The following is a 998,357-nucleotide window of genomic DNA, read 5'->3' as shown; positions in this document are numbered from 1 at the left end:
GCACACACACATGCGTGCAGGCAAAACACTTATAAAGTAGTAATGATAATAATAATAATAATAATAATAATAATAAAAACCCATATCTAAGATGGCAGAGCCAGACCAGAGAAGATGGCTTCTCCCATGTGAGACAGATGAGGAAGAGCTGCTTGTTTCTGAGGTACTGGGCAAGTGTTAAGTATTGTGGAGCACAAATACAATCACTAGTCAGAGACCTTGGGACACTCAGCCCTAAGGGAGAAGTCTCCATCAAATCCCTCCCCGTGGGGCTCAGGAAACTCTGCAGAAGAGGAGGCAGACAGAGAGGATGGAGGATACCAATAAAACAAAGCTCTTTAAACCAACATGAGCAAAGCTTGTGTGAACTCACAGAGACTGAGGCGGCATGCACAGGGCATGCGTGGGTCTGCTACACCAGGTTGGGTCCTGGAGCTGAAAGGAACAGTGGACACCAGCCCCCATCCTTAACCCAGAAGCCACCTCCAATTGATGACCACTTGCAAAGGGAAATTTACTTTTCTCCGAGCGTCTTTTCTTTTTGTTTGCTTGTTTTATCCTATTCCGATGTGTTAGTTTTTGTTTTATATATTATATTCATTATGTCGTTATCCCTTAAAAGCCTGTTTGTTTTCTAATGAGACACAGAAAGGGTGTGGATCCAGATGGGAGGGCAGTGGAGAGGAACTGGGAGGAGAGAGGGAGGAAGAACTGCGACCAGGATATATTCTACCGGGGGAAAAAAATCTCTTTTCAGTAAAAGGGAAAATGTGTTTCTGATATTCACTTTCTGCAAATAAACAAGGATGATGGAGGAGGACAATCTGATTCTCTGCTTGGCAGCTGCTGGGCTCTCCTTGATCCCAGCATTCCTTGAACAAAAAGGACTGCCAGTCAAATAGCCAGCCAGACGACCCTTGCCAGCAGGAACCCCCCGGAGCATTCCTTGGACACCCTGAGGAAACCTGCCTCGGACAGCCGATGGCCCTGGCTCCTGGAGATGCAGGCTTTAGCCAAGGCTGTTTGAAACCATTTGTCCCAGGCCTTTGGCTATCACCAGCCTCTGCAAATTCTAGATAACTCTATAAACATCTCCATCCAGGCCAGAAAAGAAGCCCTGGTGCTCTAGCACATGGTTCCTTTTATATTTTTTTAAGATGGTAATATAACTACATAATTTCCCCCTTCCCTTTCCTCCCTTCAAGTCCTTTCATATACTCCCACCTCGCTCTCTTTCAAATTCATGGCCCCTTTCTCATCAATTGTCATTACATACATATACGTATATAGATATACATACATACATACATACATACATACATACATACATACATACATACATATATATATATATATATATATATATATATATAATTTCTAAGTATAGTCTGCTCAGTCTGTATAAGGTCTCTTGTATGTACGGTTTCAGGGTGACCACTAGGTATTGGGTAACGATCAGTGTGCCCTTCCCTGGGAAGGTGGTCTCTCCCACTCTCAGCGATCCTCAGTTGCCTGTAGCGCTCTGTGGAGGGTTGAAGCCTCTGGGGCTTTTCCCTGTCCACGCTGGCAAGTCTGTCGCTGTCGTCTTTGTTCAGCTCATGTTTGGGCAGCCACGTTGGTGGGATTTTACGGGTGTAGCATTTGACATTCCTAGGAAAGACAATCTCACAGCAAACTTTCTGATATTCTGGTTCCTATAATCTTTCTGCTCCGCCCCCCCCCTCCAATGTTCCCTGAACCTTAGGTGTGGGAACTCTGCATTTTCACTTGTTGTGGGTTTCTCTAGTAGTCTCCATTTGTTGCAAGGAGAAGTTTCCTTGATGAGGGCTGAGGACGACACTTATCTGTGTGTATAAGGACACATGTTTAGGTGGTTGTGAGGGCTTATACTGGTTTAGTAGAGTGGTGGTTGTAGATTCTCCTCCAATATCCATGACTTTACTAGCACCAAATTTCGTTTCCAGTACCAGGCATGGTTTCTCCCTTGTTGAGCAGGTCTTAAGTCCAATTGGAGAGCTGTGCATTACCGTCAGGGTATGTATGTGCGCCACTACTGCCGCCAGAGGGTTATTGTGACATGCTGGTCATTGGTGTGGTTCATTGGCATCCTGACTGGTTGGTGGGTTGTCTCCTTCCTTTGGGAGCCTGCATGGCACCTTCTGGTACTATGAAAGCTATCGAAGGGTTTCAGGTCCATTCCAGCTCAGGGGCCTCTGGGCCCTGTTTCTGGAGTGCACTGTACCTTCAGTGATAGGGATTTACCTTCCACCTCTGTGGGGGTGGGGGCAGGGTGGGCAACCAAGGGCCATAGTAATAGGCTGTATGCTTTGGGAGCCTCTTGGACAGTCCTCACTAACAACTCAAAAGAGGGCGTCTCATGTCGGGTATTGGGGTTTTTGGTGGTCTTTGGCTCTTGGAGGGAGCATTGTTAGCACAGATGAAAAAAGTTCACTGCAACTATGTATATAGTTATAACTATATATATGTTTATTTATACACAGAATTATGAATGAATATTATAGGGTATTTTGAGGTAAATTATTAATAGTGTTTTAATTCTATTATATTTATATTTAATTATAATTTTAATTATATTATATTTAATTAATATTAATTAATATTAATTCCTTATGACCTTTTCAGACATCCTTATTATTATTTTACCCTCTTCCCTCCTTCTGGATTCGTCTCCCTTTTCCCCTCCCTAAAGAGCTACCCTTTTCCATTCCCCTGATCAGATTGATGGTTCACACTACCCCCCTCTTTATTGCCCTCCCCACATCCTGGCAATGGTCTCGGTTCACTTTCCTGGTTTCTGTAGTCAACTGTAGGCTATATACTCACATCTGAAGATCTGGAGCCAGGGGCCTCCAGTAAGAAAGAACATCTGACATTTGTCTTTACGGGTCTGGGTTACGTTATCTAATATGATTATTTCTAGTTCAAACTATTTACCTGCGAAGTTCATGACTTCATTTTTCTTTACAGCTGAATCGTATTCCATAGTGCATAAGTACCGCGTCTTCATTATTCATTCTTTGGCTGAAGGACATTTAGGTTGTTTCCATTTCCTATCTATTGTGAATAGAGCAGCAATGGACATGGCTGAGCAAGTATCTGTGGAGTAGGATGTTGAGTACTTTGGGCATATGCTAAAGAGTGGTATATCAGGGCCATATGGTAGATTACATTTAGGTTTTTGAGAATTTTCCACACTGATTTCCAGAGTGGCTGGATCAGTTTGCAGTCACAAACACCGAATGAGCATTCACTTTGCCCTGGATCCCCTCCAGCATTTGTTAGTTGACTTGTTGATCTTTGCCATTCTGACAGGGGTAAGATGAAATCTCAAAGTTGTTTTCATTTGCATTTCCTTGATTGTTAGGAATGATGAATATTTTTTGAGATATTTTTTAGCCATTGTTTTTCTTCCAAGAACTCTCTTTCCATGCCCCAGGCCCATTTTTTGAATGGGTTATTTTTTTTTGTTTCCCTTTAAAAAGGTCCTCTGTATATTCTAGATATCAATCCTGTCAGATGTCTAGCTGACAAAGATTCTTTTCCATTCTTGGGCTTCCTCTTTATCAGGATGTTTTTTCCCTTAGCTGTGCAGGAACTTTTTGGTTTGATGAAGTTCCACTTGGTAAGTGTTGCTCTAATTCCTGGTCAAATGGAGTCCTATGGCGGTCCAGGTTTCATATATAGGTCTTTGATCTATTCGGACTAAGTTTTTGTATGAGGTGATAGATAAAGGTCTAATTTCATTCTTCTGCATGTGGGCATCTGGTTTCCTCGGCACCATTTGCTGAAGATGGTTTTTCTTCAGCATGTTCTTTTCCAACTTTGTCAAATATTAAGTGACTGAAGTTACTACACGTGCTCATGTTTGGGTCTTAGATTTTGTTCCATTGGTCTACATGTCTCTTTTTGTGCCACCACTGTATTGTTTTTATTACTATGGCGCTGTACTATTGTAGTTGGAGTTTTCCTGCCTGGCCCACAGTCAGGACAAATCTCTGTCACCCGCCAGTCCCACAGCCACTCAGACCCGACCAAGTAAACACAGAGACTTATATTGCTTACAAACTGTATGGCCGTGGCAGGCTTCTTGCTAACTGTTCTTACAGCTTAAATTAATCCATTTCCATTAATCTATACCTTGCCACATGGCTCGTGGCTTACCGGCATCTTCACATGCTGTTTGTCATCTTGGCAGCTGGCAGTGTCTCTCTGACTCAGCCTTCCTCTTCCCAGCTTTATTCTCCTCCTTGTCCCGCCTACACTTCCTGCCTAGCCAATGGCCAATCAGTGTTTTATTTATTGACTAATCAGCAACACATTTGACATACAGAACATCCCACAGCATACTATATTTTAAGATCTGGAATGATAATCCCTCAAGCATTGTTCTTTTCATTGAGGATTGTTTTGGTTATCTGGGGTATTTTGTGGTTCCATAAGAATTTTAGGATAGCTTTTTCCATTTTTGTGAAGAGTGATGAAGGGATTTTGACTAGTGTTGCTTTGAATCTGCAAACAGCTTTCAGTAGAACGGTCACTTTCACAACGTTAATTTTACCAATCCATGGATTGGTAAAATTCCACTTTTTGTGTCTTTTTCTGTCTCTTTCTTCAGAGGGTTAACGTTTTAGGTGTAGAGGTTCTTCACTTTCTGGGTTAGGTTTATTCATAGATACTTTATTTTATGTGATGCTACTGTGAATAGGTCCATGATCTACTTTCCTGTATGTTTTTCGTGTGTAGAAAAGCTTTGGATTGATGCAGGTTGACTCTGTTTTCTACTACATTGCTGAATTTATCATTTCTAGGAGTTTTCCACTAGAATTTTAGGGATCCCTAATGTATAGCATTATCATATCATCTGCAAATAAGGACCGTTTGACTTCTTTCTCTGTTTGTGTCCTTTAATTGCCTTCTCCTGCCTTATTGCTCCAGCTAGTATTTCAAGCACAATTTTGAGAAGGAGTGGAGGTAGTAGACATCCTCGTCTCACTCCCAAGTTCAGTGGGATTGCTTCAAGCTTTTCTCCATTCAGGATGCTGTCGGCTGTGGGTTTCTTATATATATCGATTTTTTTTTTTGGTGTTGAGGTATGTCTCCTCTCACCCTACATTTTCTAGGACTTTTTATTATGAAACCATGTTTTTCATAGGCACTTTCTGCAGCTATTGAGATGATCCTGTGATCATCTCATGTCCATTTATGTGGTTTATTGCATTTATTGACTTGCGTATGTTGAAGCACCTTTGCATTTCAGGGATAAAAGTCAACTTGATCATGATGGATAATCTTTTTGATATATGTCTGTATTCTGTTTGTAAATATTTTATTGAGTAATTTTGAATCTATGTTCATCAGGAGTATTAGAAAGTTCTTTTCTTTTTTTGTTGTCTGGTTTGGATATTAAAGTGATACTGGCTTCATAGAAGGAATTTTGAGTTTGGAGTGCTCCTTCTCTCTCTTCTCTTCTCTCCTCTCCTCTCCTCTCCTCTCCTCTCCTCTCTCCTCTCCTCTCCTCTCCTCTTCTCTTCTCTTCTCTCTCTCTCTCTCTCTCTCTCTCTCTCTCTCTCTCTCTCTCTCTCTGTCTCTCAATAGTTTAAGAAGGATTGGCTGTACATCTTCTTTGAATGCCTAGTATAATTTTGCTCTGAATCCATCTGATCCTAGTTTTTTTTTCTTTATTTCTATTTCAATCTCTCATTTGTTATGGGTCTGTTTAGGCTATTGACTCCTTCTTGATTTAATCCTGGTGGTTTGGCTGAATCTAGAATTTTTTCCATTTCTTTTAGATTTTCTAGCTTAATGGAGTACAGGTTTTAAAAATATTCCTTTATATTCTTACAAATTTCTTTGTGTATGTTATAATGGTTCCTTGTTCATTTCTGATTCTGTTAAAGGGGCCTCTCTTTCTTTCTTTTGATTAGTTAGGTTAAGAGTCTGCCAATCTCATTTATCTTCCCAAAGAATAACTCTTAGATTCATTGATTCTTTGTATTATTTTCTTTGTTCCTATTTCATTGATTTCTGTTCTAATTTTTATTATTATTTTTGTTTGTTTTTTGTTTTTATTTTTCAAGACAGGGTTTCTCTGTGTAGCATTGGTGCCTGTCCTGAATCTTGCTCTGTAGCCCAGGCTGGCCTCAAAATCATAGAGATCTGCCTGGCTCTGCCTTCCGAGTGCTGGGATTAAAGGCATGCACCACCATGCCCGGTGACTTTTTGAGTTTTTAATGATGCCATTAAATCATTTATTTGTGCTTTTTCTGATTTTTTAATGTAGGCACCCAGAGCTATAATTTTCCATCACAGGACTGCTTTCAATGTGTCTCAGAAGTTTGTTGTGCTGTGTTTTCATGTTCATTTAATTCTAGGAAGATTATTATTTCTTTCTTTACTTTTTCTTTGACCCAATCATCACTCAGTAACAAGTTGATTATTCTCCATAAGTTTGTATATTTACTAAAGTTTTTTTTCTGTCAATTTTTAAATTTTATTACTTTGTAGCTGGATAGGCTACAAGGAGTAATTTCAATCTTTTAAAATTTGTTTTGTGTCCCAGGATATGGTCTTTTTTCAAAAGGCTTCTGTTTGCTGTTGAGTAGAATGTTCACTTTGGTGTGTGGTGGTTTGAATAAGAATGGCCCCATAGGCTTATAGGTCTAAATGCTTGGTTACCAGGGAGTGGCACCATTAGCAGGTGTGTGACCTTGCTGGAATAGGTTTGGTGAGTCACTGGGATGGGCTTTGAGGTTTCAGAAGCTCAAGCCAGGCCCAGTGTCTCTCTCTTCCTGCTGCCTATGGATCTGGATGTTGAACTCTGAGCTCCTTCACCAGTAGCATGTCTGCCTGTATGCTGCCATGCTTCTCACCATGATGATAATGAACTAAACCCCTGAAATGTAAGCCAGCCCTGATTATATGCTTTCCTTTATAAGTGTTGCCATGGTCATGGTGTCTCTTCACAGCAATAGAACACTTACTAAGACACGAGGTTTGGGTGAAATAGTCTCTTAAGCCCATTTGATGTGTTATGTCAATTAATTCTGATATTTTTCCGTCAATTTTTTTTTTGTCCAGATGACCTGTCTATTGGAGAAAGTAGGGCATTGAAATCATTTATGATGAATGGATTGATGGTAATCTGTGTCTTTAAATCCAGTAGTGCATTTTAAAAAAATTAAATGGGATACGCTAGAGTTTGGTGCCTATATGTTTAGGGTAGTGCTGTCTTCTTGGTTATCTGTTCCCTTGATTAGAAAGAAGTGCCCTTCTTTGTCTCTTCTGAGTAGTTATAATTTGAAGTTTATTTTGTTAGTCATTAGGATATCGACGTCTGCTTCCTTCCTGGTCCTATTTGGTTCGAGTCCGTTTGTCCATCCTGTAACTCTGAGGTAGTCCTTATCTTTAAAGATCAAATGTGTTTCTTATAGACAGTAGGTAGATGGATTTTGTTTCTTGATCCACTCAGTCACTCTGTGTCTTTTGATTGGACAACTGAGGCTACTAATATTTAAAATGATTACTGAAATGTGTGTGTTAATTGTGGTCATTGTTTTGTTGTTTTTGTGTTTCTCTGTATTTTTTTTTTTTTTTTTTTTTTTTTTTTTGGTTTTTCGAGACAGGGTTTCTCTGTGTAGCTTTGCGCCTTTCCTGGAACTCGCTTTGGAGACCAGGCTGGCCTTGAACTCACAGAGATCCACCTGGCTCTGCCTCCTGAGTGCTGGGATTAAAGGCGTGCGCCACCACCGCCCGGCGTTTCTCTGTATTTTTATAATTATAGCTTCCTATTCATTTCCACAGTTTCTTCTGCTTTGATGGTTCATCTCTTCACCCACAATAATACTTCCTGTATTTTATTTAGGTTTTAAGTTTTTCTTTCTTCTTCAGTCACGACAGATAGTTTTGCTGGGTATATTAATCTGGTTTGGCTAGCCAGTCATGGCAGATAGTTTTGCTGGGTATATTAATCCAGTTTGTCTATCATAGTCTTTTAGGACTTGGAATTTAGTGCTTCAGGCTTTTCTGGCTTTCAAAGTGTCCACAGAGAAATCAGCTGTTATTCTGGTGGGTTTTCCTGTATATGTGACTTGCAATTTTTCCTCTTATAATTTTCAACACAAGTTCTTTGTTACATATACTTAGCATTCTAACTATAATATGCGTGGGAATTTTCTTTTCTAGTCTGTCTATCTGCTGTTCTGTGAACTTCTTGTATTTCTATGGGTATGTCTTCCTTTATTTTGGGGAAGTTTTCTTCTATGATTTTGAAGAGCTGGTCTATGCCATTAACTTAAGATTCATCTCCCTTATCTATGCCTATAATTTGAGTTAGGTTTGGTCGTTTTGTGGTGTTCCACATTTTCTCTGTGTTCCTTTTCTGTGTTTAAATTTTTTCATAATCCTTGCTTATATGATCTGGAGTCTCTGCTTTATCTTTGACTCCTGATACACTATCTTCTGTTTGATTCATCATATTCCTACAGCTTTCCTTTGGGTTTTCTAGTTGAGTTATTAGGTTTTTCAATTTCACCTTCCTTTCAGTTTGAGTCATCTTTAATGTTTCCAGCTCCATATTGAATTATGTTCTCAGGTTCTGGATTGTCTTCATTTCCATCAACCTTGCTTGTGTTTTCTTGGGCATCACTCAGGCATTTATTCTCCTCAAGCCCTTTTTTCTTAATCACATCTAGCTTTTTCTTTGTGTCTTCTTTAAACTCCTTGAATTCTTTGATGACATTTATGACTATTCTTTTAAATTCTTCATGCTGGGATTCATTTAGTTAATTTTCATCGGCAAACATTTCTATAGCACTGGTAGGTTCTAGGGAGACAATACTGGCCTGATTTCCCATATTGTCATTTTTGCAATATGTTCTGGGCATGTGGACTTCTTTTGTTTTAAGTCTGTTCTGGACAGAACAGGTTGGGGTGGAGGAGAGGTCATGTGGGTGCTTTGGGTCTAGAGGTTAGGATTTCGGGTGGAATGAAGTCAGATGTGCAAAATGTGCTTCCTGTTCCAAGCTGGAGTGTTGGGGTACATCTGGCTTGGTGGAAATGTTGGATATGGCTTTGGAGGGTCTTATGGATTGGGGATAGGTAGGTCCTGGCTGAAGCCCAGAGCACCTTTGCAGTGTAAGCAGGGGAGTCCACACCAAGCAGGTGCACTGGTTGTTGGGCAGGCCCAGGCTAGACCTTGCAGGTTGCAGACAAAGCATGGACTGAAATTTCAGGGAGATACACCAGGCTAGACCCTGGAGGAGGACCTGGGAAGTCTGGGTACTGAGTGGATTGGTTGGAGTAGCCAACTTGAAGAACTTGTTGGTGGTTGCAGGTAGGGTCAGTCATGGTGGAAGACTGGAGTCTGGCTGTGGCACAGGCTGGGTGGTCAGACGAGGCCAGGGCACTTGCTATAGTTCTGCGACTAGATCTGGAGGGTTTTAGAAGGATGTAGGAGGTCTGGTTACTGAATTCTGTGGTTGGAGTCTGCTGCACAGTTTCTCAAGATGTGAGTTACCACCATATAACTGAATGTGGTGCAGGGAGGCAGGGGTGTCATTAAAATTTGGCAACAGCAAAGGTTTCTAATACTGAATTAATAGATGGAAATTAATTTCTGTCTGGAGAGAGTGAATGGACACCAGCCAGCTGACGGGTGACTCAGGGATCTGGAAATGCACTGGAGGAAACTCACACATACCTGGGATCTAGGTCGGGCACATACTATGGCTTGTCTCAGCATCTCAGGGAGCAGCCTGAGCAGTGAGAGGTGAAGCCCATGGGCTGCTCTCTCTCTGCTTCCCATTGAGCATAAAAGGTAGGCCATACAAGGAGGCCTTAAGAAGATCCTGGGCCTCTGATTTTCTGGAGGCCACATCTTATCAGAAAGCTGGACACGGCCTTAGTTCTTCCTGATTTGGAATCCAAAGGCTTAAGCTTCTGTACACATAGGAAGGACACTGAGTGGCTAGCATGGAGTCTGTGCAGAGCCCTGGGGCTATGGGTTCTATGGCAGAGCAACAACATTCTCACTTGATCATTTGAGAGGAAAGTGGAGAGATGTAGTTTGAAGTTACTACTTTGTAGTAGTGGGCTCTGCCTTTGAATGTAGTAGCTTTGGATGTAGGACTGGGATGTATCATGGTTGGCTAAGTTGGGCTGTGGTTTGTATGTTGAGGATCGCCTGCAGAATCCTAGGGCAGGGCACAGTGGTTTTATGTGTTCCTATGGAAACAGGCTCATTTGAGTACTGCATGCTTTGTAAAAACACACACACACACACACACACACACACACACACACACACACACACAGACTGAGGGCAAGAGAATGGGGATGGGGGGACAGAGGCACTCTCTCAGTGTACATTTTAACCACTTGAGCTGACAACAATAGCTTCTATTTGTTGAGTACTTTTTATACTGGGTCAGTTAGAACGCTTTTGTTTGAAAGTTATAGAAAAGACACTTGACACTTGTTTGTGGCTCAAATGGTGAGGCACAATATGGTTTTGGTGTATTTGGCTGGGGCCCCGGATCAATTTTTCCCACAACCCTTCCCTCCTCCTCTCTCTCAACTTCCCTCGTCAGCCTCTTCTAGGGTAACTTTCTTGGTAGTCCATGGTTCTTAGGATGTCAACTCATAGATATTATATCGTCCTCACAAAAGAAAAAAGAGAATTGCTCTTCTTAAAATGGTCTGAGATAAGAGTTGCTCTTCATTGTGATTGGACCAAGCTCAGCAGCATGTTCTAGGATACTTGATTGAAAACAAATCGATGAAGGGGATGGACTTTTTCCTCGCACGCCTTTAGTCCCAGCACTCAGGAGGCAGAGGCAGACATATTTCTATAAGTTCAAGGCCAGCCTGGTCTACGTAGCTACAAGTTCCAGGTTAGCTAGGGCTACATGGTGAGAACCTATCTCAAAATAAACAAATAAGTAAATAAAGAAATCCAATAAATCAAACCCCGATCCAGGCAATTTCACCCAAACCCCACTTAGGAAGGATGGCAAGAAGGTCATTATAATAAAAGAGGGTCGATAATGCATACCAGATCTCACCTGCACCTTGCTTTGAATCACTGTATCTGATTGCCTTCCATCTCAGAGATTCTTAGGTATGGGAGACCTTGACATAGACACACCTGCTTGGCAGTGTGTGATGGAAGGAGGCTGGAATTACATGTACGGGTCCACTTTTAGAACAAAAATATGGAGGAAGAAAAGAATGAGAAACCAACTTAGAGGAGAAAGACCTCTTGGGGTGAATTCAGATGTAAAAGGGCTGAGAACCTGGGACTGACTCAGAGGTAGGTGTTTCTAGGGATTCAGAAAACATGCAGTGTACTGGAGCACAGGCACCCATGTGACATGGAAAATCAAACCTGTGATCTGGGAATTGATACCTTATAGTAAAAATATTTCACAAAAATGAGGAAACTATTGGTTGTGGGTTACTATGCAAGAAACAAAGTCAATAAACCAGCACAGTATGTTTGCATCACTCCAACCTTTTTTTTCCAATTTATTTAAACATCTCTTCAGTGCTCCAGAGGCATGGATTTATTCCATGATTCTTATGCTTACATCCATTGGGCAAACAGATGAGACATATCACTTACTCAATCCCCCAAATGTCTCCATTCAGCATCTCTATCCAGCTATAGAGAAACCCTTCTGAGTTCAGAGCATGAGTCTGTTTCTCCCACAGTGACTGAGCCGTACCAGGACAAAAAACTGCTAAAGTGTTTCCTAAGGATTCAGTTTCCTTTCTTCCTGATGCTGGATTCAGCTTTATGAATGATCAACCTCAAATTAGCATTCTGGGATTTCTTTCTCAGTCCAATGAGGCAATCTCAAAGTTATGAGCAACCTGTGCTTTTCACTGTCTTCCATGAGTCTCTTCGAAGACAAAACACACTAGGTCAGAGGAAGCGACCATCCTCGAAACGTGACTCGAAATGACCACAGGTGGGGGAGCTGGCTAGAGACACGGCTCAGAATTTAGGAGTGAATACTGTTGTTACAGAGGCCCTGAGCTCAGTTCCCAGCACTGCCGCCCTCAGCTGGTGTGTGTGTGTGTGTGTGTGTGTGTGTGTGTGTGTGTGTGTGTGTGTGCGCATTTGTGTGTGCTTGGAATTTTCCTGAAAGGAAGGAATAAGTGCATATCCCTGCACAGAAGGTCTGCCTGGAACACAGAACATGTATTGATATATAGCAATGTGGGAGAAGGTTTGGGTAAAAGTGGAGGTCAGGGTTGGTTCCTGGCTAAAGTCGCCAGCGATCAGAAACAGAGACATTGGAAAATGACTCTTGCACAGGATGGGAAAGTCCCAACCTCTCTTTCCCCTTCCTGTCTGGAATCTTCTCCATGTCCCAAGTGAGCACCGTAGGCTCTGCTCCCGACCACCTCAGTCCTTTGGAGGTTCTGTAAAGTTGAGGCATGAGCACCACATGCTCTGCTCCCGACCACCACAGTCCTTTGGAGGTTCTGTAAAGTTGAGGCATGAGCACCATATGCTCTGCTCCTGACCACCATAGTCCTTTGGGGGTTCTGTGAAGTTGAGGCATGAGCACCATATGCTCTGCTCCTGACCACCTCAGTCCTTTGGGGGTTCTGTGAAGTTGAGACATACAGCTGCACAGTGTTGTTAAACCAGAAGTGATCAGGGACTCATGAATTTTAACCAATGCTCTGGGAGGAAAATGGTTGACTTTCAAGTTTTGCAGAAGCGAATGATCTAGAACAGAGTTAAACATACAGTGTAAAGATGAGTTTCAAGAATTCCCATGGAGGCTGAAAATAGCTTTGGGTGGGTGCTTACACATTTTTTTAAATGGGAGAGGGTCAACCTCAAGTGGGTTGGTGAGCCTCCTGTGAATGATATTGTGATCTTCTGCACAGGACATTGGGATTTAGTCTTTCATATTGACATCAGATCTCATGTTGCGTAGGCATTCTAACAGAATCACTGAGGGGTCACAGTGAAATCTAATGTCAATCCCTGAGGAGAGTAAACTATCTGTAGATAAGAAGGGAAGAAATAAAAGAGTTACAACCTAATGCAAAACGAAAACTTGGAGGCCGACAGCAGCATTATTTGCCATCATTAAAATGTGGAAGCCATCGGGTGTCTGTGCATGAATGGATGGATGGATAAACAACTTGTTACATAGACATATGAAAGAATATTATTCAGCTTTGATAGGGAAGGGGATACTGAGACTTACCACTGTGTGCATTAGACTTGAAGACATGCATTAAGTGAAGGCAGCCACAAATGGACCAAATTATACTCTGCCTCTGCAGGAGGTACCCAGAGGAATCACATTCATAGGAAAAAAAAAACATGGGATCCCAATTTCCAAGGCTGGGGTGAGAAGGATGAGTTGTTTAATAGGTAAAATGCTTCTGTAGGGAAAGATGGGAAGGTCCTAGGAGACGGATTCAGGTAGCATAGTCACACAACAGTGTGGCTATCCCTGTGCTACTGAATTGTATGCTTGAAATGATTATAGGGTGATTTTTATGTTATGACTATTTTATAACAACAACAACAACAAAGACTCCTGAGGTTACTGTCAAAATACTGGAGTCCCATGTACTTGTTCACAGCAGGATATGAGCATCTGTCTAATCCCTGCTGCAGCCGAGTCTCAAGCTCCCCTCCTCAGAGAGCGTGAGGGGAGCTACCTGACTTATGAAGCAAAACACGTTGTTATAATGGCCACTTAGGCCCCGGCAATTAAAACCAATACCTATTACACGGTCATTTAAACGTGTGACAATTTGCTAATGCTTTTTTTTTATCAGCTAATAGGATCAGAAAGAGGTGAATTATATTTAACTAATGTACACACTTTAACGTGAGGCTAATGACCGACAAATTGGTATATTATGAAATAGAGACATAGAGTTAGCTTGAGGGAGAGCAAGAGACTTAGACGGATGGTCTCAGACCTTTCATTAAGTTACCAAAAGAGCAGATCGCTGAACCTTCTGCCTTAGATGAGCGCGCGCGCGCGCGCGCGCGCACACACACACACACACACACACACACACAGTGTGATGGGTTTCTAGCTCTAAGGAAACTTCCTTGGCCTAAGGAAGGCTTCGATCACCAGCTAGGAGCTATTTGGTCAGATGCCTATCCTGGAGGGAACAGAACTCCACACCTACCCCCTAAAATGGCTCATTCTCTTACCAGACAAGTTAGAAAGGCCCCTAAGAGAGCCACATGCTGACCTACTGGCGAGGGTCCTAACAGTGGCCTGACCCCACAGGAGAGCTCTATGGAAGATATGAACTTCCTATGCCTGACTGCTGTTTCTGTGGTCAGGGGCCCTGCTGGAATCACTTGAGGGGACATGACGTGCCCTCCGACCACAGCAGTCACCTGTCCCCCAAGAGGTCCTGCTATTGAGTGGGGATAGTTTGGGTGTGTCTTCCAGAGGTCTGTGTGCTGGAAGCTTGGCCCCCAGCTTGGCAGTATTGAGGTAGGAGCCCCTTGAAGAGGTGCGGCCCAGGTGGAGGTTCTTCGGGGGCAGAACTCCTGTAAGAGACTAATGCTGGTCTTGTGGAGTGTGTGAGCTTCGAGAGTGGATTCCAGCTGAGCAAGGTAGGGAGATCACTACAGAGTTAGACCGTATCATCTCCAGCCACAGCGCTCTGAATATACCCAGTCTCGCCAGAACGAACTTCAGAGAGAGTCGACAGGTAGGGAGTTGGGGTGGAATACTGAGATTCTGAAGTGAGGCCTCCATGTGCCTGGTCCTTTCCGTACCCTGCCAAGTTTCTTTCCATTTTTTCTGCCTTGTTGTCATGCAGCCAGGGTCCCTTCAACAGGATGCTGAAATTGTCCCATTTGCACTTGCCAGGCACAAGAACCATTTTCCCAAGCCTAGCTTCATCAAGTCTAGGGTCAAGAGGCTGGGAAGAGCACCTGTCTTGTAAACGAAGGACCCATGTCTAATCCTCTGACCTCATATGGAATGCCAGGTATGGCGGTGGGATGGCCAACCTTCATTGTCAGCTTGATGCACCTAGGAAGTTGAAACCCCAGCTGAAGAATTGCCTCTATCAGATTGGCCTGTGGCCATGTCTGTGGACTGTTATTCTTGATTGATAATAGATGTAGAAGGGCCCTGCACACCATGGGTGATGCCATCCCTGTGTAGGTGGCCTGAGTTGTATAAGGAGGTAGCTGAGCAAGCTAGTAAGCAGCACTTCTCCATGCCTCCTGCTTCAGTTCCTGCCTCCAGGTTCCTAGTTTGGGCTTTTGTCCTGGCTTCTCTCAATGAAGGGAACCTGTAAATTGACATGAACTCTTTCCTCCCTTGATGTGGTGGTTTGAATAAGAATGGCCCTCAAGCTGGGGCTGTGGCGGCACACACCTTTAATCTCAGCACTCCTGAGGCAGAGCCAGGCAGATCTCTGTGAGTTCGAGGCCAGCCTGGTGTACACAGCAAGATCCAGGACAGGCACCAAAGCTTCAAAGAGAAACCCTGTCTTGAAAAAAAACAAAACAAAAACCAAACCAAAACAAAAAAAGAATGGCCCTCATAGGCTCATATAGTTGAATGCTTAGTCATCATGGAGAAGGATTAGGAAGTGTGGTCTTGTTACAGTATGTATGTCATTGATGAAGGAAGAGTATCATGGGGTGGTGGTGGTGGTAGTGGTGGTGGTGGTGGGGTGGGCTTTGAGGTTTCAAAAGGCCAAGCTAGGCACAGTGTCTCTCTGCTTTGCTGCTTGGAAATCAGGATGTAAAGCTCTCAGCTGCTGCTCCAGCACCATGCCTGTCTGCTTCCTACCATGATGATCATGGTAGGACCCTCTGAAACTATAAGCAAGGCCCCAGTTAAGTGACTTCTTTTCTAAGAGTTGTCTTGGTCATGGTGTCTCTTTACAGCAAGAGAACAGTGACTAAGACACTCGCGATGCTTTTAGTCGGTATGTTCTCTCAGCAATAGACAGCACCCTAGAACAGGTGGTGTACACGTGTAATCCCCGAGCTGGGGAGGTAGAGACAGAGATGACCTCTAGGGTCAGCAGTTCAGCTGTCCTTACCTAACTGATAAGTGCAGGCCAGTGGGAGAACCTGACCCAAAGAAACTGGATAACCTTCCCTTCCTCCCTCCCCCCCCTCCCTCCGTCCATCCCTCCCTCCCTCCCAATGCTTCCCCCACATTTTCATTGAAAATGTCTTAACTTCAGGCATTTTGTTATAGCCGTAGTAAATTAAGATGCGGACCAGAGAGGCTGTCCCAGGTCACACTTGAATGTGCTGAGGTGGTGGCTGCCAGGACCTGGAAGGTGACTTTAGATCCCAAACTTCACTGTAAGCCAGGGAAGCCATGGGTGAGCTGGTCTGAATTTAAGCTCTGAGTGTCCCTCTGCAGTGTCGTGACCTTAGGGGAGCCACTGAACCCTCCAGCTCAGGTTCTTTCTCTCTCCAATACTGAGAGCCAGGGGCAGCTTTCAGAACTATTCCAGATTGAGGCAGAGGTGGTAATTACATGCTCATTCTATTACTTATAATAACATAGAGGGGTGAATGGCATCTTAACATGGTTTTAATGAAGCAAGAGAGAGCCTCCCTGGCCAGCTAAGTGCAGCACTGGGGCCCAGGATGTGGTGTTATCTTTGTTGACAGGGCCCAGCTGGCATCCAAGGGTCCACAGAAACAGCCAGAGGAGCCAGGAGTCTTTGCTAGATCCCTGCCCAGGCACAACACAAGTGGTGTTTCTCCAAGTGCCTACTACTGTAGTTATAGTAACATCTCCTTTATCTTGAGATCTACTTTATCCATGTGGAAATCTTTCAGGAGGTAGAATTTCTTATATCTGATATCCATCACGGCTATGTTTTATGCGCACGTAGCCCTTAACTTTCTCTACCTCTTGTTAGGTCAAACCCTTGTTTGATAAACAGGGATAACATGCCTCAGACAGAGGAGGAAACTGAGTCAGGGAAGTGGTTCCCAGTGGTGATAGCTAGTTTACTTTTGTTTCCACTTGATAGGAGGCATCAGAGGCCTCTGACGTACAGGGCCCTCCGAAGTACAGGTGCCTCTGATGTACTGGGGTCTCCAACATACAGGGGCCTCCGATGTACTGGGGTCTCCAACATACAGGGTCCTCCAACATACTGGGGCTTCAACGTATGGGGGCCTCTGATGTACGGGGGCCTCAGACATACTGGGGCCTCAGACATAGTCTCTGCTCTTTTACAGGAAGGGAAAGCAGAGGGAACCACGGTCTTGTTTGCCAAGTGCATCTGATAAGCACTTAAGATGGGGCGTCTAAGGAGTACCCCATCACCTAAATGTTGCATTTAGATTTCTAGAGCTAGGGATGGCCAAGAGACCTGCACCTTTTCTCTTGCAGGAAACGTTGTGGGGGTCACACAGTTCTTGTCTATCTTCTCACTAGCACAGGGAACAGGCCTATTAAAACGGTTCCATCATCCTGGAATTTTTACTTGGCTCCAGCTCAGCATCAGCACAGTTTAAAAATCTGGAAATTCAAGGCAGGATCAGAGAAGGACGTGCTTGCCTTCCGTGCTAAATTTCCCTGGTGTTCTTCCAAAGCGAAGAGGATTCATGGAAGAGAAGGCTCCAGAGGATGGGAGGACATCGAGAGAATGGTCATCCTGGCTGTTTAGGGCTGGTGGTCACCTGTGCTGCCCACTCATATGTTTCTTGAGGGATATGACCCTCCCACCCCACTGGATGACCGTGTGTGTCTGGGCTGCTGTGATGAGGCAGAAGGATCCAGAGCTGGACCAAAGGACTTAGAGGTTCACACAGAAATGTCCCATTAATGTTCTGTCACCATGTCATCTCTTCACGCTGCTAAAAAAGGAGAGGAAACCACACTAAGGTAATCCCCACTTCTGATTCTACATGGGAATTTTATAGCCCAAAATCCACATAGTCGTATACAGAGGGGAATTGAGGGCCGAAGGCCTCAGACCTATTCTAGCAGGAACCAAACTACAAATAGCTTATTGGTGAAGGATGCAGCCCTGTCTACTTCCCCTTCTTAGTGCTCGGATTTTGTCTGCTTTGAACATCTGCATGTCTTGTACGTGCTTTCACAGTCTCTGTGAATTAATAGGTGCATCAGTCCTGCTGTGTCTGAGAGACACTGTTTCCTTGGAGTCATCCATCCTCTCTGGCTCCTACAAGCTTTCTGCCTCCTCTTCTGCATAGATCCCTGAGCTCCGAGGTGAGGGGTGTGACGAAGACATCCCATTTAGGAATGAGTGCTCCAAAGTCGCTCACTGCCTTTACATTGTCCAAGTGTGGGTCTCTGTGTTAATCCCCGTCTACTGCAAGAAGATGAGTCTCTGATGAGGGTTGAGTGACGTAGTGATCTATGGGGATGGCAGTATGTCATTAGGAGTCATTTTATTGCTATGTTTCTTTAGCAGCTTAATACTACCAGCTTTTCTCCTAGGCCCATGAGCTGTTATTTGTCTTAGGTTCTTGCCACTTGACCAATGTCAGGTATGAGTTCCATCTCATGGAATGAGCCCCTAATCCAACAAATAAGTGGTTGGTTTCCCCCATAACATTTGTGCTACTATTACAACAGTGTATCTTGCAGGCAGGTCCCTGCTATAGGTTGTGGGCTTGGAGATGGGTAATATTGACGATTGCTCTTCTCCTCTGGTAGTGTGTAGAGCACCTTCCAGCACCACAGATGCTAGTCAGTAGGGATGAAGCTTCTAGCTGGGCACCAGCTTATTTCTCTGTGTCTGATGACATAAGGAACTGGTGTCTTCATCAACAGGGCATTACCATCAGGTTGTGGAAGTAACTACTAGCCTTGGCAATAGCCTATTATGTGTAGGAGTCAATGGGACCCTTTTGGCTCAACAAGAGATAGCCCATTCCTGGCCGTAGATGTCTAGTTGGGACACTCTCTCCCCCATCATATGATGATGCCTCTTAGATTCCTTTCACATACGTGTATATTGTGGGAAGCTTCTACATTAGTAGGTTTCCATATAGTTTTTCAAAAGACATTTAGCATTCACTGTTCCTCCCCATGTTCCTGCCTCACATCCCCCTCCTGATTGAATTCCTCTATTCTAGTTTCTTCTTTATCTCTTTATAATACTACATGTTATTTCCCCTTCCTTGGAGGAGCCCTTCCTCCCCCTGGTGTCTTGCTAGCCACCTAACCTCTGTGATTATTTGGATTGTAGCACACATATCAAGAGTTTAAAAGGTAACACCTACATGTAAGAGAACACATTCAATGTTTGTCTTTTTGAGTCTGGGTTACCTCACTCAGGATCATTGTTTCTAGCTCTATCCATTTTCCTGCAAATTTCATATTTCATGTTAACAGCTGAATATATTCCATTGTGTAAATGTACCATATTTTTGTTATCCATTAATCAGTTGATGGACATCTGTGCTGTCTCCAGTTCTTGGCTATTATGAATAGAGAGCAATGAACACAGATGAGCAAGTGTCTTTTAGTGAGATGTAGAGTCCTTTGGGTATATGCACAGGAGTGGTATAAATGGATCTTGAGGTAGATCTACTCCCAGCTTCCTGAGTAACTGCCACACTAATTTCCACAGTGGCTGTACAAGTGTGCACTCCTACCAGAAACCCCACACATCCTTGCCAGCATGAGCTGTCCTTTTTTTTTTTTTTGTATTTGTTTTTATTGAACTTGACTGGAGTAAGATGAAATTTCAAAAAAGTTTTAATTTGCATTTTCCTGATAGCCATGGGCACTGAATATTTCTTTGTTTCTCAATCATTTGTTTTTCATCTTTTGAGAATTGTTTATTTAGCTCTACATCGCATTTTTAGTTAGACTATGTTTTCTTGATGTTATTTTAGTTATATATATATATTTCAGATAATAACCCTTTCTCAGCTGTATAATTGCTAAGGAGTTTTTCCCATTATGCAGGCTGCCATCTTGATGATGTCCTTTGCTTTGCAGTTTCGTTAAGTTCCATGGATTAGTTGTAGATTTTAGTGCCTATGGTATAGTGTTCTGTTCAGAAAGTCCTTCCTGTGCCAGAGTTCAATCCTATTCCCCACTTTTCTTCTATCAGATTCAGCCTTATGTTGAGATCCTTGATCCATTTGGAGTTGAGTTTTGTTCATGGTGATAAATATTTGCATTCTTCTACATGTGGACATTCAGTTTGACCAGCACCAATTTGTTGAAGATGTTTTTCCTACAGTTTGTATTTCTGGCTTTGTAAAATATCAAGTATCTGTAAGTGTGTAGACTAATGTCTGGGTCTTCAGTTTGATTCCACTGATCAACGTGTCTATTTTAATGCCAGCATGATGCTGTTTTTATTACTATATCTCAGAAGTAGTACATCTTGAAATCGGGAATAGTGATATTTCCAGCAGTTCTTTTATTATTCAGGATTGTTTAAGCTATCCTGGCTTTATTGTATTTTTGTTTTTGTTTTTTATTTTCAAGACAGGGTTTCTTTGTGTAGTCCTGGCTGTCCTGGGATTTGCTCTATAGACCAGGCTGGCCTCAAATTCACAGAGGTCTACTTTCCTTTGCCTCTCAAGTGCTGAGAATAAAGATATTCACCACCACTGCCCTTATTGTGTTTCCATATGAAGTTGGAGATTTTTTTTTTTAATTTCTGTGAAGAATTGTGTTGGCACTTTGTGCAGATTGCATTGAATCTGTAGATCGCTTTAGGTAGGATGGCCATTGTTACAACCTTGATCCTTCTAATGCATGAGCAGAGGAGATCTTTCCATCTCTTGATATTTTCTTCAATGCCCTATAGGTTTATTACACAAGTCTTTCACTTGCTTAGCTAGAGTTATCCCAAAAATATTTTTGAGGCTATTTTGAAAGGTACTGTTTCCCTGATTTCTTTCTTAGTTGCTTGTCATCTGTATATAGGAATGGTACTGATTTTTTGTGTGTGTTAAGTTTGAATCCTGCTACTTTATTGAAATTGTTTATTGAAGCTGTCAGAGTTTCCTAGTGCACTCTTTAGGGTCTTTTGTGTTTAAAATCATATTATATGTAAATAAGGATACTTTGACTTATTCATTTGTGTCCCCTTGACTCCTTCAGTTGTTTTATTGCTCTAGACAAGACTTCAAGCACTATATTGAATAGACATGGAGAGAGTGGACATTACTGTCTTGTTCCTATTTTTAGCAGAGTTGCTTTGAGTTTCTCTTCATTTAGGATGATGTTACCCATGGGCTTTCTGTAAACTGCCTCTATTACATCAAGGTATGTCCCTTTGATCCCTAGTCTCTCCAGGACTTCTATTATGAAGGGATATTGGATTTTGTCAAAGACCTTTTCTGCATGTAATGAGATGATTATGTCTTTCAATCTGTTTATATTATGGATTATGTTTATGATTTATGTATGTTGAACTATCTCTGCATCTTTGGGATAAAGACTTTATAATGATGGATAAACTTTTTCACATGTTCTTGAATTTGGATTGCAAATATTTTATTGATAATTTCTGGATCTACACATGGTCTATTGCTGTTGTGGTTGTTGCTGGGTCTTTGTGTGGTTTTGGTATCAAGGTAATAGTGGCTTTGTAAAAAATTTAGAAATGTTCCTTCAGCTTCTATGTTGCAGGATAATTTGCAGAGTATTGGTGTTAGTTCTTTGAAACTCTTGTAGAATTCTTTGCTGAATCCACTTTGCCCTGGGATTTTTGCTGTTGTTGGTTTAACTGTTGCTTCTATTTTACTAGAGGTTATGGGTCTGTTTAAATTGTTTACTCTGTCTTGATTTAACTTCAGTAGGTTATATAAATCAAGGAATTCGTTCATTCCTTTTAGGCTCTACAGTTTGGTGGAGTACAGATTTTTAAAATACATCCTTATGATTCTTTCAATTTCCTTGTTGTTCATTGTGATGTCTCCCATTTTTATCTTTAATTTTATATCAATTGGATCTTCTCTATCCACTTTTTGGTTAATTTGACTAAGGGTTTGTCAATATTGTTTATTTCTCAGTTTCTCAGGTGTGTCACTATGTTACTGATATGAGAGTTCTCTAGGTCTTTCTTTTTTTAAATGTAGGCATTTAATGCTATAAACTGTCCTCTTAGAATGGCCTTTATTGTTTCCCATAGTTTTTGGTTATGTTGAGTTGTCATCTCCATTCAATTCTGAAAGGCTTTTAATTTTCTTTTTGATTTCTGTCTTGGCACAATTTTTACTCAGTAGTGAGCTGTTCAGTCTCTATGAGCTTGTACACTTTCTGTTGTTGCTGATATCTAACTTTAATCCATGGTGATCAGATAGGACGCAGCATGGTATTTCGACTTTCTTACATCTGTTGAGATTTGCTTTGTGTCTTAATATGTGGTCAATTTTGGAGAAAGTTCCATGGGTGGGATGCCGAGGAGAAAGTGTATTCTCAAGTGCTTGGGTGGAATGTTCTGTGGATTTCTATTAGGTACATTTGATTTATGACATTGCTCGGAATATCTTTTCCCATGCAATGTTACCCTTAGGTAATGTCTATCCTTGATGCTGAGATGTGTTTCTTGGATGCAGCAGAAGTATGGATCATGTTTTCTCAACCAGTTTGCTAGTGCAAACTTGTTCGGCTACTATGGAATTTAATGTGGCAGTTCCTCAGGAAGATGGAAATTGATTGACTCAAGATCCAGCTATATCACTCCTGGGCATATACTCAAGGATGCTTCATTCTACCAGAGACACTTGCCCAACCATGTTCATTACTGCTCTGTTCATCATAGCCAGAAAATGGGAATAACCTAGATGTCCCTCAACTGATGAGCAGATAAAATGTGGTACATTTATACAATGGACCATTACTTAGCTGTTAAAAAATGAAATCATGAAATTCACAGATAGATTGAACTAGAAAAAAATCATCCCGAGTGAGATAAAACCTGGGCCCAGAAAGACAAATATGGTGTATATTGCATATATATGGATATTAGTTGTTAAGTCAATGCACAATAGTTCATTGAATAGGGCCTGCATGGGTCTGCACCAAATGGGGTTCTAGAGATGAAAGGAGAAGTGAACATATCCTCCCCATCCCTAACTCAGAAACTATTTTTAAATGATAACCACTTGCAAATGAATATTGAACTTTCTCTAGGGGAGTCTCACTGGGGAAACAAATTACTCTTAAGGGTAGGCCGTATGCCCAGCAGTAGATGAGCTATGGAAAATGAACTCAGTGTCATCTCTGGAAGTTCCTTGTCTCATAACGTCATGTGAGGGCAGCTTCTTCTTTTTATTTACTTTAATTTTGATTTAATTTGTTTTTTATCTCTTTTGCATACATAGTATGACTTCTTTTTTTATTTAATTTTTTTTATTTTTATTTTGCAATACAATTCAGTTCTACATATCAGCCACGGATTCCCTTGTTCTCCCCCCTCCTGCCCTCCTCACCTTCCCCCCAGCCCACCCCCCATTCCCACCTCCTCCAGGGCAAAGCCTCCCCCATGGACTGAGATCAACCTGTTAGACTCAGTCCAGGCAGGTCCAGTCCCCTCCTCCCAGACCGAGCCAAGTGACCCTGCATAAGCCCCAGGTTTCAAACAGTCAACTCATGCAATGAGTACAGGACCCGGTCCCACTGCCTGGATGCCTCCCAAACAGATCAAGCCAATCAACTGTCTCACCCATTCAGAGGGCCTGATCCAGTTGGGGACCCCTCAGCCATTGGTTCATAGTTCATGTGTTTCCATTCGTTTGGCTATTTGTCCCTGTGCTTTATCCAACCTTGGACTCAGCAATTCTCGCTCATATAAACCCTCCTCATTCTCGCTAATTGGACTCCCAGAGATCCACCTGGGGCCTAGCCATGGGTCTCTGCATCCAGATCCCTCAGTCATTGGATGGGGTTTTTAGCATGACAATTAGGGTGTTTGTTTGGCCATCCCATCACCAGAGTAGGTCAGTTCGGGCTGTATCTCGACCATTGCCAGCAGTCCGTTGTGGGGGCATCTTTGTGGATTTCTGTGGGCCTCTCTAGCACTTTGCTTCTTCCTATTCTCATGTGGTCTTCATTTACCATGGTCTCCTATTCCTTGTTCTCCCTCTCTGTTGTTGATCCAGTTGGGATCTCCCGCTCCCCCAAGCTCTCTTTCCCTCGACCCTTGCCCTTCATTACCCCCACTCATGCCCAGGCTGTTCATGTAGATATCATTCCATTTCTCTGTCATTGGGCGATCCCCGTGTCTTTCTTGGGGTCCTGTTTTCCAGGTAGCCTCCCTGGTGATGTGAGTAGCAGTCCAGTCATCCTTGTTCCACATCTAGTATCCTCCTATGAGTGAGTACATACCATGTTTCTGACAGAGGACTGATATCCAGAATATATAAGGAACTCAAGAAATTAGACATCAAAATGCCCAACAGTCCAATTAAGAAATGGGCTATAGAGCTAAACAGAGAATTCTCAACAGAGGAAACTCAAATGGCTGAAAGACATTTAAGGAATTGCTCAACATCCCTAATTATCAGGGAAATGCAAATCAAAACAACTCTGAGATACCACCTTATGCCTGTCAGAATGGCTAAGATCAAAAACACTGAAGACACCTTATGCTGGAGAGGATGTGGAGCTAGGGGAACTCTCCTCCACTGCTGGTGGGAATGCAAGCTTGTACAACCACTTTGGAAATCAATATGGCGCTTTCTTAGAAAATTGGGAATCCATCTCCCCCAAGATCCAGCTATACCACTCTTGGGCATATACCCAAGGAATGCTCAACCACACCACAACAGCACTTGTTCAGCTATGTTCATATCAGCATTGTTTGTAATAGCCAGAACATGGAAATAACCTAGATGCCCTTCAACTGAAGAATGGATAAACAAAATGTGGTACATATACACAATGGAATACTACTCAGCAGAGAAAAACAATGGCATCATGAGGTTTGCAGACAAATGGATGGATCTAGAAAAAATCATCCTGAGTGAGGTAACCCAGACTCACATAGTATGACTTCTAATTTGGTGATTTTATGGGATTCCTGAGTGTTGGAAAGTGCAGATCTCTGCATCGATGTTTCCTGTGCCTTGAGCTTTCTCCCTTCTGTTTCTTCTGTCTGATTCTGATGTGTTAGTTTAGTTTTATCTTTTTATATTTTATCATTATCCTTGAGAAGCCTCTTTGTTTTCTAATGAGAGATACAAAGGGGTGGATCTGGATGGGAGGGTAGGTGGGGAGGAACTGGAAGGAATAGAGGGAGGAAAATTGTAATCAGGATATTTATGAGAAAAAAATCTATTTTCAATAAAAGGAAAAAACAAACCCCAAACAACACAACGGAAACAATGAAACAAAAATGATGGCACTCACATCATCACACCCACTTATGGTGTAAGGGCATTAGCAAGTTTGTAACTTCTTTTGTGGGAAACTTAGCATTTTAAGGTACTTGAATACTGAAGGGAATTGCTATGTTAATATTTAGATTTTAATTAAATGTCTGAGAGTACCAGGTTAAGTTTTGTAATTGGGGTTTATATTGATTGGTGAAAATTTATTTTGCAAAATCATAATTTTTACCTACCAGTTGTTAGTAATTGTAAATACTTAGGGTAACATCGATTATATAATATTTAAAAGATTTCTAATTATCTAATAAATTCTTAAGATTAATAATTGGGACACTGCCAAAGTTGTAATTAGTAGCAAGCATTCCCTCATATGCACAGATTTCCCTCAGGCACTAAGAAATCCATTAGCAATGAAAATGGAAAACTACTATTTCTCTAAGGCAGAGCCAGATAAATTCAGAATGCTGAAAAATAAATGCTCAGTTATGCGCCAGCTCAATGATCTCTCTTTTTTTTTTTTTTTTTTTTTTTCAAGACAGGGTTTCTCTGTATAGCTTTGCGCCTTTCCTGGATCTCGATCTGTAGACCAGGCTGGCCTCGAACTCACAGAGATCCGCCTGCCTCTGCCTCCCGAGTGCTGGGATTAAAGGCGTGCGCCACCACCACCCGGCTGATCTCTTAAATCCAACATTTTTGACATGAATCCTTCTGGGTGGAAGAGGTTGGGCTACAGTTTCAAATTTCTAGGTTGGAAGGCCCTCTTTCTAGAAGCTTATAATGAATATCAGAATTGGAGTTTAAGTCTGGGGTAAGAACATCAGCCACTAAACTCATAGAGTTATTGAAATCCCAGAAACAGTGTAAAGGATGCAACATTGGGAAGGTGTAAGAATAAAAGTAAGGGTGTAAAAAGATGGCACCCACATCATCACGTCACAAAACTTAGTCATTTAAGATGAAAAGCATTTATTTTTCTCACACTGTCCACTATGGTTGATAATCTGAGAGCAGACTAGGTGAGTGGATCTGGACCTTTGTTGTTCTGGTGTCCTAGTCAAGGTGTATGTGGGGACTTGGCTTGGAGCTGTGAAATTTGCCTCCCAGCATTTATCTAGTGAAGTTTGAGGAAGGCCTTGTGTAGACAGCTTTACACTCCTATAGGAGATACTCGAGATGATCAACCACTATAACTTGACCCTGCAAAGGCCCATGTGTTGGTGACGTTAAGAGGTGGTGGAGGTAATGGAGGGCATAACCTTTTGGGGAATATTTGGACTCGAGGATTTCCTTCCCCTGTATTTCCTGGCTATCATAAGGTAGGTCACTTCCCCCTAGTGTTTGCTCCCACCTTGATGGACAGCACTGGCCATAGGTCCAAAGGCAACTGGACCAGTTGAGATGAACTCAAACCTCCGAACCATGAGCTGAAATAAACCTGTCTTCTTTTCAAATCGATGATTTTAGACATGCTTGTACAATGAGAGAAAGCTGAATAAAATATTTTATTTTTAATAAATTTATATGTAGTGTGTGTATATACGTGTGTGTGTGTGTGTGTGTGTGTGTGAGAGAGAGAGAGAGAGAGAGAGAGAGAGAGAGAGAGAGAGAGAGAGAGAGAGAGAGAGAGAGAGAATGATGCAATGTGGGTATGGGGACAAAAGAACATTTAGGAGTTGGTTTTCCCCTTCTGCCCTGGGTTCTGGGGAGTGAACTCAGGTCATTAGGCTTGTGTGACAAGTGCTTTTATCCACTGAACCTTCTCACCAATCCAACCACATCAATTTCTGATGAACACATGAATTATACTTATGGAGGTTTTCATCCATGGCTGGTTATCCCTGTAGCCCGTGGATCTATAGCAGATGGAGAGCATACAGTAATGGCCAAAATGTCAGGGAAGAAGAGGGTGATCATGTCCTAACATCCCTTTGGAAGGCATGCCCTCAGCAATCAGATTTCCTGCTGGGCTTCACTTCTTAAAGGTTCTACTTCCTCCCTCAAGTGACATGGTTTGGGGACTGAGCTTTTAATATATGGCCATTTAGGAGACATTCAGCCAAACCATAGTACCTTAATTCCACATTGTTGCTGGTTGGAGATCTTAGTTCTTATCAGTTGGGTTCTCCAAAAGGGTGTTCGTCAAGGCATCTGGCTTCATAGGAGATCAGGGCAAGCAGGGTGCCTGCCGCAGGGTCTTGTCATGTCCATGCCTTTGACGGTGAGCATGCTCATTGGACTTTATCTTGTTTGTTAGAAGAGCTACTCAATAGAGCTGATGCTGGAGAAAGGAGGAGTCAGGCTGTATTCTTTCTTGTGTGATAAATACCCTGACAAAAGCAACTCAAGAAGAAACTTCGGGCTTTCAGAGAGATAAAATCCATCCCGGGAAGACACGGCAGTGGAGGGGAGAGACAGCAGTAGGAGATAGTGGAAGGAGTTGGAGCTTGGCTGGCTGCATCATATTTCATCTGCATTCCGGAAGCGCAGAGTGAACAGGAAGTGGGGGCAGTCTAGAAAACCTAAGTCCCATCTCCAAGTGACTCTTTTCCTCCAGCGAGTTTCTACCTGGAGAAGGTTCCACCACCTTCCCGGGACAGTGCCACCTGCTGGGGAGAAAATGTTCAGATGTGGGGTACAGTTCCTATTAAACTTCGACAGCCTCCTGCAGGGGAATGGCAGAGCTTTTGTGGACTGTCTTAGAGCCAGCATAGCTCCCCGAACTTGTGTGGTAACTGAGGGGTCTTACCCTGAACGTGGAAGGAATGACTGCACAGCCATCGCTCCCTCTCTTTGGTTTTCTTTTAAAGAGTGCCTGTCACTCAGGACTGAGATATCTCACCACAGCCACCCAAGCTCCATTAACTGGGATGTAAACAGCGAAAACGACACTTTGTCTGCTAATTGCCTGGATTTTAACTTCTGCTCCTTCAGACAGATACCTTTCTTTTTGCTTCAAAAAGGTTTTTTAATCTGTCAGAACCTAAACTATTATCTGATTCATTCTTTTCTCCCCCCCCCCCCGCTTTCCAAGTCTGGGTTTTATAGCAAACAGCCCTGACAGTAAGAGCAAGGGCTTATTTATTAAATTTACTCCCTCCCGTGTGTGTGTGTGTGTGTGTGTGTGTGTGTGTGTGTGTGTGTGTGTGTGTGTGTGTCTGTTTTAATATTTTGGTTGTTTTGACCCTGAACTAATTCTCCATATGTATATGACTTGCCTGTGCCCACAAAAGGGCCTGACGACTGACTGGTTTGTCCCTCCTACCTCCCAGTCCCTCACTGTACTAATGCTGAGTGTTGTAATGTGGTGGCAAGTGGCTCTGTGGATTCTCTAGTCTGATGCGTGACCCAGACATTGAACATGGAGATAGATGAGGATGAAATGATGGAACAAGATGGAGCTGGGTCCAAGAGATGAGCAGAAACAGTTTGAAGATGCCCAGGTTTTGTAGTAAGCAGGTAAGAGGACCTGATGTCCACTTCAAAGGTAGTGAGAGGGAAAAAGCAAAGATACCTCTGAGGTTTGAATCAAAATGACCCCCTAGACACATAGATTTGAATGCTTGGTCAACAGGAAGTGGCACTATTAGGAGGTGTGGCCTTGTTGGAGTAGATGTGGCTTTTTTGAAGGAAGTATATCACTGGGAATGGGCTTTGAGGTTTCAAATTCTCAAGCCTGGCCCAGTGTCACTCTCTCTTATGGCTTCTAGTCAATCCAGATGTAGAACTCTTAGCTCCTCCAGCACCATGGTCTGCCTACATGCCCCCATGCTCCCCACCATGATGACAATGAACTAAACCTCTGGAACTGTAAACCAGCCCCAATTATCTGCTTTCCTTTATAAGAGTTGCCAGGATCATGGTGGCTCTTCACAGCAATAGAAACCCTGACTAAGACAGCTCCATTTCTGATGAGAGCCAGAACTCTGGGACTTCAAGGGTGGTTGCTCAGGACTTTGTTAGAGGAGGGAAGCCATTACCATTTCTTGAATTTGGCGAAAAGGGAAGGGAGGTAAGTGTGGACACACTTTTCTGGTAGGTAGGGGACAGATAGCTGCTGTTCCCTGTGAAGCAGGAAGTCTACCTTAGGTAGAAGTCTTGGGTTATTTACTACGGGGACTAGAGAAGGAAAGGTGCCATGAATTTACAATAGCAATAACATATCCACTTTTATTATTTTTCTCTCCTGGCAGTTCTCAGCAGCTTAGGAGTATAGCAGAAGGCAGATGGGTGGGTTTTTAAAACTTGCTTCTTAATTTGTAAGGTAGGTTCCCTGTAGGCAGCACGTAGTTGGGTCTTCCCTGCTCCTTCTAATCGGAGAAGCTCTACCTTTTAATAGAGATGAGAGTTACATTTCAGTGTGATTATTGTTAGCTGTTTGAGTCCATCAGCTTGCATTTTGTTTTTGTTCTATTTTTCCATCTGTTTTTGTTCTATTTTCTTCCTTCTTTTGGAAATTGACTCTTTCAGGATCCATTGAATCTTTCTAGTGACGTCACACCACTTTACATACAGAAACATCTCACTCGCTACTCTTTCCCTCATATCTATTTCTTACAGGTTACAAACCATTTGCTACATGTTAATATTTTAAATTTAGGAAGTGAGTAATATTAAATGTTTTTTTTAAAATCCTTTATATGAATCATTGTAAGAACTCTCTCTAGCGTTCTTCATTCCCTTGTGTAGATCAGATACTTATCTGAGTTCATTTCCTTCATTCTTCAAATGAAAATTTCAAACATTTCTTCATCATCACTACTCTTTTGGAAAGCATTTCTGTTGGTAACAGAGTTCTAGTTATCTCTCTTTATCTAGTTCTAGTTATTTCTGTATATCTTTCTATATATCTAGGTTAAAAGTTATTTCTTTCAGTACTATAAATTATTGCTCTATCTTTTGAAGTACTGTAAAAAGACTCCTGCAATTTTATTTTTATACAGCCTTTTCCTCTGGCTGTGTGTACAACTGTGTATTAGTCAGGGTTCTCTAGAGTAATAGGACTTATAGAATGAATCTCTCTATATATACATATAGAAACGAGATTTATTACAATTACTTACAGGGTGTGGTCCAGCTAATCCCACAATGGCTGGCTATGAATGGAAAGTCCAAGAATTCAATAGTTGTTCAGTTCATGGGGCTGGATGTCCCAGCTGATCTCCAGTTTCTGCTGTAATCTTGAAGAAGTAGGCTCTAATGCCAGTGAAGGGATGGATTTGCTAGAGAGGTGAGGGTAAGCAGGCAAAGAGCAAAAGCTTCCTTCTTCCATGTCCTTATATAGGCTTCCAGAACAAAGTGTGGCCCAGATTAAAGGTTTGTCTTCCCATGTCAAGATTTGGGTTTAAACGTGTTTTTCCCAACTCAGAAGATTTGTATTGAAGGTGGTGTGTCTTCCTAACTCAAACATACAGACTAGAAGTGGATTTTCCTATTTCAAATGAAGCAAAATTGCCTCACAGGTGTGCCCTGCATTTTTGGATGTTAGTTCACACCAGATGTAGTGAAGTTCACAATGAGGATAGCCACCACAACCTGTCTTTTCTCCTGACTGTGGTCTGACTGTCTTAGTCTCTGGTTTTCAGCAATCTGACTATCTGGTCAGAGAGTAATCTGGCGTACTTTACTCTCTTTCTGTTTCTAGTGCTTGAAGTTTACAGGGCTTGTTACATTTGTGAGTTTATATGTTTTAGTTTGGAAAATTTGGGCTATTTTCTTCAAATAGTGTTCTCTTTATTTTTCTTCAGAGAAACTTCAGAAGTTCGCTCACACTCAATAGTTTTCCATCTTTTCTCTCTGTTTTAGTTATAGCGCTATCTTTCTATTTGCTATTTCTTTTCCCTCTAAAAAAGGTAATGCAATCTTAACCCCTTGTAGTGTATTATCTTATTTCCTGCTTTGACATTTTCATCTCTTGGGGTTTGCTTGGGTCCCTATCATTTCATCCACACTAAACTTCTCTAACTTTTCACCACTTGTAATATAGTTAAAAATAATTGCTTTGAGTCAGGTGTGTAGCATGGGCCACTAACCCCAGCACTGTGGACGCTGAGGCAGGAGGAGCTTGACTTTGAGGACTGCTTGGGATACACAGTGGGTTTGAATTCAGTTTCATCTACACCCTGTTTCAAGAAACAACTGATCAACCAAAGGAAGCTGTAGTGGGAGCTGTTTGAGCCATCCCCTGAAGCACCACCCCAGTGAGGTAGCTGTAGCTGTTACACCTGCCTATGACCTTGAGGTACATGCCCTTGGGGCATGGCCACTCTGGGACCCTTAAGACCCAGGATACACACACCCGCTCTCTCTCTTCCGTACCTTGTGGTTTTAGATGCTAGGATGGACCAGGGCAGAGCTCTCCAGAGAACAGTGTTGGACTATGCTCACCCTTCCTGGATCCTGCAACTAATTCCTTTATTTTTTCTTGTGAGTTAATCCCCAAATAAATTCCTTTGATCATTAAGCAGACTCCGTAGATGGCTAGTGATAGGATCCCAACAGAAGGCAAATAGAACCCTCCCTAACATTCTACCATCTGTGTTACTTTAGGTATCTGCGATAGATGGATTTTCCTTCTCGTTATGTGTAATGTTTTCCTGCTTATTTGTATGCTTGAGATTGGTTGGGGGGTAGATATGAATTTTTCTTTCCTGGGATAGATCCACATTTCTGTAAGTATTCTCCAGTTTTGTTCAGTGATACTGTTGTTTGGAAACACTTTGATCACTAGTTACTATTTTAGTAGGCAGCAGCACAGGGCTGCTTAGCCTAGAGGTCACTTTGCCCCACTTCCCTTCTCTCTTCAGCCCCAGGTAAGCTTCTTCTGTGCTTCTTGTCGTCAGCATTTGGTTCCGGCCTTGAGGGAGGCCCTCTGAAGATCTGCAGATAGTTGCGTGGGCAGTTCTCTTGTCTCTGATCCTAAGCCCTTCAGTCATGGCCTCAGTCTCACCTCAAGTAAGAGAGACCAGTGTGCACACCTTGGCCTTCTCTTGCCCCCAAGGGAGGGAATTCTGTCTAGGCTGTAAGCTGAGAGCTCTCTGAGGTGGCCACTTGAATTGTTTCCCCTTTCTTGGCATCTAATATCCTCCACTGCCTGATGGCTAGTATTTTGGAAACTATTATTTTTTTCTCCAGTTTTTTAAACTGTTTCATTTCGAGGGTAAATGTGGTCTTTGTTGCCCTGCTTATCTGGGATGGGAAGATGGAATATTTAACTCTGACCATTTGTAAGGTGGTTATAATGAATCTATATGGTGTTTTATTAGGTAATTTTCTCCCTTTTGTGACAAAATTCAAGGAAAAAAAGCACTTGAGAAAGGAAGGGCTTAGGCTGGCTCGTGGTTTGAGGGCCTGTCTCTCATGGTAAAGAAGCCATGGGGTCAAGAGACTGAGGCACTTGACAGAATTGCAAATACAGTCAGTGTCTTAGTCGGGGTTTCTATAGCTGCGATGAACCACCACCAAAGAGCAAGTTGGGACGGAAAGGGTTTATCTGGCTTACACTTCAGCATTGCTGTTCATCACTGAAGGAAGTCAAGACAGGAACTCAAAACAGGGCGGGATCTTGGAAGCAGGAGCTGATGCAGAGGCCATGGAAGGGAGATGCCTACTGGCTTGCTTCCAATGGCTTGCTCAGTCCACCTTCTTATAGAACTCAGGACCACCAGCCCAGGGACAGCACCACCCACCATGGGCTGGACCCTCCCCCATTGGTCACTAATTGAGAAAATGCCTTACAGCTGGATCTCATGGAGGCATTTCCTCAGCTGCGGCTCCTTCCTCTCTGATGACTCTAGCTTGTGTCAAGTTGACACACAAAACCAGCCAGCACAGTTAGGAAGCAGAGAGAGTTAAATGTAGGTGTCTGGCTTCTTATCTCCTTTTTATGCAGTCCAGAACCTCAAAACATGGAAAGGTGCCACCCACATTCAATGAACCTAATCTCCCAAACTGGCTCATAGATGTGTTCCCAGAGATTTATATCTTAGGTGATTCTAGAACCTCTCCAATTGAAAATGTTAACCATCAGAGGTATTAAGGACATTAGGGTATTGGGAAATTTGGTGCTTTTAAGAAGACAGAGATGAAGTATAAGTGACAACCAATGGGATGTAGCTCTCAGCTTAACAAGAGTAAGAATGAGGAGACATTTGGAATGTGGAAGAAAAAGTTCCTATGTCTAAGAATTTCAGAGGACATTTCCTTGGAAGTTGGCACTGGGGAGCCTTGTGTTAGTTGAAGCTATAGGGCATTATTTATAACTACATAAGCCTTCCTCAGGGCAGACTAACATTGACTGTGGGAGGCTGTTGGCAGTAGAAGCTGGTAAGACAAAGATGCCTAGCATCATGGAGAAGGCATTGTATAAAACAGACTTAACTGACAGGCTGAGTGCCCCCAGAGATAAGACTCATTTTGCCCAGATACATAACCCACAGAACTTAAGGAGCCACTTGACACGGACATTTGAAGCTGACCAGCAGGTGGCATCAGCCTCCAAGATGGCTCTAATGTTTCTCACGTCCTAGCGTTTGTTTCTCTGAACGGTCTCTTCCCACAGGGACAGGGATGGCTTTGGTAACCAATAAGATATCACAGCAGTGATGAACCATGACTTCCAAAGCTAGAACATCAAAGAAACGCTGGCCTGTCTTTTGCTTGTTTCTGCATCACTGGGTCGAGAGGACCACACTGCAGAAACCGCTGCTAACAAATACCAACTTGCTGGATATATGAGTGGGTTATCTGGGAAGTGCTCCTCAGCCCAGTCACTTTCTCAATGACTGGGGTCCCTCTTGGCACAGGAAGTGGTACCACCTTGGGACTTTGTGGAATCCTTACAAACAAGAAGGCTTTTTTTTTTTTTTAAACCAAATGTGGCTTCTTGACATTGGACTTCCTACCTTCTAAGAAACATGAGCCAAATAAATCTTAATTCTTTCTAAAGTACTCAGTGTATAGCATTCAGTTACCACAATGGTAAACATGTGGGAAAATTGGATAGCTCAGGACAAACATTTAGAAGGCTGGCTCATCATGTGTGACCTTCTATCTAGACTCAAGCTGCTGAAATACTCCTAAATTCTGAGTCATAGAATCTGCATGAAATAGACATTTTTAAAAACACATCTAAATCTTGGTACCACTTGTCCTTAGCAGTAGATAATTTGCACACGCCTTGGGATCCAGAATTAGGCTATTGGAACACTGAAAGTACAAATATGGGATTGGATCTAGTGAGCAGAGTCTGGAGAGGAAGCTGAGAGGGTGCTGCGAGGCTCTCAGGCTGATTGTTGCTAAGCGACCGCTTCCCCATCTGAGGATGAAAGTACCACTGCAGCCCTGTAAGCCCACCTCTGCATCTTCACTGAAATTCCAGGGGCTCACTACAACCAGAAATAAGGAGAGAGTAGAATCTATGGCATAGGATAAACATGGGTGTGCAAGTGTCTCTCTAGTCGGATGTAGAGCCCTTTGGGTGTATGCTCAGGAGTGGTCCAGCTGTGTCATATGGCAGTTCTGTTTTTTATGCTTTTATGCTGTACTGATTTGTACAGTGGCTATACTAGTCTATACTCCCACCAATAGTGAGTTAAGTTCACTCCCATGAATAGTGAATAAGCTAACTCTCACCAATAGTGAGTAAGTCCATCTTTCCTGCATCCTCTCCAGTGTTTTTGTCATTTGTTTTCTTGATGGTAGACATTCGGCCTGGGATGAAATGGCATCTCAAAGTTTTGATTTGTATTTCTGTGATGAGTAGGGATGTTGAACTCTTGAAAATATTGGCTACTTTTATTCTTTTGTGGTCTGTTCATTGATCCATTTACTGATCAGCAATGCTTTTATATTTAAAATTTGCAGTTCTTTATATATTCTAGATACTAACCCCTGTCTGAAGTATAGCTATGAAAGATTTTCTCCTATTTTGTATTTTAGCTGTTCATTCTGTTGATAGTTACTTTGGATGTGCAGAATCTTTTAATATCATGTAATCCCACTTGTCAATTCTTGGGGCTATATCTTTATATCACCATATCTTGTACTATGGGAGTTCTTATCTATGACTATAACCATCAAGTGTTTTTCCCAGTGTTTTCAATTTTAAATTACAGTCTCGAATCTAGTTTAGACTTATTTTTGCTCATGGTGAGAGAGGGTCTAATTTCATTCTTCTGCAGGTACGTGTCTAGTTTGGGCATCACCATTTGTGGAAAAGGCCATCTTTTCCCCCATGCATGTTTTTTAATATCTTTGTCAAAAAGAAGTTGTTATAGTTATATGAGTTTATCTCTGGGATTTCTAGTATCTTCCAGTGTCTGCTTTTGTGCTAGTAGCAGAATGTCCTAACCACTATGGCTCTGTAATATGGTTAGAATTCAGGTAACATGAGGCCTTCAGCTGTGTTCTTTCTATTGACAATCATATTAGACACGTGGGGTCCTTTGTGTGCCCATATGAATTTTCGGATTTTTTTTTCTACCTGTGAAGAATGTCATTGGAACTTTGATGGGGATCACATTGAATCTGTAGATTGCTTTTGCTAGTATATGGCCATTTTCACAATGCTAACCCAGGACCATGGAGGGCAACTGCATTCTATAAGTCTTCTTCCATTTCTATTTTCATCACTTAAAGTTTTTGTTGTTAGAAAATTTTCACCTTGGTTAGGTTTGTTCTCATCTTTTTTTTTTGAGAATATTGTGAATGGAATATTTTTCTTCATTTCTTTGTCAGCAAGTTCATTATTGGTATATATAAAGGCTACTGACACACACACACACACACACACACACACACACACACACACACACATATATATATATATACATATATATATATATATATATATATATATATATATATATATATATATATATATATATATATAAAGGTTACTGACATATATATCAAGATACAAGTGTTTATCAGCTCCAAAAGGTTTTTTTTTTTGTGGAGTCCATGTGACTTTTCAGTGTACAATTATGTCATTTTAAAATAGGAGGAGTTTAACTTTGGAAGAGTTTAATGTTTTCTTTTTAAAATTTTATACATTTTATTCGTCTCCTTTATCTTATTGTTCTACCTAAGACTCATGCAATATGTTAAGAATGGAGGGAGTGGATGCTCTTGTCTCATTCCATATTTTAGAGGAAATGTTCTCAGTCCCCCCGCTACCCCCAGTTGATGTAACATTGGCTATAGGTAAGCAGTATATAGCCTTTATTGTATTGAGGTATATTTTGTCTACTTAACTTCCTTCAAGGCTTTTATCATGAAGCTATGTTGAACTCTGTCAAATGCCTTTAATGCATTTATTTGTATGACCATATGATTTCTGTCTTTAAGTATATTAATATGATGTTGCATTTGTTTATTGGTATATGTTGAACCAACCTTGCATTCCTAGTCTGAAACTGTTTGTGGTCCTTTTATGTGATCCTGAATTCAGTCAGTGGGCATCTTGGTATCAGGGTTATTCTGTCTTCACAGGATGTGTTTGGTAGTGTTCCTTTGTGGGATGGTTTGAGAAGGGCTGGTATGAGATCATTCTTGAAAGTCTGGTAGAATTTAGCAATATAGACTATTGGTGAAATTATTAAGGCCACTCCATGTAGTTAAAAGGGAGATTTATTTATTGGTGTAACTTACAAATGAAGGGATAGGTAGGTCGCAGGGTCTGGGAAAGACATAGCGCAGTCCGGTGGTGTTCTCTGGAGAACTCTCCTCAGTCTACCTCTAGTGTCCAGGGTCCAGGAAACAAGAGAGGGTGACACATTTGGATCTCGGGTCTTTAGGGCCCTCTCTAGGCCCCGCCTTGTAGGTATGATAGTTACCGAAGCCTCAATGGGGGTTGGAACTTCCAGACCAAAGCTGGAATGGCTACCCACTACAATAGACACTCACCCTGGGCTTCTCTTTGTGGGGATATTTTTAATTACTGCTTCAATGTCATTGCTTGTTACAGCTCTATTCAGGTCCTCTCTTCTGGATCTAATTTCAATAGGTTATAGACATTTGGGAATTTGTCCATTTCTTGTAGCTTTTCCAACTTGTGGTAGTACAAATTTTCAAAGTATCCTCTGATGATCTGAATTTTGTTGGAGTCTATTGTAAAATCTTTTACAGCTCCAATTTTATTCATTTGCATCTTCTTGCTCTTTTGGTTATCTTGGCTAGGGCTTGATAAGTTTTGAAAATCTTTTCAAGAAATCAACTCTGTCTTGCTAACTCTATGTCGGTTTTGTTTTATAATCTTCCTTCTCCCATAATTTTGTCTTCTTCTGCATTTGGGGTTTAGCTTCTTCTTGACCTTTAGAGCTTTGAGGTGAAGCGTTACTTTAGATCTCTCTGATTTTTGAGTAGTCATATCTATAAAGTTTGCTCTTAGAACTGCCTTGACTAGATCCCAGAAGTTCTCTGGCAGGCTGTGTTCTCATTTTTATTTGATTCTAGAAGTTTTAAAAATTTCCTCTCTGATTTCTTCAATAGGCCACTGTTCATTCAGAAGTGTATTGTGTAGTCTCTGTGTCCTTGTATATGGTCTGAGTTCATCTTGCTGATTTAGTTTTACTCCACTATAGTCTCATAGGGTAGAGGGGATTATGTCCCGGAATTCTTAGAAGAGCGTCCATTCAAGAACCCCAGCTCTACCTGCACCAGGCAAACAGGCTGCTATTATGTGGATGTCCCTTCCTAAACTCCTGTGGACAGTAAATTGCTAAACACATTGGGAAGTAGGAGCTTTGCCAGGTGGCCTTTTGATTATGGCCATTATTGTGGGAGTGGCTTTGTCACAAAAGCATTCTCACGCTCCTGCTGCATCTCTCCTGTACATGCTTGTCCTTTCACATGATGGCCTCGATATATACATGATATCATTTTCTTTATAAATTAAGTGGCCTATCAGAAGTCAAACATGGACCAAGGCAAGGTTCCAGGTGCAAGCTCTCCCTGACTGGATTAGTCTGAGGGAAGTGGGTGGCTTCCAGTAACACAGCAAGACTAGTTAAGATCAGAATTTACTGAGTTGAGAACTCACAAAAGGTAACATCATATAGTCAGTCACTTCTTGGGTTTAGTAAAAATGATTGCCACTCACTGTGCATCACAAAAATTTCTTTTAATGAATAAATAATTTGATGAAATCAAAAAATATTTACAATATAAACAAATGGAAAAGCTTTGGATCTGTGACTCTCACCACGTTACATTTCTGAACGGAGGCCTCCCAGCTTTTCTCTTTGAATCATACAAATCCGCTAGAAACAACAACTCATACACTGTGTCTTTGTTCATTACATCTTTATCTGTTAGTCCTTGAAAGCTATATAATCTTATATTATGCAACATGTTAAAATACAAATATTAACTAAAAGAATATATTATCATAATGCCAGGTAGCATTCTCCACAGAACAAAACATACACTCAGTTGTAACAATGACAAAGGGTCACGGCCACAAAAAAAAAAAAATAACCCCAAAAGTACAAATTCCTTCATAAGAATATAATTGTGCTCTTCGGTTGACCAGATGTCTGTGCTGCTCTAACAGTGCCAGTGGCGAGGAGAACAGTCTCTGGTGACTGTCTGCTGTGTTTTGGTCACGCAGCAGCATTACAGGGAACTGGGCAGTGCAAGCAGTTTTAGAAACACTTTCTTGGGCTCTTAAAAAGAGCCAATTATGCAAAGCAAGAATAAGCATACTGACAATTCTTCATCTCATTGCCACAGAACGTCTTGACTTTGTGGTAGGAAGGCATTCCTCTGCAGAGCTGTTGATGCCGTCAGCCAGAATTCAAGTACTCCAGGGCCACCTCATAGCAGAACTTGTACTGATCCTAGAAGAGAAAGTGAGAATGTCAGCAGACATCTAACCTCTGCTTCTGTTAGGGCAATTACAGCAGATGAGGGTTCTTAATTGCAAGACATAAAAACAATAAAGCTTTGAGCTAGAAATGAATCAGAAAGGAGCAGTTTTGAGCCACAGAGCACCCACTGTTGATGCTTCCCTACAAAGCCTCCTAGACAGAATTCCAGTGTCTGTGTGCATTAGCACCCTGGAAAGTCCTGTGCAGCTGAAGATGCTTGGGTTCTGCATGCAATTTACTATCAGAAAAAGAATTGCATCTGTAGTGAACAAGTAAAGGGTTTTTTTTTTTTTTTTGCTATTCCTTAAACAACAGGGTACATTAACTATCTGCATGGCATTTCTAGTCTCTATTCTAAGTCATCTAGAGGTGATTTAAAGTACATGGAGGATGTGTTGGGTATATGCAAACGATGCCATTTTATATAAGAGACTGAAGTGTCTGCAAGGAGTGAGTCCTGGAACTAAGACCTTATGGTTAACAAGAGATGAAGGTATGCTGTTCCTATATGTCTTACATGGGTATTGACAACAATTGAGCCTTGTGCAGGAAGATCAAGAGGTAGACGGAGAGACCAGGAGGGCTGGGGGAAATGCCTGCATGGACTATCCCCAACAGGCTTGTCGATAAGGTTTTTCTCTGGCCTTGCTTGTTCTTGAAGTTTTAGTCAGCAGGATTTCTTGAACGTCCCAAGACTTGACTAAGATTCTCTTAAGTATCATGCACCTTACTGTGGCCCCTGACTTCAAGAAATTTGTGATATAGAGGGAAGGGCAAGACAGGTACTTGAGTGTTAGCACATAAGACAGAATGGTTCCCTGACATGGGCTGTGGGTTCAGTGGCGACGAGGACAGATCTTCTTGGGAAGGGTGGCACATGATGGTTCAAATCTGAAATTTCCATCACAGGCTCATGTTTTGAATTCTTAGTCTCCAGCTGGCAGCACTACTTTGGAAGGTTTTGGACAGTGGGAGGTAGGGTCTAGATAGAGGATGTAACTCACTGGCAACAGGTCCTCAGGGGAGATGTTATCACTACCCACTTAATATCTTGGTCTGGGCTTCCTGATCAACTAAAATGGAACGGCCCCTGTCACATGCTTTTGCTGTCAGGATTTGTGTGGCTCCACAATGCCTTCTTTGCCATGATGGACTGAAAACCTCTGTAATCCTCTCTTCAAGTTACATCTTTAATTCAGGGGTCCAAGGAGAGGAAGGATCGATGCAGCTAGGGGAGGGGACTCAAATTCTTGGTTCTGTCTGCAGTTTTGATTTCTGCCATTGTTATTACAAGCATCCTCTTGGGCTCTCGGATGCTCTGCTTTAGATGATAAAAATATATGACCATTTAAAATGGGATTAAAACAGACCTTCCAGGTAAAGGCAAAAGGAGGATAAGAGACATATGAGAATGTTTGATATCTTCTGGGAAGCACATGTGAGTTCTTTAACAGTTTCAGTGAGTTGGGTGTGCATAGAGTGACAATTATACCCTCTTAGGAACAGTCAGGTCTTCATACAGTTGTTGCTGTGGATATCGCTCTGTATAAGTAAAATGCTGATTGGCCAGTAGCCAGGCAGGAAGTATAGGCAGGACAAGGAGAGAGAAGAATTGTGGGAAGTGGAAGGCTGAGTCAGGGAGATGCTGCCAGCCGCCACCATGAAAAGTGAGATGTAAGGTACTGGTAAGCCATGAGCCATGTAGCAAGATATAGATTTATAGAAATAGGTTAATTTAAGATGTAAGAACTAGATAACAAGAAGCCTGCCACAGCCATACAGTTTGTAAGCAATATAAGTCTCTGTGTGTTTACTTGGTTGGGTCTGAGGGTCTGTGGGACTGGCGGGTGAGAGAGATTTGTCTAGCTACAAGTTGTTGTCTTTAAAGTCTTTTCCCCCTGTATAACCTAGCTAACTGCTGCTTGCTTATTAAACCTTAGAATTTTAATTTCCTGTGGTGTGTATTTACGAATGAGATGATAATATTGGATAATCTCAAAATAACCCCCTTTACCCCATCTGTTTGTTCTAATTAGGGAACCAAGTCCATCTACATTCATGGGTATAGTTGATCAGTAAGGATGTACTCGTATCATCTGGTTGATTTTCTTCTGGGTGTTTTTTAAAGAGTCTTTGTGTTTCTCTTCCTTCTTCTCCTTGTTGACCTGGAACACGGTGTATTCCTGATCTTGAACTTGAAATCCTTCTACCTCTCTGAGAGTTGGGATCACAAGCCTGTGCCACCATACCTGTCCCTTCAGGTTTTTCTTTCTTGTTCATCTTTGTGATCAGATATATATCATACAGATAATAACCTGATTCCTTTACACTTCTCATTTGCAGACCTATTCTATTGGGATTCATCACTTTCATGATGGTAGTTATTTTTTCATTCACATCTGGATGTTGAGTTCCAGTAAGCATCTTTTGTAAGGCCAGCATGGTGGTCATGAGTCCCTCAGTCTGATTTTCTTTGAAGCATTTTATTGCCATTTACGAATGGTAGCCTTGCTGGGTACAGGATTCTTGGTTGGCAGTTACTCTCTGAATTCCAGGAGTGGATTATTTTTTTTATTTTTGCAGGATGGAGGGATGTGGTATGGCAGATGGGTAAAGGATAACATATGGAGGGAGTCAGTTCTCTCGTTCCACCACGTGGGCTCTGGGGATGGAACTCAGGTTGGCAGGCCTGGCAGCAAGTGCCTTTACCTGTTGAGCCCACTCTCTAGCTTGGTAGTTAGGTTACAATGTTGGCCTTATCTCTGCATGGGCACCACAGTGTAGAGATAGAGCATCTTTGACTGGAATGGATGACCTTTGGCCTAGCATAGACCACGGCAGAGTCAGAGACCCACTGTCTCTGGTGGCCACACAAGAATAGAGATACTTTAGTACTGTAAGTAGGTGTAGTGTAGACAGCAGTGGGTATGGGCATTCTGTGTGTATCTGCTACTGGAAGAACGGTAGCTCCAACTGGTGCCACGGATGTTCCCCCTGGCACTGTAGAGACCCAGCACCAGCAACTGTTTCTGGTTTTGGAGGTGGGGGCAGTGATAGGATCGATGCAGCCCTCCGTGGTGCTCACACAGTACTGACAGCAGCCTGTGGGATGTGGGTGGATGGGAAGTACCCTGTAAATCTGTCCAACGACCTGCATTTCTCTTTGCGGTTGCTTTTTTAAACCCATGAACTGGAAACACTATTACTCACCCTCCACAAAGTTCTATTTCTGGTTCATATGCTACGATTGATTATTTTAGCACTAGATGCTTTTATTTTCAGAATGTTTAAAAGAAGCAATTTGAATTTCAGAATTCTAAAAGGCCGTATTGTTGGACTGCCAGGCTGACAAATTGGCCACCAAGTGCTCAAATCATCTCTCCAGGTTCTGTGAATCCTAGGGGTGATTTTTTTTTCAAAATGGAAATGTAATCCCTCATTGCATAAAAATGATTCTTTTCAGATCTTAACTGTGCAATTAGTTTCAGTGACTACCACAAATGGTCCTTTTAACATATTCAAACACAGCTAGTAGGAACTTGTGGCTGCCGGCCTCAGGTCAGGACAAAAGGTGGAGACTCATGGAGGATTTTAGGTTTCTCTGCTAAGATGCTGTGGCCCAGCAGTCCCAGAGCATCCCTGTCTCAGGGATGACTATAATTTTCAAAATGAGTTCCCCTTCTTCCATCTCATCCATCCTGAGCAAGCTGCCAATCCCCCCAGATTCTGTGATGACCAGTTTCTGAATCGTAAAAATAAGGGGAAGGCAGAGAAAGGCCACAGATTGCTGTGTCTCCTCCTCCAAGCACCTGGGTAAATGCCTCAAATCTTCCTACATTGGAAACTGATTATGCTTGATCACCAGGTACAGCCCTGTCTTCTGCAGATTTCTCCCTCAGCTCCCCTGCTTCTGAATGGTATAATTAAGCCACACGAGCCATCCCGTGCTTTTGAGGGGATATATATGCGCCTTGGTCCTGAGTTTTCCCAGCCCAGACCGTAGCTGCTGGCAGCAGGCATGAAGTGCTTGGTCGGGAACAGAGGTTCAGCAGGGTCTCATTCCCATTAGGGCCGCTTGCTGTTCCTCTCTAGACTGATTCTGACGGGCAGTGGCCCCCGTGAAGAGGGAGAAGTGACTTCTGGAATGGAACCCAAAGCTGAGGTCATTCTTTAAAATGTCCTGCCAGGTGGCGGGTTGAGTACGGGAGTCAAAAGGGCTCCTGAGGGCAATTCCAAGGCATCCTGGGAAGGCTAGCATTCTTTCTTTATCAGCACACATTGCCTGTGCTAGAGGAGCTGAGGGGGGCCTCAGTCAGTCTGGGCACACCAAACACTGCATGTCAATTGCTCAAGATTCAAAGAGAATGGTCTGCTCAGCTTACTTGAAGCAAACTTCCCTCCCTGAGGTACCTGTCTGAAACTCAGATAGGCTTCCCAATGGCAACAGGACACTTCAGGCTGGAACCATCTTCCTGCTAGGAAGCTGAAGTGGTCCCTGTGTGCAAATAACTGTGGGTGGGTGGTGATGGTTGGTTCCCAGCAGGTCACATTGGTGACCATCCCCTCTGTACTAGGGAGACTAGTCCATCCTCACCACTACTCAAAAGACAGGGCTACAGAGAGTGAGACCTTGTTGTCATGCTTCGGAAACAAAATGGCTATGTATCATACTGGACTTGGAAATGGCCGCCGAGTCAGGGCCCAGTTTTCCTGAGCTGATGTGAAGTAAGGGCACATCTGGTACCTGACCCTGAGCCACCTCGTGGGCTCTACTTTCCTGTCTGTTAACTCTGTTTTATAGGATGGGCATTGCCCATGCCAGATTCATAAATTAAATTAGCTGTAATTTTGACACAGTTCAATGGTTTTCAATATTTACAGAGATGAGCACAAGGTAAATTCCAACATTTCTCCACCCCGTTGAGAAACCCTGGGCCAGGCGGCAACCATTCCCTCCCCCTTCTAGCCCTTAACAAGCACCGCTTTACTTCCATTATTCATGACGTCACCTATTCAGAACATTTTGTATCCATGGGATGATACCACACATGAAACCCCCCAACTCCCACTCCCTCCGACAGGCTTAATGTTCTTCTGCCCCACTTTGAAGAGGAAGGGCATGGATGATGAGGATGGTGACTGATGCTCACTACAGGGTGCCCTGGTTTGTATCTGGTCCCCAACATCAAACAAGTGGTTGCACAACAAGGCATGCATGGCTTTTGGAGGTGGGCTTCCATGGTACACTTGCAGGTATCAATGGTGACTGAGCCTGGAATTTCCTAGGCCCCTTGTGGAAACTCTGAGAAGGGCCAGGGGCCTCTATTTGGGTGGGGATTGTCAGGTCTAAAAGACTCCCCCCCTCCAAATGGCTACTGTGGTGCCTATTAGCATACCAAAGTACATGCTGGCCTCTAGGCTCTCTCAGCAAACCTGTTAGAGTCCATGCTGGCATGCTCTGCTCTTCCCTCTACCCTAAACACTAGAACAAGGCTTCCTTCCCTCCCCCAAGCTTTTCATTCCTATATAACCCTGCCATTTTGGCCATGTGCCCTCGTGATTGTGATTCTCTCTCTGCCTTCTTGCCTCTCTCTCAACCCCCCCACAGCCCAGTTTAGTCTACTACTTTCTCTCCCTGCTCTGGACTCTTCCAGATGCCTCAGGTTGCACTCTCCCTCATATCTACAATAAAACCTCCCCCTCAACCAGACCTTGGAGTGGCCCTGTACCTATGTTATACAGGGATCGGGCCAATCTTACCTGGATTTCGAGAGGTATGAAGCCCCAGGTAGCATGTAGCTCAAGTTCAGAGCCTGCATTTTCCTGAAAGGGAAGCTTTTCCACAGACAGGACACCTAGGGGATCACAGGTCCAGCCACTGACTTCTGGGTAAGGCACTGGGCAGGGACAAGTGTCACCTCTAGATAACACTATTCCCAGAGGCTGTTGGTTGAGACAGAGTCCAGCGAGGAGGGCAATGCCGAGGGGAGCTGCTGGGAGCTGCGGCTTTCCTGCATCCCCGACAGCTTCAAAGCCATTGTCTCTGATTCCAACTAGGCAGAGTTGTCCTTGTTCGTTCTGGGGGACCCAGAACTTAGGGATGGTGACAAGGCTTCATAAACAGATGGTTAACTTAGAAGCCAGGCTAAAAATGGGGTCAGAATAAAGTACAGCTACCACCTCTGGACAGAAAACGTTCTAACCTTATATTCTAAATTACTATTTTTAGTGTGTGTGTGTGTGTGTGTGTGTGTGTGTGTGTGTGTGTGCACTCATGTGCACACAGAGGGCCAGCACGTCTCATCTCCTCTTTCTTTCTCTGCCTTATTCCTTGAAGACAGGGTCTATCTCTCCCTGGAACATGTGTTCTTTCAGCTGGGCTGGAAGCTAGCAAGCCCCAGCGATTCTCTTGTCTTTGTCTCACACAGTGCAGGGATTACAGGCACTTCTGAGGCCCTGCCTGTGTTACGGACGCTGGGACCTGAACCCAGGCCTTCACGCTTGCTTGTACAGCAAGCACTCTCAACCACTGAATCATCTCTGCAGCCCTTGTATTCTAAATTAATTTTCTTCCTAGCAATGTTGTCTTTCCCCTAAACCTCCAAACTGAGAATGTGAGGAAATAGATGTCTAGGGTATTCTAGCTATCCCTGAGAGTGCCAGGTTTCAAAATGAGTGTATAAACTTTCAAAGTCTGGGGCAGTTTAGGGACGTCAGAACCACAAAGCAAGAAGGAAAGAGACAGGGAGGAATCCCTATGTATTCCTAACCATGTCGGTGGGAAGGGTACAATTGCAGCATTTGGGGGTTCCGGATGGAGGGTGCCACTGTAGGTATCCTCCTGCCTCTGAGCTGTGTGAAAAGACCCAGTGGGGTCCAGGTATTGGTTTCCCACTCCATCTACCCTGCTTCCTGGCTGACCAGCTCAGAAGCATGCCCCGAGGCTTTCTGGAACATAATCATTCTTTAAATATGCAGCTCACATATTCAGTACCCTTCTCAATGGTTGGCCCCAATTTTTTTCACTCAGATAGCTGCTACACATGGAACAGCCATACCAGACTTTATCGTGCTGACCCAAGCTAATTAATTCCTTCAGCAACATTTCTGAATTCTACAGTAGAAAGATATTATGCTTCATGGACTCTTCCCCCGCCCCCCCCCCCCAAAAAAAAAAACCCACCAAACCAAATAAATACAAGAGCTCTTACTCCGGTCCAGAAGCTTCAAACCAGACAAAAAGAGCATTGTGACATTTTTCCTCTGGTCACCAGCTATTATTCCGCTAACAGTCACCGTGACAGATTGGCAGATGGCTTTCTTTGGAAATCTCATCACTTCCCTTCATTTCTTTGTCACTGACCTTCTCAAAAGCTCGGTGCTGACCTTCAGCATGCCAGGCTTCCGGGGACCTTGTATGCGCAACTAGAATTATCCACAACTGTACAGGACACAGTGTGGAAGGAATGACTTTCCTAAGCTGTGCTGCACAGTGGGGAACCGTGGTTTTGACAACAAGAAGTTAAATATTTCCAAACAGCCGTCGGAGAGGATTTAGAAGGTTCCCAACACAAAGAATGAAAAAAAAAAAAAAATTCCCGAAGCAACAGATACACGGGTTACTGTGTCCTGATCATTATACGTCGTACACCTGTATTGAAATGCCACACTGTACCCCATAACCATGCTGAATTACTGTAAGTCAGTGAAATTAATTTTTTTAAAAGACATTCCTTTCCAACAACCCAAACTCCAATTTCATTACAGAATAGTAGTATAGACTACTGTCTGCAGCACAGACTCCCTCTGGCCAGCCACCTGAGCCTCCATTCATTTCATGAGGAATCGCCCTGGCCTGTACTCTGAACCGCTGATTTGAAAAAAGCCTGGCGTATCTGACCATAAAAGCTCCTGAGTGATGATGCCTCAGTAGAGCCATTACAGGGAAGGCCTGGAAGGGTGCACTTCTAACGCTCTGCTTAACTCGGGCTCGGTGAGGGAACTGGCTTTTTTTTTTTTTTCTTTTTTTTTAAATCATGGGCAGCTCTGCCCAAGTCCTAACCAAAGTCTGGAAGCTTTGTCTATCTGTGAGGTTAAGTGTGGCATCTGCAGACTCCTTCCCTGCCCCACCTCAGGCTACCAGTGACTGGGGCTGCTCTCCTCTCAGCCCAGTCGGGTGAAGACTCTAGCACTCACGTGACAATTCTTAGATGGTTCTAGGGAATTCTGCACACAGACATACCTTGTAGCCTACGTGCATGAAGTCTATCACCATTTGAAGTGTGACCGGGGCCAGGCCTGGCACATGCTAAATGTCACATTAATATAATAGGGCTGCTTGTCTCCTTCCTTAGCACTTAGATATGACCACATTCTGGGGGCCACAAAGGCATCATTCATTGTGCCCAGTGGACACCTTACACACCCAATTGCCTCTCTGATCTGCAATGCCCCCAACACATTCACAGGTGTTTTCATATTATGTCACCTCAAAGAAGCTACCACTATCCCTGGTTGATAAAGGCAAAACTCAAGTATACTGCCACCACAAAGCTTGCGTGTTTGAGGTCATATAGTTTGAGTTAACAGCACAGTTGGGACTCTTTGGGTTTCCTTGGTTTTCCTATAGGGCAGGGAAGAAGAGGAAAACATTTGGGGAAAAGGATTCTTCTTGGCAGAGTTGATGTAATGGCCCAGAGGTTTGAGGGCATGCGCCCAGCCAAGGAGTCCTTCTGCCAGAGTCCCTGGATAATGCCTTGCTTCCTAGATGTGGAATATAAGCACAAGCACATGTCTAGGGACAGCAGATGCCGCTGGAGAGTGGCCTGTACTGAGAAGTGTAGTGGTGTTTGTTCCACCCATGACCTTGGGCTATAGGGCCCAAAGGTGCCTTAAAAGGAAAGGGAGAAGGGTCAGGAGCCCCTTCTCCCTGCTTCCTGGTCTGATCAAACTGTCAGGTGGATTCACTCCTGGTTAGATCAGAGGATGACTTCAGCTGTCCACTCCATTCTGTATTCATGAGTGTCTTTCCTCAATTTACATCTTAATAAACACCTATTACCCATTAAATAGACTCACATGGATTGATCTTAACAGAGAAGGATTTAGCTATGCCCCAGGAGTCGTCTGTCAGAGGCCACGCTATCACCTGGCTCCAGGCACCGCTGCAGTAACCCCTCACATAGCACATGGACCCCTGGCTACTTTCTCAAGTTCAGTTCAACTCTTGACCCCTTCTTTGCATCTTGGACTTGAACTGCATTCCTGCAGAACTGTGGACTTCAGGACACAGCGTAGCTTGCCTCTTGCTCCCTCTTCTCTGCTGCAAGAGTCACTGTCCAGACCCTGCACTGGTTCCCTTCAGCTCACTCACAGAGATGTACAGCACCCAAGAGCAAAGCTTCTTCCATGAAGCTATACTTCTACTATTGAGTCACCGTGGTTGGCATTTTAACAGCTCTACATTAAAAAAAAAAAGAAGGGATTTTGTGAAGTACTCTAAGAAAATAATTGCACCTAGTCCTTTGTTTCTCAACTCCTTTAGTGCTTTTCTCAGATATGGCCACCATAATTAAACGCCATATTCCGTATGTCAACCTGAGACTCACAGCTTTGATAAATATTAGGCGATTAAGCTATTTATAAAATCTATAATTTGAAAATCTGGCATTTCTTGTACTATGATTATTTCTTCTCCACTAAGACTTATGTGCTTACCCACGTGGAAGGCACTGCCAGGAAGGGAAATTAACAAGAATGTTCACTTGTAAGTCTCAACTATTTCTACCATTTCAACCAAGCCGAGGGAGTCTCCTCTAGAAGACAGGAAAGGAAGCAGGAGAGCAAGGGAGGAAAGTCCCCTGAGCCAAACCGTGTGTGGCGCTTTGGAACAGAGGGGCCTCTTGATTGAGCACCGCCATTGTGGGGGCTGGTGAGGAATCCTACAGAACTGTGAGATACCCTGCGGGGCAGGCCAGAGGGGCACCCTACCAGGAGGTCCACCATGTTCGGCTTGTTGTTCCTCAGTGTCTTGACGGCATGGAAGACGTCCACGGTTCTCTGGTGCCGGAGCATTTCACAGACAATGCTGATGGCGCAGAACGTGCCACTGCGGCCTCCTCCGTTCCTGGTATAGAGAAAATCAGGTGGTTGGGCAGCGTCGGCGATCACCCCGCTTCCCGCACACCACCTGTGGAGATACGTGGTCCACACCCTGGGGAAAGGTCAGAATGAATGAAGGCGCAAAGGGGACAAGCTGGCTTAGCATATGGCCCTCAGTTCAGTCCTAGCTCTATCCCTGCCAGATGATGACTTCTGATATGGTCCCTTACTGGTTTTTTTTTGTTTTTTTTTGTTTTTTTTTTTGGCAGGGTTTCTCTGTGTAGCCCTGGGTGTTTTGGAACTCACTTCATAGACCAGGCTGGTCTCAAACTCACAGACATCCACCTGCCTCTGCCTCCTGAGTGCTGGGATTAAAGGTGTGTGTCGCCACTGCCTGGCTCCTTACTGATTTTTATACAAAATACCCAGTGTGGAAAAATTCCAGTGGGCGGCCATCTCATCTGAAATCTGCCAGGAAAACGAATGACAAGTGGAGATATGTACAAATACATACCCGGCCTTTGAAGAATGTACTAGAATTTCTCAATCTCCCAAACGTGATGGCTCTTTAAAACGTCTTTTTAAAAGTAATTTTAAATGTATGGGAACACTGTAAACAGCAAGAGAGTTCCCTTGCCCAGCCTGTAGTGTACGTTGCATACAACCACTGCACACCATCAAAATCAGGAGGTAACAGATCTACCGCACTACGGCTCAACAGACTTCAGTCACATGTTACCAGCTTCTGCATTAAGGTCCCTTTTGTGGTCCAGGATCTACTTTGGTTGTCATCTCCTATCTCTTTAACCTTCTCCAGTTTGTGACAGTTGGCCCGTTTGTCAGCTTTTCCTTGTCTGTCTTAATATGGCCACTTCTGACGAGCCCTGGATGGCTGCCTTGTGGAATATGAAATTCAGAACACAGAAAGGAAGCATAGAGAAGACCCGTGTGCCCTGGCCACAGTTTGAAAAGGTCACTACCAAGTCCCACAATGGACTGTCCTTTCATCTGGGTTCCTTTGGTATTTCTTTGTCACTGGAGATGAGGGATTGGACTTGGCTAAGAAAGCTAGAAGAAGAGTCTTACACCCTCTAAAGGATTCATGAGTTGATGTCTCAGTCCCTTCTTGCCCACAAGAGGGTGCTGGTGAGGATTTTCACTGTCAAGTTATTATCTTTCTCTTTGTAGTTAATACATATCTTGGGGTGAGATACTTTGGGACTGTGCAAATATTCAGTCACCACTGATTTTCATACACAATGGTGGATCCTGTTTTCAGCAATTAACTATGACTGTCTATTCATCTAATGTTGACCTTCATGGCTCTAGCCATGAAGAGTCCCATCAGGTTGGTCGCATGTTCGTACAGCATACTCTTGCCCTTTTTTGGAGCATATTTGTATTTTCTAGAATGCCCTTCTTGTACTTTTCCATGCATTAGCTTCTTTTCTTTTCCCCCTAAAGATTTATTTATTATGTATACAGTGTTCTGCCTGCATGCCAGAAGACTGTATCAGATCTCATTACAGATGGTTGTAAGCCACCATGTGGTTGCTGGGAATTGAACTCAGGACCTTTGGAAGAACAGCCAGTGCTCTTAACCTCTGAGCCATCTCTCCAGCCCTCACATTAGCTTCTTTTATAAGGAAGTAAAAGACCTTTCATTTATTCTTAAACATGATACCTCTACCACACTACCTCTATCACACTGAAATTAACATCACTTTGTCAAAATTCTTTTCGGGGGGAGTGGCATGACATAGTATGCACGTGGTAGTGAGAGGGCACTCTGTGGAGTGGATCCACTTCTTCCCTCTTTATGTGGGTTCTGGGCTTGAATTCAGTTTGGCAGGCTTGCACACCAAGCACCTTGACCCAATGAGCCACCACACTGGCCTAACATTACTGGTCTAATGTCGAGTAACCAGTGCTCCAATTTCCTAGATGTTCTCTTCTGGTGACTTTAAAAAAAAAAACCTACATCTAAGCAATTTGTACATATTACATTTGGTTGGTGTTTTATAAATTTATAGTAATTGATGGTTTTCCTCTTTGTCCTCAAGAATTTGTTAGAGAAAAGGGGTGCTTGTCTTGAAGAGAGTCCCACATTCTAGATTTTTCTCCTTCACTGCATCTCTCCAATATGACTTAATATATTGTCTTTGACCCGTGTATCCTGCAAATTGGTGGCTGGCATCAGTGCTTGTAACGGACGCTGGATGGAGGAACGGTCAATTCAATGTTTTCACTCATAAAAAACTTACACGTTCTCTACTAAGCCTAAGACATCTGGTTGTCCCTTGTTTTGCTACTTTAAGATTGGTTAATGTCAAGGATGACAGTCAGGGAAGGCAGCTCCTTCAGTCTGTTGTAACATTCTAAGTCTTCTCTTTAGATAAAGAGTAACACGGCTATGATGAAGTCCATGATGAAGAATGATAAGTAGACACTGGAATTAAGTTTTGCAAATGTACACACCACAGTAGCTTCATTGGAGCCACACACAGTGTCCTGGTCGGCCCCAAGGCTTTCTTCCTCACAAGGCCATGCCCTTGTCCGTTCACAGTGTCACCAACCCTTGGAATCCTTGTTCCATGTCTTTAAAAATGCAGCCATTCTGGGGGGCATGCAGTGGTTCTAATGAGTATTTTCCTAAACACCAAAACCAAACTAATGCTGCTGATTATTACTGCTTATATGGTTTTTTTTCCTCCAGTGCTGTGAATCAAACTCAGGGCTTGGCACCTACTAGACAAAGGTTCTACCATGGGGCTGCATGCCATGCTTTCTTTTCTGAAGTGTGGTGCCTTTAACATTTAACTAAGGTGTTAAGTATCTTGTTCTAATGATTTGCTGTATGTGTAGACATCCTGGCTCTGGGACCTTTACCAGATGTATGCACTCAGGACCCCCCCCCCATCATGCTTTTCCTCCTTATCTATTCAGATCTTGTCATCAGAGTATCTCATTTTAATGGAATCCCTTCTGTATCCTCTCCAAATCAGTCTTCGGTAACCTCTTGCTCAGGAGGAGTATCTCCCACATGTTCATATGGAGGCTCAGCTGTCTACTTTCAACATTTAGGGGGGATTCATCTAAAAGGATTTCTATTCACTTGTGAGGAGACAGACAGGCTGATGTGTCCAGCTTCCCCACTGCCCTGCAGTCACATGCTGCAGTCAGGGGACACAGGGGCAAGGCTCTGCCTCAGGGCCTCTTCTGCTCCATTCTTTGCATGGATGTTCCAATGTCCTCGACCCATCAGCTCTTTACCTCACATTTCCACAGCTGCTCATGACCACTGTCGACATCCACTCTTTCCACAGTTTCAGAACGAGGACATAGTCTTGTTTTAAAAACAGCAAGGAATTTATAAGGAAGAGAACTCTCTGTCTGTATACTCTGCTCTCAGCCAATAGGTGGCGCTGCACCATGCCGAATACCTTACCAAGGACTGTTAAAAAAAACGCTTCCAAAGCATTTTCTTTCCCCCTGACCAATATTGGAAGATATCAGTTTAAACTTTCTTGTAGGCTAAAAAGAAAAAAAAATCTTAAAGTTTTTAAATCTTAAAAAGAAACCCAAACCATCTCTACAGGGCTGAGTATCACACCCAACATTAGCAAAAGGCAGCTCCACAGGAATTATGGGACTGAGGAGAGTTTGAGGGGGTACCCTCACAGAGGATAAGAAAGAGATGGCAGGCAGGCAGGAGAGTGACAACAGATGCCCACCACTGTCTGTGACAGCCCGCTGTTAGAGACACCACATGGAACGGTGTTATAATTGCTTAGTTCGAGGGTCACAGCTGTCATTGGGAAGAATGCTGCCTACAACGTGCCATGATTGAACAGGTCTTTTTTATCTTTCATGCCTCTTCCTTTCAACTATCTGCAGTAGTGACCCGTTCCTGAGGGCTCGAGGATTGGCTCATGTTAGAAAGTTAGTAGTTCAGGGTCGAAACAAGTTATGCTTCCAGATACGATGTGCGATTTCCAGATTCAGGAGGGCTAACTGAAAACTACTTTTAATGTTAAAAATACAAACCACTGGTCTGTGACTGTAACTTGGTATTAGAGCACTTGCCTAGCATCCTCAAGGCTCTGGATTCCATCTCAAGGACCACAAAAGAAAACAAAAACAAACCCATGCAAACAAAAATCTAATAGATCTAAGTCAGGTGATGGTGGCGCACGCCTTTAATCCCAGCACTCGGGAGGCAGAGGCAGGCGGATCTCTGTGAGTTCGAGGCCAGCCTAGTCAAACCAAACAAAATAACATCTAATACAGCTAATTAAAGTGTCAACTTTCCTACTGGGATTCTTTAAATATAGATTAGGTCTTCTATTTCTTTTTGCACATTAAGCTATGCATTTATGTGCAGTGGGCTCCAGTAGCTCAGGCTTCTTTCCTGTTAGCACTCGCTAGGTGTGCTTCTCTGGGGGAGGCAGCCTGGCGCCCAGGAGCTTTTCTCTGTCCTTCTTTCCTGGTTGTCTGTCTTCATTTCAGGAAGCCGGCCATCTTGGCCCTTAGAGCGCTTGTTGTACTCAATCCACACACCCACTGGCCAGGGTCTTGCCTTAACTTACTTGCTCACGAAATGATGCCCAAGGCTTTCTGGGTGATTCTTTGTCTGTTTTGCCATGGCAACACTTACGGGTGTTCCTTTCTGAACAGTGCCCATTCTGCTGATGTCTACAACATGATCCTTCTCGTAGATCTGCCCATGCACAACCCCTGCCCTCCCAACTCTATTTCTTAAAAGATCTAAAGAACATATAGTGGGTGCCTCTCTCTTTCATTTTGTACTTATCATTTTGACAAGTTACGGGAAGATGGCTGCCTTGGCTGAAAATAAAGGCCCTATTGTGATTTGATCGGCTCAGTATGCCAAATCTCTCATCTTTTTCTGAGAAATAAGAAGTGGGGGGTGGAACAGACACTTCTCCAGCACTGAGAGTATGGCCAGGAATGGAGTTCAAAGCATGGGGAGGGTGAGTACACTACTCTACAGAGATATGATAGGGTGACCTAAGATGGAGGACAGGCCTGAGGAGGTTCCTTCGGCTCTTTCCAATGAACCTGTTTCCTGTAGCATACTGAGGATCTGAGAAGAATTCAGGGGTTTCACCACATGAGGTGAGGGCAGGGAGTAACCTGGACCCTCCCCCAGTTACCGCTGGAACTTAGGGTGGTCTGCTCAGAGGAAATGTTCATTGTCCTTCAATTTGGGAATGATCTTGTCCTATGTTTCTAATGATACTTCTCTGAAAGGCAACACACGCTCATACTTTGAACTCCCTCAAATCCTCTGAGCATTGTCGTCCTTGACCACCATGCCTTTTCATTGCCTGTTCTGTTAAGCCAAGTCCAGCTGGATGATTAGCTGCACATCACTGCCAGTGAGAACGTGGGGGTGAAAGCGCTCTGGGAAGAAAGACATTCTTTCCTCAGTGGCTCTCAACAGCAAGTGGAACTCATCCAGGGGTTTGCCATAGCACAGATGCCTGGGTTCCATGCGGAGACTGGGATTTAATTGGTGTCAGAGTGGCCTGAGGGCAATACTCACTGAAGCGTCTTCCCAAAGGACTGCCAATGCACAGGTCCGATTGGGAAGCATCTGGCCAAGGACTTTTATATTTTAGCACCTGCTACAACTGTTGACCTAGATGTCCCCCTTCAGAGGACACTAGTTCTGCGCTTGTCAACTTTCAGTCCCTGTAACAAATGCTGGGATAAACAGCTCATATAGAGATGATGGCTAGTTTGGCCCACGTTTGTGGAGTTCTACTCCATGACTGGCTGGCCCCATGGCTTTGGCACACCACTGGGGTAGGGTATGTGGCAAAGGAAGGCTGATCACCTCATGGCCAGAGAGAGACGAGGAAGAGCCCAGGGTCCCATCATTTCATTTGGTGCATGTCTCCAATGACCTAAAGACCTCCCAGTAGGCCCATAAGGTTTCCTCATAGTACACAGAAGACCAAGCCCTTACCCTGTGAGTCTTTATGGGATATCTCAGACCAAACTATGGCAGACCCTAATTAAATTCTACCAGTATGCTCATTTATAGAAAACATCTCTTACGAAAGGGATGAGGGAAAAAAAAGTATTTTTTTTTTAAAAGCTCCCTCATGGTATCCAGCAGAACCATCAGTTACTTCAATGAGATGACCCAGCTATGGCCATCTGGGAGGGATCCCTGATTATGGCATTGGCTGATTTCTTCTAGTATGGATGATTTCAACCAGCGCTGAAAACTCCTGAAGATAAAGAGTAGGCTCTTGAGCTAGGAACTGCCTCTGAAGCCATCCCTACACCTTCCTCTCTTCTGGGGTAGGGGTTGGTCCCAGTTACAGGGTAAATACATATTTTGATCACATGACAGACCACCTATAGTTTGAATGTGCTTTCCAAGTTCTTGTGTTGGGAACTTAATCTCCAAAGACATTAATGACATTTTGAAGTTGAGGCCTTGGGAGGGTCTCTGGATCAGTTGAAGGGTCTCCTGGGTGACATTAGTGGCTTTATAAGGAGGAGAGTGACCTATGCTAGCACATTTGTTCTGTCTTGCCATGGGATGTCCTCTGCTTCGCTAGGACCCTCACCAGATGCCAGGACTGGACTCTTGGATTTATCAGCTTCCAAAATGGTGAACGAAATCAAACTCTTGGGTTTATAAACCTCCTGTCTCCCTTATCTTGTTAGAGAAACAGAAACAGCCTAAGACACCCAAGCACACAACCCATTCATTGTGTTTCTAGAAAGCCAACTGATCATTCAGTAAGAGTGCTGATCACCCCTCTGACACAGAGCTGCTTATTTCTTCTGTCATAACTGCAGGAGGAAGGGGAGCTGAGTGAGGTGGGCGGGGCCTGGCCCTCCTGGGGGAGGAGCTCTATGGACTACTTACAAGCAGTGCACCACTGTGCGGCCTTCACCACCATTATACTCCTCCTGCCATTTGTCCACTTGGCGAATGAGCTTCAGGAAGGAACGCTTGGACACAGGTGTGTCCCTGTACATCGGCCAGCCCAGGAACTGGAACTGCTGGACCATCCGATGTCCATCCTGGGGCTGCAGAGGGCGAGGCACCAATCAGGGAGTGGAGGAAACAGGCATGGCTTACCTGACTGGATCCCGGGAACCCGGTTCCGCCCACTTGATCTTCCCATGGGAGGAAGGTATTTATTCAGGGGCTTCAAGCCAATGTACAACAAAGGGTGATTCTGCTGGCCTGGAGAGTTATGACTTTAATCTCCGGTGGTTATAAAGATGCAGGTGTTTTAAATGACAGGCCAGGGATAAACAAGAATGGAGCAGAATGCTTACATTTCGTAAAAGCCGAGAGAAGAACAACAACAGGACTGACCATGCTGTGTATTACGTGGAAAAATGGCTTCACTTTAATTACAAGTAAATTAAAGGTAAGGGGTAAATTATAACCTAGAAATGTTTGCGAGTTCAATGTGATGTAGTTTCTACTCTGTTTTCTATATAATATGGTTTTGATTAACAGTGAGGCTTTTGCTGTGCTGTCAATAGTTAATTAATCATTACGTGTAATTAAACAAGATTGCAGAATTCAAACGCTATATTCCAGGCTTCAGCTTTGGAAGGACCCTCTTGGCACTCGGCAGCACCTGACAGAGGTGGGTCTCTTAGGATGCTTTCCTTGTCAGCTGTTTCTCCTTCTCTGCCTCAGTCTCCCCTCTTCCCAGACCTGGTTTTGGGGTTCTTCCCCTTTCCCCCCATCTCACTGGTCAATTTCAGTCAGTTTCATGACTTCGGGTATCACAGGTCAGTCACCATTTAGGCCTCTCTCCCAAATGTCACCCTTATGGACTCGGAAACCAACCTCGGAGCTCAGATAGTCATCTCAAACCTACTGCGCCCCACACTGAACCTCAGCTCAGCTCTTTACCCCAAACCATCTGTTTTTCTCACAGGCCAAACAATTCCAGTTAATGACAGTCACACCGCTTCCTTCTCAGGATCCAAATCTGGAGAGTCACCTTGACTCTCTGGGGTCCTGCCGCTCCAGCTTCAGGATCTAGCAGTCTCTCTCTACTGCTTGCTATCTCCAAATGCCATCACCCCTGTCCCACCACTGCCATTTGTCACCTGGTCCTTCTGTCTCTTGAGTCTGATCTCAAGGCAGAACCAGAGCGCTCATTTGCTCATGTGAATCGTCTGGTGGAGCGGTTCTTCTGAAAAACCCTGTAATGGCTTAATGGCTCTTCATTTGCTTTCCAGCAAGAGTCTGCTAACAGCGGTGGAGAAGGCCCTGCTGGTCCCTGTGTCCTCACCTCTTGCCTTGGCTTACTGTTCTCCAGCTCCCCCACAGAGCCTTTGTGAGGCCATGTCTGTTTTCCTAGAGAGGCCATGGCCACTGCCTTCCTCAGTGCCTGCTCCCACGGAATGCCTGAAATGAGGACCTGAGACACCTCTGGGACGTGACCTCCCACTTTTTATTCCTTTCAAATGTATCACTTTCTAACACACCATAATTCTACCTATGTCTTCTGATAAAGATTCTTGGTTTTAGTCAGGACCCTCCTGGGGGCCCATCTTTGCAATTCCTTGTAAAACTCACTTTTTGCAACCCCTACCATGTCAGTTTAGCAAGCATCCTCCCCTCTAGTTCGTGACCACTCCATATCTGATCAGGTTCTTCAGCACCCGCCATGTCCCAGTGCATCCACCATGCCAAGCTCTCTCTGGCCTATCTTCAGCAAGAATCCCCCTTGTCCTGACTTTCCTTCTGCTGGCCCCTATCTATTCTAGGCTAGACTCTCTGCACTCCTCTTGCTGGATTCAGGTAGCGTTTGCCACAGTGGCCCACGTCTATAGCGCTGAACAAAGTATTTCTTAATGTGCCTTCACATACTAATAACTCTCTCTCTTTAGCAAGCCTCCTGTTAGCGTACAGGCCCCCATCAGTCCAGGGATCTGTTTTGTTAACTGAGACATTCCAATCCCCTAGAACAGAGGCTGATACAGAGTAGGCACGCTAACGGTCAGTAAGACAACTACGAAACCCCAGTTTAAGCACCGTGGGCCCCGACTCTTACTCTGGAGGCGTTGTAAATCCTGAAAATCCTGCTGATGATGTCTTCTTCCAAGTCTGCAGACACAAATTCCACCTGGATGGGGCCATGTCTGTGCACTCCATTTTCTGGCCAGTACTGTGGACACAACTGAACCCCAAACACAGAAAGACAAGTGTAATTACTGGATAAGTCAGAATCGACACACTTCTTTAAATGTCAGCTCCTTTCCTTCCTAAAAGGCCCAGACCCCAGGGCTGCCTTGATGGCTCTGTCCTCACATTTCTCCTCATCGTCTGGCTGTTTGCTCAAAAAGCATGCATTAGCCAGGGGATAAGATTCAGAACTGGCAACCAGGCTGGGATATATCTTCATAGTCTTTTTAAAGCAAATTGATGCTCTACTAAAAACAGGATCCACAGGTTGAATTTTCTTTTTTGATGTCTTTTACTTTTGAAAGGGTCTAAAATGTCACTATCACGTGTCTCAAAGGTTGATTTGTATATTGGAGATCGCAAGGCAAATTCTCAGTTAACAGTGAATCAACTGAAATAGCACCCTCTCTTTTCTCCGTGATAAATCTTTAATCCATGATAAAGATTAAGTAGGGAAAGTAGGGTGGCCAAGACTATTCTTTATATTAGCTAGGTCTGTTAGATTTAGAAATTACATTTATTTATTTTTTAAATAATGCTTCCATGGGATTTTTCTTCCTGGGCAGCATTTCCTGGTAACAAGTTATTCAACTACCTTGTCAAACAATAGCATGCAGATGTCTGTTTCCTTCTTGGTACCCAAGGGTGCCCACTGTTAAGATTAAAGGGCATGGTGACAGAAAGCTTGAGATGGCAATAAAAGCCACAGCGAACACATCTGAACGGTTCTGCCCAGTTCTCTGTGGACAGGGCTGGCTTTGCTGGCTGCTTATTTTCGAAGTTCAAGCGCCTGATCAAATGCTTGTCATTTACACCACAGAAATATGAATGGCCCAGACTGGCATCTAGCTCTTGGCACGTTGTGTCCTACATTCTGCCCAAGGAAGCCATGTAGAAAATGGCTTAAATGGTGCATAACACATCCATGAACTAGTCTGATAAATACTTAAAGCAGCTGAGTGGCAGGCAGTCTTGTATACTCACGAAGCCTATGAGTTCCAATGCTCAGTTTAGCATTTGCTAAAAGACAGAGTCCCAGGAGCCTTTCCTGACCCCCCAACCCCACCCCCACTCCCACCCCCGGAAATCAGCTCTGTCTGCTGAATAGAATGGGAGTCTTTTTGTCTCTCTGCCTGCCAGTCAGCCAAGGCTTGGTTGGAGTCCAGACAGTTTGAGTGTAGAATGCGGCTTCTGCATTCAGATGCTGGGTTCCTAGACACCGCTAGCATTGCTGACCGATAGGTGACCCATATGTACCTTCGCATCAGGGACAAGGCAAACTGACTCTACACAGGGAACACACACATCCTGTACCCCATGCCTGGCTCTTAAATTGGTGAAATCTAACTGCTGCCTACAAGTTAGAATGACAGTTCTTGGTTCTATTGAATTGGGTGTGCTTTCGTAAACAGTGACAATCTGTTCTGGGAGCAGAGAGGAGGGAGAATTCTAAAACACTGAAGCTAAGCCAAAAGGAGTAGATAAGAACAAGGACTGTCATTATTATTCCGCCAGCTAGCTTTTGAGTGAGAGCCTTAACCTTACAATGCAATGTCACCAACATAAAAACCCTCGCTGCGTATGAACATTATTAATGGCGACGGAATGTATTTTGGGAAAGAAACATCTTGTCCTGTTTAGATGCTGACACACTCAAGGAGCCCCACCAGCACTCCTGCCCTATTTAAAAATAAAAATTTCTATACTGGAGAGGATATTAATTAATTCCCAAACAAGTTTATTCTTAATATACACTAAGCTTGAAGTTTCCCGAATGCCCTCTGTCATGGTGGTGACGTCTGTGAGGAGAACAGATTCTGCTCCCAAAGGGCCGTGGTGCTAAGACTCTCCTGACAACTAGCTCCCTCCAAGGAAATTCTGCCACCCTGCTCGCCAGGGCTTTCTGCTTCCTCGCTGTTGTCTCTGCCAGAGGCTCCACTGAGTGTTCTGAGCTTATACCCAGTGCCAGTTTTGTTTGACTATCTTTACAAAGAATCAACAAAGTGCAAAGCCATTTCAGCCTGCTTGCCTGCCTCCACTGCCCTGCCATCCCAGTGCCCACTGCCCCACTTGCAGGTCTCAGATGAGCAGTTCCAAGAAGCACAGAGACCAAGGTCTGTCTCCTGCCTCTATTGGTTGGCTTGCTCTCTCTACGGCTCTGCAATGGTGGTCCCAGTTCATCTCGGACTCTGTGCCCTTGAAGCTCACCAATGGCAATTTTATTTATTTGTTCCTGTCTCTCCGCTTCCTGTATCCAATCCTTCAGTCTGTCCGTCTTCTTGGTTTTCACCGGCTTTCTTCCGTAGCCTCTAATTCTCACTTGTTACCCTTGTGTTTTTACACCCTTCAACAGGCCTCCGAGCACTGGCTGTGGGGCTTGCCCATCTCATTCCAACAAGGCACACACAGACTTGACCCCGGGACCTGTGCTCCACCTGGAAGAATCCCTGGACTCACCTGGGCAGGATCCACATCGTTGAGCATAACTACCGATGTGCAGTGGTAATCCAAGACCAGTCGCCAGAAGTCTTTGACAGTGTTTGGCAAAGGATGCTGGGTGACTATAAACGCCGATGGCTGTTTATAGCTCTGCAAACACAAGCAAGAAAGACCCGGATATACTTGGCACAACACAGGGAGAGTTATTTTGTGCACGTGGAGATGTGTGGCACAAAACACTGAACATATCTAGTGATCACTGAATTCTATCATCATTGTCAACACCAAGATGGACTAAATATAAGCTTTTCTGTGAAATTATTATGGAATATTCTCACTTTAATACCATGGGAACTTCATAATTATTTCTTACCATTTTTTTTTATATATTTCTGACAGGCAATATTGGCTCTCCATATTAATAATTCTGGTGGAGAAAGTTTCAGTTTACTTTAAAAACTAAGTGCAATGAAAACAGTTCTGGTTTTCCCAAAACCCATTTGCTTGTCATTTATCTGGGTGACAGTGTTACTTATCACTGCCATAAAAGATACGCACGCTTTTGTCGGCTCCGGGAGCTTTAAACAAGCTTAAGCCCCTTTATGGTGTCATACCAGCAGAATTAAAATTTACACATTAGCACTGAAAATACCCATTTACTTTCCTGTCAGTTGAATAGCAAGACGTAAACAGACTGGCAGGAGGCAATGAGTTGCGTTTTCTCCCCATGCTAATTACTGCCTGAATTAGGAAGAAGGGGAACTAAATAATGCTGTCAGTCACGGTATCCCCTGTCCCTGCCAGAGGACATAGCAGCTGCCTCTTGCTCTCTGGCCAGCAGGCTAAAATAACCTGACAGCGTAGCTCAGGTGGGCTTCATTTCTGAGGGCTTTGGACAGGCGGTGTGTGAGCAGGAGCCTCTGCCTCACACAAACTCACACACGGAATGCTATGTCTATTCTTGTTGTCATTGGAAAGAATAGCTGGCCTCTCAAAAGGCCAGAGGGGGCACGTAAACAAGATGAGCATTCCCGGTGTTCTTGGGGCTCTGTTTCCTTCCCACGGACCCGAAGGGGCTTACATCCATCAAGGCTGCATTGATGTAGTTGCTGCTCTCCCCATCGATGGTGATGAGGAAGGGCAGGCAGCGGTCCGGAGGCAGGATGTCCATGCAGCGGTTTTTCTCATGGTTCCGGGGCAGGAGTGCGATGCTGCAGTCCTCCACTCGTAGGGTGGGCGTCACCATGTTGAGAGTCTGGAGGATAAATGGGAGGGGCGGGAACACCACAGGTGGCCGATTTCATGCTTCCATATGACTCGATAGTATGAATCCATGTATGAAAACACTGCGTCATACCCCATAAACGTGCAGTTTTAATGTGCCAATTGAGACCATAAAACACAATTGAGAAACTCCTAAGGAAGTGTGGGTTGATAAAATGTGCCCCCAGGAAAGATCTATGGGTAAACTGATTCCTTTAAAAAGGCACATGAGGTAGAGGACGGCTTTGTCTCATGCTCAGCTGACTGTAGGGTGGGAGCCCCCCACACCTTGAATTCTACCAGCTCCATTCTCTCTTTCCCTCCTTGGGTTTTGTCTGCACACAATGCCTTTCAGCCATAGGAGCCAGAGGCAAAGGGCCTTGCAGATCCATGGCATACAACGCCATCCACTCTAACTGGAGCAGGGTTACTGAAAATCTGGGAGGCAAGAAGTCGGGAGAGGATTGGCTTCGAGTTAGGGACAGCTACATAAAACCTGGACTTTACTTGTACCTGAATGAAGACCTTAAAGGCTATTTCCATGGATGGATTGAACCCATGCTTAGTTATGCTATGAACCAGGTGTCCTGGATCTTGGAACTGGTTGGTGGCTACTTGAAATGCAAATGGCTCTGTTAGACTAGTGACTTGAAACCAAGTAGTTCTGGCCCTCGGGGTGTTCAGCCTGGCACTGCTACAGATATTTAGAAAGTGGAGGCCAGGGATGCTGTGAAATGCCCTATCAGACAGCACCAGAGGCAAGAGTCATCCAGCCCTCAGTACCATTGGTCCTGCCATTGGGAAGCTCTGTGTTGGTTTGAGGGTCTAAGAGTTCACTTTGGGAATCTTCACAAAGAGGAAAGCCACAGCCTACCAGTCCCTCCCGCCTGAATCCCCACTTACCCGGAACTCCTCTTTAATTTGGCTTGAGTTTGTCTGTGGGTCCAGTTTGTTCATGTCATAATACAGAGACCTGACTTGGGAAGCAGGAATGGAGGTGTCTCCACAAAGACAGGCTTCCAGGATTGCATCATGGATAAAGACATACTGCTCCTGAAGAAGCAGACGGCTTAGTTAGCGATGGAGAACTCAGGGTGAACCCAGAGAGCTAGAGAAGGAAGGGGCGTAGTGTGTTGTCAGCCCTATTTCATCAAGGTGACAGAGAAACAAGCATTATAAAGGCCCTGGTGCCAGGAGATGGGGTTGTCCCGTCAGCTGGCATGTCACTTGATGGAGAACAGGATGATAAAGCAAACTAGCTTTGTGAAGAATGTTACACGGAGCGACCAGAGCTGGTGGGACAGTGGCTGGAATAACTCTCTACTTCTGAGCCCACAGATTTGGAACTCAGCATTTCAGAGGAGGACCGAGCATAATTTGGTTGATGTTGGAAGGACTGCCCCAATCACATTCACAATATAAAAAATGGTCCAGGGAAAGTGGACTTTGCTCTGAAGACAGTTATGACTCTTAGGAATGACTTAATCTAAACCATGACTTAATGGTTCTAATAGTTATCAGAGCTCTAGTCAGTCCAGAACATAGTTCCTTTACATGAGTGCAGTCTACAGTTAAAAGATGGGTTCTCTAGAACTGGGGGTGTAGCTCTGTGACGGAGCATTTGTCTCACAGTGCAAGCCCTTGGATTTGGTCCCCATCACCACGTCAACACACAAGTGTAAAAACTATTCTTCTAATTGTGACTTGGCAGAGACTTTCCCTAGGATTAACTTCCACCATCTTTATTATTGATCTTCAATTGTATGAAATGTTAAAGGCTTTCTTGTATCACCAATTTCTATACATAACACTTTGGAAGAGGAAGATGAAGTGAGGAGATGGGGATTTCAATGCTTGATCAATTGTTAGAGCACGCTGAATATAAAAAGTTGGCTACCATTATATTTTAAAATATGCCCCTAGTCTAAAGAAAAGAGAAGCAGAAGGCAGCGTTTTTTGCCTCCTGGAATTCTTCCCAGGGGGTCTGTAAACTTTTGTGTATAACCTAAACATAAAGGATACTAATTTGTCTTCATGCTGCTCCAGGACTGATCCTCCATGGGCCCTAGGTCCTAGGTCCAGGATGTAAGTTTTAGAAATGTTAAGTTCTCGATGGACCTTCTATTGCAACTTTAAGAGTTACTAATTGGTACAGAGTACTTCCACAAATTGGGCAAAGTCCCATGATGCCAGGTGACAGGGAAGAACTTTTTAGGGCTAGGAGGCTGGAATTCTTTTAATGCCCAAAGAAGAATAAAATGTACAGAGCAGATTGCCCTGGAGCAGCCTGGCAGACACCTAGCTATTCTCAGGAACTGTCTTGCTCTGCTTCTCAGCTGGCTTACAAGACAGATGGAACATGAACAGGGTTGGAACCTTGACTGCTTAATGTAGAGACTCTTTGGAGTCCCTTGGCACAGACAACTGTGTGAATTTAGGTAGATGGCTACAGATTCCAGTACCTGGGACACTCTTGGCACCAGAATCTGTAACTTGAAAAGTCCTTTTTTGTTTGTTTTTGAAAGAACAGACGAAAGGATGGAGGGAGGAGGCAGGGGAGGGAGGAAGCAGGGGGGAGAGGGAGGAGGCGGGGAGGGAGGAGGCATGGAGGAATCAGGAGTTGGCAGGTACAGAAATTTTCTCCTAGGGTATTTGGTAGAAACAGTTGGTAGGCTTCTTTTGCCCAAGGAGGTGGGTATACAAGACAGATTGGGGACTAAGCCTCGGGATAAAGGGCAGCTGCAGTACCTCTGTCTGCACCATGTTGACTCTCCTGGACCGGAGCTCTCTGACACAGTTGTAGATGTCCACCACGCCTTCCCTTTCTGCCATGTCCAACATGATATCGATGACTATGAAGCAGCCGGTCCTTCCTGCCCCAGCACTGCATGGAAAGAGGGGTCCGTCAGCAAAGGGAACGGACCACCACGATGCTCCTGCTCCTTAAAGTCATTAGACACTAAGCGGTGTGTGGTTTAAGCATGAGGCACATTTGAAATGTTACACAACTATCAACTTTAACCAGTTCTGGATAAACTAGAACATTTTCATCATCCTCTCCATGAAAGCCCCGTACACACTACCGGTTCATGGAGCATCCCTGAGGAGATACCAGGAGTTCTGCTTACCTGCAGTGTACCACCAATGGGCCTGCATTAGGTGGGCTCTTGGATTTGACCTGCCGGACAAATCCAAGCAGACCAGTGGCGTGGTAGGGGACCCCATGATCCGGCCAGCCAGTGAAGTGAAACTGTCTTATCTCTCGGATCTCATGAATGCCTCTCTGTACTCCACGGTCAGCCACAGCAGGAAGGGGAACAAAGGAAAAGAAATGAGAAACAAGAGTAAGCCAGAACACAAATCACCCCTAAGCAAGCCTAGGGCTGGAAACAACGAACCCCTGGGGAAGAAGGTCATTTGTAGTTGTAACACCCAATTTGGAAGGCATATGACGTTGAGCTGTTTATAGGTGTGAAAGGGGAGGTGATGTTTGGGGACATGCTAATTTACACATGCAATTCCTGGAGATGAATGGGTCTTTTTGGTTCTTCAAATGTCCTTTCTTATAAAGCAGACTGTATTAAATGCTGTTCCCTCGAAGCTACTGGAATGTTAAGACCCCTGTCCTGGCTCCAGGTATTCACATGGAGCACACACACCGTCAATGCTTAGAAAATGTTTGCTGAAAGAATAAACGAGAATTCCTTTCCAAACAGACAGACCAGCATATCTGTTTTCATCTGTGGCTCAGCTAGGTTTCTCTTTTTATTTTAAGCAAATGTATAGCCCATTCATTCAAACACCAGCAGTTCTGTGACTGTAAATACTTGAAGTGTTGAGGTGCCAGAGCTAATAGAAATAATATGAAGGTGCCTTGTCCTGTCTCAAATGGTCATTTCCTCTGTGGAAGCAGGTGTGTCAGAAAACGTGAGGGTCAAGAAGGGCTTTGACTGGAATCTTCTACTTGACCAGTAGGTTGAAGACAGGGCGCTGCCTGATCCTGAACTGACTGAAGAGGGGTAGGGTGGGAAGAGACATCATGCTTATGTTTTGGCTTTCAATTTGCTCTTATTTTTTTTTAAACAAAGATTTATTTTTATGTGTATGAGTGTTTTGCCTGAATGCATATGAGCACACTGATTGCATGCCTGGTGCTCACTGGGTCTCCTGGAACTGGAGCTAAGGACAGTTGTAAGTCACCATGTGGTATATAATATGTGCACATGAGTGTGCAGCTAGCTATTCATACATGTGCCAAGGCACATACACATGGAGACCAGACAAGGACATTGGGTATTTCCCTCTATTGCCCACTCTCCTCTTCTGAGACAGGGTCTCTCACTGAACCCAAACCTCCATGGTTCAGTTTTTTTGGATGGCCAATGAGCTCCCTGGATCTGTCTGTCTCTGTTCTCTCAACACGAGGTTACAGGCCCACACTTTTGTGTGGATGCTGGGGATCTGAACTCAGGTCGTCTTGCTTTCACAGCAAACCCTCTTACCCAGTGAGCATCTCCTAGCCCCAAAGTCTGTTTGAAAAACAAAAATTACTTTTAAAACCAAGGCTACAAGTAAACCAGGGATCCACTGGAAAAAACCCTGTTTTCCCACATCTGGACTTGGCTTTGATTTTATTACATCTTACAGAGGAACATGCCTGGACTTTACCAGAGTCTCTACCAACCATTCATCAATGTTTAGTGAATGAAGAATAAACTCTGTATTATGATGGGCTGGGAAAGGGTAGGAGATGTGAGTCCATAATTTAAAATAAGACTCATTTGCTATTTGCTATCAATGGGTTAATGTATCTTTCATATAACGATACACCCAATGCCAAAGCTCTATTTTCTGTGAAAAATCCCATGGTTTACTAGAGTTTGAACAGTAAAGAAGCAAGCATACAGGCCTCACAGTGCAGATGAACTGAACAAGCTCTGGGGTCCCAGAATAAAGGTACTAGGTAGTTAAAAGCCAAATTTCCTCACCATTGAAAAACAATATCATTTGGCCAGCTCTAAAGACCCCATCAGAAGATAGTCAAGCCACCATCCCCTTCCAACCCTTAGAGAGCTTGCTCCCCTGGAATTAAGCACAATGATTTGGCCAGTGATGGTCCTAATCTGATGGCAGGCATCCCATGAACCAGGACAGCTTTGGCAATAATTGCTCATGTCCTCCAAGGGATGGGGGATGAGATTTTCCTCTGCTCAACTTCAGTCCCAGAGTGACATCCATCATGAGACGGGCTCCCAACTCCTGTCTTTATTGCTCATTGTCACAGCAAGGTACAGGTTAGCTTCAAGAATCCAGAAAACCTGTTCCCACAATGAGCTCCCACTTTCTAATCTGCTCATGACTGGCAAGATTAGCGAAGGAAATTGCTCCTGATACAACATTCCTTCTTGTATATGAACGACAGGTTCTCCTGGGGAAACAGAGGAGCAATCAGCAATCATAGCCTAAGTATTTCCCAGCTGGATGTTAATTACATTATTTCTTTAGTTTTCATTGGAAATGCATTAATGCTGTAAAAAAAAGTATAAATCATTAATGTTTTGATTCAGTATAATGGGAAGAGGGATTGTGCCTATCCCAAAGTGGGCTTATTTTATGTCTGGAATGATGGGCTGAATCGTGAAGTGTGTGCCTGTCTTTAAGACAGGGCATCTTATTCCTCTTGTTTTCTCTAAGCCTCAGGGTGTCTCGTAGGCACAGAGGATACAGTGGTCACTTCCAGCTTCCGTTCTGCCAAAGCAGACAAGATCGAGGTCTGCGGGGGCCTCAGAGTCGCCTTCCTGACATGATGGGTATCGTATGCTACACAAAACAATTAGAGATGTGGGACAAAAGAGGGGACCATCAGATGCAAACGAGGAATTCATCTACTCCAGGCTACTGCTGTCTGGTGGCTTTGTAGCAGCGCCCAAATCTATTTTTCACCCTTAGGTCTCTTGTTACATCCTGCTGTCAAAATAGAATTGCCGAAACCTAAAGCCCATAGCTAGCTACTTGCTTTTCTTTCCCTTTTTAATGAGAAAGTTTCAAAGTCCAAGAAGTGTTCTCCAGGAGTTAAACGATAGGGTTTTCTTCAAGACTCCCAGGGCCCAGTCTGAAAGTCATCAACACTCCATTTTGATTCTCCCAATGCTTTTGCAAGCTCCTCTCTGTTCCCCTCCCTGTACCATCTCTGCCCTGGTGCCTCATGACTGAAATAACTGGGTGTCGGAGGGACATTTCTATGCAGCTGGGAATTTAGCAGAGGCAGCAAAAGGTTAAAAACAGAGCAAAGAACAACCCACCCCCCATCCTCCCAGTAGCAACCAGGATGCATTTTCAGCTTGTTAGAGAGCTGACTGTTGTTCAAAGAACGTCATGTTTAAGCAGTGGCTTAGGAAAAAAAATATCGAGGGTCTTTTATTGCTGTTTTAATGCGGATATTCATGAGTGTTCTTGCCAAGAGCCATACAAAAATCCTGCAAGTGCTTTTTCTTGCACAGTCTTGCCTGAGAAGGAGAAACATCGACATCAAAGTGTGAGGTTTAGAATTTGAGGAATTGAGTCAACCAGAACTTCACATTCTTTGAAGTCTCCAAGCCTCCCTCTTGCTTATTTATTTATTTTTTTTAAAGGACGGGTTATAGGAAAAAGAAGCTAAACAGTATGAGAAACAGATTAACATAAACTAAAGCCCTCTCAGCTTTGAGAGACTGTCATAAATTTGGATTTTCAAACTAGGAGCGACAGTTCCAGTCATCAGTGTGAATCAGACAAATGCGGTTTCCTTATTTCCCAGAGATCCCCTTGTTATTCTAAAAAGGGCATTTAGACGAAGTGACGATACAGAATCAGGAGAGGGGCCAGGAGACAAGCGGCCATCAGTCTGGCATCACCCAGCCCTCTAAGGGGTCTGCTGCCACTTGGTGAGTGACAGCAGAACACATTCAGGACAAATTGGTAAGCCCAGCGCAGCAGCTGTGCAGGGCTGAGTCCTGGAGAATGGGCTCTGGACAGCAAAGCCTGTGGGGCCTCTGAGGGGAAGAATGTCTCTCAGTCACGGCACCTCCACCTTCCCCACAGCGTACCTGTGGCACTTCTCTGGACGGACTGCAGTTTGCTTCACCTCCGGCCCCTCCCTATGTCAGCAGAAAGAGGGGGGAATAATAAGGAGATTCCCTGTTACGCCCTACAGCGCTTCCCAGAGAAGCAGCCCTATCCATGCGTGTGGGATGAGGTGGGACAGAACCAATGCACGGCATTCACCCAGGGCGGAGACCCAAGTGGAGCGAAAGATGGAGGAAGATGCTGGCTCATGCAAGATTGCTGGTGACTGATGGAGCTCCCTCGTTTGGGCTTCCAGGGAGATCACTGCCTCTCAGAGGACCCTTCAGTCTCTTTTGAACTTGGACCTGAGAAAGCCTGAAGGGAGTGAGGTATTTATTCCAAGAGCAGTTAGGACCTCTGTCTGCCTCGGCACTTAGGCCAACGCAGTCCTGGGGAACCCAAGTGGACATTCAACACAGGAGAGACTCATCAAGCTGCAAGGGCATTTATCTAAATTCAATAAACTCTGATGGATGAATCGAGAAAGAGAAAAGGGCAGAGACAAAGGTCATCCGGGTTAAAAATGAAAACAGCGCGGTGGACACCGTCTTTGTGTTTAGTCGCAAAGGAACAGACTGCTGTGAAATGGGAATGGTTTTACGTTGCGGATGGAGCGGAGCTGTTAGAGAACCGGAGATGCGGTCTGGGGAAACTACCGGAGCCTACCTGCATCCGGGTCTGCCGCTCGCTCCGGCTTTCCCACTTACCTTTTCCACAGCAAATGTTCGTATCACATATTCTGCCAGCAGCTCGGTGTCTATCAGAGTAACTTTAATGTCTTTGTAGATCTCTGTGTCGTCTGGCCAGTATTTACAGCATTTCACCTTCAAGAAACACAGAGGGGATTGACGGGTTTAAGTTCTCATTTAGTGCCTGCAATGAAGGGGTCATATTATGGTTTACAGGGTAAGTCTGCACGCCCTGCCCGCGTTAGCCGCGAACTCCAGAGCAAGTCTGTCTGTCACTGTTCTCAGCATCCTCTGCTCCCCTCATTCCTTGGTTCCAAAAGCAAGTGAAGTCATGGGAAGACAGGGACATGGTCTAAAGTTAACAGAATGTAGTTATTATCCCGTTATAGTAAGCATCCATTTCCCGTCTTTGCGACTCAGGAAACGGTCTGGAAAAAGAACCCACAAGGGGAAGTTTGCATAGTTGAGTCTCTTGGAAGCTTAAGTTTCAGAAAGTGACTCAGGGCTTTGGGGGAGGACTGAGCAGAAAACCTGATTCAATTCTAAAGATAAAAACGACTCTGCCCGGAGAGGAGCAGTAGCTTTGTAACTAATTCTACCTCAGACTCACGGTTTCTTGTCACTGTTGTTTACAGTCACAAAGGACTGTCTTTCTTTTGAAAATCAGTTTCAGATTAGTACAGCAAGTAGTGGATTTCATCATGACACCGTCATACATGTGTGTCTTTATGTTCTGTCCACATGCATCCCTCCTCCATATCCCTCGTGCTTGGGAGCTGGTTTTTTCTTTTTCCCAGTGAGTGCCCACTCCGCTTTCTTTCTTTCTTTTTTTCTTTTGGTTTTTCGAGACAGGGTTTCTTTGTGTAGCTTTGCACTTTTCCTGGAACTCACTCCGTGCCCAGGCTGGCCTCGAACTCACAGAGATCCACTTGGCTCTGCCTCCCCAGTGCTGGGATTAAAGGTGTGTGCCACCACCGTCGGGCTCCACTCTGCTTTCTTATTACATAGATCCCATTGCCCTCTCTGCTTCCTGCCTCCTTTATGATCTCTTCCTCTTCCTCTTCCTGACTCCTTTCTAGTCTCCCCCCCCAAAATATATACATAAACATACACATGTATGATTACAAATCTAAGTTCCACAGAGACGAGAAAACATGGAATTTGTCTTTCTGAGTCTGGCTCACTTCACTTAACATGATGAGCTCCTTGCAAATGCAATGATTTCATCTTTCTTTATGGCTATGTGAAATTCCATCACGTCTTTGAAACACCTCCCAGACATAATTTCTGTTCTTTCTATTTCCTCTGCCATAGTCTCAGTGTGGTCTACAGGGTTCTCTGGTACAGATGTTCTACACAGGCAAGATCCAGAAGCCGTCTCCTGAGTGGAGCACCCCCCCCCCACTCCAACACCACCCTGACTTGTGCTATTGCAAGATCGCTGCTTTCCAGCACTGTCTCTGAGAGTGACGGGATCTTCTCTTGTCTGGGGTGTAAGTGGCTTTAAAAATTGGCCACCACTTGCATTTTCAGTCCAATCTACAACTGTCATTTTTATTTTCTATTTTATGTTCAAGGACATACATTTACCTTAATCCCCAAATAGACTCTGTGATCCAAAACCATCCTTTCTGTTTAGAATGTCCTCTCCCATCTATTACTTTCCAGGTGATACCCCCCATTCTTTAAGGCACATGGTAGAGACACCCGCCCTTCCCCAGTCTTTTCTCCAAAGATGTGAACTCCCTTTGATTCCCAAGGAGCGTATTTGGTAGCAAGGATGAGATTCTTCATACAAAACTCGGCACCTACTTATTACTGGCCATCGGGAAAGGGGCAATTTTGCTTATTCCTCAGATCCTGCAGCACCTGGAGGTCACATTCTCTACACGATCAATATGCAGTGGCCGCACAGGGATGTATCTCATGGGGACAGGCATAGGATCGGGGTGAGGAGGAAAATCCCAGACAGGGAACATTTTCAGAAAGGATGATGGGCTGAGGAGACCCTTTTAGCGTGGCAAATATCCGTGTCACACTAATGCTTGTAGTGTGGCTTGTGGCTGGCTAGGGCTCTAGCTGCTTCTAAGCTCTGCAAACTTTCTGCAAGATAATCCTTATTAACCTTAATTGATAATATATAAATCAGAGTTTGAGGCAGGTGAAGGACAGGGCAAAGATGGGCTTGATCTCACACTATTCTCAGTGTGAGATCTTTGGGAATCTCCCTGCACAGCCTTTGCCCGGAAATGCTATCTGTGACATTATTAAAGGGCGGATCTACAGGATCTCAGAAATATCCATTATGAATACCCAAGCAATACCTAAAATTGCCAAGATTAAAAGAGACCCGACTTCTTTTTAGATGCAAAGTCGGTCTGATCAGACGGTGTGTTATGTAGAGGGATTTAACTTGAGGGTGACCATCATTTCATTTCTTATACAGCACACACTACCTCTCCTCATGCAAGCAGAACGTAGTGCCTAGAACTACAAATACAGTATGCATGCGTACTTTTAACATGGAGTAACTCAATTCAATACAACTAAAAAGTTTTTTTCCCCGTGGAAAGTATAATAGAACAAGAACACACACACCACACCACACACACATACACACCACACACACCCCCTACACAGATGCACCTGTAACCTGTGTTATACCAGGGATCTTTTACCTAATAAAAACCCCTTACCTGGTCTATCACAGTTGACAAACTACAAGTGTAATAATAGGTGTAAAGCAGTTTGTTGTATGGTTGCCTATTCATCTATTTTAGATTCCTTTCCTTCTCGGACTGGGCATTTTTAACAAATATGAACACGGGGCCTTCAATGCCTTGGGGTCAAGGAGCTAAAACCTGCCAGCAGGGACTGAGGGTCCAGAGTTTCTCTTCTGGATAGTTCCCATGTACCAGTTCAGATTGCATCTAAAATCTGACCTAGTTCTACTGCAGTTTTCCAGAGGTCTGCATCTCTGCAAAACAGGATGCAGCACGATGCCTCCATGTGTAGGCAGGTGGCAGGAACCTCTAGGTTAGATTATGTCCAGCTCATGTTGGGGAGCTCCAAGTCAAAGGCTCCCATTGCAGCCACACTGGTGGTGAACAGATGCAGCTGCTCTCGAAGCACAGGACAGTGGCCTCCTCTGATATGCATGGCCGGGAGTTGGTCCAGAGCCACTTGGATGCACCAATCCAGAGGCAATTAAGATGACAGAAGCATGGAGGTGCTTCCTTCTAGAAAGTGTCTAGGGCACCTCACATCTCGCATGCCAGCACTTGTCGGGGCGGGTTCAGAAAAGGCAGAGGGACCATTTCGAATCCAGTCCTCCCCAACTCATTTCCCAGAGTATCTTGAAATGGTTTGCCACATCTGTTTCAGCCTCCTAAAAATCCTTCTAAATTGAGTTCCTCTAAGTATCATTTCAACTGCTTGGACCTGTGTCAAGTTATTATTTTGCTTAAAGAAACAGGAACAGGAAGGAAAGCATGTTTCATTAGAGATGAAGATTTTGTGTGTCTGCAGCATGTGGGGCCTGTAGCCACCCCTTGGCTCTAACTCTACAGACAGAGATGTTGAATCCAAGGCTTTGGAAACACCTGCTGGAGCCCTGGCCCCACACAACTGGATGCTCCTCCATCTGATCCTGTGCCAAGCCAGCTGTCTCCTGCAGCTTGAGGGCACTTGCTCCGTGTCTAGCAGAGTCTCCCACACATCTTCATCATGTATGGCAATAGCCTCCAGCCTGGAAATGAGGCCACTTCCAGGATTCTCTGATTACTTTGGTGCCCTATTCAGGTTCCATCAGGCCATTAATCAAGCAAAGAATATGGGGCTCCAGTGCTAGCTCAGGTCTGCAGGAGAGATGCAGTCCCTGCTCCCAAGGGGTGGTCAACTCTGGCTTTAAAACTCACTAACTTAAAACACAGAAAGCAGTATAATGTGAGGATCTTGAACTTCCTGGAAGAAGTTTTAAAGGAGAGTAATTTTTAACTCATCATCCATGATAATCCCATGTTTATTAAGGTCTTAACATCACTGCGGGGGAGAGGGGTTGAGCCACAGCTCCTGAGCCTGGGAGTACATCATCTTGACCTTGAATGCATCCTGACATGACCGCACTAAGAGTTCTAAAATCCAGCACATATCAGAACTCCTTGCAGTGATTCTTAACAAATTCTGAGGGTCTAGAAAATTGGCATTTCCAACAAGCTCCCTATCCTGTGTCCCACACAGACCAGAAAGAATTTCTGCAACTCAACCACACTGTAGAACCTGGCTGATAGGAGTTGAAAGAAGGCCATGCAACTTGCTTATGCAACCTCCGGTTCTCCATCTGTCAAAAAGGGATGGTGACAATTCTTGTCCCAGAATGTCCCAAGATGAAGTTAGTGGTTCTCAAATTTGTTCACACATTCGGATCAGCTGGGAGTGTATTTAAAGAGACCCTAAAGCCCAGGTCACATTCCAGGCTATTTCTCAACTTCTGTGTTGGGACAGAAGCAGCCAAATCTCATGAAGCTTCCTAGATGCCTCCCAAGTGCAGATGGGTCTGGAAGTCATCAGATGCAATGCGATAAAAAAAAAAAAAAATCTGTGTCCAGTTGATTACAAGATCTCAAAAATGATAATCCTTGTTCTTCAGCAATAAGTTTATAACCTAGACCCTAGGTGACAACAGGAGTTTGTGGCATCTGGAAAGAGAAAACAGGATGCTTAGGAAGAGAGAAGTCTTGAGCATCAGCAACTGTGTGGTTTGTGATGGGGGAAGGAACATGAAGGCAGGCGTCCATGCTGCTTTTATTCTTTTCTGCAAACTGTGCTCCCCAGAAATAAGACGACACAAAGGAGGGAGGCTGGCATTCCAGTCTCCTATGGCACAGTTTGGATGCACTTCCAATGGGAATTAGGAAGCAGCGGCTGGGTGCTGGGGAGGCAAATTAAAGCCAACAGCTGGAGTTACAAAGAGAGTTTGCAAACCCTCATTTGCAAGGTCACTCAGCTACCATACATACAGCCCTCACTGCTTTGGGTGAGATGGTCTCGTCACTGTCTTCTCACGTGGAGGCTTAGGGAGGAAAATGATTTGCATCTGTGCTCCTAGTTCCTTCTAGGAGGAAGGCAGGGCCAGGGCAGGTAATGAACTCCCTGGGTGGGCCAGGCCCTGAGTCCAGCTGTAGAGATGTGTGGGAGGGTAGACCTCAGGGAGCACAGGGCTCTTTGGTTGTCAGGTTTTAGCTTCAGGAGCAGATGTGAAGCAGGAAGTCTGAAGTGGCTTTAGCTCCTCCATCTATGTGAGGCAGAAGAAGAGGTGTGGTTGGAGAGGTAGGGCCATTGCTGACTTTTTCCATGAATCTTAAGCTGCTAATTTCTGCTCATAACTCTAAGGAGGTTTTTCTTGCCTAATATACAATCTCTTCTCCCTTCTCTCTCTCCTTTTCTTCTCTTTTTTTGAGGCAAGGTCATTGTGGTAGTTTGAATGTAATTGACCCCCATAATATCACAGGGAGTGGCACTATTAGAAGGTATGGAAGATTTATAATGAAAAGGAACAAGCTGAGCAGGGTAAATTACAAAATGTAAGTTTTGAGGAGAAAAAGAGCACCAGGAAGTGGAATGGAACTAAGTCCTATGTTCAAGGAAATAAACAGATTAAGAAATGAAATAAAGGGAGTGGTGACCTCAGGGTAACATCCCACCCAGCTAAGTTTCCAACTTGTGAAAAGGAACTAAAAAAAAGCTTAGGGCCAGGTGTGGTGGTACAGGCCTTTAATCCCATACTTGGAAGGCAGAGGCAGGTGGATCTCTGAGTTTGAGGCCAGCCTGGTCTACAGAGTGAGTTCAAGGACAGCCAAGTTTAGGCAGTGAAGGTACCAATCCAAAACAGAAAGCTGGTGAAGATGGAATTGAATGAGGGGACCAAGCAGAACTTGGCAGCTTCAGCCATGTGGTTCTGGCTTTAGAGTCAAGTGCAGAAGAAATGAGTTATGGAATTTGTCTCTATGCCTAAGGGAAGCCACTGAGGCCAGGTATGTGTCAAGGGTGTCCCTGAATGAAGGCCTATTAGAAAGGCCATTGCATGAAGCTGTGAAGTTGAAGCCTGGATTGCCTTGGAGATCCCAAGATATCAATGATGCCAGAGTCATGGGTTACCTGCTGAGGAGAGCTGCTAACTGAGAGTGGAACCAGGCCAAGTGAAAGAAGTGTGTTGCAGTCAACAAAGCTGAAAAGAGTTGGAGATCTGAAGAACCTAACTCTGAGTTTTGACATCAGACACGGAGATGAGATGCAGTTTGGAGTTTGCCCAGCTGGCTTTCAGTCTTGCTTTGGTCCAGTGTTTCCTCACTATTCTCCCTTCCCTACGGTTTGGAATGATAATGTGTATCCTGTGCCATTATATGTTGGAAGCATATAATGTTTTTCTTTTTTCCATTTTACAGCGGATTACAGTTAAGAGATTGCATGGTTCTCAGAAGACACTTTGGACTTTTAAAGATTGTTGAGACTGTGATAGACTATGGGGACTTATGAAGTTGGACTAAATACATTTTGCATTATGATATTATTTACAAACTTATGGGGGCCAGGGAGTGGAATGTGGGAGTTTGAATGTAATTGGCCCCCATAAGGTCATAGGGAGTGGCACTAATAGGAGGTGTGGCCTTGTTGGAGTAGGTGTGGTCTTGTTGGAGGAAGTGTGTCACTGTGGGGGTGGGCTTTGAGGTATCTTTTACTCTAGCTTCACTCAGTGTGACACTCAGTTGGTTTCTAGTTGCCTACAAAATGTAGGACTCTCAACTACTTCTCCAGCACCATGTCTGTGTACATGCCACCATCCTCCCTGCCCTGATGACAATGGACTAAACCTCTGAACTGTAAGCTGCCACCTCAACGAAATGTTTTCCTTTATAAGAGTTGCTGTGGTCAAGGTGTCTCTTCACAGCAATAGAAAACCCTAACTAAGACAGTCATGCACTATAGTCTAAGTTGTGTTAGAGCTTGCCATGTAGTTCAAGCTGACCTCAAATTTATGACCTCATGACCTCTTGACCTCTTCTGATTGCTGGGATCACAGGCAGGAACCAGTAGGCCCAGCTAAGATCATTGCTATATACATTTATGTGAACCAGTAGGCCCAGCTAAGATCATTGCTATATACATTTATGTGGAAGTTTCATCTGATCACCACTCTTCCTAATACATCTCACACACATCAATACTAACAAGGCTGTGTATAAGGGACCTGACTGGCTTCTTCCTCCCAGACCCGATACACATGACTGGGTGGTGGAACACTCCTTCAGGCAAAACTCATGAAGACTTCCAGAATAGACGGTGATCAAGTGCTCCTGGAGGACGGCGTAGTTTTAGTTTGGGGAAAGAGCTTCACAACACAGAGAAGTTTCCTTTTCATCTCTCTAGGCTACTGTGTACAGCCGGCGTGGCCCTGCTCATGGCTTCCGGTTTTCTGTTTCTTCCCTTCTACTTCACTCAGTTGACTATGGATCCAGAAAGCAGCCTAAGCCGACTTCAGCAGGCTCTCAAGAGACACACTCATTCAAACTGCTCTGTTCTGTACCTGTTCAAGAAAGGAGGCTCTAACATTTAGCAATTCCCCATGTTCAAGTCCTGGCCAAGGAGGGAGCTCACCATCACCAAGCACAGTAAAAACAGGCCACGCACTCTGACGGTTACACCTTAAAGAAGCATCTTAGACACCGTTGGAGCAATAGCAGCACTATTAGCATATAAAAGATCCAAGAGTGGCACATGGTAAATCTCTTGAGAAAAAAGGGACTTTTTTTCCCCTCATAGTCTTTACCTTAATGTCATATTTTAGATTCATGACCTTGTGTGAGTCATAGGCCCATTCTGGTTCTTTCCATATATGCTGGGATACTAGATCATGTGGTGGTTGAAATACACCCAACTCCTAAATGGGAATTAGGAAACAGCGTCTGGGTGCTGGAGAGGCAATTTAAAGCAAACAGCTGGAGTTACAAAGATAGTTTGCAAACCCTCATTTGCAAGGTCCCTGCAGCTTCCATACATACAGCTGTCACTGCTTTGGGTGAGATGTTCTCATCACTGGATTCTCACATGGAGGCTTAGGGAGGAAAATGATTTGCAAGGGCCTGGCTTGTCTCTATGCTCCTAGTTGCTTCTAGGAGTGCATGCCCCCTTACACTAATTCTGCAGGATCCAGATCACCATCCATACTTTACAAATACCTAACTTGGAACTGACTGACAGGTAGGTGCCAAAGGCTTGAGGGATCTGCATTTCAACTTGTGGTTGCAACGCAGCAAGAGCCAATGCGTTAGCCTAGGACATAGAGTTTCCAGGTTGTCCTGCTCATCATTTGGATAGTCCTAACGTCAGTTACAAGCGGAACCCTGTCTAGGTCTTTCGGGAATACAGAGAAACGCACTATGATTGTAACATTTATGAAAAGGCATGCACAATCAGCAAATCTAACTTGAGGCAGATCATGAGGCAGGTGCGAGTGATCAAAAGCACATCCCTAGGGGTGGCACTATTAAAATCCAACCTTCATTTGCTAGCTGTGATGTGGGGCAAGTTATTTAACCTCTTAGAGGTCCCATTTTTCCATCTGTAGAAGGACAGTAATGAAAATGTTGCCATGAATACTGTTCTTGTAAGGTACTTAGAACCAGATTGGTACCCTTGAATGTCTGTTAAAAATTTCTGAACGAGCCGGGCGGTGGTGGCGCACGCCTTTAATCCCAGCACTCGGGAGGCAGAGCCAGGCGGATCTCTGTGAGTTCGAGGCCAGCCTGGGCTACCAAGTGAGTTCCAGGAAAGGCGCAAAGCTACACAGAGAAACCCTGTCTCGAAAAACCAAAAAAAAAAAAAAAAAAAAAAAAAAAAATTTCTGAACGAAACTGCAATGGGAAGTTCAGAAGAACGAGTGTTAATTCTAGAGGAAGGAATCTGGAGCTTCCCAAAGTGGACTACATCATTAGTGCATCCAACAAGAAAGGGCGCTGTTTCCATGAGGAGGGAAAGGTGATGTAGATGGAGGGAGTTGGCAGAAGACATCTCCAGGAAGCCCATGTGGTTTCAAGTCTTTGTTTGATGGGGCCTGGAAGGGTGGGATCCTTTGATGGTAAAGGCAAAGTCCAAGTTCATGATGGCCAGCTGCTTCTGATGGCATTGGGGTAAAAAGTGTGTATTTGAGAAGCGTGGAACGCAGGAATGCATTGCTGCAGTCACAGCATTTTAAAGTTACCTAATTCCTCCGCATGCACGTATGTGGTCAGTGGCCTGTCCTGAGGCATGCAATTCCCCAGCCAAAGCTCATAGGTACAAATCCAGCATCTAGTTTTGAAGTGGGGACTCTTTACAGCCCCTATGCAGATGGAATTGCAACCAAATCACCGTCCTGGCCTTTCCTGAGCTTTTTTACAGTAACACCCAGTAAATAATCCACTGAAATCCTGGCATGCAGTTTGTCTGTTTCCTATACTCATGACTAATATAACCAGGGTATTTCTATAATCCAGCAATGACCTAACATGCTTAAATAACATCGCTCTATGCACCCGCTTTTTGATCCTGAGGTTTACAAGTCTGTACTCCAGGGAAGACCTTATATGATCTTCCTGTCAGGTGGAAGGGAGCTGAAAGGGTTGTATATCAATGGCATGCCTGGGAACTCGGCCTGAGTAGTAGCTCAGGCCCTAAGCTGTGGTCCCTACCCGGTCTTACACGCAGGGCAGATAATGCCAGAGAAAAGTTCGAAGGTAATGGATTCTCCTTACCTGCAGCCTTCTGAATTACTGTCTTATTTGGCCTATGCACAGGGAAACTAGAGATATTGTTGTTTTGCCACTTTGTTACAGAGAGACCATCAAACTGCTCGCTGCCTAATTCTGCTCGCTCCCACCCTCTTGGAGGCGCCGGCTTACTTACGTATTTACTTGGCCAGATAACCCTAAGCCTTAAGAGAAAAGCAGGGCAAGGGCTTGGAGGATGAAGTAAGCAGAAGTGGAGAAGGGAGAACAGGTTCTGCCTTGGAGTGAGCACACCATTTGCTATCTGTCAGCAAGCTGTTGAAGGATGGGTGTTGCTGAAGTGTTTGACGGGGTGCTCATGTGACTAGGAGTTAGGGGACACTGGGGCTTGGAGACTTCCCATATTATGTGTAATGGTGGTGTCAGGAAAATACAGCTGTGTCTGAGCAGATAGGAGTGGATTTTGGTTGGCGATAAAAGCTCTCGGGCTATGATGTTCCAGGAACACGCATCCATCTGCTATATGCACAGCCCTGCTAATCTCTCAGGCACTTTACAGTCATGGAGGCAGATGACTGTGTACATGGATCCTTAGACTCAAGCAGACAAAGGGAGAGGAGGCGGAATCAGCTGAGAGAGGACACAGCCCAGGCCGGTCGAAAGGCGGTGAACAGATAAGGAGCCAATGACTGGGCAAGAGCTTGTCACAGAGCTGGTCTGTATTCAGCCTGCCGTTACCTGGGAGCCCGCTTGAGACCCGAATACCAAGAAACATTTGTTATTCAGACCCGCAGATGGGTTTTGATCTGGCAATATCCTGCCAGGGTGGCATCATGAGAGACGCCTGGCAGAAAGGTGTCAGCCTGTTGGGAACCATCTCTGAAGTTCAGTTTGAAATTCATTGGTGTTTGAGAAAAAAATTTTTTAAAGGGACATAAGGGGTTAGGCTGGATTGCTGAGAACTCATCACAAAAAGGTTAATCAGCAGGCTAAATACAGATGTATTTGTCTCATGTCAAACACAGGGGCCGCGGACGTCACTCATATCCTTAAGGGTTCCGGTCTATAAACACATGTGACTTTAAATGTGGGGTATTCCAATGAAGGAGAGGTCTATGGGAAGAAACAGTGAATGGAAACTCCCCCTCCATGAAACATGCTTTTTATACTAGCTTACACTCTCCCTAAATAGAGTTGACTTCTTTCAGTGTGTCCAGTCTTTTGAATTCATGGAAGAAATCACCTGGCCATCCTTGCAGAAGCCTGTGGCCGGGGTGTGTGTGTGTGTGTGTGTGTGTGTGTGTGTGTGTGTGTATGTGTGTGTATGTGTGTGTAGGAGGGGTCACATGGCTTGGTAGAGCTGTGTGTATCACCACCATAATTGGATTGTAAATGTCTTAAAGATTGTCTCTTCTATCTTTTGGCCTACAGCAGGCCAGAGGTCACCTAACACAGCTATCTGTTACTTAAACAGGGGGAACAGAGGGACACTGTGAGAAGCCCTTAGGTGAATTTACCATTGTGTGACCACATGAACCGAGACAGTAGAGGCTGCCGCTCACCTGGGCTATATTCTCACCTGGCCTATTAGCTCATAGGCCACAGTGTCCTGGGAGTGCCCTAGACATCTGTGACACAATGAGAATCATTTGTGCATACAAACATATCTCCGTAAAGAAAAGGAAAGGGTGAAATACCAGGCTAGGATCTGCAGAGACGGCGCAGTCAGTCAACTGCCAACATCAAAACTGAGTTCCGATTTTTAGCATCCACATAAAAGTGGCCCATGAAGGCATGTATGATTGGAGTGCTAGGGTTGGGGGTTGTTGCACAGAGAAATGCAAATCTCTAGAGCCCAATGGCCAGCCAGGCTAGCCAAATTACTGAGCTGTATAGTTCAGTGGGAGACCCTGTCTCAAAAATAAGATGGAGGGCAATCAAGGAAGACGCCTGGTGTTGACCTCTGGCCATGCACACGCCCGCATGGACACATACATGCAGCACACACACACACACAACACTATAGGACTTTTTCGGCTCCACTGCAGTGACAAATGTCATCTACGTGGTCTGAACTATCACTGTTCCTGTATTGTCACTTCTCACATGCAGGGCAGGGAGAAGGCCCAACGGGAGACGTTCTGGGAAGCTCTGAGGGGTTTACGTCCCCAGCACTGACAAGGCAGAAACACAGGAGGAATGAGGAGAAGACATGAGACCGGTCCTGACAGGAAATTCATTCATGCTCTCTTCAACTCAGACCGTGGCCTGCATGCAGAGCAGATGGCGGTTTGCCATCCCCCAAAAGGTAAAGAGCACTTGGGACACTGAGGTCACGGTGTGTGGGTGCAGGCACCTGCATGTGCATCTTTTGCCATTCTTTTTTTTTTTTTTTTGAGCTGAGGATCGAACCCAGGGCCTTGCACTTGCTAGGCAAGTGCTCTACCACTGAGCTAAATCCCCAACCCAAAGATTTATTTATTTATTATGTATACAGTTTTCCATCTGCACATATCCCTGCAGGCCAGAAGAGGGCACCAGATCTCATTACAGATGGTTGTGAGCCACCATGTGGTTGCTGGGAATTGAACTCAGGACCTTTGGAAGAACAGCCAGTGCTCTTAACCTCTGAGCCATCTCTCCAGCCCCCTGCGTGTATATCTTATGTGCCTGCATGTATGTGTACGTATGTACATAGTTAGGAGGATGCATACGTGGGTGTGCACGTGCACATATTTATGAGGAACTTTTTATCATGCCCTGGGAATTTGCAAGCTGTTAAAATGTATGCTTGTGAGTGTAAATAGATTATTTGTGCATCTATTTATTTGAAAGAGTAATATTTACAAAAAGTTAGGATTAGCATTCCAGATAATAAATATATTATAAAACCTTATGGTTTGAGGTCGATTTAAAACACTTGATAAGGCTTTGGTTAGATCCAAGGATAGTTTTGTGGTTTTCTCTTTGCTTTGTATAAGTGTGTTTGTCTTTCTTTCACAGTTCTCAAAGCTATCCAACTTAGTAGCCAATCAAGAGTTTCCTTGTCCAATAAAGTTTTATAATCGTATCAATTTCTTCCTTTTCACTACCGTTTGCCTTCCAAGTACACAGATTTGCTACTCCAACTGGGCTAATGGGACCTGAGGTGACAGTTCTCCAAGGATTGTACATTTTAGATTAAAAAACAAAATACACCTCTATTTTTTGTGCACCGGGAAGAGACTTCTTCCTGATGCCCACGTCTCTGTGGTGTGTGTGTGTGTGTGTGTCCTCAGTAAGAGGTCAGGAAGTTCTCCAAAGGCTCAGCATTTTCTCTAGCACCCCCTCTGGAAGCAGCTGTGATTCTGTGGGATCTCTGAGCAAAGAAAGGGGGTGTGCTTGGAAGGGGGGATGGCTTTGCTGTGCTGCCTGATGAAGCAGTGGCTTGTCGTGACTAGCAATCGAGGACTTGTGACAGGAACATCTCCCAAAGTAGGAGTTCATATTACCCGATCAAATCATTTTTTTTTTTTTTTTTTTTTTTTTTTTTTTTTTTTTTTTTTGGTTTTTCGAGACAGGGTTTCTCTGTGTAGCTTTGCGCCTTTTCCTGGAACTCACTTGGTAGCCCAGGCTGGCCTCGAACTCACAGAGATCCGCCTGGCTCTGCCTCCCGAGTGCTGGGATTAAAGGCGTGCGCCACCACCGCCTGGCCCGATCAAATCATTTTTAAAAGAAGGTTCACAAATCTGAGATAGACCATCTTCTACGGTCCGAATAAATTAAAATACAGCTCCATCACGGACAGGGCTTGTCTCACTGGGACAATAGTTATACTGGAACATTCCATGCCAGGACTCCCACATAATTTCCATGTAAAGCATGGGAGAAGCAGGGGTGGCTGGCTCTCCCCTCATTGTGTCTTTGGACTGAATTGTTTTCTCTTAAGGGTTCAGGCCCCAGACTTTTCCTCCTGGTACTGGTACTGGGAGAGACCTATTGAGTGCTGTGGGGTCATGTGGAGAAATACACAGGTATGTTTGTTATTCAAGGGGATATTCTTGGTCTGAATGGAAACAACAAATAAAAAGAAGTCTTCATCTAAGGACAGTATTTTAGAAGTGGTCAATTTCTTTTCACTTCAAGGATATGAAACTAAAGCTCAGAGATGAACATCTGTTGGTTCCCTCTTTGTCTTCAAATGTTTTTGACTTTGGACCCACAATCACACCGTACTTGATATAGTTTGGATATAAAACACTTCCCACAGGCTCATGTATGAGTATTTGGTCCCCAGCTGGCAGCTGTGTTTTGGGAGGTTGTGGAATGCAGGAAGGAGGGCCCTAGCTAGAGGAAGGCGGTCTCTAGGGGGTAGGAGTTGAGGTTTCTAGCCAGGCCGCACTCCTTGCCTCATCTCTGTCTCTACATTCTGATCTGTCCAGATATGGGCAAGCACTTCACATTCTGCCAACGGGGCAGACGGCTTCTGCCAACAGACACCGTGCCTCACCTGCCATGATGGAGTACACCCTCCGGTGCTAAGACAGGTTGACTGTTGGTGGTCACAGAATCCCACTACCTGCCTCTGGCTGCCATTACACCCAGTCTTGCTTAGATAATCTTCTTCTTCCTCTTCCTCCTCAGCCTCCTCCTCCTCCTCAGGACAAGGGAAGGCAGGGCCCTGCTGCACACACCCCAGCGTCCTCCAGCCTCTCAGATGTGTTCATTTTGCTACTGGTGTTCCTGATGTACCACCCCGAGACTGGGTGCTATGCTTGGCTACATTCATTCAAGCGTGACCACATCTATTCTGCTCTGCAGGCTCAGGGAAATCGATGCCACCCCACGTAAGCTTATCAAGCCCCATCCCAGATTTGTACTCTGCCTTCCCATCCCCTCAGTACGCTGTACTTCCACTCCCAAGATTTCCAACTCTCTCCCTCTTTCTGGATTCTTCCCCACAACAGACTGTCAGGGGTTTTCCATCCCACGTGCACCTGACTGTAGTAACGCTCCTTTATAGTCCCGTTGCTCTCTCTGGCTAAGCGCCTGACAGGTTTCAACTCAGTCTACATGTTTCCCTTCTCCTCACTCTGGCTGACTTTCCAGCGCAGACTCTGTGGTCGGCCTCTGTAGCGAGTGTATCCATTCTGTGATGGTCAGCTTTAACTGTCAACTTCGCTCAACCTAGAATCACCCCAAGAGTCTCAGTGAGGGACTGTCAGTATTGGGTTGACCTATGTGTATGTCGGTGGGGGACTGTTTTATTTAAACAGATAGACTTGGGGAGATCCAGCCCACTGTGGGCAGCTTCATGCATAGGGAGGGGTTCCTGAACAGTATAGAGAAATCAGGCTGGGCACAATCAAACAAGCAGACAAGTGAGCATGTGTGCATTATTTCTCTCCTCCTCCTCTTCCTTCTTTCCTTCTTCCTCCTCCTCCTTCTCGTCTTCCTCCTCCTCTTTTTCTTTTTCTTTTTTTTTTTTTTTTTTTGAGACAGGGTTTCTTTTGTGTATCCCTGACTGTCCTGGAACTTGCTCTATAGACCAGGCTAGTCTTGAACTCACAGAAATCCACCTGCCTCTGCCTCCCCAAGTGCTGAGATTAAAGGTGTGCACCACCACTGCTGGGCTATTTCTGCCTGTTCTTGACTATGGATATGATATGACTGCTGTTCAACGTTCCTGCCTGTGACTTCCCACAATGACGGACTGCAACCTGGAACTGTAAGATAAAATAAACCCTTTCTCCCCTAGGTTGCTTTTGTTGGCATATTTTATCATAGCAGCAGAAGACATTTCATGTACACATCCTTCACAATGAATTCTTGATATCCTTAGAGGGAGAGATTTCTCCCCTCTGTGGGGTGGCTTCTCCATTAAAGGCTATCCTGGTTTGCTTTCTATTGCCGTGATAAATACCATGACCAAAAACAACTTGTGGAAGAAAGGATTTATTTGGCTTACATGTCCCAACAATGGCCAGTCATTGAGGGAAACCACACAAGGTACTCAAGCCAGGCAGGAACCTAGAGGCAGGAACTGAAGCAGAGACCACGGAGGAATGAAGCTGACTGCTCGGCCTGCTTCCTGACACAACCCAGGACCACCTGCCCAGTGGTAGACTACCTACAGGGGGCTGGGTCTGCCCACGTCAATCATTAATCAGAAAGATGCCCCGCAGACTTGCCTACAGGCCAATCTGATGGAGACATTTTCTCAATTGAGGTTACCTCTTCCCAGATGATCCTTGCTTGTGTCAAGTTGACAAAAACAAAACAAAACAAAACAAAGAAAACCATAACCAACCAACCAAAAAACTAACTAGCACAGAGGACCTGGATACAGGGATGGTATCTGGACCAACCCTGGGGACCTGGATGCTCTACCCTGTCTTTGGAATCTTGAGCATCAGGAAGAAGGACCAGTGTTCATCCTCTTTGCATAGGCATCCATCCACCCCATCTGGCTCCCTGCCTTCTGAATTTGCTGTGTTCTTTCCTGTCTGTATGCAGTCTTTACTTTCCACATTAGCATTTGGAGCGCCTGGTATTCTTCCAATAAACTCCCCTTTGACTTCAATTAGCTAGAAATGATCTCTGTTGCGCATGGCCTAACAACACTTGATAGACCTTCCTCTTCAACTAGAGGGAAAGTGGTCCAGCAACACTTCCTTGTCAAGTTCTTGGCTGTTTTTCTGGTTTTAAGTGGCTGTCTTTGCATCATCTCCAACATGTCCCTTGTTCATGGTCCTTCCTCATGGAAACCCTTGTGAACTCTTGACAGGAAGCTGCTGAAACTCCATTCTAGAAGTGCGTATTCAGCTCTCCATGGCAACACCGGGCACATCTGCAGCATCCCTGCTGTGTGTTGTGGTTGTCTGTACTCCCAGACTCCGGTCACCACTTTTTGGATACATGCTGTCCCACACTCAGTGCAGGCACTACACACTCGGGAACACTGCTTGCAGTGTTTCAGGTTCAGCTGAGGTACCCCTTCTATGCATGTCACATCAGTCTGTGAAACCACCATCACAGAATTTAATCATGTTACCTGATTCCCCTTCCAGTGCCCAACGACACAATTTACCTTTCTAGCCTCAGCCTTTTGTGACTGTCCGCATCAAATGTATATAGCATATGCTTGGTCATTGGACAAATCTTATTTTGTCTGTGATTTTCTTTTTGTCATTTCTTTCTTTTCTTGTATTTTTATTTGCTATCTCCAATTCTTTTCACATTCCCAATTCTGCTTATGTCTAAATGTTATCACTCAAATATAGCTCCTTTCCCAATAACACAGGAGTTTAATCCCCAAAGTCTTATGCTAACAGTGTTATGAGGGCAGAAACCTAAAACCACTAAGGCTCTTAGAGGTTGAATCTTTGAGAAGTAATTAGTGTGAATTATGTCTTCAGGGTAGAGATTGTGTGGTTGAATTCCAGTGCATTTAGAATGAATGAGGGGGGAGAGATTCTCAGTGGCCCCCACCATGATGTGATGAAGCCAAAGGGGCCCTTGTAAGAGTCTGAACTACGCTGTTGAGACTTAGAAAATCCACAGCTGTGGTGTTTAATTAGTGTCTTTGCTTGATAAGGTAGATTGCCCCAGGTATTTCATGATAGTAGTGAAAAACAGACTGATACACTCTCCTATTACTGAACGCACCCACCCATGTATGTGTATATGTACATTCGTGTACTAATTACTATGATCATTGTGTTGATCATAGTAATTTTTAGATCATGCCTTGTCTTTTCATCTTGATATTCATGTTTAGTTTAAAGCTGAGGGTAGAGAGGGTATAGTAGATGGTAGGAAATGAAGAAACCGCAGATTTCCCACTGCCTTCACTTCATCTCTTTCCTAAGACTTCTGGAAAGCTCACACCTGTTTTTGTTTTTTGTTTTTTTCTTTTTTGTTGTTGTTGTTCAGCTTCTCAGACTCCATATATCTGAATGGAACCAACCAGCCTCCTTAAATATTCAGCCCTTTTGTGGAGGATGGGGTGAGGTGGAAGGGGTTTGGTAGGTGAATAGCCTTTCCATTAACTGTCCAAATCACAAACCCAAAGACCCAGGTTCCTATTAGAGTTTTCCTTTTTCTTTATTGGTACCTGTGGTAGTTTGAATGTAATTGGCCCCCATAATCTCATAGGGGGTGGCCCTATTAGGAGGTGTGGCCTTGTTGGAATAGGTGTGGTCTTAGTGGAGGAAGTGTGTCATGGTGGGGGTGGGCTTTGAAGTTTCCTGTGCTCAGGATATCGCCCAGTATCTCAGTTTGACTTCCTGTTGCTTGTAAGATGTAGAACTCTCAGCTACAGCTCTGGCACCATGTCTGCCTACATGCCACCATTCTTCCTGCCATGATGATAATGGACTGAACCTCTGAACTGTAAGCAAACCACCCCAATTAAATGTTTTCCTTATAAGAGCTGCTGTGGTCATGGTGTCTCTTCACAGCAATAGAAATTGTATTCAGTACTCATCCCCAATAACATCCAATTGTGACCTCCATAGACACATTATCCCTTGCCAAATTTGTCTCTTGCTGAGACCGCTCACCAATGAAGAGCCCACGCTCTTCTCTAGCCTTTTACCAGTGATTACCACAGTGATCGATCGATTTCTTGTCTTCTTCCCTTCCTCATCCCCTTCTTGGCTGTGTCATCCTGTCTGGTCAGGGATCCTCCTGCCTGAGTATCTGGGACAACAGGTGTACTCTTCGGGGTCCATCCAGAACCGTGTTTCCACAACGCTAATCAGAGCAACTGAATTACTTCCTTAACCGGCTCCCAGTAAGACTGACTTTCTGCTTTTCCCTTCATCCATGGCAGACCCTTCTCAACAAGCCCTGGACCACTTTCCAGCATCAGAGTCCCCATCTACTCTAACACAGACATGCCAGGCCACCGGCTTTCTTGCCTTGTCAACGGCTCTCCTTTCTAAGGCTTTCCTTCCTCATTCTGCTACAATGATTTCTGCTCTCTTCTTGTCATTTTAATCGTTTTCCCTAGGAGGGGGGGTTCAGTTTCTCACTGCCTTCCCCATGTCCTGGATTCCACAGGCAGGATTTATTACATTAGCACTCCCACATTCTGACTTAAGTCTGTCACAATTAATTGTTTATTGTTTCTAATATCATATCTAATATGCCACGAGGATGAGGGGATTATAAATATCTTTCTATTTCTTGGTGCTATGGATCAGTCAGCATGACCAATTAACTGCACTAAGAAGGATTAGTAGGCTTGGCCTTAGGTTAACTTGTGAACTAGACAAATTAGCCTCTTGACATGTTCTGTGGAGCTTCAAATTTTTATAAGGGAACTGAGATCTTTTTGGTAGAGAAAGCCTCAAAGCTCAGGGGTGTGGCCAGAGACGTATGTTTCACAGAGGCGGCCAAGTCCCTCACTTGTTGGTGCCAGAGCCGGCTCAGTGACATTGGTGTCTCCTCTCCTGGTGATGGTTTCATGGAAGTCCTATAGTGGCTCAAGTGTTGTGGAGTAACCAACCACTTTCTGATTGGATTGAAGGCTCACTTCACGAGATGGAACCCATGCCTGACACTCTTTGGGTGGCCAAGAACCTGAGGCTGGATAGGACATGGGCCTAGAGGAAAACCAAATACTACTGTTCAGGCACACAGGAATAAAATGACTCCTGCTATATTCATAGATGAAGGTCTCACTCAGCCATCATCACAGAAGCTTCTTGCAGCAGATGGGAACTAACACAGAGACCTCAACTGGACAGTGTGCAGGGTGAGAGAGACCTTGGAACACTCAGCCCTATGGGATGTCTCCATCGAAAATCCCCCAACCCAGTCCCCTCAGGGCTCAGGAAACTATGAGGAAGAAGGGTTGGATAGGTTGTGAGAGTCACAGGTGATGGATGAGTCTAAGAACACAACGTCTTTCAGACACAACAGAGACTGTGACTACATAGGGAAGACCTGCACAGGTTCAAGCCAGGTGGGGTCAGTGTTGAGAGCGGGAAATAGACACACATTCCCACTCCTGGTCAAAAAGCTGTTTGCCACGGACAGCCACTTGCAAAGGAAAGTTTAGTTTTCTCCAGTGGAGTCCCACTTGGTGTATCAGCCACACTGAAGGGCAGGCCCGGTTGTTGTGTTTGGATTTATTTTTGTCTTACGTCTTTTGCCGGTGCATTACGGTTCCCAATTTTGTGTTGTTATTGTTTGTTTGTTTTTGTGTGTGTTCTTGTATTTTTTCCTTTGGATTTTGTTTGTGTGTTTTGTCTGGCTGTTTGTTTGAGAGAGAGAGAGAGAGAGAGAGAGGGGGGGGGGAGAGGGCTGAGTAGGTGGGCATGGGGAAGAATCTGGGAAGGGTTAGAGGAGGGGAAGCATTATCAGAATATATTATATGAAAAAGATTTTTTCAATAAAAATAATGTTCTTCATTAAAAAGAAATCAATGAAAAGGGATTGTGAGAGTTTAAACCAGGGAAGCCAGGAGTGCATATAAAAACAATTTATCTCTTCCCTTACTGATAAGATCCATCAAGGTCTTTGAACACGTCAAGAGTTTCTGTGGTAAAAGGGTCTTGACGTTTTGTACTTGCAAGGATTACCAGAGTTGTTCTGGTAAGTAAGCGAGCTATGTCTGCCCTTTAGGAGGCAGAACCTTCTCTCTTGACTCCCATTGATCCTGGATTGGAAGGCTACTGATTAAAACCAGATGTTCCTTTTCCTGTGTAATAGGGGCACTTGGAATTTTAATATACCCTCTTTATAGGTGTATTAGTAAGCTAATTCTGACATCCAGTGTTTATATTAAACATCCCTACTTCCTTATTCTTTCAGGGAGAAATACTATGGAAGGAATTTTAGGTCAGCTTCTTCGGGCAGATGACATTCTTCACAACATTCCGTAGGTAGGTGGGTTCCTCCCTCCTCAGTTATGACAGAGGTTAACATCTGTCTTCCCTACTTTCCTTAGCTCTCAAACATTTTGTCATCTGTTACCACAACTATTCAGTGACTCAACAATAATTTCCCTAAATGACTGTGAGACCTCATTTGGATTTTTAATAAACAGTCACATTCTAATGAGGTCTTCATAAAACTGACTAAATATGTTTAGAAATCATTAGCTTAAATTACCGGTGCAAAAATCTCCTTTGGGAGCCCTGCAGATTTGGTTATGAGACTTCTGGCAGATGGATTCATTCAACACCATGGCTGCATTTTTTTTGAAGCTCCACACAAACAGTGTAAACGGGAATGCCTGGGAAACAGGAGACTGGATAAGACACTCACTGTCCCTCAGGTGGGTTCATTAAACAAGGAAGATGATCAGAACACATCCCAGTGCTACTTAACTGCCAGGTGTGCAGCTGTTGGCAGGTGCCAGGGAAACTGACAAGGGTCCCTTCCTAGACACGTCGGCTGGAAGGGGATGCACAACCATGACACAGAAGTCTCAGATAATGACAGGTCCTGGCAGATGTACCAGGGACCCCACTGGAGGAGAGTGGGAGCATCTCTGTCTTCTACGCCAGGTGCTGCCACAGGGAAGGCCTCCCAGTGGCCCCAGCACAGGCAATTAAAGCCTCCTAATGCTGAGTGCTTGAGGGCAAGAAAGGGTGGAAGCAGGTCCCCCGTTCTGACTTAATGAATAGGCAGCCAGTCTGTGTAAACAAACACACATCCGTACGGCTCATGGGTAATTCATGAAGGGCGCCCCACGTGTGGTGCCCATGTTAAGTAGGTAGCGGTTGCCCTTAAAAATCATGTCATTTTGATTTCTTGGATGGTTTGTTGGTGGTGCTCCTATGCAAGGGAAATGGGGAGCTGCCACGAAGCAAATGTGCAGCACTAACAACAGAAACATCCCGGAACAAGGTCAGGGCCTTTCCCCGATGGGACCCAACCTCTTGTCAAAACTCCCAAATCCATGGTAGACATTCAAGAACAGATGCCATTAATGTCACTACTAATTGAAGACAACCCCATGAAGGGACTAGAGGCCTCTTCTGAGCTCACCCCCACCTTCCCCACCAACCTGGTGAGAGTTTAGGATTTGCTGAAAACAAAACTCAAGCATTTTTTTTTTTTTAACTCTGGTAAGCCTATGGATATAGATTCACAAATAAACCAGAAACCTGATGCCCTCCTTGCCCCCGCTTCTACATCCTATTGCCTGGAGTTTCCATACTGATTTGTCAAAGCCACTGTCATAAAAACCAGTGACCACCCCTTACAGGGCAGGTCCAAGGGGCTGATGGGAAGAAGGAACACTGACCGCCACCACGAGGCATTTTCAGTTGTTATATTTGCAGAGTCGCACCACTTGAAATGAAACCTGACTACCAGCAAAATGTACCAATAGTCTTTTGCACATCATTACTAGTTCTTTAAAAAAAATGTTTACGGATGTCCTGCCGGAGTGTATGTCTTGGTGCTGGAGGAGTCCGGAAGAGAGTGTCAGATCCTCTGGAACTAGGGTTACAGACGGTTGTGAGCTGCTGCATGAGTTGGAATTGAACCCTGGTCCCCTGCAAAAGCAGTCAGTGCTTCTAACTGTGGAGGCCTCCCTCCAGCCTTTATGGCTCCCTTGACTGTAGTAATGAACAGTGCAATCTTCTCCTGTCTTTTTACATCAGAGACCACACCTTCTCTACCCTTCCTTAAAGTGAAGGAATTTATCATGCGTCAAGACTTTCTCCTCTTAAGGCTACTGAGTCTGGAGAAAGAACACTTAAGAATTTCAACTAAGGAAAAAAAAATAACACACACACACACACACACTTCATCCTAAATGCTAGTGGACATTGCTATTTTACAGATTGTTCACTTTTCAAAATAATTTACTTTAGGAAACCCAATACTTACAATCTGGGGCAGCAATGTAGCTCTTGAAAAAGCCTGTGGAGCCTGGACCACTACATCCACAGGCCTCACTTGGGGATGTGGACACTGTTTTTGCAAGTATTTGTGGGGTCAGTCCAGACACTGGGATGAGTGTGTAGTTCCTCAGGAGGAACGAAAGACCGAGAGAATCCTCTGCTCTGTCATGGAAGAGTTCAAAGGCATACTCAATTGCTCTTTGACACTGTCCGGGAGGCCACCCACTCTCTCATCCCTTAAATGAGAATGAATTCTGGTGCCATCCCCCAACCCCATAATATCTAGGAAAATCAGGGTCATTATATGTATCACTGCTGATCTGAGGTTTGAAAATAGAACATTGAAAATAATACCTAATATTTACTGAGTCTTCATAATGAATAAAAACTTCTCTCCAGGACATGGAGAAATTCTCACATAATCTATGCCAGAACTCCCCAAAGTAGGTGGTCATGGATCGAATATTTTATATCCCCAAATTCAAATGCTGAAACCTGACCACCCATGACCCATGACGGCTATATCTGGAAATGAAAGAGCAAGGATAAATGTGGTTAAAAGGGTGGGGCTCTGAACCAACAAGATTAGTATCTGTATAAGGAAAGACCTAGAGAGCTGGCTCTATCCGCCATGCGACCTGAAGTCCAGGTGAGAAGGTAACCATATGAAAGCCAGGAGGAGCCCTCTCCAGACCCTGGATCGGTTGACCTTGACGTGGACTCAGCAGCCACATTAAGAAAATAAACGGCTGTGGTTTATGCCTCTCAGCCCAAGGTATCTGTTATGGCTGTCTGACGGGCTGGAAGCACAGGCACCATTATATCCTGCTCCTCATGGTAGGAGAGACCCCCTCTAGGTTGCCCACATGACCAGCACCTGCTGGTCCAGGCTCCAAGCCAGCTCACCTGCGCTCCCACCAGCTCCCGGAAGAGGAAGAATTGAAAGAAAAGAAATGCGTTTTCTACCTTCAGTACAGAAAATATTGCTTTGAAAGATTTTATGCTATACAGAAAACTTTGCACGCTTAAATTTTCAAAAATTTCAATCTTTCCCAAGCTTTTATTGTCTTAAAAAAAAACCCAAAGTTTTAAATATTTTTCCTGTATTATTTTCTACAAGTTTTAAAGCTCTATTTGTGATACGTAGGTCTTTAGTTTTTGCTTGTTTGGGGGCATTCCATGAGGAAGAGATCTTTTTTCTTTTTTTGGTCCACATGGGTAAGCAAATGTCCCAGCTGGCTTGATTGAAAAGCTCACTAATTATATATCTTTCCACTTAGGGCTGCAGTCAACATCTGGGCCTTCTGTTTTGACATATTGGCCCATTTATTTCTTCCTGTCAATTTGTGACACCTATAATTTTCCCTTCTCCTATGGTCTTTGTCTGGGATGGATTTCAAGGTTGTCCCATCCTCATAAAGTAAGATAGAAAAGCAATTTTTCCTTTTCTGTTTCCTTAGAATCATTTTTATAAAACATATAAAAGGTATTTGTATTTTATAACTTATAAAATAATACAAAATTTGAGTATTGAGTACCAAAAAACACATTAGTGTCTAGTACATTTTCATGGTTGACTTTTGGACAATTTTTAAATAATTGTCTTGTCAGAATTTCATTTTATTTTGGAACTGGTCTTAGGGAATACGTTTTTTCTACAAATTACCAAATTTATTAATTTATTCTCTTATCATAAAGATATAATCCTCTTTCTAACATTGGTGATATCTATTTTCTTCCTTTTATTTCTGATCCATTGCCAAAGATTTGTAACTAGGTTTGTATTTGCTAATCTTCATTACCATGATTTAATAAATTTCTTCTCTACTTTTCTTAATTTTCTTTGGTTTTACTCCGCCCACTTTCTTGAATTAGATGTCTCATCTTTCTTTTAAATTAAGAGCATCTAGGAACTTTATTTATTTCCTGTGAGTTTATACACTCCTCCCTCAGTACCAATGGGGAATTGGTTCTAGGCTTCCCCTGGGGACTCCTTTTTATGTAAACTGCTATAGCATTTGCATGGAACCTAGGCAACATCCTCCTGTATACACGAGTTATATCATCTCTAGATGGCTTGTGATACCCAATACAGTGTACCTCCTCTGTCAACACTTGTTTTACTATATTGTTTAGGGAATGATAATAAGTCTGTACATGTTGAAAACAGATGCTCTCTTTGTTGTTTTGGTGGATGGTAGGAACCTACTGTTGACTGAATTCATGGCCCTGGAACCCACCAACATGGAGGGGCGACTCTCTGTGACACTGTTTTTGACCTTACATTAGGTCTCATCTTGACCCATGAGTTTGGCAGGGGCTCTTTCCCGGGATCTGAAGTGAAGATGGAGTAATGTCCCCATCATGTTCTCAGGGCAGGCGGATGTTCCCTTCTCTCCCCTCTTTCCCACTTCCTCCCTGACTTTGTCTTTTATCCGACCCTCCACCTCCATGGGTTTGGATTTTATGTTAACACTGATGGCCCCCAGATGTTATCTCTTGATCTTTATGGCTTCAAAATCAGCCTACTTTTCACCAAGATGGACACAGAACTCCCCTGTCTGTTTCTGGGCACATTTCAATGTCCAATCTTTCCAGTCTCCAGCCCTCAGTGTATGGTACATTACAATGTCCAATCTTTCCAGTCTCTGGTCCTTAGTGTACGGCACATTACAATGTCCAACCTTCCCAATCTCCAGTCCACAGTGTATTTCAGGTCTGTGGTAGCTAGACTTTCTTGAGTGCTAAGTTGCATATTTTAAGCAAGTCTATTTACATACTCATACGATGCATATGAACTTTTAAAAATAAGCATGATTTATCTAGAATTTCAAGATGTTTGTTGAAGGTCAGGTTATCTAGTCTGAGAATTTTCAGTATATTCCACTTACTGAGATCTTCTTCTGAGACAATTGTTATATTTGTTTGTGCCTCCTGATACCTTCTAGAAACCTTAAGAACCACCTCCCCTTTAAGGCTCTTGTTTCAATAATTCAATTCTAGGACAACTACCAGGCTGCCTTTGCTGGGTATAAATACCAGCTTCTCTAAGAAGTAATGGGCTCTTCGTTTGAGCTGAGCGGCACCATGGAATTGAACCCATTATAAAGCAATTGTACCCTATATATTTACTCATTTAAAACGTGTGCTCTGGAGGTAATCTGATAACATGCCATTGCTAAGATTACCGCTGCTCATCAGCTTCCTGGTTAAACAAGCTGAAAACTCATAAACAGTCACTAGAGATAGGAATACAAGAACTTTAGGGCAGATTATGGTTCCCATTTCATAGGTTAGGACACCAAGGCACATCGAAGCATGACAACATGCTGGGTTTCTAGCCCATAGACAGATCCCAGCAATGCACACTGATTTTAGAGCCAATTCCCCTGACTTACAGAATGATGTCATGTTAATGGTAGCACCCAGCATTAATGCTTGGAGGTATTTCTGTGTGCTCAATATAGCCAGGTAACGACAGCTTTTAAATCCTGAGTGCATTCCCTGTCTGTTGTTATTGCAACAAATGAAGGCCATTCAGGCTGTGCTTACTGAAAATGTATAAGCCATTGTGGTAAGCAACAGGAGAAGCTGGGTAGTTAAGTTTTCTTTGGGAGTATATGCCACACTTCAAGAGCATGGGTCATGTTTCTCTATCCCTAACCCAGCAGGGAGCCAAAGGGCGTTTGCCGCGGTTGGGCCAGCTTACCCTTCCCACTTCCACGAGGTTGGTCACCATGATGATGCTGGCAGTGTTCTCGTGCCACACCATCCTCCAGAAATCATAGATGGTCTCCTGCATGGGTCCTGCAGTGAAATAGAACAGAGACATCACTTTGCATCGGAGCATTGCTGGGACTTCAAGGGAGTCTGTGCATCTCCAGACACAGACCCTTCGCTTTTAGCTGGATGCCTCTCGGCAGTAGCCACGTAGAAAAGAACTCCTAAAACTGCACCTAGAGCAATAGCCAATGATTGGAAATTCATGTCTTCCAATATTATCTGCATTTTGAGTTCTCTTTACTCCTCTTAAACTACTACCGTGAAAGAAAGTGATTTCTCCATCGTTTAGTTATTTATCTCTGTAATACTCAAGAGTGGAATTTAAAAAAATGGCTAACATTACTCTTGCTGCTAACAACTGGCAGCTATCCCAGGGCAGTGGCACAGAGAGTGAAATGAACCTCTGGAGGAAAGATGGCCTTTTCTTGTTTCTAATATTTTTTCTTCTTCGGTGCCATCAGTCAAATGAATCCCTGCTCTCTTTGCACATGACTTTCTAAACTGAGAAAGGAGCTAAGAGTGTAAAGCAGCTGTGGTGCTTGCCGCCGAACGTGGAGCTTCCCGGCAGAAGGTGGCCAGGCGCATTACCCCGTTACCTTATCCCTTGAGATCTGAGCATTTAGAAATCTTTTCTGTGGCTTGGCAGAAAAACAAACAAACAAACAAACAAAAAACCATCACAAAACAAAACAAAAGAACCATGGGGGTGGGATATGTGTTACAAAATGCCAGTGCTGATATCACCAGTGCAGAAAGCTGGAATTTAAATGTTCTATTAATTCAAACTTTTATTTTTTTTACATGCGTATAATATACTTTGGTAATATCCACCCTGCCCAATTCTCCTTGGCCCCCTCCAAAGGTTCCCTCCCACCCCCATGTCCTATTCCTCTTCACTTATTTTTTAAAAAATAACTCATTGAGTCGAATTAGTGTTGCCTGTACATGCACGAGTGTGGCACCATCCACCAGAGCTTGAAAGAATAATACCCCAAGTGCCTCAAGCCCGTGCATACTTGAGACTATAAAAGTGGCAGTGTACCGAAGACAAGAAAAAAAAAAATGCAAGGAGATGAGAGAAATACAAGTTTAAAGGCTTGGGAAGGCACATCCTCTATGGAAAACCCCACAAATGCTCAGACAGACAGAACCACCATCCTCTTGTACTGTAGCATCTTGACACTGGCAGGTTATTGACTCTGCGGGTGTTTGAATTTGAGGTGTGTAACCTGGGATACATTACTTGGTTACTGTGAGCCTCAACGCTGCCTTCTTTAGGTGACTACGCCAACACCCTTCAAGGTGATTTTGAGGACCCTTGGAATTCAAACATTTTATAAGCAACAGGCGACAGGGGGAAAAGGGTGTCTTTGTTAACGTTCATCTCTATGTGCATGTCTGGATGCAGCAACAGCAGCACACTGAGGGTCCCCTCAGTCACCCCACTCCTCTGGATCGGTTAGCAATGGTTATGGTGTAGAGCCTCTTGTTCCATCTGTCCAGCTCATTTCCCTTGCCTCTGGCACACATACTATCATCCCCTCCCATGCTCTTCAGACAACACGGCCCAACGCTCCTGCCAAAGTGGACTCAGTTGCCCCATGTCTGTGTCTAATCCCTTTGGGGATGGGGACACACATGCTGCCTCCTGTGAAGCTACGGGAGCCATCTCAGCCATTCCCTAGACACGTTCGTGCCATTCTCCTGCTGCAGAGGCTGGAGATTTCAGTGACTTTAATCTCAGGCTACAGGAGGGACAGGGAGACATCAGCTTCTATCAATCACCCATCCCCTCGCTTTCATTGTGTACTTAACAGCTTGTTACTTATTCAGTAGGAAAATTCTGCATCGCGTCTACCCCAATGTGCCATGGGCAAAGTCTTCCCAATGTGAAGAAAGCCCTGAAACAGGGTGGCGGCCTCATCAGGCACACAGGTCTGTGCCACATACCAAAGCATGGAGAAATAGTTCCGATAACCATAATTACAGTGGATGAGTCAAGGCTTCCGGCATCTTCAAGCTTCCCTATCTACGTCCGCAGGAGATTTCCCAGGCGTATTTGAGACCATGACCCCTTTGTTGTGCTTTTCAAAGTGCTCTTTGCTTAGTCCTTCGCAGCAACTAAATACCTGTGATTATTTAATGAAATCTCCTCTGGAGAGAACATGACATCTGGCTTTAGTGTGCTTCCTTATAGAACGCCCGTCACCCAGCAGTGTGAGTGTGTTCACAAGGCTGTGTGCACGCGAGGAATACTAGCGGTCAGTCCTGGTTTTGACTCCCTTCTCAACTTATGTTTCTATGAGCATCCACAGAAGCTTAAGGACCCATGGTCTTCACCTCTTCTAGTGCTGGAAAGGGGTCTTCCTTTAGGGGGCTTATTTCAAACCCAGTGAGTGGGCTGATCACTCAGTCCTCAGGTAGTGCCCTGGGCCACTGATGTGCAATGGTTGCTTCTGACTTCTAAGCAGACCACGGTTCCAAGTTTCCCTGCCCAAAGCTTTGCTTCCCAGCTTAGCTCAGCCCATGACCCTGGTAGTCAAAGAAAATTCCTACTTGCCAGTCCCTCTCCACTGAGCTCTGAGTCTACTGCTGAGACAAACCCTGTCTCTAGGGTCACTGGGAATTTCTCTAAGGGCACAGGGAATTGCTTGTCTGCGGAGGAGGAGTCCACAACAGTAGGCAAAGAAAGGGCGCTGTAAGCTCTCTCTTTCAGATGCTGAACCAGTGTGACCCGCAGCTCTGTACAGGGCTTATGTGGCTTCTGGCTGAGTGGAAGCCACTGTGATTTCCTGTGGCAGAATATTTACAGATGTTCGCACAATGGGACAGAAGGTGAGGCTCAGCAGGTGTCCTCCTGTGAGACTCTATGTCATTTGAAAGGGTAAGGTATAGACATTTCAACAACACCAGCTCAGTAATACCTTCCATTTCCTTCACATTGGTTGGCATGCACTGAGAAGGAAATGAGTGGAGGGGCCGCTTGCCGCCCCACCCCCCCCACCCCAGCCTTGCAGAGAATGAGGACACAGGAAGAAAGTTGGAATACAATAAGAAACCCAAGTGAAAGACGCTCAAGGATGGACTCTATTGTGTAAGATGAGTTCTCTAGTTCACAGGAGGTGAGGGATATTACAAAGTATAATTTCAAACCCGGGTAGGCAACATACACCACGTTCCTTTCACATCTGAATTTCTATACAGCATGTTTTCCTGTTAACTAAAGCTGCTGAGAAGTCAAGGTCCTCTGAACACTCACAGTGGCTTATTTGAGCTTTTTAAAAGCAAAGTATAAATACCAGTGCTGCTCCAGGATACGCAGAATAAAATTTAACATCTTTTGAGGGAGTTTTTACTTCCCAGGCACGGTTTGAAGTACTTGAAGTGTATTATCTCATTAAACTTAAAATTCACTGTCCTATGAAACCAGACCTACTGTCTTGCCCCTGCCGTTGGATCACAGACAGGGTCCGAGAAGCACAGTAAGTGGCCGGATCACACAGCTAGTGAGCCATGGAGTTGTCTTTCCCTCCCTTCTTCCCTCCCTCCCTCCCTCCCTCCCTCCTTATATTCTTTCCTTCCCAAGACAGGGCGGGTCTCAATGGCAGCTGGCCTCCAACGCACCATCCTCCTTGCTCAGCCACACAAGTACTAGAATTAAGAGGCGGAAGGGTAGCCTGACTCTATTCCATCCCAGGTCCTCCAAGAGAATAACTTAGCAAGCTTCCAGCAGACAGGTGTATACCCTATAGTCACGAGAGGAAGACACCAGAAAACACCGTGCTGCCCCCACAGAAAAGCCCTTGGCAAAGTGGATTAACATCAGGTCGGTTTTCTCCTTTAATGTGTTGGCTGGCCTCCTGTTGAGACAGAATAACATTCATCTTCATGAGCACGGCAAGCTCTGGAGTGTCTCTGCCAGCCCCCAGCTCTTCGGAGCCACCCAGAGTTTTTGCCAGAGCACAGGCTTCCTGTCTCCCTCCCTTCACTGCCACCTACCTAAGTCTGATGGCAGCAGCCTTTACATGTAAAATGCCCAAGTGGCTTACACCCCCCCCAGCCCCCTCCCTGTCCCTTCGCCATCCCCCTACACACACACACACACACACACACACACACACACACACACACACACACACACACACACACACACCATGAAAACCAGCAAACTTGACCCTGCTAATCTAATCTCCTGTTTGCTCTTTCCTAGTAGGTATGGAGCACAATGCCAAACATGCTCTTCCCCACAGGCCTCTTGGTGGTCCCTTCCCTGTGTACCATTCAGAGCCCATATTTCATACCTGTTTCAGTTCAGTAGGCTAGAAATCACCTCTTCCCTGGGCCACTGTTCCAAGCCCTTAACTGACACAACACTTAATGCCCCTCATGGGGACAGTGTGGTTTCCTTGGAAGTTTTCTTCTGTGAATGGTCTATGGGTCTGTGTACTGGCCCCCACAACACAGGCTCAGCCTCAGCCTCAGCCTGGTTTTGGAAGCTCGGTATTTTGTCTGGGATCTTCCTAGTGACACCAGAGGGCAAGGGTGAGCAGTGCCAGTACCTCCCCGACTTTCCAGAGGCCTGTCACTGTCTAAGGAAGAGATCATTCTCAACACATGCTCTCTCACAGCGGGTGCAGGACAACTTCCAAATGAGATATGCAGAGCCTCGGAGACACAGGGACCTTCCAAAGGCACTATGAATGGCTTTTCTAGTATTATTTCCCCGGTGCTTAATGTCTATGTGGACTCTTCAGAAAGCGACCTCCCCAAGAAGTCTGCATGCCTAATTGCCTCTCTTGCACTAAACAAGACCTCTGCTCATCTCGATGTGGTTGGGGGCATTGCCCGGGAGTAAAAACTACAGGAGTGGAAAAAAAATACAGTTGGAATATTGACCCTAGAAAGACAGGGCTCCCTGCCTTCCTAGAGACCTTGCTGCGAGGGTCAAACTTGGTATTTTGGTTCACTGTGGGATGCCCTGAGTTAGGCACTCCTGAAGTGCTAGAAGCTGCAATTATTTTCTTTTAAATGGAACCAGAATGTCTTCCAGGGCACCTCATTTCCTTCCATTAAATGCAGGGATAGGGTTTCATGTGTTTTCTTTTAGATTTGGAGATTTGGTTTGCTGTGATCTGTGTAAGACAGTTAACATATATCTAACACATATTACAAAAATACTCATTGTAGTTACAGAGATCCTCATTTTATCTGGGAAGATATATAATATTACCTGTCTACAATTGATAAAATCACATGCTAGAGAAAAGATTTATGTTTTAAATTATTTCTATGTGTGCATGTGTGTGTGTGTGTGTGCGCGCGCGCGTACGTGCGTGTGTGCGTGCGTGCATTCATGCATAAGTCACAGCTTGCATATGGAGGTCAGAAGACAGCTTATGAGAGTTGGTTTTCTCCTTCTATCATGTGCATACTGGGGATGGAACTCAGGTTTTCAGGTTTAAGGCTGAATGCTTTTACCCAAGGAGCCATCTTGCATGTCCTTAGTTTTAGATATAAACTCAAAATTCCGAAAGAAAGCCACATAATTTTTTCAGACTTTCTTTTGAGGATGCAAGAAAGATGTCTGGAGACCAGATAATATAAATGGATTAAACTGTGGATGAAGTGAGTGGAAGGATATCACATTGGTGCATGAGCAGGGATATGCCACTGAAGACTTGCTGAGCCTTATACATGACCCTGATGAAGAAGACTGAGGGTTAAGGCTGGGTAGCAGGTCCTGGCCAAGGTGGGCTGTCCTGTAGATGTGACTTGTTACCATCTGAGAGAGGAAGGGGACACACAGGGGCCCTCGTGTGAAGAGATGGGCTTTTTGGAAGAATTGTGGGTTTATGGGGAGAAGACAGCTATTAAAGACACACACGGGAAGACACAACTCTCCTGACAGATCCTATGCCTGGGTGAGGCAGAGAGAGAGAATGTGGTTGATGGTCTGAGTAGATCTAGGGTAGAAACTGCACTGTGGAGGTTCCTACTGAGGTGGCTCAGCCATCCGTCACTGTGATCAGGTGTCAGCAACCGTAGAAAAGAGAGGATGGGAGGAAGTGGGCTGAGAGGCGTAGAGATGGCACTAAGTCCGAGGATCATCTGAGCCTCTTGCATATTTCAGAACATGTCAGTGTCGAGGCTAGACAGGGGAAATTGGCTCAAAAGATACAGGGACAACGAGAACACTAACAGTGACTAACAAGAGAAGCACTGTGTGCCACAGTTATTCAGAGAAAGAGAAGTCTGGAACTGGGAGGTGGCTCAGTGTGTAAAAAGTGCTTGCCACTCCAGACAGACAACCCGAGTTCAATCCTCGGAACCCAGTGGTGCACATCTGTAATCCCAGCCACACTCCTAGGAAGAGACAGGGGAGAGTGGATACAGGATAACTGGCCAGACGCTCGCTGGCCAGCTAGCTAGGCCGGAGAAGGCAGCACAGGACACGCAGCAAAGGAGACATGTCTGTCAGAGAGAGCAGACCTCCAAAACTTGCCTTCTGGCCCCCATGGGGCATCTCTCTCTTTTCTCTCTCTCTCAAACAGATAATTTAAAAAAAGAGGAAGTGTTATTTATAAAAACAGAGAGGGGCGGGGTTTGAAAATACTATGATACACTAAGACCCTTTGGGTGGGTGGAGATATCCAGCTAGGGGCTGTCCCATATCATGATCGATTGCTGATGGGGTGTACAGAGGCAGAGGGAGGGGGAGGGACCCTGAGGTGGCAAAGCTATAGAAAGTCCAGGGTACTTGGCTGGCACTGGCTTAGCCAAGGTTTTGGTGGGCTCTTTGGGTACAGGTTCATTCCATCAGCACAGAGGACCACGTAAGGGGCAGCATGGATATGAAAAGAGCCAAGCCTGAGATTTATGCATTAATTGTGAAGCTCCTGCTACATACATAAAAGGGGCCCTAAATTTTTGATCCATTATTCGTACTGTTGCCGTTGGCAATAAACTAAAATAGGTATTATAAAGTCGGCTATTCAACAGTCAGAGAATTAGACATCCCTTCGGTTGCTTCTGAGTGAGTTTTTATTGCAAAACTTTATGTGATTTTTCAGCACGATACTGCCACAACACTCAGACTCATAATTTCATATTTAGTAGCTTTTCATTTTTGCGGAAGCCAAACGTAAAAGGTAAAATGTGCCACTGTGCCTTACAGACCGAAGTGGTAATGTTGACGTGGAGCACAGCTAGCTTTTGCATTAATAATCCTTAACATCACTTATTTAATAGATGCATTTGCCCTCCCCGGAGGCTACTTATGGCAAAATGTGGAATTTATGAATAATCTTTGGTTTCAGCTGTAGGAAAAAAAAAGTGGAACTGAGATGACGGGTATGTGGGGTATGATCTGCTCATTTTCCAAACTCCAAGACTATTGCGAGAAAATGACTAAAAGAAACAAGGAAGTCCATCATGTACAAGGGCCAATGCACAGAGTTATTCTGTGATGGAGGGAACTGGGGAGTATTTGATTGAACCCGAGTTTGAAAATGGACATGGTTGCATGACGAAATATTGATTTTGAAGCACAGCGCTGAAGCAAAAACCCCTTCCTGTCTAGAATTATGGGGTTATTTTTTCACCAGTCCCCTGGAATCTTAATTGGAGTGTGCAAGAGGAGGAACTCGGCTTCAGAGCCATAATAAAACGTAACTTCTTTTAGAAGTGTTGTCAGAAGCTGTGGCTACAGTGAGGTTAGACAGTGTTTGACTTTATAAATCCCCACCGTTTCCACACAATGGCTGTTCCCCGCATTCCCTGCAGGACGTTTCCCTGCCCATGGCTCACTCTGACTAGCAGGGACGTGGTTGCTGTCTGTACTTCTACAGATGCTTGCCTGTGTGTTACTCTCAGACCCAAGGCTTGGCCCATATCTCCTGCCGTACCACCCTGTCATTTTTTCCCTCTACACCACCCTGGCTGGCCACATGCCGATTGTCCATTTCGCCCACACCCCTCCTTTCAGGTTGAAATATGAAATGAAATGATTCATGCTTTTCTCTTAGTAGTTTCAGGAGTATTTGTTTCTGGGTGTCACACAAACATATGAACCTCTAACTCAACAGTGAAAGGCTAAGTTGGATTTAATTAGGAGTAAGTTATAAATGTATAAAGCCATCTGCCCATACATACATATATACATATATTCTCAGAAACTTCTGTCCATGGTTTCAGTTATTACTCTTCAACTCTTATTTACGTTAATAACTCAGTTTTAACTCCCTTAATTTTTTCAATTAAAATCAATTAGGAAATACTTTAATACACAAAAGTCTGAAGAATTACACAGTGCATATTGGTCTTTTTGATATGTGTATATGTATATGTTTGTGTGGGGTTTGTGGATACCTGTGGGCCTGACGTGTGTGTGTGTGTGCGTGTGTGTGTGTGTGTGTGTGTGTGTGTGTGTGTGTGTGTGTGTGTGTAGGTCATAGGACAACCACAGACATCTTCAGGCGCTCTCTACATTTTGTTTGAGACAAGGCATTTCACTGGCCTGAACCTTTGCCCTGTAGGCCAGGCTGGTTGGGATTGCCTGTGTCTGCCCTCCATACAGCCACTCCTGGGACCGCAGGCACATGCCTCCATGCCTGCTTTTTTATGTGAGTTTTAGGGGTCTGAATTCATGCCCTCCTGCTTGAAAGGACGGCACTCAACCTACTGAACCACCCCACAAGGCCCATATTTCTCTTACTAAAGATACATTCAACTGATCACCATGGTCTTCCTTAGAAGTCCTAAGATAGACTAATTCTATTCTTTCCTTTCCCATTTTAAAAACTACTATTGTCTAACATTAGGTATAGTAAGTTTACCCCTCTACAATTAGCCATTATTATAGTTCCTTTCTTCTCTCATATGTTTATATACTTTCATTGGTTTTGTTTTTCTTGAATTTATCTTTACTAGAATAAAGTTTAGGAACTTCTATAATATTATTAACTACATCTTAAGTCCCAGTAAAAATTAAAAAAAGATGAATAAAAAATTTTCTTTAAAGATTTATTTATTTATTATGTATACAGTGTTCTGCCTGCATGTATGCCTGAGCACCAGAAGAGGGCACCAGATCTCATTACAGATGGTTATGAGCCACCATGTCGTTCCTGGGAATTGAACTCGGGACCTCTGGAAGAGCAGTCAGTGCTCTTAACCTCTGAGCCATCTCTCCAGCCCAGGATGAAGGAATTTTTAAGAATGTAAACTGAATTTCTGAATACTACCTTTCTTTGACTACCCAGAACCCCAACATCTTTACATAAGAAAATGAAATAATATCTTTGAGATCTAAACATGCTTTCTCGTGGTGGGCATAGAAGATTCTTGTGTTTGTATGTGCACACTGTATGTATGCGTTTGTGTGTGAGAGTGTGGGCATGGGCAGGGTTTCAATTTTTTTTTCAAGGTGAAAAAATGCTGCTTCCGGTTTTTTTTTTTTTTTGGTTTTTTTCGAGACAGGGTTTCTCTGTGTAGCTTTGCGCCTTTCCTGGAACTCGCTTTGGAGACCAGGCTGGCCTCGAACTCACAGAGATCCGCCTGGCTCTGCCTCCCGAGTGCTGGGATTAAAGGCGTGCGCCACCACCACCCGGCTGCTTCCAGTTTTTGATGGCGTTAATTGCCTATTTAACCCAAATTTACCTTTGTTCAAAAGTTCATGGTGATGACAGCCTTTATACTTTGAAGGGAGTATGGGATGTGGGTGGAGCTCAGGTGATTCTTGTTGGTACAGGAAGGAAGCCCCGACAGACGCAGAATGGACTGCTTTCATGATAGTCTGGGAGTATCCTGTGGGTATGCACTGTGTTTAGGACAAAGCCTGGCTTATCTCTGCCACTGAGAGATGTGTGTCGGGATTGGTAACATTGTAAGGTGAGTACAGCGGTAGCTAATGTTGACTGAGAGGCTGCCAGCAAAGCTAGCTTTCAAGCTGCACACTCTAACTCTAGAGTAACCATATAGTAATCACATAGTAACCATGTAGTATTGATGGAAGAATTAAGGTGGGTTTATTCAAAGCTGGAACAGCTACCCACTACAATATAGTAACCATAACTAACCACACAGTAACCATATAGTAACCACATAGTAACCACTCTCCTTTAAGGATTCTCAGGTAGAGGGTGTCTCGGACCACTTCCTGATAAAAAGCATGTCTACATACAGAAGGAAGATTCCGGCCAACATTCAAAGATCTGATTGCGATCATGCTGTGTAAGCAAAGTATAGTTAGAGTGAAATCAATGATGGCAAACGGCTGGTGTAACTCGGCGGCGTTGCAATGTCTCAGAGCATCTCTGGGAACCCCATCTAGATGGGAAAGTTATTTGGGTTCACTCTCTATGGACTGCACTCAGCATTGTTCCGGAATCATGCCTCCAGAGCAGCTGAACCAACCCTTTCAGCTTGCAGTGGTACCCCTGTGACTGGGAGTGCAGAGGTTTCTGCCCAGCCTGATATGGAAGGCGGAGGCAGACGAAGCAGATCTGGTACAGATTAGGCCCTCAACGAACAACCGTTAACACAGCTGAGAATCTAAGGGGTGATGCGTGGCAGATCGCAGTGATCTGTCTCCAGGACTGAGCCAGTCATGACTTCTGCTGGGACTTTCGGTCCCCGATCCCTGGCATAGGCTACATGCCCTGTGCAGGGGAAGCTGGGAGGAGCCACAGGACCAAGTGCTTAAGCCACAGAAGGGAGGAACGTGACCCATGTCCACAACACAAGGGCCTCCCACTGGCTGTGGCCCAGGGCCTTCATTAGTGTTGGTCTCCAAAGAGAACGCTCAGAAACTGAGACAAGGTGTTTGTGCAGACTGCATGGAGGGGAGCAGGGAGAGAAAGAGAATAATGGCAGCTCTCCTCGTGGAGTGGTTTGGCAGCCCGGAGGACCTGGCTGCCTTCTGTCACAGAGAACAGCGGAAAGAAAGCCCTGCTGCATTCCCATGCTTCAGGGGCGACTGCCAAAGGAATAAAGGCTTTCATTAGCTCCCATCCTCTTTAATTAAGCCTTCCTCAGTACACAAGTGGGATCCTCTTTTATTTAACAAAAAAGAGACTCAATCTAATAAATGAATAAAACAGAGATAAATTGGCTCCCCAGACATAGCTGAGGGCAGGTACTCTCAAATGTTCTATGGCAGGGTAGGGACCAGCGTCAGGAAATTTCCAGCAGTGCATTTTAGATAAGTCAAGAGACAGAGGAAACTGAATTGGCACTCATTTTTTTAACCCACCAAACAGGACAGATAAACTGTCTAAAGAAGTCCTAGACTGTATAGCAAGCCCACAAAGTAGCCATCATGCTACCCAAGACAAACTCCACACTGCCATGCTGAAGTGACTGGTGACTTTGTGACCCTGTGCTCAGCCCAGTGTTTGGGAGAGGAACAAAGTTAGTTGGTGAGCTTTGAATGGCCTGGCATTTAAAGGAATGGCTTGGCTTTGCCAAGGGTCCATGGTACCCAGGAAAGCAGGTACCAGGGGACGTATATGGAAATGAAGTTATAACTCTTTCCTTTCAAAGGGATGAACCTGAAAAGAAGAGGTGACCTCAAGCATCTATGTATTTAATTCCCCGTTGAACAAAATGCCCTTAGAGTAAGTCTGTCACATGGTATTGATTTTCCCCCTCAGCTGTCCACACAGTTGATAGCTACTTCTGTACAGATGATTCAGGTCCACATATAGGGACAAAGGTCACTTAAATACATTTCTTTCTCAAGTTCCAACTCTTTGTACTAAAAATCCCCCCCTCCCCAAATCAAAGAGGATAGACTGGGAAATTAAAAAGTTTTTTTTTTTTTAAACTAATCCTAAAACTTTGTACTAGGTGTCTTTCTTTTTAACTTCAAATGAGGTATAAACCTAAATTCCTCTTAAAGATGTAAAAAGCTTTTGGTGTGACAGTTTCAAATTTAGTGTGTAAGAGAGATCATGCAATGTTCATCTCTTTGTTTCTGGCTGATTTAAAATACCATATTTTCAAAAATCCATCCGTTCCTCAATAGACACACTGGTTCCATATCTTGGCCATTATGAGTGATGCTGTAATGAACATGGATTGTGTGCTCCAAATAGTTATAGGATAAGATCTTCAAAGTCCTTCCCACAAAAGGATGATACACATCTGGGATGATGGACAGACTAATTACCCTGGTATGATTATTGTACAATGAGTATGTAGATCGAAACACCATATTCCATAAATGTATCAAAATGAAGTAAAAAGAAAATTAAAAATACAAATAAAGAGCATTTATGCATGATTGTCAGCCATCTTTACACTATTCTGTGTGAATTAAGCTTAAGCTCCATTGTTTAGGGACATACTTCTGTCCCATAAGAACATAGGTGGCTGGGATCTCATCCCTCTGCTTACTACATTTCTTTTTAGTCTGAACATGTCTTTAAGTGTTCTCAGAGCAGGTTTATTAGGAATACAGGCCCAAGAGATGTCTATCAATCTGACCATTGGTCAATTAGGCCAATAACTTCGGATATAAACTTGGGTTGTTAAAAGGAATTTTATGGATAAACTGTCACTGCAACTGTGCAATCTAAGAAAGCCAGAAACAAGTGCATGGTGTAGCATGCCTCCCAGAGATGTGCCTGGAATCCTTAGTGTGATGATCACTGTTTGTGGGGAAATCCCACCAAATTTTCTTTTTCAAAGCCTCGGTCTCTTTAGTGTTGGAAGCTGAAACGTGCTCTACTTTACTGGGCGATATTTTTAAACAAGTCTAAAACAGGACCTAACAAATGAATCCATAACATGCTCTGCAACTGGCTGAGTGCATAGGAACCACTCAGGGAAAACAAGACCAACAGGAACAGAGAAGCTAGAGGTGAAGAGTGAGGCACATTGGTGCTGGGGGGCAGGGTGCAGAGAAACAGAAGCTGTCTTACAACAAGAAACAGCCGATTCATTCAAAAGGCAGTAATTCCATAACGCCTTGCATGATGATTTCCTCTAATAGAACCCTTGATTCTGATAGGTTGACCTTCTGAACGCTGGTTGTCACCTGCTGTATACTCCTGTGGTCTTTTGCTGTCCATATGTATATACCATTTACATGGATGGATTTAATCCTCACCATGTGAGGTACTGGAGTTCGGGGGTCTGTTCTGTTTCCTGTGATTGGCTTCCTTGTCTAGCACCTGTAATAACAGCTATGATTCTCTCCATTTACCATGTATTTCCATGTTATGTGTACATGTAATCTCATGATTACATCTCAATCTGATGGGCACACATAACTGTGGATAGTCTAGAAGATGGTTTCTTATTTAACTGTACAATTTTTATGAATAGAAACATACTAAAATATGCTTCATACTAGGTCTATTGTTCCATGTGGACTGTAGACACTTAGAGGTCTTGTTCTCCATCCTTAGCTACTGATAAGGCAAATTGGCCAGACAAAAGGTCCTCATAGAACTTTCACAGTACAGAATTGCAGGTGCCTGGCCTTGTTGGCTCAAAACCCTTCAGAAGATTTATAGCGAACCAGAAGTAATAGTGCAGGTGTCTGGTCTTAGTATATCTTAGTCCTCAAGAGATCAACACCGCCCATGTTGCCCTAAGCTTCCTCTACCAGCACCTCCCCACTCTGATTCAAAAAACAATTAACACGTTGTGTTTATTTCTACACCAGTTTTTAATGCAAGATATTAGGCTCAATAGACTAATTATATACAGGTCCTGAGATTCAGGTGACTAACAGAAAAAGGCTGTTAACTGACTAACGATGTCTGGATATTAATCACATAAAAGAGTATGTGTATTCTCTGCCTTTTCCTTAATTCTCTCATTGGTTTAATTTCTTCCCTTGTAACCTTTGTAGCTATCCCTTTAAGAGATAGCCAGGACTTTTTACAACCTACAGCTGTTGTCAATCACCAATTAAGCTGACCAAGTCTTTACCAAGCGTGACTTTTTTTTTTTTTAATTATGTATACAGTCTTCTGCCTGCATGTGTCCCTGCAGGTCAGAAGAGGGCACCAGATCTCATTACAGAGGGTTGTGAGCCACCATGGGGTTACTGGGAATTGAACTCAGGACCTCTGGAAGAGCAGTCGGTGCTCTTAACCACTGAGCCATCTCTCCAGCCCCCAAGCATGACTCTTATCAGAATACTTGTCCCTGAGAGTTTACTTTGTAGTTTTTACTAACAGGCTGTTAATGAATCCACATCCATATCTACATATATACATATATATATATATATATATATATGTATATATACATATATATACATATATATATGTATATATGTATATATACATATATATATATATGTAAGAGGGGAACAAAGAGAAGAAGAAAGATGGAAAGAGCGAGACAGGTATGAGAGGACAGTAGGAGGGACTGAGAGGAGCTAAGTATGAGAATAGAAAAGAACCTGTGTAGATAGAACTGACTGAGAAGAATAAAGTGAATGGACTAAAGAACTCAGTGTGCGTAGATTCACTGGATATCCCTCAGATTAGATTCCCAGCTGGCTGTTAGATTCTTCCACAGACTCTGGGAGAAAGCAATAGGGGCGGGACCTCTATTTTTTTTTCGATAGGCTAAAGCGGGACTCTCCTGAAGTCAGTTTTTAAAATGCAGCTAAACGCTAAAAGCGGTTTGTGCAGACCCCCTTGGCTGCCCATCAGGAAGCCAGCGGGAGCTCTCCCAGTCAGGTGAAGAAGAAGTGTGGCTCTTAATGTGCTGCACCCCACCTGAGGCCCACTCCATGGGTCGCAATTTGATTGGGAAATATGATCGGTTCTGAGCTGGCCTAGCCACGGGCACACTCTTCCGCCCCTGCTGTGAGCTGGGTGTTTGAAATCCCTCTGTCGTGGCTCTAAGCGGGCAGCAACAGATACCGCTGCCTCTCCTAAGGTCCTCTGATTTGCTTAGTCATGAATCTTACATGTTACAACTGTATGAACGTATCATTCAGATGTGATGATGCTCCTATTGGACCATCCATCTATTGACTTCCAGACAGAAAATAATTAACACAGGGTGGACAGGAATAACATACTGAAAAACAAAAAACAAACAAATACCCCCTAAAACAAAACAGGCTAGGCTTGTAGATTCATGACTTTGAGTAAATTTCTTCCAGAATTATGTTAGTACCAAATATTGAGGGACACAGAGTAAGGAAGGATGTAAAACTTGCGTCTTTCATTAGTCCTTGCTGCCTGCTTTGCTGGCTTCTTAGAATGTAGGAGTATTTGTGGCTTTGGGTGGTCCATGAGCAGACACCAACTACCTTTCTTACTGGCCATCTGTAGCCACTAGCAACACGAGGCTTGTGGCATATATTAAGTAAGGAGAATCTAGCTTTCTAATCCCAGCATTCCAGTCTGAAGATATGGCTCCCATTGGCAGTGACGCAGGTACCACCAGTGTGGGGCGCTCTTGTGCAGCGCACTCTGCGGTGAGGCAAGGTCTCCATGGTCTGGCCGCAGCGCCCTGGGCATGGCCTTCTCCATGAAGGTCAGGCCTCCACTTGCCAGGTCTCAGCCACCTCGGGATGCTTCTGCTCATTACCACCTGGCAGTCTGAAGGCCGAGGAGGCTACCAAGCAGGGAAGTGTCATTCAAACTCATTCTGCGCAAAGTGGTTTTGCTAGTGTTATTTTCTTCAGAGAGACATCTCCCTTGGGTGTGGAGAAAAATCAATCAAGAAAAGCTCTGAAGGACAGTGTGTAGAGCTGGTTATTCAGTCATAGAAATCTTGAAAATTCCAAAGAGATTTAGTTATATGATGTTTATGCCATCTATGGAAACATGAGGTACCAATCAAGTTGCTGGATAAATAACCTAAGGGAAACTTTGGATAGTTAACAACCAAAATTTCACAGGCATTATAAGAAGTGGCCAATTCCAACAATCATCAATGTTATTAAATCAGACGCTGTGACACCTGCTTCAGAACATTCGGAAAGCCATCGGAATTCATGCCAGAGAGCTAACGGTGTGTGCCTGAAAGCACGGATGAATTTAGTTTGGAGACAGCAGGATCCAGAAGGTGATGAGAATCAATTATTCTCGCCTGACTGCAGGAGACTGCACCAGGCAGTGCTTTCGGATGGTCCTGGCAGCCATCATGTAGAGCTAGCCTGTGCTAGCTGTACACTGGGCACTCTACAGAAGAGTATGCATGTATAGGGCTAGCCTCTGCCAGCTTCACACTGGACACTCTACAGAAGAGTATGCATGTATAGGGCTAGCCTGTGCCAGTTTCACATTGGGCACTCTCCGGAAGAGTGTGCATCTGACTAGTTAAGAGACCTTGGAAGGAGCTGTTACTAACTACAGGCCATAGAGAAGGAACAGCAGTTAGAGGCAGGGCAAAGGCAAGTTCTCATAACCTGGACACAGAGTCCCCGGCTGTGATATGAGAGCATGGACTGTGTTTTGGGGGCCATTCAGGCTCTTCATGAAGCCATTCCTATTAGGGAGGGACAAGGCCCTACAGTCTTTATCCTGGCTCCACTCAGAGCTTTTCACCCACAGCACTGCCAACAGCAGCACCACCACAGGGGATAGCCAGATGTAGCTGCTTGTCTGAGGATTAGGTAAATCTGGTTCCCTGTTTGTGTTTTTGAAAGCTACATTTCAAGTGCGGTCATCCTCACTGTCCCTGGCGGGCTGGGGCAGGAACTCTTCAGGTTGCAACCATCCGAAGACACCCAAGTCTCTTACAGCCAAAGGTGCTGTGATTTGCACGTAACCTCTGAATGCTTTAAACCAGCTCCGTGAGACTCAGGACGCCGCAGTGCAAAGGCTGTGCACAGAGTTGCTACACTGCATTGTTTGGGGGAATAATGACAAGGCAGAACGCTCTGGACACCCACAATGCACATTTCCCCCAAATGTTTTCAGTTCACGCTCAGTTGATCTGTGGGTCTGGAACCTACAGAGGAGTAACTTCCCAGCCATTTTTCCTAGGATGTAATGCTCTCCCAGTTTGGTCCTTAGATGCCCCAATGAAGACCCTTAGTTCCCAGCCTAGTACTACTAGGGGAAGATGAAGGTGGAAGCTTTAGAAGGCATCACAACATGTGAGGTCATAGGTCATCAAGGGATGTTGGGACCCAAGCCCTTCTCTCCTTTCCTTTTCTGTTTCTCTAGCACGAGGTGAGGAACGTCTTTCACTGTACCCTTGTAATGACGTACTGTGTGGCCATAGACCCTAAGCAATGGGGACAGTTAGTCATAGACTAAAACTCCTAATGTAGCAAAATGAACCTGTTTACTTTATAGGTTGATTGTCTCAAGTCTTTTGTGATATTGTAAAGCTAAGACAGATAAATTACTAGAAACAATGATTAACTTAAAAAAATGGAGAAATACATGTTCTTCAGCCTTGCTGGGTCTTCTCTGTGTGTTAGCACCTCTTTAGTTCATCTCATATCTATTCACTAAGTTATCGTTTAGGATGACCCATACACCCTTCAGAGATGAGCACCCTCATGTGCTACAGAGACCATCACATAAAGACTATCGCCATGACGACCCTTTTGAGCATTTCCTCTAGCTTTCTTTCACTTCCCTTACTGCAAATGATTTGCCTTCTGCCTTGGAAGTGTGAGTTTCCTGTTATCAAGTCTTCAATCATGACCATTTATCATTCTCAAGTCCTGTTGATCTGCAGCCATCTCATTAGAACAGCCCCACCCGTTTCCAATTGTGCTAACACTTCACCTGTGCCTCTCACTGGAGTTCCGTGCAACGTGACTACCCAGATACATGCAGGCCACCTCACAGCTGTCCCCTAAACTTAGCTACTGGATTAATTGTGACTCCCTAGCAGAGACTCCCACAGTTCTGTGGACAGACAGGAGTCAATACATACTTATTAAAGGGCATTCTTCTTCCCCACCTCTCTCCATATCCATATAGAGGATATAGAATATATTCTTGCAAATGTCAGACTAATTCCTAAAGCATTTAGATTGAATTCAATAATGAGTCAGTGAACACATTTCTTTAATGATCTCAACATGAAGTTCTAAATAAGTGCCTACAGCACCAAAACGTCTGTTGGGAAAATAAGGGCACATGTGTCAATGGTTAGCAACACAATATACTGCATGTGAAATGTAAAATACTTTCATGAGGGTGTGGGTGATAAGCTTGAAGTGATTCAGACTAGCAAGCAACAAAAGACAGGCACAAGAGCCAAAATAAACTTACCTTGGGTTGCGATATAATGATTGGGTCGATGGTAGCCCTAAAAAATGAGAAAGAATATTTGATAAATTTAAAGTCAATGAGCAGCAGAGAAATCACACACTGAGTCTGTGGGAATGACCGTGCATTCAAACACCAACCCCTGCAGCACTCGATAGCTCAGATGCTGGACACAGGATTCTTCAGTTTGTCTTACTAAAGGAAGGGGCATCAAGTACAGCCCTCTGGATGGTGTGCAGGAAGTGCAAGGAACTTCATTACACACTGGCTATGAGATGATGGATGAGCAGCCAAAGCTATCAACTTATGGATTCTCTGAACTAAAATGACCAAGACCCTTATGAAGGTGTGAATGCCTGGGAATATGCAATAGGACTTTGTCTGCATTTGGGACGTTATTGGCAAGGTGCCAAGGACTTAACACATACTCTGTTCTATCAGTGTAGACAGTTCCATCAATAGTAACGCTCAGAGCCATTCTCAAACACTGCTCATACCATGACACAATGCTGCAGCAAGAGCCGGGGTTTAAAGTAGAGATTGTACAAGACTCCCCCCTTTACTCATGACCCCATAGGAAGCAGGAAAGATTAAACTGGACACAAAGAAACTGGGAGGCAAAGATATCACAGGAGAAGTTATCTGGGAAAGATAAAAGTCAGTTCAGAGAAAATTACTTCTAGTAACATACTGCATCATCGTGGACCTTAATACATTTCTGTCCCTGGAGATTACCCTAAATATTGTTCTCAAAGATAACTGGAAAACAGAAAAAAAAATTGGAGAGAAAATAAAGATTCCTCAGACACCTTAAATGCCCATCTGTTAGGTTATTTTTGCTCTTGAGTCAGCAGCAATGAGTAAGAAAGGCAGAAATTTTGCAACACAACTGACTTGCCTCACATCTCAAAAGACAGCATTGAGACCAACATTACATAGAATTCCCTAGAGAATTACTCATTTGTCAGCTGTTGAATGCCACAAGGGAGAGAACATGGACTTCCTCATTCTGCAGGTCTATTGCCTTAGAAGGTGTCCAGGAGACAGGAGGGACACATGTGATGAACTGAGCTAGCCCACGCTGTCTCAGGCTAGCCCATGTTACTGACCGCCTTAGTCATTGTTCAGTTCCCATTTGTATCATTGATCAGCTGAAGATTCCCTTAAAATTCCGTGCTGGTTGGCTTGTCAACTTGATACAAACCCGGACATATCTGAGAAGTGGAATCTTAATTGAGTAAAAAAAAAAAAAAAAAACGCCGCTAAAAGATCAGCCTTGTAGGCAAGTCTGTAGGGCATTTTCTTGATTAATGATTGATGTGAGAGGGAATAGAATGAGACACTTTGGGGAATGGGGTCTAAACAAAAGTCATTTGTGTTTCATGTCCCCCTTATCCACATAGCCTAAAGGCAATCTGTACAGTAATTTAATTCTGCGGGAAACAACGCTGGTGTGTTATGGCTGAAGATGTATGGAGGCCCTTCGTCATTGGTGACACTAAGCTGTGTGTTGTGCTTTGACTGCAGTTTGTCACATATGGTGGGTGTGGAATCTTCCAGTTGTGTGGCCTTGTGTCAGCCCTGGAAAAGTTTGGACTCTGGAGGATTTTGGATTGGGGGATTAGGGATGCTTAACACACATGTGGGTAAGATGGGTCTCTGAAAATGCTAATGGACTGAAAACCTGGCCTAGCCCAGCCACATGCCTGGGAATGCCGAGGAAGTGAATCTGTTCTCCGAGGTTTGTGCCTTGCACGGCCCCATACAATACGGCCCCTGGATTTCCTACCTCTGATTTCATTCATTCTTTCAACTGAAAACAAGCTGTCTTTTAAAGAATTTATCCTAATGTAAGACATTAAGTTAACATGACGCAGAATGAACAAGGCAGCCATCTTCAATAATTAAACAGCTTGCATATTTAATGACATGCCTTGCCTGCCTTGGAAGTCCTGGTGAACAGCTGTGGATGACTTTGAAGGCAACTTAAAAGTACAGCGACAAGAGGCTGCAAATCACCGCATTAGGAATTGGACGGTTTTGTCCCATTAATATGCAAACATTTTTTTAAGTTGTTGACAAAAATGTAAAAATATCTTTTTAGTCTGCCTAAGCATGGGTAGGCAAAGGGGGTACAGAAAGGAACTAAGATGTTTATCCCCAAACAGGCTTACTTGAGACGGCAGTGACTGCACTCTGTGGAGTGTGGGGAACACTGACATTTGCTCGTGGATGGTCACTGACACACGTCTACTAACTGTGCAGCAGATTTGGGGTGTGGCGTGTGTCAGAATGTTTGGATTTATTGATAATTTTAAAATACATACATCGATGTAATTGCCATTGATATAATCCGAATTGTTGTCACCTTCCAGCATCTGCAGCCGAACCCGTGAGTGATCATCTGCAAAAGGAAACAGAAGACAGCCATGAACAAAGGCGATCCCACGGCTGCCCTCGGCCTTAGAGCTTCTGTGCAGCACAAAGACCCTCCCCAAGCACGGGTCTGCTTTAAAGATGGCTGTGGCTTGGAATTTGACATTCTTTGCAGGCTTAGTGCCAAGCCTGTAGTGTTACTGGGAATTAGTGGCTCCAACTGGGGAGATGGGAATGCTAACATGAGAATGCTCCACCATCTACTTCCTATCAAGATGATTCACCTTACCACAGGGTCAGAGCAATAAAGCATACTAATAATGGACTGGAACTCTGAAAATGTGAGCCCAAAGAAACCTTTCTTCTTTTTAAGTTTGCTTATCTCAAGTATTTTGTGACAGTAATAGAAAGCCCACTAACAAGATAATAAATATCACACACCTTCTAAACTTCCCATTTTGCTATTAAGGTTGGAATCTATAGTTCCTTATTTTTTAAAAAAAATAACAAATCTTCCTATTTTTTTTGATAACTGAAACACACAGAATACTATAAAAGCTAGAGACTCATACTCTTAACCAAGAGTTATTTCTTAGAAGTTTGAACAGCTTCACTAAATCACATACAAGGCTTCAGATGCTGAAGGCTGCCTATAACGTTCACCTTAAAGATAATGGCTACCAATCCTCAGCCCAGCCTTGCGGGAAGTTTGGATGGAGTCTGTCCTAGATGAGGTTTTATCTGCCATGATAAAGACCATGACCATAAACAACTTGGGGAAGAAAGAGTTTATTGCAGCTTATAACTCTCAAGTTGCATGCCATCACTGAAAGAAGTCAGGGTAGGAACTCAAGGCAGGAACCTGGAGGCAGGAGCTGTTGCAGAGGCCAAAGAGAGGTGCTCTTTGCTAGCTTGCTCCTCATGGCTTGCTCATCTTGTTTTCTTACAGAACCCAGGACCAAGAGCCCAGAGTGGCACCACCCACAATGGGCTGGGCCCTCGCACACCAACTGTCAATTAAGACAACGCAACGCAGGGTTTTCCACAGTGACCTGGGCTCTCCCACATCAATAATCAACAAAAAACATACCACAGGCTTGCCCACAGGCCAATCTAGTGGGACATTTAGTCAATGAGGTTCTCTCTTTCCAGATGATGCTGGCTTGTAGTTAAGGTGATGTGAGAGTAGCCAGCACAGAGGCCTAGCTCTATGTAGTTTTCTAGCTTTCCTTCTGTGCCCGAGGGTATCACCAAGTAAGAGCAATGTTGTGACCACCAGCCTTAGCCTCATCTGGAGAAGGAACTGGCAGAAACTGCCAGGAACCAGGCTGTTTCCAGACTGAAGAACAACAAACATCACCAAGCACTAATCCTGACAAACAGGAAGCAGCATGTGGGGCTGGAATTGTTTAACAGGTATATTAACATTTCCTGAACGGAAAAATGTCTGTACATGTACTATTCATTATCTCAGTTACTTCCCTGAAAATCTGACTTTTAAGACGGAAAACTCTGGCAGTCCCATGTCCCTCAACGCCCATCACTAGTTCTGTACCTGGGGCACAATATGCACCACCAAAATGTTTTTTTGAATGAAAAAAATGCAAAAATTATTTTTGAAAAGTACGTCCTTTACACTACCTCCTGAAGTGAAGGGTGTGTCTGAGCTTGCCTGGATTCAAACCTCGGTACTGAAAAAAAAGGGCTTTGGCCAAGGAGTGAGTCTCTTTCTATGTAAGCACTCTCTGAAACCCAGTGTTGAGAACGGATCAGAGCCAGCTCCCTGAAAGGAAGCTCTGTGGTCACTGAGGAGTGAGGTGGCGTGACACAGGATTTGTCAAATCCCATTGCCATTGTCTGGGAGAGTGAGACCCTTACCAAGCTGCCAACACCTTCCTCTGAGGCTCACAGGACCCAACATCCCATCTAGTTTGGTGAGTGAGAAAGAAGTATGCCATGTGAGGCAGGGGTCAAGAGAGATGTGGAGGATGGGCCACCACGCCTCTTCATCCATGGCCAAGGGCTGACTTGAATCTACTCCTCCACTTGGTAGACTAATGGGCAGAGTCAGGATTTCACCTCAGGCCCTGAAGTTCACCTCAGGTCCTGCGGGATGAAAATTCTCTTTGCAGTCACTGGTGGGCGTAATGCCATCTGTATCAGTTTTCTAATTCCATCCTTGATGAAGGCCCCTCTCTTCTGGTCACATTAGACAGTATTTCATGTCAGAGCCTCGCAGTGAGTCAGGCCTCAATGCTTATCTGGAATGTGGTCACTAACCAGGCTAGACAAGCCACAGGAAGAATCCAGAACAGCGGTTCTCAACCTTCCTAAATGCTATGACCCTTATGTTGTGGTGACCCTCAACCATAAAATTATTTTCATTGCTACTTCATAACTGTAATTTTGCTACTCTTATGAATTTTAATGTAAGTATCTGTGTTTTCTGATGGTCTTAGGTGACCTCTGTGAAAGGGGTCTCGACCCATAGGTTGAGAACGGCTGATCTAGAGGCAGCTGTGCCTTGTTGCTCTGCTCCAAGAGAATCTGGGGTGGAGGTTATATATATATGCGAGGCTAGAGGCTACCCACAGCAAGTGTGTGGCTGAAGGTCTCTCTTGGTGGGTGAGAGTCCTCCACTTGGGATTTGGGGCCAGGAACTCCCCCACTTTGTGCTATAGTTTCCTTCTCTGTTAACAAGGATGAGTGGAGTCCATGCCACACAATCAACGTGAGCATTAAAATGACACATGTAAAGGGATTGGAAAGAAGCCAGTGTACAGTAAGCAACAAATCTATGTGGGCTATTATTATTGTGTGTTGTTCAATGACGACTGGCACGCTCCATTTTCTCACTCTTCACAGCTGTTTGCTGGACAAGGTGACAGTACTTTGGGAATGGAGCTACATGGAATCAGGTTTCCTCATGGCCACCTACTTTAAGGATCAGAACGAGTGTGTTTGGAACCAGTGTTTCCCTATGTATATCTTGCCTGTGTTAGCAGCTGGGGGGAGGTCAGCTGTGGGTGTGATGGATGTGTGTGGACTGTTACAGTCTATGTTTGCCAGAAGAGCGCATGCACATGCATGGCCATTTATTTCAGAGAGCAGCCTAGACATTTCTGAATGTCTGCTGAAGTCACCAGAGCTTCTGAGAAAAAGGTGCCCAAACAGAACCCAACTGAAGCTGTTCTGCATATTATCAGGCTCTTAGCTAGCTCCCCGAAAGGGAGAGGACATGATCTTACCTTCTGTAAGCTTAGGTAGATCTTCAATTTGCCTCTTCACTGATATCTATCTATCTATCTATCTATCTATCTATCTATCTATCTATCTGTCTGTCTGTCTGTCTGTCTGTCTGTCTGTCTGTCTATGTGGTAAACATGTCTTTTTTCCCTACAGATCAGACCTACTTAAGGATAGTAGCCATATATGTCATATAAAACATTATGCATACTATTTAAGCATATACACAGGAGATATCTATCATCTCTTTTCTCTACCCTGCTTACAATTACCTTTATTATTTTATGAATAAGGGGGAAAGACCAGCTCACAAAGAGGTATCACTGTATACCCACTGGCAAGTGTCACGGTGCCAAGTGTAGGTGAGGGTGTGGCACAATAGGAACTTTCAGATGCTGATGGTGAATGTGAACATGATTGCAAACACCCAAAAAAGAATTTGTTATTATGTAAAGATGAAGACACCCATCCTATGTGCCAGTGGTAACAAGTGGATACTGTGTGCATCCTGATGGGGAAATAACAATGTACCTAGCGACATTGTTTACAATTAAGAAAAATATTAATAACTTATCAAGTGGGATGCTATTTGGTAATGACATGAATGAACTACAGTTACATACACAAACTATATAAACACAAGCCACACCAAACGGAAGCCACACACAGGAGACACTGGCAACGTTCTCTGTTGACCTTTCTGCATAGACGGAATGTTCTACATCACTGTTCTTCAGCACAGCAGTCACCAGACATGCATAGTGACTGAGCACATGGACTGCAGTTAGAGGGAGGAATTGATTGATTTTAAATTAAAAAAAACTATGTGCATAGGTATTTTGCCTGCGTGTATGTCTGTCTGTGTACCATGTGTGTACTTACAGAGGCCAGAGAGGGCACTGGATCCGCTGGAACTGAAGTTGTGACCCATCTTGTGGGTACTGGGAATTGAACCCAGGTCCTTTGGAAGAGCAGCCAGTGCTCTTAACTGAGGAGTTATTTCTCCAGCCCCTGACTTTTTAATTGTATTTAATTTCAATGACTTTAAGTTTAAATAGCTATGTGTAGCCAAATAGCTCCCATATTGTGGACTTAGTATGACAGGAAGAGTAAAATGCCCAACTTACAATTTCATAACAATTACATGTTAAAATGCTAGTATTTAGGCTATATTGGGTTAAAGAATATATGTTATTTTGCACTTATTTTTTGTATGTTTCTATGCAGTATACCCATTAGCAATGTTAAAATGTTTTATATGGGGCTCATATAATACTACATATTCTATTTTTCTTTTCTGGGATGATTCTTCTGAGAGGTACTCAAAATATAGGACAAAAAGAGAAAATTGTTACTGTAAGATCTTCATAGACTCTCTGTTGCTATCTCTGTCTCTGTCTGTCTGTCTGTCTGTCTCCCCCCACTGTGTGTGTGTGTGTGTGTGTGTGTGTGTGTGTGTGTGTGTGTGTGTGTGTGTGTGTGTGTTACATCTAACTCAGGACTCATGCATGCTAGGGAAACACACGATCACAGAACCATATCCCCAACCCAGTAGTCACTATTTTAGTGGCTGGAGCAGTAAGCTGTGATCCGAACAAGGTACAGTGGGGTCTTGTGGGGTGCTGACTCCTCTCTAAGTCCAGACTTGATCAGTGGTTTCATCAACCTTTGCTTTACAATAATATGCTCAAGGGTTTACTTTGAAGATATTATGTATGTGAAACACAAGACACAAAAAAATAAAAGGGCAAAGAGTGTGGGACACTGCTCATGAGGTTCCATGATGGGAAACTACACAAAGAAATAGAATGGGCATTATTTGGGGCTGGGCTGAGGGCAGAATGGAGAACTGTTTAGAAACTCTATGTAGAGTTTTGAATTTGCAGGATGAAGAGAGTTCTGGAGATGGCTGGTAGCGATAGTTGTTCAAGAGTGTGAGAAGGCAAATGTTCTGCTGTATGTGGTCCACACAACTCAAAGACAACATGGCCACACTTAGTGCACCCTTCGTCCATTCTCTGCTACAACCCCGATCTCCACGGCAACAGCACATTCAAGGATGGAAAGGACATTCACAGACTTCCAGTCTTAAGAGCCCTTTGTTGGAAAGATCTTCCCGACACGGGCTTGCTCCCTTTCTCTGGTGATGTACAGGCAATAGTAGTAGGGACTCTAGCTTGCTAATGGAGAAGTCATACATTATTGATGTCCATTTGCTAGAAATGTCCAAGAATTAGAAAAAGGTTATGAAGTATTCTCTCTTTCAGTGTTAAAATAAGTGTGAACAGCAAGAGTTGAACCTACCTGCCAGGATGATACAAATGTTCCTTGGTGTATGTTTTCGGTCTGTCTCAGAACTGCAATAAATATCCAAATCAATGGATATTTATATTCTTTCTATAAAATGTCATACTCTTTGCATATAACCTATGCAAACTCCCCTGCATACTTTAAATTATCTCTATAGGGTACGATGCTCTCTCATATTGTTTAGGGAATAATGACAGGAAATCAGCACTGATTCAGTACAAACACGTTTCCCCAAAGATTTTCAATCTGATATTGGTTGACTCTGTGGATGTGGTACCTAGTGATATGGTGAACTAACTACACCTTAGCAGTGAGGATGGGCTACAGGAGCCAGTCTATAGAGAGCACAGGGAGGTACTTCACCTTGCAAAGCAAAGTCGTCATCATGTGATTATGTTTCTTTGTGACTGTGGGTGTGCTAGTTAGTTCTAATTGTCAACAAATTAGAATCGCCCGGGGGGGGGGGGGGGAAGGGCCTTGAAGAGTGACTGTCAACATCAGGTTGGCCTGCGAGTATGTGATGATGTTAATTGACATGGGAAGACCCAGCTTGGGGTGAGTGCCACCGTTCCCTGGGTTGGGGTCTTAGACTCTATGGAATCGGAGAAAAAGAGGCGAGCATGAGTAAGCATGCATGTGTTCACTGCTTTTTCTTCTCTGCCCCTGACTGTAGATGTGACTGGCTGTTTCACTTCTTGTTGACTTGATTTCTCCACAAAGACAGACATGTGGGGACTCAGGACTACGGGCTAAAGCTAAACTTTTTTTCCACCAACTTACTTTTCTCAGGGTATTTTTATCATAGTAACTGAAAGGAAGCTAGTTAATCCCCCATCCTTTTGTAAGCTTGTGTGAAAAGCATCCTTCCTAAAGAGCAATGCAAGAAATAGGAAAGCATCCACCACCCACACGGAGCCATCGAAAGGGGCAATGTGAGGGACACTCCTAGGTCCAAGGCTTCTGTCCCCTGCTGCCAAGATACTTAAGAATGACGAATGACGCAGCACAGACACTGTGGCTTCCAGCATCTTCCTTGAAGTCTACTAGTCAGTGAACCGCAAAGTCAACATTGACTGTCGGGAACAAGCAAGTAGGATGCATCACCAGATTTTTTTTTAAATCAGATATATATTGAGATGAATAGATTACAACTATTCTTTAGGGAAACTCAGTTATTCTCTGGGATAATCTTGAAGCTAAGTCATATCAAATGTTTATAAGGAAATGCCTATCAGACATTTCTAGCATGTACCAAATACTAGAGTCATCCAGGAAAAAGAACCAAAGACACACTGAGCACCCATGGACAGTCCCTGTTCTGAAGGCCACCAGCTGGGCCTTTCAGAGGGGCCTTTCTAGGCTCAGGATCTGGGTATGATTGTTGAATGGAGGAGGTGGTTTGGAGAATTCCACTGTTCATGTATAAAATTTGGGAAACCCAATGGGATCTCTGGCTAACAGGTATTAGCTGCAAAAGTGATATGGTCAATACTTCAAGGACTTACTATTTCTGGAGGTCCCAACTAGTTGATTTTGAGATGACTCAAACATTAGCATTATTAATGCCAATCTAAGTATCTACCCCAGCATGAAGGATTTTCTCCTGGTTATTCTAAAGCTCTTTTATGTTCTTACTTTGTGTTGAATGAAAATATCAGAATCTTCAGAATCCCAGATACCGTCATTTGAAAGATGACCCTTTCAAGTGGACTCAGACAACTTTGACTCTGCTGAGCTTTGGTAAGGAGGAGGTGCCATGGCCTCCTCTCACAAGAGTATTGGGAAGATCGAGTACGGTCATGCACATCAGTTCCTGGAGCCTGGCCCTGTTCATTGCTGTATTAGTCAGATTTTCATTGCTGAGACCAGACACCTGAGAGAGCAACTGGAGAGAGTAAGTTCCAAAGCTTCAGAGGCCTTGGTCCATCCCAGTGTGAGAGAGCGTGGCAGAGCAGAGCAGACAGGAACACAGGGAAGGCCCGGGGCAAGAAACAGCACCAAAGGCGACACCTGCAGTGGCCTACTTACTCAACAGGGCTCACCTCCCCACCTTCCCACTTCTCAACAATGCCACCATGGCATGACTCCATCAAGGGTCATATCTATCCACTGTCTATGTTAGAGTCTTCAGGATCAACCACTCCCCCAGGTCCATCAGCTGGGAACCATGTTACTTCCTGTAACGGTTCCTATCATGAAGAGTCACCTCTTTTATGTGGATAAATGTGACATTCTAGCAGAAGTTGCATAATAGGATTCAGGTCACTGAGAGCAGGAGGTCAGAGAATAGCCAAGCTGGGTGAACTAATGACTCCAAGCAGCCAATCTCTTGGGGGGGGGGACAGGAACAGGGGCTAATTTTAAAGGGAAAGAGGAAAAGGTCTGAGTCATACTCACCAACTCCCACATCCGAATCCCCAGGCAGCTACTCAGTAATGTTTCTCATTTCTGTGCCATGTACCACAGAGCTGAAGGTCCCAGACTCTGGAGGCAGAATCCCAAAGTGAACCTCACTCAGCCTGTCACTTTCTGGTTGTGTGACCCTGAACAAGCAAACTTAACTAATGCCTTGATTTCCCCGACTGTAAAATGGGAGTAGTAATACTGCTGACAGTTTACAGTGTGAGGATTCAGCGAGTTAATATAAACGTGTTCAAAAGTGTCAGCTATACGTAAGTAAGTAAAAGCTAGCAGTCACTTTTAGGACTGTAAATGACACACTGTAAGACCAGCTCATTCGTGTCACCTGGCCTATTTCGTCTTTGCCTCTCTGTCAGATCTATGCTGACAGCACCTTTTCTAAAACACATTTTTTCCCCCCACCACCTTAATCATTCAGTGGCATCAACCGTGAACTGAGCAACGGTGGATCACATAAGCAAAGGACTGTTAATACAGTCATTAAAGGGGATTGCTCTGGCTTTAGTTTATTTACCTGGGAAGGCTACTGTGGCAGAGTGAAGAAGAGCAGGTCACAAGCCATCACATCAAATTGTGTGTGTGTGTGTGTGTGTGTGTGTGTGTGTGTGTGTGTAGTTTGCCCTTCTTATCTGCCTGCTCCACAGCCACAGATGCAGCCAAATTGAGAATATTAGAAACGTGTGTTTGTGTTGAATCAGTACATTTTTCTTTTCCTGTGATTATTCACTGAACAACACACTGAAACATCTCTTCATCCAGCATATACCTCTTGTTAAGTATGACAAGTAGACCAGAGATTAAGTGTCACTGTTAGTAGGTGTCCCTACATGCCATTATGCCCTGCTCTCTGAAACGGACTATGTGCATGTAATGACACACAGTGTGGCAACCGGAAGGAGAGAGTTTCTCTGAGATTTGATGTGATTTTACGTACTGCAGCTGTCTACATGCTTTATATTGTCTGTATAATCAGAAAAAATGCTGACTCTGTTTTTATTAGAAAACAAAACCAACAGAAATAAAAAAAATTAAAACAAACAAACTAAAGAAACAAAGCCAGTAACTCATGGCTTGGAGAGAAAAGCCCAGGGTAAACTTAAACAAATGTTAGCAGGGTTTCAATCATGAAGATGGCACGCTGGGTCATTTCCTCAACTTTACTGTACACGTTTTCTGTAACTCGTATGCACTGCTGTTTTAATTAGAGAAAAAGAAGTTATTTTCCATGCATGCCTGGAATCCAACTAAAGCACAAGTAGTATTTACATTATCATCACTGCTCAGTGTTCTCCATCATGAAATTAACACACTCAGCTGTTTTGTGAAACTCAATCTGCATAAAGAATGTGATTTCCCCCAAAACTTTAGCTAGAGGAACCAGGGTAAATGCTTCAAAATGTCCCCAAACTATATTCTAGCTTCCCATATAACTCCCAGTATCAATCTCATTCCTGATCTCCTTTGATTTCACCAGAGTACATGGCCTATCCACCCATCAGCCACCTGTCCATCTATATGTCTCTGTATATGACTCCTTTATCGTCTGATTCCATATTCCATCCAGGTTTTGGGTTGGTCAGTTACTTTCCTTGAATGTACCCTTTCTCACTTGGGGGACTGATCTGTTAGGGTAAGAAACTGGTTCATGAAGACCTGGTTTATAAAAACTACCACTTATTATTACCATTGGCCTGCGCTTTCTACGTGTACATGTCCCCATGTGCACGGGAGGTGTGCCCTCTGGTGTTGAAGGAGGTCTACACGTGTAGCCAGGAAGGAGACGGGAGCGGGAAGGAAGGATACTGAAGAGAGGTGCCAAGATACAGTGGACAAGGGGAGTAGGTACCCGTGCTCTATAGCACAATGGTGGCAATGATCACTCCTCACAATTTACTCTATATTTTGCCAAGACCTGGAGGAGATGGTGTCAAAGTTCCCTGATAAACATTGAAGGATGAGAAAGGCTCATTACCCCATATTATGTGTATATGTGCTGGAGAGTCATACTGTACAGCCACCAATGTGTAGAATTATTATGTATCAATGGAAAGAAAAAGGAAAGCTCAGAAAACTGTCAAGGGCTTAAGGAAAAAAAAACTAAAGTAAAACAGGTCTTTATGCCCCAAATCCTCCAAACATGGTATTTATACCTTTTTATCAAATAACATTATTTAAAAATACCCCAAGTAGCTGCAAATGCTTTCACGCTTTCCTATTATACAGAACAATATTGGTAATGGCTTTATAATTTTAACCTCTGTGTGATCAGATATTCTCCCAGTGGCAGAAAAAGAGCCTGAAATTTACAAGCTTTCATCTCTAACCAGTTCTCTCTCTCAGCTAAATATTGATGACATAGTCAAGTTAAATATTGAATCAGAATTATAGCAACCTAAGTAACATCCGGCCTCTGAGAGGCAACTCGAAATTAATTGAATTCTCGGTGACTTCTGCAAAGCCTGGCTTTGCTCCTTCTTTGGTTACATCCGGCCAAGGACTCTGCTGCACCCATGGCAAGGAATAGCCTGTGAAAGGGGCTGGGGTGAGCATCACTAGGAAGGGTACTTGGCATGCTCCCCATTGCTGATTCCACTTGTTTCCACCAGACACAAAGCTCTGAGCACCAGGAGGCCATGCTGGGTCCGACTGCAGGGGTCTCTGTATGAAGATCCCCCTCTTGCTGTTGGTTGACTGGTACCTTGCCTTGTCTGTGGCTTCTCCACTTACCTCCTCTGCCAGTCTTACTCTGTACTGTTCAGAACCTTCCAGGGATCCCTGACTCCAGTTCTTGGCTTTTCTGAGTTTTACCCCACATCTTCCCGAACACTGCCTCAATCTGCACCGTCTGTTCACCTGAATTTAATGCTAAAGGATCCTGTATCCCAGTTCCTTCTCGTCTTAACAAAACACTTAGTCCCTTCCTTCCCTCTGCCCTGATTTTCACAGCCGAGCCAGAGGATGACAACTGTAAATGGTCTTTACAGACCTGCTGGAGTTGCTCAATTAGCAGAGAGAGAACAACTTGGCTCCGATATAAAAATCCTGGAGAAAAGGTCTTCAACCCGGGCCATCAAAATTGGGTTTCTGGTTAATGCAATCTGGAGGGGAAGATGAGGTCAAGCAGCCCTCTCTTGGTTACTGATGAGCACATGCACTGGGGAAGCAGGGCTGGCTCTGGCAGGGGCAAACTCAGAATGGACCTTTCCTCCCCTCCCTAGCGAGGATGTGCTTGCTGCCACCTTCAGCACCAAGTCAGTCCCATCGGGACTCCAGCATCACCCAGCCTCCGCATGGTCTGCGGTTACAGTATCCCCTCCCCAGGGTGGGCTCTGAGGTCGCCATGTGCTCCGTGTGTCTCCTCCACAGACTCTCACTGTGCCCCTCTCTGCCTATCCAACGCCTCCCATCTGCCCTGTGACTTACTAACTCATTGCTGGCACCAGGCTCCTCTCTTACCATCCTCAGAGCCCTTTAACTGTCCATCAACGGCTCACTTGAGTGTTACAACATCTCCCCAAACTACACAGCTTCCCACGTTACTGCCAAGCCCAAGCCCATTCCTGATCTCTCCTTCAGATTCGTTCTCATCTTAGTACAGAGCCTAGCCATCCACCAGCCTCCCGTCCATCTGTCTCACCCTTTATCTATCTGACCCCCACATTCTATCCAGATTTTTTTTTTTTTGGTGAGTTACTTTGTTTGAATTTACAACATACATTTTCTCACTTGGGTGACTGAAGATCTCTGAACTGATAGATTTTTTTTTTTCTGATCGATTTTCTATTTCACAGTTTGATCAAAACTTCCCAATGCATGTTTGACCAACAACCAATTCTCATTTAGTGAAATTCCCTTTTTGTCTACTAAAGAGTAAATGTCATAATGCGCTCGAGGACATGGTTTGGATTCTCCCCCTCCTTCTCTCTTTCTGCCTTTTAACTCTCACTGTCCCATTCCAACCACCCAGCTTTTCTTCAGCTCTCAGGTCCCCCCACCCACTGTGTGGCAGCATAACAGATTGGCTCATATGATGTCCCCTCTGCCTCAGTCTTTCTCTCCTTAACCCTTCATCTTGTCAAGTTCCATGGCACACCCTGAGGGAGGCGTTCCCACACCTTAAGTAAGTCCCTCTCCACAGATCAAGCTTTAATGGAATCACGGTTGTGCCCACAAATGTATCTCACTCATTTGTATCATCACATGATTCCTTCCACAGCTCCCCTACTTCTGCCCTGGGACTGTCAGGTTCGTGAGGGTAGGGACTCTATCACCTTTTGTCACTGTAGTTAATTACCCCAGTGCCTCCCGCCTGAGATTCCCCTCAGACCTCTCTGCTCTGGCAACACTGGCTTCCTGTTCTCACCTTGTGGATGCTGCTATCTTCATCCTCTGCGTCAGGTTCTGGCTTGCATCATCATCTCTCAGGAAGGTCCTCCTGGACCACATTCTACAAACTGAAACTTGCACCCCACACCATCACCTTCCCTGCTCTGTTTTCTCATGCCAGCATCTCTTTGCAATGCACATTCTATATCGTGCTCCTAGTGACTGCCCAGACTGCTCTACAGCTGTACCATCATCCTGTTTATTTGGTGCCCGGCTCGGTTGCTGACATCTAGAACAGTGCCTGGTTTATTTGAAGCACACAGGTCAATGTAGGTGGAGAGAGGGATTTCAGCTCGGCTCAGGACCAGGCACACGGTAGTTAAATATGTATTTGTTGAATAAATGGCAAAGAAGAAGAGAGAGAATCTGCCTGGGAACTTGGTGCCTATGGATTCTGGCTCATTCTCTTCACTACCAGTACCCCATAATGGGGAGCAGCTGCAAAGGGGTTGCCTCGTTAGCTGGGAGATTTGGTGTTTGCCTTTGCTTGGAGTTAATTATAACTGGGAATCATTGAGAGGATTAGAAGGGCTTTGTCTGTGTGTGTGGTGGTGGTAATGGCGGACGGAATGCTAGCTTCGATTTGGAAAGGGCTTGCTCAGCAAATTTATAGTGTAAATAAAGGAAAAGTTTAACTTACTTAAGAGCAAAGCCAATAAACAGTTTTGAAGCGCCATTAGCACCATTTTATATGCAAACACTGTTGCGAAACAATGAATGTGATCATTACAAGCTTTTTTTATGTTCTTTGGAAAGCGCGGCTGAGAATCTCTATGATATGCACACTGAATCCCACAATTCCTCATGCCAAGAGGAGGGGCTGTCCACAATGCCTTGGCTCCAGGAGGCAGACATCTCAGTAAGGGGAACTGGCCTTCCTGCATTTATAGAAATCTTTAGGGAGACAGAATGCCAACTGCCCTCCATGCTGATGCCTTATATACATGCGACATACACATGGGTCAGGTTAGGTAAGGGCTCTTAGCCTCTTTGCACATCTTCCATAAAAAGTCACTTCTCTCTCTCTCTCTCTCTCTCTCTCTCTCTCTCTCTCTCTCTCTCTCTCACTCTCTCTTCTCTCTCTCTCTCTCTCTCTCTCTCTCTCTCTCTCTCTCTCACACACACACACACACACACGCTCACACACATTAATGAAGCAGTTTCTCAATGGTACTACTCACACTAGTAGAAAGCAGTTTGGTGGATTCACAAAAATGGCTGAGGGCGCTCACTCTTGGGTGCCCTCCTCAGTGACCTCGCTCTCAGATCACATGGTCTCACACGGATACGGGGCAGAGGCCATTGCCCGGTGCTTCTCCTACTCACGACAAAGCTAGTGGTTTTTCCTCATGCATGTATGGTATCCCAATTCACATTGAGTACATCACTGGTTCTTAGGACCCGGATGCTCTATTGTAGAAGCATTTAACACCGGGCAGATGGTTCAAGTGATCAATGTCTCGGGGTACGTCAACACAGAACCCTGGGGATAGTTACACAACCAGCTAGTTTACAGACTTGCTACATCATAAATATATGATACACAGTCATATAAAAATATGCTTGCGTAAATAACGAGTTACAAATGACAGACAAATCTAGGGAGATTTTAGAAAATGTAGCAAACTGGAAGGAAAGGCGACTGTGTACTGAGAGGTATCTGAGAGACGGAAGGAGGGAGACTGGACGGAGCAGCTGGAGCAGGGAAGTTTCTGTGTGACTGTCCCTGGAGAGGCACACAGACAGGGCAATCCAAAGTGGAAATGCTGAGAGAGGACAAAGAGGAGACAGGATGGTGGGGACCCAGAAGATAGACAATGTGACATGCAAGGCCACAGGCAGCCAGGTCACACAAAGATGCATGCCACAGCCCAGCCTGTGGAGAGCTAGCTCACTCCCTGGTCACGGGGAAGGGGACCATTGAGGAGCACGGTGGCACTGCCATGGGAAGCCCCAAACTTCACAATACAGATCTGCTCAGTCTTTGTGTTTTTATTTTAAAGGACCCTGTCATCTTTCTAAGCCATAAAAGAATAAGACAGGAAGGGCTGGAGAGGTGGCTCAGCAGTTAAGAGCACTGGCGGCTCTTCCAGAGGACCTGGGTTCGATTCTCAGCACCCACATGGCAGCTCACAACTGTCTGTAAACTCCAGGGAATCTGATACCCATGTACACACATACATGCAGGCAGAACACCAATGCATATAAAATAAAGAAATCATTAAAAAAAAAGAATAAGACAGGAGCAGTGATGATGAAAAGATACCTTCCCCCACCACAGGGAGCAATGACGTCATTTTAATATTTGCTTCACTTGTACAGCACGTAACGCTCTCAGAAAATTACTGTCATTAAGGAGGTTCATGGCTCACCCAAGGTCACTCTGACAGAAGCATGATGGGACTCCAGATTCTGTTTCCCAGGCCCAAGGCCTCTGCTCTCCTGTCTTTCTGATCGCTGCTTCTCCCTCTAGCTTCCCCTCGGCCCCAGCAGGGCTTCAGCAATGTAGTTCCACTGGACAGTCCGACACCTACTATTCCCTGCCTACCTCGGCCTGTCTGGCTCTCAGGCTGGAAACCCCGGTGTCAGCAAAATGGAAGTTGGTTCCACTTCTGAGTGTATCTTCCGCGACACAGGCCACAGCCAGTCCTTCTGCCACAGCCCTGTCCTTTTCCCCTAGTTGTATGGCTTTTAAAATAGATACTTAAAATGGTAACTTTCTTTTGGGGATGGAAAGTGGCTCGAAGAGCAGTAGCTGCTTTTTCAGAGGACCCAGGCTTGATTCCCAGCACTTACATGGATGTCTACAACCACTTTTAACTCCAGTTCCAAGGGGGATCCCATGCCCTTTTCTGGCCTCCTCAGGCACAAGGCATGCATGTGGTGTAGACACATGTAGACACAAACAGAGACAGAGAAACAGACACACACACACACACACACACACACACACACACACACACACACACTCCTATCTCACGGTGTCCTTACAGAGAGTAAACAAGTTACATCTGTGTAAACTGTTGAGTGGTGTGCAATGTAGTAAATGCTAGCTTTCACAGGTTAACATATCCCCAGTAACAAGTGCTCAGAACCAGAAATGGGTATTTTGGGGTTCTGGAATACCTCATGAATAAATAAATACACACATACACATACATATATACATACATACATGTATATGTATGTACACACAAAGACACATACAGACACACATACACACCCCACACATATTCACAAGATCTCTTGGGGAGAGTACCCAAGCCTATGGTAAATTTCATTTATGTCTCTCACCCACCCTGTATGTACGGACCCAAGGTATTTTTATATAATTTAAAAAAATATCCTGCTGTGGAATAATTTCACGCTATGGAAATTTCCCACTTGTGGCATCTTCTCGTGCTCAAAAAGGCCCAGATTCTGGATGTCAGATTTCCAGAGTAAAGACGCTCAACCTCAGACATGTGCCCCTCAATATTTGAAAATATTTCTCTGTCTGGGGAGGTAGTTCAGTGTGTAAGAGCGTCTGCTGTTCAAGTCCCCAGGACCCATGTAAAAAGCCAGGTATGGCTGTACCTCACCTGTCGCCTTAGCGCTATCGGGGGAAGAGACAGAGCAAGGGCTTGCTGGCCACCAGCCCAGCTGTGAGCTCAGTGACAGATCTTGTTTTAAGGGAACGAGGTTGAGAAGGACACAACAGGACTCTCACAGCCCTCCTTGTATCTATGCATACCCACCCCCACATGTATGTGCACTCAAACACACCTCTGCACACACCCTCCCTTCAAAGTGTTTCACAAGTAACCCACAAGACAAGCATTAAACCAAACCTCATGGAGAAGCAGGCTTGGAGCACCACTGCCCCAAACTCCCTTTAACACGGCATGGCCTTCGGAATTCCCAGAACAAGGACATAGATGACATGGCATGGACTCTGTCACTTAGTGTGGGAAAGAATGCCTCATTGGGACTTTAATATGAAGGGGAGAGACTCTTGGCAAGGGTCTTGTGAGCCGTGAGAGAAATCTGGATTCGCCCACAAGACAAGGCTCCAGTGGATCTCAGAGACCGTAACTGGGAGGGCGCGTGTGGGCCAGGAAGGCCCATTTTCCTTCCGTTAATACAGAAGTGAATACGGAGTTAAGTAAGACCACGGTCACCTGCCCTCTGCTTGCTGACTCTGTCCAGAGGCAGAAACAACAGCTGATGTTATGATCTCTACACTGTTGGTGTTCAACACTCATCAGGTGTCCCAGAGGGCCAACTCACTTCACCAAGGGCAAGTCAGACTCCAGACCTCAGGGCACATTTCCTGCCCACAAATGACAGTGACACAGCCATGAAGCCCTAAGCAACCATGGTGAGTTTTAAAAACCAGCCAATAAAGCACACAAATTCAACATTCCTATCCTTGAAAATCCAGTAGTTTGCCTTTGTCTGTATCCAAAGGGAAGGCAAGGCTTGGCTGGAACCCTTTGTGTTCTGGGTAAGCCCTACTCTTTTCTCTGTCTAAAACATATCAACAACCTGTATTGTGGTGGTTTGAATGAGCACGGCCCCCATAGGGCCATGTTTGAATACTTGGGCCCCAGTTGCTGGAACTGTTTGGGAAGGATTAGGAGGTGTGTCACTGGGGGGTGGGGGTGGGCATTGATGTTTCAAAAGCCCATACCATCCTAGTTTCTGTCTCTCTCTGTCTCTGTCTCTCTGTCTCTGTCTCTCTCTGTCTCTCTGTCTCTCTGTCTCTCTGTCTCTCTCTGCCGTCTACTTGCTGATAAGGATAAAAGTTCTCAGCTACTGCTCCAGTGCCATCCCTGCCCACCTGCTGCCATGCTCCCCATTATGATGGTCACAGACTCTAACCCTCTTGAACCGTGAGCCCCAAATTGCATGCTTTCTTTTATAAATTGCCTTGGTCACGGTGTTTTGTCAAGACAATAGAAAAGTAACTAAGAGAACTGTCCAGTACAACAGCCACTAGTCTCATGCTCCATTTAAATTCAAAATAATGAAAACGAAACAGAAGTCAAAAAAAAAAAATCCAGTTTCTCAGTCATAACAGCCACATTCCAAGGACTCAGGAACCTGTGACTTGAATGGATGAGAAGACTTTCAAAAGCACAGGAAATGTCTGGGGCGTTGTTACCATAGAAACTGCACTGTCAAGCCAAGGAATGTTCAGGCAGGCAAGTAGAATTTAGCTGTACTTTCACAATCAATAAAACAAATACACAGCTCCCTTGAAATTCCTGTACCCTCCAAGTTTGTTCTTCTCTAAGTAACATGACATGATGAGCGAGATGCTCCCAGGCCCAGGCTCTTGTTAGTTTCTGCTCCTTCCTAAATAGCCTGGATTCTGTGAGGTGACCACAGTGGGCCCATCAGCACCTTGATGCCATCCTATATGACTTGGAGCAGTTGAATGCAGAGGATGGATGGTCTGAGCTCTGGGAGAAGGAGCCTCATCAATCTACTATGCGTCTCGGCATGGTTACGGAACATTAATGAGGTTGGGCTCGATTTAAAAGCTGTCTGAGGCATTATGGATGGCAGTGCTCAGTTTCACAGGCACTGGGAATTTCTGAGATATAATCCTAGCCCTTTTGCTAATGAGTATTGTGATACGGAGACTATCATTTAACTTCCGAGTTTCGCTTTCCTGCCCTTAAAATGGGGCTATTACTGACCTACCTAACCCAGTGTCCAGAGGATTAATGCACCAATGTGTGCAGAGCTCTGGGCATGCAGCCTGCTGTGAGCCATTACTTCTATTCATTCTCATGCAGCAGTTGGGAAACATTAAGTCTGGGATGTTTACTCCTTCCAAAATGCCTTTTCTTCCTCAGTGTCGTAACAGTACCTGCATTATCTAAACCTTAAATCTAAAAGTAAAACCAGGTCCTCAGCGAGGTTTGCACTGATGTAGCTAGGGTCATGGACGATTTTTCCTTCGCTTAGCACGAGCCTTAACACCAGCTCTTGCAGCAGAGAAGAAGGCAGTAATTGCACAGTAAATTCTCACTGCATGAGCCTAGTGGCCAATCCCGTGAGGGGCATAGCACCGCCGCCGCCGCTGCTTACATGCAATGATGTTTCCATATCTGTTCTTCATTCTGTTCTCATCTTTCTTAGCCGAGTCCCATGGTGCAGACTGTCCTTCAAAGAAGCTCTGGAAGAAAGAGGAAGTGACACTAAGCATGACAATTGCATGTAGTGAGCAGAGGGGTCTTCGTGGGAGGGGGGGTGTCCTTAAAATGTGGGCCAATGGTCAAGCAGGCAATAGTCACAAGAATGAAGCTATTTTATTTTGGGGATATTTTGTGTGGCTCTTGCCAAGTGTTGGTTTGCATTGGCTAGCATCTCCCAGAGAGAGAAGATAAAGAGGAAACCCACAGTTTATTTGAACAGTACTATACTGGAATATTCGATGAAGAAAAAAAAAAAAAAAACATTTTCCCAAATTTCTTCCTTGTAAGTTTTCACTACTCTTTTTTAAGACATATGAAGGCATTTTTTTTTCTCCCTGATAATCAAAGGAATGTTATTTTGGACTAGAATGGGAAAGTAGGAAAACTAAACCTTCATGACTTCAAGATTAAATTCCTATGGTATATTCTGAATTTTACCTGGATGTACTATGCCTGGGGGTTTCAATGGTCACAGTAGGTTTTCCTATGGCATTTGTAATGAGAATACCTTTTGCTATGAGTGAGCAAGTGGCAAGATTGATCCGGGCCTTCATTCCCACATTAGTGCCCACAGCATTTCCCCTTATGTCCTCAAGTCTACAGGTGGGACACGGCAACGTGGAAGTTGAGAAAAGCTCGTTTCTTGTCATTGTCACAGATAACCATGTGGTCCCCAGCATAGTTGAGAGAGGGCTCAAGCAGTTATGGGCCTGCCTGCCTGGCATACAGCATGTGGACAATGGCCAGCGCTCAGCACGCTCTATGCCTGTCTGTCATCACGCTGGAATCTGAGAGGGGACTGCGTGGTCAGCAGTTCTGCTGACCTGGAGCTTATGCCCTCACGGCTTGCATTCAATAAATATTTACTTGAATGAATGATGGCCGGCACCGCTTTGTGATAGCACGTAATTGCTTTGATATAAAAAAAAGTGTTCTAAGACTTGGGAAACCTGTCTGTATTAGTTCATTTTCCATAATTTGGATGACATACCCGAGAGAGAGAGAGAGAGAGAGAGAGAGAGAGAGACTTGTCAATTCACACTCAAGATCAGGTAGCCCTGTTTGCTTGGCCTCTGGTGGTAGATGGCAACATGTTAGGAGCACATTGGTAGTGGGGGTGGGGGAGTCAGAGTGGAACAGGGGGCTGAGAGACTGGGGCTCCACAATCCCTTCAGAGGTCTTCTTCTACTTGACCTAAGAATCTGTCATCAGGCTCCACTTTTTTTTTTTTTTCTCGAAACAGGGTTTCTCTGTGTAGCTTTGCACCTTTCCTGGATCTTGCTCTGTAGACCAGGCTGGCCTTGAACTCACAAAGATCCACCTGCCTCTGCCTCCCGAGTGCTGGGATTAAAGGCGTGCGCCACCACCGCCTGGCAGGCTCCACTTCTTAAAGGCTCCAGAAACAAAACCTGAGCACAATAAAGTCCAAACTTCCAACCACGGACCTCTGAGGAGCAAATAATACTGGAACACAGCACCACCTGTATACACTTCACAGATTTCATTCAGATACAACTGTGCCCTCCCCATTTTTCATACTATGTCAAGTCTTGCTCCTATAATCTAGCTGAGTTCTCACAACAAACAGCCTGGAAAAGAACCTGATCATAGCTCTGTCCAACTCCCAGATTTTAAACCTTATCATCAGCATGGCACAAACCAGCAGAAGCCACCAACTTCATAGGATGAAGGAAGAAAAGCATCATACCACCAACATAAGAACCAAGTAGTAAATTGCCTATCTTCATCTATGGTCCCTGAGCCATGATCATAAAAGACATTCTACTTTTGAAAAAATATTTAAAAATCTTGGAGAGTGGCTGGAGAGACCAATCAGTGGTTAACAAGCACTTGCTGCTCTTGCAGAGGACCTGGGTTTGGTTTCCAGCACCCACCTAAGTGCTCACAACCATCTGTAACTAGCGCGTCAATGGATCTGATGCTCTTCTCTGGCCTGTGTGGGTACATGCATGCAGGCAAAACACTCATACATATAAAATTAAAAATGAATTTTCAAAGAACCCTTAAGGAAAGACAAAGATTAGAGGTTCTGTGTATGAACAATTGAAGTGATAGTCACATATTACTGGTTGAAGAATAAAGTACCTGAAGAAACAGGATAAGTGAAAATGAAATATTTTCACGTTATTGATAAAGTGAGACAATAAGACACAGGTAAAAACTCACCAGATAATTCCACCTGGAACAAGACCACAATATAACCAGGAGATTATAAGCACATAACCCATGACAAGCTACATCGCGTTAACTCTCCTCTGCCCTATAATACGCATTTAAAAATAGCTCCAGGGATTTTTGAAGTCAAATATTCTCGTTTGGAAAGTGTCTTTGTTATTCTGTGAATGACAATTATTTCACAGTTTGAGTAATAACTATTATTTGACTTCTAACAATGTAATTCTACTTTGAGTATGTCACGATTTAATTACCAATTTCACTTCCCCTGCCTTTTCTACTCATCTAAAAAGTTCTGGGTTTTTTTCCTTATTATTCTCTAGGAAGATGGAGGAAGAGAACTGACTTTGAGCGGGCTCTGACATCTTCCGGTGGATCCCTGCTGCAGTTTATGGGGTCACCAAGAGGTGCAGCTTCGCAAAGGCACAGACAGCCTGTCTCAGTCCTGACAAGCAGAGGTCCCGTGAGGTCTGGCGCTCCCCTTGCAGCTGGGTATGTGGTAATCACAGGACTTCTGAGAGAGAGCCCTTACCCTTAATAGCAGTTACTTGACCGCACTGTTTCCATTTAATTGGTGATCAGGACAGACATCAATCAGCAAATGGGAAAATAACCAATCTCGTTCCATTTCAGCACCCTGGAATGTTTTAATTTGGACGGGGCTCACGAGCTGTCATCTCTGAGCTCTTACCAAGGTGGGCATCAGCTAGACTCAGATGAATGAGTTCGGCATCTCAGCTGAGCCTCACTGGGGTATAGGTAGGAAGGAGCAATGCGTTCTCTTAACCCCTGCTCTTTGTGAACCATTCCGCTCTGACAGTGACTTTAGAGGGAGAGGCAATACTGTTTCTACCTAAAAGTATACGGCTAATTTCCATATCTAGTTCGCATCTCCTTGCATCTAATGAGGAAAATATTAAAGGGCCAGCAAGATGGCTCAGCAGATGAAGGTGCTTGAAGCCAAGGCTACTGACCTGAGTTCGATTCCATACTGTGGGAATGGAGAACTTACTCCAATGATCTGACCTCTAACTTCTACACGTGGCCTGTCACACACACCCCCCCACACATACACACTAAAAGTTTAAAAAGTAATAAAGATTTAAAGATGTATCAAGGAAATTTTGTCCTATTTTTGGCTGCTTATTATAAAACAGGTGTTTTCTTCTATGATGCATGAGGCGGGGCTTTTGTCTTGAGCCACTCAACTGCCTCTGCAGGGAATGCCGAGTGTGACTCACTCTAACAGAAAAGCCAACACAGAACCAAATAAAGAGTGCTCTGAGAAGATGATGGGGTGGCCATCACCTCCACGCCACCACTTGGTGACTCCTTATTAAAGCAGTGATTGCATCTTGGACCTTCAGCAATTATTCTGTTCCAATTGTATGGGTAAACTCTCCATGCAAATACATCATTTAGATCAGACCTCCTCATCATTGCCTTGGGAATAAATAATAGATGCATGGGGGCCGAGGGAGGAAGAGAGCTTGCAGGACTGGTGGTACTGGCTTCCGCTGACTTTTGCTAAAGAGGTTGTGTGCAAAATTTTTAAATTGGAAATCTGTACTAAGACAAAACCAGTTTCAGAAATTAGGATTTTTTATTAGAATATATTCTATAAAATATCTAAGAGCCTTTATTTTTAGATTTTACATTTCTTCATATGCCTGAAGCAGTACCCAAGGTAAGCGGAGATTTTAAGTTCGGATGTGAAACTAGCTAGAGCTTCAACAGTAATGGGTGCTCTGCGGAGCTGTAGTATGACATGGGTCCCTCACAGTCAGAGCCTGTGTTAATTACAGACTTCATTGCTATGAATTCATGCACCTGACAGGGATGACTTCAGGGAGAAATGACTATTTGGCTCAGTTTCAGAGGGTCCAGCCACAGCTGCTTGCCTTCCACTTGGGTAGAAGGGCATGGTGGCAGGAACTCAGGGCAGAGGGAGTTCCTTCTTTCTTGGTAGAGAGAGCACAGAGAGCAGAGAACACTGACATTGAGCTTTGTCCTTTCCACTGTTTTATTTTGTTCAGGTCTTCAGACAAAGAAATGGTGTCGTTTCTATTCAGGGCGGGTTTCTCTACCTCCTTAATGCTTTCTGGAAGGGACCTGCCAATCTCATAGATGATTTGTAAATCCAGTCAAGTTGACAGTGAAGAGTACTCATCACACAGCACCCAGGGTTACTCATCACACAGCACCCAAGGTTCTCTTGGTTTCAAATTCTCAGAGACAAGAACCCAGTTTATTAGCACCGTGCAACTGCATTGCAGCTACTCGGTGGCCATGCCCAAAGAAAAGTGCAATGTCATACATAGCAGGATCATTCATTCTTTCTTCCCCCGAGAGACGTAGGCTTCTGACAATGCTTTCGATCCATTTCTTTTGGTTTGGCTTTGTTTTGTGTTCGCACACCACGACGTGGATCATTACTAGTAAAGTTACCAACAAGTAGAATACACAGTAGGGTATCAAGTACCTGGGACACTCACTGCTATCAATAGATTGATTGTCAACAGGTTGCTAGTCAATAGATTGGCTATATTCATTACTGAAATTGGTTATATTAAAAAACCTAGTGTTGGTTTTTACATCTCTCTTAATAAATTGACTTGCTTTATAAGACTTACATCATGCACTTTTTCTCTGAGCAAGAATAAAGAGGTTTTTAAGCTCTTTTTTAAAAAAAATATTTTAAGAGGTCAAAGATATACAATTTCCTTTAAATAACAGAGATTGAAGCTTTGATTAGAATTCAACCTTGAACTAATATTCTTGGGGGAATAAACACTACATAATTTATGCTGTATCTTTCTAGATGGTTCTTTTGAATAGCTTTATCAAACCCATTGAAAGTACAGCCAACCAACCTTTGAATCCTCCCAGTGCCAAGGCCAAGACCCCTCAAAGGACTCAGGTTTCATGAACATGTGGTGGCTCATGTTCCTTTCCTCTCCTGAGATGCCTCTGTCATGTTCAAGCTTAAGTGCGAACCTTAGTTCTTCCCCATCTCCCACCTCATGTTTTTCCGCTTGAAAGAATTATTTGTAAGTTCATTAAAATCAAATTTAATCAAAACACAGATGATCAGGGGGAAATGGCCCAATGAGAGAGAGCAGAAGGGACATCTGAGGGACAGTGTGAAGATGATTATTTGATGGGTGACTTGCATCTCTGGAGCATCAACTTAAGGACAAGCCGAGGAGAGAGTAAAGCCTCACATCCCCAGGACACGCTTTCCAGGAGGAGTTTCAGCTACAACACGCACAGGTAGGCGTTATGTGTTTAGGGCACGTTTTTAATATGCAGGTACAATTCAATGCACTATGTTTTTTTTTCCATTACAAAAAACCTACTTTATGCATTTTGGGGATTTAAGTTAATGGTCTCACTGCACCTTCTGTTAGAATTTTCATAAATATACTCATGCTTTTATTCTACTTAAAATGTAATTAAAGTGCTTCCTCTGACTACCATAGCTCCTTATATACCAAGAAAAAGGCAGCAAACCTGGGAACCGCTCTGAAAGAGTAATAAGTTTCTGAAACAATAAAAAACAAAACCAGGCAGGCTCCGGTGAATACCAATGACTTCTCTGCTTTTGGACGCTGTGCTCGCCACGGTCACGGGGCAGGAGGAAATTGAACATCCTGCACACTGTCATATTTTTCTGAATAGGGAACGTGTTTCTGTGATTCAATAACCTCCTCCCACACCCCTCATGCCACTGTCATTTCCCACAGGATATAATTACACATCTCAGTGGCCCACCTCGAGAGAACGTTACTCCAAAATGATGCAGTCTGTTAAAAATGCCACAGCTCTCAGATATTAAAAAAAAAAAAAAAAGAGGAAGAAAACCCTATTCAACAGAAAAGCCACTAGAATGAATGGGATTGCGGGTCAAGGCCGTACAGAACGACAGAGCGTTCTCGGGCAGTGTGGGGTCAAGTGTTTTAGAAGCTTCTGAAATGGAATTTTTCCTCCCTTTCTCTTATGAATAAAATTGTGCACGTTAAAACTATTGAAATCATCACCCTGGAAGGAGGAAGGTGAAGCCATCGGGGCATGCAGAGTCTCTGAACTTTCTTTGTTTCCTGCCCATATTTCTCTTCTGGTTCTTCCAAGCATTGCATTTTACTGGGTCCGTATAAACAGTTTATTGCTAGAGCAGTAAAGCAACGGGAGATAGCTAACTCTGCCTGAACGGCCACAAAGTGGAGTGCGGACAGAAAGGGGCCCTGAAGGTCATGCCCTGTGGTTGCAGTGGCCTTGGCACTGTCCTTCTGCAATGTCCCAGACAAAAGCAATCAAAGCATAGGGCACTTCAAGGGCAGAAGAGGTGGAAACGGGTGAGAACAAGAATCTAGAGCCATTTGTGCGGTGCTGTCTACGAAAACCAAAGTCAACGTGCGTACAACCATTGTGTCTTTTAAAGAAGTTGCTAAGCTCTTAGCAATTCAATGGCCTTGTAAAAGTTACAGCTTAATCCAATTAGGAACCATGCAGAACTGTCCTACTTGGAGTGTCCGGAGGATGAGGACCTGGGTGGTGCTCTGCCTATGACAGTCTTCCTCTACCCAACATTGCCTTGTAACCTATAACAAACTATGGAGCTTCTGTGGCCAGAACGAGTCGCTCTGTGTCTGGCTGGCCTTCAGGACATGTTCCTTGTGCTGTTGAATGTCACCCTGAGTGAAAGCAATGTGACATTCATAGCAAAGTCACGGTTCTCTTTGGAGATACATCCTTGTTGGCTATCTGAAGCACACTCAAATCTTTCTGTTTACATTTGCCCCGTTCAGAATCCCTGCAGTGGTCACACCTCCTGTTAATGATGTAACCTATCCCTCAAGTGTACCCAAGCCGGAAAAACATGGGAAAACCACCGATCAAGTGCAAAGGGAGAAGGAAACACAACCAGCTCACCGGCACATGAACACAAACTCCTTAGTAAACGAGGGATGGGGGCAAAGATGAGGACTCCTGACAGCGGAGCTGTGCGCACACTGTGGCTTCTCCAGGAGGGGGCGGTGTCTACAGAACTGGGGCGGACTCTGGCGCAGTGTTGATTATAAAGGCAGAGGGGAGAGCTCAGGGATGGCCAAGGCTTTCTCTAAAAGAAAGCATTTCTTTAAAAGGCACCTTAGAAAAAAGGCGGCGCTCTGTAGCCCCTCTTTTGAGGCGCTTCCCTCAGATTTGAAGGCTCTTCTTGCTGCCTGAATCTGTGAGGAAACTCTCAGTTTGGAATCTGAGGAGCCCTGGCTCCCCAGAACCTGCTCCCAAAGGGGTTTTTCAATGAGGCTTATCAATGAGGGCTTTTCAGCAGCCAGAGGTGGTACCTATAGTCCAGTCCTCCTTGACAGTGTCTCTGCTGCTTCTCACAGAGTGAGGACGGGTCTAAGCCAGAGGCTGGACAGGCAGGGATTCAGAGCAGTGTGTATATCCCTCAAGTGATGCTCAAGTCGAAGTTGACTTTTTCAAGTTGAACTTCGGTCAGTCCCTGACTCTCTCTTGATTATGCTGTAGGTCAGAGTGATGGATCCATTTTTCAGAGATTCTGGAACCTGGATCCATCCCTGTCCTCGCTGCATTACCCTGGCAACCCCAAGGAGACCGCTCTAATTGGAAGGTGTCAAAGCACTGATATCATGGGGCCACCAGGCAAGGACACGAAGGGAAAGGCTGCTCTGTTTGTGAGGTAGCCGAGAAAGGATCGGAGCCAAAGGTTTTACAATTTCTGGAGGTCGCATCAGGCTGAAGTCCTCCTTCCAGGATTACTACCCAGCCTGCGGAAAGGCTGTTTTCATTTCCCCTGAGATACAGATAGCCCTGGGGTGTGGGTTATTAGCACTGCTCAGAACTGCAATTTCCTCCCTCTCTGCACCTGACTCCAAAGGGCTGTCGGTGAGCCTGATCTAGAGGCACCCAACCCTTCCATAATGATCAAAAGCACCTCCTTGGCGAAAGGTAACCTGGAAACCCCCAGAGAGCAAATGGATGCTTCTGTGGAAAGTGCCAGATGCTCCTGGCCTGAGAGCAGCTGGAAAAAGCCAGTCCCTATTTATCTTTCATTGACTACTGCAGAAGCCCCCGGACTAGTCTCTTTGCTGCCCTGTGGTCCATACGCTTGTTTCACAGTGAGTTCCTTAAAACATTCCAGGCTCCCTGGCACTTCAACCCTGGCAGTCTCCTTCCCATAGCTATCAGTCTGTATAATGTGTGCATGCAGTAAGTGCTCAAGCAGTGCAGCATGCAGTAAGCATTCAAGCAAGGCTGCCAGCCCCCGTTCTAGTGTTAAAGCTTGAGATCCAATGACAAGGCATCTTTGCTGACTCTGTTGCTGAATTTTGTTACCACCTCTCTGAGGACCCTTTCCATCCCCCAGTCCCTCCAGTGGCTTAATCTCTTTCCTTCACTGGTTCTACATGGCACGAGGAAGCAAGATGATGTTTCCCCTTTCTTTCTGATGTTAGGGATTGAATCCAGGGTCTTACCACGCTAAGTGCATGCTCACTAGAGAGCTACCCTGCCCCCCCCCCCCCCCCCCCCCCCGCTCCTGGGGTAGTTGTTTTGTGCTTGCTGATCTGTTAGTAACTACAACAAAACACAAAAGAAACACCCACCTTTAAGGGTGACTTCTTAGAAAGCGGTGACTTTTAAAAAGTTCTCACCTCAGAAATCAGAGTACATGCAAGTTCTGTCAAATATGACTGAAAAGCTCAAGCACACACTTTAAGAGATGACAGGCTTGGGGATGAATAAATGTGGCAGAAAAAAGGAATTTTTTAATATGCAATTTGTGGCTCTCTTTTGACATGTATTAATTTATAAAATTTCTCAGCACAGTTCCCTGCTCTTCCTGTAATACCCAAGCCAAGGTGATTAAAGACAGAAATTTACAAAGAAGAATTATGTTTAAGATGTAGAAAGTTCAGAAACACCTTTTCAGTTTAGTGGAAAATAATTGCATTTCAGTTTACTGTCAGAAAGTCCAATGTGGATCCTTTTTAATGTTTAGCAGTGTTCTTTGGGGCTGTGTCCCTGGTCCACAGCTGCTCTATTGAAAATTGCAGCTGAACGTTATTTCTAGGGTCGAGGAAGCTTTTCCTTGACTGAGTTTAGCCAAATGTCCTTCCTTGTTGAAGGCTGAGGACACCTTTACTTCTGAGTTGCACAGACACTTCTGGTGAGCAAAGTCTTGGCACTACAGTTGATGCATGAGAAAGAGATGCTAGACAAGTCAACAGCGAGAGCCTCACGGGTACAGGGCAGGATGCTGGCGCAGGCAGAGGGGCCAGTGTGCTGGGAAGACCATTCTGTAGAGACAGAGCAGTCCCACCTCGGGAACCCTGACTGAACAGATGCATCGCCTTGCCACATATCTTGGATAGAATGCATTACCCATTTGTACACACACTGTCAAAACTGTACTTCATCTGGTCAACATACTTTCCAATTGGCAGATGCAGGTGGCTGTAGAAGGCAGGGGGAGAGAACCCCAGAGGCTGACAATAACAGCTGACCACAATTCATAGCATCTTTCTAAATACTACTCAGTGGTATACCCAGTGTTACCATTTCCCTTATGTCTCGCTCACTTTCCTCACTTTGATTAAATGAGTTAATTATTGTATGTGATAGATTTGCTTATAAATGAATATTAATATTGTTCTAAAGCTTACACACCTAGGTAAAGTTAATAGGAACAAACAAATAGGAAACAAGCAAGCATCAGCAGCAGCAGCAGGCTCCACCCTGGCTACGTTCTGAGCCTGAAGCCTACTTTTAGGCTGAGAGAGAGGAAGGGATGAGTGGCCCCAGACCAGAAGACTCAGCTGTTCACCCCAGCTCTGATGAACTCTCAGCTGGAACAAGTGACCACATCTAGTTTTCAATTTCCATGATAGGATTTTCTACACTATCGAAGAGGCTGGCTTTCTGCATTAAAAGGAAACAAGCAGCTGGAGGGATGGCTCGCTGAACAAGTATGAAGACCTTTTATCTTCTTTATCTCTAGCATGTGTGCAAAAGCCAGGTGTGGCAGCATGCGTCTGTGACTCCAGTGCTGAGGAGCCGCTGCTCAGCCAGTCTAGGTGATTTGTGGCGAGCTAGCTCCAGTTCCGGTGAGAGACCCTGTCTCCAAATGAAGGAATGAATGAATGAATAAATACATAAATAAATAAGGTGACTAGAAAGCAGCTGAGGGAGACACTTGACATTGACCTCTCGCCTCCACATGCCACCACAGACATGGAATGCGCACATGTAACATCTGTTGGTATCAGTGAAAAGAACACAGAGTGTTTGTACTTGTAGAGCCGAGAAAGGTGGCTACAGTAGTATGGAGCTTCTAGAACTTTTAGGGAAATGCACAAAGCGTGCCAGGCACAAATAGATATCTATACCCCTCCCAGCCCCAAAGAGAAGATGCTTAGCCTTTCTGCACTTAGCACCCTTAGAATGGAATATCCACCTGGGACCTATGAGGGATACTACCAGTAAGTGGCCACTGTCAATCAGGGCATCCATACATCATTCATATTATTATTTTATTATTATTTATTCATATATTATTCAATGTATTATTTTGAAGCTTGGCTCTTGGAAAGCTGCATATTATTGGGACATGAATGTAATAGGGATAACCAACCACTTTATAATTGATTTTAAATCCTGATCCATAGGAAGAAGCTCATGCTTGGTATTGTAAATCTAGTCAAGAATCTATGGTTGGAGAACTGACAGGACCTAGGGGAGAACTTACTACTCTTACTCATCAATTTTTTTTTTCACCCTTTCTCTCTACCCATAAGTTACTGTAGCATTCGGATGTCACTAGAGACATTTCTTTGTTCCGTGGACTGTGCCAGAAACTCATAACTGGTCAAAGTGTCAATGGAGTGCTCAGTCACAATGGGACGTCTCCATCACATCTCTTTCTCCAGGTTCAGGGTCCAGCACAGAAGAGGGGGCAGAGTTTAGGGATGACCAGAAGGGAGGACCCAAACAAAACAGTGTCTTCTGGACATAACAGGACTGGCACACTCATGAACTCACAGTAGCCACACAGGATCAAGACAGTCAACTCCCAGCGTGGAGAGGGAAGCGGCTGCTGGGCTTCCAGCCCTAACTGAGGAGTTGATGACTTCTGGGGCATAACGCCTGTTTTCTTTAAGGTCTATGGAGCTCCATACTCAGGAGTGTGTGGGCATCACAAACTGGAGTTGGTGGATTAAAAAACAAACAAACAAAAAAAACAGAGAGAGAGGGCACTTAAGCTGGGGTGCAAGGGAAGAGAGGGGTGGCTTTGGGAGGAGTTGTGGAGACGAGCCGGGGGTGAAAGGGATAAATATGCTGTATGAAATTCTCAAGGAATTAATAACAATATTTAAAAGCAAGTTCAAGGCCATCTTAAATGAGGTTAACATAAAACCCCTCTCAAAACAAAACAGCAAGAAATAATACTGGGCATTCATTTATCGTCTTGCTTCTTAGGTATAATTGACAAATAAAGCAATCCCATTATTGGATAGGTAGCTCAAAGAAGTAAAATTAACATATCAAAGGGACTGCTGCAACCTCTCCTCACTCTTCCACTAGTCACAATAGCCACCATGCAGAAAGAATCTAAGTGTCCTTGGATATATAAATAAATAGATACAAAAACTGTGCTACATATAAACAGTGAGGTGATATATAAAGTATATTTTCTACATTGTATTGAAACAACATATGTGCATATATCCTGTCTAATTTTAAATAAATTACCATTATATTTGCGAGAGTAACGTCCCAACACAGGGTTTTTTTTTGTCCTCGGAACTACGGTGAGGTCAGGATTAGAGTTACTTGAAATGAATCAAGGTTAGATGCTAAAAGGAAGTAGCCAACAGTTACATTTACATTCTGCTACTCTCTCTCTTTGTTTTTTTAAATGAGGAATTGGTCTTGTTACAAGGAAACAGACAATATATTAAAAGCTTGAGGCTGCATGGTTTAACGTACATTTCCAAAGCTGGGATTAAAATAGAGCCAAGATTCTGCATGCAGCAAGGCACATGGCCTTAGAATGTCTCTGTGAAGGCCGCAGAGTTGAAAGCAAATGGGAAGTGTGCCCAAGGATGAGTTTGAAATGTAAACGGCATTGCTCTAAGGCCTTGGGGGTCCTGTGCTTTGGTCTGTTCTACAGCAGGATGACCCTTCCTATTCTATCTAGTCCCTCCTTTCAGAAGAAAATACTTCTGAAAAAGAAGCTGAATTTTTGCCAAGAGGTTACATAAGAGAAAAAGAAAAGGCTCAATATTTCCATCAGGAAGAAAACATGTTAATCACAATAAACTCTGTATTCAGTGGTAATAGCACAGCAGGCCACATTGGTAATAGCCCAGGACAGCACAGCACACTCACTGTGTCCCTACACTGTACTGAGTAATTTAACCACAGTACCTCAGAGAAGCCAGCGTAAATGACATGAATCCTTTCTCAGAATTTTCATGTTAGAGCTGAAACTTCTTGAAGTTGACTCACTTCATCATTATTTTAGTAAATAATAATTTTGAAATAATTATTTTTTATTTAAATTTTTTTCTTTCCTTTTACATACCAACCCCTGTTCCTGCTCCTTCCTCTTCTCCCCAGCCTACCCCCATCTCACCTTCATCCCCTCCTCATAGAGGGTAAGGCCTCCCTTGGGCACTCAACACAGTCTGGCATACCACGTTGGGGCCAGACCTAGCCCTTCCCCTTGCATCAAGGCTGAGTAAGGCATTATACCATAGGGAATGGGCTCTAAAAAGCCAGTTTGTGTACCTGGGATAAGTCCTGGTCCCATTGCCAGGGGGCCCACAAACTCATCAAGCTACACAACTTTCACCCACATTCAGAGGGCCTAGTTCGCCCTCTGCATGCAGGCTCCCCATCTGTCAGTCCAGAGTCCATGAGCTCCCATTAGCTTGGGTAAGCTATTTTTGTGTTTTTTCCCATCATGATTCTGACCCCCCCCCCCCCCTTGCTCTTATAATCCTTCCTCCTTCTCTTAAACTGAACTCCAGGATCTTGGCCAAGTGCTTGGCTGTGGGTCTCTTAAATTATATCAAAGGGTAAGTTTTTAGAGACTGCACACTGTGTACACTGCTCTGTGCCCTTTCCTGTCCACTGTAGGTTTGTGTAGACATTACCTAAGCAGTAATCGAACCATCCTACCCCTGAAGAGACTCTCTGTGGTGCCTCCTCAGTGCCATCTCTCTGCCCTTAGCTTCTACCATTTATGCTTACAGTGTCTGTAGTGTTCACACAGGATCTCTAGGTGGGATCATAAGGAATTTCCATTTTCCCTTAACATGATGCTTTGGAGATCTATCCAAGCTGTTGTACATAGAAGTTCATCCCTTCTCATGACTAGTATTACACGACATGCTGTTAGCTAGTTTTCTTTTCTATAACAACAACAAAAAATATGCAATACAAAGCTACTCCCCCCTCCCCCACCATTCCCTACTCTACTTCTAACTGAGTGGCCTGGAAGGAATCAACAAAACTCATTCTACAACACTAAGAAAATATTATTTCTTGTTTGGGAGGGCTAAGGTAGATCGCAATTAACCTCTGACCAAAAAGTCTTTGTTGAGATGTTAGACAAAGCAACCCCTGGGCCCCACTGATGAGTAAACTTGAGTTGCCCAATACAGTTGAAACTGTCTAAATGATACCCAATGGTCATGAGTACTTCTTAAACCCTTGGAGAAACCATAGCATCGCTAAGACGTTCCAAAAGCAAAAGTTGCTGATTATCAGTTTGTGGTTCATCCCCAAATCCCAAGACAAGTCAGAGGGCATCAGCCATGCTGCTCAGTGCCTTCATCATGGCGCAAGTGGCCAGCAGCTCCCGCATCAGACAGGACAGAGTCCTGCCGTTGTAGGAGGGCCACACTCATGGATGTGATGTCATCAGGTGTCTCTTAATTCCCTTGTTTTGCTAAGTAGCTGCATTTGAACTCAGCTCAAACCTGCCTCTTCTAGGCATGTACCTTCATTTCTGTTGACCTCTTTCTCCTGTAAACCTTGACTGTAGCTAGAAGGATGTGTCACTGAAGTTTTATTTGGAACTTGCTCTGTAGCCCTGGGTGGCTTAGAACTCACGGAGACCTGTCTACCTGTGCCTCCTTTAGTGCTGGCACTAAAGGTGTGTGCTACCTACCACTTCTTGATAAAATTTTGTTTCTCATTTTCATTTCGGTACTTAGAATGCATTCTGGGTCTCTAGTTTTTCTTGAGTTATTTTATATGTAATATTTTCATAGGAACTTGTATATTTTGGTTTTACTCAGAAAGGTCACAGTAAATATTATTTGTGCTTTTTATCTTTTTATTCAAATGTTTCTGCTACAGGTTTCCAGTTTTATTATTCATTTCAAAGAAATAACTTCTGTTTTTGTTTATCTTTAATACTCTTCCCATAGAAATATTTCATTTCTGCTCTTTCTTGATTTCTTTTTACTTTCTTTGAACCTATTCTGCTCTTTCTCCCTAAATGGTTTGCTAAACATGAATTCTCAAGTGTTCTTTTTCCTAGTGTAAGCAGTGAATTAAGAACATTCAATTCACCTCTAAGTAACAATGGTCCCACACCCAGTTGTGATAGAATTTATATTGTCTTGCCAGGGTATTAAATATTCTAGAATTTTCATTATAATATCTTCTTTGAGAAATGAATTACTTAGAAAGAGTGAATTAAAAATATTTTAATCTATTATTTTCAACTTGACTGAATTAGAATCATAAAAAGTGAACTGTAATATGTAACTGCTACTTAGAAATTTCTACACCGTCAGCTTTCTTAATATCTTATGTAGCCTTTACTGTACTGTCGAGAACAGTATTGTATTCCATGTATTCTTTGAGGAAGCATTTGGTTTTGTCATGAGGATTTTCTGTACCTAAGCTGAGGATGATCTCTTCTGAGTGAACAGAACGTCATGTTATTAGTCAGCAGCAGTGATGCCTTGACTCATGTTTCTGTGCTACATTTGATTTTTGTCTAAGGTCAATATAACACTACGATCTCTCTTCTAATCAGCCTTTACCTGGAATAAACTTTTAAAGACTCTGTAAGTTGTCTCTCTTCTAAATGCACACATCACAGTCCTTGCTTATGCGTTGAACACACGTTCTAAGAGCCCATATGGAGACTGATAACCACAGGTAAAATCAGAACCTAGACAGACTATGTCATTTTCCATCTGGCCGTCCATCCATCCATCCATCCATCCATCCATCCATCCATCCATCCGTTTACCTCTCCATCCATATATGAAAGCAAATTAATAAATTACCTCAGTAAGAAGTTAACAACATAATAGAATTATTTTAACAATATTCAGTAACAGTTATATTAATGTAATCTTCTGACTGGTGTACCTGAAATTACAGAAAGCAAAGCCACAGACAATGGGTGAGGGTTGGGGGGGTGGGCTTCCATAGACAGACTCTGTATTCCAACAGATTCTTACAGCTTTTACCATTAAAACTTAGTTCATTGCTATTTAGGAAATTACTGATAGAGCGAATGAAGTTATATTGCTTTATGTTGTGTTTGTTTCATTTTTGTAATTTAAGGACCTACTTTATGTGTGGTGTGTGTGTGTGTGTGTGTGTGTGTGTGTATGTGCGTGCGCGTGCGCGTGTGCGTGTGCATGTGTGTGTACTGAGGTCAGAGGAGCACTTGCAGGGATTCTCTTCACCACGTGGATCGAAGGGGCCGATTTCACGTCTTAACCCACGTAGCCATCCCTCCAGGCCTTCTTCTCTCATCATCTCATCTTCCCATGCCATCTTTTTTCTATGGTTTCACCGTGCTAGCTTTCACATCAATTTGGGGTTCTACGCTCTCTCCTTTCACTGCCACCATGGAAATGTTAGCACGGCACAGGGCTGTGAAGCATGGGCTCCTGTGCTCCATCACCTGCCAGCCTGGGTTCACTCTTCATCGTCCTCTCCTCTTGGTCACTGCCCCAGCCTGGGTATCAGCCTGGGTATGCAACCAGGCCCGCATCTCTCTCTGCAGGCCCTCCTCTCTTCTCCTCATGGAAACAAGATCCTCACAGTGGTCCTTACAAGTCTGAGGTGCTGGCAGGTAGCTTTCATAAGTTGCCTCTGCAAGTCCAGACCACCACCAAGAAGAAACAAATGCACCCACCTCGTGAGTCTCATGAGTACAAAGGAGGGAAAAAATTGAAGCCTGAGAGGTAATTTAAAGATGGCGGGAACAGTGCTTCGTGGAATGCCTCGTGGAGTTTGCTCATTTCCTCTTTTGGAGTGCCACCACATGCTGAGTCTGACTGTCACCATGCAGGGATGCACTGTGACATTGCAGTCCCACCCCCACAGACATCCTGTACTCAGATGGCAGTTGACCTGCTCTTAATGGCACCAAAAACCATGGTCACTGTGCTCTAGAGTGCTCTCCTGCAGGCAGAACTCACTGGCAACATTCCTCGTCAGACCATGCTTGTCGGTAGAAGGTCAATCTTCCACGGAGCTGCAGTAGTTTATGGTCTACAGGGTTCTGATGTCCAGTTTCCACGATGGACCTTTCTGTTCATAGCTTTGAACAGAATTCATTACACTATTACTGACCTCGTAGCCATTTAAAAGAGCTTCAGGGAGGCTTCAGAGTATGGAGCTAAATAAAAACTTGCAAAATTTATGTGTTTGAGCTCTAGCTGTGACTAACCGCGCTAGTTGGATAACTTTAATACTTGAAAGAAAAAAAAGCCAATATTTAACATCAGTGTTCCTACAAAATAAATAAGCGATTCTTTCTGATTGCTCTTCCAATACTTGCCCCACACGGCACATTCCAATAGTTCCCCTCCCGAGTTGTTTGAGCAGCGGCTGTCATGATTCTTGTGAACTGGCAATTATGTCAAAACGATTTAATCAGTGCTTGAGCTGCACTGGCGTTGCTCTTAGAAGACCATTTTTCAGAATGACATTCCCCTAAGCATTTGTTAAATAATTAGACCTAACGCTCTTCTCACAAGACCCTTCAGAAGTACTGCTTAGGCTCAGAGCCTCTGAGACACGGCTGAGGCAATACTGTGAGTACCAGAACCCTGTTAAGCAAAGCTCAACATCGGAGGGAAGATGAGAGGCGGGCTTCTCTGTCTTCAGGAAACATTCCTCCACTGCCATGGCTAAGAGCTTGCATCCATGATGGACCTCAGTGGACTTTGATTGACATCAGACACTATTCTAGTTTCACATGTCAAAGGATGCCTGCCAGGGTTTCCTCCTCTTATAGGACACGTGTGATCCTCCTTCAGGCCACAGGCATGGTGGGGAACTGGCTTCCTCCTGCTCTCTCCATCTGGCAGACACAGTAAGAAAGCCCGCAGGAGGGGCTGAGATAACGGCTTGCTAGGTAAACTGTTCACTGCACAAGCATCAGGACCTGGGTTTGGCTCCCGAGCACCCGTGTGAAAGTCACGCGTGGCAGTGTGGCGCATGCCTGACTGAAACGCTAGAAACCAGCAGATCCTGGGGGCTCACTGGCCAGCCGATCCAGCCCAAAACGACAAGCTCTATGTTCAACAGGAAGTGAGGGAGGGGAAGATACTTGCAGCTGACCTCTGACCTCTACATATCTGCACAGGTGAGCATGCACACACGCATGCGTGCACATGCACATATGCATCACATAAAAAATTTAAAAAAATAAAAGTGAGCAGATAAAATTGGTGCTAGGTTTTAAAATGGCGACCACATACATAATGCCAATCAACGCATCTGTCTTTCAGTCATGTCCATTTGATTTAGAGGTATCTGTGAGGGAAGACTCAGAAGGCTTTGGCATCACTACGCATTTGTTGGTATTCCTCTCGTTGCCCATTTGGGGCACATTAGGTTGTGGTTGCCTGTCGTTTGCCATCTCCTTTTGGGATGGCCCTCTCAAACCTCTGACTCCTTTAGAAGAGGAGTTCATAGCTATGTCATAGAGACACTGAATGATCTCTGTGTGTCCCTGAGGTGGCACTGCCTCTGTTTGCTGCTCTGTACCCATGGCTGATGTTCCTTGGGTGTTACAACCACTGGGCTACACTTCTCCCAATAGGAAGCCGTCATTTGGTTCCTGAGTGTGGTTTCTGCGGTGCCTGGATCTTAATGCCGAGTGGGCACTGGGAGATGACTATTTCAGACAGGCGTTCCTCCTAGACCTGATGATGATCTGTCCACACAAGCCAACGGTGCAGTAGTTTAACCATCATAGTTTCATGTCTAAAGGATGTTAATACCATGTGACATCTCCAGGGTGGTGATGAGAGTAATCAACTGTCTCTGAAACAGCAGCTAACATTTATTAGACACTGGTCAGAGGCCAGACAATGAGCTAAGCTTTTCTGTGCAGTATCTCAATAAGGATTCCTCCAATACCGTAGACATGAGGACACTGAGCCTCAGTGAGCTCCATCATCAAGGGCATGAAGCAGCTGATTCTGGGCTCATGTGGAATATAACTGATATATGTATATATGTGTGTATGTATGCATATGTATGTATGTATGTATATGTATGTATGTATATGTATGTATGTATATGTATGTATATGTATGCATATATGTATGTATGATATGTATGTATGTATATGTATGGTATATATGTATGTATGTATGTATGTATGTATGTATGTATGTATGTATTTGCAGTGTCTCTTGGTCTTCTGTGTGCAATATGGAAGTAGAATCTCCCTCCCCAACACTCCCATTCCTTGGACCTCTAGAGCCCACAGTAGTGGAGAACAGTGGGGAGGTAACTGGAGCAGGGCAGCTTGTTAATGTTCTAGCTGAGGATAACAGCCTCTCAAAGCATGGTTTTTATAGACCTGGTAAAACAAACCTTTTATATCTTTCCTTAAATGTAAAGAAATAGGGAAAATGCTAGAAAATTAACTCATTTGACTTATGAGCATGGAATGCTGATGTTAAAACTTATCGTGTTTTTCAGTCTTCTTCGGGGCATTACTGAACCTTCACCCAGTCTTCATCTTATTTGCATGTGTGAGAGTCAGAATTAGATAGATTTGCCTCAGCCAGCACTGTGAAGGAAATGAAGAGGTGGGCCAACCATCTTTGCTTGGTGATGTTTTTCGAAGTCATATTCCACTTAAGCCATTGTATTAAGCACATCTACAAAGTGGGAGCCTCTTTCCCGAGAACTGGAGGGGTATGGAAGAAGACAAGCACGTCTACAAAGGGGGAGTCTCCTTCCCCAATGTGCAGCATTGTGAATAGGGAGAGGACAGTGCCTTTAGCTTTCTAGTCAACCGCTATAGCTGGTCCTCAGTACCGATTCATGTACATTCTAAGAGTGTGCCCTGGAGAGTCTCAAATGCAGCCTAATGCAAAGATAAGAACAAAAGCATACGTAACAAGATTTCTTAGTGGTTTTTACCCTTGGCATCTGCGGGCTCCAAGAAAAGGTTTCAAAACACTTTACGGCAGCTAATTCAACTTGAGTGCATGGTTCTCATGAAAGAAGTTATAAGGTAAAAAGGTGGCACTGAGATGTCTATAAATCTGTGCTATCCTCGCAGATCTGATAAACGGCCATCCTTTCCCAAGCTTATGCAAAGCATCAAGTGAAGGAGCATATTGCGGAAAACTAAATTATATATAAAGTCATTAAGTCTCGCCCTTCACTTCTGATTGAGGGGTTGCCGCAGCCATCAGTGAGCGCAGAGGCAAAATGAAAAAATAAATAAATGAAAGACCTGATCACATCACACATTTTAGTGGAACTGTAATTGCTTAGGAGTTCACAGGAAGTTCTCAGGGACGCTGCAAACCACATGTCGCGGCTGAAAATAAGAGAAGGGTTGTGTGACACCATCCTTGTGAAGCTGGAATCTAAGCCTTGTGTGTGTGTGTGTGTGTGTGTGTGTGTGTGTGTGTGTGTGTGTGTGATGCAACAGGAAAGAAGTGGGTGGGGTCCCACAAATCCCAATATGTCCATCCAAACATCCCCCAATTCTCCTGAATAATCACTTTCTCTTGACCTATTTTTTTTTTTTTTGGTCCCACTCTAGGTGTGTTTGTGTCTACAGCCAGCCCCATTACATCTTTTTCAAAGGGGCTTTTCTAACAGGCTCTTTGAAAGCCATCCCGGTATGACAGACTCCTCCACAGGATTATGAAAGCCCTTCTCTTTCAAAGACCGAGTGTCTTGGGAAATGTGCACTTTGTCGAGGATGGGGATGCACTGGTGACCTTTCTTAAGGTCACCTCCATGGTTGAGGAAAAGCAAATGGGAGAGGTATGAAGTCAGCAACGAGCAAGCCTTTGTAGCCCTGAAAGCTGCCGTCTCGGGCAGAGCTAGACACAGAAAGCAACCCTTTCCAGACCCCTAATTAACCGCCAGGACTCTTAAAACTGCTGCTGGCTCTTCAGCACGCCATATCACTTTTAATTAATTCTGGCTGCTGGACAAGCCCTCCCCAGGTCATTACCAAGCAAGGCTGACCTGTGGCGTGGGTTAATGGCTGCTAAGCCCATACAGTATACTTGCTTTCATTGATTCTAGCTGTGAAGCCTGTGGCTGTGGTGGGCTACCTCTGCCTCTGAAAGGGTTTGGTTGGTTTGTTTGTTTGTTTGTTTGTTTGTTTGTTTGTTTCTGATAATGCTGTTCATTTTTTTTTCATTGGGGGGTTGGTGTCTGTTTGAATCATATCACAGGATAGCAGTGTTGGGGAAGAATGTCCTTCTGTGGGTTCACTAAGAAATCATTGATAATGATACTTCCCAAGAGTAAAGTAAATGTCTATTATGGAAAGGATGTTCTATGAGTCAGGAGCTGTGTGTTACCCATGGCATGGAAGTCTCTTACTGGTCCCTCTTGTCTAGTTTTGTTTCTGTTGTCTGTGCTCCAGGAGCCCACCCCATGTTTCCTTTGGAGAGTTTTAATGCTGCAGGGCACCCATTTCCCCCTTTATGCCACTTCAAGTTAAGTTCTTTAGGGGTCCAAATCAGGGATCCGGATCTTCTTTAGCTGTCCAGGTTGGGTTTGCCTTCAGGCTACCTGGCAGTATCTACACGATGGGAATCCTGGGGTGCCTCGGGTTTGAGGGGACTTGTGCTCAGAGGTGGGATGGTATGCTTGTGAGAGTTTGCATGCAGGCAGAAAGACACACGTGTTTCCTTGGTCATAGGAGACTCCTGGGTGAGCACTGAGATCAGGTAGGGATGCTGAGCCTGTTATTACATCTGCATGGGCACTGCAGATGGTTACGTGCCCTGACAGAATGGAGTCAATGAGTTTACCTGTGCTGGAGCAGGGTTGCTAGTTTCTATCCTGGTGGGACTGGTAGCTGTGTTTTGTTTTAAGTTGGGGTCACTACTAGGTTTCCATGGTGGTATGGCTCCAGGCCTTGTGGATGTCACTGCAGGCTAGGATGTGCAAAGCACTAGAGCTACTGGCTATAATCAATACTAAACTGAGTTTTATTCAGCATTGTACTGGAGGTTCTAGACAGCATTAGAATAGAAACAGAAAAAATGTGGGATGTGGATGAGGCAAACTTTCATCAATGAGACTTGACATGATTCCACACATACAACTCCAAAATAGCTTTCAGACAAATAATTGAAATAAAAACTACTGAGCAATATTTCTGGAGACATAGAACCAACATACAAAGAGTATAATGCATACATATCTATATACATGTTCATATTTATATACATCTACCTAATCTATCAATAATTTATCTATGAATCTATCTATCTATCTATCTATCTATCTATCTATCTATCTATCTATCATCTATCTATCTGCCTATCTATCTGCCTATCTATCTATCTATCTATCTATCTATCTATCTATCTATCATCTACTTATCTATGCAAACAAATGAAGTAAAAACATATTTGACTTTACACATTAGGGCTTGGCACCATATGAAAATAAAGTATGAGTGTATCTACATATCTTCCATATAAACCTGCAATAAAAATAAAAGGCAACTTCAAAAAGACTCCATTTCCATAAAAAAATCCAGCATACAATATTTTCCTGGGAATCCATAGGCTACTCTGGCCAAGGAATCAGGAGGCACACCTATCAGAATCCCAGAGGAATTTCCTAACAGGCAACACACAGCCACCACACTCTCCTAAGACACAGATAGGCCAACAGAGACCAAGGAATAAAACACCCACCCAACAAAGATAAGACAAGGTATCAGCACCTACAATTATAATCTTCCCAAACCCAGATGTGTAGAAACCAGTGTGAAAATACAGTAACAGCCAGGATAATAGTCTCCACTACAGTCCAGCAACTCAACGCAGCAGGTCTGATTACTACAACATACTGAAGCACAAGAAAAAGACCCTAAATAGACATACAGATGATAGAGGTCCTTAAAGAGGAAATGAATAAAACCTTTAAAGAAACCTGAGAACATAAACAGTAGAAGGAAATAAATAAAACAGTTCAGGGCATGAAAGTGGAAATAGAATCAATAAAGAAAACCCAAACTGAGGGAAATCTGGAAATGAAAACTTTAGTAACCTGAACAGGCACCTCAGAGGCAAGTGTCACCAACAGAATACAAGAGATGGAAGAGAGACTCTCAGAAATTGAAGACACGGTAGAAGAAATTGATGCTACAGTCAAAGAAAACGTTAAATCTAAAAAAAAAAATCCTGCCACAAAATATCCAGAAAATCTGGTGATGCTGTGAAAAGAGCAAATATAATAATAACAGGAATGGAGGAAGGAGAAGAAACCCAACAGGAACTAAAGGCTTTTGGGCAGAAGCGTCCCTTTCAGCTAGAGGCTTTTTAGGCTGGAGCCTTTTGGCTGAGGAAACTCATTCGGCTAGAGGTCTATCGGCTAAGCTTTTTCAGGCTGAGAAGTCATAGAGGTAAGATGTGGCTTGTTCCTTTGTCTCTCTGATCTTTCAGCATTTACCCCAATAACTGGTCCTGGGTTTTTTATTTAAAGATCATTTAGCAATTCATACAACAGTTAAGACAGAAATTAATAAATAAATTAAAGCCTTTCTAGAGTTGAAAATGAATACATAATGTTCTCAAACTTGTAGGACACAATGAAAGTTGTTTTAAGAGGCAAGTTCATAGTACTGAATGCCTACATAAAAAAAATTAGAGCAATCTCATACTAGTAACCTAACAGTATATCTGAAAGCTCTAGAAAAAAAGAAATCATACCCCAAAGGAGTAAATATGAAGAAATAATCAAACTCAGGGTTTAATCAAATAAAAACAAATGAATATATAATCAAATAGAAACAAACAAATAACCAATTAAATACATACAAACAAAAACAATTCAAAGAATCAATGAAGCAAAGAGTTGGTTCTTTGAGAAAATCAGTAAGATTGACAAACTCTTACCCAAATTAACTAAAAGGCAAATAAAGAATGTCCAAATTAACAAAAATAGAAATGAAAAGGGGACATAACTACAGATATCAAGGAAATCCAGAAAATCATAAGAATGCAGATTAAAAACTTGTACTCCACCAAACTGGAAAAACTAAAGGAAATGAGTAGTTTTCTATATATATATGCACCACTTACCAAAGTTAAATCAGATAAGCAATTTAAACACACCTATAACTTCTAAGTGAAATAGCTATTCAAATAAAAGTCTCTCAAATAACAACTACTGTGGCATGTCTTTCTGTACATTGTGAATATATGCTGTTCCCACTGGTTAATAAACAAAGCTGTTTTGGCTATGGCAGGGCAGGATGGATCCAGGTGGGAAAATCCAAGAGAGATAATGAGAGGAGAAAGGAGAGTAGTGGTGGTGGGGATGCCAAATCGCCATCCAAGGAGCAACACGTAATGAGACACAGGTAAAGCCACAGAACACATGGGATACATATGCTGTCCCCATTGGTTAGTAAATAAAGCTGTTTTGGTCTATGGCAAGAAAGCTTACAGCCAGGAAGGAAATCCAAGTAGAGATATAGAGAGAAGAAAGGCGGGGTGAGGGAGACACCAGCAGCTGCCCAAGGCCCAGCAAGATGCCATCAGACTGGTAATGCCACGGCCACATGGCAACTTATAGATTAATAGAAATAGGTTAAGTTATAAGATCTAGCTAGCAAGAAGCTTGAGCCATAGGCCATCCAGTTCATAATTAATATAAGCCTCTGGGTGTTTACTTGGATCTGAGCGACTTTAGGACCAGGCAGGACATAGGAAAACTTCCATCTACAAACAACAACAATAACAACAACAAAATAGAGTCCAGAGCCAGATGGTTTTAGCACAGAATTCAAATGGATGTTCAAAGAAGAGTTAATGACAATATTTCTCAAATTAATCCACAAAATAGAAACAGAAAAAATATTGGCCAATTTGTTTTATGAGGTCACAGTTATCCTGATACTCAAACCACATAAAGACTCAACAAAGAGAGAGAATTAAAGACGAATTTCCTTTATGAGCATAGATGCAATACTCAATAAAATACTTGCAAACCAAACCCAAGGACATATCAAAAGATCATCCACCATGAACTAGTAGGCTTCATCCCAGAGATGTAGGGATAGTTCAACATATGCAAATTGACAAATGTAATCTATCATATAAACAAGTTGGAAGAAAAGAAATATACATGATTATCTCATTAGATGCAGAAAAGACCTTTAACAAAATCCAACACTACTTCATGATTAAAGTCCTAGAGAGATTAGGTACATACCTCAACATAATAAAGGCAATTTACAGCAAACTCATAGCCAACATCAAGTTAAATGGAGCAGAACTCAAAGCAATTTTACTAAAATCAGGAATAAGACAGGGTTGCCCACTCTCTCCTGACCTATTCCATACAGTACTTGAGGCCTTAGCTAGAGCAATATGACAACTAAAGGAGATCAAGGGGATACAAACTGGAATGGAGTAAGCGAAAGTATATTTATTTGTAGATGATATGATAGTATACGTAAGTGACCCTAAGAATTCCAGCAGGAAACTCCTACAGCTGATAAACATTTTCAGCAAAGTAATTAGATATAAAATTAACTTAGAAAAAAATCAATAGCCCTCTTATATACAAATGACGAAAGAAATCAGGGAAACAGCACCTTCACAATAGCCTCAAGTAATATGAAATATCTTGGGGTAACTATAACCAAACAAGTAAAAGATGCGTATGATAAAAATTTTAAGACATTAATGAAAGAAATTGAAGAAGATATCAAAAGATTTCCCATCTCATGAATTGGTAGGATTAACATAATAAAAATGTCAATCCTACCAAAAACAATTTACAGACTCAATGAAATCTCTCTTAAAACTCCAACACAATTCTTCACAGATCTTTCAATGACAATTTTCAGCTTCATTTGGAAATGCTAAAACTTCTGGATAATTAAACAAGTCTAAATAATAAAAGAACTGCAGGAGGTAAAACATCTCAAATTTAAAGTTGTCCTACAGAGACATAATAATAAAAACAGCATGGTATTGACATAAAAACAGACAGGTTGATCAATGGAATTGAATTGAAGACCCAGACACAAAGCCACACACCTCTGGACATGATTTTTGATAAAAAAAAAACAAACAGAAATACACACTAGAAAAAAGATAGCACCTTCAATAAATGCTGTTGGCCAAATTGGATGGATGCACATAGAAGAATGCAAATAGATTCATTCTTATCACTCTGAACAAAACTCAAATCCAAATGGATCAGTGACCTCAACATGAGGTCTGATTCACTGAACCTGACAGAAGAGAAAGTACAGCCTTGAGCTCATTGGCACAGGATAAGACTTTGTGAACAGAACACTGTTAACACAGATGCCAAGATCAACAATTAATTAATGAGATATCATGAAACTGCAAAGGTTTTGCACAGCAAAGGACACTGCCATTTGGACAAAGCAGCAGCCTACAGTATAGGAAAAGATTTTTTACTAACTATGCATCTGATAGAGGGCTAATATCCAAAATATATAAAGAACTCAAAAAACAAAACAAAACCCTGAGTATCCAGAAAACAAATAACCCAATTAAAAATGGGGTACAGATCTAAACAAAGAATTCTCAAAACAGAAAACTCAAATGGCTCAGAAACACTTAAAGAAATGCTCAACATCCTCAGCCATCAAGGAAATGCAAATTAAAACTTCTTTGATATTTCATTTTACACCCATCAGAATGGCCAAGATCAATAAAATAACAGCTCATGCTGGCAAGGATGTGAAGTAAGGGGAACACTCATTCATTGCTGGTGGGAGAGCAAACTTGCACAGCCACTATGGACATCAGTATGGTGGTTCCTCGGGAAGATGAGAATCAACTTTAAGATCCAGCTATACCACTCCTGGGCATATACCCAAGGATGCTTCATCCTACCACAGAAACACTTGTTCAACCATGTTCATTTCTGCTCTATTCATAATAGCCAAGAATTGGAAATAACTTGGATGTCCTTCAACAGAAAGAAACATAAAGAAAATAGACAGTTAAAACATTTATACAATGAATGAAACTCACAGGTAAATGGACTGAACTAGAAAAAAAAATTGCCGGGCGGTGGTGGCGCACGCCTTTAATCCCAGCACTTGGGAGGCAGAGCCAGGCGGATCTCTGTGAGTTGGAGGCTAGCCTGGGCTACCAATTGAGTTCCAGGAAAGGCGCAAAGCTACACAGAGAAACCCTGTCTTGAAAAACCAAAAAGAAAAAAAAGAAAAAAAAATATCCTGAGTGAGGTAACCCAGATACAGAAAAACAAAATGGTATGTATTTGCTTATATGTGGGTATTAGCTGTTAAGTCAATGATAGCAAAGCTACAATTCCTAGAACCACAGAAGTTAGGTATAGAGTAAGAGACTAGCGAGAACTGTTAGATCCCATTAGGTAAGGGAAATCGAATAGATACTTATGGATGGTGTTGGGGGTAAGAGTGGGAATATGGGAAGAGACAGTTAAAACTAAGGTCCATTTGAGAAGAATTATGAAAACCTAATACATAGGAGTTTCCTAAAAATATATATGCATATGAAGGCAATATAAACAAAACCACCAGATAATGGGGGAGATAGAGGCCCAATGGGCCATCCCTTGTCACCAGATGAAGCTTCCAGTACTGGGATAGGCTTACATCGAATTGAGTTGTTGGTCAAAGGGGAACCATAGGAACCCCAAATAACCCAGGCTGTTGCCAAGAATATGGGCTGCTCTCCTCAAGGCTCCATTGCTGTAGACAGCACCTACACAACTCAATGAACATGGAGAAGTCACGCTGGTGCCTCCATAGAACTTCCACCCCTATGTTCTAGTGTCTTTTGGTACAGGTATTCTGCAGGCTACCAAAAGAAAAACTCAAATGCCCAGCCAGCCACAAGCCATCTGATCTACAAAGGTATCTTGCCTGAAAGATATGCTAGGGCAATGGTGGCAATAAACTGATAGGAGTAACCAACTGATATCTGATTTGACTTAAAGTCCACTCCATGAGATGGAACCCATACCTGACATTGCTTGGGTGACCGAAAAACGGAGACTAGAGAGTCCAGGGACCTGGGGCAAAATCAAGTACTACTGTTGTGGAATATTAATTTAAGACGTGTTACATTTGTTTATGCTGTGGAATATTTGTTTAATGATGTAAAGAGGTGTTACATTTGTTTGATTAAATGAAATTAACCTGGGGTCAGGAGGCTGAGTCAGCAACTAGCTGACAGGAAGTGGTAGGGAAGAACCATGTATAGCTAGGGTTCTTAAGTAGGGGTGGAGAAGAAGGATGTGCTGTTTTTGGGGAGCCGCGAGCTAGGAGGGAAGGTTAGCTACTTGCTATTCAGCCTCTCTGAGTGAGCAGAATTTCACCTCAATCTCTGAATCTTGAGTTCTACAGAAGGATAGAGATCTAGGTAAAGTTCCCTTTAGCGGCAATGACAGAGCTAGTGCCCGAGGGGACAGAATTCCCGCCTGGCTCTCACCTGTGTAAACCACTACTGGTAGCTGTGGAGATGCAATTGCCCATTAGGACAGCAGTTGATTAAGAGGCAGCTACTGAATTTAATGAAAAGTAATATAATACTATTATAGAATTTTTAAAAGTACTAATAAAATGATTCCTAATGACATTCTGCATACCCATAGATCAGTATCTTGTTCAGTCATCATCAAAAAAGCAGATGGGAACAAATACAGAGACCCACAGCCAGACATTTATGCAGAAAGTGAGAGACCTTGGAACACTCAGCACTAAATGGGATGTGTCTGCTAAATCCATCCCCTTGGGGACTAGGGAACCCCGAAGAAGAGGGGGAAGAAAGAATATAAAAGCAAAAGGGGATGGAGGACACCAAGAATACAAGGCCCTCTAAATCAACATGATCAAAACTCCAATGAACTCAGAGACTGATGCAGTGAGCACAGGGCATGCGTGTGTCTACACAAGGCCCGTTATGTACATCTTATGGCTCCCTGTTTTGTGTTTTGATGGGCTTCCTGAGGGTGGGAATAAGTGGGTCTCTGTTTCTTATGTCTTCTCTTGGTCCCCTGTTTGTTTTGTCTAACTCTGATGTCAGTCTTGTTTTGTTATATTGATTTTATTATATATCTAACATTATCCCTTAGTAGCCTGTATTTTCTTATGAGAGACAGAATAGGGGTGGATCCAGAAGGGAGGGGAGATGGAGAGGAACTGGGAAGAAGAGATGGAGGGGAAACTATAAATCCTGATATATTATGGGAGAAAAAGATATATTTTCAATAAGAGGGAAAAAAGAAAAAAACATACACAAGAAAGACATATACTGGGTTTTATCATGAATATTTTGAAACTTTACTGAAAAAGCTAAAGACATTCCAAATAAATGAAGACATGAAACATATTAATGGGTAGGTTAATTACTCATTAACCTACCTGCTACCAAGAAACCAGGTTTCCTATGTTTTATAAATTGATCCCCCAAGTTTCCAACAAAATGGTAGCAGATTTTTCATGAAGCTGTGTGGCTAAAATCTATCATATATTTCTGGTAGACAAAGTGCTCTTCACATCATGGAAACACATAGACTACAGATTTCTTACACATTTCTACAGGAGAGAACACAGGAGACACGCAAAAGCTCACACACACCCTCCGAGACCCTCTGGAAAAGGCAGTGAACGTTAAGAACGATTCACCGAGGGACACTTCCATGTGCTTGCAAACACGGTGTGTGTTCAGAAGGCGCGTTAACAAGGGGCACATTTTCAGTCCATCGCAGAGGCACACAATAAAAGAAAGATGAATGCTAATTTTAGTGCTAGTGAATTCTGGGAAACATTGAAACGGAATGATGAAGGAAATGTGAATTGGTTGAATCTTTCATGAAAGTAAACTGTCAATATAATATAAGCCTGAATAATTTTATACTCTACTCTGCCTGGAGAAAATACCTTCAGAAAATAATGTCACTTAGTCCAAAAAAATTACATATAGTGGTGTTCATGACAAAGATACAGGAAACCTTTAAGGTAAGTAGGAAAAATAAGGTTTGAAGCTGTGTTAAGATCCAAATGCATTATTCTATTAAAGGCTTTCTGGAAACTGTGATGTTGAACTGTCTTTTGCTGCTATATGCTCAATATGTTTCAAACATTACGTTTTGCTTATAAAGAAAAATAACTATAAAATTGGGCTTAGGAAGCATTAAAAACAAATTAAGTTATTTTCGGTCCTTGCAAATGTTTTTCATCATTAAAACAGGGAAAAGAAATAAAGGCAGGCAGTCTCTTTGGGCAAATTAATCATGTTAATTGGATTTATAGTATATTCACTTCATGTTTCAAGAAGTAAGCTTAAAATATACTTAGTAATCAGCCAAGTAAAATATTTTGGCCATAAAATTGGCAGGGAACTCAAATGCATAATTACCTAAAGCACGTAAATACAATACATATAAAACATATGCTACATATTTATAATTAATGCTGAATACATTATAATTTTCAGTATCTGTTGTATAATTTCCCTGAAGTAAATAGATAAAAGGTTTTCCATGTCTCCCTAAAGGGAACAGTAGAAGATAAAGGAAAAGAAGAAATTTAAAAAATCTATAGGATAATGAATAGCATGGATAAATGCTATGTACTACGTATCTCAATCATGGACATACAACTACTCTATTTCAAGACATGCAGTAGAAGGAGTGGGAAGAATCAGCATGCCCCCTCTCCTTTTTGCAATGACAGGTCAAAACCACCATGATCTCTAATCTAACCTTACTGGGGTCTGATGAGCCATGCGTCTGACATTGAATTTATACAATTTAAAATGTGAAATAAATTAAGTAATTCCAAACACTTCATCCATACATTCACATGACTCATCCTTGAAACCAAGTTAGTGGAGTTTAGAAACAATTAATAGAGCTATAATCATAGCCAATTTCATACACTGCAGGGGTGTGATGTAATGACATGCTAACGCTAGTATGTTCTCACCACAACTCGGCATTCTTAGTGTCCTGGAGGTAGGGGAGAGGTCAGACAGGAGAGTGAGAAGAGGTTAAAATGGGAGAAGAGAGAAACCAGGAGAGAAGCCAGCTCAATAAAAAACCGAATAAAATAAAAACTGGGCCTAGAGAATCACAGAACATGGCATGGCAGTCTCTGTAGGCACTATGTCCATGCACGCACGTCACCACACAGGTTTCTGGCAGCCCATCAGTGCTACCCATGGTAAGCCTCTTGTCTAGGAGTACACATCGGTCACACTGGGACTTTGGTGACATTGCTGCTGACATCCACCAGGAGCATCACTGGTGCTGAGGGTACTTGGTTCTCACTGGATTAATTGTCTCTCTCTCAAGCTGAGAGATTTCTCAATGACAGAGTTTGAGTTGGCACAAAGTAATTAGAACCTATGTCTTTTGATTCTTAGTCCATTGTCTGTCTTTTATACATTATCGTTCTTTGAAAAGACAGAACTTATGTGTCAACTGGCTATATTTTAAATCATTATGTCAGAGCTTAAGCATGGTTTGATGGTACCTTGAGATCAGAGATTCATTAAACTAAGTTGTCACTGTCATCATACCACTGGAAAAAATTATCCAACCTATAGGGAGAATCTTCTAGAAAATCTTGGACTCTCACATACAACTCCAGTTTATTATTCGCTCTCCTTTTTTTTTCCCTCTCCAGAGTTAGGGGGCTGTAACCCAGGGAAACAGTATATAGAATTTGTCTCTCCAAAGCCGTGACTTGATTTGAATTTGTAACTGGTCATTTCAGATAAGCCAAGCCAGCTGATAGCTTCAGAATGACTTTCCTGAATTTCTTTCTTTCTTTTTTTAGATTTATTTATTTATTATGCATTCAGTGTTCTGCCTGCATGCATGCCTGCAGGCCAGAAGAGGGCACCAGATCTCATTATAGGTGTTTGTGAGCCACCATGTGGTTGCTGGGACTTGAACTCAGGACCTCAGGAAGAGGAGTCAGTGTTCTTAACCTCTGAGCCATCTTTCCAGCCCCTTTCATGAATTTCTCAGACAACGGAAAACCAGTCTAGGGAGTAGTTGGAATGGCCTGGCATCATGAGCAAGATTAATGGGAAGCACTTACTGCTCAGTGATGCTGAATTACACCAGGAGTGGCTTGGTCAATCCCCACCATCTCAGGACCAAACCACAGATAGGGAAAATACCTCCTCTGCCACAAAGCCACACATCAAATCAATAAAACACAAGGTTGATTTCCTTAGGTCTGCGTTTGCACGGCATGGGGTCAAGAAGTCTTGTAGTGCAGTGGGAAGAACAAGGACTTGAGAGTCCACAGTGACAGAGGTATGGCTGGGGAGAGTTCCTGCAATTCTGATGATACTCCAGTAGCATGGTGGATGGGGCATTTATCAACATCTGTCTTTCTGCAGTGCCCATAATTAGTATGTACCAGAGACGTCAACATTACCACCATGGTCTCAAGAGTCAAGAAAGACCTAAGAGAGGTCCACCTTCCAGACCTTTTACATTTGAAATGCTTGCATGCTACAGATTCCCTTTAGGAGGTTTCAAACTGGATGTGATGATAAGGCTTCCTTTGAACAATTATAGGATGGCCTGAACTGAAGTCATACATAAATAATTCTATATTGTTTCTACTAGGGACTAGGAAAACCCAGGCTATTCTTTAGCTACACTTAACATAGCACAGAACAGTTCTGTGGATGCCCAGATATGCAGTTCTGTCCACACCAAGCAGTTCTCTGATGGAGACCAACTGTGTGTTCTCTACCTGAAGCTAAGAGTTAGATCCTGTATGTTGTCATTCTCCCAAGACTGCGCCACCATCAGGCTATCAAACAACAACAACAACAACAGGTTGTCATCTATCCTCCAACTACCAACTGACTACAAGGCATAGTTCTCATGACATGCCCCCTCCCTCCCCCCAGGTTTGATACTTTGAGCCATCCTTGCACATGTAACATTTGTTTATCTGTTATTATGAAGGAAGTTACAGAGAAATGAACAGCCAGATGAAGAGATTCATAGCGCATGGTAAGGTGGTAATGAGCTTGGGTGGTACTTGTGGGTTCACTATGCTTCTACTACCTCCACATGTTCAGCTAACCAGAAGCTCATCAAATCTTGCTGGTCACTTATTTTTACACATGCTGTCTCCAGCTGCCCCCTGCTTCCTTTTCCTGGAAGTCAGTGGTTAGGGCTGAACATTCCAAGCCCAATCCTTTCAAATTACTCAGTAATTATTCAGACACTGTTCTTGGGAGTGAGAAGTGGGATACTGGGAAAGGTATATTAAGTACTCTTCAAACACTGTTAAAATCACTACTTGTTAATTTTAAGTTCTTATTGAAAAAAAAAGTCATTTCTGATGTTCTTTTTCCTATAGATAACCAAATATTTTGGGGATGGGACAGTTTGGTTCCTAGTTAGCAGCACTTGGACTCTGCCTGGCTTCCCTGGATGCCATGAGCAAAAGGATAATCAGTCCAAAAGTGAGTAAGAGTATTCCTGTATCATCAGCACCAGCCATGTATTATCAGCACCAGCCATTGTAAACACTCTGTGTACACCTGAAAAAGCTTTACAAGGATTGCAGCTGATTGTCCGACTCCTGAAGGTGCAGCCCAGTTGAGGTTGTTTGAAAGACTGTGTACTAGGCTCTAGATGACCCCTCAAACATGTACACCTTGCCAGAGTGGGAGCACCTCATCGAGTGGCCTAGCAGAGGGGTCACTGGGATTGGCTCTAAAGAAGCAAGGCTGTGACTGACTCACACATAAACTTCCATGTCTGTAATTGGGCACCAACAAAGTGTGCTAGGATTGGTCCAATCACCCCTGCTCTGTCTACAGAAGCAGGCTGTTCAGCTTTACTTTAGTGAGCTGCTGGAGAGACCCTCCTGTGCTGCAAAAGTAGTCCCAATGAGGAATAGTTTCCTCATTCCTCTTTGCAGCATTGTGTGCTGAATGGGTCTCAAGAAGAAAGCAGCAGCAGCAGCAGCAGCAGCAGCAGCAGCAGCAGCAGCAGCAGCAGAGGTAACAGTAATGACAGAGGCAGTGGTAGCTGCCCCTGTGTGGTCAGCAGCCAGCTGCTTGACAGCTAAAGCAGCAGCAGTTCAAGAACTGACTGGCCAGGGCAGGATGCTGAAGGGTGGAGGGAAGGAGAGAGAGTTGCCAAGAGACAGCAGAGGGCTGAGACTGAAGAAGGGCAAAAAACTACGAAGAACCAGAGGAAATAAACGGCAGGCCCTGGTTACAGGAAGTACCGAGTCTTTAGGGCCAAGAGCTGGAATACTCGCTGCCACTGAGGGATAAAAAAAAAAAAATCCCAATTTCTAGGCTTACAAAAGGGCTATAGCACTTGCAGGGCTTGGGGATCTGATATCTGAGGCCTGTAGTGGACTCTCTATGTAGACAAGGATGACCCTGGACTCCCTATGTAGACAAGGATGGCCCTGCAGTCCCTATGTAGACAAGGATGGCCCTGGACTCCCTATGTAGACAAGGATGGTTCTGATCTTCCTGCTTCCGTGTCCAGGTGTTGGGTTATGGGCATGTGTTATAACACCTGGTTCACTGGGTGTTGGAGCTCAAATGAACTCAAGTTAGGCAACTGTTCCAACAACTGAGCTGTAGTCCTCGGACTCCGAGTCTGTATTTTTTTAATAGTTGAGAGAAATAAAGGAAATTTTTAGGCAAAAGTAACATTGAAAGAGATTCCAAAATGGAGCCTGGAGGCCATTAGTAGGTAGGACTCACATCCATCAGCGGCTGCCTAGACTGTGAACCCTGGGCCCTGCATTGCTGAGCACAGATCTGCAGGAGCTCACACTGGGCCTGGAGGACACAGACAGACTCTTGCTTTGTGGTCATCTCCAATCTGTTTAGACTTTCTGTATTTTCTATCCTTCATATAGCCCCTGTCTTTTCTCAATGTCCAGTGAACCACATAAAGTCCCTACTGTTAGTCTTAGGACCTTTAGTTCAGAGCTATCTGAGCCTGCATCCCTGAACTGCAAGACCTCAAATAAATGCCTCTCTATATTCTGAAGTTTCTGAATTTGGACTGATTGACAGTTATACCCATCTTTACCATTTTCCCCCATATAAAGCATATGTGTTTAAATACATATTAATCAATTAATCAAGTAGAAGTATTTCATACTTATCATATATCTATAGAATAAATCAAGTAACACATAGTGTATTGTGTTACCAGTTACTATACTGTTTACTACTGTTGAAATATAGAGCTTGGGATTGTGGAGGAACTGTTGTCTCTGATGGGGAGACCAGGAAGACCTGGGATGGGGCTCACTGAGCTAGGTCTGAAGGGATCTGTTGAGTAAAGGTCCTGGAAGTCACTCTCTGCAGAGGCCACACATGGGGCCCAGCCCAGAGTCACAGGTGTGCTGGGATGGGAGGAAACGCAGGGCTGAGCAAAGGAAACTGGTGAGAAGCAGCTGAGGTTGAAACTAAAGCCCAAAGCAAGAGCCGGACGCACATCTACACGAGAGGCCGAGGACGCTACATGGCCTCCTGGTTTCTCAAAGAGCCAATAGGTTTTCGAACATTAGTCAAGTGTAAGGCCATAAATGTCTTACGACAAAAAACTGGCCACAGGGCAAGAGACAGATGTGCAGAGGAGAGAGCAAATGTAGGGTACAAAGGGGGGGGACCCTTCTACCTACTTAAGTGATGAGGGATAGGCTGTGGGATCAGGAGGAGGAGGAGACAGACTGAAAAATGGTTAGGAGCAAAGCTCCTGGGACCTGTGACCTGCTGGTGTGAGGGAGAGTCGGGCCAGGCAGCCGCGACCTTGTGAGTGGGTAGTGACACCATCAAGTTAATCAAAGGCACAAAGGATGCAAGAAAGACATGATGTCTAACAGATGCTGGGACACAGGCACACTGACAATCCCTTTGGGGCCATGGCCCCTGTGAAAATACTTGTGGCTAATGGCATCTGACGCTAAAAGCATGTTAACAAGTGGGAAAATTGCTTAACTTCTCTCAGGTAAGATAAAGAAAATTCTAAGAACCAGCTTCCAAATGGAAACCAGACAGCTACCTAAAAAGTGCTTCAAAGAAATGAGAAAATGTTAACTGCCATGAACTATCATCAGAACAAGGACAAAGCCCCAGGAAATAACAAGGTCTAACCTAATTCCCTCAAGCTGGAGCTCCTATATGACGTCAGTAAAGGCTAGGGCCAAAGGAACTGGAGGTAAAATCAGCTGAAATCTGAGACTCTGGAAGCAAGGCAACAAGAGGAAATAAAGAAAACAATCACTGGCATACAGCTCCTTGATAAAAACCAAATCAAGTACACACAATAAAACTGCTTCCCTCCATTGCCTTTTTTAAAATCACGGGGCCGAGGAGATGGCTCAGTAGGTAAGAGCCCTTGCTGAGCAAGCATGAGGATCTGAGTTCAAGGCCCGAGAACCCACATAACAAGCAAAGCATGGCTGTGCACCCACCTGTAACCCCAGCCATGTTGGGGGTGGAGAAAGGAGGATCGCTGAGGGCAGCTGGCTGCCACCCTCCTTCCAGGTTTAGTGGGAGACCCTGTCCTAAAGGAGTAGGGTGAAGAGTGATAGAGCAGGATTCCAAACGTCCTCCTCTGGCCTCCCATGTGCACACATGCGCACACACATCCACACATCCACATGTGTGAAGGCACACACCCACAGACACATGCACGCAAGCACACACACATATACACACACAACTCAACACAGACACATAACATGGAAAAAAACGTAGATTTCTTTTTAATAGCAGAAAATATTTGGGCTTATGTTCTAGAAGGATAAGAGTCCATTACCATCACAGCAGGGAAGTGTGGTAGCAGCCAGACATAGCAAATGGAACAGCTGAGCGCTCACAAATCAATTCACAAGCAGGAAGCAGAAAACAGAGTTCTCTCTCTCTCTCTCTCTCTCTCTCTCTCTCTCTCTCTCTCTCTCTCTCTCTCTCCCTCCCTCCCTCCCTCCCTCCCTCCCTCCCTCCCTTTCTTCCTTCCTTTTTAATCCAATAAGACAGTATCTGCAAACACACACACAACTAACTTGCCCCAAGAGCTGGAGGCAATCTCAAAATTTCAGAGGGAAATTGTTATCATTTCCTTATGGACCTGGCTCACCATCAACACAGTCATTAAAGAAGAGAACTTGTCAAAAAATCACTTGGCCGCTTCTGGCGCTGGAGGCGCAGCTGTTGCTGCTCCTGAAGTACCTACCAGGCCTGCCAGCAACCCCTGTCCCCACGCCCCATCCCCAGCTTTCAGTGGTTTTGTTTTGTGCGGTTAGCATCCTGTGGGACAGAGAATAACCTGCTCTGATTGTGACCATTGATGGACTCAGCTGGTGTTGGAGAACATGAAATGGGAACTGAAAAGCCCATCTGAGAAGTGTGTGGGCTGGAGGGGAGAGCAGGCACTCCCACTCGGGACGGTGAACAGTCACTGAGCAAAGGGGTTCCAGCAGCTGAGTCACACACAATGCTCTGCATTCGACCTGCTCCTGTCTCTGCAAGAACCCAACGAAGGAGCTGCCTGAACTTTACCTTGTCCGTCAACCCAAGGGACCAGAGCCAGGTGTCTGGTGCTGGGCCTTCTGAGGACCCAGGGACCTTCCCCTGCCCCCCTGCAGCTTGGGTCATCTGGAGGTGAGAAGTTAGGCTTTATCTCTGCAGAGATCAGAGGTTGAGTGGTGATCTGCTGACTTTTCTAAGTGGGGAGCCAAGCAAAGAAAACCCAGGCATAGGTTAGGTAGGGAGATATTCAATGATAATTCTTCCTTAGGCTGCCAGGTCATCATGTAAAATATCGTGCTTGTATTTAACGAATGTAACTATTTTACTTAGAAAATAGGGAAAAGATAAAGGGAGGGAGGGAGGGAGGGAGGGAGGGAGGGAGGGAGGGAGGGAGGGAGAGAGAGAGAGAGAGAGAGAGAGAGAGAGAGAGAGAGAGAGAGAGAGAGAACTCAAATATTTAAAATAGAACAGCTAGCACATTTGAAGAAAATCCAAGTTCCTTAGAAATACAGTATCTGCAAACACACACACAACTAACTTACCCAAAGAGCTGGAGGCAATCTCAAAATTTCAGAGAGAAATTTTTATCATTTCCTCTACTTAAGCTTGGAGATTTTGACATACTGTTTTCTACTCCCCCACTTCAAACTGACAAAAAAAACAAAAAAACAAAACAAAACAAAACAAAAAAAAACCCCAAAAAACAATCTCCATGTTCAATTAGAAAATTAAGCAACCAGAGTTTGTACCCTGGAGAGAGATGTATGAGGAAAATAAGTGGGATATACCAGTGTTTTCCTAAATACAGTGAGATGTATCAACACAGTATTTTGAAGAATAAGGTGCAAAGAATTATTTATGCTTCTCGTAAGTTTGAGTTCTAGCAACAGGAAAATGAACTTCCTTGTCTCAGAGTGAAACAACTGTGCATCCCAGGACGTCCCGTTTGGAAGGGCTATTTTTTTTTTCATCTAAATTGTACAGATTCATCAGTGCATACTCTTTGAGAATAGTATGTTGCTTGCCTACCGAAGGTCACTGTCTTTCTGCTTGGCTCCTCAAAGGGTCTCTGTGCTAGTTACACAACAGTGAAGAAAGTCCTTGGGGAAGCACAGAGGGAGAGCAGGCCACCCTCTGACTGCCCAGGGCCATGCCTGCTTTGTTCCCAACACAGTACTGAGCACCCTGTTACTCTCAGTGTTGGGTCATGGAGGGTGAGTGACCAAGCACACCCACGTCTAGCCCAGGGGCCACGTGGTCAAGGCAGGGCTGCAGGGCCATGACACACTTCCCTTGCAAGTTCAGGTAATTAGAGACCAATAGGTCTTCAGGGCTGGGTAGGTGAGCCCCACAACATCCCCCCAGAGTGCAACCATGTCCTCTCTCCATTTCTGGGAACTCTACAGACATCCCCCTGGGGGTCTGAACAGATTGGCCTTTGCTTTCTGAAGAAAGAATCTGGTTATTTCTGTTGGCAACATAAACAAACCTGCCTTTCCCAGAGGCCTTTCTCCTGAGGTCTGAGCCAATTGCTGGTGATAATCTCCAATCTTCTGTCCAAGTGAGCAAGCTCGCTTCTTCACTGTGATTCATGTCCGAGTTTCTTTTGAGTCAAATTATCATATCTCCCTGGTGAGATGTGCCATGTGACTATCATGTTAGAACAAAAATGCAATACAGAACCTGCATGGAGAATGGCTCTGTGTCCCCTTCCCCACAGCACGTTTCCCTTTTGTTTGGACACACTTCTGTGGGCTACTTGATTGCTAATGAAGCCTCCCTGGGTTTTGGGCAATTCTCAGACATCGCTGACTTGGAAAGCACAGAGAACTGGCTAGAACAGAGGAGCAGGGGAAAACCCTCCGTTCTAAGAATCTTGAACAAAGCACACAACTGAGTTTTCCTTGTGGATTGGACAAAAGCAGACAGACCAAATGCCTGAGCATAGCGCACCAGGGCAGTGGCTGAGGATTCTCAATCTTTTGTCCCTGGAGATGCTTCGGTATGGAAGGCCGTCTATGCTCCAGTAGGTTTGGAGGCCAAACATTCCAGAACATTTGGAATACTTCCTTGGCAAATAACCTTTTCCTTTTTCTCATTTGTTTTTTGGAGTTCTAGTTATTTCTGTGTGTCTCAGAGACATAACTTAAAAACCAAGCTGCTTATACAACATAGGTGTCCATCTCCACACAGGAGGGATAGCCCTACTTTCTGAAGTGTTCTTTGCTTCTCCCCACTTCCAGAACAACATGACATTTAAACTTCTCACATAGTATGACTTATTAGACCCTTTGTCATCCTAACCCTTAGACTTCTTGTCTTTTAACAGCTACTATGACTGAGGCATGTCTCCAGAATACATCTGTTCTCTTGCTTTGTGTCTATATGGAATATCTCTCTTTCAACTTCTTGGGGTAACTCCCACTTTGCTTTAGAGATGAGTCGCTCTTGTCCCAGGTTGCCTCAGGTGTCCCCAAGTTCTTCATAGGCCCCTGAATATTTGTCTGGGTCATGTACTTTTCTATTAGATCTGCAGCCGTTGTAGCCCAGCTCTGTTACCACACTGATTTTACAGAGGGTGGCACAATGCAGTGTTAACCCTGCGCATCCCTGGTGGTGAATAACTTACCACATTAACCTCCCTGAAATCTTACTTTGCCGAAGACAGTAATGTGACCCTCCACCCACTTTCTCCTTCCTTCTCTCCCTCGCTCCCTCCCTCTTTCTTTCAGAAGAGAGTTCTATGGTCTATAATCAATATCATTACTTAGTATTTTTCTTAGATATAAAAAACATTATTTTAGCAATAAGAGGTATAGCATGTATTTTAAAATATGTTCTTAAATTTTACAGTCTTCATCCATAGAATTGATCCCACAACTTTTTATTTTCAAGTTATACTTTAGTAGGAATTTTTGAAAATGTGGATACGGGGTGAGGAAGTCATCTAGCTGTATAGATTCAGCAAAATATATTGTCACCTTTCTGCAAAGTACCTTATTCTGTCTCAGTGTGCCAAGTCCTGGCTTACTCTGTTCTCTGACTTTTAAATGCAAGAGGTGACAAGAGATGATCATGGTATAGTGAGGTTTCCATAGCTAGTTGACACATCGAGTTGTGGAGCCTATTCTCAGTGGGTACATTTACACTATACCTCCCATGCCGGAAACTCGGGTAACATTGTAGAAGAAGGGGAAGTGACTGCAAAAGCCAGAGCATCAGAGAGATTGCTGTGGGGTTGTGCCTTGAGTAATGTCAGGAACTACACCCATGGTCTCACAAACAGGACTGCTCAAACATGAGTTGAACAAGGACGACATCAATAGATGTGCTTAAGGAGATGGCGGGATGGGGGGCGGGAGTCCACTAGGCCTCAATCCCACACAAAGATCTACAGGCAACTAAGGAATACTGAGAGTGGAAGAAATAGTCTTTCCAGGGAAGAGTACACCAGTGAGTGATCCAATACCAAATGAAGAGCCCTGAAAACACCTATATGATAACATTATACAGACTAGGCAGGCTATATTTATGACTCTATCTGCATGTATACTATATACTATATATATATATATATATATATATTATATAATGTACATGTAACAATAATTAATGAAAAAAGAGGCTATGAATTTGAAAGAGAGCAAGGAGGGGTGTATGCGAGAGTTTGATGGGAGGAAAGGATGTAATTATACAATAATCTCAAAAAGAAAACAAGAGAAAAAGAACTGTATAGAGGTTTCATCTCAACACAGCAGAATGGCTGTCATTAAGAAACAGATGAGAACGCACTGGTGAGGATTCTGGGAAAGGAAACTCTTGAACAGTGGGATGTAAATCAGTGTGGCCGCTGTGGAAATCTGCATGAAGGTATCTCAAAAAACTAAAAATAGAATCACCGATATAATCCGGCTACATCACCTCACTCCTGAGACTATACCAGGTGACTCAAAGCCAGCACACTACAAGGACCCTGCACAGCCATGTTTATTGCTGTACCATTCATGACAGCTGAGTGAAGGGAGCACCCTAGGTGTTCACCAACAAGTGACTAGATAAAAACGTGGTGTGTGTACCCAGGAGTTTTATTAAGTCACGGAGAAGAATGAAATTATACCACTTGTAGGAAAATGCCAGGATAGAACTGGAGATCACCGTGATAAGTGAAATAAGCCAGACTCTGAAACACAAGTAGCTCATGTTGTCTCTTATGTGTGGATCCTATATATGCACATATACACACATATATGTGTATAATATATGGACATAGAAACATGACCATCTGGAAAAATGAAAGGAACGAGTGAGAGTTAGAGGAGAGATAAAGAAAAGGGTACAGGGGGCAAATATGGTCAATGCACAGATATATTTGAATGAAAATATCTTGCACCACTATGTAAATGAAAATATGCCAACAAAAATGTTAAAAAAAATGACAGAGATGGGCTCAAACCTTACTGTAATACACTTTCTGTATAAAGAACAAAATGTAAATTTCTCTTGGATCTTATTATTAAAGTTATTTTTTCTTAACCTCACTAATACTTCAAATGAATGTTTACTGTATGCTAGATAAAATTTTAGTCCTTATGATCTATTATGTGACTAAATCTCCACACTATCTCATAGGGCTGATATTGGAGTAGCTTCATTTTATGGGTGAAGAGACTGAGGGCTGCCGAGGATAGATAACTTGCTCAAGAGTCTTAGGAAACACACACAGTTCAAGGCATGAGAGAGGGGGCTAAATCCTGTCACAGTTCTAAATCTAGCTGTCTGAGCCAGGCTCTCTATTGCTATGACAAATGCCATGACCTAAAGCAACTTGGGGAGGAAAGGGTCAATTTGGCTTATGCTTCCATATCATTGTTCATCACCAAAGGAAGTCAGGTCAAGAACTCAAACAGGCAGGATCCTGGAGGCAGGAGCAGATGCAGAGGCTATGGAGGGGTGCTGCTTACTTGCTTACTCCTCATGGCTTGCTCAGTCTGCTTTCTTATAGAACTCAGGACCACCAACCAAGAGATGGTACCACCCACAATGGGCTGGACCCTCTCCCATCAATCACTATTTAAGAAAATGTCCCACAGGCTTGCCCATAGCCTAATCTTATGGAGGCATTTTCTCAGTTGAGGTTCCCTTCTCTGTGATGACTCTAGCCTGTGTCAGGTTGACATAGCACAGCAACTGCATTTAAAAAGCCACCATTTGAGCCGGGCGGTGGTGGCGCACGCCTTTAATCCCAGCACTTGGGAGGCAGAGGCAGGCGGATCTCTGTGAGTTCGAGGCCAGCCTGGTCTCCAAAGCGAGTACCGGGAAAGGCGCAAAGCTACACAGAGAAACCCTGTCTCGAAAAACCAAAAAAAAAAAAAAAAAAGCCACCATTTGAAGATGTTCCTTATCCACACTAGGATGAAGACTGCCTGGGTTTAGGGAAAACAGAACAAGAATATTGCAGAGCAGTCCTTCTCAGTAGATTCTCAATTTCCTAAAGCTTGGTTTTACTCACATTACAGACTTGGCCATAAAACTCAAGTAATTGGGTGATAGAGACAAAGTGAGGGATGGCCAGGACCTGAGGCTTCATGTGAGCTGATACTTAGAAGGCATTTCCCCCTGCAAAACTGTGTAAGTTCATCTACCCAATACCATTGCTCCAGACCAATGCTAGCATGCTCTGTAATGACAGATGGGGGCAAGGGGTGAGGTACTGGGGGATGGGATTATTCCTAATGGAATTTTCCATTTTGTATTTGCTCAGTAGCTCCTTTCCCTTTGCTTTCTTTTCATATATATAGTATTTTCACATTTTCTTTTCTCCTTTTTTTTTTTAAATTATGTATTTGAGACTCAGAGTATTTGCTTTAAAATCATATTCCATGATCACTGAATGGGTTGCATGAAAGAGGAAGTTTTTTTTGAAATGCATCAACAAATAGCATTTTATTTTAAGGTATAACAAATCTTAATGAGTTGTCAATCAGAGAATGTTTAAAGTGAGCGGTAAGACATCCTAGTTTGCACCTGCATATCAAATGTCTTCAGGAGATTTGAGTGGGAAATAATTTTGCATACATTCAGATATGCATTGCCCATAGTTTGTTACAGAAGTCACAAGGTAGGTATTTTTAAATAGTCCATGAAAAATTGGACTCAGCTATTTTATGAATTGTTATTTGAGCCTATAACTAATCTCTTTGACATTAACATCTTTAATAAACATTTGAGCAATATCTGCATGTGGAGAATTGGCTAGAACTAAGACATCATCTCTATTCATTAGGCTTATATTTTCTCAATAACCTAATTTTGTCTTTCATAAGATATTAATGCTTTTGGAAGTCTTACTCTTAATCCTATTAATTCCTAAGCTACCCTTTAAAAGTGCATGAAGCAATATGCAAAGGCTGTCAATTTCACTGAATTATACATTGAACCGTTAAGGGTAAATCTGAGAATTTCAGGGCTGCTGAAATGTGGAGCTTCATCTGAAAATGTTCTGGAATGAAACAAAACTCCAGGGACACAGTTGAGATTGGTTCCCGTGGCTTTGGAGGCTTCTGATCTCAGATCACTGGCACCAGACCAGGTGGTGACTGCTTGGCTGGGCACAGCATGTCTATGTCTGCTTTGGACGATGGGTCTATGCTTAAGAGCAGCTGTGCTTCAGCTGCTATTGGTGCCATGCGCGGTGGGTCTCGATAATCAAGCTGGACAGAGAGCTCAGCCTAAGGCTAAGCAGCACTGGGTCCAAAGTGAAGAACCGTGAGTGGCCAAGAGTGAGGCACAGAGCACTGCTTGATATGCATAGGCAACTGATGGTTGCAATACTCTAATACTAGTTCCAAGGTGGTGGAAGTAACCAGCTACTGTCTCTCTGGATTCAAGGCCCACTCCATGCAATGGAACCCACCTCTGACCCTGGTAGAGTAGCCAAGACCCTGAGACTGCACAGACCATGGGCCTAGAAGAAAAACAAACACAAACGTGCTGCTACAGGAACATAATAACACAATGACTCTTAATGACATTCTGCTATACTCACACTTAAGTGCCTGGCTCAGCCAGCATCAGAGAACCTCCAGTAGTAGGGAACTAACCTCCTCCTCCAGTAGAAGGGAACTAACACAGAGACCCACAACTGGACAACATGCACAGAATGAGAGACTTTGGAGCATTCGGTCCTAAATGGATGTCTTCATCGAGGAGCTATGCAGAAGAGGAGGTGGGGAGATTGGAAGTCCAGAGGGGACGGATGCCAGGAAGGAAACCATATCTTTCAGACACATATGAATCTATAGAGACTGTGACAGCATGCACAGGGCCTACACAGGTTCAAGCCAGTTGGGGTCCTGGGGCTGCAAGGGGATGTAGACATGGGCTTCCACTCCTAAGCAAGAAGTTGTCTGTAACTGACACTGCTTACAAAGGAAAAACTAGTTTTTCCAGTGGCATCTCACTGGATATATTAACCACATTTGAGGGTAGGCCCCATGCCCAGTAATAGTTGGTCAATACAAACTCAATGGTGTTTCTCTCTCATATTGTTTTGTTTGGACAATTTTTATCTTATTGTTCTTTTGCTTATATATTTTGCCTTCAATTTTTGTGTGTGTATGTTTCTTGTTTTTGCTTATTATTTTTTTTTTAAGAAAGAGAGAAAGGGCACAGAGTTGGGTGGGTGATGGGGTGGGGAGGATCTGAGAGCAGCCAGGGGAGGGAAAAGCATGACCAGAATATATTGTATAAAAATGTTTTCTTAATTTAAAAGAAAAAAGCAAAGCACGAAATCATTAATCACATGCATTATCTCCTCCAAAAGTTGGCACCAACTTTTGTAAAGTCTGCTTATCTCCATATACCGCTATCATTTTCCACATTTCCAGTGTGTGGTGCATATCACTTGACTCATAAAATGCTTCACAATTGCTAACAGTGGAGGCTGGGACTTGGATGAAGCAGTCTATGAAACTGCAGTGTTTTGTTTTCCACAAAGTTATTCAGCCAGAACCCCAGACAACACTGAGACAGACTAAAGACCACCTCTGTTTGGGCACTATGGGTAAGCACTGTTAAAATTGCAATATAAGAAGTCAGGATACAATTATCAAAGAAAAAAAATACTCTGGTTCCAGATTAGATGGTTCCTAAATGTGAGCTGATTCTACAGACAAGGGATTGATTCAAAGAATATCCCAAAGTTTAGAAACCCACTCCTATGTAGTTCTATTTCTATTGCAAGAAGTCATGCTCTTCAAAAATGACCCCAAGCTTATTTTACTAATATAAAAGAGCAGCTGGGCGGTGGTGGCGTACACCTGCACAGTACACCTGCACACACACTTGGGAGGCAGAGCCAGGCGGATCTCTGTGAGTTCGAGGCCAGCTTGGTCTACAGAGCAAGTTCCAGGACAGGCACCAAAACTACACAGAGAAACCCTGTCTCGAAAAACAAACAAAAAAAGCAACCCGATCTTCTATTTCTTCCACCACACCTGCACAGCACACCTGCACACATGCTCAATGGAGAGTGTGCTACTTTGAGTTAAAGGTCTTGAAGTCAGAATGCTCTCTCCAGTCGGAGAATGAGTTTCTAGCAGAATTTGCTGATGCTAAAGCTGAGGAAGAGGAGAATCCTGCATTTTATATATGGTAGGAAGATGTTATGGTCCCAGAAAAGGCCCTGGCAGGTATCCCCTTGGGCGCCAATGATAGCAGCATGCACTCTGGGAGCAGTTAGAGCTGTGACAACCGCCAGCCCCTTTCCTTTGACTCTTCACAGTGTCACTTCACTGGTGGATCTATAGTGGCTCTAAGTGAGAACTTGCTTCCTGAGACAGCTTCAGAATTTGGATTTAACACTGAACTTAGTTTCAGGAAAATGACTGAGCAGGAGGAAGGGAATGACAGCCTGTGGCCAACACATGTTTCTGTACCAGGAAGTAAAAGGGAAATGTTTTTCCTTCCCTGCTGAACACATATGAACTTGGTAGTAAGTCTCACCAGCACCTGGGAAAACACCAGTAGATGCCGCGTCTAGGCCTGGTCTGGCATCTCTGGGATCAATGCAGGTTGTTTAATATGTTGCCAGCCATCACCTAGCCCAGGCTCACCTCATACTCTTCCTTGAAGCCATAGCCCTCAGCACACTTCATTTGAGTGATGTGTTGAAGGAGGTCTGCCACACGGATGGCTGGGTGAAGCTGTCCAGTCTGGTAAGGCACGTCAGTAGCCTCGCGTTTCTTGTATGTATGGGACTGAACTAGGCTGCTGCTGGTGTCGCTGGCCATTGTGTGGGTCTCATCTAGAAAGGAAGATGGAGAAAAGAATTGTGAACCATCAGGCTGAGTCAGGACCACAGGATGCTAACAAGTTGGCTGATGACATCCCTCCACTCAAGGACGGCTCAGCCAGAAATCAAATTTTGCATGTTCGTAGGTTTAAATGGGATCGGCAATACTGCTAAGAATGAGGTGGGAATCTTTGCTCTTACAAAGCAGTCCAAACGAGATATTGCTTCTGCAAAGCTCATTGACAGGAGCCTTCCAGCGTTTCAGTGGTAAAATTGGTAAAAGTTTCAATCCGAAACTTCATCAAGACCTGGCGCAAAACCAGGCTTGTCCACATCCAAATGTCAGCTAATTAATTTGTGTAATGGAGTAAATAAACTCTACAAATGTTCTGTGAGCAAAAGAAAAGTGCACAAAATGGTTTGGCATATAAAGCTAGCAATGCGGATGGGTACTCGTACAGGAAATCAAAGGAGAGAGGAACACTAAGAGGGAACTTGTACTGGGAATGTTTTGATGAGTCACTTTGCATGCTCTGGGATCCGGAAGCTCAACGAAATGCTGTGGGCCAACGCATCACACACAGAACGTTCTACAACAGGAAACATGCAGGCCGGCACAGGGTGGCACACTGGCTCCGTCAAGTCTACGGGTAAGACACACACCCCCACACTCCCTCCGCAGCTTCTCCAAGGGGCGAGTTGGGGAACTTACCATTGATTGGCACTTTAAAGCGGATACATATCAGGAGGAAAGAGGAGGAGAAAAAGGAAACAGGACATAAGCAACGGTACTGTGCAGAGAACTACAGGCACTTCTACTGGGTGCTGTCTGTCAGTCTTCAGTGAAACTGTCTATTGAGAGCTGGTCAGAGGGCAGCAAAGCCTTAACCCTCCCATCATGGTAGGATGGAGTTGTTTCAGTTAAGAACTCAACAAAAAAGGAGGTTAAAATTAGTGTGCAATTGCTTTTCATCCCCCATGAACCAAGCAATAACTAAATAAAGGCTATTTGTATTTAATTCATTTGTCATTTAAATTTCTTGAACAAAGCCAATCAAATTGTACTAGAAAATTAATGTCAAAATTTGGCCAAACAAGCCTAAAGAGGCTCTGCTTTAATGAGCGATGACTAGCAAATTAGATTAATAAACTGCAGAAATGTTATCTATTAAAAATGTTTGAGGCACATGTGTTCAATTAAGGCTATTCAATTATGAATTTCATCTTCTATGGGTTAACTCTTTAAAACGCTGAATCCCTTTAGCAGTTCCATGAACTGGGAAGATTTTTATGAAATCACAATGCTAAAAACCATTTAAAGGGAGATAGCAAATCAATTTCATGTATAAATAATAAAAATAGATAAGAAAGGATGGGAATTCCGGATTCTGCATTCACAGGGATTTCAGCCACAAGGGTCGCTGGTGACTTATGTTACTGTTCTACCTAAATGCTCCGTCTTGAGGAACTTGGTGAGCTGGGCCTGTCCTGCAACCCTGCTCTGTCTGCATGGCAAAGCCCCTGGGGATGCATGGTATGAAGGGTGGCACACAGGTGTGGAGCTATGTTGCCGTTGCTGAAATGACACCCCAATCACTACAAGGCGGCTAAAGACACAAAAACAAAATAAAAAAAAAAGGGTGGTAAGCTGATTTTATGATTTGTTTTTGTTTTTCATTTGGATTTGCTTTGAAATTTAGCAAATGTCTACGTTCCCATTTTAATAGTCACCAATACCACCCCCCCTGGAAATTTGCATCTCAGATTTGCTTGTTGGCAACTGCCAAGAGTTATCAGCTGGGTGGCAGGACCCCTGCTGAGGTACTCAATCCAGTGGGCTCTTAGTTCTCTAGGAGAAAGCTCTGTTCTGTATAAATACTAAAAGAAATGGAACATTAATTAGTTTCCCCTCTGTGCCTCTCTTGTTCTCTTCGTTTTATATTTTGAGCAGTGAATATAATTAATTTGCCTTTCATTCTGGCTGAATGGAATACCACCTAAAGGACCCAAGCTTTTCAAGTGGATGTACCAGCAACCTAGGGATGCTCTGATCCCCGGCCTGGGTGTTTTAAGAGTTTTAAGGCCACAGAGTGACAGCCGCTGCCAATGTTGTATATATTTCTCCATTGCACAATGACACCTTGGCCTCGTCTCTAGAATGGGACACCTCTTCAAGCACTTACACACCACTACATCCTCCCTCCCAGAGAGAGCTGTTGTCCAGCACAGATGTGTTCAAGGGGAGCTAGGGGAACTTGGGCCATACCTGTCAGGAAACTGGGTCACCTTTCCTGGTAGACATTCCTGACCCTACTAAAATGAGCTGTCAATCGTTTTTCTCTGGCTGCTTGAAATGATTTATTACTGATAAACAGTATCCCATGTCACTCATTTCCTATACTTAAAAAAAATTACCCACCAACAATTTTCTAAAATTAAAAATGTCTTAGATGAAAGAGTCAGAAAGGAAAGTTTCTTAATATCAGTTCTGATGATTTTCTTAGAATTAAAAATTAATTCTATATTCATTAATGAATTAGCTGAAAAATACCAACTTGGAATGGATGCTGTATTTTTGAGATGGAGGAGGATTAATCATTTATTATCTATCGGCTATCTATCTGTCTCCATCCATCCGTCCATCCATCCTTTCATCTTTGTAAGCAAATGAGGCAAAGATATAATTAAATTCTCCATGAGAACAGGGTCTTTGCAAGTGAAAAAGAAACATTAAGATACGAGGGCTTTATTTGTGCTGAACTCTGTCTCCCAACAAAATAGTCCTTGTCTCCATGTAAACTGTAACGGCTCCCATCCCTGCAAAGGACCAGGGTAAACACAAAGCTCATTTTCCTATGGCTTCAAGGGATAACCTACCTCACTGATCTGATTCCAGCAATATACAGATGCACAGTGCACCAGATCACGGGACTCTACCGTGAACTTAACCACTTAACCCTCTGGTTTCTGCTACACAGATTATACCAGGAAATGGTGACTTGTGCATTTGGCGGACTTACTTTTTTTTTCACACCATTTTGAAACTTGAATTGACTGTCCCAGTCATACTTTCTCAGAAAAGAAGCCTAGTCAACTTCAAAGGATGTCATTAATGTTCCTAATAATAAGGCAGTGCCTTTGGAGAAATGATCTTTGTTTAATAAGCTTATCTTAACCCTGCTGTGAAATCTGAATGCATTTTTCCCTTTGACAAGGCATGTCTCAGCCCTCCCTACCCACAGTTCCTTCAGGATCAGAACATCCACAGAGAAACCTGGGATGTGAATGCCACAGCACACAAAGACATCGCAACCTTCTCCTACCCAGTGACTTCACAAATGTCTCTGCCTGGAGATCGGAATGTCAGTGTGCATGAAGTGAGACTGTGTCCCTCACCTGTGAGAAGGATAAAGCAGAGCGTCCCCCTTTATGGTTGGTGCTTAAGCCAGTGTGGGGGCTGTACTGGGCCTCAGGATAATCTCACTTCAAATACTCTGTTCCATACTTAAGCTTAGTTCACTTTCGTTCCGTAGGCAACCAACTTGCTTAAGCCTAGAGGACTCTGGGATGAAGCGAAAATTACCCTCTCCTTGGAAATCTAACAACTTTGAGAACCGAGAAGCACAGTGAGGAGTCCTGGCTGGGGGTCCTGAGGCTAGTGAAGAGAGCCAGGAAGAGGAAGTGGAAGGGAGGATGAAGCTCTAGCTCCAAGAACCATTCTATACCTGGAAGTCGCTTTGGGTGTGCTCCCTTCCGCACGGTTAGTAGTAGAAAGAGGACACAGCCGGACGGACACACTTGGGTTACTTATGTGTCTCAAATGCCACAGCAGCCCATGCTTATTTGCTCATCACAGGCAGGTAATGTCCCATTTCCTCACCCTTCTTAAACTGTACAAGCGGGACTTGTTTTTTTCTCCTCCCCTGTAACCCCCTGTTGGGAATATTTCATACTTTAAATGCATTCTGCCCCATTGGGCTAACATTTCAGTTCATTTCTTGTGGCATCTGACACGTAATAAACCACACGATGATAAAGCGCCCGCCTGTCATTCCGCTGTTCAGAACATCAGTTCCCTTAAACTTCCACTGTGTGACAGACATGTTGCTGAGGGGTGCCCTAGGCGGACGGGTGGGAGGTCTAGCCCCCACTGTGATCACTACACTGCATAACGTGGGGGGGTGTCATTAGGAAAAATGCTATTTTTTGAAACTGGCAATTTCGGTGCGTAGAGAGCTAAGTGAAAATAATGAGATGCTATTTTCACTTTTATGACTGTCATATTGGACAGAATTCAGCTCTTGGAAGTACACAGCTGAGCAGTGACGTGTCATTTGTCTTCCCCTGGGATCAGCACTAACATTCAATTCTGAACACAGAAAGGGAGAGCCCTGGAGCTGGAATTGCTCCCTGCAACCTTTTGGTATCGCCATACTCCCAACATGCAGCAAACCCTTCCTACCAGTAGAGACTTCAGAGGAAGACGCATCACCCTGCCCCATGCCCCTGGCCCCATTCCACCCCCATGCCCCGCTTCTAACCATGGTATCATGCACAGTTACAATGCCAGTCTCCTCTAGAGTGATGCTGATTTTTCTCAGTCACTCCTGAAGTGAACTTGGGGAAAGGGGATTATTCTCACCTAAAATTGCAGTTGGCACAAATGGGTCTGTCATACATCGTAAGCAGGGCAACGCAGAGAAAGTAAAAAGAGAAAGAACAGTAAATGATTGATGAACGGTCCCCCAGTTTCCCCAGGAAAGCCATAGGAAGCCTTGGCTTTATGATATCATCAAGCAAAAAAACGTCCACGAGCTGCCAAAGGTGGTGAGGAAGGGAGACGGTAGGGAATCTGTTACCTGGGTAGTAGGAATTCGGCACCGACGTGCTCAGCGTATTTGTCTTCATCGTGAAGGATGATGGTGAAGACACAGCTGTGAATAAAGAGAGGCTGGTCAAAGGCCGCAGACAGGCTGAGTTTGGAATCACGGGAAGCACTCCCTGTGAAGGTAGACGGCTCCTATAGAGAGGTGTCTGGGATTCACTGAAGTCCACATAGCAAATACCACCATTCTCAGAGGTCTCTGGGTAGTAACTCATCCTTTCTAGGGAACAGGCCCTCTTGATCAGATCAAGACTTTTCTCATCCTATAATGGAAAATACCTACAGATAGCCACCATATTGAGTAGGGAAATCCAAGAGGTCCCTTGGACTTCTCACCTTGGCCTTTGTGATTGTGCTTCTGCTCTGAGCTGAAGTTTACAACTCAAATCTGTGACAATAAGCCAATGCATGGCTCCTGAAGAGCAGTGGGAATAGCAGTGTTTGGGTGCTCTGCTAACACCCCCTCCCCCAGTTCCTCATCTTTTGAAAATTTGGATTGCTGCAACTTGGCTTGTAAAGATAAAGTTGATTTGGGCTATATTGGAAATGAAACTATTTTTCTCCATGATGCTCTTTAAGTCTTCAAATACTGAAAAAAAAATGCTTCTATTTCTTTGGATTATTTCTCTGAAGGACACACAACCACCATACCATCCCTTCGTCTCCATCGCTAAGAGGGAAAGTCAAACCCTCTAACTGATTCCATTGAAGATGGGGATTTGCCATTTTGAAGGCTAACTCTCCTCTACATCTTAATTGATTTGTAATATAAAAACACTCACTTCATTAAAGCGCAATGACTGATGTGTGCTCAAGGAAGTTCAACATAATGGCCCATGCCTACACTTCCCCTAAGTACTTAAGGGATTTATCTGATGCTGGGTTTCCAAGGACATACATATACAACTGCACCATCCTATCACTGGGCAGTGCCCTGGATCCTTGCAATTTCTTGGGTTGTAATCATCTTGATGATGTGTTAATGTATTTTAGTTATCAGAAGCAACTCCTACTGTAAAGGGAAGCAGCTTTACTCATGTTCCTGCCTTCAAATGGCAACTATGCCAACGACAGAGGGAGGGATCCAGGCTCCCTGTCATTTATCTGGCTGTTTCTCTAAAACAGACAAAGGTCACACTTATACATGATTCCGGTAAGTTGCCAGGAAAACAGCTATCAATGAAAACAGGAACTAAAAAAATCCTGCACGTATAAACTGCTCAAGGAGAGAGCACAAGGCCACTTCCTCACCTGCAGCCATTTTTATATGCTTGGTAAAAGTGTGCAAGGCAGATACAAAATGACCACATTTATTTCCACCTTTGTGTTAAAATATGTTTGTCTTTAACTATTCATATTGAGCCCATTTCCTTTTCCCATATTCTATATTCCCCCTTTTATGGGGTATTAAAGTAGAAGTCACAGCTCATATTTGCTGTGGTAGACAGATTATTCTCCACTGCCATAAATGAATTCTGGTTTACTTTTAAATTCTTCAATCTCATTTTTCTTACTACATTATTTTAGAAAGGGACTCACCCCACAGCTTCTAGAACTTTTTGAGTGATGTCTTGCAGATATGTATATTTGCACGTCGTGTGTGTGTGTGTGTGTGTGTGTGTGTGTGTGTGTGTGTGTGTGTGTACATGTGTGCATGCACATGCATGCTATAGCCCTGGTGTCTGTAAACTCTCCTGGGATTGCTTCTCTAGTAGCTTTTATTGAAAGGGAATGAATAGAGTACTAGAAAAATGTTTACCACTGGGGATCCCTGTCAGGGAAACTGTAAGAGATCTCTCATGGCTAACCAAGCAAGAGGGGACAACTTCTGTGTTTATTGAGAGGACGGTCAAAGAATTCCAAATGGTGGGTCAGCCGGGGAGGCTTTAGTGGCAAACCTATGCTCTTCAGCATCCTTGACTGTCTACAGACACAGACCTTAACAGAACCAACTGCCTACTTAGAATTCCCATCCAGAAGTGATGTTCTCCCTGGGGTTCAAACTTGAAACATCCCATAGCTAGTAATTTCGGTTCCTGTTCTTGGAGTGAGTCATTTCAAGAAAATTTATTCCTGAAGAAACTAATTGTGGAATAGAAGTTTGGAACCTTGATGGATGACCCTGGAATGTGGAGAACATCTCTGAGCTCGCTCTTCCTTCTTTCCTCCATTTTTTTTTGTCTTCCGGGGGTTTCACATGTTTCACTAGATAGATTTCCTCCTCCGAGCTGTGGCCTCCAGCCCTGTGTGGCCCCTTACATACTGATGCTCAGAGGATGACGACTACTGTACAAATTCCAACTCTGTATGAGCTCAAAGGTGTGTGTGTGTGTGTGTGTGTGTGTGTGTGTGTGTGTGTGTGTGTGTGTTTACCTAGGTCTAATTGACAACAAACAAAGGCAGGGTACTTTAATTTGGAACTATGTACACTATGCATTTTTATTTTTTTTAGTGAAAAACAAGTTACTTTTGCTACAAAAAAAAAAGGCAATGACAATCTTACTAAAAATGTGAAAGCATTTTCTATGATGACACACCAGTTTCTGCAGCCTCCACTGAATGTCATAGAAGGGTAGAGGCTGGTGGCCAAGAACCCAAACTGAAAAGTGCTGCCCTCCCAGTGTGTCAGAGTAGTGTCTTCTGCAAGGAAGTCTAGCAGGCTGGGGATGCACAGGGAACACATACATAAACAGGGGGAGGAAAGGTAGGGTGATGGCAGCCACTACAAATGGAAGGAGCAGTCTGTGAAAGCTAAGTGAGTGGAAAAGGCGTGCAAGGCTCCGGAGCAGGTACAGGTGAGCATACCACGGTCCTAAGAGAGGAAAGGCTGGCAGCCCAGCATCCTCTAGCTAAGAGGTTTGGTCAGGTGGCTGGCCAGCAGACACGGTCCACAGCTACCAGAGATCCCCTAGACCCCATCTCCATGCTTCTCACCATTGTGAGCCTCACCACCAGCCTTTCTGTGCATTGTTTTGGTCATAGCTGTGCTGCTGTACCCACGTGCTGATGACATCCTGCAGTGGGCTGTATGAATGGATTTCACACAAAGAAACCCTATCTTTGGACCTGAGGAGTGTGTGCCATGAACCATGAAATCAGGCCCAGCTGTGGGGTTTACCTCCGGTCATTGACAACACAATCAGGGATGGAAAGGGGCTCCAATTTTGCAGCTCATATAACCAACTGAACTGATGATCTCTCAAAATACTGCCTGTCCAGGGATCACGGGTGATAGCCCAGGTAGGCATTGGTTGGGCACCGTTAGCCCACCTGATGTGAAGCTTAAGGTACGCTGAAGCACATTTTAATTTATTAATTGCCACTAATTGCCCTATAATAAAGGCAGAACCTGTCGGCTGAACAAACAAACAATTAACTTGTTACTGCCAGTTAATGACCTGTCTCCCAACAGACTTCCCGGGTGCAATTCCACACCTGGCTGGCTCACAAATGGGATCGCAACCACAAAAGGGGTGAGGGGCGCAGGTGCATCCTCAGCCAGAGGGGAGCCTTTGTGTCACTGCGCTCAAAGCATTGAAAGACATGTCACCGTGGCTCCCTGGGCTCACTGTCGTAGGTCCCAGTATCTTTAGAAAAACACCTTCACTAAGCAACACGAGGCACGGAGACTGGAAAAAGCATTCTGTGTGAGAATGCTGTAAGAGGATTTGGGGCTTTAATCTCACAGAGCTACTGGAAGCCTGTCTAGCCCAACAGACACAGTCAAAGCCACGCAGTGCGGACACTTACATCTCCCGTTCAGGTTGTGCGTGTCCATGAAGGAAAAGGCCTCGTCGCAGTTCGTGCCTTGCTCGGCGTAGCTCTTGTCCATAGAATTCACCATCACGGTCATCTCCTGCCGGGTGCTGCTCATCGTCTCCTTCCTCTTCTTGGCCAGTTTCCTTGGGACAAAGAGTTCAGTTATGTAGACGTGCATGTGGATGGAAGACAGAGTCGTGGCACAAACACGGACTCATGTCCAGGAATAACCTCTACCAAGTCAATCATTCACTCTTGCGTTGATTTGTATGCCTTATCCATGTGAGGTATCCTGCCAGACTGCACACACAGAAATAGAAAACATCCACTTCCTCTCTTAACAACAGCAGCAGTAACAGCAGCAACAGCAGCAACAACAACAGTAGCAGTAGCAGCAGCAGCAGCAGCAGCAGCAGCAGCAGCAGCAGTAGCAGCAACCAACAGAGACAGAGCTTTGCCTACAACGAGCAAACTCCAGATCACCATTGACCCCTAGATGATTGTCATCATCTGTCAGCTGCTAAGCTCCCAGAGTTACTAGCTTCTTACCAAATAATTGTCTGAGACGCAGTGTCAAAGAGTAGATGCTAATAAATATTTGCCAGGCAAAGATCGGACTACAAGTTCTCAATCTGTGACAGGGTTACACCCCAGTGAACTGCAATTATTCTGTGTCGAAACGACGTGGACTATAAGCCAACCTAACTTCCAACAGGGTTAAGTTCTCTTCAGCAGAAGGAAATGGACAAAGTCCCTGAACAGGGATGCAGTCGCTGAACAGGGAGGGATCCAGGCCTTCGTATCCCCATTATGTAAAGTGACAGCTACCTATATGAAAGCCCAATGGAAAATGACATAAAAAAGCAGATAAGACACACTTTTGCAGATCTTATCACCAGCGATTATGTACCCAAGACAGACAAGGATGGAATTCAAAACCCTATAGAAAAAATGATGTCCTAAGGTGTCAGAAGACTGAGCACCGTCAATCCAGCCTGCTGTGGAAGTCTCTCCTGGAAATGGCTCATGAACATGGCCAGAACAATGGCAGGATCAACAGACTGCTAACATGGAAAAGGGGGATTTTCCTGGGGTCCCAGCCATACACACACAACTACAGGCAACAGATGAATGCTAGGAGGAAGTCAGCCTCTCCCAGGGATGAGCTTCTGGTCCAGTGCAGCATAGTCAGCCTTGAAACCATAATACACACAATCAAAATGAGCACAGCGGGCTGCATTTCTATATTTGCGCACACACATACATGTATATGACAATAATAATCGAAGAAAAGAAAAAGGCTAGCAACTGGAGAATGGAGAGACATGCCAGTGACTGGGGGAAGAAAGTGGAGGAGGAGAGTGATGTAATTCTGTTTTCATATGTTTTTAAAATAACATAAAACATTTTTAAAGGAAAGGAAAAAGAAGAGAAAATATTCAAACTCTGCCTAAGCACCTACTACCATTTAAAACAAGAATGGCGGTGATTTCTAGTAAATCATCCTGACACTGATCAACCTAGGACATGGCAGAACTGAAAATGAGCCACATAATCACAACCACACCCATGTCAGGTGATTGCTAAGGCAACGGCGGGTGCTGGAACAGGAGACATATGGATAATCTTTATTATCGTTTCTAAATGATGCATAATCCAAATGCTTTCTTGCCTGTAGTTATAATCATCTTTTAATTCTATGCTTTGAAAGAAGAACAGCCCCAAGATTAACTTGCCCTTTTAATTGCTAAAAGTTAGTGGAACAAAAGACATTTATTTAAGACAGATGAGTGAAAATCACCTACAATGTCTCCTGGAGGGAGAAATGATGAGCATGGTTAAGAGGCCAGCCAGTCTGACCTCTTTGGGCACCGGCACCCTCTCTTTCTATGTGCAGACATGACTATCTTTGTAAGCCCCTTCCCGGCCACCTGCACTGTGGGGAAGCCAGTGTCTAGGCCTGCCATTATCAATGCTCTGGGCAGAGGCCACTGTAGCTCCATCTTATCCAAAGCCCCTGGAAAAATTCTTAGGCCAGGTCTCCCCTGGAACACTGAAGTGGAGACTGAGAATCTCAGCTCCATGGTTCAAACAAAATGCTCACGTTGAGTGTGAATTTCTTTGATATATTATGGACTAATTTACACAGATAAATGCTTCAACATTTCCCTTTAGTTCAACTTAAAAAGAGTGGCCTAGTCAACTTTCCCAGACTCCCCTCTACCTTTGCCTGTCTGAATTCCTCTAAAAAGATTACAAAACAACAGCTCACGGGTACCTCTTGCATTGTTGCTGGCAGGGTGGGAGATGGTGGCAGATGGGGGACATACAGCCCTAACAAAAGCTAGGCTTGTACCGGAAATACCTTTTCCTTTCTAATTTTTATATGTATGAATTAATTTCAGAGTACCACACAAACATTTCATTACTGATCCTTAAGTACAAAGGAAGCCCTTTAAGGATTCACAGGCGATGCTCAGATTGAATGGAGGTCCAGTCAGAAACCCACATTGATGCTCATATCTGTTAGACAAGTACTTTAAGCCCATGAACCCATTTCAAAACCCAGCTAGCTCTCAGTGTCCTCAGCCAGCCTGCCTTCATTGATTCTTTGCTTTTTCTGTGTTTTCAATGCCCAGCACAAATATCCTGTGAAGGAAGCCAGGGTCAGAAAATAAGGGTAGTGAGTTCTGGAGACAAAGAGGGGAAACAGACTTGGCTCCATCAATGAATGCCCATGGGAGTCCACTCACCACAACTTTCAGAAGCCCCAAAGCTAGATTTTGTGTTAACTCAGGGTTTAAATGTTGGCAAATGTCTTAGTCAGGGTTTCTGTTGCTGCAAAGAAACACCATGACCAAAAAGCAACTTGGGGAGGAAAGGGTTTATTTGGCTTACACTTCCATATCCCTGTTCATCACTGAAGGAAGTCAGGACAAGAACTCAAATAGAGCAGGAACCCAGTGGCAGGAGCTGATGCAGAGGCCATGGAGGGGGTGCTGCTTATTGGCTTCCTTTGCCTGGCTTACTCAGCTTTCTTATACAACCCGGGACACCAGCATAGGGATGGTACCACCCACAATGGGTTGGGTCCTCACCTATCAATCACTAATTAAAAAAATGTTCTATAGCAGTAGCTCTCAACCTTTGCTGAGACCCTTTAATACAGTTCTTCATGTTATGGTGACCCCCAACAATAAAATTATTTCGTTGCTACTTCATAACTGTAATGTTGCTATTGCTATGAATTGTAGTGTAAATATCTGATATGCAGAATATCTGCTATGTGACCTCTTGGGGATCATGACCCATAGGTTGAGAATCACTGTTCTATAGGCTTACCTACAGCCCAACCTTATGGAGGCATTTTCTCAGTTAAGGTTCTCTCCTTTCAGATAACTCTACCTTGCATCAAGTATAGCATGAATCTTAAAAAGTCTTATTAATAAAAACAAACCCACAGCCAGGTATTGGGGTGAACACTGAAAGATCAGAGAAACAGAACAGGCCACAGCTAACCTCACCTTACCAACTTCTCAGCTGATATTGTTTCCTTAAACTGGAAGCCTCTGAGTCCTCATCCGAATGGATCTCAGCTGAACTGCTGCTAAAAGCTAAAAGCTTAAAAAGGCTCTAGTTGCTCGTCCTCACCCCTTGTATACCTTTCTGCTTCCTGCCATCACTTCCTGGGATTAAAGGCATGTGTCACTATGTCTGGCTGTTTCCAGTGTAGCTTTGAACTCACAGAGATCCAGAGGATCTCTGCCTCTGGAATGCTAGGTTTAAAGGTGCGTGCTACCACTGCCTAAATCTATGTTTAATATAGTGGCTGCTCTGTCTCTGACCCCCAGATAAGTTTATTGGGGTACATAGTATATCAACCACAATCAAGTTGATATAAAACTAGCCACTACAGCAAATAATTAAAAATGTAAAATAAAACACTGTTTGGCCCAAATAAAGTACACTCGTTGGCACTGGTGCCCTCCACAGCACTTAGAGGCTGAACTGTGTTAGAAGGGAGAGGAGTAGGAACTGATGTTCCCCACACAGCCAGAGCACGTCAACGCCCTGCACTTGTTCTCTCCTCTGATCCTGGCAACCATGGGAGACTTTTATTTTCAATTCTTACTTTGCAAATGAGAGGACTGAGTTTCAGGAAAGCTACCCACTCGAACGGTAGAACTGAGCCAAGGCCTACAACTCTCTAACATGAATACTCTACAGCCCCAAATGTAAACACTGTGTGCTGAAAAGTCAGAGAAAGAGACATGGAATGCATTGCAAGATGCTAGTGGCATGCAAAAATGCTGATGGATGGAATCATTCACCATCATGGGTAACAACTCAGTTATTCAAAGTAGGTTCCTCAGTTATGGGAGATGTGGCTTGACACCAGGGTCTTTTATTTGCTCTTATATGTGGCAGAGAAGTGCCTGTCAACACTCACAAATGGCTGAGAAGGTTTAGATTTAGAACTGAAGTTCACTTAAGACTGGACAACTTGGTCTCCCCCCCCCCCCCCCGTGAGAGTGTGTGTGTGTGTGTGTGTGTGTGTGTCTGTCTGTCTGTCTGTCTATCTCTGTCTCTCCTTTACCACCCTGTGCTGCAGATCAGTGATTTTTTTAAGTTGAAAACCACGAGAAAAACTTTCTGAATTTAATATCCTTTATGGAAAGAAACCCCTTAACTGGAAAACATTTCCTTTATACTCTTATCTAAAGATGAGTAAATTTATTTTTCATCCTAATGTTTAGAGAATGGTTTTTCTGAAACACTGTAATTGCCAATCTCCAAACCTGTGCTGTCTGAATCTCAAAGGTCCTGGGTAATTAAAAGAAGAAGAAAGAAAGGCTCCTATCAATATCTATAAATAGATGATTTTAAAAAATGAGACAGCGCTCTGCAGAGTTTCCTGGCAGCAGGAAGGGATCAGAAGTTACCACTCTCTCCAAACAATAACCCAAGCAGGACAGAACGCAAACTGACTCTTCTAGATTGATTGGGGGGCTGAGGACACAGGGAACCACTGTCCCCCCAAGCAGGATGACTATGGGCAAATGTGGAACTCACAACTCAAAGGAGTGAAAGTACATGTGCAAAAATCGCTGTGAAATTAAATTAATAGATGTAAATAAATGAATTAATAAAGGGATACATTGTCATGAACAAACAGCTGGGGTTATAGTGTGGACAGGGTCTAAGGACTAGAATGCAATCCCGATGGCATGATGGGATGGGGAAGAGAGACATACACAGGAGAAATTTTCGAGGCACTAATGACTGAGCATTCCTAAAGCTAAGGGGAGATACCAAAGTTCACATTAAAGAAATCCAGGGAACACCAAGAGGGCTAAGTCCAAAACATCTACAGCTAAGCCCATCATATTCAGATGGCAGAAAAGCAATTGAAACAAAAATAATCTTAAAAGAAGCCAAAGGGGGCAAGTATGCTTCCCAACAGGAACAACAAGATGAGAGTGTCGTCAGCTTTCCCAGAAACCACTTGGATAACAGCAGAGGGGGATGAAATCATCAGCGTAGCGAAGAGAACAGGGCAAACCTAAAATGCTGGATTCTATCAAGGTATCCTTTAGAGGCGGGGAAACAAACCTTGACAGACATGTGAAAGTTGGGGGATTTGTCGATAACAAACTCTCCTTACAGAAAACGCTAAAGTTCTTTGGTGTCTTGGTCCACTGCCTGGACCTGTCTGTGCACTGGTTCCTGACTGTGCCTATTTATGTCAACTGAGAGGAGTTCACAATTCTCAACTTCAAGCGACCTTAGACCACCTTGAGTGTCATAGCCTACCTTCTGAAAACAAAAATATCTACTGTTCCTAAGAACAGTGCTCATGAGTCAGTTTTTACTAGAGCCAAATACTTGCCATGCTCTTAGGCTAAATAACTACCAACACACACACACACACACACACACACACACACACACACACACTCTCTCTCTCTCTCTCTCTCTCTCTCTCTCTCTCTCTCTCTCTCTCTCTCTCTCCACAAGATTGAGAGCTGGTGGATGAAAGTTCATGAATGCAAGGAGCACAGTGGATCCATAATGGCCCTGACTGGGCTACCAAACAGAATCATCAGGGCAGGGCAGGGCAGATGGCATTGCCCATTTCTGGAATCAGAAAGATGGCCTCTTTTGAAGCTAACCTTGGTGACCCTGAGGATAATTGCACAGTCACTTCTGTGAAGTGGTCCCCCCTAGAGAGCAAATTTGCTGTGGGAAGTAGAACACAAGTCCACTTTGTTACACTGAGTCTAAGAGGGACTTAGGGGTGAGCAAGCACAGTAAAGAACAGGTTTGCTCCCCAGCACTCGGCTAGGATTGGCATCTCAATGCCTCCTGGCAGCAGGAGCAAATGTCTCTTCACATGTGGTCCCACTGCCTGTCTACCATAAAGAGGATGAGAAGCCAGCTAGAGCATGCGTGCAGCAAGATGCCTTTGGTCAGCTGATGTCAGAGTTTGGTGGCTTAGGAAGTGGCAGCTGAGTCCCTCTTCCACCACTAGGAGCCACCTGGTTTGAGTCCACCACAGGATCCCTGCTGCTTCACAAAGCATGCAGGTCTCTGAAAACCGAGTTATGGATGCTCCAGGTGTACTGCTTGCCTTAGAGAACAGGCTATAGAGAACGGGTTGTAGTGGATAGCCATGACTTCTGTCTCGTGTTCTTTAACTCTGGTGAACATGGTCACTTAACATGTTCAAAACTCTAAAACAGAGTCCCCGACATAGCATGTCTACTATGAGAGGTTGGAAGGCACCTACAATGTGGACAAGAGGGTCACACCCAAGACCCTCATATCTATCCGTCTACAGATCCTGCCCCATAACAGCATTCTGTTAGCATCTATTTGTGAGAGTCATAAGTGAGACAGCTAGAAACTTTGTATGGGCGGCAGCCATGGAGACATGACAATTTAGGGTTCCAAGACCCATTCAGGTTCTCCAACTATTACAGAGATAAGGAGCCTCCGGCACCCAGCATGACAAACTGCAGCTTACCTGTGGCTCTGCCATCTGCGTGACAGTGAGGAAGAGCAGTGGGAAGGGGACCCTGTAAAGGCACTCCCTGTAATCACTGTGCTTTGCTTTAAGAGAGCTGGTGTCTGTGATGCGGTTTGCCTTTGCTATTTCATTCCATTCTTAACCAAAGCTTCTCTTTAAGTGGCTTATTATGGAAAAACTGTCACATTAACTTAAAGGACAGGGCGAGGGAAAATATATACAATGTCTAGTAGAAAATCATGAATGTGGAAAGAGAAATCTCAGAGAGAAGGGATATGACATAAATCATACATTTGGATGTACATAAAAAGGAAAAATGTTTGAGAAGAAATAATTGAGGTTATAATCATAACTTTTATAAATTCTTAATTAATCCAGCAGATAAAAGTTGGTTAAAAACACCACCAGAGTATCAGATAGCTCCTGTGTATGGATAAGAGAGATCTAAGGGAGATATGAGAGTAGGGAAGAAAAGTACACTTTGCCATTAGAAGAGCCCACTGCACCTGCAAAGCAGAATAAAGTCATCCAAAGGTGGACTGGCATCAGCCATGAGTGCCTAGTGTCTCCAGGACAACCAAGGGACAGAGATGCTGAGGAGGGAAAGCGGAATAACACAAAATGCTCCACACAATGTAGAAAGAGAAAGAGCGGGAGACAAACTATATACAGACAAGGAAAGCACCAGGCAATACATTCAAAATGGTAAACATATGCTAGCTTTAATATAGTACATATCAATGACCAATCGAAACGCCCAGTCTACACATATAAGCTGAAAGTCAGATACTATCAAAGTAGATAAAAATACAAGACCCAACTTAATATCACCCATAAGAAACTTACCATATGTGCCAAGACCCAGATAGATTAAAGGGATGAAGAAAGACACAGCAAGTCACAAGAGTCAACAGGAAATCAGAAAGAGCTGCATCTGATTCGACACAACATTTCAAAGAAAGGCAAGTCACCATGGATTAGAGTAGTGTTACATCAAAACAAAAAGGTCCACTTTCAAAACAGACTGAAAAATCTCATGCTAGGATCAACTATCGAGCTTACATACAAGGCAAAGAGTGACGAACTATGAGGAAAACTGGATGAACCCATTCATATAGTTGAAGACTTACATCCTTTTGTTGGCAGTGGGCAAATCAGAGAGGCAGAAAATCACCGAGGGCATTCTTCCATTCAACAGCACAACCAATTCGCTGGATTTAACCGACATTGTTAGGATATTATTTCACATAGCAACAGCAGAACATAGCTCCTTTTCAAACTCACAGGTCATATTCACAGATGCAGAATATATTTGGGTCTGTAAAATACACCCTAAACTTTTTTTTAAAGGAAAGCAAATATATAATGCATATTCTCAGATGAAATTCTACAACAGAAAGATGGCTGAAGATTCCCAAACATTGGACGATTAAAAAGTACGTGTAAAAGACTTCAACTCTAGCCTGGCAACACTAGATGGTAGAGAAACCTTTAAGAAATGGGGCCTCGTGAAAGATCGTTGGCCACTGGAGTATAGGGAGACTATAAGATGGCATCTCTTCTCTCTGTCTGCCTCCCAAGTACTGTCAGGTGGATGGCTTTGCTCCACGATGCTCTCCCCACTGTGATGTGCCTGACCACAGGCTGCAGAGCAATGAGCCCACCTGAGCATGTTCGAAACTTTAAGCCTACACAAAACTACCTTTTTTCTATGTTGAGTTTCTCAGACAGTTTGTCACAGTACAGGAACATCGAATAACACATGGCTTAAAGATTATAGTAATGTTTGGGGAAAAAAAATTAAAGGGAAGGAAAAAATGGTCACCATAAGTACAGACAGTAATGAAGGAGAGAGAGGAGAGCAATGTGTAAGCTACTCAAAGGGAGAGACAGTTGTCCAGGCTCATCACACATGAGGGGACAGGAAACGAGAAAATACTTCCTGGCATGTTATCATCCATAGACAGGTGTGAATCACAATGGATAAAGAAAACCCAGTGAAGAATGAACTTGTTGGGGGGAAGTCCTGTGGAGAAGCTGGGGGGCGGGGTGGTCACCTAGGAGAAGAAAGCAGAAGCAAACCAGGCATGGCTCTTCCCCTTTCCTCTCTGTAACTGTGCTGGGCGGTCTGCGGCATGGAAGGACATTTACTACAGGTGCGGCAGGCGGGCTCAAAGGGGAAGAACTCCACCATGAATGTGCCCAACTGCCACTCGGGATGAAGGGAGAGTTCACCACCGAGTCCCTCTCTGATACAGATGCTGCCACAAAGAGAGTGGATAGAAAAGTCTGTAGGCCCAACCTGGATCTCAGCCCAGGGAAAGGTTGTCTTCGCTTTAATCTTTCAATTAAGTACTACAGGGGAGGCCAAACTTACAGAAATGGAAATCACACACAGATAGAAGACTAAAAGAACAAATGGCTTTCTGGTCCTGGCTTGTATAATTATGTGTGTGTTTAGACTTGATTAAAAGCTGGGGTGGAGGCTGGAACCCAGAAGTCTTTAATTTTTCTCACAGTAGGGATGAAATAGCTATTGGTTGGGTCCAGCTGAATAAACCTAACTGAACAAGGAGCTGTCACCTTAAGGACAGATCTGTTCAAAGTATCCCATAATGTTGTTTTCAAAGTTAAAATTTTAAGGAGTAAAATCCACAGTGGTCTGATAACTAATTATTTCAACTTGACTAGCACTACAACTGCTGATAGAAACACAACTGAAAATGATTATCATAGAAGCTGGGGATTCGGGAAAGCTATGTCATTTATTAACCCCTTAAAGAGCCCAGTGAAGACACTGCTCTCATTAATTCCATTGTACAGAGAAGGAAACTGAGGATCCGTCACAGTAAGCTGCCCAAGGCACCACGGCAGGATGACTTTGGCCTGTGCATCACATTCACCTGTAGAGACATATTTGTCTCTAAAACCGTCATCAAATCACAGCTAACCACACTGGCTGCTCCAGTCTGGACACACTTAAATACAGGCTAACCTTTGCCCTGCAGAGCTTTCTGGCTTTAACTGAGGCAGAAACATCTGTCTGCCATAGCTAACTGCACCCCACTGAAGTCCATTTGGTCTCTCTCTCTCTCGGACACAACACTGTGCAGAGTACTCACTGCCTACCCAGAAGCCTTTTGGTCTCCACTGACTAGTTAGCAGACACATACTTCTCCTGAAGAATAGTTCTGTTTCCAGACAAGCCAGAGTTTTTTGTTTATGTTGGGCTTCTGCTGTATGTACCCACGGGATGAGCACTCGAAATGAGATGCACAATTTCAGCATCTTGCACACAACTGGAAGACGTCATGTCAAGTGATCAAAGTGAGATCAGAAAGACAAAGAGCACATGTTCTCACTCACATGTGAAAGCTGAGAAAGCTAATCCCAGAAGCAGGCCAGTAGCTACCAGAGGCAGGAAAAGGTTTGAGAGAGAGTCAGGTGGGATAAGGCAAGTTAATGGGTAGAGCAGTGTCTGGATAGGAGGAATAACTTCTAATGTTTACACAACAATGGGGTAACTACAGTTGAGAATCATTCATTGTAATTTCAAAAGAGTAGAAATGATTTTAATATTCCTAATACCAAAGAATAATAAATGGCTGGGGTGATGAATATTTTAATTACTCTGATCTGATTATTTCATACAATATACATATATTGAAATATCAAGTTTTTTTTTCCCAAGGCCCTTTTCAGTCTTTTCTTCTACCCCACCTCCATTCCTTTGCGACACCTGCCAGATCTGCAGAACTAGTCTCTAGCAGGGACTGTACCCCTCAGTGGCCACACAAAGCTGGGACTCAGGAACTCCACAGCCACCACACTTGGTTAGGATCCAGAGTAGGCAATAGCAACCCAAGAGATGAATGCCTACCCCATGAAGATGAGCCCAGTCATCCACACCAAGAAACACTTTGAACATCCTAATAGCAGATTACAGATCCCAGCACAAAAACTCAAATTCTAAGAGCCAAGACAATTTGCCTTCTCAAGAAGCCATCAACCCCACTGCAACAGGCCCTAGGAAATGCAATTTAGCTGAAGCATAAGACAAGGACTTCAAAATAGTAATTATGAATATGTTCAAAGAACTTAAAGAGGTTATGAATAGATCGCTCAATGAAGATCATGAAAACACAAGCTGTGAAAATGAAATAATGAAAACTATTAAAGACATTAAAGAGGAATTTAACAAAGAAAAACACAGGAAAATATTTTTAACAAAATCATAGAAGAAAATTTCGCCAACCTAATGATAGAAGTACTTATCAATGCCAAGAAGCATACAGAACACCAAATAGACAGGACAAGAAATTACTCTCAACACATAATAATTAAAACATTAAATGGACCAAACAAAAAAGAATATTAAAAGCTACAAGGAAAAAAGACAAAGTCACACATAAAAGCAAGTCCATTACAATAACATTTGATTTTTCAATGGAGACCCCGAAAGCCAGAAGGGCCTGGAAAGATGTTCTGTGAACTCAGAACTACAAGCACCAGCCTAGATTACTATACCCAGCAAAACTATCAATTATAATAGACAGAGAAAGAAAACATTGCATGATAAAAACAAATTTAAGCAATTTCCATCCACCAATCTAGTTCTACAGAAGGTACTAGAAGGAAGCTTCAGTATGAAGAGGTTAACAACACCCAAGAGGACAGACATAAGGAATAAATAATTCCAGAACAATAAATCAAAAGGAGGGATTCATTTCACAACAAAATAACAGGAACCAACAAGCACTGCTCATTAATAACTCTCAATATGAATGGTCGCAGTTTCCCCAACAAAAAGACAAAGACTAACTTATTTGATTAGAAAACAGGATCCATTTTTCTGCTACATCCAAGAAATACATGTCACAATTGAGTATGGACATCACTTCAGCATAAAAGGATAGAAAAAGTTATTTTGAGCAAATGGATCCAAGAAGTAAGCAGTTGTAGTTATTTTAATATCTGACTAGATAAACTTCAAACCAAAACTATCAGAAGAGATAGAGAAGGACACTGCATACTCATTAGAGGAAAAATCCAGCAAGAGGATATTGCAATTTTAAATATTTATGTACCCAAACAAGGGCATCTGAGTTCATAAATGTAGAAATACTACTACAGCTAAAGTCACATAACAACCCTGACATAGTGATAGTGAGTGACTTCAATTCCCCACTCTCACCAACAGATAGGTCATCAAGACAAAAACCAAAGAAACATGGGAGTTAAATAATATCACAAATCAAATGGTCCTAACAGACATCTACAAAACATTCCACCCAAACACTACAGGATATAATTTCTTCTTAGCAGTTCATGGAACTTTCTTCAAAATTGAAAGCATGTTAAGAAATTAAAGTCTTAACAGATAAAAGAAAATTGAAGTAACATCCTGAGTCCTATCTAATCACCATCTATTAAAGCTGGAAATCAACAAGGATAGAAACAAGGGAAAGTAAACAAACTCATGGAAACTGAACAACTCAATACTGAATGAAAAGTGGGCCAGGACAGAGATCAAGAAGGAAATTAAAACTTTTTAGAATTAATGAAAATGAAAATGCAACATACCCCCAAACTATGGGACACAATGAAAGCAGTTCTAAGAGGCAAGTGCCTACAAAACAGAGCAACAAAACAAAATAAAACCAAAACCAAAACCAAACAAAAACCCAGAGAGACCTCTTATCAGTAACATAGCAACACACCTGAAAACTCTAAGAAAACAAGAAGTCATACCTGAAAAAAGATGGGATGAGATAATCAAACTCAGGACTGAAATAAATAAAACAGAAACAAACAAACAAAAACAATACAAAGAATCAATGAAACAAAGTGTTAGTTGCTGTGGGATGTCTTTCTGTATGCTGTGAATATGTGTGACTCCCATTGGATAATAAACTGCTTTGGCCTATGGCAAGGCTGCTTAGAGGCAGGAAGGAAATCCAAGCAGAGATACAGAGAGAAGGGCAGAGTTGGGGAGAGGCCAACTTGCCGTCCAAAAAACAACATGTAATGGGACACAGGTAAAGCCATGGAACATGTGGTGATACATAAATTTAATAATAATGGGTTGAGTTAAGTTATATGAGCTAGCTGGCAAGAAGCAAGAAGCCATAGGCCATATAGTTTGTAATTAACATTATGCCTCTGTGTAACTATTTCAAAAGTGGCTGCGGGACCAGAGAAACTTCCAGCTACAGTTGGTTCTTTGAGATAATCAACAAATTGACAGAAAAGGTGTAATACATATTTTTAAAGTATGTCTATGATTCTCTTCTCTGAATGTCCTTGGTGTCTAGCCTGATGTCTCCCACTTCAACTCTAATGTTATTTACATTGCATCTTTAGGAAAACTTAACAGAAATGGATGAATTTCTTGATTTATATGACCTACTAGAGTTAAATCAAGATGGAGTAAACAATATAAACAGACCCATAATCCCTGGTGAAATAGCAGGGAAAGGGGAACACTTCACTACTGATGATGCCAGTGCAAACTGGTACTGGCACCCTGGAAATCAAGGTGACACTTCCTTAAGAAGTTCAGAAGAGATTCACCTCAGTATCACCAAGCTACAAACCCTGGGGCCTATAATAGTGACTTGCCTAAAATAGGGTATACTGGTGCAATAGTGGTACAAACATTACGGGAACAATCAACCACTTTTTAAAATTAGATCTAAGGTCACTCCATGAGATGGAACCCATGTCCAACACTGGTAAATCAGGCAAGAACCTGAGATTAGATAATTGGTCACGGGCCTCAGGGAAAACATAATACTATTAAGATGCTAAAGAAACATAATAAAATGGCTCCCAAGGACACACTGCTAGACATGTAGATCCAAGCTTTAGTCATCAGAGAAGCTTTTTCTTGTAGCACATGGGAACTAACACAGAGACCCACAACTGGACAATGTGCAGAGACTGAGAGACTTTGGAACACTCAGTTCTAAAGAGGATGTCTCCATCAAACCCTCCCCTCAAGGCTCAGGGTCTATGTAGAAGAGGAGGCAGGATTGTAAGAGCCAGAGGGGACGGGTGACTCCAAGAAAACAGTGTCTCCCAGACACAACATGACTGAGACAGCACTCATGGTACCCAGACAGGTTCGAACCAGGCAAAATCCCAGCACTGAAAGGGAAGAGGACCCAAAGTCATACCCCTGACCCCAGAGCTATTTGCTATTGGTAACTGCAGGCAAAAGGAAAAAAAATCAGTTTTCTCCAGTGCAGGGTCACTGAGTATATCACCCACACTCCAGGGCAGACCCCATGCCCAGGAGTCACTGGCCAAAAAAAATGAACTCATTTTATTTATTTATTTATTTTGTCGTGTGTGTGTGTGTGTGTGTGTGTGTGTGTGTGTGTGTGTATGTGTGTGTGTGTCAGTTTGTTTTATTTTGGTGGGATTTACATTTCATTTTGCTGTCTTTGATTATATCTTGTCTTAACGATTTTTTTGTTTGGGTTGATTTTTTTGTTTTGTTTTTTGAGAGAAAGAATGAAGTTAGGTGAGTAGGAAGGGGATGGATCTGGGAGGAGTTAGGGGAGGTGAAATATGATAAAAATGTATGAAAAAATTTCTCAAATAAAAAAATAAAAAATTCACCTAAAGCCCCATAAATGTGTACACCGTATACCAGTTAAAATTTAAGATCATTTAAAAAACATACTAGGCTGATGGAGCATCAGTTTGACATGTCTAATGGAATCAGACAGGCAGACGGGCCATGTATCTTCCTATCCTGCCACAGGAGAAGGAGAGCCAATTTTACTACCCTGTCATTTGGGGCTATTGTTTTATTTTGTATGACTTAGCAGTAAAGATGCCATGTGAGGGTAGTTTGTAAAGGAGTACATACTGGACAGAGGCAAAGAGGGGTGTGGATGCCCCAGTCTGGTGTGAGTCTCTCTTGGTACATGTGCACTCACACATTTGACCATGTATGTTTATGCTACGGAAGCTAAAACTGAGCCATCCTCTATAAATGCGATAAAATTTGTCTTTCTCAAACTTACAAGTTGAAATATCTATGGAAGACTGACATTCTATTATAATCTGTGATCACTTCCAACTCAAAATACAAATATCATGTCTGACTCTGTAATGACAGTTGTTGCTATAACAGTTAAAGAGAACTGTGATTTGCCACTCTATTGCAATGAAATTCATGTATCTTAAATTAAGCTGCCATGCAAGACTATGGTGGTTTGAATGAGAATGCCCCTATAGGCTCGGATGTTTGCATGCTTAGTCCCCAGATGAGGAAATGTTTGGAAGGATTAGGGGGTGTGGCTTTGTTGGAGTGGGTGTGGCTTTGTTGAAGGAGATGTGTAGCTGAGGGTGGGCTTTGAGGTTTCAAAAGCTCACATTAGGTCCAGTGTCTCTTGCTGTGGATAACTGATTGATAAATAAAACACTGATTGGCCAGTAACCAGGCAGGAAGTATAGGCGGGACTAACAAAGAGGAGAATTGAGAGAACAGGAAGGCAGACAGAGACGCTGCCAGCCACCACCATGAGAAAATGTTAAGATACCAGTAAGCCACGAGCCACGTGGCAACTTATAGATTAATAGAAATGGGTTAATTTAAGATATAAGAACAGCTAGCAAGAAGCCTGCCATGGCCATACAGTTTAAGTAATGTAAGTCTCTGTGTGTTTACTTGGTTGGGTCTGAGCAGCTGCAGGACTGGCGGGTGAGAGAGATTTGTCCTGACTGTGGGCCAGGTAGGACCATAAAAACTCTAGCTACAGCTCTCTCTCTCTCTCTCTCTCTCTCTCTCTCTCTCTCTCTCTCTCTCTCTCTCTCTCTCTCTCTCTCTCTCTCTCTCTCTTTCTCTGCCTCCTGCCTGTGGCTCAGGATGTAAAGCTCTCAGCTGCTGCTCCAGCATCATGCTTCCTACTACAACGACGATCATGGACTAACTTGTGAAACTGTAAGCAAGCCCCTAGCTGATGGAATTCTTTTTTAAGAGCTGCTTTGGTTAGGATGTCTCTTCACAGCAACAGAAGACTAACTAAGACAAAGACTAACAGTAGTTCCAATAAACCTCACATACTAAATAACTGTGTTTCTGGAAGTTATAAAGTAAACAACAGAGCTGGCTGTTTTCCTGGAGAAGTATGTCAAATTTTCTAACGTTAGCCTTTTTAATTGATTAAAAGGTTGCTTTTACTGAGTTTCAAAGGGGTCTTTGATTAGTCACCACTGTTTTTCTATAGTTGGAAGGCTACTGTTTCACCTCTGGGCTAAGGTGTATCTTATTACGAGCATGATCGTAATTACATGCCGGCTGTGTTCCCATTGGTGCCTCTTTTCCCAGATCAGTGTTCTAGTTAGCACTAACACAGACTAGAGTGCCATGAACACCTCAAATAAGTGCCTTTATTAGGTTGGCCTATGGACCGGTCTGGGAAGAATTGCCTTAATTGCTTTAATTGATAAAGGAGGGCCCAGCCCACTGTGAAAGACCCAATTTCTGGGGCAGCAATCCTGTTCTGTAAGAGAATATGGCCACTCATGGGTTGACAGAACTGAGTATGAGTTAACAGAGCCAGCAAGCAACCCTGGCTCTTGCCTCCAGGCCATGCCTGACTTCTTGGTGTTTGTCACAGCAACAGAATGAAACAAAAATAACCAATATCTGGCATGTGGCAGGTATACACCACATATCTGTTGCTATACTTGTGACTGCCTAACTGATCACACCTTATAAAAAACAAATGATAAGCATGATGTGAGAACGTCACAGTTGGCATAGAGGTGATTCTTGGTGTTCAGCTGTGACTCTAGGCTCCTGCCCAGGAACTGCTGGTGACTATATATCACATGCTTAAACCCCACGGTCTACATCTTTTTTCAGCGACTGAAAGAATTCAAAAGACCTTGGTAGCTGAAAATATGTAATTATTTCAGGGGCACAGACATTTTGTCTTGGATTCTTGTGTAAGGGATATGGTTTGAAGTTGTCTTCCCAAATTTCATGAGCTGGGAACTTAATTCCTAAACTCAGGTGGTAATGGTTTTATAGAAGGAGGAGCTTTGGGATCTTGTTAGGATTAGGTGAGATCATAACACCCAGGATGACATCAGTTGCTTTAGAAGATAAAGGGAGAACTCCCTAGCAAGCATGACGTCCTCCACCATGCCACGATGCAATAAGAAGGTTGCTACCAGGAGCCAGTGATCAGTATTGGACTTAGGTGAGAAACTTGCTGAGAAACAAACTTCCATCCTTTATAAACCACCTATTTTGTGGGATTGATGTAGCAGCAGAAACGGATGAAAGTGCAAGGAGGTGAAATTAAAATCACACATTCTCTTCGCATACTTGAACTTTAACAATATTCATTTAACAACCTTGAGGGAAGCCTTTGGGCCAATCCCGAGATTCATTTTAATACCACTCTGTTGGGGCATCTTCTCCAAGCTGTCTTTCCTCCCAAGGAAACGCCTTGCAAATCCTGTATGCCCCTCATGCCCTCTTGAGCGTACAGACTCTGAATACATCGAGGTCTTGGTTTGGAACAGTTTGACTAGGCTTGAAGCCTCCCAACCTGTGCTGCAGTAAAAATGCTATCTCCATACGCAGTCTGCCCTTCAAGATCCACCTGCTCATAGATTCCCACCTGACAAAAACATCTTCCACTTGGGAGCAACTCACAGCTCACTTGAGTGCCCGGATGTAATTTCCAAAACCAGCTGAAGATTCTTAAGCACTAAAAAAAAGAGTCAGCCATAAAAATAATAGATGCAGTATCTGTCATGCTTAGGAATATTTTGTTTAGCTTTATATCTCACATCAGAGCGATATGAGTCTGGAGGGACTGGGACCAGCCATGCCGCAAGAAATATGAAACTGGTACGCTCCACAGCAGAGCGAAAGTGGGGATCCAGTGACATTCGTGAGAGTAGCTTGCGCAGTCGGCTCGGGCGGCCCAATTCCACACGTGCACATTATCTGGAAATTTAATGATTTCAAAAATGTCACTCTGCAGAAAAACTAAACTGGTATACCGTTGGTCCTCTACCGGGCTATAAATACAAGCGAGGAAGCGGGGATTTAAAGCATGTCACACTGGAGTAGTACCTCCACTCCCCTGATGTTTATTGAGCTTACTAAAGCCTTGCAAGGTCTCTGCCTAATAAAAGCAGGGCACATCACTGGCATCAACACACAGGAAAACAGGGCTCAATAAAATTGCCTACTATGGATCTTAATTTGAGGACTGACATTTTAAAATTCAGTATATCCTTTGGATACACAGAAGTAATTTCATAAACAGGCAGAAAAATTTAAAGAGTGGGGAATATGCTCAAGGTACAGTCTATAATTGTATGAAAATTTAAAAGCATAACAAAAACTGTTTAAAAAAGGAGATTTGTATTCCCAATGCTAAAATGTAATGTGTGGTTAGTTGATGTAAGCAAGAACATACAATCTGTTTCTCAAGGGGTCCTTGTAAGAGAGGCATTAAGTTTAACCTAGGAAGGGGATGCTTTCATCACTGAGCAGAAAGGCCCTGGAAGATGCCCATCTCCCAATCTTGGAACCTGCGACTGTATATTTATGGCTACAAGAATGGAGGCTGTTGGACTGCATTGTTGAGAAGATCAGAATAAGACCGGGCTTCCATTCTCCATCCGCCCTGCCCACAGAATTGCAGGGCACTTCAGGAAATGGGGCTACATGAGGTCAGAGTGATGGGGTGGCCAAAGCTCCAAAGGCACACTGGCTGCCTTAAGGATGAAGGAGCCACAGTCCCAGGAGTGTGGGTGGCTTCTAGAGAAGGAGAATGGCGAGGAAACAGATTCACCTCGGCTGCTTCCAGAAAGGAGTACAACCCTGTGGGCGCCTTCTGACCTCCAAAACTGTAAGGTCATTGTGTTTCAAGTCATTATCTTCGTACAACATATCAGTGCAGCCAAACACAATGGAATATTATTAGCACTCTAAGTTTTCAATGAATCACATATGGGCATTCCTATGACCCCACCCCACCATCCACAGATCTTCTGAGTTCTTCCAACACAGATCTTCCCCCCTTCCCTTCTCTCCTCTCTCTTTCTCTCCTGCTCCCCTTTTCCCCCTCTTTCTAAGTCATATACAGTCTTTATTGGTTTTTTAAATTGCTGAAAAATAGTAAATTTATTGTTAAAAAATTACCCCTTGGAAAAAATATTAAAAAAACCCCATACTTTAAAGAACTGTACCTCTGACTATGAAAATACAAATTTCTCTTTATCACAAGTAAGGTCTTAAGGAAAACAAAGGTGACCTTGCTTTTTTGGTATTTGGTTCATAAACTAAAGGCTCCTCATTAATAAAGTCCTGAAAAATCAAATAACCTGTGCCGTGTCTGCCATTTGTGGAGAGCCCACAGGTGTGTGGGGATGGGGATGCAGGATAAGAAGGGGTACCCTCCCTAAAACCAGAATGAACCTCAAAAGGGTCAGGAAAGTTGTCCTGTTATGAGGATTGCCCAGTCACATAAATAGGCTTCAACTGAATATTGAAATACCAGAATTAAAAAAAAAGGAAGACTGACCTTTGACTTTCATATTCGTGTATACATATGTGCACATGCATCTACATGCATGCACATGTGCACACACATACTAACAAGTACATACACTATACACACATGCACACATTATACAATATTTAATTTTTTTCATTAACTTGCATATAACTGATTATGGGTAAGATTGAAAAACTTGTCAAATATGACTTATAGTATATTCTATATATTGTATATTGTCTTATATTATAAAATGCATTTCTATTATAGAGTTAAATATTTATGTTTTATATTCACTCTTCTATTGGGTTATTGATCTTTTCTTATTGATATTCATATTCACATATTCTTTATACTTAGGCCATTAGTACTTTTAAATACAGTCATGTAAGAAATAAGTTTGCCTAATGTAAAGCTCCATTTAAACTTTCTTCATGGTGTCTTTTGGTAGGCAGAAGTTTATAATCTTCAAGTATTCAAATTTATTGTTTATGTCTCATGTTTATGTTTTCTTAGATTTCACTACATATCCATAGCCTTTTTCTTCTTAGTGAGCAAAAGAAAGGCGAAGAGTTGAATCCTGGCCTGTCAGACAATAGCACACACATACTAGGTGAGTCGAGACAGGGTAAAAAATGGTAAAGTGGTTGATATCAACCTAGAAACAATGACTAACCCTGATCGATGGTCACTCCTTACAGCCATATTGTGCTTTCTAATTGCCGTTTTCTATTATAAGGAACCAAGGGTTCTTCAAGAGATGGATGGCTCCGATCAAGGGCAGATGGTGCTCATAATAAACTGAGGAGTCTACTGGCCTACAAGTTTTCAGACCTTAGGAATGTTGTCAGAAGAACATCAGACAACCTGAAGGGGTTCCTGCTAGCCAAGAATGAGATGCTCTGACCATTCAAACACCAATTCCATGCAAACAAATGACATACACTGAAGTCCACAAGTTTGCAATGAGATAATCAGAAATAAAGCTATAGATTCATTGTGAAATAAAAATTAGGGTGATTAATGATAGTTGCATTCCAGAGCTCAACCAAACAGTTGAGCCAAGAACAACACTTATTAAATACAGAAGAGATGACAAAATTGTGATGTCACCTTTTGAAACTGCTCATAAAATAATGGACCTAGGTCACCATCACTGGTGGCTTAAAATACCTCAGTAGTGAAAGGCTGCTACAGAGCTTCCTAACAGATAGATGAGGTTGGCAGAACCAGACCTCTCTCATCAATCTCAGCAGCATGTGAGAGTTTGTCTAAACACAAACAAGATATCAGAACCCCATGTGCTCCAGCTTTGAGCTTCAGATCACAGAAAATACGGATACCAAAGGGATGTGCGAAATGACATGAAAAGACTGTATCTGCCAAGTTCAGAACGTGGGGCATTTTTACGTCTGGCATGGTCTATTCAACAAACAAATATGCTAAGGATGGGCCATATTATCCTATGTTGCAGGTGTGAAAGGGCAGGGATGTGCCCTGTGTTACAAATACATCACATATAGGAGCCAAACAGAACTCCAGATCATTATTTTCATTCTCTCTCTCTCCCTTTTTTTTTTCTAGCATATTCTGGGCAAGATCTCCGGCTTGGCAAGCTCATAGTCAGATCAACGTTCTCTGAGTTTCAGTGGAATTGGTAGAGGATTGGAAATGCATGTGCCATGTGAAGCCCGTTCCAAATACTGACTTTAAAAAGCAACTCTAAGGCCTTGTCTTTGCAAATAGAAAATAGCTTTAATTTTAATAGTTGTTTCATCCAGAATGATCCCTTTTTCTTGTGAACTATCTTTCTCCATTTCCTGCGATAAGAGTAACAGAACTTAAGACAGCAACTGATCCCACCCTACAGACGGTAGCTGTTTGATTCTCAGAAGCAGAGCACAGAGACACAAAAGACATTTCCTGCAATGTATGGCAGACTTTCAAATTATCTTTTTGCTAACTCATTAGCATTTTAGAAAAATTAGGTTCATCATTAAAGAAGCCATCTGCTTCCCTGGGAGATGCCTGCAAACGGTGCTGGCATCACTCAGAGCGGGGGACCAGCAGGCCCCACGCTTCCTTCTCACTTCCGAAGCATAGGGAAGGGCTCCAACCTCCTGTCCCCAAACCTGAGACATGTAGGATGCTCCACTTACACCAGAGCACTAAGAGAGAACAAATGCCAGGTGGTAGATTTTGAAAGCTTTCTAGAATATGATATATGCATAGAAATATATTTATATGTTTATCATTATAAATATTTTATAAATATGTTAATACACACACCAAGAGGAGATTTAGAGTTTTGCTTGATTCCTACAACACTTGCCCCTTCCCACAGTAAAAATCATGACAACAGACATATACTTGGTACTTGACATGGAACACAGCCCTTGGATTGTGTCAAGTTATATTCTGAGCAGTCTGAACACAGATGAGGCTATACAGTAGTGGTTCTCAACCTGTGGGTCATGATCCCTTCGGTAGTCAAATGATCCTTTCAGAGGGGTTGCCTAAGACCATCAGAAAACACAGATATTAACGTTGTGATTCATAACAGTAGCAAAATTACAGCTTTGAAGTAGCAATGGAAATAATTTTATGGTTGGGGGTCACCCTTTAACTGTATTAAAGGGTCACAGTATTGGGGAGGTTGAGAACTACTGTTCTAGAGTAAAAATGGTGAATGTGAACTCCCTTCATCATCAAGTGGATGCAAATTTCCTTTTTGTCTCACAGAAGTTTGGAAGGCACCACAGTTGAGCATCGGGGATAGCGTGCTGTGTCTTCTGAACATGCCATACTCAGACCTCAGTCTCCTCGAGACAGCAATGGAACTAGTTATTTGAAAAGTATCTGTAGTATGGGAGACTGACTCATAGGAAGTTGTAGGGTTGAAAACCTTTTGTGTAGCTTTTCAACTCTAGGCTACCTACTGGCTTGAAGTTGACTTAACATTCCTGTTTTGACAAGATGTAGGAGCTAGCTCTTAAAATGATTATCAGATGGCCATACCTTTCAGCGTTTATTCAGAATTCACCAATCTACTTTTGGAAAAAGAAGGAAGATGTGAGCTGCCTACAGAAAACCCCTGACAGGACTTGTTATCTGTGGAACGCCTTAGAAGCCAGGCTGGGAAGTCAGTACATAAATCTTAGACAAGAAGAGTGTCGTGGAGAGGAGGGAATAATGAGATAGACATTAAATTCAAGAGAAGTTAAGTCTCCATTGCCTTTTATCTCTTCCTATTTCCATTAGCTTCCCCTCTCCTTTCAGATAAAAACTTATTTCATTGAGAAAACGGTGATGAGAGGAGATTCTCCCCTCTACACCAGACAGTTCTCACTTTCCGTATCAAAGTCGCTGACATCCGAGTCTTACTTTTCCTACATGGACAACAGGGAGACCAATCTCCTCCTCTGTGGTCACAATGATTAAATGAGAAGATATGTGGTGCAGATATTCGGTGAAGACTACAGAGACAGGAGCAACAATAAAACAGATGGTTGCTCAGCAGCCTCGTGACATGGAAGACATGTCTGATACCCGTCCTCCCCCCCACATATACAACACACACATAGCTAAGATGTTCAGATGTCTTATTCTCTACTATTCATGCATTTAAATTCTAAAAGTACCCCTTACAAATCCTACATGGTGTGAAGTACTGGGATTACAGGGTGATGGTGGCAGCCACTGCCTCTGAAAATTCCAAGGGGACTGTGATAGTCAGGTAGGTGGAAACAGCAAACATCAACCACCAGTGACAGCGAAGCAGCATGGGACACGGAGAGGAAGGAGTTACCTGCAGTTACAATGTGAATGATGCTTTTGTTGTTGCTGTTTATTTGAGATAGGGTCTCATGTAGCCCAGGGTGGTCTCCTACTTGCTGTGTATGTAGTCCAGGTTAACTTTGAATGCATGATCCTCCTGACTCTACCCCACAAATGCTGGGATGACAAGGCACGGGCCACCACACTCAGCTTGATAAAGGATTTTCTTCGTGCCCATTTCTAGTTTTAGTCTTGTAAAACAAACACCTGTTCAATTCTGTAGTAGCCAAAGGAAAATGTTTAAGTCTAAGAGGCGCCTAATGTCTTACTTTGCAAAGACAACCACTGGAGTCTTAGTTCACCTTTTATCTTACTGTGTCCATTGGGATCTCGCTTCTCAAGGGTTTTGTAGGGTACACTGGGGTCAGTGAATAAACCACCTTCACTCTGATGGTTCACATAGTGACTATGTAAGAGACATAGAATTTAGCAATACTCATTGGCACATAAATGCTGTGTCTAGTCCAGAGAAACAACCATTAAAACACCAAGGATCTTGGGATGGGCAATTCAAGGGATCATGAAAGAAAACACTCTGATAATATAAACCAGCATCCGTAGGCACAGCTGCCCACACAAACACCTAAGAGTTAGATTGAGTCTTGGCTCTTTTCGTCAAAGGAGTCTTACTCTTAACTGAAAAACAAAACAAAAACCAATCATTTGTTTATTGGGCCTATTTAATGCATATCATACTTTTTATCCTGGATTCTCTGTTGCTAATTGGTTCTATAATGGGGAATGTCTACACAGGGATGGTCTCAACCTGCAATGGGAACATCATGCCTAAAATTCCTGGCCATTATAATATAGTCACCCTGGCTCGTGTTATGCCAACTTGACACAAGCTAGAGTCATCAGAGAGGAAGGAGCCTCCATTGAGAAAATGACTCCATATCATCTGGCTGTAGGTGAGCCTGTCTTAACTAGTGATTGATAGGGGAGGGCCCAGCCCATTGTGGGTGGTGCCATCCCTGGGCTGGTGGTCCTGGGTTCCATAAGGAAGTACACTGAGCAAGTCATGTAAGCAAGCCAGTGGGCAGCACTCCTCCGTGGCCTCTGCATCAGTTCCTGCCACCAGGTTTCTGCCCTGTTTGAGTTTCTGTCCTGACTTCCTTCAATGATAGACTGTGCTGTGGAAGTGTAAGTTGAATAAACCCTTTCCTTCCCACCTTGCTTTTGGTCATTCTGTTTAATCATAGCAATAGTAACCCTGACTAAGACAAGAGTAAAGGATAAATAAGTCCCTTTATGGTCTGTGTAAGCATGCATGTGCATGTATATGTATCTGTGTATGTATGTATGTGTGTGTTCATATAAATACATGGGGGTCTTACAATCGAATCGCTCTGAGTGACATAAAGAAATTCTGATAGCTTATATCACATAATACCTGTGTGCCTAATAAAAGCAATTGGTGTGCAAATTGAAGGCCAAAAATTCTTTTTCTGGTCTTACTCTGCATTTCCCTGCTAATTGATTCTATCCCTTTGAATTCTCTGCATCTTTAATGATTTCATAGGGAATGCTGCTGCCCTGGTAATCCTAATGATCACACCACAGCCTATTTTCTTCCTGCTCTGCAAGGTGAGCAAGGAAAGAATGGAGTTTGTGCAAATGCTGAGAACAGCCCCAAGTGACTTTCCATGAGGCCCCATGCCACACCCTGTAAAGCCAGAGCACTACCAGTGCCCCGGCACAGACTGCCTTTCCAGGGAGGAAGTCCTGGATAAGTCATTAAGGGGGAATTTTTAATTTTTTGAATGTTCAAAACAGTGAGACTCGCTCCTTTTTCCCAAGTACAGGTTCTGAAACAGCAGCCACAGCAACCCAAAGCGGACGTGTTCTTTGGTGGCTGGCAGAGAGCATGGCATTCGAGGTTCCTCTCGAAAATGCCCCAGGCCCCAGGCCACTCCCTTTTTCCTTTTAACCTGCACAAAACTCTGACAGCTACTCCTAATGCTTCACACACACAACTAGCAAAGCGGGAGGCAGAGAAAAGTGAGAGCCGAGCACTTTCCATCCGCCTGAGCACCACACTAGCCTTTCCCAAGGCTCTGCGGATCCCACAGATGGGCAAGAGTTAATCTGCTGTTTGTTCAAAGCCACCCCCAGAAGTTAATAGACAGTTATAAACTAATTGAGCGCATCTGCGGCCTTGTCTCCTCATCCATCTTGCTTATCCTGCTTAACTCCCTCCGTCTTCCACAAGGCACAGCGTTCCCGCTGCTCAGAACCCTTGTTTGCTGCGGGAAAGGGGGCCCGGGAACAACGGGAAGCTAATGGTTTAACCGTTCCTCTAAATTTGTTTGACAAAACTGACATTTGGAGCATTATGTCAAGTTGTCAGTAATCTGCAATTTACCCCTGGGCGTGCAGTGGATGCTCATTTTATTTACCTCTTATAGTTAAAAGCGTAATTAATATTCCGCTCTGTAACAAAGATTAGATTTGACAAACATTGTAATTTAAATTCTCCATTATGGCAAACATTAAAATCAAACATCTTCCGCACGCCCCATTGCGGAGAGGACACATGTAGCTGTAATTTAACGTTTTAGTTTTTAATACCACAAACTAATTTCTGCTGTCAGTTTAATGAGCTAGAAAACACAAAATCTTGCCACTCAGGGTGGGCATGGGCAGGGGCAGTTGATCTGAAGACAGGGCACAATCACCACCATCTTTCAAAACCTATATTCTAGATTCGTCACGTTATGTGTGGAAGCCATGTGATACCAGGCATTCCTAAAAATCATTTTAGAGGTTAAAAACTAAGGGCAAAACTAAAACATTTAAAAGCAAAGAAATTACTCTGATTGTATCTGAAGTAAAGGTATCCACATGTAAGTGATATGTGGAAATACATGGATACAGACTACAGACAAAATAAAAGAAAAGGAATTTATACTTAGTACATGCCAGGACTCAGTGATGTCCAATGTGATCATTATTACCTTCCCCAGGACAGGGAGCCCTTCCCAGGTGCTAATGGTGGCCAGTCAGGATGGAGTTATCAAAGAAACATTACCACTGTTTTAATTCATGCTAGTTTGCACCCAGCTTCATAAATTTTATGTGACTGATTAAAATTATTGTTATACAGCATACCTCCAGGCAGCTACAACGGCTCATTAAACAAGGAAGCTGTCTGGGAATTATCAGTAATGTAACAAATTTGTATACTCTGAATTTGATGGTTTTGGGAAACAAGTAGGTGGGATCTTTGTGCTGATGTCCCCTCCCCCAATAGAGCCAGGTGCATGCAGGGAGAAGACAGGCCTGGATCTCGAAGTGGCTCTGGTTCCTCTGCTCTTCCTCCCGATATGCAGAAACCCACTGACTTGCCAACGTCTGCACGAGACTCCATTAGTCACTGCCAAGTTCAATCTGCTTTAGTTATTTTACATTCAGATCCCAGGAGGAGTCAGGCTCTCTGCCGCAATTTCAGGCTAAACCAGAGATAAACCAATTCGCTTTAGACTGGGACAAGCCGGTGCGTCCCATCTTAGACTCTTGTCTCTCAACAATGGTAAGGGTATGTATAAATATTATCAACCTTGCCACAGTGTGAAAAGTATGTATGTATATATAATATATATTTCTAAGGTAGAATATGCAGCAAAAGCCAAATGCTTCACCTAACACCATTTGCAAAGCAATGCAGTTCCAGAAGTAAGTAGCTAACTTTCCTTTCATTCAGTGTAAGTGAGAACTCTGTCCTCTGACCTTCTCTAGAAAGGAAGACCGTGTTTCTCCAAGCACCCCTTCCTGCCCACCCTGGAGAAGGATTTGATCACTCTTGATGAACTTTGAGAGTAAACTAGCAGCAACATTTCAAGGGAAAATCCTTTCCCCAAGGGCACAGATCACAGTTAGGGGCTCCAGGTCCAGGGGAGTAAATCACCATACCCACATCACTGCTGTCTACGACCACACACAGACTACCAGGAAGGCCATAAAACTTACTTGTCATGCCACACATACAAGAAAATGATTTGTGATAGGCCAGGAACTCACAAATAACATGAAATTTCTCAAGAAAAAAATGCAAGGGTCTCTGAGAAATTTAGGGAATGAAGTATCTTGAAAAGACCTTTTGATTTCTACATGCATGGACCAATTATAACCAAAATTGTGGAGGGCTAGACTGATCACCTGAAGCTTTCCCTGGAGGGCTAGACTGATCACCTGAAGCTTTCCCTGGGGCCCTGATGTACGGAGAAGGAACAGAGCTCTGTCTCGAAAACCAGGAACATGCTAGGGAGATCTGGGAATGGCCTGCAGCCAGGGACTTCAGGAAGCTGCGGCTTCTGATCCTGAGAACCCACCTCTTCCCATATAAGGAGCTATAGTTAATGGTTCCTAGGCCTCTGTGCGCTTGGACTATAAATGCTCTTGAGACACCCTGTGTGTCTCTCTTGTGTGACATTGTTTGATTAGCTTCTTGTTGACATCATCCCATTGTATGGTAGCATCTGCTGACTCTGACACATTTCTCCCATGGAAATAGTGTGTAAGATGATGGACTTCTTAATGAGCTTGCCCAATATAAGACACAGCTTGTGCAAGACCTCCCGATCCCAAACTTTCTTATCTTCTCCATCTTCTCTCCTCTTTATCTCCTTATCTCCCAGTCCCCTCTCTCAGGACCCTGCCACTGAAAACAACCCACTGGCCAAGGTCAGGAAATAATCAAAACTGCATTACATCAGCTGCAACTGTTGTCCATATGTTTATACAGTTGATGGCCTGTTTATCTGGTGCATCACTCTCCCCATGGTATGGACTGGAGACCTGTTTCAAGGTCACAGGCCACCTTTTCCTATTGTGTTTCAGTCTTCTTCACCATGAATCTTCCTAAGATGGCTTTTTAGAGAACCATTTCTGGAGGTTGAGAAGGTATTTTTTTTTTAAGATTATGACTTTTATTTATTTATTTATTGCTGGGGTTAATAATGCAGTCAAACTGATACTAATCAAAGAAAATCTAGCCTGGTTCTGTGTAAAACTGCATTTAAATCATTAATAGGAATGTTTTAATTTCATATGAGAAACACAAACCAAACACTGAAAACTCAATTAAAATCTGGATTTAGAGTTCAGAGATTAGGTCCTGGCAGAAATGCGCATGTGCACACGCCACCCCCCCCCCCCCCACACACACACCCCACCCCACATCCACTAGTAAAGCTAACACAGACACCACAAAATGCAGAATCATACCCATGCAATCTGCACCCTTTTTGCCATCATTGTCAACAAGTCTTAATGACAGTTTCACAAACGAACCTGTAAACAATCACTGTTCAGATTTCCAAACTGCTGTGCAGAACTCAGGGTACAATGTTACTGGTGTTTAATTTTGTCACTGTGTTCTTCTAAATGGAAAGGCAAATGGAAGCAGATTCTTTCTCTTAGGAATCTGGGGGCATGGTCCCCTGCAGTGCCCATGGTAAGATTAGCTTACCACAGTAATGGGAGCTTCTGGGTAGTGCTCAAGAGACACTGTGCTGGTACCACTGTGGCCCCTCTCCCCTGATATCCCCAGCCCCTACCCAAGTGCCAAAGCTACTGTCAACTCTCTGTGGGTGGAACCTGGGATTTCCATTGTGTGAGAATCCCCGTGGCTGTGGGATTCATTTTACTCTTCATTCTTGGCCTGGATTTATAATGAGATATAACTAATCCCATCACCAAGTGTAACCCAGTCAAAATGTAAACTGGGGCGAAGTTAAACATCTCAATCTCAGGACTTTTCTGTTGTGCTGGCCCCTGGCACTCGTGAAGTGTCACAGAATGCTGATGAAGAACTGAGCACGTGATCTCTCTCTGCGAGGTCTGGCAAAGAATGTGCTCGGTGTATGGTAGGTGAACTTGATTCTGATGGTCCTGAACAATTCAAGTGGCATGTAGCTACATGAATAGTAAGGCTTGCTGGAAGCCTGTTTTCGTGTGGTGTACACGGGATACAAGTAACAGCAATGGTGTGATGTATTCTTGGTTTGGGGGTTGCAGGATGATGGTACCTTAAACTGTCTGTTACAGTGGTTGCACCTTAGTTTTTGGGTGTGGTTTTTTTTATTTGTTTGTTTTTGGTCACATAAGGTCTTCTATGGTGGCCTTCAGAATTTTAGAGAAGGTGACATACAATTAGAATCAGTTCCTAAAGTGATTCTGGTACCTCACTACTGGCAGCAAAATCATTGGGCTATTTCTGGAAATTCTGAAGGCAGTGCCCAGAAGTCCAGCCTCGAGGCTCCAAAACATGTCCTAGAAAAACCACTGCATTCCTCTGACTCCATGACCATCACCCTAGACCAAGTCCTTGCCTCCTCCATAGCTAGAGGAACCACCTTCCTCTTTTCAAGTAAAAAAATCAAGATACCAGCAGTTTTGCCAATGTGGTGTTTGAATAGGAATGTCCCCTCCCCCACCTCATAAACTCATGTGTTTGAATGCTTAGCCTTTAGAGAGCGGCACTATTAGGTGTGGCCTTGCTGGAGGAAATGTGTCAGTGGAGATGGGCTTTGAGGTCTCATATACATTCAAGCTATGCCCAGTACACCATGTCTCCTTGTGCAGATCAAGATGGAGAACTCTCAGCTCCTTCTCTAACACTTTGCCTGCCTGCATGCCACTGTGTCCCCCACCATGACGATAATGGACAGAACCTCTGAGACTGTAAGCCAGCCCCAATGAAATGTTTTCCTTTAAAAGAGTTGTTGTGGTCATGGTGTCTCTTCACAGCAATAAAACTCAAACTAAGACAGTCAAGACAGAGCAAAGCTTTCCTGAGTGTCACAGGTTGCCTTCGACAGGCTTAAGTTTAGTCCACAGATGAAGTCCTTCCATCTTTAATGTTTAAAAAGATGGATTGGGAAGGATATGTTCATAAGACCTTGGGTTGTAATATCTTCCATCCTGGGGCCATCCACTTGCTGGCTGCTCCAAAGATTGCTTCCTGATAGCACTTGTGTAAGCATTGTTCCGCCACATTTTTAATGAAGTTGCCCAGCTCTTGATTGACATGGCCATCATTAGTGTTTCCTCATCTATAAATGAACAGGTTTGTGCCCCCTTTCCACTGTTCCCTTAAAATCTGTACATAACAGTCAGGGCTCTGAATAGATTCCAGGAAGACACGAAGTCAGTCAGCCATTTGCCACCACTAATTAAAACGAGCAGCCTCCCTCCTCCAGGTCCACATTTGTTCTCCATGTCTGTTGCAAAAGACAGTCCCTCTCACCCTTAAGCCTCGGTGCCCTGACAGCCTCCCTGTCTTCTGTCCACAGTCACATCACTCTTGTCTGTATTGTAAAACCACCAGCACCCCGTCCTGCTTATTTAACTAATTACCGTCCTAGACATATAAAGCCATGGGAGATCCGTGAGCTAAGAAACCATTTCTCTACACGTGTGTCCTGGACATGATTGGCACGATGACAACCTGTTGACTGGCATACCAGCTACACTGTGATGCCAAAGCGGTCTGTGCTGACTTTCAGAATGTTTTCAGTGTTTCCTCTAAGAAGGAAGATGCCATCAGAAACAACTTCTAGCTAACATAAATCTCATTGTGCATACAGATGAGATTATTTTATATGACACAGCACAAGCTGACATTATATCCCGGGATGAACAAGTAAGTAATGACACAGGAAAGCAAGCACTGTGCAAATGGAAATATTTTTTTGGCAGACATGATATCCACCGAACATGTGTTATTGGTAGTGGATGTGTCAAATTATTTTTCTAACTCAAGCGTAACTGTATATGGATCACAGCAATACAGCATATTGCCGCATTCTAAAAGACCAAAATATTGAATGATATACAGCACATGATCAGTTAAGCATACTATCAAGAAACTAAACAGTAAGCCCCCTCCCCCAAGTTAGTGTAGCTTATTATTTTCCAAAGATTTATTATTTATTATTTAGTGGTGTGTGTGCAAGTGTGCATACATGTGTGCACACGTGTGTACGTTTACAGAGGCCAGAAGGGGGAGTCAGAGCCTAGCACCAGAGTCACATGTGTTTTTTATCTGCTTAAAGTGCAGGGACCTAAACTCAGGGCCTCTGGAAGAGCGCTACGCCCCCTTAGCCACTGAACCACCTCTCCACCCCTCATGAAGTGTATTCTCAGCGATGGGAAGAAATTCAATGTGGAGATACATTTCTAAAAATGACATCATATAAACCTAGCACATGCACATAGAGGAAATGGGGCTGTGTGGAGAGCCTACAGGGAAAGGTGACAGACTTTTTGGACAGGGTCGCAGTTGAGTGGTTAAAGTTGATAATATATGGTCCTTCTGAGGCAGAAACAGAAACTGAGGCCCGAGAGTCCCTCCGCACAGTGAGCGGTAAGTTCGTACAACGTACACAATTAAGTGGCCTAACACTTCACTTCTGAACCTAAGGTCACGTTCTTCATTGTTTTCACACTCGTGTCTTGTTCCTTGGGATAGAATAGCTGTTTCCTAGTCAACAGGCTACTGAAATCATTGAGTTACGTGTTTGTCCAGCAGTATAAGGGGACTTCTATTAAAGAGTGTTAAGTATACAGCAGCCACTTAAGCAATAAAGTGCCATTTTGTGTTGCAGATGCTCCCTAAACACACAGAACACAGCGTGTGCAAGACACCTAAATTCTTTCTACCCTCCGGTAGGAAGAATTGCAAATCCAGACACACTGGAGTGAGGGGTAGGGATGCAAAACCCCCTTGGAATTTAGTCTTAAGCGTTTCTTCATCATCATATGAATATTGCTAATCTTGAAGAAGAGCTCCCAATGCAGTCATTTTCTGCACCATGCCCCAATGCAGCCTCCAAGAACTCTTTAATAGAGCACAGTATCGGAGGAGTGGCCGGCGAGCGCAGAACTTCCATTCTTCAGTGGTGATGGCACACCACTGGGACGTGAATCAGTTCTTCCCTGGGGCTCTGATCAGCCCTGGGATGCCGGCTTCCTCTTTCTTTCCTATTCTATCCCCTCCCATACTTTCTAAGTCTCTATTATACTTTCTAAACAAATCTTCCCTCTTTCATCTTTCAAATAAAAACCCAACTGAAGTATTTCACTCAACAACCAGAGGAGCTGACAAAGGAAACAGGGTCCATTTTGCTGCAAGATGTCAAGGCTTAATTCACTACCCAGTACAATTCAGCGCGAAGAGGAGAAGACAAAACACACCCACAGGAAGGCAAGCGAGGATGGGGAAGAAGTGCCACATTAGGGATGACCGGAGGCTGGGTAGCTTTTTCAGCAAGAGGTTGCTGAACTAGCTGCAGCCAGCTCTCGGCCACCTTTCCTCTCACAGCACCAGAGGATGGCGCCCTTTGGCGCCCTCCACAGGAAACGATTCATCTCCCCAACAAACAGCACAAAAACCTCTTGCCAGCATGCTGTTGGTTCATTTGTGTGTGCGTGGGTGCGGGCAAAAGCAAAGACTTGATGCTGGGATGTCCTCCAATCACGTATCCACTTCAGTTTCTGAGACAGATTCTCTCTTTAAACCTGGACCCTACTGTTCTGGCTAGAATGACTGGCCAGTGAACCCCAGGGATTCACCTGTCTCTGTCCCCAGTGCGAGGGGACAGATGTACCCTGCCATGTCCAGTTTTCACACCGGTGCTGGAGTCTGAGCTCTAACCTGAATCTGCACATGTGGACCCAGTGGAGGTTGTTGGGGACACTGTGTGCCTGGATTCTGTACACTTCCACAGGAAAAGAAAGCACTTAGGTGGGCCTGCCTCTCCCACTGCCCCCCACTTTAGAGTTCTGTACAGCATGGAAGAACAATCTTCCAGGAGGGATGGGAGGCAGGTCAGCTGATGTAGAGCCCCATCTTTTACTCACTTAGGGGACACTAGGAATGACATGCATGAGTCTAGAAGACATGGTTCCCTGTCCCTGTAACATAGCCTCACATGACTAACAGTGGTAGTACATCTGAGAAATGATGTCAGATGCTTTCATTAACGTGGGGACACCACAGTGTGTACTCAGACCTACTTACAAGAGGTCAGTCACCTCACCTTGCCTTCTGATGAGATCACGAAAGGTGATGAACCCCAGAAGAAGAGGCTCCTCGTTGTAGCACCATTTTGAATGTGTACATTTACTGGACACAGGTTTGCATTTGATTGTAACATATGAACTCCAGCTATTGCCATGGGAGTGCTGGGGCAGTGGGACTCTACTGGCTTGTCTTGGCTTTTTACGCTCTTCAAAGTAACTATTCAGTGAGATCTCACAATAATCTAGTCTGAGCAACCCAAAAGTTCTGAAAATCCTTCCCTCGTAAAGATTAGGCCCTGTTTGAAACCGGACTTACGTGCACATTTAAATATCTAATTTAATATTCAGGATAATGTGTCCAAAATGTTGTTGGGTTTGAGTTTTTCAGGAGTGTAGGGTCTCTGAAACACCAGTCTGGATGACATGCATAGAGGAGAAAGCATCATAAGGTCTCATTAAGGCAAAACACATTCAAAGAGGTAGAATATGCTTAAGGGAACCCAATGTATCAACATGAACACACAGCATGGTGTGCTGTGGATTGAACTATGACTCCTGTATCCATGCACACATTTAAGTGCTGTGGCAAATGTGACTATGAGATGGGGCCTCTAGGAAACGTGGTTCAGTGAGATCACTAGGGTGCATTCTAACCCAGGGGAATAGGCGGTCTTATAAGAGAAAGGGGGCTCTCATTGCATATGAGGGTGCAGTGAGAAGGTGGCCAACTACATTCTAGCAAGGGATCCCTTCTTCAGTCAGGGACCTGGCCAGCACCTGGTCATCAGATATCCCATCTCAGAGCATTCGTATCTGTTGGTGTAGTCAGTCTACAGCATTTTTCTCATGCCAATCCTAGCAGACAAATGAAGGTAGAAATAATAGCTTCATAATTGCATTTTGGTATAATTAGAGAAAGTAGAGAAAATATACAAGGATTTTTATACTATTCATATAACTCTGTGAGTTGAAATTACTTGACGATAAGAAGTTTACATTAAGATACAAAATTACAACTTAGGATTTACAGATGAGAACGTTGCCCAACCCTGAAGCAGTGAAGGCGCCTGCCACCTGACCTCAGCTTAGCATGGCACATTCATCTCCCCAGCCTGGGGGCTCCAACTTCCCCTCCCCATACCTGAAAGGCCATTTCCAGGGCCTCTCTCAAATAGTGACTAGGCCTGCAGACCAGCCATTCATTGGCTGCAAGTTATCTCTTGGGGCATGCATGATAATATCTACGAGACAAAGTAGCACCTGTAATGTTACTTGAACAACCAAGATGCTTCATTATTAAGAATCAGAGTTTTGACTCAGAGTGGGCAGAATGTTATTTCTTCTCTTTTAAATAACAATTAAGGTATAGAGGCAAAAAAAAAAAACTAGACAAACCACGGGTAAGAGAAGTTCATTAAGAGACACAGAGCATGCTCAGTGACCTCTGCATTTGGCAACTGGGTATATCAATCATGGCTCCCTTCACAGGGGGATTTGTAAGATTCATTTGTGCTCACTGTTTCTCTGTTGAACTTCTGGGATGAAATGCTTTCATGAGTCTTGTCCTTGTGATAAATTACTTAAGTAAATAATAAATGAATCTTCCTGGGTAACCCTCCGTGGCACATTTCCTTGAGAACTGGCCCTGAGTTGTCTTCGGTTACAGAATCACACTGTCCTTGGTTTGACTCTTACTCATGATTCTGCTAACAGACCTCAACTGTCCCCTACGCTGTTCCCCCAATGACGTTTTCTTCTTACCAACCAGGATCCATGAAGCAGGATACAGAGGTCACGTTCTGGTGTCACATTTTTTGCTGTGAGTCTCTGCAGCTCCATTCCCCACTACTCTGACCATCTGCCAGCTACTAAAAGTGTGTGCACTGTGATTTTCCCCATGGTAATTTAAGGACAATACATGTTGAGTATACCTTATCCAAAAGGTTTGAGACCAGGAATGTTTTGAGATTTTTTTTTCCAATTTTTATAATCATTACACATACATCATGAGCTATCCTGGGGATGGGATCCAAGTATAAAGGAACAATTTCTAGTGTGTGTGCATGTGTGTGTGCGTGTGTGCGTGCGTGCGTGCATGTGTGTGTGTGTGTGTGTGTGTGTGTGTGTGTGTGTGTGTGTGTGTGTATGTGTACATGAATATGTCACATGCAACTCTAGAGGCCAGAGGACAACTTAGTTATTCCATTCCTTCCTTCCACCTTTAGGTGGGTTCTGGGGATTGAACTCAGGTCCGCAGGCTTGCACAGGGAGCACCTTTACCTCTGGGTCAACTCGCCGGCCCCAACGGTGTGGATTCTTACACTTGTGTCATGCCGGAACTCAAAAGGCTTTGGATTTTTCAAGCAGTTTGAATTTGAATCTTTCTTCTTCTCTTTCTCTCCCCTCTGTCTCTCTTTCTTGTGTGTGTACATGTGTAAACATGTGCACAAGCATGTGTTTGTGTATGTGAGTGTGCCATGGCATGTACATGGAGGTCAGAAGACAGCCTTCAGTATTGCATTCTCTCCTTCCATCATGTGGGTGCTGGTGAGCTAACTCAGGCTGTGAGGCATGGCAGCAAGCACCCTTACCTAACGGTCATCTCACCAGCCCTGGGGACTGTGTTTAAGGGATGCTCAACTGTTAAAGTCTTCCTTACCAAGCTGTGCGGAGCTATGTTCAGGAGTACAGTAACACATGACAGACACAGAGAAAACCCTCAAGAAATTTCAGTGTGGTTATTACCAAAAAGAAATAAAGACACATAGCAGAGCAGTGTGGAGAGGGAATCACTAGAACCAGGCTGGTGGCATCTGCCCAGTCTTTATCTAAAGGGCATGGGACTTGGCTCCTGTTCCTGTAGCCACCTCCAGGGGCACTTGCCCCATCATCCTCTGCTGCCACAGTGATGTGACTTCAGGTGTTTGCTTCAGTCCATCAAGCAAGGCCAGGGGAGATGGCGACTGTGGCTTTGTGTGTGTACTTAATTTCATTACTCGGCATTTTAGGGACTGCCAGTGTCTCAGTCTAACTGGGAAATGTCATGATTCACGTATTGAGTTGAACAGAGCCCAACAGGACATAAGGCTCTACCTGCATAGCTGCAGGACCATGCAGAAAGTGCCACTTGAACTTCTGCAATCCTGTGCATTTAGAATGTTCCTCTCCCTTCCTGCAGAAGCAGCATGGAGCAGACGCCCAGTGAACATCTGCTAGAGTGATAATTGCATTGGATTCCTTTACTTTTTTAAAAAAATTATTTTTATTTTAAAGAAGTTATGTATGTTTGTGTCTGTCTGTGACTGTGTGGGTATGTACATGTGAGTGCAGATGCCTGTGGAGAGCAGCAGAGGGAGCTGGGGTTATAAGCTGTTGTGACGTGATGCATTGTGGATACTGAGAACCAAACTCGGGTCCTGTGCAAGAGCACCAAGCACTCTTGACCACTGAGCTCTCTCTCCCACCCCTATTATTTAAAAATAAATACGGACTCATTCATATCTTTAATTTAAAAACAGCACATCTTGGTTTAAACTATGACTCAATGTAAGAATCAATGGTAAAGTCTTGCTTCAGTGATACGAACATTCACATCTTTCCAAGCCACGGTCTAGAGCTGGAGATCAACCTGTCAGTACATACCTCTTTGCTAAGCATCCCAGAAACAGAACGTGCACTGAGAAGAACAGGGCCATGCACAGAGACGGCTGTGTCCACCCAGCGGACTCACAGCATTCTTCTCTCGGGCGCCACAGTGACCCCTGGAGCCTAGACTTCCTGGACTGAGCTTTCAGAGGCTGGTGAAGTCAGTGAGAGCAGTTTTGCAGTCAGTTGCCTTGGCACTGGCTTCCCATCACCCAGTCAGAGAACACTGCCTTGTTCACCAGGCAGAACGGAAAAGCTAACCTTCATCTTTCACTGTGCCTGAACATCTGCCCACGAGGACACACATGCACAGCCCTGTAAGACTTTCTGTGTGTGATGTGTTGAGGAAGTGCTGATGTCACTCAGAACTGTATCAGTGGAGCCACAGGACAGCGTGTGGCCTGATTAATCTTATGGACTCAGCTTTACCACATTGCTGGAACATAATGCTGATTATCCATTTAAGAAGGGCCAGCACTAACTGCCTATAAGCTGAAAACTGTCCTCATAAGCAACAACTTCATTCCGTCTATTCTAACTTTCTCCTGCGAACAGAAACCAACATTCCAGGGGAGTGACTCAAAAATCTCACAGTGATGAAAAGGAACGCGTTTTTTTCTTTCTTACCTTTTTTTTTTTATCTCATTATGAATAAGACCCTCCAACAATTTAAAGTAATGGAAAACAAATAAAAATGTATCTGTAATAACCAGCTGAGTTATTATCAACAATGCTTCATAGACATTTAGCTTTCTGACACAGCGTTTGTATGACACTCTAAATTAAAAAAAAAAAAAGGATGCTCTGAGTGACTGGTCACATTATCACCTAAAATACTTTTAAAGCTTTAACTATTTCACTTTATTAGATAGAACGCTACTCTGAAGCTCACAAAGGCATTAGCAGTTGTGTTATATGTTGCTATCCACGGAAGCACTGTTAAAAAAATATCACTCACTATGTCTACAAATTATTCTGATCTCTTAAAACACAGCAGGAATAAATATTTTTCTTAACCTGGAAATGCTTGGAATGAGGACTTTTGGGCACTTTCTACGAAACCCACTTCCAAGGGGCCACTCAGAGGCCATCAAAACCAAGAGCAGCCAACAGCCCACTGGGGCGCCCATCTCCGCACCTCTGGGCAGGTGTTGCTCAAGGTGTAATATTGACATACAAGGAGGATTTGCATCCAGCCATCCCTTCATGCAGTCTTGCATTTCTGCATTTGGGCCGCCCTGAGGTGATACCCATGGTTCAGGAACAGTGGTTGCTAACTCAAGTTCATCAGAGGGGAAATGAGGACAGTACCCCGGTAGGATGAAACCGGCCAGCGTCTCCTGTGATAGAGGGCCATTGGTGTTGCAGTCTCTAACTGGTGGGCATTTCTCCAAATTGATTTTTGGCGTGATCTAATAGTCATAAACTTCGCCATAAACTCTAATTGTCATCCAATATGAAAACTAACCTGAATGCCAGCGACAAGACCATTGCCAATGGCCCCTTCCAGTGGCCTGGGTCCTAGAAAGCTGGACATTGCAGGCCAGTGCTGTATGTCAACAACAGTTTCTGAATTTTGTAGAACTAGCGAGCCAGCACGTTTCTCTCTGCACCCGCTTCCTCACAGCGACACTATACTTCTCTTCAAAGAGGTAAACATGGTTCAGTCTGCCCTTTGCTACTCAGCTCTCTAACAGGTACAGCAGCATAGAACAGAGTATCAGAGTTCACCCGGCTAAGAGAAGGCGCCAGACAGCTTCGGCTATAATTGTAGTAAAAAGCCAAAGCAAAACTAAACAAAAAAGAACCTGGTATTATCCTAAGGCATGTCATGCCAGGCTTACCTTTACACTACTGGAAGGGACTGATGTACCAGGTCCAAAGCCGAGAATTCTGTAACACTGCTGAAGAAACAGCAACTCAGTTGCCATCTGGCTGCTGCTCTCTCCATCTGAGAGTATGGTTCCTCCTCCAGAGATGGCAACTCTCACAGTGACGGGTGCTTAGCAATACCTGGCTCTTGACGACTTTTCTAGAAGATGGCCATCAACTGGCCACGTGCTCAATTGAAGAGCACTAGCCAACCCCAGGCTGAGCATCCTTGCTCTCAAGATTGAAAATCTAAAACGCTACAAAGTTCAAGCACTGCCGAGTATGGACACAATGTTACTAGTAAGAATTCACCTGTCCTCATGTGATGGGCTGGAGTAAAACCTCCAGCGCCCTAAAAAAGGAATACCATGCAGAATTACTCTCCCCTGCCCTAAATTGCCTGTTTAGACCTTGGAATCATCACCAACGGACGTCCATATGTACAGGAAATATTCTCAAGATCTGAAAGTGAAGCATCTTTGCTCAGGAGCATTTTGGGTAAGTGGGCTGGGGGTAGGTGCTCAGCCTGTACTAACAAAACTACTAACCAAGCTTAGGGAAGGATCAGGTGTCTTTCCCATTTTCCTTCTCACATGATGTCAGGACTGATTTTATGTTTCTCTGTTACTGTCCCTTTGTCCATCCTAAAAGGAAGACTGCCAGGGTGCTGGCTGATTCTGTCTACACATTCCAGTAATTGCTAAACTTTCTATAAGCAGGCATCACTGAAATAACCTATGTCAGTCTCCTATGATAGAACCTCAAAATAGCTGTGCACTTGAACTAGAGGTCTGAATTAGTTCTTGGGAGTACACATGAAAGGATTCAATAACTGGGCTTCTGAGAACAGAAAGAAAATGAAATTGTGTGAGTTGAAAATGTTAACTTCATTTCCTCATGGCTCTTTCCCACTCCCCTTGGCTGGCCAAAGCATGGATAATGACACCACAGTTCTTGAGAGGTTTCTGGGCAGAAATGTCCTTTTTGAGAGGAAGTCTGCTCAAATGTGGGATCCTGCCCTTGGGGCTATCAGGTGTCTGGGAGAGACCATTTCTCAAAAGTTCCTTCTTGAATTCTGAGATGGGAGAATAATATGCTCGACACTTACAATAGGAAAAATGGCTCTTGCAGCTTAGATCTGACAACAGAGAGAAAAGCACCAAGTTCTGGGCTGGCCAACACTACATCATTCTAAGTACGTGGCAGGCCCAGATACGAGTGTACAAAACAACGCAGTATTTCAAAAGCAAGAAAAATAAAAAAAAAAAAAGCACAGAAATGTCACTGAGAATTGGATTTCTACATTTTCTCTGAGCAGATAGGAGATGTTGGCTGGAAATAGCTGTGGCTGTTCTGTTGCCTGTTCATATTATTTCCAGACTGCCTCTGCCATAAATCACACTGGTCCTGAAGTCACAACAAATAAAATAAGGCCTTGTGAATGCAAACACATCCCCACAGCCACCACAGAGGGTATACAGTTCCTAGGCATGAAGGAGGCAGCTTTTGATTTCAAGTCTCGAGTCCAGCCTGCGCTCTGAGTTCTTTGTAGTGGGACTGGAGAGCATTGCTCTTTGAATAAATTTCCGCATTTATTATTATTATTATTACTATTTTTTTTGGTTTTTTCGAGACAGGGTTTCTCTGTGTAGCTTTGCGCCTTTCCTGGATCTCGCGCTGTAGACCAGGCTGGCCTCGAACTCACAGAGATCCGCCTGCCTCTGCCTCCCGAGTGCTGGGATTAAAGGCGTGTGCCACCACCGCCCGGCTCGCATTTATTATTATAGAAAGAACTTTCTAGAAACAGAACCACAGTCTCTTAATGGTCTCATTTTTCCCCCCATGGTATTCATCATGACCACCTTTCTCATAATTACTTTTCTATCAAACTCAGAACCCCATTCGATAAAGTCTGTGGCCTATTTGGTCCAGGTTATAAGGTTTCCTATGTGGCCACAATGGGTATAGCCAGCTTTTGAAAGAGGGAAACTGAGTCCCCATGGTATAAGTGATCAGCGTGTGGTTCCGATATGAAAGGAGGACACTGCCCATGCAGATGGTGGCGTGAACACAATCGCATAAAGAAGAGGGAAGGGGATGGCCCATGGGGTTTCAGTTTCAAATAAGATTCCAAACATATGTCGAACTGTGGTGTCCATGCACATATAATAAAGGGGAAAGACAAAGGTGAGTCCATAGAGATAAAAGTCCATTTCAAATGGCCTTTCGAGGGAAGAATGTGACCTAAGAGAGCATCCCTGAGAGAAAGTATCCAGTGTTGATACAGCTCAGTCAAGTAAGAACAGTAAGACCTGGTGCTTCCCTTAACACAGTTTCCATTAGGACTCAAAACTTAAGTTTGGACTTTGCACGTCTGAGACAATTTAGAAAACACACAGCCTTGTAAGAAGACAGGCCAAAGCACAGTGTTTTGTGGCGGAGCATCCACAGGTCTAGGGTGCCTTGCAGGCACCATGCTCGCTATGGAAATAGGCAGCTTCTTGCCTCTCCACCTCTCTGTGTGGACAGCTGGTGGGCTCTGCCCCCCCCCCCACACACACACCCAGGGAGCACTGGCCCCTCCTCTCCAGTCTGCATCTTATCCCAACAAGAGGCTGCCAGCTGCTCACTGGTTGTTGTTCTCTGGTTCTCTGTGCCCACATGCTGGACTCCAACTGTGAGTGTTCCCTGAGTCTGCAGGAGAGGATCCCACGGGGGAAGGCATCTGGCCACGGCTGCGGGACAGCTTACACTCAGTCCAGCTGACCACAGCTCACACGGGGTAAGAAAACCCTTAGCTGTCATTTAATCATCATTTTTAAAGGCCGTTGGGAGGTCTTGGGTAGTTTGTTGACTTGACTCTTCTGGAAAGCACAAAGCTGGAAAGACTACAAACAACATAACATCAACATCTTCCAAGCCTCGGATAGTCCTTGATAACTTTCTTTTCCCACAACTTCCTACCTTAAAAATTCTCAATTCTATGGGAATGAAAGAAATATTTACCCTCTGTTGCTTCCCCTTCCTTCCTTCCTTCCTTCCTTCCTTCTTTCCTTCCTTCCTTCCTTCCTTCCTTCCTCCCTCCCCTCTCCTTCATTTCCTCTCTCTCTCTGCTCTGTATACATACAAATGTGTGTGTATGTATGTTATGAGTGTATGTATGCATGTGTGTCTTCATTGAACCATGTGAAAGTTTTAGGTACTATTACTATCCTTAAACACTAGTTCAGCATGCATCTCTTATTCAATCAAAACACAGGTTGCCCTGCCCTAATAAAAAATGTAAAATCCAATATCTTGCCGCAAGGCCTGAAACCTACTGAGTGTCAACATGATGCTGGGAACGTATCATCAGACTTTGGAGCATTTAGATGCTGGATTTGAATTATAGGTTCTCAACCAGAAAAGCCTATTCAAATATTTTTCAAATCCTTCCCTTTCCCCACAATCCATGTCTTGTCCCCAAGAGTTTAGATAAAAGCCACACAACCTGTAATAGTATCATAAGTAAGAAAAGAATGATTTTTTAAAGAGCATTTAACATATAATCTATATTCAATTTTTTAAAGATTTAATTATTTTTATTTTATGTGTATGAGTGTTATGTATGTGCACCACATGTATATCTGGTGCCCATGGAAACCAGATGAGCGCATCAAATCCCTATAACTGGAGCTATACATGGCTGGGGACCAAATCTGGGGCACAGGAACAGCACACACTCTCAACCCCTGAGAAGTCTCCGTAGCCTTGCCCCAAATGTTTTGTCTGCTTTGAATTTTTTTTTTTTTTAAATCTGGGCTCTCATACACAGCATCTTACTAAGTCTTTTAAGTCTCCTTTAAGCCACAGTGGTTCACTTCCAAAAATTGCTGAGAGTGGAGTTTAGGTATTCTGCATGCTCTCGCCACCAGGTAACAGATATGTTAATTAGCTGGATTAGCCATTCCACAATATATATTTATTTCAGAGCATATATAATATAAATAAACTTTTGTCATTAAAACCTTTAAGTATTCTATCAACCAAAAAACAGTAAACCTGTCCATAATTTTCATAAAAGTTGGCATTGAGCATGCATTTAAAATACAACATTGCTCATTTTATTTTTCAAGTAAGTAAGTAACAGTAAAGAGTTTTCTGACCATGGGATGGGCTGTCTCTCCATTTATCTCCCAATCCTGGGGTCTCTGTCTCCCCATCTACCTCTCAATCCTGGGGTCTCTGTCTCTTCATTTACCTCTCAATCCTGGGGTCTCTGTCATTCCATTTACCTCTCAATCCTGGGGTCTCTGTCTCTCCATTTACCTCTCAATCCTGGGGTCTCCGTCTCTCCATTTACCTCTCAATCCTAGGGTCTCTGTCTCTCCATTTACCTTTCAATCCTGGGGTCTCTGTCTTTTCATTTATCTTTCAACCCTGGTGTTTCAGAATAATGAATAATACACAAAAATAATTCACGCCCAGTACGCTTCAGAAAGGCATTTTCTGAAAACTCACTTGGATGTGGCCACTATTGTCTTCTTAACCCAGGACTTTTAAACTAAAAGTGTTATATCTTTTATTAATGCAATACAATTTTAAAATATTTATGCTTGTATGTCATCCCTGGGGATTCTGGGTAAGTCTGGAATAGAACCTGAGTCTTTGTTCTAAGAGGGAGAAAAAGGAAGAAAGAAGAAGAAAAAGTATTCTAGGGATTCAGATGCACACCCTCCTTTCAAAGGAATTATATCATACATATTCTATTCTGCTTTGTCCACTAAACCGGTTATGGTGAGACTAGGAGAGATTTTACAATGATGATTATCAATTTAAAGGTCTTTTCTTCTGCTTACCCAACTGCATGGCTGGATGTGAACACTGTTGTAAGCATCGTGGGGCTACTGTTTACGACAGACTTTTCCTACACATCAAGGCAGTGCGTTGCTTATTACATGGGAGCCTGTGGCAGTCGCTTCACTACCAGCACTAGGCACTTACATCTCGCCTACATTGTTGCCTTCAAAATTATGGGTTGGTACAGTGTTGCAGAATACAGACCAACATTGGCTGCTGCCACACTGGAGAACAAACAGCTGTGCACATCTTCTGTATCCAGTGCAGCAGGGCCCTTCCCTCTCACCACACAGTACTCAAATTTCATACACAACCACAGCTAGCTTGATGTTCAACTGCATGCCTTTGAATTTTGTTTAAATCTTGCTCTTATCTCTTTAAAATAAGACACTATGTTCAACATTTCCTTTTTACCCCTCCACAAGTAGCTAGAAATGATTAATCTGAGAAAATTAATTTAAAATTTCTGGATTTAGGAATGGAGAAATTCTGAATGGTTCTTCAGCTCATTGAATGAAATATATTTTTAGTTCATGGAACAAAAAGGTTATATGCTTTATGAATGGTTGGAAAGGAACCAGAAAAAAGAAGACAGCAAATGCATACATTTGAAATTGCCATCTGCAAAATCCCCAAAGACAAATGTAACAGAACATGATGTATTACTTACTGCTCAGTGTACACAGTAGGGCAGAATACTTTAGAATAAATGAGATACATAAGATTCTTTAATGTATTCAGCAATTGTAAATATAGTTTTATGCTCAATTCTGCTCCACATTGAACAACATGGTGGGTTTCCCTGGGGATTTCTGTCATGGTTATAGTGACAGGCAGGAAAGTAGTTAGCTTCCCCTAGGCACTGAGAACATCAAGGAGATGTTCAGGTGAGCGGGAGACCCTGTGATTCTGAGGCTCCCAAAGAATGCCCCTTTATCTCCTTCTCCAAACCCAGGGGACTAGGCTTCTTCAGAGTTCCAGGTCTCCCTTTAAAGAAGTATAACCAGGCTGAGTGCTGCAGGTGCCTCAGCAAAGAACTGTCTTTACATCGGCTCTGATGAGGGGAAGTGGGTTCTGAGTGACTGGCCCAGGGACACCCGGCGCAGGTGCATCTTCCCCTCAGGGGCCCTCAGGGTCTGCAGCAAGGGCTGTCAAATGAACCCACCAGGGCAGATATTTCAAAATTAGATTCTTCTCTTCTAAGATGCATCCCAGAGTCCTGCGGGCACAGGCAGGGGCACAGCTGCCTGAGGCTGGTCCCATCTCTACCGTCCCTGCCTTCTCCACAGTGTCCAGCTCTGCCTCATCTCCTCTCACTCCTGTGGTCCTGAGATGGCCGGATGCTCTCCTTCCGAAGGCCACCCCTGCCCTGCTGCGCTCCTCGATGTCTGTTTGTTTTTGAGGTGTTGAGGTTTGAGGCAAGAGCCTTGGCATTCTACAGCGAGCTGCACCCCCAGTCCCGGGCCACTGCCTGGAGAGCAGGCTCACGCACGGAACCTTTGTCCACTGAGGTCGGCTCCCCGATTCCTCTCTTCACCTTTTTTATTTCCCCCGGCCCTACAGAAGTCTAGACTCACTTCTGCCTCCTGAAATCACTCTTCCTACAGCTTTGTTTTACTTGACTGTTCGTTTAAACAAAGCTTCTCAGTGTAAAGACTGGGGTATTCCTGGGGGAGGGTGAAAGTACCCCAAACCCCCTGTTTTCCTCTTTGTTGATCATTTGGAGAATATAATTTGATGTAACTTCAAACTTCCAAAATGTGTTTCCTTTTCTTTCCCTGATGCCTAGAACAGTATCTGACACGGAGTGTTAGGTTGACTCCGGCCTGAGCATGTCCCCTTCCCTTTCAGTCCTTAGTGACAGCAGCAACCCCGCCGCTACCCTTGAGTGTGTCCCCCAAACCTCATATCTTTGAAACTGAATCTTCAGTGAAGCAATGCTGAGGGGTGGGACCTCCAAGAGATGAGCAGGTCATGAGGGCTCTGCCTTCATGAAGGAGGCAAGGTTTCCAAGAGAGGGTGAATTTGGTCTCCCCCCCACCCAGTCTCCTGGGTTCTCCCTTGCCCTTCTGTCACAGGGTGGAAAGGCACAAAAGCCCTCACTAGATGGCACATCCCCCTCTGTCCTGGCTTTCCCAGCCCTGTTAATTGTGAGTAATAAGTCTCAGCTCTCTGCAAGTACACACTTGCGGGGCTGTTTGTTGTAGCTGCACAACACAGACAAAGGCACACATTTAGGCTCACTAGCTGAAAGCCCAACTCTACTTTTAGGACTCTACTTTGCTAACAATAGCTGAGTCTTAGCTAAGGACAGTAGCCAAGCTTCACGTACCACAGGCAGCCAACTAATCCGCCTGGGTTTAGATAAAGCAAACCAAGTCTAAAGCACGGAGGCTGTCTCTACTTCTTCTGCTCTCCGTCCAAAGATACGGCCTGCTTACCTTGCAGGGCAGAGTAGGGCAGGGCCAGGCAGGGCAGAGGAGAGGAGCTGAGAGCAAGGTAGGGGAGAGCAGAGCTCTGATCACCACCTGCGGCTTCTTAGCTGCTTGATTCTCGATTCATCTTCCGTTCAATTAGATTCTACTAAATTTGATTTGTCTAAAGTTATTACATTGGACAGTAGGTTCTCAAAAAAAAAAAAATCGACTGGATAAATAAACAGAGCCCTGGCCCATGATGCACAAAGGAGCTTCTCGAACCCAGAAGGAGCAAATGTGGTTATTGGGCTCTACACTTAGGAGATAGACCTGGGCACCAGGAGGGAAGCCGCCATCTACACACTCCCACCATGATCCCAGGCCCACAGCAGCAGAGCCAACTGATCACGGGTTGAGGCTTCTGAAGCCAAGAAACAAACCAATTCCTTCATTGAGTTACCTTTGGTATTTTGCCATACTGATAGGAAGTTGGTGGGCAGCGTTTCCCCCCTGTTGCTGTTTTAATACCTGACACAGTCAACTTAAAGGACAAAGGCCTCATTCGGCTCATGTTCTAGGCAACCCCCATTATCGCGGGACATCCACGGAGGTAGGAACCTGGAGCAACCCCTCCCATTTCATCTGTGGTAAAGAAGCAGAGAGCAGTGATTCGGCGCAAGAACAGGGAGGCCCACCCCACTTTCTCCATTCTTACACAAGCCAGGATCTCCTCTGCAGGGGGTGGTGCCACCCATAGTGGGCAGGCTTCCCTCCCCAATTAGCACAGTCAAAAGAATCCCTCAAAGACGTGCCCAAGGGCCAGCCCAAGGTAGACAGTCCCTCATCTGGAGTCCCCAGGGGATTCTAGATCCTCTCGGGTTGACAATTAAATAAAGAAACTGGGAAAGAGACATATACTTCGGCTCAATCTGAGCCACAAAAAAAAATTCATACTGATGCCATCAGCCCTTTCCTATACTTTCACCACAGCGTAGGCTACTGTTAATAAAGTGTTCAAATGGCTTAGTGCCCCTGTCGGGAACGGCAGGCTCTGTTGATGACTGAGGTTGGCTTCCATTTGGGAAGGTCACTGACCTAGATCCCTGCCTCCACCTGGCTGTTGGTGCTTTAATCAGAGCAGAATTTGTCAGCAGCAACCACTGGCACTCCCTCTCTCGCTTTTCTTTCAGTAGTCATCGGGATGTCCAAAGTACATCACAAGTGACCACTGTGTGGACGATGATGGGTGCTTTGGTATTCTTATTAACAGACAGCTCTTGGGGGTTAAGCTACAAATGGACAGCGTTGTCTGCTGATGAAAAGGGAGTGGTGAATTTTAGACACTCACAGATTTCTCACACAGTAAAATCCTCAATGGAGGAAATTCACAGTGCTTGTGCTTATAGTGCATGAGTAATTATGGGAAAGAGAGGACGTGTCAGGGTCTTCAGAACTACCAGGTCCAGCTCCCTGCCTCCAGGCATATCAGTCTGCAACCACCAAAGGGAGATGCTTATTTGACCAATTTTAGAAGCGGCAGCAGCCAGAGACCACACAGGGTCCCTTGCTAACTTGTTCCTTAAAGAACTTTCGAGTGTGTCTAACTCAGTGTCTCTCTTTATTATACTGCTACACAATAAGCAATTCACCAGTTGCTCCTAATATAGGATGGATTTCCCCTCAGGACAAACCCTCAACAATATGACCTCATACATTTTTAAATTTCCCAATTTGACCTCGGATGGACTGAATCCTTAATTTTTAGTACTCAGCGAGCACGGCTTCTCTTCATTAGCATGTAGGGCCCTTGGTCCTCAAAAGTGCTCTTTCCTCTTGTAGGCAGAGAGGAACATGGGCTTGTCCTCTACCCTTGGGCATCTAAGAACGAGAAGATGCTCAGAGAGCACAAGGCAAGAGGGCTAGCAGGCCACAGATCGGTCTCTTCTCCATTTTCAGTGAGAAAATTAGTTTCTCTCTGAGATGGTCCTGGGAGTGTTTAAAGTAGACAACTTTGCAGTTCTAACTGGAAAGCACTCCAACCACCTCCAGTACCTCCAAGGTCTTGCCTCCGATGCTGAGTGAGGTGGCCTTGCTGCGAGCGATCTGCTTCGTGTGGGCAGAGTATCCCCAGTTATAGTTCACTGGCATTAAATACTTGGCTTAAGGCATGCATATGTGAGAATCTTAAAACAAGAAAATTATATACTGTCTAATTAAATCCCCAGTTGTGAACTCTATAAATTGCAAAGAGGGCATTTGCAGATTGTCAGTGGTGCATTTAAAATGCTACAAAATTGAAACAGACGTAGAAACAAAGTTAATGTACACCCAAGCTTCTACAGGAGAGTTACAATCCTCCCGTTTTTTTGTTAAAACTTTTAAAAAACAAACAAACAAACGAAACTTTAAATATGTCGCTTATCTGTTGAATTCCCTCCAGTTGTGGAAGAGTATTTATTGAAATCTTTAGCAACATGCAGACGCTTCCTCACTTTAGATTAACACAGGTCACTGGAAAGCTGAATAATAGTATTGCAAATTAATTTTTCTCGACTATGGTTATAACGACCGTAATTAGCAGCAAATCCTTTCGCTCTATTTGCATGAGTTGAATTTTCCTTAATTACTCTGCAGTCTAATTATGGAGCTCAATCTAGAGGACTCACAAAAGGCAGTGAGGCAGAAAGCCGAAGACAGCATATCCCGAGTCCTGGATTTACTACTCTGGAGTCCTTAGTAAACCGGTTGGAACAGACTCTATTTGTGAGGGCATTAGCATGTAAGCAGTGTCAGGATGAAGACGCATGGCTCCGGCCGGCCATGCTAATGGAAAGTGATATTGAGTTTACTAATTCAGATAAGGGTGCACAGATTGCCTTTCCCCCAATGTGCTGGGACTGTCAGTGAAACAAATGCGTGGCCCATGTTGCAATTAATTTGATTCTTGTTCCTCTAAGGCTGCACTTGTAGATTTAATTAAGCTTCTGCACACTGGGCACATGCAGGAAGGATGGGAGTTTAATGGCTTCTTTTGAATGAAAGTAGCTGCGGAAGTTATGACTGAAAACAGCAATGGCAATCATCAGACAAAGGTAGTTTTAATAGGAAAGTATGTTTCTTCCTTCCTACCTGCGTAGCAGGCAATTTTTTTTAATTTTAATGAGAGATAGCTAATCATCCTTTCTCCTCAGCTATGTCCTCCCCATGTTCGTTGAATTGCAAGTCCTGAGGTAAATCCGACTCCCCCACTTTGTTTGACAGTGCTTCTACCATTCGGTTGATGATTTCTTTCATCAAAATAAGCGTAGCGTCTCCCAAATAGTTGTTTTAAAACCCAGAGCCAGCTATCTTGGCGTTGGTCTTTAGATTTACTTCCCAAATCACGCTCAGACTTCCATATGCTCTAGAAACAGACCGATAAGCCTTGTCTGTAAGCAGCGCTTTGCTGACCCGCCCGCCTGTTGACTCAACTCAGCTCCGGCACCAACAGGAAATGAAAAGCCTGGGGACTCTGCTGATATCAGGTATTAGCACACGTTATAGCGACAGTACGTCCTAGAAAGGGGAACACTTCAACAGCATGGATGGACTTACCACCTGCTTTACAGTTTTTGTATTTCGAACTTTCAACAGACTTGCCCCCCTTCCCACCTCCAGAAGCTCTCATGACTCCTTACGGGAAGTCAGTTTCCCTCTGAACTTAAAGTCTTCCTCTGTACTTCCTGAATCATCTTCTCATTTTCACCCTTGGACTATCTTTATGGCCATAGCTTATTTTTCCTACTAGGCTACCATACTCTTCAGATCCTGGGGTGGCCTGATACTCGTTGTCTCCATAGCACCTCAGGGTCCTGAAGAAGGAGGTGCCCTCAAATATTCATAGAATGAAGTGATGTTCCTCCTGTTCCTAATCCCTAATGCTGAACACAGCCCTTTAAGAGGGATAAAGTCTTCTGTACACAACAAACTAAGTGTACAAAAAATGTGCAAACATCCACACCATGCTTTGCTTTCGGCATTTAACACACTACAATCTAATAATTGCCACACAGGTCAGTTCATTCACCAATCTTTCAAAAGGTGTTTGCTGTGGTGTATTCCATAGCACCTTCAGAATCAGGGCCACAGAATTAGGTCCCCTTGAAAATTTCCAAGGACTTGCGTTAATGTGTTTAACCTAACTCTCTGTGGTTTCACATGTATCATCACAATTTAGAATTCTGCTAGACACAGAAATGTAGCAACTTGGCCTACCAACTTTCTGGGGCACTGACTTTTAAACATCACAGAGGACCAGCATCACATGGGGAATTGGCAGAACAGAGCACCTGCCTCACATTCTAATCCATCAGGCCAGGTGGCGTGACTAAGAGACAGCCACCATCTTGAGCCTCCAAATGATTGAGGTAGACAGTGTGTCCTGGCACAACTCCATCCCACACAAAGATGAATGTCCTGATGCACTGAAGACATAGCTACTAACAAGCTATGAACAGTAGCAAAAGCATGTATACATCAAATGTTGCAGGGAGTGAGTTGGTCTATAAAGAAAAGAAAATAGTGCAACCTTGAAATGTCACACAGGAATAGTCAAGTTTATCTGTGCCGCCCATCATCTTCTATCCATCAAACAGTCATTCTTAGTGACAAGAGGACACATGCCTGAAAACAACCCTTTGTTTATAAGTCTCATTTTTCCATAAGGCTGGGGTGATAACCATGATCTTAGGCAATGTTAAGTCCTAATCACGCAGAAGGGAGTAGCCGAGGTGGAGAGTACACGGACGACAGAATGCAATTACTAGGTTCCAGACTGCGCTTGTAGCCATCATATACAATTGAACATGACAACGGCTCTCTCTATTCATTTCTGGCAGGCTGGAGCGCACACCACAGAAATGGACAAATCAAAGCACTCCGCACAAGTTCTTACAAAGGGAACACGGGCACTAGTTTATCCAACAGACTCATTTGTTAGAAAGCTCAGAGTTGGAAAATGCCCAGATCAAACCTTAGATACTATCTGGTGATCTTTGGATTTATCAAGCAAGAGAGTCGAAGATGGGACTTTTCAGAGGTCACTACCCAAAAGACTGGCTTCAGAAACCTGCTTCAGCTCACCCCCAGGCCCTGGACACAGTCCCAGACTTTTCCTTCAAACAAAATGAGCTGGCATTTTCTCAGAAGAATCTTAGCATTCTTCCTCTTCAAGGAGTCTCTTGAATGATCTGACATTGGTAATGACTGCCCTCCAACACAGACAGATAGCAGCTGCTGTGGTTGGCCCCTCTCCTTTCCTTTGACTTTTAGCCTTTATTTTCCAGGACCAGTTGCAAAGGATTGCCCACAAAGGCTAGGTGAGCCAACAGAAGCAAGATGTGCAACCCCTACTGTGTGGAGTGTTGTTTGCTTCTGTATAGAAGTTCTTAGGAAGAAGTGACAGCTTCCAGCTGCATGTGTTTAAGTCTGGAAGCACCCCTCTTTCACCCACAATCCTGTCGTACATCTATCCTTCACTAAAAACTATTCCAGATCTGCCTCACTCCAGCTGGGATGCGACTCTCCACTGAGTGCAGGTCCTGGTCAGGATGAGCAGAACTGGGAGGGCCCTTCACAATCAGGCTGGAGAGACGGCTCAGCCCACACTACTTAGCCAGAAGACCCAAGTTTGGGTCCCAGCACCCACAGTGGGTGGCTCGATCCCTTCTTCTGGTCTTCACAGGGACACACACATGTGGCATACACACATGTGGCATACACACACATAAAACTAAATGTTTCATGAAAACAAGACAACTAAAGGCACATTTAAGTAATATGAAACCTTAAGTAAACATACAGGCAAAAGCTTTTTTTTTAAAAAAAAGTATTTTTAGTTTAAATAGCTGCTTACAGGGAATAGGGTGTACTTCTATAATGATCTTTCCCAAACACTTGAAACTATTCTTCTTTCATTTGGCAGGAACTGAAAACTCCATGTTGATCCCAAGCCCCCTGTTCCTACTGAGGTGCGGCATGGCTTGTGGGGCCACAGGAGAGTCAGAGGACTAACACCGAGCGGCAACAATAACCCAGAGAAATCTCAGATCTTCTTACTTGCTTCTAGATCCGGACAATTTTCTGTGTAATTGAGAGCCAGGGCTCTGCCTACCCCGCATTCCACCCAAGCCCAGGGCCTGCCATACTTTCTTCCCCAGCTCTGACACTCTTCCGCCAAGACCCCAGCATTTCCTTCGCTCGCAAAGGTCCAAGCTGTTTACAAAGCAACATTTCCTCATTCCTCACAGTCCCACATCTGTGGCAGAACGGTGGCATCTGGTTCAATATTTCATTAAATCCTCCTGAAACCTAACAGTTCAATCTATTAGAAAACTACGGACCCTGAGCAACATAAATTACCTTGCAGGCTGCGGTGGAGCACACAGCACAGGCCATTTACTGGGGAGACATTTACAGCTGGGAGTTTCTGCACATTCTGGATGCATGAAACATAACCTTTCTAAACCTCCCTCAGATGGTAAACAGTAGACTGAAGAAAGGAACAAACAAGAACTCCTTAGCTAAAAAGGTTAGTTGGGTCCGGAGCAAAGGATTACCATGTGGTGTCTTAACTACCCACAGGATGAATCTTGAGTCTTCTCACGGGGATGAATTTTGTGTGGATCCATGCCTGAAGCCCAGTTTTTTTTTTTTTTGTTTTTTTGTTTTGTTTTTTTTTTGCACTTCTTTCTTGTCCCTCAGCAAATGACAGAAGAACGTTCACAAGAAAGCCACACTGAAGTCTGTGCCTAATGGAAAATTTAGAGCTAATTTATTTTTGCTGCAGGGCATCTGTGAGTTAGGCAGAAGGCAGGCTGGATGTACAGCCTCATGCTGGACCTGTTTTGACTGTCAGTACTCAGTAGAGTCCACCTTCAAATGTAGCTGTCACGTGACAAGTTCTGGATGCCTGGCACTTTTGATGACAGTGATCGCCTGGACCTCCATGCCTTTCACTCAGTGACAATGACAGCATCCGTGCTTGGTAAAATTAAACTGCCTTTTTTGGTGGGGGCAATCTCCTTTTATTTGCAACTTTAATGAGTTCCTCCTCCTGACCCAGACCACAGTTTAAACTTACTAGAAAGGAGGACAAGTATTTTTATATCATTATAAGGACCCCTTAACTGGTTGGTTTTCGTCAACTTGACCCAAACCTAGACATATCTGGGAAGAGAATTTTTTGTTTTTGTTGTGGGGGGGGGGGGTTGGGGGGTTGGGGGGGAGGTTGAGACAGGGTATCATTATGTACAGCTGGCTGTCCTGAAATTCACTCTGTAGACCAGGCTGGCCTTGAACTCACAGAGATCTCCCTGTCTCGGCCTCCCAAGTGCTGGGATTAAAGCATGTACCACTATGCTTGGCTGAAGAGGCAATTTTAACTGAGTAAATGTCTTCCTGAGGTTGGCCTGTAGGCAAGTCTGTGGGGTACTGCCTTGACTTAGGATTGATGTGGGGGGGGGGGCAGTTCACTGTGGGCAATGGTTGGGCAGGTGGTTCTGCAATGTATTAGAAATCAGGCTAAACAAGCCAGTAAGCAGCACTCTTCCACAGCCCCTGCTTCACTTCCTGTTTCCAGGTTTCCACCTTGAGTTTCTGCCCCAATTTCCTTCAGGGGAAATATAAGGGTTTGTTGAAACAAACCCTTTCCTCCCCAAGTTGCTTTTGATCATGCTATTTTATCATAGCAATGGAAACCCTAACTAAAACAGACCCAAAAGAGATTAACTACAGGCCTAAAAACTGCCCTTAGGTAACCCAAGGGGGTTCTTGGCCCCTTGGGTGAATACAGCACTAAGTATGTGTTGCATGGAGAGTAGGAAAATGGAGCTTTAATAACCACACATGCTTAGTTCATTTACAAATTTATTGCTTGCTAGTTAGAGGGAGCCAAGACTCTTAGTGACTGGTTGGCTGGCAGAGCAATTGATCATATTAGGACCTACTTCCTCCAAGCTTCTGGAGTTGGTCCCATAAGACTTCTTGCTTACGGGAGTTTACCTAGCCACACTCGAAGAATGAGATAGTTTCAAATGAATTGTGTGGTCCATGGATTGCCACTGCTGTACCATGAAATCAGTGGAGCTGACGTCACTCAGTTAGCAGTCATCAGGAAAGTCACATGGAAGTGATTTATGCAGAAACTGTAAATTAGGAGTCACAGCTGTGGCTGTCTCCCTCCCCCGATGAGGCATTTAACTTAGCTTAGATTGTTCTTGCTCTATGAAATGAGGGATTAAGGAGAGATGGAGTCTAAAATCACTCTTCCTATAGCTCTTGAAATCTCATGCACTGTTTAAATGGAACAATCATGAGCACCCAATGCATTCTATAAGTCAGGGATATAAAGTGAATTATTTGTGTGCTCAATCCTACCTCCAGATCACACTGTTGTTTTAAAAGAAGTACAGAAAATAAATGGACCAACATAGAAAAAAAAAATCTATCCTGCTGCATTTCAGGCAATTAGTACCCATTTGGCCCATATGAACATATATGTTTGGCATAAAAAGTAGTCATCACATTAGAAGCAACCTAAGCAATTTCTGAAGATGAAATAAAACTCATATATGCACACATCACATGTCAAGTTCATGTCTTCAGGGAAAGTCTTTATGAATTATATGGGATCTCAGGATATCAAGGGTAGATAGTATCACCTTTATCTTCCTCATTGATAAACTTTGTCTAAATCACTGCTCTCTGAAGAAGTCGCATGGAGGCCACCTTATAAGAATGTACTCAGACAAGATGTCTGAAACACAGTCTGGTGGTTTGAATGAGAATGGCCCCCACAGGCTCATATATTTGAATGTTTGGTTCCTGGTAGGTAGACTGTTTAGGAAGGACTAGGAGGTATGGCCTTGGAAGAGGTCTATCACTGAGGGGTAAGCTTGGAAGTTTCAAAAGCCCATGCCAGGCCCAATCTCAGGCTCTTGCTTGTGTGTTCGTTCTCTCTCTCTCTCTCTCTCTCTCTCTCTCTCTCTCTCTCTCTCTCTCTCTCTCTCTCTCTCTCTCTGGATCAGGATGTAAGCTCTCAGTGACTGCTCCAGCATCACATCTGCTGGCCTGCTGCCATGCTCTCTGCCATGATGATCATGGACTAACCCTTTGAGATTATAAGCGGGCTCCCAGTTAAGTTCTTTCTCCTGTAAGCTGCCATGATCTTGGTGTTTCTTTACAGCAATATAACGATAACTAAGACAGAGGTCTATCACTTTTATTTACCTCTCACAGCCCCAACAGAGACAATTTTATTCTTACTAATTTGCTAGGTAATTTCATTCCCAATTGGCTATTTTTCTAAAGAGGTAGCATTGGGCTGGCCATTTGCTAACATCTACCCATGGCACACTGTGACAGGGGCTTACTCAATTCCCTTTCCAAGAGGAAGGGAAAGAAAAGGGATAGAACGTGGCAGGAGGGAACAGATGACTTGTTTTCTCCCATGAGTCCTGCTTCTCCTGGTGACACACTGGTGGCCTTGGCCATTTTCAGTCTTCATTATGTTCTATATACTCGTGGTATTTCTTTACCTCAAGAAACTATCTCTTAGAGCGCTGGCATGCTATTTATAGAGAAATGAAATTCCAAACTCAAACAGGAAGGCAATATATTTTATTTAACTTTTTCTGCTGAGTCTAGGCAGAACTTAACATGCGTGGAATTAGAGTGAATCTAGATTTGGGGTGAGCAAATGTTGCTTTTATAAACTGTATCTTGATGGCAGTCTGTGGGGTCATGGTGCATGATGGTAAGGCCTCATGTGTGAAACTCCACTGCAGTGCTCAAACCATGCTCCATAACACTTAGGAAAATTGGACTCAATGGCCCATAAATTAGCTTTGATTTGTCAAATTCAGAAATTTTAAACATAGAAGTAATTTATGATCATCTATTGTCATATCTGGATATTTTCTCTCCTCTAATAACATAATTAACTTCATTCTAGTTATAAATTTAGAAAATACCCATTTTAAGAAAAATAAATATGGAACTGACTTATTTCTCTTAGTAATGAAGAAAAAGTCTGCAAATGATCAAATTTAGCAAATCTGTTAAAGAAGAAAATTATTAAAAGCCAGAGTAATGTAGGCATTGAACATAGACCATGCATCAGCTTTCCTAGTTTAATTTTCCATATTTATGATGAAATTTCAAAGTGTACCTTGTAAGAATTCCAAGGCTGTCATAAAGATCTTACTATGGTTTCCTGTTATTTGGTATTGCCTAGCAAGCGGTCTTCAGATCCAAGTTTTAATGAGAGAACCAAATGGTTTGGCAAAAATGTGAGATTAGCTGTCATCAAGAATGAAAATACGTTCTTGTCAAAAGTGTTTCAAAATATTTAGTAGCTTTCAGGACACGTCTGTCAAACTAGTGCTAATAGTATAAAGCACAGTTGAAATGTATGACAGACAGTATGTGAATGACACTAAATATTTTTAGCTGAGTGCTAGAAATATACTGTGTTGTCCAGAGTTGAGAAGTAGAGACAATTTCTTGCTCAGAGGGAGATAATCCAAGGGCAAAATACTTGTGACTGGGAATGAAAAAGAAGGGACAGGCAGCTGTCATGAAACTTGGTATGCAGCCCTACTATCTAAAATAGCATGGTATAAGTCACGAAAGGCTATGACAGGCTGTTCCCTAAGTGTCTGATGCCCTAGTGGGTCACTAGGGTAAACCCAACAATGCTCTCTATGCCATGCGGTTTTACTCAGCTTTTCCCATGTCAGAGCCACATGCCGACCCTGTCTGCCTGAAGTTGGGGCTCCAACCCCACCTCGAGGGACTGTGTCTGGCTTGCCACAGTTCAACCCTCAATCTGCATAATGCCTTTTCGTTTGTGACAGGAGAGCTCCCACTTCTGGACCAGAAGCTGCCATCCTCCCAGGCATGAGCCTCATTGTCCCAGGTCCACAGAGGTATAAGAGTGATGGAATCAGTGCCTGCCAGCTCCCTCTGCTCGCACAGCCTAGCCTTTCTGTCTTGAAGCAAACAAGTTTGCATGCAAGGAAAAAGAGACGCATAGCTGGCCATGAGGGCAAGTGGGGCTAAGAACAATGCTGGGAGGCACAGAGCTCTGTCTCTTTGGGACCCACAGAAAGAACAGGCTAGGATCATTACAGGCTCTTTCAAAACTCAATGTGGTACTAGGAAATAGGAAGCAGGAGGCAGGAAGCAGAAGTAGGAAGCAGGAAGCTTTTATGCTTTCAGAGGACCCATTAGTTTCAGTATTAAGTAAGGATTTTATGACTTGAAATCCATTGAGTTGGAAAACTATGCATTTAAAGAAGAAACTGATAACCATAGCCCATGTGTGCTAGCTAGTTCCATCTCAATGGCCATCATGGATAACCATGGCCTATATGTGCTGGTTGGTTCCATCTCCATGGCCATCACTGATAACCATAGCCTACATGTGCTGGCTGGGTCCATCTCAATGGCCATCACTGATAACCATAGCCTACATGTGCTGGCTAGTTCCATCTCCATGACCATCACTGATAACCATAGCCTACATGTGCTGGATAGTCCCATCTCCATGGCCATCACTGATAACCATAGCCTGCGTGTGCTGCCTGGATCCATCTCAGTGGCCACTTTGTCTAGCTTGAGGATACGCTGTTGACAATGCAGAAGGTGTTTTCTTAAGGCAGTTTGGTTTGCTCACAGTTTGATGTGCAGTTGGTAAAGATCCCAGAAGACTACAGGTAGAATGCTTCTAACATGGCTTCAGGTGCTTCCATGGCCTCAGGAATGGTACCAATTACACAAATATTCTCCTCCTGTTATCTGAACAACATGATTCTCTTAGCCAGACCAGGCCAGGGCTAATAGTCCAACCGGGAGACAAACCCCTTGTCCAATGACAACAGTCACCTAGTGCAGTGAGATTGATTATGATGGTGGTGACGAGAACTCAAACTATTCTAAATATTTTCCACTAATGTTAAGACGTTTTTCTTGTGAAAAGGTGCATACCACTTGTAGTAAAACATGTAGTCCAGCAGCATCAATTAACTCACATAACCCTGCAACTGTCACCACTAGCTACCTTGGGAAACTGCCATCCCCCTAAACTGAAACTGTCCCCATTATACACTAAGCCTTTGCCTCTTCCTCAGCCCTTGGCAATCCTATGAAAGTGACACCCTCAATACCTCGTAGGAGTGACCCCACACAGCATTTACCACTCAGCAACTTGGGGTTTCGCCTAGCCTAGTAGTTAGTCCCGATGTGTGGTAGCCACGGTCAGATAAGGTTCCTTTCTAGGGCTGAATGCTATTCCACCACATCTTGTATATCTGCTCATTTGCCAGAGGGTGCTAGAGCAGCTGCTAGCTTTTTAGATTCTGTGAATGATTGTGCTGTGAGCATGGGTATGTAAGTCAGCCTTGAAGACCCTTCAACTCTTTCTGTGCCATAACCTAGAAAGACTCCCTTTTATAATTAAGAATGGAAGGCTGCACTGTGGAGCCCCAGTGTAGCACCTTAAGCATTGGAGGCACACCTCAAAAAAGGAGTTTGGCCAAGGCACAAAAATGAACTAGGTAAGAGACTTCCTGGCTAACAGCCTCATCCGATGGAGTCCTCCAGCTACGGTGATAAACATTTCAGAGTCCAAAAAAATCTATTTTAATTTGTTTTTTCCCTCATTCTGCTTAGTTTGTCTCTTAATTTATGGCTCTTTCATCAGAGCTATTTCATTTACCTTAGCTTAATTTGATTTGTTATTTGTTCAGAGCTCCTGTTAAATTGTTGAAAGTTCTTCACGTAGTATCACCCAAATTAGAAGCACACTGTCTGAAGGAGAAGTGATTGCTGAGTGCCCTCGACTGAACTAAAGAGGCTGAAGCTAATGCAGTGGTCAGGATGGTAATTAAAGACATTCTGGAGAATTCAAATTTTATAAATCACGGGACACATGGTATTTAAGAAAACTATGAGCAACGTCCCCTGTGTCTCATGTTCAGAATAGGGCCCCCCAAATCAATGAGCAGTGTTGCTCTGCACGTAATCGGATCTATAATTCTGACCTTTGAAACAGTGAACTTCTTAATGGTCCTCATTCATCAAGCGCTCTCCCCATGCAGCGCTTCTCCCTCTACTAAGGAATTGTCCTTTTACTTAGATACTTACAACTTCAGACTGGGCGCTATTATTCATACCATGTTCTTTTGGAACACGGTTGCCCACACTAGGCTGACCTCTCTGGAGGAGCGTCTCTAATAACTTGGGCAACAGAGTTTTATAAGGCAAAGGGCACTGTCAACTACTTGGGATGATACAGCCTGGTCTCATAACTGGCCAGCTAAGGATTGGCAAGTATGTCGCTCCTTGAAGAGACCGTCAAGAAGCTCTGCCTAAGCCAGAAGGGGGTCAAGTTTCATGAATCATGTTAGGACTCTATAGAATTCCAGCTTTAAAAAAAAACACAACAAATCTGATCTTAGGGATGAGAATTAGAATTGTTTGAAAATTCAAATGGATCAGTTCTTGGAGCCTAAGAACCTGCAAAACCATTGTAAGAGCAGAGAATTCATTTGATCCTAGACGAAGTGTATTCGGCTAAGGCATGTGAGCAGTTGACAGACAGGGAACTGAGGTGGAGTGACCTGGCCTGGTCACAGGGGCAGACTGTGGGGCACAGTCAGTGGTTAAGAGAAGTTGGAGCTGGTTGAGGGAAGGCAGCGACACTGTGATAGTGGGCACATTGGACATGACATGAGGGCTCCACATGTCTGTGTCAGCCAAAAGCAGTGAAGGACTATGCAGATCACAAGGTCATAGATATAAGACATTTTGCTACTAAGCATTTCAGTAAATGTCTTCTTCCTAAATTTGTTTTTATTAATATTTCTTTTGAATATAGGGTCAATGAGCCAAAGTCTGGCACAAATTCATTATTAAACACGGTCTAGGGAACAGGAGCCTGTAACAATAAAGTGGTAGGTGGTTAGCAAGGCTGTCCAGAGGGTGAGAAGCCTTAATGAATCCCAGAGTGATTGCTACCACAGACAGAAATCTAGACTTTTCCATTGTAAAGGCACTGAATAGGAGACCTGGAAAAGCTAATATTTTAATTTAAGATCCATGCCTACAGTATAGAGAAAAATTCATTCTCCCATTTGTTTATTCATTTTTAAATCTAAATTCACGTCACTTGTGAACAAAAAGGAAAACAATAAGCTATTTATAAAAGTGTGTTTCAAAGGTGGCATGAAAGTCAAGTAGCTGTTCCCAGAGCCTAAGCAAGGGCTGGAGGAGGGCAGGAGGACACAAGGCACATGGTGCAGAGGTGGGGGGGGGGGGGGGGGCGGGGCATCCAACATTCTGTACCAGGGTAGGAAAACTGTTGTTGACTATTGTTGACACCGGTTAAGTGAATGTAAAGCGTACTCTGAACGTTCCCAAGAAAGAAAAGACACAGATCTGAGGTGAAGTCTATGTCAGTTACTCTGACTTGATCACTGCACATCCTAGACACATAGTGAACCATGCACTGTGCTCCATAACATGTATCCTTACTGCCTATCAGTTAAAACACATGCAATACAAACTTAACAAATAAATGATAGTTTAACTATTATGGACTAGGCCATTTACTTTTTAATTAAGCCATATATGAAATTAAGTATATATCCATTCAAATCTATCGTTTTCAAATTTTAAATTAAGAATGCAAAGAATTATAGTCAAGTTTTAAAACAGTCCTTCCAAGTGGGGACTCTGTCCATTAGAATATTTATATTATAGGAAAGTTAACCAAATATGATACTATGAGACTTACATTCCCTAGGTTTTTAGTATATCTGATGTTAAAACAAGCATCATGTTCAAGTTTTTTGTTTATTTGTTTTTTTTTGTTTTTCGAGACAGGGTTTCTCTGTGTAGTTTTGCGCCTTTCCTGGAACTTGCTTTGTAGAACAGGCTGGTCTTGAACTCACAGAGATCTACCTGCCTCTGCCTCCCGATTGCTGGGATTAAAGGCGTGCACCACCACCGCCTGGCTCCTCATGTTTTTAAATGCCCAAACAATTCAAAGGCTTGCACTATGTCTGTTTGTAGTACCAGTGAAGGAAGCCAGAGCCTCGCACATACCAGCAAATACTCTACTCTGCAGGCTTGGATTAGAGAAGTACTCTGCTTGCCTTTAATGAGGGGGCATGCTGCACACTTGCTCTGGACAAAGCACTGTGACGGATGTAAGGCTAGCTGCCAAGCATGGCTACCAGAGATGACTCACAGCCCCACCATGCTGCCATCTCCCAGGAAACAGAGGACTCCACCCTCCCTAGTGTGGCCTTGAGGAGAGTGGACACCAGTGTGGAAACAAGGTCAGGATGGAGGAAGGCACAAACTCCAGGTGTCTGCATTGGAACTGGGCACTCAGGCAGGTGCTGCGTCCAATGTCAGAGGAACGTAATTCATGTAGGAAACTTGTGAGGCCCAGGAGAAAATGGGTCATTCGTAGGGAAGTATGACCTCAGGCATCTTTTGGATGTTTGTCCTTGCTTTGTTTTTACAAAGGAGAAGTATATTTAGAACTCAGTCCATTTTCACTTGTTGCAGTAAGATCTATAAGAACAGCTTCATGCCAGCGCCACCTGAGCAGTGTTCGCACAGCTTGAGGGGGTATGAAAATAACAATGCCCTGAACTTCTTTCAGTAGATGCACAGTCTACGGGGCAACATGGCGTTTCATCTTACACTGCTGCCATTGTTCAAACCATCCAAACAACAACAAAGGGTCCTCTAATTAACACAGTAGGTCTTCACCCTTTTGAAAACCCATACTATACATGGACATACGTGAAAGATTCCATTTGTAACTCCATTTCCTATTAAAAAGAAATTCAGGCCGGGTGGTGGTGGCGCACGCCTTTAATTCCAGCACTCGGGAGGCAGAGCCAGGCGGATCTCTGTGAGTTCGAGGCCAGCCTGAGCTACCAAGTGAGTTCCAGGAGAGGCGCAAAGCTACACAGAGAAACCCTGTCTCGAAAAACCAAAAAAAAAAAAAAAAAAAAAAAGAAATTCAGATTTATGCTAAAAATTCATGCCACAAGGATCACGGATGCAACTTACAGTCAAACTGGAAACTGGCCTATTTTTTTTTTTTTTTATTGTACGCAGTTTTCTTCTATTTTGAGCATTATCCATGGCTATTTTTACTTATTAATCTAAAATAAAATGAGAAAGAAATGAAATGGTTTCATGAAATTTGACTTCTGGGACTCTCTGAGACCCACATTTCAACAACCATACTAAATAAAATGTCCTGTTTCCACAGCCTTGGTGTGCTCTCTCATACTAATAGGAGGTGAGGCCATGTCAGCCCCGATAGTCACATGCTCTCTAGACAATGCAGACAGTGGAAGGACTGAAGAGTCAGTGGATCTGGAGACAGCCACTGTGAAGAACAGTCACGTTTTCTCTTAACATCCTTGGCTGCATGCGGCTTCAGAGGTAAGGTGCAGGGAATTACGTTTTCACGCATAACCTATGCTAATGGATGGATAAAAGTGGGCTGAGCTGGAGAGTGCTTGGCCATAACACCAGGAATTAGGACAATGGTTACCCTGAGGTGCCTGGCCTCATAGTGGCATGAGGGCCCAGCACTAAGGTCATTCAGAAGCCTGTCCCAACCTCCTGGGACTGTGCCAGTTGGAAGAGCAGGACTGAAGGCGGGCTTGGGCCTCACTTCAAGTACACACTGAGGACATCGGTCCCCACCTGGCAGGTGGGCCACTGGGTCTGTTCTGGCAGGTTTTGATTCCTAAAGTATCATATGTAAGGCCACAGCCAAGTCTATGTAGAACCTGCTGAGATTCAAGAGTCTTCCCCAGGCACCTCAACACTGATGCCTCAGCCACCTAGGCCCACTCAGCCTCTGCAGAGAGAGGTTTTTGCCTTACCCAGCCCTCCCACTGACTAAGCAGGGTCTTCTGCATAATGAATCCTAGGTGGTGAAGAATGGCTTTCCTTTGACCTTCCAGGAAACCCGGAGGACAGGAGGTGATCAACAGACCCAGCTAAACACACTCCTGTGCACATCCATCCTGGGGCAAGGATGCCGATTCATGTGCTAGAGTACAATGGTCTCTATATCTTGTCTTTATTTAGATGAGTCCATGCTAAATGCACATATTTTATATGCCACTGAGAAATAAAGAATCGACGTACATACTTCGCCATGTCCTTGCATAATGTGTGATTTTTTTTGAAACTGGGATTTGAATTAAGCATCACACTTAAGGTATTTCCCACATCCAGGTCACACTGAGCTACAGTTAGGGGTGTAAAAAGGCAGAACAGGGTAACCAGAGTCAACAAACATCAGCTTGCCTCCAGCCACACACATCAGGCGTCTCTTTGAAAAGAGGGTTTTCATCAAATTTTCCCTCTTATCTTTTTTGTTTCATGATGTCTTCAGAAATATTTCCCATTTTTTTTTTTATGGCAGATTTCTTCTCAGTAGTACTAGCATTGCTTCAATGCAATAGAATGGGCACTAAATGTTTAATAGCTCGCTTCATTTGTAAAATGTATCATAGACAGGTGACAGGGGTATGCATTTCAGCATCAAGATAGTTATGTGTATCCGTAACAGGCACTGCCATAAAGAATAGCTTCTGCTTGCTATCTTACATAATAATTCATATCTCTTTAATTATGTTTCAACAGTCACAACTGTTAAGATTGCTATGTACCATGGTGGCTTAGACAGGAATATAATTATAATTAATACAAATGCTCTCAAACTTATGTAAGATCTACAGCAATTTTAGAAACAACAGCAAATATAATTAATCACAGTAAAATCGACAGCGGTGATACACTAAAGTCTGTCAAACTGTTATTGAGATAAATTATTCCTTATGGGAAATGTTGAAAATGCAGGTATTTTTATTTACACAAATGCACCAAATTAGATGTAGATAAAATACGGTAAAAAAAAAAAACCCTCTCATTTGCATTATTGTAAATTAATTATGAGAGCGTGCTGCCATGAGGCTCTGCATAAAGCTTTCATTTTCTAGAAGTTCACCTTACAGCCTTCTGCAGCATTTGCTGCCCCAGCACCGCGACGTCAGAGGCACATGCCAGGTGGGACAGGGACGGAAGACACTGATTTGCCCACAGATAAAATAAACCTTTGGGCCTTACCAAAGGTTTTTTGTTTGTTTGTTTGTTTTGTTTTTTTGTAAAGCTTTCATATCATTAGTCCAGGCAAAGCCTAACAGATTTGTGAGAGTCATAGAGCATTGTAACACACCCCCCCACGGCCATGTCTGCTTTTGGTTACTATCGCCAATATGCTAAAGTGTTCCACGAATGGATTGGCTTAACGTTTCTTCAGCAAAGATTGTTTCACAGGACTGTCCTTTCAGAAGGCAAAATGATGTTCACCCAGTTAGTAACTAACCATGCCTCCTTATGGAAATGCTAAGGCATGCACCGGTGCTGAGATTTGCCAGACCCATGCCTAGCTCCAGGCTGACTAGCTTGGAGTGCTGAGCATGGACAGACAATGAGCTCATCCTTTGCCGTACCCATTTCCAGCAGCACTATCAGAAATATTGATAAATTAGTTTCAACTTCCTACTTTCTCTTGTGCTATGGCCATGAATATACCCTCCCAGATAGGAAGGCATGTAGGTAGGTATGGTGGTTTGAAAGAAAATGGCCCCCAAAGGGAGTGACAGTGTTAGGAGCTGTGGGCTTGCTGGAGTAGGTAGGGCCTTGCTGGAGGAAGTGTGTTACTGTGGAGGTGGGCTTTGAGGTCTCACATATGCTCAAGTCACGCCCAGTGAGTCAGTTCACTTCCTGTTGCCTTTGGATCAAGATATAGAATCCTCAGCTCCTTCTCCAGCAACATGTCTGCCTGCATGCCGCCATACTCCCAGACGCCATGCTCCCCGCCATGATGATAATGGATTAAATCTCTGAAACTGTAAGCCATCACCTCAATTAAATGTTCTCCTTTATAAGATTTGCCATGGTGTCTCTTCACAGCAACAGGAACCCCAAGACAGTTGGTAAATAGATGATCGATAGATAGGTGATAGATGGATGGATGATAGGTAGATAGGTAAATATGTAGATAGTAATAAATAAATCCATGAGTAGAGGAAAGCCAGGCTAGTAGCACAAACAGAAAACTCTACGAAGTTTGATAATATTAATTTCTACCTAGAAAAAGTAGCCAGTTCTGTGTAGAAGTCCACACCCAAGGCCATTCTTTTCCTTCTCTCTCTTTCATTCTCTTTCCTCATTCCCTGCTGGCGTCTCCTTATTTATTGAAGACTTTCTGTGGGACAATGAGAAATGTGGCTGAAAGATCAGCTGCTCAGGGACCAACATCACAGGGCTTAAAGTGACGGAACAAAGAGGATGTTTGGAAGGCCTACTGGGTAGCTTAAATAATGAAACATGCTTGTTACACACCAGTGAAACTCTGGCAACCGATGCATGATTCATGCACCGCTTTAACTATTCTGTCTAAAAATGGTGCTTGTAAAATTTAAACTTGAATTTCGGCAGAAAAACCCTGAACAATTCCAAGTTTTAAGGATTTCTATCACGTGTAGCACAAGCCTACATTTTAAAGTGTCGCATTTACAGGCAGAGTGTGTTGACTAATTTGTCTTATGGAGAACACAGTCTCTGTTTCAGAGAAGGCCAATACAGCAATGCATGCTGTGCAGACAGCCCTGTTAAGATTACTGTGTAGTAAATAATCATGTAAAATCTGACGTGACTTATGGGTCTTTGGTCTAAAATTGTATCAAGGCCATATGTTACCAGAGGCAATCTCTTTCCATGCATAATTTATGGTATCAACCCTGTGTCTACCTAAGAGACCCAGGTAGAAAAATGAACAATCCAGCAGAGAAAGACCCTTGGAGGATTAGTTATCATTTAGCTGAGGTCACGAGGGCAACCGGATTACTACATTTCAAGCTGTTCCTCACAGAGAGCTTGCTGGATGACACAAAGCTCCAATATAGTCTAAGAATTTAAACTAAGTCTCAGAAATCTTCAGTTTGAATAATTAGGCATAAAGGACCTATTGTTACTTGAGATTTTCCTTGGTGCATGTTAAAAACAATACAAAACCACTGATATCCCCACATAGATATCTACATAAATGTTGAGGTGAGGAGCAAGCAAAGATCACCCAGAAAAAAAAATATAAGCGATGAGGGACAAGAAAAAAAGAGATACACCAAAATAAAAATAGCATGAAATGTGGGGAAGAAGAAAGAGAAATAAAGACCTAAAGACAAATAAGGCTAAGCGTGGTAGGTAGCTCATGCCTACAATCCCAGCACCCAAGGGATGGATGCAAGATCTTGAGTTCAAGGCCAGCTGGGGCTATAGAGTGAAACCCTGTTTCACAAAACAAAACAAGCACACAAAAGAAATAAAAAAATGAAGAGAACAATGGGGTAGGAAGAGGAAGGGTAGGACAAAGGACATCTGACAGGGACAAAGGACACACGGAAAGAGCAAGACAACGTTGTTGGCTGGGTCCACGTGCTTGGATGTGAACTCACTTATATATTGCTCAAACACAAGGCTTATTTTCCCTTGAGATGTTCCTTGGACTCTACAAGCTCACACTGAAGGGCTCTAGCGTCAGAATGATTATTTCTAGTTCATAAGGCACATCCATGTACTAGGGATGTACACCCTGGGAGTACATCCATGTCACAGAACCCTGAATTCCAAGTGTCCTGAGCTGAACTCTTCTTTCTGCTATAAGGTGTCTTCTAGTCCTTCTCTGCTCCACATTCGGGTGAACGGTGGCATCATCACCACCGCCTTGCTGCAAGAACAACTAGGCTTCTTCTAGACTTTTCCTTCTCCCTCCAAATTGAAAATTTATCTCCTGTTACTCCCTCTCCATTCAATCAGTCTCTGTACAAGAGCTTTCCTCCTTACCACACTCACATCTGCACACAAAACTTAGCTGATACCACCGTCAGCTAGACTTCATGATGGAGTCCAGCCTCCTTCCACGGCCACATAACCTTCACCATCTGACTCTGGGTCTGCTTCACCTCCTCAGTCCGTGACCACACCCCCAATCCATGGCTTCAACTGCTCCTAACCGCAGAGGGAAGCAGCAAGCCTCCTGCACTTCCTCTGTTTGGGACCATTTATCCCACTGCTTCTGACCATCTATATTTTCGTTTGTCATTTTATATAAATTGAAGACTTTATTATTAAGTTGGGTTTTTAAAAACTTGCTCACACAAAAGCAGACACCGAATATTTTCCATCTAGGGAAGAAAAGAATCACTTACCGTAGCCAGAGTTCCTCATCTCTTCCACCAATGAACGATCCCTTAGCCAGACAGAACCATATCATAACCCTGAACTGGCTCCAACGAATTAGTCCTTCACATGTGGATGCCCTGTTTCGTTTTTTTGTTTGTTTGTTTGTTTGTTTGTTTTTTACTTTGGGGCTGATCTTTGAGATTGTTTTCTTGTGGGGTACAGTACTGATTAACTGCTCCAAGCATGATACCAAAGTAGAACATTGGCTCAAGGAATTCATCCTCACAGTTTTCATTATAATGGAGGGCAATCTTCCTCCTCACATGCTTGGGAGCATCAAGTACAAGAAGTCAGTCATTAGGACCAAACACTTGTCAGGAGATAAAACAATTTCACATAGCTTTTTATATTATCCCATGGGAAGAAATAAAGTTCTTCTATTTCTTTTGGCATGATATGCTTTTTATATTCACAAAATCTCCAAGCATTTACTCTAAATTTCTGCCCCCTAACTGCAAATGCTACATGATTAAAAATGTTCACAATCACAGTCACAGCTGTGTCTTGGCCACCATGGCCTACCCAGCAACTGGATCTTATCATACCCACAAAGTGACCTGGCAGACAATGACGAACAGCTCCACATTGGGCACCCAGCTACAAGCTCACCTCTTCTTCATCACCAGCACAACTCCCAGAAATATGATAACGAACAGCAAGATGCCCGCAATCACTCCGGCGATTTTAACTGTGTGGTCTGTTTGTTTCTCAGGTTCAGGGACTGGCTTTGGGGTAACGGCCCCTGGAGATGAAAAGGAGAGCAAGTGGGTAAGACAGAATAAAGACATTACATTTAAATTTCGCCCCCTTGCATTTAACAGAATAATACAACTTATCAGAGCCAGCAGACCAACAGGCTTTGATTTCTTTTTTCTTTTTTTTAAGCAGCTTTCCTAGGTGCTGAAAGCATTGTAATTGCTCTTGTTGTTCAGCATTCACTCTCCACAGCACACCCACGTCTGACCCTTTTCTAAGAGACTTCTCAAACGCACTTTTAAATATTCTTATTATCTATGCTGGCTCCCGTTCATTCTTCCTTCCATTTAAAAACTTGCTAACAGTACACTCGCTATCCCTAAGCCTTTATCCAAATTTGATTTGCTCGAGCATTTTCCTCAATTATTTTTCATAAATGAAGCAACAATTCCATCACATATTAGCCCAAACACCTGGAAAAGTGAGATAAGCTCATTTACCATGCTTTCCTACCAGCCATTGTTTTTTTTTTTTTTTTTTTTTTTTAAAAAAAAAAAACACAATAGAGACCTCCCGCCTTTGGAAATCTGAATCTAGGTCACATCTGGGAAGCAAAAGGATCCTTCTAAGCAATTTATTCACAAAGTGGGCAGCAGCTGGTGATCACGCCACCGGCACCCACGGTTCATATCTGTTTAAATGAGATAACCAGGGCCTCAGAGTGGTGGCCACGTCTCGGCTCGCTTGTGTGCCGGTTTCCAACACACCGTTTGTCCCGCTGACGGTATAATGTGATAGAATGTCAAATCTATGTTGATGAAATATCCATTTCCTCTGCTAAATGAGTTCAGGACCAAGAATATTAGGAGTGTAATGTCCAATTCATTCAACAGCATCTACTTTTGAATAGAGGTTTCTCCTGGCCTCATCAGGATGTGATGGCCTTTGGTGTTTGGACCACGGCACCACCCTTCCTAAATGGAGCAATGTTATGTGCAAACTTCTCGTCCTAGGATCTTTTTCCATTTTTGTTGGTCAAAATGTAATGAAGAGTGAGAGTCTGTGCCTGCTCTTTCTCCCTTTCCAGTGTGTTTTCCACCAACGTGTCCCTCTGTGCTTGAAAAACTGTACTGGTCCTGCCTCTGTGCCCACATGCACAGCTTAGCAGGCATCCTTTTGGGGAACAGGCGAGGTGAGCCACAGCTGCCGGGTTTCCTCAATCCTTTGGAAGCATATGGACTCTGCTTCTCTCCAACTACACTCATATTACAATTTTCATTCGAGAGAACACGGCTGTAACCTGGCCTGGTGAAGCTGGGTGTAGATTAGAGGAGAGACAAGAGATGGAAGACCCCAGGCCACCCTCATACGCTTTTCTCCTACAAAGGGAGGGTGACCATCCCAGGTGTCCTGTCTACTGCTTCTTAGGGCCAGCTTCAGTTACTGGCTTTTAATAAAAAGGAGCCTTCTAGCCATGCACCTTCCTTCCTTATTGACAATGATGCACATTGTAAGTAAAAGCCTTTAGGAGGAACTTCCGATGACTATTTATTATTATTATTATTATTATTATTATTATTATTATTAATTATTTATTTATTTTATTTCTGACAATGTCAAAAGGACAGGAAATCCTCTTCTTTTTTCTTTGATGGGTAGCCCTCAAACCTGCTGTCTAGTGAAATGTTAAGTATTAATGATAATTATTTCATAGTAATTACATCTGAAGAACACTCACTGCCTTAGACCTGGGGGCGGAGTGGGGGGGCAGCACCAGGTGGCTGATGCAGAAGAAACTGTTACATTAAATACATTGTTTTGGAAAAAAAAAATCTATGGAAAAATGCATACTTGATAAGAGGATAAAAACTTTATGAACGCAAAAAGTAACCTGCAAATTCAGAAACGGAGGTCCAACCATTTCTATTTTTATTGGATTTCCAATTTTAAATGTGTAATTTGCAAAATAATCTTTTTTCTTTCAAATGTTGGCATGCTGGCAGCCATTTTTATTTATTTTGCTAGCTAGTGGTTACTAGTTCTCCAAATATATTTTCAATAGAGCAAAATGATTTTAAAGTTCTTTTTTTTGGGGGGGGTGGAGGTGTAAATAGTAAATACACCAACTGAAAAAGAAAGAATTTAGGAAAAAAATTATTTCAGTTTAAAAAATTCTCACATTAAAAAAAAAAAGAAGACGATCTGACCCACACATTGTAAGTTCTAAGAAAAGAGAGGGCCACTAATAGGTATGTGCTTGCTTCCGCCAACCAAGTAACCAGGTATTTTTCCTTGAGCATTACCTAGGTTGTGATGCAGCTTTGAATGGGTATTCCTTTCCAGGGCAAAGATTGCTGCTCACCCAGCCTTTGTCCTTTTAGGGAAGCACGAAAGGACACTGTTATGCAACCCAGCAGAAGCTCAATATCCCCCTCCTTAGGGCTCCTCGCAGGTCAAGAAAATGAAATGTTCTGGAGCCCTGAGTGGCCCTGCAGCAACATGATCATGGTTGCTATCATGTGAAACAGAACAATGACCCCTAAGGAGGTGGAGGTCTGCCTGGGACCACCCACCTGGCTAACACAGGTGCTTGTTTGTGGGCTTCTAGGAGAAGCAGAAAAACTTAAACACCAAGTCAAGATTAGGTGGGTACTAGCTTCCACCAGCCTGATGAGGGGGTATCCATGATGCTGGGCTGCCTCTCAGAACAGGCAGGTCCTGCCTTCATTACATAGTATGAGGCCCCTGTGCCCTTCCAGAAACCAGCGTCTGTGTGGGTTCCCCTTAGAGTGGGTGATCTTCTTCCCTCTCTCATTTATTTGGAAACACAGGATTAGGTCAATCACATTGGGTTGTTCCCATTTCCTTTTTACCCTATGTGGGTTTGAATAAAAATAGTCCCCATAGGCTCATATATTTGATCCCTCTTAGTCATCAGGGAAGTGGAATTCTTTGATAGGATTAGAAGGATTAGGAGGTGTGGCCTTGTTGGAGGAGGTGTGTCACTGGGGATGGGCTTTGAGGTTTCAAAAGCCCACGCTACATCCAGTCTCTCTCTTTCTTGGCCTATGGATCATGATGTAGTTCTCAGCTATGGCTCCAGCACTTGCTTGCATACTGCTGGGCTCCAAGCCATGATGACAATGGACTAAAGCTCTGAAACTGTAAGTCAGTCCCCAATTAAATGATTTCTAAGAGTTGCCTTGGTCATGGTGTCTCTTCACAGCAATAGCACAGTGACTAAGATACCCTACATCTATGAATGTAATGGCATTGACTATTTTTATCGATGAAAACAGAAAGGTACATTTAAACACCATCATTAAAGGTCTCCGATACAATTTCTAGTAGGAAGAAAAAGAGAAACTCAGAAGCCAGGGAATGTCTGTCCAGTACAGCATCTGACTAGTTTCAAATTGGCAGAAAACAGAGTTCTGGCCTGGTGCTTAATGTTAAATTTTAAATTAAATCACAGCAGCATGCCAGACCAAGAACATGATGTGCTCAGCCACTGGCTTTAGGTCTGGACCCAATTTTGACTACTGAACTGGCTGTATAGGTTTTCCCAGGAGGCCATGAAGGCCAATGCTGATGACCTGAGCTCCTGACCACCCTGTCCATAGTGCTTGGAATGGCTTCCCTTTGCCAGGCTGGGAAAAGCTGAGGGGGGATAGCCTGGTATAACAACACCACAAGGAATCTTTAGCTGATTACTGCTAGGGCAACTGTGAACACAGAAGAAAATATCACCAATATTCTTCATTTATTTAATAAGTGGTTTCCTGACACTTTGCTACATTTCTTACTGTATATTAGGAACATAGCAGTTAGCATATGGACAAAAAAAAGGAGCACAGAATTTATATTCCATTGGGCAAATATAGAAAAGTATTTGAACAAGGTCTGTGGGCCACACGTTTCTTGGTGCTAGGCCTGGTAGGGTGATGGCCAAGTAGTGAGAACTAAGAAGAAATTACTAAGACAATAGCATCCATTGGAGAGACGAGCAGGAGGAATGAGAGCGAGGCATGGCTTTACCCTCCTGACCTCATGTAAGGTGAAACTGCATCACTGGGTAGGAATGGAGTGTAGCAAACCGGGAAAATGGCCCATGGCACTGGTGTGTGGGGGTCACTTCAACAAATAGTAGGAAGAATTCTGCTTCAGATGGGGCCCACAGCAGGATTCTGAGTGGAGGAGATAGAATCTGGTTTATATTTAACAGCCCTATCTTGGCTGCAGAGAAGGCTGTAAGACATCCATAGTGGAAACACAGACATCAAGAGCAAGGTTATGGCAACAATCCACACTGATTCTATGATGGAAGCAGTAGAGACGGTGATGCTTTGTTCAACTTCCTATATTTCCAGGGTATTTGCCAATGAACTTCAGTAGGTCAGGACAACCAACACACAGGTTCCTGGAAGTCATTACAGAAGACCTGAAGGTCATTGACTGAAATTGACAGTGGGTAAAGCAGGTTCAGACAGGGACAGCAGGAGCTTAGTGGTAGACTCCTTAGGATGCCGCGCTAATGACATCCAAAGGAGAGACCAAGTGGCAGCTGGGACAGGTGAGATCTCTGGGTATGAGATACCAACTCAGGGAATGCCATAAAAACGATAGTGTGGAAAGCCACAAGTCTACACAGGGCCACTGAGAAGATGAAGACTGAGAGGTGAGCCAGCCAGGGTAGTGTGGAGAGGAATCGGCCAGGAGGAGGTCATCAAGGTGAGCAAAGGTTAAGAGGGAATGTCTCTGCAGCATGCTCAGTGAGAGATGAGGGGATTGTGAGATGTTATCTCTCATGAATTAAAGATGAGGAGGACGATAGCATCCCTGAGGCCAAATGCTAATGATAAACAAAAGCAAAAGTCAAGGATGCAGGGGTGGGGGAGGGGAGAAAGAAATGCCATGATGTCTTAGAAGAGTCAAAGGTCGGGGTAAGTATCCAGGAGGTGGGACTGGCCCAGACCAGGAAGCAGTCACTGTGTACTGAGGAGCAGGAGGAGCAGCTGATGGCTGGCAGATGTGGAAGAGGTCTTGGAGTGTAACACTGAAATGGTCTCCACTAATGGCTTGATTGCCTGTGAGGAAAGCAGCCAGAGGGGTTGGGAAGAAGATGAGGTAAGAAGGTTAGTCAGAGGTGGGAGAAAAGGCAGGAAGAGTGTGGGGCAGGGAGGGTCCATGGAAGAGGCTGGAGACCCCTGCAGCACAGGCTTTGCAGGTGGTCAAAGGTGAGAGCTGAGCCCTGAGCTTAACGACAGAGAACAGGGCAGGTGACTAAGGATGGCAAGGGGTAGAGGCAGGAAGGAAAGCGGTGGGAGGGGATGTGGGGTGAAGCTAGCCCTGACGCTGACAGCTGAGAAATCTGGGAGAGGAGAAGACTGGGGAAAGATGGTGGCTGGGGCTGTGACATACCCCAAAGCACATGAAGCTTGAGGATTTCTTCCCACCTCACAACCAGAGTGAAGGAAGAGGAGGAGGAGTGAGGCACAGAGTGGAATGAACATTTGGAGCTATTTTCCAAGGTGGCAGAGGGATGATTGGTGACCACTGGAAGTGTAGATGCCTTTCCCGGTTGTCCCACATCACCTACATACAACAGCCACAGGGCAGCAGAATACACGTTTGTTCCTGTGACCCAGGGTTCAAATCAATGCCTCTATAGTAAGTCCCTCTTCTGCACCAGGTCCTGTGACTAAGGGGAATTAGAGGAGGCAGATCACTGAGCCCTCATGACAGAGATCTGGTCACTGTCAACAACACAGGAAACGGTGGTAAACGCCCACAAGCTCCAGAACCTACTTGGTGCAGTGTAGGGAACAGAGTCGGAAAGGCTCCATGCCAGAGGCAGCAATGAGCGGTCTGAGAGATGTCCACAGACAGGTAGAAAGCATGTACCAGGGTGTCAGGCAGAGAAGGTTTTGTGAGTACGGAATAACTTTGCTTTTGGAGCCCAGTCAGGGCTGGTAACAGTATAGGAGGAGCCTTGGAGGCAAGGCTTTGTGCTGTGATAGGCATTGCCCCAGGTAGAACATTGTGAGTTAGATAAAATAAACACCAAGCCACAGAGAATAATGGAATTGGCCTTGAGAATAACCAGGTAGGAACCCACAGGTTCCACAAAGAAGGGTATGGAAGGAGATTAGAGAGCTTCCTGAAAAGAAAGGCTATCATTCCAGCAGACAGGGATTCCCAATGTTAAAGCCAAAGCAGGGCAGGAACTGAAGGGATACATCTGACTGCGAACAGGGGGTGCTCGCGTCACCTGACTACCAACAGGGGGTGCTTGCGTCACCTGACTGCCAACAGGGGGTGCTCGAGTCTCCTGGCTTAAGTCTTCCTTGGGGAAAGGGGTTGGTGCCGCTTTAACAGGGGGATAAGAGTGTCTGGGTTCAGCATTTGAACTTAACCCAGGCAACACATGAGGACTGTCACAGCACGCTCATGGATCTCCAGTGGCAAACCAGTACCGTAATCTCCCCTCTTGGTTTCAGGTCCCTGGCGGCAGGGAAGAAACAGGAACAATGGGCACACGAGGGGAATGGAGGTGGGAATGTCTCTTGTTGAAGCGCTAGAATCCCAGGCTGCCTGGGCTCCTTTGGTGGTCCAGGATGACCCTGAACTTGAGGTTCTCTTGCCTCCACGCCCCAAGTGCTACGACCACAGACATGCAGCCCTGCACAGGGATCGTACAGGTCTGGGGCTCAAACCCAGGGCCTTGTGGTGTACTACAGAAGTACTCTGCCTTCTCTACCATCCGAGAACACATCCTCCCCTCCAAAAGTTTGGAGGAGCAGTGGTTAAAAAGAAAGTCTAAATGTCAACTGAGCTAGTGTCAATCACTCCATACTAGCATTTTTATGACTACGTGGAAGTCATCATCGAAGTTTTGCCTTTTTCCTCTTGACCCTTTGTACAGGATTTTTCTGTTCTCTTCCTTAAAAAGAGGAACATCCAGGCTTAAAAGATTGTTGTGAGACCAATCATCCATGTCTCGTTGCTCAGAGTATTACAGTTCTTTGCAGTCTTATTTACTTTGTTTTTAGTTGTACCTTAATATTATATGTAATGGCAAGACAACCCGAAGATTTTTCATCTAAATTACATAGTATTGTCTTTCTTCCTAGGAATAGTCAATTACAACTCAGAGAATAACCTGTGCTCACACTCCGTGTAACCTGATTATGCTTTTGAATTTACAGCTTTCCCTCTGCCCCCGATTCCGCTGCAGGGCAAACAGAGCGTGCACAACTTCCAAGTAATGATCGCGTATGTAGTTTTTCATGCACAACTGAGATACTCTGTTGTTTGAAAGGCACATCTTCCCCTCAAATTAATCTACTCTCTGTCTCTCGTTTTGGTTCTAATTTCATGGCAGTTATTGCTCCCCTTTATTGATGCGGCTGACACCCCGTGGAGAGGACGATTTATCAAAGACTCTGCACTCACTAGCTGGACTCTAAAAGTTCTGAGAGAATTATTAACACTATTACGATTCTGATGAAATACTTTCTTCTTCCTGTTTGAATTTCTTGAATCACGATCAAGTCATAAAACGAGGAATCAACTTGTCAATACCAAGTCATCAGCCGTGCGCACCTTTCATATGAAGTACATAATCAATAACAGGGATCTAAGCGGCTGCTTCAGGCTTTTCGGAGGATGAGTTAGTTAAGAGTGTGGTGTGGGGGGATCCCAAGACACCGAGCTAAATTCTGAAGGTATTCAAATCACCATCTGTTGTCAGTCACGTTTTCTGTCAGAGCTTATGCTTCTGGGTCACGGTCTAGCCTATGTTCAGCCCTTAAAAATGATTTCTGTGGCAGGAAGAATATAAATGCTTCCTACACAGAGTATTGTTTACAACCCTCCCATCCCAAGTCCTTTCTGCTTCTGCAATTTCTTATTACTTTACCAAAAATAAATATATTTAGGGTCAGCGAGATGACTCAGTGGGTAAAGGCACTTGCCACCTAAACGGATGACCTGAGTTTGATCCCTGGGACCCACAGGGTAGGAGAGAACCAACTCCTGAAGCTGGCCTCCGATCTCCATACATACGCCAACACATACACAACACACATCACACACACACAAACACAAACACACATACAGATACATAAACACACACAAACACAGACACACACAGATGTACACAAAGACACACACACACCTCCCACCCCATATCACACCCATTCAAACACTAATTCTTTTGAAAGCGAATACATTCAATAAATGAAACATGCTTGCTAGAAGTATCAATACTCCGAGGGCCTCAAAATGTACAAAGAATCTTCATGTTGGGATGGGAAGTGTCTTCTCCATGCCCCAAGAGCTACACACATGTGGCCCTTTAGAAGTGTACCGAGCACAGAGAGTGTAGGACTGTGTTCATGCTGTAGAAGCACTCTACCACCGAGCTCCACCCCACATTCAGGAAAATACTGCTGAATATACAGGCATAAAAGGAAGTCTTACAGGGGAAATCTGAGAGAGGATGCTCACATGCTGTGTCCAGAACGCAACAGGAACTCAAAGTCAGAGCAAGTCAATGAACCTTGGCCATACAGACAGAACATTTGGCCCACAGAGGTGGGATCAATACGAAAGAGATTTATTCCGGCCCCAGGCTGAAGAAGAGGCCCCTGACACATAGATAAGCCTGCCAACTTCCAGAATGCCAAATGATGCCACGTCCTTTCTAATTGCTGCTTCGTTCCTCCACCTAGGCCCCTGCTTTACCTCCAGTTCTGAACCTTTGCCTTCCAAATATACATCTTATCTAATCGTTTTTACAATGTGCTGCAGCCATACCCATGTCCTAAATAATAACTCAAATTGGGTCACTCTTTACTGAAACTGAAACCACAAACATGAGAGCTTCCCAAGGCGTATTTCAGACGGCAGTCAAGGCCGTTTGAACTATTTCCCATACCTCTTTTTAAACTTTATTCCTTGCTCGTTTGCCATCCACCGCCCTTGGACTCGGAAATGGAGATGTCTGATTTCCCCCCAAGCAGGTTCCCCTTCCTGCCCCCCTGTTCCATCTCCAGGAAGCTTTCCCTAGCCCCTCTCTGTAGTTCAAATCTCCTCTATCGCTCACACCCACGGAATTCCAGCACGACCTGTGACTTCTGACCACATAGCAAGTGTGCACTCTCCAAACTCTGAGAGCACTTGCGTAAGACTTACCACTTTCCACCTGAGCTCAGTGATTCTGGTGAGTTCTCTTCATTCTGTGCTAAGCTATATGTTCTTTAGGGCAAAACCCGTTCAACCTGTTTTGTGTTCCCTTGAAGTGACCAGCCCCGCATCTTGTCATGTATGCAGTACGCATGTAAGGCCACATCTGTAGAATCAAAGCTCTGTCACAGTCACGCTCACTTTAGTTTCCTGTCCCTCTGTCTGCCATCTTTTTCTAGCATAACTGTTCCTTGTTTCTATTAAAGCCCCGGACATTGGGCAATGGGCAGGAAGGGGAACAGGAAGGAGGAAAAAGAAGTAACCGGTACAGGAGGTCCTGTTTTCTGCCCTCTGCTCCACAGCTACTCAAGACTGAGAAAGGAGCTAATGAGGAAGGGGCACACGCTCCACCTCAGATGGCCTTCCACAGATTCTGAGACAATGTGCAAGAGAGGAGAGTGTCTGAACATGGGCTCCGAGGAACAGCCAGAGAAGAAGAGATGCGGATCCTTGTCAGGAAAATTACTACCCAACTTTAGTCAACGGTATAATGAGATTAACAGAAAGAAAGTGTGGACAGAAATACCTGTGCCAAACAGAGCTGCATCACCCACAGCAGCGGAGTGTGTGCCTGTCAGTGACCCTCAAGTTAACTGGGTCTGCACAGAGAGACAAGAAATGAGCTGCTGTCAAGAATAAAGCGCTAGGAAGGCAATCCTTGTAATGATTAAGCGGGCGCAGGCCATTTTTCATGCTTATATAGGAAATTTGTTTTAGAAATTTCAACTAGCCCAAAATCATTTCCATTGTAATTACAACGGCCTGGGGTCCTCTGCTAAGGAAAAATGTGGAGAGACATTTGATAAGATAATGGTCGTATGGATCTAACTATTAATAATAATTTCATTTAATAAAATGGTTACTGCCTCTCATCCTGCCATGACAGCATTTTATTTTCAGAGTTCTTCATCACTTAGAAGAAACAGGTGAAACACAAACATTATCTTTATTAAGCCCCACACCAGCTGAAAGGCACAGGTGGCTGCCTTTGACATGTCTTTAACTGTGTAGTATTTGTGCATGCGCACACAACAGTATCCAAAGAAACTACATAGTAGATGAGGGGAACCCACCAAAGGTCAAAAGATAATTTTTAGGACTGAAGAATCAGTAAATGCTTGGCCCATGACCTTAAGGACCTAAGTGTAGATCCTCAGCACCCACAAGGAAAGCCAGGCAAGGCAGCAAGCCTGAAATGCCAACATTAGGGTGTGGGGAGAAAGAATGAACTCTAGAGTTCACTGGGAAGCCAGGCTCACCAAACTGCTGAACTGAGTTCAGTGAGAGATTCTGTTTCTAAGAATAAGTTGGAGAGCAATCGAGGAAAATATCCAACATTTACCTCTGGCCTCCACATGTATGTACATACATGTCTACACATGTGCTTGCATGTCCACACACAAGTACATATCCATGAATGCATATACATATTAACTAATTTGGTGTCTTATAGTTTTTTAAAAGATATCGATCATCATCTTTCATCTATCTATCTATCTATCCATCCATCCATCCATCCATCATCTATTTATCTAGCTATTATCTACATAATATCCTCTAAGTAAAAAAGACAAAGCTAAATCACAACATTTACACAAAATCTCAGAGAAAAGTTGGCATACAATACATCTATTACAATGGTGGCAGAGATACAGCCCATCACTATCTGTCACCCCCAGCCCGAGGAGTTCCCTTCCTCCTTACAGATCTTCACTCAGGTAAAGTTGGACTCCTGAGTGTTCTGTGGAACAGAATTTCAGGACAAGTCAGGAAGAAGCAAAGTTAGGGAGTTATTAAGGGGCTATGAGGCAGAGTAGATAATTTACACACTGGCATGTAGAGACAGTTGCTCCCAGGAAAAATGGTGGAACCCATCTGGGACATGGGTGTGGCCCTCTCAAGAGATAAAGCAGCAGTTAGGTGTCTACTCTGGCTACATATGTGATTCAATACATTGAATACTTTGCATTCAAAATTGTGTTTTGTAGAGTGGGTTGAAGATTAAAGTGCTGTGGAATGTCTTTCTGTATGCTGTGAATATGTGTGGCTCCCATTGGATAATAAGTAAAGCTGTTTTGGCCTATGGCAAGAAAGCTTACAGCCAGGTGGGAAATCCAAGCAGAGATACAGAGAGAAGGGTAGAGATGGGAGAGACGAGAGCCTGCCACTGAAGGAGCAACAAGATGCCAGCAGACTGGTAACACATGGCAACATACAGATTTATAGAAATGGGTTAATTTAAGATGAAAATGCTAGCTAGCAAGAAGCTGAAGCCATAGGCCATACATTTTGTAATTAATTGATTATTTTATAAGCAGCTATGGGACCATGGGTAAGAGAGATTCATCTGGACTGCTGGGCAAGGCAGGACTAGAGAAATTTGGGGCTACATTATAATTTAAAAGTTAAAGTTCAAAAACGAAGTAAAAACATATACAAGCTCATTTCCCTTTTTTTTAATCTTAAAGCATTTCCCTTGGTAAATGAAATTGTAGAGTAGTTTCATGGGGTGTATTGTTCAGATTTAGGAAAGAGAAAAGGTGCTGTCACAGATAAACTCAAGGCCCCAAGTGAGCGCGGTCTGTTTTACCATTCTTGGTGGAGGCAGTTTTTGGAAACAGACACAATTTCTAGAGTGAACTCTGGATTTGTCAACTGTATTGAGGTTTCTGAGTTCAAGAGCAAGAGGCTTCTTTTCCTTTCCCGTCTCTTCATTGTCTTGTCTTCCTATTCTGCCTCACTTTAAAACAAGAGCTCTGATGTGAATAAACTATGCCATCATCAGTAAGCAGCTGCAGGACGGAGCCACATCATTAGCGATGCCAGTAGGTATAGATGACGCCAATGCCATGGCTCTGGCGATGGGTTTCTCGAATATTTACTAGAACTCTGAGAAGCTCATCAGATACGGACAGATGAGGTTGCTGCATACCGCTTGTTAAGTGCAAAGCAGGTGTCAGGCTTATTTTCAAAGACTGTGTCTCAGAGGTAGTTATGGATCACTCTAAAAATACAAGTGTGTTGAAGAAAGTTGGTGGCCGCACCCATCCCTTCCCAACGCTCCGTGGTCCCTCACAAACAGCTTTTGGTTCCCCAGCTTCCTGTGTAGTCTTTGAAGAAGTTACGCAGTGAGATATTCTCTAAGCCGCCTTTAATGGAGTCTAGTGAAGTCCAGTACATACTTAGGTGACTCGGGAGGAAACAATGCGTGCTGCCTAAGCATGAGGACCAAGACTTGAGTCCCCAGAATTTGTGTAAATGCCAGTTGCAACTATCCGTAATTCCAGAAACCTATGAGGAGATAAATGGTGGAAATAGGACCATCCCTAGAAACTCTTGTGTCGGCTAGCCTGATGTACACAGTGGAAAAATAATAAAGAGACCCTGCCTCAAATGACGTCCTCTGACCTCTACGTAACACACACACACACACACACACACACACACACACACACACACACACACCCGAACCTCCCACCCCAGACACAATACACAAAAATTCTCCTATAGAATTGACTGACAATCAAGTGTCTTCTTGGGTTGAAAGACAAATATGATCCCCATTTAAGCCCAGGACACCAACAGGACAAAGCAATCCCAATGGCAAGATCAACAAAGGAAAGTATGCCAATGCATTATTCACTGCTCTGGGCCATTACTGTTTCAAACAAAATAGTGCACTTGAAAACACAGGAACTTTTTTATTATTATTATAGTTTTCATCACCATCGTTGTCAGTAGCAACATAACAGGCTGGGTCATACTGATGTGGTTTATTACCCAAAGCCAGGAAAAGGGAAGTGTCTTCATGGGGCTCCTTACAGTCCTGACATATGGTAGGACAACTGTCTTCATCCAACAGCCCCCCCAGCCAGGCTAACCACACCGTGATGAGCTGAACATTCTCATACAGCTCCACCTGAGCCTCCACTGTTTTGTAACATGAAACAAACTTGTTTTAAACAACTGAATGGAAACTTTGGAAAACTTCTGCCCCCAGGCTTGTCTCTGGTATGATGTAATTGTGGGTTTGGGGTTTATAAACCCTATCCTGCCTGGCTTTCAGGTTTAGATTTCTCTCCGGCATGGGCCTGCTGTCTACCACAGGCAAAGAAAGCACTCTTAATCTGACCTTCATCAAGTGGCTTTCTCCTGGGTCTTGAGTGGGTATAACAAAATAATGTTCCTCCCCTGCTCCGGTGCATTTGAAGATCCTAGAACCTACATAGTGCCCATGTAAATAATACTGCATGCACCATCAAGAGATCAATCTCTCAGAAGCTCAATTTTGAGCACCTCTGAAGGGATACAGGGTATATGTGTGACTGGCAATGGTCTTGATTGATTCTCATGAAAGACTCAAGGCCAGCAAGGCTGTTTTACAGAGTAACACCAGCAAAGGCAAAATAAGAGCACCCACCTTGCCTACTCTGAGATACTTTCATGCTCAAATTTTTGTGTATGCTGGCATTAACTGTTCTATAGCCTGAATGAGGTAAGAGATGACATTTTCCCTGTGAGGTGAGATATGACACTCTCCCTGTGAGGTAATTGATGGCATTCTCCCTGTTAGGTAAGAGATGGTACTTTCTCCCTGTTGAGGTAAGACATGGCACTCTCCCTGTGAGGTAAGACATGGCTCTCTCCCTGTTGGGGCAAGACATGGCTCTCTCCCTATGAGGTAAGAGATGGTACTCTCCCTGTTGAGTCAAGACATGGCACACTTCATACAAGGCATGTCACTTCCCTGTGAGAACATGGCATTTTAAGAAATTAAGAGATTTGCACAGGAGCCTGAACTTAAATGTACTACCATTTATCTCAAGAACACAAATCCTAAATTATGTTCTCTAAGGACTTCCTGAGTGAACAACCCAATTAAAACCAGAAGATCATGGCATGGCAGTGTGCCATGGTAACCTCAGTACCTGGCTGATGGAGGTGGGGGGATCCATAAGCTTGAGACCAGCCAGGGGTACTTCATAAATTCAAGGCCAACCTGAGCTACATAAAGAGCTCAGTCTTAAAAACAAAACACGCAAGTGCCAAAGCTGGTTGTAGTGGCTTATCCATGCAATTCCAGCACCTGGACAATGCAGGCAGAAAGACAGAGATGGAGGTTATCCTTGGGTACGGAGTGAGGTCCACAGTAGCCTAGGCTTACACGAGACATGTCTCAAGAATCCACAAACAAACAAAAACAACAAACAAACAAAACAAATACCCCAAATGAAAACTAACAAACCTACAGCTAGGCATGGATTTGAGGCTAGAGCAATTGCCAAGTATGAGTCAGGGCCTCGAGTTTGATGCATATCACCACCGAAGGGATAAAAAGATCAAACCAGGCCGGGCGGTGGTGGCGCACGCCTTTAATCCCAGCACTTGGGAGGCAGAGCCAGGCGGATCTCTGTGAGTTTGAGGCCAGCCTGGTCTACAGCGCGAGATCCAGGAAAGGCGCAAAGCTACACAGAGAAACCCTGTCTCGAAAAACCAAAAAAAAAAAAAAAAAAAAAAAAAGATCAAACCAAGGACACTATTTTTGGGTGCAGAAGCCTATCTGACACATTTGAAATCTGCCCAGGAAATGGGCCATGGGTGTTTGAAAGTAGTGCAGATTCCACCTATGAACTTGAACTGCTCTAAAAGCTGGTGGAATGGAGGCCATAGCTCTCCATGTCTTCCTCACATATCCCACAAGGAGGAATGGAAAGGATAAGGGCCCATGGAGACCCACCGCAAACTTGACATGCCTTTGAAATTTGCTGTTTGAGATGTTTCAGACAAGAACAACGTTGCATTTGGACTCCATAATACATTTTCTTTGAAATAAAATAGTGTTTTCTATTTCTACTTCCTATCAGCTTCTATCACTGATCCTCGGGGAAAGTGAGTCTGAAGAGATGCCCCCTGCTCCTCCTTACAGTTCACATCGTCTGTGATGGCAAGGTAGCACAGTGAAATGATGGAGGGCAACCTTTCCCCTTTCTTTGCACTTAGCGCATATTCCAGGTAAACGAAGAAGTCCAGGCTGGTCTCAATCTCATAAAAATCCTCTGGCGTCAGCCCAAAAGAACTGAACTGTGGTTGCAGGTTTGTGAGACAAGACCCAGCTTAATGAATGAACTGGCTTTGAGCAAATGAGGCCTCCCAAGAAGACCCGGGCTTTTACCTCCCACTCTCTAGGCCTCCCTTCCCCCATTCATTCTTAAGCTCGGTGAAGTTTTAAAATAACAGTCCTTTGGAAAGGAACCCCACTTATCCCAGATCCAACCTGCATATTTTGCCATTTCCCCTCCATTTTTACCATCTTAAGATGATGAGGGGAATTCTGACTCACTTTCCATCCTGATTAAATTAAACAGACTGGATCAAGCCCAAAGCACTCTCCTAAATGCTAGTTATTTTGCAGTCACTTAAAATATATGGACAAGAGAGACTAGGGGTAGGCCAAGGTCAACTCAAAATTTAATCAGCATAACCCTTGGACTATAAATCCCGAGTGAAATTCATGCTTAGACATAAAAATGTCAGGGTTAATCTGCAGACTTTAGATTTTCAATTGTAGCAACATTTTTTTCCCCTAAGTAATAAAGGAATGAATGAAAACTAACACAACAGTGTCTGTTGATAGGCGTGGATGAGATCTGTCAGTCACTGGGGACAGAAGATTGTCACTCAGCCTTAATCAAGATCCAGAGAATGCTCCACTCTTGCTCATTTTGTCTTGCTATGAAGGAAGCATTAATTCCATTATGAGATAGACGTATATCTCCTGACAGACAACGTAACCCTAACCCTAACTCTATCAAGGTAAAATGTTGCATGGAAAAAAAACCCAAAAAACAAAAAACCCCAAAGCACAGGCTTTCCCGTTACCCTATTTTGCTCATTTAACCAAAGGTGACTATTGTGAACTCAAAGTTCCCTTTCCACATTCTTTGTGGAAAAGCACCATGTACCACATTAGTAGTAACAAGAAATGAACGCCTCCTAAGACACAGAATTTCAATCCATGCTTCATAAACCAGAAAACTCTGTGCACCAAGCAAGTGAAAGACAACTGAATATACGGTGTGGCTTTTTCTTACCACACTGCTGACAGGAAGAACAACTTGAAAAATTAAACTTTTCTATACTGAAGATATTTTACAGAAAACTTCTTAAGTTCATGTAATAAAAATGTAAAAAGAAGCCGGGCGGTGGTGGCGCACGCCTTTAATCCCAGCACTCGGGAGGCAGAGCCAGGCGGATCTCTGTGAGTTCGAGGCCAGCCTGGGCTACCAAGTGAGTTCCAGGAGAGGCGCAAAGCTACACAGAGAAACCCTGTCTCGAAAAACCAAAAAAAAAAAAATGTAAAAAGAAAATGTTTTCAGTGTGATCTACAGCTCTTAAAATACACTCTTTCTAAAAGCAAACGTTTGACATTTGACTCAGTAGTTACCCAGAGTCAGGGCAAAAGGAACCTAGTCTCCCATAGCACCCTGGAATCCTCTCTCCATGTTCTTTTAACTGTGCTGTCTTAGAGGAAACTGTCAAAGCAGAATGACAAACACAACACAAAACAGAACAAAAGGGGCACTTAGTCAACAGTGACACTAGCCCCATTAAAACGAAGTCACACGAAGAAGAATGTCTTCTCATATTACTTTCTTTCTAGGAAAAGGAGTCTCAGAATCCTCCATCAAACTTGGTGAAAGACACAGAAATGCCAATCAAATGCTGCCCCACAGTATATGATGGCCTCTGTAGCCAAAGACCAGGCATCATCCCACCCTTTGCTATGTAAGGCCTGGATCACCCATATTTATACGATTCTGCATCTAACAAAATTTAGTGGTCAATGATAGTTCTAATACAGCCACCATTTCCAATTGCTGGTCAATACAAATGAAGAGTTCAGCCACTTTACTAACAAGGAAACTGAGAAGAGACACAGCCTTCTGACTTTTACTCCAATTTTTTCAAAACATCAGGTTGAAGCTTCTCACACTGAAAACAACCCCAGCATCATACAGAAATCAAGATTTAGGGATCAACTCCAGACAGCATGTTCCCTTCTTCCATTATCCACTCATGATTATTAACATCTCAAAACAGGACAGGTGTGGTGGCATACACCTTTAATCCAAGCCCTTGGGAGGCACAGGCAACGTAGATCCCATGAATTCAAGGCCAGCCTAGTCTACATAATGAGGCCCTGTGCCAGAACAGCAACAGCATGACAACATTCAAACTATTAAGAAACCCACTGTAATCAACTGTTTACATTGATCTTAATGATGGCCAGAAAGACAGCTTCCTTGAGAGCCAAGAGCACGCATCACATCACACTTCTATGAGTGGTCTTTATCCTCTTTAGTTACTTATTTCAGGGAGTAAACATGCCACATTTTACTTTTTTCTCAACAGCATGATATACATGTCAGAAAAATATGGGATGGGAAGCGGGCAGGAGGTGGCCAATATAACTTTAGCCTAGGGAATGTTCCGGAATTCAATCCATCCCCTGCAGTCTCTGTTGTAAGCACTCTGTGGCAGGGATACAATTTAAAAATAAATAAAAGTAGGGACTAGAGGGATGCCTCAGCAGTTAAGAGCACTGGCTGCTCTCCTAGAGGACTTTGTTTTATTGCCAGCACCCATAGGCAGCTAACAATCATCTGTAACTCCAATTCCAGGGATCAATGCCCTCTTCAGGCATCTACAGTTACTGCATGCACATGGTACACATACATGCCTGCAGGCAAAACACTCATACATAGAAAATAAAACTAAAACTAAAAATAGTTTGGAATTTAGTACAGGCCTTCAAGGACATTACTCCTCTATGAATTACTTCATTCTATTAGAAAATAACCGCTGGTACCCAAGTGTCTTTTCCAGTCCTGAGAGACAGGCTACGAAAAGTTTAATGCTATATAGAATATGCTTCTTATAAAAATAGAACCTAAAACTAGTTCTATATTGTTTCTACACACATAGAAAATGCAGTTAACAATCTCCTTTGGTACAGCTGCTCATGAGTCTACAGACCAAACTCTTGAAAAGACTGAAGTAACTGCTTTATCTCAGGGCATGTCCTTCAAGATGATTAGTAGGGCTCTACCCCATCTCCCCCTCTTGCTTTTTGACCACGATGAGATGAGTTGAACAGGCCCCCTACATCATTAGTTCCTGCCATTATTTACTTTGCTATCGCAGGTCCAAAGCAACAAAACCAGGTGTTTATATGTTCTGAGACCTAGAGCAATCCTTTCCTCCTTATTAGCTGATTATCTCAATAGTGATGAACATTGACAAGAAGTCGATACCTCCAAAGAATCCTGGGGAGAAGGGAGCGTGATGGTACGGGATGAAGCAGAGGGAGAGGAGTGAGAGGGATTTCAGAAGTGGTGACTGTTGAAAGAAGGCATCACGGCCTCTGTAAAGACCGAAACGTAGATAATGAAATAAACGGTTGTGGCTTCGGACAAAGAATAAGAGAATTCTAATTGTATCATGTAGCAAAATATAACTGAGACGCCTCTGCAATGGAGGATGGCGATCAATGCACAGGGGACTCCGGACAAAGTGTCATCAGCAATCCCAAGTGCGAAATCCTGACACACGAGAGCCTCACATGTGACACTGCAGCATCTTGGTTCTGTGGGGAAGAACTAGTTATTCGATAAAGACCACCAATACATACTCGGCTCCTGGGCCATGTCAGCGATAAAAGCAAAGAAAAAGTTAGTCATTCAACCCCGTGTCTACAGTAATCTCATCACCAAACCCTACAACAGTTAACAGTTTTCCAACGTGCCACTACTTTTCATGAATGCGAGATGCTGTTCTGGTGAATTATCATCTGTGTGGGCCAAAGTTAGATCTGTCCCCAAGTGATACTTCACATCCTACCAACAGTAACTTCTAGAGGAATTCAAGAGAGACATGTAGAGAAGACTGTGAAGATGGAAGAAATCTACAGCCAAATAACCTGAGACTCGGTCAGCGTGGTCGGGGGAGGAAAAAAGAACTTGGGGAAACTCAGAATATTTTACCATCAACAAAAGAAACTTCTTTATACTGAAAATGACAATAAACATGTAGAAGAGTAAGGAGATTGGAGGAAAGGGTTATGACAAAATGGAAACAGCATGTACGCAGGTAAAGACACTCAGATTCATAATGAGTGGCTGAACACCATCTCCAGCCTTCCTCCTGGAAGCCCAGGTTTGTGACAGGCAGTGAAGGTGGCACTTCAAACACTGGGGCACTCGGACCTTGGGTTCCAGGGTCACCAGCTACAACAGGACAACCAAGGGATCTTATCAGTGCTACACACAAGAAGAGAGCTTGGTCCTTAATCCACATCTGGGAACTGTCCAGAAACAGAAGTCTTCATTGAAAGTTTATGTGGAAGACTATTTGTTCCAGCTTGTTTGTAAAAGGAGAACTGAGTATCTGCTCATCAGCAAGGGGCAGGGTGAGCAGATCCTAATATACCCAACAGATAGACAAACAGCTAAGCAGTACAATGACCAACTTGGATGTATATTGGCTTGGTCACTGCATGGCATATTATAAGTGGGAAATGTCTCAGAGAGCTATGCCGGTAAAGAAGAGTTAAAAGCTTCCTGTTGTGTGTACATTTTCACATTCATGGAAAGCTGTGGCAGGTTTAAAAATTATTCTGGTATAGACTTTGGTGATGGTGTTAGTGTAGACACAGGGTGAACTTTCCCCTAACTGATCCCTCCCCTCCTTGGGTCACTGTTAAGACCCAGCAGCCTACTGAGCGTTTAGCATGAAGAAGGCAAAAGACAGGTGTGGTCAGTGGGCCAGGATGGATGGAAACAGTTTGAAATTTCCCCTAATTAAGATAAAACAGACTAAGGTAGAAATCTAACCACACCAACTATTTATTGAAGGTTTACTAGATATTCAATTTGCATATTGAATCCTGACACCAGCTTCATGAACAGAGACCAGTATGACTCCCACATCCCAAACTGGTGAGCTGCTGGGATACTAGATCCCGTGCCAAGGTCACTCTGCTGTTAGGTGACAGGGTTGGGATTCGAACAGGAGCAGTTTGGTTCTGAAGCCCACTGGCTACCCTGCTAGCCACAGATGTTCTGAGCCAGCCCAGGACACTGCTCCAAGGCACTTCTGAAGGCTTATGGTCTGGTAGATTTTGTGCATTTATGGAGCGAGGGACCCGAGGATCTTGTTTCCACAATGTGCCGGATGACCTTCTTCTCTACACCAAATTTCAAATCACCACTTCACTGAGAGGGCCCAGTTTCCTCTCCCAGCTTAGTGCCAGCATTTGCCTGGGGCTGAAATCTGTGAACTAGGGATCTGGGCTGGACACTTGGCCTTAGCTGTAAAGACAGCAACAAACTTGGGCTTTAGAGAGAGAGTGTCTGGCTTCAGAGCCTGATTATGCTTGAAATTTGATAAGGACACACTCATCAGCATCATTTCCAGGAACTTCCTCAGGCTTACAGTTCTTGTATTTCACAGGTGTTTTGTGTTGTTCTTTGGGAAAAGCGGTCCTCATCTAGGACCCAATAGCTGCCACGCCCCTGGATCAGAAGGAAGGTCTAAAGTTCCAAGGTTCCCAGAGATAATGTGCCAGGAAAGAAGAAAAGGAAGGTGGACCAGGTGACCTCAGAGTGTTGGTGCATACCCTGGGAACTGAGAGCAGGCCTGGTGGCTTGGAAGTCTACCCCAAGAGACGTGATGATCAGCAGGAGGCACCTAGGTTGGGCTGAGCATAAGGGAGTCCACAGCATGAATCGGTCTGCCATTTCTCCAGCTAGAGTCAAATGATGCAGAGGGAGCAGGGGATGGTAGTTCCTCGGGGTTGTGGATAAGTGTGAAAAGTAGCAGAAGGCCAAGGTGGCAGGGAGTCTAGGTGGCCAGGGGAGCAGTGAGAACCTGAGGGAAAAGGCTGACAATGTCAGTGGTGGGTGAGAACCAAGTGAGACCTGGCAGGAGCCTGAAGGACCTGAGGCATCCATTCACAAAGCCTGGGGTCAAGTCCAAGTTCCTGACTTGACTGCCTACGGGGCTTCTGGAGTCTGTGCCTGTGAGTATCATCCCCTTGAGCTTCCGAGTCCCAGCGTAAGATGTGGCTGTATTTCTCCCTCGTGAGGTTATAAGAAGGCATTGGTGAACAATGCCAGTGCAAGGTTCCAACTCTACATCACAGCACAAGAGTTTCTCCTTAGTAAACACCTAATTCAGTGGCTATGTGTCTCAAACTTGGGGTGTTTTGTTTCATTTTGTTTAAAATATTTGTATTGATTTGAAGAGCCAAATCCAAGATAGCTTTTCTCTATACAGATGAGTTTCCCCTCCGACCAAACTGAAGCGGAGCTTTTGTGGGCCTTCTTCTCTACTGGGTCTCCACCACGGTGTGCAAAGACGTGAGTCAGTGCCACCTGGGTTCCCAATAGCTTAAGCCCCTTAACATGCCTGTCTGAGAAAAGGCAAGGCTTCCAGAAGGATTTAATTTCTTTCTCCCAATACCCCAGGGCAGAGCCTGAGGGGTAGCAATCCAATTGGGTCTAGTCAACAAATTCAGATGGGTTTCTCATGGACCAACCTGTCTCCAGGCCTTTCTCGATCTCCTACTCCCCATAGTCCCGTCCCACCACCTCTCCTTGTTTCATTGATCTCTCCTTAAAGGGCCAGTCACCTTGCAAATCAGAACATCTGTAGCCACCGGATAAAAATCTATCTTCGCTGCTCTAACGTCCGGCCGCGTTTAGTCTTTGACTTTACACGTGAGCCCCATACAGGTTTCAGAACTTGAGACTGTGTGGAAGTAACTACTGTCTAGTTCGTGCTCTTATGCCCCTTCTCTTCTCCCAGCGAAGCTTCACCGCCAACTTGACTGGACTTATAACCAGCAGTGAATCAACTTGGTCTGTCTCGGGGTGGTTCTGGTAAAGATTTAAGGATAGTACCATGCCATGGGCCGGGTCCCAGGGTGAAGGAGGAGGAGAAGGGAGCTGAGCACCAGCATCACCCACTGTGCTGGCTGATTGCAGGTGCAATGTGCAAGAGCACGAGCCCTCCCCCTGACCCGGACCCTAAATTCATTAGGGTTCATGCTACACCCCAACCCTAATGCTGACCCTAACCCTGAGGAGCCAGAGAGTGAGAGCATGAGTGCCAGCAAGCACGAGCCCTCCCCCTGACCTGGACCCTAAATTCATTAGGGTTCATGCTACACCCCAACCCTAACCCTGATCCTGACCTTGACCCTAACCCTAACCCTAACCCTGCCTCCATGACTCCTTCACTCTGAGGGGCGGGACCCTCACACCATCAGTCAAAACAGACTCTTGCTAAAGTGAGGAGTCTCTCACACAGTGAGAGAAGTTACCAGAACAAAAATCCTCTCTCCCTCCCACACTGCTATCCTATGTTCCCATACATCTCATTCGTCCTCTGGCCCCAGAAGCCATTTTGTTTGGAAGTATTTTAGGCCACAGGCCTTGCTGTATTAGATGCATGAACAAAGCAAATGGATGATAAAAATTTGCTCAAGGAAATCATTCTCCACAGCACCTCAGAGTTGTGTAGGTAATTAAATCATAAATCAAATCTTCATATAAACAGTCTAACCATATTAGTTAATTAATTCTAAGTTCTTACAGGAAATTTCTAGCATGTTTAATTTTCTGTTTTCTTCCAAACACAGTTCTATATTCCTAGGGTTTATAACCCATCAGTAGGAGATGAATTTAATAGATTAAAAGAATAAACCAGGAAGAATAGAATGTAAATGCCTCTGCCTGTATCTTAGGTAGTGAGTGGCGTTGGAAAAATAGTTTCTACTCATTTCAACTAAACTTGTGAGTGTGTGTATGTATGTGGCTGTGTGTGTGTGTGTGTGTGTATATACATGTGTGTGAGTGTGTATGTATATAGCTATGACTGTATATGTGTGTGGCTGTGAGTGTGTATGTGTGTGAGTGTGTGTATGTATGTAAGTGTGTGTGGCTGGGTGTATGTGCCTATGTATGTGGCTGTGAATGTGTATGTGTGAGTGTGTATGTGTGTGAGTATGTGGCTGTGTGTGTGTGTAAGTGTATGTATATATGTGGCTATGAATGTGTGTGTTTGTGTGTGTATGTATGTATGTGATTATGAGTGTATATATGTGTGAGTGTGTGCATATATGTGGCTGTGTGAGTGTATGTGACTGTGAGTGTGTATGTATGTGGTTGTGTATATGTGTGCATGTGTGTATGTACAAGTGTACTGGCTGATGACATGTTCTTAGGGCTGAGGACAGAGGCTTAAGATACCCTCCTTAGTGCAACGCCACAATCGTTTATGGCACACTGTCCAAGTCTATAATCCCAGCCCCCTTTCTGGATGGTCCTGGTCTCTGTATTACTCATTCAATATGTTCAATCAAGGAGCACGGTTAATGTCCCCAGCACAGTGCCCGGTGCTGGGGTCAGGACACTAGCAGGTTTGTTTTCTCTGGTGTTACGTGAGCAAGACGGCCCTGCATACACCAAGGCATATCTGACCTGCTATGCACACTGGTACGGAAGGACCTAAGGGTCAGAGGCTGCGTCCTCATGAGAGCGTCCTAGTAGGCTTCCAGCACTGATCAGGACATCTAGGAGCACGATGTCAGCATGGTAGAGCAAAATGAACAACAGGGAGCCGGAAGGTGCTTCAGAGGGCAACTGTCCTCTGTGGTTTGTTGGCTTCAGGAAGAGTCAGGACTGACAGAGTGAACAGAACAATTGTTCACAGATAGGAAAATTAGAGTGACGGCTTCCTGAGCATTCACCGCTGAGCTGTTAACCTCACAGGAGGGTGCAGAAACGTGTCTCCCCCGACCTGCCGTCTAACTGCAGTCCGGCTCTTGCTTCCTGACCTGCAGGAGGCTCATGTTCCGTTCATAAACGTGTGGAGGAATATATTTTGTTGCTACTAATACAACGAACCCCGGTGCCAAGATGCCCAGGCAAACACATAAAGACTAAGTGTGTGGAAACATCCTGGGCTGCTTGGGGATGTCTTTCCATACGCTGTGAATATATGTTGTTCCCATTGGTTAATACATAAGATGCTTTGGCCTATGGCAAGGCAGCTTAGAGGTAGGCAGGAAGAGGAGAGAGACAGGAAGGAGAAAGGTGGAGTCTATGTTTACTTGGGTCCGAGCATCTGCAGGACTATGGGGCTGGCAGGCCCTGAGAAACTTCTGGCTACATTTGGCTGCCCAATGTGGAGCAAGGAGTTTGCACCCCAAACCTGAGAGAATTGAAAAAAGGGTTCTAAAATGGAGCCAAGAGCAGCTTCCTAGTTGTGTCTCTCAGGCAAGTAGTGAGCTACAGTATGGCGGGTTCCCACTGCCGTGCACAGAGGTGTCTCCAAGCCATGCAGCACACTGCATGGTGGATTTAGCCTTTGCTAGCACAGACAAAACAAAACAAAACAAAAAAAGGTTTCTGGGCTACATGCTCCTTGATAGAGGCATAGACCTATCGTCTCCCAGAGTCAGTGGAGAGCATGGCTCCCAGAGCTGGCGGTGAATTACCTCCACCATGTTGGGAACCTGAAGTGGGCAGAGCCAGCAGCCAAAGCTGCCGGTTCAGTCCTAGCCATGCTGCATTTTAAAGCAATAGATTCACAAAAAGACAGATTCAAATGGAATAAACCTCTAATTGGTTTACATTATTATGTACAAATGTACATAATACATTGGAAGAGAGAGGAAAAGAGGATAGACAGTTATATACAGAAATAGATAATTTAAAAAAATAAAGTCTTTTAAGAGATAGTAAAAGCAATATAAAAATAAACCACATAAGATAGAAATCACACAAAGAATTTGGATACTGCATAGTATTATACTGTTTTTGAGATTTTTAACTGGAGAGAAACATTTGATTGTAAAAGCTGCTGAGTTAAACCAATATGTATATTTTAAAGGTATCTTGACTTCAAAATGTATGTATAAGGATACATTGCTTTGGAAAAGAGGTTCTGCTTTTGTTTCCACAGAAGATGAGAACCTGTGGATTGCATCCAGGCTAATATGGTTTGATCAGGCAAGATCCTCTGAAAGGTCTCCAATGACACCATGGCCCAGATGATCCAACATCCAGAATCAGCTTCAAAGCAACTGGCTGAGATCATCTATCCTCACAGACTATAGCCAAGATTTAACTATAATTCTTAATTTTCTCAAGATCCCCAAACGATTGCTAGTACCCCCAACAGTAGTGTGAAAAGCTGTGCCCAAATTCCCAAAATATTGTTTATAAATGTTTATTTTTATTTAAAAGGGGTAATTATAAATGCAATCTCTTTCTAAGAAAGAAAAGGGGAGATTATAGATATGACAGGATAAAAGGGTAGAGTATTGAATCTACTTTTAAAGAGCAACAACTTGTTGCTATGGATTTTAGTTTATTGATACAAATTTAAAGTTAATTTTGTTATACTGTATGTATATTTCTACTCTTGTTTAAGGTATGTTTGTATAGCTCATTTAAAATTGTAATGTGTAATTAAGAAATACAGATTAATATTTAGTCATCTATGATAATCAAATTTATAGTCATAATAGTTAAATTTTTTAGATATACAAAGATATACTTCAATTAGGTAGGTCATCTTCGAACACTTCAAAGACCTCCAGAATATGGCATTTAAAATGTTGTAAAAACTTAGACTTTCTGGACAATGAGACATGTCTGCTCCTGGCAGCACCAATTTACTTCAAAGATGATGATGGGCATCAAAAAAAACTCCTTATGCAGTTTGCTTTCTTTATTGCAAAAGTTAGCCATTTGGGCAAGAAACCATTCTTGCCTGGACTGCTTGACAAAATGTTCTATCAACTGGACATGCAGGACCCATGGAAAAATGACCACTAAATTTAGCCAAAACAAGGCAAGATCAGGTTTCTGCTTCATAGAGGAGACTGCCAGAAAATCTGCAGGACACAGGGAGAAGCAACTAAGAAACTCTAGGCTTATAGGCTGAAGATGGATGCCCCAACATTGCAAAGGAACTTTGGGTGACTGTCCAAGCAGCCAGCTGTCTCTGTTACTCTAGATTCTTGGAAGTTGCTTACAATGCACTTCCTATTTACTTAGGTAATATATCCTTCTGGGATCTTTGATAGAGTTGAAGACTAGATAATTATAGTTTTCCTTAGTCATGATAAAAGATAAATTAGATATGAAACCTTAGACTCACAAATATAGGATAGATAAAATATTTTCTTTAATTGTGCCAAATAGAAATAGACTAGATATTGTAACTGTAATTCTTATTTGATAACTGTTCTATTATATATAATTTTACTATATTAAAGCTAAAACCTTCCTTTTCTATTAGATAGAAAAGGGTTTGAAATGGTGGTGGATGTTTTTCTGTAAGCTGTGTTGTTCCCATTGGTTAATAAATAATCTGCTTTGGCCTATGGCAAGGCAGCTTAGAGTCAGGCAGGAAATCCAAGAAGAGAAACAGGAAGGAGAAAGGCAGAGTCTAGAGAGACACCAGCAATGCCAGGAGAAGCAAGATGTAAAAGTACCGGTAAGTCATGGCTACATGGCAACTTATAGGTAAATAGAAATGGATTAAGTTACAAGAGCTGGCTAGCAAGAAGCCATAGGCCATACAGTTTGTAAATAATATTAGGCCTCTGAGTGATTGATTATTTTATAAGCGGCTAGGGGACTGTGGGGCCAGGTGAGACCAGAGAAACTGTCTGACTACAGGTGGCACCTTGAAGGGGCTCCATACCTGTCATAAAATGATTGAATGAAGTCTTGGGCTTGGGAATAAATCTACAGAAAAACATAGTGTGACTACTGGTGAAGTCTGATAACTGTTACAAATGGGAAATGAATCATTAGTGAGATACATTTCTGGATAAGCCAAATTGCCATTAAATGGGCAACAAATACGGAAGAAGAGTAGTTTTTGTTTTCTTCCTGGTTTTTGAGCTATTCTGACCCACTATTGCTTTAAATCTTCATGAAGTAAACGATGTAGGCAATCCACCTGCAGCCACGAGAGGAAGGATGGCCGGACACTGCAGTGATGTGTGTCCTTCCTACAACAATTCATGATAACATGCACTACTTCTGAGAGTGGCTTTGATGGGTATCTTGTTAATCACAGATTTCCCAGAGGGAGCTCTGCTGCGGAATGTCACTGACTTCATGGTTAGTAAATACCATGTTTCATTGGATGGTGGAAGAGTACAGGAAAGACAGAGAAAGGGGCGACATAACTGGGTTTCCCTTTTAGTTTGGAGTCAACTCATTTTTAATGACTTGCATACAAGGCTGGTGCCTGGTCATATGTCGCAGGGAAAGGAGGTTCGATTTCCTCGGGGATTCCAGATAGCCCTCTGTTTGACATCTAACTGGAACCACACTCACTAGTCAATCCCTAAATGTAAGGGTTGGAGAGGAGAGGAGCCATGCTAAGAAAGATGCTGTCTGTCCTTCAGTTACTTGATTGGTGGGAGGGACACATCAGAAGAGTTGGAGAAGGAAGAGTCTTACTAAGCAGAACTTGAGTCAGTAAGAGAAATATTCTTAAAAGCAACCTGAAAGAAAGAGAAATGCCCAATAAGCCTAGAGCTCTTGGACTCTAGAACAGAAAGCTGAAAACACACTTAGACTTCTAATGCAGAAGAAGGCAGAGTTACTATACATGTCTTTATCTTATCAACCAATATTTTTCTTGAATATCAGCTGCTTGATGTTTTCAAAATACAACCACCTAGGCAGTTGTGATTTCTCATCATGAGTTAAGTGCAGCATGTTTCTTAAATAAATGTTACTGATTCTTCTGGATATATAGAAACAAATGCTGAAGTGGAAATTAGATGAGGAGTCGCTGTGAGTTTCCTCGTCAGCTTTAGTAATGCCTGCACACCAACAATAGCCTACAGTATCTGGGCCCTTTGAAAACAGATGGTGGAGTCCTGACCACATGACTTGATTAAGCAATCTTGACCATGACTTGCATTGTTGCAGGGTGAAGCATTCTAGAACTCACTAAGCACTCACCTTCATCTGGAGTAATTTACTGGACTTTTCTATATCAACATACAGGGACACTCACTTGAATTTGGAGCTAGTGAGTGTGAACAAGCTACTTCCTTATGCTAGAGGTAAGCACCAGGTTGGGCTCCAGGACTCTAAGCCATTCAAGGTTTCTTCAACTTTGCTGAATTATTTAGCACACTTCACTTGCAGATGTGACCCTGTTCTATATAAGTGCTTTGCTTTGCAACAAGGATGTAAAGAATGCAATCAGCTCAGCAACAATGGCACATCCACAAAGGACTGCTTGAATGGCATCCTTCAACAGCTTCAGGGTGGCTCTGCTTTATAATACTGGCAGATGAGATTGCATATTGCTAATGTATGTGCAAACTCAATCCCGAAAGATGAAAAAATAAGCCTTTCTAGCTCTCACATCTCAGTGCCTTTTTAAATTAATTTGGAAAAATGGGAATACTTTTTTTTCCAGTATTTTCCTTGAAATCCTATCAACTGATGTCACTGCTATTCCAAGTCCAGCAAATTTCATTTCTATTTAACATTAGGGTAGAAAGGAACATACCAACAGACCAAACACACAATGGAAGCATGCAGTAGGGTTGGACTTAATGCATGGGTATAAATGTGCACACAGAAGAGGCCAAGCATGTCACTTAAGTTAATGCGAGCAAAGGTCTGCACCAAGGGTCTAGAACATTCTAAACAGGCCTTAAGCAAAGGAGGAAATGTAGAGGGGAAAGGAAGCTGAGAAAAATGAGCAGGAAATGGGCAAGATGACTCATCTATACTTGAACATCTGACCTGTTAGTTGGCCGTCGCCTGCAGCAGGGGCGATGCGAATGTAAGGTGTTGTAAGCTGAGTCACGATTATCGCAGCTAAGGCAAAGGAGGATTCCCAGGTCAGCATGCATGAGGGAAAAAAAAGCCAGACTGAAGCTAGGCTAGCAAGAAGAATTCCCATCAGTATAGCAAACCATCTCAACTTTGTTCCGAAAACAGCAAAAAAGAAAAGAAAGAGAAAGAAAGAAAGAAAAAAAAACCACACACACACAGAGCAAGGTTTTCATCTTCTGAATTCTCTTCTCTTAAGCCGTGTGGTCGGCTTAAGTGATGCTTTGCCTGAGACCCTGGATAGATCAACTGAATAGAAAAAAAGTAAGGCCACACCCCCTCTCCACTCCGAAATGTGCATTCTGCACTGAACGGAAGGCGGACAGTTGAATCCAGTCCAAACTGACTGTGGTGAGAGAGTTCCTTGCTAACCCTTCTGGATCTTTAAATCTCATTAGGTCACTTTAAACTACAGTGTTTCCCCTTGCCCCATAACCACCTTTGTATAGAAAACCACATTCCTTCACTAAACACGTTTTTATGTAATTCCTCTGACAACCAAGTTTCATGTAGCTTTCTATGAGGAACCCTTTTTAACATCCCCCTCCCCAAAGAATAAAATCACCTGTCTCAAGGACACAATAGAGTTCCCACTTGCCTTTGCTGTCACCGTCACAGTTAATATGTGCCCCAAGAAATACTTAAGATTTTTGAAGTGGACCACGCTGGCCTCTTGGTGTGCCTACACAGCTTAGCAGTTGTGTTTAAGCAGTTAACATTTATGACACACAGATATTGAAAAAAAAATAGAAAATTAAAACATCAGTTGTAACATGATACAGCTGGAAAATGATGCAGGGAAAAAATATTGGAAAATTAAGAATAGGCTTGCATGAAAGATTACTAATTTACATGGAGCAGCTTGGGTACTATTAGAAATGTGACAGCGAATAAGGGAAATAGATCATCCACCATCTGCAGACAATTAAACCCCAAACTGCGGCTGCATAATATTTCCAGCTATCCCTCTGTACCACTCAAATGGCGCTGCTCCTTACAGCTACACGACTATAGTGACTGAGCTGGGACAAGGCTGGAGAGCTGTTCTCACACCACCAGTGACTGCATTCTAGCTGCACCCTCTGAGATGTACAAACTATTGGGTCACAGTTTCTCAAAGCATTCTCAAGATCATTTTCCATGCAGCATCTTGGAAGATAGCTGTAGGTAGTTGCACGCTCTAAAATGCTATTTCTGGGGCTTCTAGCAACATTGGTTCTGGGTGCTAGACACTTGGCGTTTTTGTTTAGGCATAGACCACTGGTAAACTTCTCATACATTTTGGATTACTTATAGGAACATCTGACCTGCTCTATGTTTGTTAAAAGAAAAGATGATTTAACAGAATACTCATCTAATATCAAAAAAGTGACTCCTAAGAAACAAATATACTTGGAAGTGGCTGTGAACAGCAGATATTCGTAATTCAAGAAGAATTAAAACTATAATCCGACACAAAGCCCATTTATGCAAAATGTACATTATGAGCACTGGGGAATATCTCTCTGGTCTGTTTCCTGATTTGTAGAGTATATTTGTGATTGCTGGATTTAGTTCAGTAAAAGCATCTGACTGCTCTCAGTAGGATTAGCACTTGCTTTGACAAGTTTTATCAGAACACAGCCAAATTCAATTATTCAGGCGTCACCTGCGGCCACTCTTTCCACCAAGACAGAGCTGAGACTACTTGTGACAGAAAAGTCACATTCTACAAAGCCTAAAAAATATTTATTCTTGATTAGTTAGCTACTCAATAATTAATATTTTAATTTATCTTCAGTGCTGGAGATTAACTCAGAGTCTAGCATGTGCAAAGAAAGTATTCTATTCTTGAGTTATAGTCCCAGCCTAAAATGTGTATTATCTGGCCTTGGATCCTAAAAGCTTTCTGACTCCACCTTAACATACCAGTAAGATTAATTTATAAAAGAGATTATTACTAAATTTGGCAAAATTAAGGCAGAAATTGCAATCCAATCCTTTGAAGAGAAACACTAGACAGTTATTGTGGGCTCTGCTGAAGGTGTGGTCGTGCACAGGGACATAGAAACAACAGAGGCTTAGGTCTCTGAATAGCCACTGAGGTCGCATGCAAAGTGACCTGGAATTTGCTGGACCGCTGCTTCCCATACTTCATTTTGTATGACTTATGAAGAATGAGTATGGGGTCCGAGGAATTTGGGACACATGGGATTGTTGCGCTTCTTATCTTTTAGAACCTCTCAGGGGTTAAGACACTCCTGATTTATATTACGAAGACAATTTTAGATCAAGAAATGAAAATATTTCTTCACAAAATGCTGAATGTTGCAAGTGCTAAACCCACAGCCTGAGCCGGAACAATGGTGGATTAGCACATGCCAGTGCCCTACTCTATCCTTTGTTTGCTCCTGAAATGAATGTAATTAAAAAGAATCTTAATTAGCTTTACATCTCAACAGACGTTCTTCTGGGTTCTTTTTATCAGCACACTTCCATTCTGTAGCATGATGGCCTAGAAAGGATGGCATTTCTTTGAACAAAAGAATGAAAAGAAAAAGAGTGTTGGAGAAACTTTTCCAACAGCCTAGTGATTTGAAAAAAAAAAGAAAAAGAAAACATTCACATTTCTGAATACAGTTGGAAACTGTATCAGAACAATAGAAATCCTTCAGTTTTCTCAAGGTCTCCCAGCAAAGCACATTTCACATTCAGTACAAATTCAGGTCAAACAAAACACCAAAGTTACAAACAGCGAGGCATTCCCCTAGAACATTTACCTTAAAAACTGAATCTCAGAATAATAATTTGTTCTCCTCACGTCTAAGGGTGACAGCCTGCCTTCTCTAAGTGCTTGGGAAAGAATTTAGCATGAGTTTGCATATGCAGACTTGGCTTTGATTCCTAGCTGCCCTGTTGTTAGCGAGGGCACTGCAAGGAGAGGAAAAAGTTAACATTTATGACCTTCCCCATGCATCAAAGCCCAATACCTAAGAAATCCCTAAACTCTTATCAACTCAAAATCCTCACAAATGGCTATGTCTGTGTGTCTAGACTTCAGACCTTAAGACTACTCTATAGGCAACACACAGAAGGCAGTAGATAATTCTTAAAAGAAGTAGAAAACAGCAAAGCTCCAATGACCGTATCATCGAGGAGAGACATAATTGCATTCCAGTATGGAAAATATTATCTTATGGAAGATTAATATGTGCAGCTTAAGCTGGACGTTGCATGCATCAATTAGAATGAATATGCCTCATTTAACCCAGAAGAACAATTTATTTATAAGACAGACTTTGATTTTTAAGTGTGCTTTGTCAGTTCAGGGCTGTTCATCTACAAAGCCTTCTAAAGTCAAGTGGGAAGGTCTCCGTTCTAACAGTTATTGTTCTTATAAAGGAGCATACAGTGTAGAAAAGTTAAAGAAAGCACATACACTATAGTTATTCAGATGTGAATCAAATGAGATTCAAAAGAACTGAACTAATAAAAATTTGAGTATGATTTGTAAAAACATAATAAACATTTGGAGAAGTAAAGATAGTTAGAAGCTCTCCTATCATCCCATAGTACAGACTGGAATTGGCAGGGTTATATGCAAATGTCGTGCAGATCCTGTTACCTGGCACCTTCTTCTAATTCAAGACAGGAGAGTCTGTAATGCATTTATCTATAATCAACAATCAAATTAAGGTCATACCCACACAACTCTTCCCTGGATCCACAAATTAAAGGAAGAGGCATAAAAATATGTGCAACTGTCTAAACAGGGGTGTCTGTGGTAACACACCTTAGCTTTTGTTTTTCCTGTGTCTGATTTTTATAAGTCTTTACATCCGAGATGATGAATGTCAAAATACATCTTCGGAATATGATTAAAATAATCACAACATTAAACTTATAAATAGTATGGAATCTAGTCTTAAGAGACACCCCCTCTTACTCGACATTACAAACTAGCTCTTTGTGAAAACAAATCCACCTCCAGACCTCCTCTGTGAAGACACTCGTCAGCAGTGGTTTCCTGGGAGCCTGAAGTTCTCGGTACACTCACAAGCTCACTGAGGAAAGCAGCGTGAACCATCCCATCAGCAACGTGTGGGAAAGCACACTTGCAGGGTTAGAACTCTTAAATTTCAAACATCTTTATCCCATGACATTAAAGTTATCAGATCCACCGACTTCTCTGTTTTGACCCTAACAGTTCAGATGGAACCCCGGGCTACAAAAGGATATTTTAGTGTAAAGAAGGGAAATGGTTCTCCTTGTGAAAGAGTTGACTCATCAGTTTGGGTCCTGGGAGGGAGTTACTGAAGCCATGCTGGCAGGTCTTGAAGTAACATAAAATTGTGCCATGCGCCTGGAGGGAGACTGTCTCCTGAGGTGTGTACTGGACTGTGCTTTCAGGAGACAGCAGCGATGCTTTCAGGAGACAGCAGTGATATGTCAGACAGTGAAGAGTAAACTGTGTTTCCCCCTTTCCCCCCCTAAAGACACTATTTGGATAGAGTTTGCTGCTGTGTAAATGTTTGCAAATGACTCAGAAAATATGAGTGGGGAATATTTAGCCCATCAGGTCATCTGATTGCCTAATCACCCTTTGGTGAGTTGAAAAACAAATTACAATATTGATGAAATCTAGCTGATGGGAGAAAATGATCCAAAACACCATCTAATTCAATCTATTGTGAAGACAGCAAACTTGTCAGGTTTCCATATTTCCTAGGATGTTGCTTATATAATTGTTTAATGATGTGAATGGACACATTAGATTGGGCAGTGACCCAATTCTGGTAAAGAAAAGGTCAGACGATGACATTTTTTTTTCAAGTACCATCCATCAGATCTCTGCTGGGTGGAAAACTAGCAGGGCATTGGAAGAGGTTCTAGGGAAGGAGTCTAGAAGCTACGGGTCAACCCTTCAGACAGTTAGAGGCGTGGTCCCCGTCAGTCAGTTCACCTCCATCCAAGCCCACACATTCTTCACCTTAGTTAGTAGAGAAGCCATTACCTCTGTTTTCTACTTGATACAATGGTAATGAAGTGGCTGAGAGGGAATATTCAAAACGTCCTGTGAAAGGTGTGACCGTGACCGTGACTGTGAACACAAGGCATTATAGATTGCCACCTGAAATGGATTTACTTTTTCAGACCACAAGGCTAAGTGGAATGTAATAATGTGGTTCTCCAGAGGACTCCTCTTGAGCAGGGGCTATATACCTTAGAGTATGGTGGCTGCCTGATTCAAGGGCCTTGCAGTACTATGGTAAATTATCTGCTGAAAGCATATGGCAGTTGCCAGGATATACTGAAAACCATAATTTCATTTACTACTAATCTATTATAGTGTCAATCAGGTAGGACACCATCAAAAAATAAAGTCCCTAAAAAAAAAATCTCTATAAACAGATTGGTGGGAATAGAAACCACAGACTCCTGTGGACAAACAAGATACCAAGGAGCTGAGCCTTTTACCATCATATGCAACCAGGAGGCACTGGTTAACTCTAGATTGGAACACGCCATGGGTGTTCACAAAATAAGAATGCATGAGGAGTAGGAAAATATTCAGGAACATCTCAGCATATTCGAACTGTCTCCTAAGGTTGGACAATGTTAGTATCACGGTACTTTTATCCAAAGAACTCATCCACTGTGACCTGATTAAATCTGAAGCCATGGGCCCGATGGTACCTTCTTCTCTTCATATCTAACGAAATCATCAAAACCTCTTTATCACCTTCCTGATTCCTCTGGTGGTCTGAAAGAGTGTGCTTGATAACAAGTGTTAATGTATAAGGCCTCATTTGAGTATAGCGTTTGTATGTCTCGGAGTATGTTCCCCGACACTCCTGTATATGGTGGCTGAAACATGAGGCTGAAGAGTCCCCACTACACAAGCGCCAGGACACATGTCTGTACCTTCTTCAGGAGGTTCACTGTGAGGAATGTGTGCTGGGGAGGATCTCTAGCCACAATCAGGACCAAGAAACAGAAGACCCACTGTGACATCCCCCTGGCTTCTGGGTTCATCAGTGAACACAGTCCAAGCCTTACAAGGACATTACAACCATGTCACTAAAAAGTGGGTGTCATGGCAGGAGTAGAGGCTCGAACCTATAGCCTCAGCTACTTGGGAGGGCCACTTGAGCCCAGGTGTTTGGATCTAGTCTGGGCATCATGGTGATGATCCATCTAAAAAAGGGTGTGTGTATGGTATTTTACTCCTTTACATATAAAGATTCACTGCATATATATCTACCAGTTACCACATGCTTAAGTTTAAAACATGTATATTGACACCACAAAAAATTAATATTCTTAAAATAACTTTAATAAAGATAACCATTGAAAACTACTTGGGCTCTAGCAGTGTATCTTCTTATTTTAAGAGGTATCTACATGAAACAGTATCAACTACCATAGGATCCTAATGCCTACATACATGCATGTATGTGCATACTTGATACACATGCATAAACTTATTTTAGTAAAGTTCTCAATATATTTTCAGATGTTTTCAAACACCATATAAAATCAACTTCAGGAACACAAACAGGTAGACTATCTCAAAGTTTCAACCTACCTTTTGTGGCCACTCGGACACAGTCAATTTTGGTTTCCTGTATCAAATGAAGAAGAGGGAGAAATTATTATCCAGATTGTATTTAAATCAAGGGAAACGTAGTTCAGTCAGTGAGCTCTACTAAGGAAACATCTCACCATGTCAGGTGTGGATCTTTCTCAGTGAGGTGTGACCAGATAAGCTTTCTGCTATGAGGATTGAGATAGTAGACATTCTGGGCCATAAAGAGAGAAGTGATGCTTTTAATCTCTCTACCTGGTGGCCCTTGACTCCTTCAGCCCTGTCCCTGCTCCATGCGCATCCCAGACTTCCCTGCCTCACACTGGCAAAGGTCAGTGGCCATGACACCCGGACCTAAGCTGTGAAGCAGCGAGTGTGGGGCGGAAGCATTGCCTTCCAGCTCAGGCTTGCAATCTTCTCTGCGCCCTAGGTTGGTCTGAACGGGAAAAACAGGCAATTTCAGGGTTGACTCAATAATAGTTTTTTGTTTTGTTTTTTCTTTGCTCCCGTCTCATCTTTCTAAAGCTCTTTTCTCTCGGAGAAAAACAAGATGCCTAATTTAGTCAACTACAGGATGCCTGAAGTCTCGGAGCTGAGGCAACGGGACAGAATATGCTTCAGAGACAGATGTTGCGGATCTCACAACATTTTAAATGAGCTGAATGTATGTGTTGTAGCTACACCATTTTCGTGCAAAATAGTCAGCTAAGCAGAATGACTAGCCAACTTTTGGTAATAAGGAAATAATAACTATCATGTTGACAATATGCTTTCCTAAACCACAAATAAAAACCATACATACTCATTTCTTTCCATACGTTTCTCTTGATAAAATGATTTTTAAAAATATTTAAAAAATGTTTCTAACTGAAGCACACAAAAATGCGGGTGGATTTTGTTTTCACGGCTGTTTCGTTTAACCCGTGTTTACATGAATAACGCCAAGAGCCTAACACATGGCCATCTTCCACACTTACCCCATTGGCTCTACTAGCGGCTTGGTAATAAATTCTGTAGCTTTTATGGGGGAGGAGGGGGGTGTTCCAGTAGCCATTGTATGTCTTATTGTCACCAATGGTAAAGGGCTGTGCCGCTTGGAGGCTGTCTGCAGGAAACTCCGCCGCGAAGTAGTATTGCGAGTTCAGCACGGAAGCATTCTGGAAGTGAATCGGCACTGGGTAACACTTCAAGATCTCTGTTGTCTTCTTGGTCCTCCGAGGGCGCTCTTCCTCAACCACTATTTGATAGACACTAGAAAAAAGCAAAGAGAAGCACCCGTGATACTTCTCGGTCGCCAAGCTGATCCACTTGGTCTTCAACTGCCAGGGATTTGGGAACATCTGGGACAAAGAACACAGTGGCCCTTGCTCAATGCTCTTCCTTAGCCGTTCCTCATGCAAAACAACACAGTGAATGAACTAATGTGTGGGGATATGTGTGCACGAGGAGGCACCTGTGCACACGTGTGTGTACACTTCTGGAGGCCAGGTATCAACCCTGGTTGGCATTCCTCATGAGTTTTCCACCTAATTTTTTGAGTCAGGGCCTCTCACCGGGACCTGGGGCTGGATGGTTGTTCCTGTCTCCCCAGCACTGCTATTACAAGTGTGAGTCACCTCTCTGAGCGTTTCACAAGGTGTCTCAGGACTCAGGCCTTGGTGCATATGCAGCAAGGACTTTACAGACTCTCCCCCTCCCCCCACCACACACTTATTGAGAGTAACAAAACTGAAAACTTTAAAAATTCACTGGACAATGTCCATTGCCATTGTGTCAGGTGTAACTGAAGATCAGTTTGCACAGAATTAACTCATAAATGAAGTGACATTAACTGTAGGTCTGTAAAGAAAAAAACTAACACATCATTCCCCTGAATTATATCTGTATAAAATGCAGGTGAGGTTTTTACATGTCACAAAACACAAGGCAAAGTGATCAATACTGACGAAGATCTTCCTTCCATCTGTTCTCACATCCTGTGCCCTTGGCCATCAGTGGAAAGCGAAGTCTATAGAAGACTAGGGGTCAGAATTTCCTAAGCTGAGGCTGCGCCATTGAAGTGATCTCTAAGAGAAATCATGAACAATACCATCTGAGTTACACATGAAGACCAGATGATGTGAATGAGAGACCCCTTGTAGCAGGGTACCCCTTGAAGAGCCCCCAAATATGGAAGTAACTTTAGGAGAATGGAAGATCTTGAAACGATGCATTTTTGAAAAATTAAAGTATTTCTAGCCTCTAGAATGATGAACATATGAAGCAGTTTTATCAAGGGAAAAGTATTTCCTCTTGAGAAAAATGAGGAGAGAGAGAGAGAGAGAGAGAGAGAGAGAGAGAGAGAGAGAGAGAGAGAGAGAGAACGAGAATGAACAGGTTTCACAAACCCAATCAAGATTAGATGAAAAAAAAAAATACCCAAAACCTTCCAGGCAAAGAGACACACCTTTTTCTTGTGGTATTAGAAAGATATGGTGATTCCTTAGAGTAACGAGATAACCCATGAGGTGCTCAGAACAACATGACCATGAATTCTGAGGGAAGCATCCAGAGAATGCTTGCCACCCCACTTTCCTGGGGGCAGCCTCTGCTGGTCTCATCCGGTGGCCTCTGAATCTGCAGCCAGCCAATCTGTCTACCTCTGGGAACACAACCACTTAACACACTCTATTACAGTCATAAAATGCATGCTGCCATCAGCCTGCAATTCTGTCTAACTAAAAGTCAATTATTTTAGAGCATTGGAGTGATGCTGTGGCTACTGGTAGTCTCAGCGGTACAGTGTGATGATGGCGTAGATTCTTACCAGTGATGTAAACCAGATAAAAAAAGAGAAGGGGAAGGAGTCAACTCTTCCTCACATAAAAGACTTCCCACTGGGTCCTGTTAGGTACAAGGCATTACCAAATCTCGTAGATTGCCTGAATGATAGAGGCAATATTAAAGGAAGTAGTTCTCAAGCCTCGTGTTAAAGCCAGGACACAGAGTGGAAGGCTAGATGACCAACCTGCATTTCTCTCTTTTTCCTTGACTTCTTACATCTATAAACATTTGAACACACACTGATTTACAAACATATGTGAATGTCAACATACTGATACTTCTTTGGTTGAGAGGGTTGCCCTGCTAATGACCCATGGAGTCAAGAGACTGTGGAAGGAATACAGTATGTACACTCGTCGCCTGTTTTCTGGGAAGCCAGCTACCAGGTCATAGGGTCAAGGAACTTGAATCTGGTGCTGACAGGACACACAGAGGTGTTCCAGTCAACAGGCAATGTCATGGGGCACACTGTGTGAGACACCTCAAAAAGCCACATGGCTGTGCCTTCAGAAGTGTGGGGGTTCTGGTAGATTCTGAGAAGGAGCATCCCAGCCCACTCTGTGCAGATCGAACAGTGCAGCACAACATAATTGTTTACAGCTTCTACATCTTTCAGTGGTCTGATCCATATCAAACTGAGTAGGCAGATCTGTTAGCTAAAGTTTACTTACAGTGGCTTAGCTTCCTTTCCCCAACTGTAATCCCCACCCATTATTTGTCTTAATTTTCAAAAGAGACAGATGTCTTAGTTAGGGTCACTGTTGCTGGGATGAAACACCATGACCAAAAAGCAACTTGGGGAGGAAAAGATTTATCTGGCTTACATTTCAACATTGCTGTTCATCAATGAAGAAAGTCAGGACAGGAACTCAAACAGGGCAGGATCCCAGAGGCAAGAGCTGATGCAGAGGTCATGGAGGGGTGCTGCTTACTGGCTTGCTTCCCATGGCTTGCTCAGCCTGCTTTCTAATAAAACCTAGGACCAGCAGCCCAGGGATGGCCCCACCCACCATGGGCTAGGCCCTCCCCCACTGACAACTAAATGAGAAAATATCTTACAGCTGGATCTCATGGAGGCATTTCCTCAGCTGAGGCTCCTTCCTCTGATGACTTTAGCTTGTGTCAACTCCACACACAAAATCAGTCAGTACAGGAAAGATGGATAGAGCAAGCATATTAACATATATTTTATAATACAGTGTTATCATTGTTCTATTTTCTTACTAGTGGAGTTGGTAAATGAAATTTTATCATAACTGTGTATACAAGGAAAAACATAATCCATTCAGGGTCTGGTAGTAGTCACAGTTTCAGGAGGCCACTGAAGGACTTGGAACATCTATATCTACTGCAGATAAGTGGGTCACGCCCATCAAACAACACAATAGCAAGAGCGAGGGGTCAAGGTCAAAGTGAAATACTAAATGTCACCTGCTCTGTAGCAGATGACAGCTGTGGAGGAAATTTAACCCAGTGTTCTCTTTAGCAAACAGCACTGAGAAAGTTTCTCCTTTTCTTTGAACAGCTTTTGTTGAGAATTGAGAAAGTAAATTGGGCTAGACTTTAATTCTGCCACTGCTAGTATCTGAGGTTTTAATTTAAATTGAGGGATTCTTAGGCTTTTTTTATGAAAATGGAAGAGTAGGTGGATTTCTAATGTTTATTGTACACATTTAAAAATTTTATCCACATATAACAATTGCTTTTATAAAATGGACAAACCATAATAATTACTTGTGTCACAAAGGGTCTCTCCACTCAACAGAATGGATTCTAACACTGTCTTCCTTCCGAATCAGCTTTTCCAGCTCATTTGTTATATGACACGATAGCCAAGGTCTCCATTTAAAAGCAACTTCTGGAAGCATCATATACAAGACGAAGCGCAACCGTAAAGACACAGCTGAAGAAAATGTTGAAATCAGTTCACCTGACATCTGCTCGAGGACCCGCAGGCCACGCTTTCCTGTCTTACTGATGTGTAACAGGTTCAGATGCCAAGTGCCAGTCTACCCAAGGGGCAGGACGGTGGCTCCACAGCCAGCTCTCTTCATCAGTTACGGGCCAAGGGATGCTTGCTGTCACAGCCAGCTCTCTTCATCAGTTACGGGCCAAGGGATGCTTGCTGTCCTTGCTCACTCATCCTACTGGAGCGACTCACGTGAACCAGCTGCCCAATACAGGACTTTTCCTGGTTCCTACAGACATAGGCATTATACAAGCTGGCTTCTACGTTGAAAAGCAAAGTACTTTGAGTACTGTATGGAGATCCCTTCTCTTTTATTACATCAAGGGATTTATCAATTTTATATATATATATATATATATTTATATATATATATATACCTCAATTTTATATATATATACCTCAATTATATATATATATATATATATATATATATATATATATATATATATATATATATATATATATATATATATATAAAAACCTCAATCCTTTCCTCCATCTGGATTGTACCACAAACAACCTCCAGGGAGGCACTCTCCTGGACTCTGCCCTGACTTCAATAACCAGGCTGCTGCTTCCTCATTTCTCTTACATGAAACCCCTTCATATAAAAATTATTTATCTTTTTGGACATTTGTGCCACAGTGCATGTGTGCAGAGCAGAGGGACACTTGTGAGGGCCGGTTCTACCATGTGGCATCAAACTAAGGCCATTACCTTCGGTAGTAAGTATGCAGTATGTTTCCCCTCTGAGTTATCCACAGCACTTCCCCTTTCATTGAGACAGGGTCTTGTGTATCTACAGGATGACCTCAAACTCTCTATGAAGGTGAAGATGAGGTTGAACTATGAAAGCCATTAGATGATGATGATGATGTGTTCATGATGAGTGTGTGTGTGTGTAAACACACTGGCCATGGAGTGCATGTGCGTGTTGGTCTAAAGACAATTTTGTGCAGTTGATTCTCCGTTTCCATTTCACATGGACTCTAGGTATCTAATTCAGGTTTCCACACTTGCATGGTAAACCCTTTATCCACTGAGCCATCTCAGGGGCTCCCTTGATTCTGAAAAGCCTATTGTGAAAAGCAAGCAGAATGCTTCTGACTTTGCACGTCTCTAAATCCTGATCCTGAATTTGCCTGATACAACCAGTTTGTCACTATCCTTTCCTTAGCCTGGGTCAGGTCTGACATTTGGATGCTATTGTGCCTAACATGCGGGGCTGGGAAGTGTGTCTCCTAAAAGAGGGCCTCCATCACCTCTTCCTGCGGCTTATAACCAGTCTGTTGTTTTCATCTGCTCCGACTCAGCTCCAAATTCACAAAAATATGTTTCAGTGAAGAGTTGGAGTCATTGGTGCCCCTGGATCACTGCCTTCAAGTCTTGGAAGATCCTGGGTGAAGAGGTCCACTGCTTAGTCATTTTTTTTTTCGGTCTTAGAAGTGCATGTTTTTGAAGGTATAATATAACCCAGAAGTGATTTCTAGGTTATGTGTGATAGTTGGATCACTGCTATTTGAAGGCATACTATAATCCAGCAGTGATTCCTAGGTTATGTGGGTGAGCATAGTACACATTGTTTGTGATTGATAGTTGGATCACTGCTATTTGAAGGCATACTATAATCCAGAAGTGATTCCTAGGTTATGTAGGTGAGCATAGTACATATTATTTGTAATGGATATTTGGATCACTGATATTTGAAGGCATTCTCTGCCTTACTTAACTTTGCTATCAATCCTACTTTTATTCACTTCTTGAATACCTAAAAGTGAAAAGAACCAGAAATGACCAAGAGGAAAAAAAGTTGTGCACAAAGATGGAGCTGGCTAAATGTTAGCTTTCTTGGGTCACCCACAATTAAAGAGTCCAAGGGACTCAGCTCTGCATGTTTCCTATGCTGCCATTTACCCATCTTACTCCCCACTTCAGGGCGTGTGCTGTGTGGGCGCAGTCACTCATTTACGAACTGTTTAGGTGCCCACTGTGTGCTAGGCACTGCCTCTCTTTAACAATCAAATTTGTTATTCTCGAATGAAGCATTCTTTAACGAAACTTAGTTTTTTTTGTGTGACGAACACCTACATGAACGTGAACAAAGGTAATTTTTTTTTCCAGGCAACAATTTAATGGAGGTTAGATGAACATTTGACAATTAAATAACCATTGAATGGGCTTCCCTTTTAGCCAGCTAGCGGCTACCTTACATCAAATACTCTCCTCCAGGTATATCACACTTAAATGGCTACCATCTACTCATCTCTAAAAATATTAAAGAAGAATTAAGTTGACTGGAGCAATTTCAAACCCCAAATGCCTTTTCATCCTTGGTCCACAAGACACATTAGATTTCCAAGCAGCCAGACCTCAAATCTATTTGCTCTTTAATAATTTAAACATTCATAGGTCAAACAGCTCTTTTCTATTCCCCTTTATCAACGTCTGCGTGCTAATGAAAAACAGCCAAGTCCTCTGGGCTGCCAAACTGCTGCCTACTGCAGTCCCCTGATGGGAATTAACATGTCATTAGTCCCCAGGTCAATGGTACCTTGACCACGCTGGTCTATTTTCTAATTTGTATGAATAACATCAAGTTACTTATGAATTTCATAACGTCTTTCCATCCCTAATCATAATCTTGAATCTAGCTTTGAAAATCTCACTGTTCAAATGGGTTTTCTAAAAAAGATTAAAGACAGCAAATTCTCAAGGCTGGAAAGCCGATCAGAAGTTTCTAGGCTCAGCGAGCTGAATTAAAATTCTATTATCCTTTTAATGTATTACTCAGTTTCCTTTTGTTTATTAAAGCCACATCATTCCTAGTGCTATGCATTCCGGAATTCAAAGTAACGAAAAAGCCTCCGACAGTATTTGCAATATTAAAGTATAACCCACAGTGAGAATGAATCTGCCAAGATGTGACATCATTGCATCAGAACTTACCAATGGAAAGAGACTTAATTTAAAATTTAATTTATGCTAGGCTTTTCTGTAACAAAACTCTAAGGCCTTTAGAAGGAGAAGAAATCTGCATTTATATAGAATATCACATGAAATGAAACACAGAGAAGAACATCTGAACATCTTTCATGTGCTTCCTTAAGCTAGAGAGTTCAAATGTGATGCAATGTTTTCAGCTGTCCCCTAACTCTGAGGCCTTTCAGAGGAAGCTTGCCGTAGCCTTGAATTTGACTTCAAATTTTTGACCCAATTCATTTCACAATTAAACACCTGGCTGTGAAGTCTGTTTTTCTTATTCGTTGATTCTATTTCTTATAGCATGGAACATTAGTGGGTGACCTGTCGTGAAACATTACGGGGTGACCCTGCTGGTCAATAGAAGGAGGACGGATGCAGAGGACAGGGATCAGAGAGATGTCATGACCCTTTCATTGTGTCCTTGGCTGATTCCTTAAAAAAGACACTTCCGATCATTTCAGAGGCTTACTGATACCATTCTTGGGGTGTCTAATAGTGAGTTTGCCTTCATTTGCAGGTCAGGGCACAGAGCATATATTCTATACATGTGAAAAGGGAGAGAGGGGCCGGGGAGAAGGTACAGTGGTTAGAGTTCTTCATATGCTTGCAGAAGACCTGAGTTCAGCTCCCAGCACCCAGAGGGCTAGCTTACAACCATCTCTAATTCCAGCCTCCGGGGACCCAACACCATTTTTTTGACTTCTGTGGGCACACACACACACACACACACACACACACACACACACACACACAAGCACGTATGCACACCCACACATGCACACACACAATATACAACTTTTTAAGAAGGAATGATTGTATCAATAGCTTTCTGAAGTCTAATTTTTCATTCTCCACAAAACAAGCACATGGTGTATAGTAAGTAAATAATGTAGGTTTGTTGTCACACTTCAATAAATTACATGCATCCCATTTTTTTTCAGATATAACTTTCTCCTAAATTTAACAATGAACAAAAGCACTCTGCACAACCTGGTAAGATGTAGTGAAGGGTTTTAAAAGTATTTCACCAGTTTGAAATGAAGAACTGGGATCAGAATTGAACCTGCTGTCACTCTGACTAGGATTCCTTGGTCCTTCAAGCAGAACGGGCATCGGGAGCAACTGATCTAACTAACATCAATTTGATTGTCCAATGAGAATGATACCTGACAGGTAGTTTTCTCCAGACAGTGGACAGCTAGTAGCACACGGCCCTAAGGGTTGTATGATCCCTGTTAGCAGTGCTAATTTCTCTTTGTCCTGCTGGGATCTGAAGGCTGGCCCCAGTTTGCTGTGGGAGCTTTGCAGGCCTCTACTTGCGTGTTTTATGATCTCTTGGCCATAACTCATGGTAAGGAGTTTCCCTGGTATTAGTAAGTCACTTGTGCTCTGTGTGTGAGTGTGCCTACTCAGGCATGCTTACAGTCCAATGCCCTGCTTCTCTGTGGACTTGGGATAAGATCTGCTATAATAAAATATTAATTACAGCTAAAAGGTTGGATGAAAACTATGAACCCAATTACAGACACATATCTTGAACAAAGGGCAGGGTAGAGAAGTCCTGTAGTTATGCAAGTTTCTGATAAAGATAATAATATAAAAAAGCCACCAGCACATTAGATGCAGGCTGCAAAGCTCTGTAAAGGGCACCTGCCATTAATCTTCACACCAGGAGCCACATTCTGAATAAACGAGCCCTAGATGGAACATCTTTTGGAGTAACTTTCAGGGCTTCGAACAACAAAGATATTTTCCATCGAAGTTCCTACTTTAGCTAAGCTTATCTTAATTCAATCATTATGACTCCATAACAAAACATGATTATAAAAATTAAAATTCAAGGTCAGTTGCCATAGTGAACATAACTAAACACCTCCAGTGACATGTACAGGGACAGAAACAATACTAAGGAAGATATACCAGGTGAAGTTGAGAGTGTTCTTAATCTGAAAGTATTAAAAAGTTGTGAATTTTGCAGCATCTTGGATTTTAGGGGTCCTCAACCAGTAGTCTAAACATATAGCTCTAAATTTGCTCAACTTCAAAATCTGAAACCTTCCTGGTCCTAAATGTTTTAAAGAAGGGATACTCACCCAGCACCTTATATAATACTCAATTTAGATTCTTTTTAGCCCTGAAAAGCTTCACTGTTTGTGGTTAGATGAGCAGAAATCTAGATGTGACCACCAAAGGAAGAAATGAACCCAAGGGGTGTCCCTGAAAAAACACTGAAGCCAGTAACCACAGGAAACCAATTCCAGTTTTGCCACTAAATCACCAGTTGCCTATGGAGTACCTTTCAAGCCCTAACATTTCATTATTCCTAGCACAAAACTGGATGAACTGTGATGTCAGTAAATGAGATGGAAATTCACGTTCCTGCCATCTTTTCTTTCCATAGAATACACCATGCATTTGGTTTTATGCCAGGCACTGAAATGACTACAGAGAAGGATAAGACATGGCCTGTATGTCCTTGGGTAGGTCAGTCTAAAGGTGTTAGGAACAGATAATACCAGAAAGAACTCTTACACAAGAATCTGAAAAGGGTTTGGGGCGTCAATGTTTACAATCAAGATATCTTGTAGCATCTAGTACATTGAAGACTTGTGACAGAACCTAGTGTCTAGCCATTGTTATCTGTTGATAACACTCAAAGGGCTGTTTATACATTGTCTATGTCTCCAAAATTCGGATAAAAATAAAACGAACAGAACAGAAATGGACATGATGGCACACAACTATAATCTTAGCTACTCAAGAGACTGAGGCAAAAGGATCTCTTGGACACAGGATTTAGAGGCTAGCCTAGGAAACACAGTGAGAAATTGCCTCAACAAACTAACAACCAAGCCACCCACCCAGCCAGACAGCCAGCCACCCAGCCACCCAGCCTGTCACCCAGCCAGCCACTCAGCCACCCACCCACCCAGCCACTCAGCCACCCCGCCAGCCAAACCAGCATCAAACACAGAATTCAAAGCCTTTGGGCAGCAAATGCATAATCCATTCACACCACTCATTTGTGAGAAGCCTTGTCACTTTGGCAGATGGAAAGTAGTGGCTGGGCCCTACTCTAGATTTGCTCTAAGAAACCTAGAGTCACCTGAGGTAGCCTTCAATGTGACAACAGTTTCCTCACTCAGTTCTTAGAGTGCCTACTGCAGGTAGAACTATGCTGTAGAACATGAAATCCAGATAGAAAACTGCCTGAATTGAAGAACAGAATGGTTTTTGGAAAAGGTAGGGGGAAGGGCCTGCCATCAGGCCTGTGCTCGGGGCTGGCCTCCATCTTCTCTCTGAAGCATGGCAGGCAAACTGGGAATCACTCCTGCCCACATAATAACTCCTAGGAGCTATAATTCCTCATAATTTAGCATACGGTTCAATATCCATTCAAATTGTAAAGGCCAACTCAAAACAGTATGCGTACTGGTGACTTGTGGTGTGAGGGAGGCCATGGCAGAGGGACAAGATCTTGGATCAAATACACAGACCCCCACATGGAAGATTATGTAGAAGAAAAGGAACTTGGAAAAGGGAAATGGTTGTGGCATATTTTTATGTATAAAGGCATGATTAAATAAGAGTTGGAGGCAAAGGTAATTTAAATTTCATTGTATAAATGCCACAACACATCTGCATTGCTATGATTGTTGATTATTATTGTTATTAATTATTGTTGTTGTTATTGTTCTCTCTTCCCTGCTGTTTTTAAAGCTTCTTACAAAGGATTCTTGAAGACCTAACTGTTGCTAAACTGAATTTTCAAAAAAGTGACTCACACGGCCATCCAAAAAGCATCATTAATAAAAGTGACCTTCGATCCCTGACAGCACACAGGAATCCAGAGTCTCGTCTTCAATATAAGTAGACTCCCTAAAAACACATGGAGGGAAGTGGTAGGCAGTGAGGGAATTATCAGTTTCTGATCACATGCTGAGGAGATTCAGCTCTGGTGGATGATGATCAAACAGGGTAATTCTGGCATCTGAAAAGCGAGGTTTGCTGAGAGAATGGCTTTTTGATCTTTGTGAGTATGCACCCTGATGAGCAGACTGGAAGGTGGAGTCCTTTCATGAATCATCTTAGCCAGAGATAGAACCTTTCTATGGGGTTTAAACCACGACTCAGTCTGACCTCCAGTGGCAGAGTTCATAGCAGTGACATGAATGCACACCTCTCTCTGAGCCACTGGGGATCTATCTTCCCGAAGACTCGGACTTGTAAGTGTGGTGATATTTTATTTGTATGTTAATAAATAAAGTTTGCCTGGAGATCAGAGGTCATAGCCAACCATAAATACAAGTCAGGCAGTGGTAGCACGCGCCCTTAATCCAATCACTTGGCAGGCAGGGTCTCTGTACGTTCAAGGACACACTAGGGAACAGCCAAGCATGGTGACACATGCCTTTAATCCCAGTAACAACCATAGAGACCTGGAGGTCTGTACAGATGGGCAGTGACAAGGAAGTGAGGTGGCTGGGCTAAGAGCCAATGAAAAGGCAGAACAGCAAGGCAGTAAAGGCACAGGTTAGACAGGAAGAAGCTGGTTCTCTGGGGAAGCTACAGCAGCATGGTGAGTTAAGGTTAGCTGGTGGCTCTCACTGTTTCTCTGATCTCTAAGGCTTTCACCCCTGTATTTGGCTCTGTGTTTCTTATTTAATAAGACTGTTTAGAAATTCGTCTACATGTAAGTATCTCACAAGTGGAATGAGTGTTTTGGAGAATTGTGGCCACAGGTGAGGATGACTGTAGACCTGCTGACTCAGCAAGAAAGCGCAATCAGAGATGCACACCTACATGAATCAGTTGTAAGAACTAAAACACTAACAGTCCTTTAACTGGCTCCTCACATCTAGAGCTTAACTCAAGACTGAGGGATGAAAAGACAAAACTGTAGGATGTGGGGAATGAATTTCAATTTCATTAGAAAGAGGTGCCTCAGTGGGATGCAATTCACACATTCCCATCTTGAAGAAGCAGGGAACTGAATCACTATGGTGAGGAGAAGAATACCAGCTGCTCCAGAGTCACTCTTGCCAGGCACTCCTCATCCAGAGTCTACTGTCCTGCAGAGGCCAAGAAACAGTTTCCCTTGTTCTATAGCTGAGTTCACATAACAGAGCAGATGACAGCCACAGCTAGGTAGTGGCTCAGGAGAAACAGGAGCAGCGACTGCCTTTCCTTAAGAGCTGCTATGTACAGATGGAGTCAAGAGCGTGGTGGTATTTTATTTGTGCACCCCAATAAAGCTTATCTGAGGATCAGAGGAAAAAGCCAGCCACTATATTAAAACCATATTAAACATAGAGGTCAGCCAGCGGTAGCACACGCCTTTAATCCTAGCATTTGGGAGGCAGGGATCTGTCTGGATCTCTGTGAGTTTAAGGCCACACAGGGAACAGAGCCAGGCGTGGTGGCACACACCTTTAATCCCAGCACTAACCACAGAGGTCTGGAGATCTGTATAGACAGACAGGAAGTGACAGAGCTAGGTTGAAAGAGGAAAGTGATGTAGCTGGGCAGAGAGAAGAAGTAAGAGGGCAGGGACAGAAAGGCATATAGGTGTGGGTTTACAGGAAGTAGCTCTCCCTGGAGGCTGAGGTGTTGGTGAGGTCAGGTTGGCTGTGGTTGTCCTATTCCTCTGATCTCTCAGTTTTCACCCCAATATCTGGCTCCGGGTTTTTTTATTAATAAGACCATTCAGCAATTTTTTCTCACACAAGAGAACTTGTTCCTTATGAGATCAAGTCCCAATCACTTGTCCATGCACAAAGAGCCCACGTGCCATCAAATATTAAGAAGCATCACAGAAGTGAGAACCACAGAAATTGTGTTTACAATTTTGTTGATGGACACAATGGTTGGTTGTTCAATGTTATGTAAAATTCTATTTTTTCCTGATTTCAGGATTGAGTGAGACAGAAGAAAGGGCTAGAGGACTAGGGCCAGTCTAAGCGCCCTGTGAGCATCGTTCTGAAGATGCACAGCAGGCACAAACGCTATGAGGCAGTCAGTATGGACAGACTATGGGTTGAAGTGCTTTAAAATACACTAGCTCACTTAACCCTCCGAAGAACCCCATGAAGTTCACACACGTACAGGCACCAAAAAGATAGTATTGATGGAACGAAAGATTCTTTCAGAGCCACAGGTAGAGAGACAAACACATGGGCTATTCCTGCCAGAAAACTGTTTTAAAAATACCCTGTTTATACTTCACACAACCTTCATGTTTTCAACCACCATCACCTGCATGTCAACGACATCACTTCTGACATTGGAAGCATCTTCAAGTGAGGTGCCTGCCTGTCTCTTGTCTTTCAATAGCCATGCCCTGGATTCTCTTCTCTGAGGTGACGCAGGTTCACAGACATGCTTGTGCTGACTCTCCTGACCAGACACCAACATCTGTTGACTAGCTGGGGGCATGCAGAAGGAGTCAGAGAAACATTCTTCATATAGTGCCAACATCAAACCAGTTTCAGGAAGTGTGACATGTTTTCTGAAAGTAGACAGAGTTCCTTCACTGGCTACTTTCCCGTAACATGAACACATGCACATGTACACACACACACATGCATACATGCACACACATATGTGTGCACTGACATGCACACACACATCACACACACATACACATACACACACACACACACACACACACACACACACACACACACACACACACCATAAAGCATTCTTGTTAGCACAAGAAAACATACAATTTATCCCTTATTTAGTTGCTTCCTTTCTGCCAAATTCCAAGAGTTGTTTTCTACTGGATCGTGTCTATACAGAATGAATGATAGAGAGAAGGCAGAAACGAGACCACTCTAACCAAGTAAAAGAAAATTAAGCCATTCCCTGTCTGGTTGAGGAAAAAACTGAATCCATATATAGACATTTTAATTCTATCTGGGGTGCTAGTTTACTGGCTGCAGTGATGGGATGTTCTTCGCCATCTCTGGATTTAAATAATTTCCTGTGACAGAGCTGAAGTGTCGGTCAATAAAAAGACAACCATCATTTACGTGGCGAACTATGTGCAATTTTGGGAATCTGTCTTAAACCAGCTGAGAGTTGATAGAATCAATACTCCATGAACTCACCCAGTGAAGTACACAAATGAGGAAGAATGAATTCCAACGCTGATGAATATGGATCCAAGAAAAATCAAATCAATGGAAAGAATGCATTTTGGAAATCACACGATGATAGTATTTTTGAACACACAATACTGTTCAAAACCCAGGAAAGCAAACAGATGTTTACCCACCCCCCTTTCCTCTCTTCATTCTAGCTTTTGTTTTACCATTTGGGAGGTGATTTTTGGATGGCAGCTTGATGATTTCATGTGCATTTTGCAAATTTCCAGATGTGTTCAGTGTTTTAATCTACACAATGGCTTTATATTGTAGGTCCATATGATTTCTCAATCAGAGTTCTTATTTCTCTAAACATTAAGGGAAATGGAGAGCCTAACAAACCCTATTCATTTTGAGAGAACTGCAGAAATTTTCTTCCAAAGCAGTCTTTGCAGATATATGGGTCTTCTCTCTTTTCAATGGATAATCAGTCCACTATGTTGTTCTATACAATGAGTCTCTTGAAGGGAACATTTGCTCTTATAAAAGAAGGAAGAATAAAACCTTGACAGGTGAGGCTGCGATCATTTCCTCTTTCAAATATGTGCCAAGACAATCTGCCCCTTTGAAGACAGCATCCTCCCAGTCAATTTGGAGAGACGATTTAGGTTTCCACGGTGTTCAGAGGACTTTTGAACTTGATGATTTTGTGACCACTGTGGAAACCCAAATCTTCCTGTATGTCAGAGAGATGGGTTTCATGAAGGTGACATAAGGTCTGAGGGATAAGCTGTGTGTTGGACTCTGATAAGTATTCGTGTGTGTGTGTGTGTGTGTGTGTGTGTGTGTGTGTGTGTGTGTGTGTGTGTGTGTGTTAACAGACATAAGAATAGAAGGCATACGTTTATCTAGAACTAACCATTAAGGTCTCCAAAAGCAGAACAAACATATAAAAATAAAGAATAGGACAATAACTTAGTGAGGAAAATAATAGAAAATAGAAAAGAGAAAGATAAGAGGATCATAGAGAAACTACTTCAAAGCATAGATTTGGAGAGATCCATGTGGTGATGTGGGTAGGAATCTGAGTGAGAGGTTTGAAGGTAGAAAGCAATAATGGGAAATGTGTAGAAGGCCTTTGTAGGACACAAGGGAACAGTGATAGCTGGTTTGGAGGGACCCTTAGCATCCTTGCTTCTTTCCATTTGTGGGCATGAACCTTGGTGACCACTGACTCTCTGACCGTGACACTTCACAGAATGAACAATACTATGCTCATTATTGCTGAGTCTGGAAAAATCATTAGCTTGGTCAGAATAAGTGATGCTCCCAAGGCTGAGGTCAGAGCATACATTTTTCATTTAATGGAAATCCAGCTTTTTGAAATGAAAAATGCCTGACCCGTGGTTATAAGAACACATGTGTCCTGGACAGTACCTGAGAATGTGTGCTTTGGGCCCATCAAATTATCAGACCTCTACGCTGTGCAAAAATCAGCTCAGGGAGCCATAGAGTGTCAAGTCACCCTTCTTGGTGGCAACAGCATACACGCTGAGGAGAGTGTGTCTGTATTCACTGTTTTAGCTAACCGTTTTTAAATTAGCATAAAGGACTCAGAGGGATTATGACATGTAATTCAACAGAATAGAACACCAATTGCTTTTACAAAATTCTCAAGCTGTTTTGAATATAAACTTCCATAATTCCACCCTAATCAACTAATACTGTTCTCTTGTGACCTTTGTCTCCAGAGACCTGTGTGTGCGTTGCCAAGCAGAGCCAAGTCCCACTATTTGCTCTGTAATATGGAAGCAGAAATGTCATCACATACAGTCAGGTTTTAAAAGGCTTATCAGACCAATTGCTCCAAAAGGAGCCCAGAGACAAACTGCACACAGCCTGTACTATGGATGGAGATGTTTCAACGGGGGGTATTCTATCCAGACTAAGAGACTGATGGAATGGTATCTGTTCAGATAGGGAGAGGAAAAATCTCCAAATCCCACTGAAGCGAGGAGAAGACATACACATCTATAGAGACCCATGATCATAGGACAGGTCCACTCCTGGAATTATTTTGTATCTTTCCTAGGAAGAATAAATATCTTTTTTTTTATTCATTTAATGTGAGGGTCCTACTTTGTAGTTTCTTATTTACATAAAACATAATGGAATGACTAATTGGGCCTAGATGTTGGTAATAATCTTAATCTCAAATAAAGACTTTATGATTTTTCCTAATAATTTTCTTTCCTTTAAAAAAATCATACATTAAATATACATTTGAGAAATTGGTCAATTTAAATATATTTTTAAAAAACCCAGCCCATTTAAAGCTCAGGAAGACATGTCCTCTGCCCCTGGGTGCCTGAACCACAGTAGGCTATTACCGTTGAGAGTCAAGCCATCTGGCCAGGAGGCTGGAGCTTTTCCCCACCATCCAAAGACTACCCGGTATTTCTACACCTCCCATAGAGGCCCCTTCATCCTCCGTGGTTGTTTCTTTTAGGGAGAGCTAATGAGGAAACAGCATGGAAAAGCCTAGAAAACACTGGAGAAATCAGTGAACATGACTGGAGCTTCCTTCTCTTTGAGCCAGCGTGGCCCTCCCTCTGTCCCTTACCTGACAGGTGCCCCTCTGCTTTGGGCAGGTTTCAACATCACTGTCACCGTGTTATCGGTCTGATTCAAAGGTGTCTCAAATTCATACGCCGGCATGGACGGTGCTAGGGGAAAAGATCAGATGGGAGACTCATTAGTTCTTTTAGTGACTGTTCACTTCTTTTTACAAAGGACACAGATCAAGTAATAGCCATCAATCGATCACACCTGAGGTTTACATCCATATAGTCCAGACACAAAGTGACAGGGACATTTTGCTCAAGTCATACAACCTCTCTGACCCTGAGCTGAGGATGAGAAGGGGCAGAAGGGACTGAAGAGGTGCTAGTGAGCCTCAATTTTTCCATTTCTGTTCTGGCTACCTGCTTGCAGTCTGTCTTTTTTTTTTTTAAAAAACAAAAAAATCAACAAACCATCTTGGAATATGTGTACTGTGATGGAAATATACAATGTGCCTTAAAGGCATATATGGAAGCTTTGGAGTAGTCACCAGCACCATAAAACCCAACGCCATGGTTCTCCCACTAAAGTCGACTTTTTCCATGTCCTAAAGACCCATCCAAGGGTTTAAAGAGGATGCTGGGAGCCAGAGAGACTTGTTGCAGTGAATTAGTGACGACCTGTGGACTCTTGGGAAAAGCATGGCAATGGGAAACGCATGAGAAACAAAGGCAGAATAAACAGCTTAGGCTTGACTTTCTCTCAGGGTTCATTTTCTACAGTACGGGGTGTAGGCACATTCAGTCTTGGGGTGTAATTTAGTAGGTAGAATGCTTGCCTATCATATACAAAGTACCAAGTTCAATCCCCAGCATCACAAAAACGGGGCACAGTGACACAGGCCTGTAATCACAGCACTTGGGAGGAAGAGGCGAGAGGATCATGGCCATCCTCAGCTCTATAGTGAATTTGAGGCCAGCCTAGGCTACATAGACTTTGAGTTTAAAAAAAAATGGAGAAGGAAAAGAAAGTACATTAATCCCATTTGAAGCTTTAGTTTGGCATCTCTTAAAATAGGGGCAACTAATTATGACAGTTCAAAAGGACAGATCTCCAGACAGTCCACAAACTTTTGAGTTCTTCCTAACAGGGAAAATGTTTGAAGAGTTTTTTCTTATTCTTAAGAACTTCACACTTTTATACAATGAAACATGATCATATCTACGCCTGTATTCCCCTCTCCAACTCCTCACAAATCCTTCCCAACTTCATGCTGCCTTTTTCCCTCCCTCTCTCCCTCCCTCCCTCCTTTCCTTTTTTCCTTCCTTTCTTCCTTCTTTCTTTCCCAGCTTCATGTTCTTTTTTCCTTCCTTCCTTCCTTCCTCCTCCTCCTCCTCCTCCTCCTTCTCCTCCTCCTCCTCTTTCACAGCAACCTACTAAGTTCAGTTAGTGCTGCCCTTACATGTATGGGTGTAGGCCCATCCACAAGAGCACAGGAAATCTATTAATGGCCACAGGCTAAAAAAAAAAAAAATCAAAAGAATGATTCTTCCCTCCCCAGCTATCAACTATCAACAGTTCTCAGCAATGGACTCTCCTTAGTCATTTCTAACAATCTCTCTTTTCTAGAAATGGGTGTCTCAGCATAGCCTAGCAACTGTACACTTCAATAATTCTCCTCCAGACAGATTCGCAGACTCCCCTCGGCAGGGAACTGCGATGCAGGAGCTGCCAGTCTCATAGAGATCCCCTTCTGTGAGCAGTCTTCTCAGTTGTCTTATAAGGGGAAAAGCTTTTATGTAAAAATGGTGAGTTATTTATTAGCCACATCTATTAAGTTTTCCTAAGCATTCAAAATCAGTTCTAATTCCATTAAGAATTAACTCGACTTCACAACATGCAATTGTGTGTTGGATGCAAGCATCTCTCTCTCTCTCTCTTAGGTCCATAAAAACAGAGAACAGGGCTCAGGAACTATAACCTAACTCCCTTCCCATCTCCTCTGGCCTGAACTGGGATCTTGCTCTGTTTGCTGAGGCTGGCCCTGAAATCCCAGGCTTAAACTATCCTGCCAAGGCCTCCCAAGTAGCTGGGAACCGAGCATAGCAGTGTGGTTTTAATACCATAAAAGTCAAATCAGTACTTTTGATGAGCTTGTATAGAGCAACTGAAATGTCAAGTTTCTTTGCTTTGGGATAGAATTATATGAACTTGAGGTGGCCAGACTCATATTCATTGGAATTTTTATATAATATATGGGAAAGCTTAATTATTTTTCTGATGGAACTTCTCCCTTATGATAATACTCATAGAAATATGATCTCTACTGGAGAAAAATAATAAAACTTACTCAGAAGTAATACATATTGGCATATATTTCCTCTTTGAGTTACCATGAGAAATTGATACAATAGGTAGTATCATATTAATAGGGAGATATTCACTTAAGATCCGAGGAAATACATTAAAATCATCCCAGTATATAGACTTTCTTAGCCAATCCCAATAGCAGTCGATGAATATGTTTGCCCATGTATGCCATTTTTTAACCTCACAGAAAAACTTATTTTTCCAACTCTGCACTGTCCTTATATCATGTATATTAAACTTCGAGTCAAATCTGTGCACAAAAATACCTCATGATGTATAAAATATCCCCCAAGTTATAATTTCTTAAAAACTCCTTTCCCTTCAAGCCTACTAGAACATTTAAAATACTCTATTTTGGACACTGATTTCCTTCTGTTTCAAACAAAACCTTTTATAAAGGCAAGGAAGAAGGGTAATACATACAGGAATCATGCTGACTATTACTAAAGTAGCCCCTGGAGCTGGTTAACTTGTCTGCTGTCCTCCTACTTCTTCATAGCTGTTATGGCTTGGCTATAAAAATGTCACCAGAAGGCTGACATGTTGAAAGTTTGGTTCTTGGTACATGGTATTACTGGGTTCTGCGTAGAAACTGCAAATCTTATCAAAGGATCAATTGACTGATGAGTTCAAATCTGAATGGACTACTTGGAGGCAGCAGCAAGCCTTTTCAGACTGAGAAGTCACAGAGGGAGAGGTTTGGAAGGGTCCATTTTGTCCCAGCATCTCCCCTTTATTCTCTCTGATTCCCATTCACCACGGGATGCACAGCTATGTTCTGCCACATTCTTCTCACTGGGATGTGCAGTATCTTCTCAGGCCCAGAGCAGTGAGGCCAAGAATCACGGCCTGAGACCTCCGAACTGTGAGCTAAAATAAAGTCCATTCTCCCTCTCCCTCTCTCCAGTATTTTGTCTGGACAGTGACAGAAGGATGACTAACAAAACACACTATACAAAGTTCAAGGCCAAACCCAAATATTTTGCCACTCATAGCCAGGGGAGGAAGAAAAAAAGATAATGTTCATGGAATTCTGTTTATTGTGGTTACACATTCTATACCAGATGGCAACTTCATTTCCTCCTGTCTGAGGAACGCAGGCATTTTCTGCACAGATGCACATGCCACATCTAGTCTTCAAATTGTATCTTTTGCTGGGAGATGGAACTGGGTCTGTAAAAAAGCTGGAGCCCTGACTGTTTGATGCTATGTATTTCCGTCTCTATGCAGGATGGAAAGCCACCAACAATGTAGATCCTATGGACAGAATACAGGCACTGCTTTCTTCCCAGTTCATGGTTTACATCAGAGTTTCTCCAACACAGCTGCTCTGGTGACCCAGGGTTGCTAAGGGGACTAGAGGACCTCACTAGAAACTTCTGCCTTATAATCTAGTCCTTCAAGGCAAACTGCTAAAACACTGGCCATGCACTAATACAGGAGGGCCAAGCCCTCAAATGCTAAATACACAGAGCATTTTATTTTAGTCTCTGAGTCTGTTTTAGGCACCCAGAGCGGTGATAATAAAATTTATCATTATGTTTCATCTTTGCCTTTTTGATGATAACAACAAAAAGGCACAAAATGCCACTTCTGATGAAAGGCATTAACTCATCACTATTCAATACCTGATATTTTGGTGGTGAACTGGTTTGTTGCCGGAGGTCCGAACCCCTTCACTGTGCTGGCTCTGATGGTGAAGGAGTATGTGGTTCCAGGATACAGGCCAAAGAAGAGAAAATGGGTTTCATTTCCTAGTTTTGAGACTCTTCCACTTTGGTTGGATAGATCTATTTCCGGGTCAAAGGAACTGACTGCCTTGTAGGTGATCTGCCAAGGAATAAGAACATGATGGTGACTCTAGAGAAGTTGGATATCGATCTCATCTTTATCTGACAAGCCTTCTGATGGGGGCATTGTCGGACTTGTCCGGATAAGTTCTTCCCTAGTTGCTTCCGACCTCAAGTCCAATGAAGACACATAGCAACTCAGCCCGAGCTTCTGAGTTGCTACCTGTCTAGAGGGAGGGGCTTAAAGTCAATAGGTTAGAACATGAAAGATGGGTTCAGCATAATCTGATACAGTGAAATTGTTTGATTTCGATGTGTCCCAAGAGCTGATTTAGAAAAAAAAAATACAACACATCCAAACTGGCAACTGGCTCAGACTGATAGGCATTGGCAAGAATAGAGGCCTCATCTCTAATCTTTGGCCATTATCTGATTTGGCCATGAATAGGATACTTGTATTTCCCAAACAAGGCCACATTGAAGTATTTCCATCCATGTGACTGACAATGTCTGCTCCAAAAATAAATCTGAGACGCATGCCAGTAAGTCTTGGTGCTGCAAATGGACAGCTATTATGGGTCAGAGTCATTGACATTTTTCAGAGCAATATTGTCCAACAGAACTGTCTGTCATGGTGGAAATCTTCTATTCCCTATTAACACAGTGGCCACATGCTATATGGGGCCATTGAGAATGTGAAATGTGGCTACTGACACTAGGAATTGAAAATTTCATTTACTTTTAATCAAATAAAATTGAGATTTAAATTGCTATGAGTGACTAGCAGCTGTCCCCCAGTGAGTATGACTCTAGGTATTTTTACAACATTTGCCATGGAATAGACATTCTCACTCTGGATGAGGCTGGAATGTTTGAAAATAAACGGAACATAGGTGCCTTTAAATTTTGCCTTTTCAAGTGATTTTAAAAAAAGGATTTCAGTATGATAGTTCATCAGTTACTCAAGAGCACACACTTTAGTGGTGATTACTAACTTCTACTGGTTGTAATGACATAATTTTTAAATGTGGCATATTCAGAAGTTTTAAATTGCAAAACTGAGCACTTTTCACGCTTCTAAATAGGTAAACCTACTTGTAATTTATGTGCAAGAACACTAACACTGTTATTATGCGGAGTGATAATTGACATTCTTTTTTTCTTATATTTACACCATGTCATTATAATTAAGAAGACCTCTTTGAAAGAATATTTAGATCGAGTCACCTGAGCTATGGCAAGGGAATGTTTGCCATGTATATTAATCACTGCAGTGGGTGGCGTCACCAAAGTCAGGCAATTCTGTTGTTAACCCTCTCACTGATGGCTCTTCAGAGGCTGAGGACTTTGAGAAGACAAGAAACCAGCTCCACTTCCAGCAGCCCAGGAGGACTGTGGGGGAGCCTCCTCTGCACCTGCCTCCTAGCTTAGCTCTCTATCCTGAACCCTCCAGAGTGGAATGTGGCAGGTGTATCCGCTCCCCAACATTCATCTATTCATTCATTTATAGACTTGAAACATTTGTAGGGTGCTTCTGACCATGCCCAGCACTGTGTTCTGGGGGGTCTCCTTGGCAACTCAGATGCTGTGACTACCCTGTATAGGGTAAGCAGGGTGGTACATAACTGCAATCTCAGTTATGATGAATGTCATTATAGGGATGAATACAGTGTACAAAGGACAAGTTCATCTTCCTGTAAACTCTGCCGTCTAGACTTCAGCAAAGCAAATGTGAAAAATCCCAGACCCTTTGCTTCTTCCCTTAGACCTGTGGTCACCTGCCTATCTGGCTGCACTTCTGAAGACATGACAATCATGCTGTCCTCTGTTCTGTGAGGTGACATGTCTGCAGGGTCCCAAGGACACTTACAGAGCCTTTTGGACAATGTTCTTGCTAACCTGCCTAGAACAGGACCAAGTTGCCTCTGTGCTGGGTTCTCTACACATCCCCACCTGCTGGTTGCATGAATGGTGACTGAATGATGTGCTGTGGCTAGCAGATGGACCGGACACTTGACTTTAGGACTGGGTGTGGTAGAACTGAGGAACTCAACAATAAAAACATACCAGCTAAAAACACTAACTATGGAAGAAACAAACACAATGCTAATATAAGAAGCTTTGTCAGGGAGAAAGTTCCACAAAACCATTCAAAATTCCTGAGGAAAGAGATGCTGAGAAACCTGAGAGGACCTGAAGTCTGTAAAGAAACATTCGGGCCATGAATTTGGGGGTAGAACCTGACTTAAGTCCTGCAGCAAGAGTGCTGGGGACCCAAGGAATGAATAGACGGAAGGCCTGTGAGGTCTCTGGAGGTTAGGGGGGTAGGGGCATGGGCTCCTTTGTGCTTGATTCTGTACATTGAGATGAAGGACTTGGATATATCCAACAAGGAAACTGAATATTTTGGGTATGGAAACAAAACAATTTGATTGGTTTAATAAAAATACCCTCTTGATGGGCAGGTGGGACTTTAATTTTATTGTAGGGGTTAATAGAGGGAGTAGAGAAACCACTGGCAAGTGTTGTAGGATCCAGTGGCTAAAGCTGTGTTGTGGATGATAGAATATAGTCAATGTCTCAGACTAAAGTAGGAGTGGGAGGCAGCAAGAAAAGAAAAGAATGATAACAGGAACAAATTAGACAGCAGACAGTGATAGATTGCCAGCATGGTGGAGCCGAGGAGCCACCTCATTTGGTCAAAGGATCATATCCCTCATTGAAAGGGAACAGGATGGATGAGGATGCACTTAAGGATGAATGTAGACATTTGAAATGCTCTTGTGGACATGACGGAAGTAGGGTATGAGAGAGGTCTAGACTGGGGATAGAAATTGGGGAATGGATATGAAGATAGTACAGGGGACGAAGATTCTGATGAGAATTCAGGTGACATTAGTTAAGAATTGTGTCTATCTGTGCCTCAGGTCAGAACCTCAAATCTGCATATTTGTTAAGTGTCCTAAGTCTGGCTTTCCAATCACAGAGCAGCCAAAGCCATCGGCTGAGGCTGGTCCATAAGCCTTACATGGTGACAAGTCTTGGACGCTGTGAATCTCCTGTTTAAGTTTTAAACCATGATTTAAACATGTCATAGGCAGAGGAATGTTTCCTGTAATTGCATCGCCTTTTGGAGGATCAAGTGATGTCTTAATGTTCTTTTAGGTCTCACTGTGATCTGTTACCATTTGGTACTTGGTATATTTTCCAAAAGAGACTACTGGAGAGCACAGAGGTGTGCCTGAGAGCACGGGAGCATTCACCTCCTGGCAAAGCAGGGTCTTGGCTCTACTAGCACATACTAAGCAAAGGCTTCACTGAGGGGCTCAATGACCACCACCAGGTGGCCCCAAACTGCTGTGGGATGTCTTTCTGTACACTGTGAATATGTGTTGCTCTGATTGGTTAATAGATAAAGCCATTTGGCCTATGACAGGGCAGCTTAGAGACAGGCAGGAAATACAAGCAGGTAGACTGGAAGAAGAAAGGCAGAAGGGAAGAGACTCAAGATAGCCGCCCAAGGGAAAACATGTAATGGGATGCAGGTAAAGCCACAGAACATGTGGTGATACATAGATTAGTAGTTACGGGTTAATTTAAGATATAAGAGCTAGTTAGCAAGAGGCCTGCCATAGACTATATGGTTTGTAAATAATATAAGCCTCTGTGTGTTTACTTGGGTCTGAGCGGCTGCAAGACTGGGCGGGGCACAGGAAAACTTCCAGCTACACCAAACTGAGTCAGATAGAGGATTTGTAACTGTGTTTTAGCTTCAACCCTTTAATAATTTGGTAAAAATTATAGACCCTGCTCCTCTTTCCTTATAAAATACAAGCAAATCCTAATTCATGCCTTCCTCAAAATTACGAATTATCTTATCTACTTCTAAAGACAAAAATATGCATTAAGGATCAGAAAGTTCATATGTCCTATCCCCTAAACTTATAGGAGTCTGAATGTCAGAAATTACAAAGCTCCCCAGGACTAGGAGGTGGCCAACTCCACAAGTGCCTCCTGCCACACAGGTTGCAAGCAGTGAGCGGTTGTTGGCCTGGGCATCATTATTCAGTGTACTACAGTATCCCGCCAGGCTCAGGCCAGAACATAATAGTTCCTTCTAGCATTTCATACTTTCAGCTGGTCATTCAGCTGGTACATACTAAGTACCTATTAGGCACTAGGCAGTAGAGAAAGCAGAGGGAGGGCTCCCAGAAGAAAAGTTTGGGCAAGCTCTTACACCAGTACTACATTGCTGGCTGAGGGCAGAAAACGTTTTAATGAAGCCACTATAAAGAACACCGATTGCCCTCTGGTGGGTCCCAGTAATTTTATGGGATGCCCCTAGACAAAAGCAAAGTGACACCTGAATGAAGTGGTGGGGACGAAAGGTGTTAAACTGGTGAGATGGAATGGCACTTGCTTATATTGGATGATTTCTGATTGCAGTTAAGTGCCTGGAATCTTCTAAAATTATCTTCCCCTTTTCTCCTTAAAGGCTCCAACTCGACGGTGCCAGTTTCACAGAGAGCCAAATGGAATAGCCTTTTAGGGGGCTGAAATCTTATAGGGAGCATGAGTTGATGGTAATTGCAGCCAGCATAAAATACAGGTCTTTAATTGGGGTCTGAGCAATTTACTCTGTGAACACAAAGGAATGGGTAATTAAATTTGACTTCAGGGGTGAGAAGGGCCAGGGTACTTCGCAGGCAACTACAGTAGTTGAAGGAAATACTGAAAGAACAGCAGAAGCACACTCTAGGAGGCGTTGGACGAGGGCCGCAGGAGGGCAGAGGCACATGAGCAAAAAGTAGAGTGGTGTGAAAAATTCAGAAGGCTCTTGGAGGAAAACCAAACACTGAGGACCATGGCCCATTAAATCCAGGAGAAAAAAATGCAACAAGGAGTACTACTAATAAATAATAATTGGGATGAGATCCAGGAGTAGCTGTAGTTCCTTTGATTTCTTGAAGAGTTATTTATTTTTATTTTGTGTGTATCGCATGAGTGTCTGATTGTATGTCCAGGCACCACATGCATGCAGTGCCCACAGAATCGGGAAGAGGGCATCAGTTCTGGGATGGGAGTTCCAGATGGTTGTGAGCTACTTTGTGTGTGCTAGGAATTGAACTCAGGTCCTCTGGAAGAAAACGCAGTGCTCTTAACCACTGGGCTATCTCTATAGCACCTAATAGTTACCACTTAGAAGAAAAAGTGGGAAGGTTGCTTTACTTTGAATACTTTTGTACTTATATTTATTCTGAAAGCATTATTTATTACAGTTACAACTTGACCAGGTACTTAACATTGAAGCTAAGCTTCCTAACATGGCCCCTCAATTCCCAGCTCTTCTTCAGGGTTACCAAGCTCAGACAACCCTTAACATATGAATGGCATCAGCAGGCAACCTCGGGACCATTCTGCTTTACTCTGGGTCAAACTTAACTTTCTGTGCAAGTCTCACATGCAACTGAGAGTCTGGGGTCGGCAAAGATTAAATTTTTTCACAGTTCTCTAGTAGAGAAGGTAAGCTTCATTTTGTGGTTTTTGTCTTCTTCCGAGATCTTATACACACTGACCACAAACCTATAAATGTGTAACTCTCTTGGCCATAGGTCTAGAATTAACTACAGACAACTTAGAGAAAAAATTAGTGAGATGCGGTATCTATATGTTATGTATTTGGGAGTATTATTCACTGACAGATCTTTAGAAATAGGTTCAATATTCAAGTTTAAATTGTTGTAGGCAGTCTCACATTGCCTATGGAAAAGGCAGCATATATTTTCCACCAACAGTCTATATACGCACACATTTCTCCATGCCATTGGTCAAATTATCCATTATAGAAATCATACAAAACCAGATACATGTTTGTTTGAGATTATACAAAATTAAACAAATTTATTTCCTATTTAAGTTTCTCCAATTCTTATTTACATTTAGTAAGGATACGATCACATGCTTCTAGGTCGGTTAGAGTTCCTTCTGAGCTGCATCCTCTTCCTCATTGCATGTCTCCCTCTGATGGGCTCTTTGTATCATGCTCATCCATCTGTCTCAAATCTGTATAGACCACAGCTATCAGCCCATTTTTTGCCATGAGTGTTGGAAACGATCACTCCAAGCGTTCTGTTGACACTGAGACTTTTTTCATCATTATGTAGTTTAAGCCTTATGCAAACAAAATTCACTGATCTTTGTTCACATGTCTCCCAAGGCTTTTTGTCCATGTTTGGAAAGATGGAATACAAAAGTTCCTCTAATTTTTTTGTTAGAGTTCTCATGAGATTGACTTTGCATATCAATCATGAAAGTGTCTTGTATTTACTTTTGCATTATGGAAGCTGGTGACCTCACAGGGTGTGTGTAATTGTAATCAAACATGCTTTTGCTAACACTAAATGACATCCATCTAAATTGATAAATAAAACTGTACTATAGTTTCTGCCTTACAAAAATTTGAACTTGCCTCCATTTCTAACAGTGGCTAACTCTAAAAGAAAAACTGGGATGCTTATTCTACTTTGAACACTGGCATCCTTAACAGGTTCAGCAGGAGAACAGTATTATTTCATAATTTGACAAGAGAGCCATTGAGGATGGACATAATTACCAAACCTGGATATTTTGGAAGATAATTGACAAAATGAAATGGCTAAAGTGAAATGCAGTTATGAGAAGGTTAGATCAGAATTATGGCAAGGCAAACAGAAAGGAGAGGCAGATTAGTGAAGGGATGAGGGGGAAGTTAGAATGAACAGAAGGATGGGAGACCATGTACTGCTGTCAAGTTTAGAAAACAAAGGATGCTGTTAGTGCTTTTCAAACGCCAATGCTTTAGTGTACTGTTAGAAGGCACAAAAGAACCCCCCCCCCCCAAAACCAATCAAACCCAGCACCTGTATTCTTATCTATAGCAGACAATCTTAATTTATTTTTATCCTCAAATCATCTAAGTATGTTAACAGCCTTCAGGGAACAAGCATTCACCAACCCTGGTAATCTAGACTCAAATGTCACCATCCACTGTTGTGAGAGTCCCTGCTTCTTTAGGGGCAACTGCTTAGCTTTCTTAGCATGGCATCTGTTTCACAAGACTCTGATCCTGAGAGAAGGGACATAAGTTGGCACCACACTGACCGTTTGCTGCAGCAGGATACAGGGCACTCACATAAAGCAAGTGAACCACGCCTCATGAGCACTGAGGTCTCAGGAAAGGAAGAGCCCCTCCTGTGATGCCACCCAAGCCCTGTTTTGAGGAACCTGGAACTACCCTCCTTCCTATATGTAGAAAGTAGGCAGGAATGAGAAAGACTGGTTTGATACCCAGAAAACATACTTAGTCATTTAGACCCAATTCAAATATTTGACATTTTCCCTTTGGATTTGCAGAAAAATGAGCCAACCTGCTCTACTTGCAAATAGCTGATTGCCAGAACCTTGATTTATGGCATATTCACACATCCATACTGTAGCTGCATTTAGATCAGTGTTCAGCCTAGGACAGCCTGGTTACTAAGTCAGAGAGATTAATGGGGTCTTCCTTTGAATTATCATCTTCCCCTGTTGTTTTCATGCTGAAGTTACTTATCACACAAAGATAAATGTCTGGTGGGATTAGAGAGGAAGAAACTCGCTATCAGTTTCTGTTTGTCTAGTAGCAGCCGGTGGCTTTGGGGACAGGCAGACAGACTCTTGGGTCTTAAAATGAACTTCAAAGAGTAGCTTTTCCAGTAAAAAGTCCTGTTATTCTTAGATTAGAATCTGCAAAAGCAATGTCCAAACACGGTTAGAGGGACCAAAATATGAAATATTTTCATCATGGAGGAAAAGAAAATCGACCCTTCCTGACTTGACTATAAAACACCTCCATAGAAGCTGAGCCATGGATTTCTGCAACTTTATGTTTTTACAATAAAACAGACACTAAATGCAACATTTTTCTTTTGGCTTTCTTCACTTTGATTTATATGATGATGATGATTATTATTATTGTTATTATTGTTTTGCATTTCAATACCAACTTTTGGAAGGTGTGGGAAGCAGCAGTGTGAGGCTGTGGGGTCAGCGAGAGGGCTGGTGGCGATCACCACTGACAGCTCATAGGCTCAGGCTCCTGTCAGGGCTGCTGAGAGGTATTCAAGCAGATCCATATGCAGATCGGCCAGAATTTTTAGCACGCTTACAACATATAATTTTGTTGAATTTGCATTCAAACAAATGCTAGTTAAAAAAAAAAAGTGTACCTGCTTGTTTCTATGACAACAGGCACAATGAAACGATGCTCACAGTGACATGAAGATGGCTGTCACCCCATTATTGCCATGATTTTTTTCCTTGAACAATTTATCAAATTCTCTTTTGCTACCATCACTCAACTGTTTGATTTGCCTCAGCAGACAAAATGGTGTCAGTGAATCTGAGGAGCATGCATTGATGGGAAGGGACCCCCCAAAAGATTATTCCACAGTTACCGTGTAGAAAATTTTTTATTGACTTTCTAATTGGATAATCAGTGCTGTTTTACAATCAATGGAAAAATAGTTCATAGCTAGGAAAGAATGTGACTCTGTGATTGCTTCCTAATCAATGTATGTTTCAAAATATTTATTACTTTCAATAAAAGTGACTTTTAAAGATGTTATACTGTATCTTAATATGTAACACACAATACACAATGATCTGACTTATTTTAAATATGCATCTTGAAATTATGCAGAGTTGAAAAACTCACTTTTCATCTTTTGTTTCTATATAACAATTATTATGACTATATAAACTCTCCAAAGAAACATGAAATTATGTTTCTAAAATGCCAGAGAGCTCAGATCATCACAAGACATTATGCTTAAAAAGTAAATTACCAACAAATAAGTAAGGTACCTCATATAAAGTGATGACACCATATGTTTGTGTTGGCTCTCTCCACTGAAGAAATATCTTCTCCTCAAAGGTACTTCCTTGGATGGATTCAGTGGGAACAGCACCTGGAACTGAGGAAGATGTTGAGAGATGAATGTCTGGGTCATAAACCAAACCTCCCAAGGATTCTTAGCTATTCATGGACCTTGCAGATCCTGATGGTCTATAGATAACATTTGCATTTCTTTTCAAATCTGGGATCTAAAGCCATTTAAACGACACTGCTCTTGTGAAATGATTGAATCAATTTTTCCCCTGTAAGGTGTGAGTCAGTTACACGAAGCCCACTTATTTTCCTTTGTATGAATTGTTTCCATTTTTCCAGAAGGAAGGAAGGAGATGTGTAGCCACGAGGGCTTCCCAGGAGTTCTGGGAGGAGTGGTGGGTGGTAGTGCCAGCTCGCAGAGATGTAGAGAATGGGAATGGTGGCACAGACCTGTAAATCAAGCACTGAAGAGGCTGAGGCAGGAGGATAGAGAGTTTAAAACCAGTCAGAATTGCACATGAAAAGATCCTCAACATCATTAGCTGGCTGAAAACTGTCAATCAAAACCATATTCTAGCCCAAATGCAGTACTGGGCAAATGTGAAGGCATACAGTAACTTTGACAATCACATGGCAGTTCTTCAAATTAGTCAATATACAAAGATACACAATGTGACCCAGCCATTCTACTATCTGTCATCTATCATGTCTGTCTGTCTGTCTGTCTGTCTGTCTGTCTGTCTCTCTCTCTCTCTCTCTCTCTCTCTCTCTCTCTGTATCTTCACTTCATTTGTTCCATCCATTAATCCATCCATCCATCCATCCACCCACCCACCCACTCACTCATTCACCTACCCATTCACCCTCTAATATATCTACTGATCACTCAAGATAACTGAGAACAGGTCAACTCAGAAGACTGTACCAAATATTCACAGCAGCATTATTCTTAACTGGAACTACCCCAAATGTTCATCAACACATGAATGGATAAACATTTCAATAAAGATTTTAAAAAGGAGGCTGGAGAGATGTTTTAGACTGTGCAAGGATATGAATAGCCTTCTAATTGTCACCAAGTCTGTCTCAGACTGGACGGATGCCTGGAATTTCAAAAGAAAGTGAAGGATTTCAAATTTGAAACTCATTTTTATTTGAAGGCATGCTTATTGGTAGAGTGAGAGCTTTTGTATTTAATCCAAATGGAGCCAAGTATTTAACAGAAAAGCTTTTTATTGATGTGCATGGGGTGGGGGTGACTGCTATTTAAGACTCTCCAATAATTAAAAATACGCAGTTTAGACAGCTGCTGGTCCTGCTTGGATTTCACTTGCTTCATTTCTAAAATGATGTTGGATTTAAGTCAATTTCTAATGTATAGCATCTGAATAATATATAATATGGAAGTAATCACTCATTCTGGGCTGAAGAAATCAATAGAAGATTATGTTGAAACGAAGTATACATAGTATTAAGAAGTAAGTTCCCAGGAAACACGATTCCAGACTCTGGGCTTTGACTACTCATCACAACCAGAAGCTGAACCAGGCTTCAACTGGTTCAAGCCTGAGGAAATGCTACCAATCCTGTCCTCTCTGCCTCTAAAGTGTTTCCTATGACTTCACCCTTTCTCAGCATCAGCACAGCTGTATGGGTGGATGTTTTACTGCATGATAGTTTACATTTGAAAATATTTATGTAGGTTCAAGAATGAAGAAAGGAAACAGAAGAAATCAACCTAAAATTGAATGGGATATATTCAAATTATGTTGATTTGAAGGGCATCTTGATTGAAAAAAAAAGAAAGCAAACTTTTTTAAATGCCTTGGAAGAGACATGGTAACTGAAGGTATTGTAGGAGAAGCACCTTACGTGGGGCTGACGAAACGACTCAGTGGATGAAGGTACCTGCCACTAAGCTGACAGAGCTCCTCACCAGGGATTTATGTAATGCAACAATAGCACCAGCTCCTACCAAATTTCATTGGAAATCCACATGCACACCATGGCACACGTGAACCAACACATATAGTCACATAGATATGTGCAAAAATCAATAAATGATGTAATAAAAAAGAATGCTTGAAGTGGACCCATCCAAAAAAATTAAGGCTTAGAACAGGAAAAATACAGTTGGCTTTTTTTTTTTTAATCAAAAAGACTTAATAGAGAAAATAAAATGTCAAATGAATTTAGGTTGAAGATGTGCTTTAGATATTCTAGGATTATGGATTTTAGGGAAGTAGCCATATCACCTATGCTCTCCAGTGATACTGCTAATGGTGATCAAAAGATAATTTCCATGCACTTCCTGTTAATAAACACTTCAATAAACATGTGATTCCAGAACAAAATGATGTTGGGTAAACTAGAGTCACAAGAACTGTTGCTTTTCTCTTCAAACTTGGAATTGTTTGACAATTACTCTGTCTTTCTTCTCCCCATCTTCTTTGAAGTGGGTTTTTGTTTGGTTGGTTATTGAGAAAATGTAATTTGCAATAATAGTTCTTTTCTAATTAGCTGAATGCTGCTGAGCTACAAAACAATAGGTTTTTATTTGCAAATAACACAAGGCTTAATTCCTGAGACTAGTGAGATAATTTAAATAAACAAACATCCAAAATTAGCGAGTCTGACGTTTTGACAGGATTCCAAAGAATTCCTAACTTAGTTCTCACTTTGAAACTCCAAAGGAGTTGGGTAACTTCTTCTCTCTGCCAGTCATATCTGGTCTTGATGAAATGGCTACATTTTATCGCCTGTTGACTCAACAACAGTGTTAGTTAAAACAGGAATCACGTGTTTATCAGTAACATTCTCTCATGTCATGCAAGGACTGATTTTGTATTTTTGGATGTTTATCACATCTTGTGGGGCATAATTATTGCTACAGATGAAAAATAATGGTTTATTCTTAAAGGTAGTTTATACAAAAGTAAATGATAACATATTATAATATGTTACAGCATACAAACGAGATTTATAGTAGGCTCTCTAGACGTCAAGCAACACCACAGAGAAGGGGTGGGAAGACTGTAAGAGCCAGAAGTCAGGGATATCTTCCGGGCAAGCCACAGGCATGTGATCACAGGCTCACGCAGGTGGAACTCTGGCTCTGGTGGGTCTGTGATGGATTTGATTGGAACGATGAGAATGAACGCCATGTAAAGATGTTCAGATAGCAGTTTGTGGAACTGATGTAATATCTCAATCCAATATGATAATGAAAATGTTAAGAACTACTTAGAATATTATAGAATTTCCATATAGAAAAGTGCCACTTATTAGTCAAAATAAGATTTGGAGAATAAGCCGGGCGGTGGTGGTGCACGCCTTTAATCCCAGCACTCGGGAGGCAGAGGCAGGCGGATCTCTCTGAGTTCGAGGCCAGCCTGGGCTACCAAGTGAGTCCCAGGAAAGGCGCAAAGCTACACAGAGAAACCCTGTCTCGAAAAACAAAAACAAAACAAAACAAAACAAAAATTTGGAGAATAAGCACTGACTATGGGCCTAGCACTAAATAGAAGTCCATGCCATCTCCTCTAAAGCTTGTGGAACATTCCAGAAGGGGTCAGGAGGATAAGGTCAGGGGTCATACAATAGCATCATCTGGACTCACAGAACTATTGCAATCATTAACTCAAAGTTGTAGTTCTCTATAGCAGACCCACACAAGAGGAGCTCAATAATCAGTCAAAGAAGGTGGAGGGGGGATAGAGCTATATACACTACCAGAATGAAAGATTCTTGGAGAGGGGAAATTGCTACCTTTAGTTGTATGTCCAGGGCTGAGGCCACCAGGCTCCAATGGATAGACCTAAACATAAGGTCCCACAGATTGCCCTGGTTAATCTCAGTGGGTCATGGAATAAAATGAATTGAGATAGATGTAAGGGAGAGATCTGTGAGGGACCATGGAGGGTGGACAGAGTGACAGGGCTGTGGGAGAGGAGAACGGTCAATACGAATTGTGTCTACGTGTGACATTGTAAAACTGAATTATATAAAAACGAGAAACCTCGGTCTCTGTTCCTTCTCTCCTAACTAGTGCTTCGGAGTAGGAGAACAGACATATTAAGCTCCATGAAGGTGACCTGCCACCTGTTTTCAACATGCAGCTCTAAAAGTCAAAGACACCGAAGTTGTTTTGGAAGAACATATTTTACATAGACATATCAGTTAAAAGCACTCACGGTCTTCATCCGTCTGTACAATGAGTTCCTGACTTTCCTTGCGCCCCTCGGGGTTCATGAGGATGAGCTTCACGCTGACATTGGTGTAGGGGGACAGGTTGGTGATTGTATGCTGAGGGTGTGAATTATCCGTATCCCAGCTCACTTCTTCTCGCACCTGCTCCTGTCCTCCCACCTGGTAACAGTAGTGCACTGTGAGATTATAACTATGGCAACGAGTTACATTGTATCCAAATGGCTCCCAGCGGATGGTGATTTGTCGAGACTTGACCTCTACAACTTCCAGTTTTCTCGGGCCACGCATGGGATCTATTTTGAAAGAGAAGAAAAACACATGGGAAAAGAATTAACAAGGTGGATTCTGTAAATCAGAGAAACTTAAAACACATGTAAGAAATAAGTGTATTTTGAATAATATGAATTAAAACATATAAAGAAAGAGTAAGCTTGCTTTGGAAATGATGGCACTAAGACAAACCATACAACCATTATTGAATACACCATGTTTGCAAGGGTGGCCCTTTCAGGGTTAGGCAAAGACTAAGCTAGAATGCTCTGCTTTGCTAGAGCCATGGTTCATTGATAATTTCAAGTTTTATTTTCCTTAAGTGTGGTTGCCATAGTGAATGCAAGAGAATTGGTAAGGAAATTAGAAACTTAAAAAATGATAGTTAGGATTTACCAGGTATTTAAAACAATTCTATGAACTGGATGCTTCCATCCCCAATGCATAAATCTAAGTTCTGTGGCTTGATGACTTAGAGTCAAGGCTAGACTGTGGCACTATGATTCTGATGGGACAAGGAAACAGTACTTCAGGATATTAATGATTTCTAAACATGATGGAAGAATGTGATGTGTAACAGTAATCCTGTGTGTTTCATTTTGAGAGAGGGTACTAGGAAGAAGTCTCCTCCTTTACTTCCTAACCCGTGGAGAAAGAGGCCCTGGGCACAGTCTCCTGTTCAGCTCTCTATGGATACCATTGAAATTAATAAAGATTCAATTCAAAACTCTCTATGGGTACCATCCAAATTAATAAAGATTCGATTTGAACAGGAGAAATTTCTTAATAAGGAGAAGTGATAGTTCATCCACTGATGTGACATCTCTACAAGCTGTAAGGGAAACTCACCAAACAAGGACCAGGGCAGGGTTCTGTTTCTGTCTTTACAGGAAAATAGAAATACGAGAAGTCAAAAGACCTTGGACAACTAGCCCATCTAAAGAAGGGAAAGCTATCAAAAAAAATATCACCAAGCAAAAAAAAATCTGACCTAATGGTACAAATACTCTAATTGGGGTAAAAGCTCACTACCTAAACATCAATATCTTTTTACTTCTCAAAAAAGTTGAAGTCCTAGTTAAAGCTGGCTTTAGAGTTGGAGTTTGGCTCTCTCCTTCTCTAAATCTAAGTATGCTGTTAAAAGAAAAAATTAAGAGTTTTTCTCTCGTATCGTAACAGTCACCTGGTGTGGGACAGAAGAAAACCAAAAATCTAGGAACTACGGTCACAATTCTCTTTCTATTCACACTTATGTTCGACTCTTTGGAACCTTCTTTAGATACATTACTATCTTAAAATTTAAACTTTCTGTCTTGATATTAATAATGTTTAATTTTCCACAGCGAACAGTAAATTTTTCTAACTGCCATTTCTGAAGTCTCCAGAAAGATAATGGGGTCCCACAACAACGATTCTACCTGGTTTATAATGATGCCATTGTGCTGATAAACACCACACAAAGATTGGCTTTGGACTGCAAACTGTTCTGGACAGTTCCAAGGTGGCTAGCTGAGATGGTCCCCCATCTTACACCTCTAGTCATAACTTCAGATAAGCTTTACCCATTACTCTGAGACTGGTTACAAATGTTACAGCTAGTCTTCATGAGACTTAACCATTGTTCTAATTTTTACAGGATCCCACAGGGAGTCCTTTGTCCCCCTGGACAGCAGAAAGAAATTCTAAGAAAATGACATCCCCTCTCCCAACAGGCTTTTGTTTCCTCAGGGTTATGGATAATTGTCAGCTCTTAGGAGTTGGATATAAATTGTTATAGGGTTGGGGATAGAACAATAAAGTTAGACTCAGGAATCTCATTTGGAATAGAAAAAAGGGGGATAGGTAGGATAGGAAATAAAGCAGATTATTGTATCCACTTGTAGACTAAATCAGCAACTTTCACTTTTAGGTAAGTTGCATTAGTATGGATTTTTGTATATTGTTACAAATGTAACATTATTTTTCTATTCCTGTTTAAGATAATTTGTATATTGATACAAAGTCAAAACTGTATTTGTCACATTGGACATATGTCCCTACTTCTGTTTAAAATATTTTTGTATATTGATACAAATGTAAAATTATATTTGACATACTGTATGTCATACAGTATGACTGTATGTATGTTCTACTTCTGTTTAGGATATTTTGTATATTGATACAAATTAAGGATATTTTTGCCATATTGCACTGTACATTTCTACCCCTAAGATATTTTTGTATCATTCAAGGTCATTGTCCTTATACTGTACATCTGTTTACAGACTGTTTAATTTTATTATGTGAAGCCTTAGTCTTTAAGCTATGTAGGTTGATAAGAGTTACAGGTTAATAGTCACCCATGCTTGTTAAACTTACAGTCATGTTAATTAGGTTTTCTAGATAAATAGAGATATATTTCAGATGGATAGATAATCTTCAAATGCTTCATAGATCTAGAGGAGATGGAATTTGAAGGTTTTAATAACTTAGAATTCTGTTGACATGAGACATGATTGCTCCTGGCAGCATAGATCTCCTCCTAAAAGGATGATGGGCATCAAAGACACTCCACATGGAGTTTGTGTTCTTCTTGGCAAATATTGCCTGTAGGGCAAAGTACTGCACCATGCCTTGACTGCTGACAGTAAGCGTACTGTCTAAACCGAACGATCAGGACATAAGGAAAAGCGACTGCTGAACCTTGCCAAGACAGGGTAGGACAGTCTTTCAAATTTTCCCGCTTCTGAAAATGATCTGTCAGATATTCTAGCCTATAGCCAATGGAGGATGATGCCGCAACAATGCAGAGAAACAATGGGTGACTATCTAGGCAGTCAGCTGTTTCATTTCTTGCATACTTTGGAAGTTGCTTGCTTGCACTTCCTGTTTACTCAGGTAATATTTTTCCCCCCCTCAGGTCTTTGATGGGGTTGAAGACTAGATAGCTATAGTTACAATCCTCTTGTATCTTAACTAAGAACATATTAGGTACTAGAGTTAGATTCTTCAGGATGGGACAACTATTGGAGTAATCTCTGTAATTTGCTATTTACCTATGTTCTGGACATTTCGTATGTTTCTTACTTGATGTTGTTCTTGTTGATTGTAGTTCCACTTTTGTTTATGTTATTATGCTTTCATCTCCTGGACAATACTTGATAATTGTTTATATTGTATATAGTTTGTATTAGGTTTAGAACCCTTTTATTTAGACAAAAAAGGGGAAGTGCTGTGGGTATTCAATCTGTTCAACCAATGACCTTTTTGCTATCTAGCCTTTCTGGGAGTGGCCCTTTCTGGATACATGACTGGTTAAAACTGAGGAGGAGGTGCTTTGGTGCTCTCTTGGGTGATCTCATCACCCTTAGGTGGAGTGGAGGGTGACAACAACTGAATGAGTGGAGGTGTTTATTTTGTTCCATATTTGTGAGTGTATTATCCCCATTTTATAACTTAATAAATTCCCGAGATCCTTTAATAGACTCTCGTGGCTTGGCATAACAACCACCCTCACTGGAGGGAGCCAGAAATGTGCCTGCCTTGTGTCTGAAGATGGCAACTTCCATGTGTGTCTGTTTCTAACAATGATCCCCATGCTGCTTTCTCTACATAAGTTAGAGACTAAGGACAGGAAGACCACAACAGCCCCAGGTAACCAAGTGGCATTCGTATGGAACATTACTTATGGATGAACTATTTTTTAAAATATTTAAATTATAAGAGTCATAAACCAACTTTTATGCTGTGGATATCACTGTGTATAAATAAAATGCTGATTGGCTTGTAGCCAGGTAGGAAGTATAGGTGGGACAAGGAGGGAGGAGAATTCTGGGAAGTGGAAGGCTGAGGCAGAGAGACACTGCCAACTGCCATGATGAGAAGCAGATGTTAAGATACCGGTAAGCCACGAGCTATTTGGCAACTTATAGATTAATAGAAATGGGTTGATTTAAGATATAAGAACAGTTAGCAAGAAGCCTGCCATGGCCATACAGTTTATAAGAAATATAAGTCTCTGTGTGTTTACTTGGTTGGGTCTGAGCAGCTGTACGACTGGCAGGTGAGAGAGATTTGTCCTGACCGTGGGCCAGGCAGGACCAGGAAAACTCCAGCTACACTTTTAAAAATTACAGATGTTAGGAAAATATCACCAATAAGGTACTTAGAAATAACACTGAGGCTTCTTCCGGATTAATAACTTTTCCTAATGTGAAGGAAATGTTGCATTTTATTTGATGCTTCATCACTCAGATGTTTATGGAACCTTTCAAGAAACCCAAGATCTCTTACAGATGAGCAGGCATCTCTTCACCATCTTCCTGCTCTATTACGTCTCCACAAGGACTGTCCTAAAGGGCTTTCCCAAGGTTTCTATCACTGCACTAAATGACTGATTACCCAGATATTAAATAAGCAGTGTAAATTTGATCTGAATGGAAAACTATTATGCAGTACATATTTCACGCCTTACCTAAAAAAATACACAAAGCCTCAGGATTATAAAGGTAAGTTTTTTTTTGTTTGTGGGTTTTTTTTTTTTTTTTTTTTTGTCTGTCTACTGGTAACGTTTTCAAAGAACGAATGCTTTCCTTTGTTAGTGCCCTGTAGAACTGCAGCAAGGCAAAATGAAGTTTCAAGCTCTTCATTCATCTGCCAAGAAAACTGGTACGCTAGCGGGAATCAAACATCTCCATGACCAAGTATCTAAAACCAGTATTGTCATGAGAGTCGTAATTAACATTCGATAGGTGTGTTGCCCCAACTCCTGGATGAAGAGACTTGTCCTCATTGCTCAGCATCATCAGGTTCTGGATCAATCCAATACAAAGCTATTGTATATAAGCATTTCAATAGAGTGCACTGATTAAGGATGTTTCTCACACTCCAGAGAGGAGCAACACCTAGAAGTACATGAGCAGAACAGATTGGACTCAGTCATTAAAACATTATTATTGTTATTAAAACAATAACAGCAAAAGAGGACATGGAGATGGGAGGATGTGGGGAGGTAGGAATGGACTGGAAGGAGTTGGAGGAAGGAGTTGAGGGTCAATATGATCAAAATGCAGAATTCTCTGCATGAAATCGTCAAAAAACTCCAATAAAAATATTTTTAAAAAGAACTCCCCCCCCCTTGTAATTTTTTAACATCACGTTGAAACAAAAGCAGGCACACATTGTAGAGAAACTGCATTTAGAATTTTGGTCCTTTCCCAGGGTACCTATTTGCAGAGCCATCAAGCAAAGCTTCCAGTCAGCTCAGTGACCAGAAGAAGAGTCCACAGCTATTTCATAGGGTACTGTCGCTAATGCGTGGTGCTCAGCAGGTTAGATGGATTCAGTTGAGTTGTAGCTTATGGAGAAGCAATTCTATCAGAAGTCACAACACATCTATTTCCTTGTTCACTCTCTGTAGGCTTTTGTCAGTGGTGTGTAGCTCTGCTGTATCTACAGAGATGTTGACACCATTGTGGCAAGGTCAATGCCAATGGAGGTAACTTTGAACCCTATCTACAGGGCATCATTATAAAAGTCACCTTGACTCTAATTCCTAGCCACTTCTCCAACTTGTTAAAATTAATGACTGAATGGTCTACTGTTGTGGGATACTGTCCTTTTCTCTTGCTAGGGCCCAGAGGCAAAGTTAAGCAAGCTGAGGTAGTTAATCAAACAATCAAGCAAACAAACAAGCAAACAAACATAAAACAACCAACCAAACAAAAATACTAACACATCAGCAGCTGTAAGAGGATCTAAGTATTAGAATACACATCTGATGATCCAAGGGCAATCTCCAAACCAAAAAACCATATGCAAAATCAAACTGAACAGGAACAACGAATGTTAAAGGACAGACACACCCCAGAATGTAAATGGCATCCCATGTGCTCTCAAGCACCTGTGAAAGCTTTCTCTCCTTAATGACATTGTGGCTAGGTCAAGTCCAGTGACTGAGCCTTTGGCAATTCATCCCCAGCAACCTTCTTTCTCTTTTCTCCCTCCAGTCTGTAAAATTTAAACTGAACCAGCCATGCTTTAAAAAGGCTTGCATCTTAAGTTAGGATTTTACGACACCTTCAGTTTCAAAGTTTCTGCAGAAATATTTGCTAACTGTGAACAAGCCGTTCCAAGGGGACACTGAGGCCAGTGAGTTACACTGATGATCACTCAAGACTCTAAGGGGCATCGTTGGAGAAACAGATCACACAGTAGCAACTCCATAACCAGGAATGTGGGGCTTCAGCAAGGCTAATTGGAACATACACTGCATTCCTGAGAGTACAGTACAAATAGCACCCGCACCCACCAAGTTCCCTCAGCATGCCATTAGTGCCATTCTATGGGAGCAATATAGTTCTCCTCCAGTTAGATAACAGGGTAATAAACTATATACCCAAGACCAGTAGTTACAGGATATTTGCTCCTCATTCCTCTTGAATCCCAAAGACAGGGCTGAAAACAGGAATTGATTCTAAGGCCATTTCCCTTTGCACTCACACCTTCTGGACTCACTGACACACCCTGCCTTTTTGAGAGGGGCATCGTGATGATCCCCATTGGTGTGAGACATGGGGCCAGCTATTCTATGATGAGATCATTGGTTCAAGATGAGCCAACTGCAGGAAACTTAGGAAGCTCAGGTGACTCCCACACTGGCCCAGGGCATTTTTCATTTCCTTCTTTTTCTGCCAGATTGAGCCAGGCTTCCAGCAGAGAAGCCTGACAGTTACATTCCTGACCCGAGGGACCAGCAAGCCCAGTTCTAGCCTCCAGCTCTTAGTATCCTATTTAATCAGCCACCCTGCCTCCTTCTCCCTCATCTCCTTCTCTCGGAATAAGGGCAGAAGCTGACTGATAGGATCAATTTCCATCGCAGGCTCAATTCGCAGCTCATTTCTCTGGAACTCTGCACTTTACCTCCTATTACTTCTGCCGTGCTTTTTCAGAAACTCAATTTCAGAACCGGTGAGAGATATTTGGGTGTAATTTTAGGATCCTGTCATCGATAATCAAAAACATAGATTACAACCAACGCTCCCGCTAACAGGTTTCACTTTCCTACCTCTTCGTGAACCACACAGGGGTCTATTACAATACCAGGAATAACACCGGAATGTGGGGACAGCCCCCCTAGGACCTCCAGCTCTTTCGTTTCTACTCATGAGTCTCACAAAGGAGAGCAACCAACATAATAAAGCTGCCGCTTCATTTACTTCACCATTCAGCTAAATCAGAGCAAAGCCCCCATTAGCCCGTGTTACTTTGGTCCTACCCTGCGGTTCAGTATTCCTAAGCAGGCATGACTCCAGGCCCATGGCATAGCTTGCAAGTGGCATGGCCATGGTTCTGGGATCAGTCAAAGTACTTTAAAGTGTAAAATGCATCTTTACCAGCCAAGCTGAAAATTCTGAAATAAATTAACTTTACACTCCCCTATGGACATCTGTATCCTGGGATGCAATTTGGTACAAGCTTGTTTTATACTTACTTTATACTCAGAACAATCTTTTCTGCTAGAATTTTTTTTTTTTTTTTTTTTTTTTTTTTACAGATGCTACATTAATACCTGCTACGGTTCATCACAATTAGAACCATGGAACACCGGGAGAGCCCCTGTGGGCTCGAGAGGCAGGAAGAGCCTCCGTTCACGGTCAGCCTGCACTGCATGGCATGATCAAGTCCTCAAAAAATGAACAAGAAAATCAAGCATCAGGGAGAAGATGTGCTCCTGAAGTGATGTTTTTAAAAGCGTATGAACATCCCATATAAAGGAAACTAATTCCATTTTCTAAGCAACAAACAGAGCTTCAGAGGTTCTAGTTTTAGGTCCAGTCTGGGAAAGCAGGCCTGCAATTTCAGCTGCCTGGGAGGCTGGGGTAAGAGGGATCTCAAGTTCAAGATCTGCTAGGGATCCAGAGTGAGTTCAAGGCCAGCCTGAGCAACCTCCCAGTGGGTAATGGTAGAGACTGAAGAGCTCAACAGCAGGAAGAGCTGTCTGCAGGAATAAATGGATGATAGTGCATACGGGGTCAAATATTCTGTCTGATTCCATGGCTCAGTTTGGACATCGTGCCAATGTCCAGCAGTTGATTTGTAAGGGTGACTAGTCTACTGCCCGGGTGGCTCTCCGTGTGTCAGTCACTTTGGCCATTTTCATTTCAACTGCAACAGAGAGTTGGGATATTTTACTCACATTTATGAGACACTTGAAGAATTACCTTACATCGCAATATGATTAGGATGTACCCTTCTGCTGGGAACACAGGCTTTCTTAGACAAAGAACTAAACACTGCCTAGGAACCTCCAATATCAGCCCACAAGTGAAGCCTAGAGTGTTGTATGATATTTTGCTTGTGTTCTGACAAATAAAGCTTGCCTGGAGATCAGAGGCTAGAGCTAGCCACTAGTTAACCATAGAGGCTAGGCAGTGGTGGCACACTTTTAATTCTAGCACTTGGGAGGAAGAAGCAGGAAGATCAGGAGTTCAAAGATACCCTGGGCTACATGAGATTGAACTAGTTTAAAAGAGAAACAGATCTGGGTGGTGGTGGCTCACACCTTTGATCCCAGCATCTGGGATCTCATGCCTTTGATCCCAGCACATGGGAGGCTCAGACCTTTAATCTTAGCACAATTGGGAGTTGGAGACAGGAATATAAGGTGAGTGGAGACAGGATGATCCCCCATTCTGTCTGAGATTTTGTAGAAGTAAGAAGTCTCTAGTGGCTGACTGTTCTGCTTCTCTGATCTTTCAGCTTCCACCCTAATACCTGACTCTGGGTTTTTATTGTTAAGACTAAATAGATTTGCGCTTCACTAGAGGGCCTTTTCCAGCAGTTGGGAGACCCTGGGAGAAGGGTGTGGCCCATGGAGTGTTTAGTTTGGGTGGGGGTTTTGGCGGGATATTTAAAAAATAAAGAAAACAACTTAGGTCCTGGGCAATGTTTACTACATACATATCTGTAGGGGGAAGTTTCTCGGTCCTGCCTAGGCCCACAGTCCAGATAAATCTCTCCCACCCACAGTCCTGCAGCCACTTATAAAATAATTACTCAGAGGCTTATATATTAATTACAAACTGTTTGGTCTATGGCTCAGCCTTCTTACTAGCTAGCTCTTACATCTTAAATTAACCCATTTCTATTAATCTATATTTTGCCATGTGGCTGGTGGTTTGCTGGTGGTGCTCTGCCATGTTGCTCTTTCCTTAGCTGATGGTATCTGGCCTGACTCCGCCCTCTTCTCTCTGTATCTCTCTTGGATTTCCCGCCTGGCTCTCATCCTGCCTTACCATAGGCCAAAACAGCTTCTTTATTAACCAATAATAGTAACACATATTCACAGCCTACAGAAAGACCATCCCACAGCACACGTCCTATGGTAAATTCTCTTAACTCGTTTTTGTTTTTAGGGTTACTTATTTCTAGGTAATGGGTTTAAGGAAGAGAATTGAGAAAAGAAAGAGCAAACAAATTGTACCACTGAGGCTCTCTAAAAGAAAGCAGTGTGGGCACTGATGACAGACTGAACCCAGAGAGTAGTCACTAGATTTTTCTTCTGCCCAGATAAAGTTGATCAATTGGAAGATATTTTTCTTTTAAACATGAAGTATTCCTCTGTGAGTTTTTAAAAAGTTTTTAAAAATTTAAATAAGAAGCCTTTAAAGTACATTGAAATACATGGACTAAAACAATTCCCTAGCCATCTACTATGCCTATTAAAATCAAGTGCTAATAGTTTGTGTTTGTTTCAAATAATTTTTAAATAAAGAAATAAAACAAAACATTACAGGCTGGGTGTAGTGACTCATGGATGAAACACCATACTCTGGAGATCAAGGGCAGTCTAGGCTACGTGAGAACCACAAGAAAGTAACACAACCAAAAAGAAAGAGCACAGACTCTTTCTGCCTTCCTTCTGCCTTTGCTGTATTATCTAGAATTCTTGAAAATTTGTACAAATGTTACCATTATTGACAACTTGAGGTTTAACTCAACACAGCTGAGATGAAGCATGCGTGCATGTATACACACACACACACACACACACACACAAACACACACACACACACACACACAGTTTTAACTGTGAAACAGAACTGCATTAATTTGAAAATAGCCATAGTTAACATCCACTTCCCTAGTTTGAGATTAGTAGTGGTGAACCTTTAGCTGATTAACGGTGCCACAGAAAGTATCCTTCTACGTATATTGTCTTGACCACCATTTTCCCAGGTTGAACTTAGAAAGTTTTCTGATGATTTGTTGATGTGTTTCAGTAAAATATAGTAAGTCAAATTGCTCTCCGAAGAAAAACAATGAACAGTTGCTATACTTCCCCCACAGACAATGTATTTCTAAGGATAGATCTTTATCTTATGTGTATGATTGTTTTGTGTGCATGCACGCATGTGTATCACATGCATATCTAAGGATAGATCTTTAATTTTATGCACATGACAGTTTTTCCCACGTACCTGTGCACCAGACTTACCTAATTGTAGTTATTGAATAATATGAACGTGTAACTGAGAACCTTTTGGTGATAATAATATCAAATCAGACTACTGACGAGAATACATATAAGTAAGCAGGCCAGTGCTCACATTTCAGATGGCACAGACCTTTACATCCAAGAGGAGGGGGTTTAATATGGCAGGTGTAGACTATGGGAGTGTGTGCAGCCGTCCATTCATCCAGGTGACCACAGTAAAGACGGTGAGTCACATCATCACACCAGCCCACACAACAGTCTATATAAACGAGAGCTTATCTTCAGTCCATGGCCATGGGAAGAGTAGAGGCAAGACAGGGGCAAGGTGAAGACCAAGGAAAGGACCCCATGCTATTTCAATATCTGATAAAACAGACTTCAAACCAGAACAAATCAGTAGAGATATGGGAGGACATACTCATTAAGGGAAAACCCCACTAAGAGGATACCGTGATTCTAAACACTTACGAACTGAATGCAAGGATACCCAACTTTATAACTGAAACATTACTACAGTGTAAATCACATGCTGGCCCTCATACACTGATAGTGGAAGACCCCAATACCCTGCTCTTGCCAACAGACATGCCATCCAGACAAAAACTAAACAGAGAAATGCTGCGGCTGACTGGTATTATAAGTCAAGTGCACCTAACAGATATTTACAGAACATTCCACCTAATCACTAAAGAATATACCTTCTTATCTTATTTTTATTTTTTATTAAGAATATACCGCCGGGCGGTGGTGGCGCACGCCTTTAATCCCAGCACTCGGGAGGCAGAGCCAGGCGGATCTCTGTGAGTTCGAGGCCAGCCTGGTCTCCAAAGTGAGTTCCAGGAAAGGCGCAAAGCTACACAGAGAAACCCTGTCTCGAAAAACCAAAAAAAAAAAAAAAAAAAAAAAAGAATATACCTTCTTATCACCTCATGGAACTTTCTCCAAAACTGATTGTACAACAGGGCACAAAACAAGTACTAAAATATAGGAATATAAAAAATAAAGAAAATCTAAAAAAATATAAAGAGCAGAAATTAAAAACTGATCTGTTATTAATGACAATTTAGTAGATGCTTTTCTTCCCAAGAGAAAGACACATGTGCAAAATCAATATAAAATCAATATCTTGATACTGTGTTTGCAAAGAATACATTTCAGCCATAGGTAGACAGAAAGTTGAAAGTAAATATTAACCAAAAGAAACATTGAGTATATGATGACAAAAGTATGGATTCATCAAGACATAGCATGAGTAATTCTTAGGAACATAATAATACAGTGTTAGACTCTCTAAGTGACCATCTTTTAAAATTTTTTTTTTTAATTTTCTTACATGAGTGTTTAACTGCATGCTTGTAAGTATACCCTGTGCATGCATGGACAGGAGAGGGCATCAGATTCACCAGAACTGGAGTTACAGACTTTAGTCTGTATGATCTTAGCTGCATAAGCAGCCATGTGGGTGCTGGGAACCCAATCTGGGTCTTCTGCAGGAGCAGCCAGTGCTCTTAAGCACTGAGCCATCTTTCCAGCCCCATGTAATTGATAATCATAATACCAAAAACCATCAACGAATGACTGTGTGAACAATGTACTTCATTCTCCAGCACAGATATTAACATTACACCCATGATATTCAAAGCCATCCTTAACCACATGAAACAGTACACGGCAAAAGTAATTACAATGATTCACCATTTAAAAAAATCTATTAATGTAATTCATCACACCATTCAATTGGTCCAGAAAGAGTGTTCATTAAAATATTCACAGTTTAAAAGGCATTAGAAAATTAAGAAAAAAAAATGTACTTACTTTCCCAACCATGATTAGCAAGCATTGTTCGTTGTATTAACAAGTTGGGCTGCAATGCAAGTGGAACAGCCCACTGTTTATATGCGATGCCTCCCTGTGATTCTGCTCAGTAAATAGTAAAAGGCATGGGAATGAAAAAGGATGAAATGCAGCTTTGTATCTGCAGGACTATATGGAATACAGGCAGTATGTGTGAGTTTTAGTACACATAGGGGCTCCACAAATTATAAAGCGTAGCAGATGTTCAGCAAGGTGACCAAATATGAGATTCCTATCCTAATTCTCTGTATTTGGACATATTAATAACAAACAGAAACTTAAAGTTTCTTTTCCTTTACTACAGGGACAAATGATATAAAGTGCCCAGGCACAGGCTGCTCCAGAGACCAGCAGACAAATGAAACACGAATCCCAAACCACATAGTACTAAATAAAAAACGCAAGTCCCCACAGACAAGGATGATGCAATTTTATAAACCTGAAAATACACAGAAGGGAATTAGCACAAGCATACACAATACATAAAAAACAGAATTTAAGACAGGAGCAAGGCAAACACTACATGAGAACTCAGGATACTGGTGTATCAGCCTGGGGGCAGAGGATAAGATGGAGGATCCATACAGATCATGCAAAGGCTCTGGAAATATCCGTTTTCTAAGTCAACTACTGTGCTACCAAGTTATGTAGGTTACAGGTATTATTTTGTTTATATTTATTATTACTTTATACAATATTAGTTGGTTATTATTACAGAATGGCATGGATATGTGAGAGACACTGTTGACTCTTGGACACATCACTATCAGTTCTTATGAGAGAAAGATGCTGGCTTATACTAGGAAGAGGCGTGCTCACAGGTCACAGAGGCCTGCACTGCTCTGGGATGTAGCCATCAGCTCGGATGCGCTGACTTGAAAGCCACAGAAAGGCGTCTCTGAGAGGCACAGCAGTTTCATATCCGCAGCCTTATCATCCCACATCCAAATGCTGAGCTGTGAAAGCTGAGACTCAGGTCTTGGCAGACGCCAACTCTAATGCTTAGACCACACAGGAGGGAATCTCGTTATCTCTCAGGGTACTTATGGCCAGATTCTAAAGGGGACTCCAGATATTTGTTCTTAGGAAGGAGAAACTACTCTAGCAGGTAACCGCCTAAGACAATGATTAGTCCACAAGGTATTTTTGTGCCATTTAGCGATCCTACCCCACAAATTAAAAAAAAAAATCAGCTTCCTTGAATCCCTGTTTAGCTTCATCTGTTAGGAATCTACCACAAAAGGCAAGGTGTATGTCGTCTCTGGTATAATGGGTACCATATGTTTATTATATTTATGTCATGTATAACCTGCATATCTGAATACAATACGAGTCAGTGTATACAGGTGCATGTCTATATGCCTTAAAAATGTGTACATTACATGATCAAAGACGCACATTGATATATATATATGTATATATATATATGTGTACACACACACACACACACACACACACACACACACACACACACATATATATATATATATGTATATATATATATATATATACCTGAGCGCATATATATGTACTTAGATCCATATATCACATACTTTACAGTCTTCAGAGACTGTTTCTGCTGTATCAATCAAAGGACTCCTAATTGATTTTTTAAGTCATATGAATCAAATTAAAAAAAAAAGTTTCCATGAGAATGCCATAGAAACGAACTGATCATATAACTCGGCTTGTTTCTCATACCAGTCAGGGAAACTGTCTGCTGTGCTTCAAGCACAGCTTTCTCTGGAAAATTCCCATCTCTGCTCAGACTGACCCATGTACGTGCAGAGAGAGTTGCCCTTTAATCTAAGAAATGACAGCCTTCAATTCCATTCCAGCTTCTAGCTGATGACCGGAAACTAGAGATATCTATGTAGTCACATGGCTCAAATGTCTAGGTGAGTATGTGACTATGATTCTATATAGGCTTTATTGTTTTGAGAACGATCAAGTTACATATCTCACTCCACAACTAAAAGCACGCATTATCCTCAAAAATGCCTATATTTGTCAACTGACATGTTTTTCAAAAAAGCATCAACACATAATATAATGATGAGTATATTGCTATTAATTGGTTTTAATGAATTGATTTTGGAAAAAAACCTTAATTCTTCCACCATTTCCCCTTTAATTGTTTGTCTCTTCATTAATAAGAGTGTCTTGCTATATACATATAGCTGAGGCTGGTCTATGTAGCTTAGGTTGGTTCCAATTTGTGGTCTTTCTACCTCAACTTTCTGAGAGCTTGGATGACAGGTGCATGCCACCATACCCCTCCAGCATCTATACCCAGAGGAAGTTAAATCACTATGTCAAAGAACCATCTGTACTCCCATGTCCTTTGAGGCATTATTTTCAATAGGCAAAATGAGGGATTTTTTTAAAAGATAATTACTATTGTATGCGAGTTGTTTGTTCACAAGTGTGAGCATGTGCGTGCCATGGACAGCACTGAGTGTGGAAGTCAGCGGAGAGCTAACTGGGAGTTGGTTCTCTCCTTTACCTTTAAGAGGCAAGGTCTCTTTTGTTTTTGATGAGCTGCACTCCATGCTCACCGGCCCATGAACTTCCGCCTGAGTCTTCTGTGTGACCTCCCATCTTGCCGTTGCAGTATTAGGACTGCAGACACATGCCACTGCTTCCTGTTTCTGATGTGGGTTCTGGAGCATGAACTCAGGTTATCAGGTTTGTACTACAAGCACGTTCGCAGGCTGAGACATCTAGCCAGCCCTGCTACGGGAGGTCACCGAAGGAACCACTGACTTGTGGATGGGCAGCTAAGTAAAATGTGCTACATGCTTACTGGGAGATGAGTCAGCTGTAGAAACAATGCATTCCCATCACTGGCAGCAGTAAAGATAGCATCCAGGGTGTTTTCTACTTTTTGTGTTTCCTAAGTGCTTTGAAGGATAGATCCAGGCGCTATAAACGTGGCCCCAACCATCCACAACTTCATCTTGCCCGAGGATCCTTGGTGGCATTACCAAAGTCTACATTCACAGTATAAAAGGAACAGTTGAAATTCTACTCATTGAGAATCTTGAATTGTTCTGGTGTGATGGGATGGACAAACCACATTTCATCCTACAGATCAACTTTACATGGAAACCGCTGTATGAAATAAAGCAAGACTCTCGTCGAAGATTTCCTGGGTATTTATTTCAGACTATATAACACAGGAGGAGGCAAAATGATTTTCAGAACTGTCAGAAATTGGTTCAGAATAGGTTTTGACCCTTCCTAACCCTCATAAAGCTGTGGTGCCTACAGAAAACCTTAGATGTTTGGAACTGATATTTAGCCTGTGGCAAAGGAGGATCAAAAATACTCAAGATTTTCAATTCAAGTTAATGTGAATAATGACAGAGAATAGGCAATCAAAGACATTCCAGCTTTGTCCATAGGTAAACCATGTGGTGGTATTTTACTTGTACTGAAACGTGATTTTAATTGTATGTTAATAAATAAAGTTGCCTGGGGGTCAGAGCTATTAGAGCCATAGCAAGTGCGTGGCAGCGGTGGCGCACGCCTTTAATCTCAATATCATAGAGGACCTGGAGGGCTGTACATACAGGCAGTGATGAGGCAGTCACGTGTTTGGGTTTACAACCAATGAGAAGGCAGAACAGCTAGACTATATAAAGACATACATACAGAAAGTAGGCCCTTTTTGGAGAGCTCTCTTGACTGAAGAGGATCGCTGAAGCGGGAAGGGTGAGGCTCTTAGCTCTGACCTCTTGGCTTTCTTCTCTGAATCGGCTCTGTGTTTCTTATTTAATAAGATGGTTGGTTACATCTACAAAACTATCCTTTCTAGTTACTTCTAAGCTTTGCCCATAGGTAAATCATCCTCTCTAGATACTTCTAAGCTTTGTCCCTGGGTAAACCATCCTCTTTAGTTACTCCTAAGCAGATAGATGTTATTTAAATATTTCCCATGTTCAGACTCTCCTGTGTTGGTATTTAAAATCTGTTTATGATTACAGAGTTTTCTGTTTGAAGTTGTTTACAGATCTGGACAAATGGATTTTTACAACAAATCACACTCAAGTATGCTGGAATGATGGCTATACTGTAATTAGTCTTCTGTGTTTCCATCAACAGCTTGTTTAACAAAGACTTGCTCAGTTTCAAACAGAAAATGATTGACACATTGGTTTTAGTTGAAACCCTGGTTTGAGGGCCAGGCCTACATCTTAGCGGTAGAGTATGAGATTGACACACTTCATGGTCTGGGTTCAATCTCTAGTACCTCACCCTCCAAAGACAAGAATCCTCTGCCCAAGTCTGTCTGTTCTGCCTGGACCATCTTTCAGAGGAACTTGAGAATGAGAGAGGATAAGACAAGAAGCATCCAGGGGAGCACTGTTCTCAGGAGGAGGGGGAGAGGGAAACCCTGGAGGAAATAAAAGGCTCTCTTCTTTCAAATGCTGAGAAAAGGGGCAACCTGAAATGGCTTCTACTTTTTCCAACAGAACATCGAAGCCCTCAAGCTCAGTCCTTTTAAAGACTGGTTGGCTGCGCGGCATGGTCTCTGTCTTTTCCTGCCACTCTCCTCCCTAAAGTTTGTCTGATGTCAACGCATCCACCACAGACAGAAGACTCGTGCATACTGTTGCTTTTCTCTTCTTTCATTAAGCTGAAGTGTGATGGGAGACAGTTCAATTTCCTGACCTCATCCGTGGAAAGGCAATGGGGAATTTTTGTCAATTGTTTCCTCCAAATCCCAGAATGCTATTATTTATGGAAGAAATGCTCCTGTTTCACAGTCATTGATTCCACTGAGGTGCTTGTCTTCTCTTTCATATCCCTTCAAGAGTGGCCTATTCCATTTACTTACAAATGGCTGCCCAAACTTTTCCTTCAAATAAAAGCTTATCTGATCTTATGAACTCCATTGGAAAAGCTTCCTGACTTCTTCATCTCATATCCCAGAAGCATGAAGAAAGCAGGAAGTCACATGACCATGAGGAGCCAGTCCTTTGTCTTGTCACCCAGATACCTTCCTTGTCTGTCCCTATATCCCGGCATTCAGGACAGACTGGAGGAAGGGTACCTTGTTGGAGAACTTCTAGTGTGCAGGGCTATCTGAAACCTGCCCCCCAACACACACACACACACACACACACACACACACACACACACACACACACACACAGGTTCTATGCTCCAGAGGACATACATCTTGCCCAAAACAGGAAGTCAACTGAGACACTGGGTGGTATCCTGGGCATAGGAAACATCAAAGCTTGCCCACACAGTGACATACTTCCTCCAACAAGGCTATACCCACACCAACAAAGCCACACCTCCTAACAGTGCCACTCCCTATGAGCTCATGGGGGTCAGTGACATTCAAACCACCACACTGCCAATAAAGGTGATGGAAGGCAATGAGGCTTCGATCTGTGGAAGCTTCCTATGATAGCCATTTTCATTTTTACAGATTCATATTCTTCTCAACATCACTTTGGTTTGGAATTTATAGATCTCTGAAAGTGAAGAATTTGGTAGTGTTTGGTACATTCACCAAGTCACTAGCTCATCACCAAAAGTGCCCTAAGTTTAAAATAATTTCAGCACCTCAGAGAAACTCTTCACGTCTACCACTACCTCTTCTCATTTTCCAGGGCTGCCCTCACCCCCACACCCCCAAGCCTTGACAACCACTAATTTATTTCCCATTCCTATAGACTTGCCTGAGCAGAACAGTTCCTAAAACTGGAATCACACAGTAAGTGGGCTGCTGTGACTGCCTTCCATATATTTAGCATACTTTGAACGCTCATTCTGCTGTGGCACATCTCAGCCTCCACTCTCTTTGACTGCCAGATAATACTGTGCTGAACAGATACACTCCATGGCTTTCTTTCATCCATTCATCAGCAGATAGGGACCTCCGAGCTCTTCCTGTTTTCGGCTTTCGTAAACAGTGTTGATATGAACATTCATGTATATGCTTTGTGTAGATATGTTTTCGTAAGTTGTGGGCCAATTCTTAGCAATACATACTTGAAGTGCAATGACTACATATTTAGCCATTTGATTTCTAAACTGGTGATACTATTTTATATTCCCACCAACAATGTATAAGGGATCCAATTTCTCCCGTCCTTCTCTCCTCCATTACTTTCTGTTTCTTATTTTTTCTGTCTTTTAGAAATAAAAATCCTCTTTTTCTAATAGATAGGATGTTATGATTCTGTTGCTATACTTAATAGGTCACTTGCATATCTATTCTAGAAAAGTGTCTGCTCAAATCCTTTGTCCTTCTTCACTGAATTGTCTTTGACTTATTGATTAGAAGGTTCTTTATATATGTTGGCTATCAGTTATTTGCCAAATATATAATCTGAAAAATATTTCTTCTATTCTTTGGCTTGAATTGCAACACTTCAAATTTAATTACATGCAATTTGTCTGTCATTTTGTCAATTGTGTTTTTGATGTCTTACCTGGAAAGTATTGTCCAATCAAAGATCACAAAGATTCATGCCTAGGTTTTCAGATAAGTGTATACTCACGGCTCTTGCCTTTAGCTGTTGTTTGCATTCTGAGTTTGAGTCTGCATGTGGTGTGGGGTAGAAGATCAACTTCTTTGCACCATTTTTTTGGTAGGACCATTCTTTCCCATTCAAAGGTTTTGACACCCTTGGTGAAAATCAATTGGCCAAAGTGTAATAGAAATTTATTTCTAAAGTTTCAAGTCTCTGCCAAATCACAGAGTCTCAATTCCTGCATCTGTGCAGTGAATGTACTCTTGGGTTAAAGTCTATTCACTGAGAGAACTGATCATCCCCTGATTCTCCTTCAAGTAGGCCAGTATACCTGGGGCAGAGAAAAGAGCACTTGTATCTTTCCTGCAGTGCCCAGAAGATAATAAAACACTTTCCATTCATTTCTCAGATGTCATCATTCTCCATTACCTTTCTCTTGGGAAGGAGAGAGAGTTGAAGATGTCCTCTTGCACCACACTCTACCAGGCTCCTTTGGGCTCTCTAGACTGGGTCTCTGCCTCAACCTATAAAGACTTGAACAGATGCTGACTTGGTTTATAATACCTCAAGGCTATTTCTCCGACATGATCCTAATCTCCTTTAGTTCCCTTTCTGGAAAAACTGAAGGTTGTAAAGAGTTTGCTGTTGGTCACATCAAGCAACCACCCATAGGCTCTGCTATCTCCCAGTTTAACAGAGGGAGAGTCCTTTGAGGAGAGCATTAGCAGAGGTGAGTTTTCACCATGTTCCACTTCTCTGACCTTCCGGAATCCTTGCCCCCTCTCTTAGCACCTCCATTCTTCTTAAAATGTCCTGTGAATGCTATAAACATTCCCAACTGCAGTTATTGCTGATTAGAATGCATCCCTATCTCTTTTGTGCTTAGCTCTGTTTATCTCACTAGATGGCCAGGGATGAAGAAGCAGGGGCCAGGGAGGGCTTCTTACTTTCTGCAGACACCTAAGTGTAGGAAAACCTTTCTTCTCAGCATGGATCAAGAGACAAATAACACTCAAAATATTCCCACCTAAGTAGCACAACTAAAAAAGATTAATTTTAATGCATACCAACTTTTCCCTAATGTCAACGCAGCAAAGAGAGAAAGAATTCTAAGCCGGGCGGTGGTGGCGCACGCCTTTAATCCCAGCACTCGGGAGGCAGAGCCAGGCGGATCTCTGTGAGTTCGAGGCCAGCCTGGACTACCAAGTGAGTTCCAGGAAAGGCGCAAAGCTACACAGAGAGACCCTGTCTCGAAAAACCAAAAAGAGAAAGAATTCTAAAGCTCCTGCTCACATGATCAAATAGCAGGAAAGGGAGAGATAAGCTAGGTGTGAAGACTGCATCGGAGAAGACGGTGACCATGATTGTGCAGAAACCTGTTCAGCAGGTCACACCAGCAGAGGTTAACATTGACGGATTCTACCAGTGACTGCCCTCATCCTTAGAATGACATCTAAGGCAGGCCTGAGGCACAGGACAAGAGATGGTCGATGACTCCAACAGATTAGCATCTGGTTGCATGTCAGGTTGCTTGGTATAGGGATAAGCTGGGTTCAGATCTATCCATCAATTGTGCAGAAGGTGCTAGGTTATAGGTCTTCATCAAGTATCCCCAGTCTGAGTACAAGGCTGGAGACGGCATTGGAGCATGCATACATGGAGAGAAGGGGGCCACAGAAAGAAGAAAAGGTGGGAAGGTCCCGGGAACTAGATGAGGTGAGGAGCTTCAGAGGCAGAGATGGAGTAGAGAGAGAAAGCCAACATCAAAGGGGAAGGCTGGCCGCTCTCCTTGTTAAGACTCTCCTGGCAAAGGGAGATGGAGCTTGGGCCAGGGCAGTGGCAACATGGGAAACAGTCTGGAAACAGACAGCACAGGATCTGGTTGACTAAGTCCTCTTGGGTAAGGGTGTGACGGGCATGGAACAGGAAAAAGACCAATAAAAATCCAAGTCATGCTGAAGGCAGCGTTGTCAAGATAATGAAAGGGGACCAGGTTAGCAGAGATGGATTCAAGTCGTGCCTGGGAGAAACCGTGACATCCATGTCTAGACCCAACATGCCGTTTATTTGACCCACCCAAAAGCACAGTGAGAGGAAGAGAATTTAGAGGGTGTGGAACGATGTTTCAGGCCATCCACATGGGTGACAATCCTCAGGAAGACACCGAGAAAGAGAAGGGGCACATCGGCAGGGCTCTCTGAGCTGTATTTCATTTTATCTTTAGTCTGGACTTTGTTTCTTTTTAAGATTCTTGAAGATGTCTGCCCTCTCATGAAGCTGAGAGTAGCAGTGTATTAAGGGTTATAATTTTAGGCCATTCCTTCTTTGCTATATGCCACTCTCAATATATTATTTTCCAATAGGTCTTACCTGAATTTTAAAAGAAAACACATAAATTTTAAATCAAGTGCAGGATTTTCCACTCTGGAGTAAAAGCAACTGGTATTCATATTTTATGCCTGGAATGTACGTACTAGTTGTATACTTCACAGAATGTCTCATTTAAATTCTAATGTATTTTAATAAGGAATGAAAGAAAATATCACCCAGTATATTTTTTTCTTAAATTACCCCTAGTGCTTGATTACTCCTCCACAATCAAAATCACGTCTTAAATATGAATGATACAAAACAAGACTACAGACTGCCTGTCTAACGGGGAGACTTCAGCTGCTTGTTCCAAATGACATACCTAGCTATTCGGTAATCACTTTATAATAACACCCTTCATTTCCAAATCTACTTAGCCATCAGGCAGCAATGAGAAAGGAGCTGGCAGCAGTTCCTACAACCGCACATTAGTTTTACATTTCATGACAAGCTAATTCTAGAGAGTTCTAAAGAGAGACAAGCCATGGGTCCTTGTGATTTTCTTCCCCTTGCATGAAAGAAATGTGCGTCTAGCTGATAAATGAAAGATAAAAAAGAATACCGACATACACTTTTCACTTCATCCTGTGTCAGTGACAGATGGCCCGGATTGCACCCCAGGTGACACAGAACACCTCTAAGTCAAGAGAAGTCTCACAATTCCTCCTCTGCTTGTTGCTGAGGCTCCTACTGCAGGCTTTGGAATGCCACAACTGACTTTCCATGAGAAGTCCCTGGACTAGCGGCTGTAAGACATAATGCAGTAGTCGGCTCCCAGGGCTCATAAGGCAAGAGATCCCTCTGTACTATATGGGAAATGACAAACACATGTCCTGTCATGAAAGTGCATTTCAGTGCAGAGGCACTCGAGGCCAGGCCTTTAATGATGCGTCCAATCAAATCCCAAACCTGAATAAGTGCCACGCGTATGTCCATTTAGCACTGAAGAATTGAAAGCGTGAAACAGTGAAACAGGCATTATTGAATCCCACCCATGATGTGCACCTGAGAAATACTTCATGTTCCTGGTGTAAGCGTCTAAGATTGCCATGAAAATCACCTGGTACAATGATAAAGCGTGGCCTGAATCTTCACAGAGCTTGGCAGCCCTGTCCTTGCCAGGAAAGCACAGGCATGAACGTTGTTCATACTGCCATACAGAAATAAATGGGGTATTTGATACATCAGTCAGAAGAAAATGGGAAGGGACTTTCTGGCCATCGCAGCAGTTCAACTTCCTGACAAATTGCATTAACACAAGAGCATCATCAGTGACGTCAGCTGAAGCTCGGATCGAGCTAAGGCTCCCTGATCCTATCAATCCACCCTAAGGAAATATTGCCAGAGAATGCAACTGCAAAGTTAATTTTTCCTCTAAATGGCTGAATTCGGGTAAATGTAATCAGCCTGAGCAAGAACGCAAAATGAAACCCATTTTGGCAAGTTAACTCTGGGATGCAGGAACTGATAAGTGAACAACATTCTGCAGATGGTAAGATAAACTCTTAACTCTGCCAGGCATGCAGGCCCTGAGTGAATGGCAGTTCTTTTTACCAAGCAGCTATATATTAACCGTTTCTAACATCTGGCAACAAGATAGAAATGATCATGGAGTGAACACTGAGAGCATGAGATTACACAGCAACAGACACACAAATGATTCAAATTCTCATTTGCCTAAACCTTCCTTTTCTAATTCCCCACACGAAATATGGACCACTAGTCTCAGACAATTCTGGGGTTCTTTTGCCTGAAAACCCCACCACTAGGACTGGGAACAGAATCTTTCTGTTTGTTTGTTTATTTGTTTTTTTGAGACAGGGTGTCTCTGTGTAGCTTTGGAGCCTGTCCTGGATCTCACTCTGTAGACCAGGCTGGCCTCAAACTCACAGAGATCTGCCTGCCTCTGCCTCCCGAGTGCTGGGATTAAAGGCGTGTGCCACCACTGCCACCTGGCGGGGGACTGAATCTTAAATGTTGCATCTGTATCAAGTGAGCATTGGCTGCCTTGCTACATGACACTGATGCCTGAGTGACGGATGGCTCACATATGGAAACAATGATGAATGGGAGGATCACTCGGGAGAGAAGAAGGGCTGCAGGATGCATGCCTTGCAGTATCAATGATACAAAACTGGTCCATGTGGCACAGTGGTAGAGCATGCACCTAGCATGTTGAAGATCATGGTTTCAATCCTCAATATCACTGAACAAAAATATTCGCAGTAAAAATGCCCAACAGGCGGCATGTGCACAGAGAAAGCATGTCATCCAGCACCTACCCCCTTCTCCGCAGATGCTCACACACTGCTCTCAGCTGTGGCAGAAACTGGAGGTTTGGAACAGGTCACTCTTGAGACAGAAACAAGCACCAGCAGTGAGGAGTAAAGACATCTGGTGCATCGACACTCACCGAGGTTCTAGAGGCCCACATCTGGTGCGAGAGTGGGAACTGAGTAGAGAGGTATGAGAGCCAGGGTGACTGCTCACCCTCACCGGGCAGGAGATGCTCTGGGGCCATACTCATCAAATCCTCCTCCAGTGACTTCCTCTACCTCATAAAAATGACCCCTTTCCAGGAAAGCCGAGAGTGAAAACCATGTTTAATGACGGACCCTAACTTGTTCTATCCAGTGCATGTAGTTTGTGATATAGCCTAAAGAGGTTTTGCTTTGTTTGCTCGGCTGCATGATTTTGCAATGTAGAAAAGACTGAATCCAGGCCAGCACCAATGCTGGGCAAGGACGCTAACCCTGAGCCACACCCAAGCCCAAATGTTTTGTTTGTTTGTTTTCAGGTTGAGTCACATTAGGGTACCCCAGACTGGTCTTCAATTCCAGGGCTCCTAGTGATCCTCCTGCCTCAACCTATTGAGTAGTTGGGACCATAACCAGGTGACTCAACGCCTAGTTTTCATTAAAAAAAAAATACATTTTGTTTATTGTGTGTGCATTCATGAGTGCAAGTGTGCCACACAACGCAGCTGTAGAGGTCAGAAGTCAACTCTCAGGGGATCAGTTCTCTGTACCATGTGAGTTCTGGGGCTTGAACTCAAGTTATCAGGCTTGGCCGAGGGCAGGTGCCTTTACTCACTGAGCCGTCTCACCAGCCCTCTAGTTGTTGTTTAATTGGAAACTTCAATTAAAAAAAAGTAAGAAGGCAAGCTGAACAACATGTCTCACCATGCATTAAGCACTTAATTTTTTTTTTTTTTTTTTTTTTTTGGGTTTTTCGAGACAGGGTTTCTCTGTGCAGCTTTGCGCCTTTCCTGGGACTCACTTGGTAGCCCAGGCTGGCCTCGAACTCACAGAGATCCGCCTGGCTCTGCCTCCCGAGTGCTGGGATAAAAGGCGTGCGCCACCACCGCCCGGCATAAGCACTTAATTTTTAAATAACATTAAAGATAGTATTATTTTTGTAGACTTATATAGCAAGTGCCATATTACATATGTATGCATACACGCACAGTCACACATACAGCATATGCTTATGCAAAGCGATTTATTAAGCATAAAAGTAATAATTCTAAAATTGCAGCAAGGGCTTCCTTTAAGTTGGCCCCGAGCATTTGGGAGGCAAAGATAGGAGAAGACTAGGCCCCAGGGCAGCCTGAGCTCCATAGGGAAACCATGTTTAAAAACCAAGAAAAGAGAAAATCATGCAAATCATTGTTTCACTCTATGATGAAGATGGAACCTCCTTGTGTTGTTTAATGAATATTTTGTGGTGGTGGTGATGGACCCCAGGCCTCGTGCACACCAAACGCATGCTGTGCACTCAGCCCTCTCCTTCACTTTAAGTAGGAGGACAGACTGTCCAAGCATCATACTGTTGAGGAGAGAGAGGTGATCATCTGTGAAAGTTCTCAGACCTTCGAACTTCTTCTACCTCCTGTGCACACACACAATACTCAGGCTTTAACAGGCTTTGCAACACAGACAGCTACATTTTATTAACTTCCAAGGCTGGCTTCTAGACCATAAATCTAGTGGATTCTAATAATGGAGATATTAGAAATCAACTGGATAGAGAATTATGAATCTGGGAACTACTTCCAAGCTGCACAAAATTGTAACACATATCAGGGTTTTTTTAATTCTGACAGAAAAGAAACTAGAAGGTCCTCGTTAGAAATCTAGACTTGTTCAATAGGTCAAAGGCATGCTTCCCCATGGATGTTTCTAGAACTAACCCTATTAGATAGCCTACGTCTCGCTATGAGCATAACACTGGTCATTCTGAAATTTCCCAGGATCCAAGTGGGAGGAGGCAGAAACTCACACAATAAAAATCAGGAAGCTAAGGGGCTACTGGAAATGTTAAGTTATTGCCATCTCTAATATGATTAAAAATATGGGTGTCTGCCAAAACCTCTAGGCACTAACTGAAAACCGAATTCCAGAAAGCTGGGAGCTATTTTTAAACGTATGTGGGCCTTTATTCCCTCCTATCCTATCAGCTGTTCGCTTCCTGCTGAACCCAAAGAAATTCTGATTAGTGCGACAACTGACTTCATCCTCCAATTGCCGTGATATGTTCTGTCTCCAAAGTGAATCTAAATACACTCCAGCTGGAACATAGATACAAGGGGCCAGTGGACAGCTAAGCATGGGCCCTCACAGGGAATACAAATAAGAAAAGTAGCAGCCTGGAGCTTGTGGAAGCCATCCTACAATTTCCAAAGAGGAATCAAGTTCCAGGTCTGATGAAGATACATAAAGAGGAGGAAAGAAAGAAAAGTACTTAACAGAGAAATGTGAGTGAGCAGGAATTGGCACACGAAAACCCCATTCTCACCTCCACATGCTGCAAGGGGTTGGGAGTGTGCAATCCTCTTACTCCTGCCTTGGAGTAGAACATTAAAACCAGTCCCTAAAGAATGTCTCAGTACTAACTTAAGGAAACTGCTAAAGGCTTGATTTAGGATGTCCCCAAAGTCCTTATGGCTGAGGCACTTTGGGGAGGTGGTGGGACTTTGTGAGGTGGTACCTACCGGGAGGAAGCTGGGGAGCTGGCAGTGTTGTCAAGGAGAAGCTACCAGACTCAGGCCCTGTCCTCGTCTTTCCTTGCTTCTCAGTTGTCATGATGTGAGCCGAATTGCTCTGTCACATGGTCCCTGCTATGTGGTATCTTGTCTTGTCAAAGGCCCAAAGGAATAGAACCAAGCAAACATGGACAGAAGTTTCTGAAACCATGAGCCAACTCTCTTTGTCAGTTGGTTTCTCTGGGGTTCTTTCTTCTCACAGATGGATAGCCAAACACTACTTACAAGTGTCAGAAGTGTGAGTTGGGGATGAAAAGTAAAAGTAACCAGAGAGTCAGAACTTAAAAGATTAGTGAAACCGTGACAAGGGTGAGGGACTCACACTATTTTATTCACATACACATTTAATTCATATCTCAAAACGAGACATCAAGTTCCTCAAGAGAAATGGGTATTTTTCAATAATTGCATTTTAAGCCAATTTAGGCTTCTCAAACTTCAGATGTTGGATCAGCAACAGAAAAAAAAAAATGACGTTTGCTGCCTCAGAAATTAAATAGTAAAATCATGACTGAAAAGCAAAGAGGGAACTTTTCAAACATCTAAGGAAGCCATTATCTAAGGCATGAAATATTTTTCTTAATAAGTACATTTCTGAGAGCTGGGAAAATTAGTAAAGATGTAAGAATTTATTTCTTATGAAGTAGATGAGACGAGATGTGATAATTTCAACTACTGAAGGTATCAAACAGGAGAGCATACAAAGCTTCCAGAATAAGAAGCACACGGACTTTGACAGAGCCTGTATTCCAAGAAGAGAGCCCTGAAGAAGGAGCTCTCTCTCTCTTTTGTCCAGATGTTTGATTTAGCATCATGTTTCACTTATACCGTACTTCCAAATTTTGTCCAGATTATTCACTTTTTTTTGGCTGAAAGTTTTGTTCTTTTTATATTTATTTTATTTTATATATGTAAGTGTTTTGCCTGCATGGATATATGGGTATCACATGCATGCCTGATGCCTGAAGAGGTCAGAAGGTGGCACCGGATCCCCTGGAACTGGAGCTAGGGACAGCTGTGAGCCACTGTGTGGGTGTTGAGAACAAATTCACATCCTGTGCAAGAGCAATAAGTGCTCTTAACCCTAGTGCCATTGCTCTCGCCCCAAGTCTCACTCTTTTTACGGCAGGATATTTTCATAAAACCGGAAGTGGGGGCATGGTCCTAGTTCTTTAAGATAACAGACCATTCTTCAAGCACCAGTCCTAGCCAGCCAGAGAACTGTTATTAGAATTAACTTAGAATTGTAATACTGCAGGATAACATTACCTTTATACTGTCCATATAATAAAGCAGTATCTGATTATAGCATATATACAGTTCACCCTAAGTTTATTCAAGTAGTGAAAACAATCCTCCCATGCCCTAGAGCCCAGGTAACAGTGGAGGGAATAAGCAGAAGTTTGATGGTATCAAAGAGGAAGCCTGGCCACCATCACCAACCTGTCTGAGAGGCAAGTCTGTGCAAACTGGAGGTGAGTGTCAGCACTCAGGGTCTGGTCACAGAAGCCACCTATGATGGAATTACAATCGCGAAGTCTAACAAATAGTATTCATTTGCCTTTTCTGTGTAACTTTGCACCCAAGCTTAACTTCCTCTCCTGAGGGAAAAAAAAGGGCCCAAAAAAACCCAAAATCAATCAACCAACCAACCAACCACCCAACCAAAAAAACCCAACTTATTACTATGAATACAGAAACTAAATGAGGGCAAAGTCTTCATTCAGCTGAGAGCTTGGATTGGCTCTATTTAGTATTTTTTTTTAGGTGCTTTCTTTTTTTTTTAATTTATTTTAATTTATTTTGCAATACAATTCAGTTCTACATATCAGCCACGGATTCCCTTGTTCTCCCCCCTCCCGTCCCCCTCACCTTCCCCCCAACCCCCCCCCTCCATTCCCATCTCCTCCAGGGCAAAGCCTTCCCCACAGACGGAGGTCAACCTGGTAGACTCAGTCCAGGTAGGTCAGGCCCTCTATTTAGTATTTTAAAAAAGGTGTGTGTGTGGGGGGGACTAGGGAGTTAGTACAATCTACTTAAGCCACAAGTCTCCCCTAAAAGCCTCTAGAAGGGTCTATGACCTCAGGCAGCCAGTTTCTGTTTGCTGAAATTCTAAAATTTAGAACATCCTTTTTCCTTGTTGCTTCACTACAGCCCCATAGGATCAACTCACTCTCCCTCCAAGGGGAGAACACATAGTTTTTATTCTTCTGAATCCTGGGGGCATCCTGACATGTATTCAGGGCACCCTTCTCTTCCTCACAAAGTCTATTATTTTTGAGGCTAAAGCCTACCGGTTAAAGTTAACTTCAGTTGATAGGGCTAGATGACCTCATTCTGCTGTGAGCAGTATTTCAGTAATAGTTGAATAATTCATCCCATTAGGCATCTCGTTTTCATTAAGCCATGGATACCTTCTCAGTTACCCAGCAGGATAAACACCGAGGGGGATAAACACACCAAGATGCTAAAACCCTCTCAAAGAGCTTAGTTATCCACTTACCTTGAACCCCTGCTTCTTTTTTGGAATCAGACATTTTGAGTTACACAAAACCAGCACATTTTGTACAATTTGATAAACTTGAGTGTATGCAGATGTGCATATCCATCCTTTACCCCCAAAGCGTCTCTGCAATCATTTGTGTGTGTGTGTGTGTGTGTGTGTGTGTGTGTGTGTGTGTGTGTGTGTGTGTGTCCTCCCTTTTTGTTGGAGGAGGGAAGGAGGGCTGAGAACACTTGGCATGAGAGCTAGTCTCCTTTCATGGGTATTTTTCTCTGCGTGATTCACAGGTGTTTTTCTTTAGTAGAGAAATTTAAGAGTCTGACTCCTTTATTGTTTCTTAAGTTTTCATTTTTTTGATATATCCCTGTTTATCCCAGATTGTGACTCATGGGCTCTTATTTCTAACACTATTATTTCTAGTGCTCCTATTTTAGAGAAAATAAGGAAAATATCATTCTCAGGGGAATTTCACTAAGAAAGATCTAATTATTTGTAGGGATCTTTAGCTTTCCTGTTCACAAGTTTTAAAATTCTCTAAATGTTAAATGACATATTACAGTGTCTAGCATGATAATTTGATATATGTATACAGTATTGTGAATATTATACCAGGGTATTTGACATTTCTATTTTCTTAAACTTTTATCAATTCTGTATATCAAGATCTCTGAATCCTTCTCTTCTAGCTCTAAGACATACAATAAGCTGTAGACGCTACACATCTTACTGTGCTCTTGTACCCAAGAACTAATTCCTGTTTAACTAGATTTCTGACACCCACTGTACACAATTCCTCTCTTCCTCTCTGTTACTCACTATTGTTGCTGTGACCTGACAGAAGGGCAGAAGGGACTTAGGGAGGAATTCCCTCCATTCACCATTCAAAGGAGGGTTCAGCCTATAGTCCCTTGGTCCCATGAAAGCATGCCATGAAGAGCTGTGTGGATGACACGGTCAGCTATGTATCTGACATATTTATTACTTCCTTGGCCATCTCTCCAGGAGTGGTGAGTGGATCACATGGTGGTTCTACTTCTAGTGTTTAGAGGGACTTCATGCAGTTCATGGCTGTGATGGGTGATCTTGGTCGTCAACTTGTCCACATCTGGAGACAACTGAGAACAAGCTGCTGGGCTCCCTTGTGAAGGGTTTCCTTCAGTCGCTTATGCGATATGGGAAGACCTGTAGGAGGCATGTGGGCGCCTGTGCTCACAGATAAGCTCTAGGTAAACCAGGAATGTTAGCCACGCATTTCTATCTTCAAAGGGAGAAATGTATAACCTGTTTTCAGCCCAGAAGACTGGGAATGGATGTGACTAATAGCCTGGTAACCTCTGTACTATCTGTATAGTCAGGTCATACTGGCTCCCCCAGACTCTTACGTTTATCTTGGTCAATATATATAATGCTCTCCTCCAGGAGATCCTTATCATGAGTATTGATTACCTTAGGCCTTCTTACTCAGTTAATCTACAGAAACTATCTTTATGGAAGATGTTACTTGAACTTTACAAGGGTTTCAATGTAATCATGTCTTAAGCTTTCTTGTATACATGAGATTAAGGTAATATTACCAGAAAACTTCTTTCCAAATTGTGCTGTGCTTAAATATGCCTAAAATAAATTACTCAGTGTCAGATTCTCAAAAATTGAACCAATACCAGCTAGTAAGTCATGTTGAACTGAATCTCCTTCTTGACTCTCTTGGACAATGCTGGCCATGGTGTTTGCAGAGACCCCCACAAAGACCCACTCTAAATATGTCTGGCACTTTCCAGTGGCAACCAAGATAAAAGAGAATAAAAGGAAACTTTGATTTTGCCTGCTTGTCTTCATGCTGTGCTGGCAAGTTCATCTACTCTGTTGGCATCTTGCTGTGGCTACTCCTGCCTTTCTTTTCTGACATGACAACCTGGCTTCTTTTAGTTGAAGAACAGCAGCCCTCCATGAATCTTCCAGATGTTGAGCATTGGAGTGGGACTGTAGAGGCATGTGGCCTCATATGGACTGCTTCTCAGGAGCCAATCTAGTAAAGATCCATTTAATATCTATTCATTCATCCACTCTATTCCTCTAGAGAAACCTGAGGAATGTATCTGGCCAATTGGGAAGCAGAGCATAGGAAACGCTGGCACTGAACTGGTATTCTCTCTTTCTTCTTTTCCTTCTGTCTCAATCCCAGGCCATGGGATGCTACAGCTGTTCAGGACAAATCATTCCCCACAGATACCTCAGCTAAAGCTCTTGGAATTTCTCTCTCACACACACTACACCGTGCCAATTTTCAAAGTATTTCTAAATGGGCTCAAGCCTATGATGAAGGTTATCTAACCTTCCACCATCTCCAGCCTCTAGGGATGACTCATCTAGCATCTACATCTGTGAAATCAAGGTTTTTGGCTGCCCCAAGTAAGTGAAAATATGTAGTCCTTGTTGTTTCTATGTTTGGCTTCCCCCATCCCTCTTAACATACTGCCCCTCTGTTGTATTCTTGATGCTAAAAACATGACAAGATTTCTTACATTTCTGTCATTGAATAATATCCTACTGTTATATGAACCACATGTTGACTCCATGTCTTATGACCAGGAATAGTGCAGAAGTAATAAGGGGCTGATTCTGTCAGGATGTTCTCTTAGGGTAAATGTATTCTGCATACAGAAGGACCATGAATGCTTTGGGCTACTCTTTGGGTTCTGGACCCCTAAAGATGTCTGTATCTCAGACTGATAATAGTGATAGGATTTAGAAGAACAGGCTTCACAGATGTAATTAACTTAGAAATCTAAAGAGAACATCTTAGATTATATGGACATCTGCCCAATCCAGTGGTCTGTGCCTTTACAGAATTTACAAAGGAGATTTGAGGTCCAGATGAGGAAAAGGATATGTGAAGACAGAGGCGGAGATTAAAATGATGCTACAAACCAAGGAATGCAGACAGCCTTAGATGAAGCACAGTGATAAAGAATTAAATCCTTTCCGAGGGTCTTGGAAGGCAGCACAGCCGTACTAATGTCTTGATTTCAGACTTTTGGCCCCTGGGTTGTAAGAGAATAACATCCCCTTGCATAAACATACAATTGTGTGCATTCATGTCCACGTGGATGTGGGTGTATCCATGCAGCCCAGAAGAGGGCACTGGGTCCCTTGGCACTGACCCCACAGGTATTTCTGAACCAGTTGCATAGATGCTAAGAACAGAATTCATGTTCTCATGCTTGAGCGGCAAGTGCTCTTAATGGCTGAGCCATCTCTCTAGCCCCTCCCCCAATCTATCTTAAATATATGTGAGCATAAGGAAGTTGAAGATCTAACTGTATTTTTTCCAAGTGATAATTTCATGACTCCCAAGCCTTTTATTAAGGAATACATTATTGTGCACCTAGTTTTGAAATACTTTTTATATGGCTCATGTGTTATATTTTTAATTTATACACACTGCATTTTTTTTTAACAGAGTAACTACATGAAGATGTTGAAATACATGTTAGGGAATAAACACTCTCTTCTGAATGCTTCTGTTTCAATTTCTAAATTAGTTTTACATTATTATAATCTTCAAATACAGTTTAAAAATACTTAGTCCTTACTGAAATTTTAATGGAAGCTATTTTACATTTATAGTTTACATTTATGTTTTGGAGAACTGACATCTTTAAAGTGTGAAGATGGCCATCATTTCTTGCACCACAACTCACTGTGTTTTGGCAAAAGTATGTACTTTTATTATCACTGTTGGTGGGGTTGTCTTCCATTTTATGTGGAGTTATAGGAAAGCCAGGAATAACAACAGGTAGGCCACGCACCCACAGTGTGCTAAGCTGTGTAGCTTGCACTTTTGTGCGCTTTGCATAGAGTAATTTAGTTTACTCCCATGACACAGATGAAGCAACTGAGGTCCAAATGTGGATGGACTTGTCCAAGTTCAGACAGTGAATGGATAGGCAATAGAGCCATCATTTGAATCCAAGAAATCCAAGCAATGTGGCTTCAGCTTTGTTGATTTTCTGTATTTCAGTTTGTATCCATGCATGTCTCTAGGCCTTCATAACAGTGTTAATTTATTTCCTGTGGTTTCTTCCAGGAAGAGAACAGCATAACAATTTTTGTTGACCTTCCTCAATATACTTACTTTTCCTCTAACTTCTTGAATTGGCAATCAGTTCCCTAATATGGATTGGCTGGGAATCCATTTTTTTTTTCATATTAGAACATAGGTGGGCTTATAGATGTATCCAACCTTCTTATTAAATAAGAAACACAGAACCAATGCAAAGAAGAAAGCCAAGAGGTCAGAGCTAAGAGCTAAAACCTTACCCTTCCTCCTGCGGTGGTCCTACCTCTCCGAACCAGAGCTACCCCTGTGTTAAAGTCTTTATATAGAGTTCCTGTCCTGCCTTCTCATTGGTTGTAAACCCAACCACATGACCGCCTCCTCATGGCCTGTCTGTATAGACCTCCAGGTTTTCAATGATTAGTATTAAGATTAAAGGCATGTATATCCAATAATGGCTGTATCCCTGAACACACAGAGACTTACTTAGCTCTGCCTACCAAGTGCTGGAATTACAAGCGTACGCCACCACTGCCCTGCTTTCCTATGGCTTGCTAACAGCTCTGACCCCCGGGCAACTTTATTTATTAACATACAAATAACATTTTAATACAAATAAAATATCACCATATGGGCTTCTTTATTTTTTTTCTCTTAAGTGCTTCGCAAGGCACATACATGTCTTTGGTCATGTTTCCTGTGGGAGTCACAGCATCATCACACTGCTCTACACATTCCCGTGTCTCTGCCAGACCCTCAGTGGAGTCCCTTTAACCAAGGAGCACAACTACCCCTTCCCCCGGTCTGTGCACTCTTCCTATCAGAAAGGACAGTGGAGCAAATACACCTTTACTCTGTCTGTACTACATGGTCTTCCTGTAAGACATCCACTTGTGATGCAAGAGGAAGAAACCATTTTGCCCTTAGTTTTACTTTTATCTGCTATCTATTTGTTTATGTTGAACCAGCTTGCTGTCCAAACCGCTTTGTTTCTGGCATTTTCATTAATTCCCCACATATTACACCTGACAGAGTTACCGCTGTCTGTTGACAGGACCCTCTGGCCTGCAAACATCAAATGCATGATGTCCCTATCAAACCTGACACCTGTTTTTCATCCCCAGGTATCGATTTTCCACCTGCTCGCCAGCATATTTCATGGAAAAAAGAAACTGGTAGCGCTATCTGCAAAGTATTGATTGCAGGAACACCAAATTCCCTCCTGAAATTTTACAGCCTTAATTTCCAGTCGGTTCTGTCACTGATCTTCAAGTGGGTGAAGATTTAAGAGGCTGATCCCTAGGTGCCAACTGAAGTGCTTGCTAACAAACAGCCTGCAGAGCCTGCACAGCCTGTGCCTTACATCAAATCAGAAGGACGGAAATCAACAGTAGGTAACTCTATACGTTTCTAAATGACTCAACGGTTTCCAAGGACAGAGTCAGAATTCATATCTACTACACGCTTTTAAGAAAAGGGCTCTATCAGAAACCTGTGGCAAGAAAGGTCATAGGCTCCAGTGAAGAACCTTCTACAATTATTCTGTTAACCAGACACAGTATCCACAGCATCAGACTGACTCCCAGTGATGACTTATAGCCATGGATCAGTGCTCTCAACCCTCAGTAGAGAAACTTCTCTTTTCAGAAGATGGTAACTAACACAGAGACCCAGCACTGGTCAGGCTGCAGAGCATCAGCCTGCAGAATGTTCAGCCCTAAATGGGCATCTTCACCACATCCGTTCCTCCCAAGGTTCAGAAATCATTCCAACAGAAAGGGCAAAAGGGTGTAAGAGCCAGGGGCAGACGATGCCTCTAAGGAAATAGTTCTTCTAGATACAGCTGGGCAGCTGGACGCATGAACCCACAGGGATTGTGGCACTATGTGTAAGACCTGAGCCCCAGCCAGACAAAACACAAGCATGGAAAGAGGGAAGAGGGCATGAAGTCCCAGAGGTAGCTGAGGAGGTAAATTCTAATTTTCTATTTGCAATTTGAAAATGTACAAGGCTCATCACTGTATCTAACCAATTATTTTCCTAAAACTGTAGGAAAATCTATTCGCTCCTCTTCCATCTGCTTTATGTTTGATACAAATTTTAAAAGATGCTCTTCCTGTGAAGTTAAATTTTCAGAGGTTCAGTTCCTTCCTGTTTCAAAATCTTTCACCTAAAAATTTTGATCTAAGTGGGAAGTCTCCCTAAAGTGTGATGGATAGCCAGGTATTCTATATACAGACAGATCCGGCAAATGATGTTTGCAGAAATAGGCAGAATCCGATTAAATAGAAACCTTAAAATGACTTAGGATGTTATTATCTTACCACTGTACACATTTCCATACAAAATAAATTTCAGAGGACTATGACATCCTAATAACTTCCATAAGACAAAGCTTCAAAGACTCCTGTTTTCTTAATGGATACATTGCTCATTCTAGATTAGAATAAGAGAAGACTAATTACCAGGCCTCCTCTCTCAGTACAAACTGAATGCAATTGAGAACATAAAATATTTCCCCTTCTAACTTATTTATTCAAGATGATAAAAAGATTGGATTTCATATCATTCATATTCTGAAAGACTAATCTTTAAATGAATATATCAAGACTTAATTAGCTTTAGCAGTATTTTATATGCTTTGTTAAAAGCACATTTTGTTTTATGACAAAGAAATAAGCATTGTTACCTCAGGAAAATGTTCTTTATTTCATATGCATGATAGAGCCGAGTGTACACTGAGCCCAATGAATATCTATTTTTGACTAATAGGGATCAATAATATGAATTATCTGTTACTTGTATTTTAAAAATATTCTCTGATAAGAGAAATAGCTTAGATATGAATATGATAGTCACCCCAGAAGTTAGCATCCCATAGTACAAGACAAGAACAAAGAGACCAGTTTTGAAATTAATATGCTTTGATCTATTTTAAGATTTTGCTATTTAGAGATATGTAAATGACCAAACACTGGAGTAATGCTATACCATACAATGCATATTACTGTTCTCCACACTTGTCTTCTGATTCTTAGTATTATGTGTGATTTTTAAATCTCCCCTCTTTTTTTGTGTGTGTGTGTTAAACATAGATTCTGTTCAGGCCCTCAGATTCAACCATTCTCAGATTAAAATTATTGGGGAAATAATTTCATTTGTATCGAACATGTAAAATTCACGTATCAAGTTGACAAGAGGTGGGTTGTGCTGTAGGGCCCTGGCCTCCCCATCTTGAGTAACTGTTGCCTGCTTGCCGACTTTGACCAGATGTCCTCCCTATGCTGATTCCCTGCTGGTTTCCTTCTTGAACACTCACCAGAGGTTCTTTGTTTGTGTATCCTGCATTTGGTGTAAACAGCTTAGATGCAAGAATGTAGAACATTGGGTAGTGAACTTGTGCCCTCCGGGGATCCTCCATTGTGCTGTAAGCCTCTATTTAAGGTTTCCTCCCTCCTTCAATAAAGGGCATTGGGCATTCTGCTGTGGCGAATGACTAGCTGTTTCTTGTCTCTATGTTTTTAATCCACAGCCCCTCGCTCGGACATGATGAACGGGTGGTGGTAGCACGGGCGCAACCGCAACATTGTGCTGGTTAACTTTTATTGCTAAATTGACACTACAAAGCAGTGGTTTTCAACCTTGGGTCGCAACCCTCTTTGGGGTTCAAACGACCCTTTCACCCTTTCACAGGGTCACTTAACACCATCAGGAAACACAGATATTTGTGGTTGATATATTGTATACCCTAATAACTTATCTGGGGGTCAGAGAACAACAGAACAGTCACTATATTAAACATAGAGGTTAGGCAGTGGTAGCACATGCCTTTAATCCTAGCATTCCAGAGGCAGAGATCCATCAATCTCTGTGAGTTCATGGCCACACTGGAAACAGCCAGGCATGGTGACACACACCTTTAATCCCAGGAAGTGATGACAGGAAGCAGAAAGGTATATAAGGCATGAAAACCAGGAACTAGAGACTTTTAAGCTTTTAGCAGCAGTTCAGTTGAGATCCATTTGGACGCGGACTCAGAGGATTCCAGTTTGAGGAAACAGGAACAGCTGAGAAGTTGGTAAGGGGAGGTTGGCTGTGGCTTATTCTGCTTCTCTGATCTTTCAGTATTCACCCAATACCTTGGCTCTGGGTTTGTTTTTATTAATAAGACCTTTTAAGATTTGTGCTACAGATATTTACATTATGATTCATAACAGTAGAAAAATTACAGTTATGAAGTAGAATGAGTCACCACAACATGAGGAAGCATATCAAAGGTTCACAGTATTAGGAAGGTTGAGAACCACTGCCATAAGACTCACTTGTAAAAGGGGAACATCAATTGAGATTCACCTGATTAGACTTTGCTGTGGCCATGTCTGTATGAATTGTTTTGACTGGTGTTGGATGGCACAGCCCACTGTGGACAGAACTATCTCTGGGCGGGTCAGCCTTGGCTGTATATGAAAGTTGGCTGAGCATCAGCCCGAGAGAGGCCAGTCAGCAACTTTCCTCTGTGGTTTCTGCTTCAGTTCCTGACCCAACTTCCCTCAAGGATGGATGGTGACCTGAAGGGTAAGCTACATAAACTCTTTTTCCCCCAAGTTTAGTCCAAGTGTTTTTATCACAGTAGTGGAGATAAAGCTAGAACTCAGATTCTGGAAAGAATATTTCTTCTAACAGGTATCACTGCTTACTGTATTAGTCTTTGACTCCTGGTATAATGTAATTTTGAACTTTTCTTTGTATTAAAATATAGTCAGTGCACGCCCTCAGATTCAACCATTATTACACTGTAAACATTTGAGTAAGCCCTCCATCTGTACAAAACTTGTAGAGACCATTCTCTAGCTGCCATTCCCCAAGGAATACAGTGGCACAGCTATTTTCACAGGCTCCCTTTGTATTACATGCTCTAAGTGCATCCACAGTTGTCTTGAGGTATTAAGGAGGATGTGTACAGGTTTGATGTGAACACTACATTTTATGTGACAGTTTGATGCATCTTCAGAATTTGGTAACCCTGAGGGAACCTGGGACAGACCCCCAAGAACACCAAGGTGGCAACTGTATTGTTAGGTTGCTATCCAGTACTGAACTCAAAAGTGCCATTTTAATTCATCTTAGAACTTCTGGTCTACCTCAAAGGATTTGTGGTCCTGAATATGTTTAAGGAAATAGATAATGAAGCTTGTGTTTGATACCATCTACTCTCCCTTTCTACCCCCCCGCCCCGGTCATTAGAATATTCTTTGACCACTGACTTTCTATAAACTTGGAATCCAGAGGTGATTTGGGAACCCCTGCATTAATCAATAATACCCAATGAACTACCTCTGACTCTGCAATTTGCTGGGAGGACGCCCTATAGGTGCCTCGCAAGGTCTCTGTGAAATTTTGAGTATGCATGACTATGTTTTGTCTCCTTGCTGTGATCTCTTGCCTATGTCCTCCACCCCCCAACTGATGAACTAACTCTGTGACTGGTGAAGTATGCTTGGTCATCACAGTCAGTCACGGAAACAGCCTCTCTCTCCCACTTAGCTCGGTCACACTCTCTCTCCTGCAGTCATTCACTTGTGGTTTAGACCTTAGACAAGTTCCCAGGGATTGGACCCGAACACCTACATAACAGGTCCATGTGGCCCACAACCAGACCCAGAAAAGAAAGCTCTAGAAACCACTGCCATGCTCTTCTCCTTCCTCTAATCCTTGCCTCACCTGGAATGGCTCATCACTTTGTTTTCTTGTCTCTTTAAACCTGTGGCCTTGGGTTTTATATATATATATAACCTTAGTACAAACAGCTTACCAAGATACTCTTTAACAGACTTATTTTATATTATGTGCAGGGGCATTTTGCCTACAAGTATATCTGTGCAACATGTATGTGCCTGGTGCCCATGGAGGCTAGAAGAAGGCATCAGATCCACTGGAACTGGAGTTACAGACGGTTGGTTGTTAGCTATCATGTGGGTGCTGGTAACTGAAGCTGGAACCTCTGGAAGAACAGCCAGTGCTCTTAACCACCCAGCCATCTCAACCCCATCAAAGTATTTTTAAAAGCAAATATAGTTCTTTCTCTGATATGATGCCAACTATTGAAATAATTTGGTCTCTGCATTTTCCCCCAAAATATTCTATATTGTATGAAACACAGGTAGCAAATGAATGCCTTTCTTGGAGGTATTTACCATTTACAAGATGCTGTACAAAGAAGACATGATAAACCCAGAAAGAATCCTCTCAAGGTACCAAGTTGGACCTGTTTTCCAGAGTGACCAGAAGGGAGCAGCTCTTTCTTGTCCCTCCAGGCATGACCTTTATGTTTCAATGAAAGGCAGGAAGAGTGACAGCCAGTTCCCATGTTTTCAAGACTGAGATAATCAGCTTTTCTTGTCTTCAGAACTTAAGGTCACTTAAGTCAGCTCTTTTCAAACATTTTAGCAAAAGTCATACTGGCAGCAGACTCGAGAGAACAAAGAAGCTTGGCATGCTATTTTAAGCAACTTACTGCAACCATGAAATTTCTCAGAAGATCCCAAATTTTATCTTTAAAAATTATATGCTTTGAATTATGTTCCAATAAAAGTGTGCTTCATATAAAAGAACACTGGTCATTGTTTTTTATCTCTTAAAACGCTTACGCTAGAGAGTCCCTCTTCTAACATTTGAAATGAGACACAGACTGGATTCAGAGGTCGAGTCCCAGGGAAGAGAATGATTTAGCAAATTGTGAGCTTGAAGCTTTGAAGTTCAAAAGGTTAGTCCAGACAGGGTGCCTACTGTTGGGGTCTGCAAAGCATGTTGTCATGGTACCTTTATGATTAAGCCACTCTGCCAGTTTGGATGGCAAGTTATGCAGTCACTTTACTGGTAAGTCATGAAACTACCATGGTATTCTTGATTTGAAGACCTCTTTACCTCACCTCCCCAATACCCAGAGGTGCGTTGCAAAAAAAAATGACAGCTCAAACTACAAACAGTCTGTTAGGCTCCAAAGACACTAATGGATAGAGGTCAACAAGATAATAGGCTGCCATCAATCTGGCTATTTAAATCACCAGCTGCCCCAGGGAAAATCAACTAAAAAGACTTAAATCAAGTAAGATCACTAAAAGAGGCAGACATTATAAACAGAGAAAAACCAAACCAAACCATTGTGTTCATATGAAAATTTACTTCTGCCTTCATAACCCACAAACCAAACTAGGGGTGCCTAAGGGCTACAAAATTCTTGTCCATGTTTGTCTCTGCCCTGGGGACCTCAGTGTGAACGGAAAACATATTATCAGTAGGCACAGATAGGTCATGTTAATCACAGCCTTAGCACTCCTACATTAAAATTGGACATTAGAAAAAGGATTTCATTAAAGACAGGATAAATTCAAAGCCAGAAAATGGTTTGTGTAAAAGGATATGTGTACTCTGATAATATATTTTTATTAATTATCCACATAGTATATTATTCTTAGTAATTTTTAAAATGTTCAATAATTAAAAAGTCCTTTCCCTGACTAAAAATAATGAGTTTCTAAAAAATTGCCCAGTGATGATTTTTTTTCATTTAAATTTTTAAGAATTCTCTACCTCTTCTGGAGTCATTGGCCAGTAGGACACATAGATTCTTGACCATTATAGACTGTCGCTCCTGCTCTTGGTTACCCTCCAGAACTTGATGGTAAGGCTCTATTGCTGAGGACACTGAGTCACAGAACATGGAGAAGTCAAGTTGGTCGCAACCTGGAAACTTCATCCTCACTGACTAGCTTTCATGGTGCCAGAAGTTAACCATGCATGATACTGGGGAAGAAAATCATCATCAGTCTTATCCAGAGGTGAACCCTGATACAATAGTGGCATTAATGTTATGGGAGTAACCTAAACATGTTTTGATTGGATTTAAGGCCCACTCCACAAGATGGAGCTGATGCCTGGCATCATTAATGAGGCCAAGAGACCATTACTAGCTAGATCACAGGCCATAGGAAGAACTCAATAATATTATTCTGCTAAATGGACACAGTATTAAAGCAACTCCTAATGGCTTACCATTAAACTATTTGGTGAGTGCATCTCTCAATCCTTATGTTTTTGCAGTAGATGATTATTAACACAGAAACTCACAACTGGCCAACATGTAGAGAATAAGGGACTTGGGGACATCTACCATACACACTACCACCACCACCAACAGCACCACCACCACTACGACCAACCCACCACCGCTACCATTGCTCAAGAAACATTGTTGAAGATGTGGCAGAAAGACTGTAAGAGCCCGAGGCAATGGAGGGCCACAGAGAAACAGTAGTTTATGGACACAGCTGGGCAGCTGCACGTATGAACCCATAGTGGTTGTAACACCACGTGCAAAATCAAGCGAGACTGAGTCCCAGCATGGAGGAGGAAGGGGATCTGTAGCTGAGGAGCTACTGGTGATGATTGATGGCTGCTAGGAAAAAGAGACCCCTGAGAGGCTGCTGATGACTCAGTACACACACCAGGGCAGATTCTGGCATCACTAAGTGGATGCAGTGGAGTCAAAACAAAAAAGAATATTAGGAGGAAAGAGGGGTAGGGACAGAATTAGGGGGGAGGAATGGGGATGGACTTGATGGAAACATATTCTATGAAATTCTCAAACAATAAAAAAGAATATTCAAATGCATTTGAAATATTTATACTACAATTCAATACATCCTTAGTGCCTTTTGCAAGAAAGAATCTCATATCATTTGAGTCCAATTCTAGGAAAACAGTAGAATGTTCTACAATTATCTATCTGAATACCAGTTGACAGCAATGAACTTTGAAAATCAATTGGGAAATAAGCTCTTGAGATAAAATTCTTATGTAAAATTCTATATACAAACTTAAGTATGACGACAATGTTGCTTGAAAACTACACCTATGACTGGCTGGCTGAGTCAAAAGTCTTAATGATCACCATGAATTATTTTCTTAAGTATACATTTATTTATTATTGTGTATGCATGCATAAATAAACCCATCCATGCATGGTGTTGTGTTGGGGGCAGGGTGCGCTTGTGTTAGTCGAAGGACTGTTAGTGGAGTCATTTCTCTCCGTCCACCTTGGTGCGATGAACCTCGGGTTGCAAGGGTCCTGCAGCAGGCTCCTTTTCCTGCTGAGGCAACACTCTAGTCCCTGTGAAACATTTTATAACACAGCTTTCCAAAATAGTGTGTGGAAGGGACAGTCATTAGATGTTGCTGCTCTGGAGGCCCAAAGATTTTACAGTGTATCTCAAAGGTCTGATAGATGTTTTGAGCCACAATCCCAGCCACCAACTGCCTGAGTGTCTCTGGATAAAACAGGCCCCATTCCTGCAGTAACAAAAGGCTCTGTGGATGCCAACAGCCCCGTGTTGGGAAGTTCCTGCAAGTTCTAAGTGCTCGAGATTTAAAAATAATAGAGCTATACAGAACTACTCCCAACGGTGTTTCAGTGAGCACATTCAGATTCCTCGTCCGTCTCGGAGGCACAGGACAATATGTGAGACATGTTATTGCCTGGGTGACTGCCACTTCCGTTCTCTTCAAATACTCCCAACGAACAACACTACACAAAACAAAAGTGGAAGAAAAAAATCTAAAACAATAACATACAAGTCAACAGAAATACGCCTTAACTGAGCCAGTAATGTAGCAAATATAGACCATAAGACGAAAAAGTCTTCTGTTGATTAAGCACAGACATCACCCCCCGCACTGAGACTGTATCACACTTTTAAATGCTTTACACATCCTTGTGGGTTTAGTCATGATTTTGATTTATTTGAGAGGTTTTCCTTTGTTTGCTTTTTGCAAAAAATATTTTGCTGGGACTGTGGGTATACATCATTACATATGGTCATCGATCTTTTACAAAGTATTTTTACCTCAGTAGAAAATCTCAAGGGAGGAAATCACGGACCGCTGAAGAAGGTAGGCTTTTCCTACCCCTTAGCTTTTGGATATTCACAAGACCTAGACAATCATTTTTTTGTTTCCATGGATTCAATTTACAATAATATAGAACTTAGAACAATATAGAAAAAACTTGGCCCTAAACCATTTAACCACCCTTCCAAATGTGATTCAAATGAAATAAATGATCATTTAGGCAAAGAAATGGGGTATGCCTCTTAGCATCTGCTACAGGCATGGAAAAAAGGATGGGCAGGAATGTAGACTTACTCAGGTGTAGGGGAACTGGCAAAGGACCTTCTGATACTATTTGTCATGTAGAGTTTAAAAAAAATAGCTACTTGGGATTACTGCCAATAGTTAATTATGAGTGACTCATAGATATTAAAATTTGTGAGCAGGGCTTCTATTCCATGAAACTTCTTACATGTCAATCAATTCTTGTTACCCTAGATTACAGGGAGAAAGTAGCAATTTCTGTACCAGCACCTTTAAAATAAGAATCAAAGTTAATCCACGAGAACCATGGAGATCAACATTTCTATCTACCATGAACTTCAAGTCTGTGCTATAAAAGTGAAGCCTGGCCTCCAATCACCCTTATTTATTTCTGTATCAAGAGCAGGGATCAAGGTCATTTTCCACAGTTGCACACTTTAAGCATACTACCTAAGGACTGGAACAAATGGGAAAATTACTAGAAATCATGACCCAGGGAGAAGCATGACCAACTCATGCCAGGATCTACACATCACTGTGTAAAATGCACAGGAGAATACTGCTTTTTATGTTTTCTTATATGTGACAAAACCAAAAAGAAAATCCCAGAAGTCAGAGTTCCATACACTGTCTGTCCTTATACATAACAGGCAGATGGAGTGGAGACAAATTAAATAGCTTGTCCAAAGTCACAGAAATAAAGTGACAAAGTTAGAGATCAACCACTTTGCTAATCTCGGTTGTCCTCAACACGTCTGGGAAGAGGGATCCTCTACTGAGGAATTGCCCCCACCCGATTGGCCTGTGGGCATATCTGTGGGGCAGTTTCTTGATGGCTAATTGATGTAGGAGGATACAGTCCACTGTGGCCAGTGCCACCCCTGGGCAGGTGGTCCTGGTTTGCATAAGAAAGCTGGCTGAGCATAAGCATAAGCCAGAAGGAACAATCCAGTAAGCAGTACTCCTCCATGGCCTCTGATTCAGTTTCTGCCTCTGGGTTCCTGCCTTGAGTTCTGGCCCTGACTTCTTGCAATGGTGGACCTAACGTGGAAGCCAAACAAACCATTTCTTTCTCCAAGTTGCTTTGTTCAGTATCTTATCACATCAACAGAGAAGCAAATACAGAAGAGTCACCAATTACCTTTACAAAGGGGCCACCTTCCAGTGAGGCCCACAGAGGAAACACAAAAAGCAATGAGGATGGATTTTTCTAGAAGGCCTTATGTTACCCTGTGCTTTTCAAAAAGTCCAAAGCCTCTCATAAATACCACCTTATTAATCTTCACCATTTATCTGAGCAGAGCCATTTGGGATGTTATTATCATTGTTATTATGGATGGAAAAATTAACATGAGCACCAGTGAGCACAAATGTCAGCAAGTGAGTGGCAGTTCGGACTAGAAGCCTTGCCACCTAATACATGATCCACAGCCCCAGCCTCTAAATCTTGCTTTCTGTAATGTGGCAATGCTCATGAGGCTGGGCTACTATTAATCTTTAATGAAACTAAATGTCAACTATACTACTCTGAATCATCACTCAGTTGCAAGGATAATGTTCAGTACATATCCAATCTCAAGACCACACACTCATATATAAAGGCTGAAACAAATCTAATTTCCTTTCTATAATTACATAAATTATTTTTAACATGCCACAACAGTTTTACATGAGAAAAGAAAATGAATTTTTCTACCAATGTGTGCTTGAATGTCCCCGCCCCCTCTCTTTCAGGAGCTGATCTCCTATGGCTGTGAATTATTTTCCTTTCCTTAAAGAATTCTTACAAATCACGATGTCATCCTGATAAATGTTTTATTGCCTATCTCTCAGGATCAGATGTCTCCCTCTGCCAGAGGACAATTCTAATGCTCCGTGACAAGGAAGGGAGTGAAATAAACAGCCACCAGGCAACTTGCGTCTACTCACACTAGCTGAGCCCCTCCTTCCATAATATAATGATTTCTATGCAAGGTGTTTCTTCTAAGCTTTCCCCAGATTCATCACAGTAACACTCATCAGGCTACTATTTTACTGGGATCTTGGCCAAAAAGTTACGCTACACTGTTCCTTAGTAAAACTAAAAATGGTGTCAGAAAACACACAGAGTTGGGCTATAGGCCCTCACTATGGCTGTGTTTGACTTTCCTACAGCCTGAAATATTCTTTTTTACTTTGTTCTTTCACCTTTATCAGACACAATCTTTAGTTACCCTCCAAGGGTGGGTAGGAAGACTACACTCTCAGTCCTTCAGTATTTCAACCCTGCCTCCTCTCAAGTCAGACGGCTTTTGGCGACCACTCCAGTAAGTAAGCACCTTCTACACGTCATCTTATCACCTCTATGTCCATCTTCCGAAGGCTCTGAGCTCCTCAGAGTGGGGCCCAGCTTCGGTCTCAGGGTTCCCCCACCAGTGTCTGGTGAACAGCAGAGATCTTCAACTACACAGTCTGTGGACCCAGGCAAAGCTCAAGAGGCCTTGAAAAGAGGAGGTGACCAGTCTCCACAGCTACCTGAGCTGGCCAAAGATCAGTGCTCCCCACTCCTGGGGACATATTTGCCCAACCCTTAAAGCATGACTAAAAACATGCTTCAGAAGTTATTTTTTTCCTCCACCAGTTTCAAGTGCTGCTGTGGTTTTGCTAGAGCCCCAAAGACTCAGGCATGCAAGCCTGGCCTCCAGAGAACAGCATTTCTAGGGTTGGTGCAACCTTTCTACCTTATTATTTTTTTAGACAGGGTCTCACTTTGTACACCAGGCTAGCCTGGAATGCACAGAGATCCTGACTGTAGGATTAAAGGTGTGCAGCATGCCCAGCTGGGTACAATCTTTAAGAAGTGAGACCTGGTAGGAGGTATTAGGTCATTGGAGTCAAGGGTAACACTGCCCCCTCCCTGTTTTCCTTTAACTTGCTGCTTGCCATGATGTAACCATACACGTCCAAGCAATGGGGCCAATTAATCATGGGTTAAACTCCCTGAAGGTATGGACATAAAGAAACCCTTTCTCTCTACAAGTCAATTATATCAAGTATTCTGTTTCAACAACAGAAACATGATTAATAGGGACCTAATTATGTATCTATATATTTTAAGAATAAACATAAAACATTTGAAACAACAAATCAATGGGCTTCAGGATAACATACTGTGATTTACCTCAATTAAGAACATGGTGATATCGCAATAAAAATTTTCTATCAGAAAGCTGCATGCACCACTGTCTAATGTACAGATGAACACAGCATAAAACCTGAGCTGTCGTGTTCCAACTTTACCAGGTACCTTACTATCATGAGTACAGCACCACACAGGTAGAGAGAACAGAGGAGGCCAGCAGAGCTTTCATTCTGCAGTGGCCACAAACATATGGAGCTAAAGGACATAAAAATAAATGGTCAGAATCATTACCCAGAGCCCACACTGATGCTCTGGATAAAGTCTGCCATTGTTTTCAGGTTATCGACAGAGGTGTAACTGTACCACTGAAAATGAGCACCAGACTTCTAGGGACCAAATGGCATCCCAGGGTACACTGGTTATTTTATTTTTATTTTCAGTGACCCTGTGTTCAACCCTCTTGTCCCCCAGCTTCCATGAACACATGTTGGGTTTCTGTTTGGCCCTATGCTGATCTGCCTGCAAATGTCAATTTTTTTCTGGATGTGCCAGCAAGAATGTGTCTGTATTAGGAATGGCTGCCCTTCCAATACTTTTCTTCTTCAACAGATAACACAAGAAGCCTGCTGCAGCCATACAGTTTGTAAGCAATCTAAGTCTCTGTGTGTTTACTGGGTTGGGTCTAAGCGGCTGCGGGACTGGCGGGTGAGAGAGATTTGTCCTGACTGTGGGCCAGGCAGGACTGGAGAAAACTCCAACTACATCATCTTTTTTTTCAGGTGAAGTAATTAAAATGTTTCCAGGAAATGCTGAAGGACAAACATGTAGCAGCCATCCGCCTAGCAGAGGACTGAGAGCTCCAGTTCTCTGTCTACATACAGATCCACTGCTTCCATATCTGTCTCTTTTCCTGCAACCAAGTATCTCAGTCCCCCACTCCAAAAGTTCATTCCAGCATTTACACAAAAGGCTACACTTCTTAGGAAGCATTTAAGTACTATCTTAAATACTAGATTATACTTAGATATAATCTACCATAAGATTTTCTATTAGTTTTAGAATTCACTTAAAGATTATTTCTGGTAAACCAAAATTTTTTTTTATGTCTAAGCACCTACAATTTTGTTTATTTTGTGGGAGGATGTGATATGGCATTTGCCATTATAAAGTTCCTATTTTAAAGCAACATAAAAACGGCAAATACTGAATTCTACACTTACTTTGAAGAGTAATAATACCACTTCAAGGCTTAGGGGAATCCATAAACATGATTTTTTTCTCTAACATTTTAAAATTGAAAGATTTTGATGCTGATCCCTTGGAAAGATTTTTCTCTAAATTAATTTCAAAACTGTCTCCACGCCGGGCGGTGGTGGCACACGCCTTTAATCCCAGCACTCGGGAGGCAGAGGCAGGCGGATCTCTGTGAGTTCGAGGCCAGCCTGGTCTACAGCGCGAGATCCAGGAAAGGCGCAAAGCTACACAGAGAAACCCTGTCTCAAAAAACCAAAAAAAAAAAAAAACTGTCTCCACTAAGTGGCAGAAACCCAAGCAAAACACCCAGGCTGTTGATTAGAGTGCCTATTTTGCCCAGGATTCTCATCCCAAGGAGTTCTTCGAAGTTCAAAGACTTCAGGAATTTCTTTTTGTTGGATTTGAAGCTGTGCTTCATAATTTGACTGAGTGTAAACATCCATACTATGAAGCTCTGGGTTTGATTCTCATGACCACTAAAGAGGCGGAATCAGACAGACAGACTTGGTTTGTAGGTGGGTAGAGAGGGACATAGAATGAAACGAATAGCTTTACGTGAGAGAATGACACTGTAATATGTAAATTCTAGACAGCTGTGAAGCATTAGCCTTTGTTCTCCTTACTAAAGATGAAAGAGAACAGACCCTTAGAGAAACACTGAACAGCCACTTCTACCCATTCTGTGGAGAAGGACGTCACACAGGAGAGGGTGGAGTCCATGTTGTCTGCACCACATTTCTTATCTTTGTGGCTGCAAAGAAACATAAAGCCTTTTCTCTCTATAACTGGTCAGTTGATGAAGCCACCTCATGTGGATTTACCGAAAGGAGGGGATCTCTACAACTCACCGAACTTCTCAGAATGAGTTCTGCTGTGAAACCCAGCCGCCACTTCCAGATTTGAGAAGTGAGGGGCAGAGATGAGCTCTGAGGTTCTGGGTGAGCAACAGGCATGACAAGATTCTTTAAACAAGTCATGGTGACGCACTGGCTGGAAGCACCTGGATGAACCAAAGCAGCAAAGGGTGGAGGCCATTTGCTCTTCAGCATACAACTTTATCACAAGGAACAGAAACACTTCAGCCTGTGGTGTGTATGTCTGTGTGTGTACTACACGGGTGTGCACACATGGGTGTGTACACATACATCTTCTTAACTTGGGGTTGTCTATAAATCTCTACACAGCGTTCTCTTTTGTGCTGAGATCCATCTTATCCATTGTTCCCTGCTCTACTATGTGCCTGCCCATTTCATCTAGCAGTAGACAACTAAAGCATGGTATTTCCATACAAGGTCATGTTTCTAAGTGTAATGATCCTGTAATGTGTTCATTTTCCCTCAGTGTGGGGGTATACAAATGTCTGCTTTCTTCACAAAAGAAAAAAATGCTCCTTTTAAAATAAAGTCATTAACATAGAAGTTACTTTTTCAAAAATGAAAACCTTTGGAATCTTAAGACAAGAAAAACAAAATTTCTGGTCAGAAGATTGTTTAATTGCCAAAAAAATGGCAAATCATTGGTTCCAAAAAGTGTTCAAGTTTAAATAAATAAAAAGTGTATATAAATTAACCTAGTTATTAACTCTTACAAGCTATATTTTAAAGTTTAAGTATTTACCTTCCTGCTGATGGGCTCGCTTAGACTCCAAGTGAATGGTACTGGGGCTGCATTCAGTGAGAGGAACATGTCTAGTAGATGCGGGGGAGAGGGAGTGGTGGGGGGAGGGGGAGTGGCGGGGGGGCCATGGTTCCCCCCAAATCCTGAGTATGACGGCTAAATAACCTAAACTACAGTCTATGTTAGTTTCCTTTTTACAGAGCATATTTTAGGGAAACTTAAAAAATAAATAAAAAGCAGTATGGGCACTAAAATCCTTAGGTTTCTTTCTTTTAACTTGAATTTCTTGTTCAAGACAAAATCTTGACATGTTTAGATATAATTCTCACTAATGGATGTGAAAGCAGGCTGGACCTAAAATAAAACATACATTTGGACTTTTTTCTCCAAAAAGCTCCATTTTGAATGATCAAAAGTAAAATTGCTATAATTGGCTTGCTATAACTCCTACGGTTTGATACTTCAGAAACTATAGAAAAACTTTTAGAAGCTGAAATGGGAGTCCAGCTTCCCAAACCATCAACGTCCACTCCCACTAGTTCCACCATCCTTGAACTAGACGGCATTATGTCTTCACAGTGGTCAGGGTGGAGGACAGAGCGACTCGGGTAGAATTCCAAACTGAAGGGGTTAAAATCCAGAATTTATAATACAAGTGGGGTTTTCTGTAATTTAATATGAATTTCATGTTGCTCTTTGGAGGTTTTTGAGCTGTTGAATATTTTTTAACCAGCCCCTTTATTCCTGTTTATAACACCGAGACTTTGCAGCTATGTTTTGCCATGGCCTCCCCTTCCAACAGAAAAGGGTGGTGTGGCTGGAGGGATCCTGCCTCACTGCCATGTCCAGCCCTGTGCATTTCCCACTGGCCTATACTGGCCAAACAAAAACTAGTCTATTTGAGTGACACATTGGATGAAGTATCATTCCCTGGGTTGAGACAAAGCGCTTTCTAAAATGAAAGAGGTGTTCACACAAAGAACAAAGATAACACTATTAGAAGGCCGTGGGATGCCAGTAGGGGTTCCCAGAAAGAGCAGAGAAACCATTTCAGAGTCAGTCTCCACAGCTATCAGAGTGTTTGGAAACAAGATAGGCATTTCTACAGTTATGTTTAAGTCTAAAATCAACACAGAGGCTCCATTTCCCGGAGCTGTGGGAACCAATATGAGACTGTGCCTCAACATAACTTAGCAGGAGTCCAACTACTATTTTGAAAAGATGTGAGAACTCGCTGAAGGACTCAAGTAACGTAGATCAATGTCACTGCATAGTGGTGTCTTCTTATCTGGGTAACTGTGGTCACCTAAACAGGTAACTGACAGCAGAAGAACCAGACACAGAAAAGGAAAGTGTGGCCACCACAACCCAGCCCTCTAAAGGATGAGCGAGTCCAGAAGCTAGCGCAAGGATGCATTCATCATATCTTCACTTCCACCTGTGTGGATGGGTCCTGTGATCTTAGGATGAGGGCTAACCCAAGCCTGATGTCAGGATGAGGGCTAACCCATGCCCTATGTTAGGATGAGGGCTAACCCAAGTCTGTTGTCAGGATGAGGGCTAACCCAAGGCTGTTGTTAGGATGAGGGCTAACGATGCCTGTTATTAGGATGAGGGCTAACGATGCCTGTTGTTAGGATGAGTGCTAACGATGCCTGTTGTTAGGATGAGTGCTAACCCAAGTCCGCTGCTTCTTTGACAGTGGCCAGAGGACTTCATTCTAAAATGAACAGCGTCAAAGGACTGCAGGTTATGTCATGAACATGGCCCTCTAAACATTGTTCCTGAGACCCTCAGTTACCCACAAATCCTGTGCGTCACCTGGGGGAATTTCTGTGAGCAGCTATTTATCAACAGAGAGACAAAAAGCTGTCCCTGAAAAGTTAACCTTTGGGCTTCCAAGTGAAGATGGTATTCTGGCTAGTTTATGTCAACTTGACGCAAGCTAAAGTCTTTGGAGAGGAGGAAACCTCAATTATGAAATTCCTCCATAAAACTGGGATGCAGGCAAACTTGTAGGACCTTTTCTTAATGAGTGATTGATGGCGGAGAGCCCAGCCCATGGTGGGTGGTGCCAACCCTGAGCCGGTGGTCCTGGGTTCTATAAGAAAGCAGGTTGAGCAAGCCATGGAGAGCAAGCCGTAAGCAGCACCCCTCCATGGCCTCTGCATCAGCTCCTGCCTTCAGGTTCCTGCCCTATGTGAGTTCCTGCCCTCAGTGTTTTTGATGATGAACTGTGAGCAAAATAAACCCTTTTCTCCCCACATTGCTTTTCGTCACGGTATTTCATGACAGCAATAGTAACCCTAAGGCAGATGGGAAAAGCAGAGTAGAGAATCCTTGACGAGACTGTCCCGTGTCTGGAGCTCTGGCCATGGAGCAAAGAATTAGCGACAAACTCACTAGAAAATATCAAGTATTCACATGACTCTAAAACTGGCCTAGCAGAAAGGAGAATGATATGAAAAAGTTTCCATGGCATAAAGCATTCAGATGGATAGCTGTGGGGATCTAAGGAAGGAAGCATCCCAGCCAGTCTTTTCCTCTCAGACATAGACTCTGCTGCCCCTCGCTGTTCTAGAACTGAGGTCCCTTGGCTCCGGAAGTTTGGGATCTCAGTACTTCAGCTGTGTTTTCCACTACCAACCTCTGCCTCCACTCCACCCTCAGACTGGATCACCCATGGTTAGACTCCATTTCTTCCTGCAGAACAGCAACACAGACAAAACCTCTTCCTGCTCTCCAGTCTCCATATCCCCATATTAAGTCCACAGTGTTAGAAGTAGACATTCATTTTCATTTGGATTTTCCTACATCAAACTAATGTTCTTAAATGCCCCGAATTATTGGAAATTAGGCTCTTCAGAGATGCCCCTCTCTTCCTTTTGTTTCTTTCTCTTCACTTCTTTAATTTAAAGCCAACTGCTCACATTGACACTGCTGTGGTAAGGCTGAAGATGTGGCTCTGTGGTTGAGTGCTTGCCTAGCACACAGAAGGCCGTGGGCTCCACACTAAGCACCGTATCCCCAAAGTTGCACTTGTTATATTGCTTCCCTGACATCCAGTCTTCCCAAGGAGTCTGACCTCTCTTGCACTTCTCACTTCCTACAGTCTATGCATAGTCTTTGTCTCTACAGCCAATTAAAAGAGAACCTGACTCAACCCAAGGCTTGTGCGCCTTCTTCCTTTGACCCTGGGTTTCAAGGACATCTTTGCCCTCAGTGTTCCTGCCTTGGGAATCAGAAAATCTACCTTTGACTATGCCTGACCTTAACCTCCTTTCTTTAAATATCCACTCCTGCTCGGCCAACATCTCTGAGCCCAGCATCCCAGACCCTCCCCATTTGCCTCAAGCCGCTACTCAGCCCAGGCAGAACCCCAGAGTGAGATCTTGATCTTTTCTATTTTTTATCTTCTAAACATGGCATTGCTCTTCCTGCACTGGGTCTCTGGGAGGTGAGACCAATGACCACAAAACCAGAATGCTGGTGGTGATGGTGTGTGTGTGTGTGTGGGCAATGTTATGTTTGATGTCTCTACATCATTGTTGGTGGGGAAAAGAAATTTCATATAGAAAATTGAAAAGATGATGTAAAATGGAGGGGGCTCTCATAGGCGAGGATAATGTCTGATGCTTAGCCTGGGAAATAAGAACATTAGTGGACAGTTTTGAACAGGAAATGATGTCATTGAAGGGTGGGGGGATAAGGATATCATAAGGCTATCAAGACAAAAGGGGAGATGGCAGAAGTTGCCTTCTAAATTAGAAATGAGCCTTAAAAAGTTATTTATTCTAGATCATTCTGTCTCCACATATGATATCACTCTGGGGAACCATGTCTATAAAACCCGTCTAATGTACAGTCCTATAATATGACTTCCTAGACTATTTATTCCAGCCTGGAACAGAAAGGTGCATGAAGGACACCCCCACCCCATTCTCATCTTCCCCAAACAATGCAATGTGTTGCTCTGAGCGGGAACATAAGGCAGGCATATATTCGAGTAGATATTATAGTTTTACTGCAAAAAAAAAAAAAAATGCTAAGTCAGGAAAAATACTGCTCCAAAGGTTAATCTCCAGCCCTACTTCCTCTCATTCATTCCGCCAAAATAAACTCCCCTTCAAAACAGGAGAGATGCAAATTATCACTCCCATGTCACATGCCACAGGAAAGAAAAGTGAGGCAAAGAAAGAAAAGCTGAAGGTGATTTATTTAGTTTCTTAGCTCCTTGGTCACAATATCAAGATTCCAACTTAAGTATGTAACTGGTTCATCATGACACCTAAAAAAAAATGGTACAGAGGTCAACAGATTTTAACTGGCTTACTTAATGGGTAACTGTACCTCATCTTCTTACTATATTCTTCAAGAGGCTGGATTGCAGGAGCCCCTTAATGCCAGGCACAAACGACTCTGCAAAAGAGTCTTAATTACAAACAAGGGAGGCTACTGCAGATCCAGGGTGGTGTGAAACACCTTCCTCCCTCTGCACTGCTGGCCCTTCAAAGTTCACACCAAGTTTCCAGCTTACTGGAGTGTCCCTGAGAGCTGGGACATTTCTGCTCAATAACTTCAGCACCAGCCTGTCTGCTGCTCAGGATCATTCAGTCACCAGACTTCGTCCCCTTCCCAGGCATTTCCGATTCCTCTTGGTTTCCCATCCTAGCCTCTAACCTCTGAGTGCTCAGGTTGAGCTCTTGGATCTTTTTATATTTCTGTGAGTGACATCTGCACAAATATTCTGGCCGTGGAAGGGAGTGAGGTCAGCTGGCTCTGTGCGCATGAGCGTTGCCATGGTGTTCATAGTGAGGAGACAAGGCAAGGCTTCCAGCAACATCACTTTCCCCCAAAGCCTGAAAAACTTTGGAGCCAGGAAAAGCAGCATCCTCAGCCAGAGCCGCAGGAAGTCAAAGAGAACAATTCTCTATTTTTCCTCTGTCAACCAACCACATTATTAAACCCCCAAATACAAAGAAATAACATGGCTAATTATTGAAGTTTGGAACCAATGCATTTATGGCACTAGACTGGAGAACATTTACCCCCCTCTTGTTCTTTAACTATTTATTCTCCCAAACACTAAATAAGAGCCTTTGATTTAAAGGGCACCATTTTCTTTTCAAGACTTTTATGCTGAAAGATCAAATCTTTCGCTCTCTTCCTCCACAGTCTTTAATTCCCCCCTTGGAAGCTGGGGGTGTTGGTCTGAACTGAAGACCTCCCAGCACACGTGTCTAGTCTTCTGCAGTGGTGGGGGAGGGAGGGAGAGGGAGAAAGAGGAAGAGCAAAGTACTTCAGGCACGCTACTGGTAGAACTGGGTATCCACATGTGACCAGAAGTCCTTCCTCAATGGCTAGGCTCTGCCAACTGATTCTCCAGGGTCAGAAAAGTATCCAAAGGGCAAATAGGGCATGTATATTTCAAAAATTATTTCCATGGAAATATGCCCTGGCTCCCTAATGGGCAGGCGCAGAAGAGTTTAGTCCACTTAAAAGTGAAAGATGGCCTCACAAGGAGGAAGTCAGTGCCCAGCTGAGACACAGGGAGGCATGAACTCAAACAAACAAAATGGGCTGATTTTTCTCCTAACGCTTTTCACCACGAGACAAGGTTCAACCAGTAGAAACAATTTCAGTGGCTGGGACAATTTAACATGTAGTAAGCATTTCAATTTCTAGAACTTGGCCCTCTAGTCAGTGAAAGATTAATACTGAATCTATGCAATGACCAACAACACACTCACTTAGCATCCCTGGACCTGGACCAGAGAATCCCAGACATTTGATCAGTGCCAGCTCGCTTTTGTTTTGACGCCATGGATTGAATCCCTGGGTATCTCATTCCACCACTGGGTTATATCCCCAGATTCAATTCCAGTTTCTTTTTCTTGGTTAAACCAGGATGAAAACACAACCAAGATATCCCATTTTGATCTAGACCCCTGATGGCTCATTGGGCATTGTAGGGAAAGTCAGTTGACTTGGCTATTTGAGAACTTGAAAGAGATCTGAATGATTCATTTTTGTAGTGACATTAAAAAATCACAAAGGCAAATAATTGAGAATTTCTGGTTTTATAGATTCCTGAGTGGGATTAAATGATTCTCTTAATTTCTGGCCAAATGGACATTTCTAAAACTAAAGGTGGAATGCAGGGAGCGACGAGCCTGGAGAAGCAGGCAAAGTCAGAGGGTTAAAGGCAGTATTTACCTGAGAAATATTTGCTCAATGAACAGTCTCATTATCTAAGCTTGTCTGGTCCCAGAGTCACAAGGAGCATATGCAGAATCTCTCATCTGCGCTCAGAAACAGTAAGCGAGGGGTCTGTGGCAGATGACGGCATGGGATGGTCACACAGCTGGGGTGACAGTATCCAATAAATGGAAGGAAGAGCTAGAGCCAGTTTTTCCCTTCAGATAAAGCTGACTAGCACTCTCAAGAGAAGTGCGACATTTTGTGAATAGTTCAATATTTATTTCTTACATAGCTGGTAAAGAATCATAAAACTAGTATTTCAGAGACTTTTGACAAGTCAATTGACTTCTTAGAGAAGACACGTATTAAGGCTCACACAAAGAGCTGGGCATGGTGGTAGACATCTGTAATCCCAGGGATTCCGAGGCAGGAGTAGGTTCACTTCTAGGACAGCCTGGGAAACTGAGTCACCAGTGAAACCCCATCTCAACAAAACAGAATAGAGGCTGGAGATATGACTCAGCAGTGAGAAGCATTTCTAGCTCTGCCAGAGGACCCACGTTTGGATCCCAGAACCCACCTCAGGCAGCTTACAACTACCTGTATCTCCAGCCCATGGGATGTAACACCCTCGTCCGGCCTCCACAGGCACCCCCCCCCCCCCACACACGTGATAGACCCAAAGACACAGATATAGAAGAAATAATGAAAGGAATCTTTAAAAAAAATTTAGCAAAACACAGTCAACCCACAAATGAACAAAAATTCACCCACATGAAGAAAGAAGTACTGATGGAGGGCACGTTTCACTGCCTATGGCTTTTACACATGCACAGGTGTTCTGGACGAAGGAACATCATGAAACATGGCCTGGGTGATGGAACTCAAGAGACCTAGTGGACGCACTGACAGAGACCCTACATGGCACAGTGGTTCTAAAACTCCATGGCTGTCTTGGTTTCATCATTTTTTTTTTTTTAAAATAGATTCCCCCTAGACACCAATATATGTAGTTCTAACCCATACTCACTGGACAAATAACCAGAAACATGTTACCTTCCAAATCCAAGAAAGGTCGAGAACAAAGAGGGAGGAGCAGCAGAGTGCCTATGTGCCCATGAGGTAGAGGGCTGGACATTTTGAAGGGTACTTCTCATGAAAATCCTTCCCAACAAACTCTGATCATTCAAGAAGGCCAGGAGAAAGTCTCTTGATAGAAATGTAAATATGCAAATGCTTTCTGCTAATCATTCATTTTGCTGACAGGACTGTGTGACACTCGTGGATCTCACTCACAGAACTAGTAGCTGAGGCCAGGACTTCCTGAATGACACACATGTCCGCATGTTTTATGAGGGAATTTAAAGCCCACTGAAATCACTTGTATTTATAAAGCGTATTTATAATCACAGAAAAGTAACTCACAGAGTAGGAGCGGCTAGCCATACAAAAAGAGATTTCCCTAATTAGTAATCAAAACACATCACCTATGTGGTTGCCACCCCACCCAGCAGAGCTAGTTCTGGATAAAACCAAGTTATCTGTTCCAATAAACCCCACCCCCACCCCAGAGTCCCAGCAGTCACAGATAATCATTGGAAGAGGAAGAGATCAGAATCCATTCTCACACACTGCTAAGTCATCCTAAAACCAAATAAATTAGGTTCCTGCTGAAACATGAAACTCCACAAAGCCATTGTGATTCAGGAGATTTCCAGACAGATGACCCCCATCTCTGATAGGACTCCTGAAAGTACCTTTAATCAGGGAAAAGGCCACTTATCCCATCATTAGAGATTAAAAAGGCGTACCAAAACTGAGGCAAAAGCTGACGTCCAGATGAGTTTCAGCTGTGTAGTGACAATTTCAGAGGCTCAGCTCCTGGGGCTTGTGACCAAGAGGAGAGGGAGAAGGGGTGTAGGCCCGGCTTATGGCAACAACAAACACCCCCCAAAAAAGAAGCTTAAAGAAGGACTTATTTTGGCTCACAGTTTGAGGGGACAGTCTCACAGTTGGCAAGCCACAGCCATAGGAGCCGGAGACGGCTAGTCACAATGCACCAACAGTCAGGAAACAGCAGCAAATGTCTTTCCCAGCTTCCCTTCTTCTTGTTTATTCCATCCTGAACTGAGCCCATGGAACAATGCTGCTCACATTAGGGGTGGGTTTTTTTTCCATCCCAATTGTGCTGATGTAGAAAAATCTCTCCCAGAATATGCCCAGAGGTTTGTTTCCATGGCAATTCTCAATCTCATCGAGTTAACAATTGGGATTAACCATAATACCTGGCCAGTGTAAATCCTGCGAGAAGTGGGGTGTGCCGTGGTTTTGATGAGCTCTCTACACCCATATGCTAAGTGGCCCTTGAGAGCATTGGAGGTGACAGGGCCTTGCAGAGCTGGGACTTCCTTGGAAGTCCTTCCTTGGAGTCCTGGTTGAGAGGAGACTAAGACCCTGGTCCCTGTTCTTTCTTTCTGTGTTTCTGCAAGATAATAGCAACGAAAGCTGCAGCATGCTCTTGTTGGGATGGAATGCACTTACCACAGGCCCCAAAGCAATGGGCCAGCTACACACAAACCGAAACAACAGAAACTTAGCCAAATCCTTTTCTCTTTTGAAGTGGAGGATCTCTGATTATTTGGTAGAGTAACAGAAAGAAAAGCAATGCAAGACAGAGTCTTGGGCCTGAATCTGTATCCTGCTATTTATCCACTTGCTGTACAATTTAAGGAGAGTCTTCACTGTGCTGAACTACAGTTATCCACACCTGTGACATAGCAATCATGTGGAACTTAACCACAGATCTGCAATAGGGTTACTTAGGTAAAAATTTTGCAGAAATAATTTATACATCAAAATAAAACAATATTTCTGCATCAGAAGGCTAAGGCCAGACAACAGAAACTTCTCAGAGGGAGGATGTTGTGTGAGGTGAACCTGCTTGCTTTCAAGGTATTAAAAGATGGGAAGACACGATGGCCCTGCCGGAGAAGAAGATTGGGTGGGGAGCTTGAAAGGACTGATGAGCAATTCGGCTCGTTTTTTTTTTTTTTTTTTTTTACAAGATAGATCGGATCATCACAGGCTGAGCTGTGACTCACTCTCAGCCTCCCTGGCCTGCCTTCTGTATTCTGCCATGGAGGCGTTCTCCAGCCATGCCCAAAGGACCATCCTTTCACAAGCTCTGAAATAAATTTAGCACTTAGCTATATAAGCAGCCAACACCCCTTTGGAAAACACAATATAACATATGCTCATCATTTACATAACCAGACAGCTGGAGTCTACAGAAATGCAAATTCTGTCATCACTGAAATGCAGAGGGAAAAATACTCTTCCCTGAAATGCAAGGGAGAGGGACACTGTCTGAGGGAAAAGAGTGATCAACAAATCTAACCCCGAGGCAAATAAAGCACAAATTCAAATTTCCTGCAAAGGTATGGCATGCACATAGGAGCTTTACATTCTGGGCTTCTTGGGCTTCTGCCTAAAGCCATGTGGCCTGGGGACTCTCCAGTAGGGTCCCCGACACACCTGAGTACATTCCATTGACCCGTGTTCTGGAATGTTCCTTTCTCCCTCCTTAGTTTTTCTTCATTCAGCTTTTCTTCTCTCATGGCAGCAGTTGGTTGTTTGACAGACGGCATTACTGGGAGCTACAAGCAATATTAACTCAGGCCTACCTTATCGCTGTAACTCAGTTCAGTCTGTAAGCACATCCCCCACACCCCTAGATAGGCAGGCAAACAGCCAGTCAAAATATGCTAACTTGTGCCAAATGCTATCAATATGAATTACCTGAGCAATTTTCCTACCCAATTTCCTGTAAGACAGACAGCCCTCACAAGGTGTACACACAGATGCCTATCTAAACACATAATTTGCATAAAAGCAAAGGGAAAATCCAGCAACTGCAAAATAACTGTTTCTGTGGGTCTCTTTTGTAATTTAAAAACAAGGAGTTTATCCAACATGCAACCCCTTGATTTCCCACTCTGAGTGGCTGCTTCCAATTTAAATCTCAAGTCACTTTTAGTTCTCAGAACAGTCCTTTAATTCACTCTCAAATCACAGAAAGTGATTTAGAGTCTTGAATGCTTTGTGCACAGCTGAGATATCCCCTCTGCCATGTTCTCTGGGGCCATATTGTCTCAGGGAGGTTAATAGGTCAGTCTTCAAAGAGAGCATTCCTATTTCTTTGGAGACGCGTATCCTCTGCACAGTCAACACTGTCCCAGCAGAAGAATTGAAATAAGTGCCTCTTAAGGCCGGAAGATGCACTTGGCTCCCATTTGCAGAACTATTATTGTAGTCCCCAAGCTTCAGACAGGAAATGAATGGCCGAACTTGCAGCTCCTACACGGAAGAAAAATGGAATATCTCTCTTCTTTCTTCCCCAACTTTCTTTAAATAGCATGGCCACAGGCAAAGGGCCAAGAGGTAGGCAGGAGGAGAGCATAATTAAGGCACACCACTTGCATGTGGGAGGCCCTCAAATGTGTATTCAAAGAAGCTGTTGAACAAATGCTGCAATTATATTGATGCAAAGAAATACACAATCTCTTAAAAGCTTTAATGAACGTGTATGATGCAATTAACTCCCAGAACTTAGTTTAGGGATTTGAGCATCTATGACTGCATTTCACAGAATTAAAAACCCTTGCTTTGTCGAGTAATCCTCAAAAATGACACAGCCAACTGGGGGCTGCTGCACTTCTGCAGACAGGGAAGCCAGGAACCCGGATTATGGCCTCCCCTTTTCTTTTCACCTAGAGGTCACTGGCCCTGTCCTCTCTACTGGAAATAGAAGTTCTGCACTGGTCAACCCTTTTCTCAGCCTTCATAAGACAAAAGCACTATGCTTCTGGTAGTGTAAATTGCCAACTTGACAGAAAGTACAATCACTTGGGAGATGGGCCTCTGGGAAATTATTTTGATTATGTTAATTGAGGTGGGAAGATCTGTCCACTGTGGGTAGCACCATTCCCTAGGCAGGGAATATTGGACTATATTAAGAGTAGAGAAATTCTTACCCCTCATCATCTTTGCAACATACATAAAACTACAACCAATAAAAGTGCAGAGCTACGGAGCCTAGTCCTAACTGATACATCTACAACATAACTCTTGAACCTAAGGCTTAGGGATCATGTGGAAGAGAGAGTGCAAATATATAAATATACATAAACATATATATTTATTCTGAGGAGGAACAGTGAGTTTACTGTGAGATTGTGTCTCCTAGGAATGTCAGATGCTACAACCATCACGTCTCACAAAAACTGCCTAAACATGAGCTGAATGAGTCTGATACAAATAGATATGTTAACATGAATGGGGGCGAGGGGCTCACAAGGCATCAACATAGGACTACAGAGAAATAAAGAATGCCTAGAGTGGGAGAAATAATCTTTCCCCAGGAAAAAGCATGCCAAATGGTTATTTAATACCAAATGGTCAGCCCTGAAAGCATATATATAAAAGTAACATTATACAGTCTAAGCAGGTTATATTTATGTATTTAGGAATATACACACACACACACACACACACACACACACACATACACACACACACACACACACACACACACACACTAAACCCAGGCACACACACAGTCACATACACACAGAGAGACACAGATACACAATACAGATACACACACAAACACAGAGAGAGACACACACAAGAACACAACAATAACAACGACAACAAAAAAAGAAGCATGAATTACAAAGACAGCCCAAAGCTGGGCGGTGGTGGTGCAAGCCTTTAACCCTAGCACTCAGGAGGCAGAGCCAGGCGGATCTATGTGAGTCTGAGGCCAGCCTGGTCTACAGCACAAGATCTAGGACAGGCCAAAACTACATAGAGAAACCCTGTCTCAGGAAAAAAAAAAAAAAAGAAGAAAGACAACCCAGAGGGGCCATGGGAACGTTTGGAAGAGGACAAGGAAGAGGAAATGATACAATTATATTATAATCTCAAATATAATCTTACAAAAGTAGAAAAAATGAGCCAATGACCAGCATGCCCACACTCAGCCTTCCTTCACTTCCTGAAGCTTCCAATGCTGTGACTTCCCCTGTGATGACAGACTGTAACCTTGAACTGTGAGCTGAAATATACTCTTTCCTCATCAAGAGGATTTGTCAGAGCATTTTATCACAGTCTGGGTATTTTATCACAGCAACAGGAAAAGAGACCAAGACAGTGGTGGCACACCATGAAGGCAAATCCCACACTGTCACTGTCTACCACATTTTCATTTTGACTCCAGTAGAGAACCTTTAGAGAATTTTTGATATTTTATATTTTAATAGAGAAAAACATTCCATTAAAAAATACACTCAAGGTTGGGGCTGGTAGACCATGCCTTAAATCCCAGCATTTTGGAGGCAGAGGTAGGTGGATTCCTTAGAGTTCTGGACCAGTCTGATCTATGTAGTAGAGTATTATTTTTAAGGTGTGTTACTTTTGTTTATGCTGCATTTGTTTAACTCTGTGAAGCTGTGTTACTGTGCCTGTCTAAAACCCCTGATGGTCTAATAAAGAATTGAATGGCCAATATCAAGACAGGAGAAAGGATGGGCAGGTCTTGTGGTGGTATTTTACTTGTACTGAAACGTGATTTTAATTGTATGTTAATAAATAAAGTTGTCTGGGGGTCAGAGCTATTAGAGCCATAGCAAGTGCATGGCAGTGGTGGCGCACGCCTTTAAGGACCTGGAGGGCGGTACATTCAGGCAGTGATGAGGCAGTCATGTGTTTGGGTTTACAACCAATGAGAAGGCAGAACAGCTAGACTATATAAAGACATACACACAGGAAGTAGGCCCCTTTTTGGAGAGCTCTCTTGGCTGAAGAGGATCGCTGAATCAGGAAGGGTGAGGCTCTTAGCTCTGACCTCTTGGCTTTCTTCTCTGAATCGGCTCTGTGTTTCTTATTTAATAAGACGGTTGGTTACATCTACAAGGTCTGGCAGGCAGAGAATATATAGAGGGAGAAATCTGGGAGGAGAGATCAAGGAGCCAGAGAAGGACTCCAGGGGCTAGCTACACAGTGAGCCATGGAGTAAGCGTAAGATTTATAGAAGTAAGAGAATGGGAAAAGCCTAGAGGCAAAAGACCGAGGGGTTAAGTTAAGAAAAGCTGGTAAGAAACACAACAAGCTAAGGCTGGGCATTTATAATTAAGTATAAGCCTCTGTGTGTGATTTATTTGGGAGCTGGGTGGCAGCCCCCCCACCCCCAAAAGACCAAAAAACAAACAACAGGATGGTGCCACCCTCACTCAGCTAATCTTCCAGAAACACCCTGACTGACACACGCAGAGCATCTCACTCAGCTGGGTGATTCAGAATCCCACCAAGTTGATAATGAAGATTGGCTACAACATTAGCCATGATTTTCAGCCTACTCTAGCCATCCACTAACAAGCTGTTGTGTCTTCATGGCTGCTGAGCACTGGGCCCTGCTCCTTTATGTCCTTATCCATACTGGCGATGGCTGGGTACAAGGAGCTGGGATCTGCTCAGGACAGATCACATCTGGAAAGAACTCATTGCTCTTCTCCCAGAGTGTGTCTCCCTGACAGCAGACTACCCAGCCTCTTTTGGATGTTAGCTTTTTCAGTGTTTACTGGGTACTCATAAGTCAAAATATCAGGTAAGAAAAGGACACACATGGTGCGCAGACACACTGAGACGTCCTCACTCAGCAGGCAGGCATGTAAATGTCTACTTGCCTCAATTTTCAGGTATATGATCTACACCTCCCCCTCCCCTGCCGCTTTTGGCAAGGGATTCACAAATCTAAACATGTCAGGAATATGAATGGATGAACCACCTGAAATTTCTATATAATCTCATCTGAGATGGTCAAAATAACCAGAAGCCACTTTTAAAAGTAACTCTTTTTTTAAATTCTAAAACTTAATGACATTAGCTGAGGCAGGACAGTTTAAGAAACTGTCAGTTATTACCGCAGCAGATGCTGACAGGCCAGAAACCAGTCACTTACGTCTTCGAGTGTTATTTGTTCAGGGACAGTGTGTGTGTGTGTGTGCGTGTGTGTGTGTGTGTGTGTGTGTGTGTGTGTGTGTGTGTCTGTCTGTCTGTCTGTCTGTCGTCTGTTTCTATGCATATGCCCAGGCGCACATCCTCTGTGAGTGCACTGTGTGAGGGTGTATACCTATGTACAGAAGGGAGAGGACAGCCTCAGATGCCCCTCAGGGGCCATTCACCTATCTTTTCATCTTGGAAGTCATCGAGTGGGCTAGCCTGGCACTCGAGAGAGCGCTAGCTGCCTGACTACCTCTGGCTCCCCAGCACTAAGATTACAGACACACACCATTAGGCGTGCAGGACCATGTGCGTCCTGGGAATCGAACTCAGGTGTTTGCAGGCACTTTACTGCCAGAGCTATCTCCCAAGCCCCCGGGGAGGCCAGTCTTCAAGCTTGCCTGTAGTTTGTTCAAATGTGTGGCATGGGTACCTGATATCGTAGGGCCTTACCTGGCTACTGTTAAGCAAAGAAATAACCCATGGAGCCACGTATTGACCTTCAGCAAGAATTCTAGTAAAGAGCATAGAACGCAGGCCCATGAGCCATGTAGACTGATCTATGTCTTCTTAGAATCATCATGATTTTTTTCCTCACTTTGAAGTGGGTACCTGAAGGCAACCTTAGACATCACAAAACATAGCTTGTGCCTACCCAGACATGCCAACTTTCACCTTTCAGAATAAAATGTCCTTGGTCAAAGTCTTAGACCATGCCAGAGTGGTGGTCATCTTCCTCTCTATGTTCTGGCAGCCTGGGCCCTGAACCTACAAAAATGACCACTGTTTGAATATGGAGTATGTGGAGGGCTAAACGCCCCTTCTAGCAGAGGATACGGTAGTGCAAAGTGCCATCCCAGTAGAGACTCATAACCTGTTCCATTGCTAGCACAGTCCAGGACATGGAGAGATGCTTGCACAGCCAGCCGGTTAATCCATTCACCCAGTGCCTTTCTGTTTCCAGGCTTCACCTGCTCCCCCTCATGCCTCTCACAGACATTTCTGCTTTCTCTTTAGTATCATTTTTCACTCAACAATCTGGAATTAGTGCCCACTTTCCTGGGTGCCCATAATATTGTACCAATGTACCCCACAACCATTGTTCATGTGTCCTGAAGTCATTTGTTGTGTTCCAATCAAGGCTTTCATTCAAGTGCCTACGAGTGTAGAGGGAGGCGAAACATGTCTTTGGAAAGGCACAAAGACCTGGGAGCGATTGGAAAAGCTGCTGGGCTGGGTCTTCCAAGGAACACTGCCCACACTGCTGCCCAGAACTGATTGCTTCTTCCCTCTCCTTATGCCTGTGTGACATATGATTTGCAAAGGGTCAGTTGCAGCCAAGCACAGCTCCACTTTTATCGAATTTTATCTGAAAATCTGTGTCTCAAGATGCCACTGTGCCCACCATACAAACGTAGAGTAAGGGTTCTGATTACACCTTGATGATGGAAGGCAACTATTTCCTTGTTAAACCAAGACATTGTGCCACATCAATTATGACACAAATATCAGAAGCCTGGTTCTTCCAGAGAAGGAGCACACTGTCTCTTTTTCAAATATGCCTGTAGAAAGGCAAAGAGATAACCTTTTATGGAAATACAGGAAGACACCTATCAGAAGTCATAAACTACCATGTGCAAGCTGATTTTAATGACAGACACATGCCCCTTAATTTAATAAATATACTTACTTATTAATAGTTTGCTTCTTTGTGGAATTTAGTCTCGATGCAGCATGTACTGTCGGCTCTCTGTAAGTTTAAGCTTCCAATATCCATAATTGTGTTTTATGTGTCATTCTGACTGGACCCCTGAGTGTCTAGATATTGAGTGATGGGCATTTGTAAAAGCCATGCACACCTGGATTAGGGAGGGAGTGGAGCAAGTTCTGATTGTCTTCCTAAGGTGGAGGAGCCTTGTCCCACCACAGGAAGGCTGGGGCAAAGCAGACGCTGAAGCCTCCCACAGCATTAGGACCTGACCTTGAGGAGACCTGGAACTGGAACGTGTTTCTGGCCTTTGGGCTTGAACTGAAATGCCAGCTTTGTGGGGCTCCTGCTCTCTGGCCTTGGCATGCCAATGCTGCTGCTAGCTCTTCTCGATTCCTAGCTAGACTGTGGGGCTTAGTACCTCTATCATGTCAGCCGATTCCCAGTAACAAATCTCTAAGATAACCCTCCAGGTATACACCATTGCTTCTGCTTCCTAACGTCATAACTAAAGAGTTTTTTCTTAGACCTTCTCTATTCCTCCTTGCCCACAGAAAGAGCCTGAGAATTAACACAGGGCATCAATTCAGTCTTCTGAGCTAGCTAACATATATTTCACTCATACCACCTCTGTGCTGAGAATCCCACCAAGCCCCCACTCAGTTAAGAGAAGGTTTCGCTTTCTTTCTGGAAACCCAGCCCGAGATACGCTTTCTCCTGGGAATCCCCCATCCCATACAACCTGCACTGATGCCATTGACACTGTGAACTTGCATGTGTCCTAAGTCCCTATAAAACCATGTTATGAAGGCATTCTGTTCCTCCAAAGGAATTCACAGGCGACTCTGCTCCTTGTGCTCACGGAACCCGACAGTCTTCTCATCAATGTCTGGTGATAAGGAGGCTGCAGATGTTTACACCTGCCTGTCACTGTGACATTGGATTTCTGATTGTCATTTAACCACAGAAGGAGAAAGCAGCTCTTACAACTTTCAAGACGCACTGGGGTGAAACATCCCTGCTTCAGCTCATCATTTCAGAAGCACCTGCTGGAAAGCCTGCTCTGGCGGAACATCTATTGGTTCCCTAGAAGACGCACTCGCCAAACTCAAGAGGCTCAGGAAGCGAAAGTCACTACAAATGCAGCCTTGTCTACCTTGCAGAACAGTGTCTGGAGACAACAGAAATAGCAGGCAAAGAAATTTCCCCTTGCTTCCTCACTTAATAAAGTAAATGACTTAGGCTAATGGTTCAAAAACCAAATCAGGGCTAGAGAGATGGCTCAGCAGTTAAAAGCACCTGTTGCAGAGGACCCAGGTTTGGTCCCCGGCACCCACATGGTGGCTTACAACTGTCTGTAACTCCAGGGGATCTGATGCCCTCTTCCGGCCTCTGCAGGTACCAGGCAACACGTGTACATGGTGCCCACATATACGTGCAGGCAAAACACTTATACACATAAGACAAAAATAATTCTCCAAAAACCAAAGTATACTTTTGCTTTACAAGATCATATATAGACTGCCCAAAGAGCACCTAGTATAGCTGTCCCACAAAGGAGCCAAGTCACGAGAATGCAGTCCCAGGGAAACACACAGGAGATTTAAGCTTCTCCTAACCCAGTGAGGGATCCTTCTTCCTGGGCTGGACTGTGGCTGTGCTAGAACACTTGCATGGGGTGTCCACAGAGTGGACTCCATTGCTAGGACTAAACAATAAGTAGCTTTCTCTTTTTATTAAACTTTTCAATGTTAGACCTCTTTTCTAGATGCTCTCTTTTTAAGCTTTTACCATCTATAATTTAAAACAACACTCAAAAGTGGGGTTGTTAATCTCCATAGACTCTGAGCCCCCTCACATAGTTACTGCTATATCTCACAATGTGTTCCATTCCTACACAATACCTAGAGGCTATGGGGCCCTCTACATATATCACACAGGCTATAAACCTCACAACATTAAGGGCTCATCTTCTGCTGGGAACCAAGAGCTCCGTGGACCATGAGCAACACCCTTTGTGTCAAACAATTACATAAGAGAACAAGCTAGGTCAGTAGCTAACATCGCAAAACTTTAAAAGGAAACTACAGCCGGGCGGTGGTGGCGCACGCCTTTAATCCCAGCACTCGGGAGGCAGAGGCAGGCGGATCTCTGTGAGTTCGAGGCCAGCCTGGTCTACAAAGTGAGTTCCAGGAAAGGCGCAAAACTACAGAGAAACCCTGTCTCGAAAAACAAACAAACAAACAAAAAAGTAAATTACACTAAAGACGTTCTACGGAACTTTCTAGATTAGGTCACATCTGAAACATATAAATCTGGTCAATACAGCTTGTTATTATTATCTTCCAGAAAACTTGCTTGCTGCAGGAGGCTACTGAAATTAGATGCTGAAACTGAGTAGGGCTTCCTAGCAAACAATAAATAAACAAAACATCTGTTTTGCTTTAGGGATGACTCCGATGGTTGCCTTAAGTCTGCTTTTTCTTCCTTTGACCCCTTTACTTCCCACTCTCAAGCCATTTTCCAGTCAGGAAGAACAGCAATTTCATTCCCATTATTGTGAAAGTCACCACAATCTTCAAGCGGTTGAAAGTGCTGTGCACCCCTAATTTGCACCACCCCACACTTGCACCCTAGTTACCACCAGACACAGTGTTTATATTTAACGGTGGGTGGGGGCGGGACATGGGTTTTCAAAGTGGACTGTGTTTTCCCTTTTAATTTCCGTCATGCTTTAAAAACCGCCTCTCCTGGAGGTCAGGGCATAGACTATAAAACCAATTAGGAGCCTCGTTTGTGGCTTCTTCGTTCTCAGAGCACACCAATAGAAACTAGAAGGGATCTGAATTTACGGACTCCACTGAATTACATGCAATTACACTGGGTCAGTGAGCTTCAAGCAAAAGAGAGGCTTCTTCGGAACCATTTCACAGAGCCTCCATCAGCCACGGACGACCATGTAAGAAACCACACCAATGCCTGCTGCCTGTGAAACTCAGCACTTCCGACACCAGCTTCCTGCACCCGTGAGCCATTCAGTCAGTTATGCACAGGACACAGGGATGCTGTGAGCAAAGAGTGTGTTCTCAAAGAGGAAAAGAACCTTTAAAAGGCAGCGGGGAGGAGGAAGTCACCTCTCCGAGTAGGTGATGGGACAGTTATCCACCTGTGAGTCCTGCACTCATCCCTCAAGAGCAGATGGTGAGGAGGTTTGCCCCATGAATCAGGACCGTTCAACTCTCCTATCCTTATGCACACAAGTCTTCATTTATGTAAATAACCCAGTTCAGGTTTTATTTATTTGTTAACTGACTTATTTATTTTTACTTTATGTGCACTGGTGATTGGCCTACATGTATGTCTGTGTTAGGATGTTAGATCCCTTAGAGCTGGAGTTACAGACAGTTGTGAGCTGCTATGTGGGTCCTGGGACTTGAACCCAAGTCCTCTGGAAAAGCAGCCAGTGCTCCTAACCACTGAACTATCTCTCTAGCCCCCCCTTTCAGGTTTTAACCTTACCTTAAAATATTTTGGCAGCATACTGAATGGTTTATGTTTCATAGTTTTTCTTATTTTGGTTACAGGCTTTCATGTAGCCCATGCTGGCCTTGACTTGATATGCAGATGAAAATGACCTTGAACTCCTGATTTTCCTGCATTGACCTCTGGGATTACAGGTGTGTGCTATACCTTTCTTGGCTTATTTCTTATTAATATTTATATAGTTGCCACTCCATATCAATGAGTTATGATTTTATGGACTCAATTGACTCCATATGGAAAAAATTTTGAAAAAGTTTACATCTCTACTGAACATTTACAGACATTGTCACTATTCCACATACAGTCCAGCATGTGAACTACATACATGATGCTCATCTTCTATAATATATAATATAGTTCAGCATGTGAACTACATACATGATGCTCACCTTCTATAATATATAATACAGTTCAGCATGTGACATACATGACTAATCTCCCCCATTAATCCATACATTTATCATATATTAAATTATTTGGAATTACAGTGTTGTGGAATATTAGTTTAAGTTGTGTTACATTTGTTTATGCTGTGGAATATTTGTTTAATGATGCAAAGATGTGTTGCATTCTTTTATGTTGCATTTGTTTAACTCTGTGAACCTTTGTTACTTTGCCTATCTAAAACACCTGATGGTCTAATAAAGAGCTGAACAGCCAATGGTGAGGCAGGAGAGGGATAGGTGGGGCTGCTAGGCAGAGAGAATAAACAGAAGGAGAAAAAGAGAAGAGGGGTGGATCCAGAGAAGCAGAAGGAGAGGAGGATGCCAGGGGCAGCCACCTAGCAACACAGCCAGCCATGGAGTAAGAAGAGAAAAAGAGATAAAATAAAGAAAGGTAAAAGCCCAGAGGCAAAAGGTAGATAGGATAATTTAAGTTGAGAAAAGTTGTCTAGAAATAAGCCAAGCTAAGGCTGGCATTCATAAGTCTTTGTGCATTTATTTGGGAACTGGGTAGTGGGCTCCCAAAGAGCAAAGAGTGGAAAAAAAACCCTCAACATTACAGCTTATGTTTCATTATTGTATTTATTCTTTATAAGTTTGTTTTTATTTTATTCATATTTTTATTTGTCTTGCATGCAATACACTGTGTGTGCGCTTGGTGCTCACACGAGGCCAGAAGAGGGCACCAGATCCCCTGGAACAGGATTTATGGATGGTTGTAAGCCACCATGAGCATGCTGGGAACCAAACTCAGGGCTTCTCAAGAGCATTCAGTGCTCTTCACTGCTGAGCCACCTCTAAAGCCCTTTAGTAATAACTGTAAAACAATCACAGACACTTAATATCTCCCACTGCTTTTTTTTTTAACCAGCAAATTCACCATCAGCTACTAACTCACATAATCACAACCAAGGCCACTTCCTTCTGAATATAAAGACAATCCTTATAAAACTATATTTTAAAAGAACTGAACAAGTGAGATAAACTTTTAAATAGACTGTCCCATCTCAGGCTGCTTCAACCTCATCTTTATTTTTTTTTTTTGTTTGTTCACCTTATTCTGGTACAAAATTAAACTGTTCAGTTTTCATATATATGTTTAATGACTTCAAAAACATTCAATTCTTTATTAGAAAATGGGTCTTGTATGGGAAGATTCTTCTCAACTATTGGCTAACCCTGGTGGTGAGTATGCTAAGGTAGGGAAGGGTAAGCTATGGTGTTCTTAGGGGTAAGTGTATCCACCAACTCTTTGGCTTAGGATATTTTCAACTTATGACAGGTTTATGAGGAAATAACTTCACCACAAGTCAAGGAGCATCTGTGCCTGTTTCCCAAGAGGCACACAGTGGAGAGTAGGAGGGTAAAGAGGAATTTGGAGTTCAGCTGCAGAGAGACTGTGTTTCAGGCACAATGCCATGTGGGGATAGCCTTTGGGTCACCTTGTGTTGCCACAGCAATGTACTACAGGACAGAGGGTTCTTTCCTTCCAGGCTTGGGCAGCGGGAATCTACCATGAAAGGGTTGTCAGGGGTGGTGTTTGCTGATGTCCTTCTCCTGGTTTGTACACTGCTATCTCTGTGCTCCTCTGACCTGTTCAACCCTTTCCATATTGTCTGTGACTCAACCTCACCTTCTTCTAAGGACGTTGGTCCCATCATATTGAGACCATTCAACTTAATTATCCTTTTATAGACATTGAAATGCATTCACAAGTAGCAGAGTTAAGACTTCAACACTTGATTTGGAAGGCACACCATTCAGGCTAGAGCACCAACCCAGAACACTCCCGTAGAGGACAGGGTATAGGGACATTGCCCACTGCTTCATTTGGACCAGCTCAGTTTGGAAACTCTCCATGCAGCTGCTGCCTGATACTAAGGTACCACAGCCCAGCCACTGCTTCTGGGTTCTAACACGCCAGACACCTCCAGTGGATGGCTTTGGCTGAGGACATAGGCCTACTGCTCCAGAGGATACAGACACAAGCCTCTGATCACCAGCACAACAATGCTGGCTTTCTGGCACAGAGGGACTGGATACACTGTCCCAGTAACAGCTGGCAATCACAGATTTGAATGAGGCCCATTGTGCTGCTCCAAGAGCGGACTGGGGCCACAGGCTAGGAAATATTCCTAGGTGACCGGTACATAAAAGTATGGAATCTGCCTTTCTCTTTCCTGAGATAAATGAAACGCATTTCAAAACCCTCCAGAAGGCTTTGATGCCAGTAATGTGTTAGGCTGGCTAAGTGGCTTTAAACCTGCGCCGCTGTTCCACGGTGCCGAGGACTTCAGCTGTAGGGGATCTGTAACTCACATTCATTGTGAATTCTGATAAGCTCTCCAGACTTCTTTAAAAATGTTTTCAGTCTATCCATGTGAGCACTGGGCCTTCACAGCTCTTCTTTTATCTTGCAACTTCAAAGTTAATTTTGAAATGAAGGTTTACTTTGCTACAGAACTCTGAAAGTTTGATACTGTCAGAGACAATGGGCTGAAGTTTCTAGAGATGCATTTCAGACTCTGGAAGAACTTGCATTCGCAAGGCACATCCTCCCGCCTGGCAGGCGGCTGGGATCCCTGAAAGAGGACATTGTATACACTCAGCTCACAAGATCCTGGGGGCCTCCCACTCAGGGACACACCATCAAGTCAGTTCTTTGATTATTAATCACCATGGCAAGTTTTCCAAGGACTTTACATATTTGTGTCAATCTGAGATGAGTAGTTCCTTTGCAGCAACAGAAAGCACCCACTTTGGCATCAGGCACATTAGGAATGGAATCTTGAATTTTGGGTGATAACTGAAGGTCACCTCATTTCTGGGAACTGTTGATTTCTGCCTGAAAGGGAGGACACTTATCTATGTCACCACTGTCTGGTCAGCTTCCAGGGTGAAATACTGCTTATCCAAAGCTTCTGGAGGCAATTCTGGGTGTGGGAAAATGTTTCTGCGTTTTCAAAAATGAATCTTGAAACTATATCAGCATTTATATGAAAAATATTCTGTCCTACATCCACAGAGCTTTCATGATGCCTGAAAATCCTAATAACGCTACAACACAATTTTTTTTTTTAAATAATTCAAGCTGAAGTCGACCAGTATGTTATGAGGGTCAGGTACATATACTATTGATGGAGCATGGAATAAGTGTGACCGGATCATGGTACCATAGTGCATTGTTTTTAAAAAGGGAAAAGATATATGCGGATGTGTCAACAGTGGCAAGGTATACTTCCTGAGTGCAGGAAGGGTCGACAGGAAGGAATTTAACCACAGAGAAAAGCAAATGGAGCACCTTACTAAGGCTATGGGGCTTTTGATCTGGGAAGCATATTTAGACCTAGAAGTCTATCAGGGCCCCACTTAGTGATTTAAAATGAATGGTTATACATCCTCAAAGGACATAGCAACAAGAAAACAATTGGAATCCTAAGAAAGGGTTCTATCCTTCTAGCAACTCGTAGGACAGACACTGTGAATGGCCCTGGCAGATAAAATACCCCATCATGTTAAATGTCCCTGTCTGGTTATAGCTGTATGTTCTGTACAACTAATAACCCCACTTGGTTCCTGTGGATTTTATCTGGTTCTGGCTTGACACAAGAGATTTTTTTTGTCCAGTCACATCCCCAAATCAGTTCTGAATCAGGGCTGTAGGCTTTCCTTCAGAACAAGGCAAAAAGCCACGTGTGTAGAGAGTCACGAGATAAGACATCTCCACAGAAGGACTCACTGCATGCCAGGCTGCTGTGTGACTGGGCAAATCACTTCAGTTATCCAGACTCTCACTTCCCAGTTATCAGAATAAGCTCTAAAGATCTCCATTTTAGCCAGGTGTGGTGGTGCTTGCCTGTAATACCAGCCCTCAGGAGGCTGAGGCATGGGAGTTACGAGTTGAGTACCAGTCTAGGTGATGTGTCAAGATTCTACACCCAATAAACAGACATAAACCCATTTTTGTTCTTTCAAGTGTATTCTGCCTGAAACTGTGAAGGGTACAAGATCTCAGCCACCTTTCAAAGGTAACATGTGTGTCTACTATTTCCATGGATTCTGAACAAAGACACAAGATGCCTGCATCCGAGACACAGTTTTCAATCCTGACAACAAAGCCAAGGGTAGGAGCTTCATGCTCCCCTGTTGCCCTGGTCTAATGACTCATAGGAACATCACTGAGAATTCCACATGGATTAGATGTATCAAGACCATCTGTGCTACACCAGCCCAAAGAATCATAGAAGAGGGCAAACTTGCTTGTCTTCTGCTCCAGAAGGAGTCAGCATCTTGTCATAGACAGAATGAAAATTCTTCCATGCTTCAGAGAGAGACACCCTGTTTAGTTCCCTAAACTGTTTCACCATACAAACACCCCTAAAAACTTTCCAGCACCAAGCCATTAGTGTCTCTGAGTGCAAGATGTGCCCAAATATGCAAGAAAAACAGAGAATTGAATCCTGTGTTCTTGCAATTCAGAAACCGTAAATTTCCCTTTGAGGATGTATAACAGAGTGTGAGGAATGAGCTTCTAACTGATCTCCACTGTCAAATACTCTTCATGCTTACTAAAACCAAGCTTTCTGAATTACAGAAAAACAAGGTCCTTTGGAGATCTCAACAATGATTCAGACAGTACTTAACAAACGCAGACACATCAACAAGATCAGAAATAAATCTCATCCTACTTTCTCAGTAGTCATCTGACTTTAGACACTGAATTTCATTCACATCCCCAGCACACTGGACACTGTTGGCTGCTTTCTCCAAAACATTTTCCCTTCTCCTTGTCAAGGTGAATCATTTTTCTTTCCTTTTTTTCATAGTTGTTGAGATAGTTTTAAGATCACAGTAGAATACAGAAGTCGAGCAGAGTTCCTTGTGCTGGCCACACTGACCCCATGTAGCATCCTCCATCACTGTCATCCCACATCACACCGGTGCCTCTGCCACAGGTGATGAACACGTGCTGATGTACTATCATAAGCCATGTTCAGATCAGGGATCGGTCTTGGTGGGGAACATGTTGGGAGTCATCGTAAGTATACAGAGACACACATCCATCACTGCCGTTTCTCATAGATATTTGACTGCCCTAAATATCTTGTGTTTTCCCAACTTCTCCTCCCCACCCCCTAATCCCTGCCTACCACATCAATCTGTGTTGGTTCCTGTTCCCTATAGCATCAGCACAACCAGGTATCCCAGGATTTTCAAATGGGATGCCTCCTTCCCTTTTGTTGTGGGCACCTAAGTTTCCTGTGTCTCCATGGTGTCATTGCTCATTTCTTTTGAGCCCTGGAGACTGCAGACCTGTCTGACCAGACCAGAGCTTCTTTATCCATCTACCTACTGAGAGGCATTCCTGTTGCTTCTAAGTTTGGGCAATTAGGAACAAACCTACTAGAACAATCCATATATAGGCTGGTTTTTACATGGACATCCTTTCTCAGGTCCTCTAGGTACATACCACACAGCATCTGTGCCGGGCTGTAAGGTAAGAGGAGCCCCCCCCCCTCCACAATGGCTTTGCCATTTTGTCTTCCCATTGGCAACAAGTAAGTGATCCTGTCACACTCCATTGCACATCTGGTATGGCTCACGCTCTGGGTTCTGCATGCTCATGTTTGTGGTACATGACTACGAGCTCAGCACCCATGCCAGGGGCTCTCAGACAGCAACAGTGGCATCACCCTGGAGTCTGCGAGTCTGTCCTGGGCACGTCTCTTGCCTTTCTTACCTTGTCTCAAGTGTTAATGCTCCAGAATGAACATACTGTATTAAACACTTCAGGAATGTGATGTAATAGTAATTATGACTATTAGCCTTTAAAGGACCTAAGTGGCTGAAAGAAAGGAGTTTTTCCTACCCCCAGGAAAGTCACCTTCAGTTCTCTCTGTGCTGTGGGGTGGTCTTTCTGTACGCACTGAATATATGTTGCTACCACTGGTTAATAAAGAAGCTGCTCTGATCCATGGCAAGACAGGTTATAGCAGGCGGGAAATCTAAGAGAGATGGGGAGAAGAAAGGCGGGGTCAGAGGAGATGCTGTTGCCTGCGGCCTCCTGAGAAGCACAATGTAATGGAACTCCAGTAAAGCCACAAGACATGTGGCGATACATAGGTGAATAGAAATAAATGGGTTAAGACGAGTGAGCTGGTTAGTAATAAGCCTGGGCCACAGACCAAACAGCTTGTAATTAATATAAGCCCCTGTGTGTTTATTTAGGGCTGAATGACTGCGGGACACAGGAAAACTTCTGTCTACACCCCTCTGCTAAACATGAAACAAAGCTTGTGTCCCGGGCTGCTCCTGAGAGCAACTCACCACCATGAAGAGGACCAGGCCCTGTTTGTGGTAGAAGCCCATGAAAATCCATCCCTGGTCATACACTTGAGTCACTAAATAAATCAAAGCCTATTGATACTGTCCTTACTGATGAGCTCATTTGAACTGAATTGTTATTTATCACAATTCAAACATTCTAATTCATTTGAAAATCTGTCTATTCACGTTTGCTTACTTTAAATCTACCTTGTCACCCCCGACAGTGTTGACTAAAACAGGGAACAAAATAAACCTCAGTTCCCTCAAACAGTTTTTGTCAAGTGTGTTGTCTGAGGTGCAAAGTGATCGACCCTGAGAGCTGTGAGCTCAGCGGGGCTGTCTCCTCCACTTTACAGGGGCTGATGTTGGAGTTGGGGGACCCAGTGACCAGAGGGAGAAGGGACCACTCTTCTTGAAAGATGCTAAAAAGAAAAGGAATCTCCCCCAGAAGTTCCCTCAGCCCCACACTCTCTAACAATTTCATTAATTAAATGTTACCTAATAATTTTATAATTAATATTTTCAATTAAATATGAAGTATAAAACTTAACTAAAAATGTCTAATGAAAATTTGGAAGAAACCATCTAAAAATAGAAAGTGAAAAAAAAAAAACACTATGAAAATCTTAAAAACTACCTCTCTGGTTATTTACACAAAAGAAATTAATATTTACTAGGATGGTTTGGATTTCAGTGACTGTTTACTAACAAACCAACATAACTGAGCAACCCTAAATTATATAATGGTTAAATTTAACTACAGGATCTTTCTCTGTTATGATGAGACACAAGGCCAAAGTTAAATGTCCAGGTGAGGTGACGCGCTTTTCTAAAAATGTCTTATATTCTAAGACTGGAACTTCTGCTAGTCCTTACAGGTAAGGTTAATAATGCACCTTGTGGCCACTTAAGACTTCAGACTGCTGCCTACTGTGTTCTCAGTCTGTTTGTTTAACTCACCTTTAAGAAAACAATGTAACAAGAAGCCTTATGTGCCCTGGATTTCCCATGCAATCAACTTTTACAATCTAAGCTAATGCACAGCTGTAATCTTAAATTATGCGCTCTTCCATGCCCCTGACCCAGATAATGCATGTGTATCCTTATTCTATATTTGAAAGCAACAAATACAAAAGTTGAAAGCAACTTCCTAAAATCTATCATAAAGGCTGAAAACAACCATTTATGGATACTGTTGGGTAAACAATGGTGTTTGTTGTCTGGGTCAGTTGGGATCAGTTGGAGTCAGTGACTTAATTGATATAAAACTCTGTTAAAGATGTCCGTCAAGTATCCCATTCCTTCCCCACGTGACGCTTTCTGTGCTATCCAATGAAGACAGAGCATAGCACCTTACTAGGGACGGACACAAAGACAAAGCCAGATAGCTACACACAAGGACAGATACGACACAGGGACAAACAGATTCACAGGACAGTCTTTAGATAGGCCCAGACTCAGACTCATAAAACAGACAGGATGCAAGACACAGGGGCAAACAGTAGAGAGTACAAATCTGGACCTGCTCTTGGGTAAAGAATTCCAGCGGGAAGTAGTTTTTTGGTGTTTTGTTTTTTCTTTCCTTAATGCAACACAGATGTATTAGTGGTAACTCAGAGTTAATCCCTAATGTGTACAATCTGTGCAGCTGGGTGAGGCAACGCATTTAGAAAACAGCAGACAGGCTTAGAAAGGCACTGACAGGGCAGAAATAGACAACTAGATGAAGAAGAAACAGAAACAACTGACACACATATGAAAAAAGTAAAATGCAAATTATTATTATGTTTTCAATCCAGGGTTTCTCTGTGTTTTTCTTGGCTATCCTGGAACTTGTTCTGTTGACAAAGTTGACCTCAAATCCAGAGATTCACCTGCCTCTGCCTCCCCAATTTGTTTTAAAACCAGTGAACTGATGAAAAATTCTTCGAAGTGCATGAAGAACCAATGCTTGGCCAGAGAGATGCCTCAGTGGGTAAAGGCAGAGGCCTGGCAGCCTGCATTTGATTCCTGCAACTCACATGGTGGGAGAGACTAACTCCACAAAGTCATCCTCTGAGCCACTGGTGCACACATACATGATGTGCACACACACATCCATGACATACATACACATGCATGTACACACACACCAATAACAATAATCAATACATATTAATGGAAAAGAAGCAATGCTGTAAAGTAGGCTGGGAAACCAGCAGTTTCACACCTTACTGGCAGAGTGCAACTTGATAAAACATTCTGGGATGAAAATGAGAGCTTCTCCTAAAGTCTTAAAAGTGTGTATTGCAGGTCTAGCAATTTGATATGAGAACTCTAATCTATGGAAATGAAAATAATACAAGATATATCTATAAGTGTTTCTGGAAATATTCCTTTTACCAGTCAACAACAAGTAACTATCAAGAAAAGAAGGGCTAGATATGGAAGGAATCCATATTATAGAATGGTACAAGGAATGAAATAAGTTAGGGTACATTTAAAGTAAGTTAACTAGAATAACAAGTTGGTGGAATAAAAATGAGTTCAATCTATGTAAACATGACTTTTATAACTATCAAATTGCTTAGAGAGCATTAACAGACTTGAGGGATGCCGGGTTATACACAGAATACAATCCTTTGGAGGGAAGGAACCGAGGACACACACTAGTATTTATGCATCTAAACAAGTGTGGAAAAACATGTGTGCTACACAGTTTGCATCTGGTGTGTCCCTCAAAGACATGTATGTTAAACCATGGTTCCTGGCATGGCACTATTTCAAGAGTTAGGATGGGAACTTTCAAACCAGGACCTAGTAAGGCCATGTTCAGGATGGGTGTGTTCTCAAAGGGAAAGGGACTTCACCAGATACAACTGACTCCATCTCCTAAGCCTCCTCCCTCTCTTACACCACTGTGGTGGGTCTACTGTGTCTCAAGCTAGTGCCATGATGTGAGGATTCACCACAGATCCAAAGCAACTGAGTGAGGTGATCAACCATTCTCTCCAACACTATGATCAGGCTTTTCACTCAGGAAAGTTCGTTAGTACTGTTGTCACAGTGGTGAGCAGCTGCCTCACCTAAGGACTAACAATGGTCATCTCCACAGGAAAGAGACTATAGGAAAGACGGGGAAATTTGTTGGCTTTTATATCGTATATATCCATATAATTTTTCTTTTATGACAACCATTCATAAATAAAAGTTTATTTATCATAAGTTCATAATCCACATCAGGAACAATATAGTATAGCCATAAGATAATGAAATAGCAATATATAATATGTAGCAAGAAGATGTATTCACATTTGTGTCTCTTCTAAAAATACATTATTCCAGAAAGGATTGCCAAGGGCAACTATAAATAGCCATCTCCAGTCATTTGTCTACATCTATATGAAGGAAATATGCCATTTGGTCAATAGAAATATTGCCTGGATAGTTGTATGGCTTATGTTGCTCATTCAAGACAGTAATGACAAGGCTGGAAGATGAGTGATTTTGATCAAACAGTCCTGTTACCCTTCTTGCTGCAACAATAGGCATAAGCATCCTTTCTCATAAAGTTTCTTGTGTTTGCAGATTTGATTTCATTTATATGCATTATTCATATTTAAAGCTTTCTGTTCATTTCCAATTTAATACAATAGGTGCTATAATTATCAGTTCTTCATATCCGTAAAATTAATCTGTAATAATTGTTATGCAAACAAAGGAACATGGCTAACCTTCATAGACTACCAGGCTTTCATCATCTGTTGTAAAAACTTCAGTTCTCACTTATTTTGCTTTCTTTTTTTTGTAATTTAGTATTGGAAAAGACCAACAGCATTATCCTTACAGGTGACGTGGGGTGGAGTTCTAGCAGAAGACCAAATGCTGCAGAGTTTGTTCAAAACAGTTCCACATCCTCGTGATTGAGGACACACACCCTGGGAGCTGGTTTGTCTGGCAGTCGACAGGAAGGTGGACAAGGCACACAAGGCATGGAGCTGAAAAACGAAGCCCGTCTACTGTCGAACGCATGACATCGGCTTCAGCTCGGCTGCACTTGCTATTCTAGGTGTAGCACCTAACACACCTGTGAATCAAGTGTGAGCGAACTTTTCCTAAACATTCTGATGACACAAAGACAGCCTGATAGGACCGCTTTGGGGTCCTGGAGTAGGGACACATGATAAAGGAAAGGATTAGTGGCTTTCGCCATTGCTGTCACCAAATACACGGCAAGAAACAACTTCAGGGGAGACTTATTGGGGCTCCTGTTTGAGGGTAGAGTCCGTCACTGCAGAGGGGTCACCACAGTCAGAGCTGCCCGCCGCTGTGGCTGGAGGATCATATGAATACTTGTGTACACCCAAGCCGATTGGGAAGCCTAGAACCAGGAATGGTCATGTTTGTCTGGCTTTCTCTCCCCCGTTTTATTCTGTCTGGGCCTTCAGCTCCTGTGATAGAGCTACTCACATTTAGGGTGGGTCTCCCCGTCTCATTTAAATCTGTTGGAAAATGTCTTCACGGCCATATGCAGGTATATCTCTTAGGTGAGTCTAAATCCAGCCAAGTTGTCAATGAAGATTAACCATCCCTGGCGGCTCAGAAGCAACCCTCACTGTGAGAGGACTTTACTGTGTGCTCTAATGTCCTATATCCCTAGCATCAGGACTGAGTCTCCAATCCCACACGACAAAGGCTCTCTACCATGCAGAAGTCTGTGCGTAGATGAGCATGCTCATGTTCGTCCCCTAAGATACCTAATTTGTTCTGTTCTAATCAAACTGTCATTATTCAATTTTGTGTTTAGGTAATTTGGTTTATATAGTTGCTGAGGTATTAAAACCGGAAAATGAACAGAGCTAATACGATTCATCATGTACTGATAACTGAAGTGAGTTCATTGGTATAGACTAGCAACATCACACACATGAATAAAGCTTCACAGGTTCCCACTTCCTTCACTACCCTGAGAAGCGATTCAGAGTCTATAAGCCAGATAACAACTGAAATTATACAAGCAGCATGTCTCCCCAAATTCTAGGGAACATGTGATCATTTCTTAGATTTTGCTTGAGGTCATACATTTATACATTATTTTCTCTAAAGCAAATGTGATTTGATATATGTATGTCAAACAAGCCCTGAGTCATTCAGCTTTCTAGTCTTTAGCAGAGCAGTATGTAACCTCAGTGATAGCATGCATCAATTCTGTTTACTGATCAGAGTTCGACAGCATAGGACTCACTAGGTTACTGGGTCACACAGCCAAGGAGTTTCCGTGCATCTGCACGTGTGATTTCCCCGCTCTTGATAAGAAACTGCCAGGACTGGTTCAAAGTTGACTAGAAGTAATGGGAAAAGGGTTGAGGAATGGAAAAATACTTTGTTGGAGATTTTAGCTGTTAAGAGTCAGAACCAGCTCTCACTTCAGGAAACCAAAGCGAAAGGACAGAGCCCCGGTAGAACACTCTCTTCTAGATGTTCATAAAGGAGACGGCAGAGTAAAAAATCTCCATGATAATTCATAATGGTGAATTATGTTCCAAGTCCCACCAAAAACCACAAGTATGCAGAAAAGATAATTATGCGTGGAAGCCCAGTGCAGTAAAATGCTTATAAACAACTAAAGCATTTGCTCTAATTTAAACACGAACCATTTTGTTATCCATCTTGTCCTTGCTAAACGTACAGGCAATTGAGGAATAATTTAGATGGCCCAGAGTCTCAAAGATATCAAGGATGCCATTATAATTTAGATCTGACATAGTCACCAATGGTCCATGTGTTCAAGGTTTGGTTTCCAGCCCAAGGCATTCTGGGGAAATAGTGGAACCTTGACTAGGGAGACTGAATGGAAGAAAGTCAGGTCACTAGGGCCCCTTCCCTGCGATTTTCTGGTTGTTTCTGTATAGCTCTCCACCCACTGTGAGGCAGACAACTGCCATGAGGTATGCATGTACCGTGTTCTCCAACATAAAGTATACTGGTAAGCCATCGTGCGCTCTTTAGCCCTGTTGAAAGTGGACTCTGGGTGAAGGAGGGTTTTGTTGTCCAAGACCCCACCCAACATGTTAATTTCAAGTATCCTCAAAACTCCTTGTCCCGAACCAAGCTGGTCCCCTACCTCTGTGACAGGAAGGAAGAAAAACAGCAAACAGCTAAGGGTTTTTAAACATTGCATCCTTGAAAAGAACTAGAGGCTAAAGCATTTCCAACAGAGGTTATTATATTCACCCCATGATATAAAAATGTATATGCCATGGGGACAGGAAACCAGAGGCTCCTGATGGCTAGGCTCACAATCAGCAATGTCAGCATGACTGCTGATGCTCCCTGATTTGACAGTGTCGCACAGTTTACCAGCTGTCTCTGTCAACCTTCTATGTGTCATCTGTTACACGCTTAATGACGTCACTCATTTGAAACCAAAAGTAAGGCCATCTTACATCATTCTCTGGACCCTACAGAACACCCCAGCATGATGTACTGGGCTGCCACAGGCCTCAAGGTAAAGAGTCAACTAACCATAACTCAAGTCTTCAGAAACCAGGAGCCAAAACCAACCTTTTCTGCACATAAGTTGATTATTGCAGGGATGCCACTGCAGAAAACGGAACCATTCTCGAACATCCCACTAGTCTTAGGCTCACACACATCACACTGTAGTGAGGGAAGAATTATGATGGTGCCTCCACAGGAAGCTGTTAGAATTTAACCACTAGAAAACATCTGTTCTAGTAGGGCTCTACCTGAGGGACATATCAAGTAGAGCTTGGAAGAGCTCTGTGATTTTCTCCAGCGTCGGATGACAATCGCAGGAACAGAGCACAGGGTTCAGCCCCAGGCTACCCACTGGCCATCCCCAGCTCCTCTTAATTTTTCCCTACCCCTCAGTTTCTTCTAAACTACATAGGAAGCAGTCTCCTGAGGCTTTCAGAGCCGCAGAGAGGAAGCTCAGCAGTACAGAATGATACTCATTCTGCAGACACAGGGGGTCTATGGTCTTGCAGAGAATTGACCGGCCTGTCCAGTGTCATGAAATAACCTCCCTGTGCCCTGTCCGTCTACACCTGTTCAAGGAGCACCCAAACCTCTTCTATAGAATCACTAGAGTTTGTTCTTTCTACCACCACACTGAACACGCCTCTGGGTGCAGATGCAAGGAAATATCAAGTCACCAAAGTGGTAGTTGTAAGTCTCTGATAAAGGAATAGCTGTCAGGAAGGGTTTGGTCCATCCCGCATCCCGCATCCTGCATCCTGCATCTTGTGCTGGCCTGCCTACACGGTGTGATGCCATCCAAAGCAAAAAAAAAAAGTGTTTACATCTGCACGCTAATAGAGAAGTTTCTTCTAATGCTCTTTTAATGTTGATTATTTTAAAAGGCTCTTAATGGTTTAATGTGTTACAAATGCATTAAAAACATGTTGCCCTTTGGCAGAGCCATTTAAGAATTAGAACACCTTTAATTTTTTTTTTCCCCTAGCAAATAAACTTAAATTAAAAATAAATTCTGTTCTGTTCAATTAGGTCATTGGCCTTTATCTGTCCTGTATAACAGCCCTAATTAAAGCAGCTCTTACCTGCCCCCAAATTCCATGGGTCAGGAATGCAGGCCTCAACACACCCCGTAATGGGGGTGACAATTGATAACAGACAAAAGATCTAGCTGTCTTCTTTTAGGGGACAACAAAACTGAGGTTTGCAGGGGCTTAACGGAAGATCAGCAATTCAAGCAGAGGGAGGCCAATGGCAGGACAGCAAAGGAATTTGAGCTCCTCGAACATCCCCCTGCTGGAGGCCCGCTATTACTTGTTTCATTTATGCAAATCCAATTCATGTGTATTTAAAAAGAGTCACTCTAGTGTCAGGAAAACACAGGAAATTCTATCTCAAAACCAGCATTACCCAATCTCATGACACTCAGAGGAGGGCCAGTACAGAAGGTGCCAGGTGCCGCCACGTGAAGCACATTGAGCAAAACCTAGAGTGGGCTCCCAAGTTGTACTAAGAGCTAAACTCCCGCTGTTGGAATGCTGAGCCCGACCCTGAAGGGACTTTGTCCTCCTGCTTGTGGTTGGTTCATCAGAGGTCATGTCGAGGACATGAGACAACTATACAATCACATATATTCAGGCACAACAGGACAACTGCTGTTGGGACAGTCAAAGGAGAGGCTTAACCACACAGCACCTTAGGCTGGGCACTTCCTTCCCACAGGCTGAAGCAAAGGACTTCCCACAGTTGACCCGCTCAGCGCTTTGTGTCACTGATGGTGTATGTATGTAGTCAGGATATGGAGTGCTATGTTACCAAGGAAATGAATTTTAATGTAATGAATCAAAAGTTCTCATTGCAATTCAATAAAAACTTGAACCAAGTCTATATAAGGAAAAAAATAACCCATATGGACATCTATGTAAGGAGCATGAAAACTCACACTCCCCTTATTAGTATAAAATACCAGGTTTATAAAACAAACACTCTCCTCTTGTATACATCCTTCTAAACTCTTCACGAAGATGGAAGCTGTAAGGACATCGCACATGTTAGCACAGCACTCCAGCCTACTTGCTCGTGTTTCAACTCCATTCAAACAGCACTTTGTGCTTGACTCCCTGGAATTCATCTAAGTCATGAAGGTGTACTTTCAAATGAAGAATTATCAATTAAAAGCCAAAGTCGGTGCTTAACAATTCAGAATAGTTCATAAAAAAAAATCCCAAGGGGTGAGGAGTGGAGAGTCAAAATCATGACGGTCAGAGGACCTGAAAGGCACAACCAACCCATGTGACAAGGTGGCTACATCCGGGAACTGTGCTAAGTAGACAAGCCACTTAAGGAGGGGACAAATCCTTCAGGACTCCACTTGCATGAGTGTATGTAGACTGATCAGTTCAGAGACAAAAGGTGGGCTGCAGCGGCTGTTCAGGGCTAGTGTGGATGTTCTGTGAGCAAGTGCAGTATGAGATGAAATTGTCCTTGTGACTGGTTGAGTAGTAGATTCAACACCACCGAAGTGGACATTAGACCCAGTTAAGGTGACAAGTGTTGTGTTTTGTGTATTTGACTGCCATGAAGAAGAAAAACAGCCCCCTTCCCCTGTCTTTACACTATTTATCACTACCTGATGTTGTGTTTTGACTACATATGAATTTGAATGTGCATGTGTTTACACTATTCCTCCAGTATCCCAAATATATAAACATAAAATCTGAAATCTCTACCCTCTGTGCTGGGCACAATGCCTGGCACGTAAATGAATAAGGGTACTTTTTAAAGTTATAATTATTTGGTTTTCTTCAAATATGTACAGTTATATTAATCCTAAGGACACTTGAGTCCAGCTTTCTTCCATCTCACCAGTTATAATTATTCCTTTGTTAATGATCATCCTTCCTTAACTTCTGGGGTGAGTTATTAGCAAGTCACTTAACCACAGTTGGCCAATAACCAGGATACATAAAAAGTGATGTCCCCCAATAAAACACCCACGAAGCCTACTGTGAAAACAGATCTAACAGTGTCACCCACTTTACTGTTTCAATTACCTATTACTAAATGGCCTGGGGTAAAAGGGATGATCCAAACGCTAAGAATATAGTATGCTCTAGCAGAAATCACAAACTAAATTTCATTTTGTTTAACTGGATGCTAAAGTCACTTTAATTCTCTGAAGTTATCCAGCTATGGCTGAACTGCAGGGCTGGGAAATCACTGGGTGTGTAAAATGATCATGAGGCCTGCATCTGACTGCTTGTCTTTGAAAACATGACTCATATAGGTAGGACACTTGATTGTTCTTAAAGAATCTCACAGTTAAGGACAGAACCTGATCTTCAGACATACTTCGGATGCTGTGGACAGGGAACTGGTGTCCCTGTTCAGAAATGATGAAGTGGGCGGGAGCCAAGGAACCGAGTGACTGGACATGCTCACACGGACAGCCTGTGCCTGCACTTGGAAGTAACTACCAGAAATATAAAAGAAGCCAATGCTCCACATGATCTCTGAAGAAATTTGACCCAGCGATGACAATGTACCCATGAGCCAGGGGGAGGAGGGTGAGCAGAAAGTGGGGTTCAAGCTAAATACAGTTTGATGGGTGTCACCATGGCGTGACAGGACAGAGCCCAGTGCATCACAGATGCTGAAACACAGAGCTTGGCTAAAACAAATGGCCTTCCATGACGACAGAGGCAGCCTAGGCCACCCTGTGGGACCCTGATGTCAAACAATAGTTCTCAGGTTTTAGACATTTCAAGCAAGTAAAAACGTTTCTAAAAGATCTTGGGTAACAAAATCAGGTCCTCAACTCAAATTCTTTTTTAACTGAGAAAGTTAAGGCCTGGCCTGGTGGTGCAGGCCTGGACGTCCAGCTTCCAAGGAAGCTGAAGCAGGAAGATGGAAAGTTCAAGGCCAGTCTGGGCAACTTAATAAAACCGTGCGTCAGGGTGGAAAGTGGAAACGGAGCAGGCTGCAGAGCACAGTGACAAACACGTACAAGCGGGCTCAGTGTCCAGTGTCACACACAGAAGAGTTAGACGGTTGAAACCAATGGCAGTGCACTTTGATTGACTGGTTGCTATAGTTACAGCTCTGTTCTAGGCAGCTGTTCTGCATCGGAACGCGATGGCTTGACAGTGACGCTGCAGGATCTGTACCCGTGGTCATCTGTTTTGTAGCTGCACAGAGTACTGTGGCTTTCCTCTGACTACAGGTCCAGCTGCAGCACAGTCAGCTCAGACACGGGCAGATGACAACTAATGACGTTGGCCGTGGTGTCCACTCGGATTGCGGATTCACCCACAGAGTGGCGTGCTCACGCAAAATTCGGGTAGTGAATCCCAGAGGAAAAGACAGCCTTCAAATGCTATCCCTGTGGTCATACTAAAATGTAACCGTGCCACCCCTGCCTTGAGCTTTAGGGAAAGATCACTACAGAGCTTCACCAGTGTTCAGAGCTTGACAAGCATGATTATGGAGCTCCTAGGCAAGGATAAAGTCAAAATGAAATTGGAAGATCTTCAGGATGGAAACAGACAACGGATCATTTCTAAGACAGAGAGTGAGGAACAGATGAATCACAGAATCTTCAGTTTGGTGAAATCTTCAAGGTCAGGCCAGCTCTGTCATTTTTCAACGTCCAAATCACATCCTACAATACCAGGTTCTAGCTAAACAAATCAGCCCCCAGAAATTCTCTAAGACACAGTCCCAGCCCACTGTGTAAGGTACCTTGTCTTGTTATCCTTTCTTCACAATCAAACAAGGTTGCGTACGTAACCTACTGGATCTTGGCTGGTCTCCCCTGGGCATTAGTGCCTTTGGGCTGTGATATTGAAAATGTAGGGTTCAGAAACAAAGGCATTGATTATTGAGAGCCTAACCCACACTGTATAGAATGCTGTTACCTCCTGCAATATCAGTGTTTTGTTTTCCTAGTACAACCTGAAATTATAGTAGTTTTTTTGTTTTGTTTTGTTTTGTTTTGTTTTTTTGAGGAAGTCAAAGCTTTTCAACAGTGGTTCTCAATCTTGGATCATGGCTCCTTTGGGGGTCAAATGACCCTTTCACAGGTGTCGCCTAAGACCATTGGAAAACACAGATATTGACTTGATGATTCATCACAGTAACAAAATTACAGTTATGAAGTAGCATCGAAAATAATTTCATGGTTGAGGGTCACCACGAATGAGGGAAGAACTGTATTAAGGGTTGCAGCATTAGGAAGGCTGAGAACCACTGCTCTGCAGGATGATGCATCTAGAGACTGTAGATGGTACTAAAGGCTCACATTCATCTCTGCCACATCTGAGGAGCCTCTTCATATAAGCTTCTGTTCTACCTTGCTCGGATTCTACATGAAATGTCCCTACATGCCTTCCATTCCTCACACTGTCAGTTTCATCCCCAAGCTGTTCCCAGGCATTTCCATACACTGCTGGGGAAGGCTGAGGGGTTCATGGTTTTAGAAGGTCTGTGACTCTCTCTTTATAAATGCCGTTAAGTGCTCACAAGCCATGCGGATGCTACTGTGGGCCAATATCTAGCTTTCAGTCTGTAACTGCGGCACCTGCCTTTTCCCCCTCTGTCTTTTTCCACAATGCCACACAGATCACCAACAGCCTTTGCCAGTCTAAATTGCACATTTGCTCAAAAGCCCCAGGTCAAGAATGGGTGAGCTGTCTTTCGTCTTACAGCAAGGAGTCTCGTGACACTTCAATTTCTTCCCCCACCTAACATGCCTCCTCTCTTATTTCTAACTTCAACTCTCTCACCTAACATACTTCCTTATATTTTCTAAGGTCGACTCACTCAATTGCAGCCTTTTCAGAAACATTCTTTGCCAGTGCATGATGCACAGGGAACACACACCGGGCAGAGCTTCCTGTGCAGGAACAAGCAGGGCGAATGAGGTTGCTTGTTATTGGAATCCCCTGCTCAGCTGTCAGCTGAGGATGAATTCTTTTAGGGACCTGTGCTAGCATGCAAATATCAGTTGAAAATGGGTTTTCAATTATTCAAAGGGACTGCCAATCTATTGTAAAAGAGGCCCTGTCTCTTTAAAAGTTATACATTTACACACCCTGCAGAGCTATCAAAAGGCTTCCTGAAAATATACGCATGCATTATCATCAACATAAACACACACAGAGATGTGTCAATAGCTGAAATGCTCTGGCACAACACCAAGGGGTAGGGTGGGGGAACGGAACCTGGAATGCTATGTGGGTGGGGCTGTGATGGGAATGAGGCAGACCAGGTGCCCTCTCCCACCTTAAGGCGAGGGAAATAATATATTGTGTGCCCCAAACAGATCTGCTTAAAATAATGCTGAAGTTATTTCTTACAGAGCACACTTGGAGGTGGACAGGGTCTTATGAGGGATTCTGCAATCCCGCATGAGGAACAGGGGTTCTGCTCTGGATACTTCAGAAGACACATGTCAAACAAGCAACAGCTCTGAAAGCAAGCCTGATTTTGAAAAATGGTATCAGCAAATATAAAACAGTATGATTCCTTGAGGTTTAACACCGTCCTGTTTTCTGCCCTTCCTTCTCCTACCGACCGTATCCTGCTACCTACCTCCCCTCTCCCCAGTTAGATGCCCTGATATCCTTTTTCCTACTTCATATTACCTGTATCCTGCTAATCCCCACAAAGCCTCCCTTTCCCATGGTTCCTTTATACTCTTTTGGTTTCTGTGGTTACTCCACGGTATTTACTTACATTTGCGGATTTAGAGCTAGGAACTGCAGATGAGAAAATATATGGCGTTCATCTTTCTTGGTCTGGATTACCTCACTCAATATGATCATTTCTAGTTCCATCCATTTACAAGAAAATTTCATTTTTTCCTTACAGCTGAATAATATTCCATTGTATATATGTACCACATGTTCATCATCTGTTCATCTGTTGGGGGACATTTAGACTGTTCCCATTTCCTAGCTGTTGTGCATAGAGCAGCAAGGAACATGACTGGGCATATGTCTGTGGATGTCCGGTGTCATGTGTGATGTCGAGTCCTTTGGGCACATGCCAAGGAGTGGTATAGCAGCGTCATGTGTGATGTCGTTTGGGCACATGCCAAGGAGTGGTATAGCGGGGTCATGTGTGATGTCATTTGGGCACATGCCAAGGAGTGGTATAGCAGCGTCATGTGTGATGTTGTTTGGGCACATGCCAAGGAGTGGTATAGTGGGGTCAGTGGCAGTTTTCCTTCTGACATTTAGAGGATTCTCTACACTGGTTTCCACAGTGGCTACACCAATTTTCTTTCCAGTGAATGAGTGAACAGTGAGGAAGGGTTGCTCTTTTCCCCCATCCATCTGTTGTCTGTTGTCTTATGGTCCGAGCCATGCTGGATTGGGGTGGAGTAAAATCTCAAGGTTGCTTTAATTTGCTCTTATCTGATGGTTAAGGGTGCTGAATACTTCTTGTTGTATTTCTTAGCCATTTCTCTTTCTTCTCTGGATAACTCTGTTTAGATCCCTAGTCCATTTAAAAAATTGGGTCATTTGTTTCCTTTACTCTTTGTTTTTTGAGGTTTTTTTTTTTTGTATATTCAGGATGTTAATTCCCTGTCAGTTATGTAGCTGGCAAGGATTATCTCCCATTCTATGGGTTTCTTCTTCATCCAATTGATTGTTCTCTTAGCTGTACAGAAGTTCTTTTAGTTACATGAGGTCCCAATTGTTCATTTTTGGCCTTAATTCCTTGGTCAGTAGAGTCCTGTTCACAAAGCCCCTTCTTATACCTATATCTCGTTGGGCACTGCCTACAAGATGGTTTTTCTCTAGCATTTTTGGTGTTTCGGGTTTCAAATTGAAGTCTTTGATCTAACTGAATCTAATTTTTGTGGAGGACGATAAATATGGATCTAATTTCACTCTTCTGTATGTGGGTATCCAGTTTCCCTGGTTCTGTTTGTTGAAGATCATGTCTTCCCTCCAGTGGTTTTTGCCTTTGTCAAGTATCAGATGGTTATGAGCACTTATGTGCGGGTCTTCTGTTGTATTCCATTGATCTATATGTCTCTTTTTGTGCTGGTACCACATTGACCTTATTATTAGAGTTCTATAATATTTTTTGAAGTCTGGAATAACAATCCCTCCAGTATTATTCTTTTTTGCTTAAGGTTGCTTTAGCTATACAGGACCTTTTCTGCTTCCATAAGAACTTAAGGATTTTTTTTTCTATTTCTGTAAAGAATATTGTGGGTATTTTGATTAGGAGTGCATTCAATCTGTAAATGGCTTTTGGTGAGATGGTCATTTTCCTAATATTAATTCCACTGATCCATGAACACATGACGGCTTTCCATTTTCTAGTTTTGAATGGCTGGTCACGGTAGTCTAAGTGACTTCCGAAATACTACAGATTATCAGTGTAGTATTTGTTTGCCTCTCAGGGAGTGAGGGGGGGCCCAATTGCAAAGACACCACAGATTTAGGACACATGAGTTGAGTGCTCCAGCTGGATCTGACCCCAAGGCTCCTTTCCTGTGGCCTAACTTTTATGGTTTCAGAAAATATTACGCAAGGTGCCAAGAGAGGGAAACAATTAAACAGGTCTAGCAGGTGCAACACCTGGGAACTGTAACAGTCACCAGCATGGAAAGACAGCTATGGAGGTGCAAGGCTTGGCACTCAAAAGTCAGCAGCAAGCAACAGCTGTCTAAATGGACTTAAGGGCCCGTTCAACAGGAGGAAAACCATGCCTGGTACTAGAGACCTAGCCAGCTTCTGGGTCTACTGAGCATGAACTTTAGAGAAGAATCCACTACCACCACTTTGCTAGACCAGCACAATTCCCTAGCACATTCTCAATCTTAGCCTTATACCCACAGATAAAAGCAGCCACCACCTCCCATCAAAGAATCCTCTCTTCACAGTAAATGGAGAACATCACAAACACACACACAACTCTGGATACAATGCAGAGATCAATGGATTGGTGGGGAGCCCAGTCCTCCATGGATACACCTATTTTACAGAAACTGAATCTATATTGAGGGAACATTCTGAAAGAGAGGGTGGAAGAATTGTTAAGATCCAGAATGCCAGGTAGTCTGGTTTTAATCAGCTTCTCCTAGACATGACCACATAAACCAGACTGGGACAACTGCAGCATCAATGGACATGCTAATATGGAGGGGAGCAATTTTCATGGCATTTCAGCCCTAGAAAAAGAACCACAAGAAACAAATGACTATTGGGAAAGGGAGAGTTACCTTCTCTCAAGAGTAAGGTCCAGACTGGTTTCCCAATGTAGAGTAGTCAGCCATGAAATCATATACCCATATACACCAGAAATGGACCTAGCAAGTGTTACATATATAAACTATATACATACAAAAATAGATACACATATGTACATTTAATATAGTGTGTATAATATATATAATATATATATATATAATATATATATTAGTGCATCACATACCAAAGAAAAGGAGACTTTAACTTAAGAATGGGGGGCCTGGGAGAAGTTAAGAGGGAGAGGTTGGAGGAAAGAAAGAGATGCGTTTGATAAAATTACACTTCAATTAAAAACATTAAAATTAATAAAAATTATAGAAGTGTGAAAGCATGTCACCACTTCTGTGAATTATTAAAATATCACTTGTACTGCTATTGACAATGCTGTACAAAGTTAATGTTTCAATGACAGCATGTGATATGATGAACATTTCACAAAAATAAAATCCTTCACTAGAGTAAGTGACTGGGATGGTAAGGTGTAGACAAGAGGAGAGAAGCTGAGGAAGAAACTTCTAGACCCAGTGGCTGAGCCGACGGGGTGGGGGGCACTTGTCTGGACCAACGACTCCTATTTCAGCACAGTTGCTGGAAGGAGGCGGGTGGGAAGAGTTGTTCTACACAATACTCAGATGCAGAACCCGTTACGGCAGGCCCACAGATGAAATCCTAGGCAGACAAATGAACCTGTTCTCTTCCCTAATATAAATTGCCTTTCTTTTTCAAGACAGAGTCTCACCATGTAGCCCGGTCTGGCTGGAATTCACTATGTACAAGAGGCTGCTCTCAATCTCGTACAGATGTATGTGCTTGCTACCTCTGCCTCTCTCCCGAGTGCTGGGATTAAAAGCCTGCACCACTATGAATTCTTAAAGAAAAAAATTCCTGTGAGTTCTGCCATGATACGGTTAGTGTTATCCACGTTATCCAACTGTTAAAGTTCACTGATTTCATGGGACTGAGGGGACAGCTCCATTGGTAAAATGCTTGTTACACAAGCATGATGACCCAGGTTCGGTCCCCACACCCACTTAAAAACAGGGATGGTAAAGGGTACTTGTGATCCCAGAGATAGGGAGACAGAGATGGAGAATATCTGTGGCTCACTGGCCAGCCAGCCTAACCTAATTGGCAAGACCTAGGTCCCAGTGAGAGATACTGACTCAAAACTCAAGACAGAAGATTTCTGAGGAAGGATATCCTAGATAGATTCCACATGCACACACACATACATCTGCATCCACAAACTACATATACACAACTGTGTCCACACAAACATACAAACAACTATGTAAATACAAACACACATACAACTGCATATACACACAACTGTACACACACAACTGTGTACACATACAACCGTACATAGTACTGTATACACACACAATTACATACACACACACAACTATACATACCACTGTATACACACACAGTTGTATACACATACAACTGTACACACATACAACTGCATACACACAACTATACATACACAACTGTATACACACACAACTGTATATATACACAACGGTGTACATATAACTCTACACACACAACTCTACACACATACAACTACATACACACACAACTATACATATACAACTGTATACATACACACACACATTAACTTCTACTACTAGCAGATAGTCAGATGGCATAGTCTTCACTGGGCTTTTGTGGGGTCACTGTCTCTATGACCCCAAAGATAAGGAAATCCTGAGATGATCCTCAGAGCACTTGATAACTCTTTTCCACCACGTACAATATCTAATGGAATGTAAATAATATGCAAATAGAGCTAGATACTATTGTTGAGGGATGGTTGAGCAGAAAATGTTTGTACACATTTACCATAGATATAATTTCTATTTGAATACTTGAGATCCAAGGCTCATTGAATCTATGACTGTGGAATCCAGGAAAGCGCCCACTGGCCTTTGAAAACTCAGGAGAGAAATAAAGCATCCATACTGTCTTCTTATCTGATGCTGTCTAAAGCACTAGGTAAGTGTATCAAACTCTGTGGGCTCTCCTCCTCTTAGCACATAATTCAATACAAGGCTTCATGTCCACTGTGAAAGAGCTCTGTGAGATCTCCATTAAGTATTTTCCTTCCTCCCAGACAGTCACCCCTCAGAAACAACTCTTGACTTGTAAGGGATCCTTCTGATTTTCATAAAATCAGCCTTATTCTATGTAACTTGCAGAATAACTTTGGCACAATTAACTCTGTGTAATCCAAGAGCCCAGATGCTGTATACAGTCCACAAATAACTCTTCATGTTATAAAGAGGTTCCTGGTCACTGGCCAGCCGCCATACCTCACATACCCATCAATAAAAACAGCTTTCAAGCTCTACGAGAGAATCTCATCCCACAGCACTACCCTTTGGTGACAAGGACATTAGATACAAACATAAAACAGAGGGGCTAGAATAAGTGTCTGACCCATTAGCAGACATCATTGAAGTAGCCTCCATGAGCCTTAGGGACCGACCATTCCAGTATCAATTATGTGATACCCAAAGCAAGATGCAAATTAAGAACAGGAAAAAGAGTTAGAGACAGGTTGAAAGAGAGAAGTTCTTGAGGTCATGGGCCCTAAAGTTCAGTGGTAACTTATGATTCATCTGAAGGAGTATTTTCATCCTCACATGGGATGCAGGCAGAGCTGTAGGAAGAGTGCGATTCAACTGTGGGATCCAATACTGACACCAACACCAAGGGAGACCATGTGACCATCAGTAGAATGTCTCCTGGTACTCACCGGCACACTTGGTTCTTGTTCTCAGAGCTGGCCCAGGAGATCCAGTGCCGCCCTCCCCTGGTCTGGTGAGAAGCACACTGATCTCATATTCCGTGTCTGGGTCAAGGTGCCCAATTTTGTAGCTCGTGGAATCCACTGGCTGCCGATCATTCCAGCTACCACTGGCTGTGCAGTACTCGACCTCACGAGCCACAATGGGTCCATCCCCATTGATGGAGTTGGCATTGAGCTGTATCCACAGATAGGTTGCTCCAACAGAGGCAAGCTGCGGTGGGGCAATGGGAACAGGTGGTTCTGCAGACAAACCAGAGAGTTACCTTTCAGGTGTTTTTGTATTCAGCTGATAAAGATCTAAGCATGCATCCATGGTGACAGAGTAGAAGATATTAAAAATTAAGTATTGAACTGATGAGAGGGACTTTGTGCTGTTTAATTAGTGCATGTACAGTGCTAATGACTTAAACGAGGTTCAAATCTTACCTTTCAAAAAAGTAATGAGGGGGCTAGAGAGATGGCTCAGTGGTTAAGAGCACTTGTTAATCTTACAGAGGACCTGGATTTTGCTCCAAGTATACACATGGTGGCTCACAACCATCTATAATACCAGATCCAGGAGATTTGGGGATCTAATGCCTTCTGATCTTCTGTGGTGCCCATATACACATGCAAAAAAGCCACTAACACACATATAATAAATAAATCTAAAAAATTAAAAGGAACAAAGCTAACTTGAGCTCAGCACCCGTATCCTCAGCTACTTGTGAAAGAGACAGGAGGCTCCCTTGAACTTGAAAGTTCAAAACCAATCAAGGCAAAAAAGACCCTGTCTCGGGGGAGAAAGAACAAAAACAAGGTATGGTTGTAGGTCAGTTGGGAGAAAGCCTGCCTAACATGCAAGAGGCCCTAGGTTTGACCCCCCCAGCACTTCAGAGTGGCTGTAGTGGAGCACACCTGTAATCTCAGCACTCCGAAGCCAGAGGTAAGAGCATCAGAAGTACGAAGTAATCTTCAGAGATTACACACTGAGTGTGAGGCTAGCCTGGACTACACGAGTTACTATCTAAAAACAACAAAACAACCCACCTTACTTGTTCAAGCGAGTATGCCCATAATCGGTCTTAGGACACAATACATAAACACATTTTACATCAAAGATTTTTTTTTTTCTTTTCAACTAAAGTCACAATTGAAGCTCTCTTGAGAAGCAGTTTTTAACAGCAGGACATATTCCATTGTCATCCTTCTTGCTGAGATTCTCTGCATCATCATCAAAGGCATTGGGGGTTTCTACATCATTAAACTGGGTTGGCACATTGCCTGTTACCCCAGCATGTGGGATTGGTGGAGGCAGGAGGAGCAGGGGTCAAGACTAGCCTTCGCTACTTAGGGAATTCAAAGCCACATTCCCTCATGTTTATATCTGCCATCCTTTCAAAAGCAAGAAGTTTATCTCCTCCAAAATCCATTTCTGAGGTGACTCACTTTCCTCAAGGATGTCGCAATGGGCTCAGCTAAGTGGCAGAGAACTGAACATTCAGATGATAAAGTTGACGCCTGTTATCCGCAAGGTTGCTCCTGGTATGAGTTTTACTAAAGCCGTGTAGCAAAGGATGCTCAGAATCAGAGAAAACACTACACCCAGCTTGACAAATATCAAAGAACTCAATAGCAAACACTCCCTATAACTGAAGTCTCTTGCATGGAAGCTGACTCTTTTTCTCATTATTGTCTAAGGATGTGGAGACCAGCCATCTTGCCTATAGAGTACCTCCCACCTCATTAATTAGATGCCAGCTGAATGACCCTCCGGGAACCAAAGGAGGGAATTCTGCATGCCATTGACTCTCTAAGTGGTACCCCACATGATGGATGAGATCATACAAAAAAATTACATATTTTGTACTGAAAAGAGCTATCATCCAAGAGAAACAAAAGCTGTAGTGTTTTCTACAGGGTAGGTTATGCTTTTTTGGTGTTTTTCTTCTTATTTCCTTGTCCTGCCTACACTCTTACTACTGAAATAGGGGAATATACTGACTTGCTTGCTACAGCTTTCCCTAACCTCTCAGAGGGCAGGCACGACCAATGGATGGCAGCCTTGCTTACTGCTGAACAAGACCATAGGAAAGCTAGTATCATTGCAGGTGTGTAAGTGAGGTCACAGCAGGCCAATCCTTAGACACCACTCCCCTGGCAAGAAACCAACATCAGTTCTTTGCTTTCTGTGGAGATAGAATGTCTTTGCTCTTTTCCATATCCCAAACGTGATAAAGTCACATTGACTATAAGATAGCTCATTAGAATAAGTCCCACCAAGACCTCATAGTTTGAGTGAATTTTAGATAAGGGGCTACGAATGTGATGTACATATACTAAAATATTTAATTTTTATTTTGAGACAGTGTCTTGCTAAGTCACCCAGACAGGCCTTGACCTTGTGATCTACTGCCATTAGCCTCCAGAATAACCGGAATACAGACCTTTGCCGCTAGACCAGACTAAAATATTTCATAATAAACATAAAGAGATCCCACAAAAATGAAGTCTAAATCAACCAGGAATGAGAACTTGTGGCTATAAACACACTACATAGCTTTAACTGCTGCACCTGAGAATGACTGATGTACAGATGTCAGTATCATATTTAATTATATGTAACATACATATACATTCATATATGTAAAATATATATTTCACATAAATCCAAGAATTGTGTATATCACACAAAATGTTTTCTAAAGCCATGGTACCCCATGTGCACACAGCCATGGTGAAAGGACCTGGGCTTCACATAAGGAATTGATCCCCCACCAGCACCTTAATGTCCTCTTAAGGGCATTTATAGTCTTTAGACTTTGGTTTCCCCATCTGTTAAACATTAGCAGCCCAAAGATTACAGGGTATCCAGTTACATGTAAGTTGTCTGAAATTATTACTATGTATTTTAAATTAATTTTTTTTTCAAAAAAGTAACATCATTGAAGTAGTAGAATCCAGTATATTATCCCTGATTTTTGTGCCTGACGTGGTGGCAAAGGTCTGTACCGTGGGTTGCTAGAGAGGCAGAAATGGGCCAACTGCAGGTTCAAATCTAGCCTGGGCAACTGAAGTCTCCATGGTTATCAATACATGTGGTTATAGACATATAAACGGAGAAGGAGACAAATCTTATGCCAGAGCCCCACACAGCTGCTGTTGACAGCTTTGGCACAGTGCAGAGGTGCAAAACACGGGTAGCACATCTTGTCAGTCAGACAGGGAATCCCAAGTGCTGCAAAAGCAGAACAAGAACTCCTTCCTTCCTTCCTTCCTTCCTTCCTTCCTTCCTTCCTTCCTTCCTTCCTTCCTTCCTTCCTTCCGTCTATGCCTTCTCTGGCAGACTAGAATATTCTCTGTTACTTCTAACTCCCAACAAGTTAACTTTCCCAAAGAGAGGCAGGCGAGGAGGAGAAGGAGGAGAAAGAGGAGAGGAAGAGGAGGAAAAGGAGGAGGAGGAGGAGGAGGAGAAGGAGAAGGAGGAGGAGGAGGAGGAGGAGGAGGAGGAGGAGGAGGAGGAGGAGGAGGAGGAGAAAGGAGGAAAAAGAGGGGACCTCGACTGGGAGCACCCAGGCCATTTCATTCACACTGAGAAGTCTAATTTCCATACTATGATTCCTTGACTCTCCAGAGAGCCTTCAACAGGGTAGGGTCTGTGGAATGCTGATGAATTTTAGTTCCGTTATGAATCTTAAGTTTGAACTCAAAATTTCATCCAGGCAGTCTAATTCAAACATACTGCATATAAAAATGCAATGTGGCGAAATATATGATTCAAGTAAATATTTAGTGTGTTCTCCCTTCTGCGACACATCTATCAGTGCTATGGTGAGTGATTGTCAAGGTAGAATCACTGATGAGCCGGTATTGTGTCTCCTAAGCCAAGCAATGGGAGACAGGAACTCCACCAGACAGGAGCAGACTTCTCAAGCCCCTTAGAGAGTTTGTATGATGAAGGCTATGTCTAGCCACTCTGGTTCAACTGGGATATGGCAGGCTGAAGGGCTAAATAAATGACTAGGCATTTAAAGTTTTAAAATCTAGAAGGGTGGTCCTGCAGAGGAGTCCCAAACGAAAATTATGGATACTAGCTCCGGCAACAGGAACACCCCTATCCTCTTCCCCATCAGGGACTGACACCCACCATCAGCTTCCTCTGCACACATATGTGCATTCTGCCATTGAACTTCCCATTGGTCCTAACATTAGGTAACATTATTCTACCTATTTTACATTCAAGGCAATAGATGAAGAGAGGTGGCACATCCATGGCCTCTTCTTAGCTTATTGTGGGATGCAAAGCCAGTATTCTTTGAAACCGGCTGCAGAGACAAATCTGCTGCTAATAGGAACAGTCCACCTTGATGTAACCACATTCATAATCTACACTCAAGGAATGCAAAACAAACATGTAAATATAAGGCACAGGTTTGAGGAAGGGGCTTGGTGGGATAACACGTGAATCTGATGTTTCATCCCTACCACCAAAATACTGAAAAATAAAATATGGGATATTATTTGTCCCCCTCGAGTAAAACAGAGATGGCCTGTCAGAGTTGTCTAAAATGTCATCGAGGTGCACATGCAAGCTCAAATTATTCTATCTGGCACCAAAAATTGCATTAGTAGCTTGATGGGATAAACTTCTCTGCCCACAAAAAATGCATTAAATGAGCTCAAGGAAAATTATTTCCCTTCCGTTTTTTACCTCTCATCTCCCACCTTCTTGAATATAATGACTCAATTTTCCAGTCACACGGAATGTAGTAATAGAGCCTAACCGGGACATTATGAATGCTAAGACAGTGTTATCAATAAGCTTCCATGATATAACAGGGCCTTTTTATACAGACACTGCTTCATTTTATTAACCATCTTGCTATCATAAACACCCTCCCTGGTGAATATTTGCATTTTAAGTGATTTTTCTATCAGAAAAAAAAATTTCATCCCTTAAAAAAAATTTATAGGTTGTAATCTGTATCCACAGAACCGGCAGAAATCCTGGCTGAGAATATAGCCACTGCTCTGTGTGCTCCTAAACCAACATCAATCACATACATTTTTCAAAAACACTGCTCACATGCAAAATTTGTACTTAAAATGCAATCCATCAATGCAGCCTATCACCAAACTACTATTCAGAAACAGGATAAGTTTGAGCATAAACAAATCATGAACAAACAACTATGTGAGCATGTCTATTTAAATAGACTATTTGAGGGTATGGAAATGCATTAAATACCTTTAACTACCAATTCTGCATAGTTTGATACCCCAACGCCGCCTTCTGTGCGAATCATGCAGCGGTACTTCCCAGCATCTCTCTTGGTCGTGTTGACAACATTAAATGAGGCTATGAATCTTCTGGAACTAGTCACTTTTATTTCCTTCAAAGGAGCGTCTCGGACATCAATGCCCTGTGTCATGGAGGGTGGAAAGGACAGAGAGAAGCAATATCAGTGATCATTATCAGGACAGTTGGACACCTGATGGCAATTATCAATGTCATGTTCATGCAAGTTCTGGCTCATGTGTTTACCCCCATGGGCAGATGTTCTGTAAGAGACAGCAGTTCTGTCCCATCAACAAAACAAAGATCAAGGACTCCAAAATTAAGTGTGTAGAAATGTGTTGCTTGCACCTTTTAAACAGATTAAGTTAAATGAACTGAGCAGGAGAGAAAAATGTTCAAAACCTTTTTTTAAACTTTGCTTTCTACAAATATTTGATTCTTCATAACACCTTATCCTATATTCTTATTCTTCATTAGAAAACAAAATTAAGTAACCAACCATCCTATTACTAACCCAATTTCTCTATAAGCAACAAACAGTTACCAAGAATAGCATTAAAATCTACATCAGGTTTCATCACCATCCTCAGTGATGACTAATCCAAGTTTTATGATGCTTTTCTCATGGACACAAAAGCCATGGAAGTGGATGCTTGATAAATATCTGCTTCTGAAATATATTGAGGAAGAAGTCTTTCTGTATGTTCTGTATGTCCATGAAGCTGCTTCTACTGTGGGGAAGTTTTTTTTTTTTTTTAAATTATCCTTATACATCAAGTCAACCTTTTATTTATACAGTCTTGGAAATCCAATCATTGTAAGAGATGAAAGCAAAAAGGGACATGAGCAGATTCAGTTCTGTATATTTAATAAGTCTTGGGAAGCCGGCCATCTTCTCTATTCTACATTAGTAGAAAACAATAGACCAAGATCAAGGTTTATGTATGATGCCAAGTCCAATGTCCACTATTCATCCAGAAGCCATGCTTGGGGTGCCAAGATGTGCTATTATTGAGTCAGACAGCCAGGGTCGAAATGCTGGACCACTGGTAGACATCCACCAATGATGGCCTAAGAGGTGAAGGGAAAGACCTGGTGGCTGGCAGAAGTCACCAAGGGGATTGGCTGCAGATCCTGTGGGCTGGAGCGAGTCATAGGAGCATGGAGACTAAGTCAGAAAGTAACTGGACAAAGGATAATTGAGGGAAGACTATTCGATTCACACAAAACAGTAAGGGAAGCACAACATCGTTAGAAAGACTGGCAATGTGAAAATAACAAGAGAAAGTTGGATGTGACGGCTATATTAAAGTGTTTTCAATATTAAAATGTTTTCATTTATAGAAATACAAGGCTACACAACAATGAAGTCCATCTGCATGGTTCAGTGACTTACACCATACAAATAAACAAACAAAACAGCATTTCTCTATGATACTTTGGGACAGTCAGTCTTAAGCAAATGTGAGTTTGGGGGTTAAGCCTAACTTAGGTGCTAATCAAAATGTCATCGTTCAAAGGGATGCGCCTTTGCAGGGCTCCACTTTCCTTACCCAAAAAGAGATGATTCAATTCACTCTCAGGGCTACCGTGAGACATGCAAGGACACTGCTATAATGATTGGCATCACACATCACCATCCGAGCTTTGGACAAAATGAGCAGTGACCTCTAGGGAAAACAAAAGCTGGCAGCATGTCAAAACCCCACCTTTGTTTCTGACACACTGGCGACGGCAGCCTCAGGCAACAGTGTGCAGAAACCATGGGCTTGCTGATACTGAAGCACAGAAGGAAACAGGCTCACTCACCCAGTCACTAGAAAACCACAAGGCCCCCACATGTTAGGTGCTGCTGTGAAACACACAGGATGGAGGAACAGTGTTCCCAGAGCAGTTAGCTCCCCCAAAGACGGGGGCTGAGCTACATGCTCTGTGCATCCTCCTAGGCAGCTCCCGCTTGGACAAGGAGAGAGCAGTCAGGAGTGTTGCATTAACAGAGTTCCTGCTACTTGGAAGGAAACGTCAGGAGTGGGGAAGAAGGGTTCCACCCGCATTGTTTTTGGCATTGGCTGTAAAAGCAGTTTTGTTTATACTTTAAAAAGTAACAAATCAAAATATAAACTCTCATATGTCTCAATTTGTGTGTTTTACTAAGTTTAAAACTTTGATCTAACCAATTGCACCAGATTATTAAAAAACAAAAAACAAACAAACAAAAAAGAATCCAACAAGATTTAGCATTAACAATAATACATCCAAGAGGAAGCAATCCTCTCTGAATTCCATACATTTAATCTCTGGTAAAATCTCATCATCAAATTTTGCTAACAGAAGAGACCTGATACTTATAGCCGTTAAAACTGGAATGGTTCATTTTCCATACTGAAAAGAAAATCTAACTTTTTGTTAATGAGTGAAATAGCAAACCTTATTGAAAGACTAACTGTGCATTGGTAAGCATTTGTTCTATTTATTAACAGTGTTGACAACTAAAGGCCAGGGGATTGTTCACTGTTTTATTTACTTAAGTATATGCCCACAAGAATAAGCATTTTTTAAAAAAGACCTTCTATTTATTTACTTTTCACTTCAATAACAGTCATGCAATACTGTTCATAACAGAGGTGCACACTGATTCCTGACCACAGCCCAAGGCTATACTGTGAGTGCCAAGGGAAGGCCCCTCCTTCTGCATTAATATTTCTGCTGGAGAAGCAGTCCTTGGGAGGCACTCTTTCTTCATGCCATAGTGTTACTCTGTAAAATGCAGAGTTCCACAGTGTGAGCGACACACAAGGCCTGTGTATCCATGAACTCTCAGGAAGGTTTCTTTAAACAAAGACTCCACATACTTTACCACACAGAAAAATTCAGCTTCTTTATGAGGAATGGCACAGGGTCAGGGAAGCCCAAATCAATGAGCATCATTTCTGTTCTAGATCCACACAGGCAACTAAACCACGCACCTTACTCAGATAGGTGGCCTTCCTCTTGCTATTTGCAATGTACAGTACACTGTTGCGACTCCTTTTGACTAAAGGATATTTCAGAGGTTCTGGGTGCCTCTCAGCTAACAATCTCACACAACTCATCAGGAATATGGCTGGCAGAATGGGGCCTCTGATAGCATCTATATTCCTGTCGGTAGTGGGAATCTGCTCCACCCATAACTTTGGGCTATCTGTCCTGATGGAGGCGGTGCTTCTTATCTGCCTATATGACCACTTAAAAGGGAGGAGAAAGGGGCCATGCTGTCTTGGGTGGTGAAGACTGGATCAGGCGGTATAAAGCAGTCTGTGATCGGTGCCCAGCTTTCCAAGGACTCTGCAACTGGATTTATCTTATCCTGTATCAGCAAGTCTGTTTTCCCCATAGAACCCCTATATATATATCATATATATATATATATATATATATATGATATATATATCTCACTAAGGCTCTCATTGTAAGTGGTACCCAATGTAGGGCAGATGCCATCCAGCTGCCCTTCTTCTCTCTGTCTCTCTCTTAGATTTCCCGCCTGGCTCTTATCCTGCCTTACCATAGGCCAAAACAGCTTCTTTATTAACCAACAGTAGCAACACATATTCACAGCATACAGAAAGACCATCCCACAGCACCTGTCTCCAAAATGTAAGAATGTTTTCCTTTCAATTGCCCAAAGAAAGTCTGCAGTTGTGATGAAAATAAGCGTTTAAGAGACTGGAAGTCACACTGGATTATCTAGGTGTCCTATGGCCACCACAGGGTCCTCAATGGGAGGAAAATGGAAAGTCGCATGTGGAGGAAGAGGCTGTGAGGAGATTGGATGGGGATGATGCAACTTGAAGATGACACAAGGGACTGGAGACAAGAAATGAAGGAAGAAGCTGGAAAAGGCAAGGCCCATGTCACCCCTGAGATTTCCAGAAGAAATCAACCTAGCTGTCACTGTACTTGAGGCCTTCTGATCTCCAGAAATATAAGACAGTGAAGGCCAGGAGTTTCTGATATTTTGTTACAGTCACAATAAGAAAATAATAAAGCAACCACTGGGGTAATGAAATGCCACATGGCTTTTGATGGTGCATAGACATTGTGACCCTAATTTCCCAGAGCTGCACAGCAAACATCTAAGGTTATGTTGAGTCTTTTGCAAAGAGTTTAATCCAAAGCTATCAATGAAGCCAAAAACAGAAGTCCAACGGTGGGCACATACTTTGCAACCTCAAAAACTTTGTAGAAAACAACATTAATCAAACAGCCATTGTAGGCTTGGCATGAGGGCAGACATGGAGTGGTGGAATAGACTGGAGAGCCCAGGCATGAACCCTCATAGGTACCACCTACTGACGTGCATCAGCATTATTAGACCACTCAGTTTGGAAAGAATGGTGTTTTCAACAGTGGTTGTGGAGAAAGTGGATAGCCACTGGCTTAAAAAAAAGAAGAAGGAATTAGATTTTTAGATTTGTCACATGCAAGAGTCTAAATCAAACACCTAACCTCAAGAGTTAATATCATCAATCAAGGAAAAACTTTAATGATCTGGGATCTGGCCCTGGTTTTCTTAACTGTGATGCCAAGATCATAGGGACCAAAGGAAAGTAATCAGGGCTGCATCAAAACCACAAACTTCAGTGCATAAAGAATCATTATTTGGATGAGGACACAGCTTGGTGAACAAATCCATTGCTGTGCATGCTTTAGAACTAGAGTTCAGATCCCCAGAACAGATCCACACAGGTACCAGGTGGGTGTGGCAGCTCGCCTGTGATCCAGTGCCCAGGACACAGGGACAGGGAATCCCTGGAGGAAGGTGGATAGCTAGAGCAGCAACAGAGGGCTGTAGGTTCTGTGAGAGACCCTGCCTTGATAGACAATATGAGGAACAATCAAGAAAAACATCTAATGTCAATCTCGGGCTTACACACACACACACACACACACACACACACACACACACACACACACACAGCCACACCCATGTCCACACACAAATACCCATGCACACATGCGTATGTAAACAAAAAGGAACTGTTGAGAAAGTAAAGTATCAGCCCGTAATGTGGGAAAAGCTTCTGTAAATCACATAGCTGAAACCCTGCAATTCATCAACAGCTATAAAAATTTTCAGTTAAATATTGAGCAAAAGACTGTTTCTCTAAAGAAGAAATGCACATGGCCAATTGGCACAGGAAATGATGTTCAGCATCACCTATCATTAGGGAAATGCAAATCAAAACCATAAAGTCATACCAGTTCACAGTAGGTAAGATGGCTTATTGTCAGGTACATGGAAACTACCAAGCACGGGACAGATGCCAGAAACTGGGACCCTTGCACATGGGTCAAGGGAATGGTGGGGTTATTGTACAAACATCACTATTATACAAAGAGCTAAAAGTGAAATTATCACAGGACCCAGCAATCCTACTGTCCAAATGCAGAATCTAAAGAGGACCTCAGAGACTAGATATTATTGGTCAAAGCAGCACCAGCCCCAATGGTCAACACATGGAAGCAATCTCACTTTCCACCAATGGGAGAATGAATGAGCAAGGTGTAATACACACACATAATAAATCTCATTTGGCTCTAGAAAGGAAGGAACTTCTGACAAATGCTACAATGTGGAAAATACTTAAAGATGTTATATTAAGTGAAATGCATTAGTCATAAAAGGCAAATACCGTATACTTCACTAGTGTGAAAAAAATACATTTAAAAAACTATATATTCTTATTAGAGATAAATATCATCATTACTTTAGTATATTGTAGATTTTTTTCAATGTCAAGTTTTATTTTAAGTAAATCTGAAATGATGGCCCAAACCATACAGACAGGTTTATATCTTTCTTTAACATTCTGTGAGGTCTGTAGACCTTTTCATATTTTATATATTATTAGGTAGCTGATGAATAAAACATACATATAACAAGAACTTCAGTTATGAGAATCCAAATATTCAATAGGATGCTTCTATTTAATTTTGCGGTATCATGTGGCTTTTATAGGATGAAATTATTTTTCTTACTAGATAGGATTTTAATAAGAAAATTAATCTCACTTTTATTATTTTTAAAAATGGCTGTTGAGTGCTCAACCCTTAAGGGAACATCCATCATTCCTCTAAGACTCGAAAACTATGCCAGAACAGGGAGCAGAGAATGTAGGAACCCCACAATTGGGAGGAGAACAAAGGAACCCAGACTCTGGGACTTGACACATTGTTCTCATGGACTCACAGCGGCTGCAGGGACCAGCACAGGGCTACACAGGACTGGACACATCAACCTTCAGTCATGGACTGGGGAGGGGCTCACGGGGTCTGGCCCCTCCTCCTGGCAGCTGACTGTTGGGGCAACAGGAACCTTTGGCTTAAGTAGAGGTGGAGCCACTGAGTTACCCACACTCCTGCGCAAAGCTCCACACACAAATCCAAGGGAATAGCCCTGCTTAAACTCAGCGAGTCACACGAAAACAAAGTCAAACAAAAGCCATGATAGTGGAAGTGGGTTGGGGCTTTAGTGGAAGGAAGGGGCCTGGAAAGAACACAGTAAACATGCATTTGAAACGGTCAATGACTAAATTAATACTTGATTAAAAAATAATTGCCTATGAGACACCAGGGCATAAAATATATTGATCTCTGTATAGGAAGAAGTTTTCTTGAAATGAATAACTTTAGGAAATATAAGTGTGGAGTTTTCAAAAAGGGAATATTGAAAACTATGTCAGAAAACAGTTGGTGGGTGCTACTAACTGTATTTTGCATGGGGAGGCATGAGAACATATTTAAATATCTGATATAGCAATTACTCATAGTGAGATACATATATATGTGTATATATACATATATATACACACACATACACACACACATATATATATATATGTAAAATCTATGCTCATGATACTACCAAGAATTTTATATAAGTACAAAAATCCCATTATTTAATTTAATTCCAAAAATCCATTTGGAATTAAAGACTAGTGTTCCTAATTCAAAGTAGGAGCAGAAGGAAAACCAACCAACCAACCAACCAAACAAACAAAAAACCGAGGCATCTCCAGGAGAATCAGGGTGGTAGTGGTTAACTGGGTTCAGGCTGAATCAAGGGTCTGGAAAAGCTGGGAAAAGCAACAGGGGAGGGAGCCCTGCAGGGAGGAGGGGTCAGGCATGGTCAGGGACATAGGACAGGCTGAAAAGAGAATAGAGAGAAGCCAGGGGAAATGCCAGAAATGGGTGAACTGGTCTCTGGGAAAAACAACAACAAAAACACTTTTGGATAGGGATTTCTCTTCCTATTCTCTGAAATCCTGACATTACACATCAGTGAGAGTCTCCTGGTTTCTTGGTGTCCAAGAGTCAGATAAATCCAGTAAACATTTGGGATTCCAGATGAGCCTGCTGTTAGATGAACGCTCCGAGGACCATCCACATCTGCGTTCATGGCAAGAGGAGGAGGGAGAGGAGGGGAGCAGGAAGAGATCTTGGTCCCCCCTCTGTGCTATGGACGAGCTGCAGCAAATACTCCCCTAGCACATCCCCCTCTGCATGCAAGGTACCATGGGCAAAAAGAGACAGAAATAGTTATAGAAACAGGAATACCCTACCTAAGCCCGCCCTCCTGACACACACAGGGAAGGCCTGGCCAGAACTCTATGTGTTTTTCAGGCAGCGACTAAAGGATTAAATGAATTGATTTCCAGAAGCCTTCAGGTCTCCAGAGTCACTTCCTCTGGCTGGAATTGACTGGAAATTGTGAGGATCCCTGTACCACAGTTGAAGTTTTGAAAGGCTTCTAAGGCCCTCTCCCTGAGGGCCTTTTCTATGGCAGCAATGACCAGATAGGGTAATATGTTAGAACCTTGGGCATTACCAAGAAGTCAGGAGTCTGTGAGGAGGGCCACCTTCCTTATATTTACACAGCTGAACAGTGAGAACACATCTTGGGGTGGAGCTAGCAAGCTGTTCAAGTGACTTCTCCCCATTTTTCCCAGTGAGAGAGAAGGGTAGCCCCACTAAACATCTCTTAACAAAAAAAGACAGCACAGTGCACACTGACCAAGAACAGAATCCGGAGTGTTCTTTATGATACAGTCGATCACGCAAGACAGTCAAGACAGACGCAAAATGTGACAATCACATGTCCAGAGTAGTCAAAGGATCATTGCTCTAGCTTTTGTGTACTTCATGAAAGGACCCATAATGACGGTGCCTGAGAAGAAATGGTCTCACTGGGTTAAATACGGCCCCTTTGTGAGTCCCAGTGCTTTTTACAGTATACATGTATTCCAATGTGAGCAAGCCAGGAAAAAAGTACTGATAGTAATTTCAATTATGCTTACAACCTTCTTTAGGCAACGGGCCCACCGAGAACTTCTAAATGAGCAGTGATTTACCACCAAAAGGAGTCACATTAAGTCTTTCAGGAATATCTATGCCATAATCAGAGCAATGATTGAAGGAAATTGAGGTCTAGGAAGTGAGCAGCAGTTTGAGTAAATTAATCAATTTCAGGCATTTTGGAGCTGCTCTGAGTGGTTGAGCTTAGTAGATGGCAGGCAGGGTCCTTGCACAGTCACATGGGTGGGGATGAGCTACACTGTCCAATCCCCCACAGCAGGAAGAGTTATGGCAACCCACTTTCAAGCAGGCCCTTCTGTAAGATGCCCACTACATTCCCACCATTGAGACCTTTCAGGACCATCGCAGGGCAGGGGAAATCTCCCATCAGCTTACATCATCTAAATGGAACCTTTTTGAATAGCTCAGCAGATCTAGTTGCGCTGGCCCATGGCCTTTTCTGCTTGATAATGAAGACACTGAATTGCTAAACTGCAGAGAAGCAACGAAGTATGTTCGCATCTGCTGCTTTCCCTCTGGGAACTGAGCCAGGGCCACGCCTGCCTTCGTTTCTCATGGGAGAGCCTCAGATTCTTGGAAGCAGGATAAACAAGTAAACCCCATGACGAGCATGAGAAAAACAAAAACAAACACAGGAAAAGAAAGCTTTGAGAGGTTTAAGAGTTCATAGGCCAAAGGTGCGCATGCGCGTGCGTGCATGCTTGCGTGCATGGGGAGCCCCCTTCTGCACTCTGGTTGGATCCATCCTGACTTCTAGACCAAACTCAAAGCCCAATTTCCAATCCCAGCCTTATGGCTGCTATTCAGCAAGCTCCCCCACCATCACCCTAATTTCTGCGGCTTCACCCCAAACATGCACCAGCTCTTAAGGCTTCCTTTGACCAAGTGACATGAAACCACTAAATGACCTTGGGTACTTAGATCATTCCAGGATCACTCTAGATAACTCGTATGCTCTCAGGGACATAAAGAAAACCTTTCTCCTTAAATTAAAGTAACCCCAAACTGCACTAGGTGGAAACACACGGTGCGAGCAGCAGGAAGACTCTCAGTGGGCTCTGTCTGAACGCTCACATCTGTCAAATAGATGCAGCTGTAGATGGGTAACCGACTAAAACAATAATGGATGTGATTTTCAGCATTGATTTAGACAGTAAATGGTTCCTGTAGCAACAGCAGACAGTCCACTTTCTCTGTTCCTGGTATTTTCTGCGTGGTAAGTGATGTTAAGTTTATGCTTTAATATATATGGTGTAAAATACTCAAGTTAAGCTTGCTGAAGGCACCATAATTTTACCTCTTTACAAATCATTTTGTAGCTTTTATACTTAATAACAAAACGGTTCTGATATACAGTTGTGATTTTCCCCCATTATCTATAAATGAAGCTAAAAGCCACTGTAGACCACATGTGACCAGTCCTACCTCACCCAGCCAGAGCAAGGAACATGTGAGCTCACACATAAACACAAGTTAAAAACTCTAATTTAATTGACAATTTAACTTCTTTTCCAAGGTTCATGAATCCTTGACAAAAGTCTAAGTTTCCCACTCTACTATGTAAGGAGCATTGTGGGTTGGGAGACAGTTTCTAGATACAGGTGTCTGAGTATTAATCCTAGCTCTTGATATCACCAATGCACCCCTAGAAAAGTGAACAGAACTCCCCAGGCCTCAGCTGCGTCTTCTATACGTGGGAATAAAGTTCTGCAAAGATCAATAAAAAAAAATGCCAATAAACCAAAAATCAAAGCTCAAATATTACGTAGCAGAGTACCTACCACCCAGCAGTGCTCTGTAAAAGACATTATATATTTTTCTAGCCCCCGTGGAAATCAGTGATACAAGCACTGTTCCAATGATCTCATTCTTTTGTTCACAAGACAGGCGCAGTGCAGTAGATCAGGGAGGCTGCTTATGAGAATCAATTTGGTCTCTCTCTTCCTCTCTGTCTTCCTCTCTCTAACTAAAAGCATCTAAGATTGCTTGAGCTCAGGAAAAAACTACAAGAAATTATTAAATTCGGAAGTAATACTTTTTTTTTTCCAGATTGGGTTGATGATAACTAGCTAAATAGCATCATACAACAAACTATCAAAAGAAAAACGTTACATCCATTTCTAGACCAACAACTAAAAAAGAGGTTTAAAATCCAAGTGAGGTTATAATTTTTCCTCTAAGAAAAACATTCCCAAATTAGGAGCTTACATGGGATTAGATTTCTATAAACGGTGGAAGGGGCGGGTTCACACAGCCACTACTCTGGCACGGGTGCAGGCAGGGGTGAGCTCAAGTAGAATGGCCTTATTACAGGTGTATTTCTATGACTTTTATCACGTCATATGACAATAATTTTAGAAAACACAACTTTGAGAGAGTGTTATAATGGAAAAATAACCTAGGGGAAAGGGCTGAAGCATGAAGACTTAGGAAAATGATGTTCTGAATGTCACTGAAATGCCTCTAACAGAGGTCCGTTTTTATTAGTTGGTTTGGACCACTTTGTATGATATCTGCTGTCCATTATAAACCGGAAGACGACATTCCATAAGGATCAACACTTACATCATCATATTTAAGACCTTTTCTGTTGACAGAAGCCATGGGCCTAAGCAAGCATCTCAGGATGCTTGCCTCACCATAAAGTGGCCTCCGAGGTTCACCTGGAGAAGACTTTTCATCTACCAAGGCACAGAAAGCCCCACATATCAGCAAGTATCCGACAATCACTGTAGTATTCCAGGTGCTGGATGATACTGGTGTTTTTAAAGCCTACTTCATAGTAACTGCATTTTTAAATCAAAACTTGCTTGTTTTGTGTTTACATGCAGGCATGAGTGCATGTATGTGTCTGCATGTGCTCCTGCATAGGTACCATAGCAGGCATGTCCAGGTCAGAGGGCAACTTAAGCAGGGATTGGGTTTCTCTTTCCAACATGTAGGTCTAGATTGGACTCACAGCATGAGGCTTGGTAACAAGTACTTTAATTCAATAAGTAGTCTTGCTGGCCACAGTAACTACATCCTATTTCCTTTTCTATTTTTAGGAACTGATGCATACCATAAAATCATTTGAAAACACTATGTTGTTGACTTACTTATAATAACCATCAAATTTCATATAGCCATACATAGCTTCAAGAGTCAATGACCACATCATAAAAACAACTCAGAAATCCCTCATGAAAGCACAAAGGCATCAAAAGGAGTAAGTATACATGAAAACATGCAAAAGAATCTTTTAATTCTGTTGTGTGTGTGAATATACACATACATTCTCTGAGGTGTTTTCAATATCAGTATTAAAAAGTGTTCAAAAGAAAAAGTGTTCAAAAGTTGGTAACAACATGAAATAAGGTCCCATTTTGGGTACTTGGTTGGTTTCCATAAACACATTTGATTTCAGTGTCTTGCATGGGAAAATGCCGTATTTAAATGCACTCACTGCCGTGTCTGATGACACCTATCAAACATCTGCAAGAACTTCATAATCACAGCTTACACTGCACACAATGCTGCCTTTAAGACTCTGCAGGTATAAAGATGGGCGCTCATCCCACTGAGTTTTATTTTATTTTTATTTAGTTCTGCAGTTTAGAAAAATTCCACCCACATTGATACTAGCCTCATCCCCACGGTGAGATGTGTCTGTCATAGTGATAAAAGGATCTCTCCCAGGAGCTGGAGAGTCAGCTCAACAGTGAAGAGCCCTTCCTGCTCTTCCAGAAGACTCAAGTTTGGTTCCCAATGCCACATCTAGCGGCTTACAACTGCCTGTAACTCCAGCTTCAGGGGATCCAATGAACTCTTCTAGCCTCCAAGAGCAACATCACACCCACAGCATACATTGACACAAACACAGATATGTGCACACACATGAAAGTGAAATCTTTCACGGTTTTCATTATTACTTATGTTTTGTTAGATTTATTAATATTAATATTTTGTGATAACGACCACAAAGGTGCTATTTGAAGTTTGTTTCAAACAATTAAATCCTTGGACATTTCATGTAGGTGTGGACCAACATGTACCTGGAATACACATAGACACACAGACATCTTCCCGCAGGTCAGGCCCTTGATGTTAATTGTGTGACGGGGTTATTGCCAAACTCTTTGAGGTACATATCGCCAGTTCACCCACATTTCAGGGAGGATAACAGAGTTTGATGTACACAGCAGTGCAACAGAAGTAGACACACAGGTTTCCACTATTCCTAACTACACAGTTTACCCCAGTGACTGAGAGGGCTGACTCTCAGTCCCTTATCTGTCAAATAGACAGATACCACAGTAGGTACACAAGAAAAATTGTGCCCACTGCCTACTGTGGGTGTTCTAAAGGCTGTCACACACAAAAGACAGTTTGATGACGGCTACCCTTGAAAGCACTGCTGTGGCCCCAAATAAACATCCATCCTAGATTTCTAAATTTTGCTTTATTCCTGGGAGATTTACACTATAGAGGAATCAAAAAAATATTTTTTAGTACTCATTTTGTGCATGGATTTCAGAATTACTTTAAAGACCCTAGTGAGATGACATGCAGAAAACCACTTTGTAACTGCTACAGCTCCAGAAGCACTGTGTGTGGAATATTCCTCATCAGAAATGTTTGAAGAAGAAGTTAGTGTTCAGCTTGGTTCAGATTTTCAGATGTTTGCATATAGATAATGAGTTCTTAATAATAAGATCTAGGGCTAGGGAAATGGCTGAGTGGATAAAGGACTTGCCATGCAAGCTTGAGTACTGGAATTTTGATCCTCAGAAACCACACTGCATTCTCAGCACTATGGACACAGACAGGGGATCCAGGGAGCAAACTGGCTAGCTAGGCTAGATGGGACTGGTGAATTTCAGGTTCGAATGCAGACCCCAACTCAATAAATACAGTAGGAGACAAAGACCAAGACATGTGACCAAGGGAGACATATGAAGTCAACTTTGGTTGCCTTCATATACACATACCCACATGCAGGCACCTACCTACACATATGCACACATACTTATACACAAACATGCACATATACACATAATATAATTAAAAATGACATCTGTATCTACAGAAGATATTCAGTTACATTTCACCTTATGCACATAGACTGAAAGTAATTTTTAGAAGATTTTAATAATTCTGTGTATGAGTCTTCTCCATAAGATAAACACTTTCCCACAAAATGCCTACTCAAACAGAAGTCATCAATAATTACATAGTAGGATTACTTGATCATCACAAGACTCACAAACCAAACAGCATCCTGAGAGCAGGACAAATTAAAATTTACTTAAAAATCCAGAGTCATGTAAATTCTATGACTATAATGCCCCATCTTGGGGCTATCATGCCCCATCTTGACCTAGGCACATGGAGACTTTCAGGTATGACAAAGACAGACGATATAGGAAGATTAGAAACAAAAAAGGTCTGGGAAAGAGAAAAAGGAAAATGTCACAGGGTCAGACAGGAATGGATTCATCAATATTATAATGCTTCAAAACATGAAATTATGTTTCAGAACATGAAAAATAGAGAAGCCTTGGACACAAAGTTGGACATGAAAAGCATACTGAGATGTCTACATACACATGGCCCCCAAATCCACAGGCTCTGTGCCCAAACACTGAAGAAAACAACAAACCAAGACTATTTTGAAAGCCAGTATTGTGGCTCATGTCTCTAGTTCTAGCCTATGGGAGGCTGGGGAAGAAAAGTGTCCTGGGCTACACAGGAAGTTCCAGGCCAGTCTGGCTCTATAGTTCAATCCTACAATAGGACAAAAAAAATCACAAAAAAGATGTTTACTGAAGACACCCAGGCTCTGTCCTTGTCCTTAGCTCCTGAGAAGTTGAGCACAGCCATCAATGCACAGTGTTAACATTACAGAAGTTATTGTAATCTTGAGATTATCTCAGTGTATGAGACTGTGTGTACAGGTTACATACAAACACTCTGCCATTCTACACAGGGAGCTCAAGCATCTGAGGACTGTGTTACCTATAGGCTCCTTACCCCAAACTCCAGGGACATCCAGGGACTACTGTTTACCAGTTACATGTTACGTTTGCTTTTTCATTCCAATTTACTATGCCCATTAAATTACTATACCCATTAAATACTATACCATTAAATTTTGCTTCAGGTTAGTTACTTTCAACCCTTGCTTCACAATGGAATCACTTAGACAGCATTTGATGAAATACTGAATGATGTGCCCCTCATATGGACCCACTAAATCAGAACCAGGGAGTAAGCCTGAAATCCCTTAATCTCCCAAGGTAAGCATAGAGAGGCAGGATGGAAAAGTCTACTGCAAGGCACCTCTCTCCCACCTCAAAACAGAAATCAGCTCTCTCCTCATATCACGCTAAACACTGTTTAAAACCACCACTTCCACTACTAGTGATGGATTAAAGATTGAAATCCCAAATTAAGGGGTTGAAGCAGAGCATCCCAAATCTGGGAAAAATCTAGGATCAAATTTTGTCCTTCATGTGCCAGTGAGTCCTTGGGATTATGCCCTATGATTTCGGACCTGGGAGTTCACACTTTTCATAGTCCCCTCCCAAGTGATGTGCACAAGAAAAGCAAAAGCCATAAACTAGTTTTCCGTAAATAATTAATAACTGTACAGGTAATGATGGAAATAACAGTGTCATTTTTAAAAGGTGGTAAACGCTTTGTGGAAAATGTCAATAAAACATGTCTATCTCCTTCATCAAGCACAACAGACAGCCGATCTGGATCTCATTAACACAAACATCCACCCACTCAGGCAGCAAGCCTATGTCCCAAGCATGATCATTTACAAGAACTGAGATGTGGGATAAAAAGAAAAGAAAAAGTTAAACGCTTACGTCAGTCTTCACATGCTACAAAAGGCTTTTAGGGTAGTGATTGCAAAACTTTCAGAAACAAAGAAAAAAGTAAGGATGGATTGAAAACGTGTGATTCTAAAGTTCTCTACCCATCCCTCCTTCCTGGCACAAAGGTCTTGGACAAAGACTAGGACACAGGAGAACAAGGTGACATCAGGCAGAAGGGTAAGGCATGCTCTGTGCGGCGGCCATGAGATGCTTCCTCCTCAGACCACATTCCCACCTGACAGCCTACCACTGACATTCAGCTACTTTCCACTCCCTCCAGAAAACGGAGCAACACAAACAACCAGCTGAACCATGGCGATTAAAAGGGATAAAGGATTTAAAAATCATATAAATGTGACACCTCCCAGTCACCATGCCATGGTAGAAATGCAAAGTACGGTAAGAGGCGGGGATGGGACTGATGGGAGAAGGGAAACAAGACCATGGTAGCTGCCTATCGTGAGACAGCGGATATGGAAGGGTTCAAACACACAGTACTTCAGCTTGGTAGCAAACTCAAAATTATAAGTAAAATGATAAAATAAAAATGTAAAACGCCTGGGGCTGTGTCTCTTGGGGGAGTGCCAGTCTGGCATGCACAAGGACCCTAGCTTGATCCCAGCACTGCAAAAACAGACCACCGAAACTCCCCCAGAGAACAAGAGAAGCAAAGAAAGGGGAAAAGGTATTCCAGGAGAGTTGAGGGAGGAGCAGCCCGTAGATTAATACTTAAAAGAAACAAGATGCAGCGTGACTGCAGGTCATCGAGGAGAAGAACACCCCCCCCCCCAAAAAAAAATATCCCCAAAGTCTAAGGAAGGGAGTGGCATTCTGTGCGGAAGAGAAGGTCACTGACATTACTCAATGTACCAGAACCCCTCAGAGTGGGCACAGGTTCAAGGGACTGTGCATCACACAGAATGTACAGAGCAGGACTTGAAGGACTTCAGCGGCACGGACGGGCCATGATTATATGAATATGCATATACACACATAACTTAAATGCTTGAAACTAACGAGAGCTGTTTAAACGTGCTGTTTACAGAAAGGACCACAAAAGCAAGCTCTTCCTTTCTCTCTGTCTTGCTGTGTGTGGCGTGGGGGTGGGGAGAGAGAATGGAGTAAAAATATTTGGCTTGTTTTTCTTCAGTGGAAGACTAGAGAGGCGTTGTAGTTTAGAATTTAAGGTTCTCTGCTAAATCTAATTTGACAAAAATCTGTCATAGGAGATCATCAAGAAAAAGCAATGGGAAACAGAGAAATTCCAAAAAGACCAGTAAAGAAAATGGCCTAGCTGAGGTTGGAAACCTTAATATCTAACTGATGTGGACAGGATGCTCTAGAACAGTGACTGCCTTGGTGTCTCCAGTCTCTCCCCCAGGATGATGTGGCTGTCCTGCTGTCTGTCGGGACAAGGAAAGCTGGTGCACATACCTGCAGCCAGAGCCGGTCCCCAGCCACGGTCCTGCCTATGGCGCTGCACTGGAAGGTAGCGAACTGGCCGGCGTTCACCTCCACGTTCTGAATCCGCAGGAAGTGGGGAGTTCTAGCTACACAAGGGAAAAGAAGTCAAGAAATTAAAAGTGGGACCCGCAACTAGAACACCCACTCGTCATGAGTAGATACACTTCCCAGTGGGCCCTTTCCGCTGTGTTCGTCATGGGAGAAAAAGATTGTTTGTGCTTATAAAGGCTTTAAAGATTTCTCTGTTATTGTAAAGGGCATCATGGAAGGTTTTTGATGTGTGTGCTCTGTGGGGGGGGGGGGGAGAGAGAGAGAGAGAGAGAGAGAGAGAGAGAGAGAGAGAGAAGCCTGGCAATCCGGGATAGAATCAAGAGAGAAGATATTTCATTGTTCCTGCTGTGCAAATTACCGCAGCTCAGCGGTCTCCTTGTAATAACAAATCTGTATTAATAAAGATTACGCTGATGCCTAATTGATGTTTTGAACAAAAACATATTAGATATTTATACTTGCAATGTGAAAAGAACAGTAAGAAGTTAAATGATGTTGTCAAGGAGACTTTGAAGCCCCCATACAGAGCTGTGCATAATATATATTTTAATACCACTAATTGGTATGCAACATTTCCTCTGTACTATTTCCCAGCTACCAAAAATACAGTCCCAATAGACACACTCTGGGGGTGATGCTGGGCTTGCCCAAGCTGGACAAGTTTCACTGATCCTTATTTCTAATTCAAGAAATTCAAAGGATTCCAAAGGCCATACAGGACCATCTCCTGAGGCACTTGTCAATATGGGACAGCTGTGTCCATAAAGGATGGTTCTGCTCAGTCTGTGGAATATTCCCTAATTTCTGCATCACACTTGAAACAGGTGTCAAGGAACTAGAGTTAGGCAGGACTTGGATGCCATGCAAAGTTTGTTAGGAAACTTCTCCCATTGTTCAGACAAAAAAAAAACGGGTAAAGGGGCTGGGGCAGAAAGGGACTGGTAATTTAGCATTTTGTAGGTTGGGGCAGATAAGACCAGATAATAACCAGAATCCATTCATTATGCCCTCAAGTATCCTCTCGCCGCCAGGAGTCTTTGGGCTGTGTACAGACTGTTTTGAAGAATGGTGTCCAAGTCTGGGGACCCAGCGACTGTAAACCGACACCCACATGAGCCCAAGCAGAACAGAATTAGAGTTGGAAGTGCTTTGCAAACAAGGAACAATGAATTTTAATACCAGTAGCACAGGAAAAACTCATTATTAGTTGGAGGCCAGCAATAATTCACTGTGTTCACAATGCTTAGTATGCAAAATGTTCTAAATGGCTCCTCACAGAGCAGGGCAAGGAAGGACCACTGATGCTCAGGATTAATTTATTAACTTACAATTCTAAGAACTGTTTCACTGATGCAATCAAATTACTCCTTACTCAAGAATAACATAATTCTTTGGTCTTTGAAGACCTCTGAAAAACTTCCCTAAGCTCAATGTCTTCTCTACCTTGTTCCAGAGGCTCTGGAAACCCCACTATCTTTGATTAAAAGGGTTGCCCTTAAAATTTATGTGCCAGGGTCTTCTCAGGTGAACACTCACACAGGTTCTATGAGGTGGCATTTTCTCTGTTTTGGGTATGGGGAGACTTGTGGGCTCCTGACTGGCATGGACTTCCATTTCCAAAGCCCAGGCCAGCTCTCTACACCACACAACCCCTTCTAGCCTTGCCACCTTCTCTGTCTGTCCTAGGGGTCCCCAGCCCACACAGGGTGGAGCCTCTGCCTGGAATTCCAGTGGTGTTGTTTCTTCCACAAAGCCCCACCAGTCTCCAGCTTGTCTTTGGACTTTCAGTGATCATGGTAGCAAGAGCAGTGAGCTTGGTGTTACTGTCCCCCACACAGCAGACTTGTGACACCATCATTAAATTAAATTAATGTTATTTGCATTAATAAAACCACAGCCATGTAACCTTCAGAGCTGTTTGCTTGAGAATTCAACTTCTATCGAAGAATTCTTCTCTCCCACCCTTTGCATCTCAACTTTGATGCTACTGTTTTTTATTACATAAAAATGATATCAATTATTTTAGGCTTATCTATACCAGAGGACCCCAATATTAATAAAGACCAGGAAGACTAGTGAGATTTGAATAAATTAGAAGGACTACATTGGAAATGAGGAGCTTTTTTCTTATGAAAGACATTGATTACTGCTGTTTCTCATCAGACAAACACACCCAAACACACCCAAACACACACACACACACACACACACACACACACACACACACACACACACACACACAGAAACTCAGACATACACTGACACACACACTCCCAAACTCACATACACACATATACTCCCAAACACACACACACACATACACACACACACACTCCTACACTCACATATACTCCCAAATACACACTCACTCACACACACACACACTTCCAAACACACACACACATACACTCCCAAACTCACTCTGTGTGTGTGTGTGTGTGTGTGTGTGTGTGTGTGTGTGTGAGAGAGAGAGAGAGAGAGAGAGAGAGAGAGAGAGAGAGAGAGAGAGAGAGAATATCAAGTTAGCACCCCAGTCTGTCTGAAAAATCTAAAATATTTTTAAGAGCCAACATCATATAAAAGTTAGAAAATTGTACAACTTATGGGACAAGCTATAAGCCAAGCACACGAGCACCAAGCACCCAAACATGATGCATGAAATTACCTTCAGTTTATACATATGAGTGATACATAAAATGTGAATGAATCCACATTTACACTCACACCCCATTGCCAAGATTATGCATATACAAAGATATTCTAAAATCTTTAAAATATTCCAACACATGCTTGCTTTTAAGTGGTTTGGGTAAAGGATATTCAACATGCAAATCCATTTCAGTGCAACCCTCGATAACTAGACTGGAAAATATCCCCAAACATTCATTTCACCTATAAAACAGTTTGAAGTTCATCATTCCTAGCCATGTGGGTATCAGCACACAGATGAGAAAATCATAGTATGTTGGACCCTCTGTCCCCAGTGGATTTGGACCAAGGTCAGTTCTTAGCTCTATCACCTGATTCTTTTGTACCTGGTCCCAGTAGATCAGCCTTCCTGTGACTCTTAGGCAGGCAGGAATGTATGAAAAACCATACAGTCCAGACTCCTCTGGAAGGGCTGCTAAACCCACTTCCTGTCAACATCCCAAGAGTAGCAACCCTTTCAAAGCACCTCACCCCTCATCAACCTAGGGAGAAATCTTCAGGCCCTCTCCACTAAAGCAAGTGCTTTTCAGGTGCCAACCTGTCTCCCAGCCTTCCCTTCCCCTCCTCCTTGGATTCACATCCCAGCAGCAAGGGGCAGTTTCCACTCTCTTTCATGGTCATCCTTTCTCATCCCTTCCAAAACTGCTTCTAAAATTCTCTTTTCTAAGTCATGACACAGCTCTCCTTCTGTTCAGCCTTCTTGGGATCTCCTCTGATGGTAAGAAGTCACCCAGTAGAACACAGAACCTTTTTCTTCCAGAGCAGATGGGTCTGCTAGTCTCTGTCTTCTGCCACTATATAACTAACAACTGAGAATACAGCAGATACTCTCCAAATAATAATAACAGTAATCATTATCATCATCATCATCCAGTCTTAGAAGCAGGGAACCTATAAAGGTCTCTACTAGAATGTCTATAAATTAGACTTGAGTGGGATTCTTTTCTACAAGAAAATATGGAAACACTTCAGCCAGCCGTCTACTTCTAGATAGGTTCAGCTGCTCCTGTGAAGACAACCTGAGATTATGATATACTACTCAGAGGCATGCAGCCAGGGAATGCAGGAGCCACAGTCCTGTTCCCTAAGTGGTCAGCTCTGGCCTAGAGACCTAGTTATTTGGAGTCATACCAAGGCGATGTTCTAGGTATGTTCAAAGAATGACAGACACACCTGGGCACAGCTGCTACATGGAGAACAGGTGTGTTTGCTTTTTGAAAAGCAGACCTTTCCAGTTAGCAAAGGAAAAACTGGGCACAAAGAAAACTGTGGGCAATGGAAAGCTTCCAATGTGAGGAAAGCACACATACAACTCTCTAGAGTTTTATATGTGTGTGTATTTTATATGTGTGCTCACTATGGGCAGCATCATTCCTAGGCAGGTGGTTCTGCACTAATCAGAAAGCTATTTAAGCATGAGCCAATGATTTGGCTAGATAGAGAACCAGCTAGCAAACAACCCCTCTGCTTCCTGCCACACTTCATTGGCTGAGAAGAGTTCCTTGGTTGAAGGTTAATGCTGCACAGAATAGCATGCATTCCTGCCTTCAGATTCTTGTCCTGACTTCCCTCAAAGAATGACCGTGACCTGGAAGTAGATGAAATAAACCCTTTTCTTCCATATGACTTTGGGTAGATTGTTTTGTATAGCAACAAAAGGAAACTAGAACACATAAGCATCCTATCTGTGAGCAGCATCCTACCAAATATTGCCAGGTCCCAGGGGGTTCAATCAAGTCTAGAAAAAAAAAAGGATCTTTTCCAGAATGTCCCACCCGCCTCACCTGTCTTTTTTTTTACTCAGTTTGGTTGCCTGGGTCCTTCCATTTCCCTGGGCTATCTTTATGGCAAGGATTTCAGTTTTGGGGAGCTAGGGACACTTTTGCACACTGGGGTGAATACTAACAGGGCAACACATGCTCCCTACAACCAAGTCACTCTCTTAGTCCTCTCCTTTGGAGGGCCTTTCTGGGCAGTGAGATCCTCTGCCTGGACTGAAATCCAGGCTTCTTCTGGATCCCTTTCTTGGGTTCTCAGCTGACTGAATGGTGCCTTCTCATGTCCTTGCTGACTACACCCCTTCACTACACATCAGTTCTGTATACAGCTGCTCTTGCTGATATGATTGACTAAGGAACATGTAGATTCTCAATAATTTCTCCCAGAAAGCTCAAACATCTCCAAGTGGCCCCTCCCCAAACCTCTCTCTTCACTGTGTCCTCCATGCTGTAGTAAAAGCAAAGCCCTCCCCTACTGCCTCATAGGCTCTCAATGGACTCAGAGATGCTCCCAAACCCACCTGTCTGAGGCTAGAAAATAAAAGGCTAATTAGAAACAAAAATTAGCTCGCATTTGCAAAAGAGCACGTGTAACATCAGAGAAAATTGGTCAAAACTTTAGTCTTTATATTGAGCAAGTAGCAATTTCTTTTATCTGCCAGAAACAATTTTTAGATAAAAATATAAAATGAAACAAAGGCAAGAATCAACTTTTATACACACACACACACACACACACACACACAATTAGTAGTTTTGTATGTGTGTGTGTGTTTAAACATGATACATGGACAAAAACTTACAACAGTGCTGTAGGATCCCTATTTGTATCTGTCTATTTAAGCACATAAATACCTATAGATTTTATGCACATGTGACTGCCCCCTACCTCTAGATGGCATCACCAAATTAACAAAGGAACTTCATCATGGTACTAGGGGATGTCAGTTCCTAGATAGGAATTCAAATGTTCAAAGTCATTCAGGTGTTTATTCATTCAAGGTGACTTAGATGTTCAGTAAATGAGACTGGTTTAAAACTGTTGGTTAAGTTGTAAAACTACATATTAATAAAACTTGCTGAATTAGCAGCACTGAGTATGATTAAAGTATGGTAGAATTCTACTTTGTTTTATTAGTCAAATAAACTGATGTTATATTTGATAGACATTTAAGATGATAAAAATAGACTTGATTTAAATTAGCAAGTCATTCTGACAACTTATATTTCAAGAATTATTTCTTATAAATTTGCCTAATGTAGCTTTCAGAATCTTCTTGGTAAATTGCAATCTGGATCATTTCTAAGTAAAATGAAGTATTTGGGTCTAAATTTTTGGTTTCCTATTTTCCCAAGGATATTCAATATATCTGTATGTGTTAATAAGCACATTCTTTTGATACATAATTTTTTTTTTACTATGAACATACATGGTTCTAGGGTGTTTTTATAAAATTCATTAGCATATGGAATGCTGACATATACTAATATTATTCTTTTTTTACTATTTAATTTATATGTTATATAAATACAAATTATATATAATTTAAATTATGATATATAACATTTAATAACAAATTATTTATGTTTATTATTTAGCTATCATTTTAAAGTAAGAATTACTAATGGCTAAATGTCATAACTACTAAATACATATGTAGGAATAGTAGATGAAATGAAACAGCTTTGAAAGAAATTCTTCAAGGAGAAAAAAGTGTGTTTTGTTAGCAAAAAGAGACTAATTCTATCCTAAGATAGAATGCTTTGAAGAAAATACATTGTGAAAGGGAGGAAAGAGGGGCTTTTATCCTGAAACCCTGAAATGGATATGTGAAACTACAAATGATATTTGTGGAAATGATTTTTGTCTTGATTTGACAGGATTTATTTACAAATGTATGCTAAGATAAACTATGACATTAGCAGTACACAGACGTGAAGTTAGTGTGAAGTCCTCACTGAAGTCTTTCTATTAAAAAAAACAAACCTTTATTGTGTTCATAATAAAAAATTAGACAGAAATGGAGTTGCTTCATGTTTTAAGTAATCATCTATAAAAAGCAGGTATTTTACATATTACAGGATTAATTGCATGTTTTGTTTATCCTGGACTGTGAAGGGAACTAAATCAATACTAAGAGCTAAGGGGAGGGGTCCCTTTCATTCATGGTACCTTATCTTCATCCCTCCTCCTTTCTGCCTGCCCCGTTTCTCACTTCTCTAGATCCTTCTCCTCCAGGCTGCCAAATATCTCCAAATTCCTCCAGTTTTCCTTACATACGTCTACTAAACTCTCTCCACTGAAGAGTCCAATAAAGGACGGAATGCACGACATCCCTGTGCATCCCTTCTCTCCTACAGTGTCAAGATGCAGAAGAGGGCTGGCTCATGCCTTCCTAACCATGCCTTTCCTAGTAGAGCCATGAGACACAGATCTGCAGCCCATCTACTACTTACAGCACCACTGAAGTACAAACTATAGACATCTCATCTAAGACATACTTAATTTGTAGCATCTTGGACAAAAAAATCCCACTGACTAATTCCTTTCCACATATCTCAGGGATCATTCCGCAAGAGCAAGAGTGGGCTACTCGAATTATGTTCTTTGTCAAACTATGATAGCATGTGTAGGAGATGTTTGAAAAATAATTTCCCTTCCTCCATCTCTGAAATAACTGTCTGAAATTTCTTACCTAGGCTGTTTACCCATTTCTCCTTCCAGTATGACTAATATATTGCAAGTTTCAAGATAATGGAATGTCGCTTTTTTTTTCTCTCTACAACATGTGATTTTAAAAAGTATGTTTCACATACTCAAATATGTGAAAATATTTTAAAAGAAACATTAAAATAAATAAGTTTCATTTTAAATCATATATTATTTTATTTCTAAGAAGTAACTTTTGAAATGTGCATTTATTTCTGCAAACTTGGTTGTTTTGAATGGAGAACGTCCTGGGACCTGTTGAGGACACACACAGCAGCATTCTGAACTGTTGGTTAGAAAATTAAACTCTGATTCATAGATCACCTCCGTACATTAGTTAAGACGATACAAAGTGACATCCCAGGGCATTCTGTGTACATGGTACAGAGTGGGAAGGAAGGTTGATAGGGTAGATATAGGTTAAAAGAATATCCCACTTAGCTGGCCATGTTGGTGACGATCTGTATTCTCAGCACATGGAAGGCTAAGGAAAGATAATCATAAGTGTGAAGCAGCCTGGGCTAGATGCTGAGGTTGTCTAAACAAAGAACATACAAACATATGTACTTATGCGTGTATGTACGTATATATGTATACCCTACTGAACCAAAACAGGAAGAACACACACACATGTACTTATGCGTGTATGCACGAATGTATGTATACCCACTGAACCAAAACAGGAAGAACACACAAACATATGTACTTATGCGTGTATGGACATATGTATGTATACCCTACTGAACCAAAACAGGAAGAACACACACACATATGTACTTGTACTTATGCGTGTATGGACGTATGTATGTATACCCTACTGAACCAAAACAGGAAGAGCCTCAGCATCTAGAGTAGTAGTGCCCTCCTATGTGTCTATGTTCTGCAGCCATACCTCCCAGAGCCCAGGTAGGAGTTTCTTCCACACAGAAGCACACTTGTCTCTTGTCATTATAGAATCTTTACATCCTCAAACTTGATGACAATCATTATCCTCTTGCCTTTTTCATGACACTCTTACACTTCTGGAAATGCTAACAAGATACCATCAGTAATTTTCCTTATGAGACGTCCATGTAAAACTATTTGTACATCTGCTTATTACTTATCATTGATTCCCAAACAGGGGGTGATGCTGTTCCCAAGAGACACTTGACAGCGCCTGGACATGCTCTGACTGTCATGTTGGTGTGGTAGTGATGTTTCTGGCTTTTAGTGGGCAGAGGACAAAGAGGCTACTAGATGTCCTAAGAGGTCAGGGCAGTCACCATGACCAAGAGTTATCCAACCCCAAATGTCACTAGATATAAGAAGCAGCTGGTCTCCACCCCAGAGATGGACAGGTGTAGGGCAGCACTCCTGTACCTGTGCACACTTGTGTTTCTTTCTAGTATGCGGAAGGCCAAGGGAAGCGATCATCATTAAATTCTTACATAGACTGTTCATTTTTCTTTATGTTACATTTTTAGGAATTAAATGGCTAAGACAAAAAACAAACAAACAAAGCCAACTCATTTTAAAATCAGACAGAGATATCAAACTCCTTTCTACTAAAGTCACACCAGCAGGATCTGAGAGTGCCCTTCTTGGTGTCCCTTCCTGAACACTGTTAAACTTTTGTAGTCTCTTCGAGCAAGTGATGAACTCTGCACTTTCCTCTGTCTGCTAACCCCCTAATAATAATAAAACATTCGAGTAGCAGCCTTCTTGTTACTTCCATGGGGGACGCTCTAGCTGTCTTCATTCACACTGATTAAGGACATTTGGGAAGAATGCTTTTAAAGGGCCATGCTGTCAACAACTCCTGCCTGAACTTGGAGCAACAGAGCTCATTCTTCATTGTAATCTACTGAGGATGGTACCAGCACTGTTGCTTAGGACACACTTACACATGTAATCTGGAGATCAAAGACGGGACTGTTTGACCGTAGGCTTTTGTTTGTTACCCCTTCCCTTAATAAAGGTTTGTTACAAGGAAGTGCGGTGGTTTAAAAGAAAATGGCGCCCAAAGGGAGCAGCATTATTAGGAGGTGTGGCCTTGTTGGAGTAGGTGTAGTCTTTTTGAAGGAAGTGTGTCACTGCAGAGATAGGCTTTGAGGTTTCATATATGCTCAAGCCACACCCAGTGAGACAGACCACTTCCTGTTGCCTGTAAGCCAAAAGGTAGGAACTTGGCTATTTCTCCAGCACCATGCTTCCCACCATGATGATAATGGACTAAACTTCTGAAAGTGTAAGCCAGCCCAAATAAAAGTTTTTCTTTCTAAGAGTTACTGTGGTCATGGTGTCTCTTCACAGCAAACGAAACCCTAACTAAGACAGACAGCTACCTTTTCCTATTTAGAGTTGTCTTGACTCTAAAGTGGCTTCTTAGAGACTATCTTGTTGGTCCAGATTGGATCAGAGTGTCTTCCTCCTGGAATAACCAACTCCCTTTAACCTAGGAAATAGTATGGCATGGTTGAAACACCGATGGCCAGAGAGGATGAAGTGGCATCTGGGTAGTTCAGTGAAGTTATACCTCAAGTGGGAGCCAGGTAAAGACATCCTTCAAAGGAAAAATAATGTCCTGTATTCAGGATGGAAACTCATCCACGAGGATGATGAGGACAAAAGAAGTTGACATTCTATTTCCAAGGACAGCTTCCTCAGGAAGTTTCTGCTGGTGTTATAAGAAGAGTTTTCAATAAACATGAAGGCAGCATCATGTTTCAGAGCTTCAGGAGATCCCTGACTCTCCAGGTCCTGAACTGGAGGTCCTAGAACAATCTTCAGCTGTCAAGTTTTAAGGTGGATCCCACACTATGATTCCGATTTCAGCACATTATATTCAAGCATCAACACCTCAACCTTTACTGTCTCTAAATATAGGGAAAGTCCTTACACACAAGCCTTTGTGGAACTTCTTATTTGTAAAATAGAGATCTTTTGTAGCATGAATCTTAAAAGGTCTTATATTAATAAGACTGTTTAGCAATTTATGTTACAATCTTTTCTATTCTTTTTGTTTGTTTTGTTTTTGTTTTTTTGAGACAGAGTTTCTCTGTGTAGCCCTGGCTGTCCTGTAGATAAGGCTGGCCTCGGACTCACAGAGATCCAGCTGCCTCTGCCTCCTGAATGCTGGAATTAAAGGTGAGACCCACCACCGCCAAGAGAGATCTTTTCTTTTTTAAATACTCATTTAAAGGAGTGGGATAAAGATTTTAAAAAGATGATTCGGGCAAGGTATTCTGTGCACTTAGCCCTCAAAAAAAAATCTATTTAAAATACATGATATCCTTGCAAAGTGGAAAGAGCCCAAGAAAAAATGTTCTCTGTCCAGCTAAGTTTAGAAGCCATGCTGAGCTGGAATGCCAACTTTGCCAACTACTGTAATTGGAATTCCAGGTATAGCTCCTTCAGAATGGAAATTCCAACCCCTCTCATATTCAAAAGGAAACATTCCTTCTCTCTCTAAATTTATAGGCCCATTTATTTCCCGGGTACCCTTTCAAAATGCTCCACCGGTTCCTTGTGAAGTCTGCGGGAGCTCTACAAACTGTCTTCCATGAATAACAAACAGGATTGGTTCAGCTCTGCCTTTCCCTCCTGCCTGCTGCATACCATGGCTTTTCACAAAGAGTGAAGTTCTCAAATATTAATTGATCCCCAATCAGCCTTTGATCCCAAAGGCATGAGTTATCATTGACCAAGACACAGATCTCCTCGGAGATGCCTCATTTCTATTGATTCTTCAAAGCCTGCATCAAAATCCCAGCAACAAAATCAGAGAAGAGTAATTGGCAAGATCAAAGAGCAAACTGAAGAGGGGCAGAGAGGAGTAGGCCCTAGTCCTCTTATTTCCATTTCCATCTCAATGTGATAGCAAAGGCTGAAACGAACTGGAAGTGTGCCCGACAGCCAGAATAACCAGAGCTCCGGCCTCTCTCATAACTGTCGTCACAAGCAAGGATATGCTGATAAACAGAAGCTCCCAGAACTACCCAGGCAATGGTGGCAAACACCACACTTGGCAAGCAGGCTCTGAACTTCAAAAGGGACACAAATGAACCCCCTAAATCTAAGAAATCCATCCACTTAGCTATTTGGATTTACTATTTCCCAGTAAATAATTCAAGGGTGTGAGAGAAATGGATAATTAATCATAATAATGTAAGTTCACTATCTCTTCTTTGAAATACTGAGACCAAAGTGTTTTCAAATTGCAAATATTGTCAGATTTTATAGTATTTGCCTATATATCATGGGCTGCGTCTTGGTGTGAGACTAAAGTGTAAACATGAAATTCATTCATGTTTCATACACATCTCATATGCACAGACCTAAGGTAGATTTGCACAATGCTTTCAATGTCCCTATGTTGTGACTATAACCCATGGCATGACTTCATGGGCAGTGAGGATGCAAATACAAGCAACCACTCAAGCATACACTTTAAATGAGGCATTTGTAGGGCATGCAAATGACATGTCAATAAATCTGTTAAGGTATTTGTGGTTTATGATGTATAAAAATATACATTAACACAGCAAGGTGATTATAGCAATACCCAAGAGTTTTAATTGGTAGCATATGTCCATGAAATCAGCACTGGGAATACTGAGGTCTGAGGATCATGAGTTCAGGGACAGCCTGATCTACATTGTGAGAACTTGTCACACACAAAAAAGTGAGGTCCCACACAACAGTCGTAGATGCACACTCATAATGTGTTTAAACCAAAGAGACATTTATGAAACATTTATTGACAACATCCTCCTCCGTTTCCCCTCCTGGGATTACTGAACCGAATTCAAGATAAGTTTTTAGTGTGCATACCAAATTCAACAATTATCTGTGTTTGTGAGAAGGGGTCTTAAGTAGACAGCTGCTGATTCCGCACAAGCATCTCCACATTTCAGGCTGATCATGCATCTGCTGTCACTACATTAATATCAATTTTACGAGCAACTGCATCCTTCTATGAGAACAACTACTGTCTATGAGAAACTGCTGTCGTGCTGGCTCATAAACCCATGTGCGTCCAAACAAGAGCCTCTACAGTGAAGTCAGTGAGGCTCAGCAACTCTGCCTCCCCGTGGAAAACATCCTTCAATGGGAAATATTCATGCTCCTTTGAGAATCTAAATTTAATGAGCATCGAAATTTCAAAACAATTTATTATTGTTTAGCAATCTTGGTAAGAAATCTCACAAAATATTACCTGTAAAGCTTTCTATTTTAAGATCAAACCAAATGTCTTCATCCTTACAATTTTTATTTGTACATTTCCCCCATAAACTCACAGATTATGTGAAGAAATAACTACCGAAGAGCTATAATCAAACCCACTTACAGGGTTTCGTTCACAGGGCCACTGCAACATACATCACCCGCTAACCCTCAGCCACCAGCCTGGTGCTCCATTCTGTGTCTCATAAGGCAACTGGCAAAGCCAGTTAAATATGAGTGTGCATACCTTCAGGGGAGGAATCAGAAATGCATCCCTAGTGGCATGGGAAGCTGACTCCACAGCAACGCACACTACCACACCGCCACCACACATATATGTAGGAACACAGTCACAGAAGGGTCAGTATTGGATCTTTATGTCTGTGATCAACACATAGCCTGGAACCCAGTGGGAGGCACAGAGGCTTCGTTCAAGGAACTCCTATGTCAGCCAGAGGCCCCATGTAGAAGGGGAAAAACCCAGGATGCAGATTTAGGATGCTCTGGGTAACCTTGGCCGTAGGTCATCTCACCTGGACCCAGTGAAGCCCAACATCTGTCCACAGGCAGCTAGTTCTAAGATGGAGGAAGGTAGGACACATCAGAGTGCTCAGCATTGAGTACGTGTGCAGAACTTTCAGGTTATTTTCTGTCCTCCTTTACATAGTGACTCAGAAGCCATGAACATGCACGTTAGCAGATCCTGGGGCACGTTTCAAAGCTGGCGGCTATCATGCAAGGACTTGGCCAAGTTCCAGTTCAGATAATTATATTCCGTTTCCTGAATTTGCCCTGATGTTTCAACTAGTGACAGCCTTGTTCATTTTAATTTTTTTTTTTTTTTTACCTTTTCAGGGAAAAAAGTGGAAAGAATCTCTGTGAACTCTCCCCTCCCCCCCATCTTGCTGATACAGAAGAAAAGACCAATGTGACATGTGACCAAAGTAATGGCAGCTTTGGTCATGAACAAGATGATGGGTCTTGTGTGAACCTGCACACGGGGCCGGCTTCAGAGGACCAGAAAAAGACATCATAGAGAGAGTAAAGGCCCTGGGGATGAAATGAGGCAACTGTGTCATGATGCCTTTGTGGGATAATGATTGCACAGGTACCCTCTAGAGCTACAGTGGGCTAATAATTTATTCTAATTCAGGCAACTGAAGAAATGCCCTCCCTGCAAGTGTGTGCATTTTAATACTGTGGATCTAACCATTCTTTCATGGTTTGGACAGGGGCCATCAGCAGAGACCCAGGAAATGGAGCAACTTGCCAATTTCTTTGCATGCCAGGCATTCTAAAAATAAAGCAGGCTGCCAATGCTCAGATGGCCAAAAATGTAAACTCCAAAAGTATCAGTCTTGGGAAAGGATACAGGGGAAATAAAATGTCCACGCACCATTGGTGGGAAGCAAATTGGTTCAGATACTTCTCACAGCAATTTGGAAGCAGCTGATAAATCTAACACTGTGTCTCCCCACATTCCAGCAACTTGGCTTCTTAGACACATGCATATATTTTTCTCGTGGAGACACACACATGCTGTACCACAACAATAATTTTAATAGACAAAAACAGAGGAGGAGGCACCAAATGTTCAAAAATAAGTACAGGCTGTGATATATTCCCATGACTGAACACCAGGGATTGATCTTAAAAATGTAAGTGGAAATGGGGGGAAAACCAAAACAAGACGACAACCAGAGCTCAAAATCTACAAACTCTACATATGCAGACGCAGCCAGCTATGGACAGAAACAATCAGGAGCAAACAAGTCTTTACTAAGTACCTACCATTGCCCCTCCCTGCCCCCACTTACTATTACAGAGCCTTTAAACTGTACTCATTATTGTAAGTAGTCAAGAGCTGAGTCAAAGACTCAAGGAGAATGTGAAGACGATGCCCCCCCCCCCCTCCTTTTAGGGCATCCATGGACTTGATTCTGTGGACGAACTGCCATGGACATCACGGGACAGAAACACAGAAAAAATGGACACAGATGAATACCATTTATTAGAATATATGGAAGGCAAAGCTAACAGTGTCGCTAAAACTAATATTGTGAATACACACTGCTTATGAGAAACATAGTTCACACATGTATGTACACACATATACACATGCAAACACACATATACTTATGCATTTACACATATACATATACACACACAGACATGCATATACACATACCCACACACATATACACATACCCACATGCATACATACATACACACACACATACACATACACACACACACACACACACACACACACACACACACACACACACACACAGAGGTTATTTGTTGTGTTTCACTGCCCAGCATAGTAGATTTCTTAGTTTAAAAAAAATCCAGGCCTGGATCTTATGACAGTGGGAATGCTACCCCTACTTTCCCAAACTGCATCAAATGATTGAAGGGAGTGGGCATTTGACCCATCCTGATGATCCTGTCCAGGTTTTACCAAAGGCCAAGGACACAAAGGTTCAGGAGCAGTGGACAAGCAGGCACCTCCCAAGGGAAGGTAGGCAGATACATAACCAGCTTCTCTGCCATGGTGGTACCTGTGGTCTGCCTCCTTGGTCTCAGTTTACCCACTAAGCCACCTCCCCAGCCTATTAGCTTTTCTATAAAGGCCTTTTCTTCCCTCCTGTGCATTCTTAAAGTACTAATTTATACAGAGAAGGGACAGGCAAACCCGGTGCTGACAGATGGCTAAGGAAGGTATTTTATATTGGGTAGGTCCTACGTCTATTGGGTCCATACTGTTTGGAACTGTGTGACAAAAACTTGGGAACAGGCATAGAAACATACTCGATTTGGGAATGGAATGTGCCAACCTGCCGCATTTAATCCTGTGCTAATACTGAAAATAGAAATCCAAATGTCCCTCACACCTGCTCTGCATTTGCAAAGATATCAAAGGATCTACGTTTGCACACAGGCTGTGTGCTGTGGGGCGGCTAGATCTGGAACCCACATCTAGAGCCCATCAGAAAACTGTTGGCAGGACAGCTTCTCTCTGGGTCTCCCTCCCATCTTTCAGTCTGTGGTGTAAATGTGGCCCAGTGATGAACCCCCACATTCAAAAGGAAAGTGTACTTACTGCATGGGTGTCCTAAGACCTTAACTTCATCAATAGCAAGGTAGCCGTGGTGTCCAGAGGTTACCACTTCAAAAATCACCTGGAAAATGAGGCGAGATTAATGTCATTAACTCATTTTTATAAGATTTTTTTAGCAAGTGTCTCCTATGAGGAATAAAAGTTCACTCATCCTCCATTTATTTTTCCCAGCACCTGTAAAGCAGTTAATGGCTAACACTTGTGCACCACTGTTTCAGGCTCTCAACCCCAAGTATGAGTAAGACTGAACCTGGTCTAGTCCAAGGAGGTGTAAGGGCAGAGGCAGGGCCATATAGCACCTGCCTAAGGGGTCATCTGCGCAGTAATGGGAAACCATGGCTGAGGACAGATACAGGGAAGAAAGGGTCATGGAGTCATTTTCAAGGGTGGAGTAAAGTACTAAGGCCTTAAAAAAAAAATCAGAAAACTGAAATGATGCAAAGTAAACCATCGCCCAAAACAATAAAGTTCTCCTATCTGTGATACTCATCCCCCGACATATTGTGATCTCTTGATCGAGGGGCAGGGTTAAGGTTTAAGCTTCTTTAGGAAACATTTCTGAAGGCCTCTGCCTAGAATGAGACATTTGGGATCCTAGGTTTTTACATTTAAGAGTAGGAGGGAGGGATGAGGGGGAGGACTCAGGAAGGGGTGGGATGAGGGGGGAAGTGAGAGGAGAGATGAAGGGGAAGAGCTTGTTGTTGAAGAGCTATACTATTTGAGAATCTATGACAAATCCAGGGAACCATGGCAAAGAACATACTTGAAGTACGAGAACGGGGGGTGGGGGGAGGAGAAAAGGAAGGAAAAAAAAGAGAAAGGAGGAAAGAGGGGAGGGAGGGAGGAGGGAAGAGAGAAAACAAGGCCATTAGTTATACTTAAGGAAAGTGCAGGGTGCTTATGATGGCTAATTGTGATGCCAATCTGACTGGGCCGACGACTAGAGCATACCTTTACGCTTGTGAGGGTTTGTGAGGGTGTTTCTTGAGAGGGATAAGTAATGGGGACACTGATGCTAAATGTGGTGGCACAATCTCACAGCCTGGGGTCCAGATGGAGAAGGGGGGGAAGCAGGAAGCCTGAAAGGCAGGCACCCCTTCTCAGCTTCTGGGCCGCCACAGTGGCAGCTGCTTTCTTCTACTTATCTTCACCACAGTGGGCTGACGAGTGATGTCAGGAACCACGCTCGCGTTCCTTCTAGGTCTGTGCTGTCTGTGTTAATCATTTTTACCGTGTAGGTAACAGCACCCAGCACCACTAGACAGGCATGTGCCAGGGCTGCAGCCCATGAGGAGTCGGTGTTAAGAGGCTGAAAGAAGAAAGTGAGCTAACACTGTAAAGAGGGTAAAAAACATGCACAGGTAGGCATGATCATGACCGGGTCCTACAGGCCAAAGGTCAGTCACATGCAATGGTAGGCATGATCATGACCGGGTCCTACAAGGGCAAAGGTCAGTCATGGCCGGGTTACAGAAGATAGCTTGGAGGACAGGAAAACCACTTCCCATTCACATGGAGATGGGATCAACTGCACTTTAGATGAAGATGTGGGAATTCAAAGGAGAACAATAAAAGTGACTTCCGCAGTGTTTAAAAAAAAAGTTTTAAGTCATTGCTGGGTCCCGCAAGAAGTAGAGAATGAAGGAACTGGTGATATCAGCCTCTGGGAGTGAAGGGGACATTTGAAAATGATTAATCCTTAGAGAAAACAAGACTGAAAGGGATGGGAGATGTACAAGGCTACCAGTTTGCTTATCCTAAGGAATGAACTGAAAGTATCAACACAACCAAGTAATTGTTCTCTTTTTATTCTAGAGAAATGAAAACTTTCATTCACATAAAAAGCCTGCACACAGTTACCAAAGCTCTATTATAAAATCCAAAGAATACAGACACCTGAGAAGTCTTTTAATTAATGAATGATTACACAGACTGTCCCAGCATACCACAGACTGCTACTCTGCAATGAAAAAGAACTAAATACTGTCATAATCAAAAGCATGAATCAATCTTCAGGGAATTGTGCTGGATTTAAAAAAAAAAAAGCCAGTCCTAAAAGATTACATGCCACCTGATTCCATGAATGAAATATTCTGCATTGTCAAACTTCAGGAAATAGAAGCCAGACTAATGGCTGCCAGGAGTAAAGGACAGGGGAAAAGTGGCAGGAGGGAGGTGAATGGTCTTTGAAAAGGGCAACTTAAGCCATCTCTGTCAGTTCCTACTATCAGCATCTTCGTCGGTAACTGAATCGTAAAGAATTAAGCGTGTGTGTGTGTGTGTGTGTGTGTGTGTGTGTGTGTGTGTGTGTGTGTCTGTCTGTCTCTCTGTGTGTGTGTGTGCATGCATGTGTGTGTATGCATGGATATGTGCATACATGCAGTGATATGCAAGTATTAGAAAACATGTGGAAGTCATAATAAGCACTGAACATTCCATCATGCCAATACCTAGCTGTGATGTCATACCGGAACTGGCAAATTATTCCCACTTGGGGAAACCGGGTACCATGTCAATGGGAGCATCTTCATTAGTTTTTACTGTTGTGTGCCACACTGATTACAAAGCAGTTTAGTTTAAAAAGTAATTATGTAACTATTTACTAAGAACACATTATGTGCACGATGCAGGTACCACTCCACAAACATATCAGTTTATAGAAAGCACAGTCCAAATATATTACATGAATTTTTAAATTAAAAAAATAATAAAAGGGAAAATTTTACAAGAATTTCATATTTCAACAGAATGAGTAGTCTGGATATAACGTGTTTGTCTGAAGCATGCAGTGAGTTGCAGTAATCTTAATCTCCATCTGTTTCCAAATGTTCATGCTCTTGTTCCTGCACACTGAGCAAAACCTTGGCTCCTAAGAGTGCTTTGTTTGTGTTTATGCAAAATCAGAGACAGCAACCCACCGACCCGACCTCCAGATGGAAATGTTGAAAGCAGGGGTCCACCCTGCAAGCACAAAAACCCAGAAACCCAGACTCACAGCTCTGCACCAGAAAGCCCTGATAATAAAACAACACACGTGTGGGAGAGAGGGGCCGCCCAGAAGAGCAGAGATGAAATAAAACTCTGCCCTGTTCGTAAGTTTAATATGTTGTTTTCCACTGGTGATCCAACAGAAAGGAAAAACTGCCTGGATGCTCCTGTGTGGGACCAGGGTAATTTATTTCTTTACGTCTAAGTTCTGCAAGAGGACGAATGAGGGGCAAAAAGATGAATGTCAAAAGCAGGCATAAGAAAATCATTTTTGAGGTCCTAAAAGCAGGTTCGCCTAACAGTCACCAGCTGCAGCTCCAGAGGTGGCAGCAGGCTTTGCAGAGACCTGTCAGGTAGCTCAGTGAAGTGCCCACTGTGCACTCCAGCCAGGGAGGCAGGGAGGCTAATGGCACATCTTCACCTCCCCCTCAGCTCCTCTAAAAGCAATCCCCCAGTCTCATTCCCTGCTTTGTAGCAGACCACATGTTGAGGTCTCTCCTCACTCTCTGCCCCCATTCCCAGGGGACTAAACAGATCCTGGTGGAACACTTAGATTTCCTCTGTCTTGTGACCACCCCCCTCATTCCCCCTACCCAGATCACCCTCATTTCTAAGTGTCAGTTCCCAATACCTAGAACTATATTTCTATCTGAACCCCCAGCGGTCACAGCTAGAAGGATCCCAGAAGAATTTCCTACCCAGAAACACACAACCACCACACTTTCTTAAGAAGCAGAGAGGGCAACAGGCACCAAGGAACAAAACACCCACCCAACAAGACAAGACCAGATACCAGCACCTAGAATTATAATCTTCCCAACCCCAGGTGTGTAGACACCAGCGTAAAAACACAATAACAGCCAGGACAATATGTCTCCACTAGAGCCCAGAACCCTACCACAACCCTGACCTACATCATAGAGTTCAAGTTAAATATTATGGATGTTTTAAAGATTCTTGATATACAATTCCAGGTTGCTACTTGTAAAGACTATATTTGTTTACATGATCACCAGGAATATATGAGAGAATATCTCATTTATCCATCAATGCATAATGTTTTAATTTTAATATAGTGTTATTACCTGAGCATATTTAGACACTGTAGAGGAAGGAAAAGAAACACACACAAAAGGCACAAAAACATTATCAACAAAATCATAGAAGAAAATATCCCTAACCTGAAGGAAATGCTTATCAAGGCATAAGAAGCATACAGAGCACCAAACAGATTCGACCAGAAAAGGAAATCCTCTTGGCACACAATAATCAAAACACTCAACATACAGATAAACACTTGCAGCAAAGTAGTTGGATACAAAATTAACTCACAAAAATCTGTAGCCCTCCATATATAAATGACAAATGGAATGAGAAAGAAATCAGGGAAACAACACTTTTCACAATAGCCTCAAACAATACAAAATATCTTGGGATAACTGCAACCAAGTAAAAGACTTGTACGATAACAACTTTAAGACATTAAAGGAACTGAAGAAGACCTAGGATGGAAAGATCTCCCATGTTCATGGGTTGGCAGAATTAAATATAGTAAACTCGCCTATCCTATCAAAAGCAATCTACAGATTCAATGCAATCTCTACCAAAATCCCAACACAATTCTTCACAGACCTTGAAAAGATAATTTTCAGCTTCATATGGAAACACACACACACAAAAAAAACCCAGGATAGCTAAAACATTCCTGAACCACAAAAGAGCTACTGGACGATTCACTATCTCTGGTTTCAATTTGTACTACAGAGCTACAATAATAAAAACAGTATGGTATTGATACTAAAATGGACACATTGATCAAAGGACTCAAAATGAACACCCAGGCATAAACTCACACACCTCTGGAACCTGATTTTTTTTCTTTATAATGAACCCAGAAATACACAATGGAAAAAAAGATGGCATCTTTAACAAATGATGCTGGGCAAACTGGATGTCTGCATATAGAAGAATTCAAATAGACCCATACTTAACACCTTGCACAAAACTCGACTCCAATGGGCCAAAGATCTCTACATAAAACTAAATACACTGAACCTGATAGAAGAAAAAGCAGGCAATAACCTTGAACTCACTGGCACAGAAAAAGACTTTCTGAACAGAACACCATTAGCACAGGCAGAAAGATCAACAATTAATTAATGAGTTATGAAACTGAGAAGCTTCTGCACAGCAAAAGGACACCACCCTTTGGACAAAGCCTACAGAATGAGAAAAGATTTTATACTAACTACACATGCAACAGAGGGCTAATATAAGAACTCAAAAAACTAGGTATCATGAAAACAAATAGCCCAATTATAAATGAGGTGCAGATCTAAACAGAGAATTCTCAAAAGAAGGAACTCAAAATGCTAAGAAACACGCAAATGGTCAACATCCTTAGCTATGAGGGAAATGCAAATAAAAACTACTTAGAGATTGCATTTTGTGTCTGTTAGAATGGCTAAAATTAATAAAACAAGTCACAGCTCATGCTGGCTAGGATGTGGAGTAAGAAGAACACTCCTCTATTGCTGGTAGGAGTGCAAACTTGTACAGCCACTATGGAAATCAGTGTGGCAGATTTTCAGGAAGATGGGAATTGATCTACCTTAACATTCAGCTATACACCACACACTTGGGCATATACCCAAAGGACACTTCATCCCACCACAGAGACACTTGCTCAACTATGCCCACTATTGCACTATTCATAATAGCCAGAAATCGAAAACTCCCTCGCTGCCCCTCAACAGAAAAGTGTATTAAAAAATGTGGTACATTTACACAATAGAGTAGTACTCAGCTATAAAAAAAATGAAAATGTGAAATTTGCAGGTAAATGGATAGAAGTAGAAAAAAATCATCCTGAGTGAGGTAACAGAGACCCAGAAAGAGAAATATTTGCTTATATGAGGATATTAGCTGTTAAGACAATGATAACCAACTATTAATACATAGAACCATAGAGTATACATATAGAGAAAGGAATAGGTAGACCTCCCTAGGAAAGGGAAATAGAATAGATAGTTAGGGATGGATGGGAGGGTACTGGAACAGGAGGACCAAGTGAGGAGGAGGGGGCAGAGATAGGAATGGGAGAGGGAATATGAGGAGAAACAGCAAAACTAAGGGCCATTTGAGCAATAGTATGAAAACTTAATACAGTAGAAACTTCCTAAAATACATACATATATGAAGGTAATCTAAATGAAGTTGTCAAATAATGGGGAGTGAGCACCCAACTGGATATCTCTTGCTACCAAATGGAGCTTCCAGTATTAAGAATGGGTTACATCTAATTGAGTTGTTGGTCAAAGGGGTCCCACGAAATCCCCAAACAACGCAGGCTGTTGCCAAGACTGTAAGATGCTTTCCACAAATTGACAACAAGGCCCCATTGCTGATGACAATACCCATACATTGGACACATAAAAGTTGATTCAGTGACCACATGGCGCCTTCACCCCTACATGCTATTATTTTTGGTACAGGAAAGTTCTCTGAACACTACCAAAAGGGAAAGGTCAAGAACAACCCAGCCACAAACCCTTGGATCTACAGTGGTGTCCTGCTTGCAAGATATGCTAGTACATTGGTGGCACAAAGCTTATGGGGATAAGCAACCAATGTCTAATTTGATTTAAGGCCTACTCTCTGGGATGGAACCTGTATCTAACATGGCTTGGGTAACCATGAACCTGAGATTAGACAGCCCAGGGACCTAGGACAAAACCAAATACTACTGTTCTAAAAATACTTTTAAGTAGTAATAAAAAAAATGACTCCTAATGACATTCTGCATGCTCATAGATTTGTGTCTTGCTCAGCCACCATCACAGAAGCCTCTTCCTGCAGCAGACGGGAAGAAATACAGAGACCCATAGACAGACATTAGCCAGAGAGTGAGAAACCTTAGAATACTCAAGTCCCAAAAGGGATGTGTCTATTAAATCCATCTCTTAGGGCTCAAGGAACCCTGAGGAAGAGGGGGCAGAAAGAGTGTATGAGTTAGAGGGGTTGGAGGACACCAAGAATACAAGGCCCTCTAGATCCACATGATCACAGCTCCTATGAACTCAGAGACTGAGGAAGCATGCACAGGACATTCACATGTCTACACAAGGCCTTTTATGTATATCTTATGGCTTCCAGTTTGGTGATTTTATAGGATTCTTGAGTGTATAAACAAGTGGGTCTCTGATTCTTGTGCCTTCTCTTGGGTTCTTTTCCTTCTGTTTGTTTTGTCCAATTCCAATGTGTTCATTTTTGTTTTATCTTTTATATTATTCTTTAAATAATAAATGAATGAATGAATAAATAAACAAACAAACAAATAAATAAAAGTGGTAACCGCCGGGCAGTGGTGGCGCACGCCTTTAATCCCAGCACACGGGAGGCAGAGCCAGGCGGATCTCTGTGAGTTCGAGGCCAGCCTGGGCTACCAAGTGAGTTCCAGGAAAAGGCGCAAAGCTACACAGAGAAACCCTGTCTCGAAAAACAAAAACCAAAAACAAAAGTGGTAACTACTAGACAGCCAAAGGTGCTGGCTACTGATACCATTACCACCAGGCACTTAGGAGCATTACCACTTGGATCATAAAAGATTTTGAGCAGAGTCTACTACCAAACACCTGGAGTCCAAGTTATTTGTGAAGTTGAGGCAGGAAAATACTTTATCCCAGGAGTGTAAGTTCAGTCTGGACTCTAGCATAGCAAGACCTGCCCTCAAAACAATCACAAAATGGATTTTGAAAGGTTAAAATCAGGCCAGCTCTCTCCAGCGGGCTGCCTCTGCTGTGAACCAGAGACTTTCAGAATGTGCTTACCAAAGGCGGAGACTTAGCAATGAGGTGCTTGAGATAACCATGAGAAACAAGAAGAAATGATCTTTAGCAATATTTGTAAGTGTATGCTCACATATGCAATGTGTGTTTACATATGTAGACGTGTTTACATATGCAAACATACACAATGCATAGTCATTATCTACACAGAATTTCCTAAGTACACCCATTATGTGTTTAGACAGGAGGGAGGTTACCTGCTACAAATTTAAAGCAATATGCTCCATGTTTCTTCAACAACTGAGACACACTTTTTAGAAGCTGTTTTACACTGGTATTTTTAATTAAGAGCTTGTGTGTGCTCTTGTGTATGCACACACCTCTGCATGTGTGTACGTGAGCACAGTGTTCACAAAAGCCAGAAGAGAGCTAGCACTGGAGTTACGGGCAGTTGTGAGCTGCTACATGGGTGCTGGGAACCAAGTTCACGTCTCTGTAAGAACACTAGGGTGCACGCTCAACTGCTGAGCTGTTTTTTCAGCCCGTGAAGCATATTGTTTAAAGAGGTGTTTTCTAGCTCTCTCTTAGTACCCAGTAAAGGGCTTTGAAGGTTTGACCTTCATCAGTCAAGCTTACATCCAGCACAATGGTTTCAGTACAAACCATGGCTACTAGGAGCTCGGGTTTATCCTAGCAAGCAGCAGGTTGTTAAGGAAGACACCTTGACTGCGAAGAGACCCACTATGAAATTTCTAAAAAGCAAAAGGGTTAAAACATGTCAAGAGGCCCACCTTCAATGGGCTTTTTGGACACGCATTTTAGAATCCCATAAGAAGGTTCACTGTCATCAATTATTGCCATCCTGGCCAGCTTTCCAGTTTGTACTCTTTCAAGTCAGAGTCTTACTAAGGAAGATACAAGATCTAAAGTGGTATTTTTGTCTCTTTGCCTTTTTTTTTTAAAATCAGTTAAGGCACCCTTTTTGTTAAAGGGTAAGAATTGCTTTGGCGAAGCTCTGCAGATGTATGCAGAACACAGAGTCAGCCACAGCAATGCCTGCAAACCCCAATGCTCAGGCCCAGAAAATATCACCATCAGAGAAAACAATACCATGGAGAAACCAGCTATACCTTTGGAAAAACAAAGTGGACCAGTGTGAGGATTTGATCTACAGACTTTACCATCTAGTTTTCCAAAGTCAACCATGATGAGTACCAACTGGTCTACCACCTAAAAGACCAATACCCTGACTCAGAAAAGTTGAATAATTTTTCTAAAGTCACACAAGATAGCAGGACTAGAATGTAATCTGAAGCCTATTTCCCCTTCAAGTATGGATTCGTATCATGATACCAAAATATCAGGTATAAACAGATCTGTAACATGTATCGCCCATGTATACACATGTACATATAGTACAAGAAACACAAGTATTACAGGCTTTCTTTACTGCAGTGCTCTTGACTATGAAGGATGGGGTGGGTGGACAGTGACATGAGCTATGAGAGAGGGATTTTAAGCCACAGATGAAGATTTTGGTTGACATGTGGAAACATGAAAGGGGGCTGCCGACAAAGAGGATGTTCTTGGGCTCTGATTAATTTGTTTGTATGCAAATTACCCGAAAGGTAAAGGCCAATTAGGAGCTGGCCCAAGAAACCAGGAAGGGTTCCCAACTAGACCTATGGTTCTGTCCAGCCCCTGTTCCAGTGAATGTGTGGGAAATGGAAAGAGGAAGTGAGCCCAGTGTTTCTTAAGACCTGGTGGGCAGGGTGAATCCATTTACATCCTGTGGTTTCCAGGGACTACCTCCATAGTGCTAGGTTTAGAGTCATGCTCCGCCACACCTGACATATGAAATAATTGTAACAACATAAAATTTTAAACAAGAATTGGCAAACAACTGCCAGGGGCCAGATCTGCCCTCCCCCCTGTTTCTACTTTGATATCAAGCTCAGGATAGTTTTAGAGCTCTCAATGGTGGGAGGAAAAGTCAAAGTGATACTGGAATTTGTGTGATGGAGAAAAACAATACGAAATTCCAATTTCCACATCATGAATAAAGTTTTATTGGACTGCAGCCATGTTCGTGCATTTACATTTTGGCTTTGGCTGTTCCCAGACAACAACCGCAGAGCTGACTAGTTGCCACAGAGACCGTCTGGGCTGCAAAGCCGGAGATATTTACTATCTGTTTTCAGAGCCTTTCCCTGCTTGGCTTTCCAACACACTGTCATTACTCTGGTTAACAAGAAAGCACATGGCAAAAGCAATACTTTGTCACAGCTAAATACAATATGCCTGCCACTCTAGTAATGCCAGACAGGACCCCTGCTGCCCTGGTTTTCAATTCTATTGCATAGGTGTTATTTTAAAAGCCCACCATGGCTTGGAATATCATAACCAATCTTTTGAGACAGGGAATTGCAACCTGCCAAAATCAAATAATAAATGCTAATTATTTTATAGGCCCCCCCATGCCATACAAAGTAAAACAAAATCCAATGCACAAGTCAAAATTTTCTCTGTATAAAAAGAACTACTGAGCAAATCTAATACTTAAACATTAATGTCTCACCCTCAGTTCCCATTTCCTACTGCATTCCCTGGTATCAGGTGGCTTTGGATTACACACTGTTGTCTGTGGGCTCCCATTTCCATTCTTCTGCTGTAATGAAACACTCTCACAAAAACCAGCTCAGGGGAGTAATGATTTATTTTAGCTACACTTGCAAGTCACAGTCCATGGCTGAGTCAGGCCAGGAACTTGAAGCAGACATGTCTTAACGTTACTATTGCTGTGATGAAGCTCCGTGACCAAAAGCAAGTTGGGAAGGAAAGGGTTTATTCTGCTTACATATCCTAAGTCACAGTCCACTGAGGGAAACCAAGTCAGGGACTCAAACCAGGCAAGAATCTGGAGGCAGGAGCTGAGGCAAAGGTCATGGAGGGGTGCTGCTTACTGGTTTGCTCCACCTGCTTTCTTATAGAACCCAGGACCACCAGACCAGGGATAGCACCACCCACAATGGGATGGGCCTCCCTCACTAATATCTAATTGAGAAAATGCCCTACAGATTTGTCTACACCCTGATTTAAGAGAGGCATTTTCTTAATTGAGGTTACCTCCTCTAAGACAACTTCAGCTTGTGTCAAGTTGAAGAAACTATCCAGCTCAAGAAAGCACTGAGGAACACTCCTTGCTGACCCCTTCCCTCGGGCTCAAGCTTACCTAGCTTTCTGTTCTTGGAAAGTATAGAAAGCCCAGGACTATTTGCCTAGGGATGGAACCGCCCACTGTGCTGGCCCCTCCTACATTAATTAACAACCAAGATAAACTCCCACAGACCAATGTGATCAACAATATTTCTCCTTAACAGAGGCTTCCCTCTCAGAGAACTCTGGGCTGTGCCAAGTTGACAATTAAAAGTTAACTAAGATACTTGACTTTTAACAAAAACATACATTTCATGTGTAAGTAGATATCTTAGTTTGGGTCTCGGTGGCTGTGATAAAACACCATGACCAAATGCAATTTGGGAAAGGGTTTATTTGGCTTCCACATCCCAATCATACTGTATCACTGAAGGATGCCACGGCAGAAACTTAAGGCAGGAATCCAGAGGCAGGAACTAAAGCAGAGACCACGAAAGCATGCTACTTACAGGCTCACTTTCCATGGCTTACTCAGCTTGCTTTCTTAAACAACCTAGGACCACCTGCCCAGGGTTAGCAAAGCCCACAGATGGCTAGGTCTTCCCATATCAATCATTCATCAAGAAAATGCCCATAGACAGTCCACAGGATAATCTGATACATGTGATTCCTCAATAGAGGGGCCCTCATCCAAGGTGACTCTAGTTTGTGTCAAGTACAATCTAGCCAACAGTGGTTGTATGTGTATGTATCTGTTTGTGTGTATACACTTGTGTGCACATAAATTTGGAGGCTGGAGGTCAATGCCAAGTGTATCCCTCAACTGATCTCCACTTTATTTTCTGAGACAAGGTTTCTAACAGAACCTGCCGCCCAGGAATTTGGCTAGACTGGCTGGACAGCAAGCCCCAGGATTCCGCCATCTCTATCTCCCCAGGGATGGGATTATAAGAGTCCACCACTGCACTTGGCTTTTGACTTGGGTGTTGGGGATCTGAATTTGTGGCAAGCAAGTTATAGCCAGACATCTTTCCAGTCTCCCCCACCCACCAAACAGAATGTCATCACCTAGCCCCATCTACACTGTGATTGTATGACAAAATCAGAGTCATCCTTACTGCAGAATAACTTTATTGCAATATTTAATTTTATGTCCTCGTTGTTTCTTGGACCTGGCTGAATGTAAAACAGAATCCATCTTTATTACTTAGCAACTCTTTGTGCTGTAAATTTGCAACCTCCCTAAAATTTCTATGTAGCCCTCAGATCAATCATTGGAACACTTTGATGGTCATTTGTGGACATGCAGAGAGTAGCAAAGATCTGAACTGCCTCATGCACAGGGTCCTAGCTGAGGTCAAGCAAGGCAATGCTGTCTCCTGCGAGCTTCCACATGGTTTAAAAAAAAGTATCCTTATGATGGCCTTTGCCTCTCACAGTAGGGATGTTTGTATTCGTGATTTTGCATTTTAAAACGGCTCCAAATGTAGTGTTGAAATGCTGTTGGCAACTGATCTTAAGTGTAAGAGGCTGTGATGGGCCCTATAGGGGAAACATTTGTGCTAAATAAGGTTTAGTCAGGTAAGAGGAGTAGTGTGGTTATAGGTTCAGTGTTAACAAAATTAACATAAGCAATTGATGAATTAACATAAGCAAGGTCATGAATTGATGGCTGACCAAACACACCGTGACTAGAGGCTCCTGGGAACCACAGATGCCATGGTACAGTACAGGAAGCTCCCATATCCCTTGGTTCTATATCCACAAGTTCAATTGAAGATGGAAAATGTTTTAAGACAAAAATTTAGGTCTGTATGAGACAAACACTGATTTCTGGGCACCTTCAGGGAGGTATGGCCCTCCGCTGCTTTCATTCCCCAAATAATAGTATAACACCTATTTATGTAGCCTGGCACTATGATAGTAGTGATTTTAAGTAATCCGGACAGGATTTAAAGATTAAGACCACAGGAGGATATGCTTGGGTTATATGCAAATGCACTATCATTTTAAAGAAAGAACTTGAGCTTTCATTGATTTGAGCACATGCAAAAGGGAGGTGGTCATTGTTCCAGACCCAACCCCTCCAGGGAGATGACCACATGCACTAAGTCAGTGTTCTACAACTACAGAACCTGACTGCTGCACAGATTGAGAGTTCCCTGTACTAGTGTTTGGGTTATTTTAGATTCCTGTGTCTCTTATCAGACTCTTCCTGGTGGCTCAGATATCTACAACTGGAGGACAGACTCAACATTCACTCATCATCTCCACTAATGTCCCAGGAGACGGATACTGCTTGCCCACAGTCCTTGGAGACTTTGGAGACAGTCACTTGCTGCTAGATAGGCTGAGCCACTGGGTGTGCCCTCCTTAGCTCTCCAAATGCCCTTCTGGCATTAGCCTGTCTGCACGGCGGATGATGTCAGTTCCTCTTCTAGGTGATGCCTGCCAAAGAAGGAGGAAGCTACTGAACACCACAACATTCTCAGCCTCCCTGCTTCAGAAAGGAGCAAAATCAGCCCTCCTACTGCCATTTGCCCCTGTGTGTGAGCAAAGAGAAGGGTTTGCTCACCAACACCAAGGAAAATGTTCATGTGCAAATCACCTGTCAGCGCCCTAGACACCCAGTTAAAGAGTGTGTGCCTGTCTTCACTTCCTAGCTGGTTTTAACTTAAATAAAACCCAAAGGTGGGTCCTACCCATTTTCTATAGGTTTTATTCTGCTTTGCCAAGTGAATTCAGTAAAGAAATGTGAGGGCTGGGGGGATGGCTCAGCAGTGAAGAGTGGGTACTGTGCTTGCAGAGGACCCGAATTCAGTTCCTAGGCCGTATCAGGAAGCTGATAGATGCCTGTAACTCCAGCTCGAAGCATCTGACATGTCTGACCCCCATGGTCACCACCACTTATGTGCACATTCACACACACACACACACACACACACACACTTAAAAATAAACCTCTAAAATATAGAGAAGCAGAAACACAAATAGTAAAACACTTCTGTAACATAACAAAACCAAAGAAAATTTTATCACATTAGGAAACAGGAGCAGGCTGCTATAGCTCAACCACAGAGGGCTTGCTTAGCCCCCCACAAATTCCTCAGTTCCATCTTCACTGCAGAAAAGGGGTGAGGGTAACTCTTTATCTGTGCAGGGCAGCACACACCCGTAATCCCAGCACTCAAGAGACTAAGACAACCTGAGCGATATTATAATACCCAGTTTCAAGCCAGAACAGTAACAAAATACAAAAAGGAAGACAACAGAGTAGTGTAATTCACTGCTCATTTTTATTGGTGTACTATTGGAAAATATGATAATGTTTTTGTTGCCCAAAGACACTCATGGGACAGCAACAGTTCAATGGAATTCATTATTGGTGCTTTAGAATGCTCTTTATTCCTTTAATTTATTGATTGTCATGCTGGCGTAAGGCAATCAGGGTCTCACTCACACCAGGCAAGGGCTATATGACTAAGCTGTATGTCCAGCATCCATGTGTATTCCTGAGAGTGTGTGTGTGTGTGTGTGTGTGTGTGTGTGTGTGTGTGTGTGTGAGAGAGAGAGAGAGAGAGAGAGAGAGAGAGAGAGAGAGAGAGAGAGAGAGAGAGAGAGAGAGAGAGAGAGAGATGTGAGTGAGTGATATCTTTCCCTTTAGAGGAATATGATATGATCACAGTTCATCTCCTCCTTATATACAGCAGGATACAAGAAAATTAAAGTAGAAAACAAAACAAAAACAGGAAATTACAAGAGGCAGTTCTGATAAGCAAGCAGCCGCCGCCACCCAAGGTGTGGGAGTGCCCACAACAGCGGAGGTGCCCATCTTTGATGTCAAATACAAGTTGAGAATGAGATTTAGAGACCTGGCAAGTTTTTCAAAATGAAGAGACACAGTGTGAAGATTAAAAGACCATCACACAAATTACAAAACCTCTGAAATGCAGGTCCAAGTCAATAATAAAGTGAGAGCCTCCTGGGTCCCCACTAGGTTCTTAAACCAGACTGTTCAGCTTGTAGAAGAGCAGAATGCGGCGGAGTATGGGCCAAATGCTCATGTCCATGCTGGAGGGACATTATACCTCACTGTCCCATCCAATTCCCCAGGGTGTCCCAAAGCAAAGGCAGGAAGCGATTTAATTGTCCTGCGCTTAGAGTAAAGACCATAGCCGTGGAATTTAGTGAGTGGCGGTATGTGCTGTTTTTCAGATGCACGTCAGTTCCGCATTTCCCAAGCATGCTTCAGGGAGCAACAGACTCATGAGATGCTCTGCAAAAGCCAGAGCTGATGCCAGACTCCAGCTGGGCCCGCACCTGCCCTGTCCCCTCCTGGAGACTCAGAAACACACCTGGATTCCCCAGACAGCCTACCGAACAAGACTCAGTTCACCTTGACTAAATCTCACTGACCAGCTATTGCCTTCTGCAGCTGCTGGATGAGCAGAACATAGCTGTGGAAACCCCTTCTCGAGGTAGCCATTGCATACAGGCTTCTGGGAACCTACAAACTTGGGAGAAAATGAGTGGGCTGACTGCAAACGCAGTATAGAAACCCTGGCAGCTGCGCAGGGAACAATAGTCGACGCTAAATGTGAAGTGGCAGGTTAAGATCAAACCATCCCTATTCCCTCAACTCCTCATTTACCAGCAAAGCTGTCAGCTGGCAAAGGGTAAATCTTGGTTTAGCCTCCCCCGCTTACAGACTCCTTTGTGTCCTTCCTACACAAAGAATTTGAAATAGAGCTCAGATGCACCGCTCCTAATCTTCTCCCAGGGCCCTCAGCACACCTAAGGAACCCGATTTCATTGGGGGAGTGCCCCTGAATCATCACCCTCCTATTTGATGGCTCCATCCCCATTTTTTTTTTCCCCTGTTTACAGATGGATCTCCAGATCCTTTTAGGGAGCGGCCTGGGGGAGGGATTTCCAGGCTACCTGTGGGGTTTCCTCTTTACAAAGCTTACATGAAACATCCTGCCTTCCTGGCCTCGGCCTGAAATCACAATCACCTTCTTCAGAAGCAAGTCAGATTCCAGAGGCTCTGGGGGTGTGAGCATGATTAGAAAGAACACAGAGAAATCGATTGGCACTCTTTGGCTGCAGGGGCATCTGAAACATGGGCGTGGGGCGGGGGGGGGGGAGGAAGGAGGGGAGGCAGAATCAAAGGGGGGAACTGTTTCTTTTTATGATGACAATGAAGCCAAGGAGGCTGATGTGAAAGAAGAGTATCCTTCAAATGGCAGGAAGTCAATATCTAAAACCAGGGAAGCAGGTGCCCCCAGGCAGGAAGGAGCCTGTACATCACCACAGGCCCAGCAGGGCAGCTCTGAGGAGCAACAATTAGGCCACACATTAATTACGGAATTAAATATGTGTTAATCACCAAATACTTGACAATTTGTGTTTTAAGGAGCCATAATTAACCTGCAATTAGCTGTATTCCATGCAGGTTACCATTGTGAGTGTACCTGCACAGTACTCTCCCATAAATAGTAAGTGCCACACAAAAGGACTGCTGCAGAGAAAGACATAACCCTGAGAAAACATGTTTCAAAACTCTGTAACTGTCCACCGAAGGCCACGTTAGACGGCAATATCCAACTCTGCCTTCCCAAAGTGTGTTGTCTTTAACAACCCTTCATGATATTAAATAGGAAGTCCTTTTGAACAGTTCTTTTATCCATCTAAACTCATATTTACTATGGCCTGGGGGTGTAGCCTGTTGACAAAGTGCATGGCTAGCCTGCACCAGACCCTGGGTACACTCCACAGCACCACAAAACAAGCATATAAAACACAAATCCTCATTTGACTGGGGTCAAAACTATCCAAGAAATTATCAGTGAATATATCTTCATACTATTCCACAAGTACATAAATCTCATGTTACTTTTTGTGTTCTGGATAATCACTGCAGTTCCTGTTAGAATGCAGAAGTGTGTTGAGGGAGAGCTGACCCGCCTCCTTGGCAGAGGCATTCAAGAGCACTGTCTCCTTTAAATGCTCAGGTCCTCAGCTTTCGGGCTCAGAAATAACAGCTGAGAATATATCACATGGATGTCATTTCTCATGCACTGGGTGCCCCCAAGAAAATATAATATGTATGCGTAATACCACAGCTTCTTCAATATTTTGAAATTAGAACTATTAATCATCATAAATCAGGTTCATATCTTCTGCCGAGTATAAGACTCTATGTAGAGAAAACTATATGGGATTTTTCATGCAAAGCAGATGACCCCACCTCCACTATTCATATTTGTAAGAGCATCCAAAGACAACATCATCTCTCCTATTCCTGCTGCTCTACAGCTCACAGAAGCCCCACCTCTGTCTGCACTGGCCGCCATTAACCTGTCTCTTATCTATCTGACCACCACTTTGGAGGACACCTTGGGTGAGGAAATAGGAAGGAGGTTATGCCTAGTGGTGGTCTCCCTTTATTTCATCTCTGTTAATATATCCATCTCTCTTCTTGCAAGTGGACCAGATAACTCAAGTCTCTATGGTGGCTTTAAGGCTGATGGTTCCATGTCTAGTTATGTTTTTTTGCTGAGTTCTCCTGTATCATTTGGGATGTGCTATTGATTAAACAGCATATGTTGACATTAGGGCACTGGCTTTGGATGTTTACTGCCCCTCAGCAGAAAAGGGGAAACCGTGAGGGAATGCTAGCTCCACATGCCTTTGAGATGCCAAATGTTAATGCATTAAAGAGTTGCTAGAAATCCTTTCAGCTTGAAGGATGGCACGATGCTTAATGAAGCAGTCAATGCAACGGTGAAACACTAATGTCCAAAGTGCTAGTATCAGAAGGTGGGGCCTTTGTGAAGGGATCAGGTTGTGAAGATGGTGTCCCCATGATGGAATTAGCACACTGAGGAGAAGAGGCATCTGACCTTGGATTCCCGGACTTCCAAAAGTCAATGTCTGAGTTTAGGCCACCCCGCCGACGGTCTTGTGTTATTGCAGCTCAGTAGAGTGAGACAGTAGGAAAGCAATGTACCAACAGTACAAACCCTAAAGCTATGCACTCTTTTTTTTTTTTTTTTTTTTTTTTTTTTTGGTTTTTCGAGACAGGGTTTCTCTGTGTAGCTTTGCGCCTTTCCTGGGACTCGCTTGGTAGCCCAGGCTGGCCTCGAACTCACAGAGATCGGCCTGGCTCTGCCTCCCGAGTGCTGGGATTAAAGGCGTGCGCCACCACTGCCCGGCCGCGCTCTTTAATAATGTAAGCGAGAGAGGGAAAAGGGAGGGCTTTGGAGTTTGGTTTGGGTCCATAATTGGGAAGGCAAAGTATTTTATCAGTAGTTGCTCAAGAAAATAACAATGCACTGAAAATGACAATAGCCTGATAAATAGAACCATCCTATTGCAACTGTGGTTGAATAATCCCTTTGATAAGCCTGTTATCCTAAGACTGGGCATAAACTAAGCCATTTATTGAATATGCATGGCTCTTTAGCAAGGTATAAAAAAGACAAAACAGAAATTCTAACCTTGATTGTAGTCAACATCATACCAAACCATGATGAAAGGACTTACAAAAACCTACTCTATGATTTAGGAGGGGAGAGCTCAGGCCAAAGTAAAGGAGAACAGGACAAAGATGGGCAGGACACATGCTGACTGGTGTAGTGTGTCCCATTGGCCGGAGATGAGCCTGAGTGGGCTCCACAGGAAGGAGGAAGCACACCCAAGAAAGGCTTTCCTGCTCTGAGAAGGACCCACCACCACACAATAACCAGAGACATTAGTCGTCCAACATGGGAACATCCTGCACCCTTGCCCAGCCAACCCACTGCCTCTGCTTGCTGCTTAAACCCAGTCGGGAGGAAACCCTGCCCCAAAGGTCACATTTTTACATTATATCACTAACTGGCCACTAGTACATTTATATTAAAATAAGGTATTCATTAAATAGGATGATTTTCCTTCTTGAGGGAAAAACTAGTTTTTTAGAAGTAAAAATAATGCAAATGGAGAAAATTTATAATATGATAATACAAAAAGGGGGAAAATCACATTGTTATCTCATTGGCTAGGGAGATGTCACATTTTATGCATTTGTTTTATAACGTATTTGGTCTTTATTAGATATTTTTAATATAAGAATAAAATTAAATACATTGCTTTATACCTGTTTTATTAATTGGCCAGCAGAAGTTTAAATATATCACTTAATAATCTTCTTAAAATTTTCTAAAAGAAAAAAAAGTTAATGTAGAAGAGCTATTTGCATGCATGCATGTATGTGTACCACAAGAGTGCCTGGTACTAACGGAGGTTAGAAGAGTGTGTCAGATCCCCTGGGACTGTTAAAGGAGGCCTGGTATGGCCAGCACAGGCTCAGGCTTCTGCCAGAGCAGCTCTTCTCTGCTGAGCCAGATGCTCCAGACCACAGCATTATTTTCATTGGTTCCCAAACAAACTTTTGTGTTGAGGTAGTATAAATGAACAAATGTACTATTGCTGGAAACAATACTGCTTCTGATTTTGCATTTTTATAAAGGAGCTACTGTATATATTCTTGTTCTTATGGCTGACTATTTGTAATCACTCTTCGTTGTGTCTTTAGGGTAAATTTCTAATAGTAGCTAAATTTAGGTGCAATAAATTTAAAACTTACGGCCCAAAGTATAATCTAAAAAGAGGTTAAACATGCACCTGTGGAATGACAGTGCCTTCTGCACGTTTTAATTTCCACTCAACAAACATTTGTCATTCATTAAATGTCAGATATTATTTCAGGCACTTGGGTACAAAGAGGAGTTGAGGAAGGAATTTATAACCAGCCCATTTATTACCATTGTCAGCTGTGGGTAGAGAAGCTGGGCTTGAAGGATCTTGACTGTATGCTTGTGGTGGTTTGAATGATAATGGCCCCAACAGGTTCATATGTTTGAACACTTAACCCTCACCTGTAGAACTGTTTGGTAAGGATAAGGAGGTGTGGCCTTATTGGAGGAGGTGTGGCCTTATTGGAGGAGATGTGTCACTGAGGGCAGGCTTTGAGATTTCAAAACAATCATGCCATTCCCAGTGTCTTGTTTTCAGTCTCCTGGTTCTGTCTCAAGATGTAAGCTCTCAGCTACTGCTCTAGTACCATGCCTGCCTGCCTGCCACCATACTTCCTGCTGTGGCAGTCATGGACTCACCCTGTGCAATTATAAGCCCCACATAAAGTCTTTCTTCAATAAGTTGCTTTCATCATGGCATCTATGACAACCACAGAAAAGTAACTAAGACAGTAAGTTACTGCTTTTTTCTTAAAACAATATAAGCCTGGATAAACAGATTTGAATTATGTTTTTTTTGTTGTTGTTGTTGTACATATAACCATAAGACTTAAAAGATAGCCTGGGTCAAACTTACTATGGCATTAAAAAACAACTTCCTATACATTCTTTGATGATACTAATATAAACACAACTCATAATCATAGAAATTAGAAGATGATTTAAGACATGAAATGGCAAGACAGTGAAATACCTGGTAATAGTTGGGCCAGAAGGTGCTGATGGCCAGTTCTGCCCTGTGCCATGTGCGGGTGGGGTCTCCAGACATGTTCCAGATAGGGTTCCCCAACGGTCCATTATTCACCTTCACATAGACACTGAGTGACCCAGGAGCAGAGTTACTCTTGCTGGATACAAAGTAGTGAAAATCGATGCAGTGGGTGTCATTCTCCTTAAGCTGAGGCAAGAGTAGGTGAGCCCTCTGGCCCTCAGGTTTCCCAGAAGCATTCACCAGCATGAAGGAGCCTGTGGAAACAAAATCAGCGTGTCACAAACCAAAAGTCTCTGGAAATCCACTAACATTTACATGAATTGGCAATGTAATTACACATATTTCACTTAAGTTTAAAATAGAGAGAGGGTGTGCCTTTCTGTATAGCACAGGTTAGCCTTAAACCCATGAACCTCCTGCCTCAGTCTTGTGAATGCTGGGATTATAGGTATATGCCACTATAACTGGTATGCTTAAAACTCCAATTCCTTTCACACCTTTTTGGTTTGTTATCTTCTGCTTCTATGAACCCTTAACATGTTAACAAAGTCAATGAAGAAAACTACCGTGGAGATTACTTCAATGAGTCTGCTAGATAACAAGCATATTATAGACCATTCATAGACCTGCTGGGGTCAATCTGGTAGCCAGTGGCCACTTGCAGTTATTTACATTCAAGTCAATTAAAACTCTCACTATTATTCAGCTCCTCAGTCACAGCATCCACATTCCAAGTGTCCTATGGTTACATATAAATATTTGCCACTCCACTGGGTAATTATTAGACACAAAACCATCTCATTTTCTTCAGAAGTTGCACAGGGCACTCCTAACCTATTTGTACCATTTGTCAACCGCGGTCACTTTAACACAGCAGATCAATCCACAAACAAACATACAGGACACTAGAAAAGATATCTACATGCTTTGATTCCTAGAACCAAACAAGATGACTCTCTTTAACAGAACATTGAAAGGACCAAGTGAAAAACACAAGCATGGAGAGCCTTACCACATCAACAGGCTACTGCTACAGTATCACATTACAGTGTGTGTGCTCACCACTGTTAGTGTCTTAGACTCCCATATGGTGTCAACTATCTTTAATCCTAGTGTAAGATGGATTGGGGTCTCAGTTCTGGCAGCATCTTATTCATATGTTAGGATGAGTGAAAGACAAAATCAGAAGTTTGAGTCTCCAAATTTGCAATCCACCGTTTCAATAACCCATATGCCACCCGAACACAAAACCCACCCAAAACCTGGAAGGGAGCAATAGCAGCTATTTTAAATGAGAGCAAATTTCAAGGGATGGATCTCACATCTATCAGAGAAGGGCTATGTTTGGAATACATTTTAAACTAGTGAGGAACCTCAAGTATGATTTAGGAAAGACTAGAAAGTAAGAAAAGGTGGCACATGCCTCTGGTCCCAGCTACTCGGGAAGCTTGAGGCAGTAGAATTGCTTGTGACTAAATAAGACCTTGAAACAAGCCAGAGCAACATAACAAGCTGGTATTGTTGTAGAATATTATTTTGAGGTGTGTTACTTTTGCTTATGTTGCATTTCTTTAACTCTGTGAGGCTGTGTTACTGTGCCTGTCTAAAACACCTGATATTCTAATAAAGAACTGGCCAATAGCAAGGCAAGAGAAAGGATATGCAGGGCTGGCAGGCAGAGAGAATATACAGGAGGAGAAATCTGGAAGGAGATCTAGAAGGAGCCAGAGAAGGAGGAGGACTTCAGGGGCCAGCCACCCAGCGACACAACCAGCAAGCCACAGAGTAAGAGTAAGATTTACAGAAGTAAGAGAATGGGAAAAGCCCAGAGGCAAAAGATAGGAATTATTTAAGATAAGGAAAGCTGGTTAGAAACTAAGCCACACTAAGGCTGGGCATTCATAAATAAGGAAAAGCCTCTGTGTGTTTATTTTGTAGCAGCCACCTACCCCGAAAAAGGAGCAGAAAACCCCAACAACATGGTATCTCTAAAGAGAAAGCAAAGGAAAAGAAAATGAACACTCTGTGTGTGTGTGTGTGTGTGTGTGTGTGAGAGAGAGAGAGAGAGAGACAGAGACAGAGAGACAGAGAGACAGACAGAGAGAGAGAGAGAGAGAGAGAGAGAGAATAATTAAGGAAGAAACGTTAATGAATTTGAGAGGGAGCAGGGGGGATACGAGAGGAGATAGAGGAAGGAAAGAGGGACAGAGGTGTTATAAATAATGTGCTCATATATGAAACTCTTAAACAATTTTTAAAAACCCATCGCTGTAAAAGTAGCATGGAGAAAAGTAGCATGGAGAAACTCGATGTCGTCTAGCTCCTTTGTGCTTATGACGAGAACGGCCCCCCTCCCCAGGTAATACACGCTGTATCACTGTACACAGTGCCTGCCTGCTTGTCATTTCGTAGCTGTGTGGATCATTAGGCTACCCACAGAGAACACCACAGTGCTCGCATATCGGGTTGGGAAATATCCAAAATTCCAAGTATCAGTACTCACTGTGGCTGTTGGAACACATCTCTGTCATGAGCAGGGCACTACCGTACTTGAGTGATTCTAATGTTTATAGTCCTTTCTTCTCTTTATCCCTGTTTGTCAGAATATGGCCTGCTTCTGAAAAACGGATTTGAATAGTGACACCCTACTGTACCAGTGCAACTCCAGTTCCTGTCTTTCTTTTTTTTCTTTTCTTTGAGGACATCAATACTCTGGTGTGAGCAGGAGCAAATTTCTCTACTGGATGAAAAGCTGAGGCAATGCATGGTATTATTAAATCTAACAGTCCTGCAGAAAGGCCACATCTCTGCAGAAGGAACAGGGCCAAATTTCACGGTGTCGGGAGACATCCCTGCTACTTGGTTAATCTGTCCTGGAAACTGTTAAGAACAGAGTAAGGGACTGAGCAGTTTCCTGCTCCCTTCCTGCATGACTGCAGAGGAAAGCAAACCCTTTGTCATATCTCTGGTCAGCAGGAAGAAGTCGCCATTTGAAGAGACAAGTTCATGGTCCTTCAACAACAGAGGGAATGAGCTGCAGCCCCAGAGTTTACAGTGGAGGGGAGCCTGGATTCTGTACCAGGCAGGCCACTGCGTTTATCTGGCTACAAAGCTGCACAGGTTTGGGGTGATGTCTCAGCCCTATTTCTACACGGAGTTATGCAGAAGTAGTAGCACGTATTTCGAGCATCACGTACAGTGTTGGGAAATCATCAGAATGCACAGCCATCCTCTTTACCTTGCCCTGTCTCTCAGGACACACTCATGTTTCCACTCACTCCACAGTCATGGGTAAACTGTTCTTATTCTGTAGAGTCTAGTCACAAATCAGTCCAGTGACATGAACACCTGAAACTTTTGAAAAAGAAAGTCCCAGTAAGAGCATCTGAGGGGGCCTCATCTTCTCCCTGCAGCTCCTATAACTCAGGACAGAGTTTGCCACAGAAGTTCAACACACCCTGGTAGCACAACTGTTGTGGCTTTGCTTCCCTCGCCCTCCTATGCACATGGCTCCACAGAGCATCTGTCGTTCCCTGCCATTCATCTCTGTCTGCTTTTCCTCCTCCTAGGCTTATTCCAACTCACCGAAACGGTAACTTGTAAATCTTCTCTTGTTGCTAGAGAAATACTGATGCTGAGACATTACAACTCAGTTGTTTTTACCCTTATGTTCTGGGGTGGGAAGGGCGTCTTCATTTTCAGAGTGTGGCCATCAGGACTTACCTGGACTTTCAAGTGTGAAAGGTGACCTTCACATCTGCATGTGTGTTTCCTGACAACAACGCATCCCAGACAGCCGGTGAATTTCTAGAAACCAGGGGGAGCATTTGTGTGCTGCAAAGTCTAGCAGCCCCAAAGCCTGAGGGAAAGTCATGGCTGTGTATACAGGAATCCCAGGTGGGAGGAAGAGATGCTTTTTAATTGTTTGAATGTATCACCTATCTGCTATCAAAGCAAAGTCAACTCACCAACCAATGTTTAAAGAACTAAAGCAGTCAATTCTAGACTATTATATCTGTTTTTTTTAAAATAACCCTATATCCTGAATGTTTAATTTCTCCTTCTACTTCAGTGTTTTGACTCACAGGAGATGTGTTTTCAAAGGGTAATTGGGTCTCCCTCTGTAGTCCCTCAACTTTCCTTCCCCCACAAAAGGCACTCCAACTGGGCAAATCACAAATAAAGGCAATCATAATTCATATTGCCATGGAAATTCTGTTTGTGTTCAGATAACAAAACACCCTTATGTCATGAGGATATAAGCAAACGATGTGTCACCACAGACAAATTAAGGATGCTCAAGGGAGTCAGTTTCGAAAACCGAGCTGTCTGTAGATATAGGCATGGAAGGATTGTAGGAATGAAAGCCCTCTTCTGAGAGCATGCAATGTTCCCATTCCTGAATCTTTGGGTGAATTAAATTTAGCTTAATCATATCCATTGGCAAACGGTCCTGATTAGACCGTCTTCCGTCATTGTTGGTGACAGCAGTAATAACTGCACAGGATGAGTTGTCCCACTCTACCCCATCATTAAAATTTGCATTGGCGTGGAGGAAACTCGAGATAGAAAACAAAGCTGAGCAAACTGAAAAGTCTCATCTGCCAGCAGAGAAACCATTCAAGTAACAAAAGAGGGGCTGTTCTCCGTTGCTCATCCCGTGCTACGCAGTGCGTAGGCTGACAAAGAGGCAGCCATCATGAAGCCCACCTTCGGAAGCGTTTTTTCCAGCAAAAGTCACAGATCTCGGTCATCCCTTCCCATCAGCCATTGTGCCTTCCTCTTCTCCTCTACAAGCTTGCCTTCAATTTTGTGAATGTAGAATAATGATAATAATGATAATGATAATAATAATAATAATAATAATAATAATAATAATAATAATAATGATAAAAACCCTCCAGAACATGTTTAAAGTTCTGGTGTTGTCATGTACCCTGACTCTAACGTTGGAGCCATCTGGACTGAATAGACAACCAGTGGTAACAACTGGGTTCACTGCAATAGCGGTTTCCAAACCATCTACAATGTAGCAGTTTCCTTAAAAAACAAAAATTTACAGTGCATTTCAGCCTAATTTATGCAAAATGCCATAAACCAAATTGCTAGAAAAAATGGAATGAAGACACACACAATATAAATAGTGGGTTCATTTTTATTCACTGAAAGGAACACAACATTCCTCTCTCTCTGAGCCTATGAACATTTTCTCAAAACTTACCATCAGTTTCTGTGCTGGCTGCATGCAGACCAGGGTCTCAGGAGTTGTGGGCCAGCTCTGAGCCACACAGCCCCCTTGGGAGGATGGGTTAAACATTACAATGAAACAGCAAAGTCATACTGAGTCCAGGTACTGCCTCTGTAGCCCCTCCAGCATATACTGAGACTCCTGGATGCTCCAGCCCCTTAGACAAACGCCAGATGATTTTCGTAGTGAATATGCAAACCCTGTATGTACTTTACATCTGCTCTAGATGACTCTGCAACACCTATTATAACGTAACTGTTCTCTGCTGCAGCCTTGGGAATAATGACTCTTAAAAAAAAAGTCTATACATTCAGTTTAGGTATAAATTCTTGACAGTTATTTTCAATACTTTGACTCTGTGGAAGTAGAGTAGTCTATAGAGGGCTGATTATACATTTTTTTGCTCCATAGTAGATGGTTTTAAAAAAAATGTAGTAAATTTCTTTGGTTTGTGTTCACTCAAAGAGAACAGTTCTGGAAAGCTGACCGTCTCCAGCCCAAAAGCTGCTGAGGAATACTGGGAGGCAAGAAGACAGAGGGAAGATAGAGATCAATACCATGGCTGAGAAGGCCACCAGAGACCCTCAATACACAAAAGAGCTGGTGGCTTCAATGCCAGAAGAAGCCGTCCACGCAGCAGAGCCCAGCACATAAGATGGCTGTGATAATGAACACATATGTAGAGGGGGAGAAGGCGGGGAGGGAAATTGTACCTGTATGCCTGAGCCAAATGCTCAACAGAGCTAAATCTCACGGTAAAGACCCAAGGCAACAGAGCTGAGTGCATGTAGCACAGGGGCCTGGGAGTGGCTGACAGAGACTGGGGAGTTCAGTGTTCTTGGCTTCATCCTCCAGTGGCAACGCTACAAGTGTAATAGTCTTCAAATATTCTGACTATAATTTCCAGTTCAAAACGTGCTAAACATTGCACTCCAGTATCCATGTGGGATGCCGGGTGCACATATATACATGTGGACATACAGACATACAACTTTCATGAAAATTGTCACTTACGCTTGCACTCACTATTCAACTGGCTTTCAGAGTGCGATCTCAATAAACTCAGGCTGGCTAATTGACTCACAGCCACTGAATTGTTAAAGACAAGACTACAACTCCTCCTGGTTGGCCAGTCCCAAAGACATTAAGGCTGCAAGCTTTCCAAGCTGTTTTGCCTCCTCTCTGAAGTGTCAAAACGCCCCCTCAGTCAGTACCGCCAAGACTGCCTTAAATGTCTCCTCTGATGAGAGACCCTGCAAACTGTGAAGACCAAAAGCTTCTTGGAAAAAAAAAATCAGTGATCTGAGGGAGTGAGCTGAGGTAGCAAAGGTCTCAAGGGGCAGAGTCTCCAGGCGAGTGGCCAGCGGCCCTTCCAAGGCACTCCTGGGCACCCTGGCCGCTGTGGAAAGCAGTATCTTTGCAGCCTGCTTCGCACTTGGCACACTGCACACCGCCTGCCCTCGTTAAACTGCTGCCTCCTCTACGCCCTTTGCAAATATTCACCCTCCTGCAAACATGAAATACTTCTTTGGCAGCCACCAGGAAACAAACAAAACATGAATATAAAATTTCTGCATTCAGCCAAACACCACAAAATTCTTTTATGGACTATTTCTTTTGGTATTCCTAGTATGTTCTTAACAGTTACTGACCCCGAACCACTGGTTAAGTGCATGCTTTTGTCTGTGTGTGCTACATCTGCACTACTCGGGCGAAATTACCGTGAGAGGGAAATGGATGATGAGCAATGAGCGGCCACGCACCCTGCTCTGGTGTGTGCCGTCCCTGGGGCTGAAGCTGGCAGGCTTATCCCGAGACGGCCGTTCTTCAGAGTCCTAACAGTGACTATACGGCACTGGGCATTCTGTTCTTTCTGAGGGAATTCCACCTCTATCTAGGTACTAGCTACAACTGCTTCTGGAAAGTTCTCCAAAGGTTCATGTGTTGAGGCCTTGGTCTCCAGGTTGGCACTGGTGGCAGGTGAGGGGGCTGAGGTCACTGGAGGCATGTCCTTGAAGGCAACTGGGGGGGCGCAGGTCCCCTCCCCTCTTCCCACCCTTCCTGGCATAAGGAAAGCGTTTTTGTTCATGTTCGCTGCACAATGCCATTCCTTGCTCAGAGGGATGCAGCCAACTCACTACAGACTGAAATCTCCAAAACCATGAAGCAAAGTAAACCTGTTCTCATAAATTGATGATTGAAGGGGCTTTGTTACAGTGTGGAAAGCTGACTGACGCAGAGCCGTCAAATTAACAAGCTGAGTCCGGGCACCTCAGGGGTGAAGACATTTGCTGTAAAACAATTGTATTGAACACTCCAAACATATTTCATTTATAAAAAAAAAAATTTCTAGACAGGGTTTCTCTGCATGTGTAGCCCTGGCTGTTCTGGAACTCTCTCTGTAGACCAGGCTGGCCTTAAACTTACAGAGATCCTCCTTCCTCTGCCTCCTGAGTGCTGGGATTAAAGGCAGGCGCCACCACCACCTGGCAAGATACTGAATTTTCAATTCCATGACTCACAGGACAGCTGGATAGCTATTTTTGTTATGATTCACAAAAACCCTGAGCTGCACACAATCCTTTGCCTGTCGCCAGCCTCCTTCAGCCACAGCAGGGCTCTCCTGAGCACCTAGAGTGTGTTAGGCCTTTTGAGAAATACAAGCAGTAAGCCGAACCTGTCTGTCCATCAAGCACCTCAGCTGAAAACCATGCTTCAAAAGTTCCATAGTCGCCGCACAAAGCATCTACAGAACCATAGGGGCAGTAAAAAGACCCCCCTACCTTGTCTCTATTTACACAGATGGAAGATGAAATTCCTGCAGAAACACATCCTTAGGGCTGTCGGCCACTCTTTAAAAGGGATCTGAGAGACAGTTACCATAAGAGACGGCGCAGCATTTACAGGGCTGGCAGGAAGGGCAGAACCCTGCAAATCCCACCCGGACAAGCACAGGGGTCGTCTCTTCTGTGAGAAGGGAGGCTTGAATGAGGACTCGATTGGATTTTATTGTGTCATGTAGACAAACTGCTTCAGTGACTTAGCTGGAAAAATACTAGTGTGCGTTTTGTAATTTCTAAGTGTGGAAACAAACCCCGAGTAAAACAAACAAAACCTTTACACTACCTAGAAGCTAATGACTGTATCTCAGGCAGGAGCCTCCAGTACAACAATCGAGTGCTGACAGGCAGGCTATTTAGAACGTCTGTAAGAGACTGCTTCATTTCCCATACGTCAAGCCCTGTATTGATTGACATCTTTAGAAATAAGATCCTTTTTGTTCTAAATCCCAGAATGACACAAACCATCACAATATAAGCTTCCACTCATTTCCCCCAAATCAATATTGATTCAGAAATTACCTCTCTCTCTCTCTCTCTCCTTCTCCACCTTTTGCCATGTGTAGTTCTGGTGATCGTCGACCAGCTAAACATGACTCACCTTCACAAATAACTACACAACAGGCTCTTTACAGACAATGCAGAGCAAACTTAAAATTTTCACAAACGCATTATCTTTGACATTTCTAGCTTAACAAACACCTGCGAGTGGGACTTAAAAGGAGTTTCCTAAGTAGTTCTTCTAAGAATGCCAAAGATTCTACCCACATCCCAGTGCAAAGCACCTATGTTCCCAAAGAGGAAGACAAGGGACACTCATTAGCCTGGCTCAGGACAAAGCCAGGGATTTGCAAGCTTGATCAAAGGATAGAAAAAAGAATATCAGTGTGAGCTGGGTGTGGTGTTAAGTGCCTATGATACCAACACTCAAGTGGTGGAAGCAGGAAGATCTGGAGTTCAAGGCCATCCTCCACTACATCATGAGTTCAAGGCCATCCTCCACTACATCGTGAGTTCAAGGCCATCCTCCACTACATTGTGAGTTCAAGGCCATCCTCCACTACATTGTGAGTTCAAGGCCATCCTCCACTACATCATGAGTTCAAGGCCATCCTCCACAACATTGTGAGTTCAAGACTATCCTCTACTACAATGTGAGTTCAAGGCAAGCTTAAGTTAGAAGAGACTTCGACTAAGTTTTATTCTCTCTAATCCAGTCAAAAACAGAAAAAATAAATATAAAATAAAAACCACTTTACATGACTAGATGAAATCAAGCCAGTTTCACGCAAAAACTAGTGACACAACATTTAATGTATGTTATCAAAACATTCTAGAATTTAATGAATCTTTGAGATTAATTAATAAGAGACAGAATCAAGATACTAATAAAAATTAGTAAATTATATCAGAAGCAATTGGCATTAACAGAAATACAATTACAGCTAAGAAACCTGGGACAATATTTCTTTTTACCATTATACCAAAATATTTACATTATAGCAAATATAGCTTAGTGTAGCTAGAGTTTTCCTGCCTGGCCCACAGTCAGGACAAATCTCTGTCACCTGCCAGTCCCACAGCCGCTCAGACCCAACCAAGTAAACGCAGAGACTTATATTGGTTACAAACTGTATGGCTATGGCAGGCTTCTTGCTAACTGTTCTTACAGCTTAAATTAATCCATTTCTATAAATCTATACCATGCCACGTGGCTCGTGGCTTACCGGCATCTTCACATGCTGCTTGTCATGGCGGCTGGCAGTGTCTCCTTCCACCTCCTGTTCTCTCAATTCTCTTCTCCGTTCGTCCTGCCTATACTTCCTGCCTGGCCACTGGCCAATCAATGTTTTATTTATTGACCAATCAGAGCAATTTTGACATACAGACTATCCCACAGCAGCTTAGTATAATTTTAACATGGATACATTTTTTTAAAATGTGAAGATTTCAATACCCAGGTGTTGGTGAGTTGCTGGCAGGGCTCCTGCAGAGGTTGAGGAAATGAAAACAATTGCTTTCAACATCCCAACAGTAGACACCATGCAGTCAAGTCCTTTGCCCTTTTTGAGTAGACAATACTTACTAGTCTGTGATGGTAGGAAAGTCCTTCCCAGCTTGAGTTTGTAAAATCAGAAATGGCTAGGGCAAGCCAAGTATTCATCACTGTGCCAGGAGAGACACAGTGAGGAAGCATCCCTGTCGCTCAACAATCTCTGTATTTTGATTTAAACACCCACTACATAATCTAGCACAAATAGAGATGTACCATTTGGCCTTGGTCCTGTTTTCGTGTGTTTGTTTTAATATCTGAATGTGTTTGAACTTGGTCTGAGAAGATGAGAAATCATCCTAGCAAGAGCGAGACAACCCTAAAGCAGTGGTTCTCCACCTGTGGGTCACGGCCCCTTTGAGGGTTGAACAACCCTATCACAGGGGTTGAATATCAGATATCCTACATATCAGATATTTACATTAAATTTATAACAGTAGCAAAATTACAGATATGAAGTATTAATGAAAATAGTTTTATGATGGGGGTCACCACAACACGAGGAACTGTATTAAAGGGTCGCAGTGTTAGGAAGGTTGAGAACCACTGTCCTAAAGAGACAGGCACGTGCTGTTCCTTTTGGCTATAAATTTCCTGAAACATTGATTTCCTAAGAAATCAGAATTTCCTCAGGAGTTTCTCCCTAGAAGAAGAAAGAGGCTAAAGCCTGGTGCTGCCCAGAGAAGGAATTTGTTTCTGGGAAGAGGTTTCAGACAGTTCTCACAATTTACCGGACCTCCTCAGCAAAGATGGGAGCCAAGATGCAGATGAGTCAGGGATGAGGTGGGATGACGTCTTCCACCTAGACCAGGACTTCTGAATTAGACTAAATCAAACTCTTTCCTCTCTATTTAAACCTAAACGGGGCTGTAGAGATGGTCCAGTGGTTAAGAGTATCATGACTCTTCCAGAGGACCAGCACAGAAGTCAGGCATCTCAAAACCACCTGTAACTCCAGCTGCAGGGAACTAGATGCTCTCTGGCCTTCCCAGGTACCCACACCCTTGTGTGCATTAACACACAAAGACACAAGTGTGCGCATAAAATATAAATAAATATTTCTTAAAATCCAAAAAAAACAACCTAAACCTCACCTCCAAGATGGCTTGGGGGAGGGGTTCCTTTATTTGTTCTTCTTCCCAATGCAGCCACACTGAATAAACCCTCCTTTTTCTGCTTCTCAACTATTAGTTGTTTCTTTAATTAGCCTATGGAGGACAGGTGGCCAAGCCTAGCGCTCCAAGGCTGCCAGGCCCAGGATCTGACCCGAACAATGCAGTAACAGATGGGACTACTGAACACCTACTCAAAGGTCATTTCTCACCCATGAACTTACGGTGTCAATTGAATGATGCAGGTTCCTATCATCTGGCTTCATTCAGCCTAGTAAGGTTGGTAATACAAACTAGGCATACTATATTTAGATGTAACTTCAATATTTAAACACTAGTTTTAAATTTAAATAATCATTCTAGATGTAACTTATGAAAAAGTCTCCTACTGTGATTTAAATATTGAAGTGTTACCGAGTCTGTTGAATTTTAAATGCATGTGTTTTATTACAAAAGTAAAATTCCATAATAACCAGTGGTGATGGTGAAAGCTGCTAATTTTATTCACAAAACTAATTATTAAGGACTTTCAAATGGTAAAGAGGTAAATATAGTGTGGAGATCAGTCTGTCCCCTGCTCTCATTTAGTCCACAGCCCGTAAAACACTGGTTATTTTCTGAATCTTGCCCTGAGCAAACCATTTTATAAGCAGCCTTGGACTCCATTTGGGGAATGGAGGGTGATGTTGCATGTGGGTAGACACATGAATGACATCCCCCACCCAGTACCACCCGTGAGACACGGACTAATCAGTGACTCACTCCTGGGAGTTGGAAGATACCAAGACAGGGAAGATCCAGGTGATAAAATATGACATTCCTACAACTACAATCTCTAATCATGAACATTTGGAACACTTTGATAGCTAAATTTTAAATGTCAGTAAAGCTCTTTGAAAAAGCTACCAATATCATATAAAGTTAAGTATTGTTCTTTCCAAGTCTGTGAAGAATTCTGTTGGGATTTTGATGGGGATTGCATTGAATCTGTATATTGCTTTTGGTAAGATTGCCACTTTTACTATGTTGATTCGACCTATCCATGAGCATGGGAGATCTTTCCATTTTCTGATATCTTCTTCAATTTCTTTCTTCTGGGACTTAAAGTTCTTATCATACAGGTCTTTCACTTGCTTCGTTAGAGTTACTCCAAGGTATTTTATATTATTTGTGGCTATTGTAAAGGGTGATGTTTCTCTGATTTCTTTCTCAGCCCCTTTTTTATTTGTATATAGGAGGGCTACTAGTTTTTTTGAGTTGATCTTGTATCCTGCCACTTTACTGAAGGAGTTTATCAGCTATAGGAGTTGAATCCTGTAAAATAAAACAACCTCTGGAGGCATCACAATCCCTGACTTCAAGCTCTACTAAAGAGCTACAGTAATAAAAACAGCTTGGTACTGGCATAAAAACCGACATGTGGACCAATGGAATCGAATTGAAGACCCTGACATTAATCCACACACCTATGAACATATGATTTTCGACAAAGAAGCCAAAACTGTACCATGGAAAAAAGAAAGCATCTTCAACAAATGGTGCTGGCATAACTGGATATCAACATGCAGAAGATTTCAAATAGAGCCATATCTGTTGCCATGCACAAAACTCAAGTCCAAGTGGATCAAAGACCTCAACATAAGTCCAGTTACACTGAACTTGATAGAAGAGAAAGCAGGAAGCAGTCTGGAATGAATTGGCATAGGAGACCACTTCCTGAATATAACACCAGTAGCACAGACACTGAGAGCGACAATAAATAAATGGGACCTCCTGAAACTGACAAGTTTTTATAGAGCAAAGGACACGGTCAATAAGACCAAATGACAGCCTACAGAATGGGAAAAGATCTTCACCAACCCCACATCTGACAGAGGGCTGATCTCCAAAATATATAAAGAACTCAAAAAGCTAACCATCAAAATACTGAACAATCCAATTAAAAAATGGGTACAGAGCTTAACAGAGAATTCTCAACAGTAGAATCTCAAATGGCAGAAAGACATTTAAGGAATTGCTCAACATCCTTAGTCATCAGGGAAAAGCAAATCAAAACAACTCTGAGAAACCATCTTACACCTGTCAGAATGGCTAAGATCAAAAACACTGAAGACAGCTTATGTTGGAGAGGATGTGGAGCAAGGGGAACTCTCCTCCACTGTTGGTGGGAATGCAAACTTGTACAGCTACTCTGAAAATCAGTATGGCAGTTTTTCAGAAAGTTGGGAATAATTCTTCCTCAAGACCCAGTGATACCACTCTTGGGCATATACCCAAAGAATGTTCAATCTTATCACAAGGACACTTGCTCAACTATGTTCATATCAGCATTATTTGTAATAGCAAGAACCTGGAAACAACCTAGATGCCCCTCAACTGAAGAATGGATAAAGAAAATATGGCACATATACACAATGGAGTACTACTCAGCACTAAAATAACAAAGATATCATGAAATTTGCAAGCAAATGGATGGATCTAGAAAATGTCATCTTGAGTGAGGTAACCCAGACTCAGAAGGACAAACATAGTATGTACTCACTCATAAGTGGATACAAAATGGGAGGGAAGGGTAGGCCAGACTGCAACCCACAACTCCAGAGAGGCTAGCTAACAGGAAAAGACCCTAGGAGGGACACATGGATGACCCCGTGAAGGAGAAGTGGATGAGATCTACATGAGTGGACTGGGTGTGGGTGGTGGCAGAGGGTGAGGAGTGGGGGATGAGAACATAGGAAAATGGGAGGGTCAAGCTGGAACTGGGACAGAGTGGGAGGGCAGGGAGGAAGATACCATGATAGGTGAGGACATCATGGAAATAGCAAGAGGCAGGGTGCTGGGGAGGCTCTCAGGAATCCACAAGGTTGACCCCACCGTGGTCTGCTGGCAGTGGTCCAGAGGGTGCCTGGACGGGTCTACTCTGGTGACCAGCCTAGCAAATAACCTAGCTATCATCACAGAGCCTTTGTCCAGTGACTGATGGAGGCAGATACAGAGATCCACCACCAGGCAACAGGCTGAGCTCCGGGAATGCAATTGATGAGAGAGAGGAGAGATACTGCAGGTGAGGGACGTCATGATCACGATGGGAAGATGTGCAGAGATGACAGACCACACTAGTGGAAACCCATGAACTGTGGACTGGTGGCTGTGGAGCCCCCATGGGACTGGACTAGGCCCTCTGGACACGGAAGGTGGTTGTTTGGCTTGAAATGTTTGGGGGCACACAGGCAGGGGGATCGGGATCTGTCCTCAGTGCATAGGCAGGCTTCTGGGAATCCGGTGCCTGTGGTGTGACACCTTGCACAGCCTTGGTGCAGTGGGAAGGGGCTTGGACCTGCCTAGGCTCAGTGTGCTGGGCTCTGCTGACTCCCCATGGGAGACCTCGATTTGGGGGATGTGGGGATGCAGGGTGGTTTGGGAAAGAGGGCTGGAGGGTGGGAGGAGGAAGGAGGGGGGGTCTGTGGATAGCATGAGGAGTAGAACATTTCTTAATAAAGAAAAATAAAATAAAATAAAAAAGAAAGAAAAAGCTACCAATATCAGCTGAATTGTGGATCCATTCCATCAGTGAAGATGCAGGGCAGAAAACTAGTGTGTTCTTCTTAGGGTATGAAACTGGGCATGCGAGTCACAAGCTATATTTGGAAATCTAATTTGATATAAACTTTTTAAATCACTCAATGAGTTCATATCAATACATAAATTATATAGACAAACAAATGTGATACACACACACACAGAGAGCCACATACACAGGACAGTAGCACAAGAAATGGAGAAAAGGAGATGGGAGAGAACTGATTTTACAGCTTTTCATAAACAGACTAGAGATGGTGAAGCTGGGGCTTTAGTGGTCAGGTTTCTGTTGTTTCTGCTTTTGTGAGGTACAAGAGTCATGCATGTCATGTGACCAAGTTTACCCACATGATCTCCACTTGGATACACTGTGACGTGTGTAACATTTTATACATGGAGGGGGAAAAATTTGGAGCGAAGCTTTCGGTTTTCTGGTTGTCATATTCCTACCTACAGGATCTAAAGACTCAATGGCCAATTCTGAGGTCCAGGTTAAGCCTGAGACAGACTCACAGATACATTTCTGCATCTCTCAGTCTGCTTGGAAACAGTGTTACTTTTATCATTGCCACTACTTGGTTGTTTTGTTTGTTTTTCTTTAGAACTCTGAAAAAATCTTCCATTTCTCATGAAATCAGAGATTTGAAAAGTCACCATTCATGAAGCTCCATCCTCTCCATCTTTAGCATGTTTCATCTTGAGCTAGATTCAAGGGTAGCTACTTTACCGTTTCCGGTTGGACCTGTCTCACTTCAGTGTGCCCTCACCTGCTAACTAATGGACCCATATACAAAGCAATTGCTACACTTAGCAAAGTTCCGTTTATTAGTTCCCAGGACAGTGAAGAACTAGGCAGTGAAGACACTGAAAAGGGTTTTCTGTTTACACGTATGTCCTGCTTTTCCTTCTTTCCCTGTGTTTTAAATTTGTCTCTACTTTTTCAAAATAGCAAAAATATTACCAGTATAAAAACAGTAGTAGTAATAATAATATTAAGCAGTTTCAAAGAAAAAAAAACCCCACTTCTTCCTAATTTTCAAACACTTATAAACTTAGACAATGGAAACAGCAGTGTATTTCCTGCAAGCCCCCTTTTTTATACACATATACACCCATATTCATGAATGTGACGTTTTCTTAAAGCTGTCCTCTTGTCTTCCTTTTTTCAAAGAATAGTAAGCTGATTCTGTGCTCTGTCTGGTCCACTCACCAGTAACAGGCTGTGGACCACTCTCCCGGCCAATGTGGACACAATGACCCAGCTGGACATCTATTATTTTCTGTTGCTGTTTTGATCCAGGGTTTGGAGATACAGCCCACCCTGGTCTGTAGGAGTGGGGACATCATGCTTCAGCTCTGTGAGTGCCCGGATTACACACTATCTGGCTACCAGCTGGATATTTTAAATGAATACCTGCTGTCACCAAGCACACCCTAAGAGCCGCCTACGAAACACAATGGCTCTGTAGAAAAGACTCCTAGGAGTTAGGCATTTCTAGTTCTATAGTGTTTTATTTCATTAATATGACATAATTGTTCCAAACATGAAAACAGTAGCTTATCACTCATTGATGATAGCAGTCCTGGTTAATATGCATCAGTTATTCCAGTGAGCTGGCTCCTGAATAGGGACTGGATTCTGAGCTGAGAATTAGCTGTCTTCTAGTCCTGTCTATTCCAACCCTAGCAGGCATCATGACCTCCTCTGTGTATTTCCTTTCTCCTCGATGTTGTTGTCAAGGGAACATCTATCGGGACAGTTGGGCTGCTCTGGCTATGTGCCACTCACTCCACTGAGCATTCCATGTCCATTCTTTTCTCTGGTCCCTTCAATAACCCATTGAGAAGAAAATTACCACTACTCTACATTCAGAAGGATTAAAAAAATACTAGCCCGGGGTCACATTGAAAACTAAAATTTTTAAAAATCTGGTCGGTTTGGTTCTAGGACAAGTGTTTTAACTACACATGTACACACAGAGAGACAGAGACAGAGAGAATATCAATATCTCCCAGCTTTTCTCAGAATTGGATAGCCAGCTACCTGTGGCCATAGGCACTGTGGAGAAAATCCAAAGGAACAAAATAACAATGGTGAAACACCCCCAAAGCTATTAGGGTCACCTTCAGTTATCAATTAACACTCGAGAAAAACAAAAACAAAACACTAGATTCTCAAATTACATAAGCTTCTCTTATTTTCGAAACAAAACTCAAAGCCCACTTTGCTTGTGATGACAGTATGAAGCCAGAATTATTTCTGTTATTTTCTCGTAAGCTAACAAAAGAATTGGTGACAGAATGCAAGATAAGGAGATTAGAATAAAATCTATTTCTCTGAGAACTGCCACGGTACACTGAAAATCATAAATTTAAGTAAGACATTTAATACAGTGCAAACAATTAAATCAGCCTTGGGGTCTCTCAGAAGCCTGGAGCACACTGTTGATTCTTGCTGCTTCCTAGTGCAATAAAATGATACAATCACACTCATGTGGCTTTACTTTAAAAATGTGATTTAAAGTTATTATTCAAAACAGATGTCCAGTTTCCTTAGCTTACACAACCCCGGTGAGTACAGACATTTTTTTAGTAAGTGTTAAAAGACGACAGGGGTTGAAACTGGGGAGTCACCGAGACACCCCATGCTTCAGGCACTCAGCCGGAAGCCCAGGAGCATCATCCTGACATTCCCTACCGAACAACTGACACACTCCTTGTTGCTGAAAAGAAAAAGAAATGTGAAAGACAGAAGAAAAATGATGACCCTGGTAGTTTTACTCAAGGATAATTTCCCTTTCTTTTAACAGTCTCATAATTAACTTACATAAGTCAATGCTCCTAACCCAGGTGAAGAAACAAATACCATGCACATGTAGATGAACTAATAAGAATTGCAAAGCCACATGAATATATACGCACAATACTATCATTTATTTTCTGTTAACAGTGGTCTCAACCAATGGGTCATGACCCCTTTTCACAGGGGTCAACCTAAGACCATCGGAAAACAGATATTTACATTATGATTCATAACAGTAACAAAATTACAGTTATGAAGTAGCAATGAAAATAATTTTGTGGTTGGAGTCACCACTGCTTTGGAATAATCTTTTTGTACACTGTGAAGATTTGTCACTTGGATTGGTAAAATAAAAAGCTGAATGGCCAATAGCTAGGCAGGACCTGGAGGGCAGAGAGGATGCTGGGAAGAAGAAAGGTGGAGATGTGGGGAGTTGCCAGTCAAACACAGAGAAGCAGGAAAACAACATGGGTAGTACAGAATAATGGTAATAAAGCCACAAGGCAGAAAGTAAATAAATATGGGTTAATTTAAGTTGCAAGAGCTAGTTAGTAACAAGCCTAAGCTATCTACTGAGCTTTCATAATTAATAATAAGTCTCTGTGTCATTATTTGATAGCTGGCTGGCAGGAAGGAAAAATCTGCCTACACATCCCAGTGTGAGGAACTGAATTAAAGGGTCGCAGCATTAGGAAGGTTGAGAACCACTGTGTTAACATGTGGGGAAAACTGCCTGGAAAAAAAAAAAAAACGATTGGATGGTGATCATGGACAGTGACACCAGCAGACTCAGGAAGGTGGAGTCAGTATTTGGAGTTATAACTTTGGGATTTTCTTTCTGAATGGCTACTGAGGGGGCTGACCACAATGACTCAGCCAAAATGACAGAGATGATGGGGACTCTACATTATTTCTACTGAACCTTACCTGCCGCAGAAGGAAACGAGTATGTTTTATACGTCTACCCCTCCAATCTCGAATACCATCAGGTATATAGTGGGCACTTAATGGTTTATTGAATTAACTAGGATGAAGCATTATAAACAAAAAAAGGGCAACAGATTTATAAACTCGCTTTATGTTTCTTACTAGCAGAAACTTCCATTTTTCTTATTTATAGAAATACACAAGAAAGAGCAAGCCAGATATTCTGCAAACAGTTCCAAATTACATGGTAAGTCACTGAGCAAGGAATCCAAGGTTTCGCCAATCTACAGTTACATCCTCATCCTGATTGCTCCTCACGTCTATATCCCACACCATCTGTCAGTGCTGTGCACTGGGGGGCCACGGACTGCACCATGGATTCAAAGGTATATAAATCTCAAGCTTTACTCCTAACCAGGCCCTGTGGAGTAAGAAGGTACTGACACTGTCATGGAGGGATCAGTGACAGAGATCTCCCAACACACATGGAGGACACAGAGCAAGGAGCTGCCAAAGCTAGCTCAGGGAGACAGGTGTTGGTGCTGACTCTTGGGCAGAAGCTGTGCCCGCCCTGATGACTAGCTAAACAGCTGTGGAAGATACCATGCTAGAGAAGCAACACTCCTTCATTCTACTAACCCAAGACTACTCTAACAGACTATGGATGCTGACATGTGGAAGACATGCCCTGGGCCATTTAACAACTACTACCTCAATAGCATAAACAACCCAATGATCCAGTAAATACAATACCAAGTTGTAGATGTCCTGGGACACGTACATGCTGAGCCTTAAGGACCAGGAAAGAGTGACTAGTGAAATTTCAGGGTTAAATTAGGAACATTGGGTACTGAGCTGCCTCATTCTTAGGAGCTGTAGCATATTCACAGACATACATAGTGACCACCCTTCTCTGAGGGGACAGAGACATGCTCATGATTTATTTTACCCACGATACAAACTTTAGGGGGTTACCCAGCCCTCAAGAACTAAATCAAGATATAAGCTAGCATGTGTGGCAAATTGGTTCCCTGGCTGTTTTAGGAATCACAGGATGATTTCCAGGGAAGCAATTGGACCCTTCCAAAGCTAACAGTGGTTCACAGTTCATATTAGAACTCGTTCTTTGCAGCTCAGGCCCTGATTTATAAAACGTCTTTCGAGGGTGGCGACGCTACCTTAAATGGAAGTCTATGGAGCTGAACGCCCATCTTCACACACGGGTCAAACGCTCCAGACTGTTTCGTTGTGAGGGGCTTGGAAGCTCTTTATGCCTTTGGGAGATAACTGCCAGAGAGAGGACTCATTGTGACAGCCTTTTAGGGAGCATCCGTTAGTCTTTGAATGAGGCTGAAACACTTCCCCATCATCTACGCAGGGCCCAGAGGGGAAGAAAAAGGAAAAATTGCTCAAGGAGCAACCAAACAAACAATTTATGTGCTTTATAATGTGTGTGTATTTATATATGCATATAAATATATTTGTGTGTATAAAGTACTTCAGATTTCATAAGATCACAAATACAAATTATTGCATTTATCTTATGTTTATAAAAAATTCCACTAGGTATTACATTGATCGACTGGCAATACAAGGAAGAAGGGAGGGGGTGGGGTATTGTCCATTTAGAATCATTTATCAGCTACATGAACGGGAATTAATACTAGAGAGGGAGCATTGCAGAGCAAGCATTACTGGGAGGACCCCATGCCTCGGTCTGAGCGCAGAGCAGAAACTGCGCTGCTGTCTGCTCTCTGGGCCTTCAGAGACTTCTAAGGCAGAGCACAGTCCATACTGAGGAGGCCGAGTTGTCAAGAGGAAAGACAGCAGGAAATGTAGAGGACAGACGTACAGCGCGTCCACGCATGGCAGCTGTGCGGGAGCCCTGAGCATATGCACGCCTCGACGCTACCGCAGGATAAATGAAAACTTTGCTTTCTTAACCCTGACATTCACCCACTACAAAAAAGCTCATTTATGCTCAGTCAGGCAGAGGGGTGCCTGGGAAGGTTTAGACTGGTTTTCACCTATAGGCAGCAAACAAGTCCCAGCACTAAGAGAAAAGCAATGGGCATGTGATGTAGCTACCCAGAGGAACTTCATCTGCGGAGGACTAAGAAGACCTCCAAATATTGCGGTATCACAGTTTTACTTGGCATTTTAAATCCTCTCTTTGCTGTGAAGTTCCTGCCTGCATAGAGCCCAGTTGCCAGCCTGAGGGAAAACCCTGAATTGCTTGGATCTGAAGGTATTCCTTGTGGATGAACACGGAGAACAACTCCAGCTGGTCAGGTACCAATTAAGTTGAGACTCATGGACCCAAAGGAAACACTCTAGTCATTGGACATGCTTAGAGAAATCTATGATCCTAACAACAAAAACACCCCCACAATCCCAGTTTAACAATGGGCCCTATCCTACTGCTAAAGAACATAAGATTATGTCTTTTCCTATGAAGCTTAAAACTAAAAAAAGTCATTAATTTGAGACTGCATAACCTCAGATTGACTGATCAAATCCACAGCTATATTATTCTTATACTGAAATAAGACAAGGATTTAAGGGGAAAAGTGTGTGTTACTGTGAGACTAATCCCATTATCAAACTTTTCTCCCTTTCCAAACCAAATCAGAGGAGTCCCTGGGAGCAGGGGGGCAGGCATGGATAAAATCAAAGGGGTCCCCAAATGTCAGTGAAACTTACATGCAGCATCTCCTTGAAATGCGGTGATATAGACCATAGACTATAATCATATTAGCGATACTTGAAGTTTTGCTATTGTTAAACATTGTCAGAGATTCTCATGTCCCATTATGATGATGTGTCACATTAACGAATTGGAAATGGCCAGCTCTACTGTTGGCTGTTGCCATCACATCTATTATTCCTCACGTTTTGTATCATTTTCAAAATTTGAAGACCTTTTTTTCTGATTTAATAAACTATAGTACAACATTACAGATTTTTATCTGCTGCACTTAGAAGCATGATACTGAGAAGTCTGTGGAATTCTGCAGGCTGTCAAGGATGTCCAGGACACAGCAACAGTGAGGAACTGTATTCTGAGTAGCTTCATTCTCCCACAGCTCCCTTCTCCTATGACTGCTCATGTCCTAAGGTTTGAACGAGCACAGTTTCAAGACCTGGAGATGTAGGCTTCTCTCGAATATCCAATTAAGTGTCCTTTGACATCACGTCCTTTTAATCCATGCCCCAACTCTTCTCTGCCAATCTGGTTGCCCAGTTCTCCATGTCCCCACCCAGACACGTGCAATCCTCAGAAGGAGAGTCATGACATTTCAGTGAGTCCAGTGGAAACCTTCAAAGTCGAACTGTATTCAGATTTGTTTCGTACGGTTTTTAGGTTTACTTCGAGTAACCCAAATAAGCTGTAGAAAAATGCTGATTGGGTGCAAGTATAAATATTTAAAAATATTATGCTGCCACTTGCAAGGCTCTGCTGCAACGAGCCAGATTGCATTCGGATATTAAAGGCAAGAAAACCCTCAGTGAGTAATTGTTACCCTCACTACGTTTCACTAGTTCTATAAATACTCAGTGTGTTTCATTTTAATCATTTTTCTGTTTACTTTATAAGCAGAAACTTGAAAGCTCAAGGCACACATATTTTTTCAGAGGACTTAGGTGACTGTAAACCTCTAGTTTAAGAATAAAGGAAACTTCCAGGGCAGGCAAGAGAGCAGAGAGATCTACCAATCAGCTCAGTTACACAAAGCGCATTGAGCGGTGATCAGGATTCTGAGCCGAGAGCCTAGGAGCCAAAATCCAAAGACGAAGAAGATATGGCTGAAGACTTCAGGGAGCTCTCCGTTTTACCTGGAAAGGAACAACAGTCAGTTTCAGGAACGCCTGAGAACATGGCCTGGCTGCAGACACAAAAGAGGGGGTGGTGTGTGGGTGGTAGGAGGGAGAGCCGGTCAGCAATAGCTTTGCTTCTTAGAAGAATCTTTCAAGGCGGCCGTTATCATCTGTGAAGACAACAGCTGAGTGAAGGGTCCAGACAAGAGGCCATGAAAGGCAGGCCAGAGCAAGTCCTTTGAAATGGAGGGTGAGGGAGGGGAGGGAAAGAAATGGCCAGTAAAACGCAGACTAGAGAGTCCAGGCAGTGTGTGGAGTGTACCAGGGGAGTCCCAGAACATCCCAATGTCTGCGCAGACAGACTGCAGACCGCACAGTCCACCATGTCAACCGAAGTGAATCATGGGCAAGCATGGACACCAAAGATCATTTCCCTGCAAGCTGCCTGGGGCGGTGTCTCTGGCAGCTCCATTTTCCATCCTCTAAAGAAGAAAACTGAGTAGAAATACAGTTCAACCAGAGTCCACAGGACTCACACATTTTCTCAGATTTGAGCCCCAAAGCTACTCTCCCTGGGTCTCCACTTTTGCCTGAATTTCTCCCTGAAAGACCAGGCCTCAGCATGGACCTCCTGGTGTGTAGATTACAGTGAGACAGCTGGGAGGGAAGGAGCCAGCCTGGGAGGCAGGTTGGAATGTGAACAGAAGCAAGTTGGTTACAGCTCTGTCTACAATTCTTTTTTTGTTTGTTTTGGGTTTTTTTTGGTTTTGCGAGACAGGGTTTCTCTGTGTAGTTTTGGTATCTGTCCTGGATCTCGCTCTGTACACCAGGCTGGCCTCAAACTCACAGAGGTCTGCCTGCCTCTGCCTCTGTCTACAATTATTATAAGCAGGACAGATCCAAGTATGATAGGTCCCCTTTACTCTCAGGAGAATACTGAGTCCCTCAGAAAGTGCCTAAAATCACAGACATACCTAGCCGTGTGTGCGCGTGTGTGTGTGCGCGCGCACGCGCGTGTGTGTGCCCGTGTGTATGTGTTGTAGCTTAACTTAAAAATTAGGTACCAAAGGCAATTAACACCAATAATATAATAAAATAGAGTAGTTATAACAACACAACAAAACATAACCTGGATTCGTTATCTCAGAAACGTTGTAATTTTGCAGCAGAATTGAGAGTAGGTAACTGAAACAATGGATACAGGGGAGAAACTATGACTGTGGAAAAACCTTAAATGTGCACAGCTTGTGTCAGGGGAGTGAGGGGAAGAACTGTTCTTGAGCTTCAGTCTCTACAGGCCAGGGCTTGCCTTGCAGGACACGAACAGCTTCTGTTTAGGAGTGGTACCCTGGTCCCTCAGCTGAGCTGGCAGCTTGAGTCTCTGAAACCACAGACACACCTAGCTCGACACACACCATGTTCAAGGCCACCCTCCCCCCAGAATGGCATCTGTTCTTCAGGCCTGGCCACTAAGATATCAGGAAACACACTCCGTAGAAAGGGTCAGGGGTCACTGAATCTCGGATGTTCACTTAAACCCCGGAGTGGCTGTTGAGAATGCTGGTTCTAGATCACAACAATCCTGGAGGTGGTGCCAGGTAGATGTACCTGTTTGCTCAACAGGGGTACTAAGAAAGGACAAGATGTAAGCCTGGCTTCTGTGTGTGGTGGTGCGTATCTGAAATCCCAGCACTTGGAGGCTGAAGCAGGAAGATTCTCAGTCTGTGATCAGCGACCAGGTGAGCCTGAGGTACAGAGTCAGACGAGAGAGAGGGAGGGAGAGACAAAGGGGCTTCATGAATCCCCTGGAGAGCTATGGAAGGAAGTAAAGCAGAAACAAATGGTCAGGGGGGTCCTGAGAGATGTGTAACGTGAGTTCAGGACAATATGAACATTAACATACACTACATAAGCCAAATGCAAAGGATAGACACATGTCCCTAAAACATAAATTGAATTGCCTCGTCTTTGCACAGGACGAATTAGATAGAAGTTTATATAAAACAAGGAAAATTAGTAGGCAGCAGAGAAAAAAAGAGCACTCAACGCTCATGTATATATTTTGAATGTTATGTTTTCTGGCCTTTGAAACAAGACTTTAGAATTCACCAACTGCCACAGACCAGAGACAAGCTATTTTTAAACAGGCACATGACCTGAGTAGCCAGTAAATCCATTCATCATTGGTTCTCTACTACAAACTAATAGGCAAGCTGTCCATGCAATGTCGGCTATAAGGAACTGATTCCCAGATCAACATCATACACTATGGAGGCCTAGCAGCAAATGACCTGTTATCAGCTGGTGGTGGGGTACATGCCTAGAATCCTAGTACCTAGATGGTATGAACAGGAAGATAGGGAGTTTTAGGCCAGCCTGGGCTACCTAGAACAATGCTGTCTCAAAACAGAACAAAAGGCCAATTCTTTCTCTAGTATACAGAACACACAGACCTGTCCTATGAGGATCATATGACACCTCACTGTCATACTTCTCTCTGTGTCTCATTTGAACACTTCTCTTTGCACATTTCTGGGGACTGTGCCGAGTCATTTATGTCAATTAAGAATTTCATTGTTGCTGGACATCGGCGGCACACGCCTTTAATCCCAGAACTCAGAGGGCAGAGCCAAGTGGATTTCTTTGAATTTGAGGCCAGTCTGATCTACAAAGGGAGATCCAGGACAGGAACTAAAACTACACAGAGAAACCCTGTCTCGAAAAACCAGAAAAAAAAATTTCATTATTTTACTGGTAACTCTTAAGACAATAAAAAGCTTCCCCCCCCACACCCCTGACCCAGAAACTTATACTGGACAGATGGCTCAGAGGTTAAGAGCAATGGCTGCTCTTACAGAGGACCTGGGTTCTGTTACCAGCACCCACATGGTGCCTCACAAATCTGTAGTTCTAGCACATTAAGTGCCCTCTTCTGTGGGCACCAGGCACATTCATAATGCACATAGATATATTCGGGAACACACACACACACACACACACACACACACACACACACACACGAATACATCTTCAAAACTTTGATAAGCAAAAGGCTAATTTTGTTATTTCCTTGGGCCATGCATCAAACTGGCATGGGTGGTGTCCTCCCGTACTCTCCTAAATGTGTTTTATTACAGATCCTAGTTGATAAGGAAAATAGAGATCAGGTCAAGGTTTAAACTTCTCTATGATCTGAGACAATGCTAAGCATACAGGCTATAAGTTCATGACTGAGATGCCGGACTCCCCATCAAGCTGCAGAAGCCTTCCAGCTGGAAAGGTTGCAAGATTTGAATGAAAGATTTGCTCAATTTCCCTTTTCTACTGGCAGTTAAACAGGGGGAAAGGCATGAAAACACCAGCACTCTGCTTGTCCTACTTTTGGGAGGGTCCATTATCAGCTTCTTCACTTCTGCTCATTACTCTCTGAATCTGCTAAGGCTGCAGTGAGGTCCACCAAGGTGCACACATTGCTATGGCTGCAGTGAGGTCCACCAAGGTGCACATGTTGCTATGGCTGGACTGAGGTCCACCAAGGTGCACACGTTGCTATGGCTGGAGTGAGGTCCATCAAGGTGCACACGTTGCTATGGCTGGAGTGAGGTCCATCAAGGTGCACATGTTGCTATGGCTGGAGTGAGGTCCACCAAAGTATCCATGTTGCTATGGCTGGACTGAGGTTCACCAAAGTGCACATGTTCTTGACAGGCTCACCAGACTCTGCCACCATTGGGAGATGACAGAACACTTAAGAAGTAGAGCCTAGTAGGAGGAACTCATGCCAATTAGGATGCTGCCTTGGAACAGACAAGACACTGGGATCCAGCCCCTTGATGTCTGTCTCTCCATCCGTCTGTCCATCTGTCTCTCTCTCTCCTTTTTTTTTTGCTTCTCAGTTCCCATGAGGTAATCAGCTGCTCTGCCATATGCTCTCACCTTGTTGCCCTGTTTTGCCACAGGCCCCAAAACACAGTCCAGATGATGCTACACTGAAATCACTGAGATGGTGAGCCGAAATACAGCCTTTTTTCTTCACTTTCATTTTTGGAGATTGTATCATCATCACATCATTTCTCCCTTCCCTTTCTTCCCTCTAAATCCTTCCATACACTCTTCCTTGCTCTCTCTCCAATTCACCATCTCTTTTCTCATTAATTGTTCTTCAATGCACATATGTATGTGAATATACATGCATATCCTTAACTTCAATTTTAAAGTTGATTTTCTTAGTATGTGTTATAGCAGCATAAAGCTAACACAGCTTGAGTCCAGCCACACCTCCAGTTGCTCTATACGAGGGTGTTTAGAAAGTTTTTCCATCACTGGGACAAAATAACTGAGAAAAACAACTTAGGAAAGAGTTACTCACTTAGGGTTTCATTGCTTTTGGACATGCAGCAATACAGAAATACAAAGATATCACACCAGGAGGGCGTGACAAAGGCAGGCTAGCTCATCTCATGGTAACCAGAAAGCAGAGACAAAAAAAGGGAGCACAAAAGAAGGTTCTGGAGATAGTACAACACCCAAAGGTGTCCCCATGTCCTACTTTCTGCCACTAGACCCCATCTCCCAATTATCTAATTCAGAACACCCCAGTGATGAGGTTAGCAGCCTCATGGTCCAATCACTGCTAAATGGTGCCGCTGGCTCTAGACCGGCTTTCAATGTGCAAACCTATAAGGGACATTTCATGTCTAGGCCATAGCGTAGGGGTATGTTATATAGTGCATAATTGATATGTAAAATTGGACTGTTGCAACAGCTACAGATGGTCTACTATGGCAAAGGTCATGGCCACGGCACCTGTGTCAGTCTCAGGCATGCAAGAAGAATGAATGAGTAGTTACGAGGTGAGAGCTGACAGCCTTGAGAACTGAGGGTGTGTGTAAGGAGGGCCACATGGAGAACAGCCCTGTCTTTCTAAAGGCCCATTCTTCCATTCACGGAGACACTAAGAAGAAGGGACATGGTAAACTTGGATTCCTCTTGGAAAATTCAGCACATAACGGTTTGTGATTTTTCTCAAATTTTTGCAATCTTTTTCTGTAATTTTTCAAACTTTGCATGATTTCCTTCACACAGAATCTCTGAATCCTAATCCCAGGTCTGCCGTAGGACTACCAGTTATCCTGGGACTGGTCTGCCAAGCAAGGAGAAAACTCTAGACTGCTTCTTTTTTTAATGTAAGTATTTTTCAATTGAAATATTTTTTGGTTGTCTTTATTTTAAGTTTAAAAGGATTTGTTTCCCCAGCTGCTATGAGACAGAGTACAACATCTTCAGTATGACACACAGGACCCTTCAAACTGGGCTCAGGCTGTGTATGAAATGTGACCATCTGTCAACAACCCTTTCTCATTGTCCCAAGCCACAGACATTCCAATGATTTCCCACAGTAGAGGCTGCAAGTCCCCAGGTCCTCTAGAGATAGAGCGCAAGAACAACAGCAAGGGATGTGTGCCAGAGCGGTCTGGTTATTGTAAGCCAGATGTTTTACAGTTGTGCATGGCCTTTGCATCCCCACAGAACAGAGATGCCATTCCATGTCATCTGGACAGGCACCAATACCCTAAATGACTACCGTGTCATTCAAAGCAGGCACACTGATAACCTGTCAATGGTTACAAGGCCTGGGGAACCATTCAAAATATTTTTTAATTTCCTCTTTTGGAATTGCTATCCTAATTGCACTGCATGTTTGCAAGTGTATGTGTATGAAATAATATTTTGCTTATAGATCCTTGGTAGTCAGTTACCTTTTGCACTCACAGACAACCTAACAAGAAAGCACAGGAAGGGATGGAGCCCATACCTGAAAATGCTTCTACTTGTGTAGGAAGTAGACAGAAATTCTAATACAAGCCGGGCGGTGGTGGCACACACCTTTAATCCCACTCCTTGGGAGGCAGAGGCAAGCAAATCTCTGTGAGTTCAAGGCCAGCCTAGGCTACATAGTGAGTTCCAGGAAAGGCGCAAAGCTACACAGAGAAACCCTGTCTCGAAAAACCAAAAAGAAATTCTAATACAGAGCCAGTAACCCAAGTATTTACCAGCTATGACTCCATTTTAAGGGGGAAGTAAAGAAGCCGCCTTCCATCAGATTCAAGGCCTGTTCACACTGAGTTATTTTATGGGTCCTCCAAGCCAACAGGTGTTACCAATACCCATTTTACCAAATCTAAGACAGAGTAATTCCATGTAGGCTACCATGGCTTGCAGTATGCAAATCCAGGGGCCTGTAGAGACTTCTATGTTGGCTGTTACTGCTACCTGGGCTCACTTGGAATGGGATGATACTTTTAGGCACATTCCCATTACCATGGATGTCTGAACTACACTATTGATTCTTTCTACTCCTGAGATACCTTTAGTAAGACATCACCACGAGGAGACAGTGACCTCACTGACCGATGGCTACACTATTTCTCCACTGCAAACTAATAAACTACACTTTAACTTCCTACTAGTCTTTCAGGTGCTTAATGACCAGGAAGTTGTTCCATCTCTTTATACTGACTGAAGTTCATTTAGATCTAATAATCCACAAAGCTGAAGATGCAAAGGATGAAATTAAGATGTTACCCTGGAGAAGCAGACTTCCCAGATATCATTTAACAAAAAAGGGACGCAGATGTGGTTCATAGACAGGTCTGTCTCTATGTCTTTCTGAAGACAACTGTCTAAAGCCTTCATCCTTCAATATTCCCTGGCACAGAGGGACACCAGACAGAGGCTTGGGGGAACTTCAGGGAAAAATTACCCCTAAGATTGAGGAGTGATATGTAGATATGTGGATGAAGAATCATTTTGCAATCCACAAGGTCATCTGAGTCAATAAGTCTGGAGGCATCTTCCCATGAGGTCATAGTTCCATAAATCACTGGATGACGGGCATGCCATATAATGTTGGGGAGATTGTTTAGTTACAGCTGACTTTTGCATTTGTTTGTTTGTTTTTTCAGCACTGAGGCTCAAACTCAAGACCTTTTGCATGTTAGGCAAGAGCTCTACCATGAAGCCCCCACCCCATAGATGAACTTTCAGGAGCCGGGGGTGGAGCACAGAATTGCTCCACAACAAACCAAGATGCACACAGAGGGCCTAGAAGTTGCCATTTCCTGTTGAGAGAGGAAGGAGAATAACATGCTCAGATGAGTTCTCCATTTCCATGAGTTTTATAGCAGAAGGGGCCATTGGCTGCAGATCAAAATTATTCAGAAAAAAAATGTAACTGAAACATATCAGACTTTTAAAAATCATTCTTCTCTGAAAACTCAGCATAATGACTATTTCTATAGTATTTATATTGCTGTAGGTATTATAAATAATCTAGGGACTATTTAAATAGACAGGAGGTTGAGCAGTAAAAATGTATACATTTTGATATAAGAGGCAACCTATAGATTTGGCAGCCTGAGGGGCAGGGGTCAAAAGCCCCCAGCAATAATAAGGACTCTCTCAACTTTCAATTTCATGCTTCACAGATGACCGACTGCTAACAATCCTGTGTGTGTCACTCAAGATATTAGATCCATCCTTAAGTAGTATCTTAAGGTTAGGGAGCTAGTCAAAGAATATTTTGGTTCTGGTACCTGAATTTTGAAGTGGTGCCAGTTTCTAATACTACATGCTTCTGTTCCCTAATGAAGTTTCAAGCAAAATGTGACTAGGTTCTGTTACATTTTCTTTTCTTTTCCTTTTTTTTTTCTGGCCATATCTGTCAGGATTTTAGATAGTGAATTCAATGCGATTCCTATAAAAGTTAAGAACTTTTGAAGAAATGTAAAAGAGGAGCATATCAGCCTGTCATTATTTCTAACCTCACCAGAAGAAGCAGGGAGAGGTGTGAAGCCAGAATAGAAATTCCATAGAACTCTTCCCTTAACAGGCTCCTATTTCCCCAGTATCTATCTCTGTGATGAAACACAGCAGCCACCCAGCCAAGGAAGAAAGTCAGTTACTAGAAAATGGCACACAACTGTTCATTTGAAAGCAACTACATCATGCCCTTTACCTAAGGGAATGGCTTTCTTTCATCATCTTGTGGTGCATAAAAACTAATATTGTCACTTAAATTTTGTGTTTTGTGAAGCTTTTGTGGGGAGGGGAGGATCCTAACGTACATGCTAATAAATGGCCAATTCAGCAACTTCCCATTCTGCGGTCTAGGTTCAACAGATAGAGAGAGATTATTTTACGGCTCATTTTCTCCCCAACACCTGCTCTCATTAGCTGAGCTTCTTTGAATGAAAAGATAACCAAACTGAAAACTTAGTCCTACTGACGAACAATTACAAAATCAGTTTTCATTGAGGTTCAAAGCTGAAAACCTGATTAGAAAAAACAAAAACCAAAAAAAAACCCCGCACTCTGATAGAAGCTGATTACCTTGGTGGACAAGACTGGTTTCCATAAGAATGAATATGCACTAGGACATTCTTCTGAGCTCTTTGAAACTATGTCCTCCACCCCTCGGGTCCCCTTTTTCCTTTGCAAAAGCTCTTGGTGCCGCTGACACTTCTAATCAATTAAGATACTCTTATTTGTCACGGAGAAATTCATATTCACAAAACACAGTGAAAACTCAACACCCAGATCAACTTCCTCACTGCTCAGTCTGACCCACCAACAACCACCCAGCTCCGTCAAACTCCCCCTGAGACTTAGCAACACATCTTCCTCCGAACAGGATGTCCTGTCTTCTGTTGTTACTATTATTATCGACCCCCCTGGATCTAGTTAGTGCCTATCAGGGCTGTGTCACCATCCACGAGCTGTTGATCAGTATGGGTGCTGGAAACCAAAGCCACCATGTTCTGCATGCCACCGGGAAAGCACTCTGCTGCCGAGACACACCGGAGTCCAAAGGTGCACCTTTCTGATGAGCTGAGCCAAACACTGTTAAAGAATGAAGAAAAGGGCCTGGAGATATGGCTTAGAGGTTCAGATCACTGACTGCTCTTCCAAAGGTCCTGAGTTCAATTCCCAGTAACCACAAGGTGGCTCACAACCATCTATAATGAGATCTGGTGCCCTCTTATGGCCTGCAGGCAGAACATCGTATACATAATAAATAAATAAATCTTAAAAAAAAAAAAAAAGAAAAGAAAGAAGAATCCTCCTCCTTTTCTTTGCATATGTTTGCTTTCCTAGGCTACTCCTGAAGCCCAAGAACCGTCATGAGGTTTGCACATTGGCAGAAAAGCAAAGGGCCTCACCAGCAAAACATGGTATTACCAGAGGGGCCACCCCATGTCAACTTTTCCCTAGAGATCCATTTGTCCAACTGTACAATTACACGGCCAAAGACACCAGTCTCCTTTGAAGGGGACTGCAGAGCAGAACGGTAGGAGCAGAATGGCAGGATATGCATGTTAGCTGCTCAAAGAAAAACTCTGTGTCAATATTTTGCCAATATCCTGAGACTATCTCCCTTTGGCAAACTATTCTTTACAATCCAGCAGTTAGAACCCTCAGTCTTATTTATTATTTGTTTGTTTGTTTGTTTGTTTACACATTTTTGAATTTATGCTGTCACATAGTAGACAGTTAATGGTCACTGCCAACTTGACGAGATTTGGGATCATGTAGGAGACACACTCTTGGGAGTGTCTTTCAGTGAGATTTCAGAGACATTTAACGGGGAAGGGAAGATCTACCCTAAAGGTGGGTGGTACCATCTCACGGGCTGGAACCTCAGCCTGGATAAAATGAGGGAAATGAAGAACACTGGCTACCAGTGCCATCTCAGCTTCCTGAACACATATACAATGTGATCAGCATTACACCACCTCCCCATGCCTTCCCAGCCATGGAAGAATGTATCCTTGTAAAGTTTGAGCCCCAGATCAATTGTTCCCCCAGCTAAGTTGGTTTTTGTCAAGTGTTAGGTCACAGCAACAAGAAAATAACTAACAAAAGTAGATGGATCTTCAAGGGTTCGGCTTTCCTATGATGCTAGCACTGCATGCTAGCCCCCACAGACTCATTCAAATAAATAAATAAATGTACTAAAATAGTTAAAATAGAAACCTGGAACAGAGCCTCTTGTGGTGGCACAACCCTACAACCCTAGCACTCAGCATGTGAGACAGGAAGATAAAGAGTTTAAAGTCAACCTGGGCTATGGAGTGAGAATCCCTAAAAAGAAACCAAATAAATGAATGAGAAAAAGTACTCAAAAACGAAGCCTAGAACCTTAAGGGTCCATTTAACCCACCACCCCCTGCCAAGTCCATGCCATTTCATATCTCTACTGAATCACAACGGGCAGAAACAATCCAAGTTCTGTGGTGGTCCACAGAGGCTTCCTAGTGAGACCTTACTCAAGGTCAGAGAATCTGAGCTTGCTTTACTCAGCAAGGCTGCATAATAGGATGATTTGGCCATGAGTGTGGTTAACAGGTGTTTGTACACTTGTCAATACTTTGTGCTTTGATCTAGCAAGTGGAAGGTCTTTTGCATCTCCCCTTGGCGTATTATAAAAAGTCCTTTTGAATAAATGACTGGGTGACTGGGTATTGGCCCAGGGCCCTGCCGAAACTATCCTGTGTCTCTGTCTTTCCTGTTGTCTCTTTCTATCTTTCTGCCTAGTATTTCTTCACTCCTCTTTCCTCAACCCAAGAACCCTTTGAATGGTGGGAACAGGTCAGAGCTGTACTTCGGCAGACCCTCAAATATGGCACCTGAACGTGGAACTTGGATACAGAGGATAAAAGAGAAGGAACACCACAAGTTAAGGGGGCATGCTTAGAATTAATTGGAGTGTGGTCGTATTCTTTTCTTCAGGAGTAAAATTGTAAATATAAAGCAGAATAGTTAAAGTTAGGCTGCAGCAAGTACCTTTCTCTGTTTCTGTTTCTTTCTCTATTTATTAAGTTAGGTTTAAAGTTTTGGTGAAGTTTGAGAAATACAGACTTTAGGTATAGGGATATTGTGAAGGCTTATGTATAATAGAAACTTAGGGTAGAATAGATTTTCTCAAGTGCTGGACCTGGGACACAGAAAGCAGTGTCTGGGATGAGAAGTCACTGCAGACTTAGAAGTCCAAGAACAAGTGGCAGCTTCAGAATCCCCCACTGCAAGCAGCAGTGAGAGAAGCAGCTGCTCCAGCCAGACATCAGGCAGCTGAGACCCTTGGGGCATCATCACAGCACAGGCCCCAAATGTCGAGAGACAGCATGGGCAGCCAGGGTCTGCAAGCTTTCTGTTGAGATGAGAAGGGACTGTGGTGAGGAGAGTGTAGTCAGTCAGGGTTCTGGTGAGAGACCTAGACTGATATGGCTTGAGGCTATGCTCAGCTCAATCTTGATAAGCTGAGCAGAAATGCTTCAGGAGAGGCAGTCACTTGAAGAGTGCAGCAGAGACTTCAGACCCCAGTGGCTAGAGCAGGTCTGTCACCAGGAGCTGGAGTCCCTTGGCTAGGGCCAAGTGAGGAATGCCCAGGAAAATGCAGACAGAGAGCTGGGCAGGCAGCTGGAGGGTGAGTGTACAGGATGCTGTGGCTGCTGCATCAGAGACAAAGCCTTCAGAGAAAGATGCCCATGAGGTACACACCAGGAGGGCCAGGAAGCAGGCACTATTGAGTTTATGTGTGTTCCAAAGACACTGGGATCCTTATGGAGGTGGGGCAGCATTCCCCCCAGGGCAGAACCATGGGAGAGGTAGTGCTGTGAACCCAGGAGAAACTCCTGGCTGACAGAATGCTCATTTAAGACATGCTGGAACTCAGGCCAGCCTTGGCTCCTAATGATGGGAGAGGAAGAGTCATAGGGCTACCCTGAGGGCTGGTGTTTGGCTATGCAAGCGGGGCAGTGCAAGGAGGCTTCTGGGACCCAGGGTACTGAGTGTGGGGCCACTGGCAGAGCAGATAATGGGACCCAAAGAAGCTGTAGCTTGTAGCGGCTGGGAGGCACCTGGAGCCCCTGCAGCACAGGTGGTTGAGAGTCCTCAGGCCTCAGGACTGGGATTATAAAAGCCTGGATGGAGCCAGCAGCCAAAGCCATGCGGCTTCTGTTTGCTAGCTTTGAACTAGCATGGCTCCTTTAAGAGAGAGCTTGCTGGTTCATGCTGGCTGCTTTTTTGAAGAGGTCTGCAATGGCCAGCTAGTGTGGTACACACAGCTTTTACCCTGGAGCAGATTGCCTAGGGACAGGCTACTGACTGCAAAGTGAGGTTTCAGAGACACTTGTCTGAACTAGGTTATTGCATGCAAGGGAACTGCAACAAGTTTTTGGTTGTGGATTTCTTCATATTTGGAACTTTAAGATTGGTATCAGAAAGCTTTCAGTGGAACATTAAGACTGGTATCAAAACTGACTTTTTGAAATTTTCAGACTGCAGAAATGGGACAATTTTGATTTCACCTATGCATATGTTTTGTTAACTGTAGTGACTCACAAATTCTTTGTGTAAAAATGGAACTGTTTGTGTAGAAATAGAGAAGGTTACTTTTTCTACCCAGGCTCAAAATGAAGCTTCAAAAAATATAAAGTAAGGGGGAGTTGTTATATTCCTCAGTGTTTTAGATTTTTTTTTAAAAAAATTCTAGTTCTTTGTATGAATAATGTTAGCCTATGTTAATGTACCTTATGTTTTGTTGGCAAGAAATAATTTTATTAAGATATTGCTTTTGGATGTTTGATAAAGTTTAGGAAATGAAAATAATTCTATTAAGAGTTTACTTTTGGATGTAAGTCTGTGAGAATTATAATTGTGTATAGTAATGTTCATACTAGAATTATGATGTTAACATGGTATGGTGATGCTAAAGAGTCTTTAGATTTGATGCAGTTGCATCAGGAGTTTACTGACTTTAAAAAAGGGCTTAGTGCAGCTAAGACTGCTGTAGTTATCTTAGATCCATTCAAAATGATCATTCCATCTTTGTCATCCTCTACTCCTTTATTGTGAGGTATAGCAGCCATAAGGAACAGGGGTATTGCATAATTATTTCAACTATTTGAAAGCTCTTAGTGGAAAAGTGGCTTCAGAGTTGAATGGAGTTAGGCTCTATACTTTGCCCTGCCAGAGGCTGATAGAGATAGGTAAATCCTTCTCGCTAGCTGTCAACCAATGACGGTATACTTGGGGGAAAGTGTACCTTGAAGACAGGTAAGACTGACTTTAGAAGACAACCTAAGACAGGCACAGTCCATCTGAGGGGGTCTAAGGGACCCTTTATATTATTAAGAAGGGCAAACTGTGGTGGCTCACAAAGGCTTCCTAGTGAGACTGTACTCAAGGTCGGAGAATCTGAGCTTGTTTTACCCAGCAAAGCTGCATAATGGGATGATTTGGCCACGGGTGTGGTTACCAGGTGTTTGTACATTTGTTGGTACTTTGTGCTTTGATCTTGCAAGGGTGAGGTCTTTTGCTTCTCCCCTTGGTGTATTATAAGAAGCCCTTTTGAATAAACGATTGGGTGACTGGGTATTGATCCAGGGCCCTCCCGTAGCTAACCTGTGTCTGTCTTTCTTATCATCTCTTTCTATCTTTCTACCTAATATTTCCTCTCTCCTCCACCCAAGAACACTTTGAAAGGTGGGAGCATGTTGGAGCTGGACTCCACCAGACTCCCACAAAGTTCTCACTCACTACCAACACATGGGAACATGAACCTCCACTAAGCAATGACCATCTGGGTTCCATTCACTACACAGCTACTGCACCATGTGCACACGTTTCTCTCTTTGCAAATGAAGGACAATCCGACTGCCTATGCTGCAGCAACCTGGGAAAATGTAAACAAATGTAAGATGGTATTTAGGAAAATACCCAATATGCAGCTTATCAAATGCCAACACACCTTAGCAAGATGCAGGCAGCCCTGTGGTCTATGAGAGAACCCCTGAGGTTGCCATGTCCAGTGACTCAGTCACTTGCCTCCATACTTTGTTGTTTGTTTTTAGAGTAAAGAGACATCTCCTTGTCAACTTCTGTCACATGACCAAACTGTTCTTTGAAGATGCTTTTTTATGTGTCTCACCAGCATTCATGGTCACAGCCACTAAGACGTGTGGATATGGACCTACAAACCCATTCATTATTAGAGCTAAAAGTCATGGACTCAAAGCTGCACAAATGCCTTCTAGTTAAAAATCATATACCTGGAACAATGCAGTAGCACCTGGACATCAGTACCTGTGCACCAGCACCTGTGCATCAGCACCAGAACCTCTGCATTAGCACATCTGCACCAGAACCTCTGTATTAGCACATCTGCACCAGCACCTCTACATGAGCAAGTCTGCATCAGCACCTCTGCATTAGAACCTCTTCATCAGCAAGTCTGCATCAGCAAGTCTGCATCAGCACCTCTGCATCAGCACCTCTGCATCTGCACCTCTGCATCTGCATCTCTGCATCTTCCAGTACCTCTGCATCAGCACCTCTGCATCAGCACCTCTGCATCAGCATCAGCACCTCTGCATCAGCATCAGCACCAGCACTTCTGCATCAGCACCTCTGTATCCCACTGAATCTGAACATTGAAACTACATACCTTCATACCTAAAACTCTATACAATCAGGGGCTACAGATCACTGGGAGAGTATCTACTGAACATGTGTGAAGCTCTGGGTTCACACTCTAACTATACACAGACACACACACACACACACACACACACACACACACACACACACACACACATAGGGCTTTTGGGGGACTGGCGAGACAACTCAATAAGTAAAGTGCTTGCTTTGTAAACATAAAGACCTGAGGAGGGTGTGGAGGTGTGCATTTGTAATATCAGTCCTGGAGAAGCACAGACAGGTGGGTCCCTGGGGCTCACTGGCCAGCCTGCCTAGTCTACTAGGTGAGTTCCAGGCTGAGGTGAGACAGTATCCTAACAACAAACACACAAAACAAAAACAAAGTGACTGGCTCCTGAGGATGACACCTAAGGTTGACCTCTGACCTCCAATGCATGTGTACAGATATATACCCAAACACACATATGCATGCATGCACTTATACATACACATGCCCACAACTAAAAACAAAGAAAATGATGTGTGGTCAATTTGAGCTTCATTGTCTCTGATGCTAGTGCGGGAGATAAGGCTGGTATGCAGGAAGGAGGCCTGAAGAGAATGTCATTGAAGCCCAGAGGAGAAGAGCCCTCTGTGACCTGCCACTTTCTGTCCCCACTGGAATCCTTAGCTCTTTTCCTTGCAGTCATGGGCTACGGGGTTAAACTGAAGTGGAATGAACAAAATCTAACAGCCAGCCACTGGAGGAAAATCTGTTTCACAGTCAAGAGGAAAAGTCAGACGGATCTGGGTACAATATATTCCACAAAAAGAAATTAATGAGATGGTGCCATCTCAGATGAAGCTGAGTCAGCCAAGAGCTTCCCTATGGCAGGAAAGATGGAGCGACCTGGGAATGCTAAGACCCCCTGGAATGAAATCAAGACTGAGACATTCCTGATAGTTTATTTATTAGAGAAACTTACACATTTACAGTGAAAGATATTCCATTTCCTGAAGTTATATTGTTTCTTGAGAGAATAAATTGCAAGGGTTTTTTAAAAGAAAATGAAAACATTTTACTTTTTTTAAAAGTAGGCTTACCCCTTCCCATAAATTGAGGACATATTCCAAAGCCAACCTTATTTAAGCCATATTTTATAACTGAAACAAGGGTCTCAGAAAAGAGCAGGGCACCTTTTCTCTTTCTCTGTCCTGTCTGGAAGCCAGGCTCTTGCTGCTGGGGACAGGATGACTATCGAGCAGACAGCCAGCATGGTGAAGCAGCTCAGGTATTCCCATGGCGTTTCTTCTGACCAGAGACCATGGAATCCCCGAGTTTCCACAATGTGGGTCAGGGTGCAAATCAAGAATCAAAAACACAACCTCTGTTTCCAGTTGGTCCAGCTCTAAGTGAAGCTTTTTACAGGCCGGACACAGCCCAGGCAGCAGCAATATGGGGACACTGGAGGAAGGCAGTGAAGGGGGAGACGGACCCAGACAATGTGACCCAGTGGCAACCTGCATCTACATATTATGAAGAATAAGGTATTTGGGTACAAATTCCTACTCAAGCAGATGAGCTAAAACGTGAAGTTTCTTCTATTCCTACTTTGTCTGTTTAGCTCTCAAAGTGCACTCTGATAAGTACTCACTCACCTCCTTCTGTGACAGAGACACTTGTTCACACAGTGTCAACTCCTCAAGGGGACACTTCAATTGCACAGACTCTGGGGCCACTCATCAATCATGACAAGCTGATCATTCAGGCTGCCAAGTGAGGATTCCCCACCATCTGGAAACATGGAGTTCGTCATGTGCATTTCCAGGGTAGTCCTCCACGGTGTGTGCATTATGAATGTGGAGGGGAGAAGGACGGTCTGCCTCCTCTTTAGCCTTCCGTTTTAGGGCCAGAAACTTGAAGTTATCTTTAAACATCCCTCATGCCATGGGGAGAAAGCCTGAATGAAACCACAGCATCAAGGGAAATCAGCAGTTCTAGAGAAGGACACAGACACTGACTGATATTGTTGGAGCCAAGGGATTTCCGTGGTACCTGAAGTTAAATTATATCTTGTTGCTCCGAAGAGGTCCCCCAAATGAAGAAAACATTGTACATACAAGAAGAAAGGCAAGCCTGTGGAAGGTGGACCAGAATCAGCAGCAGGTCCACAAATCCCAGCATGCTCAGACATTAGAATTAGAGGCTGGCAGGAACAGTACAGGAAAGCTGCTCAGAGTTCGGAAAACAAAGAGAAAACAATACCTCCCGATACATGAGGGGATAAAGGAACCCTGCCAGGGTGGGCAGTCACTAGGCAAAGAAGTGTGACACAAAGTCCTCACCCTGCAATCTACAGCAGCGCAGCGAAAATACCATAGGGACACCACCTCTGCGATGTCTGGGGTGTCTGCTGCAGGAAGTGGGAGACGCCGCAGTGCCCAGGCTGAGATGAGGAAACAGAGGAATCTCTCAGGGAATTTGACAATGACTCCCTCACATGCTAGAGAAAAACTGTCTCCTGGGGATCAGAAAAGAAAGGTTCCCGCAAGGAAAGGGTCCACAGTTTCATTCACAGTCCAACCACAAAATTTGGTTTCCTTGCTTTAGAAAGGAAAGCGGTGTCCATTTTAATACAAGAAACACATAGACCAGAGCGTCTTGGATTTTCAAGGGCACAGCGAAGCCAGGTCACAGCAGCTTCCAGAGTGACAATAAACAAACAAATCCCATAGCCAACTGTTGAACCATATGCTGCCAATGGCTTTCCTTCTGCAAAAAGCCAATTCATCATTGGAACAAAAACGCAGCACCACGGACTCCAGTCAGATGGCACATTCCGACCATTTGTCAACTCTCGAAAGTCTAAACAGAAGAGGCATCTTGCCTGAAAATGATAGACACGTTGCCAATTTTAGCACAAACTCTGCGAAAATAGTGAAAAGTGTGCTGAGGCTTGAGAGGCAGACTATGGGGGTGATCTCATAGCACTCACGTGACTTTCTTCTAGAGCATCAAGATACACCTTCAGCGGCACACCTTTCCAAATCGCTGTGTCTACACACATCTTATGATAAGTAATATATTTCTTAGTGAGGTACATGCATCTATTTTTAAATTTTAAATGTATATTTTGGTGTGGGGATGGGACTCAGGGCCCCACTACTCAGTGACAACCCCACTTCACTCCATGCGTTTGTTTGCCTTACAAGTTATCCACAGCCTACATTAAAACTCAAGAAGGCTTCTGATTCCAGCCAGTGATCTTGCTTGCAATGTTAACTGGAATGTTCTGAAAATAAATATATTATTGCACTGGCCTAAGACGGACATGATAAAGGAGATAGCGCTGTTCCCCAAGGGTTATGTTTCAAAGTAAAATATAAATAACCTTTGGCAATGTTTAAGACCATGGCTCCATTCCACAGTACAGATAATCAATAACTGCCAACTATAATCTAGCCCTTCTCGAAAATAGAAAGAGTGCATATTTCCCCCACAGCCTAAGCAAGGTAAGATTGTGAATGCCCAGAATACTCATGAAACTTATATTCTCCAGATCTGAAACCAAATCTGAGCCTAAACATGACTCCAGAACACGACAATATACTCAGCACAATCAGTACAGGACAGATGATTATCATCTGTGCTTAACACATTTCAGTGAAGTTAAGAGATGCAGGATGAACGCCTCACCATGCCCCATATTCCAACCAAATGCAGTTTTATTGAGTTTTAGTAGTGGCTCAAAATTTGTGGTAAGTCAGCCTGGTCTCAAAAGGAACCATTAACAAATGCAGGCTCATGTGACTGGCAACAGTACTTCCGGGTGGATGATAAAGGAAGGCCACACAGGCTGACTCTAACTCAGACTCTATCATTCTTCTCTGCCCTCCACTGGTGGCCTTCTACTCAGACAGCAAGACTGTCAACTGGACCCAAACCACACTTCTTCAAGGCCCTTAAGAGTATAGAACTGGCCTCTTCCTGCCAACTGTGATGTGCCTCATCACTCATTCTGACTGGATGGTCTCAGTCTCTCAGTGAGTAACTATGGTGACAGGATAGGCAAGTCTGTGGATATGAAGCAGTGACATCAGATACACAAGTTCAAATCAAGTATCACGACTAAGGGGCACAGGGGACACGGAGACTGACTGGCCACCTGTGAGTGACACTGACCCACTTCTACAGCGAGAAGTGGGTTCCACCTGAGACCCAAGACCTATAAAGGGGTGATCCTCAGGAAGAATGTGGCTCTGAGCACTCAGAGCATGGGAGTGAATGCGAAGAAGCAACATAAAACATTTACCACATCCTGTTCTATCAAGTTTATGAAAACAATAAAATAAATTCTACCTGTGTTCCTCAGATTATTTTGGATACCGTGGGTTAAGTCCTGCTTGCTAAGCATGCACACCGCCACTGAACTTCACATTCAATCTAATGAGATTTTAACTCCCGAGAGTTGAGAGGAGGGGTCCCATTTAGCTCTAAGCTAACCAAAACATTCACAACCTCAGAAGGAAGAGAATGATATTCATTAAATCATTTAATTATCACTTGAAGATAAAAAATGAGGGAGAAGGAGAGAAAGGAAGGGGGGGGAAAGGTGAGGGGAAGAGCTAGTCAAGAAGTAAATCCCAAGCCAGGAGATTCTGCTGCAAAATTTCTATTCTATTGAAAAGCTTATATTTCCTGGGGCTCGCAATTACTCGTATTAGGGTCTAACAAACGATCTTGCAGATCCTGTATAATGCCCTGGGATTCAGAAGTCAGCTTGACTTAAGATATCTTCAAAGCCTATTTGAGCCATGGTTTTGTAATTTCCATAACACAAAGCCGTGTTTTGTTTACTTTCACACACAGATTTCCTATTGATATTCCACATATCTATAAACCCAGCGTATAAGAATGCCACTTTAACTTGGCAATTTAGCTCAGGCCACCCATCTCTGGAGTACAAATACCTTGATTAGTTGGGACAGAACATACTTGTCTTTTCCTGGATAGAAAATGTGCATCTATTGTTATCGTGAATGTGAAGAAAGTGCCATCATGAATTCTAAGGCAGGCAAATTATTATGTCCACAGATACAGGTTTCCTGAAAATATTATGCACAAAACATCTCAAACATTTATATGTATTTTTTTGTTTGTTCCATTCAACCAGAAATGCTTTGAACCAGGAAAGAAACTGTCACAAATATCACTATTATCGTTATCTTTATTCAGTTTTCCATTATTTATGATAAAAATGGTACAGATAATCCACATGGAGGATAATCTGAAAACCATCTCATTTTGATTTGAAATACAATTGAGTATTTACAGTAAACATACATATTTGATATTGTAAGAATCAATGACACCAAGTGTGCCCTAGCCGAACTTACTAAAGGCCAGACAAAAAAGACACACAAGTGTTCCTTATTGTAACGTTTATTTCTCTCTCTTAGACACCTTTTACATCAATGCTCCCACTTATCTTTAAAGAGCAGTAGATGGATATGGCACGGCATGGCGACATTTATAATTCAGCTTCCCTAGTTGGCTCCCAATATTTGTTTTTTTTTTTTTCATTAGTACCCTCCACAATGCTTTTTTTTTCCTTCTTGGTAGATTCAGCTTGACATGACTGCAGCCATCTTAAGTCAGCTCTCCCATAACTGCCCCTGAGTTAAATGGTTTTTCTTCCCCAGTAACTTCTCAGATACTACAAACAAGCAAAAGCCATTAGAGTGGTATGTTGGGCTTCACACAGGACCTTGTCTGAGGAATCTCCCTGAGGTCTTTGACAATCATTGAGATAAACCAGGATTATCCCAACATGGATAAGGTCATGCTTATCTTGACCATTATGTATCTCTTTCTGACCCCAGCTTTTTAATCCACTTAGTTTTACTGCTATCCAGAAACATCCTGGATGTTCCAGCCTTCTTGAGCCTCATGCTTCATGATGTAGGGCTCATTTACAAGGAAATCCTAGGTTCTTTCAGAATATGACTTACTCTACACTAGAAAAATAGCATCCTTTCAAAAGGATTAGGCACGGTGCACTCACATCATTTCTTCCAAGCTCAGCATCACTCATGCTTGAAGTACCTTCCATCCAAGAGAAGTAGACATGGCCAAGACACACACTTGCAGAGGTATCACACATAGCCTGGCTGGAAAAGCCTTCCATTCTTGCTGCTTTGGGTCTTCAATTTCCCTCTGACAAACTTTCCTTGGTGTTACACATTATAACTGCATAGCTACTAGATCCAGCTACTCAACAAAATCATGAGTAAAGAGTAAAGCTTTTTAAGCTCAGGTCCCGTCACCATTTGATTTTAGAAACTGAGTTAGGATTAAGTCTTAACATGCAATATTTGCACACATGCATGAGTACACACACACACACACACACACACACACACACACACACACACACACACACGCATACTTACTTAAAAAAAAAAACAACTTTGCAAATATTCCAATGGTCAGGATCTGGTTTTCTCAATGAACTGGATGATGGACTTCCTATAGTCCTGACTCCTTCCCACTGCTCTGTAAACAGCACACAGCAGTACATAGCACTGTACAGTATATAGGTGAGTAATGATGGCCACTATTGTGAGAAAAACGTGTTCCCTCACTGCTGTCAATCACAGCACATCTCTGTTTTAGATATGCAAACATAGACATGGGCATGAGCTCAGATCGAAGAGCAGAACTAAAGTGGGTGGACCATGCCCACTGGCCTGGAGGGAGATGACAGCCCTGAGCATCTGGTTGGATCCCCTCCTACTGTGTGCCACACAAGCCTAGGTTTCTCAGCTACCCAAACACTCGGGAGAAACTCACCCGAAGGAGATGTGCACCCTTATTGAGCACTCACTACTTCCCATGGGCAAAATGGAAGAGAAGACATAGCCTCTAACCTCAAATAATGTACTTTTCTGAAGCAAAAAGGGAGTGGATTGAACCCCAGAAGAGAGCTGGGGGAAGTACAACAGCCAAGGGGTGGCAATGGGGCTCCTCTCCTGTCACTCTACTACCAAGCAAATGTCAACAGAAAATTAAGAAACGCAACAAGATCCCTGATGCCTTTCAAGACGTCAGTCCCCTGGCTGTGAAAGAGAAAGAAGCAGACAGATTGCTGAGGGTCCTGGAGCTGACAGGGAGTGCTGAGCATCCTTGTTTCCACTGTCAAGAGATAACCATGTGCCTTCTTCCTTTGTCTCTGTTCTAACAAGGAATGAAGATTATTTTACAGGATTTCAAAGTGCAGCCACAAGGCTCCACCCTGTAGTGCATGTTCATTCTACATGTGACATTGGGGTACCAGCCCCTAGGGCATGGCCTCTTGGCTAGCTTAAGACCTGGGAAGCATGTATGTGGGTCCTTCTCTCTTGTGCACTTGGATGATGAAGACTAGGTCAGGCAGTGTGAAACAGCGTGGGACCAGTTCTCAGCCTTCCAGGGACTCTGGGACTGAAATTGCCATATCCTGTATGATACCCCATAAAACCCTTTAATAAATAGATTCATTATCGGTATCCATGGATTCAATTCCTGCATTACCACCCCCAGCAGATAATATGGCAACATTAAAGAGCTGGAAGCAGGCCCATGTGGAGGAAAGGGGATGACTCTGCTTTATAATCTCTGTCTTCCACAACAAACAGTTAGTTACTTTCATTTTGGGGAAAAAAGACTAACAGCATGCCTGTTCTATTTTATGAAAATATATTTCAATATAACCATCCCACAGTTTGAATTTCTTCTTTTATAAAAGTATTTAAATATTTTACTTTTATTTTTAATCGTGTGTGTGTGTGTGTGTGTGTGTGTGTGTGTGTGTGTGTGTGTGTGTATGCACGCACGTACATGTGCACATGTATGCAGGTACTCACAGAGGCCAGAAGGCATTGGATCCTCTGGAACTAGAGTTACAGATGGCTGTAAGGTGTTTGATGTGGGTGCTAGGAGCCATACTTGGGTCCTGTGCAAGAACAGTATGTCCTCTTGACCACTGGGCCATCTCTCTAGTCACACCCCCTAAATATCTCAAACTTACTAGTTTCTGCTTCCTAAGGAGAGAAGTGAGGCCATAATGAATGGACCCACTTTCCTAGGTCAGGTTCATGTTTTCAAACTAGCAACATATGACATCACTGCATACCACTACTGAAAGCAAGCCACCATTTATCATGACCAGAAACAAGTGTGGGCAGCACACCCACCTTGGCATGCTGTGTTCAGGTGAGCAATACACTCACTAGAATACTAGAAAGGCAGGTCACTGGGAAACATCCCAAAGTAATGCTAAATATTTTGCTACCATAGATTCCACTAGTATAAATTCCACATAAAATAAAAATTTTATGAAATATAGATCTCACATGTGGAGATGGAGATGAAGGTCCTGAGCCGAAACTCTTCTCGGAGCATGTGAAAGGTAAAATTCCCTGTGAAATAACACGTAGCCGTCTCCTACTATGAACAGAGTCTCACACAGGTTCCGCATGTTGATTGTGGACCTGAGTTCTCTGGCCATTGCCAGGCTGATGAGATGTTAGCCATAAGGAAGAGAATTTGGTGGGCTGTGAGTTGCCCTCACATCACACAGGTAAAATAGCAATGTTAATCTGCACACGATTTAGCCATTAGTATGATGAATGAATATTCACAGAGCCGTTATAATAATGTCCAGAACATAGTAAATACCCATTATTATTACCCCTTGGGGGTTACTCCAGAAAAACATAAGCTTCAGGGGTTTCCCTCTGCTCTGATTACTGTTATACACCTACCCTAGCATGTTGTTTGACTTCATTGAATACACAGGGATACATGCTGTGACCAGGGCAGAGGGATCTGGTCTTGGTCTGAGGAATTTGGGCGGAGCACACAGCCAGCACCAGTTCCTGGACCCACGCTGGTCCACGCACACCAGCCAACCTCTACCCTGCAAATGGAACCCATTGGCCTCCCCATCCACATGCCCAGTCAAAGTCTTTTCCCTCTGTACCAACCTCATTGCTCCAAAACCCCTGGATGTAAAGCGAACCTAAACAGCCCTTCGACAGTCCCTGCGACTACACATTCCCCAATGGGGTTCTTTCAGATGACTTTTGGCTTATACTCCTAAGCCTAACCAAATGCTTGGCCATTCTGTTTATTAAACAGCTAAGCTTCAGTGCACATTATTACCGGACTTCATCTGAACACGTGAACATCACTCTGCACCTTGTGACTCTGCTCCGAGGCCCCGGGATACTTGGACCTACCGTTAAGGAAACAGCCTGAACAAGCCCCCTCTATTCTCTTTAGGCGAATTGACACTAAATTTAGAACACTCTGCAGTGTTCGGCATTCTGGCTCCCTGCCACTCTTTTCTAGTCAATTTCCTCTCTTACTATTTGGACAGAAACTTTGGTCCCAACAGTTGAATGGCCACTCTACATGCACTGTGCCATGCCCTCCACCCACTGATGCAGGAGAAAGCCCACTTCACATGTGAGAAACACACAGACACTTGTAAGTATTAAGCAGACGCCCATGAAGAGAACAGAACATCTGGAAACCCTTGACAGTAGTTCAATTCATGCCCTAGCCTCAGCCTGTGCTCAGCAGCATCCTTGGAGAGCCTTCCCCCGCAAGTGTACTTCCATTGGAATGGAGTTCACATATTTATGGCCCTGATCAGAAGAAGAGGCCATGGTCCCCGAGGCAGTGAGACTCTCTTCTCTCACCACATTCCAAGAGAGCTAACTGCATTCTAACCATGGTTTATAGCACACTTTGTTTTTATTATAAATGGCAAGGCAAGGCTGTTAGCCTTAGTAATTAGACAGGAAAACTGAAGCAGCCATATTAAAAATGTACCTTGCTGACAGGAACAGTCCACTAGCTACTGACAGGAAACAGGAAGAAGGAAAAATAAAGAAGAAAACACTCAGTTATAGAGACAAACCACGGTCTAGTAAACACCAATCAAAAACTCCAACTGCACAAATACAGCCCAGCCACATGGCTTGGCTGTGAGGCCCAAGACTCCACGGTATTGCGTCACATGTTGTAGCTGCAGAGCAATTGTGCAGATTGGCATTACCCTGTGGGTCATGGGCCCTCCTACGGCTGCCAGAGTCTCAGATCACATGGCCTGTGTGACGACGGGTTCATCCAGTCGCCCAAGAGAGGAACGGTCAGGAATGGTAGTACACACGATAATCCCAGCACTTGAGAGGCTGAGGCAGGAAGGTCACAGGTTTGTGGCCATCTGGGGCTACATAAAGAGACACTGAAAGAAAGGAGAAGACAGGGAAGAGGAGAGAAGAGAAGAGAAGAGAGGAAAAAGTGATGGTGAAGCAGGAAGGGGATTTCCCCTCCGGGTTCTCAGCACGGCATCTCTGGGAAGGCAGAGAGGGCTGAGGCGTCTCTTCACATAGGGCGCTGACAGAAGTTCTCAGTCACATGTGGCGAGTCCACAGCATGCACGGGCCAACAGTCTACATCACTGGTGGTCTGTTAGTCATTGTCTCAGGATAGCTAGCCACGGGGAGCCTTGACACGGGACAAAGTCACCACTACCAGAGGAGCTGAGGGGTGGCTACACCCAATCCTTGATTTTCGTCAATGAGACCTGTTGCCCAAGAATCCAAGGGTGATGACAGAAAAGCAGGTTCAGACCAGAGGGTAAGTCCGAAAGGCGACATGGAGTTAGTTCTTTGAGGTCCAGGTGGGTCACAGGAGACGCCCAGGCACTGCTTGGCACAGGACCTCATGAAAGCTGGTAGTCGACACTCGCTGCTTACAATGGCCTGCAAGTGCTGAATACCCCTTAGTTGCCTCTGGCCTTGAGTAGGGAGGATGACCGGCTCTAGACGAATATGTTGTCAGTGATTAAAATGAGTGCAGAGTTGTGCGGAGATGTGGGCCAGCAGCTAAGGCGGCAGAAGAGACAGATAAAGACACCAAACTTTTACCTAATTATAATTACTCGCTGGGCATCTGCAGATCCAAGGGGAAACTGAGCCCATTTCAGCACAAGTAACCTCTACGTCCCTTCCATACTACATCATGAGCTTTCTCTGAAGAAAAAAAATAAGTCACAAATTTAGGTGCTGTAGGGAACACTAAGGATAAATCATGGCAGAGTCTAGGTAATGCACAGAAAAAGGTAGCAGAAAACAGATCTCAGTTAAAGAAACAGTGTTGGGAACCCCATTCTCCTGGGCAGAGTTACTGGATTCATCAGATCAGCTGTGATTAGCAGCCTGGGGCTCTTAAAAGCTGGACCTGTTATTGATGGTCCTCACTGAAGAGGGACAAGCCATATAGCATCAACTGAGATCCCAGCCACTCTGTTATTCTGGTTCCACCATCCCAGCTGCATGTCAAACATGGAGATTTGGGAGGAACTGGAAGGGACAGGAGGAGAAAGGCAGGGCCTTATTTACGAAACCCTTAGGAAGTCAACCATCTATGCCAGGGTGGGTATTTGGTGATGGAGCCATCTGGGTGTTACCTGAGCTCTTGGTGAAGAGCCCTTCACCCATGTTCTTGAAAGTAGGCCCAATAAATTCACTACTTCCCCAGGCTGGACATGAACTGGCATGTCACTTGGATCTGCTGCTGATGTCTGATCTGCGGTAAACAGACATTTGTGTACACCTCTCAGGAGAAGTCCAGTAATAACTACAGCAAGACCTGGATGGAGATGGATCTGAAAGGTAACAGGGGATAGGGCTGACGAGCTAGACAGGGACTGTGCATATCCAAAGAGAAGAATAAGGGGTACTTTGTGCTGGACTCTGGTGAGAGTCCGTGAGAAGCCAGGGCAGGCAGATTTAGGAAGCAGGCTTCACTCTGGGTCATGGCTTGGGACCTGGCTCGAAGCTGGACTGGCACTGTTGGGTGGGTGCCCTTTTGTGTTGGGAACTAAACACATGTGAAACCTTCTCATCCCCTCCCACATCTCCACAAAGCCAGCTTTCTGTCTTTGTATGAACTCATGCAGCTTCCTTCTCCAAGGCCGTTGTTGAAGCTCAGAAATGACACCTAAAAGCACAGTTCTCTGACACATCAAGGACCTCGGAAGAAGAAGAAAGCAGAAGTGGCAGAGGCTGCCTCAGAGCCAAGCACTTTCTAACTTCTTGTTCCTCCCAGCCACATGCAGCAGGGGAGCTTTCCAAGGTCACTTGTATGACTAGGAAAACTTCTGGAAGCAATTCTAAACTCTCCTTGGTCAGCCATCACCATCCCACAGCCAGCTCTCCATTGGGTCATTTGTTTGATTGTGCAATAGAATCTCAACAATTTGGTTAATTCTGCAATAGAAGCTCACTCTGTAGCATGGACTGGGCTGAAATTCACTATGTAGTCCAGGCTGGCCTTGAACTCATAGTGATCCTCCTGCTTGTGCCTTCCAAGTGCTGGGATCATAGGCATGAACTGCCATGCCCAGTGTCCATTCAAGAGACTCCCTGGGAGCTTTGGTTATATCCTAACACACCTCTGTTCTCAGAGGTCCCATCTTGAATTCCTGCAGCTAACCACTCTGCCCCCTTTCCTTCCTCTGAATGGGCTCTGGGGGTCAGGTAATCATACTTTAGCCCCCCCTTGCCTTTTTCTCTTATAACTCTGCCTGTTGCTGAGCCTTTCCAATGAACATTCAGAAGGCAAAGGGGATGCCTTCTCTTGCACCTCTAGGCCTTTTAGCCAGGCAGACACCATAGTAGATTCTTCCTTACCTCTGCCGTCATTGTAGGGAGGGTAAGGAAGAAAGAGTCCACATCTTTGGGTTACCCAAACATCAAATCCTGAGGAGGCATCAAAAGTAGAATGGGCTTGTCATGTCCCAGAAGGCTCTCATCAGCTATGGCTGCCTCTACAAGATCAAGCCAGACAACATTCCAGAATGGATGGGGAGAGATGCATGAGGCTGAACCTCTAGCTGAGGGTTTATTTGCAGTTGATGGCAGTTAGAGGTGGGAAAGTCAGTTTTCTTTAGGGCTATGGCCCGTGACTGTTCTATGTCCATGCTCCTGCAAATGCCCCCACAACCATATGCATTTAGGGAGCATTAACTAGACTCAGTGGGCTACTAAAAAAACAAACAAAAACAAGATGACATTGGGAAGGAATGTGAGAAAGAGTTGTTCAGAAGAAGCTGGAAGGGAGAGCAGGTGGTAGATATAAACTAAGTAAATTTGGGATCAAATGCTGTTCCAATGCCCAGGGCAGATAACCACTGTGCTCTGGATTTAGGCGTGTCTAGAGGCAAGGATACAACCCTCCCATCACAGTGAGAGAAGACAAGGCAAGCAAGGAGCAATTCGCTGATCTAGGTGGTGGGACGTTAGTCTCTACCTGGTAGGCTGAAGTATAAAGAGGGGAGGGGAAGAATCATTATTAGTCTCACTGGCAGAAGAAAATGAAGTCAATGTGGCAAACGTACTGAAAGCCCTGATCGAGAGGTAACAATATCCAAAAAGAGCCAAGGAAATTGTTAATAGCTTCTTAACTATTGAGATACTTTCAACTTCCAGCCTGTTTGGGAAAGGAAACAGATGAGTAAGCAGAAACTCTAAACTAGTTGAAAAGAGGCAGTGGCATTCCACAGAATCACAAGCCCTAGAAAGTCAGTGACATTTTCCACCTGATAACACTAGGAAACATCTCCATCAAAGAGGGGAACAGCTCAAGGGGAAGGGAAACCAGTTTGCTCTGCAAGATGAAGGCAAATGATCTGGAAAATCCCTACGCAGATCTGACCTGTGAATGTGAGGTCACAGGCGGACACTGTGCTCCCTGGCCCCATCAGACCAAAAGAGCTGTCCTTTCTGGCACCAACTTTCCTAGACTGTGGTCAGCAGCACAATCCCTGTGGGTGATGGCATCTTACTCCAGTGACAGTCAGTGGCAGTCAGACTAACTCCTACGCACAGGGGCACCGGCAGGCTGCCCTAGACCGACACCAAGGTTCTAAGACTTCTGACCCCAGTTGGGCTGCCACAGGGAGTACCACCCATGATTCTGTTATAACAAATCAGAATGGCCGAAGTGCATTCCTATACAGGCATGTGTTATTGCATAGAGCAGATATGAAAGAGCGTGGAGATTGCCTTAACAACTGAGCTGTTTTAAATCCTGAACAGGGCCGGAGAACTCTTCGCTATAGGAAAACCTATGACTTACATTTTACTTCCTATGCAAGTGTACGACAGACACTAAAGTTCTAGGAAGGGGCTGGGATGTCACTCAAAAGCAGGGTATGCAATGAGCCTGCACAAGGCCCTGGGTTCAATCTTTAATACCTGGACTAAAACAAACAGCAAACAACAACAACAACAAAGTGGAACCTAGTCTTTTATGGCATTTCTATTGATAATTTTTAGATAATGTATTAAGATTTTAGGAGTCACCACTATGTACTACTTTTTTTTTTTTTTTTTTTTTTTTTTTTTTTTTTTTTTTTTTTTTTGGTTTTTGGAGACAGGGTTTCTCTGTGTAGTTGTGGTGCCTGTCCTGGAACTCACTCTGTAGTCCAGGCTGGCCTTGAACTCACAGAGATCCACTTGGCTCTGCCTCCCCAGTGCCGATTAAAGGTGTGTGCCACCGCCACCCAGCACCCCAGCACTATGTACTTTTTTAAGGTCAAGTTTATTGTGGAATATCCACAGGATCAACTAGATCTGGTCTTACTCAACAATAATTATTACCACTGTAGGCAAACAAGCTAACAAAGGCCATCTCCTCTCAAAGATGGATCCATTCCCAATCAGTTGCTGGACTCAGTCACCATCAGCCTTTAAACACGTTTACGTTGCCTACACCAACTGGTTCCTCCTGATAATTGCCACTGCCACTCCATCTAGACACTGATTTTAAAACTCAAATCTGGAGTCAAGAGAAAGTATTACATGTTTATTTCAAATGCTGACGAGTATCTTACAGAGATCCACAGAAGTGTCAAATGAAGCAAGCCAGTGATCCGGGACATTCAAATTAAGTTTATGGAGGAAAACAGAATGAAAAACATGGATCCAGGGAGTAAAAAGAGTGACGCAAAATGTGTTCATGTTTAAAACTTAATTCCTGAATCTAAATGATAGGAAGAAAGCAGGGGAACAGTGAAGGGGGCATGCTAGGGGTGGGGTGGAAGGGTGGAGTGGGTAAAGGGGGCAGGATGATGTGATGGAAGGGAGACAATTCAAAGAAATGAAACATGTATACAATGCATGCAAGATAATGTAAAGATTAGAATACCTTCAAGAGTAAAAACAATGGCTTCACAATGTTGCGACATTTATATATTTACAGTTTTCTGTAAATACCATCCTTTCCTTGCACTGTAACTTACAGTTTCCAAAGTTGCCGTGTGAAGTTACAAATATGCAGGAGAAATCCATCACTACTCTTTGAAGTTGTGTCGGGACTGAGACCAGCAGTGCAGTGGAACACTTGCCAACTATGAGGGAGGCCCCAGAGCTCATTCCCTGTACTATGAATTCATCAAATAAATCCTTGTAGACCACAGACAAGGCAAAGTTTTGAGAAACACTAGTCGGAGGGTTTGGATGCCATGCACGGCTCTAGCCACGCCAACCCTGGAGCTCTCGTTTCCATGGCTCACCCTCTCATCAGAGAGACATCCCTAAGGAGCAGAGCACAATGTGCCACTTCTGGCCAAGGTAATGCTAGTCTAACCAGATACTCTCTGGAGAGAAAGTTCGGTCTTCAAAACCTGAAAAAAAAAAAAACGTGGCAACAAATCCGGCATGATTCACCAGCCCCAGAGACTAGTAAGATGCAGAAGACACTCAGATTTCAAGGCTCTGGAATTCAATCCACTCAGGGCTTGATCCTAGCAAGACAGGAAATAAACCAAGATGGCTCCTACAGTTACTCGGGCTAATGCCCTCGGGGGAGTGTCCTGGCCACAGCCCAGGCAGTGTACTGAAGCAGAGACCAGTAGATCCCTTGAAAGGAAGACAGAATGTGAGAGTTCAAGGTGGCAGGGGTTTGCAAGGGACAACACATGAAAAGACATACCATAGCACAGAGAGGGCACTTCCTGGAGGCCTGCAAGTCATTCCCAAGGCTTGGCTTTTAAAAATGTGGGGCGTTATCCCTGAATGTGGGGGGTTGAGAATCTGGCAATAGCCAAACGTTTCGGAACACACCCACAAAAATTTCAAACCAAGCAGCATCGAAGCTGAGGTACGCCTGAGAGCATTTCCCATGAGGCTTCACTGCGTCCTTGGTTAGGAAGCCCACTTTCACAGAGGCCATGAGACACCCAGGGACACAGCGGTGCAGATTCACGGTTATCCGTGTTTGAACGGCAGTGCTATGGCTGTACAAAGCTATTCGCTTTATTTGTGTGTGTGTGTGTGTGTGCGTGTGTTGAAGCACACGTGGAAGTCAGAGGACAACTTGAACAAGTTGGTTCTCTCCATCCACCATGAGGGTACCAAGGAATCGAACTCAGTCCTCATGCTTAGCAGCAAGTGATTTTTACCACTGAGCAATCTCATGGGGCCCATCACTGGCTACAGAAATGTCATGGTTGAGTTTCAGGGAAAAAAAAGACTTTTAGTATTTTTCTGCCATCATTCCCTATCATATAAATGCCAAATTAATATATCTTGGAATTGTAGTGTGCTAGAATTTTGGTTTTTAAAATGGCTGTTTCTGTTGGTGATTTGAGTTTCATAAAATATTATCACAATAATTTTGGTTTTTATTAATAATTTTTAAATTGCTCTAGATATATGTCTGCCATTTTATATAGGCATTTATGTGACATAGTGCTCTCAGCACCAATGGTTACAAAGTTAAAATATTATTAAACCCCAAAAACAATCAGTGGGAATGGCCCCCCATCTTACAGCATCAAATATTTAGCCACGGTCTAACTGTTAGGTAAAAAGAAACACACCCATCAAATTTGCATATCAATTTTCTTTGGTATTAAATGGTAAAATTATGTGTATGTAAGGATTTGTTTCAAAATAAACTTTCGATTCACAATCACTACGTATTTGACTTGTATATCTATTTTTCATACTTATATAGCTGGTGCCTTACAAAAAATTTTCAGCTGCAAAGGGGTCATAGATGGAAAAATTTTTAGAAGCCCTGCCCTAGAGTATTTAGTGGAGTGCAGGTCACCACGGGTACATAAAGAAACTCATCCAAAGGATGGGAGGTTGCCCCATACTGCACCAGCAACCACGCCCAGCAGCTGTATGCAATAACTTTGGTGTCTACAGAGCACAATGTAGACCACAGAACCAAAGCTTCTCACTTCACAGGGATAACCTTGTTCAGATGGTGAGCTAACCGAGTGCTGCTTCTACCTGATAAATCTTAAAGGTAACGATGGCAAAAATGACAGATTCAACTGGCTCCAAATGACATGTCATGATAAAAGCTCAGCAAAGGTCATTGACAAATAACAACAGCCCATACCCAACACCACCTCATGTCAGGCATCAAGCCAGAACTTGCCAAGTATGTAAACCAATGGAAAATGTAGTCCCCCACGAAGTGATAAGTCAGTGTATATGAATCCAGAACTCACAGATTTCAACTTCTAGACAAGCACATATCTAGAGCATTAAGTAGGGACATGGATAATATAAATACCCAATTATGAAGTCGAGAGAGGAAATTATCGTGTGAGACAAGTTGAAAATGGAACATATACTAGATTGAAACAATTATAAATTCATGATAAAAAGAATCAGTGAACTTGAAAACACGGCAGTAGGAATTATTCAAAATGAAATGAAGAAACAGTGACTTAAAGATTGAAGGTGACCACAGGAATGCTGGGTGCACACCTGGGTGTCCAGCGCGTGGAAAATGAAGGAAGAGGATTTGAGGTACACAGAGATACCCCAACAAAGAAGCAAATACTGCACAGAGAACCAGTAACTGTGGGACTCCTTCAAGGGGCACCATGGGTCTATAACTGGAGTTCAGAAGAAACCGAAAGAGGAGCAGACAGAAAAATCATTTATTTTCTCAAAACTACAAACCAACAGATCCAATAAGTTCATGAAAGTAGCCAGGGGCCAAACTGCAGAAAGCCAGTTTCTCAGGCTGGAGAGATGTGTCAGCTGTTAAACACCCTGGCTGCTCTTCCAGAGGACCTGGGTTCAGTATCCAGCATGCACATTGAGTGGCTCACATCTGCCTGTAACTCCAGTACCAGGGAATTTGTCTCCCTCTTCTGGCCTCCCTGGGCACTGCACATATGTGGTGGTTAGACAAGCAGGCATATACACATAAAATAATAAATATATAAAAACATGATTTTTCATCAAAGGATAGGAGTGAGCAACACGTTTAACATATTAAAAAAAACTACTAAAATTAAAGTTTATATCCAGCCAATTCTTTTTTTTTTCTCAAAAGTAAAGACAAATTGGGGTGAAGCTTAGAGTTAGTACACATGCTTAGCCTGTGTAAGGCTCTGCATCCAGTCATCAAACACTCAGAATAAAGAGGAAAATTTCAGGCCTCCAAGTGTGGAAAGAAGTCTACCAGAAGCCCACCTATAGGAAATGAAGGACAACCTTGCATAGAGGCATTGAAGAAAGAAGGAGAGGGAAATAGGAATTACATGGGTGAATATTCACAATTTCCCTTAGTACTTAGGTCATTCTGAAAGAAATTTCTTAATAAAAATACTAACACATTGTAAGATTTATAAAAGGTGTAGGGATGGTACACAAAGGCCGGACAGCACAGGAAATGCTCACCTAATGCTTTACAGCTTGAAGGCATTCTGTGACGGTTAAGTAGACACCTAACAGTCACCAGTTAAGTCAAGAGAGGAGATGAAAGAGAATCATAAACATAACTGGAAGTATAATGGCCATGATCCCAGCACTGAGAGATGGAGACAGGAGGGCCAGAAGTTCAAGGTTACCCTTGGCTACTCAGCAACTCAGAGGCCAGCTTGGACCGCAAGAAACTTTCTCCCAAACACAAAACCAAACAAAATCTGGGGAAACTCACTACAAGAGGAAAAAATCTGCAACAGAGAGAGATGGAGCAAAGATGTAGTTTTTGGCTATAAAACAGTATCAGAGATAAAGCGGGGCATTCTGTGGTGATAAACTGGCTTACCATGTGAGTAGAATGATCCAGAATAGAACATGCCTGATAAAAGAGCTTCAACATGAATGAAGCAGAAATGGATAAACTCTGAGGAAAAGCAAACAGATCCACAGTTATAATCCAGGCTTTCAGTACTCCTTACTCAGCCACGGACAGACTGACAAGCAAGCAGGGGAGGAGCAGTACTGACAGACGGACAAGCAATACTAACCAACTTGGTGTTGTACCTACTAACAGCAGAACATGAAAACTAGAACTCACGCAGAATCCAAAAGGAAATCTGAATAAGCTTTAAAGCTTTAAACAGACCCAAGCTCTGTTTTCCAACCATAATGGAGATTTGATTAATAAGCAGTAACAAAAGGAAGGGTAGAAAACAAAGAGCCCAAGTATTTGGAAACTAATATACTTCAAAATGACCCACAGATCCAAGAAGAAATTAGGAAACATTTGAAACCCACAAAGATTGTGGGATGCCAAGAGCACGTACTTAGGGGAAAAACAGGCAGACGTGTGAACTGTAGCCATCAGTCCCAGAGTACAGGAACCCTCAGACCTATTTCCTCAGAGCCCTTGGCTCTGGTGAAGCTATTAAATCTCCCAGAACCTAACTTGAAACCCAGAAGCATTTATCTCTCACTTGGCACTTGACACTCTATTAGTCAGGGTTACTGAATTTTTCATTCAGACATGTCTGATCTTGCCTATTAAATTAGCATCTCTTCAAAGGAGACATGACATGCGCGGGTGTCCTTCACACTCTGCAGCTCTGCTCACTACACAAGGACAGCTGTGGCCCTATGAGTGTCTGTTTTTACCATGACCTCATTTCGCCTCCCTGTATTGACTGCCCCTGGAAATGTTAAATCCATTCTTGAAGTTTATCTAAACAATCCTTGGCTTGTGATGATGTAAGATGTGTGGACTTTATAATACGGCCAAAGCAAATTTCGAGTTTGGGTATTTCCTAGGCTAGCGATATTTGGAACTATCCTATCTTACAACGTGCAGAGGGAGCTCCCATCAGCCCTATGAACACAGAGGAAATGGCCACACTCCAACCAGTGTAATGGACTGCTAAGCCTCTGGAAGCTGGACAGGGGAATGGAGCAAGCGCATCTTCAACCTGTTTTCAGTGTACAAAGGACTTATTTCTTACAAAGCTGCTTCTTCCAGGAACTCTGGCCTGCTGCTTAGATAGGAGGCCTCTGACTCTAACTGCCCTGGACCTCCCACTGCAGAGAGCTTACTACTTAGAAGTCAGAAACATGCCTGTCGCTTCACAGCACAACCCATTTTCCTGTCTCCATAGACACATTATTAGCTCCCTTGTTAAGGATGGGAACAACCTCAGTCAACGGGAGAAATGAGGGCAGATCTTTAGAAAGAGGCAAGAACTGAACTGCTTATATGGGGCATGAGGGGAAGCAGATGCAACTGGTGTCACTCCTACATTTGTGGCTGGAGCAACAGGAAGGAACTGGAAGAGGAAGGAGGAAAGGAGAGAAAAAGAAAAGATAGGAAGGACAGAGTCAGAAAGAGAGGAAGGTGGAAAGGAGAGAACAGTGGGTGCATGGATGGATGAATGGTAGATGGATGGATGGATGATGGGTGGATGGATGGATGGATGATGGGTGGATGGATGAATGGTAGATGAATGGATGGATGATGGGTGGGTGGATGAAGGGTAGATGGATGGATGAAGGGTAGATGGATGATGAGTGGATGGATTGATGGATGGATGAAGGATGGATGGATGAAGGGTAGATGGGTGGATGGATGATGGGTGGATGGATGGATGGATAATGGACAGATGGATGGATGGATAGATGGACAATGGGTGTATAACAGATGGAAGAGTGATAGATGGATTAAGGAAGGCAGGATGATGAAGGGTTACATGGGTAAATGTGTAAGTATCAGCATCAGCTACTCTCACTTGCTACATAACATACACATGGTCCCTCAGTAGTGGCCTCTACAATGCAGGGCTCCCAAATTCTGTCTTCAATGATATCTGACCTTTCTATAGTTGCCTATTCTTAAATTTCATTTTCTTGAGAACTCCTGCTAAAACATCACCTGTTCTTCTAGGACTGTCCCAGACTCCTCCTAGGCCTTCTCTTGTTTCCTTTGTTCAAAGTACGCTGCTCCTTCTTTGAATCTCATGAAACTACAGCTCTAACCCTTATATTCTACCAGGCCAACTTTCCTGGTGAGGTATGCACACACAGCAGACCCTGACTAGCAAGTCTTTGAGAAGAGACCTCTAAGGCCTGAGGGTGGCCAATGCCACCTGCTTTGTGACATCCCCCACAATCTCCAGAGGAAAGTCATGCAAACAAATTTAGCCACACAGATTGGGTAATAAACCTCAAGTATAGAGATGGCACAGAATCCACAAATTTTTAAATGAAAGAAGAGAACAGGGGCTGGAGAGATGACTTGGCTGTTCAGAGAACATATTGCCTCTTAAAGAGTACCCAAGTTCAGCTTCCATCGCCCCATAAGGTGGCTCACTCTTCCTGGAACATCATTTCCTGGGAAATCCATCACCTTCTTCTGACCTCTGTGGGCAATGCATCTCTCTCCTCTTCCCCACATCCCCCCCTCTCTCACACACACATACACACACACTGAATACTTTCCCTCCCTCCTAATAATTAAAATAAAATTTTAATGAAAAAAATAAACATAAAACAGAACCATCAAATATAATCAGTGGTAAAAGTGATAATCCAGGAAAAAAAAAGGCATCATTCCAAAGTGGACATACTAAAAGGTCTAAACAAAGTAATCAAAGACTGCCATGGTCAGTTTTTAAAAAGTGATACTCAAATTTTAAAGGTTTTTTTTTTAATTATAAATTACAGGAGGTCTATACAGGAGAGAAGATACAGCTAAAGGATGAATCAGTAATTCGGAGGATATAGCTGAAGAACTGTTGTATAAGGTGATTCTCTACCACCAAAAATTGAATTGTGTGTGTGTGTGTGTGTATTATGTGTGTGTATATATAATATATATATATATATATACACACATATATATTATATATATATGAAGGAAAAGAGAGCACTTAAAAGTCTTAGTATGTCTAACATGATGAAAGAACATAAAAGAATAAATAATTTTAAAAAGACAGAAAAATTAACACTGGGGACTAAAATATCAGAATAAAATATTCAGGTTGGAAGGTGCGTGCTCAGAGTACCCAGGAAGATCCAAGTGATCTGATAAGTAAGATGACTCATTCCAGCAGAGTCCTCAGGAGCCATGTTCTGTCTCAACCCCTGAATATTCCTTACAGCTTGCTACGAGAATTGCACTTCAAGGACACCAACCTCTGAACGGCATGGAAGGAGAACCCAGAAGCAAAGACTGACTGACTGACTGTCTTTGAGAAATGCTCTGAATTCCACTGGCACTGCATCTCAGCTTTCTGCCTCGGCAGACTCAGTTTCTCTGTGAAGTTCCTCCCTTGGTGCACAGCATCTTCGTGTGCATTGATTCTACCCTAACACAGTCACTCCCTCAACTTCTCAGTTCATTTCCTGTGTGTATGTGTTTGCAGATGCATATGTGCAGGTACCCACATGTATGTGCAGGCCAGACTATAACCCCAGGTGTCTCCTTAGGAATACTCCATCTGTTGTATTTTATTATTTGATTTTCAGATAAGGTCTCCCACAGACATGAAGCTTACACTGAGTTAGACTGGGTGACCAGAAAATCCCAGCCATCCCGTCTCTGTCGCCCAAGCATTGGATTGCTGGCACACACCACACCCAGCTTGCTTTGGTGGGTTCTGAGGATCAGACGCAGTCCTCATGCTGAGAAGCCAAGTGCTTTATTACGAAGTGACCCATCTTCCCAGCCTCCTACATTCATTTCTGTGTTTTGTTTGTTTTCTAATGGAATATTTATTCTGTTACAGTTCCATCTAAACATTCTTTCACTGTGAATGATAGATTCTTTAATGTCTAAACTAAATATATAAAATCTACTTACAAGAAAACTGTAACATACGACTTTGTCCAGTAGCCTAGCCTAGCCTATGTGTTAGTAAGACAAACCAAGACAATGTGCGCGCGCGCACGCGCACACACACACACACACACACACACACACACACACACACACACACACACAGAGGAGATTCTCTAGAAGGGAACACCACCAATGGGGGCACGCTCTACAACTCTTCATTTCTCGGAATCTGCTAGAACCCTGTCTCAGAGAGAGAGGTGGCTGAGCCACTACCCACTGTCTTCCACGTGATCAGGGCACATACGAGGCAGGGGGGCACAGAAGCACCCTTCTCTGTTTCTGTGCCATCTCAGACTGGCAAATTCTAACCTTTTGAGGAACATCATTTCATTCCCACTCACACACAGGGCCCTATTAACATTCACTCTTTAAAGAGGCCAGGCTCAACTTCTCTGTAGCCAAGATCACTGGGAGAGAAGTATCAGTTGTTTGTTACCAAGGCTGCCCAAACCTTCCCACATCTCTGTCTTCAGGATGCGGTGGTAAATTTGGTAACTGGGATATTTTAAATTCCAGACTGGTTATACAGCTCTCAAAAGCTGCTTCGTAGAGTTTTATTTTCACACTGGGCTATGACAGTCCATCATCCTCTGTCCCCCAAGGGAAGTGAGACTCTATCTTTTTATAAATAGCTGCAAGAGATTCTTGGGGCAGAGGCTGCCCTTCCTGAACTAAATCCTGGGAGCTTGAATCTACGGGGCATGCCTTCTGCTACAAGATGGTATTCACTCCATCCTTAATGTTCACTGGGCTGCTTCTAGGTACCTGAACTACGAAGAGAAAGCATCATACAAGGCACATATGTGGCAGAGACAGGAGGCCACGTAGTACATAAACACAGGGCATCTGGTCAAACCTGGAGCCTCACTACAACACTTTCTCAAAAGGGTCTAAAATCACCTGAAGCGCTAAAGTAAGAGGGAAAACAAAGCTGGAAGAAAGGGAATGATCATCAAAACCAAGCTGGAGTGGCTGGTGTGTCAATGGCTTGATGCAGTCCTTCTACCCATGCTGCGGTGGTAAGGAAGGGGTTTCTAATCCAAATGGATTCCTTTGTTGTTATGTTTTCTTGATTAGCAATCAGCAGGCAAGGCTTGGGTAGACATGAACTACCGTAGAAATGTCTCCAAAACAGGGTTCAAACTCACGTCAGTGAAATAATGCAACATGAACTTCACAAAACTGGAATGCCAGATATGACTCTATCCAGGGTCTCTTACAAAGAAAGGCAGCCATAAATGCACAATGCACTTCTTTCTGTAGCCTTCAGACATACATTACAGGGACTCAAATGTTTACAGTGTAGACTGTAGTTGAGCAATAGTACATTGTACATTAAGTTTCTGGATAACTGTAAGCCTTATATAACAGTACCCTGGAGACCCCAAACCCTTGTGACCCTCAGTAACAAAGGAAAAGCAGATAAGGACATCACCACTTCCTTTGGCTCAGCCAACAGACTGTAGTCTGGGTCTGGCTCCAGCCATGGTGTGAAATCCTGACCTTAAGTCTTGCAAAAGCAAAGCCAACACAAAAGCCTGTAATTGGGGTGTGCAATGAGGCCAGGTCACCCCTGCTCCAGGGGACAGGATCCCAGAGAAATGTCTACTGTGAATCGGATGGAAATAGTCTGGGTTTGCTGGCATGGGCTGTTTGCACATTATTAAGTCACACTTACTTCTCTGCTGTGGAGAGCCATTCCCAGGGACTCTGTCAACTGTTGCATGCTTTGTTTCCTGTAGGATTGCTCCAGGAACACATCAGACGGTAGCATGGAACTGATGTTATTTCCCTTGTAACCCAAAGCTTTATGAATCAAGTCCAGAGCGTATAGCTACAACTTATAAAAGCCTTTGCCCACGAATTTCATTTGTAAGCAGCTATCTAAACATCATAAATAAGTGTTCTTATAGAAGCTATGTACTTCAAGTAATTTGCAGCCCCGGGCTACTCATAAGGGATATATCCCTCACAGTTAGTGCCATAACTAGCATGCTACAGAACCTACCCATAAGATCACAGGGCTGTTGGGAAGGTACACTTTTGTCATATATTCTGTGGGCTTTGTCTCTATTCATTCCCAATCGCATATTGCCAACAGTGAGTTCCCAGAGCTAGAGAAGCCAGGACTGAAGGTCAGGAAGGCAAAAACTGTGGGATGAATGGATAGGCAGTCTTTTACTAATGTGGGTCACTAAGAACAGATATTTCTGGCTCCATTATGTTCTCTAGCTGTGTTCCCCATCCACACAGCATCCCCTCACTCACTCCAGGCTCCAGCTGCCTCCTATAAGGCCCGAGGCAATTTATCCTGAGGAATCTCAGGATAAGTGGATGCTATCCCAAACCAGCTCCCAAACAAGCCAACACCTTGCTTCCTTGGGGGAATCTTGTTGCTAATATCCATAAGGTGCTCTCATTGGCTACTCTCCATCCCCTCCTTTGTTCATTCTCAGCCCCACATTCTGGTACCTACTTCCATCTCAAACTATAAGAGAAAGACGAATGAGGGTCACAGAAAGGTCACTTGGGAAACTTGCCTTTGCTGAAACTTAATAGGGCTTAAGCAACAGGATATCTGATGACAGACAGCGAGGCAGGCAGGGTAGAGGACAAGTGCACAGACAGAATGGAGCAATGAAAAACAGCCTTATTGGGGGGGAGGCACTGAGGAAGGGAGGGACATGGTGGGAAACCTTTAGGTTACGGGGCTATGATTTCAAAGGAGATAGTGGGACCCCAGGCCTTTCCTCCTCCTCCTTGGCTTCCCGGCTACACACTAACTGGTTTTGTTACCATCATAGGCCCAAAGCCAAAGAATGACCAACTAAAGAGGGACTGAAGCTTCAAAAGCTACAAGGCACAAATAAGCCTCTTTTCTTCTTAAGTTGATTTCCTCAGGCATTTTGTCACAGTGATGGGAAGTGAACTGACAAGTGCTAAGCTTGACTACACAGGAAACCTTTCAATCTGACTGAGAGGAGCTACTCCATACTTGGAAGCCATTATTGCTATTGTTCTTGTTACTATTGCAAAAATCTGGATTCCTTTGAAATGCTTACAGGTTGTTTGTTTTTTCCCCCAGTAAGAAACTGATCACAAATCATAATTGAATACTTCTATAAATATTTTTACAAGTGAACACTGTTGAGTTGTGTTAGTGACCTCTGTATAGCTGGGTGCCAAATGCTAGCGGGGCACAGCTTATGAAAGGAAAATGGCTGTTCTGCTTATGGATTTGGGAGGTTTGGTCCACAGCATTTGTTCCCACTCACTTAGTGAGAATCTTATGGTAGAAGGGTCATTCAAAAGATGAAGGTGTATGTCATGTGATGTACAAGAACCAAAGAACAAAACAGGTCAAGGGGCATGGGCCCAGTAATAAATTTCAAAGCAGGCTGCCCAGTGACACACTTCCTCCAACAAGACCTCACCTCCTGAAGTTTCCAAACATCTCCAAATACCAGCTAAAGAGAGGGATCAGACACATCCATACCACAAGAAGACTATCAGAGACTCACGTTTCAGCAGCAATATAAACTTTTAAGACACAAACTCAAAAAGTCAATGATTCCTATGCAAAGAAACACCTCATTTTCATACCAACTGTTGAACTTCATATCCAATTCATCACAATTTTATTCCAGATTAGCTGCAATCCCATGACACTACAAGTGTGATTCCAAAAATTCAGGCTCAGTCCTTTGTCAGACTGTAACAAGGGATATGAGGGGGTGGGGGGAAATGACACACAGAGCAAAAGGCTAAAGTGTGCCACCAAATTCAGGCCTACTTTCTAGTCCTTGAAGCCAATGAGGAATGGGAAATTAGGCTATGCTTGCTTTAATCCTCATACAGGAAGCATTTCCTTAAAGGGCCAGGCTGTATTTCCTGCAGGTGGCTCGGTTCATTCATTTCCATGAAGTACACAGGAATCCGGGCTCAGGATTCACTGACCAGAATTTCACCATGAATATCTACTTGGTCTCTGCTATTACCAAGTCCAATTTGCCTCTTTTGGCACGGACAGGAGCCTCTTGGGCCAGCAGGCTCTGCCAGCCCTCCTCAGCCCTCAGTCACTCCTCATGAGCCGCTTCATCACACATCTTTAATTATCCAAGAGAGGACGAGAAGACAAGAAACGGGTAAATTAAATTCCACTCCATCAATTTTGTTTCTAGTTCATAGATTTCAGGATATGGAGGGAAAAAATATTGAAAAATATGAAGTTTGGGGACAGCCTCTAATACACTCACTCACGCTCCATGGACTGCACATAACCAACAGAGCAGAGTGTGCTATGAATATGCATGAGCCTGGGACACACACATGCATCTTCTCAGCATGGCTGGAAAAGTCCACTCATCACTGTCATAGTTGTAAAAGAGTGTTAGGGATCCGAGAAGCCAAACATTGAAGACTATATCTGCATCTCCTGAAAAACCAGGTAGGGCAGAGCCTACATCTACCTAATAACAGAGGCAGTGCAGAGATGCTGCCCACAGAGTCAAATGCTATAATAAAGTCAACATTTATATACACATGTACATACAGACACACACATATATGTATATATAATTCATATCTACTTATTAAATACATGAAACAACAGCCCAGCTATTCATGATCCAAATCCCAGACTCTACTGATTTCCTTGGTTCCCTCCTGAGCACAGTAGTGTACTTACTCATTCACTCCAGGGTTTCTAGGGTGTTGAAACCAAAAAAAAAAAAAAAAACAAGAGAGCACAACACCACAACCAAACAGGGCAAGCAATGCTCTGCGGTAACAAATCCTATCTTCCCAGGCTCCAGTTTGACTTCCTGTTGCTGTGACAAAACATTCAAACCCAAAAGCAACTTGGGGAAGAGCGGGTTCATCTCATTTTACAGTTTCCAGGCCACGCTTCATCATGGAGAGAAGTCAGCAGCAACTGAGGCAGAAACCAAGTGGGAAAGCTGCTTCCAAGCTTGCTGCGGGGCTCATGATGGAGCTCAGGCTCACCTTCCACAGTGGGTCAAGCACTCACTCCCACAACAATTATCAATGAAGACAGTATCTCACAGAAATGGCCATAGGCCTTTTGGAAAATTCCTTCCCAGGTGACTCTAGGTCGTGGCAAGTTGACAAAACAAAATGAAAATAAGCAAATAAACTCACCAACATATCTCTCCTTTTATATAACGACCTATTTTGGTAATAAGATATTCACAAATCGTTGTGAAAGCATGGGAGAGAAAGTTTAGATAAATAGATGGATGTGTGGGTAGATAGTAAACGAGCTTTAAAATGCCTACAGATGAATTAATTAAATGTTACTTTCAATTCAGGTCACAACTGAGGCACAGGACATTATCCTAACAGCCTCCCCAGGATGAGAATCCCTACTCAAAAGGCCTGGGACCAGAGTGTTTGGATTTGGGGCTTTGTTCTGATTCTGAAATATATGTAAACACAAAGGCGTCTTGAAGAGAGGACCCACATCTAAATTCCCTTCTGTTTCCTGCAGGCCTCGTGCTCATAGCCAGAATGGATGCACGCAATAGTCTCAGCTCAGCCTGCCTGCTTTTAACCAGGTGTGCAGTTTCTCACCTGGACCATCATGTCTCTACTAAAAAAAAGTGTCATGTTTGGGAGCATTTCAGGTTTTCACATTATAAATGTTTAACCAGTATTTTAATTAACATCAGTCATATTTATTTACAATTTTTCCAGTTTTCTACACCCGCTGCCCATGTATTTCTCAGCATAAAGGTATGTAAGAGAATGATCTTTGCTAATGCAGACACATTGGTAAACGTCTTTCTAGAAATCTCTCTGTCAGCACAAGGAAAATTAATGACGTCACCAATAATCTCAGCATTGGACCCTGGAGCCTGTGAAGAGATGTGAACATGTGGAAGCAAGAAAGAAAGATCTGGGCGAATACAGAGTTGCTTTTCTCAGACCAGCACTACTGCCTTGCAGAGGAAGTGAAGCCCAGTGCCTGGAGATTAGTTCCAGTGTCCTCACAAATGAAGGTGGCAAGGCGGTGAGAGACAGAGATGCTCTGGGCCCTGGAAGGAAACCTTGTTCATCCTTGGCTCTCCTGTTCGTAATCTTGCTTCCGCCTCAGCACCGGGGCATCTTACCGATCACCACCTCGGCCATCATGAACACGAATCCTACCTCCACCTCCTGGACCAGCTACAACAGCAAGACTCGCAACATTTAAAGGCGAACATGTAGGAAGTAATCGAGCATGCAGTGCCACCCTCGTGTCTACACCATGGCCTCTGTTCCCCGGGCGCAAGGGTGACCGCCACTTCCAGATCCTGGCAGCGCCACAGTCTCTGGCCACAGCCCAGGTCTACACAAGCCAGCATCAAGCTGCACTGGCCCATCCTTCAGCCAGGTACTCCTTGGCTGTCTTTGGCTGGCTCTTAAAACAATCTATTGAATATTTTAACTATCCTCCCTCCCAGGACTAGGAACGTAGGTTGGTATTATAGCATTTGTCTCAGAACATGCCAGACCCTGGGCTCGAGACCCATAATTACCTGATATGCTCATGTTTCCAGAGATTCCTTTCCTCAGATAACTCCAATTTTGTTATGCCTTCACTGCTCCTTGCAGAGCCTATCCCTTTTGTCTGGGATCCCTTCTGTGATTGATCGGGTAGGAGCCATTTGTTATAGCATCTGAATTCAACACATACTAGTCAATTTCCTAACCTGCTTGTACCACTTCTCTGTGAGCTCACTGTAACTCAGAATCACTTGTCTCCTACAGACCTCAGAGTCCAGTGCTGTGGAGACATCCTCATGAGGTCTTATAAAGGTTCATGTTGTGTGGAGCGTGTTTAACATTCAGTTCTGGGATCAGGAATTCCACAAAGGGAAACTCAGACAATGAAAGAAATAGACTAAACCCTCTTTCCAAGATGGCTTCAGAGAAGGATAGCTCCAGGGAACCTCCCTGCCCCAGGACACCACCCCTTTCCAGTGGGTTAGGGCCCTGGAGATGGGACTGAATAATCTCCTCTGGATGCTCCTCTTGACCTTCATGGCTGTGGTCTCCCTCTTCCTAATTCACACATTGGTAATGCAGTGTTCCACTCCTCAGGACTGAATCCAAGCGGGCATTTCAAATATATTTTTAATATTACAAATGTGATCCATTTTCCCAGCCTTCCCTTTGACTGAGGAGTGAAAGGATTCACATTTTCAATTGCTTCTGATCTTCAGGAAGCACTGTGGCACTCACTTGTCATGCTCACACTGGATGTCCTAACCATCCCCCTGCTATCAAGAGTAGCACTTGGTTCTGTATCTACGCCATGCTCTGCCCCCTGGAATGTATAGTCCAAACTGAACGGCTGGACAGCAGCACACGAAATAAATAGGTCTGGAGTAAAGAATGCAATCATCGAGAGTCAAGAAGTTCAGAAAAATGGCTTCCCATCCTGCTGTCAGAGGAAGAGTGAGATTTGAAGCTCAATTCTCAGAACTCTTTGGGTTTTGATGGTATTTTGGAAAGTCTTTATCTCAATTGTACTAAGATTGAAGGGAAAGGGTTTATACACAGCACAGCAGGTTACTGGAGAGGTTCAGAAATTGTATCAGGGACTGAACGGCTAGGAGCAATCTTTCCTGAAAGAAAGGGGTAAAAGACCGAGGGAGGGAATAAGGAGCCACGGTGGAGGGATGGGTGGGAGGGCAAAGTGCAGCCAGGAAACGTGTGAGGTCGCTTTACAGAGACTAAGCTCACCAAACCTCTCTCAGCAGATAACTGTCCCAAGGCCAATTTGCCAGCATGGAGGCTCACAAAGGTTGAGAGCTCCAGGTTTGGAGCTGAGCTTGTGGGTCACCTGCAGGGAGAGACAGGAGGCTGAGTGGAGAGAGGGGAGCAAAGAGGATGGGGACCCATTTCAAGTGTTTCTATCATTTCAACATACACAAAGCCAACCACAGAAACAATCAAATTCTGTTTTCTGTTGGCTTTAGTCTAAATTCATGGCCTTAAAAAAAAAAGAAAAAGAAATTCCAAAGGATGGAGAGTAAGTGTCTGGCGTGTTCAGTTCTAAGCAGGATCGCTAAATATGTCACCCCCTCCACGGTTCAGGAAACACCCTGAAGAGTGGGCAGAGAATGTAAGGGTAGGAGGGTGGAGAGGGCACAGTGTCTTCTGTGCATGTCAAGGCCATTGAACACATAAGTTCACTACAGCTGAGCTACCCGCATAACTTACACAGGATTGGACCCCTCAGCATTCCATCATGTATGAGGCTCATGAGGCCCCTTACCACTTACAAAGGACCTATGGGCAGTTAACAGGTGGCAGGGGAACAAGCGTCATTATCCTCAGTGGCTACACCACTGAAAAGATGCCCATGTTCCAGTAAATAACCCCCCATGTGCTCCTGCAAGCAATCCTAATGAAACCCAGTGAGACCAAAAAGAAAAGAGAGAGAAACATTAACACTGGAGGGATCTTTTGGAAAGGAGAAAGATCTTAGTGGGGAAAGGGGGACACAGGAGAGGCATGGGGGGGCCAATGACCAAAATTTTAGTATATATATAAAGTTGTCAAAGAATATTTATTTATTTTTAAGTGGGGGAGTAAGAGATGCCAACTGAGAGAGATGCTGGGTTCGAATGTCAGATACTAAACACAGAAAAGGGGCTCAGAACTGTCCCAAAGCATATCCATATTCAAATGAAGACAAGAAGGCTGAGAAGGGCTTATGGGAAGTGGGTTAAAATCTGCTGACAGAGACTGGAAGAGACAGTCGGTTGCTCAGGGGAAGAAAGTCACCTCAAACAAAAGCATGGTTTTATTTCATTATTATATGAAGTTTAATTAAATATTTCCATTTTCAAAGTCAGACAAATGATACCCATTATCAGGAGCCTTTGTGTGGACTTTAAAGGACAATTTGGCAGAACACACATATACATCTTAAGATTTCAAACCCAGACTCTTCTGCAGGGAACAATTAGAGAGCGTCAATAGCCTGACTGATTCCAGATCGTATCTTTTCATCCTCATGATAACACGGGACAAAAGAATTTCGACAATGACCCCATTTGAGTGGGTTTAATTTAAATCTGGTAGCAGAACTAAGGACCCAACTCTCAAAACACATCTTTTCAAAACCAAGTTTTCTGAGTTGCCTCAGAAGGGAGTAGGCATCTAAGCCCCGGGGTTCTGCATTTACAGATCAAATCTCCCTGGACATGCTGATCAGTTCCCAATGCATAGGTAAATGAAGGAGGTCGAAGGAGGCTCCTCCTGGGATGGCTGACCCACCTCACTCACCTCTGGCTGACCCACCTCACTCACCTCTGGCTGGGGTGTCTAATCTAGAATAAAATACCCTAAGCTTAGGGACCACCTGTCTCCACCAGGAAGCTGTGAAGATGAACATAAAGCTAGTGGAACCTGAATCCAGCTGTGCCTCAGTGACTTCCCTTGGACAGTTCACTTACACAATCCAACACATCCTCCTATGCGAATCTGGGCCCATCTGGGTGTTAATCTAAGTATTAGTATTTGAAAATAGCAGGTCAACATCAAGTTCTTTTTATTAAAAAAAGTTCATTTTACATACCAATCACAGTTCCCCCTCCCATCCCTCCTCACACTCTCCGCCCCACCCCCCCAAACCTCCCTCTCCCCATCCACTCCTCTGAAAGGGTAAGACCTCCCATGGGGAGTCAACAAAACCTGTTATATTTGGTTGAGGCAGGACCAAGCCCCTCCCCACTGCATCAAGGCTGAGCAAGGCATCACACCATAGGGAATGGGCTCCAAATTGCCAGCTCATACACCAGGGATAGATCCTGATCCCAAGCCAGGGGTCCCTCAAACAGACCAAGATAGACAACAGACTTAATTTTTGGTGTTCGGCCTACATGCAGGGTATTTGTTTTTTTCCTTACTAGCTCCTGTTTCAGATTAAGCTCTGGTAATTCCCAGTGAATTAGCTTTAATTTATAATCAGTGAGACAGGACAGGGTAGGCAGCTAAGAGCTTGCAATTGCAGACAGCGAAGTTTCTAAAACTCATATCTAATTACGCTGCTCTTTAACGGTCTCTCATTTTCCTTGGAATACAATTCGGTTCTATTTTCTGTAGCTTTTCCCTTCCATCCCTTATCCTGCTGTCTCCTTTCCCATGGGTTAAGCCAGCAACCAGTGTTGAACTTCTTTCATCTCCACAAACATTATGTTCCTTTGTCTCTTACGGGATCTATAATAAATAGTGCCTCCTAATCTTGTCCGTGGCTTCATTTCCAGAATCCTGAGTCTATTCTAGGAGCGAAGAGAAGCTGAACTGAGGTTGCAGGGATTCAGGAAGCCAACAGGCTCACTCACGGAGGGAGAGGTGACCTGGGCTGAGGGTGGGGCACCCCTGTCAGGTCAAAGGATTCTGCAAGTGGAAGATGAGAGTAGGGGGTCAGTTAGAGAGGTAAAGATCCCAGGCTCAGGAATGTAAAACCGATCTGTAAGCCAAAAAGAAGGTAGGTAGACCATGGAAGCTTCAAGAAGAAAGGAAATGGATTCTCTACATGTACATGCAAAGGAACACAACCCATTAACATCTTTTTTTAAAAAAATATGGTTTTAATGGAAATAGAATTACTTCACTTTCCTCCCAACCACTCCCATTTCCCCCCTCTTTAGTGGATAGCCAATTTTTCTTTATTGTTATACACAAATATATGTATGTATATGTATGCAAATACACAACACACACACACACATATATGTAAACAACCTCCATCTTGATTTTAGTTCAGGGAGCACCATGGGTGAACTGCTGACCTCCAGTACTGTAGTCTATGAATATTTCTCTTATTCCAAGCTGAAAAGTGTCTTGTGGTTTATTATAGCAAACATAAGAAACCAATATATCTGTCTAGAACACTCTTTCGTGCTCCATCCTCCTACCATACCTCGTGGCCACCCCTGAGATCTCAGAAGCATTAAGTGGCTTCTCGATATCTCTCCACAGGAAGTTTCCCAACACTGCTACCAGTAGATAACATTTTTTTAAAAAAGAAATGTTGGGCAAAAGGAATCAGAGGAAGGGGTCAGGTGGGGAGCTGTGTTTCTGAGTTGCCACAGAGAAATGGTGGAGGCTGGGGTCTGTTCTGGGCTCAGTAATAGTTTTCTATAATCCTAACTGCCACTTTCGGACTAGAATCACCTCTACGCTTGGTGTACAGCCCGGAAACAGCAACTTCCTTGGGGATTTGCTTCCTGTGGGGACTGTGCACACCACGCAGCAGAAAGCCTGATAAGGAGGAGATTTCCAGTGACCATGTGATGATGGGATGAGAGATGCAGCCAAGGCATCATCAATAGATCAACAATGGGATGTCATTCTCTCTGTAGAACTGGCAGGCTGACGGCAGGTACAACCCAGCCCAGTAAGAGGTTGATGTCAATGGTTTTAAGTCTGATCAAGTTGAAACTCAGATGAAATGCTATACATTTATAGAAATAAAAGTGAGCTCTTACATAGAATTGCAATAAAGCAGAAATAACAAAGGGTATTTCTCTCCCATGCCGGTGCCTTCTGTCTGTCACAAGCACTCCTTTTCTGTTCCCATATGGTTCAGTGATGATCGTCAGTGGTCCACACAGTTCCCAATGCCTACATTAGTAGTTCCAACAACCTCATCCAGACGGCATGCTGTCATCTCTACTGGACCACAAATTTGATCTTTGAAAGCCCTGAAATCATTTATTAGGTTAATTAAAAAACAAAACAAAAAAAAAACAAAAAAAAATCTACCACCTCCAGTGATCCTTGAAAAGAGAAAAGAGACAGCAGTGAAGCCCAAGCGAGGCAGCCACAGCAGGGGATCCCATGCAAGCAGGCAGGACAGGGTGTGGGTGGCCAGGTAGACTGTGCAAGGTGGGGTGACTCTAGAGGCATGGGCCACCAAGAGACACCCAAGCCTTTCTCAACCTGCAAAAGGTTGAGAAAAACTCAGAGAACAGAGGAGGAGAGAAGGCCAAGGGGTCAATGAAAAGGCTGTGAGACCAACAAGAAGGATGAAAATGGGGCATCTGGAATGGGTTTATCTGCTACACTCTCTATCACACTAACAGGCACATCAGCTCTAGAACCACCACAGGTCTTTACCTGGGCAACTCTTCAGCAGGTTTGGCATGCATTTTTATGCTCACTCTGTTAATGATTGGAACTGCCGTACAGGGAGACTGAACACTTTCATGGCTCATACTAATCATAGGAACAATGCAATTAAGGGCTTAGGAACACTGGGACATGTGGTGATATTTTATTTGGGCTGAAATGTGGTGATACTTTATTTGTGCATTAATAAAGTTTGCCTGGAGATCAGGGGAAAAGGCCAGCCATTTTAAGTAAACAAAGAGTCAGGCAGTACACGCCCTTAATCCCTTAGCAGGCAGGGTCTCTGTGTGTTCAAGGCCACACTAGGGAACAGAGCCAAGTGTGATGACACACGCCTTTAATCTCAGTACCAACCATAGAGACCTGGAGGTCTGTATAGACAGACAGACACAGAGCTGTGTAGGAAGAGGAAGTGAGGTAACTGGGCTAAGAGCCAACGAGAGGGCAGAAAAGCAAGGCATATAGGCCTGGGTAAACAGGAAGTAGCTCTCCTTGGAAGCTGCAGAGTCGGTGAGGTAAGGTTAGCTGGTAGCTTTCCGTATTTCTCTGATCTCTGTAAGGCTTTAACCCAAATTTCTGGCTCCATGTTTTTTATTTAATAAGACCATTTAGAAATTCATCTACAGGGACAATTTTACAGCTGAGGATCTAATTTGACTCCTATAGATAAGACACTCACCTGTATATACTCTGAATTACTCAACAGTCTGCAAGGTCCATCAGCTCCCAGGTGCTCTCATGGCAGGTGAGGCCAGTAATAAGGGATCTCAGTAAATAAACAGTACTGATTTCATGAATGATTAATGAGGCATCATAAGAAATCTTTCTTTTTAGGAGCCGGGGAGACATTGATGGTATGTGTGTAGAAAATCCCACAGAATACATAGAAAGCCTTTTCAAATCCTCACATGAATTTAGTAAAAATCACATTGGAATATATGGGTATTTATCACAACAGTTAAAATGTGATTTTTTTCAAGTTAATACTTAGAATTGCACTAAAAACTATAATGAATGGAGTCAAAAGCAAATCTCATTAGAGAGGGTAGTTAACATTCAAGGAACAAAGAAGTGTGAGTGATACAGAACTGGTGCAGATTGATGAGAAAAGGTTTTTGTGAAAGAGGAAACATCTCCATGGCCATCAGCATGAAATTATGTTCAACTCTATCATCATTAAGAAAGTGAATATTCTTTCTGGATCCTTTTGGAAACTTAAGTCTATAATTTAAATTAACACTGCACAGCACATCAATGAAGTGAGGCAAGAATGACTCATATTGTTGCTGGGGATGTAAATCAGTACCATCATTCTGGCAACAGCTTGCACACCAAAAATAAGAAGTCACCCATTATTCAATCTTAGTTCCAATCTCTGGATGATGATGCTCATTAGGGTCCAGAGTCAAGAATACCCAGAGCAGGATGGCTCCATAGCAGCATGCAAACAGAGATAACCCAAATGCCAGGCAAGAAAATGGGCAACCAAATGACATCTAACATCTTTGGGCAACACAGATAAGTTAGTTAGAGTCACATAGTATATCCTTGTATCTTAACGGTGAGAAAATGGTTCAGGTACAAGTTAATATAGACACATGATTCTTCCTGGATAAGGTTTCAAAGCAGGTGTCAGCCCTGAAGTAAAGATACATAGTGAAAAATCTTCAAGCAGAGGATTTATATAGGGAAAGGTAGAGTATAATTCAGGAGACACAGATCTGAAAGGCTCCTGAGTGTGTGTGGAGAGCAACAGATACTGGGGAGGAAAGAGGAGAATATGCAAGCTGTTTGGAAATAACTTCCTCTGTGCTGGAGGTCTTGCACATGACTGAAGAGCTCTGTTGGCTGAGTGTCAGTGGTTGATAAATAAACGCTCTCCGCTTTGCGGTTCAGCTCTTGCTACTATAAGCCAAGTTCAGGAGATGGTTTGGGACCAGGCCTAAGTTCTCTATGGCTTTTGACTTCATTTTAATTGAGTATGACATAAATGACTCTACATGGAATAATCAACTTTTGTAAAGGGATAAAATAAATCAGAATAAATATGTACACAGGTGTTCAAACTAATTTTAGAGAAACAATAAAGTCATGGACATAAAACTCAAAAAGGTGCTTAACTCTGGGGAGGGACACAGTTATGAATGGGAAAAGGTAATTGGAAGCCGCTTAGCTATGGTCAGGGCTCTGCTTCCTGATCTGAGTGGTGGTTAAGCAAATAATGACCTCATCACCATCTAAATATACATCCATACATTATCCACTTCACTATAATTAGTTGTAACAAGCAACTTATAGGGTTCTGCACTGAGGTCATAACCTCAGTGGGTCACATAAATAGAGAGGATCCACCACAGAGGCCCCTTGAATACTGCCCGCACGGTCTTCCACTTTCCTTAGAAATTTAAAGTAATTAAAAGATGCATCCAGAATCAAGAGGGATCATCCTAGAAGACCTCTGAGTACCACATGGCTGAGAAATGACTGAACTACAGGGGTTGAATCAGGCAACCCAGAGATACTTTTGGCAGAGGTTGAGGGGGGTGCAGAAAGCAGGAAGTATGGCTGCTGCGATTATCATTTGCCCCGAATATAACTGAAAATGATTGACATCAGGACTGGAGAGAGTTCAGTGGTTAAGAGTACTTGCTGCTCTTGCACAAGACCTGGGTTCCATTTGCAGCACCCAGACCAGGTGGCTTAAGGAGAGATAATTGACAGGAGAAGTTCCAGACTACAGTAGATGTTTTCATCGTGAGAAACAGCCGAGAAGGCACTACATTTGGTATCATTTCAACAAAAGGATCACAGTGTGGGTAAGTGCACTAGTGCTTGTTTTCATTCGGCCATTCTGCCCGTTTTTAGGACTATGATTTAAATCACATATCTGACTCTTCCTTTTGTATAGACATGATCATGGGAAGCATGAACACACAAATTAGTCCGCTGTACAATTACACTCTCAAAAAGCGTTGTAATATCTGATCCCAACTACTCGACTTCCCTAATTAGTTGAGTCGTCTACAACTTTCTGAGAATTTCAATGGTTGAATTAATCTACACGTCTATTTCCAAAGCATTTAAAATTCCATGTTTTGCTTTAACTGCCCTCTCTGATGACACACTTTGGTGACTTGACACCAATACACCTGTGCTATTTTCATTTTCAAGACTAAACAATGAATTTTTGCCTAAAATAACCAACAACATTAATATAATGTACCTGGATTTTCAAAATGCCACAACTTCTTAACACTAAGTAGTTACTTGAACACCAATTAAGGCAGCACACATAACTATTTCTCATTTGAGTAAATGTTCACCTAAATCTCAAATAACGACCAGGACAAAAATCCTAAAGAAAAAGATCACTAAGAAAAACTAATGGACTCGACTGATGGGTCAGTTGGTAAAATGCTTGCTTTACAGTAAGTATGAGGCCCTAAGTTCAGCTCCCAGAATCCACAGAGAAGAGCCAGGAGTCACAGCATGCACTCCCCCTTGGGTAGAAGTGGAGACAGACTTATCACTGGGGCTCACTGGCCAACCAGCCCAGCCAGCTCAGAGAACACAAGGCGGATTAGAGACCCTGTTTCAAAAAACAAGGTGGAATTTGAGGAACAGCAGCAGATGTTGTCCTATGGCCTCAACATGTTTGCATGCAGCTGCACACCCACATACGTACAGGTAAATGTACACACAAAATACAGAAATTCAAACCATTTACTGTAAGGAGTCATTGAAAAACACTTTCATCATATCCTTCTCCATAGCAAGCAAGGTTGTACAGAATGCAATCATACACCAATTTTATAATCTGCTTTTCCCTTAGTTAACATTATCAGCTGTTCTTTTTGTTTATTTGTAGTCTTGGGATTGCAACTCAGGGTCTCATGAATACGAAACATGGTCTCTCTGACTGAACTCTATCTCTAGCCCTAGAAACAGCTGTAATTGTCAATAAGTGCATATGGACAGCTTTCTCTTAATAGCTTTAGAGTATTCTAATACAAAACAATCCAGACCACCCCAATCACAAAAAAGGAGAGCGGGTTCAACTATCTGAAGATTAGTCTAAATTGGATGTCAAAATGACATTCTCCGTTTGTAGGAAATTTCCAGAATAGGCAGCTCCATAGCCAAAGAATATAAATGAGTGGTTGCCAGGGACTGGGGAAGGAAGGACAGAGGGAAGTGATTGTTTACTGTGTATGGGATTCACATTTGGGAGTGATGAGAATTTTCTGACACTAAAGAGTGGTCATGGTTGTACTAAACCATGAATGTATTTTAACACACACACACACAAAAAAAAACCTTAATAATATAACTTAAGCAAAAGAAAAATTCAAAGGAAGACATTGTTAATAATGAAATTCACCTACATTGCTCTGATTTTATAAGTCAAAAACCTAAACTGAGCACTTGAGATGTATACTCCTAACTAGTACACTATGTATACTCCTCAACTGATAGGTTGTTTTGTTTTGATTTTTGAACAAATGTGTCTAAGAGCAGCAAGTGTAAAACAAGAACCATGCATTGGCCATTTGGAGTTGATATGTTGCTGGGTTTACTAGTCTTACTTAAGCCAAAAGAGCCAGTCACTACAAAGGTCTAAATGTTTACAATTAGAAGCTCCATGCCTACTTGTGGTAAAAGAACAAAGAAAAATGTTTATGACATGTCATTTATTTAATAAATTCTAATAGATACAAAAAAACAATATTAGCAACTGACATAAAATTAACATTCAAAATACGTTCTGGTTGTGTCTTTTATCATAGGGAATAATTGATATCAGTATGTTTTTACTATCCAGTTCACAAACTCTGACAACCCTGAAATGACACTTTAAAAAAATGTGTAATTGTGACAAAACATACAAATAAAATGTACCATCTTAACTATTTCAAGAGCACAGGTCGGCCGTGTTAAGTGCATTTCCACTGCTGTACCACCAATTTCTAAGAATTAATTAAATAATATAATGCAGTAAAAGTCCTTCCACCATTCATTCTGTCTTCTGTTTCTCCCTTTATGTTAAGATAGCACATCACAAACCCAATCCTACCTGTCACTCAGGCAAAAGATACTTCACCATGGAAACGAACAGACAGCACAAGCCTTCCCATGACTACATGGAGCATCCAAGCCTCAGTGGGAAAGCCTCCCTCTCCTCAGTTGGAAAGTCTACCTCTCCTCAATGAAACCAGAAACCTCACAAATCAAGGGAGATGGATGGTTAAAGTTAAGCCCTAGCAGGTTCCTCAGAGAGAGGGACAGTGGCAGCAGCACAGTGGCAGCAGTCCCTGAACTTGGAATCAGCTGTCCCCAAGACAATGGCTACAGCATTCACTGGCTGGCCAGTGTACTACAGCAGCCATCCAAACCTTCATGAATAAAGGCCGCTTTGGGGTCCGTGTTCCAGGGCTCCACAGCTCCTGATACCACAGTAGACTCTCTCCCACATCTGCAGGGCAGAGGAAGTGTAGATGTTCTCAACTGAATTCTTTCAGAGGCACCAAGTAATATTCTACATACCCCAGTACATGTGATTCACTGATTGGTAAGCCATAGTGGACCTTCTGCCCTGTGTGAACACACCTCCCAACGGGGTCATCTTCAATTATAGAAGACCATTGCAATGACAACCAAACTATGAGACCAAAGGCAAGCCTGAGGGAGGAGCACCCTGGGTCATAGGGAATGACAAACTTTGGGTGTATACATTTTAAACACAACAGAAACAAAAGCAAACGTACAGACATTTCTGCAGAAAGTCGTGGGACCTGAAAAAGACAAAAAGCAAACATCTGGTCATCTGAGGAAAGGATGGGGAGACTTCCCAGGTGAGCTTACCTTGAGCATCAATGAACTAGATGAAAGGTCAGGTACCTGTGGTACATTACAGCAACAGAGCAAGGGTGGAGAAGGCCAAGTCAGAGGCACTGACCATAACTCAGGTCAGGCCCTTGAGTCAGCAGATGGTTCCATGTTCACTTTGTGGAACCAGGACCCAAGGAACAGGACAGACAAAGGAAATTCAGAGCAGAGCTGATTCTGTGCTGGACACACGGCACTGTGAAGCCTTTCATTCTCCCTGGAGATTTCCAGCAATCAGCACCCCAGAGCAGCCCATCAGTGACAAGACCAGAGTCAAGGAAGCAGGCCCGGGGCTGAGGACTTCGCATACATTTCATGTATTTGAAATATAAGAATAAAGACAATATTCACAGTCACCTTGTTACGATATTAATATTTTTTTGGTCCTTAAAAGTTGGGGGCAGGGGAGGGCTCAGTGGATAAATCACTTGCTATGCAGGCCTGACAACCTGAGTCTGGATCCCTAGAACCCTGGGAAAAGCTGGATACAATAGAAATGTCTGTCATCCTAGAATGCCCCTACCTGGAGGTGAGAGGGAGAAGATGGAGGAATCAACAGGGGCTCAACAGGGGACACTGGAAGATGGTCAGGAGTGTATGGTGGAAAAACAATATGAGATTGGGTCTCAAAAAAAGGGGGGGGCAGGGGAGGGCAAACAAGGGCCTCATGAGTTGTTTCCAAGAAAATGGACTAAACCAAGGCTGTGTGCATCTGCCTGAGGTTGAACTCTTTGATCTGATGGGAAGTATCCAGAGTGGCTTGGACTCCCCTGAAGGGACAGCAACTCTCTCCAATCAGCATCAGAAGCAGTGGCTGTGGGATGTTCTGTATGGCAAATGTGTTGCTAATTAGTCAATAAATAAAACACTGATTGGCCATTGGCTAGGCAGGAAGTGTAGGCAGGACAAGGAGGAGAATAAAGCTGGGAAGTAGAAGGCTGAGTCAGAGAGACACTGCCAGCCGCCAGGATGACAAACAGCATGTGAAGATGCCGGTAAGCCACGAGCCATGTGGCAAGGTATAGATTAATGGAAATGGATTAATTTAAGCTGTAAGAACAGTTAGCAAGAAGCCTGCCACGGCCATACAGTTTGTAACCAACATAAGTCTCTGTGTTTACTTGGTTGGGTCTGAGAGGCTGTGGGACTGGCAGGTGATAGAGATTTGTCCTGACTGTGGGCCAGGCAGGAAAACTCTAGCTACAGGGGGGGGGGGGGAAGGGGAGGTCAAACAAGGGCCTCTTGAGTTGTTTCCCAGAAAATGGACTAAACCAAGGCTGTGTGCATCTGCCTGAGGTTGAACGCTTTGATCTGATGGGAAGTATCCAGAGTGGCTTGGACTCCCCTGGAGGGACAGCAACTCTCTCCAATCAGCAGCAGCAGCAGTGGCTGCCTCTGGCCTTTGCCTTCCCCCTAGGAGGACTGAGTAGCGCCCTGTCTCCTACAGGGACCTGCCCGAGGGAGCAAAGGGAGTTTTGTCCTACTCCTCTGGGCTTGGTCACCTTACATTCAATCTAGGTCCCAGGAGCACCCCTGCCTTCCTGGTCACCTTTTTTGAGTCCTATTTCCTGAGTACTCACACAATGCAAGGTCTTACAATTAATCCTCTAGGTGACATATGTGTTTTCAGGGATTCAAGTCAAGGGGTGTCTAGCCTGAGATGCAGCTCCACCTGTCACTTGAGGGGACATAAGAAGAACCAGCCACACACAAGCACTAACCCAGCTCATCACTGCAGCTCAGTCAGGCCACCTGTGGACATCAGTTAATTCTGATTTCTACCATTGACTCCATGCCAATCACTTCTGCGAAACTGATCATCTTCTTTAACGTGGTGTGAGGTTTGAACTCAAACCCACAAGAACAAAGTCACGTTTCCAAAGCAGCTAGGGTAAAAAGTACTAGAAAGAAGTAAGCAGCTGCCTTTCAAAATCACAGCCCATTGGTGAGTGAGACCCATAACGCACATATGCATCGTAAGTTGGTCTACTGAGGAGTAGAGAAAGTACAAATGGAAGGCAACTGATGATTATCCAAAGGTTGTCCACACACCTCAAGTCCCTGGATAACCTGAAAATTGCAAAGTTTTCATGAACAATGACATCCCCAGAAGTTTACAAAATTTTCAAAGTGGCATCTACAACAGAGAATGAATGTGCAAATGATGTTGAAGAACACTGCATCATAGGTGAGAAATACAAATCATTCAGACCAGGTTGCTATGCAATAATGCTTTTGTACACTGGTTTAATAAAACGCTGATTGGCCAGTAGCCAGGCAGGAAGTATAGGTGGGATAAGCAGAAGAGGATAATTCTGGGAAAAGGAAGGCTGAGTGAGGAGACGCCAGCCCACCATCCAGGGAGCAGCATGTAATGGCACACAGGTAAAGCCATGGAACACATGGCAACAGAAATGGGCTGAGTTTAAGTGTAAGAACTAGTCAGTGGTAGGCCTGAGCTAATGGCTGAGGAGTTTTAATTAATATAAGCCTCTGTGTGTTTACCTGGGTCTGAGCTGCTGTGGACCAGGCAGAACACAGAAAAACTTTCAGCTACACCAGGTTTTGAGGCAGAGTTTCATTCAGTTGCCCAGGGATTCCTCTTGTCTCAGCCTCCTGAGTACTGGTATTACAGGCATGAGACTCCATGCTCACTTCCAAGCCACTTTTAAAGTAAGTCACAAGGTAGAACACTACACTCAGGAGAAAGGCAGAAGAGCCTACAGAGAGACTCCTATTTCAGATGGTACTGCTGACCTCCGACCTGCCACCAAAACACAATAGAAACAGGACGTCAATGGTGCTGGATGGAGAACAATGGCTGCCCAAAGTTCCTGCCAGCTCAGGAGACAGCACCCAGCTCCATCGGCAGGTCACTCATCCTGACTCTGGGGGTCACACAGAGGAGAGCTGTCCCACATCTGGGGCCTTTGGACAGAAGAACATTTTGAAATGTATTTGAGGCTTGCCTTGTAAGTCATGATATAGGCTGTGGGAAGTCTCCAGAGGTCAGTACTACTGGCGCCCAGAGCAGAATTCCACCAAGAGATCAGAGCTGCACCTGGCTGCCCTCCACACCCTGACTTACTCCCTGGGAACAGTTGGCATGGGGGGGATTTGGGGTCAAAGAGGCTCATGCCAAGGCTATTTTGAGATCCCTGGCACATAAAAAAATGAACAGGTGTCAAGAAACAGTTCTTAAATGGTGTTAGACACTTAATATATTAGTATTTTAAATGATGAAAAAGTATAGCATGACTTAGTCATGCCGTTCAACACACAAGTTAAAAATATCAGTTCATGAACCACTGCAAGCAATGTGAGCCAGCTATGAGACATAAAATGGCCCTATGAGGAACACATTCTATTGTCACGATTGTTAGTATCTTTGGGCCCTAAAGTTTACCCTTTGAGGACAATAATATAAGAAGCTAACTGTGAGGCTCAGGATCTGTGGTTCTCCTATCCTCCATCCTTACCCCATGACATCCCCAGAGGGAATTCAACATTATGATCATCAGAGCCTCCATCCCTGCTGAGCAACACAGAGGAGATTGGGGGAAATGGAAAATTCCAACCAGATTTCCAAATGGTCACATTTTAGGTGCACCATGAATGGAGGAAGAGAATGGCTTTACTTCAGTGGAACACCCTGGCTAGTACCAGAGGATACCAGGGAAGACACTCTGAGTTCAAGAGGCTGCTGACTCAAGTGACATGTGTCAGCACAACATTCCTACCCCGAATTACTGACTGTGCCGTAGCTGGGAGATAAAAATAAGCCCATGTAGGTGTCAGGACAATTCAACAGGGGAAGGAAGGAAAGAAGGAAGGAAGGAAGGAAGGAAGGAAGGAAGGAAGGAAGGAAGGATTCAACAAGGAAAGAAGGAAAGGAGTAAAGGAGGAAAAGAGGAAGGAAGGACTTTGATATGAAAAATACACATTTAACACATACAATAAAGTATCTTATATAAAGTTTTTCTTGACATTGTCACATTGTCCTAGTGTCTCTCTCTCTCTCTCTCTCTCTCTCTCTCTCTCTCTCTCTCTCTCTCTCTCTCTCTCTCTCTCACACACACACACACACACACACACACACACACAGCTTCTGTCTTGAGCTACCACAACCAAAACATGTTCCATAAAACTATGACTTTTCTGTGCTAGACACTCATCTCATTGCACGCCTGTATGGACATGACCTGAGATGTCTTCTTCACATTACAGATGAGGAACCTGAAAGCTCGGAGCACAGCAACCTGAGCAAGGTCCCGGAGCTAAGGGGTTCTTAAGTTAGGGGCCTGCAACTTCTGTGTTCACACGACTTTCTCACAAGGCATAATGCAGAGTATTAGAAACAAAATCTAATACTTCAATTGAATCCTTAAAAGCATATTTTCTAAAGCTGAACTTAGCCAAATTTTTCTCTAAGGATCGACTGATTACTTCTAATTTGAAATATCCAAATTTCTAGTTTGCAACTGTGGGGTCTGGTCACTCAATGGCTTGAAGAAAAAAAAAAATCTCAAAGCCAAACCATGTAACTTAACCACCATTTTAAACAAACTCTCTCAATGATCTGAGCCATTTCTTCTGCTAATTAATTTAAGTATAAATTTTTGGGACTAGAAGGTTTGCTCAGCAGTTATGAGCACTTGTTACTCTCACAGAGAACCCAGGTTCAATTTCCAGCACTCACATGGTGGCTCACAATCATCCTATGTCCAGTTCCAGAGACTCCGACCTTTGCTGGCCCCAGGCACACACAGGTGGTGTACATTCATACAAGTAGACAGCACACACACATACACACGTATGTATGTATGTATGTGTGTGTGTGTATATATGTATGTATATAGTATATGTATATATATATATGTGTATATATGTATAAGTGTATATATGTATATACACATACATAGTGTGTGTTATCTGCATGTATATGTGTGTTTGTATGTATACGTATGAGTATGTATATTTATATACACATGTAGGTATGTATGCATGTATATGTATATATTCCAAACTTTTGTGATTGACTAATTAAAAAAAATAAAGGTCACTCATATAATCAGCACATTCAAAAAATTGGAAAGGAAAATGGCCTACAAAGAATGTGAGTCCCAGAAAGCTTGGCAGAGATGTTTGCTGGGGGATGTCAGACACCAGAGGAGCAAGGGCACAGAATAGATGGCACAGAAAAGAGCCAAACACAAAGGAAGAAGCCAGAGAAGCTACCGGCTCCGTGCCCTCTGGGGTTCCCCTTTGAGGAAAGAGAGGCCAGGGTTGTCCCCAGAGTAGCAGCCTCTATGCCACACCACAGTGAATCACTCACTGTTCCCCAAGTATAAGGTTCAGACTGAGTTAGACATAGACATAAGGCTACTATGAAGAATACCATACAGAAGTTATGATGGTGTCATTTATAAATACTTACTGGTATCAATAGCTTTAAATTATGGGCTGGCATTTGGGTTTATTAAGGAAGATCCTTCAGATGTATTAAAAATCTGTTTACCTTCAGTATTGATTTTTTGATAAATATATCATCCAGAGAGGCTCTGTGCAGCGATTTCTCTGGGAAAGCTGACATTTATTCAATGATATTTGCTTGACTGAATTAAGTAGCAATATATGCTCATCTATCTTTGCTCTATCTGGGAAATTATCTTATCAAAGTTGAGCGAATATTTTATAGAAATCTTAGGGTCTGACATAATATACAGCTGAGGGAACATCTGGTTGTCTACGACCTCGGAGTTACGCACAAATTCCTCCCAGACATTGATGCCAAAACATTACAATGTTTCTAAACAATATCTTACTCAACCGCTTGAGTTTTTATGGTGGTATTTCTTTAAAGAACAAAAAGATCATCATTGTATTTAATTTTAAATGACTTACACCAGAACTAGTGAGTAAAACTCCCTAAGGTCAAGTGTGGCCGAAGTTGCCAGCTAGTGAGCAAATATTCTGTGCTTCTTCTCTCCACAATCACCTGCACCCAGCTACACACTGTGAGGACCATTCCCACTGCCCTCCTTCACTGATCCAGAAAAAGTCCAGAGGAATCTGTCACATGATCCTCTGGGGTTTTTCTCATGTCTTATGGAAACATCCCCCTTGAGGACAATCTTGGAAAACGTATGTTGAAGACATCATAGTCGCCTCAGCCTAGATGTGTGCGTGGAGAGCCCCCAATCCATCCTGCCGTCTGGAACCACTCTGGATCATAGAAGAGATGGGAAATAAGTGTTCACAACAGTAAAGGCCCTGACAGTTTGGGATCCACTTAACACAGCATCGTCTACAAATTGAACAAAATCCAAGGAATTTTGTATTCATTGGAAAGCCCGATTAGTCTTAAACTAAGGTCCAGATAACAAGGTCTACTAAATTCAGACATGTCCCATTCTCGGAATTTATTCCACAAGTCAGGAGCCATTTGCATAATAACCATTTTATTGGCTAATATGAAGGTGTACAAAGAGAATGACTATGTCTTGCCTGAGTTAGCTTGGGGTGTGACACATGTACAAATTGAGACTTGCTACAGATAAAGCCTTCTACTACGACACTCGTACACACAGGACAAACTTCCTTAAGAAAGAAAATCCCTTGGTTACAATTCATTTTTCCTTTCTTGTTGAGTCATTTTTAAGCTAGCATATAGAATAGGTTTTATTGTGACATTTTCACACATATCTATCCCAGGGCTAGGTTCTTATTCATCATCTACTCTCCCCACCCCTAACCCCCTCCACCCCTACCCCCCACTCCACCCCACCCCCACCTGGCCTGCTCTTCTGCTTCCATGTTCACTCCTTATTGATTTGTTAGAGAGGTTTTAGTACCTGTGTGCTTAACCAACGTTCTTTTCCACTTCTCAAGTTTACGTCTAGTCCCACGAATTACCTTCTGCTCCCTTTCTTCTCTCTTCAGTTTTCTGGATGCAAGTCCATTAGCACAGAAGGCATTAGGCTTAAGAACTGAAAATCAATCATCTTTCCAAGGTGATTGGTTCAAATAACAAGAATGGTCATAAATGTAGCAAATATCGTGGCTCTAACAGGCTTTCTAACAATTCTTAATTTTGAAAGGTATTATTGAGCTTCTCAAAGGAAAAAAATCTAAAGAGTCCCTTCTTTTATACACTTGAACTAAATATAAAGCAGTCAAGAGGGACAGCAAAACATTTACCTAACTCATAAGAGCCTTTGGAGCTAGGGACCATCTTAAAATTCCCTTCCCTTTGGCTTAGTGGGGACACAGAGAGGAAAATGCAATAGACTTTCCACTCCTTATGATGACCTCAGAAATCTGTGACCAATGCTAACCCTGCTGGCTGAAACCAGAGCTGACCTCTGACCCAATCTGTGGGTAGGATATGGCCTGTCACTGCCTCCACTGGGATTTAAAGTCATGCTTTCCTCAGCGGTGGGGATGCTCTGCTCTGTGCACTGGTCTTATCTACTGGAGGGGATTACTAATGACAATGACCTTATGCACTGCAAGCATAAGTCAGAATTCTCCACAGCCCCAAACAGGCCACAGGCAGGAAGGAAACGACATGCAAGAGATGCATTCATTATCTCTCTTGAGGCACCTGACCTTGCACCTGAACTAGAAGTTAAGCAAGACACCTGGGGCAGGGAAGAGGCATGAAGGATTACAGATCTCCATCTGCTGGGGAATTTAGGAATTACCGAGATTAGAAGGCGAGCTCTGCTGAATGCGTCTCAGAAGGAAACTGAGTAAGAAAACCCTACCTCTTCCTGGAGATCAGCGAAGTGCTAGCTCCTGTCAACCACAGCTCTGGCTTTTATTCCTCAAAGGGTGAAAGGCAACAGGGTGCTGTTTCTGGCTGTTGTTGGTTTGGTAGCCAAAATCAACAGTCTATGAACAAAATAGGAACATTTCATGGAGACACTCTGTCTCTTAGTGAAGGTCATGCTTCAGATGTACTTGAGAAAGAAGCTCTTTATCTTGGAGGACACAAAACCAGTGCCTGACTACAAGTAGACATATCCCCAAATCTCAGTGGGTCACAAAGAAAATGGATATGAACATGAGACAGATGTGTGGGATACAGGGAGATAAATGGGGGTGGTAGGAAGATCTGAGGTAGGGGATGTGTCTGAATTCATTGTGTGCACCTGTAAAACTGTTAAGAAAAAATATTTAAGGAAAGAGATTATCAACAACCTAGAAAGCTCATCTTCTTCTTCCTCTCCAAGCTTAAGCATGAACTATCATAAGATAGTTATGGATAATCTAACTATTTAGATTTATTTATGGATAAATCTGTCCAAATCATCACCTTCTTGGGGGCTCCTTCCCCAGCAACATTACTATAAAACTCTGACAGTGTTCATTGGCTGCACCTCTGAAATATTAGCAAATCCAATTAGAACTCAGATCTTTTTCCTGGAAATAAATGTTACCTTATATGAGTGGCCTATTGATGGGGGATGAGTGTCAAATCCACCATGTTTGTTATTGATTCGTATGTAATTTCCATCAAGCACCATTTTCAAGCCTCTCTGAAATGTGTTTAGTCATCTTTATATCATTTTGTCACTATACATTTCATAATAGAAGTAGTTGAAATGATTTTATCCTGACAATATATATGACAGTTTGCAGTTAAAAAAATCTCAGAAGAGGCACTACTGAATGAATTTAGATGGGTTCACTCATATATAAGTTTAAATAATTCACTTTATCCAACCTTCTATTCCTTAGAAATCCTATACTCAATTTCAAATATATAAATATTAATCCTACTTTCCAATTGTTCTGGAGCACAAGATTTCATAAACTCAACATTCATAGAATTAATAACATCCACACACGGTTATGTTGCCTTCTACAATGTCATTCTGTGTGTATTATCTTATTTGATACTCTAGTAAAATGTGTATTTGTTAGTAGAAAGGACTTCTCAGTAACAGGAATGAGCTATTTATATTATCTTTATTCAAAGAGAAAGTGAATTATCACCCCCAGGGGTATCTTTTTTGCAATTTCTAGAAGTTTCCCTTAATTTCCTTGATGGCTTCTCTGAGCTGCTAACTATAAACTGAGGTAGTCACATCTCTCAAGAAAGCCTTTCACAGTGCTTCTCAGTGTCTTCCAGAAACCCTCAGGTCCCTGACACCCTTCCAGGGGACCACAAATAAAACTATTTCCATGATAACAAAACACCTGACTGTACTTCCCTGCTTCCTCTCACCTGCTCAGTGCTGTTCTGATGCCCAAGGGAATGGCTGCCTTTGCTTCTTGTGTTCTCAGCCCGCCCCACCCCTGCACAGCTTTAGTATATAATCCAAAAATTACCAATAGGCATTGCCCACATCGACACTGACAACAGTTCTTTAAATCTTTCAAAATATTTTCAGGATACAAAAAGCATCCTACCACCAAGGAGTCTGAGAATGATTTTGCTTTAACCCCCAATCTCCAGAGGTTTCCTGTTACCCCTCAATCCTCAGAGGTGTAATACAACAGTCTATTTCCTTCCCAGGCACCAGGTATTGCCTTCATCTGTTTTCTGTTGTTACTCCCAAACCACAGACCAGGTATTTTATAAAGAAATGCTTGTCTCTTGTGATAGTGAAGGCTGAGGAATCCAAACACGTGCCATGGGGATGTGTGGAGCCTTTGTGCTGTCACAACATCATAGAACAAGTTACACAGTAACATCAAGAGGCTACGTCTGCTTGGGGCCCTCTTTGTATAAAGCCATCGACCCCTACATGGGGCCACATCCTCAGGACTTCATGACCTTAACCTCCCATCAACATGTACCATCAGCACATGAAACTCGGGATTCAGTTCCAGTGTGAGTTTGAGAGGCAGCTTTCTTATCCCAGCACTCACTCAGCATGAAAGCTTCTCAATGCTTCCACAATCTCCAAGAAAGGATGAAGCAAAGAAAACATGGTAAGGCTTATCCTGGATCTGCAAGCTACCTTCACATTTCCTCAGCCAAGGCAGATGTTTTCATGTATAAAACAGGCAACACAGATGCGCAACGTCCCAGTGTGTCTAGAAGAAGGTGAAAGCAATTATCCTACATCTACCAACTACCACAAGGGCTACATCCGCTCTCAGCTCACCGCTTCCCATCATTTACTAAAAGTTGTCTATAGTTAGACTCGTCCTTGACCTCCCCACATAAATTTCAGGGAATGTGGGAACAGACTCTGTTTTACTGCGACACACGCAAGCCTACATGTTTAAAATTGTTCTCCTCAAAACAATTAAGAAACAGAATGTAAACAAAATATAGTAAAAGCTTGCTGAAATTCATATAGTGTTATGGTCTAAAAAAGGGCACTTCATTTATACACTCTAGCACCCACTGTTTGATCAGTATTAAAAGCCAATTCGTCCTAATAAATTATGCCATGGACAAATGCTTTTTACCTTTTCAGATGACCAAGGTCCAGATCAATTGAAAGAAATCAACATTTGTAAAAGAATTCTCTTTATTACTTTTTATTTGTGTATCTGTGTGATTACGTGTGTGAGAGTGTTGTGCCCATGAATGTCAGGAGAGGACATCATATCCCCTGGGTGCATGTTATATGCAGTTGTGGGGCCTGCTACATGGTGAACTGAACTCTAGACCTCAGCGAGAGAAAGCAACAACTATTCTTGATCACTGAGCCATCTTTCCCACCCAGAAACAAACATTCCTGTCTGAACTGACCGATCTGGGTCAGGTAACAAATTTATCTGTCAATGGTGGGAAGACCCAATGACCTACCAGCTTAAAGATACAAACTGTATCATTTTGTTTTCCAAATAACAAGCATTGATTGCAATGCTGAAAGGTCACTTGTCATCAGCTCAGTCGTTGACCTACTGGCAAATTGCATCCTGTCACTCCACCGTACTCCAGGAAGAAAGAGACACTTTGTTTGCAGAGAATAATTAGGGAGGCAACAGTATTTTCACAAGGTGTGAGATCCCAGGGTGGTTCTTAAGTTCAACAGAGGAGGAGGGAGCAAACAAACATCATGAAAAGAAATGAACAGATGAGAATTCTATAACTACCAAAGACCACGACCAGGAACCCCAGTTATCTAGATAGAAAAGCCTGGGATCAAACACAACCGATATCTTCAAGTCTATCAATCAGGATTTCAGTACTGTACACAATCTCTGTAATTAACGATGCAGAAGACAGCCCTTTCAAGTTCCTTAAGAGGAATGAGAACATGCAATGGGATACAATGCTAGGGCTGGAGAGATGGTTCACTCAGTCAAGTGCTTGCTGGGCAGGCACAAGGACCAGAGTTTGAATCCCCAACACCCATGTAAAAGCCAGCCAATGACATCATGCATTTATAATCCCAGCAACAGGGAGACCAAGAAAGAAAAGACCCCAGAGTTGCTGGCCAGTGAAATCAGTGAGCTCCAGGCTCAGTAAGAGACTGTCTCAAAAAAACAAGGTGGAGAACTGATTAAGACCCCTTGGGTCAACGTCATGTCTTTACATAAACCCACACACATGTGCACATGAACCCCCTCCCCCCATGATTGCATGCACAAACACATACATTCACAGAGAAAGAAACAGTTCTATAGTGGAAAATTAAAGCACACCACTAAGGACCAGTCACTTGATAAACCAATTTTTACTGACACATCATAAAAGTCCCGCTTACTATATTAAAATGCCACCCCAGGTATCTGATGCAGACATTTACTGCCATATAATTAGTTGTTTGGATTTGTCCACCTACCACATAGAGGCACTATGATTGTCCGGCAGACAATTAATTAAATAGCCATATTTACTTCTCTTTCCACCACTTAGGCTTCAAAATACTGCATTAAAATATAATTTGTCACGATCCAGAATAAAGTATCGGTTAACTAGGCATAAAAGTCCACTTATTTAAAATAATGATCTGCATAATCATTTCCTAGAGTTTGCCAGGAAACAGACAGAAACTTCTCCATAGTCTCCTGCTCTGGAGAGGACAAAAATACACACACATACAAATTCAAAAATAAAACTTAATAGTCTCCCCTTTTATACACCTTCTTATCATGTGTCAGTCAACCATCAAGGTATCTACCCATAGGACACTGAGTTACACTTGATACATCCACTGAGGCTGAAGACTGTAGCATGAAGGACTTGCCCTAGTTTAGAGAGTCCTAGAATTATAGGCCTGAAATTAGTTGCCCCAAATTGGTGTTACATAAATCCCTGGGCTCCGAAGAGCCTCTCCAGCAATGACCAAGAACCACCACAATATGCTGAGAAAGGGAAACCAGGGCTCAGTCTCTGTCGTTTGAAATGTAAATATTTTCGGTGCGATTTGACAGCATTTGCCTAAAATGTATCAGTGGGTAAAAATCAGGTCGGCATGGCGCCCTGTCAATCCATCCCAGCCCTGTGTTCTCCTCTTCCCTGCATTTACACTGCACATTTTGCTTACCTCAGGAGTTCAAAGGAGTTGAAGAGTCAATACACTTATCTGCACTTCACCTAGCTTTAATAATTGTTAAGATGCTCACATTTGCATGTCTGCTGTACACACACACACACACACACACACACACACACACACACACACACACATTTTCACTTATTTTCTGTCTGCACAGACATCAACACTTATGATCCTTTAAAATTTTGGCATCAAGTTTCCTAAATCAAGGAAATCTTGCATATTCACATGTTTCTTCAGTATTTATTTACCAATCATACCTCCTTATGACATCTCTGACACACTCATCAAAAAAATCTGAGTTTTCAGACAGAGGAAATGCTTCTGCAGGTAAAGCTCTTGCCATGCAACCATGACAACCTGAATTCAGATCCCCAGGACCCAAGTAGACGTGGGACCCAGTGGTCAATGTGCCACCTGGAGTTCCAGCACTTCATTATGGGAAGAGGATTGCTGCAAGAGTCCACTACTGACCCTGGTGTCTACAGCAGCAAACAGGAAAAATCTTCTCTAACAAGGTAGAGAGAGAGGACCAGCACTCAACACATTTGCATGCATTGTACATACATACACACACACACACACACACACACACACACACATCTCTCTACATGTATCACACACATAGCATAGACTATTTGAATTTTCATCTTCATGTAGTCAGTACTTTCTCCTTCCTTTCCCTAAGGTCAGTTGTCAAATCCTTCCCTTGCTTCTCTTACTCCAGGGGCTCAGTGTTTCCTCAGCTTGCTGGGGAGATGGCTTAGCTGAAGACCTGGCTTCAGACCCCAGCACCTACAGAAAAACTGGGCATATCAATTTGGGTCCCAGGGCCTTGGTGGCCGGCCCATCTAGTCAACATGGTGACGGTGAGGTCCAGGTTCAGTGACTAACTCAAAAAGAGGGTGGGGGAGGAGTGGGGATAGTAAAACATAGCTGATATCAACCCCCAGCTTTCACAGGCACACCCATGGATATGCATACCCCCATGTCACTACAGACTCAGCCCTACAGCTATGCTTTATGCATGATGTGGAGGAGGGAACCTCACTCTGCCCTGATTTGAAGTTGAAAATAAACTGAACCTAGCATTTCCCATTTAAATGCTTTTAACACTTTTATAACTTGGGCCATGGGAAGTCCTGAAGGCACTTCTGAGGGACTGTGTCACATTCTGTGACACAGGCAGCAGAACGTGAAAGATGAGGGCCTCGGGTCACCCAGAATGTGCATGGCAACCCCTGTTTTGGCTGTGTGAGAACTCACCAAGACTGTCACCTACCTGCTATTGGGCTCTACCCAAGCAGAGCAATACGTTCCCACCCCAAGCCTGTCTGACCACACACATGCAGTCAGAGAGAGACAGCTACTGACCAACTTCTTTTGGTCCTGGAGATAAGTATCTAGGCTTTCTGGTCTCGAGAAAATGGTTTTGCAATTCGCTCACCCCCAGTTTATGCTGCCTGTCAGGAATCCGCTTGGAAGATGAAGCAGCTATTCCTGGGTTCCAAGTCATAATGTGTGGTCCTGCCCCCTAACACTTACTGACAAAGTAGGTTCTTCATTTGTATAACCTGGCCACACTCAGTATCCCTTTCCTGTGGAGCGTAGCTGGTGGGCAGAGTGGACCCTATGTCTGCCCAGATTCTCAGCATGCTGTTCTGAAGCCAAATGTAACACCCATGCCATCATCTAATCTGTCTGGTCCTTGTGTCTCTCATTCCTCATCATGGAACTCAGATGCTAGTTCCATTTACAGCATTGGCCACATTTGACCTCTCTGTTTATTCTATTATTTGGCCTTGTATCCCTTTTTCTAATGTCATCTCGTATCATTGTACAGGAAATTAAACAAGAAGTAAAACTCTTACAGTACATATTTATATACACAGGCTGATTTGTATACTTTTCAGCAAATATGTTAAACAGAGTTAATCACTATTCTTATGTTTTGTGAGTTTCTGAGTAGCCAAGATGGGAAATTAGAAGAGATTTAAAGGAAAACACCTGTTGACTGCTAAGACTACACTACTGGTCTAAGTGGTCAGAAACAATATAATGGCGTCCACTGGTCCCGATGAAACAGTTCAACAGCAAATGTTGTAGCCGTGCTGGAAACAGTGTCAGTCTTTATCTCTAAAGCTTCTGCAAATCAAAGCAGAATCACTGAAGGTATCCTCGTCAGCAAAAGAACACAACACGGAAGGATGCTGTCTTAGCTTCTTTTCCCGTGGCATCTTAAGGGAGAAAGGCTCTACCCTGGCTCCCAGAGTTCAATGGGACAAGTTTTCAGATGCGAGTACATATCCTGGAACAACTGCAGAAACCAGGAAGATAAAACGGAGCCATGGCTGGGACAGGAGCGATGGAGGAGAATAACAGGGTACACGTGATCTGAGGGGGGAGTGAGGAAATGAGGGGGGGCTCTAATTAGGGATGAGGGGGAAAAGAAATTCAGAAGAAGGAGGGTGAAATAACAGAAAGGATATGTGAAGAAGTCAGAAGGAACTATTAACTACCTAAAATAACTATAATAGTGGTCAGTCAGCATATAAATATACACATGTAGTTTAAGTTTCCCCATCTAGGCTGACAAGGCTCCCTTTAAGAGCCAAAGACCACCTACCAAAACCCAACAGCAGGCATGAGATGCACCCTTTTTAAGTTGCTAGTCAGGGCTGTCCAAGAGACTCCCCAAACATTACAAACTACTGTTATTGTCCTTGGTTGCCCCCCTGAAGTAAAAGGTAAGTCCCCATTAAGATACCATGCACTTCAGACACAGGGCCCAGAGGCTCCGGTGCTGGAATGAAGCTGAAGTCCTGCTCTCTGAGGTCAGGTCTAGCCTCCTTAGTATCGAGAGGCTCCAGGCAAGGTTCTGAAGGAGGGAACAACCATCAGCCCTACCTGGCTATAACATCTCTGAACCACAACAACAGCCAGCCTGGCACGATAGCCCTAAGCATGCGGCAGCGGCGTGCATAACTTGGTGGTAACCTGCAGCTCTCTAGTTGGATTTAAGACCTGTTCAACAAGAGGGAAAGGACTCCTGGTACTAGAAACCGAACCAACTAGCTAAGGGCTAAGGAAGTCATGGTGGAGGAAAACCAAGACACCACTTGACTAAACCAGCATAATCCCTGACTACATTCTAAGTATTTGTTCTTAAAGCGTAGCCCTCACCCCTCATCAAGGAAACGTCTCTTTTTAATAGAAGGAGGCCAATACAGATGACCACCACCAATCAAAACATAGCATTGAGGAGCCCCATCTCAAAAGATAGATCTACAAAACAGCTCCTGCATGTGAGGCTCAAGGGTCACTGAGGAAGAGGGGCAGAGGGGCTGTAAGGGCCGGAGGAACGGGGAATTCACTGCAAAACTGTGACTCCGGGGAATGTCAGAAGCTCCACCCATAAAGTCTCACCAATGTGACCTCCTCTTCAACATGAGCTGAACAAGGACAGCAGCAGACATGCTAAAGTGGGTGGGGCAAAGGCCATGAGGCCTCAATCCTACACACACAGGAACTGAGGAATTCTGAGAGTGGGAGAAAGAGTCTTTCCCAGGGAGGAGAACACCAATTGCTTTTCAATAACAAATCATCAGCCCCGAGACACACACATAACGTTATCCAGACTGAGAAGACTACACTTCTTTAGAAATACATACACACATACCACCACCACCACCACCACCGCCATCACCAACATCACTGCCACCACCTTCACCACTGCCCATCACCAACATCATCACCACCACAACCACCACCATCACCGCCATCACCACCACCACCACCACCATCACCGCCATCACCGCCACCACCACCTCCATGACCACCATCACCACCACCACCACCACCATCACCGCCATCACCACCACCACCACCTCCATGACCACCATCGCCACCACCACCGCCACCACCACCACCACCACTGCTACCACTCAACAACAATATAAGTGAAGAAAGACACCATGAATTTGAAAAAGAACAAGGACCCTTTCCTATGTGAGAAGGTTTGGAGGAAGGAAAGGTAAGGGAGAAATTATGTAATATTATAATTTAAAAATAAAAGAAATTACTTTTTAAATGGTTAATTTGGTGCTTTTTTATTTTATCATAATTTTCAGTTGGGTAAAAATCCAAATCATGCATAATCCAAGAACTAAGCAACTCTTACTGCTTTTCTAATTAATGAGAAATGTGATCCCTCACCTGCAGCCATATCCAAAAACCTCATATAACCTGAGCTGTTACAGTTACACACACACACACCCTCCCACACCCAGTAAGGGCTGCCCTGAGGGCACCACTATCACACCAGGTGGAAATGAGGCTCACAGAACTAGGAGCTCCCTGCAGGTCACAGATCTAAACTGCCCATTGGGTTCACTGTCATCTCAAGTTGTTTCTCTAAATTCTGTAACTCAGAAACTGCTGACAGGATACAGCCCCATCATCGTGTTTCATAGCTCACATTTCAAAGTGAAAACTCATTCTAATTCTCATGTGGTGATGAGTTCCATGAGGGAGGAAGAATGTCCTTTGGAAGTTGCAGGATGGAAGACTTTAATGGGATCATCAAGAACAAACAAAACCTTTTTCATGCCCTGGGTTAAGTGACCTGATATCCAGACTCAACTAAAATAATCCCAAATGTAAGGCCCCCACACAATCACTATGCTGAATTTTATGATAAAGTCACACAATCACTATGCTAAGCTTTATGATAGAGTCACATAATCACTGTGCTATGTTTTATGATAAAGTCACACAATCACTGTGCTAAGTTTTATGATAAAGTCACACAATCACTGTGCTAAGTTTTATGAAAAAGTGAAAACTGGAAGCACATTCCATGGATAACAGAGCATGCACTTTGATGACTCTTACCACCACACTACAAGGAGTTTCTACTCTCAAAGACCTCCTTCAGATTTTTGCATCTATTCAACAATGTCACAAAGGTTTTTAGGTCCTATTCTTCACTTTGTGTCATTGAGAAAAGATAACAGGAAATGGGCATGAGCTATTCACAGAGTGTAAGGCATGCTCAGAGATACATTCACACTAAACTCAAGAAACAGGAAGAAGGAAAGCAGTGGAGGGGGAGGGAGAGAGGGGGAGGAAAATGGATGAGCACAGGAAGAGGGGAGAAGAAGAAGAGTAAAGAAAGAGGAGGAGGAAAGGATAGAGAGAGGCGGGAAGAGAAAGAAGATACAGGGGAAGGAAAAGCACAAAAGGAGGATGGGAAAGAAGGAAGAGGAAAAGATGGAGAGGAGGGAGAGGAGGAACAGCATCAGGAGGAGGGGTATTTCTTCAGCCCAATCCTGGGTTAGGAATGAGGCTCAGATTCTGATATGGATGACAAGTTTTCCCCCTGGTCAGTTCTGAGGCAGGTCTCAACATCTCACAGTTCTTAGGGTCCTGTATAATCTGTCACCCTACAAAGGTCACCTCTTTGCTGCTGTCCCCAACTCACCTGCATCACTCAGCCTCCATGGCTCCTGGCCCTGCCTTGATTTAGATCTCTATTCAGTAACGTGGGCACCATCCGCCATTTCCATCATCACTCAAACTTTATCCCGACCTCAAGTTTTGTTCTCGGTCTTAAGTACTGCCTAGCATTCATTATGTCCTCACTACTTATCAGTTAAATGCCTGCCTCCTCCATGGGTCACAATCACCAGGAAGAATGACTCAGCAGCTTTTGGCCCCACAGGTCGGGCCAAGCCCATGGAAGTCACTGCACACAGAAATACAACTGTCCCTCAACATCCACAGGGGATTCGTTCCAGGACCACCCAGTGATACCCAAATCACTGATATTCAAGTCCCTTATATTAAGTGTTATAATATTCACTATGTACATTGTCATTCTTATGCCATATATTTATGTCAATCCTGCATGAGTTATAATAACCAATGCCATGTAAATGTTGTGTAAATAGTTACACTTCATTGTTAACAGGAAAATGAGGAGAAAAAAAAAAAACAACTCTGTGCAAGGCCAGTAGAGAGAGTTCTTTCTGAATATTGTCTGTCTGCAATGAGTTGAACCCATGCAAATGGAGCCCACAGATACGGCAGGCCAACCGTATTACTGAGTGAGGACAGAATAAAACGAAGAGCTTAAGGACTCACACGAGAGTCTTAGGAAGGGACAGGGCAGTGGCTGGCCCTTGCAGGGTGTGCAGGCAGTCCCCCAGCAGGCAGCCTTCAGGATCAGTTAAAGGCGCTGGTGATGCCACCTAGATGGAACAACAATGCCCTCGCTGCATGCACACCCTGACAAGGTCATCCAAGGACAGTCAGAAAAGCAAAAGGGAAGGCTGGTCTTCCCACAGGATCTACTTCTCTGAACTTCTGAATCCTGTGGTGTCAAGTATGGACACTGTCACCCAGTCTTTTGGGGCCACCCCAAGCATGAGTTACACAAATGTAAGAGGGCAAGTGTGTCCACTACTGGAATCATCTGTATGTCCCAGAGAATTTGTCTTAGAGGCAGACTGATCAATAAGGAGAGCCATTTGTCTGTGATTTAGACTCTCTTTCCCCTTTCCTATCATTTGCTTTATTTTGTTTAAGGGGCTAAGCATACAGGAAAGCTAAACCCAACCTCACACTGCTGAGTGCCAAATCTGATGAACTGAATTTGACATTGTCATTTAAATATTTTCCACCTCACAGCTAAACAAGAGCAAACACACTTTGTTGCATATGATTCTTGACCCATCCAGACAGACCTAGAACGTGAGGATGCTCCGGGAACACATCTCTTTATTCTGCTCACACTATGAGGATTCATTGGGCATCAGCAACAATGTCTGGCACGTGGCAGGTGTTTAATCAACATTTGTAGAGGGGCAGCTGATTGACGAATCAATGAGATCATTAAACAAATGTTTGAGTAATTTGTGACAAAAGTATTTCTTGCTGGGTACACACCGTGAATTAAGAGGAAACATAGCCTTTCCAAGTTCACAGTTGTTCTCCTCCATAGTCCCCAAACACCACAGGAGACCCAGAGTGCAAATAAATGGGGAGGCTCTCCCCAGCACGTGCAAAATATGCCTGATAAGTGTGCCCAAAGAGAAAACTTCAATTATACTGTCAGCCCATCATCTGCCCCAATGTGCAGCTGATGCTAAACAAATACACATAGTCATTTTTCTATTTTCTGGGTCATCACACTAAGAGTGTCTATCACTGCTCTGCCAGGCACTCTGTCTCCCTGCCTTCGGTTGGGCACCATGGCCACAATTTAGTCCTTAGTCACTATCACCCTGCAGATGAGTCACAGAATCTGTAAAGCTGAGACAAGGAAGGAAAACCGCACTCTCTGAGAAGCAGGAGTGGGATTACCTACTCCCGAAATAGGGTCCAAGTTCACTTCATAATAGTTGCTTTCAGAGGCATAGTAGCTTGCGCGCGCGCGCGCACACACACACACACACACACACACACACACACACACACACACACACACTTGCTTTTGAGTTTTGAGTGCAGGCATCTGTGAAAGTCAAAAGTAAGTGTCACATCCCCTGGAGGTTGAGTTATAGGCAGTTGTGAAAGGTCCCTTGATAGGTGCTGGGGACTGAACCCCGGTCCTCTGTCAAGGCAGCACAAGTGTTAACCACTGAGTCATCTCTCAAGCCTCTTCAGTGTCAATTTTAAAGCCTGGCCTGATGGTGCAGGCCTCCTGAGGAGGCTGAGGCAGGAGGGTCACAAGTTCAGGCTTTACATGGAATTACAGAGTGAGTTCGAGGCCAGCTTGGATAGCTTACTGAGATCTTGTCTCAAAATAAAAGGAGAAAAATGGCTGGGCATATAGCTCAGGGGTAGAACATTTACCTAGCATGGATAAAGCCCTGAATTCACTCCCCAGTACTGAAAAAGGTACTTAAATTAAATAAAAATATCCACTGTTGAGAACGAGAGTAGTAAGTTACAAATATCATACAGTAGAAACACGGACCATTGTCCTGCCCCAGGAACCTGTTCCGTGGTCATGAAACACTTCTTAGAACAAATGCCTGTGTGATACTCACAGGATGTGATGTGGTCTATCAGGGGCTAACAGATTCCACCAGACTCTTATTTTGGTTTGAATCTAAGCTCCCATGCTCACAACAAGCAATCCTTCTGGTAAAACTTAAAAGTCCCCACAGTGCTAATAAAGACGACCAAGTCACACGAAACAAGCTGCCCAGTGACCAATAAAAGAAACTCCGTTTATTGTCATTTCACCCTTAAGAAAACCGTTATAGTGCAGAGCCTACTACAAAAGCGCAGCGTTCCAATACACAGAGGTGCATGACGCTTTGCATTCATCTGTGTTAACCATGTGGTTCCAGAGCTGCACAACCAGCTTAGAGGTGAGCTCAAAGAAGCTGGGGCAAAGCTTTATACTGTGTTTAGTTTTTTTTAATGTGGTTATGAATAGCCTAGAACATGGGAGATACCGAGGAACAAATCCTTCCTTTGACTTCAGAAAAGGAGAGAGTAAAATAAAAGGCTAAAAATGAGCCGACATTTTAGGCTTTAATCATTTTGAAATTCATTTTGATGGGTTGTTTGCTAACAAGAATCCCAGTAGTGCAACCCAGACCGTGGCTCTGGACAAAGGAGAGAGACAAGCTGATGACTGGAAACCCACAGAAACAGGAAGTGAAAGGAAAGGTGACCTCGTACTTCTGGGTAATAATCAGAATGTGAGTACAGAAAGAAAGAAACATGAGGCAAGATCTAAAACAACACTCAGTTAAGTGCTGATCCCCAAATGGCCTCTTACAGGGGTGCAAACTTCCCCAGTAACAGAGTGAAGGGTGTAGCTCTGCATGCCACCAAGTCTCTGTTCCAACAACAGCTGAGACCACACAGCTCACACTGTTCATCTGCACGGCCATAGGTGTGTGTCAAGAAAATTCCATGGGCAATGAAATTTGACATTCTCATCTCACAAAATACTATTATCCTTTGGAAAAAAAGTTTCCAATCACTTAAAAATGGAGATACCACTCCCGGCTTACAAGGCATATCAAAGCAGGCAGTGGGCTGGATTTGGACAAGAGGGCGACTATTTATGTGAGTCGATTCAGCACCGGCCTACATGCAGCAGCAGACCAAGTAACACACATGCAAGAACAAATCCAATACTATTGTTAAATAAAGCCTTAAACGCAACCCACAAAAGCCATATGGTTCTCTCTGCCATCCATTTACCATAAGAAATTTTAATAGTTGTTTTTATACTTACATATTTATTATTTACGCGTGTGTGTGTGTGTGTGTGTGTGTGTGTGTGTGTGTGTGTGTGTATGAACAAGCACACAAACTTGTAGACTTGAGTTTGTTTCCTACAATGAGAGATAAGAGGACAATGTTGGTTCTCTCCTTCTATCCTGTAGACCTGGGTATCGAACTCAGGTCACCAGACTTGGTAGCAAGCCTCTTTTCATCAAGTGAGTTGCTTATGTTATGACTCAGAATCAGCACAGGCTGAAGAAGATTCTACAATATTTAGGCTTCTTTTCAAAAGTAACTTTTTTTTTCCAAATTGGAAAAAAATTTCAATGCAAATGGCCATGGTAATGAAAACAGATACCAAATTCAAAAAATTATGAATTGGGGATTTGGGGTGTAGCTCAGTGGTAGATGGAGCACTTGCCTAAGATGCAAGCAGCCCTGATTTCCATCCTTAGTAATATATAAACCTACAGAAAGCCACATGACATCAGCCATGTATGTGCTTGCATAAACAGATCTACCAGGTCTAACTCTCCCCAACCCCAGCTTCTCTCGAGACCAGTGGACACCTAGGGAGATGTCAGGGAAAGACTCAAAGGATTTCAGGGCAAGAACTCTGCCTGGGGAGGCACAATGCAGCAAGGACAAAGCCATGTTCCTAACTGTCAATCATAGCTAAAAAGGGACACGGGAGCTAGAGTGTGACCAGCTAACTAAGAGTGACCCACTAGCTCCAGAAGCAGCATTGAAAGGCACACACGCTGGAGGAAAGAGGGAAAAACAGCAAAGGAGAAAGTGATCTGGGGAACCAAACAAGACTTGTGAAGACTTGGAAGCCTGGCAAAGTCACAGTGTTAAAGAGACTGGGGTTCTTGACTTGAAAATTATAAGGAATTAAATGTGGGAAGGAGAGGAAAGCCCATGGTGGGCATCATAATTGTTAAAGCTTATTAAGAACAACATTAGATTCTACCTCATGCTTTGAAGCTGCCTTTATAAGATTACCTACAAAATCTAATTACTGCTGCATGTAGGCACATTAATGAAAAGCTTTATATTCATGAAAAAGTACAAAAACGTGTTTTATCTGAAACCCAAATCTCACTAATATGTTTTTAGCAGTTTGAATACTAAGTGGTACATTCATCAGCCCATTTCAATTATGAATCTGCAAATCTAAGACTTTAAAAGGACTGCCAAGGTCACAGCCTAGAAAGAGGGTCTCTACAAAATTGCCAGGCTCTGCTGTGATTAGATCAATCATTGTCTTTCTGCTCTTCCTTCAAAAATCTGAATTCTCACTGATGCTCAGTAAGGTAAGTAGTTTCTACTTAGTGTGAAATTCACTAAGCATTCCTCTGGAAGCAGGGGGGGGGGGGAAGAGGGGCGTGGCGCGGGACGGCGGGGGGTGGACGGAGAACATACATCCATGAATCTTCTGAATGCTTTCAAGAGCATGATTTCCCAGGTGCAAGAAAGCCTCTAAGGCTCTGAGGCTTGAGAGAGGAGTTTCCCTTCAAGGCCTGCTGTATGTTGGAAACCATGCTATTTGTATTCTACAACTAGAGTCCCATCCTTGACACACGTTTGCCAGAACAGACATCCAACTATTCCCCATATCTGTTGCTTAAGAAAGGATCACCTGCCGGGCGGTGGTGGCGCACGCCTTTAATCCCAGCACTCGGGAGGCAGAGCCAGGCGGATCTCTGTGAGTTCGAGGCCAGCCTGGACTACCAAGTGAGTTCCAGGAAAGGCGCAGCTACACAGAGAAACCCTGTCTCGAAAAAACCAAAAAAAAAAAAAAAAAAAAAAAAAAAAAAAAAAAAAAAAAAAAGAAAGGATCACCTGGGCAATGTCCACTAATCCAGCTAAGGTATGCCCAAAGATACAGAGAGCAAACGGTAACTCGTCTTTACAGGGAGAGATGCAAGGCTAAACTCCTTTAATCAGTCCTCTTAGTTACAACATCCTCCCCAGCTACGCAGCCATGGAGCACAGCACTCACATAACAACATGCTCTTTCACTCAACCAATACCCAGTAGACAGTGTTCTATGATGATGACCAAGACTCTCTAGATGCCCCTATTTCAGAAAGAACACTAAGCAGTGAAAGCAGACCTGATGGCATCCATGGGTCAGACGTTGGTTTGGTCAAGGTGTTCACCTGCTCCCAATTGAAGTCATCATCGCCAGCTTGGCTATATCCACATGTGCTGTATGGCTCATCAAAGAGGCAGCCACCTACAATGGGAGAAATAGAGGCAAGGTTAGTCACCCCAAATCTGAGATCGGAGACGCATCAGGGAGACAGCCATCTACTTGACATCAAACTGAATCTGATTTGACCCTTTCACTTGGGAACTGTGGAACTGACCCCTTCCCTAACCTTGTCAAATGTTGCTGAGTATTAACCATGCCTTATCAATACATATACATTACGTTGCTCTCTAAAAGGAGCCTAATGTTGGTGGAAGACAAATGAAATAAGCAAACCTAAAATTTTCATTGTCCAGATGAACACTGAACTTCGAAAATTCACCTTGCATTCAAAACTTCAAAAGAATTCCCTCAAGTATTCAATGTTTTCAATAGAGAATTATAAATTGTTTAAAAATATTAAAGAGAAATATTTTCACTAAAACACTGGTGTCACTGTATAGGATAAGGCATACCACACATGATGGGCATGGCCTGCAAAATATTTTTCAAATCATCCTTCTCTATCTTACACAGAAGCAAGTTTCAGTTTATGGTTTAAGAAATTTGAGGTCTCATAATCAATGTGGATTAGGACATCACTTTATAGTCAACACAAGTCTAAATGACAGAAATTTCAAGGCTAAACATGTGGCAAACATCTGCTTAGTTTTGGTACAATGGATGAAGCTATCTAAATAAAAAATAGAAAACACAGTATACACATGGTCAGCAACTCACTTGCTTCAGTACCAATGTGATTCAGTGCAGTGATGCTTTTCCATCCCACTCTACAGCCTCTTAGATGCCTGTTATGTTGAAATACGTATAGTGGCAGATCTTTGTCCAAATGATTCATAGGGTACAGTGAATGATGAGACTGATCACAGATCATGAAAAACCTGATACCCATTATATAATGAATAGTAGGTATTACATAATCATTGCATAATAAATGGATCCTATTAATTCAAAATATTAATGATAACTGCTGGCAGTTGGTAAGAAGTGAGGATTCATGACAAGGAGATGCAATTTTAGGACTGTTATTGTACTATGCCTGCCACATACACCCTAGAGGAAGAAGGCAAGGAAAACAGCAATTATAAACCAGAGAGAAAACAGAATGTGAAGGTCACCTGACCTAACTTTTACCCCCACCCTAAACCAGTCCTATGCCTTCCACAACAACCAGGAATCCTCTGAAGACAGGAAAAACTGCACATTTTGTGTGTAGAAAATTCCCAGAACATTCCTAGACATTCTAGTCTCCACTCTGCCTCTTGAAATGTGCACCCATTTATCTTCCCTCCACCCCGCAAGGCAACAGTTAAATGCGCAGCTCCTGCACAGGAAATCTGACAGTTTGAAAGAAGCTGTCGTGTTCTGTGTCTTAGTGTCCCCAGGCAATACATACTCTGCTCTCCCCAATTCCTCCTGTGAGGTTTCCAGACCTGTCAGCTCCCTAGCAGGTGCTCTCTGAACACTTGTCCCGAAGAATGGCACCCTGTGCTGGAGCAAGAACCCATGCAACTCCTGCCCTTGACCTCTCACCCCGACAACAGCTTGGGCAAGAGCACTGGTCTATCCTGAGCTGAAAGCCTGTGTCTTTCCACACCTGCCATCAAGCTGTTTCTACTTGTGTGGTGTGTGTGTGTGTGTGTGTGTGTGTGTGTGTGTGTGTGTGCATATGTGTGTGACCTCTCAATTCACAAGACTGCCCACTTAGCTTTACTAAATCCATCTTATTTTCAGGACATCCCTCCAGCCTGTGGACAGCTTTGCCAGTCTTGACCCCATCACTTGGGAATTAGTTATCCTACCAAAATTTACATTGCAGAATAATCACAATTACTCACAAAATCCAAAATGCTCTTAAACTTGAAACTTTTGCGCTCACTCACAGTGTCCAACAAGCTCAGATACTTCCACACCTAGTTGCAGGTGATGGGTTAAGATCAAAGTGCCGGTGCACAAAAAGTAAAATAAAATAAGATAAAATGAATAAATAAAGCAAAAATCATCATCATGCTATATGTGCAGGCCTATAAGAAACAAATGAATTCTGTGTTTAGAGCTCAGTCACAGCCTCCAGATAGCTAATCTTATTATATACCCAAGGACTTCAAAACACTCACCCAAACCCAAAACGTGTCTGATCCCTAGCATTTTGGAAAAGGACTACTCCACCTACATCAGCAGATATGATGTGTACTCCTTCCAAATCTGCCTGCATGTCCTGGAAAATGTCAAACAGGAATCAGGAAACCCCAGGTTGTCCCAGACAGCCTCTCTAGGCTTTTTAGCATGTCTTCGTCGGCAGCTCTAGGCACAAGGGTGAAATCAGCGTGTTGTCTTCTAGAATGCTTTCAGTACTTATAGTCTCAACTAACCCTTCCCCTGGGAACACAAAGTTCATTATCAAAGGTAGAGAATTAAACTCAAAGTTTAATCCGACAACAAATGATCATTCACGTGTCCCCCTCTCTGAGTTTTAACAAGCTCTGAAGAAAAGTGGATCTGTCCAGCACCCAATGCTAATGACATTCCAATATGGGTGAGATGTTCAAAGACTGTGTAACCATTTGTGAGAAAGAAAAAAAAAAGTGTTCCTTTGTTGCAAGTTGTAGTTGTGACATGGAGAATAGTTTCAGCCTGAAGGAAGCCAAACAGCGGTGGCACAAATAACAGTAAAGGAAAGGAAACTGCAGGGCGGTGGTGGCGCACGCCTTTAATCCCAGCACTCGGGAGGCAGAGCCAGGCGGATCTCTGTGAGTTCGAGGCCAGCCTGGTCTACAGTGTGAGATCCAGGACAGGCACCAAAACCACACAGAGAAACCCTGTCTTAAAAAAAAGAAAGAAAGAAAAGAAAAGAAAGAAAGAAACCATCATCCATGTTGACGCAAAGGGGCGCCTAGAGAAAACCCAGACACTGTGCTGAATAACTCCTTTATCACAGTCTCAAATGGCAGGAACAATAGAAGTGTCCACAACACGACTTGAGGCTGGTTAAGGATCTGGTCTTCCAAATGGCTGTTGCCCTGACGGTGTAACCTGCTGCTGAGGTGGACGGATACAGCAGATGGAAAGCAGTAAGAGCATGCCATGCCAGGGTGAGGACTGAGTTACCCGTCACAGTGTTGCCTGGTCACTTGAAAGGACGCATAAAGGGAAAACACATCTCTTTCCCAGATGGTGTGTAACCATCAAACCCCTTGAAGACGGGATCATCTGTGCATTTCCGATTGCCTGAAGATATGTGACCTCGCATGCCACTCTTTATCAGTGAGACCTTATGATAGTAACGATGATTTATTGAAATAAAATAGGAAAAGGCAAAAGGAAATGATGTCAGCATTGAAATAAACAAATCCTGGTTCTCATTAGGCTGAGACCAGAGGGCTGCAAGGGAGAGGTCAGCTTGGTATGCTTGGCGAATTTGAGACCAACCTTGGATACACAGCGAGACCCTCCCTCAAAAAAATAACAAAAATGATAAAAGGGAGGATAGAAGGAAGGGAGGGGAGGGGAGGGGAAGAGAGAGGAGAGACAACCAAATAAAGAGAGAACAATTAAATTTTTGTTCTTAATTCAGTTTTTCACTGAAACAAAAGACAAGTCCCAGAGTCAAGCCCTCAGTATTTTCATTTGTTTGTTTGTTTTTAATGAAATCAGTGGAGTGAAAGAACAGGTATCTTAGGTCTGGAGGGATGGCACGGCACTTAAGATCCTGCACCTCTCTTCCAGGAAACCTGCATTCTGATTTCAGCACCCACAATGGACAGCTCACAGCCAACCATAACTCCAGGTCCAAGAGATCCAATGCCTTCTCTGGCTTCTATGGGCACCTGCACTCATGTGCACACACTCAGAGACAGGGACAGGCAGGCAGACAGACACAGACACAGACACACACACACTTACACTTTAAAAATAAAAACTGGTATCTGAAAGCCCATAGAAAAGAGGAAATCACTCAAGAGCAATATTCTATCTGCACTGTAGTCAACATAGCATTCAACTTCAATCTGAGTATGACAAGTATCTAAATTTTAAAAAAAGAATGGGAAATGAAGGGCTGGAGAGTTGGTGCAGAGGTTAAGAGAATTTGTAGCTCTTGCAGAGGACCTGAATTTCTTTCCCAGTACCCACAAGGCTGCTTAGAACTGTCCTGTAACTCCAGTTCCAAGAAATCTGACACCCTCTTCTGGCTTCTGCAGGCACTGCACCTATGTGGTACACAAACATCCATGTAGGCAAAACACTCATGCACATAGAATACTACAAAAAAAATAATTTTTAGCTGGGCCTAGTGTCGCAGGCCTTTAATCCCAGCACTCAGGAGGATCTCTGAGTTTGAGGACAGCCAAGTCTACAGAGTGAATTCCAGGACAGCCAGGGCTGTTACACAGAGAAACCCTGTCTCAGAAAACACAAAGATGGTGGGGGTGGGCAATGCATTCCCTTAAATTCAATGCAGAATTGGCCTACAATAATTTTACCAGAAAATTAAAAAAAAAAGTATGAAGGAATATCCCCTCAAACAAGGAGAACGATCTTAATCCAACGCCTAACACCACTGAGCCTGACTCAGGTAGATCTCAAGATGATACAGCTGCAAACTTGACTGTGTGGTTCAGTATCTTCCCTTTTTATTGTGGCTGAAAACTATAAGCCGGTTAAATGTTAATGAACTCTCTACAAATTATGGCTCTCCAGCATTCTTTCGCTCTGGCAATAATTAGGTAGCAAGCCTAGCTGTCTATAAAGGTCAGTCCTGATTTATGAAAATAAAATATTACCATTTGCATACTGGAGGGAATTTTTCCTGCCTCTTTCTCTGGGGTAGCACAAATGGCTCATTTCGCCAACAGTAATAGGAAATAATTACTCTATAAGGTATAAAGGAGGTGGCCAACTCGCACTCCAGAGGGAAATTTAGAAGGTTTCATATCCATCTGAATAGTCGGACCTAGACAGATAACAGAGCCAAAACAAACTGACATGGGTTGTAGCCAGAAGTATTTTTGGAGGGCTTGCAAGATGGCTCCGTGTGTAAAGGAGCTTGCAGTTTAAGCCAAGCAGCCCAGTTTCAATCCCTGGAATCCACATTAAGGTGGATAGAGAGAACTGACCACACAAAGCTAACCTCTGACCTCTACATGCATGTTGTGGCGATTGTGCTCACAAATATGAACCAAGCTCACACAGACATGAATTATTAATTTATTTACTTAACGGGGCTGGAGAGGTTGCTCAAGCAGTTAAGAGTGTGTCCGTTGCTTCTCCAAAAAATGGGAGTTCAGTTCCCAGCATCCGCATGGCAGCTCACAACCACCTGTAACTCCAGGTCCAGGGGACCTGATGCCCTCTTCTGGCCTCTGTGGGTGCCCACACAAAAGTGGGACATACACGGAAATAAATCTAAAAATAAATTTCCCTTGACTGTACCCGGCAGTCATACCATCCTGATCCAGATCACATTTACACCCGTTTTACAAACCAAATGATTCTCTGCTGAGACACAGGGATCATTTCCACCCTGATTGCCTGAGCTTTGTGAAGATCCAGGTCTCCCAACTTTATTCCAGAGGGGCTTCTAAGCTGGTACAAAAAGTATCTAAGGTTTGGGAGCAGAAGGCACCACCTGAAACAGACTGTCTAGGCTGAAGGTTCAGGTCGACACTCAGTACGTGAGAGTTCTTTTAAGCTGGCCAGAGAGCAGGCCTGTGATCTCCAACGTGCTCTGCAAGTCACAGGGACCAGTTCCTTAAGTGGACAAATGCCAGTTACATTCTAAGGGCAATGTTTTATTATTTTGTCTACTCCTCAAACACAGTGTGAGTCTTCTATCTCAATATGTCACGATATTCATGTCAATATAGTCAAAGAACTTATTTTACAACATGACATATAGGTGTATTGTATCTCCTTCAGTTGAATTTTTTTTTAACTCTACAGGCAAGCACCAATAGTCTTCAGATTCCTGTGCCAGTCACCAGCTTTAACTCCTCTTAATAGTGCTTGCTTTGCAAAGTGTCTAGACCATCTAGGTCAGTGGTTTTTCAATCTATGGACTGTGACCCTATTTGGGATCAAATGATCCTTTAGCAATGGTTGTCTAAGACCACAGAAAAACATGGATACTTACAATATAATTCATAACAGTAGCAAAATTACTGTTATGAAGTAGCAATGAAAATAATTTTATAGTTGCGGGGGTGGGGGCAGTCACCCAAACATGAGGAATTGTATTAAAGGTTTGCAGTATTAGGAAGGGTGAGGCCCACTGGTCTATACATTCTATCTACATTTCCTGTCCTGTTGGCAAGAAGATCAAGCTTCCTCTGGGAGAGGATGTAGGAAAGAGAGCACAGAAAGAGGTGGCCTCATTATAGTGCTGGTAGGTCCTTAGTGCACCAAGCAGGCACCCTCTCTGGCCCTGAGGTCTCCAACACTAGCTTGTCCTAAAGTGCCGCCTCAAGGACCTCTGCAGAGAGCCCCAGTGGAGCCCTGACCTGTATAGCTTGTACTGTTCTCCAGGACACATCCCCTCCTATGTCTGCAGGCGCAGCCTTACAAGGACTCCCTTCAAGCATTGGCCCTGGCAAGGCTCATCTCCATGTCTGTGCTGGGATGGGGCTGCTCCATCCTCTGCCATCCCTTAGCCATCAGAGCTCTCCTTCCAACAATGTAGTGAGGTCTTTATAGGCCATTTCCCATGCTCCAGCTCCTGCATGATTTCTGTCTCCTGAAGGGATCCTGACTGCCCACTCCTATTTTTACAAATGGCAGTTTAGTGTGATCAAATAGCTCACCCAATTACCCAGGAGTTTCAGTTCATGGCCAGCAGCTCAGTCGAGGTCTACCTGCAAATCTCATGCTCTCCTCCATCCAGCACCTTTCACAGACCTCTCCGAAGGCAGTCAATACCACACTGATTGCTAATGGCCTGCACAGGAAGGGAACTCCTGAAGCTAAGGCTTCTAGGAAGCAAGTGGGGGACAATCCAATGTCCATTTCATGAGCGCGTAAGACAAACATGCATCCTGAATTGTTCTGCCTTGAACAGGTGGAATTGACTTACAGACTCCAGCCGTCCTCATGATTGTAATTATAGCCCATTTCAAGTTACTTTGTGGAAGACTGCAGCACTCCTTGAGGGACTTTCTAGAGCATTTTACTCATTTGTTCTAAATACAGAATGACCCCATTTAAGGCAGGCTTTATCAAATGCATAAAACGTATTAAATCAGTCTCTCCATGGAGAAAACAGATTTAAAAAAAATTGTGCTAAGATACTCCCCCAAAGACTTAATGCTTAGTGTTCTCTTTTCCTAAAATATATGAAACCACCAGCGGTTCTACTCATTTATTTCAATCTTAAAAACTCTGAAAGACAAACAGCTATAAAGCTACCCAATCCAAAGGATAAGCAGGAAGTGATCTACAACAGACATCATTGTTTTAAGAGTTACAGGAAAAGTGCCTATACCCACATACCAGAGCCACCACCTTCCTCATTTAAATCACACCAACACTGGCATTTAATTGCCTGCCACACAGTAAAAGTATACGATACCTCTGAAACTTTGTGGGTGTGCTGTGATGTTTAGTGGATCAGACACTAAGCATTACAGAAATGCTCTCCGACATAATTTAATCTAGCAAGCAGTCTTTACACATCGCGCAGGCGTTTAAATGGCTAATACGATGCTCTATTGTAAAACATGCCATTTGCCCATGGATATGTTTTGCATAGCGCAAAGCAAATGAGCTTGTTTCCAAAGTTTCTATGGCTTATTACCCTTACCGCAGCCTTCATTCCCTATCAATCTACGGATTCCTAATATTTAAACAGGCTGGATACCAGCAAGCAGCCAAGTGGTTTTGGTTTTATTTTTTTTCCCTTATTGATTTTAAAAACCTTTGGTTTTTAATGGGTAGGGTCATTATTTCTATTTCTACATCCTTCAGATGATTAGTGACGACTCTGTTTTCCAGCACATAACATAACTATGTTCCTCACAGGGCTGCTACTGGGTTGAACTAACCTACTCCCAAGAACTCCCTGTGTGGCTGGAGTCTACCTGATGCTCCTGTCCTCACACGACAGTGCAGACACTGCACTGTGAAATCAGGACTGTCTGTCTTTGCCTTAGACAGAGGAATGATAAATGAAAACTCTGTTTAGGGAAGAAGACTGTCTGGTCGGGACTGGTCACGTGATCCTTTGAATCACTTGTGTTTCAGGTTCCCTCACTGGAGTGGGGTTTATGGGGGTCCCAGGGCTAGCTGCATCTGTAGGACCATGATAGGAACACAAGCTTCCAGGCTGTACCCCAACTCCTCAGTCAGACACTATGGCCCTTAGCTATCTGGGCTTCAGCAAGCCTCCAGTGACTCTAACATAGACTGTTTGACAATCAATCTCCTAGAATAACACATTTAACTAGAAACTCCTGGGACCAGCCTCAGGGATCTATGGCTCTTAAAAAGGTCCCAGAATAATCTAATCACTGACCTATTTTTAAAAAGACTGCTCTAGATTGGTAGTTTCAAATAGTTTAAGAAGGCATTATCAGGTTTTGGGAGACTAGAGAACAGCTCAGTGCTAAAATGCTTACTTTTTGTGAGGGAGGCCATGGGGGACATCCTTAGCACTTAAGAAAAGAGACATTGTTTTCTTTAAAACACTGTATCTCTGTTTGTTATTGATAAATTATGTCTGCATAGTACTGTACATGTTCAAGCCTAACAGCATTCATGCACCTGACTTTTTAAAGTGTAACTAGAAAAAGATCTGTAAGTTAAAACCTAAATATTTTCTGCCACAAGTAGCCAGACACATTATATTCATCAAAAAGTGCCCAAACAAAGCCTTTTGGTCACCGCAGTTCCCAATATACTTAGGAGTTTAGTCATAAACACCTCAAAAATGAAGAAGGACAATAGAACATCAGGGCTGGCTCTAAGCTCAATCCCTTGTTCTCATTCCCAGATATTATACCCTTGATCTCTCTGTCATATTTCTCCTAAGTGGATCCACTCAACAAGCACAAAACGATCATGCTAAGACAAATGCAGGAAATTAACAGGAGGTAGGATTCCATCAGTGCCCAGGAGCACTTCTGCCTGCTTGCTATGATTTACAAATCTATCTCTTGATAACTTTACTAGCATAAGTTATTGTCTGAAGCAGCAGATAAACTCCTGAATTCAGCCAGTCAATCATGCTTGCTAAATGAGTGTACCTCAAGGAACATATCCATTATATTCACTGAGCAGAATCAAATTATAAGGAAAAGGTACACTCCATCGCATGTATTCTCTTGGTATTATAAACCATTTATTCTAATGCCCTATAAGTAGGGGAATGACTAATATAACATAGGGTAACTTGTCCAGATGAATATGCTAAATTGGGATCAGGGAGGTGGATTCCAAGAAGTCTTGGGTTTGTCAATAACATGTCTTTCTCCCTGTCATGGATTCAAGAGGCAAGGGGTCTTCACATCAAAGGTCCATTTGGCTCCCATGAATCCCAGGATGCAAAGGGAAGCAGGGAGCAGAGAATTGGGGCACTTGGTACCAAAGCCTGTCAACCAGATGCCCCAGACCCACTGAGACTGAGGAATGAGAAGAACGAATGGGCACTCTTCCCCACCCCACATTTCTCCCGACTGAGACTGACCTCTGCTCCCTCATCCTCTGCACTTGATGTGAGGAGGCATCTCGGTGTAATTCTCAGGTCTAAAGACCTCATGTTTTATTAAAGTGTGTCAAAACTTCCTGTCACTCGATTGTATGCTCATCTGAGGAAACAGCTGTCTCTCTCAATGCCAAGGGGACCTGAAGTCACTGTTGAAATGACAGAGGAACTGTGTGCTGTTTTTAGTCTCCCAAGTCCCATACAGGATTCTTCATGGAGAATTTTGACCATGAGAAAATCTGAGAACCTATTCCCTATGGAGGATATATGACTCTATAACAGCTATTATTAGCCATCCATAGGAACAGAGAAGGCTAAACTTGTTGGTACATGCCAAAGTATGGCCATGGATTCAAGATGATGACTATACGTAGTTCACAGCATCTCTAAGAGAAAAGCAAATAAACAGATGTTTCTTGACACTGTCTATAGTGACTGGGTCACTAAGCTCTCTGCTCAACATCTTATGATCCAAATGACTTCCCCAAGGCTTTCTCTATCAGTTCTTCATCCCTCCTACACCATGGTTTGAGTCTCAGCCCAGGGCTTCACTTGATTTGACCCACTCCAACTTAACTATTCCCTACAGTACATCCTGTACACTTCCTCTTCTATACTTAAGTCTATTCATTCATTGACTCTTAACTGCCCATGGGAAAACATTTTTATTTTATCATAACACATAACATTGATTTTGTTAGTCTGGGGAGATGGCAGGGGTGTTAAGCCCATCTACCTTTTTAGATTATTTTTCATTTTTACCCCACCTTCTCTTTATATCATACCTAACAATTTATGGCTATTCATTGATTTACCTCCAGTGATTGTACTACTCATCTGTCACCCATTTGCACACATGGCCTTGCATCCACCTAACACAGTCGCATGCCAATCCCAAGATCTAGACTGAATATTCTTATTTATTCTTCAAATCTCAGGATAGAAACCACCCTCTGAGGTCCCTGTTGTTGATGTTATCTCACAGATAAAATCTGCTGCCCCTTCCTATGAACCACTACTATAAAGAAGAGATCATTCTGGTGTTCTTACAACAGCACAGCTCAACCTCTCAGTGGCCATGCTGTGGCCCTACCACACTGTAAGTACTGAAATAGGAAAAAAAATGTTCTGCTGCTCATCTCTTTATCCCTCACCCCCAGGTACCAGAAAATGCTTGTTTTTCATTAATACTTAGAATTAGGGGAAGAGTTTTGTGACAAAGGTTAGAACAGAATCGATATGGTGTTCAATCTTTGGCAGAAAGGAAGACAGGAGAAAAGCCATCCCCTGGGCCCTAGTCACTGAACATCAACACCCGGGCCACAACAATGCAAGAAGTCTTATTTATTCCTAGAGTTCTTCCCTTTCTTCCTCCCTCTCTCGGCCCCACTCTCCCAACTAGGACTTAGGTCTCTGTCATATCATCAGGCACTGGGGAGGAGAAGAAGGGGTAGTGGAGGGAACAACTGAAGCCAGATAGGAAAATAACTCAGGGGACAGAGAGAGTTAAAAAGGAACAATGCAAAAATTCTGCAGGAGGCAAGAGAAAGAACAAAAGCCCACCCTGAAGTTCTCCTTGTCCTAAAGGATCCAGATGAAAAGGAAAGCAGAGAGTCAGCAACTGGATGCAAGACTCTGCGAAGATATCCCGGGTCTGCTATTCTAAGAATCTGCATAATGAGGCTACTATTTAGCAGACCTCAGCACAAGTCAACAGCAAACACAGACTGTACGCAGTGCACTGGGGCTCTGCTTAAAGGCAGCCAGTCACGGCGTGGTCGTGAAACACGTGAAACATACAAAAGAATGTTGGCAGGACATGTGACACATCTTTCAAGTGTGTGAGACAGAAAACTAGTCAACGGTCCTTGGTCCTTAAAGAGAGCAAGCTTTGAGGGTCATACTTGTTACATAATTTTTAAGATTAGATAACAGATTCTAGGCAAAATCCTTCTGGCTGGGAGTGAGGCTTACAAAGCACAAAAGTGCAGTGAGTCAGCTTCGCTGCCAGTCGTTGGCTAGGACCAATTAGTTGCCCAAACGTAGGGAACTAAGAACATTAGCTTTCTCAAGGTCACTGTAGTCAGTGTGTCTGTCTTGTCCTAATTCAGTGCTTGCTCCATGATCTGGTCACACTGTAGATTGTAATCTATAGTGAACTACAAAGAGCAGGCAGTCTGAGAGTAGCAAGCTGGTCCAGGAAGCAGTTCTGGGGTCCAGTCTTATGGCTTTGGGCAAGGCAACTGACAGATGTAGGAGGGGATGTAACAGGATGAATGTACTCACCACCCATGATACAGGTGAGCTCCACCCTGGAAACTTAAAAGCTGACCCCATCCTTCCATCTAGGGTGCCATCCACCTTTAAGAATGCTGTCAGGGTGAAATGTGTTTGTAGATGGTGTATAAAATACTCTAGGAACCACTTACCCATTCTCTTCCTATCTCTCTGGTAAGTAGGCATATGTTGCCTTTCCTCTTTGCTGGTGGTGACCAGTCTATTAACTAGCATGACTGAATTAGAGCTCCAGCTACAATCTTCAGAACACAAAGGTGGACCATCCCAAGAGCTTCTAAAATGCTATTTCTCTCTCTCTCTCTCTCTCTCTCTCTCTCTCTCTCTCTCATTCTTTTTGTTTAATGTCTTGGTCTTTTTGTGACTGAGTATTATGAAGCCCACACTGGCCCCCGCATCTCTCTCTGAGTGGCCTGCATGCTGGGAGGCTGGCATGTGCGATGAATCCCAGCTTTGAAGCTGTTTTACAGGATGCTCTGTAAACTTGGAGGGGGCCTCGACCATATTGGGCACATATATTGAACCTAACCTACTATGGGCACACTGTGAATGAAAACTAAACCATTGTAAATCAATACAACCATTGACTGGGTTTGGCTTAAGTAATAGAAATGTATCAAGGGGCTGTGAATATGTCTAGAGGAAGCTTCAAAGACTAGCTCAGTGTCTGGAACATTAAAACCAGTGATCAAATGTGGCACTCTGGGACTCCAACCACCATTCAAAGTGGTCAGCTCTCTCTCCTGCCTTGACCATCGCTACAATCACATTGGCAACTGTTACCTCTCTAGAGTTGCTGGGTCTCACTTAAAGGACCTAATAATATACTCACTCTACCCTGGACTCAGAGAAAAATGAGGGGATACTCAGCACTTTACAGCAGCACACCCAACTGATAAAAAGTTCCTAGGCCTGGAGTGAAAACCAAGTGGCATTAATCTTGATGTTTCCCCTCCACATGCTCTATAAATTTCATAGAGGTGTTGATTAAAGAAATGTAGGCCCGACCTTAACTACAGGACAGCGAATGTGTCTCTTACCAGGAACACTCAATAAAGAAACTCACTCTACTTCACCATCTTCTATTGCTAACTTCAAAATTAAAAACTAAAACCCACGGGGGAAGCAGAAGATTGAATTAGGTCAGGGGGAACATGTGGACTGACCTACTCTTTCAGGGGGAGTGGTCAGATCTAGACCCTCAACACGGAGACATTAATGCAAATACATTCCTGATTTACAAGTTGGCTACAAAATCTTTACTTCCCTCCCATGTTTATAAGAATACTTCTGAAACCACCAACTCTTCCACTCTCAGAAGAAGGCTGTTCTGCTCTTCCAAGGTTCCCGGTTACAGGACTGCTGCCATGACCTTGTCCTTCTCTGATCCCTGCTTTACTCTGTGGCCCAGTGATTCTGAAACCCAGAGTTTCCGGATGAGCTTGAGAATCCAACAGAGCTAACTACAAGATCTGTCTCCCCAGGACAAATATGTGTCTGCAGAAATATTGTAACTCCTCAGGGTGACAAATTCTAAGGAACAAGTTGGCATTCAGTCAAAGGATAATTCATTGGCCACCTGCAGCAGATAGGCAGGGGTCATTTATTAATGCATAGGTCCTGGTCTCCTCCATGCACTCACTTGAATCTGAGCTGTGGACAGTAGCACTGAGGCTCTGAACTGTATGGAGAACACTTCACCAGTGATCCCACGGCTGGATGGGGCCATTCAACCATTTCCCTGCCCACTCAAGCCATCGTGCAGTCTGAAAAACATGCCCCACGATCACTCAGCTATCTCTGGGGAACTCACACTACCATCACTGCATTGCTAAAGGGCATGACCCCTGGTGCACAGTGTGCCTCTACTCCACACTCATGTTCATGGGCACACCATGCCTCCCCTCTTACACATGCATCAGGCCCTAATGTTCTTCTGTGCCTTTGCCTGGACCACTTCACAGCATGTTCTTGAGACCACTGAGACCACTGCCACAGGAGGTACCAGCTTCCTTTTTCCTGACTGTCAGATCTTCACTAACACTTGTCATTCTCATACATCCAAGATCATCCCTGCTGGGGTTTGTCCACTCGGACTCCCAGTGACACAGTGAGCACTGGCTACCAGATGTCCAGGAGGGCATTTCATGACCTGTCTGTACTAATGCTAGGAGAGGTCCAACTCATGTGTCTACGCAAGAAGACACAGCCATGCCACCCTGTTCCCTAAAGCTACAAAGGACATTCATTAGACACAGGCCACAGTATGGTACAATATGGACCAGAGACTAGAGTTTATGTCACTTATCTAAGCAGATCCAATCAACACCCAGTATCTCCTGAGCCACATCAATGTTCAGCACAGCCTCCTGACTATCAACTTTGAAAGGAATACATGGCACACATGTGGTCAAATGCAATTCAACACTGTGACATGAAGGTGGCTTAACATCATGTTCACCCATTCATATGTATTTTTTGAATTTTTAGTGTACTAATTAATAATTTAAGTTTTGGTATTCTTTGGGTCTTGCTGGCTACTGTTTCACTGGGAAATCTGGTTCGCCCGTGTTTTCTGTGACAGCTTTACTACTTCCCGTAGGGCTATGTGACCCTCCATGACTGCTAGTTGCTTGATCTGTCTCATTATCGTCGGAATCATGACCCCAAATATCACAGTGTCCCTTGGGAAATTAAACTGAAGAGCACTCTATCAGACAGGACATTAAAATAGTGGTGAGAATGGCCTTGAGAGGAGGCCACAGAAAACCAAGCCACAGGGGCAGGCTGCTTAAGAACATTGCATCCCTTAGTCACTTATACAGACGCACCCCTTTCCAAACCCTTACAGGAAGTTCTCTCCCACAGCCCTGATCAACCCCACATTCCTTTAACTTTCTGATTGGCTAAGGAGTAAGAGATGCACAATCCAGCTCCATCTTTGACCTCTGCAGAGGGAGGCGAGTTCTACTCTGTAACGTCTTAGGACCTCCCAAATCATTTCCATCCACTCTGTGGCTTCATCCTCAAGAGAACAGATCATACAGGGAACAAAGCCATACCATGACAAAGAAGAATCGCAGGCAGTGTGACTGTCGGGCTCATCAAAGGATACTTTATTTCTTCACAAGTATCACGGGCACCTGGTAACTATTCTAGGTAGGTCCCCTGGGCTCACCGATGGCTAGCCAGCCCACTTGGTAAATTCCAGGCCAATGAGGGCATGTCCAGACCAAAGAGTGGTCATGTCTTAAGAAATAAGTTAGAAGGCACCTGAGGAATGACGTGTCTTCCCCTCTCCAACAAACATGTATGCACATCCCCGCATGCAAGTGTACTCACAAGCGCACATACTCAAACAAAATGGCATTCCCTAGCTCCATTCATTTGCAGACGAGAGCCCAAAATTCTAAGACACAAAATCACTTACTTGAAGTGGCATGGTAATACAGGGTGAGACCGTGGCTATGGCATTGGAACAGCCAGAAGTGAGTATCAGTGGGAATAAAACGCCAAGTTACCAATGGGAGTGGAGGGGGGAAAGAAAGGTCAGACAAGCTGTGGATGTCTATGGCTGTCTTCAACAGCTGGAGGTGTTGGAGAGGGACCAGAGAAAAATGGAAGGTGAAGCTTTCAACAGACAATTTGAACCCGTCAGTTCCCTTGGAAGAAAGAAAGAAAGAACCTAGAACCAAGCTGCACAGGCCCAAAGCCTTGGAGTCAGTACATTCTATTGGGAAGCTTTCCAATAGCAAGTATATTGGCCTTAGATATTGCACAAGGATATCTTCACCCTCCAAGCTGGCCTTAGCCCTCCCCTGCCCATGATATATACATAAAAAAACAAAACAAACAAACAAAAAACAACAAAAACCCTGCTTATCTCACTAGGATCAGGAGACAGGCACAGTTTCACGTGTGTCTGTCTAGGGCACTTGGGTTTGTGAGCTGGGCTCTGCTGAAGCCAATAGGAGATCACAACAGGATCCTTGTGAGCACTGCTGGGGCCTTTGCTTCTAACCTCTCATCGCTGGCCTCCACTGCTCCACTCGGGGTGTTTAAGGGCTTGACACTTTGAGAGTTCATCTGGTAGGTACTCTTTTAGAAATGAAGAATAAAATGAAAGTGAGCTGGGAGTGAATGTGGAGGAAGAATACTGCTGAAAGAGACCAGAGGAGGGAACAGAAGCAGAGGAAGACACAAGATGGGTAGGGCAGATGTGGGGAGGCCTGAAATGCTCAGCAGAAATGGTTCACAATGGCCATCTGGGAGCCCTTCTGCTACCTGGGCAGATGCTCTCCTCTCTGCAGCTACACCTACTCTGTACATGCTGCTAAACCCACCCCAAACACAGTCGGAGACCACATAGGTGGTTTCCAAATTAGTAACAAAGAAGGTTAACTCCACCAAGTAATTTGGAGGAAGACTTTGAAATTTAAAAAAAAAAAAAAAAGCTACAAAATCCTCTTTAACAAGCTTGATTGACTAGGAGGCGTAGACGTCATCTGAAGGCTCATGTGAAAATAATCATAAAACAATAGGACTTCCAAGTGAACAACGGGTGTGGATTAAAGTTCAGCTTATCAGAACTAAACTTATCCCCACAGTATTTCCTTTTGTAGTTACTGAAGCAATAACAGAGGAAAATAAGCTTCAGGTAGAGAACTATTCTGTGCCTCCAATTTCCCCAGCAAAACCTCAGACCGTTTTACGTGCTGGGAAATGCTATCAAGTGTGATGCCCAGCCTTAAAACCCAAAGTGAATAAGTATTTCGCCTAAGATGTGAAAAAGGCAAGTTAACCAGCACTTACCTGTCACAATGGGGGTAGATAGCTGCCGTCTTCAGGTATCTGCACACACAGGCTTTTATCTCTGACTTGCACTAAATGGATATTTTAAACGCTCGACAGAGCAGAGACAGAGCTAGCCTTGGGAGGGGAATCATTTCACTTAAAAGTGGAATTGTTTTAACTCTAGGGATTCTGGGAAAGGTTGTTTTGTTTGTTAATAGCTCTACCAAGGGGATTGAGGATGTACAGATGTGAGGTAGAAGCTGCAGCGCAGTAGATTCAGATAACTCATCCTTAGCACCTGACCCTGTAAGTACAAATGGTTTCTACATGGTTTCAGCCAGACTTAGAGGTCTGGACAAGATGGGTCTGTAATTACACTTCACTAGACTCCAAGTCCAGGGACAGGCAAGACATGCGCATGCCACTGGACCAAGGTAGCTGGTTTGGGGTTTTTGTTGTTTTGTGTTTTGTTTTTAGACATACGCACCGTCTCACTCAAAAATATTATTGGCTCATAGCTTCTGACACCCCATGGTATACAAGGAGACCGAGAAAGCTCTGGATTACAGGGAGTAAGGCAATTAATGAGCTATTACTATTTAAAGAGAAAAAGCCCTGTCAAAATAGCTTGACATAAAAATGGTGGTTTTTAGCATACACAACTTGCAATAATGCTGCCAACAAAAACAGTGGGTGGTGACTCTGCCAGCTAAGTGGAGCTGTAATGGGAAAGGGGCGGGGCCCCACAGGACTCCCCCGCCCCCCTCCAGTAGCCCCTCAACCACCACAGCTAGCTGTGTTCCCCCAAGGCTACCGGCTCCTCCTAAAACCATGTTGGGGACTTGTCTGGGCAAAAAAAAAACTTCCAGATGAGAACAAGTCAACAACCGGAAACCAACCCTCCATGAGGCGCGACAAGGCTTCTCTGATGGTTGTCTCACCCAGAGCGAACACAAACCAGTTATATCGAAAGATGAGGGAAAGAATTCTAAAATTATCCTGCAGTGAAACACTGGTAAATCCATCTAGAGGTTTTCCCAGGACATCTAGCTGGGGGTTAGCCCTACTGGAGCTGTCCCAAAATGGAAAGGAAGGCTGTGGGTTCCTAAGTCAACACGGCCTTCTGTTCTCCGAGTCACGTGGAGGGTGTGCAGTGAAGGTCTTTGATCTACAATGGATTCATCCATCACCATCTCTGAGGCTCCTGGGGTCTACAGCTGTCACTGCTTAGAATGAGATTATCAAGGGAAGGTGGAAAGCTGTGCCTCTCGGTTAAACAAGACACGGCGGCAGAGATGGCTGGAGCCCCCTCAAATCTGCAATCTCCAGTGTTCTGGAGCTGATTCAGCGGGGTTGAGCTCACGGCCAGTTACACAGAAATGTCAAGGCCAAACTGGACTACATCGTAAAGCACTCTCTAAGCTAGGTGGGGCTATGGCAGGCAGTCCACTCACTACAGAAACACTGAGGAAGGGGAGAAGGCCTTCCATCCCTGACAGGTCTATGTCCTGTGCGTTCCTATTTACCCCGTTAGAGTAATCTGTTCACTATGGCTTCCTAGCCACATGTAACTATTTACATGTAAACAGAAATAACCTGAAAATAACAAAATGTTTATTTATTTACCTATTTTTTTTTTGTTATGTGTGTGAGTGTTTGCCTGCCTAAATGCCTGTGTACCATGTGCATGTCTGGTTCCCTGGGAGGCCAGAAGAGGATGTTGAGTCCCCCAAAACTAGAGTCAGAGACAGTTGGGAGCTGTCATGTGGGTGTTGGAAGTCAAACCAGGGTCTTCTGTAACCCCTGAGCCGTCTCCATCTGGAAAGTCATGAAAACTACACATGTGTTCCTTAAAGACTCTAGGGCCAAGCCAAGTGCTCAGCAGCCTCGACTGTTCTCTGTTCTGGCTAGTTCCCTGGTGGCAGAAGGCATAGACCTCAGTAGTTTATTCTCAGAACTTGGAAGATCTTTAATGCACAAGACACCAAAAATAACAGGTGCCACAAATAAGCTGCTTACACAGATCTACGATTCTATGGAGGAAGAGAGCCCTATAATGTGTCCGACTTTTTACTCAGATGACAAAACTCACGCACAATAGAAAAAAACGATTACACTTAATAAACTAGAAGCAGGTATGACTGGGAGACAAAGTAGGAGGATGTCCAGAGACTGTGGGAAGCCCTCTGGAATCTTGGATGCCCTCTCCAGGTCCCAAGTGCCTCCTAAAGCTACCTAAGGGTTCTGCCAAGTCCAGCCCGGGAGTTAGCACACCAGGCCAAGGATTTCCTTGGATAAGGAATCTGAGATATACGAGGATGATTCAAACAGTGACCTCAAACTTGATCACACTTCATTTTATTCCAGCAGGCTCTAAGGCGGTTTGGTTATGGCAGGGGCTGACACGGTGGGTAAGGTCCAAAGTTTCACCACACGGTTGTGCAAACTCCAGAGTGAGTCCAGCACGTGACACCCCACATCTCAGTATCATCTAGGCTGCTCACAAAGGTACAAGTTTTCCTTGCCCATCTCCTCTTTCTCATCAGCCCCATTACGGATGGTAAATAGGTCAAGGAGAAATGTGAGTTCTTCTCGGGCAGCTAAAGACCCTCTTAGGAGTAGCACTGTCTACAGTTTTGTGCAAAGGCAGCCTGGTGTCCTGCTGGATGAACTGACAAGACCATTGAAGGTGAGGACCTGAGACTGGGATGGACAGCTAGCCAAATCCACATCACCAGTAGACATGTGACTCTTAGTTTTGATCCTCACAAACATCTATGTCACTTTTGGGGAGACTTTAAGTGTTGCTTAGGAGCCACTGGACAACTCCAGCATTGGCGATGATATTTCTCCCAACAGTTCTGGGCAGATGATCACCTTCCATGGACATATGACCCAAATGTTCAAATTTGGCCCAGTCAGGCTTAGGCAGCTTCTTGGAAGAGTATGGGTCCCATTTTCAGGACTGGCCACTTTACCCTCCCCCTAGCTGCCCACACTAGCCTGGTCCCTGGTGCCCAATCTGTAGTTCTCGCAGGCTTATAGCCTGTTTAGAACCTATTCCTCCTCCTCTGTATTCACGGCTCCTCTGTAACTAGATGGGGTGGGGGAGAGATAAGAACGGCCTAACTGTCCCTCATGTCAACAGCCATCTTCTCACCTGGAAGTTGTGCCTTTACTAAGTAATTGTTTTAAATATATAGTCTGCTTTGGGATTTAAAAAAAGGATTTTCTCCCATCAATCTAACTATAAAAAAAAAAAAAATCTAAGTATGATGCTCTCCCACTAATTGCAGGCAAGTCTAAGAAGCCTGATTTCGCAGTAATCATTCCCATTTGTTAGATGAATTCTGTAGTTTTGTCAGGACAATCATGAAGCCTCCCAGAGAAGAGCATGCTAAGCCCAGGAAAAGAGCTATGGAATAATGCATTTTGACTTTTATGTAAATAAACGCATTATTAATGTTCATAGCTGGTATGAGTGGTTTTAATCTACAGTCTAAAAGATGAGCATGGATTTCTCTGTAAAATGGTTCGACAGACCAAAACATATTAAGGAAATTTCTCCTTTCTGCTTTATGTCCCAAATATTCAAGGCAAATATGATGACATTAGCTGACAGCATCCATAATCCTACAATGGTAAAGCCTGGTGCCCATTTCCCAAATAAAGCCAGGGTCCCATTTGTCTAATTTGCTAAATCACCAGGTTCTTTTTAGTCATTCCCTTTCTATTTGAAGAATATAATATTATTCAAAATTCATCTTGCGATTGTGTGTACTTCCATAGCTTTCATATTTCAGAATAATCATGTGGTAAACATTTAGAGATAAAATGGCAATTGCCTAACATTTCCTAGGATGGGAGAGTTCCTCTAACTGTTAGAAAAGATTTCATTAAACAGGCACTGGAGCAAGTATAAGAATATTAACTAACTTGTCCATGTAACATAACACAGTGTCCACCCCTTTCACACACATTATCGCATAACATCCTCACAACAACACATTAAATTTGATAAGATGAACATCGCAGTTCCTATTTTTGTTGCTGAGAAAAATGATACAAAGTAAGACAGATAACAGTAAGCGACCACACAGGCAGTAAATGATAGAATTAGATTATGGATTCTGTCCTTTCTATTCAGAATAACTTAGAGATTTTATATATATTATATATATGTATATATATAATTATAATATGTATATATATATATGGGATTTTCATACATATTTCATTTTGGTGGATTTCCCTCTTCCCTACTTTCCTTCAACTCCCTACCCCTCCTGTACCTGCTACATCTTTTTAACCCTTGAATCCCACCTTCTGGTCTTCTGTTATCTTCCCACCTTCCCTCAACATAGTCCATCCAGACTAAGCTTTTCATCTCCAAAGGTTATGTGCCAACGGTACCTGGTACGGGGCATCTTTTACCCACTCTTTTCCCATTTGTCCTGGTCCAAACGGCTTCTAAGACCTGAACACAGGTAATCCTCCCACTTCAGCCTCTGGAGTAGCTACAACTACAGGTAGGAAGCACTAGGCCAGGCACTGTTATGAGAACTGAAGGGCTAATACAGCACCCACCCACGTAATAGTCAAATTCTGCCTGTGTCAATCAATCCCATTTCATCCCCAGTCTAAAGTTAAACTTTCACTTTCAGGAGAAACTGCTAACAACTTTACAAATATACATTTTCCACAGTCTCTGGGTAGTGCTCATCCTTCTGGCCAGCTGAGACTCATATGTTTCAAGTCTTTGATCAGGGCCAGAGTTCACCTGCTACATAAAACCCCAGCAGGTCCTTCCAACCAAAGAAATCCTTTAGAAAGACTTAACTGCATTTCTCAAAGAAGCACTTTTAAATCCACTTCCTTTCCTGGTACCATAAATGATGAGTGAATGGTTGGGTGAATGGCCTGAGGGAGAGATGAATGGGTAGTGGGGACCTCAGGCCTCAGCAATTCTGCACAACTGAGAAAATGCCAGGGGTCTCTGTACTATCTTTAGAAAATTAACTAACGGTCCACTATTTAAATCCATTTATCCCAAATTCTGTGCAGGAATCCTTTGTAAAATTATTAGAAATGACAAACAGTGCTTCATTCACTATATCTTAACAGCATTCTGCTTTGAAGTTATGACATCCTGGAAAGTGGAAGATGAAAACTCTGCAGGATCTCTTTACAATGCTACCTCATACCATCATTCCCCCAGTAATTCCAGTGTTTACATTTTTGAGTTTATCTACCTAGTGCTTAGATACCTTAAACCATACACACACATCCTGTGTTTAAACTCAAAGAATCTTCAGTGAAGAACAACATGTTCACGACATAAATAATTGAGTCCTACAAGATGTCCCTTTTTAAAAAAGAGAACTAGAAGACTAGACGGTGATCCAACAGAACAGCAATGGTTCTTGATCAGTGGGTATACAGCCGTCCCCATAAACAGGAACTCCCCTGCAAGAACACTTCCTCCCCAGGGATCTGTAATTTGGCTGTTGCCCTAGAGAACGGATAAAAGCAATTACAGGGTAGGGAGGCTGATACTGAGCATCCGCTAAGGCAAGCCAGTGCGGGCAGATGGATCCCTGCAGGCTGAGACTCCTCAGAGGCAGAGAGACAACACTGGAAATGAAAACTTCCTAAGACTCGGAGTGCCAATCTTAAAGGTTAGGCCACTTAGAGAAGTAACCCCATCCGGTGCTTCACAGTGGCCATTCCAAACACTGAGAAGTTGTGTGTTTTCATTCACGGAAAGTACCCGTGACTGGCATAGAAACTTGTAGTAACATTCCTAAAGGTGTCAGGTGTGGTGGCATTTAGGCCATGGAAGTAGGAGGATTACAAATTCAAGTCCCACTTGGGTGACACAGTTAGACCTTGTCTCAAAACATAGAATCAAATTACAAAGGATATTGGGCTTAGAAAGGTAACTTCCCTGATGCCATTTTTTTTTTAATCTGTCTGTGGATTACTATCAACCATTAGGGTCATCACTAGAGGACAATGGCCAGCATCCACTCCACAAAGGAAAAGTAAAGCCAGGATAGTCGCAACCAGAGGGGACAAGGCTCCCTTCCAGGAAACTATGCACCTTACTATAGCCACCGAACTGAGAGACTGGGGAGAGGGTGCCAGCCTCCTGTCACAGCACATGATTGACGGGCATTCATTTTTAGGTGTGACGCCCACAGGAGGCACAGCACATGCAATGATCCTTTAGTAGAAACCTACAGCATACACATCACTATGCTAAGAACTTTGCAGGAAAGTTCCACAGTCTAGACTCAAAACAATGAGTTACAGGCACTCTGAGTGGTCCATTTGCCAACAAGTAAACAGGCTAAGAGAGAGCAGTTTATAAGTTGTTCCAGTCACCCTGGCAACCTTAACTCTTCCATGGTGTACACGTTAAGCATGAAGCACACAAGGCTTCCACTGCTATACAGACAATACACTTCCAACATCGAACTGAGGTGTGAGTAGTAAGATGGGGGAGGCCACCCAAACCCTCGAGACCTAAAAACCTTTCAGTCCCCAGAATTTTTCCATGAAGGCAGGACTGCTCAGCACTGTGTGACTAGCCACTGGTAGCTAATGTAACAGATCAAAAGACATTCCCCATTTCACTTACTTTTCACTAGATTACAGAACAAAATATACCCAGTGCTAACACTATGGTGCAGTGCAGCCTGGAAGATTAAATATAGACAATGATATTTAATACAGGGCAGAAATAGCATAATAGTAAGTACTTTAAGGGATATACACATAGAGCCTCTTTGAGAATCTCAATACTTAAAATATCTTTAAAGGTAAGGACACATTTGTACAGTTGTAAAAAAGCAGGTCACGTACTTGCCAGCCGCACTGAAGGCCAAGGAAGAACAGCAAAGAGAAACAAAGGCAGGAAGGGCTGGCATCTAAGAGCATGGCCCAGGGCCCCAGAACAGCAGCAAGGAGGGTGTGGGTGAGTAACCAGAAACGACACATGAATGAAGTCTAGTCAATCTGCACAGTGCTCCCTGTATCCAATCCCCACTGCACCCCAAGGCTAAAGATTAAGAAAGTAAATTGAAAATGATCCTTGATCAAAAGAAGGCTCTCATCAACGCAAGGAAGGAGTGACAGAATGCTTGTGTATGGAAAGGCCACCTAAGTCAACGGTGGTGCTGACTGATGGCACATCTGTGAGAAATGCACACTGAAGACATTGGGCGAAACCCAGGCTAACAAGTGAATGTAGCATTCACCAATCCAAGGGAAATCTATGGTACTCTGACTTGGCCACTCATGGGTAATTCAGCTAACAGCCAGAGCCTGGAGATGGGGGAGCAAAGGATCTATTAGACACTACATGTTTTCCTCTCTGCATTTCCCAAGGTCACCCCACAGTGCAAAAAAAATAAAAAATAAAAAATGGGTTGATAGAGTGTCATGAATGGGCTGGCCCAAGCTGAACCTTGATCACACAAGTCTTCTAAGGAAGGTTATAAGCACCAGGCAGAGTCATTCCCAAGCTGTCTACATATACCCTCACACCATAGCAACCAGCCACACTAGGTGTAGGTGAGTCCAGGATGCGCTGAGGAGCACATCTCACTGCTGTATAAGTGTTCCTCAGTTTATTCCAGTTTCAAAATTCCAAGTTTAGAACCTTTAAGATGAGCAAACTAGACCCTTATCCCCACGTGGCATTGAGGGGTGGAGGCCCATTCAGTGGGTAATGTTATCTATTCCTCACATCTGAAGCCATCCTGGGTTTGTGACTTTAAGAGTTAGGTCATAAGATAGCTCTGCAGCTACAGCAAGAGCTCCAGCTGAGGCTAGGGGAAGTCTCCAGGGGAAGGGAGAGAATCTCTGTCCTGATGAATTTGGAAGCATCACTCTTTAGAGAATTCACATTTTGCCCCGTAAGTCCTCGAAGCTATCAAGAGAGTAATTTTAATTGAACTTAGTCATCTCCCACCACAACCCCAGAACACTGACGCCAGGTGAACTTTTCCAAGACGCGGTAAAATTCCACACCATTTCCTCCTCTTCCCGAATTAACATAGATAACAGATTTCTAGTCAGCTTCACTTCTTAAGAAATAATTTCGATCAATTTTAAATGTCCACTAGAATCCAGATTTGCCTGTCTTCTACCCCAAAACATTTGCCTGTTGACAGAATTACATGACAATCTTAATACTCAAAATATTAATAAAAACTTAACTCTGAAATTAAGCTTGAGTAGACGTGGAATCACAATTATATAACTAGCATCCATATTTATTGGCTACAGCAATATCAAAATAAAGCAGAGCCAATGCACAGGCGAGCGGACTGCACAAACATTGTGTCCTCACTGGTTTTGAACAAAAACAATGTACAGCCTCCTCCCTTCTTCTACCTTCCATCCCCCAAGTTCTGCTGCATCTGACATATGTGAGTTGGGGTACCCAGTCACTCTCTCTTCCCATGATGCTCAAAATTAATACCACGTGTTTACCCTCTGGCAGAGTGAGAGAACGTGAGGCTAAGCAAAGGCTGGAGGAGACCGAATTCAAAATTGGACAGGGCCATATCTGAATGTTGGAGTGGAACTTATTAATGGTTCAGAGCCCCTCACATGTAAGTCATGCTTAGAGCTGAGGGACTTTTACTTTTGGGGGGGCAGCTATAACAGCCTGCATTTCAGAACAGTAGTTCCTGAATGTAAGGGGTGGCAGTTGGGGGGTAGGGAGAGGAAGAGGGGAGGAATGGCTGCCTAAGGAGCCCAGGGATAGCTCATTGGAAACAATCTCTAAAGTAAAGCTGGTTCCCCAGCTCAAGGAGGCGGCCCACAGTCTGAACTGTGAATACGTTCCCCGGGGGTTTTGAAAATTTGGGTGGGTTTGAGAAGACATACCTGATATTGATCTGTGCTATAATGGATCGACTTCCCTCTACTGAATGCTCAACCAGGTTAAATATGGAGGAAGGGGCACCCACCCACAATGGTGGGGGGACAGAGAAAAGAGGCCCATGTTTGGCTGTGAGGAACCAAGGATACGGGTGGGAAAGACAGCAGCCTAAGGATGAACATGTTCTGACCTATCAAAGCTCCGGGGAGCTGCTTTCCTCTCCCAGCCTGGGAGCGAAGGTACACAGGTCTATTTAGTCATGGGCCCAGTGAGAAGACATGACCCCAGAAATCCTGCAGTCTTGAACTTGACTTTTTGATGAATTGAGCCAGATTGGTTTTTTTCAAATAACAAACAATAAAAGTAACCAAAAGTAAATATTGGTGCTTAAAATGTTGTGATAGAGGGTTCTAGAGAAGGTACAGAGTTACAAAGTGCTTTTCATTCTTTAGGCTCCTGGTAAGAGAAAAAAAAGGGTCAAAGGAGGATTTACAGATGATAAAAATGGACTTTACTGAGAGAATGAAGGGGGTGGGACTTAGTGGGAAACAGCTAAATCTCGAATATACTACTGCATACAAATGACAATGCTCCACATGTGGCAAGTTAGCTGGGCATGGTGGCATATGACAAAAATTATAGTGCTGGGGAAACTGAGGCCGGAGGATCATGAGTTTCATGCCAGGCTATGCTATGCAGCAAGATCCTATTTAGAAACAAAACCCAAATCTTCAAATTAAACTACTATGGTTCACTAAAGTCAGCTATAGTCATATACTCCCAATTTCAGCTGGACTCCTGGCTGCCCACAATAGATTGTGAATTTGTCAGACTTTCTTTAAGTGAAAAACATTTATGTTAAGTTCTGGCCAAAGAAAACTAAACCTCAGTGGAACTATTATATAGCTGCTTCCAGATGCAACCTCTAAGCCCATCCATTCTGCCTCATCACACACACTACCCCTCAGCATGTTTACTCCTGACAGAAGGACTCAATGGCTGAAGCATGAACATGCATCTTCAGCTCTCATTGGTAACACATGTATCATGACCTGGATTGTAAATATCCCACAAAGCACACGTTGAAGGCTTGCTCCCCAACATGTAGATATACTAGCAGGTAAGGGTGCTTCAGGAGGTAGAGCCAAATGGTAAGAAAGGTAGGTAACCGAGAACTTACAACAGATATCTGCACCCTTGACCCCTTCCTCTCATGCTGTTCCCTAACTACCATACTCCTGCCATGATGCCCAGGCCCAGAGCAGGAGCACCAAATGAACCCTCTGAAAACATGATCTAAAAGAAACCTTCTATACTTAAAACTTTACCTCAGGCAGTTTGTCATGGTGACGGATGGCTGATTACCTCAGGATAGTAAAGAAAGCAAGAAAGAGGGAACCAAAGGAATGCTTCTTTTTACTTAAATAAAAATATATTCTGCTTATAAATTCTTATAATATTCTGCTTATATAAAAATATATTCATGCTTATGTCATTCTTATTCTGTGTTCACTAACACCTTAGGCTGTATCTAATCCTGATTAAAACAGTATTTTTATACCAAGATACTCCATCAAGATATTACACATGCTTTCTTGTTGGATTTTCTTATAAGGAAAACAACAATAACAATAAAAAACCTTAAGTATTTTATTTTTGCTTCTGCAGATGTAAAAATTAACCAAAATAGAAACACAGAACAATTCCAATGATGATGTTCATGAATCAATTTATCAGCAGTTCTCCAAATATTACATGGGATGGAGAGAAGCCGAGACAAAATGAGGTCTCTTTTCTCTTCACTATATATATTTAAGTGCTTGGAACACTAAAAATCAAAACAGCAACTTCTAAAAGTTGATGGCCACCCTTCCATTCTGGCATAAGTATTCAAAGATACTGATAAGCCTCACCAAATCCATGAAGAATTTATAGGGGAAAATCTATGGTAAAATAAAGAACAACTGTTTTCAAAAGTGAGGAAACATGCATCTTTATCCTAGCTCCTTTGAAGGTCATAGAGATGGTCCTGCTTGGGCTCAGCTTAAGAACCAAGCTATCTGAATTAGTATTACATATATACAGGAATAATCTACTATTTGATACCATTGATCCTGTCCATATATTTCCCTTGCTATACAAATGTGGCTGATGTTTACTGTCATTGTTAAGAATAAAATTTGGGGTGAGCCATGGAAGCTTTGAAAATAATATACTGCCTATTGAATGATCCAGAACAAGTCTTAAGATGTTCATTTGATGAACAGAAAACAATGATTTGATGGAGAAGTGCCATTTGCTTTTGGAGTGTATAAATCTTGCAAGATGAAAGTTGTTAAATACAATATAATTCACTCTGGAGCATAATGAAATAGATATGATGGATGGAAAGTTGTTTTGATCTTTCTCACTGGTTAAATGATGATAGATGAGTGATACTTGCTGCTGAATTTCCAGGCAGAGTCTGTGTTTGAACTCCTTGTCTTTATCGAGAGCTCCGCATCAACAACCATCCTACATCCATCTCCATCAAGCCAATGTGACACTCGGCAATTATGATAGAGGGAAGGCCAGAAATCTTACAGAACAAGTCCCTCAGTACCAGCTGTGATGTGACGTGCAATCAACATGTCAGGGAGGCATTGCTGTCTCAGTAAATCTACAATGCTACGAATGTATAAGTAAGCTAGCTCTCCCCAGCAAAGACAAAACATTCTCAACACCACAGGGACTTGCCTTCAGGGAGGGGATCTACTATGAGGGACTGGTAAAGAAATTCCATGCTTAGCTCCATGTTTCCTGAGTAACACAACACCCACAGATAAGTAACTTGTAACTAGACATCCTAAATTGAATGAAGAGAGATACAGACAAGCTGAAGTGTACATAATCCCAGAATAGTCATTTGTCTTTCAGGGAATATGGGTGTTTCTTGAGTGCTATGTCTACTAGTGACATTCATGTTTCTAATATCGGGTATGCTGTAGCAACAGTCCTGAGGAGACATGAACAAATGTCTACCCACCCCAGATAGGGAACTGATGACAGACACCACCAAAGTCCACACTGGTGAACAACAAGTTGTATTGGGGTTATTGGTAGGAATATAGGTGAGGGGTTACTTACAGGAACAGAAATAGCTCAAAGTGTAGCACCAAAGCCCACCAAAGCAGCCCACAAACCCTGGAGACCTGAGCACACTGTGCAGCTGATGTGTTGTGGAGGGGCCTTTCCTGGTAGCTCTGCAAGGCAGCTCAGCTAGTGTGAGAGACCCTCCACAGTCCTTCCTGCTTCTATATGCTTGGGAGGGAGGGGCCTGGTGATTTGATCAGTTTCAGGGACTCTGTGGAGCCTTTGACTTGCCTACTTTCTGAGCTTAAGGAGCTTCCTGGAAGGGTGGGATGCTCAGCCAGTTCCTTCAGCATCCTGTGAGCATCCTGTGTCTGAAGGAGCTTCAGCCCTCACCACCACCTCTGTGTTTTACCTCCCTTTCGACATCCTGTCTTAAGATATCCTGAATTTTGTTGTTGTTGTTTGTTTTGTTTATTTAACTCCCCTTTAAGAGCCTGTGTCTTCAGTAGCTTTCCTCTAAGATGGAAGATGTAAATATTGGAGGAAGCTCTTACACCAAAGAGGGACAAGCTAATGTGGACACTGACATTTCTCCATCTCACTCTAAAACTAATTTATACTATAGTGCAGGAAGGGAGGAACATTCAAGCACAGGAAGACATTCTTACAGCTAATACAAAAACAGCTGACCACTACATCTTCAGCCGAAGACAATAACTTATGTAACAAATTTATAAAGAAGGGAGCATTAAGTCCTCAGCAAGAAAATGAGAACATAACATAATTCATTGGAAACCCTCCACATCCTGCAGTGACATCCCCCAGAAGAAACCAGACCAAACAAAACAAAACACCAAAAACCAAACCAAAACAAACAACAAACAACAACAAATGTGCCCTGGCTTCATGCTGAGAGGCCACTTTCACTTTCCAGAGCCCATCCCGGCACTTAGAAAACTGGTCAAACCTTTAGAACAGAGGAGTCCTGGAACCTCCATACAACCCGAGGGTGATGTTACTGTGAAGCTGAAGGCCATGTCAATTCTAGGGTGAAGGTAGAAGCCACCCCATCACACTCAATACTAGAAAGGTGGTGCACGACATAAGCAATGAAGCACAGCTGAAGTTCACTTCCACTCATGAAACACAAGTATCAACTTTAACAGCACAGTGTCCTCAAGCTAGATTAACTCAGGATTTTATCACTCAGATCAGAAGAGTAGGGCTGAAGGTTGGCTTAGTATTACACAATTCTGTATGATTGAAACTCTTCGAGTGACAAGCATTTTAAAAGTTGTCATTGGAGGCTGGAGAGAGGGCTCAGCAGTTAAGAGCACTGGCTGCTCTTCCAGAGGACCCTTGTTTGATTCCTAGAGCCCATATGATGGCTCACAACCATCTGAAACTCTAGTTCCAAGGGAAAGGATGCCCTCTTCTGACCTCTGTGGGCACCAGGCTGGCACATGGTATACAGACATACATTCAGGCAAAATACCCATATGCGTACAATAATAAAATACTACTTTTATGTTAGTATAGCCAGTAAGTATAAAAATTGAAGTCACAGACTCAAATGTGTGCTTAGAAATAATAAAAACAAGACACTTAGAAGAAATGGCTCAGTAATGGCAGGGCAGGAAGCAAAACCAACAATCTACTCTATTCCTAAAAGCTTTACAATTATTTATCTAGTGTGGACGGAGGTGAGGGTGCATGTGTAGAATCAGAGGACAATTTATGGTCGGTGCTTTCCTTCTTCATGGGTTCTAAGGCTCAAACTCAGGTCACTGAGTACTACAGCAAGTATCTTTACCTGCTGAGCAACCTCACTGGCCTCAAGATCATTTTTATTTGGCAAAATTACAGGAATGTTACATTTCCTTCGGACATAAAGTCTGTCTGGACTGTGTTCTCTTGAGTGTTTTGTACTTTTTCTTTCTCCATTATCACAAAATAAATGCTATTTTAAAACACAGCAGCAGTTCTGTCTGTAGCAGAAAATTAAAAGAACTGGGAGAGAGATTATTCTACTCAAGGACTAGGTGGAGCATTACTATATAATCTATCTGGAGAATACTGCCTACATCTCCAACCAAAGTGGAATCAACGTGTGCTGCATGATGAACAAACAAGGATCTTTGCAAAGTCCTTGGTTCTGAAGAACTGAAGCTGCAGATGGCAAGAATTGCTTCTCTACTGCTCTGATGGACAGGAAAAGCCAAAGCATTTCATGTAAGGAAAAACCTCCCACAAGAAGGTTTGGGGAACTGAGGGCTGGAATGGGGCTCAGCCGGAGAGCATATGACCAGCATGTGTGAAAGCCTGAGCTCAGACAAACAGAAAAGAAGAAAGTTGGAGGGCAGTTATTTTTAAAAGGGAGGAAGCACTGAAAGTCTGGGTTTTCAGGGGTGATGCCTCTTGAGGGAGAGAGAGTCCATGAACACTCCAGAACAGACGAGCTGGTCCTTTGTCTATTCATTATGATAGAGAAATGTTGCCATTTAGGATATTAGATGACAATGAAAAATCAGTTGTTTAGGGGCTGAAAAGATGACTCAGGGATTAAGAAAACAGAGTGGAGAGGACCTAAGTTCAGGTTGAGCTACATTGGGTGGCTCACAACCACTTGTAACTCTGGGTCTAGGGAATATGGCAGTGTACATAACTACACACACACACACACACACACACACACACACACACACACACACACACTTTAAAATAAATAAATCTAAAAAAAAAATGAATGTTTAGCTTGTGCCAGGCCCTTATACCAAAGAATAGCATAAAAGATCAGAATAATTAAAAAATGAAACACTGTAACTACAGATCAGAAAACATAGTCCCAAAGATCAAAATATCTAACCATTAACATGACATATCATGGTACAAAATAATTGAAAACAGACAGACTTAGGGAAATCATCAATGGACAGGCACGTGGCTGAGATACATTTGGGTTCTAATTGCTAATGTATTATTCTCACTGAGTAAATCTATGATCTGGGTGAGTTACCTTAAACTGTGATACCCTAGGTTTTAGTAACTATAACAGGCAGGATTTGGAGACTGGAGTGTCACCTGGGGTTACATGGGATGACACCGCACAAAGTACATGTAATACATGCCTTTCACGCTCTTAACGTGATTCTTTTGTGCTAAATTTTCTCCCTTTAGTCTTGCCATAAAATAGCAAGCACGGAACACAGCGCAGAGGAAAACCTATTTTTACACCCTCAAGTTATTCTAGAAATAAAAGCCAAGCACAAAATCTCTGCCCCATATCTAAATTGGGGAGAAATAATGTGGCTTTTTATTTGGATTTCTGTGTGTGTGTGTGTGTGTGCGCGCGCGCAAAACAGCTTACCAACATAAATTCAAATTTGACTTGCCATTGGCTTGCCACAAAAACACCAGGTCCTTGTCCGTCTCTCAAAAACTGTAGTAAACACAGCTGTGACACATGACAGTAAAAGTGAAAGTCTATAACTAAGCAAAGATTCACCTTTTGTAGACACTCAGAATCCTGAAGGGCAGCTGGAGATGCAGCTCAGCGGTCGAGGGCATTGTGAGTGTGTACCAGACCCTGGATTTGATCCCAGTACCACCACAAAAATTAGAAACACCACATTATTTATAAAACAAAAAAAACCAAAAATAGTTTAGGAACAAAAGAAATTCTTTGAAATTAAAAATATCCCCTAATTAAAAAATAGATTGAAAATCAATCTCTTTCCTCTCTCTCTTTTCCCATCCATCTGTCTGTCTGTCTCTCCCATACATACACCAAAAATAAATAAATAAATATAGTGTAAAAATCTTGAAATAAATTAAAAAGTCCTGAAATATGAGGTAAATGATGATTTAAAATGGGCAAATGAGCTGAAAAGATGTTTCTGAGAATGAGATCTACTATGGCCCACTTGAGTGAGGAAAGATGCCCACTGTCATTAATCATTAGGGAAGTGAAATTCAAATCCATCAGAATCAAAGTGATGGACATGAAGGCCTGACCAGCACATGGGAAAATTAAAACTGTCATTTATCTATGATAAAAATTAAGATGACATGGTTTCTTTGATAAAGTTTAGCAGTTTTCAAAAAGATAAGCACAGAGTAGTCAAGAGGCCCAGGAATTCTACTCTGATACATAGGACCAAAAGAAAGGAAATTTACATCCATCTGAAATGAAAATGTTCGTAGCAGCATTAACTGTAATTAGCCATAAAGGAAACACAGTGCAGAAACTATCAATCACTGAATGAACAAAAAGAGGCATAGCTACACAATGGGATTTTACCGAGCCACAGTGAGGAATGGGCCGCTGCACTGTGCATGACAAGGAAGAGCCTTCAAAACATGACGCTAAGTGAAAGAAGCCATCACAAAGCCCATGCATTACAAGAGTCCATCACTGGGAAGGGTGAAGAATAAGAAAACCTATAAAATTGACAAGGATTCAGGTTGGGTGGGTGTAAACAACAGACTGCCAATGGGTACGGAATTTCTGAAATATTGGGGGCCTGAAGCAGAGGCAGGCAGAACCCAGAGCTTACCACAGTTAATCAATGGGCTCCGGGTCCAGTGAGAGAGTTCTTAAAAAATAGGAGGGAGAGCAGAGGAGGAAAGACAATAAAATCATTTTCTGGCCTCAACAGACACACGTGTGTGTGTGTGTGTGTGTGTGTGTGTGTGTGTGTGTGTGTGTGTACACTACACACAAAAAGTTTAATTCTGTGCTATTAGACTATCCCTTAATTTGTGATATATTCCAATCTTTACCCACTACATAATTTGTTTGGAGGTTTCTTACAACAGCATCTGACACAGCTATCTTTAAGGTTTATTTTTCTAAATTATGCATATGTGTGTGTGTTTGGTTGTAGTTTGTGCACATGAACACCGGAGCGCAGAGGGGTCAGAGGCATCAGGTCCCCCTGGAGCTGGAGGCACAGGTGGCTGTGAGCTGCTGGGTGTGGGTGCTAGGAACTAAACCCTGGCCTTCTGTGAATGTGGTATGCACTCTTAACTGCTGAGCCATCTCTCCTGCCCCAACCTATATATTTTTAAGGTTTTACATCACCACAGACAAATGTACCCATAATCTATTTTTTATCACCTGAATTCTGAAAATTCTGAATTTTACAAAGGTTTTTCTTATACCCAATTGTAAATGAATCCACTCAGGTTTTATTTAGCTTTTTCCCAGCTTTCTCTTTTTTTCCTTAGATTTTTTTGTTTCTTATAATGAACAACTCTGGACCATTTGGTGTTTATGATGTTGTATGGTGAAGTGTGAATCCAATTTGATATTTATCAAAATGGTTACCTAGCTTCTCTATCATCACATATGAAAAGTCTATCTTTCCCAACAACACCCGAGCTGTGAAGCCAGTGAAGCCATGGGAGAGCATTAAGCAAGTATTGCTGAACGCAAGAAGCCACCACCCTGACAGCCTTCACACATTTTGACCCTCATACTATGGCATGCTAGAAAAGCCAGCTCTATGGAGTCGGCAGGAAAAATAGTAGTTTCCAGGGTCAGTGGATGAACTGGAGGAGAGGGAGGAGCATTATATTTGTGAAAATACCATTATATAACGTAGACACAGGTCATACACTTACCAAAACCCGTGGACTTCTGAACACAAAGAGTGAGTCCTAATGTAAACCATGGACTAATAGCGTCATCTGTCAACATTGGCTCATCAATCACAGTAACTGTACCATACAAATATGCAAGATGTTGAAAGACAGGGGATCAGCAATAACTTGCTAATACCTGTCACTTCCCCCCATAAATCTTCCTCAAAATATAAAATCAAAACACAAATCTCCCTATACCACACTCTTTTTTCCCACATTCTCTCTCTTCCTTTCCTCCCCGCTCTGTGTGTGTGTGTGTGTGTGTGTGTGTGTGTGTGTGTGTGTGTGTGTGTGTAATTCAAAGGGACCCCTGTGGGGTTGATTCACTCTTCCATCATGTTGGTCCTTGGGGATCAAATTCAGGCTGTCTCCTTTGGAAGCAGATGTCTTTTCCTGCCATGGCATCAGCCTTTGAGGGTTTTTTTTTGTTGTTGTTGTTGTTGGCATTTTTTTAAGCTGTTATTTTCTGGAAGCAGAGTCTCTATGCAGCCTAGACTGGCCTCAAACTCACACCAATTCTCCTACTATGCTGATATTTTATTTGTACTGAGAAGTGATTTTATTTGTATGTTAATAAAATTGCCCTGGGGGGTCAGAGCTAATAGTAAGCCATAGCAGAGCTGGGCGTTGGTGGTGCACACCTTTAATCCCAGCACTTGGTAGGCAGAGCTAGGTAGATCTCTGTGTGTTCAAGGATACAGCCAAAAGACAGTGACAAGGCAGTCATGTGGTTGGTTTTACAACCAATGAGAAGGCAGAACAGAAAGTCTATATAAAGACAAACAGACAGGAAGTAGGTCTCTTTCGGAGAGGTTTCTTGGCTGAAGAGGCTAGCTGCAGCAGGCGGGTAAGGCTCTTAGCTCTGATCTCTTGGCTTTCCTCTTTGCACTGGTTCCATGTTTCTTATTTAATAAGACGGTTGGTTACATCTACATCCTACCTCAGCCTTTGGAGTGCTATGATTACAGGCACAAGCCCAAGAATCCCAACATCCCTCATCTCCTCTTTCTCTATGCTCTTTTCCATATTATTGTTTGTATATGTGACAAATGACTAAGAGAATCAAATTTTCCCATTCAAAGTGAAAGCCTGGGCTTATACTGGTGCCACATTACATTGGTTAATTTGAAAGGAACTGACATCTTTCTGAGAAGGGATTACCCTATCCAAGAGATGCCCACTTGTTCCTGTCTACCTTCCTCATTGAAGCTGAGAGTGTCCTTGGAGAGATTTGGTAAATGCGTACTTAACTCTAGTATTTTCTCATAGCTCTTGTTATCATAAATAGGATTTTCCTCTTCCATTTTACCATCGATCGGTTCACATTTGTATGCATGGACACTATTGATTTTCATGTGTTCGTTTTAGATTCATCTATCTGCTGCTTATGTTGGTTTTGTCTTCGACTCTTCAAGTATCAACCACAGGCAGGATGTTTCACTCCCCTTGCCTACAATCTTTTGATTTTCCTGAGTTACTTTTACTCCAATGCAAGGTTAAACATCCATGAGCACCAGAGACAGTGGGGTCCTCCCTCAGTTGGGGGCTCCCTGGGAATATGGCTCATGCTTCACTATCAAGGAAGATGCTACCCTAATTCTGCTGTCTACATATTATACCCCATTTTAGAGAATTGTTCATAAATTACTTTTTTAATGAATATGATGTCCTCTTGTGTTAGAAACCAGGAATGGGTGAACTTGGTCAGAGGTGTTTTTACCAGCTCTGAAAAAAAATTATAATCATAGTCTTAACTATAATCCTGTGAACTCTAGGGAACATTTCACAATACCTGTGCCGCACAAAAGGAACACAAACAGCTTAGCATTCCTTTTGATAAATGGTTAAATGAGCAATTTCAAGCTCCCGAGTTTTCTGTATAACATAGAATGTATGGTGCTGTCTTTACTATTTCTGCTACACAGGGGTCCTCCCACATGCTCAACTGATGAGTAGATTTGAGAAATAAAGGAAAGCCTGCACTGGAGGCTAAGGGCTCCACCTGTTACAATTTAAGCTTTAAAGCATTTGACAAAAAAAAAAATTCCATTGCTGCATTCGAGAGCCTGCTACTTTTCTTTCCCAGGAGGTCAAGAGAAGCAATAGAGAGCTAATCCAAGCTCCTTTTAAATAATCTACCCCCAGTTTCAACACTCATTATGTGCTCACTGTAGAGACGGTCAGGTGAAAAGCGCAGGGCACGCACCAACAGAGCAGAAACTTTACCTCAGTGGGAGGAAGGGACGAGGTAAGCCAAGAACACAAAAGCCTTTTTAACAAAGGATGTTATTCTCTTTAAAGTAGTAATCTATAGCAAATTACACAGAAAGCGCTTGATTATAGTTTTCAGTCATTTAGAAAAGGATAATTTAATATGAAGTTAAAAGCTGATTCATTTTTGCAAAGGGTTTACTAGCTGTCAATTATACTCTTTATGAGTCATCCACTGAGCTGATATGTAGTGAAATGCAGACTGGGAAAACATTACTTGGTTACAATTCAGTCTCCCTAAAGGATATTGTACAAGTTGGATATATATCAAAAATACATATTCTTGAACCTCTGTTTAATTCATATTTCAATAAGTTAGGATATTCATTTTCTTTAAAGAACCTTACTGCAGGCTTCCTCAAAGGCAATTCAAGAGTTGAATGAGTCAGTTGGTTGTAAATAATCAAGAACACATTGAAGGAACAGATTTAATAATATTCTTGCACTACATTACTTCTTGCTGGAATACTGGAGAGCGCCGACAGTTAGATCATCACTGTGTCTGAAGAGACGTACAGTACACTGTGAGAGCAAGGAGTTTGAAGATCCTCAGCAAATATACACAACACTACCCACCCCTCTACCCTCCATCACCCACTACCCACCCCTCACCCCCCAACCCTAGAACATAAGATAAAAAGGAAAGCAAAGATGAGGAGGGCTTTCATGAACAACACATCCAGTCACTGGCAGAGCTTCCCAGCCCAGAACCAACACATGCCACCTGCTCTCCTCCCTAACCAAGATGAAGAGGACAGAGAAAATATGGGACATGCCAGGCAAATGACTGTGCAGTGAACTTTCAGATGGCTTTTACTGTAGGCCTGAATTTACATTTTGCTTTAAACACTCTGAGGCAAAAGTTCGCTTAATTCCTTTCAAGAGAGCCTGTAGGTGATTAATAAAATACATCTCTTTCCCCAGCATTCTGCCTTCGATCATATAGAGTTGAAGGGGTAGTGTTTCTGGTCAGTAAAAATGATATATGTTTTCTGCTGTGGGATGGTCTTTCTGTACGCTGTGAATATGTGTTGCTTCCATTGGCTAATAAAGAAGCTGCTTTGGCCTATGGCAAGACAGGTTATAGCCAGGTGGGAAATCCAAGCAAAGATACAGGAAGAAGGGCAGAGTCAGGGCAGATGCCAGCCCGCTGCCCAAGAAGCAATATGTCAGCAGACCGGTAACTCCACGGCTATGTGGCAAAATATAGATTAATAGAAATGGGTTAATTTAAGATGAAAGAGTTAGCTAGCAAGAAGCCTGAGCCACAGACCCAGCAGTTTTTAATTAATACAAGCCTCCATGTGTTTACTTGGGACCAAGCAGCTGTGGAACAAAGGAAAACTTCTGTCTACATATTTTCCCTAACAGTTCTCTCATGTTAAAATTAGGTTTCTACAAACCGATTCCAGAAGCATCTCCATAAGGACGGAGGCATCAAGAACCACTCAACATCTATGCTGTCAAGACTGAAAGTCAGATGTAGTTAGAGATTACACTGGTTTAGTAAAGCGATGGTTGTGGGTTCTCCAAGATCTATGACTTCACTAGCCCTGGGCAGTTGGATAGGTTTCCAGTAGTGGGTAGGATTGCTCTCTGACTGAACAGGTCTTAGTAACAATTAGAAAGCTTTTGGTTGCCACCAAGGTATGCATGCCGTTACTGCACCCTGAGGGTTATCTTGTCATACTGGTCATCATTACAGTTCATGGATGTCATAACTAGGTAGGACTGGTGGTGGCTTCCCTCCTTTGGAAACTGACATAGTACCTTCTGGTACCATGAAAGCTACTCCTTGGGGAGGATTATTTCAGGTCAGTTTCGGCTCAGGGCCCTGTGGGAATTATTTCTGAAGTGCATCAAGTTTTCACTACAAGGGACTTACCTTCCACCTCTGGAGAACAACCGGGGGCAATAGGGAGTCTCTGGGACAATCCTGACCAACAACTCAGAAGAGGACTTCTCACACCCAGTGTTGGGGATTTTGTTATACGATCTTTAGCTCTTGGAAGGAACATTGTTAACCCAGATGGGGAAATTTCCTTTATGCTATCTGTGTATATTTTATATTCAGATGGAGGGGGGGAAAAGAGAAGAAATGATAAATTATATTATAATCTCAAAAAAAATTCTTTAAAGATTGTAGGTCAGCTTTTGTATTTCTTTTCCTTCTCCTGCTCATGTCTACCCCACCCCTCCCAGGCTTGAAGCGTTTATGCAGGACTAAAATCAAAAGCAAAAAATAAAATAAAATAAAAAGCTGAGGTTCCCAAAGAGATGGATTTCAAATCTACTTGTATACATGCGACTACATGCTATTCTGAACATAGGCCATGCTGGCTGCCATTTCTTCTTCTTATTGTATATTTCATTTAACATTTTCCTTGTCAATTGGCATGGCTAAAATGTTGCTTCTAATAATTTATAGTAATTCCAGTATACAGTGCTAATAGTTTAGACCCACATTTGACCCGTATTGGATCTATACATTACGTTCAGACTCAACCTCTTCAAAAATTGGAACAAACACCTAGTAGCAAAATGACTGAGTACTACTCCCTGGAAATATGTAACACCAAGAAACTGCAGGTTCCATGACCCTCTGTAAAGAATTCAAAAATAAATAACAAAGAAATCCCAGACTTGCAGTGATTGCTAATGTGTACGGAAAGTCATTTCTCTTGAAGCTTCTGTGGCTGGTGTGGTAGCAAATACCTTCAGTCTTAGTACTTGAGAGTATATCTATCTATAGGTGTGTGTGTGTGTGTGTGTGTGTGTGTGTGTGTGTGTGTGTGTGTGTGTGTAAAATTAGAATTGGTGGGATTGGAAATGTAAAAATAACTTGAGAGTTAGCGGCCAGCTTGGTCTACATAGAGAGTCCCAGGCTAGACAGGACTACAAGGCGAGACATTGTCTTTAAAAAGCTATTTGGGGCAGGGGGCAGGCACAAGGGAAGGAGGTTCTCTCCAAAAGTCACTGAAGAGTAAAAGCAAGCACGCACAACAGAAGCAGAAAGATAGTGTGATCACATTTTCTGAAACTGGACTCTAAACATGAACAATGCACAGCATTTGAGAAACCCGAAGATCCAAGGTTTCTCTCAACTATGGCACACACATACAGGGTCACTCGTGGCTGCTGCAAGACACCAGAGAAGTCATTCTTCTGTTGAGTATCCTAACACTCTGTTATCACTGAAGTCCATGTGACCACCCAGAAAAATGGGTAAAGGATATTAAACATGAGGAATTCAAGTGGAAAAGGAAAAAAAAACTATTTAGCTGATATTCAAGTTCAGCATTCCAAGAACTACAAAGAAACTTCCTTTGCTCGATTATACCAAGCACCAAAACTAATAATGGAGATTGTCAAATGCAGGGCTCCGATCTCATTAGACACAACACTATGCTCTATACAGAGTACAGAGGTGAGACACTTAAATCCTCCTGCAAAACGGAGACTCTTACCTCAAAGCATAGTTGAATCTTTTTATTGGTCAGTTAATAAAGCAGCAATGAGTAATATACAGAGGAACTGTGAACAGAGACGAGCATGGAGATGGAGGACAAGAAAAAAGGGATCCAACCACATACCAGAAGACAGGCAGGGGCTGGGGAGCTGGCTCAGTGCGTGAGAGGCTTGCTGAACAAGCATGAGGATCTCAGAGTGGATACCCAGCATCCAAATAAAGAATTGGATACGGCCATAGATAGTTCTACAATCCCTGTGCAGGACAGAGGCAGCAGGATAGCTGGGGCTTGGTGATCACCAGCCTAGTTCCAGGTTCAGTGAAAGACCACATCGCAAGGGAATAAGGTATGGTAAAAACAAGGCACCCAAAATGCCTCCTCTTGCCTCTACAAGCACATGCATGGACATGGCAATTTGCCTGTGTACACACATATGCATGGCACACACCACACATCCACACAAAAAGTAATGTGAAAGGCAAAAGAAAAGGCAGAGAGGATGTGCGCTGTGCGGTGAGACAAAGCATCATCCACAGCCACTTTGTGTCCCCTGTTCTTCGGGGTCCTCTATTCTTTACACAAGTTCACAACTTAGTTGGGTTATGATTTAGTATCTCCAAGTATGTGAAGTCATTCTTCCTTCAGGCTGATGTAATCACCTCTAGTAATTCAATTACATATGATTCAGAACCATATTTCAGTCAGAAAACATAATTCAGTAAATGTTTACGGATGCTTAGGCTGTCTATAAATATTTCTGCATGTGTGTGTGTGTGCATTTTTATTCAGTCTGTGGAAACCATTGGGGCATTGATGATTGGTACACACTGAAACTGCAAAGTGGCAATGCAGAAATCAGCATGTCTGGAAATCAAATAAGTCACCTACCCAAGGAATGCAAGAAAAGCTTTCCAAGAGCACTGTGTAACTGGCATTTTCTTAAAACAACATGCATTTAAACAGCAAGCTCTGTAAGATGGCAGGTCTCTCCCTGGAGGGCTCACCTATGACCTGCTTTCCAGTATATTTGCACATGTTTATTCTGCTAAAACACCTTTTGAAAAGTGAGGAAGCTGCTGAAGTCTGTCTTCTAGAAAGTGCATATTAATCAGTATTTATCCCTGACAAACCTTACTCCTCCTTCAAGGACAAGTTCAATTATCACCTTAATTATGCATTTACTCCACAGATATTGCGTGTACACCTCCAGTATTGGAGACCCTGGGAACACAATGCTGAACCACTCAAATTTGTCCCTCCAAAGACAAGTTCAATGAAAACCAGGGGAGGTGGAATGTTGAAATGCTATGTGAGAACTGCATGACTGGCATGGGAAATGGGGTAGCAAAATTGGGGGCAGGAAGAGCCGTCACCGAGGAGCTGAAATGTGAAGCTTTGGGCTCCAGTTCTCAGACTAAGAAAGAATATGACAAAGAAGGAAAGCCTTAGCAGGGTGAACCCCACAGCCTACGACAACGCTAAGGATGAATGAAAGAAGGTCATAGAGGTCTTCCCAATTAGCCTGTGCTGTACACAAGGTATGCATTGCATAAATAGCTCCCCTGTGGTATGCTGGGAGCAGGGAGAGATTGGATTAAAGGGCCATGTCTATTCTAGCATTTATTGGCTCTCCTTTGAGGCCAGGTCCAAACCACACTTCTCCACTCCAATGACATAAACACTCCCCATCTTCTTCTAGCAATTTCACAGTTTCAGATTTAAGTGTAAGCCTTTAACACTTTATTTTCGTATAGAGATGTATGGAGCTTCATCCTTCTACCCAATTTTCTCAGTACTGTTTAATGAGACGACCTTTCCCCCAGGGCTTGTTCTCAGCATCTCTGATGAAGATCAGCTGGCTGCTGATGCACAGATTGATTTGGGGATCCTCTGTTCAATCCCATGAGTTTCTATGTTTTTCTTTTCTGCCAGTACTTTGCTCACAGAATTATCACAATGTTTTGATTATTCAGAATAGCAAAGTTATGAAATTAATCTAAGTGTCAATGGGTGAAGAGAGTTTTTAACTGTAACATATATATATATAGATATATATATATATATCTATATATATATATGGAGTACTATCCATATATAAAAATGGTGGATATGGACGACATCGTGTCAAATTAAGTAGGGTGTGTGTGTGTGTGTGTGTGTGTGTGTGTGTGTGTGTGTCCCCGTCTGTCTGTCGATCTTATTCATTTGCAGAATTTTTAAGACCTGTCATAGAAGTAGTGAATAGAAGAGTGCAGAAATGCAGAGATTAACCAAAGGGCATGTCTAAAACTACAGAGATGGAGTGAATGGTTATTGTTTTCGCTGTTTTTTTTTTTTTTTTTTTTTTTTTTTTGGTTTTTCGAGACAGGGTTTCTCTGTGTAGCTTTGCGCCTTTCCTGGAACTCACTTGGTAGCCCAGGCTGGCCTCGAACTCACAGAGATCCGCCTGGCTCTGCCTCCCGAGTGCTGGGATTAAAGGCGTGCGCCACCACCGCCCGGCCTGTTTTCGCTGTTTTATTCTTCCTCTTTTGTTTTGTGTTTGATGGTGCTTGTGGTGATGAAATTCAGATCCTTGCAGGGTAGATCTGAATCCCTGCCCAGGAGTAAGTTTTGAGGTTCTGTTATGCAGTAGAGTCACCATAATTAATAATCATGTGATGTATATATTTCAGATGAGCTGTAGGTAAAGGGATCCTAAACGGAGGACCCCTGCTGCATAAATATAGACACATATCAAAGTAGGATGTGGTGGCACGAATGTGCATGAATACATTCTTTTTTTTTTAAGTTACACAATAATCATACCCAAGGACCAGTTAGAGTAGACTTGAAAGGCTCAGGGATAAAGGGGTTATGTCTGAGAATGTGTGGCTGTAGGAGGTAAGAAAGCCTGGGAATGGGAGGGCAGTGGGCCTTGGAGGGTCAAGGGTGTGTTTAGGGCAGCTGTCTAGAGCAAAATTTATAAGAGAACATCTATGCAGGATGGGGCAACATATGCATAGCTTGATAAAAGTGAGTTGTTAATGTTACGAAAGGAGATAAGGATTCTTCCCATCATACCACAATGTTCTTTTATCATACTGTGTGGCAAGATCCCTATTCAATTCCCCAAGTGTACACAAACATTTCAACAAGAGGGAGCATGCAGTTCGCCTTCATCACCTAATGTCTTAGTCGGGGTTTCTACTGCTGCAACAAAACACCATGACCAAAATGCAAGATGGGGAGGAATGGGTTTATTCGGCTTACACTTTAGCATTTCAGTCCATCACTGAAGGAATCCAGAACAGGGCAGGAACTTGGAGGCAGGAGCTAATGCAGAGATCGTGGAGGGGTGCTGCTTACTGGCTTAGTCCCCATGGCCTGCTCAGCCTGCATTCCTGTAGAACCCAGGACCATCAGAACAAGGGTGGCACCACCCACCACCATGGGCTGGGTCCTCCCCCATGAATCACTTATTAAGAAAATGTCCTACAGGCTTGCCTACAGCCCAATCTTATGGAGGCATTTTCTTAATTGAGGCTCACCTCTCAGATGACTCTAGCCTGTGTCAAGGTGAACTAGCACTAATCAGCACACCTGATAATCACATTGTTTGTTAATAATAGCCTTCCATTCTTTTTAGGATTCAGAAAACATTTTAAAAAGTAAAAGAATTCAACATGACATTCATGAAGAAGTACATTTTAATTCTGTTTAAGATCTGGTGTCCAGGGACCTGAAGATCTAGAAAGCCTCCAGGTGGATGGCAAGCATGATTTTCAGAATCCCTAGAAAACTGCTTCATGGAGCTAAGTGGCAATCAACTCTGTGATGATGCTGTGTTTGTGGCTATCCTTTGGCGGACTGCGTTCATTTCCCTCCAAAAGAACCCACCCCGGTACTCAGTGGCGATAAAATGGCACATATGGATAATGTGGTTCGCTGTGTGCTAACAATCTTGGCAGTTTTCCCTTTAATAAACCGTTCCAGATGTTAGTCCCAGTAATTACGCCTGCTCTTATTCAGCTTTAGGAATGAAATACAGCTGCCACAATTCCTTGCCTGTGTGTCTACAAAGTGTGTGCAAACAGGAAGCCACCACAGTAAAGGAAGTCCCATGAATGGGCTTTGCACAAAGATGCATGGAGGCAAAGAGTCAGCCCTATAGGAACAACCTAAAATGAAATCATGAAAATACCCAGTTCCGAAGTTCTCGAATAACCCTTCTGTGGCTCATTCACATCTCCACAGCTAAGGAAACATCCCTACACATAGCTATTTCAAAATATGCCAGAAAAGTGACAAAGCTGGGTGAAGTAACAATCTGTGATGTAGACACAATTGGGTACCAGACATGAACGCACATATGCTCCGGGAACCTGCTACTAGGGAAATTGAAATTTAGATTGCATGTGCTAAATTTCCAAGTGTGTCATTAAGAATCCAAAAACCAGGAGATGGCTCTCATTTTCCAAGGGCTTATAATTAGCAAAGGAAAAGATATTTTATGATCTCACTAAGAAATAAAGTAAACCAAAATAGATCTGTGTCTCAGTGTAGGGACTGAAAGTTATACTGATGTGATTCCAAGATACAGTTAACCCTGAAGTGCCATGGACCTGTTACCATAGGCGAGCCATATTCTGTACCTGAGAGTGAACCTGCTTGCTGAGACACCATCACTGCAGTCACTTGGGGTTTTTTAAATGATCGTGCTGAAATTCAACATTCACTATTAAAACCATTATAGTGATATGAAATGGTGGCTGACACTGGAACACTGGAAATATCAATATTATACTATGCCAGTGTCATCCATGGCACAAAGAGGGGTGCTTTCATAACAATGAATTCTAAATTAGCAATTTAAGCAACATTCTTACCTACTTATAATTAAGCCATTGTGAAAGCAATGTGAGTACCTCTGTCAAAGCTCAGCACTCCACATAAAATCTAAAATAGAGACATCACTTTGCAGGAGTTTGACAATAAATGATGAGCCACACCACCTGAAGCACCCTAATACACAGCATAGCACTGAACACCACCCTTCCTATTAACTCACAGGAGGCAACAGTTAGAGCAGTTAATTCTACCTAAAAGAACGACAGGGTAGAAGACACCCAAACACAAAATGGCAAGTACATGAAAAAATAAACAACCATATGTCAAAGGCAGGCACAGGCATTTTTAAAGGACTGAAATCACAGAATATGAACAAAGAGAACCAATTAATTGTGGTGAACCTGCTGAATAACACGCATTGTTGAGAGCTTTTAAAACTTTATGGAATGACTGACAATATACCTTGGGATATACACACGGCACCTAACCATGGTCCACTGATGGGCACAGGGAAAATGGTAAAAATGTTCATGTGTCTGGCAGCCCATGCCTACAAACCAGGAGAACAGGCTTCACTGTATTCCTGGAGACACGCCAGGCCACCTAAAGGGCCAAATTGCTTTCAAAATCAGCCAGAGGGCTGCTGAAATGGCTCAGCTGGAAAGGCACTTGCTACCAATCATGATACAGTGAGTTGGATTCCTGAAACCCATGTCGTAGGAGGGAGATGACTCCTGCAAGTTGTCCTCTGACCTCTACATACATACCTTGGCTCATGCCTGAGTATGTAAGGACAGACAGACAGACAGACACACGTAGAGAATAAATGTTAAGTAAGCATCAGTCTGGCATTTTAAACTACATCAAAGTTAACACAAAGAACCTGGGACCCTGTGGGCCTGTGTGTATGTTTAACAAGGCTCTTGGCGATGGGATGCACCACTTCCATCAAGTCGAGCACACTCTTAGCCTCTGTATCCTCATCTGCCAAAAGGGCAGATCCACAGTTCCCCTTCTCAGGGCCTGAGTTACAAAAATAAAAAAAACCTGGGCCCACAAGCAGCTTTCACAAAGCCTTAAGTATCTCTATAGCCCTCTCCCTCCCTCCCTCCCTCTCTCTCTCCCTCTCTCTCTCCCCCCCCCCTCTCTCTCTCTCTCTCTGGCTTTTTAACATTGATTTTTTAACTCCTGCTTTGAGCACGGATCCTACCTGTCCCCACTTCATTCTATTGCTGTGATGGAATGCCCTGAACAAAAGCAATGCAGGCAGGAAAGGGGTTATTTGACTTACAGTTTCCCACTGGAGGACAAGGCAGGAACCTCAGGCATCACACCCACAGCCAGGGACAGAGAGAAATAAATGCATGAAGGCCTGCTTGCTTTCTCCTGTCCTATACAGTTCATCAATACCCACCTAGGGAATGGTGCCACCCACAATGGGCTGAACCTTCCTACATCAGTCAGCGACCACGTCGACCTCTCGCAGACATGCTCACAAGCTAACCTCATCTAGATAAATCAGGTTGTGTTGCGTTAATAAAATCTAGTCAGAACACTGACTTTGACAATAAACTTGCCATAGTAAGAGCTATGAACACATTCACACTTTTTTTGTTTCCTAGTCCTGCTCTACATATTGAGTGCTGCTGCTGTGGAAAGGCGTTTCTTCTACTGGATCCATTAACTGTCTGTACCTGGTCCAATTCAAAGGCTGTTTAAAAGCACTCCTCCCCAAGAGCAAGAGCTGTCACCGCACACCATCAGTAATTTCACATGATGTTTCATGAAATGGAAGATGACGTGAGAAACGTGAGACATACGGAATTTATTAACACTGTAGCCTATTGTATACAAATTATATATATTGAAATTGATATTGTTAGAAAATGTTATATATATTTTTCTAATTGTACCGTTCATCTAACAATGTAATGCAATTTTCTGATCCTTGAATGTTATTACCAACTATTAGGATATAAAGAAATGAAAGTTAGTAGTTAGATATTATAATAGAACTTGTAGTTATATTAGGTATGTTTTCAAGATTGAGTAGATATATTTTAGATAGACAGGTTATCTTCAAACCCTTCAGAGATCTACAGAATATGGCATTTAAAATGTTTTAATAACTTAGAAAATTTTTCTTTTTTGTTATGACTATGAGACATGTCGGCTCCTGGCAGTACCAATCTACTTCAGAGAAAATATGGGCATTGAAGAAACTGCATATGGAGTTAACTTTCATTGTGGCAAAAGTTAGCCACTGGACAACAAAGTATCCTCGAATCAACAGGACAAAATGGACAGACAGGACATAAAACAAAGGATTACTGATTCTTGCCAAAACAAGTGTGGTTATGGCTTTATCAAAAGGCATCTTCAGAGGCCAGGACAATATGGCACCATCCCTGAAGTGGCCTTCGCAATTCGAAAAAGGTACAGTGCCCTTTTCTTCGAAGGCAGCTGAACAGGCAGTGGGCCGATGGCCTCTGATGTGCAATGGAACAGTAGCTGAAACAGTTATTCTTGAAGAGTAACTAAGCTCACGCCTCTCAATAGTAGACTGGCATTTGATGGAGGGATATGGAGAAGAATGGGATGCTGAGATGAAGCCATATATACACAGCCAAGAAGAATGGACAGCTGAATTAAAAAACCATCAACAATTTCCAGAATTTAAAATCCTGAATCATGACATGACACTAGTGGAATTCAGGTGTTTCTGGTACATGGACTACTCTCACTCAATGTGAGGTTGAACTGTTGACCTTGTGTACATCCTACTTCACAAATGAGTCTGTCAGATATGCTAAGCCTATAGGCTGAAGATGATGCCCCAGCACTTCGGAGAAACCTCAGGTGACTGTCCAGACAGCTGTCTGTTTCTGTCAACTCACAAATTTTTTGGAAGTTGCTTATGTGCACTTCCTGTTTTTATTTTTGTTAGCTAATATTATTTCCTTCTTGGGTCTCTGAGGGAGTTGAAGTTTAGTTAGTTATAGTTGAAGATTAATTAGGATACATTTTGGACTTACCAAAATAGGATAGATAATGAAATTATTTTCTCTGAATTTGTCAAATACAAATGGACTAGACATTATTTAGGTATTTATTACTTGTATATATTGTATATAGTTATTGTACTTTTGTATATAGTTTTTCTTATATTAGTTATAAGCTTTTTCTTTTTTTCTTTTTATTAAAATAGAAAAGGGGAAATATAGTGATATTTTATTTGTATTAAAATATTATTTGTATGTTAATAAATAAAGTTGCCCGGGGGTCAGAGCTATTAGCAAGCCATAGGAAAGCAGGGCAGTGGTAGCGTACGCTTGTAATTCCAGCACTTGGTAGGCAGAGCTGGGTAAGTCTCTGTGTGTTCAGGGATACAGCCATTATTGGATACACATGCTTTTAATCTTAATACCAATCATGGAAAACCTGGAGGCCTATACAGACAGGCTGTGAGGAGGCGGTCATGTGGTTGGGTTTACAACCAATGAGAAGGCAGGACAGGAACTCTATATAAAGACTTTAACACAGGGGTAGCTCTGGTTCGGAGAGGTAGGACCACCGCAGGAGGAAGGGTAAGGTTTTAGCTCTTAGCTCTGACCTCTTGGCTTTCTTCTTTGCATTGGTTCTGTGTTTATTATTTAATAAGAAGGTTGGATACATCTACAGTAACCCACTCTGCTCCCTCTTCTGTTCTAGGGCTGGCAAGTTCTCAGGTTGAAAGGCAGTGAACAGAAGAAAAGAAAAGCAACCAGAGGCTTCTCCACATGCTGGAGAAGAGTTATCCAAGAATGCCAGCTCTGATGCTCTGTGATCCTTAGGTCATTCCTGGTGGCTAATCAACGTAACAGAAAGCTATTGCAACCCCCAAAGACTTCCTGGACACCCCCCTGCCTAGGCAGTAGTAGTGAGGAATCAGAGCTCTCAGATCTGGAATCACCAAACAGCTTTCTCTAAGCCTTTCCAATGTCATCAAAGACCCACCTACCTCTTTCTTTCCTTCACGCTCACAGACAAATCACCCCCAAAACTCCACCTCCCCACCTCACCTGACCTCTGGATCTCTCATAGCCCCTTCACCTTCCAGCCCAGTGCAGATGCAACCTCCTCCAGGATGCCCTCCTAGCTTTTTGTTAAATATACATACATATGTATGTATGTATACTTGTGGCAGAAGACAAAAATTGCAGTGAACGTTTCTAAGTCTGAGGTATGTATTATTGACTACCAATGTATCATATATTTGTTTATTTCAGCTCTTTGTATTTTCTGTAGTTTTAGAAAAGGAGGACATTATGAAACAGTATTAAGTTTGGACTTTGGTATTAAATTCCCTGGTTTCCAACCTGATCCAGTCATTTATTAATGTGTAAACAACTGATTTGCAGTCAATGAGGCAGGCATGAAAGTGTGTGCCAGTGGCTTTTCATCCAGGCTTGGGAGAAAGTGGAGTAAGATCGTGACTGTGGCGTGCTGATAGAGTTAAGCATGCATTTTGTTCTAACACGTTCCTATGGGGAATAGTTCCCTCATCATACAATAAAAAAAGTAATGCCAATACAGTCTGTCCATCTCAGCCACACTCACCACACCACCCATGTGCACAGAGTATCTACAGAGTACGAATGAGTACCAGGCAAAAGAAACTTGAGGAAATGGTATAAACTCAGTACCCCCAGAAAAAACACTAATCAAAACTTCTAAATGATCCCCCTAAATCTTCCTGCTTCATAGAACTTTGTTTTGTTTTCAAGCTCTTTTTCTGGCTGTCAAACTATCAGGCATCAATGCCATCCCTGGTATCATGAGAAAAAAGAGAGACAAGAGGACTCCATTTGACTATAACCTAATAAAAACAGAAGACGACTTGTACTCACCCCAAAAATGGAAAAGTGGGGATGACTCCATGAATCATTTACAAATTCCTAGTTTTGCATAATTATTCAAAATGAAAATATTCGCCTTTAATAATACCTTGGCAGCATTTTAAGCTCTCATGAGAAGTTCTCTTATCCATACTTTTAAAAGTGACTTAGTTTAATCAGGCTTGGTCAAAGCCACTACCACATGATTTGAATATTTAGGAGTGTATGAGTTATACGGTCTCCAAAAAAGAAGCAAACAAAAAAAGCACTTAGTGTTGTCTTTGCATGCCTAGGTCAGTGTTCCATAATCCATTTATTCCCCAAACATCAACTATTCCTGTTAGAAGTCAGGCTCTTTGAGAGTTAATTATGATTAAAAATGTCAAGGGCTAGGGATGTAACTCAGTTAGCAGAGGACTTGTATAACACGTACAGAGCCAACGATCCTGGCACAGGATAACCAGGGTATGGTAGCTCACACCTATTAACCCCACCACTGGGGATGCTTGGGAATGAGATGTTCAAAGTCATTCTCAGATACACAGCAAGTGTATCTGGGAAAAGAGACCCTGTCTCCAAACAAACAAACCAAAAAACATTAGGGCAATCTTTCTTTAAGATACCTGGAGTTCAGAAGAAGATTCAAGTCTCAAACCATAAACATATGCCATGATTCAAGCTTTGACTTAATGCTCTACTCACAAAATTTACATACTGGCTTTTGCGTCCAACACAAACATTCTGAACCTTTTCCTAATATTCCAAACAAAAAAGCCCTCTGATGTTCCCTATAAAGAAGTGATCTAGAGTAATTAGAGGTCTTAAAAATAAAAAAAATTGAAATATTTTCTAAACAATGTAAGTTTAAAGTTTTCTTAATCAAAATGTGGCATCTGAAAATATTCTCAGCAAAAAGAAAAAAAACGGGGGAAGTATTTTTCTGGGTCGGAGGACCAGACCATTGAGACTATTACTGCATTATTCACAATCCACTAACATCTCGGGAAACAAAGAATTCAGTATATAAATTATATAAATCATGAGTTTTATATCTTTTTGGATCAGAAAATAATTACAGATTTGGAAAGGCTGGTGAAAGCCCCATATTGACTCTTTAATTCTGAGCACTTTGCAACTGGAGAATTGCTAGGCATTTCCTAAGGGCTCTAGCAAGGCCCTAATAGTTAATGAAGTTCGTAACAGCCATTATTTTACAATACCGAGCACCATAGCATTCACAGACATTCTTCAATTTACATATGCCAGGAGGATTTCTGGGCTTTCAGACTTGAAATTTTGAATAGATTTTTCTCTTGAAAATACAGATTATGCATATAATTCTCTGGAACCTATTAAATGCTATATTCATATTCACTTTTAGAAGATACTTAATAAAACATATTTGCCAAGAATAGAGAAGCCTGAGCACCAAAACATGCAATCCCCAAGGATGCAGAACTCTGAGCCCAGGAGGCAGAGACCCATAAGTACAAGTAGGTTTAATGTAGTGCACCGTATGATAACACAAACAGCATAGGACAAGGCAATAATTCACAAAGGTTCAAAAGTGTTTGCAAGGCTCTTGGGGGCTGTCTCCACACCTAAAATAGGAAGATGGTGGCCACAAAGAAGATAAAGGGTCAACTCTAGGCTCCAACTTATTATTAACAGTGGAAAGGACATTCTTAGACACAAACAGACTGAAGATAATCAGACAGAGCTAAGCAAAATCGGTTACCCTCGACAACTGCCCAGCTTTGAGGAAATCTGAAACAGAATATACGCCATGTTGGCTCCAACTGGGGTCCATCACTACAGTGGCAACAATATAGAATTGGGCACAGCATGTGGAAAATACTGCAGAGTGTGCACACTGGCTAGCATGGACCTAGGTGATTCTGATATTATTAGAAGCATTCCAAAACACACTGGTGATAAGAAAACCTAGAAATTTCTGTAATAAACTGCCAGAGCATGTTTAAAAACATGTTTGTGAGCTAAGGCTGGAACATAACTACAGTTTAAAATGATTTTTATGTAGTTTTTACATTTTTCTACATGTACAAGATGTACATTGCTCATATTCATTGCCTTGGCCCTCTCCGGTCTTCCCCCATTCCAGCTCAGTCCGGTCATTTTTCCAAGTAGTCCCCTTCTCTTTTCACAATCTATTTTACAAATGTGATCCTAAGCCGGGAGGTGGTGGTGCACACCTTTAATCCCATCACTCGAGGCAGAGGCAGGCAGATCTCTGTGAGTTCAAGGCCAGCCTGGTCAACAGAGGGAGCTCCAGGATGGCCAGGGCTACATAGACAAACCCTGTCTCAATAAAACAAAAACAAACAAAGGTGATCCCGAACAGAACTCACTGATTGCACTGTAGAAACTGTACTTCTGGGTCAATGCTAGTCTGGCTGGCCTTTGTGATTGTGTGGATTCACACTTCCTCTTCTAGGCAGGAAGAGCAACACAAACCTGGCTGGCAACCAACAACCTCTGAGGTGGTGTCTGTCTACTGGAATTCAGGATTTACGACTGAGTGAGATCAACATCTACAGCTTTAAACTAAGGTTTCAGGCTAGGATGGCAGATAACATGCTTAGTGTATGAAAAGCCCTGGGTTTGACCCCCAGAACCACATAAATAAATGGTCTTGATTGCTCATCATTTAGCAAATGGCTCCCTTCCTTAAGTTTTTGTGGTGTTTGATTAAAATACAAAGAGCCTATACAGTAATTTCTTCATATTTTATATATTATATATTTATATAAACATTAAATACACACACATACACTCAAGACATCAGAATATGAAAAAAACGTAAATTGGGTTACTTGCCAATTATTTCATAGGGTTCTCTGCAATGGAATGAAAGATAAAGCATAGGGACCTATCACCCTCACGGTGGAAAAGAGTTTTTAGGAAGCTAAACGAAGTGTAAATAACGCATATCAACTAGACGCACTATTTTTAAACCTTGAAAGGGACTTCCTAGGAATCCAGGTTGGATGAGTAGAATCAACGGTGGAAAGGAACGGATGAAAAGTCACTGTCTACCAGCGAGCAACACCAGAGCCGTAACTGTTTCCTGACACTGGTCTGTAATTTTTCAGTTGAACACTGTCCAATTTCAAGTTAACATTTACACTTTCAGGCTGGATTCCCTCATAGAATACACACACACACACACACACACACACACACACACACACACACACGACACCAGTGTTCACAAATGAAAATAGCAGCACATGTCTGTAACCTCAGCCCTGGAAGTTCCAGGACAGCCTGGGATGTATAGTGATAGTCTGTTTCAAAACAAATATTAGTAGGAGTTTGGTCACAAGCAAAGCTCCAGAATAGGTGGGATTTGGATTTGAAAACTGTTTGTGAAGCATGGTGTATGAGTAAGGAGACTGGAATCATTCATTGTGTGTGTGTGTGTGTGTGTGTGTGTGTGTGTGTGTGTGTGTGTGTATGTATATGTATGTGTGTGTGTATGTATATGTATGTGTGTGTGTGCATATGTATGTGTGTGTATGTGTGTATGTATGTATATATGTATATGTGTATGTATGTGTGCATGTGTGTATATGTGTGTGTTTGTGTGTATATGTGTATGTATATGTATGTGTGTGTGTGTGTGTGTTGGGGGGTGGCATGGAGAATCTAAAGCTGCCTTCCAGAGATGAGGGTGGGAAGACGAGGAAGAACACCACCATGTGATTGAGGGCCACCATGTCCCTAACGAGGGCACGCACATCACACATGTGGCCCTGAGCCCGCGCTCTCTCTCTAAAGCCCCTCTTATGTGGTTGGCTATCACACTGCCCAGAACTTAACATAACTAAAGTTGCCACATGGCTTCTTCTTGCTTAACCTGTCTTCTCTGCAGTAAAACATTTTTTTCAATGATATAGTTATTTTTTTTTTTTCAGTTCACCTTAATCAGGCTGTGGCTCTTAAGTCTGTGGGTCATATCACTTACATGGCATTTATACTAGAATTACCTATACCTTATTTTCCTCCTTGTTCTAATAATGTTGCTGTAGAATATTAGTTTAAGGTGTGTTACTTTTGTTTATGTTGCATTTGTTCAACTCTGTGAAGTTGTGCTACTATGCCTGTCTAAAAAACCTGATGATCTAATAAAGAGCTGAATGGCCAATAGCAAGGCAGGAGAAAGGATTGGCGGGGCTGGCAGGCAGAGAGAATATATAGAGGGAGAAATCGGGGAGGAGGGATGGAGCAGCCAGAGAAGGAAGAGGACTCCAGGGGCCAGCCACCCAGCTACACAGCAAGTCATGGAGTAAGAGTAAGATTTACAGAAGTAAGAGAATGGGAAAAGCCCAGAGACAAAAGGTAGATGGTATAATTTAAGTTAAGGAAAGCTGACAAGAAACTAAGCCAAGCTAAGGCCGGGCATTCACAATTAAGAATAAGCCTCCATGTGTGATTTATTTGGGAGCTGGGTGGCAGGCCCATCAAGAGAACCAAAAAACAAACAACATAATGTCCTTAAGAATGGGATATGCCACACTCACACTGCAGATCAGGTTTTTATGACAGGAACAGAAGAAGCGCTTTATGATTAACTCTAAAAATTGCTGTGTTAGAAGTTCAGGACAGAGCAGTGTGCCGATTTCCATGCAGTCACTAAGATCCACACACACACACACATGTCCCCACAGTTACCCTGGCTAAGGTTTTCTTCTTGCACCACAAAGGCAAGAAGCTGCCAAGACACCAGGGGCACTGTCCTCAAAGGGACAGCTGGTTTAGCAGGTCCTTCCACACAAATCTGCTCTCATTACACAGTTCAACCTCCAGGGCCATACTTTTCCAACCCCTTGGCCATGACCAACTGGGCTGGGTGTTGTGACAAAGGTCCACAGCACAGACGAGGGTTGTCAGGAGCTGCAGAGATGGGGTCACTGATCTCGCAATCCCCCTGCACCAGAAGTGCTTGGGCTCCTCGATTTCCTCAGTTCTCAGGCACCAAGTGTTCTCAGCCTTCCTGAATGACTCTCTCTTCACACCCCAAACTCGGAGTTCTCCTGAACCTCATCACTCATCATTCACACGTCAATGTTGCCAGCACCCACCCTGTCCATCACCTTTGTAGAAACAGGGGGATAGTAAACCTCCATATGCTCAGGTTCAACCTATCGTGTACAGAGAAATGTCTTGTAATTTTTCTTTTCTACTAAACAAGGGAAGCTATTTGTTTCCTTGATACTCTAAGCAACAGAGTCTAACTGCACTTGCAGTGATTCACACCATGCCAGCCACTGAGTATCCAAAGATGACTTAAAATATGTAGAAGGATGGGCAGAGGCTACCTGCAAATACTACATGATTTTCTGTAAGGAACGTGGGCATGTGAGGATATATATGGCTAGGTGAGGCCAAACTGGAACCAATGTCCATAGACACTGAGGGACAGTTGTGGGAGTCTCCCAACTCCAAGACTGGCAGAAGATATGCCTGAAAAGAAGCCTCGGAAGCTGGGACTCTTTTCCTGGAAGAACCAACCCCTCTGCCCTTCCACATAGACCTTGACTTTGAGATTTACTCTCCTTCCTTCTGGGGACATCCAGGACCCAGATGGCTACTATCTTTGGAATGCTGGTCCCTGCAAAGAGCCCCAGGTCCTTGGACAGAGCTGCATGTCTGGGCTCTGTGTGAAGGAACAAGGCTGGAAATCACCAAACTTTCCCACTATCTGCTTGGGGAAAGGCCGATACAGGTCTTCAAATGTGCCACCCACCAGGATGGGAAGTGACTCAGGCCATAGTATGTGTGTAAACCAACAAAACAGGACACTATAAACTCAGTTTGCCTGCATAAGGCACTTCTGGGGAACAATTTTTAAGTTTTTTAAATTTTCTTATCGTTCCTTGTTTATGCTACACACAACAGAGAAGTTTCACGGAGCAAAAAGTAATTTTAGTCCAACTCCATTACCGTAAAATATAAAGCCTAGCGCTGACGCTCATTTAAAGACATCATCATTCTCAGCAAGCGCAAATATCTTCTGCTGCCAACACATACTTTGCGATGTTGAGATGTGCATTCAAAATGGGAAGTTAAATTATTCCAGGGAATAAAATTACCATTAGGAAAGTTTCCTACAGCAATTACGGTAGCAGCAGATTTTTAAATTATCATCTAACAGGCTGCTGATACCAGATAAATTAGAGTAAATCAAAATAAGATTAAGGGTGTAAATAAGGGATTGCTTCCATGTCACTGTGTCATTACACGGACTAAATTTTGCCCAAAAGGAGAAACATTTGCCACAATTGTCATTTTTTTGAATTTCCCTCTTGAATTACATGCTATTTTTGTTTCCTTATAAGAACACAATTAAATCTTAGATTTTCAGCTCACTCACCAACAAAAATCCCCTTTGTCTATTTATCTGTTTAGAAACCTTACATACTAAGTATAAAATCTCCACGTGACCTAAGGAAATGATTTGCTCTTGTCAACATTAAAGCTTCAATATTTCAGCCCCTTTTTGCATCGAATAATAAAAACTGGTCAATGTCGTTCCCCAGGCAAGCATGAAAATTTTATTTTAAGACATTTATTACAAGATTAGTTTAGGTTATAAACCACGGAAGAAATCATTCCAAAAAAACGCAGAAGCAATAACCTTAGTTAGCGGAAGTTCATTCTGTAGCAACAGATACTCAGTTGACAAAGCAGTTAAAGATCCCTCCTAAACCATGGCTTCCTTCTGGAGCTCTCCTCTTTGGTGTCATTAACTTTGGCCTCTTTTTTTTTTCAATCTTCAATCTTAAATTAATTCCCTGGGAAGCTTACAGCACGTTGGCCAATGAAAGGGATTAAATACAAGGGTTTATAAAGACAAGCAGCTTTTGACTCAATGCTATTACCACACGATCACTTACACATAAACTATCAGATACCGAGTGTGTTTATGTTAGACACGAATACTGTTCATTTTACAAAGCTATTATCATGCAACAAATAGAATAAGGATTATTTGTGTTGTTTGTATTCACTTTATGAAGGGCACAAAACCATGTGTTTGGGGGATTATTATTATTATTTAGGTTGTTGTTTTGTTTTAGGTTTTTTTTTGTTTGTTCGTTTTATTTTCTTTTGCTCCTGTATATCTGCTTAAGGGTTTTCTTTGGGGGTTTGGGGGGAGGGGCATCAAGTTTCCACTGTGGTGTGCTAAATGGAATCTTTCCATAAATGTAAACATTCAACTAAGCGTATGTGTGTAGATTTCACTTTAACATGGGCCTTTTCCCAGAATGAGACTGTTGGTTCCTGGGATTTAGGACAACAGTTGTGTAGAAAGAAAACAGGATTCTTGAAGCAGTATGCTTTCACCATGCATTTTTCAGAACACTTCTTGAGGCAGCATTTGAAGCAACAATGGATATTAGACTGAATATCAGATTTCTGTCGTAGCCCTCCCCCACCTTCAGCATGTGCCCCTACCCCTTGCTGGGTAACAGCATCCCACCTGAGTCCCACTGATAGGCTTACTGGAGCACAGACTTGGAGATCCCACCCTGTGGACTCTTCTCCAGAGAAGCTTAGGGTCATTAATTATGTGATAAATGGACCAAGACTCCAACTCTAGTGCATCTTCCTGCTGCCCCCAGGCAGCACTTAGAAGCAGATCCGACTCCCTTAAAATGTCCCAGGAACTCTCTCAATCTTGATTCTGTATCTAGTTTTCTAACCTACCACCATGTTTCCAGGCTTCCTGCTATCTTTACAACTTCTTTTTCTGGTGTAAGTGAATGGCAGTCCAATTTTACTACTTACAGCTAAATAACCTACCTGATACACGTGCCCTTTCCTGAGATTATCTCCGCGATAAGGTAATGGGCATTGACTCCACTTTTACCATCATGTGCTCTTCCTAGAGATGAATTATTGCCTGACCTTACCTCCTGGCGCTGAGGAGTCCTTATAGGCTAACTCCAAGGAAATCAGTAGCCTTAGGAAGACAATCTCTAAAGGTTTTACTGTTGCTGGGCAGTCCCTGGATCTGGTAGCTGATTAAGATGGTCATGCTGTGCATGTCCTTGTACATAAGGAACTTTCTAATTTGTGACCTATAATCTCAATTATATTTGTAGGAACTCTGTGACCCACTTTCACAGACTCATTCTCACCATAAAATGAGCAGTGAACCGACCCATAATATGTCTCCATCTCACCTGCAAAACACACTAAGTCTGGACAGAAACAAGTCTATAAGCCTTGAACAATACTGGCCCATTTCCTACATTTCCTAATAGATTTACTCTCATCTTAGGAATCTCAAAAATCATCAAAATATAATGCCCACATATTAGCTGTAGCTTCCGCCTATAAATGTGTGGTGACATCTCTCAGCTTTCACCCCAATATCTGGCTCTGTGTTTTTATTAATAAGACCATTTAGCAATTCATCTTACATAAATGTCTTAAAATCAAATCAAAATAATGGTCCCTAATGACTTTTCCAGCATAGTCCCACACAGCTCCAAGGACACCAGAAAGGACCCAGAGATGCCCCGGGTGATGAAGGGAGAGCTAAAAATGTACCTGCCTGTCTGTAAACTCCACAGTCTAGGGAACTGGCCATATAATAACGTAACACTCCTGTGATTTGGATATGCTAATCATTCCAGGCATAATTATGACTGTGTTGTGATTCCGCTGGACTGTTAGATGGCATTGCTGATCTGGGAGAATGTAATCAGAACCCTTCTACCCTCCTGGTAAAAATGGAAATTTGTACAGCCAATACGAAAATTGAGATAAATGATACAAAAAAAAAAAACTGGAATAAAATTTCCACGCAATCATTCCATCAGTCTCACTTCCGGATACGTATTCAAGAGAATTAAAGTGAGAATCTTAAAGAGAACAGCACTCCTAAATTCGTTATAGAACTATTCCATTAGCCAAAGTATGAACTGATAGGTGATGGGCAAAGGAATCATAGTATAATTGGGGGCACAACAAGGCCCAATCCAAAAAAGGGCATTTACACACACAGCAGGAAATAAAGGAAAACAGGGCAAGTCGGTCTCACACAAACTGAGTTTTTAACTCTCAAATCTACATACCCTCTAAAGCTGCCAGGACGCCAAAGAAAAGGGTTATGTCACATCACAATGCCCTGTAGCCAAGGTAGTAGCATCCTGTAATGCCTAAGACCAAGAGGAAAGTGATGCATCACCGTCATGGTACCATTTCCATTGAAAAATTCTAAGCCTACCCCCAGCCCCTACCGCCACTTCAGCAAATCTGACGTCTAAAATCTAACAGGTTTAGTGTCTGTACACGCCTACTGAAGAGGACTGCCTATCATCAGGAGGGAGTTGACTTAGTGCATGAACCTTAAAAAAATGTCTGATTTCTTGCAAACAAATAATGCCTAACCTTTCAAGCTACATTTTTACAAATAACTTAAAGAGGACATCAGTTTCATCAGCCCTACCATTACAACACCACGCGTCTTTTTGAGGGGCATCCTTAACAAATAGTGCAGCTTATAAACACCCTCCGCTGTGAAGAGCAAAACGAAGCAGAGGCAGTACAAATCGCATAAACAATTGTCTCATGCCCCGAGAAAGTGAGAATAAATCAGATAAAGCCTAATAAAAGTCAGGAAGCAGAACTGAGTGAAATGTAAGGTGCTACAGGCTTTCTTCTTTATTGATATTATTTTTCAAAAAAAAAGTTGTAATATTGAATACATGGAACCCGTGAGTCTAAGTAAAATTGCCGGTTAGTAGGTTTCTATGTCCTAGCTCTTTAATTGAAATATTTAATACAACTCCTTAGACATTGCTTTGGAATACATCTTTATTCAAGATATCGACTATATTCTCTTGCAAACAGAATAGCTAAGTATATACAGAACTAGTTTATAATTTAAGAATGGAGACTCAAGAATTCAATCCATTAAGCATGATGATGGATCTCTAATCCAACCCCAGGACTCTGGAAGTTGAGGCAGGATTGAGACCAGCTCGATCAATATGGCAAATTCAAGAACAGCAAAAGCAACGTAGTGAGATTCTGTCTCAAAAATAAAAGGGGTTGGGACTGTGGGGGGCAGGGGAGAGCACTTGCCTAGTATTCATGAAACCCATGATTCTATTCCCAGTCCAGCAACAACAACAACAACAAAAATCTACCAACTGTGACACTACCCAATTCCTCTACTTACTAGCTCTGTGGCTAAAGACTGATAGATAACCTCATGTTCCTCTTCTGGAAAAGGAAGAATTGCTACTGGAGGGTGGGACTGAAGCAAGCCACACACACACACACACACACACACACACACACACACACACACACACACCCCACAAGTGAGCACACACAAATGCATACACACACAAACACAAGTGAACACACACAAATGCACACACATACACAAACACAAGTGAGCACACACAAATGCACACACATACACAAACACAAGTGAGCACACACAAATGCACACACACACACACACGCGCGCGCGCACACACACACACACACACCCCTTACACAGTGCCGACTGCCCCTGTGCCTGCCCACCTACAAGCCTGGGTCCTGAAGAGGGCTTTTCTCTCATCTTTACCAATGCCCACTTGGGGCGTACAGCATCCAGCAGACTTCTAGGGCATCTGTAGGCCTCCATTCCTACACCAGCCCACCAGAGTCACAAAGTTACCTGTCTCCAGCCATGGGCATGAGATAACTGCACATTTATACTTAGATAATAAACCTTCTGAGTTGTAACTAAAGAAATAACTGAGAAGCATTCATGGGGCCAGTGAAGTGGTCTCCTCCATGCAAATTAGCAGCATTTGGCTAAAATGGCAATGCACCCAGGAACCATTTATGAACAAAAATTAGGACATTTTCTAAAGAAAGAAATATACCATACTTTAATTACCAAACACAGGAAGCGGGAGTACTGAGCAGAGAGAGGCATCAAACTAATGCTAAAACCAAAATTATAAGGCGAGAACTAGACGGCACGTGCACAGGCTGGGCATTAATCGGGCTCTGAGCTCCATAAACCAGCAGTTACTAATTTGCTCATTAAGAAAACAGCTTTATGCAAAGTCCTGTTGGTGCGCGCTGAGCAGGCATCTAGAATCCCTTCTGGGTAGCTCTGCTCACCTGGGCAAGCGACTTGAAACTTCACCCCACTCACCTTCCTCAACAACAGGAGACAACCTGAGTGCATCCCCACAGTTACCTGAAGACTGGAGGAGACACTGCACAGCAGCAGAGAGGAAAGACATGTTAAATGTACTAAAAACATTATTCAGGTGCTTCGGAATCAGCAGAGTTGGGAGGAACATCAGAGTAAATCAATTACTTCTTAAGGGAGCTCCAGGTCTCTGAAGCAGATGGTCCCGCTTTTCCTTTGACCTCTGCAGCCTACACACCCACACCTTCCCTTGACCTCAGCAAGCATCCCACTGTTTACTCTAATACCCAAATGGGTCTGCAGCAACCGAGAAAGGAACTGGGGGTGTGAGAGCGCCACGGTAACCACACAAGCTGACTGGGCTCATGATTAAAAATGGCAAGCTGAGCCAACAACCCAGGACAGGTGTGGTCAGAGACAGAGAAGAGCAAGGGAAAGAAGAGTGGCCAACCCACGTGCATCTCTGCAGGTCGAGGAGACCGTGTCCAGGATGGGGGTTTAACATGGAAGAGAACGGCCCATTTTAGTATCTTCTATGAGGACCTGCACTACAAGGCCAATGTTCCCCTCTCCAAGCAAAACGATGACTTTCCTGGGTAAAGCATTACAGAACTGTCTCCCATGGGTATCAGCTCCTTGTTCATGTGCAACTGCACAAAAGAGATGTATAAGAAGCTGGGATCGGGGCCTGGTGGTGTACACTAAGGTGGAGGCAGGTGGATCTCTATGTTTTTGAGGCCAGCCTGGTTTATTGAGTGAGTTCCAGGTCCACTGGGGCTACACAGTAAGATCCTATTTCAAAACAAAAACAAAGAGCTGGAGAGATGGTTCACTGGGTAACAGCATGTACTATGAAGGCAAGGAGACCTGAGTTCAAGTCTCCAGCATGCATCTTAAAAGAGGGAGGGAAAAGGTAGGCATGGTTATGCATGGCTGTCACATCAGCATTGGGAGGCAGAGACAGGGTGAGCCCCAGGGGCTTACTAGCCAGACAGCCTAGCCAAAACAGAGAGAGGGCAAGGTTCAGTGAGAGACCCTGTCTCAAACACTAAGAGAACAGAAGAGGAAAACTCCCAGGATCCTCCTCTGCTCTCTGCTTGTGTGTACACCTGGGCATACATGTACACGCACATATCACACGTACCACACATTAACTAAACCAAATGCACATTACTGCTGTCATGTGGGGACAGTGTCTCTATGTCTACACAAAATGTCATCTCTCACAAACATAAGGCCCAGGGATGCAATTCTTACATTCCTACCCCACAATAATAGATTTTTATTTAGTGTTGGAATGTTTCAAGCATTGATCAAGGAAGAATTCACAACACACGGAGTCCCTTGGAGACAGAAGAAACCTGCCACCTAGAATACTGCGTGCTGCCTGGAGTAAGCTGTTGCTCTTATCACTGCCCTTCGGCTTCAGGGACAGAAGGGCCACTATCACGCTATGTAGACTCACAGGTGGAGCCACAGTGCCTTCGTGGCTCTCCTCTGTGCTTCATGCCTCAGATTAGAAGTACTGAACATTTATCGCTTCTATTAACTACACTTCAGTAAATGGACAAATAAAGCCTCCCTTCAAAGTTAAGGATTGCACAACTGTCTTCCTTATTTGAGGCACACAATCATAAGCTTAAGTGGAAAGAAAAAAGAGCTTAATTAGATCTCTGAGGAAACAAAGCACTTCCAAGCTCTGATCTGACAATTCCTTGCTAGCCATGCTTGGACCAAACCTGGAGATATATGTGCAATATTTCGTACATGAAATAAAGGAGAAAGCCTACTATAGGAAAGGGGATTCATTCTTCCAGAAATCTATATAATACACTGCACAGATTTAACGCATGAGTAATAAACTCAGAGCCCTTGATCGTGCACCAAACTACATTAAGAAAAGCAACCAACACACTTCCCTGAGGTGCCATCTGACCCAGACTCGAGTTCTGTCTGTTCCCGTGTTGCCCATCAACTCCTATCTGTTGTGTGAGTCCGAATCTGCACCTGCCTGAAAGCCATCAACTAGATCTGCCTGTCCCTGTGTCTGTCTGTCTTGTATGTGCTTCTGTTCCCAACAAAGGGACTTGCTCTGTATTTATTGAACAGCACAGGAAGCATCACATGGGAAAGGAATGAGGGATACTTTACAGAAATCTTTAACGTCTTTACATGGGAGTGAGTCACTGGCTCCAGGAGATCCCAACCGACCCAGCCAACAAACAGCATCATGAACGTCACTGTTGATCAAGCAGCATCTGTATCGTGTGTCCAACATTCAGAGTGGATATCAATTTATAAAATTCCTTTCAATCTATATTTGTTTTATTGTCAGCAAACGATTACCATTACACACATGTAACCATAACATCCATGCATTACTCTTGGGTCAGGGGCATGGAAGAGTTTATAACTTAAGATTACTTACAGTCATGTATTAGCTTAGCTTATAAATGCTGATTACATGAGAAATTTAAGGCAAGTAAGGTGGGTTCTTACATTGTTCTCTTAAGGCAGGTTAAGCAAACAGGTTGAGCACACAGCAGGCTAGCAGTCTTAAGTGACCTCAAGTGTATTACTAACTCTGGCTGTGAGGTCAAGCGAAAGTTCCAGTCTCTTAGATGTAAGAGATACTTTTAGCATAATATTGCATCACCATAGTATGCCTTCCTACTTCTCTTACTTGACTTAAAAAACACAGCAGTCAATGGTATAAATATATATATTTATAGTATGAGCAGAACACAACAACAAAAAAAACATGACTTAATAAAATACTCAAGAATGTAGGGAAAAGGAGGATAATTTAGTTTCTAACCTGCTGGGTTCAGAAGGAATAAAATCATTTAAGCATCTACTACTTCCAGTTAACATGTAAGAACTGGCAGGCCCAGTGCTGCAAAGATTTCAGGGAAGTACCTGGTGCTGAGTCTTAGCATTAAAAATGCCCGTCTTAGCCGGGCGGTGGTGGCGCCCGCCTTTAATCCCAGCACTCGGGAGGCAGAGCCAGGAGGATCTCTGTGAGTTCGAGGCCAGCCTGGGCTACCAAGTGAGTCCCAGGAAAGGCGCAAAGCTACACAGAGAAACCCTGTCTCGAAAAACCAAAAAAAAAAAAAAAAATGCCCGTCTTTAGTTAGCAATCCCATTCTTTTGATTGCTGTGATACACTGACCAAAAGCAACTCCAGGAGGAAAGGGTGTATCTGACTTCACCATTTCATGTCCTGGTCCCTCATGGAGAGAAGCCAGGGCAGGAACTCAAGCCTAGACCACACAGGAATGCTGCTCAGTGGCTTATTCCCATGGCTCCTTCAGTTTATATAACCCAGGATTGCCTGACCGGGGTAGCACCAGCCATAATGGGCTGGGCTCTCCCACACCAATCACTAATTAAGGAAATGCCCCCAAAGTAGTGTCAATAGGACAATCTGATAGAGACCTTTGCTCAACTCAGGTTCCCTCTTTCCAGATGACCTACCTTGTGTCAAGTTGACAAAAAACTAGCCAGCACAGAGGCCCTCAGGTAAGTTTCATTACAGAGAACTTGGAAAGTCAGGCCCACTGGTGAAGCCTACAGGCGTGTGTGTGTGTGTGTGTGTGTGTGTGTGTGTGTGTGTGTGTGTGTGTGTGTGTGATAAAAATAAAAATGAAAGGCACAGGGGAAAGGTGACTCTAGGGTTCTGCATATTACTTCGTGTGAGCAAAGAGAAACATGAGTATCGCTCACATCTTGGACTGTACGCACTTGGGACTACCTAAAGGATGGCCCCCACTCCCAAACAAGCATGTTTGGGGGCTCCTTGGTGTCCCTCTCAGGGCATCTCCTGACTATTAAGCAGGTGGTTGTGCATTTCCTCATCCTAACTGGGAGAGGGGATGAATATTATCAGGTTGGAGAAACCAGTGTAAAACAGGAATATTCCAGGGGAGAGGAGACATCCAGCCATCGTACCACGAGTTCAGAGTCATACCTGGCTGTCCATCCTCAGGGGGACCCCACTTTGGGGGATATCTTTGTTTATCCAAGACAATCCCCACCTATCTAAGGACAGAGTTTCAAGTCCTAATTATCATACACTCCTCCTGCACCTTCCCTCACAGGAGCACCTACTGCATGCCACCACCCCCTCCATGGGTCCTTTCACTAACAACTAGGGCACCTGTCTGCCCTTGGTCCCCAGGAGCCTGACACTAAGGATGGCAGAGGCATGGATATCCAACAGGTGTGGTGCTTCAGGTTGGAGACACAGAGAACGTGGGGTTTAGAGACCAGGTGCTGCTCTTCATTTGGAGTGAATCCAACTGAGGTCTATTGAAAAGGAATGGGGCACTTGAAGCAGCAGAGGTGGCTGGAAAGGCTCCAGAGGAGAAGTGGGGGTGGGTGGGAGGAGGGGCTGAGGAGTGATGTAAGGGGGGAAAGGTTTAGGTTTTCCTTACAGTAGAGGATCAGGGTATGTGGAGGAAGAACTCAGCTACAGGTGAGCAAAGCCAGAGGGAAGAACAATGTGCCTGTGTCTTAGCAAAGGGGAGGATGAGGGTGGAGAGAAGGAATCATCAGGAAAAGCCCACTGACATGTCCCCTCTGCTTCCTCTGCTGAAGACAAGTGCTGGACCCTTCGTCTTGGTGGCCTGCCATCCTTAGGAGGGGATGAACCTGTTGTTGTTTTTTTACTTTTTGAAGGCGTCTACCACCCAGCTCCCAAATAAATCACTCACAGAGGCTTCTTAATTATGAATGTCCAGCCTTAGCTTGCCTTGTTTCTAGCCAGTTTTCCTTATTTAAATTATCCCGTCTACCTTTTTCCTCTGGGCTTTTCCCATTCTCTTACTTCTGTAAATCTTACCCTTACTCCATGGCTTGCTGTGTAGCTAGGTGGCTGGTGCCTGGAGTCCTCCTCCTTCTCTGGCTACTTCTAGATCTCCTCCCAGATTTCTCCTATATATTCTCTCTGCCTGCCAGCCCCGCCTATCCTTTCTCCTGCCTCGCTATTGGCCAGTTCTTTATTAGACCAACAGCTGTTTTACACAGGCTAGTAACACAGCCTCACAGAGTTAAACAAATGCAACATAAACAAAAATAACACACCTTACAACATTCTCCTACATGAACCCGCACTGATCTCTTCGAAAAACTATGGGCCACTTATCAATTTTGCCAACAAATATCCATGGCTACTGGTGAAAAAAAGAGGCATAAGTTTTTTTGCATAATGTTGCCTGTTTATCCCCCAAACACCCCAAAAGCTCTTATTCCAGGAAGGGCCTTCCTGGAAGGCAGGGCTGTGCAAACTATAATGTGTGTCTCTTGCTGGCTGCCCCAGAGCAGTTGTAGAAAATACCTGGGTTTTACACAACTGCCTCATCTGATGTGGGACAGAAAGGGCTTTATTGAAGAAGAGAGGAAGATGGGGGCCCGTTGGAATGAGCAGGACACTGAATTTGATATGCCTAGAAAGAAATAGAAAAGGTCAGTCCTTCATTCCGGAGTCACATTCTCAAATGCTTTATAAAGCTGACCCCAGATGTGGTTCCTCAGTGACGTCCCTGGAAAAGTGGCACATAGTACATGAAATCACACAGTTCAGACAGAGACTTACAGGTGCCTGTCAAAGAACTATATATAAGTATAATTTTGTATTCTACAGACTTAACAAAAATCATCTTTCGTTTTATTCTCATTTTAGATAATCACACACAGAGAGGGAAGGAGGAAGGGGTGAACAGAGAGGGGGAGCGACGTGGGGAGAGAAAGAATACATCTGGCTAAGGAGAAATTTTGAAGGTGGACACCCACCAAACACTTTCTTGAAGGAGTAACTGAGACGTGAACTTTTGTTGAGTTCCAGACACTTTGAGATAAACAACACTTTGTCAGGATCAGGAAATGCGGACTGGCAGGCGAGGCCGACAACCAGCTACCAAGCTTGTCTTTCTCGAAAGCCAGGGCTCCGGGCTGGCCAGACGAGTGTCAGCAGATGCTCCTACTTGAATGTCCCCACTAAACTGAGGCTGGAATGTCATCTTTGTTGGGACGCATTAAGAAGGTGGACACACATGATAGGAAGACGTGCAGAGATGACCGGCCACACTAGTGGAAGCCCATGGACTGTAGACTACCGGCTGTGGAACCCCCATGGGACAGAACTAGGCCCTCTGGATACGGAAGATGGTTGTTTGGTTCGAACTGTTTGGGGGGGCACCCAGGCAGGGGGAATCGGGATCTGTCCCTGGTGCATGGGCAAGCTTTTGGGAGCCCAGTGCCTGTCATGTGACGCCTTGCGCAGCCTTGGTGCAGTGGGAAGGGACTTGGACCTGCCTAGGCTTAGTGTGCCGGGTTCTGCTGACTCCTCATGGGAGACCTTGATTTGGGGGATGTGGGGTTGTGGGGTGGCTTGGGAGGGAGGCCTGGAGGGTGAGAGGAGGGAGGAGGAGGTATCTGTGGGTGGTATGCAGAGAGCATAGAAAATTTCTTAATAAAGAAAAAAAATAAGGTGGAAACAGAGCAGCATACTTGTGGGTGGGGCCTTCGGGAATAGAGAGGCTGAGGGAGGCCGTGGAGTCAGCCCTAATCCAATAGCACCGAGGCTTTTGAAGGGCAGAGATGTGCAATGGATGCTTGGTTTTACCATTTGGTGTCTTGTGCAACCCCAGAACTCTACAGAGTCCCCACCAGCAAAAAAGGACCTCAGCAGGCATAAGCCTCTTGACCATGACCCTCCAGCACTACAAACCAACTTAGCCTTATTTCTTTATGAATTACCCAGTCGGTGGTATTCAGTCACAGCAACAGGAAATGGGCTACAACAGGTGAGGAAAGGCTTTTCCCCAACAACTGCAACAATAAATGTTATTTTCTATTAGCCAAGAATTTGGTGGCAAACACTGAAAAGCTAAGGGAGAAAAATGTCTTTGCTTCTCTGGGCTTCTAAATGCTTAGAACGCACTTCTTCAGAGACAGAACCAAGTCGGAATTACGGCTTTACTCCTTGGGGCTTAGCCCAGGGCCACCTACACGCAATTTCGCAACTAAAGACATGACTGAAACATAAGCAATTTTTTTTTTTTTTTTGCCAGCCCAGTACCAACCTTGCTGTAACAGAATGTCTACAAAGTTGTTGGGTGATAAAGCGTCAGATGCAGGATAAACAAGGGTCAATGTCAGGACCTGCAGGTGATGTTCTGAAGACTTGTCCCTGAGCAGTGGGTGTTTACTCCATCCCCACCACTGCAGTGAAAAATAAATTGGTGATACTGGTGAGCTTCTAGAGATGTTTTGACTTGGATTTTGTTTTTGTATGTATTTGGCTTCCATCAAAAAAAAAAAAAATAATAATGCAAGCAATCTCAATGGCCTTCTGGATGGCAGGCAGCCCTGTGGTCACTCTCCCAGCATACCTACAGATGAGGACTCTCATAGAGCAAATTTACTCAGCTTTGCTCAGAATTCCACAGTCTTCAGTACAGAGGTTGGCTCCGGTAAATATGTGAAGTGATATAAAATGCAGACCCACTGCAAGGGGACACGGTAACTGAAAACAATACAGAGAATGAAGGTCCCAACAATGACAAAAAAGTCAAAAGGACCCCCAACGACTTGAAAGAACACGCATCTCTCCCATCCTTACAATGCGGTTATTTTTTTCTCCTGTTCTAGTGTTTGAGAATTTCATCCATGTCTGTGTATTTCGACCTGATCTACACCCCTCATAGCCCTCCTCCAATTCATGTCCCTTGTTCCTTCACGACTAATTTCCTCTCCCAGCTTCATGTCCTCTGACTCTTTAAACCCACTGAGTTCACTTAGTGTTGTCTGTGTGAACATGGGTTTAGGACCATGTACTAGAGCATGGGTAGTCTCTCATGTCTAACATCCTTGAAAAACAAAAACAAACAAACAAGTATCCCTCCTGCCAGTTATCAATACTGCCTCAGCTAGAGATGGGACTTCCTGACCTACCTCCCTGTTTCATGCTCAGTTTTATCTGGCATGACCTTGTGCAGGGAGGGTATTCGAGATAGAATAGAATGCAAATGGAATTGTTTTGCCAAAACCTCATTTAGTCTAAGTGTTCCTTCAAATTCAAGATGTAGTCGGGAATCTAGGGACATGGCTCAGAGTGGTAAAAGGCTTGCCATACATGTTGACCGCCTGAGTTTGGATGCCCTAACTCCACATAAAAAGCCAGAAATGATAGCACATGTCACTGACGGGCCAGCTAGCCTGGCACACGCAGCAGCAGGCAAACAGTGAGAGATACCCTGTCCTAGACAAGGCTGAAAATAAGAAACAACACCCGTGTTATCCTCGGACATCCACATGCATGCCATGGCATGAGTGCACTCATACTGGCAAATACATAAACGTACAACAAATGCATATCATACACACAAATGCACAAATGCACAAACTCACGTTACACACAAAGTTTTTTTTTTTTTATTTTAAATGATACAGTTGGTAAACACTTACTTGTTACCAGGGCAACATACAACACTCTTAAACCCTTAAGGGACACACCAGGTCTACAAGACACAGTGCATTTTATGGAGAGTCGGAGCCTCGTCTACTTCCTATTGATGCTCTCAACAGGTAGAACTAAAATTTATTTGATTCCACTTTAGGTTAACAAAGGGCTGTATGTGGCTCATGGCTATGTGCCTAGAGGAGCAGAATAAAAACTTACAAATTGGAACTGGATGCAATTTCATCCAATGCATTATTGTCATTTACTTATTGATTTTGCTTCTACCAACACCCAAGTCTCTGCGCTACATACTAAGGAAGAAAAATTTGGAAGCAACTTGCTTCTCTACTCTTTGCAGGAATGTGGACAGTCCTTATCTGAATTTTGTCACCTCATACCTAGAAAAAGGATGACCGCTAAAACTCATGACCTCAATCTTCAGGCTTCCTAACTCTGCTGACCTACCCTCTAGCTTAACCTTTCTGTAGTGTGTTGTTTTGTTTTTTTCATTCACCAGAAACACTGTCTCAAATATGCTCCTCTGTTCTCAGGGCCTCCCCAGATTCCTCCATCCTAACCTCTCCACCCCTGGCCCTCACAGTGAAAAAGGAACAATAATCAGGGACTCCTCCAGTCTCCAACTATCAACCCCACATGATAATCTGCGTGTTGTGTTTCTTCCCATCACTTTCCTTAGCCATGATGGAAGAGGAAAATCCACACTACTGAGGCAGTCCTTTGCTGTGTTGTGCATATGGCTTAGCTCATAGAGGACGTTCATGTGCTGGGAGCTTAGACACAGATACACAGTGGTGTAAAGAGGTGACGCAGCCAGGAGAAGGGCCGGGTGGGAGGCAAGTGGGTTATGGGCCATCACCACAGGGAGGGTTTGGTAACCACCTACAGGAACAGGTACACTTGAGAGCCATAGCCTATGCATGGCAGCTCAGCCTGCTTTGTCAGCCTCCTCTTGCGCACGCTCACTTTCTGTTCCTCTGCCATGTTCTAAAACAACATGGGCCCCAGAAGCCCAGCAGGAATTAGGATAGAATAAAATACCAGCAACAGAAAACATCAACTGTTTGCCGCAGTAACACAAACTGAGCCGTCTTCTACCAACCCAGAGGATCTGATTCCCTCATGTTTTTGGGATCTTGTTTCATCTTTTATGGGAATTCCTTTCTAATTTGACTACCTTTTAGAATCACTGGGGCAGGTTTAAACACTCTCCCTACCAGCCACGTGGACATCAACTAAACAAGAGTGTCTATGGGTAGAACCCAAAGCTAATGTTTTAATGATTCCAAATGTTTCCAATTTGCATTCATGGTTCAGAATGCTCTCACTGCATTTTCACATTTTCTAAGGGCATTTTAAATCCATGTAATTCTCTCCTATTTGATCAAATAGAGCCATCCTCATTACAAAAATGAAATGTCACCAATGTGAGTGAGGATGTTGAGAAAGATCTTTTGTGCATTATTGGTGAAATGTAAATTAGTATAGCCATGACCCAAACAAAGCAAACAACAACAAAAAGATCTACCATATGATCCAGCCATCACATTTCTGGGAATATGTGCACAAAGGGAAAAAAATCCAGTGCATTAAGGAGACAAGTGTACTCCATGTACATGTATTTGATGTTGCCAACACAGAGATATGAATGTTTGAGGTGATGGACATTTTGTGTACATGTGTACTTATCACAACCTTGCTACCAATGAACACAACTAAAGTCTCTTGGCAGATGGATAAAGAAAATGTGGCAACATATACACTATGATATTATTCATCTGTGAAAAATGATGAAATCTTCTCATTTACAGCAATATGAACATGTCTAGAGGTCATGATGTTAAGTGAAATAAGCCATGTTCAGAGAGAGGAAAAAAACAAAACAATAACAAAAAGAGAGAGAGAGGAAGGAAGGAAGGAAGGAAGGAAGAAAGGAAGGAAGGAAGGAAGGAAGGAAGGAAGGAAGGAAGGAAGGAAGGAAGGAAGGAAGGACAAACATGTCCTCACTCCTAGAAGAAAACAACAGTTGCTGAGGATAGGAAATACAGAGCAGAGAAGAGGTCACAGATGGTTGGAAAGGTGGGGAATGGGGGTGAAGAACAGTTAGGTAAAGATAGGAGGAAGTAACTCCCGGTGTTTGACATCACGATAGGGTCACTACAGTGTGACCCCAGAGGGTGTGGGGGTCACAATTGCTATGTATTTAAAGAAGAGTTTTGTTGTTCCATATTTGATGTTGCCAACACAGAGACATGAATGTTTGAGGTGATGGGCATTTTGCGTACATGTACAGAAATGCCATGGATAGCTCATAATTGTACATCACTGTATGGCAGTGAAAATAAGCATGCACACAGATGTGTCCATCTCTCCCTCACTGCCTTCAGGAGGAAGCGGGGATCTTCCATTCTTGCTGGCCACTCTCACTTCCAGGCAATTGCTTTCTGCTGGACTGAGGTGCTCTCTTGCTGTCCCCAGAGCCTGACCCATCATGCACTGTTTCCAAATAGTTTTGTTCCCATTAGATAGTGTGACCTTTGACCTGCCCTGTACATACCATCCATCTTTTCATCAGTAGGAGTTTCTTCTATGATCTCACTGAAGGAGTGGCCATTTTTCATTCCTTTCAGTTGGGGAAACAAATACATATGTGAAGGGCGGCCCTTTGCTCCCACACAAATCAGCTCAGAGTTCTCTAGACCACATGCTGTACTTCATTTTTGAGGCATCCTTCCATCCCAGAGTTGGCATTTGTTTACTCTTTGGGGCCTCTGAGGTGGTTTTCATCTCCACAATGGTTTCAGTTTTCATCCTTTACTGGGATGAATCAGCTCCCTCTTTGCCCTCTTTATCTTCTCTTTCTGTTCATCGTATGTATCTTTTCTTCACACCCTCTTTTTATAGAGCCCAGTTATCACTATGCCCTGAAGTTCAGCCTTGGAAAACAGGACTGCCTTCTGACTTAGTCTCCCACGGCCTCTCATGTTTCTTTCATCTATGATTGAGTCCTGCCCATGCTCAGGCAGGGTGGGGGCAGGATGCATCCTTCCAGAAACAGGGGACACTGTTCACCGGCTGAAGAACAGGACAGGGAAAACCACAGTCAGCACTGACTTCTGATTTTCTGCACACCTCTCACGTCCTGTACCCTGGGGGGGGGATCTCCTCATGTTTAGGGTGACTCTTTCAACTCAAGCCAAGGTGATATAGGTTAGAAATCAGGGCCCCTAGTCACCCCCCACTTCCTACCTCAGTTTGAAGAGTCCCCCACATTCAGCAGCCGGCACTAGGCATGTACACAGTCACTACAGTAGGGAGGTGGACACTCAAGCTGGGCACCGCCCCCCAGTCTCCACAGACCCTGACGCTCACAGTTCAGTTTACCAATGGTGACAGTGTCTCTTCTCCATCAGCACCTGTCCTCCAACACTCTGTGGTGACCGCCTGGCATAACAAAAGACCCCTCTGCCATCCCTCAGTCTTCATGATGCTGCTGACTTTGAAGAGGCTGGCTGCTGGAGCAAACTGTATCCTGCCCAGAATGTGAGGACTCCTTTGTCCAAATCCCACTGCACTGGTCAGGTATTCTTTGTTGTTTGTGGTTTGGTGTTGTAGATATTTAATAGGAGACAGCAACTTCTTTGTTATTTACCATTTTGTTTCTTTTGTGGGCTTCTAGGCATAAAAATGAAATTTTCGATGATGTTATACCACTGTCTGTAGATTTAATTTTGTGTGCTTTGATGTAAAACTAGTAACTAGTTTTCTTTTAACAAAGCCAACCAATACCAACTAAAACATGCTTAACCTGCAATTCATTGTTGTATTTCCAAAGACAGAAATTACTTTTTAAAGTAAATTATTATTCCTGTGAAATTTCCTTTTTACATCATATGTAAATTAGAGAAGAAAACTATGCTTTCTGTTAATAACCACAAGGAAGTGCTCCACCCATTCCAGTGGCTATAATGGAAGTGCTCCACCCATTCCAGTGGCCATGATGGAAGTCCTCCACCCATTCCAGTGGCTATGATGGAAGTGTTCCACCCATTCCAGTGGCTATGATGGAAGTGTCCCACCCATTCCAGTGGCTATGATGGAAGTGCTCCACCCATTCCAGTGGCTATGATGGAAGTGTCCCACCCATTCCAGTGGCTATGATGGAAGTGTCCCACCCATTCCAGTGGATATAATGGAAGTGTTCCACCCATTCCAGTGGTTATGGTAGGAGTGTTCCACCCATTCCAGTGGTTATGGTAGGAGTGTTCCACCCATTCCAGTGGCTGTGGTGGAAGTGCTCCACCCATTCCAGTGGCTGTGATGGAAGTGCTCCATCCATTCCAGTGGTTGTGACAGAAATGCTCCACTTATTCCAATGGTTGTGACAGAAATGCTCCGTCTATTCCAGTGGCTGTGATGGAGGTGTTCCACCCATTCCAGTGGCTGTGATGGAGGTATTCCACCCATTCCAGTGGCTGTGATGGTAGTTCCCCACCCATTCCAGTGGCTATGGTACCCATTCCAATGGCTATAAATTCCAGTATCTGATGAACTTATGACTTCAATTTTTAAAAATTCTTAAGAGATATGTTTGGAAAGTTGTGGTTTTTACTTCTTTCTTAGTTTCCATAATCCTGAATAAATCAGGCTGGGTGATTTAAGGAGAAAGAGACTTTCCTGCGAGGATTATCTCAATATTAGCAGTGGAACTAGGGAGTGTAGCATAGTGGTAGAGCATCTGTCTATCACGGGAAAGGTCCTCAGTTCTATCGCCAACACCACAAATAATAATAATAAACAGTAACTAAGTGAGCAATGTTTATCCTAGTCCAATACCGGGGACGGGACCCAGGGCCTCCACCGCTGTGAAGTGTAGATACCAGTACACTGACCACTGCAGATTGGGGAAGGTTGCCACATTAAACTCACATCTTGTCTCTATTTACATTTTAATTTTTACTTCTTCTTTTTTTTTTTTGGTTTTTCGAGACAGGTTTTCTCTGTGTAGCTTTGTGCCTTTTCTGGAACTCACTCTGTAGCCCAGGCTGGCCTCAAACTCACAGAGATCTGCCTGCCTCTGCCTCCCGAGTGCTGGGATTAAAGGCATGCGCCACCACCTCCCAGCTACAATGCGCTCTTAACTACATATTTAAATCATTCACAAATAAATGACTAACTTGTAGAAGCAAGTATTTCCTTTGGGAACATAATGTATAAACAACCATGTCATATAGTCCATATTATTACATATTCTATGTATCCAACTAATAAACATTTCCCTAAATGCTTTCCTCATGTTGCCAACAGTCCAGGTACAGAACAAACATTTCATTTAAATGACTATCCCTCCCCCCCCTTTTTTTTTCTCACTGAGAAGAGCACAATGGGTAATGGCTGGTTTGAAATCCCTGAGAACTTGGAGTTCCATCATCAGGATGAAGCAGGAGAGAGGCAGAGACCCAGCCTCCAAGGGCCAAGGCAGCAGCTAAAGAAGCAACAGCAATAAATGCAACCTGACAAGGCCCAGAGTCTGCAGCGAGATTCTATCAAGTATTTTTAAATTCAGTTCCACACAAGTCAACTCAGTTTTGCCTGGAGATTTTACTAGACATTTAGCTGGTGTGTGTATAATTACTTGTCTCTCAGAATTGGGAGTAGGGACTGGAAAACGGTCATGGAAGATGTGCACAGGGTTTTAAGACAGCATTAACTACCTGATATGCAGGCCAGTCAATATGTGTGGAGTTGCTCCAAAACTAAAAATTTTAGTCTTCATTTTTGCATATATTAGAAACATAAACTTCATTACCACTGTTTTTACTAAGGTGTTAAAAACAAAAATTTACCCCTATATATCCTGAATTTCTAGCTACCCTCTCCATCTCCTCCATGATTGCCAAAGACCGAAGTCTTAGCATGCATTACGGCATTCAGGCATCTTTCAGACATGATCAAACCACATGACGTACCACAAGCATGTGATAATTCCCAGAATTCATTTGGGGCGCTCAGCACCTATGATTCCTCAGAAAGTGCCTGGGAGCAAACTACTTCATAGAAGTCTGAGTCCAGTTTTTAAAATGAAAATAATGCTGAGATAAATACAATAATAGGAGTTTCAAGACTTTTTGAGGCAGGCTTCTCGATCTCACAGCAAAAGCAAAGGCATGTGAGACCAGCAGAGCTCGGCTTCTGACTTTACTGCTTCTGCCCGACACACCTTTGTTACTTATTTCTTTGCTAATTTATAACTATAACTATTTTGTTATGGTTATGAATTGTAATGTAAATATCTGACATGCAGGCTATCTGTTATGCAACCCCCCCATGGGGGTCGTGACCCAAAGGTTGAGAACCACTGTTCTGGAGGAAAGGCTCTGTGCTTTGTGGTTTTTGCTTTGTTTCTAGGCTTCTTATTCTGTTTTGTTTGTTTTCCCCGGCACTGGGGCCTTCAGGATGCTGAGCCACAGCCCTGGACAGCAGTACAGCTTCACACACTGAGGCAGAACCGATCTAGGAGTCCATTCAACCAACCACCAAAGCTAAAAGAAAGTATAAAGGAACATACCTCCTCCCCCGACCTCACGTTGCCTCTTACAGAGGAGGGAGGGTCAGGAAAGTTCTCCAAAGAAAAGGTTCCACTCTTTATCCTTGCTGCCTAACTTTCCCGGGAACTTCGTCCGCTCCACTGCTTCCCGATGTGAAACGTCTCCAAGCAATCTGTGGGGTCACAGTTGCCCTCCACTTAGGCACACACTTTACACACCATGGTCGTGATGCAGTAATCACTGCTCTAGAAAAGTGGGTCACAGGAACAAGTGTGCACATGGGCAGATACTCTTAGGGGTCCACAGAACCTTGCTAGCAGAAATGCAGCAGGGCTTCAAACACAAGGCAGGTGCCACACCCATTCAACACACAGCACCCACATCCTCCTGTGCAAAGGGCTGCTACTACTGCTGAGCTGAGACATGCCTGCCACAGGATTGGTGGCCACAAAGAATCAATGACAACTGGTTCAATGTCACCTTGTCACAAATTTGTTCTGATTACCTTAGTCAACATGAGAAGACCCATCCCAAAGGTGTTCCAGGCTCCCATCACTGACTAAGAAGCAATGACTCTCCATTAGCCCTCCAGTTCTTCAATACCAAACTGGAACGGCTGAGGTGCCCAACCTAAAACAACTGCTGGGCTCTCAGCCTCTAAGGTGTGGACAACTGTTGTTACTATTTCAGCGTAAGCCGATTTGAGAAGTGCTTGTAATGTATGGATATTCATTCTAGTGGTTCTGTTCCTCTAGAGAACCCTGACTAATGCAGGCAAGGGATGGCTTATGTACTGGGAATGGCAGGAGTCCCCTGCTGAATTCTAGCCCCAAGCAACTAATGCTAGACTGTGTCAATGAGTTACTTGGCGTCTTCCAGTCCTTATGCTGACCTCGGTGCTGATTGGAAACTCATGTTGGTCACTGAGCAGTCACAATGTAGAACCTGGCTGCTCTTTAGGAGACCTAAGGGCAAAAAATTTAGCTTTTCACTGAGGAGTATTTCAGAATAGGAATTTGTTCATTCATCCATTCATTCAGAAAATAATTATAGAAATCCAGCTATGTGCCAGGTATTGTTGAACCTGGCGCATAATACTGAACCAAAGAGTCATAGACACTATTTAAAGGGAAGGTAAGTTATGTGCCTTTCTAGAAAGTACTAAATGCTGAGCAGAACAGACTTCTTGGGTAGGTAAGTTCTAGGTCTCTGGTGCAGAGCCAGCAGATCCTTGGGCAGGCCAAGCTGAACATGCTGGAAGGTAAAACCTCCCCAGAACTCATGGAGGGTGAGGACTCAGCCTGCCTCCAGGAGGACAGCTGAAGGCTGCAGAGGCAGACCTGGGGAATACAGCTGGCATGGCCCCACTCAGGAAGGAGGACTCTGAAAGCAGGAGGCAGCCGGACAATGGGCAGAGAGTGAGAGGCAGCCAGAGGTCATGGGCTCAGACTTGAGGATCATAGCTTTGACTCTGCAAAACTCTTACAAGATTTTGAGATGAAGAATGCTTTGTCTCTTGAAAGAATCACTCTATTGTTCTGAGGAGCAAGGTCAAAAGCAGATAACTTTAATATGTGTTAGATACTGTTGCAACTGAAAGATGAAAAATAGCCACTAAGAGGGGATAAGAATAATGGTTGCTTATTGGAACTAAGGGGCAAAGGGCTGGCTAAAGTAGAAAGATGTGGCTCTACTCCTCAACAGCAGGGCCCAAAATGAAGCCATTCTGACTGATCATGCGTGAGCAAAAACAGGTATGAATGGCACATGACAGACAATCCAAGGCCGTATCCACAGGCAGAGTGTCCACCAACCAGTGCTACTGGATGGGATCTAGACGCCACAGCTGTCCTCTGGTGGAAAACTATATTAAGGAGTTTGACCTTCCTGCTACATGGAAGAAACTGTTTCTCTAAAAGTAAACACATAAAGGAAAAGTGTGAAGACAATTAACCTTTGCCCCAGTGACCTGATTCAGTACTTAGTTAGGAAACAGTGGCCGGCCATGTAGCTGGCCTTTACATCATCACCTCTGCTACGAGTCTGTAAAGAAAAAAGTCAGCGGTATAAATAAACATTAATACAGGGCTAATTTTCTTAGTTCTCATTTCACTGAATAATTATACCTTTGGGCTAACATGAATAATGTATTGAGTAGCATGTAGTTTATATGTAGCCCTGCAAGTCGCCGCCCTCATTATGCAATCATTTGAAGTCATTCCAGGGCAAACACTGGCTGGAAAATGACTTCCATGCAAATACCCTTTTCCTCGGAGCCTCTTAGATAGTTTACTAAGCATCTCTCTTTAGGTTAACAAGAGCTATTCAGAACGCAGTCTCAAAATACTCTCTCTGAAATACGCTCAATAATTCATTAAAGTTCTAGCATGCCAAACTCTCTCTCTTCTCGGCTTACTATGCAGACTGATGCAAGGAAGCCTTCCAGGCATGGAAAGTCATGTGCTCCCACGGACTTGCTGCCTCTGTCCTTCAGTGTTCGGAAGTAGAAGTAGCCTATCCTTCAAGAAGAACTGTTGTTACAAAATGATCCTTTTGTTAAAATGGAATTCAGTGTAGGTGCTTTGGGATCGAACTGCCCTAAGGGAGCTCCCTTCCCATTAAACTGTCTCCATTTTTAGCTGTTGTAATAAGAGGCCAACTCAAGCATCGATCCATTAATCCTGGGAGTTGACCTGTTTTGATAAGTCTCGCTGAGCACGGAACATGGATTATCTAGACCTGACTGGTCCTCTTCATTTTTCTTGCTTCCTCTATTCTCCATGATACTACAGATCATCATATAATGGTAATCTAATTACTCCAAGTATTAATTACGCTCATGATTAATTTGAAACACCTGACACAAAATGTAAGCTGGTATTCTGAGAGACACACACACAATCTTAATGAAATTCTAACACCTGAAACTGCTTGGCACTGTTATCAGTCAAGTAACTACACTTAATTTCCTCTCGGCTGGGCATGTTAATAGAGTTGGTCCTTGGTATTATTTACAAAAAATGTGCTTCAGTACAAAACAATTATAGTGCATCTAATCTATGGCCTTGAACCACAGACTCAGAGCCAACATCAGCCTCCCACGCAGGCCAACCTCTAAAAGTCATTAGTCTCTGCTTTTGACTTCCTGCCCTCCTTGTCAAATGCTCAGCTCTCTCTAGAAGTTCGCTCATTTTCTTGAATCTCCAAATATAAATAGTTTATAAGCCTTTTTGTAAAATGCTATGCAAATGGCTTATGCAAGAAATAGTGGGAGCAATGTCTGTTGAAGAGAATGAATTAAAAACAAGAATGCTTCAGGCAACTCAAATTGGTGTTCATGGAATATTAAAAAGAAAAGACATGAAGTTGGGGGATAGGGAAGTGGGGGCTAATCTAGGGGGAGTTGGGACAAGGAGATGGGGTAAAAAATGATCAAACTACATTGTATGAAACTCCCAAAGAATTAATAAAATACTTTTTAAATACACCAAGAAAATTCTGTTCCTGATAAATGGGATTGGAAGTACAAAGATCAGAATAGAATGACCTGCTGGGTTTCCAGAAGACAGCCTAGACCTACTAGGGTGAACACATCTATTAAACAGCTCTGCAGGTAGAGAGGAAGTGCAGTGAAGATTATCCTGGTCTTTGAGCCTCTCCCTTAATTCATCTAAAATAGAACTATTGACCCCGGCATGAGGCCGACCCAGTGTTTCTCAGACAAGAGGCCCTCAACTTCTGTCTTCCTGGGGTTCGGCCACTGTGGAAGATAGGCAGAGCACTGTGAAAGATAGGCAGAGCACAGACTACGTGTGAGTGCTGACGGGACTTCTGTTCTCCTTCCCATGAGCTCTTTACCCTCCCCTTTGTCATCTAGACCTGTCTGTGTTCCGGGAAGCGAAGCAGAAGAGGGGAGGAAGAAAGAAGTTCGGGGAAGATATAAAGGAAAAGGTGCACAGGGGACCGAATGTGAAAGTCCACAAAGACTGAAGCAGCAAAAGTAAGAAGAAAAGATATAAATAGGAATAAAACTTTTTTTCACTAAAATTTTCAATAGTTTGGCTCTTAAGGGTTTTTTTGTTATGTGAAAACACTCTTAATTAAATGAAATGTATGTTAATGACATATCTCTAAAATATGTTATGATGGCATGTCTTACTCCTAAGATGGAACACGTCTTGTCATTCACCATCAATCAAGTGATCTAACTTTTTGACTCTAATAGACTATTATGATTCATGGAATATGAATAAAAATTGATGGAATTTGTTCTGTAGACTCCTGATTCAAATATAGGTGGGGTAGGCATACTAAATTGTAACTATGAATATTCTAATTTTTAGATGCTCATTTAATTTATGATATCTTACCCAAAAATGAGCTCACTGGAAGACAGAGGGATGCATAATCTGTTCTCCCAACCTTTGAAGCACTATTAAGCTAGAAACTGAGTTTCCAAGCATAATAAATTCACATGTTAAAAATAAAATACACATAAAATATCTAGTAACATGAAAATGTGGAGATCTTAAAACATAGATAAGCTAAAGTAAAACTATCAACTGTACATACTATAAAGGGAAGGACATGCCTGAGATGTCCACAATATCACACACACACACACACACACACACACACACACACACACACACACACACACACCTTAAAGGAGAAATTGGTTGGTGGACCAAGCGATTTTTATCCAAGTATATAGGCTGGTTAAATGTGAGGACAATAATACTTCTTTAGTCTAAATGTTCAGGGATTGTCTCTCCTTCAATGTTAAATGAGTTGCATGCCCAAGGGTGCTGCTTCTGAAAATACAGTCAGTATTTTATTGATCCCATAGATACCACAACCAAATTGTATCTCCAGTCCAGGTTTCTTCTATGAACACCATCCTGTAGGTCTAATCACAAATTTAAGATCCCCACTAAAAGATCTACATGTGTGACATTTCTAACTTAAAATGCCCAAACCAAAGTTTTATCTTTTCCCATGCCCCAAACATGGTTTACTCATGGACTCTTCAGCTTGATTAATAGCACCAACATCAGTAAAGTCCCTCAATTCAAGCACACTGGAATCCCCTTGACCTGTCTCCTCATAACTCATCATCTGCCACATATTGCTGGTTCCACATTCTAAAGCATGCCCAGAGCCTAACTGCACATCACCTCCACTGTGACTACCTGGCCAAGCCACTGTTGGTTCTTGGAGTGACTATTCCCACAGTGTCCTAATGGATCACCCTCCCTCTACTTTTGTGCATGTAGAACCCAGCACACAACAGCAGGCAGGGGCCCTTCTAAAAATGGCTCAAAAGTCTTTGAGGGCTTCTCATGGGGGAGCAAATGCTGCCAGTGTCATTCCAGACATGAGATGACTAGCTGCTTTTGTTATTCTGAACTCTTTGAACTCTACTCCCTCTTTGAATCAACTCTAGACAAGCCTCTGTGTTCTCCTGGAAAATTCTTTCCCAAGACATCTTATGAACAGTTATCAAATGTCAAGGGGATATCATTCAATTCATTGTTGCCATCCACCCCAGTCACCAACCCTCCCTTTTTATACCTTCCTCCACTTTTTTTTATTCATACTACTTATTTCCATCTCTACCATGCTGAGGCAGATGACATTTTCTTATAACATAGCTCCAACGATGTATCAAGGCACCAGTAACATCTCCCCTTGAACGTGGCTGAGTCTTTATCACTTCTTTAGCAGAGTTCATGGGAAATGACTCTCTATTTTAGACCCTATATACAATTCAGATTCTGCCTGTATCTCCAGAGATGAGAACCAAGCCACCATGCTGACAGAGAGCCTGGTGCATGCCTCAGGGAGGGCCCCACGAAGAGCCCCTTCAAGGGAAACCAGCTTTCTCAATGGCCAGCCCCAATCTGCCAGTCAGAGAGAGCCCCTGGAAGTACCTCCTCCAACACAGGTGGGAACAGGGGGCCAGCATATTATCCAAGGCACTATTCTTGAACTTCTTAACAACTTTGTCTTTGAATTTTTGTTCTGTGAGGGAAGGCCCCGTAGGACTATGGCACACAGGTTGGCAAAGTAAACTCTGGACTCTTGTAAGGTCTAATCTCTTTGGGTGTTTAGCTTCTTTCCAATCCCCAGCCTCCTCTGTTTCCCACTCCAATCAGTCCAGCGATCACTGCCTCCTCTGCCCTGGAGTGGGTATATGTACAAAAACAGCAAGGGTTGAGCACATGGACAATGGGACATCTGGGTGTGGCACAGTGTGGGTCATCCGATCCACTTGTGCTAGTAGCACTTAAATGACTGTGACAGATGCCAAGACTTGTACCCCAAGATCAGATCCAAGCCAATCTGAATCATGAGGCTTCCCCCCTTGCTGGGAAAATATTGAGAGTTAATGGACACCAGGAGAAGGGGAGTTGTACTTTCTTCTGTGGTGTAGCTGCTTGTAAGTTTCCCATTTTCCAGCAACTAGCTCTCTACCCATGCAAGCAATCCTACCTAAACTCAGTGGATAAAACAAGTCATGAAAATAGGAGGGAGACTCATTGCAGAAAATAGTTTATATGGAGCAGGGGGTGCCAAGAGAGGGTAATAGGAGTGAATGTCATCACAATACACTCCTATGAAATTCTCAAAAATAAAATTTTAAAAGATTATGAATGGGGATATATTAAGTTTGATCATTCAGTAATAAAATCACAAATTAATAATGCTTATTCCAGTGTTCTTTCCATAATCTACAATGTAGCTCACTCTCAGATGTCACTCATTTTTTATGCCACCATAACAAAGAAGGGATGCACCAGGGCTCAACAGCCATAGCGTATGCCAGCAGAGTGAGTGTTTCCCACATTTCAGGAGCTGCAGGTGTGCAGCAGGATGTGTTCAGTGCCTCTCTACAGAGTCACTGGTTTTCCTACATTACCATGGGAGCTCTTCTCCGTCACATCATTGTGTGCATATACGCACATGCCTGTGCATTATGTATGTACGTGCTCAGGTGTACATCTGTGTAAAGATGCATGCACCCATCTGTGCACATGGTTAAGGAGGCCAGAGGTTGACAGAGGGTGTTTGCCTCAATTTCTTCTCCATGTTGTTTTGAGACAAACTCTCTTATTGAACATAGTTGGTTAGGTCTCCTGGTCTACCTCCCTCCCTAGTACTGGATTACAGGCATGCTCTATTACCCCTACTCTTAAAAAATAAAAGTTATTATTATTATGTGTGTGTCCACTGTATGCTTATGGAGGCCAGGGTTCTCTCCTTCCACTAGGAATCAAACTTATATACAAGCGCTTTTACCTGCTAAGCGATCTCTCCTGCCCAAAGCTCAATTTTTTTTTATTCAAACTCAGGTCCTCAGGCTTACCCAATAAGCACTGTACATACTAAGTCATCTCTCTAGCCCCTATTACTCCATTTCAGTGAATGGCTGTGCAGGAGACATTCTTCTAACACTACAGGGATTATGTTATAGAATATTAATTTAAGGTGTATTACTTGTGTTTATACTGCATTTGTTTAACTCTGTGAAGCTGTGTTACTGTGCCTGTCTAAGCCACCTAATGGACTAATGAAGAGCTGAACAGCCAATAGTGAGGCAGGAAAATTGACAGGCAGGGCTGGCAGGCAGAGAGTATACATAGAAGGAGAAATCTGGGAGGAAAAAAGATCAAAGAACAAGAGAGGAAGGAGGAAGACGCCAGGGGCCAGCCACCCAGCCACCCAGCCAGTCACAGAATAGGAGTAAGAGTAAGATTTACAGAAGTAAGAGAATGGGAAAAGCCCAGAGGAAAAAGGTAGATGGGATAATTTAAGAAAAGCTGACAAGAATCAAGCCAAGCTAAGACCAGACATTTATAAGTAAAAATAAGCCTCCATGTGATTTATTTGGGAGCTGGGTGGCGGGCCTCCTAAAGAGCAAAAAAAAAAATAAAAAATAAATAAATAAAAAATTAAAAAAAAAAAAACAACCAACAACAGGATCATATTTCTACTTGCCAGCCTGGAAGTTAGTAAGAGGCTGCCTTCCATCTGTCTTAGTACCGTAATTGTCACTCTCTCCCCAAGTACTGTCCCCAACATTCCCTAACTGAGAACAGCAAATTCATTGGCGAGATTTCCATGCGAGGCATGTCTTTACATGTGACAAAAGCTTTTACAGATAGGAAAATGCACGCTTTCAAAACAGAATAACTGGCATCAGTCATGCAATCCCTAATGTGACTGGTGCCTGGATAGAGTAGATGAAGAAAGAGAGAGGCTGGTTGATTCGATCCAAGTCTGAAGCTGAAATTCATGGAAGCAATCATGGAATAGTTGCCTGCTGCTCATGTGTGTGTGTGTGTGTGTGTGTGTGTGTGTGTGTGTGTGTGTGTGTGTGTATGTGTGTATGTATGTATATATTTCGCTGCTTACACTAAATATATATGCATATATATCACTATTATATTTATAAAATATAGAAGTTTATACATATGTCTACTGTATATACATATTCATATATGTGTTCATATATACATTTGTATTTCAAGTTTTAAATGCATTCTTGGGCTGTCTATGGATTATGCTAATAAAGAGAGGGAAATTCTTTTTTAATTATATGTCTATGTGTGTCTATGTATGGACATATGCACATGAATGCACGTACCTGCAGAGACCAGAAGAGGGCATCAGACACCCTGGATCTAGAGTTACAAGTAGCATCAAGCTGTCAAACGTAGGCACTGAAAAGCAAACTGGAGTTCTCTCTGCAAGAGCATCAGGCACTCTTAACCACAGAGACATATCTCCAACCCCATGAAGAGGCACATTCTAAGTGCCTACTCACTTAAGTCACCTGTAGCCCAGAAATACATTAAAAGTGAAAAGATTAAGAGATATCGGTCAAAATAGTCTACCGCAGTGGCTCTCAACCTTTCTAAAGCTTCCACCAACTACAAAATTACTTTTGCTGTTACTTCATAACTGTAATTTTGCTACTGTTACAATTGAAAAGTAAATATCTGTGTTTTTCAATGGTCTTAGGTGACCCCTATGAAAGGATCATTCAACCCCCAAAGGGCTCAGGTTGAGAACCTGTACTATATAGCATATTGACCACAGTGAATAGCACTGTTTTCCATGTTAACACTCTGCCAGGTAAAGACGTCTTCAACATCCCTCCCACACAGCAAAGGGATATTGACTGATGTGATACATGGCAATCACTTCCCAGTGTATAGGAAAGCATCCTCTTGGACACCTTACGTAGACTGAATTTTTATTTGCCAATTATAACTTAATGCAATGGGAGGGGAAGTGAACCAGTGGCAGTAAGGGGCTCCTTCCTTAGACTATGAGTGCATTGTTCCTGGGAATGAGGCTCCCTGATAAACAAGGCAAGTCTAGGCTAGCGTGGGCAGATCACACACGAAACGCCTTTTTCATTTCACCGCAGCTTTTCTGAGGCAGCAACATTTCATGAAAATTTCAGTCAATCTCACATGGCCCCGCTCAAGGCCAGCGCACAATTAAAACTGTGTGCCCCCTTCATGGGCTCTGCTCCTGCAAAACTCACTGTGTAATTTGACTAGAAGATAGCCCAGAAAATGAGTAATGGAGCTCGCATGTGTATTCTGTCACTCTGCATTACCTCTGTGTACAGAAAATAAGATGCAAACAGTTCGTGATGAGCGAGGTGAAGGGAGGAAATGAAAATGTCAACCACAGGAGGAAACTGTTAAATGGCACCAACTGCCTGGGAGAAGTGTTTGTGTACCCATGTGCTGCTTGTCTCCCTCAATCTATCATCAGGAAGGACAAGGCACCCAGGGGGAATGAGTGTCCTCGGTCGGCAGGGAGGCTGGCAGGGCCCAGCTCAGACTGCCCACGGCAACAACACACACACACCCAGCACTGTCAGCTCAGGAGCTTGGCTGTGATCTGAGTGCTGTCAGTAGCAGATCCAGAAATAGGCAGGCATGGGGCCTGCTGGCCTTCAAACACTGCGACTCTGCAAACATTAAATTCTGGGGAAGTGTGGATAGGAAGCATCCTGAAAGGAGCAGTTGACACACTGGCTTCTCTTGGCTGTTTGCACAATAAAGAATCCAGTTTGAGCAAAAAAATAAAAAATAAAAAAGATTCACGGCATGCAGAAAAATTCAGGGCTGGTAAGACGAAGGAAGAGTCCAAAAGAGAATGGAGCCATCTCTTGCCTCTTACTTCCATCCACGTTAATTAGGTAATAGGGGCAAAGAGTCTGGAAAGAAGATGTCTCGAGAATAAAAGTGGTTGCTTTATGCAAGCCTGTGTGGTGGGGGAAGAAGAGAGAACGTCTGTAAACAGCTCCACACTAATGCTTCTGTTGCCTCAAATCGAGCATTTTACCAGGCTGTTTCTGGGTTGAAGGTTTTTAGAAAAAAAGAAAAAGGGGGGAGCAAACAACGTCACCCACTTCATTTGGTCCTTGAGGTGCCCATTTTATTCTACCTCTTTCCCTTTGGTTAACTGGCCTGTCTTCTTAGGCAAGTTTGAGTTTATAGACAAAGTAAGCCACTGTGGATCTGCGCATCCACCATTTCCCCTATGTGGCATGAGTACGGTCTGTTGGTTATAACTGATAAACAAATCCAACACGTTATTATTAACACAATGCCACACTTTATTTCTATACGGTCGATGAATAATCTTAATTTATGTACCCTGTGAAGTTGCTTTCCCGTGGCATTCTCATTCATGCAGGCGTTTGCTGACAGAGTTCATCAGCTTGTGGATTTATGCGGGCTCTGGAAGGCAGCAGCGGCAGCAGCCGTATCCATCAAAGCCCCCACACAGGAGAAGGACCCCTGCCCATCAGCCTGACTGGCTGGCTAGACAACACAGATGTGGTCTACACTGGTAATGGATGCCAAGGCTGTTCTAACAGGGACTCCAGGTGCCACTTAGACTATGCAGCCTTTCTCCAGGAGTCTATCTGCATAAGAAAGGTGAGGGGGAAAGAGGAGGAAAAGGAGGAATGGGAAGAGGAGAAGGGAGAGAAGGAGGAGTATAGGAAAGGATGATGATGATGATGATGATGATGACGATGATGACGACGACGGTGATGACGATAATGACGGTGACAACAACGATGATATTTGGAGGTTAGACAAAAAAGACACCACCACCATCTTCCTCCTTACCACGCAGACAATTACACAATAACCACTTAGATGGACCTCCAAGCTCCAATGCCCCACTAACCTCTACAGGAGTTCTACAGACAGAAAAGACTAGAGACCATTCTGGCCATCAGCATCTCAGGGAGAATCCTCTCCTGATGAACTACAGCAAGGTGGACCTCCTGCACGGAGTTCCATCGGACAGGAAGAGTCGGGCCCTGTCAGGCACCATCCTACCTATCTGCCTTGGTTTCTCACAGCTCCACACACTGTCTCCTCCCCTCCCCTGGAAAAGCACACCCAGTTCAGCACAGGCCTTTGCACACTGGGTCTGTTCCACCACAGGCTTTTGCACACTGGGTCTGTTTCACCACAGGCTTTTGCACACTGGGTCTGTTTCACCACAGGCTTTTGCACACTGGGTCTGTTTCACCACAGGCCTTTGCACACTGGGTCTGTTTCACCACAGGCCTTTGCACACTGGATTTGTTTCACCACAGGCTTTTGCACACTGGGCTTCCCTTCCTGCTTTGGCCTGGTTCTCCTCTCGGATGGGCATCAGGTCCTCACAGATCTCAGACGACATACTGCATAGAGCCTGGGGGAGGTGGGCTGAAGACCCTCCAGAGGCACCAGACTGTAAGCCCTGCAGATAAAGCAGCTATACCACTCTGTTTAGTAGCACATGCAGGGGACAAGGATCTGTTATTGCTCATGCCAGTGTGGCCAACTTTGAGCTCTGGGCATGTTGACTGAAGAAACCTGACATCTTCTGGTGCATTCCATTCCCTGATTCAAGCTGACCAAATATAACCCCAGTAAAATGATCACCCAGAGCTTCCCAGAAAGACATTGCCCTGTCTTAGAGGTTGTATGCTCAGGTCCTTTGTGACTGGTGTAGTTGAAATTACCATTATAAATTGATGGAGCATATTGGCACATGCCTGTTCTCCACTCCATGAGTATCACATGAGCCATACTTCAAGATCAGCTTAGGTAACCCAGTGAGACTACGTCCTGAAAATATATCATCAAGAAGCAGGGTAAGGGTGGTGGCGCATCTTTGATTCTGGTACTTGGGAGGCAGAGGCAGGAAGATCTCTGAGAGTCCCAGGTTAGCCTGATCTACACAGCAAGTTCCAGGCCAGCCAGGTCTATACAGTAAGACTGTGTCTCTGAGATAATAGTGATGATGATGATGATGATGATGATGATGATGATGATAACGACGACGATGATGACGACGATAACACCAGCTAATACAATGCCAATACCTGTGTGCTGAGAGACCAAGGCTCCATAGGACAATACATATGCTACTTCTTTTTCAGATACCAAGGAGTGGTCTCTATCTGGCAAATTCCTATGGGAGCCACTGCCCACCAAGGATGAGTCAGGGAGCAGAAAGGCCTGCTCCGCAATGCTGCTCACTTGATGGGCTGCTTTTTGCAATTTCCGTACATGTTAAGGGAGCAGCCTCCTGGGCTGGTCTCTGGCTGCACTGGATATTGAATTATGACTGGCCTGACAGGCAAAATGAGCAGCATTCTTCAGTGGCAGGGGACACTGCTCACACGTTTATTGCCTCTGGGATGACATGGTTTGTGTTGGTATTTGTGCTTTTAATGGTTTTCCAGACCCAAGCTGCATCTCAGCATCCTGCCACTGTGATTTCTACACTCCTCCTCAGAATGGCTTTTGTGTTTTAATGATTAGAAGGTGTTAAAAAAAAAGGAAAACTCCTTAAACCAATTAAATTCAGTTGAGGTCGTCTGAGCAAAGCACACAAAATAAAAACGATTCATGGGTTAGACAACCAGAACCGGAAGTTCAGAGAACACCAACCTGCAAAGTGATTGGAGAGTATTTATGAGAGGGCTAGCTGAAGCATAGTCAATCACCCAGTCACCCAATTACAGCCTAACTAGTTAATGCTTTACAGCCTAACCAGTTAATTGGCTACAGGGACTTCTGCCACTAGCCAAGGCTGGAAACTTAATGCTCCATGTTGGGAGGGGGAAGTGGAGAGATGGCTCAGAGGTTAAAAGCAGATATTGTTCTTGCAGAGGAATCTCAGTTTAGTTCCCAGCATCCATGTTGGGTGGCTCAGAGCCTGTAACTCTAGCTCCAAGGCAGTGGTTCTCAACCTATGGGTCGTGACCCATTTGGGGATCAAGCAACCCTTTCATAGGGGTTGCATATCGGATATTCTGCATATCAGATATTTACATTAAAATTCATAACAGTAACAAAATTACAGTTCTGAAATAGCAACGAAAATAATATTATGGTTGGGGGTCACCACAACATGAGGAATTGTATTAAAGGGTTATAGTGTTAGGAAGGTTGAGAATCAATGCTCCAAGGGATTGAATGCCCACTTCTGGCCTCCACAGACACCTGCACTCACATGTACTCAAAACACACACACACAAATAAATATTTAACAACAGCAATAAAAATATCCATATTGACACAGCCTGTTACCAGTACAACATCATCTGATAAAATCTCACTTAGCAGAAGTGACGTAAACAATAGAAAAACCAATGTTCTCATTTTGGTAAAATAGGTGGGTCACGAATCACCTTCTTCTCTCGATATTAAGGATTTTCCTGCAATTGTTAAATGGTTACAGAAGTCAGATGCAAACAGGATTAGATCAGAGGCACAAAAATGTGCCTAATCTTGAACCAAACAAATCCTGTAAAATAAGGTGGGCTGCTTTAAATTTGTTTTTATATGGTTAAATTAGAAGCTTGCTTTCATTCCAATTAAACATTTAATGTTTAATTAAATATTTCCTGTGCTGCAATAAAAAAACCAAAATACTTCTGCCAACTAATTATAAAACCTACTCACAAACATAGACATTATGACAAAACTAAATTCATTGTCTCGTTAAGTACTCTAATAGAAGGGGATAAACAACTGTTTGCACCCTTGATGGATGGTCTCTGTACAGGCTAACTGAACTGTGATCTGTGAGGCAATCCTATACTGAAGATTGCAGGATATCCATTAAGGCAAGAGTATCTTATTGAAGTTTAAGGGAAGAATAGATGTTGAGTTCATTAGAAGGGTGTTTTAAAAAGAGAGTTAAGACAAAACACAAGTATTTGTTTGTAACTTAACTCATGGGCATTCTCTAATCCCATGTGTGGGCGTGGACTTGCCTCAGGGTTCTAGTGGCATTTCTGTTATAACTCCCCCCAAATCCCTGCTCTCCTTCAGGGCTGTAATCCAGTCTTCAGTTGTCTTTACAAGATGAGGCTGTAGATCATACTTAGGCCATGTGGTGGTGGAGCTCACCTTTAATCCCAGCACTCAGGAGGCAGAGGTAGGCAGATCTCTGAGTTCAAATCCAGCCTAATCTACAAAGTGAGTTGTAGGACAGCCAGGGCTACACAGAGAAACACTGTCTCAAGAAATAAATGAATAAACACACAAACAAACAAATAAATAAAATGCACAAATACACACACACTTGGTGTCTTAGCTTTTTTTTTCTGTAGCTGTGATAAAATACTCTGTTGTTGTTTCTTTTTGCTCTTTTGGGGGACCCGCCACCCAGCTCCCAAATAAATCACACATGGAGGTTTATTCTTACTTATAAATGCCTGGCCTTAGCTTGGCTTATTTCTTGCCAGCTTTCCTTAACTTAAATTAACCCGACTATCTTTTGTCTCTGGGCTTTTATCTTTCTCTATTCTATATATCCTTTTTACTTCTTACTCCATGGCTTGCTGTGTAGCTGGGTGGTTGGCCCCTGATGTCCTCCTCTCCTGCTCCTTTTCTTTCCTGTTTCTCTTTTTCTCCTTCTATTTATTCTTTCTGCCTGCCAGCCCCACCTATCCTTTTTCCTGCCTTGCTAGTGGCTGTTCAGCTCTTTATTAGACCATCAGGTATTTTAGACAGGCACAGTAACACAGCTTCACAGGAGTTAAACAAATGCAACATAAAGGAATGCAACACAACTTTGTATCATTAAAGCAAATGTTCCACAGAACAAGCAAATGTAACACATCTTAAAATAATAGTCTACAACAATACCCTGACAAAAGCAAATTAAGAGAAAATGGATTTATGATGGCCCTCTTCCAGGACAGCCCATTATGGCTGGGAAGTTGAGGTGACAAGAGCTTGAAGCATCCACATTCAGGAATCAGAGATAACAAATGAAGGCTGCCACTCAGTCCCTTTCCCTGCTGATACAGTTTAGGATTCCAGGCAGGAGATGACAGCATTGGCAGTGGGCAGATCTTCCCATCTCAATGAATGCAATTGAGAAAGTGCCGCAGAGGCATCCCCACGAGCCTGTCTTCAGGTGACTCTAGATTCAGTCAACTCCACAATTAACCCTAAGCTTTACAATGGGCTAAAGAGAGCTGAGAATACACACAACTGACTGTTCTAGACAAACGTCCTGCAGCACTGATCTTGTCTACTGTCCATCAAACTGATTTGTTTACAATGTTGACATGGTGTGTGGAAAGAGTTCCCAGTCTGAAAACGGCACTAGCTTCCCATCCACACCTATCGAATACTTGCAATAATTTAAAAGAAGGGATGATTTACTGTGCTTAGGGTCCTGTAGGTTTGTTTCAGAGCACAATCACTGATCAGTCTGTTGTGTCCATACCTGTGACAAGGCAGGCTACAGCGGGGAATGTGGGGAATGTGGGGGATATGGAGGAATTCTGTTCACCTCAGGGCAGCTGGGAAGCAAAGAGAGAAAGGAAAAACCTGGGGTCCCCAAGTACTAAGTGACTTCACTTCCTCCCACTGTTCTCACACCATAAGGGTTCACTGACTTCCAGATTGCACCGAAGCCTGGGGACCAAGACTTTAGCACATAGGCCTTTGGGAGTCATTCACTTTAGGAATTGGTAATACATTATATAGCACTCCCAAATGTATAAACACAAATAAAAGGGCATTTGTTTTTAAATCACCTTTCTCATTTCTTGGAAAAAAATTATTCTCAAAGCACCTTTACTAAGAATAACCCCCCAACAATATAAGCTATTCCACATAGGCATTTCAACTTATATGTACCTTTTAAGAGAAGAATATTCCATAATATATAGTTTTAATAAGAAATAATTTCATTAGAAATCATCCCTGTGAAAAACTCAGGTTTAAGTATCTATTTTGTAGCTATTAAAAATGATCTCCCCCTCCATCCCCAATCTCCACCAGCTGCAACACTCAGGAGAGCAGGTCCTGCACCCCACCAGGGCAGCACAACAGATCCAACTCTGTCAGCACAGGTGTGGGTGAGCTAGCCCTGAAATTATGACCATGGGAAAGCTGTCCCCATTTCCTGCTGGGGATACCATTCTGCATGCTGTGAATGTGTTGCTCTGATCGGTTAATAAATAAAATGCTGATTGGCCAGTAGCCAGGCAGGACGTATAAGTAGGACAAGCAGAGAAGAGAATTCTGGGAACAGGAAGGCTGAGTCAGAAGTTGCCAGCCAGACACAGAGGAAGCAAGATGTAAAAGTACTGGTAAGCCACAAGCCATGTGGCAACTTATAGATGAATAGAAATGGGTCAATTTAAGATATAAAAACTAGATAGCAAGAAGCCTGCCACGGCCATACAGTTTATAAGTAATATAACACTCTGTGTGTTTACTTGGGTCTGAGTGGCAGCAGGAGCTGGGTGAACACAGAAAAACTTCAACTACAATTTCCCATCTGATGGACCAGCTGCCCAGGACCAGGACCAGGGTTATGACTTGGCCTGCCCCAACATTCACCCCATCTATGATCTGCTGGAGCATGTGAAGGGACCTGACTGGAAGATCCAAAGCTGCAGGATTCTCTACAACACAGGGCACCAGCAGGATGTCCAGGAAGAGACCTAGTTGGAGCCCAACATCAAACGTGTAGTGGAGACCAGGAGCCTTGGACCAGTCCAATGACTCCTTGCAATGAACACTTGCAAGTGGAAATGTATGGACCAAGGGATTTACAGCATGACTTGGGTCACACTGCAGCTTCCATGACGAGATTTTTAACTCCCCCCCCCTTTTTAAAAAATTTTTCTCATTTTATTTTCTTTATTTTTTTCCCTTGAATTTTATTTTATTGGGGGGGGGGTTCAGGGACAGAGGGTAGATTCGAAGGCACAGGGAATGAATGGGATCAAGATACATGATGTGATAAACATATAGAATAAATAAATTCTATTAATAAAAAAAATGTTATTCCCTTTTACTCCTAGGGCTCATTGATATTTTTGTATCATATAACATTTGGAAATGGACTATCAATTAATTATGCTGATATGTATAAAAGCAATGGGTAAGGAAAGGAAAAAGAATATTCTAGAAAAAAGTTAACTTTTCTTTGTATGCCTTCTAAAAAGCCCAAATTGTTATAAATTTCCCATTTCCTCTGCTATTTAAATAACTAGTAATTTTGATTTCACAGTCCACTAAAATAACCAAAAAATCACGGATTCATGCTAAAAATAATTAAATGTAGCTTTAAGCTTTAATAAGAAAAAGATATTTTCCAAAAATGGAGATGTGTTATGTCAGCATAAAATTTTCAATTTTATTGTCTTATTCTAGGAAAAAACAAAGTGACCTGCCAAGACCCAAGAGGACTCACTTGAGTTTGGCTGTGCACATGCCTGTCTCACAGAAGAATCGTTTGTATTTGCTGGGGTAAAGAGTATGAGATTACATCTTTCAAGAGAATTGGCCTATGTTTTAACTTTATAGCATTCCATGTAGCGTGTCTGCAGCAAATTATCCAGGAAATAAAGTTCACCCTACAAATACTTTCATCCTAAAGATGAAATTTGTATCCCATGATTAGAAGATAAATATTACAGAGTTGAAAATAATGTATTTCATTAATAAAGCAAGGAATGAGAGGCTAAGGGTACAGTCTCTGATAAAGATGTGTGACTTCCAAATTCTGGGATTAAAGGTGTGTGCCACCACTGCCTGGCTCTGTTTCTCTCCTAGACTGAATCAATCTCATGTAGTCCAGGGTGGCTTTGAACTCACAGATATCCAAACAGATCTCTGCCTCACCAGTGCTAGGATTAAGGGTGTGTGTCACTACTGCCTGGCCTCTATGTTTAATCTAGTGGCTTGTTCTGTCCTCTGATCTTCCAGCAAATTTTATTAGGGTACAACATATATCACCACACTCCGACAGCTGATGAAACCCACTCACGGTATTCATGATAAACATTAAAGCCAGAGACAAATGTGCAAAAAATAACCACAGCTCTCACCAAGAATGCCAACATTAAACACACCTGCCACCTCAAACACGATGAGCTCTGGAAGACAGAGCACAAACTGAAAAAAAGTAAGAGAAGAAACACAGAAGCCTGAAGCACTGTTTATTTCCCACATTGTGGATTTTTTTTTTTCCATTCCCAGATGATTTAAGTTGACAAATTGGTTCTTCTGGCTGCTTAGCTCCCTGACCTCAAACAGTCTGTTTCCTAACTTCTGTCTCACCCAGCTGTTGACAGACTAATGCCACCAACCAATGTAATAAAACCTCCGTAGGGCTTAGGATTAGGAGAGGAAATTATAAGGACAGCAGAAGAATTAGAGTGAAGTCGGCCAACTTTTAAGAGAAAACCCCACCTCTAACAGAAGAAAACAGGCCGGGCTAATGTGTGCTCCATTCCTCCTGGCACAGTACTGCAAGGCATTTCCTGAGTGGGGGTGGGGAGGTGATTGCTCTCCCCTAAAAGCACTTCTTGAAATTTGACATAACTTAAGGGCAAGCTGTACATTGGAACCATTTCTTTCAGAAACAAATACTCAGTTTTCTTCTCTGTATAGAGCCATAACCTAGGCATGACACTTGGATGCCACAGGATGTAGGATGGTGACAGGTGTCTTTGTAACTTATAGGGACTCTCTCAGTACCTAAGTCAAAGGTGGGTCTGTCTTCAACTAATGACTGGCCCTCCCCAAGCCTCAACTTCTTCATCTGTAAACTGGGCAGTCATTTTCAGGACTATTAGATCGTAGTGCAGTGTCAGGACATTTTTCTTTACTACACTGTTCTCTGATCATGAGGAATTAATGCTATTGAGCTAAATTCTTCCATGTTAAATTTCCCTTTTATTAACCACAATGTTCTCAGTATCATATCAAATCCTGAAAAGGATTTAGCAAGTGTATATATCTACCAGGGACAGAAGCACAGCTTTATGTAATTGCTCATCTCTTAGGTTTATAGGGTACAATTAAAGTACACATTTTATTACTAATATCAAGAAGATGTGTGCTTCTTAATGAGGGAAGGTGCATATGCACTGTCCCTGTGACAGCAATTATATATGGCCATATTATGTACTTTCTCATTTCCTAAGCCTTAGTTTTTCTCTCTCTTCCTTTCTTTCCGAATAGCATAGGTATTTCTGATCATGTTTAAAATGTCTTACAAAAGATAGTTAGGGAAACAAAATAAATGTAAATCTTACATATGCATGTAAAGGAAATTCAATCTAAAGGCTATAAATGATGCTTAGGGCTTCAAATTCAAGCCTGACTGTTAGAATGGATGGGGGTGGACACTGTGCACTGTCCCTGTTACTTAGACTCATTCCTGCTGAGGATCCCATCACTTCCACTTGGAAGGATGCTAACAGCAACATCCTTGGTCCTCAGCTCCATCAGTATCACAAAGCTGCCTCACAAAACAATCATCATAAAGCTCTTCCCATACAATTAATCATTTCAAATTATGTAACCATCAGTTAATTTTTATGGTGTTAGTGTTTTTAATCAGTTGACTTTTTTTTTCAAGTTGACTCTGGGAATTCATGTAGTGACTTCTGGTTTTCTTTCAATCAGCCAATCTGTACTTATGCAGGACATGAAACAAAATAGTACTCATCTGCCTTAAAAATATATAATGCTTACATGGACCTTCTAAGATGAGAAGAACCCCTTCTGAGTGTCATTTTCTCTTTTTCACTAATGTCTGTCACCGCCAATCATTTTCCCATGGTACCATTTCTCCATGACTAGAGCTCTTCGCTACCCCTAATATCCCTACCAAATAAATGCATCACATACATACAATAATAATAATGATGATGATGATGATAATCCTAGTGATATACTTCCCTGGAAAAAACTCAAAAAGAACTTATAATTAATTAAAAGTAAAATAATCATGATGACAAGGTTGGTTTTGTTATCTACTTTTAAAGATGTAGCTGCATCTTCTGGCTACCCTTGAAGCAGAGATGTATTCTAACCAGAAATAAAAGCTAATGTAAAAAAACAGACTATTTGCTCACTGGAAAGGAGCCAATGGCCACAGAGCAAGAACCATGTGTGCTACCCTCTAAGGACAGTGTCTGTTGCTCAACACATATATGGAGGGGAACACATGGAACCATCTAAGTCAATCAAATCCAAGTGAACACTGAAGATTGGAAAGATGACTCCTGATAAGATCATCCAGAAACTAGAAAAATGTATAAGGCAAACCCCCACTGCTTTAAGGAAACAAATACAGTTAAGCATAGGAGGTATTGTATTCTACTTTTCAACCCTGAAGAAAAGGGTTTGTAAGTATGATTAATTTTGGGATTTAATATTTGATTAGATTAAGAAGTGTTAGGCTGTCTTACATCCAAAGGATAAACTAAAAGAAAATCATTTTCTAGAAGACCTGTTAAGAAATACTCCACATTTTTGACTATACAAATTCTTTCTGAATCAAGAAATCAAGAGTGAAAATTAATAACTGGTAGATTTGAGCAATCAGATAATAGAGAGTATCATAATCCTTCCTGATGCTCTTAATAAACCTAAAATTAACATAAGAATTGATTCAACAATACTAAATTAAAAAATGCATTTGAACTACAACTGTAATTTAATACTTCATGATTTTGCCTCTGAAGACAGTTTACCCAACAGCCTCAGCCTAAGAAATGAACTTGCTACCATGACAGTGTCCTATACCCCCTTACTTCAAGGCCTGAGTCCTAAACCAGAACTTTAAGTAGTATATGTGTTTCAACGACAGTCAAAATTTCAGACCTTTAACTTCTGTTTTCCCAGAGTCCCTTCTTAGACAGTGGAGCACTCAGCCCTAAATGTGATATCTATGGCCCACCCTACTTCCCAAGGCTCATGGCTCATGTAGAAGCAGATGCAGAAAGATTGGGGAAAAAAAAACAGAGGTTGTGGAGGACTGCCACAAAACCCTGTTTTCTGGATGTGACAGAGTCATGTCACATAAGACCACCACACAGTGGCTGTGGCTACAAGCACAAGATCAAGCCAGACAAAATCCCAGCATGAATCGGGAGGGGCTCACAAAGCTTCACTTCCAGCTGAGGAGCTACTGAAAGGTGAGTCAGCTTTCTGCAGGGATGTGGCCCCTGCTTGTTGAGCACTCCAGTGGATGGCCCTATAGCCCTTTACAGACCATAGCTAAGTGGACTCCATGGGTTAAGTAAGAAATGAGAAGGAGACCTGGCTGGGGTGTGCCAGGGGCTGGAAGGAAGAAGAGAGGAATAGCTGAATCAACCCATATATACTTATACTAAATCAACAAGCAATGACTCCAGAAACAATACGTTTTTAAAAGGAATCAATCCCCGCTTTGCAAGGCAGTGCTCTTCATCAGTGGCTAATCTGAACTCTTTCTAGTATTCACCGAGCTGGGTCTCCCCAGGAAATGTGAAGAATCGGGTGTTTTAAGTAGGATCCAGGGGAAATGTTCGTTCTAAGTCTTTAAGTCATCTTCAGTTTTTTGGTTTGGCAGATTAAATAGGTTTTCAATCAACCTCCAACCATTTAAAACCTATAACAGTCGAAAAAAACATTAGCACTGATAAAAACATAAAGAACATCTATTTTCCTAAGAAATTCTAAGCATTACCCCCTTGCTGAAATCAATGCCCAAGCCTATATGATGGCAAAGTTAATCAAAACACAAAGTTAGAATGTTTAACACTTATCTGATCCATCTGTGAAATTATCTACTGAACGTCAAAGCACCAGAAAAATGCCAAAAGTAGCAAAATATATTCTGAGTAAGGTTTTGTGCCACACAAGATTTAATATTTGTAATTGAGGCCTAAACTGTAAAGACACTTTCAATAATTCCATCCCGCTCATTGATGCCTGAATTACCTCCTTAAATATCCAATATGCATATTCCTCCAAAGGAATTTTAATAGAGAGGAAATGAAAAGAATATAAAATAGACATAAAGCATAAAAGCGTAACTTAAAGACACTTCACAGAGACTGGAACATAAGCAGGCAGATATGTAGTATTTGTTGAGTGGCCCCTGATGCTCATAAGGGGCATGCATGCATGACACTATAAACTTCCATTTTTTTACTAGGAAACCTTGAAACCAAACATCAAAGACAATTCAACATGCAACTGAAAACTTAGTCATAAGGAATCTTGATGCATAAAAGAAATAATGAAAACTTAGTCATAAGGAATCTTGATGCATAAAAGAAATAATGCAATACAAAAATCAAACCCTGAGTGTATATATATATATATATATATATATATATATATATATATATATATACTGAACTATGCCGTATGTCAAGAGGAGATAAAGGAAAAAGGATGAAATAATCTTATTAGATTTGACAAAATACACATATAAATATACTTGTACAAATAATTAAACACTCAATAGGGAATCACTGATACAGTCCTCACTACCAACTGCTATCAATCACTTTGTCTGTTACTGTCTCTTATTGCAATGTCCTCACTCTTGGTCTCTAGTGAAACCCATTTTTAAAATCTATTACCTCTTTCAAGGCCTTGTTCAACATGCAGCTTGTTCTCCACAGTCTTTCAGATTTCATCAAACTATATAGAATATTATCCTCATCCTAAACCTGTCCCTTCACTGACAGTCACATAAGGCTTCATGTTCTCACAAGGCTGTATCATCTACAGAAAACCCACCACGTTTATATTTTAGCCCCATATACTGCTCAGAAGTGAGCCTTGCAATTCTGAAGTACATGACATTCTCAATCATCGTGGAAACAAATGAGATGAACGGAGTCCGGGCCTAGAAGACTGCTTTAGCTTGAAAGTCAATGACGCAACACCAAATTGATGCAATCCATTCATTGATCAGCAAATGACTAAACCTACAGGCAAAGTACTGAGCCTTGGGGGACCCAAAAGAAACTTGGTACTGAGCCACCTCTGCAAAGTGACTGTATGCCTTCTGCCCTGGACACTGTGCCCTCTAGGTTGGCATCTACCCATCCAAGTACTCATAGATGCTTACTAGATTTCAGGTACTGCAATAGTTCATAGGTAGACAAGAAGACTTGGAACAGAGCTCTCAAATTAACAGTTCTCCTCTTCAAAGTGAAACACACACACACACACACACACACACACCCTGCAAATGCTTTCTTCAAAGCCACCCTCATCCCCCATGCCTATAGCCAGGAAACAGAAGCAGCTATGGGCCCACAGTGCCTCACACTCCCTTTTTTTTTTTTTTTTTTTTTTTTTTTTTGTTCTTCCTACCCTCGTGAGCAATAAATAAACTGAGTAACTAATCTTAAGCAAATGGGGAACTCCATCAAATTTAGTTGAACTGGGACATTCTAGGGGTTTTATGGTGCCTTGGAGGTCTCTGAGCCTGTAATATATCCCGTTCATTGAGTAGAACTGCCTCAGCAAGGAAGCTGTAGACAGGCAAATGTGACTCTGGTTAGTCCCCGAGGACTCTTGTCTCCGGTGGCTTTTCTGGGTTATTTCAGGCACTAACTTCTCTGTGCTCATGTTTGGGCTCAGGACCATAGAACTTCAAATAATCAAAGCTCTTTAAATTTTAAGAGAATGTTTACACATTCATTATTTATTCAGTGGATAAATAATTTATGAATTCCCTCACAATGTACAAAATTCTCTGTAGTCTTAAAGGACACTTAGCTCGAAAATACAGTTAAAAATAAGGGTAATTCAAGGCAAGATATGATGAATGAGGAAAAATAATTCTGAAAAGAGAAGGACACTTGTTTCTGAATAACAGGAACTGGCATTTGCTGAGGCCTCGCTGCACGTTAAGCCCGCTGTTCTAAGCGCTTTGAACAAAACCTTAGTGCATTAAATTCTGAAGAACTGTTCATCTGCCCGGACAGATATCAAGATGATGAGACTTGGACCCTGCATTGCCAACTGCCTTACTCACTGCAATCACAAGTATTTAAAATGTGGGGCTACAAGGGAGGTGTTCATTTACTAATGGCATGAGTCTAATTTTTTATTGTAAGTTGTGAGTTCTCTTTAAACAAAAGAAAAATAATCATTTTTTTTTCCTGAAAACCTAAAAATCTACCTTAGGAGCACTCAATAGGAGTTAGTTTTGGTTTTTCCCACTGAAAAAGAAAAAAAGCAATAAAGTACATCCATGACTGATACATTAATAATTCATTGTTTACTCTCTTAGGGACATTTAATATGAAACTAACATACTCTAATTTGTTATATATGCACGTTATTTCTTGTTCCTGTAAATAATTTATACAAGGGGAAATAATAAAAGCTTCTCATGCTAATTGAGATCATTTGAAAGATGAACTTCAAGCTGCCTCTAGCAGGAAATACATAGGGTAAACGAAGTGTGTAAACTGATAACCAGGGATAGAAGAGCCCAATTGAAATGACAAGCAATCCATTCTCAAGGAGTTTCCCAGAATCCAGAAGGAGGACCATGTTCATAAATAAGTTACATGAAACCAGGGGTAGAAAAATGCTATGTGACTGGTAGGAAATATCCAAGAAGAGAGGGAAGGGTTTATGGGGAGGCGACTGAGATGCTTTCCTGGGGATGGCGATATATTTGGGTGTTACACACATGGCTCAGAGCCTTAGTGAGTGAATGGGCGAAGAACTTGACAGTAAGAACAAGGCCAGGGTTGAGGGCCCCTGGGGTCAGGAGCAGGGAAGGCACCAGTAAGAACAAACGGCTCAGGTGTAAAGGAATAGTTCTTGGTGTCCTAGGGAAAACCAAATGCCGTGACGTGGGATTGAATGCTATTTTGTAGGTCTGTATTTCTCACACTGAAAAGGAAGAAAGAAAGAAACAGAATGATACAGCAGTGGAAAAACTGGGAGGGGGTCCCGTTCTAAAACAAGTCTTTATAAGGAAGCTATACATAACAGAAGCAAACGGCATCCAGATGTATTCAAAGGGAGGCATTTCATTCAGAGTGCCATAGGATCTGAAGGTTCTGAGAAGAGGCCAGGAGGAAACATGGAGGCTTGCAGAGAGATGAGCAGACTCCTCAGTGCCTGGGGGCTGCCGACAAGGACTCTGTCCTTTTCCTGGTGAAATGGGAAGCCCTGGAGGTTGGGAGACTGAGTCCTGTTTATTGTAGTATCCTATCAGAACACATGGGGACAACAGGAGGCTTGTTAGAATTCTGTGATCCTGGAGAGTAGTCATGCGGAGGGAAATCTGCAAGAAGTAGGAGTGGGGGGTAGGGGATGCTGGAAAACTTACAAGGCATCCTTGTATCCACTGTGGATACAAGGATGATGCCAAGAATCTCTGTCTGAAAACCAGACAAAAGGTATCCTGGCATTACAAGATGTAGAGAAAGTAGGAATGCACCTGGAAAGAAAGATGGGATTCAGCGGTTCCTCAGTGGTTCCCGGAGAGCAGTGTGTGGCCATCTGCCAGAGTGACATAGGAAGTATTCTAATCTAGATTTCTCAAATGCCCACCTATGTTCTAACAGGGTGAGAAAGGGAAAGATCTTGGGATACGTGACAGGCAGTTGGGGGAGCCCGCTTGATTGCTAAGACTATGGAAATCAAAGGGAGGGTGAGGTTCCCAGCCAGGATCAACAAGAGACATTTGAGGAATGAGCAAAAGTGTGGAGTACTTTCTGAGTGCCTCTGCTACAGCACAGCCAAAGATAAACTTCGAAGAAGATCGAGAACATGGAGCCTGCTGTGAACATCAGATGAGACCATGGGATAGGGGAAGAAAGCCCGTCCCATCAGGAATGCATATGGCCTAAGCTCTGAACCTTCCAACAATCTTCCCAGGAAGCATTTGGAAGGTACCGATTTTACAGCAACATTTCAGTAACTCAATTTAAAGCCCCTGCCCTGATATGCCTTGGAGGAGCAGAGGAGATCCTCCCCATAATGTTGCCAGTAATGGTCCATGTAACATGCTCTTGGAATTAAAGAAAAGAGCACATGACTGCCTAGAGAGAACCACCCCACTGCTGTTTTCCTGCGACGGTGTGCCGTCTTCACGCCCTTAAAACCACTGCAGTCCTGACACACTGTGAGCGAAGCTGTGTGGCTAATCCCGACAATTTCTGCCGTCTCCCACATGAGGATGTGAAGCCTTGGAAAGCTGATGGATTAATGAAACACTGCTACTGCTAATTGCTGACATAAGACTATTTAGGGCTCTGAGGCAATCACTGAATTTTTTTAGACATTTTCACAGCTTCTCAGAGCAGTGTACTAATCAGTCATGCTAATTCCCACAGTAAACAGCGGAGAGCTTGGGTGAGGGACCGTTCTAGCGCTCTTTCATCATTTCATCTTTGCAGCTCCTTCCAAAACCATCTCTAAATCCAGATCATTTGCTTAGATCATTTACCGGCTGTGACATGCATTCTCTCCAGACTCCAGGCAGAGCTGATAGCTGCAATTTTCACTTCCCTAATGAGAACAGATGTGCTGGTCCTGAGAGCCTCTCTCAGCCACCTCAACTCAGACAGTGTCTCATGAATTGGACCAGGAGCATTCTGCTCACAGAAATGACACTAAACAATGAAGCATGAAGGTTTAGAGAACATGACCTACATCATGCACAGACTACTGACATCAGTATTCTACGTGGTCATCGCAGGGACAAGGTGTCAGAAAAAGCAACTTAGGAAGGGTCTGCTTGGGGTGACAGCTGGAGGACACAGTACATCACTGAGGGGAAAGCCTGGTAGTGGGAGCTTGAGGTATCTGGTCATATTGTCCCTACAATCAGGACGGAGAGAGTGAGAGGGGATGCTGGTGCTCAGCTTGCTTCCTCCAGAGCTTTAGACGGGAGTGGGTCTCTTGACCTCAGTTAATGAAGTCTAGAAACTCTCTCACAGACATGCCCAGAGGTTCGTCTCCTAGGTGATCCTATCTCTGGGTAAGTTTTGGGCTAATGACACAGTGTCTTTGAGCTCTGCTTCATCTAGACAATCCGAACGTCATACCATTCTTTATGTGGGATGCCCAGGAGAACACAATCCGGAACAAAGCACTGCTATGAGCTCACAAAACTCCACGTCTGTCTCACACCCTAGGTGTGTCAACTACAGGAAACAGAGACACACTAACACAAACATCTGGCATCTATTGGCCGCTGATGTCATCCAAGTTCCCTTGATCTGATGCAGCACCCCACCTTCTCACTGGCTTCCTCCGTGAAGGGCACAAACCTTAGTACTTGGCCCGCACAACATACTCCATAACTACTATTGTAAGCTTATCAACTTGCATTGAGGTTTTATTCATCGGCATTGTGTGATTTTGTTTAATTTGAGTGAGTCACAATCAGCACAAGATCAAGCAAATTTCCTAACACCCATAGTTAGCATGAGTGGTCTCTCTCTAATGGAGCTAATAGCTCCAAGAAATATCCCATACCCAAGGGAAGAAGCAGAGGCAGTATGAGGGAAACTATTCATCTACCTGGAAAATGGCTCTGTACCTCCAGACCATTACTTAACCCCTAAAATGGACACTGTGGTCCTCAGAAGCACCCTGCTTCATCCCCCCGGTGTATGGTGAAATTGAAAAGCTGGGTTTGTGTTTGTTAGCGTCTTGTCATTCGGCATACAGATGTGTTCTTACAGCAAAGCTAATGGGAAGAAATAGATCCCACTGGTTATTAAGGTTTAGAATCTCTGCTGTACAAAAATCAAGATTATTGATTCCTGAAGAAGGGAAGCGTGAAAACAAAGACTGGAATTAACACAGGTCTGGAGGAGACGGGGAATGTTTTCTCAGTAGGATTCAGTTTCAATTTAAGATTGCAAGGACATTGTAGGCTTAAAGATATTGGGTGATTTGGTTAAAATTCCAGAGGATTGGGTCCGAGATTACTTTGTAATCTCATGACTTTAAAACCTTCTTAATTAAAGACTCACATGTGTTTTAAATAAAACAGGACAGAGAGTTTTAGAATTGAAGAGCACATCGGGAAGGGAGAGATGTTCTGGTCAGGGGACCTTAAGGACCCTGAGTTTAATGTGACACTCAATTAAAGAGAGGACTCAGATGCCAGGCACTGTCTCTGGTGTTCTCCATACATAAAGGAGCTGGCCTGAGGGCCCTCCAGTCAACAGCACTGGCTCTTAGGTAGCTACTCCTTAGATGCCCAGGCAGAATGTGGTGCTAATGGTGGGTGTGTTTCTCTTATCTCCAGGAGAGAAAAACAAAGCCTTAGTAGTTTCCAAGAGCCACTTCACAAGGCCTCACAGTAGATGCAAATCCATCATCCACTCCAGAAGGTTCTTCACTATCCCCAATAGAAAACATTTTAAAATCACAAAGAGGAAAGTTTAAAAGCATTGCTCCCAAGTTTTTCATTCCATTCTCCCACTTACCAATTTTCAAATAAATCTGCACACAGACAAAAGTCTGTTCCATCTCTTAAAAAGTTGTTTTAAAAGCTTTGGGTAGAGCACTTGCCTAGTATGCACAAGACCTTCAGTTCTATCCCAGACACGCAATACAAACATACATGCATATACATACATACATACATACATATATACATACATACACACATATACATATGCATATACACATACACATACCAAAATGAAAATCTGAAGCTAAAATAAATTCAGGCTTGTTTTATTAAAACTCCCTGCATCTTCCCCAGCATGCTTTGGGGCTCGCTGCCCATTGCACTCACCCACTTGGATTCAACCCGCCGATTGTTCCACTGCTCACAGCCCTCCCATCCAGTGCCCATCTCAGAGAGCCAAAGACATGGAGCCCTATCCCACTCACATAAAAGCGTTCCTCCAAGGCTGCTCTGTGCAGGGGCTCCTGAGACAAGTCGGAAGTGGCTTCAGCCTCCTCCCTTACTATGCCTTCCCTTTGACCACTTTGTGACCTTCCACAGGGCAGCTCATGGCAGCCCTTGGCCATCTCCTTCACCCCACGGCCACTCACCTACCTGGAACTCTTCCATCCCCCCATGGCTGGTGATCTCTGACCCTCTCCACTCATGTTTTTCAAATCTAGTTGCTTCTAACCTGAGTGATTTTAATATGTGTACTTGTGAATGTGTGTTTGCATGTGTATCCTCCCCCCACATACAGAAACACAGTTTGCCACCCAAGGCCCAAGCAGTTTCTAGTTGCCCTTAGATCTTTACCATGGTTTGACACAATCTCTGATTTGTGCTACACACACATGTATGTCCATATTTTCCTAATACAACCCCGGCCCAGTGTCTCCACAATAGTCACAAAGTGGCCAAAGTAATATTCTAAAACAGTACATATTTTTTTTTCTTTTTTTGGTTTTTCATGACAGGGTTTCTCTGTGTAGTTTTGCTGCCTGTCCTGGATCTTGCTCTGTGGACCAGGCTGGCCTCAAACTCACAGAGATCTGCTTGGCTGTGCCTCCCAAGTGCTGGGATTGAAGGCGTGCACCACTGCCACCCAGCTAGTACATAAAACTTTCAATTGTTTTCACGTGAGTGTGACTTCTGTGGAAGCACCTTAGATTTCCAGTCACAATTCCACATTTAACGAGGCATCTATTTCTCCTGCCGATAGGCTAGACGACTCTTCCTCATGTTTACTGAAACCTACCTCCTCAACTACCTACCCACCCACCCACCCACCCTAGTTCAATAATTCCCTGCAAAGGTCTCAAGGTGTATGACTGGTAACCCCATCATACTGGAGGTTCTCCTCTGAGGTGGTTTTCATGAATCCACCACCCTTTTTAAGTGTATGTTCCAATGCCAAGTTGAGTGGTTCCTATGTGAAGCTAATTCAGTCATTCAAAACCACAAAACCAGAATCAGGGCGAATGGAAACCTAGTGAGTCACTTCTGAGGCCTGGGACAGCACACCCCACCAAACCAACTTCCTCTTTTATTAAATAGGATTACACTATGTCCCTCCTCTTCAGGCAGACGTAAGCATAAGGTAGCCTGGGCATGGCAAAACACACAGCCACAGAAACATACATGAGCTAATCATGGGCTCCCTGAGGGCGGGGCTTGATGTGTCTTTTGCTTAGCACTGCTGGTGTCCCCTGATGCCACGGAGCCAATTATCTGATGAGTGACAGAATCAGTCACAGCCACAGAAAATACAGAGTTTAGGAATTTACAACTTGGAATGTAGTTATGAAACAATGGAGGATGGAAAAGAATTTGTGTTGTTTCCCTTTTAGCTCAAATTAAAGCAAATATTCCTTAAGCGACTCAAAACACCAACTAATGGCTTTGACAGATTATTCGGTGATTTAAATATCTCATTCTTTTAAATAAAAGAGCGTAAGACACGCATGATTTGCAATCGAGTCCCTGTACCGTAACTGCAATTTTCAGATAGTCATATTATCTTTTTAAGTTCTCATTTCAAAGACAATAACTGCTGTGCAGTAACAGCACACAGGGGAATAACAGAAATACATTAAATTAGTTGCACTAATTTTAAGTAGAATCATTAAACTACTTCTCATTTTTTTATTTCTGAATTATGTTAATGCTTTGATATCACAGTGAAAACAAAGTGACTGCTTTAGACCCTTCGCAAACTCTAGTCCTGTCTGAAGATATTCAGAGTGGCTCATACGGTATGTAGCCCGAAGTTTATATATAGGTATATATGCATAAATCAAACATTTATTTTATTTTTAATTATGTATATGCATGTGTATCTGTGTGTAAGTATGTACATGTGTGTGTAGGCGCCACTGAGGCCAGAAGAGGGTGTAGATCTCCCTGGAGCTGGAATTACAGGCGGTTGTGGGTATTGGGAACTGAACCTGGGTCTTCTACAAGAGTAGTACCCACTTTTAACCACAGAACCATCTCTTTAGCCTCTATATACTCTTTTTTTTTTTTGGTTTTTCGAGACAGGGTTTCTCTGTGTAGCTTTGCGCCTTTCTTGGATCTCTCTCTGTAGACCAGGCTGGCCTCAAACTCACAAAGATCTGCCTGCCTCTGCCTTCCAAGTGCTGGGATTAAAGGCATGTGCTACCACTGCCCGGCCCTCTATATATTCTTTTAAAATAAATATTCTTTTTTATTAGAATATAGAGACTGGAGAGATGGTCCCATACTTAAAAGTATCTGTTGTTCTTGCAGAGGACCAGGGTTCAATTTCCAGCCTCTACATGGTAGCTCACAACCATCCATCAACACAGTTCCAAATGATCCAAAACCCTCTTCTAACCTCCTCAGGCCCCAGATACACATGGTGCACACACACCTACGTGTAGGTGAAACACTCAAACACACTTAAAATAAGTTAAAATCTAAAAATTTTCCCCTCTTCTTTTCCTTCTTCCAATCTCTTCCACATCTTTCAAATCCATGCCCTGGTTTTATAATTACTGCATATATGTATAAATGCATAACTATGTCTACAGCCTGCTGAGTCCATTTAGTGATACTTGCACATACATGACGGCAGGGCTGACCCCCAATCATGGGCCTTATTCATAGAGAAGACTATTTCTCCCACTCTCAGAAGTCCTGTGTTTTCATATGACTAAGTGAACTAGAATATTTGTCATGTGGCCAAATTCTTCAAATTCTTTTTTTAAAAACAGGGTTGCTTTTGTTTTGCTTATACAAGTGGAATCATATATACCAGGAATTCTACACAGAGAGGGGTGTGCGTGCGTGTGTGTGTGTGTGTGTGTGTGTGTGTGTGTGTGTGTGTGTACATGTGTGCACGTAAGGTGGGCGTGGGTAGAACCTGGGTTCCCTCACCAGCTAGGCACTAGCTCTATACCTGACCCATCTCCCAACCCTATGCCAGATTCTCCTTGGGAATGAATGAAACCCTGACTCTGGTTGCTACAGCAAAGGCCTGACTCTAGCTATGCACAGTGTTAGTAACCTTCTTGCTTCCCACAGAGGCCAGTCCTCTGAGAAAGCTGCTGCATCAAAGTCCAGCTCTACTTTCTTCTGTAAACCCTTCCCCATTTGAAATGCCGATGGAGACAGTTAGGGGAAGCCACCCCAGTGTCCAACTACAACACATGTAATGGTCTCACCTTTTCATGACCCTTTCTAATCCAGCATCACAGGGCCTATAAAGTCCTTTTTTAACAAACCTATAGAAGAAATGAGCCTCACCATGGGGTATATTGTGTCCTAAAGGCTCCTTTTCCAAAGTCATCAAAGCCCTGAATCCCACCATGAAACACCAGGCTGAAGGCCTGTCCAAAAGGGTGCAACCAGTGGGATCCAGAGCAGAGTGTAGATAGCAGCTCCCAGAAGGACTCCCAACTCCGCTTCAGCATGAGTCCCGCAGAAACCTGGACAAGAAGAAGGAAACCTGGGAAGTCCCTGTGCTTGGAGATAGGAAAGCAGGCCACCTGCCTAAGTGATGAACTGTGGAGTCCACTGTCCTTGGAGGGGCCGCTGAGCATGATGAATTCCCCAGTCAGGGGGCATGGCAACAGGAAGCAAGGAGGCTTGTAGAAAGCCTCACTGCAAGAACTGTCGATCATGTTCAGACTTGGGCTTGCACATAGGACAAGCTCACAGTTAACCTCACCTCTATGTTCATGGCACTGCTGGCGTTGTTCCTGAGAGACAGGAGAAAACTGATTTACCCAGGCGATTCCCTTCCATTGTCCGCACACACTCCTCTGGATGCCAGCTGTTGCCATCAGATAAAACGTCTCTGGGAACAAGACGGTGACATGGAAAATTTTCTTCATGCTAAGGGCTATGTATCAGACTCATGATCTACAAAGCCAGCCGAAGCGTCAACACTGTGGAGCCCTTTGAAAGGAGGGCGGTATTTCCTGGATCACGCTATCTGATTGGATAGTATAAGAAAACTACCTCTCTAAAACAAGTCTGCCATGAGGGTAGGTCCACCTTGGAGTGAACAAAGGTCCTTCCGTGCAGCTATTTATCTTTCCAGTAATCAACATCAAGTAGGAAAAGATGGTCAAATCACAAAACCTCACACTGAAGGTTTTCATTCAAGCCTCACAACAGAGGGTTTCTCTACCTCACAGAGAAAGGGAGAGCTTGAGTGACCTGCTTCAGGCCCATGCAGCGCTCCCTTTTCAGACCCAGGCTCCTGGCTGTGACTGGCGCACACTGGCCAGTCCTAACTGGTCTCAGTAGGACCTTGCAGCTACCTGATGAAGACACAGGAGTGTACAAGGATGCTCTTACCCGCTGCTAACTCCAACCTTTCCCTGCAAGACCTGGAAGGATTAGAGGGGAAGCTCTATGCTCTATTCTCTTACCTTACAATACAATTTCACCTCAGGGCAAAGGATTAGGCTATGTTCCTTCTTCCTTCTTAAGCCAAGAATAGCAAACAGAATCCAACAGTGTGGGAAACTGGACTTTCATGAACATCTGTTTGCACTCGATGTGATAAGTGCTGGGGCATTCATTACTAGTAAGTCAAACCAAATCAGGAAATCTGGAAACCTCTGACTTATTGATAAGCTATTAGGCTGTTTTGTTTTGTTTTAACTATGTTCCTATCAGGGAATGAAGGAAACATGAGAGATGGTATTTTGGTGCCTGCCTTGGAAAAAGAGAAAAAAAAAAAAAAAAGCCCTTTGAACTTGGAGTTTTCTTAGCCGTCTAAAAGCTTTTTTTTCACATTTGCTTTTATCTTCGTGCTCTTTCTAAACACATCCTCTCTACAGCAGCTGTGGGCGCATCTCAGACTCTTGCAGAGCCCGTGAAATTTGTCAGAAGCAAAAATGATCCCTTCAGGGCCTTTGCACGCCACTCCTAATGGCTGGAGCTGGAAGAGGAATTGTGCGGGGTGTGCAAACAGCAGCAGCAAACTCAGCACGGGCACTGGCTCACGGCAGCCTGCACTGTCCAGGGCCCGCATGCTCACTCCTTGGGTGTACGGATCACCCGAGGCCTCCATCTTACAGAAGAGGGTGTGGAACACCGAGGCTTCAAATACAGCAGCTGGGTCGCACAGCTACGGGGGATTCAGATCAGGTCCTACTTAACAATCCTCGTGTCCTGACTGGTTGCAGCTAGCTCCAGGGGAAGACCCTTTCAGGGGACTTGGGAATGTGGGATAGGGACCTGGACTCTGCATTCTTTAGGACACCTTCTGGTTCTAGTCCAGAAGAAAGAAAAAGCAAAAAGCCAATTTGCTGGCTGTGAGGATCCTCTCCATTCCCGTTCTTAGATAAATCACTGCCCTGCTAGAGACCTCATGTTTAAAATAAAAAAAAATACCACAATTCTTCCTTATCTGCCCCTGTCTTATCTACAATACAAGCAGCTTTAAAAATCACCTTTTCAAGATTATTCCCCAGGATAGAAAATGGTAACAAATGTGCTTGCTGGGAAGTGTCAGCTGTAAAGCAGTAAACGGTATGCATGCTAGCAAATGTGCAAATGTGTATGTATTACATGCATGCGTGCATGCACACACACACACACACACACACACACACACACACACAGATCTGGAAAAAATGTTAATAGTGCTTCTTTAGGTAATCTTCCTAGGTTTATGTTCTATTTTCCTTTTTTTTTTTTTTTTTTTTTTTTTTTTTTTGTTTTTCGAGACAGGGTTTCTCTGTGTAGCTTTGCGCCTTTCCTGGAACTCGCTTTGGAGACCAGGCTGGCCTCGAACTCACAGAGATCCACCTGGCTCTGCCTCCCGAGTGCTGGGATTAAAGGCGTGCGCCACCACCGCCCGGCTTCTATTTTCCTTTTAGTATGTTCTGGTATTTTCTAGTTTTTTTTTTCCTACAATGATGATATAAGAATCTTAAACTCAGGAAAAGGGTTAAAAACCAAAGTAATTTTTGACCAAGAACAAACACACATTTTTTACAAAAGATAATCCGTAGGCTAAATGAAAACCATTCCATGTAATTAAGTTATAAAGCATCACCCCAACAAGAAATTACCTTACAGCAAGAAGAAAAATGAGAATTTACAATAACTAAACTAGTACTAAATTTCACAAGCTCAACAGAGGGTTTATTGGTAAGAAAAAAGTCAGACAAAACTTTTACATAGTTTCACTGACCAGAATAATGGAAAAATCAGAAATGGAAATTTTTAGAAAATGATTTTTCCTCTTAAGCCTGGAAGAGAAATATTGGAGGGATTGTAGTTTAAACGAGAACTTGGCTGACCTCTGCTCATTTCAACAAGCCCAGTTGTCACATGTATGCAGGTACATACACTTGTGTGCACACGCAGCACACATACACTCCTGTGCACACACACATACACTCCTGTGCACACATGCACACACATGTACTCATGTGCACGAATACACACATGCACATACACACTCCTGTGTGCACACATACACACACATGCACACACACACACACACACACACACACACACACACACACCAGGCCTGACAACTGTTTCCCTTTCAAATCTCTATGAGGGACAGAGAGAGGGAGAGAGCAACCAGTGAGTCCCACAGGCCACAGCTGCCCTGGGCAAGGAGTCACCACCTCTGTGTAGCCTCCACCAAGCAGAAGACCACAGTCCACCTTGGATCCCCCTCTCCTCACAATCCTGCTTCAGGGGTCCTGGCCACAGCACAGCCCACAGAGATGTGGGAAAGCTCCCCTCAGCTATGCTTGCATGCCTTCAGCATCCGCAGGACCGCACCTCTGATCGACAGGCCATCTCAGGCAGGTCCCCAGACTGCTCCCCCGCGCACTTCTTTCCTGTGACACCTGTTCTACCACAGCAACAGGCACCCCTGACTCCAGTTTCCACCGCGGTGAGGCCCCTGCACCTCCCTTTAATTTTGCACGGAACCTAGAATTTTTCTTCAAGAACAATTCACCAGCAGTGAAGCCACGGAGCTGATATTACGCATCCTGTCTGTCTAGGCTGTTGCCACTCTATTGCTGTCTCTTTGAACTGTCCTTCCATCGATTCCAATCTTCCCACCGCTTTCAACTGTCTGTTCATTCTTCTCGAAGCGGAGCAGAGAGCCACACGGCAGACAGGCTGATGACCTCAGCACCTGCCGTCAACTCTGAGCTTCAGTCCTCCATCTGGAGACTTGGCGTGCATCTCCGTGAGGTCTGTAAGGAGTGGAGAGGCTGGGAGTCACAAAGCCTTGAGCTGGACCCCTGGGAAACAGGCCTGTACCTCTGTACCGGTGGCCCATCCTGGGTTCCGACCGTGCAGCTCTGCGCTACTTCCCTTCCTGAGCAAGGATGGGAACCACTTTCCCCAGCTTTAGGGACAGTTTTCCTGTCTGTGATGATAGTTACATATAAAAATGAGGTTGCCTGGGCATTTGGTTGCACAGGGTCATGTGCCTCAAGTGTTCCACTTAGATCAACTGTTCTCAACCTTCCTAATGCTGCGACCCTTTAATACCGTTCCTGATGTTGGGGTGACCGCCAACCATAAAATTATTTAGTTGCTACTTCATAACTGTAATTTTGGTACTGTTATGCATCATAATGAAAATAGATGTGTTTTCTGATGGTCTTAGGCAACCAACCCCTGTGAAAGGGTCATCTGAACCCCTGGGGGTTGCAACCCACAGGTTGAGAACCACTGACCTAGATAAGAGCAAACCTAAGAAGCCCACTAAGAAACCATCCAGAGCATCCAAAGGTCCTCTGCTGATGGGAGGAAGAAAATCAGAATCACTGAGTGACTCAGAGAGGAAGAAAAGGCAGCAGGCCTTCCCGGTCTGTTTCTTCTCTTGATGGGGTCTTTAGCACCTCAAGAATTATGTTATTTGGGGTGCCCGAGTTCTACCACAGTAACAAGCATAACTACCAAAGAACTCGGCACCCCACATGTACCTTGCCCAACAGCTGGGGGCTCCTTTCCAAGTCATTCTAAGATGAAACACTGATGTCCAAGTAGGACATTTAATTGGCCAAGGCATGTTGTGTGGCCACACCTCTGCTCCAGTGAGCAGGGAAAAAGTCCTTTGTGTGCTTGAAAGGAAGTCAGGATATCTTGGAAAATGCACATTGGACAGGTAAGTCTCCCAGACCTGCTTCCTATCTGCTTGTTAGAGAATACTGGGGTGGGAACAGGGAGACATAGATCAGCCAATGGAGTGCCTGCCACACAAACATGATGACCTGAGTTCAGATCCCCTAGCACCCATATAAAAAGCCAGCTATGAAGGTATACATGTTTGATCCCAAGGCTGTGAAGGAGGAGACAGCCAGCCTCACTGAATCTGTGAGCTCCAGGCTTAGTGAGAGATCCTACCTCAAAAACTAACATGGAGGGGTGTGGTAGTTTGAATGTAATTGGCCCCCATAAGCTCATAGGGAGTGGCACAATTAGGAGGTGTGGTCTTGTTGGATGAAGTGTCACTGTGGAGGCGGGTTTTGAGGTCTCATGTATGCTCAAGCCATGCCCAATGTCTCAGTTAACTTCCTGTTGCCTTTGGATCAAGGTATAGAATTCTCAGCTCCTTCTCCAGCACCGTGTCTGTCTGTACACTGTATACTACCAGCTGCCATGTTCCTGCCATGAAGATAATGAACTGAACCTCTGAAACTGTAAGCTGTCAGCTCAGTTAAATGTTTCCCTTTATGAGAGTTGCTGTGGGCTTGGTGTCTCTTCATAGAAGTAAAAACCCAAACTATGACAAGGGTCTAGAAAGATGACCCAGCACTTACAAGCACTAATGACTACTCCACCAGAGGACCTCGGCTTTACTCCCAGGACCACTTGTCAGCTACAGTCCCAGGGAATCTGACATCTTCTTCTGGCCTCTGCAAGCACTAGGTACACACACAAAGTACATAGAAATACATAAAGACAAAACATTTATATACATAATTTTAATAAAGAAAAAACAAATTAATTAAGGTAGATAGTAACAATGACCTCTAGCCTACAAATCCAAGCATATACACACGCACACACAAACAGGTATGTACACATGCATGCATCTCACTCAACACACACAAACATACAAACTACTTTTGAGAAACAACTCTACCAAATGAAGCCTGAAACAGATGACAATTAAGAGTGACAGGCCACCGCCCAACAAATCATGATGGTATCTCGCTGCCCATCCTGCATCTTCAATTATTTGTCCTAAACCTCGACCATTAACTCACTCAGAGCTGAACCAGCTACTTCAAACTCTAAGTGAACACCACCTCCCTCTATATGAACATACATGCACAGGCCGACCATTCCAATCATACACGTGCCGACCCTTCCAAACATCTGCTGCGAGAACAATATTCTTTGTTTCATGAGTCACACATTTCCAGGACTGATGTCTGGGTGGGATGCTTCTTTGCAACGTTCAACCAGTCCCACAAACAGTTATTTCTTCACAAATGTCATCTTCCGTAAATGCTCCCTGGGGCCAAGCTCAGGGAGACTTCCAGAACGGAACCTCCCACGAATCAAGCTTTCAGACACTCTCAACTCTCTTGGCATCCCTGAATTATTCATCTTTTTGAAACTTCCAGAACACCAGTGGAGGCCCGGACGGTGCCTGTGATTTGATGTTACATCTTCTCAAGTGGCTAAAGAGGCTGTAAAGCACCCCATTGCTTAAGCCTGCCATCTCAGTTCCATTAGCAGTAAAGACCTCTCTATTCAAACTGCTAAGTAAATCCTCGGAGAGCCCGGGGACTGTTTCATGCTTGAAAGCAACTGTTAAGAATTTGACAACAACCAAACTGTTCCTATTTAATCCTTCTCCCAAGGTAAAAAGAATTATAGGTAAACATATGCCTTCATTATTTGCTTTGCTGCATTTCAATACCCAGGCCCACACAAAATTGCCAGCCGAGGACTTAATGCCACTACTTGTACATTTCAGAGTGGGAGCCTCTGCAGAATGGAAAAGGATGAAGGGGGATGACAGAGCCATGGCGTGTGCTGGACACACCTTAAAGGGCACCAGGCTGAAGGTAGAAAGATCACAAATCAAAGGTTCCAGTAGGCGATAAAAAGAAGCCCACAGACAAGTGTTGCAGAGCAGACGATCTTGTGAGGATTGGAAAGATATTGATATGGGTCGGAAGAGCTTGGGAATTGACTTGGGGGTTATCTTTCAAGATTTCCGTCTTGCCTTGAGCCTTCAGTGACTTAGGGCTTGTCACATCTCCAATTTACCATTCCTACCAGAGGTAATTTTATTAATACATTAAACAGACATTCTAAAATGTGATAAATCTGAGCTCAGGTGAAGGGAATAAACAGTCCATCAAAATGTGAGATCTAAGAAGCATAAATAATCAATACAGAAGAAGAAAGAGGGTGGGAATAATGAGGGGGGGATGGGAAGAGGAGCCTGGAACCCCAGGGGACTGTGTCTGTAGATGATGACATGGTCTCTGAAGAAAGGTGACCATGTCTCCTTGTCTCTACTGCAGGGTTGTAGTCAGCTGTCTATAACATGTGCTAAGAATGATATCTAGACAGGATGTGAGGGGAAGGGGGTGTGTCTCAGGATTGGGGGGTGGACTACATGAGTAGGAAGAAGCTTATACAATTGAAGCAAAGACACTGGCCATGAAATACTGCTTCCAGTATCAGGCTGTCGCCTGCAGAAGTATCCCGGAACATTCTAGTCTGCTCACTTCTTAGGAGCCCAGAGCCACTTCCAGCATTCTTTGTCCTCCTGTGAGCCAACACACACAGAGCCCCAGGAAAGCCTAGGCAGCCATCCAGACCTTCCAGACGGAGGGAGGGTAGGTAAGGCAAATTGAAACCAGAAAAGCTCACAAGGCACTAAACAGCACAGCATTCCTCCGCCTCCCACTTCCCAGACATTCTGGCCCACCACTCATAGGGGGAACTCTGATTCACTTCTCACAAAAGGCTTGGGCTGGGTGGGGTGGGAGATCTGAGCTAGAGCTAAGGTATTGTGGTTCAAGCTGGATGACATCCTCTTTGAGCTAAAGTGCTGGAGGTTAGGGTGATGCAGCTCAAGGGCAGGACACATGTCTAGCACGGCCCTAGGTTCCATCCCCAGCATCAGGAAAAATAGATGGATATACAGGCAAAAATCTACAATGTAAATCATCTCAACCCAATAAATCTTCACTGAGTATACATGCTTTGCTCCAGAAAAATAGGAAAGGAAGACACTAGGTCTTCAAGGGCTCACAGATTAACAAAGGAGAACATTATTTAAACAAATTATGGAGTTCTGTAATATATAATGGTCCTCTGAGTGGAGAAAAAGTCCACCAAGCATGGTTCTCTCAGTCCTTTTGGGGGTGAACACTGGGGGCTTTGAGAAGGGGCACTTAGGTTACCTCAACTTCGATGTCAGTGAAGTCTGATGTCCAATCCACAAACAGACACAAAGAATGCCCAATGCTTTAATGAACCCAGGCCTTCCACCGGCTCCTCGCCCCACAGTATCATACAAAGTATCTTTTTTGGGGGGGGAAGGGTCATCAGGCATGATTTCAATTTCCAAAGCGTCTACTCAACTCCAGCTGTTTTAATATCCTCCTGTGTTCCGTGGATTTGAACCTTGCTCTGTGGCCTCTCTTCAATCAAAGAGGTGTTGACGGTCAGAACAATGTCAAATGACCCCGCGCAGGGTATTCACACATGGAAACACTAAGAAACTCTTGGGTACAGTCCAGGAAGGCGGGCCAGACAAATGAGAGACATCGGGATCACATGTCTGCGTGAGTAAAAAGAGCACAAACAGACCTTCTCAGCCCTCCCACCAATAAGGCTTCCCCCGAGGAGCCAGTACCAGCTGAACTCCTGTGCTAAAGCAGGCGGAAGAGGAGCAGGGGAGACAGCCTGAGGGCCATGTGCACAAACTGGCAGCCACCTCTCGTGAGGCCTACCCCGAGGATGCCAGCCTTGGGTAAGCAAAGAAGAACAGAACCCGTATAGCAGGGGGAAAAACCTATGGCCCCCGATCCATGCTTTGCAGAATAAAGGCAGATCTCTGATGAAAGAACTTGAGTGTAGCTGACTTAAATGACAAGGACTAGCTTTGCCAATTAGGACCTGCCATGGGGAGGTGGGGGTGGGGGGTGGGCGAGGGATAGAGCCCTGGGCAGACACACAGTTAAAGAGATCAAGAATTACCCCAAGATACACACTCGGGGTACACAAAGTGACAATCTAGTGGGGTGTGGGCTTCTGCCATCCCAGTGCCCTATGTTATTTTTTTCAGTTGGCATGCGTGTGCGTGTGCCACACGTATGTGGTAACCTAGAGAGGCCAAGAGAGGTCATTGGATCCCTTGGAGCTTGATTTACAGATAGTTGTGAGCCACCTCATATGGGGACTGGAAACCAAGTCAGGTTCTCTCCAAGAGCAGCAAGTGTTCTTAACTCTGGAGCCCCATCTCCAGACCTGTTTATTTATTGGTACGCTTTTGTGCCATGCTGCATTTGTAGCTTCATTGCTCAGCAATGAGGGAAATTCAGTCCTCTCTCCACACCTGAGGCAGCTGCTGGTCCTCACCACCATTACCTCCCACACGTGTGACAAAGTAAGTGTCGTCTGGATTAATTCAGTCCGCAGGGCCAGGGACATGTCTCTCTCCATCACAGCCTGTGGCTAAAGTTCTGACAGCTAGACTTGTGAGATTCAGAACAAGCCAAGCTAAGAAACACCTTAAATGGGAATTCCTGAGAGAACCCAGAATGGAAACACACTGATGACCATGAGGATGTCATTAGCAAGAGGGTGTGGGCTGATATGCCTCACTTCCAGATTTTGCCTCATTATATGAAATGTATCATTGAAAATAATTTCAATTTTTTTGTACCTCAAACTCACACAAGCTCCATGAGTTGAAAAATTATCAAGTTTAAGTAACAAAGAACTGGGGAAAATTTTCTTGCAAATCCCTAATCGTGACTTCTTGGAACACTGAATTATAATTCTAAAGCATACAAAGATCTGGCTGTTGTAGCTTGCGTTCTAACGTGAGTGTTCCGGGAAGAGCTGAAAGGGGTAAGTACTAAGTAGGGCTGACTTTCTAACTCGAGGCAGATCCACAAGAAAAGCGACTATCCCTCCTGAAACTTTGATGTAACTATGTAACTACAACAGTTTTTACTAAGTAGTTACAATAGCGTGTTTATAAGTTCCCTGGAGGGAAAACACCGCTTTGCACTGAGCCCTGCCTGAAGAAGCCAGTTACAGAATGAGCGAGCACACAGCAGAACTAAAGAGGGATGGCTTATTGATCCCCGGTCAAACTCATTACCTGTTTGTCAACAGCAACCAATGCCGTCCTAATGAAAAAGGAAAGGAACACACACCAGGATCTCTCATCAGGCAAAACACTGGGACAGATGATGTGAATGGGACAGAAAACAGATTAACTGGACCGGCTGCCTAGATATGACTCAATTTTCTCTAAAGAAAGAGACACCCCTTCACTAAAAACAACTGTTTTTTCTTTATCTTTCTTTCCTTCTTTTTTTTTTTTTTTTTTTTTTTTTGTTAATCACTGATTATCACTTCAGACCTCTAAGCTCACAGGAAACTCTAATTACCTCGGGGGCTTTCATAGTCCTTCAGTTCCTAGTTCTAAATGATCTCTGATCACACTAAGTCAAACTCCCAGCATCTTCTCCCGATTCTGACGCTGCCATTCCAGAAGCAGCCTAACTACCAGGCTCCCACAGACCTCAGGCTCCGCCCTGTGTACTGCATCGCTATGGCAACCCAAGTTTGGCTGTGCTGCTGTGGTTTTATGCTGAGCCGGCACTCGACAGAGATTTCCACAATAACCCTGAAATCATTGGTACAGCAAGCCAGCTTCATCTGGATTCTGTGGAACACATGTTGGCTGGTGCTACTTTGTACCCTAAACTATTCTGTTAGGGGGGCAGGTCCGGGAAGGGAAAGTATTTCCCTATTTGATATGTCTTTGCCATCTGTAGAAGCCAGGGCCTCAGTGAGCCGAGTCAGCAGCTCTCACTAAATCACTAATGTGTCATTCTCTTTTCAGTAACTGTTGTGCAGCCCCAGTAAAGCTATAAAAGTCACAAGGGAAAAACACAGATTTCCACATAACAGAATCATTTTCATCTAAGTAATGTTACAGTGTATCTGCCTATAAAGTACTTGAGACTATTTCCAGTTTGTTTGTTTGTTTTTAAATATGTATAGGAGGGGGCTGGAGAGATGGCTCAGCAGGTAAGGGTGCATACTGCTTTGGGGAGGACCCAAGTCAATTCCCAGCACCCACAGCAGATGGCTTATAACTAAGCACCTATAATTCCAGCTCTAGGGGCTCTGACGCCCTCTTCTGGACTCCACAGACACCTGCACTCATATGCATATACCCACACAGAGACACATAACTTAAAAATAATAAATCTAAAAATCTGTAGGGTAGACAATAGCAAACTGTTGACCCAGGCAGTTAACCCAACATGGTTACCTTACACAGGAATCAACTGAGTATCTAGTTACTGATCATTAAGTATATGGGCAACATAATCCCCGTAATCCCATTTCCCAATGACTTGCAATGTCCTTGAAGAAATTAGGTAGTCAGGTCAGCTAGGGCACTGAGCATAACTTACTGGGTGTCTATCACGTGAGACAACAGTGACTAGCTGTCTAGAGTAGCTAAGATAAAAAGATACCAGGGAGGGTTTTTCATTTAATCAGGGCTAACGGATGGCCAAGTGAGGAAGAACACTTGGTACACCAGCGTTAGGACCAGAGTTCAGATCCCAGCACCCACGTGAAAGCCAGGCATACCTGTGTCGCCCGCCACTGCCAGAAGGAGCCACATGTATACTCACAGCACATCAGAAGACTTGGCTGTCTTTCCTTCTTGAAAGAGGCAAAGAAAGGAGTATGTTTATTATTATTAATTATTATTATAGTTGTTGTTATTATTATTACTATTATTCAGAGCCCATGTGGAAGAGCTCATATAACCTACAGTTTTGTTCACCCAATCAGTCTCTAGAAGTCTGTATTTATGAACCTCAAGCAAATTTTGAAACCCTCCAAAGGAAAATAATAATTCATCTGGGCATGATGACACCCTTGTAATCTCAGCATTTGTGAGGCCAAAGCAAGAGAGTCATGAGCTCAAGGCCAGCCTGGGTAGCATGGTGAGGGTCTATCTCAAAAACTACCAAACATCAAAGACAGAGAATATTTTACTGTCTTCAAGGATTCCAGGGAGCCCCAGTTTGAGATGTTAAAAAATAAAAAAAAATAAAATAAAAAACCATAACTTACTTTAAAAAAATAAAGACTTCATGGCTGATTTTAAAAAGAAAACGAACTTTAAGATACCCATATGATAAAGCTTAGAAATTAAATGACTCATGTTGACTAAGAATAGCCACAGGAACCTACGTGTGATGCCCTCACTTGGATCTATAGTGTACAAGCCAGCGCTGACTACAAACCAGCTGTCCTTCTCATGGTCAACTCACCCATTTCAATGTCAACATAGAAAGTCTATAGTTTGGATGCCCAACAACCTAACCAAGCTTAACAACTGCCTGACTGTGTCTTCAGACCCCTGCTGATTTATTTTGAGGGGAGGATGTCTTTTCTTTCTTAAAAATGTATTTATTCACTATTGTTAGGAGTGCTAGCTGAACTGGCCCTCTTCTGGGATCAGATTGGGGACTACCCCAATTGTCACCAGAGAGCCTTCATCCAGTAACTGATGGAAACAGATGCAGAGACCCACAGTCAAACATTAGGTTGAGCTCTCAGATTCCTGCTAAAGAGAGGGAGGAAGGATTTAAGGAGGCAGAGGGGGTCAAGGACATCACAAGAAAATCCACAAAAACAAATAATCTGGCTCACAGAGACTGAACCAACAACCAAGGAGCCTGTGTGGGACCAACCTAGGCCCTCTACATATATGTGACAGTTGTGTAGCTTGGTCTGCTTGTGGGACTCCTAACAGCGGGAGCAGGGGCTGTCCCTAACACTTTGGCTGGCTCTTGGGAACCTATTCCTCCTACTGGGTGGCCTTGGTCAGCCTTAGTACATGGGGAGATGCTTAGTCTTACCACAACTTGATATGCCATGCTTTGTTCATACCCATTGGAGGCCTGACACTTTCTGAACTGAAACAGAAGAGGAGTGGATGGGGGGGGGGCACGGAGGAAGAAGGGAAGAAATGGGAGCAGAGGAGGGAGGGGGAAATTCAGTTGGAAAGTAAAGTAAATAAAAACTAAAAAAGAAACAAAACTGATATACAAAAAACATGTAAAGATTGCCTATCAATAGGGAAGCATTTGTCATAGATACATAGACACATGACACAATGTCTAGGCCAGGTAAAGTCGTGCTGTGATCTGTAAAGACTGCCACTTTCCTTCAAAGGCTCCCCTATTTTGAACACTGACAGAGTAGTGCCGGCCTTTGTACCCAGCCATATGCTTACCCTCCCTCAGCGATCACCGTTCATAAAATTCTCACCATCCAGTGAGGCCACTTCCCTAAAAACCATCAGAAATTGATAGGAAATTACCTGTGCATCTCCATAGAAATACACTTCCTTCCCTACCACAGGCCTTCACCCTGACCATAAACTCAAGAGTGATCAAAGTTCACAGGACCCACGGATTCTGTCAACAGGATATTATTGCTTTTTGTCCTTGAGTAAATATGCTACCTGGGGTACGGGGCTCAATGGGAAGTGAGGAAAGTTGGGTGTCATGTCTGTCAGCCTCACGAATGTCGACCTCCTAAACTGAGGTCTTATTATTTGTGCAGAGTTTCTTTTATTTGAAAAGAAAGAGTTCTGGAATGCACTGCTATCGAGTGATTGAACTCTGATTCTTAAGACGGGCAGGTATTACGAGAAATCTACGGAGTCTGCTTCAATGGTGAAGGAATTTATTAGGAAGGAAGACTCGCCACAGAACAGCTATAGCACAGGAACTTTATTGTAGGATCCCAGAAGGCCGAGTTACAGTCCCATGCTGTTCTTCCGCCCGGTCTCTCTCAGCATCCCAGTGAGAAGCAAGCAGTATATGTGTGTCTCTGGTCTTAAGGGTAGCCTCGAGCCGTGCCCCAGGGGCAGGGACTTCAAAGTCATAGGTAGGTAGCACAGTTACCTGCTTCATCCCTAGGGGCAGTACTTCAAGGTCATAGACAGAACAGCTATCTGCTATAGGCAGGGATGAGGCAGTCATGGAGAGCTGATGGACAGAACACCCACAGCTCCCCAGGGCAATGCAGCCTAGGATGGACGTGACTGCCCCCTTGGATGGTGTACCAAGAATCCTGTCTTGTCATCAAGAAGCCCCCACCATGTATAACAACGCACACAAAGACACTATAGTGTCAGAATTCCAAACTGTCAAAGAAGGCCAGGCAGGAAAATCTCAGGAATGCTCATCACAGACAAGAGGATTATTTTTAGCTTCAAATGGCACAGGCCAGAAAGTGTATACTAGGACAGAATGAATAGGCATGTGTAATCATTTAATAATAGTCTGGGCATGCCCCGGGGGAACACACAGCCATGCTGACGGCATCCCAGCTTGATCTCTGTGGTGCCTGCCTCCATCACCTCTGGCCCACCAACCCGAAGGGGGATACAGGGACAAGTCCACACATGTGGACCATTCTCCCAGATGTTTCTAGGATTATTGCCATTCTTTGCATCCTCACTAACTGGGAAAAGATGTCCTCTCCTCAATTCTTGCCTCACCCAGGCCCCACCCCTACTCTGGGAGTTCTTCCTAAGTTTTCTGAACTGTTTCCAACCACACAAAGCTACTGGAGATCGTCCCCTCCACCAGAATAGCAGGGTTCAGTTAGATATGTCCTTAATCAGCCTGACATGGGAATGGAGCCCAGGAACAGGAACACAGCCCCACCTGCAAAACTCAGCAACTTTATCCCAAGGTCAAAAAAAAAAAAAAACATGAATTCTAAAGGTACCTGCACACCAGTGTCACCAAATTCTGGAAGCCAGTTCCTCCTTGTTCTCACTCTAGAGCAGTGGTTCTCAACGTTCCTAACGCTGTGACCCTTTAATACAGTTCCTCATGTTGTGATGACCCCCAACCATAAAATTATTTTGTTGCTACTTCATATCTGTAATTTTGCTACTGTTATGAATCATAGTGTAAATACCTGTTTTTTGATGGTCCTGGGCAGCCTCTGTGAAAGGGCTGGTCAACCCCCAAAAGGACTACAACCCACAGGTTGAAAACCTTTGCTTCAGAGGCTTAACCATTCACTGGCAGCCCAGGGAGACTGATCACTCTGAAAAAGGTTTCCAGGCAAGCCTGAGGATCTAAGTTCAGATCCTGGGAACCCACATAAGAACCCAGGCATAGCAACAGACACTGTACTCCCAATGCTGGCCAGACAGCCTAGTAAGCGCCAGGTTCAGTGAGACACACCTCTCAAAACAGGGAAGATGGGGATTAGGCAGACAGTTGAGATCTACCTCTGGTCACCACATGTACACATATGCACATGCGCCTGCATGTACACACACACACACACACACACACACACACACACACACACACACCACACACATACACATCACACACACCCATATATATCACACCCCACACACACACACCACACACACCATACACACACTACACACACACACACACACACACACACACACACACACACACACACACACACACACACACACCACTGGTAGTCCATGGCTCAACACAGAGCTCCAAGCTGGAAATAGGTTTTCCATCTCATGGTTTATAACTATGTCAGAGAAACAGGTTCATCTTTTGTTAAAATGCAGAATTTTCATAAAAAATACAATGTAAAAAATTAGTAGAAACATTGTTTTTCTGGAATCTGTATAGGACGTCAGGAATGGGCTGAGGCATGGTGACCCAACATAAAAGCGGGTGGACAAATCCAGGAAAATTACCCTTTATCTCTCCAGACCACATATAACTACCCCATCCCAAGCCACTTGAACACGCTCAGAAATGTCTTTAAGAAGAGGAGGAGGAGGAGAGGGCAGTGGGGAGAGAAAGTACTTGGAAGAAAGGAAAGCAAGTCCCTTTGATGTGCATGTCAGCCGGTGTGACACCTCTCTCAGCGGCTTCTGCCTCCCAGGGTCTCCTCTAACAAAAGCGGGAAGGCTTCAAAGCTCTTCTCATTACAGCAACAGGTGGCGGAGGACCCAGCACAGAAAAGGGTCCAGGGCCTCTAAAAGGCCTTCGGCTGGCAGCTGTACAGTGAGACCAGGAATGGGCTGCCCGGCCCTCCACTCCGGGCCTCTCAGGATCGCATGGCAGGTGGTGGTGCTAGGGATCCTGTAGGATGAAGCCTGCTCTGGAGAAGGAGAGCAAGGCAGCATCGCGGATGCTTATTTTAAGAAAGTGACATCTTCGCAGTCAGGAGGCAGCCGCAACTTGAAACTAAATAGCAGAGATTATTGTGGACCGGTCCCTACAAGCAGCCCTGACATCCACTAGATGAAGCTGGCACAGAGTACTGAGACCTCATTTATTAAAACTGGACTATAAATACACAAGCACAAGGACTTCGGTTGGGGTCCCCAGCACCCCAGTAAAAAAGGCAGGGTGCAGTGGCTGATGCCTGCATCTCCCCTGGGGCAGTGGAGACAGATGAATCCTTAACTGGGCAGCCGGTCTAATCAAATCCTTGGCTCCAGGTTCAGAAAGACCCAGCCTCAAAAGATCAAGGGAAAAGTGACCCAGGAAACACACAAACCAACCTCTTGCCTCCATATGTATATACAGGTATACATGCATGCTTACACACACACACACACACACACACACACACACACACACACACACGCACATTGCACACAATTATACTTTAATAAGTGTCATGAGCATCAAGGCACAGGGAGGAGAAGTAATTTAAGAGGCCAAAGGGCACGAATTCAAATATGGAACCAGAGCCAGGCTATGACACATCTATCGTCCCAGGCTTTCCTGGATAGAGGACATCATGAATGAACCATGCATTGCTCCCACGACTTCACTCCTTTCAACAGACTTGCAGGGTCACCAGGTCCTAATCCTTGAAGGAATAGAGGAAATTTTCTCTCTTCACTTTGAGACCCAGATAAAACACACCGACTCCCACCTGGTCCCCTTATACATCGAGGGGAGAAAAGAGTTCCAGTATGACATAAGTAGGAATAATATTCATCCTGAAATTTTTTGTTATGAAGTTGGCAACCCAGCTGGGGAGGGAAGGAATTCTGACACCGCTGGTGAGTTCCAAAATAAACAAGCACGGAGGAACAAACACAGCTAATTTTAAGACTTTTATCTTTTTTATGCAAATAGCCTCTCTCGGATATGATAGTAGCAATATTCCATTGTGTGAAACTGACTTGATGGCTCATATTAAAATTCAATCTTGGATTGGAAAGATGGCTCAGTGGTTAAGAGCATGGTTGCTCTTTCAGAGGACTCCGGTTCAATTCCCAGCACCCACATGGCAGCTCACAGCCATCTGTAACTCCAGTTCCAGAGGATGTGGCACTTTCTTCCAGCCTGTGGACATGAAGCACACATGTGGTGCACAGATGCACAGACAAAACATCCAAACGCATAAAATAAAATAATTTTAAGGAACTAAAATTAATTTGCACGACTCTAGAATGTCTCTTCAATGTTCCAAATGGTACCAGTGTTAAAATCAAGAGAAAAAAACTAAACACCTACTTGGTGGCACTATAACGTCAGTGTGATGGGTGCTGAAGATGACTGTGTCTGGCCACTGACAGATATGACCTCAGAATTCAACATTAAGTCAGAAGACAGTATTCTACCCTTGAGCATCTGTTCCATTCCTCACAAAATCAAGAAGAGTGGTGGCATCAGACAAGCAGGCCCCCTCCTTGTACCCACCAGGCACCAAATCTCCTATGGGCCTTTGAGTGCAGTAAAGGCCGGGCCAACTGCACAGTTCACAGAATTGTAAGGTCAAAATTTTAAATCCTTTGGCTCCCTTCTCCTCCACACACACTTTCCTTTGTGGTCATAAGTTTGGCATTGCCAACACTTACTACCCACAAAGAAACCAATACTTGCGCACTTCCCCATGGAGGCCCCTGAAAGACTCCTGCAGGTTCACTAGAATTGAAATGGGGATTTCCAGGAGCTGAGTCCTCAGGGCAGAGTCTCCCTGCGGTTAAGACAAGACTTCCCATGCCACAGAAATGTATCTTCCGTACAAATCTGGTGTTCCTTATTGTGTCTTCAGCAGAGCGGCGGCCACATCCAAACCCATCAGGATCCCCAGCTGTACCTCCTGCATCTGGCACGAAGTCCAAGCAGCCCTGTGTCTCCCTCTCACCCTTATGCTCCTAAGTCTGTCTCCAGGGATGCCTAATTTAGCTGGAAGTCCTGCTGGGCATGAAAAGAGCTGAAACAACTCATTGACAATCTGAATCTTCCCTTTCTTTTCTTTCCTTCTTCCTTTTTTTTTCTTGTTGCCCAAAAAGAGAGAGGCAATTTCAGTAAATCTCAAATGAAAGAATAAACGGATCAGGCTCAATGCCAGAAACTAGAGAGATCAATACATCAACTGAAAATCACTTTTTATATAAGAAGGGGGAGAATAGCATGTCCGATCCAATGAAATGATTTCACAAATAATTACGTTAGTATCAAAGTCTCGTAGGCGGCTGAGCAGTCCTCTGTAAAGAATGAGGTTTGGAGGGAGCAAGCCCCTGGTTCAGCTACAAACTACAGCCAGTGTGTCAGAGCTAAAAACCCCACTGAAAAACGTGTCCCGGCCTGAGAGAGTGTTTGCTGTACAAGCTGGGTGCCACAGGGCCGGAGGGATCAATGCTCCATTGTGAAGAGCAGGCTTAGCTGACTCCACAGGCTACTGTGTGCACCACAGCAAGGTCCCTGACAGGATAAAAGCCACCAATTCTGAGCCAGAGAGCAGGAGGTTCGCTTGTTGTGAAAGCCAACGTTACCAACCAGCAGTTGCAGAAATGAAGTTGGAGGAATGGAGAGTCAGCGGGTCTCAGACAAACCCATACATCCTGCCAGCCAAGCAGGGAGGGAGGAAGAACAGGAGAGGGAGACCAAGGGGAGGTCATCCTCATAAAGAGCCATTGCTTTACCCAGATCCTGCTGGTGCCCAGGTGAGCGGAAGAGTGAAGACAGCCAAGGCGTGCCTAGGCCAGGCAGAGGTTACAGGTTGGGGCTGGGTATCACTTAGCACCCAAACCAAACACACTACAGAACTCACCATGACTCTCTAACTGAAGCGGCAGAAAGACATTCTCCTGGTTCCGCGAGCAACTCCACAACTGATGAAAACTCCAAGTACTTCCTTGGTTTGAAGTTGAAAGTTATTATAGAGTTAAATGGGAGCGTGAAGGGAAGTGACTCCAATAAAATAGTTCTCAGACTTTTAACAAAACCTTCGTTTTTTTTTTCTCCTAATGCTTTTAATGTCAAGAACTGAAAAATAAGCTCACAGAAGTACTAATAAGCATTATGTGTTCGTATTACACGTGTATACATGTGTATGTTCTGTGTGTGTGTGTGTGTGTGTGTGTGTGTGTGTGTGTGTGTGTGTGTGTACATGAGTGTGTAAGCCAGTAATGGATGCTGGGTTTCCTCATCAATCACTCTCCACCTTACCTTGGACACAGGTTCTCTTACTGAACCTGGAGGTCACTGATTTTGCTAGGCTGGTAGGCTAAAAACCTCTAGGGACACTCTTGTCCTCATGTCTCCAACGCTGGGATGACAGAAGTGTGCTACCATGACCAGCATTCCTTTGCGGCTGTTGGAGATCACACACAAGTCCCCATGCTTGCCTGGCATGTATTTCACCAACTGAGTCATCTCTCCACCCTCCTGGAATGGAATAAAAACCCTTTTTAATCCCAGCAAGTTTATTTCTAAGGTAAAGTGATCATAGCACAAGGAGAATGGACTTGTGAAATCATATCACTTTATGTTAATAATGCCTGTTGTGATGAATTTATATGTGGCTTTTTCAAAAGCAAATTTCCCAAATAACTCAAACATCCATGTTAAATTTAATCAAAGCCAACCACATCTTTGTCTAAAGCTTCTCACTGGCCTTTTGTTTAATTCCCAGTCTCTTTTATCTCCCCCTCCACGGTCCTTTCACTCTGATACAGTAAGTCAAAGACGATGGGAGTGGACAAAGTTGGCCATGGTCTTATCACCAAGTTACTGACCCAGCCCTGACCCAAGGCGCTCCCTTGCAGTCCTGTCTCAGAGCAGGGAGTCCAAAAGTGACTGCAAGAACTCCACTGTGGAAGTCATTACAATGGGCTCGCTGTGGCACTCTCCCAGGCCAACTTAAGCTGTACGTGACAGTACTTGACAGAATAGGCACCTACAAATTACTACTATAGTCACGTTATTCTTTATAGGGAAGATTTCCGGGCAGAAATCATATTATCAAAGTACCATGAGCTTGGTTTTATGAAACCAGGATGATGTAATGAATAACGGTCCTGTGAATTATTACTTCCCAAACATCTCAGAGTAAATGGATAGTGCTCACCCAAAGACATCAAGTCCTTTTCTCTGGAACTTGTAAAATTTGTATTATTTGTGTTGATGATCCTAAGAGGGGGACACACTCATGGACTGTCTAGGAGGTCACTAAAATCCAGTAGCCAGCATGCTTAAAGGAAAAATGCAGGGCCTGGGGACAGAGCTCAGTGGGCAGGATGTTTACCTAGCATAAAGAAATCCTGAGTCTTGAGTTCAATCCCCAGCACTGTATAAATCAGGCACAGTGGTTCAGGCCTGTAATCCCAGCTCCTGGAGGGGGAGTTCAAGGCCAACCTGGGATGTATGAGACCACACAGAGAGATAGATAGATAGATAGAGAGAGAGAGAGAGAGAGAGAGAGAGAGAGAGAGAGAGACAGAGAGAGACAGAGAGAGACAGAGAGAGACAGAGAGAGAGACAGAGAGCGAGCGCAGGGGTGAGATGGGGCAGAGAGAGAATGGGAAAGACAAGAGAAAGTAAAATTAGAGACCTGAGCTTGGCAGACCCAGGCCGATGGGCATCAAGACTTCTCTGGAGCCCATGGACTCAGGAAGCGACAAGGATCAGCTCATCCCCAAAGCCTCAAGAAGGAGTGCAGACCTACCAGTACTGTGACCTCAGGCTTCAGCCTACAGCACTGTGAGGGAGTAACTTCTCTCATTTCCAAACAGCATAATTTGCGGTGATGTGTTACAGTACCCCCAAGAAACTAACTCACCCGGAGAAAGTAATGACTTGTACAGCAAGAAATGCAAAGTGGAAGAGAAGTTTCCACACATGGGACTGCATGTCTCCCAGAAACTACTGAGGGAAGGGTTGGGGAGGGAACAGCATTATGAAATTGTTTATGAGCTCTGCCATCAGGGGGGAAAAAATGATCATTTTGACATAAGACATTCTGTCTCACAAATGTGGGTATTTGTTCCTCTTCAGGATGTGGCCTTTTGTTCTGGGAAAGCCACACACACATCACTGGACCAGCAGCTCTCCTAGAGAGACCTGAGGGCCTGAGTCAGTTAGAGGCGGCCTTCAGACTTGCTGCCTCTAGAGGGCTGGTATCCAGTAGGATTCCTTGCTAATGGAGGAGCCATCTTATAGAGGGCCAGGTAGAGCCAAGAGCAGTACTAGGGAGCTAGGGCACTGAGCCCTCCTCAGGACCCTTGCAGACAGGACAGTATGAAGAGAATAATGAGTTGACTCCTGGATACAGACGGTGACAGGTGACAGGTGACAATGCACTCTGAACCCCCTAGTGATCGCCACACATATCTCCTCCCTGCAGCTCTCAAGGAAGTGCAGGGTCTGCATGGAGAATGCTTTGTGGCTGTTATATTCTAAATATAAAATGTCCCCACAGGCCCATGTGCTTAAACACTTCTTCTATGGCTTACAGTGCTATTCGGGAAGTTCCAGGACCTCCTAGTTATGGGGTTTAGATGGCGGAGGTAGAGTCTTAGGAGCGGGGCTTCAGGGTTAGAGGTCAGCCTACTTCCTGCAGTTCTCACTGTTTCCTGGTTGGCCACGGAGATGTGAACAAGCCACAGAGAGTACTTCTACCATCATGTCTTCCCCACGGTCTTAGCCAGTGTTCTAGTGCTGTGAAGAGACATCACGACCAAGGCAGCAACACTTATAAAAGAAAGCATTCAATGGAGGGCTGGCTTACAGTTTCAGAGGTTTAGTCTGTTATCATCATGGTTGAAAGCATGGCGGTGTGCAGGCAGAAGGGAGTCATGCTGGAGATGTAGCTGAGAGCTACACCCTGATCCACAGGCAGAGAGAGAGAGAGAGAGAGAGAGAGAGAGAGAGAGAGAGAGAGAGAGAGAGAGAGAGAGAGAGAGACTGACTGACTTTGGGCTTGCAATGGGCTTTTGAAACCTCAAAGTCCACCCCCAGTGACACATCTCACATCTCCTCCCCTAATGAGGCCATACCTCCTAATAGTGCCACTCCCCGATGGCCAAGCATTCAAATCTCTGAGCCTATGAGAGCCACACTCCTTTAAAACCACCACACCTACCACCTATGCTAGGAAACTGTGAGCGGAAATGCAAGCTTTGTCTTCCACTTCCGCTGGGCATTCTGCAACAGCAGGAACGGTAACTAATGCGGACAAGGCAGGTGAGTCCTTCCAGCAGGCTCAAGGGGGGGGGGGGGGGGGGGCACAGATGGAAAGAGCACAACAAAGCAGCCAAGGGGACATGACTTTGGGACACCAACGTCAGGGAACGGGTTTTCAAGGACAGTCAGCTCACTCATGAGCCGGTTCAGGCAGGGGTGTGCAAGCTGTATTCACGGCAGGAATAGAACCAGCCATACGGGTGCCGCTGAAATCGGAGCTCGTGGATAAGAACTGTTTTGCAGGCTGATGATGAACACACAGGCAGTGGGGAGAGATCACAAGGACGACAACGGTGGCCTGTGTCCCATGTTAAAACTTCACGGCGGTCGCGGTCCCAAGCCCCTGTCCCTTTCCTTCCTCGTTGGCTCCTCTCCACAGACCATGAGTTAGTCACCGAGCCCCCCTACACTGGTGGTCCAGAGAGGTTAAGTAACTTAACCTTGGTGGAACTGCTTAAAAGAGGGGCCAGGTGGCTGGGCCTCAGGGCCATGTTCCTAACTACCACAAAAAAAAAAAAAAAAAAGAGTGAAGATCCTTAGGAGAGCAGAGGAGGGAAGAAAATCATTGCACCAAAGCAGGGTACGTTACCGAATACACAGTACAGTGACATGGTGATACTACAGTGCAGATAAGATCCCCAAGGGGGTGGGGGGGGTGGGTCTCTCCCCAGCCACCCGAGAAAGGGAACACACAGTGAGAGGGGAGGTCAAGTGTAGCTATGGAGCAACCAAAGGTTGGTAGGGGAGTCTCAGCAGTGGGTGCCATGGGAACGGAGCCAGAAGTAGCTTCTGACCACGGAAAACCCTTTGTTTCCTCTCAAGAGGTCTCTTCGTCATCACCCACGTGGCTTTTTATAAACCACAGGCCCTTCTGGGCCCCCACAACAGCCTCCTTGTCTTAGTCAGGCTTTCTATTGCTTCCAAGAGTCACCATAACCACAGCAACGCTCAAAAAGGCGAACAAATTTAACCGGAGCTTGCTTACACGTTCAGAGGGCGTAGGCCGCTGTGACCACGGTGGGAAGCGTGGTGGCAAAAAGCAGACATGGTGCTGGAGAAGGAGTTGAGAGTTTTACATCTGGATCCTCAGGCAGCAGGAAGAGAGACACCAGGCCTGGCTTGAGCATTTGGAAACCTAAAAGCCCACCCACAGTGACACACGTCCTCCAACCAGGCCACACCTCCTAATAAGTACCACTCCCTATGAGCCTATGGGGGCCATTTTCATTCAAACCACAACACTCCTGAATCAAAACAGCACCCCCAATATGGTCCTGTGAACCTCTAAGGCAGGGCTTCTCAACCTGGGAGTTGAAGGACCTTTTCACAGGGGTCACATATCAGATATTCTGCATATCAGATGTTCATTACAATTCAATAACAGTAGCAACATTGCAGTTATGAAGGAGCAATGAAAATAACTTTATAGTTAGGGGCCACTATGAGGAACTGTATCAAAGGGTCGAAGCACTATGAAGGTTAAGAACCACCGCTCTAAGGGACGGGATTCCACTGCTGCCCACAAGACAGTAGGAGATTCAGGGCGAAGGGTAAGAGATGCATGGACTACACCCAGACTTGACCGTAGCTTTCCAATCATCATTGAACTTGCAGTCACACAGGCAGACTGAAGGCCGGTTTGCCACTACTCAGATCTGCGTTAGTGCTTTTAGTAAATTCTGTGTTCTCATATTAGCAGATTGGCTGTTACCCACAGATGAACTCACCCAGAGGTACTGAGCCATGTCTTTAAATTTGGGGGGCAGGGGGACTTAAAACGGCACTGCAGCAAGTTAAAAACAGTTTGTGTATCTCAAATCATAAGCCCTAGGGAGTGCATTCTTCCTAGTGAGAGCATTGGGATTTTGAGATCTTTCTGGCACTCTTCATGTCTCCTACCTAAACCCTGCTTGTGATATCTGCAGAGTTGAATCTCATTACTGATGGTGGGAAACCCCTTCTAACTGGGCTGAAGTTGGAACTCTCAAACACTTGATTAAATTGTTTGAAGGGAGATGATAACTTTATTTGAAAGCTTGTTGTTAATGTTCAAATACAGGCCAAGTTCTGACCATTCAAGGGCACCCCATAAGAAAGAGGATTTTGTGGGTCTAAGTAAGTGGGTCTAAATCCTCTTTAATTGTCTACTGGACCACGGGGCACACAGGGCGCTTGCTTACTCTGTGCTGTTGTGTGTGTGTGTGTGTGTGTGTGTGTGTGTGTGTGTGTACATATACATACACACACACACACACACACACACACACACACACACACACACATATATGTAAAATAGAAACCTGTTCTCAAGCCAGAAGAGCCTATTTTAAAGAGATAAAAAGTTAAGATAAAAGCAACATTTAGCAGAAAGAAAATGAACACGAGGCAAACGGTGAATAAGCAAAAACACTTCTCCCAAGAAAAGTGCTGACATCAGCAATAGAATTACCCCCAGCAAAGCACTAAGACTAGAAACACTGTTATAAAATAATAGCAGAGTGGCATCCTTTTCCACAAAACTCTTGAAATACCTAACTTCTGCTGGTCTTCATCCCAAAGAACCAAGTACTAGGGTTAAGAGCGTTCAACTCAATGGTAGAATGCTTGACGCGTATGCACCAATCCCGTGTTGTGTTTAAACCCAGCACATAAGGAAGAACGTCACCAGAGAACTGATCCTTGACTCCATCCATGTGCGGGTGAAGACATGACTGCTCACTTCCCACCAAACAAGTTCATTGGGATGTCACAAGGGCACTGCTGTTCCTACAGGAAGACGCCTTTGTGAAAGTGTGGGACTTCACAGCCAGCACAAGCCTAAGTCAGACGCCTTACATCAGCACATGGCCGTAGCCTGCAGCCACACTGCTCACCAGGTAATCACTGGCTACTGCCAATAAGCATTTTTGAGCTTGGGGGAATCCAAGATTTTCTTAGTAGTTCTGAGTTCCAAACCAAGAAACAACATTTGGATCCAAATGATACACATTTGGATTCTGATAAAAGAATTCCCTTTTGCCATTTTCACAATGTGCTGCTCCAGGTCACCATACTTGACACTCACTAAAGTGAAGATAAGCCATTTAAAAGTGCTTTCATAGGAGACCAGGAACCTCCCCCATCTGTATGGCTGCCGGGCAGAAACTTCCCACCTATAAACTCCATTTTTATTGTCTTTACAAATGTCAGTTTCTCTTTTAAAGAGTGTGGTGGATTACCAAAATCTCTACAGATAATCTCACGCTTATGTATGCCCAATCTAGCATTTTACAGCAAGTGGGCCACACAGGCTATCCATGGATACTGGAGTTGCACACGTGTGAACCCCCGAATATACTATCATCAGTCTTATAACTTTCTTGTCTTCCCTGGACAATCAGTGTCCTGTAACTGAGGGGAAACATGGGAGGGGAAAGAACTTCAACACAACCCAGTTCAAACTTCAGCGACTTGAAACAAAAGACAGACAGACAGACAGACAGACGACAGACAGCCTTAGCATGAGACAGCAGGGGCTCTCCATGGCTAACTTCCTCCTGCGCATGCCTGTCGCACCACAATACAGAAACTCGTATGCCAAAGAGAGTAAGCACCCTGAGGGTTGCACACCCTGGACTGCCCATCTGAAGGAGAGTGGCTTTCAATTCTAAGAGTGACGGAAATGATAAGAATGCAAGCCCAACACAGGGCGGCCTCACCAGGGAGATGGGAAAATGGACCCTCCCTGTGCCTCACCATAGGCAGCTCTCCAGGCTCCACCTCTGATCAAGGAAGCATTAGTTGTCTCCCTTTCCACTCACGGGTAAGGATGTCTGTGTCTGAAAACTGCTCTGAGGTCAAAGCAGAAGTGCTCTCAAGAAGGCAGAAGAAGAGATTCTGGGAGAAAGGAAAGGGCTTCGTGACATTCTAACAAAGAAAAAAAAATGAGATGAAGACCCCAACAGAAAAAACAAGACTAGTCAATATGTAAATATGAAAGGGAAAAAAAAACCTATACTTTTCCATGTATTTCCAGATAAATCGTCTTTTTGTTTAACACTGTGGAAGATACGGAAGTATCTCTGGTGCATCTTTGGGGTTTGACTATGAATAACTACAACGTTTGGGGAGTCAGTTTATGAGAACTGTACTGTGAGGTGAGGGGTACTTAGGATTAGAATGCTTGGGGTTAAACGGTTTGAGAGTTTTGTGAATTTGAGGATATCTGCATAGACTTCATCAGCTATGCATCCCTAACTTGAAAAGCCCAAATTCTTGATGACCAATACCAGCCTCAAAGAGTTTTACGTTTGGGGGTATTTCAAACAGATTTTCAATACAGGGTGCTCAGCCTGTAAGATATTAATGGTGATTTGGATTACATCAAGGAATCACAACTGGATAAAAAGCTGATGCATGGGTAAAGACGCCAGTGATAGCACAAATCAGCATTTACTGTGGCAGCCACCATAAAAGCATATACTTGTGCATTTCTGTAGCCACAGGAGATGTGCTCTGGGAGGCTTCTGATTAAGGACACACAGAAGTGTTCTTTATGAGCAACGCAGTATAGGATCATAATTTAATGTAAGCTGACAGAAGGATATAGAATTTTATGATTCTAAATTTTAAAACCACATAAATGGTAAACAAGCTGGGAGGAAATAATTGAACCACTAGTGCTAACACTAAGTGGTAGGCTTACAAACTTTTCTCTTTATATTTTTCCCAAATTATCAAAAATGACGCTATTTACTAACAGAAGGAATTCCTAGAGAAGGAAATTGCATAATATGAGAAAGTAATGGATTGTAATATAGACATATTTCTACTAAAATATTTCTGAAAAATTCGAATTCAAAATAAATATACAAACCCCTTTTTAAAAGGTTATTTCCACAATGAAATTGTTGTTAGTGATTTTCGAGGGTAAAGCATATTTCTCAACTATGATCTGTGAATTGATGCCTCAATTGAAGAAATGAGTGTCTAATATATGCACACACCACTCTACACAAGCCAGGCACAGAGTCCAGCTTGAATTTAATTAAACCTGACATGTACATGGTGCAAGACCTCCTCTGGGATGCCGGCATTGGGATGATCATGGGATCATGAAGGAGTTGGAGGAGGGCAGAGTCTCACGACACAACCCAGGCTGGCCTCAGACTCACAGCAACACTCCTGCCTCAGCCTCTCATATGCTAGGATTACAGATACGCACCACCACACCTAGCATAGAACACTTATTTGTGAAGGAGACACAGCCTTTTGGGGAAGTATAAAGCCGGAAGGAAGGAAGTACAATAGACAGTGTTTGCCTGGAACTAGGAGAGACAAATTAGGTCATATTCTCCAAAGCTGCAAAGAGGAATTTTCACTGGGAAACAGTAACCAGTAGTCTATTGCTGTTGTTGTTTGTTTGTTTGTTTGTTTGTTTGTTTGTTTGAATAATCTCGGGGCCTCAGTGTGCATACTTAAACCCATCGGGGGAAACAGTGAAATGTTTTCAACATTTAGAAATACAGGGAAAACATACAACAAAGTCTAGATAAAGGTGACTCTGGCGTTCCGGTGTGCTTGACTCCATCGGCAGTCTCTGTCACCGCCTCTTTAATGCTTCGGGAGCTAAGCAGTTGAACCTGACACTTCAACATGTCAGTATTCACTCTCCTCGTTTGTCCCAGACGTGTCAGGGAGGAGCCTTTGCTGCGATATTTTCGTTGACACCGTCTCCCTGTTATACCAAAAATGATGGTATCAAAACTCCTCTGTTAGAATTAGGGGCATAGCTCAGTGGCAGGCTCTGAGTTCAGTGGCCAACACCATGAAATAACACACACATACATACATACACACACACACACACACACACACATACATGCACACATACAAAAGGAAAGGATGGGAGACTTCATCTAGGAAGTTCTCCTTGATTAGATCATTCTCTCAGGATACAAAGAAGCAGAGGGTGAACCCTGAAGACACCAGCAGGGCCTGTTCGGCTCACAACTCTAGCCCAGTATCTACTGCAGAATTAGCACATACGGACTACAACAATCAGGTAAGTAAAAGCTACCACGTGGCCATTAAAAGGCCCAGGTGTAGCTTATTAAAACCTCGGGCTAATTAGATTCCAGATTCTCTCAAGGTTAGTTTAGAAACAAGCAGTCCTGTTGATACAGTCCAGGGCGCAGAGGCTTTCAGACAGGAGGAACCTTGGTGCCCCAGAGAACACAGGTCACGGGCCCCAAAGCCTGGCCTCTGCTCCCACACAGACTATGCAGTATCGACTCCTGATCCATTTCTGCCTCTAAACTGCTGGAGTTATTATTAAGGTCAAGAAATTATCTGACGACCAAGAAAGTTTTTTACACAGACAAAACAAAAAGCAAAGGACTATAAAAATGGCCAGTTTTATTATCATCTGGGTAAGAGAGGAATCAGCAGTCTTTTGCATATAATGTGTGTACAAATTCAAATAGTCAGTTAACAGGTAGAAATCAGAAAGTGAGGCCAAATACCAATGATATAAACATTGCAGAGATCCCCGGCTATTACCATCATCGAAGAGATTAAAAGGAGGAGGGAGCTACATTACTGGTTAAGTTTGTGGGCCCAACTCTTTTCTAGTGCAGGCCTCTGAAACTCCCCTGCAAGATGCATGTGATCTGCCAGTCATCTCCTGCAATCTGAGCCTCCTAGGATGTCTTTATCATGATACCAAGTTCTAAAACAACCTTTATCTAATTATCTCCACCCCCCCCCCAAAAAAAAAGCTAAATATTGTACTGTGAGAAAACAACCGTTTGGCAACAGGCATCCCACCACACCTAAGATAAACACACACACACACACATATATATATTATATATATAAATGTCATTTGATCCCACAGTCAACCTGTCCCCTTGCCTAGCAGGTGCTGTGGAGGCAATTCCCCCTCAGAAGCACAGGGGAGGTTGCTTTGCTGAGGTTGGGTGGCCATGGTGACTCCCTGGACCAGACCTGCTCCATACCAGGCAAAAAAACCCCACCCTGTTTTCATCCATAGTGGGAGACTCTGGATCTGAACCAGGCCGTCTGAGCCTTGGAGACAGGTCTGGTAGACATCAGAGAAGGAACCGTTGAATGAATGAAGTCACCATCATGGTTCTCCCAAGTAGTCCCTCCCTCACAAGAGACCTCGCAAACCACAAGAGCACTCACGGCAGCTGCCCCATCTACCAAGATCCAGGGTCGGGGAGCAATCTTAGGGGATCACCACTAAAGAGAGGTTTTCTTTTTCTTTTTCTTTTAACCTTGTTTTGTACATAGATGCAGGTCCTTAAATGAAAAGTAAGAGAAGAAGCATCTTCACCTCTGATAGAGTAGCTTTCAATTCAATTTAAAAGAAACAAAGAGGCTGCCACATGGCTGCCACACTGCCACAGAGGTGAGAATAAGAAGCGCATCGTGCCGGGCGGTGGTGGCGCACGCCTTTAGTCCCAGCACTCGGGAGGCAGAGCCAGGCGGATCTCTGTGAGTTCGAGGCCAGCCTGGACTACCAAGTGAGTTCCAGGAAAGGCGCAAAGCTACACAGAGAAACCCTGTCTCGAAAAACCAAAAAAAAAAAAAAAAAAAAAAAAAAAGAAGCGCATCGTTCGCAGGACACCTCGTGTGGACCTCAGAGTGACAAGAGCTGTTCTTCTCTCTCACACAGACTTCTTGCATTTCTAAATCTGCAGTTTACAGGGATAGTTCTGTGTGTGTGTGTGTGTGTGTGTGTGTGTGTGTGTGTGTGTGTGTGTGTGTGTGCCCCTCCCCCACGCACACACATGCATGTGCTCATGAATACTCAGGGTCTGTATACCCATATATAGCTCAGAAGCTAGAGAAGAACATCATCGGGTATCCATCCTACCCAGTCTACCATTTTTTGCCTTATTCCTTTCAGACAGGGTTTCTCATTGAGCCTGTGGTCAGCAAGCCTGGGGCTCACAGGCACACACATACCATAGCCAGCTTTTGACACAGGATCTGGAGATTCGAACTCATGTCCTCACGTATACCCAGCAAATGCTCTTACCCACCATGCCATTTCTCCAGCCCTGTAAACTGACATCTCTATGCATGTGCTTTTCCTTTTACATGCAGATGGTACTAAGGCTCTTCTATTTCCTCCACCACTTCCAATACCCTGAGTGGATATCAGTATTTACTCTGTAAATTTAAGTCCTTCCCCCCGTCTCCCCGAGCCAATAAAAATATCTACAATGTCCCTGTAACATTTCCAGACGCTGAACTGGTGAAGAAGTGAAGGTTTGAAAGTTATTTAATTCTCAATTCTATCTTCAAAGACTTCTATAATTCTAGAAAATAATTGTTAAGAAGTTCTGGGTTTAAGGCAGGATAGCCCAGAGACTTAGGATAGAACTAAACACAATTGGGAAAAAAAAAAAAAGCCAATGAAGTGATTCCTAATGATAATCTGTTATATTCAGAGATCAGCCCAATGGTCATCAGAGAGGCTTCATCCAGCAACTGATGGAAACAGATGCAGACCCACAGCTAAACATTCGGTGGATCATGGAATCCTGCAGAAGAGGAGGAGAAAGGACTGTCGGAGCCAGAGGGGTCAAGGACACCACAAGAAAAACCACAGACTCAACTAACCCGGGCTCACCGGGACTCACAGAGACTGAACTGACAACCAGGGAGCCTGCACGGGTCTGACTTAGGACCTCTGCATATATGTTACCCTGGTCTTGTGGGACCCCCAACAGTGGGAGCAGGGGCTGTCTCTTACTGTCACCTGCTTTTGAGACCCTTTTCTCCTACTGGGTTGCCTCACCCAGCCTTAATAGGAGAGGAGGTGCAACTTGATATCCCATGGCTAGTTGATATCCACGGGAGACCTGCCCTTTTCTGAAGAGAAACAGAGGAGGAGGAATGGATTGGTGGTGGTGGGGGGTGTAGGTCGGGGGAGACCCAGGAGGAAAGGAGGGAGGGTAATCTGCAGTTGGGATGTAAAAACCAACAAATAAATAAATACAAAGAAGGAGGAGAAGAAGAACAAGACAAAAACATGAGGAGGAAGAGGAGGAAGGGGAAGAAGAAGAAGCAGCTCTGGGTTCGAATCCCAGATCAATCACTTACTTCCCTTCAATCCTTAAATGTGTTCTGTAGATTTTCTACTTCCTAGAGGCCCCCTCTTCTGCAGGATTCCATGATCCACCGAATGTTTACCTGTGGGTCTGCAACTGTTTCCATCAGAAACACTGGTAAACTGTGAGTATGTGGCTTTCCTCAGGAAGTCTCAGAGATTCACCATAGGTAAGGAATAGGTAGGGAAAGGCAAGTTAAAAAATCTGCAAAGCCTTCTCCACGAGTAAGCTCTTTATGTCATTAATCCAGAGGTTCAAGGTTAAAGGCTTGCAAAGTAAAATCCCCACCGTGCTGTCTTTTCAAGCAGGGAAGCAGTGGGCAGGAAGTGGGCAGGGTAATCACTCACACATTAATGACTGGCATGTGGCAGTCGCCATGAGACACACAGATGCAAAGTGACATTAATGGAGAGATTTGCCTGTGGCCATGTGCTCAGGGAGGGGGTGCTGCACAGCCCCTTGCCTTGAGCTTGGGTATGAAATCAAACGTCAGCTAAGATTAATTAGAAGCCTGGAGTTTTGTTCTACCCTGTTGATAGGAAAAGTGTATTTCCATAATAGGGGGGAGTGCACATGTAGGGTGCAGATCTTGCCGACACAGGAGGGGAGGGCTCTTGTATTGGGAATGCTGCCTGTGTGGCTTGTCAGGGCAATTACTTTCTGCTCAAGTGGCTTGCTTTTTAACATTTTATTATCGTAACAACAAAAAATGCTGCAAGCAATAATTATTTATTATGCTAATTCTTCAGCTTTCTTCCTGAGATTCCTGCAAGACCATTAAAAAAAACTAGCCATGCCCTTGAAACAAACCATGAGTTTATTAATACTCAACCAATTAAGGGTGGGGGGAGGCGGAGGAAGAGAATGCTCCACACTAGCAATTATTAACTAAACCATTCGTTTGCACACTTCCCTCGCCACACACTTTTACTGGGGGAAGCATCCTATGTATGTAACGGAGAGCAATGCGAAATGTGTTTAAATGGTTACAAGGATCCAGAAAAGCAAAAGGGGACAGAAGGAACGTGCCATGCAGGCCTGGAAACATTTCAGAAACAGCAGAAACCGTGTGCCTTGGCTCCTCTCACAAGCAGAGAGAGAGCATGCAGGGGTGCTCCCCAGCCCTCTGCAGAGGTCCCTGAATTACCGGGTGTGGCTGTCCACCCACTCACTTCAGCTCCCAGCGCTATGGCTGGTTCGGTTTATTTGTTTGGAGTTTTCTGGTTGTGTTTTGTTGTTGTTGTTGTTGTTTTTTCGAGACAGGGTCTTACTATGTAGTTCTGGCAGTCCTGGAACTCACTACGATGACCAGGCTGGCTTTGAACTCATAGAAATCTGCTTGCGTCTGCCTCCCTGCTGTTGGGATTAAAGGTGTGCACCACTCCTATGGTTTGGAGGAGTGTCCCCCAAAGACCCTCTGGTTAAAAGGCTTGGTCCCAGCACACAGCACTATTCGGAAGTGGTGGACTCCTTCAGGGGAGGGCCTAGTAGGAGTCAGGATGTCACTGGTAACACGCCTTCAAGGTGGAAGCCAGAGCCTCTCTTTCTCCTCTGTATCAAAGCCATGTGGTAAATAGTTCCTCCAGATTTTCTCCCGTAATGATAGGCTGCGCCATCACAGACGACAACTGTCAAAGCCTTCCATGTCCTGAGACCTCTAAGACCATGCGCCAGAGCATGTAGCCCTGGTACTCACTATGTAGACCAGGCCGGCCTCCAACTGAGGGATCCTATGCCTCTGCCTTCTAAGTTCTGGAATTAAAGGCATGTGCCACTATACCCAGCTCCTTTTCTCTTTTTAAGTAGATTAGCCGGGGTATGCTGTTTCAGTGACAGAAAATTGGCATGGACACACTTTCCCACCGCTGGACCTAGTGATTTAACCTTGGTTTTTATTGCACACCTTTCTCCATCCTTATCACTCTTATCTTTGTCTAAAACATTCTAATATTTTAACTCCCCAGTTCGAGGACCGTACATTCCACAGTCACATTTAATAACAAGTCCACCAACAGGAAGGTGATCTACGAGACACTTCTTTTGTTATGTAGGAACAGGACCAGGGACTCTGTGTCACAGAACTGCTGGCAAGCTGGTGGCCTCAGCCCAGGAGCAGGACAAGTTGTCTATAGTAAAAATGGGCAGGAGTATTTGTGACAGAATAATTTTCAGGCCTTGTATAGCAGGGGGTTAGAACACAGGTAGGGTACCCGTGGGGTTCCCCTAGCCTTCCCCTGGCCCTGTGGGCGGGTTTGTGATGGGCTGGTATTCCCAGAAAACAAAGAGGGCGATGCATCATCCTTTCTCTTCAGTTTTGGTTGTACTTGTCCCGGCCTCCCTCTCTGTGTCAGTCAGTTTCCTTCCTGATGCTGTAACAAACCACCAGCAGCTGGGCACTTGTAAACGAAGAGGGTTCATCTGGCTGACAGGCGTAGAGGCTGAGAAAACAAAATTAGGTGGGCTCAACTGTTCCGCTCTCATGAGGGAATGCTGGCTGCCTCTCAACACGCCAGAGAAGTGAGAAGGAAAGGAAGTGAACAGAGTGGCCGTGGGGTGAGAAAGAAGCCAGGCAGGCTGGAGAGTCAAGATGACTCTTTTTTACAACCCTTAATCTCAGGGCATAATCAGCTCCCTTGAGACCTAAATTAATGGCCTCCAAATGAATGACAAACGAGAAAAATACTCCAGGTAAGATTCAATGGGAGCTCTCAAGAAAGAAGGAGTGAGCCACAGTCAGGCCTTGATTTGGTTTGTGTCCTTAATGGTATGTGAGTATTTCTCACTTTACAAATGTTCAAATATATAACGCAATGAATAAATAACTCTAAATCCAGCAAGTAGGTTGCCTAACATTGCACATAGCTTCCCACTACTGCGGCCATGATCTTGAATATTAAACTCCATGGTTTGGGGACTAAGCAACAGGTGCAGCAAAGACGTGAGGATGTACAGACAAGCCGTGGGGACAGGACAGGCATGCCGAGGAGGGCGTGAATGTCTCATCAGCCCTTCTCCCGTCCCACCTCAGCTCAAAGGCACAGTAAACATCCTCAGAGACTGAATTCATTCCTCTTAACTCTCAGAAGAAAGCAGCTGTCAAGCATGGTTTTTTTAAACATCAGTATATTCTAGGCTATTATCTTTAGTTTTCAAAATAGACATGGTCCAATTATATTTTCTGCCATTGTTTCCCTCTCTGTCTCAAAGCCCCGAATACCTCCAGCCTGGCGTTGAAAATACAATCACAAGCAACTAGAAGAGAAAGACCCAGTGCTCTTGAGATGCTAATTTTTGCTTATTTCTTTTTCCACAAATAGTAAAACCCAAACAGACCATGAAAAATCAGGCTGTCTGGCATGCTCTTCCTCCTTAGCAGCCTTTAGGAAGCAGCCTCGTGTGTGTGCTTCCAGATGCTTCGGAACCTTCGGCCATGAGGTTTTTCAACCCATGTTGTTTTATTGGCAAGGGCTAGAGGGTCTTAATTAGTGCCCGGGTACTTGTTATCCTCAAGATCTCAGCCCGCCCCGCCCCCCTCTCTCTCTCCTTCCCTCCCTCAAACCACTGGCACACTGCTTTTCCCAGCACTCAGATCTAATTCGGCACAAACGCTTAATAAGGTTGTAGAGATTTAATACAATTAGGAGTGTTGTTCACAAATTAACCAATCCATTAACACTCTTGCAAAGAAAGAATTCCAGAGGAAACACAGGCCGCATGAGGATGGGATGACAAATCGGCTAAGGGTGCGCTCTGTTCTCCAGACAGCGCACCCACCGCCCTGTGTTTCACACCTACAGGCGCATGCCTGGAGCTTTCTATATTTCAGCACTAAAAAACCACAGAGGTAAATTTTGACATCAGGAACTCTTTTCTCACCATTCAGCCTCGAAAAACGGGGAGGAAACGCTACGTTCCAATCTGAGTGCAGGATCGTCACAACTCTTCTGCTGAGCACTCACAGACTCAACCCTCCCCAGGAGACATTATAAGGAAGTTTCCTTCATGGGAAGATGGATAACCGCATCAGAGGAAACCTAGTACACAGCAGCAAACGAGTCGGCAGGCCCCTGGTGTACTCTGGAAACAGCCACCGTCATATTTGGGTTTATGGGCTAGAGATGGCTGAGTGGGAAAGAATCCAAGCATGGAGACCTGAGTTCAGATCCCCAGCACCGATGTAAGAAACCAGAGGTGACACACACATCTGTAACCCCAACACTTGGGGGTGAAGGGGGGAGCTCAGGCGAATCCCAGGGGCTTGCTGCCTACCAGCCGAGCCCCAAAATAGAGAGTTCCAGATTCAGTGAAAGACCTGTGTGGGGAGAATGTGGTGTCAAGAGACAGAAGACTTCTTCCTCTGGCCTCTGTACTCCCAAACACAGATACATACCAGCAAACACACAAGTACACATATGCACATGGCACAGACACACACGAAGTTAAAGTGTATACATCCGGGGTTGTTGTAGTATTGCAGTTTTTTGTTCGTTTATTTTTTATTCTTTGGGGGCCCACCACCCAGCTCCCCAATACACAGAGACTGATTTTTGTTTACGAATGCCCGGCCTTAGCTTGGCTTTTTTCTAGCCAGCTTTTCTAACTTAAATTATCCTGTTTCTCTTCAACTATGTTTTACCTCTGGGCTTTTTACCTCTCTTTACTCCATATGTCTTTCTTTACGTCTTACTCCGTGGCTGGCCCCCGGCATCCTCCTCGCCTCCTTTTCTTGCTCCTTCCTCTTTTCTCCTCTCTCTTCTATCCTCTTCCAGATTTCTCCTCCTATTTATCCTCTCTGCCTGCCAGCCCTGCCTATCCCTTGCTCCTGCCTAGCTACTGGCCATTCAGCTCTTTATTAGATCATCAGGTGTTTTAGACAGGCAAGGTAACAGAGTTAAACAAATGCAACATAAAAGAACACGACACATCTTTGCATTGTTAAACAAATATTCCACAGCATAAACACAATGAAACACATCTTAAACTAATAAGCGCAGTTTATATTCTCTGCATTTCCAGAAACCTCTTGATAATATTTTATCTAACTAAAGTGGGATTATCCTAAATGCATGACTTCTGTCACTAGGTTCTGCCCCATGTCACACCTGTCATGGCCACCTGACACCTTTACATAATCTTTGTCCTCCACAGCGGCTGCATGAAAGCCTGTTGCATAAGCACACGGAGCTTTGTCTCTCCTCTCCACTGCTGAGTAGCCTGTCCACTCTTTAACTGCTCCAAACGATATGTTGATGAGGACGCCTCCAGGGCTGCATTGTGCATTATCTATCTCATTTCCTTACAATAAATTATCACGCGCAAGCCCTCCTATGCTCCTGAAGATCATCTTTGCACCCTCCGGGGGGTGTCACTATGAGGGACTCTGTTGTAGAATCTATCACCTTGGAAACTCCACGGACTGACCCCAGTGAGCTGCCACCTTTTTGTCCTCTTCAGGCCCCTCAAAGTACATTCCAATATTCTCCTACACAAAATCTTCTAAAGCCCTGACTAGAAGCTACGCTCCTATTTCCTGAAAAGACAAGGGAGAAATGCAACTGCCTATCCATTTAAAGGAGCAGTGCCCATTTTCCTTAGCGATGATCGCCAAAGCTCCAACACTCTGCAGTCCCCACGAGAGACCCAGCCAGCCACGTAACCTCTGTCCAGGATCCACAGGGTCAGTTTCAGAGGGTAACATTAGGAAGCCCAAATGTGAAGTGGTCAGTCCCCAGTAATTCATGGCACAATGAGACAGTGTCTTCACACACACACACACACACACACACACACACACACACACACACACACACACCCCAGTGCTCGTGTTTCCTCTTTCCAAGTCCTACTTCCTGGAACAAAGTGAGGATTCAATTAGAAACTGTCAACTGGCTAGAAGATTTATTTACACAATGGGAAAGTAATTGTGCTGCAAGATTCTTTCCAGTCCAACCAGGACTTTACACCCGTGTTCGGTGTTCACCTAATTACAGCTGGCTCCCCACATCCGGGGGCGTTCTGTGTCCATGAACCTCACCAACCTCAGCTTGAAAACACTGAGGGGGGAAAAAAAACAATCAGGCAAGTGGACAGACTATTTTCTTGTCACCATTCTCTGAACGATAAGTGTGACAGCCATTTCTATGGCCTATGTTTTATGTTAGTGATTATAAATAATGTAGAGATAATTCAGAGCATGCAGGGGGAGATAATATGTAAATGATATGCTATTTCATGACAGTTACTTGACCACGGGTTTGGTGTCCACAAGGGACCTGCAGCCAATTCCCCAAGGATACCATGGAACTACCAGTTTACTGAGTCACAAGCCCACGTCTGACATCAGAAGAATTCCTAAATCAGAACGGCCTGTTTGGATTTCAGAAGGGGGAGCTGAGGCAGAGTTGTCAAGGGCCCAGACTAAGAACTGAGTTATTCAAAACCAGAGTTCACCTTGGCTTCTCCTGCTTTCAAACACTAAGGCCGCCGTGGACAATGGCCAAGGCCACAGACTTCACAGCCACGGGGCCTGCTCTGTCACTTCCAGTGACACAGAGCCCCACTGCCCCAGTGCTGGAACACTCGTGGGATACACAGGGCTTAAAGGGCAAAGGGTACCTGTGTTTCTCCCGTCCCATAGGCTCCTTATCTTCCAACAGGAAGTTAACCTCCTAGTGAACGCTTCCATGTTTTCCTACCTAGGAAGCATTGCTCTAGAGGAGCCTGTAAAGGGTCAAGTCAATCCACATGCTTGATGTGGGTGAGGAGGGATCCTTGAAGGGTAGGACACTGTACTAGAGATATTTTAGCCTCTATTGGATGCTATACAATTGACACATAATGTAACAACCACACATCAGCTTTGCCATGACCAAAGTCAAAGGGTGCATTTCACAACAGAACTGTTAACATTAAAGAGAAAAGTACTAGTAAATAGTTAACACACAGGAAGTATTTGGAAATGCATATAAATGCAAGGGTTCTTTTTCATGAGCATATATATCCATCTTCAAATATGCCATTAGCTGGAAAGGAAGGCCCCTTCCGACTAAAAAGATGCAGATATCTGCTGCTGGTTCTTAACTGTGATGCTTTCTAAAATGTTTAAATTATCCAAGACAAAAAAAAAAACACACACTAAAAAATGATGTAGATTCACCATGTGTTAACCTCAAAGATGGCTAGAATCTACTTTTCAAATGTTTACTTATGGAATTTTTCTGATGGCCAGTCTACCCTTGTAAAATGTTTCATATTTTTTCACTTCTTATTAACCAAAGTATTTCAGCTGCTATGGCAATTTTTGGGGAGTGTACCTCTCTATCAAACGTATAGGACTTTGGGGCTGAGGACATGACTTCTCCAGCAACGTGTGCTTTCCACACGTGTGTGAGGATCTGAGTTTGGATCCCTAGTGCCCAGGCACGATGACAGATGTGAAGGCAGCATGTGGCTATAATCCTTGTCCTCTGGACAAGCAGACATGAGAGCATCTGGGGTCCTCCCTGTGGGTAGAGCATTCACAGCCTGGCTTTGGTCAGCCCTGGAGAGCCAGTCAAGCCAAACTACAGACTCCAGGTTCAGTGAAAAACTTTGTTTCCCCCAAAGAAAGTGAAAGGCCAGGTGTGGTGGGCCAGTCCTGTAGTGGCCTTAATTCTACACTGGGGAGGCAGAGGCAGGCAGATCTCTATGACTTCTAGGTCAGCCTGTCAACTGGTCTAGGCCCCTACAAATGAGAAGAACATACACGCCTGGGCAAGAAATCCCTTAAGAAACACAACTGGTTGCCAAGGGGTCTTGCTCTAAGCAATATTGAGACCCTGTCTCAAAGATAGATAGATAGATAGATAGATAGATAGATAGATAGATAGATAGATAGAAGACAGACCGACCGACAGACAGATAAAATAGAAAGTGAGAGTGATTGAGGACAACACCCAGTGTCAACCACTGGCCTGCATGTGCATGCCCATACGTGGACACACACATACACACACACACAAAAAAAACAAAAACAAAAACAAAAACAAACACTAAATACAAATACATAGGAGTCACACAAATAATTGAATTCTTAAGTCTATAAAAGTTAATGCAGTTATTTCTGTAATTATAAACATGATTCTTTCACAAATTTTTAATACATGTATTCATTTGGAAGGGCATATACATGCCCTGGGTGCTTGGTGGAGGGGTCAGTGTCCAGAAGCCAGTTCTGTCCTCCCTCCACAGGGTTCCTGGAGCCAGAATGCCATCCTTAGAGGCAAGCACCTTTACCTCCTAAGCTGTCTCAATGACCCATGAGCATGATAATAACTGAATCACCCTCAGACACCACAGCTCACATAGTCTCAGACCTTTCACAAGGAGCAGCAAGCTCCTCACGCACATCCTGACCATGCCTATGTCTGGTCCTCACAGTCCTGCCCTGGTAAGAGCAAATGAGAAAGAGTGAACTTGTCAGTTTTGTGAATCATTACAAAATATAAACCTGCAAAACCACAACTCACCTGCTTTAAGCAGCCATTTCTTCTCAATCATTTAAAAGGGGCTCCTCAAAAAACACAAATGAAATTATTTGAAATTAAAAACTAAGATAGACCTTTCCCAACAGACAGCAAGGCTTAGCTGATGGACAGCTTTGATGCAGACTGCTTTCTCATCAGGCCACATGACAGACAGCTCTTAGTCACTGATTAGCCGGAGTCTTCTCTTTATGTGTATACTATAAATAGCTCAGAATAACACATAGATATTACATATGCATATATAAAATACACACTGACTAAAGAAATTAATGCTATTTTTATTTTCATAACTATTTCTAGAGTATCTCTAGAGTAAACACAGCATGCTTAAGTTAAAACATAGCAAGTGTAATTAGCAGCCATTGGTGGATCTTGGCAAAGCTCCTGGTCTAGGCCCCCACAAATGAGAAGAACATACATGCCTGGGCAAGAAATCCCTTAAGAAACACAACTGGTTGCCAAGGAGTCTTGCTCTAAGCAATTCTGATAATGAACCTAAGCAAAGGTCAGCTTCTGGGCCACGATGAGTCGTTCTCGGGGGTGGGAAGATGGGTCAGCGCGTAGAGCATTCACAGCCAGGCTTTGATCCTCAGCATCCACTTAAAGGTTGAGCATGGTCACATGCACCTGCGATCCAAGCACTGGAGGCAGAGATAGGCAGGTTGTGGGGCGCTCACAGTGCAGCGGCTGGCTGAAATAGTGAGTTCTAGGTCCAGTGAGACTCCATCACAGAAACAGGATGGAGAGTAATAGAGGAAGACACCCAGAGTCAACTTCCAGCTCCCCACCCCAAAACACACACAAACACACCCAAACACTCATGTGTACACACACATGAATACACTGCATGCACATACACAAAATAAAAGATAAAAACATAATCACCGGTACTCGATCAACATGCAAATCTCAGTGTGCAACTTCAAAAGAATTCAAAGAACTCCTGAAAGGGGTCCTCGTCACCCTGTCTGTGTGCATGAGCAGAATTTCTCAGATGTGTTTATAAATGTGAAACTGGAAACTGAAGCTGTGCTAACCCCAGTTGAACTCCAGCAGTAAATAATACCATCCACAGATAAGTGAGCTGATTCCTGGAAAGCTCAATTGATTTCTGAAATACTTTCCTAATAAACTTTAACAATGATTCAACTGTACACTAATAAATCTAGTGACCATTCAGTTGAAAAAAATTTACCACTTAAAGCTTTATGCTTCCATAAAATTAAAGATGAAACTAAAATTTCAATTACGTGTATATATGTAGAGACATTTTTGCTGCAGAGACATTTGATAAATAACCAGAAAAAGACTTTCAAACTTAAGCATGTTGTAACAGAACACAACTCGGGAGAAATGATATGGAGAACCAGCTCAAGGAGAGAAACCAATGAGCTCTATTTTGTATCAGTTAAATAAAGGCTTGTTTGTGTAGTTAAGATGGACAACAGTGTGCACCAGACCCTTTGGGAAATGCCATCCATCTCTAGTGGATGTCTTTAAAACTTTCCCCAAAATCTTTTTATGTCAATATTTAGCATGCAGCATAACTCGTCTCCTTCTGAACTGGACAAACATGAGCACAGTTTAGGATGTGAACTTACCAGCATCAAGACAGCACCTAGTTTTTAAATGTGCACTAAACACCTGGGGACAAATGCCAAGGGACCACCCAGATGCACTGGGGCGCCCTGATTATGGAAAACCACTTCACCAAAGGAAGATCCCTCATGCAGCATCTGCTGCATTTTGCTCCTGACCAGAGCATGTTTGTTGGATATGTGACTCTATGGTCTCCTGCATCAGTAAGTCTACCATAGATCCTGAAAGCCATGCAAAATGGAGAGACCCACCTGAGTAAGTGTCTTGAGAACTGGTTTCCCCCCAGGTGCTGTTCCTGCTAGTCAGGTGGCAATACCATTTATATGGAAGCCATCCATGCACCTTCACAGGACCCTTGACTAACTAATTAAAGAAGAAATATACAAAAAGATCCAGGATCCACAAAAAGCAAGTGAAGCTTATAGAATACACAGTGTGAAGCTAACTGGCTGATAAGCATAAATACTATCTATATGAGTCTCTGAGAATCCTTATCCCAAATCCCAAGACAGGAATGCTTTAGGCTCCAAATATTTTCATATTTTGGAATATCTGCAGATGCACATAATGAGCTACCCTAGGGACAGGGCCTGAGTCTAAAGACAAAAATCACCCGTTTCATAAACATTTTACGCACAGGGTCACATAGATAACTTTACACAGTACTGTTAGTGTACCAGCATTCCAAGAACTGCATACCACAAGACAACACAAATGTAACTGTCCACTTGTGGCATCATGCTGGTGCTAAAAAGAAGCTTCGGATTTGGGAGCCTTTTGGGTTTGGGTTGTCTGGATGAGCACCATCAGAGCCAAGTTGATCCGGTTCAAATCTCAACTCTGCTCCTTGCAATTTGCCTCATGCTGGTCCATTGCTGCTGTCTGAACTTATATCCAGGCTTCTGAAACCGGAGAGGGGTAACTTGGGCTGTTGAGTTTTCAAGCCGGCAATATAAACCCACTTTAGAAAACAGAATGTTAAGCATCCGGTGAACATTTACTAGTCCTGGAGAATTCTACTATAATACTGTTCTGCTGAGTGGCCAGAGCAGTGGTCAGCACCTGAGAAGACTCAGTATTGGGAGGTGTTTGCTTACCACATCATTCCATGTGGACCATTGCTCACTGTCCCAGCCACAAACTGCAGAAGAGAAAGACAGGACAGCGCTCTACCCACTGATGCTTCCAAGAGGACTAGCAATGTCTGGGGTTATGGATACCTCTGTGCTCATCACTTTCTCCAAAATGTATACATTACACAAGATGGAGATAGAGGAAGAAGATGAGTAGGGAGAAGAAAAAAATAGAAAGAAAAGACTGGGATCTAGATCCCAGGCATGAAAATGGGGGCAGACACAAACCCCACCACTTTCCAAACAGACACAAAACCCACCACTTCCCAACTTCTAACTACACTCCAATTCCTCATAAAGCCACCCTCAAAGGTAGGAACAAATATAACCACCTGGGCTCAGGTCTTTGCTGGGCACTGAGGATGGAAAGGTGTCTGAGTTGAAGGTGTGTCCTTAAGGAGGAAACAGAAGGGACAGGTGCCCAGCCACCACCACCACAACCACCACCTTCTGTTCCTTTAAAACCGAAAATAAAAAGATAAAACTATTCAAAGCTTGTCCCCACCACCTCCTGTTTCTTTAAAACTGGAAATAAAAAGATAAAACTATTCAGAGCTTATCCCTTCCCTCATTTTTTAGAAACCTCCCTTCCGGCATCTGCCCTAAGTGAAAGACACTTTCAAAGATTCACTAGCTGAGGAAGCATCTCAGTTTTAAAAATGAAAAAAATAAATAATGAGACTGGCTGAGGATTCATTCTGTATTTTCTGTGAGCGGTACTGAATATGCATGAATGCCTCACTGGCCAACCTCCGAGCTGTGGAGCTACCACAGAGTGCACCCCCAGCTTTTGGAGGGCTGTGTGCTACAGCATCACCAGGGCAGTAGCTACTTCCTCTCTCTCCCGCTTGCATCTACAGTATTTGAAGAGGCAGGTAGTCTGCATGCCTCTTGAGTTTTGCTATAAACTCCTCAGGCAGACCCTCATCTAAGACACCCAAATCCTCAATGCTGACTTCACAAAGTAGGACACTCAGAAGGGGCCCTGGCTGTGGGACAGAGGGATGTCATCCTGTGTCACTGCACATTTAATCTGTGACAAGTGCCACTTGGGGAAGAGACGATGACTGTCAAACAATTCTGGAATGGAGTGTTCAAATATTCTTCCCCTCACTCCTCAGTGTGTTCTTCCCGCTGCGTTCCATTTCAGAGCATTAAAATGAGGAAAGAACATGGGGTGGGAAGGATTGCTCAGAAAACAAGACATCATGCATTCAAAATTCATCCCAGAAAAGAAAACATGCCAACCAACTGGCCATTTCTCACTTATTTAAAAAAAAAATGGAGAGCAATGGCTATTGGCAAGTTTATTTGAATTAAAAGCAGACCTGGGAAGAGGGTGGAAGACCCAGAATGAAGGGAACAGATGTGATTCAAAGATGAAACCCAAGTAACGAGGCCATCAAGAGACGGGATGTTACTGTGGCCACATGCACAGCTGAGAAAGCAACTTTTCATATCACCTCTCCCAACCTTCACGTTTTTAGGTCCTCGAAATATCGGAATATCTATTTTTCTTCGACTTGAGCCACAATCAGAAGATCTGACACAGATTATCTGCCTTTTGGCAACAGAACCGAACAGGACTCAGTATCCCAAGTGCCAGCCCTGGGGTCAGCATCCTCGAGAGAAAGAGGGACCGTGCTTTGTCCCCATTGGCTCGGGAATAAGCACGTAAACAAATGTGTATAGGTTGGGGATTATTATGGTTAAGTCACTTTAGGAAAAAGTCTAAATTCATGTTTTGAGTTCACTGTGGGTTTGATCAAAGCAAGGCATATTCATGTATGGAAATATCATCCCAAACCCCATTAATATGTACAATTAATATGTGCTAATAAAAGCTTTTGAATTCATTCCGCAGAGGCTAATACCTGCTCAATGTTCACTTTTACTAACGCAGTTTATTCTGACGGCATTCTCCCAATAATCCCACAAAAGACTGATTCGGATGAACGAAGTACGTGTTTGGAGTCTCTTCTAGCAGAGAATCCTCCCCAGACACCAGCCTTAGATTGTCTTCAGTTCTCTCATAGACAGACACACACTGCACTTACCAAAGGACGTGAGAGCTGAGTCTCCAGCCACCTGAGGCCTGCTCAGCTCAGCCAGCAGTAAAGTCTTAAAAACACACTTCAATTACACCATGTGCGTGCATGTGTGTGCATGTGTGTATGTATGCATGTGTGTATATGTGAGTGTGTATGTGTGTGTGCACATGTGTGTATGCATGTGTGTGCATGTGACTGTGTATGCGTGTGTACATGTGTATATGCATATGTGTTCATGTGAGTGTGTGTGCATGTATGTGTACATGCATGTGTGTGTGTGTGTGTGTGTGTGTGTGTGTGTGTAGGTACAAATGTGTGCACTTGTGAGATGACAACTTCATGTGTTATACCTCACTTATACACCTTGTCTTATGAGCCAGGGTTTGCACCAGCCTTGAACTTTCCAAGAAGGCTGGGCTAGCTGGCTAGTGAGCCCTGGGGATCTGCCTGTCTCTGTCTACCCGCTACCGGGACTACAAGCATGTGCGGCCACACTTGGGAGTATTTATGCGGGTTCTAAGGATCAAATGCACAGCCTCATGCTTGAACAGCAAGGATTTTACTGTCTGGACAATCTGTCTCCTCAGCCTCATAAAGCATCCCCCCTCCTGCCCCCCAAATCACTAGCAAGGGATTTTACACTTGTGATGGCGTCAACAGTTAACTAGATAGACTCTCAAGCCACCTGGAGATGGACCTCTGGACATGCTGGTGGGGAGGTTATCTGGATGTTATTCATTGAGGGTGGAGGCCCCGCCCACCGTGGGCGGCACCACTCCCTGGCTAGGACCCTGGACTGAGTGATTTGGAGAACAGGAGCTGAGCAGCAGGCACTCAGCCCTCTCTGTTCCTGCTTGTAGATTCCATGGGCGGCTTCCAGCTTCTTTGGCCTTGAACACCCCCCACCCAAGATGACAGACAATACACTGCAAGCCTCGAACCCCCCCCCCCCCCCAAGATGACGGACAACACACTTGAACTGCAAGCCGGAATAAACCCCTGCCTCTTTAAATGGAGTTTGTCAGAGTATTTTATCACAGCAATACTATAAGAAAATAGAACAAACCATTTTGCTTTCATCAGATCACCAGATGCAAAACACAAGGGATCACAAAACCACAACTCTGCTTAGAATTGGAAACCACGGAGCAGAGAGCGTCCTGCCCTTCTTTGCTCGTGGAAATATGAAGAATTCGCTATCCAATTAATTTTATTCAGTTTGTTAAGAGCTGAGCATCATCTTTCTAATTTACTATTTCAAAGGGTGTAAAATAGTAGTAAGTACATTACAGTACTGGGCTACAACAATTTTACAATTATTTTTAACAACATGAAAACTATACTAAACACAGCTTAAAAATATGACACACACAAGTGCAGATAAGAGCAGGGATTTGGGCCCAAGAGGGAAAGGAGCCCAAGCCAGCTGTTCCCACTGTCAGTGTGACACTCTGGAACGTTCTGGGACATCAAGGCCACACTAAACCAAAAGAGGAAAAATATGCACGGCACCTTGGGGAACAGCCTCGGAGGGTCAGGAAAGGTCCCAGGCACCATGCAATCGACATTCACACACCCTCACCATCGCTGCTTCACATGCAATCCATCACACACCCTCACCATCGCCCCTGCACATGCAATCGTCACACACCCTCACCATCGCCGCTGCACATGCAATCCGTCACACACCCTCACCATCGCCCCTGCACATGCAATCATCATTCACACGCCTTCACCATTGCTCCTGCACATGCAATCCTCACACGCCCTCACCATTGCTGGGGGAGGGGTTGTTGGGGGGCGGAGAGAAGCGGGGGGTGGGGCGGCTGAGAGAAGCGGGGGGGTGGGGGGGTGGGTTACATTTAGAATAATGATTCGAATAAACGATAAGGCTTGAACTCCTCTTCTGCCACCTCCACCCAGTTCCCAAAAGATTTCCTGCATTTATAATAAGTATAATGAGATATAAAAAAAGAAAAGCACATTAAAATAAGGTGAGGAAGACGAAGCGGAGACTAGGAATCAGGCCAGGGAAAGGATCCAGAACCGGATCAATGGGCCGGGACGGATCGGGTGTTCGGCTGCTCGGGTTTGATGTTATCCGCGCTCCTCCCCTGGGAACAGCCTGTTTTCCCTTGCAGCCCAATCACAGGGCCATCGGCACCGCCAGGGAGTGGAAACTCTTCCAATTGGAGTTGGGGGACTTTGCCTGTGACTCCTTAGAAATACCACAGAGGGAAAGATCCTTGGAGGAGTTGGTCTGTAGTGCTCACATGACTTCCCTGTGCGAAGAACCAACAAAGCTGATGTGGGGCGGCTTGGCCACGTCTGCTCCTCAGTCTGAGAATCGCCACCACAGTAGAGCTACCTGAGAATCTGCTTCCAACACCCACAGGAGGAAAGTCAGTGGGAGGACATCATGCCAAGGCCTGCCAAGAAGACACTGTTCACGGGAATCGCTCCTTCTCTCAGAACTAAGGTCCAAAAGGAAATCTCCCAGCAGGTCATAGACCTTTAAAATGTAACACACACACTCAGCTCTATAACACACACAGTCAACTCTGTAACACACCACCACTCAGCTCTGTAACACACACAGTCAACTCTGTAACACACCACCACCCAGCTCTATTAATACACCACACTCAGCTCTATAACACACACACACACAGCTCTGTAACACACCACCACTCAGCCCTCTAACACACATACTCATCTCTGTAACACACCACCACTCAGCCCTCTAACACGCACACTCAGCTCTGTAACACACCACCACTCAGCCCTTTAACACACACACTCAGCTCTGTAACACACTACCACTCAGCCCTCTAACACACACACTCAGCTCTGCAACACACACTCAGCTCTGTAACACACCACCACTCAGCTCTATAACACATACACTCTCAACTCTATAACACACCACCACTCAGCTCACCACCACTAAACTCTGTAACACACCACCACTTAGCTCTATAATACACAACACTCAACTCTATAACACAGCACCACTCAGTTCTATAGCACACACACAGTTCTATAACACACACATACACTCAACTCCATAATACAGCACCACTCAGCTCTATAGCACACACACAGTTCTATAACACACACACACACACACACACACACACACACACTCAACTCTATAACACACCACCACTCAGCTCACCACCACTAAACTCTATAACACACCACCACTTAGCTCTATAACACACAACACTCAACTCTATAACACACCACCACTCAGCTCTATAGCACACACACAGTTCTATGACACACACACACACACACACTCAACTCTATAACATAGCACCACTCAACTCTATAGCACACACACTCAGTTCTATAACACACACACTCAACTCTATAACACACCACCATTCATCTCTATAGCACACACACTCAGAATATTGTTGAACAGTGCTGTATTATAGAACTGAGTACGTGTTCTATAATACAGCACTGTTCAACAATATTCTAATCATACTACATTTGCAAAGTTTTTGTTTTGTTTTGTTTTACATTTCATATATTCAGGAAAAGGTAACTGTCCTCATGGGTCCTGAGATACATCACTTTTGTTCTCAGATCATGTGACCCATGCTGGGCAGGGGTGGAGACATTCTGACCTCTCTGGGCCTCTATAGGTTCTCTCAGTCCAGCTTCTAGCTACAAATCCAGTAAGTTTGAAAATCTCATATCCTCACAGTGTGGCACCTAGATGTTGGGTAACAGTTTCCCCCAAGATCAAAACATTGCATCATCAAAACATTCCATCCTGCGGGCAAGTTCTTAAGGAGAGAGATAAACGACTGAAAAACAGCTTCAACAACTCCCTGAAACTGACCAGATTTACTATGCTCCTCCCTGTCGGAGTAAACAAATGCTAAGAGTCCCTCTCAGAGGGAAAAGCCAAACAAGGCTGAGAGGAGAAAAGCTATGAAGAAAACTGAGACCAGCTCAGCTGCCTGGAAGATGCAGAGAAACCAGCCCAGCTGCCTGGAAGAAGATGCAGAAACCAGCCCAGCTGCCTGGAAGATGCAGAGAAACCAGCCCAGCTGCCTGGAAGAAGATGCAGAAACTAGCCTAGCTGCCTGGAAGGTTTAGACCCATTGTGGCACCTAGAAAGGTCGCTCTCCAAACTATTGAGCTGCCTGCAGGCTGTGCAGTGTGTTCAGGTCCCCAGCTTTGTGAGCTGTCACCCATCCTGGGGTGGGCTTGGGAGATACAGCTGTCTTTGAGTCCTTTCTGCTCCTATAAGTAACCCCTCATCCATATTCTTGTAAGTAACCCCAAACAAACTCACTGATTCACCAGGCTGGACTTTGGTGGTATCTGTACTTGGGTCTGTCATCAGTTCCCTGTGTGGGGTGAGTACAAAAGTGTGTTTCATCCCCACAGCAAAGTTTTCATCATTCAGCACTACCACATAATGTGGGTTCAATATGTAGTGATCAATCACTGTTGTCTATTCTAAGCCTCTGCACGAAGGTTTGTCTATATTGTCTAATTTTACATTGGAGATCACAGCCCTAAACAGGCCAGCTGCTGCATGCAGAGCCCTTGGTGGCACCGGAGACAAGCAACTGTGCTGCCCAGTGCAGAGAAAAACAGCCAAGCATCTTGTACTTACTTAGCAGTTCCAGCCTGTGGCAGATGTGCTCATCAAAACACCCACAGTCCCTGCAGCCGCCCCCTCTCTTCACCAGCCACCTCAGGCTCCATCACACACTTCTGGGTTCCAGTGTTTCAAGCGTCTAGACCAACCTCGGTGGTCAACAATGACCCACTGGCCCAGGTGCTGCCGTCATGTGCTGTGTACTTCAGACAAGCTACACTGAGACAGAAATACCAGGCAATCCTCTGACTCTCTAAGCAACTGAAGAGAACTTATAGGTCCTTGGATCAAACACCTTCATTTTACAAATGGGAAATCTGAATGCAAAGAGATCAGCTTATCAAGGTGATGGCCTGTTACGGACGTCATAGGAAAGATAGCTTAATGAGCCGCCTCTGCTAGAGACACATTTTGACAAGCGCCTTTCTTCCTTGACCAAAATGACAAGGAAGGGAAATTTTCAAGTGTCTGAACAGACCAGGGAAGGAACTCAAAATGTCAAGCCTTTATGCTCGCTTAGGGGACCCCCTGAGGCAAATTATTCCTCACTGGCCATATGTTTCAGTGAACATGAGATGAAGGAGTGTGCGCAGGGAAGCAATCGTCCCAAAATACTTCAAAGATTATCTTGTCTCATGATTATCCCTGAATGAGTCATCTCCAAACACAGCTCAGATCTGGAAATGGAGAGAGCTAAAACCGCGAGTGTTCTGAAAACACTGAACTGTCTTTTCCCCTTCCGACTCTACCCTCCACATTCCAAAATGATGCCACCTTCCTTAGAGGGACATCAGCTAGGAAGCGTGGCATGGAGTACTGTTTCTCTAAAATAACCTGTGTCTGGATTCAGTTCTCTCTGTTGACACCACAAAGTGTGGGTTTGATGTGTGCATGCGCACACACACACACACACACACACACACACACACACACACACACGGGGCAGGAGGGGATGAGTGATATGGGATCGTAAATTCCTACAGTGAATCTTAGATGCTCCTTAACACTGGCGAGAGGGACTGTGGTTAATTCTGTCTAGGGGCCGTGGATTCATGTCCCTGCTGTTCCTCGGTAGCTCCTGGCATTGCTGTTCTTCCTGTCTTTGTGGTCCTGCTCCAGAGATCAATGAGCCTTTTCAGGCCAGGAGTCTGAATTCTTGTCACCACAGGTGATGCCGAAGTACCTGCTCTTCACTGCCTTCTGTGGCAGCTATCTACCTCTGCCCTTGTGGCCTCAGTAGTGCTGGCTTTCCACAGGGCCTGTTCTGAGGTAACCATGGAGCTAATTTCAGGGATCTGAGACAAAATTGACATGATAAAGATGTATGTAACCACAAGACGCATTTACATGTCACATATCCAGATACCTGGAACCACAGCTGCTAAAGCCCCAGAAAGGATGGAGACCCCTTAGCTTGAGCCCGAAGAATGACAAGCAAAATGCCACCTTTTTTGACCTATAGAAATGGGAAATTTGTTTGATAAACCCATCAGACACATGGAGGATGGACAACAAGGCCCATGCCCCCATCTTGACTATCACACACACAGCCACGATCCCTCGAGAGGGTTGCTAACACAGCTCTATAGTTATAGTAATCCCACAAGGATCATTCCAGGAGAGGAGACTGAAATTCAGTAAAATGAAATGCCTGCCAAGGCCCCTTGGCTGTCCAGAGGTGGGGACAGAATTCAACTCCAGGCTGATGGGGTGGCTCAGCAGATAAAGGTGCCTGCTGCCAATTCTGATGGCCTGAGTTCAATACCCAGGACCCACACGTTGGGAAGAGAACCAACTCCCACGGATTCTCAGACACATGCACTGTGGTAATGTGCTCACACACATATACATAAACACAATAAATAAAATAAATAAATAAGCAAACAAATAAATATAAAAAATTTTGGACAGGTAACTGGAAAAAGGAATATTTCCATCTGAGATGGGGTCAGGCGCTTTGGTCCTCACCTTAGCACCAAGGGAAATGTAATCCCTGTTACGACAACTGCTTCCTGTCCTAGACAGCCATATCCCCTCCCCAACTTTCCTGCCAGAGGAGCCCTGCCTCATATCTAAAGGCCAAGGAAAAGAGACAGATGGACCTTGCTGGATCTCCCTTCTCCATGTATCACCCCTAGAGTTTCTACATGACTGTCCATGTTCCCTGGACGTCAGCTGGAAAGTGAGCAGACTCTCTGCAGCTTTGGATCTTACGGGCTGAAAGCCCTTGTGTGGCCTCAAACTTCTGTCAATCAATTTCCTCTGTTCTCCTCTTGCTAACCTGACTACAACCATCAGGGTGGATGTGCAAAGGTGTGGCACCCTTGTGCCTTACAGCAGACCCAGAATGCACCCATGAATGCCAGGGCCCATGTGGAAATACACTCTAATCAGTGGGCATGCTCTCACAGTCAAAGAAAGTAGAAAACATACAGCTTTGGGATGATTGTGGGTAGGGCCTCCATTTATGACATTTTATCACCTGAGAGGGCAGGACAGTGAAGGATGGGGATTTGGTTATAAAGCCTGGTACTGTCATGATCCAATCAGAGCTCTGTGGAGGTAAAAGTAATTTCATCCTTGTGATGGCTAATCTGGGTTTTTGGGGGCCCTCAAGTGAAGAACTGTCCTGTATTCATGTTCATGAGGTATTTTCTTAATTGTTAATTGATGTAGGCAGGCCCAGCCCTGCTGTGGGATGGTCTATATGTCAAATGCTCTGATTGGTCAATAAATAAAACACTGATTGGCCAGTGGCCAGGCAGGAAGTATAGGCGGGACAAGGAGAAAAGAGAATTCTGGGAAGTGGAAGGCTGAGTGAGGGAGACACTGCCAGCTGCCACAATGACAAGCAGCATGTGAAGATGCCGGTAAGCCACGAGCCATGTGGCAAGGTATAGATTTATAGAAATGGATTAATTTAAGATATAAGAACAGTTGGCAAGAAGCCTGCCACGGCCATACAGTTTGTAAGCAATATAAGTCTCTGTGTTTACTTGGTTGGGTCTGAGAGGCTGTGGAACTGGTGGGTGAGAGAGATTTGTCCTGACTGTGGGCTAGGCAGAAAAACTCTAGCTACACGTAAGCCCACTGTGAGTGATGTCATGGGAACTGGGCTGAATAAAGACACTGGCTTAGGAAGCCAGTGAAGAGTGTTCCTCCCAGGCCTCTGATTCAGTTCCTGTCTTGGGTTCCTGCTCTGTGTTCCCAGACAATTGATGGTGACCTTCAGCCAAATGATTCTTTTCCTCTCCAAGTTGCTCTTGGCCATGTCGTTGTTCACCACAGCAACCACAAACAAACTTGGAAAGTCCCGTGACTGAAACGAAGGACAGCAGCAGAGAGAGCGCACATTCTCCCCACCATGGCACCTTCTCGTGGTGACGCCATAGTTCTTCTTGTTGACAAACCTGAGCGTGCATGTGCATCTGCAGGTGCAAGTGCATGAGCAAATGTGCACCGTGTATATGTGTGTGTGTGTGTGTGTGTGTGTGTGTGCGCGCGCGCGCACGTGCGTGTGTGCACAGGTGTTCTTGGGAATGCTTCCTTTGAGAAAGGCTCTTTCATGGGCCTGGAGCTCACCGACTGGGCTAGACTAGATAACCAGTGAGCCCTGGGGATCCTCCTGTCTAGGTCTCCTCAGCACTGTGGCACAGCTGCACTGTTTAGCTCGGCATTTCCTGTGAGTTCTAGGGATCAAATTCAGGTCCTTGTGCTAGTGAGGTGAGCGATTTCCTGACCTAACCACCTGGCCAGTCAGTCCATCAGTACGCCCCTTCCTATACCACCAACTAAGCCAAATCCCCCTGGAAAGAGAATCACACACAAAAAAAATCTACTGCATAATAAATTTCCTTTTTTTTTTTTTTAGTGGTCAGTATTATACCAACATTCTACTTTTAAATTTATTTTTTAAAATAAATTTTTATTATATGTGATAAAATGACAGGCTTACTTCTGCATATTTAATTACCAAAAGGTGGCACTTGTTACCTTTTATGTAGTGAGCAGACCCTTTCTACACTCATCAGCGGATAGCAGCACCAAGCAGTAATAAACCCACACCTGGTTCTTTTATTATGGTTATTCCAACGGCTTCAAAATGTCAAACTTGATAGGACCAGGAAAAGGGGAGCAGTAAGTAAGTAAGTAAATGATTTAGCTTTCTCTTCTCTGGGGAACGCCAACCCACATTTACTGAACAACTACTACATGCTAAACACGGTTCCGTCATGTGACCTTTTGCATTGGCAGTATTTATTTTAAAGGAATGCTTTAACCCATTTTTATAAATGTATATCCAGTCAGGATATAGTGAGTGCATTTCAGGCACGCCATTGTTACAAGAGAAGAGATGGAGAGGATCCCGCCACACTGAGAGTGGTCCAGTTCCTTCTGATCACCGTGAAAGCCCGCCCATCATGATGCCGCTGCAATACCACAGAGGGAAGCCAGGAAATGTATGAGGCCTCAGACGGCCACAGGAAGCCAGGCAGAAACATTTTTTTTTGATTGTTTGCAATCAATTTGCTTTCTGCATATTGAACAAGTGATTAAAAATGTTCACGCATCTGAAAACAAATAGATGCTCTATCAGCTTTTCTGCCTTGAAGCTCGTAAAAGGTGAATGTTCTGCTTTCCTGTAGGCTCTGGCTTGCTGAAATCATCATTATTAAGCAGTGGCCTGTTCACCCAAGGAAGGTTCTGGAGCCTTCTGTTCAAGCAGGTCTGTGGCTCCTCGGCCCTCATTCATTAGCTCCCAATGTCCTGAAATCATCGTCGTTCACCCTGGCTGTAAGGCCATGCCCGCTGCTCTGGTCCCCAGGGCTACAGGAAGCTGCAGTCATCTCCTCCTGTCCCTCTGCCCGCCTTGCTTGGGCTTCCTGTACAGTCAGGAATGACTCATTGGCTTTGAGTGGTAAACAGGACAATGGCTAGATCAGATTTCCAAGCCAATTTTAGTGACTTCCTAACTTTCCCACCTGAACCCACAATGCCATACAGAAAGCTCCTGTTCCTGGAAGGGTGGCTCCGGGCAACTGTGCCACAGACCTACACAGACTGCTCAGCATGGGGTTTGCTGGGCTCCAAGGGTTAGCAAGAACTCTGATTTGGTTTGCAAATAACTGCTCCTGCTCAGTTCCACCTCTCTACAGAGATTAACTCAGCGCATCAGACAAGCACCAAGGCGAGCGGAGAACGGGGATGATGGCCATAGACCAGCCCAACAGCTGTCTTTAGGTCAAGTGCTGAGTCCCAGTGAGGCAGCTTACACAGACGATTTCCATTTTATAATGAAGAGCTGGAAAATAATATATGAAGCAGGTGGACAGCTGCCAACCACTCATTGTCTCTTTCTTCAGCCATAGATTACAGAGTCCGGGATGCCTGTCCCTGCTCAGGGAGGTGGGTTTGGGGACACAGCTAGAGCTAGTGGTTAGTGGTAGAGCAAGGAAAGAGAAGGGGCAGCAGAAGATGGGCTAGACCCCGAGAAGCCCCTGTTTCTGAGAAAACATCCACTGGACGTGTTCAAGTCAATGTGCAAGGCAGCACCATGGCTCCCTCTCCTTTTCCTGTTAAATGCCAGAGATGCGGTGATCGCCTCTGGTGTCCACAGGAAGCTGGGCTCTGATTTCAGACGCACACACAGTAACACTTCAAACAGAAAACAAGAACCTTTTGTTTTCTGTTTGGAAGCTCAGTATATTTCCAAAATCCAAGGTCCACAGTTCTGCACTAAAGTTCGGACCATCACGCCATGGGTCTCCAGGTTGGCCCCAGAGATGTCCCTGCCTCTTTAGTTTTTTGGTGGACCTGCAAAGCCCAAGTAATTGGACAACTTTTTAAAGTGTAACAACTGCTCACCCTTATCTGACCCTATCAAGGGGCCATGGAAGCAGCAGGTGGGCAATAAATACTTATTGGAATTAAGAGTACTGTTTCAATACACAACCGACAGATGTTAGTATCTTCTATAACTTCCAACCTGGAGAATTTAATTCAACCTTTACATTAAACTGAAGTGTAGCAATCATCTGAGTCATCCCTTCAGCCCCTTTTTGGATTTCAACCCCGTGTCCGGCTGGGTCTAATGTCTTCCCCGGAGCAAGCCTGCAATCTGAAGCGTCACACCATTGGTCTCACTTGCAGACAGTGACAGTAGTCACACCCAACATCTGGATGTCCACGAAGCAAATGCAGCGTATGAGAAAGGAGTCAATGCTCATTATATTTCTAGGCCCCTGTTCTCTGTCAGCTGCAGTTAGGGCCACCTGACCAGCTGGCTTCTTTTACAGTCCTGTTTCTTAGATCCCCTGGGCCCATCGGAATTCCCTGGAGTACTTGTTCTATCATGATGCTGGCCCCTGACCCCAGGGATTCTGGTTGAAGAGCTGAGGACCTGCAAGTTTCCCATCCTCTTGAACGCTGCTGCTGCTGCTGCTGCTGCTGCTGCTGCTGCTGCTGCTGGCCCACGAACCACACTTTAGGATGCCCTCTATCGAAAACAACTTGTCTCAAAATATGGCCATGAGACAAGATGACTTGGAGAGGCTCCCAGGGGCCCTTGCGCTATGGCAAGGGCCATCAGAATCACATCGCTGGGCTGAGGAAAAGAGTTCTGGAAATGATGGGTCCCGGTGGTCCTGCCCACACTGAGTTTTGAGACGTCTATCCCAGAGCCACGGAAAGGCAGGAGGGTACAGGGCTCCCTTCCCCCGCAGAAGTGCTATTTGCCATTATGGGTGGCATCTCTCCTGTGTTAGGAAACTACTTCTCTTAGGTTCCCACTTAACAGCAGGGGACCTAAATGCAGACTGTCTCCCCAGGGCCTGCCCGTCTTGTCTTACTAAACATTTCTCCCTCCTCCTGCTTTCTGATTTTAGTTTTCTCTCTCACACTCCCAGACCCTTAATTATACCCTGGACTTGCCAGCTGCCCCACCAAAGGGAAATGGGGTGCCTTGTGGGGCAGGAAGCTTGGGTGACTACATCCTTCCTTCTCTCCACCCAACACAGACAACCCTACTTACTTTTCTCTGGTGTTTTTTTTTTTTTTTTTTTTTGTGAAAGTTATAGGGTGAATTCTGACTTTCTGATGACTAAACTTAAAATTTCTACAAGACCAGAAAAGCTGTGTCCTCTTACCATCAGAGTCTTACAGAATTTGGTATCTTTTAAAAATGTTTCATGTGGAAAGACAGCCATAATTAAACCCTCCCCCAGCTTATGAGATAAGCCTATTAGCAGTTCTGCGTTGTATTCATAGAGCTAGCTAGGAGCACAGAAAGACATGAAACCGAGGAAATTGGAGGAGAGGCTGGTTTTCAAAAATCTGAATCTTAGAATGAATGAAAGCTACATGGCAAATGTCACCTAAGAATGTTTTACATTTAGAAAAGTGTTTAAAAAAAAGGTGTTTAACTCATGGGGGGAAGGGGGGCTAGAAAGATGGCTCAGTGGCTAAGAGCACTCTGAAGAGGGCCTGAGTTTGGTTCCCAGCACCTGCATGGGATGGTTTACAACCATCTGTTCTTGCAGCTCCCCCAGAGGTCTCACACCCCCTTCTGGCCTCCTTGGGTATCAGCATACACATGGGCAGACATACACATACATAGACACATATCCATAAAAATAATCATTGCAAAAGAGAAAATATATTTGACTCAGTTAAAACGCCCGCCCATCCTTCCAAAATGGAAAAGTATACTTCCAAGTATTTAAATAATATAGAATCTTAGGAAATGTAATAAAATATAAAACAGAATCTCAAAGTAAACAATATTAATCTAAAACACAGCTGCTCCCCCAGAGTGGATACAGGCACCCTAATAACACTAAGAACTTACTACAGTCTGTGAAAGACTTAAATATAGCCATGGACTTTTAATAGACAATTGTCCCAGATGTATTGATATTATAAAACCAACTTCTCCCAAATCTAAAGACAATGATTCATTCATATATGGCTTATGTAATCTGAAGACATAATTAAAACCACTGGTTCCTTAAGGAAAAATCATTTAGAAATATTCCAGTACCCATACTTCACCCTATGTCAGGAGTTTCTTATCTGAAAACCCATAAAATAACCCTACCCAACATAGACTAAAACCTGTAATTTTCTACATCAGAACAATTTATTATGCTCAAGCAGTTCTTCACAAACACATAACACCAAGAATATAACACTATAGTAATTTCCTGGCGTATTCCTTTCCAGCTCGCTGATTGAAAGGAAGTATTTCTTCCTATCAATTATCCCGTGAACGCAGCCCAAAAAAAAAAAAAAAAAAAAAACAAAAAAAAACGTAAAACGTCATGACAGTGGTTATCTAAAAAGACAAAATATATCAGCCTGCTAAACAGACCCGCTGCTGCTCTGTAAACAGTCCTTTGCAAGGCCGTATTTTGAAATCATTTTATACTTATAGAGGAATTGCAGAAGCTGAACAGAGTTTAAGCACCCCCTTCGCATAGCTTCCTTAGTATTAATGGCTTATGTAACCAAAGCAAAATTACCCACATTGAGAAATGAATGGTAGGCAGCACAATGCTATCACACCCAACACAGATTTTAGTCAGATTTCCACAATTTCCTCACCAGCATCCTTGAAAGAGTCAAAACTAAACTTCTGTCAAGGGCCCAAAGTTAACAAAGTTATGCTGGCTTAATATATCCCCAACACCAGAGTGGAAACCAAGAGCCAAGTCTGTCCTGTTTCTGCAGGCCAGAGCTTTCCAAGCTTCACACATCAGCCTCCCTCCTATGTAGAATTAAGCACTTCACTATCCAACACTTACGACAAGTTGGCTTTTTAAAACAGGGTCAAAGAGGAATGGGTTGCCAACTCCTTGGCTTCTCACCATGGAAAAGAGTTGCTTAAGCAATGCTATTTACCTCTCCTAGTGCCTTTATTAGTGTCTTTTTACAGAAGGTATTTTTTAGTAATCTAAGCCTAAAGATAGACAGTTAACTTTGCTATTTTGCCTAACAATTTGAAAAGGTAAAGATGGAAAATACTTTTCAAGTGAAATACATATGGATTATAAAATCCACATGGGCCCAAATCTAAAATCTTAATTCTTTTACCTTCTACTGAGTCCATTTCTGATGTCTGGAATTGAAAAAGGAAAAAGAAAAAAAAAGTCTAGGCCGGGCAGTGGTGGCGCACGCCTTTAATCCCAGCACTCGGGAGGCAGAGCCAGGTGGATCTCTGTGAGTTTGAGGCCAGCCTGGTCTACAGAGCGAGATCCAGGAAAGGCGCAAAGCTACACAGAGAAACCCTGTCTCGAAAAAAAAAAAAAGTCTAGCTCACTTCTATATTCTATAGATGACTGATAATGAGTCTTAACTCCAAACCCATTCTAAAGAGGAAAGAAAGCAATGATGAATGCATAGACTTGATGGTTTCATCCATGAGATGGACACCAAGAGGAAAATGTAAGCCCAGATTGTAGGAGGGCAGGGGCTGGGGGTAGAACCCAGGGCTTTGAGCATCCTGGCTAAGACCTCAGCCACTGAGCTACAATCAAAGTCTGCCTTTCAAGAATCACATTCTCTTTCCTTTTCATGCCAGCTGCATCATATACAATCTCAAGGCTTGTCAAAGGCAGTGATTCACACTAGCAGCTTACTAAATAGATGTGAGTGTCTGTTGTCAGGTCCAACACTCTAACTTAAGTGTTTTATGGGAGGGGGGAGGGCTCACTTTGTCCTCAGGGAGCTTACAATCTAGCTCTAACTGTGTTTCACTGTACTCCCAAACCAGGTGAAAAGCAGCCAGCTACTGCAGAACCGTATGAAGAAGGAACTGCCAGGGTCACAGCATCAAAACTAATCTTCTCAACATGCACAAAATAAACCCAACAACCATCATGTTCCTAGGGAAGTACACTCCAAAAGCCAAAGTGTTGGGGGGGGGGGGGGCGGTGAGACATTCCATGTCCAGCAACAAGTCTAATTTTTGCAAACAGGAACCTTGCCAATTTCAAAGTTTTGGATGTTCAACGTTTCTATACAATCATTTGTATACCGCCCTTTGTTTCCCTTCTCCCCACTAGCATACAATGAATGATAACTCTAGCTTTCCAAATATGCTTCCAGTCGTAATATAACTCCACAAATAGGAATGTAAGTTTTTCCCCAAAAGGAAAATCAGGATAAATGTTAACAAAAGCTTGGTTCAAAGAATCGGTTTATCTATCTTTAAGAAGAGTACCACTGAGCCAATATGAATACTTTTGTCCCCCTGACACATAACTTAAAACTCCATCACAACGATCCTTGACACAGCTTAAATGTAAACAGACCCCTTCTAAGAGAGTTAGGCATATTAGTAAAGAAAAAAAAAAAATCACTAAGGCCCTCAGACCTAGCTTTTAATACCAACGAGTTACAAGGCGTCCAAACTAACACATCCACTAATAAGAACGCAGCCAAAATCTTTATCTGCTTTATATCAGCCTGCTCTGTGGTGCGTGCATTAACGCCTCTTCAGCACGTGCAATTTTCACATTGTTAAGGAGATACTGATCTTGGAGCAAAGGCGTTTCTCTATTAAAGTTAGTGGTTTGGGTTTCTTTCAATGCAAGGCAGGCTAAGTATCAGGTCCTTTCATCTCTGCCACCAACTGTGCTCAAGGGTCTCAGGACCAAGCCTGATACAACCTTCTGTGCCTATGAATACAAAGGACCAGCATCCCAGGATGCCCAGAAAGTCAAACCTGATGCTTTTACTGGCCAGAGGTCTAGGTGGCTTTAATGTTTGTAAAACGTACTCCTTACTTTAATGAAAGTTCCCTTCACCAAAAAATTTCTATAAGCCCAACTTACTCACCCCACCCCACCCCCGGAAAAACATAGCACCCCGTTTTGTAACTCGTGTTCAAGGTTAAACGCAGCCTTTTTATTAAAATTTAAAAGGCAAAACTCCACTGCCACCATTGCGTGTGGACATCCATGAAACTGATAAACACGACAATGTGTGCGCATGTTGCCAGCGTTTGCCAAGCATCCACGTGTGTCCTCCTGGGACAGGAGATCGTAGAAGTAAGCCTTGAGACTCTGTGCCTGCTTCGGTCTCGCGCCTGACCCCTGACTCATGTCTACAACCCTCCGTCTCCACCAAGCCCTCCTTAGGGCTTGCGAACCCTGACAGTGCGCAGCCTCAGCCTGGCTTGGTGCACACAGCCAGTCCCCTTCTTTCAGCTGGGACCGACCCCCCAGCTCAGCCCGGCTGGGTTACCAAGTAGCTATGGCCGTGGCGGCCCTCGGTTAGGGAGGCCGAGGGTGGGGTCCGGGCGCCCAGCCACAGTGGCCAGGGTTTGGGGAGCTGCAGATTCCTCTAGGGTCGCGGAGACCTCCCGCGGTGCAGAAAGGGAACGCTGGCACAGCGAAACCGCGCAACGGCGGGGACCCGCTGAGGTCGCCCACCGCGCCGGGCAGGGGGCAGCAGGGAGGTCAGGTTTGGGAAGATCGCAGGCTATATCACCCGGTTCGGGAGATCGCCACGGGCGCAGCTAAGCACCGGCAGCCCATGCTGGCCGCCACCGGGGTCGGGAGGCCCGCGCAGCGCCTACTCCCGGCGGCTGCAGCTGGGAACTTCAGGCAAAGTTTTCTGCCGCTCCTGCCCGGGCCGCCCAGGGACTCGGATCCCGGAGCACAAGTCCAGGCCTTGCGGTGACAGGGGCCCGAGATGGAGCTCCCGGCTCCCGTACTTGTCCCGCGGGCTCCTGCGTGCGCTGCACGGGCCCCGGGGCTCCGCGGCGGCTGCTTTCCTTCCGGCCATCGGCCAGCCCGGCTCACCCGCTACGCGATGCCGGGTCCTGCGCTCCCCTGCCCGGCCCCGAAGCTCGCCTCGGACCCTTCCACCCGGGAGTCGTCTGCGTTCCATGCGCCCCAGAAACGACAGGGACGACCCGCTTACCTGAAAACGTCTCCCCGGCCACAGTTAGCAAAAGTCCAGCCAAAGTCACCAGGCAAGTCCCAAGTGTCCTCATGGTGCTGAGTGCGCGCCGGGCCGCCTCGGGGCGGCGGCGGCCGGTAGACGCGGGAAGCCGAGGGGGACGCGAGCCTGAGCCGCAACTGCCAGTGTAGACGCGACAGCAGCAGCGAAACACCAGACCCCAAAGTGGCAACAGTTGCACAAGTCCGAAGTGCCGCGGCTCCCGGGCGTGGGGACCGGGTTCTGGGTCCTCCTGCCCTCCTGCTGGCCCCCGCTTGGAGTCTGGCGCCGCCGGGAGAGGCAGCGGAGGGCGCGCCGCCGAGCCCAAATCCTCGCTGGGATCCGGCGCTGCGCCCGCTTAAGCGCTGCCCCTCCTCGGGACCGAGCCGCCCGCGGCGCCGTGGCCGTGGCCGTGATCGCGCGCTTTGCAGCCCGCCGCCTCTCCTCCCGCAGCTCCAGCCACCTCGGGCGGCGGCGCGCCGATGGCCAAGCCCGCGCCGGCTGCGCGCGGGGCTCCTGCTCCGCGACTGACTGGCGGTGCCCCGCAGGCCGGCTGGAAGGAGCCCACGTCACGGCCGGGCCGGAGCCGCCGCGGCCCGCTAGAGGGCGCGAGCGCCCGTGTCCCCGGCCCGGGGCCAGCTCGGCCTGCGCGGCGCCTGCGGGCTCCGTGGGGCGGCCACCGCCAAGATGCGGGCGGGACCCGGCGGGCAGGAGCAACCGCCCGGGGCGCCACCCTCGACCCTAGCTCGCCCCGGCAGCGCCTCGGGTTTCCCACGCTGGCCTCAGGGACAGGGACCGCGCCCCAGACAGAAGTTTGTCCCGGGTCACGGGCGGCGAGGAGGAGTTGGAGCGCGCCAGGCACGGGGCGGCAATGTCCCCGGCGGCGGCGGCGGTGGCGGCTGGCTTGCGAGCGTCGGGAAGGAGCGGGAGCCGCCAGCGCCCTGGGCCGCTCGGTCTGCAGCTTGCTAGGGACACGCACGCCGCTGTGCCCGAGCCCCGCGCCCGGGAAACGGGACGCGCTCCTGCCGCTCCAGGGCGTCGTGTGGCCGCTAGTGGGGCCCGGAGCTCGGAAGGCAGCAGTCGTATGGAACCAGAGCTTGGGCAGAACTGGTGGATTTCTGTGTCTGGTGCAAGTGGAGAGTGGATCAAACAATGTCTTGAAATGATTTTAATTTGCCCTTTGGGATCTGAAATGATCATTTTATTAAGAGAACAAGAACACTACCAATGATTAAGTTTAAAGTAAAATTCAAGTTTTTATTGTAATTCTGGTTTTTTTTTAAAGTGGTTCTTCATCTTGCTCCAGAGGAACCCCATTAAAGCACCTGTAGGCTATTTACCGACCTAACTGCGGGCAAGCGTGGTTAAATTAGGATCGCAATTTATGCTCTGATACATGCAAGTAGGTTAGTGCTCAATAGCCTGGAACCTGGAGCTCTCCCCATTGCTTCCCCCAGAGGCTCCTCTGCGAGGTGTCACCTGCTTTGTGATGTTTTAAAGGCCAAAGAAAGAAATGAACCCCTCAATCCTGTTGCTGAAGGCTCTCTGGTGGGCCCCAGAACCAGCCAAAAATGATGACTTTCGCTATGGTATCCCAGAGCAAATGTGGACACCCAGAGGACTTCTGTGTCTGCCAGACCAAACACATTACCAGTATCTTCTTCAGGCATTCTATTCAGGAGGTCCTTGTGAGGCCTTTCGTTTAGAAGTCTCCATGTTAATCACTTGCTTAACACCATTCTACTTTGCCTTGATCCTATAATGACCCTGCTGGGCTTATCCTGAACTTTGGGAAGGGAAATTTTGAAGTCTCATACTTACTCCAAAAGAATCAACAAGTGACAGAAGTCTCATCTGCAATCTGACCTTTTTGATGAAATTATACTTTATAAGATAATTCAAATTTACTTTTTAAAAGGATGATGACAGACCCCACCACCACCACCACCCCTACACACACACCCAACAAGTTGACGCTGGTGGGAGCATCCATAAAGGGGTAAAAACCAAATGCAGCCTGGTTGCTTCCAAGTATCATCATTAAGTTGGATGAAGACTTTGATATTAGGTAACATTTCATTCATCGCACGTGTTAATGCTTTCAATCAACCTTCAACAGTACAATTACTGCAAGCCACTGAGGCGGTGTTAACTGCCGAAGGCTGTCTGAGGCTGGTGGCTTCTTCAGAAACAGATCTTAAGGTTAGGGGGTAGCTTTGAATTGGGGGTTATGATTCCCAACAAGGAGAGAAAAGAACCAGAGGATCAGAATGAAGACAGTATGCCACTGTGGCCGTCTGGGTTCAGTCCTCTGGGTTCCAACTGGATTTGGGTATCCAACTGTTGTTACCAGACACCTACTCTAGTACTCCAAAGAAACCCGTTTCTTCCCCCATTTCTTAAAGTGCGGGGCTCTGTGCACTTCACCTGTCCCTCTGTTCGTCCAGGTGACAGTACAGAGCTAACTGCCCCATTTCCCTGCCACCCACATTTCAAAGAGTGGTGGGGCTTTGCCTGCTGCGGGTCCCTTTGATGCCTGTTTATGTACTGCCCCTGGCAGGTGACTGCTCAAAGCCACCTTGGGTTTAAATAAAGAGAAAATGCGTGGTCTTGCCTTCTCAGGGGGATATCCCTGCAGGAATCTCCCCAGGGGACATCGTCTTGACTTGTGTTTTCAGCTGTAGAGATTTCTCTGCTCAGTCTAACCATCACTTGTCACTTCTGCCTCTCTGGGGATGCCGACACACGGTAACATTTGCCAAGTTGGTTGGCCAAAAGTGAGGAGTGCTGTCAGGCCAGCTTCTGAGAGGAGTGGGTTCTGAGAGAATGGAAATGAAAGTCCACTCAGCAGGTGTCCTCAGAGATCAGCCAGGCTGGCAAAGGTGTCCTCCTAATACAGCCAGAAAGAGAACCAACCCGAGGCATAGGGAAGCCTGTGGGTTCTTTCTTTCCCTTGGCCTGAATGTCACAGAGAAGGCCTAGGCAGGGAAGGAGACTGTCTGGGTACATTAGTGAACAGGGCTTCTGGCTGAGCTGTGCAGGGACACTACTTTTGACTATAGTGTTTCTGTTTCTGATTTTGTTACAGATCCATAAAAGCCAAAATGTAAGCCCAACCCTTCTACCCGGAATGTTAGTTACACTGACTTTGGAGGCTAAATCATATGCAGAAAGTTTCTAAGATATCCCAAGTATCCCGGAGGGATATCTTCACGGCCACTTAAGTGTGATCCAAAGGAAAAGAGATTCGAATTGTTCGTGTGGCTCTTCTCTTCCTCTCTCACTGTCCCTGAAATAATAACTTCCCATTTTCAGATATTTGGATCATGAAAGTGGTTTTTTTTTTGATATAAGAAATGGAAATGTGCATTGTATAGGTCACACAATGATGTGTTCTCTTGATCAGAGTATATAAGGACAGTGGGAGGAGATAGTTCTGAATCTGAAACCCACTGTGTAGGTAAAGTCAGTTTCTGGGCTGCCTGGCCTGCACAGTGGTACTCTGAAAGTCCTGTGTAAACTCTGCGACCGTGAGCATACGTGATTCTTTATTATGATAATTTCTGATTAAGCAGGGGTTTTAAGCATCAGTATACACTAAATCCTGGCTCCTAGATCTCATCTCTTCTCAACTTCAGGGACTGTGTGAGTTCAGGGGTAGCAGAGGGGACTTGGCCATGTGACATCGAGTCCTTGGACCACAGGCAGAGTCTTCCGCTTTACTCAGCTTTGGGTTGCTGGTTTATCTGAAGTGCTGCTGGGGAGCACACCCAGGGCCTCACCTATGCTTGTCAAGTGCAATACCTCTGAGCTTCACCCCCAGCCCCTCTCCTCAGATATGAGGAGTGCGAACAGAATGCTTTGCCTAACAGGTACTGCATTCCACAACAGGAGTCTCCTTAGGAATGTGGTCTCACTCCCTCCTCTGCAGCCACAGCACCACAGGTCAGGTGGTTGAAAAAGAGTTCGTGGTGGCTCCTGTTTCTGAGGAACAAGGCCAAGGGTCATACCTGGTGAGGAGCTCCTTGCTGGCAAGTCCCTAGGCAAGAGGCAAAGAAGGACGTGCACGCATGTGCATGTCTTCCCTTCTTATAAAACCACTTTTGCTGGGCTGAGGATGTGGCCAGGGACACTGTTTACTTAGCAACACCCTGGGCTCATCTCCAGTTTTGAAAAACCACAGTCAACAGCATTCAACCACAGGGCTCATCCTGACGGCCCTTTTCGAACCTAGTCACATTGAAGGCCCCTTCTATAAACATGGCAGTCAGAGGAAGTTCCTACCCTCTTTACTGTCCTAACAGAGATGAAACTCTTCCAAGAGAGCATCATCAGGCAGAGGGGACATATCCACCCCATAGTGACCATGTCTGCATGGAGCCAAAGAGAGTGGGATGGAAGTGAGAAAGATATTACAGGTTTTTTTCACGGGGCCAGAAGAAACCAGGCCATCTCAGTTTTCTCCATGGAAGGCCTGGTCTCATCTGGACAGGAGAAAACTTATTTTGTGGGTGTTTGTATCCTACCAAGGTCAGAATGTGTCACTGATCAAAGGCAAAGCCCATCCAGGTGGAGTTCAAAGCCATTGTTTCTAAACCTGCAAAGAGCTAGATAGAATCCTCAGCATGCCAAGAGCTTTATACCTCTGCTTTGCCCACAAGGTACCCTCAGAGTACAAATTAACCTCCCAGTTAAACACCAGGACAGGGAACTTGCATATTCTTTTTAAAAATGTTGACCTTCACACTGTTAGACTTTGATAACACTGAGCAAGGCATGCAACCTCTCTGCTCAAGCTTCCTTCTGGAAAATGAATATAATCACACTGATTTCAGGCGCTGATGATTAAGTGAGATATGAAGGGCTAATTCCAGGTACATCATTGCTAGTGATCTGTAAGGAGCCTACCATGAAGACATCTCACTGAGAGCCTCCCTGGTCTCTCTTCCCCTCTTAGGACATGACTGTTCTTGTATTCCTGACTGATGGGGTCAGACATGAGGCCAGGACAGCAGCAATGTCATGCCTGTTGGCCTCCAGAACCGCGAGATCAATAACCTCTTTTCTTTATAAAGTATTCCATCTTGAGTGTGTTGTTACAGCAACACAAAACAACCTAAATTAAAATCTTCCATTTAATTTTTTTCAGATGGGACTGGAGCTCATTATTTGCAAATAGGGTACACATATACACATATATAAGTGTATATACATATATGCCCTATATATGTATATATATATATATGCCTCACATAGGTATATATGCTCTGTATATGTATATATGCCCTTTTATGTATATAGGCATGCCCTATACATGTATATATGTCCTATATATGTGTATATATATATACACCCCATATAGGTATAGATGCTCCATATATGTATACATGCCCTATTATGTATATATATGCCCTATTATGTATAGGTACACAACCTATACATGTGTATGTGCCCTATATGTGTATATATATATGCCCTATATATGTGTGTATATATATATTTATGCCCCATATAGGTATAGATGCTCTGTATATGTATATATGCCCTATTATGTATATATACATGCCCCATATATGTATATATATGCCCTATATGTAGATATACTTATATATATTATATACATACGTATATATATAAAATACAGATATATACAACTTTATATAAAATGGTTGGGTAGATTGATAGCTTTTAAAAATGTCCCTCATGGTTATAAAAATCAGTAACAATTGGGCCCCACAAAGTGATCCCCTTATTTTAGAAAATGCTGTTTTACATCTGTCTAAATCTGTGTTCCTAGGGATAACAGTGACCTCCTGGACAGTCCCCAACCCCATCTGATCTCCCATCTCCTTTCAAGGATATCCATATAGAAGGTACCTAAGGGCTCCTGGTGAGTTTATGCTTCAGTGCAGACAGGATACCAGGCTGCCTTTATATCTGGAACCCCTCTGTGGACGCAGGTCACACTCTCTTTCTGCCCCTGCATCCTGAACTAGGGAAAACAAATTCCTTGGTCCTCCTGTGCCTTTCCCTGTGGTCAGGATAAGAATCAAGGCTCCTCGGTCATGTGACTGGACAGTAGCCTCAGCCACAGCACAGAAGCCGGGCCACCTGCCCACACTCAGCCAGCCGCGGCTTTCAGGAATGGTCCATCCTGTCTGGGAAAAGTAAAAAGGCTGCTGTAGGGGACTTGATCTCCATCATCAGACTCCACTTCCTTTGTTTCAATTCCCAGAAGTCCTAGGAGAGAACGCTTTCTGCAAACTTCTTGGAGCTCAGAAGTTTTGAGAAATCTGCTGGCTCACTCCCAGAGTGTGAAATGACATTTCCCTGTTTGAATCCCAGTCAGTTCAAAGGCTTGTGCAGCAGCTCACCCAGCAGCAGCTACTCTCCATGTGGGGGTTCATTAAAGGAGCGAGCGCCTGCCTTTGTGTCCCTCTCCTTGCCCAGAGGCTTTGAACTAGCATGTTTTAGATTAGCCCCTGTGCTTCTTGCATTGAGACAACTGTTTTCCTCAGAACACAGTTTGGAGGTTAGTCAGATTATCCAGAATTCGCGCCGGAAACTGTGATCCTCTATCGAGTTCCCCTGGAATCTTATTTCTTTTTTATTTCACTTTCTTTAAAACAAACCCTTTGAAGTCGATAGGTATGTTCCTTAAAGCTCAGCTTGACTAATACTATTAAGGAACGCTAGGCTAACAATGTCGTTCCTACTTCAGATTAAATTATGGCAGTAATGTGTCCTGGGTCCTGTGATCTGTAATAGGCTGTCTTTCCAGTAGAATGTGAAAAAGTGGTTCAATGGGAACATCAAAGGGAAGATCATCTGCGCTTTCTCTTCATCTTGGACATTTTAAAGTGTCCCAATGTTGCAGTCTGAAGCAGTGATTTCTAGACAGACAGCACCATTAAGATGAGACACCCAAACCTATCCCAGTATGTATTTGTTCCTATGCATGTGTGGGAGTTCAGGTTTATATGGATGTGGGTACCTGTCACATGTGTGTGCATGGAAGCTGGACGGCAGCCTCAGGTGTCCTCCCCAGGAATGCTGCCCACCTCTTCTGAGTCAGGGTCTCTTGTTGGCCTGGAGCTCAACAATTAGGCTATTCTGGCTAGCCATCGATTGCCTGAGATCCTCCTGTCTCTGCCTCCCCAGTGTGGGGATTACACGCCCATACCATCATGCTTGGCTTTTTATGTGAGCACTGGGGATCAAACTCAGGTCTTCCTTTGCAAGGCAAGAGCGTTATCAATGGAATCATCCCTCCAGCCCCATATTTTTTTTCAAGCTACCGTTGATTGTTTTTTTCCCCCCTATGGGTATAGCACTGTATTGCAGCATTAAAACGGAGGGTTATGATGCCTTTTAAAGATGAGGTAACTAAGGCCTCAAAAGCTACATGAGCAAAGCTAACAGGTGATGCCATGCGGTCACAGGTGTTCACTCACTTGGCAGTAACTGGCAGAGCTGGGGCTTGAGAGTGAGTATTCTTCATCCTGGGGCCACTTGCTTAACCACTTTGCCCACCTTTGTCTCTTTTCATACCATAGATTCTTCACCAGATTGTCCAAGTCACCATTCTCTGGCCACATCCTGTGCTAACCTGGTTTCCAGGATCTCAAAGCTCACGCCTGTGAGGGCAATCCAATATTCAGCACGGCACTAAACACACAGGGCTGGCCACAGTAGTTCAGCAGGTACACAGAGAAAGCAGATGGACAAGTTTGTTGAAAGAACTGATGATTTTAGAAGATACACTTGCATGGGATGTTAGCATTCCTATTTTGATGGGATAGAGGACCTGGGTCTTACTAGTATATGGTCATGCAACATTGTTCCCTCCCAAAGATGATGATTTAATTTCAGTGTAGTGGCACACGTCCTGAATCCTGACACTTAGGAGGCTAAGGCAGGTGGATCTTGAGTTCAAGGTCATCCTAGGGTGTACAGTGTCTCAAAATCATAATAGATGGTGACTTTTCAAGGTAAGAGGCTACCCCTTCACTGTGTCCCCTTCCAGGATTCCTTACAGAACACTTCATGGTGTTTGCTAATTGATGAAATAAAGGGACAATGATAAAATAGGAGAATTGAGGAACAAACAAACGATTGCCAGACCGAAAACTACCTCTATGACTTTTCAGAGCAAGCCTCTTCACTCAGGCAGATGGGGAGGGCAGAAGTGTTTGCTCTGTGTTGTAGTGAAGGTTCCTCAGGATCAAAGTACAGCCAAGGACGAGACCCCAGAGGACAGCCAAGACAAAAATCAGAATTTTGCTTTAAGAAAGAGCACTTTGTACTTCCATATCACTTGCATCGACTATGTCCTCACAGGTAATCCGATCCGATGGCTTGAAATCTTGATTCAATTTACAGGACTCAGTTTTTCTCCTTACTTGTAGATTGACGTAGATTTTTTCAATCTCTTTTTGAGACAGTTCCTTACTGTGGAACTCAGACTAGCATGGAACTCACTATTTGGTCCAGGGTGACTCTGAACTCAAAATTCTCCTGTTTCCACCTTACAAGTACTAAGATTATAGGCATGGACCACCATGCTCAGCTTTAACCTGGATTAAAAGAATACAAACTGACCAAGTCATGAACACCTGGACTGCATTGGTCACTTTTCTGTCGCTGTGATAAAATACCATGACCAAGAGCAATGAGGGAGTGAATGCTTTATTTGGGCTTAGGGTTCCAAAGGGAGAACCCATCATGGTAGGGAAGGCATGGGAGCAGGCAGGGAATGCATGGCATGGCGGTAGAGATAGGTAGGTGGCTGGTCACATTGCACTTGCACATAGCAAGCAGGAAGGGGACAGGAAGTGGTTAGCAAAGCTATAAAACTGCAAAGCCCATCTCTAGTGACATACTTTCTCCAGCAAAGCTCCATATCCCAAAGAGGCCATAAACTCATGATAGGAACTAGGTTTTCAAATACATAAGCCTATTGGGGACAATTCTCATTCAAACCATCATACACTCTAGCCTTGTCATTTTTGCCAAGTGACCCAAACATCTAATCAGCAACCAGAACGGAGTCTAGTGCTCCCAACCTGCATGTTCTCGGTATGTTCCAATGGCTCGACTGTGGCCTCTTAACCTTGGGACAAAGAAGCCTTGTATTGGTCACTTCTCTTATTTCTGTGGCATACACTGGACCAGTACCAGCTACAGGGAGGGACTGCTGACTTGGCGGGGGGGTGGGTTTCAGAGCCTTCAGCCCATGATGGCAGGGAAGCTAGTTGACTTCCTCTTGCAAGATAGGAAGCAGAGAAGGGAGGGCAGTATAACAGTATTCTGTAGGGTTTCTCTTTCCCCCTTTAATTCAGTGCCAGACCCCAGCCCATGAGATGCTGCTGCCCACATTCAGGGTGGGCCTCCCCCCAGTCAATCTTCTCTGGAAACACCCTCACAGACTCACCCAAACTTATACTTCAAGACTTCCTTATCCAACTATCAATTCAACTGGTTGATCATCAAGATTAGCCATCATAAAGCTCCCTGGACCACTTAGGTTAAATGGTTTATCAATACTGCAGAGTATCTGACTTACATGATAATCAAAAGCATTCAAAACCAAAAGGGTGAGCCTGTAAACTCAGCTACCTAAAAGGCTAAGGCCTAAGGTTGAAATACATATGTTCAAACTGAAAGCCTGCTTGGGCAACAGAGAATATTCAAGGCCAGCACCTGTAACTTAATGAGAACATCTCCAATTTTTAAGAAGATTTAAAAAGAAAAGGCAAAAGGCTGTAGACTTGGTGATTGAGTGCTTGTCTGGCATGGGTAAGACCCTAGGTTAGTCCTTTAAAAAGAAAAATAAATAGTATGAATACACATGATATAAATTAAACACTTTGCATGTAGGTTAAGTATCCTTTATCTAAAGTGCCTGGGACCAAAAATATTTAGATTTCTGTTTTCCCCATTTGGGAATGTTTGCATATACTTTAGCAGCTAAGCATGCTGTTCTTAAAATCAAGCCAGTGCTTTTCAACCAGCGTGTCAGCACATTGGAAATCTCCTATCTTGGAGCATTTCTGATTTAAGGATTTTGGATGAGGGATCCACCACTTGGACTGTAAAGCACCGAGCAGACACCGTTGCCTCTTATAAGCAATACAGAGCTTACCCTGGCAGGAGGAAAGGCATTGTAAAGAGAGACTTGCCTCCATTCAGTTAGCAGACTGCTGGAATGATGCCACTCCAGGAGCGGGAATTACCCTACGAATCTCATGCTGAGGGACGGGCAAGTTGAAGCTTTGCATGACAGCCTGGGAGGAACCTGTCACTTACCAGATCACCTTTCAAGAGAGACTGGAGCCAAGACAGGGACAGGTCAGTGAGGGCAGGCCCACCCCTTGATCAGGCCTGCTTAGCTATGTATACTTCTTGCCTTCCACCCTACCATAAACATTATGTCAGTATCTCAAAGACGGACTGGGGATCTCTTTCTTTGTTCCTGTTTCCAATGTAGCCACACTGAAAAACTTTTCTTCTGCTGATTAATACTAATACTTTTCTTTTTAATTGGCATATTGTGGCTCAGTGGCTGAGTTGAGCTTGCTAGCTTCCAAGAACCAGGCTTCGACCCCAAAATCTCTGGAAACAATCTGGTGAGGCAGCCAGGAGGCTCTACTTCATTCCTTTTTTATTGGAAAAGACACCGGAAATGGAAAAGACAAATAACTTACTCAGGTTTCAGATTAAAGAAGCACACCAAACCCACACCTTGATCCCCACATCTTTCTCAAGTTCCAAATAATCACAATAGACACAAGGTAGGAAAAGGTAATTAATCCACAGAGACCAGCAGCGATGGAGACAGCAAGGAAATATGGACAGAACAGAACGGGGAGTAACCAAGGAGGACGCTGGGTAATGAGTCATTGGCTAGCATGTGACAGGACCAGGAAGTGCCTGGATCTGTGCCTCAGAAGTCACTGGTACCCAGGAACTGGGGACCAAAATATGCTTTGGATAATATGGTTAATGGAGAACATTTGAAATGAAACAAACTGCCTACTCCCAAAATCATCCTTTTCCCACATCATTGAGGTGAACTGGAAACTTGTTTCCTCTCTGGCTGGAGACTAGAGGTCAGTTCCTGGCCAAAGTATGAAACATGCTGTACACATTCATGAGGGAGCCAGGGATAACTGTGTATATTATCTAGAAAACAAGCTGAACTAACAATAGAAATGAATGCTGAAGCATTCAGCTTCTTCCCCACTCAGCTTCCAGAACACCAGACACTAGGCTTTTACCCTTTGGGTAGGCAAGGATCCTCCTTGATTGATCTGACCAACCCTGGAACAAAGATTTTGATTCTGATACTGGGGTGTATCCTTCACAAAGCCATTCAGCAGCCAACTAAAGCTCACAAGTGTGGCCCATGTGCAGATCATACCCATCCCATAATGTCTCACACTTCTTCCTTTTCATGTGTTTAACACTATAGTGAGGTAAAACTATTAAGTACTTCTCATTTTAATATTTGTGGGAAAATCAGTGTCCTTTAGAATTTGAAAAAAAAAAAAAAGAACTATTAGAAGGCAAAAGTCATAAGCACCGTCATCAGTAATCAGGCAGAAACTTGAAACTTTAAAAAAAAATCATGTATATTCCAAGCGCAGTGTGATACAGTATCTTTAAAATAAAAACAGGAATCTGAGACAAATTAATTCTTATAAATTAAAAATATAATAGCAAAAATTGTTAATTCAGTTGAGAGGGTAGAAAATGAAATTGATGAATTCTATTTGACCCAGAAAGAGAACAAGAACAAAACAAGAGATGAAAGTTCGGAATGGGAAGATTAAGCTATTAAAACAGTAGTTTTTCAAACGGGAAAGAAAGGAGGAAACGACAGAGAAGAAGTAATTTAGGGGACAAACCAAGAAAATGCCCACAGACCAAGGCCATGGAGTCTCCAGACAGAAACGGCCCCACACATGCCCACACAGTATAAGAGAGTATCCCCAGATCATAGCATGTCATTGTGATGTTCCAGAACCATAAAATAAAGATATTAAAAACTCCCAGACAGAAAAACAAACCAGCGTCCCATAAAATCGATGGTGAGAAAGAATGACTTCACACTTCTGTCTACCATCAGGAGGCTGGAACACAGTGGCGCACACACAGCCGTCAGAATCCTGACAGAAAATGCTGTCCTTAGGGAACTGTGTTCTTAGACTTACCACCATGAAGTGTGACAGCAAGATAAAGTCACATTCAGATATGCAAAGTTTCAGAAAAATGAACTCTATTGAAGGAAACCACTGTAGATATCTTGCACCCCAATAAATGAATAAACAAAAAAAAATCAAGGAAGCAGGATCTGGGATTCAAGGAATTCAGTATAAGTAGAGAGAGAGAATGGTCAGGATCACAGTAGAGGAACAGCCCAGGGTGACCACTGGACAGAAGCCTGGGACCGAGGAGGGAGACTGCCAACAAAATCAGACTTAGGGAACACCTGATCGGCTTAAAACACTGGGAAGAGTTAAATATTTGTGGAGACAGTCTGAAATTGACTGATGATAAAATTAAAGAATGAGAAGTCTAAGTCCATCAAAAGACAATTCTGTTAGTCACTCCCAAACCCTGAGAACGAAGACAGTGTGATCATAGGGGGCATCGCATCTTATCTGAGTGTCACAAGGGCACTGACAGTCACTGGCTGTCTGCCTGTCCAGAGTGTGAGGGAACTCAATTGAGAGGGCCGAGGGACAGAAATGTGTTGTCTCTTTCATGTGGGGTAGGTTGGAGAGTGAAGAGTGCCGCTGCATGAGAGCTCCATGCTAGAAGGAATGGCCCGCACGAAGTGCAAGGAACCACTTTGGGGCACTAGAAGTGTGTGTGCATTCATTGTCAGAGTCCTTGCACTTATGTAACTTGGATATAATTACAGAGTAAATTCCCTATAACTGTATTTTTGCTAAGCTGTATTTTTGTCACAAGGCATAAAATTATAATTTCTCACCTCTGGATTTTGTTCCTGTTCATTAGACTGTACAATTTGTCCCTTTTCTGAGTACTGCCGATACTAAATATACAAGCAGATAAAGGCTCGGAACATTTGCAAAAATAGAAGAACTCAGGTCCAAAACCCATAGAACCAGCCAGAGAATTCAAGCCATCTTGAAGAGTAACCCATCAACGAAGCTGGCCTGGTCTGAAGAAAATCTGACTATTCTCCCCAGCAGCTCACCCAGGCAGGAAATCCCACAAAACTCCTTAACATCCAGTTCTTGGGCCCAGAACTTGATTAGTACATGACAGCTTCCTCTCCAACTTAGGCCCAATCAAAGAAAGCCAAATGTACTCTTTTTAGCCAATCACATAGGATGCCCTGCCTATAGGTGGCCCCGCCCATCCTATGTCAACAGCCACCAATCAGAACAGATTCTGCAGCTCATTTGGGCCATAGCCTAGATTTCCCACTGCTCTCCAACCTCGGAATTGACTCCTCTGCTGCAAGAGGCTCAGACCAAGAATCCTTTACTTTGGTTTGTCTCCTAGCTCAATGCTGACCCACAATGTTCCACAGCAACACACGCTAAACCAAGAATCCAAGCTGGAGAGAGCTGGGTGGTTTCTGGAGGGTTGGAGTTGTGGAGTGGTTGCCTAGCATGCTGAGACCCTGGATGCTGCACAATCACACAAAGAACAACCCTCCACATCTATCTGTTCACACACTGTCCTCTATTTCCATGTGCAAAGTGCTGTAACTGGTTATTACAGAGGACACTAAGATAAATGAGATAATTCGAGTATTCTGCTTAACTGAATTTAATAATTTTAGTTTCTTAAAACTGAGATAATCAAAGTGGGCCAAGTTTACGTAACTCAATTAAAGGCACATTCATACTTTCGAGAAAATCATAATTTTCAAAAGCGAGTCCTCACAAAGTGAGACCAAGTTACCCTTTTGTGCAATTTTATTTTCCATTGTCTCTCAAATTGCCCGTTTTAAATTTTCTTAACTATCTTGGTATATGTCTGAAATATGCTCCCTCCCCTTCAGATCTGCTCTGTTTACCACCACACATGTAAATGTTAAAAGGATTTCATTTACACACATTTGCCTCTTGGCGCTTTAGAACTGAATTGCAGATGTCCTAGGAAGGGGTACAAACGTGATTATGGAAATTATTCTATTGACAATAAAACTGGTTTTTATAATGTGGATCTGAGAAAGCCAAAGAAATTGTGGTTGGGAAAACAGATGCATTCAGTAAAAAGCTACTCATGCACGTGGTGGGCTAGTTGTGAGCAAGATTCACATAATGCAATCAGTAGGGATTTGACTGGTCTGTGGAGTTGTCAAAGGCATGTGGGATGTCTGAATAATAGCTGGAAATTTGTTGTGGACATGAGGCTATTAAGTCTGTCTCCTGCTGCATTTAGGATAGTCCTAAAAACTATTATTAAATAACTGATTTTATAGCAACTGTTAAAATTATTTGGCCAAAGTATAAATTAAAGTGTGTGATGGGTAGAAATGCATGCCTTAAAATGTATAATCCTAATTTAGGTTCCTTTCCTGTTTTAAAAATACCCACTCAGAGGAAAGAGCAGTGATTACCAAAATAAGGGTAGATTAATAAGGCTGCCAAGATGCCTTCTCAAAAGCACGACGCATTCAGTGTGACTGGCTCAGTAAACACAGAATACTGCAGTTATTGGGGAACGGAGATGGCGCATGTGACCTTTAAGGACTTGACAATGAGCACAAACAACGATGGGTCTGAGGCTCCAGAACCTCCTTAGGCTTGTACAGGTCCGTGGGGCGGGGTGGGGCGGGGGGGGGGGGCGGTTCCTAACACAGTCCACACCTGGAGAGGGAGAATGGTGACCGATTAACCACGCAGATTGGCTCAGCTTTCCCACCGCTCTCCTTCTTCCCCCGACAGGCCCTCAGCTAGGTGTGTTGTACACATGGTGGCTCCGGCTTAGAGATGGGACAAGCTTTTCTGAGGTCAGACTGCTCATATCTTACCTCCCTAAAGTGTCACCTGTATCACAGTGGCTGTTAAAACTTGTGACACATTTGATCCTCGGAATTTGACTATACATTTTGGAATGAATCAATTTTAGGGAAAAAAATAATCTCAAATTTACTTAATGACAGGATACGATCTGAAAGTGTGTTATTAGGCAGCTTTGACTGTGAAGATACTGTGGTGTACTTAAAAACATGGCTGTGATGTCCGTGGTTGGTATAATTATATATATGGGATTGTTAAAAAAAAAAAACCATAAACACACACACACACACACACACACACACACACACGTTTGGAAAGTGAATATGTTTTTGGAGCATAGAATGATTTGGAAGCCACTTTGGGATAAAAGTCGTAAGTTCTAGGTTTTGAGAACTCAGCTGCATGCTGAGCTGTTACTTCTACCACTGACGTTAGAGTTCTGAGACAAAGCCTGGGACTCTTGAGAGCTTAAAAATGTTCAAACAGACCCTCTGTCTTGTGTTGGATTCTCATCTTTCATCCCGACTACACTTGTTCCTGCAGGTTTCAGGGATGCTACTCCCTGCCATTCAGCAGCTGGGTGTCGTGTTTCCTGTCACTGAAGCCCTGGGGGATAGGTCTGGAGCTGAGAGAAACCACTTTCCCCAAATCCTAGCTTCTGTAGATGAACCATAAAACCAGATAATACTTTGAGAAACATCTGTCTTCATAGTTTATCTATTATTGACCAAATGTTATGGTTTATCCTGAAAGTACTAAGAAGACGTAATTTCCCCGTCTTAGTTTATGAAGTTGGATGTTAACTCACCAAGGAAGACATTAAAGGTGGATCTTGTTAGACTCAGCACCCGATCGGAACACTGCGGTCCTGTCAACCAAGACATCCGCCCCTGTCTCTTGCTCACAATGCACTTGCATGTGAAGAACAAACCTTTTCTGGACTTACTGCTTATTAATACACATGTTAAATGAAATAGGTGAGGGGAGAGCTCCTGAAGACCCCCTCAGGATGCTTATTGTCCCTCCAGTCTACTTCCAACATATCTGACTTGTGTCCTACCGCTCAGCCTGGGTGTCTCCACCTTGCTAATGAAAGCCCAACCAGGAAGAATGCAGCTGAAACACCTTCTTGAAGTGAACTCTTGGATCTATATTGGTTCACATGACCTCAAATCCCTGTATCTGAGGCACATATTTTACTTCATATAAGAATTTTTTTTTTTTTTTTGGTTTTTCGAGACAAGGTTTCTCTGTGTAGCTTTGTGCCTTTCCTGGATCTCGCTCTGTAGACCAGGCTGGCCTCGAACTCACAAAGATCTGCCTGCCTCTGCATCCCTAATGCTGGGATTAAAGGTGTGCGCCACCACTGCCCAGCCTCAGAATATTTTATATCAAAATTTAGTTGTAAAAAGATGCATTTTCCCTTTACCTCTCCTCATTTAATTTCTTTTAAAGGTACAACCTATTACTGTTCAACTTCTCACGATCCTTCTCCCTCTGCTTCAAAACGGCTCCTACCAGCAAACACTGTCTCCTTTCACAACGAGACTCTGGCTGGACCGAAAGCCACATTGTCTAACAGCAATTCTCTGAAGTACCACATTTCAATTGCTTTGCCACCTTTCAATTAGGAGACCTTTGAGGTGAGAAAGAAAAAGAAATAGAATGGGGTCCAGGTGATGCTGAAAGCAAAATGGTGTGCAGGGCCGGGTTCAGAGACATCTTAGGTCTATGGGGAAAAACAAAAAAAACAATACAAAGACTTTAACTCTGTCTCATCTCAACATAGACGTTCAGAACACGTGCATGTGAGTATTCTGTGAGTATTCCGTGAGTATTCCTGCATACTGAATTTAAGCAAGAAATGTCTAACCCACTAAGCTGATGGCGAGGGGGTGAGTCTGCTATGATATGCCTTTCTAGAAGCTACATACTAACTGTGGGGTGGTGATCTATACTGGTCTTTCTATTGGGAAAAAGGGGGGAATGTGATTGTCTTAGTTAGTTAGGGTTTCTATTGTTGTGAAGAAACACTATGACCATGGCAACTCTTATAAAGGGAAACAGTTAATTGGGCTGGCTTATAGTTTCAGAGGTTTAGTCCATTATCATCATGATGTGACATGGTGGCATGCAGGCAGACATAGTGCTGGAGAAGATGCTGAGAGCCCTACATCTTGACTTGCAGGCAACAGGAAGTGGTCTGAGATATTAGGCAGTATCTTGAGCACATATGAGATCTCAAAACCTACCTCCACAGCGACATACTTCTTTAAACAAGGCCACACCTCCTAATAGTGCCACTCCCTTTGGGAGTCATTTTTTTTTTCCAACCACACCACAGTGATTTAAGCAAAAAAGGGAGGTGGCTCAACTTTGGTGTTGACTACATCTTAAAATGATACCATCAGGATGACCTCAAACCTCTCTGTTGTGGTCTACTTTCTTCTGTGTGTCCCACTCTTAGGCAGAGATTCCACTCTGCAGGGCAGAGTGACAGCAGATTCACACACTAGAGTCCAGGCCCTGAACAAGAGAGAGAGAGACAAAGTGTGGTTTGGATGGAAAGTGCTCCCCATAGGCTTACCTATTTGAACACTTGTCCCTCTGAGGGTGGTACTATGTAACCTGTAGGAGGCGGGACCCTGCGGGAGGAAGTCTGTCATTGGGGGTGGGCTTTGGTAGCTTAGAGCTTTTCCCCACTTCCAGTTTCTACTCTTTGCTTCCCACCCTGTAGCTTCCTGCTGCAGCCACCTGCTGCCACACCTCCCCAAGCCATTATGGACTCTCCCTTTGGAGCCATTTGTGAAAATAAACTCTCTCTTCCCCAAGTTTCTTTCGGTTGTGGTGGTTTTAGTCACAGCCACGAAAGTCGAATGTAAGCTTCTACTCATCGTTCTGGGGTAAGCTGGAAAGGCATCCCACAAAGATGGCAGGTCCTAGCCTCTGGAGCCGGCAAATATGACTTTCGAAGGAAAGAGCCTCTTTATGAATTTTAACTTGAGAGATTCACTTGTATTATACCAGATAGCCCAAACACATCCACACTAGTGTCCTTATAAGGGGGCAAAGAGAGACTTATATAGTAAATGAGAAGGAGGCATTCCACCACTGGGGCGGAGATGGGTGGCCACCGACTGTGAAAAATGCCTCTGGAGCCTCCAGGGTAAACATGGCCCACTGATACCTCTTGACTCTGTGAAATGGATTCCAGACTTCTGGTCTCCAGAAAAGGAATTTCAGTTGTTTCCTGCTGTTGTGTTTTGGTTACTTGCTCAGGAGTCATAAGAAGCTAACACAGGGTAATATGGATTATTCTGATTTGCCGAAACCCGAGTCACATGACCAAGCCTGAACCAATCACTGCCCATTGACAAGGCAGGCCCCGGTTATAGAAGGACAGGAGTGTCCTCTGAAAGGAAAGTGGAAGAGGAAATGGCTAGAATAAACAGAAAGACATCCCGAGACATTTATTGCATGTGTGCAGGAACAAGGCAAAGGCTGGGGGTGTAGATCAGTGATGAAGCATGAGCCATGCACATGTAAGGCCTCGAGTTCTATCAGTTCCTTCACGAACCCCATAAAGAAGGGTGTGAGGGAGAAAGTAGATGCACAGTGAACGTTTAGATGCCAGAGTTTGAGATTATTAGTGTCGCTGAGCTCTTTGTTTGCTGTGATGATGCCGAGCAGCAGACTATTTTGGAAAAGCAAACTTTACAAAGTTTCAGTGACCTGAAGTCAATCTTGGCCTGGAAGTATTAGATATAAAATTCCACGAATAAGCAATTCATAGTTTTAAAGCATATGTGTTTCTGAGAAACATGATAAAATCATGGGCATATTACAAAGTTCTTTCCAAGAAGTGACTCATTCCCTTGTATAGTGTATCTACACAGTATATCTTGCCTTCCAGTAAAGCACATAGTAAATGTCCTGGTTATTAGCTCCATTGTTATCCTAGTTAGCTGCATGTTGATGCAGACCACTTACTTGAGTGGGTCTCAACTGCAAGAATTACCTCCCTCAGATCGGCCTGTGGACACCTGTGGGAAATTATCTTGATTGGTGATTGATGTGAGAGAGCCCTGTCTACTGTAGAAGGCAAACTAAAAACAATTGTCATATTTTACAGTAGAATAGTGATGGCAGATAAACTGGATATTCCAGAAAGATGCTTCAAAATAGTCGTGTAAATGAAGAGGTCAAAGCTTTCCACTCAGATAAGAGGGGAAAGTTTTGTATGCTGTGCTAGAGAGACGGCTCAGTGACTAGGAACACTTGACTTGCTGGTCTTCTAGAGGACTGGGATTTGGTTGCCAGTCCCACAGTCCACTACTCACAAACACCTATGACTCCAGTTTCAGGGGGATCTGATGCCCACTTCTGACCTCCATGGACACAACACCACACACACACACACACACACACACACACACACACACACACACATACACACACACTTAAAAATGTGCATACCAAGTTGTATAATATTTATGCTAATAATGTGTTTAGCCTCAAAAATACAAAGAAAAAGAAATGTCGCCGGGTGGTGGTGGTGCATGCCTTTAAGCCCAGCACTCGGTAGGCAGAGGCAGGCGGATCTCTGTGAGTTCGAGGCCAGCCTGGTCTCCAAAGCGAGTTCCAGGAAAGGCGCAAAGCTACACAGAGAAACCCTGTCTTGAAAAACAAAACAAACAAAAAAGAAATGTCTGCTTGTTTTAATGCCATAACTGTATCTCTCCTAGATACAGGGAGACTACTGTACTCATCTCACATCTATTATTATCGATGTAAATGTACTGTGTTAATAGGAGATAATATTGCATAGTTATTTCTTAATCTTCTTTCTAATTATGTCTAAATATACTATACCATCTCTGTTTGCTTCAGTAACAACTGGATCAGAGTGCACTAAGCAAAGCCTTTTGCACTTTCTCCAACTCTTCTGCTGGAGACTGAGTTCAAGAACGGCTCGGCGTCTTCTGAAATCTTTCACATTGGGTAAGCTACTTCCATCTTCAAGATATCTGTTTCTTCATATGCCGTAACAGGAAGGATGATTTGGCTGTATCTGTTTTGAGGATTATCAATGAACACATGTGAAAACAGCAAAAGAAATGGCCTAAAGATGCCAGCACTGTCTTATCACTGATCCATGGTCCAGTGGGCATGGTTTTTCTCATTACTCTTTTTTTTTTTCAGCTTGTCCAACGACTTACTTCTACCTCCAGAGGTCCACTGTGTAGACAAAATTGTAAACGGTTTTATTAAATAAGAAACACAGAGTCAAATACAGAGTTAAAAGCCTAAGAGATCAGAACACTAGCAAATAGCCTTTAGCTTACCACTCGCTGCCTTTGCTTCCCAAGAGAGGGAGATCTACTTCCTGTGTGTCTGTGTTTTTATTGCCTTTCTGTTCTGCCTTCTCATTGGCTCTAAACCCAACCACATGACTTCCTCATCACTGCCTGTCTATACAGACCTCCAGGTCTCTGTGGTTGGTACGGGGATTAAAGGTTCAGGTCACCACACTTGGCTGTGTCCTTGACCACACAGAGACTCTGCCTGCCGTGTGATCGAATTAAAGGCATGTGCCACCACCATCGGACTTCTGCTAAATGGCTCGGTTTTAGCTCTGATCCCCAGGCAACTTTATTTATTAACATACAAATAAAATCACATTTCAGCACAAATATCACCATACCACTGGTGGCTTCCCTTAGGTTCACCATGTGGGTTCTCAGAGAAACTGGATATCAAGGGTATCAACATGTGTAGATGTAACCGTCTTATTAAATAAGAAACACAGAGTCAAATGTCTAGTTAAAAGCCCAAGAGGTCAGAGCAATAGCTAAGAGCTAAAATCCCTTTCTTACCCTTCACTGCCACTGCTGTCCTTCCCCTCAGCAAGAGACCTGCTTCCTGTGTATCTGTCTTTTTATTGACTTTCTGTTCTGTCTTCTCATTGGTTGTAAACCCAACCACTTGACCTCCTCATCACTGCCTGTCTATACAGACCTCCAGGTCTTCTATGGTTGGTATTGAGATTAAAGGCGTGTGTCTCCATGCTGGCTGTATCCATGAACACACAGAGATCTGTCTGTCATGTGATCTGGATTAAAGGTGTGCACCACCACCACCTGGCTTCTGCTATGGCTTGCTATTAGCTCTGACCCCCAGGCAACTTTATTTATTAACATACAAATAAAATCACATTTCAGTACAAATGAAATATCACCATAAACATGGTCTCTCCCTTGCAGGAGGCATTGTGAAGTTCAAATAACATTCTGGTAAGTCCTGCAGGATGCACATACTTGTTTAGGTCCAAACTGACTTGGAACCTAAGGAGATTGCCGTGACAGGACCACTAATACAGCCCACTTCCGCAGCCCAAGATGGCTCATCCACATTTGTTGTAAAACTATCAGATTTTGTTTTGAAGGTTCACATAATTGGACCCACCAGTCTCCCTTAGCTCCTCCAGTGTGTGTTCTCAAAAACTCCAGCGGATGAGTCAGGCATGCTCTCTCTTTAGGGACATTTTTCTAAGAGTCAAGGAAAACTGGCATTATTTACTCAAAATGGAAGCGTGGTCTCTGTTAAAAGCACATTAGCTTGGAGTTTCTGCGAGCCTGCAGCATCTTGTTCCTATCGCTCAGCTGTCTCTGGACCAGTCAGTCATGCCACAGCAGCTCTAGGATCCTCAGGGATGTTTGTAAAATCCAGGGCTTGGATTTTGGGGTTTGCATATATCTATGCCTGCCAGGAAATGTTAGAACTCAGATATAGGCCCCTCATAGGATTTGATTGCTAGTCTTTGGTATTTAATGAAGATCTGCTTCTACCCAGGGTATTTGTCATTCCAAACATTACGCACCACATCTAAAATACCTTTTAACTAGGCTTTGGGGACTTAAGGAGAAACAGTGCTAAAATACAGAGAGGTAAATTTTATAGTCATAATTTAAATGTTTTCTAAAATTTAAACAAAAGAGGCTTACTATTTAATGAGGAATTTTATCCACCTCGTATCTATAACTTATACCTTTCAACTATCACAAGACCTCACCTACTCCTATTTAGTACCCTGCATTCTGCATTCTGGAAATAGATGTGTCAGAACTCTAAATCATAACTGCAATGGGATTATGAATAATTTTTCTTTTTTGTTTTCTAGGCAAATTTCTTTAAAATTTTATACTTAAGAAATTTTATATTTGTGATATAAACATTTATATTACTATTTTTAAAGGGAAAAATTTTAAACAAGCAGTAATTGCAAATATACAGCCTAGTGTTGTTGGTTTTTTTGTTTTGTTTTGTTTTTTTAGCAGATTAAACCTGGCTGTATCTCCCTGTGGAAACCCATTTAACTCAAGATTCACGTGCTTACAGAAGAATGCAGTTGCCTTTACTTAGCAAAGGAGTAACGCTTGGAATTTTTCATCAGTTGTTTATTTCTTTTCATTAGTTGTGCAATAAGCCAACTTTATACTCAGTTTCAGGCCTCACCCAAAACTTACATAATGGGAATTGAGAAGGATGTTGGTTAAAGAGCATTTTCTTACCTTTTCTCTTCGCACTTCTGAGAGTCCGGCATCTCTGCTAATGACCCAGTGCACACTTAGGGGAAGGTCCTTCGAATGCTTTGGGATTATATTGTGGAGGTAGGAACATTCAGAATCTAATCACAAATGTTTAGAATTCACATAATAATTGTGCATAAGACAGGGTAGAATATTCACAATTATTTTGTCTCCAGGGGTGGTATAAAATATGCCTCTAATTATATATTAAAACTCCTTTAGGATTAAAAAAAAAAGGTGATACAGAAGGCACAGTAGATGGCCGTGAGATTCAGCACTACACGAATCAGTGTCGCACTTCTCATACTTAAGTCCATTTCTCAGGAATGAATGAGGCACCAGAGGCTGACAGCCGTGTGAAGGGGTCTTCTAAGTCTATTGTCTTCTCAGCTGGATAGGGGCATACTGGTGCCTCAAAAAAAAAAGAAGAATGTGTCCCCAGAATCCAAGCCCATGATGAGAGGGTCAGGATCAGCCAGTTGCAGGGCACCAAGGAGGATGGACGTCCGATATGTAGTTATCAGTTCATCCAGACTATGATTTGAAGGCTCCAAGGTAGCAATGTCCACACCCCTTATCTCCTGACACCTTCCACCGCTCTGCATAGGCAATCAGCAGAAAGGACACAGTGATCATAACAGGGGCTCCAATGTAGCAAATATTTATTTTCTACTTCTACTTATTTTCTGTGACATGAAAATCATAGCTATAGTAAATGTATTGGTCTCATTCCGAGTTTAAATGTTACAAACTTTACCTTGCCTTAGCAGAAAAGATTATTTGATGCTTCCCATATCTTGTTCCCTTGTATCCCAAAACATCCGTGATAGGTACGTTTTAATAGTAATTTTCATAAAATGCTGCACATAAAGAAAGCACACATTAGTTATAAAGCATAGTGTGTGCTTGTCATCCTTCGGTGGTCCCCATTCAAGAAACCTAATCAGTGATCTGCGTAAACAAATCCAGGCCTCATCACGCACATGCAGTAAGCCAGTCCACATATCAGAAATGGAGTATAGTTAATCTTTCTTGTTTCATCAGTGAGGTCTCTAACGCCACCAAACCCCTTAGAAAGGGATCTAAGTAATTCGTTCTCTGTGATCTTTTTAATCAAATCTAAAAGTCCCAGGCTCAAAGAGCATGGCACGGAATTTTAACCCAGGCTGTCAATTCTGTATGGTGTTCGTCCAGCCTTTACACCCCAACTCAGAATCTATTCCTGGCCACTCCATCAGAACTACAGACCAGCGGCCCTCATACGATGTCAGAAGTGGAATGAAGAAAAATCCCCAAGCGTGGCCATGGTGCCAAAGAGACATTTTTATTCACTTTAAATATCGAGGGATTCGGCTTGGCTTTTGAGTCGACCACATCCATCAAAGACACACTCTGTCATACACTTTCTTTTGTGATTTTAGTTCATGTCCATTACTACTGAAGTAGGCTCAGAATTATAGGGTTGGCAGCAATGTATCTTTGTTTCTTGCTGGGAAAGAAACAAGAACTTGTGTGGATTCTTCCAGCTGTGGCATGATGTCTCCTTAGAGACAGGTACATCTTCAAGGTTTGCACAGGTATGGACCAGGTAACCCTGTGCATCTACCACCTGTTAATTTTTTCTCATCTGACACCTCCAGCTCTTCTCTTCTGTGTGAATTCTGGTTGGATAACTTTCTTCATAGTGGGCACAACTAGATGTAGATCTCATTTCCTGGACTGACCTTCTTTTTTTTTTTTTTTTAATTATGTGGCTTTTTCAGAGGGGAAAAAAAACCTTCATTTTTGTTAAGATTTTGAAATCAAAAGATAAATTATACAGTTCATTTTGCTACTGAATATTATTACTTCTGGAAATGGAGATGTCCGTTTGTTCCTTTCTTTTTAATTCCTAGTCCAGGTACAAATATCGTGTCTTTGCTTAAGATGAACTTTCTAACTGAAGACACGGATGTACTTCTAAAGAGCAGTGACAAGGCTGGGATTGACTGAGCACTATTGAACAGCAGCGGCATCACACAGAGGAGGCAAAAATCAATGGAGGGCAGGATTAATAAGAAAATCAAAAGCTGGTGACTGGGGCAGGTATTAAAGAATGGACGGGATATTTAAGTTATGTTATATATAGACATGACAAGACACAGATGGCAAGATTTCAGATGACACCCTCCACCCCTGGATGCTGTGAGATCTCCCTGGGAGGAAGAGCTGGGGTGAGGGAAGAGTGATGTTCTGGAGAAAGTAGAGGGGGGAAATTGTGCAGGGGAAGAAACAAGCCAGGGGACTCAGACCAAAAAGGCTTGTGCCCTGGCTAATCCTTGGGGATGGACGAGGACCCCAGAGGAGAGAGAGGCTATTTCTAGGGGTAGGTGGCTATTTGGATTTCTCAATAATGATATGGATATTACAGTGTAGTGGACATGACATTTTAATCAGCGTTTTCAGACTTTGATATGTCAGAGACTTGTTGACTTTCCCAGGGCTGGCCAGTTCTAGAAACAGGAAGACATCCATTTGAAAATAATACCTTCCTTATGCAAACTAACCAACTGATCCATGGTCCACATCCCAGATCCCCCACTCCGTAGGCCCATCATGCTCTATGTTGCTGTTCCCCTTCTCTAGGTCCCTAGCGAAAATCTGAATAATGAAGAACTCTGGAATTATCCCAGCTAGCTGATCCTGGGCTCCCTTGCCCCACCTGACCACTTCCTTTTTTTGGAAATCACAGTGTAGATCAACACCATGAGCCTCCCTTCCCTGCTCTGTCCCCTGTCCTACTCAGTGTGATAACCTGCAAGGGTCCAGGGCTTCCTTTGTGATGGTCTTTTCCATGTCTTTGCATGACCAAAACAAACCCCAGATAGCCTTAAAACAGAAAGTCACTGGATGCAAAGAGACTCAGGGAGAGGCTCTCTAGAAGGACGGAGTAAGGACTTGCGTAGTACACACCTCTATAAAAGCAGTAAGAACAACGGAGAAATTGCTGAAATTATTCCTTTCCTTTAGGCTAGTCTAATCACCAGAACCTGCAGACCTATGATAAGAAGAGTGAGATTTGTGTCTTTTAAACTGGACCCAGCCCCGTTCGTCCTTGCAATGTTGAACACTAATAATTTTAAAGCCACTGGAGGAGGTAGACTGGGTTTGACATTGCTCCGTCACTTGGTCCCTATCTGCCTAGGCTCTGTTCTTATTCACAAGGAAGTTATGATTTGATGACCCCAGTGTGTTAAAAAAAAAATCAGTAGCATTGTTTGGGTGTCATCTCTGTGAGCGGCTGTACCACGGTTGTTGTGAACAAAAGCTTGGCCAGAAACTTAAAAAGCAAATTTAGGGAACATAATTTCTTATGCAGCTTTGAAAATGCAGCTCTGAAAAGTTTTATTTTACTCTGAGGATTCTGGAGGTAATGCACAAGACGGGAGGTATGCATGCATCCAAGAAGGAGGACAGCCTCTCACCTCTGACTGATCTTGGGAGTCTATAGTAGCAGAATGTGTATGACAAGGCAGGTTTTTTTATTTGTTAAAACTTTAGTTGGAGTATATACATTGTAACAGGCCTGGGGCGCACAGGAACATTTTTTAAGTATGCAGTGTACCTGGGCAGAGATCATTAGCACGAGGTTAATGGCTTACTAGTTCAAGCCACTAAAGAAATTCTCTGGGCAGCATTTTCTGAGTAGCAAACTAATCAGGCAGAGATTTCAATGGCTTCTCATTAAAAAAAGGAATAAAGACCTTACAGAGTTAGTCTAGGAAAGTCCAGGAAAACAAAACAACTTCTCAGCAAAAGCTGAACCCCAGTGTGGGTGATAATCTTATTTCTAGAGTTATCACATTATATTACCTAAATTTACAGTTTTCGGAAAATATGCAAGACCCAGAAATAAACAGGAGCCATCGCAGCTATGCACAGAAATAAAACAAGCAAGAGGGAAGTTCTGGAGGAGTCCTGGATGTTAGTGGGACGAGACAAAGACTCTAAATTAGTAAGAGCTGTGTTCGCAGAATGAAGAGACACTGTAAGTAATTAAGAAAGAGAAGGGGGACTACATCTTGATAACTAAAAAATACCAACAAAGATAACCCAAATGCATATATCCATATAGACAGACACATGTCCACACAAGCTCACACAGAGATTTAGTGAGACCTGCACTTGGGAAGCACAGAGCATGGAGCGAAGACACTCATGAGAAGCGCATAGCAGTGAATATTTGAACTATCAGAACAAAAACAATCAGCAAATGTTTGATTATCTCCATTGAGATTACACAGTCCAAGGGAAAGATGGGGCGGGGATGGGGTGGGGGATGAACAGAGACCTGTGTGACGGGGAGGAATGGACCAGTGTGCTCGCTGGAGTTCTGAGAAGAGAGGGAAAGGGAGAAGCAAGTCATGATCTGATGTATAGAAGTGAGAATGCAGTGGTAGCAAATTCCTGCTTCCTAAAGAATGAGAAAATTAGTCCCATGGGCTGTAATGGAAGGGCACTGCCAGTCAGTTACTTGAATCCACATGAAAAAACTAAAGAGTGTGGCCAAAAGTAACTGGCTATGTGGGTGTATATAATGATGATGTAAATGTTCAGTTTGTTACTCTGTCTCCCTTATGTTACTCAAAAGAGGATGCGCACAACACTTGCAGACTTGGGTTGATGGGTGACAATGTATAAAGATGATTTACATGGCAGTTCTAGCAGAAATGAAGAAAAGGGAGTGGAACGCCCTGGGACAGGTGACATTCTACTGGACTTGAGTTAATACTAAGTAACTAGGTTGTTTTAAGTTAGAGTTCTAATGTTCTGAGCAACAACAAAAAAATTAAAATATACAGACAAGCATGCAATCATTGTAATACATTATAGGGACAAAAACTTGAGACAACAGGTGGAAAAAATGGCAGGACTTTAATGATTGTATTAAGTGAAGATAGATTAAATATGATAAAAAATGTAGGGACTGGCAAAAAAGATAAAAACCATGGTCTAAGCTACTCAACAGATCCATTTTATATAAGATGAACTTGTTACTCTTACTGAGGTATGGTGTGCTATGGAGCTTAGGCCATCTCCAAACCTTCAGTCATCCTGCTTCAGATGCTGAAGTGCCAGGATCACAAGCATACGCCGTCATGCCTAGCTCAGAATTTTAGATTCAACATCATAAACAGGCAGAATTAATAAGAAAGATTTGCCAGAAAAACAGCAATGAAAGGATTGTCAGTGTGTCTCCATCTACACCAATAACAAAGAAAATACACTTTAAAAACTGTCACATGATGCTGAGCGGTGGTGAAGCATACCTTTAATCCCAGCACTCAGGAGGCAGAGCCAGGCAGATCTCTGTGAGTTCGAGGCCAGCCTGGTCTACAGAGCGAGATCCAGGACAGGCACCAAAACCACATGGAGAAACCCTGTCTCAAAACAACAACAACAAAACAAAACAACAACAATAATAACAAACAAAAACCAAAAAACCGTCACATGAGACTAGAGAGCTGAGCTCCATGGGTAATGTGCTTGCTATGTAAGTGTGAGGACTCAAATTTGAATCCCCAGCAGCAAATGCTGCTGGACACAGAAGACTTCCCATACTCACAGTGTGCATGAAGCAGAGATGGGATTCCTAGAGCAATCCGGCTTCTAGACCAGCTAAATTGGTAAGTACTGGGTTCAAGAGTTATGTTCTTCATACATATGCATGCATGTGCATGCATTTGCACATACATGTGTCCATATATATTCCAAGCATGCACACATGCAAACACACCACATCCACATTAATATATATATATATATATATATATATATATATATTAAAATTATGAAAGAAAGCCATTTGTCTCATGATATCAGGCAGTTATAGGAATTATAAATATGTACCCAAAACAAAGAACCAAAATAACATGGATCAACTGATGTAATTTATGAGAAAGGTAGACAAATATAATAATATTAAATAATAATAATAATAAATCTCTGTGTCTAACTTTTAATAACAGGTACACTAATTAGACCAAAGATTAATAAGGAAATAGAGACCTGAGCAATACTGAATGCTATTCTAGACATAACAGACATCAATAGGACATCTCATTTGGCTAAGGCAAGGCACACCTTCTCAAGTTCACAGCACTATTCTCTAGATTAGGTCATACATTCGGGCATAAAACAAGCCTTAACAAATGTAACGGTATTGAAATAATACATATTATGTTTTCCAATTACTGTGGAATTACATGCAAAACCAGTAACAGAAGGAAATCACAAATACGTGAAAATTACAAAATCCTAAATGACCAATGGATCAAAAAAGAAAACACATGGGAAATTAGAAAATATTTTTAGTTGAAAGAGAATTAAATCACAGCATTCAAAACTTATGGCAGGCAGCAGAAACTGTGCTTCGAGGGAAATGCAGCTATAAACATACATAATTAAAACAAAATAAGGTCTTAAATCAGTAAGCTAAATGTCTACCTTAAGAAACTAGGAGGGAAAGGAGAGACTAAATTCAGAGCATGTAGAGGGAGGGCGACAGTAAACAATAAAGCAGAAGTAAATGAAACTGAAGAGTAAGAATGAACTAGCTTGAGATGAGAGCTGGCTGGGAAGTTGCCCAGCAATGATGCGATTTGGATACAAACTATCTCCCTATGTGTTTGAACACTTGGTTCACAACTGGAGGCCCTGTTTTGGATGGTTGTGGAACCCATGGAGCCTCACAGAAGGAAGTGGGTCACTAGGAGTGGTCTTTGAGTTTTGATAGTTCAGCTCTACTCCCTGTTGGCTTCCTGCTTCCCGACAATAGCTAGATACACTGTAACCTACTGCTTTATGCTACTGAAGCCATGGATTCTTTGCAGTCACCGACTGTATTCACTCGAACTGTAAGTCAAATGAGCCCTTCTTCCTCAAAGCCACTTCTTATCAGGTATTTGGTCAGCTAGCACACTCGTGGGTGTGTCTGTGTGGGTGTTTCCAGATATGATGGCAAGAACTGAGGGAAAAGAGCCACCCAAATATGGGAAGCAGTGTCCAATAAGGTGGGGCTCCCAACAAAGTGCAGAAGGAGAAACTTACATGCCTAAGCCCGAGGATTTACCCTGGATATAACTACACATTCTTCAGCCTTTGAGCAGACTTAAAGCGGTGACTTCCCAGAGTGTAGGGGACCAGCCCCCACCTTTTCCAGGGTTCCTATGAGGAGAAGAGAGGAATAAGGAACTTATAGATAGAATGATAGACTTAGCCAAGAAGAAGAAAAAAGACAGAAACACAGGATAGCTTCGGGAGGACCTGGATCAATACCCAATGGCCCAGAACTTTATTCAAAGGGATATATATATATATATATATATATATATATATATATATATATAGCCATGGGGAGATCCAAAAGACCTCTCTTCCTTGCTAGATACTGCCAAGGACAGACCCTTCCAAATACCTGGTACCCAGGCCCGTGGTCCAATCATCCTCTTAATATAGCCCTGCTGGTAAAGCAAGCTCAAATTTCACTAGGAAACCTCTGTGGGCTCCCACACTAGGGGACTCCACTGGACAAGGTCGCTGCTTAGAGTTTGCCTTATGCCAAGCATTTATACAGAGCCACAGTGTTTATCACACACGAGACTCCTAACTGCTCCATTTATTTATTTGCTTATTTGTTTATGGATTTTGAGGCAGGATCTTCCAATGAAGCCCAAGATGGCCTCACACTTGTGATTACCCTGCTTCAACCATCCAAATGTTGGAATGTGCTACCACACCCAGCTCCTACTTCATTTTCCAGCAAGTGGAAATTATAGTAAATCTTATAGAATAAAGTTATGAACACCAGGGAGAAATCGAGGGAGATACCTTGACAGAACACCTCCTCCATTCATGTCAGGTGTAGACATTGCCGATATGAAATATGTTGGTCAGATTTCTATCACCGTGAAAAGGAGGAAGGGGCTTATTTGGGCTCAGACTTTCTGGGGTGTTGGTCTGTGTTGGACTGGCTCTGTTGCTTTTTAGCCTATGGTAGGGCAGACAATCGTGGTGGGGAGGACATGGTGGGAAAAAAGTTGCTTGTCTTAGGGTGGTGGTGATGGGTCCAGGAACCCAGTACCCACTTCACTGGCACATCCCTGCAGCCTGACACCCTTCCAGGAGGCCACATCTCTTACAGCTCTACTGAGACTGGGTAGGGTGGGAGTTAGACATGAGAGAAACAAGGGGAGCTGCAGCTGTGTCTCGGTAGCTGTCTCTCTTGGGGGCCAGAGTGTCCCTTTGTGCGTACACACGCGCGTGGAGCTGCACTTATGCTTGTGCTACTGTATCAGAAACTAGGACACTGGGGCCCTTTCCAAGTGTGTGTGCACCAATGAAAGTTCTGTTTCCCCAAAGATTATGGCTTCATAGTTTTTGTGGTGATGGCAGCCTTTGTGGTTTTACCTTCCTTCCCCTTTGTGGACCTTTCAAGAGGACCATGGAAAGAAAGACTCTAAAAGGAAGATCTAGCCCACCATGATTTGGTAGGCAAAGCAGGGTCACCTTACCCTATGACTACGCCATCCACTTCATGACATCTACAACAGAAACCAGTAAGCTGCTATCAGAGAGGGAGGGAAGGAGGGGGGGGGGGGGAGGTAGAGGGGAAGGGGGAGGGGGAGGAGAAGGGAGAGGGAGAGGGAAAGAAGACCAGCTCTATTTCTCTCTTGTTTGCTCTCACAAACTATTCACTTTCCTTTGCTTTACTTTTCTAAATAAATTTCTGCTTCAACCAATGATGCCTCAGCTGGATTCTTCCCTTTGAGAGTATAAAGGAGAAAGTTTCACCCAGTACCACCACCACCTCAAACACCAATGTGGGCTCTGAATCAATCCTGCAACACAGGAGCCTTTTGTGTTCAAACACACAAATACCATGCGAGGAATGTGATCTTTATCCATCAGTCAATTCCTGCTGCTCTCTGTCTACTGGTAGCAAGAACAAATTTCAGCCCATTCGTGATTTTTCACCTCTCGGTTTGCATCTGTAAGTCCCAAGGAATTTGCATGGATTCCCTCTTCTATCTGCCTGGTTCTTACTGTTTGTTTGATCTGGACAGGAATGCCAAGCATGCTGTCTGGCTATTCAGGAATCTTGGACAGGTTGTTCGCACTGCTCTCAGGTTCTGGAAACCTCTTGTGGCCTCAAGTCTTCCAATAAATCTGTGCTATACTCAGGGGAAATGATGTTCTCTGCTAACTTCTGGACCACTGGGAATTTGGCCTGAATTTCCCCATTCATCGGCCGCAGAGAAACTCTAAGATCTGTCATCCCCCAGGCTCATCCCTCACTTGGAGACACGGATCCCCTCCGAAGTCAGATTCCCAAATCTCACTTCATTGGGTGAATGAAGTATAATTTATTTAACCATTCTCTTGTTGGATATTTAGACGGCATTAATCTTTCACTGTCAAATGTTATGCTGTCTGGAAGATCTTTGTAATGAAAGTTTAAACCATTTCCATTATTATTTCTTAAAGAGAAATTCTTAGAAGGGCAATTTATGTGTCAAAGAACATGCATATTTTAAAGGTTCCCTATATGCTGCCAAATCACCCTGCAGAAATGTGACAATTTGCCCCTCACCAGCAGCTCTAAGAATTCTCACTTCCTGAAGCTCAGACCATTTAGCAATAAATTAGTCTTCTAGTTTGCATCCCTGCTAAGTTTATTTACATGTAATTTCTATACCATTCATAACTTCATAATAAAAATGTAATTTGCTAATGTGTAAGTGTTGAACTGATTTTATTTGAAAACCAAGTTATGCATGAACCACAAGACCAGCAGCATACTGCTTGGTAAGATTTCATCAAAGTTAATGGTCAGTTTTTGTTTTTATACTTTATACACTCTACACTAAGTAAAGATTTGGGTTTTTTGAAATTTCCTGTAAAAACAATGAGTGTTTTCTGGGAGGGAGATTGACCCTCCAATGAAAGTCATACTCTGATGGCCTGCATCTGTGATTATGTGAGGTCAAAGGGCAAAAAGTCTTTGCAGATGTGATTAAGTGATAGACCTTAATTATACGTTAAGATAGGGCTGGATCCTAAACCATTTGTCAAATAAAAAGTTGGCAAGATTGCAAGTATGAGAGGGACCAGGGTTCTGCTGTCAGCTCCCCATGCAAGGACTGGCTCCTCAGAGCCCACACTGGCAGCCAAAAGGGAAATGAAGACCTTAATCATGGACTGGAAAGGACCTGGATTCTTCCAAAATCCTGATCGGGCTTCCAATGGATTCTCTGCAAGCTCCAGGAAAGACCCAGTGTCGTGACACCCTGACATCTGCCCGTGTTTCTGAACATGACTAACATGTGCTCTTTCAGCTGCTAAACTGTGACATTGGCTACTGCAATGGTAGAGAGTAAGTCATTGGATGAATGAGTGACATAAAATGTAAGTACTGCAAGAACAGATGAATCCAATGTGATTTCAGAGTGCAAAGTGTCATTTTACTATCTCCCAAAGACTCATAGAATCCTAAGTCCATTTTATTCCAAATCTCTCTTGGATATTTTTTTTCCAGAATAGTTTGTCCAATCTGTAGCTTCCAAAGTGAGATGATGATGGGATGTGCCCGTCACCTCTGCCTTGTTAAGCATTAGCTCACCATTTTCAGTGCTCAGTGACTGCTTTATTCTTGGGAGCATTTCCTGTCTGGCACACACACCATTACTCATGTTACCCAGTGAATTCAAAGGTAAGCACCTGCATATATTTGTTATATCTCAACAGAATCTCTAACATCTCTTTTTTTAAGTATTGTTTTCTCCTAGTTTCTACAGCTAGTACAACAGAAAGATAGGTGGTTATGGAAATAAAAACTGACTAGTCTTCTAGAAGTTTACATCTAAGTTTGTAGTTTGCCACTCGAAACACATTTCCACTTAGAAAAAATAAGGAAAAAAAAATCATCATGACTCTCAAAACACCAGCCCACAAAACTTACTTAATTTAAAGTTTACTCAAACTAATCTTAGAACAATTTAAATAGCAATTATTTTACCCATGGGAAGACATATTCAGTTTTCAAGTTTGTAATGGAAGCTTAAGATCTGCTTAGAAAACTTGACCCTTCAGAAGTGGCGTTCAGGACCAGTGAGCCTGCTGAACCACAGAGTGCACATTCCTGCATTTAAAGAGCCCTTGTTGTGCCCTTGGACCACTTCTTTTTGTCTGTTTCAGCTCTCTGTACCAGGAGCTCCAGTTGTCCCCATAGCAGCCCTTTCGTCCTCTCTTGCTTGCTCCCAACTACTCTCATTGCATCAGGGTTCTGTAATTGGCATCCGCACACCTACCACCCTCAATATTTAACTTCTTAAAAGGTCTAAGTGAGAAAGAATCGGGACTTAGTTTCATCGAGAAGCCATTCTCAGCTCCAGACCCCAACTGTGCGTGTGATGCCATTACTAAAGGTGATGTGACATAGCCAGAAGCTACCTGTGATCTTTCAGACATATCACACATGAATCTGTCTTGAGGATGCCACATCCCCTCCCTCTGCTATTCCTTTGTGTCTTCCTCTTGTCTACTGAACTGAATAGATGACTCAGTGGTGAAGTGTAACCAGAAGTTTTTCTGTGTCCCACCTGGTCTGCAGCTGCTCAGACCCAAGTAAACACACAGAGGTTATATTAATAAAAACTGCTCGGCCATTAGCTCAGGCTTACTACTGATTAGCTCTCACACTTAAACTAACCCATTTCTGTTTATCTATATGTTGCCACATTTTCTGTGGCTTTACCTGTGTGCCATTACATGCTGCTCCCTAGAAGGCAGACTGGCTTCTCCTCCCTCAGCCTTCCTCTTCCCAGAATTCTCTTTGTCTGCTTATCCCGACTATACTTCCTGCCTGGCTACTGACCAGTCAGCATTTTATTAAACCAGTGTACAAAAGCATTATTCCACAGCATTTCCCCTTTTCTGTTTAATTAAGAAAGAAAGTTTTAACTTTAACATAGTAAAATTATATATAACAAAACAGTTATCAAGCAAGAATTACAGTTAAAATATCTAGTCTATTTATATTTGGCAAATTCAAAGAAAATATTCTATTTGTCATATATTTGTGAGTATAAGGTTTCATATCTAAATTATCTTTTATTATAACTAAGGAAAATTAAAACTATCTAGTCTAACTACATCAAAGACCTCAGAAGGATATATTACCTAAGTAAACAAGGAGAGCATTATAAGCAACTTCCAAAAATCTAGAATGACAGAGACAGCTGGCTGCCTATACAGTCACCCAAAGTTCCTCTGCAATGTTGGGGTATCCATCTTCAGCCCATAGTGAAAAGTACCTGCTATTCTTGGGACCCAACTTCAATTCCCAGAGTCCACATCCATAACCACATGTAATTCCAGCTCCAGGGCATCTGGCACCCTCTTCTGGACACCATGAGCACTGTACATACATATACAAACCCACACACAGACACATACATACATATATAATTTAAAGAAAAATACTAAAATATATAAAAAGTGTCTTGTCTATTTTATGGCTGGGCACATGTGACTGACATTCGGGACGCTTTTCCTTGAAGTCTTATCCTGAGTTCATACTCTCTACATCTCACCATCCCCCATAGAAACTCACTGCTATTTTTTTTTTAATGAGTTAGGAACACAAAAAATGAGTAATTGTAAATATGGATTTAGAATCCCAATTGTTGAATGACGGAAATGAGTTGAGATTAAGAAGGGAGAGCATGTCAGATATGGTTAGAGAAGATGCTGGACTGAGCCATAGTCAGGATGGAAGGCACAGAGCTGGCTTATACTGAAGACGGCATAAGGTAAACTATTAAAAAGTAGTTGTGGAACAGATGGGGTAGGGCCTTCCTTGATGCCTCCGGGATGAAGACTTTGGAATTCATTCTGAAAGCAACAGGGAGCCATCGAATGCTTTGTTAAACCAGGCATTTAGCAGGACTAAATTGGCAGCATTATGGAAGACGGACACAGGGCTTATTAAGACAAATATTTCGGTCATATGGGGGTAGCAGTTACAAATGTCGAAGGCCCACCTTGAACAGACAGCAGCAACATAAGCAAAATCCACAGCTGTTTCAAAACTGATTCACATTCCTGGGGAGGGATCGCAGTTTTGTTTCCTGCAGAAGGATACTCTAGTCACATCAAGTGAAAGGAATCTGACGGTGGCTTCTCTGGGGTTTGAGGTCCATCACGTGAGGTGGGACAGAGAGAGAAAAAAGGCAGGGGTGGTCAGCACTGCTCTACCCTTCTGCCCCACATGGAAGCTGAGGAGTCATAAGGTCGTACCTCCTGGGTGGACATGCTGTACTGGACCCTCAGTCAGAGTTTGGGTGGTCACTGTCCCCACAGAATATTCCTCATGAGAAGTCTTCTCATGATGACTGTGAGAGAGCTGGGAGGCCCTTCTCTCAGACCTTGGGACCATGGGACTTTCAACCAAAGGACCATGGGAGATATCAAATACTTCCTGACTCACTACCCCAGAGGACAGTAGGGAAAATGTTTCTGCCTCTTAACATCGCCTCATGACCAGAGGTTTTGAACACTGAGCTTTCAGCCTTCCTGCATTTTGTTGTCTGGGACTGGGAAGGTTCACTGTGAGTGTCCCCTTCCGGGAATGCCCCACTCTCTGGGAAGATGGGGCTTCAAATACAAATGAGTGACTTGGGAGAGCAAAGGGGCACCCTGGGTAGTCAGCAGGATTAGGACCTTGACATACGTGGTCGCTACATGACTCTGGTGACCTGACAGCATAGATGTAGAGAGAAGAAAGGATGGAAAGAAAAAAAAAGTATGTGTGAGACTGACTTAGAGTGCATGGTCCATTCTGTGCTGCTTCTAACAGGACACCTGAGACTGTGTCATTGATTTTTTAATTAAATTTATTTGTTTATTTTGTGTGTTTGTGCATGGGCACTCGTGTGCTACAGTGTACATAGGAAGGCCAAAGGACAACTTGAGGGGCTTGTCTCTCTCCTTCCACTATGTATATCCTTGAGATTGAACTCAGTCTTGGTGGCAAGTACCTTTACCTACCCTCTCCCTATTCCTAGAAGACTGGGTGATTTTCAAAGAAATCATTTATGGAGGCTGGGAAGTCTAGGGGGAGGGGCTGTCATCTTGCGGCCTTCTTGTCCTGTGTGCTACAGCAGAACATGGAAAAGTGAAAGAATGTATATATGAGAGCAGGGATGGGTAGGGGGAGGTTAAGCTCACCCTCTTTTATAACAAATACCTTTTGTGACAATGAACCCAGACCCATAACAATAACAGCATTAATACATTCCTGAGGACAAAGTGTCTTAGCCTAATCACCTTAAAGATCTCACCTCTCAATACTGTGGAATTTGGGTATGAAATTCCCAACACATGAGCCCTGTGGAACACACTCACACCCTAGCAGACTATCACTGTATGTTGTGGATAGCACACTAAAGGGATGTTTTTAAGATTTTGAGTCTGAATGGATAGGGAATAAAGAGCATTGTGTGGATGAAAACAAACAAAAACAACAGAAAAGAAAAACAAAACAAAGAAACTACCACCTTGTCCTGTCCAATGGCTTGATCTGCTTGAACTTGAGAGACAGCAAACACCTTGACTAAATGACACAGATGGAAGGCATAGTCTATGGATGCCGTCTCCAGAGGATGAATTCTCTTGGTCCAACTCTCTAAACATGGTGTGAAAATGAGTCTACCATCAGTTAATTAGGCTGACGGGATGACTAGACATAATCACTGGGCACTCGGGTAGGGCTTGGCCTTTGGCAGTTGGATGAAGATAGTCTCCGGTGAAGACAGAATAAAAGCCACAGATTAGTGATTGTGGAATAAGACAACCTTCTCTTCTTGCCCTCGGACTGCTTCTAAGCTATCCTGTTTTCAGCATCCTGCTATTTTTTCACCTAGAGACTACGAGGACACGCTGACAAATTTTACTATACTATTCATTTTCCATATTCTTTATCTGTCACCCTAAACCTCTATCATCTCCTTCTGACAGTTTGCAATTTCTTAAATTACTATGAATCTTCCGCTATTTAGAATTTAAATTGATGACTTCCCTTTCAGGGACGCACACGAGACCCCTTGGTGAGTCTTAGAAAGCACCCTACAATTGCATGCAATATGCTTGTGAATCATCTCTCGGTGGCTTATTTCCTGGGACGCTTTTCACAGATGGCAAATCTTGCCCATTTTAGGTTGATTTCTGTTAGCTCTAACCTCTAAGCAAGGCATCATCTGACTATCTTAATTTTAGGCTATACATTTTGTTGCTGTTTTTTTTCTCTAGCCTTCCTTTCTGAATTTCCATACTTCTGGCATTTTCCAGAATTCAGGATGAAAGATAACAGGGTAGGTAGTGCTGCCTTCATTTTGTAATATATTAGGAATTTGGGGTGTGTGTGTATATGTGTGTGTGTATATGTGTATATGTGTGTGTGTGTGTGTGTGTGTGTGTGTGTGTGTGTGTGTGTGTATTATAGGGGTATGGAAGGTCAATACACAATACTTTTTATTTCTTCCCTTTCCCAGTTTCTTTTCCCCACCCTTGTAGAGAATTAAGAACCCAACATTGGAAAGATAAGCTATGGTTTTATTGGAGTGTGTAGAACAGTGCCTGGAACAGAGTAAGTCTGATGGCATAGGCCTGTAGTCCCAGTCACTCAGAAGCTGAGTCAGCATGATCATAAGTTCAAGACCAACCTGGGCAATGTAGTAATTCCCTGCCATATCTATATCTATATCTATTTATCTATACACACAAACACACACACACACAATATATATATATATATATATATATATATATATATATATATATATATATATATATATATATATATATATATATATATATATATATTTAAAGGAAGAGGAACTGGATAATATACCTCAATGGCTGAACAACTAACTACACAGCATTCACAAGGCCTTAGGTTCAATCCCCAAAATGACAATAAACAAATAGCAGATGAATGAATAAAATCACACAGTTTTACATGCAATCAAAATGGCTTCCTGATACTTTACTGCAGAACTAAACTAACCCCATCCTCTCCCTGGAACAGCAAGCCCCTCCATGAAGGATGGAAGGCTGCATCCCTGCTGCATCCTGGCAACAGGCCAGGGCCCAGGGAGACCAGGAGAGCCTCCTGAGGGGCAATCACTCTGCCTCTCACCCAGAGATGTTGTTCTGAGAGTAGTCACCTCATGGGGCGAAATACCCTGGGCTAAATTCTCCTTTCTAACCGTCGGGGCTCTTTCAAGTCAATGATACTAAAAGGTAAACAAATGATCAGATAGGAGCTGTGCACCCCAGAGAACACAGGTTAAAGCATTTTGTCACCATTTCTTAAAATGGTGGGAGAACACACAAAATATATTGTCTACCATCTGAACATTTTTTCCCCTTTTTTTCTCCAGCATTAGTGACAGAACATGGGGGTCTTGGGCATTTCCAGTGAGAACTCTACTAGCAGACTTCAACCCCAGTCTTCATTTGCTTCAAACCACACAGCTCTGGGACATTAACTAGGGGTATTTTCTTGTGCATCCGCCCCGTCATACACGGCCAGAGCTCTCTTCATACTGCAAATCTGAAAGACAATCCTCATCCAATGACCCCACCCCTCCCAGCTCATCACCTCTGGCAACCTCTGTTCTGCTTCCTGTCTCTGTGGGTTTAACTTTACAGACAGTGACGGTCTAAAGTCAGCCTCGTCACAAGTGCGTGTAGCACGCGAGGACATTTAGATTGTGGTAACATGGGCTTCTATGCTCTGTATAGTTCCCTAGAGTTAAACTTGTTCAACCTCTTGTAGCCAACACTGGCTCCTCCTATCTTCCCTTCCTCTCTTACAGAGGTGGATTGACCCTGAAACTGGAGGGTGGGCGAGTAGTGACAAGGGAAGAGGTGGATGCTCCAGACAGGCAGATCAATGGCATGTCTAGAAGGGCCTGACTAAAGCATCCAGCCTTCTCTTGGACGGTCTAATTCTTCCAAGGAAGAAGATATGGGATGAAAGTGAGAGGGACCAGGAGCCTCCTGATGATGTAAGTCTGCTTGGTGACTTAAGGCTAGTGATGGTCAGGGTATGTGGATAGGAGGCCTGGACATTTAGCCTCACGCTCATGCGAATTGTCATCCAACCCACAGAGAGGACTCGGAGCTATGATGAGTTGGTCCGATGATGCTGATTATCTGGAGAATTATGTCATTGTCTCATCAAGTCATGTTTACCCACCTCACAGTGGAAAGGAAATACATCGACTGCCTCGGAGCCGGTTTCTGACAGATTGCATGCCTGTGTGTATTTCTCAGCTGGTTTTTAGCATCACAGAAAGAGTGAGCTACAACCCTGCTGCACAGGCTAAAGAGATTATCATCCTCTAGAGCTCACTTTGTCAGCCCAGACTGAATCATCGGTCTGTGTCAACGGCTGTCTAGATAAGCCATGTTAAAACACTTCCAGAGAGAGGAGGCAGCAGAGAGCAAACAGGAAAGTGTGGAGTCAATCTCTCCTCAACAAGAAATGCCCCTATCGTATCTCAGGGTAACAGGGCCTAAAATGCTTCCTGGTCCTTCTTTTCCTCTGGAAGTTGTTCAGTTTTGGCTGAAGCAGAAACCAACAAAAGACATACTAGTGACTGGTTCTTGCTGGGAGCTCAGTGAAGCAGGTGGCCCAAAGAAGGCATTTCTGCTACAAGAAACATTGTCTATTCCAGATTTTAAAAAAAAATCACCTTCTATTACCAACACAAGAAGACTAGCATTTAGGCTTTTGTTAATGCTATTTGGCTGACTGCGCCTCACCTGGGCACCAGAGTAGAATTGACCCTGTAAACAGGTACTTGTAAAAGGGGTACTTGTGAGCCAGTCCTGAGGGCTAGGAGGGGCATAGCTGGTACTGTCTCCCTTGTCTGGAGAATATTAGTAGGGGCAAGGGAAAGATGCCCTCCCCTGTTGCAGAATATTCCTTTACACCATGTGAAGATGTGTCACTATGATTGGTTCAATAAAGAGCTGAATGGCCATTAGCTAGGGAGGAAGAGGTTAGGCGGGACTTCTGGGGACAGAGAACTCTGGGGAGAAGAAAGGAGGAGTCACCAGCCAGACATCGAGGAAGCAGGATGGGCAGTGCAGAGTAAAGGTAACCGAGCCATGTAAAAGAAGGTAGATTAAAAGATATGAGTTCATTTAAATTATAAGACCTAATGGGACAAGCCTAAGCTAAGGCCAAGCTTTCATAATTAATCATTAGTCTCCATGTCTTTTTTGTGAGCTGGTGGCCCAAAGAAAAATCCATCAACACTCCCCCCTCAGCCCTATCACCTCCAGCTGGTGAGAGAGCTAACTCCCCTTTCACTCTGCAACACTTGGGAAATCAGGCCCTGCACCTCATCTGGGCAGCACAGCAGAGCTGACCCTGTTGACATGGGCAGGGGTGAGCAAGGGAGATATGGCCCCACCCCTCCTCTGCCACATGGTGGTGTGGGCACAGGAGAGATGCCCCCCCCTCACTCCTCACTACCTGAGGCAGGTGGGAGAGCTGGCTCTGAGGTCCTAAGAGTGGGAGATCTATCCCTACCCCTCACTAACGGCAGCGCTCAGAAGAGAGGCCTCTGCGCTTGGTCTGGGCAACAAGGTAAAGCCGGTCCTGATGATGTAGGTGTGGGAGAACTGACCCTGAGGACATGAAAGCAGGAGAACTGGCCCCGCCCCTTGCTCATTACAAGGGGTGAACAAGCCAGGGCAATGCTGGAGAGATTACCCTGATGGTGAGGATGGGGGCGGGAGAGGGGGACTGGAAGCTGACCTACTCTGCAACTACCCAGGCTCAGAACCAAGGTTATGTGTTGGCCCACCCCAACCCGAACATCCACCACATCTGCGATCTACTGGAGGACATGAAAGGGACCCAAAGCTGCAGGATCTCCACAACACAGTCAACAGCAAGATATCCAAGAGGAGTCCCACTGAGGGCCCAACATTGATAATATAGCAGAAACCAGAGGCCTTGGATAGACCAATGACTCTTTGCAATGAACACTTGCAAGTAAAGATGCATGGATAAAAACAGGGAAAGAGCAAGAAACATTATGTGACTGAGAATTTTCCAAAGACTTCGAGAGTTTTAGATAGGCATAGATGGAATTTGTGTATCCTCTGAAGTTGGGAATCTGAAAAACAACCAAGGGATGGGTTTGCTGAAAAAACACAAGTGACCCCAACTCTCTAGAGATGGAACTTACACAGACACAGCCTCAGCTTTCTCCAAGGGGTTCTCTTCTTAGAAGACCGAGTTACATTTGGTTTCCAAGAATCTTAAAAAGAACAGGTACAGGGGTGGGGATATAGCTCCCTGATAGAGTTCTTGCCTGGCAGGCATAGTTCCATTCTCAGCATGGAAAAAAAAAATGAATAGGTCTGTGCCCTAGTTCCATTTCTGTTGTTGTGATAAAATACTCTGACAAAAAGCGGCATAGAGGAGGAAAGGTTTATTCGACTTTACAGTTTCCTCACTGTGGGGAAATAAATGCAGGAAGCTCGAGCGTCGAGTCCCATCACAGCCACAATCAAGAGCAGAGAGGAATGAATGCACCCTTGCTTGCTCACCTGTGTTTTCCTTGGCTGCATATCTCTACTCTTGCACAGTTTAGGACCCCTTGCCTAGGGAATAGTGCCACCCACAGTGGGCTGGGTTTTCCCATATCAATTATCTTCAGACAATCACCAACAGTCATGTTCACAGGCCAACTGATGTGGACAGTCCTTCCTTGAGACTCTTCAAGTGATTCTATGTTGTGTTGTGTTGACAAGCAAAGCTAACTATCACAGAATGCTACTTAGGCTACAATGTAAACAGTTGATATTAAAGAAAAGCTGTTCCCAAGAAACTCACCCTTACAGTTTATCTATGGGTATGTTATCAATCAGTTTGCTCTACCCAGACAGAAATTGGGAATAGGCAAGGAGGAACTTTTAAAGTACTGATCTGTAGCTGCTTTGGTTCCCCAGGTATTGGGCAGTAGCTAGCCAGGACAGCAGATAGATGGGAATAGCAGCTAGTGTTCTTTAGCCTTGCAACCCTCTGGCAGGCCTCTGGTGTCAGGATCCTTGGTGTTAAATTCTTATGTGAGCCTAAGACATTGCAATCCCTTAGCCATAGTGACAGCCAGCCTTAGAGGTGACTGGCACCTCTCTGGAATTCTTCCATTGACTAGTTCCTAACAGGATCCCCTTCTCTGGTTTCTTACAGCCCTTCTCCCTCCTTAAGCCTCAGTACTCTCCCATGATCCTCTACCCCACCTGCTTGCCAATGGCTCATCTGCAGCTCAGGCTTCCATCACTGCCAGGGCTGGTTTGCTGTCACTACCCTAACTACAGCTCTGCTGTCTCTAGTGCTTTTTTCTCCGTGTCACCAGCCCAGCCACAGTAGGCTAGAAAAGACCACTTGGCATAAGTCTTTTTAGCAGGCTAATGTTGCCATACCAGGGGAGATAACACAGAACAGTGTCTCCCAGCCGACTCGCTAAGTGAGCCTGATCAGCCTCCTTATCCAATCAGAGAAGAGGTGTGTAGACAAATCATAGTCTTACTTATTTAGCACCAGCAAGTCCATCTCCCTGATAGGCCATGAGTGTCCTTCCTCTGACTTAAGCAGAAGTGGTGGCAGGGTCATTGTAAGTCCCCTGTGGCTCATGATAGCGAAGTCTGGTACAAACCATTTCAGACGGCCTTGGTGAGGCCTCCTCATTCAAGGAGCTGGGACAATTAGCTGTGATCACGGTTGCTTTCTGAAGGCATCTGTCAGTAGGGTGCTCAAGACGGCTGGTGTAAGGGTAGCCCAATCAGCATTGATTGACAGCCTTTTTGCTGAAGGTAGCCTTGGCAGCATGGGAGACTCCAACAGCTGCTAATGACAGGGTCACACTGTCCCCTTCTGCAATGTCTTCTCTTATTTTGGGAAGATGAACATCAGACAGAGTGTTTGTGATATGAACTTGAAGAACTTGTCAACACTGAAGGGGATTGAGCTGTGCCATTGCCTTGGCAGGGAGGGTCTCTCTCCTCTGTCTCATCTTTACAGAATTGTTCTCTGACAGATGTTCCTCATGTGTAGTCCTTACTGCAGGACATGGCAGCAGAAGCCCCTAGATTCAGCTACTAAGGAGTATGAAGTGGGAGGGTCATTTCAGCATAAAAATTTAAGGCCAAGGGAACACATGAGATAGTCTCTCTTCCATCCTTTCTCTACACATACACAAGCATATGATAAATATAATAACATATGTGTATGCATATATATATATATACATAGATGTAAAGCATGTATATTTCTTTTTTTAAAGTATATGTGCACATGCATTTGTGTGTGTGTGTGTGTGTGTGTGTGTGTGTGTGTGTGTGTGTGTGTGTAGGCAAAAAGATAACCTTAGGGAGGCCATTCACCTGTGAGACAGGGTCACTCATTAGCCTAAAGCTTATTAATTAGACTAGCTCCTTAGTGAGCCCCAGGGGTAATCCTGCCTCCACCTTCCACACACTGGCATTACAAGTGAGCACAGCCACACTTGCCATTATTTTTCATAGCATTCTATGAACATGTGGTATTTTGTCTTCCTATAGGAATAAGGGCTCTGTACCTTGAACACTAGCCTGGGATAATAACAATTCTCATTCAAGACTGACTTCAAGAAGGACCAAGTAGAGTTTGTAGCTTCTACTTTGGGGTACAGGATCTGTTCTGTTTAGCAAGGATGCTCTGTGAAGGAAAAGGAAGGCAAATTCAGAGGAGGGACTGGCCCTCTGGGCATCTTTCCTCCCACCGAAGAGCAGTGTCCTAATTCCCAGCTCCTTAGTGCTCTCCTAGCCCCAGGGCTGGCTCACTTAGCTTTTGAATCTTCCTTAAGATACTGCACAGTGCTACAAGGCAGTTGACCTGGTGGACCTTGTCGCCAGATGTGGTTTGCCTCCACAGACCTGAATTACAAATATCTCCCATGGCAAACCTTCTTGTGAGACATTTTATTCTCTGTAAAAGTTCTGACACAGTTTGAACAACTGCCCTTCTGAAACAGGTCATTTTTACCATTAATGGAATTTTTAAGCTGATTTGCCACTCAGCTAAATAAATAAGTGGAAGGGAAAAAAGGCTTAAAATACATTATTTTTGACAAGAATCAAATGAATGCTTAGAATTTGGGCCTTTTAGACAGGTGGTCTACTATGGTGAGAGCGAAGAACTATAAGAATTTGAGAAGATCCCTCTACTATAAATTATTGTTTTCTAGGTATATTTTGCACTCAGTTGAGTTTCCACTAGTGTGAATGTCATGCTCATGGTGTCTGTGTGACATCCTGCCTACCTTCATGGGCCGTTGGTGTCTAGCTAAGGCAAGGTAGATGTGGGGGCCCACAGAGGCCTTACTCAAGGTCAGAGCATCTGAGCTTGCTTTACCCAGCAGGGCTGTATAATAAGATGATTTGGCCATGAGTGTGGTTACCAGGTGTTTTGAAGGGTCTATACTTGGCTGTATGGTGTACTTTGATCTTGAAAGGGGGAGGTCTTTTGCCTCTCCCCTTGGCAATGTGTGAAGAATCCATTAGAATAAATCTCAAGGTGACTGTGTATTGACCTAGGGCCCTCCCGAAGCTATCGTGTGTCTCTGTCTTTTGAGTCATCTCCCCTTATAGTCTGTCTAATACTTCCTCATTCCTCTCTCCTCTCCCCAAGAACCCTTCAACAAGTCAGAGCTGGACTCCTACAGGTAGAACCAACACAAAACCTTCAGGAAAAAGAATGTTTTGAAGTTCTGCCAGTGTGTATGTTTCCTCACCTTTAAAGAGGAGAAAACCATATTAACATCCCAAAAATATTTTAAGATTAAAATGACATGGCACATGGGAGAGCTGTTGCCTTCAAAGTAGAATCCAAAAGTTCTGGGTGACACCAAGTCTGGAGTGAGGGAGGGCCCCTTTATGTTGCTAGCCCCCACTTCCTCACCCTCTGATCTTGAGGCAGCTACCTGAATGCTTTCAGGTTCAAATGAGGTACTGTCAGGTAAAGAGTATAGTACTGTGTTAACCTCAAGATGTGTGTGTGTGTGTGTGTGTGTGTGTGTGTGTGTGTGTGTGTGTGTGTGTGTTTTGTTTTTATTTTTTTGTGACTAGTTTGGTTGAGTTCACATTCCATATAGTTCATTCATTTAGAATGTACATGCTAAAGTTTTTAGTATACCCATGTGTATGTATAGCTAACAACATGGTCAAATGGAGGACATTTTCACCACCTTAAAAAGAAAGGCTCCATTGTTTACCCATTGACTTTTCATCTCCCTATCCCTAAACTCTAGTCCTAAGCAAGGCCTGCTCTACTTCCTGTCTCTATGGATTAATGTTTCTGGACAAGCCATGCGAATGGACTAATAATATATGGCCTTGTGCATCGGTCTTTTCACTTAACATAGTGTTCTCAAGATTGGCCACACTATAGTACGTATCACAGCTTTAATCCTTTCTCTGGCCAAATAATATTCCAATGTGCGGATATACCATGTTTTGTTTGTTTTTGGTTTCTAGGGTTTTTTGTTGTTGTTGCTGCTGTTGTTCATTCCCCATGATTCTTCAATATGTTAACAATCATTTGCGTATTTCCTTTTTTTGGCTATGGGGAGAAATACTGCTATAATCATTTGTACAAAAGCTTTCTAAAATTTATACTTGTGGGCTGTAGTGAATACAACCATGGGATGCTCTTCTAGAGCACACAGGTTTGATTCTAGAATCCACATGTTCATAACTCAGTTCCTGTGGGTCTGACACCATCTTCTGGTTTCTATGTGCACTAAGTACACACATGTTACACAAACATACATCCAGCCAAAACCCAATATACATAATAAAATCATTTTAAAAAGAAAAGTTCTAAAAAGTAAGAGAGATGGCTTAGTGGTTAAAATCTATGTTCACTAACTTCACAAATGTGAACTAACTCTATTATGTAGAATAATTTTGTAATAATTTTGCATTCTCACATTTGGCAGTTCCCAAATAACCACTCAGAGGCTTAATATTACTTATAAATGTTGGCCAGTAGCTCAGGCTTATTACTAACTAGCTCTTACACTTAAATTAACCCATAATTCTTATCTATGTTTAGCCACATGGCTTGATACCTTTTCTCAATATGGCATTCTCATCTTGCTTCCTCTGCACCTGCCTGGCCACTCTAAGATCTGCCCTTCTCCTTCCCAGCATTCTCAGTTTGACTTTCTTGCCTAACTTCTGCCCAGCTACTGGGCTGTCAGCTTTTTATTAACCAATGAGAGTAATACATATTCATAGTATAGAAACGGATTGTTCCACAGTATAATTTTACATGGGACAATTTAATGAACCAACAAACTCCTTTCCAAAGGGTTGTACAATCTCATATTCTTACCAACAACACACCAAAGTTTTTTTTCCACATTGTTGCTTGATTCCATTCCATTGTCTTTCATTTTCTTAGTAATATCCTTTATTTTACTATTTTTGTTGTTGTATTTTTGTTTTTATGACAAAATCTCACCTTGTAGTCCAGAGTAACCTCTAACTCACAGGCTTCCTGTTTCAGGCTCCCCTAATGCTGGTGCTATAGGCAGGCAATGACACTTTCAGATTCATAATGTTCTTTGAAGTACAAATATTTTTACTTTTGCTGGGTGTGGTGGTACACAACTTTAATCGCAAGATTTGGGAGGTAGAGGCAGGAGGATCTCTGATTTCAAGGTCAGCCTGGTCAACAGCCAGTTCCAGAGATATCCAGAGATACACAATGAGAACTTGTCTCAAAAACAAAACAAAATATTTCTTTTTACTATGAAGCCAGGCTCCTCTGGAATTCTCTGTCCTCGTACCTCAGTCTCCCTCCTCGCCCTCCCAAATTCTGGGATTACAGACACATTCGCCACCATGCCCATTTGTTTTCAATCTGTTTTGGGGGAGTTCTGTGTTTTCAATCTTGATGGAGTGCAGTTGATCTAGTTTTTTTCTTTGCTGCTCATGCTTCCATATTATATAAGAATTCTTTGCCAGACACAGTCATGAAGGTTTGCACTACATTTTCTTCTAAGTGTCTAACAGTTTTAGCACTTACCCTCAAATCACTGCTTTGTTTTGAGTTAATTTTTAAAGATGCTATATGGTCCAATTTGATTCTTTTTCCATGTGTATACCCAGTTTTTCCAGCACTGTTTGCTGAAAAGATTATTCTTTCTCCATGCAATGATGTGGACACTCTTTGGAAATCAGTTGGCAATAGATGCATAAGCTCTCTTTCTGCCCCAGTCCTCCTTATACTTGTCTGTTCCAGTATGAGTGGGCTTGCTTGGCCCCTTGCTTTATGGTTAAGCTTTCAAACTAGGAAATGTGGTGAGTCTTCCTGCTTCACTGTTTTTCATGATTGTTTTTGTTATTCTGAATCATTTCCATTTCCTTTGTGAAATTTAGAAGCAGCTTGTCAATTTCTGTTAGGAAGTCAGTCAGCTGGGATCTCAGGGAGATGGAGCCACCCAGTTAGTGAGGATGACTGGCATTTGTAGTGACGGCTGCTCTTGGGATGGCTTGACACCAATCCACCAAACATGTTTCTTAATGGTTCTGACAATGATAAAGTTGGACACATCTTGACCCGGACAGAACCTCTGTGTCTGTAACCCTGAACAGGAGAAGCAGACTTGGGTTCCTCACCAAAATCTAAAGAGGAAGTGGCTTAAGGGCTTTACCTGGCCAGAATTTATTTTGTCATCATGTACCATTATTTTCATTCGACTCAGAGTGTTTTCTCATTTTCCTCATACTTTCCTCTTGATTCGCTCACTATCTGAGAATGTCTCATTTAATTTCCACATACCTGTGAGTTTCTCAAATTTTTCTTGCTATCAATTTTAATCTCATCGCATTGTGGTTGGAGAATGCATTCTGTATTTTATTACCTTTTATACTCACTGAGGTTTGTTTTATGAACCAGGATGCATTTTATCTCCAGCAATGTCTCTTGTGTACTTAAGAATACATAATCAGTTGCTGCTCCATGGGTGTTCCACGGATGTCTAAGATGTTCAGAGAGATGTAAAAGAACAGAACCAAGGTACTGTTCTCAAGTCTTCTGTTTCCTCCATGCTCTGTTTATCTGTCAGTCATTGAAACTGGGATACTGACGACCCAGTTACTCTTGCATAGCTAGTTCCTCTAAACTGAAGCATGACCTACTAGAAGGAGGCTCATGGGACATGGAAGCTGACTGTCCAGCCTAGTTCTGCCAAGGCTATGCCATTTGGAAAGCTCTTCCATTTCGATTGAACTGTGACAAGTCCAACAACTACAATCATTTGGTTTCTAGAAGTAAATTAACGCCTTTCTCTAAATTCTTGCCTTCTCTGCCCCGTAGACCCTAAGCAACGACTAGCCATGAAAGCTATTTATGAATCACATGACATCCTTTAACTAAGTAAACATTGGTTACCTCTACCAATGGCCAATTACAGATCCCTTTCTACCCCTTAACTATCCCAGCATATAAGGGAGTGTGGGCTCTGTTTCTTACAGAGATCCTCTCTACAGGTTCTTCCTCCAAATAAAAGCTTATGCTACCTTAAATCCCTCACCCTCATCTGTCTTTCCTTCTCAATGCCCTGTCATCAATGAAATTTAACAAGACTCATGAAGCTTAGAAGACTCGTAAGTCCTGTCCTCAAGTTTGCATAAACAGTAGACAAATGCTGGCACAGAGATACTGTGTAGTTCAAATGTAGGGGGCTCTAAGGATGAAGCTTCCATGAGTCATCATCTGTGAACTTTTGAATGATACAAATGCTGAGTCATCCATGCACCATCATGCAATAGGTGACTGCAGTAAACTTGCTGGCCCACCAAGGTAGATAAAACTTGTTTCTTTGGTCTGTTGTTAACACTCTAGGGCAAACAGACATTTTTTCATGTGTCACCAAAAGGTCATGTCACTGTTGTCAATTTCTCTCTTACTTTGTTAGTTTTCCCTCATGTATTTTTGAATCTTTTAAGTATATACATAATTATTGCTATGCCATTGTGACTAAAATGTGTATTAGTTCTCTTTCATCCCTAGCTACTCTTTTGTTGTCTTAAATGATGTGAAGATGGCCACTGCAGTTCTTTTAATGGAGTACATGAAACATGTTCCTCTACTGTTGGTTGTTTTTTTCTTTTGAGGGGCCCACCATCCAGCTCCCAAATAAATCACACATGAAGACTTATTCTTAATTATGAATGCCTGGCCTTAGCTTGGTTTTTTTTTTTTCTTGCTAGCTTTCTTTAACTTAAATTATCCTGTCTACCTTTTGCCTCTAGGCTTTTTCCATTCTCTTACTTCTGTAAATCGTACTCTTACTCAGTGGCTTGCTGTGTAGCCAGGTGGCTGGTCCCTGGAGTCCCTCTCCCTCTCTGGCTACTCCTTCCCTCTTTTCGCCCAGATTTCTCCTTCTATATATTCTCTCTGCCTGCCAGCCCCACCTACTTCTCTCTCCTGCCTCAGCATTGGCCATTCAGGTCTTTATTAGACCATCAGGTGTTTTAGACAGGCACAGTAGCACAGCTTCACAGAGTTAAACAAATGCAACATAAACAAAAGTAACACACCTGAAAATAATATTCTACAACACTCTACGGCTCCACTTGGACCCCTTTGTACCTTTGCACCTGAAGTGTGTCTCCTGTGAAGTTTGTACTCTGGCCCTGCTTTTGTCTTTGAGCTTGGCTGTCTCTTCCTTGTGACCAGATTATCTAACACTATCACAACTCTCACAATTGATGTCGTTATTGACAGAGTTGGATTTCTGTACTCTCTATTTTTTTTTATTGTTTTCTTTCATTCTCATTCTTGCTGCTTTTACTAGTCTGTTTCTGTTACCATGACACCTCATCAGAGGCTGTAGACTTCATAAAGGAAAGGAGCTGCTAAGTTCATAGTCCAGAAAGGTCAAGGGATTTGAGTGGGTGCAACAGGAAGACAGAGTATGGCAACTATCTCAGAACCACACTAATTCCTTCCAAGACCATACCCCAATAACCAGCTACCCTGCATTAGGCTCCACCTTTTACAGGTCCATCTCTTCTTAACATGGCCTGGAACTTGTAAAACATGACTCTTTGGGCAAAAAGCCACCGTCAAACCGTTGTGCTCCTTTATTGCTCCTTCGTCGCTTCCTTTCATAATAAATATTTTCAGCTGTGGTATTTTAATGATGTTACTACCTTTTTACTTTAAAATTCGGTGGGACTGAGGTTTTCCTTGTATGTTTTAACAGGTATAGATAGACACGGCAGTGACACTGGTTGGCTCTGCCTTTCTCTTTCCTGGAAGCCCCAGCTGGCTCACTGCTTTCCTATTTTCATTGCTGACACGGGGCACAGCAGGTGAGTCCACATAGCCAGGCTCTCCCATTGACTGCCTCACCACAGTCTCCACTGCTTCCAGGTACACCTTCAGGCTTCAGTTTCACCACGCTCTGCAATAAACTAAGCTGGTTGCTTTGGAAAGGAATTTGGCGCCGCCCATTCTTGCTTTTTCTGCCAAATAGGACTTCTAAGCCAGGTTTCTGGAGCTGAGAGAGGGGCCAATGGCAAACTCTGATGCCTCTGGGCTAGTATCTGAGAGTTTGATGGACTGGTGGCGAGTAAGAGGGGAGTAGCTGGAGCTCCTCTCAGATTAGTGCTTCTAGCACAGGACCACTGCCCGATGAGGGTGAGGACCCTGGCATCTCCGTCATGCTACATCTTCAGCACAGCCTTGTCCCCAGGTCGTGCTTGGGTGGAAGACGGGAGACTCCCCCAGGATCTAGTTTCAGTAACAGATAGCTAGGGGCATGGCCTAGCTCAGGCTCTGCTCTTCTCCAAAGAAAAGCCCCCTGTGGACACTGGAGGAAGAGACCATGTTCCTGGCTATGGCCTTGAGGAATGGCTTCTTACTGAGTGGGGACAGACGAGGGTAAAATGACCAAAATGTCTTGGCTCAGACGCCACACTCACACTTGTCTTACCAGGTTTTCATAGATTTCTCTGTAATAAATCTTTGTTTTTTTATTCAGGTCCATTTCCAAGGGCTTTAAACGAATGCCTATTTAGTAGAAGGTACTTAATAAATGTCCATTAACCCTCCCATAGCTGCGCTTTCTCACGAAAGCCTGAAAGGATCTGTGAGGTCTCTTATTGCCAACAGTTATTTAAACGTTTTGGGTCATTCTCTGCCCTAGAAATTTACACCTTTGCTCCACTGGTTTCTTTTGATACATGGAGACTTTGCCTTTTCCTGGAGAGTATCTGGCATCACGGGACACACTAACAGAGAATGAGGAAGGAAATCCTAAAACCATCCTCCTCCTATGAGCCAGGACCGATACACCCTCTTTATATATTATTCACCACTTCAGAATATTTCTAAATAATGGCTATGTGATGCTCCTGGGTCCTCTTGGGCAATGTTGGTCAGCCATTTTTTTTCCCCAACAGCCAAACCTCAAGAAGTCTGAACCATGAGAACTTTCTGGAAGACCCTTGTGCCTATTCTGCTATCGCTGGATTCTTCTACACGTGACGAGACCCCTCCCCCACAATTCGGGGGTTTGTCGATCTTGTATCAATACCTCAGCATTCTACCTTGGTCTTGTGCCCTGTGGCTTTGTGGCCCTAAGCCCTGATTTCACTCCAGCATTCGTATTTGCTCTCTGCACAACCATAGGGACCTCTGGCTACTTTGCAGAAAGATGAGCAACAGTAGAGAGAAAGTCAAGTTAGCTTCATGACATTCAGCCTTCAGGGCTGTCCTTGGGCCCTGCAATGTCCTCAACTGTGCCACAGTGAATACTGTCTTTCTTATGTATGGTTCTGAAAACTCACCAGACATTTTTTTTTTTTAAACTGCAAACTATCATAAGCACTATCTGAGATGATAGACTATTAACTTGAGTTCCCCCACAGGCTTAAATTTAGGAGGTATTATAAATGGAGAAAAAGAAAGCAGGAGTAAGGTGTACCTGATAGAGATATACGGTCCTCTAAAACAAACGCAACTCAGAGAATGAAAAGGGAGAGAGGAAGGAATGCCACAATCAAACAGAGAAAGGATGTATTGTAGTAGACAGAAAGCTAAAATTAAAAAAAAACCCAGAAACTTCCAGAATTTTATGATAACTTAAAAAAATATTTCAAGGCAATACCTCCTGCCAGACCGAAATGAAGTTCTTTGTAATATAGACTGCATGGTAGCTGATCTGTATTTATGACTTTTATCTTTATGAATTCATTGAGTTCATGGGGACAAAGGCTGGACTCATCTTGGCATTATCACGCTTCTTATCACGCTTCTCTTCATGAAGAGAAATGTCAGAATCAATAATAAAGACAAGGTACCCTCCACAGGCACACACTCCTTTTTCTATTTTATTGTACAATTACAATTTAAAATCCTGTCTAGTTTTTTTATGTGCAATTAATAAAAAAATGGGGGAAATATCTTCATTTTTATTTAAAGATAATAGGGTTATGGATATTTTAGATTACTCCTGTTTGGCATTGGAAAATAAATTTTGAACTTTTATATGCACTTGGGTATCTTTGCAATTCCACAGCAAGTGAAATATGGAGGTCATGTTATGGAGATCCACTCAGGAGGAGTTAATCACATCTCCATATTTTACCTCTGCTTCTCTGATCAGCGCTATTCTGCATTTCATTCTGAATCTGTGGAAGTTTTCATCATCTTTGGGTCTTAGGCAAGCACATTTGCGTTTTTAACCTTCTTGTCTGTCAAGCTCCATCTTCCCTGGGGTTGGTGGGGGGGGAGGGGAGGGAGAGGGAAAGAGAGCGTTCACACGTGTGTGTATGTGTGTATACCCATGTATATGTGTGTGTGTGCGCATGCGCGTGTGTGCGCGCGCGCACACACTGTGAAAAGATGTTTGCAGTAATTGGGAGTACAATCCTGGAATATCTTGGCTTCTAGGTTCTGCAGGCTGCCTATGTAATCAGCAGACACGACACACATAGAAAAGAACTCCAAGTACTGAGAACCACAGGAAGAAAGCTTCAAGTTTTTCTAGGAAGGAATAATGGGTCACTGGTCCCCAAACTGTTTGGTGATATGTGGAAAACTGTTCTTATGTGTACCACATTCCCATTCTGGTTGTGCGTTTATTCTGTGTAATGTATAGCTCACATCATGTATAGTCATGGATGCGCCTTATCATCGTGAGAGAAACGGGTGGATTAGGCACAGGTGGTCTGCATGGAGTGGCAGAATCCTTCACCACGGGGCTGACTTTGTAGAAACCATGTCACTGAGGCACTGTGCCACCCACCTGACTCTCTTACTGTTCATCAGTAACCCAAATCAGAGGAGTCGCTCATTGGTATGAGTCACAATGAAAGTTAATATGCAACTCCAAAGCCACTCTCTGAAGGACATCTTCTACCGTTCAGTGTGACGTTAACAATTGTCATGACATCAAAACAAACTGAATACCATTCTTCAGTTTGCTTTTCCTGCCAATTGTGTTTTGCCCTATTTTTTTCCAGGCTGTTCCCCTAAAGCATATAATTTTTGTTGGCATCAGAAGGTCTCTCTCTAAGATTATCATGTGCAGTGTCCACCCTAGCTGGGATTGTGTGACAGGCCCACTGAATCATGGTGTGAACGAGGGCTCACCCGAGCAGAAGGCTGATTCGCTTTTCCCTTTGCTCCTGGGCCTCCAGGAGAGATGCAGTGATGTGCAGCATATGTTCCCAGGGATTTGAAACTGATGCTCACAACTCAGATAGGAGCAAAAAATGAAAAACAAAAGGCCTGGAAAGCATAAAAGGATCCAGAGGAAACATCAGGCTGTAAAGGAGAGAGGCAAGTAGGAGCATCCTGCCTCCAGGAGAGCCTAGAGAAGCAGTGGAGAGTAAGGGAGGCACTATCAGGGGTGCACTTGGACATTGAGCCAGCCAGCTGGGTTACAGTGAAAGGGGCTGTGATTTTATTTTAATAGCTCATTGAGCAAACAGTTCATTGAATTAGACTTGCAAAATGAACACCATATATCATATTGTAATAAGGAAGAAAATGAATGTATTAAAGCTAAGATTGGATCTATGAGATGAAGGAAGAAATGCTTAAGATTGAGGGCACTGGATAGCTCAGAGAGATGGGAAATGAATCAGTGTCTCTGGGCTTCATCACTCTCAGAGACTTCCACATGAAGTCAAGGTGGTCAATGTTTTAAATAATGTTCCAGCTGATTACAAATGTGGGGATATTAGTTGCCATCTTTGTTCCAAACAGTGTGCATCATACACAGTAGATCCCATGTGGACAAAAAGAAGAGGAGCCTGTACTGGCCGGACTGGGGAATGTGAGGGGTACTCCACCTCAAATGCCAGCTGCTCTGGTGTGGATGTGTCTCCCAGGCAGCAAACATCATGACCAAATGCAACTCAAGATTGGAAAGAGTTTACTTCAGTTTACATTTCCAGGTCACAGTTCATCACTGAGAGAAGTCAGGGCAGGAACTGAAACAGAAACCATGGAGGAACATGCTCCACAGATGAGCTTGCTCTGTGGTTCATGATCAGGTAACTTACTTACTTTTTAAAAATTATTCTCTCATAAATTACATCCCATCCACAGCCTTCTCAGCTTTATTCCTCCATGTCTCCCCCACCCAACACACATCCCCCTCTGTCCCCCAGATCCACTCTTCCTCCATTTCCCTTCAGAGAAGAGCAGACCTCCCAGGGATGTCAACCAAACATGTCATAACAAGTTACAGTAAGAGTAGGCACAAGCCCTCCCATCAAGACTCGGTTAAGGCAACCCAGTAAGGGGAAAGGGTTCCCAAGATCAGGCAAAGGGGTCAAAGACACCCCCACTCCCACTCTTAGGAGTCCTACAAGAACACCAGGCTATAGAACCGTAACACAGATTCAGCTAGCTTTCTTACACAGCCCAGGCCCATATGCTTAGGGATGGTGCTGCCCACCGTGGACTGTACTATCTCTCATCAATTAATAATCAAGAGAGTCTTCCATAGTCATGGCCGTAGGCCAATCAGATTGAGACAATGCTTCCACTGAGACTCCCTCTTCCCTGGTGATTATATCAAGTGGACAATAACTAACCAGCAGTCTCCAGCCAGTGTCACTGGTGGGGGGGGGGGCTCACCAACCTCTAAGAAGGGGATGTAGTTAGAAATACTCCTGTCATATGGAGGCATCCTAGAGGGTGGTAGTAGGGCCCTAGACCCTCCATCTCTTTTGCTTACTGGCTGCTCTGATCTGAGGTTTGCTCTGACCCACGCTCTGTGCCACAGCATATGGCCTCTCTATAGACTCCAATGACTGAAACATGCACAACTGCCAGCCCCAATCAATCTAAGTTCAAGGATTTTCTTACACAAAACTAATCAGCACACCGACTGACTTAACATCCTTCCACATGGAAGGTTATATCTCCCTGGTTTGTGAAGAATTTCCTTTTCAATGTTACCAAAAATGGATAGGCAGTAGGAGGACAAATGGAAGGAGGTCTCTTAGCACAGCATAGGGATGTTTCTGGGGGCTTAGGAATGGTCCCAAGTGTTCAATGTCTTTTTCTTTAGCTTGAAGAAATCATTGTCCTAGCCCTCACTTAAAGGATACTTTACAGAAAAACCCCGGCAGTTCATGTTTAAATGTCATAGTCAGATCTACGTTGTCATGCTCCTACCCTAGAAGGTACCCATAGGGGACCTTTGGCAAAGCTATAAAACATCGTTGGTTGTCACATGGGGAATGGGGCTACCGGTACTTGCTGTGCAGAGGCCAGGCATGCTGACCACTCTGGTGATACATGGAATGGCCCCAGGCAGAAAGAACTGTCAAAATGTCAGGGCTGAGAAACTTTGGTAAACCACAGAGTCATGTCAGTGGGTGCACCCTTTCATCCCTCAGGGAATATTTAGCAATTTTTTCCTGCGTTGTATCTCAGGCACCACAATACAAAAAGGAGACAGCATCGTTGTCTCTATGAGTTCTCCACTTTAAACAAGACAACACATATCTGCTGTCAACATTCAGAGCAAAGCTACATTATCCCAGGGTAGATGAGGAGAGCCTCAAGAAACAGCTGTTCTGAAATGGACGAGTGTTAGATGGATGGGGGAGGGGAGGGGAGGGGAGGGAAGGGGAGGGGAGGGGAGGGGAGGTACAGCAGCTAAAAGGGCTTTGTAGCTGCTTTCTGTCCATCCATTTGTCTTTACAGCATCTTCCAGCAAAAGAAAGCTACTCAGAGTTTTTGAGGCTGGAAATGACACAGTTAGAAACCCAAGGGGGACATTCTGCTGGCAGCAGTGAAGGCAGGGTGTCTCACAGCTCTGCCTACACAGCCACCTGGTGCCAGGGCAGACACACACGCTGTCCACAGCCTTGGGCAGTGGTTCTCATTAACCTGCCTGATGGCTGAGTCTCCCTGTCCCAGATGCCCATCTTGCTGCTAATCACTCACATCCTTCCTTGTGTTTACGGCTGCATCTTTATGACTATTTTTGAGCAATGACTCTAAGTACTCTTAATGACAGTTAATTCTAGGTCTCATGGACATTAGAATCTACCTGGGGATGGTGGGGCTGGGGATACAGAGGGAAGGGGCGACCAGCGGGTGATAGATGTGTTCATTATCTTGACTATGTTAATTGTTTTTACATTGTGGGCATGTACCAAAGCTTACATATTGTATATTTTATTTTATATAATTTTATATTTGAGATTGAACCAAGGGCCTTTTGGATGATGCTTGCACTCTACCACTGAGTTATACCCTACCCTCACAACCTGAGTATTTTAAATAGGTAGAATTTACATATGTCAGCTATTCATTTATAATTGTATAACATTTAATCGGTTTAAAACTTTTAACAGTTCCAAACATTTTGTATTGAGCATTGTGTATGAATCCTCTTAACAAGCCAATGAGTGAGATGCTGTCATTAGGTGTATTTACAACAGGATAGCCTAGGGTAAAGGAAGGTTAGTCAGCCCAGCACAGGATTCAGAATGTGAACCCAGCTGTCTGGATCCACAATGTGTGCTGAACCACTGCTTGAATTCATTTCAGTATCAGTGGCCTCTTTCCTTGGTCACAGGGAAAGGGAAACAGAGTACCCACTGACCCTTGACACTGGTCTGCATATTATATCCTATGAGATTTAGCAATTTGACAAGATGCCAATCACAGAACCACAGGCTACCCTGAGACTACGGTAAAGTGAGCCAGAGCAAGGCTACTCCATCTTATCACCTAAGAATTGATAAAAACGAGGCAGCTTCATTATCTACAAAACACCAAAGAGCCCCTCTCCAGAGCAAAATAAGTGACTGCTACATCTTTACCAGTTACCTCTCCATCTTCCTTCTTGTCTTCTCTTCCATTTTTGTAAGATTTATTGAACAACAGCAGTCAGAAGTGTCCCACTGACAATTCTCAACTCAGAGTGGGTCCTCCATCCTCAAATTGTCTCAAATCCCTAACCAAAGCCTTGCACGCCGTAATAGGCTGAGTACCATCTCACCGAGATACCGTATGATCTTCCATGAAACGTGCAATAAAGCCAATGTGTCCATTGCAGTCTGTTCCCATGGGCAAGGGTGGTCAGCAGCCCTGCCACGCCAGCTATCTGTTCTTACCAATCTTGTCTTTCTCCTCTCCTTTCCCTATCTTCTTAATGCTTCTCTGCCTTTTATTTCCTTTTCTTGGGTCTTCCAGGGATTTCTACCTCTTGGTCTTCAAGTCTGAGTAATTCCCTCCCACAGTAATTTTCATCTAAAAAACAGAACATACCATGGATCCTACACATAGAAAGGTTCTCAGAGTAGATTACAATGTGACCCTTGCTCCTTGCTTTTGACCTACGTACGTGTCCTTTTTTTTTTTCATTTGCTGGTTCTGATGGAGTCAGTAGCCCTATTGCAAACTGCTCTATGAGGAAGTCCATAGAAAGTGGCTTTCTGAATTAGTCTGTTTTGTTTCTGGTGCTGTGACAGACTACGACTGAAAGAAACCTGGGAAGAAAAGGGTTTATTTGGATTACGCCTTCTGATCACAGTCCATAGTTGAGTGAAGCTTAGGCAGGACTTTAAATGGGGGCAGGGACCTGGAGGCAGAAACTGAAGGATAGACTGTAGCTTGAGTTTTCCTGCCTGGCCCACAGTCAGGACAAATCTCTGACACCCGCCAGTCCCACAGCCATTCAGACCCAACCAAATAAACACAGAGACTTATATTGGTTACAAACTGTATGGCCGTGGCAGGCTTCTTGCTAACTGTTCTTCCAGCTTAAATTAATCCATTTCTATTAATCTATAGCTTGCCACGTGGCTTGTGACTTACCAGTACTTTACATCTTCCTTGTCTTGATGGCGACTAGCAGTGTCTCCCTCACCCAGCTTCCTGTTCTCTCAATTCTCCTCTCTGTTAGTCCCGCCTATACTTCCTGCCTGGCCACTGACCAATCAGTGATTTATTCATTGACCAATCAGCAACACATTTGACATACAGACCATCCCACAGCAATAGACCATGGAAGAGTGCTGCTTGCTGGCTTGCTCAACTTGCTTTATGACACACTCTAGGGACCACTTGCTCAGGGATGGGACTGCTTACATTGGGCTGGGTCCTCTCCCATCAATCATTAATCAAGAACACCCCCCCCCCTCAGACTTGTCTGTGGACCGATCTGATGGAGACATTTTCTCTACTGAACTTTTATCTTCTAGTTTGTGTCAAGTTGACAAGACAAACATACAGCCATCAGGTCTTCCTTAGAGAGAAGCCCAGAAGAAGTGCCAAGGAACTGTGACAGGTCTCTGGACAGCAGCCAATAAGATCCTGGCTTTCAGCTTGACCATAGCCTTGGGAGAAGGACACTCAGTGTAACTCTGTTGGGTTCCTACCCACAGAAACGAAGACATTAGTTTTGTTGTGGAGAGTCTCTAAATCTTAGGGTAAATTGTTGCGCAGCTATAGATAGCTACTAATGACTGCAATAACATGGAGATGGATTCTCTTACTGTGTAGAGCAAGGTATGGAACTCTGGTGTGGCTGAACACTGCACTGAAGGAAAATATTCATAGCCAGGCCCGGGGGCCCAAGCTTCCTCACGGCCTTTGCTTTATCCAGTTGAACTGCCCACAGGTTCCAACGCTTGCTAAGCGATTGATCTTCCTATAACAACAATTACAACCCCCACCCCCCTGTGTGGGGAAGCCTTCTGTGAGTTCCTATATGAGAATGAATGACTTTTCCTCTAACTTCCAAAGCCCCAAGAAACAGGAAGTAAAGTAGACACTATCTTGAGAAGGTACATAGATAGGGAATACAGAAGAATGCTAACGGGATTTGTTGGCTTCAAAGAGACACAACCATTCTGCAGCAAAGCTGGAGCTTGCCCAGACAGGCATGGAAGATATTCTTTGGAAGAGAATCAGTCTGATTGGAGCTGGGAAGTTACATCTCTAGCTGGGGGAAATAATGGTGGGAGCCTTAGGTACAAGGAGGCTGTTGCTATTTTGAGCCAATCAACACAAGCAGCCGGAGGCATAGGCAGATTCGGAGGGCCCTGCTCCCTTGGGTGCCCATCATGCAATAGCCGCTGGGTACATTTACAAATATTATTTTTAGATGTCTTTTTTTCCTTTTCTTCCAGGACTTCTAGCTGCAGCACCACTTTATTCTCCACCCTTAAATTAGTTTCTTTCCCCCCATGGAATGTCAGGGAGTCTATGATGAAACCGCATCCACTCTGCTCAACATTTCTGTGAAATCTCCTTTTCAGAATGTTGTTTTTATTTCTCCTCTGTGGCAGGGTTGCTTGGTTTAAGAGAGTTGAAAAGAGAGGCAGCCTTTGTTAAAAGCTGCAACAGTGGGAAATATTTAACAGTATGTAAATCCTGCAGGCAGAGGCCAGGCTGAGAGGGGAGGAGGGGGGCTACTCTGCTCTTTTAAAAGAGGAAATGTATGAAAATGCCCTCATTAGCTGGAGGAGTGTTCTAGAATTGGCAGTCACCTCCTGGGAATTGGGGCTAAGTTTCTCTGGGGGTATAACGAAATTCTACAACCTCTTGCGGAGGAAGACAAGAAGAAGGCATCTTGTCTTGTGATTTGCAAAATTCAGAGATGGGGAGGGAAAAGCCCTCCATGCTTCACTCCCAGGGAAGATGGGGACAGGTTGCCTGAAGCCAGACAGGCTGGCATTGTTAACAGCAGGGAGAACTGGTCAACCAGAGCAAGCTAGAGGCCATGTGTTACCTTGTAAGAGGGGTGCCTTTGAAAAGAGGGATCTCATCACTCATTAGGAGTGTGGGGTGGTTGAGTGGAATTGACACAGTGCAAGGGAAGGAGACCTGTAAACCTGTCGTTCCTTATCCCTCATATGCCTTCTCATCCACCTCCCCACTTAAACTTCCCTCCCCATCATTCCCCAGTTCCCCTCCGTATCACGTGTCCTACTATCCCCCCCCACCTTAAGACCTTTCTTCCCCCTCCTCACCCTGGCCTCCTAGTTTTTTGTGTTTCTAAATGCTCCAAGTTATAGACGAATCTAATGGTTCAATGCTAGGATCCACATACAAGTGAGAACATGTGACTTGTCTTTCTGGGTCTGGGTTACTTCCCTCAGCCTAACAGTTTCCAGTTCCTTCCATTCACCTGCGATTTCCATACTTTTCTATTTATTTATAGCTTAATAAAATTCCACTGTTACAATCTGTTCGTGAGTTAATGGACATCTATGCCCTAGCTATTGTGGTTAGAGCGGCAATGCACACAGTTGAACGTATCTCTGCCATAGGATACAGAGTCCTTTAGTTGCTATGCCCAGGAGTGCTATAGCTGGGTCATGTATTTCTAGTTTTGTGAGTGACTACCACACTGATTTCCATACTAGCTGTACCAGTTTTCACTCCCACCAATAGCACACGAGAGTCCCCCTTTTTCTAACGTATTTTTGCCAACACTCGTCGTTTGTGTTTTTTCTAATCTTAGCCACTCTGACTGGTATAAGATGAAATCTCAGAGTAGTTTTAATTTGCATTTCCCTGATGGCTAAGGATGGTGAACACTTAAAAAAGTTAATTTTGAGATAGGATCTTTCTATGTAGCCTTGGATATCCTAGAACTCACTATCTAGACTAGGCTGGCCTCAGACTCACAGATATCCACCTGCCTCTGCCAACAGAGTGCTGGGATTAAGAGGGTACTATGCCATCATTCCTTAGATTCAATGGTAAACACTTTTTTTTGAGACAGGGTTTCTCTGTGTAGTTTTGGTGCCTGTCCTGGATCTCGCTCTGTAGACCAGGCTGGCCTCAAACTCACAGAGATCTGCCTGGCTCTGCCTCCAGAATGCTGGGATTAAAGGCGTGAGCCACCACTGCCCGGCTCAATGATAGACACTTTTGAAAATATTTCTTAGTCATTAGGATTTTGTGTGTGTGGTGTGTGTGTGTGTGTTTTCTTTTTTAACTTTTGAGAATTCTTTGTTCAGTTCCATATCCCACTTTTTTTTGAGACGTGGTCTTACTATATAGCCTGGATGTCAGGCTGGCCTTCAACTACAAAGATCTTCCTGCCTCTGCAGACAATGATGGGGGTAGGCACCCCAGTGGACCAATGTCAACTATAAAAGGATTTCAGTCTGTGGTTTGGGTCCTTGTTCTCTATCTTAACTTTCTGCTTCCTGCCATGGGATGAAGGCCCTTTCAAGATGCTGTTCTTCAGTCATGGACCTGTTAAGCCTACAGAGCTTTAAGAAATAAATGTCTGTTCATCAGAGGCTACTTGGTCTGTGGTATTCTGTGACAGCAGCAAACAATTTTCAATAGAAATGAACAAAATAGACAAAATTTTCATGCTGGTAGAGCTATCACAATCCTTCCAGTTAGAGAAAACAAGAAACACCACAATGAGCAAGAGAAACAATTTTAAAAAAACATATGATGAAGCGGATGATGATATATAGAAAAGAGAAGAATAATAAAATGGGGAAGGAAGAGGGTTGGATTTTGGGGGCAGGAGGCCCACTGAGAAGGTGCTGTGTGTGTGAAAATAAGGAGGACAAACCCATCAGCACACTTGGGGAAGAACACCAGGAGGTGAGAGACAACTCCACAGAGGTTTCTGATGAGCAAATTCCTGGCTCCTATGAAACACAGAAAAGAGGCCCATACAGCTCAGAGGGGATGACGGGAGAGGAGGAGGAGAGATGTCGAAGTATCAGAGCTTTAGGAGTTATCTATCACTACAAAAAAAAAATAGCCATGAATCTCAAGGTTCAAAATGACATGGCTTTAGCTTGAGAAAGTGTCCAACTAAGGCCCCAAGTCCACGGCTTGCCAGCCTCTGGTGTGGCTTGTGTGGGTGGAACTCTTAGGAGGTGGTACCTGGCGGAGGGAAGTTAGGTTGAAAGGGGCGCCCTTGTGGGTGACATTAGAACCCCCACCCCTTCAGTTTCTTAGTTTCCTGACGGCCACGGGGGTGAGCACATGCTCTCTGCTGTGATACTCAGACTTCCCATGGGACCAAAACCAATGGAACCGAGCAGCAATGGAACAGACCTCTGAAACTCTAAGCCAGAACAGACCCTCCTTATAACCTGATTATCTCAGGCACGGTCACACTCATGTATGATCTCAGTGTCATTGAGCAGGGCCCATCACAGCATTCTCTGCCTGAGTACCACAGGTATAATCAGCATGTGGATGTGGGTCAAGCTATAGTCTTATCTGGAGGCTCAACTAAGTCATCGTCCACTTTTAAGCTCACACACGTTGGTAGAACTCATTCCTTGTAGTTCAAGAACAGAGGACTTCATGCTGTCTCCTAGTGTCACTTAGGGGCCACCTTCATCTGCTTGGCCCACATGGCCCACTGTGTATACATGACAGCTCAGAGCCCAGCAGCTTGCTTCTCAAGGCAGTTGGCAGAGTCTATTTGTGTCAGTCAGTTTGTGATTTGATAGTAGAGTCCGTTACTTAGTTCACACTGTAGGTTGGCTCTGACATTGTTCTGGTGAGGGCCTTGTAGCCCCTGGTATCACAATGATGATATCTATATAGAAGAATTCACAAGAGGAGCCAGGCTTCCTCATTCTTGCAGGAACCAGTTCAGTAGCATAGACCTGACCCAGTCTTTGATACAGCATTAATCTGTTACCAGGGGCTAACATGGCTTCATTGCGCTCACTGTGCCCCACCTCTCAAAGTTCCCCCACCTCTCAAGAGCTACACTGGGCACAAGTTCCACCATATGACATGTGGGATAAGCCATACCCAAACCTTAGACCTGAGCGAGAGAGAACATTATGTCACTGAAGGAATGATATCCATGACTTTGCTATTTTGTATTGGTTGGAAACCAGTCAAAGATGCCCCCAACTCCAGGGAGAGGTTCCCACAGAGGTAGAAACAACAGGAGTAGGCTAGATAGGCCTACCTTGGAGTCTAGCTGCCACAAGGACTTGGAGAATAGGTATAGGCCCTTGTAAATACTATGATTTCTGGGTGAGACAATGATTCTAGGAAGGCTCAAAACTGAGAAGTAGTAGTTGATTTGTGTTTTGAAAGTCTTATTTTGGATGATGGCTGGAATCTGACTTTAGGGGCCCAGGGTCAGAGACAAGGTATCAATTGAGACACCTTTTCAGTAATCCAGAGATGCTCTGGATATGAAAACGCAGCCATGATTACTTGATAACAAATGTGGGTGGGAAAAACAGAGGCAGGGTTCTAACTAGTGTTTGACTTGCATTACAAGAAGAAGTCCAGTGAGTGGTGATGGGGAAACAGAGGCCTGGAGGGTCCAGAGGAATAGTAGGATTCTGTTTTGATCATGTTGAGAAGCTGACCACTCAAGGTGGATTGACTATGCTGGACACAATCAATCCTAGGAGGAAGAGTCATTTCTTCCTTTGGAGTTTGCAGTTCACACCGGAAGAGTTAATGTTGAGTGTTGACACCGTGCTTCGTTTCTAGGCACTGTATCCTGAACCCAACTATGACAGAGACTAACTGACAGTGACCACCTGAGCACAGGGTTCGGAGTTTCTACACATCTTACCCGGTGGAGGCAATGAGAATGATAGAATGACTTATTGAATGTTCCCAAAAGGCATGGGCTTGGGCATGCTGTCCTTCAGACTGGAGACCTGTTCCTCGAACTCTTGGCAGATAGAGAATGCAGTGTCTCCTATGGCAAGATGTCCTGGGCTCAGGACCCAAGACAATAAGTGTGAATAAGATAAAATATCGGTCCTGATGCCATTGCTCCTACTCGCTCATCTATCCTGCAGCTCTAAACTCCAGTGAGTTTTGGATTCCAAAGTCTTTGACTCTAGCAATGAGAGAATCCCATAGAAGTGAAGGCGAGGCTGCAGTGGTCTGTAACTCGGTCTCTTCAAGATAGGAGACTAGCAGACAAGGAGTCAACTCCCATAATCCAAATCTGCATAGGGTAACACGGCAGGGTGGGAAATCTTATAGAACTCAGGGAATTCATGAGGCATCTCAGAAGTGGTCCCAAGTGGTGATTCCTGTGGTAAAAGACCCAACATGGCATGATTAGATCCCTGCACCTACCCACACTGTCCTCCTTGGACATCAGCTGGGGGGTACAGTGGACAGTCCCTGTATGCACTTCAGTGTTTGGCCTCCTGTGACTTCCTCATCTGTTTTTCCTCATTAGAACTTCCTCTGAAGTTGTAGTACCTCTTTCAGTTGGGGACAATTGACAGGAAGTTCATGAGACATAACACTTTCTGACAATAGTTGACATTGAGTCAGAAAGTTGGGGGAAGGGGCTCAAGGTCCAATAGGCAAATTGCTTACATATACTGTAGTGAGAACAGGGGCTAGGGGTAAAAGGAAGATTAAGGGTTCACAGGGCAAAGTCTAGAGCACTAAGGAAGATGAATAAGAGAAACAGTAGCTGGGTATCAGATAATCAAACTGACCAGGCAAGAGGAGGCCTGGGGCTTTAGGCCAGAGATAGCGGATTGGTCCAAGCCCTTCTTTTCTCTGTATCTCTGCTTGGATTTCCCACCTGCCTCTAAGCTGCCTTGCCATAGGCCAAAACAGCTTTATTTATTAGCCAATGGGAGCAACACATATTCACAGCTTACAGAAAGACATTCCACAGCAAATTGCTAGTAGGACTTAGCCTCGGGAGCCAGGACAGCAATCAATCAATAGTACATACTAAATGGATCTTTATTCCATCATTACTCATGTCCCCTTCCTGGACCTTCCTTTCAGGGATTATCTTCTATAACCCAGCCTAAGGTGCTAACCCCTCTTCTGCCCACGGTGTGTGACAGCCTCTGCATTAATGGATGGGGCCTCTACAATATGAACCAAAAGAACCACTCAGGAGCAAGTCTGGCCATCCTGTGGCAGCAGAGCACAGGTTTCCACAGGCCCTAAGTCTCAGTCACCCTCTCTTTCTAAACAACCTTTTCACAGCAAGCCCTTTCTAATCATGGCTTGTTGGTTCAGGTATGCAATTTAGTAAAAATGAATATTGATTAGAATGTATTCATTGCTCTCATTGCTCTAGAAAAAAATGTCTGATAGGAAACAAACAGAGAGGGAAGGGAGGATTGATTCCAGCTCATGGTTTGAGAGAATATAGTCCACTGTGGTAGAGAAGGCATGGTGGCCCCACAGGAGCTCTCTGTCAGCAGGGGAGTGAGACATCTTGCTCATATCCCAAGGATTCAGAAAGTAGAGGCAGAGAGGAATCAGGTGTGGAGGAAGAGGAGGAGGGGGAGAGGGACAGGGAGGGAGGAAGGTTGTGTGTGTGTGTGTGTGTGTGTGTGTGTGTGTGTGTGTGTGTGTGTCTGACTCTGGCCAGAAGCATGCCTGCCCCACAATATTGCCCCATGACCCACCTCTTCCAGGCTGACCCCACCACCTGAAGAGTCCGTAGTGTATTAGTTACTTTTCCTGTTGCTATGGCAGCACACTAGCCAAGAAGCAACCCAGAGGGAAAAGGCTTGCTTGACTCACAGTTCTAGGTGGGGATAAGTTCGAGGCAGCTCACAGCCACATTAGGGAAACAGGATCCAGCTAGCAAGCTTCCAGGCTGACCTCCAGGGACCCACTTCCTCCAGCAAAGCGCCACCTCCAGGCTTTCTACCACCACCCCCAGCTGGGAACCAGGTGTCCAAAAACATAACACCTGTGGGGGTGTTTCATGTTCAAACCCCAACATAGAACCTCCCCAAACAACTCCCCCCACTGGGGACCAAGTGTTCAAATACATTCATCCGTGGGGGTGTATTTCATGCTCAAACCTCTGCATAGAACCTCCTCAGACAACTCCTCCCACTGGGGACCAAATATTCAAAGAAAATAGCCTGTGGGGGATGTTTCATATTCAAACTGTAACAGAGTATAAGACTTGCTTTTGCCTGGAATTGAAAAGGAACCCCAACTTCCCTACTTGTGCCCCAGATAGGTTGTTATTCATAATCCCTATCTTTAAATCACATTGACCGTGCGTTTCATGTAAATAAGTTGCTGCATATTCATGCATTGGCTATCGCTTTTTTCCTGTTTGATTTACATGATTTCCATTCAAAATGGGCACCTCCTAAAAGGCAGGAAATAAGTCTGTGTTGTTCTGTTTGACATACAGTTGCATGTTTTCTCTCTCCATTTCTTTGGTGCCGGTGGAGAAATGTCCCACTCCTGTGGAGTATTCCTTCCCTTGACTTAGTTACGACTGTGGGCAGTACACCATGCATGGCGAAGAAACCTTCAAATCATATGCATTTTTCTCATCTAAATCAGTTTAGAACCATAATTTTTGGAGAAATGCCCTAAATATTAGGAGATCTAATTTCCTAGAGATCAGGACACTGGGGAAAGATGGATGGAAAGGAACTTGACAGCCTCCCTGGCTTAAGTGGGAAGATGGAGTGTGTCACATTCATGGTGACACACAGCTGCCCTTGGTGCTGCACTCCACCCCAGCGTCCACATTACAGAACATGCTGACTTCTATCAGCCCTCCATTGGCTTGTTGGTCGTTCAAGCCAGGCAGTGGCCGTTCCCATGGTTTTCTATTCTGGAGGGAGGGGGAGCAGTGTGGACAGGATAGGGGCAGCATTTCTGTCCTTCCTAACAGACTGTCCTTCATAGGAAAAGTGAAGCTGTGATTTAGAGAACAGGGTGCCCCTTGATCAAAGTGAAATCAGTGAAGAATCAGATTTCTCTAGGGCATTCTGGTCACCTCTCCAAGTAAAGCCACCCTTGGTAAGAGGAAGGGCTCACTATCAAAGTCGTGTCTTCCTTACTATACCGAACACAAATTGGAGTGACTAAGGGACAATTAATTGTCCAATTTCTTGGTGGTTTTTCTTTTAATTTGATGACACAGAATTTAAAAACAAATCAGCCATATATATGTAATCTATATATACATATATAACAAATTACTATATTTATTAATTCAGAGAGGGAGGTGCTTGCTACTGACTACTCCTTGCGTTTCAAAATAACAGAGATTGGGCTGGGGGAGTAGCTTGGCTGGCAGAGTGCTTACTTAGCATGCTAGCATTCCAACCCCAGACTGCACAGAAAAAAATAAAGAGCCAAGTGGCAAATGCCTGTAATTCAGTTCTCAGGAGGCAGGGGTAGCAGAATCGGTAGTGTAATTCCATCTTACGTTACATAGGGATGGGGGGAGGGGCTATACGAGGCTTCGTAAGACCGTATCTCAGAGCAGAAAACACATTTGAATGTCCTGGCCTCTGTAACCAAGGAGACCTGACCCCAGGTCCAGGGCTCTGTCACTTTGCTGAAGTTAGGTCCCATTTGCACTCAGAGCAGTGTCCCCACCTGGAAAGTGGTGAGGGGGCTGAGCACAGCCAGCACTCATCTCTCCACCACAGCCAGAGCAGTACCTGTTTGCCTTCATTCTCTTTATTCTTCAGAGTTCAGCCCAGGTTTCCTCACTCCCTAAACCGCCTCCAGGGATGCTCATTCATCATCCTTCTCTCTCCGAACAGTTGAACAACTGCTGTCCCTGGCATCCACGCCACCATTTAATCATTCCCTATTTTGTATTGTTCCTTAACAGTTAATGCATTTGTGTCTCATTTCCTTGTTCAAACTTGTAAGTTCTTAGGAAACTACATCTTATCAACTAAGTCCAGAGCTGGGAAAATAACAGAAACTTAACAGGTAGATGCTTGGATGGAGGAGGAAATTAAAGAATTCAGATAACCAAGAGGGGCATAGCACAATGTGGGCTGACTTGGCCGGTCCAGGAACGTTCCTTTTGCAGTTGAATCACCCTAAGGATGCCTCAGAGGACGTTGTACTGTGGCAGCCATCAGCAGTTAGGAAGGTAGTAGTCCGCAGTACCCTCTTTGCCCTCTTACGTTACTGAGGTTGCATTCAGTGTGCCTTTAGAATGATATCTAAGTTACTATTTTCAGTTTGGAAAACACAAGTGATAGACATAATACTTCCCCCTATCTGTTTTTTGCCTTTTAAAAAATGAAATAATGAATTCAGTGGAGCAAAAGTGCTTCCTGAGACCACCCCTGCCTCTGTGGCAACATAACACCCTTGGAGGTCCTCATAGCATGGGTCTGACTTTTGTAACTCGTATTTTTACTATGGCAGCTACACCAACCAGAGTCGATTGTCGGAGAACCAGGCTGGCATCATAAGTCAGGACTCTTCAAGGTATATTCTTAATGTCAAATTCTTCTGTGTTGTATGGGATGACAAGCATCCTTTTAATTATGTCAAGTTATTTTTAATTGAAGATGGGAAAATATTTTCATAAGGTATGATTAAATAAAATATCTTCAAAGCATTAAAAAAAACACCCTCAAGTTGAGCACTCTAGACTAGACCTACAGAGGTAGGAGAATTAAGAGTCTCAGCCAGCCAGGGATAGGGGGCTACATATCTCAAAGAGCCAAACAAAATGTAACAAAACCAAAACACCCCAATTTTTGTTTAAAAAAAGCTATGAGAGCCTGATACAGTGGTATATTCCTATCATCCCAGGAGTCAGACAGCAGGAGCAGAAGATACCAAGCTTGACGTCAGCTTAGGGTAAGTTATGAGAGCATATCTTAAGAATAACAGAGGCTGAAAACCTAGCTCCCCGGTGGAGATCTCCCATGGCGCGCCCAAGTGCCCAGGTTTGATCGGCAGCAATATAAAGTAACATTTAGTGCAGTGTTTCTTACCTTGTTCAGTTTTGCTCCTCTCCTTCCAGGTCTCCCAGTTAAAACCCGAGGAGGCTAAACTTGCTTGAGCCGCATTTGGAACTCGTGCTTTGAGGTTTGCTTACTCGATAAGGCACATGACATCTGAGCACGTTAAAACAACACTGATAACTTAGCTAGCTTTCCCGCTGCTCTGACAAGATGCCAGTCAGAAGCAGTGGAAAGGAGAGGGGCTTCTTGGCTCACAGTTCAGGGATGCGATCCATCGTGGTGGAAAGTCAAGATGGCGGGAAATTTAAGCTGGTTTGATCACAGGAAGCAATGAATACATCTGAGCACTCATCTCACTTTCCCCATTTTATAGAGTCAAGGATCCCTGCCCAGGGAATTGTCCTGGCTGTGGTTAAGATTCGTCATCTCACATCAATTAACCTCATCAAGACAATCCCTCTTTGAATGTTCAGGGGCTAAACCATCCCTCACAGATGTACCTGGGGCTTGTCTCCTAGGGGATGTAGATTCCATACAGCTGACAGTCCACACTGTAACCACTGCTGTATTAATCCCCTTTCCATCAGGTGTCCACAGCTTTAGCCAACCACATTCTCTGTACCTCGGGAACCCCGAAGTTGGCCTAGTGGCCTAATTAAGGTGGCCGGTTCGTTTTGCATGAAAATTACATAAAAGTTAAATGTCCACATCCATAACTAGAGTTTTACTGGACACAGTTACATTTATTACATCCATCCATGTATATGTCTATGGCTGTTTTCATGGTGCTGGGCCAGAGCTGAGTTGTCACAGCAAGTACCACATAGCCTGAGAAGGCTGACCTAGCTGCCCCTGGGCCCTTTACAGGAGTTTGACACCGACTCCATCCTGTTCATGTCCCTTCATGCAGACAACCCTGTTTACCTGTCCCTGTTGGCCAGCCCCCAGCATTTTCTTACATTTAAATCCAAGTTCAGTGAAGCTTTCATTCATAAATCCACACTGAGTTTTCCCTTTCTTAATTTCAATAAAGTCACCCTCAAATAGGCCAGCTGGAGTGTAGGAACTGTAGTCAATGTTTAAGCCTGCCTCAGGGGTCCTGGTATTTTTACCCTGTATGAGGTATTTTTTTTATTATTATACCAGAATTGGTGTCTATTACTTGAAGAATTTGGTAAAAGTAATTGCATGAAGTTACATTGTAAAAGACATCATTTGGTCTCTTTCCTGTAGTCTTACATTATTGGGAAAGTCATATTGTGGAGAACTCTGTAAGAAACCCCTATGCCCAGCAGCCCCCTGCCTATGCCACCCAGGTCAGTTTGGAAGTACAGCCTCCAGTTGTCATCATGAATCCAGGGAGCTGGGGGAGAGTGTTCCAGCAGTAAAGTGCTTGTCATGCATGCAAACGTGAAGATCTGAGTTCAACCTCCAGAAGCCACACAAAACAAAACAACCAATGAATCTGGGAGTGCAGCACACACCTGCTGTGGGACAATGCTCTTGTACACCGGTTTAATAAAATGCTGATTGGCCAGTAGCCAGGCAGGAAGTATAGGCCGGGCGAGCAGCTAGGAGAATGCTGGGAAGAGGAAGGGCAGAGTGAGGAGTCGTCAGCCAGACACAGAGGAAGCAAGATGACAAGGCAGAACCGAGGAAAGGTACTAAGCCACATGGTTAAACATAGATAAGAATTATGGATTAATTAAAATATAAGAGCTAGTCAGTAATAAGCCTGAGCTAATGGCCACGCAATTGGTAATTAATATTAAGCCTCTGAATGATTATTTTATAAGCGGCTGTGGGACCTTGGGGCTGGGCAAGACTGGAGAAACCTCTAACTACACACACCCATCACCCATGCTTGGGGAGGTGGAGACAGGAGGGTCCTTGGGACTCGCTGGCCAGTCTGTCTGTGTGAATCAACAAGCTCCAGGTCCAGTGAGATGCTGTCCTGGTTTTACTTCTGTTGCTGTGACCAAACACTCTGACAAAAAGAAAGGTGAGGGAGGAAGGGCATGTTTGACTTGCAATTCCACGTCACAGCTCATCAGTGCAGGGAAGCAAAGGCAGGAGCTCGAAGTCGATAATCACATGCGTAGTCAAGAAGAGAGAGCCATGGTTGCACACCCGTCTAGCACTCAGCCTACTTTCTCACACATCCCAGGCCCCCAAACCTGGGGAATGGTGCCACCCATATTGGATGGGGTCTTCTCAGAGCAGTTCACATAATCAAGGCAATCTCCCATGGGTCAATGTGGTATCCTTTATTGAGACTCTCTTCTCAGGTGACCCGAAGTTGTGTCAAATTGACTATGGGAACTAACCATCTAAGAGATCCTCTGTCAAAAACTAAGGTAGAAAGCAGTTGAGGAAGACAGTGGACATCAAACTCTAGCTTTCATATGCATGAGCATATATGTGCATATACCCTCTACACATCTGTTTGTGCATGTGCGTGCCCACATGCATGTACAAACACACACACACACACACACACACACACACACACACACACACACACACACACACACAGAAAAGAATTACACAGAGTGGCTGAGCCAACAGCTTAGCTTTGACCTTAGAAAAACCCAAGGTCGGACCTTCATGCAGAAAGATTCCTGGATCCCTGACTGCTGAGAAGTATATTTGACAATAAATATTGACTATTGAAAGTGGCCAATTCTATGGTTATGTGTTCCGTAGTAAGAGATAAGCAACACAGAATGCCAAAACTGTTACCATGTCCACCATGGTACATTAGCAACCAGGTAACCCCTGAAATCACAGTTAGACCAGGTTCAACTACACTTTTCCCTATAGACACAAACCTCTGATAAATCTGGCATTCCACGAGATTAACAATAGCGTAATAAAACAGGATGTTCTAGAATATACTGTAATAGATCTCTGTATTTTTTCCACTCACTATTTTAAGATGGTGTTTTACTGTGGGTAACTGAAATGAAAGAAGAGAAAAGCTGGATAAAGGCAGACTGGTGTATGCTGTTTCTCATGGATACCAGTGTGTTTCTAGTCTCAAGTGGGATTGTTTTTCCTTTTTGATTTGATGTTTAAAAGCTTTTTTCTCCACTTTTAACTTTTTTTTGTCTCCTCAGCTGGAATGCAGGTTTTTCTCTGGGACAGTCGCCTTATTGCTTAAGGCTGACTACTCGGTTCTCTGAGGAATCCGTTCTAGGTTGATTTCAACCTCATGTGACCATTGATGTCACAGTCTCTTGATATTTTAAATGGGAAAATAAGGCACCAAATTCCCAGGAGAAAACACAAGCTCTGCTTTGAAAAACATCCTTCCTAATACCACTGTCTCTCTTTCAGCCTCTTACTTGAGGAAAGGGGAGATTGTGAAAGAAGAATGGAGAAGAAGAGATAAATTTAGAAATAGTACCATCTATGTGCCCTGTCTACTCACAACTGAGATAAAGCCTCTGAGGTTATGATAATATATTCTCAAGGTTATTAGGGTGCCTAGTGGGACCTTTGATGCCATGAAATATCATTAAAGGGAACGGGAAAAATGGATCATTGATGTTGACTCATCTTTGGGGAGGACAGGTGAGGTTTGTCTGAAAGTGATACCAAGCCTTGGTGCATGAACAAGTTTCGGGAACATTGAGAGGCCAGAGGCTGAGCACAAGGACCAGTGAAGGGACTCAGCAGATTGCCTCCATTGTAACTTTCGGGGAGGCTGTCAAGCCTGGATTGAACAGCATCTAGGAAGGCTGAAGACACAGCTCCCTTTGGAGACATTGGACACCTCTATTGTGAAGTTGCCCTGGGATTAACTTCGCGGGTCTCCATTTCTTCTGGTGCTACACAAACAGGAAATAAGGCCTGCGTCATGGGGGAAAATTCATCAGAGAATGGTCCAATGACCAGCTAAATGTGAGAATGCACACAGGTAAAAATGATGGATGGGGATCAAGTAAGGAAAGCCGGTGAGAGGATGCATGTATTATTGGTTTACGCATTTCTGTATTTTTTTTATTCTTCTATCCTAAGAATGTATTAGTGCATTCCCTGTGTAATTTGTAAGGTTTTACTTTTTATTAGGGTGCTAGGGGTTGGCCCTAGGCCCTTGCACATGCCAGGCAGGTTCTATACTACTGATCTCCCCTCTCCCCCTCCCATGTTAGGTAGCTCTTACAACTTACCACATATTGGCTCTATCACTAAGATGTACCCCCAGATATGGTTTCACAAATTCATGTAAGAAAAATGGGCTAACTTGTGATAATCCTTATAGAAACTGACTCTACAAGTAGAATTTGTGACAGTGTGTAGCAAGTATGAAACTCTATAATCATTGTTCTCAAACAAATAAGGATGGGTAGATGACAGTCATCCGATAAGGAAAGGGGCAGACAAGCTGGACTGGAAGGCCTAGGCCTTGACTGAAGCAGAAGGCAAAGGATTCACACACAACTGATCCCAAGAGAAGAGAGGGCTAAGCTATGGCTTAAGAGATTTGAATGAACTGTACTGAAATACTTCATTGTGGGACAGCTAGAAAGAGCAGGAAGGACATTTAGTGACAGATCATTCAAGCCAATTGGGCTTCTCCTGCCTGGGATATTTTCAAATGGAATTACAAAGCACTTGTTTCTGACTAATTAGCTATAATTCACTTTTGGGGTTCAGCTAGTGATAGAAGAGAAAATGGACAGCAACTCTTAGAGACATGGTTACATGCATTCATTTCAAAAGAAAATACATCTGACGCAATGGCTCTGTATGCCCAGCTACTTACACACTGGAAAACAAACCTTTGTCTTCTCGCATTGTGATTTCACCATGCAGTGTCTCCCACAGGCTTGTGTATCTGACCACTTGGTCCTAAGTGGGTGCCCCTGTTGGGGGAAGTCATCGAACCTTTAGGAAGTGGAGTCTTGCCGGAAGAAGTGGCTCATGGGAGGCGGGCTGTGAGGTTTTATAGCTGTCTCCACTTCCTGTTCTCTTTTTGTGTCGGAATGAGGACACAGTGTGACCAGGCAGGTTGCTGTTCCTGTTGCCAGGCCTGCCCTGCCTGAGGGCATCTGTCCCTGTGGAACTGGGGCCAAAATAAACCCTTAAGATGTTTTGTCATGGCGAGTTCTCACAGCCACAGAAAGGAAAGGAAGACTCCGGGCAGCCACTACATCCCCAGCACTGTGATGACGAGTCTCACGGGAATGCCTTTTCTAAATGTTTTTGTGTCATGACTCACTCAATTTTACGTTCATTCCTCTCTATTTTGTAAAAGTTTTAAAAATTAATTTCATTTTCTAATTTCTGCCAGTGGGCACATAATCTTTGTGACTGAAAAATGATAAGACCTGGGAATGTAGCTCTCTGGAAGAATGTTGGCCTAGCACACAGAGGACTCTGGGCTCAACCCCTAACACTGCAAATAATAAATGAAAGATAAATAAGCGCTAAAGATTGGAAAGCCCACAGGAAAAAAAGAAGAAAAAAATATATTGTAACACTTAATATGATAAAAAAAAATCAGTATTTTGTACAATATTTCGTTCTAAGTAATATGAAAACCTTAAGGTGAACATCATACCTAACAAGCTATAGTAATAAATGACTGTTTTCAATGAACATATGTGAGTTAATCTGACTCCAGAAATATGTGAAGCAAGTTTGTTATTAAAACATTTTAAGCATTTTATCTCGATTAAGCCATTAATTTCTACAGAGGCTACAAGGAGACTGGCGAGTTTAAGAAGTACAGCCCTGTCTCCACCCAGCCACCCCTTTCCAATGGTTGTGCTCATTCATCCTATGTCCTACTCCTTCCTGTGATGTGACAGTCTTTTTTCCTGATTGACACACCAAAAGACGCCAAGACAAAGGAAAAAATGAAAGCTAACACTTGTGCATACCTTATGCCCAGAAAGCCTCAGCCCCAAATGCCAGCAATTAAATGTGGAGACCAGTTTTCACACATGATAAATTATTTGGCATAAATGATTTGCTTTAAAATTCATCCCTCAAGGAACATATTTATCACTCTCAAACATTTACGTCACACACACACACACACACACACACACACACACACACACACACAGGCACATACACATACCATACCATACCAAAAAAAAAAAAGAAGAAAAAGAAAAAAAAACCCAAAGCAAAAAATCCAAGGGACCAAGGTAAAAGAAATTCAAATTAATATTGAAATCTTATTTTATAAGATTCAAAAATTATTTAAGATGTTAACTGGATTAGAAACCTTTCTAAATTTCTTTCTTAGGATTGTGATTTTTTTTTACATGTTCACTACCTATGCTATCTAATTGGCTTAAGTACAATTTAAACTATTGCCTCCATAGCTTTGTTAATATTTAAGGATTAAGCAATGACCTAAATTGTAGGATTACAAATACTTTAAAACTTGTTTATTGTTATTCTTTTGTATGTGTTATGGTTTTCCAGAAAAACAATGGGCATCTGTGCTGCATAATAAGAAAGAATCCTCAGGGTGCAGTCTGAGAACAGAGCTGCTGTGCCTTCTCAGGAAGGACAGGCTGCCTGCTCTGTCTTTCACTTCCTATCTTATTCTGGGGGTGATTGCGGTGATAAAGAAGGATTCTGATCAACCATCTCCCCCAACTTCTGAAATAACAAGACTACACCAAAAATAATCCTAAGTGAGCTGGTTGGAGTGGTTTAGGTCTATAATCCCAGCCATGGGGTGTTAGAGGATCAGAAGTTCGAAGTCATTGTCAGTTACTTAGGGAGTTTGGGGCTAGCTTGGTCCACAAGAAACCCCACCTCAATAAATGAATAAATCATCCTAAATGATATTCCGTGAACCTTATAGTAGACACCTGCCTATTCTGAGTGGTTGCTTCGCAGAGACATGGAACAGATGAATGGATTTTATGGACAGCATTATCCAATGCCTAGTGACTCCTGCGTTTGTGTGCCCATCCTTCACCTCTGTATCACTTTTCTGTTGCTTTGATAAAATAACATAACTGTGTTGGCTAGTTCAGATTAGGGTCATAAGAGAGAAGGAAGCCTCAATTGAGAAAATGTCTCCATGGATTCATACTGTAGGCAATTTTCTTAATTAGTGATTGATGGAGGAGGGCCCAGACTGTTGTGGGTGGTGCCACCCCTGGGCTGGTGGTCCTTGGTTCTATAAGAAAGCTGGCTGAGCAAGTCAGGGGAAGCAAACCAGTAAGCAGCACTCCTTCATGGCCTCTGCATCAGCTCCTGCCTCCAGGTTCCTGCCTTGAGTTCCTGTCCTGACTTCCTTCAGTGATGAGTGATGATGTGAAAGTATAATCCAAATAAACCCTTTCCTCCTCAAGTTGCTTTAATGGTGCTGTTTCATCACAGCAATAGTAACCTGGGCTAAGGCAGGTTATGGAAGGAAGAGTTTATTCATCTTACGGTTCTAGAGGAGTAAGAGACCATAATGGCAGGAAAGCATGAGAGCAAGCTAGCATGATAACTCAAAGAAGCTGAGAGATGACCATCCCCACCCCCCAGTTCTGAGGCAAAGGAGAGAGAATTGGAAGCAGGGTGAAGCTATGAAACTTTCAAAGCCCATTCCCATCAACATACTTTCACCAGCAAAGTTGAACCTCCTAAACCTCTCCAAAAAGTGCCACCAACTGTGGACCAAGGGTTCCGTTCTGATACCAGCACCAAGAGGGCACCGTCCTCATTTAAACCGTTCAGTCTCTTTATTTCCTCTACATATGATATCAGCTTCCTACCTAATCTCCACATCTACCTGTGTGCTTGATAGATATTCTGAAGCCTACGGGTTCATACCTACTTCTTCCGGAATCTTCCATGACTCGTTTCTTCAAGTTGCTCAGAAAACTTGTAGTTCTTAAATCTCTCTTCTTCTCTCATCTCTAATAAAATTTTTTTAATAAATCTTGCTAACTTTACCTTCAAAACACGCTCCAAATTTATGACCATCCTCACTATCCATTATTATCCTAACTAAATTTAAATCTTTCTCGACTGATCTCTTCACACAACTTTTATTGCTTTCTTAACTTTCAGCCCTTCCTAACTAAATAGCAATTAGTCCCTAAAATTTATATGCCCAAGAGACTCCCCAGTTACTCATCTCGGCCAGAACTATGCACTGGTATTTATGTGGTGTGCAAAGGTCATGGCCCGTTTCTCCCTCTCTTACTCCATCCTTTTGGGATGACCTTTGTACATTCTTCTACAGCCAAGTGTTTCGGTATCGGGAGAGGAAGTTTCAGATGGGTCTTACTTCCTGTGTTTGTGGTTCCATTGTTTCCTGGGACTCTTCTCCAGATGTATGCTTGTTCTGCTTCCTCATAGACTGAGATTATGCACTATGGCAGCCTTATCAATGTAGCCTTCTGCCCATTCCCCTAATCTTTGGCACTTTAGGGAGTTCTCTTTGTCTGCTGAAATGTATTTGACATGCATTTATTTTTTATCTGTCTTTCCAGACAAGTGATTAAGTTCCACAGAGAGGGACTGTTATATTCTGACAGCCAAGAATAGTATCTGCTATGTTACAGGTGTTTAATAGGCACTTGCTGAGTAATTGAATGGATGGATGGATGGATGGATGGATGGATGGACAGATGGATGGATTGGATGGATGGATGGATAGATGGATGGATGGATGGATGGATGGATGGATGGATGGATGGATGGATGGATGGATAGGTGGTTTGGCAGTCTTCCTTCTCCTTGCTTTGTCCACTGAGTCACCACCAATTGTGTATGCCTTATCCAAAATGCTTAAGTTTATAAGACATTTATAGACTTCAGAATATTTTCATACCCATCATGAGAACCTTGGGAATCAGACCCAAATCTAAACACACACAAAAAATCATTTATGTTTTATACATGCTTCCACACAACCTGAAGGCAAGTGTTTAATTATTACTTTTATTTTTGAGATAATATATATAATTACATTATTTCTCCCTTCTCTTTCATCCCTCCAAACCCACCTATATACCCTCCTTGCTCTCTTTCAAATTTATGCCCTCTTTTTTCATTGTTACTAAATGCATATTGTGTATATGCACACACACACACACACACACACACACACACACACACACACACACACACACACAAATATAATTTCTAAATACAACCTGTTCAGTCTATACAATGTTACTTTCTTGTATGTTTCCAGGGCTGACCATTTGGTGTTGGATAACCAGTAGTGTGCTCTTCCTTGAGGAAAACTATTTCTCCTGTTATCAGATTTCCTTAGTTGTGTGTAGTTAGTTCTTTGTATAGGGCTGAGGCCTCATGGGCTTTTCCTGTCCACTTTGACATGTCCATTGGTACTGTCCTTGTCCAGTTCATGTTAGGGCAGTTATGTTGGTGAGACTTTTGGGGTATGGCATCTGACATTACTGGAAGACAGAATCTCACAGCAAACTCCATGATCCACTGGGTCTTACAGTCTTTCCACCCCATCTTCCTCAGTGTTCCCTGAGCCTTAGGTGCAGGAGTCTGTGTTTGTTTTGTTCTTGTTTTTGATGTGTCCACTGGGACTAGGCTCTACAACTCTGCATTTTGATTGGTTGTGGTTTTCTGTAGTGGACTCCAAATGTTTCAAGGAGAGGTTTCCTTGTTGAGGGGTGAAGACTTCATTTACTTGTGGGTATAAGGACACATTGAGAATATAGTTAGGGATTGTGCTGGCTTAGTAAAGTGACAGTTGGAGGTTCACCTCCATGATCTATGACATCACTAGCCCTGGGTAGTTGGCTGGGTTTCCAGGACCAAGCATGACTTTCCTCTTGTTGCGCATGTTTTAAGTCTGATTAGAGAACTGTTGGTTCCTGCCAAGACACGCATGCCCCTAGTGCACCCTTAGGGTTATCATGCCATGCTGCTTGTTGTTGTGGTTCATGGATGTCATACCAAGGTAGGACTGTTCGCTGCTTCCCTCCTTGGATGCTTGCATGGCACTTTCTGGTACCATGAAGGCTAGTCCTCAGGTACTGGGTATTCAGATCTGGAGAAAATTTTACAAAATATTTTTAGAATATTTTAGATTTTGGATTAAGAATGTTCATTTGTGGTACCACCTGTGCATTCTTCAAACTTCCTTTTTACTCATCTCCTCTCCTTTCCTTTCTTTACCACAATCTTGGTTAACCCTTTATTTACAACAGAACTCCACCTGCTCACACCATCTATTTCCAACAATGATGAGCACATCTGCTTCCAGCAGTCATGAGCACATCTGGTTCTAGCTGTTTCCAGCAGTCTTGAGCACATCTGGTTCTAGCTGTTTCCAGCAGTCTTGAGCACATCTGTGACACATTGGTGTCGAGCAGTAGTGAGCACATCTGTTTCTTTCCTTCTTTCTGGCTCACCATTTGCACCAAGTGACTACTGGGATGGGGGCTCTGATGAGATATTTTTCAACTCGATCTGATTGGACAAGAGGTGATTTTGAATGACACACATTGGTATGACATGAAATGTGTGAGGGCTTTTGCAAAAGTATGGGTTCACCTATTTTGCAAGCTATTATTTATAAGTTTTAGCTGCCATCCAAATGTACACAAAGTCATTGTTTTAAAAACATATTTGCCAAGTCTGAAAAGATTTTCTTAGACCCAAAGATAACTGAGGAATCATCTCTTTATTTAGTACATGCCATTGCCATTGCCTGGTTAGAAAGAACAGGCAATTTCTTACCACCTCCCAGTTGAACAGGGGAAATTTTAACAGTCGGTATGTCATTCAATCCCTGTGGAAGGAGTTTTAGGTCAGGAGTGCACTTCTCAGTCCCCCCGCTGAAGCTACAAGATCTATAATCAGTTAATGAAATGTTTTCATGAATCGTGAGGAGAGTGTTTCACTCCAGTGTAACTGAACTCTCAGGGCCTATTCTGGCTTGAGAAGATAAAGCTCTGTGCAGACTCATTATGCAGCAAAGGATAGCTTTGTGTTCCTCGTGTCCCAGCCATGTCTGGTAGACTTGCCTTTGGAGTTTGAGTCACAATTGGGTCGTTTTTGAGATGCAGATTTCTGGGCTGCAAGGCTGACTTTTAGTATATACTTCATGAGGTGTCAAATAATATCCTTATTGATGTTTTAAACTTTTAGTGGCTTATATTCATTGCATATGATGACAGTTTCATAAAACATTATCATTCCAGTGTATCATGTGTTTGGGCCATATACTGTCTTCCCCTACTCTCTTCTTTCTTCTCTTCTTCTTCCTCCCAGACATTCTCTCTTCTGTGACCCCCCTCTCCCTCCTCTCTCTCTCTCTCTCTCACACACACACATAGACACAGGATTTTATGCATCTATATAAACTCTTATGGTGTACAACTGAGAGAAAACATATAACATTTGTCTTTGGGGCTCTTGCATATTTTACTTACATGATTGCCTCCAAAATATGTCCATTTTGCAGCAGATACCATAATTTCATTCTTCTTTGATAACATAGTCCACATTTGTACATACCACATTCTGTTTATCTACTCACAGGCTTACAGACACTAGGCTGATTCTGAATCTTGACTCTTGGGAACATTACGGCAGTAAACATGGATGTGCAAGTATTTCTGTGAACGCTGGATTCAGGTACTGATCCAGGAGTGTTACAGCCTGGTCATATGGACTCTGCTGTTTAGCATAGTAGTGAGGTCAATTAAATCCCTACCAGCAGCGTATAGGGGTTTCTTCACTCCTAAACCCTGACCCATTTTGTTCTTTTTTGTCTTCTTAATCCTAGCCTTGCTGACTGGCATGAGACAGAATCTCATTTAGCTGAAATTCACGTTTCCCTGATGGCTAAGGATGTTGAATGTTTTCATGCTTATTGTCCATGTGTACCTCACCTTTTGAGAACTGGATGCTCACTTCATTGGTCCAGTTATTGAGTGAGTTGTTGGCCTTGCTTTTGCATTTTAGTAGGTCTTTGAGTTTTTAAAATATGTTCTCACTAACAAACCTTTAGCATCCATGTAGATTACAAAGATCTTTCCCCCACTCTGAGGATTTTGTTTACTAGATTACTTCATTTGCTGCACAGAAACTTTCAATTTCATGCAATCCTAATTATTAGTTATTATGATTATTTCGTGGGTCATTAGAATCCTCTTCAGAACGTTCTTCCCTCCGCCTGTATTTTAACGTCTTTTCCATGCATTCCCCTCTAATTACAGTTTCAGAGTTTTCGGTCTTATGTTTAGATCTTTGATTAATTTTAATTGGCTTTGTATAAGTGAGATGTGGGGATATAGTTTCATCTCCTACTTGTGCCAGTTCTGCCATGGGATGAGATACTCTTCTCCAGTGTTCGTTTTTTGGCTTCTCTGTAAAGAACCAGGTGGTTGTAGCTGTGTGGCTTATTTCTGGGTCCTCTGTTCTACCCCAGTGATCTACATGTGTATTGCTTTGCCAGCCCTCTGTTGCTTTTATTACTATGGCTCAGTGGTGTAACTTGAAGTCAAGCATGGGATACTTTCAGCACTGTTTTGTTAGCTCATTCTTCATATCAATTTTAGCATTTTTTCTATTTCTAAGAAGAATGCTTTTGGGATTTTGATGTATATTCCATTGAATCTCTAAGTCATTTTTGGATATAGCTCTTTTCATGATATTAATTCTGAAACTCCATGAGCATAGCAGGTCTTTCCTTTCTCCAATGTCTTCTTCAGGTTCTTTCTTTGCATTGTAGATGTCTTTCACCTTGTAGACCAGGCTTATTCCTAGGTATTATGAATGGGATTGCCTGTATGATTTCTTTCTCAGCATGTCTGCTTTGCTGTGTAGGAAAGCTATTGAATGTTTATATGCTAATTTTGTGTCTTGGTACTTTGCTGAAAGCATTTGTCATTTGTAAGAGTTTTCTGTGGGGTCCTCAGAGTCCATGTCAATGTAGGATAATCCCGTCTGCAAGTGAGAATACTTGGACTTCTTCCTTTCCCATTTTTATCACTTCTTTCATTCCACTGCTTTTTCTCACTGCTCTAGATTAGACATTAAGGAGTGTGTTAATAAGAGTGGATTAAGGTAGACATCTTTACCTCATTTCTAATTTGAGGGTTTTTTTCCATTTAGAGCAATGTTGGAGATGGGATTATCAGAAGCGGTCTTTGCTATGCTGAGATATGTCCCTCCTCATGTTAGCCTGTGCAATGCATTTCATCATGAAGGGACACTGGACTTCCAGAAGGTCTTTCCTGCATCTCCTTAGATGATCATGTGGTTTATGTCTTGAATCTATTGATGTGATGCATTACATTTACCTATTTGTGCGTGTCGAACCACCCTTACATCTATGAAAGCTATCCTTTTAATTGATATTGAACCTGATTTGCAAATATTTTATTAAGAATCATGTGGACAAAAATGGGTGCAGATAATTTCATGAAACAAACTAAACTGCTGATTTGAAGACACAGATTGGTCTCTACACAATAATAGTCTGTGAAGTCAATTTCCTACTCTTAATAATAGACAAGTCATCCAGACAAACAGCCCACATGGAAACATCATAATTAAATGGCACAAGTCAAATGGATTTAACAGACATATATTGAATATTCCTCCAAAACTCTGTAGAATACACATTCACACACACACACACACACACACACACACACACACACACACCAGAGAAATCTCAAATGACTTAGTGATATATCTCAAAGCCTTTGAAAAATAAGAACCAACCAAACACCAAATCAGTAGATGGAAAGAAATAATTCATATTAGGGCATAAATTAATGATATGAAAATGAATAATAACAATGAATTAATGACAAAGTTGGTCCTTTGAAAAAATAAATAAGATTGAAAAAACTTTAGCAAAACTAACTAAAAGAAAGAGATTAGATCCAAATCAATAAAGCTAGAGACAAAAAAAAAAAAAGATGGGCAAGGTGGGATACACATCTAATTGCAGCACCTGGGAGGTGGAGGCAGGAGGATTGGGAATTTAAGGCCATGCTCTGCTGCTACCCACTTTTAAGTCAGCTTGCACTGACCTGTCTTCAAAGTATCAGACAAAGGGCAAGGAAAGGGTGAGATTGCCTCAGACACCAATGACTCTGGGAAGATCCTAGGGGCATACTCTGAAAACCTACATTCCAACAAATTAGAAAATCTACAAGAAATAGATACATCGCCACATACGTACAGCCTGCCAAAATTATAGCAGGAGGGTATAAACCTGAATAAGCAGTGAGATGGAAACAGTAATAAAAAGTCTCCCATCTTAAAACAGCCCGTGTCCTGAGGGAATCGGAGCCGAGTTCTGCCCAGATCTTTAGATAAGAGTGCCTCAAAGAATTTCATAAGATAGAAAGGGAAGGAACACAAACTCATTTTATGTAGCCAGCATTACCCCAATACCAAAATCTGGGTACAGATATTCATTTGTCTTTTAAAGGAGGACTTTATAAGTGAAACTTTCAAAAATCCCTTTTCTCCATATTGTGAAGCAAGATTTTTTTTTTTTTTTTTTTTTTTTTTTTACAGAACAATAAACACCTTTATTACATGAGCTATGAATGATGTTTTATTTGCCTTTCCGGGCTTTGATCTTCCTCAGATAGAACTCCAGCTCCTTGCCTTCTAGCACGTAGCCATCTGCTCTGCCACACTGGCCTGGTCTTGAGGCAATACAGGCAAGAAGCTTGCCCTGCTGGAACTGCTCCTCCAGAAGACTGCTGATTTTAGCGTTCTTTTTCCTTTCATCATATTTCTTTTGGATTTTCTTTGATCGTTTTTTGTTTAATATTTCTTCCTCTTCAGGAGTCAGCTTGGCCCCCTTCTTGCGGCCCAGGGGCAGCGCATAGTGAGACTCATACCACTGTCGGTATGGTGTGCTGTCGATAAGCACAATGCAGTTCTTCACCAGGGTCTTGGTGCGGACCAGCTCGTTATTGGATGCGTTGTAGACAACATCAATGATCCTTGTTTTCCGGGTACAACACTCAGAGCCCCAGGAAAAGTTCCCCACATCCAATCTTAGGGCACGGTACTTCTTATTGCCTCCTCGGACTCGGACTGTGTGTATACGACGAGGGCCAATCTTCGTGTTGGCAGCAGGCCGTCCCAGCTCATACTTCCGCTTCTTGTGGTAGGGCTTCCTCTTACCCCCGGTCTTGCGGCGCTTGTGCCAGTTGTCTCGAGAGATGCCCATCGCTCGGCGCTGGCTGGAAAGAGGAAGCGCAAAGCTTCACGGTCCGGTTTCTAAAACGCTGCCCCGCCTTCTTTGTGAAGCAAGATTTTAAAAAGAAGCTTTATAAATGTGGGTGTCTTGTAGATTCCTATTGTGCCCAGCTCTCCTTTTCTCCTTATCTCTGTCTCCCTTATTTATTTATTTGTTTGTTTATTTGACTTAATTAAAAAGATTGAGCTTCTGCATTCACTGTGCATGGATAATCACGGGAATTATCCCCTTGGTTCATAGAAAGCCCTCCTCTTGTTAGTGAGCAAGTCGGTTTTCATTCCAGTCTCCTTTGTTGTGTGTGATACCTTGTGGTCAATCTGCTTATTACAGGCAAATATTTAAATTTGACATGCATCTTTGTGTGTGTGTGTGTGTGTGTGTGTGTGTGTGTGTGTGTGTGTGTGTCCATGTGCTATGGTACTACACATGTGGAGGAGGACTGATGACAATATGCAGGAGTCATATGCTCTTCCACCATGTGAGTTCCAGGAATGGAACTCCATCATTAGGCTTGGATGTAGCTGCCTTTACCCTCTGAGCCATCTGGCTACCTCAGATTTTTGTAAACAGTATTTTAATTCTGATTGTTGTGCCTACTGTGTTTCTTAGAAGCGAATGTGTTGAAATGTGCAATCCCTTCGGTTGTAATTGCTGCATTTTCTTTCCTAGTGATGGGAATCAAAATGCCCTATCCTTCCTGAACAGAGCTGGAGGGCAAGCACTCACGTGACTCCTGCAGGGCATGCCTGAGAACCTCCATTGCCTTTGTGCTAGAGTTCAAGAACTGTGTTAAGTAGGACCCAACTGTGTGCTATTGCTGCCTGAAATGAGTGTCCAGCCTCCTTGTACCCTGAACTGTCATCTCCCACCCCTTGCATGCTGTGGAGTCTGCACATGAGCAGTTTGGTCTTCTTTCCTGCTAGCCATTGTTTTGAGCAGTGCTCAGCATGGGCACCATGCAGGGCCAGCAACTTCAATGTGTTATGGCTCTATTAAGGGAGGGTTAATTCAGGGAAAGAAAGAACATTGGCATAAGTCAGCAAAGCAACCAAAGCCAGTTATCCTGCGAGGACTGGTGTAGAAAATGAAGTTGAAGCCGCTATGTGATGGATGGGAGGAAGTCCAGGGCTCAGTGGATTCTAGCCAAGGGGGGCAAAGGCAGGCTAGCCCTCTTTTCAAGTCCTCCTGTGTCTTCGCCATTGGTGCCAGAGCCATGTGGCGAGCAACGATCCAGCCTCAGCAAAACACCATCATCTCTCCCATTAAATTAATGATGTTAATTTGAATGTTATTGCTTTTGTAGTTCTGCTTGTAATTAATCTGTGTATTTGTTTTGGTTTTGTAATTGAAAATGGGGTACGATCCTAAGGAGCTTATACCTAGTTTTATGTTTCCTTATATTTGACTAGCAATGTGGTAGAAAATATATATGTACTTATTATATATATTTGAAATCAACCCTAACAGAGTCTCTTGGCTTCTTAAAAGCATCCATTTTCAACTCAGGTTGGAGAAACACCACTCCAGTCAGATCTGATGCCACTGACTTTGGGACTCAACATTGGTTACATGGATTTTCTCTGTTTGATATCTTTCCATTCGAGGTCTGGAAGATGTTTTCAATTGTTTTTCTAACAGCTATTAGATGGCTTCCCTTCCAACTCTGTGCCTTCAGCACATCTCCAATCAACTTCATTAGTTTCTAGCAACAAGCAGAAGTCTGGCTAAGATAAGTAGAGGGCAATAGGTTGGAAGAATTTGGGGGCGGCTCAGAGGTCCCTGGGCAAAGCCTCAGATGCTGAGCTGGGATAGGTGTGAATGGACGTTTCTGAAGGTACCCCACCTTTCACTGAACTCCACAGGGCTGATTAACTGACGAGAACTGTGGTGGCTGTGGAGAGGGGGGAATGTGGCAGATATAGAGCCTAATTATAAATTATCCCATGCGATCTTTAGTCCCCTTAGCTATTCCATGCTCACCTCCGTGTCTGACCCAACATGTGACTCACAGGTAAAACCTTCTAGGATGCATTAGCTTAATAGGCCAGTAGCTCACACCAACCAAAAGGCTAAGAGTGTCAGCAGGTGGCATCTGAGGCCTCTAGCAGAGATTTTCCCACTTTGCTTTGACCCCCTAACTGCTGTTTCCACCCAGGTATTTGGAAAGTGTGTTGATTTTTGATAAGTTTTGTTCTGTTTCCATAAAAGCTTCATGAAATTGCTACATGGTATTTGGAATAACCTAAATCTGTGTTCCTGGGCCATGGTCACTTATATTTGATCACAGAATAAACTCTCTCTCTCTCTCTCTCTCTCTCTCTCTCTCTCTCTCTCTCTCTCTCTCTCTCTCATCTATTTTAAGGTGGGAATTGCGGTTTTGAGTTGATATAGAGAAAAGGTAGCCTGAACAATAGAAGGAGTTATCACAAACCCTCAACCACACTCTACCTATAGACGATGTTGTGTCCATGGCACCTGGTGGCACTTCCTGCCCAGTGTCTTTCTTTGCCCTATAGACACAGTGGTGTTAGTTACCACCCTCAAAGGGCAAAGTTGCTGCCTCTGCCTCTGGCCATCTGTCCCCTGCGGAAGGTATTTGCCTTGGTCACTTCTCTGAGCTCCCATCTTTTAGGGGAGGATAGGTGTGTGAGAGCCTGCATGGCTGCCCCAGGCCACTCCCCGACACTCTAGCGCGGCAAGGAAGCCTGGGAAGGCACAAATCTGGTATTCTCTGAGGTCAGCTCTGTTTCCCATCAGGATTTGTTACGTAAGCAATCTCACAAACACAAGAATGAGGTTCAGATGTTAGGCAGGGGAGAAGGAAGACAAAGTTATAATCTCCCTGCTTTTATGTCTTTATACGAGAAATTGAGAAGCATGAAGCCGAGGACCAGAATGAAGACAACAGAGTTGGCAGGCCTTCCTCTCTGCCCATATGGATGGCTAGTGGGACAATTCCACAGGGCAGAACCACACAGCACTTGACATTTGTCCCTGCTCTCCGCCTCATCCCCAAACCATATTTCAATCCAAATTTCACATTCATGAGGGGAGGAGGAGGGGGGAGGAGACGGGAGGAGCCGCATGGTAATTCTTGTTTCCTCTGCATCCTTTCATCTGTGGAGGTGCACTTCCAAAATCTTGTAAATCAATGGATGTTTTCATTACAGCAATAAAGTCTGACTTTGTACCTAGCTCCCCAAGGAGTCGGAACATAAACAGAGCTTCCACAATTCACACCTCACCAGCTCAGGCGCAGTGCAGTCTTTGTTAAGACTCCGTTTGATCATTTTGCTTTTGATCTGTCAGTGTGCTTGGAAAGAGCCATCCCAGTCAGCCAGGGGGCCCATCTCCAGCAAACCCTCTGAAGAGCCCCTCTCAGGGCCCACACCAGGGGTGATGCTAATTTTGTATGTCAACTTGACTTGGCCAAGGGATGCCCAGATAGCTGGTAAGACATTCTTTCTGGATGTGCCTCCGAGGCTATTTCCAGAAGAGCTTTTGTGCTTGAATCAGTGGACTTGGTGAATAAGATTGCTCTCTCCCAGGTAGGTGGGTATCCTCCAATCCACTGAGGGTACAAATAGAACAAGAAAGCAGAGGGAAAGCAAATTCTTCCTCTGTGCGGGGGAGGGGTGTGTGTGTGTGTGAAAATCTTCCCCTGCTCCTAATATGAAAGCTCCTGGGTAGACTGAGACTCACAGCCCACCCACGTGTCATGCCTTTGATTTTGGTAGTGTAAAGTAGGGTAGGATGGGAGCCCTGTAAGGGGTGGAAAATTATATGAACAATCTCTGGTGGCCACTAGCTGGTCATTGTAAGCCAAGGTATTTTTCTTTTTGGATTGGAATGAGAGAAAGAGAGTCCTGAAGGAAGGAAAGAATATAAATTTCAACTTCTGGTGTGGGAATTGTTTCCACAGAGGCAAAGGGGTCCCAGGAAATGTCAGTCAACTAAATGAATCTTAGCTACCTTTTAAACAAACAATGCTGAATCAATGAAATTTATTATTGGAAAGCACATCTTAGACCTAAATCCAGTTGCAAGCAGAGAGGGAGAGGAGCTGAACCTATGCAGGGTCACCTACCTGTTGTCAGAATGCTTGGGTAATTAGAAGGATTGTTAAACATGCTAGAGGCAGATTCATCACGGGTAAGTGAAGACGCTTGTTCTCTAATCACAGGGAAGCAAAGTGACACTTGGCTTAGACAGTGAGACGCTAAGGCAGATATATGCTCTCCCGGTGACTTGAGCAGCTGTCCAGCAGCCTTTGTGTGTGTGTGCCAGCTTGCTCTCATGACATGGTTCTGTTCATCCCAAGCAGGGGAGGAAGAGTTCAGAAGGTCTCTTCCGGTGTAGGTTTGGTGAGATATTGATATTTCTCTCTGGTGTTTTTTCCTTCAATTCTGTCTTAGTCAGTGTTCTATTGCCATGAACAGGCACCATGAACAAGGAAACCCTTCGGAAAGAAAGCATGTAATTGGGGCTAGCTTACAGTTTCAGATGTTTAGTCCATTATCATCCTGGTGGGGAGCATGGTGGCATGCATGCAGGCATTGGAGTAGTAGCTGAGAGTTCTGTGTCCTGATCCATAGATAGAAAGACAGAGAGTCTGGGCCTGGCATGGGTTTTTGAAACTTCAAAGCCCACCCCCAGTGATGTACTTCCTTTAACAAGGCCACACCTCCCAAACCTTCTAATCCTTTCAAATAGTGCCACTCCCTGGTGGCATTCAAACAGATAAACTTATGGGGGCCATTCCTATTCAAACCACCACAAATTCCACCACTAAGTTTATGTTCAGCACATAAACTATTCTCGGGGGCTGTTCAGAGTGAATTCACCTATACTGGTTAGTTTTTATTATCAAATTGATAAAAACTAGAGTAACCCTGAGAAGAGGGACCCTTCACTGAGGTATTGAGTTGATCAGATTGGTGTCTGTCTGTGGGACATTTCACACACACACACACACACACACACACACACACATGCATACACTCTCTCAATAAATAAATAAACAAACAAATAAATAAATGTAATGAAGCCTCTTTTAAAAAAGGAAGAAATGGGAGATCACCCAGAAAGAACTGTCTACCTACATCTCCCAGGGCTGGAATACCTGGTCTATAGTTGCTGAGATGGACTTGTGCCCCAAGACAGTTGCACATAACTCTGGATGCTGCTAATGGAAGAGAAGTCCAACATTCTGGGGCTATGTGTCTTACCCTGGCATTGGACGAGCACTTGGGGGAGGGAGCTCGGGGAGGGCCCTTCCCATAGGTGGGCTCAGAGATGGAGGTTATGGTCTGCTGAGTGTTTAATTTTAGTGGCCTAGAGCTCAGTTCCGAGTGGAAGACTTGCATTCACCATCTCTCCCACTTCAGTGAGCAGAGTCGTCTTCTACTCATATTAAGCTGTTTCAGTCTCAGATAATGCTAGTAAAGGCATCCCTTGGCAACTAAGGCTGACAATAAGCAGGGTGGCACCCAATTCTCACAGCTTCAGAGCCTTTAGGCTTGGGAGGAATGTGGATGTGTCCCTGGGCCATTTTAAGTCTGAAAAAGGATGGACCAAACCTTCCACTCTTGGATCTCCCTCCCTGATGTCATTGGCCTAGAGGCTCTGTCTGTGGGCCCTGCTATGGGGCCTTCTGTTTTTGTTTGTTTTTTGAGACAGGGTTTCTCTGTGTAGTTTTGGTGCCTGTCCTAGATCTCACTCTGTAGACCAGGCTGGCCTTGAACTCATAGAGATTCACCTGGCTCTGCCTCTGAGTGCTGAGATTAAAGGCCTGTGCCACCACCGCTGCTGGCATGGGCCTTCCGTTACAGTTTCTATTGTGTGCAGGGTCTCTCTGCTGTGTGCATGGTGCCGAGCTTTTGACTATGGCCTTTGCTAGCTTCCCTTCCCAGCTCCTCAGCAGGTGGAATCCGGACTCTGCAGCGGAGGCTGCAGGACAGGGTAGGGTTGTAGTCAGGCACCTTGCCGAGACAGGCCTCACGTAGCTCCAGGAATTCATGGCTACGATCATGGGGCAGTGGTCACAGGGTTTTGCTTAGAACTGGAGTGCACATGGTAGGCTGAGTTGAACTAAGGTTCAAGTCCTAACATCTTGCTCAGGTGGGAGGAGTCTCTCTCCAGGCTTGGCCTGGGTTGAGGGAGGGGTGACTGAGAGTCACCAGTGCCTTCCTGCTCTCTTCAAAGCAGCCTCTCCTTACTGTCTGAAATCAGCCGGCACTGTGTTTCATGGCCTCGTCTCCTCAGTGCTTCTGAAAGTGGCTAAAATCACCAGAGGGTTTTAGCCGCCATCTTGCTCCTCTCGGAACAGTGGAGGGAACTCAATTTTTTCCCCTTTGTAACGGTGCACTCATTAGGTAATGGTGTGCCATATGAACACTCATCTCCGACTTTCGAAAGTAAAAGGCGAAATGCTCATGCTTAGCCCAGAAGAACATGGAGGAGGATGGGAGTGAAAATGGCCACTCCTTACATTCTGGTGAAAGCCGACACAGATATTGACTGAACAGTTTTACCTCTTCCAGACAATAGAGGCCAAGATCCTAAAGAAAGAATGGAAATAAATGCTAAGAGAATGTTAGGGATAAATCCCCCTGCCTCAAACCTAGGGTTCCTGAAGAAGTTTATCATCATTGTTAATAATGCCACCCCACACTGAGTTCTTACCATGGGCCAGATGGCATGTTAAAGGCTTTACGGATGCCACTTGCCGTTCAGTGAGATTCATTGAGTCAGCCATGCAGTGGAGCTGAGGTCAAGGAGCCTCCAGCCTTCAAGCCTTCTCACTCACAGGAAGCGCTTTCTGGCTTCTCTCTGGCACATCTGAACTGCACCCCTGTTCTAGCTCCTTGGGGCCATCGCTGGGTGAGGTAAGGGTGATATGAACCCAGCATTGTGGTATTGAGATGGTGGGTCAGTTAACAGACACAGATACTAACTGACCAAGGCTGGGTAGTATATGCGGTGGGGGAGTAGGGGACGGGTAGTTCGTGATCCAGGCAGGATGGAGCTGGACAGCACAGGCGTTCACCACATTTCTTTGAATAGTACAATTTAAAACTTAGGCATTGCTCATTTCTAGAATTTTCCATATAACTCTTGGATTACCGCTGGGTTACAGATAACTACAATGGAGGCAAACAGAACTACAGATGGAGGGGGTGGGTGGGTGGCTGTATTCTGTAAGTCTGAATAAAGGTGTGTAGGCAGAGACCACTCTGGAAATCAAGTTACTTTTTTAAAAAACAGCCTGTAGCGTTTACACAGCCACAGTCTTGCGGTTGTTTTCCAAATATTGTGTGTGTGTGTGTGTGTGTGTGTGTGTGTGTGTGTGTGTGCGCGCGCGCGCTTCAGCCAAGGCAGACTGAAGTGTGAGTCACACCCTGTACTTCTTAAAATGTAAAAGAAAGGGGGTCCTGGGGGCTTTGCTGACATTCTCACAAGGACAGCGGAAGGCTGGTGGCTTCTCTGTGTCAAGGTGACATGCTTCCAGGCACAGAGAGTCCAACATTGTCATTGACCTCAGAGTAAACTAATTTGAGAACTTCACAAAACAGAAAAAGGAAAATATAAAATAAAACTCACTAAACAATTGCTGTCTGGAGTTGTACCGGATGCACAGTTCCTTGTGGGTTCTGGAAGCCTCTTTCCACCTCCCCCAGAAAGGCTGGAGATGCCCTGTCTGACGGCAGAGGGGGGCTTGCTCGAGACTATTTTAAAATGGGGCTGTAGGAATATGTGAACCGTTTTGCTTCTTTCTAAATTTTGGATGCTGTGGTGCCTTTAAATAATAACAGTAATTACAGTCGATGGTAATTACAGTCTAGACGGTAACTTTCCCCTCCGTGGTGGGGACTGTGGAGTCGACTCACATGTTCAGTCCCCAGGGTGCCCGCTATGACAGGTGCATTTGAGGTCTGATGTTGTGTATAGGGGGAGGGAAGCCCAGGCCCTTCTCTGCATCTCCCAAGTTACTGTACCTTATTACATCTATGATGTCACCATTCCAGAAGCACCATTACTCCTGTGTCACCAGTTTTCACAGTTGTTGATGATTTCAACTGTAAAACACTGTCCACAGTTAGGACACAGCCTGGTTTCAGAGACGGCAATGTGAAAATAGGAGGAAGTGGTAATATATCTTGGAATAGACGGGAAATGGTAGACTTGCTACTTTGTGGAGCCTCCCACAAGGAAGCAGACTGCAACCCACAACAGTTTTGTTGCTGTTTGGTTTGTTCGTTTGTTTGTTTGTTCATTTTTCAGACAGGGTCTCATGTATACCAAGGCAAGTTTAAATTCTGATCGTAGCCGAGGATGACCTTGAACTTCTGATTTTCACGTCCTCTACCTCTGTGTGCTGGGATTACAGGTGTGGGCCTCAAGTTCAGCTTATATAGGGCTGGGGTTTGAACCCAGGGCTTCATACATGCTAGGTAAGTAATCTTCCAACTGAGCTATACCCCTAGCCAACAGCCTTGAACCTTGGAGTAGAAAAAGAAATGGAAGAAAAAGTCACAGTGCAGTCACTGGGGCGTGGCATGCATGTGACTACAGGGGCACTGGGGTCCACACAATATCTGGTGCTGCCAAACAGAGCCTGGCACACATAGATGGCACATATGGACAGACTCAAGGGACTGTTAACCTGCTCTACGGGCCCAATGGTCAGAACGAGTGAAGTACCATGAGTACTATCTATCATGTGCACAGTCTGGTGAGGCAATGGTCCCCCATGCGCTTAGGCAGGTGGGAAGTCTTTCCAGGTGGCTTCCAGGTCCACTGTTGGTAAGGAGCTAGGAGCAGATGCATCAGGGTGTGGGGTTGAAGCTGGACAGGAAAAGAGGGGAGTCTTGATCTTTGAGTTGGACCCAGAGCAATCAGTTCCTAGCTGGCAGTACAGGGTGGCATGCTGGAGAACATCCAAAGTTCCCAGGTAGGAGGACTCCCTCCTCAGGAGAAACTGGAGTTCTCATCTGCAGGTATCTGCAGGCTTTGCCACTTGATAGACAATTTCCTGCATGCTTCAAGCTCAGGCAGGATGTGGAAGACGACAAGCTCATCTCATGCTGTTCAGACAGGGTGATGATGTTCAAACAATCCTGTTATTTCAACAGACAAGGGTGGCAATAGCAGAGGTAGTCCAGGAGCAATGGATGACCTGGATGTGGGCTGTCTAGAGCCATGGGGAAAGGCTCTGGCCAGTGTCGTTAAGTCTTAGGTGAGGAGAAGTTACTTCCCACAGTGGTAGCATTCACTATTAAGCTCCAAGATGGCCAATCTTCCTTCCAGTATCTTGCCACAATGCCAGCGTATAATGAAATACAACTGTCTGCCTGCAGAAGTCTGCACACAGTGAGCCTGCTTGCTGGGAGCAGCACTACGGGTCAGCAGGTGGGACATAGTTCAAAAGGCATTAAGGGGTAGGTAGGAAGTGCAAGTCCTAAAGGAGATAGAGCAGAGAATGTGGAAGTACAGTGCATGAAAAATTAATGACTAAGACGTTTTCAGGAGTGATAAAACTGAATAGAAATTAGGATGTATAATTACCCAACTGCCAAGAGAGAAAAAATAAAACAAGGAGGGAAAATTCTCTCAAACAATACAAAAGAAGGCCAGAAAAGGGTGAGTGGGTGGTGGGGAGGATGGCAGAAATTTAGAAAAATTGAGACAAAGAGACAATGTTTTAAAAAAAAAGAAAACTGGTTGTAATGATTCCAAATGTTTAAGAAATGATTCTCAATGCATAAGCATGTGCCACCAACTTGAATATACCACATGTTTTCAGACTGAAGACAAACTCAAAACCTGGCTCAGAAGCAGAAGAGTCAGCAGGTGTCCACGGGTTTCTCAGGGTGGATGGTTTGTACTGAGTGGACCTGATTACTGGATGCATTTCCAAGAAAGCTCTGTTTTCTCCTCGACTGCAGCTTTGAGTTTTGAGGTTTTTTAAAGCTGCAGTCTGGCACACAAGCTTAATTAAGTCAGCGCAGAACAGGAAAAGAGCTTAGCTTCCTGCTTTCTAGAAAGCCCTACATCCACACCTGAGAGCTCCGTTATCCACTAAGGACATCAGTCACCAGTGGGTGTTCCGCTTTCATGGGGGATGAGAGATGAGCTATTTCCAAAGTTCCATGGAGTGAAAGGCAGGGGTTGAAGACAGGCCCCCAGGGGCAAGGATCTCTAACCCAATGTTTCTTTCACCCCACGGATGGCGGTCATCTTTTGGGAGCCTGCCTGCCTTGTCTGACTGCCCACGGGCTCACAGCCACCCACACCACCTGCAGCTCTGCAAGCTTTCCTCCTAAATGCATTTACCTTTGTTCCTCTTTCCCATGGGGCAAGAAGTGAATTAATTACGATGATCAACTCCTAATTTACTGATGACACAGACAAGCAAACCAAATTACCTGCCTCTCTAACCATAGATGAGCAACAGGTGTCCCCAACTCTGTCAGAGGGGAGAGAGAAGGGGTCAGGGCAGGCGACATGGTGGATCAGAGCACCGACCTCAGTGTCAGACAGGCTACCCATCAGATCTCAATACTGCTAAGCTTTATCTTTGAGCCTCAGTTTACCTTTCTGTAACGATAATGGAACGCCGTTTCCAAAAGCTATGTGGACATAAATATTATTATCCCCATCATTTTACAGATGAGGAATGAGGAATTGAGATGGAGATGGTAAGTCACACAGACTCAAACACTGTCTACCACTACCACACAGTGCTTTCGAAGATGACGGTGCCCACCACACAGGGCTCTTGTGGAACAAGTGCTGTGGTAGTCCACACACAGTGGGCACTCAGCCATGGTGCCTGCGATCTATTACCCAATACTGTCCCTTTCCTTCCTCATGAGCATTCCTCTCTATGGTTAATAGTGGTATTTTCTGTAGGTCTGGTAGCATGAAAATCTGAAGGTGCTCCTTTGACCACTTGTATTCACCCAAAGGTGTCACTGATTTTATACATGCGGGTTAGCTTCTGTTTATGCACCGTGTAGCTGCTGGCAATCATATCCTATCTTGTGTGTATAAAGTTACTAATTTCTTAAGCCTTTTTCCCATCCTCTGAGTCCCGCATGTAGGCCACTTTCCCTACTCAGAAAGCAATGTTGAGAGACATTCATGTCTTCCTTCTTCTGATGGAAGATAGCATCGTTGGGTCTATGGCGATGATTGTCTGGTAAGTGTCTCTGGAGTGCACTGTGGAGTGACACCAGACAGCAGCCAATCACACTGCCTGGAGGGCGTGCCAAAATAGGAGCCAACGGTTACAAGCAGACTCCTTTCCCTTTTTGTCTTTAGTCATTCCAAATTAAGACTGAATTGGGAAACATGAAGGGCCACGAGGATGAAGAAATCTAGAAATGAAAGCCACTGCCTTAGTCCTCACTGAATGCCATAAAGCTCTCGACCCTTTGCTCACACTGTGCTTGATCACACTGTGACTGTTCCCAAGATTGTGTGGAGTCACACTGCTCAGCTAAGCAGAGCTGCCATTGTCCATGCGAATGCGATCGTTTACAAGCTCCGCACGTAAGTCCATGTCACCAGCTATGTGCCCTGATGTATCCAGGACACACAGTGATGTGGGCTACGGTTAACGCTGAATGAATGGCCATGATCCTGGAACCCTGTTAAATCGCCTTCAGAAAACCAAATTCCCTTAGTCACATGCCTTTCCTCTAACAAGACTTCTGTCAGCTACGTTGTACCTTAGCTGCTTATATATAACTCATTTGCTGAAATTGAAAAATTTGAAACAAGCCCTTGAAAGACAATGTTAAACCAAATGTGGTGTGCTCTTGTAGTCTCAGCACTCAGTAGACTGCAGTAGGAAAGTATTGATTTTGAGGCCAGCATGGCTGTATAGGAAAATCCTAGCTAAGCAGGGACAGGGACACTCTCTCTCTCTCTCTCTCTCTCTCTCTCTCTCTCTCTCTCTCTCTCTCTCTCTCTCTCTCTCTCTCTCTCACACACACACACACACACACACACACACACACAATGGATGAATGGACAAGACTTGTATTTTGCATAGCCTTTGTCCAAAAATGCATATCCTTACTCCACTTCATGGATACACAGATACAAACTACCTAAGAGTGCAGAATCCCTCCAGAGTCCAAACAGTAAGGATTTGGGATTGGAAAGGCTTTCTGCGCCAGCCTGGCTAGGTGGTCAAGACAATGATGCTCTCTAAGATCCTTGACAAGGGAAAGATGCTGATGGGAGTCATGAAGATGCCTGTCCTTTGCAATGTTGTCTGAACAGCCCAGAGTCCCAGCCTTTAGATATCTAGATCCCCAGACCAGCAAAAGTTGCTGTGCTGTTGAGCAAAGAGGGAGTGCGGTGAAACCTCCTATTAGCTGGTTTCTCTGTTTTGTTGTTGTTGTTTGTACCAATCCAGAAAACAGTAAACAAAATATTGGACCAACCCTCACTTCCCTGGAAGAGCATTCTGGCTTCTTTCCAGCCAGACCCCCTGGTGCATCTCAGCACATCTCAGCAGGCTTTGAGTAAGAGGTGCTCTGTTTCTGTATGTGTGTTCCAATACACGCTACAGATGAGTACCAAAGGGGTCTCTGTGACACACAGCTGCTCCCAGTAGACAGTCTTGTATAGGTTTTGGGACACAGACACATGGGAGATCAATGACCTGTGTGCAATGGAAACACGGTGAACACATCGTCACTGTGAATCAACACTGACATGATGTTGTGGATGTTTGCAGAGCCAAGTACTTGATCATAAAATAAGTCTGTGGGCCAGATAGAAGATGGGGTCTTGGTGTCTTTTCTCCTCTTGACAAGAGTGGGCATGTTTTATAAATGGAGGTGGGTAGGAATTGTGATTAAAAAGCCCTTTGCAGCCATTTTGGAATGTCCAATTGATGACAGCATCGCTGAGATTTTGGGGAACATGTTCTGAAGTTACACCCAGTTTGTATTATTTTTCACCTCATTCCAAATAGAAATCAAAAGAGACTCTGCTAAGATCTGACTTGCACTTCTGCAAAGTATTCTAAAATTTCTATTTATTTTTCTCATTTCTAAAACACAGTCTGAATGGCTCTGAAGGAGCTTTAGTATTTTGGGGTCTGAGCTAAAGTGAAATGAAAGGGCAGTGTGTTGGCCGGGGTTCAGCACATATGGTTTCAGAAAAGTCCTTTGAGAGAGTGCAGCGGAAATAGACAAAAATCCACATTCATGTGTCATCAAAGGGCCCGAAAGAGCACCCAGGGTGGCCACAGTGTGCTAGAGCCGGCCTCTAAAAAGGCACCTGCAGTCCTTGAGAACATTGGGAGGGGCTGGGAGGAAGAAAGGCTTTCTGGGGACTACTGTAGCAAAATTTGTCACTGGTGTACAAAGGGACAAGAGAAGCAGATCTTCAACCAGGACATTGCTATATCAAACCCAGCTTCAAGAATGCTTAAACTGGGTCTCGCTGTTCCTTGAATGCCCTGATTTCTGTCCTGAGAGAGGGGAGCTGTGGAGATGGTGCCAGCCCAGTGCTGGACCAGAACTGGACCAGAACAAGCCTTAGATGTTTAGGGCCTTAGAAAGGAAATTGCGCCGGGCGGTGGTGGCGCACGCCTTTAGTCCCAGCACTCGGGAGGCAGAGCCAGGCGGATCTCTGTGAGTTCGAGGCCAGCCTGGGCTACCAAGTGAGTCCCAGGAAAGGCGCAAAGCTACACAGAGAAACCCTGTCTCGAAAAACCAAAAAAAAAAAAAAAAAAAAAAAAAAAGAAAGGAAATTGCTCCCATGTTGGTTGTAGATTGTTAGCAGAACACCCGGAAAGCCTAGGGCACAGTGAGTCCACAGTGGTATATAAAAAGTATCAGTCCAGGCGCCACCCGCTGCAGGCTCTGACAAGAACTCCGTGCCTGTTTCCTGTTCCAGAAAGGGCAGGGTTGAGAGCTCATCTACTTTGAGCAGGGTGAGGAGAAGCCCCCTTCCCACAGCAGAGGCTGATGGCTATCCCAGATCTTGGGTTGTCATTTTCAGGAAGGAAACAGAAGTTGTAAGCTCATGACCAAGGTACCTTTCATCTCAGCCTTCTGAACTCAGATCTGAGAGAAAGTGGATGATGTAAGACACACAGAGCCCCGTGAACTGATACAGAAAGCCAGGGGCTGCCACTGACCCTGTCCCTAGGGGACAGATAACTTCCCACTGCAGAGAACGTTCTGGCCTCAACAGAAGAGAAGAACGTTGACAGATTGGACAGTGCTTGACAATACCTAAACACTAAAGGACTGATAGATTTAAATATCAATGATTTTAAAAGATAATATCAGTTGGCCTTTTGGAAGAGGGTTGAGAGGTGCTGGGAGATGCCTATCTATTTAGAGAATTCGCCACAGAGGATTTAAAAGGGTTTTTGTTGTGTTTTTGTTTCCTGAAATGACAGCGCTATCAGAAACGATGTAAACTATGAATAGAAATAATAATATTTAGTAATCTAGTCACAAGGGGAACTGTCAAAAGCTCATAGTCCTATTTAATTATGGTCCAATTTTAGATTTCTTTCCAACAAAAGGAAAGTAATAAAGATTGTGGTTAAAAACTCTCCCCTCCCACCTCTTTTTCAAAACACACATTCCATAATTAGAACTAATTTTTTATTCCATTCTAATGAAATGACATGGATGCCTGAGTATCTGAAAGAGATGGGTAATTCATAACAGGGCCTGGCCAAGAATTTCGGCTTTGTCCTCAGTAGACCGTTCTGTGTAGGATTGCAAGGATACAGTGCAGTCTGGACTTTGGGACATTTTCACTTCATCTTTTCATTGAATTGACCTGTGTGGGAGCTTTGGGCTGTCTGGCTATTCCTGGAGGTGGGTCAGTGAGGGATGCATTCCGGGGTCAGATGACATCAGTAAGATGTTGCTCAATCCCGGATCACGCGCCAGCTCCCAGAAATTTTGGAAATGAGGAGCTATAAGCAGTTTGGAGAGGTTGGAAAACGTCAAACTCAAAGCTAGTAATTAACTACTTCCAAAGAAGGTTGTTAGATTGGAGATGTAGTTGAGTCATGGAGTGTGTGCTCAACCTGCACAAGGCCTTCGGTTTGAACCTCAGGGCTGCAAGAAGACAAGAACTGCCCAGGAGGAGCAAAAATGTCGTGGTGTCCTTAGACCTTCTAAGCTGATAACTGTCTATTACAAAGAGAAGCTTCTCTGGTGTTCCATACATTAATCTATGTATGGAACAACAAATCATTGGGCTTTGGTTTAATACCATGTCAATTTAGCAGAGTAACAGTAGTAGGTTAACTTTTATGACCTATGACCTGTCTAGCCACAGGTTCTTGACCCCATAATGGTGTCAGGTATGAGTTTCATGTTGGGGAGCAGGACGTTAATCCACTCAGAAAGCCGTTTGCTATTCCCATGATATTTGTGCCATTATTGCACCAGTGGGAATGTCTTTCTAGGTCTGATGTTATTCTATTTCTCAAGTTGAGGTCACTGCTGGCCAAGATACAAAGAACAAGAGGCAGCAAAATGTTCCGCCTTAAACCAGACATCTGTATCAATCCTCTCCTCCCAAGGCTCAGGGATCATTTTGGGAAGGGGGGATAGAAAGACTGTAAGAACCAGAAGTGGTATATAAATTCAAGGAGACAGATAGTGTCCTATAGACATAACCGGACAGCTACACATTATTATTGTGACAGCATGCACAATCCTCGTATAAGCTTAAGGCAGGTCAAATCTCAACATGGAGCGGGGAAGTGGACATGAAATTCCTTCTCTATCTGAGGAGCTATTGACAACTGATAGCTGCTGGGAAGTCTGTGTGCTAAACTATGTTTTCTCATGGTCTCCATTCTTGGGACACTGGAATTTGGGGGTTTTATAGCAGAAAGATTGCCCCTGTAGAGCTAGCTAATTCCTAAAGAATACAGCTAACCCCATAAAATCCCCTCCTCCACTTTGACATACAACCAATCAATCCAAAGCCCCATCCCTAATCAGAGTCTCTGTTAAAGCCTCATACAACTAGGGACCACTCCAACAGTCCTGAGACCAGAGTTATTTAGGCTATCACATCCTTAAAATGATTCAGTATACCTATCATGCCTGATCAATCCCATCCCTCATAAATCCCACTGGAGGTCATGAACACATTCTCTCTCTTCCTTTTTTTGCCTTGACCAACTCATTCCTTCCCCCACTTGGCCTTGCACAGTGTGTTTTGCCTCCTGCTTATAGGACTCTGTGAGTATAGCTGTCTTTCTTCTGCATGGTGCCTTCTGTGTCTGATCCTGTCTAGCACAAACCCCAGCACAGACTTAACGCACAGAGATATGGACCACTGGAATCTGCCTGGTAGCTCATCCAAGGCAGGGCTAATGGAGAGGGTCAGTAGACCTTTGAGCCATGGCTGCAGAGACGGCGTGAAGCTACTAGGAATCCGTACCTGTAAAGACATATCTGTGGAATTCTGCTTACTGTGGTGTATGTATTCAAATCAACAACAACAAAAAGGACTGGCATGATTGTTCAGAAGGTAGAGGCACTTGTAAGTGAGCCTGATTCTGATCCTGATCCTTGGGTTCCACAAGGTGACAAAAGATGATTGACTTCTGAGAGTTGTCCTCTGACCTTGACACATGAGCAGTGGCTTGCCTGTATTTACATGCATGTGTGTGGGCATGCATACACACACACACACACACACACACACACACACACACACACACACACACCCACACACACGCACACACATGATAGATAGATAGATAGATAGATAGATAGATAGATAGATAGATAGATAGATAGATAGATCATCAATAGGGAAACATGAAGAGTACCCAGATGCTCTCAATAGGTCATCAGTAAAACTCATCTTAAAGTAGAATCCCCAGTATGTAAGGGGAACTTTCTTATGAACAGGGTAATCTGTTAATGATTTGCTGTTACAAGGAACTAACGAACTAGTAGGACAACAGGTTATCATTCGAGCAGGTCTGTGAGCAAAGCTAGTGTGGTCTGCTGCCGTCTGCAACCTCCAGCAGCGTGAACGCCCTGCACGGCTTCCACACTCTGCAGGGTCCCCAGCAGCAAGAGGCCCCCTCACCAGGCTCAGCTTGTTAACCTTGGACCTTACAGTGTTCAGAAGCATCATCTGAATACAACCTTAGTTTTCATAAAACCACCAGCCTGTGGTATTTAATCATAGCAACAGAAAGTAAAATAAGACATCATGGGAAGTGGAATAGCTCAGAACAAACCAAGGGAGGCTTTTCTTTAAAACTTCCTCTTTTATATATGAAGCAACTTCAGTTCTGGAAACTTGTCTTTAGGAAATAGCTAGATATGTCGAATCTCTTTGAGAATATTTTTATGTTGCCCATAAGTTGGCATTTAGAAAATCACTTTAAAGAGGCAGTACATGATTTGTTAATTATATAATGATACAGTCATACGCTGCATTTCTCAGCAGTCACCTGGCACAGTGTTTTATGCCAGGAGAAACAACAATATAAATTTCAAAAGTCAACCAGTGAAACAGTGTTATTTTATAATTCCTTTTCACAAAACGCACACAGACATTCACGCAGAGATTACAATTAGGAGTTATGGCTGAGTCATGTCACTACAGTTGGCTCACACAGGTGTTTATTTTTCTGTATTTTCTGAATTATGTATGATGAACATGTATACTAGTGCCATGCAGTTTTCAGGCTGGGTTCTCCCTGGTGAAGGATTGGGAAACCTCGAACACCCAAAGGATTTCTCTGGAAGTAGCATGTGAGGTTAGATCGATGCTCATTCCCCAATGATCAGAGAGCTTTCCACATAGTGAGGATTTGTTAGGACAAAGGTCATGAACAGTTGCTTTCCAGGCTCAACAAACAATGGGAGAGTTCCCAACACTTGGAACGGTTGGGCCCCCATGCTATCTGGTGACTAGAGACTCACTCCGCAACAGGAGCATGAGAAGGTGAGAGCTAGGGCAAAGGACACTGTGCTCCGCTCCCGTTAGAACAGAAAATTCATAATTGGCAGCAGCAGGGTCACAAAGCAAAGCCAGAAGAGAAATCAGGGGTGAGGAAGACATCATCTACCAGCAAAAGTAGAATGGTCACACAGAAGAGCAATGAGAAAGTCAGCCCTTTAGGGACCAAGTGAGAGTACTCACATTAAATACCCTCCTGAAGATGCAGTGCAAAAACTCAACTATGATGGTGTTTGAAAGGAGTAAACATAGAGAAGCAAAGGAAGGGAAAGCAATGTTGATTCCCTTCCAAATCTCTTCCCATTAGGAAAGCATCGTGTCCTCAAACTCCAGGATGAGAAGAAGGATACCTGGCCCTTTTAAATTCTTCAAGGATGTACTAAGTCTCAACAGCAACATCAAAGACCTAGGAAAGTCAGGTGCATGTGAAGTGAATGCAATGAAATTACACATTGCATGTCATTGAAGTTGCATAGACCTTTTGTAATTATGGAGAAATACTATTAAAATGCAGGTACCCCAAATTTGAAGTCAGCGATTGTCACAAGGCAGCTGCTTTCTGACAAATAACCTGTGACAATTTCATAATGCAGGGCTCAGAAAGCTCATTAGGCCGCACGCATGGTGCCACTGAAGCTCCGAAGGGCTTCCCAGGGTTTGTGAAAATGTAATTAGGCAAACCACAGGCATCTGTGAATATGGTGTTTTTGCTCCAGATGGGTGTAACCTCAGGGTACCCCAGAGCTTTCCCAAGGACAGTTTCTCTCGGCGTCAGTGACTTGAACACACACCTGAGATAGTCTTTTTGCTTTTGCAGGAGAAAATGTTGCCAGATGAGTAGATTAAACTGAGCAGGGTTGCTAGATTTGGTTATACCTCTCTATGCCACTGGCTACTGAAGGAAAAGCCAGAATGTCTTTCATCCTACAAAATGGTCCTGATCATTGACCTTTGTACAGCTTTTCTATTTTTTTTTTCCTTTTTTGAGACAGGGTTTCTTTGTGTAACAGCCCTGGCTGGCCTGGAACTCACTCTGTAGACCAGGCTGGCCTCAAACTCATAGAGATCTGCCTGCCTCTGTCTCCCGAGTGCTGGGATTAAAGGTGTGCACTGCCACTGCCTGGCTGTCCAGCTTTTCTAAATGTCATGCTGGCCTGGGAAGATTTGCCTATAAGATTGTCTCTAGACACTAGGTATGCAATACCACTGGATCCCGGAAGAGTTGGCCCTCACCACTCTACCCTCTGTGGCCAAAAAGCTTCTCCCTGGGAGCTGAGTGACTATTGGTGTGTGACCTACAAGCTCATGACTCAGTGGGCAGTAGAAAGAAGTACAGAACACGTCAACACACGGTCTGGTCCTTAATTCTGCAGGGAGAAGGTCCCAGGTGAGGGACCCTCTAGAAGGAGCGACGATGGGAAATAACACAGGCTCTAGAATCCAACAGATTGGAGCTGGACACATTGTAGATGATGGACTCTCTCCCTCTTCCACGGTTCTTGCCAAGCGTTGGCTTCTCTGAGCCTCGGCGTTCCGTCCTTAGTGGAGTAGAATTATTTTCCTATTGGCAATTGATGTTGATTAACTGGAATATGGCAGTGCGTTTTGGGGAAGTACCCATTTGTGTGCTCCTCACATTCGTCCACTTTTCCTTGTCAGTGAGTTATACAATCTTCTCCTATGGAGGCCTCTTAACCCCATGAAATTTGAATCAGAGGAAAACAATTTTTTTATACCCTTTGATGAAAAGGCAAAACAAAACAAAAAATCCTCACTGAAGGAGCAACAGGAAATGTTTTCCTCAGACACACTTGAGAAGGGAAGGTTCTTGTGTCCTCAGAGAACCACGCCGTGCTCCCACTGCCCTTCACAGACTGTCTGGAGATGCCCCGGCCTGGGCAGGGATAGGGCGCCCATGAGTAAAGCATCCAAAGAGGTCATATGGGGTGACAGGTAGGGGCTTTCTGAAGGAGAGCTTGTCACTGGTACTCACAATCCTACCTACCCTTGACTGCAAATGCCAAACACTGGCTCTGCTTAACCTAGAGAGTAGATGGATGTGTCATGAGGCTATCAAGGAACATGGCAATGTAAAGTGTTGAGTGGTACACAGACACTGGGTAGCAAGAATGTCAGCCAAGACCTCACCACCCAGTCAGGGTGTCTCTGCTATGGGTAAATACCTGGCTATTGGCCTCATATCTGCAGGGGAGGCTGTGGATGTCTCCTGAGATGCTACAGATGATGTTTGTGTCCTGGCTTCAGGGAGAGTCCTAAGGAGGCAGATACTGGCTGAGATCTCTCATGTGTCAAGCAAGAATGAGGAACCCATATCTAGCATGATGTACACTTCAGGCCTGCATTCTGCTACCTCCCCAGGGCCCACGTTGCCATGGAGAAAGGAGTCCCTGTGGAAAACTAATACTGAACCACCCTGAGGAGTGACCACAACTATTGGGGACTCTTCTCTCCCCTCAGTTCTGAGAGTAGCCAGAACAGCATAAAGGATTCTAGGACAGAGGACCTACACACTTGCTGCCAAAAGGGACCAGAGACCCACGGACCCTCTTACGGCAGCCAAAGGAGGTTAGTGTAGATGGCACCAAGTAAAAGGACCAGGCACTGTCATCGAGCCTTATGGGTTATGGGGACATTCTGGGCTCTGTTGGGGCCAGGGGAAGGTCTATAAAATGTTTGGGGGCTGAGGCACCCTATGATCAGGTGGGAGAGGTGCCACAGTGCCAGCCGTCCTTGCCAGAGGGGTAGAGTGGCACTTAGAGCTTGCCTGTGCTGAGGGGAGGCAATGACACCACATGGACTTTCCTCCAGGCTCCATGATGGTGAAGAAACTGCCAGATGAATGGGGATGGGAGGCATTTAACCTCTCACTATTGGTCAGCATGACTTAAGGGACCTAAGGGTGACCGTTTTCTCTGTTGATAAGAAGGGGGATTGAGATGAAGGTTGGGTTTCGGTAGAGACTATGAAATGGGCTGCGAAAAAGGTGACAGGAGTATGAAATACACTGAAGGAGGTAACCCAGACTCAGAAAGACAAATGCCATATGTCCTCGCTCATATGTGGATCCTAAGTTTGAATTTTTAGATTTCTGTATTTAAGTTGGAGTGTCTGTAGAGGCCAGGAAGCAAAAAAAAAAGGGGGGGGGGCTAAGCGGGAGAGATACAATAAAACACAGGGCATCTGGAAGTAGTGGGGGATACTAGGTTGAGAGTTTAAATGAGTAGGGGAAGGTTATCAAAAGCTCAAAAGCTAAAGATGCAGGAAAAAGCCACATACAGCCTACCACTTTATAAATACACTACAGAGGAATCAGGATGGAAGCAAGTCGACGACTATCCTCGCTGGCTAGAGTTCACAGTGACGGAGTACGCTAGGCAGCCTGTTCAGGAATGAACTCGTCAATGGGCTCACTCAGCTCTAAACAACACATGCTACAGTAGCTCCCTGCCAGGCAAGATCTACTCACTGGTATATCCTGACATAATTGTTTTGGGGAAGATCAACTTTTTGCTTCTTTGTTTAGAAAATGTATTAAAGATGTATGTATTTTTGTTATATGTGTATGAGTATTTTTTACCTGCACAAAAATATGTGAAACGCATGCATGTTTTGTGTCAAACAAGGCCGGAAGAAGGCATTGGATGCCCTGGAATGGGAAGTGCAAATATTTTTGAGATGCATGTAAGTCTTTAGAATCCAACCTATGTCTTCTGCAAGACTAACAAGAGCTCTTAACCAATGAGACAGCTCTCCAGCCTATCAAAATCCATTTTTATTTTGTTATTTTATATATATATATATATATATATATATATATATATATATGATATGTAGGGGTTGTGTGAATGCAAAAACACATGTGTGGAGGCCAGAGGACAACTCTGTGGAGTCAGTTCTCTCCTTCCACCTTTATTGGAGTTCCTAGAATCAAGAGCATCAGGCTTGCACAGTAAGTGCCTTTACATACCAAGCTACTTCTCGGGCCCTGGACAACTGCCTTGTGATTGGACTGGAGGCCCATTACACGGGAGGGAGTACATAGCTGGTATACTATAAACCTTGTCAAAACGTATGGATGGGAAGGCAAGGGCGCAGTGGGAACGTTCATCCATTGTTTCCCTAAATGGACGTGTCACACGCCCTTCTAAATATGTACATTTATTCCAACAGACTAATGCTGCTGTCAGTCTGGGGCAGGACAATTCTTTTGGCTGAGGGTTGGTTGCATTTAATGTAGGGACTCACATCTGATCAAAGTGCCGAGAATAAATGACTATTGAACACTCAGACTAAACTGAGCATTTGTATCGCTACCCAAAGGGCCCAGGGAACATTTCAGAAGAGGAGGTGAAAGACCATAAGGGCTGGGGGATGGGGAGGAGAGCCAGATATGACATGGATGCTGCAATCATGCACACACAGCAGCTATGGACACCTGTACCAGATGGAGCCTTTCAATGTTCCATCATGGAAAAAAGCTGTGCTCTCGAGGCCACACCCCGCCCAAGGCTCTGCGGCCGCTTAAATGTTGCTGGAGGCAGGAGCATCATTCCCATTAAGGGTGTAGCTTCTGTGGGTCTTGTTGGAAAAGAGGGGTTTTAGAGGGAATGGATGGGGATAACAGAAGATGATGGGGTGAATATAACCACAAATATAGTCTATATGTGAAATTGTCAAAAAAAAAGCGGGGGAGAAAAATTGCAGAGGTAGAGTTCTGTGTTATATTTTTCAAATATCTGATCAACTGGCTTAAAAATGGGAATTTACTATATGAGCTATGCTCAGTAAGCGGTGATTTCATCTCCCACAGGATATTGAGTGATGCCTGAAGATATCTGGGGGTTTTATAACCTGCAGGGGAAGACCTTATGGTCTTGGCTTCTGGAAAGTTCAGGTCAGCATTGCTAAACACATCAGGCTAACCTCCACAGTGAGGAGCTATCCAGTCCTGATTATCAGTCTTGCTAAGCCTGGGGGCCTGTAATGCATATGGGGTATCACTGGGGTTCCATGTGATTACCTTGATGCATCTGGCACTAAGGCAGACATTGTACCTCAGAGAGGAGAGCATAAGGAGTGTGGCTCTGACCAGATAACAAGGTGGTCTTCAGAGCTGTCCTGACTTGTGGCGAGACAGCTTGGAAGAGGACAGTCAGCTCCATGAGCTAGAATTAAGGACACCTCTGGTTTTTGTCCCTGTCCCTTTCTGATCCTCTATATTACATACTCAGAGGCACATAGGAGCTAAAGATGGTCCTGGTCCACTAAGAACTCAGATTCAGGGTGAAAGTGTTTCTCCTTCTAAAGCCCAGAGGCCAGGTAAACCTACTTGCTCTGTTAGTCAATATCAGCCTTTTATTTTTCAAAGCAGAGATTTTGTTTCCCATCTCCACCTCCAGCTGGACACTGGACAACATCTAGGGACGTGTTAGATTTCACCACTGGGGAGATGCTGTACCACCAAATGTGCAGAAGCTGGAAACGCTGCTTACCACTCTCCATGTGCAGAACAACAATCCTCCTCCCTGCAATAAGTGTCTGGAGATGACATTCTAAAGGCACCCAGTAAGAAAGCCTGTTCTCCATCAGTGATTGGCAGCCTTGGTTTTATGTCAGAATTAGGTACAGCACGGCATCGGCCCTGTCTTCAAAATCTGATTCATTGTAGAACCCCGAAGTTTTTAGAGCTCACCAGCTGATTCTACCTGATGGAGCTGGTGAATCTCCAGCCTAGATCCTGATAGAGTTGGCGAACCTCCAGCCTAGATCCTGAAAGAGCTGGTGAACCTCCAGTCTAGGTCCTGATTGATAGAGCTGGTGAACTTCCAGCCTAGATCCTGATTGATAGAGCTGGTGAACCTCCATCCTAGATCCTGATAGAGCTGGTGATCCTCCAGCCTAGATTTTTGTCAATCCCATCAAAAACTGACTGAATAGCATCTTTATCTGCTCCCATGGCCAAACTATTTGTGTGGGGACAGGAGACCTTAGTCAACACCTTAGGGCCCCTTGATTGTAGAGAGAAGGTACACATCACTAGCCCATTTAAACCATATGCAAAACTGAGGGAAAATTAGGAAATAAAGAATTCCTTTGGTCCTCTGAAGGATGATGAAGGTTCACCAGAAAAGCGAAACCACACTGTTTACTGAACCATGATCCCATCTTAGTCCACTTCCTGTTGCTAACACATAATACAGACCTGTTCCCGAGAGAGAAGACCAGGAGATGAGAAATAAGGACGAGAGGAAAGCTGGGGTCAGAACATCTTACACAAGCCACATCTTGTGGCAGACAAGTTTTTTTTTTTTTTTTTTTTTTTTTTTTTTTTTTTTTTTTTAAGAAGGACAGCATCTTATGCATGGCTTTCAAGGGAGGGCATGGAAAATGAGACATAGGCAGCAGAAGCTATCATACAATGAGAAGAAGTGAGCAAGATGCAAATCCAGCAATGTTGAATAAAGGGAGCACAAGATACCTCAAGAGTATCACAGACTGGGCACTCAGCGGCTTTGGGACTGATCACCACAGCCCTTGAAGGAAAGGAAAAGTTGGATTCTCAGGATCCAAAGTTGAAGGTCCTCGAAGGCCCTGGTCCCAGGCCATGACTGGCCTTACCAATTATGTTCCTGGTTTTACACAAGGAACCACATTCCTTCTCCATACATCAGGGCCTCAGGGAAAAACCCTGGATTGGCCTGGGTCCCAACACAGCACCAGAAACAGGGCAAGTTATAAGGGAAAGAGGTTTACTGGGGCTCTAAGTTCTGGTACGAGATGAAGAGGCCATTATCAGGTGGTGGCAGAGTCTCAAGACACTACAGATGGCAGGGGAAGGCAGGGAACACAGGGGATGTGTAGCTAAACTGGCTTTTATAGACTCCACTCAAAGCATAGCAGATACTCAGTTCACTTATCCAGGTGTCTGGCCAGGAGGCCTCTACTGTCCTTGGTGGCAGGGTGTGGGGGATGAACTACAGCACAACAAAATTTAACTCTTGGCTTTTACTTTAAAAAATGGATAAATGTAGAATGAAGGCAGGAGGTTTTTAGGAGAATTCCCCCTTGCCTTTCCTAACTGGCAGATGAAACGCCTATGAACAAAAAGGGTGCTGCTTAGAAATAAACCTGAAAACCATCAGGGACGCTGTGGTGACTCTCTGGGTGGACACTGGGGCTGGTGGCCATGGAGAATCTACAGTGCTGGCACTCATGAAAGAAGTCTTGGGGTTCCAATATGGAAGGAAGGAGGTGACCCAGATCCTAGTACTCACTGTACCTTCTGCATTTAGAGGGTATAGGACATACTCAGGGGGCAGCTCTGGCCTGACACAGAGAACCTGGAACAATTCCCTGAGTCTTTTCTGCCCTTGTAAATTTGTATCCTTTCCAAGAGTTCCTGCTCTGCAGAGAAGATCATCCCAGAGGGTGGTGGCTCTCCAGACAGGCTGTGATGGGAGCCCAATGGGATGCGCTGGAAGCATTCCAGGATGGATTGATACCGATGGACACATGCTGTGGCTAAGGAGAAGGCAGGCCAGGAGGAAATTTGCAGTCTGAAATGATATCAGGAAAACTGCAAATTGCCGAAGTTGACATTATCTGCCTTCCATGAAATGGAGGGAGAGTTTGAGAAAAATGAAGCACGCTACAATGTCTTTCATACTGAACTGAATGGCAGGGCAATGAAATCCTTCTCTTCACCACAGTCAAAGTGCACCAAATTTTATAGACCCTCAGTAAATTATGACTTCCATTATTATGTAAGCCTGACTACAGTGCTCCAGCAGCATCGATGATTGCTAGAAACCAGCTTCTCAAAGTGTCCCTGGAAACAGGGCTCTGTCAAGTATATGATCATTGGTGACCCCTGTTGTGGTCATCTGGGTACCATTTCCCACAGGAGCCCTGTTTTAACCCTTTCACTACCTAAAAGGAGAGTAAGGTGGGGGAGGTCTGCCTGTGCCTCAATTTCTCTGATCTTTGGGAAATGGATATTGATCTAACTTCACATGCTACTTCCAGAGAAATCCTTTGGGTGTTCAAGGTTTTCCAATCCTTCCAACTGTAGTGACATGACTCATCTGCAGGTGAAAGTTTTACATCCCTCCTGGGTGTTGGTCTCCAGGTCTGTCCTGGTCACTCCATGTCCTTTGCTCACTGTCTACAGTCACCTCCTCAAGGTCCTCTCCCATTGGTCCCTTGCTATACTTCCTAGGGTAGGAAAGCTTTTGAAATGGCATCCCTAACATCGCTTTTCCTAGGCCACTCTCGGGCAACATTCAGGTACCCCTTAAAATCTCAATGGCTTACAATAATAAAAGTTTATAGCAGCATTGCCTTATCTGTGAGAGATGTGTCCGAGGACCCATCAGATGCTTGGGACAGTAGTGAAGTCTACATATACTGTATTTTTTTTTCTATACAAACATTCTTATAAAGTTTAATTTAAAAACGGCACAGTAAGAGATTAAAAATACTAATGAAATGCAATTAATACAGCAATATATTATACCACAAGTTCAATGGATTGGGTCTCATCTCTCTCAACATTTTATATTGTGAATTGTAGCAATCTCAGCTTGTGTTTTCTTTATTAAGTCACTAACTTCCATTTTCCCCTTAAAGGAAGTGATTGATAGGCTTCTATTCAGCGTATCCAAATTAGAAGTGACATTATAGTTTCTTGAACATATGAGCAGTGATACAAATGGTAGCTGACCTGAAAACCCGCATCATACTACCAAGAAACCAGTGGGAGGGTAGTGTATATGGTGTGGACACTGGAGTCAAAGGCAAGAGTCACCTCCATGGCAAGACAGACCAAGAAAGCTTGAGATCCTATTATACTACTCATAAGAGCATGCAGTTGCAACTTGTGGGTTGTTTATTTCTGGAATTTAATCTTAAATTTGCAGATAAAGGAACTTGGAGAACGCCAAACATGACGTAAGAGGAGACCCATTGTTTTCCTTACTCATCAGCTGTGGCTGTGCTTCGTGTCCTCCTGTTACTGGGACCCACGCAGAGGAATGGCTGGAACGGGAAATTAATACACGCATTAGATTCTGCTCTCCTTTGGGGATTGAGGGAGACTCAGAACTGAGTGAGGCAGAGGCTCATCTTGCTGCTGAAAATGTCACAACACTATTTGCATGTTGCTAGCTGGCTGCCTGGCTAACTTGCCCTTGACTTCAGACCCAGCTGCGCTCTTTGATTCTTGTGTACATGTGTGGTGGGGGCTACATGCATGTTCGTGTGGGGGCACAATCTTGACTATCATTCCTTAGACACTACCCAGCCCTTTTCACTGTGCTATGTTACATTGGAGGGCTTCTCTGTTATTGAGACAAGGTCTCTTACAGGCTTGGAATCCATCAAGAAGGGTAAGTTGTCTGCCAGAGAGGCCCAGGCATCTACCTGTTTCTGCTTGCCCAACATTAAGATTATAAGAATGTGTTGCTATGCCCAGCTTTAAAAAAATTAGGGTCCTAGGGATTGAATCCATATCTTCATGCCTGTTAGGCACATCGTTTACCAACTAAACCACATCCCTGGCTTCAGGTTGCCTTCTCATACATCTTCTTTATAATTGTGCAATTCACGGACATCAGCTACACTCTCCTCTTCTGGAGTTAACCCCACAGATGTGGAGCAGGCCCTCATGTGGACCCTCACAGACATATGTGCTCTGTTCTTGTTCCCTTTGGAACTTCTCATCCTGCCAACGGCATGGCCTCTTTTTCCTCAGGGTAGAAACACTCTGGGATACCTTCTTGTGTCTTTGACCCTAAAGGTCAATGCTCTAACGATGCCATGAGTTGTCCCAGCCTTTGAAGCTCACAAAACCCCCCCTGCCTGAAAAGGCAGAGGTCTTGCAGCAGGAATCTGCAGCTTCCAGTGCCGGTTGTAAATTTCAAAGCTATCTGAGCCTTTGGTGAGCATCCTTGTTCCCGTGTATCTGCTGCCCCCCAAAGCAATGGGTACCACTAACTTCATAAGTGGAGGGTAAATACCACAAGAGATGATCTCAGGCTCGGAGAGATGAGATCTTTCTCCTTGCTTAATCTTGCCACCCTTTGAGACTTCACTCAAGTTTCAAAACTAGCAGAAGAGAAACAAAACAGAGAGAACAACTTACAGGCATCCTCAACCATCCCCGGATGACAAGTCCCGCCTCCTAACAACTCTTCCATATGTGGCCTTCTAAAGTCAAGGGCATTGCTGACCCAGGGGTCAGGGCTTCTCTGCTGTGTGATCAATGGCGAGTTCCTCAGAACTTATATTCTGCCCTGTAACAGGCTCATAATTATGAGACCATCAATGCCCTCAATGAAACACCTCTCCCTAGCATTTTCTCCCCCTGTGCTGACCATCCATTGATACGAACCTCCCAGAAGAATAGTTGTCAAAGTCTGTGTCAAGTCCTCAGAGCCACCAACAGGGTGGCGACTCCTAGTGCACCAGGCTCAGAGTGGCCCCATTGTAGACAGCCCTTCTCCATCAGTGTTTAAACAAACCTCACCAAGTCATTTCACCCAGAGTGGTTTTGTTTCCCATGGGTTTCCCGGTCATTGCTGGACCAAGCTCACCCATTCTCATTCATTTATTGTGTCCCCCTCGGCTGTCCTTCTTCTCACCCACCAGGTGACACACCTCTGAAACCATAGTCTCACCATGGCATTGAGTGTTCTCAGCGTAATGCGCATTCTGACCTCCTCATACCCTGCATCCAGTAGGCCCACGTGCCTCTAGAACCCCCTGCCCATTCTTCCTCAAACCCTTGAAAAGGACATTTCTTTTTTCAGTCCTAAAACAATGCAACCAAACCAAAATTCACTTAGGAAGGAGGGAGGGAGGGAGGGAGGGAGGGAGGGAAGAAAACTATCTGGGCAGGTGACCTTTGGGGCTGAGCATAATCTTTATGTCTTCATGGGCTGCAAACAGCAGCTGCATGAGAACGATAGCAGTTACCATTCCAGCGAGGCCACAGCCTAGGACACAGAAACAGAAGAGGACCACAGAAATCAGGACCACTACTACGGCATTGTGTGCCTTTGCAAACTCGGAAGCTAACGATGCATGTGACTGCATCCAGCTCCCACCCCACGGTTTGGGGAGGGATAACCAATTACCTTGGTAGTGGGCGTCAGCTAGCTGCATGCTTAGTAGCCAGCAGCCACGTAATGTAAGCTGCAATCCAGCTCTGCCACCCCACCCCAGCTTTGCAGCCACTTTACAGGGTCATGTGGATTTATTTTTTATGCACAAGCAAGATGCCACTCACTTCTAATTCTTTGTAGACTTGTTCCAGAGTCTTTTTATTTTACTCAAACAGCATCATCATTGTCCTGCGAGCCTAATGAAGGCTTTGGAACTAGCCAAAAAAAAAGTCATAGTTGGCTATTGTTCACTCGCTTTATTTCTATTTAGAGTGACTTCTTTGGGGGATATGGAATGATTTTGAGTGGACCCGCTGTACCGGACTGTACAGAGGAAATTAGTGTCAAGTATGATAGCCAATCTCTGGGCCATTTCGGTTTTTAATATTCTACAAGTGTAATCATTTCTCAAGATTCCATTCCTGAAGAAGGTTCAGGGCTGGTGCTCTTGTCATTTTTATAGGCTAATGGATACTTCTCAATTTAATAACATCTTACATTTGAACTGGCTTTGGCAGTCTCTAAAGTGCCATTCCTCCATGGCATCTCATCTGCTTTGGTGACATTTCTGTGAAGCAGACAGAGAGTTACCTTATGATACAACTGAACAATGCAGAGCTGAGTCAATATATGAGCTTATGTGGCTGGTGAGGGAACAGAGCCCCAACTGGAGCTCATGGGAGTGATAAACTATTTACCTTCTCGCATATGGGCTATTGGTCAGTAAAAGCGAGAACAAGATTGTGAAAAGGATGCACAAAAGTGGGCTTCTGTGTACTTCTGTGGTTTGGTCACACAAGGATATGAAAAGGCCACTTATGACTTGGGAGGTGAGCTCATAAACTTCCACTGTGGTGTCACCAGCTCTATGGCATTCCTCATAGAGAGGGGATGCTGTCTTGATGTCTGGAGACACACATGGTTGTCACAGATCTGGAGGTTGCCACTGGCATCCACTGGGTATAGAGGCTAGTGGCACTGCTAAATGTTCTAAAACACAGAGCACAGCTCTGCAATGAAGAATTTTCCAGCCCTGTGACAAATCTTGGGCTCACAGATTTGCCAACCAGGCACAAGGATACAGAATGTCCTCTAGAATTATCACATGGTTAGCTTGGGGGAAGTATACATCTTTCCATGGCAAGAGTTTATGAATGCTAGTAGATCTTCCAAGAGCTTCAGTTTCAGAGTGGCCATGACGCTTGCTGTATCAAACCCTGGGCAAATCACTGTTTTCACTAGAGCCAGAATGGGGGTGGGTGGATTTCTGACTGTGACCTCCTTCTGGGATCTGTGTATATTTTGAGTGTGTCCTCCAGAGGTTCGTTCATGTTGCTATTCCACCCAGAGCTGTAAGAGGGGAGTGTGGTCTCAGTGTAGCAGATGGAGAAGGGATAGGAACTTTAAGAGATGAAGTCTAGCAAGAGGTTAAGACTGGACATACTCCTGACTCTGACTTCCTGTCAGGTCACATGCTGGGTCACTCCTGCATGACATTAAGGTGCCATCACTCATTAGATGACATAGTTCAGAGGGCTATGATGCTATGGTATTGGAACTTTTAGCCTTCCAAGTTGTGGAGTAAATAAACCTATTTTCTTTATAATTATCTAGTTCTAGTGTCACCTTTATAATAACATAAAGCAGTCTACTATAACTGCCCATGATGTGACAGAAATCAACTATTTTAAAACAACGTAAGGGTACATAAAATGTGTCTCTTCACTGTGCTTGACAATGCCCTGTGACGTTTACTTACACTGCCTCATTTGAAATGACGTCATTCCTGGACAGCTTACTAACCTCAGATCCAAACTCACTTGAAGTTGGAAGCTCCACTACAGGGGAAGAGGCAACGGCTTTGTTGAGCCTGAATTCAGATCCCAGCATCCACATAAAGGATAGTCACATCAGTGTATCCCTCTAACCCCAGCCCTGAAACTACAGAGACAGGTGGATCCCTACAATTTCCAAATTCAGTGAGAGAAGCACTCTCAAAACTAAGGTTGAGTGATTGAGGAAGGTACTTGATGGATTTGACCTCTAGCATGTATGTGTATACACGCCTGTATGCGTATGTGTGCTCATACACATACTCATGCACACACCAGCTTCAAATACCCTGACTAAACATCTAGCAGGATGTCCGAGTGTGAACACTTCAGCCTGCTTGGAACAATGATGCCTTTTACGTCTGATAAACTGATGGTGTTTCCTTCCTGGAAACAGCTCATGCATTCCATAGTTGACTACTCTCTAGATGACAAGATTTCACATTCTCTGTAGTACACATACACTCACATCTTGATTAGCACATCAAGTGTTTCCTGTCCCTATACCCACAAAACCTTGCTTTATACAATCTTGAATCAGCTCTAGCCCTTCTCTAGATTGACTCTCTAAATTCCTTTCCTATATTCACCTCCCAGTAATGGAGAAAGATAGAGCATAGAGCCTGCCAACGTCCAGACAGAATACTTTAGTTGAATGTCTATAGGCTGTTAAATTGTAATACATTTCTCTTCTCTAATCTCTATGCCTTGAACATGTCCACAATATAAATAGTTATTGCTAGCGTTATTACCCAGTTCATACTGTTTCCAGTGGGCATGACTTCTATGGGTACAAACAATCTCCTCCTCTCTGTCTCTATCTGGCCATTACCCACAAGAGCCCTGCAGTAGACTATAATCCTCCCCTTCAGTGTTAGCCTGGATTATTTTGCTCCAAGCCCAAGCTTCACTTGCCAAACATAAGAGAAGTTTACTGCAAATGAGACAGTTAGGAAACTTGAAAGAGGACAATCTCAAGGGGAAGGCAATCCTTTAGAAAAATAAGAAAGTTAACCAACTCTTCCTAGGAAAACATAAAAGGAAAAGCACTAATGGGGTACCGCGTGCATCACCTGAGGTCCACACCATCCACTCCTGTTACAGCCGAAAGTCATCATATTGTTTTATAGCCACTCTGCTTCCTGGATGGTCTCAGTTCAGCCTCTAATTCAAGTGCCCTTGCTGCAAAAGCTATTGTCAGCTCTCCCTTGCTCAGGGGGAAAAGTCCAAGGAGCAGGGCCATTCCCCATTTCTTAGAGTGAGTTCTTCAGGCTCCAAGTCTAGTTTATTAGTTATTACAGAGAGCAGCAGGTGAACCATGTTGTCCTATGAGCACATGCTGAAGAAATTAGTTCCTACAGATATCTCACTACAGCATCCATCTTCAGAGCCAAACTGGCTCAAGGACACATTGAAGACCAGCACGTCCCCATTACCACACATTGGTAATCCAGGTAAAGGAAAGGGCTCCCCCCATCTAGGAAATGGGCCCTAGCCTGATGTCCAGAGCTAGTGGTGTTTCACCAGCTAATGTCAGTAGATTGACCTGCTCTAGCTTTTCTGGCAGATGACTCATGATGGCAGACAGAACTGTAACTTTTGAAGGCAGTGTTTTGCTGTGGATATCACTCTGTATGCTGTGAATGTGTTGCTCTGATTTGGTTGATAAATAAAATGCTGATTGGCCAGTAGCCAGGCAGGAAGTATAGTATAGGCAGGATGAGTAGAGAGGAGAATGCTGGGAAGAGAAAGGCTGAGTCAGGAGATGCTGCTAGCTGCCGCCATGAGAAGCAAGGTGTAAAGATGCTGATAAGTCAGTCACGTGCCACGTGGCAAGGTACAGATTTATAGAAATGGATTAATTTAAGATGTAAGATCTAGCTAACAAGAAGCCTAAGCCAGTAGGTCATATAGTTTTAATTAATATGAGTTTCTGAGTGACTATTTTATAAGCAGTGGTGGGGTCCTTGGCGCCAGGTGAGCACAGGAAAACCTTCAGCTACAAATGGCGCCCAATGGCCTGAGTTTCCAACCAAGTTCCTGCTTCATGTTTCATGCGGGCGGTAAGATGCTGCAACATGTGGGCTTGAGCTACTCTATGGTGGGTTTGTGGCATGCAGACTGAAGCTATACCATGGCACATTCCCGCCGAGTTACACAGAGGTTTCTGTAAGCTGCACAACATGGTGCGTGGTGGATATAGCTTTTGCTACTAAAAAAAAAAAAAGAATTTTCTGGGCCACACACTGCTTCGATAGAGGCATAGACTCACTAACTCCCAGAGTCTGGCGGTGTACACTGTTTCCCCAAAGCTGGTGGTAAACGTACCACCACCATTTTGGGAGGCTGAGGTGGGCGGAAAATGCTGCAGTTTAAAGCAAAAGATTCACAATAAGACAGATTCAGATGGGATAAACCTCTAAACGGTTTACAGTGTGTGTAAAAATGTACATAGGTTTGGAAGAGAGAAAAAATGTAATATATGCAGTTATATAAAGAAATAGTTTTAAAAAATAAAGTCTTTAAAGAGAAAGTAAAAGTAACACAAAAGATAAGTCATGTAAAGATGGATATCACACAGAGAATCTGGATTGTGTTGTCTTTGGGATTTTTAACTACAAAAAGACATTTGACGGTAAAGGCTGCTTGTGTTTGTAGAGTGTCAGAATATTCTCACAGTGGTTCTTCACCTGTGAGTCGCAACCCCACAGGGGGTTGCATTAAAAATACCCTGCATATCAGATATTTACATTATGTTTCATAACAGTAGCAAAATTACAGTTATGAAGTAGCAAAGAAAATAATTTCATGGTTGGGGGTCACCACACCATGAAGAACTGTATTAAAGAGTCACAGCATTAGGAAGGTTGAGAACCGCTGGTCTATAGTAAACAGTCTAGAGACAGGGACAGAGATCAATCTGACTGTGAAATACCAGGAACTGAATAAGGTGGGCTGTGTTCTAACGCACACTAAGGGTCAAGTGTTGACTTTGCAGAAGAGAGAGAGGAAGGCACATGTGACACAGAATCCACAAGCCTGGGTCAGCAAGATGGCTCAGCAGCAAGGGCATGTGCCAAGTCTGCTGACCCAGATTGGATGCCCAGGACCTGTGCGGTCACACGAAGAAAACAGATTCCTGCAAGATATCCTTTGACCTTCATGCATGCACCATGGCACATATGCATGCTCACATAAGCATGCACATAGACAAAATTAATTAATTAATGTTATTTTTTTTAAAAAAAGAATCCATTTGCCTAGAGTTTGAGTTCTGGGTCTTTCATCTCTGGATGTGAGAAATGAGCAGAATTGTTTAATATCTCATCTGTAAACTACCCAGGATGGGTTACTTGAGTTGCTAAAATTGACTTTATATACAACAGACCATTCATATCTGGGCCCAAGATGGTGATTCATTCAACAAATATTTATTGAGCACCAATGAGAGTCGGGGTGCTGTTTGGAGCATTTAGGGTTCAGCAATGGACCAACGAGAAAATAATCACATAAAAATCACAAAAGCTCATAGGGTTTGCAGCATGTAGAAGGTTCTCAGCAAATATGAGCAATTATTAGCGGTTTGCAATACCTTATTGGTATTTTTCCCCATCCCAAAGGAAACATATATCCCTAAAAGCCTAAATCTTGGCTACCTAGGTACACTGCTCTGAGAATGTATCCATTTCCTGAGAATCCACCTGATTTTCTGATGAATATTCTCTTTCCTGAATTCTAAGCACTTCTTAAAATATAGCTCTACTAGCGGTCAGGGAGCCAGAAAACTGAGTGGGCTCACTGTGCTGGGTTGAGGTCCTGCATAAATTCTAATAACCATGTAGGCCTTCTCAGGGCTCAGCTCTGTAGACAGCACAAGGCCAGCTAGCACGGGTGATCCACCCCAAATTCCCAAAGCTCTGCTAGGTACAAGATTGTTGGCTCTGCCGTGACACTTGAGCCCATCTGTCCTGATAAGACATAACCCCTATTGACCTTTCCTGTGCCCTTTCTAGAGTGTTTGGACACAATGAATGGAGGGAGTGTTGGCATTAGCTTATCTGACTCCTCCCTGGCTACTGCTGGCTCATGCCATTGTCTCCCTCAACAAATCACAGAGCCAAGTCCTGTTAGTTAAAGGGACCCAGTACCCAGCACCGTGTCCTCCCTCCTCCCACGGGTACTGGGATGACCAAAGTGGCTGACTTTTCTCAGTGTGTTCCAGCTCACGATCGCTAATCTCCTTCACATTTAAGATTGCATGCACAGCTATGCTAATTAGCAGACACTCGTAAGCTCAGGATTTGGAAGAAATTGAACTAATCTAAAATGATAACATGGATGAAATGACAAATAATAATTTGACTACAAATGTAGGCTGTGTTTCGCAGTCACTGCTGTTCTGTCTACAGCTGGGGGGACAAGGGTTTAAAATGTGAGTCCTTAAACAGCTGTGTTTGGAAGACAGCTTGAAAGCTAGCTATAAGGTGTGTGCAGTGACCAAGTACATGTAGCCTGTGTATCTAATGTACAAAAATCTAATGCGTCTGTCTAGAAAAGCACATGAAAACACGTACACACACTGATGTGCACTACTGATTTGGGAGACCCTTGGCTATTTGAATGCAACCTACATAAATGTAGTTTTTGTTTGTTTGTGTTGAGATTGCTCAGTTGTTAAGGGCCCTGACTGCTCTTCCAGAGGAGCAGGGTTCAGTTCCCAGCACCCACGTGGCAGGTCACAGCCATCTGGACCTCTAGTCCCAGGGAATTTGACATTCTGTTCTGACCTCCACACTGTAAATACGTGGTACACAGACGTGCATGCGGGCAAAATGCCCGTGCACATAAAATAAAAACAAAATAAAATTTTAATTACGTTATTTTGTATAGTTAAAAAAATTTAATTGCGTTATTTAGTATAATTTAAACAAATTTGTTCTCAGATGGTTCTGCATGTGTACACAATGTATGCAGACCACCCTGAGCCCCACTCCCTACTGCCCCTATACACCCCCTCTGCAGTTAACTGTTGAGATAAGGAATAAACAAAACCTAGAGTTGCTGAACTGAAATCATTGCCAGTATGGTTACTGTTTAAAGTTATTTTTGTAGTCTAAATGCTTATGTTAAAAGTATTTTAGTTTGCTTTTGGATTGGGCTTGTTCAATAGATATGGTTTAAAAGTCTATTTGTCTTTATTAGTTTACAAAGGATTCGGCTTTATTAGGGTGTTTTTCAAATGACGTTTGTTATTTCTCTCTCCCCACTCCGCCCCTCGTTCCCTCCTAGCCCTTGTCGTCTCTTCAACTTTCACATCCCAAATGACCTATTGTCTACTTTCTCGCACCTGCTTCCCTCTTATCAGCTCTCGTATGGCTTCACGGTCTAGCTCCCTTCTCATAAGCTTTATTTATATGCAGGTAAAGCAACATTTAGGATCAGCGTAGGAGAGAGAACATGAGATTTCTGTGTCTCTTAGACTACGTCATCTCATTCAAGAGAATACAACAGTGGTTCTCAACCTGTGGGTCATGACCCATGTGGGAGGTCAAATGATTCAAGGATCATTAGATCACAGGGATCGCCTAAGACCATCAGAAAGCACAGATCCTTGCATCACAACGTATAATAGTAACAAAATTACAGTTATGAAATAGAAACAAAAATAAATTTATGGTTGAGGTCACCACAACACGAGGAACTGTATGAAAGGGTTGCAGCATTAGGAAGGTTGGGAACCACTGCTCTACAATCTTACCCATTTTTCTGGAAAATTCCAGAATTTCTCTTTTCTTAACAGCTGCATAAAGTCTCATCATGTATGTGGGCCACAAGGCCATCCTCCACTCCTGTTCCATTTCCTAACTATTGTGAATACTGCCGCAACAGATATGGATGTGTGAGTATCTGGGTTCAATTTTTAAATCATGTTATTTCGTACAGTTGAGGCTTGGGTTCTGAAACACTGGTGTCACTGTTATTCTGTGAACTGCTGCCACACATGCAGCCACCTCTAGCAGATTTTACCAAACTCATTATAAATTATAAATTTGACTCGTTTGAATTTTCATTTGACTTATCAGACTATAATCATAAAGAGGAGGGGGCTAATATAACACACAGATTGGATCAGAAGTTTCCAGATAGCTGAGAATTAAGTTCTTAGAAGCTTCATATCTCCAGAGTTAGAAACTATGGGGGCATTAGCAGAGAATGTACCAGAATCATCTCTACCAAAGCTCAGGTGCTTCTGAGGTTAGAATTTCTCTCCTTTTAATATTTTTTCCTGAAGAAAGTAAGCACTATGTAAGATTTCTGTTTTAAACCTCACTACAGGACTGATGTGAAACAGAATGCTTAAAAGTATTTATGGCCAAGCCTGAAGACCCAAGTTCAATCCTGGAGAGTCACATGGTAGAAGAAGAAAAATGACTCCTCTAAGCTGTCCTCTGTGTACACACATGCACACACATATGCACAGACACACACACACAAACACACACAAAAAAACCATACATACACAGAATAAATAATGTGGTAAACAAACATCATACTAAAGTCACATTGAGACAGTGATCTGTGTGGAAAGGGTTCAAATCCTTTTCTGTTCTGCTTCTACCTGCTAAAATAAGCCCAAGAAAATGATGATTTTTGTTTCCATTGCTTTCAAAAGCCTCTCTAAATAAAAGTGACCCAGCAGCTGCATTAAAATATTGCAGCCTTTTAAAAAGTAAACCTAACACTTCCTTTTGAAAAACAGTATTTTCCAGCGAGAAACAGACATTAATGTTGTTTACCTTTTCTGCGTTTGCCTCTTAATTCTCGAGGTAAGATAGTGACAGAGTCATTAAAATCAAGGTTTAAAAAGAGCCAGCAACGACAATTGAACTAATGCTTGTGGCAGCCCAGCTCAGGTTAATGGATCTTTCCTGCACGCACGGTTGAAAGCTATGAAACATTTCATTTATAAATCTCCAGTTCTCAGTTCATTATGAGTACTTAGCTCAGCTTGTAACAACTGTGCTCACTGGTGTTTTCAAGATCCATACAGCCAGGCATGGGTTTGTCCTGAGCAGAATTTCAGGGTGCATGCCCATTGCCTCTCTTTCCAGGAAGTGGAAGAGGAAGAAGAGTGGACAGGACAGTGTCTCTGGAAACACAGCAGCCTCCTGACGTGATCCAGGGTCCTCCCCTTCCAAATGCCTCAGGTACAGTTGACTGCACAGGTGCCCTGCTCAGGTGCTGTGACTGCACAGATGCCATGCTCAGATGTGGTGACTGCATAGGTGCTATGCACAGGTGCCATGCTCCGTTGTGGTGAGTGCACACAGATGCCATGCTCAGGTGCAGTGACTGCACAGGTGCCAAGCTCAGGTGCTGTGACTGCACAGGTACCATGCTCAGGTGCTGTGACTGCACACAGATGCCATGCTCAGGTGTGGTGACTGCACACAAGTGCCAAGCTCAGGTGTTGTGACTGCACAGGTGCCATGCTCAGGTGCTGTGACTGCACAGGTGCCATGCTCAGGTGTGACTGCACAGGTGCCCTGCTCAGGTGCGGTGACTGCACAGGAGCCATGCTCAGGTGTTGTGACTGCACAGGTACCATGCTCAGGTGTGGTGACTGCACAGGTGCCATGCTCAGGTGTGGTGACTGCACACAGATGCCATGCTCAGGTGCCATGCTCAGGTGTGACTGCACACAGATGCCATGCTCAGGTGTGACTGCACACAGGTGCCATGCTCAGGTGTGACTGCACAGGTGCCATGCTCAGGTATGACTGCACACAGGTGCCATGCTCAGGTGTGACTGCACACAGGTGCCATGCTCAGGTGTAGTGACTGCACAGGTGCCATGCTCAGGTGTGGTGACTGCACAGATGCCATGCTCAGGTGTGGTGACTGCACAGGTGCCATGCTCAGGTGTGGTGACTGCACAGGTGCCATGCTCAGGTATGATGACTGCACAGATGCCATGCTCAGGTGTGGTGACTGCACAGATGCCATGCTCAGGTGTGGTGACTACACAGGTGCCATGCTCAGATGTGGTGACTGCACAGGTGCCATGCTCAGGTGTGAATGCACACAGATGTCATGCTCAGGTACAGTGACTGCACAGGTGCCATGCTCATTTGCATCAATCCAAAGTCAGGCAGTGATTTTTGTTTCATGTATCTGAGAAGTGTGTCTCTTCCCCGTAGATTTCTGTCCTCAGAGTCTCAGGTGCCCCACTTGCCTCCAGCTCTGCCTGCTTCCCCACTGGCATCATGCTTATGACAGAGACATGCTTGTGAAGACCCTCAGCTCCTCCCTGAACTTGGGTGGGTAGCACTGGTGAGTAATACAAGACTTGGTCAGTCAAGGTCAACATAGCTCTTTAGACTGGGTCCATCTCTTAAGCCCTCACCAGAACAATTTTGACTTATGAGGAAGCCTGTGGGGCAACAGATGGGTGTGGCAGGTACAAGGCTACAGATAGGCTGCAGAAGGCTAACGGAGTTGGTCAGGGTGCTGTGGGTCAGAAAGCATGCTGCTGCACACTTCAAATAGATCTAGGTTTTCTGTTGTTGTTTTGGCGTGCGTGTGTGTGTGTGTGTGTGTGTGTGTGTGTGTATGTGTATGTGTGCGCGCGCGCGCGCTCGCGCACACACATGCGCATTTCTTGGGGTGGAACCCAGGCCTCATACATGCTAGACAAGTCCTCTACCACTGAACTATATACCCCACCTGCTTTTTACTTTTTGTTTTGAGACAAGGTCACGCTGAGTTCTCCAAGCTGAACTTGAACTCACTCAGAAGCCCAGGCAGGGCTCTATGACTCAGTCCTCCTGCCTCAGCCTCTGAAGAGGCTGAGATTATAGGCCTTGATGACCACCAGCCCTGGTTATGAATGATTTCTCAATAAAGATGTGTTTTTAAAAAACAGTGCTGGAGCGTGGGTCTGGGATGTCAGTAGGCCACAGGCTTGTTAGTATCTCAGAAGGCCCAGACACACACACACACACACACACACACACACACACACACACACACACACACACTACACACAGAAAGCTCCCTTCCACAAGTGAGGCTGTGTGGAGAATTGCCTATGATGGAAATCGGGCGACTGAAGCTTCTAAATGAGTGTTAGTCAATAAAACAGTTAGGTCCTAATGGTGTTTTAACAGAATTGTCATAAGGTGATTTTAAGAGGACAAAGCCACCCCCCTATGTGAGAGACAATGTGAAGGAAGGATATGAGTAACAGCACATTTTACAAGACTGTAAGAAAAGTGAGTGAAACTTCAGAATCTTCCCTCTGCTCTCAGGAAATGACCAGAAACCCATCTTCACAGACATGAGAACAAAAGCTGATCTCTTACTTTGCGCTGACCAGAGACTCAATCCCAGCTTCCAGAATTACTTTTTAAAAGCTTTACTATTTTCTTTTACTTATTTCCTGCTAACTCGGTATCTAAAAACATATAAGGCTTGCAATGGCCTCCTTCTTGCCATCAGAGTGGGGAATTAACCAGTAGCACTGATCAAATATCGTAAGCCCACAAATTAATGTCTGTTGGCCCTGAATTTCCACTGGTCCTGTCTCACCACAGACCCATTTTCATGAACCCTGATGCCCTTGAGCCTGGCGCTGTCTGCAGGCCTAGGCTGGATGTGGAAGGCACAGTCAGAGCAGCTGAGGAGGAGGCCTAAGTACTACTCAGGGGGTGGCAGGAAGAAAGCGTCCCTGTGTGTGGGTAACAGTTCTCTGCTGATGGCAGGCAAAGTGGAAGAACCTGTAGGCTAATTCTCCACAGATTCCTTGAATGGATGGAGTTTCACCCAGCAAACAGAAAGATCTGTTACTCCCTCTGCAAACTTGGTGGGGGCCTTGAAATAACAGAGTGCAGCGCCCTCTGGGGAAGATGCAGTGTACACCAGGAACAGCCCCATGGTGACAAGCAGCAGCTGGAAGCTCCCAGAAAGATCCAGTTAAACAGAGCCCTCATCCCACAAGCCCTCCCTCCCTGGGTCCCCCCTGTGCTGTGCGGCTTCACAATCTTTTTCTTTCTCTTCCCTCTTTTCTTTCCCTCTCCCTTAAAAGTTCTCTTGTTTGTAAGTGTGGCCCAGGAGAATTAAGGAGGTAGTAATTTAATGATCAGAAATTAGGAAAATACTTTGGAATTTCCCTTGCTAAAAGGATTTCACCCTGGCTTAGTACTGATTCTTGGTGTAACCCCTCCCCCACTGGATGTCTTATATTTTCATAAAATAAATATAAATAATCATGGATATGCTTGATGCTTGACAGTGGACTGGGGACCAGGAAGCAGCCAGGTGCCCAGATCATGACACATGTTATAACCCAGCACCACCACCACCCCTTTTTTTCTTTTTTTTACTGCTAGAGGCAGAAAGAGGCCGTATACTGCTGAGGCAAGTAGACACTGAAGGCTGACTGCATGGATGTGAATTCAATGTCCCCTACTTCCTGGGGGTAGTAGCCTTGCACATAGGTTTGCTTGACAAGGACTATGTCCTCATCTGTAGGGTGATACCACCCTTGCACAGCTAAAATGCTGCCGAGCAGCTAAAGCTCATTAGCAATCAGTGATGAAATAGCAGTAGCTCTAACATGAAACCTACTGGGTTGACATTCTCAGAAAATGACGTCGATTTCCATTGTCTGTATATCATGGTGCTGGTATGGTGGCACCCAAGGGCCTAGGGTAGCTAGGAAAACAGTTTCCCACATATACTCCCAGCCCTCATAACTTAACATTATGTCTATAGGGACATTTTCTATTTTGTAACTCTACTGCCTGGAAGAAAAGTTTATTATTTTATCATAGGAATCTGCATATCATACTGTATATTAGCATAAAAAAGCAGCCTGCATCTTGTAAAATGTCATTCGAAGAGGCCATGAGTCTGGGGGAGCAGCACAGATTTGGGGTGTCAGGACTGGTTGGGGTCAAAAAGCTCAGCCACCTTTGCAGTCTGACACAGAACTAGAAGTTTCTGAAGTTTTAATTAATTAATAAGAGCACTGTACTGGAAATACATCACAAATAAAAACATCATACAGCTAATTTTTTTTATAATAAAACAATGTGTGTGTTCTTTATCCTGTCTGGAACAAACTAGAATTTTGATGGGGAGGCTTGATCTAAGGAATGCTACTAACCGGTGACGGCCAGCTTACTCTTCAAGGACATCTCAGTTGGAAATGAAATAGAATTAGAATCAGATACTGGAATCTGAAAGTGAAAACAGATGATGCTGTCCTAGGGGAGCATGGGAGATTTCAGCTGGGGGAGAAGACCAGGCATGCGTGAAAGGCTTCTTGGATGAGTAAGAATGCCTCAGAGAAAGAGGCTTGAGGTTGACATAGAACTAGGGGATAGCCTGGGGAGCCTCGTCCAATGACAAACCAATGAACTAATGGCTGACTCACGGATGTGAAACACCTGTATGTGTGATACATGCACATGTGTGGGCTGGTGCTTATGCACGAGGCTAGACGAGGGAGATGGCCACCCTCCTCCATCAGGCTCCGCCTTGTTTCTTTGAGGCAGAGTCTCTCACTGAACCTGGAGCTTGCATTGTTTAGTGAGGTTGGCAGCCAGCAAGCCCAGTGATACTTGTCTGTGCTCCCCTCCCTCAGTGCTACAGTGACAGGCTACAGTCAGCTTTTATGCAGGTATAGGGACCTGAACTCAGCACCTCCTCTTAACTGCTGAGCTATGACTCCAGGCCTGCCTGCCTTATTTATTTGTTTTATATTGACTAATAATAATAATAATAATAATTCCCAACTGGTTGAAAGTTTGGAAATTTAAGGTTGTTTTGTTTGGGGTTTGCCTTGCAGTGGGAAAACCACAGTTAACAATATGTGATGGTTGCAGATGAATCCTCATGGACACAGAATGAATGAACAAGGGATGGACTCCACGGTCACTTGGCAGTGTGTAGCTTGTGCCCAGGGCTCTGCATTGTCTGAACTCCATAGGGCATAGGCCCAGTTTTCTGCGGACAGGCAGCCACCACAGCAGTGAATGTCATCCACTGACTGCTTCCTGTGTGTCCTGCATGAGGCCAGGTGCTTTCTATTTCAAGGCTCCTCTAATCCCCAAAGATACAGTTCCGGTTTCATCCCAGTTAGAAAGGAATACGGAGTGGCAGGGCAGCTGGGGGAAGTCCCCCAATGTCATAGAAGGTCTTGGGGATTTGAACTCATTTCCACAGAGAAATGTGGCCACCTCCTCTAAGTCACACAAGGACTTTGGGAAGAATCACATAAATAAAAGGAAAAGTGTGAAAATGCAACAAAGCATTAAGAAGCCACCTTGTGGGTACGCAGCACCAGCTGACGAGATGCTAATTATATGCTAGCTGAAAACAATTAAAAATGTCTCAGAGGGTTGAAGGCGTTATCATTTAAAAACGTTAATTCGGATACTTTCACAAGTCTTTATGGACCCGAGGTAGCTTATTTAAATCAAATAAATAATTAACCTTGTTAGAACTTGAACACTTATCAATATGGATCGATTTCAACAACATACCATGGAGTGAAATCATAAAGAAAGCTCCAGAATGCTACGTGCACGCCATGGTTTGAATCTGAAACGTTCCCCACAGCTTGAGTTTTAAACACTCCAATCCCCAGCTGGCAGGCAGCACTATTTTGAGAGCCTGGGGAACCTTTCGGAGATGGGACCTAGCTGGAAGAAGCAGGTCAGTAGGGACAAGCCTTGGAAGGTTTTACCCAGTCCTGGTTCCCCGAACTCTGCTTCCTGTTCTCCTAGGATGTGAACCGCATCCTGCCTCACGCTCCCGTTGCCATGACCCCAGCTGCTCCTCCATGCCTTCAGAGCCACACACCTCTTCTCCCTTAAGCTGTTTCTGTCAGGTATCATGTGACTCAGAAGGAACTAATACATAATTATGTATCATTTGATCAAATCTTTGAAATCCAAACTCATACTGTGGATTGTGTATAAATGAATGCCCATTCAGAAGAATCACGAAAGTTGCGATACTCAAAGTGCTGGCTGCTCTCACAGGCCCTGAAATGTCAACTGCCTCATGGAATCGTTTGTTCTCACTTACGTCACAGTTGCCTGCACATGCTCCCGGCTCCTTGTGGTGACTCCTAGATCTCAGTTCCTTCCCTCTTTTGGTTCTTGGTTTCCATCTCTTCAGGTGGTAACTGGAAGAAAGACCAAGGGAGAGATGGCATCTGCTTCGATACTATGTGGGCAAAAGAAACGACATTGTCGCTTACACCCAGGGTCATGTGGCAAAGACACAGCCATCAGGCCATACCTTACTGCACAGAAGACTAGAACCTGGCAGTGTCAGATTGAGCCCCAGAAGACAAAGGCCATCGGTGCAGGTATATCACCAGATGGACGAGCACAGCAGAGTCTCGGGGGAGCTGCTCAGGTACTCAGGAAGAAAGGAGCCAGAGCCAGATCTCAATTTTTAGAAGTTGGATGGAGGGCCTGTAGGAATCAATTAGGTTACTCTCCATCTTCTTTGCATTGAAACGCTCTACGGTTACATAAACAATGGACTGTGGAGGCACAGAGATCACTTGGTGCTGCCTGTGTCCTGTCCATGATCTTCAGCTGGGACCGAGCTGACAAAGTACGGCCCCCTGAGTTCATAATGCTCTTTATTGTGTTGCCTCTTTAACCAGGAGTGGAAAGGAGGAAGAGAGGAAATGACAGAGACTGCAGATGGCCCCCAAATCTTAAAATATATATAGCTGGCCTGTAGAAAAGGCTTGTCTGCCACTTTGCTCGAATAAAAGAAAATACAGTTTGCTGTCTGAAAACCATATGTCAGCACTCACTAGACAGCAGTCACTGAGAGCTCACACGTGGATCCTTAAAAGCTTCAGGGCTCCTGGGAGTGCCATCGAGTAAGTAGGACAGTCAAGTGTGACAGAGAGAGGTGAAGGGATTGGTACAAGGTCACAAAGCTATTCCAGCTCCAGCTGTCTTATTCTGGAACTCGTGTTTTCCACTCTAGTCCTGGTTCGCTTCTTTTCCATTACTGTGATGAGCCACGGTCAAAGGCAACCAGTGGAGGAGAGGGCTTATTTCAGCACACAGGTTACTGTCCATCACCCAGGAAAGCCAGGCCAGGAACTTGGAGGCAGGAACTCAAGCAGAGGCCAGGGAGGAGTGCTGCCTATAGCTTGTTCTCCATGGTTTGCTCGGTTTGTTTTCTTACACAACCCAGGACCCATGCCCAGGGCTGGCACCACCCACCGTGGATGAGCATTTAGACATTTAATCATTAATCGAGAAATTATGTCTCAATATAAAAACTGAAAAAAGAGGAGAAGCGCTAAGAATGTAACTCAGCATAGCACTTGCCTAGCACCATGTGTAAGGTCCTAGATGTGATCCGCAAGTGTGAGAGCACATGCACATGTACACACACACTGAGAGATAGTGATAGATAGGTAGATAGATAGATAGATAGATAGATAGATAGATAGATAGATAGATAGATAGATAGATAGTAGATAGACAGATAGATAGATAGATGGAGACAGATGATAGATAGGTGATAGAGATAATAGATAGAGATAGATGATAGAGATTGATAGATGATAGATGATAAATAGATTAGATAGATAGATAGATAGAAGATAGATAGAAAGAATATGAACTGTGACTTCGTCAGTTCATTATATGATCCAGAGAGCACTCCTGTCTTCAGAAAACACTTCTAGCATCAGAAGGAAATAAACAATGAAGCAGATGTGCTGGCTAGCTCTTTTGTGAGCTTGGCACAAGCCAGTGTTCTCTGGGAAGAGGAAACCTCAACTGAGAAATCGCCTCCATCAGATTGGCCTGCGTTTGAACTCTAGAATCTAGGTAAAAGACTGGGCTTGCTAACAAGTGCTCGGAATACCAGCACAGGAGCCGGAACAGGAAGCTCCAGGGCTGGCTTGCCAGCCAGACGAGCTTAATTGGTAAGCTCCAGTTGAGTGAAAGGCCCATTCTAAAAAGAACAGGATGTGACATGACAGATGACACCTGGCTCCTCTGGCCTCCCCACCTACCCCCACACATGCACACACACAGACATCCACACACAGAAATGACAACCACACAAAGGCTATAGTATACCCTCACAGGAAAAGCCTCATGAAGACTGTGAAGCAGAGTTCCTGGGGTTTTCATAAACTTAGGCCTAAGATTATTCAAAATCAAACATTTAAAGAAAGAATACAACCGCCCCTGAAAGACTCAAAAAAATCTGATGCTGCGGCCCATGAGCACACACCCCAGGCATGAGCATGGCAGCTGGTGGTGGGTGCCTCATTCTCTTGCCTGCAGCCTGTAGCCCAGGCTGACTACAGCCTTCAACTAGTTCTGACACTGTCCTAGAGGCCATTCTCGGGATACGGGTCCTGTGGTTTGTCCCTGATGTCTGCAGAGGATGGAGTGCCGTCTGATGAAGGCCTGCAGGACACCGGAGCATCATGGTGGCTGTGCTAGTCTCCGAGGCTGTCAGATAAGGGCTGGGAAGCATTCCCTGGTGTGACCGAGGCATTTGAGAATGGGGTCAGCAGTTGAGGGTAGTCCTGCGCAGGTGGAGGGTGGAAGTGGGTTTGATGTAGGTGGGAACAGAAGAAGCCACTGTTCTTTTCACAAGCTTGGCTTGAGGGAATCTGAAAAGCAGGCTATTAGCTAGAAAGAGAGCAGGGGGAAATCTGAAACCCCACCCTATTGCTGGCTTTGGGGGGAGGGGCTTTGCCTGCACACTGCCGAGTTTGTCCTGGCTATGGCCACAGTGAATTGGATCTGAAGCTGATTTGTGTCTAGACAAGCTCTCAGTGGCATGGGTCTTGTCAGGTGGGCAGGCCATACATACTGGTGCGGTTCTTCCTTTGGGGCAGCATGAATCTGAGAGTGACCTTGTGAAAGGCTGCTCCATCCCAGAGGGACCCTTGGGCTGTCAGCTGGAAGGGACCCTGAGATTGACAGCTGCTCATCAGCACTGTATCTTCTCTATTTCTTATAGGCCAGGGAACTGCTAGGGCCATTTTCATATGCATTGTGTTGTGGCAAATCCCAAGTGGCCTCTGGTGCAAGGCCCAGCACTAAAGCAGAAAAAAAAATGGCAGCCCTCGTTGGAGGCTGCTGAAGCAGCTCACTTCTCAGAAACACCCCAACTCCCGATTTGCTAAATGTGTGTGTCTGAGAGCTGTTTCTTCACCTGCAATCCAACCAGCTTCAGACTAAGAATATTAAGCAACAATGCTAACTGTGCATATGAGCAGTGCAGATGAGCGTTTGTGCGCGCTTTTTGTCCTCATCCCCCGCAATACAGTAGCAAACCTGTTGAGTACCACACACCTCCTCAAGGCATTATAGGAAACAGAGAGATGGTTTAAGGCATCAGGATGCCCCCTGGCCTCCATGGAAATCGAGCACGGGTAGATTGTGCTGTCAGTAGGTGTCCTAAGTCTGATTTTCTACAGCCATCAAGGGATAGCTGTTCCATGCGGTCAGACATTGAGGGTTCAAGGTGTTTATGTATCGTGTGGAAGAAATCACTGAGCAGAGAAGGAGGAACAGTGAGATAAACAACAGGAGGCGTCGGCAGAAACAAGACAGAAGTATCTGGAGGTCACTGGGGTCTCTAGGCTGGGAAGGCACAGGAAGGGGTGCTGAGGAAGCGTGTGCCTGCACCCTGTCTCCCCTCACTCTTCAGAAGGCAATTTTATGTTTCATTTCAGAATGATCCCGGTTGCTTCTTTCTTAATGAATTCTTTCATCATCCCGGACTTGTGTGTTAACGGCATTTTACCAATGACTCTAAGAGACGGCCGGGAGCATAAGGATCGAGAATTTAGTGCTCAATAAAGGAAAAGCAGGCTCCGACGCCGAGTGCCACTTCCACCATCATCCCGCACTTCAGCAGAATTACAAACAATAAATTCCCGGGATGTTACCAGATGATAGCGTCTCAGAGTAGGAGGTTTAATGAAAGCTTGGCAGGCTTCAAGCAGAGGGGCCAGGGAAGTCAAAGTCCGCGGAGGGCACAGGCTACATTTAGGAGAGGACTGGGTGGGCGGGTGAAGCTATGACTCAGCTTACAGATGAGGGAACAAGGCTGGAGGGTGACAGGACTCATCCAAAGTAACCTGGGGGGTGGAGGGCTCATGGGTGCCGATGGCCTTTCCTCTGTACCCCAACGGTGGCTGGAAAGCCTTACAAATTCAAGTCAAATGCTCTCATTTGTTTTAAACATTTTTTTTTATTGTTTGACCATTCCTATATTTAGATAATGAATTTTAGCCATTTTTCACCCCATCCTGTCTCTCATCCCCTGCTCTCTCTCACTGGAGCCCTCTTCCCAACAGGTCTTCTTCTTGTGTGCGACCCACTGAGTTTAATTAGCTTTTCCTGCCCAAGCGTGGGTGGAGCAAGGACAACTTATAGGCTACTACACTACTGAAGAAAAGGAGCATCACCCTCAACAGACTTCGGAAAGAGTGCCTAAGAAAGGAGTGTGGAGTCACGGCCCCTCCCTGTGACCAGGCAGGCCAGCACAGCAGCTGTGAGCTCCAGAGTGTAGTGACTGTGTGTGTGTGTGCTCTTGGTTAGCTTCTCAGGAATACAGTCATTTTGCTAGTACTCACCCCAAGTAGAAGGGACTTAGTAAGTTCAGGGCTTTGATATTGGTGTGTCAGCACAGTGTTGGTGCCCTCTTATGGTATGCTCTGCTTTACACACAGCCCGACCTGTGTTTGACCACACCCAAGTGCTACTCTATAAATGACTGGGTACACAGGTCATCCTCTCAGGAAAGACGTGTGAGGCAGACCCTGCAGTGGTATGACAATGGAGCTGACAGCCATGTTCCCCATGGGCCATGCCCCATGGTCAGTTCATTCTGCTCTGTGATTTCTCCCAAGCTGCTGTTGTACCCACCTCTGCGGCTCTGATCATGTTGACTCAGAGCTTAAAGCGGCATTTTCTTTTTCCAGCCAACATCTTCAAACGCTTTCTCAGTTTGCAGCTGTCTATTCCTTAGTTAAGTTCTGTTATTGGTTGGTGCTCGTGTGGTGGGTGCTGGCTCTGGTGCATGAGAAAGACCCGGTCTTTACTGTCTTGGGTTTTCTAACCCTGTGAGGTGGATGCACACCAATTATACTTGATGCTGTAAAGCCAAATCCCCATGGCTGTGTGATGGAGGGAGTGTGCATGGCCACTGGGCTGCTGGGCTGGCTGCTTTTGATTCTCTGGGATGAAATTTGACAAAATGATTTAGGGGAGGAAAGATTTATTCTGTTTGGAAATGTGTGGTCATGTCCTTGGGCCGAACAACATGGTGGTGAGAGGGTGTAGGTGGGGCCAGCAGCCTACATTACTGTTACACAGCAGTTTCCTCCGAGAGAAAACCTCCCATCTTGGAGGGACATTAAGAATGTTCTAAGGAGAAGGGAAACATTCTATCCTGAAGGAGAAAGATCCTTAAGAGTCAGGAGATAAACAACTCAAAAGTTTCAGGAAGTCTCTAATGTCAACCAGATTCATAAGGCCCCTCCCTCCCCAAGCCTGTATAAGCCATAAGGATACCTGAAAGACACTCTCAGAGAAGCTGAGCCACCTGGAAAAGTGGCTCAAATCATCTGAGCTGCCCCCAAAAAAACCACAAAAAACCACTCCTCTGCCTACTGAAAAGTTTGCCATTTATACAGTGTGCCCAAGGTCCCCAGCTTTTGTAGACTGTCACCCATGCTGGGGTGGGCTTTTGGTGACAGAACTACCTTTCTGTCACTGTGTTAATATTAATAACACCTTACCCATATGTGGTATCTTGAAAGAAAATGGACCCCAAAGGGAATGGCACTATTAAGAGGTGTGGCTTTGTTGAAGTAGATGCAGCCTTGTTGGAGGAAGTGTGTCACTGTGGACGTGGGCTTTGAGGTCTCATAGATGCTCAAGCCACACCCAATGAGACAGACCACTTCCTGTTGCCTAAAAGTCAAGATGTAGGACTCTCAGCTCCTTCTCTAGCACTGTGTCTGCCTGCATGCTGCCATGCTCTCCACCATGATGGTAATGGACTAAACCTCTGAACTGTAAGCGAGTCACTACAATTAAATGTTTTCCTTTATAAGATCTAGTTCCCATGGTCTTGGTGTCTCTTCACAGCAATAGAAACTCTAAGACACCATACACCTGTAAGTAACTCCAACAAAACTCAATGGTTCACCAAGCTGGACTTTGGTGGTCTCTACATTGGTCTGTCCTTGGTTCCCTAGCTGGGGAGATTGGGCATCATGCATGTCTCCCCAAGCATAGTGTCACACAATGATCCATGCAACAGGAATGAGAGAACAAGACAGGAAGTGGTAGGAATATCACGTCCCCACCCCCACCAAAGTCCTGCCACCAGTGACCCACTTCCTATAGCCAGGCTCCACTTCATAAAGCCTGTAGAACCTCCTCAATAGAGCCGACAGCTGGGTGGCTGAAGACATGAATTTGTGGGAGGCTCCTCTGAGGAAGAAACACTGAGGATGAACCTGACAGACCTTCAAGACCCAGCAGTGCAGATATCGATCATTCCAGACTCTGCAGTGGCCTGCCCGAGAGCCCTTGTTGACTGCATGCATTGGTTTCAATATGAAATGTCCTCCAACGTCTCATGTGTTATAGTCATGGTCTTCAGTTAGAGACACTGTTGGGCAGTGATAGAAGTTGGGGTGTGGAGGGAGGGGGTGGTAAGTCTTGTTGGAGGGATTAGATCACCTGGAGTGAGCCTTTGGACAGTTGTGGGAAGACTTTACTTCTCCCCCTACCTCTCGTTCTTCCTCCTTACCCCATCACCATGAGGTAAACAACTTTGTTCCGCCCATGCTGCCCTCTGCCAGTGAGCCCTTCATCTGACCTGTTCATGTGTCTGCCCCAACGGTCAGCTTAGCTATCATCTCAGAAAGACTTCTGTGAGCCCACCCTGTGAGCCCACCCTGTGAGCATACTGTGTGCCCACCCTGTGAGCATACCGTGTGCCTGCCCTGTGAGCCCACCCTGTGAGCATACCCTGTGAGCCCACCCTGTGTGCCCACCCTGTGAGCCTACACTGTGTGCCCACCCTGTGAGCCTACACTGTGGGCCCACCCTGTGAGCCTACCCTGTGAGCATACCCTGTGAGCCTACCCTGTGAGTCTACCCTGTGAGCATACCTTGTGAGCATAGCGTGTGCCTGCCCTGTGAGCATACTGTGTGCCCACCCTGTGAGCCCACCCTGTGAGCATACCCTGTGATCCTACCCTGTGTGCCCACCCTGTGAGCCCACCCTGTGAGCATACCCTGTGAGCATACCCTGTGAGCCCACCCTGTGAGCATACCCTGTGAGCATACCCTGTGTGCATACCCTGTGAGCATACCCTGCTAACAGAGATGGGTTTGTCATCTTTGTTATGATCCCAGAGAAAATCCTTAGACATGCAATCTGAAATGTCTAACTCAGACATTTTACTAGCGAGAAGTCCATAGTAAATGACCCCAGAATGACCTATCCTCCCTTTAAAGTCCCCACGGTAGACCTAGCCAATCAACGACATTGCCTGGTGCAGCCTCATCTCCCCAACTAAGTTCTTCAAGGACAGAGACCAAGTCATTTCTTCAGATCGAAACTTTAATGTAAGTATGTGGTATGTAGTAAACCCTTCATAAGTGTTCTTGTGCATTGATAATGAACATATACAAATAAACCAAAGCATACAGGGAATTAGTAGTTCACTTTTGTTGAAAAATATTCCTATGGAAGAAATCCAGGAGCATGAGGGAAGGTTTGGCTTACTTACTGCTTCAAAGATGCAAAAACGCCGGGCGGTGGTGGCGCACGCCTTTAATCCCAGCACTTGGAAGGCAGAGGCAGGCGGATCTTTGTGAGTTCGAGGCCAGCCTGGTCTACAGAGCTAGATCCAGGAAAGGTGCAAAGCTGCACTGAGAAACCCTGTCTCGAAAAACCTAAAAAAAAAAAAAAAAAAAGATGCAAAAACTAAAACATACTTGGTTTCTACCTTCAAATTCAGATTTTGAAAACCATTAGACAAATAACCAGATTGGTCCCCCAAGCCTAGATTAAACATTGTATGGGAAACATTAGAAGGAGAAGGGGCCACATTCTCCATGTTTATGGACCATGTTAAACCGCTGGAACACACTGTGTATAGTGTACAGTGTACAGTGAAAAACAGTTAGAAGAAATCAGAGAGAAATGAGATTGAAGAAGAGAATTTTAAACCAGGTTATCCAGAACTGTGGGTTCCTGGAAACGACTCAGGGGGTGTTGGTGTTGTGGGATGCTAAGAAATCCAAGTCACTGTAATAGCACCGTGGAAGTTCCTCTCTCCTGCAGTTGGTCTCAAACACCTCAGCCACCATGGTACACTGCTACGGAAGTGGTCTGTCCTCTCCCTGAAGATGCCTGTAACACACCTACATTCCATGGACATTCTGGACATTTTACCCCCACACCGATCTTCTCCATCTAGCCTTTCGGCTTGTCAGCTGTTGGCTTCCCAAGGTCCCTCCCAGGTGATGTTCACCTCTTGCCTGGTCCTCTCCAGCCGGGACCTCTGTATTCTCATTTTATGGCAAGCAGCTTTTGTCAGCGGGGCTAACTTTCTGGTAGCTTGAAAGGCTTCTGGCACCTGTTGTGTGAACGTGACAGGCTTGAAGCCAGTTAATGCTGCCAATGGCCAAAGCATGGAATCAACACTTCCCCAGTGTGGTGGCTCAATGGGGAGCCTAGAGAAAGGTTGGAACCCCATTAACTAGGCCCTGCCATGCGCCCTGAACTGCAGAGGCAGACAAGTGACTGATACCAATTCATTAGAGTAGGAATTCAGCTACATTTACTTTTCCTAAGTTAAACATAAGTAGCTTGGAAGTTTGAATAAATGTTACATATGTGTAATTAGTGGCCAATATTTCACTTAGGGGCCTTCATGTTGGTGGCTTCTGAGGGTCTAGTCTAGGCAGCTGTGTCTATGAAGTCTTTATTTGATTAACCTTCAGGGTCAGTGGAATAATTACAAATGCTGATGGGGGGGTCCTCCTCCTGCTGTATGCTACCCACACCAGTCATGTCTCTGTTTTGCCTCCTCCTTGACCCAATCCTTCACCCTTATCCATAGCGTCCGCTGTTCTCAGTCTCCCCAAAGCTGCACACTGCATTTCTGTCCTGCTTTAGAAATATGGTCATACCTTAAAGCCCGTGTCTCAGTTCCTAAAAGCCTGTCTTTTTTTTTTTTTTGCCCCATTTTGGACTCCCCTCCAATAAGAGGAGGAACAAATGTAACATGGAAAGACACAGCCCCATTGAAAGGGTCAACGAGGGAGAGTCTTGCAGGTTCTGTCTGAAAAGTGCATTTCAATATTTATAAGGCTGGGAAATCAACTCGATTTTTCAACCTCAAGTCCTAAGAAAAGATGGAGACAAAGAGGCAAGACTAAACTTGGCCCTCAAGGTCCCTCGGCTTCATGCATATATGCAGAGCCTCGAAGGAGAACAAATCTTGGCAGGAAGTGGCTACCTGTCACATTATCAGAGTGCAGGAGCAGATTGTGTTTACTACACGCTATAAAATTATTCCCACCCCACACAAATATGTACTTTCTATCTTCCAAGTCTAAAGAATCTCTGTGAATGCTCTCATCCGGATCCCCTCTGTGCCTTTTGCATACAGTAAATCATCCCGTCTCTTTGCTGTCTGGCATGTTCTAATAAGAACTCCCCTTGGTCTTCCAGATGACTCTCGTGGTGAGGACTCACAGCATGGCTATCTGTCTTCTGTCCTTACTGCCTCTCACAGACACCAGGCTTCCTGTAAAGAAGTGTGTGTCATGCATGTGCTTAACCAAAGGTAGCACCAGGAACAGGCCTGGAAAAATGCTGTAAAAATTCCAGTAGCTGGATGCTGAGGGCCTTACAGAAGGTAGATGCTTTGCACCTTTCCTGGATCTCGTGATGCAGACCAGGCTGGCCTCAAACTCAAAAAGATCCGCCTGGCTCTGCCTCCCAAGTGCTGGGATTAAAGGCGTGCGCCACCTCCGTCCAGCCCGTAAAACTCATCTTTCTCACTTGACCACAAAGTTCCCTGAGCAGCATTTCTAGGGACTGATGTCTGCGGTGGTTTGAATGAGAATGGCCTCCATAGGCTCATATGTTTGAATGCTTGGTCCTTAGCAGAACGATCTGGGGAGAATTAGAAGGTGTGGCTTTGTTGGAGTAGAGGTGTCACTGGAGATGGGTTTTGAGGTTTCAAAAGCCTACCTGAGGCCCAGTCTCATTCTCTCTGCTTGTTAAAACTTGTTGATCAGATGTGAATATATGCCTGCTGCCACGCTCCCAACCTTAATGCTCATGGATTAACCCTCTGAAACTGTGAGCAAGCCCCCAGCTAAACGCTTTCTTTTTTAAGCTGTCTTGGTCATGGTGTCTCTTCATAGCAATAAACAGTGACTAAGACAGTGTCTCTTTGTTCCTTCTCCTGCCACGGACTTAATTTTCCCCCATTCCTCACTTTCTTCCTTCACTCTGTCCCCACCTACACTCTTTCTTCCTTTTCTCCCTCATCCTCTCCATGTGCAACAACACCTGAGAAGACCAGGTAAGCAAGGACCATGTCCTCCAGGGTTCAGAGACAATATCCTCAGAGCAGTGGGAACCACGGAAAGGGTATTTAGCTGGGGGTGAGGTTGGGTCCCTAGGCCCCATGCAAGGCTCCCTGAAGGGTGAGCAAAGTCGCCATGTCCCTCATGGGACTTCCACTTTAGTAAAGACAGAAATTAACAAATAATTTCACATGCATACACACCACCACTACCACCACCCATACACACACACACACACACACACACACACACACACACACACACACACACCTGTCATTAAAAATGTGGTTGGTGACCATGAAGAGTCATAGATTGATGTATGACTGGAGGTTGGGGAAACTGATCCCTAAAACAATGAGGAAGTAAGTGGGCAAAAAGAGAGCAGGGAAGAGCGTCCTGGGGCACAGCTCCCCTGAGGGGTGGGGATGAAGCAGCCGCCGCCGCCGCCACAGCAGCCGAAAGGAGCCAGGAAAGAAGACCAGAGTCCGTAATACAGGGTTCGGGGACCGTATTCGGGAGTTCCATGCAATCCTCCCTTGCAGCAGTGGGAAACCGTAGAGAGTCTTAGCTAGGAACAGGGTGCCTGCAATTTAAACCTTTTAAATTGCACATATTGTTATTTCACATGATTGGGTGTTTTGTGTGTATATATGCCTGTGCACCACATTTGTTCCTGGTCCCTGAGGAGGCAAGAAGAGGCTGTTAGGTCCCCTGAAACTGATGTGAGCTGCCACATGGGTTCAAGGGACCAAATGGGTCCCCTGGAAGAGCAGCCAATGCTCTAACCATTGAGCCATCTCTCCAGCCCCAAGATTTGTTGTATTTTTAATTAAAATATAATTATATAATTTCTCCCTTCATCTCCTCCTTCCAACCCTTCTCACGTCCCACCAATGGATGCACACACACTCCCTCTCAAATTCATGATCTCTTTTTACTTACATATATATTAATATATATATCATTTATTATTCAGTTACATAGTCATATGTATATATGTTTGTATGCTATGTGTACATATGAACATATGTGAACACATGATATATGTATATATGAACATATGTGTTCACATATATGTTTGTATATATGTGAATAAATATTTAAATACAACCTGCTGAGTCTGTTTAGTGTTACTTGTATGTGCTTGTCTTTTAGGCCTGACCATTTGGTGTTGGACAACCAGTCAGGGGACATATCCTCAGGAAGACTATTTATCCCAGTTTCAATTATGAGCATGTGTGTAGGTCTGTGTGCATGTGTGTGGGGATCTGTGTGTGTGTGTACATTCAGGTGCCACAAGGGGCCACAGAGGCTTTAGTGACTCCTGAAGCTGTAGTTAAAGACAGTTGTGAACTGCCCAGTGTGAATTCTGGGAACTGAACATGGATCCTTGGGAAGAGCAGCTTGTGCTCTTCATCAGCTACTGGAGCCATCTCTCCAGACTGCATTGTAAAAACAACTTTTACTAGTGTATGGACAAATCCTTAGATAAGCTCTACACACACATAAACAATGTATGTATACATTAATATATTTAAATTTTATTTTAGAACTACTAAGCCGGGAGTGTGAGCACCCCTGCAATCCCAGCACCAGAGACTGAGGCCTGATACAATTCTCAGTCAAGACAATTATATATCAATTGTAAATCAACATATGCCAAGACAATTCTTCAGGTATTTATACTCTCAAGGAGTGAAAAGTGACCAGGGGAAGCTTCTTAAATTGCTGGCACTGATGAATAATGATGGTCAACATGTCATATAACAACAAATGTAAAGACCCAGGTATCTTAAACAGACATGCTAAAGTGTTTAGATAAATCAATGAGGTTCTAAAAACATGTTCACATAATCCTCAAAAAGGTAGGATAACTAAAAGTAAGGACAAGTAAGACATTCCATAAAACAGCAAGATAGTTAAATAGTTAATAATTGCTAAACTAATAATTTTTATAAATAATTGAATTAAACAAAGTGCCTGGTCTAAACATCCTGACTAAAATGAAGTTGTATGGACTGAAAAGGTGGCTAAGTGGTTAGGACTACATACTGCTCTTGTGTAGGACCGGAATTTGGTTTCCTACACCCAAGCCAGGCAGTTCACTACCGATGCTAACTCCAATTCCAGAGTTCCTACACCCTCTTCTGGTATCCACAGGCACTTGCCCTCACACACACACACACACACACACACACACACACACACACACACACACACTTTTAAAAATAAATTTAAAAAAGAACAGGAAAAAGAATTTGATTTTTAAAATAGACAATTTTTAAAATTGAATTGGTATGCCTCAAAAGAAGAACTACAACTTGGCAGAGGTAGGTAGGAAAGAAAATAAAAACACCCCAACATCGCTAATCATCATGAAAATTCAAATCAAAACTCCAGTGTCAGAAGGCCTGCTTTTCAAAGGCAGCAAATGCAGCCCGAGACATGGTGAAAGATACTGCCTACACATCCCGGGTGGGAGGGTAGGCTGGTGCAGCTATAAAGGAAACCATTTAGAGGCCCACTAAAAACTGAAAATAAATTTTACTATCCAGAAATTACACAGTGCAGTGTATACCCAAAGGAGAAGAAATCAGTCTATCAAAGAGATATGTGAGTCTTTTTTTTGTGATAGAAACAACATTATTCACGAGTCCTAAAATATGAAACCAATTTATCCTGCCTTTGGTAAATAAATGGATAGAAACGGTGGCGTGCATGCATGTTGGAACATTGGGCTAAGTCCATTGGTGTGATAGTGGCATGATTGTCAGGGGTAAATGACAGCTTTCCAATTGGATTTAATTCCCATTGCATGGGATGGACCTCATACATGGTTCTGTAAACCTGGCCAATGATCCATAGCTGGGGCAGTCCTACGCCCTAGGAGAGAACTGACGATCATTATTGTGTTAAGTGGATATGGTATTTTCTAAGTGGCACTGTTTACCGTGCAAGAGAAGCCACGAGGCACAATGAAACCCACTTTAAGAGTTTATTTAGGAAGAGAATAGAAGGGGTGTGCACAGGCCTATGGAATGACCTTGCAGGAAGAGAGGGACGGAATAGGGGAAACCTGCTTTTGTAAGTCCCGCCCCCCCCCCGCCCTGCACATGCGTATATGGGCTTATGTAGCTTCACCACACATTCACATAGATTACATGACCATGCAGCACAGCACACAGATTACGTAGGACATAAGGCCCTAGGATGGCTAAGCATCTTGCCTGTCTACTGCACAGCGCATGCGCGATCACGTAGCTGGGGGTGTAGCCAGAAATTCTAACAGGATATAGTACCAGACTATCTCCTAATTGCTTATACTCATAACCACAGGTTACGGCAGCTCTCACCCCTTATCATAGAAACTTCTATTGCAGAGGATAGCAATAAACACCCAGACTCACAGCTAGTGAGAGTGAGTGAGTGTCTACGGAGCTCTCAACTCTAAATGGGATGTCTTTACCAGTTCCTTCCCACAAGGCCCGGGAGTAGAAAGATCCTAAAAGCCAGAGGTTAGGGAAGACTGGAAAGGGAGTGTTCTCTGAACATGACAGGGCCACTGCACTCATGACCTCACAGCAGCTGTGGTTGCCTGCACAAGAGCTACACAAGATCAATCCAGTCACCATTCCAGCATGGGTGGAGAAAGGTCAAATGAAATCTCACCCCTAGCTGAGAGCTGCTGGCAGTGACGGGTGCTGGGGAAGGACAGTCAGGTGTTTTTATTTTTATTTTTTTTTCTTCAGAAATGTGGCCTCCTGTAGGTCACCCATGTCACAGTGGATGACCTTGTACCCATGCACATATGGACCGCTATAATTGGACTTGGTGAGTTACCAAGAAAAAAAAAATTAAATTCTCAAGGAATAAATACATTTTATAAATGAGGGAAACTTTATCATTTGTGATAAAATTGAAAAACCTAAAAAACACTATGTTAAGTAAAATAACTCCGGCCTAGAAAGACAAAGAGCACGTGATCTCATTTATATATGGATTGGGTGGACCTCCATGTATGAGTGTTCATCCACAGGTGTATGTGCGTGTGTGTGTGTGTGTGTGTGTGTGTGTGTGTGTGTGTATGTGTGTGTGTGTGTGTATGTGTGTGTGTGGTGCATATGTGTGTATGTGAGTGTTTGTGCATATGTGTGTGTACGTGTGTGTATGTGTGTGTGTTGCATATGTATGTATGTGAGTGTGTGTGCATATGTGTGTGTACGTGTGTGTGTGTGTGTGTGTGTGTATGTGTGGTATATATGTGTGTGTGTGTATGTGTGGCGTGTGTGTGTGTGTGGTGTATGTGTATGTCGTGTGTGTGTGTGTGTGTGTGTGTGTGTGTGTGTGTGTTGTATATGCATATGTGTGTTCACATAGAAGCCAGCAGTCTATCTCACGTGTTGCTTTTTAGGAGCCATCCAGGTTGATTTTGGAGACTGGGTCTCTCCCTGGGATCCGGAAGTCAGCCATCAGGCTAGGCTGACTAGCTGTGTTGAGCACCAAGAAATGCCTGTGTCAACCTCCCCTGCCGGGATTATCAGACACCACGTCTGGCTTTGTTACCTCAGTTATGGGCATCAAACTCAGGTCTCAGGCTTGCAAGGCGGGCACTTCATAAGTGAGTGGCCTTCCCTGCGTACAACCTATTTCCATTCTTGAAAAATCACTGCGAGTAGAATTTAAGTGCTGTCACCGTGAAGAAGGATCAGTATGTGAACTAAAAAACATGCTTGTTTTAATCATCCCACAGTGTACATATATTTTGAAACATCGTACAGAGCATTGTGTGTGTGTGTGTGTGTGTGTGTGTGTGTGTGTGTGTGCAATTTTTAAATGAAAAAATACAAAAGAAGAATTGGGGGCATAGTTCAAGTGGTGGGGCACTTTTCTTACATGTGAAGGCCCTGGGTTTGATCACTAGAATCATAGGAAAAAACAGAGGAATCAAACTATTAACAGTACCACAGCTATACTATATTTCTTATGAATATTGTACGTTATATATTTGCTACATTTATATGTTTATATTTATTTCTTATATTTTATATTATTTGTTTATATTTATTATTAGAAGTGTCACAGACACCGAAAAAACAGCTCAGTGGGTAAAGGTGCTTGCCACCAAGTCTTACGATCCAAGTTCAACCTCCAGGACCCACCACACGGTGTAAAGATGACCAACTACAGACAGTTGTCCTCTGACCACATGTGTGGTATGGAATGGATGCTATATCCACTATGCACCACACACACACACACACACACACACACACACACACACACACGGAGGAGGGCAGTCTTAGACACGGCATCAAAAACAACAAAGAACATATCTATCCATTAGATTTTACCAAAAGAAAAACTTTTACCACCAAATACCTTGTCAAATGCAAACAAAGCAAGGTACATGCCAGGAATCATCTGTAGACCCTATCGTAAAGAGTTTGTAGAAGAGAATGGTAAAAATAGTCTAGTTAGGAAATGGGCACAAGGCATCACACAGTTTCCCACAAGAAAAATAACCACAGGAAGTCACCTCAACACCAGTAACCATCAGAGTTAAAACCATAGTAGGATGCCTCCCAAACAGATCAAGCCAATCAGCTGTCTCATCCATTCAGAGGGCCTGATCCAGTTGGTGACCCCTCAGCCATTGGTTCATAGTTCATGTGTTTCCATTCGTTTGGCTATTTGTCCCTGTGCTTTATCCAACCTTGGTCTCAACAATTCTTGCTCATATAAACCCTCCTCATTCTCGCTAATTGGACTCCCAGAGCTCCACCCGGGGCCTAGCCATGGATCTCTGCATCCAGATCCCTCAGTAGTTGGATGAGGTTTCTAGCACGACAATTAGGGTGTTTGGGAGGCATCCAGGCAGTGGGACCGGGTCCTGTGCTCATTGCATGAGTCTGCTGTTTGAAACCTGGGGCCTATGCAGGATCACTTGGCTCGGCCTGGGAGTAGGGGACTGGACCTACCTGGACTGAGTCTACCAGGTTGATCTCAGTCTGCAGGGAAGGCTTTGCCCTGGAGGAGATGGGAATGGGGGACGGGCTAGGGGGAAGGTGAGGGTGGTGGGAATACGTGGCTGATATGTAGAACTGAATTGTATTGCAAAATAAAAATAAAAAATAAAAAAAAAGAAACCGAAAAAAAAAAAAAAACATAGTAGGACACTTATTGGACCAGCTAGCTCTGACTGTTGAGGCTGGTTCTGTTGGGTATTGCAGGTAGGGATACAACACAGTGTTGTCACAGTGGAAAATCATTCAGCAGATTATTTAAAAACAATACGTATCAGCCATTATACTCCTAAGCAATTTATCCCAGAGAAATGAAAATGTACAGCCACATAAAAATATGTATATAAAAAGTTCATAGCAGCTTCATTTTCAAGAGCCCAAATCTTGGAATGACTTAAATATTCCCTAAACAAGCAATAGCTTGACAGACTGGTACAGCTACATTATGGAATATTATTCAGAAATGAAAAGAAATAATTTTTAAAGAAACACCCTGGAGGGACCTTTGTGGTTACACAAATTTACTCACATGATAAAATTTCATGGAACTGTGTGTGTGTGTGTGTGTGTGTGTGTGTGTGTGTGTGTGTGTGTGTGTTTGTGTGTGTGCATGCATGTGCGTGCGCACATCTATGACATCTAAATGAGGCCTGGGTGTTATACCAATGCTAATTTCCTGGGTTGGATACTGCTGTATGATTCTATTACTATTGATGCTACCATCACAGGGCTGGATGAAGGGGGCATAGGATCTTTCTGCAGTAGCGTCACAATTGCCTGTGTATTGACATTAATTCAAAATAATAAAATGAATACAGGAATGTGAAAATGAAATAAAAATTCTAGTCCTTCCTAACAGTCAGCCCTCAATATTGTTTTTTTTTTTTTTAGAACAGATTCATCTCTTTCCTTATGTGTGGAAGCATGAACGCATCTACTAAAAGAGTTTATGATATTCACAGTTTTGTTATCCTTTTGAAAATTTTATAACAGCCAAACAATTTTCCATGTTCTGAATATGTCCCTGTAATGTCCTTTAATGTCTTATTGGTATTAATAGATGAGAAACGCCCCGTCATTTTTAAACTGCTTTAAGTAACAGATTTCATCCCCTTAGAGCAGAAAGCATGGTGGCTATCCCAGTCATTCCCTGTGATGGGCCACACCCCATTTCCAGGATACAAGCTACCCATTAAAACAAAAACTAAAATAAACAAACAAAAACAGCCAAAATGCTGTGTGGAAAACATCCAGTGCAAGGTTCTGTTGTGTTTGTTTATTTGGTGTGTGAGGCTGCTCATGCAGAGGTCAGAGGACAACTGTAGAGGTCAGTTCTCTCCTTCCAACAAGTGTTTCCCAGGAATCAAACTTGGGTGGTCAGACTTGGCAGCAAATACCTTCAACCATGAGCCATCTTGTTGGCCCCAGCGCTAAACTGTTCCAAGGACTTAACTTCCTGGTTACCCTTCACTAGTTGTGGTAGTTACCTTGACTTGCTGTATCACTTCATAAAGATGATGAACAAGGATGCTTCAGGCAGCTGCTTTGGTGGGGAACAGAGTCTGGGAGGTGGATCCTTTAGATTATTCAAGAATTTTGTTTGTCTAAAAATTTTTTGTGTGACATTCCTGGTCTCCTCCTCTATCTCTAGACCCGCTCCTTCTAATGGTTGGTCCCTAAACTTCAATCTGTTCCTGTCCACAGGAATGAGTTTTTGCCATAAGACTCTGAGCAATGGTGAATTTTTCTTACCAGCATGCGAAATATGCCAATTCCTCCAGAATCATTCTGGCAGTAATTAACTGGTGTGTGGCCTATATAATTTTTGTTAGCATAGTTTGTGAATGTTCCATTTCTTTAGAAGTTAAAACATTTACTAAAATAGTCAGCTCTGAGGTGTTGACCCAGCTACACGTACAGGTCCTGCAAATTATATCTAGACTGCATCTTCCTAAGAAAACAATTAATGCACCATGTCTAGTAACGCAGTTTCTGCTAAGACTGGGTGAAAAGGCAGTGAGACCCACCTTGGGCAGTTCATTCCATTTACGGAAGTCTCAGATGCCAGATTCCTCACTAATCAGGTTTCCTGTCTTAGCTGACAGTTCAAGGTGGGGTGCCATGATTCTATTTGATTTTCTGATTTAATGTCAGGATTTAAAACTTGAAAGAGAGATCAGCACCTCCTGGTGCTGCTCAGGAAAAAGTGACCTCTAGGTTCCATTTCAATGTGCCCGTCTTCTCGTGGGGGAAGATGTTACTGATACAAGAATTATAACTCACTTCCCAGGAGCAAGCATGAATTTCTGTGGGGAGTCATTACTGAAGGCTAGACTTCCTGCAGAGCTCCGTGCAGGAACAAGCACCATCCCATCTCATCCATTGTACAAAGTCCAGTTACCACTCTCCCTAGACCACAGTGTGGTTCCTGGGTCCCCAGCATCCAGGACAGAGGCAGAGGCATCGCGACCTCATCCGTGCTGCTTATGAGTTTCCGTTCACCACTTTCAGGTTCGAGGGCTATGGCAGGTGCTTTCTGAAATGCAGCCCAATGAAGTGAGTCACAGAACATTTCTTCAAACCTTGATGGCTGAGAGCAAGCAAGCTATGAAAGGAGGGTGGGAGAATACTCTTCACGAGTGTGGTGCTCCACTATGAAGATGCCAGAAAGCCGCACTGAGCCCCCGTTACACAGGTTGGCTTATCCACGGGATGTCTCATTTTGCTTCTTGGGGGCTGGGAGCTTTCAGTTATCCAGAAAGCAGAAAAAACAGCAGTGCATTCATTAGTGAGTTTGGGGTTTCTTAGAGTGAGGGTCAGGTAAAAGGTGTCCCCCACAGCTCCTGCATGAAGCACGGCAACATCCAAGCAGTGCAGCCTTTGAGGGAAGTCTTAGTTAGGGGTGCTGAGGCTGTGGTAAAACACCATGACTAAAAGCAAGTTTGGTAAGGAAAGGGCTCATTTGGCTTACACTTCCACATCACTGTCCATCATTGAAGGAAGTCTGGGCAGGAACCTGGAGGCAGGAGCTGAAACAGAGGCCATGGAGGAGTGCTGCTTACTGGCTTGTTCCTTATGGCTTGCCCAGCATGCTTTCTTACAGAACCCAGGACCACCTGCCCAGGGGTGCCCTCCCCCATCAATCCCTAATTAAGAAAATGCCCTACAGGCTTGCCTACATTTTGGAGGCATTTTCTCAATTGGGGTTCCCATCTCAGATAATTCTAGCCTGTGTCAAGTTGACATAAAAGTAGCCAGCATAAGGTCTAAGAGGTAATCTCCAGGATACTGGGGGACACACCCTTGAAGGGAACAGTGCCATCCTAGCCCTGATCTTCTACTTTCTGGCTCCTGAGATGGTCATTTTGCTTTGCAATCCCACCCTATTGTCCTGCCTCCCCACATCTCCATACAATGAGGCACCTTGACTATGGACGGGAGCCTCCAAAACTATATGCTAAAATTAACTCTTCTTTTTATAGGCTGCTGCCCTCCGGCATTTTCTATCGCTGGGATGAAAAGATGGCTGCCTCCGGGCTCATCCTGTTCAGTTTGAATCTTAAGCAAGACTCCTGCTGAAGTTGAAAGAGCACAGAGCACCTGTTCTTAGGGACACCTAAGAAGGAGATGCTGGGTAATCTGTACCAAGTTAAGATGCACTGACCACAGCGGCTGGGTTGTGCACACTGGGGCCAGGCCATATATTACTGACTTGATTGGCAGGGTTGTTTCTCTCTACAACATATGGTTATCAATTTACAACCCGGCACATCATGTATTCTGAGCAGCTCACACTGGCTGCAACACAAAGACCATACTTATTAGTGACATAAATCAAGAGTTTCTACACCTGAATAAAAATGAACCGGTAACCCACACCTAGGGCTGGAGAATTGGAGAGCGGCACTTGTTATCCCTACAGCAAACACTAATCACTGCCTTCCCTGAACGCTGGCCCTAAGGGCTCACATCCTGTTTCTATGGGAAGAAAGAACAAACAACAGATTCTGCCTGTGCCTTCAAATCAGTAAGCACCTCAGCGGACCCCAGCTGCAGGAGCTGGCTTTCTCCTACCTAGGATACATTTTCAAAATGGAGAAGGCCGGCTGAGGAAGGGGCTGTGACTAGCATAAAAGATGACACAGGGGGGCTCTGGCTCACAAAGAAAAGCCTTCTGACTGCAAGATCTTCTTTAGGGGGAGGGCCCATTGCCATTTATCTCTGCAAGCCACAGGTGAGAAACCTTAGCTCGAGAACAGTGGTGAGTGCGTTCCCTGATGGCAAAATGATTTTTTTAAGGTCAAGATGAGTCAACTTGAATCTCGATGCCAGATGCTCACCCAAGGGAAGTGAATAAATACATCGGATAAGTGTGTAGTCTTGCACTTGGTAGGGCCATTTTATGAAAATGCCCTGCCCTAGAGATGTTGACATGGTTCTATGCTTCTTGGGATAGCCCCCCAGATGATGCCTGGGGTTTACCTGGCAGAGCTATGGGTCATGGTGCCTAGGGCATGTGCCATCCACAACTGCAGGTCCAGTGCTGTGGGATGGATACGCCTATGGTAACATTGAGCTGACAGATCCCCGCCAAGGGAACTAATTGTCATAAATATTCCCAGTAGGAAAGTACTTCAGTATATCATCATGCTCAAAACCCTTCCTCCTCATGAAGTCTAACCCACCCACACAGAAGAATAAGTTATGGACAAGCAAGAAAAAATAGTAATAAAGATATCTTCAGGACCCTGTTTGACAGCAGATAAGGAAATTGTCTTTATTTGGAAGAGGAGGGCAAAGAACACGGCATTGTGACTGGCACACAGCAGTGGCAAGGTCAAAGGCATAAGCTGCCAGAAGAAAGGCCCCCAGACCAAGGAACGTAATTCCCAAGATTGTGATCTGTCAGGAACGGGAGAGGTGAAGCCCGTTAAGTGGAGTGATGCGCATGTGTGCACACAGCCTTCTAAGCCTCTTTCCTGGAGCTCCCTCAGAGGTGATTAAGCTTTTCCTGACGAAGGCAAATGCTGGATCCATGGTCTCAGTGTGGCTTTCTTTTTCTTTCTTTCTTTTTGTCTCTCCTGCCCCTTCTACCTTTAAGAGACTCTGGGAAGTAACTAACTCTCTGTTTATTGGCAGAGGCTTTACAATTGTTTACAGTTATCACATCTGCCTCCTCTTCTTTTCATGTGCATTTATTCCCACAGTGGCTGAAGCAGGGTTGTCCTCCCCTGGTTTATGGGACCATATTTATAGACTATTTCTTTCTCTCCATTACTTTCTCTTAAAACAGCATGCCAATATTCTAAAAGGAGATGGGGGTTTCTTCTTCATTTGGCATAAATCCCATCTCTGCCTCCCATCCAATGCAGAGCACTAAGTCTGCCTCGTGAAGGAGCAGGCATCAGGAGAGACAAACACCATCAGCCTGGGAAACAGACTGTCCACAGGTCCATGCCCTGCCCCATCAAGGCACACGATGACCTGTGCCTATAGTCACCCCCTTCTCTGCTTGGCACAGCCGTGTCTTACCCTGCTCAATTGGCTAACAAAATACCTGACTGTGGATAACTCACGGGCAACAGAAATTGGCTTCTCATAGTTCTAGAAGCTGGGAAAGGTGTCTCACAGCACCAGTAGATGGTTCCTCCCTAGTTGTGGAACTATCTTGGGGTTCACCAGTGATGCCCTCTCACCATGAACTCACTAGGCAGGGACTAGTTAGTCCTGAGTCTCTTAAGGACACTGATCCTGTTCATGAGGGCAGATATCCCTGACTTAATTGCCAAACTACCATAGTACTTCTTATGTGGCCTGCCTCACCTTACCAGGGAACTGTGAGTATAACGCACATTACCCTTATGGCAGTTGCGTATATTTTAGCAGAGCTGCTAAAGTAAATTCTGAGTCCTCTTGAAACAAATGTGCACACACACACACACACACACACGGGGGTGGGGGGGAGAGAGAGAGAGAGAGAGAGAGAGAGAGAGAGAGAGAGAGAGGCATAACATGCACACATACCAAGCTTATTTTTTTCTATCCCTAATTTCTGTAAACTTTCAACCCACACATTTGTCTATGTTCTGAACATCTCTACTAGATGTAAAGATAGCACCCACCATACTTGGCAAACTCAGCCTGTGATGTCTTCTTCCCCTTAAGCCTATTCCAACATAGTTTCCCTCCTGCTTGTCCATGCTAACCCCAGCCTTCCTACTACAAATCCACAATGCCACCTCAACTCCTCTTTGCTTGCCTCTCACTCCAGTCAATCAGCAGACTTTGATACCTGAATCCCATCCCTGCACGATGCCATGCCACACTCAACCCCCCTGCTACAAACAAGACTTCAGCTCACATAAATACACCTGGATACCATATAGTCTCAGTAACTATTTATTGGATGAAAATATAGCCACTTATGCTACGATCTAATCAATTAAGGGATAAATTAATGTATCTCCTACTTTTTACAAGAGGGATGATATTACATTTCATTTCCATTATTAAGCTTGAATTAAGATTAAAATTTATTGCCCAGTGTCAGATGAGCCCTGGAGAATAAGATTCATTCCATTCTAGGGAGAAAGTCAATGCCTTCCAAGAGCATCTATGGATACCCAAGTAGGCTGGAATGCCTTTCACCCTGGCTTCTTGTGGTTACGTCTACAAACATTTGGTCATTCCATGCCTTTTGACTCCTTCTATGACATGGAAAGTAACATAGGTTTCATTTCCCAGTCTCATAAATCATTTGGAGGGTAGCATAACTTACAGACAAATCGTGCCTCACAGGGAGGGTGACATAGTCACAAATGATTTCAAATTTTATGCCGCAAGCCATATCATCATTCTTGACCCACTCAGCAGTGGGCTTTGTAGGGGCCACTTCCCTCCGTGGGAGTCCCCAACACCACACATCTTTACTCTCTTGGCCTCCTCCATCTCCTCCTCACACTGCCATGTCATTACCTCTCTGTTCTCGTTCCTCAGAGGAGCAGAATGAGCCAAACTTCCCCGTTATAAGGGCTTCCACCGTTACTTTACTTTAACTGTGAATTATTTTTTCTAATGAACAATTTCAAACATTAAAAATATGAAGAACAGGGTGACAGGCACCCTGTCTCACAACATTAGAGTCTAGTAACTTGATGTTTATAGTATTTTTTTCTGAAACATTTTAAGGCAACATCTGTATGCAATGACACTTGGTGCTTGACATACCAGCTTCAAAAGCAAGGGCCTGAGTTGACATGACCATGGAGCAGACTCTACACTTGCAACTCTTCTAGTACCTAGGCTGTTCTCAAATTCTCCCACTTGTCCCCAAGCAATGGGGATTTGGAATAACGTTTTTTTTTTCACATTTATGCCCATATTTATTTGTTTGTTTATTTTTAGTGTGTGTGTTGTATACTCTCTCTCTCTCTCTCTCTCTCTCTCTCTCTCTCTCTCTCTCTCTCTCTCTCTCTGTGTGTGTGTGTGTGTGTGTGTGTGTGTGTCTGTCTGTCTGTCTGTCTGTCTGTCTGTCTTTCTGTGCATGTACTCAGGTACACTCACCCATAGCTGAGCATGTTGAGGCCTCCTCTATCACTCCCTGACTTATTCTTAAAGACAGTGTCTCTCCTTGAACCTAGCCCTTACCGTTTTGGTGAGATTGGCTGCCAACGAGCCTGTGGTATTCACCTGTCTCTGCCTCTCTAGTTCTGGGCTTCCAGATGTGCACAGCCACACCTGGCCTTTTCTCAGATGCTGGGGATCGAACTCCCCTCCTCACGCTGTGGAGCAGGCACTTCACCCACTGATGCAGTTCCCTAGCCTCCATCTGCATTTTAAACCAGCCCCCTATGATGTGAGGCGCCTTAACACGATTCCTAACATTTTTCTTTCTACACAGTGGAGACCAACAGGAGGCCACACGCTCTTTATTTAATTACCAGTTGGCATAAGCCCGTGCCACTGAAGTGGACTTTCCCGTGCAGATGGCCTGAGATGCCGGGGCTCATGTGTCTGTTAAATTGGGATCTGTAAACAAAAACAAATTCGAGGAACAGCGACAGGAACAGTAAGTAATAGAGACGCAGTCTCCGGATTACAGAGGCAAGGGCCTGAGTAGAAAATGTGTGCAGGCCTCAGCAAAGGCTTTCTAGGGGCCCTGTGGCTGTTACCTAGCAACAAGGCCATTACACAGGGGGACACTGGAGTCCAGTTGAACAGGGAAGAGCATGCAGGTAACGGAACTAAATCTCTCCTTTTATACTATGCTAATAACACAGGTCTCCCGCAGTCTTTGAGGGGGGCGCGCGCGTCTGAAGAAATCAGCCTTGGATAATGCTTCCCGGTGTTAAGTCCCAGAAGGAGGAACATGGCCGGAACTTAATTTGCTGCATACATGTCAGCTCTTAGGTGTCTGCAGGTCCCTCTGATGAGAGCGGAATGCACCGTGTGCCAAGCAAAGTCACGCAAACTCAAATTAGTTTTGAGTCATGTGTGAGCCTCTCCGACCCAGCCCAAATCACCCCTGAGAGCAAATGAAGACTAGGTCATTTTATCATCAACATCATCATCATCATCATTTTCTTCTCTAAATACTGCTTTTAAATACATTACATATTTTTTCCATACTGGCCCTTTCCTATTCTCAGCATTCATCTGGATGACTTCTCTACTATCTCTCTCTCTCTTTTTTTAAACTTTGTCTAAGAAAAAGTTTTGTTTCATGGTACAGTATTTAGTAACAATACCACTTTTTAAATAGAATACTGAACACGTTTTCCTAATTTTGCTTTTTGGTTTATCTTTTAACTGAATCAGGCTAAGACAGGAATTAGCTAGAGTTGGCACAGGAATCTAATTCCCCCAGCCCTACCCTAACTTTTCATTGATGAAATTGTTTGTGTGTGTGTTTTTCAAATTAATTGAGGTGGTGAACATTCATCTGTCCTAGAATTATGTCTCAAGCACCCCACATTCTATAGACCATAAAAGTGGGACTTTTTTGTTATTTAAAGCACAGCATTTGCCTCCATGGCTGTTGATCTGTGCATTGTTTTAGAAAAATAAAATCCTGCTGCTGTTGAGAAGTGCCCTGGCATCCACAGTCCCAGGAGGCTCGTGAGGCTGATGGAAACCAGGCTGAGTGCTAGACTCTTTGCTGCTTTAAGACAGTTCTCATTCAGTCTTCATAAGACAACAAGTCAAGAACAGAGTAGAGATAACCCTAAGCAGCAGTTCCCAACGCCATGCACTTATCATAGTCCCAACCTGTGTCTTCAGATTGGTGCTTATTCATTCAATCATCCATCCGTGGAATCTGTGCTACAAGGCACTGGGGATTTGATGATGAGCAAGGTTGACGTGGCTGCCACTGTCATGGGCTTGTGGTCAAGTCTGATGGACTCAAGTGCCACATGCCACACTGGCTGTCCCTGCTCTGCATGACCTTGGTCATTACAGACCATTACATTAGGTAATGGACAAAATTTCAAAGACTAGGTTTCTGTCAGGCGCAAGACTCAGCCCATCCAGAGAGTCACTTCTTTCAAGTATTTACTAGACATACTTTCTGTGTGTCCTGGAATGTTGACTATACAGGTATGCACTTACACATGAGCCCACATGACAAGGACGAGCTTTATAAACAAATGCTCAAAGGGAGGGAAGCCGAGGCTTGCTGATAGGGAACTCGCCTGCATGGGATACCCATCACCATGAAAAAGAGATGTAACAATAGAAAATAAAAGGACACTCAAAGGACTTGAAAGGCATAATGAACTCAGGAACCAGCAGGTTGCAGAGGAGGGCTGCTCTCGGGAAAGACCCTTCCTTCTTCAGTCTGTAGAGGAAATCAATGTGATTTCCATGAGACTTCTTGCTTTTGTGCTGAAAGATTCCTAAGAAGTTTTTATGAGACTACCTTTTCGGAGCTGGGGAGATGGCTCAGTTGGTAAATTGCTTGCAATGTAAGCACAAGGGCTTGAGTGTGGATGCGTAGCACTCACATAGAAAGTTGGGTGTGGGATCACACACCTGTAGTCCCAGAGTTTTACAGGTGGAGAAAAGAAGATTCTTGAAGCTTGCTGACCAGTAGCCAATCCAGCCAATCAGTGAGTTCCAAGTTCAGTGAGAGACCCTGTCTCAAAAACCAAGGTGGAAGCAACTAAGGAAGAAGCCTGGTATTTGCTTCTGGCCTACACACACACACACACACACACACACACACACACACACACACACACACACACACACTTATGCGCGCACACACACACGTACACGCACATGCACACACACACATACACACATGCACACACATACACACACGCACACACACGCACACACATGTGCACACACATACACACAAATACTCTGGTCTACACACTTACATACATACACACAGACACACAGACAGACATACACACACACACATATACATACATACACACAGACACATGAATATTCTGGCCTACACACAGACACACACACACAGACAGACACACACAGACACACACAGATACACACACACATGAATACTCTGGCCTACACACACACACACACACACACAGAAACAGATACATACATGCACACACACATACACACACACACACACACACAACACATGAATATTCTGCCCCCCCCGACAGAGAATACTTTTGCTCAGATCACCCCATAAGGAAGACTTCCACCAACTCCATTGATCACTGAGTTACTGATTCATCTAAATCAGTTGTGCCATCTACCACGATAGCTCCTGGACACCTTCCACAGTCATCACAAAAGAGTTATATATAGCAGTGAGGTAGAGGTTAGAGGTCGCAGGAATCTGGAGCAGGGGTACCAGCATCCCTCCCCTGTCATTTATACCTCCCTTTCCTGTCTTCTGCTTCCGCTTTGGAAACATGGATCTGTACCCACCAGCAATACACTTCTAAAAGCATTCTCTAGTGTCCAGAGTGACCTTTGTCCATCCATGGTAGATGATAAGATACCAGGAAGTCTGAGAATCCCTCAGCCAGAGGGAGATGGTTGGACCCTCAGAAGTTTGTCTTACATGCTACCCTTGGGATTTACAGCAGGATGGAGCTTCAGGCATTGTTGTGGAAATGTGCTTGACGTTGAATCCTTCCAGTGCTTTCCAAGTAAACTACCTGTACCTCCACCCTTGTCCTAGGAACTGTGCCTGGCCCAGGGTCCTGGCAGGGCCATTGTGTACAGGCCCTGATTGTCCATACACACACCCCATGTCTTTCTGTTCTGTAAATTATTTTCATGCAGAAGGCGGCACACAATGTCCCACTCCCAGCGAGGCCCTTAAGCAGAGGCACTTGGCTCTCAGAAGATTCTGCTGCCAGTCACTCCCGCCACACTCAGCCCTCTGTGTATTCCATAACTCTTTTCACCATCCCCAGTGCATTGTTCTGAGGATCCGGCATTGGCTGCTGCTGTCCTTTGAATCCGTCCCCTAAAGTCCATGTGTTGGAAACTTAATCCCTATTGTCACAGCTTCCTTTAAGAGGTGACTGGGTCACAAAGGTGCTGCCTTGGACAATGACGAGTGTATTATCACTGAATTGGGCTGGTTACCCTGGGAGCCGGATCTGATCAAAGAATCAATAATCAGCTTACCAGGGATATGCATGTCCCTTAGTGTGTCCACATCTTTATGATCAGGCAAATTCTGCCAGCCTTAGGGAGTGATGTCCCAATATGACAGGGCACGCGGATACCTTTTCTAAACAGAATCCTGTGGTGTAGCGCTGTGCTGAGCTGTGCCAGACTCTGAAAACAGGAGGGGCTCTAAGGGGGGATGGGTAAAGAGCACAGAGAGTCAGAGGAAGTGGACGGGTGGGTAAGGAGCGAGGTGGGCAGAACAGACCCAAACTGAAACAAAACTCCCCCGGGAGACGTGATTCAGACAGCTTTGTATCCTGCATGGGACTTTTGTAAGAGGGAGAAGAACATACGGTCACACAGTACAGCTGACTAGCAGCCTCAGCTCCAGTCAGAGTTCTCCATTTCCTCCCAACAACCCTTCTCGTGGTGTAACAGTCACTGCTCAGCACTGCTCTGTGATTTTTTCCCCCCTCTCATCAACTTGTTCACAAATTCCAAGTGTCAAAGGTAAACACTAGCCTCTGGGTGTCTTAAGTGACTGCTTGACCAGTTTCTTAGGAAAGAGGAGGTAGCTGGCATCTGCCTGTGGGGCTTATTTCACCATTGCTTTGTCTTGCATAACTTGCTTCCGTGAACAGAGGTTCCCCGCAAAAGCCATACCTGTGTTAGGGACCCCGCAGGCTCGTTGAGTGGACCTTCATGAACTCCACAAGTTAGAATGTTGCAGAACTAGAACCCATCTATCTGGCTATCTTTGGGGCCCTTAGCCGCCACTTACTGCTGACTTCTGCCTACCCTACATTCTTTCCAGGACCAGGGAAAATCTTAGGAATATATCAACTCAGCAAACCATTAGCTTCCACCAGCCCCAAGGCAAAGATGTCATCATATAAAATCATACGTAAGGCTGAATCTGCCCCCTTTTCTATAACCTGCACGCTGTCCCCACCAATTACGTGGTAGATGAGCCTATTTACTAATTTCATAGTTCTTTGATTATAGTAGACAGCTGTAGTCTGTTCCACGTGGAACATGTCACTTGGGTGGTTGAACCCATGTTCTCGGGCTTTGGCCACTCATATTTGGCTTGGGATAAACTCTCTTTTATTCTCATTGGTTCTTTGACTCTAGCATCCCTCGCCTTTTCCCTCTCAGTGCCCTAAAATGACAAAATGTGTTTTATCCCCTACTTGTTTGAATATTCCTCAGGCAAAAAGTGAATTAGAGCAGAGAGTCCTTTCCTGCCTGAGAAGGTGCAGGTGTCCCACGGTCCATCATGGAAGGAAGTCAACCTCACCCACTCATCCCTCTCAAGTGGCTCATCTCCCTGTGCAACCAACGTTCCACAGGGGCCAGGGGCCAGTTGTGCTGGTACCAGCTCAGAATTGAAAATGGCAATCTCCACACACGGGCACCACACCCTTCATGCCAAGGAAGTCATGGGCATATAGAAACCACTGGATCAACTGCTGCCTTGAGCCTCTTCAGTCTGGGAGAGTTACAGCTGGCCAGGCTTGCAAAAAACTCCAAGCCTACTGCACATCTGTGCGAAGAAAACATCCAATCAGAGCCCAGGATAAACTTTGCACTGTGGATATCCCCATGCCATATTAAATGTCGGCGAAGAGCAGATGGGAAGCTGCTCCTCAGAGGTCTTGCTCCGAAGACTCCTCCACACTTGAGAGCCTGGGGATCTGCCTGGAGTCCTGGCTAACGAGGAAGGGCTAGTTTTGTTTCTGTTCCAGCTTGAGGTTTTGGCTCTGGCACCACTGACTCTTGATAGGAAGCTGGCAGAGCAGGAAGGTGAAGTCTCTAATTAGTGTGCCCTGCAGAACAGTATCTCATCTGGTCTGTGAAATGGGATGAGGACACTGACCTTAGAGGGTTTAATTGACTTGTAGTTCTAGAGTTCAAGGGCATGGAGCCAGAACCTGCTTGGCTCTTGTGGGGTCCTTGGGGCATTATAATGGTGGGGAGACACACAAGGAAGAGATTGATTTCATGTGTCAAAACAGAGAGTCACTCTACATACACACACACACACACACACACACACACACACACACACACACACACTTCTATCTTGGCTCTCTCCTCCTTACTATATAGTGGGGTTATTAAGGGTGCTAAGATGCTCAGATTTTTCAGTACTAGGCAAGTACCTTCCAAATTCCCTTCTTCAAAATGACTCAGACAGAACAAGGACTGAGCATCCTTCCAGTAGCCTGGTCTTTGGTCCCTGTACCTTAGTCTGGTGTTAGAAGCCCCATACACCTCTCATCCCATGGCTCGCCACACCTGCTGCATAGGCCTATCACATGTTGTCTATCAGGTTACTGCTCTAGCAGTGATGTTGAGGGGCAGTGGGTACCCCCACATGATGCACCTTTTTAACTGTCTTTGCTGGTCCTTCATGGCTTAGGGGGATAGGCACAGAGTAGGCATGGCTGAGCCAGAGGATCTCCTCCTCACCAGTAGGTCCACTTATCTCTCTCAGTCACACCAAACCTCCTTACATGTCTGAGGGAATACTATCTTTTGGTGCTTAAAACTCACCTCCCACCAAGCTTAAAATCCCACCACGATTCTTCGGAGAACCTAAGGAGTCCCTTGCCACCCACCAAATGTGTTTATTGCCAGGGTGGGGTCTATCCCACCAACTGGTCACAGCATTAACGAAGCCCATCATCTCCCTTGGCATTCGGAGACAGTTTTGCCACATCCACACAGTAGTAAACTTATAAACAGCGGAAACAACAATGAAAAGATATTTTATGGAATCAGTGCGTGATGGAGAAGACTTTCCCCTCAGCAGCTCCTGAACTCAGTGATTCAGAGGAACAGACAGGTGGACCTCAAACCTTCATGCCTCTCTGAGCTGCCTTTTCCTCTCCACTCCCCATGGTCCTAACACATAGGAGAGATGACTCAGGAACATAAGGTCTACAAGGTTGAGCTTCCATTCTGGAACAGAAAGTATCCCAGTATTGAGAGGAAGTCACTCTCTGTGTATTTTCATTTACTTTGTAAGCAACAATACAAGAGGCCGCACTACTCCAGGGAGCCCAGGCTTGGTGGGCTGGGAATTGTGAGGACAGTGAGTGTGCTAACATTGCCCAGGGGAAGACCGTGTGGGCAGGAACAATGGGGCACTGCCAAGTGGGTGAGAAATAACATTACACATGCAATTACACCTTCAGTTCACAGACCCAAAGCCCTGCACGTGGAAACGAAATTTTGAAGAAGGGAATTTGGAAGGTACTTGCCCAGTACTGAAAAGTCTCAACATCTTAGCACCCTTAATAACCCACTGTGTGGTCAGGAGGACAGAGCCAAGATGGATGGACGTGTGTGTGTGTGTGTGTGTGTGTGTGTGTGTGTGTGTGTGTGTGAAGAGGGACTCCCTGTTTTGACATATGAAATCAATCTTTTCCTGGCCTGTCTCCCCACCATTGTAACGCCACGAAGACCCCACGAGAGCCAAGCAGGTGCTGGCTCCATGCCCTTGAACTCTAGAACTACAAACCGATTAACCCTCTTTAAGAGTCAGCTTGCTCTGGGATTTCGTGACTGTGTGGTACCTCCAGCCTGTTGTTTTTGAAACCCACCCCATACTTTCCAAAAACTGTTCTTTTTTTTTTTTTTCCACCTCCTACTTCTCCTTCATTGTTAGTCACGGCACTCCCCCTCGAAACCTCCTACTGGCTTTTACTCCACTCCCCATCACCCTCTCTGAGACCACCATTCTCCCCTAGCCTGCAGGATCACAACCACCTTCTAAGTGAAGTATCTGTCTCCAACCCTGTCTCTTCAAACCTTACGTGTGGTGCAACACGGAGCAGAACTTAGATTCATGCCAGCCTCACCTGCTCCCCGACATTTTCAGGAAAGGCCACCATGATGCAAACTTCAAATAACACTGATGAATAGGGTGAGGACGGACCTCCAGGTGCTGGTTCCCCTCACTCTCATCTGGATGCTCCCAAGCCCCAACTACATGACTTTTGCAGCTGCCGGACCTCCCCATCTTGCACACCCTTTCGATATGGGCATGTCATCTTTGCTTCCCTCTCCTCTAAGGTAACCATCCCCTTCCTGTGCCTCTTTCTCATCCTGTGTTTAGTACTTGGCTTAGATGCCACTTCTTTCAGGAAAGTTTTTCTACCCAGAGATTGGATGCTGTGCTCCTCCACATCGCCTCAGTACCGATGCCTCACACTGCACGGTGCCACCGTTACATGCTTGCGTGAAAGCCGTCCTGCCCAAGGCAAGGTCTCTTGGAGGGATGCAGACACTACCTACTGTGTTCATTCCTTTATTCCCACCAGACTAGAGTCAGTTTCAGAGCACACTAGTTTATGAACTATGCATGAGCCCTTTTACACATAATTCAATGGCTTTCGACTATACTGTGTATTCTTTTGAATCTCTCCTGCTTTAATGTCTGTGTTTCATTGTTCAAGTCTATGCATCTATACAAACACAGTTTTGTAGCTCACACAAAACAGCAGTTTACATTACACAGCCACGGTTCAGGGGCAAGGAGACTGACTGTGAAGGCTGGCCATTGAATCAGTTAGGTATATGTATTGAGTTGAAACTGGGACAAATAAGACATCGTGCACATTCTCCCCTGGGGGTTGTTTTCAGTAAGACTCACATATTCTCACTGTGTTTGTACAGGTTTTCACAAGAGGCTAGATTTGGGGGAGTCTGTTCTTTGGGACAGTTTCCCTTTCCACTGAGAAAACTGGGTCTGAAAAAGCCAAGTAGGTCTCATGAACCAAGACTCAGGTCCTTCGAGGTGGGGACAGCCATAGTGGAAAGTGTTCAGTTTGAGGGTGGGGGTCCCCAACTCTTTCTAGGCACAGTTCTTTTGGTTGACTATCCCTGTGGCAGAAGTGCTTTGTGTGGAATATTCCTTTATACTGTGTAACTATATATCACTGTGATTGGTTTAATAAAGAAGCTGACTGGCCAATAGCTGAACAGGATAAAGTTAGGCAGAAGCACCAAACTGAGAATGCTGGGAAAAAGAAGGGCAGAGTCTGTGGAGTCACCAGGAGACACCAAGGGAGCAAGACATGCTGGAGAACAGGTAAAGCCATAAGCCACTTGGCAATATATAGATTAATAGAAATGGGTTAATTTAAGTTTTAAGAGCTAGTTAGTAATAAGCCTGAGCTATTGGCCAAACATTAGTAATTAATACAAGCCTCGGTGTGTTTATTTGGGAGCTGCTGGTGGGACAGGAACTTCTGTCAACCAATAGCACCCAACATGGGGCATGAATTCTCAAGATAGCTGCTTGCCCTTGGCTTTGCAGCTCCTGTGTGGGGTGTAGATCCACACAAGACCTGAAAAGGCTTTAAAAAATATTCTAAACACACAAAAATGGAGCCAAACTCGGCTTCCTAGTCTCGTGTCTCTCGTGTTGGCCACAGAACAGAGACACATCTCCTGGCAGCTGCCAGTACACCATGAGCTAAGCTGCATGGCGGGTTCCTGCAGTCTCTCACATGGGTGGTGGTACAAAGATGCATCTCTCAGCTGCTGCCCGCAGGCTTAAGCTGTGAGCACAAGCTCCACCAGCATGCTGCATGGCAGGTTTGAGGTTTTGCTCATGCAGACAGAACAGGTTGCAGATGCACAGTAAGGACAGATTTAGACAAAAAGAGCTTCTAAATGGGCCACAGTGTTTAAAAAATGTGTTCAAGCTTGGAAGAAAGAACAGAAAGTGTATATAAAAAGTAGTTTAAAAAATAATAGGATAGAGTCCTTAAAGAGGGACTAAAGTAATATAAAAGAACAGATACAGGGAGTCTGGATCCTATATGTTATTGTGTTATCCTTGAATTTTTTGGCTGCTAGGACACACTGTATTGTGAGAGTGACTAGATTTAACCAACCTATTTATTTTGGAAATGTCTTGACTTCAAAATTTAACTCAAAAGGTGTATTGCTTTGGGGGAGAGGTTATGCTTTTATTTCCACAGGAAGTGGAGGCTGCAGATTCATTTCAAGTTAAAGAAAATCAGGTTTGATCAGGGAAGACTCCCTGAAATCCTAACGGCAGACATAAAGAAATAAACCTAAAAGAACTGCAAGTCATGTCATGTATATTTTACCTGCTTAAACACATAGCAAAAAAAAAATCATCTTTGGCTGACTTCTGTACAATGCACATTCTGTATTTATACTGAGGCAAATATGTATGTTACCTTTAAAGGTTTATGTATTTTCAGAACAAGGGGACCAGACACCAATGAAAATGGATGTCCCAAGTAATCCAGCATCCGGAACAGCTTCAGGCTGCCACTGAGATGATCCAGCCTCACAGCATACTTCAGCCAAGACCTAACAATTATCTTGATTTTCTCAAGGTTCCCTCAAAGATTACCAGTGCCCGCAAACAACAGGAAGTAGTCTAGAGAATTACACCCACATTCCCAAAAGATTGATTGTGGATATTTATTATCATTTAAGGGGGCGTTGGTTACAAGTTGTTATTGGTGACAGCCAGGAAAAATGCTGAACAAAAGAGATTAGATTCGGGGGATCTTGTTCTGAAAAGAAAAGGGGGGGCAGATAAAGAAATGATAAGATGAAAGGGTAGATTATTGAATCTACATTTAAACCAAAAAAGCAACTACTAATCTTAAATATTTTACATTGGTATAGATCTTTGTATTTGAACTTAATTTTGTTATACTGTATTATATTTCTACTCTTGTTTAGAGTATTGTGTTTATGTAGCTCATTTAAAAATGTAATATAATTAAGAAATGTAGATTAATAGTCATCTATAAGAGTCAAACTTATAGTCATATTAGGTATGTTTTCAAGGTCATACATAGATATACTTAGATAGATAGAGAGATAGATAGATAGATAGATAGATAGATAGATAGATAGATAGTCTTCAAATACTTCAAAGACCTACAGAATATGGCATTTAATATATTTAATAACCTAAGGCTTTTCATGTCAGTGAGACACATTTACTCCTGGCAGCACCAGTTTACTTCAAAAAAGATGATGAGCATCAAAAAACTCCATATGGAGTTTGTTTTATTTATGGCAAAAGCTAGTCATGTGGGCAAAGAAGCTGCCCTTGCCTCAATTGCTAACAATATTCTGTTCAAAATGGACCAGCAGGACACAAAAGAAAGTGACTGCAAAACTTTGCCAAGACAAAGTTCCCTGCTTCACAGAAATGTCTGTCAGATATACCAGGCCTGTATAGTTGGATGCCCCAACATCACAGAAGAACCTAAGGTGACTGTCCAGGCAGCCAGATGGCCCTGTCCTTAGGTAACATTTCACCCTTCTGGGGTCTTTGATGGAGTTGAAGACTAGATACTCATAGTTGAAGTTTTCCTTAGTTATGATAAAAGGTAAATTAGGTATAAAACTTTAGACACACAAAGATAGATAATAGAATATTTTCTCTAATTTTGTCAAATACAAATAGACTGGATATTGTAACTATAATTCTTACTTGATAACATGATTTTACTATGTTAAGTTAAAAATCTTCCTTTTTAATTAGGCAGAAAGGGGGGAATGTAGAATATTCCTTTACACGGTGTAAATATATGTCCCTGTGATTGGTTTAATAAAGAAGCTGACTGGCCAATAGCAGAACAGGATAAAGTCAGGTGGAAGAGCCAATCTGAGAATGCTGGGAAGAAGAAGGGCGGAGTCTGTGGAGTCACCAGGAGGCACAGAGGGAGCAAGACATGAGGTACGACATGTAAAGCCATGAGCCACATGGCAGTACATAGATTAATAGAAATGGGCTAATTTAAGTTGTAAGAGCTAGTTAGTAACAAGTCTGAGCTATTGGCCAAACATTAGTAATTAATACAAGCCTCAGTGTGTTTATTTGGGAGCTGCTGCCGAGACAGAAACTTCTTCCAACAGCTTTGGGTTTAATGAGCCCAGGGTACTAAATGAGGAGATCGGGAGTGAGCAGATTCTGGCAGAGGAAGGAATTGGCTCCCATATTGAGCATATCTCAGGGCCTTACAAACTCTGCTTGAAGCTGTCAGGATCCAGAGCACCAAGGGGACAGCTACAGTCACCCCATCGAAAGCCAGAGAGCGACAGATCAGACTTCTGGCTGCCATGGCCTTTCCAGAAGGTCTACTCATGGGAGTGCAGAGAAGCATTAGTGGCTATTACAAGAGGGAGCCTCAGCACTCACCACGCATGGCTTCTCCGGGGATTGATGAGATGCCCTTTTGTTTGAAGAAGAGCAGGACGACGCCATCTCAGAGACATCCTGCCTCCCACTACCTACTACTGGACAAATTACTTCTCTCTCTTCCCCCACTCTCCTCCCACCTTTCTTCAGTTCTCAAACATAAAAGGGCCAAAGCAACATGGCTTCCTACACTTCCCACACAAGGGGCTGCTAGTACCCAAGTTTCAGACATCTGTTCTTCACAAGGGAAAACTCTGAATGTTTTGGAGGAACCTGAAGAGCTACTCATTGGTGCTTTGACATTGTACTCAGGGCCTCGGGCTGAAATAGAAACTGGTAGGTTAATTCCTGGTCCTTTTAATGCCAAAGTCTTGGGCCAGTTTTTCCACCAGGACAAGATGGCTTCCAGATGAGGCAGCTGGTGTTTCAGCTCACAGGAGCATATGTGTTTACTGTGTTCACAGAAGTCAACAGTTTGTTCAGCACCCTCCCTGTGCCCAGAGCTGGACTGAATCAGATCCAAGGGCTTAGCACTGGCAGTGTGTGTATTTGCCGTCAGCTTCTCAACAGCTGAACAACAGAGGGCATGAAGATGTCGCTGTGGAGACACTGTGTCCGCTAACAAAGCAGCTCCCTCCAGGGCTTTTGCTATCAGGTCCTACTTCTCCTCCTGTATAGATGAGCTATGGGAGGCTAACAGACTGCAAAAGGACATCTGGGGAGAGAAGTCGTAAAGAAATATCCCTTAGATCATGTCTGGTGGAAATTGACTTACTTATTTTTAAATTCTTGACACACAGTACTTACTATGCATCTGAGCCCCTGCATAATATTAAATATGAACTGGCTCTGCTCTGTGACTGTTATTCAACTCTCCCATTTCCTGTGCAAGGGAATGGAGGCACAGAAAAGTGAAAGGAACAGACAGAGGTTGCACAGATGTGCATTTTATTTGACACATGGCATGGGTCTAATTCATCTGCTAAAGTGTACCAGTTGAGGGATTTTTTGCATAAAAATCTGAATTTGTAGAGTGTCTTTAAAAACCATGTCTTGTAATACACAGGGCTTCCTGGCAAGCAGAATTGGGCTGCAAAATGTAAACATGCATCAGCCGCCATGCATAAAGAGTCACACAACAGTGGCGGCCCCTCTGTGCAGCTCACACTCTTGTCCCTGGAGGCCCCCTGAAAAACAATGCTCACTAAAGGTTCCCCCTGAGATGAAAGGGAGACCAGTGTTTGGATTTAAGTCCCTTCTGGTAGAATCCTGCAATATTATCATCTCAGGTTGTGAAACAAAGAGCTAAACAGAGCTCCAGATCCAAAGTGCTGCCCGGGTACCGAGCTGCAAGGCTGGCAAGGTGGAAGTTCACAAAGAAACTTGCTTACTACAAATTAAGAAATCATTTCTAAAATCCTTTATGATAACTAGATAGTATATAATTTTAGATCATAGATTATTATATGTATTTTATTCATTTTATAGGGGGGGCATGCATGTGCCACAGTACACATATGCAGATAAAAATACAACTTTCAGGAATTGGCTGTCTCTTTCCACCACATGGGAATTGAACTCAGGTTCTCAGGCCTGGTAACAAGCCCCTTTACCTACTGAGCCATCTTGCCAGCCCAACTTAAACACATTCACGTGTAGTAGTGGGAGCTCTGTTTCTGAATGTTGCACACCATCTCAAAGGCTGCCTTTCCTTGCTGGCTCTGCCATAACACAGAGGACCCCCTATGGCTATTTCCTTTTACCAGCTGGAATGTGGAAGTGTTTGGTTCTCAGATAAAGCTGAGGAAACGGTGGGAGGGCAGCCTCTCTTCTCAATTCTGGTGTGTTTCTCCTCAGGTTTTGGTAATAGGACATGTCTCTGGCATCTGGCTTTGGTAGCACATGCAGCTGGCATTTCCCAGTGGCCAGACCAGGTGTCACAGTTACAGACCAAGGACAGCTTAAGAGTACTCACCTTCCTTAGGATTGTTAATGAGTCATTAAGAGGAAGTTCAGACAGCAATACGTAAAGTGTTTATGAATGGCAGCTCCTAGTTAGGGCCTTCTAAGTGGAAATCAACCACCCCTGAAGTATGGATTTCTGATTTGAAGATTACTTCAAAGGTTAATTGATTGTGTCTAGGGCATAGGTTAAAATGAAATTATACACACGTATGTACCACGAGGAATTTGCTGAAGACTTTTAAATGCCCCAGTTGGGGTATGTACAGTCTGCTTCACTGCTATCCCTGCCATTCTCTACAACAGTGGGGTATTTTTCTATTTTTCATTGTCTTTGCGCTATCATTTTTCTAGTGGATATGTAAAGAGAGAAGTATAATAGTTGTTCTGTCTCTGTCAAAAGCAGAAAGGTGAAAATATAGACCTAGGAAGACTGTGTGCTTTAAAAATAAAAAAAAAGGTGGCGGTGGGGCTTACGCACAATCCTTGTAAGGAGCACGTCCGTGCAATTAATATACACAGCAGAGAGAACCCACCCAGAGAACACACATCCTAGCCCACTGCATGCTGTGGGCTGTGGCATTCTCTCCAGCTCTGCCCTGTGTGGTCCTCTGTAAAGCGACTGGCCATCTCTTGAGAACAGGTGGAGAGAGGACGCAGAGGTGGTGGAACCCCCGGAGGCGAGCGGCTCATTGTTTCCAGACCTGTTTCTTTTGACTCTTGGCACAGTGTCCACAGCACAGGAAACTGAGTCGGGGAGCGGGAGGGGGAGGGGGGCTTGCAAGCAGACCACCTTCCCAAGGTGGGGGCGGGTAAGGCAGAGCTTACGAGGTGGAGAAGTGGCTGATGGGAGAGTTCAGACAGAGCCGATGGGAGATGAGATTATGGTGAGGAAGCAGGTAGAAGACAAAATAGTAAGAGACAGGGACACTTTACTCCGGGCTGTCCTTTGTCCTGCTTGATCAATAAAATAGACAAGGAATATTCTAGGGCTCTGAGTCCGGTAGAGCCACGAAGCCCATGAGAGATTGCGGTAAACTGTTGTAACCTTTAACAACTGGCATGGTTTGTCAGTGACCCATTGTGACCATCCTGTGTTTTGCCATGTCTTGTCTGCCTCAGCCCTGGGGGAGTGAGCTTGAGATGTCCCACCTTCAAGTTCGGTTGCTGTTGGAGACTGAGGCCATGATCCTTTCTCACCCAGTTATTACCCACCACCAGTGTTCATGGTGAGTAAAGTAAACGCACATTCAGCTGGTTTCTGTTGAGCAAAAATTCTTCCCCACTGGAAGAAGAAAGACCACTTCCCCCAAATGTGTGAAATGTATACCTAAGAATTGTTCAAAATTATTTTTACTTTAACAACTGGAATTACTTCACATCTCTAAAAGTTTTTTTTTTTTTTTTTTTTTTTTTTTTTTTTTTTTTTTTTTTTTTTTTTTTTTAAGAGAAGATAAATGGCCTCGCCATGACTGTACCTTGGAGAGAGAATCTAGGTACCCATTCTTGTGACCCAAGGACCCAACATGGATCCCATGATCCTTCTTACGAGGAGTCAGAAGAAGCAGGCCTAGGTAGTTTCCATGAGCCACCTCCTTTGTATTATCTGGAAAACTGAAGGCGTGGACCGAACACCCCAGGTTTGTTAGACTCTAAGTCCTTGCCTCCACATCTGCCTGTGCACAAGCAATGTGTTTCTCTCTCACGCATCAGCAGGCTGCTCATATGCCAAACTAAACAAGCTTGTATGGGGTCCCACCACAAATGGGTTCTGTCATTCTTTTCCCCATCTGCCATTTGCTCTCCGCCCCTCAGTGTTTCAGAAATCCCTGTGAACATTGGCGGAGAATAACTCTGCACTTGGAATAACTTCGGTATTTTCAAAACAGCAATTGTTTCAGACATCATTTAGCTAGGTCCCACCCTAATCGGATTCTGAGCACATAATAACCTTTTTTAGTAACTCAACAAAACAGTTGAATTCAAGAATTGCCTTTACCAAGACCCTAATCCATTGTACCAAACAATGAAATAGCACTCCTATCAGACAAGGCCATCTTTTTCCTGCCAGGGGCCAGTGGACTCTACTTCAGGGGGAGCCGCATACAAACCGGAAGCCCCTCCTCTTCCTCTTCCTCCACTTGGTCTATTTGCCAGGACACCTCCGGAAAAGCTGCTCTCCCTCAGCTCTGTTCGCAACAGAGCTGCCTGGTCACTTAAGGTCTGGCCTCTGCATGGTATCCGCTCAGGAGGACCTGCCCCTGGCTCCCCTGGGGTGTTTATCTCATTCCTCTTCCTGAGACCCAACAGAGTCAGTCCAGGCTCACACTATCAGAACTGCGCTTTCCTCCTGCAGATACGCATGGGAACAACTTTGGAATATAAAGACTTTAAACAATGAACATTGTTTGAGATAGAATTAGGGCTAAGTCCTTGTGCAAACAGCTGGACGAAATACATCTTTATCTGCCACTGTCTCTAATTTAAACAATGCATAAGATGTTTGTTCAAAACTTGGCATAGCAGGACGTGCCTGTCGTTATGAATCGTACCCAGCCCCTCCTGGCAGCAGCTGGGAAAAAATGACATCTTTTCCTTAGAGCCATTACTTTTTCCTTTTCTGCACACAATCCATCTCACCCAGGATAGCATCAGATGGTTTTCTGAGATTTGCTGCTTGCATGCTGCTCATGTAACCTGGCAACAGTGACCAGGTAGCCCTGCTGGAACATGCTGCTGCTTCTCCCCAGGCAAGAGACTCTGGGCAGTCAGCTAGCACCTGTCCTGATCTTCCTGATCTGTGGTTCAGGGACAACCACCTGAAGTCCTCAGTGTGACATTTCCATGCTATCTATTGGATAGGTGAGGGAGTAAATGCAAATTGCTGCAGATGGGACATAGGCCTCCCATGGGCCTGCCTTGGGAGGGTATGGTCTTGGTTGTGGGACTAAGTCTAGGTAGACTCTCCAAGAGAAGGGAGACAGGTGATTCTGTGGGGACATGGGGACCTTTGGACCTCCTCTGATTTCTTCTTCTCCAAGCTTTTCTCTAATGTTTCCTTGCCTCTCACGAAGAAAAGGAGAAGGCGGACCATGCTGTATATAAGCATGTGTTCACCTGTGGTCCACTATCTACCTGTGGGTGTGCTTATCTAGAGAAGGATTCTCCATAGCCATTTCATGCACTCACACACACACCTATGTACACATGCACACACACTCAAGCACATGAACATGCACACGTATATACATACATGCACGTCCATACAGGCACATGCATGTGCTCACACATACCTATATACATACACTCAAGCACACGTACTCACACACAGGTATACACACATGTACACACACACACACACACACACACACACACACACACACACACACACACACACACCAGGGAACCTGCACCCTATGACTATCTGAAAAGCTACCATGAGACAAAATGAGAAATGCACAAAATGAGCTAAACACTCAAGAGAAAGCAGCTGGCGGCTTTCTGATGTTCCTTTTCCCGTTACCAGCAAAGCTTTCATGACTCCTTCTTCTCCAGTGTCAGTATGTGGAGAATTTTGACAAGCACACCACAGAGGCCCCCCTCATACTAGAACGTGAAAGGTTTGTTAACTTCCTTAGATGTTACAGACTGATAAGTATTTTAGGGAGATATGGCCAGTAGAACCAGGTACCACGTGCTTAAGGGATAATGGGCCTAAGCTGGGAGTGTTGTCAAAACACTAAGTGGTCAACCATGCTGCTGACCATTGACCTTTCTGTCTGCATGTCATGGCGACCAGATTGAGCTGAAGGGGTGAGACTTGCATGGAGTGTCAGTTATTTTCTTGATAGGAACAGTGCTGGCTCTAGCAAGTGGCTGTATGATAGAAATATTCACATTCTGTTCAGCCAGCACCCTGCAAAGTATTGTGTGCTGCTAATTATAAACACAGGCCTTCCAAAGCCCCGCTTCCTCCCATTCTTCTTACATCCTCCAGATGGCCAGCCTTTGGGACTAGTCACCCACATGCCCTTTCAATGACAGCTGGTGGCCTGCTAAGTCAGTGTCTGGGGCTCAGGCTGGGGCAGGAACTGTGAGGCTGAGAGTCTTGGCATGGGGTTTAGTCCCTCTCTACCATTAGGGTAGCATTGCATGCATCCCAGATCTTGCCAAGAAGAAAAGTGCATCACTACACCTTGCATGGGCCTCTGCACTAGAGCCCAGCTGATGAAGCTGTCGTCCTTGAATTTGCATGCTTTCAGGGTTGTTCCTCAGGCTCAGAGCACTGCTTGGGAAGTGTGCCAGGTGAGCTCTTCATCAGTCCAGAGCAGTGGGGAAAGGTTGGGCATAAGCACATCGGTGCTATCTACAAAAGTCACATAAAATTAGAACCTGATAGTCACCCTTCAGGAAAATGCCCTAAGCACGTCTCCCTTCCTCCTGAGTACAGGGGCTATGGGAACTTGTTCTTCTCAGCCCCTAGGGACAGAGGGAGCCAATGGGTCTGGGGTTTTGTTATTTTTCTTCTTGTTGATGTGGCTATTAACCTAGCAGGCTGTAGGTAACCAGCCAGGGGCCAAACTGAGAAATCAGAATCCTATTAAGCAGGTTTCTTCTTTTTAAATACATTTGCTTATTCATGGACAACATCACACATGTATAGAGTGTATCTTGATCACTTCAGCCCTCCATCCTACCCTCTTCTCCAGGTCCTCCGACCACCACCCCCTCTCACTTTCATTTTCTCTTTCTCCTCTCTCTCTCTCTCTCTCTCTCTCTCTCTCTCTCTCTCTCTCTCTCTCTCTCTCTCTCTCTCTCTCTCTCCCCCTCTGTCCTTCTCTCTCCATCTCCCTCCCTCATCCCTGAGGCCAATTACTGCTTCCCACATGCACATGAATATATAACCATCAGCTGGAGCATGGGCAGCCTCCCAAGGGCCACACCCCTGAAGAACACTGACTGTCCCTCTCTGCAGCAGCCATTAGTAGCCAATAGCTCCCCAGCTGGAGGGCGGGGCCTTGTTGGCCCCTCCTCCCTCCACACTACAATGTCCAGGTCTTGATCGACAGGTCTTGTGCAGGTGGTGCCAGCTTCTGACAGTGGCAGGAAGATAATGGATATGGTGTCACGCATGTGTTAGGGGCCCTTTGCCCTCCCTGGCTGTGGGGTGATGGGTATCAGCAATTAGTTCCCGTGAAACTGGTTCTAGATCAGAGATTCGCATCATTCATACTGAAAACCATCACCGGACAGCTTTGATTGTCACCTCCCCACGCAGACCAGAGGTATATCTTCAAAGCAGAGCACAGGTTCTGTCCTCAAGGGCTCACACTGCAGAACTAGGTACCGACAATACCAACAGCAAAGAGCTCCATCCTACCACGGAGCATTCCCACCATATCCTCCTCAGAGAAGAGTTTGCATGTGGTCACCTCTACCCATTGCCTCCCTGTCTTGGCAGCCTGTACTTGGTGACTCAGTCAGTCCCTAAACACCAAGACCTTCAGTTTCACCCAGGTGGACGCTGGGGGCAATATTTGCCCAGGGGACTATATTTGCTCTTTAGCCCTCCCTGGCTCAGCGGAGGCCTTGAAGGGTCTGAATTACACTTCGTGTTCTGCCCTCTCTGGCAGATACAGCTAAAGATAACTTTCTACACTACTTCCACGCTATTTCTAATGTACTTGCAGGACGACTGTGACCTGTTGCAGGAGGTCAGGTGTGAAGTCAATGCTCAGTTTCAGATTTGGAGCATTTGGGATTTCAAACTGAAGGAGCCGGGCTGCTAAAGTCTGCACTTATTAAATGATTCCCTCTGAAGAGCATTCTTCCCCAAAGCAAGAGCCTCCTTCAGCTACACTAATAACCCCACACTGGCAAGCCCAGGAATACAGCTGCTCCTCTCCCCGCCAGCTGTGAGATGCAGCCCTAGAGGCATCTTCTCCTCCAATGTGTGAAAGGACAAACAGGCATCCCGGACATAAAGACACCCTTCCCCATCTCAAGCTTCTGGGGCAGGGTTCATTGCTAATGCACAGCCTCTCAGAGGCCACTAACATCCATAACAGCTTCCAGATAACAGTCTTAGCGCGGGTGCCAAAATCATCCTCTATGCCCCATAAAACAAACGCCTTTAAAGCCATCTTTCAGCAGCTTTATTTTGTGTTTACTAAATTACTTATTTTACAATAAACCTGATGAGAGCCATGCTTCATTATTCTCCAGTTCTACCCTAGCAGAAATGTAATAATTGTAAATCTAAGTGCTGCTGGGTTGCTTGTAGGTTTCATTCATCTTTTTATTCCCTCTCTCCCATCATCGGGCCTCACCATGGATACAGGCGCTGCTGACCTGCTGTGTGGGGGGGTCTCAGTGGCTTCCACCAACCCCAGGATGTTATACCCTGAAGGGTGACCATGGTATTTGGGAAGGAATTCTCTTGGAATTGTTAGCATCTGTCTTACAGTGTAAAGTGCCTGCCAAACGTTATGTGAAAAGTCAAGTTTCAGCTTGAACAGACCACTGTAGATATCACAGGTTTCTAACGTAGACATATGTGGTTGATATTCAGTATAGATTGGGTTTGAATTTTAAAACTCAAGTCAATATTTTAAAATTCTGTCCATGGGGCTAGTAAGATCCTCATGACCTACATGATACAAGGGCAGAACTGACTCCTGCAAATTGCTATCTGACCTCCACATGTGTGCTATGGTACATGTGTGTCTACACATACACACAATAGATAACTGTAATTAAAAAAAAATTGTCCATGATAGTGTATCTCCTATCTCCAGGGCTCTGAAGGTCACATCCTTTTAACAGCCGTGGCTTTTAAAAGTATTATTCAGAATTTATTCTTTTCACTGCTGATTTCCGTGTCCAGGCATAGCACAAAAGAGAAAAAAGTTCTGGCTGAGGATGTAGCTCAGATCTCGCCTAGCATCACAACCCCATGTTTCTGTTGAACCAAAAACATAGCTTTCATCTCAAGGGAATAAGAAATAGTTTATTGTGGAGTGACCATGGGCTGGGAACGCAGACTTAGGTTACCCCAGTGATCATGGTCCAATGTAGTAACAGTTTTATTGAGTTTTTACAGTAATAAAACAAATGGGGTCAAAACCAAGGTGTCTTTAAAATATATCAGTAGGTACATCATATAAACAGGTTACACCAACGTAGGGAAGGTTCTGTTCAAGCCCTCAGATGTTATCTAGAAATGCTGTTAGCCTTTCTCTTGGTAGATGCTGAGGAGTCTGTTTGTATATCCCATTAAGGATTTTATCTGATACCATAAGAGTGTTAGGTCAGCTAGAGAGGTCAGCAATAATGGCTATTAAGGAATCTAATGATACTCTCTAATAATAATATCTAATAATAATCTGTCTACAGACCTGTAGCACTCCAGCTCTCCATAATCACACAGGTTCTGTGAGTCAACCAGCCCTGTAGAGTCCTTTACATAGGCGTGACTTTTCTCTGTGAACCTCAGTTTGATCCCCAGAGCCACATCAACCAGGTATGGTGAGACATAGAGACCTAAAGATCAGACATTCAAGGCCATCTTCAGGTGTATACTGAGTTTAAAGCCAGCCTGGACTACACAAGATCCTTTCTAAAAATAAATAAATAAATAAATTTTAATTTCTAATGTTTTAAACGTCGTCTGCTTTTGTTCTCTTATTTTCCATTTAGCTGTGAGCCTAGCCCTTCATGGTTGAGCAAACCCTCTAGCCCACCTTTCTCCATTTTGGAAAACACATTTGCCAATTTTATAAAATAATCGACAGTCAAAAATCCTTTATCGACGAAAGACAATTCTATTTTCTTTAAACTTCCTTAGCAAAATCATGTTTTATTCATATTTATATATTTTTCTTTTATTGAAAATAGATTTTTTCATTGAATACAAGCTGTCTAAAATTCTTTTAAAGGTGTATGTTGAAGAGGGGATAGAGGAGGCTTGTGGGAAAAGCCTAGCTCTTCTGCTGCTTCAGGTTCAGAGCTGAGGAGGCAAGGAGTCTTCTTCAGGATGAGTAACCATCACACAGCCCCCAACAGAGACCTGGTGAACAGAGGAGCTCCTCAAAACCAGAGTGAGATAGGAAAGTAGAAGAAAAATATGGAAGCTGGCTGTAATGGGTTTCTACCTCAGTGTGGCTTACTTGGAGTCTCAATGTGCCCAGTTGAATTTCATTTCTACTAGTTCAGGAAAGGCCAGAGATTCTAGATCCCAAAGCCTCAGCCTCTGACGGTGACCGCAGGCTCCCCATTTGACACAGAACCATTCAGTGTGCCTTCTCTGTGCCCTGGGACCACAGCCTTGACATGTTCCGTGTGGGAGTATCATTTAGGGATGTGGGCTTATACTCCATGGATGGAGTGATCTTCTAGGACAGCAGCCGTCCAAGTTTCTCTCTTCACAATGATTCTGAGACCAGGATTTCTTTGCATGCTCCACTGGTGCCCTGGCCCTTGGCTTTTAGCTTTCTTTGCCGATGGAAAGGGAGAAGAAAACAAGGGAGGTCATATGTGGACCATGCTATGTATAGTCTGGAGGGGGCTGATATCACGGGGGCTACATCCAGTACTCAGGCCTAATTCCATTCCCTGCCTAGCTGCAAAGCAAGATGGGACATGAGTTTTGTTGAGGGCAGGGCTAGTAAGTTGGATCAAGCTAAGTGTAGGCAGGTCCTGAGGCCCTCAGCACTGCAGAAAGCCTTTTCCCTTTGCCAGTAGTTAAGTCTGCAGTGATCCAGTGCAGCTTCCAAGGTCAGTCATGTTCAAGGGAGTTAAGTACAATGTTCAGGTTCAGAGCATTCATAGGAAAGGTAGAACCATATCACTTATCCAGCCCAACTGTATTAGCTGGGAATGGCTGAGGTGGGGGGGTGATTCTGGGGATCAGCCCAACTGTATTACTACCTGGTATGGCTGAGGGGGGCTGGTGCAGCATCCTCAAACTCCTAGAAACTTAAGATGCAGCGTTTGGGGCCAGGCATGTAGCTCACTGGTAGAGTGCTGCCTCGCATGTGCATCTATTCCCAGAAGCATGTGTGTGCAAACAACACACACACACACACACACACACACACAGGGGGAGGGGGGCAGACAGAGAGAATATTTCAGGTGATGTGGCCTGGCTCCTCATGGTCCTCATTCCTGGCTATTTGGGCCTTTGGCTCCACTATCTCACCATAGCAAACTATGAGAGGCTGAAAAAATATGCACATTGATCATTAGATGCTTCATTAGGTAACCCACATCTCTCTGTCTCTCACACACATACACACCTACATCATACACACACACACACACACACACACACACACACACACACACACACACACCTCTGCAAAGCTAGTTACTTAGGCATGGCTCCAGAATCTGGAAGTGAGACCCCAGTAGGGGTCAGAAAGATGAGAAGACTAGGCGAATGTTAATGTCTCCCCATCCCCATACAGACAGAGTAAAGGGGGCTCACAGAAGCCAGAAGCCCCAATTTTCAGTCATTACCCACACTGCTTCCAAACACACCACATTAAACACATCTTGGGCTTCACTTTTCACGTACCCAGTCCCCTCTTTTCTGTTATAGACCACCTCTTCCCACCTCCTGTGACTTTGGTAGCATTGCCCTTCAAATGCAAGGGCCTTTGTGCTTCAAGGCCCAGTGGGTGCCGGTCTCAATAGGATAATGAACTAAGAGATGACTGGAGCTGGGAGCATCCATTCCCCTTCCGTGGAGGAGGAAGTCTACGCTTTGGGAAAGAGGAATGAGGACAATGGATGATGAGGAACAAGCTAAAGAAGCCACGTGCAGATCCACAGGGAGAGGGAGGCTAGGCACTAGAGTTGGTTGTAGAAGAAACCACCTCCCGGCCAACCGACCCTTGGCCACCAGTTCTAGAAGCCAACAGAGTCCCAGCTCACTGCGCTATTTTAGAGCTGGCTTAAGTTGAGTTTCCTTTATTTATTAGTGGAAAAAGTCTGATGAGAGTATCCAAAAAAATCTATAGAATTCTAGAGAAAGAGCACACATGGGTACCCAGAGAGAGGGGCAAGAGAGGCTTTGCTGCTGGAGGGGAGAGCAGTCAAGGGACAAGAAGGAAGAAACGGGATGGGTCTGACTGTGTGGAGGAGCCAGGGTGGGATTGGGGTCGGGGACCCTCTACGGGGAGCCTGAGGCTGTTCAGGGATCTATCGGGGGGCTGAAGGGCTCCCCTGGAAGACCCAAGTCAGATGAGGGAGGAGGAGGAGGCCCAGCATGGGCATGGCGGCTTCCAATGTCATCTGTCGGATGTGTCATGTAGGATAAGTCTCCCCCGTGGAAGTAAGCCTCCACAGTGCATTCATCTTAATTTGGTTTCCATTCCAATTTTTATAGTTGCTTTAAAAACCCACCCAGGGAGCTCTGCTTTGAAGACAAGTTGTAATCTCCATGCTGTCTAGCCTCTCAGAGATGCTGGGGTTGAAGGGAGCCAGGACTTGCCTGCATGTGCACAGGACTCCTATGAAGAACAATCAGGGGGAAAAAAAGGAAATGAGAAACGACTGTGCGTTTGCTCCGGGCTCTGCACCGACGCCGGCTTCCTGAATACACAAGAGGTTTAATCCTATAAGATCCTGGAAAGAAGTCTGCTTTTGTGAACAAAGAGACCGGGACTGAGCCAGGGTGAGTGGCTGGACACGTTTACTCTGGCCCGCAGCAAGGCAGAGACAGCCATCTTTGATTCGCTCCTGTGCGGTTTTCACAGCACAGTGTTGCCGGGCCGAAGACAGGCCCCTCTCTGCCCCATCCCCATGTGCGAGAGCCTCAAGTTCTATGTTCCAAACTTAAATGCTAAGGGCTCGAATTCGTGTTCAAAAAGCAAAACTCACATTTCAAGGGAGGAAAAATAAAAGTCCGAACATCAGGCAAGCTCTTGCTAATGACAAACTTCATTACTTCATAACTCTAGGGCTGGCGGGAGCAAGTCACAAGGCCAAGGGCCCAGGCTCGCTGCTGCTGGAGCTGGCACAGCCAGAACCAGTGTGGAACTTAGCAGCCCCCCTGGAGAAAGCACTGGATGGAATATAAAAGAGGGAGCCAGGGCTTCAGAAGGAGGAGCCCTGGTTCCTCTCTCCCCGCTCTCTCCCTCCTTCCTCCTCTCTCCTTCCTCCCTCCTTCCCTCCCTCCTTCCCTCCCTCCTCCCTCCCTCCAGATGGAGGGTGCTCCAGAGTGAAGAGGGCATCAGAGCCGATTAAGAAGTAACGTAACAGCCCCATAAAGCAACACAAAAGGAAGGATGCTTTCCAAGTTTAGTATTTCAGAAGATAAGTCATCTCTTAAAAAGTTTGCCTCATAACAGGAGTGGATGACACCTGGGGGAACTGAATACACCCTGGCTTCATTTGGGAACGTGAATATGGGAGATGAATTTTGAGGAGGGTTAAGCTGAATGAGAGGTCACATAATGGAATATGACAAGGGTAGTGAAAAAAAATAAAAAAGGCCTAGAACTATAGGTAGCCATATGCTTTCTGGGAAGGTCTGCTAGGTTGAACAAGGGATACATAATTTACTATTTATGTAAATTTTCAAAAAAAATGCAAATGGTTTAATCCTATGTATTCTTAAGATGTACGGGCAAATGCAACGAGAGCATAAAATCATGCAAGGGACTGATGAATGTCAGACCTAACACTGTGGTTATCTCATTGGTCAGACAGCAGGATATTGTGTGGGCGTGGGAACTATACAGTGGTTTCCACTGTTTGTGATATTCATTGTTTCAGCTAGGAAGAGGCAACTAAGTACTTGCCAAATTATCCTCCATACTTTAAATTGAAACTTTTTTTTGAGAATTTTTATACTGCATTTGAACCATTTCTAATCCAACAAGAGATGAGAGCACTAATGATTGAACCATCATTCTGGTGAAGGAAGCAATTGGGCCAAGGGGGATTCCTGTGGGGGGCACAAAGGCCAGGCACTGGTGTATGTCCTACTTGTCTAACAGAAAGGGTTCAAGCACGTCACTTACAGGTGGCTTAGCTGATGTATCAAACCTTCGCAGTCTATGGCTCCCTCTGTGCAGGCGATGCTGCTGAGTCAGCACAAGTCCCGGAGGTGGGGGTGGGGGGGGTGAGGCACTGCAGGTAAATGATGTTTTCTTTCCTAGTCTTTTCAAGTTTGCCAAACTGTGTCTTCGATGTCAAAGCCCTCCATGCGCCATCATTCAAGGAGTGTGGCTAATTCAGCAGCAGAAGCCAGTACTCAGGGTCAGGGGAATGCTGAATTCCATGGCAGCCGTCCTTCCTCCTTCCCCATTTACAAGATGAAAAATGTGAGCGCCATACTACGAAAAAACCAACTTTCCCCACTCATGTCTCTGGATTTGCTCTTGGTTAAACTTTCCTAATAGCCTTGGCCACGCAAGAAGCTTCCATACATCTAAATAAAAAACATTTAAAATCCTACACAGGACATTTTATGAAGTATATGTGGCCACACCTGTGTTTCAAAATTCATTTTTGTAATTGCCAAAGGTGTGCAAGGGGAAAGCATGGCTCATTTCCACGTGTTATTCATCAAACTGCAAACGATTGGAAACCTTGTAAGCATGTCACAACCACCACAAGGTCCATGCATCCTGTTCTAGAATGTACTGATTCCCCAGGAGAGGACCATCCCATATATAAAAGGAAACATGTCCATCTTTTCTCTACATAGTATGACTTGAGATGTGTCATAAAATCTATACACATTTTCTCCAAATTTGCCCAAGTAACTAAATCCCCTCACCTGCTTTGTATTTACATAAAACCTTCAAGGAAATTACTAAAATGCAGCCTGTTTTCTGGATGTGGCACATACCTAGTCACGATTCTACATGCTGCCCAGAAGCTCTCCGGATTAACTGCTAATGAACTATGTTGCTTCTGATGTTTCCAGTTTGGTGTAGGCTTTATGACTGCAGCAGCAAAGCCTCAATCTATACACACCAAATTATGAAAGACAGGTGTGTGATATACATGCAGTGCAACATGCAGACATTTGCAGATGCAGGGTGTACACAAGAAAGGGAGAGAAATCCAGGAAGATTTCAGGCAATGGTCACTCTGCATAGCACAGCACTCCAACTCCAGGACGGCCAGTATCACAAGAGTGACAAGGTCTACTGGGCTAAACTAGATAATAGTCATTAAAAGCAAAAGCCAACTTGTAACTTAGCAGTGTTTATTTGCAAAAAGGGAAAGAGCGGGATGGGAAGAGCCGGAGGAAGGAAAAGGGCAGGAAGGGAGGGGAGAAAGAAGGTAGGGTATTCTCTGGCCTGGCTCTAGATTTCTCAGGCGGTAGAGAGGGGAGATGCTCCTGAGAGAAGTGAATGGAAAAGAAAGTCGGGGAATATGGAAATGCTGAATTTACCTTGTCTGCAGGAGCATGGGTATTCTCTGTGGGAGCCGCCACCCTCAGTAATTTGTGTTTCCCGCTGTGGGAGAGTAGAGTAGCTCTCTCAAAACAGTGCTGCCAATCTTCCAATACTGAGCCCTTTCCCCCTTTGGGGGAAATAAAATATCTAAGCCATAACTGTGGGCAAGAGCCTGGCCTGTCGATGAAGGTCAGGGCCTGTCCTCTCAGGGATGAGCAGAGCTCAAGTTCCCGGGAACTCATCTCAGCACATCCCCTGCATACCATAGCGCATACATCACTTTCTGTTGCAAGTACAGGAATAAAGAGGTCGGTCGCCCTGATTAGCTTTAAGATAAACCTATATCTAGGTACATTTAAAAAGATTACTTCATACAAAAAAGGGTGGTGTCCACACCCTGAATGGTCCCCAAGACATAAATGGCCAGAAGAAATTATTCAGGGACATGATCACTACTGAATGCATTTTAAGCTAAGCAGAGGCCTAATGAGTGGTCCTTGTGTAGAACGGCCATCGAGGGAGTCCTTACCCCTTACTGTGACACGGAAGGAGCCCTGTTCTCCTCACCTTCTCATGCAACTACACCTTACCGCCATTGCTCACCCTGGAGAGTCCAGGGCTTATTTCCAATTTCTTCATGCTGTTATGAGTCTATAACAAGAGACTTTGGAGTCTTGCAAGCAGCATTCTAACTGTGTTATGATGAGCAGGCCCCTGGGGCTACCCTGGGAATCTCATTGTCACTGAGACTATTTGAGCAATTTTGATTCAGTATGGCTCACTAATGAAGAATGTGGGTTGTAAATGTTCAACACCCTATAGTTAGCTTTTGAGTTCTGATGTTTGTTAAGGGTCTGACCTTGGACACCCTGATGACTTTTGCCTTTGCTTTCCCATCTATAAAATGGAAACAATGTTTATAGATAACCTTAGACATATGTCCAACTTCCATGTGATAGTTTTTATTATGTTATATTCTTATTGTTATCTCTTAGAAACCTGTTTGTTTTCTAATGAGAGACAGAAAGGAAGTGGATCCAATTGGGGAGGGGACTGGAAGGAGGAGAAACCATAATCAGGATATATCATGTGAGGGAAAAAAAAATCTATTTTCAGTAAGAGGAAAACATGAAAAAAGATTGCTATTCAAATAAAAAATTCTGAACTGAATTGTGCCCCCTCTCTAATTCATATGTTGACATCTCAGGACTTCAGAATGTGACAGTCTTTGAACACAGTTATCTTAGATCGGAAACTGGACCCAGGCATGGTGGCTTATGTTTGTAATCCCAGCACCCAGGAAGCTGGGCCTGGAGGTTTACAAGTCTGAGACCAGCTTAGGCTACAAAGCAAGTTCTAGGCCAGCTTTAGGACAGAACATAGTGAGGTTGGAGAGTGGGGGCAGGGAAAGGGTAGGTATTGAAGTATGCCTAGCAAACTTATTAGGAGACATTATTGGAATGCACACACACACACACACACACACACACACACACACACACAAGATCAGACGATGACATAGGAAGAAGAAAGCCATCTATCTATGAATCAACGGTAGGGTTCTCAGAAGAAACAAACTTGACAGACATCTTGAACTTGGAATTCTAAAATACACCTCTGATGTTTCAGTCGCCCAGTCCCTGGCACATTGTAATAGGACCCCTTGCAGGAACCTTTGAAGGTTCCAGGAATAGTGCTTAGAAGGGTCCTGGCACAGGACACCTATATGAGGCTGCTATTACCACATTGGGGAAGTATATTCTGAATTCTTAGAGACATTCTTAGAATTGAGACTTAAAGCACAATCTGCAAGTGGCTTGTGTAAGTGCAAGTGTGTGTGTGTGTGTGTGTGTGTGTGTGTGTGTGTGTGTATGAGTGCATGCATGTGTGTGCATGCATGTATGTGCATGTGCCTGTGTGTGCACCAGGAGAAGCACCTGTACCTGTTTGCATCAAGATTGCCTTTCGAAGCTCTTAACATGAGACATTCATTCGTACAAGCAGCATGTGTTCATTTTGAGCCAAATTGCTTGGTGCCGGGCAAACAATATGAACACAATAGAGACTGAAGCGCTTCTTTGACTTGGTGCTTGGACTCACAGAGGGGCTTACTTAGCACAATTAGAGTGACAGGGTAGAGGCTAGGAGCTGGAGGCTGGAGGCGCAGGGGTGGGACAGAGCAGTCAAGTCCAAATGCACCTGTATGGCAGACAGAAGAGCGACTCTCTGGAGAAGCCAGCCCAGCCTGTGTAATGAGCTTCCTAAAGAAGCAACCACGTCAACCAGTGCCTCCCTGTGGTATCCAGAGAAAGCTGGCCCTGGTTGATCAAAATGGTCATGCCTGAGGTTCAGAGGCTGTGGACAATGGCTAGCTCTGGCAGTAAAATGATAATCAGGGCTCAAGAGGCTAATGAGTGTGCAGCTCGCTGAAAACGCCAACGCAGATGTTCCCTGGTCACTCTCTAGCAGAGAGGCTGCTTGCACAGCTGGGTCAAACTTCTTGAAAATTACAGCAGCAGTAATTGCGACTGCTTTTAAAAAAAAAATGTGGAGTTGAGGAGTAACACAGTATCTCTACTTTCTAAAGCGGATTCATGTATGATTGGCATGAAACAAAATAATTGTGTCAATGTACAAAATCTGATGATGTGTTGACATGGGCTTAAACCAGTGAAACACCACAGTCAAAGCCAGCATCTGTATCCTCTGACTCATTGTGTCCTTCATGTCTCCTCTTCCTGTCCCTAGCCACCATCCCTTCTCTCCTGCAGCTGCAAGTTGACCATGGATTTACCTTCTTCTACTGGAAGTTACATGGCAATTCCTGACACTGCATATGAATTGAGTCATACATTATTTACTATTTTCACTTGTTTTGTATGTGTCTGTGTATTTACGTGTGCATGTGGTAGAGGGGGTTGTACTGCACTATTTGCGTACGAAAGTGGAAACAAGAGGTGGACATTGGGCCTCTTCCTCAACTACTCTCAGTGTTAGTTTGAATGAGAATGGTCCCCAGAGGTTCTTATGAGGTTCCCAGCTGGTGAAACTGTTTAGGAAGGATTAGGAGGTGTGGATTGGTTGGAGGAGGTGTGTCACTGGGGGAATGCTTGAAGGTTTCAAAAGACCCGTGCCATTTCCACTGTCCTCTTTGCCTCCTGCTTGTGGATCAAGATGTGGGCTCTCATCTGCTTTACCAGCTGCCTGCTCCCTCAACTCTGTCATCAGGGACTCTAACTCCCTGAAACCTTAAGCCACAAATAAACTCCTTCTTTTATAAGTTGCCTTAGTCATGGTGTCTTATCACAACAATAGAAAAGTAACTAGTATGCTATCTTATTTTTTGAGACAGGGTCTTTCATTAGACCTGAGTTTTACTGTTTCACAGGACTGGCCAGTAAGCTCTAGAGATCTACCCATCTCTTCCTCCTTCTACAGGCATCCCCAGCAAGCTCAGACTTTACATGGATGCTAAGGATTGAACTTGAGGCTCACTTGACAAACACTCAGCCATCTCCCCAGTCCTTTGCCTGTTTTTAAAGAATTCTTGTTCAACACAATGATTTTAAGAGTTATTCATGTTATTGTATGCACTGATACTGAACAGTATTCCATTGTATGGAGATATTTTAATTTGCTTATCTAATCACCTGTTAATATGTGGGTCTCCTGGCTTGAACTTCTACAAATATGCTTACCATGAACACCCCTGTATTGGTCTCTGTGTAAATATATGCTGCCTTTTCTTTTGTGTGTGATAACAATATATTAGTCAGGGTTTGTTTAAAGGGATAGAATCTATAGAAAGAATAAATATGTATGTAAATATATGGGATTTATTAGGTTGGCTTAAATGATAAGGTCTGGATCATCTAAAAATGACTGCCTTCATACTGGAGAGGGTAGGCACATGGTGGCTATTCAGTCCACAAAGCCGGATACCTCCATAGTCACAATCTACCACTGGATGCCCAGAAGTTTCCTGGAGAGCCCCTCATCCTTGATCCTTGCTGGAAGCCTGAAGAAACCAGGTTCTGGTATCAATGCAGAAACAATGGCAGCAACATGGGAGATGAAAATTGCCAGTGAGAAGAAAGGCAAGCAGGAAAAAAACAAAACCAAAGCTCTCTTTTTCCTTCATCCGTGCCGCAACCAGACGTTGATGTCCACCTTGATGGGGAGGCTTCCCACCTCACACCTCTCTGTGTGCCCAGAACCTTGCCTTTTAGCTGGTTCCAGATCCATTCAAGTTGAGAGTCTAGGCTAACCATCACAGGTGGATTGTCTGGCCGGAGTGTAAACACCTTTTTAAGAAAGTCCAAACTGATTTCTGAGGTGAGTTCTACCGATTTACACTTGAAACCAGCAACAAAGAAAGACTTCTGGTTCTCCCATTGCCTGTGCAGTGTGAAGAGTCTTCTGAATACTAGTTACTTAGATGGGTCTGTACTTTTACAATGTTGTGTACTTGCATTTCTCTAATGACTAATGCTGAAATGTTTAAGTCCTTTGTATTTTTATAGATGGTTGGGTTTTTTAAAAGATATTTAAACTTTATTATAAGCATTTTTTGCCATAAGATCTCTCTATTACATAGCTCTAGCTGTCCTAGAACTCTCTATGTAGACCAGGCTGGCCTCAAACTCACAGAGATCCACCTGTCTCTGCCTCCCAAGTGCTGGGACTAAAGGTGTACCTCAGCATGCCCAGCTCCTTTAAGTCTTTGGTTGGGCTTTACAAGTATTTTCTGTCTAGGGACTGTCCATTTATTTTCTACACTGTAGGGTTTGAAGAAAAAGACTTAACCTTGTAATAAAATCATGTGCCTCATGCATTTAGTATCACAGTTAGGAAATCTTTGCCTCACCTAGTTTACAGGATTTCCCCCGCCCCCCATCTTTTCTATTAGAAGGTGGATGGCTTTAGGTTTCATGTGGTCTATTTGAGTTTCATTTATTTTTAAGATTCATTTAAAACTTATTTGTAGGCATGTGTAGTTGTGGGGAGGGGCAGTATGTGCATGTGAGTGTAGGTACCTGCATAGGCCAGAGACATCAGGTCCCCTGGAGCTGGAGTTACAGATGGTTGAGCTGCCATGTGGATGCTGTGAATTGAATCCTGGTCCTCAGAAAGAGCCATTAGTGTTCTTAACCATGGAGCTGTCTCTCCAGCCTTTGTTGTTTTGAGACAAAATCTCATGTATCCCAGGCTGGTCTCAAACTCCCAATGTAGCTGAGGCTGACCTTAAACACCTGATCTCTCTGAGTCCACCCATTGAGTGCTGGATTGCAAGTGTGTGCCACCACGCCCGATTTACAAAAAGCAGGTAATCTAACTCAGGGCCTCCCAGATGCTAGGTAGGCACGCTACCACCTCAGCTACACCTCAGCCCACCTGGTTTCATTTACTATCACTGGGACGAGATTGTTTATAATCTAGGAATTTGATGTCATTCCTGATTTTTATCTACTTATCCTGTCAGTCATTGAGAGAAGGGGTCTAAAGTCTTTGACTCTAATTGTGGATTGGTTTTTCTTCCCTGCGCCCTGTCTATCATTTCTCCTGTGGTTGTGAAGCTCTGTCATTAGGTACATGTTGAAGACTGCTCTATCTCACTGATGAAATGACCCCTTTATCATTATGAAACGGCCTTCTTCACCCCTGTCAATACTGACGCTGAAATCTCCCTTATTTGAAAGTTACACAGTCACTCCAAATTTCTCTGGGTTTATCTGATGGTGTAATACATCTTTCATTTATTTTTAATCTAGGTCTTTATATTTGTTTTTATATCCATTCAGACAATTTTAGCTCTTTAGTTGAGATATTAAATATGGAATATTTACTGTGGATAGAGTTAAGCTTACACATAAGTCTACCATCTTCCTCTTCCGTTCCTTCTCCCTAATAACTAAAGAGTCTTCATCACTGTTCACCTTGTCTCCATGTTGGCTTCTCGGCTCTAACTCTGTTTCTCAGCTTTAGTCTCATCTGGTACCTGAGTGCCTAGTGACCTTCCAGTGAGCGCCCCCATCATCATGCACTCCACGGTGAGACTCAAGCTTCTCCCTACACATCTCTGTGCATTCTACCTTCACATGTGTGGCAAACCCCAGAGTGTCGCCTCATTATTTGTTAAAATAACTATTCATCCTTATCCCATAGTTAAATTTGGTGGGGTGAATCCATCATATCCTTAGTGTTATTTCTTTCCGGTGCTCTCCATTTCTTTGTGTAGATCCAGGGTTTCACCTGACAGTATCCCTCTGACTGAAGGACGTACATTTCTATCTCTCGTGGATCTACTGGGGCGATGAATTCTTACAGTGCTCACGGTTCTAAAACCTTTCTTGTGACATGTGTTTGTAAATGTGCACACACGTGTATGTGTGAGTATGCACACATGTGTACACATTTGTGTGACGGCCTCAGGTGTTGTATTACTCGTGTGACTCCCACCACATAATGTCTCATTAATCTAGACCAGTGAGCCTCAGTGCTGCCTGGGACTGTAAACACAATGACCGTGTCCAGCTTCTACAGTCCTTAAGTGGCTGCTGAGAATCAGACTCCAGTCCTCTGCAAGAGCAGTGTGTATGCTTACCACGGAGCCCTCTCTCTCCAGCCCCAAGAACGATTTTTTAAATTGAACAAACAGCACGGGATGGGGAAGCAAGCTAACCAGTTTCCATCAATAATGAGCTGTACTGGTGATGGGAAGCTGCCCGAAAACAGAGCATTACGAACAGAAATTAAGAACTGGTCTGCAACTGGAACCGTACAGCCGCCAATCAAGGTGAACAGAGACAGAAATTGCCAACAGTGTCCCCAGGAAAGGACACAGAGCTGTGTGGAGGTTGCCTTCTGCTCCTTGTTACTACGTTTCTAGACTAAATGAAGGGACACAATCCACTTTCTGTTGCTATAGCAACATACCTATGGTTGTAGTTTATAATTTTATGAATCCAAGGGTGTGGCACTGGGGTCCGCTTGGCTCTGGTGAGGGCCTTCTAGCTGAATCACAGCATGACTGATGTCTTCATGATGAGACCTCATGCAAGAGAGAATGACCAAATGGTGATATGGGAATCAAGAGATTCAGTCATTGAAGGTGCCATGAATCATCTTCAATGGAAGCTAGCAGGATCCCACAAGAGTTGGATAATCCCTTCTGAGGGAATGTGCCAGTGGGTTAGTTGTATTCCACTAGGCCCCGTGTCTGAAATATTCACCACCTCCACTCTGCCACAGAGAGAGCCAAACCTACAACCCATGACTTTAGCGAGAGGACACCCAAACTACATCCAAGCCATAATACTTCATTCTCTCCTGCAACATGACAGACTCTAGCTGTAGGACACAGAGAACCTTCTATACATCACCACAGATGGGTATAAAGCACTCACCAATGAGTCATCAGGCTCTCATCAGATGTGCATGCCTCATCAGAACTGACCCTGCACTCTGGAGACTTCCAGCTTTCATGACCCCCACATGGAGTTGCTTAAGAGATGGGTCATAGGCCAAAAATGATCTTTCAACAAATTCCTACTACTAGTTCATCTGTGTTCATTTAGAATATCTTCTAAAAAGACCCTCATACAGCTCTCACTTTGTTTCAGGCGTCACTGGCTTTTTGGAAGTCACAAGGACTCTGAGAGATTTTAAATAATTTGCTTTACATGCCATCTCCTGTCCGGGGAGGTTTCCGTGTTGAATTCTATTAACAGCTTTTGTCTTCTGTATAATGCATATATTAACAATTAAAAGCCAGTTAAAATAATTGAGTCAATTCACTAAAGCCAACAAATTAATTAACTGATGCATAATTAATTGGAGCAGCGAGGCATCCATTCTTTGGGGACCACACAGGGGAGCTGTGATGTGTGTGTTCACAAACAGCAGAGAGCAGTCAGTTGTGCTCTTGAACTACGTCCTGATACAAGCAGGGTCAAAATTGAAGAGTCGGAGGCCATTCAACCCACAGAAGGAGTGCTCTGCCTTGGCAGGTCTCTTCAACTCATGGAAACCTTGCATCATCGATTCACCAGCGTGGTCTATGGTAACAAGTGGGAGACACCCACCCCTCCCCCGCAGGGTGACTTGAGTGACATATTTATCCGACACAGCTCCAGAGGCTGCACGGTCTGGCACTAAGACGCCTGCAGATTAAAGTCCTGGTTCCGGCTCCTTTACTGACTTCTTACTGTGCCCTCATCGGGTGGAGAGAATGTCTGCACTCTCTTCCTAGTCTATGAGGAACACGAATCTCATCATATGGGCTCCAGGCTTTCCTGGCCAACCACTCAGCAAACCCCAGTGTATTCAGATTGTGACCCAAGGAGGCACCCGTCTTCAGTCCACTTCTGGTCCACAGGGATGAGCCAGAATGGGCAACAAGAGCAATTTGACAACATAATTGTTTATCTGTTGGATCTAATATTTAAAAATTGAGGCTTATGATCCTTTGCACTAATTTTCCCATAACTCATATGCAGTGACTTATAAACTATAAAAAATAAAGGAGAGAGAACTGGCCCTTTATTACAGACATATCTATAAAGCACTGCCTTGGAATATCCCAGAAATCTTTAAGCCCAAATCTGACAAAATACTCCCTTGGCCTGAGCATGGGGTTGGAGCTGCCTCCAGTTTGCGCCTGGAGGTGCCACTGTGCTTTGACGGCACCGAGTTCAGTGCTAGCTAGAGAATGAGATGAACAAAGGCACATCAAAGCCATGCCGTGGGGAATCCACCAAAGAAGATCTCTAAGACAGAGGTTCAGCCAATAGAAAGTCTGTTAGCAAGCTGGCCACTGCACTGGGTGTTCGGGACCCACGTGCTGTCCCCAGCCTTTCTCAGGGTGAGTTTTTAAGGCCAAGAATCGTATCCTGGGTTGACACACCTCAGCCAGAAGCAGAACTATATTGATGCCAAAATGTAAGATTAGTACATTCAGGGACTTTCTCAGAACTATGGACGTTGATGGATTAGGTCTTTGTTCTCATTTTGGCGGGTGTCGCTGCCTACGTGCGGGGTTCCAAGGCCCAAATGGTACTTCCATCATGGTGTCGGTTGTACCAAGGTCTAGCGGCCTGCTAAGATCCAGGGTCCTGTGACAGCCACTCAGGATGTAAATAACAGAGCTTCACTGATGCTGCTTCTGAATATGTGCCTACTGAGAGGTCACGAGATAACTACGAAAAGTCACATTATCATACAATCGCCAGCTGCTGCTGGGCATTAGAGCAATGGTTCTCAACCTGTGGGTCGTGACCCCCCTCTGGGGATTGAACAACCTGCATATCAGATATTTATATTACAATACATAACAGTAGCAAAATTATAGTTATGAAGTAGCAACAAAAATAATTTTAAGGTTGGGGGGGGTCACCACAACATGAGGAACTGTATTAAAGGGTCACAGCATTAGGAAGGTTGAGAACCACTGCATTAGGGTATAGCAAGTAAATTAATGTCGCAGCTCAGAGGACCAGAGTAGTAGGGACTGCAGACTAACAGGCTGGGGCTTTTAGTAGGGGACTGAAAAACAAAAGAAACCTGACTTATTGCAGGGTTGGTGACATTCTGACCAACAGGTGGGGACTGAGAAAGCATCTTAGGCCATTTGTTGTTGCAGACACAGAAGACAGAAGACTGGAGAAATTACAAAGGGGCTTGCTTCTGCTCACAGTTCTGGCCCAGGGTCCAAAGGTGACTCTGTTGATGGCCTTCTTGCTGGAGTCGCAATGTAGTACAGGGGACTACACGGGAAGAGACAGGGAAAGCCTGAGATGGAGCCAAATTGGCTTTTACTGCAGACTCATGCCAGAAATGACCCATTTTCCCAGTAAGCCATTACTGTCATGAACGGGTTCGTGCATTTGCTAGGGCAGGGCCCCAACATCCTGAGACAGGCTCTATATCTTCACCTCACGATGAGATGAGATTCCAGTGTGGATGTCGGAGGAGAGAAACCATGTTCAAACAGAAGGTCTTTCCCTGTATCCAGTGTTTCACTGACAAGAGTGATAAGGCTGGTGTTCGAGCTCAGTAGTCAAGTACACGCCTCACATGCACAAGGGAGGCCCTTACTTTACCCCAGCCTCATCCCCCACCCCAGAAGGTGGTGACAATAAAACCGTGCTCTGATTTGACATGAAGCAATCTAATAAGAATACCTCCTAATAATTTCCCCTAAGGCCTTTTCCTGTGCTGTCGTAGGGATAAACAGCATTTGTGGGATGCCAGGTAGGCCTGTCTTGGTGATAGATAGGCTGTTGTATGCACATATATGGACCATAGGAGATGACTCTCTATGGCTATCTAACACGTCCCATTGCTTGGTCCTGCTGTGGACATAAGCTTTGACTTGAGAATGAAGGATCCCTGTGGTTCGGCTTCTGTGCATCAGTAGTCTGTGAAATATGGTCGTAAGGTTTAAAAAAATGAAAGCAGTACTCCAGAAATGGAATCTCTTATTTAGAGACAACCATCATATCACCTTATTAGAGGAGAAAGTGGAAGAGATGGGCAATACCATCATTCAATGGAGCGTGTACCTAGCTAGCATCCACATGGTTGTATGAATGGAGACAAATCCAACTGAATCAAGAGCATTGTAGTTCCCAAAACTGAACAGATGGCTTGATATAACACTCTCTGTGCTCTCTTCATCACTGAGGGTATTATCAGTGCTTTTTAGCATGTTACAGTGAGTTTCCATTTGACCTTAGACGGTCACCAGGTTTATAATGCGGAGAAGTGATGATATCTGAAAAGTTAGTGAACGTCTCTCTGCCATAGTGTCACCCTAATGCCCACAAAGGAGACTCCGACCCACAATGCTACTAAGGGATGGTAGAATCTTCAGGAACTGGGAGTGTGAGGAAGGAAGTGAGGCCCTTGGGGACACACCCTTGTAGAGAAATTGAGGTGCAATGTCTCCCTACCTCTCCCGGCATCCTGGCTTCCAGGAGATGAGCAGCTTCCCACCATGTCTTCCCACCATAATGTTCTCCCTCACCACAGCTCAGAAACACTGGACCTTCGTTGGAACCCCCTGAGGCCACCACCCAAACAGCCACCATCCCCCTTTGTAGTCAGTTTTACTAGGGCAGGTACACAGCATGGTGATGGGAAGATGACTGTCACACAGACATTTCTAGAATTATACTATCCCTTGTCTTAAATGCTTAAATGTTTTTCCACTTGGCCTCATGGAAAACTTCAAAGTTATGTGTTATGGTGACCAGACAACCAGATTCAAACTCAACCATTCCAGCTTTAGAGAGAAAGTCTGCATAGCCCTCAGCACAGAGAGTACCATAATAAATGGGGTCACAGCTATGTGTTATTATTGTATGGGGAGTCAAAAGCACTCTGATGGGACAATCTGTGACTGTCTTCCTAAAAGAATGGGGATCTGCCACCGTCTTCAATCCCACACCCAGACCCAACCAAGTAAGAAAAACAGTTTAACCTTGGGGACAAGTTTTAGACAGAGGATTATTTCAGAGATGGCCATGACATTTGTCCTGGGGGCTGGATGTTGCATAAAATATATTTCAGGGGAGCTATTTTCTCCCATTCTGCTAGGATAGTAAAAAAGCTCAAATACGCACATTCCCAGTGGTCCATGAAAGGCTGCATACATTTAAAACTAACAGCATGTGAGGATATCAGATCTTTATAGCTGTGCCTGAAGAGACTCAAATACAGAGGGCTACAGTCTCCCAGTGTGGGTCAGAAGGTGTTACAGAAAGACAAAGGGGACTGGGGATAATTGGAGGGCATTCCAGCTTCACTTCTGGTTCATACTGTCTATCTTCTCCTCTGCACACACAGATTCCATGATTCTGTGTCATGAGCAGATGGAAGAAGCTTCTGGAAGAAGCATTCTGTGCCTCAGTACACCTCAGTGAGAACTATGCTTGCCACAGCATGGCCTCTCCTTGAGCTGGAGTCCTGGGATTATTCCTTGCTATAGAATCCTATCTTTCTCCTCTTCAACTTTTATTGTATGAGCTTAACAGTTATCCAAAGCAAGCTGCCTGGGTTCAAATCCCTGCTCCACTCTGTACAGCTGTTGTCTGTGGGAAAATACTGAATCTCAATGATCAGGGAGCTCAAGGGACCAGCAAGGATTGCATCTTGTGCCCAGCAGGTGGTCAGCCATGAGGTTTTGGTCTTCTCCAAAGTCTATCCCAACCTCCAGGTCAATAGGCAAATCAAAATGAAGTGTCTCAGACTTGACATGATGAAAAATGTAACAGAAAGTAGAATTACTCTGTGTTCTCAGTATCCACTTGGCTCCAACCAAGAGAAAGCAGAGGTGTCACTGAGCACAGAGAAGCCCTGGGAGTCAAGGCCGAGGCTCAGACAGAAGCACACTGGCCGAACCTCTTCCTCAGATGTGACAGCAGGGTTGTGGATGCCTTAGGGGAAAGCTGTGTGCCATTCCCTCTATAACACATTTCCTCTCCAGGCTGACGTCCTTCAGAACCAGCATTCCCCGGGTGGTAGCCACAATTCTGACTCCTGGGTGGTGACCAGCTCTGACAATGATTACAGGGATGCAGGCCACGCTGCTCTCCTTTCTACGCCCATCTCTTTGGTCCTCTCTGTCCCCAAATTCTCCACCTTCCGAAAGTGCAGCATTCTCAGCAAAGGTTCTAATCAGGTGAGAGAGCTACCCACACAGATTATTATATCAAGCTATGTCTGTTCTGTGCAGCTACATTCTCTCCCATGAACGGACCACCTCTGTAACATGAATCCATAACACGTTGACTGTTCAGGGCAGGAGAGACATGGGACACATTCCTTGTGGCCCTTGGCCAGTTGCCTCCCTTCTCTTCTGGGTAATGGGTCCCTCAGGATGAAGATTCTGCAAAGGAATTCCATGCTGAGAGTGAGGATAAGTCACCCCAGGAGCCCTGAGCCAGAAGGCCTTCCCTCCCTGAGAAAGGCCATCTACACGTGCCCCTGTTTTATCTTTTCCTATAAGCGATAACACTGTGAGAAAGGCACAGACCAGTGAAGAACTTCTCCCTAGTTCTGATCAAAACTAGAAATACAAGCATTATTTTATATCTCTGTGGACTATGTCATTTTGATTTGGGCAAGTGTCTAGACCCAGAGCTGGTCTATGGTTGTGGTTCTGGTATCATTCATGAAAGTGTCCAGACCCAGAGCTGGTCTATGGTTGTGGTTCTGGTATCATTCAGGTGGGACTTCGGCATATCCTCTGGTATGCATTAAATCTTCCCTAGTTGACTTCCAGAGCTCTTTCAGCCATGACTCTCCCTGGGTGCCTGTCAGGACTGCTAGGGCCATGTGAACTGACTTTTCCCCAGCTTCTGGAAACTATGGCTTTTCCTTAACATGAACATCACTGCACTCAGCATCCCCTTTACAGCCTTTCTCAATGTCTCTCTCATGTTCCCTCCACATGCCAAGATGAAGGTGCAGGATAAAGTTTCTTGAACTGTTTTGAGGTGCACGTCAGCTGCCACCACCTGACACAAGGCTCGTGGAGTGTAGTGAGTGTAGTTTCTGTGGCGATAACATCTCACCAGAGAAACCTGGGAAGCATGGTCAGATACCAGACGAATCTCTCCTCAGCATCTACCACATGCTAAAAAAAATAAAATAAAATAAAATGTCCCTCAGAGACACTGAGTTGACATCCTTGTTCAAGAATTTACAGTCTTTTATAGAAAGAGGAGTCTTCCTGTATGAGATTAAAAGAACTCAGTTGACCCTAGCCCCCTCAGGACCTCCTGTAGAGTCCTGGGAGCTCTGCTCTGAGGATAGGTGGTGTATAAATCTCTGTAGGGGATGGGGAGAGAAGAACATTCCAGAGGAGAGGCACAGAAGGGAAGTCCAAGTGGGTCTGTGGGCCACAGATGGTGCCATTCGATGGGTGGCCTGGTCCCGAGCAAGGTTTACACAGATGAGCTTGGCTCTTAGAAAGCTTCGACTCTAATTTCTCTACCTAAATCAATAGAAAACATGGAAAGTTGCAATAGACAACGGCGTGTGGGAACACAATGGAAGAAGGTGGAGAGAAGGCTGTCTGTGAGGAGAATGGGTAATTCAGCTCAGAGGAGATCATGGCTCCCCCAGAGAGGGGGCGAGAAATGAGTTAAAGACAGAAGGACTGTATATCCTTACATCTCCTCCTTACCCCGTTCTGCCATCCTGGCTTGTACCTGATTTTGCTGTCTCATGACTGATGCCCTGTCTACACTGCAAGAGCATCAGAGTGGTGCTGTAACTGTCCTTCAGTATCCTCACAGCATTGTCCCAGAATCACACCCCTATGCATACCCTAACTAAGGACACTCAAATCCAATAGATAATGTGGTGTAGTGTTTGAAGATAACTGTACATGTTCCTGAGGACTTCAGAGCATGTGTTTAAACTGCCTAATACATTACAATTGCCTTGTAAATAGTTTACACACTGTATGTGTAGGGAATCGTGTGGGTTACTTTTTAGTCAGCTTGACAAAAGCTATCATCTGAGAAAAGGGAACCTCAGTTGAAACCATGTTCCTATCAGGTTGGCCTGTAGGCTAGTCTATGGGGGATTTGCTTCATTGCTGATTGACATAAAAAGTGTCCAGCTCCCTGTGGGCAGTACCACTCCTAATCAGGGAGCCCTGGGGTGTATAAGAAAGTAAACTAAGCAAGTGAGGAAGAGCAAGCCAGTAAGCAGCATTCCTCCGTGACCTGTGTTCAGCCCCTGTCTCCAAGTTCCTGCTTGAGTTCCTGACTTGGTTTCCCCTGATGATGGATGGGACCCATAAGCCAAAGACACCCTTTCTCCTCTAAGTTGCTTTTGTTCATGGTGTTTTATCACAGTGACAGAGAGCAAACTAAGACAGGAATAATGACTAGAAATGTGTCTCGGTCATATACAGTATGCGCTATCGTTCATGGTTGCTTGGACCTGTGGGTGTGGAAGCCGGAGACAAAGAAAGTATCAGAATGTGACCACTCCAGCTAAAAGCGATGTCAGACATAAGGAAGCAGATTTGGGTGGGAGGATTCTGGCTGTGGAGATGATGTATTTGATGTAATGTTTGTGCTTCTAAGTGGGAAAAGAGTGACAAGAACAAGCAGGATGGCCCAGCCCGCGCATACTCTGTGTCAAGTGGGATTCAGTCTTCTTCACTCCACCCTGAGGAGCTCAGTTCAATCGCTGTTCTCACTTCACACATCGTGTGAGCAGTAAACAGAATTTCAGGCTTTGCTTTAGAGGACAACTTCGAAACACACAAGAACTGGTGAATCACCACCAAGATGAGTGATGGTGAGATGTCAAATTGTGCTGTCAAACAGAGAGGCAAAGGATGAGGGTGTGGAAGGAGAGTGGGAGCAGCAGGAGGAAGAGGCCAGAGAGACAAGGAAGCGATTAGTTTGAGATGGGAGAGCCTGAGCCTCAGCACCATGAGATGCATACAAGACAGAAACAGGCTTGCACAGAGAGGCTTCTGTGTGCAGTGCGTGGAGAGGCTTCTGTGTGCAGTGCACGGAGAGGCTTCTGTGTGCAGTGCACAGAGGCTTTTGTGTGCAGTGCACAGAGAGGCTTCTGTGTGCAGTGCACGGAGAGGCTTCTGTGTGTAGTGCATGGAGAGGCTTCTGTGTGCAGTACATGGAGAGGCTTTTGTGTGCAGTGCACAGAGGCTTTTGTGTGCAGTGCACAGAGAGGCTTCTATGTGCAGTGCACGGAGAGGCTTCTGTGTGCAGTGCACAGAGAGGCTTCTGTGTGCAATGCATGGAGAGGCTTCTGTGTGCAGGGCGTGGAGAGGCTTCTGTGTGCAGTGCACGGAGAGGCTTCTGTGTGCAGTGCACGGAGAGGCTTCTGTGTGCAGTGCACGGACAGGCTTCTGTGTGCAGTGCATGAAGAGGCTTCTGTGTGCAGTGACAGAGAGGCTTCTGTGTGCAGTGCGTGGAGAGGCTTCTGTGTGCAGTGCGTGGAGAGGCTTCTGTGTGCAAGGCATGGAGAGGTTTCTGTGTGCAGTGCTTGGAGAGGCTTCTGTGTGCAGTGTGTGGAGAGGCTTTTGTGTGAAGGGCATGGAGAGGCTTCTGTGTGCAGGGCATGGAGAGGCTTCTGTGTGCAGTGTGTGGAGAGGCTTCTGTGTGCAGTGCGTGGAGAGGCTTTTGTGTGCAGCGCGTGGAGAGGCTTCTGTGTGCAGTGTATGGAGAGGCTTCTGTGTGCAGGGCATGGAGAGGCTTTTGTGTGCAGGGCAAATAAACTGTGGGTCCTGTGAGAACCTGTTGTGTATGTCACAGGACAGTAGAATGCATGTGCCTGTCAGGTTAAAAATGTCATCATCCTGAAAACACTGGCCCTTCAAAGTGTAGAGTGCACCACAGATCTCATGTTCTCTGTTTCAACTTCTATTCCTTAATTTCACCACCTCCCTCCATGGGAATTAGGTCACGACATGAAGAAGTGTGTGTGTGTGTGTGTGTGTGTGTGTGTGTGTGTGTGTGTGTGTGTATGTGTGAGAGAGAGAGAGAGACAGAGAGAGACAGAGACAGAGAGAGACAGAGACAGAGACAGAGAGACAGAGAGACAGAGACCTGGAGCTAGCTAGCAAGCCCCAGGAATTCTCTTGTCTCTGAGCCCCACGGTGCTGGCGATTGCAGGCACATTTGCACACCGTCACATCCAGCATTTTAAGTGTGTGCTGGGCATTCAAACTCATGTCCTCATGCCTGCCCAGCAACCACTCTTCCGCCATGATCCATATCCCCATCACAATCATATTTTCAAACTCAAGAGAGAAATCAAGGGTTCCTCACCCTAAATACCACGGATACTTGAGGCTGGAAAGTTGCATGCTACGGCTTGTACTTCATGTGATAGGAATATGTAATAGTCCCTACACTCTACCCACTGAGCTCCAAGGCCATGTTCTTTCCCTCACCCTAAAAAAAAAAAAAAAAAAAAAAAAAAAAAAAAAAAAAAGAAAGAAAGAAAGAAAAATGTAGCCAAATATTTCCTGATGTCCCCAGAGAGCAAAATTTCTCCCATTCAAAAAAATTGTGATAAACCCATTCATAGTCAGGTATTAGTGACTTAATGCTATTTCTTCAACAACTATTTCCACTTTACAGATGGAACTAAGGAGAGGCCAAGGGTGCATGCAGCAATGGGGCCATCTCTCTCTTCCTGCAGCCAGATAAATCTCTAAGTTTCCAAACAGCAGAAGCACACAGCATGGAAGGGGTGAGCTGGTCTCCTTTAGGATGCTTCGAAGCAGCTCTACCTAGGGTTTCGAATTTCTTCCTGAATCCTGGACTGTTTGCTGTATCACGATGTCTCCCAGGTGGGAGAATTAACCCCAGCTTTGCCTTTCCCCTGCCCCCACCCCTGGCTGCCACAGAGCCCAAATGAAGCCCAAACGACAGGCCCTTTTTTGCTCCTCTCCGCCTTCTGCCTCTTCCCAACTGTGGAGAAGAGAAGAAAAAAGCAACTCTTGAGCTTAGAAGCCAAGAATTTGCTGTCTTTGTTCTCCGGCTCTGCCATGGGACTTCCCCTAAGACAGTGATGAATCGCTGCTAGTGGCTGGGCTACAGGAAGGCCCTGGGGGCCGGGGAAGAAATCGACTGGAAAGAGAACACATGGCTTAATATCGCTCTGCCCTCCTCCTCCTCAGCACCCCTGCAGGTACCAGGCCTGGAGCTGAATAGAGAGCAGATTCTCTAGGTGCTGCCCAACCCTCCCACCCCACCCCCGCAAACCACAGGATGCTCACAGTGTGACTCATCCGTCATTTCCACCAGGCTCTTAGGTGGGCGACCAGGACCACATCTGTTGAAGTCCGACTCTAACAGATCCGTTTCTCATTGCCCCTCATCAAAACACCAGGAAAACGCGGGTTTCCAGTGTCTCCTGCATACCTCGGCAGGCCTGCGCACAGCCATGGAAGTCTGGGAAGTTGTCAGTGTGAAGACGGATGTTACTACATGTGTGGGTTTGACCTATGGAGAATCCTAATCCCTTCTATAAAGAGACGCAGTAAAGCAGTGTAAAAAACAGCCCAGCCTTCCCACAGCCGGACCTAAGAATAAACAGCATCAAATATTCATCATCTGAGGAGCTGACCTTACAGTGTCCTGCAATGACTGAGGTAGCCATCCACCCTCTGCCATCACCACCTGCCCTCTCCTTGCTACTGGAGACAAACTTGCTTCTGGTTTTGCTGAAGGAATAGCAATCGTGATCACATGACTTAACCCAGCTTCCACCTATCCACCTGTATCCTTTCCTTGCCGTAGTCAGGCAGAACTTTCTGGTTTTGTAGGAAGATTGATTCCTCTACTCTCCATCCTCCCATCCCTTCTCTTCAACAATCCCTTCCTGCAGTTAGTTCTCTCTGCTGTTTCCTACCTTCTGAAAGTCTGCCTGTCTCCTGGTTTTCCTTTATCAGAAAAGACAATGTGATTATGTGCCCTTAGCAAAAGACAGGCATGAATCTCTGTGGCCAAGCTCTCCCAAACCGTCGGCTTTCTCCATCACCCACAACGACAAAGTTCCTGCACAGGGTTCTCCACCCTCCTGTTCATAGTGTCTGCCCGTGCTCTACAGAAGTTGCTCCAGGAGAGGCACAAGCCATCTCCTGGTGCTAGACTCAAAGCCAGTGCCCACTTCTCACCTGTCACGACCCAGATTTGGTCTCCTTTGACACGATTCCTTCATTCAGAATCTAGAATTCCAGTTTCTTCTCCTCAGAATGTCACTGTCCCTTCATCTCTTCAGAGCTCCACCATCTCCTCTCATCCCCAGACACCCGCCTCTCCTCCCTGCTCCAGGATTCCACCATCTCCTCCCCCTCCAGGACTCCATCCTCTCATCCCCCCTCCAGGACTCCACCATCTCCTCCCCTCTCCAGGACTCCACCATCTCTTCCCCTCTCCAGGACTCTACCATCTCCTCCCCCCTCCAGGACTCCACCATCTCCTTCCCCTCTCCAGGACTCTACCATCTCCTCCCCCCTCCAGGACTCCACCATCTCTTCCCCTCTCCAGGACTCTACCATCTCCTCCCCCCTCCAGGACTCCACCCTCTCCTTCCCCCTCCAGGACTCCATCATCTCCTCCCCCCTCCAGGACTCTACCATCTCCTCCCCTCTCCAGGACTCCACCATCTCCTCCCTGCTCCAGGACTCCACCATCGCCTCCCCCTCCAGGACTCCACCATCTCCTCCCCCTCCAGGACTCCACCATCTGCTCCCCCTCCAGGACTCCACCATCTCCTCCCCCTCCAGGACTCCACCATCTCCTCCCATCTCCAGGACTCCACCATCTCCTCCCTGCTCCAGGACTCCACCCTCTCATCCCCCCTCCAGGACTCCACCATCTCCTCCCCCTCCAGGACTCCACCATCTCTTCCCCTCTCCAGGACTCTACCATCTCCTCCCCCTCCAGGACTCCACCATCTCCTCCCATCTCCAGGACTCCACCATCTCCTCCCTGCTCCAGGACTCTACCATCTCCTCCCCCTCCAAGACTCCACCATCTCCTCCCCTCTCCAGGACTTCACCATCTGCTCCCCCTCCAGGACTCCACCATCTCCTACCCTCTCCAGGACTCCACCATCTCCTCCCTGCTCCAGGACTCCACCATCTCCTCCCCCTCCAGGACTCCACCATCTCCTCCCCCTCCAGGACTCCACCATCTGCTCCCCCTCCAGGACTCCACTATCTCCTCCCTGCTCCAGGACTCCACCATCTCCTCCTATCCCTAGGATCTGCCATCTCTTTCCATTACATGCCTATTTTCATTTCCTTATTAGATATTGAAGTCAAGTTATGAAACAATTAATTTGTAAAACAATAATAAACTCATTGCCTGTCCATGAAAATAACAAGATTTTCCCAAACTAGAAGAGAACAGTCATTAGCAGTGCACTTTTGAAGAGTAGAGCTTGCAGATGTCTGTGTCATCCCGCTTGAGAGAAGATGGGTTTTGCCTGCGTTCTGCTTTCAGTCTGCTGCTGCGTGTGCCATACCTCTGGAAAGCTCCACTCAAGAGCTTCAGAATCCTTTCCAGAAAGGATTAATTGTGTTTTATATTGACAAGAAAATAGTTCTTGACCTCATGGATATGCCTGCAATGGCCTCAGGCCACCCCAGAAAATTTCAGATTATACTTTACAAAATCTAGGCTGGAGTGGGGGATAGTTCAGTGGTAGTGTGTGCTTAGAACATTTTAGAACCTGGGTGCCATCACCAGCATGAGAGAGAGAGACAGAGAGACAGAGAGAGACAGAGACAGAGAGAGACAGAGACAGAGAGACAGGGACAGAGACAGACAGACAGGGACAGAAAGAGACAGAAGGAAGAAAGGGAGGGACAAAGGGGGAAGAGACCAGGATGAAGTAGAAGGCTGGGCCACACCATGTCACAGCTGTGCCCAGTGCCCCACAATGGCTTCTAGACACTGAACAAACAAGATCCAAAGCCCTGACTGCCATCTTCAAAGACCTGCACATCCTTGCTCCATCCCCTCCACCCCCTGTCCCAGCCATACTGTCTCTTTGCTGGTCTGGTCCCTAAACATTCTGAGCATGCTTCTACTTCACCTTCCCTGTCCCAGAATTCTCTCCTTTGGCTCACCCCATCTCATTTAAGTCCTCCACTCAGCTCACCTTTTTGCCACAGCGGTGGGCAGACCCCCCAGAACTGTAACATGGGCCTCTCCCTGTGTGTCTTTACTGTGCTGGGTATGGAACCCAGGGCACCGCACATCCTAGGCAAACACAACCACCGCCGAGTGACATCCCCAGCCCTGCTTTGGGGCTTTACCATTTAGCTCCCTCTAACCTATGTATTTTACAATTTATTTTCATCTCATTCTCCATCCACATCCTCAGTGAAATCTGGGCACTGGAACCATCCATGGTACAGAGTAGGCACACACACAAAAATGTTCATCATGCATGAGTTAGCAGCCCTGTATGTAGGTACCATGAGGCCCTGTGTCTATACTTCCAGTCAGAGAGCAGAAACTGAGTAAGGAGAAGGCCTTCCCTGAGTCGTGGGGCTGGGATACAGGATTACTGATTCCAAAGGACATGCTCTTTCTACTCTCTGGCACAAAGCACACTCGTGTGTGTACATTCAGTCAGAGTACCAGAGCCCACTGACTCTGTGGTCAGGGTAGTTTCAGGCTCTGAATGTGCATTCCCCCCTGGTAGAGTGGATGACAGCATCCATCCACAGGTGAGGATGCGGCTCAGAGGTGGGACCTAGTGGACTAGCATCACCGGCTTCACAGAGGAATTCGAACACGCAAGGAGCTTCCAGTCTAGGGCTCCACCATGGAAGCAAGGACCTTGGTGATAGTGAGTCCAGCTTCAACAGCAAGAGTTTGGTGGGCACAGTCCAACTTTAAACAGATTGATAGTTCATTTCCCCACATTTGCATGTGTTGTTGATGTTATAACTCAGTTGAACAGGCTGTGATGATCCGTGCCGAGAAAAGCAACAGGGAATTCATTTCCATAGCTTGGTGATCGTCTGCATCCAGACTACAGAGGTGCTCCTGGAAGCTCCCCTGCTCCCCTCAGGCTCACATGCCTGGAGCTTCTCTGTGACCTGCTTTTGTAAGGGCAAAGGACTGTGGCTGCACCACACGCCTCCTCTAAGCCCAGGCTGTAGGAGGCTTCATCTGCACAGGGTCTCTCAGCCGCACAGCCCTTTGAGATGCTGGGATCAGTCCAACTCAGGCTTAGACAAGCCAAGTCACTTGATAAGATTAAGATAAGAAAGCAAGGAGGAGAGAGCGCCTTTTCTGATTCTGTCATCCTCAGCAGCTATTGACACTCACAAAGTAGAGTTGACATGCCTGCTGCTCCGAAATCACAGGAAGAGCAACGAGGAAAGGCAAAGCCTGTCCACACACAAAGGAGAGAAGAAAGCAGGACTTCTCTGGCAGCGTTTTCTTACACCTGTCTCCACACCTCTTAAAGAGAACTGGGAAAATGACAGACTTTCTTTAAAATACTCCAGAACCCCCAAACAAACGTGTGCATGGTTTGGAAGTAGACGAAACAATTCGACAAAACAATGATTTTGAAGCTAGAGAGTACAGACGTAGTAATTGTGTGTACAGTTATCTTGTGTATTTCATAATCAAAAGTTAAAAAAAACAGGATTTGGCTAAAAGAATGTTCCCTTTATGATTCTCATGATCATAAATTACAAATATCTTAAGTGTCTAACAAGGAACGATTAATTAAAGATGATACACCCAATCTAGCCAACTGCATGTCTACAGGGGTCTAGATGAACTATATGGAAAATACATAGGTAATATGCTAACGACAAAAATATGATTTCTAGGGGCTGGAGGGATAGTTCAGTGGTAGAGCATTCATCTTATAGAGGAGATGTGAGAGCTATCCATCACCTTCCTCCATCACCACTTGGGAAGCCATGTACTGGGCTGAAGAGAACTGCCTCCGCATTAGAGGATAGTGCTTTGGCCAAGGGTACGTAAGTGCTCTCCTGCTGGAATCATCAGACAAGCTCCGAGATTGTAGAGGTTGAGTCTCTGTAACCTGTTCCATGTGCTTGATGCTAGCAATGCTTGAGATTTCAGATTCCAGAACACGTGCATAGGCCTAACAAAATATCTTGGGAATAACTCTAAGTCTAAATATGAAGCTTATTTGTGCTCAGCATATACATTGCCACTAGCCTGAAATAAGTTTTATCTTTTGAATGGATGTGTGTTCTAATTGTGAGTGGTCACAGGAGATCAGGCATGGCATTTTCCACTTGGGTTGCCAGTGCAAGACCTCTTGGAATTTGAACTACTCTGGATTTCAGACTTTCCTATCAGAGATGCTGAACTGTACCGAAATTGTATCTTCCTTTATTTTGATTTGTCTTTCTCATGTTATACTTGGAGTAACATCTGCATGCAGAAGCGGAAACAGCAGCTTTCTCTGGAGACTTAGATTTGCAGACTCAAACAATAAGCATGCTTTCAAAGTAAGGATGCAGTGCCAAATCAGCGCAAACATACCACACATTGAAAACACAGATCTCAGGGAAGTATTTAAGCCAGACCTCAACATTCCCAAGCTAGATCTGGACATAGGATGTGCACACATAGAGGGACCTTCTCCCTCCTGGGGATGAGAAGTGGACTTGTAGTCCAGGGCAGTGCTAGAGTCAGAGGACAGTTACTGAATAAAAAATGCTTCCAGAGACCCTGCTCGGGGAGTCCGAGTCCCCTGACAAGAATGAAAACTTAGTGCCCACACTGCAAAGTTCTGACAGAAGATTTTCTTCCAGGGGGAGCAAGTGGAGCTGATGATGATCTTTCACTCCAAGGAGAGGTCCGGAATAAATGCACAACTGCATTAGAATGCAGCTTGAACTCAAGGGGACTATAATTGGAGACATAATCACAGCAGCAGATCCTCGGTGTCCAGCTAAATGGAAAATCTGTAATTCAGACCATGAAGGAGGCAACTGGGTTTGTTGCTTTAGATAACATAAATCTCAGGCCAGAAGTCTTCCCCTGGATGAGCTGCAGTGAGAGGCTCCCAAGCGTATCCTTTTGCCATCAGGAGCGAAGATAAGCTAACGTGTCAATGCGATACTAATGGGACTCCATGGGTCCCATTACTCAAGTGTCTCCGACCAATTAGGGGCTTTAACTTAGTCATTCCAACATAAATATCCGCTAATACCAATTAGGCTGCTGTTTGTCACTCTGATGGCTTTATTGTGGTTTGGTGGGGATTCTGAAGTTTGAACAAGGAGGAAGACAGCCTTCCAGGCTCCTTGACCCACTGGTGTGAAGCAGTTAGAGTCATCTGGTGCTATAGTTATTCCATACTCTAGTGTCACAGAACTGGGTCGGGGTAGGGGACAGTTGCTGAAACATTTTTCACAAACCTTATTCTGAGCAGGGGACTCTGCTAGACCAGAGATCTCATTTGCTGATAAATACTAAATACATCCATGGAGTGCTCATCATCTTCTCCTAGACTTTTCAGAGTAGAACAATAGCAGTACATGTCTAAACAGGGGTTGGGGGTGGGACCAATTGATCTTTATGACAAGGGGAAAAACCAATTCTAGAATCATGTTCCCATCGCTTCCACTTTTCTCTTCCAAGAGCCTCGTGATGCCACTCTCCCGATAACATGAACCATCATAATAAAAACAGCTTGAAGGGTAACATGATCGGGCCATAGGAACCTCTCAGAAAGTCTCGCCTCTCACTATTGCCTATTGAGTTGTGGTTCTTTCTATCCCTTGGTGTGTGCTGTGTGCAGTTTCAGAAGGACCTCAGAACCCCAGTATCCATGCGAGGCACCAAGCGAAAAGTGTTGATCTGAAAGTTGACTACATACCATCTGTCCACGTACCCACCCAGCCATCTGCCCATCCACCCACCTACCTGCTTGTCTATGGAATCCATAGTTACCCATCTTATGAAGAAGAAATTACCTTGACAAATCACTACTGATGTTCAACATGTTCTATTTATGAATACCCCTCAGAAGTTATATGCAACCCAGATGCTATGCACAAATATTAGAGCAACACATTACAAGTATTTATAGTCTCTACTCCATCAACAATAAATTTTAATCCTTAATTTGTCTAAACTTATTCTACATATTTACATGTGCATATACTTCTCATATTCTAAACACCACAAATAAACCACAAGATATACATACAATTAACAAAATGTAAAGAATCCCTTTAAATTGCAACCATTTCCTGGAATTTTCTCCCTCCATCCTAATGAGCATTTTGTGTATCTTGGTTGGAGATCTTGTGTGTTATAAACACAGAGTTGAAGGCTGCTTCTGGCTGCCTGCTACCTGAGTGAAATCCCTGCATTCTGCACTTGACGAGACAGAAGATGGGAACCCTGATTCCTCATGGGCTCTTTAGGGTGTGAGGAGGAAAGATTTTCTTGTCCTTTTCCATGAGCAGACAGTATGCTCTTGAAATGTCTGGGTAGCAGGGTCTAAGGAGCAGGCCTTCACAGAATGGATCTTCAGGGGCATGTCAGCACTAAACCCCAACACTTGCATGGGTACTAACATGGCCATGGAGAGGCTGTTGAGGGGACCCACTGAAGGCGATGGAGGGGACTCCTGGCCTCCTTGCCTCTGTGGTGATGGATGGAGACTGTTAGAAGAAACTATAAAAGAAATAAATACCATCCACTTCTGGCTGCCTGTTTGCTTAGGCAGTCTTGGTGAATATCTCTTGGAGGATGGTGCCAAAGGTATCAGGATGTCCTCACAGAAGCATCCCACCCAGCAGCACCAGGTAAAACAAACGCATGAAACCTGGACCAGTGGATTTCCCACCAAGACCGCAGCCACAGACAGCAGGCTGCATCGTCTCTGTAAGAGGCTTTGGATACAAAATGATCTGATTGTATCTAAATACATTTAATCCAATTTGACCTTAGTAACATCATTGGGGAAACATTGGTGGATGCTAAAAAGACATAGGAAATGGCCTATTTAAAGAGCTGGCAATTCACTCTCTCTCTTTCTCCGGAGATTTTATTCTCCTTCCATGTTGGGGGGAGTTTATCAACATGGGCTGTAAAGCTGTTGAGGGATTGGTTTGATACTCTTGTATGCCAGTTTCAATGGCAGTAGTGATTTTTTTTTCCCTCTTTCACGGACTCTCAGCTTTTCCCTTTTCCTGCTGTATTTTGTGCTTTGTGGGTATGAGAAACAAGGATAATGTTGTGGGCTGCTAAGTGACCTTAGGTCCGGGGACTGAGGGAGAAGAGAGGCTTCAGCTCTGAATGACCACCCAGCACAGTGCTGGCTCTACCAAGGATGGCTGTGCTGGTACCCCATCCTGGCTGACATTATCGTGGCAGGGCCACATGGAAAAGGAAAAGGTTACAGGAGGAAGCAGGAAGCCAAGGAGAGACTAGGGTCTCCCGGAGGGATGCTAACCCCTTCTGAGAAAAGTTCTGTAGCCAGTGACCTGGCCATCTGATCCCTACCTCTTAAAGACACTACTGCCGGGTGGTGGTGGCACATGCCTTTAATCCCAGCACTCGGGAGGCAGAGCCAGGCGGATCTCTGTGAGTTGGAGGCCAGCCTGGTCTATAGAGCGAGATCCAGGAAAGGTGCAAAGCTACACAGAGAAACCCCCCAAAAAAGACACCACTACCTTTTAACAGTACCCTGGTGGAGATCAAACTTGTAACACATAAATCTTTAGGGACACATTTAAACTGTATTCACACCATAGCTCACCTAAATGCCAAAGGGCAGGGCCTTTCTCAAGCACATGTCTGTAAATCCCAACATAGCACTGTCCAGACAAAGGCTTTCCCAGGCCTGGGGAGAACTGGGCTTGTCACCCCCATCACTCAAGTCACCTGAGGTCCTGGCAGACTCCATTCCCACAGCTGTCCCCACCTGCGGCCTCTGTTCTCTCTACTCGCTACTACGTTCCTGACGGTGGCATTTTCCTGAATAGATGTAAATTGATAGCACAGGAAGTATCAGGATGATCTTTGTTGTTTCCATATTGGGAGCCGCGATATGGGCAGAGAGAGACCATGTCAGTGTGGGATCTCAAACAAGTCATAGCCTCTTTGAACCTCTGTCTCTTCATCTGTCACTAAAGAGAAGTGACAGATGGATTAGTCAAATGTATCCTCTTCAGGAGCAGCTGGGGACATATGGTGGTCCACGGGTTCCAGGCTCTACCCTTGATCCCTTGTCTTTCTTCCTTGTTCTGTCTAACTGACTTCATGTGTCAGGGCCAGAGCTTCATGTCCTAACAATGCTGGGTTTGGGAAAGACAGCATCACCTTGAGGCAGCTGTGGCTGGGCTGTCAGGACCCTAGCTCAACCCTGGATGGAGCACTGTCATGGTTGTGGCAAGATTAGACAGACCAAGGGGGGCTGACTCAGATCAGTAGAGACCAGAATCCTCACCACATGCCACCTGATGCAGGACAGAATGTGTGGCTCAGAAGGCTCACTCAAGTGCTGATCTGCATCAATCTAGAACAAGCTCTGCCATGGGAACGCTGCTGCTGTGGAGCCTTGATGAGTCAGGGCTGACCACTGTCCAGAAGAGATGTTCGGCTTAAGGCAGCTGACGAAGCTGGGCTTAGGCCTGTATAGGACTATGGGAATGTGTGCGCGCGCGTGCACACACACACACGCACACACACACACGAGATACACACCCCACACATTTCCATATTCACTTGCACTCACAAGCACAAATACACACTATACACACCACCGCTTACACGTACTCACACAGCTATTCACACATCCTTACAATGATGCAGTTGCTTCCTCTGGGTTGAACATGACCATTGCCATCTTAAATCACAGCAGCTGAGATCACCAGCCCAAGACCCTGGGGAGGCTAATCCTACCCACATGGCCCTGTCAGTGGATGGGGAAGTCACGAGACTTACAAGGCTCACAGGGCTCAGGTGTCTTTACTAAATCTCTGTGAAGCTCTCTCCCCCTCCAGATTATATAGGAAAGAAGCTGAGGGAAATCTCTGTGGTGGCATTGTCCAGGGGATGTCAGAGGTGCACCTGCCGTGGAGTCACCCACACGCCTGTAAATAACCCCACTGAGTTTAGCAGCTCACCAAGGTGGACTTGAATAGAATCTTTACTTTGTCTTGGTGAATAGAGATTTCTTTACATCTCATGGACCTGGATACACTCACACACTCACACATTCTAACACTTCCAACATGTGGGGCTCACATGGGTACACACACCCAGCCTCTAGTCCCCCTGACTATACTAGGGTGCTGGGGTGGACCCAGGTCCTCTGTCTGGCTGTTGAGTCTTCCTGAAGCCACCACAAAGAACAAGGTATGAACTCTGCAGACTTTGCCTAGCTATGTGGCACACTGATGGTGGCATAGCACTCACAGTAGGACTATTGCAGACCCAAGAGGACAGGCACTTGGGTAACAACAGAGCAGAGCTCTGGTCCTCGGACCTTAAGGACACAGGAGGAATGGGTCCCTGGCCCAGAGACACCATCTGTCTACAGGAGAGGACTGGCCAACAGGAGCAGGGGTCCCACACCCCGGCTTTTGTGGAAACACCAGAAATAATGTCCTTGGCCTCACTTGCAACGCTCCCACTGGACCTACTGCCCCACCTGGGCTGGCCCATAGGGACAGCAGCCAGCTGAAATGGCCATGCTGAGGGCTTCTGAGCTCCGGCCAGGGTAAGAAAGACAGTGAAGAAAATGCCTTAGGTACAATGGTTCCCCAAGTCTTCAGAGTCCAGGCACACTAATGCCACTGAGTGTAACTGCCTGCTGGAGGGCCCAGGCAGCCCAGGACCTGGGGGATGCTGGCCACCCAGGCTTAGAGGCTTGTAAGGCACTTTTAAATCCTCCCCAGCTATTCCACCCCAGCACCACACTCGTGTGTACACACATACATACGCTTGTGGCCACTTGTTGTAGAATACTATTTTCAGGTGCGTTACTTTTGTTTATGTTGCATTTGTTCAACTCTGCGAAGCTGTGTTACTTTGCCTGTCTAAAACACCTGATGGTCTAATAAAGAGCTGAACGGCCAGTAGCAAGGCAGGAGAGAGGATAGGCTGGGCTGGCAGCCAGAGAGAATATATAGGAGGAGACATCTGAGAGAAAAAAAGAAGTACCTAGAGAAAGAGAGAGAAAAGAAGGGGCCAGCCACCCAGCCACCCAGCCAGCCAGGGAGTAAAAGTGAAAAAAAAATACAGAAATAAGAAAAGGAAAAAGCCCAGAGGCAAAAGGTAGACAGGATAATTTAAGAAAAGCTGGCAAGAAACAAGCCAAGCTAAGGCCGGGCCTTCATAATTAAAAATAAGCCCCCATGTGTGATTTCTTTGGGACCTGCGTGGCAGGCCCCCCAAAAGAGCAAAAACAACCAACAACAGTCACTTGGCTCTGGCACTGAACCAGAGATCCAGAAACTCAAATGTCCTAAGGCCACTGTTTGGGTTGCCTACTTTCAGGGACTCACAACATCCTTTTTCCCTTTGTTTCTCTTGGTGCTGGGAATGGAACCCAGGCATGTGGCATGCTGGGCAAGTCTTCGACCACTGTGCCACATCCCCAGCACCCGAAAGGACTTGCTTTAGTTTTGAGTTTTGTAACCGTTCGTTCCCTCAAGAGCTGTAGTCTGGAGAAGCTGATTGGGTCTTTCCTGTCGGAGGTTTGGACCGACCCCACCTTTCCCTTTTCTCTAACAGGGAGCTACCACATAGCCTCTGATACTCTTTCAGGCCACTCCTGTTTCCATCTAATGACAGAATGTTAAATGTCTACTTTAAAAAAATGCCAAGCAGGTTACATCAGTCCCATGCTTAGACCCTGGGTAACTTCTCTCCACAAAAACACACAAGTTCCTACCCAACCTGCCATCTAAACTCACCTCCTCCACTCAGCCTCTTGCTCACTTAATTCTGGCCATAAGAACCACTTTCTCCTTGTCCTTACCTCACCTCACTCGCATACAGCACCATCTCCAACATTCACAGTGCAGGCCACTGTTCCAGACCATTTGCAGGAATTGCACTTCCCCAGCCCAGGCATCAGCTCAGCTCCTGGTGGGTAAGCTGAGCCAATGAGAAGGGACTGGTACTCCATGGTGGGCATCTGGAAAGAGCTCTCTCACATCCAGGAAAGACGGAGCACATGGGGAAGCCTGGCCAAGAGCCAGCCTGGTGTGAAAATGGCCAAGAAGAGGGAAAGGCAGAAGAGAGATTGATAGAAAGAAAGTATGTGCTTGAGAAAAGTGTGTGGTCTGTTTGCAGTAGCTAGGGTCTGAGTTGTTGTCCATGCCTCCTGTTACCACCAAGGGTTGTGTGGATGCCTGGGGTCTGGTCAGCCACCTGAGACCATGCTGATGTCCCAGGGCCATGCTGCCACTGGGGCCATACCAGTCTGGGGACCTGTGCTACCACTGGGGCCATGGTGACATCCGGGCCTAAGCTGCTGCCAAGGGCTGTGTCTGGGTCTGTGGTCCCACTGCAGCTGGGGTCTGGGTTGATGTCCATGGCCCATCTTATGTGGTTCGATGGTGTCCATGTGGTCCTATGGTACCACACCCATAGGAATCAATCATACATATTGAAATCCCAGGGTCATCCTGGGCCAGCCCCGCCCTTCACTGGTCCTGGGATAGCAGGCCCTGCCCCTCACTGGACACTGTAGCAGAAAAGCTGGCTCTGTCCTTCCTGGTAGAGATGGCTCCACCCCTCTCCTGAGGGGGACAGTCCCAGTGGCCTGCACTGACAACCTAAGCTACCACCCAGACCCACACCCTGGGCCTTGGGTTGGCCCACTCTAACATCTACCCCATCTATGACCTGCTAGAGTGCATGAAGGGACTGGCCTTGCGGAGTGATAACTGCAGGATCCCCATGACTTGAGGCAACAGCGGGATATCCAAGAAGAGTTTTGGTGAGGGTCCAGTGATGATGGTGTGCCAGAGGCCAAAGGCCTTGAACCTGACCAATGACTCATTGCACTGAACACTTGCGGGTGGGGCTGATTGGACAAAGGGGTCTACTGCGTGGCACACCACAACTCCCAATACAACCGGGAGGAAGGAAGGGGTGATGGAGAGACCGGCAAGACAAGGCAGGAAAGATGAGGACTGGGGTGGGTTTGTTTTGCTTTGTTTTTAATTATTTGGGGGGGGCGGTTCTTTTGGGGTGAATGCTGCAGGGGTGAGGGCAGGCTATGGAGGGACTGGGAGGTGAGCAGAATTGGGGTGCATGATGTAAAAGTTACCAAAAAAAATCGATAAAGAATTATGTTATATAAAAAAAAGAAAGAGAAATGGAGAGAGGAGGAAGGGAGAAGGAGAAGGGGAGGTGAGGGAGAAAGACAGAAAGCGAGAGAGAGGAGAGAGAAAGGGCAGCCTGATGTTGCCTATCTCTCAGCTCCCTATCGCCTATGGCTGAGGGATCAGCATCCTGATGCTTGATGCCGCCCCTCTTCCAGCCTCTGGATCTCATTACAGTGACTCAGAACAGCCTTGTCCAGCCAAACATCGCTGTCCATTTCTCTCACCAGCTGCCACCCTGCATACAATTTACCTGGCCACTTTTTAAAAATAACTTATCACTATCCTACAGGACACTCCTTATTGATCACTTGGTGCTTTTTCCTCTCACTAGTTAGAAATACCCAGAGCCAGATTCTTCCATCCTGTCTACACATGTAGCCTACCCATGAAAACACTAATACTTAATAGGTGCTCAATAAAATCTGTTGTTTCTCCCCACATGCACACATCTGTGAGCAGAGCATTCTGCCCTGTGCTCCGTTTATTTCCTTTCTAGTCTAGAGGCTTTTTGACAGGCTGATGGAGCCATTAATATTTGTGGAAAAATGAATAAAAATCTTGGCCATGGGGCTATAAACTGTTTTTAGTATGTGCATCAATTGCTGTCATACTTTCTCAGGCTCTAAGATTCTCCTTTCCTTTAATTACCATAGGAATTTCCCAGTCCCGCCCATCTTTGAGAAGATTCTAGAATCCCTCCCATCCCCTAGAGATCTAGTCTTTCCTGGAATTCCTGTCTCCTCTAGACATTCAGCCACAGTCAAGAAGATTCTACTGAGACTCAGTCTTGGCTGTCTTCCCCGAGAGGCGAGCAGAGTTCTTCCCTCTCACGCCCTTGTTTGGACAGAGGAGGAGCTTTGGAAATGATCAGAGGTTTGGTTGCAACTTAGGAACATTGCCAGTTGTAAGTTTGGTTCAGGACCAAGACTGTTTTCCCCTCCTTGAGAGTACTGCCATCCCCAGAATGATTGGAGTCATTTATGGATATATTGTGACTTGCTCGGGCTTGGCTTAGCTCGCTAGTGGCATGGTCCATTTGCCTCTCTGTCATAGCAGAGTCCCAGAGCCTGGGTATATTTATATGCTACAAAAATTTATCTGTCATGATTCTGGGGAACCTACGATCAAGGTGCTCACATGCCGAGACTATGGAGCAATGCTCCTCCACGCTGCAAACTCTCTACTCTCTTAGCACCCTTGCACCCTGGAAGGAGGCACAAGAGCGCTCTCTTTAGGCCCACCCTTTCTTTCTTCTTCCCTTCTTTAATATAAACGTAAATGTTTTAAAACGTATATTGTGTGTCTATGTTTGTGTGTTTATATGTGAGCACACACATATGCCACAGTGTGGTTTCCGGGGACGGAACTCAAATTGGCAGGCAGCAAGGACCTTGACCCACTGACCCAGTGGGCTCCTCATTCTTATGGCAGGACACTAATTTCACCACCAGGACTTCACTCTTGTGACCTAGTCTTACCCCAAAGGCCTCACCTCCTAGTTTTTTGTTTGTTTGTTTGTTTGTTTGTTTTTCTAGGTATTGTAAGAACTCCAGCTCATGAATTTGGGGGTATGCTGTGGGATAAAGTTTTTGTACACTGGTTTAATAAAACTCTGATTGGTCAGTAGCCAGGCAGGAAGTATAGGCGGGATAAGCAGACAAGGAGAAATCTGGGAATAGGAAGGCTGAGTGAGGAGATGCCAGCATGCCATCCAGCGAGCAGCAGGCACTCAGGTAAAGCCATGGAACATGCAGCAACATATAGATTAACAGAAATAGGCTGAGTTTAAGTGTAAGAGCTAGTCAGTAGTTAGCCTGAGCTAATGGCCAAGCAGTTTTAGTAAATTATAAGCCTTTGTATGTTTACTTGGGTCTGAGTGGTTGCAGACTGGGCAGGACACAAAAAAACATTCAGCTACACATGGCGCCCAACCTGGCTACAAGAGTACACAATCATTCAATTCAAAATTACCAAATAACACAAAAAAATAATATTCTCAGATGAGACTGTCAGGATTACACACATGCTAAGGATCTTGGTCAAGGTCAGACACGCTTGTGCACATATTCCCCTGGGATGGAACAGAACTCTCTCCAGAGAGGAAATGACCAGCCCATCCTGGGAGGTGGCAGGAGGCAGCTACAGGAATGGGAGTCCTTCCATGGAGTCCCAGAACCACCATCTTTCAGACCATGTAAATGATTCCTTTCATGATTTTGCCAAGGATTATGTGTTATGTGTGCTTGGGGAAGCAGCACAACCATCAATATTTCTGGAGAAGGTGAGTATAATGAGGCAGGCATTCCAGAAAAGAAGGAGTCAATGATTTTAACTGCAAGAGGCTTTGACTAGTAGCAGACTCAACTAGAGCTCTGGGTCTCCCCTTCTTGTCCCAGTCAAGAATTACAATGAGACAGTTCTGGATTAGATCTTATGGCTAGGCACTTTATCACATCACAGCTGATATATCCAGAAAGAGATTCCAGAGAATTCTTTGAAGCTGCTATAAAGATCTTTGTGCGATAGGGTCTCACATAGCCCAGGCTAGCCTTGAGCTCACTATGTAGCCAAAAACAACCTTGAACTCCTGATCCTCTTGCTTCTACCCCTCCTGTACTAGGATTACAGGGATGTAATTACCACTCCCTAGCTTACGTATTGCTAGGGATCAAACCTAGGGCTTCACTCAGGCTTGGCTAATCCCCTGCCAACCTGCCAACCGAGCTACATCCCCAGACTTAGGTGTTCCATTGAGATGTGAAGAACAGAAGGGAAACAAAGCTGAGAACAGCCATAGGATGCCCCCAGGCTGCTGGTGAAGTGTCTATGGACCAATGCTCAGGAGGAGGAGCAGATAGCTTTGACCTTGACAGGGCTCTCTTGGGTATCCCTGAAGAAGTAGCTCCTGGGAGACCAGGTGGAGTGGGCACCTCCTTCCAAGATCCCTCAGTGGCCAACACCCCTCCTGGGCTATGTCAGGTCCACCACAGCTCATATCCAAAGTCTACACTTTGGCCAGGTGTGATGGTTCATATATACATTGCCAACAAGATGAAACAGTAGGATTTTAAGTTCAAGACCAACATGAGCTTCCTCCCACTCAGTGTCTAGGCCATCGATACTTAGCATACCCAGCACATACACCCTGTGTATACTGAATCCCATGATTCCTCCACCCAAGTTTCTGACCTATCTCTGGGCCTCCATCCTTCTTGTCCTATATTGAACACATCGTTGGTTATATAACCACTCCCTCACTAAAACCCTTTTCCTTGCCCCATCCAGAAGAACCCAAATACCAGAGGACTTCCATAACTTGCCCTCTCTGGTGGTTTGAATATGTATGATCCCCATAGACTCATATGTTTGAATGCTTGGCCTAAAGGAAGGGGTACTATTAGGAGGTGTGGCCTTGTTGGAGGAAGTGTGTCACTGTGGGGATGGGTTTTGAGGGTTCTTATATGTTCAAGCTCTGCCCAGTGTGGCACACAGTCATCTTCTGCTGCTTATGGATCAAGATGTAGAACTCTCAGCTCCTTCTCTAGCACCATGTCTGCCTGAATGTCTCCATGCTTCTCACTATGACAATAATGGACTAAACCTCTGAACTTTAGGCCAGCCCTAGTTAAATGCTTTCCTTTATAGGAGTTGTCATAGTCATGATGTCTCTTCACAGCAATAGAAACCCTAACTAAGACAGCCTCCCCACCAATCCGCTGAGATTATACTTAGAATGTGGAAGGCAACTGGAAAGTCAAGGCTTTGTCCATCGGAAGTATTTCCCCTCATCCAATAAATTTCAGGAGGAATATGTGTGTATTGGACGTTCAAAATTGCTCTTCCTTCCTGCTCAATCCTGTTACCACATACTTTTGCCCCCACATTTATTGCTCCACACCATACTTCCAGTCTTATGCCTGCATTCCAGGTAAGAAAACGCAAACCATAAAAGGTGTGTGCCAGTGAGTGTGCCCGAATGCTAGTAAGTGTGCCTGCATGCCAGTGAGTGTGCATGCAAACAAATCATTTCTGTTTACAAAAGAGAAGGTTTGTGTAGGGACTTCGGCTTCTACCTGATTGGTCAGAACCGTCTCAGGCTACCCCTGGGCACAAAGGCAGCTGGTGGTGAGTCCCACTGGTAGCAATACCTTTCTTTTTCTCTTAAAAAATATTTATTTATATTATTAAGTGATTAACTCCCAACCCAGTCACAGTTTCTTCTCTCTCCCTCCTCTCCTCCTAGTCCTTCCTCTCAGCCTCCCCTCCCCACCCCATCCATTCCTCTCCTCCTTTCTTCAGAAAAGAGCAGGCCTCCCATGTATATCAGCCAGCCATGGCACATTAAGTTGCAGTAAGACTAGGTACCTCCTCTTTGGACAAGGCATTTCAGTAGGAGGAAAGGGTCCCCCCAAAGCAGGTAACAGAGACAGAGACAGCCCCTGCCCCCACTGTTAAGAGTCTCACAAGAAGATCAAGCTACACATGTTACTACATGTATAGTAACATGGGTGCAAAGGGCCTAGGCCAGTCCCAGCCAAGCTCTCTGATTGGAGATTCAGTCTCTGTGAGCTCCTATGAGCCCAGGTTAGTTGATTCTGTGGGTTTTCTGGTGGTGTCCTCGCCTCTCTGACTCAGCCTGCTTTCTGATAAAATCCAGGACCACCAGCCAGTCAGGGATGGCCCCACCCGCAATGCGCTGGGCCCTCCCCCATCAATCACTAATTAAGAAAATGTCACAGCCGGATCTTATAGAGGCATTTTCTCAACCGAAGTTCCCTCTTTTCAGATAACTCTAGGTTGTGTGTCAAGCTGACATAAGACTGGCAAATACAACTGACCCTTTGCCAAATTGACACACAAACACACAACTATTAAGCCACACCTTTCCTTTCTTATTTGTCCCCAAGATCTTACATTAAAAGCCTAAGTAACTTAAAAGTCCCACAGTCTTTACAAATTCAAACACATTAAAATTTCAGTCACTTTAAAATATCCAGTCTGTCTAAAAACTCCCAAACCTCTTAAAAGTTAAGTCTTTCAGCTGTGGGCTCCTATAAAAATCGAATTTAAATTAAACACCTTCTCACTTCAAGAGGGAAGAATCAGGGCCCAGTCACAATCTGAACAAAGAAAAATCAAACTCAAACAGTATACATAATTTAACATCCAATGTCTGGGATCCACTCACCATCTTCTGGGCTCTTCCAAAGGGCTTGGGTCACTTCTCCAGCTCCGCCCTCTGCAGCACACACAGCTTGTCTTCTAAGCTCGGGCAGGCTCCACTCCACTGCTGCTGCTGTTCTTGGTGGTCATCCCATGGTACTGGCATCTCCAAAAGTGCTGGGGTCTGCTGCTGAAACTGGGCTGCACCTTCACAAAGAACCTCTCCTGTGTTCTTCAGGAACTGCGGTCCTGTCCCACAGTGCCCGGCCTCAGTTGCTCTCCATGACCCCTTCATGCCTTCAAACCCAGTACCACCTGGGTGATGTTTACACTACCAAGTTCAGCTGTTAGTTAGTGCAAGGCACAACCTTGGCTGCCTCCAGAACACAGCTTCTGAGTGCGGACTCTCAGGAAACACATCCTGGAAGGTTTCATCTCAATGATGCTGGGCTCTTCTTAATCACCACTAATTTCTCAGCTCCAGCTGACCAGCATGGAGTATTTCAGCAAAGCAAAGCTTCCACTTTAGTAGTTCTGGTATCTTGTTAATCACAGCTGATTCTTCAGCCCCAGCTAATCAGAAAAACAGAATATCAACTCCAATTAATAAGTGGCCCCAATAGAGTCGCTAAACTTCCCTCTGAAACTTCACAAGCCAGACCTCCATCTTTGCACTGCTCTCAACATTTTTTCCTTCTTCTTTCTTTTTGTTTTTTTAAGACAAGTTTTCTCTATGTAACAGCCCTAGCTGTCCTAGAACTAGGTCTGTAGACCAGGATGGCTTCAAACTCACAGAGATCTGCCTGCCTCTGCCTCCTGAGTGCTGGGTTAAAGGCATGAGCCACCACTGCCTGGCCTGCTCTCAACATTTTTATCTCCCAAGCTCCTACAGAACAGCTCACCAAGCACTGAACACTCAATGGGGTGTTTCGTTTGTTTGTTTTATTTTTTTTCTTTGGCACAAGGTTCCAGTCCTGATAAAAGCTTTTGAAATGTAATATTTTACTGTATCTTTGAAAATTTCATAGGTGTATATTAGGTGTTTTGATTATATCTATCCCCCTCCATGCCTCCCATATCCCCATTTTACCCTCTTTGCTGCTTCCTCCTCCTCCTTTGACTCAGTGAGTACAATGGGCAAGGGGTCACATGCCTGAGGAAAATTGACCCACTCTCTCTCAGCTGCCATCAACTGCTAATAGCTCCTCAGCCAGGGCTGGGGCTTCATGAGCCCCTCCCCCACCCGTGCTGGAATGTTAACTGGCTTGAACTTGTGCAGGCAACCTCAGCTTTAAATTACCTATAATACACAGGTTCAAAGATTAGCAGATGCTATGGTCAAAGGATTAGACTGATGAGTGGGACCAATGTGTCATCAAATAGACAACATCATACAATGTGGGGGTGAAGGGGAACTCGAGTAAGAATCAAACAAATTCTGTAGTTAACAAGAGAAAACATTAATCCAAGCATGGTTGTACATGCCTGCAACCCAAAAATATAGCAGACTGAGGCAGGAGAATCAGCAGTTAAAGACCAATCTGAGCTATATCTTCAGACTGTCTCAAAGACCAAAGAAGCAACTGAAAAAAAATCCATTCACATCATTACATTCAAGAGCATATTTGAGCAAACAAAGAGATAACACAAAATGCCTTGTGTTTTGCCAATACAAGAAATAAGAGGAAAGGGTCAAGAAAAAATATCTTCTCAGAAATGCAGGCGACACCATCAGACATAAAGTGGAAGTCCTAGAGGGGGAAGGAGGGGAGCAAAAGGCAGAATGGCTTTTGAAGAAATACCCCAAACCTCCAAATCTGATGAAAAAGATCAGTCTATACAATTGAGAATCTCAGAAAATGAAGCCGGGACATCCACATGTGAACCTAGCCTAGCCAAACTGCACAAAGCCATAGATAAGATGGTGATGTTCACAGCAGCATTATGCACAAAACCAAAAGGTAGATACAACCCAAATGCCCAGTCGTGGAGCAGATAAGGAATGTGGGCACACCCATCTGACAAAACACTGCTTGAAAAGAGAGTTCTGAGGCATGCTACAGCATCGTTGAAACTTGAAGTTATTGCATTAAGTGAAATAAGTTACAGAAAGACAAACAGGAGCCTAGGATGTAGCATCCTAGATGGATGCTTACCCAGCATGCAGAAATCCCTGACTGGGTTTAGTCCCCAGAACCACAGCATAAGCTTGACTTGAGAGTGCATGCCTGTAGTCTCAGCACTCGAGAAGTGGAAGAAGGTGGAGGATCAGAAACTCAAGATCATGCTTGGCTACATAGGGAGTTTGAAGTCAGTCTGGGCTAGAGACATACATATACATGTCTCTGTGCATATATTTGTGTGTGTGTATATATATGTGTGTATGTGTATATATATGTCTGTGTGTATGTATTTGTGTGTGTGTGTATATATACGTGTGTGGATATATGTCTGCTTGTATGTATTTGTGTGTGTATGTGTACATATATATGTCTGTGTGTATTTGTGTGTATATATGTGTGTGTGTATATATGTGTGTGTGTATATATATGTGTGTGTATATATATATATATATATATATATATATATATATATGAAGTAAGCAGAATAGTAAAGTGTATGAAAACAGAGAGAAGAATGATGGTTTTCCAGGACTGAAGAGATGAAGAAATTGGAAGTTTCTGTTTAATAGGCCCCAAGTTTCGGATAAGGAAGATGAGAACATTCTAGATGAATGGTTGGAAATAGTTGTACGATGATGTGAATTTACTCAATGCCATGGAATTAATAGTATAATTAAAAAATTATTAGAATGGAGCTGTATAGAAGACATGGGTTAGTGGTTAAAAGTATTGCTTCTCAGCCCTGCACCTTGCCAGGGCAGGACAATAAAGCCAACTCTGTAGCGTAGGTATGAATGAGCCAGCCCCAAAATTGTGAGCATGGAGGACCTGTCTGGTGGTGGCATGAGACGGGGAGAGCTGCCTTCCTCCCCACCCCTCGCCTGGCAACATCTTGGGCAGATGAGAGAGCTGGCTCTGTGGTTGTAAGAGCTGGAGAGCTCTTCCTGACCCCTATCATCTGCAACACTCAGGACAGCAGGCCCTGCACCTCTCCAGGGCAGCACAATAGAGCCAACCCTGTTAGCGCAGGTGTGGGTGAGCTAGCCCTGAAAATGTGAGCATGGGAGAGCTGTCCCCGTTACCCATCTGTCTTGTCTTTGCATGCTCTCCCCCACCCATCAATGTCTGGGGCAGTCGGGAAAGCTGGCCCTATGATCATAAGAGTGGGAGAGCCAACCCTGCTAGTGCAGGTGTGGGTGAGCCAACCTGAAGTTGTAAACATGGGAGAGCTATCCCCATTTCACATCTGGTGGACCAACCCTACAGCTGCCCAGGCCCAGACCCAGAGTTATGACTTGGTCCTTCCCATTTATGATCTTCTGGAGCACATGAAGAGACCTGACCTGCAGACCCAAAGCTGCAGGATCTCCACAACACAGGGCAACAACAGGATATCCAGGAAGAGTCTTAGCAAGGGCCCAGCATCGATAGATAGTGTAGTAGAAACTGGAGGCCTCAAACCAGACCAATGACTCTTTGACATGAATACTTGCAAGTAAAGATGTACTGTGTCACACTGCAGCTTCCATGATGAGGTTTTAAAGTTTTTCCCTTTTTTAAACTTTTTTCTCTTAAATTTTGTTTTATTTGGGGGATGTGTGAAGGGATCGGGAAATGAATCGGATCAAGATACATGGTGTAAAAGACACACAGAATAAATAAATAAATAAATAATTAAAAAGAATAAAAGCACTGCTTCTCTTCCAGAAGCCCCAAATTCAATTCTCAGCACCTACCTGGTGGCTCACAATGATCTGTAACTCAAATTTTAGGGGATTTGATATTTATATGGCTTCCCTGGGTACCAGGTACACACATGATGTACAGATTAGATGAAGGTAAAACACCAATATATGTAAAATAACTAAATAAACTGTGAGGGTTTTAAAAAATGGCCCCCATAGGGAGTGGCACTATTAGGAGATGTGACCTTGTTGGAGTAGGTGTGACCTTGTTGGAAGAAGTATGGCACTGTGGGGATGAGCTTTAAGGTCTCATATATGCTCAAGCCATGCTTAATGAGGCAAGCCACTCCCTGTTGCCTGTGCATGATGTAGAACTCTCAGCTACCTCTCCAGCACCATGTCTGCCTGCGTACCACCAGACTCCCAGCTGCCATGCTTCCTTCCATGATGACAATGGACTAATCCTCTGAAACTGTAAGCCACTACCTTTATTAAATGTTTTCCTTTATAAGACTTGCTATGATCATGGTATTTCTTCACAGCAATAGAAACATTAACTAAGACATAAACAATATTTTGAAAAATAATTGGAATAATGAATTTTGTGTCATATACCTTTATATCAAAGAGCAAATATTGAGTCTTGAATACAATAAAAATTCATCATATACATTGACTTCTTGACAACTTAGTACCTGACTTCTGATCACAAACCATATACATCAAAATGCAAAGGATAATATATATGAATATGGAATGAAACCCATCAACCAAAAATTCTATACCCAGCAAAACTGTACTTTCGAAACAAATGAGAAATTGAAACATGTCTATTAAAGAAAAGTGAACTAGAATTTTGAGTAACAGTGTCTATTAAAGAAAAGTGAACTAGAATTTTGAGTAAACATGTCTATTAAAGAAAAGTGAACTAAAATTTATAGCACAAATGAAATAATCTCAATCAAAAATGAGAAAATTCCCAGAGAGCCAGAAGCCACTAGAAGCAACTTCAGAGGAAATAGATTAGACTATTAAAAAATAAAAAGACTGAGTCAATTTATCAAAAGCTGCATCAGAAAGAAAATGCCAAACCAGATGACTTCACTCCTGAATTCTGTGAAGCTCTTGCAGAAGGGATTCCAGTCCTTGGAAATCTCAGGATTAATTTACCATATATCTGGCATGAAGTTAGTCATGAGGAATCCTTGCAACATTTCCCATTTAACTCCCATAGCCACCCTCTAAGTACAATTGACTGCCATTTAAAGCTGATGAGATAGAAGCTGACAGGTTAACTTCATTATCTCAGTTGACTCCACTAGTAGGCATAGAGTTTGAAGACACAAGTCAGTTGAGAAGAATCTGCTAGAAGAGCTAAAGCCTAAGGATCTTGAGTCCTTCCTTCTGACCAGAGAAGAATAGACATAGTGAAAGATCATATTGAGATATGACAGAAACAAGGTCTCTGTACGTCTTTATCAATCAAAATTTAAGACTCAGTCTTGTGCTTGCTAAATGCAAACCATGGACTTGGTAGGGATGGGGGAGATAGGCTTGGGAGAAGAAGTAAATCTACTTCTTGTTTTTTCAGATATTAAAGATAGTAATTCAAAGTTGTCTATCTAGGAAGATTGAACTTGAAATCTGCAACAAGTGGAAATGTGTCTTAGAGGTACAAAGAAAAAAGTTAATCAGCTTATTATAAATCCATTATAAACCAAGGTACATGTAGTATAAAGAGGAAGGAAAAAATCTATAATTCTGATAGCTATACGTTTTCTGAAAGTCATGCTTTTGAGGTCTGTGTTTCTACAAAGACAAACAGAAACAGAGCAGCAACTGGCCATGACCTTGTTCATAGCTGTTTGGATACTGTGAGTCCAGGCCCATTCTTTTCATGCCTGTGTGTATCTCCCCAACGTCTACATGAGCCACAGGGCATGGCTACAGGGCAAATCTGTGGTGCTTAATGGATTTCTTTATAATCCTCCCCAAAAGCATGTATCGGTGTTCATCAAACTAAAAGCATGTAATCCATCCTATGTTGATATTTATATTAAAGGTACCACAATGTAGATGATTAAATGATACAAATTTCACAGTGGAAAATTTGTTTTCAGATTCTAATTAGAACCGAAGCAAGTCCATGAATTCTCATTAACCCACATGGATTATCTTGTACCTTATAATATTAAGAAAATGACACAGAGTCATTCCAAAGGGTTCAAGAAAGAAGATAGGAGCACTTGCATTGAACAGTTTTCTCTCAGAAGGTCCCTGTCCCCAGAGCCTGAGGACAGGACTGTGCCAGACACAAACACAGCTGTGATCCCTCTCTGAAGGTCACCAGAGATGTTCACAGGATGCTGAAGGTGAGACTTCAGAGGGGACCTTGCTGGATGACCTTAAATTCCCTTAGCACCCTGCTCTCCCACGCTATTGCTCTGAAAGAGGGCACACCATGGTGGCTGTGCTCTGGGGACAGCCAGGGGCTCCACGCAGAGATTGAACTTGACAGTACTTTGCGGAAAGGGTCCTTTTTCTGATGCTGAGACCTCAGGCTGTAAGAACTGCTGTTCGCTTAGGCGATCTTCAGTGGCAACGGGGTTTTCTGACTTGTTCTCTGCTTCTGTTCAAGCCCTTAGAACAGGTACACTTGTGCCAAAACAAGCCAGGCTCCAGCTAATTGAGCATGCACAATTCCCCCAGTTCACCTGAATCACTAGCATTCCTCAGCTGCAGTTCATCCCAGGCTCCTGCCCATGGGACAGGGGAGGTTGCTACAGCCCTATCTCGAGTCATGGGCCTGTCCCATGTCCCTATCCTATAGTAATCTTGGCCTCTGAGCAATACAACGTGTATTTCAGTCTAGGAACAGAGAGAGAGGAAAGTAGGATTTCTCTTTATTTATTATTATTATTATTATTATTATTATTATTATTATTATTATTATTATTTTGGCTAAGCCATCACCAGAAGTCCATACATAGCCCCTTCATCTAACTATCCAGAAATCCACGGAAGGGAGTCGTGGCATCTGCACCTGCTGGGTGAAGAACCTGAGCAGAGAGGCCAAGCAGCACCCTTTGATCACACAGAGCTGAGTCAGGGAATGAGGGCTCCTGGGGCAGTGGAGGTAGCCCATTGGTAAGATGGTTGCATGGCAAGCGTGAGGACCTGATTCTGGACACCCTAGCACCCATATAAAAGCTGCTCATGGAGGTAAGTCTGAAAGTCTAGGGCTGGGCCTCAGAGACGAGCAGATCGCTGGAGCTTGCTGGGCAGCCGGTCTAGGGTTCTAAAGGAGAACTTGGATCACAAAATAAGATGGAGAGGGAGGAAGGCGCCAGATGTGCACACCTCTGTGCACACACAGCTGCAGGTGTTCACACACTACATATACACAAACACACAGTCGCGCGCGCACATAATGTGAAAAACAAAAGAATGGAGCCCTCTTCTCTCGAGGCCTCAGCAGGTAACTTTATCCCATCTGTCACCAGAAGCGTGAGTCTGGGAGAGGGGGCACTCCCATTCCACTGGAGATAAAAGCTACAGCAGCACCACAGGGAGGGCTTGGAACTGGACCTGACAGCGCCCTGAAATCTGACCCCTCGGTCCCTCACCCCACCCAGGATGCAAATAAACAAGGAGGAAAATGTTTTCTCCTGGAGTTTGTTGGCTTCCGGTCCCTCCGGAGAGAGAGTGTGCGCATTGTTTTCTGCTCCAGACAGTTTTCGTATAAATAAGGGATTCGCTGTGACTCCTTTAGCCAAAGTTAAAATTCCATTTAAGAATAAATTGACTTCCTGAAAGATATGTATTGGCAGCTGTGGCTACCCAGAGCCTGATGGCATTTTACATTTAACATGGCGGTGTTTGCCTTGACAGGCTCTGTACTTTTTCATACATAAATCAACACAGTGATTTTAGAAGAATTCAAATCCATCTTTCATCAGAGCCCCAACTCCAAGTCTGCATCCTGAAGCCAGTGAGGAAGTAACTTCTGAGCTGGTGTCATTTGCTGGGACAAGTGTTATTTACAGCGTTGGACTGTAACACTGCCTGTTGTAAATCCAGACAGGAAATGCCAGGAGGAAAAGCCCGGAATTGGCTTCTGAAAGGAAGCATTCCAATGATAAAATATTTTTTAAAATGTGTATGTGAGTGTGCATGTGTGTGTGTGTGTGTGTGTGTGTGTGTGTGTGTGTGTGTGTATGTGTGTGTGTGTACATGTGCGCATGGCTGGGCAGTGCAGATATGAGCACCATGTGGGTGTATGCCTATATGTGAGTGCTTTTAGATACATGTGAATGGGCATGTATAACTAAAAATACTCATGTGTGTTTGTGTGCATACATACTTGTGTATATATGTGTGCTGTAAGATAACTGTGCGTGTGGTCTCTCACCAGAAGTTTGCTTTGTTTTACCTTGTTATATCTACTTTCCAGAAGCTTCTAGGGTCTCTGTACGGGCAACTCAGGCTTGCACACAATGTACTTCTCTCGGTGGAGCTGGCTGGGACTAGTGGTTGACCAGGTACGTGCCTTTGACATCTAAAGTTTGCTGATCACTTTGCTTCATATATTTTAAGAAATGGGGTCAGCACTCACAGTGCTAAACGTCTCAATCTACATCCTAATTCTCTGAGCACCGTCTTGCCCTCACTTGCAATGCCCATAGTCCCGGGAGACTCTGTAGACACTTCTCATTGTATGTTGGTACCACTTATGGAGTGTTGTTCATTCCCTTGATGTCTACATGAGCTCCTTTCTTGTAGATGTCCATGTGTGTGGCCAGGCGAGCACGCTCCGTGGCTTGTACAGGTCTTCAGGGACATGTGTCAGGGGCCTCTCCTCTTGCCCCTTGTGCTACTCACTTAGAGATGGTGTTCAAGCAGAAGAGAACAGTCCATATCACCCTCGGCCTGGCTGTGCTGGGCATGAGCACACTAGGAGCAGGCAGCTGAAGATGAGCCACCAGAGTGGAGGGAAAGGGGCCAGTAGAAGGCAGGGGATGAGAGTAGAAAGGAAGATGAGGAACAGGACTGGGGTAGGATGGGATGCCCCTCTCCTGCCTGAGCAGCACCTGTGAGGACTGGCATTTGACTCAGGAAAAGAGGGATGCCCTTGTCCCGTCCCCAGCCAGCTCCTTCCTTCACCTCCAGGAGAACGGGTTCTTAGTAGAGCATCCTGGTCCAGGGAGAAAAGCCAGTCTCATGTTCTAGAGTGGGGGGCTTATGAAAGCTGCTACAGAAGCCCACGAGTCCACTACCTCACCCATTTTCACGGCACGAAGGTAATACTTCAGCTAGATTTTATTTTTTAAGATCCATGGCCAATAGTGTATCCTTACCATAGAGTTAAGTGACTCTCAGCAGCCTTATTTTCTACAACTAGTTGGTTGACTTAAAACAGGGAACTCCAAATCTACTCAGACTCACTATTAAATGTTGCAGACAAACCCAGCAATGCTGAACGAGAGTGTGCTCTGCGGGGGGCCATTCCTACAGTGAGGCTGAGAAGGGAGAAGAGCAGAGCTGGATGCTGCCTCTCAGCTGCTTCTATTTGCCTGGCTCCTATGTCAAAGCCGCACAAAGAGGTTTGGGGATGCTTCAGAAGTTCCAGGACACCTTCGTTGGTCATGTTTCCAACTTGCTTTGAAAGGAAGGTTTGGTCTTTTTCTTTCCAGACTATTTCATCTCTTTCTGAAGTGGTTTTTGTCATTTATTTTCCAGCACTAGGGACCAAATCCAAGGCTTTAAGGATGCCGGGCAAGCGCTGTCCCATGGAGCTGTTTCCCCGGGCCTTTTAACAGTTCATGTGTTAAATTGACTGGGTTAAGGGGTACACAGGCAGTCTATAAAGCATTTCTAGGTGCATCTGTTAGCGTGTTTCAGAAAATGCCATTTTCGAATCAATGGGTTGATAAATATCTCCTCTCCTCAATGTGGGTGGAACCTTCAAATCTCTAGAAGGTTCAGCTTGAATGAAAGGAAGAGGAAACACAATTTATTCTCTCTCTTCCTGAGTCTGGTCATCCATCGTCTTTTGTGTCTGGACACCAGGTTCTTGGATGCCAAGCCTCTGTCTTTGTCTCGGGGACCCACAACAGGAGCCACCACATTTCATCATCACTTCCCAATCACACAACATCCGCCAGGTCTGCCAACCCCCAACTCACCTCCCAAGTCCTCCAAGTTCGCTAGCTTGCAGATTGTGAGACTTTTTGGCCTTTATAATCACATGAGTCAATTCCCACACTAAATCTCCTCATTTATATCTCCCATTTGATCTTTTTTCTCTTGAGAACCCTAACAAGCACTCCTTCTCTGGGCTTTCATATCTAGATTTTCCCATGGTTCATTCTTTTCCCTAAATGATACTCATGAGGGAATGCTGTGAGATCTCAGGTTCCTTCGTTGGACAATTAATCTAGTCTAACGTGAGGTCAGAAATGAAGGCCGTTTGTCTGCCTCTCAGGAAAATGGAAGATGTCCCTGTCCCCTTTACTCCATTGCCACCATCCATACTCATCACATGCTGGACCAGTGGACAAGGCCACATTTTCAGGTGAATTGAACTCGGAGATTTTACTAGGAAATGAGAGCCTTCCATTTTTATGGGCAGAAATGAGGGCACTTGGTCAAAGAGCATCCTTTGACACCTTCACACCTCACTCCTATACACTTACTTCGAATTGCTGTTACACTATTTGGAAAATAATCTAATCTTGGAAATAAGGCCCATCATTTCTAAAACATGCATTTTTTTTTTTTACTTTCATTCTTAACACTGAAATTGGGGCTTTGCAATTGAACGCTTACAATTGGTAGCGGTTTTTTTCCTTTCTTAGTGCTATATAAAATAACAGTGCATCTTGTAGTCAACGGAGATTTAAGGCTGACAGAACACGCTGTGTTCACTCCTATCATTTATCACACGCCTATCTAGGAATTCATCTGGAAGTCCATGCCGTGGCCTTTACTTGATAAATGAATGTGGAAGAAGTCTATAACTTAGAGCAGAAAGTGGCAGTTTCTTATCCCACTGCCACTGCTGTGGGATTCGCAGACACTCCCAGGGGCTCCCCTTGGGGAAGGTGTCAGCAGTGGAGGAGGAAGACAGGCACAGCTGGATCCAGACCTAGTTCGTTTGCGTGAGGTCTTCCAATGCGTTATTCTCTCCTTGTTTCTCAGGTGTATGTTGGCTTACACTTTACAGTCCTGTGTTTTATTGAAATCCTGAAGCGCTCTTATGCATTAAAAATCCTGTCGACCTTAGCGTCTTTCTCTCTCTTACTGATCAGCTGAAAGCAGCCGCATGGACGTGGAGCACACTGGCTGGGAGCTGGATGGGTTACTGGGCATTGCGATGTCAAAGGGTGCTTTGGGATGCAGACCGCTTTGGCCTCCAGGAAAACACAGTGAACCAGAGGAGGGCAGGTGAGGGAAGTAGGTGGTGCGTGGGCCTCACAAGAGGGATGGGGACATTTCATTCCTCCTCCTTGCTTCTTCTACGGTACAGCTGTGATGGATGGCTCTGTACTTGGCTGCCCAGAACCTACCCTCAGCTTTTCTGTTATCGTTCAATGGTGACCCTTCATTTTATGTCCAGGAGTCTCAGGGACAGGTCAGCCCTCTCCATTCCCTCATCTTCTGAAATAGCATGTGCCATCATGTAAAAGGTGTTTTGAAATGGACACAATACTCAGGTTGGCGACCAGGAGATGTGTTTGCCAGAGAAACATTCTCCCTCTGCACATGAGAAAGCCGGTAAAAGACAAAGGTTCTTTGGACAGTGTAGTTTAGTGCCAGGAGAGCCCATTATCTTCTAGGGACATGTAAATTTTTGCAGAGTCACCACAAGATACAACCAACACACCTATCATTTTCATAACAAAAAAAATTTCATCTTGGCAAAAGCTAGTTGCTTCAAAACACCTTTTGGAAAATGTCCTGTTCATCAATTAAGGGATAAAATTGGTCAGTCCTAAGAAATAAGAGTCATTGGTACATGCCAAAGACGCAGAGAATCTTCTCTGTCATATTTCAAAAGAAATTCAGAGTGACATTGTGTCCTGAAGTGATATATTAGAATTGAAGGGAATATGACACCTCAATATAAAAATGCAAGAAACTGAAGTAATTTATGAAGTGCTAGCAGCCAGCCTCCCATTGACTCGGGCTGTGTGGGCACTAAATTACTTGGGGTGCTTTGGTGAGAAACTCCAGTATATTGTGTTATGAAATTCCAGGTACACGCTCCAGCGATAGAAAGTGGCCACTGATTCAACTCCAGGGAAGGAGTTGACACACCCTGAGCTTGGCATCTGTGCAAAACAGCTGGATTCAAGCTGACTCGAGAAACTGCTGACAGTTGAGTCCATGTGGATCCATGGGGGGCGGGGCGGGGCTTGCTTTATTACTTGTAATCTTCACACTCATATAATAAAGAAATAAAATAATAGCAACGCCCAGTGGATTTAGAAGACTTCACAACTCTCATCTCACCCTTGTGTCTATGCTGCCCTTGCTTTAGGGAACAACAATCAGGTAGTTTACACAAAGAGAACCCAGTTGCTCGGAACTCGGGCTCAGACAGGCTTCTGACTCTTAAGCCCCTAACCTGATTTACTTAACTCATCCAGATGCATTGACTCATGCCTTGGGCTTTACCCAATGAGACCACCATGCCATGTGTGGGTACCCTTGCTTCCAGTCTCCACATGGTATTGTATCATTGTAATCCTCTGCCAAAGTGGCTGAAAGGAAAGTCTGCCTCTATGTCTAAAGCCAGTAAGATTGCTCCAGTGAGCCCCTCCTCTCTACCTGCCCAGGACCTGCGGTCTCCTGCCTCCTTCCCTGATTGTCTGCAACTGAGGAGCCCTGCCCTATGCAGACAGACAGCTTTTGTCAGCTGCTGGCAGCTTCTGGCTATCTTCTTGGAAGACAGATCTCTACCTGCACCTGCACCAAGCACCTGCACCAAACACATGCACCTGCACCTGCACCTGCACCTGCACCAAGCACCTGTGCCTGCACCAAGTACTTGCCCCTGCCCCTGCACCAGGCACCTCCACCTGCTCCTGCCCCTGCACCAGGCACCTCCACCTGCTCCTGCCCCTGCACCAGGCAACTCCACCTGCCCCTACACCTGCTCCTGTCCCTGCACCAAGCACCTCCACCTGCTCCTGTCCCTGTACCAGGCAACTCCATCTGCTCCTACACCTGCCCCTGCACCTGCTCCTGCCCCTGCACCTGCTCCTGCCCCTGCACCTGCTCCTGTCCCTGCACCAGGCACCTCCACCTGCACCTGCTCCTGCACCTGCACCTGCTCCTGCCCCTGCACCAGGCAACTCCACTTGCTCCTGCCCCTGCACCAAGCACCTGTTCCCTTCCCCAGGCACCAGCTCGGCTTTAGTCACAGCCCTAGATTTAGCTCTTTTTATGCCACAGGAAACCATCCCAATTCAAGCCACAGTTAACCTTGCTTGGGAAGAGACTATGCCTACTCGAAACTCCTATGTCAAAATCCAGACACCAATACATCAGAATGTGACTGCATTTGAAGACAGGGACTTTGAAGAGGCATTTGAGCTAAACTGAGGTCATATGGGTCCCCAACGCAATGTAACTGGTGTCACTGTAAGAAGAGAGCGGTGGGACACAGACACCCCAGGGAAGACTGTGGAGAGAGCTAACTGCAAGCTAATGCGAGGTACCTGGGAATAAACCTTGTCAGCATCTTAACTGCAGACTCTCAGCCTCCCAGGGTGAGATAATAAATCCATTTGCTATTTAAGCTGCCCAGCCTGTGGTGCTTTGTTACAGTAATGGGAGCTTGGATTAATACAACCTCAAACTCCACTTGGATTCCCAGGCATTTTCCAAACCCCCTGGGTTCCCCCCTTTCAATAACAGTGCCCTTCTGCAGGATGGCGCTGGCTACTTTTCTCATCGCTGTGACAAATCCTTGATGAGAAGCAGCCTGAGGGAAGACGGCCTACTTTGGCTCACAGTCTGAGGTGTGCATTCCATCACAGCAAGGCAGTGGAATCGGAGGTGACAAAGTGGCTGTCCGGCTGGCTTTCTCCTTTTTAAGCAGTCTGAGACTCCAGCTGCTGGGAATGGTGCTGGCAACTCACATTTAGGATGCATCCTCCTACCTCAGTTAACCTAACCTAGATAAGCCCTCACAGGCATGCCCAGAGGCTTGTGACCACGACAGTCTAGAGACGGTCAAGTTGACAATGTTAACAGGATGAACAAGGATGTGAACAGTTTTCCCAAATCATCACACGACCACAACAATCTTCTAAAACATTCCCATGTGCCTTTCCCACCTGTATAGTGAGCTGAAAAGCCTCCTCCTGACACTTAGGGCTCTCATCTTGTTACCTGTGGCCCACCGGCCTGGCTCCCTCACCTTCCTCCATGAACTTTCCCTTTAGTTCATGGTCAGTCCCCATCTCAATCCTCTGTGCCGCCCCTCAGCATACACTTCAGAGCTAAGGCCAGAGGCACATGAAAAACGTCTTCCCTTAATTCCTCCTCTAAATTACAGAGAAGACATCATTATTTGCCACATGGGACACATCCCATCTGGCCTAATTTTACAGTTATGTATGCCCTGGATATAACTTTAATCACCTGGAGGCCACAGGTCGATATGTTTGTGTTTCTCTTCAATTTGTTTTCATTTGGGGTATCCTCTGTACTTCTCGCCAGGATGGTTTATACTTGGCAAGGGATGAGTAACCATCACCAATAAATTAACAAGAACCCAAGACTGGGTTAAAGTTGGTACCCACTTTTCTGTCTTTCGTGGTAATAAAATCATATTTGGAAGGGTCTCATAAAAACAGGCCTTAAACTTGATATTCTCCAGTGGTCCCTATTTTTTTTCCAGAGCCTTTTGCCCTCTTTATTGATCTATCTCCTATGTCTTACCTGTGGATTCCTTTGTATTTCTTTCTGGTTATAAAGGAGCATGAGATAGAATATTGCTCACTCTACTCAAGTTCTCACTTAATTACTTCTGTAATGTATTCATTGCAATATTTGAAGTAAACAGTTCCTGTGGGACCCTATGATTGAGAGTATTCATTTCATCAAGATTGGGAAAATGGATAGCAAACCACTTTTATTGTACGTGTTATTAAGGAAAGTGTACTGTGCTTTATCACTTTTTATTCAGGGAGAATTTCCTTTTGTTTACTGTATTGTGAATAATCCCCTTGACTTCCCCAATGACTGCAGGAAAGCTAGAGCTTTGGCATGCTGCTGGCTAGACAAATACATCACTGCAACTGGACAAATACCACAAGAGGGCCAGGTCTGGGTTTGGAAGGAGAGCAATTAGCTCTAAGCATGAGGCAGTGTGTCAGGTGTTCCCGAATCTGGGCGACAGATAGGGTTGGCTTAATCCAGACATCCGACAATGGCCATGTGGGACTTATCCCTGCTGCTATCTACCAAAGATGATCCCTTCTGAATTGAGTTCTATGACTCACTCCAGGAGAGTCTTCCAGGGGTAGCTGTGCAGAATCAGCGTGTGTGTGTGTGTGTGTGTGTGTGTGTGTGTGTGTGTGTGTGTGTGTAATGAAGTATTAATCTTCTCTTTAAACTTCCTGCATTATGAGGAATTCCGGTGTGTGGATAACATCTGACTCTTCAGGAGAATTACCATAGTGCACAGTAGGTGTGTGGATCAACAGCAGCCTTTTCCTCTGGAAAACTGCTTCTCCACATCTCCCATTGTTCCTCATGGGGACCGTAACCACGGTCCCTGCACATCCGGCTTGCCTGCCTGAGAAATCACCACCCCAGCTCTGCTCCTAGTGATGGGTCAGCACTGTGCATGTCAGCGCTGTGGACCACAGAGAGGCTGTCTCAGGAGTTCTGGGATCCGAGGATGCACTGAGGAGAGACAGGGGTTCCCTTGGTTCTGCACTTGCTCCTCTTGACACGTGCCTGGGCAGGAGTGGTCCAGGCCACGTAGTTATCCTTTGTCTGGATAAGAAGGAAAGAAGCCAGCTTGTCAATGTTTTTTTTAACTGAAAAAAACAAGGGATGGGGGACTGATGAGAACACATTATGGACATCACTGCCAGCCTTCTCAAAGGCCCGCTATTCTCCCAATTACAGGAGCAGACTTGTCTTGTTTTATTGAGATGTATCTTATACCCTTGAGCTGAAGATACAGGGGTAGGTTCTGAAGATCAGGACACAGCCCTGAAGAGAGGATTACTTTCCTTCCCTTTGAAGCTCCTGTGCTTGGCTGTGCCAGGAAGAGTGGCATGGGACTCAGAAGTAGTCACACGTCCTCAGATTCGTGTGAGCTGGGCTTTCAGGTGACACAGAGGCTGTGTGTGTGGCTTCAGTGTGTAAGTTCTACTCCTCAGACAATTTCAGTATATCCAAGGAGATAAGACAAGATACCCAAAGTGACAGAGAACAGTCCAGTCATCCTGATTCTGTCAGTCCCTCTCCACACCACAGAGCTCACTGGTGGGCTGTGGAGGGCACCACAATAAAGAGTCAGCAAGGGCTTCCTGGAGGTGGGGCTCCTTCCTCCTTCTTACAGCTTGGAAGATCGGCTAGAACCTGTGGTCTGATGAAAGTCTTTCTAATGACAAGATTGTCACTCTTTTCACCTTTTAAACTTCTAGAATAGCTGGACATGTTTATTATTTTACAAGAAAGGCTTTCCTTTTGTCCCCTTCATTAATTGTTCCAAAAATTATATAAAGCCAAAAGTGTAGGCAGAGTTTGGTAATTGTGGTCTTGGCTACTGTCTATCTCTACGATGAGGTCAGATGAGGGAACACGGCTACCATTCCTCCCCAGCATCCCAGAGACCAAGCAACTAGATTATCTACATGACAAACCACAGAAAAGCCAGCAGCATACCACTAATGCTAAGCCCCGTGTATCAATGCCTCCAGCTCCAGCACTGAGATGTGTCTCCCCAATGTGAGGACCACATCCATTCAGATCAGCCCTCAAAGTTCAGTACGGCCATTCCTCAGAAACCCCATTTCAGATCAGACTGACCTGGGGCCCATCCAGACTGCTGCTCCAGCTGGTGACCCTCCTGGGGGCTCTCACAGTGAGGACATCACATGGAGATAACTAATTCAAGAAATCAAAGGCATGTCATACCAATCAAGTGCATGTTTAACCTTCTGTGATTTCTAATTTTTTTTATATTTGTAAACTCATAGGTAGGCAGAGGTGGCTTGTATCTTTAATCTCAGCACTTGGGAGGAATAGGCAGATGGATCTCTGTGAATTTGAGGCCAGCCTGGTCTACAGAGCTAGTTCCAGGACAGCCAGGGCTACACAAAGAAACCCTGTCTCAAAAACAAACAAACAAATAAATAGATAATAAAATAAACTCATGAGTTCATACTTAAATACTTAAAACAAATTAAAACTTCTAATGAAAAAATAAAGAGAGCCAAATTCACTGGTATACAACTGCAATCCAGGCACTCAGGAAACCACACAAGAGAATCATTAGTTCAGGGCCATCCTGTACTACATGGCCACGGAGCACGTACCAGACCATTTCCACCTCAAACATCACGGCCTTCTTCCCTCAGCCATCTCCTCTATCCTGTGCTACAGCCCCGTCACTGCTGGAATCCAACACACTCCCCAAGGCAGTACCCAGCTGACCTCAGATTAAATTCCCACTCACTTTTATTTTCTCTCCGCAGGACCTGAGCCTACCAGGCCCTTCCACCTTCACCTGTTTCTGAATAAAGTTACTTGCAGAAGTAAACACCCCAACAAAGGAGAAAGGATGCTTACGTGCCGGTGTATTAGATTTTACAACAGAATTACTACTAACGGGAGCCCTTGAGAGTGTAGTAGCTACTTCAGAAATCCATTTATCCAGTTCCTCGTTCATCTCTATTTTGAACAAAAGACACACAAGGACATCCTGCCCTGCCATTCTCCCTTGCATCTGATGGAAAGTGAAATCACGGTAAGAAAGCGGAAGGACGGGGTCATAGAGGGCTGTGAAGAGATAGGCTGAGAACAGTTTATGAGCATCTTCCTGTGAAAAGAAGAAGTCAGTCCTGCCACAGCGCAACTTCTCATGAAGTTTTATGCCACCCTGGAGAAAAAGGAGAGGAAATGAGTCAACCAGCTCCTCGCTGCCCTCCGGGTGGGGGCCCCACGCAGGAGGCTGGACACTTCTGTTTCAGTGACTCATCTATCTGTTGGGGTGAGGAGCCGCACTGAGGATACAGTGACTCAGCTGTTTTCTGTGCTCCAAACCCATCTTCTGCACCGGGCCCTGTAAGGCCAGGGTGGACGAGGCTCAAGCCACATTCTCCTGGGGCTTCCAGCTTCTCTGGGAGTTCCGCCAATGCGACACCTAAGGAGCCCGAGGGGAGGAGCTGGTCTCAATCCCCTGAGCCTGTGGGTCCTGGCTGCTCCACCACAGTGGTGACGTGACCATTCGGTGTCACCACTTTGCATTTCAGTCGATTTTCTTCTCTCTTTTGCTGCTCGGTTTAAAGCTTTATCCGTCGTTTACAGTTTCCTGTCTGTCTGTTCTGTTTGGTTTTGTTGAGACAAGATTTCACAGAGCACCGGCTGACTACAGACTCACTGTTGTAGAGAGGATGGCCTCGATCTCCTGACCCTGTTGCCTCCCACCTGCTGGGATTGCAGGGCCACACACCTGACTTAGCTTACAGTTCGTGTGTGTGTGTGTGTGTGTGTGTGTGTGTGTGGTGTATGTATTCCATGTGAATGTGTGGTGTGAGTGAATGTGTCCTGTGTGTGTATGCACGTGTGTGTGTATGCACGTGTGTGTGTGTGTGTGTGTGTGTGTGTGTGTGTGTGTGTGTGTATATAATCGTATGTGTGTATGTGTGTGTGTCCTATGTGTGTGTAGGAGCCAGAAGTCAACCATCAGCGTCATTCCTGGGGCACTGTCCTCCCTCTCTGTGGAGACAATCTCTCTGTCGACCTGAAGCTCACAGATTCCCCTAAACTGTCCGCCTGTGAACACCTGAAATATGTCTGTTTCTTCTTCCTAGTTCTGGGATTACAAGAGTGTGCCACCACGATTGACTTTTTAAACGTGTTCTGGGGACTGACCTCAAGTCTTTCTTCCCTGCTCACAAGCACAGCAGGCACTTCCTGGCTGAACCAGGGCCCCTCCTCAGGTTACAGTCTCCCCAGCACCTTCTCTCTGTCCAGATGGAGGGAAGAGAGCCTGCTGGTCAGCTGGGCGCTGGCTCACACCGAGAACTCAGGCAAGTGTGGGAGGCTCTGTGTCTCTGCTAGATGAGCTAATGAACAAACAAATAAGTCTGCCAGCGTTCCCTGAGCTGTTTACCCCTGCTGATGCTCTGTGTGTGCTCTACAGGAGGGAACAGAGGAGCTGTCAGCAGTGAGGTCAGCAATGGGCCTCAAGCCCGCAGCCTGGTCACCTAGATGTCCACCTAACATTCTGGGATGTTTATGTGCTCTACCCAATAGCCCAGCTTGCCCCAGACAGGGCAGCAAATAGTCTCTGCACCCCAGGGTGAGCATGCCTTTACCTCTGAAGAAGCCACTCAGTACCACCAGGAGGGACAGCATCTCTGCAGGTGAATACAGCATTTCTGTTGTTTCTGCCAGGCTTACACTCCAGAGTCCGCAACTCAGGCGAATCTCAAAACCCTGCTCTAGGAAACAAAGTAGCCAGGGGGAGAAGTCTGGCTTCCTATTACCCAGTTGAAGTCACACAGTGGGAAGCAAACGAACCTGATTAAAGAAAATGGAGTACATTTCTGCCTTGGCAGAGAAAAAAACATATAAATAAATTTTTAAATGCGCTCGAGAGTGGCCTTTGTTTTTGGTGGATTCAGGAGCCGGACTCCTGAAGTTAGAGCGCCACCTGCCGCCCTATTATAAAACGGACTGCCGCAAAGGGTTTGGACAGATGCCCATAGAGCCACAGTTTTAGACACAAAGGTCTATGATGCTGAGACAGAAAGGCGCACGTGTGTGACGGTCTGAATCACTTGGCTGACTCTAGAACAGGGGAATTTCCCATGCGTCTGGAATGACTCCAAGGGAGGCACGGCCTTTTGCAGCCAGAGGCTGCTCGGAGAGGCAGATCTGAAGGGTGCCACACTTTCTAGCAGGACTCGTGGAGGCTGAAACTGGAACTGAGCAGCTAATGTGTGGAAATAAGTGATTATGGCTGCATATTGGATACAAAAAGCTTCCAGAAACTTTTCTCCATGGAGTCACTGACTCACAGGAGCGTTAATCTTTGAATTCTATGCTTTTTATGGGCGAGTCATAAGGAGCTTTGTGCGTGGGTAAATTGGCTCTCTTGTGTGCGTTGTTTGGGGGCACTGGAGAGAATAAAGGCTATGGAAAGACAGCATATCTGCATTGGCGATGCAAGCATCATTTGTTTACTCTCTCCCTGAGCAGAGGCAAACACCTTTCTCTCTAGGCAAAAATTGAGCACAAGATTAACACACCGATATCCAGAAAAGGAAAAGAGGGCTGAGGGAATGGCTCTGTCAGTAAAGGACCTGAGTGTGAGTCCCACGTAAAAAGCCAATCGTGGTAATGCCGGCTTGGAATCCCAGGTAGATCCTTGGGAACCTTGGCCAGCCAGCCTAGCATACTTGGCAAGTATTAGTCCAGTGAAAGACCTGCCTAAAAAAACAAACAAACAAACAAAAAAACAAAACAAAACAAAACAGAGAGGCTGGAACAATGGCTCAGTAATTAAGAACACTAGTTGCTCTTGAGAGGACTCAGTTACTTGACTTCCAGCCCTCACCTGACAGCTCACAACCATATGTAATATGTAATCCAATTCCAAGGGATCCAATGCCCTCTTCCGGTCATCCCACCAGCATCAGGCAAATTGTGATACAAAGACATACATGCAGGCAAAATACCCACATACACGGAATAATCAAACAATAATGATAACAACAGGCAACTTCTGATTGCCACAAGCACACACAAACATCCATGTGCACTGCACACATGTACCAGCACATGATAAAAAGAAAACACAGATTTACATGTGTTACTTCAAAGAGCAAAGCATGTCCAGTTAAATTCCCCACCCCCAAGACCAATTTAGGGTGTATATGTGTGAAGGCTATGTCCCACATGATAGAGCTAGAGATGAAAATCCAAAGAGAGGACCAATTGATGAGGACCAATTCAGAGATCCCAGGAACCAGAGAAGGCAGAGTCTGCCTCAGGATGTGTTCTCCTCATAGCGGACCTCAGACAGTTGCTTTGGTGGGCTCACATCTTCCTTCCCCTGCCAATTCATGCCCTCAACCCTCTGGTCCTCAGTCCCTCAGCCCTGGAAAGTGTGAGGAAGAACACACTGCAGCCACAGGGCTCCTTGCAAAGCCAGCACCCTCAATAATCTAGATATGGTAGCTTGATACATGGTCTCCAACGTAATCAACCCTTTTGCTTTTTCCAAGTTTTTACTACTTCCATTTACTTCCTGTGGAATTTATGTCACATCTTGGCGGTAGACATGTGACTCATCACTTGTTCTACTCCAGTAAAGTCCCCCATGGTGGCCCCGTGGATGCATGCCGCCTCTCTACCCACCACAAAATCCCTCTTAACCTGATTGACTAGCACATGAGCAGAATCGAGTGGTATTTGCAGGGAGACGCCTGAAGACCCCGAGTGCTTCTGAGTCTCTTGTGATTGGATTATGCTCAGTGAAATTTTGATGTCAAGGATATTTCCTCGCACGGTGGTAATTTCCTAAGCAGAACATCTGCGTGGCTAAACATGACATTAGTTGACTCACGGTCAAGGCTGCACATCCACATCGTTTACCATAAGAGTAAATGAAGTCCAATTTGTTTCTGTGCATTTCACTTGGTGAAAACTGGAGCCTTCTGGGCAAGAGAAACAGACTTTAGGACCTTAAGGTAACTCTCCGAGTTCATTACAGGATATTAAAGCACACCAGTAATGCTAGCTCTCCTCATGATATGAAATACATGGACTGAGCATCATTAAACCCCAAACTTTCCTCAGGATCAGCATCCTGGGAGAGAAAGAACAGGTAAGCTGTGGTCCTGGCTTTCTTGGAATACTTTGTTGAACAATTACTAGCTTCTTGGTTTAAATAATAAACCTCCTTTCTAAACAAAAAGGAAAAGTTGCTCTTCTGCAACCCTCTCTCCAGAGTCTGTCTACACCATGAATCCAGATTCATCTTTCACCATCAGTAAACTCTATCTGAAATAACACATAGCGTTTATAAAGCAATGGAATGCCACAGGCACCTGTAAACACATCACTACAAGGCATTCCCTTCCCTGTTGGTTTTCTGTTTCTCCCAGAGAGTGGAAGGTATAAAAAGGGCAGCTTGCCTGCATTCTTCCCTGAGGCCTCAGGGAAGAGAATCATAACATAAGCGTGCAATGATGGTGTTCACTCAGGGGTGATATTGAACAAACCTACTATTTTTTTTTTTAATATTTTTTATATTTTTTGCATTCTAAGAAATGTTGGATGGTCCTGATTCATGAAAAATGATTATTGAAATTTAGAGAGCCTCTGAATTACTATGCATGATACGTTTGTAAAAATGAAACATTTTGTAAGCCATGTCTATCTTCCTAATGCATTCTTTTTCTACTAAATTGGGTGTCTCACATTATTAAACACATCCCTTAGGCAACCACCTTCTACTCTGTAGTCATCCCAGGCTTTCCACAATGAGATGTATAAACTTCAGAAGTCATTAATTGTAACAGATCGGGGCCTGGGCAGTTACGTTAACTGATTACCATGGCACTATTTATTGAGTGAACTCAGAGTGCCGGGCAAGAGCCAGCATTTTGAATATGTTGATTTTACCTATGCAAAAAGTGAGATTGTTCGGCTGGAAACTTCAGCTCACTCCTGCTTGATCTGGAAAGCCCCATTCCTCTCTCTCCAAACCCCGCCCTCTCAGAGAATCTCCAACAAAGGCGCCAGAAAGCCCAGTTCTGTGTTCTTGGTGGCTGTGGCAGCTCCTCCCCTGAAGTTGCCAGTAGCCCAAGACCCCATGTGGAGGACACATCATCACTCCTCACCTACAGGATATATCTAAGTTCCCTGCTTTAGTTCAGCATGTGACTTCTCTGGCCCCAATTTCTGGGGCTGGAGGACTCACCTGGGAGTTGATTTGCTCAAATAAACCTGTTCTTTTGCTTTTTAAATTCGACTTGATCTGGCTTGCTGTGTGGGTGGAGAAACCTATTATCCCATTACAGAAAACCTATTAAAGATAAATATTATTCTCATTTTGAAGATAAAGACCCATACCTCAGGCCAGCTTGTTAAGAAAACTTGACCCTCAGTAAGTGACCCTCAGTAAGTTCCAAATCCAGACTCTGCCATGTCACGCATGTGCACACTCTTTATTACGTAAGATAGTATCTAACAAACCATGTTATCTTTTCTCAAATAAAACAGATTGCAAAGAATGTTATTTAAATGAGTCAGTAAGATTTTTATCTATAAATGTATCATTTCTTCCATTAGTTGGTTGTTTTGAGATTAACTCATGACTCTGAATTGTAAGTAGACAGAGCAGGCTGCAAAAGGTGAAGGGTGCTGGGTGCTATGACATCAGGGGCATGATGAGATCATAGATGCTGACTTTGGGGTGACATGAGTTTGGGGTATCAGTAGGATGCAATGAGTTCAGGGATGCTGACGTAAGGGTCTGTGAGTTTAGGGTGTTCTGCCTTTAGGGGTACAATGAGTTCAGATGTTCATGTCAAAGATATAATGAGACCAGGGGTGCTAACAGTCAGTTCAAGGTGCTATGATTTAGGGGTACAATAGGCTAAAGTGTGTTATGAGAGCAGAGTGCTGACTTGGGGTGCTATGAACTTGGGGACTGACTTGAGAGGTCTGCAAGCTCAGGGATTCTGTGAACTTATGGAGAGGAGTTCAGTGAGCTCTGGTTGTTGTGAGCTCAGGACAGGGCCACATTACGACTTTTATGAGCTCAGGCGTTTCTGCCCTCGGTCCCCCCTCACCTTCCTACATAAAATGTCAACAGTGACACAGCCCAACTATGTCAGTATAGAGATCCTGGAATGCAGGCTGGGTTCGTGACTGCTTTCAGATTCTTTCTTTTTATTTAATCGTTGGTTTTTTTTATTGTTTTTGTTGTGTTTTTGAAACAAGTTCTCATTACAAAGCCTGGAACTGGCCTTGAACTTAGAATCCTTTTGCTTCACTCTTCCCAGAGCTGGGATTATAGGTGTAAAATTACAAGTTAATTTACATTTGCCTTTCAAACCTATGGCAACATGTAAGTCAGCACTGGTTGGGGCCACACAAATGAGGCTTTCCTGTCTCCTGAACTCCCACTATCAGAAGTTACTCCTCTAAATCCTTCACCCATGAGAGTAAATGTCTTTGGAAGAATTAACCTTGAGTTAGCACCTTCTGTGGAATTTGTACAGACAAGCTAGCAAAGACCCACGTCTGTGGCCTCTGGCGAAGAGGGGGAAGGCAGAGTAGAGAATAAACTGGGGGCAGGGACAATTCGGGCCACACAGCTCTTAGGAAAGATGCCACTGTCCTTGACCTCTGACCCCTAGGTTTCTATGTCCTCACCTGGCCTATGCTCCTCTTCAGTTGGTGTTATTCTATTTGTTTTTTTCTGCATAGAACAGCAGTATATTTTCTTATAGAAATCAATGCATCTTGCCCAACACCATTCAGTATTTCTTCTAGCACCCATGTACACACATGCCTACACATGTGTTAAGTTAGACTTAGAGCAGATATATAGACTACATGTCTTCCTTTATCCTGATACATTAACCACTTTGGCTCTTTGCTACAGTGATCTTTTAAGATTTCGCTAATGTGTTTGATTTTTCATCTTGGGGTATATTACAGAGATGTGTGTGTGTGTGTGTGTGTGTGTGTGTGTGTGTGTGTGTGTGTGTGTGAAAGAGAGAGAGAGAGAGAGAGAGAGAGAGAGAGAGAGAGAGAGAGAGGAGTGTTGCTGGATCCTAACAGCTCCCTCAGGGGAGGGAGTAAGAAGGTGCAGTGTCAACAAAACAGACGCTGAGAGTCAGTTGAAGGCAAAGAGCAGACTGATTTATTCAATAACAGGGAAGGCCTTATATACCCTCCTCCCAGCATCCAGGCTGCATCCCAATCTGGTGGCATTGCATGGTCGCCCCTCATTGGCTGAGCATGATCAGGAACTTTAATAGCGCCTGTTGCTAGGCTCTCAGGCAGACTCCAGGTTGGCTCATAAGAAAGTACATTATGTGCATGACTTGGCAAATGGTTTGAGCCAATTCCTGAGCCCTATGAGCCTGTCCTACTACAGATGAGAAGGAACATCACTTGCAGAAGTGAGTTACTTTCTTCTTCAGTTGGGTCCTGGGGACTGAACTCAAGTTGTCAGGCTTGGTGGCAAGTACCTTTATATACTGAGCCATCCTATCAGCCCAAAAAACAAATTTTATGCAATATCTAGATTTCATTGCTCATCATTAATTATTTGGGTGTTCTGCTTTTTGTGCACAAAGTTTACCTTCATGTATCTGTCAGGTACAAAGCACTACCATGTTTTAGTACCATGTAGAATGTTTAAGTCAAACTAATTTCCACATTGATCGCCACTGATATTTAATATGTTTATGACCATGGCATTTAAAGTTGACTTTTCTCACAAGATCTCAATGTACAGTACTCAATTATTACATCTACCATGATGTATCTCTGATACCAAAGAAGGAAAACATCATACTGACTTCTCTAAAAACAAATCCTGTTGAGAAGCCAGCGAGGGACCAAAGACACAGTTGTCTGAGGAAGACAGACAAGTGGCCTTCAGACACTAAGACATTCTCAGCATCACTAATCATTGGGGAGATGCAAATTAAACAATAATGAGTTACTACTACACACTTGCTAGGAAGGCCATCATCAAAAAGACATGAGATAACAAGCAAGGGTGGGAATGTGGAAGAAAAGGAAATCCCGCACACTTCTGGAGTGAGTGTTAATTAGCCAAGCTACAGGGGTCCTCACAAAACTACAAATAGAGTAACTTCTGGGTATTTACCCCAAAGATTAAAAAACAGTTTATCAAAGAGACGTCTACACACCCATGGTTACTGCAGCACTATTCACAATGCCCCTAAGTGTCCATCAGGGGCAGACACATTCAGGAAATGTGGTATACAAACACAACGTAATATTCAGTTTTATAAAGAGGAAAATTCTGCCATCTGCAACAATAATAATGAAACCAGGTGGAATTATTCTGAATGAGTCAAATGTGGAACAATAAATACCACCTGTTTTCACCTATGTGGAATGTGAAGCATCTGAAAGCAGAGACAGCAAGGTGTGTGTTGAGGTGCAGATCACTGGTCTTCTCATACCAAAACTGTCCTTTTAGTAAGGATAACACCTAAAGCTCTCCCCTCTCCCTGCTGGTACCAACTGGTTCCACACACATGCCAGACAAGTGCTCTACCACTCTTTGACATCCTCAACCCTTGATTTTTTTTTAGAGAAGTGTTCTCTTATATAGTTCAGAACGACCTTGAACTCATAACTCTCCTTGGTCAGTCTCTCTAGTGCAGAGATCATAGGTCACACATAGCACCCAACTCACAAGGCAATTTTCAGTGGCATAGAGCATCAATGCCTGCTTCTGGAGCCTTGCACATTTGAGAATAGCTTTCTGATGTCTTTGTGTAAAAAGATAATTCAGCATCAGGCAGTGGTAGCGCGCACCTTTAATACCCAGCACTCGGGAGGCAGAGGCAGGCAGATCTCTATGAATTCAAGGCCAGCCTGGTCTACAGAGTGAGTTCCAAGATAGGCCCCAAAGTTACAAGAGAAACTCTGTCTCAAAAAATTTAAACAAACAAAACAAAACAAAAGATAATTCAATAGAGTAAATATTTTAGGGTCCCTTCAAAATAGGGAAAATTACTTCATCTGGCTCTGGCATCTGTGATACTCTGGGGTCATTCTAATCTCTGGACTTTTGTAGGGTATATTTTTTGACCAAATGCCTATTGGATTTCACTTTCCTGATCCTAGCAGTTCATAAATATTACAGTGATATATTATGACAGTAATATCTCATCTTAGTGACCACCTTCTAATTGGACACTTGATTCTTTCAGCCTAGAGAAGTAGCACTCTCCCATGCCCCACCCTGTCTTTGACTAATATGACAGACAAAACGCCAATTTCACTGGTTTAGCCTCCTTCCCGGGGATCAGCATTAATCTTTCTCTCTCTCTCTCCTTTGACCATGTGCACTGAGTGTTCATTAGATGCCGGGGGCTGTATTAAATTCTCACACATATCAGTTCCCGTTCCCTCACCTCAGCAGTCTGAGGCAGTAGCACTGTCTGTGTTCTTCGGATGAAAGATTCTGCCAAGTTCACACCTGCCGTGGGTGTTGAGTTCCCCTGAAACTCGGACTCTGGCACGTGCATGCTGTACCCTCTCCCATCTCTGTCTACAGTATCTCTGTCCACCTTTTGCACAGGATTGCCGTTCTTCTCTCTCCGTTTAAGAACACATCTCGGGTTCATCTCTCCAGCTGGAAACCAGGCTTTCCCGGGTGTCCTTTCTGCTCTCCACAGTATCCTGGGAGATTAGTTCAGCAACAGAGGTTTCATTTCCTCCACTTCTCCTCCCTATCTCCCTTCCCTTCATGCCCCATGCTGGTTCTCTACCAGTCCGTTCTCCCTCTGACATTTTACTCCTGTTTCAACAGACAATGAAATGTTTCCATTCTACTAATAATAAATGTTTGGAAACCCTTCTTGACCCGCTTGAGACTCAGACAGTCTCCAGGAAGAATACATC

General features: G+C 43.7%; 2 protein-coding genes across 12 annotated transcripts; both read right to left on the bottom strand.

Moving 5' to 3' along the window:
• Positions 1 to 38,447: 38,447 nt before the first annotated feature.
• On the bottom strand, positions 38,448 to 754,072 carry Ptprm (protein tyrosine phosphatase receptor type M). Of its 11 annotated transcripts, none has more exons than XM_052750180.1 (35): positions 753,597 to 754,072; positions 583,473 to 583,595; positions 481,534 to 481,805; positions 461,090 to 461,168; positions 445,498 to 445,613; positions 428,789 to 428,963; positions 423,508 to 423,801; positions 329,483 to 329,791; positions 325,265 to 325,374; positions 316,220 to 316,421; positions 312,283 to 312,385; positions 295,772 to 296,045; positions 294,795 to 294,831; positions 288,137 to 288,211; positions 258,942 to 259,074; positions 190,723 to 190,874; positions 186,947 to 187,021; positions 186,730 to 186,756; positions 182,800 to 182,811; positions 181,909 to 182,099; positions 135,442 to 135,529; positions 116,949 to 117,025; positions 114,625 to 114,661; positions 96,336 to 96,433; positions 70,036 to 70,152; positions 69,310 to 69,360; positions 65,353 to 65,507; positions 64,973 to 65,108; positions 63,128 to 63,277; positions 62,043 to 62,216; positions 60,980 to 61,111; positions 58,392 to 58,517; positions 56,231 to 56,394; positions 49,207 to 49,342; positions 38,448 to 39,186 (listed from the first exon to the last, which is right to left on the bottom strand). In XM_052750180.1, exons 1-35 carry the CDS (start codon positions 753,667 to 753,669, stop codon positions 39,133 to 39,135), a joined length of 4,527 nt encoding a protein of 1,508 aa, XP_052606140.1. In that variant the 5' UTR covers positions 753,670 to 754,072; the 3' UTR covers positions 38,448 to 39,132. The 11 variants fall into 11 exon arrangements, with proteins under 11 accessions (XP_052606140.1, XP_052606137.1, XP_052606141.1 ...); XM_052750177.1 differs by lacking the exon at positions 753,597 to 754,072 and adding an exon at positions 584,292 to 584,422; XM_052750181.1 differs by lacking the exons at positions 69,310 to 69,360; positions 753,597 to 754,072 and adding an exon at positions 584,292 to 584,422.
• An 83,988-nt stretch (positions 754,073 to 838,060) lies between these two features.
• Positions 838,061 to 838,744, bottom strand: LOC128117363 (40S ribosomal protein S8). The gene has a single exon (XM_052749269.1). It carries the CDS (start codon positions 838,703 to 838,705, stop codon positions 838,079 to 838,081), a length of 627 nt encoding a protein of 208 aa, XP_052605229.1. The 5' UTR covers positions 838,706 to 838,744; the 3' UTR covers positions 838,061 to 838,078.
• Between the last annotated feature and the right edge of the window lie 159,613 nt (positions 838,745 to 998,357).

This window comes from Peromyscus californicus, unplaced genomic scaffold (genome assembly GCF_007827085.1).
Source record: "Peromyscus californicus insignis strain IS unplaced genomic scaffold, ASM782708v3 Scaffold_21__1_contigs__length_65335640, whole genome shotgun sequence".
NCBI lineage: Eukaryota > Metazoa > Chordata > Mammalia > Rodentia > Cricetidae > Peromyscus > Peromyscus californicus.
The sequence above is the reverse complement of the archived record's forward strand: the minus strand, read 5'-3'. Positions and strand labels throughout refer to the sequence as shown.

Excerpts from the sequence above, each read along its gene's own strand:
- Ptprm (XM_052750177.1), bottom strand. The coding sequence starts at position 584,409 with ATGAATCATTTGGACAAAGATCTGCCACTATACGTATTTCAACATAAC. Across the intron at positions 583,596-584,291 it reads TCACATTGGTACTGAAGCAA|GTGGCTGCCTCTTTGATGAG; the intron begins GTGAGTTGCTGA and ends CTCCCATTGTAG. Across the intron at positions 461,169-481,533 it reads TCTGGCCCAACTATTACCAG|GTGATTTTTGAAGTGGTAAC; the intron begins GTATTTCACTGT and ends CTCATTTTCCAG.
- LOC128117363 (XM_052749269.1), bottom strand. The coding sequence starts at position 838,705 with ATGGGCATCTCTCGAGACAACTGGCACAAGCGCCGCAAGACCGGGGGT.